This window comes from Dendrobates tinctorius, unplaced genomic scaffold (assembly GCF_039654945.1).
Source record: "Dendrobates tinctorius isolate UK_male_01 unplaced genomic scaffold, ASM3965494v1 ptg000396l, whole genome shotgun sequence".
Taxonomy (NCBI): Eukaryota; Metazoa; Chordata; class Amphibia; order Anura; family Dendrobatidae; genus Dendrobates; species Dendrobates tinctorius.
The window spans coordinates 4,607,501-5,597,532 of NW_027362062.1; the positions used below are offsets into that span (position 1 = coordinate 4,607,501).

The 990,032-nt window shown below is 43.6% G+C and overlaps 4 protein-coding genes and 1 long non-coding RNA gene across 8 annotated transcripts in view; 1 reads left to right on the forward strand and 4 right to left on the reverse strand.

The window, feature by feature from the left end:
* Nucleotides 1–27,944, forward strand: part of LOC141076284 (tenascin-N-like) — a 93,867-nt gene extending 65,923 nt beyond the window's left edge. For both annotated transcript variants that reach the window (XM_073563673.1, XM_073563672.1), the window contains exons 7-15: nt 1,804–1,893; nt 12,966–13,229; nt 14,181–14,311; nt 16,509–16,641; nt 16,781–16,932; nt 17,032–17,128; nt 18,951–19,115; nt 19,406–19,569; nt 26,569–27,944. In XM_073563673.1, coding sequence (XP_073419774.1) covers nt 1,804–1,893; nt 12,966–13,229; nt 14,181–14,311; nt 16,509–16,641; nt 16,781–16,932; nt 17,032–17,128; nt 18,951–19,115; nt 19,406–19,569; nt 26,569–26,655 — 1,283 coding nt within the window. In that variant the 3' untranslated portion in view covers nt 26,656–27,944. The remainder of the gene's footprint in view (nt 1–1,803; nt 1,894–12,965; nt 13,230–14,180; nt 14,312–16,508; nt 16,642–16,780; nt 16,933–17,031; nt 17,129–18,950; nt 19,116–19,405; nt 19,570–26,568) is intronic.
* Nucleotides 27,945–92,557: 64,613 nt separating this feature from the next.
* KIAA0040 (KIAA0040 ortholog) lies at nt 92,558–153,518 on the reverse strand. The gene is made up of 3 exons (XM_073563743.1): nt 153,201–153,518; nt 114,117–114,171; nt 92,558–94,152 (listed from the first exon to the last, which is right to left on the reverse strand). Exon 3 carries the CDS (start codon nt 94,004–94,006, stop codon nt 93,710–93,712), a length of 297 nt encoding a protein of 98 aa, XP_073419844.1. The 5' UTR covers nt 94,007–94,152; nt 114,117–114,171; nt 153,201–153,518; the 3' UTR covers nt 92,558–93,709.
* Nucleotides 153,519–267,515: 113,997 nt separating this feature from the next.
* On the reverse strand, nt 267,516–812,409 carry TNR (tenascin R). 3 transcript variants are annotated; one of them, XM_073563658.1, is made up of 22 exons: nt 812,145–812,409; nt 527,406–527,917; nt 506,882–507,178; nt 420,330–420,605; nt 416,554–416,669; nt 402,688–402,838; nt 401,994–402,263; nt 391,633–391,818; nt 381,379–381,468; nt 375,107–375,370; nt 371,978–372,244; nt 371,697–371,816; nt 370,372–370,515; nt 368,866–368,985; nt 368,479–368,622; nt 339,407–339,537; nt 335,958–336,090; nt 325,463–325,614; nt 322,509–322,605; nt 318,051–318,212; nt 316,257–316,420; nt 267,516–268,907 (listed from the first exon to the last, which is right to left on the reverse strand). In XM_073563658.1, the coding sequence occupies exons 2-22, from the start codon at nt 527,884–527,886 to the stop codon at nt 268,797–268,799; spliced, it is 3,876 nt and encodes a 1,291-aa protein (XP_073419759.1). In that variant the 5' UTR covers nt 527,887–527,917; nt 812,145–812,409; the 3' UTR covers nt 267,516–268,796. The 3 variants fall into 3 exon arrangements, with proteins under 3 accessions (XP_073419759.1, XP_073419757.1, XP_073419758.1); XM_073563656.1 differs by having other exon boundaries at nt 506,708–507,178; XM_073563657.1 differs by lacking the exon at nt 812,145–812,409 and adding an exon at nt 810,189–810,550 and having other exon boundaries at nt 506,708–507,178.
* A 97,910-nt stretch (nt 812,410–910,319) lies between these two features.
* On the reverse strand, nt 910,320–911,112 carry LOC141076248 (islet cell autoantigen 1-like). Its single transcript, XM_073563605.1, is given in 2 exon segments — nt 910,320–910,599; nt 910,601–911,112. Coding segments are annotated over 2 exon segments (645 nt in total). The 5' UTR covers nt 911,108–911,112; the 3' UTR covers nt 910,320–910,461.
* A 68,148-nt stretch (nt 911,113–979,260) lies between these two features.
* Nucleotides 979,261–982,364, reverse strand: LOC141076241 (uncharacterized). Its single transcript, XR_012227446.1, has 2 exons — nt 981,613–982,364; nt 979,261–979,739 (listed from the first exon to the last, which is right to left on the reverse strand). It is a non-coding gene; the product is annotated as an uncharacterized lncRNA (long non-coding RNA).
* Nucleotides 982,365–990,032: the final 7,668 nt, after the last annotated feature.

A 990,032-nucleotide genomic window follows, 5' to 3' on the forward strand; every position in this document is an offset into this window, starting at 1 on the left:
CTGCCACACCTCCATCCCCGCCCTGCCGGGCCATGGAAGAATGGTCTTGCTTGAAACCGGTCCCTGGTGCAAAAAAGGTTGGGGACCACTGGCCTACATCATAGTTGGACTCTTCTGTAAGCCCAATTTTGCATTGGTTCTCCTGCCTCAACAGGATGAGAGGGAGAAGTCACCAAAACATCCTTGAATCTTTTCTTATCCCTAAAACTTCTATTCAAACTCACTGCCAGTGACTTGGCCTTATACAGAGACAAGAGGGAGGGACTATCAGCCAACATATCTCGTATCTGATTAGTAAGACCCTGGCAAAACTAACTGCAAAGAACTGGGTCATTTTAGGAGGTTTTCACTGCCAGGCATCTGAATTGAGAGCACTACATTTTCCCTGAACCAACCTGGGAATCATAGATTCAGCAACTTTATTGGGGGTCATCATGACTGAAAGGTTTTTCTGTTGTGGCTCGGTGGAAAAAGAAACCGACCACAAAACACAAGCTTGAGGGTTTGAACCCAGGAGCATAACACAAATAATGTCAGATACTCAGACAACCAGTATTAAAAATAAGTAATCTTCTTCGCTAACAGGTTCAAGAGAAGGAGCGATGCTTGGTTCCATCATCTAAGGGAGGCAGAAGCAGGAGACTTGTGCTACGTCAACTTGCTGACTACTCAGTCCACCACTCTTACATAAAACCCTGCTATAAACTATATGTTTACGAGTTCCTTTAAAGGAGGTTTTCCTGCAAAAGTGATTTGTGGGAAATTTGTTTGCCAGGGCCCCCATCACTAGGACTTTTACAATCGCTAAATAAGGTAAGGAGAGATTTAAATGGAAGATGATCCTGTAAGCACTGTACTCGAATGCCATTGTTCCATTTAAACTCCTCTTCACTGTGGTCATTTGATAAGGAGGAACTAGGGTAAGGACCCTTCAATCTATTCATCATAGATCATCCAGGGTGATAGGTTCTTGTGTCAAAATCCAGAAGGACAATATAGTAGATTTTTTTACTTAGAGAAAAGAGAAATTACAGCCTTAAAGGCAATCTGTCATAATATTGTGTGCTTCTAAATCACCACCACTGCCTTGTATTGTATGGGAACTTAAAGAGGCTGTTTTAGTGAAACAAGTTACCATCTATACATAGGATAAGTGATAATTCTTTTTGATCAGTAAAGAGTCTGACTGCTGAAGCCTCCAGGATTGCACTTATGGACCATTTTAATTAATCCCTATTAAAATGGAGCGATAATACGCATTCTCCGCCTTCACTCCATTTATCCTTTATTATTGGACTTTCGGAGTGCTGAACTTAGCTTTCTCCAGCAGCCCCATAGGGAATGAATGGAGCCACGATCGAGTATGTGCACTGCCGCTCCATTCTAACAGGCATAAAATTGTTCCATTAGTTATCTGTGGGGGTTCAAGCATTTGGACCACCATTAATCTATAAGTTATCACCTATCCTGTGGACAGGTTTTAAGTTGCCACTACCAGACTGCCAACCGTTTAACATGGGAGTAGACCTTTTCCTCTGAAGAGCAGCATCTGTTGGTCCTTAAACATGCTCTTTCTGGGTTGATTGATATCTCCTCAAGTTATTTGGTGCATGTGCAATCAATCCACATCTGCTGGCCTCTGCTTCGTCTGTAAACTCTATGTGCATCAGACGGAGGTGGCTTGTGATGATGTACCCGTCCCCAGCCACAAATGCACAGCTGGGTAATGTACCATATATTATATTTTAGAAAGTGAAGTCTTTCAGGTGTATAAAATCTGATCATTTGCCTTTCTTTCCTCAGGACTACAGCCCACGACTACGTATGATATCAACGTCCAGTCTGTGCGAGGAGGACGAGAAGGAAAAACCTCAAGTGTAGTCGGCATAACAGGTATGGTGGTGAATCTGTTCTGGGCAATGTATGGATATTTTTTTTGAAGGAAGTGTAACGGGGACTTGGTTGAAAGCACCAGAGAGAAACTTTATTGATAGGACATCAGGACCTCAGCCTGTTCTGCCCCCAAAGAACAACTGCACATACTATTGACGAAGGAGTGTGAGATCTCATGGACACAAAGGACCAACTAAAAAAATCACATGCATCGAATGTCTACTGAAAGAGTCAAAGAATTACTAAATTATGGGGATTTTCTTGGCTTGCTTGGTCTGTTTTATAACAATGCAGTCAGGCTCGGATCATCAATATCAGTGCAGTCAATGGAGGATAAACGTTGGTACCCTCTTGTAGCTTCCATATTAGAATGAGATGAGGGGAAGCATGCACACTGGAGAAGGGATATGAAAGTACTAAAGGAGTGTTGAATAACAAGTTCACTATACTGTATATGCGTGCAGCTCCCACCATTATAAGGTGTAAGACGATGTTCACATGTTGCTGCTTTTTTTCTGTACACAAAACCTGATCTCTTGGTAGTAAAAAATCTGTAGCCAAAACACAGGTTTTGCTGCCTTTTTCAGGATCCCAAAGATAAGCTTTGTCTTCACCTTGCAAGCATGAACAACACACGGTGTTGGGCCACCAATGCAAGACGTACTGTATGTGAAACCATAAAACATTTTTGGATAAAAAGGCAATTTGATAAAATTATTGAAGAGAAATAAATGTTCATGTCTGGAAAAATAGAGACTATTCTGAACAAAAAAAGCTGGATTCATATATGAAGAGCAGCCTTGAACTTGGGTTACATAAGTTCATGAAAAAATACACAAACACAAATGTAAAAACAATGGGGGAATTTGAATTGGTCAGACATTGTTTACCTAAAACATTGGTAGGGCATTGTTTACTTAACACATTGGTAGGGCATCCAGTTATACTTTCACACATATCACTGATTTAATTGAACTGTACTAACATCTGAGCTCAGTTGAAGATCCCAAGACATTATGGATTAAACTTGAGAAAATGACAAAAAATAAATGGGTTTCATATCCTGCTGTATCTGCATTTTTTTAACCAAAAATGCTGCAAAACTGTGCAAAACCGCTGTCATAGGCTGGTTTCACATTCGCGCTTTTTAAGCGCACGCACGGCCGGGGGTAGCTCCGCCCCCGAGCCGGCTCTCTGCCCGGTGTGCCCGCCCCTTCCTTGTAGCGCCGCCTCCTAGCGCACAGCGGCGCTACAAGGAAGGGGCGGGCACGCCGGGCAGAGAGCCGGCTCGGGGGCGGAGCTACCCCCGGCCGTGCGTGCGCTTAAAAAGCGTGAATGTGAAACCAGCCATACTCATTGCTTTCTATGTTTGAAAAATGCTGCAAAAGCGCTGGAAGAAGTGACATGCTGCAGTTTTCCAATTCAGTCAGGAAAAAATCAAATGTAAGAATTAGCTTTCTGAAATTTCATAGCTTCTTCTGGTACTGTAAAACGCTGCTTTAATTTGCATAAGAAAATGCAGCAAAATGCCAGGTGTGAACATAGCCTAAGGGTTGAGAAACCTCTGACTGTAGTGACACTTCCAAGAGTAGGTTTCCCCATTTTCCCCATAGGTGGAAGTCCTAGCAGTTAAAACCCCAACTATTAGGAATATTTGTCATAAATGTAGTAGGATAGCAATTTATGCACTGGAATAACTACAATCTAGCAATGGGTCTTTCCGCTGCTCGGTATAATGCAGTGCTGTGTAATTAGTGATGGCGATACTACACTTTATTTGTTAAGAAAGCTCAAGTTAAGGCTAAAAAGCGCTGACAGGTGAAAGAATAAAATCCATGAGAATTATTCATTAGCCACTAATGAAAAGAAAACTGCAGATCTCAATTATATTTAAATATATACAGCATACGTTAATCTTACCATGCAGAAAGTATCATGCATCACTCAGACCCAATTCATACGGGTAACACACCAAATTTGCATTTTTAAATTTATTACGATCCCATTGCTGTTCTGCGCTGGAGCCAAATTGGAGTCTGTTAACATAGTAATACTGCAGATACAGCCTGGTACAGATACCAGTCCAGTTTACAACCCCATATGAATATATTCCAATATGTGATCACACAAATGTCAGCAGCCCAAACTGTTCGGACTGCAGTTAGGACTGTGGTGGAAAATATTACCTGCAACCTCATTTCATGTGTTGTTTCTCCTGAAGTAGAGGATACTTACCAACCTCTCGGTTAGTAAAGTAGGAATACACCCCACCTATTTAGAATGGCACATGCCCAAATTTTTTGTTGGGTTTGTTTTCCGAAAATTTGAGGACAGTTCCACCAAATTCAAGACTCTTGGCAACTATGGTAGGGGGTTCTGTGATCACAGTTGCACCTAAACGTAGGACACAAGAGGGTGCTGGTGATGTCAAAACACAATTCATCATTTGTGGATTCTTATATTTATTTATTTATTTTTTTACTAGTGTTTTTCGCTGACGTTTTTTGCCCCAAATTCATCAAAATGACACATGCGATTTATCAATTTTGTTTGTGTAAGATGAACAAGCGAGGTAGTCGTGGGAGAACTTCAGTCCCCACTCGCTCTGGCATCAAACAGACATCTCGTGTCCCAGTCCTGGTGCTCTGCTATGTGTGTGGGGCATCACACTTACTTTGGGGATGTAGGCCTCTGCTTCTTCTGAGTCCAGGAATGCATATTCTGGATCCAGGGCAGCAAATAATCCAGGAGACACGAGGTTCATAAAAACAACCAAACGTCTACTTGGTGAATAGCAGTATGAACAGTATTTACAGGCAGATAAAAAGAATGAGGCCAAACGGGTTACTATCTTTCTCACAGGAATCAGATACAACTTCAGCCCTGGTTCTCGGTACAGGAGGCACATCTCTGGCTTTCCTAGCCCTATGGAATCATCTCCGTCACTAACAGAATATACGGGCTGCAATACCTTCTGCCCCATGTAGTCTGAGTTCATCTTTCCCTGTAGCTTCACAAGCTGAGTGTGCCCCAGGTCCCCGATGTACATCTTGAGGTTGCCCCATGCCATTTAGACGGAATCACATTGAAGGTTATTTTCGGCAATCTACTGACCTGAGTATTAGGTTCATGCTGTCCCTAGCAGCCTTCCAGACCTGCTACTTCATTCACTGCTGTCCACACACTGACTGCCCTGTCACTTCCTGGAACTGCTACCAACTCTCAGTTCCTCTTCCCAAACTGGGCCAGCCACTACAGTTAACCCTGTCCTAGCTAATTACAGCCCCAGTGCATATCATACCTTCATCACATACATGAACATCAAATGTATTTAACCCTTGAGTGTCTGGGAGCAATCCATCAGCCCCCCACCACTGCTACACGTGTTTGGATTAGGTGTTATCTGAACATGCTCGGGTGCTCACCGAGTGTCTTTCGCGTGCTCGAATAATATGTTTTCGAGTCCCTATGGCTGCATGTCTCAATGTCTCAAGGCTGTTTGACAGCCGCAACAAATGCAGGCATTGCTGGTTTGTTAGACAATCCCTGTATGTGTTGTTGCTGTCAAACAGCCGCAAGACATGCAGCCATGGGGACTCAAACATAATATTTGAGCATGCCTAAGGGCCCCGTCACACATAGCGACGCACCAGTGATCCCTACAACGATATGACCTTGTCAGGATCGCTGATGTGTCGCTACATGTTCGCTGGTGAGCTGCCAATCAGGCAGCTTCACCAGCGATCAGCACCAGCGACACGCAGGTAACAAGCGACACACGTCGCTTAGTTACCCACTGTGTACCTTAGTTACCAGCGCGCTGGTGCAGGGAGCTGGTAGCCAAGGTACACATCGGGCTTCTAAGCGGCGCGCGGTGCTTAGAAACCCGATGTGTACCTTGGTTACCAGCTCCCTGCATCAGCGCGCTGGTAACTAAGGTACACATCAGGTTTCTAAGCACTGCGCACCTCTTAGAAACCCTCTGTTTACCTTAGTTACCAGCGCCAGCTCGCTGATCACTGGTCTACCGCCTGTCACACGCAGTGATGCGTGCTGGCCAGCGAGAGACCAGTGATCAAAAAAATGTCCTGGCCATTCCAGGATGATCAGCGATAACCGGCAGGGGGCTGGTCACTGGTAAGTGTCACACACAGCGATCTCGCTGGTGAGATCACTGTTGCGTCACAAAACTTGTGATTCAGCAGCGATCTCGCTAGCGAGATCGCTGTGTGTGATGGGGGCTTTAGCCACTCCAAGCACACGAGTGTGCTGATAAGACCTTATCCAAGCACGCTCGCTCATCTCTAGCCATTATTTCATTTTCTGACTCAATCAATCACTGAGATTTATTTGCACAATCAGTACATTTTTTCAATCAGTCGATCAAACAAGTAGTTCTTGGTACCAGCAATCATTCTGGTCATTGACGATCATTCCTAAATGTATCCGCCGGTCTAATCAGTATATTGGCTGGATGGATATGTATATTACAACCTGTCACACACTCCCTGAACAAGTGTCACCTATGAATATTACATAAGCGTACCGGAAGACGTTAAATATGGCATTTACAACCCTTGGCATATAAATGATTGCGTGGCCGTTTCGCGGACATACATTTATTTTTATTTCCCTCCATGCGATTCTTCATTAAACAGTGCTATTTACCCAGCAAGAGTCACATGAAAATGCCTTATTTGCAATATCTATCTCAGGGCACACAAGTACTCGTGGGTATCGTAGCGTATATATCAGCAGCGGGCCGCCTTGTACAACACTCAGATAAATATCGCTTATTCTGCAGACTTGTGCCATTTCATTATTTGTGTTCTCCCATCTCTGGCATCAACCTCAATCTATAAATCCTTGAATTATGTATCTTTTAACCCTGTCTGAGAGGCAATAGGTTATTCTGCATATTCCGTGGTGGTAAACAATCCTAATTATTATTATTTTCTTTATTATATACTCCAGGCAGCCGTGTAAATAAACTCGCTATGATTAATTTAATTAAGAAAACTGGTGCATAATAAAACAAGTACGGTAGATTATAATAAGCAGGAAGCTGCGGAGCGTCTCGTAATGCCGGTGTGAGCATGGAAATGGGATATGTCACCTCCTGTGACAACTTCTCATTGTGTTCTATTGTCAAGAAATGGATATTTGAAGAGTGAAGAGAAAGCAGATTTACTTCCATTTGCAGGGCCCACATGGGAAAAGGATAGAGGAAAGGAACATTCAGAATGGTAATTGTGTTCGGAGCATCGCTCATTCCTTCCCCCACTTCCCTGCTCTTTCTAATCTTGTAATATTATACAATGGCCACAGTCGGAAAGATGGACATGGCCAGTTTTCTAAGAAATAGCCCATTGGGCAGAGGCGTATCTAGGCTTTCTGGCACCCGGGGCAAGAATTCGGTTCGGCGCCCCCCCCCCCCCCCCCAAGTACATATGCGACTTGCACACTTAGCTATGTACCCACGAGCTGCTCCTCCTAATGCTCTCAATGTTCAGTAAAAAACTGAGAGAAGCAGGAAGAGAAGCTCGTTGTCACAGGACCATAACTATGAAAATCGCATATGGGTGAAGTGTCCATGTGATGACTACTGGAACCTACAGAGCTAAATCCTGACATTGCAGCTTCTGAATTCTCACAACTAATGCACTGCACACTTTTAGGATTCTCCCTTGCTGATGTACCGTCATGTCAGCACAAGTATGTGATTTATATACTTCTGGCCACATTCCGACTAGACGTGCCCGGCCTAGCTCCGTTCATTTTCATTGAGTGAGGCCACACATGTCTAGTCAGCATGTGACCGCATGTATGTAAATTACCGGCACGAGAGAATTCTAACAGCGTTCAGTGGGCACTGTGAGAATTCAGACGTCTGCAGTCACATAGAATGACTGCAGACTCCGTACAAACCTGGACAACCCCTTTAATGTTCCTAACAAATAAAAACATGAGAATTAGTCAGTATCACAAATAACATTTACATCCAGGTACCTTATAGATGACGTCGTCTCTGCAGTCAGTCACCTTTTCTTCTAGACCCCATGATGAGTTTTCTCATCCACATCTCGTCTCTGCAGACTTCCATCTTCTCCGGTCTTCTGCAGCAAATCTCCACACGACGCCCTTAAAGATAGAAGTGTCATTATAATGCCCCTAAATAAAAATATCTGCAATATACTGTCACCTCACACTATTCCCCCTCCCTCCTCATACGGTCTCCTCTATCATCCCACCTGTTCACCATACTGTCTCCTCATATATTTACCCCCTCACTCTCTATACTGTCTGCTCACACATACCCCCGACTCCCCATACTGTGTCTGCACACATACATTAACCCATTCGCTCCCCATACTGTCTGCACCAATCCCCCATACTGTTTCCTCATACATACTCTTTATTTTGTGTCCTCAAATCTCCCCACACATTAAATCCCCCCATCCCCACTCCAAATCCCCCCACACATTAACCCAATCCCCACTCATTAACCCCCATCAGCACTCCAAATACCCCCACACATTAACCCCAACCCCACTCATTAACGCCCCCATACATTAACCCCATCCCCATTCATTAACCCCCGCACACATTAACCCAATCCCCACTCATTAACCCCATCACCACTCCAAATCCCCCCACACATTAAATAACCATCTGCACTCCAAATACCCCCACACATTAATCCCCATCCCCATTCATTAACCCCCACACACATTAACCCCTATCCCCACTCATTAACGCCCCCACACATTAATCCCCATCCCCATTCATTAACCCCCGCACACATTAACCCAATCCCCACTCATTAACCCCCATCACATTAAATAACCCCCATCTCCACTCCAAATCCCCCCACACATTAACACCATGGCATCCCCACTCATTAACCCCCACACACATTAACCCCCATCCCCACTCATTAACCCCCATCCCCACTCCAAATACCCCCACACATTAACCCCATCCCCATTCATTAACCCCCACACACATTAACCCCCATCCCCATTCATTAACCCCCACACACATTAACCCCCATCCCCACTCATTAACGCCCCCACACATTAATCCCCATCCCCATTCATTAACCCCCGCACACATTAACCCAATCCCCACTCATTAACCCCCATCACATTAAATAACCCCCTTCTCCACTCCAAATCCCCCCACACATTAACACCATGGCATCCCCACTCATTAACCCCCACACATTAACCCCATCCCCACTCATTAACCCCCATCCCCACTCTATATACCCCCACACATTAACCGCCATCCCCTCTACAAATCCCCCCCATCTCCACTAATTAACTCCCCCTCATCTCCCATCTTCGGTGGTTTCTTCAGCTCCACAGAGGAGCACACTTACCACCAGCGTTTGCTTTGGGCGCCGGGGAGTGACGTCAGCAGCGTGATCACATGACCTGATCACGCTGCTGACGTCGCTCTGGCTCGGCGGTCAGAGCTTCAATTGTACAGGCGGCTGCCACAGAGAACCGCCGACTCTCAGGCGGGGGGCGGCAGAACGCAGCCGCCAGGGAGGACACTGCGGACCGCTGCATTAGGCGGCCCGACTGCGCCCCCCTGCTGGCTGCGCCCGGGGCAACTGCCCCGGCTGCCCCCCCCTAGATACGCCACTGCCATTGGGTCACAATTAGTCTCATATCCTCCCCCCATTTTTCAACTCACCCAATGATACATAGTTACACTATACTAGTTTTGAAAGGGTTGTCCATTACTCGGAAAACCCCTTCTGAATCCGTATATTTACCTACAGTAAAATGATAACACATATACTCACCTCTGATGCCGGTGCTATTCCAGCAGAGTCAGCATTGGCTCTAGCAGGGCCAATCGGCGTTTGCTTCCCTCCTTCGTACAAATCAAGGTATTCAGAGGAAGTGAGGGCTGCAGCTGTCCTTTTACTTCCTTCAGATGTCAATTATGTGATAGAAGAGAGTGAAGGCACTGCTGATTGGCCACAGGGATTGCATGACATAACATTGTTAGCTATAAGGTTAGCTGTAAGGACAGGGATAGGTTAGCTCTAAGGACAGGGATAGGTTAGCTGGAAGGACAAGGATAGGTTAGCTGTAAGGACAGGGATAGGTTAGCTCTAAGGACAGGGATAGGTTAGCTCTAAGACAGGAATAGGTTAGCTCTAAAGACAGGAATAGGTTAGCTCTAAGGACAAGGATAGGTTAGCTCTAAGGACAAGGATAGGTTAGCTCTAAGGACAAGGATAGGTTAGCTCTAAGGACAAGGCTAGGTTAGCAATGGTCAAACGGTAAACCACTGGGTAAATCTGACATGGAGAAGGACTTGGGGATCCTAGTTAATGATAAACTTACCTGGAGCAGCCAGTGCCAGGCAGTGGCTGCCAAGGCAAACAGGACCATGGGGTGCATTAAAAGAGGTCTGGATACACATGATGAGAGCATTATACTGCCTATGTACAAATCTCTGGTTAGACCGCACATGGAGTACTGTGTACAGTTTTGGGCACCGGTGCTCAGGAAGGATGTAATGGAACTAAAGCGGTTACAAAGGAGGGCAACAAAATTAATAAAGGGGATGGAGAAACTACAATACCCAGAGAGATTAGCAAAATTAGGAGTATTTAGACTAGAAAAAAGACGACTGAGGGGCGATCTAATAACCATGTATAAGTTTATAAGGGGACAATACAAATATCTATCCGAGGATCTGTTTATACCAAGGAAGGTGACGGTCACAAGGGGGCATTTTCTGCGTCTGGAGGAGAGAAGGTTTTTCCACCAACATAGAAGAGGATTCTTTACTGTTAGGGCAGTGAGAATCTGGAATTCCCTGCCTGAGGAGGTGGTGATGGTGAACTCAGTCGAAGGGTTCAAGAGAGGCCTGGATGTCTTCCTGGAGCGTAACAATATTTTATCCTACAGTTATTGTTAGGTTATTTAGAAGGACGTAGATCTGGGGATTTATTCTGACAGAATTTTATAGGCTGAACTGGATGGACTAATGTCTTTTTTCGGCCTTACTAACTATGTTAGTATGTTACTAGTTTTAAGGACAGGGATAGGTTAGTTCTAAGGACAGGGATAGGTTAGCTGTAATGACAGGGATAGGTTAGCTGTAGTACAGGGATAGGTTAGCTGTAAGGACAGGGATAGGTTAGCTGTAAGGAGGATAGGTTAGCTCTAAAGGCAGGGATAGTTTAGTTCTAAGGACAAGGATAGTTTAGCTCTAAGAACAGGGATAGGTTAGCTCGAAGGACAGGGATAGGTTAGCTCTAAGGACAGGGATAGGTTAGCTCTAAGGATAGGGATAGGTTAGCTGTAATGACAGGGATAGGTTAGCTCTAAGGATAAGGATAGTTTAGCTGTAATGACAGGGATAGGTTAGCTGTAAGGATAGGGATAGGTTAGCTGTAAGGATAGGGATAGGTTAGCTGTAAGGACAGGGATAGGTTAGCTGTAAGGACAGGGATAGGTTAGCTGTAAGGACAGGGATAGGTTAGCTGTAAGGACAGGGATAGGTTAGCTGTAATGACAGGGATAGGTTATCTGTAAGGACAGGGATAGGTTAGCTGTGATGACAGGGATAGGTTAGCTGCGGATGCGACAGTGCAGACAATGAGGAGACAGTGGTACTTAAATGAACAACTATTTATTTGAATTAAAGGGGTGCCTTCGGCACACTATCAGGTGGTAATGCAGATAGTGAAAATTAAGCAAGTTATGTTGCAAGAAGAATATAGCAATTCGGATAAACAGGGTGTTGACACAATGCTATTCACACACTATATTTCTATTATTGCAATTAAACATCTATTATCATCAGTGAGGTCTTAATCTTAATACAATAACCAAAAGGACATAACTTTCACTACCAGGCCCGTCACTGTCGTCATTCTTTAGGGAACATGAAACGTCACACAGGCCCTAAAGTGGAGGGGGGGGTCGATGATACCTGCTAGGCTGCAAATCCCAGATTGGTGAGTTACTCGGTACACTCGTCACACTGGCCACCTTCGATCCCTGAAGCACTGCCCTGGTCCCCACTTTGTACTGTACGTCTATACTGCAAGCGGTGGCTCAAATGAATGTTCTTCCGCTGTGGCCTATACGTCTCTCTCTCGGCCCTGGCTCTGTCCACTTAATTCAGCTCTGCTGTCTCTGTTCCTTCACTCAGGTCTGGTTTCTCGGTTCCTTTATTTGAGTCTGGTCTCTCAGGTCTGCACTCGGGTCTGGTCTCTCGGTTCCTTTACTGTGGTCTGAACTCTCATAATGGCAGCTATAAGCTCACTCTGCTGCTCACCCATCCATCCTGCTACTTCTCTGCTATCCCAGACCTTTTCTAATTAATATCTGCGCCACAGCTGACATCTGACCTGGTGTCTCCTCAAATCTCTACCCTCGGGGGACATGTACTTCGCTCTTCAGTTCCTACTAATGCAGTTCTCTCTGCCTTCTCCTTTCCTATCATCTTTGGTCAGCAGATGGAGATGTTCACTTACAGACACTCAGTTTAGGCATTACTGTGTGCGTCTCCTCACTCATTTATCCCCTTACACATACACCAGTCAGATTTATTTGTCCCTGAACCTCAAATAACAAGAATAAGAGATTTATTGGCCTTTGTCTACAAATTCACCTGTGAAAACACGCGTGCATGTACAATTCCGATATCTGAAGATACAAATGCCGTCTTCTCTATATATATAGTAATATAAGAAATAAAATGGACACATATATTATAATATCATTAAGTGACCCCATATAACAAATATTTTTATTTTTTGATTCATAATACACATGGAGGTCACATGAAGCATAATTTGCATGAAATTATGTGAAAAATGAAATCTTTAATCGGTATTCATGGTGGTGATTTATATATGAAGGCTGATGTAATGTAAAAGGTATAAAAAGGACAGTGAAATAATATTTAGAAACACTTTTATGAGTAGAAAAAATTGTACTGTTCTGTCCTCAGCGCAGACCAGAATGGTGTTTGTGATCAGAGTATCCAATGCATAATGTAGTTTATGACCAACATTTCACTATTATCTGTAGGAATTGATGGTCCTAAAAACCTGGCGGTCACAGATGTGGGTGAAGACACAGCCAGCTTATCCTGGCAGCCTGCCCGTGCTCAAATAGATCGCTATATATTAACATATTCATCACCTGATGGACACAGTGAAGAGGTGGCTGTGGGCAAGGAGAAGACCAACACTTTCTTGACCGGCCTCACCCCTGGAATGGAGTACATATTCAACATATGGGCAGAAAGGGGAAACAAGAGGAGCAAGCGAGCCACCGTTAAAGCCACAACAGGTGAGATTAGACATATCCGAGACTTTGCTCACTTTTTGCTGCGGGCCTAAGAACTTATAGGCAGGTAATTGCTAGCTATCTGCCTGTTCTGTCCAGCGCCGATCTCTGCTGGCTCAGAGCGGTCATGGACCGCTTTCGCCGGCGATGCTGCTGCTTTATTTGACCTCACGTCAACAGAACAGCTTTTTCTCTTTTGAGCTGCTCTGTCAATGGGACGTCACTTCCAATGTCATGCTGATTGACAGCTTGCTCCCTGCAATTAGGTAGCGGGGAGCTAACTGTCAATCAGCATAATATCGGCAGAGATGCCCTATCAACAGAACAGAGTGGAAGAGAAGAAGCTGCTCTCGAAGTCACCAAAAGCTGCAGAATCACTGGCAGAAGCGGTCCGTGATCTCTCTGAACCAGCAGAAATCAGCGCTGGCAAGAACAGGCAGGTAGTTAGTGACTATCTGCCTGTAAATTTTAAGCTCCATAGCAAAATTTCAGATGCAAATGAGGGAGCTTTGATGCCGCCTTGCCATGGCCAAAGGCTCAGTGCCCTGCTACGCTCTGTAAATTATATATTGAGCACTTTCCCTGATCTTGTTTGATAGCGTTTGCTTCCCCAGTGTAAGCGCTGCTTGAACTAAATCCGCGATCCTGCACGTGTGCAATAACACTGGAGGAGCCCAGCGGCCACATACAGTGTCAGTGCAGGTGCACCCTGATCCCCGGTTCCTGTCTGCATCTGCCACTCACATGAAGTGTAGCAAGCAAGTGACTTTAGTGACGGTCAGGGATCAGAGCACCTACACTTACACTGTGTCTAAGGAACTACCTGCCCTTCTGGAAGCCCAGAATGACTCGAAATCTAGGGCTGTGGTCATAATGGTGGTCAGTGTGATAATGCAAATACATTACTGAGTTGTAAACTTACTTTACTATAATATTTTACATCCTCTCATCTAGATATCGATGCACCCAAAAATCTGCAGGCCTCTGAAATTACACAGAATGAAGCCACCTTGACTTGGACTCCTCCTGTAGCTCAGATAGATGGTTATATACTCACCTATGAGGATGAAGCTGGAAAGCGACAGGTAAAGGATTTATAGGAGGATCAACTGCAAATAGTTTTAGGCTGGTTTTATACTTGCCGTATTTTTGCAGCCCCAATAGAGTTCTATGGGGCCGCAAAATCGGCCCGCAAAAATTGGTAGGAGGGCCGTGCTCCGTATGGCCGTATTTGCGTCCGTGAAAAAATATCGAGCTTGGCGATATTTTTCACAGCTTACGGACACGGCCGCAATGCATTTCAATGGTACCGCAAAAACAATGAATGCTTGATTTTGCGGTAAACTGTATTTGCGGATCGCTGTTTTTCCCTGCTATTTGTTATAACAGGGAAAAACGGCAATCCGAGAAGGTTTTTTGCAGCCCGTTTTTGCGGGAAATCACAAAAATCACGGCAATACGGCCCACAAAAATGGCCCGTAAAAACGGGCCGCAAAAAACCCGTCAAGTGTAAAAGCAGCCTTAAGGTATACCTCTCCTTTCACACAAAGCCAGAGTAAAAGCATTTTCTTGCTGTCACTCAACATAACAGGTTAAAACAAATTTGCTGCCCATACCAGTCTGATATGCCCAGGAACTATCCTGATTCTCATGCAATGTAACTTCCCATCCACTTTTTTCAGTAGGCGGTTCTTCTTTTTCAACATTCTAAGAGCTCTATAGGTTCTGGAACTTCCTTTTTCTCATTTCCCAGCATACATTGCTCCTTCAATTGTCCAATTGCTTATATTCTCATATTGCTTGGGGCAGTGCATGTTCTTAATGGAAGTTGGTTAGTAGAAAGAAGCATAAATTGCCGAGTCCTATGTAACAATTGGACCCCAGTGTAATTGTGATCACTTTGGCTTCCTTACTGATGTTTGCTTTGTCTCTGATGTTTGTAGACCTGTGCTCCACATATTCATGCAAAGCAGAGTGCAACTTTAACCATTTCCTCTGCTACTTGCAATGACACTCCATTGACGGCTATATACGATTAGTGTATTAGCCAATCTTGCACCGAATTTTCTAAAATATTAGCTCCATTCACAGCCAGTAGCAGGAAACCGCTCGAGCCCTAGGACATAAACTGGTAATTTGGGGTTGCACTTAAATCCCAATGGTTTCATTTCCATATCTAAAGCCTGTTTTATGTACAGTAACATAAAAAATATGATTGAGCAAACCATGGTGTCTAGTGCATGTAAAACTCTGCAGTAAAGTAATTACAGCCATGCCAGATGGAGGAATACGAGCTGAGTTTGTTTAGTGAGGCTTTAATACCTACTTAATGATGTTGAAAGTGGGTGGATTTTAACATTGAGAGATATAATTTAGATTCAATGGTATTATAGAGGCTTTTTTTGTGGTATTTGCGTTACTTTAAACTGCAAGCAGATGCACTAGCCTTTAACTTATCCTATTACAATCTGATATATGGTATGTGACCAGTTCTATAACAATATTCTTGCATCCACCACTAGATGGAGCATGGGAGCTTGCTGCATACTACTTATACAATCCAGTATGCAGTAAGCTCATGAGTTCCCCCATGTGGTGTCTGCAGGCAATCAGAATTTAATTTAAATTTTGTTTAGTCTTAGAATGTCATACTCACATTACCAATTCTCTGCCACCCCTGTTTGAATGCTTTACGATTCCCCCCCAGTCTCCTCTTGCTGCAGTGATGACTTCCTGAAATAAACATGTGACTGCTGCAGCCAATCAATGACTGGAGTAGTACCATGCTGCAGACAGTGATTGACTGCAGTAGTCACTTGTCAAGATATCATTGTGTAATAGTTAGTACAGAGACCGGGAAGCATCGAAACAAGAGCCCTCGGGGTATCGTTAATGTAAGTATGACTTCTTTAAATAATTTACCCTGTTCTGGGATGTATTCCTTGTTGGGCTGCATAACCCCTTTTGAATATAGGTCTGTACAGGGTATTTGGAGATCTGTATCAGAAAACAATGAAACGTTGACCTCTATGACTTTTTTCAGAACTGAATTGCCACAAATTAAATCTAAAGAAAAATAAAGTTGAAGAGTGAACTTTTACTTACTGAGACACAGTAAAATATATATCAAAATGTCAAGTAATGAAACCTTAGCAGTAGAATGACCAGAGAGTATCCAGACCTTCTGCTGCGATGTGACGGTTTTCACTTCTAGGTTGGTTCTGTAGTAGTTGTTGTGTTCACAATAGTCCAGAAAAAGATGGATTTATCTGTCAATTACAGGAGGTTAAATTAGATGCTGCAAGCAAGAGTTACGAGCTGAAAGGTCTCAAGAAAGGATCAAACTACAATGTGTTCCTGAGAGCCTATAAGGGAAAACGGAAGAGCAGAGAAGCCACCACCAAGTTCCTCACTGGTAAGGGTGATATTTTTTAATAGTTATTGATGATGATCTATGATTCTATAAGTGACCAATATCCTATAAATTGTTACTATTACATATATTGGGAAAGTTACGGTATATTCATCTTATTCATCTCGCATTTCTCTTCCAGTGGCAATGGTAATTACATTCCCTCTGGATTGTTCCCAAGTCCGACTTGCCGGTAACAGAGTAAGTGGTGTGTACACCATCTACCCCGGAGGAGAGAACACACCAGGTGTCAGAGTGTATTGTGACCAGGATACAGATGGAGGTGGATGGACTGTAAGTGATCGATGAATTATTGTCTTCTGTATTTTTTTTTTATTCTCGAGTTTTTTCTACATTCATTCTGTCATTATGTTGTGTTTTTTCACCTTGTAGGTTTTCCAGAGAAGGACAAGTGGAAAGCTTGACTTTTACCAGCGCTGGAGGACATATGGAGAGGGATTTGGAGATCCCAGTGATGAATTCTGGCTTGGTATGTGAAACTGGTGAAATATGACAGTGTGAATATAAATGTATGCCTTTTGGAGTATATCTGTAGATATTCCATATACGGCTCAGGTGGGAATACCCTTTTATAAGTGAACCTGTCAGTACCTTTCTTCACATATTGGAGTAGAGGTATGGCTGTGTTTAGATGCTTGCCCTCTAATAAAAATGATACCTTTTTTAGAGATCCGATGTGCCAATCAAGAGAAATCTATTGTAAAATCCATATTCAAATCAGTCTGGAAGTGCAATGGGGGTGTCAGTGCACTTGGACTGATTATTTTAAATGCGCTGACACGCCCCGGTGCATTTCTAGTGTTATTTGCATATGAATTCTACCGTGGATATCTCATGACTGTCACATCGGATATCTAGAAATTGGATATAATTTTTAATGGGGGACAAGGACACAAGGACACGTGCTTATGCAGCCATACCACTGCTTCCATATAAAAAAACTTGCAGACAGATTCCCTTTAAAGGATGATTAGGAAACTGCCTTATGAGTGGTGCAATGTGTGAGAGGTCGCTGCACAGGTATTCAAATCACACCAGCGTGAGAATACTACGTGAGTACTGACACAGCCACGTTTGACATATACTGTATATATTCAATTAAGCAATCCTTCATTTTCTAAAAAAAAAAAAAAGAATATAAAAAAGAAGTACTATCGAAGTTGCCTTAATATTACTTTTCTAATTATACTACAGCTTCAAGTATACGTGGACTTATTGCTGCAGAATTTTCCGGTGCCCATTTTGTATCATGTGGTAATTTTGCTTCAGACTGTAAATTCCACTTAAAAGGTTTATCCAGAACTTTTTTTTTCCTATGGTCAAAAAATTAACAGGCCAGTAGTTGCTACCTACCTACCTGTTGTGCCTGACCCCAATATCTTCCGTCACAGACCACTCCTGCCGGCGATTCATCATCTTTCGCTGACATCACGTTGACAGAACTGTGGTTTCTTTTCCGCTCTGTTGACAGGACGTCACTGCTGATGTCATGTTAATTGACAGCTGGCTCTTCGCTGTCTAGCTGCAGGAGGCCGGCTGTCAAACTGCATGACGTCTGCAGCCGCGCCCCGTCGACAGAGCAGCCTGGAAGAGGAAGAGCTTCTCTATTGACATGGAGCAGCAGAATCTCCTGCAGGAGCGGTCAATGACTATTCCGTCCATGCGCCTGGTAGAACAATCAGGTAGTTGCCTTTGTTAGCAACTACCTGCCTGTTAAGCTATTATGCCCACACTAAAAACAAATTGTTCTAGATAAACCCTTTACTACATTGCTTTTAAGGGTTTATTTCATTTCGACAACGACTGAATCTAATCACTCATTTCCACTGCAGAGGCTACTACAGGAAAAATGTAGTATTACATGCATAAAATTGAGCAAAAAGATTTTGCAGGAGGCACCGTAAGGTCATAATCATAACAAGTGACCTTGACTTATGCCATGACACAACATGGTGGAGGCCTAGTAATCAGCAGAGTGCTACCTGAGCTAATTCAGGAGACCCTTGTCCTGCTGTCATGGAGTACTGATGTGAACGACGGACTAGGGTCCTGCAAATCTTTTGAATAGATTCTTCCTATGAATGGACGATTATGTAATAAATGGACAGGCCAAAGTGGGCACCACTCTTAATAAGGCACATGGCTAGAATTATTCTTGTGAGAATATCCCTTTTTACCCCATTTTGTTTCAACATTCATTGGTTCAGTGCAGTGAGAAAATCTAGCATGTAGACAAGAATGAACAATGCTATTTTTTTTTTAATATCAGCTATATTTGTACATCCGGGCAGGTCTGGATTGGCTTCATAAACTTACTAATAGTCCAGTGAAGTATGAGCTGCGTGTGGACCTCCGCGCCGGAGATGAGTCCGCCTACGCCGTTTACCGCACCTTCAATGTGGGTTCTTCTAGGGACAGATACAAACTGGTGGCTGATAACTACTCCGGCACAGCGGGTAAGATTGTCACTACTTCACATCCTTCTTAAAAATTCTAGAAAGTACAGAAGGAATTACAGGAAGACCTTAAAAGTTTTTTGGATTTAAAAAATGTATGAATTATGCAAAAAGGATTGTAAAAAAATGTATGGTGCATGTCACAACTGCAAACTAATTTAATAATTTTTGCCAATTTGCTCTTGACATTTTTGAAAGCTGGTTGGGATTTAGTAGGCTTAGATAGATTTATTATAATGCATTCTGATGTATTTGATGTTTTTTTATATAATTCTTTGTTGCTGTTTTAGGCGATGCTCTTAAATATCACAACGGATTGAAATTCACTACATGGGATAAGGATAATGATCTTGCCCTTACTAATTGTGCTCTGTCACATCGCGGTGCCTTCTGGTACAGGAACTGCCACCTTGCCAACCCTAATGGGCAGTATGGTGATAACAATCACAGCCAGGTATGAAAACATAAAAAGTCACAAGGTTTGGCTTTACTTACCGTATATAGGAAAGAAATTTAATTTAGGCTAGTCATTGATGCCATTTTTCCCAAAATTGTATTGACTAAGACCAGAGATTTGCTAGCCTGGATGGAACCAATGACATCTAGAATTTATTTCTCTTTAAACCATGGTTATCGATAATTTGATCAATGCCAAATATTTGGGTGGAAATTGAAGTTAAAGGGTTTATGCCCTTTGGACAATCCCTACTTATTAGAAGAGGGTCCCTTGAGTCTTGAGCTTTAATTTGTGGAGAAATCAAATAGTAAGTGTTCAATTTCCCTGCAGCACCTCCACAGGGCAAATTATGCCTTACACTCTGCTTGTGTAATCCAGGAAAGCATAGGTCCTCCAAAAACAGAGATAATTTTTGGGACTGCCTTCCATTCTGGCCTGAACACATCCTCTTTATTAACTCTGAATACCCTTGTAGGGTTTATGACAATTGGGTTTCTATATTTTTATAATTTATAAAAAAAATTGTAACATTTACCAAAAGTGTCTTACTTTTTAATCCTTGGACATCCAGTGTACATTAGAGCCATGCATTTCAATTGTTTATAACTAGAGTTGAGCAAATTTTTCAAAATTCGGTTCTGATCAGCGGCGAATATTGTTTTTGTAATATTCGACGAATGTCTTTGGAGTCACTAGGAGTAGAAATGAACGAATATGTACGGAACTGATCATCAAACATAAATTCGGCATGAATAGGGTACCAATATGGCATGAATATGGCAAATTCAGATTTGGCAACAGATTCCGAACATATTCACTTAACTCTACTTATAACCAGTCTTAAGCAGCACTCCGGCATTTTTTCTTATTTAGATAGTCTAGTCTTCTGCTGGTTGTTAGCTGCCGGATCTCTCCAGTGTTTGCGGTTCGAGCTGGAGGTCATGTCTCAATGCAAAGGCCCCGTTACACATAACGATGTCCCAGTGATCCCACCAACGATCCGACATGGATGGGATCGCTGGGACACAGTTAGGCTGATCGCTGGTGACCTGTCACATAGACAGACTCACCAGCGATCAGTACCAGCATGCACGCTGGTATCTAGGGTAAACAGCGGGTATCCAAGAGCTGCGCGGTTCTTAGATACCCGCTGTTTACCCTAGATGCCAGCATGCAGCGTCACTGATCGCTGGTCTCTTGCTGCCACACGCAGCGATGCGTGCTGGCCAGCAGAAGACCAATGATCAAAAGATGGCCCAGGACGATCCTGCACAATCAGAGATACCCGGCGGGGGGCCGGTCACTGATGGATGTCACACACAGCGAGATCGCTCGAGAGATCGCTGATGCGTCACAAACTCAGCGACCTCGCTAGCGATCTCGCTGTCTGTGACGGGGCCCTAAGTCTATGAGACCCATGGGAATCTAAACTCTGACTTCAGCTCAACGTGGCGGAATGGGACCGGAGCGGTGTCACTAACAGCACAAGATGGCGTCTGGTAAACATATTACTAAGGGCATGGAACATTCATTGATGAAACCACTCTGGGTTTGTAGTATATAAAACCCCTCTGGAGTGATGCTTTAAGAAATCTATAACAGCTATAGAAAATACCCTTATGACTCTTTAGGAGTCTGCTTCGGCTGTGTGGATGTGAAGAATATACCAAGCCAACAGATGTATACCATCTCAGGAGCACAATTACTCATTAATTAGGACACAGAGGAGTTAAGTTCATACCGATTTTTCATTATTACTTTTATCTTATTCACTCAACATCTGTCTCCTTCATCAATTATTGGCATTATTCAGTGGCCAAGGCATTGTTCTAGTTTAGGTAGGCGTTTGGGCGTCTGTGAACAGCTGGAAAAGTTAATAAGTTATTACCGTAGTTTGTGTATATAAATAGTTGTGTCATTTACTATTGCTTTTCTTAATTTTAGGGTATTGAATACATTACTTTAATAGGACATAGCTGGTGAAACTGAACCCTCAAAATAGCTTCTATTGAAAAGAGATGGCATATATTAGCAAAGAGCCCTCCATTAACCAATCAGAAGTGTTGAGCTTTGGGGTGAACTAAGATTATGTTCCCCTATTATGAATCATGAGGTTTCCAATTAATCAGTTGCCTGTTTTGGCTACTGGCAAAGATGAGAATGTAAAAGTGAAAATTGGCTCGGTTATGGGGTTGCCACTTGCCACCAATGACTGGGGGGCATAGTGTTTATTCTTCCTCCACACCTTTTCCATTACCCTGGGGCCAATTCTCCAGCCTTTCCTTTAATTATTGCACGGGATTTCACCACCCAGTAGCTTCCTCTTCAAGGGCCACATAGGTCATGGTATGTATGCCCTTAGCTCCTGAGCCAGTAGATCACAACTAGATTTAGCGCTGTATTTATGGTGTTGGTTGGAAACACATTTGCTAATCTGCTCATGGCAGGGAGCTAAAGCTGGAAATCAGGACAGGAAAACACATAAAGGTAATCTGTCAGCAGGTTTTTGCTATGTAATCTAAGGGTATGAGACACAGATTTCAAGAATGTGTCACGGATTAGGCTGTGTGCTGTTGTTTCAATATGATGAATGTTTTATCACCAGAAGATTGGCACTGCCTGGATTACATCTCACATGATCCCTGGTTCGACCAAGCACCCCAACTATGATAAGCAGCTTTCTGTCTATAGACAATGTACACAGAAAGCTGTGGTGTGGGCGGGGGCAGCTTTCTGAGCTCTGATACATGCTACATCTAAAATCTCTAATTGTGTTACAAATGCTGCACCCAGTAAACAAAGTGATACATCACTGGAATCAGGGTCCCGTTTCCTACATTATGCTGCTCTTAGATGAGGTAGCCAAAACCTGGTGACAGATTCCCTTTAAAGAGTAGCTAAACTTTTTTTAACTTAGTTATTGACCAGTCTTTGCAAAGAACCTTTGTAATATACTCCATTATGTTATCTTGCTTCTCTTAAACTGCTTGCTGAAATGACTGTTTCAACTGCTTTGTTCATACACTTAGAGTAGCTGTTTTGAACTCCAGGTCTAGTAAATCCCTACTTCAATGTGAGCTTCTCTGATCCCCTCTCAGATGCTCAGACAGGGAGAGTGTTTGTAAGTAGTGTCTGAGCAAAGGAAAATGGAGCAGAGAAGCACACACTGGAGTATGGATTTGCTAGACATGAAGTTCAAAACAGCTACTATAAGTCCATGAACAAGGCAGTTGAAATTGCACTTTTAGCATGAAAAGCATGCAAGATATCGTAGTGGAGTACATAACAAAGATTCATAACTTTGCAAGGACTGATCAATAATTTAATAAAAAAAAGTGTAGCCTAGAGGAACGCTTATCAGCGCTCGTAAAACTTGTAATCGCCCAATGAATGAGTAAAATGCTGTTCATCGGGTGATTTGATTTTTATGTGAAAATGATTGTTATCGGCAGCGTATTGTATAAAATGGTGTTGTGTTGCCGATAACATGCACTGCCCATGGTGACACAACTATCATATTAGCGATCATTTTGTCCCCATCACTGTTCCCCATCAATGTTCGTTGGCCAGTAAATGAACTCCAACAGCTTGAATATGGTCAATTGGTACTCATTACTGACCTGAAATCAGCCAGTATAAATGGGCCAAAACAATGCGTCTACAGGATGGGTGTGACATTGTAGCCTAGCATTCAGAAGAGCTGGGCTACAATGCTACACACAACCTGTGCACACGTGAGGGTGACAAGGGGCTAAGTTTTTTTTAGCCCTAAACAAATCCTTTAAAGAAAAGCTTTATATTTTGAGCAAAGATGGGGTGTGAAGGTGAAATTCAGCACAAGAGAGGAGGCGTGGGGGGGGGGCACTATGTTTATTGTGCAGCATAACCGAGGTATAGCCTTGTCAAAATCCAGTATAAAGGTCCCTATGAAGCATAAGAAGGCAGTTTTTTGAACGCTGCATTGTCGCCCCAATTACTTATTTTGCCCGGGATCTTCAGGTTACAGTATGCCTCTGGACTTTCCGGGGACTGTCTTAAATTTTCAAAAACAGCCCCTACAAATTAGGCCACACCCTTTTCCAAAAGGGTACATGTGCAAAAGTGGGTATCCCCATACAGTTTTGTTTGCTCCCAGGTGAGTCTTGGGGGGTGGAGCTTAAAGGGTTATTTACATCTCCAAGATCCTATCCCAATATGTAGTAGGTGTAATAATAATAATAATAGTAATAATAATACTGTTAATATTATTATTAATAACAGATACCTCCAATTAGAAATGTAATATAGTTCTTCTGATTAGGTATGTGCAGGGCATTGCAGTAGCTTAGGTATCCATGATTATGGCCACTAACCGCTAACTAACTGTCACTATTTGTGTGTTTGTAACCATGGATATCTAAGCTGCAATGCCCTGCACATGGGGTAAGTAACATAGATAATCAGAAGAACTGTACTACATTTCTAATTAGAGGTATTATTATTACACGTACTACATATTGGGATATGAACTTGGAGATGGGAATACTCCTTTAAACATCTATGTTTTATGAACTGAGATCTTGCTAAATATGCCTTTAATTGCTGCAGAATATTATTATAGAAGCTATGTTGGAGTTTGTTGGCTTTGTGGAATATGTATCATGGTTAGTTTACAGGTAGAGTTCACTATATGCCCAACAGGGTTTTTTCCATCACATTTCTACTTCATTGTATGGTTTCTCTAGAAATAACCCCTGATGTGTGAGATATTCATCCCTGGGAAGACGCACGACTCCTTGTTATGGTATATCACTCCAGAAAATGGCCCGGAATAGATTTGCTGTCACTTCTTCTTCCTTGTAAGGCTGCAAAAACAGTCAATGTAGGATCTGATCTCCATCAGAGACAATGGATGTTCTGCTGATTTTCAGGCATTTACATAATTTCACTGCTATTTCAGGATCTCTGCCAGAGCCATTAACATAATATACTTTACTTTAAAGACATATGAATTCAGACACTTTCCACTCCGCATCATGTCTCTGCTGCTGGAGAATTTCTGTAAAGAACAGAGATAATAGAATATTGTCCTTTCTAAATGCTGAAGTATTCACACAAATACTGCATTTATAGATAATTATGCTGGTTTTTGCTGCCCTTGATGCTCTCCATACTGTACTCGGGAAGACCCCCTGGACCTCCATTTCAAGGGGTGTTTCCCCTCTCCACAAGCACAATAGGGGAAACAAATGCTCGAATAATGATAATTATTGTGGTTTTTGCAGCAATTATCTCACTTCTTATCTGTGGCTAAATTGAGGATTATTGAGATTGAGTAGATACGATATGCGCATGGTGGTTTAAATCTGAGTGTATGTTGCTTAAAGTGGTTTTCCAGAAATTCTGAAAAGTGACGAGTACAGAATATTAAAAAAAAAAAAAAAGAAAGAAATGATCATTATTTCCTGCTTGAATCCTTTGCTGCTCTGGTGAACCTCGCAAGTCCAGCTGCGACAGTGTCCTGCCCAGGCTCGGACTGGCCCACAGGAGTTCAGGAGAATCCTCTGGTAGGCCGCACCTGTGAAGGAGTGGTAAAGAGTAGCGCCATTATACTGGATTCACAATTTGAACGAGGTATAATCTAATCATTCATTAAACAAGCTAGTCGAATTAATATTACATAGAAGCAAAAGTAAATTTGAGTACTAGGGTCAGGTTATTTTTGCAAACAGTGTGGCCCCGAGAATCAATGTTACTGGTGGGCCTTTGCCAACCCAAACTGACATTGGTCTTCTCTAGTGATGAGCGAACGTTATCTGAACAACACCATATCCGATCATGCTCGTGTTCTAACCGAGTGTCTTCGGCGTGCTCGTAAAATATGTTCGAGTCCCCGCGGTTGAATGTCTCGCATTTGGACTGTCATCAGTAAAAGAGCAGTCATCACTATAGAACGGGCAGGGACCACCAAAGTGGTAGTGCTTAAGTGGTGAGTGGCTGAATGGGTAAATAATGCTTGTTTCTTTCCTGGACTATGCAGCTTAAAAAAAAAAACCTCTTTAAAGGCTCATTCACACGTCAGCATTTGGTCAGTATTTTGCATTAGTGTTTGTATGCCAAAGCCAGGAATGGAACTTACCGAGAAAAAATATAATTGAAAGACTGACTCCTGTTCTTTGTTTTGGAGACACTCCTGGTTTTGGCATACAAATACTGATGAAATACTGATCAAACATACTGATGTGTGAATGAGGCCTAAAGGGAATCTATCAGTAGAATCAACCCTCCTAAGCCGTCTATATGGGCACGTAGGTCATAGAAAGGTGAATAACATGCTACCTTGATATCTGTCTTATTCTGGAGAAATCCACGTTTTTCTTAATATGTAAATGAGCTGTTAAGATCTATGGGCCGGACATAGATCTCCCTGAGAATCGGCCTCCAGAGCTTATTTTAAATAAAAGGTGTGAGACTTGTTGACCAGGAGACCAGACTGTCAGCCATTACGCGTTTCACCCTGTTAATGTCTCCTTTAATTTAAAACCTAAACCGCATGAAAAAAAGTATTAAACGATTTACTCCAAGCCTAAAATGGCTGATAACGGGGAAGAATAGACTAAATTCAATCACAACAAAAAATATACATGGGACAAAGCTTTGGTTAAAGCACCACTTAAACATTTTTTTGTTAATTTTTGAGCTGGAGTGGTGCTATTAATGTAAGCTCCCTACACTTAGTCTTGTACTTCTCAGCCGCTGTCTTCATCTTTCATCCGCCCCACTCCGGTCGGTCTCCAGCAGTTTGTGACCTGCCGGATCGTTCCTGTGTATGCTGAAGCAAGCAGAAGGTCATTTTTCAATGTAGGAAGGGAGGGGCTCTGGCGGGTGGGGGTATAATACTAGGTGCAGGGACCTTAGACTAGGAGCACCACTCCACTGCTGAAATAAAAGATTGGATTTTTTTTAAACTTTTCCGTGTAATGAATTTTTTTTCTAATATTCTGTTCTGTTTTCCAGGGAGTTAACTGGGAGCCTTGGAAAGGTCATGAATTCTCCATTCCATTCATAGAAATGAAGATGAGACCTCTAACCACATCTGCGTGATCAAACTAAGGAGGGAAATTCACTACAATATTCCATCTCTGAAGGGGCTGTATGAGATGAGAAAAACATGGCTGCTGTCTTCCAGAAAAAGCCCCATTCTTATCCATGGGTTGCATCTTGAATTACCACGCCACAGCAATACCCTACGTAGCCTTGACCAAGAATGGCGCTGTTTCCAGAAGAGAGCAGCCATTTTTTTTTTTAATCATTTAATTTAACCCTGTTAAAAGAATTTACTGGGTTTATATCAATAATTGTTAATCACTATACCAGTAAAAGATTATACAATTCTTAAATATATTTTATGTTTCAAATCTTTGCTGTCAGTGAATGAAAAAAAAAAACTCTTGTCGACATCTACAGGGTCTTAAATTTGTAAACTTGTAAACATTACACTTGTCCTGTTTTAACAGAGAAGTGGATACAGAACTCCAGATTGGTACATTGCAGCAAACTACAGAGGTATTTAGCTCATTTCAGAGCAGGACTATTTAGGTTCGGGTCTGCTGCTTTTGAATTTAATCAAGAGTGTTCTCCTTCACTGACGGCAAATAAATATATTGAAAATAGTGAGGAATTAAACATTAAGGTTACATTTCCATGATGAGTTTTTGGTGAGTTTTAGATGTTGCAGATTTGCTGCACCTTTTCTGTACCCGTTAAGTAAAATAGGTTACTTGCATTTTTTTTAAAATACGCTGCGTGAAAAACTCTTTGAGGGAATGTAGTCTATCGGGGTTGGCAGGAATTAAGAAAATGGCTAGCTAATAGTGTTAAAATGCTAATACTAATACTATTTTATCCCCTGCCACCCCAGTGTCATCGCCTAGGGGTTCCACGCCGGTCCCTGCAAATGCCGGTCCCTGCAAATTGCGAAGTGATGACGTCACATCCGTCAATCATGTGACCGCTGCATCTAATCACTGACCCCAGTGGTGACTTTTTACATGTACAGCACATCACTGGCGAACAAAGACTGAAAAGGGCCCCTGTGCTAGAACAAAATATAGGCCATTTTCAGTCCAAAAGAAGAAGGCACAATTCCACCTATTTTGAAGGTCGATGTGGCCCCCTTACCTCTCGGGACCCCTGCATAAGTTACACCAATGATATGTCCACCCTTACATCATATGGGGTCACTGATTGGCTGCAGTGGTCCTGGACGTGATGTCATTACGGTAAAACCAGCAGGGTTTAATAGTGAGATAAGTAATGATTATTTTAGTATTTTAACATCTTTTTTTTTTTTTTTATAAATCTCAGACAACTTCTTTAAGGCTGTGTGCCCACGATGCGATTTTTAAACGTTTTTGCCGCGATTTTCAGCGCGAAAACGCTGCGAAAACGTTTAAAAATCGTGTACAGAACGCCCCCCATGCATTCCTATGGTATTCCGCACATGCTGTGCTAATGCTGTGCTTTTTTCCGCGGCAGAAACGCATCGCGGAAAAAATCGCAGCATGGTCATTCTTTTGTGCGGAATCGCAAAGAATTGCCGTGATTCCGCACCCATAGGAATGCATGAGAATCGCTTACTTCCCGCATGTGGCTATGCCCACCATGCGGGAAGTTAAGCGTCTCATGTGCGGTTGGTACCCACGGTGTGGAGGAGAGGAGACTGTCCTCCAGGCCCTGGGTACCATACCCCTGTAAAAAAAAAAGAATAAAAAATAAAAAATCGGGGTATATTTACCTTCCGACGTCCCGCGCTGCATTCCCGGGCCACAGCGTTCCCAGTAATGCCTTGCGGCAAGGTCCTGTGATGACGTAGTCTCACGTGACTCTAGCGGTCTCGCGAGATCGCTATAGTAACGCGAGACTAACGTCATCACAGGTCTCGCAAGGCATTGCTGGGAACACTGAGGCCCGGGATGGCAGCGCGGGACGTCGGAAGGTAAATATACCCCGATTTTTTATTTTTTTTATCATTTTTAACATTTTATCTTTTACTATTGATGCCGCATAGGCGGCCTCAATAGTAGAAAGCTGCTCACACTTGTCAAACACTATGTTTGACGAGTGTGACCAACCTGTCAATCACTTTCCAAGCGATGCTTCAAATCGCTTGGAAAGTGCTTGAGAAAATCGCGGCAAAATCGCGAACAGAATCGCGGTGAAATCGTGCGAAAAAAACAGCGCGATTTTTGGGAAGGAGTCCGGTTTTTAGTGTGCGTTTTAACACGCAACGTGGGCACATAACCTAAAGGGGTTTTCCTAAAATAGCCTGTACTAGTCTTTCTCTGGTGGTCCCAGAGACAATAAATGGTGCAGAACCCAACCAGGAGCAACTCCACTGCCTTATTCTTGGATCTAATTCTTAGGGTTGTTGAGAGTCCCAGTGGTTGGACCCTTGGCAATTAGCAACATGTCTCCAATTCTGTAAATAGAGTATGACTTGCGATCTTAGGAAAACCCCTTTAATTACGTAAGAAGGATATAGGCATTTACATTTAGGGTAGACTCACCTGAGATGGAAAAGCTCTCGAATTTACACAGGTAAAATCAACAGAGGATTACAGTAGCAAGCAAGTGGATGAGATACTTCCATGTGGAAAGTGATCTGCGGAGCAGATTTTTACATCTGCAATATGTCATTTCCTTTTGCAGATTTTCATTCTGGATTTCGCACCTTTCAATGTAGCGATGGTGAACCCGCATTGATCTTGATCTGCTGAAAAAAAATCAGCCGCCTGTAGCCCTGCCCTTACAAAGTGATTAGTCTTTTTCCTTTGTCTCATTGGGGGACACAGGTACTGTGGTGTATGCTACTGCCATCTGGAGGCTGACACTAGGCAAACAACACAAGGTTAGCTCCTCCCCCGCCGTATACACCCTCGCCCTGAATGCGGGCGGAAACCAGTTTTTTGCTTAGTGTCTATGGAGGCACACGTCTGGTCTTTTTCTCCAGACTTTTTTTCTAAGAAGATTAGACAGGGGCAACGGATCCTTTTGAAAGGGTCCGATTTCCCCAAACCATCAACGGGCAAGCACATGCGAGTATCCCTCCATGTATCCTCTCCCGTGACGTGGGACATGATGCCGGACCTAGCCCTGACTACCCCTAGGTATGGAAACCATGTGGCTGTACAGAGGCACAAGACGGTCCGAGCGGCCCGCACTGCTCCACCAACGCTAGACGGAGGTGCTGCAAGGCGGCAGATGGTCCTTCTCGGCCTCTGAAGCTGGATGGATTGAGGGTGCCTGCACCGTCCGGGATCCCCCCACCACCCCCGCCTCCCCGATGGTTTGCATACCTGTTGGCGATGAAGGTACAGGGCTTGGGTGGGCTTGGGTCCGGCTAGGCCGTGTGTGGGGCTCCTGGTCAGCAGGGATGATGCGGCGCTGCAGGCAAGAATAGGCTCTCCTTCCCTGTTCCTCTCCTCCTGTTACGCTGGGTAGGATTAGCACAGGAGCATCGCCACCACCACCGCCGCAGAGCGCAGTTGTGGCGCCGCCGTCCGCCGCCCCGTGGGCGGGTGTTAAAGATCTAGCCTGCGGCTTCGGCCGGAGCTAGGCCGGGGCGGAAGTTCTGCCCCTGGCTATACAGCGTCACTTCCGGGGCCCGCCCCCTGGAACCTGGGCGGGCGCCGGATAAATTGAGGCCCCGGCTTCAAACCGGGGTAGGCCGCGACCGATAAAGTGGTCGGCCTGCCCCACGGAGAAGCACAGAGACGCAGGAGGGTTGGCGTGAGGGGGACGCAGGAGCGGTGGGTGCAACCAAGTCTGCGGGAGCTTGCTAGGACGCAAGGGGTGCCCCCCTCTATAAAAAAAGAAAAAAAGCAGTAAGACAAAGCACCTGGCAGGGGCAATATGGCCGGGAAAGGAAAGATGCACTCTTTCCTCTACACTGCATGCATCTCCTGTAAGGCTGCATTTCCGCGTGCGCAGAGCAACAAATTGTCCAGGGAACAAAATCCTCCGGAATGGGCCCTATCGTTATCCCAAGGGCTTACAAGGGCGATTGAGTCTCTTCGCGCCCCGACTGGAGGCAAGGATAGTGCCTCGCTTATTTGGGAGGGGTCCTCCACCTCACAAGAGCCTTCAGCCTGCAGTGGCCGCTCTCATGCCAGGCAGGTGCGAAGGAAGCGGACCCACACGAGGTCCCCCGGTCTATCCGTTCCTTCGGAATCTGGCAGTCCAGCATCTCGCTCTCCCTCACCAATGGTCGGGAGTAGGCAGAGTTCGGATAGTGACTTAGACGGGCCACTGGACCTTAATACCCCAGGGAGTCGAGAGACAGTGGACAGCCTCATTGAAGCTGTCAATCAGACCCTGGGGGTACAAGATGAGGTTACTTTGGCTTCGAGCCATAAAGTAGCCTTTAAACGGGCCAGGCGACCCCACAGAGTGTTTGGTACTCACCCGGAATTTGAGGATATAGTGCAGCGGCACAGAGAACGCCCAGATAGGCATTTTTCGGGCCAAAAGACCATAGAGGCAAGATATCCATTTGCCCCGGAACTCCGTAAAGGATGGACGGAATCACCAGTGGTGGATCCGCCAGTGTCATGCCTGGCCTTGAAGTCTCTGTTGTCGGTAAGGACATCCATTAAGGACCCCACTGATAGACTCATAGAGAGCCTGGCTCGATCAGTTTTTGAGGCATCAGTGTCAGCGCTTGCTCCCTCATTTGCGGCAATGTGGGTAGCCAAGGCCATGATGTCATGGTCAGAATCATTGAATAGGGCCTTGCAGGATAGAGACCTGCCTGTGGAGGTGTCATAGGTGGCAAGTCAGATTGCGATGGCTGGAGACTACTTGATCAATGCTTCCTTAGATGCGGCCAATTGTGAGGCATCTGCAGCCGCTAACGCGGTAGCCATTAGGAGAGCCCTTTGGTTAAGAACTTGGCGAGCTGATTCTGTTTTCAAGAAATCTTTGACTTCCTTGCCCTATCAGGGAGGCCGCCTGTTCGGGGAGAAGTTGGATCAGCTCATCTCTCACGCGACAGGGGGAAAAAGCAGCTTCCTCCCGCAGCAGAAAGTTAAGCAGCCTTTTCGCCAGGTCCCGGCATGGTTTCGGACCTTTCGCAATACCGGGTGGACAACGGTCACCAGTTGGGCCGGCCCAAATCGCTCCAACCAGGATAGGGAGCGACAGGTCTCATATAGACCCAATCCATTGGGGAGGATGCACGCGCGCCAGCCCAGGTCGAGAGGAACCAGACCGCAGAAGTCTTCAGCCAAATGACTCGCAGCACGTTGTAGGCGACATCAGCAGGGTAGGCGGCCGCCTGCTTTTCTTTCGCCATGTCTGGGTCGACGTAGCACACGACTCATGGGTGGCGGAACTGGTGTCTTCGGGATACAAGATAGAGTTTATCAGGTACCCCCCAAGACGGTTTTTTCTGTCCCGACTTCCCAGGGTGAAGTCCCGGGCGAAGTCGTTGCTGGGGGCCATCGATTCACTCCAGTACAACGGGGTCATAGTTCCCGTACCAGAGCATGAGAGCTCAGGGTTTTTATTCCAATCTGTTCGCAGTCCCCAAAAAGGACGGGACGGTCAGGCCTGTTTTGGACCTGAAGCTCCTGAACAAATTCATCAGGGTCAAACATTTCAGGATGGAATCTCTCCGTTCAGTTATTTCAGCCATGGTGCAGGGAGAGTACTTAGCCTCTGTCGACATCCAGGACGCCTTCCTGCACGTCCCCATTTTTCCACCGCATCAAAGGTTCCTTCGATTTGTCATCAATGGCCGTCACTTCCAGTTAGCAGCGCTGCCCTTCGGGCTAGCCACCACCCCCAGAGTGTTCACGAAGGTAATGGCAGTCGTGATGGCCGTCTTACACTCTCGGGGCATAGTCGTCTTGCCTTACTTAGACGACCTCTTGGTGAAGGGCCCTTCATTTCGGGCATGCCAAGAGAATGTCGGCATTACGCTGGATACGCTCTCCCACTTAGGGTGGTTGGTCAACAGGAAAAAGTCATCCCTTGTGCCAGCCCAGAGGATCTCCTTTCTAGGAATGATCTTCGATACCTCCCGAGGGTCGGTGATTCTCCCGCAAGACAAAGCCCAGTATCCTCATTCCAAAACGAATGGTGTGAGGGACAGGCTGCCGGAGCTTCTGGACTCCTTGCTCCAGCATGAATGAAGATACTGGGGAAGATGGTGGCAGCAATGGAAGCAATTCCGTTTGCCCAGTTTTATCTTCGCCCACTACAGCACGCCCTCTTGGCAGCTTGGGACAGGAACCCGTTTATGCTCGGGCAGCAGTGCCGGCTGTCCCTTCAAGTCAGGCAGTCACTGGAGTGGTGGACGATCAGATCCTCCCTTCTTCAAGGGAAACCTTTTCCCCCAGAGCACTGGCTAGTGGTCATGACCGATGCCAGCTCCTGGGCTGGGGAGCAGTTTTTCGCCATCCCACGGCTCAGGGCCAATGGTCCCAACCGGAGGCATGCCTCCAGATCAACCTGTTGGAAACACGAGCGGTCCGGCGGGCGCTGCAGCATTTTCAGCACTTTCTAGCAGGACGGTCCATTCGGATTCAGTCAGACAACGCCATGGCGGTGGCTTATGTAAATCATCAAGGGGGCACGCGCAGCAGGGCAACCATGCGCGAGATAGGATTCATCCTTCAGTGGGCCGAGAAGAACCAGTCGGTATTGTCGGCAGTCCACATCCCAGGAGTAGAAAATTGGGCAGCAGACTTCCTCAGCCGGCAGGAGGTCGTGGCTGGGGAATGGGCCCTGCACCCCGAGGTCTTCCAGCAGATTTGCCAACGATGGGGAACTCCGTACATGGATCTGATGGCGTCCAGAATGAACGCCAAGGTACCCGTGTACGTCGCTCGGTCACGGGACCCGCGAGCGTTCGAGGTGGATGCGTTGGTTCTACCATGGAACCAGTTTCGCCTTCCATACTTGTTTCCCCCGGTGCCATTACTTCCGAGGGTCATCAGGAAGATCAAAACAGAAGGTGTTCCAGCGATAATGCTAGCACCAGACTGGCCCCGGCGGGTGTGGTACGCAGATCTGGTGCAGCTGCTCACCGACGTCCCATGGCAACTGCCAGAGCGTCCAGATTTACTGTCCCAGGGCCCGTTCTTCCACCCGAACTCAGGGGCCCTGTGTTTGATGGCATGGCCGTTGAATCTTGGATTCTGACCCAGGCTGGGTTCGAGCGTGGAGTGGTCGCTACAATGGTTAGCACCAGGAAGTCTACCTCAGCAAGAATCTACCATCACACCTGGAAAATTTTCTTCACTTGGTGCCAAGAGCGGGGGTTTTCGCCCCTAACATTCTCTATTCCCAACATCTTGGCCTTTCTCCAATCAGGCCTAGACGCGGGACTGGCCCCGAGCTCCCTTAGGAGACAGATTTCGGCGTTGTCCGTTCTTTTCCAGCGGAAGATTGCTATTAATATGCAGGTGAAGACTTTCATCCAGGGAGTCTCTCATTTAGTACCTCCCTATAAGGTGCCAGTGGACACCTGGGACATTAACCTGGTCCTGAGTATCCTGCAAGAAGCTCCTTTTGAGCCGCTGCAGGATATATCTTCATCATTCCTCTCTTGGAAGGTGGTGTTTTTGGTGGCCATAACCTCCGTGAGGCGAGCGTCGGCTCTGTCTTGCCGAGCACCTTTTCTTGCTTTCCACAAGGATAAGGTGGTGCTTAGACCGGCTCCCCCCTTTCTTCCGAAGGTGGTGTCCTCTTTCCACATCAATGAGGCTATTGTCTTGCCCTCGTTCTGTCCGGTGCATCGCGTGGAGAAAGCTCTTCATACCTTAGACCTGGTGAGAGAACTCAGGAGGTACGTGTCGCGGACGGCACCTTTTCGCCAGACGGATATGCTGTTCATGCTCCCTGAGGGGCGCAGGAGGGGACTCGCATCCTCAAAAGCAACAATAGCCAGATGGATCCGTTTAACTATTCAGGAGGCCTGTTATGAGCTCATTTTCTGCTCCACCAGTTGAGAGTTCTCCTTCCGTTCTCCCTCTGGTGGTGACAGGAGGTAGTGAGGTTGGTTTAAGTGGTAGTGATCTGCCACCTGATGAGAAGGATAATGATTGGGTCTCTGGAGTATCAGACTGGATTTAAGACAGCCGACGCCCTATCCTAGTGCTGGTGATTCAGTCTGCTTCTCAGGTCTTGGACTTCAGCTCTCTTCCAGTCTTCTTAAGTTAAGTTTGTTTTTTGCTAATGTTCACACTTGCGCTTGTTGGTCAATTCAGTTTCTTGTGTGGTCAGCTTGCCCCTGCTGGGGCTATGCTGAACTTCCACTCCTATTTATCTGTATTTGCCAATTTGCCTTCTTGTCCCTTATTAGATTGGCCTCTTTTTGCTCTGTTTCAGAATATTTCAGAGTGCTGATATAGTGGGAGAAGTCTAGTGACTTCAGGGTTAATTTTGCTATCAGACGTGTTGGACATTATTTTTGGTAGGGTTTTTTGGCAGATTGCAGACAGTGGCTTTCCTTTCCTGTCCTTTCTAGTTAGTCGGACCCCATCGTTTGCTAAGCCTATTTTCCTGCCTGTGTTTGTGTTTTCATCTTGCTTCACCGTCAATACATGTGTGGGGCTGTCTTTTCCTTTGGGGTCTGCTCTGGGGCAGTTAGTTTTCCCTTTTCTTGCTTTAGGTTTATGTAGTCCTCCGGCGGTGACGAGGCGTCTAGGAACAACGTAGGAATGCTCCACTGCTACTGTTAGTTGTGTGGTTAAGATCAGGGATCTGCAATCCGCATAGTGACCAACCTCTCTGGTTTTCTGGGACTTAGCTTTTTGTTGTTCCTCCTCGGTGACCCATTCATAACAGAGGCCTATCGCATCAGAGGTGCGCCAGTTCCATCAGGGATCAAAGCGCACTCTACTCGGGCAATGGGCGCCTCTTGGGCGCTTCGGCACCAGGCTTCGGCGGAACAGGTATGCAAGGCAGCAACCTGGTCCAGCCTGCACACGTTTACTAAACATTATAGTATTCATAGTCAGGCTTCGGTGGATGCGAGCCTGGGTAGAAGGATTCTCCAAGCAGCGGTGGCGCACCTTTACACAGGAGGTGCATGTAGCTTGGATCGGTGAATCAATCTCCCACCCAGGGACTGCTTTGGGACATCCCACAGTACCTGTGTCCCCCAATGAGACGAAGGAGAAACATGGATTTATGTGAGTACTCACCGTAAAATGCTTTTCTCCGAGACACTCATTGGGGGACACAGCACCCACCCTGTTAGCCAAGTTGGCTCTCGTTTATTTAATTAATGTGTGTTATTTTGTGAATATCAGTGTGGTCCTTTGCCAGACATATTGTTTTCTGCATTAAGGCTGATTGTTATTGTTCTCCTACTGCTTTTGCACTAAACTGGTTTCCGCCCGCATTCAGGGCGAGGGTGTATACGGTGGGGGAGGAGCTAACCTTGTGTTGTTTGCCTAGTGTCAGCCTCCAGATGGGGGTAGCATACACCACAATACCTGTGTCCCCCAATGAGCGTCTCGGAGAAAAGGATTTTACGGTGAGTACTCACAAAAATCCATGTTTATCTATTACAACTGTAAACCCCCCTTTAAGGCTAGAGTTTCTCCTTACGAATGATAGGAAATAGATTCTGATGATTTATTTTACCTGCAACTTGTCTTCTATTTATGTCACGTGGAGCTCGGATACTCTAGGCATCCCCTGCAGCATCACCAGCTCCATCATTTGATGTTCTTGTATTTTAGACATCACATTTTGCTAGTATTTAACCTCATTCCAAGTTTTTTTTTTTAATTTTCATGTTTATTTAATGCAAAATCCTTGCAGCATAATAAGATTAAATGATGTTTGTTGTGTATATGTAATATGTTATTTTCTTGAGCTACCTAAATCTAGAGAGCGGTTGTGACTGTGTGCAGCGGTCTTCACCCCCCAGAAGCGGGCAGGATATGTAAATAGTCCATTTCTCCAATGTCTCTCTTGCTGGCAATCTAACTGCTCACCTTACTGTCATCCGTACATGTGTATATAGTTGTATACTGCACTGCAAACTACGTCTGTACTGAAATAGAAAAATAAAGACTTTCACAGGAATACTTGACTGGCGACATTTTTATTTTGTTTATGTTAAAGTATAACTTCTAAATAGATTGTGTTAAGCCTAAAAATGTATTTCTAGTTACAAGAAAAAAAAGTTTGTGGTTAGGTATCTGCACACTGTGTCTTTTTATTGAGTTTTGGGAGAGGAAACTAAGCAGGAACTCCAAGTTTTTTGACAGTTTTGGAGACGTTCCACTCAGTTTCTGCTCAGTTTACGTTCCAAAAACAAAGCAAAAAAAAATCTGTGTGCACAATTCCTTACCATGCATCATTATATCATAACAGTGACTGTGAAGGGGAAAAGATCTGGGGCAAAAATTCACTACCATCTCTGGTGTATCTAGAAACCTGAGCCTTAAAAAGGTTGTCTGGTCTTCTGATGCAAGTCTGCAGTTACTCTGTTCAACTGCAGACATCTGAATCCTTACAGCACGCGTACCTCACACTGTCAGGACACTCTGGTATTGCTGCTGAGATAGGGCAGTCACGTAACTGCAAGTATGCGATTTTGCATACATGTGGTCATGCGCCAACTAGACTTGCTTTAAAGACAAGTGAGTTGAGCGAGGCCGAGCATGTCTAGTCGGAATGTGGATGGAAATATGCAAATCGCTTATTTACGGTCATGTGAACGACCGCTCTCAGCATCAATACCAGAGGATCCTGAAAGCGTGTGGTGCGCACACTGTAAGGATTCAGAAGTTTGCGGTCACATAGAATGACTGCAGACTTTTAGCAGAACACCAGACAGCTCCTCTAAACGGTCACTGTTGTTTCAAAATACTTTGCATAATGAAATAGTAGAAGTGAATATAATATTTTTTCAAATATATCTTATCAACAAAATATGCTTCTTTCTCCACTTATGAACCACTTCTTGAAATCACAGTCTCTTGAATTTAAAACTGCTGAAATCCATATTGCTCAAAACAAAATATACTTACAGCTCACTGAGGGGTCAGCTTACTGTTGCATGTTAAAATCTATAGAGAGGGGAGAGGGATGGAGAATTAAATTAAATTAAAAATAAAACAACAAACAACAACCCCCCGCCCAAAAAATTAATACTAATGGGAGCAGGGGGACTAAAATAAGAGCAATTAGGCCACATTCACACGTTCAGTATTTGGTCAGTATTTTACGTCAGTATTTGTAAGCCAAAATCAAGAGTGGAACAATCAGTAGAAAAGTATAATAGAAACACATCACAACTTCTGTATTTTTCATCTACTCCTGGTTTTGGCTTACAAATAGTGAAACTTTGAATAGGCATGGAAATTCGGGAGATCTCAGCTCTGAAGAAGAGTGCGTCAACTCCTTTACTACTGCTCAGAGATTTCTTTTAAACCTAGTTCACATGTTCAGTATTTGGTCAGTATTTTTACATCAGTATTTGTAAGGCAAAACAAGAAGTGGGTGAAAAATAGGGCTTGTGCAAACGACCATAGTTTTGGTCCAAGTGCGATCCGTCAAAACATGGCATCACGCTCAGGCCAGTGTATTTTTATGGGGACGTGCACATGTCCGATTTATTCCTCGGAACAATCTTGTTTAATTGATGTTTGAGATGCAGCTATCTGCTCTCAATCCCTATAGCCATGCATGCTATTTCAATATGGACTGGGAGAAAAATGTCTGCCTGACATTTCTGGTGCTTCATAAGTGAAAACAATAGGATCTAGAGCAGAAGTTGCTCTTCTGATTAATAGAGGCAGACGCTTTCAATTTCCTTTAAAAAGGTAGTTACATTGCTCAAAAATTCAGCAGGCCCTAGAGGGACAAAATGTCCACTTGGGATTGTTCTTTAAAATGAAGACTAGCTCATCCGAGTGCCCGGAGCCGTGTTATAACCCAAATCTGTTTAATACCATGGAGACAAATATGGCTTCTATTTGAAAGTCTCGCTAATCACTGGAATTAATTGACCTGACAAAGCCGAGTTTTTTCCTCCCACTTTAACATGTGCAATGTTTGTACCTACATTAGGTGTTTTCACATCATTTAAAAAAAATCATTACGAGGCCCCGAATGTGAAAATATAGAAAAAATAAAGTTTAAATAGGCCATTTCTCAATCTTGTTTATTAATGCTAGCTAATGGCCAATATAAAGCTGCAAATATCACATTATCTCAGCACTGTCTAATGGTTATTTAAATGTGTGTGGTGGCTTAATCTGAAGCTCTGATTATGACCTGAGGCTGTGCCGTGATTGACTACAGATGCATTATTTATCATCCTTACATCCAGACAACACATTTGCCGCATAGGACAACAGCATGGAAATTATGTCATGAACCAATATTACACAGCTCTTAAGGATCTGAACACACTACTAGTATTAATACTGAACACACATGTCTCCATGACTAGAATATATATATATATATATATATATATATGAATTTATATATATATATATATATATATATATATATATATATATATATAGTGGCAGGGCTATGGGTCGTGTAATCGATGGGAGGTATGTGTCTCATAAATGGCTTGTCTCCATAATGTAAGGTATAACAAATATTGCTGTATTATTATTGTTTTGAAGGACCTCAGCTGCTGGGTTCGGGGTTGTGGCTACACCCTTATAATGTGGCCTGCTAATGAACCAGGCAGCTGTATGTGAGGGGGTATACACCTCCTGTGTGCGCTGAGGCTCGCGGACTGAGCCTGAAGGAAAGGACATTTTGATGTTATTTTGTCGCCTGAACTGAAGGCTGTTTATTTTGGTGACATGCTGTTTGGTTTATGATGTAATAAACCGCATGAACTTCAAGGGAACCTGCCTCCTGACTGTCTCCCGTCGCACCTAAGCGAGTAGAATCCCTACAATTGGTGCTAGACGTGTGGGCAGAGTTCCCAGCAGAGACGTGAGACCGTTGCTGCATGTCCTGGGTAAAGTTTTCAGCGAGGCAGCAAGCTCTACCCGGAATAATGGAGGACCTGCTGAAACACCTGGTCCAGGCCCAGACACAGCAACAGGAGGCCAACAGGCTGTTCTTACAGCAGCTCCAGCAGAGCCAGCAGGAGCAACAGCAGCTGATGCAGCTTCTGGCAACCGCCATCCAGGAGGGCAGAACGAGCGCCCCAACCCCAGGTCCGGCTGATGCCACCCACGTCACGAAGGTGGTAAGATGCGCATTGCAAAAAATGACCCCTGAGGATGATGTGGAGGCCTTCCTGACGGTCTTTGAGAGGGTGGCTGAGAGGGAAAAACTTCAGCCAGAGTGGTGGGCAGAGGTACTGGCCCCATACCTAACGGGGGAGCCCCAGAAGGTGTAGTTTGACCTGACTGTACAAGATTCCAGAGAGTATCCCAAATTAAAAGCGGAAATTCTTGCACGCTTGGGGGTAACAATGACTACCAGGGCACAGCGAGTTCATTGCTGGGCCTATCACCGGGACAAACCACCACGCTCCCAAATGTTCGACCTGTTGCACCTGGTCCAGAAATGGCTGCAGCCAGTCGTCTTCCCCAGCACAGATGGTAGAGCGAGTGGTCATGGATCGGTTTGTGCATTCTCTGCCGAGACCCCTACACACTTGGGTGGCCCAGGGTAATCCCCAAAATGCCGATGAACTGGTTGGGCTGGTCGAGAGATACCAGGGGATGGAAGGTTCATTGGGGAAGCAGCCCATTCCGTATTGGGGGACCCAGCAGGGGGCGGAGTCCCAAAAAGGGGTGGTGCGTCCAAGGTCAAAAGGGGCGGAGGAGGCGGTGCCCAAGGTCTCCTCAGGTGATATTATTTGCTAGAAGTGTCACAGGCCAGGACATATAGCTGCCCGTTGTTCCCAGACCACCGAGCAGATGGACTGCAGCATGGGACGCTGTAGTTCATACTACGCATATCCAGCTTGCAGTGTGAATTTGCCACTTAACGAGGGGCCACAAGCATGTCCAGTGAAGGTGAATGGGCGAGCAGCAATGGCGCTTCTAGACTCCAGGAGCTTGGTGACCCTTGTGAGGGCCAGTTTTCCTCTCAACATACTCCCGGGTAAAAAGATTGGCGTTCGGTGCATATATGGCGATGCAAAGGACTACCCTATGGCTAGGGTGAATATTGAAATGCTGCATGGCACCAAGTCGCATGAAGTTGGCGTTGTTCGAGGCTTGTTGCATCCTATAATTATTGGCCGGGATTTCTGTCTGTTTTGGGATTTGTGGGGGAAGGGTTCTGAGTGTGCTAGCACGAGCAGGGAACCAATCCACCCCAATGAGGTATCGCCACCACCAGAGGCAGACGGGTTTCCTTTATGTGTCCTTGTTGGGGATGAAGAGGAAGGTTCCCCTGTCCCTGACATCCCGGAGTTAGGGTGGCCGGGGAGACTTTTGGGACTGCTCAACATAGGGACCCCATGCTGAGGGAAGCCTTTAACAATGTCACTGTCATTAATGGGGTTGCACAAGAGCCGGGAGCAGACACAAGGTTTCCCTATTTTATGTTGAGTGGGGAATTGTTGTACCGGGTCACGAAAATAAGGGAGGAGGTGGTAGAGCAGTTAATAGTACCAGGCCCCTATAGACGGAAAGTGTTGGACATGGCCCATTCACACATCTTGGCGGGACACCTGGAGGTGGAAAAAATGCAGGAACGGATTGTACAGAGGTTCTATTGGCCTGGGTGTCACCGGGAAATAGCAAACTATTGCAGGTCCTGCCCAACATGTCAGTTAACTGCCCCCACATCTAATTTTCGGAACCCTCTTGTGCCACTGCCCATTATTGAGGTGCCATTTGAGAGAATTGTCATGGACTTGGTTGGTCCCTTAGTTAAATCAGCTCGGGGCCATCAGTATATATTAGTTATCCTGGACTATGCCACACGCTATCCTGAGGCCATTCCCCTGAGAAACTCCTCCGCGAAGAGTATAGTCCGTGAGCTGGTCCATGTTTTTTCCCGGACGGGTTTGCTGAAGGAGATTCTGACCGACCAGGGGACACCTTTTATGAGCAAGGTGATGAGGGAATTGTGCAGAGTCTTGCAAATCTCCCACTTGAGGACTTCAGTGTACTATCCACAGTCAGATGGCCTTGTTGAGAAGTTTAACAAGACACTGAAGAGCATGCTGTGAAAAGTCATAGAGAAAGATGGTAGAGACTGGGATTGTTTCTTACCGTATTTGCTGTTTTCTATCCATGAAGTCCCCCAGGCCTCCACAGGGTTCTCGCCCTTCGAGCTTCTGTACGGCCGACATCCGTGAGGTCTCCTAGATATAGCCAAGGAAACCTGGGAAGCCGAAGTCACGCCCCACAGAAGCGTCATTAAGCATGTGGCACTGATGCAGCAAAGGGTTGCAAAGGTGATGCCCATTGTTAAAGAACATCTCCGCCAGGCACAAGAGGCTCAGGCCAGGGTCTAAAACCGGTCAGACAGAGTGAGGCAGTTCAATCCAGGAGACCGAGTTCTTGTGCTAATCCCGACGGTGGAGAGTAAGTTCTTGGCCAAGTGGCAAGGGCCATATGAGGTGGTGAAGAAGCTGGGAGACGTAAGCTACAGGATCCACCAACCCGGAAGACGGAAGCCATACCAGGTTTACCATGTCAACCTCATCAAGCCATGGCAAGATAGAGAGCCAGTGGTAACTCTGTGCTTGCTAGGCAACCTAGAATGGGAGGTTGGAGCGGTTACCATAACGGAGACACTATCGAAGGCCCAGAAACAGCAGTGCCAGGAGTTACTCCAGAAAACCAGGGACCTGTTTTCAGAGTTGCCGGGGTGCATGAAGGTGGTGGAGCACGAAGTTTTGACCGAGCCACATGTGCAGGTGAACGTGAAACCGTATCGTATTCCTGAGGCCTGGCGAGATGTAATCTCCAAGGAGGTGCAGCATATGTTGAAGCTTGGGGTCATTGAGGAATCCAAGAGCGGCTGGTCAAGCCCGATTGTCCTGGTCCCAAAACCTGATGGTGAATGGAGGTTCTGCAACGATTACCGGAAGTTGAATGAGGTCTCCAAGTTCGACGCTTATCCCATGCCACGCGTTGATGAGCTTTTCGAGAGACTTGGACCTGCCAGGTACATAACCACCTTGGATCTGACAAAGGGATGCTGGCAGATCCCTATGGCACAGGAAGCCAAGGAGAAGACTGCATTTTCCACACCAGACGGGTGCTTCCAGTATGTCCGGATGCCGTTGGCCTGCAGGGACCTCCGGCAACATTCCAGAGGGCTATGGATAGAATCCTTGTGCCTCATAAACTATACGCTGCTGCGTACCTGGATGATATCATCATCTTTATCCTGGACTGGGAGACTCACCTGGAAAAGGTTCAAGCAGTGTTTGATGCGTTAAGAGAGGCGGGGTTTACAATAAACCCAAAGAAGTGTACCTTGGGAAAAGAAGAAGCCAAGTACCTCAGATATGTAGTGGGATGTGGCGAGATCAAACCTCGAATTAATAAAGTGGAGGCAATTCAAACATGGCTGAGGCCTCTGTCAAAGAAGCAAGTTAAAGCCTTCCTGGGGATTGAGGGATATTACAGGAGATTCATCCTAAACTTCGCCACAATGGCTGCACCTCTAACTGTTCTCTACTTGAGTAGGAAGTTGACTTCCTGTGAGAGAAATTACTCAGTTGTAGAGAAGGAGTGTTTGGCCATAAAATGGGCAGTGGATACATTACGGTACTACCTGGTGGGACTGAAGTTTAGATTAATATCCAACCATGCCCCACTCAGGTGGATGAGGGAAACAAAGAGTAAGAATGCCAGGGTCACCCGCTGGTTCTTAGCCCTACAAGACTTCAGCTTCCATGTAGAGCATAGGGCTGGGAAGCTACATGGGAATGCGGATGCCCTCTCCAGAATCCCTTGCCTGGTAGGTGAAAGTGCCAAGCCCCATGGCTTTAGGCAGAGGGGGGAGGTATGTGGCAGGGCTAAAGGTCGTGTAATCGATGGGAAATATGTGTCTCATAAATGGCTTGTCTCCATAATGTAAGGCATAACAAATATTGCTGTATTATTATTGTTTTGAAGGACCTGTGGTGAGGTCACAGTCATGTGACCAGTCAGCTGCTGAGTTCGTGGGTGTGGCTACACCCTTATAATGTGGCCTGCTCATGAACAAGGCAGCTGTATGTGAGGGGGGTATACACCTCCTGTGTGCGCTGAGGCTCGCGGACTGAGCCTGAAGGAAAGGACATTTTGATGTTATTTTGTCGCCTGAACTGAAGGCTGTTTATTTTGGTGACATGCTGTTTGGTTTATGACGTAATAAACCGCATGGACTTCAAGGGAACCTGCCTCCTGACTGTCTCCCGTCGCACCTAAGTGAGTCGAATTCCTACTATATATATATATATATATATATATATAGCGGCTGACAAATTGGCAACTCTGGACGGATAGATAGATATGCATAGATACACAGGTGAAATTATTATTGAACACGTCATCAATTTTCTAAGTAAATATATTTCTAAAGGTGCCATTGACATGAAATTCTCACCAGATGTAAATAACAATCCATCCAATCCACACAAACAGAGAAATCAAATCATAGATGTCGATAAATTAAGCTATGGGTAATAGTAAGAAATTACAAACTTTGTATGGAGAAACTAGTTGCAGGCATTGCTCGTGTGTCATTTTGGCCCATTCTTCCACACAAATACTCTTCCCATCCTATGAAGTCTGTGCTTTAGTTCTTTTCATGCATTTTCTATTGGATTCAGGTCAGATGAATGGCTGGGCCATTTTAGCAGCTTATCTATGGTTTTCCACACAGTCCTAAAACACACTGTGGTTAATTGGCTTTTATATGTATATACGTGAAATAGGGAACTGAGATTATGAATTCCATAAGGGATATAGATAGTGATGAGCGAGTGTGCTCGAATAAGGTGTTATCTAAGCATGCTCGAGTGCTAACAGAGTGTCTTTGGTGTGCTCGAAAAGTATGTTCGAGTCCTCGCGGCTGCATGTCTTGCAGCTGTTAGATAGCCATATCACATGCGGGGATTGCCTTTTTGTGTTGCGACTATCGATCAGCCACGAGACATGCAGCTGTGGCGAATCAAACATATTTTTCGAGCGTGCCGAAGACATTTGGATAGCACATGAACATGCTCATATAACACCTTATCCAAGCACGTTCACTCATCGCTAGATAACGACTGATCTAAATTACGCCAATCTCTGAACAGCACCACATAATATATTGCAGCTATATTTAAAAGGTTAAATAAATGATACATACTGTAAGGATGTTAGAGAATTGCTACACATCAGGTGGCCACTAGGTGTCAGCGTTCCCGCATGCTCTCTATTCAGAACTCGCGGTTAATAAAAGTTTGTATTAAAAATCGTTAGACACACTTCATAAAGTAAAGTAAAGCAGCAGGTTCGCAGTTAATTCTACCACTAAATATGATTCGTTGTTACACGGTACACACTCGTTCCAATAAATTAGATGCAGACCTGCTCACCTGCTTATGTAGACCTATTTACTCCTAATTTAATGCAGTCAGGAACATTACTTTCTGTTCTATGGTTTTCATACACAATGTAGAATACAATATTTAAAGCTGTAAAGAAATAATTGGCTTAGCAGAAAACAAATTGTATTTTCGAGGTTAAACAATGCAAAGTTGTACTTGTCAAACAATTGCAGGCGCTGTTTTACAGTCCCTGTATTAGACAGTAATCACAAAAGTAGACAGCGGCGAGAACCCGTCACAATGATCAATATTTCTGCTCAAATTTGACCCAAAACTGAATTAGATCCCCCCCCCCGTCCTAACAGTAGATGAAGAAAACAAAATAAAACAAACGAGTAAAAAATGTTAGACTTTATAATTATTTTTAATTGAAGAATATTATCCAGTATCACGTCTGTCTGAGAGTGGAAAAAGTATGTGAACCTTCAGGATTATAACTAAAATACCAGTTAGTGCTGTCAGGATCTAGTCTCAGAGTATATAATATTAAGCAACATAGAAAGTCTCTTTTAAAACATAACTATTAATAATTATGATAAAAAAGGGATAATCCCAGGAAAATACACTTAATAATAGTCCTTATACTAATATTGTTAGTAGATAATAAGCCTGTGTTGGTAAATAGCATGTAGATTTACAACAAAGTAAATGGAAGGTTCCATAGTGCATCAAAATATGTAGCTCTCACCCACAAAAGCTGTCGGGATGTCAGGTTCCATGGGGTTTTGCTGGCAGCAGGAGTCAGGTGTCGCATTTATCTACCCAGTCATGCTTCATTTACATGCTACCGCCCTATAAAGGGCAAAACCCAAGTGTAGCTCTAATCAGGGCAAGCTCCAGTTTTTTTTTGCTTCCCTGGCGAAAGAGTCTCAGTGGGCCTCTTTAAGTATTATGGGCACCACATAGCCCTCCATACAGTATTATGGGCACAACATAGTCTTCCATACAGTATTATGGGCACGACATAGTCCTCCATACAGTATTATAGGCACCACATAGTCCTCCATACAGTATTATGGGTACCACATAGTCCTCCATACAGTATTATGGGTACCACATAGTCCTCCATACAGTATTATGAGCACCACATAGTCCTCATTACAGTATTATGGGTACCACATAGTCCTCCATACAGTATTATGGGCACCACATAGTCCTCCATACAGTATTATGGGCACAACATAGTCCTCCATACAGTATTATAGGCACCACATAGTCCCTCATACAGTATTATGGGTACCACATTGTCCTCCATACAGTATTATGGGCACGACATAGTCCTCCATACAGTATTATAGGCACCACATAGTCCTCATTACAGTATTATGGGTACCACATAGTCCTCCATACAGTATTATGGGCACCACATAGCCTTCCTTACAGTATTATGAGCACCACATAGCCCTCCATACAGTATTATGGGTACCACATAGTCATCCTTACAGTATTATGGGCACCACATAGTCTTCTATACAGTATTATAGGCACCAAATTGTCCTCCATACACTATTATGGGCACCACATAGTCCTCCATACAGTATTATGGACACCACATAGTGCGCCATACAGTATAATGGGCCCCATATAGTCCTCCATACATAAAAAAGAAATAATCAAATATTCACCGCTCTCCGTTATCCCACTGCTCCTGTCTCCTCAGCGTCGTCTGACTCTCTGCACTGCTCAGCCCAGAGGGCGCGCAGTAGTGACGTCATCGCACCCTGTGCGCTAAGACATCACAGAGCTCAGAGGGGGAATGATGGGAGAGGGAGCACTTCCTCTCCCATCATTGTTTTCAACTGTATCAACATCCAGGATGTTGAAAGTACGACGCGTGGGGAGCAGTGCTGGTGCTGGCACCAGGCTCCACACGTCAAGTGCCGGTATCCCTGACGGTGAATGGGCTCCACCGTTTGACCAGGGCCACGACACTTGCCCGAGTGCGTGGGGGGTGGTGATGTCAGCCTTGTATTACCCCCGAAATAAACAGGTTTTCATGCCCTATATTATGCTTCACTTAAATAGCAACACATGCTGACAGATTCCCTTTACCAACATACGGAAGGAGCAGTTCAATTACAACTTCAGCTCTGCTACATCTATAACACTGTAACAACTTTTAGTTAAATCTTTTTCGATTATTTGTAGGGAAATCTTGAATATTTCTCCCTATACTTATCGTATTAATAATCTGAAGCTTGAGCTAGATTCTGGAATGTGACCAACGCTGAGTATAAATGAAGGATATCTGAATAATCTCACAGAAAAATACGGGATCTTGATGGAAATGAAGGATTTTGTCTTAAGTGAAGATGACTATTGAACCCTTAAAACTGCTGATGCTCAAAAAAATTTTTTAAGAGCAACTTGAAATCACTGAGACTCACTGAAAATCAATGAGACCCGACAGACCAATTATTCCAATTTGTATGAGGTCAAGGGAAGCGATTGATAAGGAGAGAATTATAAGTATATGTGGATGACAGGAGAAGTGAGAGCTGCGGAGTGGATGACTTCTACCACTGCGGTCCATCATTATGTGATTTTTTAAATATTGTACGGAAATCCCATAAATCTGTATATCATTGTAATACATTACAGTACAGCACTGAGGTTACCCTGTAGAGGAGCAGATCATGCAGAGGGGGAAATTGAAGCTCCCGGGCCCCAATGCAAAAAATTGTACCAGGGCCTTGACCTACTGTATTAGTGGAAGTCCCATTAGTGGAGGTGAGCTACTGTAAGGAGGTGACCAAGAGAGAAGATGAGCACAGTTGATGCCAAGCTAAGTAACTGCAAGTGAACATCGCCATCTGCTGGTCAAAGGTGAAAGTGAAAGTAAAGAATAAATTATAGTAGTAAGAACACCAAGAGTGGAAGTGCATGTTCCTGGGGAAGGGATTGAAGAAGACACCATGTCAGGTGGCAGCTGTGTCACAGTTACTAAGTATAAAAGGCCTCGCTGGGCCGAGAACTTGGCAGTTTCCCCTGAGGAAGCCATGCTTAGTGGCGATACGCGTGGGGTTCCTCTCTCCACACACCATGCTGTAACTGGGTATTTGTATCTCCTTATCCACCTACAGGCCTTTTTGCTGCCTTCTTCTTTTACACCTAAATGGCTTTTACCATATGCTATAGTCCTTATGTTTAAACTATTTAAACCTATTACTCAACTGATCCCATTGTTTAGGGTCTTTTGCATTTGCTCTATTGGGGTTCTCTCAGTGCAGCTTTAGCCACTGGACTTGAATATTTTGTCTGTTTTTGTGGTAATTTACTTCATTTAGACTGTTGGCTGATTGTCATTTGTTCAATGTTGCGTTATTTTTGATACATCTGGTGCACACAGTGGAGATAGCTGCAAGGTACCTAACCGGTCCTTCAGGTGTTATGTTTTTTTTTTAATTGTTTTTAACATGTGGTCTGTACCTTGTTTGTGTAATCCTGTGTAATCATGCTTTAATAAAATGTATTGTTTCTAATACTTGAAATTTATTCAAGGTGATCCTGGCTATTTTTGTACACACTTCTTTTTTCTTGAGTATTAACATAGTCATGTTTTAAGTGTGGGGCTAGTGATCCTTAGTATTATTTTGTACTGCCCTCAGACTTGTTTTATGCGAGAAGTTGGCAGTTGGCGTTGGTGTGTATGCAGCACCAGTAGAAGACCATAAGTAGCACCAGTAGAAGACCATAACCAGTGCCAATAGAATACCATAAGCAGCACCAGTAGAAGACTGTATGCCACACCAGTAGAAGACAATAACCAGCACCAGTACAATACCATAAGTTGCGTCAGTAGAAGACTGTAAGCAGCGCCAGTAGAAGACCATAAGCAGCACCAGTAGAAGACCATAACCAGTGCCAATAGAATACCATAAGCAGCACCAGTAGAAGACCGTAAACAGCACCAGTAGAAGACCATATGCAACACCAGTAGAAGACAATAACCAGTGTCAGTAGAATACCATAAGCAGCTTCAGTAGAAAACTGTAAGCCACATCAGTAGAAGACCGTAAGCAGCGCCAGTAGAAGATCATAACCAGCGCCAATAGAAGACCGTAAGCAGAGTAAGTAGAAGACCATGACAAGCGCCAATAGAATACCGTAAGCAGCGCTAGTAGAAGACCGTAAGCTGCGTCAGTAGAAAACCATAGAAAACCAGTAGAATACCGTAAGCAGCATCAGTAGAAGACTGTTGGCCACGTCAGTACAAGACCGTAAGTAGCGCCAGTAGAAGACCATAACCAGCGCCAATAGAAGACCGTAAGCAGAGTAGGTAGGAGACCATGACAAGGGCAAATAGAAAACCATAAGCATCGCCAGTAGAAGACCGTAATCAGCAACAGTAGAACACCATATTCAGCGCCAATAGGTTACTGTAAGCAGTGCAATTAGAAGACCGTGACCAAATCTGAACCAGTCTTGGGAGGACTTTTCCGGACGTTACTTCCAGCGTAGACATATGGTACAGTGTGTGGGCTGGGGCCATGCTTCAGGGAACGGAGACAGCCACTGGAAAGAGCACACTGTGTACCCAGTGACTCACATATCTAAGACTTGTGGCCTAGCAGGAAATACCGGTGACTTCTACCCCCTGAGGGTCAGTGTGACGATCAGAGGAGCTTACAGAGACTAGGGAAGGGCTGAGTACTGAGAATGATGTCCGTTAAGCTGAGGCATAAAGGTATTAACAGTTGTTTAACTGCTAGACAACAAGAACACTAAGAACAGTGTATATAATAGAACATTACATAGATATTATATTTAGTCACATCGCTGTTCTAATACTGTCACAATATACTGCATTGACATTGCTACTGATACCCATAATTTAATGCTTACTTGTGTAGATAGATTTTCTTTCTGTCTTAAGGGGGTTTTACACTAAGCGATATCGCTAGCAATATCGCTAAAACGTCACTGGTTTTGTGACGTTATAGCGATATTGCTAGCGATATCGCTATGTGTGATACTTACCAGCGACCGGCTCCCCCGCTGTCCATCACTGATCGCGCGAGAATGACCGGCTCCATTTCTCGTCGGGCGCTTCCTGCTGAGACTTCCTGCTGTGACGACGAGCGACGCTGGATGCGGGCGGGAGGACGTCAGGATCGCTGTGTGTGAATGGTAAGTATCGTGCTCTGCGTCGCTGCTGCATCGCTGTGAGATCTTTCTGTATGAAAGCTCACTAGCGATCATTTAGCGATGCACCAGCGATCCTGACCGGGTGGGATCGCTGGTCGGATCGCTGGTGCATCGCTAAATGTAAAAGGGCCTTTAGTCAAATAAATAATGTTGGTTAAGTCCTACTGTCTCCTCATTGTCTGTGCTGTTGCATCCAAGTAACTTGCTCACACTACAATACCAGACAAATCTTTTGTCACTTGTGGCACTGTTTCAGGAGAGTCTGGCATTACACGTTGGCCCTGATTCAACAATCAGTTTTTGTCGGTTTTGTTTTGACGGTTTTATGCCAGTGTCGACCACTTGGCTAATTTTTGAAAACTTTTAAAAAGTTTAGTTTGGACGGGCATTGTCAGCGCATCCAGTAAATTCAACAGAATTTATGCTACAAAAGTGGTGTAAATTACAACAGAAATGTACTCCAATTTCTGACCGGAGTATCATTTTTGTGGGGGCACATGGTAGTTAAAAGATGCACAAAATGTGTCAATGCCTCTTAATGAATTTAGTCCCTCTTACTCTAGCGCCTATGTTTTTTGGCTTTTATTTTAACAGGTGCCCTCTAACTATTCACTGATTCATGTTAGGCCTTATTCAGATGACCGATTTTCCAGGTACGACTGCTGCCAGTGTCTTTCACGGATAGCACTCATACGTGTGATAGTCTATGGCGCCATTCACATGTCCATGATTTTTCACAGACCGAATGTGCTGCGGAAAATAGCGCTAACATGTCTGATTTTAATTGGATTGGATCGATTCATATTTTGTTAAATTTTGATCAGATCAGGTAGGATCAAAATTGGCATTGCAAGTCTACGGGTCTGTGAAAAAATCTGACTGCACTCCGATGAGTGCGGTCTGATATTCACGGACTGTCAGAAAGGAGAAGATGGAGAAACTTTATTTTTTCTCCACGTACGAGAAAAGCTGATGACACTCGGACCACACTGATGAAACTCTGATGAAACTCTGATCAGAGTATGATCAAAAGAATAGGACAGTTTTTCTCATACGTGGACAGAAAAGGACATCGGAATGAGGCCTAGGGCAGAGAACTGTGGAGGGCTTTGTGTATGTTAATAGAAGATTAGGAGTGATATCTTTGCAGACTTGAAGCTTGTGGGCCCCAATGTAAAAGCTCCAACAGGGCCCTCAACTATTGCAAGTCTTTAATAGAAATAGACTTTTTGGCCCTTTTAGGCTCCGGTCCCGGGTACAATTGCAACCCCTACACCTATAGTTATAGTTATGCCCCTGTGTGTGGGAATTTTAAAAAACTTTTATGCCAATTTTATGAGGTAGAAAATTTGCCAATTGTGATGCACACCATATTTGCGCTATCATTTTTGACTTTTTTACACTTTTTCACACTTTTCTTGGGGTACAAAGGGGTTTCCTGCATTTTAACAGATTTGCCATCACTTACATACCAAATTTTGCATTGCTCATAGCAGGCATAAATTTAAATTTCTGGTGCAATTTTAGCCAAAGGTTCACATCTTAAGAAATTTGGCATGTTGTACTTGAGTGCAAAAGAGTTTGCAACTGGCATTAGGAATAAGTCACCCCGGGGTCTTCATTTTTACGCTATTTTTGAATATGATAATGTCTCAATCGTATCAATTCATTCCAACAGTAGAAAAAAAATCAGCGCTCACCCATCTGCTTTTAAACCATAACGTTTTTTTTTTTGTTATTTAGTGAACAGCGGCAGAATAATAACAGCCCAACAGTAGTAACAGTAGTTGTCTTTTGGTATTTATTTATAGGCTGTGTTCTATTGTGACAATGTCACTGCAGTGATTGTATTTTTTGTCTTTTTTTTTTTGCCGAAGGTCTTGTATCATCACGATGTCACTATAGCTTTTGTCTTTATTAATAGGCTGGGCGCTATTGTGAAAATTGTCCAAGTGGTTTCTGTCTTCTTCTAAGTCTCATTTCTATTTTTGATGATAATACTCTCTGGATTCATTTAGACGCTGAGTTTCCCAATACAATAGCGTTTGCTTTTATCTCCGTTCTATACTGATGATACAGAATGTCGTCTGTCTTTATTCGTAGGCTGTGCTCTTGCTTTAGAGATTTTTGAAGCAGCGACTTGCATTGCAGTAGACATTTTTTAACGGAACCATTCACTTTAGAAATATTTGGATTATTCCTTGTTCACACAGAAAGAAAAGTGTGAATAATGGAAACTATTTAAGTAATGGCACATCTTTACAACGACGCCTGAATAACATTCAAGTTGCAGATCATCTTTAGTGTCGATATATTTAAAGGGTAACCGCAGTGTCAAGTAACTTTTCAGTTTAGGCTGTGTTCATATGTTTAGCAGTTATTTCCCTTTTTTTGGGATGACATATACTGAAACATAATTTTCCAGTACGGGATCCATTCATTTGAATGATGATGGAAATGTCCTAAAATTACTTCTTACTAGCCTGTTTGTTAATGGGATCAAAAAGTGTAATCTGCACCCAAAAATAAACTATATATAGTAACTAGATCTAACATTGAAGTCTACTGGAAATGGATCATAACTGATTGTTATCCCTTTCGTTAACGAATCCGTTTTTTAAAGAGAACCTGTCACCAGTTTTTTTGCTTATAAACTTATCCCCTCACCTTTTAGATAATGTGAATGGGGGTCCTGCAACCCATTTGTATCCTCAGAGATGCCCCAGCATACCTCAAGAACAATGTTTTATACTTGTCCCGCGCTGCTTGTAAATTGCGCAGTCCAATCCAATGGGTGTCTCCAGATTGCGATCAGTGACAACCCGGTCCCGTCAAACGTCGTCTTTTCTAACTGCATGTAAGTAAATGACATCTCTTCGTCATCCACAGTGCCTGAAATGTCATGCCTGCGCAGTGGTGGAATCACTAGTTCTTCAATAGGGCACAGTGACTTTCGCCAGCGCAAGGCCTCCGATTCCACTCCGCAGGTGCGAGACTTCCACTCCGCAGGTGCGAGACTTCCACTTACATGCAGCTAGAAGAGGCAGCGTTTGAAGAGACTGGACCGACGTTTAAAGGAACCGAGGCAGCGTCTTAATGGTCCAGGGTGGCGCTGATCGCAATTTGGAGAGACCCATCGGAATGGCATAATTTACAAGCAGAGCAGTACAAGTATAAAACTCTTTTACTGAGGTATGCAAGGGGCACGTTTGAGGATATAAAGGGGTTGTACATGAGTAATAACATTATTTTTGACTATTATGTGACTAATATTCATTTTTACCTCTGCAGACCCTAGATCCTAATTTACAGTTGACTCTGAGCTGGTGAGAGGAGACTAGTCGCTATGATGCTTCCAATATACAGTTCAGCAGATAGAGGGATTCCTTCTCTTTCTTCCTTAATTAACACACAGAGAGAAGTAGCATAAGGGCTCATACTCACGGGCGAGAAACTCGGACGAGTCTTGCAGGTCAATACCCGGCCCTGCTTCCGGCAATCGGATTGGAGCGTTCAGCTGCATAGAAATACGTGCAGCCGCACACTCCGGTCCGAGTGCCGGGTATTGACGTGTGAGACTCGCCTGAGTTTCTTGCATGTTAGTATGAGCCCTAAAGGACATTATACTGCAGTATTGTGCATTGTAGATGTGAATCCAGCTCAGCACAATCTTTTTGTGTCTCCCTCTGCCTGTTTACTCACTTTCTTCCTCACTCCTTTTCCTGACAACCCTCTCCATGGGGTATATTGAGCTGTGTAACCTGACACCATAGTTAGCTGACAGTATGTTTTGCTCAGAGAAGGAGGAGTTGGGCTGTTTTTTTCATCAGAGTGGATGATGATGAGTTCAAAAGACAGGGGGAGGGAAAGAAGTGGCTCATAAGTGGAGAAGGAAGCAGATTTCTCTGATGATGTATTGCAAAGTGTCTTATATTCTCCTGCACTATTTATTTATGCTACATTTATTGAGAAAGTAAAGTTTCCAATTAATTATAACTACATTTAATGCCAATAGAAACCCTGTGTAGTCTGATTTATCTGCTCCTTTTTATCTGTTCCTTACTTCTTGCTTAAATGTAATTTAGGGATCACTTGAGGAAGTGGACAGATATCAGTGAATAGCAATCTGAATACACAAGATAAGATTGTAGTCTGTACACGTGGAAACTCATAGGTCTGTATAGGTTCTGCAAACAGAAAACTGTAAGATACAAATATGCAAAGGAGCTATAAAAATGGTAAAGATGCAGGGCTGCATTTCTGAAAAATATTATTGGCATTCTATAATCTTACTGTGTCTTTGACAATTTTTGACCCTGATTTTTGGACTAAACATCATATTTATTAAGCCTACATGAACTCCTGTATTGGAAAAAAATTGACGAAGATTCAGATTTATCAAGCTTTTATGACACTTTCCTGTTCAGAAAAAAATACCAAGTTCAACCAAATGTTTCTCCAGAGAAAAAGATTTTCTAGCAAGACATGATATTGATAAATCTGTTACTGGGAGGAGAGCACCGATCATAGACTAGGACTGTATCGATCCATCTCCACCCATTTGTCTGGTTTTGATGATTTTTCTAACTTAGTAAATGTGGCCCCATAAAACATCATAAAGTATTTTAATGTTATGAATATCTGGAAAATGAGTTCTCTATTTGCAATACGACAATATGATTACACCTGGTTTACCCCTTTCCAGTCCCCTAATTTCTAAGCAATTGTCTCCAGCTTAGCAATTTGTTTAAAACATGACTGATTGTATATCTTCATAAGTCCTGTCTGGATGTTTGACCCTTCACCCAGCCCAAACATATAAACACTCGCATCGCATCTCAAATTCTACTTCAATAAAAACTTGGACGGAAAAGCTGTGGTGTCTGCAATGACCAAAAATAGACAACAAAACCCAACCACGGGCTAACGTTGAAACAAATGCAGAGGTGACAATGATGTGGTCTTCTAAAAATGAACTTTCACGCCTAGCAACCTATTTTCTTTGCATAATTATTTGGGCATCCGTCTATGTGTGCTTTGTGATAATTGTACTTCTTTAGCAGATTAAAGCTGTATTACCAGACGCACATCTACTTCCAAAGCTATGGAGCTGGGCATAGTAAAGAAAAAAAGGGTATGGAGCACTTGCTGGAGTATTGGAAGACCTTCAATAAGCTTGATATGTCCCAGGAGTTTGGAATCATAAAGTATTGTATTATCATTACATTGTTTTTTTTTTGTTGTATTCCAGTTTGCCCCTTTTAGAAGTTTGTCCTGTCTCTCCATGTAACCAAGCTCTGATGTATGTAACTCCTTCCTTCCTTCTCCAGTCAGTGCTTCTGAGCCATCTTCATCTGAAGTTCATCTCTGGTTCAGAATGATTTTTTTTTACCTACTGGAGTTGCTGCAGCTATTGCTATTAATATTGTGCATAACACAAGAATTCAGCCTGAGAATAAAACTTTTCTGGAATCTTCTGACATGCCTCTGTAGTCGAGTTGAAGCTACCTGATGAAGTTCTTGGTGTGAGTACTAGTCAATACAAACATCCATAGAAACGCTGTCTCTAGAGCACTACACTTAAGTGTAGACTAGTTTCAGAGTAAGAATAAAGCTGATTTGTAAGGGCATCCAAGGTCTAACCCATAGTGATCAGATATTGATTGTCTATCCTTGGTTTAGAGGCCACCAATTTTGTATGCGCAGATAGTCTCTTTAAATATGTGGTTTCCTAAACCAGAGAACTTTAAAGAGGTTTCAGGATTGTGAAAAAAGTAGGTAATAGCATGAAGTGGCAGGTGATGAAATCATCATAAAACAATAAAGCATTACTTACCAGCTACCAGGTCCCTTGCTGTTCCACCTCTGTAGTTCTGCCTGCCAGTCTTTTTGTACTTGGCTGGAGTGGTGACAGACATGCTGTATAAAACATATGACTGCTGTAACCAATCACTGACAGCGGTATAAGACACTGTATTACTGCAGCCAATCACATAACATCACATAATAAGGGGCAGGGAGCACCAGAGCGACAGCCCTGGAATGGTGGTGTTTCAACAGAAAAGTACTACTTTTTCTATTTTATTGCATCCTCCCCTCACTTTACTTTCACAATCTGGATAACCCCTTTGATAAAAGTCCTTGCAAGCTCTCACCGACAAAGATCAATGTAAACTTTAGGATTAGATGACTTCTTGAAATTTCTGATGTATAGCAATACTACCCAAGGATGGTTTATCATTTCAAAGTCAAAGCTTTAAAGACCTTTGATTGATGTTCTGCTAAGTACTAAAGTGACATCATCCACATATTCTCAAAGAGTATCTGTCTTTTTACAAAAATATTTAGAAAGCCATTCCTACCCTCATTCCCCAACAACATGGTAAAGCTACTTTTTGTGGACATACCATCCTAATGTGTTTAGGAACTCTACCACTTCTCCTGCTCTGTAACTTGACATCCATGCTTAGTGGGTGGCTACTCTTCATTGGTATTCTGTTAGCACTATAGGTGTTAGAATTTATTTTCTATCACTCCCCAGTGCATTGCTTCCGACATTGTCCAATGGATATCTGTCCTCGACTAAACTCCCATCTGACGGTTATGCCTATGTGCAGTTTTGCAGACAGAAGAGCAAGAGCAGAAAGACAAAGTTCTGCCACCACGTCATGTAATCTGTTTTGGCATCTTCATTGCTAGAGATTCTCAATTAATTTCAATTTGACTCTGAAAAAATCGATGAAGACTAGCTGCTAGGATGTCTCTCATCTGCACTACACAGACACATGAAGAATTTCTGCTCCCCTGTTCCTATATAGCACACAGACAGGAGCAGCAGCATCATCATGGATGATATTATGACATGAGATATATCACTTGCTAGAAGTAGCAGCACCATTTACCTGTCTCTTGCTGCATATGAATGCTTCTTCCTTCTGCTTCTTCTCCCCTCTCTATAGGTTATAATAATGTCACGAGTGTGTCACATCCTCCTGGGAGATCTGGGGTTAGGCTTTACCTATCTTTACCTACCTTGAATCGCAGATCTTCCATTTAGCCTGTGTGTTTTGTTCCTCATATTAAATGGGCTACATTTCCTTTAGCACTGATGAGGTTAACGACTCTTTGTGTGCTGGTTATTGTCATGCAGCTCCATCTGACAGCTGCTCCTGACCTGCTCATTTTTGCTCTCTATAAAACCTGGCCAGACCTTCTCCCTGCTTGTGAAAGTTTTTCTTCTTGGCTTGCTGGAGTTGGTGTGCTGAAGTTGGAGTTCATAGTTGCTGCTCAAGATTGTTGTCTGCTGTTTTTGGGTATATGCTTTCTCAATTATCTTATTCCCATTTGGGTTGTACCTTCCTATCCTTCCCTTTATTCCTCTCTACCCTTGGTGAGTGTTTTTGTATGTAAGTTGCTTTTTGTTATCCCTGTTTGTCTTACGTGTATATGCACTAACATATCTGTCCCATGCCTCCTGGGGAAGTGGGAGGGGACAGCTTAGGACTTTAACAGGAGCATAGTAAGGTCTGAGACACGGGCCTCTCTACCTTTAAGAGTACCCCCAGAACAGGGATAATTAGGGTCCCAGTTCCAGAGACAGTTTGCGACCCCCCTCCCTTACTCAAGGCCGTCACAACGTGACAAAAAGGAGCTGTTTTCCATTCTCTCTGTGAACTGGTTTCTTGTGTTGAAAAAGATGAATTTTAACAATCTGTCAGAAAGAATGATGCAAAGTTTGTTGAACAGCAGAGACCATTTAAAGAAACACTTCCATTAACATTTTTTTTCATTAAATTTGTATATATATATATATATGCATGTAGTGTAGAGGGAGTGTATTAATATATTCACCTACTGCCGCCTTCTCCGGGATCCAGCGGCATTTCGCTCCTCTTCTCAGTGACGTCACAGCTCTTCAGACTATCCTTCTCACTCTACGCTCTATGCCTAAGCTGGAAATCTCTTTTACAATGTGAGTCTAAGAAGAATTGTTCTAATGCTCCATAGGTTTACATTGTAATAGCCACTTCTGGGTCATGCAGTGTGACCCGAGGAGGCTACAGAGCAGTGACGTCACTGAGAAGAGGAGCAGAACGGAGTTGGATTCCAACAAAGCGGCTATTTGTGAGCAGATTAATGCGCTCACACTACACTACATGCACATATGCACATGCACAGATTTAATGAAAAAAGTTCATGGGAGCTATTCTTTAATGTGAATTCTCCTGGGTTAAGGCATGGCAGAAAAGGGAAGGCGTGTGAAGTCTTGGCAGATTTTGGCAATAGCTTTCCAATGGCAAGCCTAGATTTCTAAACAAGTGATTAAATTCTGCAGTTTGATTGGACATTAAAAATGAATAAAAGCCCAGAAAACATACTAATTTCGTGATCCATCATTGCTCCAGAGCACACAAGGCTGTTGCAAGGCTACCATAATGTGGATTTTATATTTTTGTCATATCTTTTATCACTTTGACAAAAGTTTCACTTCAGGCTGTAAATTATGAGACTATTGCACATCCATGCTATTACAGTAATAAGGTCATTATATTGCAATTGTTTATTTCCGCATCACTATATGTTACTGTGCTACCTGCAGTCTGCAATGGTAATTGCTGCCTTTTAATTTACCTCCCATGTATTTTGTTTTCACTGCCATTGATTACTTCGCTTTATTTTTAATTCCTTTTCTGTGCCGAAACTGAAAACACTATTGCTATTTTCTAGAATTATTCACTTTAATTTCTTAGTTCAATTATTTCACATATTTTGTGCAACCTTCATCTTTGCATTATACTAATATTCATTTTCCCAGTCCCCAGACTTAATATAGCAATGGTCACATCATTATCGGTCATGAATAATAATAATAATAATAATAATAATAATAATAATAATAATAATAAAAGCCATCCTTTTTTTAGTTTTCACTTTTATGGTATCTGCATACAAATCATTCTTGCTTTGTTTATATTACCTAAAAGAACAAGATTTTTTTAAGTGAACAAGAATTTTTTTTCTGGGAAATTGTAAATTATACAGTAGATAATAATAATAATCTTTATTTATATAGCGCCAACATATTCTGCAGCGCTTTACAGTTTATTTTCAAAACACAAGTCATAAATAACAACGTTAACAATATAATCATTAAAGCAAAATAAGACGACCCTGCTCGTGAGAGCTTACAATCTACAATGAGGTGGCGGAGATACAAAGTACAGGGGTGTATTTACAATGATGTATTACATTGATGGTCCAGCCATCTTGATGGAGTGAGGGATGGATGGAGATAGTGAATGGGCTACACACGCACACTTACACATAGAATGATTTTGATTATTGAACGTGATAGGCCGCTCTGAACAAATTTGTTTTGAGTGAGCGCCTAAAACTGTGCAAGTTCTGGATAGTCCTAATTTCTTGGGGTAGAGCATTCCAGAGGATTGGCGCAGCACGGCAGAAGTCTTGGAGTCGTGAGTGGGAGGTACGGATTAGTGCAGAGGTTAGTCGAAAGTCGTTTGCAGAGCGCAGCGGTCGGTTAGGCCGATAGACAGAAATGAGGTAGAAGATGTAGGGGGTGCTGCACTGTGGAGAGCTTTGTGAGTGAGAACAAGTACTTTGAATTGGATCCCATAATGAATGGGCAGCCAGTGTAAAGACTGGCGAAGAGCGGACGCGTCCAAGTACCGATTAGCCAGATAGATGACACAGGCTGCTGCATTAAGTATGGACTGGAGAGGGGATTAATAGAGCGTTGCAGTAAAGCAGGTGGGAGTGGATCAATGCTACAGTGAGGGTTTTTGTTGTTTCCATGGTGAGAAAAGGGCGGATTCTAGAGATGTTCTTTAGGTGTAAGCGGCAGAGGGCAAGATATTGTTTATGGGATGTGAAGGAGAGATTGGTGTCAAATATAACACCCAGACAGCGCGCCTGCTGCCGGGGTGTTATTGTGGTGCCACTGACGAAGAGGGAAATGTCAGATTGAGGCTGGTTTCAGATTTGCGCTTTTTACATGCAGCGCACGGCGCCACTGAGCCCCACCCCCTGCCCGCCCCATCCGGTCATCGCTTCCTACTATCGCACACGGCTGCATGCGATCTGCGCACTCTATCTTTGGCATAGGGTGCGCAGACCGTGCACTGGCCGTGCACTAGTAGGATTTTGGCATGCGCTGCGCACTTTTGAAGGTGCACCGAGCGCGCCAAAATGCAACATGGTGCGTTCGGCGCACACCGGCGCACCTTCAAAAGTGCGCAGCGCACGCCAAAATCCTACTAGCGCATGGCCAGCGCACGGTCTGCGCACCCTATGCTAAAGATAGGGTGCGCAGATCGCATGCAGCCGTGTGCGATAGTAGGAAACGATGACTGGATGGGGCGGGCAGGGGGCGGGGCTTAGCGGCGCCATGCGCTGCATGTAAAAAGCGCAAATCTGAAACCAGCCTAAGGGAGATTAGTAGACGGCGAAGCAGAAGAAGTTCAGTATGACCCGACTCCTGGGAAAATATCACATAGAGGCAGCTCTTTTCCCTTTTCTTTACCAAATATTACACAATAAAAGTGACATGCAATACCCAAACTAACTTTTTATGTTCTGCAGGCAATGTGGTGGAATCCTGATGACTGACATTTATTGGGGCAATAGACAAGACCTTACTGAATGCTAAGGACCGTGTACAGACAGGTGCCACAACAATGTTCACCAACTCCAGTCCTCCAGAATCACCAACAGGTCACATTTTTAGGACTTCCTTAGTATTTTCCGGGTGACAATTCCATAAGCTGTACAATGCAAACATGATCTGTCGGTGGCTCCTGGAGTTGGGGAATACTGTAAGAACGTGCAGAATGCCCGAAATCCTTACCTTTTCATCACTTAACACCTGAAGGATGAAAAAAAGTCACCATATTCTGATAATTATAATTTTTTTTTTTTTTCTTTTATTAGTTTACAAATTTTTTTTATGTGTGTTTTTTAAAGTACCATTTGGGGGTCCATAAAAGTTATAGAATAACTTTTCTTTTTTTAATAAGAGAAAAAAATACAAAAGCAATTTCACATTTTTTTTATTTATTTCATGTTGTTTACCGTATTCTATAAATATAATTTTACTGTATTATTTAGGGCCCATACTCATCTGCGTGAAAACGGACGAGTGTAATCCGATAAAAAATCGGATTGCACTCTGACTAATGTTATTCTTTGATTCCATGCTCATCTGCAATTTTTTTCTCAGCTCCGATTGGACTTAGACAAATATTGCAGCATGCTGCAATTGGCCGCGTATATCGGACGAGACTTGCCGGTGCAAGTCAATGGATGTGAAAAAAATAAATCGCATCACACACATACCATGCAAGTGCCGTCTGATTTTTATGCACCCATCTCCTAGAAAATTCGACATTTCATTAGCCGATTACAGTAAATTCACTATGTGACCCGTCAGAATAGAATAGATAGAATAGATATATACATAGAATAGATAGATAGAAAGAAGTCAGTGACATATATACAAACAGAAGCTGGACAGACATCTGTCTGAGATAGTTTAGTGACTCCTGCATTGATCAGGGGGTTGGACATGATGACCCTGGAGGTCCCTTCCAAATCTAACATTTTATGATTCTAAGATATAATTATCACAGAACTTTCTCACGCTAGCAGTGACCTCAGTGAAGTGATCGGCTATGAACTCGACTCACTTTATTCACGTCACTGCGAGACACTAATGCTGTGCTATCATGCTCAGCTTAGTGCTCACATCATGCCAACGCTCAGCATGGCATGTAGATGTAGCAGAACTAAACTCGTCAAGGGACAATTGGATCTTCTCATCCGAAAGGTGAGGAATATGTTTTTTTTTTAATTATTTTTTGTCTTTTACAGGAGACATAGGCATCAAAATATTATCTACTTGTCGGACAGATGAGGAATTTAGTGGATTATTATTTTTAATCTTTCAATAATAAATGGGTAATCTCAAATAAAGGACTTTATTCTTGCTGTGCTTTTTTTTTTTTTTACAATTTGACTGTCTTATAGATGCCTCTCCATTTCTAATGCCTGGGCTTGATGACAGCTGCCAATACAAAGCTGTATACAAATACTTTTACCCCACTTGCCACCATACCAGGGCAAGTGGGAAGAGCTGAGGCTAAGTGCCAGAACTGGCGCATCCTATGGATAAGTAGGTAGGCGGCCGGTCCTCCCCGGGTACGTCCCCTCTATTGCCGTGTGAACCCGTATTGCATGTACATATGTTATGCCTTTAATATATTATGTGTGTTTCCCCTTTAATTTTCCTGTGTTACTGCGTCTCTGTTGTTAGCTTAGGGACATAAGATAGTTAATGAAGAGGCTGGAGCTGCAGCAACAAAAAAGGAAGGAAGCTTATGCTTCCAGGAGAGTTCTGCCTGGAGCTGGAGAGAGGCAGAAGTCTCTTGGACAGGGCACTGCCAGGCCTCCATGAGCGGAGGGAACTGTTGCCCTGTAAAGAGGACTGCGACTGCAGCAAGATAGAGAATCATAGTATGGGACCGAGGATTCCCGAAGGGCCCCCGTTTCCGAAGGGCTATGCCAGGTGTGTGGAGGACAGTCTGTTTTTTAGCTACCACGGCTGCTGTGGCTGCAGCTGTGGAACATGTCAGGGAAAGATCAGGAATCCAGTGCTGAATGCTTTTATAACTCTACAACCCTGTTAATAAAAGTTATTCCCCATTGGATTAAAGCTGCCTCTGTGGACTCTGTATCCTCTGGACCTATAGTTTTCCTGAACGGCTGCGACCCAAGGAGAAGACGGTAACTATAGGGGAAAGAACTGTGTGTTCTGTCTGTGAGAAGGGAGACCAAGGGAGAGCTCACTGAAAGTCATTCAGTGAACTCTAGTGAGGTACTGTCGCTTTAAGAACTTGGACACGACTACAATATTCCCCCTGGTCTGCCCGGTGCTTACATTTGGCGTAGTGGCGGCAGGATGGACCTCTGCGGCCTGACAATCCTGGACACTTGTGATTGTGCATTGTTGTTTGCTATGGAAGAAGCAAAGGTGGCAGCTGACTGTGACATTGAGCTATGTGATGAGCTGCCTGAACTGGAGGATATGGAGCTGTCGGCTGACAGCAATACTGAATTTTTTGACAGTGAACTTGAGATGTTGCCTACCATGGCTGAGGAAAAGGTGGCGGATGTTATGGATTTAAAGATGATGCTGACCGCTGAAGAGATGGCAGCTGTTGGCGCCAAAAGTGAAGACAAGGCTGGGTGTCGTGGGTGTCATCAAGAGGATTTGGCGCCAGAAGAGAGAAGGTTACACCCCGTTACAGGAGAGGCCTACCAAAATGGGTGCGTGCGAAGATAGAGCTCCCGCCCCTGCAGCTGAACTCAGAGAAACAGGTAGAGCAGCAGAAGATGTCCCCACCCACAAATGGGTGAAGTGGTGAGGCTCCGCACAGCCAAGAAGGAGCCTTACATACCAACAGAGGCCAAAAGGAAGCATAATGTAATCCGGGGGAAATGACAGCAGTAGTGTCGCATCTTAAAGGAGCTGCAACGTCCCGGCGGAGGAACAGCAGCAGGCCGGATGACCCGCCGCATCGTCCGGTATCTTAACTGAGGAAAGGGCTACAGTTTCCTGCAGGAGCTGGACACTGGGGCCGAAGTGTACATCAATGCTGGCTCCCTCATGCTTAGTGGTCCCCTCCGGGAGGGGGACTTATGTCTCGTTTATAAAACAAGAAGGACCCCGGGGTCCCTACGCTGTGGTCATCAAGATGGCCTCTAATGTGAAAATCAGTCCACCACAGGAGACCCCGCAGGTGAAACGGCCGGCTGCTGCGGCTGCAGTTGCCCCAGCCACACAGGAGCAGGCGGTACTTCGGAGCAGTGAGGCTTCTGCAAATGCATCAGTAGAGCCAGAAGCTCAAGGTGCTGCAGGACTACCAATGGAGGGAGTGCGGAGCCGGAAGAATAGTGAGAACTCTTTCTCCTCCAGTGGGCCCTCATCAAATGTGTATGTGGTTGTGCAAGGGCCTCATGCGGCCCATTATCCTACCCAAAGGCCGACGACGGGTTAAGCGACCCCGTCAAGAAAAGGAGTTTTCTGTTTGCTGTTGGTGCCTGTTGCATCCTATGCAGCAACACACAGGGACTGTTTTGCGCCCCTCAGAGGACAATGGTCCTCCCATGACGACCAAGGACAATGCCGTTTATAGTGGCCTCATGTAAATGGCCACCTTTGCTGTGTTTCCCCTCCTCCCAGTTTGTTGACACCCGTTGGTGTTCCCCCTGCTGGATCACAGGACCAAGACCCCATGGGGGTTAATACCAGTGGACTCTGGTTGTGGCTGCTGGACTAAACTGTGTCTAACCCTGAACTTTGTCCCCACTGCAAACCATGGACTAGCCCCCTGTTTACAATAACAGCCCACCACCGCTGAAAGAGGGGCCGTGATATGATGTATGGAGGGAGGGAAAGACTGTCCCCAGAAGGACCAGGGTCACATGGACCCCTACACATAGAAGGACTGTTGGGTCTAAGTGAGGCACACTTCAGAGACTGTGGCTGCCCATGTTACAGGGATGACCGGCCATTATAAGACTATGCTCATTTTATGAACTACTGTGTTACCAAGTTTGCCATGGCCGGGGACGGCCATACTCATAGGGGAATCACGCCATACTCATAGGGGAATGTAGGGAGGTGTCTTCACCAGCAAGCTAGACAAATACTAGAAATTAAAACTAATAAACTTTATTTTAATTTGATTAAAAAGGGACTTTGTCCATTTTAAAAAATGCACATGTACAAAAAACAAAAAAAAACGCTAAATGCGGTAAGACCAAACTTCAGAAACTTTCCGGTTTACTCTTAGTGTCGTAGTCCAAATAATACACAGGCACTCCTTCAGAGTATCCGCTTAGTATAAATTTGTTTGGAACAAGCACTCTCTTATAGTGCCGTAAATTGTCTATATTAAATCCATTGCTTTTAAATCGATGTGTTACTTCTGTGTTACATCCATCATTCACACTCACAATGATTTTAGACAATTTTTACAACAACAGCCTATACTATACACAATGGCATGGCACACAGTCTGAGATTCTTCAACTCGGTGTGAACCTATACATTGCTCTACTTATGCAGTTCACCACCTCCACAGACTTCTTTTAGAAAAAAAAAAAATTTCGTATATCATGGAGAGATCTCACCCAAATATTACTCAGTAACGGGTTCCTCCATGTGACGCTCCCATCTCTTTTTTGTACATGTGCATTTTTTAAAATGGACGAAGTCCCTTTTTAATCAAATTAAAATAAAGTTTATTAGTTTTAATTTCTAGTATTTGTCTAGCTTGCTGGTGAAGATATTATTTCTAGCTAGTAGATCATTTGCTGTAAACCGAATGTAGGGAGGTGGCCGGTCCTCCCCGGGTACATCTCCACTGTTTGCCGTGTGACCCCCGTATTACATGTACATATGTTATGCCTTTAATATATTATGTGTGTTTCTCATTTAATTGTCCTGTGTTACTGCTGCTCTGTTGTTAGCTTAGGACAGGAGATAGTTAATGAAGGGGCTGGACCTGCATCCACAAAACAGAAAGGAAGCTTATGCTTCCAGGAGAGATCTGCCTGAAGTTGGAGAGAGGCAGAGGTGTTTTGGACAGGGCACTGCCAGGCCTCCATGAGCAGAGGGAACTGTTGCCCTGTAAAGAGAAGGACTGCGACTGCAGCAAGATAGAGAATCAAAGTACGGGCCCCAGGATTCCTGAAGGGCCTCCGCGTAAAGAGCATACTCGCTCAACACTAGTTATTAGTTATAGGGGACCCCACATCAATTTTTGGTGGGGGCTTCCCATTTTAATAACCAGTAAAGGCTAAGTATATACTGTAGATGTGAGCTGATATTAATAGCCTGGAAAGCTCCATGTTTATTACCCCCTTCCCAGGCTATAAACATCAGCCAGTGACTGTCAGCTTTCCCTCAGCTGGTTATTTAAATTTAGGGAGAACCCACGTTATTTTTTACTTTAATTTGTTTATTTATTAAATATATGTACAGTAAGCTACACATGCAAAGCAATGATTATTTATCTCACTCACCTATTTCTATCTATCTCTCTATCTATTTATTGAAGAAAATTTTGCTAGAAAACTATCTTTAAATTACATTGAGAATTACTCTGTGTAAAAGCTAATGTTAAAATCGCATTGCATATGGATTGAATACGGATGTCATACGGATGCTCGGAGAGAAAAATCACATTGTACTCGCATGACACTTGCATGACACACATAAGACTTTTTCAGGACCATCGGACCGACTTTATTAATGCTGATGGGTATTAGCCCTTATTGTTGCGAATGCAGCATTTCCAAATATGTGTATTTTTTGCATCTTACTAGTTTTTCATTATAAGTATATTTTAATAGAAAATAATGTTTTTTTTAATTTAATAAAACTTTTTACTTTTTTTCTAACGTTTTATTTACACTTTAGCTATTTTGTAATTTTCACTAAATCAATTTCCCTTTGATCACTTCTATAATATGTTGAAATACTATGTTACTGCAGCCTAATATTGCCTGTCACTGCTAGGGTCTGATAGGAACATGACAAGGTGGCAATGACAACTCATCTGTATCTTTCAGTAACTAGAACATGGCTTCTATGGGGTTACCTTGATTTAGTCCGTTACAATGTAGTGTTCCATACCACTGCTAAATATCTGGAAGCCGCTAATGGCAGAAGAAGCACTACCATCACTGGAACCAGCCGTCCGGGCAGTAGTACTACTAAATGAAGATAAGAATTGTTACCCTTAGCTTCTAGCAAGCTTATTAGTTAGAAGGATGTGGAGGACGTTATGGAATATATAGAATGTCTCTCGTCTCCGTTACATCAGGCTGATGTTACCTCTGACAGTGACACTGCCAGTTTGAGTCAGTCTTCTGCACAGAACGTATTACAATTTTTATTTTTTTTTAATATGTTAATGTTTTTAAGTCAGAAAATTATTGAATCTTTGTCAGCTACTGATTTTTTAATTAGAACAGAAAAAATAATCTTGGCATAGCATTTTTTAAAGACCCAAATGCAGCTGTATTATGTGGCTCATTAATATGGGATCCATATCCCATTGAAGTTTATGAGCCCATACCCTACCTATGGTATTTTTTTTGTCATGGATTTATACCCAATCTGAAAGAAGCAAAAGTCATGGCAATATGGGATTACAATATATTTAAGGGAAAATTGGGTGCAAAGTGAATCCACCTTTGATGTAATATGAAGCTGCGGGGATCATATGTGCTGCTGTACAAGCTTGATTTACACAAGATTTTGTTTTGTGCTAGATGCTTAGCATGGAGAGGTTAACCTGGGACAGCCCTTCACAGGGTGACACTCAAGAAGATAGTTGCAGCAAAATGGGAGTGGTCTTTTTGATGGGTGCAGCTTATTGAAACTGCAGGGGTGTGGCTAACCAACATTGGCCCATGAGGAGTCAGAACTACTTGAAAAAAAATAGGTGGAATTTTTGAGTCTTATATCATCACTTGGTATAGGGTTTCCATTCCTAAACACCTATGATTGCTGAAAGAGAGAGAAAATAATTCTGGACATTCACCCCGATCTGGGTGATTTAACAGATTTGCTAGGAGGTGATAGGTGGTCTACAAAAGTCTCATCCATAATGATGCTGCAGACACTGCCCCCGAGATAATCATTAGACACGATCCAATATTTTATATTTTTGCTTTTTTAACTAAAAAAAATACAGAATCCCCTTAAGTATTACTATTATATGAAAAACTAATAAATGCAAGAGCTGACAGCCCGATATAATTACCTTCTTCACATTACTTATCAAATCCAGCATCCACTCATAAATCATAACTATTCTGAATAAATATCATATGCTCCAAAAAGTGTGAAAACATCCCCACCAAAAAAATCTGTAGATATTTCACTTTATACCCAAAGTTTCTGATAAAATTAGGAGAGAAAAATGATGAATAATTCACATTCTGTGATGAGAGCTCAGCAAAAGAGCTAGGATCTTTCAGAAAATTTAACGTCTGGGAGGATAAAGTGACTTTATATGCAAAGGCGACGCATAAAAAAATAACATTTATTCGTTGGGCTAGCATAATTGAGCTAGTAAAATTTTATAGACATACTCGTGTCTGCTAAACTCCACAGTCAAATATTTATTTTTATTGTTACTATTTTCCATAAAAGCTTACTTCTACTGTCACTAATGCTCTTTCTTAATGTATAAATGAATTTGTCTATCCTGATTACATCATAAGAGCATATAAAGGAGGCTAACTATTATTATATTATTCATCCAATGTGTAAGGCCGGTTTCACATTTGTGTTTCAGGGCGCAGCGACGGCCTGCGCACGGCCACCGCTAAGCCCCGCCCCCTGCCGCGCCTCCGTCGATCGGCGCATGACGCTGCATGCGTCCTGCGTCAACCAATCTTTATCACTGGGGACGCAGGCCGTGCGCAGTATGCGTTTGGCGGCGCATGCGTCATTTTGACGGTGCGCCGAGCACAACCAAATTGCAACAGGTTGCGTTTGGTGCTGGTCGGCACACCGTCAAAAGGACACATGCGCCGCCAAACGCATACTGTGCACGGCCTGCGTCCCCAGTGATAAAGATAGGGGACGCAGGATGCATGCAGCGTCATGCGCCGATAGGTGGAGCTACCGGTGGAGGCGCATCAGGGGGCGGAGCTTAGCAGCGGCCGTGCGCAGGCCGTCGCTGCGCCCTGAAACACAAATGTGAAACCGGCCTTAGTGGTAAGACTGGAGTATTTACATGGTTCTCATACTCTCCTGTGTTCCGGTGCATTGCTAGTTTTCGGACTCCATAACTAGTCTGAGTGTGTGGGGAGATTGAGAGATAGTTTCTGTGGCTCTCTGTGTACCGTTACTCGCAAAGTGATTTCATCTGATAGCTTGACTCGACTGCAGAGGCACATGTGAAGATTCCAGAAGAAGATTTATTTTCCAGTTGACCTCTTGTAGTTATGCACAATTACAGTAGGTATAAAAAAACTTATTCTGAACCAATGATGCGGACACGTCTGCTTCTTAACATGGCTGACATATAGAATGAGGAAGAAGAAGGCAAGGGTTACAGGGAGAGAGGAAGGACATACTTCTAAAAGGGGCCAACCTTGTTGCACTGCAACCAAGCAACAGCACAATGAAACACAATACTGTTATGAATGAGTCACCGTAGGAGGCAAAAGCAGAAATACAAGCTAAGTCCAGAAAACCAGAGAAGTTGGCAACTATCAGATTGCAGACCCCTGAACCTATCAACACAACTAGCAGTAGCCGTGGGGGGTTCCTATGATGCCCTAGACCCCTCGATCACAGCCGGAGAAATACATAGGCCTAAAGAAAGAAAGGGGAAATCTAAACTGCCCCAGAGCAGACCCCAAAGCAATAGGCAGCCCCCAACATATAATGACAGTGAAGCAAGATGAAAATACTAACACAGACAGAAAGATAGACTGAGCAAAGACGGGGCCCCAAAACTACCTAGATAGGAAAGGACAGGAAGGCTGCTGTCTGCAATCTGCCAAAACCCTATCAAAGACATAAGCCAACCAGCTGATATGAAAAAGACCCTGAAGCAGCTAGGCTTCAACAACTGAATCAGCACTCAGGTATTTTCAGAAGACAGAGCTAAATGAATTCAGCACACCCCAGCAGGGAATGGCAGAAATCCAGAAAAACAAAGCAAAAACAAAGTCAAAGCACAAAAGCAAAAGGCCGAGCAGCAAACTTAGCTTTGGAGGAGCAGGAATTCAGACTGGTCTCCAAGGATCCCACAGAGAAATCACCCGCAGGGCAGAAGGGCATCGGCAGCATTATATCCAGTCCGTAACTCCACTCAGCCAGTCACAATCATCAGCCTCAGGTGTTTGACAATCAGGCTCACTACCTTTCTTTACCAGAAGAGGGAGTTCCTCGGGCCTCAGTAATGAAGGGAAAAATGAACTCACAACAGTACCTCCCCCTTGACGAGGGGTCACCGAACCCTCAACTATGCCACCAGGGCGATCAGGGTGAGCCCGATGAAAGGCACGCACCAATCGTTTGGCATGAATATCAGAGGCGGAGACCCAGGAATTATCCTCCTGACCATAACCCTTCCACTTAACCAAATACTGGAGTCTCCGTCTAGCCAGACGGGAATCCAGTACTTTCTCTACCTCATACTCCATGTTACCTTCAACCAATACAGGGTCTGGAGGTGCCACCCCCGGAACAACAGGTTCAACAAACCTCTTCAACAAAGATTTATGGAACACATTATGGATTTTAAATGTGACAGGAAGAGCCAAACGAAAAGAGACCGGATTAATAATCTCCACAATCTTGTAAGGTCCAATAAATCTAGGCTTAAACTTAGGAGAAGCCACCTTCATAGCAATATTTTTTGATGATAACCACACCATATCACCAACCTTAAACTGGGGACCAATGGTCCTATGTCGGTTGGAAAACCGCTGGGCCTTCTCCTGGGAGAGAGATAACTTATCCACCACTTGGTCCCAGATCTGGTGCATTCTCTCCACCACAGTGTCAACACCTGGGCAGGCAGAGGGCTCCACCTGCCCTGAAGAAAATCAAGGATGAAACCCAAAGTTACAAAAAAAAGGTGACATCAAAGTGGCAGAACTAGCTCTATTATTCAAAGCAAATTCGGCCAAGGGCAAAAATGAAACCCAATCATCCTGATCAGCAGAAATAAAACATCTCAAATATGACTCCAAGGTCTGGTTTGTTCTCTCTGTCTGCCCATTGGTCTGAGGGTGAAAAGCAGAGGAGAAGGACAACTGAATTCCCAGCCTGGAACAGAAAGTTCTCCAAAATCTAGACACAAACTGCACTCCTCTGTCAGATACAATGTTCTCAGGAATCCCGTGCAAACGAACCACCTGTTGTAAAAACAGGGGCACCAACTCAGAGGAAGACGGCAACTTAGGGAGTGGTACAAGATGAACCATCTTAGAGAACCTATCACAAATCACCCAAATAACAGTCATCCTCTGAGAGACAGGCATATCAGAGATGAAATCCATTGAAATATATGGGTCCATGGCCTCTTGGGGACAGGCAAAGGCATCAACAACCCACTAGAGCGAGAACACGATTTAGACCGGGAGCACGTCCCACAGGACTGCACAAAATTCCTGACATCACGAGACAAGGAGGGCCACCAAAAAAACCGACTCACCAGATCTCTAGTACCAAAAATACCTGGATGACCAGCCAAAGCAGAGCAATGAACTTCAGACATCACTCTCTTCTTCCACTGGTCAGGAACATACAACTTTCCACTGGGACAACGCTCAGGTTTGTCCTCCTGGAACTCTTCCAGAGCACGTCTCAAATCGGGCGAGATGGCAGAAAGAACTACCCCTTCGCCTAAGATGGTAGCAGGCTTGGTCACCACAGGAGAATCAGCAAGGAAGCTCCTAGAGAGGGCGTCTGCCTTGACATTCTTTGTTCCAGGAAGAAAAGAAACCACAAAATCAAAACGTGTAAAAAACAAGGCCCACCTAGCCTGTCTAGGGTTCAAGCGCTTAGCCGACTCTAGGTAAATCAAATTCTTGTGGTCAGTGAGGACCACGACTTGATGCTTAGCTCCCTCCAACCAATGTCTCCACTCCTCAAATGCCCATTTCATGGCCAACAGTTCCCTATTCCCCACATCATAGTTACGTTCAGATGGAGAGAACTTTCGGGAAAAGAAAGCACAGGGATTCATTTTAGATGTTACAGGATCCTTTTGGGACAAAACAGCTCCTGCATCAATCTCAGAAGCATCCACCTCTACCTGGAATGGAAGTGAGACATCAGGTTGCCGCAAAACCGGGGCGGAGGTGAATCTTCGCTTCAACTCCTGAAAGGAAGAAACAGCCTCCGGAGACCAATTTAACACATCAGCACCATTTTTAGTCAAATCAGTCAATGGCTTGGCAATACTAGAAAATTTTGCTATAAATTTCCGATAAAAATTAGCAAAACCCAAAAACTTCTAGAGGGCCTTCAAATAAGTGGGCTGAACCCAATCGTGAATGGCCTGTACTGGCCGGGCCTGTAATGGCCGGGTCCATTTCAATAGTTGACGGGGACAAAATAAATCTCAAAAAAGAAATCCTCTGTGCTCCAAAAAGGCATTTAGATCCCTTGACATACAGGGAATTCTCCCTCAAGATCCGGAACACAGTCCGAATATGTTCCACATGAGAATCCCAATCCTTGGAGAAGATCAAAATATCATCCAGATAGATAATCAAAAATTTATCGACAAAATCTCGGAAAATATCGTTCATGAAGCACTGGAAGACAGAAGGGGCATTAGTGAGCCCAAAAGGCATCACCAGGTACTCAAAATGTCCCTCCGGAGTATTAAACGCCGTCTTCCATTCATCCCCATGCTTAATGCGAATAAGATTATACGCCCCCCTGAGGTCAAGCTTGGTAAACCAGCAAGCACCTTTAACTCTGGAGAATAGATCAGAAATCAGGGGTAACGGATACTGATATTTAACAGTAATTTTGTTGAGGGCACGATAATCAATACAAGGTCTCAATGATCCATCCTTTTTGGCTACAAAAAAAAAACCGGCACCCAAGGGTGACGAGGATGGTCTAATATGACCCTTCTCCAACGCCTCCTTAATATAGGATCGCATAGCCTCGTGCTCGGGTACAGATAAATTGAAGAGCCGACCCTTGGGAAATTTACACCCCGGGCTCAGTTCAATTGCACAGTCATAACTCCTATGAGGAGGCAGAGACGCAGACTCATTCTCACTAAATACATCATAAAAGTCCGCCAAATAATCAGGAACATCATGCGACTGAGGAGAGGTGGAAAACACCGGAGCCTCACTAAAGGCACACCGACAACCCCAACTCACCACAGACACAGATTTCCAATCCAAAACTGGATTATGAATCTGTAACCAGGGAAACCCCAGAACAACAGTATCATGCAGATTATGCAACACCAGAAATCTGCAATTTTCTTGATGGTCTGGGGCGACCCGCATTACCACCTGGGTCCAAAACTGGGGTTTATTTTTAGCCAAAGGAGTAGCATCAATTCCCCTCAAAGGTATAGGCGTCTGCAGAGGTGTCATCGGAAATCCACAACGTTTAGCAAAATCCAAGTCCATTAGGTTTAGGGCTGCTCCCGAATCCACAAACGCCTTGGCGGAAAATGTGGACAGGGAGCAGATCAGAGTAATAGCCAGAAGAAACTTAGGTTGAACACCCCCAACAGAAAACGTGTGTGCAAAGCATTTCTCTCGTTTGGGACAGACAGAAATAATATGCGAGGCATCTCCACAGAAAAAACACAACTTATTACGCCTTCTGAACTCCTGATGCTGCTCTCTGGAAAAAACTCTATCACATTGCATAGGTTCAGACATTTGTTCAACAGGTGGCAACACCTCTCGAGCAGCTTTGCGTTCGCGCAAACGCCGATCAGCCTGAATGGCTAATGACATAGAATCGTCAAGACCAGAGGGAACAGGAAATTCCACCATAGTATCTTTTACGGCTTCTGACAACCCCTTCCAAAAGAGAGCAGCCAAGGCATTATTATTCCAGGTAGTAAGTACTGCCCACTTTCGGAATTTTTGACAGTACAATTCTGCAGAATCACGACCCTGGCTCAATGCCAGCAGGGTCTTTTCAGCCTGATCAATGGCATTAGGTTCGTCATACAACAACCCCAAAGCTTGAAAGAATGCATTCACATTAGTCAGAATAGGATCATCTGGTTTCAAAGAAAACGCCCAATCCTGGGGATCGCCACGCAGCAAAGAGATGACAATTTTAACCTGCTGCGCGGAGCTCCCTGACGAGTTAGGCTTCAAGGCAAAAAATAATTTACAATTATTTTTGAAATTCAAAAATTTAGACCGATCCCCAAAAAATACATCAGGTGTAGGAATCTTTGGTTCAGCAGCATGTGAATGAGCAAGGTAGGCGGAAATTCCCCGCACTTCCGCAGCGAGCTGCTCCACACGATCAGACAATTGCTTTATCTCCATTGAGAGAAAAAAAAATTCCCCCTACGGCCTCAGAGATATAGAGGAAAAAATATACACACTTTTTTTTTTTTTACAATTTCTTTCCTGCTATTGAGTACCCTAGAATCTGCGGTATGGCGGGTGATTCTGTTATGAATGAGTCACCGTAGGAGGCAAAAGCAGAAATACAAGCTAAGTCCAGAAAACCAGAGAAGTTGGCAACTATCAGATTGCAGACCCCTGAACCTATCAACACAACTAGCAGTAGCTGTGGGGGGTTCCTACGATGCCCTAGACCCCTCGATCACAGCCGGAGAAATACATAGGCCTAAAGAAAGAAAGGGGAAATCTAAACTGCCCCAGAGCAGACCCCAAAGCAATAGGCAGCCCCCAACATATAATGACGGTGAAGCAAGATGAAAATACTAACACAGACAGAAAGATAGACTGAGCAAAGACGGGGCCCCAAAACTACCTAGATAGGAAAGGACAGGAAGGCTGCTGTCTGCAATCTGCCAAAACCCTATCAAAGACATAAGCCAACCAGCTGATATGAAAAAGACCCTGAAGCAGCTTGGCTTCAACAACTGAATCAGCACTCAGGTATTTTCAGAAGACAGAGCTAAATGAATTCAGCACACCCCAGCAGGGAATGGCAGAAATCCAGAAAAACAAAGCAAAAACAAAGTCAAAGCACAAAAGCAAAAGGCCGAGCAGCAAACTTAGCTTTGGAGGAGCAGGAATTCAGACTGGTCTCCAAGGATCCCACAGAGAAATCACCCGCAGGGCAGAAGGGCGTCGGCAGCATTATATCCAGTCCGTAACTCCACTCAGCCAGTCACAATCATCAGCCTCAGGTGTTTGACAATCAGGCTCACTACCTTTCTTTACCAGAAGAGGGAGTTCCTCGGGCCTCAGTAATGAAGGGGAAAATGAACTCACAACACAATACTGTTTGTATGATTCCTAAATCATGGGACATGACAGCTAGAGTTTCCATCTAGCCAGCATATCATTATATATCTACACTTTGAGGCCAATGGAATTAAAATATTGTCATTTAGTGATAAGCACAAATCTTGAAATTTATTTTGGGTATATCCATTCAAATCGGCGTTCATGCTTGATTCGGAAAATGCCCTGATTACTATAAAAAGACTTTTATTATGTTCTGAAGGCTCTCTAGACCCCAAACCATGGTAAACAGAGGGGAAGAAAAGGTTGAAAAACACAATACACTCAATTGCCAAAGAATCTCTACAGACTCGTTACACATTGATGTATCTGACGTGCGTTGTCCCTCAATGTGACTGCGTGAGGACCAGAGACAATGTGAAGTGTGGGATTGGCACAAGTAGGGAATTGTTGCACTACGCAGGCCTGTAACTTGAAAACAGAGACATGTACTTACTTAGGGTGGTTTCATACTGTGCTGTACAGTGTACGCTTGCGGCACAATATCACATCTCCATCAGGACCTGCTCCTGCAACGTCTGCTTCTGTCACCAGGAGCCGCCGTATTCATTCTGCGGGCTGTGCTAGTGATAGGGTGGCTGGGTCCTACACTGCTGCCCAGGCTGACAGTACGGGTGTGTGTTGTTCAGGTGGAGTTATCATCTCCTTGCTTCAACCAGTTGGAAAGCACCACCACTTACTTACGTATTTTTTTTATGTTTATCCTACCTGATGATTTTGTACCATTTCTATCCTCTTGGTTTTGACCCAGCTACCAGATCATTTTCTTTCCTTGGTTTGCTCCTCCAGACAGCAGCCCTTCTGTGCAAGCAATCCAGTGAACCCTGTTATAATGTCAGATCCCTGTATAGGGGTTAAAGAGTGAAGGCTGGGGTTCATCTGCTTTCTGTGAGATGAAGTGGCTTGCACCACATCTGTCCAAGGTAGCCTTTTTGGGCCTATGGCCTTTAGCAGATGTGACCTATATATTCTTTAAGCCTCTGTCAATCCTGGTATACATCGGTATATCTTTTTACTGTTGTATGGAACATCATAACTATGTAAGAAGGTGGATGTGCTGCCCTCGTTTCCACTTAAAGACACGGTTATTGTTGCAAATGTATTTTTATGGGCAATGTGTTTAGTGAATGGGTTTTGTTCTTCCCAGCACTATGTAGCTGACGGGGAGGGACAGAGGTGATGGTTGGGACAAGCTCAGAGTGAGCAGAGCTGGAGTAAAGGGACAGAGGGAGCTACCTGTCAGAAGTCAGACCTATGACTGTCGTGGCCTATCATGCAATAGAAACAGACCTATGGTCTGACCAGCGAGCAGAGCCACATGCGGTGAGTGTCCCTTAAGTGATAGGAGACCAAGGCTATGGATAGCGTGATCCAGTGTAGAGACGAAGAAAAGTAAAAGAAGGGGTGAGTGATTTTCTGGAGATGGGATCTGGGGCAGAAGGCCTAGCAAGACGGTTCAGAGTGAGTAAGCCAAAGAGGCAATGGTATGAATCAGAATAGAGACCATGAGACGAAGAGAAAGCCCAGTGTAGTAGTTCCAAGGCGTGAACAAGCAGAGAGAGAATCTAAGTAACAGCCATAGTGGAATAAGTAGCTCCCCTAAGGGGATAAGGACGCGGAATAGAGGGTTGAGAAATAGGACTTTCACTCACTGGACTGTGGCATCAATCATGAGAAAAAAAATCTGAGTATAATGGTTTAAAAAGCTATTTTTTATTGTGAAACAACATAGCCAAAGGTTATAAAAATGCATAAACAAGACAAACAGACAGATATAGCACTCCAGAGACAATTGCTAATAAAACTTCCTAGTGCAAATATGTACACATTAGCCAAGGGAGTGTAAAATATAAAGACCAAGGGAATGACACTATATGATTAAATATAAATCTGCAGCATGTCAGTGTGGCGCCCCTGAGGGTTCAGTCGCCACAGAGGTACTGCACCTCCTCCTGAGGTGTGGTACCCCACCATCCAGGTAAGGTGGAGACACCTGACCACACTCTAACACCTGCATCCCACACAACATAGTAGTGTAGCAAAGCACCCTTTGGTGGCTCCCTGCTTGGAACACGAAGCGTGCTGGGAGGCGGGTGGAGTTTAGTTTGCATTAAAAGAGCGGGAAGAGGATAGGATTTAGGTAGTTAGTCACAGGAGTCTGACGAGGTCAGTCTGTGAAAGGAGATCCCCTGAGTGGGATGGATGAAGGAAGTGCTGCAGCCGACCTCAGTGATCTGGGTCCGCTGGCACAAGAAAGGAACATTGATAGAAAGCCTGACTCTCCAGGATTGATACGGAACGTGAGGAGAATAAGAGAACAAGGACCAGGGTTAGAGGAGAACCCTTCCCAAGTTCTAAGCGCAAGGCCGGGGTCCGGTCCCCGAGGTTGTATGGATACTAATGGTCCTGCAGCAGACACCGGAGGAATAGAAGTAGTGACCACTTTATTCCCACACCAGACTTGGGGGCACAACAGCAACGTGTGTGAGCCGGGACTAGGTAGAAGGAATCCCCGAAGCAGGCTACAGCTGTCTGCAGTACAAGTAGGATTCTTAGGAACATCTGACAGGAGGAACTCCAGTGTAACTCAGTACTGTGAGTACTTCACTCAAAGGCGCTAAGATGGAGACGTTCAGAAAAGGCACATATGTTGGCGGAGTGTTGGAAAGGAGTACTTCATCTTGCCTGGAAGTTGGCTGAGCTCCTGACCCGGAGGACACGGCACGGATGCGGGCACCTGTACCACAACAGACTGTGAGTAAAGCTTTGGAACTGCATGCCCTGGTGTCCTCCACTTATTCCTGCGCCAACCTGCCCGACACCGCTACATCCCTCCTGCGCGCGACACTACACCATCTAAGTGTCACTTCACCTACACTGCCCTGGGACTACAGCTCTGCATCTGGAGGGCTATAACATCATTGCTGCACCACACCATCTGTCCCAGAGGATCTGTCTGCAGCGTTGGCTTAACATTTGCCGAACACCACAGGTGGCGTCACGAATCACTTATAAACTTTCACCACCATAAGCACACTGAAACTTTCCCCTTTTGCAATGGAGCCCCAGGGCAACGGACTGGGTCGCTGCTGCCGTGACAACTCCCGTTAAGAAGATCAACCGGCCCGGTACCGAGTACCCCATGGCCCTGGCGAGTGAGGGCGCTCCATCAGTAATGTGTAAGTAGGTGTCCCCAATGGTCAGAAAGTCTATGTAGAAATATCACTACATTTTACCCTGCAATGGAGGAAAACTCAGGAGGTCAGAAAATCAGGTGAGTGAATCTCTATCAACAATGCACATTTCGGATGGATATTATCCCTGCTTTCTCAAGGTGAGGTGTTCCCTAAATTACCTTTAAAGTAACCATGGTGAATGGTCACATGGAGAACCATGTGATCGCCAATTGCCCAATGATGCTGCTCCCACAGCGCGTGCGCACCAAGACTCCAGCGTCACACCAGCATCGCCTAAACCGCGCATGCGCGGGAGCATGAATGAATTCAAAGTTATCATTTTAATCATATAATGGTGCCGATGACCTGACACTGTCTATAGGTTACTCAGCACAATCCTGTTGACAGGTCCCCTGATATGAACTCACGACACAAGGATTAGTTTGACCTCTTCTGGAATATGAGGTTCAGTTCTGGTCACCAGTTCAAAGAAAAGATGCCCTAGAGCTAGGAATGTAAATATAAGGCCCCCAAAAAACTGATAAGGGGATTGGAAGATATTAATTATGAGGAAAGGTTAAAATAGCCTTATTTAGTCTTGAGAAGAGACATCAAGGGGGGACGTGATTAACTTGTACAAGTGCATAAATGGCTCATACAAAAAATAGGTCAACAGCTGTTTCACGTAAACCCCCCGCAAAAGAAAAAAGGGAACTCTTTCTGTACAAAAGAGCAAACCTTCTTTACAATGAGAATTATTAATCTGTGGATCTGTGGACCTCAGGGGCAGGTCACAGTGGGAACTGTCCATGGTTTCAAAGAGGGACTTAGATGTTTTTTTTTATCTAGGATAATCAAACATAAATACTTATGTAAATGCATAAAAAATCTTGTTCTGAATGTTGATCCAGTCAATCAATACTTGGGATCAGGCATTTAAGGGCAGATGGGATCATGTATTATGGATGTACCTATCCCTCATTCCATTTATCTTTTCCCATTCCTCGGTTGAACTTGATAGACAGATGTCTTTTTTTCAATCGTAATATGTAATTACTTGGTCCGTGAAGCAGTGAGTAAATAGGGGATTTGCAAAATAATGAACTTGATGAAATATCATTGGATCTAAAGTGTTTAAGTAAAAGAAAAAACAATAATAAACACTGAAAATTTGCAAAAACAACAAATACGGTAAGTTCTATGAGCACCGGGCTAACATCATGGATTACCTTCTGTAATATGAACAGTATTTCCAGATAACATAATACACAATAATATACTGAAGCTATTTTAAACCTTTCTCTTGTGTCTAAAGATGCTTTTCTTAGCCATAATTTCTTCGTTTAAAAGCACTTTTCAGAGAGAGATTCCTGAATCGTTTTTAATACCATTCTCTAAAGGTCACAGGCATTTAATGACTATTTATAAAAGACGAATAAAACTGTTTTTTTTTTTTATATATCCACTTATAGTTTATTCCAGCTATAAAATTATAACTGTCAAGCATCTCTTTCTTTTCTGGAAAATAGTTGTGTTTACTGACATTTTTTTCCGCTTTGTGGCTATAGAGATATTTAAGAAATAATGGCAGGGAATGGGTAGAGGGATCTTTCATGACCAAAAGGAGAGCCCTACCTGGTGTGCTACGAGAGGTAATATATTTATGGACAGCTATAATATATAAAGTCCAAAAAATGTGTTTTTTTCATGATTGGCCCTAAGGGGCAACAACATGCTCCTGGGACTCCATTCAAAAGCTTGGTTGCCAAGTTTCACACATTAGTTAATACACGGGTCCTCAGAAATTATTGATTAGTAATACATAAAAGGAATGATAGATCCGCCATGTTTTTGGTGGTTTTCAGTTAGCTTTGCTGTTTCTCAAGATTGATCCCATATCTACAGCTACCTCTCCACTGAGAATGGGAACTGAGTATCGGGACTCTTTGGGTGGTGTGGGTTTAGGTACAATAAATTTGACTACACTCTTGGATTGGCCTATATCTGTCTTTTAAGCATACAAGTCTTATTAAGCGATGAGCCTCAAAAACTTTGCTTTGGTGGGATTTTTCATTTGGAGAAAGGTAGTGACTGCCGAAAGAGTATTCAAGAATAGTTGATGAATACTGTGGGCACTCTCATAGTGTCCTAGTCTTTTAGCTGAGCACATACTTGACCATAGATCATGGTGTAAGAAGTTCCACTATAGATCAACACAGATTTGGACTGAGTTATCAGTCTCACAATCACCAAAAGATCCTTCAGTGGAACCAGGCACTTCCAGAATAATAGGCCTTTACAGCAGAAGACAACCCTACGTGGCGTTTACCATTAGGGTCTGCTTCCTATAGGATGATTCACAAAAAAAAATTAGACTTATAAATCTGCTCTGTGTTGACTTGTACATGTCCTATACATATGAAGGGTGCAGCACCTTGAATGTTCTATTTAGGATGAACCCAAGGAACCCCAGTCTGTTACTGGATCATTATTTCCCATAGATTTGTTTGCAGAGATAAACTGAATCTCCAGAAATAAAAAAACTGGGCAGATTTTTTCAATACGGTCTGCTGTAAAGGGGATAAAACATAAACTCTTATACTCACTTTTACTTGGCCCTTCCCTACTGCGACTCGGTTCTCTGATTTACTCCTTTTCGGCCTTTTTGCACTTCCGGTCACTTCCAGGTCTTCTCTCTTGTGGCACTGGCTTTAACGAGGCCTTTGGGCCTAGTCAGCGATGGCACCCATCAGAAGACTGAAAACGAAGGCTGGAGTGGACTGAACGGATGACCAGGCAGGAAGTAGCATCACCAAGATGGGTACGGGGATGGCCGAGGAGTAGCGAGTATGATAATTTATTGTTTTTTTAACTACTTTAGAATATAAATAAGCATAAATATATCTAATACCGAATGCGCGCCACTACGCTGTAAGGTTTTCTATGCAGCGGCTCGACTATAATGCATTCCTGATGACTTTCAGTTCAAATGAAGAGTGCGGCGTGTATGCTTGTTACTGATTTTGCAAATGTCATTATTATTCACTTACTGTGGGGCGGTGTAAAAGATTAATTTTAAAAATGCAATTTAGTATCTAGGGTGCCCAAAGACCTTGTAATAACTAGCTGTTGATTAAAGTTGTAATTCAAACTGCTTGTTAAAAAAAAAGAATCATATATATACATTTTTTTTTGTGCAGTGAAAATTTATTCTGCTGCTCATTAAATCTACAATTTCACCTTGAGTTGACTATATTGCTCTCAGGAGATATGAGGTGTGAAATCAGCATCCGCACTACTTGTTAAGAAAATAAATTTCTTCTAACCTTTAAAAAATGTGCATCCTGTTCTTTGCATGTGGCTTTACCTTGAACGTCTCAGTGCACGTAGCTCAATACAATCCTAAAATCGGACGCCCTGCAATAAAATATCCTGCCTCATTGAACTTGATTACTTAGAGCTGATTAAAACCCTTTGTTATTCGGATAGGAAAAAAATACAAAGGGTCAGGCCAGATAACGGAGCATGAACTGCAAGCGCATGGACCAATGGTATTAATTAGGGAAGTTCAGATGAGAATTTCTTTCACAAGGACCCAATGGCTGTGTAAGAAAAAGTTGCAGCATGCGCAGGTCTCATCTGTTTTTTTATAATGAGTCTTTTCCAATAAACACAATGGGTGCATTAAAAAATGGATGCCATAAGGACACTATCCATATAGCATCTGTGATGATAGTCACAACTCACGGACAGACCGTGGGGAAGAGAAGTCAGGTGTTCTGGGGTCAGTGCCAAGAGAGCACGTAGTAAACTAAGGGAAAAGATGAAAGCATAAGTCAGGTCACAGTCCAGAGTCAGAATACCAGAGAAATAGCGGATAGCCAATGAGTAAAAAAATCAAAGGCCAGCAGTGTACAGTGATTGAACAATGACTTAAAGAAGATCTTTCACCAGTTGGAGCATGGTAAACTGGGCACATTATGGAATAATGATGGCTGCAGAGCTGAGTAAAATGTTATTGTTTTAGTTTCTCTTGAGGAGGTATTAACTTGCAAAATTTAAAGGGGATGTCCAATACTAGGTAACGCCTTCTTCATCTGAAAACACTTATACTCACCTTCCATGCCAGCGCCATTCCAGCGGTGTCGGCATACATGTTTCTAGGGCTCACCTCAGGTTGTTACGTCATATGAGCCAAGTGCCCAAACAAGTACTATGTGGTAACACAGCAAAGCTGATTCATGCATTATTACAAACACTTCCAGATATAATCTCACAGCAGTCAGTGTGGTGGAGGGTAATAGCTGACAGCACTGTGAGATGAGATCTTGAAGTTTTTGCAATGATTCATAACTCTGCAGCTACAATGTAGATATATATATTCCCACAACAAGGGCCTTAGAAAACATGGCGCTTCCCACCAAATGTATAAACCAAACATACTAAGGAAGCATCTTGCCATAAAATTCACATTGCTTTATTAAAGTACATATAAGACACACATACATGATAAAAGGAGATGTGTATACCAGGGTATCACAAGTGCATGACAACCAAAAATGGAAAATAGGGGCTCAAAACACAGTACTATACCGCCAAAAAGAGAGAGTGCAGTATGATCATAATGTGGGCGCTATATTGTAATTTACTAAAATCATGCGCCCCAGTATATCATATGCTGCTATAATAATATACAAGGAAAGTCCTGAATATGAACATCATCCTGACGGTAGATCAGGGGGCATAATACAAACAAGTTTTTCCCCAATAAAGTTGATGTAGTAATAGTCCCTCATGAAAGAATATACATGACCTGTGACACCGCGATCCCCGACGCGCGTTTCGCCTTAGCTTCGTCCTGGGAGGTGAGTGATGATCATCTCCTTTTATCATGTATGTGTGTCTTATATGTACTTTAATAAAGCAATGTGAATTTTATGGCAAGATGCTTCCTTAGTATGTTTGGTTTATAAATGTAGATATATAGCTGAGCTGAGTTATGTATCATTACAAACTCTTCCAGATCTTATCTCATAGTGCCATCAGCTCTCACCCTACCCCCACATTGACTATCAAGAAATAAGATCGGGAAGGTTTTGTAGTAATACACAACTCCTGTATTGCTACACAATAGATGCAAATAAAATTGAGAGGAAGAGAGCATGTTCTTTTTTCTCCTCTGCATGACTCTACCTGCTTATGATTGGTCAACCTCATGCAGTGGAAGAAACACACGCCCTCAGTAACAAATTTCTGGTAACACCCAGTTGAACTCTGACATAAATTATAACTAACTTTACGAACTAATATCTCCACAATGGAGAGAAGAAAGTAAAACAAATAAAAACTATTGATCAAATGAAATGATTTTGACCAATATTTTAAAAGAGAACTATGGGGTTATTAATGGTATTCATGGATTTATTACTGGTATCTATAATTTAGACACCTTAGATCTAGACTAGATACACGAAATCTACCACATCAGCTCAAGATGGATAATTTATTTGGAACACCTTTTAACCCTTTTGTCCAGCTTCATTCCACCTCTTAGTGGGTTCACTTAAGATCATTCTCTTTGGAGCAAAGCTTTGGCACAATGTAGAGCATCTTACAAAGAACCTATAGGCATGTTTTTATATATGGAAGTAGATGGACGTAGTGGTATGGCTGTGTACGCACCAGTCTCCCAATAAAAATGATCATGCTTCTGGATGAGCAAATCTGTATTTTTAAAAAGTAATTTTTTTTTACCAAGTTGTATTAAAAAGATTTGTTGGCTGCACTTTTTCACATTGTTGGGATCTTAGCAAAATTGAAGAGAAAAGGAAGAACCTTTGATATAGGTCTCCTAAGTAGCCTTATGGTCCCCATGCGCATTCGACTAACTTCTCATCTGCTAATATCGAAACGGTACGGAAAACAAAATGATATGTATACAGATGATTATCGGGGAAGATAAGGATGTCTGGTGGTGGCATTCTCAGGGAACACAAGAATGTTCACTAGAGTGAGCTCTCCTGTGTATGGGAACGTTGGGTAAGATAGCTACTGGCCGAACGACTCGCTGTACCATCGTTCACTGACATATAAAGTTGTGAAAGGCAGTTTTAATCTGGTTACATAGTCCATGTTCAGATCATGATGTCCGGATCAGCAACGAATCATCTAATCAGAACTCAACAAATACAGACATACATGACTTTGAAAATTTGAGTTCGGGTCAGGAGACCATGGCCAGTCTGGACATTGCAGTCCTTTCTTAGGCTGTGAATGATGGCTGTCTGTACAACAGGAATGTGAATATATAAAATATGTCAATCCATAAGACCTCCACAATCACATAACTCACTTAATGCAGCTATGGACCGTGTCTTTTGACCACTATGGGTTATAGTCGTTCAACTCTTTCTAAATAAATAATCTACTTTCAGTATTTGTGACCAGGACGTGATAGATAAGAACACGGGACAGAACGCCAGGAACACTTTATTACATGTTTTATTTATTTATTGCAGAAAAACTCAACTGACAAAAAATGAGTTATTATTTTGGAGTTTCCTCATGGATTAAACTCTGTTATCCAAGGGTTAAAAATCGACAATAAAATCTAGGACTGAATAAATATCTGCACATAACATGGCGTAAGTGTAAAGGAACATTTTTTTGCGCTATTTTCATATTTTATTAGAAAAACTCTACATAAAACCAATAAGTTATTTCTGAATGTATGCTCCAAATGTAGTACAAGCTTCAATTATTTAAAGAGACCTTTTGGAGGGCGACATTAGGCAGATAATGAATCTGGGGGTCAGGGCCGTGGAAGTACATAGTGTCGTTATCATATTGTTTTAAAGTCACTTTGGTGGGGATATGCAGGTTTCGATTGACTTGTATTTAAACAGCACACACATGTTTTCAGTTTTGTCTCCGTACCTTCTCCTTAGTCCCTTCAACTCCGGGTTAGTCCCAAACATTGACCCTAACTCTCCTTACTGTAGGGCAAAATGCAACTTATCGCTAATAATGCATATCACAATTCACATTATACACCATAACACTACTCAATGTCTTCAAGTGGGAATGTGAGCAGTATGTTCATCTCCTTACAGATGCAACACTTAAGGTATCTGTGTGCTGTCCTTTCACTGACATATGCAAGTATGGTAGCAGATCTGACTAAACCAGGACATGTCTCTGTTTTAGTAGGTAGTTTAGTAGGGTTAGTTCAGTTTTGGGGGGTTGTTACTGACAGGTTCCCTTTAAGTCCACTTATTTGTTAAGTATTTTTACTGAACTGGTGATGATGAAGTAATGCTACAAATATTTTTTGTGAGGACATCATGGCTCTAGAAGCAGATCATTTAGGCCTCATTTCTTAAATCTGTGTATGAGAAAAACTGTTTTTTGTGCCCATAGCAGCCAATCAGATCTCAGCTTATATTTGTTAAACTGCTCTGGAAAAATGAAAGCTGAGCCGTGATTCGTTGCTGTGGTCAACAAGGCTGGTTCTTCTGACAAATTATATAAATTAGGCATAATGATTTTTTTTCAGGGCAATGGTTGCAAGTTTAATCTATGAGAATACTAAAGTGAAAGTACAGCCTTAAAATCCGGGTTAGGCCGAATTCACATTTGCTTGTTGCTAAAGGACAGCACATGGATGTGTAATGTGGTGCGGGGAGGTAGACATGGGTGAGGTACTCGTCTCTTACGCACCGACACGTTACATGAAGATGGGGGTCCTGGCTGGGTGTGTAGATTTCGTCTATGGGGGTGTTATGCCCTTGCAGGCCGTATGCTACTCATGACTTTGGTTCGCCAGGACCAGATGTTAGAAAGTTCAATGAGGGAGACCACCAGTCCATAATAAACAGTCTTTTACTAAACAGCAACTCGGTGGGAACTACGTACAATAGATAGCGGGTGCATAACTTCAGAAACGTTTCCTTTACAACACGGTGTATTTTCACACACGGTCTCTTTACTTCTTCAAGTTTACTTGTTTCTGCTTCAACTAGTCTCATTTCTTTCACCTCACTTCAGCACAATATTACAGTCCAGTTAGTGAAAGTCTTATTCTCAACCTGCGATTCCGCATCCTCTCTACCCCTTAAAATAACTAGTTGGCTACTATGGCCAGTATACTTATCTTCTCAGTTTGCTGACGCCTTGGAACTCCCGACCTGGCACTCTCTTCGTCTCACGTTCTCTGGTCTGTCCTGGCTCGTTATATCTCTGAGTTATAAACTAGTCGACGTATCCCAGAACCCATCTCTGATTGACCACTCTGTCCTTCTATCAGTTTTCCTTCCTTTTTACTCAGGATCACGCTATCTGATGTCTCGGTCTCCACTCACGTCAGGGACACCCATGTTATGTGGCTCTGCTGAGTAGTCAGACTATAGGTCCACTTTTCCTGCAGGCTGGGCCCTATCTGATGTCCTCACAGGAAGGTGCTTCTGTCTCTTCACTTTAGTGCCTCACTCTATGGGCTAGTCCCAAACATTGACCCTAACTAATACCACTTATCACTAATAACACATATCCCAATTCACGTTATACACCATAATAGTACTTGTGTCTTCAAGGGGGAATGTGAGCAGTATGCTCATCTCATTATAGATGCAACACCTATGGTATCTGTGTGGTGTATATTCAATGACATGTGCAAGTTTGGTCCACAAATCTAACTAAACACAGAGCAGTGACTGTAAGCACGCTCCGGCATTGACTGACAGCCAGCTCTACGCTGATGTCAATGAGTGCCGGGGAATGTGCTTAGTTAGTGCTGTGATCGGTGACTGTAATTGCTCCAGTCACGCCTGCCGGCGGCTCACGGGGGAAATTTAATTTCCCCCCATGTGCTGCACTTTTATGGTCGGGCACTTTCCTACCTGTGGATTAACCCTATTTCTGCAGGTTAATACCGCTATCGGACATGACAGGTTCCCTTTGAAGAAAAGTACATTTTCTCAAAAAACTTCTCAAAAATGGTACTTTACAAACTCATTATTATTTTTGAATGCCTCAAAAAACTGTGTGTGTTCATCACCTGACTTGGGAGTGATGTACGCATACCAGAATAGAAAGCATCATACTAGAACTAGAAGATTTGAACTTAAAATTGTGCAGAATTGTGACTGCAGCTCTGGATGTGAATGGAGGCAAATGCTGACTGTTCTAGATTAGTAAAGCTACTGAATATGATACTTGTGAAGCCAGGCACTACAGATGATAGGTATGGCGTCTTTCACACAGTTCACAGCTGCAGAGTTCAGGAAATTCTAGTGTGAAAAGAAAACCACAAACACTTCTGAAGAAAGTAAGAAGCACCATTATCTGTCACACTTTTATAAGGGCGATAACATTTCACACTAATGCAAATAGTATAACCTGTGCAGAAATCTTATCTTCAGTGCAAATTCAGTACAATAATAACACATCCATTTACAACACAAAAATAAAAATGCCCCCGAGGAATGTTGGAACGTTCAGTACTTGCTGCTTTTTTTTCGGGTCAGGTACCAGAACTCAAACTTGCACGGGTCTGCTCTTCCCTACTTAGCGTTTTTTGCTCATGAAAAAAAGCACTGACAAAATGCTGCACGTGTACAAACACTTAGGCTGTGTGCCCACATAAGCGTTTTTTTCGCGTTTTTTAAGCGTTTTTTTCCATGCAAAAACGCTTAAAAACCGCATACATTAAGCACCCCATTCTTATAATGCATTCTGCAATTTTTGTGCACGTGATGTGTTTTTTTTCTGCATAAAAAACGCATCGCGGTAAAAAACGTTGCATGTTCATTAATTTTGCGGTAAAAAAACGCATTTCCAACTATATTTTATGAGACTGGGGATGCTCCGGAAAAAAACACATAAAAAACGAGCAAAAAACAAGCGGGAAAAAAACGCGTTTTTCCTGGGAAGGAGTCCGGTTTTTAGTCAGGAATTTTCTGCATACGTGGGTACATAGCCTTAAAGGGGTGTATCCGATATATTCAAGATATTAGATACACCTGAATGCATCATATATTAAATTCCTTTAAATACACTAATTGAGATCAATACCTGCTACAATCAGATGTATCCCACAAATGAGAACCCCTATCATGCTGCTAGATGTGCCTGTACACCCCCTGCTGTTCTTTTGATTTTCTTTTAGGACGTCCGGCTAACGTTCTCCATGTAAGCAAAAAAAAGTCACTTCTGGTTCATAGAGGAATCGCCGTGTTATGTTTGTACTAGAGAATCCAACCTGTGAAACGGAGTTACTGTGCATGAACCAGTCTCAGGGTCTGGACACATGTTTTGAAAAGCTAAGAACACAAGAGGGCGCTATAACAAATACGTAACAGTATTTTTTAAAAATATTCTAATTTCAAAAATATTTTAGCTTTGTGTGATGGAAATTGATATTTCATCGAGGGTCCACCACTGTAATAATTTCTTATTTAGTTTATACATAGAAAAATCCCTTTGTGATACCAATTATAAACTGTGCAAAACTGTATCCATTATTTCTAGGTAAATATACAGATACTAAATTTTGATTTATATATATATATATATATATATATATATACACATACCTACAGTACACATACATACAGGGGTTGGACAAAATAATGGAAACATCTAACGTTTTGGCATCATAATCTTTGAACATGTTATAAACATGAAACACAAAAAGAAAACACAGAATGACAACACAGGGTAGCAGTAACAAATATGACAGTAATCAGCAAGGGCTGGTAAAAAGATGGCAACAAATACAGGGTATTTAGTCGATACTTTTTTTTTGCAAAAAAATGTATACCAAGTTACTCCACCTCGTCAAGGTAACCCTTATTGGAGCAGTCCCTATCTAATGTATTTAAAACCTGAACATATGAACAGTGTCTAAATGAACAGGATTCAGACAAGCGCTTCCTAGTATGGGCACGTGGTGTAAGACAGCTCTTTATGTGCATGTCACAAAAGAGAGGGGTGGGGTCTCTAAAACCATGCATGTTCAGGTTTTAAATACATTAGATAGGGACTGCTCCATTAAGGGTTACCTTGACGAGGTGGAGTAGCTTGGTATACATTTTTTTGCAAAAAAAGTATCGACTAAATACCCTGTATTTGTTGCCATCTTTTTACCAGCACTTGCTGATTACTGTCATATTTGTTACTGCAGGGTATTTCTGCACATTTGTCATTCTGTATTTTCTTTTTGTGCTTTTGTGTGGTGTGAACACTGTCCGACCGACTTGTTCACATTTGTGTTTTTAATCCATGTTATAAACATGCAAACCGTGACATATGGTAATGTTTTGTAGTTGATTACTTGTGTTATGTGATATGTGTATGTAAATTAACTGTTTGTTTTGCAGAATTGTAAGAACATTGATGAGAACCTGATACCAATGGCAGAGCTCTCGGATTTTCAAAGAGGCCAAATTGTTGGTGCACGTATGGCAGACGCTAGTGTAACAGAAAGTGCCCGAATGCTTGGCGTGTCAAGAGGTACTGTCTCCAAAGTAATGACTGCGTTTGAAAGAGAAGGAAAAACGTCCGCAGCAAAGCACAGGTCTGGCCCGAAAGTCGAAGTTGACTGAGAGAGACCGTCGGACTCTAAGGCTAAGTTCACACGTACCGGAACTCTTGCGGAAATTACCGCGAGAATTCCGGAATTCCATTCCGCGGGAAAATCGCATTTTAAATTCCCGCGATTTTCCCGCGGAAAAAACTAGCATTTTGCAAGCGTATTTAGATTGCAAAATGATAGCGTTTTCCAAGCGATCTGTAGCAAAAAAAATAAAAAATGGTGTTATTCTTACCTTCCGACGTCCCGCGCAGCGGTTCCTAGTAATCCTTTGCGAAAATGCCCGCGATGACGTCCGTTCTCACGGGATCGCGATGTCTCGCGGTAATTCGCGATGACATCGCGCGAATGACCGCGAGACTTCGCGATCCCGCGAGAACGGACGTCATCGCGGGCATTTTCGCAAAGGATTACTGGGAACGAGAGTGTGGAGAGAAGCGGGAAGGCTGCGCGGAACGTCGGAAGATGAGAATAACAATATTTTTTATTTTATATTTAAATTCTATTTTTTACAGGGATATGGTACCCAAAGCCCGGAGGACAGTCTCCTCTCCTCCGGACCGTGGGTACCATCCGCAAATGTTCTGCTTACTTTTCGCATGGTGGGCACAGCCACGGGAAGTAAGCGGAACAATGCATTCCTATGGGTGCGGGATCGCCGCGATTCCGCAAAATTAATGAGCATGCTGCGGTTTTTACAGTGAGGCGATTCCGCCGCGGTAAAAACCGCAGCATTAGCACAGCATTGCGGAATCCCATAGGAATGCATGGGATGCTTATTTTTCGCGTTTTCGCGGCAAAATAGCGAGGTTAAAACCGCCACGGAAATGCGAAAAAAACACCACATGTGAACTCAGCTTTAAGCGAATTGTGAGAGAGGATCGCAAGACCACAGCTCCGAAAATCACTGCTGAGCTCAATGAACACCTACAGAACACAGTTTCCACTAAAACTGTTGGTTGGGAGCTGCACAAATCTGGATTCCACGGAAGAGCTGCAATTAGAAAACCGCTGCTCTCAATGACAAATGTTTCCAAGCGTTTAGAGTGGTGTAGAAACCTCCAGAATTGGTCCCTCGAGCAGTGGAAACGTGATTTTCTCAAACGAATCATCGTTTATCCTATTTCCGACCTCCGGCCGAGTGTACGTTTGGAGACAGCCGAAAGAAGCATTCCATCCAGACTGCCTTCTCCCAACCGTAAAACATGGCGGAGGTCTGTGATGATCTGGGGTGCTATTTCGTGGAGATCCGCCGGGCCAATGATATCCCTTCATGGAAGAATTAACAGCCGCGATTATTTAGGCATTTTGGGCGACCAAGTGCATCCTATGGTTCAAGCACTGTTCCCGGAGGGGAACGCCATCTTTCAGGATGATAATGCACCAATTCATACAGCTAGAATCGATAAAGCATGGCACGAGGAACATTGTAATGAAGTTGAGCATCTCATCTGGCCCCCACAATCCCCAGACCTCAACATTGAGCATTTATTGTCGATTTTAGAGATTCAAGTTAGACGTCGATTTCCGCCACCATCATCGCTCAAAGAACTGGAGGGTATTTTAACTGAAGAATGGGCTGAAATTCCTTTGGAAACAATTCATACCCTGTATGAATCCATACCTCGGAGAATTGAGGCTGTAATCGCCGCAAAAGGTGGACCTACACCATATTAAACTAACTTTTGTTGATGTTTCCAGGTGTTTCCATTATTTTGTCCAACCCCTGTATATATATATATACACACATACACAGTATATATGTAAAACTTAAGAATTTCAGTCCCATAAGGTACCTATATAAAATACTGTAGCAGTGTTCTTCTGGATTTTAGGCTTTTACTATTGCGTTTTTCAGTTGTTTAGTTAAGAAATTTTGATGAGCGACCGTGCTTGCATAAGATGTTATCTTAGCATGCTCTAGTGCTTACCGAGTGTCTTCGGCATGCTCAAAAAACATATTCAAGTCTCTGCGGCTGCATGTATCGCGGCTGTCGGGCAATTCTTCCACGTGTTGCAGCTTTTGCACTATGCACTTTATTGTTTATGTTTTTGACCTGGCTGATTATTATGCACTTATTGGTGTTGCCTTGTCCTTCTGTGTCTTATCGCCTGCTATGTTTTCTTATGTATTTTTTTCAATAAATGGAACTATATACGTTTTACTTTGAAGTCAGCACTGCCATTTTTTCCTTATCAACGTGGGTTCCGGCTGTCTAACAAACAGGCAATCCCTGCATGTGTTGCGGCTGTTGATCAATCGTGAGACATGGAGCTACGGGAACTCGAACATATTTTTTGAGCACGCCGAAAACACTCGATTAGCACCTGAGCACCTTATCCGAGCACGTTCGCTCATCACTGTTAAGAATATAATACAAACCATATATTTATGGACCAATACAAGTTGATTAAGTGCTATCCTTTTTGTGCAGGGGCGTAAAAGAAATGTGACATAAAAAATTGACCTATTGTTTAAATCAGGTTTTTATGATAAATATATTTTTTACAAATTTCGGAGAATGCTTTGTTTTTTTCACTTTTCCATATCACCATGTACAGTATATTAAAAATCTGAAGTCTTGCAATTTTTACATTGGCCACTAGGCCTAATGCTAAACACATGCTTCTGTTCTGTACAGAAGAATTTTCAGCAGTCTCATTATCATCACAGATAGAATTACAATGGCAAATAATAGCTCTATATACAGTAGCTAACAGAAGATCCACAGTGCACAATATAATGTAACAGTCAGGGGAATAGCTATAGCAGGTGGATCAGTTGTGGTGAAACCTTGGACCTGTGGGCCTAAAAGATCCCTATGGCACATGTGAGAGGACCAGTAACAGGTAGGGGAAAGTTAGAGATTTTACATTGTCCCACAAACTTCAAATAATACCAGTGGTCACAGCTTATCTTCTCCCCCTCTCGTCATAATGACTTTATCCCACATTAGATGATGCTCAGATTATACTACAGGACTAAAAAAACAGAGTCCGGGTCAGTCTATTGCTGCTAATGTTTATATGTCCAACAGTAATTGGAATTCTTAGTTAGGCTTAGTGTCTATGTGGAAATAGTAAACATTTTTATTATTTATAATGATATGAAAAAAAATAAAAGCATTTAACATAAAAAAACGCTGATTTAAACAATAGGTAATTCTCTAATGACATGTGAAATTAAGTTGAAGCTTCAGAGCTCAAATTCAAAATTTGTAACAGAATCCCCCACCTACCATGTGGCAGAGTGGCAGGTGTGCATGAGGACTCGACCTCTGCACCACCCTATAGATATTCATTGAGATTTGTACTGTCCAGTGGAAACTTTCCTTGGACTTTCCCCAAACTCCCATCACTCCGGGGAATGATGGGGTTTATCTAGCCTGAGTATTTGTTACAACTCCGTAATATTCCAGCCAATACTCCATCCTTTCTTGTTTATGGCATAATAAAGGAAATGTGTATGACATTTTGTCAACCGAGTCCTGGATGGATAAAACTGGTGGATATTGTCCATCCTCATGCAGCAGGTTGATATAGCTCGTAGCAAAATAGTTGATGTTCACTTTGCATTTCGCTCCAGCAGAAAAGCCAACCACAGTCCCAATTCATCCCCAGCTATACAGAAAATGAAGGCACTTTTTCCAGCATGATGGACTTGGCCTGTGGACTTGGTATCCACAAATCCTCTTCTTCGTTTTTCTTCTTCTTCTTTTTGCCCGGCGGAGGTTTCAGCGTGTTACTTTTTCTGGTCCGACAACAGCAAAAGTGACAACAAATAATGCTAGTGATGAGTAACACAAGTACCGGTAGGGCGAGCAATACCCCCAGGCAGATGGTGTTGTAAATCCCTTGCTCATGTTTATCTTGTATCATCTCATAGATCCTTTGAAAGAAAACATTTATCGACTCCATAATAAGCGCTGAAAATCTGGAATCCCGATTCCTGAAAGTTTCTGTGCTGGCTAAGAAGTCAATAGGCACGGAATGCAAAGAAATGGAGTCACGTAGTCATTTCTAAAGGATATTCCAATTATTCATCTGATAAGGCAAGCTTCACCCTGAGTTATAAAAAAAAGAAATATATCAACATTTATGGAATTCATAGAAGTTTGTGATACAGATAGAGATGAGAAATTCATTTTACAATTACATATTTAGAATTTACATATAGATCCCAAATATGACAATATTATCTAGAGAATTGCAAGCAGACTCATATTTCTATATATTTGAATTTTATCACCATTTTAGATCCAAGGTTGGTTGGAGACACCTGGGCAAAAAAATCCCACAAAAATATGTCTTGCTTTAACTAACAAGATGTAACTAATATATTTTCCTAAATGTTGGTCTGTTTCCTGCTAATGTTAAAAAACAGCCCGCACAGTGGACAATAATTCTCTACCTGCCACATACATGGTAAAATTACATCTACAGAATGGGAGGAATAGAACCAAGCAACAGCAAGTGTGAAAAAGACTTGGGTATACTAATAGATCACAGACTGCACGGGAGTCAACATCCAGCACAGTGGACAATCATTCTCTGCCTGCCACATATATGGTAATATATGCTCTACCTCCATTTGGAGTTTGTTTTTTTTAAATTGTACTTTATTTTTCAATTGTATCCATAGCAAAAAATTAATCCGCGTGTACAGCTTACATATGTGTATGGTAAAATTACGTAAAACAAATCTTACAGTTAGTATGGCAAAAACCAAGACTTAATGCAGTAATATACTGCTCAAAGAAATAAAGATAACACAAACAGCCTGTTGCAAATGGAATAGTGTTCCCTTTATTTTATTGAGCAGTATATATGCATATATTACTATATATACATATAAATAGGTTATGGCTGTTACATCATTGACCTCTTAAAGGTGAAAAATAAAAATTCTTCTGACCGTCTGAATAAGTACATCATAAACTTGCCATGTGGGATGTGTATGTGTATTTTATATACAGTATTTTTGTGTGCATATGTGTATTATGTAGACAGTTGTGGCCAAAAGTACTGACACCCCTGCAATTCTGTCAGATAATACTCAGTTTCTTCCTGAAAATGATTGCAAACACAAATTCTTTGGTATTATTATCTTCATTTAATTTGTCTTAAATGAAAAAACACAAAAAGAATTGTCCTAAAGCCAAAACTGGATATAATTCCACACCAAACATAAAAAAGAGGGTGGACAAAAGTATTGGCACTGTTCGAAAAATCATGTGATGCTTCTCTAATTTGTGTAATTAACAGCACCTGTAACTTACCTGTGGCACCTAACAGGTGTTGGCAATAACTAAATCACACTTGCAGCCAGTTGACATGGATTAAAGTTGACTCAACCTCTGTCCTGTGTCCTTGTGTGTACCACATTGAGCATGGAGAAAAGAAAGACGACCAAAGAACTGTCTGAGGACTTGAGAAACCAAATTGTGAGGAAGCATGAGCAATCTCAAGGCTACAAGTCCATCTTCAAAGACCTGAATGTTCCTGTGTCTACTGTGCGCAGTGTCATCAAGAAGTTTAAAGCCCATGGCACTGTGGCTAACCTCCCTAGATGTGGACGGAAAAGAAAAATTGACAAGAGATTTCAACGCAAGATTGTGCGGATGTTAGATAAAGAACCTCCACTAACATCCAAACAAGTTCAAGTTGCCCTGCAGTCCGAGGGCACAACAGTGTCAACCCGTACTATCCGTCGGCGTCTGAATGAAAAGGGACTGTATGGTAGGAGACCCAGGAAGACCCCAGAGACATAAAAAAGCCAGGCTGGAGTTTGCCAAAACTTACCTGAAAAAGCCTAAAACGTTTTGGAAGAATGTTCTCTGGTTAGATGAGACAAAAGTAGAGCTTTTTGGGCAAAGGCATCAACATAGAGTTTACAGGAGAAAAAAAGAGGCATTCAAAGAAAAGAACACGGTCCATACAGTCAAACATGGCGGAGGTTCCCTGATGTTTTGGGGTTGCTTTGCTGCCTCTGGCACTGGACTGCTTGACCGTGTGCATGGCTTTATGAACTCTGAAGACTACCAACAAATTTTGCAGCATAATGTAGGGCCCAGTGTGAGAAAGCTGGGTCTCCCTCAGAGGTCATGGGTCTTCCAGCAGGGCAATGACCCAAAACACACTTCAAAAAGCACTAGAAAATGGTTTGAGAGAAAGCACTAGAGACTTCTAAGGTGGCCAGCAATGAGTCCAGACCTGAATCCCATAGAACACCTGTGGAGAGATCTAAAAATGGCAGTTTGGAGAAGGCACCCTTCAAATATCAGGGACCTGGAGCAGTTTGCCAAAGAAGAATGGTCTAAAATTCCAGCAGAGCATTGTAAGAAACTCATTGATGGTTACTGGAAGTGGTTGGTCGCAGTTATTTTGGCTAAAGGTTGTGCCACCAAGTATTAGGCTGAGGGTGCCAATACTTTTGTCTGGCCCATTTTTGGAGTTTTGTGTGAAATGATCAATGTTTTGCTTTTTGCTTCATTCTCTTTTGTGTTTTTTTCATTTAAGAAAAATTAAATGAAGATAATAATACCAAAGAATTTGTGTTTGCAATCATTTTCAGGAAGAAACTGAGTATTATCTGACAGAATTGCAGGGGTGCCTATACTTTTGGCCATGACTGTATATGTGTGTGGCTATAAGGGAGGAAGTAGGCAGGGCCCACACAGAAAAGTTGGGGGTAGATAAGGGGAATGTGGGATTGTGTGTTTCTAACTGATTGGTTAAAGGAGCCGGGTGAATAGGTTTGCCTGGGCAGTGCAAGGCCAGCCCGTTAGAGGATCGACGTCCACTCTACCTTATCAAAGATTGATTGAATTCTAGCAGTACGGGAGATTTAAAAGTCGAAATGTGGGTATTGTTCGGCTGCCCGGTAAGCACTATATCACGATAACTGGCAGGAATGAGGCTTTGGAAAGTCAATTAGTGGTATGAGAAAAGGGGGAGGGGATCTGTTTTGGTAGGGTCATATCCCCTTTAAGAGGTGAAAAAAAAATTCCTACTCTTTGAAGGTCTCAGAGGGACAAATTATGGGACACCATCCAGCAGGAGGGTCCCCAATCAGGGCAATGCAGTTGGGGGCAAAGAAGAGTAGATGATGCTGCAAGGATTTTATTTGTTGAGCTTCCAAAGACCCTCTGCAATTGTTAATATATTATGAGTATTAATACTGTCAATGTTATTTAATAAAAACTGCTGTAGCCATTTCATCCAAGCCTTCAGTGTCTGTCGTTATTGAAGGGGGCAAAGGAAAAAGTAGGACGCTAGGCAAAGTTCCTCTGTCATGTGTATACATTAAGATGTGCATATTTTTGTTTAAGTTAGTGGGACATTATGGTGGAGGGGCCCAGATACACGTGCTACATAGGGGCCCTTTACTGTCAGTGTGTATCCCAGGACCCCGACAATATATAATATTTATATTTTAATTTCCTTTCAAGTAGTTCTTTAGTCCTGAGCGTCACCTATCATAAAAGCTCTAATCTGACGTTTTCCACTGAATTCCATTTATGTACATATTGTCATTAATCTTGTAATCTTCTCCACTTAAAAAAGTGCAATCAAACTTTTTCAAGTGTATCATATAACAAATAAAAAAGAACTGATGTTAGTATATTAAATGGCAGCCCCGGCCTCCCAGTGTGGTTATTGTGAGTTTTCGCAGTGGCTGAGGGCACTCTGTGTAACGTGCAGTGCTCTTCCTGTTTATAAGTGTTCACTATTCTTACTGAGGTCTCGGAGCATTACACATCCTGTTTGTGTTAGGACTGGCAGCGAACCTTGGTTCTCATGTTTACTCCACACCAGCTGGAATGTGTCGGTGGGAACCCAACTCCACTGCCAATTTGTACTTGCTTTTCACGTAAACTAAAAACGAAGAGGTTCAGGTTCAGCCTAAGATTAGCATTAGCACTATGGTCTTTGTATTCGAGATCCTGCAGGTTTGTACATCAGGTTCATAACGATTGCTGCTTTTTGCTTTTACTTTCTTGCAGTGCAGAAAAAAAAGTGGAAAACCTTAGTAAGTTAGCTGATGTGAACAGGTGTTATTCATACTTCAGTAGCCAAAATTGAGACAATAAAGCAATGCCCAACTAAAGAACTACACAACCCCCATGTTACAAGAATGTTGCCTGGGTTGCAAAGTCACCAATAACCTACTGATTGCCAAAGCCAAGCGACGCTACACTCTCCTCTCCTTCCTGGACCTATGCTCTGCCTTTCACACAGTGGACCACTCCCTATTACTACAGACCCTCTCATCTCTTGGTATCACAGACTCGGCCCTATCTTGCATTGCGTCATATCTAACAGACTGGACATTCAGTGTCTCCCACTCGCACACCGCCTCCTCACCTCACCCCCTATCTGTCGGTGTCCCGCAAGGTTCAGTCCTAGGGCCTCTGCTCTTCTCCATTTACATCTTCGGCCTGGGACAGCTCGTAGAATCTCACGGCTTGCAGTATCATTTCTATGCTGATGACACACTGATCTCTCTCTCTGGACCAGATATCACGTCCCTATTAACCAAAATTCCAGATTGTCTGTCCGCTATTTCATCCTTCTTCTCTGCTAGATTTCCAAAACTTAACATGGACAAACCAGAATTCATCATCTTTCCAACATCTCACTCGACTCTTGCAAAAGACCTATACATTAAAGTAAATAGCTGCTCACTCTCCTCAGTCCCAAAAGCTTCGGGGTAATCCTTGACTCTGATCTCTCCTTCAAACCACATATCCAAGCCCTTTCCACTTCCTGCCGACTTCAACCCAAAAATATTTCCCGGATCCGCACATTCCTCAACCTAGAATCTGCAAAAACTCTTGTACATGCCCTCATCAACTCCCGCCTTGACTACTGCAACCTTCTGCTCTGTGGCCTCCCCTCTAACACTCTCGTGCCCCTCCAATCTATCCTAAACTCTGCTTCCCGGCTAATCCACCTGTCTCCCCGCTATTCCCCATCCTCTCTTCTCTGTCAATCCCTTCACTGGATTACCATTACCAAAAGACTCCAGTTCAAAACCCTAACCATGGCATACAGAGCCATCCACAACCTGTCTCCTCCTACAACTGTGACCTAGTCTCCCAGTACTTACCTGCACATAACCTTCTTATCTCCTCTTTCCACAATCGCATACAAGCTTTCTCCCATGCATCCCCCTACTATGGAACTCTCTACCCCAACATATCAGACTCTCGCCTACCATAGAAACCCTCAAAAGGAACCTGAAGACCTACCTCTTCCGACAAGCCTACAACCTTAAGTAACCACCGATCCACCAAACCACTGCATGTCCAGCTCTGCCCTCACCTACTGTATCCTCACCCATACCTTGTAGATTGTGAGCCATCGCGGGCAGGATCCTCTCTCTTCCTATACCAGTCATGACTTGTATTGCTTAAAATTATTGTACTTGTTTTTTATTTTGTATAACCCTTTTCACATGTAAAGTGCCATGGAATAAATGGCACAATAATAATAATAAATAATAATAATAATAATAATCAGCTCCACTATTTTTGAGCAGCATTAATCCTGGCTAAGTTAGGTCTGTTGGCAAGAATGGTGGTAGTATGGTTTCATAGTTAATTTTAGTGCATACTTACACTACCGTTCAAAAGTTTAGGGTCACTTAGAAATTTCCTTATTTTTGAAAGAAAAGCACAGTTTTTTTCCAATGAAGTTAACATTAAATGATTCAGAAATACACTCTATACATTGTTAATGTGGCAAATGACTATTCTAGCTGCAAATGTCTGGTGTGTAATGCAATATCTTCATAGGTGTATAGAGGCCCATTTCCAACAACCATCACTCCAGTGTTCTTATGGTACATTGTGTTTGCTAACTGTGTGAGAAGGTTAAAGGATGGTAAGAATACCCTTGAAAACCCTTGTGCAAGTATGTTAGATCAGCTGAAAACAGTTTGGCTAATTAGAGAAGCTATAAACCTGACCTTCCTTTGAGCTAGTTGAGAATCTGGAGCATTACATTTGTTGGTTCCATTAAACTCTGAAAATGGCCAGAAAAAAAGAACTTTCATGTGAAACTCGACAGTCTATTCTTGTTCTTAGAAATGAAGGCTATTCCATGCGAGAATTTGCCAAGAAACTGAAGATTTCCTACAATTGTGTGTACTACTCCCTTCATAGGAGAGCACAAACAGGTCTAACCAGAGTAGAAAGAGAAGTGGGAGAGTAGTCTTGTATTATGTCTCCATATAAACTCCAAATAATCAACTTCTCTGGTGCCTTACTATTCCAACAGTGTGCCTCTAAATTCATTTTTTTTAAATAAAACATCATTCCATAGCCTTTGGGAATAGCTGGACAGAAGCTCCAACACAGGAAATGCCTATGACCATGGGCATAAATGCCATAGAGACAAAGCTGTGGCTGCCATAGAGTCTTTGATGAGAGGCAATCCAGACCTTGTTGGTCCCATTCTCTGTGCCACCGAGTAGATAGAACTTTTGACAACGCTCATCGGAAAGGCATTATTGTTACCAAAGCAAGATAAGTGGCCTCTCTAATGCCAGCGTCCCAGGGGTTAAAAATCAGAATGTGGCGCAGTATACCCTACAGACATGGCATAATATTCAATAATATGGAATATCTACTTAATCGGGGCTACTTTTATTTGGTTATGCAGATTTCCTCTGCGTTTGCTTGTGTGATCTCCAGTTTACTCCAGGTTAATTGGCTTGATGGAAAACTGTAAAGGAATATGCTGTTCAGAACTCTCTGTTTGGACCTCCTCGGTGGCATGAGATGGATATGCAGTAGGTAGTTCGTTTTTGCTCAAGTTGTACTTAAATGATTCATTTTCTAGTGCTACTTGATAATAGTTAAGTGCTCACCCAAAATACATGCACCTCTATCCCTCCCTCCCACATTTTGCTGGTGACATACCATAATAATAGCTCTCATTGTACCTGCCATAACCTGCAGAAAATAAGTTTTGTTTGGAAAACATTAAAGGGAAAACAATAAAGATCTATGGGGTTGTACCATATAGTTTTCAGATGCGCCGCGCCGCCAACGCTGTGCTGCCTTTGATGCGTCTCTGGGGTAGTTTATAAAATATTGATGTATCTCCGTGGTTCACAACTTGTAACCAGCGGTATAAATAATATACAGGGAAGTGATTCAGCTCTTATTGAGTCAATGCTTCAATACTTACAGAGTGTAAATATCACATTATTTAGACACAGTATAAAGAAAATATATAACGTGGAGCATGGCACTTCAATGCTGAAAATAAATATTGATATGGAGACTACTTTCCTTGCCTTGAGGATGTGTGACCTAGGCTTATGGCTACGGTCACACATTCAGTATTTGGTCACTATTTCCCATCAGTTTTTGTAAGCCAAAACCAGGAGTGGGTGATAAATATAGAAGTGGTGACGTGTTTTTTTTATTCTTTTCCTCTTATTCTTCCACTCCTGGTTTTGGCTTACAAATACTGATGGAAAATACTGACCAAATACTGGATGTGTGAACGTGACCTATATCCGAGGAATCTGTTGTGTCCACGCTTCTTGTGCTGCCATGGAGAGGAATCCCCAGCCAGAGCCAACCTATGAGCTATACTGAGGTTGTGGCCACACTGTGAGATTGGTGCACCTCTTACCGACATGTTTGGCTGACTTTAGACAATAAAGGGAACCTATCAGCTACAAAAAGCCATTCACCTTCAGATACAGTGCTAATCTTAAGGTAAATAGTGTTTTAATCATGTCTGTCTGGCTTACTGAAAAAAGTGTTTGCAGGGAGAAAATTAAGTTATGTTCTCTCTGCAGCTGCTCACTTCCAGCTGTTACTGCCACTGCTCAATATACTATAAGAAAGCTGTTGTCACTCCCCCTGCACCTTGACTGACAGCCTGCTCTGCAGCATGTGTGTGCAGCATATTTGTGCAGAATAGGCTGTCAGTCAAGGTGAAGGAGGGAGGATGATGATTTCAGCAAGCCCTCTGCATGTATAGTAAGCAGTAACTGTTACAGCCTCCTGCACCATCTCGATGATGAGAAACAAGTGCCCTAAGCGATAATATAACTTCATTTTCTCCTTGTTGTCGCTCTTCCAGTAAGGTAGCAAGATACATACAGTTGGGTGAAAAAGTGTTTGCTCCTTCCTGATTTCCCACATTGTTGCATGTTTGTCACACTTAAATGTTTCAAATCACCAAACAAATGTAAATATTAGACAAAGATAACACATATCACAAAATGCAGTTTTTAACTGAAGTTCTTTATTATTAAGGGAAAAAGAAATCCAAACTTACAGGGCCCTGTGTTAAAAAGTGATTGCTCCCTAAACCTAATAACTGGTTGGGTCACCCTTAGCAATAACAACTGCGGTCAAGTGTTTGCAATAACTGACAATGAGTCTTTTACAACGCTTTGGAGAAATATTGGCCCCACTCATTTTTACATTTTTGTAATTCAGCCACATTGGAGGGTTTCCGAGTCAGAACCACCTTTTTAAGGTCATGCCACAGCATCTCAATCGGATTAAGATTAGGACTGACTAGGCCACTCCAAAGTCTTAATTTTGCTTTTCTTAAACCATTCAGAGGTGGACATGCTGGTATGTTTTGGATCATTGTCCTGCTGCATAACCCAAGTGCACTTCACATTGAGGTCTCAAACAGATGGTTGGACATTCTCCTTCAGGATTTTTTGGTAGACATTCTCCTTCAGAATTCGTGGTTCCATTTACCACAGCAAGTCTTCCAGGTCCTGAAGCTGCAAAACAGCCCCATACAATCACACTACCACCACCATATTTTACTGTTAGTATGATGTTCCTTTTCTGAATTGCTGTGTTACTTCTACACCAGATGTAATGGGACATATACCTTCCAAAAAGTTAAACTTTTCTCTCGTCAGTCCGCAGAATGTTCTCCCAAAAGTCTTGGGGATCATCAAGATGTTTTCTGGCAAAACTGAGATGAGTCCTTATTGCTCAACAGTTCTTGGCATTCTGACATGCAGGCCATTTTTGCCCAGTCTCTTTCTTATGGCGTAGTCATGAACACTGACCTTGACCAAGGCAAGTGAGGCCTGTAGTTATTTGGATGTTATTGTGGGGGTCTTTTATGACCTCTTTGATGAGTTGTCGTTGTGCTCTTGGGGTAATTTTGGCCAGCCTCCTGGGAAGGTTCACCACTGTTCCATGTTTTCACCATTTGTGGATAATGGCTCTCACTGTGATTTACTGGAGTCCCAAGGCTTTAGAAATGTCTTTGTAACCTTTTCCAGACGGATAGATCTCAATTACTTTGCTTCTTATTTGTTCCAGAATTTCTTTGGATCGTGGTATGATGTCTAGCTTACTTCACTTTGTCAGGCAGGTCCTATTTAATTGATTTCTTGATTGAGAACAGGTGTGACAGTAATCATGCCTGGATGTGGCTAGGGAATTTGAACTCAGCCTCCCAAAGATGTAATAAACCCACAGTTAATTTATATTTATAGAGGAAAGGGCAATCACTTTTTCATACAGGGCCCTGTAGGTTTGGATTTCTTTTTCCTTTAATAATAAAGACTTTCATGTAAAAACTGCATTTTGTGTTTACTTGTGTTATCTTTGTCTTATATTTAAATTTGTTTGGTGAACTGAAACATTTAAATGTGACAAACATGAAAAGAATAGGAAATCAGGAAGAGGGCAAACACTTTTACACACAACTGTATTTAGCAGAAAACAAATCCTATTCTTGGTGAACAGTTTGGAACGCTTTTGGAGAAAGGAAAGCATGCTAGGAGGTGCCAAGCATTAGCAGACACTACTGTTGCCTTTACCTTGTAAAAGGGTGGGATACGTTTCTAACAACGATAATCTCTGCTTTAAATACTAATTTGTCAAAATTTATCACACAAAGCGCCATCCTCTTTCTATTGTTTTACTTCATTTAGTAAGGAAAGCATACATGATTAAAACCTGACAGGTTCCCTTTAATTTGGAGCTTTGGAAAATTTGGGGAACCAGAGTCGGAAGCGTTCAAGTTATTTTATCTCAGCACAGAATTCAAGAAAGTTATTAAAAAGCATTTTTCACATTTTCAATCAAAAGTAAAGGGCTTTAAGCAAATTTTTTCCAGCAAGTCTCATTAAAGGTTAAGCTGGCTGGCAGTGATTTTTTTTAAAACCCTTTACAAATATCAGTACGGGTGTCAATGATAGAGACCTTTTTCCTATGTAGCTAGTTTTTAGTGACCTGATTTGACTTGTCTTCTGTCTATAAATTAGCAAAACTGCTGCTACTTTGATGACCCATAGACTCTGCTGGTTATCCCGTGCCTCTTCACCAGCCATCTTTTGACCTGTTTATTTGTGGTACCTCGCCTGCCTCCTTGGTTGCGGAGATGGCCTGAAATCAGGGGTGGACATACCATTAATGCTACCTGTACAGCTGAACAGGGACCCAAAAAGGGACCCACTTCAACCTCCAAAAGCAGCAAGCAAATTCTCTCACAGACACATTAAGGAGGTACATTATTATAAACTATTGGATTGCAAAGGGTCAATATCCAGTTCTGTACAGGGGCCCTATTCTTTCTGTGTCTGCCCCTGCACCAAATCCCTGGTTGAGGACCACTCTTGACATCAACTGTGTTATCGAGATGTCAATACACTTGGATACTATGATGCTTTACGCCAGACTACCACCTCACTATTGATTTGCTGTTATATTCAACTGTGTGCCTTTTTGAGTCCTCTGGAAGGTGATTTATGGGAACAAGGAAAAAAAGGATAGGATGCGCATGTAGACTGGTAGCTTGGCCATACACCCCGGGTGGCATCATTGAGTTGGAAATGGGAGGCCCTGGACAACTGAATGTTACATTGGGGTATGTATTGTATAGTGAAGGAAAGCATGCAGAATCAGTGAGGGCCATGAGAGCAAGTGAACTTTAGCAAGTTCTTCTCTCTGCTCAGGGTTGGTCATGGATGCAACAGTCGGATCAGCCACACTTGAAAGAATGTATTGGCTACTTGAAGTGCGTTATGAGGCCTGCAGTGGCTGGCTAAAGTGATGGAGACAGTATGCCATAGGGTATGACACGCATGTGTGGCCAAGAAGGGATTTTGCCTATGAGCTGTTGGTTGTGATTATTCCACAAAGGAAAATTTTGCCACCACCATTTGGGATAAGAGCCCACTTGAGTGCTGCTGATGCCAAGGTGGTGAAGTGTCATGTTTGTGAAGATCGAGTAGTTGTCCTTGGAAGCCTGTGAGAAAGACATCAGGAATCCAGTTGAGGGCTGCCCCACACTGCCTAAATAGAAGCATACCTGAAAATGTCCCACATATGCTAATGGGAGAGTAGTCAGAGACGTGTATAACAAGTTGCATGCAGTGGACCGGAGAACGATGGCCTCAGAGAATTGTGCTGACATATGGCGTGAGTCATATATGGAGACATGGCCTGAAGAGAGCTGATGTCTGACTACTTTACATCTGCAATGTTTAAGCATAAACCTCAGTATTAGAAAAAAGTAGGCTGAGGTCCACCCAGGAGGGTAGGCAGCTTCAACACCCTCCCATGCAGGCAGTTGCTATGTATATAGATAGGACTACGGGGGCATGACTACTGTTTAGAGGGACATTTTCCACTGTGAGCTATTAATGTGTAAGGAGCCTCAAGTAGGCACCTTTAGTGTTTCATGGGCACCAAACATGTAGCATAGAGAAGGCACTATTGTGTGGAGCACAAAGAGGCTTTTTTATTGCGTAAGGCCAAATGTGGACACTATTATTGTGTGGCAGCATTTAGGGGCTACTATTACTATGTGTTGCACAAAGTAGGCAGTATTACTGTTTGGGACACTATCTTTGTGTTACTATTATTTTTAGGGCAGTACCTGTATGATAGCAGCAGAGTGAGATGTTTCTGCACAGGTTGGAGATGTGTCCAAAAAGTTAGTAGCAAAAATGTTTAGGCAAAGATGAAAGTGTAACTGATTACACACCTCCCTAAGGCTGGGTTGGCATATGACTTATGGGCAGAAGGGGACTGCATTAGTGAAGCATTTTAATTCCATGTTTTGGCTCTACATGTGAATATTTTGCAGGTTTGCAAGAAGTATATGTATTAAACTAAGGCATACTGCATATTTTATCACAAGACTGTAGAAAGGCTGGGTAATTGACAAAATCCTTGTTGAAGGTCACTATGTTGTATGCAAAACCTACCCATTTGTGAGAACTGACTCTTACTTATCCTCTGCAGCAGAGAAAGGTTATAGCTTTTCGAATGTTTTGCTTTCAGTCATAATAAACTTTAAAGTTTTAAAGTGAATATGTTTGGGGAATGATGTAATGAAAGGTCATAAATGGAAAACTCTGGTATTTGATCAATTTTCCAGAAAGCCGATAAAGAATATTAACTGACTAACATCAACCCAGTGAGAAATAATTGCCTGCCTGTGTATTTTAATTGCCGTTCGATGGCAATGGTTATTTTATGGTATCAATGTAAAACAAGTCAGACTAGAGGTCTTTTTATTAGAATCTACCGATCAGCAGATAAAGACAGGCTGCAATTAGAAGGAGGAAAATTGCACCTCACGCGACATGCATACTTGAAATGTCTTCTAGAAATTCCTCTATTTTATGAAGGAGGTAGAGCATTATCTTTCCCTAGATGCTTTGTACCATAAAGGTTATATGCCATCAGACTGATCCTTATAATTGAGGGCTCCTATTAGATGTCCTAATGTAGAGAAGCTAATGGTTACATCTTTATCCATTACCAGTGACGGACTGGTGCATCGTGGGTCCATCGGAGGAAATTATTACAGAAAGAGCACTTGGACAGTTTCAATTAAATTCTACACTAAGTCATTATTAAACTCAGGTCTCATCAATAAAGGGGTCTTTCCTTGTTTTCTTTATCTAATCAATGTACTCATAAAAAAGAGACTTTTCTAGCTCCGTACTCGTGTAAGGGGGTCATAATAAGTGAAGAACAGCCCCCCTTTAAATTATCACGATGTAGCTGTAAGGAGATAGACCGGACCTCGGGTACCTGCATGCCGGGTCTGGATCTAGAAGGGCTGCATCCGCTGTTCCCGGGGGGGGGAAGACTGAGTGGGGCGGACCTCCCTCTGCTGCATGAGAGAAGTCTGAAAGAGACAGAGTTTCCTGCTGACAGGAGGGGGCGGGGAGAGCCAGAAAAGGGCGCGCAGCAGCTGGCAGATAAAAGTAGAAAGCACACCGAAAGAGCCAGGATGGCGCCGGTGCAGAGCAGTGCAGAAGGCAGCGCACATAGCGGTGAGCAGCGTCCTCTGCTTCCCCATCAGAATGTCTCGGTGTGGCGACAGGCCATATAGAAGGAGCCCCGTCGCCTGCAGAGCAGAGCCATGCCAGCAGAGCAGAGCTGTGTCAGCAGGGAGAGCTGTGTCAGAGGAGCAGAGCCATGCCAGCAGTGAGAGCTGTGCAGAGCCGTGCACCCAGAGCGGAGCTGAGCCGGGTGTCACCGCAGACCAAGAGAGGAGTGCTCCGGCCGGGAGTACCAGCGCCAGGCAGACCAGCGTCGCCCGCCGCCAACAGCGGTGACCAAGGAGAGTGGGACATGTGGTGTGTGTCCAGTGACAGCCAGAGAGTACCAGGTGCCATACACAACCTGACCGTGAGTAGCGCACACGCGCTGCCTAAGAGAAACCACACAGGACTGACACTCGCACCCTGACATGGATACAGAATAGTTGTCCTGACCTTTGTGACCTCACTACATCAGTTTACACAGTTAAGAAACCACGTTGGGCTTGTACCGGTCTGTGGCCTGTGTCTTTAATAGCCATAGCAGTATATGGAGAAGGCCCAGTGGAAGGTACCGGAGACCGACCACTGTTACCAGAAGAGGGGGTATTATCGTCTACCTGACCCCACTAGAGAGGACACCATGCTAGCCGTTGCAGCGCAATTGAGTTCGCAGTAGGAGCTGCAGTTTAAGGACTGCCGCCATCTGAACCGTTAATATATCCTTTGCCTTTAATGTACCGGTTTGTCTCCCCTGACTAACCCTTTATCTCCTGACTGTTTAACTATTTATTTCCCTGCCTGGAGTATTCCCCTGTAAATAAACCTGTTAACCCTTGCTCTGCCTGCGTCCCGTCACTGCATCCCACGTTCCTGCTCGTACCCTTACATAGAAGCACAAGTGGATTGACGGACTTTAGATAGCTGGCAGCTGAACATTTTTGCTCAATGAGAGGTGCCTTAAACGCTTCAAATGATGTTCCCATTTCCTCCAAGTTTTGTGACGCAACAGCGATCTCAACAGCAAGATTGCTGTGTGTGACAGCTATCAGTGACCGGCCCCCCTTTTTTTGGGTCGTTGGTCTCCCGCTGGCCAGCACGCATCGCTGTGTGTGGCTGGCGGGAGAGCAACGACCAGCGATCAGTGCGCTGGTAACCAAGGTAAATGACAGGTTTCTAAGCAGCGCACGGTGCTTAGAAACCCGATGTGTACCTTAGTTACCAGCTCCCTGCATCAGCGCGCTGGTAACTAGCGTACACAGCGTCGCTGGTGCTGATCGCTGGTGAAGCTGTTTGACAGCTCACCAGCGATCATGTAGCGACACACCAGCGATCCTGACAAGTTGATATCGTTGTCGGGATCGCTGGTGAGTCGCTATGTGTGACGGGGCCCTTAGACCGTAACATTGTGTGAAGGGGTCTGACTGCTAAATTTTAAAAGCTAAGCCAACAGCCTGTCTGTTTAATCACTGACTATAGCAAAGAAGGGGGCTGGCTGATCTATGAAAATAAGTGTCATATGGAGACACAGAAAACACTGAAAGTGAAGCCAGTACGACCACAGACTAAAGCGGAGAGGGGCAACTGGCGTAATAGAAGTACATTTTTTTCTGTTTTATTCAGATAATTTATGTCTATTTTTTTCTGGCTGGACATCCCTTTTCATTACTATTTTGTATGCTTTTCTTTTTTTAAATAATGGGAATCATAGGATGCAGTATGCTTCCTCTACCTTTGCACCCTATGTAATTAAAACTCTAGGTGGAAATGTGCCCATAGATTTTCCTTCTTATTTATTTTACTTACTCACTTATGTAGCACCATCATATTCCACAGCGCTTTACATACATTATCATCACTGTCCCCAATGGGGCTCACAATCTACATTCCCTAGCAGTATGTCTTTGGGGTGTGGGAGGTAACTGGAGAACCCGGAGGAAATCCACACAAGCACGGGGAGAACTCCTTGCCGATGTTGTCCTTGGTGGTATTTGCATTCCAGCGCTGCAAGGCAACGGTACTAACCAGTGAGGCAACATACAGTGCTAACCACTGAGCCATCGTGCTGCCCCAAAATATTACAGATTCTTATAAAGTGTAAGGATATCCCTCAACCCATACAAATATTTTCAATTTCTATACCTAACATCAGGAACAGTCTGCATTATGTTTCTTTATCCCTTGATTGTATTGTAGGAGCCAAAACTATAGAAGATGCAACACGTCTTTACCTTGGGTTTCGAGACACTTTGATCTCGCACTACCTGCTTAATCTGCCACATCTATCATTAATAGTCAGTAGACGACTATTACAAATTCTTTTGCCCCTTGATGGCTGGATTTGTTTCTTCTCTTTTTCCAGTGTAATCCAATCATAGCTGGACCGTCATAGACATGAAGGATGCTGCTCTACGTATGAATAGTGCTAAGAGCAGTGCAACGATTATCACACATTTACCTTCCTCTAAATGTAATGTAAAGTTAGCTGTGACTCTGCAAAGAACTTATGTAAGAAATATGGAAAGTGAACGCTCTGTGGTATCATTAAAACATAATTCCTTTAAATGAAGTTTAAGTGTATTTATTTTTAATAAATTTCCTCTACTTTCTTTTGCCTCAGGCATCGGATCGTGTACCATGAGTATTGGTAGTGACTACTTTATTAATCACTATGATGAATTCTTATTACTATTCTAAAATGTCTAAAAATGCCTACCATGTACTTTGCAAAATGCAGCAAGTCAAGGCGAGATGTAAAGGAGTTACTTATTTTTCCCCAATGGCTTCCTAAAGTTATGTTTTATTTTAATACTAGTACTAGTGGGTTGAACCATAATAATGAGGGCATCAAAAGGTTGATCTGACTCTCAGTGGTTCCAGGTCACCTACTACTCTGCTGAACTATTCACACACTTTTTTTTTTAAGGGCGTTGTCTGGTGAAAACAAGTTATGCCATGGATCGGTGATAACGTATCGATCGGTGGGGATCCAACCACTAGGACCTGCATCGATCAGCAGAGTGGGAAACTTTTATTGTCTGACAGCTGCTCCATTAATTTCCTATGGTGCCCCAGAGTGCTGCACTTGACTCTGTCTGGCAGCCCCATAGGCAATCAATGGAGTGTAAGTAGGGTATCCAACCTGATGCTCCATTTTGTAACGGGGACAAAAGTGCCGTGTTGGGCATAAAACTTCTCACACACCATTGGCAACCACATTTTCCTTTTGTAGGCTACTCACAGTCAGTGGCTCACAAGTAAACTTTTTTCAGTGGCCCTTCTCTACACCCTTGTCTAATCAATACCGGTAATTCTTCAGGACCAACTTGACCCATGGAAAACCTTGTACACTCCCACTGTTCAGCCAATGTGGCCCATTCCCAATTTGCTTTTGTGCCATGAGAGTGTCACGTCCACCTGGAAGATTTGGAGTTAGACAGTCACACTGGGTAATGAATAACATGTCTTCTTTAGAGATTTGTGTGATTCATGTCCTATTTTAAATGGATTTGGTTTCCTTTGGTGCTGAGAGGGTGAAGGACTCTTTCCATGCTGGCTGAGAAAGTTATGAAACTTTGCAAACCCCTTTATTAGGGGATTTTTTTATTTCCACAAAAGTTTATGTACAGTAAGTGGCTTCCAAACCCTTGATTTTCCCCAGTCTATTTGCCTGTCTTCGGCTGCATTGATATCATAATGTACTAATTTAGAGTACTGCTGCTGGCAGTCAAAGGGCCCGGACCTGTGCCCTCCTGTCCTGACGCAGGCTTGACAGACCCTCGCTGCCCTCTCTGTACATTATACTGTCAATGAGTCACATCCAAACTTTCTAAGATCCATGAAAATGCTGCTAATAGCAGCACAGGAGAGATGGCCGTTCCCATGATCAAAAAATAAAATAATTTCATGAAATTAAAAAAAAAAAAATAATCTCCATCTTCTCCATTCAGTGTGACCATGAAAATCAGACATGCTCGAATGTCTACCGAGCGCAGTCTGATTTTTTCCACAAGCCCATAGACATGAATGAACGAGAACGATCCGATAATCACAGAAGTCACAGTGTAGAGGGATAATCATTTTACTAATTTGCACATGGAAACACGAGAAGCACTGGGATGAAACTGAAAGGGAGAAGATACAGATTAGATATTAGAAAAAACGTTTTGACAGTGAGGGTAATCAATGAGTGGAACAGGCTGCCATAAGAGGTGGTGAGCTCTCCTTCAATGGAAGTCTTCAAACAGAGGCTGGACAGACATCTGTCTGAGATGGTTTAGTGAATCCTGCATTGAGCAGGGGGTTGGACACGATGACCTGGAGGTTCCTTCCAACATTCTGTGATTCTTTGAACCGGAAGCAACTCATGCATGCTGCGATTTTTTTGGGGGAAAAAAAATCAGACATGTACACAGCACCATAAAATAACATGAGGATGAGTGTTGTCTGACAAAAGAATGGATAGAACTCATCTGATTTTTACGGTCGTGTGCACGATCACTTACTTACTGTATACAGTCTCACCTAGGGCGGCTTTTGCCTTGGGGCGAGATGCAGAGATTTCTCTCCGGGGCGGCAAAATGTAAATTACTAATGGTATTGGACATTTCATGTACGAGAACTTCATTTTTTAGTAAGTTACAAAATGACTGAAGCAGAAAGGGTTAAAGTAAATGGGATAAAATTTGCAAACAGCGGAATGAGGATTTCCAACTGATGACGACAGTCCAGGAAAAGGAGGACAGGGGGAGAAACACTAGCAAACAAGATTAAAACTGAAACTACGTGACGATTTCCACCAACTCGGCGAGAACATTGTGTAAGCGGTCAGTGCAGTCAACTGGTAAATAGCAGCACCGTGAATCACTGCCACAGCCCTGCCCAGGAATGTGCTCGCTACATCTGCATGTGTTACCAAGAAACAGCAACAATATTATACAGGCAAAAAGGACAATTTACGCATCTGCTGAGTCAATACGTTGTCTGTGCGTCCAGGAATGCTATGCACAGCGGAAGGAACAATTCCATACATTCCTGTTCGCTATATCTAGATGCCGTGGCATCAAAATAATGTGACAATGACACAAAAAAGGGCGGACTCATCCCAGTAAGTGATAGCACAGGGTAGCCATTTATTTCTAGACCTTCATCACTCCCTAGCTTCCTTAATGCAGCAGTCAGGGTCATCCATCTGGCTAATCAGTACTCGGACACGTCCGCTCTTCGCCAGTGCTTAGATTGGCTGCTGATTCACTACAAGATCCAATTCAAAGTACTTGTTCTCACCCACAAAGCTCTCCACAGTGCGGCACCCCCCTACATCTCCTCCCTCATTTCTGTCTATTGGCCTAGCGGATCGCTGCGCTCTGTAAACAACTTTCGACTAACCTCTGCACTAATCTGTACCTCCCACTCCCGACTCCAAGACTTCTCCCGCGCTGTGCCAATCCTCTGGAATGCTCTACCTCAGGAAATTAGGACCATCCACAATTTGCACAGTTTTAGGCGCTCCCTCAAAACACATTTGTTCCGAACGGCCTATCACGTTCCCTAATCACAGTCATTCTATGTGTAAGTGTGCGTGTGTAGCCCATTCACTATCTCCATCCATCCCCCACTCCCTCAAGACGGCTGGACCATTATTGTAAATATACCATTGTAAATACACACCTGTACTCTGTGTCTCCCCCAACTCATTGTAGACTGTAAGCTCTCATGAGCAGGGTCGTCTTATTTTGCTTTAATTATTGTATTGTTAACGTTGTTACTTATGACTGTTGTGTTTGAATCTGTGAAACTGTAAAGCGCTGCGGAATATGTCTGCGCTATATAAAGATTATTATTATTATTCCTTCTTGCCCAGGGGATGTTGCGTTCCTGCTTGATTGTCAGTTTGAACCAGTTCCGGCTGAATTGCGCCAGTGGCCAAAAATGTGCCCTCTGCAATGTAGCCTTTGCCTCTGCAGTATCAGACGAGCACAGTAAGGTCAAGTTCACACAGTCAATATTCGATCAGTATTTTACATCAGTATTTGTAAGCCAAAATAAGGAGTGAAACAATCAGAGGAAAAGTACAATAGAACTCCGTCACCATTTCTGTGTTTTTCACCCACTCCTGGTTTTGGCTTAAAAATACTGATGTAAAATACTGACCAAATACTGAATGTGTGATCGTGGCCTAATACTGAAGCTGGCAAGGATCAAGTGCTAACAGCATACTCCAGCAATCATGGCCAATTTCAGGGCAGTGCTTACAAACTCGACAGAGAAGAGCTTGTAAGCACTGTGCATGCTTGGTCATCACTCCTATAGGAATAACTCTTATTGGGGTTCCAGTCATTGAGAATCCCACAGATCCTATGAATGTAGTAGCACAGTTTGAAAGATGCATCACCATCAAAGTTTTTTTTTTCCTGCACAACGGCGCTCCTGAACATCCAGCTGTGGAAAGATCCACCGGCGGTCTCATTCACTGCCCTATAGGAGGTGGCCGGGGACACCGCTGAGCAGAAGAAAAATTGTGATGGTGATGCAGCACTGTAACCCCATCATTCCCAGGATTGGTGGGGGTCACAGAGGTTGGACCCTTAGTGAGGGTATATACTAATGATGTGCCATCACTTACCAAGATGCAAATATCTTTTAAGGCTTAGATGAATTCCATGAAAGCGCTCCAGTAAGTTACATCTACAACTCCAGAATAATCATATACCACGATGGACCTTGTTTTTCGCTTACCTAGAAGTGACTACCGTACTTCAATATTCTGAGGCATAAGCGAGCCTTTTCACCCCTGTGAAATAAGAAAAAATATCATTAAAATTAGGCATTGGAAAAATACAAACCATATTGCTGGAAATTGTATTGTTATAACACACGTTCTTTTATATTTTTGGAATCGGTGGAAAAAATATCACAGCAAACTCTACAATCTGCAAAGTTTCAGAAAAAAAAGCAATAGGTGAGTGGGATTTCCATAAATTTCCATTTATTAACACAATGCACCTGGATATTGTGGTAAGAATGCCAGAAAAAGGACCTGTGAGAATGCAAAATGTCAAACTTGTGTATACAGCATGAAAATATCTAAATATCTATCCATCTTTCTATCTACCTTTTATTGCTATAAGAGGGGAGAACTCAGGGGCCATTATAACTGTATGTGAGTGGACTCGGATGTTTATTACTGCATGTGAGGGGACTTTGGGGCCATTAAAACTATATGTGAGGGGACTTAGGGGTCTTTATAACTGTATGTGAGGGGACTTGGGAGTCTTTATAACTATGTGAGGGGACTTTGGGGCCATTATAACTGTAAGTGAGGGGACTCAGGGACCTTTATTACTGTATGTGAGGGAACTTTGAGGCCATTATAACTGTATGTGAGGGGACTCAGGGACCTTTATAACTGTATGTGAGGGGATTTTGAGGCCATTAAAACTATATGAGGGTACTCAGGGGTCTTTAAAACTGCATGTGAGGGGACTTTGAGGTCATTATAACTGTATGTGTGGGGACTCAGGGACCTTTATTACTGTATGTGATGGGACTTTGGGGCCATTATAACTATATGTGAAGGGACTCGGGGTCTTTATAACTGTATGTGAGGGGACTTTGTGGCCATTATAACTGTATGTGAGGAGACTCAGTCGTCTTTATAATACATATACAGGAGATCAGGGCGGCACGGTGGCTCAGTGGTTAGCCTCACAGCGCTGGGGTCCTGGGTTCAAATCCCACTAAGGACAACATCTGCAAGGAGTTTGTATGTTCTCCCCGTGTTTGCGTGGGTTTCCTCCGGTTTCCTCCCAAAGACATACTGATAGGGAATTTAGATTGTGAGCCCCAATGGGGACAGTGATGATCATGTCTGTAAAGCGCAGTGGAATTAATGGCGCTAAATAAATGAGTTAAATAAAATAAGTTATTACTGCACATAGGGGATTCAGGGTACATCTCATAGATATCTATCTTTTCACGAATCTATCTAGAAAAAAATGGAACAGCACCATATAAATGTATTCAGGGTACAGGGCCCTCTGAACAAATATCCATTTGTATAAATAATAAAAAAGAAAAAACGAGGCAGCACTCCAATAATTGATGAAAAAAGTGGACTTTATTAGCCCATACGGTGTGGAAACGTTTCGGCTGTGACCAGCCTTTCTTGAGAAAGAAATCCAATTGAAATGGGAAGATGAAGTTCATGCCGTTTATTTCAATGCGTTTCTGAGTCGGACAGACTCCTTCTTTAGGACAAACCACACAATTAGTACAAAAAATACACATTGGGGTTTAAATATCTTTAAATACCTGCACCAAGGGACCAAAAAGCACCCCCGCCGCCCCGAGAGTGTATGCAACACATTTTTTAATGTTGTTCTTGTATTTGTTGATAATAATAATTGCACAATTTTGATCTGGTGAGAGGTTCCCTTTAAGAAGAATTTAATGTCTACGCCAGGTTTCTCATAGACACATTTTTGAACAAAAGAACGGTAATTATATGAAGAAGCACAACCATACACATGGGTTAAAGCAGTTGTTCACTCCTATTTGATTAAAAATGTTTTTAAAAAATATATTTTTATTTTATAAATTAAAAAAAAATACTTACACTCACCTACTGACCCACCTTGACCAAAGCATTACCCTTGCAGACAACAGGGGAGCCAGGTAGTAATAGGAAGGAGAAGTGGGGGTGAGTAGACTTTTTTTATTCTCTACCCTGCTTGGCTTTTTTTTTTTATAAGGGTAGCTGACACCTTTAAAAACTTTTAACAAAATAACTGTTGAAAAACTCATTCATTTTACATATTGCATTTTAGTTATATATGCCTAAAATAACTAATGCTGTATAGCTTTACCTGGTATGTATTGTTTAGGAACCTGATCTGTCACTTGATCTTTACATGTGGGTGTGTAGGTACGTGTGCACACAAGCAAAACAATCCTATTGCTATTTACCTAGCTGCTAGTTTGTGTCTAATGTTTGTTTAGCTTATATTACATTGTCTGGATGTCAGCTTTTATCTGAAGATGTGTCCGGGCATTAAGTACACAGCTTCTCAAAGCAAAAACTGGCATTTAGACAAAGTTGGCTAAGACTATTGTGATATATTGATAAAGGATATAATAAATGAGAAAACCTGACATAATAAAAAAGGGGTTGTCTGGAGTCAACTGTACAGAATCTTCATGATATTAGTTAGAGGGTAGAGCAGGTACAGAAATAACTGAGGGGAATCCTGACGGTGTAAACATTGCATGTGTGGTGCCCCCAAGAGTACGGTTGCCACAGTGACCTCGCTTCCCTCCAGGGGGAGTGATGTCATGCCTGGGAGCAGTGAAAGGATCTCTTTATCAGGTAGTTCCAGCACACAACACAGTTCCTACCCCAGGTCAACAGAGGGAGCTCTGAACCTAACTGGAGAAGAGCTGCTCTCTGTGGTCAGGAGTAGAAAGTTAGTTAGTTAGAGAGTAGACAGGGAAGAGTGTGGACGTGTGGAGATGAGCTGGGGATTAGAGCTAGCGCAGAGCTCGTCCCCAAGCTGAAGTGCAGAGGCCGGATGCCGGAGTCCGAGGCTGTGTGGATACTAAAGGTCCCACAGCAGAAACAGGAGGAACAAGAGGCTGTAAATGCTCTGTTCCCAACTGAGACTCGACGACACAGTAGCAACGTGTGAGCCAGAGACCCCATTAAGGGCAGTTCATGAAGGAGGCTACAGCTACCTGTCATGCGAGTGGAGTTCTAAGTAACAGACAGAAAGAGGAACTTGTGTGGAGTTCAGAACCGCAAGTACTTCAGAATAGCGCTAGAAAGGAGACCTCACAACCCATCTGCATAGAGAGATTCCCAAATTGCTTCCAGGCTGACCAACTCCTGTACCATCTGTAATCTGAATCCTGGACTGTACCAACAAAGCACAGTAAAAGGTAAAAGAAACTGCACTCTGTTGTGTCCTTTGAATTCTTCCTGCATCACTTTCTCAGCACTGCTACATCTCTTGCTACCTACTACTTCCCCAACTATTCCTCAACATCTTTCATCTGCCCTGGGACTCAGCTCTGCCTGTGGAGAGCTATTCCACCTCTGCCGCATCCCACCATCTGTCCCAGAGGATCTGTATTGCAGCGCTGGTCCCTTCTGACCAGATACCACAGGTGGCGTCACAAACTCGGCCACGCTGCTGTGACACTGTCCCTTTAAGAAAGTGGCCCGGTACCGAGTACCCCACTTGCCCTTGCGGTCGCGCCACATGCTTTCAATGATTTAACAATCTACAATTACATTCGAGGCACTGTAGAGATTTGTGGTTACCCAGGAAAACCCCATTAATGAAAGATCACAAAATTGTTGATTGAAAAAACTCCTTTATTGATGATCCATATTGTTTTCTTCACATTTTCCAATTAGTTGCCAGACAATAATAAAGTATACTTGGCGCTGGAGAATCCACTGTGAACGAAACCTCAATACTTGTGGTGCAAGGTCATAATGAGTCTACAGCAGCGATAAATTGTGTCTGCGAACAGATATCTTATGGTTTTGTATGTTCACATGACGAACCCTGGACACTAAATAACATTCTTGTAAGAAGAACTCACCCTAAGACCTTGTTCCCACACACAATAAGTGAATTATAACATCTATAACATCTCAATAAGACATCTTGAGTCTGCTCAGTCTTGAAGGCCCATTTGGGACCCCAACCTCTACACCTCACCCATTATGCTCCTGTCTCGATAGCACAATTGGACACATGAGTATTTCCATTTGTCTAGAGGTCCTTTGTGAAATCAGAACTCTTCTCCTGCAGAATTGAAGGCTGCATTCTAATAATGATACCAGGAAAGACAATATGGTAAGGTAGCCTAACTAATAGGCGCAAAGCATGCAAGGGTTGCCTGTTTGTTCCGAGTCCTCGCAGCCGCGAGACATGCAGCCGCGAGGACTAGGAACGTATTTTTTGAGCAGGCCGAAGACACTCGGTAAGCACCCGAGCATGTTCTGATAACGCCTTATCTGAGCACGTCTCCTCATCATCACTAATTAGTGTAGCCTAGACTTCTTTGGTGACTGGAATCAAGATTTGCTGTCCAACTTCATTAAAGAAATAGGAGGGTATTTTTCTATTCAGGATATTGTGGCATTTGTCATGCCGTGATTTAATGGGGGAATCTGTCTGCCTATCATGTGCATTGTCAGGAAATACAGGTAATTTTTACATTCATAGGCTGATAATCTAAATTGCATATGATACCCTTTGTGTGGAAAACCCCGAGAACTGCAGATAATAGACGGCTTAGTCCTATTAATAGCAATGAAGGAAATAATCTTTTCCAAAACATGAAGTTTTCAGAAGGCAGTATGACATGCTTTACTGAGCAATTGAATATAGGTTATTATTAGAGTTGAGCGAAACGGGTCGAAAAATTTCAAAAGTCGCCGACTTTTGGCAAAGTCGGGTTTCATGAAACGAAACCCGACCCTAGGATGAGGTCGGCCACGAGGTCGGCGACTTACGCGCCAAAGTCGCGTTTCAAAAGTTTGTTTTGCGCTCTTTTTCAGCCAATCAGGATCCACGGACACTGTGGGCAACGTTATGACATAGGCACGGGTCACCACCATCTTTCAGAAGGGCATGCAAGTGATTGGCTTGCTTTGGTGGGCGTCACAGGGGGTATAAAAGGGCGTGCACGCCGACCGCCATCTTACTTCTGCCGATCTTAGCATAGGGAGAGGTTGCTGCTGATTCTGTAGGGAGAGTGTTAGGCAGGGAAGAAGAAAAAAAAACTGCTTCTGCTGATAGCGATTGTGCCTGTACAACACACCAGTCACTGTGTGTGCAGTGCAAGGGGAGGCTATATTGTGGTGTATCAGTGGTGTTGGTTGTTGGGCTGCCTTCTAAGGCTTCCTGACAGCTGCATTACTGTTTACCCACTGCTCTGCAAACTGCTTTTTTAAAAGCAATCCCAATTTTTTTTTTTTGTCCTGCTGAGGTACTGAGCTGCAAACTGCTTTTTTAAAAGCAATCCCAATTTTTTTTTTTGTCCTGCTGAGGTACTGAGCGTGCATTTTTTCACACCATACAGCGGTGTACGCTCCTCACACAGTACCGTGTAAAGGCTGTTATCACAGCCACAGTGAAGCTATCTGTGTCACTCTGTGAGAATAAGTCGAGGACATGTTCCGTTCTTACAGACCTGCACTCTAGGGAGATTCCTACTCTGCCCAATTCTACATACACCTTGTAGTTTGTGATACACTAGCCAATTTCTGCCTGTGACATAGCGCTGTGATATTCAGTGGGCCTCACACAATCCAAAAGTGTCCAGTTTCCACAAGTGTCTGCAGAAATTCAAAATCTCCCTTATCCTCTAGTCACTTTGGTCACAGCTGTGCCATCGAGCCTGTGACATAGCGCTCAGATATTCAGTGGGCCTCACACAATCCAAAAGTGTCCAGTGTCTGCAGAAATTCAAAATCTCACTTATCCTCTAGTCACTTTGGTCACAGCTGTGCCATCGAGCCTGTGACATAGCGCTCAGATATTCAGTGGGCCTCACACAATCCAAAAGTGTCCAGTGTCCACAAGTGTCTGCAGAAATTCAAAATCTCACTTATCCTCTAGTCACTTTGGTCACAGCTGTGCCATCGAGCCTGTGACATAGCGCTCAGATATTCAGTGGGCCTCACACAATCCAAAAGTGTCCAGTGTCCACAAGTGTCTGCAGAAATTCAAAATCTCACTTATCCTCTAGTCACTTTGGTCACAGCTGTGCCATCGAGCCTGTGACATAGCGCTCAGATATTCAGTGGACCTCACACAATCCAAAAGTGTCCAGTGTCCACAAGTGTCTGCAGAAATTCAAAATCTCACTTATCCTCTAGTCACTTTGGTCACAGCTGTGCCATCGAGCCTGTGACATAGCGCTCAGATATTCAGTGGGCCTCACACAATCCAAAAGTGTCCAGTGTCCACTAGTGTGAGCAGAAATTCAAAATCTCACTTATCCTCTAGTCACTTTGGTCACAGCTGTGCCATCGAGCCTGTGACATAGCGCTCAGATATTCAGTGGGCCTCACACAATCCAAAAGTGTCCAGTGTCCACAAGTGTCTGCAGAAATTCAAAATCTCACTTATCCTCTAGTCACTTTGGTCACAGCTGTGCCATCGAGCCTGTGACATAGCGCTCAGATATTCAGTGGGCCTCACACAATCCAAAAGTGTCCAGTGTCCACAAGTGTCTGCAGAAATTCAAAATCTCACTTATCCTCTAGTCACTTTGGTCACAGCTGTGCCATCGAGCCTGTGACATAGCGCTCAGATATTCAGTGGGCCTCACACAATCCAAAAGTGTCCAGTGTCCACAAGTGTCTGCAGAAATTCAAAATCTCCCTTATCCTCTAGTCACTTTGGTCACAGCTGTGCCAATGAGCCTGTGACATAGCGCTCAGATATTCAGTGGGCCTCACACAATCCAAAAGTGTCCAGTGTCCACAAGTGTCTGCAGAAATTCAAAATCTCACTTATCCTCTAGTCACTTTGGTCACAGCTGTGCCATCGAGCCTGTGACATAGCGCTCAGATATTCAGTGGGCCTCACACAATCCAAAAGTGTCCAGTGTCCACTAGTGTGAGCAGAAATTCAAAATCTCTCTTATCCTCTAGTCACTTTGGTCACAGCTGTGCCATCGAGCCTGTGACATAGCGCTCAGATATTCAGTGGGCCTCACACAATCCAAAAGTGTCCAGTGTCCACTAGTGTGAGCAGAAATTCAAAATCTCACTTATTTTCTAGTCACTTTGGTCACAGCTGTGCCATCGAGCCTGTGACATAGCGCTCAGATATTCAGTGGGCCTCACACAATCCAAAAGTGTCCAGTGTCCACAAGTGTCTGCAGAAATTCAAAATCTCACTTATCCTCTAGTCACTTTGGTCACAGCTGTACCATCGAGCCTGTGACATAGCGCTCAGATATTCAGTGGGCCTCACACAATCCAAAAGTGTCCAGAGTCCACAAGTGTCTGCAGAAATTCAAAATCTCACTTATCCTCTAGTCACTTTGGTCACAGCTGTGCCATCGAGCCTGTGACATAGCGCTCAGATATTCAGTGGGCCTCACACAATCCAAAAGTGTCCAGTGTCCACAAGTGTCTGCAGAAATTCAAAATCTCACTTATCCTCTAGTCACTTTGGTCACAGCTGTGCCATCGATCCTGTGACATAGCGCTCAGATATTCAGTGGGCCTCACACAATCCAAAAGTGTCCAGTGTCCACAAGTGTCTGCAGAAATTCAAAATCTCCCTTATCCTCTAGTCACTTTGGTCACAGCTGTGCCATTGAGCCTGTGACATAGCGCTCAGATATTCAGTGGGCCTCACACAATCCAAAAGTGTCCAGTGTCCACAAGTGTCTGCAGAAATTCAAACTCTCACTTATCCTCTAGTCACTTTGGTCACAGCTGTGCCATCGCGCCTGTGACATAGCGCTCAGATATTCAGTGGGCCTCACACAATCCAAAAGTGTCCAGTGTCCACTAGTGTGAGCAGAAATTCAAAATCTCACTTATCCTCTAGTCACTTTGGTCACAGCTGTGCCATCGAGCCTGTGACATAGCGCTCAGATATTCAGTGGGCCTCACACAATCCAAAAGTGTCCAGTGTCCACTAGTGTGAGCAGAAATTCAAAATCTCACTTATCCTCTAGTCACTTTGGTCACAGCTGTGCCATCGAGCCTGTGACATAGCGCTCAGATATTCAGTGGGCCTCACACAATCCAAAAGTGTCCAGTGTCCACAAGTGTCTGCAGAAATTCAAAATCTCACTTATCCTCTAGTCACTTTGGTCACAGCTGTGCCATCGAGCCTGTGACATAGCGCTCAGATATTCAGTGGGCCTCACACAATCCAAAAGTGTCCAGTGTCCACAAGTGTCTGCAGAAATTCAAAATCTCACTTATCCTCTAGTCACTTTGGTCACAGCTGTGCCATCGAGCCTGTGACATAGCGCTCAGATATTCAGTGGGCCTCACACAATCCAAAAGTGTCCAGTGTCCACAAGTGTCTGCAGAAATTCAAAATCTCACTTATCCTCTAGTCACTTTGGTCACAGCTGTGCCATCGAGCCTGTGACATAGCGCTCAGATATTCAGTGGGCCTCACACAATCCAAAAGTGTCCAGTGTCCACAAGTGTCTGCAGAAATTCAAAATCTCACTTATCCTCTAGTCACTTTGGTCACAGCTGTGCCATCGCGCCTGTGACATAGCGCTCAGATATTCAGTGGGCCTCACACAATCCAAAAGTGTCCAGTGTCCACTAGTGTGAGCAGAAATTCAAAATCTCACTTATCCTCTAGTCACTTTGGTCACAGCTGTGCCATCGAGCCTGTGACATAGCGCTCAGATATTCAGTGGGCCTCACACAATCCAAAAGTGTCCAGTGTCCACTAGTGTGAGCAGAAATTCAAAATCTCACTTATCCTCTAGTCACTTTGGTCACAGCTGTGCCATCGAGCCTGTGACATAGCGCTCAGATATTCAGTGGGCCTCACACAATCCAAAAGTGTCCAGTGTCCACAAGTGTCTGCAGAAATTCAAAATCTCACTTATCCTCTAGTCACTTTGGTCACAGCTGTGCCATCGAGCCTGTGACATAGCGCTCAGATATTCAGTGGGCCTCACACAATCCAAAAGTGTCCAGTGTCCACAAGTGTCTGCAGAAATTCAAAATCTCACTTATCCTCTAGTCACTTTGGTCACAGCTGTGCCATCGAGCCTGTGACATAGCGCTCAGATATTCAGTGGGCCTCACACAATCCAAAAGTGTCCAGTGTCCACAAGTGTCTGCAGAAATTCAAAATCTCACTTATCCTCTAGTCACTTTGGTCACAGCTGTGCCATCGAGCCTGTGACATAGCGCTCAGATATTCAGTGGGCCTCACACAATCAAAAAGTGTCCAGTGTCCACTAGTGTGAGCAGAAATTCAAAATCTCCCCTGTCCTATAGACACCTTGTACCTTGTTTTACATTACTATATAGTTTGTTGGATTTTGTCTACATTTCTACCAAAAATGAGGAAGGCTGGTGGAAGAGGCCGTGGAATTGGGCGGGGGTTGGCAGCTGGTAATGATGGTGTTGGTGGTGGATCTGATGGTAGTGGCAAGAGCAAAATAGGACCGAATGCAGGAGGTGTTGAGCCTGCATCATCGTCTGGCTCCATAAGGCTTCGAAGGCTTAGTTTTCTAGGAGTTGGCAAACCGCTTTTAAAGCCAGAGCATCAGGAAAAAGTTTTGTCTTACATTGCTGACTCAGCCTCCAGCTCTATCGCCTCCTCTTATTCAGTTGTAAAAAGTAAAAGCACTGAGTCGTCATTGGAGGCTCATGTTCATGAACCACACCTTTCCTTGTGTCCTTCACCCCAACCAAGATTGAAGGATGACGCAGGCTATACTACTGATTACTCCATGGAGCTGTTTTCACATACCATGCCTGGATTATCAAGTCAAATGGTGAATTACCCAGGCCAAGATGAATCTGACATGGAGTGCACTGATGCACAGCCGCTGATGGATGATTCTGCTGGTACATTCACTCAGAGCACTACATTGTCCTCGCAATGTACAGAGCCAGATTCTGACCCTGAGGAGACTCAGGTGCCCCTTCCCGCACACTATACCACCATACACGTTGACACAGAGGAAGGTGCACATGACATTGAAGAGGAGGTGATGGATGACCCAGTTGTTGACCCAGATTGGCATCCATTGGGGGAAGAGGGTGCTGCTTCCAATAGCTCAGATGAGGAGCATCCACAGCAGACATCGACATCGCAACAGCTGTTATCTGGCAGGCCCGGAGCACTCCAAAGACAGGTTCCAAAAATCAAAAGAGTTGCTGGACAGCTTGTCCAGAGGGTCAAAAGATCACAGCGTGCTAGGCCGCAAAATGTCTGCCAAAGTAGGAAGAGTGCAGTGTGGCACTTTTTTGAACAAAATCCTCATGATCAGGCCAAGGTTATCTGTAAGAAGTGCGCAAAGACCTTTAGCCGAGGGAAAAATCTGAAAAATTTGAATACCAGTTGCATGCTTAGACATTTAAACACCATGCACTTGCAAGCGTGCCTACACCTCAAGTGCCACATGTGCAACTGATCACAACGAAAGTAGTCAGCAACGCTACATTGTTTCCCCCACTGTAAGCCCACCGGTTAGCACAGCAGCAAATGTTGAGGTGTCGTTGCAAGGCCACAGCAGTCAGGGAATCCCACTGTTATATCAACGAAAGACTGATTCTAGGCCATCAGAAAGAACACCAACTCCATCACCATCATCAACCCTCTCTCAGTCCGCCCTGTCCACCACTACTTCCACCATATGCAGCTCTCAAGTCCAGCTCACCCTCCCAGACACTGAGTAGGTCAAGAAAGTACTCAGTCTCTCATCCGCGTACACTGGGTTTGAACGCCCACATTGCCAAACTAATCTCGTTTGAGATGATGCCCTTTCGGTTGGTGGAAAGCGCAGCTTTCCGCGAACTCATGGCCTATGCAGTACCACGCTATGACCTACCCAGTCGCCACTTCTTCTCTCGCAAAGCCATCCCAGCCCTCCACCATCATGTGAAAGACCGCATTGTCCATGCACTCAAGCAGTCAGTGAGCGGAAAGGTGCACCTCACAACTGATGCATGGTCCAGTCAGCATGGCCAGGGCCATTACGTGTCCATCACTGCGCACTGGGTTAATGTGGTGGAAGCAGGGTCCACAGGGGACAGCGGTGGTGGGACAGTGCTGCCTAGCCCACGGTATAGGAAACAGTTGGCTGTAGGCGTTCTACCCTCCTCCTACTCCTCCTCCAGAAGCGAAAGCTCGTCCACAGAGCGCAGTCGTACGAGCACTCCATCTGCAGCTGCCACTGTTGCACACGAGGTGTCCCCCTATCGAGCAGCTAGTGGAAAGCGTCAGCAGGCTGTGTTGCAGATGATGTGTTTGGGCGACAGACACACCGCCGAGGTGCTGGCCGAGTACTTGAAGCGACAAACTGAGTCATGGCTGGGCAGTGTACATCTTGAGGCAGGCAAGGTAGTTAGTGATAACGGCCGTAATTTTGTGGCAGCCATAGCCCTTTCAAAACTCAGCCACATACCTTGCTTGGCTCACACCTTGAACCTGGTGGTGCAGTGCTTCCTCAAAAATTATCCGGAGTTAACAGCCCTGCTCCAGAAGGTGCGAAGACTGTGCGCGCACATCCGCTGGTCGCCTGTACACTTCGTTCGTATGCAGAAGCTGCAGCGATTGCTCCACCTTCCCAACCACCGCCTCATTATCGACATTGCAACAAGGTGGAACTCCACCCTGCACATGGTGGAGCGGCTGTGCGAGCAGAGGCAGGCCATAATGCATTTGTGGGAGGATACACGGCCAGGCACTTTGAGAGCAGACATGGAGTTGACAGGTGTGCAGTGGTCGAAGCTGAAAGTCCTCTGTAAAGTCCTTCAGTGTTTTGAGGAATGCACACGGCTGGAAATCGCAGCCGACGCCATCCTAAGCATGAGCATCCCACTTATGCGTCTGCTCATGCAAACTTTGACGCACCTTAAGGAACAGGCTTCTGCAGCCAATGTTGATGAGGAGGAAGAGGAGGAGGGAATCCTTGATGATATTCAGCCATTGTCTGCTCAGGGACCTCTCCTGGACGAGGTGGAGGAAGAAGAGGAGGAGGAGGAGGAGGATGATGGGGATGATTACTTAGGGGAGGAGGATGCATCTCGTGGGGCAAGTGAAAATGTTGGCGTGGCAAGGTCTGGTACAGGGTTTGTGCGTGACTGGAGGGATGTGGATTTGCCAGAAAGTGCTCCTCCAACCAGCACTCGCAGTGCATCATTGACACCGGGAACATTGGCCCACATGTCAGATTATGCCTTGCAGATCCTAAAAAGGGACCCCCGCATTGCCAAAATGATGAACGATGACGACTACTGGTTGGCCAGCATCCTGGATCCACGCTATAAAGGCAAATTACAAAACATCATGCCACAGGAGAACCTTGACCTAATATTGGCTAATAAACAAGCAACTCTGGTAAATCGGTTGCTTGAGGCATTCCCAGCACACAGCAGCGATGATGGTTCTCACACGAGCCGTACGGGCCGGGGTCAGCTTGGCAGAGGTGTTCGTGGTGCACACAGCAGAAGTGGCGTTGGAGACAGGGGTTTCATGACAATGTTGTGGACTGATTTTTCAAGTACCGCTCACACAACTGGTAATACTGCATCAATGGAAAGTGACAGGAGACAGCAGTTGTCAACTATGGTTACAAACTACTTTTCCTCCCATATCGATGTTCTCCCACACAGGTCATTCCCCTTTGACTATTGGGCCGCTAAACTGGACACCTGGCCTGAATTGGCACAATATGCCTTACAGGAGCTTGCTTGCCCAGCTGCAAGTGTGCTATCGGAAAGAGTCTTCAGTGCAGCTGGATCAATCCTGACAGAAAAAAGGACCCGTCTGTCAACCCAAAATGTGGATGATCTAACCTTCATTAAAATGAACCACGCATGGGTTTCCAAGGATTTTGTCCCACCTTCCCCTGATGACACATAGGGTGACAGAAAAATGGCTTGCTTTGGTCCACCTCTTCCTGGGACTTGACCTATTTCACCTTTTGCATCAGCTGAATGTCCAACATCAACATATGCCACTTTCTAAAACTCCCTAACTGTGCTGCCTCCCCCCCATGGCTGGGGTCACCACCTAGCGCATGACACAGTGCGAGTGCCGTTGCCCTGGACAGGTGGGTAGGCCGACTCTTGGGCGCGGGCACTGGCACAGGGTCCCTCATAGTGCAATCAAGTGTCTCTGACGGTGGTGGTGCACACCCGCCGTCAGACACACCGCCGTACTATGAGGGGCCCAGTGCCAGTACCGACGCCCACGAGTGGGCCCCTCTTGCTTGGGCAGGGCCCCAGCATTTGCAATCTTTACCTCTCCCTGCTCCTCCGGTGTGTAGTCTGGGCCGTCAAATCCATACTGTGCGCTGACACCGTTTGAGCCTGCCTCCTGATGTATAGACATATATTTTGAATGTGTACACTATCCATACATGTTATCTGGGGATACGGTACCCTTTCTCACCTTTGTGCAATCACGTGCAATCCATACTGGGCCTAACACCGTCTGAGCCTGCCTCCTGATGTATAGACATATATTTTGAATGTGTACGCTATCCATACATGTTATCTGGAGATACGGTACCCTTTCTAACTTTTGTGCAATCACGTGCAATCCATACTGGGCCTAACACCGTCTGAGCCTGCCTCCTGATGTATAGACATATATTTTGAATGTGTACGCTATCCATACATGTTATCTGGGGATACGGTACCCTTTCTCACCTTTGTGCAATCACGTGCAATCCATACTGGGCCTAACACCGTCTGAGCCTGCCTCCTGATGTATAGACATATATTTTGAATGTGTACGCTATCCATACATGTTATCTGGGGATACGGTACCCTTTCTAACCTTTGTGCAATCACGTGCAATCCATACTGGGCCTAACACCGTCTGAGCCTGCCTCCTGATGTATAGACATATATTTTGAATGTGTACGCTATCCATACATGTTATCTGGGGATACGGTACCCTTTCTAACCTTTGTGCAATCACGTGCAATCCATGCTAGGCCTAACACCGTCTGAGCCTGCCTCCTGATGTATAGACATATATTTTGAATGTGTACGATATCCATACATGTTATCTGGGGATACGGTACCCTTTCTAACCTTTGTGCAATCACGTGCAATCCATACTGGGCCTAACACCGTCTGAGCCTGCCTCCTGATGTATAGACATATATTTTGAATGTGTACGCTATCCATACATGTTATCTGGGGATACGGTACCCTTTCTAACCTTTGTGCAATCACGTGCAATCCATACTGGGCCTAACACTGTCTGAGCCTGCCTCCTGATGTATAGACATATATTTTGAATGTGTACGCTATCCATACATGTTATCTGGGGATACGGTACCCTTTCTAACCTTTGTGCAATCACGTGCAATCCATACTGGGCCTAACACCGTCTGAGCCTGCCTCCTGATGTATAGACATATATTTTGAATGTGTACGCTATCCATACATGTTATCTGGGGATACGGTACCCTTTTTAACCTTTGTGCAATCACGTGCAATCCATACTGGGCCTAACACCGTCTGAGCCTGCCTCCTGATGTATAGACATATATTTTGAATGTGTACGCTATCCATACATGTTATCTGGGGATACGGTACCCTTTCTAACCTTTGTGCAATCACGTGCAATCCATACTGGGCGTGAGAACGGCTGGCGAGCTGTTAAGCAAGCTACAGCACCTGTGGTTTGCATACGTAAGTTTTTCATTTTTTCAGGAATGACGGTTAGGCCTAATTCCGGAACTGTGGTTGACCTGCACTTACTGGGAAATCATTGTTCGCGGGTAATAATTGTAATCAGTGATCCCCATCACTAACGTTGTTCAGCGGGTTATCTGCACCTGTAAGCGACAAACGCTGGCCTTTTCAGTGTAGCGCACATGCAGCCACAGACATGTAAGGGCATGACACACCAGTTATTGGCCAATCTCATGTGCCAGAGCCTCACGTGTCCCTCTAGTAAGCCGGACTCGGACCGCGGGGCATGACGGAGTCTCGTTCGTTAACGGAATTAAGCTTGCAATGTGTGCATCTGTTCTGTAGCTGGCATGGTTGAGGTTTCCCAGGTGGAGTCGAATTTAACCGTAGGCTCCACTCCTGGTGGTGCCCTTCTGGACATTCCTTTAAGGTTCAGCTTTGCAACCATACTGCCCACGTAAAACAAACACTTTGCCTTCATGAACGCTGTTTGGAGGGTCATGACTCGTGGGAATAACGCCGCCCAATCAGTTAACCTGCTAGAGAGATCCTTCGTTGCTCCCAGGCATGACATCACACTCCCTAGGAAGAAGGTAATGCCACTGTGGCGACCGTACTCCTGGGGGCGACACAAGTGCACTGATGCCCAGCCACTGCTCGATGAATCTGCTGGTACATTGACCCAGACCACTACATTCCCCTCGCACGCTACACGGCCTGAATCTGACCCTGATGAAACTCAGGTTACCCTTCCCATATACAGTTCCATCTTACACGGTGACAAAGAGGAAGCTGCAGATGAAAGTGCAGGTTCGGCCCACCCGCCATCAGACACACCACCGTACTATCAGGGGCCCTGTGCCAGTGCCGTCGCCAACGAGTGGGCCCCCCCTGCTTGCTCAGGATCACAGCACTTGCAAAGTTGAAATACTGTGCAGTGAGATGGAAGATGGGGACGACGAGGAGTCCAGATAAGTACAGGGATTCCCTAGCGAGGAGACTTATTTGATTGTTTTCAATGTTGGGACAGCAATGTTTGGGGAGCACTATACTCTGGAGAATGATAGATGGGACCCACCATACACTGGAACATTCCAAAGGTGGACATCAGACACTGGAGCAGCATTTACAGGGCCCATTATACACTAGAGCATTAGAAATGGGGCCCATTATGTTTGGAGCATTATTTGGGCCCATAAGACAGTGGAGCTTCATTCATGGGGACCAACATATACTGTAGCATTATGTGGAGCTCATCATATACTGTTTCAAACATTATATGGGACCAATGATTCTGTATGGAGAAATAGATGGGCCTCGTCATGAGATATAAAAAGTGAAGTATTTTTCATTGTACTATACCGCTATTTCTCTGCCGTATCGGAGCATGATGAGTTGTTGTATGTGTTAAAGGGGCGCTCTTTCGCCCAGGGCACATGAAAACCTGGAGCCAGCCCTCCCCCCCTACAACTGTAGCCAAATAACCCCCATTTTTCAGTGCGTAACTTGTATTATGAAGTTAATTAAGGTTGACAAGCTTAAGTAAGAAGAATTGATGCTTTTGGCATTCAAATGGGCACTGTTGGTGTGTTTCCTGTCCTCCTCTCACTGCCGACTTTTATTCCCCATTGACTTACATTGGGTTTCGTGTTTCGGTACGACCCCGACTTTTCCCTATAATCGGATGATCTTGCTCGACCCGACTTTTGGAAAAGTCGGGTTTCACAAAACGAAACGCGACCCTAAAAAACCAAAAGTCGCTCAACTCTAGTTATTATATTATATTCTCTACAGCAGATATACTGTATCTGATATAGCTGAACTGAAGCTATTGCCACTATACAGGTGGTTTTTGCAGACGTAATTCATTTCAATAATGAATATTATTTATTTTCGTTATTTATTATTTTTTTTCACTCATTTATACTCATTGGGGGCAATTACAGTTGTGCTCAAAAGTTTACATACCCCGGCAGAATTTTTGCTTTCTTGGCCTTTTTTCAGAGAATATGAATGATAACACCAAAACTTTTTCTCCACTCATGGTTAGTGGTTGGGTGAAGCCATTTATTGTCAAATTACTGTGTTTTCTCTTTTTAAATCATAATGACAACCCAAAACATCCAAATGACCCTGATCAAAAGTTCACATGCCCTGGTGATTTTGGCCAGATGACATACACAGAAGTTGACACCAATGGGTTTGAATGGCTACTAAAGGTAACATCCTCACCTGTGACCTGTTTGCTTGTAATTAGAATGTGTGTATAAAATCTGAGTGAGTTTCTGGGATCCAGACAGACTCTTGCATCTTTCATTCAGCCACTGACGGCTCTGGATTGTGAGTCATAGGGAAAGCAAAAGAATTGCCAATGGATCTATGGGAAAAGGTAGTTGAACTGTATAAAACAGGAAAGGGATACAAAAAGATATCCAAGGAATTGATAATGCCAGTTAACAGAGTTCAAACTGTGATTAATAAATGGAAAATCAAAGGCTCTGTAAAAACAAAACCACTTTCAAGTAGACCAACAAAAATTTCACCCACAGCTGCCAGGAAAATAGTTTAGGATGCAAAGAAAAACCCAAAAATAACATTAGCTGAAATAATGGACAATAAGGAGGCACTTGAAGAAAAATGGGCTGCACGGTCGAGTCACCAGAAGAAAGCCATTAACTTGCAAATACCACAAGGTATCTCACCTACAATACGCAAAACAACACATAGACAAGCCTCAAAACTTCTGGAACAATGTAATTTGGAGTGATGAGACCAAAATTGAACTTTTTGGCCACAACCATAAACGTTACATTTGGAGAGAGGTCAACAAGGCCTATGATGAAAGGAACACCATTCCAACTGGAAAGCACGGAGGTGGATCACTGATGTTTTGGGGATGTGTGAGCTACAAAGGCACAGGAAAATTGGTCAAAGTTGAAGGAAAGATGAATGCAGCATGCTAGCAAATACTGGAGGCAAATTTGCGCTCATCAGCTCGGAAGCTGCGCATGGGACGTATTTGGACGTTCCAACATGACAACGATCCAAAACATAAGACCAAGTCAACCTGTGATTGGCTAACGCAGAACAAAATGAAGGTTCTGGAGTGGACATCTCAGTCTCCTGACCTCAATATCATTGAGCCACTCTGGGGAGATCTCAAGCGCGCAGTTCATGCTAGACAGCCCAGGAATTTACAGGAACTGGAGGCTTTTTGCCAAGAAGAGTGGGCAGCTTTACTATTTGAGAAAATAAAGAGCCTCATCCACAACTATCACAAAAGACTTCAAGCTGTCATTGATGTTAGAGGGGGGCAATACACGGTATTAAGAAATGGGTTATGTGAACTTTTTATCAAGGTCATTTGGATGTTTTGGGTTGTCATTATGATTTAAAAAGAGAAAACACAGTAGTTTGACAACAAATGGCTTCACCCAACCACTAACCATGAGTGGAGAAAAAGTTTTGGTGTTATCATTCATATTCTCTGAAAAAAGAACATTTCTTTGCTGTCTCCTATGATTACTCAGGTCGAAGGCAGGATGCAATACTTTTAGAAAAATCGCTGATTTTTAACATAAATAGCAAACTGACAAACTGGATGGATGAAGCACAGATAAAAAAGGGCCAATACAAGTGTATGGGTCCGCAAAAAATATTGATGGTAAAAACAAACACACTGATGAGATGCGGATAACACCGGTACCATTTTTTTCACGGACATGTTTGAACATGAAAAAAAAGGAAAATCCAGCAACTGCAAAATTCATTAAAACATCACTTTTTTTGTAGATAAAACATGAAAAAGTAAAGTTTAAAAAGCTTGTTAGTGCAATGGTCGATGCGTTTCAAGCTTCAATAGCTTTTAGCTATGATTAAGAGCTAGTGTAGCTCGAAACGCGTTAACTGTTGCGCTAACATGTTTTTTAAATTTTTCCATTTTTTTCAAGGTTCACTAGCTCAGGAAACCAGCCCGAAGCCTCTGTGCACCGCACCCTCATTCCAGGCATTTTTCCACCCAGTGGGATGATGATTGCTTCATTAACATGGACTTAGATAGCGGTTGACCAAATAAACCCCCAGGTTGACCGGGCGCTCCTGTGTTCTTTATAAGAGACTCCATGAATGGTAGCAGCTAATCTGAACACAAAATGTTTGGACGTTGGAAGTCCACCAAGTCAGATCCTTCTCTCCACCAAATGCCAGGAACAAGGGTACAGAGGAAGAGAGACTGGCAAGGCATGGGCGAGTTAGCTACTCTGCTTTGGCCATGGAATTTAGATATAGGACTGGGGCCGTAACTTGAACATTTTCTCTGGGACATGGAAAGAAAGCTCCAATTCTGGTGGAGTCGACTCTTTACCAATCACAAGGCTGAATTTCTTGGTAAGGTTTAGGTTTCATATGTTTTGTATCAACCTGAGATGTAAAGTTTAGCATTTCAGGAAACTGACATAAAGCAACATCCCTTGTGGTCCACGGCAATGCCCTGCTTAATGGTGGTGGCACATGACACTGTGTGCCTCATTGCACATGATCATAAAGATAAAATTTCTTCATGTGCATGGCATGAATCATATGCTGCAGAAAGATGTATATCTCAGGGCTAATGTCATTATTCTTTATAATACGCCATGTATTTTATTGCTTCCCACAGGCTTTACATTCTACAGAGAGAATCTTGCTGATGCATCGGGTGACATTTAAGATGAAGAAATAATAGAAAATTTGTCAAATAAAATGTAAACATATACATATATATTTTTTATATATATATTTGTGTATATATATATATATATATATATATAAACACATACATACAAATATATATATAAAAAAATCTCCCTCCGAGGTTGTAATTGGTTCTCTAGATCACCAGGGTTCGACACCCGGAATCTCCACTCTTCAGCTTTTTCCATCTCCTGCCGTGGCTGGATGTAAATAGTCAACTGAGCCAAAAAGCCCAGTTCCATATATTGCAAATTAGCCATTTTTGGCCAGTTTTTCTGATTGACTGACACAGCTAGATGTTTCTGATGAGTTATCCTGCTGGGTTTCTTATGGGCAAACACTCCGGGAATAAAAACAGATATTTCTAAATCTCTGAATTTGGAACAATGTAGAGTACCAGGGGACGCTGAACGAGTCGTGTGAGTTTACATAAGAATGACGCATTGTGCTGCGGGGCAGGTTGGCATTGTTATTGGCATGGATGCTTGAGTAGGAATTTAGAGTGGAAGAAGTCATACTGCAGGGCAGAGCGGAGGTGCAGCGGTTGTGCGCGGCTGATGCAGAAATAGTCATTGTTATTACAGGAATCAGGAATTGGCAGAGCAATCAGAGTTTAGAGCAGGTCGCAGCAGGAGAGAAGGACGTGCACCGGGAAGTTTATGAGCCAATTACATATTACACTGAGCAGAGGAATGTGTGGATGGGATCACCAAATTGGGAAATGAGTAATCACGTTAATACAAGAGCAATCTCCCCGGTTGACAGTTCTACCTTTATGTCAGATTTGTGGTGTGGTGTCCATTCATACTGTACAGGAAGATGAAACGGGGTTAGAAAAAAAGTCAATTCCTTATACAGTCCGGCAAAGTCGTAGTACTTGGATGGAAACACCATTACTTAGTACAATATGTAGGCGCACAGACTCACTGTTGTATAATAGATCTTTATCCCGTATAGATATTGCCCGACACCTAAAAATGAAGGCCCCGTCACACTAAGCGATCTTGCTAGTGAGATCACTGATTTTGTGACACGCCAGCGAGATCGCTGTGACGGGGATCAGCGACCGGCCCCCCTGCTGGAAATCGCTGATCGTGCATCGCTGCATGTGACAGCAAGAGACCAGCGATCAGCGACACTGGACGCTGGCTGCTAATGTAAACGTCGGGTATCTAAGAGCCGCGGCTACTAGATACCCGACGTTTACATTAGAAACCAGCATCCAGCGTCACTGGTCCTGATCGCTGGAGGGGCTGTCTATGTGACAGCTCACCAGCGATCAGCCTAACGATGTCCCAGCAATGCCATCATGTCGGATCGTTGGTGGGATCGCTGGGACATCGTTTAGTGTGACGGGGCCTTAAGACCAATTCCATCTTAAAGGAGTTTTCCATTCCTACCTAAATATATGTTTTTAACATTCATTTGAAAATTGTTGTACGCTTGTCCGGCTTGAAAATCTCCCACCTTGTATGACAGAGCCCCATATGATGAGCTGATCTCATACAATTGGTGGAACCAGAGCTAGTATATTATTGTTGACCCCAAAGGGGTAACTAAGCAATTATATGATTCCTATTCAAACCTATGGATCATCCATGTAATGTACAGAAGATCTGGGCCCCCAGAAGGAGTGCAGCATCTCTCCACTCCGGATAACAGAGACATGCCTCTTGCTTATTAACATATATTTAAATATATGTATATATATATATATAGATAGATATAACGTGGGAGTGATACGAGGTATTACAGGAACCGTTTCTATTTAAAAGTCCGGCCCGTTTATTTTATTTCTTATGAGCAGGGTCGTCATTATTTTGCTTTAATATCTTTAATGTTGCTACTTATGGCTTGTATGTGAACTGTCGAATTGTAAAGCGCTGTGGAATATGTTGGCGCTATATAAATAAAGATTATTATTAGTCCTCATAAGCCACATCACAGGAAAACTCAAATACAGCCTTTGTCCATTGAAACATAAAGTAAAAAGTCCATACAATAGTCCTGGTCCAGCTTCTTAGTCTAATCTTCTTAGAGTCCAGCTTCTTAGTCTTTTAGCAAAGCCACAGATACTTCTTGAGAGGTATATTGTGCTGCACTGTAGTCTGAGATGCTTTTTAAGAGGTTGTGGTACGCTATAGTATTTGATGCTTCTTGGGAGGTATTATTTGCACTGTAGTATTAGATGCTTCTTGGAAGGTATGTTGTTCTGCACTGTGGTATTAGATGCTTCTTGGAAGGTATGTTGTTCTGCACTGTGGTATTAGATGCTTCTTGGAACATATGTTATGTTGCTCTATAATATTAGATGCTTCTTGGAACATATGTCATGTTGCGCTGTAGTAATAGATGCTTCCTGGGAGGTATGCTGTACTGCGCTGTAGTATTAGATGCTTCTTGGGAGGTATATTGTGCTGCATTGTAGCTTTTGGTGCTCCTTGGGTTGTGTGTTGTAGTGCGCTGCAGTATTATATACATCTTGGGAGGTATGTTATGTTGCTCTGTAGTATTAGATGCTCCTGGTGAGGTATGATGTGCTGCGCTGTAGTATTTAGTGCTTGTTTGGAGGTATAGTATGTTGAGCTGTAATATTAGATGCTTCCTCTTTAAAAAGAGAAAATAAAGTAGTTTGACAATAAATGGCTTCACCCAACCACTAACCATGAGTGGAGATAAAGTTTTGGTGTTATCATTCATATTCTCTGAAAAAAGGCAGAGAAAGCAAAAATGCTGCTGGGGTATTAGATGCTTTTTGGAAGGTATATTGTGTGCCACAGTAGTATTTGGTGCTTTTTGGGAGGTATGTTGTGTTGTGCTGTAGTATTAGATGCTTCTTGGGACTTATATTGTGCTGAAGTGTAGTATTTTTTGATTCTTGGAAGGTATGTTATGGCGCGCTGTAGTATTTGGCGCTTCTTGGGGCATATGTTGTGCTGCACTGTAGTATTAGATGCTTCTTGAGAGGTATGTAATGTTGAGCTTTAGTATTTGGTGCCTCCTTGGAGATGTTATATTGCGCTGTAGTATTAGATGTTTCTTGGGAGGTATATTGTGCTGCGCTGTAGTATTTGGTACTTCTTGGGAGGTATGTTATGTTGCGCTGTAGTATTTGATTTTTCTTGGAAGGTATATTGTGCTACACTGTAGTATTAGATGCTTCTTGAGAGGTATGTTATTTGTGCTGTAGTATTAGATGCTTCTTGGGAGGTATGTTGTGCTGCGCTGTAGTATTAGATGCTTCTTGGGAGGTATGTTGTGCTGCGCTGTAGTATTAGATGCTTTTTGAGAGGTATGTGGTTATGCGCCGTAGTATTTGGGTATGTTTCAACGGACAGTAGATGCTGCGGATTCGATGCTGCGTACAGCCGCAGCATCAAATCCACAGCGTCCAGATGTTACAGCATAGTGAAGGGGACTTTATGAAATCCCATCTCCACTATGCTTTCAAACATGCAGGTGGCAGACCCACGTATACGCGCATGCGTCGCGTCTTTATAGACTGCAGCATGTCTATTTATCTTGCGGAGACGCTCAGTCTCCACAAGATAAATATCACCGTTCTATGTATCGGATGCGGTGATTCCGCAAGTGTTCAATGAACACATGCGGAATCACCACACGTACAAAAGCCTGCAGTGCTTTGAGAGGAGGTGTGTCTAAAGAGCTGCCAATACTCCCCTTGGAAACATACCCTTGGATGCTTCTTGGGAGGTATGTTGTTATGCGCTGTAGTATTAGATGCTTCTTGGGACGTATGTGCTGCTGTATTAGTTGCTTCTTAAGATGTGTTGCAGCACTGTGGTGTTTGGTGGTATTAATGGGTATTATTGTATTATATGTGCTGCACAGTGGTCTTTGGTCGATATTGGAGAGTGCAAAATGAATACTACACTGTGGTATTAGTGGTTTGGTGCTGTGGGGGATTATTTGCTTGCAGGTGAAGCCCTGACATCACTATGGATTTGTCATGAGTGGAAGTTGAGAAATTCTGCTCAGTGGTTAGCAGTGCAACCTTTCAGCGCTGGGGTCCTGGGTTCAAATCCCGCCAAGGATAACATCTGCAAGGAGTTTGTATGTTCTCCCCGTGTTTGTGTGGGTTTCCTCCGGGTTCTCCAGTTTCCTCCCACAATACAAAGACATACTGCTAGGGAACCTAGATTGTGATCCCCATCGGGGACAGCGATGATAATGTTATAGAACGCTGTGGGATATAATGGTGCTATGTAAGGGAGTAAAAAAGAAATGGTCTGGTGCTTGCATTTGGTACAATTACTGCAATGTGTTCAGGCTGATGGTACAGGAGACAAGCAGATGACTGTATAACAGTGCCACACTCTGTCAAGTTTAGTAGGATTCTGCATATGGCGGTGTCATCCAGACAGCTGCAAATATGAGCGGATGGGTTATTTTATCGGCGTACTAGAAGGCAGGCAACCTGCGATAAATCCGCTGCTGCTGGAGAACAGACACATTGTGACTTAGTTGACAAACGTGCAAAGATTTCCAAGACTTTCAGGACTGCGCTGTAGCAGCAGATGTTCATGTTCATGCCTTCACATTGTATCAGGTTTTTTTTTTGACCATCAAACACCTGTTTTCCCACATGGCTTCATGTACATAACTGACAGGGAATATACCAGATAACAAAGGAAAGCAAGAAGTCAATTCCTCACGTGGAAGAACACTCATTTGGATTATCAGGAGCAATTCCACACCTGGGTCGGGAGGATTTGGGGATTTCCTCGCATAACTCATTTCTGTATTAAATAGATGTTCATGTCATTAGTTTACATGATGTCCTGCATGTCGCTATATGTGCGGTCACATCATATCCAAACCTAAGGAGCGGTTTTATTTTTGATAAATGCATTGATTTCTGATACATTGTTATTATCTAGGCAGCACTGGCAATTGTTTCATCACATCTAAATTACTGCAAAATATTATTGTTAAAATGTATCTGTCGCACAATCAATCCCTTAAATGGAATGTAGCATTGGAAAATTACATACTGTGGCCTCAGTCACACGTCGCGCATGTAAAACATGGTACTAGGGTCATCAGTACTTCGGATCGTTGTGTCCGTTTTTACCATCAGTGTGTCATCAGTGTTTTATCCATGTGTCCATTTTTACCATCAGTATGTTGTCCGTGTGTCCGCTTTTATCATCAGTGTTTCATCCTTGTGTCCATTTTTACCATCAATGTGTTATCGTTGTTTTGTCCTTGTGTCTATTTTTACTGTCAGAGTGTCACCAGTGTTTCATCCTTGTGTCTGTTTTTACCATCAGTGTTTTATCCGCGTGTCCGCTTTTATCATCAGTGTGTCATCCGTGTGTGCGTTTTTACCATCAGTGTATCATCAGTGTGTCATCCTTGTGTCCATTTTTGCCATCAGTGTATTATCATTGTTTTGTCCTTGTGTCTGTTTTTACTGTCAGTGTGTCATCCGTGTTTCATCCTTGTGTCTGTTTTTACTGTCAGTGTGTCATCCGTGTTTCATCCTTGTGTCTGTTTTTACCATCAGTGTTTCATCCGTGTGACCGTTTTTACCATCAATGTGTCATCAGTGTTTCATTTGCGTGTCCGTTTTTACTGTCAGTGTGTCATCAGTGTTTCGTATTTGTGTCCGTTTTTTCCATCAGTGTGTCATCAGTGTTTCGTACTTGTGTCCATTTTTACCGTCAGTGTGTCATCAGTGTTTCGTACTTGTGTCCGTTTTTACCGTCAGTGTGTCATCAGTGTTTCGTACTTGTGTCCGTTTTTACCGTCAGTGTGTCATCAGTGTTTCGTACTTGTGTCCGTTTTTACCGTCAGTGTGTCATCAGTGTTTCGTACTTGTGTCCGTTTTTACCGTCAGTGTGTCATCAGTGGTTTTCATGGATGGATAAATAAATAAATTACAAAGCTTCTATACTTTGCAATGTTAAATATGGACAGCACATTGATGACACACAATATATTCTGTACATATTTTTCACTTATCAATAGACTTATATTAGTATTTTTCTTATGTGGTTGTGAAAAAAAAATGGACATGTCTCTGTGAGTTTTGCACTGACACACTGTCCATGAAAAACCATGGACATCTGAACAGCCCCAAAGACTATAATGCATCTGTGAAAAACAGGGATCAATGAGGCCTAAATCAGATTTTTGGCATTTTTTTCTGCATTGTCACAATCTGTACTATAAAAATTCAAATATTGCAATTTTCACACTGGCTATTGGTGATTTTATAGACTCTACCGTAAACACTTATAGTTTCAAGGAAATCCACATGTACATTGATATATGAAAGTTTGGGCACCAGATAAAAATTACTGTTACCCATCGTGGGACAAATGGATTATCATCTTCTCTGTTGAAAGGTGAGGAATATTGTTGATTTCTCATTTTAACTCTTTTGCAGGAGTCAGTGGCATTTGTGGAATGGTTGATATAAGTATGGTTTAATTAAGATTCATTAAAGGAGTCTGTGTCATTCAATTAAAGAACTTTTTTTCTGGGAGTGTGTGTTTATATATGATATGACTATGGGGTTAGTAATGGGGGAGTCTTATTGATGCCTCTCCATTACTAACCTCTGGGCTTGATGTCACCTGACAATACAAAAGTGACATCAACCCCCCTAACTATCACCCCACTTGCCACTGCTACAGGGCAAGTGGGAAGAGCGAGGTTAAGTGCTAGAATTGGCACATCTTAGAGATACGCCTTTTCTAGTGTGGTTGAGAGCTGATGTTTTTAGCCGGGGAGGGGTGTGGGACAGCATCCATGGCACCTTCCTAGGCTACTAATATCAGCCCACAGCTGTCTGCATAGCCTTTGCTGGTTATTAATTATAGGGGGACCCTACGTAATTTTTTTGGGGTCCCCCATTTTAATAGCCAGTAAAGACTAAGTATATAGCTGTGAGCTGATATTAATAGCCTTGAAAGCTCCATGGGTATTATCCCTTTCCCATCCTATAAACATCCGCCCCCAGCTGTTGGCTTTCCTTCGGCTGGTTAAGAATATTACATGAGAGCCCACACCATTTTTTTTCAGAAAAATAATCTTTTAATAATTAAATACTTGTACAGTAAGCTGCACACACTGTACTAATTGTATTTGTCACTGACATCTGTATATCTACCTGTTCTTTTTGTATTTACTGTATGTAATCCATCTCTTCTATCCTGTCAGCTCCTGCAGTGATTTTACAGTACACGGCTGCTGAATTGTCGACTTTTCATCTATCTATCTATCTATCTATCATATGTACATATATATATATAGATGTGTGTGTGTGTCAATGACATCTATATATCTATGGATTCTATGTGTATATATGTATTCTATGTATTCCATTCTAACCTGTCATTTTACTGTACACGGAAGATGAATTGCCATCTTTTTAAAGGAGATAAGTGTGTAAAACTCAGACAGCACTCGCATGGTCTGAGTGCTGTGCAGTTTTTTTTTCTTGCATCCTTTGACTTCGATTGCGGGATGTGATTTGATTTCCGATTACAAATGCAGCATGCTGCGAGTTTTTTCCAATCCGATCAAGATCCGATCTGAGCTGCAAAAAAAATGCAGATGAACATAAAATGATAGAATAACATTGGTCCGAATGCAATCCGATTTTTAATCGGATTACATTCGTCCGATTTCATCGCAAGTGGGAATGAGCCCTTAGAAGGAATAAGCCATATGCCAGTGTTTTGTACTGGCCACACATATATTTATACATGTAAATGAGATCCCCTCTGAGATGTCTTTTTTCTTTTTTCTAAGCTAAACAATTCCAACTTTTCCAACTTCTCCTCATATGAGAGGCCTTCCACCTCTTGTGATAATCTAGTTGCCGTCATTGAACTGACTCTAACTTCTCAATAGCCGTTTTAAAATGTGGGGTCCAAAACTAGATCCCATATTCTAGATGTGGCCTTACAAGTGATTTATAAAGGGGTAACAATATATTGGGATCACAGGATTTTATTTGCTTTTATACACCCTAAAATCATGTTTGCTTTTGCAGCTGCTGCCTGACATTGAGTACTGCTGCTCAGCTTACTTGTCACCTGAATACCCAAGTCTTTCTCCCTGTTCTGTAGTCCCGAGTGTGCTCCCATTTAATGTATTTGCAGCAAAAAGATTACTCCGTCCTAGGTGCATTATTCTACATTTATCTACATTAAACATGGAAGAGGATAAGTCATAAAGGTGTGATACATGGTGGGTGCCATCTCTATAACCTGCATCTTTAGAAAAGAATGTGCCTTTGTAGACCTATGTTAATGGAGAGGTGACCGCGCAATATACATGTTGAACTAGTGTGCATGTGCAGCCACATCAGTGATAATGACGGGGACTGGTTCTCGAGATGGATGCAGGTCACAGCCCTGGTCTACATTTTTGGCATGTCCTGTGGATATGCTTTAAATGTATGGGACGGGCATATCCCTTTAAGAGCATGTACCTTTTTTCCCCCCGATATTACTATGCAAATACGATTCATTTGAATTTAGTGTTAATAAAATATTGCTAAGAAGACTATGCATATGTAATAGTAGAAGCATTAGGTTCCAGATTTGAAGCATAGCCGTCTGATTCTCATCTGCGCTTATCTATTTAAAATGGAAAAAAACAAACTAATCAGGTTTACGATTGGGGCTGATTAGTCGACAGCAGAGAATATTCTCTTCTCTCACATATATTTATATCTATAATACAGTAAAAATCTTTTAATACAACACTTAATTGTCTGGAGATCCTGATAATCCAGTGGGTAGCAAAAATAAAGTCTCATGTTGGGTCAACTGGAATTTACCTAATATTTCCTCAATTGAGATTGACTGTTAAAAACAAAGGTGATGATTTCACCATTTTGTTTAGTAGCAAACCTATATTTGTAAGATCGGCAACAAGTAAAGCACAACTGAGCACAGCATTGTAACAAACACCTACATAATTGCAGTGCGAGGTACAATATCTTTAGAAAATGTATTCATCCAGTGGGTAGTCACATCATCGACTGACTAATAGGTACAGGAGAGCAATAAGGTATAAAAAGTCAGCGATATAGTGAACGGATACATTAATGAAAACTAGATCCCAGAGTGATAAATAATATACAGTGTAAATAGACCATAGATAAAGAGAGGGAGAAGATGTGAAATATAAACAAAAATAAATCAAAGTAAAAAGTGTAAAAATAAGTAAAGATGCATAGTGGCATAAAAGAGATCTCATCAATCTGAGAAAATGCACCCGACGCGCGTTTCACACCTTTCTTGATCACGTGCCTGGTAGAGGTCTCCTTTATGCCACAATGTTATTATAATTTACCCTTTAAACTGTCATAAATTATAATGGAAATGGCATAGCTGACATAGATTTCTATTTTTGGTGCTTAGAAAACCCAAAATGTGCCATTTTTTACGATGCATGTTCATGGATGCCAATCTATTCTTTTTTTTTATCTTTTTTGAATTTTTTGGACAAAAATCACAGACAGCCAATGTTTTTTATCATTGGAAAATCATAATGAATAATAAAGGTTGTAAGTGGCAATTGTCTGTACTATAATATACTGATCGGAACCTATAACCAAGATTTACTCAGATGGAAAATTATAATAATTACAATGCCCTGCCGCAGGAAAAAAAGCAGATGAATCAATTTTTTCCAATGCACTATGAAAAGTTGCCCAATTTTAACAAACTGCCCAGGGATTTCTGGAAGTTTGACAATTCTGGGCATGCATCTCTTACTAAATTGCGTACATCTTTAGAGTGCTTTTGATTATCCATGAAAGGAGAGAAAGTATCCAGCCAAAAATATGAATGGTTAAAAACATCACATTTATTAAGTTAATTGAAAAAGAGTTAGAGAAAGAGTTGTTAAAAAAATCAATAATGCCATGTCTACGTGTTTTGAGCTGTCAAAGCTCTTAGTCCTGAGGTTGAGGGATATTTTCTCTCCTTCCATGTTCTTCGTTGCTCAGGAGGCAGCTTGAGGCTTCTGTGCACCACACCCTAATTTTAGGTATTTCCCACACCAGTCAGCTGATGTTAGTTCTTTCCATCTGTGCTTTTCATTAACGGGGATATTCAGGACTTTACAAAAAACAGAAAATGTATCAAAGCACTAACAGGCAGGTAATTGGAACTTACCTGCCTGTTGTGTATGTAGGTAACTGCAGGTAAGCAGGATGCAGTGACGAGATGCGAGACTGAGCAGAACTTTGAGAAAAAAAACTTTTATAAAATTTAAGCCACTAGGGCTATGCTAAGCAACCAAAACACAATAACAGCTATTGTCCTCGCAGGGACTTCTGCACAAACAAACACTTTCAAAGAGAACACGACTAACCCGGCAAAGGCCGGTTGCTATATGGCTGTGATGTGGCCGACTATGGGTCCTTATTTCCTATAGTGTCACTTATCCGTCCTGACATCCCTCGGCATCTCTGATGAGCCTGCTTTGGTGTCAAAGCCGCTGGGCCCAGCTGCTGAAGGTCTGTCGTAGTCTTCGGGCACCCCAGCGCCCAGGAGGAGTTGGGGCACAACAGGCCCTGAGGGAGTCCTTTGATGAGGTAACCCCCTGTAGAAACAGCGGGGTTCCGCTCGTAAGCGAGTTCAATGAGACTCCAGTCCCCAAGCAGGGTTGTGTCACAGATCCCAAGAATGGCGGTTGGCAGGCCACGTGCATGGCCTGGGCCTAGGCAAAGAGTTTCTCTGTAGGCGAGGAGTAGGCCCCAACTGCCGACTGCAGCGGGTGACGACAACTGCGGGCGATGATGAACAGGCCGCAGCCGCAGGCTGAAGCGGGGTGGTAGTGGGCAGGCCGCAGCCGTGGGCTGGAGTGAAGCGGCAGCGGCTGCGAGAGGCGGCGGACAGGCCCCAACAGGCTGGAGCACAGCGGTAACAGCTGAGGATGTCCGTGGGCAGGTAGTGACCCCAGATTGGAGTGAAGCGGCAGTATCTTGTTGGTAAGTTCGGCGCTTACTCTCCGCAGGCCACTGTAAGTCTCCCCTCTGCTGCTGGTCTCCTCTCTGGTCACCGTCTGTCACTCTGGCTCTCTCAAATTAGTGAAATTATCTACCATGATGAGGCAGTGTTCGTAGCCCTGGAATGCGGGACCAATGGTCAGGTACTCCACCGTCAGAAGCTCGAGGGGTGCTGAGACAACTATTGTTGTACTGGGGCTCGCTGTGCTGGAGGTTTGGCTAATTCGCATAGGCAGCAGGCCCGGCAAGTCTCGTCCACAACAGCATGCAAGCATGGATGGTAAATTATCTCTTGCAACCATTGCAACGTCTTTAGAGCTCCGAAATGAGCCCCCTTTTCGTGGGCTTCTCTAGCCAGTTCGTTAAGTTGGGCTCCGGGTGCAACTACCTGCCAAATCGTCTTAGATGTTGCCCTTGATGTCATTTTACGATACAATAGTCTCTTTCTGATAACCAGCCTCTCCCATTATCGTAACATCAGCAACATGTCCTGAGTCAAAGTCTGTCTTTGGGAGTCAGTGGGCAGTTAGCCAGCGGCTACCCATTTCCGGAGATGCCCAATTTCTTCATCTTCTTGCTGCTGTTGGATCCATTTATCACGGATTTGCTCCAGCATTCCCCTTAGGGTCTCCGAGGGGAGTACTTTTTGGGTGGCAGCTGTGAGCACGGCAGCGGTAAGGGCGAGCGGTATCTCTTCCCCTTCCAGTTCGTCGTCTCGACTCTTCCCTGGGGTTGTATGTCGAATCCTGGAGAGGGCGTCAGTATGTACATTCTCGGCCCCTCTTTTATAGATGATTTTATAGTTGAATTTCGCCATCCGGGCCACCCATCTTTGTTCCAGAGCCCCCAGTTTGGCGTTCTCCAAATGAGCCAGAGGGTTATTGTCGGTCTGCACCACTACTTCGGAGCCTGCCAGGTACTCTGCGAACCGCTCCCTCATGGCCCACACTACTGCGAGGTGCTCAAGCTTAAGGGAGCTGTAATTGTCAGGGTTGCACTCAGAATCATGAAGTGAGCGGCTTCCATAGGCGATCACTCTCTCACGGCCGTCTTGAACTTGTGACAACACAGCCCCCAGCCCGTGAAGACTCCCGTCAGTGTGCAGGATGAATGGTTGCGAGAAATCCGCATAAGCTAACAGCGGGGCATCCGAGAGCGCAGCCTTAAGGTCTTGGAAGGCCTGTTCTTGGAGATGTAGCCACTGGATTTTCAGTCCATTTGTCTCAGCGGGAGCCCCCTTCAGCAGGTCGTGCAAGGCTCGAGCTCGACATGCAAAATTCTTTACGAAACGACGGTAATATCCGGCCAACCCCAGGAAGGCACGCACGTCTTTTATCGTCTCGGAGGTAGGCCATCCCTGAATGGCAGCAACCTTTTCCCTAGATGGCCTTACGCCCTTCGCCGAGACGATATGGCCCAGATATTCGATCTGGGTGCGAAATAGGTGGCATTTTTGGGGTTTTACCTTCAACCCGTACTTTTGCAGCCGGCCGAGTACCTGCCCCAACCACTTCAGGTGGTCCTCAAATGTGGCAACATAGATGATGATATCGTCTAGGTATATCAACGTGGCCTCGAAATTGAGATCTCCCAGACACCGCTCCATCAACCGCTGAAAGGTCCCCGGGGCGTTGGCCAGTCCGAACGGCATTCGATTGAACTCAAATAGTCCCATAGGAAGTATGAACGCCATCTTAGCCCTGTCTTCTTCTGACATGGGCACCTGCCAGTACCCACTGGCCAGGTCCAAAGTCGAAAAATACGTCGCCTTCCCCAAGGTGGACAAGGATTCTTCTATACGGGGTAGTGGGTACGAGTCTTTGATGGTACAAGCATTCAGCTTTCGATAGTCCAGGCAGAACCATAGGGTGCCATCCTTTTTGCGGACTAACACAATGGGCTTTCTCGGATAACTCCCTTCCGTAGCATTTGGGCCAGCAAAGCTTTCACCTCTTGGTAGAGCTGTGGAGGAATCTGTCGATATCGTTGGGGGCCGCTCCTGCCGTGAGAATTCCATGGGTGATGGCGGTGGTACATCCAAAATCTTCCCCATGACTAGCAAATACCTCGTGGTACTGTCCTAGCAGTGCTTTTATCTGGGAAAGCTGAGCTGAAGTTAGTCCGGAGAGCTCGGCCCGCATTTGTTCCAGGATTTTTCGACCCTTCTCCTGAGTCAAGATTTCGGTAGCCTGTAGAGTCCGGATAGTTACTTCCCAAGGGTCCTCGGATTGCACTCTCAATTGAACCTCAGGGGCCGGCAGCACTTCTTCCAAAGGCCTTACTAGCTTGGCCAGTTCGGTCCAGGGCTTCAGGACGATGTCTTGGTCTTCAAGGTTCACGCAGCGCACCAGGACGGTCTCCTTTTGCACTGTGGTAAGGGAGCGGGCCACCAGTATGCCAGGAGGCAAGCGCTCCGAGTAGCATGGCTCCACCTGCATCTCTACGCCCTCCTAGGGTATCGAGGCTCGAATTGGCAGGGCCATCATCGTCTGCCCAGGGGGCAGTACAAGCAAAGGAGCCGCTGGTGCGATGACTTTGCCCAGAGCCTCGCCCTCCCGGCAGTCCTGATGTACTCGCGCTTCCCACACCAACTGCTGGAATACCTGCCCTTGGGCCGTGCGGGAACCCCACTGCTTCAGGATCTTGTGCGTGGGATCATTGAGGAGCAGATTGTCTAACTCCCGTAGTATGTTCATGCCCAGAATGACTGGATGCTGCATATCGGTTTCCCCTTGGGTCAAAACCACTCCTCTGTGGCCGAGGGATTTACCGCACAGCGTCACCTGTACCCACACCACCCCGGCAACAGGGACTGGTAGTTGATTGGTGGCTACTAGTCTGATCATGGGTCCCCACTGGGGTCTCGCTGCCTCGGGGAAATTCTGCCGGAAATAAGTTGCAGGCATAGTTGTCACTTGTTACCCCGTGTCCTCTAGGTACCGGACGGCATGGACCTCTACTTGTGCCCATACCACCGGACATTTTGCTACCAAATCTTTGGGACTTCCACCACCCCTAATCGTGGTTTCTGGCTCCGAGCGGCATCCCCCCAGCCCGGAGCCCTCTAGTTTAATGGCCGCCGAGGTGGGTATCTCCCACGCCGAGGACACTCTCGGGCAAAGTGGTCCGGCTCCCCGCACTCATAGGATCAGGTCTGCGAAGACTGACCGCCCCGGGTGGAGCGGGGCCCTCAGGGGCCAGGGTTGAAACTAGGCTGTTCAGTCCCGGACTCAGTCCTTCTCTTCACTTCGGCCAACTCGCCCTTGATGTTCTTCAATTCTTGTTTCATCTCCTCCACCCATTGAGGCTCCTCAACTGCATTCACAGAAGCCTCCACACTCCGGACCTTCCCCACAGGGACCGTCATCCCCTGCTCCTGCTCTCGAGCGCGTGCTTGACTTCCTACCTCTGAAAAGTCCATACGGGGATTCATTCTGACCTGCTCCCGTAATGCCTGTTTTATTAACGGGTCCCGCAGTCCAGTCACAAACAGGTCGCGTAGTGTAATGTCAATAGGTCCTACCCCTAAGCCGTCCTTCCTTTTGATGGCCGTATGCATCTCATGGAGGACATTCATATACTGGGTGATGGTCTCCCTCTCTCCCTGCATCCGACTGAACAACTTGGTCCTTAACTCTCCCACATTGGTTGGGTCCCCATGTGTCTGTTCTAAAATCTGTAAAACTTTATCAAAGGTGTTGCGGTGTCCCGGGGGCCTCAACATTACTGAATTCCGAGCCTCCCAGTCTAACGCCATAAGAGCTACTTCAGCTTCCAGGTCAGGAGTCATCGGGTGCATCCGAAAGAGCCCCCGCATCCGTTCTGTTCTGCTCCATAGCATGGTATTAGAGCCGGAAAACCTAGGCAGGTTGCTCAGCATAGCCCCCAACGAAATGCTGGAGCGGGGGCCCTTGCTATCTGTCAAGTTCACGGCCCTGCCCTGGTCTGGGGCGTCATTGTCCACGCTCGGAGACTGCATCCTGCCGACTACACCAAATGTAGGCAACTGCAGGTATGCAGGATGCAGTGACGAGACGCGAGACTGAGCTGAACTTTGAGAAGAAGAACTTTTATAAAATTTAAGCCGCTAGGGCTATGCTAAGCAACCAAAACACAATAACAGCTATTGTCCTCGCAGGGACTTCTGCACAAACAAACACTTTCAAAGAGAACACGACTAACCCGGCAAAGGCCGGTTGCTATAGGGCCGCGATATGGCCGACTACGGGTCCTTATTTCCTATAGTGTCACTTATCCGTCCTGACATCCCTCGGCGTCTCTGATGAGGCTGCTTTGGTGTCGCAGCCACTGGGCTCAGCTGCTGAAGATCTGTCATAGTCTTCGGGCACTCCAGTGCCCAGGAGGAGTTGGGGCACAACAGGCCCTGAGGGAGTCCTTTGATGAGGTAACCCCCTGTAGAAACAGCGGGGTTCCGCTCGTAAGCGAGTTCAATGAGACTCCAGTCCCCAAGCAGGGTTGTGTCACAGATCCCAGGAGTGGCGGTTGGCAGGCCACGTGCACAGCCTGGGCCTAGGCAAAGAGTTTCTCTGTAGGCGAGGAGTAGGCCCCAACTGCCGACTGCAGCTGGGTGACGACAACTGCGGGCGATGATGAACAGGCCACAGCCGCGGGTTGAAGCGGGGCTGTAGTGGGCAGGCCACAGCCGTGGGCTGGAGTGAAGTGGCAGCGGCTGTGAGAGGCGGCAGACAGGCCGAAACAGGTTGGAGCACAGCGGTAACATCTGAGGACGTCCGTGGGCAGGTAGTGACCCCAGATTGGAGTGAAGCAGCAGTATCTTGTTGGTAAGTTCGGCGCTTACTCTCCGCAGGCCACTGTAAGTCTCCCCTCTGCCACTGGTCTCCTCTTTGGTCACCGTCTGTCACTCTGGCTCTCTCAAACTCCCACAGTCTCTTGCTTCGTGTCTGCCGTTCTGTCAACTGACTCCCCTGCGCGCTCCCTGTCCCTTTTATACTCGCCCCTCACCTTGCTGTCCTGTCACTCCCAGCAGTCCACTCTCCTCCTCCATTCCCCGGGTACAGTTCCCTTAGGAACCTAGATGGCGGTCCCTTTGGTTCCGGCCCGGACACTCTGCGGGAGCCCTCCTCCCTACATGTACGGCACCGTTCTTCCCCGGCACAGACGCTCCTGCTGGGGATTCAGCTGCCTCTGCCGATGCAACGGGGCGGGACTTCTGAGGTCATTCTGATTGACAGCTAATTAGGCAGTGGGGAACCGACTGTCAATCAGAATGACATTGTAAGTCTTGCCCGTCTACAGGGCAGTTCAGAAAAGAAGCCTCCGCTCTGTAGATGTGATGTAATCAGAGGCTCCTGAATCCACGGCAGTATCGGTCTGTGCCGGGGAAGTACGACGCCGGACACAACAAGCAGGTAAGCAGCAATTACCTGCCTGTTAGTGCTTAGGTACATTTTTTGTTTTTTTTGTAAAGTCCTGTTTAAGACTGGAGTATAAAACACCACTAAGCCCCCCGATTCATCCAAATATTTACTGGCGTAAAACACTTTGAAAACTTACAAATTTATTTTTTGCACAACACCAGATTATGCAAAAGTTGTAAGACTTTTAGACGGCGGCTGGTAAGTATATTAATAGGATAAAGGAACTTAGATTAGTGACACCACTCCAGTGCTGAAATAAATAAAAAAAATGCTGGAGTGGTGCTTTAAGACTGATGTGTAAGACGCTAGTCTTAATGAATCAGGATCTATGACTCTGGAATATTTGACGAGCGCCGGTCACTAGGTAATGTGCGCTTTGCTGTTTTATGGTACGAGCCTTTCTAAATATAGACGTCCGGTCTTGCCGGAGAGCACATTGCACCATCTCCACATGTCACATTTTTTTTTTTACACTATTGCTAGTTTTCTGTACATTCCTTCAGTCGCAGGCAGCTATAGTGTTAACTCCGAGGCACAAGAAACCAGTTTTATTTTCGGCTCACGCGCTCAGATTGCCCATATTTGGGATTAGTGGAATTCTCAACTTTTAATGAGGGGGGGCGTAAGATTTTTTCCTCTAAATTGTTATCACAGGGCTGCGGAGAAGCCCCAGGGAGAGCGAGTTCAATGCCTCCAGTGTCTTTATAAAGAAGAGGGGAAACAGGAGTTGTTTGTCATGCGAGATGTAAGTGAAACAAGCACAGGCGCCTGTTTTTCCTTCACATACACAGGCATTGTATACAAGGAGGCATACGGATTATACCATACTGAGAGCGAACCTCTGCTGGATGCCATGAAAAAGTCTCAACAAGAGGGATCCTCCGCCTCCTTATCCCTATCCATGGGAATTTCTGCTGTCTTGTATACACAGCGCAAAGTGACCGTGCAGGATGCAAATATTAACCCTGATGGTGACGATACCAGATGCCATGAAATATTATAATTTTTTCCTCTTGCAAAATATTAGCTCATATGGATATGATATGCATGGATAGGTGACATGTTAGCCCCCAAAAAGTGTAATGTAAAACAAATTTGTGCCAAAATTATACCAAAAATGATACACTTAAAAATGAAATGTGCAAGTTTTCGGACTTATTTGCATCATGATAAATTTAGGTTGTGGATTTAAGGGACGGCGTCATTGCAAGCACCTGTCATCGGGGGCATATTCTTCAGATCTCTGGTTTGGTGGCACCAGAGTTAACCACATACAATTAGATCTGCGTTTTCGCCAGTTCCATATGAATCAACAGGTTTACTAACACGACTGCTGGTGATGGTTTCAGAGTGTTCATTTTTAAAACACCACCATAGTATTTTTTTATTTCAGCGCTGGCTTGGAGGTAATAACGTAAGGTCCTGACCCTTGTATTATACCAGCTGCCGTCTTTAGCTGTTCCCAGCACCACTCCAGTGTTTTTTTTATTTCAGCACTGGAGTGGTGCCACTAATGTAAGGCCCCTGACCCTTGTATTATACCAGGCGGCGTGTTTAGCTGTTCCCAGCCCCACCCCGGTCCCGATCCACCACTTTTGACTAACCGGAATTCAGATGTGACAGTCAAAAGCTCTCCGTGTGATGAGTGTCTCGTTTTGACCTTATCCTAACTCTCTTAGACTTACATTGAGTAGTGACTTTCGGATTGCTCCAGCCATTGGCAGACACAGACTGTGAAAGAATAGTATATGGGCCCTTTTGCAGTCTAATATCTCATCGTAATGCACAATTTAACATGTTTTGGAGGTAGATTTGGCCCCCTTACCTCTTGGACCCTTGGGCAAGAATGCACCAATGATATGTCCGCCCCTGACTCCATCATGCAGTGGAGTGATCCAACGGTTCGAACTCACGCTTGTTCCCCATTTCTCCACAATACTTTTAAGCAGTCGGGTAGGTTCATTATTCGTTTTCTTTTTCTTGTACTTTTTTCAGTCTTCACATCTGGTTCTCTGCACATATGGTTATTCCACTGCATTTATATTTTTTTGTCATTATTTTTTTGTCTTTATAATGTTTTTTACCATACTATTGTAATTATTATCACGTTCGTGAATCATATGATTTCTACATATTATGAACGGGACATATTCACTGTATGCTTATGTTTATGGTTTATCGCAGACTGATGAAGGCCATGTAGGCCGAAACGTTTTGCAGACTGCATAATAACATTTTCTTCTATGGACCCTTAAGTTGAGTGCCAAGTTACTTTTCACTATTGAGTTTTGGTTTGGGTAACCTACTTGCGCACCCTGCAGTAGTGCCACGCTAAATTATACATAACCATGCAGAAGACCGACTGAAGCGACACCGAGAACAGAAGAAGATGGCAGCTGGTAAGTGTAAGACTAGGTGCAGGGAACTTAGATTATTGGCACCACTCCAGCGATAAAATAAAAAATAAACGCTGGAGTGGCGCTTTATGGATGCTCTACTATATTCGAACTGAGTTTATGTGAGAAACGAGATAATCCCAAGTGAATCCACAGATGAGGATCATGGAAGTAAATACCAATCGATACTTGTGCTTTACGAAGATTACACTCCCATTGCAGTTGGGGACATTGCTTCGAAAGGGTGCCTTTCAGTGCATAACTGGAGTTGTGAGCACTATAATCGCTCTAGTATCTGTGTCCTATTGAAATTGATCCACAAGTTCTCTTAAAATCCATACACAAGTCACCGACATTGCACTAAGAAGTACGCTGCTTTACTTCACCTGCAGCGAGTCCCAGCATACATATCATGTATAGACAACTGGCAACCATGGCGTCCACAAGGGGTTAACAACCTGCTGCTATATTGTTCTTGCAAGAATATAGCACAAACTACGTCAAACAATTCATGCTGCACTTTATACTTCTACTCCGGATGGTGAACCACAGCTTCTCTATCTAAACTGAAACCTATTGCTCAACTATAGATGGTAATGGAGGTTAGCAAATGCAGAGAACATAAAATCAACATAAAACAAAACCAAAACCAACATGAAACAAATACAAAACAACATAAAAAACAACATAAAAGTAGAAAACAACATAAAAATAACATAAAACAACATAGCTAAAACTTTTCACTTCTTAACTATTAGCAACTTGTTCCATTTAGAAGAAATGACAATGAATGACAGCCAGAAAGTTATATCTCAGCTATTGTGGCACCAGATTATAGACTGCTAATTAGTTACTATTACACTTTACTTAGCTGTATACAACAGGACTTACCTTTCTGGTCAAAGTTAGATCCATTCACTGCGGAAAGCTTTGTAAAAGTTCACTTTGCTTGCACTCGGATACGTCAAGGAAATAGTAAGAGGCTGTATTTTCTTCTACAAGGCTGTCAGTCTTCTCATAGGCCTGCTCTGGTCCCCTCCCTTGCCTCTCCCCTGCACATTTCCTTCAGAGCTTCGCTCCCATTGCTCACTGGTACCTGTGGCTTCTTGTGAGTAATGCTGCCCTGTCTGAAGCTTGCTCTTACCCTATGTGTTGTGTGTATTTCTCATGCTTGTGCATGCCATTACTTATCTGTAGATGGCGGTCTGCCAGGAACCTTTAACTGATGTAACTAGCCTGAATTTACAAGGCTTGGCCGGGGACTGATGACACATGAGGAGCATCTAGAGAAGTTTTCAAGTGGAGAAACAACTATGTTTAACTTTACAGAAATGGAAAATAATGTGCATCATAATTAAGAGGAAGCAAAACCGAAATTCTTGTGGGAATACATTGCATTAGGCATAAAAATGTCTGGATGGAATATTTATTCAAGAGAAAAATGTCCCAGTTGTATCATATATACATAAAAAAGTCTCATGTGGTGTGAATAATATCGCACTTTGCACCGAGGAGGGGCAAAAACGCTGAAACACTGTGTCTGCAAACTGAGATTCTGGTTTGGCTTATATCCTATGTTATATAGCAAGGGTGGTTAAAGGGTCAATATTGACTTTTACAATTGCTACTACCAATAGGTGGCACTAGTTCAATTCCTTTTTCTGTTTGAAGAGACAATTTGAATATTTCATTTCCCAGAGGAGAATGCATGGAGTATAAGTCTCCTCACTCTGACATACCAGGCTTGGCTTTTCACTGTCCACAAGGAGAAACGTTACCCCTTAGATCCCAGTCTTAAGCCCCTCACCTAGACAAATCTGATCTCATACTTTGCACTGACGAGGGGCAAACACCCCAAAACACCCATGTCTGCAAATTGAGATTTTGGTTTGGCTACAATCCTATATTATGTGGCCAGGAACTTTAAAGGGTCGATATTGACTTTTAGGCGTTTACGTCCTCTTCCTCTTTGAAGAGGCAATTTGCATATGTGCGCGACAAAGAAACAAATTCCAGGAGACTTCTGCTGTCCTATATTTCGAACAGAGGTGTGCATTAATGACAAGCGAATTTGCTGAAACTGAATTTGACAGATCGGCCTCAAATTTTTTAAATTAAATTCAATTTGGATCAAATTAATTTACTGAAAATCAAATGTGCCTTATTATGCTGTGAGACATCTCCAGACCCCCTAGATTTCAGAACATAAGAGATGCACAATGGTTAAAAAATAAAAAAATTATACGCTCCTTGGCTTTGTCCTCACCCCTCTTTGCTCAGGTCTTCAGTCATCTTCTTCTGCTGTAATCCAGTGTCTTCTGCCCCCAGTGTCGATTAGGTTCACAAATGCTGTGACGTGTATCGCTGCGATGTCATGTGCAACCTAGTCACTGAGTAGAGAAAGGATTTGTGACTGGAAAGATGAGGGTGAACAAAAAATTTTTATAACCCCTTCAAGGCTCTTTAGAGTCCAGCAAAATGGCGGCCAGCAAAGAAATTCACTCATTGCTTGGATTCTTCTGAATCTACAAATTCGGCAACATTTTGGAAGGTTTTGAGCATTTTTTTTTAAAAAGAGAATTTGAGCAATATTTTGTCAGGGTAATAATCACTATCGCCAGTGGGAGTGCCGGCACTGGGAAAAACCACACTTGGGTACTGGTGATCAGTGGTATCACTATAGAAAAAAGTAATAGATCCTACAAAGAGTAGTTGGGATGTCTCTTGTAAATGTAGGCATGCTGATATATTGTAAATAGAAATACATACTTTGCTTAGAGTGTAAGAAAGAAAGACCAACAGAGTCGAGTGCGGTAACTTGGAGACTCGTATCACATACCTCAGGGCAGCAGCCGGGCTGGTACCACATAAAATTTGCGGCCTGCACCACAAGTGGTCTGAGAAACCACATTCTTCTAAAGATGACTGCCCTGATGACTCTTTGATGAGATGAAACGTGTTGGAGACAATAAATGAGGGACCCTGGAACAACCCACCCAAGATATTGGGAGAGTGGAAACCATGAATAACCAGGTGAACAAGGGGGTGAGATTGTTCCTTTTATATGTTTGACAGCCTGCTTATTAATATTGGTGTATTTTATCTGTGTATGCTGACTAAGGCCTCTTTCACACTTCAGTTTTTTGTCAGTTAAAATCCGCCAAAAAGGCGGAAAAGCGGATCTGTTCCTAACTGATGTGAACGGATGCCACAGGATCCATTTTTTGACGGATAAGCAGAATGAAGAATTTTAAAGGAACCGCTGGCGAGAGAGAGAGAGAGAGTGAGAGAGAGGAATTTTTATTTGTCCGCCAGAAAGAATTTCAGGGTTAATTTTCTCCCTGACTTTTTTCTCCGGGCATGCGCACTGGAAAATGCAGATCCTACAACCAAAAAAACGTTGCAGGGTCCGTCCAGGCATGCCGGCGGACGCAAAATATTTGGCGAATCCGCAAAAAAAAGGATCCAACGGATGGCCATCAAGATCCGCCAGTAATGCAACTCAATGGGGAAAAAAACAGATCTGCCAAAAAAAATGGCGGATCCGTTTTTTTCAAAAACTGGCGGATTTTGACTGATGGTCAAAAACGGAAGTGTGAATGAGGCCTAATCAATGATTTATACTTGGGCATATATGTACGTACAACTTTTTGCTCAGCCAGATGGTGACCCAATACCATTTTAAACATTCTGGTGTCTGAAGGGGTGGGCTTACCTTTAATAGGTGTAGATGTTTAAACACCAGTGGGGAACGTCACTTATGCCAGATGTTTAGGGTATGCCCCTTATATATTGGTTCTGAGTTCTGTCTCCTTATTCGCCTTTGGGTAATGGAAATAAAACAACCAGCGCAGATGTGTGAGACTGCAAATTGGAATCTACTCTACCGGATGTGACTGCAGATAGAGGCCAAACTGACGCACACCTCGAGGTGGTCAGTGAGCCTTCTAAAGTACTGCTGTATACATATATAGAAATATATACATATATATATATATATATATACTCCTATGCGTGCTGATGAGTAAAGCGTATTTGGAATTTATGGGGTTGCATGTGGTATGATTTTTACTATTTTAATCTATATAATTGAAATAGAGTTGAGCGACTTTTGTTTTTTTAGGGTCGCGTTTCGTTTCGTGAAACCCGACTTTTCCAAAAGTCGGGTCGAGCAAGATCGTCCGATTATAGGGAAAAGTCGGGGTCGTCCCGAAACACGAAACCCAATGTAAGTCAATGGGGAATAAAAGTCGGCAGTGAGAGGAGGACAGGAAACACACCAACAGTGCCCATTTGAATGCCAAAAGCATCAATTCTTCTTACTTAAGCTTGTCAACCTTAATTAACTTCATAATACAAGTTACGCACTGAAAAATGGGGGTTATTTGGCTAAAGTTGTGGGGGGGTAGGGCTGGCTCCAGGTTTTCATGTGCCCTGGGCGAAAGAGCGCCCCTTTAACACATACCACAACTCATCATGCTCCGATACGGCAGAGAAATAGCGGTATAGTACAATGAAAAATACTTCACTTTTTACATCTCATGACGAGGCCCATCTATTTCTCCATACAGAATCATTGGTCCCATATAATGTTTGTAACAGTATATGATGAGCTCCACATAATGCTACAGTATATGTTGGTCCCCATGGATGAAGCTCCAGTCTTATGGGCCCAAATAATGCTCCAAACATAATGGGCCCCATTTCTACTGCTCTAGTGTATAATGGGCCCTGTAAATGCTGCTCCAGTGTCTGATGTCCACCTTTGGAATGTTCCAGTGTATGGTGGGCACCATCTATCATTCTCCAGAGTATAGTGCTCCCCAAAAATTGCTGTCCCAACATTGAAAACAATCAAATAAGTCTCCTCGCTAGGGAATCCCTGTACTTGTCTGGACTCCTCGTCGTCCCCATCTTCCATCTCACTGCACAGTATTTCAACTTTGCAAGTGCTGTGATCCTGAGCAAGCAGGGGGGGCCCACTCATTGGCGACGGCACTGGCACAGGGCCCCTGATAGTACGGTGGTGTGTCTGATGGCGGGTGGGCCGAACCTGCACTTTCATCTGCAGCTTCCTCTTTGTCACCGTGTAAGATGGAACTGTATATGGGAAGGGTAACCTGAGTTTCATCAGGGTCAGGTTCAGGCCGAGTAGCGTGCGAGGGGAATGTAGTGGTCTGGGTCAATGTACCAGCAGATTCATCGAGCAGTGGCTGGGCATCAGTGCACTTGTGTCGCCCCCAGGAGTACGGTCGCCACAGTGGCATTACCTTCTTCCTAGGGAGTGTGATGTCATGCTTGGGAGCAACGAACGATCTCTCTAGCAGGTTAACTGATTGGGCGGCGTTATTCCCACGAGTCATGACCCTCCAAACAGCGTTCATGAAGGCAAAGTGTTTGTTTTACGTGGGCAGTATGGTTGCAAAGCTGAACCTTAAAGGAATGTCCAGAAGGGCACCACCAGGAGTGGAGCCTACGGTTAAATTCGACTCCACCTGGGAAACCTCAACCATGCCAGCTACAGAACAGATGCACACATTGCAAGCTTAATTCCGTTAAAGGACGAGACTCCGTCATGCCCCGCGGTCCGAGTCCGGCTTACTAGAGGGACACGTGAGGCTCTGGCACATGAGATTGGCCAATAACTAGTGTGTCATGCCATTACATGTCCGTGGCTGCATGTGCGCTACACTGAAAAGGCCAGCGTTTGTCGCTTACAGGTGCAGATAACCCGCTGAACAACGTTAGTGATGGGGATCACTGATGACAATTATTACCCGCGAACAATGATTTCCCAGTAAGTGCAGGTCAACCGCAGTTCCGGAATTAGGCCTAACCGTCATTCCTGAAAAAATGAAAAACTTACGTGTGCAAACCACAGGTGTTGTAGCTTGCTTAACAGCTCGCCAGCCGTTCTCATGCCCAGTATGGATTACACGTGATTGCACAAAGGTGAGAAAGGGTACCGTATCCCCGGATAACATGTATGGATAGCATAGTGTACACATTCAAAATATATGTCTATACATCAGGAGGCAGGCACAGACGGTGTTAGGCCCAGTATGGATTGCACGTGATTGCACAAAGGTTAGAAAGGGTACCGTATCCCCGGATAACATGTATGGATAGCGTACACATTCAAAATATATGTCTGTACATCAGGAGGCAGGCTCAGACGGTGTTAGGCCCAGTATGGATTGCACGTGATTGCACAAAGGTTAGAAAGGGTACCGTATCCCCGGATAACATGTATGGATAGCATACACATTCAAAATATATGTCTATACATCAGGAGGCAGGCTCAGACGGTGTTAGGCCCAGTATGGATTGCACGTGATTGCACAAAGGTTAGAAAGGGTACCGTATCCCCGGATAACATGTATGGATAGCGTACACATTCAAAATATATGTCTATACATCAGGAGGCAGGCTCAGACGGTGTTAGGCCCAGTATGGATTGCACGTGATTGCACAAAGGTTAGAAAGGGTACCGTATCCCTGGATAACATGTATGGATAGCGTACACATTCAAAATATATGTCTGTACATCAGGAGGCAGGCTCAGACGGTGTTAGGCCCAGTATGGATTGCACGTGATTGCACAAAGGTTAGAAAGGGTACCGTATCCCCGGATAACATGTATGGATAGCGTACACATTCAAAATATATGTCTGTACCTCAGGAGGCAGGCTCAGACGGTGTCAGGCACAGTATGGATTTGACGGCCCAGATTACACAGCGGAGGAGCAGGGAGAGGTAAAGATTGCAAATGCTGGGGCCCTGCCCAAGCAAGGGGGGCCCACTCGTGGGCGTCGGTACTGGCACTGGGCCCCTCATAGTACGGCGGTGTGTCTGACGGCGGGTGTGCACCACCACCATCAGAGACACTTGATTGCACTATGAGGCACCCTGTGCCAGTGCCCGCACCCAAGAGTCGGCCTACCCACCTGTCCAGGGCAACGGCACTCGCACGGTGTCGTGCGCTAGGTGGTGACCCCGGCCATGGGGGGGAGGCAGCACAGTTAGGGAGTTTTAGAAAGTGGCATATGTTGATGTTGGACATTCAGCTGATGCAAAAGGCGAAATAGGTGAAGTCCCAGGAAGAGGTGGACCAAAGCAAGCCATTTTTCTGTCACCCTATGTGTCATCAGGGGAAGGTGGGACAAAATCCTTGGAAACCCATGCATGGTTCATTTTAATGAAGGTTAGATCATCCACATTTTGGGTTGACAGACGGGTCCTTTTTTCTGTCAGGATTGATCCAGCTGCACTGAAGACTCTTTCCGATAGCACACTTGCAGCTGGGCAAGCGAGCTCCTGTAAGGCATATTGGGCCAATTCAGGCCAGGTGTCCAGTTTAGCGGCCCAATAGTCAAAGGGGAATGACCTGTGTGGGAGAACATCGATATGGGAGGAAAAGTAGTTTGTAACCATAGTTGACAACTGCTATCTCCTGTCACTTTCCATCGATGCAGTATTACCAGTTGTGTGAGCGGTATTTGAAAAATCAGTCCACAACATTGTCATGAAACCCCTGTCTCCAACGCACTTCTGCTGTGTGCACCACGAACACCTCTGCCAAGCTGCCCCCGGCCCGTACGGCTCGTGTGAGAACCATCACCGCTGCTGTGTGCTGGGAATGCCTCAAGCAACCGATTTACCAGAGTTGCTTGTTTATTAGCCAATATTAGGTCAAGGTTCTCCTGTGGCATGATGTTTTGTAATTTGCCTTTATAGTGTGGATCCAGGATGCTGGCTAACCAGTAGTCGTCATCGTTCATCATTTTGGCAATGCGTGGGTCCCTTTTTAGGATCTGCAAGGCATAATCTGACATGTGGGCCAATGTTCCCGGTGTCAATGATGCACTGCGAGTGCTGGGTGGAGGAGCACTTTCTGGCAAATCCACATCCCTCTAGTCACGCACAAACCCTGTACCAGACCTTGCCATGCCAACATTTTCACTTGCCCCACGAGATGCATCCTCCTCCCCTAAGTAATCATCCCCATCATCCTCCTCCTCCTCTTCTTCCTCCACCTCGTCCAGGAGAGGTCCCTGAGCAGACAATGGCTGAATGTCATCAAGGATTCCTTCCTCCTCTTCCTCCTCATCAACATTGGCTGCAGACGCCTGCTCCTTAAGGTGCGTCAAAGTTTGCATGAGCAGACGCATAAGTGTGATGCTCATGCTTAGGATGGCGTCGTCTGCGCTTACCAGCCGTGTGCATTCCTCAAAACACTGAAGGACTTTACAGAGGTCTTTCAGCTTCGACCACTGCACACCTGTCAACTCCATGTCTGCTCTCAAAGTGCCTGGCCGTGTATCCTCCCACAAATGCATTATGGCCTGCCTCTGCTCGCACAGCCGCTCCACCATGTGCAGGGTGGAGTTCCACCTTGTTGCAATGTCGATAATGAGGCGGTGGTTGGGAAGGTGGAGCAATCGCTGCAGCTTCTGCATACGAACAGAGTGTACAGGCGACCGGAGGATGTGCGCGCACAGTCTTCGCACCTTCTGGAGCAGGGCTGTTAACTCGGGATAATTTTTGAGGAAGCACTGCACCACCAGGTTCAAGGTGTGAGCCAAGCAAGGTATATGGCTGAGTTTTGAAAGGGCTATGGCTGCCACAAAATTATGGCCGTTATCACTAACTACCTTGCCTGCCTCAAGATGTACACTGCCCAGCCATGACTCAGTTTGTCGCTTCAAGTACTCGGCCAGCACCTCGGCGGTGTGTCTGTTGCCCAAACACATCATCTGCAACACAGCCTGCTGACGCTTTCCACTAGCTGCTCGATAGGGGGACACATCGTGTGCAACAGTGGCAGCTGCAGATGGAGTGCTCGTACGACTGCGCTCTGTGGACGAGCTTTCACTTCTGGAGGAGGAGGAGGAGGAGGGTCGAACGCCTACAGCCAACTGTTTCCTATACCGTGGGCTAGGCAGCACTGTCCCACCACCGCTGTCCCCTGTGGACCCTGCATCCACCACATTAACCCAGTGCGCAGTGATGGACACGTAACGGCCCTGGCCATGCCGACTGGACCATGCATCAGTTGTGAGGTGCACCTTTCCGCTCACTGACTGCTTGAGTGCATGGACAATGTGGTCTTTCACATGATGGTGGAGGGCTGGGATGGCTTTGCGAGAGAAGAAGTGGCGACTGGGTAGGTCATAGCGTGGTACTGCATAGGCCATGAGTTCGCGGAAAGCTGTGCTTTCCACCAACCGAAAGGGCATCATCTCAAACGAGATTAGTTTGGCAATGTGGGCGTTCAAACCCAGTGTACGCGGATGAGAGACTGAGTACTTTCTTGACCTACTCATAGTGTCTGGGAGGGTGAGCTGGACTTGAGAGCTGCATATGGTGGAAGTAGCGGTGGACAGGGCGGACTGAGAGAGGGTTGATGATGGTGATGGAGTTGGTGTTCTTTCTGATGGCCTAGAATCAGTCTTTCGTTGATATAACAGTGGGATTCCCTGACTGCTGTGGCCTTGCAACAACACCTCAACATTTGCTGCTGTGCTAACCGGTGGGCTTACAGTGGGGGAAACAATGTAGCGTTGCTGACTACCTTCGTTGTGATCAGTTGCACATGTGGCACTTGAGGTTTGGTGTTGTGTCCATGCTTGCAAGTGCATGCTGGTTAAATGTCTAAGCATGCAACTGGTATTCAAATTTTTCAGATTTTTCCCTCGGCTAAAGGTCTTTGCGCACTTCTTACAGATAACCTTGGCCTGATCATGAGGATTTTGGTCAAAAAAGTGCCACACTGCACTCTTCCTACTTTGGCAGACATTTTGCGGCCTAGCACGCTGTGATCTTTTGACCCTCTGGACAAGCTGTCCAGCAACTCTTTTGATGTTTGGAACCTGTCTTTGGAGTGCTCCGGGCCTGCCAGATAACAGCTGTTGCGATGTCGATGTCTGCTGTGGATGCTCCTCATCTGAGCTATTGGAAGCAGCACCCTCTTCCCCCAATGGATGCCAATCTGGGTCAACAACTGGGTCATCCATCACCTCCTCTTCTATGTCATGTGCACCTTCCTCTGTGTCACCGTGTATGGTGGTATAGTGTGCGGGAAGGGGCACCTGAGTCTCATCAGGGTCAGAATCTGGCTCTGTACACTGCGAGGACAATGTAGTGCTCTGAGTGAATGTACCAGCAGAATCATCCATCAGCGGCTGTGCATCAGTGCACTCCATGTCAGATTCATCTTGGCCTGGGTAATTCACCATTTGACTTGATAATCCAGGAATGGTATGTGAAAACAGCTCCATGGAGTAATCAGTAGTATGGCCTGCGTCATCCTTCAATCTTGGTTGGGGTGAAGGACACAAGGAAAGGTGTGGTTCATGAACATGAGCCTCCAATGACGACTCAGTGCTTTTACTTTTTACAACTGAAGAAGAGGAGGCGATAGAGCTGGAGGCTGAGTCAGCAATGTAAGACAAAACTTTTTCCTGATGCTCTGGCTTTAAAAGCGGTTTGCCAACTCCTAGAAAACTAAGCGTTCGAGGCCTTATGTAGCCAGACGATGACGCAGGCTCAACACCTCCTGCATTCGGTCCTATTTTGCTCTTGCCACTACCATCAGATCCACCACCAACACCATCATTACCAGCTGCCAACCCCCGCCCAATTCCACGGCCTCTTCCACCAGCCTTCCTCATTTTTGGTAGAAATGTAGACAAAATCCAACAAACTATATAGTAATGTAAAACAAGGTACAAGGTGTCTATAGGACAGGAGAGATTTTGAATTTCTGCAGACACTTGTGGACACTGGACACTTTTGGATTGTGTGAGGCCCACTGATATCTGAGCGCTATGTGACAGGCTCGATGGCACAGCTGTGACCAAAGTGACTAGAGGATAAGGGAGATTTTGAATTTCTGCACACACTTGTGGACACTGGACACTTTTGGATTGTGTGAGGCCCACTGATATCTGAGCGCTATGTCACAGGCTCGATGGCACAGCTGTGACAAAAGTGACGAGAGGATAAGGGAGATTTTGAATTTCTGCACACACTTGTGGACACTGGACACTTTTGGATTGTGTGAGGCCCAATGAATATCTGAGCGCTATGTGACAGGCTCGATGGCATAGCTGTGACCAAAGTGACTAGAGGATAAGGGAGATTTTTAATTTCTGCAGACACTTGTGGACACTGGACACTTTTGGATTGTGTGAGGCCCAATGAATATCTGAGCGCTATGTGACAGGCTTGATGGCACAGCTGTGACCAAAGTGACTAGAGGATAAAGGAGATTTTGAATTTCTGCACACACTTGTGGACACTGGACACTTTTGGATTGTGTGAGGCCCACTGATATCTGAGCGCTATGTCACAGGCTCGATGGCACAGCTGTGACAAAAGTGACGAGAGGATAAGGGAGATTTTGAATTTCTGCACACACTTGTGGACACTGGACACTTTTGGATTGTGTGAGGCCCACTGATATCTGAGCGCTATGTGACAGGCTCGATGGCACAGCTGTGACAAAAGTGACGAGAGGATAAGGGAGATTTTGAATTTCTGCACACACTTGTGGACACTGGACACTTTTGGATTGTGTGAGGCCCAATGAATATCTGAGCGCTATGTGACAGGCTCCATGGCACAGCTGTGACCAAAGTGACTAGAGGATAAGGGAGATTTTGAATTTCTGCACACACTTGTGGACACTGGACACTTTTGGATTGTGTGAGGCCCACTGATATCTGAGCGCTATGTCACAGGCTCGATGGCACAGCTGTGACAAAAGTGACTAGAGGATAAGGGAGATTGGATTGCTTTTAAAAAAGCAGTTTGCAGAGCAGTGGGTAAACAGCAATGCCAGCCTGTCAGGAAGCCTTAAAAGGCAGCCCAACAACCAACACCACTGATACACCACAATATAGCCTCCCCTTGCACTGCACACACAGTGACTGGTGTGTTGTGCAGGCCAAATCGCTAGCAGCAGAAGCAGTTTTTTTTTCTTCTCAGCGGGACAAAAAAAAAAAAATGGGATTGCTTTTAAAAAAGCAGTTTGCGGAGCAGTGGGTAAACAGCAATGCAGGAATGTCAGGAAGCCTTAGAAGGCAGCCCAACAACCAACACCACTGATACACCACTATATAGCCTCCCCTTGCACTGCACACACAGTGACTGGTGTGTTGTACAGGCCAAATCGCTAGCAGCAGAAGCAGTTTTTTTTTCTTCTCAGCAGGACAAAAAAAAAAATTGGGATTGCTTTTAAAGAAAGCAGTTTGCGGAGCAGTGGGTAAACAGCAATGCAGGAATGTCAGGAAGCCTTAGAAGGCAGCCCAACAACCAACACCACTGATACACCACTATATAGCCTCCCCTTGCACTGCACACACAGTGACTGGTGTGTTGTGCAGGCCAAATCGCTAGCAGCAGAAGCAGTTTTTTTGTCTTCTTCCCTGCCTAACGCTCTCCCTACAGAATCAGCAGCAACCTCTCCCTATACTGAGATCGGCAGAAGTAAGATGGCGGTCGGCGTGCACGCCCTTTTATACCCCCTGTGACGCCCACCAAAGCAAGCCAATCACTTGCATGCCCTTCTGAAAGATGGTAGTGACCCCTGCCTATGTCATCACGTTGCCCACAGTGTCCGTGGATCCTGATTGGCTGAAAAAGAGCGCAAAACAAACTTTTGAAACGCGACTTTGGCGCGTAAGTCGCCGACCTCGTGGCCGACCTCATCCTAGGGTCGGGTTTCGTTTCATGAAACCCGACTTTGCCAAAAGTCGGCGACTTTTGAAATTTTTCGACCCGTTTCGCTCAACTCTAAATTGAAAGTTACATTTTACCCTATTTTTGCTTTTGAACACTTGACTCAAGGGTTATTATTCACTGTTTAGCTTATCTTAAAAAAGAAAGATGTAAAACATATATTTTTTAATAACTTTTTAATTTAAATCTAAAAGACTGAAGCAAATTCAGTGTTTCTATAACTGTAACAACTAGGGTTACTTAATGGCTGTGGTTGCATAACAGTATCGCTCAGACAAATGTGAGAGCTAATTACTCCTACTGGACAGCATCCACACCCATACTACCAGACTGGGTGGTGCTCCAGGTCCCAACCAAACTAGTAACTCTGGCTGGACAGAGCCTGTGCCAATCAGAGTTTTAGTCTTGACATGTCCAACATCACCAGCGCCACCTACAGAATTAAGCAATGGTGTTTAGTGACAGAAGTTGAGGATGAAGATAGAAATGGCTGAACCCAAACAGTAAAGTTCAGGTTCTGTACTGAATACCAACTGTTTGGACACGGACCCTGAACACAGACTTCTCCAGGAAATCTGTGTTATTGTTCGGTTTTGGTACCCCAGACATTTGGTATTTCCTACACTGTCATCTAAATGACAGTGCGAGAAACACCAGCAACTCTAATTGGCGGTAAGAATATTTCCGGTTAGAGCACGGCGGTTCCCACGCTGTCAGTGAGCCAGCCGCTGTGATTGGCGATAAAAAATTTACCTCTGGTCACAGGCGTCAGCTGATGGGAATATTCATCAGCCAGCGCCTGCGCTATAAATAAACAAATTAATAAAAATTCAGCTTGGCTTCCCCTCTATTTTTGATATCCAGCATGGCAAAACAACAGCTGTTGGCTGCAACCTTCAGCTGTCAGCTTTATAATGGCTGGTTATCAAGAATAGAAGGGTTCCCACAACATTTTTTAGATTATTTAAATAAATTAAAAAACAGCGTGGTGTCCCCCCATTTTTGATAACCAGCCAAGCTAAAGCAGACAGCTGGGGCTGGGATTCTTAGGTTCATAAGGGGCCATTAATTTTGCCCCCCCAGCCTTAAAATACAGAGTGTGTATTTTTATTTCAAATAAAAGACTTTATTCTGGCTGTAAATTTGTGTCCTGCTGCCTGTGGCCCTCCATTTGTTTGTAAACCAAAATTAAAGCATGCAATGCTATAGTGCAGTTGTCACTGGCATGTATATACAGCATTTAATGAAGTTGTGGTTGTCAAGTAAAGATGTCTGCTTGTATGGTAGACTAAGGTATGTGCTTGCGATCAGGAATTGGCAGCGCTTTGGACGCAGCGCATGTCCGCTGCGTTGAAAGCGCTGCCGGCTATTGAACGCAAGTGAATCCGCATGTGTTCACTGAACCGTGCAGATTCAGAATGTCCAATACATCCAAAGTCCAAACATCCAATATTGGTGAAATTTCTCTTGTGGAGGCTAGCGTCTCAGCAAGAGAAATTGACATGCTGCGGTCTGAAAAGACGTGTCGAATGTCAGTCTCCACGGGTGAGCCGTGGGCGTCTCTGGACGCATAGCGGGCATGGGATTTTTTAAAAATCCCACTATGCTGTAACATCTGGACGCTGCGTGTTGGACACTGTACAAGTATGCAGCGTCCAACTTGCAGCGTTTACTGATCATGTGCACATATCCTTACTCTGGTGGTTGCTGCAGGGGTTGAACTAGCTATCTTGTTTCCCAAGAGAGGAGATTTTGAGTTCTCCCTCCAATGTAAATAGTACTCCCATATCCTGTCTAATGGGCCCCAGTGCAAAATTTGCACCTGGGCCCACACCTGCATGTTTGCTAGATGTATGGGCCCTTGTAACGTTCCAGATCCAATAAAGACATACAGGTTCACCTTCTGATGTAACAATGTCCCCATCCTATAATAATACCCTTGATCCTGTCCCCTTCCTGTTATAATGTCCCCCATCCTGTATCCCATTCCTGTAATAAAGTCCTCCACCCTGGTCGTATTCCTGGTATAATGTCCCCCTACCTGGGCCCCTTCCAGTAATATATGTCCCCCATCATGGTATAATGTCCAATACTGCGCCCCTTCCAGTAATATATGTTCCCATCGTGGTATAATGTCCCACATCCTGTGCTTCTTCCAGTAATAATGTCCCTGTTCTACGACTCTTCTCCAACAATGATTGAACGATTCTACTCACCTTCCCCAGCTCCCATGTGTGGCATCATCTGACTTCAGTGTGCAAGTGATGGGCAGCGCATGATGTCACTGCCATGCGCCACCATTGACTTGTACGCCGACATCAGCTGCCGGCATCTGATTGGCCGGTGACCTGTATTGTGATACAGAGATCTGGTGGGTCTGTGCGCTGCAGTACATTTCAGCTGAATGTGTGCTCTCTGATGCACATCCAGCTGAAATAGGCGCTGGTGTCTGCGGTTCCCCCATCTGCACAAGCCCGGTCATGATTGCACTCTCTGCGACCCCCGAATGTTACGCCCCTGCTCATAGCTAATCCTTTCTATAGGGGGACACTAATTGTTTACAGTGGAATAGAAAAGTATTCCTTTGTAACAGACTCAATCTCTATTTCTGTGTGTTCGATGAAATCGAGCCCTTTAAAGATTGCTTTCTAAAGAAGCAAAAAAAAAAAAATAGACCACTGGTAGATATTCAGGAAAATATTCTCATTTTGCATTCTAGTGCCGCATGAGATATATTTACACAACTGACAGCTATTGTTACCCTATATCACTAGAGTGGTGGAAAAATGTAGAGAATATTCCCTGGAGAATATAATAACTTTGCTGTTTTATAAACTAAATCTAATTGAGGCAATTTAGGGGAAAAAAACATCATCTCTTCTGGAATATACTGCAGAGAAAAGTGGACATTTGCTTTTCTGTTCTTTTTTTTTACTTTTTTCTTGGCTGTCTCCAGGGTCACTTCCAATTCTGCATCAGCAAATCTGAGCAGTGAGATTCAGGCTTACTATTGAAATAATCAATACTTCCTCGGTACAAACAGTATATTACAAGTTAAAAGGGCAACATTTCTCATTTACTGTCCAACAATTTCAGATTGATCCTATTTCTGTTCCATGATAACTTTTAGCCCAAGTCTTATTCTTAAATTGAGATCGTTGAAAAGAAAACTTGTGTCAGAAAGCTAAAAAGTCATCTCTGAGCATGGACTATTTTTCCAAGTCAGTAAGTCATACCGTCTCACATGGGGTCCCGTATTTGCATGGTTACCTGTAGTCATGTGCATTAGATCTTGATTCTGAAGAATTTCTGAGTTTATGAAGCCAAAATAATGCTCCTAAAAGTCAATGAGCTTTACTATATACCGTAAACATATTTTTCTAATTTCATATGCAGGTTCTTTGTGCCATCAGACATTGCATTGCCGAGCTGGACTCCATAATATTGAGAAGCTCTGGCGAGGGACGGAAGCGCACACAAAATAGGGCAATACCGCCTGGTAAGGGATAGGTATAATCAATGGTAGCACTCGCCTAGAGATGTTGTGTGCAGGCATAACACCTATAAAGGCATCGAAAGCCACTGCTGCTGCCCCATGGCTAGAGGAGAAGGTTCTTCCAGAGTTAAAATGGCAAAAATGGAAGCTGGCACTTTTAAGGCAGTTGCACCTGTAGGAATGAAGAGTCTTGGGATTCCAAAATGTTTTTTATTAATATTAACATGTTTCTGCGCCGTACCGGCGCCTTTCTCAAGGTATAAAAGCCATTGGTTATACCATTCCAGGTATCTATGTCTCCCATCCAGGGCCCCTTCCAGGTAGTTATATACAGTGGGGAAAATAAGTATTTGTTACACTGCCGATTTTGCAAGTTTTCCCACCTGCAAAGAATAAAGAGATCTGTAATTTTTATCGTAGGTACATTTCACCTGTGAGAGACAGGATCAAAACAGAAAATAACATTTTATGATTTTTACATAATTAATTTACATTTTATTGCATTAAATAAATATTTGATACAGTAGAAAAACAAATCTAAAGGGGGTTTTACACATAGCGATATCGCTAGCAATATCGCTATAATGTCACCGATTTTGTGATGTTATAGCGATAATGCTAGCGATATCGCTATGTGTGATACTTACCTCCGACCGGCTCCCCCGCTGTCCATCGCTGATCGCGCAGCTCCATTTCTCATCGGGCGCTTCCTGCTGGGCTTCCTGCTGGGCTTCCTGCTGGCGCCGACGAGCGACGTGTGGAGGCGGGCGGGAGGACGTCAGGATCGCCGCGTCTGAAAGGTAAGTATCGTCTGCTGTATCGCTGTGAGATCTGCCTGTGTGGCAACTCACTAGTGATCATTTAGCGATGCACCAGCGATCCTGACCAGGTCGTATTGTGATCGGGATCGCTGGTGCATCGCTAAATGTAAAAGGGCCTTTAAGATTTGATACAGAAACCTTTGTTTGCAATTACAGAGGTCAGACGTTTCCTGTAGTTCTTGACCAAGTCTGCACACAATGCAGCAGGGATTTTGGCCCCCTCCTCCTTACAGATCTTCTCCAGATCTTTCAGGTTTCGGGGCTGTCGCTGGGCAACTTGAGTTTCATCTCCCTCCAAAGATTTTCTATGGGGTTCAGGTCAGGAGACTGGCTAGGCCACTCCAGGACCTTGAAATGCTTCTTACGCAGCCACTCCTTAGTTGCCCCGGATGTGTGTATCGGGTCGTTGTCATGATGGAAGACCCAGCCTTGACCCATCTTCAATGCTCTTACTGAGGGAAGAAGGTTGTTGGCCAAAATCTTGCGATACATGACCCCATCCATCCTCCCTTCAATATACTGCAGTCGCCCTGACCCCTTTGCATCAAAGCACCCCAAAGTATGATGTTTCATGGTTGGGACGGTGTTCTTGAGGTTGATAGCAAAAAGTTCTATTTTGGTCTCATATGACCACATGACCTTTTCCCATGCCTCTTCTGGATCATACAGATGGTCAATAGCGAACTGCAAACAGGCCTGGACATGTGTTGGCATGAGCATGGGGAAATTGCATGGCCTGCAGGATTTTAATCCAGGACGGTGGTGTGTTTTACTAACAGTAATGCTTGTGATTGTGGTTTCACCTCTCTTCAGGTCATTGACCAGGTCCTCCCATGGAGTTCTGGGCTGATTCCTGACATTTCTCAGAATCATCCTAACCTCACAAGGTGAGCACTTGAATGGAGCCCCAGACCAAGGAAGATTGACAGTCATCTTATGTTTCTTCCATTTTCCAATAATTGTGCCAATAGTTGCTGCCTTCTCACCAAGCTGCTTGCCTATTGTCCTGTAGTCAGTCATCCCAGCCTTGTGCAGTTCTACGGTTTTGCCCATGGTGTCCTTAGACAGCTCTTTGGTCTCGACCATGGTAGAGAGGTTGGAGTGTGATTAAGTGTGTGGACAGGAATGTTTTATAGAGGTAGCAAGTTCAAACAGGTGCAATTAATACAGGTAATGAGTGCAGCGTAGTAGGGCTTCTTAAAGAAAAAGTAACAGGTCTGTGAGAGCCAGAATTCTTGCTGGTTGTTAGGCCGGAGTCACACTAGCGATTAAATCGGACGAATGCAATGCAAAAAAATTGCATTGCATTCGTCCCAATGTTATTCTATGGTGCTGCTCCCATCATGCGTTTTTTAATCGGATCCGTTCCTCGGACCGAGACAATCGCCAATGCAAGTCTATGGATGCGATTAAAAATCGCATTGAAAACGGACCACGCGTGTGACTTGTGATTAAATCGCAAGACTTCTCTCTGGTCAACAGGAAATAGCATGAGGCATGGGCAGGAAGCTTTGGGATGCAAATTTCTCTTGCAGCATAAAAAAAAACCAGGAAGTCAAACCTCACAGAGAGGGAGACGGGTTCCGATTCTGAGGTGGTGATTGATCCTGAGTCGGATGTTGCTGCAGGGTCCGGCCCATCTGCAGGACTTCCCAGAGCCACACCACCACCAAGATCACCACCACCAGAATCTGGTAGCCAGGCAGCACAGCATGATGACCAGGGCAACAGTAGCAGCCCCACCATGCCACTGGATCCCTCTCCACAGCCTTCGGCCCTACCACGACGAGGCAGGCGCAGGAGAGAAGGAGCACCTTTGGGAACAAGAATGCAGGTGGACTGAGGTGTCTTGAAATACTTGTCCACAGCTGCTCATGATGATGGGGAGGAGGCTTATGGGAGCAGTCTGGCACAGTATTTGAGGGCAATTCTCCATGGGTGCAGGCTGCGTACGAGAGGGGCTCTCCAAATCGTTTTGGATGCCAGCACACCACCCAATAATCCCCGCACTGTCTGTCAGTTTCTGGAAAGGTGGCAGCTGTCAGATGAGAATCAAATTGATAGGCTGGTTGGACTTGATGTGACAAGTCAACCATCCTTGGAACCTGTTCCTCCTCCTCTGCCACGGGTGCCAACACCTCCACCTCAGCCTGCACACATCCCCAATGTGTCTCCACAGGTCCAATATATGGGCCAGGGAGCACATGCCCAATATGGCCACTTTAATGTACCCAATGTTGGAGGGTGGCCACAACATGGGTATGTTAGACATGGCCATATTTGGGGGATATGGGCAATTCGGGCAGCCCTACCAGGACTACCCACACCAATTTCAAAATTACCCCTACCCAAACCCACAAATAGATCCTTCCAGGATGCAACAGATGGCACAGCCAGCTGCCAGCGCACAGGGGGACAGAGATGTGGCCCAGCAACCAAGGCCTAATGTCCAAACAGGCCCCCCACCTTCACCACCCCCAACCTACCATGACTTGTAGGTTTTCCTTTTGCCCTTTATTTGAGGTGTTGTGTTTTATACATGATGTTTATTTTTTGGTTTTGAATGTTAAATACTAATGTGCTGATAACATTAGGCCATATGGCATTAATATGGTTATTTGCTTTCAGCAACAAAAAAAAACAACAAGTAATAAACTTGTTAACATTCACAATGTGTGTCTGGTCCTGTTCGTACATGTTCTGTAATGTGTTAGATAGATATAGTAAAAAGTACTGTTAAAAAAACACAAAAGGCCAAGCAAACAATCTTTATGAGAACACAACACAACCAAAGCACTACATAGATAAGACATCATCTTGCCAGGGAGTAGCAACCTGAGGTGTTAGAAAATAAGTTGTGAACACATCACGTATCATCATGTGAGGGGCAATCATGAATTCTTGTGAAGTTATGTAGGACCACACAGGCTTTAATAACTTCATTGACATTAGCTTCACTCAGCTGAATGGCGGAATGTAGGACCCTCCATTTGGCCGTAAGAATACCAAAGGCGCACTCCACCAGTCGGCGAGCACGTGATAGGCGAAAGTTAAATATTCTATGCCGGTGGTCATGGGTTCGTCGTGGATATGGCCTCATGACATGTCTGGTCAATAGAAACGCCTCATCTGCTACAAAAACATAAGGCAGCAGTTCCAGATTTGAGTCGGGAAGCTGACGTGGTGGTAGGTCAAGCTCATTATTACGCAGCCGCCGACTCATAATGGAAGGATTGAAGACTCTTGAGTCTCCAGTTCTTCCATAGGCCCCAATATCTACAATTATAAACCTGTAGTGAGTGTCGACCAAAGCCAACAATACTACAGAAAAATATTGTTTATAATTATAGAATTGGGACCCTGAGTTAGGCGGCTTACGCACACGGATGTGCTTCCCATCCAGGGCTCCAATACATTGTGGAAACTGGCACGTGGTCTCAAATCCACGGGAGATACGCAACCAGTTTGCCATTTTGGGCTCCGGCATTACCACATGATGGAGTCTGGTCCAGATTTCGGAGCATGTAGACCGTACAATGCCAGATATTGTTGATTTCCCAATTAAAAATTCTAAATGCAGACCAGCATATGAAAGGCCAGTTAAAAGGAAGCTAAATAAATAAATAAATAAACATGAGTACACAGCCCAACAAACAACAGATAAAGCTTCAAACACATTTAAAGTCTAGGAATTCTAAAGTATGCATGATCAACATTAAATTACATGCCATGGCTTGGTTCAGTAAGCCACAAGAATATAAAGTTTTTTGGGAAATGTGGTAGAAAAAATGTAATAAAAAATGGCAATAAGAAATAAGGTTCAAGGTCTGGTAAGGAAATATGCTGCTTCACACATCATCAACATATTGCTTGGAGACATACCGTAAGGTGAGGAGTAGACGCTCCTCTGCAGAAATAGCTTTGCGCATCCTCGCGTCCTGAAACGTGATCCCAGGGCGCACAACCTTGAGCAAAATATCAAATGTAGCAAGGCTCATGCGACAATATTGAAAGAACTTCTCAGGATGGCTACGCAGAGATGTATAGAGACGGTGGAAATGGCCTTTAGATATCCTTCGGAGCAAAAGTGGATGGACCCACATTCGTCTACGCCTCCTCGGATCCACAATCACAGGGTATTGCTCCCCAAAACGTCGGGATATAACCCAATAAAAAAGAACACGCTCAGTGGTGTTAAAAGTGAGCCTGTCTGTCATGTTTAGCACAAAGCCGAGCTAACAAAATCCAAGCACTGACTGTATGGCAAAGGTAGCAGGCTCACACCTGTTGGAGAGCCCATAAATATAGGGCGGGATGAGTTTCAGGCAGGGTGGATTTGATTTAAATCTAACTGATTTAAATCACGATTTAAATCACGATTTAAATCACTAGTCAGTAAGGCTTGATTTAAATCAGTGATTTAAATCAAAGTTTCTACCTAAACTAGTTCTTGCTACTTTAACATGCAAGTAGATGAAGATTTTTAGAATCACTTTTTATATTACTTTTTTCTCCCCAGTTTAATGGGTTAATCATTCATATTTGGACACCACTGTTCTGTTATACTTAGGAAGGAGAAAAATAATCCTGACCTTAATAACAATTTAAATAGATTTATTCAACTGAAACAATAACAACATTACAGCATAAGTTATTTGCTTAAACAAACATCCATGTTTGTTAACTAATTTGGCTTAACAAAATATATATATATTTTAAGAAACTTAGACAGTCAGCCCAGCCGACACATGAAAAACTTAAATACTACTGTCCCTGCTGTCCTCTGTAGCTCACTTGTCGTCATCTTCATCATCATCTTCTTCTTTGTTCCTATTCATAATCTGGAAAAGAAAAACAAGCTTTCCTGCTTTATTGGGTCACAACCGATTTCTCAATTTAGAATGAATGAGTCCAAAGGAAGAGAATATTCTTTCAACGCCTGCAGAAGAAGCTACTGCTGTTAAAAGTGAAATCATTACTTGGACAGTCTCTAAATCCAAGCGCTTAAGTGACTTCCACCAGTTTACTGGTGTGACCTTCGTTAAAATATCTTCAGCAAACATATATTTCTTGAATGGTTCCCCCTTAGCTCTGAAGTTTATTATAGTTGGCATTAAAGATGGATGATTGCTGGATACCCATGTCATAGCTAACTCCTCTTCCTCAGCACTTAAGTTTTGACCCTGATATTGGATATTGACAATATTTGCCAAAAAATGAGCTGGAGTCAGTGCTTGTCCCATTCGTTTGTTTACTGCTTGTAATTTAATTCTGTCCATGTGTAGTTCTGTTTTTAAGTGTTCACTCAGTTCCTTCCAAATTTCAACAGCATCCGCAATAAAACAGCTATTTTTCTGTATTTTGTTTAAAGCTTGAGAGATGGGTTTCAGGAAGCTCAGCATATGTTCAACATTTCTCTTAAGCTCAATGTTGAGGATTTTGGCTGTGACAGTGCCATCTATTTTATCTCGATTTTCTTCACAAAGTGTCATCAGAATAGGCCAGTTTTTGATATACTGCTCAAAACAGTCCACCACAGAGTTCCATCTAACATCTTGTGGGAGCGTTAGCTTGGTTCCACCCATCCTTTTCAGAGCTGCTGCAGCAAAGTGATTATTACGGAAGTATTTAGCAATTTCAACAACATTAGCCTTTATTTCTGGAACACTTAAGTCTTTGGCTAAGAGGTGCAGCAAATGAGCACTGCAACCATATGTTATTAGCAGCTTTGTATTCCCTCCCTGCTCTTCTAAATCTCTTCTCATCTTGGATACGTTTGCAGCATTGTCAGTGACCAAACTGCGTACTAGACATTTGAATTTTTGTTCACATGTCGTTATAGCTTTTACTGCCACTTCTTGTAAGTATTCTGCTGTGTGTGCATTTCCTGACGTATCAGTTGTTTGTGTAAGGAAGACTTTACCTTCTTCTGTTGTTATACAAGCACATACTGTGATGACTCCTGGAGTGGACCCTCTGGGTCGTGACACCAACCCTCCCAGGGCGAGCTGACCTAGTGAAGACCACCCCCTATACAGGGAGTGTCAGGGGCAAGCCCCAGGGGGTGAGGCACCACGACTGCTGGCACCAGGCGGCCGGCTCACAGGAGACACGAGTGGGTGAGAGTGTCTGCAGGAACGTGTAAAGTGTGGACACGGGAACACGTGGTATACAGAGACTTCGTTCGTCCGGGTGTGAGTGAAGCAGGAAGCGTGCAAGGAGCACGTCAGAGCACTGAGTCAGGCAGCAGGTGTGCCAGGAGGTGTAACAGAGTAAGAGACTGAGTACAGGATCAGAGTGTGTGCCCGGAGGCACAACTGAGTATAAGACAGAGCACGGAATCAGAGTGTGTGCCAGGAGGCACGACTGAGTATAAGACAGAGTACAGGGTAAGAGCGTGTGCCAGGAGGCACAACCGAGTATGAGACAGAGTACAGTGTCAGAGCATGTGCCAGGAGGCACAACCGAGTACGAGACAGAACACAGGGTCAGAGCGTGTGCCAGGAGGCACAACCAAGTACAAAGCAGAGTGCAGATTCAGAGCGTGTGCCAAGAGGCACAACAGAGTGCAAGGCAGAGGACCTGAGTACAGCGCACAGCCAGGCAGGGACACGGCAGACCAAGCCAGGAGCACAACAATAATCAGGCACCTCCCCTAGGGGGAGGTCGTCTGATATAGCACATGACTACTACTGGTTCCGGGTCAGGACCTAGCCAGAAAGCACATGACCACTACAGGTTCCGGGTCAGGTCCTCCATTACCATAGAGAGGACCGAGCCCTATACAGCACTGACAGGAGCGCGCAAGCGCAAACGTGACATGTAGGAGGAGGCCCGGGGACGAGAGCTGCGCGTGCGCACCCTACGGGACCCCCGGAGTGACCGCAGCTCCGGAAGAGATGACGTCGGGACCGAGGTCCCGCCCCCAGGTGAGCACGGCGTGACAGTACCCCCCCCTTTACGCCCCCTCTTTCTAAAACTGGAGAGGAACTTAGACAAAATCTGGGGTGCGTGGATATTCTCCCTGGGTTCCCATGACCTCTCCTCGGGGCCAAAACCCTTCCAATCGACCAGGAACATGGTTCTCCCTCTTACCTTCTTCATGGCCAAAATGTCATTCACCTCAAACTCATCCCCCAAGCCAACAGGCTGGGGTGTGTGGCCTGGAGAAGGATGAAATCGGTTAAGAACCACAGGTTTTAGGAGAGACACATGGAAGGAATTGGGAATACGGAGTGAAGGAGGCAGCTTCAATTTGTAAGCAACATCATTAATCCGCCTGAGGACCTCAAAAGGACCAATGTAACGGGGACCCAGTTTGTAAGATGGTACCTTAAGGCGGACGTATTTGGTGGAGAGCCACACCTTGTCACCAGGGAGAAGTGGAGGAACGTCCAGGCGCCTCTTGTCAGCGTGTAATTTCATTCTGTCCCGTGCTTTCTCGAGAGCGGTTTTGGTCTCCTGCCATACCCTGGAGAACTCCACAGACTGAGAATCGGCAGCAGGTACCCCCGAGACAGGAAGTACCGGTAGAGGCACATTGAGATGCTGTCCAAAGACGATGAAGAAAGGAGACTTGGTAGACGATTCACTGGAGTGATTATTGTAGGCGAACTCAGCCCAAGGAAGTAGACCGACCCAGTCATTCTGATGAGCATTAGAAAAATGCCGGAGATAGGATGTAAGGATCTGGTTGGTACGTTCCACCTGCCCATTGGTTTGGGGGTGATAGGCGGAAGAGAAATCCAATGACACTTTCATGAGTCCGCATAGAGCTCTCCAGAACCGGGAGGTGAATTGGACCCCTCTATCCGACACGATGTGCTGGGGGAAGCCGTGAATCCTGAAGATATGGGAAATGAAGATCTTCGCCAAGTCAGGAGCAGAGGGTAGTCCGGGAAGAGGAATGAAGTGAGCCATCTTTGAAAATCGGTCTACAACCACCAAGACCACAGTACAACCGGAAGAACAAGGCAGATCAGTAATGAAATCCATGGCTATGTGCTGCCATGGAGCCGACGGAATGGGAAGCGGGAACAGAAGACCGGAGGGTGGTTGTCTGGGTATCTTGTTCTGGGCACAGGACGGGCAAGATGCTACAAAGTCTTTAACATCCTGGGAGAGTGAAGGCCACCAATAATGGCGAGAGATTAAGTCCAAAGTCTCTTTGACACCAACGTGGCCGGCAATCTTGGACGAATGTCCCCAATTTAGCACTCGTTTTCGGTTATTCTCAGCCACAAAGGTTCTTCCCGGAGGTAACGTGGTTAACTTGACAGGAGCCACAGTAATTACTTTGGATAAATCAATGATATGAGAGGGTTCTTCCTCTGCATCAGACGACAGGAATGATCTTGACAACGCATCCGCTCTAACGTTCTTATCGCCGGGCCGAAAATGTAGCTCAAAGTCAAAGCGGGCGAAGAATAGGGACCACCTGGCTTGCCGAGGATTGAGCCTCTGTGCGGACTGGATGTACGCCAGGTTCTTATGGTCTGTGAAGATCTTGAATGGATGTATGGCACCCTCCAGTAAGTACCTCCACTCCTCCAAGGCCACCTTAATGGCCAATAGCTCTTTGTCGCCAATGGAGTAGTTCTGCTCAGTGGAGGAAAATACTTTAGAAAAGAAGCCACAGGTGACAAAACGTCCAGAAGAGGATTTTTGCAGAAGGACTGCGCCAGCCCCAGTAGAGGATGCGTCTACCTCGAGAGTGAAAGGTCTACTAACCTCAGGTCGGTGAAGCGCCGGAGCAGCGGCGAAGGCTTGTTTCAACGACTGGAAGGCCTCTTCAGCCTCAGAGGGCCAAGCCTTTGGTTTAGCTCCCTTGCAGATAAGGGACGAGATGGGGCGAACCAACGAGGAAAAATGAGGAACGAACTGTCGGTAGTAGTTCGCAAAACCAAGGAAGTGTTGGATTGCCTTCACCCCATGGGGCTGTGGCCAATCGAGGACGGCGGACACTTTTGCCGGATCCATGCATAGACCTGATTCTGAGATAATGTACCCCAAGAATGGCAGGGACGTTTGCTCGAAGGCACATTTCTCGAGCTTGGCATAAAGGCGGTTCTCCCTCAGGCGCTGGAGGACTTGACGCACGTTCTTTCTGTGGGCGGAGAGGTCTGGAGAAAAAACGAGGATGTCATCCAGATAGACTACCACGCAGGAGTACAGCATATCCCGGAAGACGTCATTCACGAACTCCTGGAAAACCGCTGGGGCATTGCAGAGGCCGAAGGGCATGACCAAGTACTCGTAGTGACCATCTCTGGTGTTAAAGGCGGTCTTCCACTCATCCCCGGAACGAATGCGGATCAAGTTGTAGGCCCCACGAAGATCCAGTTTGGTGAAAATTCGAGCTCCTCTAAGTCGGTCAAAGAGCTCCGGGATCAATGGCAATGGGTACTTGTTCTTGACCGTGATATTGTTCAGGCCTCGGTAGTCTATGCAAGGACGGAGGGAGCCGTCCTTTTTTACAAAGAAAAATCCCGCTCCCGCGGGCGAGGAGGACTTACGGATGAAACCTCTAGCAAGGTTCTCCTGGATATAGTCAGACATAGCTTGGGTCTCAGCAGGGGATAGCAGGTATATCCTACCCCTGGGTGGCGTAGAACCAGGAATGAGGTCAATCGGACAGTCATATGGCCGATGGGGGGGCAGAGTCTCGGCCTCCTTCTTGTCGAAAACATCTGCAAAGGACCAGTAAGCCGACGGCAGACCTGTAGGTGCCGGGGATGGACCGGCAGAGTTCATCAGACGGACGGGCAACAGGCACTTCTCCTGACAGAACGGTCCCCACCGGAGTATCTCGCCCGACCGCCAGTCCAGGGTTGGCTCATGAGTCCGTAGCCAAGGGAGGCCTAGAAGAAGTGCGTGAGACATGGTGGACAAGACGAGGAAGGAGATCTTCTCCAGGTGCAGGGCTCCGATCTGCAGCTCGATCTCTTCGGTGGCCTGGGTAACGGACTCCAGCACGGACGTACCATTGACCGAAACAATCGACCGAGGAGTCTCCAGGGATCTGACAGGAATCCGGTATTTTTTAACCGCCTCGAGTGTGATAAAATTCCCCTCCGCGCCAGAATCCAGGAAAGCCTCCTCAGAATAACGCTTGGCACCGAGATTCAATAATACGGACACGAGCAGGGGAGGAGAGGAATCACGTACACCTAGGGAGGCCTCTCCTATCAACCCTAGGCGGAGAAGTTTCCCGGCTTCTTGGAGCAGGAACGGAGGAGGGGAGAGGAGCTCCTCTCTCTGGCTAATTCACGGGCACGTTCCTGAAACCGCAGATCGATGCATGTCGCCAGTGAGATCAGATCCTCTAAAGAGGTGGGAGTATCCCGACCTGCCAGTACGTCTTTGATCCGACTGGACAGGCCACGCCAAAAGATCCCTACGAGAGCCTCGTTGTTCCAACCGAGTTCGGAGGCCAAGGTACGAAAACGGATGGCATACTGTCCTACCGGTAGCGTACCCTGATGGAGGTTAAAGAGGGACTCGGTGATAGAGGCCAGCCAACCCGGCTCATCGAACACCTTGCGGATGGTGTCCAAAAAGGTGGAAAGCCGAGAGACGAGTGGGTCATTGCGCTCCCAGAGGGGGTTCACCCATGCTAATGCCTCCCCCTCTAAGTGTGAAACAATAAAGGCAATTTGGGCGCGCTCAGTGGGATAGTGCTGCGGCAAAAGCTCAAAATGTAACCGGCATTGGTTCAGAAATCCTCGACAAAACTTAGGGTCCCCGCTATATCGGGGTGGCTTGCCGAGGCGCGGTATCGGGTGCGGGGCCGAGGACTGGGCAGAAACGGATTGTATGGCCGACAAACGAGACTCCATGGATTTCAAAAAGACCATAATCCTGGTCTGACTCTCCCGTAGGAACACCAGTTCCTTTTGGATGGAGGTGGTGGCACCAGCGGGGTCCATGGCCTGATTATACTGTGACGACTCCTGGAGTGGACCCTCTGGGTCGTGACACCAACCCTCCCAGGGCGAGCTGACCTAGTGAAGACCACCCCCTATACAGGGAGTGTCAGGGGCAAGCCCCAGGGGGTGAGGCACCACGACTGCTGGCACCAGGCGGCCGGCTCACAGGAGACACGAGTGGGTGAGAGTGTCTGCAGGAACGTGTAAAGTGTGGACACGGGAACACATGGTATACAGAGACTTCGTTCGTCCGGGTGTGAGTGAAGCAGGAAGCGTGCAAGGAGCACGTCAGAGCACTGAGTCAGGCAGCAGGTGTGCCAGGAGGTGTAACAGAGTAAGAGACTGAGTACAGGATCAGAGTGTGTGCCCGGAGGCACAACTGAGTATAAGACAGAGCACGGAATCAGAGTGTGTGCCAGGAGACACGACTGAGTATAAGACAGAGTACAGGGTAAGAGCGTGTGCCAGGAGGCACAACCGAGTATGAGACAGAGTACAGTGTCAGAGCATGTGCCAGGAGGCACAACCGAGTACGAGACAGAACACAGGGTCAGAGCGTGTGCCAGGAGGCACAACCAAGTACAAAGCAGAGTGCAGATTCAGAGCGTGTGCCAAGAGGCACAACAGAGTGCAAGGCAGAGGACCTGAGTACAGCGCACAGCCAGGCAGGGACACGGCAGACCAAGCCAGGAGCACAACAATAATCAGGCACCTCCCCTAGGGGGAGGTCGTCTGATATAGCACATGACTACTACTGGTTCCGGGTCAGGACCTAGCCAGAAAGCACATGACCACTACAGGTTCCGGGTCAGGTCCTCCATTACCATAGAGAGGACCGAGCCCTATACAGCACTGACAGGAGCGCGCAAGCGCAAACGTGACATGTAGGAGGAGGCCCGGGGACGAGAGCTGCGCATGCGCACCCTACGGGACCCCCGGAGTGACCGCAGCTCCGGAAGAGATGACGTCGGGACCGAGGTCCCGCCCCCAGGTGAGCACGGCGTGACACATACAATAGGATCATTGTGGACATTACTCCACCCATCAATACTTAGGTTAACAATTTTACCCTCCAGAGCTGTTGCACATTGCTCCATTTCTCTGTCATACACTTGATCCAGCAGTTTCCCTGCAACATCAGCTCTGCTGGGTGGACTGTATCCTGGTCTCAGTGACTGAACCATATTAATGAAATGTGGGTTCTCAGTCAGACGGAAAGAAGAGTTTGTTGCATAAATAAACTGGGCAATTTTTTCATCAATCAACTCTTTTTCTAATCTGCTAGTTCTTATCACAAACCTATTTATGGTGGTTCCAGGAGGTAAAGGTTTTTTCTTCCTTTTGGGTGATGGTGATATGTGGCTGTGGGTGTCTGATGATGATGCTGCTGCTGCTAATGACGCACTATCTTGGATGGATAACTCTGAAACTGTAGAACAGGATGATGGTGATCTTGGAGGTGGATAGTTTCCAGAATCCATGAATTCCCATAAACAAAAAAAGTCAATGCTGTTATTTTATTGTTTATGCAATTTCTGCTTATTGTACACAACACGTCACTGCCCCTGCCCCAAAAGGAATATTTGTTTTTCTTCATAACTGTACCAAATGACAGTAACATGCAGTAATAATAAGAAATATAATTTTTCTCACACATGACAGTTCAGTCTTTAGAAATAGGATTCAATAAAAATGTTTACCAACCTGAAGATCCTGCCTGTTCAGAAGTGTTTCTTTGGTCATCTTCATCACCGCACTTCTCATGATGTTGCCTCATTCGCGCCACCAGGCCTTGCATCTCTTTGTTGCATCGTTTGCATTTTGCACGCATGCCTGCCTTATCGATAGGCGAAGGAGCTTCATTAAAATATTCCCAAACTGGGTCTCTTTTACGGCCTGCTGCCATTATAAGGAAAGAATGTAATAAACCTCAGATCGTACACACAAACAGATCCAGACTTGTCTGTCTGTGGCTATGCTGCAGTATTGTGCTCAAAGTTTCACTTTCATTTTCTTGTCTGCTTGCCCTTCCTCCTCCTCACACTTAGATTCACATTCTTCTTGTGTTGTGCAGATCTATTCCACTCCAAACAATCAGAAACATATTGTCTAACTTCTTGGACTTGGCACTGAAGGGGTTGATTCTGTATTCATAGGTTTGTAGAACAATAGGATTAAGGTCTTTTTCTCAACTCTGTTCATGTTGTAACATTTTTGCCGTGAAGAAGAGGCTGGGACCTCTGCGGAGTCAAATTCAGTTTTGAGAACTGCGTAAGTAAAGCGAGCGTCTGTGATAATATAGGAGAGAAACTGCCCACTAATCCTACAGAAACCTCTGGAAGAGCATGGCATTGTGAATGTTACACATATACAGCCTTTATTCTACTGAGTTAAACAACTCAGCTTTATCTCATGATGGAAGAACCTTTGGATGGTAAAATATTTTCCTCAAAAAGCAGTTTATTGAAAAAAATCTGATTTAAATAAAAAAAATCCGATTTAAATAAAAAAAATCCAATTTTTTTGATTTTTAAAAAAAAAATTGATTTTTATCCACCCTGGTTTCAGGCCAAAAAACCGTTATTTGTTCATTTTGGAAGTGTCAGAAGAAAAAAAAAAAAAAAAAAAAAAAAAAAAAAATCGCCAGACGGATGTCAAACGGATGCATACATGTGAATAAAATTGGATAATTGAAGAAAAATCGCATCACAGACGGATCACTGGTCAAGAAACCTTTGTGCGATTTTGGACCGTTAAAATCGGACCGATTTTTTAATTGTTTGGTGTGACTCAAGCCTCAGGTGATCAAATATTTATTTCATGCAATAAAATGCAATTTATTTATTTATTTAAAAATCATACAATGTGATTTTCAGTCTTTTATTTTTAGATTCTGTCTCTCACAGTTGAAGTGTACCTACGATAAAAATTACATACCTCTCCATTCGTTGTAGGTGGCAAAATTTGCAAAATCAGCATTCTGGATCCATTCCAAGTAGTTATGCCCCTCATCCTGGGTTCCTTCCTCTTATACAGTATATGACACCCATCCTGATATATATGTCTGTCATCCTGGGCTCTTTCCAGGTATAAATGCCCACCATTCTGGGTTCCTTCCTTTTTTATATGTCATTCATCCTGGTATATATATCCCCCATCCTGGGCCCGTTCCTGGTATTCATGCTTACTCTGTTAAATATACATTAGTATTTTATTTAATTTTTTTATTCAGGATTTATTACCCAGTGAGATGCTCCAAAGAAAATATCACGATAATTAATAATGTGGTGGTTTATTGGAGTTGCCATCAAAAACAATCATTGCAGCAAAATATAAAATAAATGTATTATTCCTATGGTTAGTTCATTAAGTTAGTTGCGGTTTATTCATTCATCTTCCTCTGGATCCTGTAAAGAAGTTTTATTAGCTGCATGTCCCTGAGTGTCCATCCAAGTTACTGTAAACCGCACAAGCATGTGTCAGCAGCTTATCCATTAGTATCAAAGTCCAGGATATAGTAGGCCCCAAGAACACGTCAGCTCCTGAGCGTAGAGACCCCTGAATGGTGACAGGCACTGCTCATCACCTGCCCAATACAATCCCAACAGTGAAACATGGTGGTGGCAGCATCATGCTATGGGGGTGTTTTTCAGCTGCAGGGACAGGATGACTGGTTGCAATTGAAAGAAACATGAATGCGGCCAAGTACAGAGATATCCTGGATGAAAACCTCTATTAGAGTGCTTTGGACCTCAGACTTGGCCAAAGGTTCACCTTCCAACAAGACAATGACCCTAAGCACACAGCTAAAATAACAAAGGAGTGGCTTCAGAACAACTCTGTGACCATTCTTGACTGGCCCAGCCACAGCCCTGACCTTAACCCAATTGAGCATCTCTGGAGAGACCTGAAAATGGCTGTCCACCAACGTTCACCATCCAACCTGACGGAACTGGGGAGGATCTGCAAGGAAGAATGGCAGAGGATCCCCAAATCCAGGGGTGAAAAACTTGTTGCATCATTCCCAAAATGACTCATGGCTGTACTAGCTCAAAAGGTCCTTCTACCCAATACTGAGCAAGGGGTCTGCATACTTATGACCATGTGATATTTCAGTTTTTCTTTAATAAATTTGCAAAAATTTCTACATTTCTGTTTTTTTCAGTCAAGATGAGGTGCAGAGTGTACATTAATGTGAAAAAAAATTACTTTTTTGAATTTACCAAATGGCTGCAATGAAACAAAGAGTGAAAAATTTAAAGGGGTCTGAATACTTTCTGTACCCACTGTAGTTGGTGCAGAGGCTGGCAGCTGACATCTGCGTGCCTGCTATGGGCGACATATACTGTAATGTCACAGCCATCCGCCGCCTGATGACGTCAGCTGCCGGGCAATCACTGTGTTTTGCAGTGCAGGGAGCCAGCTGATCTCTGCACCACAATACATTTCAGCCAAATGTGCGTCCTCAGACGCACATCCAGCTGATCATGGCACTGACATTGGCAGGCCCCCCCTCCTGCATGGGCTCGGTGTTTACCGATTGGACATTTCTGATATATGTGTATATTTTATTTTTAATGGGGCAAAAGGGGGGTGATTTGAACTTTTGTGGGTTTTTTTCATATTTATTACAACTTTTTTTGCTTTAACTTTTTACTGTATTTAGTTGTCCCATTAGGGGACTTAAAGCTGCGATTGTCCAATCAATTGTACTATACAAAGCAGAGCATCAGCACTGCCATGTATAGCAGAGATCACAATCTACTATAGATGCCAGCTAAACGCTGGCATTCACAAAAGGATCATAATGACATGGGATCATCAGCAGAACCCAGGCTGTCATGGCAACCCATTGGCGCACTGACCACATCATGGGTTGGTGGAATGACACGCCCACCTGCTGGCGTGTGTTAAATGCCACTGCCAGAGATTGACAGCGGCGTTTAACAGCATATGATGACAGATTAAGGCTATGTGTCCACGTAGCGATTCTCATGCAGAATAAACCTGAGCAGAATCGCACTCCCTGCTCCCGGGAAAACGCATGCGGTTTTTGACGCGCTTTTTTAAGCGTTTGTCAAGCGTTTTTGCATGCGTTTTCCTAAGCGTTTTTGCCCATATAATTGATGGTATGTGGAATCGCGGGCGATTCCGCAAAATTAATGAACATGCTGCATTTTTAACAGCTAAGCGTTTCCGCAGCGGTTAAAAACGCACCATTGGCACAACATGAGCGTTTTCCATTACAAATCCATGGAATGCTTTTCTTAAGCGCTTCTGCAGCAGAAACACTTGTCTAAAAGCGCTGCAGAAACGCTTAAAAAACCCTACATGGGCACACAGCCTAAATCAGTCATCATGGGCAGGTGAAATCAGCTATCATGGGCAGGTGAGCCGGCATGAAAGTCAGGGACACGACATATGACATAAATGACCGTCAAAGGTCGGGAAAGATTAAGTTTAGTAATTAGTATCCATGTGTATTGGCAGCAGAGAGGACCCACCAGGAGACCATAAAAACTAGACTTCCATAGAGATCAGGACCTGTAGAGACATCATGGTCACATGACTGGTCACTGTCACACTGCTGCTATACAGGTAGATGCAAGCTCCACCAGATGGCAATAGAGTGGAAGGAGGACTTCACACGGCAAGAGCAGACCTGCAGCACAGCAGCAAGGCTAACAGCGGGTGGCAGCAGAATAGTCAAACAAGCTGGGTTGATATAAGTCTGTAGTGCAGTACCAAAGGAATAAACAAACACAGAGTCAGAAACAAGCCAAATGAGTCAGTACCGGTCAGGAGCAGATATGCCAAAGACAAGAGACAAATAGCAGGTCAGGGTCCAAGCCAAGTCAAACACCAGACAGTCCAAAACATGAAAGGGGAAAACAGAGTCGGAACGGGAAGAGGGGAACAAACAGACACGGGCAAAGTCAGCAACATCAGAAGGACAAATCAGGGTAGATACGGGGTCTGCTACTGACGCCATAGGCAGAAACTATAACTGAAACACTGCAGGATGCAGTGAAGAGAAATAGCCAGCCTGAAGCCAGAACGAGACAGAGAAAAGTTAACCCTATACATGATCATACCGGGAAAGAGAGACAGGATACAAAACCCGGTCTGGATCATGACAGTCACATAATCGTCAAATCAAAGGTCTTGAAGTCCTGCAGAGTACAAGACCTGTGATGACATCATGGTCACATGACTGGTCACAAATCGTGATGTCACCAAAGGTCCTGAAGTCCTGCAGAGTACAAGACCTGTGGTGACATCATGGTCACGTGACTGATCACATAATCGTGATGTCACCAAAGGTCCTGAAGTCCTGCAGAGTACAAGACCTGTGATGACATCATGGTCACACGACTGGTCACATAATCGTGATGTCACCAAAGGTCTTGAAGTACTGCAGAGTACAAGACCTGTGGTGACATCGTGGTCACATGACTGATCACATAATCGTGATGTCACCAAAGGTCCTGAAGTCCTGCAGAGTACAAGACCTGTGGTGACATTACGGTCACATGACTGATCACATAATGGTGATGTCACCAAAGGTCCTGGAGCAGTCTCCATATCGGAAGCTTCACTGAAAGTGTGGCCACTGTCTCTGGGTCTTGTGAATATATTAGTTCATCTCTTATCAAAATATAAAATTACATACAGTATGTCAAATGCTTATTGCACAAAACACCAGGTCTTATACACACCCATAAATAAAAAAGTTATATGTCTCAGAAACTGTCAATATAAATATTTTTTTAAAGGTCCTGAGTTTTATTAGCCCCTAAGATATATATATAAAAAATCCCTTAAACTTGCTATTACTTTAATTCTGTTGATTTGAGGAACATAATTATGGAAATAACAAGATTATAATTTTTATTTTTAATTTAGTAGCTAAAAAAAATTTAGCATCATGTAAAACCAAAAAATTCTCTTTGTGTTGCCTGGTCATTTTTAGCAAAAAATAAAAGCTTAAAAAAGCAAAACCCAAAATACAATGGTACAATTACATTTTTTTTTCACCGTTTCATCGCACTTTTTTTTTCCAGCTTACAGTACACTATATAATAAAGTGAGTGGTGTCATTGAAAAGCACAACTAGTGATGGAATCATAAACCGTTGTACAGCTAATGTCAACTAAAAATAAAATACTCTTGAAAGAAGAGGTGAAAAAAAATTGAAAAAGCAAAAATAGTAAAAATCGCCAGATCTGGAAAGCGTTACAATCACTTTTACCTTCAACATTTCATTTTTTCTTAACCAAGTGCACAATATGTCAAGTGCTCGCTGTCACAGGTTATTATTCAGGTGAGCCAGAAGCAGGAGGCAATTACACTATAATAAAGTAATTACACCCTGCTATATCCTGGCACACATCTTTTGATAAGAACGCTATAATATCACCGAAGGACACCATATTAAAACGCATAACGTGTTTGTATAGAGGAATCTCGCTACAAGAAATTAGGGCTGAAATTGCGGAAGAAACGCTAATCCCCATAAAGCATAAAAGGTTTGTGTGCTGCAGTTATTATTGAGTGCATAAAAGCCATTATTATGGAACACTTACTGTACAGTCTATAGTACGCGCCGGGCACCTGCATGTATAACCTGCAGTGTTACAAAACATAGGATTTGTTAACAATTACATAGCGAGCCCATATAGATACAGTATGTTGCTAACCTCGGGTGAACTACCAGGAAGGTCCTGGATACCTGGTAGTCATACCGGAAAGAAAGCAGTCCTACTTTATTGGTACCATGACCCTTTGCTTTGAACATTATTTTTTTTTTTATTGCTGGAAAATAAATGTATTAAATATTTACTGCACTTTTTTTCTTTGTAAATTGTACAAGCGAAAATAAGAAGCTTTGTAATATATGTTATCAGAGAAAAATGCCTTTTTCTCCACAGATCAGCCACTTTTCTTTTCCATTGGTTATTAAAGAGAATCTGTCATCAGCTTTTTGCTATGTAATCTGAGAGCAGCATGGTGTAGTAGCTGAGACCCTGATTCCATTGATGTGTCACTTGTTAGGTTGGGTGTTGCTGGTTCAATAAATCTAATGTTTTATCAGCAGCAGATTGTTATGAATGAGTCACCGTAGGAGGCAAAAACAGAAATACTAGCTAAGTCCAGAAAACCAGAGAAGTTGGCAGCTATCGGATTGCAGACCCCTGAACCTATCAACAACAACTAGCAGTAGCCGTGGGGGGTTCCTACGGTGCCCTAGACCCCTTGATCATAGCTGGAGAACTAAAAGGGAAATCTAAACTACCCCAGAGCAGACCCCAAAGCAATAGGCAGCCCCCAACATATAATGACGGTGAAGCAAGATGAAAAAAACACTCACACAGATAGAAAGATAGGCTGAGCAAATGATGGGGCCCAAGCTAACTAAATAGGAAAGGATAGAAAAGCTGCTGTCTGCAATCCGCCAAAACCCTATCAAAACAAGAGCCAACAGACTGATAGGGAAAAAAGCCCTGAAGACGCTAGGCTTCAAAAAGATATCAGTATTCAGGTATTTTCTGAAGACAGAGCAAAAAGGAATTCAGCTCACCCCAGCAGGGAATGGCAGAAATCCAGAAAAACAAGGCAAAACCAAACCAAAACACAAATGCAAAAAGCAGAGCAGAAAACTTAGCTTTTGAGGAGCAGGAATCAGATTGGTCTCCTAGAATCCCTCAGAGAGATCACCAGCAAGGCAGAAGGGCGTCGGCTGCATTATATCCAGTCAGGAATTCCAGTCACCCAGTCATCATCATCCTGCACAGGTGCTTGGTAATCAGCCTCACTACCTTCCTTCACCAGAAGAGGGAGTTCATCAGACCTCAATGGTGAAGGGGAAAATGAACTCACAACAGTACCTCCCCCTTGAGGAGGGGTCACCGAACCCTAGTCCACGCCACCAGGGCGATCAGGGTGAGCCCGATGAAAGGCACGCACCAATCTTTTGGCATGAATATCAGAGGCAGAGACCCAGGAATTATCCTCCTGACCATAACCCTTCCACTTAACCAAATACTGGAGTCTCCGTCTAGCCAGACAGGAATCCAGTATCTTCTCTACCTCATATTCCATGTTACCTTCAACCAATACAGGGTCCGGAGGTGCCACCCCAGGAACAACTGGTTCAACAAACCTCTTCAACAAGGACTTATGAAACACATTATGGATTTTAAATGTGACAGGAAGAGCCAAACGAAAAGAGACCGGATTAATAATCTCCAAAATCTTGTAAGGTCCAATAAATCTAGGCTTAAACTTAGGAGAAGCCACCTTCATAGCGATATTTTTTGATGATAACCAAACCATATCACCAACCTTAAACTGGGGACCAATGGTCCTATGTCGGTTGGAAAACCGCTGGGCCTTTTCCTGGGAGAGAGATAACTTATCCACCACTTGGTCCCAGATCTGGTGCATTCTCTCCACCACAGTGTCAACACCTGGGCAGGCCGAAGGCTCCACCTGCCCTGAAGAAAATCGAGGATGAAACCCAAAGTTACAAAAAAAAGGTGACATCAAAGTGACAGAACTAGCTCTATTATTTAAAGCAAATTCGGCCAAGGGCAAAATGAAACCCAATCATCCTGATCAGCGGAAATAAAACATCTCAAATACGACTCCAAGGTCTGGTTTGTTCTCTCCGTCTGCCCATTGGTCTGAGGGTGAAAAGCAGAGGAGAAGGACAACTGAATTCCCAGCTTGGAACAGAAAGTCCTCCAAAATCTAGACACAAACTGAACTCCTCTGTCAGATACAATGTTCTCAGGAATCCCGTGCAAGCGAACCACCTGTTGCAAAAACAGGGGCACCAACTCAGAGGAAGATGGCAACTTAGGGAGTGGTACAAGATGAACCATCTTAGAGAACCTATCACAAATCACCTAAATAACAGTCATTCTCTGATAGACAGGCATATCAGAGATGAAATCCATTGAAATATGGGTCCATGGCCTCCTGGGGACCGGCAAAGGCATCAACAACCCACTAGAGCGAGAACAAGGTTTAGACCGGGAGCAAGTCCCACAGGACTGCACAAAATTCCTGACATCACGAGACAAGGCGGGCCACCAAAAAGACCGACTCACCAGATCTTTAGTACCAAAAATACCTGGATGACCAGCCAATGCAGAGCAATGAACTTCAGACATCACTCTCTTCTTCCACTGGTCAGGAACATACAACTTTCCACTGGGACAACGCTCAGGTTTGTCCTCCTGGAACTCTTCCAGAGCACGTCTCAAATCGGGCGAGATGGCAGAAAGAACTACCCCTTCGCCTAAGATGGTAGCAGGCTTCGTCACCACAGGAGAATCAGCAAAGAAGCTCCTAGAGAGAGCGTCAGCCTTGACATTCTTAGTGCCAGGAAGAAAAGAGACCACAAAATCAAAACGTGTAAAAAACAAGGCCCACCTAGCCTGTCTAGGTTTCAAGCATTTGGCCGACTCCAGGTAAATCAAATTCTTGTGGTCAGTGAGGACCACGACTTGATGTTTAGCTCCCTCCAACCAATGTCTCCACTCCTCAAATGCTCATTTCATGGCTAACAGTTCCCGATTCCCCACATCATAGTTACGTTCAGATGGAGAGAACTTTCGGGAAAAGAAAGCACAGGGATTCATTTTAGATGTTACAGGATCCTTTTGGGACAAAACTGCTCCTGCACCAATCTCAGAAGCGTCCACCTCTACCTGGAACGGGAGTGAGACATCAGGTTGCCGCAAAACCGGGGCAGAAGTGAATCTTCGCTTCAGCTCCTGAAAGGAAGAAACAGCCTCCGGAGACCAATTCAACACATCAGCACCCTTCTTAGTCAGATCAGTCAATGGCTTGGCAATACTAGAAAATTTTGCTATAAATTTCCTATAAAAATTAGCAAAACCCAAAAACTTCTGGAGGGCCTTCAATGAAGTGGGCTGAACCCAATCATAAATGGCCTGTACCTTGGCCGGGTCCATTTCAATAGTTGACGGAGACAAAATAAATCCCAAAAATGAAATCCTCTGTACCCCAAAAAGGCATTTCGATCCTTTGACATACAGGGAATTCTCCCTCAAGATCCGGAACACAGTCCGAACATGTTCCACATGAGAATCGCAATCCTTGGAGAAGATCAAAATATCATACAGATAGATAATGAAAAATTTATCCACAAAGTCTCGGAAAATGTCATTCATGAAGCACTGGAAGACAGAAGGGGCATTAGTGAGCCCAAAAGGCATCACCAGGTACTCAAAATGTCCCTCCGGAGTATTAAACGCCGTCTTCCATTCATCCCCATGCTTAATGCGGATAAGATTATACGCCCCCTGAGGTCAAGCTTGGTAAACCAGCAAGCACCTTTAACTCTGGAGAATAGATCCGGAGTCAGGGGTATCGGATACTGATATTTAATAGTAATTTTGTTGAGGGCATGATAATCAATACAAGGCCTTAATGAACCATCCTTTTTGGCCACGAAAAAAACCCGGCACCTAAGGGTGAAGAGGATGGTCTAATATGACCCTTCTCCAACGCCTCCTTAATATAGGATCGCATAGCCTCGTGCTCGGGTACAGATAAATTGAAGAGCCGACCCTTGGGAAATTTACACCCCGGGCTCAGTTCAATTGCACAGTCATAACTCCTATGAGGAGGCAAGGACGCAGACTCATTCTCACTAAATACATTATAAAAGTCCGCCAAATAGTCAGGAACATCATGCGACTGAGGAGAGGTGGAAAAAAACGGAGCCTCACTCAGGGCACACCGACAACCCCAACTCACCACAGACACAGATTTCCAATCCAAAACTGGATTATGAATTTGTAACCAGGGAAACCCCAGAACAATGGTATCATGCAAATTATGCAACACCAAAAATCTACAATTTTCTTGATGGTCTGGGGCGACCCCCGCATTACCACCTGGGTCCAAAACTGAGGTTTATTTTTCGCCAAAGGAGTAGCATCAATCCCCCTCAACGGGATAGGCGTCCGCAGAGATGTCAACGAAAATCCACAACGTTTAGCAAAATCCAAGTCCATTAGGTTCAGGGCTGCTCCCGAATCCACAAAAGCCTTGGCGGAAAATGTGGACAGGGAGCAGATCAGAGTAATTGCCAGAAGAAACTTAGGTTGAACACCACCCCCAGAAAACGTGTGTGCAAAACGTTTCTCTCGTTTAGGACAGACAGAAATAATATGCGAGGCATCTCCACAAAAAAAACACAGCTTATTACACCTTCTGAACTCCTGACGTTGCTCCCTGGACAAAACTCTATCACATTGCATAGGTTCAGACACTTGTTCAACAGATGGCAACACCTCTCGTGCAGTCCTGCGCTCACGTAAACGCCGATCAACCTGAATGGCTAATGACATAGAATCGTCAAGACCAGAGGGAACAGGAAATCCCACCATAGTATCTTTTACGGCTTCTGACAAACCCTTCCGAAAGAGAGCTGCCAAGGCATTATCATTCCAGGTAGTAAGGACCGCCCACTTTTGGAATTTTTGACAGTACAATTCTGCAGAATCTCGACCCTGGCTCAATGCCAACAGGGTCTTTTCAGCCTGATCAATAGCATTAGGTTCGTCATACAACAACCCCAAGGCTTGAAAAAATGCATTCACATTAGTCAGAATAGGATCATCTGGTTTCAAAGAAAACGCCCAATCCTGGGGATTGCCACGCAGCAAAGAGTTGACAATTTTAACCTGCTGCTTGGAGCTCCCTGACGAGTTAGGCTTCAAGGCAAAAAATAATTTACAATTATTTTTGAAATTTAAACCGATCCCCAAAAAACACATCAGGAGTAGGGATCTTTGGTTCAGCAGCATGTGAATGAGCAAGGTAGGCGGAAATTCCCCGCACTTCCACAGTGAGCTGCTCCACACGATCAGACAATTGCTTTATCTCCATTGAGAGAAAAAAAATTCCCCCTACGGCCTCAGAGATACAGAGGAAAGAATATACACCCTTTTTTTTTTTTACAATTCTTTCCTGCTATTGAGTACCCTAGGATCTGCGGTAGGGCTGGTGATTCTGTTATGAATGAGTCACCATAGGAGGCAAAAACAGAAATACTAGCTAAGTCCAGAAAACCAGAGAAGTTGGCAGCTATCGGATTGCAGACCCCTGAACCTATCAACAACAACTAGCAGTAGCCGTGGGGGGTTCCTACGGTGCCCTAGACCCCTCAATCACAGCCGGAGAACTAAATAGCCTAAAGACAGAAAGGGAAATCTAAACTGCCCCAGAGCAGACCCCAAAGCAATAGGCAGCCCCCAACATATAATGACGGTGAAGCAAGATGAAAAAACACTCACACAGATAGAAAGATAGGCTGAGCAAATGATGGGGCCCCAGCTAACTAAATAGGAAAGGATAGAAAAGCTGCTGTCTGCAATCCGCCAAAACCCTATCAAAACAAGAGCCAACAGACTGATAGGGAAAAAAGCCCTGAAGACGCTAGGCTTCAAAAAGACTATATCAGTATTCAGGTATTTTCTGAAGACAGAGCAAAAAGGAATTCAGCTCACCCCAGCAGGGAATGGCAGAAATCCAGAAAAACAAGGCAAAACAAAACCAAAACACAAATGCAAAAAGCAGAGCAGAAAACTTAGCTTTTGAGGAGCAGGAATCAGACTGGTCTCCTAGAATCCATCAGAGAGATCACCAGCAAGGCAGAAGGGCGTCGGCTGCCTTATATCCAGTCAGGAATTCCAGTCACCCAGTCATCATCATCCTGCACAGGTGCTTGGTAATCAACCTCACTACCTTCCTTCACCAGAAGAGGGAGTTCATCAGACCTCAATGGTGAAGGGGAAAATGAACTCACAACAGCAGATTATCACTACAGGACTAGGTGTCTTGTGCCTCTTAGTCAACTGATCTGTGTAACCCCGCCCACCACTACTGATTGTCAGCTTTTTTGTCAAAGCACAGTGTACAGAGAAAGCTGCCAATCAGTGGTGTGGGCGGGATTACACAGGGCTTAGCATTCTGAGCACTGGTAGATCTGCAGCAGAGAAAACCGTGATTGTATCAACATGACCTGCCACACTAGCGGTGGATGCCGTGTTCACACAGGTCCTGCTGCCACCCACCAACAAGACATTTGAAACTACAGCCAGCTGCTGTTCTTACAGCATGAAATTGGGGTTTTCTATGAGTCACAGGATTTAACAATCCCACAAGTAATCCCCTTTGGGACAATTCCCTTCAGGCATAGCCATAGGATGTTTATGCCAACTTCTGGTTGGTGCAACCTTTGGAGCTTTTCAAAGTCACAGATCTAATAATCCTGTATATGATCTCGTTTGGAATATTTCTCTACTACCCCTTCTCATTGAAATCTACAGGTTTATATACCAGTTCTTACATGGTGGATGGTATCACCTCCAATAGCACCTAATTTACTATTGGTCACACAATATAATGTCCAGAAAATTATAGAGATAGGAGCAGTCTTGTTTACTGATGAAGGCTGGTTGATACAGCCGAAACGTCTATATTTGAGACTGCAAATAAAAATTCTTCATCTTTGCAACGAGTTGAGTGCCAAAAATTTTTTGATTATTGTATCAACATGATATCATGTAGCCCAATAAGTGACATCACTGGAATCAGGGTCCCAGCTCCTACATCTTGCTGCTGTCACATTCCATAGAGAAAAACAATCTGGTGAATGATTTTCATTAAATCTGTAAACTGTTTGAATCTATTATTATTATTATTATTATTATTATTTATTGTTATAGCGCCATTTATTCCATGGCGCTTTACATGTGAGGGGGGTATACATAAAAACAAGTACAATAATCTTAAACAATACAAGTCATAACTGGTACAGGAGGAGAGAGGACCCTGCCCGCGAGGGCTCACAATCTTCAAGGGATGGGTGATAATACAGTAGGCGAGGGTAGAGCTGGTCGTGCAGCGGTTTGGTCGATCGGTGGTTACTGCAGGTTATAGGCTTGTCGGAAGAGGTGGGTCTTCAGGCTCTTTTTGAAGGTTTCGATGGTAGGTGAGAGTCTGATATGTTGTGGTAGAGAGTTCCAGAGTAGGGGAGATGCGCGAGAGAAATCTTGTATGCGATTGTGGGAAGAGGAGATAAGAGGGGAGTAGAGAAGGAGATCTTGTGAGGATCGGAGGTTGCGTGCAGGAAAGTACCGGGAGACGAGGTCACAGATGTATGGAGGAGACAAGTTGTGGATGGCTTTGTATGTCATGGTTAGGGTTTTGTAATGGAGTCTCTGGGCAATTGGGAGCCAGTGAAGGGATTGACAGAGGGGAGAAGCTGGGGAATAGCGGGGGGACAGGTGGATTAGTCGGGCAGCAGAGTTTAGAATAGATTGGAGGGGTGCGAGAGTGTTTGAGGGGAGGCCGCAGAGCATGAGGTTGCAGTAGTCAAGGCGAGAGATGATGAGGGCATGGACTAGGGTTTTTGCAGATTCTTGGGTGAGGAATGAACGGATGCGTGAAATATTTTTGAGTTGAAGTCGGCAGGAAGTGGAAAGGGTTTGGATATGTGGTTTGAAGGAGAGATCAGCATCAAGGATTACTCCGAGGCAGCGAGCTTGTGGGACTGGGGAGAGTGGGCAGTCATTTACTGTAATTGATAGGTTCGTAGGGGGGGTCACGTGAGATGGGGGAAAGATGATGAATTCTGTTTTGTCCATGTTGAGTTTCAGATATCTAGTGGAGAAGAAGGATGAAATAGTGGACAGACATTGAGGGATTCTGGTTAGTAGGGAGGTGATATCTGGTCCAGAGATGTAGATCTGTGTGTCATCAGCATAGAGATGATACTGAAAGCCATGAGATTCTATGAGCTGTCCCAGGCCAAAGGTGTAAATAGAGAACAGCAGGGGCCCTAGGACTGAACCTTGTGGGACTCCGACAGATAGGGGGCGAGGTGAGGAGGTGGTGTGTGAGTGGGAGACGCTGAATGTCCGGTCTGTTAGGTATGATGAGATCCAGGAGAGGGACAAGTCTGTGATGCCGAGGGATGAGAGGGTCTGTAATAATAGGGAATGGTCCACTGTGTCAAAGGCAGCCGACAGGTCCAGGAGGAGGAGGACAGAGTAGTGTCGCTTGCTCTTGGCAGTTAAGAGGTCATTGGTGACCTTAGTAAGGGCAGTTTCAGTGGAGTGGTGTGACCGGAAGCCAGATTGTAAGCGGTCGAAGAGGGAGCAAGAAGAGAGATGGGAGGACAGTTCAAGGTAGACGTGTTGTTCCAGTAGCTTGGAGGCGTATGGGAGAAGTGATATAGGGCGATAGCTAGATACAGAGGATGGGTCAAGAGAGGGCTTTTTGAGGATAGGTGTGATGGAGGCATGTTTAAAGCTTGAGGGGAAAACACCAGTTGTTAGTGATAGGTTGAAGAGATGGGTTAGGGTTGGGATGAAGACTGTGGTGAGGTTTGGGATGAAGTGGGATGGGATCGGGTCGAGTGCACAGGTGGTGAGATGTGATCTTGAGAGTAGAGTGGAGAGTCGATCTTCTGTAATGGTGGAGAAGTTGGTTTTGAAGGTGGAGGGCTGGGAAGTCGGGAGGAAGGGCTCTGGGGGTTGTTGACCAAAACTGTCCCTGATGTTATCAATTTTCTGCTTGAAAAATGAGGCAAAGTCTTCAGCTGAGATGAGTGGGGAGGGAGGAGGTGCTGGGGGGCGGAGGAGAGAATTGAAGGTGTTGAATAACTGTTTAGGGTTGTGAGACAGGGAGGATATGAGAGATGAGAAGTAGGTTTGTTTAGCTGTGGCGAGTGTGGTCTTGAAAGTAGTGAGGGACTGTTTGAATGCGATGAAATGCTCGTTGGAGTGGGATCTTTTCCATCTGCGCTCAGCAGCCCTGGAAGCTCGCCTCAGCTCTTTGGTCAGGCTGGTGTGCCAGGGCTGTCTGTTGATTTTGCGAGTTTTGGTATGTGTAAGTGGGGCAGCGGATTCCAAAGCTACAGCTATTGTGGTGTTATATAGAGCGGCAGCGTCATCCGCATTGTGTAAGGAACTTATATCTGTAAGAGGGAGGAGGGATTCGGAGAATGAGTGTAGGTCAAGGTGTTTAAGATTCCTGCGAGGGTGTGAAAGTTTGTGGGGTGGGGATTGTAGACATGGAGTGAAGAGGGAAGAGAATGTGAGCAGGTTGTGGTCAGAGAGAGGAAGAGGTGAGTTAGAGAGGTTAGATAGGGAGCAGAGGCGGGTGAAGATGAGGTCCAGTGTGTGGCCATCTTTGTGGGTGGCTGTAGAAGACCATTGAGTGAGGCCGAAGGAGGAAGTGAGAGATAGAAGTTTAGTGGCAGCTGAGAGGGAAGTGTCAATGGGGATGTTGAAGTCGCCCATGATGATAGTAGGGATGTCCGCGGAAAGGAAATGAAGTAACCAGGTGGTGAAGTGGTCAAAGAAGGTGGTGGCTGGCCCTGGGGGGCGGTAGATGACAGCCAGTTGGAGGTTGGAGGGGGAGTAGATGCGCACAGAGTGCACCTCAAAGGAAGGGAGGGTAACAGAGGGTGGCAGTGGGATTGGGGTGAAGGAGCAGGTATCTGACAGGAGAAAACCAACTCCTCCACCATGTTTGCTGCTGGGGCGGGGGGTGTGAGAAAGGTGGAAGCCGCCATACGAAAGTGCAGCAGGAGAGGCTGTGTCAGAAGGGGTCAGCCAGGTTTCGGTGATGGCGAGGAAGGAGAGTTTGGTAGTAACAAAAAGATCATGGATGTAGGAAAGCTTGTTGCAGACAGAGCGAGCGTTCCACAGAGCTCCTGTTAGTGGGACTGGGGAAGCGGGGGCTGGGTGAATGGGTATAAGGTTGGAGAGGTTACGGAAGGTTGTGATAGAGCGTGGATGGGAGGTAGAAATGACTGTGGGAATGTGGTGAGGAGGACCAGGATTTGGAGAGATATCACCAGCAGTGAGAAGGAGCAGAGAAAGTGTTAGCAGGTGGGAGCAGGAGAGGGCATGAGGGGGCTGTCTGTGTTTGGAGACAGAGGATTGTATGTTAAGGAACAGTTTTGAGGCGGAGGTGAGGTGGATGGGGAGGATTGAAGAAGAGATGAACAGTTCCTTACTAGGAGTAGGGATTAGGGGAATTAGCAGAAAGTGAAGGATTATTGGGGTGAAAGTGAAAACAAACAGAAACATTGTTTACAGTGACTGTGTCCAGTTACCTTCAGTTCCCTTCTGGTTGAATTCTGGTTTTAATTCTTAAATTAATCTTCACACTTCTAGCACACACTTATAGCAATCACAATGCAGACTGAAGTCTATGCAGACTTGTACTCTGCAATATATGTACAACTAAGTGCAGTCAGGTGTGAAGCAGAGAGGAGTGGTCTCTGCTCATCTTGGCCAGACAATTAAGAGTGGACCAGATGTATATGATCAAGCCAGAGTAAACAAGGTCATAAATAACACTGGGGTAAGCTGGGGTTAGCTGAAAGGCATACCATGTGAATGCTAGGTGCAGAGGCAAGTCTATGTGCAAAGCTGGGTGACGCACTGTGTGTCCTTCATAGACAGACAGCAGGAGAGCAGGAGAGCTGGGTGGATGGACATACCATGTGAATGCTAGGTGCAGAGGCAAGTCTATGTGCAAAGCTGGGTGACGCACTGTGTGTCCTTCATAGACAGACAGCAGGAGAGCTGGGTGGATGGACATACCATGTGAATGCTAGGTGCAGAGGCAAGTCTATGTGCAAAGCTGGGTGACGCACTGTGTGTCCTTCATAGACAGACAGCAGGAGAGCAGGAGAGCTGGGTGGATGGACATACCATGTGAATGCTAGGTGCAGAGGCAAGTCTATGTGCAAAGCTGGGTGACGCACTGTGTGTCCTTCATAGACAGACAGCAGGAGAGCAGGAGAGCTGGGTGGATGGACATACCATGTGAATGCTAGGTGCAGAGGCAAGTCTATGTGCAAAGCTGGGTGACGCACTGTGTGTCCTTCATAGACAGACAGCAGGAGAGCAGGAGAGCTGGGTGGATGGACATACCTGTCGGAAGAATAGAGAATCTATGTGTTTTATGTGAAGATTTTGTAGAGAATTTTGTTGTTGATTTGCCACAAACTTCACAAAATAATTGTCAAGCTAGGGATTTAAAATCCCCACCATAGTTCAGACTTTCACTCTCATTAGACAGATGATGTCAGGGGAGTTAAGGATGGGGCAGTTGGAATTTGTTTTCATGTAAGGTAAATTGCAGCATGTTCACATTGTGGCCATTAGATAGATCCTAAGATATAAAAAAATGAGCAAATAGCCTTTAGTAATTAAATAAACATGCAGTATTATTCTGTCCCCGGGGCCTGTGGCTGCAAATATGGCTCTGTGAGATGCTGAATCTCTTCACCTTACTTACAATTGGCGACGGTCACAGATAGCTCAACTCAGCTGCCGGCACACATGTTATGAAGAATCCAGAAGAGACTTTGATTTCTTTAAGAATTCTTGTTGAATGCATACAAACAGCAGCAGGTAAAAAAAACTTTCTTCAGACAGGCTGAAAACACATGTGCTTCTAATGAAGCCAAGATGGAGAATGAGACACAGGGGGAAGAAGAAGGAAGTGACATCACACACAAAAGAGGGAGACAGGAGGGACAAACTTGATGGAGAGGGAGGATTTCAGCTATGCAAAACACAGGAAAACATAGCAACAGTAAACAATATGAGAGACTGCAATACAGCATGTAAAATGCACAGGACAGTCTGTAAAATGTCTCATTCATGGGACATAACAAGTATGTTCTGGCTCATTTCTTTGGTTTTGCTTTAGTTTTTTGTACTTTATACAAACACTAGCTGAAGAGCCCGGCGCTGCCCGGGCATAGTAACTAACTGGGGTTAGTTATAGCAGATTATAATTATCCTCCATCCCATAGTCCCGTGCCCATATACCCATCATACATATCCACGATCCCATAGGCCCGTGCCCATATACCCTTCATACATATCCTCCATCCCATAGTCAAGTGCCTAGCTGAAGAGCCCGGCGCTGCCCAGGCATAGTAATTAGCTGTGGATAGTTATAACAAATTATAATTATCCTCCATCCCATAGTCCAATGCCCATATACCCATCACACATCCTCCATCCCATAGTCCCGTGCCCATATACCCATCATACATACTCGCCATCCCATAGTCGAGTGCCCGTATACCCATCACACATCCTTCATCCCATAGTCGAGTGCCCATATACCCATCATACATATCCTCCATCCCATAGTCGAGTGCCCATATACCCATCACACATCCTCCATCCCATAGTCCCATGCCCATATACCCATCACACATCCTCCATCCCATAGTCCCATGCCAATCCCGGACATACATGCATACACACACTTGAGCTTTATATAATAGATACAGTAGGCATGGCTCCCCATTTTTGTGCTTTGCATTTTGCCTATAAAGATTTCCACATATTTACTTACTACAGGGTATATGCTCATTTCGTTTTTATTTTAGGTTCTAAAAAAACCTGGCATGAATAAAAAAAGGGCATATAGTGACCACTTTTGAGTCCGGTTTAATCTAGCTGAGCCACAATACCACATCTAACCATGGACAGCAGTGGCCTTGTTTCTTAAAAAAAAAAAGAACATTTTCTTCGTAATGTTGAAATACCTATTAAATATATTAATGGCCACTTTTTTTTATAAACTGGAACACCCTTTTAAGCTTCAAGCGAATATATATCCAAAAAGTCTACTCTAACAACGAGCCTAATGTGAAAATTCACTTGCGCTCTAAATATTTGAAAAAGCTCGATTATTGTGTTTTTTTTTTTTTTATACTATAAAATATTCACACACTTTTTTATTCCATCTTTATTTTAGAAGGAAACTTTGGAAGGATGGTATTGTGGATATGTTTGGATAGAAAGTGGCGCTTGTGCACTTATGTACATAGCAGGTTCTCCATGAACAGGGCGTACAAAACATAGGATTTCTTCCAGACACAAATTTCTCTGTTTCTCCAGCTGCAGGAGCTTGAGTCATGGAAAGTCTGCTCCACTCAGACGGCTTTTACATTCCCCAATGGTGGGAGTCGGAAGAAAGTTTTTTTTTGTTTTTTAACACTGAACAAAACCTAAAAATAGAACTTGTCTCATTCCCCCTTTTTTTCTTATAAACCATGAAATTGAAGTGGATAAAGGAAAGCGAGACTGAAAAGAATCAAAAGTAGGTCTCCGGGGCAGGTTCAAGATGCTGTGACACCGCTGTGAGGAGGAGGGTTCATTACAGCCAATATTACAGATATATTAAAGGGGTCTGCAAGGCCAGGCAAGGTAGAAGAGCGGGGTCATAAGAGGAATATTAAAGCAGTCTATAGGCCGGAGCAGGGGCTTATAGGGTCAGTGGTGTTTATCTAACTCTGTAGGTGAAGCTTCAGATCACTAGCACTCTATAATAGATAATTAACTTTGTCGGCCCCCAGAAAATTGGCTCGACATTCTGGTATCTTATCTTTTTCCTGTACGTTTTATTTTTATGCCTTTATCGTGTATTTTAATTATGTTATGTTTCTGGAAAAAAAAAATCACAGAAATCCCAGTACAAGAATAATCAAAAGTCATGAAGAAATGTTGCAAATAATAATAATAATAACAAATAAATATTATTACTGTATGACCTGTAAGGAGGCTAATGGCCGTATAATCGATGGGAGGTATGTGTCGCAGAGAAGGCTGCTTCCTGCAATGCAACCCGGAGTATTTTGCTTTAGTGCACGTGAGCACTAAGATATCGTTTAGTGCACCTGAGTCCGGGTTGCAGGTAGCGATGAGAGATGGGTGGGTCTGGCTACCCATATACCTCCCATGTGGGTGTGGTTGCAGCCTACATAATGGAGGCTGTTGTTTGGAACATACACTCACTGGCCACTTTATTAGGTACACCATGCTAGTAAGGGGTTCGACCCCCTTTTGCCTTCAGAACTGCCTCAATTCTTCGTGGCAGAGATTCAACAAGGTGCTGGAAGCATTCCTCAGAGATTTTGGACCATATTGACATGATGGCATCACACAGTTGGCGCAGATTTGTCGGCTGCACATCCCTGATGCGAATCTCCCGTTCCACCACATCCCAAAGATGCTCTATTGGATTGAGATCTGGTGACTGAGGAGGCCATTTGAGTACAGTAAACTCATTGTCATGTTCAAGAAACCAATCTGAGATGATTCAAGCTTTATGACATGGCGCATTATCCTGCTGAAAGTAGCCATCAGATGTTGGGTACATTGTGGTCATAAAGGGATGGACATGGTCAGCAACAATACTCAGGTAGGCTGTGGCGTTGCAACGATGCTCAATTGGTACCAAGGGGCCCAAAGAGTGCCCAGAAAAAATTCCCCACACCATGACACCACCACCACCAGCCTGAACCGTTGATACAAGGCAGGATGGATCCATGCTTTCATGTTGTTTACGCCAAATTCTGACCCTACCATCCGAATGTCGCAGCAGAAATCGAGACTCATCAGACCAGGCAACGTTTTTCCAATCTTCTACTGTCCAATTTCGATGAGCTTGTGCAAATTGTAGCCTCAGTTTCCTGTTCTTAGCTGAGAGGAGTGGTACCCAATGTGGTCTTCTGCTGCTGTAGCCCATCTGCCTCAAAGTTCGACGCACTGTGCGTTCAGAGATGCTCTTCTGCCTACCTTGGTTGTAACGGGTGGCAATTTGAGTCACTGTTGCCTTTCTATCAGCTCGAACCAGTCTGCCCATTCTCCTCTGACCTCTGGCATCAACATGGCATTTCCGGCCACAGAACTGCCGCTCACTGGATTTTTTTTCTTTTTCGGACCATTCTCTGTAAACCCTAGAGATGGTTGTGCGTGAAAATCCCAGTAGATCAGCAGTTTCTGAAATTCTCAGACCAGCCCTTCTGGCACCAACAATCATGCCACGTTCAAAGGCACTCAAATCACCTTTCTTCCCCATACTGATGCTCGGTTTGAACTGCAGGAGATTGTCTTGACCATGTCTACATGCCTAAATGCACTGAGTTGCCGCCATGTGATTGGCTGATTAGAAATTAAGTCTTAACACACAGTTGGACAGGTGTACCTAATAAAGTGGCCAGTGAGTGTAGTCTGTGGCTCGAGGTGTGGAGACCTCCATAGTATGTGTGCAGAGAGGGAAAAGTCCTCCTGCGAATGAGGCTACAGACCGAGCATGAGTGCTGGACATTACCCCAGCCTGTGTGCCCACAGGCCTGAGGGAGCAGAATCCTGCCAGGACCTGTGTGAGGTCAGAGTCATGTGACCTGGCCATGTGAGTTAATGGCTGTTGGTGTCTTGGGAGAGCAGGAACTCCCACAGAGCTCTCGGAGCAGCTAGAGGAATGTGCTATGGACACTGATGCTTTGACTTACCTGCTGTAAAGGCTGTTTTTCCATTTTGTTGGTGCGTCCGGGTTTATGAAGAAAATAAACCCATATGGACTTTGAAAGGAACGTGCCTCCTGTCTTCCTCCTGTCGCACCTGAGTGAGTACAATCCCTACAGACCAAAAAGGTTAAATATGATTAGTAGAGGAATTAAATGTTACCCTATACAAAGGATAATGATTAAAAATATGTAACAGAATAAATATAAAATATGAGAAAAATATATATGAAATAATCAAATAAATGCTTTACACTGTGCCTACAGGAGCTCCAAACGAAGGACTTCTGCTAAAGGGCCAATTTATCTGTTAATATACTGAAAACTGTGATGGCCGTCGCAGTCCCCCAGTACCAGTTGCCCAGTTGCCATTACTTCTCCAAGAAAGCTGTGCCTGCGTTACACCAGCATGTCCCAGACAACATCACCTATTCCCTGAAAAAAATCTATGCCTGCCAGGGTGCATTTCACCACTGACACCTGGATGAGCAAACATAGCCTGGGGCGTTACATCATGCTGACTGGGCACTGGGTGACCCTTGTGGCTTTGTGGGCAGATGGGCAAGGAGCTGCTCCACAAGTCTTGGAATCCCCAATCCACCCCACCTCCATGCTTGTGCAACACCTGCTAGGGCCGGGATACTCAGTACCGGGCCGGTCAGTTCTTAAGAGGAATGTTACGGCAGCTGTGACCCGGTCCGTAGCTCTGGGCGTGCAATGAAAAAGAAGATAAGGGGATAATAAAGTTTATGAAAAGATAGTTTGTGACGCAACCTGTGGTATTTGGCAAGTAAAGGTGTTAGCCAATGCTGCAGATTCAGTCCACTGGGGTAGATGTTAATGCAGCAGAGTTGGTTCAGCTCTCCACAGGCAGAGCTATTACCCAGGGCAGTTTATGGTGTAGGATGATGGTGTTGTAGTGCAGACCAAGTTACGCAGCAATAAATTGGAGGACATAGCAAGGTGCAGTCTTCACAAGTTTTACTCACAGTTCAGATGGTACAAACCCCAGGCGGGGGTGCTGTGTCCTCAGGGATAGTGGCCCAGGCAGCCATCAGGTAGTTTGAGGTGCACGGGGCTCCCTTAGATGTTCTTTTCTTGGGCATCGCACTTGCTGGCTACCGCCTCTTATGCCCTGCGTCTTCTTACACAGTGTCCCAAGCCAGCAGACTCATATCTTGTCAGGCGACGTTGGGCAGACTCCTGGATCCTATGTGTCTGCCCTTTCAGCGAATATGTATGGATGTGACTACAGCACCTGCAAATACTGCAGCCTCTGGTTTCCTAGCTGAGTCCTTAGTTTCTCCACTAGTTTTGGGGCCAGTCCCCTTACTGCGACCTGGTCCCTCCACCTGGTGAGGGGCAGGTGAATATGGGCCCCACGGATGGATTCTCACTATCTGTGCCCCTGAGACCTTTTTCTTCCTCTCCACTACTGGAGCCTTTCCTTCTCTCCTGCTTCTCTTTCTGTAGTTTGGAAACAAGCTGAATTCAGCTTCAGCTCCCCTTCTAGGCTGTCCCTCTAGTCAAATAGCTCTCTGCTTACCACACTCTGACTCCTGTCCCCTTCTAACTTCCTCCACCCACTCCCTCTACTTAACTCCCCCCTGGCCTGATGAGGACTAGTGCTGGATGCTGAGTGTGTGAGGCCTGGCAGTGCCCCTTCCTTACCTGAGAGCAGAGTACCACATCTCTGGATGAAATGCAGTACACTGTGGCAACTGAGACCGCAGGGGTGCCACACTTGCAGCCAGGGCTCACTGCAATCAGGCAGGGTTTAAATTAATATGCCTTGGAGGTCGCAGTCACACAGCTCAAGAGTTGTGGACAGTTATCCAGGCTGAGTTAGAGCAATGGCTATCTCAACTGAACCTGGAGCCAGGGAAGCCCTTATGTGATAATGGTGCAAACCTGGTGGCGGCCTTACACTGGGGAACATCACAATGTGCCTTGCATGGCTCATGTCCTCAACCTTGGGGTACAGCAATTTCTCTGCCACTACCCTGACCTGGATGTGCTGCTGCAGAAAGCACGGTCGCTGTGTGCTCATTTCTGCCATTTGCACCCCGCAGGTCATCAACTGGCATTGCTACAGAGGTCTTCTGGCCTACCAGTTAACCGTTTGATATGCGATTTGCCGACACAGTGGAATTCCACTCTGCACATGTTGCGACGACTGTGGCAGCAGCGACAAACCCAGGTGCAGTATGTCCTTTTGCATAGCCTGGCCAATACAGTACAGGGAGGTTTGGACCATTTTGCATTTTGTTCTTCAGAAATGTAAGCGTGGTCTTGGATCACCTGTCACGCCTTGGAGTTTTTGTCATGACCGACAGCCAGTGTTTTCTCAGAATGCGTCTTCATCGCTGCTGGTGGTGTCTTGACAGACAAGTGCATCCGGCTGTCCCCTGAAAGTGTAGACCACCTAACTTTCATCAAAATGAACAAGTCGTGAATCTACAATGACTTTTGCACCCAAGTCACAGACTGGGCAGACTAAGCGATAGTGTAGTTTTTAGTGTGCTCAGTGGCGGATTATAATGAGGTCAATTTGGGCAGTTGCCCCGGGCCCAGTGGGGTTAAGGGGCACACAGCCCAGGCCAGTAAATTGCCCCATTATAATCCGCCACCGCGCAGGGCCGGATTATAGGCAGGGCAGGCGGGGCTTCAGCCCCGAGGCCCCCACCACAAGAGCTTCTAAGGGGGCCCCCACCACATTCCTGCTGGCTGCTGCAATGGCACTCCATCTTCTCCCCACCTAAAAGTGAGTGACCGTGGGGGCGGCATTATGTGCTCTGCTACCAGCAGCATCTACAAGTAGCGTGAACGCTGATGCTGCTGGTAGCGTGCAAAGGCTTGTGATGAGATCACAGGAGGTAAGGTGTCAGGACCCCCGATCATGTGACCCCTGTCTCTTCCCCTCCTGTGACCTCATCACAGGTCCTGTGCGCACAGCACAGAGCACTGAGAGCAGCCATGTATGTGGAGTGCTGCTCTGCGGGTGGAGGTCGGTGCTGGAGGCTCCATTATTCTCTATGTGGAGTGCGGCTCTGCGGGTGGAGGTCGGTGCTGGAGGCTCCATTATTCTCTATGTGGAGTGCGGCTCTGCGGGTGGAGGTCGGTGCTGGAGGCTCCATTATTCTCTGTGTGGAGTGCGGCTCTGCGGGTGGAGGTCGGTGCTGGAGGCTCCATTATTCTCTATGTGGAGTGCGGCTCTGCGGGTGGAGGTCGGTGCTGGAGGCCCCATTATTCTCTATGTGGAGTGCGGCTCTGCGGGTGGAGGTCGGTGCTGGAGGCTCCATTATTCTCTATGTGGAGTGTGGCTCTGCGGGTGGAGGTCGGTGCTGGAGGCTCCATTATTCTCTGTGTGGAGTGCGGCTCTGCGGGTGGAGGTCGGTGCTGGAGGCTCCATTATTCTCTATGTGGAGTGCGGCTCTGCGGGTGGAGGTCGGTGCTGGAGGCCCCATTATTCTCTATGTGGAGTGCGGCTCTGCGGGTGGAGGTCGGTGCTGGAGGCCCCATTATTCTCTATGTGGAGTGCGGCTCTGCGGGTGGAGGTCGGTGCTGGAGGCCCCATTATTCTCTATGTGGAGTGCGGCTCTGCGGGTGGAGGTCGGTGCTGGAGGCCCCATTATTCTCTATGTGGAGTGCGGCTCTGAGGGTGGAGGTCGGTGCTGGAGGCCCCATTATTCTCTATGTGGAGTGTGGCTCTGCGGGTGGAGGTCGGTGCTGGAGGCCCCATTATTCTCTGTGTGGAGTGCGGCTCTGCGGGTGGAGGTCGGTGCTGGAGGCTCCATTATTCTCTATGTGGAGTGCGGGTGGAGGTCGGTGCTGGAGGCCCCATTATTCTCTATGTGGAGTGCGGCTCTGCGGGTGGAGGTAGATGCCGGAGGCTCCATTATTCTCTATGTGGAGTGCGGGTGGAGGTCGGTGCTGGAGGCCCCATTATTCTCTATGTGGAGTGCGGCTCTGCGGGTGGAGGTCGGTGCTGGAGGCCCCATTATTCTCTATGTGGAGTGCGGCTCTGTGGGTGGAGGTCGGTGCTGGATGCTCCATTATTTTCTGTGTGGAGTGCGGCTCTGCGGGTGGAGGTAGATGCCGGAGGCTCCATTATTCTCTATGTGGAGTGCGGGTGGAGGTCGGTGCTGGAGGCTCCATTATTCTCTGTGTGGAGTGCGGCTCTGCGGGTGGAGGTCGGTGCTGGAGGCTCCATTATTCTCTATGTGGAGTGCGGCTCTGTGGGTGGAGGTCGGTGCTGGAGGCTCCATTATTCTCTATGTGGAGTGCGGCTCTGCAGGTGGAGGTCAGTGCTGGAGGCCCCATTATTCTCTATGTGGAGTGCGGCTCTGCGGGTGGAGGTCGGTGCTGGAGGCTCCATTATTCTCTATGTGGAGTGTGGCTCTGCGGGTGGAGGTCGGTGCTGGAGGCTCCATTATTCTCTATGTGGAGTGAGGCTCTGCAGGTGGAGGTCGGTGCTGGAGGCTCCATTATTCTCTGTGTGGAGTGCGGGTGGAGGTCGGTGCTGGAGGCTCCATTATTCTCTAGGTGGAGTGCGGCTCTGAGGGTGGAGGTCGGTGCTGGAGGCTCCATTATTCTCTATGTGGAGTGTGGCTCTGCGGGTGGAGGTCGGTGCTGGAGGCTCCATTATTCTCTATGTGGAGTGTGGCTCTGCGGGTGGAGGTCGGTGCTGGAGGCTCCATTATTCTCTATGTGGAGTGCGGCTCTGCGGGTGGAGGTCGGTGCTGGAGGCTCCATTATTCTCTGTGTAGAGTGCGGGTGGAGGTCGGTGCTGGAGGCTCCATTATTCTCTGTGTGGAGTGCGGCTCTGCGGGTGGAGGTCGGTGCTGAAGGCTCCATTATTCTCTATGTGGAGTGCGGGTGGAGGTCGGTGCTGGAGGCTCCATTATTCTCTATGTGGAGTGTGGCTCTGCGGGTGGAGGTCGGTGCTGGAGGCTCCATTATTCTCTATGTGGAGTGCGGCTCTGCGGGTGGAGGTCGGTGCTGGAGGCTCCATTATTCTCTATGTGGAGTGCGGCTCTGCGGGTGGAGGTCGGTGCTGGAGGCTCCATTATTCTCTATGTGGAGTGTGGCTCTGCGGGTGGAGGTCGGTGCTGGAGGCTCCATTATTCTCTGTGTAGAGTGCGGGTGGAGGTCGGTGCTGGAGGCTCCATTATTCTCTGTGTGGAGTGCGGCTCTGCGGGTGGAGGTCGGTGCTGGAGGCTCCATTATTCTCTATGTGGAGTGCGGGTGGAGGTCGGTGCTGGAGGCTCCATTATTCTCTGTGTGGAGTGCGGCTCTGCGGGTGGAGGTCGGTGCTGGAGGCTCCATTATTCTCTATGTGGAGTGCGGGTGGAGGTCGGTGCTGGAGGCTCCATTATTCTCTATGTGGAGTGTGGCTCTGCGGGTGGAGGTCGGTGCTGGAGGCTCCATTATTCTCTATGTGGAGTGCGGCTCTGCGGGTGGAGGTCGGTGCTGGAGGCTCCATTATTCTCTGTGGAGTGCGGCTCTGCGGGTGGAGGTCGGTGCTGGAGGCTCCATTATTCTCTATGTGGAGTGTGGCTCTGCGGGTGGAGGTCGGTGCTGGAGGCTCCATTATTCTCTATGTGGAGTGTGGCTCTGCGGGTGGAGGTCAGTGCTGGAGGCTCCATTATTCTCTATGTGGAGTGCGGCTCTGCGGGTGGAGGTCGGTGCTGGAGGCTCCATTATTCTCTATGTGGAGTGTGGCTCTGCGGGTGGAGGTCGGTGCTGGAGGCTCCATTATTCTCTATGTGGAGTGCGGGTGGAGGTCGGTGCTGGAGGCCCCATTATTCTCTATGTGGAGTGCGGCTCTGCGGGTGGAGGTAGATGCCGGAGGCTCCATTATTCTCTATGTGGAGTGCGGGTGGAGGTCGGTGCTGGAGGCCCCATTATTCTCTATGTGGAGTGCGGCTCTGCGGGTGGAGGTCGGTGCTGGAGGCCCCATTATTCTCTATGTGGAGTGCGGCTCTGCGGGTGGAGGTCGGTGCTGGATGCTCCATTATTCTCTGTGTGGAGTGCGGCTCTGCGGGTGGAGGTAGATGCCGGAGGCTCCATTATTCTCTATGTGGAGTGCGGGTGGAGGTCGGTGCTGGAGGCTCCATTATTCTCTGTGTGGAGTGCGGCTCTGCGGGTGGAGGTCGGTGCTGGAGGCTCCATTATTCTCTATGTGGAGTGCGGCTCTGTGGGTGGAGGTCGGTGCTGGAGGCTCCATTATTCTCTATGTGGAGTGCGGCTCTGCAGGTGGAGGTCAGTGCTGGAGGCCCCATTATTCTCTATGTGGAGTGCGGCTCTGCGGGTGGAGGTCGGTGCTGGAGGCTCCATTATTCTCTATGTGGAGTGTGGCTCTGCGGGTGGAGGTCGGTGCTGGAGGCTCCATTATTCTCTATGTGGAGTGAGGCTCTGCAGGTGGAGGTCGGTGCTGGAGGCTCCATTATTCTCTGTGTGGAGTGCGGGTGGAGGTCGGTGCTGGAGGCTCCATTATTCTCTATGTGGAGTGCGGCTCTGAGGGTGGAGGTCGGTGCTGGAGGCTCCATTATTCTCTATGTGGAGTGTGGCTCTGCGGGTGGAGGTCGGTGCTGGAGGCTCCATTATTCTCTATGTGGAGTGTGGCTCTGCGGGTGGAGGTCGGTGCTGGAGGCTCCATTATTCTCTATGTGGAGTGCGGCTCTGCGGGTGGAGGTCGGTGCTGGAGGCTCCATTATTCTCTGTGTAGAGTGCGGGTGGAGGTCGGTGCTGGAGGCTCCATTATTCTCTGTGTGGAGTGCGGCTCTGCGGGTGGAGGTCGGTGCTGAAGGCTCCATTATTCTCTATGTGGAGTGCGGGTGGAGGTCAGTGCTGGAGGCTCCATTATTCTCTATGTGGAGTGCGGCTCTGCGGGTGGAGGTCGGTGCTGGAGGCTCCATTATTCTCTATGTGGAGTGCGGCTCTGCGGGTGGAGGTCGGTGCTGGAGGCTCCATTATTCTCTATGTGGAGTGCGGCTCTGCGGGTGGAGGTCGGTGCTGGAGGCTCCATTATTCTCTATGTGGAGTGTGGCTCTGCGGGTGGAGGTCGGTGCTGGAGGCTCCATTATTCTCTGTGTAGAGTGAGGGTGGAGGTCGGTGCTGGAGGCTCCATTATTCTCTGTGTGGAGTGCGGCTCTGCGGGTGGAGGTCGGTGCTGGAGGCTCCATTATTCTCTATGTGGAGTGCGGGTGGAGGTCGGTGCTGGAGGCTCCATTATTCTCTGTGTGGAGTGCGGCTCTGCGGGTGGAGGTCGGTGCTGGAGGCTCCATTATTCTCTATGTGGAGTGCGGGTGGAGGTCGGTGCTGGAGGCTCCATTATTCTCTATGTGGAGTGTGGCTCTGCGGGTGGAGGTCGGTGCTGGAGGCTCCATTATTCTCTGTGGAGTGCGGCTCTGCGGGTGGAGGTCGGTGCTGGAGGCTCCATTATTCTCTATGTGGAGTGTGGCTCTGCGGGTGGAGGTCGGTGCTGGAGGCTCCATTATTCTCTATGTGGAGTGTGGCTCTGCGGGTGGAGGTCAGTGCTGGAGGCTCCATTATTCTCTATGTGGAGTGCGGCTCTGCGGGTGGAGGTCGGTGCTGGAGGCTCCATTATTCTCTATGTGGAGTGTGGCTCTGCGGGTGGAGGTCAGTGCTGGAGGCTCCATTATTCTCTATGTGGAGTGGGGCTCTGCAGGTGGAGGTCGGTTCTGGAGGCTCCATTATTCTCTATGTGGAGTGCGGCTCTGCGGGTGGAGGTCGGTGCTGGAGGCTCCATTATTCTCTGTGTGGAGTGCGGCTCTGCGGGTGGAGGTCGGTGCTGGAGGCTCCATTATTCTCTATGTGGAGTGTGGCTCTGCGGGTGGAGGTCGGATCTGGAGGCCCCATTATTCTCTATGTGGAGTGCGGCTCTGCGGGTGGAGGTCGGTGCTGGAGGCTCCATTATTCTCTGTGTGGAGTGCGGCTCTGCGGGTGGAGGTCGGTGCTGGAGGCTCCATTATTCTCTATGTGGAGTGCGGGTGGAGGTCGGTGCTGGAGGCTCCATTATTCTCTATGTGGAGTGCGGCTCTGCGGGTGGAGGTCGGTGCTGGAGGCCCCATTATTCTCTATGTGGAGTGGGGCTCTGCAGGTGGAGGTCGGTGCTGGAGGCTCCATTATTCTCTATGTGGAGTGCGGCTCTGCGGGTGGAGGTCGGTGCTGGAGGCCCCATTATTCTCTATGTAGAGTGTGGCTCTGCGGGTGGAGGTCGGTGCTGGAGGCCCCATTATTCTCTATGTAGAGTGTGGCTCTACGATTCGTGACCCCCGTCACGTGACGAGGGGGGCCCACAGAGTCTGAACTGCCCCGGGCCCTGGCTACCCTTAATCCACCCCTGAGTGTGCTGCATTGATCTTGCGTTATTACTGTCTGTGACACCTTTGCCATGGCTTCTGTGCCTGCTGCTGCTACTGTTGCTGATGTTACAATTTTTGGAAATGTAGAGTCTCCAATTTGGGTCTCCATCTGGTGGGTTGCCTGTAGAGGAAAGGGGGTCAGAGGCGCCCCGTTATACTATTTCTACTCCGTGGAAATTGATGCCACTTTAGTGTTGTGTGGCAATAATTTTTTGAAATGTGTGGACTCGAAGTTGGGTTTCCTTCATGTGTGTTGTCTGTAGCAGTAGGGCTCCCAGACCGGCAGGTCGGCACTTACTTTCAGTCAACTACTTGTATTACTATCCTTAAATGTTGCTAACAATAGTAGTCTATGAAGCTGATATTTGTGCCACCTCAGTGTGGCTGAGCAGAAAAGCAGTTTGAGCTGCTGCATGAGGTATCAGGGTTCCCAGCACAGCAGGTTTACACCTTGAATTTAAAGCTGTAAATGCTGGCTCAGACCCTGATACCTCATACTTGGCCCATAGCTGGCTGCTGCTGTGCCATTATCAAATGGGTCAATTGATGCCACATTTCCTGGTGTGTGCCCATAATCTTTGGAAATGATTAGACCCCATGTTGGGCCTCCTTCATGTGTGTTGCCTGAATATGGCAGGGCTTTCAGAGAACCAAGCCTACACTTGTCATTAATTTACCTGTCACTGATCAATGTTTGAGGTAGAAATGCAGGTCCAAGCCCTGTCCCATGCATCCATGCTGTGCAATTATACTATTTGTACTCTGGTTCAATTAATACCACCTTTCCTGGTGTCTACTCCTAATTTGAGCTGTTTTGACAGCTTTTTGTCCCTCCTGAAAGTGCTGTCTATGCATTTGGTTTTGCCTCCCATTGAATTCAGTGGGGTTTGGATATGTTTGATGAACCGTTTGGCGAACATTGGGAAGCTTACCAATCCGAACTGAAGCGAACCTTGAAAGGTTCGCTCATCTCTAGTGCCCATTCATATACCAGTCCGCACCTGTAGTGCTTATCTGTATACCAGTTGTACCAGCCTGCGCCTGTCAGTGCCTATCTGTAAACCAGCCATACCCGCCAGCATCTGTGCTTCCTGTGCTCCCACTCTGCCTGCCTGTATCAGCTGTACTCTCCTACTGGGCCGTTCTAGTTCCCTGTCCAATGGGGGTCAGCTGCCGTGCTTCCGAGGTATTTCCTGGAGTAGTATCTGGTGTCCATCGGGAGCCAAGCCTAACTCCACCATCATGGGCTCTAACGAAGAGTTATGTGCTCACCTAGTCACGTCCCACCAGACTCTCTTCGGACCACGGCACAGTGGTTCCACCACTCCCGTTACCGACCATATGCCATCTGATGTACCTTTTTTTCATAGTTCCCTTTCAAGATTGTGAATGTAACCTCTTTTATAGTCTTATTATAACCTAATAGTATTCATTATTCTAAATCCTATCCAGTTGATTTTTTTCTAGTATCTGAATACCAAGAATATAACACTGATTAAATAAAAGAAACATAGAAAACTGTATTAAACAATATGTGATAATAGAAAATAGATGCATATATTATATACCTTTGATCTTCGTAGACTCACCACAAATGACCTAGATGTATGTTCTCCATCTCGTACTTCCTTCCTTTTTTTAATGGCGTGATGTTATAAGCCTTATGATGACTGAATGATGGAGGACTATTTGAATAAACAGTGCAAATCAAAAATGAATGTGGCTATTCCGTATCATGGAAAAATATTTTACGGAATTATTCTTATTGAAGTATTTATTATTGTATATATATATATATATTTCCTGTTGCTTATATAACACCTACATATTACACAGAGCTGTACACAGATCTTACCCAACAGGGCTGACAACCAATCACATACATACACCCTAAGTATACCGTAATTTCCAGGAAAGACAGTTGACCTAATGACCCACTTGGAGTATAAGTGCAAAGCTCAATGTACAGTGGGGCAAAAAAGTATTTAGTCAGTCAGCAATAGTGCAAGTTCCACCACTTAAAAAGATGAGAGGCGTCTGTAATTTACATCATAGGTAGACCTCAACTATGGGAGACAAACTGAGAAAAAAAAATCCAGAAAATCACATTGTCTGTTTTTTTTTCATTTTATTTGCATATTATGGTGGAAAATAAGTATTTGGTCAGAAACAAAATTTCATCTCAATACTTTGTGATATATCCTTTGTTGGCAATGACAGAGGTCAAACGTTTTCTGTAAGTCTTCACAAGGCTGACACACACTGTTGTTGGTATGTTGGCCCATTCCTCCATGCAGATCTCCTCTGGAGCAGTGATGTTTTTGGCTTTTCGCTTGGCAACTCGGACTTTCAACTCCCTCCAAAGGTTTTCTATAGGGTTGAGATCTGGAGACTGGCTAGGCCACTCCAGGACCTTGAAATGCTTCTTACGAAGCCACTCCTTCGTTGCCCTGGCGGTGTGCTTTGGATCATTGTCATGTTGAAAGACCCAGCCACGTTTCATCTTCAATGCCCTTGCTGATGGAAGGAGGTTTGCACTCAAAATCTCACGATACATGGCCCCATTCATTCTTTCATGTACCCGGATCAGTCGTCCTGGCCCCTTTGCAGAGAAACAGCCCCAAAGCATGATGTTTCCACCACCATGCTTTACAGTATGTATGGTGTTTGATGGATGCAACTCAGTATTCTTTTTCCTCCAAACACGACAAGTTGTGTTTCTACCAAACAGTTCCAGTTTGGTTTCATCAGACCATAGGACATTCTCCCAAAACTCCTCTGGATCATCCAAATGCTCTCTAGCAAACTTCAGACGGGCCCGGACATGTACAGGCTTAAGCAGTGGGACACGTCTGGCACTGCAGGATCTGAGTCCATGGTGGCGTAGTGTGTTACTTATAGTAGGCCTTGTTACATTGGTCCCAGCTCTCTGCAGTTCATTCACTAGGTCCCCCCGTGTGGTTCTGGGATTTTTGCTCACCGTTCTTGTGATCATTCTGACCCCACGGGGTGGGATTTTGCGTGGAGCACTAGATCGAGGGAGATTATCAGTGGTCTTGTATGTCTTCCATTTTCTAATTATTGCTCCCACAGTTGATTTCTTCACTCCAAGCTGGTTGACTATTGCAGATTCAGTCTTCCCAGCCTGGTGCAGGGCTACAATTTTGTTTCTGGTGTCCTTTGACAGCTCTTTGGTCTTCACCATAGTGGAGTTTGGAGTCAGACTGTTTGAGGGTGTGCACAGGTGTCTTTTTATACTGATAACAAGTTTAAACAGGTGCCATTACTACAGGTAATGAGTGGAGGAAAGAGGAGACTCTTAAAGAAGAAGTTACAGGTCTGTGAGAGCCAGAAATCTTGATTGCTTGTTTCTGACCAAATACTTATTTTCCACCATAATATGCAAATAAAATGAAAAAAAAACCAGACAATGTGATTTTCTGGATTTTTTTTTCTCAGTTTGTCTCCCATAGTTGAGGTCTACCTATGATGTAAATTACAGACGCCTCTCATCTTTTTAAGTGGTGGAACTTGCACTATTGCTGACTGACTAAATACTTTTTTGCCCCACTGTATATTTCTTAGTATCATGATTCTCGGTATTTACTAATTTTCCTTTTCAGAGATCCAGTTAATAAGGAGCCTTTAAGACAATGCTTTCTGGGAATAATTATGCAAAATAACTGTCCACCAAATGAAATAGAAAGTTCTCTCTTGCACCACCTATAGGTGGCTCCATGTTTACTGCATTTATGGATGAGCAGTGGTACCAGGATAAATCTCCTAATTGCCGCAATGATCCATATAGTGCAATGAACCCATTTTTTTCTGTTTGATAGGGTTCCAGGATATGGACACACTCGTAAATTAATAATAGGTTATCATTTTTCGCTCTTGGAAAATTTCCTAAAAGGAGCAGTAAACCTCCAGTCCCAAGTTTAACGTAAGATTAGGATGTATAGGGATTGAACAGCTATAAATAGCAATTTTTACATGTACGTATATAAATATTCAGGAGAATTCCGAGAACAAGAAAAAAAGATACTTTCTTAACTTTTTAGCAAATATCTCTCTGAAAATGAATGCAGCCCTATGACGTTATAAACCAGTCCAATTTGTGGGCAGGGGACTCCCATTAGAGTGAATCATAAAGGGGAACCCACATCCAAAAGGTATTTGAGAAAGCTTCAACATGATGGACCTAGGTCTTTTTTACAACTTATGTAACTATGTGTTAGAGTTCAGGAACTGAGACATTATACCAGGAAGAGGCCCAGGATGTGGACATTACACCAGGATGGGGGAATTATTACTGGAAGGGGCCTAGGATGGAAGACATACTTTATTACAAGGATACCCAGGATGGGGAACATATATTAATGGAAGGGGACAGGATGGGGACATATTACACCAGGATGGGGGGGCATTATTATTGGACAGGTGCCAGGATGAGGGAAAGTATACAAGGAAGGAACCCAGAATGGGGGACATATTTTACTGGAATGGGCCAGATTGGGAGACATTATTAGTGAAATAGGCCCAAGATGGGGGCATTATACCAGTAAGGGGAGAGCATAGGGACAATATTCATGAAGGGGCTCAGGATGGGGGACATTATAGTAGGAAGGGGGCCAGGATGTTGCACATTATTACTCACACAAAAATCATCTCTCCAGAGTTCCCATACATGTTGGTCAGATGTATTAGCCCTTGTAGTATCCTAAATCCTATAAAGACACTGATGTTGCCCCCCTGATGTAATAATGTCCCCCATCCTGTACTAATGTCACCCATCCTTGGTCCCTTCCTAGTATAATGTTCTCCATCCTGGGCCCCTTCCGGTAATAATATCCCCCATCCTGTCTCTTATAAAACATATTGCAGTATCATATAATGCCGTTAAGCCAGAGCTTTGATGTGAAATAATACATATGCATATTGATAATCACTTTTGCGCTTCTATCACCAGCCATAACCGACCTAATCTTTTCCAATGCGAGGGATCGGGGGACTCCTGCAGGCAGTTGTACTGAGACGGATAATCCCTTTAAGTATCTTCATCATTCCAAAGTGTCTAATTAATAAGACAAGTTGTAGGTATTACTAAACTTATCGTTCTACACCAGATCTTTTAATCTTTCATGTAAGAAGGATGACTGATTTGTATGGAATCACACCAGTGTAATTATAGGGAACTTGGAAGATGATGAAAGTTTTGGACCGGGTCCACCAGTTAACATCATAGTGCTTCGGCTCCGTCGGAATCGATATGCATACCTTCCAGCTTGTTCACAAAATTATAATATTAGCAATCAAGAAAACAGCACAAGATTGCATGAGCCAGTGACCCGTAAAAGCTACTGAGTGTAATAAATTAGATTCAAAAGTCTTACATGGACATTAACTCCTACTGTTAGTGCAGCTGCAGAATGAAAAGGCTTTGTTTTGTTCATCCCTCAACGTTTTACTCACTTTTTAGAAAAGTACTGTGCCCCTTTTTTTAACACCAATTTTCTAGGGGAAAAAATTAGTTTATTAGTGGGTAGCAGAACTTTAGTAGCAAAACTGCTGCTCGCTCAAGCAAAGGGGAAAATGTGCAAAGCTTTAGCATGAGTACGCAGAGGCGTGTATAGACACAATAGAAAGTCTAGGGGTATGATCACCCTTCTGCTCGCCATCGAAAGAGTCTGTCCCTTGGTTTGAACGATTGTTGGTGATCTGAGGGTTCTAACCATTGAACAATGCGGAAAGGGTTTTTCAGGCTTACCATATTAATGGCATATTCTTAAGGTAGGTCTTTATTATCAGATCAGTGGGGGTCTAGCACCAAGCACCCAGTGATCAGCTGTTTACTCTACACTACAAATTAAACTGAGTTGTGTACCGACCGTTCACTGTTTTCATCCGACCGGAGGCAGATCTGGGTGCCACGTGCTAGTTTTCCACTGATCTGATATTACTGCCTTATCCTGGGGATAGGTCATCAATCTAGTAAGCTTGGGAAAACCCATTTAGGAAAGGTCTATGGGACTGCAGACTTGTGAATCCTCACAGTGTGCATGATGCGCACTGTCAGGATTCTCTGGCGTTGGTGGAGCGCCCCCTAGGGCCGTGGGTTACTCGGTACCGGGCCCGTGTCTTAAAGGGATGTGTCACGGCAGCAATGATCCGGTCCGTGGCCCTGAGTGTCCATGTAAAATAAGAACTGATGAGATATAAAGTCTATGTGTAGATAAGTTCGTGACACCACCTGTGGTTTCTGGTCAGAGGTGACCAGCGCTGCAGTGCAGATCCTCTGGGACTGATGGTGTGATGCAGCAGAGTTAGAATAGCTCTCCACAGGCCCAGCTTTTGTCCCAGGGCAGTGGTGAAACAAAGATGTGTTTGGTGGTGGTAGATGTAGCAGAGTTAGGTAGTTGACGCAGGAAGAATTGGAGGACACAGCTGGGTGCAGTTCCAAAGATTTACTCACAGTTCTTGTGTACACGAATACCCGCTTGGTGCTGTGTCCGCCAGGTTAGGGATCCTGGAAACTCCCAGGCAGATGGAGAACACCTTTCCAGAACTTCCTTCAGTGTGTTCCTTTCCTGGCCGTCTCCCTGTACTGATTTCCTCCCTTCTGTCCAGCACCTTCAGAAACAGTGTCCCAAGCCAGCAGACTCGGATTTTGTCGGGAATAACCTCTAGGTCCCTGGATCCAAAGTGTCTGCCTTTTCAGCGAATAATTGTGGATTTCGCTGCAGCACTTGCAATGCTCATAGCCTCTGGTTGATCTAGCTGAGTCCGTTGTCCACGCCACTAGTTTGAGGGCTTGTCCCTATACTGCGACCTGATCCCTCCACCCGACGTTAGCCGGAACGAGCCCCACGGACAGTATGGTTGCTACCCGTGCCTCTAGGATCCCTTCCCTCTTCAGGGAGCTTCCTTCTGTCTCTTTCCTTCCCTGCAGCTCCTCCTGAAAGGGAGCTGCTTCACACACGTCCTTCCACTTTCTTCCCTCAGGGCAGACTCCCCACTAAACTCTATTCTCCCACTCTCATCCTACTAGCTCCACCCACCTCCCAACACCCTTTAACACCCAGACAGGGTCGAGATCATCCTCCCGTAGGGTACATCCAAATGCCCTGCTGCTATAGGGTGTGTGATGGTTGCAGGTGTTAGAGTACTGTCAGTTGCCTCCACCTTACCTGGAAAGTGGGATACCACACCTCTGGGTGGGGTGCAGTACCTCTGTGGTGACTGAACCCCCAGGGGCGCCACATTGGCACCAGGAGAACCAGTCATGTGACTGCAAGTATTTGATATGCCCCATTCTGACTAGACGGGTACAGCCTCACTCGGTAGAGGTGAATTGAGCAAGGCTCCTGGCGCCCTTTAAGCTTTATTTTTATAAACCTCACAAAAACGTATTATTATAGTATGGATTTTTTTTCAAAATTGCACTTGTTAGGCCGATGTCAGAATGAAGCCGACCAGATACAAACTGATGTGGAGCTCTAGGCATTAATGGTCATGGGCCGCCTATCAACCACATGGTTATTAAATGCTTGAGTATAGTAAATCTTTACCGACACTGCCCCAATGCCTGAATGTTTAGTCCATCCTTGGTTGACCAATGTCAGACACTTTTTGGTCCTCTATTCATCATTTGCGTTTTTTTAAGTCACTTGTTTTTTGCTGTCTTGTGGTATTATGCCTTTTTTTACAAACACATCAAAATGGTGCATGTGGTTTATACATTTTAGCGTAAAATAAAAAAGGCCCTGTTTTTAATAATAATTTTGGAACCTTTTAGAGTAAAAGTAGCACATTTTGCAAAATTGTGCTAAAAAATCTGCCAAAAATAAAATTTCACCCGGAGAGTGTTTTGGGTACAAATTTTGAGAATTTTTGAATATTTCCAATGAAAGAAATAATCTAGAAACCCTGATTATATCCACTATGGTAAACACAAGAAAAAACAAGCCGCATATAAGAGTTTGTGCACACGGTGTGGATTTTGCTGCGGATCCGCAGTGGATTTGCCGCTACAGATCCGCAGGCAAGGTGCAGTACAATGATATCTAATGGATTTAGAAACCGCAGTGCACATGCTGTGGATTTTTCCACGCGGTTTGAAATCAGCAGCATGTCAATTCTTTCTGCGGATTCCGCAGCGGTTTGACACCTGTTCCATTGTACAGGTGTCTAAACGCAGGGGCAAACTGCAGGCAAATCCGCAGGTAAACCGCAGGTCATTTTACCTGCGGATTTTACCTGCAAATACACAGGGAAAAATCCGCAGCTGAATCCGCACTGTGTGCACTCCCCCTAAAATAGACTTTAAAAAGGTGTAAAATAAAAGAAGAATTAGGTGCAGATGAAAATAAAAAAGTAAAAGGTGCAAATGTAATGATGAATAGGCCCTTGGGAGGGACGAGGGAGATTCGATTTTGGATTTATTAATTAAGGCCCAATATATTGCCCAGAGATCTTCCTCTACTGCTGAAGCCGCCCTCACCCTTGGGAGAAGTACACAAATCCCCAAAATAACAGAACTTTTGCCAAATGGCCAGAGAATTAGAGGCCATGTATTAATAAAGGCGAGGAGGAATGATGTGGAAGTGCAATAAGGACTGCGCTTGCTTCTGGTAGAGTAAAGGGTTCTTTATTCAGCCAACGTGTTTCCTGAGCCTGCTGGCTCACTTCATCAGGGCAGACGAAGTGAGCCAGCAGGCTCAGGAAACGCGTTGGCTGAATAAAGAACCCTTTACTCTACCAGAAGCAAGCGCAGTCCTTATTGCACTTCCACGTCATTTCTGCAATTCTGTCCTAGGACCCTGTGCAGACTTGCTGCTGCTTCTTAAGCGTTCATGGGTGTTGTGACTTCCTCACAACCCCAATAGGTGAGCACCTTCCCTACTGTTCCACAATTTTAATTGTTTTATACAGATTTCACACAGTGGATGCGCCCTGTATCTCTCCTTTTAAAGGCGAGGAGGGGCAGAGCTAGGACCCCCTGCTGTTTTTTGTGCAAGGCAGCCAACATCAAGGGAAAGCTCTAGACACTTGGGCACCAACACCTAGAGATGAATTATGAGAGTACTGTGAATATCAGGGTTAAGTCCAATACACCAGAACCCTGGGAGCACTCCACACACCCCAGTGTCTCATATTTCTGTAGCTGTCCTGGATACCAAGCTATTGAGACTTGCTCTCCAGAACCACTTAGCCAACCCAAGTTTGAACTCTCTGTATCGGTCCAGCCCCAACTAACCAGTAGAGACGTCAGTTGTCCCGTTTGGACCTCCCCCTAGGAAGTTATGACCCATTCTAGATATTGGGAATTATTTCAGCTAGGAGGTGAAGGGTGGAGAATACAGTCCAACCCAGAGGGGCGATGGCAAATATGGGAGGGGGCGAGCTAGGGGTTAAAAGCTAGCTACACACCTTTAGCCTTTGTTCTGCCATGGAAGCCATGTCACGTGTGGAGACGGACCAGAAACTAAGAAGGTGCCTGTGGATACGAGAGCTATTCGGACCGGTAACGTGACACATCCAGCTGACTGCTATTCCCAACCTGTACCTTACTTTTATCTGTACGTCTGGCTGCAATACCTGTTTATTACTCTGTATATATTTGTAGTATCTAGTACGCCTTTCGGCAATTAAAATATCAATTAATTTTGGGCTGCTCTTTTATCGCGAAACCCGATTTCCCACGTCTGTGAGTTTGGCTAATACCTGGGGTTGGTTTCTTTTTAACCGACCGGGCTTATATCTAATGAGGAACTGGTGCAGCATACCGTTCTGGTGTTATTGGGGGATCCTGGCAGTAACGGACCGGAGGTTTAGATGTATATTCCCGACCTGGGACTGGTGTTATATATACTGCTCTTACTGCAGAGTGCCCCGATCAGGGCCGGCGTCAGCACCCGGGCAAGTGACGGGGCCCTGGTGACAAGGGGGGGCCCACTCACGCTGTCTGGGATACCTGCCGGCGCCGTCACGCCCCCCATGTACCAACCCCATCCTGCGCCCTCCCCGAGGGACACACGCAGCCCCTTACAGCCAGCAATGATCATGGCTTCGGCTGTAATCTTGTGTGCAGCACAGGACCTGTGATGAGGTCACAGGAGGAGGGGAGTCAGGGGTCACATGATCAGGGTGGCTGCAGGACTCTGATGTGCTGGTCGGGTCATTATGGTGCTGGTCTGGACGAGGTAAAGTTTCTGTGTGGGGTCAGGAGGGGTTTACAAGGTGGATGTAGCAGAGCCGTGTGTGTGTACGAGGTGTACGGAGCGGAGCCGTGTGTGTGTACGAGGTGTACGGAGCGGAGCCGTGTGTGTGTACGAGGTGTACGGAGCGGAGCCGTGTGTGTGTACGAGGTGTATGGAGCGGAGCCGTGTGTGTGTACGAGGTGTACGGAGCGGAGCCGTGTGTGTGTACGAGGTGTACGGAGCGGAGCCGTGTGTGTGTACGAGGTGTACGGAGCGGAGCCGTGTGTGTGTACGAGGTGTACGGAGCGGAGCCCTGTGTGTGTACGAGGTGTACGGAGCGGAGCCCTGTGTGTGTACGAGGTGTACGGAGCGGAGCCCTGTGTGTGTACGAGGTGTACGGAGCGGAGCCGTGTGTGTACGAGGTGTACGGAGCGGAGCCGTGTGTGTACGAGGTGTACGGAGCGGAGCCGTGTGTGTACGAGGTGTACGGAGCGGAGCCGCGTGTGTACGAGGTGTACGGAGCGGAGCCGCGTGTGTACGAGGTGTACGGAGCGGAGCCGCGTGTGTACGAGGTGTACGGAGCGGAGCCGCGTGTGTACGAGGTGTACGGAGCGGAGCCGCGTGTGTACGAGGTGTACGGAGCGGAGCCGCGTGTGTACGAGGTGTACGGAGCGGAGCCAAGTGTGTACGAAGTGTACAGAGGGGAGCCATGTGTGTATGAGGTGTGCGGAGCCGCATGTGTGCGTGGTGTACAGAGCGGAGCCGTGTGTGTACGAGGTGTACGGAATGGAGCCCTGTGTGTACGGAGCTGAGCCGTGTGTTTATGGAGCGGAGCAGAGCCGGGAGTGTACAAGGTGTATGGAGCGGAGACGTGTGTGTATGAGGCATACAAAGTGGAGCCGTGCATGGAGCATTTATACCTCCCGAGTCCGAACCGTCCCTGATCCAGCGAGACAGTCTCGATTTTGAGAGAGAGACTGCCCCAGCCGGGAGCTTACTTTTCCCACGGACATAGGAGCCCCAAGGAGCACTTTAAGGCTATGTGCACATGTAGCAGAAAATTTCTGCTTAAAAACCGGACTCCCTTCCCAGAAACCATGCGTTTTTTCTGCTCGTTTTTCGCGGTAAAAAAATGCATCAATATACACAAAAATGAATGGGAAGCTTATTTTTAGCGTTTTTATAGCGGATTTATTGGCAAATCCACTAAAAAAAGCTAAAAAAACGCTGTGTGTGCACACAGCCTAAAACTCGCACGTAACGTTCTACCGGAAGTGACGTGCTGGAATCTGACCAGAAATTAGGTAATTTCGGGAGGATATTGTGATGGAACCATGGAGGCACTTCAGGGAATGCTTTAGATCCATCACCGTGTCCTCCTCTGACAGAGCAGACAGCGGGATTGCCTTGGAATCGGGGATGTCGGCCATGTGAGCGGATCATGATATGTCCTGCACCAGGAGGCTCAGGTGGGCACTACAATGGGAGCCGGGCTGCTATGGTATCTTTATAGAATATTTCTTTCTTTGTTTCTTTCTCTCTCTCTCTCTCTGTTCTTTCTCTTTAATCTTTTTTTTTTCTCTCTCTGTTCTTTCTTTCTCTCTGTTCTTTCTTTCTCTCTGTTCTTTCTTTCTTTCTTTCTTTCTTTCTTTCTTTCTTTCTGTCTCTGTTCTTTCTCTCTCTGTCTGTTCTCTCTTTCCTCTCTTTCCTTCTCTCTCTGTTCTTTCTCTCTATTCGTTCTTTCTTTCCCCTCCTTCTTTGTCTCTCTCTCCCTGTTCTTTTTTCTGTCCACTCTTTTTCTCTCTCTGTTCTTTCTTTCCCCTCTTTCTTTCTCTCTGTTCTTTTTCTCTTTCTTTCTTTCTTTCTTTCTTGCGTACACTACTAATCAATAGCCTCCTTCACATGTACGTGTTTTGCCACAGAGCGAGTGTCCGTGTGGATCACATGCGTGTCCGTGTGATCCACACGGAGATAAGTCCGTTTTTGGCCGGCACCACGGATGTCACACGGCATGAATTGTGGTATGTGTTAAAAGGGGGGGCACTGAGACTCTTTCACCCGGGGCCCTCAAAAACCTGGAGCCGGCCCTGGCCCCGATAATAATAATTAATAATAATGTGACAGGGCAGCTTCTCTGGTGACTACTTATCCCAAGTTCCGTTCCCTAACTGACCTCAGGGTAAGGGAGGCGCCAAAGAGTTGTGACTGTCTAAACTCCATCACAGATTAGTGACGGCGGGGTGATATCCGTATCCCCCGACTCTCATGTGTTTTCTTACAGCCCTTGAGTTTTACTTTTTTTTTTTTTTTTTGCTGTTTTTACCTCTGTTTTCTAATGTTACCATTTTCAGGTTGTTCAAAGACAGAAGTTTGCATAAAAGTCCTTAATACACACAGTACCAAAAGGGAAGAATAGATAACAACAGGGGACGGGAACTTTCAGTACAAAAACTTGTAACTGCTTTTTCATTACGTTTTCATACAGATCAATAGTGTTGCTGGCAAAACAGACTGACGAGTGACAGAGAGAATAAAAAGGCCATCTAAAAATCTCTGTAGAAAATTGTTGAAGGGAATGTTAATTTGCAGGTCTAGTAGCCAAGAGTGAGATACCAATAACTTAAGAGACAATCGTTCTTTCTAAAGCTTTACATCTCGTAATACTTGGTCTAATGTGATATCTACCTCCTGTTTCCAGATATGTTTCCTGAAGGGGTGCTTTGTGATTATTATTTGGTCACTGACATGTCAACAAACTTTGCGTAAATCAATTGTACAAGTGAATATGAGAAACTTTGTAATATATCTTATTAGAGAAATGCTCTTTTTTTCTCCACTTATGAGACACTTCTTCTTTCTCCACCTCTTAAACTCATGATTCGCTTTTAAAGCAGTAAAAAAGCCATCTTGGTGAAAGTAAGACTGACTGCCTAATCACTGAGTGAGGATTCCAATTGCGTCTGCTTATAGAAGTCAATGGGAAAGAGATATGAAGAAAGAACTGAGTGAAAGCTCCCATTTAGACAAGCCAAACGTGGCCACCAAGCGACTTTCAATCAGTTAGCTGCCCATTGGCGGTTGTTTAGACAGGCTTACCGCACTTCCTAGCATAGAACACCATGTTATTGTAAGAGGTCACAGAAACTAAGCACGTCCCGATTCTGATTGTCTTACTTTGTAAATAATGTTATGTACTTTATGCTGCTATATGTATATTATTGTTCAGGGAAAGCGTAGTAATCTAGTTAGTTCACTAGAGGGGGGCATTTTAGCACACTTAGATTAGGATAAGTAACAGTTAACCTATGAGGGGCCAATTGTGGGTAAGCCAGCAAGTTCCCGGCATTTTAGTCAGTAGGGCCAGGGAGCCCAGACAGTCCTGTAGGGCCTTAGATCCCAGGCAACACAGTTGACCACATAACATTCAAGCTAGGAGACCAGACATCCAGGGCTTGGGAACTGAAGGACACAGTAGCAGAGGAATACAGGGCAGCACCAAGATGTGATAGCCGACTACGAGGGCAGATTCCCTTATGTCTGGGGCGAAACGGACAGGGGAACTCCTGAAGGTAGTTAAGCTGGACAAAAGGAACGCTGCGGTACCGGACGAGACGGTACGACCCGGGAGCATTGTGGAAGAAGTGGGGAAAAGCACAGGAATAGACAAGGATATGTATTATGTTCCCTGTGATGTTGCTGTAACTCAGTTGGACGTACTGTGAATGGATTCAAGTAAAATCGTTTGTTACAAGTTGAAACTGGACTCTGTCTCTCTTTGTGTGAAACCGACAGGAGTGAACCCACAGCAGATCAGAGGGGACCCTGATGGTTCAGAAGGCGTTAAAGAAGGTACGCTGCAAAGGGGACATTGTATGCATGTGGTGGGAGACCAGGGCATGATTGAGCAATCTGTCAGCCACGACTACGGCCCTGACTCCCCTTCCCCTCACATTATCAGCAGTACATAACTTGTTTAAACAGGACAATATGCTGCCGAGAACAAGGATGTTTAATTTTGCTTAAAAATTATTTGTACTGATGAACGAACCATTTGCTCATTTGTTGGGTGATTGCTGGCCTGTTTTGACATGCCAAAAATCAAGAAATGTACTTTCCTAGAAATGAGCTTTTCCCATTTTTGATTCTTAACCTGACTACATGGGCTTAAAAAGAGAGGCACAGACAAACACAAACACCTACTTATGTATTCTACAAAATGCATATCTCAGCTCGGTGCTGGATTCTCAGCTATAATTCTCAGTACAGCTGTATAATGTCCTCCATGCTCCTGCTGTTTCTGAAGATTTGCTACATAAGAGAAAAGGAAGCAGGTATCTTTTATGTCTCTGTATATTCTTTATGGGAGACATCATATCAGCCAATCTCCACCCATCAGTTTAGAGACAAATTAAAAATTAAAAATGCAACTCGCAGAAGGGAGAAATTATGAAAATGGAAATGATAAGTTTTGTAATGGTTGGATATAGTGTATTCTCATGTACACATATGACAGCTTTTTCTGAAAAGCCAACTGAAATGATAGGTAAGTTTGAAAGCATCTCTCATCTCTTTGAAAGCATTAAGTTTGAAAGCATCTCTCGTGCTGCTCCAGCTCTCTGGAATGCACTTCCCCAGACGATCAGACTGATACCTAGCCCTGACCTATTCAAGCGCGCTTTGAAAACCCATCTCTTCAAAGAAGCCTATCACATCAACTACTCAGCAAGCTAACTTTGCCCTGTTCCCTCCTTCCAAATATTATTCTGAATCTGCACCCTACTATTCATCTGTCTCCACACCCTTCATGCACATGATAACTGCACTTGATACTTGTCTATTGCGCTTAAACACACGGGCTGATGACCGGATCATGCAGCTTTATATGAAAATCCCTATTATAATTGCCAGACCTGAATTAACAAGCATTTCTCACCTACTGTGTCCCCCCATTTCCTTGTAGATTGTAAGCTTGCGAGCAGGGACCTCACTCCTAATGTCATTGTTTGAATTGTCTTAACTTGTATTGAATTTATTGTCTGTACATGTCCCCGCTTAATTGTAAAGTGCTGCGGAATATGTTGGCGCTATATAAATAAAAATTATTATTATTATTATATTAAAGCATAACCATCAGACTAGATGTTTCCTTTTGGGTGCACTGCACGGGATGTGTTTACATGCTGTAGTTTTTATGATTTTACATCTAGTGATTTAAAGTGTGCAGACAGCGAGGAGTATATTGTAAAGGCTGGAGGTCAGCAGACAGCAAAGAGTCCACTGTGAAGCAAGGAGTCCAGCGGACAGTAAAGAGTCTATTGGGAAGCAAGGAGTCCAGCGGACAGGCAAGGAGTCCAGCAGACCACAAGGAGTCTGCTATGAAGGAAAGAGTCCATCAGCCAGTGAGGAGTCTGGCAGTGTAGCAAGTAGTCCAGCAGACCGCTAAGAGTCCAAGGTGAAGGCATGAGTCCAGCAAGGCAGCAAGGAGTCCAGCAAGGCAGCAAGGAGTCCAACAGGCCGCAAAGAGTCCTCTGTGAAGGCATGAGTCTGGAGAAAGCAAGGAGTCCAGCAAAGCAGCAAGGAGTCCCCTGTGAATACATGAGTCCAGCAGACAGCAAGGAGTCCAGCAAAGCAGCAAGGAGTCCCCTGTGAATACATGAGTCCAGCAGACAGCAAGGAGTCCAGCAAAGCAGCAAGGAGTCCAGCAAAGCAGCAAGAAGTCCCATGTGAATACATGAGGGCAGCAAGGAGTTCAGCAAGGCAGCAAGGAGTCCAGCAAAGCAATAAAGGAGTCCAGCAGACTGTAATGAGTCTGCTGTGAAGGCAGCAGTCCAATATTTTCCTAAGGGCAGAGACACACTGGCGTATTTTTTGTCCGTGAATCGCATCGTAAAACTCGCACTGGCTGTCAGCTCTCCCGACCTGAGCATGACGGCTGCATAGTAATGAATCACGCTGTCATGCTCAGGTCAAGAGAGGTGCCGGCCAGTCCGTGCTATGCGATGCGATTATCGCATGAGAAATTCGGCAGTGTGACTCCAGCCTAAGGCCTGTTTCACGCTTCAGCTTTTTTGTGTCAGTTAAAATCCGCCAAAATGGCGGGAAGCGGATCCGTTGGTAGCTGATGTGAACGGATGTCACCGGACCGTTTTTTTTGACGGATCCGATGAATGAAAAATTTTAAAGGAATCGCTGCCCGGGAAGGAGAGGAGAGAGAGAGAGAATTTTTTTTTCTGTCCGCCAGAAATGATTTCAGGGTTAAATTTCCGGCTGACTTCATTCCTCCGGTCATGCGCACTATAAAAATGCGGATCCTGCAGCTAAAAAAACCTTGCATGGTCCATCCAGGCATCTTGGCGGACGGAAAAAAATTGACGGATCCGCAAAAAAACGGATCCAACGGATGGCCATCCGTCAAGATCCGCCGGTAATGCAAATCAATGGGGAAAAAAACGGCGGATTTTGACTGATGGTTGCCCTCTCAACACATTCCAACTACTACTATGCACAGGGAGAACGCTGTCAATTAGCAACTGGATCTTCATTATGAACACATCAGGCTCCTGATTTACAACGGACTCCTCGCTGACTGTATCATTAAAGCCGCCTTTTAAGTCTGTATACCGGTCTAAAAGAGTGAGTTGGAGTAAATTGTTTCATGGTTATGAACAGGAACATTTGTGACGAAATAAAAAAACAGAAAATGATTTGTGGAGAAAATGTGAAATGATGAATTGCACTGAAAACACAATGTTTTCTGCCTTTCTGCTTAATAAATTTGTCAGATCCTGACGTCTCCAAAATGACAAAGCTTTCTTTTGGAGAGCTTGGTGCAAACAGTAAAATTGCAAATCCTTTATTATGTGCCGCCAGCTTTTCAACCGTTCCGTTACCTTTCCTATAATCCCTGCTTGTGATGATAATAGGATGAATGCTAAAAGCCCCCATACAACTTAGATTAAAGAGATTGCACATCACAAAGAGAAAGGCAGCGAGTGTTAGCCTATTGATATGGCTCAGTGGCTAATATAAAAATCTTCATTTTTTTTTTTTATACAAATAGGAATAGAAGAACAATGTAAAAAAAAAAAAAAACCTTTAACCATACAATTGAATTCTTTAATTTCCAATTGAATATACTGCGACACAGCGCATGAGAACTAGAAGTGTTATGGCCACAAAAGAGGATCCGACAAACAGATTGAATGACTAATGGCTTATACATTGTACTTTTGGATGAGGTCACTGCACCCAGTAGCACATGATCAGATCTGGAACATATTATACACCAAGGCTCAGAAAAAAAGAAAAAAATAACTTGTATTTTTTTTTGTTTGAATCCCTGCACGTTCTAGGCTTAGGAGTCCAGTGGGCGGTTCTACAGTGGCCCAAACTATTGCATCTGCTTATTTTTCATTTTGTAATTTTTAAAATGTAAAAAAAAATGACAATAAATATATATTTTTTTTGCCTAATATACAAAGGAAATGTATCATCTTTAACTTTATTTTTTTAGAGATCATTTAATCTTCAACTTGCTTAACTGTTCACAATAACAATAATTTTGACCAGGGGTGCCCAAACTTTTACATGCCTCTGTACTCACTGACTGCTATCTCGGTATGCAAACTAAGACCTCCCACTGGACTCCTAGTCCAAAATTATTATTTCTTATGCTTTGCTTATATAGAACCATCAAATTCCACACCGCTTTGCAGACGTCATCATCGTTGTCCCCATTGGGACTCACAATCTAAATTCCCTTTCAGTATGTCTTTGGAGTGTGAACATATAAATCGGGTGAGTGCAATGCGAGAATACATCATATTGCACTCTGACCAATGTTATTCGATGAGTTAGTGTTCCTCAGCTCTAAAAAATATCTCAGCATGCTGCGAGTCTGCGAGAATCGGATTGCACTCGCCAATGCAAGTCAATGTGTGCGAGAAAAAAATCAAACAGCACAAGCACCATACATGTGCTGCCCGATTTATCCACACACATTTCAAAGGAAACGCCACATTTCATCAGCCAATTACAGTAGACTCACAGCCCGAACCTTCAAGATAGAAAAGATAGAATAGATAAATAGATGATAGATAGAAAAGATGTTCTGTAGATATTTAAAGTCACAAGCTCCCTACATATAATAAATGTTCACCCTTTGGTGCCTTTCATGTGTCATTAAACAATGCTTATCCTTAATTAACTTATTACATAAATAAATGAATAAATAAGTAACTTTAAAGAATGACGTGGTGTTTCCCCTCTATTTGATAACCAGCTAAGGTAAAGCAGACAGCTTCAGGCTGATATTATCAGGATAGGAAGGTCTCTGGTTATTTGGCCCTTCCCAGCCTAAAAATACAAGCCCTCAGCCGCCCCAAAATTGCCGCTCTTCCTGATTGCCCTAGTGCGGTGGCAATCGGGGTAATAGTAGTTGGGGATCATGACAGCTGAGATTTTTGTCTATTTTTTTATCTAATTTTTTTTATCTATCATTTTTATATCAATTTATATATATAAGATTACTTTAATTTTTTATGTAGATAGCTTAATTTCACATACAGTATTTACAGTATGTGAAAGATCATGTTAAAAACTCATTACATATGCCTTGCATGTGAGGAATAAAATCCCATGCTCTGATTGCACTTGCATCATTACACGCAATAAAAAAAAAAATTTCACTTGGACAACTCTTGGAGCTGAAAATCGGATCGATTTTTTTTTTTTTATATGATCGTCTGATTCCAGCTTTTATGCTGATTATTTTCCCCCCAAAATGTAAATCGCTCTCCTGCTCGATGCCCCTGCTGCCCACTTACTAGCCACACGCACGTTTAATGTGGCAGGTTCCTTTTTTTTTCTTTATAAATTTATAAAAAACGAAACCTGTTTTTAAAATAGAAAGAAGAAGTTTATTAAGCAGAAGTAAGAATAGAGAGATGTGGCAGGAGGTGGGTTTCATTCTTATGTTAATGTGGGCGATGAGTCCCCAGGGTGAATGCAAGAAGAAAAAGGAAGTGGTCTAGGAACAGGTGCCTTCTACTGCCGAAGCTTCTCACTGTGGTTTATGACTAGGGCTACATCATTGTAAATTGGTAAGATGTCAAGCAGCTCTACAATGAGAAAATGAGTGAATAATAACCAAGGTCTGACATGAAACCCTTCTCAAAAGAGCCAAGACACCTGCTTCTATCTGAATTATTTATGCTTTTGGCTGACATGTAATATGCAACTAGAAGTGCCATCATCACAAAGAGAAGATCTCACAGCTGATTGACTGATGGCTCAAATGTCTGAAAATGTCATCCAAAAATGCTTCTCACATATCCAGTAATAGTATAATTATTAATAAAGAGACTGAATGAAATAAAAGCAGCGTGTGTGATCATGAATGTCTTAAATTGCTTTAATCCTTTAAAGGGAATCTGTCACCAGGTTTTTGCTACCCCATCTGAGAGCAGCATGGTGTGGGGACAGAGACCCTGATTCCAGCGATGTGTCACTTACTGGGCTGCTTGCTGCAGTTTTGATAAAATCACTGTCTTATCTGCTGCAGATCTAGCAGTTCTCTTAATGCTGATCTCTGTATAACCCCACCCACAACACTGATTGGCAGCTTTCTGTGTACGCTGTAACTAGTCAGAAAGCTGCCAATCAGTGGTGAAGGCGGGATTATACAGAGCTCATGAATATGAAGAACTAAATGACAGCAGGTTTACTAGTCCTCTAGTGATAATCTAATGCTGATAAAACAGTGATTTACAATTATTTAGTCTGTCCAATTACTTTTGTTCCCTTTAAAAACAGGGTGGCACATGTTAAGGAGCTGAAACTCCTAAACCCGTCATCCAATTGAAATGTAGATACCCTCAAATGAAAGCTGAAAGTCTGAACTTCAACTGCATCTGAATTGTTTTGTTTAAAATTCATTGTGGTAATGTCTAGAACCAAAATTAGAAAAGTGTCTCTGTCCAAATATATATGGACCTAACTGTACAATGCTATAAGTAAGTAAATGGTAATAGTACATAAAAATAACATCGGGTACTTAGGAAACACCGTTTTTGATTAAAAAAAGGGTCAAAGCCATCCCATCAGCATCAAGGTGTACCCAGTTGGGAAGGATCTAATTTCTTGTGTTAAAAGGAACCTGCCGTCAGAAAAAACTCTACTAACCTGCAGATAGCATTTCTAACCTGCCTTGTGCCTGCACTTAGTCGAACACTTCGGGGGAAAAAAAATAAATTTTCATGATCTTGTTTCAGTCCAGGGGTTGGCGCTGCTCCAGTCACCGCTCACCTGTAATTAGCGGTGACTGCTTGCAGCATACTTATGGTCCGGGGATACACATGCAATTCATACATTGACCGAAACGTCTGTATAATTTTGGATTGCTTAATAAAAAAATTTCAAGTTCATTTTCATTTTGGAGTGACAAGTTTTTTATACTGTACATAAGGACTGGATTGAACCCTACTTGTGCACCTTATTACAGTTGTGCCGTCATTATCTGCCAAAGATTGACCGCAGGTTTTTAATGTTATGATAGTATAGCAGTTCACTCGGGAACATAGGTAACACACTAAAAACTGCTACTGACCCTGCCGATTCCTATACAGACTAGAGATCCTGACCATGCAGGCCCTAGTGGTTCCTGCGTGAGCTGAGATAGCCCTAAGCACAGACTAGATGAGGGTAACTCAAACCTATGTTGCCTGAAAGGCAGTCAAGCACTTCATGTTCTTCGTAAAGAATAAGAGGGCAGAGAAGAGTGCAAATTACCTACTGAAGGCAAAATGTGCAGAAATAGAAAGAGATCCCAGAGTGAGTAAAGCAAACCACAAAATACAAAACAAAGAATTAAGTACGTACTGTTAGAGAATACACTGACTACTTCCTAAAATGAAATAGAAGATAGGTGCTGATTAAAGAACATAAAAAGCAGAGAGATAAACCCTAACTGGTCTTTCACTTACTGTTTTAACTACAGCAGTATGATTGGACATCCCAATGAGACCATCACCTGCAGGAAATACCATCAGAGGGAAAGAATATAAAGCTGCATCCAAAAGGTGATAGGGAAGACAAATAATTACATGAAAACACCTGTTACCCTAAAAAGACTGACACATGTATGACAGAAACTATACACCCAGAGAAAAGGTATATCTGCTGTGGCTTGAAGGAGAGAGAAGCTGATCACAAAGCACAGGTTTAAGAGTTCGAACCCAGACACTTGACAGTAGCTTAAAAATGGACAATCCCTTTAAGTACTCAAACAATGCATTGCTCTCTGGTTACAGAGACACTAAAGCTTTACTCATGTGATAAAGCGAATGTGAAACGCTCATCGGGGTTGTTCTCAGGGATCATGCACTTGCACTTTACTATGGGTAAGCTTCTTTACATACATATGCACTTTGTTGGTTTATTGCTCGCTGTTGGATAATGAACATACAGGGATTATAGGTCAGGTGATTAAGGCTATTAGGCATTTTGAATCACTATTTCTTGCTCCTTGTCACGTGTCCATTTGGTTGGTTAATTTTCATCACTTGGGTGATACTGTATCTTTTCTATGTTCACCTTCTTTTCATTAAATGTGATTATTGTGAAAAAAAATTGTAATTAGTAAAAGTTATGCTAATTGATTATACAATTTGAAGTCAGCACTCCACTTGTTTTCAGCTATTGACTCTGTTAATATTATTGTTTGTTCCCAGTACAGTTTACATATCATTGGCAAAACATCTTCTGTTTATGCCTAGAGATGTGCTGCTGTCAATAATTATTTTTAGGCTGCATAAAAAATGTGATCAGACCACAAACAAGCATTTTTTTGCTGGCTCATCGACATGCTTTAATGGGCTAAATGGTCAGGAATGCTGTTAATACAGCCATCAATAGATATGAAGCAGTCAGGCAGTCAGAAATAAACCTAACATACATGTTTTGCGTTTTTCCTCTTTTAGTTCCTAACCTGTTTTATTCTTCTCTGCAACTTTATCCATGACCTGTCTGGTGAGCTCCTTTGTTTTCATGATGTTGTTTGAGCCCCAATGTTCTCACACAAACCTCTGAAGCCTTCACAGAATGGCTTTAGTTGTACTGAGAATAAATTACACACAAGTGGACTCAATTTACTAATTATGTGACTTCTGGAAGCAATTGGTCACTCAGGATTTGATTTAGGTGTAGGGCTACAAGGGGGCTGAATACAAATGTACGTCACAATTTTCAAATTTGTATCATTTGCTTTACACTTCCCAATACTTGCTCCTTTGTGTTGGTATATCACATAAAATCCCAATAAAATTCATTTAAGTTTGTGGGTGTAACGTGGAAAAGTTCATGGGGTATGAAGACTTTTTCAAGGCCTTGTATACTGGAAAAGTTTCTGAAAAACTGAAAAAGTAACATTTGCACAGTGATTAAATTATTTGGTACCAAAATCTTCCAGGATGCGGACATTGCAAAGTTAATGCATACACGACAAAAACAGGATGTTGTCGGAGATAAAGTCTGGTCACCACAGGCGCAATTAAGGTTTTCTGCCAAAATAACTTGCAAGAAAATTGATAGAGCTGTAAGTCATTTTGGAATTTAGATGCTAGTGATTTTTAGCAAAAATAACACTGCTTGAAAGTTTTGTCATTTAGAATGTATGACAATGAGGCACAATGGAACTGATCTGGATTATCGCAAAAAAAGGACCATATGTACAGTTCAGTTCCGGTTTCCCCCAGACTCTACTTTACTCTATAGCAAGAATTTTCCTTAGACAAGGAAATTACATTGAAAACCGCAGTGGGCACAAGGACAGATGGGACCCAATACATTGTCTGCAGCGTTCTGCAGCTGCTACGAAAAGTTCAATCCTAATCAAGTTGTCACCCAACTTTTATTGACTCCTAAATGGCTAATCTGCTTAAAGTGGATATATTAGAATCAAATATAGTAAGACCATTTAATGGACATGAAAATGTGAAAACTGCATTTTAATTCCCTACTATAATGCTGAGATATGATCAACTGAAGTTGTAACAGGAAAGTCCTGAGAGGTGTCTTATGAAGCGGTACTGAAAGTGTAGCGCTCAAAATTTTAACATGCTGTTCTTATAACCCCACTTATATCAATATCCATGTTCCACATCACACCCTCGCTAAGAAATAAAGACCCAGACCAAACCCCTAAATAGACACCGGACCCTCTAAATAAATATAGACTCTAGAATAGAACCCTTATAGAATACAACCCTGATCAGACACCTAAACCTATACAGACCCCGTAGTTAAATATAGACTCAGAACAGACCCCCTAAATAAATACTGTCATTTTAAAAATATAAAACCACTAGGAAAATGTAAAGATGGCAGACTTCAATAAAATATATTAAAGGGGAGGTCCGGTCCTCCACATGAAAGGAGCGAGGCCACGCCCTCTAGTCGGCGATGCCCACTGGACAGCTAAAACACTAGCTGGGGCGCGGTCTTCCTCAATACAAGTGCATGGAGCGAGGCCACACCCTCTTGTCAGCCATGCCCACTGGACAGCTAAATCACTAGCCGGGGTGCGGTCTTCTTCAATACAAGCGCATGGAGCGAGGCCACTCTCACTGGACGGGTGTGGCCAGGATCATGTATAACACATACATAACCTCCAGTCGCGGCTCAGAAATTGAGGAACACAGAGTGACTGCAGACTTATCGATTTGGCCCGGGCAACCCCTTTAAGATCTCAGCTCAATGACGTCCATTAGAGCTTTCATTGAGTTGAGATCGAAATCTGCACATATGCCGCCATTTTATTGAGGGATGACGGGATATCAAGCTGCGCCTTCGCTGCCCGAGGTAAGGAAGGCACTGGTACGAAATTGCACAAAGGGGTGACTTGTCATAGAGACACCAGTGTCGGGTGGAGGAGGTCGGGGCAGGATCCGAAGACCCTACCCACATTCCCGCCCCTGTACACCTAAGCTTCAAATGTGGATTAAAGAACAACCCAGAATCTTCACTTTAAACTTTTATGCAAAAAGTCCAAGTCACAGTCCAATATGATAAAATAATTTTGATTTTTGGACCCAGCTGATCTGAGAACAAGCCGTGCATGTAGCGCTTCGGTATACTAATATAATAAAACTTTTCACATGACACTCCATATTTGTATATTGTATTCACACTTCCTCATTTAGGGTCTCTTGTGAGACTCCCACCCAATGCAACACCTGAAAAAGATAAAGTTATTCTGTAGGTTGTGATCTGTGCAGTTTGTAATTATTTGTGTATATGGCGCCCCCAGGACTATGACCGCCACAGTGGCTTTGCCTTCCTCCAGGGAGGGTAATGCCAGGCTTGGAAGCAGTGAATGGTCTCTTTCGCAGTTAACCTATACATGCAACACAGCTCCACTCCAGGCCAGCAGGGGGGACTCTGAACCGGAATTGAGGGGAGGAGTGCTCTCTGAGGGCCAAGAGAGAGGAGTGGTCAGTTAGCGTGAGGAGGGTGAAGTGTGCAGGCGTGAGGTAGAAGCGCGGAGATCGAGCGGAGAGGAAAGGCTCATCTCCAGTGAGAGTGCATGAACTGGAGCCTTGTCTCCACGGTTGTACGGATACTAACGGTCCTGCAACAGACACCAGAGGAGTAGGAGGCTGTAAATGCACTACTCCCATCTAAGACTCGGAGGCACAACAGGACGGAGCGAGCCAGAGAGGAATAGCGGCTACAGCTGTCTGCCATATGAGGAGTGCTAGTAGGAGAGAATTAGGAGGAACTTCAGTGTAACTCAGTACTAGGAGTACTTCACTCAAATAAGCGCTAGGAAGGAGACTGCACAGCCCATCTGCTGAGAGAGAATACCTGAGTTGCTTCCAGGCTAACCTGCTCCAGTACCATCTGTAATCAGGACCCTGGACTGCAGTTATCAAGTAAAGGTACAGAAATTGCACCCCGCTGTGTCTTGTCTGCTTCCTAACCTTCCGGCACTGCTACATCAACATGCCAACCACATCTACACTACCCTGGGACTACAGCTTCACCTGTGGGGAGCTTCACCATCTTGGCTGCGACACACCACCAGCCCCGGAGGATCTGCATGCAGCGTCGGCTTAACACCTCACTTGCCGAACACCACAGGTGACGTCACGAACTATTCCATTAACTACATTCCACCATTCAATCTTCCCTATTACTTGGGCGCCCAGGGCCACGGACCGGGTCACCGCTGCTGTGACACATCCCGCTGACACCGGCCCGGTACCGAGTACCCCACAGCCCTGGGAGGGCGACCCATGTACATGAAATACTATGTGCCTAATATCACATCTCTGTGTGGATTATACAAATTAGAGAGACATTTAAATAAACCATAAAAAAACCCAAACACTTGTGTTTTCCTTCCCACATGATCATATTACTCGCAGTTTTGCTAATACTTGTGTGGATGCCAAATACAGGCAGGGTGGAGATAAGAACCACTGAACATTGTTTACTTGCGTTTTTGAGAGGGTTACCGTGAAAAGTTATTTGGATTTTTTAAAAATAAATTGACCTAATATAGTGTAATTCTAAAATCGGGACTAATGTCCTAATTTTGGCCCCACTCGTCTTGTTTGTGCAATATACCTGTGAATTAAAGAGACATTTATGATAGTGCGTGGAGGTCAATATAATCTTAAAGAATAATAATATTATTTATTTATATAGCGCCGACATATTCCGCAGCGCTTTACTGTTTAATAGTTTCAAAACAGAAGTCATAAGTACCAACGTTAACAATACAATAATTAAAGCAAAATAAAGAGTAACTAAACTTTCTTGCTAATTTGTTCATATTTAGCAGGCACTTGAATTTCCTGCAGATCGGTGGAAGTCCGGGTCCTGAAACCCCCATCGATCTTGCACTAGAATCTAGAGAAGTGTGCAGCCCAGCAGACAGGAGCACACAGCAGCACACAGCTCCTGTCTGAGCGCACTCACACACCTGAGCACAGATTTAATAGAAAGCATTGACTTCATTTCCATATTCTGCCTGTCCATATCCATCTATTGTGCGATCAGTAGGGTTCTTAGGGCCTGGACATCCACCAACTGCAGGCAACTCAAGTGCCTGATAAATATGAAAAATTTGCAAGAAAGTTTAGTCACTTTTCTTAAATCCAGTGTCAAGTGCTTCATCCTCCTGCTACTGACTCTTTGTATTCCTCTGCACGTTGATTTAACAACCCAGTGTGCACCTCTGACATCAGCCCCCAGTCCTCATAGGCCAGATCAGGCATTGGCTTACCGCCTGAATATTCTGGTATTAGGCATCAATGCCACGACCAAAGACTTACTCTGCTCTTGAATGCTAATTTTATGAAAATCCCAGCACTGCTACAATGCAGGCCAGCTCTATTGTACTGGACTCTGTGACAAACCCAGCTCTACTATACCACAGATCAGCTCTGTTATTCCAGACTCTGTGACAAACTCAGCTGTACTATACCACTGACCAGCTCTAATTTTATGTACTCTGTGACAATCCCAGCTTTTGAATACTCCGACTTACTAAACTCTGTGACAAACTGAGCTCTTCTTTATTTCCAAGCCAGTCCTCTAATGTACGGCAGCTAGCACTTTTGTAAACTCAGTTCTGCTACTTCATTGAAGTACTTTATCCCTGGTCCAGACTTGCCCTTTACCTGTCACGATATGTGACTGGCCCTGCGTGGTGTGACCCGACGATCGGTTGGTCACCAAACAACTGGAAAAACAAGCGGACACCGAGGACATAATTACATTGGTGGGCCCTGCTATACGGAACAGGGAAGGGGACACCTCCTGCACTCTGCTGCGGCTGAGTCCAGGACTAACCTGACATCCTTATACAGGTTCTCTCAACCTGTCGCCGAGAAGGATACCTTGTCCCTCACTTACCCTGCACCTATCCTTCACTAGGGAATTGGTAAGTGTGGACACTGGTCCCACTGCTGCAGCAATAAAACACCAAGGGGAGAAACGACAGACAGGGTTAAACAAAACAACAATTAGCTTTCTCTGCTGCCAATGCACCGTGCAGCAGAGTAAGGCTCCTGAACTCAGCTTTCAGCAGAATCACCACTGCTCCAGAAAGCTTCTCCCTTCAGCAGAACCACCACTGCTCTCGACAAGCTGAACCACCACTGCACCAGGTAGCTCCAGTCTTCACCACGGTTGGTATCCAAAAAGTACCTGTCAAAACCAACAGTCAGCTGATGCACCAGGTGACCTTATATAGGAAGGTGGGAGTGGTCACCAGCTGCATAAGCAAAACTCACCTAGCAATGCAATGTAATTATACCAGCGGCCACCGGGGGGAAAACTGATGTTAACCCCCGATGGCCTGAAAATAAAAAAGTTTATATATGAGAATCCTAGATCTGACACAGATCCAAAAATGGGTCATGACATTACCGTCCTGTGTGACTCAGCTCTACTACACCGGTTTCTCATAGCAGATTCTACTCCGCTTCCACAATTTTCACAGATGTTGCTATTTTTTCAACTCTGCTTTATCAGATTCAATGATTCCCGTTGGCTTGACCTTTCCTATTCTGCCACCACAGCTTCTGTTGTTCCATTTGGAACAAAGATTTGTAAGATTCACCTCACTTAATGAGAATAAATTCTTTTCATGCCTTGAGATCGCTGTTAAACATGGTCATGGTCTCAAATTTCTTTTGAGGCCGCATGGTTATTTGTCAGAGTGTTGAAAACAAGCATTAGAACGTTTTCTAGTTCCCAGCAAAGGACAGGCGCAGGAACTTACATGGTGTCCAGAAAGGACACACATTCTGACTCTTTCACATTGGAGCAGGTTCTTTAAGGTTAATTCCCAAGACAGCATTATTTTGGCAACTCTGAAGTCTCTGAAATCTACGCTATGTTCAGCTATGACTCGAAGTGTGCCACAGCACACAGAATCGCTGAAAGTAGACTGATTGCCTGATATAGTTGACATCACAGCGATCCCACAATCATGTTCTTTATTAATAATATTACATAATCAAGCAAAAAAAAAAACAACAACAAAGTTTCTGCTAAAAATGTGCCTTTATCAAGCCAAAATATAAAAAGACAACTCAACTGAACAATGTTGTTTTTTTATATTTTCGTTTGATAAAGGTCCATTTTTGGCCAAAACGTTGATTTTTATTTTTGCTTGATTATTTATTTTGATTAAAAAAAGAACCTGATTAGGAACTCTCTGGTGCTTTGGATTCATATTTTAGTGGATGTGTTTGCCGTCCTGGAAGGAGTAGCAGGTTTCCCCAAGAAAGAGCAGGGCAAGGTAGAGTGGTGCATGGAAAGTTTACAAAAATACTCCTTGCTGTTTGCCAATAGTTTCTCTTTGCAGTTTTGCTCTCAACACGGACCGCTGAAACAATGCTCCGGCCGAAACGCTGTGTCATAATCATGACTCCAGAAGCAGCAAAACATTTGTATATATAGGCTAAAGTCTTTCCTATAATAAGAGCCATACCGGACCCTACTGGTGAGTCCATTCGGCACGGACCAAGATTTAACAGAGTGTGGTGCAGTCATCATTATAAACTTTAATGTCTGCAAAAGGCGCTTGTCATACAACTGGCTGGAAACATGAGTTAACTGTTGACTGTTCAACAGGCGGCTTTTTGCCCAACTCTCCTACGTACTTGAGCTCACGACTTAGCTGAAAATTCATGTGATTTCGATGGGGAGAGATACAGCCGAAGTCAGATACCTCTGATCTCTTCCGAAAATTCCGACTACCCTATTATCCTTCTCTCCTCCGAAAGTAGGAGACTAGAGAGCACAACTAATACACATTTGAAGTCCAGTCTGTCTTGTCTAAATTGGCGGGAACAGACAAATTTCATCTTTTGTTTATGGGTTGCTTTAGGCTCTGACAACGGGCACACAAAGAAGTTACCATTCTTTTCGAGCAATGTAACAAGTCTTAGGATAATATGGATGATCTCTCAGCAAATTCAACAACCAGAGATATAACTGTTCCTGCAGAAGAAAACATGGTTGATAAGAAACAGCTGCAGGAACATTAAGTTCAAGGTAAGAAGTCCCCTCATTTTTTGTTTGAAAATTTTATTGTGTTACTACTTTTTGCAATAAAATATCTCATTTCAGATAATGTTATGTCTCGTCCAACACAATATATCATATTTAAAGCATGGAAATTTTACCTGGTCTCCAAAATAAAATTACTTCTTTAAAAATAAAATTAATGTGATATTGAAGCAAGTAGGTGGTAATCTCTATTAGAAAAAAAGTAATTTTTACTTCTGCTAAATCCTCCGGCCTCCATAGAGAGAGGCTTCCTGTCTAGTACATCATGTTGGCCTGCGAGGATGGATTACGTGTAATAGGTTTACATGTAAGCCTGGAGAGCTTAGAGTCGATATCTGATTACAGCTATCCCACAGAGTCAGGGTATATTTAATCACTGCATTAGCTACATTTAAGTTTGTTTCCTGAATCTATGTACCTACAGGAACCTGGAAGGGATGGGACTAAAACTTTTTTTTTTCAGATGGTGCCAAAAGTTCAATATTGTGCTAAGAGAGACGAAGGAATTGTGCCACCAACTGGAAGAAGATACATGGCCTGCGGGTTTTGCTCTTCCTCCTAATAGCGTTGCATTTGCCCATAATTGGACCTAGGTTCTGATGGGATAAGAAGACCCAACAACAATGGGACCAAGAGCTGTACCAGACTTACGGTACTGTGCAAATGTTTTAGGCGTGAAAATGTATCCATCATGCAAAACCATAAGGGAGACGTTTGATTGGCTCCAAATTTATTCGGAAGAAGGACAATGATTCCAGACATGCAACCAATGTCAATAAGAAGATCAAGGAGTCGTGGAAGTGATGATACGGCCCCACATAGCACTGATCTCAACATCATCCAGTCAATCTGGGATTGCAGGAAAAGACAGAAAGATTTGTGCAAGTTACATCCACAGAAGATCTGTGGTCAGTTCTTCAATATGTTTGGAACAACCTCCCTGTAGAGTTCCTTCAAAAACTGTGTGTAAATGTACTCAAAAGAATTGATGAAGACAAAGAGCGGTCACACCAAATATTGGCTTGTTTAAGATTTCCCGTTTGATCAATCACTTTGCATTTTGTTAAAATAAAAATAAACTACTTTTATATTTTTTAAAGCCTTTATATTTTTCAGCATTTTTTCCACACCTGCCTAAAGCTTATGCCCTGTACCTTACACCTCAGGAACCTTATTTATTATGTCTGGTGCCATAGACTTTCTGCTTTGCCTTTTTTGCACAATCAAGCCCAAATTACAGTCTGTCCTGTGTGTCCTTCTATCAATCTTATTGGTCTATGAGTACTCACATACTGTTTATACTGTGGCAGAGCTTAGTTTGTCACAGAGTCCAACACAGAGCTAGCAGCAAAATAGCACAGTTATACAGCAAAATAACAAAAATGTTGATGATGATTGTTGTTGAGCAGATAACTCCCCATTCTAGTTATACAATTCAGACACTCAGTAGTTAAATTACATTTCCTAGTTTAACCAGATCGGGACATGTGCAGTATCCATGGCCAATGCCTCAAATCTTCTCTGGTCATATAAAGTCAGGCAACAAAGCAAACTATTCATCTACTTGACATTATATGGATCTGCTCAGTGATGTCTTCAGCTGTGACTCTACTACCAGTGGAATCAATGCATTCCCATTACTGGCCAAAGTGAAGAAGACAACTTTTGCCGCTATAACATGACAGTAGATCAATGTTTGACGAGCATTGTACTCAGTTTGTAATTGTTCCAAATCATCCATCCATCTGGTCCATACTGCGTAATAATCTAGCACTGTATGTTTGTGAAAAATGAAGGAGAATGACTGCAGAATCAGACTACAAATGGTTTGTTTGTAGTCTGTTACCTTGGAGATACAGTATAAACACTAAAAATAGGGGTCTTAATTCTGTTTGCAACGTTGCTTAATTTTTAGATGTATAAGAAAATGATGGTGCTTCAAATATTGAGGAACTATGGGGCCACCACACACATTAAGCTATTGGCCGCACCCACTGATATTGACACTTTAATGTGTATCGGACCGGTCAACTGATTGTTGGGGAAGATTTCGGTCAAGCATGTCTGATTTCAGATTTGCGATCACTTTAATGTATCATAACTATTGTCATGTGTTTGATTGTTGGAGAAACCCTTCTCAAAGGGCCTAGCCCCCCAAGTAAAATAAGAAAAGTTTTTACTCAACTTCCGAACGTGTGCCGTGCCGAGTCTCCTGTTGCTTGCTTGACATTCTTATGTGGCATGAGCACTGCAACTTGACTGGCTGCAGCCTTTACTATGTTATCGAAGCGGATGTCCATTCTGTCACTGATTGGCTGCAGCGCTCATGTGACATAACAATGTCAACATTTCTGGAACGGTTTCAAAGTGGGACGTAAGTAAAAGCTTTTCTAATTTTGCTCGGGAGACTCAGGCATTTAAGAAGGGGTTCTCCAAGTAGTTGTCCAAGTAGTGGACAACCCCTTTAATGATGAAATACTCCATCAAAGTGGTTAGCAAAAGCACAAGACCTTACATAATAAATGAACATGACCTTTTCAAAACCATCTATGTTCAAGGTCACAGAAAAAAAAGAGTTTTCTAAAATGTACCCTATGCAAAACTTTCTATGTGAATTACCGCGAAAGAGACACTAACAAAGTGTAATTTAGCTCTTCGCAATGACGAGATAAAAAACAATTAAATAAGAAGCAGAACAGATGGCAGTCAGAGTTTATTATGTAGCAAAACAATCCTGTCCTCAAAGCCACATTGATGAATTGCAAAGCACATAAAAGACAAAAACAATTATATTTCTTCATACAAGATCATTTCTAATAAAAGAAAAACTTTCCCTAAAAAATATGAGACATAAACTAAAAGAAAGCAAACTTGAAGTACATAATAAACAAAGTAATAAAAAACTTGGAAAAGTTTCACTAATTCTCGAGATGCAAAAAAGCAAGAGCTAATGTAAATGGCTTCCCCGCACATAAATGCTACCCCTCCAGCACCTCGGGCGCAATCGTCTGTTTTTCTATTTAAAGCTTTATTAACTTTTCTGTAAAATAGGCGGCCCGCAAAATTAACTTGAATGCACCGTTGGGATTTTGCAAGTAAGAATTCCTAAGTGTTATATTGAAATATATGTCAATGAAACGGCTCTGCTTGTTTTTCTTTACGTTGCCCTAACTCTCTCTTACAACACAGATAATTTTATGCTTACTGTTGTAAACTGTATTTCTGCTGAGCAAACAGCAAGCGATAACAGTTATCTCTAAGAAAGACTTGTAGCCTTGTCTTGGCTGCGCTCACGATATAACAATAACAATATGTATTATGCAGGCTGCGCAAACCAGAAATTCTTATTATACCGTATCTTTACATTTAATGCATAACTATAAAGACAAGAATATGTTGCGAAAATAATTTATGTCTTCTGCAGGCAGATGCATCAACATTAATGCATGTTTGTTAAGCTTCTGAAAAATGTCATCATATTTCACTGGGTAAGACTGGATAGTGACGAGCGAATGTGATCAGATAAAGTGTTATCCGAGCATGCTCATGTGCTAACCGAGTATTTTGGGCGTGCTTGAGTAATATGTTCGAGTCCCCGCGGCTGCATATCCCACGGCTGCTCGACAGCCGCAACACGTGCAGTGATTGCCTAACAAATAGGCAATCCATGCATGTGTTGCGGCTGTTGAACAGCCACGAGACATGCAGCCGCGGGGACTCGAACATAGTTTTTGAGCACGCCGAGGACACTCGGTTAGCCCCAAGCATGCTCAGATAACACCTTATCTGACAGCGTTCGCTCATCACTAGTTGTTATGTCTCACCTGGTGAGGCAGAACGGTGAAGTAGATCCTCAAAGTTTTTGGATGGGATGAGCGGTTCCTGTGAAACAGGGTCAGAGGACATTTGTGGAGTGAAATGGACAGATGGGAGCTATGGAGGCTGCAATGGCTAGAAGACAACTTGAAGAGAAGACTAGAGGACGATAAGGAAGCAGGAACATCAACAAAACTGGGTTTTGTCTGGGAAATGACCACAGTGTGAACAAGCTTTTACATTTTGCATGTATCCCAACTTGTGTTCCGGCTCATTTCTTTAGTTTTGCTGTAGTTTCTTGTAATTTGTACAAACAGGGGCATGACTCTTTGAACTTTTCATTTCATCTATATAGCTTCCCATGGGCAAGTGTCTGAACAGTCGTACCTGGATCCTGCTTTTATCTACATTATCTACAACTTTATTCTCATTTGCACAAGGAAAGACTAGAAGCAATGGGATGAAACTGAATGGGAGGAGACACAGATTAGATATTAGAAAAAACTTTTTGACAGTTACAGAGTGATCAATAAGTGGAACAAGCTGCCACGAGAAGTGTGGTGAGTTCTCCTTCAATGGAAGTCTTCAAACAGAGGCTGGACAGACATCTGTCTGGGATGATTTAGTGAATCCTGCTTTGAGCAGGGGGTTGGACCAGATGGCCCAGGAGGTCCCTTCCAACTCTACGATTCTATGATTGGTTGACACAAGGTGAGATTTTAATTCTACTGTAGAGATAGGATAGGACCATCCTGATTGTATACTCCTTGTCGTGGTGGAATGGCTTCTATGCTTTTTTGAACAAAATAGTGATAACTAAGTCTTTTACGTTATTTACATGCACTATTACTATCTACTTATTTACTTATTACAGGGTATATACTCATTTTTTCATTGTGCTTTGAAAATGAGACAAGGGAAGCAGAATCAAAATAAGGGCACATTAATTTACTAAACAAGCTAGCTTATGATGTATTGCTGTATAGGTGCACTCACTTTATATTGCTATTTTTGTACTGATACTTGTGTCTAAGTCACTGTATGTGCCATTTTACAAAAACATTAGTTTCACACCCTGTACATCTTGCCCCTCTATAATGGCGGTGCATATACTTAGCCCATGCCCCCATAACATGGCATTGCACACAGCATACGTAACTTCAGGCACACATATTCCTTATCTCTGTCAATACCGTGGGCAGCACACGCATGTGCGCCATGCTCCGCTGTGTCTGCCGACTCTCTGCATCTCCATGTGGTGACTGACGTCATGGCACATCCCCCCTGTGCCTGGCGCCGCCTACCTCATGACAAAGACGCCGGCTGGCATCACGGTTGACATGGTGACGCGGTGTTAGCAGACTTTTGAGTCATATTTGAATCACATAGGTACATACTAATATCCCAACTGTGCTGCAATCTTTCATGAGATACTTTTATTCTAAGCTCTATGTAGAAACAGGAGGTCAATTTTTCCTGTATGAGACATGAATCACTACAAAAGTCCCTGTCAGGGAGAGGAGGGAGCTGCTGGGTCAGGAAGTGAAGTGGGGGATGATAAATGCAGGGACAAGAGAATTCCTGTTTCTACATAGAGCAGAGAAAAGAGAATAATAAACTGGGTAGAAAGATAAAATGAGCAATTGTAAGTACACAGTGTTATATGCTATGATTTATTGGATAAAAACCTTGAGGAGGGTGCGTCTTTAAGAATCTTGCGTTGAAGAATAGTCTTGGCACTGAAGCCTCTATAAATGTTTACCGCCGGTGTTGGGTGTAAGACTAGACCCTTAGACCCTTACAAGCTCATTGATCATACCAAACCTGAATCAATTCCATCTCCTTAGAACTGAAAAAATCCTGAATAAAGGAGCCAAAGAAGGAGCCAAGGAGCGGTTTCACCTGCACCAGAATGATTAATTCCATTGGAATAGCACAATGCCGGTCCTCTCAGTATGGCAGCTCCTATGCGCTTTGCAAATTATGAGTCCCCTGTACACGGGAAAGAATATTTGGCTTGTAAAATGCGCGCTGGAAGATCCCTTTCTCTCCCTCTTGCACGGTCTGTGTTCGGAAGAGGTTGTCATATCATACAGCCCTGTGGTTCTTATAACAAGTCTGCCATCTCGTTATGCAAATTGCCCAATTTACTGCTGGCACACAGCTCAGCCTGACTGTGTCCCAAGCTAATATTATTCTCGCTATTCATTACACTCTAGTTCCCGCCTGAAGATTGCACGCTAATTATGGTAATGAGCATATCTGTGACACTTCAATTAAAATATCATTATAAATAACACTTATCTCTCACTGCCACCCATGTGCGTCCCTTTCTGGCAGGAAACTGGTTAAAAAGTAGAGTGATTGATAGACCTGGCTTCACGTTCCGGCTTTGAGGAATTTATTTTTGTTTTATGGCTTTTTTACACCGCGGCTTAATGGCACCTCCTTGTGCTAAGTAGGGAGCACTGGAAGGAATAGTCTACTATTCTTGCGAAATCTCATTTGTTCGGCGGGTCCTATTGGTAGTGACGGTCTGACATCGCTATAATGAATGGCTTGGCTCTTAATGGACTGTCCTACAGATTTATTCCAATAAAATGACACAATTTGTTCCAAAACGCCAGGCCTTAGTCATTTCTGCCACACCGGTTTCTGACGGCTGTGAGACCTCCTGGGCAATAGACAGATGTTCCTAATGTTCAGGATGGGATATGATTTTATGTATTCACCAATTTCAATTTCCACGTACAGTAGTATTCCCCTAAGTGGATTTGCATCAATGCCGCTCAGCAGAACCGTCACACGTCAGTAAAGCAAATGTCCCACAGTCTCCTGGTGATTCTGGGACTCTTGTCGGCAAAATATGTTAAATCTTGTACAAGCTGCACATTTGGCCCCAGTAAATGAGAGCTCCAGTGGTGCATGCGCGGTGTAATGAATGACATAGTCATTTCCCATTACCATAAATTATGTTTATACCATTATATAGGATAGGTTAGCAGTGGTGGCATTTGAAACTCATCGGCTCCAATGCAAAATCTCCAACAGGGCCCCCAACTTTTTAGGGTCTTTATGAGGGGTGGTATTGTTATATGGCCAAAGTCACCTTTTCAGCCACCAGGGTCCAGGAGCGACTGCAACCTCTGTGCCCACTATATTCAAAGGGTAACTAAGTGTTCAATAAAAATTGAATAAAAGTTGAAAAAAAACCCCTCACATTTTCTTTGTTTCATCCAATTTCTCTGTAGACTCCTCCGTGTTTTCACCTCTCCACCTTCTATTGCCTTTGCTCGACAATATACAGGATAGGCTATATACAGTATATGGCTACACCTAAATAAAATGGGAATGGTTGGTGATATCAACTTCCTGTTTGTGACACATTAGTATATGGGAGGGGGGAAAACTTTTCAAGATGGGTGGTGACCATGGCGGCCATTTTGAAGTTGGCAATTTTGGATCCAACTTTATTTTTTCCAATGGGAAGAGGGTCATGTGACACTTCAAACTTATTGAGAATTTCACAAGAAATACAATGGTGTGCTTGGTTTGAACGTAACTTTATTCATCATGAGTTATTTACAAGTTTCTCTTTGTTTTCAGCCATTGACATGTCGCAGAGGTTAACACGTGAGGAGCGGATAGAAATTGTGTTGATGTCTGGTGAACGCAGTACCCGGGTCATTGCAGCAGATTTCAATGCAATACACCCTATGCAAGAAAACTGTCTCCATTCCCATGTTATTTAGGTGTATCCATATAAATGGCCCATCCAAAAAAGTTTGCCTCATCACGGAACATAATTTTCTGTGTAAAATGAGGGTCCTGTTCCAATTTTTGCTTTGCCCATTTTGCAAATTCAGCGCGCCGATCTGGCATTAGTCGAACATCCCTTCGGCGGATATTAGCTACTCACAAATGGCACCCTTACAAAATCCAGCTGCTGGAGCATCCCAACAAGGATGATTCACCTGAAGCTATTAACCCGTTAAATGCCGCTGTCAAATGCTGACAGCGGCATTTAACTTACATTTCCAGCAATCGCGCTGGAAATCTGCCCATCGGTGACCCCCATCAAGTGATCACAGGTCACCGATGGGTTGGCATGACAGTCAGAGGTCTCCTGGAGACCCCTATGGTTGTCACTGCTGGATTGCTAGGAGCACCACCCGGTGGTCAGCACTCAGAGCAAGTGACGTAATCTGCTACATACAGGCGATCTGCTCATCACCTGTATGTAGCAGAGCTGATATCGTTGTGGCAGGTTATAGTCTTCCATGGAGACTGTTGAAGCATGCCAAAAGTGAAAAAAAAATATTTTTAAAAATAAAAGAAATAAAAAAAAGTAAAAGTTCAAATCACCCCCCTTTCGCCCCATTCAAAATAAAACAATCAAAAAAAATCAAACATTCATGTATTTGGTATCGCTGTGTTCATAATCGCCTGATCTATCAATAAAAAAAAGGATTAACCTGATCGCTGAACGGCGTACTGAGAAAAAAAGTAAAAACGCCAGAATTATGTTTTTTGGTCGCAGTGACACTGCATTAAAATGCAATTACTGGGCGATCTGAAGATTGCATCTGCACCAAAGAAATATTATTAAAAATGTCAGCTCGGCGCGCAAAAAAATAAGCCCTCACCCGACCTGAGATCATGAAAAATGGAGACGCTAAAGGTATCGGAAAATGGCGCAATTTTTTTAACAAAGTTTGGAATTTTTTTTCACCACTTAGATAAAAAAGAACCTAGACATGTTTAATGTCTATGAACTCGTAATGACCTGGAGAATCAAAATGGAAGGTCAGTTTTAGCATTTAGTGAACCTAGTAAAAAAAGCAAAACAAAAAAACAACTGCACTTTTTTTTGCAATTTCACCTCACTTTTTTTTTCCTGTTTTTCCAGGATGATATGTTAAAAACCAATGGTGTCGTTAAAAGTATAACACATCCCACAAAAAACAAGCCCTCACATGGCCATATTGACAGAAAAATAAAAAAGTTATGGTTCTGGGAAGAAGGGGAGCAAAAAACGAAAGCTCAAAAAAAAAAAACACCTGTCATGAAGGGATTAACCTTGTATAGATACCTTTTCTGTATTGTACTTTTTTTTTACATGTTATTTACTCGTGCATTTGTACATGGTCTTAGACAATGGAAAGGAAGAAGTAATGAAGCGCAGAGTAACAAAAAAAAAACAGAGTGAAACATGCAGCTGCTTTCTAGTAAGTGTTTTTCTCACCCCAAAGATGGATTCGAAGCTACGCTGCTTGGTATTTCGATATAGTGTCCTACTACATGCTGCTGTTTCTCAACATGTAACGTAGAGACAGAAGAGCCGGGATGCTTCATGTCTGTATGTGCTGTGTATGGTAGACATCATAGTAGCTAGTCGTTATCCACCAGCTCAGAAACAGCTTAAAATTTGAGATAGAGCCTGCAGATGGGAAAGCATGCAAAAATGCAGGATACAAGTCATATAATCTCCAGAAATAGCTTTATTCCTCATATACAACCACAACAGTTTACTAGGAAAACTCACCTGAAATGACACTTTAATAAATCAACCCCTTTATCTATAATGGTCATTTTTTGGGGAGAGTGAGGGGGGTCCAGATGGATTTTTTGAACCTAGAGTCTTCACAACTCATAAAATGTAAATGTTAACCATAAAGGAGAACACAAATCTTCTACGGTATCTATAAACATCTATATATATAAACGCCTTATCATGTCTGTCTGTAACCGAAATCGGGGGTCGCTGATTGGTTGCGGCCGCCAGGCCCCCGCCAGGCCGCAACCAATCAGCGACAGGCGCAGCTGTTTGTAACGGTAAGCTGCGCCTGCCGCTGATTGGTTGCGGCCACCAGTCCGCGACCAATCAGCGGCAGGCGCAGTCGGGCGCAGTGCTCAATCGGGCGCAGGCCTTAATCTGTAAAAAAGAGAATTAAATTAAAAAAAAGGTTATTGTCACCTTCCGACGGCCTCCTGTCTTCTTTCCACGCGCCCGGCCTCGCGTTCCCAGTAATGTTTTGCGGCTTAGACCGATGATGACGTCACTCTCGCGAGAGCGAAAAAGAAGACCGACGTCACTCTCTCGAGAGCGAGAAAGAAGGCCGACGTCATCAGCGGTCTAAGCCGCAAAGCATTACTGGGAACGCAAGGCCGGGCACGTGGAAACAAGACAGGAGGCTGTCGGAAGGTGAGAATAACTTTTTTAAATTTTTTAATATTATTTTTTTACATGCTAGAGGGCCGCGTCAGTGATTGGTTGCGGCTACAGGGCCGCGTGGCTGATTGGTCATGGACAGAGGGCCGCGATGCTGATTGGTCGCGGCTACACGGAAAGGGGGGGTGAGGGGACCATGCATAGCAGGAATGGGGGGTGAGGGGACCATGCATAGCAGGAATGGGGGGTGAGGGGACCATGCATACCAGGAAAGGGGGTGAGAGGACCATGCATACCAGGATTGGGGGGTGAGAGGACCATGCATACCAGGAAAGGGAGGTGAGGGGACCATGCATACCAAGAAAGGGGAGTGAGGGGACCATGCTTACCAGGATAGGGGGGTGAGGGGACCATGCATACCAGGATAGGGGGGTGAGGGGACCATGCATACCAGGATAAGGGGGTGAGGGGACCATGCATATCAGGATTGGGGGGTGAGAGGACCATGCATACCAGGACTGGGGGGTGAGGGGACCATGCATACCCCGAAAGGGGGGTAAGAGGACCATGCATACTAGGATTGGGGGGTGAGGGGAACATGCATATCAGGAAAGAGGTTGAGGGGACCATGCATACCAGGAAAGGGGGGTGAGGATACCATGCATACCAGGATTGGGGGGGTGAGGGGACCATGCATACCAGGAAAGGGGGGTGAGGACCATGCATACCAGGATTGGGGGGTGAGAGGACCATGCATACCAGGAAAGGGGGGTGATGGTGAGAATACATACCAGGATTGGGGTGTGAGAGGACCATGCATACCAACAAAGGGGGTGAGGGGACCATGCATACCAAGAAAGGGGGGTGAGGGGACCATGCATACCAGGATAGGGGGGTGAGGGTACCATGCATACCAGGATTGGGGGGTGAGAGGACCATGCATACCAGGATTGGGGGGTGAGGGGACCATGCATACCCCAAAAGGGGAGTAAGAGGACCATGCATACCAGGAAAGAGAGGTGAGAGGACCATGCATACCAGGATTTGGGGGTGAGAGGACCATGCATTCCAGGATTGGGGGGTCAGGGGACCATGCATACCAGGATAGGGGGTTGAGGGGTAGCATGCATATCAGGATTGGGGGTGAGAGAACCATGCATATCAGGATTGGGGGGTGCATTATTGCATTATTATTAAATCTTCAAAAATAAACTGCATACATATTCTAGAATACCCGATGCGTTAGAATCGGGCCACCATCTAGTATTATATATTCTCCATCTGAATTTATGACACCAAAGAGGGACAAGCCTAGTTGGATTTGGATTTGTATATGCTGCACCGAGCTACAAATTGGAATTTTGCAAAAACCCCTATTGATTGCAAATTAGATTTTGCTAAACATTACTTTGTGGTACTGTGCGGATTGCAGTCTTCAGTACTTTTACCTTGTTGCCTTGAGTTTTCAGTGTAGGAACAATAGTCATCTTGTTGTTCCGAGAGTTCTTCATCCACATCGTGTCGCCCCTGACTGGCACGCTCGCAGGTGTCGCTCTGGTTTCCAGCTTTATTCTCGTTTGAATTGAGTTATGGTTTTGACCTCACGTTTCACTGACTGTTAAGATTTCGCTCTTACTTGACTTTGGCTCATGATTGATGTTCTGATTCAGCTTTAACACTGGACACCTTGATTTACTTTTGACCTTGCTGCTTTCTTCCCAACTCAATACTTAGATGCTGATTTTGTCTTTTTCTTTTCTTATTCATCTAATGCTGTACATTTCCAGGGTTGCTTAGAGTTATGCTCTTTTGTCGCACTTTAAAGGGATTGTCTAGGTTTTGGGTAATATATTATACATGCCAAAGATGAAAAGATAACCTATTTAAATAACCAAAGAAACACGCCAGCGCTTACCCAACAATAAACATTTAGTAATTACCCAGCTGCTAGGTCAGCCCGCAGTTAAAAAACAATAGTCAGATAAACAAGGAGACCTGCGCTTAGGACCAACCAAAGGCTGCCAAATGGACAATGGAAGATCATAAGCACCACCTAAATAAATAAATAAAATGCCGGTCCAGCAAATGCAAAGATAAAAATGCAGTGTTAACCTGGGCACAATGATGAACGGTAATGCCGTGAAATAGTGGTGCACAATGGGCATCTTGTCAGGTAGGAAGCATGTGCACGAGGCACAGGGGAGAACAGGAAGTGAGGGAAGCGGGGAAGGGAAAGCGCCGGCCGGTAGCGTCCCTAGAAACCCGCTTGTATTTCCAGACCAGCATTGGCACTGTGTTCATGCTAATCCTCCTCTGCAACTCACATCATCATTACTTCTTTGATGAGTGTTTGTTTGTCTGAGTCAAAGTTATTTAGGCAATTTATCACTTCTTTATGTGCTTTAGTACGTTATATTTCTCTTTGCATTTGCTGGACCGGCATTTTATTTATTTATTTAGGTGGTGCTTATGATCTTCCATTGTCCATTTGGCAGCCTTTGGTTAGGGCCCCGTCACACATAGCGACTCACCAGCGATCCCGACAACGATATGAACTTGTCAGAATCGCTAGTGTGTCGGTACATGATCGCTGGTGAGCTGCCAAACAGGCAGCTTCACCAGCGATCAGCACCAGCGACGATGAGCGGGCATGTCGCTGTGTACCTTAGTTACCAGCGCGCTGGTTCAGTGAGCTGGTAACCAAGGTAAACATCGGGTTTCTAAGTGCCGCGCGGCACTTAGAAACCCGATGTTAACCTTGGTTACCAGCTCCCTGCACCAGCGCGCTGGTAACTAAGGTACACAGAGGGTTTCTAAGTGCCGCGCGGCACTTAGAAACCCGATGTTTACCTTGGTTACCAGCTCCCGCTCGCTGATTGCTGCTGTCCCGCCTGTCACACGCAGCGATGCGTGCTGGCCAGCGGGAGACCAACAATCCAAAAAATGTCCAGGGCTTTCCACAGCGATCAACGATATCCGGCAGGGTCGCTGATAGGTGTCACACACAGCGATCTCGCTGTGACTCAGCAGCGATCTCGCTAGCGAGATTGCTGTGTGTGACGGGGCTTTAGTCCTAAGCGCAGGTCTCCTTGTTTATATGAAAAGATAACCTACTTCTGTATAGAATTTAAACCTTCTGAAATGTACAGAAAAAGCAAATTACTCTCCGTAGGATCCTCAATTACCCAATCAAAGGACATCCCACTGCTTGGGCTACCCGCGATCACCTGTTAATACAGTATGCAGGAGAAACTACTGGGAAGTATTCATTCCCTTCCCGATGACTGACGTACAGGTACATTGCATGTCGACTGTGGGTGTATGATGCGCGGTCAGGAGCTACATGTAAGTCTCTCAATCCACCTCAAACAGCAGCAACAGAAGCTAGCTCCAATCGCTGCTGTTTAACCCCTTGAATTTTAACACATTTAAAATAAAAATGTTTTAATATATTTTAACAACTGTGCTGACCTCTGAGCCCCAGTGCTGCCCTCAGTTATATACAGGTGCTTTGATATAATTGTGAAATATACAAATAAATCTAGTGACCTACCTGTGATGTTCTCTTTTATCGTTATCATTGGCTTTAACTTTACTCCTTTTTTCAGTCCAGACTGCCTTCATGACTTCTTACATTCTTGACTCGTCTCTATGGAATTTATCACACAGCAAAAGTATCCCCAAGTGATAACAGTGTCCGTCTGAGACCCCATACTGTAATAGTTCCATCTCTGTGCCCCTACACTGTAGTACTGCCGCTCTGTGTTCCCAAAATGTAATAGAGGCCTACTGTGTATCCATATGGTACTAGTACTCCCGCTCTGCCTCCATACAGTAGTCCCACTCCCCCCACATGGTAAGAAAGCACCAAAGTAATAGAGCCCCTCTGAGACACCACTAAATAATAGTGCCCTTCTGTGCCTCCACACGATAAAAGTGCCACGCGTTTCCCTCTGTTCCTCCATACTCTAATAGTGCCCCTCTGTGCACTCACCCTATAATAGTGATAATATGTGTCCCCAAACTGTAATAGTGCCCTCTCTGTGCCTCACACAGTATTATCCCTTTGCACTCCCACACAGTAGTAAACCTCTATATTCCCATGGTAATAGTGCCCCTTCTATGCCCCCACATGATAACAGTGCCCCCTCCGTGCCCTAACATTGAAATAATGCACTGTTTGCCTCCAAATAGTAAATGCGCTCCACACTACAAGCTCCCCCATTTATGCCCTTACACAGTTCTTCTATGTCCAATGAAAATACAATAAAATAGCACCTATGATGAGTGCAGCTTTTCTTCTTCTCCCCTCCAATCTACAGTCCAGCACTGGTAGTGCAATTAAGTGATATCATTGTCCTGCCTGACGCCCTATAGAACTCATGACCGGTAGGTTACAAGCGTGAAGCAACGTGTGGTGTACCAAAGTAAGTGGCAGAGCATGGAACTGATAGCTCTTTGTTTTACCATACCTTTCAACTGTTCTCTTGTTGAGGACATTGACACATTTGACAGTGCTTCCTGTCCCGGAGATTTGTCACTTCCTCCTGGAGCCTATGAGGTCCTTCCTACTTCTGGGAACTGTCCATGTGTTCATAGAAAGTTATCAAATATGCTTTAAAGGGAATCTATTGTGACTCTTCCTGCTGGCTGCAAATCCCAAGTGCTCTAACGTTTAGCTTCTTAGATAATTGTGTAACTTGTACTTACACCACTAGGCGTCCTCAGGTAGTTTTAACTCCACCAGCAACACAACTGTAGAAAGACCAGGAGAAACGGTGCTGTTTTCTTCCAAAATCTTGCATTAGTTACAATGGACAGTAGGTAAAAAGGGGTAATCTGTACAGTGAGTACACATGAGTACTTGAGTAATGGCTGCTGTAGGCTACACTGAAGAAGAAGGGAGGAGCAACCTAATACAGAGCTCAACTACAGGAGGGACATAGGGTCAATTTTCACACAGTCTAATTCTACCTAGAAACAACAGGGAATTTTGCTGACTGGAGGAAAACTAATCGCAGAGAAATATACATTACAGGTTGTTCCCATTTGTGGGACACAACAGAATCTGTCACCTAATTTTTTGCATATAAGCTGCGGCCACCACCATTAGGGGCTTATCTACAGCACTCTGTAATGCTGTAGATAAGCCCCTGAGGTAACCTGAAAGATAAGAAAAACAAGTTAGATTATAGTCACCGGAGGGGGGGTGGTCCGGTCCAATGGGTGTTGCAGGTCTGGGTCTGGTGCCTCCCATCTTCATGCGATGACGTCTTCTTCCTTGCTTCTGTTGCAGCTCCTACGTAGACGTACTCATTTGCCCTGTTGAGGCCAGAGTAAAGTACTGCAGTGCGCAGGCGCTGGGCCTCTCTGACCTTTCCCGACGCCTGCGCACTGCAGTACTTTGCTCTGCCCTCAACAGGGCAGAGAATTACACCTGCGCAGGAGCCGTGACAGAAGCAAGGAAGATGACGACATCGAAAGAAGACGGGAGGTGCTGGACCTGTGACACCAATCGGACCCGGACCGCTCCGGACTGCCCCCCCAGTGAGTATAATCTAGCTTGTTTTTCTTATCTTTCAGGTTGTATCGGGGGCTTATCTACAGCATTACAGAATACTGTAGATAAGCCCCTAATGGCGGTGGCTGCAGCTTATATGCGAAAAATGAGATCACAGATTCCCTTTAAAAGTTACTTATTTTTAAAAAAAGTTATATGCTTGTTAAGTTGTGCACTTAAATACCCTTGTGTCTAAAGAGCTGGCCATGTCAATTGTTTATTTCCATCTGTTACAGTTAGAATAATAACCAAACAACTCAAAATGTTCAAAAATACATTTCTGACATTTAAAAAAAACTATGTCAGTAACCAATCTAGCTTCCCTTCTTCTCAACAATAGTCATAAACCTTCCATCCATGGAGTCTGTCAATCCATTGACAATCAACTTTTTGGGCAGAATCAACCACAGAATCCCAGACACTGATCAGAATAAAGATGTCATAAGATACTTTATGGAATGCTGTTCGTTTTTTCCTATAATGGTTTGCTCTCCAATTGGGTCATTGGATTTTTGAACCTGCATTCTGATGGTTGGGTGCTGCTGGCTGTACCTTTTCTATTTTGGACTGATCAGAGAGGTGACTGCTTCACTTCAACCTAAATCTCCCATTTAAGAAGGGTCCACAAGTTCTCAATAGGGTTTGGTCAGGTGAGGAAGGGGCTGTTGAGTAGTGGAGAATTCGATGCAGTGATGGAGCCTTGTCCTGCATAACAATCATGGTTTTTTTGAGAGATGCAGACCTTTTCCTTCTTCAAATATTTTTATTAGTTTTACATTATATAATAGTGTTGAAGTTGGTAAGAATGGGGGAACCTTTGGAAAAATAGAGTAGTAAATGGGGAAGGGGACAAATATGGTAAGTTGTTATATATAAACAGAATCAGTTATAACATAAAACAACTTTATCCTGTAGCGCTGCCTGACGAAAGTGTCTTATGAAAACATTGCATGAGATTTGAGAGTTGATTTTGAGTACATCTTCATTCCAAAAGTTCCAACTAGCTCATCACCAATGACATCAGGCCATGGCAGTACCCCACCACCACCTTGCTGGCATCTGAGTTGGTCTGTGCCCATTACTGGTCCAGCCATTGGTCCATCCATCTACTCCATCAAGATTCACTTTCATTGCATCAGTCTATTAAACCTTTGAACAATCTGTCTTCAGATATTTCTTGGCCCAGTCTTGATGTCGCACCTTCTGTGACTTATTGAGTGGTGGTCGGGCTCAGCCTCGTCACCTCGGCCATGTCTCCTAGCACTGAACACCTTGTACTTCTGTGGCTTGCTCAGTGGTGGTCAGATATCAGCCATGGTTCTAGCACTGAACACTTTGTACTTCTGGGCTGCGGGGAGGTTACCGTTCTGGAATATGACGCCGCTGGAGGACAATGGCTTCCTGGTCGCTTCACGTCTGATTCTTCTCACATCTTTAGCAGTTCTTGGGCATCTAATTTTCTCAACATATTTTCTACGACCCTGTTGACTATTTGCAACAAAGCTCTTGATGGTTCTCTGATTGCCTGAATATCTTAGCAATTTCAAGAGTGCCGCTTTCTTCTGCAAAACTGGTAACCATTTTTGACTTTTCGTTCAGTTAAATCTCTCTTTTCACCATTTTGCCTGCGGAAAACAAGCTGCATAATAATTCTGCACACTCTGATAAGGGGCTTTGCATCCTTAGGCCTCACCCTTCTCATTACATAAACACACATCACATGATCTGCTTCATCCTATAAGCATTCAAGTCTATAATAAGCGGAGGTGCAAAATCTGCATATAAATTATGATATGGTCAAAATATTCACTGACCCAATAATTGTACACACAGTATATATATATATATATATATATATATATATATACAGTGGGGAAAAAAAGTATTTAGTCAGTCAGCAATAGTGCAAGTTCCACCACTTAAAAAGATGAGCGGCGTCTGTAATTTACATCATAGGTAGACCTCAACTATGGGAGACAAACTGAGAAAAAAAAATCCAGAAAATCACATTGTTTGTTTTTTTTTCATTTTATTTGCATATTATGGTGGAAAATAAGTATTTGGTCAGAAACAAAATTTCATCTCAATACTTTGTGATATATCCTTTGTTGGCAATGACAGAGGTCAAACGTTTTCTGTAAGTCTTCACAAGGTTGCCACACACTGTTGTTGGTATGTTGGCCCATTCCTCCATGCAGATCTCCTCTAGAGCAGTGATGTTTTGGGCTTTTCGCTTGGCAACACGGACTTTCAACTCCCTCCAAAGGTTTTCTATAGGGTTGAGATCTGGAGACTGGCTAGGCCACTCCAGGACCTTGAAATGCTTCTTACGAAGCCACTCCTTCGTTGCCCTGGCGGTGTGCTTTGGATCATTGTCATGTTGAAAGACCCAGCCACGTTTCATCTTCAATGCCCTTGCTGATGGAAGGAGGTTTGCACTCAAAATCTCACGATACATGGCCCCATTCATTCTTTCATGTACCCGGATCAGTCGTCCTGGCCCCTTTGCAGAGAAACAGCCCCAAAGCATGATGTTTCCACCACCATGCTTTACAGTAGGTATGGTGTTTGATGGAGGCAACTCAGTATTCTTTTTCCTCCAAACACGACAAGTTGTGTTTCTACCAAACAGTTCCAGTTTGGTTTCATCAGACCATAGGACATTCTCCCAAAACTCCTCTGGATCATCCAAATGCTCTCTAGTAAACTTCAGACGGGCCCGGACATGTACAGGCTTAAGCAGTGGGACACGTCTGGCACTGCAGGATCTGAGTCCATGGTGGCGTAGTGTGTTACTTATGGTAGGCCTTGTTACATTGGTCCCAGCTCTCTGCAGTTCATTCACTAGGTCCCCCCGCGTGGTTCTGGGATTTTTGCTCACCGTTCTTGTGATCATTCTGACCCCACGGGGTGGGATTTTGCGTGGAGCACCAGATCGAGGGAGATTATCAGTGGTCTTGTATGTCTTCCATTTTCTAATTATTGCTCCCACAGTTGATTTCTTCACTCCAAGCTGGTTGGCTATTGCAGATTCAGTCTTCCCAGCCTGGTGCAGGGCTACAATTTTGTTTCTGGTGTCCTTTGACAGCTCTTTGGTCTTCACCATAGTGGAGTTTGGAGTCAGACTGTTTGAGGGTGTGCACAGGTGTCTTTATATACTGATGACAAGTTTAAACAGGTGCCATTACTACAGGTAATGAGTGGAGGAAAGAGGAGACTCTTAAAGAAGAAGTTACAGGTCTGTGAGAGCCAGAAATCTTGATTGCTTGTTTCTGACCAAATACTTATTTTCCACCATAATATGCAAATAAAATGAAAAAAAAACAGACAATGTGATTTTCTGGATTTTTTTTTCTCAGTTTGTCTCCCATAGTTGAGGTCTACCTATGATGTAAATTACAGACGCCTCTCATCTTTTTAAGTGGTGGAACTTGCACTATTGCTGACTGACTAAATACTTTTTTTCCCCACTGTATATATATATATATACACTGCTCAAAAAATAAAGGGAACACTTAAACAACAGAATATAACTCCAAGTAAATCAAACTTCTGTGAAATCAAATTGTCCACTAGGAAGCAACACTGATTGACAATCAATTTCACATGCTGTTGTGCGAATGGAATATATAACAGATGGAAATGATTGGTAATTATCAAGACACCCTCAGTAAAGGACTGGTTCTGCAGGTGGGGACCATAGACCACATGTCAGTACCAATGCTTTCTGGATGATGTTTTGGTCACTTTTGAATGTTGGTTGTGCTTTCACACTCGTGGTAGCATGAGACAGACTCTACAACCCACACAAGTGGCTCAGGTAGTGCAGCTCATCCAGGATGGCACATCAATGCGAGCTGTGACAAGAAGGTTTGCTGTGTCTGTCAGCGCAGTGTCCAGAGGTTGGAGGCGCTACCAGGAGAAAGCCCAGTACGTCAGGAGACGTGGAGGGGGCTGTAGGAGGGCAGCAACCCAGCAGCAGGACCACTATATCAGCCTTTGTGCAAGGAGGAACATGAGGAGCACTGACAGAGCCCTGCAAAATGATCTCCAGGAGGCCACAAATGTGCCTGTGTCTGAACGGTTAGAAACTGACTCCATAAGGATGGTCTGAGAGCCCGACATCCACAGATGGGGGTTGTGCTCACAGCCCAACACTGTGCAGGACGCTTGGCATTTGCCACAGAACACCAGGATTGGCAAATTCCCACTGGCACCCTGTGCTCTTCACAGATGAAAGCAGGTTCACACTGAGCACATGTGACAGATGTGACAGAGTTGGAGACGCCTTGGAGAGCGATCTGCTGCCTGCAACATCCTTCAGCATGACCGGTTTGGCAGTGGGTCAGTAATGGTGTGGGGTGGCATTTCTTTGGAGGGCTGCACAGCCCTCCATGTACTCGCCAGAGGTAACCTGACTGCCACTAGGTACCGAGATGAGATCCTCGGACCCCTTGTGAAACCATATGCTGGTATGGTTGTCCCTGGGTTCCTCCTAACACAGGGCAATACCAGACCTGATGTGGCTGGATTGTGTCAGCTTTTCCTGCAAGATGAAAGCATTGAAGCTATGGACTGGCACGCCTGTTGTGAGTTAATTTTTCCCTTCACCATTGAGGTCTGATGAACTCCCTCCTCTAGTGAAGGAAGTTAGTGAGACTGATTACCAAACACCTGGGCAGCTAGATGATGACTGGGTGGCTGGAATTGAGGACTGGATATAAGGCTGCCGACGCCCTTCTTCCTGGCTGGTAATTTTCCTGCTGGATTCTTGGAGACCAGTCTGATTCCTGCATCTCAAAGCTAAGTTTTTCTGCTCTGCTTTGTACTCTTCAGTTTTGTTTTTGTTTTGCCTTGTTTTTTGGGAGTTCTGCCATCCCCTGCCGGGGGTGAGCTGAATTCCATTTTTGTCTCTGATCTGTTGATATTTTGCTCTGTCTACAGAATATACCTGAGTGCTGATATAGTCTTTTGAAGCCTAGCGACTTCAGGGCCTGTTTTTCCTATCAGTCGGTTGGCTCATTTTGATAGGGTTTTTGCGGATGGCAGACAGCAGCTTTCCTATCCTGTCCTATGTAGTTAGCTTGGGCCCCATCATTTGCTCAACCTATCTTTCTATCTGTGTTAGTGTTTTCATCTTGCTTCACCATCATTATATGTTGGGGGCTGCCTATTGCTTTGGGGTCTGCTCTGGGGCAGTTTAGTTTTTCCCCTTTCTGTCTTTAGGCTATATAGTTCTCCGGCTGTGATCGAGGGGTCTAGGGCACCGTAGGAACCCCCCACGGCTACTGCTAGTTGTTGTGGATAGGTTCAGGGGTCTGCAATCCGATAGCTGCCAACCTCTCTGGTTTTTCTGGACTTAGCTGGTATTTTGTTTTTTCCTCCTTCGGTGACTCATCATAACACACGCCCATTCCCCAGACCTGAATCCAATTGAACACATCTGGGACATCATGTCTCGCTCCATCCACCAAAGTCACGTTGCAACCCAGACTGTCCAGGAGTTGGCAGATGCTTTAGTCCAGGTCTGGGAGGAGATCCCTCATGACAACATCTGCCGACTCATCAGGAGCGTGCCCAAGTGTCGTAGGGAGATCAAATAGGCACGTGGAGGCCACACACACTACTGAGCATCATTTCCTTGTCTTGAGGCATTTCCACTGAAGTTCGATCAGCCTGTAATTTGATTTTCCACTTTGATTCTGAGTATTCTTCCTAATCCAGACCTCCATGGGATATTAATTTTGATTTACATTGATCATTTTTATGTTTTCTTGTTCTCATCACATGCCACTATGCAATGAATGAAGATTTGCAGCTGCGATATTTCATTCAGTAATATCTACGATGTGGTATCTTATTCTTCCCTTTATTTTTTTGAGCAGTGCATGTATTTTATTTATATATATATATATATATATATATACACACACACACACACAAAAATGTAAATGTTATTGCACAGCTTGCAGTTCAATAGTAATAGTGTTAACATGTGTCAAATACTACAATATGCTTTCATTCTGTGAGCAGCTAAGACAAAGGTGATTATATCACCCCAGGAATGTAGTAACATGCCAAAGTGACATTTAACAATTGGTTTCGGTGAAGTTGCTGTTTACTGAACATGAAGTAATCTTTTTCTTTACTGGAGATGAATTAATTTGAGTTTACCCCAGCTTGTCTTGAAATCTCGTGTTAAATATTAATTTTATTCTTCAATCTTTAAACATAGGAGTCGTGGGGAGATCTGCATTTAGATTATGTTCTGATGGCTCTGGCAATTTCAGGAATTGGAGTATTTGGCCTGATATTGTAAATGACTGCACTTTCATTAAACGGTCATTATGCTGAAAAAGCCGCATCGTAAAAACCAGAAAATTGGTATTGCACAGTAGGATTTTAGCATCTGGTTCGAGACACAATAATATGTGGTGGCTTGCCGATAGTAATGTGAGATAAAGAAGTGCCGTCCTAATAAACAAAAAAATCCAAGAGAGGGAACTGTAAACCAACTGGGGCACAAGTGCAATACTTGGCACAGACTACAGATAAAGTTGGTGCTGTTTTTGGAAGAAAGCTGTAATGTCCTTCTGATCCCATACAAATGCTGTATGGTAAAACTGGAAAAATTAAGCCTAAGGGTCCACACAAAAATTTTGACAACCATCTAATGTGTACAGGGGTGTTCTGAATTTCCCTTGACAGATAATGTTGGGTGACGGAATGATCAGGTAGTCTGAATTCCAATCCTTGTCTTCTCCCACAAGATGCACTTTTGCCGTAGGTGTCTCTTATTGGGTTCCAAAAAAGGTGAGCTTTTTTGTATATTAGGGAAGTGGACAAGATATCTAAGGTGTATGGACACTTTAAAGAGGTATTCCCATCTCCAAGATCCTATCCCAATATGTAGTAGTAGGTGTAATAATAACAGGACTTTCATCTATTAACCCTAGTGGACAGCAGTCAAAAAGAGTGTCTCTCGCTCAGGAGGACTTGGCATATCCATGCATGACGTGGACAGCGTACTGATTTAATAGAGAATGGTGCAATGCTTCATTTCTCCTGCGGAGAAACTTGTTTAAAAGTAGAAGCTGATTTCTGGAGGCCATACTAATGGGATATCTCGTGATCTGGTCATCATGTGGGGATCCAATTAAACACTGGTCTTCAAAATGTAGGTCTGCTTAGCTGAAAACCAACTAATTAGTAATGGTTAGATTTTAAAGGGGTTTGTACAGGAGAAGAGGGATACTGCTGATTATATTTGATATTGAATTAGCTGCTTTCAAGAGAGAGAAAGCTGGCTCTCTAGTGCCACCTATTGGAAGTAACCATCATGTAATCCAATGACAACGCTATAACATGACTAATCACTAGTGATGAGAGAACGTGCTGGGATAAGGTGTTAAAAGGCATTACTCCCGCTTCCATGCAGCAGCCACAGAGCATTGTTGTGGCCTGACGGAGTGGGGCATGCAAATAAATTCACATCAACTGTAATCATAAGTCATGTGGCAAGGCTTACCTAACATATGACCCTAGATAACCAACGCTCTTTTTCATGGAAAAGCCTATAATTTGCAGGAGCATAAATATAGCAGATGCTGGGGTTGCAATTTCACCTGACCCTGGAGACTAGGGGGCCCAAAAGGTCCCTTTTCTCATATGAAAAGACTATTAGTATTATAGGGAATCTGTCAGCAGGTTTTTGCTATGTAATATGAAGACATGATGCTGTAGGGGTTAAAGCACAGATTTCAGTGATGCCTCTCTTATCATGCTCTGTGGTTTTGTTTACTTACAATGATTGTTTTAGCACCTGTAGCTGATCATTTTCTGGGACACAGCAGCACTTGCCTCCTGGTCCGACTCCGCCCCTTCTGTGATAAGCAGCTCAGGGTCTATAGTCACTGTATATACAGAGATTTGTGGGGGCGGGGTTAGCTTTCTCAGCTCTGCAGCATTGCTAAATATAAAAACACTGTCTTTGAACTGTTTCACCCAGTAAACTAAGTGATATATTGTTGGAATCAGGGTCTCTTAGCCTACATGGAGCTGAGCTCAGGTAGCAAAAACCTGTTCACAATTTCCCTTTAAAGACCTGTGATAGTTGGGGGCATTGTTGGAGATTTTGCATTGGGTTACAATGATACGCCACTGATCATTTGCATATGCTTTTTCAGCTATTGTTCTTCCAAGAGCTATCTATTGTGTATGGAGGCCTTAAAGGTGTTGTCTGGTGAAGACAAGTTATCACTTAGCCATTCTCATAGGACATGGTCTAGCTAGTAAATGTTCTCTTTGGTGTAGATAGACTTAAGGCTATGGTGCCCACGTGCAGAATTGCCGCGGAAATTTCTGCGGCAATTCCGCAACTCCCTGCTGCGGGAAATCCACATGCGGAAAGTAAGTGGAACAATGCATTCCTATATGTGTGGAATCCCCACGATTCTGCAAAAAGAATGAGCATGCTGCGTATTTTTCCACGATGCGATTCCGCCGCAGAAAAATACCCAGCATTAGCACAGCATGTGCGGAATGCCATTGAATTCAGTGGGTTGCTTTGTGCAAGCGTTTTCACCGCGAAAAAACGCGCCAAAAATGCTAAAAATCCACAACGTGTGCACATAGCCTAAGGGAGTTGTTCGTTGAAAACAAGTTATCATATACAGCTGTGCTCAAAAGTTTATATACCCCGAGAATATTTCAGAGAATATGAATTATGACACCAAAACTTTTTCTCCACTTGTGGTTAGTGGTTGGGTGAAGCCATTTATTGTCAAACTACTGTGTTTTCTCTTTTAAATCATAATGACAATCCAAAACATCCAAATGACCCTGATCAAAAGTTCACATACCCTGGTGATTTTGGCCTGATAACATGCACAGAAGTTGGGTTTGACTGGCTACTAAATGTAACATCCTCACCTGTGACCTGTTTGCTTGTAATCAGTGTGTGTGCATAAAAGCTGAGTGTGTTTCTGGGATCCAGACAGACTCTTGCATCTTTCTGAAAAAAGGCCAAGAAAGCAAAAATTCTGCAGGGGTATATAAACTTTTGAGCACAACTGTATATACACAGGATAGATAACTTATGGATTCAACCTCTGGGATCCGCGCCCATCGGCAGTATAGGGCACTTTTATCTTTGTTAGAATGGAGTGGCACTATGCATTCTCAAATGCCGCTCCATTTGCTCTCCACGCAGATTTTTCCACCAGCCCCATACTGTAGAGAACGAATGGATCTGTGGTCAGACATCTGACCTGTCGCTTTATTTTGTAACAGGGCTAAAGGTGATGACTTGTTTGCACCAGACAATCACTTTAAGTCTTCCAAGAAAGGTTTGTCACTTTTCTCCAAAAGAATCTTTACTGGCTAGCAGGTCCAGGACAAGGGCTAGGCAGGGTAGGACCCACCTATGGTGCTTCCTCCTGCCTCTCCAAGGAAAAGGTGCAGTTTGGAAAAAATAAGACTTGACATTGGTGAATGCCTGCAGCCACCTAGCTCCTTCTTTTGACCGCAGGCATTCAGCACACTAACTGCTGCGACGCAGGCACTCAGGTAAACAGTGTTAGTGACTTGATCACTCTCTGCCTCAATTGTACTTGCAACTATAAGATATGAATATAATTGATGCGAGTGCCGCTGGCTGTAATCAGCTCCCTGCTCCGCTGGGAAGTCCATCAGAATGCAGTCTACTTCCGGGTTACAACCTGTTGTAGACGGCGCATGCAAGGGACGTCGGACTGCGCAGTGATGTTATTGGATTGCTCCGTCCAATGCCTGCTGCTATCTAGCATAGAAAAGGAGACGGAGGCTGCAGTGGATGGGGAGCCTGGATTTGCCTGCATGGGTGACATCAAATGAGGGGCTTGCAGGGAATAGGAAATGAGGAGCTGTGCCGAGTGCATGACATGAATCAAGAGGCTGTGTGGGGGACAGCAAATTAAGGGCTATGCAGGGGACAGGGATGGGGGGGTGTTAGGGGACCTGTTACCTTAGTCTATGACTCAATCCTTTGCTTCGGAGTGGGGGGGGAGCCATTGGCTTCATCTGTTTAGGCCACCAAAATACCTTGTCCCAGCCCTGCTGGCTAGACTATGTGCTATAAGAATTAGCTTATTGATGTATAAAGTTGCCCACTAGACAGATAATTTTAGGCTCGCCTGTCTGCTTTTCAGAAGACGACAAATAGAACCATAAAAAACCCACTAATTATGGACTAAAAATAAAATGATAGCTGCTACAGTAAAAATTCATTCTATTCATATTCCCAAGCACTAATGGCCATAGTGATAATGGTATTTGTGAACTTTCCGCTGAAGACAGATCTTGCCAATGTATAATTCAGTTCAGCGTTCTATTGAGAAACCATTATAATGGAATTCATAGTATAATGCTTTTTTTGAATTAAAAGTAAATGAAACATGTAAAGAGGACCGTGGAGTATTTCTCACTGTGCCTGAGAAGATCCTCAGGGAGAAGATCCTCTGAATGGAAAACTGTTCAGTGAAATGATGCTTTGTAGATCTCACGAGGCCTTGATGGTGCTCTTCAAACTCTCAGAAAAGAGACTCTAACACACATAAGATCATCCCATAGGAATCTTTTAATAACGTATAGAAAATGCATTAAAAAAAGGATCTATACATCAGCTAACAGCATCCAGGACTAGAGATACAAGATTACACAGGGCAATTCACCCTTTTGGCAGGCACCTCTCAGTAGTCTCTTGTTTGGCAGTTAGGACCTGCTTCCTCAATTTCGGTCATCCTTAATGCATCCTATATCCTTACCGGTCATGCCACCTTACGTAGCACTATGTTCTCCAGTTTCTTAGAAAGTTGGGTATCAGCATATGATTTGGCTCTAATGTAGGAGATGGCACAAATCTAATTTGAAAATAATAAAACACAAAAAATAACACCCACCACCCCTAAAAAAAAAAAAAATTGGGGGGATACTGGTAAGACACAAATTTGGCCAAATCGGTGACACCTTTATGCTGTAAGGCAAAGCACTGGTGGGCTTTTTTTGGCCAATGCAATATATCAATGTCATATATATGAGAAGGTCCAGATCTCCTACATAACCTAGATAACAGGTGCTGTCATAGATGGAAGTCTAGGAAAGGGCCACTAAAGGTTCCTGGGTTGCTTTCTGTGTCTTCAGTGCTACAAAGGAAGCCTCCTCCTCTTGCATATGTCAGGCGATGTTTTAAATAGAAATCTCCAGTGATTAAAAACACTTGGCAGTGCAAGAGATATGGGGCTAAAAATTTGGCACATTAATCATTAGCGAGACAATTATTCTTGAAAGCAGATAAAAAGTTTGCTGGACTCTAAAAGGGTTTGAAGTTCCATAGAGGGAAAGATAAATAAACAATTATACAGCACCATGCCTTGGTGGACAAGAAAAAGACAGCTGGCTGGGTGGAGGCCAGTGGTCTGGACAAGGGATACATGAGAAGTCTCCATGGTGCTGAAAGGCTGGGGTGGTGTGTTGAAATATTTTTAATAATATATTATAATGGAAAATGGGGAAAGGTTTTATATAATAAAGAATGTCAAAAGTAGGAAAGTGCAGGGTTGGAGAACATTGGATAACATCAATGCTTTGCAAAAACGATGTATCGATGATAGATTTATCAGTGGTGGGCAACATGTTGACCATTGGCAGTTGTTTATGGTGATTCGACCTTCGTAATAGCTGTAGATGCCAAGGTCCCCCGAAAAAAATAAAATATTGGCCACCACTGGTCTAAAACATGATCGTTGAGGGGAAAAGAATATGTTGTGTAGGTGTTTGTGCAGGTCCAATAGTGTGGGAAATAGTGTGGGGGGGAAATGTTGATTGATGAGTCAACTAAGATCACAGATGAAGAGAGCGTTTCTTCATTGTACGCTGGTTGTAAGGTCTCATCTTCATCTCAACGAATGGAATGGAGAACTCGTGGCCTTTCCAGTGATACCAGTTAATTCCCTATGGGAAAAAAAGGCATAACATAAAAAAGTCAATATGGTACAATATAAATAAGAATTCAGAGTAAAAGACGCCCTCCAGATTTGTTTCTTTTAGCACTTGCAACTAAATATCTTTACATTGAATGACTTTACATTGCACTTATCAACCATGTGTCAAAGCCAGTAAGGTGATAAACATCTAGGTGTTCATGCGGACGCAGCTATGATCTGCCGGCAGGCGCATTTTACTAATTTTATTTATTTTCTTTCATTAATGTTTTCAAAATAAATTATTCAGTGTATATTTTGCATATGCCAACATGACACGGAAAAGCTTGATAGGTGACATCTTCAGATAGGTTTAGTTAAGTGAATAATTAGATATAGCTGTATTAATTATTTAGACATAGCTTTACGGAGATATATTTGTTCATGTGATAAATACGAACTTAAAGGAAACTTGACAGCATGGCATTACATAGGAAGCAGTGGCATGGCTGTATAAGAGCTTGTCTCCCAATAGAGGACACCTTTTTTTTAGAGAACTGATTTTCCACTTTTAACACTAAAAATACATTTTGGGCATGCCAATGCTCTTTGACCTCTTCTTCCAAGTGCATTGACACCCCCAGTGTACTTCCAGCTTAATTTACATATGGCCTTTACATATACAGCCATAAAACTACTTCCATATGTAAATACATGATGACAGGTTCCCTTTAATTATCTTTTCTCACTTCAACACTTCTTGTTACAGTGGACTAGTGTAACACCTGCAGTGAGACCTATTTGTACAGAGACAGCTGCTGCTGGGATTACCAGGTTACCAGGAGATGTCCATCGCCGCCTGGCCGAAGTAAGGGAATAAGTCCACAATCCATCCCTTGTTTCTAAGGCATTCGGACCCTGCAGTCCCAAGCTGAGTCCCTATGAGACCCCCAAACCTGATACATCAAGTAGCCATTGCTGGCACTTGTGGCTCCACTGTTGAGGAGTTAATAAGAGAACTGTTGGATTTTGTTCCTATTGTATTACATGCACCAATGGCTTCTGCAAGCGCGCCAACAACTACGGCAACCCAGCCCCATTGTTGGACTGTGTTACAGGCATTGCTGCAGCCATTATTGGGTGTTACTAGGAGTGTGTCTGCTGTCAGTATTAACATTCAGACCTATTGAAAGTACATTATAGATTGCATGATATGTTTTGTTGTTCCTTGTTATGCCCTCTGAATTTAATACAAATTATTAAGTCAAAATTCTGAAATAACAGGGATAGACAGAAGCCACGGCTAACCAACCATGCTCCCATATGCCTTTTATAAACTCTGCTGGATTATAAATCCCCTACAACTAACCGTAAAGATAGATATAGCTAGTCTAAAAACCTTTTGCTTGTATTTCTGAAATATAAAACTTTTGACTTTTTGAAGAGTTTATTTTTCTTATATTGCACAAGTGATATAAAAAAGGAATCTGACTGATGGAAATATTTTCATTGACTCTTACAGGAGGTAATTGAAGACTATATATGCTACTATTCTTTGCCAACTTTTAAAAGGAACTATCATTAGGCTTTTGCCACCCAATCTGAGAGTTGAATAATGTAGAGAAAGAGACCCTGATTCCAGAAACATGACACTTACTGGGCTGCTTGCTGTAGTTTTGTTAAAATCACTTTTTTATCAGCAGGAGATTATCACTAGAGGACTAGCTGCTGCCAGAAAGTCCTTCACATTCATGAGCTCTGCATAACCCCTCCCCACCACTGACTGGTAGGTTTCTGCCTATGCGCAGTTGTACTCGGAAAACTGCCAATCAGTAGTGTAAGCAGGGTTATACAGATCTCGGCATTCAGAAACCTGGGAGTTCTGCAGCAGATAAAACAGTGATTTTATCACAATTACAGCAAGTATCCCAGTAAGGGATACATCACTGGAATCAGGGTCTCTGTCTCAACCTTATGCTGCTCTCCGATTAGATGTTAAAAATCTGGTGAGAGATTCACTTTTTTCAGTTGGCAAAGATGAGAAACATTTGCAATCTTCAAATACTTCCTGGCGGATCCAATGGAAAATATTTTACTTAAACCAGATCAGTCAGGGTCAAAGATTACCGACGGCTTCTGAACACTAAAAACATAATAAAGGAAAGTATTTAAAAAATATTAAAAGTTAGGTAGGGAACACTAGACCTAATAGTGGACTAGGGTCTCCCTTATAATAATAATAATAATAATAATAATAATAATAATTTTTATTTATATAGCGCCAACATATTCCGCAGCACTTTACAATTAAGCGGGGACATGTACAGACAATAAATTCAATACAAGTTAAGACAATTCAAACAATGACATTAGGAGTGAGGTCCCTGCTCGCAAGCTTACAATCTACAAGGAAATGGGGGGACACAGTAGGTGAGAAATGCTTGTTAATTCAGGTCTGGCAATTATAATAGGGATTTTCATATAAAGCTGCATGATCCGGTCATCAGCCCGTGTGTTTAAGTGCAATAGACAAGTATCAAGTGCAGTTATGTGCATGAAGGGTGTGGAGACAGATGAATAGTAGGGTGCAGATTCAGAATAATATTTGGAAGGAGGGAACAGGGCAAAGTTAGCTTGCTGAGTAGTTGATGTGATAGGCTTCTTTGAAGAGATGGGTTTTCAAAGCGCGCTTGAATAGGTCAGGGCTAGGTATCAGTCTGATCGTCTGGGGAAGTGCATTCCAGAGAGCTGGAGCAGCACGAGAGAAGTCTTGGAGACGGAGGTGCGAGGTTCGGATTACGGGGGATGTTAGTCTTAGGTCATTTGTAGAACGGAGGGCACGTGTAGGGCGATAGACAGAGATGAGAGAGGAGATATAAGGCGGTGCAGAACAGTGGAGAGCTTTATGGGTGAGAGAGATGAGTTTATACTGGACCCTGTAGCGAATAGGTAGCCAGTGTAATGACTGGCATAAGATGGAGGCATCGGTGAAGCGGCTGGACAGAAATATGACCCTGGCTGCCGCATTCAAGATGGATTGGAGAGGAGAAAGTTTGGTAAGAGGGAGACCGATCAGAAGAGAGTTGCAGTAGTCCAGACGAGAATGAATAAGAGCGACAGTAAGAGTCTTAGCAGTTTCAAAGGTGAGAAAAGGTCGGATTCTGGAGATGTTTTTAAGATGCAGGTGACAAGAGCGACTGAGTGATCGGATGTACGGAGTAAAGGAAAGTTCAGTGTCGAATATGACCCCAAGACAGCGGGCATGCTGCTTGGGAGTTATGGTTGAACCCTCCAGGGTTATTTCGATGTTAGGTAGAGTGAGGTTAGTAGAGGGGAGAAACACAAGAAGTTCAGTTTTAGAGAGATTTAGTTTCAGATAGAGGGAGGACATGATGCTAGAGACAGCAGACAGACAATCCTTGGTATTTTGAATTAGGGTAGGGGTGATGTCAGGGGAAGAAGTGTATAATTGGGTGTCATCAGCATAGAGATGATACTGGAACCCAAATCTGCTGATTGTTTGTCCAATAGGGGCAGTGTATAAAGAGAAGAGGAGGGGGCCTAGGACTGAGCCCTGCGGGACCCCGATAGTAAGGGGACGAGAAGAGGAAGAGGAGCCGGAAAAAGATACAGTGAAGGAGCGGTCAGAGAGGTAGGAGGAGAACCAGGAGAGGGCTGTGTCCTTGAGGCCTATAGAGCGGAGCATAGTGAGGAGGAGCTGGTGATCCACAGTGTCAAATGCGGCAGAGAGATCCAGGAGAATCAGCAGGGAGCAATGACCTTTCGATTTAGCTGTTATTAAATCATTAGAGACTTTAGTGAGGGCAGTTTCAGTAGAGTGTAAAGAGCGGAAACCAGATTGTAAGGGGTCGAGAAGAGAGTTATCTGAGAGATAGCGGATTAGACGGGAGTGGACCAGGCGTTCCAGGAGTTTAGAGATGAAGGGAAGGTTAGAGACAGGTCTGTAGTTAGCAGTGCAGTTCTGGTCCAGGGATGGCTTTTTAAGTAAAGGGGTTATGATGGCATGTTTAAATGAGGAGGGAAAGATACCTGAAGAAAGAGAGAGGTTAAATATTTTAGTCAGGTGAGTGGTGACCACTGGTGAGAGAGACTGCAGGAGCTGTGAAGGAATAGGGTCACTGTTGCAGGTTGTAGGCCGAGCAGAAGCGAGGAGCTTGGAAACTTCTTCTTCTGAAACAGGCTCAAAGATGTCTAGTGAGCTTGAGGTGCGGCAGAGAAGGGGATCCAGGCACTGAGGAGATAGGGCTGAGATATCCTGATGGATGTGGTTGATTTTTTCTAGGAAATAAGTGGCCAGATCCTCACCGCTGAGGTTGGTGATGGGGGCCTGTACTTTAGGTTTCAGGAGGGAGTTTAAGGTTTCAAAAAGTCGTCTTGGGTTGTTGGATAGTGAGGTGATGAGGGTGGTGAAGTAGGATTGTTTGGCCAGATGAAGGGCAGAGTTATAGGTTTTGAGCATGAACTTATAGTGGATGAAGTCTTCTGCTAAGAGAGATTTTCTCCACTGCCGCTCTGCACACCTCGAGCAGCGCTGAAGAGAGCGTGTTTGCGTTGTGTGCCAGGGCTGCCTCTGTCTGTGTCGGGTCTTTCTGCGTATAGAAGGTGCTGCTTCATCTAGGGCATTCTTCAGTGTATTATTGAAGTGTGACAATGCTATGTCTGGACAGGAGAGGGTGGAGATGGGGGCTAAAGATGTGTGGAGATTGTCCCTAAGCTGTTGGGTATTAATGGTACGTGTATTCCGATAAGTGTGGTAAGTGGGGGTGTCCCGGGTGAGGAGACAATTCTTGACAGAGAAGGAAAGAAGGTTGTGGTCCGAGAGCGGGAGAGGTGAATTAGTAAAGTCGTGCAGCGAGCCGGGGCGGGAGAAAACCAGGTCCAGAGTATTCCCGTCCTCATGTGTAGGAGAATAAGTAAACTGTGAGAGGCCGAATGAAGAAGTTAGAGAAAGAAGATGAGAGGCAGACTGGGAGAGCGGATCATTGATGGGGATGTTAAAGTCTCCCATGATGAGGGTGGGGATGTCACAGGACAGAAAGTGAGTAAGCCAGGTGGTGAAGTGGTCTAGAAACTGGCGGGAGGAGCCTGGAGGGCGATAAACGACCGCCACTCGTAAGGAGAAGGGCTTAAAGAGTCTGATGGCGTGGACTTCAAAGGAAGGAAATGTAAGTGATGGAACCGGGGGGATGACCTGGAAAGCACATTGTGATGAAAGGAGCAAACCAACACCTCCACCCTGTCTGTTCTCAGGTCTGGGGGTATGTGAAAATTTCAGCCCACCAAACGAGAGAGCGGCAGCAGCGGTGGTGTCTGAATGCTGGATCCAGGTTTCTGTAATAGCCAGAAGGTTAAGGGAATTAGAGAGAAAAAGATCGTGAATGTAAGTCAGTTTGTTACACACAGACCGTGCATTCCAGAGAGCACATTGGAAAGTGAGAGGAGAAGGCATGCACTGAATGTTAATAAGATTAGCAGGGTTTCTATATGCAGCTGGAGGAGAGTAATGTATGCTGGTGGAGGGAGGCCCAGGGTTGGGGGAGATGTCACCTGCAACTATTAAAAGGAGAAAAAACAGAAAAAGCAGGTGGTGGGATGATTTGTATGAACGTTTTGAGTGCTGCATGGAGGTTTTGGATGGTTTGGTGTGGGTAAGAAATGTCAATAGAGCCTCAGAGTTAAACATGGGAGAGGGGAAAAGGGAGGGGTGGATATGCAGAGAGTGCACAGAATGTGTAAAAGGGCAGGCGAGTTGTTAAAAAGCAGAAGTGAAGACAAATAAGCAGCAGGTTAATATGATCAATGCATACGTAGTACGACTGACCAAGAAGCAAGCGTGCATGAAAAACTTATGCACCTTACCTGTCTCCTGCCCTGTCCAACTGCATTGTCTAACTGCAAAACACTTGATCCTGTTGCACTTAATCTGTTGCACGCGTAAGCCCGCAACAGATTAATATACATTTTATCCCTATAAATTCAAAGTGTAACACCTGGTAAAATTTACAGGTGAATATATGGAGCTTTATAATATATCTTAGTAGGGGAATGAGACATTGTCCTTACTTTCCCCGACCTGCAGTCCACCTTTCCCTGTTTGCACGCTTTTTTATAAATGTTTAGAGACCTTCTGAGTCTGTAGGAAGCTTGCCTTTAATAACAATGAGTTAGAAGGAATAGGGGGGAGAGGGAGATGATGCTGCAGCTTCAAGATGTGAGAGGAGAGGGGGAGCATCTGTGGGAAGTCGTGAAGCATACAATACAGCTCTGCTTCTCTACATCTGGAAAAGCGTGACCATTTAGCCTAGTAATAGATAGACTATAGATAGTCTATAGATAGAGATAGAGACTCATAATATGCATGTTCCAAAAGAACAGACAACAAACAAAACTGCAGTCAAAGTCCTCTCTATCTGTCCCCTTTCTCTAGCTATCCTAGAAAATGTACTATAACGTGAAGATTTTTTTTCCATAAATCAATAGTACACATGAAAAAAAGCAACTTTATAAAATATATGTTATCAGAAAAATCTGCTTCTTTTTCCTCCAAGACTGATCATTCACTCTCAAAAGTCTCAATTCAAAGGTAAAATCTGTCGTCAGTAAATATGGATTTTCCCATTACTGAGAAAGGAGATGATAAAGTTCTATGGAGAAGTGTAACTGATGTTTCAGGAGAACTTGCTAGATCCGTGTCTGCCTCTAGCTCCTCCCTCACTCCTTGACAAAGCCACAGAGCTAAACGTACGTCAGAGTATTGGGGTCTCTAAGCTTGTGCTGCACTCTTTCTTTATGGCATGTTGTATTTGATACTAGCTAATTTTTTGTCACTATAGAATCATAGAATCATAGAATTGTAGAGTTGGAAGGGACCTCCTGGGCCATCTGGTCCAACCCCCTGCTCAAAGCAGGATTCGCTAAATCATCCCAGTCAGATGTCTGTCCAGCCTCTGTTTGAAGACTTCCATTGAAGGAGAACTCACCACTTCTCGTGGCAGCCTGTTCCACTCATTGATCACTCTAACTGTCAAAAAGTTTTTTCTAATATCTAATCTGTGTCTCCTCCCATTCAGTTTCATCCCATTGCTTCTAGTCTTTCCTTGTGCAAATGAGAATAAAGTTGATCCTTCTACAATGTGACAGCCCTTTAGATATTTGTAGACAGCAATTAAGTCTCCTCTCAGTCTTCTCTTTTGCAAACTAAACATTCCCAAATCCTGCAACCTTTCTTCATAAGACAGGGTTTGCAGACCGGTCACCATTCTGGTCGCTCTTTTCTGAACTTGCTCCAGTTTGTTGATGTCTTTTTTAAAATGTGGTGCCCAAAACTGGACACAATATTCCAGATGAGGTCTGACCAAAGAGGAGTAGAGGGAAATAATGACTTCACGTGATCTAGACTGTATGCTTCTGTTAATACATCCTAGAACTGCATTTGCCTTTTTTGCTGCTGCATCACACTGTTGACTCATATTCAGTCTGTGATCTATTAGTATACCCAAGTCTTTTTCACATGTGCTGTCACTTAGCCCTATTCCTCCCATTCTATATATGCTTTTTTCATTTTTATTGCCCAGATGTAGTACTTTGCATTTCTCCCTGTTAAAAACCATTCTGTTAGTTACTGCCCACTTCTCCAGTTTATTTAAATCTTTTTGAATCCTCTCTCTTCTCTAGTATTAGCTATCCCTCCTAGCTTTGTGTCATCAGCAAATTTAATCAGTTTACCCTCAATTCCTTCATCTAAATCGTTGATAAAGATGTTGAACAATACAGGGCCCAGGACAGAGCCCTGTGGTACCCCACTTGAGACATTCTTCCAACTGGATGTGCAGCCATTTACGACCACTCTTTGGGTCCGATCACTAAGCCAGCTATGAATCCACCTAACAGTTGCCTTGTCCATTCCATACTTAGTCATTTTTTCAATAAGGATTGTATGAGAGACTTTGTCAAATGCTTTGCTGAAGTCAAGATATACTATATCTACAGCATTTCCTTGATCCACCCAATCAGTGATACCGTCATAGAAGGAAATTAAGTTAGTCTGACATGACTTATTAGTTACAAACCCATGCTGACTCTGTTTGATCACTTCAATTATTCATTCATGTGTGTGTTAATTAATGTATTTATCACTCACCTTTATTATAACTTTTTTTGCTATATCCTCCATATACAGGCCATTAGACATTTTTAGAGAATATTACACCATTATTTACATTATACCCATTCCCTATATGTTTTATTGTGAACTTTTTTTTGTACCTAGCCTACCACTATTTTACTATTTTAAAAGCACTAATGTGGCGCCCCCAGGAGTATGGTCACCACACTGGCTTTGCCTTCCTCCAGGGGAGGGTAATGCCAGACTTGGAGGCAATGATGGGTCTCTCTCACAGTCAATCCATACATACAACACAGTTCCACTCCTGGCCAGCAGGGGGAGCTCTGACCCAGGATTCAGGGGAGGAGTGCTCTCTGTGGGCCAGGAGGAAGCAGGAGTTAGTTAATCTGCGGAGGGTGAAGTGTACAGACGTGGAATGAGAAGCTGGAGGTTGAGCTGCAGAAGGCGAGCTCCCTCAGCTTGAGAGCGCACAGAACTGGAGTCTGGTCTCCACGGTGGTACGGATACTAACGGTCCTGCCACAGATACCAGAGGAGTAGGAGGCTGTAAATGCCCTGCTCCCAGCTGAGACTTGGGGCACAACAGCAAAACGGGTAGAGAGCCGGGGATTCAGAGTGAGAGGAGTCCCAGAGAGAGAGGCAACAACTGTTTGCTGTGCAAGTGGAAGTCTAGGAACTTTTGACAGGATGAACTTCAGAGTAACTAAGGACTGGAGTGCTTCACACCACACAGCGCTAGTAAGGAGACTGCACAGCCCGTCTGTGAGAGAGAAACCCTGAGTTGCTTCCAGGCTAGCCTGCTCCAATACCATCTGTAATCAGGACCCTGGACTGCAGTTACCAAGTAAAGGTACAGAAATTGCACCCTGCTGTGTCTTTGTCTGCTTCCTACCCTGTCGGCACTGCTACATCCCCGTACCAACCATCTATACACTGCCCTGGGGTTACAGCTTCACCTGTGGGGAGCTATACCATCTAAGCTGCAATATACCATCAGCCCCAGAGGATCTGCACGCAGTGTTGGCTAACACCTTATTTGCCAAATACCACGGGTGGCGTCACGAACTTTACATTACAAACAAACATCACCGCCATTGATATTGGGGCCCAGGGCCACGGACCGGGTCACCGCTGCTGACCGCTGCTGTGACACATCATCCCCCTGACACCGGCCCGGTACCGAGTACCCCACAGCCCTGGGTGCAGCGAGGGCGACTCATTAACTGTCATTTCCTATCTCGGTAATGGAATAATGTGTATTCATGGAAGAGGGAAGGGAGGGAGGAGAGGGAGGGAGGAGAGAGAGGAGGGGAGAGAGAGGGAGGAGGGGAGAGAGGGGGAGAGAGGGGAGGAGGGGAGAAAGGGAGAGAAGGCAGAGATAAGAGAGGGAAGGTAGGAGAGAGAGAGGAGAGTTTTCACAGAGAGGGAGGAGAGAGATGGAGAAGAGAGGGAGCAGAGAGAAGAAGGAGAGAGAAGAAAGAGGGAGGAGAAAGGGAGAGAAAGTTATCCATTGACTTCAGTGGGGTAGAGAAGAAAGAGGGAGGAGAGAAGGAGAAAAAGTTCTCCATTGACTTCAGTGGGGTTTGGGTCCTGGTTAAACTTTGGGTAGAGTTCTGGTACATGAGCGGAACTTTGGAGTCACTAAAGTTCGGTCGAGCCCGACGAACCAAAACTTCCACAGTGCCGCTCATCCCTAGTTGTTTATGTTGAAATAATCTTTTATGACCTGAGCAGAGGCTGAACATATTTTATTTATTACGTTTTTGTATTACAAAGAATATTACCTTCATGCTAAATTGTCTTTGTAGATTTGCAGAAATCCTTAGCGACTTGTATTATTCCTATAATGTGCTGTGCATCACCTTAGATGTATGGTATATGGCAACCAGTGACATTATATTGTAATTTTACACTGCAGTTTTCAGCTCCAGGGAAATGTAAAATCATATCTAATGCTATTTCCCAAGATTCATTAAAGTAAATCACAAATGACCTTGCCAGAGTAAGTGTTTTAATGTGTAATTAAGTGTTCCTCATCAAGAGGTTTGTACCAGTCCACATCGCTTGCACACAGTACATTATTTTCATTGATTTTCACCAGTGTAATTGAGATGTAATTTTAGCTTGGAAGCATCTTCTAGATATGTACGTTTCCTTACAGCCATCATTTTTTTTTCCTTAGCAATCAATAAAGGCGCTAAGAAAGCGAAGGCCGGCTGACGGATATTTATACGTATAGTCATTCATAATTCACAGTCTTTTGGTCACAAGACTCCACTTTGAAAAATGGTTTCAAGATATAGTTATAAAATGTCTCATCATTCAAGTAGATTATCATCAATGTAATTCCAAATGTCACAATATCTAATTATTTTTAATCTTTTCAGCCATTTTGATAAACTATCAGTATCACCCGACCATAGATACATGAACAAATGTAGGAAAATTGAGCTGCTACTGTTCAAAATAACGTCACCACTGGTGATGAGCGAGTGTGCTCGGATAATGTGTTATCTAGGCATGCTCGTGTACTAATTGAGTGCTCGAAAAATATGCTTGAGTCCCCGCGGCTGCATGTCTCTCGTCTGTTAGACAGCCGCAACATACAGTATGCAGGGATTGCCTAACAAACAGACTAAATATGGCAAAAAACAAATGAAAAAGTTAAGATATATAAAATAATATATGGACACTGGGTATATGCGTTTGAAGCCTGACAAACCAAAACTTCCACAGTGCCGCTATATAGTTCCAAACAAACAAAAAAAAAAGATGGACAGCACTCACCAGGGGTAGAAAATATAGAAAAAATTATTTTATGGCTCCATACACATAACAGAGCAACGTTTCGACTGTTCAGGTCTTTCTCAAGCTAATAAAGACATGAATAGAACGGTCAAAATATTGCTTTCTTATGAGCAATAGAGGATTTTTTTTTTCATATTTTCTACCCTTGGTAAGTGCAATCCATCATTTGTTTTGTTTTGGACTATATATTGTCATGGGAGGTCTCAATGTAAAAATCCCTTCAGTCTGCATTGAGTCACAGCACAATAATGGTTGATGCAGAAGAATCCATGACCTCAGGTCCCTATGTTATATTCAGGAGTCTAGCAATGATCTATCAGGAACAGCTAATAATATGAGCCGAACGTATGCGCATGTGTGGTGCCTTGTGTCTGTGTTGCCACAAAATGGTCAAATATGTACTATTTTATATGTGTATTGTAAATGATGGGAGTTATGCTTTCTCTGCTGGGGACAACTGCACACACAATTTACCCCACTCCCATACTCTGTCTGAAGCTTAGAGCTTTGCAGAGATATCCTAACTGGGAGAGGAGGGGCAAAGTTAGTTTGTGAGGAAAGTGTGTGAAAAGAAAACGGAGAATGTTCATGGAGGAGAGACATGTGCTCTCTCCAGGGACAGTGCTGAGAAGGATCAGGGCATCAGCCCCTAGGCCATCCAGGCTTCCAGAGTCAGGTGGTAAGCCGAGAAGTTGTGTGGTTTTCAGAACCAGCTGTGAAGTGTTTTTCCCAGGAACACCATAGCAATAGAGAATCAGTGAGAGATTGTGCAAAAACGAACACGTGCTTCACATAGGATTTATGCTGCGAGTTGCCGGGGGAGAAAACACCGTGAGTCTGTGGCTGTACTGGAAGTTTCAGACTCCAGGAAACCTTTGTCCCAGAAGGTATTAGAACAGCAGGGAGTTTATACCGAATCACCGCAGAGAGAATTCCCTTCGTGCAGAGCAGACTGTATACCTGGTGAGAGTTGTATTCCATCCTCTGAAACTGCATCTGGACTTCAGTAAATGGTAAAGTGACTTTCCCTGTCTCCTGCCTTATTACTCTGCACCATCTACTTCCATCACTATCCCTGGGGGCCAGCCTTAGTTGGAGGAGGTTAAACACCTGCACTACTATCATCACCTACCCCCCAGGGATCATCTGCAGTGCCGACCATCTTACAGCCGAACACTTCAACTGGCGTCACAAACTCTTCTTTTTAATTTTTGTTCTCCTTCTTTTTATTTTTACTTTTAATCCCTATTTCACTGTCTCTGGAACACAGGCATTGGGCACGGCTGCCATCCTCCTGACCCCCTGAATCCAACGCTGCCCGGCGACCTGAGTACTCCGCTCTGGGTGATACAAAACGTGGCGTCACGAACAGGATACCGTGCGCCTAAAGACTAATGTTATTAAAGAACTGTTGTTGTTTCAAGTTCCTGCGGTAGTGAGGAATTCCTGGTCACCATCTGTGTGTGTAGTGGTGGGAATTGCGGTGGGTGGAGCATCACTCATACACATCGTTCGAGACCCCGACCACCCAGGATCCTACAGGAGCCACGACCTGCAGCAGCCGGAGCGGCGAGTTGCACCCCTGCAATGGTTAACTGGGGGGGAAGATGTCTAATACCGGCGATGCTCAAGGTGCAGCAGCTGAGGCTCCCATATTGCCGTTAACAATGCCTTATATTTTTTATTGTTATTTTTAATCCCTATTTCACTGTCCCCAGAGCACAGGCACCGGGCACGGCTGCCATCCCCGTGACCCCCCTGAATCCGACGCTGCCCGGTGACCTGAGTTCCCCGCTCTGGGCAATACACATGGATTCAGTAAGTCCTAATTGTCACAACAAAGTGCAAACATGTATTCTGATAATCGTATTAGCGACCATGTCCGATGCATGTAAGCCATTACTAGAATGCATTTGTGCACTGTCTATTGTGGCAGATGAGCTGCTGTTTTCATTCTAAAGTGTAAATTGTCTCTTCAGAGAGGAAGAGGACTAGAACTCTCGTGCCACCTATTGGAAGTAGCAATCCTAAAAGTCAATATCATTCTAAAGTGTCAAATTGGAGAATTTATCTGAGATTCAGGTCAAGTCTAAAGGCCCGTCACACTAAGCGATATCGCTAGCAATATCGGTGTAACGTCACTGATTTTGTGACGCAGCAGCGATATTGCTAGTGATATCGCTATGTGTGATACTTAACTCCGACCGGCTCCCCCGCTGATTATCGCTGATCGCGCGAGAACGGTCTGGGCCGTTTCTCGTCGTCAGCTTCCTGCTGGGTTTCCTGTGGCACCGACGAGCGACGCGTGGACGAGGGCGGGAGGACGTCAGGATCGCCTCGTCTGACAGGTAAGTAGTGACCCCTGACCGCTGCTATGTCGCTGGTGAGATCTGCCTGTGTGGCAGCTCACTAGCGACCACTTAGCGATGCACCAGCGATCCATATCGTTGTCGGGATCGCTGGTGCATCACTAAGTGTGACAGTACCTTAAAACCCAGAAAGTGAAATCTAAAAAAAGAAGAAGCACCACTGTACATGGGGCATCACCCAAGGAAAATCAACTAAGTTGGTAAATTACTAATCAGATGTCGTTGCACTAAGTACACAACAACTTGGAGCACTTGTTTGTGGCAGCTCATTGCTGCCAGAAGATCCTTCCAACATAAAAAACAGCATCTGGTTGTGTGTTGCTGTTGCACAGGGTCATTGGCCACAATAGTTAGATATGGAGGCCAATGGTGTAGGTGTTGTGACCCAATTATAGTGCATGGTCCCACTCAACATGTAGGATTGTCACGATTTTGCCTTCAGGTGTGTCTGGAAGCAGTGAGTTACAGTTCAGCAATTCAATCTAGGACAGGGATGTGCTGAGCTGTCAGTATGGTGATGGACAGCTTAGCCGTCCAATCGGAGTCTGGGGCGTGCTGAGCTGTCAGTATATTGCGTGACAGTTCAGCTGTCCAATCAGGACGGGACGGACCGAGGCTTCCTCCATGTGTCTGCTATTCTAGTGATTACCTGGTTATTTATCTGTCTCTCTGGCTCCAGTTAGTGCCAGTTTCAGCTTTGCTCAAATGGTGTGTGCTTGTTTTCTTCTCTGTGTTTTTGTATTGATTTTTGCTGCCCAACCTTGAACCTTGCCTTGACTATCCATTTGTCTTGCCTTTTTGACTTGATCCGCTACCTTCCCCAGAATTCTAACCTTCGACTGTTACTTGACTACACTTTTGCCTTATCCCTTTATTTATGATGAGCCATCTTGGTGTTTGATCCTGGCCCTCTTGACTACCTAGTCTCACGGCTTTGTCCATGAGTAGTGAATTGCATCACAAGGATTTTATTGGATAGAATCTGAGTTGAAATGGCTCCGAAATACATAGCGGTTCTACATGCATTCTATCCAAATAAAATTCCTATCGCAACCGTTCATGGGGTCATTTACTATAATTGGTTTTTAACATCTCCACCACTGAACTCTATATCTAACAATTGTAGCCAGTGACTCTGGGCAATAGAACCACACAAGCGGGTAGTCATTTTATTTTTGGATTACAACCTGGAATAGAGACTGATTATTGGAATTGGGGTTGATGGGAGGAGGGCAATTTCCCTCTCCACTCATCCATGTTTTGAGCTGGCAAGTTAAGTTCATTGATGTCCATACGGAGGAGCTCAAGAGGCTAGGTATGGCTACTTTCACACATCCGGTGTGTAGTGTCCGGCGGCGTGCGGCGAAAAGCTGGGCCGCCGGATCCAGCCTCCAGCGGTGACACGGGATGTGGATGCGGCGCCTGATACGGCTCGGACACCATTTAAAGGAGCCGCAGGAGAAAGATACACCGGGGGAGGAGAGAGACAGCCGAAAGGTACACCGGGGGAGGAGAGAGACAGCCAAAAGGTACACCGGGGAGGAGAGAGACAGCCGAAAAGTATGCAAAAAAATGTTGCAGGGAACGTTTTTTGCTGACGCCGGACGGCTCGTGTTTGCCTATCCAGCAAAAAAACCGAGGCGGCGCATGTCCATCCGGCACGATGCGGCGATCATTACATTCTATGTGACAAAACTGGATCCGATTCCGGATCCGGTTTTCACACTTCGCCGCATCATGCCGGATTTAAAAAGACGGATGTGTGAAAGCAGCCTAAGCTTTTCCCACTTTGCTCCCAGTCTGGTGAAGGCCAGAACCTATCTGGGTAAGCACCACGAGGAATGATATGAACTATGCATTGTTTTGAGGTCCTGGGTGTTAAACTATGGATTCATGAAGTATTCAGTTGGAGTCTCAATGGTCCATGGTTTACTTTTGCAATGTCAGGTACTTGTTTTGCTGTTTACAAAGATAATAATGGTCTATCACTGTGCTGTCAAAACTATAGGTGCATTTACACTGCACGATTATCATGAAAGAGCATTCCTAGAAATGGTGACTTCACAATAATTATGCAATGTAAATACACTGATGGTTACCCGACAAATTAGCAAAATGCTTGTTCCTTGGATGAAATGATCTTCTGGTTTGCCACTCCATATACCCAGTGCGAAAATACACAGATGTTCTTGATGAAGGCCTACTGTTGGTCAAAACCTTGACTGTTGGTTGAAACGTTGGACAATATCTGTCTTTCTTCTGGTGCCTGATTGGAATAAAGTCTTTATATAGCAAGATTTACTACTACCGTCTTCTTCTGTGCTGAAGTCCACACTACTATATTACAGGACTACCGTCATTTCCTTAAGCACGACCTTCTTCTTAGGAGTGTTGTCAGCTTGTCTTTACGTGGGCCTATGCAGTTGATGAGTTATCATTACTATAAACACAGACAACCTCTTTAAGAAGATCATACTAACAGCCAAACATGCTATGAGATACTGCTGGAATGCTTTACTGCCTCCAGAGACAAACATCAATATTTAGTTGGACAACTTGCCATTATGAATTGTGCACTGTACCAGAAATCTCTTAAGAAGAATGTCTGGTCATCTGTCAGCAAGATGAAGCTGAGCCATAATTAGTTTATACAGCAAGACAATCATCCAAAACATTAAAGCAAGTCTACATCTCAACGGCTGAATTGCCACAACATTAGGGGACTGAAACAAACTGAAGGAATGAATATTTTGCCAAATTAAAGGTAACCGCTAGAGATGAGCGGATCGCATTGCACAACCTAACTCCATGGTCCAGGTCAGTGCTCTCTGGCCTTGGACATGAGCGGTGTGAATTTTGTAATGCTACAGGATCCCAGACTTGGCTTATAATTAGCCGGGCTGGCGAGGCATCACCTGTGCGTCACACAATGCAGAGATGGCATCTCGTCAGGCCAGAAAAACAAACACTGCACTGGGGAATCAAGAAGATCAGGAAATTCACACAGCTCCTGCCCAGTAACCAGAAACATATGTAAAAATATATATTTTTCCACGTCAAGTGTCCACAGCCTTTAATTTTGATACTCTGCATGTGCATTTTATGCAATTCTTCACGGTCACTGTCCAATTTAACAATATTTATAATGCAAGTGATACAACTATACTTTTCTTAAAGAATGGATGCTGAATAACCTCAAATACAGATGACCTCTGCTTGACGAATCTTGGAGGTCACGTTAGAAGTGTGTCCCATTTGGTGATTGTACACTGGGACCTACCTCCTGCTTAGTAACCGTGTTCCAGCACCGTCAGCTGGTCCACGGTTGTGCCATTGGCTGTTGTTCCTTCTGCTGCCACTCTGGGTTCCAGCACCGTCAGCTGGTTCTCGGTAGTTCCTATATTCACCAGCAAGCTAGACATATACTAGAAATTTAAAACTAATTTACTTTATTGAGAATTAAATTAAAAAGGACTTTGTCCATTCATAAAATATGCACATGTACAAAAACACAAACACTTACAAAAAAAAACGCTAATTCAGATGCGGTAAGCCCAAACTTTAAAGACTTTCCGGTTTATTCTCAGTGTCGTAGTCCAAATTATGCACAGGCACTCCTTCAGAGTATCCACTTAGTATTAATTGTTTGGGAAAAGCACTCTCTTATAGTGCTGAAAATTGTCTATAACAGATCCATTGCTTTTGAATCGATGTACTAATACTGTGTCACATCCATCATTATCACTCACAATGATCTTAGACAAATTTTTGCAATAACAGCCTATACAATACAAAATGGCATGGCATGCAGTCTGAAATTCTTTAACTTAGGTGTGAACCTATACATTGCTCTTATATCATGCAGTTCACCACTTCCGCAGACTTTTTAAATATATCATATGTCATGGAGAGATCTCACCCAAATATTTTTCAGTAATGGGTTCCTCCATGTGACGCTCCCTTCTCCCTACGCGTTTCACCGTCCAGATCATCAGGGGAGTATCTGGGTAAAGCTCAATGCCTACATGAAAAAAATGCCATCACTGGGCTGTTCACTTACTTGCTTTTTATAACATGCGCTCCTTTGTATGTTCCCGCCTCATACAAATGGGCGGATGTATGCCCATGACCACTTCCTGTTCTTGTGTTACTATGGTGACAGGCACATCGCTCACACACTTCAAATACCACTTAGTGACTCGTTTACAATTAACCCTTATCACAGGTGTACTCAGTCCTATTAATAATATATGATTGCAAAAAATCGACCTTCTCACAAGGCACATAATCGTGCGCGCTCTTTATCCTTCGTTTAGTTTATCAGGTTGCCTAGTAACGCGCTGACGTCACCCTTTTTTTTCCCTGAGTGGACATACCGCGCCTGCGCGTTCTTCCATATCAAGTCCAACCCTCTTTACTATATCAAAGCGCATATTCCCTCCCATCACTGAGTTACCATACAGGGACACACCGCGCTTGCGCACTCCATACACAGCCGCTTCTTTACAGGCTCCAGCCTCCAAGTGCACACAGTCCCTTCCATTGCTGGGTTATCACACGGGAGCACTTGTATATCTATATACTCTTAAACACGCGCTTCTTCTGACGCTTTCTTCGCGTCCGTCAATTGAACGACATACATGATAGAAAGTGTCATTTAAAAAAAAAACAAAACATATTTCGCCTTTGCCCATCGATATTGCATCATATGAAAGCTATGATATTTTCTAAACGGTCAGTATCGATCTATGTACACACATAGTTGTATGATTTACATATTTTAACATTGTATGGCAAATGTCCCCCGCCATTTAATGATAAATGGCATGTATATACTTTAACTTATAAGTAGAGTTGAGCGATACCGTCCGATACTTCAAAGTATCGGATCGGAATGGATCGGCCGATCTTTAAAAAAAGTATCGGTATCGCCGATTCCGATACCGGAAGTCCCATTCAAGTCTATGGGACTTCCGGTATCGGAATAAGAAAAACCCTGTTTTTGCCTTGTACAGCCTCTCTGGGGTCTGTACGGGCCTTTCGGGGGGCTGTGCCGGCCTGCCAGGGGGTCTGTGCAGGCTCCGGTGGTCTGTGCCGGCCTGCCGGGGGGCTGTGCCGGCTCCGGGGGGCTGTGCCGGCCTGCCGGTGGTCTGTGCAGGCTCCGGGGGGCTGTGCCGGCCTGCCGGGGGGCTGTGCCGGCCTGCCGGTGGTCTGTGCAGGCTTCGGGGGTCTGTGCAGGCATCGTCCGATGGGACTACAAGTCCCATCGGGCGATGCCTGCTACCATGACAGTGATTGACACATTAGCCAATGATGGGACAGTAGTAGTCCCATCATCCGGCTAATGTGTTGAATGTAAAAAAAAAAAAAAAAAAAAAAAAAATTACATGCTACATACATGCTACATACATACAACATGCATACTACATACATGCTACATTCATACTACATACTATATACATGCTACATTCATACTACATAAATACTACATGCAACATACATACTACATATATACTACATACATACTACATGCATGCTACATACATACTGCATGCTACATACATACTACATGCTGCATACATACCACATATATACTACATACATACTACATGCATGCTACATACATACCACATACATACTACATACATACTACATACATACTACATGCATGCTACATGCATGCTACATGCTACATACATAACACATATATACTACATGCATGCTACATACATACTACATGCTACATACATACCACATACATACTACATGCATGCTACATACATACTGCATGCTACATACATACTACATGCTACATACATACCACATATATACTACATACATACTACATGCATGCTACATACATGCCACATACATACTACATACATACTACATACATACTACATGCATACTACATACATACTACATGCTACATACATAACACATATATACTGCATGCATGCTACATACATACTACATGCTACATACATACCACATACATACTACATGCATGCTACATACATACTACATGCATGCTACATACATACTACATGCTACATACTACATATATACTACATGCATGCTACATACATACTACATGCTACATACATACTACATATATACTACATGCATGCTACATACATACTACATGCTACATACATACTACATATATACTACATGCATGCTACATACTACATGCTACATACATACTACATATATACTACATGCATGCTACATACTACATGCTACATACATACTACATATATACTACATGCATGCTACATACATACTACATATATACTACATGCATGCTACATACATACTACATACATACTACATGCATGCTACATACATACTACATGCTACATACATACCACATACATACTACATATATACTACATGCATGCTACATACATACTGCATGCTACATGCATGCTACATACATACTACATACATACTACATGCTACATACATACCACATATATACTACATACATACAATACATTCATACAATACATACATAGACATACAGTACATATAACATAGAGTAACATACTTACCAATACTTGTCACATTGTTCCCCGAAGCCATTGTCTTTTCCGGAATAAATATTAACATAACAAACCACAAAAATACTCACCCACGATCCGAAGCAGTCCACGAGTGTGTCCCACGACGATCTTGGGTAGAGAACGGCAGCATCAGCTGATGCTGCCGTTCTCTACGGGCTGTAGGAATCCAATGACGGAAGGTAGGTATCCTTCCGCACTGTATTCCTCCGCCACTTAAAAAAAAAAAGTCCCTAGTCCCACTTTATGCCATTGCTGTGTGGGAATTTCCCACGCAGCAATGGCATAAAGTGAGACTAGGGACTTTTTTTTTTTTTAAGTGGCGGAGGAATACAGTGCGGAAGGATACCTACCTTCCGTCATTGGATTCCTGCAGCCCGTAGAGAACGGCAGCATCATCTGATGCTGCAGTTCTCTACCCAAGATCGTCGTGGGACACTCTCGTGGACTGCTTCGGATCGTGGGTGAGTATTTTTGTGGTTTGTTATGTTAATATTTATTCCGGAAAAGACAATGGCTTCGGGGAACAATGTGACAAGTATTGGTAAGTATGTTACTCTATGTTATATGTACTGTATGTCTATGTATGTATTGTATGAATGTATTGTATGTATGTAGTATATATGTGGTATGTATGTAGCATGTAGTATATATGTGGTATGTATGTAGCATGTAGTATGTATGTAGTATGCAGTATGTATGTAGCATGCATGTAGTATATATGTAGTATGTATGTAGCATGCATGTAGTATATATGTAGTATGTATGTAGCATGTAGCATGTATGTAGTATGTATGTAGTATGTATGTAGCATGTAGCATGTATGTAGTATATATGTGGTATGTATGTAGCATGTAGTATCTATGTAGTATGTATGTAGTATGCATGTAGCATGCAGTATGTAGCATGCAGTATGTAGCATGCATGTAGTATATATGTAGTATGTATGTAGCATGCATGTAGTATATATGTAGTATGTATGTAGCATGTAGCATGTATGTAGTATATATGTAGTATGTATGTAGCATGTAGTATGTATGTAGCATGCATGTAGTATATATGTAGTATGTATGTAGCATGTAGTATGTATGTAGCATGCATGTAGTATGTATGTAGTATGTATGTAGTATTTTTTTTTTTTTTTTAACATTTAACACATTAGCCGGATGATGGGACTACTACTGTCCCATCATTGGCTAATGTGTCAATCACTGTCATGGTAGCAGGCATCGCCAGATGGGACTTGTAGTCCCATCGGACGATGCTTGCACAGACCCCCGGACATCAGCACAGCCCCCCGGCAGGCCGGCACAGCCCCCCGGCAGGCCAGTACAGACCCCCACAGGGTGCACAGACCACCGGCAGGCCGGCACAGCCCCCCGGCAGGCCGGTACAGACCCCCACAGGGTGCACAGACCACCGGCAGGCCGGCACAGCCCCCCGGCAGGCCGGTACAGACCCCCACAGGGTGCACAGACCACCGGCAGGCCGGCACAGCCCCCCGGCAGGCCGGTACAGACCCCGGGCAGTCCACACAGCCCCCGGCAGGCCGGCAGAGACCCCCGGAAGGCCCGAAATGACGGCGCATCATGATGCGCACACACCGCGCATCATGATGACGTCAGGCTGTCAATCAACTTTGAACTTCCGATTCCGATGCCGAATTCCGATATTGAAAAAATATCGGAAGTCGGTATCGGAATTCCGATACAGCAAGTATCGGCCGATACCCGATACTTGCGGTATCGGAATGCTCAACACTACTTATAAGTACTAGTTGTAACAGAAGTGCCCACTCTACACTCCCAAAAATACATGTGGGCATAAATCTTACCCTTGTGTAAAATATTAGTGTTAACAGATAACAGTCATTTTGGGCATACTTCACATGTTCACCATCCAATTTTGAGATCTTTATATGATAAATCCGAGGTACTCTACTCTGTTATATACTCCTTGAATTTCTCTTTTCAACAATCCCAATCGATCACCTAGGACAATGTACAGTACTTGACTTGGACTTGATACATCTACCTTCAGGAAGAAGCTTCTTGTCTTCTCTTTACTTCACTATACTTTATTTTGAAAGCTTTACTCCGCACTTTAAGGATCGAGAGATAACATACATCCTATAGAGAGAGTATAACCCCTTTGGTCACCCTCCTGAGTAACCCCACTACCCTTTAACCCCTATACAGGGATCTGGTTTTACGTGGGGCACAATGGAGCTTGTCCTCTGGGCCCAATACTCAATCAAAGAAGAAAAAAAAAACCTCTTATAAGTGGGAGGATAGACTATAAAAAAGCCGCAAAAGATAGTTGGTCGTTCAGGCCTGTTGGTTGGAGTGTCTTCAACCAAAAAATCCATTTACATTCCTTCTGGAGGATCACTTTATCCCAATCTCCTCCTCTATGGGGGTAGGGAACTTTCTCAATCCCCATAAATTGGATTTTGCTATAATCACCTTGATGTGTCCTATTGATGTGGTTCGCTATAGCTGTATCTCTTCGATTCACCACATCACCAATATGTTCGCGTATTCTCTTCCTGAACTCTCTTCTTGTTTTCCCTACATATTCCATCCCACATATACAGGTTGCCTTATAAATCACCCCAGTTGTACGACAATTAATAAATTGTCTAATGGTGTATGTTTTCTCGTTGTTCGTACTCCTAAAGGTTTTCCCTTGTTTCACTGACTGACATGCTATACAGTTACCGCACCTATAGCACCCTTTTACCTCCCTTTCTAACCAGGTACGTGCTGGAGTCTCTCTAAAGTGACTATGCATAAGTCTATCTTTTAAAGATTTATTCTTTTTATATGTCACTTGCGGTTTAGGGCCTAACGTTTTCTCGATATCTGTATCCATTCTAAGAACTGGCCAGTGTCGTTCTAGAATTTCTTTAAATTTTTCCGACCCATTCGAGAACTTAGTAATAAAGCGTGTGACCTCTTTCTCTTCTTTTCTTTCTACCTTCCTTAGTAGTTCTTTTCGATCTCTCTTTAAGGATTCCTCATAGGCGGCCTTCAAAACATGATCTGTATATCCTCTCTACTGAAATCTCCCCCTCATATCATCAGCTTGTTCTTTGAATTTCTGAGGGTTTGAGCAGTTACGGCGTAACCTTAAATATTGTCCCTTTGGTATCCCTCTTTTTTGTGGAAGAGGATGACTACTCTCCCATCTCAGAAGTGAGTTAGTGGCTGTTGGTTTCCTATAATTGCTAGTTTCTAAAGTTCCATCAGTTCCCTTTTTGACAAACACATCTAAAAATCTCATTTCTGATCTATGTACCTCATACGTGAATCTCAGGCCTAAATTATTACAATTAAGGTCATTTACAAAGGAAACAAACTCAGATTCTGTACTCTTCCAAATCACGAAAATATCATCAATATAGCGTAGCCATAGGGCTACGCTATCGTGTCGAGAATTCATGTCATTGAACACAATTTTTTCCTCCCACCAGCCCAGGAGCAAATTTGCATAAGTGGGCGCACAGGGGCAACCCATTGCAGTGCCCCCGAGCTGGTGGAAGTACTTCTTCCCAAAGAGAAAGACATTATTCGTAAGGCAGAATTTCAAAGCCTTTAGAACGAATTCCTAGGTGATCGATTGGGATTGTTGAAAAGAGAAATTCAAGGAGTATATAACAGAGTAGAGTACCTCGGATTTATCATATAAAGATCTCAAAATTGGATGGTGAACATGTGAAGTATGCCCAAAATGACTGTTATCTGTTAACACTAATATTTTACACAAGGGTAAGATTTATGCCCACATGTATTTTTGGGGAGTGTAGAGTGGGCACTTCTGTTACAACTAGTACTTATAAGTTAAAGTATATACATGCCATTTATCATTAAATGGCGGGGGACATTTGCCATACAATGTTAAAATATGTAAATCATACAACTATGTGTGTACATAGATCGATACTGACCGTTTAGAAAGTATCATAGCTTTCATATGATGCAATATCGATGGGCAAAGGCGAAATATGTTTGTTTTTTTTTTTAAATGACACTTTCTATCATGTATGTCGTTCAATTGACGGACGCGAAGAAAGCGTCAGAAGAAGCGCGTGTTTAAGAGTATATAGATATACAAGTGCTCCCGTGTGATAACCCAGCGATGGAAGGGACTGTGTGCACTTGGAGGCTGGAGCCTGTAAAGAAGCGGCTGTGTATGGAGTGCGCAAGCGCGGTGTGTCCCTGTATGGTAACTCAGTGATGGGAGGGAATATGCGCTTTGATATAGTAAAGAGGGTTGGACTTGATATGGAAGAACGCGCAGGCGCGGTATGTCCACTCAGGGAAAAAAAAGGGTGACGTCAGCGCGTTACTAGGCAACCTGATAAACTAAACGAAGGATAAAGAGCGCGCACGATTATGTGCCTTGTGAAAAGGTCGATTTTTTGCAATCATATATTATTAATAGGACTGAGTACACCTGTGATAAGGGTTAATTGTAAACGAGTCAGTAAGTGGTATTAGAAGTGTATGAGCGATGTGCCTGTCACCATAGTAACACAAGAACAGGAAGTGGTCATGGGCATACATCCGCCCATTTGTATGAGGCGGGAACATACAAAGGAGCGCATGTTATAAAAAGCAAGCAAGTGAACAGCCCAGTGATGGCATTTTTTTCATGTAGGCATTGAGCTTTACCCAGAGACTCCCCTGATGATCTGGACGGTGAAACGCGTAGGGAGAAGGGAGCGTCACATGGAGGAACCCATTACTGAAAAATATTTGGGTGAGATCTCTCCATGACATATGATATATTTAAAAAGTCTGCGGAAGTGGTGAACTGCATGATATAAGAGCAATGTATAGGTTCACACCTAAGTTAAAGAATTTCAGACTGCATGCCATGCCATTTTGTATTGTATAGGCTGTTATTGCAAAAATTTGTCTAAGATCATTGTGAGTGATAATGATGGATGTGACACAGTATTAGTACATCGATTCAAAAGCAATGGATCTGTTATAGACAATTTTCAGCACTATAAGAGAGTGCTTTTCCCAAACAATTAATACTAAGTGGATACTCTGAAGGAGTGCCTGTGCATAATTTGGACTACGACACTGAGAATAAACCGGAAAGTCTTTAAAGATTGGGCTTACCGCATCTGAATTAGCGTTTTTTTTTGTAAGTGTTTGTGTTTTTGTACATGTGCATATTTTATGAATGGACGAAGTCCTTTTTAATTTAATTCTGAATAAAGTAAATTAGTTTTAAATTTCTAGTATATGTCTAGCTTGCTGGTTAATATATTATCTCTAGCTAGTAGATCACTCGCTGTAAACCTTCTCGGTAGTTCCATTGACTCTTGTAGCTAATGCTACCCCTCCGGGTTCCAGCACCGTCAGCTGGTTCTCGGAAGTGTCTTTGGCACGGGCACTCCCTCCTGCCCAGCCTGGTTCCTGCACGCCTGCTGTTTCCGGGTAGTGTCAACATCACTTTGCCACCCATACGTTGTCCTGTCGTGTTGCGGTTGGGTTAGCCGAGTCTATGGTGCCTGCAGTTTTGGTGCTTCCTATGTGGGCTGCGGGTTCTGGTAATAAAGGCTGGTTCCGTAGTGCCAATAGGACAAGCTCCCCTGTTGGACTGTGGGTTTCGGTAACTGCGGCCGGCTCAAGGCCTTGCAACTTTGCTTTTTCCTGGGTACCTTCTGCTACCCATCCGGGTTCCAGCACCGTCAGCTGGTTCTCGGTAGTTCCATTGACTCTTGTAGCTAATGCTACCCCTCCGGGTTCCAGCACCGTCAGCTGGTTCTCGGAAGTGTCTTTGGCACGGGCACTCCCTCCTGCCCAGCCTGGTTCCAGCACGCCTGCTGTTTCCGGGTAGTGTCAACATCACTTTGCCACCCATACGTTGTCCTGTCGTGTTGCGGTCGGGTTAGCCGAGTCTATGGTGCCTGCAGTTTTGGTGCTTCCTATGTGGGCTGCGGGTTCTGGTAATAAAGGCTGGTTCCGTAGTGCCAATAGGACAAGCACCCCCTGTTGGACTGTGGGATTCGGTAACTGCGGCCGGCTCAAGGCCTTGCAACTTTGCTTTTTCCTGGGTACCTTCTGCTACCCATCCTGGTTCCAGCACCGTCAGCTGGTTCTCGGTAGTTCCATTGACTCTTGTAGCTAATGCTACCCCTCCGGGTTCCAGCACTGTCAGCTGGTTCTCGGAAGTGTCTTTGGCACGGGCACTCCCTCCTGCCCAGCCTGGTTCCAGCACGCCTGCTGTTTCCGGGTAGTGTCAACATCACTTTGCCACCCATACGTTGTCCTGTCGTGTTGCGGTCGGGTTAGCCGAGTCTATGGTGCCTGCAGTTTTGGTGCTTCCTATGTGGGCTGCGGGTTCTGGTAATAAAGGCTGGTTCCGTAGTGCCAATAGGACAAGCACCCCCTGTTGGACTGTGGGATTCGGTAACTGCGGCCGGCTCAAGGCCTTGCAACTTTGCTTTTTCCTGGGTACCTTCTGCTACCCATCCTGATTCCAGCACCGTTAGCTGGTTCTCGGTAGTTCCATTGACTCTTGTAGCTAATGCTACCCCTCCGGGTTCCAGCACCGTCAGCTGGTTCTCGGAAGTGTCTTTGGCACGGGCACTCCCTCCTGCCCAGCCTGGTTCCAGCACGCCTGCTGTTTCCGGGTAGTGTCAACGTCACTTTGCCACTGATACGTTGTCCTGTCGTGTTGCGGTTGGGTTAGCAGAGTCTATGGTGCCTGCAGTTTCAGTGCTTCCTATGTGGACTGCGGGTTCTGGTAACAAAGGCTGGTTCCATAGTGCAAATAGGAAAAGCACCCCCTGTAGGACTGTGGGTTTCGGTAACTGCGGCCTGCTTGCGGACGCGACACTTTATTAATCATGGGTACCTTCTGCTACCCATCCGGGTTCCAGCACCGTCAGCTGGTTCTCGGCAGAGCCTTTGGCCTAGGTGCCTCCTTCATAGTATCCGAGTTCCAGCAACGTCTGCTGCTCCTTGGTAGTGCTTTTTAGCACAGGTACCTCCTGCTTAGAAACCGTGTTCTAGCACCGTCAGCTGGTCCACGGTTGTCCCATTGGCTCTTGTTCCTTCTGCTGCCCCTCCGGGTTCCAGCACCGTCAGCTGGTCCTCGCTAGTGTCATTTGCTCTTGCAGCTTCTGCTACCCATCCGGGTTCCAGCACCGTCAGCTGGTTCTCGGAAGTGTCTTTGGCACGGGCACTCCCTCCTGCCCAGCCTGGTTCCAGCATGCCTGCTGTTTCCGGGTAGTGTCAACGTCACTTTGCCACACATACGTTGTCCTGTCGTGTTGCGGTCGGGTTAGCCGAGTCTATGGTGCCTGCAGTTTTGGTGCTTCCTATGTGGGCTGCGGGTTCTGGTAATAAAGGCTGGTTCCGTAGTGCCAATAGGACAAGCACCCCCTGTTGGACTGTGGGTTTCGGTAACTGCGGCCGGCTCAAGGCCTTGCAACTTTGCTTTTTCCTGGGTACCTTCTGCTACCCATCCGGGTTCCAGCACCATCAGCTGGTTCTCGGTAGTTCCATTGACTCTTGTAGCTAATGCTACCCCTCCGGGTTCCAGCACCGTCAGCTGGTTCTTGGAAGTGTCTTTGGCACGGGCACTCCCTCCTGCCCAGCCTGGTTCCAGCACGCCTGCTGTTTCCGGGTAGTGTCAACGTCACTTTGCCACTGATACGTTGTCCTGTCGTGTTGCGGTTGGGTTAGCAGAGTCTATGGTGCCTGCAGTTTCAGTGCTTCCTATGTGGACTGCGGGTTCTGGTAACAAAGGCTGGTTCCATAGTGCCAATAGGAAAAGCACTCCCTGTAGGACTGTGGGTTTCGGTAACTGCGGCCTGCTTGCGGACGCGACACTTTGTTAATCATGGGTACCTTCTGCTACCCATCCGGGTTCCAGCACCGTCAGCTGGTTCTCGGCAGAGCCTTTGGCCTAGGTGCCTCCTTCTTGGTATCCGAGTTCCAGCAACGTCTGCTGGTCCTTGGTAGTGCTTTTTAGCACAGGTACCTCCTGCTTAGTAACCGTGTTCCAGCACCGTCAGCTGGTCCACGGTTGTGCCATTGGCTGTTGTTCCTTCTGCTGCCACTCTGGGTTCCAGCACCGTCAGCTGGTTCTCGGTAGTTCCATTGACTCTTGTAGCTAATGCTACCCCTCCGGGTTCCAGCACCGTCAGCTGGTTCTCGGAAGTGTCTTTGGCACGGGCACTCCCTCCTGCCCAGCCTGGTTACAGCAGGCCTGCTGTTTCCGGGTAGTGTCAACGTCACTTTGCCAATGATACGTTGTCCTGTCGTGTTGCGGTCGGGTTAGCCAAGTCTATGGTGCCTGCAGTTTCATTGCTTCCTATGTGGACTGCGGATTCTGGTAACAAAGGCTGGTTCCATAGTGCCAATAGGAAAAGCACCCCCTGTAGGACTGTGGGTTTCGGTAACTGCGGCGTGCTCGCGGACGCAACACTTTGTTAATCATGGGTACCTTCTGCTACCCATCCGGGTTCCAGCAACGTCAGCTGGTTCCTGGCAGAGCCTTTGGCCTAGGTGCCTCCTTGTCGGTATCCGAGTTCCAGCAACGTCTGCTGGTCCTTGGTAGTGCTTTGGAGCACAGGTACCTCCTGCTTAGTAACCGTGTTCCAGCACCGTCAGCTGTTCCACGGTTGTCCCATTGGCTCTTGTTCCTTCTGCTGCCCCTCCGGGTTCCAGCACCGTCAGCTGGTCCTCGCTAGTTTCATTTTCTCTTGCAGCTTCTGCTGCCCATCCGGGTTCCTGCACCGTCAGCTGGTTCTCGGCAGTGCCTTTGGCCTAGGTGCCTCCTTGTCGGTATCCGAGTTCCACCAACGTCTGCTGGTCCTTGGTAGTGCTTTGGAGCACAGGTACCTCCTGCTTAGTAACCGTGTTCCAGCACCGTCAGCTGGTCCACGGTTGTGCCATTGGCTCTTGTTCATTCTGCTGCCACTCCGGGTTCCAGTACCATCAGCTGGTTCTCGCCAGTTCCTCAGCCTTCTTGTAACTTCTGCTACTTTTCAAAGTTCAAGCTTGTGGAAATGGTTTTTGATTCTCACTCTGGATCTCCCTGACAATGACCCTGAAGACGACGACCCTGAAGACCACACAGAAGAATACCTAAAAGATAACCCTGAAGAAGATGACCAAGAGGACAAAGAACAGGAAGACAACCACCAAGATGCAGAACAACAAGAGACAGAAGACCAAGAAGCATAAAAACCAAAAGCAGAAGAACATTAAGCATAAGACTAAAAATCTGAGCAAATGAGATTATCAAATTTATAAGCAGAAGAAGACTAATCAGTGTACGGGGGTGAGTCTGTTCCTCCTCGTGGTGCCCCTGGAAAAGGCCTGCTGCTGCAGGCCAAACTGAACACGGACAAATCCTGTTGTAAATCTTTTGTGACAGGCTGAGCGGAAGGTGTAATCTTCAAACTTTTAGAGATAACAACTACAGGATTGAAGAAGAAGAAGAAGAAGAAGAAGAAGACGATACTGCTGCTGCTGAAGATGATGGAGAAAGTGTGGGAGAAGTACAAAAGAAGGTGAAGAGCATGGAAGTAGTGAAACATACATATCTGACAAAAAATTAAAGACTTTAACATAGTCAATATCTTTGTAACTACCAACGTCTTTAAAAAAAAAAAAATTCCTGCTATTCCATTTGATTGGGCTAAACCTCTATGGCTTTAATGTCTCCTACACCTCCCACAATACATTCTACATTATTATTAGTTGTTTTTCTCCATGTAGAATTAACCAACAGGGAAAGAAAGGGTTTTTTTTAATTCCGATATTTCTGTTCCATTGACTTGAATGGGACTTCCGGGATCGGAATCGGCGATACCAGATACTTTTATTAGATCGGCCGATCCATTCCGATACGATATTTTTCAGTATCGGGTGGTATCGCTCAACACTAATGATAGGTAATTAGCAAGAAAACCCCTATAAAAGGAGTGGTTCTGCAGGGGGTGATCACAGACCATTTCTATGCTCTCATCATTTTTGGATGTTGTTTTTGTCACTTTTGCATTTTGTCATCGCTCTCACCCCTAAAGTTACTGTACAGTAGCATGAAGTGGTGTCTACAACCCACAGAAGTTGCTCAAGTAGTGCAGCTCATCCAGGATGGCACATCAATGCAAGCTGTTGCAAGAAGAGTAGCTGTGTCTGTTGGCACAGTGTCCAAAGCATGTGGCAGATACCAGGAGACAGGCCATTACATCAGGAGACCTGAAAAGGGCCATAAGAGGGCAACAACCCAGCAGCACGACTGCTACCTACTCCTTTGCGCAAGGCGGAACAGAAGGAACAGTGCTGGAGGCCTGCAAAACGACCTCCATCAAGCCACTAACATCCATGTGTCTGCTCAAACTGTCAGAAACAGACTCCATGAGGGTGGTATGCACCATGCAGAGTGACTGGCATTTGCCAGAGAACACAAGGATTGGTAGATTCGACAATGGTGCCCTGTGCTCTTCATGGATGAGAGCAGGTTCACACTGAGCACATGTGACAGACGTGACAGAGGATGCCGTGGAGAACGCTTTGCTGCCTGCAACATCCTCCAGCATGACTGGTTTGGCAGTGGGTCAGTAATAGTGTGGGGAGGAATATCTTTGGAGGGCCTCACAGCCCTTCATGTTAGCCAGAGGTACCGGGATGAGATCCTCAGACCTATTGTGAGACTATATGCACGTGAAGTGGGCCCTGGGTTCCTTCTGATGCTTGACAATTCTAGGCCTCATGTGGCTGAAGTGTGTCAGCAGTTCCTGCATGATGAAGGCATTGATGCTATTTACTGTTTGTTCCACAGATCTGAATCCAATCAAGCACATCTGGGACATCATGTTTTGTTCCATCCACCAATGCCACGCTGCACCACAGACTGTCCAGGAGTTGATTGATGCTTTAATTCAGGTCTGGGAGGAGATCCCTCAGGGCAACATCCGCTGCCTCATCAAGAGCATGCCCATGCATTGTAGGGAGCTCATACAGGCATGTGGAGGCCACACACACTACTGAGCATCATTTCCTTGTCTTGAGGAATTTCCACTGAAGTTTGATCAGCCTGCAGTTCGATTTGATTTTGAGTATCATTCCAAATTCAGACCTCCATGGGATATTAATTTTGATATGCATTGATCATTTTTATGTTTTATTGGTCACTATATAATGAATAAAGATTTGCATCTGGAATATTTCATTCAGTGATATCTAGGATGTGTCAATACTTTCTAACAGCATTGTAAATATACAAGAAAAATATCTCATTCGGTTTCATTTATCTGTGGGAAGCTTCAGAATTAAGCACCCTGACTACAATTACAGAACCACACGTCATCGTAATGATGCAGAAATTTATAATGAGCAGTAACTCATATGAAACAGGTTCATTTGCCGTTAGATAATGCAGTAACAAACCACATTTTAATAAATAAAAAAAATCTAATCTTCCTGATTGACTGGATTGCTAGATTTGTCCGTGTTAATAGATTTACTGCTTGTTGTTGAAATATGATTCCTACCAGCAACACATCTTCCCGCTCCGTAATGTACCGGTATTTGATTAGCTGTTCAATGTAGCTATGATGTTGATTTTCTGTAACCAGTTTATTCATCTTCTATAAATCAAATTATATCCTGGAAGATGCATCAAGGCTAGAGAAGCCGTAGCAAATACCTGCCTTATTCTTATTGCATTGCAACATATGGATGCAGCTAAAGTTATTATTTATTATTATAGCGTCATTTATTCCATGGCGCTTTACATGTGAGGAGGGGTGTACATAATAAAAATGAGTAAAGTAATCTTAACCCCTTCCTGACATGAGACGTACTATCCCGTCCATGGGACCCGGGCCCCTATGCCCATGGACGGGATAGTACGTCTACCACGTGGTAAGCGCCGCTGATCGCGGCCGGGTGTCAGCTGATTATCACAGCTGACACCCGGCACAATGTGTCAGGGGCGGTCACGGACCGCCCCTGACACGTTAACCCCTTGTACACCGCGATCAAACATGATCGCGGTGTACCGGGGGTTAAAGGGAAGCATCGGCAGGGAGGGGGCTCCCTCCTTGCTTCCCTGAGCCCCCCACGGCAGCGCAATGTGCAGCGCTGCTGCGGGGGGCTCCTTTCCTGCAGACCCCCGAATCCAAGATGGCGACGGGGGCCTTCGGGGGCCTGCAGGAAGCTGGCTTCCTCAGTGCCTGCAAAGCGCAGGCATGAGGAAGCCTTCTGCAGTGCCTGTGACAGATTGCTGATCTGTCACAGTGATCTGTGATGTGACAGATCAGCGATCTGTCACAGAACAGTGATGTCCCACCTGGGACTATTTAATAAAGTAAAAAAAAATAAAATAAAGTGTTAAAATAAATTTAAAAAAATCGCCAAATAAATTAGAAAAAAAAAAAATATTCCCCCAAATAAATCCATTTTTTAGAAATAAAAAAAAACAATAAAAGTACACATATTAGGTATCGCCGCGTCCGTAACGACCCGCCCTATAAAACTGTCCCATTAGTTAACCCCTTTAGCGAACCCCTTAAAAAATAAAAATAAAAAACGAAGCAAAAAATAATGATTTATTATCATACCGCCAAACAAAAAGTGTAATAACGCGCGATCAAAAAGACGCATATAAATATCCATGGTACCGCTGAAAACGTCATCTTGTCCCTCAAAAAATGAGCCACCACACAGCATCATCAGCGAAAAAATAAAAAAGTTATAGCTCGCAGAATAAAGCGATGCAAAAATAATTATTTTTTATATAAAACTTGTTTTCATTGCAAAAAACCGACAAAACATAAAAAAACAACCTAAATGAGGTATCGCTGTAACCGTACTGACCCGAAGAATAAAACCGCTTTATCAATTTTATCGCACGCGGAACGGTGTAAACGCAACCCCCCAAAAGAAATTCATGAAACGCTGGTTTTTGTTCATTCTGCGTCCCAAAAATCGGAATAAAATGTGATCAAAAAATGTCACGTGCCCGAAAATGGTACCGATAAAAACGTCAACTCGTCCCGCAAAAAATAAGACCTGACATGACTCAGTGGGTCAAAATATGGAAAAATTATAGCTCTCAATATGTGGTGATGCAAAAACTATTTTTACAATAAAAAGCATCTTTTAGCGTGTGACAGCTGTCAAACATAAAAACCGCCATAAATAGTAAATCAAACCCCCCGTTATCACCCCCTTAGTTAGGGAAAAATAATAAAATTAAAAAAATGTATTTATTTCCATTTTTCCATTAGGGTTAGGGCTAGGGTTAGGGCTAGGGTTAGGGTTAGGGTAGGGTTAGGGTTAGGGTAGGGTTAGGGCTAGGGTTAGGGCTAGGGTTAGGGCTAGGGTTAGGGTTAGGGCTGAGATTAGGGTTAGGGGTGAGTTGGGGTTCGGGTTGGAGTTAGAATTGGGGGTTTCCACTGTTTGGGCACATCAGGGGCTCTCCAAATGCAACATGGTGTCTGATCTCAATTCCAGCCAATTCTGAGTTGAAAAAGTCAAATGGTGCTCCTTCTCTTCCAAGCTCTGCCATGTGCCCAAACAGTGTTTTACCCCCACATGTAGGGTATCAGCCTACTCAGGTCAAATTGCAAAACAATTTTTGGGGTCCAATTTCTCCAGTTACCCTTAGGAAAATACAAAATTGGGGGCAAAAATATCATTTTTGTGGAAAAAAATGATTTTTTTATTTTCACGTCCGAGCATTATAAACTTCTGTGAAGCACTTGGGGGTTCAAAGTGCTCACCACACATCTAGATAAGTTCCGTGGGGGGCCTAGTGTCCAAAATGGGGTCACTTGTGGGGAGTTTCAATAGTTTAGGTACATCAGGGGCTCTCCAAACACACATGACACCCGCAGACCATTCCATCAAAGTCTGTCACTGCTTCTCTTCCGAGCCCCGACGTGTGTCCATACAGTAGTTTTCTCCCACATATGGGGTGTCAGCGTACTCATGACAAATTGGACAACAACTTTTGGGGTCCAATTTCTCCTGTTACCCTTGGGAAAATAAAAAAATTGGGGACTAATTGATCATGTTTGTGGAAAAAATACGATTTTTTTATTTTCATGCCCTGGCATTATAAACTTCTGTGAAGCCTATGGGGGTTCAAAGTGCTCACCTCACATCTAGATAAGTTCCTTAGGGGGTCTAGTTTTCAAAATGGGGTCATTTGTGGGGGGTTTCCACTGTTTAGGTACATTAGGGGCTCTCCAAAGGCAACATGACACCCGCAGACCATTCCATCAAAGTCTGCATTCCAAAACGTCACTACTTCCCTTCCGAGCCCCGACGTGTGTCCATACAGTAGTTTTCTCCCACATATGGGGTATCAGCATACTCAGGACAAATTGGACAACTTTTGGGGCCCAATTTCTCCTGGTACCCTTGGGAAAATAAAAAAATGGTGACTAAAAGATCATGTTTGTGGAAAAAATACAAATTTTTTATTTTCACGCCCGGGCGTTATAAACTTCTGTGAAGCACTGGGGGGTTCAAAGTGCTCACCACACATCTAGATAAGTTCCTTAGGGGGTCTAGTTTCCAAAATGGTGTCATTTGTGGGGGGTTTCCACTGTTTTGGTACATCAGGGGTTTTCCAATCGCGACATGATGTCCAATCTCAATTTCAGCCAAAAACGTCAAATGGCGCTGCTTCCCTTCCGAGCTCTGCCATGCGCCCAAATAGTGGTTTACCCCCACATGTGGGGTATCAGCATACTCAGGACAAATTGCAAAATAACTTTTAGGATCCTGTTACCCTTGGGAAAATAAAAATTGGGGTGAAAAGATCATTTTTGTGGAAAAAATATGATTTTTTAATTGTACCGCTGTACGTTATAAACTTCCGTAAAGCCCTTGTGGGTTCAAAGATAAGTTCCTTGGGGGGGTCTAGTTTCCAAAATGGGGTCACTTGTAGGGGGTTTCCACTGTTTAGGTACATCAGGGACTCTCCAAACGTGACATGGCGTCCGATCTGAATTCCAGCCAATTTTGCATTGAAAAAGTCAAACGGCGCTCCTTCCATTCTGAGCTCTGCCATGTGCCGAAACAGTCGTTCCCCCCCACATATCAGGTATCAGCGTACTCAGGACAAATTGCACAATAACTTTTGCAGTCCAATTTCTCCTGTTACCCTTGGTAAAATAAAAAAAATTGAACCTGAAGTATTTTTTTTGTGAAAAAAAGTTAGATGTTCATTTTTTTTTAAATATTCAAAAAAATTCCTGTGATGCACCTAAAGGGTTAATAAACTTCTTGAATGTGGTTTTGAGCACCTTAAGGGGTGCAGTTTTTAGAATGGTGTCACTTTTGGGTATTTTCAATCATATAGACCCCTCAAAGTGACCTCAAATGTGATGTTGTCCTAAAAATAAAATGGTGTTGTAAAAATGAGAAATTGCTGGTCAACTTTTAACCGTTATAACTTCCTAACGAAAAAAAATTTTGGTTCCAAAATTGTGCTGAAGTAAAGTAAACATGTGGGAAATGTTAGTTATCAAGTTTTTTGTGTGCTGTATCTCTGTGATTTAAGGGCATGAAAACTCAAAGTTGGAAAATTGCAAAATTTTCAAAATTTTCGCCAAAGTTTTTCCCACAAATAAACGCAAGTTATTTGAATGAAATTTTACCACTAACATGAAGTACAATATGTCACGAGAAAACAATGTCAGAATCACTGGGATCCATGGAAGCGTTCCAGAGTTATGACCTCATAAAGGTACAGTGGTCAGAATTGTAAAAATTGGCCCGGTCATGAACGTGCAAACCACCCTTGGGGGTGAAGGGGTTAAACAATACAAGTCTCGACTGGTACAGGAGGAGAGAGGACCCTGCCCATGAGGGCTCACAATCTACAAGGGATGGGTGAGGATACAGTAGGTGAGGGTAGAGCTGGTCTTGAAGCGGTTTGGTGGATCGATGGTTACTGCAGGTTGTAGGCTTGTCGGAAGAGGTAGGTCTTCAGGTTCTTTTTGAAGGTTTCCATGGTAGGCGAGAGTCTGATATGTTGTGGTAGGGAGTTCCAGAGTAGGGGTGATGCGCGGGAGAAATCTTGCATGTGATTGTGGGAAGAGGAGATAAGAGGGGAGTAGAGAAGGAGATCTTGTGAGGATTGGAGATTGCATGTAGGTAAGTACTGGGAAACGAGGTCACAGATGTATGGAGGACACAGGTTGTGGATGGCTTTGTATGTCATGGTTAGGGTTTTGAACTGGAGTCTTTGGGTAATGGGGAGCCAGTGAAGGGATTGACAGAGGGGATGCCGAGAATAGCGGAGAGACAGGTGGATTAGTCGAGCAGCAGAGTTTAGAACAGATTGGAGCGGTGCGAGTGTGTTAGAAGAGAGGCTACAGAGCAGGAGGTTGCAGTAGTCAAGGCGGGAGATGATGAGGGCATGGACTAGGGTTTTGGCAGATTCTTGTTTAAGGTTGGTTATACGGACAACTTAACCCCTTACCACCACAGCTTATTTTCATTTTTGCACTTTTGTCTTTTCCTACTCTACTTCCAAGAGCCATAACTTTTTTTTTAAATTTTTCTGTTGACATAGCTGTAGAAGAATGTAGGATGAGTTGTACTTTTGCATGACACCATCTGTTTTAACACTCCATGTACTGAAAAATTGGAAAAAAAAAATCCAAGTGCGGAGAAATTGTGAAAAAACAAATGCAATTCCGTCAAGGGTTTTGGGTTTTTATTTTTACAACATACATTCTGTAGTAAAAATCATGATTTTTCAGGTCATTGCGACTTCAGCGATACAGTGGAAGAAAAAAAAAATTGTAATCTTTTTTTTAAGTTGCCATTTTCCGAGACCCATAATATTTTTATTTTTCCATTAATTGAGTTTTGCTAGGGCTTGTTTTTTGTTTTTTAGCATGACGAATTAACATTTTTATTGATACAAATAGAAGAATAGTAATTGAAGAAACGCAATTCTTGCATTGCATACCACATTTACTGGTGGATTAAATACATTTTATATTTTGACAACTCGGACTTTCATGAAAAACATCAATATCAAATATGTTTATATTTTAAAGTAGTGCAGTGCAGTATATAGTGTGAGTGTGGTCTCCTTTGAAGCTCAGCTGATCTTCAGTGGTGGACCAAAATGGAAGTGAAGAAGACCTTCAGCAGGTCTCTGGCTATCACAGTAGCCCATTGGCGCTCCACAATCACATCAAGGGACAAAGATTGCCAATCGTCCATAAATACCCAAGACAGTCCATAAACACAGGACCCATGTTTTCCACTGTCTAAAAAAAAAAATTTAAGGCATCTGTGATATTATTGAAGGTTGAGAAACTTACACTGACTATTATAGTGTTTTAGAAGAAATCACTATCTTGTAATCCGAACGCTGCTAACTTCTTCTTCTTATTATTCAGTTGATTTCCGCAATTAATGCGGCCCGAACCGCTACATGCAAAGACTCCCCTGAGGTGTCGTTTCAAAGTCAGCATCCACGAGTGGTGTGCTAAGCATTTTTCGTGTCAATCGGATTTGTAGTTTTTGCGCAATTTGCATTTGAAAATTTTTTTACCCGTCATTGGAATGCACTGTGTCAATGCTTTTCAATGGGAAAATTTTGTCACAGGGAAAACATGCCCTGAGGCGATTCAAATTCAGTTAAGCTGATTGATATGCGCAGACACACCCAGTTACTATGCCAATGCCTACGAACTATACATGACCCCTCCAGGACAGAGCTTCTGTTAGATAATTTCTGCTCTTAAAGTGAAACCCACAGCACAAATGCAAATCTAGCTTCATCACATGACGCATGCCCCTGAGAGAGAATGTGCGCCAAAGTGGATTTAGAAGTCCAGTGAGCCAAACTGGCTCTTAAAGGGCCGACGCGCCAAAGTGATTCTAAAAGGGCCGGCGCAACGAAATGAGTGTTAAAGGGCCGGCGCGCCAAATCGAAAGCTGATTGAAAGCTGATCGGAGACTGATTGACCCCGGCCTCCAAAACGGAGGCTAAGCCACCCAGGCCCCCAAATCGGAGGCTGATCGACCCTGGCCTACAAATCGGAGGCTGAGCCACCCTGGCCTCCAAATTGGACCCAGAGTGGCCCCGCCCACCAAATCAGACCCAGAGTGGCCCCACCCACCAAATCGGACCCTGAGGAGCCCCGCCCACCAAATCGGACCCAGAGTGCCCCCGCCCACCAAATTGGACCCTGAGGGGCCCCGCCCACCAAATCGGACCCTGAGGGGCCCCGCCCACCAAATCGGACCCAGAGGGGCCCTGCCCACCAAATCGGACCCTGAGGGGCCCCGCCCACCAAATCGGACCCTGAGGGGCCCCGGCCACAAAATCAGACCTTGAGGGGCCCCGCCCACCAAATCGGACCCTGAGGGGCCCCGGCCACAAAATCAGACCCTGAGAGGCCCCGGCCACAAAATCGGACCCTGAGGGGCCCCGCCCACCAAATCGGACCCTGAGGGGCCCCGCCCACCATATCAGACCCTGAGGGGCCCCACCCACCAAATCGGACCCTGAGGGGCCCCGCCCACCAAATAGGACCCTGAGGGGCCCCGCCCACCAAATCAGACCCTGAGGGGCCCCACAGGCCAAAGTGACCCCTGAGAGGCACCCACAGTTAAAATGGATCCTTGCAGCAGGCAAGTCTCTCTTAAAGGGGCAGCCCGGGCACCATTTCAAAGCTCTATCTGAACTTCCTTCAGGAAATACACATCTAGTTTTGACTGTAATTATAATTTTACAGCTTACAATGGATGCAGCTGATGTGATGTCTTCATATCAGAATTTTGGGCTGTAGGCACAGATCACTTATAATTATAATGATTTATTATAGTTTTCCAATGTGCTCGTAAATAATATTGTCTGTCAATGATTTTTTGATACACTACCCAGAAAAAATAAAACGTTAAATTGGCTATAGTTATGAGAGAACATGCTGGGATAAGGTGTCATCAGACCATGCTCTGGTGCTAACAGGGTCTTTGGCGTGCTTGAAAAATATGCTCGAATCCCCGCCCCTGCATGTCTCGCGGCCTCGTACATATTTTTCAAGCACCCTGAAGACACTCGGTTAATTTTCTTTGCTCTGCAAAAATTATCCCTATCCTATGACATCACTGTGCTGAATATTACCAAACTGTGACTTCACTGTGTGCGATAATTCCTTCCTAGAACACCGTACTAATTATACATATAATGTAGTGTTACCCCTTGATTGTGACACCACTATCTTTTGATCCCTTTGCAGAAATATCACTATTTATTATCTCTACATTGTGACCTCACTGTTTTAACAAGCTGTGTACGATGACATCACTTTATTAATTATCTCTATATTGCGAGTTTGCTTTATTATTGATACTGTGGGTTAGGATTTCGTATATTTTCCATACTTGCTAACCGTCCTGATTTTGCTGGGATAATCATGCAAACAAACCGGATAGCAGAAGGGTCAAATCCATACCGCTGGCCCCCTTCACACGTCCATATAATACCGATACCGGTCTCAGCGTTTCAGATCAGTGTGGCTTCCATTTTTTTCTGGTATTGCTTAAGAAAAATCAACTTCAAAGCTTCTCCTAAACTTTGCAGTATTAAACATGGAAGGCACATGAATCCCATCCATGTGTTGTACGTGTTTTACACGGACCCCTAGATTTTTATTGGCCAATGTGATCCGTGTTGCTAGCAAAAATTGGACACGTCACTGTGTGGTTTGCACGGACACCCAGTCATTTGTGTAGCACCATAGATTATGATGAAAAAATGGATGCCGCACGTGCTGCAAACATGGACATGCGAAGGAGACCTTAAAGTGTGTGTTTTTGGGGGCATTCTTTGGAATATCATTTGAATATTCCAAATTTGGTGTTTAAAATGTTTGCAAGTGTGAATATTCCTGGTCTGTGATACACATATATTGACTGGAGGTGATGGGACATATTAGAGCCTCCCATCTTCATAATCGAGGGGGTTCCAGGGGATGTATTACTTAAAGGGGATCTATCACCCCATATTAGCCCTATACGCTGCGGTCACCGCCATCAGGGGCTTATCTACAGCATTCTGCCAGGGTGAGAACAATCTAACTATTTTTTTCTTATCTTTTAGGTTACATCGGGAGTTTAGCTACAGCATTACAGAATGCTATAGATAAGCCTCTGATGGCGGTGTCGGCAGTTGATAGGGCTAAAATGGGGTGACAGATTCCCTTTAAGTGAATGAATTTATAGGACCCAAAATTTTATTCCAGAGTGTAGCTAAACATTATTTCTGCGTGTTCAAATCAAGCCTAAGATTTGATTCATTTTTTTTTATTTACTACATAATAAAATAATAAAGTCTCTTCCCTTTGCCAGGCTCCTCGTGTGTTTTTTTTTTTTTTTACTGTAAGGGTTACATGAGCAAAATAAACAAAGGAACAAGGGAAAATTAATTTTATGGAAAAAAAATCAATATTAATATACCGTACATGGTAGAAACGCAACCGCTAGATAACAGAACATCTTATAATGCTGCCGGGCAGGTCTTGCAAGGAAAAAAATATACTAGGCTAACAAAATTATAATTACAGCTATATTTTGCCTCTTCCCAGCTATTCGGATAAGTTAATTACATACCCTGAAGTAAATGCCCACAACATCCTGTGTGATTAATTTATTGGTTTATCTGTATTGCTCATCAATACAAAGCTCCAAAATCATGTGGAGCCATAGATTTGAACTCAGCACACAGAGAAGGATTCCTGCTCTTCATTTCTTTTTTAGCACCAAGGCAGAAGTGGCTCCAGTTTGGCAGTAGTGCCAAGTTATTTGGATATGAATTCAGCTCTGGAGTGAGGTAAAAGACTTGTTAGAAAGCTCAGCAAAATCTTTCTATATCTGCCTCAGTGCCTCTGCCTGGTTCCTCCCCTGCCTCTCCATAGAGTATAATAAGCTGTGTGACCTGATAACACAATGAGATGACAACCTGTCTTGTCAGAGCTAGAGAAAAGAGAAAGAATTGACCTTTTTTTTTTTAAGAATAAATGGTAAAGTCAAAAGGCAGAGGAAGAAATTGTTCATAAATGTAGAAAGCAGCAGATTTCTCTGATAAGATATATTACAAAGTTTCTTATAATTGCCTGTATTATTGATTAATAGAAACTTTTTTGAAGGTCATCTCCAAAAGGAGCTTACTTTGAACTCATTAAGAATAGTACGATGTAATAAGTAACACCTTATCCAACAGTTCCAAACCTTTTCAGATCCTCTGACAATCTCTTTTCTTCCAGAACCATAGGGACGGACATGTGACCACTGCAGATAATCAAGTGTTAGGCTATGTGCACACATAGCGGAACTCTCGCGGAAGTTACCGCGAGTATTCCGGAATTCCATTCCGCGGGAAAATCGCATTTTAAATTCCTGCGATTTTCCCGCGGAAAAACTATCGATTTGCAAGCGTAATTAGCTTGCAGAATGCTAGCGTTTTCCAAGCGATCTGTAGCATCGCTTGGAGAACTGATTGACAGGTTGGTCACACTCGTCAAACATAGTGTTTGACAAGTGTGACCAACTTTTTACTACTGAGGCTGCTTATGCAGCATCAATAGTAAAAGATAAAATGTAAAAAATAATAAAAAAAATAAAAAATATTGTTATTCTCACCTTCCGGCGTCCTGTGCAGCCTTCCCGCCTCTCTCCACGTTCCCGGTCCCAGTAATCCTTTGCGCGAATGACCGCGAGACGACGCGCTTCCGCGAGATCTCAACGTCATCGCGGTCATTCTCGCAAAGGATTACTGGGACCGGGAGCATGGAGAGAGGCGGGAAGGCTGCGCGGGACGCCTTAAGGTGAGAATAACAATATTTTTTATTTTAATTCTATTTTTTGCAGGGATAAGGTACCCAAAGCCCGGAGGACAGTCTCCTCTCCTCGGGACCGTGGGTACCATCCGCAAATGTTCTGCTTACTTTTCGCATGGTGGGCACAGCCACATGCGGGAAGTAAGCGGAACAATGCATTCCTATGGGTGCGGGATCGTCGCGATTCCGCTAAATTAATGAGCATGCTGCGTTTTTTACCGAGAAGCGATTCCGCTGCGGAAAAAACCGCAGCATTAGCACAGCATTGCGGAATCCCATAGGATTGCATGGAATGCTTATTTTTCGCATTTTTGCGGCAAAATCGCGCGTTTAAAACCGCAGCGAAGACGCGAAAAAACCGTGACGTGTGATCTCAGCCTAATTGTGACCACTGCAGACAAACATGTCAATGCTTAACATATTCCATCTCATTGTAAATTCATTTAGGATTTACTACCAGGGACACCCGCCTATCATCCACTGATCAGCAGACTGAAACAATGGAAGTGCTGCGGCTCCTACAATGCTGCATCTGATACGAAGACTTTTTGGTATCTGTGTCTGTACCCATTACTGCAGTTCAGCTCATTCGATTGAAAGAGACTACGCTCATCATTGTGAGCTGTAGTGCCAAGTACCAGACACATTTGGATGTATGATCGTGCCACCATGGACCCTTCTTTCTACCAACTATGAGAATCGCTGGCACCATCCCCCAGAGATCACAATGTAAAATCTTGGAAAAACATTTTCATTTATGCCTTTAACATTTCCTAAATTGACTTTTAGAATATTGGGTGAATAAGTCTTCACTTAACAACTTTCAGTACAATGCAAAAAGTTACCTGTGTAACCATTCTTTAAATTTGCCATCCACTGCCATTTGTTAATCATGTGTTTTCATGCTACAATGGTTACCCAACAGGATGAGGGATAACATTCAGATTGGTCGAGGTCCAACCGCTGACACTCCCAACAAGCGCCGTTGGATCAGTCAGTCCTATAAAGTAGGAATGGAGCTTCAATGAAGCATACGCACTGCTGCTCCATTCATGCAAAGGGCAAAACTATCCTATTCTAGCAATTGGTGGGGTCTCAGCAGTCAGACCCCATTGATCTGAAAGTTATCATTGATCTGCAAATTATCACCCATCCATGGTAAGAGCGATAACTTCTCGTAACCGGGATATCCTTATAGGTTAAAAAAAGACTACTAATTAAGATCATTTATTAAAAGAACAATTACTTAGAGAATTCTAAAAGACCACTTAAAAACCACCATTTAAAGACCATTTTTTCAAACACCACTTATTTAACGACTACTAAATAACGACATGTTCCTTTCATACCACTCCAATAACCTGTGCCTGTCATTCTCCACTTCTCCCTTCTACTCATTCTCTAGGTCTCCTCCCGTGCTGCACCTACAGTTTTCACATTCTTAGGGCGGCACGGTGACTCAGTGGTTAGCACTGTTGCCTTGCAGCGCTGGAGCCTTGGGTTAAAATCCCACCAAGGACAACATTTGCAATGAGCTTGTATGTTCTCACCATGTTTGCGTGGGTTTCCTCCGGGTTCTCCGGTTTCCTCCCACACTTCAAAGACATACTGATAGGGAATGTAGATTGTGAGCCCCATCGGGGACAGTGATGATTATATCTGTTACGCGCTGTGGAATATGATGGCGCTATATAAACAATGCATAATAATAAAGTCTCTCCTTTTTTTGTAGGTCTCCTCCCGTGCTGCACCTACATTCTGCATTGCCATAAAATATCATAAACCTGCAAATATCCAATCTTGAAGAAACAAACAGAAGGTCTTCAGAGTCCATTCTTAATATCAATACTGTTTGGTAGCAATATCTTTTGCTCATAGTCTTCCATATAAAAGTATGCATAAAATAATGGGATAACTCCTCTGCCGTATTTTTCTATGACCGTAACCCTAATCATAACAAATACCATGATGTACATGGGCGCATACAGTATACAGAAGGCTGAGGGGAAGTACGGTACTTTCCAGATTTTCACCTTTTTTTCATTTTCATGTAGTGTTATCTTTTAATGAAAAAACACATCTAGATAAAACGTGTAATATCATTTTGGCTTTCTATCTATTAAGAAGTGTATTTGTAACACAGGATATGAGTCTGAAGCAAACAATCTTTCTGCTCTGTGATGTAGGAGATTGCGTATGAGCAGAGCAAGAAAATACCAAGACCTGAAATGTTAATCATTTCTTTTAAATCTTCAATTTGCAGCGCTGGCTCCCCACCAAGATGCAAACTATTCTTAATATTCATTTTTTTTTTTCAATCTTCTTGCCTTGATTTGGCTGCAGATATTTTAAGCCATTTACATTCCCTGTTTGATAGGTTTTTTTTTATTATTATTTGCACTAATGCTGTTTTTTTCTGACTTTAAGTCATATGTTTCTTCTTAAAGGACATTGACACTATTTTTTACTTAAATGCATTTGGTTCAATTAAATTTAAATTTTGCATTTGGGTTTCATTCTAAATTTTGCACAGTTCTATAATCTCTGGGTTACACTGTCTTTTGCTGACTGCAAAATTATTTCTGAATTAACTAAGAATCCATCAGTGAGCTTATTCTGACCGAGTTTGTAACTTTAATTTTTCTTTTACTGAGCTTCTGGTAAGACCACATCAAAGTTCAGCAATCCTTTGATGTGGTCGGTGGTTATAAATCAGGTGAGAGAATCTTAATAAAAGACATAAAAGAGATAAAAACTCACTGATGGATTCTTAGTTGCTTTCATTCAGCAGCTAGCAATGTGCAGGGAAAGAAACAGCTTTAGGACAGCTTTAATGACAACACACAGCCTAGTAAGTGACACATCGCTGGAATCAGGGTTTCCGGCCCTACATTATGCTGCTCTCAGATGAGGTAGTAAAAACCTGGTGATAGATTCCTTTTTAAGGCTGGGATCACACATGCAAGAAACACGGCTGAGTCTCGCATGTTAATACCCGGCACTTCAGCCGGCATTCAGGAGCGGAGCGTGCGGCTCCATGTATTTCTATGCAGCGGCACGCTCCGCTCCAGAGTGCCGGCGTCAGTGCCGGGTATTAACATGCGAGACTCGGCCATGTTTCTCGCATGTGTGATCCCGGCCTTAAAAGGGAATCTATCACCAGGTTTTTACTACCCCATCTGAGAGCAGCATAATGTAGGGCCGGAAACCCTGATTCCAGCGATGTGTCACTTACTAGGCTGTGTGTTGTCATTTTAATAAAATCACTCTTTTATCTGATGCAGATTTAGCAGTTCTCTGGATGCTGAACCCTGTATAACCCCGCCCACACCACTGGTTGGCAGATTTCTGTGTACTCTGCGCATAAAAAGAAAGCAGCCAATCAGTGATTTTTATCAAAACTACAGGTCATAGTCCAGTAAGTGACACCTCGCTGGAATCAGGGTCTTTGTCTTTACATTATACTGCTCTCAGATTAGGTGGCAAAAAAATCTACTGACCGATTCCCTTTAAAAGCCAAATGGTGCAACATTTTTAATGAAACCCAATTGCAAAAATGTTTTGTTGTCCAAAATACATGTATTTAAGTAATACAAAAGCCTCAATTTTCTTTAACAAATGGCGGACCCTGCTAAGGAGCAGCGCAGCATCAGGTAGTTCTTACGTCCCTTTACTAATTGAAGCATGTGCTAGAACCTTGTGACATTGGTGGAACGTTAGAATCACCGGTCAATGCCTTTAATAAGGTGCTTTCACTCACTTTCAAAAGAGCTGTAGTTGAATGTTAGAAGTATCCTAAAGAATTCAGTCCAAGACTCAGATATTTATAACTTATCTGTAGGACATCCAGCGCCCTCCGCTGATCATCTGCAGCCGCTAGAAGTGCACAATGTAGGGAACTAGAACAATATGTTCCACGCACTGCATAGGGGCTGGTTCTTGGGTTCTGGAGCTCAAAAATAACCACTAGAATCTGTTGTTGATGACTTATCCTACAGATCCCGGAGAGTCCTGAACAGCCTCTTTATGGTAAAAAAAGAGGTTCTCTATTTTGTACAATTCCTTTTTGTTAGTGAATACCTGAAAGATAAGCAGATCATAATCTGTATAGAGCCCTGGTGATCACTTGTAATCAGCAGCGTTTATTTTTCCTGCAGTGCCCCCACAGGGAAAATGAAGTATTACACAATTGACATTAAATTCAATGGACTATTCACAAAATGCATAGACATTCTGGGTCCTCCAGAGAAGGACAGATATTCCCAGGATAAGTGCACATGATGTCTATTTCAAGGTGGACAAACCCAAGGAGTTTTTCAAGAGGAAGTCGCGTTTTTTTTTTCTTTTTAATTTCTTTTGGTTGTTTTTGTTGCCCTTTTTCAACAGTTTTTTCAGTGTTTTTAGTTTTATTTCCGGAACTTTTATGGCGTTCCTTTTGTTGATGTTTTATTGGGCATGATATCTCTCTCTCTCTCTATATATATATATATATATATATATACACACAGTATATATATATATATATATATATATATATATATATTATATACATATATAAATATATATATATATATATTATATACATATATAAATATACACACACACAATATATTGTACTGCATATGTAAGGGGGTTGCAGAAAATGTCCTGAACCTCCAAACTTGTCCCAGTTTACTGTGTATATTTGTATAATTGTGTATATATTGTTTACTTGTAATGATGTCTATAAAATCAGTTATGTAGATATGTATATGATTAGGAAAAGAGTAGTGTACAAGTTTGGTCACTAGATGGGGGTATTATAGGTGTGCTTAGTGTAGGATAAGAGCTCACGGTTAACCGTAGGAGGGGTTAGCTGGATGTAAGGCAGGAATAGTTCCTGGATAGAGTCAGTCAGGGCTTGGTGGCCCATAGTGCTCGGGCGGGCTAAATGCCCGAGCTACTCAGCGCCCCGCAATGTTTAAGGAGGAACCCAGCCATCCAGAGTCAGTGGGACAGCATAGCCTCAGATATAGCAGCAACAGCATCTACAGGAACGTGGGATACAGGAGAAGTCACCGCAGCACAGCAGGGCAGGTCTCTCACAATGTGGCAGGTCATTGCTTGGGCTGCTGCCCTTATAACCGGGGCAAAACGGCTGAGGGAACACCCCTATGCAGTGAGGCTGGCCAGGGAGGACGCTGAGGAGCCATTGGAAATGGTCCAACCCAGTAGCATGCAGTGTGACAGGGAGAGGAATGCAGAGAAAGTTGAAGTAACGTGTAACATACAAGCTGTCGATGATGTTGTAACGAATCTGGATGTGCTGCGAAGTCATGCAAGTAAAGTTTTATGTTTCGAGTTGCACCTGGACTGTATCTCTGTTCATTCAGAAGTGGTTAGAGATGGCCATAACGAGTGGAGACCAGACCCTGACGATGCAGGAGACAGAGAGGCAAGTAAGCCGACAGGGAAGCATGATTTTTATGTATTGGAAGGCCAGGGCACACAAGGCCCGATGAACTCAGCCACGACTACGACCCTGGCTGACCTCTAAACATATATACCCATCTGTTTATTTTAAGCTCATATAGAAGATCAGCGGTCTGCTTTCTACCAAAGCATTTCTTACAAGCCTGGTGGCCACCTACCTGGCTGTGTCTTGACTCTCCATATTTGCCGTTGAGGTTAGTGCGGTGACAGTTCTTATACCACCAGGCTCCTCTATACGATGAGGCACAATTTGTTACAGCAACATCATTATCTCTGTCCTTGGTAGAGAATGGGCGCCCCTGGTGGTAGGTAAGGGAATCACCTTTGAAAAAAGATTAAGATACATAAAATCACTTCATTACTTGTAATGCAATTCTGTAGTTTCCATATAATGAGACCTGAAGAATAAATTATAACTAATTATTCAATATGCACATTACAGCAAGGTTTACCTTGAGTAAAAAAAATGCACGCTTTTATAACTAGATGTTGGGACACATTTTTGGACTTTTGCTAAATGGGGATGTTCCTGCCTAAGGATATGAAAAATATGACTACTCTTTTGTAAAAATGGTGCCCCATTTTCCACAGGTTGTGTGGGGTATTGCAGTTCAGCCTCATTCACTTCAATGGATCATTATTGCTTAGTGGTGGAAACAGAATGACCTCATAGGAAGATAACGACAATCAGAGCAAGATTTTTATCGATCCCTCTCCTGCCAATGGTCTGGCACACATGCAAGACATGGATCCTAAACATAGAATCAGAAATGTATTGTCATGTATATTATAAAACACCTTTTGCTTTATGCCCTGCATTTCGGCTTTCAAATAAAATTATGTTTTATATTTACCTTTTCAGTTTGCCAAAAACTGAACCCCTCTTGTCCATATTTCTGTCTAACAAGGAGCAAATCTGACGAAATTCGAATTTACCAGGTTTCCTTGAATTTATTCAGAAAATTCGATCTGCATTGCTTTGCATATCATTGCTTGCTACCCTGCTGGCTGGCTAGCTCGGTCCTCCGCTGGCTCGCTTGGTCCACCACTGGCTCGCTCGGTCCTCTGCTGGCTTGCTTGGTCCACCACTGACTCGCTTGGGCCTCCTGCTGGCTCTCTCGGTCCTCTACTAGTTTGCTTGGGCAACCACTGGCTCACTCACTCCTCCGCTGGCTCGCTTGGTCCACCACTGTCTCACTCGGTCCTCTGCTGCCTCACCTGGTCCACCACTGGCTCACTCGGTCCTCTGCTAGTTTGATTGGTCCACCACTGGCTCACTCAGTCCTCTGCTGGTTCACTTGGTTCACCACTGGCTCGCTTCTTGCCTCCACCTCTGGTTTTCCCTTCTGTCTTCACTTTTTGATGCTTCAGGGGACATCTGTCCCTTGAGCAGCCTCATGACATTTTGTGAAGCTGGGTCAGGTGAATTTATGATATTCACTGCTTGAGGCTGTCAAGTGTTGGCGGCACCAAAAAGTGAAGTCAGAAGAGAATACCAAAGCTGGAGGTAGGAAGGGAGCCAGCGGAAGACCGAACAGAGAACTGGGGTGCCAGAACAGGTGAAGAGTGTGATGAGTATAATTTTTTTTTTTAGCATTTCACTCCTTCCAGAAAGGGGAATCAAGCAAAATAGTAGCTGGCCGGCCTTTTGCTTGATTCAAGCGAATCGAATTGCAAAAATTCAGGTAACTGGTGAATCCAAATTTGGAGAAATCGCAAGCGAATTCAATCAGCCTGGAATCGATTCGCTCACAACTAGTTAGCTCAGTCCCATTCAAGTAAATATGACTGAGGTGCAGTACGAGACAGGCATGGACAATAGTGACGCTATTTCTGCAAGTAACTAGATGCTTACTTCTAATTTCATATAAGCCCTTCCCATGATCGATGACACATACAAATCACATTACATTTTCTAGCCCGATTACTTATACAGAACACGGTCGTGATACCTGAGGTTCCGTTGTACTCCCCAATGCGCAGTTTGTACATACTGCGCGGATCCCCCACATAAAACTTGTTGTAATACGCATACACAGACTCTTGGCCCTCTCGCATATCGATTCTGAGCTCATAGCGTCCCTGGGAAGTTATCAGGTGGAGGGTATCCAGCCCTGCAGAAGAAAAAACATGGAATAATTGTCCTTCAGATGTTCCAACAAGTCTTTTCACAACTTTTCTTTCAAATGTGTTTGTTCATATCTAATTTGCATCTATCATTAGAATATTAAAAAAAATAAAATCCTGGGATATATACATCATAATGGAGATGTAATTTTACCCAGAAAAGTCTCGGAATAATAAAATTGTATTACTATTATTAAGTCTGATGTGCGGGAGCATCTCTCTGCAGAATAGTAATATTAATAATAGCTGTCTTAGGCTTTACCGTTGCCAGCTTTCAAAACGGGAAAGTAATTATAGCTGATGTGGCATCTGACTGTCTCATTCTTGTCGCTTGCAGGGGAACAATATTCCCTTTTCCCTGTCCTCTTGCAGAGCTGTATTTCATATGAGGTTAGTACAAATTTGGGGGTGGAAAAATGCCTTCAAGGGGAGCTGCGTCTCTGAAAATAAATCATCCTTATCTCGTCTGGATAAAGAAAGGTCACAATTCATATTGAAGTGCACAGTTTTACTCATCTGATATGTTCGTCACGTACAGGCATCTTTTTTTTTAAAATATATATGGTATGTTCAATAGGACATTGCTTACGGTGAGCGCAAAGCCTGTGGACTGATGATAAATGTTATAAAAGAGTAACCAAACTGTTTTTTTTTCAATTATTGATCAGACTTTGCGAAATGATAAATCTTTGTAATATACTCCATAACTTTATTTTGTTTCCTTCTCTCTCAAACACCATGCTGAAGGTACTCTTTTATCTGCTTAGTTCAAGCTTCTTTAGTAGTTACTTTGAACCGCTGCTCTAGCAAGAATCCAAGCTCAAACACTATTTATAAACACTCTCCTTGTCTGAGCATGGCGGGGTGGAGCAGAAGCTAACACGGGGAGAATGTTTCTCAATAGTATTTGAGTGTGAATTCTTGCTAGAGCAGCAGTTTGAAGAAGCTACTAAAGGAGTCTGAGCGAGCTAGGAAGCTAAAACAGCACTTTTGGCATGGCGTTTGAGAGAGAAGGAAGAAAAATAATGTAATGGAGTATATGACAAAAAATTCATAAGTTTGCAAAGATTGATCATTAATGAAATGAAAAAAAAGTTTTGATACTCTTTAAGAAATGGATAGACACCAACCTCAAGTCCTACACTCACATTACTGCAATTCTAATGTTGATGGTCTAAATAGAAAATAATAGTGTGCCGTGGTAAAGATACCGTCACCCATTAGAAGCATTCTTTTTTTTTACTGCTGTCTTACATACCAGATAATGATAATGACCTACTGTTTAAGGCCTGTTTCACACATCAGTTTTTTCAGTCAGTTAAAATCCGCTAAAATGGCGGACAAGGGATCTGTTCCTGTACTGACCACAGCATTTGGCACCGGACCGTTGTTTTAACGGATCCGGCGAAGGAAGAATTTTAAAGGAACCGCTGCCCGAGGAGGAGAGGGAGAGTGAGAGAGAATGAGGATTTTTTTCAGACACCAGAACTGAGTTTAGGGTTACATTCCCGACACAACCATTTCTCCTGGGCATGCGCAATAGAAAATGCGGATCCGGCCGGGGAAAAAAACATTTCATTGTCCGTCCTGTCCGCTCAGTGGACGGCAAAATCTTGGTGGATCCGTTAAAAAAACGGATCGAACGGATGACCATCCATCAAGATCCACCATTAATACAAGTCAATGGGGAAAAAACGGATCCGCCAAGAAAAATGGCGGATCCGTTTTTTTTGCAAAACGGCGGATTTTGACTGATGGGGAAAAACGGATGTGTGAAACAGGCCTAAGTGAAGGTTTTTGTTAAATGTAGAGTTAACAGAATCAACATCACTACAAATATCTCAAAAGATGTGAATGGTGGAGACCAAATGGCATAAATTACCAAAAAAACCCCAAACACTTACAGTTAGGTCCATATATATTTGGACAGAGACAACATTTTTCTAATTTTGGTTCTAGACATTACCACAATGAATTTTAAACAAAAAAATTCAGATGCAGTTGAAGTTCAGACTTTCAGCTTTCATTTGAGGGTATCAACATTAAAATTGGATGACGGGTTTAGGAGTTTCAGCTCCTTAACATGTGCGACCCTGTTTTTAAAGGGACCAAAAGTAATTGGACAAATTAAATAGTTGTAAATAAAATGTTCATTTCTAGTACTTGGTTGAAAACCCTTTGTTGGCAATGACTGCCTGAAGTCTTGAACTCATGGACATCGCCAGACGCTGTGTTTCCTCCTTTTTGATGCTCTGCCAGGCCTTCACTGTGGTGGTTTTCAGTTGCTGTTTGTTTGTGGGCCTTTCTGTCTGAAGTTGAGTCTTTAACAAGTGAAATGCATGCTCAATTGGGTTGAGATCAGGTGACTGACTTGGCCATTCAAGAATATTCCACTTCTTTGCTTTCATAAACTCCTGGGTTGCTTTGGCTTTATGTTTTGGGTCATTGTCCATCTGTCGTATGAAACGACGACCAATCAGTTTGGCTGCATTTGGCTGGATCTGAGCACACAGTATGGCTCTGAATACCTCAGAATTCATTCGGCTGCTTCTGTCCTGTGTCACATCATCAATAAACACTAGTGACTCTGTGCCACTGGCAACCATGCATGCCCAAGCCATCACACTGCCTCCGCCGTGCTTTACAGATGGTGTGGTATGCTTTGGATCATGAGCTGTACCACGCCTTCACCATACTTTTCTCTTTCCATCATTCTGGTAGAGGTTGATCTTGGTTTCATCTGTCCAAAGAATGTTCTTCCAGAACTGTGCTGGCTTTTTTAGATGTTTTTAGCAAAGTCCAGTCTAGCCTTTTGATTCTTGATGCTTATGAGTGGCTTGCACCGTGCAGTGAACCCTCTGTATTTACTTTCATACAGTCTTCTCATTATGGTAGATTTGGATATTGATACGCCTACCTCCTGGAGAGTGTTGTTCACTTGGTTGGCTGTTGTGAAGGGGTTTCTCTTCACCATGGAGACTATTCTGCGATCATCCACCACTGTAGTCTTGCGTTGGCGCCCAGGTCTTTTTGCATTGATGAGATCACCAGTGCTTTCTTTTTTTCTCAGGATGTACGAAACTGTAGATTTTGCCACTCCTAATGTTGTAGCAATTTCTCGGATGGGTTTTTCCTGTTTTTGCAGCTTAAGGATGGCTTGTTTCACCTGCATGGAGAGCTCCTTTGACCGCTTGTTTCCTTCACAGCAAAACCTTCCAAATGCAAGCACCACACCTCAAATCAGCTCCAGGCCTTTTATCTGCTTAATTGAGAATGACATAACAAAGGGATTGCCCACACCTGTCCATGATATAGCCTTGGAGTCAATTGTCCAATTACTTTTGGTCCCTTTAAAAACAGGGTGGCACATGTTAAGGAGCTGAAACTCCTAAACCCTTCATCCAATTTAAATGTGGATACCCTCAAATGAAAGCTGAAAGTCTGAACTTCAACTGCATCTGAATTGTTTTGTTTAAAATTCATTGTGGTAATGTCTAGAACCAAAATTAGAAAAATGTTGTCTCTGTCCAAATATATATGGACCTAACTGTATGTTAACCTTTACTAATCAATTCTTTCACCCCAGCAGTGTCGGACTGGGTTGCCAAAGACATACCAATAACATTGACTTCTGGGGCAACACTGCTCTGCTACATGCAAAAATTACCTGACCCTAGTACACAAATTTACTTTTGCTTCTATGTGATATTAAATTTTGCCAGTTTACACCTAAATCTTTAAATCAATTCCTTTAAGTAAGCATTCAGTCTCAAAATAGTGAGGAATACAGGCAGAGTGTAACTGTCAATGGATAAAGGCATTTTCTTTTGCTTGACAACTTTAGGGCAACCCTTTATTATTAGCCCTCAGGTGCTGCCTAAATTAAAAAAAATATATATATACTTACCTCCCAGACGAGCCCTGTGTCCCCTGCCGGTCTCCTGCCATAAAGTGTCACGTGATTACTGCAGCCATCAGTGGCCATATTTCTGCTTCTTCAGCTCCCGAGTCTGCGCCATAATGTGATGTTCATGTACGTCACACATCGTGAAAGGGGTAAAAAAAAAAAAAGGGGAATTTCTGTATAAATTAAAGAGTGGACCCTCAGAGTTATCTCTGGCGGGCCCAAGGAATCTAAATCCAACTCTGTTGATGAGGGTGCCATTACCCATTTAGACCTTTAACTATTACTAATGTTTTTCCCCTATATCAGAATTTCCTGGGGAAACTTGCAGGTTGGTAGGTATGGGTATATTAGTGCTTTTTATTGAAATGCTACTTACCCAGCCAAAACTCATCCTCAAGGTTGCCAAAACCAACGCGATAGTCAGCCCATTTACGGAAGAAATCTGTAAGTCCATTCTGACGTCTTTGAAGCACCTGAATGGAATGGAAGCCATGTTCAGAAACAAGATGCATTTTTAGATGTGCCATCTCATACACTAAAAATGGACAGATTAGCAGTATTTCCCGGCTGTGCTACAATATGGCTGAATTCACCGCGATCAAGCAATATTGTCAACGGTATCATCAGGTATAAACTATTAGGCTGGAGTCACACACAACAAATCAAAAATGTTTCTTGACCAGTGATCCATTTTTTTATGCGATTTTTCTTCATTCATCCGATTTTAATCGCATCTAAACATCCGTTTGACATCCGTCTGGCGAGATTGGACATCTAATGGAGCCCTATGACAGGTTTTCAAACACAAAGGAAAGAATAGATATAGACACATAGAATACAATATATATATATATATATATATATATATATATATAATTCATGCAGTTCTTCATAGCAGAATAGCCACTGTAACATTTGCCGGCTTCTGTAAATTCATTCCCCTACCCGACATGAAATGAGACATGGTTTACATATAGTTAACCATTTCAGTTCATGTTTTTTTTTTTATGTCTATCACTAGTAATTAGATGAGGGTTTTTGTGTAAAATTTTGGAGTTGTAGGTGTTAATTTAAGGGGTTAATTCGTTTTAAAAAATTGCGGGGACTCCCTGCAGCCTCAGTGACGTCAGCGGAATTCCCCGCAATTTTTTACAACGAATTAACCCCTTAAATTAACACCTACAACTCCAAAATTTTACACAAAAACCCTCATCTAATTACTAGTGATAGACATTAAAAAAAAAAACATGAACTGAAATGGTTAACTATATGTAAACCATGTCTCATTTCATGTCGGGTAGGGGAATGAATTTACAGAAGCCGGCAAATTTTACTGTATTGCTAAATGAATTGCCGGCTTTTTGTAAAGGACACCGGGTGCGAGTTTATCGCAACTCACATATCTGGTCCGTTTGTAATCCGATTTTTTATCGCCCCCATAGACTTGCATTGGCGAGTCCGATCCGAAAATCGGTGACAATCGCAGCATGCTGCGATTGTCTCGGTCCGAGGAAACGTTCAGAAAAAAAATCGGATGATGGGAGCTGCCCCATAGAATAACATTGGGACGAATGCAATGCGATTTTTTATCGCATTACATTCGTCCGATTTAATCGCTAGTGTGACTTCGGCCTTACTGCAGAAAACTCTGCTCTTGTTTCTGCATTGCTGGGATTCCACCACATATAGGGGCCGGTGTTATGGGCGTGCGACCTGCACTTACTCAGGGATTAGCACCTCTTACAACTGACGTGAGTCCCACTGGTGCTGACCATTTTGGCAGCTGAAGGCTATAGCGCAAATTCAACATTTTCTACACAGACCTATAGAAAGACCGTCACACTGGATGCAGCTACTTCCCTTGGTATATTGCTTGGGTAATGCTATTTAAAGGGAATCTGACAGCAAGGTATTTGCTATGTACTCTGAAAGCAGCATAAAGTAGGGGCTGAGAGCCCGATCTAGCAATGTTACAATAGAAAACAGAGTGTCTACCAAAAGCATTTAAGGATGAAAAATTATAACAATAGATTAACCAGACGGTAAATGGACTCAACTTAAGGGATAACGTGATTAAAACATGACTTTTATGGTAATTAATATGGTCTAACATATGACTGCACTCCAGTAGCTAGCATAGCCTTTCTCAGGACAATTATAGATGTCAGCTACAAGACCACTAGAGCTGATTAAAATTCACTCATAGCCTCCCAACATGTTTCGCCATGACTGGCTTCATCAGGGGACTGAGTCTAGTCTGAGTCTCCTGATGAAGCCAGTCACGGCGAAACTTATCAGGGAAGTTATGACTGCAGCCATTAATCTAGGTAGGGGATATATTAGCTGTAGGAGAGTGATATCCCAAAGAAGAGTCCCAAAGAAATGCTAAAGAGCAATACCACCTGAGTTGTTTTAACCTTTATCTGTTAGACCATATTATTTAATTACAATAAAAGTCAAGTTTTAATCACATTTTCAGAGTATAGCACTTGAATTTTTCCTTTAGCCCCATAGCATAAGAATGGAGTGATGGCACATGTGTGTCACAGTAGGGTATTTTGGAAACCCAGTGCTAGTACAGGTGTAGATTCTAGTGGTTGGACTCCAACACTAATCTATTAGCTACTACAGATCTGTTTAATAGTTTGGAATAGCCCTTAACTTTAAAATTCAATTAAAAAAATATATATATGTTATAGTCCCTTAAATAGTCATCACAAAACGACCTAATTGTTTAAATCAGGTTTTGTGTTACATGTACTGTCTAAACATTTTAGACACTTCAATATCAAAGATGGGCTCAGGCTATTGCTGCTAATGTACATGTGAATTTCCTGAAGAAACATGAAGTTGAGTCTCAAATAGCCCCGGTGGCCGGTGCGAAAATTGCAAGATTACTCATTTTTAATTTTTTTTTACAGCTATGTATAAAAAATTGTCAAATTAAAAAAAAAAAGTGTTTAACACAAAAAAAACTTATTTAAATAATAGGTAATTTTAAGAAGACACATTCCCTTTAAATGTGCTGTAATTAGTGGGGGATTGGGTTCTGAGACCCCAGTGATTACTCAAAAGACTCCCGCTCAGAACGTAGAAGCGCCGAGCTCCTGAATGAACAGCACTGTATGGACTCTTGGAGGAATCAACCATGTCAGGCATTGTATGGTTACCAATATCTGAGATGCAACTCTCTCCGAAAGAGATGGAACCATTGAGAATTGGCTTATTTTAATTTTACGATAGTAAAAAAAATATGGAAAGATGAAAAGAAAAAAAAGAAAAAAGAAAAGAAAATTTAATGTTTTTTTTTTTCGTTATCTTCAGACTTACAATCCATCCTCCGTCATCAGTGGTCATGTCACAGAATACAGGCACACTCTGACTTTGGTCACCATTAATGTAGATGGTATATACGCCACTCTGGGTATCTCCATTTAGCAGATGCTGTGCACAGTCTTGCGGGTAGGCGAACACTCTTCCTCCTTAGTGGATTTAAAGGAATGAATGAGCTTCCAGGAGATAGTGTAGTCTAATTAGACATTTGTTGAATGGCGTCTGTTCATACAATCACCTTGCTGTCTTTAGAAAATCATCTGGCTGATAAAGAGTCTCACTTTATGACTGCAGTAAAACTATTTAAAGAAATAGTTTTTTAATTGAAATCAGAGTTGTTATATAGTAAAGTACTTAAAAGGGTAGAAAAATATACCAAAAGTCACTGATGAAAATTAGATGAAAAAAACAAAACTTTTTTTTATTGTGTTAGATCCCCTTTAAAGGGAACCTGTCACTTACTATTATTTTTGCAATTTTGTTATCTGGTATAAATGCCACTGTTCTCCTGAGTCCGGCGCTGTTTTTCGTTTGTACCTGTGCCTCTCCATTCCTAAGATATGGCACTATTTTTTCCTGTGTATAAATCTAGCCTTTTTATCCAGAGGGTGTAGTCCTCAAGGAAATGGCCACTGAAGTGGCGATGACCACACCCACTTGGCTAAAAAGACTCAATTTATTTAAAAGGGAAGAAGGAGCCATATCTTCGGCATAGAAAGACGCAGAAACAAAATAAAAACATCGTCGGATTCAGGAGAACAGCGGAATTTACACCAGTTTAAAAAAAAATTTAAATTTTGTGGTCCTCTTTAACAATTATAAAAGTCATATCTAACTAAAGCTGCCTGATGACATTTTCCATCAGTGTAAATACAGTCCTAAAAGAAACTTCACAAATAGTTGGTTGCCAGCATGGTACAATAACGTTCATTGTTACAAATCGTTTAATATTGATCAGCAACGGATTGTAAATTGTATTCCGATTATGGGTGTTGGTTGTGGCCAAATACATAGCGATTTTGAAAATGTTTTGATAATAGTATATATTGATTTGTACCTGAAAGAACATGAGTATATAACAGGTATTGCTTTTTCATGTAAATTGCAAATATCTTTAAAAGTTTTTTTGAGGGGGTATAACATTGTGTACAGTGTTACCATATGTACTGCAGTTTAGCCCGAGCCATCCATGCTTGGCTGCAGCACTAGACACAGGTACACTCACGGACATTGCCTCAATACCCTATTGTTCTGTTGATTGGTGGCAGGGTTATAAATTCCCAAACAGTCCATAAAAATAGACCAATTTTTTTCTAGTTTCTTTAAAAAAAAAGAAAAAAAGACAAATAACGTGTCCATAATTTCCTCAAAACTAGAGGCGCTTATATAGACGTTTGTGAATGTAATCAGATGGCAGCATCAGGGGCTGCACAGTTGGGGCACGTGGCACAACGACGCTGCCGCTGGTCTGAACTGTCAATAATTCAGGAGCGCACTTCCTCCCTGCCTCCTGCTTCTTGCACTCATGAAAAAGAGAAGATTAGATAGACTTATATAAGGAAAGTGGGCTATCTTATTCTAAATGTCCAGTGTTAACTTTTTGCTTTACTCTCCAAATCTTAAAATGCATCAAATAACCATCATCCTGGGTCGCCCTCCCAGGGCTGTGGGGTACTCGGTACCGGGCCGGTGTCAGGGGAATGTGTCACAGCAGCGGTGACCCGGTCCGTGGCCCTGGGCGCCCAAGTAATGGGGGAATGTAGTTAATGGAATGGAATAGTTCGTGATGCCACCTGTGGTGCTCAGCAAGGGAGGTGTTAAGCCAACGCTGCATGCAGATCCGCTGGGACTGATGGTAGGGTGCAGCAAGGGTGTAAAAGCTCCCCACAGGTGAAGCTATAGTTCCAGGGCAGTGTAGAGGTGGTTGGCACGGGGATGTAGCAGTGCCATAAGGGTAGGAAGCAGACAAGACACAGCGGGGTGCAATTTCTGTACCTTTACTTGGTAACTGCAGTCCAGGGTCCTGATTACAGATGGTATTGGAGCAGGCTAGCCTGGAAGCAACTCAGGGATTCTCTCTCAACAGACGGGCTGTGCAGTCTCCTTCCTATCGCTTGTTTGAATGAAGTACTCCTAGTATTGAGTTACACTGAAGTTCCTCCTGTCAGATGTTCTCAAGACCATTACATGCACTGCAGACAGCTGTAGCCTATCTCGGGGGCTCCTTTCTCCTGAGTCCCGGCTCTCTATCCAAGCTGCTGTTGTGCCCTCAAGTCTTAGATGGGAGTAGGGCATTTACAGCCTCCTACTCCTCTGGTGTCTGTTGCAGGACTGTTAGTATCCGTACAACCATGGAGACCAGGCTCCAGTCCATGCACTCACTGTGAGGGAGCTCTCCTTTCCCAGCTCAACCTCCAGCTTCTCTCTACACGTCTGCACACTTCACCCTCTGCAGACGAACTGACGACTCCTTCCTCTTGGCCCTCAGAGAGCACTCCTCCCCTTAATCCCGGCTCAGAGTTCCCCCTGCAGGCCTGGAGTGGAATTGTGTTGCATGCATAGATTGACTGCGAGAGAGACCCATCATTGCCTCCAAGCCTGGCATTACCCTCCCCTGGAGGAAGGCAAAGCCACTGTGGCGGCCATACTCCTATAATAATAATTGTACAAGATTTAAAAATTAAAAAGTTACAAAAACCAAAAATGCTACAAAAATGGTCCTATGATGATAAGTCCAAGCATCAATGTCCATGGTCCATTCCTGGGCAAATGGTGAAATATTTACAAGGAAAGTTTTTGACCACACACAAGTCCTGTGGCACAATGTCCATAAAATAAAACTGGCAAATTCAAAGGAAACTCTTACAGGTTACCTGTAGGCACAAAACTTGAAAACAGTTACATATATACACATACAATTTCAACAATTATATTTATCTATAGCTAAATACGATATCTGATGGGGGTATCCCTTGTGTAATGCGAGTAGACCTGCGTAAGACTGGTGTAGTGAGTAATGTACTGGATACACTACTGGGGGTTCTGCATGGCACAGGGATCCTAGATTGTCTGTGAACTCACCAGGTGCACAACAGGTTCACCACTGGCAGGGCGAGGGTTTTCTGGCTCCACTGCTGGTGTGGCATCTGTTACCCGATTTTCCTGATTCTCTTGAGTCACTTCTCCCTGTACTACCAGTTGGGGAAATGTCAACACTGGCGCCACTATAGCATCGTTCACTTTAGTCCAATTCGCAGGGAATTCTCCAAGCACTGTGCTGACCTTCTCTTCTTCCACTATGGGTTGGATGTTATCTGGTTCTTCTTTTCTTTCTTTTAACTGGTCAGGGCATAACTTCAAATGATCTCTCGATACCGCTGCTATGGTCTCTCCTCCATCTTTACTAACAAGGCATATCTTAGTATTATCAAAGGTCGAGGGCAGAATGGTATGAGGTTCAGCTTCCCATTGATCATCCAATTTGTGCAATCTTCTCTTCCTTTTCAAGACTTGCTCTCCCGGCGACAAAGGAGCGGCAGGTGCATTTTGATTGTAAAGCTTCTCCTGCTTTTGTCTTGCCTGAGCCAGACTCCTTTCCACGCATTCTTGACCTCTCCTGTACTGTTGCTGCCTCTCCGTGTCCCAATCAGCATCTGGTGACGCTACTTCAGGTGTCAGAACTCCCAATAGGCAGTTTATCAGGTCTTGCTCTCATTAAGTAGGCTGAGGTACAGTTGGTGGAGTTCACTGGGATATGGTTGTAGAGATCTGGCAACTTCTCTGTCCACAGATTCCTCTCCTCCAAGGGTAAAGTCTTCAGGAGGTCAATCACTACCTGGTTCATCTTCTCACACATGCCATTGGTCTGTGGGTGATACGGTGTTGTCCAGATCTTCTTACAACCATACAAGTTACAGAATTCTTGGAACACTTCTGCCTTGAAAGCGGGACCTTGATCCGTAAGCACTCTTTCAGGATACCCATGTGATCTACAGAAGTGCTGTTGGAATGCTTGGGCTGCCATCCTGGCTGTCTGATCTTTGACAGGCACAACTACCAGGAATCTTGAGTAGTGGTCCACAATGGTAAGAGCATAGATGTAGCCTGACCGGCTTGGAACCAGCTTCACATGGTCCAGGGCTACCAACTCAAGGGGCTGTTTGGTGATGATTGGCTGTAGAGAAGCTCTCTGGCTGTCCCGATCCTTTCTGCGCAGGTTACATTGTCCACGCTCCCGGCACCACCTCTCTATGGCTTTCCTCATACCAGCCCAGTAGAACCTCTCTCGGAGCAATGCTTCCAACTTCTTCCATCCGAAGTGTCCAGCTCCATTGTGGTATGCTTCCAGGACCATTGATGCCTCTCTCTTTGGGACTATCACCTGCCAAACCAGATCATGAGTGCGGGCATTGATACTCCTCCGACTCAGCTTCCCTTCATAAATGAACAGCCGGCCTCTCTCCTTCCACAACTGCTGAGTTTCTTCAGGAGCATCCGACTCTGGACGTGAGTCAGCTCGTGTCAGCAGCTCCTTCACCAGGCGGACTGCAGGGTCACTATCTTGCGTTTCTGCCCAATCATGATGGGGCAATGGATTCAGAGTCACCTCCTTCAAGCCAGACCGTCGGTTTCTCACTCCTTGGGCACGTTGGGCCACAATTGGCTGGTGGAAGGGAGGTAGCTCTATTTCTTCAAGAGCCTCAGGGTCTACTCCTGCATCCGGTAGGTTAGGCATTCTGGACAGCGCATCAGCATTGGCATTCTTGTGCCCTGCCCGGTACTTGATGGTAAACTCATAGTTAGATAGCCGAGCCATCCATCGCTGTTCCAGTGCACCTAATTTTGCAGTGTCCAAGTGCGTCAACGGGTTGTAGTCCATAAAGATAGTGAACTTGGTAGAGGCTAGGTAATGTTTGAACCTTTCGGTGACAGCCCAGACTATGGCAAGGAACTCCAGCTTGAAAGAACTGTAGTTGTCAGGGTTCCTCTCAGTGGGGCGCAGCTTCCTGCTGGCATAGGAGATCACTCTTTCTTTCCCATTCTGTACCTGTGACAGTGCTGCTCCTAGTCCCACATTGCTGGCATCAGTGTACAGCACAAAGGGTTTGTCATAATCTGGGTAGGCCAGAACTTCATCTCCGGTGAGAACCATCTTCAATCTGGTGAAGGACCTTTCCAACTCTTCAGTCCATTCAAAGGTGGAATTTTTCTGTTTGGTCTTCTTGGACTGCCCTACCAGAAGATTTTGCATAGGGGTGGCTATTTCAGTAAAGCCTTTGATGAGTCTTCGGTAGTATCCTACCAGTCCAAGGAATTGGCGTACTTCATGAAGGTTGCTGGGCTTTGGCCAGTCCCGGATGACTGTGACCTTATCAGGATCTGGTGCCACACCTTCTGCACTGACCACATGACCGAGGTACTGTACCTTGGGCTTCAGGAGGTGGCATTTGGAAGGCTTCACCTTCAGGCCAAAATTGGACAAAGCTCCAAACACTTCAGCCAGGTGTTCCAGATGATCTTCATAGGTTTTGGAGAAAACAATGACATCATCCAGGTACAACAGGACCGTCTCAAAGTTCATGTGTCCCAGGCAGCACTCCATCAGCCATTGAAATGTTCCTGGAGCAGTGCAGAGCCCAAATGGCATATAATTAAACTCACAGAGACCCACTGGAGTGGTAAATGCTGTTTTCTCCTTGTCTGCCACTGCCACGGGAACCTGCCAATACCCACTGATGAGATCCAAGGTGGAAAAGTAATTAGCAGTTTTAAGTGCAGCTAATGATTCCTCAATTCTGGGTAATGGGTAGGCATCTTTATGTGTAATGCTGTTAATTTTCCTGTAATCAACACACATTCTCATGGTACCATCCTTTTTCTTTACAAAAACTATTGGAGCTGTCCAGGGGCTACAACTGTCTCTGATAATCCCAGCTTCCTTCATCTCTCTCAACATACTTTTAGCACATTGGTATTGTGTTGGGGGTATAGGTCTGTACCTCTCCTTTATGGGTGGATGGTCTCCAGTGGGGATATGATTCTGAACCCCTTTTGCCTGCCCAAAATCTAGTGGGTGTTTGCTGAATACCCGCTCATACTCTGGTGTCACTCTGTAAACCCCATTTTTCTGGTATGAAGGTGTAGAGTCATTCCCCACCTGCAGTTGCTGGCACCACTCCTCCGGCTGCTTCACAGAGCCATTGTCCTTCACCTGATAGGATGAGACCAAGGGCTCTGCTGCCTGCAAAGAGTTGTTATTGACAGTGAGCAGCTTAGCAACTGTGGCGTACCGAGGTATCGTGGCCTCCTCTTCCCCACAATTCAAAAGGCGTACAGGTACTCTCCCCTTTCGTACATCAACCACCCCTCTGGCTGTCAGGACAGTGGGCCTGCTATCGGAGTATACTGGTTCTACCAATGCCTGGTAATCTCTCCCTCTATAGCTGCCCGACACCAAACCAACATTTCACATCTGGGGGGGTATTGCAATGGGGAAGGGGTCACTCACTCTGACACTGCCAATTTCTCCGCCAGAGAGTTCTACCTGTTGTCTTTGCATCAGGGCTCTGATCTCCTTCTGCAGGACTCGTTGTTCACTGGAACCAGCAGTCTCAGCCACCTGTTGCAACAAGACAATAACCTCGGACAGGCAGTTTTCAATTACATTTGTACCAAGAGTTATCATGGGATTACATTCACGTCGATCAATATCAACAACTATCAGACCCTGAGACTTTAGCTCTACCCGCCCCACTTTCACAGTAATTTCTTTACATCCTATCTGCGGCAAAGACTGACCATTACTGGCAACTACTGTCAGTTCATCAGATGGGCCATGGGTAAGTTCAGAGTCAGCCCAATACCTCTTATAAAGAATGTACGGCATAGTGGTCACCTGGGAGCCAGTGTCCAGCAAAGCGTTCATGGGGATGCCGTCAATCACCACAGGAAGGATCAGTCTCCCTCCCACATATTTGGCTCACCAGTTCCTGGGGCCTGGGGATCATACTCCTGGGGGTTGTCCCTCTGCCCCAGGGGTTGCTCGTTTAAAGGACAAAATATTGCAAGATGACCTGCCTTGTAGGAGCGATGACAGATGGGACGTCCGTCCTGGTCATAGCGATCGTTGTTCCTTCCTCGAAGTGGCGGGGTTCACCTCCTCCGGAGCCACGGGACATCCTCTGGACTGGAAGCAAGCTGGATCTTTTCTTTGGAGGACACTTGCAGGGACTGCACGGTTTTCGTAAGTGCAGCCATCTCTTTGGTCAACTCCTGGACCTGAAGACGCATCTCTTCAGTTGGATCTTTATCCAGAGTCTGTGCATCAGCCTCCACAGGGATGGAAGGAAAAGATGTTGCTTCCTGATGGTAGATGATCGCTGGGCGCCTAGGGGGCGCTGGACGGCTGTCAGTGGATTCCTGCAGTACCCGAATAGCCCTGTCCTTAAAATCAGCAAAGTCCAGATCAGGGTTTTGCAGGGTTATAATACGCAACTGTCCTCTGTGGGTACTGGATAGGAGCCCTTCAATGAACTGCTCCTTTAACAGTTTATCTTCCTCCTTCACACTGTCAGGATCAACTTGCTTAACTGCTCGCAGCGCCTCCTGCAGGTTGAGAGCATAGTCCCTGATACTGTCCTGCGCCTTCTGTTTACAGCCAAAGAACCTCATCTTGATTTCAACTGCAGTACGGGTGTCAAAGGTGCTTCTCAGCTTGGCCAGGATCTTTGCAACAGTCACTTTATCAGTATCCTGCCAGGCCTTCACTTCTCTCTGCGCTGCACCCGTTAGCTGTCCAATCAGGATATTCACTTTCTGGTTCTCAGACAGAGGGTAGACTTTAAACAAACTGCACAGTTTCTCTTTAAATTCACTCAGGGTATATGACTCACCCGAGTACCGCAGTAGCCAGGCCGCTCCCTGTGTGTAGGGCATGGACAGCGGCATTATGGAGACCGCTGCGGCGGGCGCTCCTCCTTGCGGTGCTGCGGGGTTGGCAACGGCGTCTGCCGCTGCATTGCCGTCTGGCGCGGACATCCTCTTCCCCCCAGTTAACGTTAGCCAGGGCCGGGGGATATGTGAGCTCACCGGCGGCCGCTTCACAGGTCCGACGCTCCGGGCTGTAGGCCTCAGCTCCTCCTCCTCTCGCGCACTGTCCTCTCTTCCCACGCGGCACTTCACTTCTTCGCGTTCTGTGGCAGGCTCCGCCCACGAAGGCCTGCCCCTTCTTCCTGCGCGCGACAAACAGCACGGCAATGGTGGCAATTGGTGCCAATTTTCACACACAGTCTATGGCACACAGGACCCGGGGATACCGTGCTCCGTAATCCTGTTCGTGACGCCAAATTGGGTTGCCCTCCCAGGGCTGTGGGGTACTCGGTACCAGGCCGGTGTCAGGGGAATGTGTCACAGTAGCGGTGACCCGGTCCGTGGCCCTGGGCGCCCAAGTAATGGGGGAATGTAGTTAATGGAATGGAATAGTTCGTTACGCCACCTGTGGTGCTCGGCAAGGGAGGTGTTAAGCCGACGCTGCATGCAGATCCACTAGGACTGATGGTAGGGTGCAGCAAGGGTGTAAAAGCTCCCCACAGGTGAAGCTATAGTCCCAGGGCAGTGTACAGGTGGTTGGCACGGGGATGTAGCAGTGCCATAAGGGTAGGAAGCAGACAAGACACAGCGGGGTGCAATTTCTGTACCTTTACTTGGTAACTGCAGTCCAGGGTCCTGATTACAGATGGTATTGCAGCAGGCTAGCCTGGAAGCAACTCAGGGATTCTCTCTCAGCAGACGAGCTGTGCAGTCTCCTTCCTAGCGCTTGTTTGAATGAAGTACTCCTAGTACTGGTTACACTGAAGTTCCTCCTGTCAGATGTTCTCAAGAACCTTACTTGCACTGCAGACAGCTGTAGCTGTATCTCGGGGGCTCCTTTCTCCTGAGTCCTGGCTCTCTATCCAACTGCTGTTGTGCCCTCAAGTCTAAGATGGGAGTAGGGCATTTACAGCCTCCTACTCCTCTGGTGTCTGTTGCAGGACCGTTAGTATCCGTACAACCGTGGAGACCAGGCTCCAGTCCATGCACTCACTGTGAGGGAGCTCTCCTTTCCCAGCTCAACCTCCAGCTTCTCTCTACACGTCTGCACACTTCACCCTCCGCAGAATAACTGACCACTCCTTCCTCTTGGCCCTCAGACAGCACTCCTCCCCTTAATCCCGGTTCAGAGTTCCCCCTGCTGGCCTGGAGTGGAACTGTGTTGCATGCATAGATTGACTGCGAGAGAGACCCATCATTGCCTCCAAGCCTGGCATTACCCTCCCCTCCCCTGGAGGAAGGCAAAGCCACTGTGGTGGCCATACTCCTGGGGGTGCCACAATCCTTCAGGATTTCTCTAATACTAATGATGCGCTATGCTCACCGTCATACTGGATTGGTAAAGGCCCACTGTTCACCTACATACAAAAATAAATAACCTGACCCTAGCCCTTAAAATTTAAATGTTGCTTCTATATAATATTCATTTAGATAGCTTGTTTAAGGGTGATTAAATACTTGTTTCTGCAAATTATGAATCAAGTGTATTAGCACTACTTATTAGAAGTCATGCATAGGGGCGGCCTACCAGAGGATTCTCCTGTGGGCCAGTCCAAGCCAGCCCATGGCCCTAGGCTTTACTTCTCTCTTTGCTGTTGTCAGCTTGATTGATCAGGTCAATGTGCTGGAGGAAAAGTTCTTCTTCTGCGCATGCCCCAGAAATATGAACCTCACATTCGGCCAATACACAGAAGAAGCAGTTTTCCAGCGCAACATCGAGTCTATCAAGCAAGCTGATGTCACTAGTGATGTCCCAATCACCAAAAAAACAGGAGCAAGAACAAGAGAATAGTTGGTCGGGACATTGTCCTACAAGTTCTTTTGCACTTCTTCTGCTCCTTAAAAGTCAGTGCTATTAGAGGGAGAAGTCGGTAGGAGATGGACCTTCTAGAAAGTAAACTAAGAGGTACAGAGGTGAGGTAGAAGGACATATGAAAACCAAGATAAAAGTACTTGGGATTTTATTAGCGACTAATGGCAGTAAGGAGACTCATTTAAAATTAGGCAGAAAAACATTTAACAAGGTTCTTGGGAATTATTAGTAAACAATGAAGAGTCAACCTAAGCACAATAAACCTGATCTTCCAAGGAGGAACCAGATAAAACAGCCACTTGTTAGACCAATACTTCTGAATTAGGAAAGTTCACGAGTCAATAACAATGATCATAACAAGAGTCATAAAAATTATATTAAGCTGAAGATTTAACTCATTTACAAGACAGCAGTCACACTCCAGGAGATTTACCAATATGCTTGAAAATGACTGACAATTTCATGCACGTCTTGTACTTAAGAAGAAGAGCTCTCCGTAGGGAACGTCCGTAAGAGCAAACTTGACAGCAACATTATACAAGTATACGTTAGACATATGATTTATCTTTTGTGCCACTGAGAAAAACTGACCTGTTGTGAACATTGTGTGAACGATAGCGCTTCGTTCTCCATCCTGAACTGACAGGATAGTGACATTGTATTCTGTGCTCTCCAAAAGACCCTCCAGGCGGATCCATGTGTCTTCTGCATCCACAATCAGTTCCTAACACAAAGACAGATAAGAACTACTGTGCATTGGCTAGATTTCATTTTTACCAAAAATCTGTACTAATTTACTTCTTAAAGGGTTATTATTACCAGCTTTAGAAATTATCACCTATCTATGATTATGACTAAACTATGACTTACTGACCTCCACCGATCGCGAGAAATAGGGCACTGAGCCATATGAATGGAACTGCTGTCGGACATAAACACCAATACTCCACTCATTTTTTATAAGCCTGTCCCAAATAGTTGAGTACAACCCTCGACTTTTTCTAGCAGATCCATACAGAACGAATGGAACAGTGGAGCTAATTATTGTCCACCCACCACTACATTCAGACAGGACACTGCAGTGCCCCATTCTCAGGATTAGCGGGGACCACAGAGGTAGGACACCCACCAATCAGCAAGCTACTCTGCAGAGTCACATTCTCAGGGTCAGTGGGGACCACAGAGGTAGAACCACCACCAATCAGAAAGCTACTAGGTAGAACCAGATTCTCGGGATCAGTGGGGATTCCAGCAGTAAGACCCCTACCAATCAGCTAGCTATCCCCAATCCCATGAAATGGCGATTACTTCTAAAGATGGGAGCAAACCTTTAATATATCTTCAAAGCAATTAGAACTTAGGTTTTCTCATACATTGTTCCCATGCTGTTATACAGTAAAGACAATAATAAAACATTCCGCACAGAAAAATTGATAAATGCATGATCACTCATAACATAATCCATGGGATCCCACAAATTCCAACGACGGGAGTGCATGTCTCCATGTATAGGTAGGTGCAGTACACATGCACAATTACTGTATCAGTCCATTTATTGTCTTAGGGAGAAATCATCCATTACCACAAATGTGCACTATTGATCTATTTATACAGGATCACAAGACCCCCAGCAATCATATATTTATTTTGTAGGCTTGTGAACGTGTTGGCAGTGGATTATTCAGGATACTCTCCAAGCAGGTGACATCAGAGCTTTATTCAGGAACAATATATGATAAGCTTAACAGATCAGGAATAAATAATTTGTGTGTCTATCTGTGCATCATCTGAAGCAGGCTGCTTCTCTCATACACAGACACAGGAAAAACAGGAAATACAGTCACATGCTATCCCTGTGTGAGCCTCTGGGAGTTTTTTGTTTTGTTTTAACTTTATGAACAGCATACAAATCTAGCAACTAAACACTCAGACAGGAATGGAGTTGTTGCACCAAACATATTCTAACAGAACGACACAGGTCACAAACTCAAACATCACTCAAAGTAATACAAGTGAATAGGGTTGTATTCTGACTTGTAAAGTTCTAAAACCCCGACATACAAGATGCAAACAAAAAAAATCCAACTGGTTCTGACTTTTTGTAACTTGCTTGTTGTGGTGGCGATACCTAGTGGATCACAAGGTGACTCCATTCATCTGCATTACACTGCAATGTAGAGAAATCTTATCGGACCCATGTTTTGGCCAAAGTAATCGTCTACCTCCAGCCGATAGGTGATAAATGTGGTTTGTGGAATAATCTTTTTTAAAAGAAAGTAGATGATCGGCAATATTCTATGTGATCCATAAAAGCTAAAGTCCCCGTGTATATGATAAGTATTTAAATATGGCATCAGCAACAGGTAAATTTATGTAGCTGTCAAATCCACTGGTCATGGAAGGTCAGTTGCTATTTCGGTAAACACTCTTTCTGATAGCCTAAGTAAAAGTGGGGGACAAAGGGCCCACATTTACCTAAGGTAGACCTTGCCTGTAAGGCTGGTTTCACATTTGCGTTTTTTAGCGCTGGAAAAAAACGCATATGTGCGCATGCGTTTTTTCCCCTATATTTAACATGGGTGCGCATACATGCGCGCTTGTAAGCGCATGTATGCGATTTTCATGCGCTGCGTTTTTTTGGGGTGTGCGTTTGTATTTTCCAGACGCAGCATGTTGCATTTTTTGGCCCTGCAAAAAAGCGCATGCGCACATATGCGCACGTTTTGCGCTAAAAATGGCCATTATAGCCTATGGATGCGCATATGTGCGCACTGGCATGCTCATGTATGCTTTTTTTGCATATGCGTTTTTTTTTTTTAACCATGGAATTTAGGGGTTTGGGTTAGAGTTAGGGTTAGTTAAGGGGGTTTAGGGTTAGGGTCAGGGTTAGGGTTGGGGTTTGGGTCAGGGTTAGGGTTAAGTATGGTTTGGTTAAGGGTTAGGGTCAGGGTTAGGGTCAGGATTAGGGTTAAGTATGGTTTGGTTAAGGGTTAGGGTCAGGGTTAGGGTTAGGGTTAGGGTTAGGGTCAGGGTTAGGGTTAGGGTTAGGGTCAGGGTTAGGGTTAGGGTTAGGGTCAGGGTTAGGGTTAGGGTCAGGGTTAGGGTTAAGTATGGTTTTGTTAAGGGTTAGGGTCAGGGTTAGGGTCAGGATTAGGGTTAAGTATGGTTTGGTTAAGGGTTAGGGTCAGGGTTAGGGTTAGGGTTAGGGTTAGGGTCAGGGTTAGGGTTATGGTCAGGGTTAGGGTTAGGGTCAGGGTTAGGGTTAAGTATGGTTTTGTTAAGGGTTAGGGTCAGGGTTAGGGTCAGGATTAGGGTTAAGTATGGTTTGGTTAAGGGTTAGGGTCAGGGTTAGGGTTAGGGTTAGGGTCAGGGTTAGGGTTAGGGTTATGGTCAGGGTTAGGGTTAGGGTCAGGGTTAGGGTTAAGTATGGTTTTGTTAAGGGTTAGGGTCAGGGTTAGGGTTAGGGTCAGGGTTAGGGTTAGGGTTAGGGTTAGGGTCAGGGTTAGGGTTAGGGTTAGGGTCAGGGTTAGGGTTAGGGTTAGGGTTAGTTAGGGTTTAGGGTTTGGGTTAGGGTTAAGTATGATTTGGTTAAGGGTTAGGGTCAGGGTTAGGGTTAGGGTTAGGGTCAGGGTTAGGGTTAGGGTCAGGGTTAGGGTCAGTAAAGTCATGGTTTGGGTTAGTGTGAGGGGCCACCTAATGTTGGAAAAAAACGCAAACGCGGTAAAAACGCACTAAAAACGCATACAAACGCATAAAAACGCTGCGTTTTTTTCATGCATGCTCATAAAAATGCTTGAAAAAAACGCAGCAGTTGTATGCTTTTGTATGCGTTTTTTCAATGCGTTTTTTTGCGGGAAAAACGCGCTGCAAAAAAAAGCAAGTGTGAAACTAGCCTAAGCGAGTATAATAAATGCATCAAATGTAAAAAAAAGAAAATTAAAAAATAGTCACTTTTCCTTTACAATATTGTAATATCACACAAAATGCTGTTTAATGACAAGATGAAAGCAGACAGATCCGATGACCGTTTGACCACTTACCTTCCTAGACCCATTAGTAGATTTGTAAGTCAGAATGTAATTTTCAATGGGAGAAACTGGAGGCTGCCATGACACTAGAGCGCTTGTCCTGGAAATCTCGGTGGCTGTAAAGTTTGCAGGAGGATCCAAAACTGAAGTCAGAGAAAAAGATAACTCTTTACTATGTCAATCACTTTGTGGAGTGTAATCTAACGAGTTCCATACATGTCGGTGTAAAAGAAGATGGAGAAAATAGAAATACGTATTAAAAAAACAGAATCTATTGCAAACTGTATTAAATGCAGAAAAAGTTATTTATGTGCAATACAGAGTACCAAAAGGTATCCATGGGGTCAGACCGCACAACAACGTGTTATAGGAGTGTGTCCTAACTAAAAAAATAAAACTTTTGTTTTTCATAATACATACAAATAAAAGTTTGCTTTCCGGGTATTGTACGTTTTCCCATCTACTGTACTCCAGGAATTGGTAGAAAGAAATAAAATTCCTAGTGGTCAAAAGGATAAGGTAACCTATGCGTTATGAGTGCAAACAGTGTAACCAATCAGGAAAAAAGTGCTTCACAGTTTAGCAATCCATAATGTGAGATAATGAATGTCTGTTAGTAGAAATAAAGTAGAAATATTGAAGTACAAATAGCACAAAAAGAGGGTAATGTTGATTGACAAAAACTGTTAAAGAAAACAGTGACAAATTTCCCTTTTGCCATAGGCTATATGAAATGAGTCACAAAGCGTTTCACCCACTTGGGCTTCATCAGGGGTAATGTGACTCATAATCATGTCCATGTTGTAAACCTACATGCATATTTACATTTGATGGAGGTAAAATCTGGTAAGAAAAAATGGACAAAATAATAAAAGAAGATTGTGTATCAGTTACGATGGGTTGCATTGAACCCCTCCATCTCTGCTCTGAGCTGGAATAGGAACTTACAGTGAAACTTACTGAGAGCTCATGCAAGTGCAATGGAAGAAATACATTTATAACTCTGTTGTGCCGTTCTCTGATATTCCACGAAATTGATGAATAAATTGATAACTGTATATTACCATTTGGGGAAGTGTCCAAGCACACTGTCCAGTCATTGGTGACATTGTTCTACCGTGTACAAAAGAACACACCCATTTGACCAAGAAATTGTAACATCCAGTTAATTTTTTTTTTTTTACAGTAAGAGGAATGGTGTAATATATAGGCGTGAAAAGAGATGGACTGGAGACAGGACTTCTTCAAGTATATTGCAGTGCTATATCTTTATACGTCATTGGTTTGTGTATCATTTACTAGAAGGGTAAATGCTCTGTGCTTTCTTCTGAACACTTTGATTAGTAAATAAGCTAAAATGGAAAAATTCCAAACAAAAATCCCTGTTAGGTGGGGTCTACTGTTTGGGAACCACCATCATCAGCCAGAGGGAAGAACCTAGAGTGATTGCCAACTATGACCCCCCTCCAACATGCATGCAATGGTGTACCACCAAAGGTGGCAGGCTATGCAACGAAATGAAACCCACGCATGGCTATGCCATTGCTCTGTATCTGTCCACTGCTTCTGACATCCACTGTCTATGCATTGCAGAAGTCGGGAGGATTTGTATCCTGCCGAGCCTGCTCCATGGCTGTTCTAAGCAGCATCACCCGCACCTAGCTGCTGCGATTGGACCTAGGTTTATTTGCAGAAGTCTTGAATAACAAACATTGCACTTAAGGGATTTAATGGCAGACGGGAGAGGGGGCATCCATGGTGCGTTCATAGGAACCCAATGGGTTATTTAGTGACAATCTTGGGCACATTTAGGACCTTTGTTATGGGCCCACTCTAATGGATAATGCCTGCCCTCCTCCCTGTAAAGACCCCATAGTAGTTTTTTAGCACGTGCTTCATAGTGCATAAAATTATTGCCAGGACCTGCAGATAAAAACAAAGTATTTGTGACCATAAACTGGTAGGCTAGTTTGTTAGGCAAGTTATATAAAAATAATTTTTGCTATTTTTCAGAATATTTAATCCAGCAATACCATGCAAATCCCAGAGTCGATTTACTTTCTGTCTAAAACAGACAAAAAAACGTTCCCAGGGCCACTCAGACCATCCAATCTTATCCGCAGTCATTTGCCGCCATTAGTCTCAATGCCACTCTACCCTGGAATAACACAATCACAGCGCGGCCCTGATGTATTTATGCAGAACATATGTCATTTTTCCGTCAATCATGGCAAAACAAGGTAGTTTAAGTGTCGCTTATCATCAGTCCATCTATATATATTGTCAATTTTTCATCTGTTAGGTGTCAGAAACCTGGCAGGAGTCAGCAGAGATCATTAAATATATTCTTCTGCATTTACAATATTTTTTTTTCCTCTGGCCGGAGCTTAGCAAACTTTTTTTCTATTTCTAGGGGATTCATCCTGATTAACATCCATCCTTATTTTCCACCTGACATTACTTGAAAAATTGCCCTCATCCCGTTGAATAAAGCCCTCGATAATTGCCCGATTTATCGTTTTCTTTTTGCCCCATTGAAAAGGAATGATGAGATAGGAGCCCATTTCTAATCTGCCTTATTGCCGGCGCAATGAAAAGCAATGTGCTACGGTACATTGGATGGATTAGCATAGCATTAATAGTGTGTATCTCGGCAGTAGCTGGCAGATTTCTCAGAGGTGTCTTTCCCACATATAGGAGATAGATTCGGTGCAGTAGAACTTCCTTGGTCCATTACTGGGTATTATGAATTCTGACAGGTCTACAATTCCCCTGGTTACTGAAATCCCTGCATTATTCAGGAGTGAAGCTGAACTCTTCCCTCTGCTCGCCGGATCTGACTATTGAGCATTTCTGTTCTTTCACCACTTTGACTTTTTCCAGCCTCGAATGTTGAACCCCTGTTGTAAGATTGTGAGCAGATCAGACTGATACAAAGAAAGTGCAGTACTTAGCCGATGTTATCTACGATCCACAAAGACGCAGCATGTTTTCCAATACCTGCTTAAAGAGCAATTAGCGGAAGACTAGGTTCAGACGGCCGTATTGAAAATTGGGTTTGTTAGAACTATATCTGCAAATTGCGAATGTAACTGGTTCCATGTGCAACTCTGTATTGCAGATGGGTGCCGGAGCTGCCTGTCATCCTGGTAGACGAAAGTAGTGTTATGCTGCATTTTTGTCTGCATGGGTAATCTGCTATGTGCACTTACACACTGATTATAATGGGTCCATGTGTGCTCCATGTGCAACTCTGAAGGCTTATCCGTATTGCAGATGGGTGCCAGAGCTGACTTTCATTGGATGCATCATTCTGGTGGACCAAAGTAGTGCATGCTGCATTTTTTTCTGCATGGGTAATCGGCCATGTGCATTTACACACTGCCTATACTGGGTCCATGTGTACTTCATGTGCAACTCCAAAGGCTTGTACGTATTGTGAATGGGTGCCAGAGCTGACTTTCAGTGGATGCATCATCTTGGTGGACCAAAGTAAAGCAGGCTGCATTTTTTTCTGCATGGGTAATTGGCCATGTGCATTTATACCCTTGACTCTGCCCTGTCCTTCAAACCACACATCCAAGCTCTTTCTACCTCTTGTCGCCTCCAGCTCAAAAATATTTCCAGAATCCATCCTTTCCTCAACCCTCAATCTACTAAAGTGCTTGTGCACACCCTCATCATCTCCCGCCTCGACTACTGCAACATCCTTTTCTGTGGTCTCCCTGCTAACACCCTCACACCTCTCCAGTCCATCCTTAACTCTGCTGCCCGACTAATTCATCTTTCTCCTCGCTACTCCTCCGCTTCTCCCCTCTGCAAATCTTTTCAATGGCTTCCATTCCCTCAGCGTATCCAGTTCAAATTACTAATACTGACCTACAAGGCCATCTATAACCTGTCTCCTCCATATGTCTCTGAACTAATCTACCAATACCTTCCCTCACGTAATCTCCGGTCATCCCAAGACCTCCTTCTCTCCTCCACACTTATTCGTTCCTCACCCAACCGCCTCCAAGACTTCTCCCGAATAGCCCCCATCCTCTGGAATTCTTTACCCCAACATGTCTGACTATCAACCACATTCGGATCCTTCAGACAGAACCTGAAAACCCACTTCTTCAAGAAAGCCTACAGCCTGCAATGATCCCCGCTGCCTCCTCACCACTACCGGAGATTTCACCTCAACCAACACCGGAACTGCTGCAACCCATCAACCTACTGTCTCCTTTCCCACCATCCTGTAGCATGTAAGCCCGAAAGGGCAGAGTCCTCTCACCTCTGTATCAGTCTGCCATTGTAAGTTTGTTTACTGTAAGTGATATCTGTAATTTCTATGTAGCCCCTTCTCATGTACAGCACCATGGAATCAATGGCGCTATATAAATAAATAATAATAATTTATACACTGGCTATACTGAGTCCATGTGCGCCTGATATGCAACTCTGAAGGCTTGTCCATATTGCAAATGGATGCCGAAACTGCCTTTCATTGGATGCATCATTCTGGTGGACCAAAGTAGTGCGTGCTGCCTTTTTTTTCATATTGGAAATCCATGTGCACAGGCACATTGGCTATCCTGGGTCCTTGTACATGCTGTGTGCAGTCCATGGTAAACATGGACCAATTATAGAGTCCTTTACTATGGGCTGAAAAATTGTCATTAATGAGTATCGATCAGTTGTGTCGGAAGTGGATTGGCCCACATTGCACATCCTCCTGCCATGCACTCTCCATCATAGTCAGCAGCATAGCCACCGTCAAGAGAATGTGAAGCCCTCCATAATGTTTTGACATTTGTCATTTGATAAGTGGTTAATGATTGAGATTGAGCAGTTTTTCTTGCGATCTTTGCCTTTAACCATCATTACACTTAAAGGGGTTGTCCAGGAAGTTAAAGAGATAAAGAAAGTGCCTGTGTTGGCATTACAAAATAAGCTCACTCTGACTCATATTTCAATTTTGACTTTGCCTCCATTCAGCCCAATGTTCACATGACCGGTAGAGACCTATGTGTCTCCGTGGTACATTGTACACAAAGTCCAGCTCATTCCCCATTCCAGGAGGTGAATAGAGCACACAACAGTCAGGCATTAAGGAGAAATATAACCACTGTAAAATCTTTGCATGGCTTTATTAAACCATCCACAAATACGTCCAAGCGAAGACAGAAAAGTACAGTCACTGACGCGTTTCGAATCGAGTTGTGCCGCCATGATTACAGACTACAAACAAACCCTGAATAGTCAGATCCCGCAGTACTAAATGTCTCGGCCATCTGCTCATACTGTCTGTAGGCTACCAAAAAGAGGGAAATGGAGAAGTAGATTAACACCAGACTGCATGATCAAAGGATGCAAAAAATGTGCTTGCCCAATGTTATGGAAAAAGGTCTACAGTGATCCATGGAGATCCTTTCCATACCCTCAGCAAGCACAGTAATGCTATGTACATGTTAGCACTGTAGGATTGGGTTGCTTTGGGTCCACCGGTGGACCCGACTATATGCACCCACAATACTAGGACATCCCATATATGCCTGAGAGAACGAGCCCAAACACTTGGACTCTTAATTATTAGGAGAAGCAGGAATATGAGTTGCAGAGATGGACTGTGGTCCTGAATATCAAGTGGATATTCCAGCCAGTAGTGTTCATCAACGATCCTCAACAATTGCCAGAGCTAGGTATCCTGTTCATACTTTTCCATCAGATCTTTTTTCAATGGTCCATCTTGATGCATGCAAACTTCCGGTAGCCATGGTCTTGGGGATAGTGAGGGGGGAACAAAATACCCTCTTTTGCTAACTACCAAGTGGATAGGTGATAAAGGTTTCTTGCTGTGAAAAACCACTGGAAACCACTGGAATAATCCTTTTCTATGTCCTAAGGAAAACTACAACTCCTGGTAGGTCTTGAAAATCTGCAGCTGTAAGACCATGTGGGAGATGTAGTTCCCCAATGGATGAAGTGAAAGCGGATCTGGAATTTTTAAAAAACTGAGTGAAAGGACTTTCATTTTTGCTCTACAGCTTATGACGCTAGTCACTTCTCATGGCCAAGCCGTGAGTCAGAGTGGTCAAGGAGTCCAAGGTCAGAAGCCAGGAGGTTACGTCATAAACGGAAGGAAGAGACAAAAGCGTAGTCAGGTAACGTTCCGAGGTCATAATACCGGGAGGATAACGGATCAGAGCTGAAGGGGTTAAATAGGCGGATGGTCAGAACGATGTCCAAGGTCAGGCAACAGATCTAGCATACAGAACTCAAGGCACAGGAAAGCACAAACCTCACAAGCTGAATGTATGTCTCGCAGAGTTCTGGGAGAAACAGCTCAGTTAAGAAGCATGGCAATCACTTGGAATAATGAACACATTGAGACAGCCGAGGCCTCAGTCTCAGATTGGAAAGTTGAGCTGTCAATCAACACACAGACAGCTCAGCACGGCCCTGTACCAGATTGGACGGCCAAGCTGTCTAACTGCATCCCAGACATACTGAGGGGTGGAACCGTGACACAGCTTGCCCTTTTTTCCTATGCGGTCACATGCCAACTAGATGTGCTTCCTTGCTCAAAACAAGTGAATTGTGCAAGACCAGACACATCTAGTAGGAATATGGCCGGAAGCATGCAAATCGCATACTTGTGGTCACATGACCGCCCGCTCCCAACGTCAATTCCGGCAGAATTTTAACAGCGCGCACTGTGCAAAATGTGAGGATCCACAAGTTTGCAGTCACATAGAGTGACTGCAAACTTGACCCCCATAGGCCGCACAACCTCTTTAAAGGGGTTATGGGTGACAATACTGTAATCAGTAAGCGCACCACCAGAAAGTCATGAAATTGTAAATTTAGTCGCATTATGACTTGACTCAGTGCATGCAAATGATAAATATGAAGCTCTGCTAAATTATGGAAATTAGAATTGTATCTCACAAAGTATTAGAGCGTTTAAACCAAATAATGACCCCATTTAGAGGCCATTTGTTCGATGATATCTTGACTACTTATCCCAGGCAAATCCAAATCCATTTGAAATGAAAAATTATTTAGTTTATAGGAAACTGCCAAAAGTGATTTCTAATCTCACATATCACTTTATGCTGTCATTTGGCAACAGACTGCAATGCACTGACGTGTTGCATGCCAGTTTTGCGGGCAGCAGGTGGCGCTCTTGAGCTTCTGCTCAGCCGCATGCTGACAGCTTTATAACAATGATGGACTCCCGCAGTCCCTCATTGCCTTTGAGGCAGGCATATCTCAACAGCTTGTAAAAACCCAGGGTTCACAGATTGTCACAGACCATCTGCAAATCACAAAAGACACTCCTGGGGCACCGTATAAAAGGGGAACTCTCTGCTACAAATGAGGCCTATTTTTAACCCCGGTCTTTACAATCTTGCAGAACCCCGGATTTTTATATAAAAGGCATTTAATTAACACAGGCCAAGGCTGAAATAAAACAAACAAAGGCATCAGCGCCACTAAGGAAAGTGTGAACAGACGCCGGCAATTGGCAGAGCTTCACAGCACAACTCCATTACACCAGCACAACATTGTCATAGGGTGCAGCAAAAACGGGGCCAACATGATCCATAACTGCTTTCTTCATCCATAATCTAAACATCCGTGGCAGAAAATTGATTATTTCTGACTGATGGAAAAATTATCCATTGGATCCTCCAGGAAGTAATTGAAGCAAACGTTTCTCATCTTTGCCAAATTTTAAAGGGAATCTGTCACCAGGTTTTTTCAATTTAATCTGAGAGCAGCATAAAATGGAGACAGAGACCTTGATTCCATCGATATCTCAGTTACGGAGCTGCATGCTGTAGTTTTGTAAAATCCCCGTTTTCTCTGTTGCAGATCTCGGAATGCTGATCTCTGTATAACCCTGCCCACATTTCTGGTTGGCTGCTTCCTGCACAGTGTGCACAGAGAGCTGCCAATCAGTGGTGAGGGCCGGATCATACAGAGCACAGAACTCAAAGAACTGGCAGATCTGCAGCCAATAAAACAAGATTTTACCAATGCTGGAGCTAGAATCCCAGTAAGGAACACATTGATGGAATCAGGGTCTTTGCCCCTACATCATGCTGCACTCAGATGGGAAAGTGAAAAACCTGGTGACATTTCCTTTAAGAAATGTCTTCTAAAGAAGTAAATTTTATATGCAGCAATAACATCTTCAGACAAAAAAAAAAATCCCTAAAATATTTTAATTAGATACTTTTCATTCCTGGGCAGCAACCTCCATTGTGTCAGCCATCATATCACTTTAGCAGAGCTAGTCATCGTGGCCCCATAATGACATTCTAGTCCCAGTGACCCCATAACAATGGCAACCAGTTCCTTCACACAGCTACTAAAGTTGCCCATACACCTTCAATACCAACAACTGAAATGACACCTACCTAAAAGGTTATATACTTTTTTCCTTTTCAGTGCCGGAAGTTTTTACTCCCCTGATGACAAAAAAAGGGTTGTAATTTACATGTTTTTCAAAACTACAACTCATTGTGCGAATAAAAAGTCGAACACGACAGAGAAAAAAAAAAAGATGAAAAAAAGGAGAAAAAACAAATAAAAAATATAATGGTCTTTAAAGGGTTAAACCGAATGCTTTCTTGCTTTCTATGTGGGTTCCTTTTTCTCGTACCCAAAATGTTGTAATATGTAGCACCGAACTATACTGAGGTTGAGTTTTGATTTGGCTAATGATTAAGGCCTCATTCTGATGTCCGTTTTTTGCATAAAAAAATAAAGGTCTATTTTTGACCAGTTTGCTGGATCCAACTTGCATCCATTTTTGTGTGTCCTTTTTTAACATCCACTTTACTTCTTATGCAAACAAAAAAAAAAAAACAATTCAAAACTTCAACATTAAATAGTAAAAAATGGACAGAGTTCAGAGGACACATGGATGGCTCGGAGCAGAGATCGGCACTAAAGCTTCACCCACAAACCCTTGCAATGTGAGATAATGAAGAATCTGCTGCCGATACAATTTTTAAACTGTGACGTTGCCATTGTGCCCACAAGGTGCAAAGTGCAAGTGCAAGTGCAAGTGCAAACAAGGTTTGCTTCAGGAAACTGTGGACACGATGCTGTTGACAGATCTGTTATATTTATGATTTGCCTCTGTTTAGTATTTTCAGTTTATGGAACGGTCGGAGGATAATCACATACAATTCTTGTCGGAATTACATAATATAATGCATCTCGGTAAAAGAGTTGCTTTACTGGACTGGAAATAGGCACCGGGATCTTACATAACACATTTCATACTCTTCCTCTGAGCAAAAGTTTGCTACGTTTAGGATAAAAAATTCTAACAAACACTTTGTTCATTCACATTGGAGAAAAACATCTCATGCTGAGCGCTGGAGAATCTTATCAGTTAGTAGCGCCTTACGGCAACTCACCCGCCTCACCACAATCTCCATCCTTATGTACAGTCTGTTCTTCATATAACATAACAGAAGCATCAGTGTAGGAAAAGCAAAACCATCGGCCTGCCAATATGGCAGATATACAGATAATCGTCTCACAGAAGAAATATTTATGGAGAAAAATGTGAAATGTTTCCACATAGAGTAGTTGGGAGCGCATGCCCAATTAAAGGGATGTTCTGGTTTCTGAAAAAACTCTGACTCCCAGCTGCAGTTTAAAAAAAAAAAAACCCAAACATGGTTTTAATCACCCTCTCCAGGTCCGGGGCTGAGTCTCTGCAGTTGCTCCCCATGTCTATTTTTGCCTGCAGCGCTGATGTAACATTGACAGCACTGCAGACAATTACCATCCTCTGCGGCTCTGCCCGAGTGGACGGCACAAGCTGCTCAGAGCCGACATGATATCACACAATAATACAATAACAGACCCCGAGACTCATCGCTGTATCTGGGGAGGGTGAGTAAGGCTCAGTTTGTTTTTTAAAAATGAACTGCAGCCATGTGCTTTTCTAACCGAGACAGGTTCTTTTAGGCTATGTTCACACGTTGCATTTTTACTTCGGGTTTTTTAAAAAAAAATTTCAGCATTTTTATGCTAATTTTTACCTTTATTTTACAGTACTGGCAATGTCAATAAGATTTCAGCAATCTAATGCACCGACCTTGTTTTTTTTTGTTTCCCTGACTGTTTTGTCGTAAGAGTTTTATTTTTTTGCGAAATGCAGCATGTCACTTCTTTCACCTATTGTGGGTAGTGCAAAAACGCTGCAAAAATTAAGCAAAACCGCAGGTAGCAGGTTTTGCTGCGCTTTTGGTGCCAAAAACCTGATAAAGTTCAGTGCATAAAAAAAAATCTGATTCAACTTCATCAGCATGCACAAGAGACGAATGTAGCCTGACAAAAACGCAGTAAAAAAAAATGCAAAAAATGCATCAAAAACACAGAAAAAAATAGGCAAAAATGCAACAAAAACTGAGCAAAACCTGCTTTTTTGTAAGAAGCTTAAACGTGGCATAAAAAAGCAGCGTGTGAACAAAGCCTTAAGGTTTATATAAAATAGTTCACCAACAAACAACAAGCATACCATATTGAATACCATTAATCGAAATGGGTGGTTATGTATCAGACTATTATTCTTAGGATGGGGTGAGAAAAACAGTTTGTGGGGGTTTTTTTCCTAACAAACTGCAAATCTGCGGAGAGCGGTTTTTCAAAAACTGTAAACCCCTTTTAATGCGCACGCTCAATAATCTTCAGAGATGGCTAAACCCTAATAGGTTTGTAAATATCCTATATATTGGAGTAAAGTTATTATTAGCCATTACTATACATTATATATAATAACAGTACAAAAAACCACAGTACTCCACTAACTCATAGATAATGCCATACATTGCCCATAAAAAGACTATCAGAATCACTAGCCACAGGACTCTTCTAGCCATGGCTTACTTGGTCACAGTTTTGACTATCAGGAAATATAAACCAGGTAGTGAATAACCATACCGGCCAGAAGAAGGGATGCAGGTGGCGGTCTACCTTGGCTGCCACTTACTGAAGGGGAAGGGGCACCCAATATCCACTTATTTAATTTCACCCCTGATATTTTCTACCTACTTATGTGATGTAAAGTAAAATTTTCTTTATAGTTATTTATATACAATTATCTATTTTCTTTAATTTTTGCACTTTTATGCCACATAAATTTAGGACACTGACAGCAGAAAGGACGGATGCATTAATGAGGCCAAAATTACAATGCATAAGCATAAAGACCTTATTTCCTGTCCTTTAGATGAAGAGGTCTGGTTGCCAAGAATGAGATTTTATTTTTACCTAATTTTTTTTTTTTAACTGCCAAGATGTATCAGTACTTTACAACTTTATGATCTGGCATTGAATTATTTTTGTGCAGCAGATTTGTAATTTGCTGAATTTTTAGGATTCAGTATAGTAACTCACTGTACTGTACTGTACATGGTCAGAAGTTGTATCACTTGTAAGTTGTAAAAATGATAGTATGTATGATAAATATTAAGATTTTAGAGTCCTCAGTGGTTGATACCTTTTAATGGCTAGTGGAAAAGATGGTAACAAATTGTGAGCTTTCAAAACTACTCAGGTCTCTTCATCAGGCATTGTAAGGCGTAGATCAGGCATTCTATGGTTGATGAAGAGACCTGAGTAGTCTCGAAAGTTTGCCATTTGTTACCATCTTTTCAGTTAGCCATTAAAAAGGTATTAACCACTGAGGACTCTAAAATCTTAATATCTTTCTATCTACTGGCTAACACGGTACAAAGATATATATCTTTCCTGTATCAGCATGTATATGTATGATATCACGCCAGAACTTTAGCAGCCAGTTTAAAAACTTTGGGTGAAACTTAAAGGGATATTCTCAATTTTGGAAGTTATCCCCTATCTATAGAATATGAGATAACTTTCCAGTCAATCAATCAATCAATCTCTGGGGTTGGGGATCTGACCACTGTGTGACTCCCACCGATCCTGGGAACAGGGCATCTAAAGAGCTCCATGTGAATGGAGCGGTGGTCGATAGTGTGAACTTCTGCTCCATTCTCTTATATGTTTATAAAATGGAAAGAGGGAGGCATATCTAAAGAAGAATATAATGCTGTCTGCAGAACCTGCAGGGCACAAATCAGATTACTTAAAGCTGACAATGAAATGAGGCTTGCAAGAGATGTCATAAGCAATAATAAAGGATTTTGGGGATATGTCAAAAGTAAAATAAAAGTCAAAGATGCTATAGGATTTTTACAGGATGAAAATGATGAAATGGTAAGACGAGATGTTGAGAAGGCCGAACTTTTAAATTCCTATTTTGCATCTGTTTTCTCAGAAAGGAAATGTAGCATCAACTGTTCTTCACTGTCCTATTAAGGGAATAGAAGAATCCAGGATATCTATAAAGAGAAAGATAGTGAGGAAACACTTAGCTAACCTAAATGAATTCAAGTCTCCAGGTCCAGATGAATTACACCCCAGAGTACTGAAGGAGATAGCAGAAGAAATTTTTGAACCCCTCTCCATAATCTTTGAAAATTCTTGGAGAACAGGAGAAGTGCCAGAAGACTGGAGAAGAGCCAATGTTGTTCCTATCTTCAAAAAGGGGAAGAAGGTGGACCCAGGCAACTATAGGCCGGTGAGTCTGACTTCTATACCAGGAAAGATCTTTGAACAAATTATTAAACAACATGTATGTCAGTACCTGGATAAGAATGAAGTGATTAAACAGAGTCAGCATGGGTTTGTAACTAATAAGTCATGTCAGACTAACTTAATTTCCTTCTATGACGGAATCACTGATTGGGTGGATCAAGGAAATGCTGTAGATATAGTATATCTTGACTTCAGCAAAGCATTTGACAAAGTATCTCATACAATCCTTATTGAAAAAATGACTAAGTATGGAATGGACAAGGCAACTGTTAGGTGGATTCATAACTGGCTTAGTGATCGGACCCAAAGAGTGGTCGTAAATGGCTGCACATCCACTTGGAAGAACGTCTCAAGTGGGGTACCACAGGGCTCTGTCCTGGGCCCTGTATTGTTCAACATCTTTCCAATGATTTAGATGATGGAATTGAGGGTAAACTGATTAAATTTGCTGATGAGACAAAGCTAGGAGGGATAGCTAATACTAGAGAAGAGAGAGAGGATTCAAAAAGATATAAATAAACTGGAGAAGTGGGCAGCAACTAACAGAATGGTTTTTAACAGGGAAAAATGCAAAGTACTACATCTGGGCAATAAAAATGAAAACAGCATATACAGAATGGGAGGAATAGGGTTAAGCAACAGCACATGTGAAAAAGACTTGGGTATACTAATAGATCACAGACTGAATATGAGTCAACAGTGTGATGCAGCAGCAAAAAAGGCAAATGCAATTCTAGGATGTATTAACAGAAGCATACAGTCTAGATCACGTGAAGTCATTATTTCCCTCTACTCCTCTTTGGTCAGACCTCATCTGGAATATTGTGTCCAGTTTTGGGCACCACATTTTAAAAAAGACATCAACAAACTGGAGAAAGTTCAGAAAAGAGCGACCAGAATGGTGACCGGTCTGCAAACCCTGTCTTATGAGGAAAGGTTGCAGGATTTGGGAATGTTTAGTTTGCAAAAGAGAAGACTGAGAGGAGACTTAATAGCTGTCTATAAATATCTCAAGGGCTGTCACATTGTAGAAGGATCAACTTTATTCTCATTTGCACAAGGAAAGACTAGAAGCAATGGGATGAAACTGAATGGGAGGAGACACAGATTAGATATTAGAAAAAACTTTTTGACAGTTAGAGTGATCAATGAGTGGAACAAGCTGCCACGAGAAGTGGTGAGTTCTCCATCAATGGAAGTCTTTAAACAGAGGCTGGACAGACATCTGACTGGGATGATTTAGCGAATCCTGCTTTGAGCAGGGGGTTGGACCAGATGGCCCAGGAGGTCCCTTCCAACTCTACGATTCTATGATTCTATGATTCTATGATTCTATGATTCATTCCTAATCGGACTGCAGATAGCAGAGTGCTGCGCTCATCTGGTCTTAGGCAAACTATTAGAATAGGCACCACTATTAGAATGAATGGAGCAGCAGTGTACATGATCCACCACCACTCCATCCATATGGGGGTCCTTAAAGCCCCAACTTTCGGATTTCATCGGTCAGACGTCCAACTGTCCTATTGAAAGCTTACAAACTTGAGAATACACCTTTAAACTGGCCATACACATGAGATAGTTATTGGCCACATGTTCATTCAGCAGACATCTTTGTCACTGGTCTCCCCTGAAAAAAAAAAAAGACCGGACACTGGAATTCCAACTGCCCAATCCTTCTCGCCCCCAACATCAACTGTTGGAGGAGAATCATGATGCCCCCATACACATTAGCATATATGGGGGTCTTTAGATTGGTAGTTACTAGTGTTGAGCATTCCGATACCGCAAGTATCGGGTATCGGCCGATACTTGCTGTATCGGAATTCCGATACCGACTTCCGATATTTTTTCAATATCGGAATTCGGCATCGGAATCGGAAGTTCAGTTGATTGACGGCCTGACGTCATCATGATGCGCGGTGTGTGCGCATCATGATGCGCCGTCATTTCGGGCCTTCCGGGGGTCTCTGCCGGCCTGCCGGGGGGCTGTGCCGGCCTGCCGGGGGGCTGTGTGGACTGCCCGGGGTCTGTACCGGCCTGCCGGGGGGCTGTGCCGGCCTGCCGGTGGTCTGTGCACCCTGTGGGGGTCTGTACCGGCCTGCCGGGGGGCTGTGCCGGCCTGCCGGGGGGCTGTGCTGATGTCCGGGGGTCTGTGCAAGCATCGTCCGATGGGACTACAAGTCCCATCGGGCGATGCCTGCTACCATGACAGTGATTGACACATTAGCCAATGATGGGACAGTAGTAGTCCCATCATCCGGCTAATGTGTTAAATGTTAAAAAAAAAAAAAAAAATACTACATACATACTACATGCATGCTACATACATACTACATGCTACATACATACTACATACATACTACATACATGCTACATACATACTACATGCATGCTACATACATACTACATGCTACATACATACTACATGCATGCTACATACATACTACATACATGCTACATACATACTGCATGCTACATACATACTACATACATACTACATACATACTACATGCATGCTACATACATACTACATATATACTACATGCATGCTACATACATACTACATGCTACATACATACTACATATATACTACATACATACTACATACATGCTACATACATACTGCATGCTACATACATACTACATACATACTACATACATACTACATGCATGCTACATACATACTACATGCTACATACATACTACATACATACTACATACATGCTACATACATACTACATACATACTACATACATACTACATGCATGCTACATACATACTACATGCTACATACATACTACATATATACTACATACATACTACATACATGCTACATACATACTGCATGCTACATACATACTACATACATACTACATGCATGCTACATACATACTACATGCTACATACATACTACATACATACTACATACATGCTACATACATACTACATGCATGCTACATACATACTACATGCTACATACATACTACATGCATGCTACATACATACTACATACATGCTACATACATACTGCATGCTACATACATACTACATACATACTACATACATACTACATGCATGCTACATACATACTACATATATACTACATGCATGCTACATACATACTACATGCTACATACATACTACATATATACTACATACATACTACATACATGCTACATACATACTGCATGCTACATACATACTACATACATACTACATACATACTACATGCATGCTACATACATACTACATGCATGCTACATACATACTACATGCATGCTACATACATACTACATGCTACATACATACTACATATATACTACATGCATGCTACATACATACTACATGCTACATACATACCACATACATACTACATACATACTACATACATACTACATGCTACATACATACTACATATATACTACATGCATGCTACATACATACTACATGCTACATACATACCACATACATACTACATACATACTACATACATACTACATGCTACATACATACTACATATATACTACATGCATGCTACATACATACTACATGCTACATACATACCACATACATACTACATACATGCTACATATATACTACATGCATGCTACATACATACTACATATATACTACATGCATGCTACATACATACTACATGCTACATGCATGCTACATACATACTACATGCTACATACATACCACATATATACTACATACATACAATACATTCATACAATACATACATAGACATACAGTACATATAACATAGAGTAACATACTTACCAATACTTGTCACATTGTTCCCCGAAGCCATTGTCTTTTCCGGGATAAATATTAACATAACAAACCACAAAAATACTCACCCACGATCCGAAGCAGTCCACGAGTGTGTCCCACGACGATCTTGGGTAGAGAACTGCAGCATCAGATGATGCTGCCGTTCTCTACGGGCTGCAGGAATCCAATGACGGAAGGTAGGTATCCTTCCGCACTGTATTCCTCCGCCACTTAAAAAAAAAAAAGTCCCTAGTCTCACTTTATGCCATTGCTGCGTGGGAATTTCCCACACAGCAATGGCATAAAGTGAGACTAGGGACTTTTTTTTTTTTTTAAGTGGCGGAGGAATACAGTGCGGAAGGATACCTACCTTCCGTCATTGGATTCCTGCAGCCCGTAGAGAACGGCAGCAACAGCTGATGCTGCAGTTCTCTACCCAAGATCGTCGTGGGACACACTCGTGGACTGCTTCGGATCGTGGGTGAGTATTTTTGTGGTTTGTTATGTTAATATTTATTCCGGAAAAGACAATGGCTTCGGGGAACAATGTGACAAGTATTGGTAAGTATGTTACTCTATGTTATATGTACTGTATGTCTATGTATGTATTGTATGAATGTATTGTATGTATGTAGTATATATGTGGTATGTATGTAGCATGTAGTATGTATGTAGTATGTATGTAGCATGTAGTATGTAGCATGCATGTAGTATATATGTAGTATGTATGTAGCATGTAGTATGTATGTAGCATGCATGTAGTATATATGTAGTATGTATGTAGCATGTAGTATGTATGTAGCATGCATGTAGTATGTATGTAGCATGCATGTAGTATGTATATGGTATGTATGTAGCATGTAGTATGTATGTAGCATGCATGTAGTATATATGTGTTATGTATGCGGTATGTATGTAACATGCATGTAGTATGTATGTAGTATGTATGTAGTATATATGTAGTATGTATGTAGCATGTAGTATGTATGTAGTATGTATGTAGCATGCATGTAGCATGCAGTATGTATGTAGCATGCATGTAGTATATATGTAGTATGTATGTAGCATGTAGTATGTAGCATGCATGTAGTATATATGTAGTATGTAGCATGTAGTATGTATGTAGCATGCATGTAGTATATATGTGTTATGTATGTAGCATGTAGCATGCATGTAGCATGCATGTAGTATATATGTAGTATATATGTGGTATGTATGTAGCATGCAGTATGTATGTAGCATGCATGTAGTATATATGTAGTATGTATGTTGCATGTAGTATTTATGTAGTATGAATGTAGCATGTATGTAGTATGTAGTATGAATGTAGCATGTATGTAGTATGCATGTTGTATGTATGTAGCATGTAATTTTTTTTTTTTTTTTTTTTTTTACATTTAACACATTAGCCGGATGATGGGACTACTACTGTCCCATCATTGGCTAATGTGTCAATCACTGTCATGGTAGCAGGCATTGCCCGATGGGACTTGTAGTCCCATCGGACGATGCCTGCACAGACCCCCAGAGCCTGCACAGCCCACCGGCAGGCCGGCACAGCCCCCCGGCAGGCCGGCACAGCCCCCCGGAGCCTGCACAGCCCCCCGGCAGGCCGGCACAGCCCCCCGGCAGGCCGGCACAGCCCCCCGGAGCCTGCACAGACCACCGGCAGGCCGGCACAGACCACCGGAGCCTGCACAGACCCCCTGGCAGGCCGGCACAGCCCCCCGAAAGGCCCGTACAGACCCCAGAGAGGCTGTACAAGGGCAGGAAAGGGTTTTTCTTATTCCGATACCGGAAGTCCCATAGACTTGAATGGGACTTCCGGTATCGGAATCGGCGATACCGATACTTTTTTTAAAGATCGGCCGATACCATCCGATACGATACTTTGAAGTATCGGACGGTATCGCTCAACTCTAGTAGTTACTAAAGTTAGTCATACTTATTAGTCTAAAGTTGATCAAAATAGATGATTTCGACCAAGATGATCAAAGCTTTCTGTTCCCTTTTACACCTGGTTTCATTGAAAATGTAAGGCCTGTTTGAATGACTCTACTAACCAATACTAGCTAATATGTAGATGGCTGTTCAACCATCAACCTACTTCTGTCTGTTGTGTGTGACAATCTTAAGTCTGTTCACGCTGTCACGATTCTATGGTATTGCCAATGCTGGTGCTCATCATTAGAGATGAGCGTATTTGTTCGGATTTTGGCCCCGAATCTGATTTTGACATATTCGTGCCATATTCGAACACTATTTGTGCCGAACGTATGTCTTATGATCGGTTCTGAACACATTCGGTAATTTCTACTCACATGGACGCTAATGACGTTCGGATGTGTTCGACGAATATTGCAAAAACAATATTCGAATCCGATCGTATTCGGAACCAAATCCGAATAAATTCGCTCATCTCTACTCATCATGTGATTAAATAGCAAAAAGGGCGACAAAATGAGCTATACCCAAGTATCACGCCCCCTGAGGAAGGAACTATATCCGAAACGCGCGTTGGGGTCTGGCAGCGTGTGGTAGCCCCGTGTTAACCCGTTCTAGTATGTGTTTGAACTATTACTGTTTATGAGGCCCTAAGGATTTCTGTATGTTTATTTAGACATAGTCTTGGTGTTAGTAAGCAGGGACTTCTCCCTTACTTCTGTTGCTGACCACTTACTGTTTAAAATAATTAACCCCAGTTTTCCTTGGTTCTCTCTTGTTAACTCTTTATTTATTACTCTGCACATCCTGACTGCTATATACCATCTGATATAGGTGCACTGTGCTCCTACACGCTGCCACTTTTTCGGTGTCACTGTTGTATGCAATTATTGCCAAATTTTATCTGTGGTCTCGAATAAAGATTTATATTTTAATATACTTGGACATTTGTGCACTGGTTTTCTTTTGCTGTAGTTCATCATGTGATTGCATGTATGTGATTTGCATACTTTTGGTTGTGTGCAAAAGATCATTTCATCTTCAACTTGCTTAACTGTTCCCAATAATATTTATTTTGGCCAGGGGTGTCCAAACTTTTACATGTAGATAGATAGATCTATCTTTGCAGTTATAACACCTAACATCTGCCAATTCTACTCTGCATTCTATTCTGGTATGTGTCACACGCATGTCATCCATATGTGGGACTTATTGATGTCTGTGCTACTGGAAAAAACAGACATGTCTACATGTGAGTCACATGGACATATGTGCAGACCCATAGATTATAATGATTGTGAATGTATCAGTGTTTGCAGCATGTGTGAAAACTTTCACAACTCGTGCTGCAAACAGAGGAATGTGAAGGAGGCAAACACAGCCTTAGTAATATGAAAGAGATTGAAAAGTGTTTGGTACACTTCTAGGAGACCTCAGTATTTGTGATTCGATTTGGTGAATAATGGGAAAAATTTGATGAAGATGGTCAATTTGAACGTCAATATTTTCTCACCTCTAGTAGTGATATCAATACCCAAAGGGCTGTTTCTTAAAAAAAACAAACAAAAAAAAACAATTTTCTTAAATTTAAGCAACTTTCAAAGTAGTCTTCATTAAAAGTTTTCTTCCATTTTGCTTCTACATAGCATCTGTAAGTTCTTTATCTAGCTGAGTGGTCTGCAAAAATGTTACTAATCTGCTGGAGCTCCTGCTCCTGGTTCTGTCCCCCTCGCTTCTCTCAGTGTTAGGGCAGTTTCACACGTCAGTGTCTCCGGTACGTGTAGTGACAGTTTTCTCACGTACCGGAGACACTGACACACGTAGACACATTCGAATGAATGGGTCTATGCAGATGTCAGCATGTTTTCACGGATCGTGTGTCCGTGTGCAAAACACGCTGACATGTCCGTTTTTGTGCAACAGCACGGATCACACGGAGCCATACAAGTCAATGGGTCCGTGTAAACACGTACTGCACACGGATGCTGTCCGTGCGTGATCCGTGTGCGTTTTTAAAAGTCAAAGGGTTAACATTAAAAGTAATTTTTCAAAAACACGGACACGGACAGCGCACGGACAGCACACGGATGGTACACACGAACATACGGATAGCACACGGATGTCATACGGATGACCTCCGTATGCACACGGACACACGGATAGCTCCGGTACCGGTTTTTCTGGTACCGAAATTATCTGGACGTGTGAAACTGCCCTTACAGGAAGAGCAGAGAAAACAAAGCTACAGATAAGAAGGAAAGAACATGAAGAGGAAATAACTGCAGGATAGAAGCTGTGCTGATATATGAGCCAATGGAACCATGGATTCAAACAGATATCATATCCAGCCTATATTACTGGGAGAGACACTCTCACAAGATAAATATTTGAAAAGTAGATCAGACAGTAGCCAGCATATCAGTGGGTGTAAAAATGAACAAAGGAATGAAGATTGCAAACTGAAACTTAGTGCAATTTTATCAGCTAACAATAACTAACATATTTAACATATGTAAAGAGCATGTTCATGATTTTCTTAAAAAAAAAACAAACAAAAAAAACAACTTTTTTTATACTAGAACTGAATGCATGACTGCAGAACTGGATACATTTGCCATTCTGGACTTTAGAAAAGTTGTGACAGCCAATTTGTTTTTCAGCTTTCCTATAAACACAAAGACAAGAGAGGATGTCTTTTCTTACATATTTTATAGTTCTAACTGTATTTCATCCCAGTCCGATGTCTGTCCAGCCTCTATTTGAAGACTTCCATTGGAGGAGAACTCACCACTTCTCGTGGCAGCTTGTTCCACTCATTGATCACTCTAACTGTCAAAAAGTTTTTTCTAATGTCTAATCTGTGTCTCCTCCCATTCAGTTTCATCCCATTGCTTCTAGTCTTTTCTTGTGCAAATGAGAATAAAGTTGATCCTTCTACAATGTGACAGCCCTTTAGATATTTGTAGACAGCTATTAAGTCTCCTCTCAGTCTTCTCTTTTGCAAACTAAACATTCCCAAATCCTGCAACCTTTCCTCATAAGACAGGGTTTGCAGACTGGTCACCGTTCTGGTCGCTCTTTTCTGAACATTCCTACAAATATTCCTGGCTGTTTATATTTTATCCACGGTCTGTTTTTTAGTTCTATACCAACTGCAATATCTAAGAATTAACATTACAGTCTCATTTCAGTCTCACCACCTCCCCTTAGTATAAAACATCTGACAGCTTTTGCTATTCATGTGTTTTATGTAAATTCTCAAACATTAGACCATAGATTACCCAGACATCAATACTCTAGTAAATCAAGAATATAAATCAAGAAAAAAATAGTCTTTATCCTACCAAATATGTGCTGAAGAATTGATGCAATTTACATTTATTTTGGTACAGAATAAATTCAATTTCCTAGCACAGGATTTATCAGACATTTGATCACGGGGCGCTTAAGAACTTCGCTTGCTACCAGAACAAATTGAGTTTAGAGTCCTATTCCTAGTTTAATAGGTCATTCATGTACGGCATCAATACCTATCTGGCAACGTATCATTGTAAATGAGATGATATACAAAGCTGAGCGGCACCAGAGCAATTTATTCTGAAGGACTTTAAATCATACTTTATACAGAGAAATGTGGATTTTACAGAAAGGCAACATAATATATTGGGGGGTCTTACTCGTACATATGCAGTTTCGGGCAATACGGATATCATATTGGGGTCTCTGATACGAGACCCTACTTTAGAAGTCATTGGCAAGCTGCTAACAAGCAATGCCTTTCACTATCTGGCGGACTTGGGCCATCCGCCTATTCCAGAAAACTCGATGGCCGCCATTTATAGCCACCGGCAAATTCTTTTTCTGAATTAACTGCTTACTACAAATCTCGAGTGATGGGTACTCTTTATTACTACTTGTAAAAGAGTTAGCTAATGTTGGAAAATGCCACAGGTAATTAATAGTTTTAGTTTTATGAACTTAAAGGGGTATTCCCATCTCCAAGATCTTCTCCCAATAAGTAGTAGGTGTTATAATAATATTAGCAAATATCTCCAATTAGAAATGTACTATAGTTCTTCTGATTAGCTATGCCGCTTACCAGATGCGCAGGGCATTGCAGTGGCTTAGATTTCCATGGTTTTGACCACTAACATCTACCTAACATTCACAATATGAGTGATAGTGACCATGACTACCTAAGCTACTACAATGCCCCACACATGGCGTAAGCAACACAGCGAATCAAAAGAACTATACTACACTTCTAATTGGCAGTATTTGCTGATATTATTGTTACACCTACTACATATTGGAATAGGATCTTGGAGATAGGAATACCTCTTTAAAGAGGACAATCCACCAAGGCAATAGTGTAAATTTTTTACTAGCATTTCGATGGAACTGATCCACTGAGTATACCGTTTTTGTCTTTTTTCATTCGCCCTACGGTTCCAGAGGTATGAGCTTTTCTATTTAGCGCTGTTTTTATGGCCTTTACCAAATAAGGAGGGGCTCACATGAACCTCGGGGGCGTGTCTTTAGGATGTTCTGCATTATTACCCTGTGGGCCACGCCCCCTAGTTAAAGACTATAAAAATTATTACATAATTCTTAAATAAAATGTCCCATATCTCTGGAACCGTATGATGGATTTGAAGAAAAAAAAAACAGAATACTCCGGGGAGCAGCCGGAATAAAAATAAATGCAAAAAATGCCCACTTTTCACCTGGTCACAGGTTATCTTTGAAACTTTTTTCGTTTCAGTTCGAGTGAAAGACCTTATACTTAGGGCTTATACAAATGACCATGTGACATGGAACATTAAATGTCTAATTCTCAGCTAGAAGCATTCTTTCTACGGCGAGTCATTGAGACCAACAAACAGTAGCGTACAGACTGTTGAAGCTCCTGAAAAGCATCCGATCTAGGATATTCATAGCAAATTGACAGTACATGGCATAAATATCTGATAGGTGCTAGTCCCGGTGATAGCATCTACATTTGTCTCGAGAGCAGAGCACTGTTGTGTGCAGTCAGGAATGTAGAGATGACAGTGCATGCGCTGCTCTATCCATTCATTTCTATGGGAAATGAACACATCTGCTCCCATAGAAATGAATAAAAATAAATCCCTTGTAATGTACAGCCATAGATATCTTACATAAAAATATTCACAAAATATAAGCTTACTTGCTTGCCAGCGTGCTCCTGCTGTTTGGTTGTGCAACTGTCCTGAACTGTGCCGCACACAGATGTTACAAGCAGAGGCAGCTTTATTTCTGCAACATTGAAAGAGCACAACGGCACAAAAGCTTGCGAAATTCAACAATCTGGACAGCTTCCAAGCAACACTTACAAGCTCTGTAGAGTAGAGTCAGTAAATGCTGCGCTCCATGCTAAGGAGGCTGGCCACTGCTGATAGACCTCAGGTGTGTTTACAACTCTCAGCTTGCTGCTGGAAGTTGCCGGTGATCTTTTCATTTCCCTGTTGAGGCTTGGAGCTGCGTCCCCTTTGGTGTTTGGAGGAAGTTTTTGTTTCTCGCTGAATCTACTCAAGCTAAGTGTTCCTCTTGTTTGTGTATCCCTTCTGTCTTTAGTTGTAGTGGGGGTTGACTAGTGCTTATCCTGCCCTTCCGTATGCAGGACTTACTGGTAGCGTCAGGCAAGAATTAGGCATCCTGCTCGGCGATAGGTCCAGAACCTATATAAGGATGTTAGGGCAGACACGGTGATGTTAGATCTGCCTAGAGGTCTCCACTCCCCCTTTCCCTAGTGTTGGGTTCCCTTCCCCTTATCCCTTCGTGTTGCGCTTAGTTTTTCCTACACTGTGCGTGACACCTAGGCAATAAGCACTACACAATAAGGGTAAGTTCAAACTAGGCGTTTTTCAGCATTTTTTTCTGCAGCAAACCCTGATCTCTTGACATGAAAGAAGCTGCAGAAAAAAAAACATGTTTTCCTTGGTTTTTCTTGCAGTTTTGGCATGCTAGATTTGTCTCTTGTGCATGATGCAAAGTTTAGCATTGGAAAAAAAAAAATTCCAATTCTATGGAATCAGGTTTTGGCACAAAAGATGCAGCAAAACCCGATACCTGCATTTTTGGTGCGCTTTTTCAATGTGTTTCACCCCCGATTAAAGTCAATTGGTGAAAAATGCTCTAAAAAAGGCTAAAAGAAGTGACATGGTCTATGTCCACCAAACCATGAAAGCACAAAATCCTGGTGACCAAAAAACCAAGCTGTGCGCAGGAGATTTCTGAAATCTCAGACTTTGCTGGTACTGTAAAATGCAGCTGGAAATTAAGATATAAAAGACAACAACAACAAAGGCAGCAAAAACGCCTAGTGTGAACTTAGCCTAAAGGGCAAAAACTCCTTCCATTATTCAAAACGGAGAGGATTTTTAAAAAGAGGTAAATTGCAAAGTTGCTTGTTTTTGCAGGTGCTTTGCACTTTTACCAATTAAATACGAAAATCCCTTAATGTTATGGCTTAAATAAAACTACCAGTCCAAAAAGAGACATGCAAAAATTAATTTAAAAAAATGTGTCAGTTAATCATAGAATCATAGAATCATAGAATCGTAGAGTTGGAAGGGACCTCCTGGGCCATCTGGTCCAACCCCCTGCTCAAAGCAGGATTCGCTAAATCATCCCAGTCAGATGTCTGTCCAGCCTCTGTTTGAAGACTTCCATTGAAGGAGAACTCACCACTTCTTGTGGCAGCCTGTTCCACTCATTGATCACTCTAACTGTCAAAAAGTTTTTTCTAATATCTAATCTGTGTCTCCTCCCATTCAGTTTCATCCCATTGCTTCTAGTCTTTCCTTGTGCAAATGAGAATAAAGTTGATCCTTCTACAATGTGACAGCCCTTTAGATATTTGTAGACAGCTATTAAGTCTCCTCTCAGTCTTCTCTTTTGCAAACTAAACATTCCCAAATCCTGCAACCTTTCCTCATAAGACAGGGTTTGCAGACCGGTCACCATTCTGGTCGCTCTTTTCTGAACTTACTCCAGTTTGTTGATGTCTTTTTTAAAATGTGGTGCCCAAAACTGGACACAATATTCCAGATGAGGTCTGACCAAAGAGGAGTAGAGGGAAATAATGACTTCACGTGATCTAGACTGTATGCTTCTGTTAATACATCCTAGAATTGCATTTGCCTTTTTTGCTGCTGCATCACACTGTTGACTCATATTCAGTCTGTGATCTATTAGTATACCCAAGTCTTTTTCACATGTGCTGTCACTTAGCCCTATTCCTCCCATTCTATATATGCTTTTTTCATTTTTATTGCCCAGATGTAGTACTTTGCATTTCTCCCTGTTAAAAACCATTCTGTTAGTTGCTGCCCACTTCTCCAGTTTATTTAAATCTTTTTGAATCCTCTCTCTCTCTTCTCTAGTATTAGCTATCCCTCCTAGCTTTGTGTCATCAGCAAATTTAATCAGTTTACCCTCAATTCCTTCATCTAAATCGTTGATAAAGATGTTGAACAATACAGGGCCCAGGACAGAGCCCTGTGGTACCCCACTTGAGACATTCTTCCAACTGGATGTGCAGCCATTTACGACCACTCTTTGGGTCCGATCACTAAGCCAGTTATGAATCCACCTAACAGTTGCCTTGTCCATTCCATACTTAGTCATTTTTTCAATAAGGATTGTATGAGAGACTTTGTCAAATGCTTTGCTGAAGTCAAGATATACTATATCTACAGCATTTCCTTGATCCACCCAATCAGTGATACCGTCATAGAAGGAAATAAAGTTAGTCTGACATGACTTATTAGTTACAAACCCATGCTGACTCTGTTTAATCACTTCATTCTTATCCAGGTATTGACATACATGTTGTTTAATAATTTGTTCAAAGATCTTTCCTGGTATAGAAGTCAGACTCACCGGCCTATAGTTGCCTGGGTCCACCTTCTTCCCCTTTTTGAAGATAGGAACAACATTTGCTCTTCTCCAGTCTTCTGGCACTTCTCCTGTTCTCCAAGAATTTTCAAAGATTATGGAGAGGGGTTCAAAAATTTCTTCTGCTATCTCCTTCAGTACTCTGGGGTGTAATTCATCTGGACCTGGAGACTTGAATTCATTTAGGTTAGCTAAGTGTTTCCTCACTATCTTTCTGTTTATAGATATCCTGGATTCTTCTATTCCCTTAATAGGATAGTGAATAACAGTTGATGTTGCATTTCCTTTCTGAGAGAAAACAGATGCAAAATAGGAATTTAAAAGTTCAGCCTTCTCAACATCCTGTCTTACCATTTCATCATTTTCATCCTGTAAAAATCCTATAGCATCTTTGACTTTTCTTTTACTTTTGACATATCCCCAAAATCCTTTATTATTGCCTTTGACATCTCTTGCAAGCCTCAGTTCATTTTCAGCTTTAGATAATCTGATTTGTGCCCTGCAGGTTCTGCAGACAGCATTATATTCTTCTTTAGATATGCCTCCCTCTTTCCATTTTATAAACATTTTTTTCTTCCTTTTTAGCATGTGCTTAAGTTCTGTGTTCATCCATCCTGGTTTCCTTAAATGCTTCCTATTCTTCCCTCTTTTCGGAATTGTTAACAACTGTGCTTTGAGAATTTCATTTTTCAAGATTTCCCATCCTTCCTGGACATTTTTGTCTTTAAGGATATCCAGCCATTGGATCCCTCCAATTCTCTTTCTGAATCCCTTAAAATCTGCCTTTCTGTAATCTAACCTTGACGTCTGAGTCTTCACAGGTCTTCCGCCTCTAGTTATCCAAAATTCTAAAATAGCATGGTCGCTACCTCCTAGGGTCCCAGCCACTTTTACCTCCTCAACCATTTCCTCCCTGTTTATAAGGATTAGATCCAAGGTAGCAGTTCCCCTTGTTTTCTCCCTTACCTTTTGGAAGATAAAGTTGTCAGCAAGAGAGGATAAGAATTTCCTTGACCTGTTAGTTTTGCCTGAGAGAGATTCCCAACAAATGTCTGGATAGTTGAAATCTCCCATGACAACTATGTCATATTTTTTGGAGAACTTGGCCATCTGATGCATAAAGAGTTCATCCATATCTTCGGCTTGCACAGGCGGCCTGTAGTAAATGCCTACAATGGTGTCCTTTCCATTGTTCTGTCCTTGTATTCTTACCCAAACAGTTTCCACAGAACTCCCAGTCTCTGAAGCTTCAATCTCTGTGCAGATATACGCGTTTCGAACATACAATGCGACACCCCCTCCTCGTTTATCAAGTCTGTTTCTTGCAAATAAGTTGTATCCTTCTAGTCTTGTATTCCAATCATGTGTATTGTCCCACCAAGTTTCAGTGATTTCAATGACATCATATTTCTTTTCCTGTGTTAGTAGTTCCAATTCTCCTTGTTTGTTGCCCATGCTTTGTGCATTAGTATAGAAACATTTTAGTTTGTGATTGGTTTCTCTTTCTCCAATATTTTTATTAATTATATTCTTTCGTCTTTGTTCTTCCTTTCCACTTCTAATAGCAGAGTTCTCAATAGCATTTGTCAGGTGTATGGCTTTTTCTGGTCTTTTGCTTCCCTTCCCATGTTGTTCTAGTTTAAAGCTCTCCTTACAAGTGTAGCAAGGCGACTTCCAAATACATGCTTTCCAGTCTTCGTAACGTGCACGCCATCTCTAGCAAGTAGTCCATCGTATAAGTAGTTCACTCCGTGATCCAGAAATCCAAATCGTTGCTGACGGCACCATCGACGTAGCCAGTTGTTCACCTGCAGAATCTTATTCCACCTCCTTGTTCCATGGCCATCCACTGGGAGGATGGAAGAGAAGACCACCTGCGCTCCCAGTTCTTTCACTTTCTTGCCTAAGTCTTCAAAGTCTCTGCAGATGGTTTCCAGGTCGTTTCTTGCGGTGTCATTTGTCCCCACATGTAGTAGCAGGAATGGGTAGTCATCTGTAGGTCTGAAGAGTCCTGATATCCTGTCAGACACATCTTTAATTTTTGCACCTGGAAGACAGCACATTTCTCTTGAAGTTATATCCGGTCTGCAGATAGCGGCCTCTGTTCCTCTCAGCAGGGAATCCCCCATGACCACCACTCTCTGTTTCTTCTTCACAACATTTTTCTTTCTCCATCCAGGAGGACTCTGAAGGCGTACAAGGTTGCTGTTTGTTGGCAAAGTCTTATCCTGATGTATTTCTTCATCGTTTTCCTGCGTGAGAGCCTGGTACTGGTTTCTGAGCAGTATGGGTGCTGACTGCCTCCTGATCCTCCTGCTTCTCTGGGTCACATGTCTCCATTCCTCTGTTTCTTCAGGTGCACTTCGAATTTCTTCTCTTTCTGTAACATGAAGAGATAATTCTGCTCTGTCCAAGAACTCTTCTCCTTCCTTAATGATCTTCAACGTAGCTAACCTCTCTTCGAGATTTTGCAACTTTTCCTCCAACAGGGACACAAGCTTGCATTTGTGGCATGTGAAGTTTGGCTTTTCCACTGGTAAATCTGTGAACATGTAGCAAGAAATGCAGCTCACCAAATGGCTCCTGGCCTCTTCCATCTTGAGATTTCTTAAAAACGATGAAAGATGAGCCAAAATTCGCGCGCCGATAGGCGCGCGGTTTTTCAGATTTCCTCTTTTCAGCTGCAACGGCCAAAACCCAGTGATCGTTGAGCTCGCGGAGACTCTTCACTTACTAGAACATCAGTTACTAGAACATCATATTTCATTTGATAAAGAGAAGCCATAATTGTTACCTACATGTGGTGAAGCTGACGCCAGTGCTCTGGCTGGCTTGGGGCCCGACGCTGGCTGCCAGAGATACCGAATAATGAGTACGAGGCAGGAGATTGTGCAGCTGGAACTCTTGGCTGTCCCCGTCAATGAGAATTGTCTCCCCTGAAACTGAATTATAGATAACATATATGTAGACATTATATCGGTAGATTATGGAGCTGCGCAATTCTACAATGCAGGCGTCAATGGCTCTCCCCTGTGCAGAGGTTAATGCTTATTTACAGGGAGCAGCTGTCACCAGCGACACATCTATATATCTCCCAGCTACTTATATTGTTCCCTAGGCTAGCATGTGGCTTAATGCTCAATTGATGTCTGTAAACATATGGTTTCTGTGTGATCCTTACTGACCTGTGTGGTGAGTGAGTATGATTACATAACTCTCCACATCTGCCTTCGGTGGCTCCCACTCCAGAACAGCTCCCGAATCGGTGATGTTACTGGCCCTCAGGCCAAAAGGAGGGTCCAAGGCTACAGCAAGGAAAAATAATCAATAAAAAAAAAACACAAATTATCAATGAGTATGATGTAGACGACTGTTTAGGAGACTTGACATTCTTTACTGCAGAATGTTGAAAAAAAAAGCAGAGCTGAAACTATCGTTTAAACAGGATCTATCAAAGGGTCAAACATGGACAGTTTTTGCTTTTAATTTATTCCCACTTTTCCCTATTATATCGTTTTTGTCTTTAATCCACCATACGGACCCAAAGATTTAAGCATTTTTATTTAGTGCTAATTTTTATTGTCTTCAGCAAAGGGGTGTAGCTCACAGGATCCTCGGAGGCGTGTCCTTAGACTGATTTGCATTATTACCCTGTATGTCAGGCCCCCTCGGAATGACCATAAACATTAACACTAAATTAAAAGGTTGTATCGCTGGAACTGTATGGTAAATTTTAATGAAAAAGAAACCCCCAATCAACAGATTACTCAGGGGGGAAACAGAAATAAAATAAGAGCAAAAGCTGACCACTTTTGAAAGGTCTTTTCAGGACTTTAATGGCCTATCTTTAGCATTGTAGAAATCCCAGGCGATCAGCATGCCACTAGTGGTAGTGGTGCATGTGGAAAGATTAATAATAATGCAAAGTCAAAAGAGTGCCTGTCCTCTCATAGGTTTTTCTATGATTCTTTTATTTCACAAAACTGGATGTGTTTGAGCCTTTCCAAAGTTTTCAGAAGACTGCTGATGAAAGCTTTGGATGGGCTGAAACGCGTCCAATTTTGTCAAATAAAAAAATCAAGGAAAGACCTAAGCAAGTGCTGGGACTCCTTTAGCTTTGCAATATCCTTAGCTTAGGTCATCTCTTTCAGATTGGTGATGGTTTAACCCCCAACACCTCCACCGATCTGCAGAGGGTAGAGGCTGCAGCAAGCACCATGTCCTCGTCTTTCTTCACAAGGTGCAGATCCGTACATTTGGAAGTCATTGTTCCTGAAATTACCAGTATCAGTCATGACAAAATGTACTGACATACGCCTGGTAAGCAGAAAGAGGAGACATGACACTTTGCTGGGGGGTCTCCTCCCCTTCATGGTTTGTCAGGCACTGAACACTACATTTGGAACTGGTTGTGTCTGATATTGAAGTTCGTTCCCTTTCAGTTGGGACTGAACTGCTTGAAAGCTGCAATACCAGGGACAGAATCAGTCAACTAAAAGGCCTTATCCCTACCTAAGTATGGACTGTCAGAAAGGCATTGTGGCAGAGAGGAGTGAATCCCCAGAGCAGAAATCAGGATGCTTCACCTTCTTAGTCTGGTTTATGCTGCCATCAGAAGACTATGGGACTTTACTACCCAGTTCCAAAATATTCAGAATGCTAGATGTATTGCATCACCATATTTTACTGACCTGTCTGAGCCGTGATGGTGACTCTTTCGCTCTCTTCCCGGCCCCAGATACTGCTCAGACTGATCCTGTATTCAGTGGTTGGTTGGAGATTGGTCAGGGTGTATTGAGTCTGATCATTGGCAATAACCACACTGTCCATTCGGCCTGTAAAAAGTAAACCAAGCATGGCCATAAATCCATACAAAGAGGCTTAAAGAAGTTGTCCACTACTTGGACAACCCCTTCTCATACCCCACGCTTGGCCCCAATAAAATAAAAAAGCTTATACTCATCTCCTGCGGTGTCAGCACTCGCTCTCCTCAGGGATCTCATGCGGTTGATGTTACCTTGGTGCCCAATTAGCTCTGGTGTCACCACCATCCCCACCTTCTATGGAATTGAACATGAAGAGGAAGTCAGGGATCAGCTGCAGCCCAAATTTCCTCTTCACGTTCAATTCATATGAAGGCAGGGACAGTGACACCAGCTCTGTTTGAGCTCCAGGGTCACGTGTCATAACAACCACACGACAGCCATTGGACCGCAAGTGTCAACACTGCTGGAGCAGGAGGGAAGTATAAGCTTTCTTTTATAGGGCCAAACATTTAGATCAAGAAGGAATTTTCCTAGTAGTGGACAACCCCTGTAAAGAGTAAATGTTAATTTAATTTTACTTCATCAATCAATATTACAATACATATATAAATAAGGAACTTGGCAATATATATTATCAGTGAAGTCTCCCTCTTTCTCCTCCTGGACTGATCTTTAACTCCCGATTGATGAGAAAAATTTATCAAGTCTACCTTCAGTGAAGACAGATTTTCCCATTACTGAAATAAGAGAGGACAGTTGGTGCTCATAAAGTTCTATGGAGGAGGGGAAGAGGGAGGAGCTAGAGGCAGAGAGAGGTATTCTGCTGCAAGTTTTCCTGAAATGACAGTTACAGTTCTCCATAGAACATGGATATGGTTTTCTGAAGAAGGGGGCTACACTTCGAAACGCGTCGAAAATAAAAACTTTTTTCACATCATCTCCGGCATTTGATGTTTATTCATCACCTGGCAGTGCTGATACAAACCACAAACTTTCCATTTGTTACATATTTCTCTGGTGTAATCACCTGTGGATCTGCAGCTGACATAGAACCTGGGACCAGGTCAGTATATATTGATACCATTTTTAGTAATTACTGTCGAATAAGACCCTATTTTGAGCTATTTCTTCTCCTTAGCCATTAATCTTCTGAATTGGGAGAACAATTATATGCATCAAATCCCGAAATATCTTCCATTCTACATCTCTTTCAAGTAAACATTTATGAACGCTAGCAGTATCTCTTCTACCTTTAATAGACTGGTAGGACAGTCGATAGTGGTGGAAAGATGAAGGTGGTGGTCTCCAAACCACTGTCATTGAGCCATCAGTCACGTTAATCACGTATACATCCATAGGAGGCCCTACCCCTGTAGAGAATATAATTAAGACATTGATTAAACTTTAAAATGATAGGATTATAGAAATAAATTGAGTAATTTCATGTCGAATCGAAAGAATATAGCCCTTTTCGGCCGTATGGCAGCCCATCAACAAGTGTTTTTGAGGATGAGAAATTCTTCTTACAGACCTGTTGTTACTGTCCCCTCCACAAGTTCTGCTCTCAGAGTTCCATGAACAGGCAGGAGAGTAACCAGGTACTCTGTGCTTGGCATCAGGTCCAAAAGTTGGGTTTGGCGTATCGAAGCATCGAGAGAGAGTTCAATGGGTTCATCACCACCAATAGGTGTATAGCTGAGGATGAACTTGTCAGCCGGTGGAGATGGATCAGTCCATGAAACATTAACACTAAATGCAGAGATACCAGAGAAATACAGTTGTGTGATTGGACGAAAACCTGTGGGTGGAAGAGAAAAATAGAGAAAATTGGTCCGATTGTGTTAATCACACTCTGCTCAGAGATTGGTGTGCACACAGTGTCATACGATTTTCTCGGATGAAGAGAAGATGGGGAAAAAAAGTTTCGATCTTCGTCATTCTGTCAGTCCATGAAAATCGGACCGCACTCAAATGTCATCTGAATGGAGTCCGATTTTTTTTCCACTGACTCTTTGACTTGCATGGCCGAGTGACAACCGAATATCAGATACAAATCATGCATGCTGCAGAGTCTGTCCGAAAAACAAAATTGGACATGTGCACGGCCCAATAGAATAACATTGGTCCAGGTGTGATGCGATCTTTTGTCGGATCGCACTTGAACCAAAAATACATTGTCTGCACGAGCCCTGAAGCCAATTCATCAACGCCATATATAATTACACAACAATGGATAAATGTATACAGTATATATCTATGAAGAAAATATGCCATAATTATATGAAAAAGTACAGGGCACAATGGTCCAAAAAGTCGCATTATATGGACAGAAACCTTCAGGGCTTTGTCTACCACCTGCTGTTTAATCTGTATCATAACCACGACCTTTAGTATTTAAAGGTGAAAGTAATCAGCTAATATTTTCACAAGCTCGGTCTTCCATATGTTATAACAATTTACTGGCTGCCTGATTAAATTAACGATGGACCACCCACGGTAAACCCAATTTAAATGTCAACTTTTTGTTAATTGAACAAATGCCAGATTAGATGTCTGCCTTTCTCTGCACATCTCCATTACCGAAGGTGTTCATTGCAAGGAATACCCTTTATGTAATGCATGTTAATTGTCGCCATGAACAGCATGTCTTGAAAAAAGAAGAAAATAAATTGTGCCACTCTGTAGGATAATACCAAACATTGCAGCGAGACATCATCTGAGCAATAAGTGCCGCACCTGTCTGGAGGTGATGTGTTCGGGCCAAGCAAAAAACTGGAGATAGGTAAGTAGTAGGACTACTCTTGCCCTCACTTGCTATAATGATGATTCAGTCTCTGGTTCCTAGGGGGGGTATAGAGTCAATAAAGTTGGAGGAAAAAGTGAGTCATTTGCACAGCTGGTTTCATATCCACAATAAAGTTCCAATATAAATGATCAGAGTTTCTAAAATGCAGCTTTTATCTCAATGAGTTTCGCAGGGAACAAAATTCTTCTTCAGGAAGGTGGTACTCCTGAAGAAGAAATTTGTTAACTGTGAAAAGCTTTGAAAATAAAAACCACATAGACATTCCGACACTCCAAATTGGACCTTTGTTGTGGATAGGAAACTAGAAGTGCAGATAACTCAATTTTTCCACTATTTGAATACCACATTGGACCCTCCAACCTGTTGAGGATGCAGCAGTTGGAACATCTCTACTCCAAAGCTTAGGCTCCTGTCCAGGTTCACACAACTCCACAAAGTGAGAAGTATCGCTTTCTAACTATAATACGAGTTTATCTGATAAAATCCTATTGCACGTGAACTGCCCCCCCAGACTCTTTAATAAGGTAGGGGGGTAAGAAGACTTAAGGAATTATCATCCAAGATAAAGGAGTCACAACAGTTTTCCTGTAGTGAACATTATACAACAGGACCGACCAGTGTAACTGTTTAACTGACACTGGGGAGAGATAAACACTCACAAGAAAGCAACAACGTCTCTATGTGTCTCTCTACTTCTGTCTCTTTCTGCAGCTACCTTCTCCCCGACTTGGAAGAATGTAACCTGATCTCTCAGTGAGCTGAAAATCCATCTCATCTATCAAGATGGATTTTATCAATATTTCAGAGTGACTGATAAGTTTAGGAGGAACAAAGAACAAATAACTGATAAGTAAAAAAAAGAAGAAAATATTATTTCTCTTGTAGAATATTTTCCAATTTTTTTATATTAGTTTGCATTATTAATTTATACAAAGTTTGTTGTAATGACAGTCACCAATTTGGGCTATTTCTTGACTACTCGATTAGAATGGGTGGTTTGGCCAACCCTCCATTCCTCTAGGACCAATACGTAAGTGACCCACCACAGCTGCATGGTCTGCTTCAGGGTTACATAGACCCTTGATGCAGAAGTGGACACATCATTGGTGCAACTTGTGTGATCGAACAGGGGTCAAAGAGGTAAGGGGACCCATTTCCACCTCCAAAGCTGGTGCATTAAGATGAGTTCTTGGGCTGCAATGTGTTCATAAATTGTTTTTACCCAGGGGCCCATTTCTGTCCGTGTCAGCCAGTGCCTTGATGATATCACAATTGTCATTTCTACTGTGGTCACTCTGTATTAAATATCTCTTTCTATATTATTCTGATTTATTCTAATGCTGCAAAACGTAAAACAGGTAATTCGCCAATGATTTGGGCCACAATAGAACAGCCATTTAGAGTTTATTTAATAAATGGGAGACAGAAAAAAAGGTTTGAAAGAGTAGAGAGCGGAGTCTGCCTACATTAGCATATATAATTTGCGTATTGTCTGGGAATGCCAGAAACAATTTAAGTCTAAAACATTGTTTTCTCTCGGACAAGGAATAATTAATTAATAGATTTGCCGCAATGCGAGTCCGATCATTGTCAGCATAATGAATAGGCTTCTATAAATAATTTGCTTTACTTATTTTATTGTTACAAATATGCCGTGATCTTTAAGTAGAATTTATGACCTAATTTGTTTAGTGGAGATGTAGCCGTAAAACAAATCACTGAGGCTGTAACCAGGTGGACTGTGGGAGCAGGTTTACGGTTATAATTGTATACAGGGGGAATGATAAAACCATATTATAGGGGGATATAAAACACATTTATTTGCATAATAAAGACAGAAGTACCAATGGATACCTGTGTAGGCATCCACCGTAGTCTCTCGGCTCTGCTGTCGCCCTCTTTCCGCGATGATGGTAATAGTATATTCGGTTCCTGGATCGAGGTCTGTAAGGTCATATTGGGAGATTTCAGGAGGAACGGTGATTTCGGAAGCCATCCCAGATGAGGGTGTGAAAGAAATTCGGTAATGGTCAATTGGACCCTGAGCTTTGGTCCAGACAAGCGAGATGGTCTTGTCCGTGGAACCGGTGACCATGAGATCATTTGGGCTGTCCAAATCTAGAACAGAAAAACATAGAAGTGAAAACTTCTCATCACATTTAAAAACATTTAGGGAATAAAAGGTCACGGAAATGTATAGAAGAACTTGTAAGATGGAGAATACTGAGCAACTTGTTGTCCCTATCTAGACACCTTTGAAATGCATAAAGATCCATCAAATTATTCCATACGTGACACTGGTAAATTATCAATATTTTTAGACATTTTGTTAAATTTAAGAGGGTTTGACTTTGAGAAATTTCTAAGAGGAGTAAAACGTACAAAAGTTCCCAGTTACAGTACAAACCAGTCTGCTGCCTAATCAGATGATTAGCTGAAGGGGAAGTCTATGCTCTTCAAGAAGACAATTGAGGAAGAACCTAGCGACAACCAAACCACAAATGATCAAACTGTGAAGATTTTGATGCATAGAGGTCAAACCATTTTTTTTCACCAGGTATGACTATTGTTGGCTATTACTTACTTACCTACAAACATCTTGAAGCTCTTGTAGACATTTGGGTCAATTGTTTCCATACTTACACAACTCGCCTAAAGATCCACTAAATTTTCCAAACTTTGACAAAACAAACCATGATAATTATCAATATTTTCATGACATTTTGGTAAAATGAAGAGGCTCTTGCTCTAAGAAATGCCAGAGATGCTTAATGTTAGCAGAAACAGTATGAGTTTCCAGGTTAATACAACAAACCAATGTGCTGCTAACACCAAACCCTTCTGTGACCATGACCCTAATGCTTGGCCAAAGGATATGAGAATGTTCTACAACACCATTGAGAAAGGTCCTACAGGAAAGAACATCCAACCGAACCACAAACAATCACATTGTAACTTTTTTCTCACCAGATCATACATTTCACCAGATAAAAAAATTGTTGGCCATGTGTTCCTTAGCTACAAAATATGAAGATCTCATGGACATTTCGGTCCCTTGTTTTCATATCTGCACAAGTTTACTGCTCCCAGCAAATACATTGTAAACCCTGTGATCTTCAAAATCCTGGTAACCCTTATTGATTAAATTTTTAGCGATGTCCAAAGCTCACTGGCCAGTAAAAAGCAACACTATCTCAAAGTATCTAGTATCTTTACTAAAGTGAGGAAGCATGGTTTTTCATTGATTTGCATGCTGTTTTGTTAGAACAGGGACCACTTGTATGGAACAGATCTACCAAATTTCTGCCTGGAGTAAAAACCTAAGTAATTCAGTTACTTTCTCAATTTTAAAAGTATACTGATAGGAAAAACTTCTTGCATCCCCACTGATCCTAAGAATATAAAAGTGTTTCATTCCTTTAAAGGGTTTATCCAACACTTTTTTCCTCACTATTGGCTTAAAAACTAACAGGCAGGTAGCTGCTAACTATCTGCCAGATGCCAACATAGAGCGGTCATTGACCACTCCTGCCAGTAATTCAGGTGCTCAATGTGAACAGAACAGCTTTTCCTCATCCATGCTGCACGGCTGATATCATGCTGATTGACAGCTGTCTCCCCGAAGTTAGGCAGTGGAGAGCCGGCTGTCAATTAGCATGACGTCGGCATTCACACCCCATCAACAGAGCAAAGCGAAAAGAAGCTGAAGCTCTGTCAATTTGATGTCATGAGAAGCAGCCGAATCGCCGGCAGGAGCGATCTTTGACTGCTCTGTGCTGGGTATATTAGGAAAGTAGTTAGTACCTGCTTATTAGTTTTTAGGCCCATAGTAAAAAAAAATAGTCTTGGATAAACATTTCAACTATCTTTCCTCTGCCCAGTTGTGTTTTCACCACCTTCTGCTGAAGAACCTGGAGTAGACATGATTTAAAGAGGTTTTCAAATAGTATAAGAGTTCATCTTAAAGGACCCAGGGTGTAAGAAAAATAAAACCTTTATTCACCTTCTAAACTAATTCCACTCCTGCAGGAGGAAACAGTAGGGATGAAATATAAGGGATGTAGCTGCTCAGCTGCCGTTGGCTGTTGATGCCAAGGGACAGTGGAGGGCACAGTATGGAGTGAGGAGGAGCAGTGCTGTTCTGGGAGGGGAGTCATAGATTTTTTTTACTTATATCCCCAGGGCTCATTAAGATGAACTTTTATACTAGCGGAGAGCACCTTTAAGTAAATAGGACAGTATAGCTCCTGGTCAGGAGCACGGGATGCAGGGAACCCTTCTGATTTTTAAGGTTTGTGGAGTTAACATAGGTTTGCATCCTCACTGATCATAAATTGAAGCAAGACATCACTTTAATAAGATAGGAATATCCCTTTAACTGTTCATGAATATTTAAAAATGAAGACTGTATTGATGCTGCTATATAACTGACTATATATTAATTGGCTGGAAAAAAAATAAAATAAAACGATTAGTGAGTCAGCTTGAGGCACCAGTATACCTCACGCCTCGCTGCCATCCTCACTTTCTACTAAATTACAAAACCACAACCTCATGAATTATGGTTCAAAGCGCAGTAATTCTGCCTCATGAGTGTTTCCCGAAACATCATCCATCCCTTAAGGCAAATGTTATCAAATTGATATCATTTGTTGATGTTGCGTTGTGTCTCGGGGCAAGGTTATTGTGTTAAGTCAAGGCTGCCAACATCGGGAGTCACATCTGGCACGCCAGCGAATGATAAATAAAACTGTTTCATAACATTCAAGTAAATCTTTTAACAATTTCACAAAAAAATTAATACATTTGAAATGCCGGCAGTCAGTAGCTTTAGCCTTTATCTGAGATTTCACTGGAGTCTGACGCTTTAAACTTCCAATGACAGGTCTCACATTAGAAGCTCTGATTGTATCTGCTGTGAGAATTAAGTGGATGTAAGGGAGACAGACAGACTTACAGCTTTATATATTTTAATGAGGCTTCAGCTTGATCACAAACACAAACAATGACATCTCTGGGTTTCGCTTGCTCGCTAAGCTTTAGCTCAGGGACATGTACTGAAAAATCGAGGCAGCTAATTTACACACAACTGGTGTTATCTACCATTGTACATTGCGCACACTTACGGATTCAGGTACTGGTAACGTATTCGAGGACACTGATGTGATTGCATCTATAACGCTTTTCATAATCCATAGATCGTTCATTCATTGGCCATTGTTTGGCAGTAAATTACAGGGTTTTACTTGTGTATGATTGGATTTTTAGTTGCATGGGTTTTGGTTGTATGGTATAGATAGTACATCAGTGGCATCTGTGCAGTAGTCGATGTAAATGGGATTAGTGTTGAATTTTTAGGATTTTGCTAAACCCAACTAAATAAAAAAATATGCAATTTACTTTGCACAAATTGTCAAAAATGGTAGCCAGTATTTTAAATATTTCAGAAAATTTCATCAGACAGAGGGATGGTAACTTACGTGGTATAGCAAAATCAGGAAGGATTATTACAGCCTGTATAAAAGCAAAATTAGGAAAGGCAGCAGCCAAAACGCAAGTGCAAAAAAACTTACTTTTGGTCTGAGCGCAATCCGACAAAACATTGGATTGCACTCGGACCAATCTTATTCTATGAGGCCGCGCACAAGTCTATTTTTTTTCTCGGACAGAGACTGTCAGAAGAAAGGAATGCTGCATGCCCGAGTTTGACCCGATATTCAGATTGCGTTCAGCCATGCAAATCAATGAGTGCGTAGGAAATATCGGGCTGCTCTCGGATGTCATCTGAGTGCAGTTTGGTTTTCGGGCACTCACAGAATGAAGATGAAAACATTTTTTCCCACATCTTTTCCTCATTTGTGAAAATCGTATCACACTGTGATCAGAATTTGATCAGAGCGTCATTTGTATAATTAACCCGATTCTCTCAGCTGCCCAAACGGCGATGAATCTGGATAGTGAGCAGATGTCAAAGCTTGCAGCTTAGCCATAGAGATAGCAATACAAAGCTATAAAACACTGAATAAACATTATAGATAGTTCGGGACAGCACAAGCAGTGAAGAATATTAGTGTGCAAGAAAAGAGAATAAGGCCCTTTCACACGTTCGTGTCTCCGGTACGTGTGGTGACAGTTTTCACATGTACTGGAGACACGTACACACATGTCAGTGTGTTTCCATGGACCGTGTGTCATGGGCAAAACACGCTGACATGTCCGTTTTTTGCCATCATCACGGACCACAAAACGTCCCGCACACGTGCACATGGAGAACACACATTGATTTCCTCCGTGGGACTCGGACAGCCGCCAGGGAAGAAGCGCTACTGTAAGCGCTGTTCCCCAGTGGCTGGTCCTGAAGCCGGCTGTCATTCTCCCCTGCTCTGGAAGTGAGCAGACGAGAATCATGAGCGTTATATTAAAGTCCAAGCGACAGCAGGTGGTGGCTTTTGGGGCTGTTACCCCCATCATCCGACACCTGTTGTCGCTAATAACAGATGATCGGGGCATTCCACACGCCCCTCCTGCTGTCCTTCGGACTTTAATATAACACTAATCATTCTTCTCTCCTCCCCGGCAGAGCAAGGGAGAATGATGACAGCCGGCTTCAGCACCAGCCGCCGGGGAATAGTGCTTACAGCAGCAAGTCTTCCTCGGCGGCTGTCCGTGTGGTACTGATGCGGCACATGGGTGGCAAACTGTTGCAACACGTGTGCCACATGTAGTACACACATGGATATCTCCGGTACCGGAAATATACGGACGTGTAAAAGGGGCCTAATACAGATTTTGTTACCTGGGAGTGAGAGGTAAGAGAGTCTGGAGGGACACACAGCTGTAAGGCTGGTTTCACATTAGCGCTTTTTAAGCGCACGCACGGCCGGGGGTAGCTCCGCCCCCGAGCCGGCTCTCTGCCCGGCGTGCCCGCCCCTTGCTTGTAGCGCCGCCTCCTAGCGCACAGCGGCGTCTGCGATCGGCGCACCCTATCTTTAGCATAGGGTGCGCAGATCGTGCGCAGGCCGTGCGCTAGTTGCGCTTTGACCTGCGCTGCGCACTTTTGACGGTGCGCCTTGCGCGCCAAAATCTAACTTTTCGGATTTTGGCGCGCACGGCGCACCGTCAAAAGTGCGCAGCGCAGGTCAAAGCGCAACTAGCGCACGGCCTGCGCACGATCTGCGCACCCTATGCTAAAGATAGGGTGCGCCAATCGCAGGCGCCACTGTGCGCTAGGAGGCGGCGCTACAAGCAAGGGGCGGGCACGCTGGGCAGAGAGCCGGCTCGGGGGCGGAGCTACCTCCGGCCGTGCGTGCGCTTAAAAAGCGCTAATGTGAAACCAGCCTTAGTGGTTAAAATGCTGATCCAATTTAATCACACATACATATCTTTTCAAGGAAATTGGAGGCTTTGGGATACTTCGGACGAACATTCAGTTAAAGTGTATTATGACTCAGAGACCCGTCGGCAATACACGCTGGCGGCCAGAGGCCAGCAGCTGACATCGGAGTGCACGTGACTGGTAGCGCTTGTCAGTGATGTCATGCGCTCCTGTCGCTTGCACACTTAAGTCAGCTGTCAGCTTAAGAAGAGTACGCCGCACGGCATAGATGCAGAGGGAAAGTGTGAATAACTGTTTATTTTTTCTATGCTTTAAGAACAGTGGCAGAATGGGGTACATATAAGAGGTTGAGGGACATATATACCAGTATTGGGCCCAGGCAAGATGAGGGACATATACAACAAGATGGGGGATATATACATATATGAGGATGGGGCCCAGGCAAGATAAGGGACATATACACCAGGATTGAGGCTATATACACCAGAATGGGGCCAGGATGGGGTACATATATACCAGGATACTTTTGGGCAGGGTTTATGAAAACCCACCCCTTCTTTGATTGTTTCTGCAAAGTTGAGCAAGTCCTGGCAAATTTGAAACTGTTGTAACTTTGCAGGACTGTATTCTACTTTTACCTTTTTTCCAGCATTTCATAAATCACAATGACTCAGGTGTTTTGTGATTTTAAGCTCATGGCTCAGCCATATGAATAGTACATTAGCCGCGATGATGTAGAATTAACAAACTGTCAAACACACGGCCACTTTTTATGCAATAGATCACTCACCAGTCCGGGCATTCATTGTTGCCGGCGCGCTCTGGAGATTATCTCGGATGGCAGATATTCCAATTCCGTATTCTGTTCCCGGGATCAAATCTTGGAGAACAGAAGGACACAGAATGATTAGAAGGACAAGGGCTCATCTACTGCCCATCACAGCAAACGACTTCGCGCGCCATCGTGCCTTCATGTGATGCTTTTGCCGTCAAATCTATCTCTCACAAACTGAACCTTTTACACATCTTAAACTCCTGTAATTCCTCTTATCATTCTTCCTGTGTCATGTTAAGAGCAGGATGCGAATTAATCAAGTTTTAATCAAATTTTTGTCAGCTCGGTTCTAAACGGATACGCTTTCAAGCACCTAACATGAGCGCAGTGACACCCCGAGAAGAAGATATTAATACGTCTCCTTTTAAGATCCATGTCACTTAACTCATGATGCGGAGATGGATACATGCACTTTCCTGTACAAAGGCTGCAAAATCGTGAAAAATTGCATCTCTTTGATGTCGTGAAAGTGGCGTCTCAGGGCTCAGTATTCATTTTTGATGTACATTTTTTTTTTTTCAAAGAAAATAATATTGCATCAAACAATCTTGTGAAAATAAGGGAGCAGACTTCCATCCAGTGTTTTGTGAATATTTGCATGTACTTAGTAGCCAGTGTCGCACTTCAACGAGTCCTTAACGGTTTCTCAAAGTCACCAATCAAGGGAAGCAGGAATTGGAAAGAAATTGAATATTAACCTTTTATTTCCTCTACGATATGAAGCACCGGAAGGTTATAGCAGCCAAATATCTCCCTTGAAAGCAGAATCCCGAGGATGTCACCATCTATCTCTATAGTCTTCTTTATTTTTAGATTAAAGGGTTGTTCCCAAGATTGTAAATTATCCTTAGTTTATAGTTTTGGGGATATCTTATTCAACTCACACAGCCTTAAGGTTCCCATACACGATAGAGCGTTGTTGCCTGAACTTGCTGACTTTGGCTTTACCGATCAGGTCCAAGAGCCCTTTTTTTGGGTTGCTGGGAGTCCCAGTGGTCAGATCCCCTGCAAACAGTAAATGATTCCCTATTCTAAGGATAAGGGATAATTTACTGTCATGGGAATGTCCATTTATGGTTCCCATATACGTTAGATCACAGTTAGCTGAACCTGCTGATTTTGGCTGGACCGGTCAACTATCTTACGTGTATAGGGGCCTCCCAAATCAGCACTAACACATAATGTCAAGGGAAGGATCAGACATGTTGAAGTTCATTATGTCAATCTTTTTGTTCTCAAAGAAAAAAAAAACCTGCTGCCAGAGCTTTCTTCCAGTGTCATAATTCCCTCTCCAATATAGCACATATGCACGCTCAGCTGAACTGAGCATCCATGGTCAGGAGAGATAGCGGTCTGCCAAATGAATGTTCAGCCAACAGCGATTGAAAGTGACTGGAGACCTTTACTGTGCTTTATAATTCACTTGTTAGAGAAGCAGTTTGTGCTTCAGAGCTGTTCTTCCTAATAGGAAAAAGAATATTCTGACCATTGTTAACCCCTTTGTGACGGGCCAATTTTTTAAATTCTGACCAATGTCACTTTATGTGGTCATAACTCTGGAATGATTCAACAAATCCCAGTGATTTTGAGAATGTTTTTTCGTGGCACATTGTAATTTATGATAATGGTAAATTTAGATTGATATATTTTGTGTTTATTTATAAAAAATATCAGAAACGACAAAAATGTAAAAAAAATTGCAATTTTCAAACTTTGAATGAGTATCTCTTTAATCCAGATAATCATACCACAGAAAAACATTAATAAATAACATTTCCCACATGTCTGCTTTACAGCAGCACCATTTTTAAAATGCTAATTTATCTTGTTAGCCTTTTAGGAGGTTTAGAAATGTAGCAATAATTTTTCATTTTTTCAAGGAAATTTACAAAATTTATTTTTTTGAGGGACCTATCCAAGTTTGAAGTGACTTTAGGGGTGCTATATATTGCAAAACCCTAAACATGATACCATTTCAAAAACTGCACCCCCTGACATATTGAAAACTGCTGTCAGGTAGTTTATTAACCCTTCCGGTGATTTTCAGGAATTAATGCAAAGTGGTATAGCCGGAATGAAAAAGTGTTTGTTTACCACCTAAATGTCAGTAACTTCTGAACCGACCGCTGTAGCCGGCAGACTCTAAGGCCGCTATTTGGCCATGAACTGCTGTGGCAAACATCAGAACCACACAATCATGATCTCGGTGTATCAATTAGATTAAAGTCCAAGCCCCCACAATCTATTAACCATTTATTTGATGTAGTCACTTGACAGCAGCAACTAAGCGGTTAAACAGATATGGATGGTGCCAACACCGATCATTTGTGATACAGCAAGTTGTCAGATATAGTGGACAGCTGACAGCTACTGGATTGTCACCTGTATGGGGATGATATTCCCTTATATCTCAGGTCAGTAAAAATACGTATTGGCTGTCATGAAGGGGTTAATTATTTTTCCCGGTATGGAACTGAGTGGTTGCAGAATACTCAGATCATCAGGGGTTAAAATGATCAGATCCATGGTGACTAGGCTAATGGTTTGGCCAGCTACATAAGGAATAAACATATACACATATATATTATATACTGTAGACATAAGAAAACTGTAAAACATGCTGTAGACGGATGGGATAAAATACAGTGATGTCATTTGATGCAGTTTATGAATTATAGACAGTTATGTCAGGAAAGTTAATGAATTCCATCACATTGATTTATATCCCTTGCATCTCCCTCCGTGCCCAGCAAAACTTTGCAAAATCTTTTGTAATGTGCAAAATGGATATATTTTTAGAAAGTTGAAATATCAAAAGTAGTTAAAAAACTGCTGAAAACAAATTAAAGTCCTGTTAGATTTTGAGATAAATCTTTTTGGCTGACAATCAGGGTGAGCTGCTTTGCGCCACAAGGTCATTAATCATACGAGAAGATGTTCGCAACGTGAGCCAATGTACTAGGTGCTGTAACGAGGAATCTGATCCTGGACCTTGATAAATGGTTTTCTCTCCAGTTCTGCTCAGTTCTCTCCGATGCGCTTTATACGCTGTATATTGCAATAAAGACAATTTATACCAACACCGGCATTCCTTACAATACTGCACCATCAAAACCAGTCACGGTTGTCAGGAATACAATAACACATCATATAATCAGGCTGACGCTTTCAGCTGCTTCTTAATATAGCATTCACTTAAAAACGTGAAAGTCTGCTATATCTTTTCCTAGGCAGTTACTGCAGGAGAAATGGAATATTTCTGTCTCAGAAACATCTAATTCACATAGAAACATCAAATTGTGATTGGGAATAAATAGTTTAAAGCATAACCATGTCTACTTGTGATCAACAGCCATTGTCCTAAACCCATGTGGAGGACGGGTGATGGATTCGTGGCCCTATAGAGGACCTTCCAATTACCACAATAACATGCCCCATCCACAGCATGGTCAATAAAATCCTGTAGCTGGAAAATCCATCTGACCCTGAGCAGATTATTTGCTATTCAACTTAATTTCTGTTAGGTATCTTTCCCAAAGAATTCAGAACACTTTTTAAATGTAGCCTTCAAAATAGTAATGTGGTTAAATAAGTCAAATCCTTTGATGCCATCCACCATACAGTTATGATCGGTCTTTTCCTGCCATTATCTGTTGGGTAGAGCCAGAGGGCCCCAATTCATAAGTGATTTGGGTAATCCTATGTAAAATGTTATGCTCGGCCAACTGCTCCTTAATGACTGTGGGCACCTTAAATTGGACTGTGATCTCTTCAAGAGGTGGACATTAAAACTCCCTCTATCATTTATGAATGCTAGGTGAGGTAGATGATTAATAAACATAAAACTAGTCTTCCTTTCATCTTTCCATTGCGAAAAGTCCACTCAATACTTGGCTTTGTCAGCAAATAAGAGTTGCCAAAAGCTTTTTTGGAGAAAGAAGTAGATGCAAAAAGAGTTTGTACTAATGCACCAAAAACTTGACATCTGATATATAGAGGGAGGGATTTATGGGCTGGCTAGTCTAAATTTGAAATATTTGGAATGATCAGAAGACATTATGAAAATCACCAAAACAAGAAGATCTTTTAAGCCATATCTACAACCATCAGTCAAAAATGACAGAAGATCTTAAGAATCTCCAGGTGCTTTAAGAACCGAGTCTTTAAGAATGTCCAACTGGAGAAAGTAGATCTCAACCGGTAATATGTTTGGTATTGCCTGGACTGGAGAAAGCCCAAAAAATCCACTAAACTTTTGGAACCCACACACCTTAGAAAGCTGTCAACTGATCGCTAGTTTAGTTGACAGCTATTTTTCTCTATTCCTTCATGTAGTATGAATTGGTAAGAGAGCTTTAAAAGGTAACTATTTTTTTAATTTAAATAAGCACTCCTCCCATCAAAGTTTTTATCCTCTTAATATATTGCAATCACCATATTATACAGCACTGTGCACTTACACTTGCTCATTTTGCCTTTCTACCCAGTTAATTATTCTATTTTCTTTTCTCTATGTAGAAAATGGAATTCTCTTTTCCCTGCATGAATCATCCTCCTATTCTACTCCTGACCCAGCTGCTCCCTCCTCCCCTGCCAAGGACTTTTGCAGTGACTTATGAGTCATGCATGGAAAAAAGAGTCAGTGATAAGCGGTCATAAAAGAGCGCTTAGGAAGCAACCCAGGGGTGGACAGGTTGTTGGGTCTCGACCGCAGCTCCAGCCGAGAACCTCCAATGGAGGATGGGAGCAATGAGAAAATGGAAAACGGTCTTAGGAGTGCAGGAAAGACTCAGACGAGAGATGGGGTTAAACCACAACGCGTTTCGACGGAGGATCCGTCTTTATCAGGTGGATGTTTCATGCATGGAAAAAAGACTTCATTATATTATCTTTCTTCTTGCTCTCTCAAAACTCCTTGATGAAAGGACTGTTTTAACTGCCTTGTTCATGCCTTTAGATTAGATGCTTTGAACTGCAGGTCGAGCAAATATCAATACCCCAATATGAGCTTCTGTGATCCCCTCCTACATGTTCAGAAAGGGAGAGAGTTTTTAAGCATGGGATATGGGAGTAGAGAACCGCACACTGGGGTACAGACATTTGTTGGATCTTCAGTTCGAAACAGCTACTCTAAGTGCATGAACAAAGCAGGTGAAACAGCACTTTCAGCATGGAGTTTGAGAGAAAGGGAAATGAGATAAAGTAATGGAGAACATTTCAAAGATTTATAAAATGACATAGATTGATCAATAATTAAATTTAAAAAAAAAGTTTAGTTACTCTTTAAGATTGAACTTGTTCAAGAGTTTACAAGAAGCTTGAAAAATCTCCTTGAAACTTTCCTTGCAAGACAAAAAGTGGCCAAAAAAAATTAAAGTCAAAAAGCGGAAACTATAAAGTTAGCTGTTGAGGGTACTTTTTCCTATTCTACTAAATATTTGTTTTCAGCCTTTTCCCCCAAAGCTATAGGATTAATGACTGTTTTTGGTTGTTTTGACTGGAAATTAATGAAATCTCGGTCTCTGACGTCTGCACAGTGCTGTGTACAGTATTGCGAGTTTTGATAATCTTATTTAGCAGAACTGTCTCATCTCGAAGGCTAGATTAAGATTAGTATCTCAAATTATTCGTTAAGCAACCTTTGAAAGATATAAGATATTCTTCAGAGGTTGCTTAGAGAATAATTTGATGCGTGAAGTGGCTAGATGGTAATTGGGAAATTTGATTAGCGTTGACTGCCTGCTGAAAAATGATAATTATAAAAATACAAGCAATATATATATATGTAGGCCACGTTTACGCAATTGAATTTAGCCACAATCTTTATTTCTTTTTAAGGTAAATATGGAAAGAATTGTCAAAACTAGAAGTAAAAAGGAAAAGAAGAGTGTGTCCTGTTGAGTTTTTTAAAAAGGCCATTTTCTGGAAGTTGAGTTTTTCTTGTCATTCTTTTTAAGAAACAGCGCCACTCTTGTCCATTGGTGATGCCATGCACTGCAACTGAGCCCTATTCACTTGTAGGTGTGTGGATGTGTTTATTGAAGCAGATTATCTGACACCATCGCTCAGTCTCAATGAAGAAGTGACAGCCCCATTAATCTTTATAAGACAAAATAGTCAGGCATAAGACTCTTCTATCTTATACTATCACATAAAGACAGGCAATATCCCAAATTACTCCTCTCCTGACCTGTCTTCAGCTGTGTTCATCTACCCGGTGATGCTATCCACTTGGATGTATAGCGGATATAATAGAGTTTCTTATCGCCTCACTTATGTGTGTCTTTTATATTCTTGCTGCTGGAGACACATTCTCCTGGTCACCGAGGCGTACAGACACATATGAGATTCCCATAAGCAATGTCTTGGTAAAGGCTGTCTAGCAGAAATCAATGGAAAAATAACACTTTAAACCCCTCTTGTTGTTTTTTTTCAGCCTCACATAGACCTGTTGCTCTTTAACTCATATGTTTCATGAATTCTAATTCTATTTCTTGTGCCTTTTACTATATGGAGTATTAGACCTACATTACCTCCGGGTACCTAAAAAATTTCAAAATTTAACTTAAATACATGAATTTGGGTTTAAAAATATTTTTTTTTCAACCGTGTTTCATTATAAATTTTGCACCATCTGTCTTGTATAGTCTAAGGGCCCCGTCACACATAGCGACTAACCAGCGATCCTGACCACGATATCAACGTGTCAGGATCGCTGGTGAGTCGCTACATGATCGCTGGTGAGCTGTCAAACAGACAGCTTCCCCAGCGACGCCGAGCAGGCGCGTCACTGTGTGCCTTAGTTACCAGCGCGCTGATGCAGGGAGCTGGTAACCAAGGTACACATCAGGTTTCTAAGTGATGCGCGCTGCTTAGAAACCCGATGTGTACCTTGGTTACCAGCTCTCTGCATCAGCGCGCTGGTAACTAAGGCACACATCGGGTTTCTAGGTGCCGGGCGGAGCCTAGAAACCTGATGTTCACCTTAGTTAACAGGCTTCTGCTCGCTGGTCGTTGCTCTCCCGTAACGATGCGTGCTGGTCAGCGGGAGAGCAACGACCCCAAACAAGTCCAGACATTTCCCCAGCGATCAGCAATACCCGGCAGGGGGGCCAGTCGCTGATCGCTGTCACACACAGCGATCTCGCTGGTGAGATCGCTGTGGCGTCACAAAACTTGTGACTCAGCAGTGATCTCGCTAGCGAGATTGCTGTGTGTGACAGGGCCCTTAGTGTTGCACCTTGATTATAATTGAAGAATTCATATAGGCCTGCCTTCTATAGTAGACGCCTGCTCTATGGTCCTTTGCCTTCTGGCATCCTGCTTTTCGATGAGGGATGCGCTCTGGAATATTGACAGTTCAGACCAGCGGCATGGTCGCAACAGCCGGTCTAGCTGGTCTTAACTGTGCGTTCTCTCACGCTGTTAGCAGAGGCGGCATTACCCTCTGCAACATGGGTGAACTTTCGGCCAAATTGCAATTTTTAAAGCATGGAACAAGCATGTTCTTTTGGCTTAGAAAACGTTCATTTCTGCTAGGTGGTCGATTGAGAACGGAGAGGATTTAAGAAGAGGAAAATTGCAAAGTTGCTTATTTTAATCAGCACTTTGCAATTCTGATTATTTAATAAGACAAATCCTAAAAGTATTGCGGCATCTTTTATGATTTCCAATGTTATTTCTCAAGAGACCAGGAATTTGGATTGGACCACTTTGCTGTAAAGCGAATTTAATATTTTAATGGCACAGAGTACAAACTTCTATATAACTTTGTATTACCATAGTTTGGAGTTATTACTGGGGGGTCACTCATGCCCAAGCTCCAATCAAAGTATCAAGATAAAGAGTCCTTGGCTATAACTTCACATTGCAAAAATCAGAGGTGTAATCAGCAGAAAGAACGATTGGTGTAAGAACACTCCAAAAAGTAACTGCACAGCTGGACATAGCCGCTCTATAATTTTACTTGCTGACCCAAAATGTCTGGTACTCAGAACTCAGACCCTTAACAGAAAATAAGCTTGGACTCAAGCTCTCAAGCTGTGAGTGAGCGCTGCCCTGTGTACGATTGCTCCAGAGATTTCAAGGGTACGTATGTCAGGGGATACTTATGTGTGATGCTCGGAGGTATGTGGTCTGATTTACCTTCTGAAAAGTAAAAGTAATTGTATTATTATTATTAATAATAATAATAATAATATTAAGGGAAAGTCATTTCCGTGAAGCCACAGAGACATTGAATCAACACTATGGTAACAAACAGCAATTATCTGAGATTACCAGGTAATCAGGTCACCGTCATCGCTAAGATTTTAAGGAAAACTTACTAGCTATATGTGCGGCACGTTGGACGGCACAAAATACTGTAATTTGGGGGTTGAGCACAGGGGTGGTTGCTTGTTTTTTACCTTTTGAAATTTTACACCCCTAAGAAGCTGGATCACTAGCTCTGACGATGCACTGCATGAACCCCGGACTTCTGACTGTGTGCTACAGATCTGTAGAGGAGCTTCACTTTGAATTGCACTGGCATCTTCATGACACTGATACAGGTGGATCATGTGACAGATCAGGGAGTCATAGGCTTCCATCCCCTCCACCCTCCAACCTGCATGTTACTGTATGCCCATGACAGTGGGATGCACTGCAATGATGAAACCCCATTGTGTCGCCTATGCCAGCAACTCTGTGCGATGGAGGAAACAAGACTAAGTCACACATACTAGGAGAGTGCAAACTTATTTTTTTGAAGGTATTGAAAATGGTAGTAATATTAGTTTTGTAGGGGGAACTCAATGGCCATCATGACTGTTTAAGAAGGTCAATAAGGGGGCATTATTTGTTTTAAGTGGGCACTCGTGGGGGTGGGGGACAAAAATGACCAAAGGCTCAGAATTGGCTAGAAAAGAAAATATAAAATCTACTATTTTCCCAACCGATCCTGTTGCAACAGTCTGGTCCACTGCTGAACTGTACTTCCAGCTCAGATAATGTTGTGTCAATTTAGTGGGATGTAAATGCTACAGGCTTTGGTTGGCTGCAGTGGTCACCTGTCCATGAATCGGGAGGTACATAGGGAAATAAAGACCAGGCACCAAGGAGGATCGGTGATGGGTGTTGTTTCTTTAATGTATGCAAACCATTCTAAAGCCCCGATTCAATGAGAGAATTGTGGAGTAAAACGCCATCAAATATCTTAAAATCTTTATGCAACTTTGTGTTGCACAAAAAGTTTGTGACTTTTGGAATTTTTCACTCCAATTTTATCCACCTCTGCCAAAGTGGACAGAGCTGGGGTGCAAAAAGGAGTGTAGTAATGACCACCTGGCAAATTGATTAAAATTTGTGGCAAACTTTTTGCAGGTGCACGCCAGTGATAAGTTGCGCCTAATTCATAAGGCCGTATGTGCTTATTAACGAATTTGGCGCATCTTCCAAAATGCCAGCCTTAACAAACTAGGCCCTAAGACATGTCGGAAAAAGAAAAATGTCACTTGTTGGACCAAATTTTAAAGGAAAGGAAGAGCTGAGTGACAAACATGAGCGCTGCTGCCGTTTCGGTTTGTTGCCTGATACTTTTACAAGTGTATCCAAATACAAAAGCTGATACATAGAGTTTCCAAAAACTTCCCTCAGCAGTGAGCTTCTGCATTGTCTCTTTTAGTATGCGGCAAAGCAACAGGAGGGCACTACAGCCAGAACCAGTATACTATCCTCAGGCGAGTGCAAAACCAATTCTCTAGCAATTATTTGGATCTTGCCTCACCCCCTTAGGACCTGCACTCAGCACAGCTTTGGTTTTTTTTTTTACTGAATTTTCTTTTAATGATTATCACAGCCAATAAACCTATTAGAATTAAGAGTACTAAAGTGCACTTCTGGTGCAATGTGTTAATGCTGCGTTTGACCTAGCGTTGTACTGGGAAGCTTGCACTGGATAGCTTCCAGAAGAACAGCAGGACTGGAGGCTGCCCAGTATTACCGAAGTAGAGAGAACTTTATAGCTTTGCAGTTCGTCCTTAGCATTTATACCGTATGTGTTATATTCTGACAAGTTACATAAATGCTTATATTAGATACTGGGGGGACGATATGAGACACAACCACATCATGCATGACAACTGAGTTGTGAACATATTGCAGTTTAGTGGTTTCATCCTGAAAGTATCTCCAACCATTCTTCCCATTACAATGTGACTTTACGCTCACCCGTAAGTGTGGCTTTTGTGGTCTGGCCACCATTTCGTGGCACCTTCAGTTCATGGTACTGATCTCCCGCCAAGGTGCTGAATACCACTCGGTACCCCTCACCCTCGGCATCACTGTTATCCCAGTCCAGTTCTAAAGTTGATGATCCCCGAGATGTAACCCGTAGATTTTTGGGTGCGTCAAGCTCTGCGAAGAAAAGAAATGATGGAAATAATTTAATACATACAGACATATTTGCCAACATTGAATTAAAAAAAAGTGTATTATTCTCAATTATTCTTATAAATTCTTATATATAACTGCGGACATGAAAACGACGCTGACTAATCTTCTGAATACGGGTTTGGTCGGCAGGGAAGGTCAGATCGTGAACGGGCTTTCTTCCTGTGATCAGCACTAGGGATAGGATTTTATCCAGCACCATTGCATCAGGTTGACTTCATCAAGTGCCGATCTTTGACCACTTTCTACCAGTGAATTGGATCTGCAAATAAATTATGGGAGAGTCTAAAAGGTTAATGACGCTATGTAATATTTTTTGTCATATTGTCAAAACTTTGTATTATGATAATCGTGGTAAGGCTAGAGTTACACGACAGTTTTCTCTCCATTTGAGAAAAACAGTCCAATTATGCTGATCAGACTCTGATCGGAGTGTGAGACGATTTTCTCGAAGGTGAAGAGAGAAAAAACAAAGTTTCCCCAGCTTCTCCATTGTGTCAGTGATCACATAGACACGAATGGGCTAGTGCCGTGTGATTTTCGGAGGCAAATTGTGCAAGCTGCAGTTTTTTTTTCTCGGTCCGATTGGACATTGAAAACTGGACATGTACTCAGCCTCACAGAATAACATGGTGATGAGTGTTATCCATCAAAATCACGGATAGCACTCATCCGATTGAAACGGTCATGTGCACAAGCCCTAAAAGTGACAAAAACGTCTCAAAGAGAATGAGAAGTAGTTTTCTAAAAAAGTATACTTTAAATAGTTCTTAGTATGCCTTGTGCATTAAGAGTTTAATTGCATGTGGCCATTAAGTTTTGGGTCTAGGTATTGGCGTATACAGTATAATATACAGTAATACAGTACAGATCCTGATCTATATCTAAATTATGTGGCCAAGGAAAAATGGCTTGCAGGGGGCAACCTCGCAACTCTGCATCCGGGACATGTCATGCGCCAATAAATCCCACAGCTATGCTCATGACTGTATGAAAGGAGGCACTTTTTTGCGCGAGTATCTCTTCTAGTAGTGCCGTTTTTGGGGGACACTTGGTTGGTAGTATTGTTTTTAGGACCACTAACATCAAGCGCAATCGAGGCCTGTTGCATCTGAATCTGATCTTTACTAGGATTCTTCTAGCAGTCCTCCTAGTTGCATACTTCAATGACTTTATGTGCACAACATGATGGCGCCATCTAAGTCGATAATGATAATGCTAATTATAATAATAGTAGTAGTGACTGTGTGGAGGTTAACGCTTCACAAATTTTTAAGAGGAAATTTGAGACAGCTAATGAATAGATCAATGGCGGGCAGTGTAGCCTAGAGAATCCCGCCGTTCATTGACAGGACTTCAAGGGAAATGATCTGAGCGGAGCTCTCCTGTAATGGGGCTTTAAGCAGATGTCAGCATGTAAAACGACTGTACAATTCGTCCTTCGTTTTCTCTGTAAGACCAGTAATTAACATTACTTAAGCTTTGTCTAGCACGCCTGCTCCCGTAACCTGCATTTACAATAGATTTCAGCTTGAAATATTTACAAATGTGCCCAAAATGAGGCGGCAAAAACTGTGAACATTAAATAAGTTGGCTGATTCATTGACTCCAATGACATTTGGTGCCATAAAGAGCAATCGTCTACAACTGGTGGATTTCCAGCTGTGCAAATCGACAACTCCAACCATGATGGATGCCGTGGGCACAGGGAACATATACTATTGCATCAGATCTTTGAACTGTCAATCGTGTAATAAATGGAAGGACTCTGAATGATACAGCGAGAGATTATCTTTGAGGGCGACCTTTTGCACTTACTAATAAAGATAGACCAAAATAGGGGACCACCCTCAATTTTTTCCATATGATGTACCGTATTTTTTGGACTATAAGATGCACATTTTACCTCCAAAAATGTGGAGGAAAATGGGGGTGCGTCTTATAGTCGGGATGTCCCTGCTCTGGCTGTGGTGGTGAGGTGGGGAAGCAGCAGTGGTGGAAAAGTGGGGATGCGTCAGAGGAGGAGCAGCGGGTCACAAGAGGCTGTAGCCGGCTGCTGCAGCTAACTCCAGTGCCCGCTGCTAAAGAGTAATGAATATTCGCTCCATTTCATGCCAATGGGTGTGGAAAGGAATATTGATTTCTCTTTAATAGCGAGCAGAGTGTTAGTCGCAGCAGCCGGCTTCTTTCAGCTGCCCAGCGTTCGAGTTTGCAGGCTACTTAAGGCTATGAATATTCACTGCATTCCACTCCTATAGGCATGAAATGCAATGAATATTATGGTAATTCCCTTTAGTAGCGGCAGACGTGAAAGCTGGCAGCTGCTGGAACCCGGCGGCTGCTGCTAATGGGTCGCCCCTCACACCCAGGGCAGCGGGGTACTCGGTACCGGGCTGGTGTCAGAGGGAAGGTGTCACAGCAGCAGTGACCCGTTCCGTGGCCCTGGGCGCACAATATCATTGGCGGTGATGTTAATAGTATAGTTTATATGGATAGTTCGTGACGCCACCCGTGGTGTTTGGCAAATAAGATGTTGAGCCAACGCTGCATGCAGATCCACTGGGACTGATGGTGTAGTGCAGCAAAGATGGTGTAGCTCCCCACAGGTGGAGCTGTAGTCCCAGGGCAGTGTAGGTGCAATGTATGAGGAGAGGCGCAGAGTGGTATAGATGCTGGTACCCAGATGTAGCGGTGCTGAAGGTGTTAGCGGCGAATGAATGGAGGACACCAGGGCTTGCAGTTTCAAAGCTTTACTCACAGTTCCTGGTACCCACTGGTGCGTGCCTCCGTGCCGTGTCCTCCGGGGTAGAGACTCAATCAACCTCCCGGGCAAGTAAGGGTTCTCCTCTCCAACACTCCGCCAACATGTGCCTTTCCTGAACGACTCCTCTATTGCGCCTTTTAGTGTGAAGAACTCCAGTACCGTAGTTCTCTGGAACTTCTCCTGTCAGATGTTCCTAGAACCTTACTTGTATGACAGACAGCTGTAGCCTCTATCGGGGACTCCTCTCAGAGTCCTGGCTCGCGAATCGGTTGCTGTTGAGTCCCAAGTCTTTGATGGGAGTAGTGCATTTACAGCCAACTACTCCACCGTTGTCTGCTGCAGAACCATAAGTGTCCATACAACCTTGGGGACCGGGCCCCGGCCTTGCGCTAAAAACTATAGGCAGGTTCTAAACCTTCCCCCTCTTTTATATGGATCCCAACTCCCAGCACATCCAGTGTTCCACGCAGGGAACCACCAAGGCACTCCTAATGTCTAGGAGGGGAGAGACACCTCACTGTCGATGTGCAGAACTACCCTGTTGTGTGGGATGCGAGTGTTGGAGTGTGGAAAGGAGTTCCCAACTTACCTAGGCAGTGGGGCACTACACCTTAGGAGAAGGTGCAGTACCTCTGTGGCGACTGAGCCTCAGGGGCGCCACACTAACACTGTGCTTGCTAAAGAACAATGAATACTCAGTGCGCTCCGTGCACATAGTCCCGGCGTGGAGAACAGTGAGTATTCTAGTAGCTGTCCTTGGTGGCTTGTAAGCAGTGCATGACATCACTGGCATGCGCCGCTTGCAATCATAAAGCAGCTGCTGGCACTGGAGCAGGACGCTGTGAGAGCATGCAGGGAAGGCAAGTAGAATGTTTTTTTTCTTATAGGTTTCATGTATACCAGGATGGGTAAGGGGGCCAATCATACCAGGATGGAGATTGGGGCCAATCATACCAGGATAAGGATGGGGCCCAATCATACCAGGATAAGGCTGGGGCTATGCATACCAGGAGGAAGATAGGGTCCCTGCATACCAGCATAGGGATTGGGGCCATAAATACCAGGATGGAGATGGGGGTCACTGCATACCAGGATAGTGATTGGAGCCATACATACCAGGATAGGGATGTGGGACAAGTCATACCAGGATAAAGATGGGGCCATGCATACCAGGATAGGAATAAGGGATCATATATACCAGAATGGGGGATATTAGGTATAGAATTGACCACATTTTTTGCTTACATTGTTTTTTCTAATTTCTTACTCTAAAACCTAGGTTAGTCTAAAGGGGCCTTTACACATAGCGATATCGCTAGCGATATCGCTATGTGTGATACTTACCTCCGACTGGCTCCCCCGCTGTCTGTCACTGATCACGCGAGATCGTGCAGCTCCATTTGTCGTCAGGCGCTTCCTGCTGGGCTTCCTGCTGGCGCCGACGAGCGACGCGTGGACGCGGGTGGGAGGACGTCAGGATCGCCGCGTCTGAAAGGTAAGTAACGATCGCTGCTGCGTCGCTACATCGCTGTGAGATCTGCCTGTGTGGCAGCTCACTAGCGACCATTTAGCGATGCACCAGCAATCCTGACCGGGTCGTATCGTTGTCGGGATCGCTGGTGCATCGCTAAATGTAAAGGGGCCTTTATGGTCCTATGTGTCTTATAGTCTGAAAAATATGGTAATTTTTGTCAACACAACCCTTTTTTATTGTGGGGTTAATCCGGTGATCAGATGGAACCATCCAAAAATAGATGTTATCTCCTAGGAAAGCAGCGTGAAGTATTACATGATGGCGATGTAAATAGCCCACCAGGTAATCCATTGACTTGTCAGGTCTGTCAGACCAAAAGCCACTTTGGCTAATAGAGAAAGGTTAGTATAGGACCCCCTCTGTGCTGTCCATATATCTTAATGGGGATCATCATAAGAGGTTGTCTCCCCTATAAGAGCTTGATGGAAGAGGACATCTCAAGGACACATTTCGACTCCAGGTATTATTTCATTCTATGGGAAATATTCCTTAATTTAGTTTAGTCATCCTCACATTTGTCCTTTAAAAACCCTTCTACATTTAATTAATTGTGTTTGAAATATGTTTTGTGGATTTTCGTTACAGAAATCAAAAACAAGACAACTGTGATGAGCGATTTCAAGCTCAGTGGGTTGCAAAAAAACCCTGCTATGATATAAAGCCCTCTGCCAAACGCCAAGGAGATGAGCTGAAATAAGTACATAGAAAAGTTTATATTGTTTCCCAACTTGGTAACCTAAAACTACGGAGGGCAAATAGCATTTTATAAGCTTGCAGCCTCTTAGGCTGTGTGCACACGCTGCGGATTTTGCTGCGGTTCCGCAGCGGTTTTGGCCGCTGCGGACCCGCAGCAGTTTCTGCTGCGGTGTACAGTACAATGATCCCCTATGGGAATCAAAAACCGCAGTGCAGACGGTGCTGAATTTTCCGCGCGGATTATCTGCGGTTTTCAATCCGCAGAAAGAATTGATATGTCAATTCTTTCTGCGGATTCTCCTGCGGTTTGCCATCTCCTCCATTGAGGAGATGAAAAACCGCAGGGCAAAACCGCAGAGCAATCCGCAGGTAAAACCGCAGGTCTTTTGACCTGCGGTTTCACCTGCGGATTTTACAAAATCCGCGCGGATGAATCCGCACCTAATCCGCAGCGTGTGCACACAGCCTTAGCGTTAAGAAAAAGAAAAACAAGGCAGTGATTACATTCAGAATCAGATGGCTCAAGGCTTAACCTGGTGGCTTAAATCAAAAATATATTGTTGTACTTGGGAAAAAAATAAACAGTATGTAATACATGGTGAAAATTATGTGGATTCCTGAAATCAACTCCTGCATATGCTAATTGCCTGTTCAGTGTGAAAGAGAACTTGAATTGTAGCACTACCTATTGGATGTTGCAATCCTAAAAGTCAACATCGAACCTTTAACGAGCCTTGCCACATAAGATAAAAAGCCAAACCAGACCCGCCATTTGCAAACACATGTTTCAAGGTATTTGACCTTCATCAGTGTAAAGCATATGGTCTGATTTGTCTAGGTGAGAAGACTCTGATAATAGATGTAAGGGGTAACCATTCTAGTGGTAGAGAGTGCCAAGTCAGCATAAGGAGACTTATAGGCCATAAAATACTCCACTGTGAATTTAAAAGTGCAAATGGCCTCTTCAGAGAGGAAGATTAACTCTACTGCCACCTATTGGATGTAACACTCCTGCTTCTCACTGATAAAGGGCAAACACCCTGAAACACGTATATGCATGTGTCAAAGCTTGTTAGAGGGGCGATATTGACTTTTAGGATGGCTACATCCAAAAGGTGGTGCTAAAGTTCAAGTCCTCTTCCTTTCTGGAGAGAAAATGTGCATATTTAATTTACCAGAGGAGCATTGTATGGCCTACATGTCTCCTTATACTGATTTGGTACTTTCCACAAGGAGAAATGTTACCAATAAGACATTTTGCATATGAACTTACTGTACATCCCATTCCACAATTGTGGGCATTATTGGAGTTTGGCCTCTAGTAGCTATAATATTCTCTAATCTCCTGAGAAGGCTTTCCTGGAATTTTTGTAAATTCAGCTAAATGAGCATTTGACTTCCAAGTCATCACAGTTCAGAGGAAGTTTGGAATTCTGTTGGGTGTGAAACCACAAATGTAGGTGGTTTTTATGAGATACGTTCTTGAGCATCTGTTGACTCCTCTCTCGGTTTGGGAAGTCTACTTCTATTGACTTTTGGTTGAGCTATTATTTCTTAGAGATGCCTAATCTTCAAAATAATATCACTCACAATTAACTGGGGCAGATCTAGCAAATCAGAAATTTCACTATATGATTTATGGCAAAGGTGGTACCCTATTACAAAGTCACTATTAAAGACAAGGCTGTTAGTCTTTGAAGATTGCGTAACTTTTTGCTTAATTTTATGCTGCTGTTTGCATCGGGTGTCTGAAACGAGGTCCGTGTTCTTTTAGACACAGCGTTTATATGTTGTGAGATCATTCATTTTTAAGATGTTAATCTAGAAATTCTAATTATTTAGCAGTCATCCCTAGCACAGAACTGAAATACAATTGCAGATCAGAAGCCTTGAAAGGGTGTGACAGAGACTATCATGTACCTGTCGACAACAATTTTCATAGCATGATTATTAAGTTGCAGTTTTATTGTGCTTTTTTGTATAATGTGAAATGTGTAATGTGCTGAGAGGGGTTAATCAGCCATGTTGAGGGCTGGGCTTTAGTAACCAGCTGATGAGTGAGTGGGAGACTGTTCACCATATCTCTACCCCAGGGTGTGTTTCAGAATCTAAATGTGCAGCCTTTGGACTCATTCAGAGTTTGATGTCTCCGGAGAGGAGGTCTTCAGAGTTGTGCGTGTGTTCAAGAGAGCTGAACATTGCTTTTTTTTTTTCCTCCTGAGCAGGCGGATCCCCGCAGCCACACAGAATGTACTGTATGTTTGTTTTCCGGTTATGCCAGAGGGATCATGTTTGTTTGTCTAATTTTGCACTGGTTTTTGCAGCACATTTTTGTTTTCAATAAACCAGTTGAAACTTAAATAGAAAGCATTCCTGTGACTACCTCTGGGAGCAGCTCAATGAGCCGATCTACCCCAACCTATTACTTTTGGCCAGATAGATAGTCAAAATGGAATGCAATAATGTTTTTAGTTCATCTTTTCATTTAGCCACATATATGATGTCACCGTTTAAATTTTCTTTTTGTATTATTATTATTTTGACACTATATGTATGTGTAAAGTAAAAGGGGTCCCATATGATATTTGGCATAGGGAGCCTGCACAGGCCTTGATCCAGCACTACAGAACTGAGTATTGCCTTAAAGAGATTGTCTGGTTAAAATAAGTTCCACATGATAGATGATACCTTACTGATGGGTAGGTGTCCCACCTCTGCTCTGGGGTAGAACGGGAAACTTTTATACCTGATGGAGAACTTTAATCCATGTTTCAAGATGGCGCGTTTGGTCAGATGCTCAACAGCCGCTTCTTTAGATCTCAAAGGGGTTACTGGCAAAACTCAAGTCCAATGCTCAAAAGAATGAACGGATCGTAGGTCGTACTGCAATAAAAAGTTCCTGGTTGTGCTGAACAGTTCAGGTCCCGTCGGTCAGACCCCGCCAATTAAAAGGTTTGCTTGTTTTAACCGGTCAACCCCTTTAGGCAAATCTCTGAGTGAGCAGTTTCATTGATTCATTCTACATGTAAATGAAGTTTCATCACAATACATCCTTAGTGTCCAAAGAAGCAAAACCACTCGATAAATATAGACAACAAGATATGCTCATAACCCTTGACTAGGCAACAAAATTCATCAAAGTATTACTGAGCTGCTTCAGTCACATGAAACGCGGCTTTTCTCCAATAGTCCTGCAGGCTGAAGCCATCATGTTTAATGCACTGACAATTGTCAATCAATCTTAATTTTGGAACAAAAGGGAAGGTTGGTCCATGATAAACATCTCACATAGTTCATCTCACTCAGTGCAGATTGAAGGACATAACAAAAGGACCAACTCAGCAGTTTTATGCCTTTATTATATACATGTGCCTCCTGGCTATCCTACTATTTGTAATACAGTCCTGATGGAAAAAAATATTTTTTAGTTTTTTATTAATTTTTTTTTTCAATATCCCCAGCTGAAATTTTCCTTAGAGGAATATTCATGAGATACATACGCCATCTTGATATTCCAGATGGAAAATATATTTCTCCCTTTTCAATGCATAAGGTAAAATCCATAACAAATAAGCATGTACCATATGAACGGACCCTAAACATTGAGTAGCTACAGCAATTAGCTAATGCATATTTTTAATAATTGCCATAAGAAAGCACAGAACCCCTTTAAAGATCAATCCAGAAAGAATGGAAATGTTGTGGATTTTACCTCTGGATTTGTGTTGGTAAAATCCAAATAATTTTTCAGCGCCAGGCGTTTACATGAAATTTTAACAAATTTTAAATCATCCAGCACGGATTTATTGTAGATTTTCTCCATAATAGTGATGTAAAGCTCAGCATTTAAATCCTAATGTTGGGGACCTTCTGTGGATTACTTTCGGGTTAGCAGTAGCATCTGCAGGTGGGATCCTAGTTAGGACACTCGCACAAGACGTCTTTTAAATGCGGGCAAACCTGCCAAGTTTTTCAAGCAGAAGAGACTTCATGAAAAAATACTGCTGGTGTTTTTCCTGAAACGTCATTTTTGTCTTACTTTAGACCTATTTTTTACTGGTATGTATAAAATAGTGAATGGAAAGGTCCGATAACTTCATTGAACCGCTTTGTTACTTTGGAAAGGAAGTTTTGTTAAAAGATGTTCAAAAGACTGAACATATGAACATTAAATTTTTACATGGAAATGCATATGTTAATGTGAATATAATATAAATATAACTTTTTTTTTAAAATTTTCGAATTGTACCCGCCTGAAAAAGAGGTCATGTGCCCATACCCTAAAATCTAAAAAAACAGTATACCCAACATTGTCCAAGTGTCTATTTATCTGTAGATCACTTTTATTGTGCCTCAACTAATCACAGCTAATGTCAAAATACCAGTAGATTTTCACTACTTTTTGGTTCCCAATTGGTGAGCCGGATCAAAAATGTAATATTTTTGAGTGGGCTCCTTGAAGGTTTCTGCCCAACAACTGATGCACAAATGATGGCATTGGTTCTTCCATCAGTTTCGGAGCCCGTCTGGAGAGGAAAAAAGCCGAATGGCTGCATAAGTGGAAATGGAGCCTTACCAGGTCCAATGAGCAAAAGACAGAAATAAATATTAAAGGGCAACTATAAATGGTAATTAGTTAGTTAATATGTTTTGGATGTTGGAAAAAGTTGCTGATCAGTGGAAGTCCAAGGCCTGAGATAACATGTGATCACTCAAAATACTGCAACATCTGCATTAGCTATGTGCTCACAAATATGTCTATAGATCCATCTACCGCACTCTGCACAGAGCGATGGACGGACCCATATAGTTATCACTGAGCATGTGCACTGCTCTGTGCAGGCTGATCATGCAGTAGTGGTGTTTTGAGAAAACAGTAGGTGATCTCAAGCCCCAAACTTGCCACTGACCAGCAACACTTTTCAGCCATTGTAGCATATCCAAACTTGTGCCTGTTGTGTTCTTCTAGATATGTAGAATCAGTGTGAAGAAATAAAACCTGTGTTACTTGGCATCATTGTTCTTGTAGGTGACGTTCTCAGACAGATGTCACAATTGATGGTCGTGGTGCGGGACCAAAGTCACCCCACTACTGTTCCACAAAATCCCTAGCACATGTGTATGTAAATTAAAGAGAGTGCAAACCTGTTATGAAGGTGGCGTTGATAGGGTCACTGCGAGTATCTCCCCGGATTCCAGACACGGACACCTCATACTGAGATCCAGGCCGCAGAACTTGCATGGAGTACTGACTTAAAGGGGGCTGCAGACGGAAGGTGGTCTTCTCTCCTTCTCCGTTGATCGGTCCATACTGCAGCTGGATGAAGTCCAGTTTTGCTCTCGCTGGTGTCCATTCCACAAAAGCTACTGTGTCAGAAACATCTCGAACCAGGATGTTAGAAGGGCCGTCTATGACTATGGAAAAAAATAAACTCTTGTTAAAACCGTATTCTCCGGTGAATTTTCTTGTTCTCAGAATGACCGTATCACCGTCCTTGATCAGACCTTCAAACATTACCGTATGTGCGAGCAAAAGATTCATTAGTTTAGATGGAAGCCAATATACTTCTAAGGTATTGCTGACTTCCTGAGCTGACCAATGTACTTAATGCACTGTCACCATAAATCTCTCCTACATCTTTTGCCATTTGGCGCAGTATTAATCTTCACCCAACTATCTTTTATTTTATTTTTTTTTCACGATGAATTAAAGCTGCTGAGAGGGTTGTCATCACGTTTGTAACATATAGACCAAGTGCCCTCAGCAATTACTATAACCTCGGCCTCCAGTTGCCATCCACTTGTCTACCTGATACATGTGCTGTGCCAGCTTTCTTACCAGTTGAAACGCTGCCCGATGTTGGGGGGCTCCTTGCCTGCTCCTTCAGGGAAATGATGCTTATGGTGTACTCTTCCCCAGGCTTCAACCCTGTCTGGTTATAAGAAGTGACGCTGCTGGGGAGCTGGACAGTTAGGCCACCCTCATTATTCTGTCAATGAAAGAAGCGAAGTGATATATAGAAGATGCACGATGACATGTTGCAATGAGGCATACGACTGGCAATAGAGTCACATATACTATATTTAGTACTAATATATGTTGCGGTTACACTTTTTTTTTCCATAGGAGGAAGAAGTGGAAGGGATGGGTAGGGGGAATGGAAAAGAGGGGCTGGGAGAAAAAGAGAAGGGAAAAAAAAGAAGAAAAATAACTTGGCTATACACATGTACACCATGTAACATATATACGGAGCATAATTGCAAAGTTTTTTTATCTTTTTTTCCCCGTCTTTTTCTCCCATTCCCTCTTATCCTTTCCCCTTACCCATCCCTCCTACGTAAAAAAAATAAATAGTGTAGCTGCACCTGCATGCATTTTGACAAAAACTTTAAGAAAATCATATACAATAGCCCTGATGGTGAACACTTAAAAAAAAAAAAACATGCACCAAAAAAAAAAACACTGCCCAAATTGTTAATTTTGTTTATCTCATAACCCCACCCCCAAAAAGAAACAACAACCTAAAACAAAATTAAACAGATTACAAAGTTAAATGTAAAACAAATTGGTGAGAATGAATGCTACAGGATGTCATGCAAAAACTAGTCTTCAAATAGCTCCATAAAGGGAAATATGAAAATATCATGAGTAGAGTTGAGCGAAACAGGTCGGTCAGATTCAAAAGGCGCCAACTTTTGCCAAAGTCGGGTTTCGCCAAGCGAAATCCGACCATAGCGTGAGGTCGGCCATGCGGTCTGCGACCCTAGCGCCAAAGTCGGATTTCACAGAATGCTTGCACGTGACTTTTTTTTCAGCCAATGAGCAAGGACGTACACTGTGGGCAACGAGATGACATGTGCAGCGTCGAGAGAGAGAGAGATTTTGTGCACTTTAAAAAAGCTGTCCGGCATGTAGGTGTGTTTACTGTCCTCCACTCCCTGCCGACTTTGCTTCCCCATTGACTTGCATTGGGTTTCGTGTTTCAGTCGGACCTTCGACTTTTCAGGATAGTCGGCCGATTTCGTTCGACTCGACTTTTGAGAAAGTCGGGTTTCAAGAAACCCGACTCGACCCTAAAAAAGGCAAAGTCGCTCATCTCTAATTACGAGCCTTGGAATATTTGATTGTGCAAAATATTTGTTGAAAGGATTGTGCAAATAGCAGCAAAATCTAAAACACAATTTATATATTTGGTATGTCATTTATAGAGTGCTGTTAAAAACAAACCAAGAGCAAGAATCAAACAAGAAAAAAAATCAATGGCAGAATTGCTGTTTTCCACCTCCACGCCAAAAGAAAGGAAACCTTAGGGTCCCATCACACACCGGATCTCGCTAGCGAGATCGCTGATTTTGTGACACATCAGCGATCTCGCCAGCGAGATCGCTGTGTGTGACGGGAATCAGCGACCGGCCCCCCTGCCGGTTATCGCTGATCGTGCTTGAGCGGCCTGGGCTGTTTTTCGATCGCTGGTCTCCCGATGCCCAGCATGCATCGCTGCGTTTGGCAGAGAGAGACCAGCGATCAGCGACGCTGGACGCTGGTTTCCAAGGTAAACGTCGGGTATCCAGGAGTCGCGCGGCTCCTAGATACCCGATGTTTACCTTGGAAACCAGCGTGTACGCCGGCTTCCAAGGTAAACAGCGGGTATCCAAGAGTCGCGCTGCTCCTGGATACCCGATGTTTACATTAGAAACCAGCGTCCAGCGTCGCTGGTCCTGATCGCTGGGGCTGTCTATGTGACAGCTCACCAGCGATCAGCTTAACGATGTCCTAGCGATCCCATCATGTCGGATCGTTGGTGGGATCACTGGGACATCGTTTAGTGTAATGGGGCTTTACACACAATATACTGTATGTACCTCTATATAGTACAATAAAAGTACAAGTTGTCGATCAAAAAGCAAGACTAATGTAATGAAAAAGGAAAAAAGTTTTAATATTCAAAATTGGGAGGATAAAAAAAGGGGGGGGGAAATGGATGTTCAAAGTTATTTTCCGAGAACACAGACTACATCGGACCTGCATGGGAACCTTTTTTTTTTATAAAGTGGTTAACAAGATAAAATATCTTAGTTTTCATTCTCTGTTTTGTGTGTGTGTTCTGTTCAGGTTTCCATTCACTGGACTTTTTTGGACTTGATGGATTACGTTGGACATGCATGGATTTTTCTTTTTTAATTAAGTGATGAACCAGGGAAAATGTCTGGGGGAGGTTTATTTAAAGTATTTTTTTTTTAAGTGTGTGTGGTTTTTTTTTTCTGGGTTACTAATAGAGCTGTATGATAGAAACCTCTCCATTACTAAGGCTAGTTTCACATTAGCGCTTTTGAGCGCAGCGACGGCCGTGCGCAGGCCGTCGCTGCGCTCAAAACGCTAGTGTGAAACTAGCCTAACACCAGAGCTTGTTGTCAGCTTTGGTTTTTGGACACTGCACAGCTTACATCAACCTCAAAACACCATTTCCCCAATTGCCAACACACCAGGGCAATCGGGAAGAGCAAAGGCGATGCGCCAGAATTGCAGCATCTCATGTGATGCTCCACATCTGGGCTGTTGTGGGCTGGTATTTTTAGGCTGGGAAGGGCCTAATAACCATGGAACTTCCCAGTTTGATAATATCAGTTCACAGTGTCTGCTTTGCCTTTGCTGGTTTCAAAAAAATGGAGAGGACCCCACATAATTTTTTTCATTTATTTATTTATTAGGTTAATATATGTACAGAAGCTCCACACAGAAGGCTCTAATATGGATATCTAGCTATCTAAAAAGAAAAAAAAGCAGCACCAGAAATTTGGGTGCAAAGCCTCTCAAGTACATAACAGTCCACAGTTATAGCAAAAAAAAAAAAGTTGGAAGCAGCGCACCATCATGTATAGAAAAATGCTGCTGAGAGCCAAAACACCGCTTTATGGGCTACTAAACAGCCCTTTCTACACAAGATGGTGTGCTGCTTCCAACTTGTTTTGCTATCTATATACCGTAAGCTTGCTTTCTTTTTTCTCAACTAGATTTATAAGCCACAAATAGCCATCATTCCTGAAGAAAAATGCAGGTGAAATACGCAAGTGATAAAAACATGCAAAAACAACGCAGATATTGTCTGCTGCGTTTTTCCTGCCAAGAAATAGAGAAATGATGCAGAAATTTCTGCATTCAAATACTCAATATGTGCACATAGGGCAGCACAGTGGCTCAGTGGTTAGCACTGCAGCACTGGAGTCCTAGGTTCGAATCCCACTAAGGACAACATCTGCAAGGAGTTTGTATGTTCTCCCCGTGTTTGCGTGGGTTTCCTCCCACATTCCGAAGACATACTGATAGGGAATTTAGATTGTGAGCCCCATCGGGGACAGCGATGATAATGTCTGCAAACTGTAAAGCGCTGCAGAATATGTTAGCGCTATATAAAAATAAATATTTATTACATACCCTAAACGTTCATGATGTCCACACCATTTTACTTCCCAATAATATTTTAAAATGTCATTGCAGAGTAAGCTGCTTGCAAGAGATCTTCCACCCATGGGGGCAGGGAGTCAGGTATCAGACACCGCCAAACTCCCCATAGATAAGGCAGAATTAAGTTATTACCATCGCTGATTACAGAGCTCTGAACAAGTGCTGTGTATAAAGTAGATAAAGCGTTGACAGTGCTTCCTCCTCCAGACCCAGCGGTCACATGATCTTTGCGTGTAGGGAGAACGCAGAAGGTGCTGGTTCTTAGGAGACCTGATCAACTCTCCCTTGTATCTGGTATTAATATATCAGCCCCAGTTACAGAAGAAATCAGCCATAATAAAGAATGAATTTGTATGCTAAAATGGCCCCATTCTGAACTTGATACGGTGTAAACTTTCTTTACTTGAAGGGGTATTCTGCTTCTGCTCTCTTTTCAATCTGGAGGTGCATTGAGTCCAAATACCCCATTAATGCTTTAAAGGGTTTTTTTTTTATTTCCTCCCTGTGTTTGGAGTAACAAATCCATTTTCTCATAATCATTTACATGGGATCTACACAAGTAGAGAAAGCACTAACAGTACTTACTCTCCAGGACCAAGTGTTCATGTGATCTCTGTGTATAGGGAAAGTGCAGGAGCTGCTGATTCTAAGGGTATGTGCACACGTTGCGGATTGTGCTGAGGATCCGCAGCAGATTCTCCTGCGGTGTACAGTACCAATGTAAAACAAAAAATGCTGTGCACATGCTGCGGAAAAATCTGCGCACATTTCCTGCGGGTGTGAATCCTCAGCATGTCCTTTCTTTGTGCAGATTCCGCAGCGTTTTTACACCTGCTCCATTATAGGAATCCGCAGGTGTAAAAACGCAGGTGAAATCCGCACAAAAACTGCAAAATATCTGCAGAAAATCTGCACTAAATCCGCAGGTAAAACGCAGGTAATTTTACCTGCGGATTTAGCAAAATCTGCGCGGAAAAATCCGCAGCACAATCCGCAACGTGTGCACATACCCTTAGGAGACCTGGTCAACGCTTCTATGCAGCCAGGTGGTTGAATTTCCACTGTTACAGAGGAAATCAGCATAAAAATAATTATTATGCTAAAATAGCCCAATTCTGAACTTAATACCGTCAAAACTTTCTTTCCTTGAAGGGGTATTCTGCCTCTGCTTTCCTCCAGATGCCAAAGTGAATTGAGCCCAAATTTCCCTTTAACGTTTTAAAGGTTCTTTTGATTTCCTCCCTGTGTTTGAAGTAAGAATTCCATTTTCTTTCACTCATTTACTTGGTATTTATACTTTGATTCCGTGGACGTGGCAAGTTATTATCAATAAATGTCAAAAAGAGGACACAGTAATAATCACAAAAGTGCTGTAGATTGCGGTTGTGTAATGGTAACCATGGAATATTAATTTACTATCCCTAACTTGTATGTATTTTTAGCTTTGGCACATATAACCTTCTTGGGGCTACCATTTATTTTCTAAGTTATCCCAATTATTTTCCCCAGTTCTGTCCATCCAGAGCAGCTGGACCTCATACTGCGCGCTGGCTTAGTAAAACGCAATCCTTTGCAGGGGTTTCCATAGCAACATCAATTTCTTCTCTCTTTGTTGGATGCTGACAAGATAAAACTTACCTGTAATTGCTTAGTTTTGCTGCTTATCATGAAGATCGCCGAACTGTCACTTGTTAGCAAACTACTATTACCCCGTCATGTACAGTTTATATGGAAGAATGGAACTGAAATGCCGGAGAATATGGAATCTGTGCGTTACCAAGAAGGAGCAATGGAAGACATTTTGGGGGTCCGCACTGTCCTGAGGGTACCCTGAGCAGTAGGGCACTAAAGGCGCTTACTAGCAAGAAAGATGAGTGGGAAGTCAAAGGGGAAAGACGTTTTTTGTCTGTACTGATGGTTACTAAATAGTGATGAGTGAGTATACTCGTTACTTGGGTGATCTCCGAGTATTTTGGCGTGCTCTGAGATTTAGTTTGTGTCGACGCAGCTGCATGATTTGCTAGACAGGCTGAATTTTAGGCATTCCTCACATGTATTCAGGCTGTCTAGCAGCTGCAAATCATGCAGCTGCTTCAACACAAACTAAATCTCCGAGCACGCCAAAATACTCGGAGGTCACCCGAGCATGCTCGGGGAAACACGAACAACGAGTGTACTCGCTCATCACTATTACCTAAATAAATGTATGGAACCTTTTTATTTTTGGCTGCTTCTTGGCCACTTTTCCATCCGTGATGTCCACCTTTGGGGACAACTTTTTTTTTACTTAAATGCAGGTGTTTCAGCATTTCAGGTTTTTGCAATTGGGTTTCATAAAAACTGTGCTCCATATGGCCTTTATAAGATCTTGTTTTCTCCCTATGAGTTCAACCTTGATGCATTCTGTGGTCATAAATCAGCTGAGTAGAGCTCAGAAAAAAAGACAGATAAAACAATCACAAGCTCCCTGACTGACGGATTCTCATTTAAAGGGATTGTCCACTACTAGGACAATTCCATTTCAATACCTTTGCTTTCCCCACCAGTAAAATAATAACACCTTTACTCACATCTGATGCCAGAGCCATCCCAGCGGTATCCGTACTGACTCTCCTGGGGCTCACTTGGCATTATGTCATGTGATCAGTGCAGCCAACCCATGCTGACTTCACTCTCCGTTCCTTCAGACAAATAAGACTTCCAGAGGAAGTGAAAAAGCAGCCACAGCTCTCACCTCCTCCGGATATCAATTACATTCAAAGGAGGGGACAGTGAAGCAAGTGCTGACTGGCCGCAGGGATTGCGTGACATAACAATGTCACAAGAGCCCCGGGAAATCCAGTGCTGACATCGCTGGAACAGCACTGCCACAAGAGGCGAGCATAAGTGTTGTTATATTTCTGGGGCGGGAGAATAGGGATTGAGAAGAGGTTGTCCAAGTAGTGGACAACCCCTTTTACTCATTCTGCAGCTAGCAAAAGACAGCACAACAGAGAAGTTCTAGAAGGCAAACGGTGCAAATTGTTTAATGAAACCCCAGAAGTAAAAGTGATTTTTAACCCAAAATCTATACATTTACATAAAATAAAAAATTATCTCCAAAAGCTGGATTACCCCTTGAAAGACATGTTTGTTTGTTGAAATGTGTTTTAAAATGTTAAAAAAGTTAACAAAAAATTACATGTATAGAACACAAGTAAAGAGGCACATAATGAAAATAAATGAAATATGCCCAGGGAAATGTCAATTTTTTTTTAGCTTCTATTGAAGTACCTGAAAGGTTTGTGCAAAGAATATTTATATTGCAGTGCATCTAAAACAAAAAAAAAATCAAGTGTTAATTAAAAATTCCTTTTTATGTGTACATCTACAATGCTGCTTAGAGTGTATTCATGGTTACAGATTTATTTTTATTTTACTCGCATATATAGCGCCATTAATTCCTCAGGTCTTTTCGGATATCATGATTACTCTCCTCATTGGGGCTCACAATCTAAATTCCCTATCAGTATGTCTGAAAAATAATCCCTGTGTGTAGTTTGAACATGCAGTTGCCCTATGGACCTGTCTGCAGCAGGAAGGTGAATGCAAAATGTACCGTAAAATGTACTTGACGTGGACTGGTGTATATAGGTGGGGAGACAGCTAGAAAGACTGGAAGAAGGTGAAGTACTGGGCTTTGGCCACTAGGGGGAACAAAACAGCAGAAAAAAGGAGATGGTGCAGTACTAAGGTTTGGCCACAAGATGGAGGCAGGGAGCTGTGAGAAAAGGGCTTAACAGCAGCTTAAGGCCAGGAAACTGCTTAGTCATGGTGGGTGGAGTTACGCGGACTCTAGAGGGAAATTCCCAGGGAGGGGAATAAATAGGCAGAAAGAGTTCCAGAAGGGAGCCAGTCCATGGAGGAGTTCAGCAGAGCAGGAGACTGAAGGAGGAAGAGGCTGAGAGAGGAAGAACTCCGGGAAGGGACTGGAAGGAGAAACAGTCGGGGGGTGGCCCTGACAGGAGAGCCGCAGGACAGAAGAAGAAGCCCGGGGTACCAGACAGACGGACTCGGACAGGTGAAGCGCTGTGTTGGTGGGTCTAAGGCAGCCACGGTGAAAGAGCCACGAGGGACGTCACTGTAAAGGAAAGAGAAGGTGCCCAGGTCTGTGTGTGGAAGCTGTCGTGCTGCTGTGTTGCTGTGGTCGTCAGGAGGACGGCCAATAAAGAGGACCTGTTGAACGCACATCGGTTTCTGTCTCCAGTCTGTTTGTGGTGAAAAAGGGACCACCCCCAGTCCGCACACGTACCTACACAGTCATGTTACACCCTTTAATTGTTTCCTCCTCTGCAACAGACAGGAAGAAAATGGGAGGAAAAATAATACGTGACTGCAAAATCAGACTACATATAGCTTCTTTGTAGTCTGTATCCATGGAAATAAATTGGTCTGCATTGGATGTGGATACATTAAACAGTGTATGGAAATCACCTTAGTAAGGCGAAAGCATAGGGATAAAACCAAAGAAATGAGCTAGAACAGATGATGATATAAGTGCAATGTGTATGAGCATGTTCACACTGTGGCCATTAACAGACAGAAACCTAGGATTAAAACAAAATGAGCAAATACCCTGCAATAAGTACATGAATAAATAGTAATATTACATGTAAATAACATGGGGTACTTTGTTGACACTACAGTATATGGATCAAAAAAAAGAGTAAGGGTACCGTTACACTAAGCGATGCACCAGCGATCCTGACAAAGACACGACCTGGTAAGGATCGCTGGTGCATCGCTAAATGGTCGCTAGAAAGCTGTCAAACAGCAAATTTACCCAACGACGCAGCAACGATCTCGACGGGATCGCTGGTGAGTCGCTTAGTGTCACACAGCTGCGATTCTGATGACTCCCGCCTGCGTCCATGATTTCTGAGTTGCTAATGAGGTCGCTCTTTGGTTTCAAACACAGCGATGCATGCTGGCCAGCGGGACACCAGCGATCAAAAAATGGCCCAGGACATTCGCGCATGATCAGCGACATTGCAGCGGGGGCCTGGTTGCTGCTAAGTGTCACACGTAACGAGATCGCTGGCGAGGTCGCTGTTGCGTCACAAAATCGGTGACACATTAGCGAACTCGCTAGCGATCTCGCTTAGTGTGAAGTAACCCTAAAAGTTATCCCACCGTGACAAGGTCAGGATGGAACCTAACTCTTGTAGTTCACTTTGCTATGTGTAAACAGTCCTCAAAATTTATGGGGGCATCTTAGGACCCAGACCTCACTGAGTAAACACCTGCCGATGGAAAGCTATACAGAGAAGTTGCACAGCTCAAAAAGGGGGAGCCAAGTGTGCTTGCTATAAAGCTTGTAAGTGCTATTCTGAAGCTGGTTGGATCGCTGGATTCAGAAGGCTTCTGTGCGCTCCTCCGATGGCTCCAGAGGCAAAGATGCGTCTGATTGCAGCATCCAGGGAACACAGAGTTGGGTGAGCACCACAGAGTTGGGTGAGCACCAATCAAGCAGGATCACACTGCCCCCTTTTCACAGGAAGCCAGGAGTAGTAGTTGGCTCCTGCAGAAGGTGATGAGAAAATCCCTTTAACGCCGGGTCATACCTGCGAGAAACTCGCACGAGTCTCGCGTCTCAATACCCTGCACTCCAGCTGGCACTTGGGACCGGAGTGTGTGGCTGCATGTATTTCTATGCAGCTGAGCGCTCCGGTACTAGTGCCGGCAGCAGTGCCAGGTATTGAGACGCGAGAATCGTGTGAGTTTCTCGCAAGTGTGACCCTGGCCTAATAGAGTTTTACGGGTAAAATTTAAATAAATAAGCTTTATGTCTTTTAACTGATATAATTTAACTGATCAATCACTGGATACCACAGCTTAGCTTTCGATCTGTGAAGGACAGCATCTTAATTGTTGGCCCGGGGCTGGGGCCACCTGAGACACAGAAAGGGGCTAGTTAATTATTAAAATTAGCAGTGAGTTGCCCCTCTTCACCTTCTGTTTTGGTTATGACCTGACTCAGTTGACACTGTCCTATGTTGCGCACAGGACTGGAAACAAAGCAGCCAAGATCTGTAATGAACTGGAAGCCTGATGAAGGGCACCTGGACTAATAGAGGTAGATTTGTAATTTGATCATTTAAAGGAGTTGTCTGGTCTTGGAATACAAGTCTGCAGTGAACTCTCACAATGCACAAACTATGCGCTGTGAGGATTCTTCAGTGCCGTCACTGGGAATGGGCGGCCATGTGACTGCAAGTATGCGGTCACATTCCAGCTAGAGTCCAGAGGTCTCAAACTGCATTCCTCAAGGGGCGCAAACAGGTCATGCTTTCATGATTTCCTTGCATTGCACAGGTGATAATTTAATCACCTGGACAGATAACGATTCTAGCACCTTGTACAATGCTAAGGAAATCTTGAAAACACTCATGGTTTGCGACCCTTGAGGAATGGCATTTGAGACCCATGAAGGAATGCAGTTTGAGACCCATGGACTAAACTGTATCCTTCCTCTCTCAACACTCTTGAATTAAGCGAGGCCGCACCCATTTAGTCTGCAGGTGACCAAATATACTCAAGGCCATGTGACCTCCGCTCCCGAGACCGGCGAATCCTTACAGCACACAGGGCTGGACAACCCCTTTAATATTCAAAATTTTGTCTGGAATATCCTTTAATACTCTTCTTTTAGGAGTAACCGCAGACTGGATTGTACCTAGCTCTACAGTCGCCGATGTAATTGAGAGCTTAATATCACGCAGATGTATCACTTTTATTTAGAGTCCAGAAGATGGCAGGTCAAGTTGCTTATCTTGCATCCTTCCCTTCTATTTCTATTATTCTTGATGGCTCCTCCATTCAGCCGATCAGTGAAGCATGCAGCTTATGAGCATCAAATCATTCACCTGAACGTGACAATTCTTTCATGCTAACAAACAAAGCCTCAATGTATTGAATCCCCGTCCAGGGTTTTCTCGCCCACACACTTCTCTCACCCATATCAAATGTCATCGAGAACCACTTCTAAAAGGATCTTTTTTTTGGCCTCATGAAAGGTAAGTGACATAAGCTCAATCACACGTCATGACTCCCAGAAATCTTCTTAAGCTTCGTCACGTGGAAGAATACAAGGACACAATCCGCTATTGTCAGAAAATGTACAAAATGTCTCTCAGGCAGGTGAGAAAAAAAAATCCAGGCAGTAATATTTGGCTTAAGCCCAGTTTTTATGGCTTTAACATACCCGCAGCCAAGAGACATCTGTGGTTGTATTTCACATGGATTTATCAGCATGAAAGTGCCAGAAATTGACAGACCATTAGCACCAGTTTTATTTAGTACATTGCAGTATTGAAAGGAAAAACAAGTCTAAATCTTTGCTGAAAATAGAATGATTCATGAAATATAGAAGTAACACATCTCGTGTGGGGTATAAGAGCTGGGAAATGGTTCAAAGAGATTTCTGCTGAAATCAAAACTAATGACTGAGACAATAGGGATCAAACAACAGGAAGATTATGCCAAGGCTGAATTAATCATGGATGATACCCTTTGCGATATCTTTAGTTGGCAGCCCCCCAACTGTACAAATGATATTTCTGGCCAACAGTCCCAATTTTGCCGGGACAGTCCTGGGAACCAAAGTGCAAAAAGGTCAACTCAGCATAGTTGCCAATCTTTAAAAACTGTGCCGAATTTTTATACAATGCTTGCAAATTCAGCATCGTCCCAGATCAAACAATGTTAGTAAGTAAGGGCCAACTTATAGACAAACCCCACTTAATTATACAAGGTGTTTTGGGAGATGGTCTCGAAGCTTAAGTGAGTTGTTCACCAAAAAATGTATTTTTCTTAAATCTGGTTTGTTATACCACCTCAATTCCAAAATTGTTGGGACCCTGTGTAAAATATAAAGAAAACAAGAATGCAATGATTCGGATCTCTCTTGTAGCCATATTTTATTCACTACAGAACATAGAGCACAAATCAGATGGTGAACGATGGCCATTTTTCCAAAACAGTAACTCATTTTGAATTTGATGGAAGCAACACATCTTAAAAAATTTGGGTCATGTCTACAAATTTGTAGTATCTCCTCTTCTTTTTACAACAGTCTGTAAACATCTGGAAAGTTAGGAGACAATAGCTGAAGTTTTGGGAAAGGAATGTTGTCTCATGTTTGTCTGATGTAGGATTCTCACTGCTCAACAGTGGTGTGGCTTCTTTGCTGGATTTTTCATTTTATCATGAGGCAGATGTTTTAAATTGGGGAAAGGTCTGGACTGCAGGCAACCGGGTCATCACTTCAACTCTTCTTCTGTAAAGCCACGCTGTTGTGATGGATACAGTGTGTGGTTCAACCTTGTGTTGCTGAAATATGGAAGGTCTTCCCTGAAATAGACATTGTCTGGATGGAGCATATGTTGTTGAAAACCTCAATATAATGCTCAGCATTGATAGTGCCTTTTAGGATGCATAAGCCACCTATGCAATAGGCACTTTTGTAACCCCCATACCATCAAAGATAAGCTGGATGGTCCCTCTCCTCTTGAGTTTTCAGGACACACAGTCCGTGGTTTCGATAACAAATGTAAAATTTTGATTCATCTGACCATAGAATAGTTTTCAATTTTGCCTCTGTCCTTTTTAAATTAGCTTGGCCCAGAGAAGATGACAGAGTTTCTGATTTGTGTTGATGTACGACTTCTTCTACGCATTAAAGAGCTTTAAATTGCAATTATGATTTCATAGTTAATTGTGTTCACAGACAATGATTTCTGGAGGTATTTCTGAGCGCATGCAGTGATTTCCAAGATTGAATTATGATTGGGGGCAAGCAGAGCAGGAGCATCCAATATTGACCATTGGCCTTGTCCCCTGTGCACAAGGATTTTGCCAAAATTTTTGAATCATTTGATGATATTATGGTACCTTTGATGGTAGGATATTCAACATAGTTGAAAATTGACTCCCAGCTGTTTTTTATTAGGACCACTTATTTTTCCAGATTTTTTGAGATGTGTTGCTGCCATCAATTTCTAAATGAGTTAATTTTGTCATATGCAATGTGAAAAGGCCAAACTTTCACCTTCTGATTTGTTGTCCTATGTTCTGTTGTGAATAAAACATGGTATAGGAGACTTATAAATCATTGCATTCTTGTTCTATTTACATTTTACACATTGTCTCAATTTTTGGGAAAATTAGCGAAGGCATATTTAATCACCCCATTGTCACCTCTATTGACCGCAAGCAACTCTGGTGGTCAGATCTGGAAGTGATCACTATGGTATGGTGCCCATGTGTTATGGGACTGCTGAAGCCTGTGATTGGTTGCAGTTGAGTGGAAAAGCAAAATCATGAGCAAAACAACCCTTGATGCGCTGTTCCAGTCACCTGACCGCTGAAACTAAACATAGGTCTACAAAACCCTTAAAAAGTCCTGATTTTGGCTACTGAAATGTTGGTAAGTTTATTCACTTGTTGGCATAAAAGATTGTGTAGCTTTATTTTCCATAGGCTTTCCTTTAAACAAGGGAAGGGCTCAGGTCACTTCCATATCCCTGTATTTAATAACCATGGCCCCGGCAAAGTGACTTGTTGGTGTTCCATCTGGCATTCAGTATCCAGACCATGTACCAACATACAGTCACCAAATAGTGATAATAAAATAGCTGTAGAATTCCTATTAAAATGCCAAGTGGTTACAAGCCACAGGTGGCAAAAGTTGATTTGTCAAGACCACACAGGCTGCACACCCGTAAGGTTAGCTCTGACTCGAGTACCTGGTCTGATAGCACAGTGTTGTACATACCAAAGTCAGGGTAGGCCAACTCTAGTTTGATGACAACCCTAGATGATGTCTTAAGATTCCTGCCTCCTCACATGTATCCAGACCTTCATCTGACTAGAACTATAAATTGCGTGGTTGAGCACATCATTGTGATCTCCGGTATGTGAGTTTGCCCACCACAATCATACCACTACAGGACAGAAGATGGGCAGGGAGACCAGGATTGCTTTCCACTTTCTTAGGACCTATAATGTTCAACTCTGTGCTCAGAGTCAATCACATTGTGGGCCCAAATAGAGATGCAAAATCATATTAATTTAGCAAGCATTGTGGTATGTGACATTTTGTATACCCATTGGGTAAACTAAATTCACAACAAGGATCTTTGGAACTTTTAGACAACAGACATATACATACGCAGGATAAATTATCTAATATTGTTAACGTACCTTAGGGGTGAAACTGATTTCCCAGCCATCGATAGGAAATAGAGGAGGCTCCCATTCCACCTCTACAGAGGTCTGAGTCACATTTTTAAACTGTAGTCCTCTTGGTGGCGATATATCTGGAAAGAAATATGGTAAGGTATTGTAATAGCAGAATTACAGTACATGACAATTACCTATACATTTATATATCCACTTACCATTACATAAAGCAATATGTAACAGTAGGTTGGTTATAATAATAGCCATAAATGGTTTGATTGGATCAGTATCAATGTTCTTAGTTTACGGTATAAAGTTTGTTTCCTCCTAGAAGGGTAAAAATAATTTGACAAGTGGGCGTTACCATTACCCTCGTCAAAAGGGCAAGTCCCTACACTGTCTGACGCAGTCGGCACTGATTGGACAGTAATAGACTGTGTAGAGACGGTAATACCCAGCTGTTAAATTTATTTCAAGAATTTCAGGGAAGAATAGCAAAGGAGCAGAACAATGCAAAAAAAACTGCAAAAACTTGATGGAGATAAATAGTATTTTATTGCCTGATTCAATTTTTTTTTTCAACAGAAATGTTAGAAAAGTCTATAGATTATCTGTTTGTGTTTGCTAGAAGCATAAAATTCCGCTGCTAACTGGAAACCAACACCACGATGCTGTCAACAGATCTGTTATTTTGCTTCTATGTTTTTTGCTCTATCTGCAGAAGTGATAAATAAACTGTGGATCTTGTAGAATAACGGTAGAGTCGGAATACGAGTCGTCAATGGTATTGAATTTATTTCATGTTAAAAAAAAAAATGAAACCAGGCATCCCAGAAAAAAAAGTTATAACATGTAAATTAAATATGGAGCTTTATTTTATATAATAATAATAATAATAATAATAATAAATTTTATTTTTATAGCGCCGACATATTCCGCAGCACTTTACATTTCAGAGGGGATTTGTACAGACAATAGACATTACAGCATAACAATAATCACATACAGTAGATTATAACAAATAACAAGAGGAGTGAGGGCCCTGCTCGCAAGCTTACAGTCTATGAGGAAAGAGGTAGACACGAAAGGTGGGTGGTAACAGTTGCCCTGATTGTATGGACCAGCCATAATGTTAAGTGTGTAACAGTACAGACACAGAGGGCTAATGGATGCATAAAGCATGTGGGAACATGATGCTGGGAACCTGGTTATGGTAAAACTTTTGGCTCTGCCACACAGGGATAGGTTAGGTTAATGTGTTGAGGCGATAGGCCAGTCTGAATAAATGCGTTTTCAGGACACGCTTAAAATTGTGGGGATTGGGGACTAATCGTATTGACCTGGGAAGTGCATTCCAAAGAATTGGCGCTGCACGTGTAAAGTCTTGGAGACGGGAGTGGGAGGTTCTGACTATTGAGGATACTAACCTCAGGTCATCAGCAGAACGGAGGGCGCGGGTAGGGTGGTATACTGAAACAAGGGAGGAGATGTAGGGTGGTGCTGAGCCATGGAGGGCTTTGTGGGTGAGGGTAATAAGTTTATACTGAATTCTGGAGTGGATGGGTAGCCAGTGTAATGACTGGCACAAGGTAGAGGCATCGGTGTAACGATTGGTGAGGAATATGATCCTGGCTGCAGCATTCAAGACAGATTGGAGAGGGGAGAGTTTGGTAAGAGGGAGACCGATTAGAAGAGAGTTACAGCAGAATATTGAATAATTGGTTATCTGGACTTAAGTTATTTTGTTGCCTTGAAGCCAAGATCTTACAGGCAGATGGCAGCTAACTACCTGCATGGTGCCGATGTGTGCCGAGTAGAATAGGCTGCTCACAGTCACAGACCGCTCCCATCAACAATTCAGCGACCTCCAGTGATGTTATGTCAACAGAGCAGCAGCTTCTTTTCCACTCTGCTCTGTTGATGTCATACTGATTGACATCCGGCTCCCCACTGCCTACCTGCGGGGAGCTGGCTGTCAATCACCATGATGTCAGCAGTGACACTCCATCGACAGAACTGACTAGAAGAGAAAGAGATGCTCTGGTGACGAAACGTCAAATGGAGGACCACAATCGCTGGCAGGAATGGTCTGTGACCGCTCTAAGCCATCAGAGATCGGCGCCAGATAGGACAGGCAGGTAGTTAGGCAACTACATGCATGCAAGATCTTAACCCCTTGATAAAAAATAAGCAGAGTCCCAGTAACCCCCTTTAAAAGACATAGGGAAGTTAAAAAGCATGACTAATCCTAGTCATTGTTAAAGAGGACCTATCGCTTGACATAAATAAGTATTTTTTTCACCTGACTTCTAGGCCACTTTTCTCCTGAATTTGCTAGCTTTTTTTCCCCAGCACCTCATCATTCCTAAGATATGCCCCCTTGGCCAAGGAGGAGTGATTCTCGAGAAGACACCCACAGAGGAGAGTTGAGAGCCACACACAGTTAGCTATCAAGACTGGATTTACATGTAAAAAAAGAGAGGATCTTATTTCAAGAAAGGAGAGGTGCTGGGACATAGAAATAAAAATAAGGTTGACAGCGATGACATTTAGATCAGGTAATAAAACCTACGTACTTGTGGCAAGTGATAAATCATCTTTAATGAAAAAAGAAGACAAAGGATCCACAAAAAATATACATCACCACTTCTTCAGACACATCTGTTTTAACCCCTTTCCAACATAGAATATAAAAATACATCTCATATCAGGTGCAAGAGTATAGAGTAGATTCAGAAACTCCGATCATTAGATCTTTCCTTAAAGGACAAGTGCTGGCTGTGTCACACAGCTGTCATCCGCAACTAGAAACAGCAACCAATGCTAGCCGAGATTCCTGCTGTTCAACTACTTAAATGAAGCTGTCAAACTCTGACACTGACATTTAGGGCGCTCTTTCTGGCAACCATCAGTCTTCCCTAAAACATTAAACATTTCTATCACACCCCCTTTGTGCTTTTAAAAATAAAGAAATGTAAAAAATAAAAATTCCAGGTGGCCACATCAGCAAAGTCTGATCTCGGAAAATATCACGTTATTTTACTAAAATGGTAAATGCCATTAAAATAAAAAAAAAATTGAAATGTCAGAATTGAAGTGCTAGAATGCAATTAAAAAGAAAATAAAACATTGTATGTACCCCAAAATAGTACCCATGAAAATGCAGCTCGACGTGCAAAAAATAGGTCCTCACAAAGGTTTATTGTCCGAACAATAAAGTTCTGGGTCTCCAAAAATGGCGGCACAAACCAATTATTTTTTTTTTCAAAATTGCTATTTTTTTTCACCACTTAAATGAAAAAAACAAAAAACCTCTACGTTTGATATTGCCATAATTTTAGTAATCTGGAGAATCAGGATACCAGATCAATTTTACTGCACAGTGAACACTTTAGTAACAAAACGCCAAAAAATAATGGCAGAATTGTTTTTTTTTTCCATTATTTTGCTGCGCTTGAAATTTTTTTGAGTCCTTCAAAACAACAACTCCTTGTGTAGAAAAGAAGACCTCATATGGCTAGTTAGACTAAAAATAATAAAAAAAAAGAAAGTTATGGCTCTTGGAAGAAAGTGAGAAAAAAAATTGAGAAATCAAAAATTGGCCGTGTTGGAAAGAGGTTAAATCTTATCTCAACAAATCCTAGGAGATATCATTGACAGTTAGGACTTCTAGGTTTGCAGTTATTTTTTGGCAGCAGGAAGAGCACTTTGTACTACTCTTAAAGCATTTAATATCCCCAATACTGGAAATTATTCCAAATAGGTAATATGCAGTAACTGTACAGACTGATACTCACGTGTGGATGTGGTGATGCTAGCGGGCTCGCTGGTGATGTCGCTGATGACGGAGCATACACTTATGTTATACGTTGTTCCTGGTTCCAATTCTCTTATGGTTACAGCGCTCCAATCTCCTGGTACCCTCTGCTGCAGTCTTTGTTGGGGTCCCCACTCTCCAGGCACTGCCGGCTGGTATGAGATGACAAACTCTGTCACAGCAGTAGTTCCTTCCCATACCAAGTCTATCCAATTGTCTCCCACAGAAGTTACACTGAAGTCCACTGGTGGTGCAACTAGGGGATAATAAAGAAAGAAATATAAGTGAGATATTAATGAATCATAACGTCCTGATATACAGCAGTGCAATTACAGGATTATATCGCTACATGTCACAAGTGGACCGACCTCAATAGCAGCGTTCATTTTTATACTGAATGATGGATTTATAGGGTTGATTTAGGTACAACATTTAAATGTAAAACATCTTCTTTAATGTATTTGTGTCATTTTTAACAATATTTTTTTTCCCAAAACCCCCATGCTATTTATATGGCTTCAAAAAGAGCGCGACAAAAGAAAAAAAAAGGCACATAAAGAATGAGTGTGAAGGAAGCCTTAAGATAATGCAGATATTGTACTATGATGTTGGATGGTATTTCTCCTCAATAGTTGGCCAATGTTGACCAAATATATAGACTAACTATCTGTAGTGAACAAGTCCACCATAGAATACTTCTAAAATGGGTCATCTGTCACTGGATAGCCCTCCTATTTACCATACTGTGGCTCTTTAACCAAAGCTCAGATCCAAATATATGTATTAACTTTTTGGACCAATACTAAGGGATATCATATCTTATTTAAAAGATACAAAATATCTTACTAAATCCAATTCTGTGAGTATGAAGTTCATATTAAACTTTGGAAACTTAAAATTTGAATTTTTGGACATAATTGTCTCGGTCGAAAATGTCTATTTGATACCTGGAGCTATAGGAAGCCGAGCGCCACAAATTTGTTACTACATTATCTCAGCTCGAATCCCCATTATGTAAAAAAACAAAACAAAACATGTTTTTCTTTATTTTCAATTCATTTCATTCTAAAGAAGGATTTGTAGGAAATTGTCAATCAAGATAATGGTGGAGAAAACCCTGGTGGACTTATCTAGGCTTGCACAAGATCGATCTTCCTACAGATCGTTCATTCATCAAGTCACCATGGCTTGAGATCGAGCTGAAGGCCATTAATCATAATAAAGTTGTTAGATTCATGCTGCCCGTGATTAGAACAACCTGATTGCAGACAGGTATGCTTTACTCAGAAATACTGCAGGGTGTCAAGAAAAATAATTTGAAGAGCTGGTCATGGACCATAGCGAGAGTCTGATGAGGTCCCCGGATGGCTTGTCCCCACCCTGATCTAGTTGATTGACAGTTCTCTCCAATGTGAGCCAGGCTTTGATTCATAATGCTTGTTTTATGGACAGCATGACTAATGACATCTTTCCTTTAACAGTACAAATGACAATTTTCTCAACTAAGCTCTTTTGCTGCTAGTGATGGGTGAATCGATTCTAAGTTTTAGGAATTTGCTGAAGCCAGCTAATCTGAATAATTTATACCCTGCTTCTTGAAAAATCATCTAAAATTGTACACACTGCAGAAGACTCAAATGATCTTGGGGGCGTCCAGTGAGTTTTCACAAAATTCCCTACAGATATACTGTCATTTGTTATAGCTCAGCCAATCCGGAGGGATTAAAATAGGCTGTATTAAAAGAAAAGCAGGAAATGCAGCAAACATTTTGTGGCAAATCTGGTGTCATGTCGGACACTGTTCACACCAGGGTGTCCGGCAGACAGCGGTAATACCCTATTCCACTACAGTATTGTCATGTCGGACACTGTTCACACCAGGGTGTCCGGCAGACAGCGGTAATACCCTATTCCACTACAGTATGCTCAGGGACTTTGTTGGGTATTCTGTTCCAGTCGGGATAGGGTTAACCAGGTTGTCATGCTGGCTGAGGGCTGGGCCACGCCCTTGGTCTTTAAATAGTCCGTCCTGACTATGGGCGTCGCCGACTATAGCTTTTGCCTAGTGCTAGCAATACCGGTCAGCAGTGGTGGTTTTGGAGCGTCTGATATCTGGTGCAGTATATCTCTCAGTTGTTCTTTCTCCAATCTGTTATATATATATTTGGTTGCCCTTGCACATTATTGTATTCCCTTGTGTATTAACGGTGTGGTGTTTCTTTTACCCCTGTCCATACGTATTTGTGGGGTCTGGTGTCTGGTCCCCTCACTGGGTGGAGGGTGGTGGGTTCAGTTTAGGGCTGGACAGGAGACAGGGACAGGGTGGAGGCCCAGGCAGGCACACCTTCAGTGTAAACCCTGGGTTGAGGGACAGACAGGGTTTTCCCTAGTCTGAGGGACACTGCAGGGGTCCCGGGGTTTTAGCCTAAAGTAACCTAGGCATACCATGACATTATAGTCGGCCCAAATACTAAAGTAAAAAAAAAAAAAAAAAAGTATAGATAGGGAATATAGGGGTTACTTACTATGGATCCTATACTTTCCCTAACCAAGCAGCTGAGGCTCTATCCATACAGGTCACTGAACTTAGGGGGGCGGTCCAGCAACAAGGCCTGTCAGCTCCTGCGGTACCTGCTGAGGCTGCAGCCAGGGCAGCTGAACCCAAGTTTCCCCTTCCTGAACGATTTGCTGGTGATCGTGGTAAGTTCACGGTTTTTCGTGAATCATGCAAATTGTATTTCCGTATGCGTCCACATTCCTCAGGTAATGAGGCTCAATGCGTGGGCTTGGTGATTTCTTTGCTGAGTGGTGATCCACAGGCTTGGGCCCTTTCACTCCCTTCTGACTCACCGGCATTTGAGTCTGTAGATTTTTTTTTCTCTGCTCTGGGTTTGATCTATGACGATCCGGATAGATTAAACTTAGCAGAGTCTAAGATACGCTCACTACTACAGGGTGAGCGACCAGCTGAGGATTACTGCACGGAATTCCGGCACTGGGCGGTGGACACGCAGTGGAATGACCGTGCGCTTAGAAGTCAATTTTTGCATGGGGTTTCTGGAAGGGTTAAACAGACTCTCCTAATGTACGAGACTCCCACCTCTCTGGAGGCTGCGATGGCACTTGTAGTACGCATAGACCGCCGTCTCCGTCAGGGGGCACTGGTTTCGTTGCCTCCGGGAGGTGGGGGAGTTGTAGGTGAGGTTGCCTCGGGTGAATCCGTGGAACCCACGCAGATCGCTGGTATAGCACAGTCACCGAGTAACAAGCCTAAACGTCCTTGGCACAGAAGGCAGGGGGTTTGTTTTTTTTGTGGCAAAGGAGGACATTTTATTAACGCTTGCCCCCTGGTACCTAAGAAGGGCGCGCCGGCGGAAAACTGATAGGCTCAGAGGGTTTGGAGGAGTCTAGTCTGAGCCTTTGTGTATCCTCCGTCATGGTTTCCCAGTGTATGCTCCCTGCTAGGGTAGCACTTGGGGGGCAAATTCTCTCTATTACAGTGTTTGTTGATAGTGGCTCAGCTGCCAATCTCATTGATGAGAAGTTCGCGCATACAGCGGGATTTCCGGTGGAGAAATTGCCGAACCCCATCCGGGTGGTTACCATCAATGCTTCCCCGTTGTCTCAAGGGGAGATCACAGAGTGTGTGTTGGATATACAACTCCACATTGGAGTATTACACTCAGAGCGGGTAACTTGTAAGGTGCTTAGTAACTTACCGGCTCAGATGGTTCTGGGCTTTCCATGGTTGTCAATGCATAATCCTGTTATTGATTGGAAGACCCAGGACATAATTCAGTGGAGCAGGGAGTGTCAGGAGAGGTGCCTGGCTACATGTATTTCCGCTTTGACTCCCAGTATCCCGGAGCCGTTGCTGGACTATGCGGATGTATTTTCTGAGAAAGGTTGTTCAGAACTACCACCGCATCGCCCCTATGACTGTGCTATTAGGTTGAAACCAGGAGCCAAGTTACCTAAAGCTAGAATGTTTAATATCTCAGGTCCCGAGAGGCTAGCTCTCAAGGAGTACATTGCGGATAGTCTGAGCAAGGGTCATATTAGACCTTCCTCTTCTTCTTTGTTAAAAAGAAGGATGGCGGTTTACGCCCGTGTCTGGATTTCAGAGAACTCAACCCGATTACGGTTCGTGATCCTTACCCTATGCCACTTATACCCGATTTGTTCAACCAAGTGGTTGGTGCCAAGTGGTTCTCCAAACTGGACCTCAGGGGGGCGTACAATCTTATAAGAGTCCGTCAGGGGGATGAGTGGAAGACGGCATTCAATACCCCTGAGGGTCACTTTGAGAGTTTGGTAATGCCGTTTGGGTTGACTATGGCACCGGCGGTCTTTCAACATTTCATAAATGATGTCTTCTCTCATTTGTTGGGGAGATTTGTTATAATTTATCTAGACGACATCCTCATTTTCTCTCGCGACCATGATACACATATAGAGCATGTTAGACAGGTCCTGCAGTTGCTCAGAGAGATCAGGCTCTATGTCAAGCTTGAAAACTGTGTGTTTGTCGTACAGGAGCTACCGTTCTTGGGTTATATAATCTCTGCCTCAGGGTTTAAGATGGACACCGCAAAGGTGCAGGCGGTACTACATTGGGATCGGCCTGATAATCTTAAGGCGCTTCAGCGATTTCTTGGCTTCTCCAATTACTATAAGAAATTTATTAAGAATTTCTCTATGATTGCCAAACCACTTACTGACATGACTAAGAAGGGTACCGACTTTTATGACTGGTCTGAGCCTGCGGTACAGGCGTTTGAATTCCTCAAGAATAGTTTTGCCTCAGCGCCCATTCTGGTGCAGCCCGATGTCTCCTTACCATTTGTCGTGGAGGTGGATGCGTCGGAGGTTGGAGTGGGGACTGTACTGTCTCAGGGCCCATCTTGGGCCAAGTTGCATCCGTGTGCCTACTTCTCCAAGAAGCTGTCGCCTGCGGAGCGTAATTATGATATTGGCAACAGGGAATTGTTGGCCATCAAATTGGCATTTGAGGAGTGGCGACACTTCTTGGAGGGGGCTGTTCATCAGATTACTGTGATAACCGACCATAAGAATTTGCTTTATTTAGAATCTGCTAAGCGCCTGTCCTCCAGACAGGCTCGCTGGGCATTATTCTTCACCCGGTTCAACTTCATTGTTACCTATCGACCTGGTTCGAAGAATATTAAGGCAGACGCTTTATCCAGGTGTTTTCCTGGTGGAGAGTTATGTGAAGAGCCGGTGCCTATTCTCCAAAAGGGTGTGGTGGTATCTGCCATCACGACAGAAATTGAGGCAGAGATTGCGGAGGCTCAGGAGGAGGTACCGCCGGGGTTGCCTGCTAATAAATCTTTTGTGCCACTACATCTACGCTCTAGAGTGTTAGGCGAACATCACGACACGGTACTGGCAGGTCATCCAGGGGTTAAGAGCACTCTGGAACTGGTATCGCGTCGTTTTTGGTGGCCTAAAATCCGGCAGGATGTGGCCTCATATGTGTCTGCCTGTACCACGTGCGCACGGGCCAAGACTCCTCGTTCCCGTCCCGCTGGTAGGTTGCAGCCTCTCGGGGTGCCCAGTAAGCCATGGACTGAGATTTCCATGGATTTTATTACTGACTTGCCCGCCTCGGCGGGGAACTCGGTCATTTTGGGAATTGTTGATAGGTTCTCCAAAATGTCACATTTCGTTGCTTTACCATCTTTGCCCAATGCTAAGACTCTTGCTCAGATATTTATTCGCGAGGTGGTCAGACTTCATGGTGTCCCGTCTGACATTGTGTCTGATCGAGGTACGCAGTTTGTGGCAAAGTTTTGGAGAGCTTTTTGTTCTCGCCTTGGGATCAAATTATCTCATTCATCGGCTTTCCACCCTCAGTCGAATGGGCAGACTGAGCGGATGAACCAAAACCTGGAGCAATACTTGCGCTGCTTTGTTTCTGACAATCAGGAAGAGTGGTCAGCGTTTCTTCCTCTGGCAGAATTCGCAATAAACAACCATTGCCAGGAATCGTCTGGGGAATCTCCTTTTTTTTGTGTGTATGGTCAACATCCTCAATTTTGTACCTTGTGTCAGGGGTGCTTGGTTGGCGTCCCTGAGGAGGACCAGTTGGGAGCTCAATTGTCGTCTGTTTGGAGGAGAGTCAAGCAGCGCTTGTTGAAGGTGGGTTCCAGGTACAAACGGGTGGCTGACTGCAGACGTGTGCCAGGTCCGGACCTGTGTGTGGGTGATTGGGTGTGGTTATCTACAAGGAACATCAAGCTCAAGATACCATCACTTAAGTTGGGTCCCAGGTTCATTGGCCCATTTAGGATCTCCGCAGTGATCAACCCCGTGGCATTTCGTTTGGAGTTGCCGGCTGTGTATAAGATTCATAATGTGTTTCACAAAGCATTGCTAAAAAAGGTCGTGGGTTTGGTGGATGGTTCTCCCGGGCCACCACCTCCCGTCTTGGCGGAAGGCGCGTTGGAATTTGAGGTGTCCAAAGTGGTGGACTCTAGGGTTGTGCGTCGCACTCTACAGTACCTGGTCCACTGGCGTGGCTATGGTCCTGAGGAGAGGACATGGGTGCCAGCCTCAGACATTCATGCTGATCGACTGGTTACTATGTTCCATCGGCGCCATCCGGACAAGCCAGGTCCTCGACATGGTGAGGTTCCGGAGGTCCCTCGTAGAAGGCGGGGTACTGTCATGTCGGACACTGTTCACACCAGGGTGTCCGGCAGACAGTGGTAATACCCTATTCCACTACAGTATTGTCATGTCGGACACTGTTCACACCAGGGTGGCCGGCAGACAGCGGTAATACCCTATTCCACTACAGTATGCTCAGGGACTTTGTTGGGTATTCTGTTCCAGTCGGGATAGGGTTAACCAGGTTGTCATGCTGGCTGAGGGCTGGGCCACACCCTTGGTCTTTAAATAGTCCGTCCTGACTATGGGCGTCGCCGACTATAGCTTTTGCCTAGTGCTAGCAATACCGGTCAGCAGTGGTGGTTTTGGAGCGTCTGATATCTGGTGCAGTATATCTCTCAGTAGTTCTTTCTCCTATTTGTTATATATATATATTTGGCTGCCCTTGCACATTATTGTATTCCCTTGTGTATTAACGGTGTGGTGTTTCTTTTACCCCTGTCCATACGTATTTGTGGGGTCTGGTGTCTTGTCCCCTCACTGGGTGGAGGGTGGTGGGTTCAGTTTAGGGCTGGACAGGAGACAGGGACAGGGTGGAGGCCCAGGCAGGCACACCTTCAGTGTAAACCCTGGGTTGAGGGACAGACAGGGTTTTCCCTAGTCTGAGGGACACTGCAGGGGTCCCGGGGTTTTAGCCTAAAGTAACCTAGGCATACCATGACATCTGGATAGTGAGAGGACATCTTTACTCACAACTGAACTATAGAGATAAGGAAAGTAAAAAAACACTGAAGTATTGAAGTAACTGTACAGATAGTGTGTAACGCACAGCAGTGATAGGGAGAGAGTCAGTGTGTTTGCTATACTGTGAGGCAGAGCTGGGAATGGACACATAGCTGACAGCTGATGCTTGCTTGATCAGTGTGATTATTATGCTGCAGCAATTCAATCACACATACTGTATGTATGTTTATGTGCATGTTTGTACAGTATATGTGTGTGTGTGTGGCTCCCCTGAGGGTCCAGTCGCTACAGAGGTACAGCACCTCATCCAGAGGTGTGGTATCCCACCCTCTGGTAAGGAGGGAGCACCACCTAAGACCCCTAATACTTGCACGCAACACACGCTAGTTCAGTCAGGGCATCTGGGTGTACCCTTCGGGAGGATGGCCTCATCCCAGACTGGCTAGGAAAGGGGTTGGGGAATTAGTGGGAAAGGTAGGTAGAAAGGGAGAAGCTTAGGAAGTGGAGTGATTGAGGACAGCCAACCAGTGACAGTGAGGTGACAGTTAGTGTGAGGTAAACGGAAGATTGTTCTGGAAAGGTCCAGTCAGTCAGTGGGTGATGGGACAGTGGAGGTTCAGGACTGACGTGGGGAAAGTAAGGGTCAGCGAGGCACCTTGAATAAGAAGAAAGCTCCTAAGAGAATAGAAGGGGTCCAAGGGGCATGGATAGTGTGAAAGTCAACCGTGGGGCCCGTATCCTGGAAAGGAAGGACCAGGCCACAGTGGGGGAGCCAGCCCCTGAGGTTAGTGGAGAACTACAAGGCTCAGCTAGAAAGCTGGAGGCTGAGCTAACTTTAAGTGCCTCAGCCAAATCCACAAGCATTCCTTAAAAAGGCAGCCGTAGAGATAAAGGACCCAGGGGCCTGACCCACGTCACTCGGCAAGGTCCGAGGCTGCTGGATTGGGGACACTGCTTATGAAGGCGCAGGGCAGGAAAGAAGGGAGAGATCAGCACAGAGAAACGGCCAAGAAAGGAGAACATAAAGAGGAGTCCTAAAAAGGTGTAACCAATCCACCTGAGAGTTTACTGGACCCCTCCCCTGGAGGACACAGTGCCAAGCAGGTCATCATGTGCACAAGAATTGTGAGTAAAAACCCAGAAACTGCACCCAACTGTGTCCATCATGTTATTAACATCTTGCCTGCTTTACACTGCATTCACCATCACCGTCACCGGCTCAACTGCTCTGGGACACAGCTCTGCCTGTGGAGAGCTTCACCATCTCTACTGCCCTAACACCGTCCCAGTGGATCTGCATTGCAGCGTCGGCTACCCTTGCCGAATACCACAGGTGGCGTCACGATTCCTCTTTCCCTTTAGTTATCCTACCATCTTCCCCCTCATTGAACTTCCATCTTCACTGGACGCCCAGGCCCGAGTAACCCCCGGCCCTGCGGGGCGCTCCATATGTATGTATGTACGGTATGTGTATACTATACAGTATGTGTATATAACTATGTGTGTATCTACGGTATATGTGTATGTACAGTACATGTATTTTCAGGGCACTTGGAAGCTTTGGAGTAACTCAAATTGATGGCAAATCGCTACATTATGAATCGAATTTCTGACCCAAGGTTATTAAAGCTGTTGATTTTGAAGTTCAGTAGAACTTCAGAAGTTCTGTAGATTTGTTCATTACTTTTTGCTACAAAGGTATGATGGTATTTAGGTAAGGTAGAAAAGCTAATTTAATGACCATGAACTTAAAAAAAATCTATACATAAATCTTTGATTTCCTAGAAAATCGATATTACCTCAAAAACAGATTATAGATCAAAAAGCACCTAAAATCTCTAATTATGTACAACTCAAAGAGAAGCAAAACTATATTTAAAACAATTTCTTTATTAGGACAATTAAAAAGAAAAATTGATTTTTATTGATAAGGGGTATATTTACCCAACCAGCGCCAGTAGGTTTGACTCATTATGTAATAATGGAGAGTTGAACTAGGTGGTGACTCAAAGCCATTATAACCTTCTACAAAGGTCTTATATCTTAGAAGGTAACATTAAATGGCACTAAAAAATCTATGATAATATCACTAAGTAGACAGTCAAAGGGTAGGTGCTGTTATCTGTAGACTAATTTACATGGTATATCGTCTATAAGGCCAATGACATAAATACGGTAGATCATTTCTTCATACACCCACATTTAAATGTGTAATCAAATAGCCAGATAATGATGATTGCTAGTGTTTTGCATGACTAATTGCAGACAGTTCCTATCAGGAGATATGAGGATTAAGTTCTCTAGGAGGTACAGCAGCACAAATATATATACCAAGTGGAGCGCTGAATAATACCAAATATTTATACTCGTCCTATTTAGTCAGCTGTCCCTGCCCTACACAAAGGTTGGAACTCTGATGTTTGAAAGACAATGGTGAGAATGCTCAACATAGGCTCATCCTTAAAGGGGTTGTTCTAAGAACAAGGTAGATTTTAATCAATCGATCTTTTAATAATAATAAATTTCACAATAGATTGTGTTAAAAAATGTTCCTATGCTGAGATAATATTGTAAGTGTACTCCTGCTGTGTACTGTGCAATAGCTGTGTCTGACCAGGCATAGTTGCTTCAGTTCATGGTCGGCATATACCACAGCTCCAGGCCAGGGAAGGAAGCATAAGTCACTTATGAAATGTGAGTATACAGGGAAAACAAGAGGGGCTCACAGCTCCTGCTATCTGAGATAACTCATTTCCCTGCCTGTTTTATCACAGGAGTGATAAAGCAAGGAAATGTTGGATACCGTTGGATGAACATGTAGGTAGGCTGCACTACTGGAGTTAATCAATTCTTCAGAAATGATGATAAAGTTTTTTTTATTCACCGTGTGTTTCAGTGCAGTACCAGTGTCTTTATCAAATGAGAAAACCAAGCTACATTTGGTTTCTTCATTTGATGAAGACATCGGTACGGCGTTTAAATGCATTGTGAATAAAAAACCCTTTTCTCATAATCTGATCTGAAGATTTGATTTACTCCAGCAGCACAGCCCACCTACTGTATGTGTTAAACCAACTGGATGCAATCTCTCCTGTAACCAGCACTTTCCTACTCTTCCTACATAGGTTATCACCCTATTGTGAGCTCTGTTTCCCACTTCAAGATTTACACAAACCAAAGAAATGTGTTACCTCAGACAGGGAGATTGTTATGATAGTGTTGCAACTCCCTCGGGAAAATAGGCAACATACTAAAAACTGCAACTGACCCTGCTACTTCCTGTACAGCTAGAGATCTTGACCTGCAGTACCTAGTAGCTCTGATGCTACAATTGCTCTAACCACAAGCTAAATGATGGCAACTCGGACCTATGCTATCTGAAAGGCCATCAAGCTCTTCACGTTCCTCCTAAAGAACCAGAGGGCAGAGTAGAGTGCAAATTACCTACAGAAGGGAAAGTGTGCTTAAATAGAAAGAGATCCCAGAGTAAAGTAAAATAAACCATGAAATACAAAATAAAGGATTAAGTTTGTACTGTTAGACAATATACCACCTACTTTCTAAAAAGAAACAGAAGAAAGGTGCAGGGTTAAGAACAAACTGCAGAGAAAGCAACCCTAGCTGATCTTTCACAGACTGGCTTAAACTACAGCAGTATGACTGGATATTCAAATGAGACTATCACCAGCAGGTAATACCAGCAAGGGGAAAGTATATAAAGTCGTACCCGAAAGGTGACACACATATTACCTTGAAAAGACTAAAGCAAGGATAACAGAAACTAAACACCTGGAGAAACGATTTGTCTGCTGTGGCATGGCAGACAGAGAAGCCAACCACAAAGCACAAGCTCGTGTATATTAGTATACATGTATTAAATATAACAGTCCAATAAACAAGGTTCAAAAGAAGGGAAGAAGCTGGTAATAAAAATATATAACTGTTGACACCCTGAAGAGATAAATTATTCTTATAAACCTCCACAATACAAAAAAACAGATAATAAACAATTATACCTCCATGCTTTGGAAAATAACTTTCCATATGATATTTTAAAAAATTACAAAAAGTATAAACACTGGTTCCTTGAGGTCTTATTCACACAAATGTATTTCCTGTCCGTGAAAAAAGTAGACCAATGGACCATGTTATTCAATGGGGCAGTGCAGATAACCGATTTGTTTCACTGACCGAATCTGGGTGTGAATAAAATTGCAACATGCACTAGCTTCTTCCGTAAATCGGATGAGACTCGCCCATTCAAGTTTATGGGTGCGCAAGTAGTTAGTAGTTAGAAAACTGATACTCATCTGCCCGACATGTTTTCCTCCTCATTTGTGGTCCTGTGAGTACTTTATTAAGGCATACAAAGGGCCAGAAGACCATCTGTTTGTGATAATCTCAAGCTTGGAGGTTCAGCTGCATGACTCCATGAGATGCACAGTCGGGCATTCTATACCAATTCCGACACATGAACCAAACCTACTGATGTTGGTGGGTTGAAAAGACCCCTTATTGTTTGTTACAATTTTCTTTTTAATTCTCCTAACAAAGGAATTGTTTTACACATAGGTTCCTGCAAACTGAACCATGACTTGAAGGACATGTTGGTCATCTATTCCCCAACACTCTGCTGCAGTATCTCTGCACAGAACTAGCGCATGTATCTTGCAGACATCTCTCTACTATAGACACCTTCTAGTCTTTTTTCCCCTGGGTTTTCAGTAATCAAGGTTTTGAAACCCTATGCAGGGAGATGCAGATAAACTGGACTTGTACGTTGTAAAAGGTTATCTCTGCTCTGAACATGATGCAATGTCTCTATGGGGTAGGCTGTCAGGAGTTCTATGCATTGCAGGTGTATCTGGATCTCATGTCCTCCAAGACATGGAGACATGAGAGCAAATATTCCCTTGACCTTCCTGAACAAAGGAGGACTGTTAGGACTAGGAGGGGAGCCCACTTTATCCTCTCCCCTAGATGATGATGACCAATAATATGATGTGGTTATACCATTGGTTAAAGCACAGGAGGGAATTGTGATGTCCATGTCATTCAGGCAGAACTTGTAAGCTCCAACATATTCACCTGCCCGGGTTAATGTCACGGTATGGCGCCATGAACAGAACATTCACATCTGCATTGTTGGTTTGGAAGCTGGAGGACACAAGTTGAAAACCCCTGATCATTCTAACAAGTGAATGCGTCAACCTTTTTCTTTTAAACCATCTCTGACTGAAGAAAGAAGCACTGCGTGAAAACGGAGGCAAAGTGTTTCCATTCTTTGATGATCAGAGGCAAGGATAGAAATGACTGCTTCTGTCAATTTTCTGAAAGATTGCTTGAAAATCCCAGTACCAAAGTCTTTTAGCTGTAAAACTCGGACAAAACACCATGGACAATTGCAGAGCTTTTTTGCTTTATATCCATTCTTCACGGGAAGCCCCCACCTATTCCTGTCCTGCTTTGAGACTGTGAATCCCATGAGTAATTTAAGGCAATATGTCACTCAGGTTTATAAGCCTATTTACGTTTAAACATAGACATTTGTATGGAGAAAATCTACAATTGATGTCAGTTAGGTTCAAAGCTATGTATTTGGTCCTCATACTATTGCCTTAAAGGGTTATTCTCAGCAGCAAAGGTATTCACCTATCCGAAGATAAGAATATCTGTGGAGGTCTGACTTTTGGGACCCTCCCTGATCCCGAGCTCTGATTGAAGCTTTATGGGACTGTAGACCTGCATGTGGGTATTTCAAAACACCAATCTTGGGCTTCATGGTGTGTAATCTAAATAATTTAAAGGCGGGCTCTACAGCAATTCTGACATGAAATTTCAAAGTAAGTATACCGGCCTCATCAGGTCTTTGAGATCTGTTTAAAGTGGATCTATCAACAGATTTCACAATAAGAATTGTATGCACTATCAAATAGGTAACCTAGACCTGATGAGTCCTATGTATTTACTTTTAAGATCTCGTCAGAATGGTTTTATAATTTGGATAATAGGATGAACATATTTGTCCAGCTAAAGCGTGAAATAGTTTAATATCTATAAAGCGCTTTGGAATATGGTGGGACTACATGAGTTAAAGTGTATTCAAAGTGCGACCATCCTGTGTTACTGATTGCCGCAGCTTTTACTGAGCAGTGCGAGATCTCAACAGCAAGTAGGATAACTGAGGAACTGTTAATTAGGATAGGAGAGTGGATAGAGCGTTAAACTTTCATGAAGGTTCGATCACTGGCTCGCTCTTGTTATCTGCACCTCAAAACATTTCTAGAATTCGACCTTTTCTTACTTTCGACTCTTTAAAAACTCTTACTGTTTCTCTTATTCATTCTCGTCTGGACTATTGTAACACTCTACTAATAGGCCTCCCTCTTTCCAAAATTCTCCACCCTCCAATCTGTCTTGAATGCTGCAGCCAGGATCATATTCCTCACCAATCATTACACCGATGTCTCTACCCATTGCCAGTCATTACACTGGCTACCCATCCACTCCAGAATCAAGTACAAACTTATTACCCTCACCCACAAATCACTCCATGGCTCAGCACCACCCTACATCTCCTCCCTCATTTCAGTCTACCACCCTACCCGCGCCCTCCATTCTGCTTATGACCTGAGGATAGCATCCTCAATAATCAGAACCTCCCACTCCTGTCTCCAAGACTTTTAACGTGCTGCACCAATTCTTTGGAATGCACTATCCAGGTTGATACGATTAATCCCCAATACCCACAGTTTTAAGTTTGCTCTAAAAACGCATTTGTTCAGACTGGCCTACCACCTCAACGCATTAACCTAGCTATCCCTGTGTGGCCCATTAAAAATTTTTTTTACCAGAATCAGGTTCTTCACATCATGTTCTCACATGCTTTATGCATATATATATGTTGGCGCTATAGAAATAAAATTATCATTATTATTATTATGAAGGATTCAAACATGGATTTACAACATCCATACACCAGTTACATAAGGTTTAACCAATCTACAGGGTGGCCCATGCCCATTTTATTTAGGTGTATCCATATAAATGGCCCACCCTGTATTTAATAACGTATCTAGTTTGTACTGTTTGTTTACGTTATAGTCAAAATTGCTCAACAACAGTGATTGTAGCATGATCAGTTAATATTATAAGATTAGGTTATTAGAGGATATCCATACTACTACTGAAAACAGACTATAATAGACAGATCATCATAATTGAAGCCATGAAAAAGGGAAAAAGAATGATACGAAGTCCATAGGACACCTGTATACAATGGTACGAATGTAGATCTGAAACACGCGTTGAGGCGGACTCACGTGTAGCTGAACTTCCCTCTTAGTGGTGTCTCTATTAATGTATAGTACCATTGTATACAGGTGTCCTATTAAGTCCTATGAAGCCTAAACCTGTACTATTGGCTATGATGTCAAGGCCACCTGCTGGCTTGATGTACTAACACCCAGTCACTTGGTGTTTATAGAGGAAATGGATATATTAATAGAATATTATGAATACTAGTTGCCACTGGGCCATTTTCTATCTATATATATAGTTTTTATTTCAGCTCTTCCTCTGTGTGTCCGATGCACTTTTTTGCTTCCCTTGCCTGTATAAGTATATCTAATATATAAAGCTCAAAGTGTGTATGTGTGTATGTGTGTGTATGTATGTATGTGTGTGTGTATGTATGTGTGTATGTCTGGGATAGGCATCCGCACCGTCGCAGCTACAGCCACAAAATTTGGCACAGTCACACGTCTGGACCCCGAGAACGTCCTAAGCTACGTTTTGAGGCGAAATTTTAACCCCGCGCGTTCCAATTCACCAAACAATTTTGCCCCTATCTACATACTGGGGAAACAGTGTGTGCGTATCAAGCCCCGCCCCTCATTATGATGTCACAATGGTTGCCATGGTGACACTGATTCATCATAAGTTGCAAACCCCGCCGCTCATTATGATGTCATAATGGTTGACTATGGGATGGAGGATGTGTGATGGGTATATGGGCACTGGACTATGGGATGGAGGATATGTATGATGGGTATATGGGCACTGGACTATGGGATGGAGAATATGTATGATGGGTATATAGGCATGGGACTATGAGATGAAGGATGTGTGATGGGTAAATGGGCACTCGACTATGGGATGGCGAATATGTATGATGGGTATATGGGCATGGGACTATGGGATGGAGGATGTGTGATGGGTATATGGGCACGGGACTATGGAATGGCGGATATGTATATGGGCACAGGACTATGGGATGGAGGATGTGTGATGGGTATATGGGCACTTGACTATGGGATGGAGGACATGTTTGACGGGTATATGGGCATGGGACTATGAGATGAAGGATGTGTGATGGGTATATGGGCACTCGACTATGGGATGGTGAATATGTATGATGGGTATATGGGCACGGGACTATGGGATGGAGGATATGTATGATGGGTATATGGGCACTCGACTATGGGATGGAGGATGTGTGATGGGTATATGGGCACGGGACTATGGAATGGCGGATATGTATATGGGCACAGGACTATGGGATGGAGGATGTGTGATGGGTATATGGGCACTTGACTATGGGATGGAGGACATGTTTGACGGGTATATGGGCATGGGACTATGAGATGAAGGATGTGTGATGGGTATATGGGCACTCGACTATGGGATGGTGAATATGTATGATGGGTATATGGGCACGGGACTATGGGATGGAGGATATGTATGATGGGTATATGGGTACTCGACTATGGGATGGAGGATGTGTGATGGGTATATGGGCACGGGACTATGGAATGGCGGATATGTATATGGGCACAGGACTATGGGATGGAGGATGTGTGATGGGTATATGGGCACTTGACTATGGGATGGAGGACATGTTTGATGGGTATATGGGCATGGGACTATGAGATGAAGGATGTGTGATGGGTATATGGGCACTCGACTATGGGATGGTGAATATGTATGATGGGTATATGGGCACGGAACTATGGGATGGAGGATATGTATGATGGGTATATGGGCACGGGACTATGGGATGGAGGATAATTATAATTTGCTATTACTAACCACAGTTAGTTACTATGCCCGGGCAGCGCCGGGCTCTTCAGCTAGTGTCTTAATAAAGTGATTACATTTTTTGTATTATACTCTGGACTTCGCATTGTTCTTTTAACTATTTTAACAGCTTTGTATTATGAAGTCTGGCGATATAGACAACCTTGCAATTTGTATTTTCAATGTAAATATACCAGTTGCATCAGGTTTAATCAATCTGTTTAATAGTGTATGCAGTTTATAGAGTTTTCTACTATGAAGTCTGGTGATATATCCAATTTAATCTTATGTTGCGGTATTTTTGATTGCATAAACCCATGTAATACTGCATTTCAATGAATGTTTATTTTTTTTATTGCACTTCAGATTTGCAAATGTTTAAATGAAAATTACTGTGCAGTGGAATAATGTTGTTTGATACTGCCTGTAGGTATAAATTATGAATGGTCCATTTACTTTTACATAAGGCACATCACTGCATGAACTCAGTAGGGGAAGCCAAATTATGGCTGAGTCAATTCTTAATAATAGTGACAGAGTTGAAGCATAGAGAGCTAAAGTGGCTCCATCTAAATTTCTTATCTTCTGCATAAAAAAAGCTTTTTGAAAGAAAACATTCAAAGAAAATTTACACAGAATTGCAAATATAAGGCTACTTTCACACTTGCGTTTTTTTGCTGCGTGTTTATTACGCACACAAACGCATGAAAAAACGCATCATGCGTATGTGTGCGTTTTTTGCAGGTTTTGGTGCGTTTTAAAAAAAAAATGCATGCTTTTTTTGCGCATGCGTGTGCATTACAATGCGCATGTATGGGCACTCATAGACTATAATGGGTGTTTTGCTGTAAAAAAAACGCATTGCGTGCACATGCGTTTTTTTTGGGCAAGTCGGACGCACAAAAAATGCAACAGGATGCATTTTGTGCGCCCGAGCGCACATTACAAAAAAACGCATGCGCATACAAACGCGTACAAACGCATGTGTATGCGCACCTATGCGCACCCCTGTTAAAGCATAGGGGAAAAACCGCATGCGTTTTTTTGCGCTAAAAAACAGCGCAAAAAAACGCAAGTGTGAAACCAGCCTAAGCAAATCATTGTAACATAGGCATAAGAATCATTGAATATAAAAACTGCAGTATACACTAATGTCCTAGGCGTGTCATAATACTATAAAAAACAATATTTGCAAATAGTTTCTGTAATGACTGACGCAAAATCTTTTTTAATTTTGTTAATTATAATTGGTCAGAATGCCTTCTTCAGAAAATACAGAATAAAATTGAAATGCTTTGATGGCATAAGGTGCTTAAAAGGCTATTTGTAAATATTTTAGCCATTTTCTTACAAATAGTTGTAGGTTTATGGTTATGATTGGAGACCGCTATGGGGGTAAACACTGTACCATGGAGTAATTTTTTTTGCAAAAAGTGTGCAAAAAACGTGTCTTATACCTATGCAAAGATTCTCGGATGTATTCTTTCTAATCCCACTGTATTCTAACAATAGGCAGTAGTACTCTAAGGCCGGGGTCACACTGGCGAGGAATACGGGAGAGTGAGAGGCGCAAAAAGCACGCATTAGACACGGACCAATGATTCTCTATGGGGTCACTCGCACCAGGCGTATATTTCTCCTCAGTATCCTACGCTCCATGCCACTCGCAGCATGCTGCGATTGTCAGCGTACTACGCCCGTAATACGCCAATGCAAGTCTATGGGTGCGCAAAAAATACGGATTACACACGGACCACACATGTGACTTGCGAGAAATACGCACCCGGTGTCTTTTAGCAAAGCCGGCAATTCAGTGCTCTATACAGTAAATTCACACTGACAGTTTTAATAAAGAAATGAAAGAATAGATATACACACATAGAATACATATATATATATGCATTCTATGTGTCTATATCTATTCTTTCATTTCTTTATTAAAACTGTCATAGGGCTCCATTATATGTCCATTTTGCAAGCCTGCGAGAAAATTTCTCCATACGGATGCCATACGGATTACATACGGATGCTGACATGCGCAAAATACGCGACCACACCTTCATTACGGATGACATACGGAGCACTGTTTAGGGGTCTGTCATCCGTATTACGCATGTAAAATACTGACCGCATTTTGCGCAGGTTAGTGTGACTCCAGCCTAACATGACAGGAGAGAGAGAGAGAGAGAGAGAGAGAGAGAGAATTTTTTTTTTTTGTGTCCGGCACCCAGAAAGAATTTCGGGTTAAATGAGTGTCTGGAGGATCCGCCAGAGAAAAAAACGTTACAAGCTCCGTTTTGAAATCTATGAGGATGGTGACGGACAGCAATTTTTGGCGGATCCTCAAAAAAATGGATGCAACGGACGGCAATCCGTCACAATCCGCCATTAATGCAAGTCAATGGGGAAAAAAACGGATCCTCAAAAAAAATTTGAGGATCCGTTTTTTTCAAAACCTGGCGGATTGTGACTGATTGTAAAAAACGGAAGTGTGAAAGAGGCCTAAGGTAAATAACGGGTAAGAGCGTGCGTCACTTAGTTACCCGCTGTGTACCTTAGATACCTGCGTGGTCGCGCTAGGACGCTGGTGTCTAAGGTAAACAGGGGTAACTAAGTGCCGCACGCTCTTAGTTACCCGATATTTACCTTAGATACCAGCGTCCTCGCTGGTCCTGAACACTGGTGAAGCTGCCTGTTTGGCAGCTCACCAGCGGTCATGTAGCGAGGCACCAGCGATCCTGACAAGGTCGTATCATTGTCAGGATCGCCGTTGCATCATTAGTGTGACGGGGCCTTTAGTCTTGAATTCAAATCCACAGAAGGATATAATTTGCTTTTCTCATCCAGTAGGTGTCATGCGAATTTTTCAAAAATTTTCTCTAGTACATTATAAAAAACACCATATTCTAAATAAATATACTGATGATAAGTGAGTGTGTTCGTTACTTGAGTTTTCCGAGCATGCTCGGGTGTGTTTTCAAGAGTATCTTGGGCGTGCTCATAAATTATGTTTCTGTCTCCGCAGCGGCATGATTTGCGGCTGCTAGACAGCCTGAATACATGTGGGATGCAATCCCTGCATGTGTTCATGTTATCTAGCAGCCGCAAATCATGCCGCTGCAGAGACACAAACATAATTTATGAGCACGCCCAAGATACTTGGAGAACATCCCAGCCTGCTCGGAAAACTCGAGTAACGAGCACACTCGCTCATCACTAGTGCACACTCCTAACATATGTCTGTTGGTATATCTGACAACCTAATCAGTGGGAAAAAACAATTCTGGATTAAGTCCAAAAACTAATAAAATACTATTTTGTTCAGTGCTGAAGTAATACCAGTGACGTCAATGAATGATATAGTCTATCTTATGTGACACTGACAAGGTCACCAGCTGTAACTGTGTTACAAAGTGGCAGTATGCTCAGGGTATCAACACTATCTTCAAATGGACCTAAAATAATAAAGATTGACCTACAACTCCATTATAGCAGGACAACACTGCTGCAAAAAAACTGGATGTGATCTAAGTTACTAATCAAGGTACTGATACTTAACTAGGATGCACGCTCTTCACAGCCATTAGTCCAAAAGAGAATAAAAATTGATTACTCCTACAAAAGCCAATCTATCAAGCCATATGAATGCAAGTTACTCATATTAGTCATCAATGATGTGGGATGAGTGCACATAAGGTCTCACTTTGATACCCCCTTAAGAGTGTGTCACCTTCCATTGGGTTTTTTCAAAAAATCAGTGGTGTTCCTAACGTAAGAGTGGAGGGACAACACTATTTCTAGGAACCCCATCAATGTGAATCCCCACATTCTGTGTCAAGCTGTTGTGTCCTGACACAACTTTCTAAGGCGTTAACTCTTTGTGAATTTAGGGAGTCCATAAGAGGTCACTATAGTCAGATGTTTGGGGTTCAGAAATGTTTCTTCCTGTTTATCACTTTATAATTGATCACTAAAAATAATTATTAGTCATCTATAGAGTTGAGCGAAACGGGTCGAAAAATTTCAAAAGTAGCCGACTTTTGGCAAAGTCGGGTTTCATGAAACGAAACCCGACCCTAGGATGAGGTCGGCCACGAGGTCGGCGACTTACGCGCCAAAGTCGCGTTTCAAAAGTTTGTTTTGCGCTCTTTTTCAGCCAATCAGGATCCACGGACACTGTGGGCAACGTGATGACATAGGCACGGGTCACCACCATCTTTCAGAAGGGCATGCAAGTGATTGGCTTGCTTTGGGGGGGCGTCACAGGGGGTATAAAAGGGCGTGCACGCCGACCGCCATGTTACTCATGCTGATCTCAGAATAGGGAGAGCTGCTGCTGCTGCTGATTTTGTAGGGAGAGCGTTAGGCAGGGAAGAAGACACCAAAAACTGCTTCTGCTGCTAGCGATTTTGCCTGTACAACACACCAGTCACTGTGTGTGCAGTGCAAGGGGAGGCTATATAGTGGTGTATCAGTGGTGTTGGTTGTTGGGCTGCCTTCTAAGGCTTCCTGACATTCCTGCATTGCTGTTTACCCACTGCTCCGCAAACTGCTTTTTTAAAAGCAATCCCAATTTTTTTTTTTGTCCTGCTGAGAAGAAAAAAAAACTGCTTCTGCTGCTAGCGATTTTGCCTGTACAACACACCAGTCACTGTGTGTGCAGTGCAAGGGGAGGCTATATAGTGGTGTATCAGTGGTGGTTGTTGGGCTGCCTTCTAAGGCTTCCTGACATTCCTGCATTGCTGTTTACCCACTGCTCCGCAAACTGCTTTTTTAAAAGCAATCCCAATTTTTATTTTTTTTCCTGCTGAGAAGAAAAAAAAACTGCTTCTGCTGCTAGCGATTTTGCCTGTACAACACATCAGTCACTGTGTGTGCAGTGCAAGGGGAGGCTATATAGTGGTGTATCAGTGGTGTTGGTTGTTGGGCTGCCTTCTAAGGCTTCCTGACATTCCTGCATTGCTGATTACCCACTGCTCCGCAAACTGCTTTTTTAAAAGCAATCCCAATTTTTTTTTTTGTCCTGCTGAGAAGAAAAAAAAACTGCTTCTGCTGCTAGCGATTTTGCCTGTACAACACATCAGTCACTGTGTGTGCAGTGCAAGGGGAGGCTATATAGTGGTGTATCTGTGGTGTTGGTTGTTGGGCTGCCTTCTAAGGCTTCTTGACATTCCTGCATTGCTGTTTACCCACTGCTCCGCAAACTGCTTTTTTAAAAGCAATCCCAATTTTTTTTTTTGTCCTGCTGAGGTACTGAGCGTGCATTTTTTCACACCATACAGCGGTGAACGCTCCTCACACAGTACCGTGTAATGGCTGTTATCACAGCCACAGTGAAGCTATCAGTGTGTCACTCTGTGAGAATAAAACGAGGACATGTTCCGTTCTTACAGACCTGCACTCTAGGGAGATTCCTATTCTGCCCAATTCTACATACACCTTGTAGTTTGTGATACACTAGCCAATTTCTGCCTGTAACATAGCGCTGTGATATTCAGTGGGCCTCACACAATCCATAAGTGTCCAGTGTCCAAAAGTGTGTGCAGAAATTCAAAATCTCCCTTATCCTCTAGTCACTTTGGTCACAGCTGTGCCATCGAGCCTGTGACAGAGCACCTAGATATTCAGTGGGCCTCACACAATCCATAAGTGTCCAGTGTCCACAAGTGTGTGCAGAAATTCAAAATCTCCCTTATCCTCTAGTCACTTTGGTCACAGCTGTGCCATCGAGCCTGTGACAGAGCGCTCAGATATTTAGTGGGCCTCACACAATCCAAAAGTGTCCAGTGTCCACAAGTGTCTGCAGAAATTCAAAATCTCACTTATCCTCTAGTCATTTTGGTCACAGCTGTGCCATCGAGCCTGTGACAGAGCGCTCAGATATTCAGTGGGCCTCACACAATCCAAAAGTGTCCAGTGTCCACAAGTGTGTGCAGAAATTCAAAATCTCACTTATCCTCTAGTCACTTTGGTCACAGCTGTGCCATCGAGCCTGTGACAGAGCGCTCAGATATTCAGTGGGCCTCACACAATCCAAAAGTGTCCAGTGTCCACAAGTGTCTGCTGAAATTCAAAATCTCACTTATCCTCTAGTCACTTTGGTCACAGCTGTGCCATCGAGCCTGTCACATAGCGCTCAGATATTCATTGGGCCTCACACAATCCAAAAGTGTCCAGTGTCCACAAGTGTCTGCTGAAATTCAAAATCTCACTTATCCTCTAGTCACTTTGGTCACAGCTGTGCCATCGAGCCTGTCACATAGCGCTCAGATATCAGTGGGCCTCACACAATCCAAAAGTGTCCAGTGTCCACAAGTGTCTGCAGAAATTCAAAATCTCCCTTATCCTCTCGTCACTTTTATCACAGCTGTGCCATCGAGCCTGTCACATAGCGCTCAGATATTCATGGGGCCTCACACAATCCAAAAGTGTCCAGTGTCCACAAGTGGCTGCTGAAATTCAAAATCTCACTTATCCTCTAGTCACTTTTGTCACAGCTGTGCCATCGAGCCTGTGACATAGCGCTCAGATATCAGTGGGCCTCACACAATCCAAAAGTGTCCAGTGTCCACAAGTGTCTGCAGAAATTCAAAATCTCCCTTATCCTCTAGTCACTTTTGTCACAGCTGTGCCATCGAGCCTGTCACATAGCGCTCAGATATTCATTGGGCCTCACACAATCCAAAAGTCTCCAGTGTCCACAAGTGTCTGCTGAAATTCAAAATCTCCCTTATACTCTAGTCACTTTTGTCACAGCTGTGCCATCGAGCCTGTGACATAGCGCTCAGATATCAGTGGGCCTCACACAATCCAAAAGTGTCCAGTGTCCACAAGTGTCTGCTGAAATTCAAAATCTCCCTTATCCTCTAGTCACTTTGGTCACAGCTGTGCCATCGAGCCTGTCACATAGCGCTCAGATATCAGTGGGCCTCACACAATCCAAAAGTGTCCAGTGTCCACAAGTGTCTGCAGAAATTCAAAATCTCCCTTATCCTCTCGTCACTTTTGTCACAGCTGTGCCATCGAGCCTGTCACATAGCGCTCAGATATTCATTGGGCCTCACACAATCCAAAAGTGTCCAGTGTCCACAAGTGTCTGCTGAAATTCAAAATCTCACTTATCCTCTAGTCACTTTGGTCACAGCTGTGCCATCGAGCCTGTCACATAGCGCTCAGATATTCATTGGGCCTCACACAATCCAAAAGTGTCCAGTGTCCACAAGTGTCTGCTGAAATTCAAAATCTCACTTATCCTCTAGTCACTTTTGTCACAGCTGTGCCATCGAGCCTGTGACATAGCGCTCAGATATCAGTGGGCCTCACACAATCCAAAAGTGTCCAGTGTCCACAAGTGTCTGTTGAAATTCAAAATCTCCCTTATCCTCTAGTCACTTTTGTCACAGCTGTGCCATCGAGCCTGTGACATAGCGCTCAGATATCAGTGGGCCTCACACAATCCAAAAGTGTCCAGTGTCCACAAGTGTCTGCTGAAATTCAAAATCTCCCTTATCCTCTAGTCACTTTGGTCATAGCTGTGCCATCGAGCCTGTGACATAGCGCTCAGATATCAGTGGGCCTCACACAATCCAAAAGTGTCCAGTGTCCACAAGTGTCTGCAGAAATTCAAAATCTCCCTTATCCTCTAGTCACTTTTGTCACAGCTGTGCCATCGAGCCTGTCACATAGCGCTCAGATATTCATTGGGCCTCACACAATCCAAAAGTGTCCAGTGTCCACAAGTGTCTGCTGAAATTCAAAATCTCCCTTATCCTCTAGTCACTTTTGTCACAGCTGTGCCATCGAGCCTGTGACATAGCGCTCAGATATCAGTGGGCCTCACACAATCCAAAAGTGTCCAGAGTCCACAAGTGTCTGCTGAAATTCAAAATCTCCCTTATCCTCTAGTCACTTTGGTCACAGCTGTGCCATCGAGCCTGTCACATAGCGCTCAGATATCAGTGGGCCTCACACAATCCAAAAGTGTCCAGTGTCCACAAGTGTCTGCAGAAATTCAAAATCTCCCTTATCCTCTCGTCACTTTTGTCACAGCTGTGCCATCGAGCCTGTCACATAGCGCTCAGATATTCATGGGGCCTCACACAATCCAAAAGTGTCCAGTGTCCACAAGTGTCTGCTGAAATTCAAAATCTCACTTATCCTCTAGTCACTTTTGTCACAGCTGTGCCATCGAGCCTGTCACATAGCGCTCAGATATCAGTGGGCCTCACACAATCCAAAAGTGTCCAGTGTCCACAAGTGTCTGCAGAAATTCAAAATCTCCCTTATCCTCTCGTCACTTTTGTCACAGCTGTGCCATCGAGCCTGTCACATAGCGCTCAGATATTCATTGGGCCTCACACAATCCAAAAGTCTCCAGTGTCCACAAGTGTCTGCTGAAATTCAAAATCTCACTTATCCTCTAGTCACTTTTGTCACAGCTGTGCCATCGAGCCTGTGACATAGCGCTCAGATATCAGTGGGCCTCACACAATCCAAAAGTGTCCAGTGTCCACAAGTGTCTGCAGAAATTCAAAATCTCCCTTATCCTCTCGTCACTTTTGTCACAGCTGTGCCATCGAGCCTGTCACATAGCGCTCAGATATTCATTGGGCCTCACACAATCCAAAAGTGTCCAGTGTCCACAAGTGTCTGCTGAAATTCAAAATCTCACTTATCCTCTAGTCACTTTGGTCACAGCTGTGCCATCGAGCCTGTCACATAGCGCTCAGATATTCATTGGGCCTCACACAATCCAAAAGTGTCCAGTGTCCACAAGTGTCTGCTGAAATTCAAAATCTCACTTATCCTCTAGTCACTTTTGTCACAGCTGTGCCATCGAGCCTGTGACATAGCGCTCAGATATCAGTGAGCCTCACACAATCTAAAAGTGTCCAGTGTCCACAAGTGTCTGCTGAAATTCAAAATCTCCCTTATCCTCTAGTCACTTTTGTCACAGCTGTGCCATCGAGCCTGTGACATAGCGCTCAGATATCAGTGGGCCTCACACAATCCAAAAGTGTCCAGTGTCCACAAGTGTCTGCTGAAATTCAAAATCTCCCTTATCCTCTAGTCACTTTGGTCACAGCTGTGCCATCGAGCCTGTCACATAGCGCTCAGATATCAGTGGGCCTCACACAATCCAAAAGTGTCCAGTGTCCACAAGTGTCTGCAGAAATTCAAAATCTCCCTTATCCTCTAGTCACTTTTGTCACAGCTGTGCCATCGAGCCTGTCACATAGCGCTCAGATATTCATTGGGCCTCACACAATCCAAAAGTGTCCAGTGTCCACAAGTGTCGGCTGAAATTCAAAATCTCACTTATCCTCTAGTCACTTTTGTCACAGCTGTGCCATCGAGCCTGTGACATAGCGCTCAGATATCAGTGGGCCTCACACAATCCAAAAGTGTCCAGTGTCCACAAGTTTGTGCAGAAATTCAAAATCTCCCTTATCCTCTAGTCACTTTGGTCACAGCTGTGCCATCGAGCCTGTGACAGAGCGCTCAGATATTCAGTGGGCCTCACACAATCCAAAAGTGTCCAGTGTCCACAAGTGTGTGCAGAAATTCAAAATCTCCCTTATCCTCTAGTAACTTTGGTCACAGCTGTGCCATCGAGCCTGTTACAGAGCGCTCAGATATTCAGTGGGCCTCACACAATCCAAAAGTGTCCAGTGTCCACAAGTGTGTGCAGAAATTCAAAATCTCCCTTATCCTCTAGTCACTTTGGTCACAGCTGTGCCATCGAGCCTGTGACAGAGCGCTCAGATATTCAGTGGGCCTCACACAATCCAAAAGTGTCCAGTGTCCACAAGTGTGTGCAGAAATTCAAAATCTCCCTTATCCTCTAGTCACTTTGGTCACAGCTGTGCCATCGAGCCTGTGACAGAGCGCTCAGATATTCAGTGGGCCTCACACAATCCAAAAGTGTCCAGTGTCCACAAGTGTCTGCAGAAATTCAAAATCTCCCCTGTCCTATAGACACCTTGTACCTTGTTTTACATTACTATATAGTTTGTTGGATTTTGTCTACATTTCTACCAAAAATGAGGAAGGCTGGTGGAAGAGGCCGTGGAATTGGGCGGGGGTTGGCAGCTGGTAATGATGGTGTTGGTGGTGGATCTGATGGTAGTGGCAAGAGCAAAATAGGACCGAATGCAGGAGGTGTTGAGCCTGCGTCATCGTCTGGCTACATAAGGCCTCGAACGCTTAGTTTTCTAGGAGTTGGCAAAAAGCTTTTAAAGCCAGAGCATCAGGAAAAAGTGTTGTCTTACATTGCTGTCTCAGCCTCCAGCTCTATCGCCTCCTCTTCTTCAGTTGTAAAAAGTAAAAGCACTGAGTCGTCATTGGAGGCTCATGTTCATGAACCACACCTTTCCTTGTGTCCTTCACCCCAACCAAGATTGAAGGATGACGCAGGCCATACTACTGATTACTCCATGGAGCTGTTTTCACATACCATGCCTGGATTATCAAGTGAAATGGTGAATTACCCAGGCCAAGATGAATCTGACATGGAGTGCACTGATGCACAGCCGCTGATGGATGATTCTGCTGGTACATTCACTCAGAGCACTACATTGTCCTCGCAGTGTACAGAGCCAGATTCTGACCCTGATGAGACTCAGGTGCCCCTTCCCGCACACTATACCACCATACACAGTGACACAGAGGAAGGTGCACATGACATAGAAGAGGAGGTGATGGATGACCCAGTTGTTGACCCAGATTGGCATCCATTGGGGGAAGAGGGTGCTGCTTCTAATAGCTCAGATGAGGAGCATCCACAGCAGACATCAACATCGCAACAGCTGTTATCTGGCAGGCCCGGAGCACTCCAAAGACAGGCTCCAAACATCAAAAGTGTTGCTGGACAGCTTGTCCAGAGGGTCAAAAGATCACAGTGTGCTAGGCCGCAAAATGTCTGCCAAAGTAGGAAGAGTGCAGTGTGGCACTTTTTTGAACAAAATCCTCATGATCAGGCCAAGGTTATCTGTAAGAAGTGCGCAAAGACCTTTAGCCGAGGGAAAAATCTGAAAAATTTGAATACCAGTTGCATGCTTAGACATTTAACCAGCATGCACTTGCAAGCGTGGACACAACATCAAACCTCAAGTGCCACATGTGCAACTGATCACAACGAAGGTAGTCAGCAACGCTACATTGTTTCCCCCACTGTAAGCCCACCGGTTAGCACAGCAGCAAATGTTGAGGTGTCGTTGCAAGGCCACAGCAGTCAGGGAATCCCACTGTTATATCAATGAAAGACTGATTCTAGGCCATCAGAAAGAACACCAATTCCATCACCATCATCAACCCTCTCTCAGTCCGCCCTGTCCACCGCTACTTCCACCATATGCAGCTCTCAAGTCCAGCTCACCCTCCCAGACACTATGAGTAGGTCAAGAAAGTACTCAGTCTCTCATCCGCGTACACTGGGTTTGAACGCCCACATTGCCAAACTAATCTCGTTTGAGATGATGCCCTTTCGGTTGGTGGAAAGCGCAGCTTTCCGCGAACTCATGGCCTATGCAGTACCACGCTATGACCTACCCAGTCGCCACTTCTTCTCTTGCAAAGCCATCCCAGCCCTCCACCATCATGTGAAAGACCGCATTGTCCATGCACTCAAGCAGTCAGTGAGCGGAAAGGTGCACCTCACAACTGATGCATGGTCCAGTCGGCATGGCCAGGGCCGTTACGTGTCCATCACTGCGCAATGGGTTAATGTGGTGGATGCAGGGTCCACAGGGGACAGCAGTGGTGGGACAGTGCTGCCTAGCCCACGGTATAGGAAACAGTTGGCTGTAGGCGTTCGACCCTCCTCCTCCTCCTCCTCCTCCTCCAGAAGCGAAAGCTCGTCCACAGAGCGCAGTCGTATGAGCACTCCATCTGCAGCTGCCACTGTTGCACACGAGGTGTCCCCCTATCGAGCAGCTAGTGGAAAGCGTCAGCAGGCAGTGTTGCAGATGATGTGTTTGGGCGACAGACACACCGCCGAGGTGCTGGCCGAGTACTTTCAGCGACAAACTGAGTCATGGCTGGGCAGTGTACATCTTGAGGCAGGCAAGGTAGTTAGTGATAACGGGCGTAATTTTGTGGCAGCCATAGCTCTTTCAAAACTCAGCCACATACCTTGCTTGGCTCACACCTTGAACCTGGTGGTGCAGTGCTTCCTCAAAAATTATCCGGAGTTAATAGCCCTGCTCCAGAAGGTGCGAAGACTGTGCGCGCACATCCGCCGGTCGCCTGTACACTCCGTTCGTATGCAGAAGCTGAAGCGATTGCTCCACCTTCCCAACCACCGCCTCATTATCGACATTGCAACAAGGTGGAACTCCACCCTGCACATGGTGGAGCGGCTGTGCGAGCAGAGGCAGGCCATAATGCATTTGTGGGAGGATACACGGCCAGGCACTTTGAGAGCAGACATGGAGTTGACCGGTGTGCAGTGGTCGAAGCTGAAAGACCTCTGTAAAGTCCTTCAGTGTTTTGAGGAATGCACACGGCTGGTAAGTGCAGACGACACCATCCTAAGCATGAGCATCCCACTTATGCGTCTGCTCATGCAAACTTTGACGCACCGTAAGGAGCAGGCTTCTGCAGCCAATGTTGATGAGGAGGAAGAGGAGGAGGGAATCCTTGATGACATTCAGCCATTGTCTGCTCAGGGACCTCTCCTGGACGAGGTGGAGGAAGAAGAGGAGGAGGAGGAGGATGATGGGGATGATTACTTAGGGGAGGAGGATGCATCTCGTGGGGCAAGTGAAAATGTTGGCGTGGCAAGGTCTGGTACAGGGTTTGTGCGTGACTGGAGGGATGTGGATTTGCCAGAAAGTGCTCCTCCAACCAGCACTCGTAGTGCATCATTGACACCGGGAACATTGGCCCACATGTCAGATTATGCCTTGCAGATCCTAAAAAGGGACCCCCGCATTGCCAAAATGATGAACGATGACGACTACTGGTTGGCCAGCATCCTGGATCCACGCTATAAAGGCAAATTACAAAACATCATGCCACAGTAGAACCTTGACCTAATATTGGCTAATAAACAAGCAACTCTGGTAAATCGGTTGCTTGAGGCATTCCCAGCACACAGCAGCGGTGATGGTTCTCACACGAGCCGTACGGGCCGGGGGCAGCTTGGCAGAGGTGTTCGTGGTGCACACAGCAGAAGTGGCGTTGGAGACAGGGGTTTCATGACAATGTTGTGGACTGATTTTTCAAGTACCGCTCACACAACTGGTAATACTGCATCGATGGAAAGTGACAGGAGACAGCAGTTGTCAACTATGGTTACAAACTACTTTTCCTCCCATATCGATGTTCTCCCACACAGGTCATTCCCCTTTGACTATTGGGCCGCTAAACTGGACACCTGGCCTGAATTGGCACAATATGCCTTACAGGAGCTCGCTTGCCCAGCTGCAAGTGTGCTATCGGAAAGAGTCTTCAGTGCAGCTGGATCAATCCTGACAGAAAAAAGGACCCGTCTGTCAACCCAAAATGTGGATGATCTAACCTTCATTAAAATGAACCACGCATGGGTTTCCAAGGATTTTGTCCCACCTTCCCCTGATGACACATAGGGTGACAGAAAAATGGCTTGCTTTGGTCCACCTCTTCCTGGGACTTGACCTATTTCACCTTTTGCATCAGCTGAATGTCCAACATAGAATCATAGAATCATAGAATCGTAGAGTTGGAAGGGACCTCCTGGGCCATCTGGTCCAACCCCCTGCTCAAAGCAGGATTCGCTAAATCATCCCAGTCAGATGTCTGTCCAGCCTCTGTTTGAAGACTTCCATTGAAGGAGAACTCACCACTTCTCGTGGCAGCCTGTTCCACTCATTGATCACTCTAACTGTCAAAAAGTTTTTTCTAATATCTAATCTGTGTCTCTTCCCATTCAGTTTCATCCCATTGCTTCTAGTCTTTCCTTGTGCAAATGAGAATAAAGTTGATCCTTCTACAATGTGACAGCCCTTTAGATATTTGTAGACAGCTATTGTAGTAGTAAATGCCTACAATGGTGTCCTTTCCATTGTTCTGTCCTTGTATTCTTACCCAAACAGTTTCCACAGAACTCCCAGTCTCTGAAGCTTCAATCTCTGTGCAGATATACGCGTTTCGAACATACAATGCGACACCCCCTCCTCGTTTATCAAGTCTGTTTCTTGCAAATAAGTTGTATCCTTCTAGTCTTGTATTCCAATCATGTGTATTGTCCCACCAAGTTTCAGTGATTCCAATTACATCATATTTCTTTTCCTGTGTTAGTAGTTCCAATTCTCCTTGTTTGTTGCCCATGCTTTGTGCATTAGTATAGAAACATTTTAGTTTGTGATTGGTTTCTCTTTCTCCAATATTTTTATTAATTAGATTCTTTCGTCTTTGTTCTTCCTTTCCACTTCTAATAGCAGAGTTCTCAATAGCATTTGTCAGGTGTATGGCTTTTTCTGGTCTTTTGCTTCCCTTCCCATGTTGTTCTAGTTTAAAGCTCTCCTTACAAGTGTAGCAAGGCGACTTCCAAATACATGCTTTCCAGTCTTCGTAAGGTGCACCCCATCTCTAGCAAGTAGTCCATCGTATAAGTAGTTCACTCCGTGATCCAGAAATCCAAATCGTTGCTGACGGCACCATCGACGTAGCCAGTTGTTCACCTGCAGAATCTTATTCCACCTCCTTGTTCCATGGCCATCCACTGGGAGGATGGAAGAGAAGACCACCTGCGCTCCCAGTTCTTTCACTTTCTTGCCTAAGTCTTCAAAGTCTCTGCAGATGGTTTCCAGGTCGTTTCTTGCGGTGTCATTTGTCCCCACATGTAGTAGCAGGAATGGGTAGTCATCTGTAGGTCTGAAGAGTCCTGATATCCTGTCAGACACATCTTTAATTTTTGCACCTGGAAGACAGCACATTTCTCTTGAAGTTATATCCGGTCTGCAGATAGCAGCATCTGTTCCTCTCAGCAGGGAATCCCCCATGACCACCATTCTCCGTTTCTTCTTCACAACATTTTTCTTTCTCCATCCAGGAGGACTCTGAGGGCGTACAAGGTTGCTGTTTGTTGGCAAAGTCTTATCCTGATGTATTTCTTCATCGTTTTCCTGCGTGAGAGCCTGGTACTGGTTTCTGAGCAGTATGGGTGCTGACTGCCTCCTGATCCTCCTGCTTCTCTGGGTCACATGTCTCCGTTCCTCTGTTTCTTCAGGTGCACTTCGAATTTCTTCTCTTTCTGAAACATGAAGAGATAATTCTGCTCTGTCCAAGAACTCTTCACCTTCCTTAATGATCTTCAACGTAGCTAACCTCTCTTCGAGATTTTGCAACTTTTCCTCCAACAGGGACACAAGCTTGCATTTGTGGCATGTGAAGTTTGGCTTTTCCACTGGTAAATCTGTGAACATGTAGCAAGAAATGCAGCTCACCAAATGGCTCCTGGCCTCTTCCATCTTGAGATTTCTTAAAAATGATGAAAGATGAGCCAAACTTCGCGCGCCGATAGGTGCGCGGTTTTTCCGATTTCCTCTTTTCAGCTGCAAACGCCAAAACCCAGTGATCGTTGAGCTCGCGGAGACTCTTCACTTATCCCAGAAGGCACTGGGAATATGCAAATGATCTCCTCAAGACTCTTCCCCTGGTTTTTCCGATTTCCTCTTTTCAGCTGCAACCGCCAAAACCCAGTGATCGTTGAGCTCGCGGAGACTCTTCACTTATCCCAGAAGGCACTGGGAATATGCAAATGATCTCCTCAAGACTCTTCCCCTGGTTTTTCCGATTTCCTCTTTTCAGCTGCAACCGCCAAAACCCAGTGATCGTTGAGCTCGCAGAGACTCTTCACTTATCCCAGAAGGCACTGGGAATATGCAAATGATCTCCTCAAGACTCTTCCCCTGGTTTTTTTTTTTTTTTTTCAACATATGCCACTTTCTAAAACTCCCTAACTGTGCTGCCTCCCCCCCCCCATGGCCGGGGTCACCACCTAGCGCACAACACCGTGCGAGTGCCGTTGACCTGGACAGGTGGGTAGGCCGATTCTTGGGCGAGGGCACTGGCACAGGGTCCTTCATAGTGCAATCAAGTGTCTCTGACGGTGGTGGTGCACACCCGCCGTCAGACACAGCGCCGTACTATGAGGGGCCCAGTGCCAGTACCGACGCCCACGAGTGGGCCCCCCTTGCTTGGGCAGGGCCCCAGCATTTGCAATCTTTACCTCTCCCTGCTCCTCCGCTGTGTAGTCTGGGCCGTCAAATCCATACTGTGCCTGACACCGTCTGAGCCTGCCTCCTGATGTATAGACATATATTTTGAATGTGTACGCTATCCATACATGTTATCCGGGGATACGGTACCCTTTCTAACCTTTGTGCAATCACATGCAATCCATACTGGGCCTAACACCGTCTGAGCCTGCCTCCTGATGTATAGATATATATTTTGAATGTGTACGCTATCCATACATGTTATCCGGGGATACGGTACCCTTTCTAACCTTTGTGCAATCACGTGCAATCCATACTGGGCCTAACACCGTCTGAGCCTGCCTCCTGATGTATAGACATATATTTTGAATGTGTACGCTATCCATACATGTTATCCGGGGATACGGTACCCTTTCTAACATTTGTGCAATCACGTGCAATCCATACTGGGCCTAACACCGTCTGAGCCTGCCTCCTGATGTATAGACATATATTTTGAATGTGTACGCTATCCATACATGTTATCCGGGGATACGGTACCCTTTCTAACCTTTGTGCAATCACGTGCAATCCATACTGGGCCTAACACCGTCTGAGCCTGCCTCCTGATGTATAGACATATATTTTGAATGTGTACGCTATCCATACATGTTGTCCGGGGATACGGTACTCTTTCTAACCTTTGTGCAATCACGTGCAATCCATACTGGGCCTAACACCGTCTGAGCCTGCCTCCTGATGTATAGACATATATTTTGAATGTGTACGCTATCCATACATGTTATCCGGGGATACGGTACCCTTTCTAACATTTGTGCAATCACGTGCAATCCATACTGGGCCTAACACCGTCTGAGCCTGCCTCCTGATGTATAGACATATATTTTGAATGTGTACGCTATCCATACATGTTATCCGGGGAAACAGTACCCTTTCTAACCTTTGTGCAAACACGTGCAATCCATACTGGGCCTAACACCGTCTGAGCCTGCCTCCTGATGTATAGACATATATTTTGAATGTGTACGCTATCCATACATGTTATCTGGGGATACGGTACCCTTTCTAACCTTTGTGCAATCACGTGCAATCCATACTGGGCCTAACACCGTCTGAGCCTGCCTCCTGATGTATAGACATATATTTTGAATGTGTATGCTATCCATACATGTTATCCGGGGATACCGTACCCTTTCTCACCTTTGTGCAATCACTTGCAAGTCATACTGGGCCTTACACCGTCTGAGCCTGCCTCCTGATGTATAGACATATCTTTTGAATGTGTACGCTATCCATACATGTTATCCAGGGAAACGGTACCCTTTCTAACCTTTGTGCAATCACGTGCAATCCATACTGGGCCTAACACCATCTGAGCCTGCCTCCTGATGTATAGACATATATTTTGAATGTGTACGCTATCCATACATGTTATCCGGGGATACGGTACCCTTTCTAACCTTTGTGCAATCACGTGCAATCCATACTGGGCCTAACACCGTCTGAGCCTGCCTCCTGATGTATAGACATATATTTTGAATGTGTACGCTATCCATACATGTTATCCGGGGAAACGGTACCCTTTCTAACCTTTGTGCAATCACGTGCAATCCATACTGGGCCTAACACCATCTGAGCCTGCCTCCTGATGTATAGACATATATTTTGAATGTGTACGCTATCCATACATGTTATCTGGGGATACGGTACCCTTTCTAACCTTTGTGCAATCACGTGCAATCCATACTGGGCCTAACACCATCTGAGCCTGCCTCCTGATGTATAGACATATATTTTGAATGTGTACGCTATCCATACATGTTATCTGGGGATACGGTACCCTTTCTAACCTTTGTGCAATCACGTGCAATCCATACTGGGCCTAACACCGTCTGAGCCTGCCTCCTGATGTATAGACATGTATTTTGAATGTGTACGCTATCCATACATGTTATCCGGGGAAACGGTACCCTTTCTAACCTTTGTGCAATCACGTGCAATCCATACTGGGCCTAACACCATCTGAGCCTGCCTCCTGATGTATAGACATATATTTTGAATGTGTACGCTATCCATACATGTTATCTGGGGATATGGTACCCTTTCTAACCTTTGTGCAATCACATGCAATCCATACTGGGCCTAACACCATCTGAGCCTGCCTCCTGATGTATAGACATATATTTTGAATGTGTACGCTATCCATACATGTTATCCGGGGAAACGGTACCCTTTCTAACCTTTGTGCAATCATGTGCAATCCATACTGGGCCTAACACCGTCTGAGCCTGCCTCCTGATGTATAGACATATATTTTGAATGTGTACGCTATCCATACATGTTATCTGGGGATACGGTACCCTTTCTAACCTTTGTGCAATCACGTGCAATCCATACTGGGCCTAACACCGTCTGAGCCTGCCTCCTGATGTATAGACATATATTTTGAATGTGTACGCTATCCATACATGTTATCTGGGGATACGGTACCCTTTCTAACCTTTGTGCAATCACGTGCAATCCATACTGGGCCTAACACCGTCTGAGCCTGCCTCCTGATGTATAGACATATATTTTGAATGTGTACGCTATCCATACATGTTATCCGGGGAAACGGTACCCTTTCTAACCTTTGTGCAATCATGTGTAATCCATACTGGGCGTGAGAACGGCTGGCGAGCTGTTAAGCAAGCTACAGCACCTGTGGTTTGCACACGTAAGTTTTTCATTTTTTCAGGAATGACGGTTAGGCCTAATTCCGGAACTGCGGTTGACCTGCACTTACTGGGAAATCATTGTTCGCGGGTAATAATTGTAATCAGTGATCCCCATCACTAACGTTGTTCAGCGGGTTATCTGCACCTGTAAGTGACAAACGCTGGCCTTTTCAGTGTAGCGCACATGCAGCCACGGACATGTAAGGGCATGACACACCAGTTATTGGCCAATCTCATGTGCCAGAGCCTCACGTGTCCCTCTAGTAAGCCGGACTCGGACCGCGGGGCATGACGGAGTCTCGTTCGTTAACGGAATTAAGCTTGCAATGTGTGCATCTGTTCTGTAGCTGGCATGGTTGAGGTTTCCCAGGTGGAGTCGAATTTAACCGTAGGCTCCACTCCTGGTGGTGCCCTTCTGGACATTCCTTTAAGGTTCAGCTTTGCAACCATACTGCCCACGTAAAACAAACACTTTGCCTTCATGAACGCTGTTTGGAGGGTCATGACTCGTGGGAATAACGCCGTCCAATCAGTTAACCTGCTAGAGAGATCGTTCGTTGCTCCCAAGCATAACATCACACTCCCTAGGAAGAAGGTAATGCCACTGTGGCGACCGTACTCCTGGGGGCGACACAAGTGCACTGATGCCCAGCCACTGCTCGATGAATCTGCTGGTACATTGACCCAGACCACTACATTCCCCTCGCACGCTACACGACCTGAATCTGACCCTGATGAAACTCAGGTTACCCTTCCCATATACAGTTCCATCTTACACGGTGACAAAGAGGAAGCTGCAGATGAAAGTGCAGGTTCGGCCCACCCGCCATCAGACACACCACCGTACTATCAGGGGCCCTGTGCCAGTGCCGTCGCCAACGAGTGGGCCCCCCCTGCTTGCTCAGGATCACAGCACTTGCAAAGTTGAAATACTGTGCAGTGAGATGGAAGATGGGGACGACGAGGAGTCCAGACAAGTACAGGGATTCCCTAGCGAGGATACTTATTTGAATGTTTTCAATGTTGGGACAGCAATTTTTGGGGAGCACTACACTCTGGAGAATGATAGATGGGGCCCACCATACACTGGAACATTCCAAAGGTGGACATCAGACACTGGAGCAGCATTTACAGGGCCCATTATACACTAGAGCATTAGAAATGGGCCCATTATGTTTGGAGCATTATTTGGGCCCATAAGACAGTGGAGCTTCATCCATGGGGACCAACATATACTGTAGCATTATGTGGAGCTCATCATATACTGTTTCAAACATTATATGGGACCAATGATTCTGTATGGAGAAATAGATGGGCCTCGTCATGAGATGTAAAAAGTGAAGTATTTTTCATTGTACTATACCGCTATTTCTCTGCCGTATCGGAGCATGATGAGTTGTGGTATGTGTTAAAGGGGCGCTCTTTCGCCCAGGGCACATTAAAACCTGCAGCCAGCCCTCCCCCCCACAACTTTAGCCAAATAACCCCCATTTTTCAGTGCGTAACTTGTATTATGAAGTTAATTAAGGTTGACAAGCTTAAGTAAGAAGAATTGATGCTTTTGGCATTCAAATGGGCACTGTAGGTGTGTTTCCTGTCCTCCTCTCACTGCCGACTTTTATTCCCCATTGACTTACATTGGGTTTCGTGTTTCGGGACGACCCCGACTTTTCCCTATAATCGGACGATCTTGCTCGACCCGACTTTTGGAAAAGTCGGGTTTCACGAAACGAAACTCGACCCTAAAAAACCAAAAGTCGCTCAACTCTAAGTCTTCTAACTTTCAGTTGGGTCTGTCATCAACTTTATGCTTTTTCGCCATTTGTAGAATGACTAGAAAACATATTGAAATAAATTACTTGGAAGTGCTTGTTTTTTTTTCTTATTATTTTTGTTTTATACAGGACTCTTTAAGTGCTCGGGCAAGAATGAACTTTCCAAGCAAATAAAAACAAGCAAACTAATGCATTTAGTTTACAAATCTTTTCATTTTGAAGGGCCATTTCCTCCTAGAAAGGTCAGATCATGGACTGTGCATTGACAGAATGGTCACCACACAGGGCAGATCTCCGGGTCTGTCTGCTGCACATATCTATAATCAACATCCATTTTATAACCTGATAAAACCAAGAAAGTTGTTTCCTCATAAAAATTACATGAATGATTGAATATAAACCAAAAGTCAAGAGTTTGATTATGAACTTCAGATGGAAAAACTTGTAGATTGGCTAATAGTAAAAAATAACCTTAAAATGCCGTGAAGTAGCCATGAATCCCTTATTTACAATAGTTGCAAAAACACAAAATAGCTAAAAAGAATAAAATTTTAAAAAAACCACACAATCTTCCTGGATTAATTCATTCTGCAGCCAGCAATAGACAGTACAATACAGAGGCTACAGAAGGCAAGAGAAGGCAAATGACACAACATTTTTAATGAGAGTCAATGGCAAAAATTATTTATAGCAAAAATTACATACATCTCAGCAAGAAAAAAAAATTGCCACCAAAATTTAATGACCCCCTTAAGGTATACTTGCAAAAGGAACCCCAAAACATTTCCCTTTCAAATTTCTATGTATACCCATTTGGTTACGGTTTCTAACTGGCTGTAAACCATTAAAATAAGTAAGGGAGCCGCAAGAGACATAACAGTATGAAAAGGAAACTGAAAATAAATAAATGCTATATATATTTATATATATATATATATATATATATATATATATATATATATATATACTGTGCATATATATATATATATATATGTGTGTGTGTGTGTATGTGGGTATATATATACTGTATATATATATATATATATATATATGTGTGTGTGTGTGTATATATACACACACACACACATAAACATACATACACACTGTATAGTTATATATCGGCTCACTCGGTGATAGATCAGCTCACTCTTCTGCACACAGAGGTAGACACTGGTTCATGGTCTTTAAAACTTCTACTGGTTTATTATACATGTGGCAAAAACCAACACGAAGAGAAAATAAACACAACCCTTCGTGCAAGTGATGAAACCAAGACAAAATGGTATACAGTCTCTGCAGCTGCGGGGATCCGCCCAATCATGTTAAAGCAGCCAGTTCCAGTATAGATTAAGACAAAACCACTTCTCTGGAGCTGCAGACTCCAGACTCACTGACCACTGAATGTCTCTGGAGGCTGACTATTTAAACCCCAGACCACACCCTGGAGTGGAGATAAGGTGGACAACCTCGCACCCACTCTATGGTTGTCCACAAAAACCTAGCCCTTAAAATGGGCAATTAACCCCTCTCAGCAAATAATGTGCTGGAGGAAACGCTGGGTTTCAAATCACTGAAGTTAATGGCCTCTGAAACGTACCTCCCCTCCAGCACTTTGTCAGTATCTTTGTCACACATTTTCCTATTTGAGGTTTTGCAAATTCAGTTTTTGTTTGAGCCTCAGAAGAGCCACATTGTCTCTGATCAATAGGCACATTTTCTATGTAAATGATACACCAGATCCAAAAGCCTCTGCCTTAATTCCAATTATGTACATGGAACGAGAGCAACTTCACAAACCCAGCAATTTATGGATATATTTCCATGGATACTGTTTTCACTCTCTTTTTCCTTCATCTCTTCCTACATTTTTTTAGTCTTTAAGCAAAAAAAGTAGACAGCTTATGCAATAACGATTTCCTACAATTAGATGAAATGCATTTATTTGAAAAGCAAATTAAAAATGTATTAAGAGAATATTCCAACAAAAAAAAATATATTTACTTTAATGATTTTCTTGGAATAAATTAGACAATAACTCTGGTATTTCCCTTCTGATAGAATATTACATACAAAGGAGAGAGGGAACATTCTGAAAGACAGTCCTGGAATCTATTCTCTTATAAGCTTTAGCCATAGCTAATACCCCAGAAAATACGGGAAATGCTACAGAGGCTGTAAGGGCCAAGAGGTAGGAGAAGGCTCTCCGGGGCTCCCATCCAGTGGCCACAGATCACTGACACGGCTGCTGGACTGGATCTGCAAAGTAAATCTATTCATAATAACTCTAAAGTAATTGATTGCCCAGTTGTCAGCTATTATGCTGAATTTCAAGGAACCAGAGATAAGTGTAGCGGGTGGGTTATTTTTTTTAAATTTTTTTATTTTTTTTTTATAAATACCCTGAAATTATTATGCCCTTGCGTAAGACATATGATCACTTGTACTATTAAAAAAAATGGTTAAAGTTACACATTAAAAAAGGGCGTATATTGTGGTTAGCTTTCCTTTAAAGGGATGCTGTGCTCTAATATTGTATCTAGGCTCTCTAGTGTTAATCATTAATGTAATTATTTTAATCATTTTGCAAGCTCTGGCGTTGCCATAATAAAATGATAAGTCTTCTGTTTATGGACTTCCTGTAATGTAAGCGCATTACTCACAGGGCAGGTCACATGACAGGAAGTCTGTGCACAGCAAAGTTAGTCTATTACCTTTACATGGTTTAGCTGTAGAAATTGGGAAAATGAAAGAAACTGAAAGAAAAACAAAAGCACGGTGGGATATTAGAAAGTGACTTTTTTTTTTTTTTTTAAATCTATTGAGCTATTTTTTTTATGTACAAAACCCCCTTTAAGATTATTAATAGATGCAAGTGTATTCTATTCCGTTTTGCAGTTTCTCAATTACATGTGTTTCTAGGAAATTTGGCTGACATCCAATATGTCTACCATAACAGCTCCCACAGGGGTTGTCTCCTGAATTGCAAATCTGCCTTGTTACGCAGCCGTACACTGTGATTTATCAGTCCATAACTAGGCAGATTTAAAGCTTGGGACGGCTAAGTGACAAAGGCCTGTGGATGAAGTATTGGAAACCATATTATTTTCAGGCAGAAATCACAGCTAGACTTCTCTTCACACGGACTGAACATCCAGCTTGGCGTCCATCTCCGAGCTTAATAGGAACCTGTCATCTGATTCATGCTGCCCAAAACATGAATCAGCACCTGGTTGCACAATCGCAGACAGGAATATTTTTCTCTGAAACACTCTGGCATTTTAGATAAAATATACTTTAAAGATCCAGCTGGGGAGCATACCTGGAGATGAGAAAACTCCAGAGCTGCCCCAGCTGGCAATTCTCAGTGCTGCTAGATGTAGTTCACAGGTTTCTTACTTTGGGAGAAATCTGTCAATCATCTGCTTCAGTGCCAGGAAAATCCATCTGGGGGCAGAGTCAGATTAGTCTTGTCTCTGGGTATGTTCCCCGGACGGGTCTTTAAAGCTTATTTTTTCTAAAACGCCAGAGCATAGTCTTTGCTGAAATCATGGTTTGGACAGTGTGAATCAGGTAACAGGTTCTCATTAAAACTGATTTATAAGCTTAGAATGGGGAGATTAGTTTGTTGATGCCTCCCTGGTACCCAGATCCCCAACTACCCCATCACTCTAAAGGCCCCTTTACATTTAGCGATGCACCAGCGATCCGACCACGATACGACCCGGTCAGGATCGCTGGTGCATCGCTAAATGGTCACTAGTGAGCTGCCAAACAGGCAGATCTCACAGCGACGTAGCGACGCAGCAGCGGTCGTTACTTACCTTTCACACGCAGCGATGCTGACGTCCTCCCGCCCGCGTCCACGCGTCGCTCGTCGAGAAATGGACCCGGCCGATCTCGCTCGATCAGAGACAGACAGTGGGGGAGCCGGTCGGAGGTAAGTATCACACATAGCGATATCGCTAGCAATATCGCTGCTGCGTCACAAAATCGGTGACGCTTTAGCGATATTGCTAGCGATATCACTATATGTAAAACCCCCTTAAGGCCAAGGACACAGCAGTATTTTTTGTTGTCATCCGAGAGAATCTGATCAATTATGCAAATCACACTCTGATCAAACCCTGATCAGAGTTTTCTCAGAGTGTGATCCGATTCTCTCAAATGAGAAGATGGAAGAAAAAAATTCATCATCTTCTCCATTGTGTCAGTGCGTGTCACGCTATTGACAGTCTTCAGTAAGGAATGGGGACATCAAACTGTCTCTGGAACTAGGACCCTATCTATCCCTTCCATGGTGTACTCTTGAAGGTAGAGAGGCCTGAGTCTCAGATGTCATCCCAGCACAGTCCGATGGTTTCTCATGCACTCGTTGACTCGCATGGCAGAGTACGATCTGAATATTGGATCAAACTTGGACAGGCTGTGATGTTTTTCTTCGATAGACTCAGATGAAAAAAACACTCAGGCCTAAAGTCACACTGCAATATTTTGTTATCAGCAAGTCACAGAAATAAAGTTGTAAACCATATACAGTGGGGCAAAAAAGTATTTAGTCAGTCAGCAATAGTGCAAGTTCCACCACTTAAAAAGATGAGAGGCGTCTGTAATTTACATCATAGGTAGACCTCAACTATGGGAGAAAAACTGAGAAAAAAAAATCCAGAAAATCACATTGTCTGTTTTTTTTCCTTTTATTTGCATATTATGGTGGAAAATAAGTATTTGGTCAGAAACAAGCAATCAAGATTTCTGGCTCTCACAGACCTGTAACTTCTTCTTTAAGAGTCTCCTCTTTCCTCCACTCATTACCTGTAGTAATGGCACCTGTTTAAACTTGTTATCAGTATAAAAAGACACCTGTGCACACCCTCAAACAGTCTGACTCCAAACTCCACTATGGTGAAGACCAAAGAGCTGTCAAAGGACACCAGAAACAAAATTGTAGCCCTGCACCAGGCTGGGAAGACTGAATCTGCAATAGCCAACCAGCTTGGAGTGAAGAAATCAACTGTGGGAGCAATAATTAGAAAATGGAAGACATACAAGACCACTGATAATCTCCCTCGATCTGGTGCTCCACGCAAAATCCCACCCCGTGGGGTCAGAATGATCACAAGAACGGTGAGCAAAAATCCCAGAACCACGCGGGGGGACCTAGTGAATGAACTGCAGAGAGCTGGGACCAATGTAACAAGGCCTACCATAAGTAACACACTATGCCACCATGGACTCAGATCCTGCAGTGCCAGACATGTCCCACTGCTTAAGCCTGTAGATGTCCGGGCCCGTCTGAAGTTTTCTAGAGAGCATTTGGATGATCCAGAGGAGTTTTGGGAGAATGTCCTATGGTCTGATGAAACCAAACTGGAACTGTTTGGTAGAAACACAACTTGTCGTGTTTGGAGGAAAAAGAATACTGAGTTGCATCCATCAAACACCATACCTACTGTAAAGCAAGGTGGTGGAAACATCATGCTTTGGGGCTGTTTCTCTGCAAAGGGGCCAGGACGACTGATCCGGGTACATGAAAGAATGAATGGGTCCATGTATCGTGAGATTTTGAGTGCAAACCTCCTTCCATCAGCAAGGGCATTGAAGATGAAACGTGGCTGGGTCTTTCAACATGACAATGATCCAAAGCACACCGCCAGGGCAACGAAGGAGTGGCTTCGTAAGAAGCATTTCAAGGTCCTGGAGTGGCCTAGCCAGTCTCCAGATCTCAACCCGATAGAAAACCTTTGGAGGGAGTTGAAAGTCCGTGTTGCCAAGCGAAAAGCCAAAAACATCACTGCTCTAGAGGAGATCTGCATGGAGGAATGGGCCAACATACCAACAACAGTGTGTGGCAACCTTGTGAAGACTTACAGAAAACGTTTGACCTCTGTCATTGCCAACAAAGGATATATCACAAAGTATTGAGATGAAATTTTGTTTCTGACCAAATACTTATTTTCCACCATAATATGCAAATAAAATGAAAAAAAAACAGACAATGTGATTTTCTGGATTTTTTTTTCTCAGTTTGTCTCCCATAGTTGAGGTCTACCTATGATGTAAATTACAGACGCCTCTCATCTTTTTAAGTGGTGGAACTTGCACTATTGCTGACTGACTAAATACTTTTTTTGCCCCACTGTAGTTTCCAACTTATGAAGCAGATTTTTTTCTCAACCAGTTCATAGCACAAAGACATAGCAATTAATGTTAACGACCGGGGAAGTAGTGAGATTGTTAATTATGGTCATTATGTCTTTCGCTGATTTTAGTAATGGATGAGCAAACTTGTTTAATTGGTTGTCCACTTTGGACGATCCCTCCTTGAAGAATGTCCTGACAATTAGCTGACTACACAATCTCCCTGTTTTTGGTAATAACTAGCTGAGCTGGGAAACATTGGTTTTTTTTTGCTGTATGTGAACAAAACAGAGTAATTTTTAGCAGGTTTCACTAAGTGTCCATTTTTACCATTGATGATTTTTTTTCATATGGAAAAAAAATTGTAAACTTTTCCAACCCAAAATATCGGATTCTTTTCTGCGTGCTTTTTCAGACAAGTTTCAAAGCAGTCTGGACAAAAAAAAATGTCATGGATATTTACACTGAGGCCATATTCACACTTTCAGTATTTGGTCAGTATTTTACCTCAGTATTCGTAAGCCAAATCCAGGAATAGAACAATCCGAGGAAAAGTATAATATAAACACGTCACCAATTCTGCATTTATCATCCACTCCTAGTTTTGGCTTACAAATTCTGAGGTTAAATACAGACCAAATACTCAGCGTATGCGTGTGGCCTAATGGCCTATATGAGGTTAGGAAAGAGGATGGCTCAGTGAATTATTGGTTAAGGCATTCATTCACACTTTGTTAAATTTTCAAGTTAAACACAGCGTTATACTAACAAGGGAAAGAAAGAAGCTGTCTGCGATATACGCTCTGTGTTATCAGAGAGATAAATAATATATTGATTGCCTTGGGCCTTATCAGCACATTAAGCCTGTATATGGCACTGTACATACATTTTATAAATAATACATGAATCAAATTAGCAGAGGTTGTGTGGAAATATCACTTCTTATAAAACTGTCTCTGAGGAATAAAACAAACATACTGTGTAGGGATTTTATGTTCAGTTATACTAGACAGTGATGTTACTGAAAGAGGAGTCGTTCACAAGTTATTATGGTGTGATAACACGGATACACCGTAAAGCAGGGGCGGACACTGACAGCTTGGGGCCCCTGTGCACTGACAGCTTGGGGCCCCTGTGCCCCTGTCCCCTTTTATGGCGACAAAGCTATAAATATATATATATATATATTGCACCACACACATACATGTATATATTACATAGACTCCTTTATTATGTATATTGCCGTCCCTTATTATGCAGTGCCCTCTCTTCCTATGTACAGCACCGTTCCCTACATATTGGATTATATAGAGCCCTGTTTTTTATTACATACCGTCCTGTCTTGTTAGCTGTATAATGCAGTGATGGCTAGGAAAGCTTCCTTTCTAATGGAGGAGATGATAGACTGGTCGTATGGTCACCGGCTCCTCCATCAGCTGTCATTTTATATCTAAAAAGAGGGGGGACTTTGTAATAAAAGAGGGCACTGTTAATAACAAAATTAAAAAGAATACACTATGTAAGAGACAGCACTGTACATAACAGCAGAGGAAGCTATATAATAAGGGACGGCACCATATATAACTAGAGAGGATGGTAGGTAATAAGGGACGGTGTTATCCATAATAAAAGATGAAACTATGTAACTAAGGATGGTGTTATACATAATAAGTACATATACTATATGCTAAGGGACTATGTTAGACATAATAAGTGAGTACACTATATACTAAGGGACTGTGTTAGACATAATAAGCGATAATAATGTCTTCCTCCACCTCCCCCTGTTCCTAAGTCCATTATAAGTCCCCCTTCCTCCCATTCCAATCCCCTAGACCCCTCATTGTCCTCCTCTCCCTGCATCCCATTATAGTCCTCTCCCCCACCCCATCATTTCCCTCTTTCCCACCTATATCATTGCCTTCTCCCCTGCCACCCCATCATTGCCCTTCCCACCACCTCCATCATTGCCTCCTTGCCAATCACTCCCATCATTGTCTATTCCACTACCACCATCATTGCATTCTCCCCCACCACATCATTGCCCTTTCCACCACTTCCATCATTTCCTCTTCCCCCACCATCCCCATCATTGCCCTCTCCATCACCCCATCATGGCCTTCTCCCCATCACCTTCATCATGACCTTCTCCCCATCACCTCCATCATGGCCTTCTCCCCATCACCTCCATCATGGCTTTCTCCCCATCACCTCCATCATGGCCTTTTCCCCATCACCTCCATCATGGCCTTCTCCCCATCACCTCCATCATGGCCTTCTCCCCATCACCTCCATCATGGCCTTCTCCCCTTCACCTCCATCATGGCCTTCTCCCCATCACCTCCATCAAGACCTTCTCCCCATCACCTCCATCATTGCCTTCTCTCCATCACCTCCACCAAGGCCTTCTCTCAATCACCTCCATCATGACCTTCTCCCCATCACCTCCATCATGGCCTTCTCCCCATCACCTCCATCATGGCTTTCTCCCCATCACCTCCATCATGGCCTTTTCCCCATCACCTCCATCATGGCCTTCTCCCCATCACCTCCATCATGGCCTTCTCCCCATCACCTCCATCATGGCCTTCTCCCCTTCACCTCCATCATGGCCTTCTCCCCATCACCTCCATCAAGACCTTCTCCCCATCACCTCCATCATTGCCTTCTCTCCATCACCTCCACCAAGGCCTTCTCTCAATCACCTCCATCATGACCTTCTCCCCATCACCTCCATCATGGCCTTCTCCCCATCACCTCCATCATGGCCTTCCCCCCATCACCTCCATCAAGGCCTTCTCCCCATCACCTCCATCATGGCCTTCCCCCATCACCTCCATCATGGCCTTCTCCCCATCACCTCCATCATGGCCTTCTCCCCATCACCTCCATCATGGCCTTCTCCCCATCACCTCCATCATGGCCTTCTCCCCATCACCTCCATCATTGCCTTCTCTCCATCACCTCCACCAAGGCCTTCTCCCCATCACCTCCATCATGGCCTTCTCCCCATCACCTCCATCATGGCCTTCTCCCCATCACCTCCATCATGGCCTTCTCCCCATCACCTCCATCAAGGCCTTCTCCCCATCACCTCCATCATGGCCTTCTCCCCATCACCTCCATCATGGCCTTCCCCCATCACCTCCATCATGGCCTTCTCCCCATCACCTCCATCATGGCCTTCTCCCCATCACCTCCATCATGGCCTTCTCCCAATCACCCCATCATGGCCTTCTCCCAATCACCTCCATCATGGCCTTCTCTCAATCACCCCATCATGGCCTTCTCCCCATCACCTCCATCATGGCCTTCTCCACCTACACACACATACATACACATCGATCCACACACACATACATACATGCATACACACGCATCCACTCCACACACCCACACACATACTACATACTACATCATTGCCTTCTCCCATCACTCCCCATCACACTACATACATACACACACATACACAGTCACACGCACATGCATGCATGCACACACACACACACACACACACACACAGCAGCAGCAGCAGTGACAGGCAGGACAGTACCTCACATGATGTCTGCTCCACAGCATCACCGCCTCCGCCCTCCGGCTGCTTCCTGTGTCTCTCTGGCACAGCAGCCACACCGCTAAATGATGACGTCATTCAGCGGCGCGCTCCTCTCTGTGTCAGAGAGATACAGGAAGCGCTGGCACCGGGCAGGCAGGATCCTTGCAGCTCCGCTCCTGCTGTTTTCTCTTGCAGGCAGCGGAGCTGTTGGGATCTCTCCCTGCCTGCCGCTACACATGAAAGCAATCCGGCCAGGGGCCCCCCGGAGCATCGGACCCGGAGAAATCGGCCAGATTGCCCTCATCATTAGCCGCCCTGCAGGGGCCCCCTGGAGCCTCTGGGCCCCCGTGCAATGCACCGGTTGAACCGGCGTTATGTCCGCCCATGCCGTGAAGGAAATAATTTGATCCCATGCTGATTTTGTAAGTTTGCCCACTGACAAAGACATGAACAGTCTATAATTTTAAGGGTAGGTTAATTTTAACATTAAGAGATAGAATATAAAAAATAAAATCCTGAAAATCAGATTGTATAAATTATGTAAATTTATTTGCATTTTGCAGTGAGAAATAAGTATTTGATCTCCTACCAACCATTAAGAGTTCTGGCTCCTACAGACCAATTAGACGCTCGTAATCAACTCGTTACCTGCACTAAAGACAGCTGTCTTACATAGTCCCCTTTATAAAAGGCTCCTGTCCACAGACTCAATTAATCAGTCATACTTTAACTTCTACAACATGGGCAAGACCAAAGAGCTTTCTAAGGATGTCAGGGACAAGATCATAGACCTGAACAATGCCGGAATGGGCTACAAAACCCATATGTAAGACGCTGGGTGAGAAGGAGACAACGGTTGGTGCAATAATAAGAGAATGGAAGAAATACAAAATGACTGTCAATCGACATCGATCTGAGGCACAATGCTAAATCTCGCCTCATGGGGTATCCGTGATCATGAGGAAGATGAGAGATCAGCCAAAAACTACACAGGGGGAATTTGGTAATGATCTCAAGGCAGCTGGGACCAGAGTCACTAAGAAAACCATTGGTAACACATTACGCCGTAAAGGTTTAAAATCCTGCAGTGCCTGCAAGGTCCCCCTGCTCAAGAAGGCACATGTGCAGGTCCATCTGAAGTTTGCCAATGAATACCTGGATGATTCTGTGAGTGACTGGGAGAAGGTGCTCTGGTCAGATGAGACAAAAATTAAGCTCTTTGGCATTAACTCAACTCGCCCTGTTTGGAGGAAGAGAAATGCTGCCTATGACCCAAAGAACACCATCCCCACTGTCAAGCATGGAGGTGGAATCATGTTTTGGTGTTGTTTCTCTGCTAAGGGCACAGGACTACGTCACTGCATCAATGGGAGAATGGATGGAGCCATGTACCGTAAAATCCTGAGTGACTTCTTCCCTTCGCCAGGACATTAAAAATGGGTCAAGGCTGGATCTTCCAGCAAGACAATGACCCAAAACATAGAGCCAAGGCAACAAAGGAGTGGCTCAAAAAGAAGCACATTAAGGTCTTGGAGTGGCCAAACCGGTCTCCAGACCGTAATCCCATAGAAAACGTTTGGAGGGAGTTGAAGCTCGTAGTTGTAAAGCAACAGCCTCAAAATCTTAATGATTTATAGATCATCTGCAAAGAGGAGTGGACCAAAACTCCTCCTGACGTGTGCAAACCTCATCATCACCTACAAAAAACATCTGACTGTTGATCTTGCCAACAAGAGTTTTGCCACCAAGTATTAAGTCTTGTTTGCCAGAGGGATCAAATACTTATTTCTCACTGCAAAATGCAAATAAATTTATATAATTTATACAATGTGATTTTTCCGGATTTTATTTTTGATATTCTCTCTCAATGTTAAAATTAACCTACCCTTAAAATTATAGACTGTTCATGTCATGTCTTTTTCAGTTAGCAAACTTACAAAATCAGCAATGGATCAAAAGGGATTCTTCGGTTTCCTCCAACACCCCAAAGACATACTGATAGGGAATTTAGATTGTGAGCTCCTATGGGGACAGCGATGATAATGAATGTAAAGCAATGGGAAGGAAGATAGCACTATATAAGCAAAGCATAATAAATATACATACAGTACATATATATATATATATATTTGATATTCTATCTCTCAATATCAAAATTACCCTACCCTTATATATGCACAGTATCAAGGATAAAAGTGAACAACAACAGTACAGTAATTTGCGGCACAACCATAACTCAGTAATACAAATAAACAGGATATCTTCTCAACGTTATATACACACACACTTATATAATTACAAGCAAATGACTATTATAGTCAGTGATGTCTGGTAGCTAATACCCCAACCTAACGGATGTCACTCTCTCTACTGGGCTCATTACCATTGTCACTCTTAAGGCTACTTTCACATCAGCGTCGTGCGACGGCCGTCGCCCTGCGTCGGGGCGACGTACCATCGCACGCTGTGAAAGGCGTGCACAACGGGGGCAGCGGATGCAGTTTTTCATCGCATCCGCTGCCCCATTGTAATGTCTGGGGAGGAGGGGGCAGAGTTTTGGCCGTGCATGCGCGGTCGAAAATGACGGAGACGACGCAGAAAAAAAGTTACATGTAACGTTTTTGTGTGCGTCGCGGCCGCCAAAACACAACGCATCCGTCGCACGATGGATGCGACGTGTGGCAATGCGTCGCAATGCGTCGCTAATGTAATTCAATGGAGAAAAAACGCATCCTGCGGGCAACTTTGCAGGATGCGTTTTTTCCCCAAAACGACGTATTGCGACGTGCGTCGCACGACGCTAATGTGAAAGTGGCCTTAAGCTGCACAAATCTTCACACAGGCCCCAATGGGAGTCAACTATAATACCTGCTAGGCCACAAGTCCCAAATTGATGAGTGCGGTACACTCGTCACACCGGCCCCGATTCCCACCCTGTACCAAACGGATACACTGACAGTAGCAGCTCAAGCAAACGTCATTCCTCTGCGGCCTCTATATTGCGGCGGTATAGCATATACTGTATAGACACATATAACACAAAAACTCCCTACAGAGTATCTCCAAACCATGGTTTGGTCACCTCACACCAATCCTCTTCGGATATGCCGAGTAAAGAGCGAATGTACAGAAGGTCACACCTATAATATATTGTGCGCCACCTGCTGCTACTTATAAGGCTATGTGCTCACGTAGCGATTCTGAAGCAGAATAAACCTGAGCAGAATCGCACACCCTGCTCCCGGGAAAACGCATGCGGTTTTTGACGCACTTTTGTAAGCGTTTGTCAAGCATTTTTGCATGCGTTTTCCTAAGCGTTTTTGCCAATCTAATTGATCTAAAGGATTATATTATGTAAAATTAATGGCACCAATATACTTTCCGTAGCGCCAACTGCCCTTTCGGTAATGACTAGTGGTGTCCGGATTAAAAGGTATTATCCTTTATTTAAAAGTGTCAATAATTAGCCTCTTACAAGGTTCATCATAGTTCTGACTTTTTTCTGACATTTGTATTTTAATTTAGAGGATTGGAACAAGTAGCAGTCAGAAATGATTCCTTGGTCGGGATTCATTCTTTTTTCCGTTCCATTCTTATTAATTTTCACTGTACGCAAGGGCGGACATATCATTATTGCACAGGGGCTCAAATGGTAAGTAGGCCCCACTTTCACCACCAGAGTATTTGGAATTTTGCACTATGAGGAGCTATTGGACGTCAAAAGGATCAAATATTGTTCTTGCACAGGGGCTCTTTCCTGTCTGTGTCGGCCAGTGCTGCACGCTACACTATTTTTTTTTGCTGAGCTATTTTGTCTGACAGAAGAACAAAGTCGTTAATGCAGGAGTAACCACATCCTATGGCAGTGCAACATATGCTGGAAAGGAATGGAAGTTACAGCACCTATAGTTCTGGCAGAATGCTGATGAAGAGGAACCACCCACTCAATAAAAGCAATTAGATTGGCATTTGCACCAAAATCAGCTGACATGTGGGTGAAAGGATCGTTACATTTTACGTAGCTCTAACTAGCCATGCATGGCTCATAATTACAAGCCTGTTTATTGCAGCAAACATTCCATGTTTGTGTCTCTAACCTGTCAATATCTGTAAAAAGTCACATATTAGAAACGCGCTGAACAGCATGCTGCGCCGCTTTTCACCTTGACACCTCTTCTGCAAAGCGTAAACTTGCCTAATGAAACATCTAGGGAAACGTCCATATACCCGGATGCCAGAAGAAAACCTCATGTGCAACTATCTTAACTAAGTGACCTGGGGCAAAATAATATTCCCTTGGTGTTAAGAACGCGGTGGAGCGGAAAATCATTTTAGAGTACTTCCCATTGTGCCAAGTAAATTTCCTCACCGTCTGCCTACACACTCATGTCACAGCAAGGCTCCCACTCACACACACATATGGATTAACTGTCAGTGTGCTGAAAAAGGAATTACATAGTCGTTATTGATAGGAACTGTTTGCCAATTGTGCAGTTTGCACTCGTTTCTTCTTTTTCTTGTCCAGAAATAGATTTCAGGGTTCTTTCTTGCCTGTTTGTTATAGGGGTTGTCCCATAAACACTCATCACTAGAGTTGAGCGAAATAGGTCGGTCAGATTCAAAAATCGCCGACTTTCGCCAAAGTCGGGTTTCGCCGATCGAAACCCGACCATAGCGTGAGGTCGGCCATGAAGTCGCCGATCAGCGCGCCAAAGTCGCGTATCAAATGATGCTTTCAGCGCCTTTTCTCACCCAATGATGGAGGACGCACACTGTGGGCAACGCGATGACATGCGCAGCGACCAGCACCATCTTAGAGAAGGGCATTGGAGTGATTGGCTGGCTTTGTGTGGCGTCACAGTGGGTATAAAAGGCTGTGAACGCCGACCGCCATCTTACTTCTGCCGATCTTACAATAGGGAGAGGTGCTGCTGCTGATTCTGAACAGGGAGAGCGTTAGGCAGGGAAGAAGAAAAAAAAAGCTGCTTCTGCTGATAGCGCTTTTCACTGTACAGTTAGTGTGCAGTGAAAGGGGAGGATTTTTGTTGTGTGCAGCAGCGCTGGTGGTGATTAGGCAGCCTTTTAAGGCTACCTGCTAGCTGCATTGCTGTGTGCACACTGCTGTTCAAACTGCTTTTTTCAAAGCACTCCAAATGTTATTATTTTGTTCTGGTGAGTTACTGAGCGTTCATTTTTCACACACCGTCTAGCGGTGTACGCTCCTCACACACTACTGTGTACCGGCTGGTATCACGGACAAATAGAAGCTATCTGGGTGTGACTCTGGAAGAAAAAGCCGAGGAGTTTGTCTGTTTTTCCAGACCTACACCTTAGAGTTGTGTCCTTTTCTCAAACAGTTACGTATATCTGCTGTTTGATTACAGTCAAAACAAGACAGAGACAGCGTGTGTCAGTCCGTATACAAATACATGGAGCTTGACAATTTTACATACACACACCGTACAGCGGTGTACGCTCCTCACACACACACCGTGTACCGCCTTCTAGCACAGACAAATAGAAGCTACCTGTGTGTGACTCTGGAAAAAAAAACGAGGAGTTTTTCCGTTTTTAGAGACCTACACCTTAGAGTCGTGTCCGTTTTTCAAACAGTTTCGTATATCTGTTGTTTGATTACGGTCTAAACTAGACAGAGACAGCGTGTGTCAGTCCGTATACAAATACATGGAGCTTGACAATTTTACATACACACACCGTACAGCGGTGTACGCTCCTCACACACACACCGTGTACCGCCTTCTAGCACGGACAAATAGAAGCTACCTGTGTGTGACTCTGGAAAAAAAAACGAGGAGTTTTTCCGTTTTTAGAGACCTACACCTTAGAGTCGTGTCCGTTTTTCAAACAGTTTCGTATATCTGTTGTTTGATTACGGTCTAAACTAGACAGAGACAGCGTGTGTCAGTCCGTATACAAATACATGGAGCTTGACAATTTTACATACACACACCATACAGCGGTGTACGCTCCTCACACACTACCGCCTTCTAGCATGGACAAATAGAAGCTACCTGTGTGTGACTCTGGAAAAAAAAAAACGAGGAGTTTTTCCATTTTTAGAGACCTACACCTTAGAGTCGTGTCCGTTTTTCAAACAGTTTCGTATATCTGCTGTTTGATTACGGTGTAAACTAGACAGAGACAGCGTGTGTTAGTCCATATACAAATACACGGAGCTTGACAATTTTCCTTACACACATCGTATAGAGCTGTCCGATTCTCCAACAGTATTGTATATCTGCCATTCGGATTACAGTCACTTTTATACCTAGTCAGCGTGCGTGTGTGACACTCCGTAAATACATATACGGAGATTGTTAGTTGTACAAAAATCGTATACAGCTGTACACTTCTGATACAGTCCCGTATATCTGCTTGTTGGATTACGGTCCAATACATACTGTGAGAGCGTCTGTGACTAACATAATATATACGTTGATTTAATTTGTTTAATACACCTTACACAGCTGGACGCTTCTCATACAGTACCATCTCTTGGCGTTCCAAGGTCAGGGACAGTGTTTGTGTGTGACTGTAGGGATGTGGATTTGCCAGAAACTGCTCCTCCTCCCACCACAGGCAGTGCATCATTGACACCTGGAACATTGGCCCACATGTGCGATTACGCCTTGCGGATCCTAAAAAGGGACCCCCGCATTGCCAAAATGATGAGGGATGACGACTACTGGCTGGCCAGCATCCTCGATCCATGCTACAAAGGCAAATTACACAACATCATGCCACAGGAGAACCTAGAGATAATATTGGCAAACAAACAAGCAACTCTGGCAAACCGTTTGTTTGAGGCTTTCCCAGCACACAGCAGTGGTGCTGGTTCTCCCACGAGCCGTAGTGGGCACAATGGAAGAGGTGTTCGTGGTGCACACAGCAGAAGTGGCGTTGGAGACCATTTAATGACCATGTTGTGGAATGATTTCTGAAGTACCGCTCACACGAATGCTAATACTGCATCGATTAAAAGTGACAGGAGACAGCAGTTGTCAACTATGGTTACAAACTACTTCTCCCATATCGATGTTCTCCCTCACAGGTCATTTCCCTTTGACTATTGGGCCACTAAACTGGACGCCTAGCCTGAATTGGCACAATATGCCTTACAGGAGCTCGCTTGCCCTGCTGCTAGTGTGTTATCTGAAAGAGTCTTCAGTGCTGCTGGATCAATCCTGACAGAAAAAAGGACCCGTCTGTTGACCCAAAATGTTGATGATCTAACCTTCATTAAAATGAACCATGCATGGGTTTCAAAGGATTTTGTCCCACCTTCCTCTGATGACACACAGGTTACCAGAAAAGTGCCTCGGTTTTTTCCTCCTCTTCCTCGGACTTGCCCAATTTCGCTCTTTGCAGCAGCTGAATGTCCAGCCAACACATCTACATATGCCAATTTTTAAACCTCCCTAACTGGGCTGCCCACCCCTCCCCCAACGGCTGGGGTTCTAGACCTGGCGCACCCGGGCAAGTGCCGTTGCTCTGAACAGGTGGATGGGCCCACTGATGGCCGACGGCAATGGCACAGGGCCCCTCATAGTACAATACAGTGTCTCAGACGGTGGGAGGGCCCACTCGCTGTCAGACACACCAGCGTACTATGAGGGGCCCTGTGCCAGTACCGTCGACCACGATTGTGCTCCCCCTGCTTGATCATGGCCACAGCACTTGCAAGTTGCAATACTTACCTCTCCCTGCTCCACCGCTGTGTAGTCTGTGCAGTTAAATCCTTCACAGGGATGGCACTAGAAATTTGGTGTATTGATGAATGATGGTTAAGATGTAGCTATGGCCTGTCCTGCTGGCCTCTACCTTCAGATGATCAATGGCTACTATTTGAAATGGACGTCAACTTACAAGCAGATGCAGTGGTGGTTTATGATCACCTCTCACAGATGTGATAGTCACAGACATGTGACATTCCTGCCACCATTTTTCAATGTCTCCTCTCATGCCAATCCAATAGAATCGCCTACGGCCTGTGGCTTCTGTCTTTTGCACTCCAAAATGACCAGATACATCATGATAGGCAGTGAGGACCATGGGTACATCTCTCCCTGTGATCACAATTTGATGGAGACGAGTAACGGTGATCTGATCCACGCTACTGCGATAAAGCAATCCTTTCTTCACAAAGAACCTTTTTCGCTTTCTCCACAGACACAGTAATTGAGGGTCTGCATCGCCTCTGCAACATCTACCGGGAGGTTTTCCCACGATGAGTAATTCCAAAATTTCTGCTAACACTCGACTTTGCTTCTATACTTGTATCCATGTAGTTTCCAGTAGCGTTGATTCTTGACTGGCTTACTGAGATTGAAATATATACGAAGATTTAAAAGTACCACAACACTGTATACTGTTGTACGCTATGAATACCTTTCCCTTTTTCTACTTTTGTAATTCTGGTGTAATACATAGTGAGCCTGTGAGTGTCTGACTCCGGAAGTATAGACAGAAATTTAACCCTAGACTGGACACACCTGGTATGTGCTGATACAGTACCTTGTTTCAAAAATTTGTATTAAGGTATCATCTGTAGGATAACCAACTGTGGGGGGGACCCTCTTCTTGCCGCAGACAAACACGAGACTGAGACAGAGTTTGTATTGAACAGGTCCGTTTTTAGTGCCCATCCTTCTGTCGACAACAGCAATTCACCACAGCTGTTTCACATTTCTCTGTACACAGGCCCCGGTACCTTCACTTCCTTTGTAACTATAATCGTGGCGTCCACTGTGGCTCTTCCACTGTGGCTGGCCTAGGCCCAACCACCACAGCGCTGCACCAGTCTGAGCACACCGTCCGTATGATAGCCCCAGGCCGTCTTCTTCTGCAGCTACCATCCTCTGGGCCACCCCCCCATGACCGCCTCAACTGTTAGTCCTCTCTGGAGCCTTTCCACTGTCTCTATTTCCTCAGAACTTCCTCTTTACTGTGCTCCCTTCGCTGACTGACTCTTCCAGAACTTTCCCTCAGCCTTTTATACTTCCAGTACTGGTAACTCCGCCCACCATCACCTAACAGTTTCTCTGACCAATGGCAGTTATTTAGTCCCACTCCTACACTCTCCACTGCCCTCCAATGGGCAAGCTAAAACACTGCACCCTTTCTCTTTATCTTAGCGGTTTCACACCTACACTGTGCTACACCTCTGCTTCTCACTACAGGCTGGTTTGTCTGTCAGTCCACCTTCTCTACATCATCCATAGTGAATGAGCGTGTGTGGGTTACGCCTTCTATATATACGGTGAATCGGAGAAACAAATTTTTACACTATACTCGATACAGCTTGTATCTTGTTATACAGTACCTTTGTTCGACATTTAGCATTACGGTCAAATCCATACTGTGCAAGCATCTGAGAGTGACTATGGGACTATTTATACGGAGATTTCAATTGTACCCTAAAAAATATATACTTGCTATCTTGTTATCCAGGACCTTTTTTACAACATTTTTTATTATGGTCAAAACCAAACTGAGTGAGCGCCTGAGGGTGACTACGGAAATATATACCGATATTTTAAATTTGGCCAACACTGCATACAGCAGAACGCTTCTGATACAGTAACCTTTTAAGCTATTTAGATTCTGGTGTAATCCATAATGAGCCTGTAAACATTTGTCTGTTACACTCGGAAATATATTTGGAACTTTAAGATTACCCCAACACTGTATACAGCTGTATGCTTGTGTTACATAACCCATTTACAGCTTTTCATATTCTTGTGTAATCCATACTGGGCCTGAGAGCGTTTGTGTCTGCCTCCTGAAATGTATACGGAGAATCAGAATGTTTACACTATACTATATATACCTTGTATCTGGTGATACTGTACCCTTTTTCAACTTGTTATTTTAGTGGGTAATCCATACTGAGCCTGTGAGCATCTGTGTATGCCTCATGAAATATATACAGAGATTTACTGTTATCCATAGACTTTATACAGCTGTACGCTTCTGATACAGTACCATATATCTGCTGGTATTTTGTGTCCATTTTCAAAAACATGAGGAAGTATGGTGGAAGAGGATGCGGATGTGGGCATGGAGGGCCACCTGGTACTGATGGTGGTGGTGGTGGTGCATCTGCTGGTAGTGCCAAAAACACAATAGCAGCTAAGGCAGGAGGTGTTGAGCCAGCGTCATGGTGTAGCTCTGGAAGGCCTGTAAGGCTCCTGTCATGATCTCAGTGCGGGTTTGACTCACACACGTGGGGTTAATGTCTGGAACCAGTGCTGATGACTCGCATTTCTGGGGTTAAAGGTTGTGATCAGTTAGTTATACTTTCGCCCTTGGTATTGTGTGGTGACCCCTGAGTGTGTTTGTGCTGTGTTGTGGTTGCTTGATTCTCTGTGTACGACTCGGTCTGTTCTCTGGATATTGCTTTGGATTCTGCTTGGTACCTTCTATGTCTGTTTGGTTTTGACTTCTACTTGGCCCTGACTATCCATTCTGTCTCATCCCTGGTACTTTACTGATATCTCTGTGTATGACCTACGTTTTGCCTGACTCTGAGTATTTCTGTATAGTGTCCTGCCATCTCTGAAAGCAGGATACTAAGCCCCCCCTTACAGTCACATGACCGTAGGTCCTGTGACTGCTTGCTAAACTTCAGCGTCCACAGGTCCTGTGTATCTGTACTTTCCGGCTGTACCTGACCCCGGGCCCCCCTACAGTGCGGGTGAGTCCCTGCTCAGCGGAGGCTACACGCCGGCGCTGACAGGATCCTGACATCTCCCTTTTCTGGCAGTAGGTAGACTGCTTTTAAAGCCGGAGTATCAGGAACTGTTTGTGGCTTACATTGCTGAAACAGCCTCCAGCTCTATCGCCTCCTCTTCTGAAGTTGTAAAAAATGCAAGCACTGAGTCATAACTGCAGGCTTCTGGTCAGGAGCAACCCCTTTCCTTGTGTCCTTCACCCACACCGAAAGTGAAGGATGTGGAAGCACACACCTCAGATTACTCCATGGAGCTCTTTTCACATACCATGCCTGGGTTAATTAAAAATACGGCCCATCATGTACTGGAGCAATGTAAATGGGGCAGATCTGACACTGGAGCAGCATCTAAGGGGCCCATTATACACTGGAGCATTACAAATGGGGCCCATTATATATGGAGCATTATTGGAGCCCATGATACACTGGAGCATCATCCATGAGGCCCATCATGTACTGGAGCATTGTAAATGGGGCAGATCAGACACTGGAGCAGCATCTAAGGGGCACATTATACACTGGAGCATTACAAATGGGGCCCATTATATATGGAGCATTATGTGGAGCTCATCAGATACTGGAGCATCATCCATGAATCCATGAGGCCCATCATGTACTGGAGCAATGTAAATGGGGCAGATCAGACACTGGAGCAGCATCTAAGGGGCACATTATACACTGGAGCATTACAAATGGGGCCCATTATATATGGAGCATTATGTGGAGCTCATCAGATACTGTATGGAGCATTATATGTGACTAATTATTTGGTATGGAGAAATATATGGGGCTCATTATTCTGTATGGCGCACAATGTGGTGGCCATAAGACTGTATAGAGTAATATACTGTCCTGTTTTTGAGCTATTGTACAATTTAAAATAGATCAGTCATGTCATATAAGCAATGAAGTATGTGTCATTGTACTATACCTATATTTCTGTGGCGTATTGGAGCATCATGTGTTGTGGTATGTGTTAAAGGGGCGCACTGACACTCTTTGACTCAGGGCACAAGAAAACCTGGAGCCAGCCCAACCCCCCACAACTTTAGCCAAATAACACCCAGTTTTCAATGCGTAGCTATTATTAGGAAGTAAATTAAGGTTGACAAGCTTCAGTTATAAGAATTGATGGTTTTGGCATTGAAATGGGCACTGTAGGTGTGTTTACTGTCTTCCACTCCCTGCCAACTTTGCTTCCTCATTAACTTGCATTGGGTTTCGTGTTTCAGTCAGCCTCCGACTTTTCCCTATAGTCGGCCGATTTCGTTCGACCCGACTTTTGCGAAAGTTGGGTTTCATGAAACCCATCTCGACCCGGAAAAAGGCAAAGTCACTCTTCTCTACTTATCACTGATCACTCAAGGTCTGGCTACTAAGACCCCAACGCATCCTGTAATTGGACAGCCCATAGTTGCGTATGTGACTGAAGTCCTACTGAGCATGTGCAGCCACTGCTCGATTAGCTGCCCATGCCTCCTATAGACTGTTAATTGGAGCAGTAGTTGCACATGCTCACCATCACTTCTTTCACACAGGTGACTTTGGGACTTTGTTCTTCTCGTGATTGATGGGGGTCCCAGTAGTCAAACCCCAGGCTATCAGATCATTAACACCTGTACTATGGATCGGTTGTATATATTGCTTATGGGACAAATTGTTAAAGGCTCCACACATGTATGTCTGGATAGGGTACATTGAGCAATAGAATGCAAAAAAAAGATAAAAAGGGGCCGATTCATCAAGACAGGTGTTACGCATGCCATTCTTGATGAAGGGGCAGTATAGAGTGCGAGGTTCCTGCTTCATTATGAGGCGTACGCCTCTTAATGATTCAGGTTAGGTGTGTAGTGTCACGCGCCTCACCACAAATTTTATTCCAGTCCCTGCTGAAGTAAGATTTGTGGCATACCAAACATTGCTGTTCGTCATAAATTTGTTGAGCGGGTGGTCGCAACGCCCTGTCTCACCCCCAGCCCCACTCTGCACTGCCCACTTTGACAGAGCTGGGAAAAAAAATGGCATCAAAATGACAAAAGTCTGTTTTTTTTTAGCAAGTTCAAAGTTTTTCAAAGCTTTTTTATGCCAGATATAAATTTAAAAAAGTATTTCTAATGTCCATTGATGATATGTAAATGAGAGCTTTAACTAGTCGATAGGGTGTTAGTGTCCCCAGACTAGTTGGCTTACTTAGCATGTTATCTCCCCCCTCTGGGCATGATAATATGATTTACAAGTGCGGGTGTCATCGCCAGCACTATACATACTCCACACGTGCGTGCAGCTTCTTTCCCTCACTGCTTTGATCCTCTGAAGCCGGGTCTTTTTCACTTCCGATCATGCACAGGAAGCCTCTCTGAAGCCAGGACGCGTACACCTGGCTTCAGAGGATCAATGTAGTGAGGGAATGAACTTTGCACATGCCCGAGGTGTGTATAGCTCATCACCACCGCTGGTAAGTCATGTTATCATACCCAGAAGGACGTAATAACATGCTAAGTAAGCCAACTAGTGTGGGCACACTAACGCCCCCTCGACTAGCCAAAGGCCTCATTTACATATCATAAACGGACTTTAGAAAAGATCAGTTTATGTATGTGTGGCACCCCAGAGTCCGGTTGCCATCGTGACATTGCCTCCTTCTAAGGGGTGATGTCAAGCCTGGAGGCAGGGGGGGTCCCCATGCCAGGTAACACAGTGTACATGTCAATTCCTGCTGCAGGCCAGAAAGGGGAGCTTCCTTATAAATTCTGGCCAGCAGGTGGGGTTAGCGAGTCAGTAAGGCCTCTTTCACACTTCAGTTTTTTGCATCAGTTCAAATCCGCCAAAAAGTCAGACAAGCGGATCCGTTGTCAACTGATGGCACAGGATCCGTTTTCAGACGGATCCTGAAAATGAGAAAATTTAAAGGTATAACGCTGGCCGGGAAGAGGAGAGAGAGAGAGAGATAGAGAGAGAGAGAGAGAGAGAGAGAGAATGAATTTTTTTTTTTGTCCGGCACCCAGAAAGAATTTCAGGTTAAATGAGTGTGTGGAGGATCCGCCAGAGGAAAAAACGTTACAAGCTCCGTTTTGAAATCTTTGAGGATGGTGACGGACAGCAATTTTTGGCGGATCCTCAAAAAAAACGGATGCAACGGACAGCAATCCGTCACAATCCGCCATTAATGCAAGTCAATGGGGAAAAAAACGGATCCTCAAAAAAAATTTGAGGATCCGTTTTTTTCAAAACCTGGCGGATTGTGACTGATTGTAAAAAACGGAAGTGTGAAAGAGGCCTAAGAAGTCAGCTGAGAGAGTAAACACTTGGAGTATTGTGTGCAATTTTAGACGCTGGTGCTCAAGAAAGACATTACTGAACTTGAAAGGGTTCAAAGGCGGGCTACTAAAATGATAAATGGAGTTGGTTCACTACAATACCCAGAAAGGTTATCAAAATTAGGTCTATTTACTCTAAAAAAGGGAAGACTTAGGGGAGACCTAATATATATGTACAAGTATATCAGAGGGCAATACAGAGATCTCTCCAATGAACTGTTTGCACCAAGGACTGTGACAAGAACAAGGGGGCATTCTCTTCGTTTGGAGGAAAGACAATTTCTGCACCAGCATAGAAGAGGGTTCTTCACGGTAAGAGCAGTGAGGCTCTGGAATTCTCTTCCTGAGGAAGTGGTGATGGCCAACTCACTGAATGAATGTAAGAAAGGAATGGATGCTTTTCTTGTGAGTAACAGTATAGAAGGTTACGAATAACATAATATTATAGGTAGATGGTTGACCCAGCTTAGGGGAAGGAATTTTTTTCCCTATGGAGAAAACTGACTTCTACTCTGTGGGTCTTTTGCCTTCCCCAGGATCAACAATGCAGAACAGCTGCACTAAAAATAGGCTGAACTAGATGGACATAAGGTCTTCCTTCAGTCTTCGAAACTATGTTACTATGTTACTATGTTGTCATGGAAACGGGAGCAGTTGGAGCTCATGACCAGACAGAGTTGGTCTGTGGAGAGGGAAGGGACAGCAGCAGAGACACGGGGCTTTGGGGAACTAAAATTGTGAATAGCTGACCCCAGAGCGAAGCGCTGATAAAAATGGACGCCAACGTCCTTGGCTGGGCAGGAGCTGTACGCCCTGACAACCGAATCTGGAGGGCAGGGGACTGCAAGTTCCTTGGCCACACTGAACAGCTGAAGGCACGGCAGCAGACCAAGAGCCCGGGGCTGACAGTGAAAAGGACAGTGATATAGGCTCACGCTGCCAGCCATACAGGTTAGCAATCATCATGCAGGAAGGGACCGCAGCTTAGCTACAAGCAATCCCTCATCTGTATGTGGTACCCCAGATTGTAACTACTTTCAAGTAAAAGGTAACGAAAACTGCACCTCTCTGTGTCCTTCTCTTATTCTCTGCACCCCAACATTCACCACCATCTAAACAATCAAATATATTTGCCCTGGGGCCCTGCTCTACCCATGGGGAGCTGAACCATCTTTGCTGCGTCACCCATCCGCCCTAGTGGACCAAAACCGCAGCGTCGGCCACCCATTGCCGAACACCACGGGTGGCGTCATGATCAGTGGCGTAGCTACTGTTTGTGGCGCCCGGGGCAGACGAAAAATTTGCCGCCCCTTTGGTCGTTGATAATCCGGAAGCATCCAAAGAGCCCACACTACACTCAAAGATCTAATTTTTAGTCTGCTACTAACTCTGCTGTTATTATTTCTAGACTTTCATCTTCTTGCAGTTCTCTATATATATATGTATGTATTAGCTTGATGATGCTGGATGAAGACCTAATGGTTTTTTAATAATAATTTTTAATAATGTGACAGACCTTACATATTGGATTATATAGAGCCCTGTTTTTTATTGCATACCGTCCTGTCTTGTTAGCTGTATAATGCAATGATGGCTGATGGAGCATGGGAAAGCTTCCTTTCTAATGGAGGAGCTGATGGACTGGTAGTTTGGTCACCGGCTCCTCGATCAGCAGTCATTTTATATCTAACAAGAGAGGGGACTATGTAATAAAAGAGGGCGCTGTAAATAACAAAATTAACAAGAATACACTATGTAAGAGACAGCACTATACATAACAGCAGAGGAAGCTATATAATAAGGGACGGCATCATATATAACTAGAGAGGATGGTACGTAATAAGGGATGATGTTATACATAATAAAAGAGGAAACTATGTAACTAAGGATGGTGTTATACAGAATTAGTGAGTACACTATATACTAAGGGACTGTGTTAGACATAGTGAGTACACTATATACTAAGGGACTGTGTTAGACATAATAAACGATAATGTCTTCCTCCACCTCCCCCTGTTCCTAAGGCCATTATAAGTCCCCCTTCCTCCCATCCCAATCCCCCACACCCCTCATTGTCCTCCTCCCCTCACATCCCATTATTGTCCTCTCCCCACCCCATCATTGCCCTCTTCACCACCTCCATCATTTTCTTCTCCCCCACCACTATCTTTGCTTTCTCTCCACCACTCCCATCATTGCCCATTCCACCACCTCCATCATTTCCTCCTCCTCCACCACCCCCATTTATTGCCCTTTCCACCACCACCGTCATTGCATTCTCCCCCACCACCCCATCATCATTTATTTTTCCACCACCACCCCATCATTGCCCTCTCCATCACCCCCATCATTGCCTTCTCCCCATCCTACCCTTGCCTTCTACCCATCATTGCCTTCTCCTTCACCCTATCACTGCCTTCTCCCCATCACTCCCATCATTGCCTGCTCCATCACCCCATCATTGTCTTCTCCCCATCACTCCCATCATTGCCTGCTCCTCACCCCATCATAGTCTTCTCCCCATCACTCCCATCATTGCCTTCTCCATCACCCCATCACTCCCATCATTGCCTGCTCCATCACCCCATCACTCCCATCATTGTCTGCTCCATCACCCCCATCATTGCCTGCTCCATCTCTCCCATCATTGCCTTCTCCTTCACCCCATCACTCCCATCATTGCCTGCTCCATCACCCCATCATTGTCTTCTCCCCATCACTCCCATCATTGCATTCTCCATCACCCCATCATTGTCTTCTCCCCATCACTCCCATCATTGCCTTCTCCATCACCCCATGACTCCCATCATTGCCTGCTCCATCACCCCATCACTCCCATCATTGTCTGCTCCATCACCCCCATCATTGCCTGCTCATCACTCCCATCATTGCCTTCTCCTTCACCCCATCACTCCCATCATTGCTTGCTCCATCACCCCATCACTCCCATCATTGCCTTCTCTGCATCACCCCCATCATGGCCTTCTCCCATCACCCCAGGCCCAGGCATTATGGCCTTCTCTCTCCCCATCACAGTCTTCTCATGTCCCCATCTCCTCCAGGGCCAGGCTAACCTACACACACAGACACACACACAGACAGACATACACACACAGACATACATACAGACACACACACACACACACATACACACAGACAGACATACACACAGACACCACCTCTCTCCTCTCACCTGTCCGCAGCATCGCCCGCGCTTCCTCGCTCACACAGCAGCGGCCGCTGAATGATGACGTCATTCAGCGGCGCTTCTGTGTCAAACAGGAAGCGCGGCCTCCGGACAGGAAGCGCAGCCTCCGGGCAGGAAGCAGGACGGACCCTTGCAGCTCCGCTCCTGCTATTCCCGCTTGCAGGCAGCGGAGCTGCTGTGATTGCTCCCTGGCCGCCGCTGCACTGCACTGTGCCTCACTGCCTCCGCGCTTCTCCCACAGAGAGAAATTGCTGCTGCTGCGCCGCCCCCACACATGTGCCGCCTGGGGCGGACCGCCCCCCCCGCTCACCTCACGCTACGCCACTGGTCACGATTAAACAGCACATAACTTTCCTCTATTTCTTACTGGACGCCCAAGGGCCACGGACCGGGTCCCTGCCACCGTGAGATCCCTGTTAAAGAACCTGACCGGCCCGGTACCGGGTAACCTAAGGTCCTGTGGGGCGCTCCATATGTAATGAAGTACAGGGACTGTTAGGCAGGGTATTTAGAGACAACTGCTGGTGGTTCTGGGGCCATGAGGGACCTGACAGATTTCCATTAAGCAAAAACTTCCATCTGCTTAAATATACAAGAAAAAGAAATGACAGTCTAAATGGCTAAGAAATAGCACTGGGCAGTCAAAGGAACCATATGAGCGATTCAATCATCAAGCGTATCGCCGGGAAATCCAGCTTCCTCAGGGGATAGGGTACACTGATTGCAATTGCAATATGAATTAGTCAGTCTTAACTTGTTTAACTAGTGGCTATACCATACAATTTTATTTTGTAATGTTGTCTACACACATCTATAACTCATTGATGTGGTGGAGATATGGCTCTGATAAGGTTGAAGCTACACGGTGATGTGTGCCTAACATCAATTTGCTGAATAGTCACATAAAAAAAAAATGTGCCACTTGTCTGTGACTTACTGTTTAGGGTTCTGATTTTGCTGCAAATGAAACATCCAAGTTGCAGGTAAGTCACAAATATATGTTGTGTGCGACTTGCATTGAAATCTATGGCCTGCGTGGTGCGTGTGACTTGCTACATGACGAAAATGCAATACATTTGGAAACATTTTCAGCTCTGTGTGGCAGCGACACCGTAGGAGATCATTACATCCAATGTCGCAATGTGTCACTGCAACTTCCGTCTCACACGACACAAGTCTAGCCTTATACTAAAGCTGGAGTCACACATAGCAACTTAACAGCGATCCCGACAGCGATATCAACGTGTCAGGATCGCTGGTAAGTCGCTATGTGATCGCTGGTGAGCTGTCACACAGACAGCTTCACCAGCGATCAGCACAGTGACGCCGCGCGCGCGGCATCGCTGTGTTCGTTAGCGCTGATGCCATATTCATGTCAAAAATAGAATTAAAATAAAAAATATTGTTATTCTCACCTTCCGACGTCCCGCGCAGCATTCCCGCCTCTCTCCATGCTCCGGTCCCAGTAATCCTTTGCAAGAATGACCGTGATGACGTCCGTTCTCGCGGGATCGCGAAGTCTCACGGTCATTCTTGCAAAGGATTACTGGGACCGGGAGCATGGAGAGAGGCGGGAAGACTGCGTGGGACGTCGGAAGGTGAGAATAACAATATTTTTTATTTTTTTATTATTTTACAGCTGATCGCTGGTCTCCCGCCTGTCACACGCAGTGATGCGTGCTGGCCAGCAGGAGATCAGCGACGAAAAAAATGTCCAGAGGTTTTTTGCAGCGATCAGCGATACCGGCAGGTGGGCCGCTCGCTGACTGCTGTCACACACAGTGATCTCGCTGGTGAGATCGCTATTGTGTCACAAAAGTTGTGACTCAGCAGCGATCTCGCTAGCGAGATTGCTATGTGTGACGGGGCCCTAAGGCTGACCATACACATTAAATATCTATCTGTGAAACAATGCTTTTCGCGATCAATCAACCGACAGCAACCTCAGCCGACTCTCCCATACACATTTGCCGCCCCATGTTGGCAGGAGGCTTATCACCAGGTGAACAGTCCAAAATCAGACATGCCCAATTAACTTCTCTCCCAATCATCAGTTGGCCAACTCGCCCATACACATTAGATCATTGGCCGAACCTGTTGATATCTGTCAGTTCAGCCGACATTAGACCTTAAGGGTCTCACAGGAAGGGGCTTTCATTGCTCATTTGTTATGGTTAATAGGTGCCGGTAGACCTCTTTTCCACCGTTGTTTGTAGGAAGCAGCTGTTTTTTATTGCTTCCCTTAGGGCAATCTATTGGAAAATGTCAGATAGATGCCATATCAAAAACATGCTGGGTTTAGAAAGAAAAAAAGTTACACTGACCCAAAAAGCATTTCTAAATTGCATTGTATGCAAAAATTGAGCAGCAAATTTGCATTGTTAATATCCACGGCTAATTGTGTCAAAGTGACTGCGGATTCCACTGCACAAATGCTGCGGACGTACTACAATATTTGGGTTATTTTGCTGGACACCTTCTAGAAATTGTAAAATAAAAAAAAAAAGGTTAAGGTTACATTTTTTTTTTTTTTAATATGCAAGCCGCACCTACTGTGCAATCCAGTAATTAACCCCAGCCTTTTGCTCTATTTATCACAGAACAGAAAACGTAATTAAGTTAATTACTGTAAAACTCCTTTAATTTACAGCTTTCAAAGAAGAATTGGACAGGGCAAGACTAGAGGAAAAAAACAAGAGAAAAATCCTGCGGACGGAGGGGACTTGTTTATGCGCCCTGAAGTTTGAGGATGGAGAAGAGGCATGTTATTAGGAGGGTGAAAAGTGCAGCAGATCCAGGATGCCAACACATCAATAGTGACTCTTTTTACCTACCGTACCTAAAGGCTTCAAAACAGTACACAGTGTTCACTGCAGAGAATAACCTAATTGAAAGCATTCATGATTTATTTTAATTACCGGCGCTCGCCTCTCGTATGGCAGCTTCTATAGAAATATCCATTAGAGTTACATAACGCCATGTTTTTTCTTTCATGGAAGAAACAAATGATAAACACTTATTCTAATGACAGATCCTTGAGTGAAAATGAAGCTTAAGAGTAAAAGAGTAGAAGAGTAAAAAAAAAACTAAAAAAACATTCTATATCTGAAAATTGATCCAAAAAAATACATAGAAGTACATGTACTGGACAAGGGTAATAAAATAAAACTTATTGCATTCATCCCACTGATCTTTTATTCGGTTTTGTTCCTACTCAATAGCACCATGTAATGGTTTATCTGCAGTAAGGATCATTGCTTACTGGTGGTGTGACAATGGTATGGGGTTTAGCTAATGAAAAAAGCTTGTGACATGTTAATAAGCTGTCCCCTATAACTGATTTATTGCTGTGGGGATCCCATAGAAAATGAATGAAACAGATGTAAGCATGCTCCACTTCGGCTCTATTCAGACGAGCCTCATTCATGGGACTAGTCGAGGTCCCAGTGGTTGAACATCCAATGATCAATAAGCTAACTCCTACATTATCAATAGGGGATAACTCAATAACTCAGTTACTATTTTCAGAAGATTTCCACTCTGTTTAATTTCACTTTTTAGGGATTCTTTTTAAACTAGAATAAGGAAAACCATGTTTTCCCAAAAAAACTGAGCAACTCTTGTTGATTTCCTTCATCTGGTTTGGCTGTTTATAAAATGGGCTAAGGGGGCTTTAACACTGGGTTCTGGCACCTGTTCAGTGGCTAACATCGGGGTTTATGTCAGAAACCACCCCGCAAAATGGGATTCAGACATATGCGCCGATAGGGTCATAGAGTATAATGGTGCCGGCAGAACCCACATGCACTCTGCCGTGTATCATTTTCTGGCATAACAGAGGTGGACATTTGAACGTAGTAGACTGCGTCTGAGTGTCTGAACAATACAAGTTTTAAGGCCACCAATGCAAGACATGCAAAACCATGAAACATATTTGGAAAAAAAGGGCAATGTGATCAAATTATTTAGGGGAAAGGTTTTAATGTCTGAAAAAAAAATTGTGACTATTTTGAACAAAAAAGCTGGATTCATGTTAAACGCAGCCGTGAACTAAAGTAACGAGTTAATGAAAAAATACACAATTGCACATGTAAAAACAGCAAAGAGAAATTGAATTGGTTGAGCATTGTTTGCTTAACACATTGGTACGGCATTGTTTACTTTCACGCATTGGAGGGGCATTGTTCACTTTCACGCATTGGTAGGGCATTAAGTTGGTAGGGCATTATTCACTTTCACTCATTCATAAAGCATTGAGTTGGTCACTGTTCACTTTCACATATTGGTAAGGCATTGAGTTGGTCGGGCATTGTTCACTCTCACACACTGATAGGGCTTTTTGTTGGTTGGGCATAGTTTACTTTAACACATACCACTAATTTAATTAAACTGTACTAATACTAACAACCATGCTCATGTGAGAAGACCAATACATCATGGTTTAAACTATGGAAAATCACAAAAATAAATGGTTTTCACAACTGATAGCAGCGTCCTTGCTTCCTTTTTGCACTTAATTGCTTTCTATGGGTTAAAAACGCTTCAAAAAGGATGAAAGAATTCACATTCTACAGTTTTCAAAAGTGCAGCAGCTTTCCATTTTAGTCAGAGAAAAGCAACCATGTGCATGAGATTTCTCAAATCTCATAGCTATTGCCGGTACTATAAAAAGCAACTTTTAATTTGCATAAAAAACGACATAGCAGAAGCAGAGCGTGTTAAAATATTTTAACAAGTCGTTTCAGAGTTCCATTCTCGGAATTGGTGGGAGTATCAGTTTATAGCTGGTAACTTGCCAATCAGGCTGCATTTGGCTATCTTCATGTATTGGCACACCAACTGTGCTCTATCCAGCTCCTGGCACTGGATCTGATCTGAATCTAGATGGAGAACAGTTTACTGATTTGCAAATCTGCTGAAATATACATTTGGCAGTTTGATCAAATTTTACCAGGAGATTCAATGTGAATCGAATGTACATTACTAGACAACAGAGAATAATAAACATATACAAATAAAAAATATATACTCACCAGGATCTCAAGGCTCCCACCATGTAACCCAGCCAAGGTCTTCACTCGGCCATCTTCAGTTTCTTCCAGCACTTGGCATCTTCTGAAATCTGGCATTTTCAGCATCTCCTGAGCTGATTAGTCAGTGAAGAAGCCAGTTGCTTGAAGACACCAAAGATGCCAAGTGCTGGAAGACGCTGAAGATGGCTTAGTCTAGATCCCATTGGTGCCCAAAAGAGACAACTAAGCCAGAGTAGGGCTGCACAGCCTGACAGGTGAGGACTGCATGAGTATTAGCTTTTTTCTTAACCCATGCTTGATCCCTTTGAGTTCAGCAAAAAAAGCTGCCGCCATGTTAATGGATTTGTGATAATCGCAAAAAATGGTGGCAAATCCAATTTTTTTGTAAAATTGAATTCAATTTGCATCAAAGTCTGGTGACAATGATATGGGGTGATTGTTATGCCTACCTTATCTCCGACAAAGTATAGGAAAGGGTCCACCACACATCTAGAAACAGGGCAGCTCGGCTTCTAGCTTTGAAAGAGGAGATTATTATAAGAAGTCCACTTCCATTTTCCCCCCCTTTGGACTCTATCTAATTTATGAATATCCATCATTAAAGCAGTTTTTTGTCTTCTACTTTACAAAAGTCTATATCCCCCTAAATCAACTAGCTGCAAAACCAATACAATTTTCTCCTTTGACAAGTGCGTTGCATTTTGTCTTCAGTTAGTTTATTAAATTACATAGCTCAGAGATTTTTGGGGTCTATTAATCAATGTTTTCTAAGTGAAAAAAGTAAACAACAGCAGATAACAAATTAGCTCTAATAATCATTTAGCGATGGGATTTTTCAGTGCAACGGGATGCGATCTTCAGCTGCTAATATTAGCCGATGTACCGGCGTAAGGATGACTCCCGCGTGCAGCACGATGACAAACAACCATCACTTAAATGCGTTACCTTTGTTTACAAGAGTGAGGCCCCAGTTCTGCAGTGCGGAGACTTTGATAAATGACTGTTTTCCCGGTAATTCAGTTACTTCAGCTATCTTTTCTTGTTAATTTTTCATTATTTTCACAGACGGCATCCACAGAAAGAGTTTTTCTTTTTTTTTCCCTCTGCACTCCTATTTTAATATCTGATATGAAAACCTTCTTTGGTGCTGATATTAGCATTTCAGTCCGGATTGTCTTGCTCTTTTGATACCCATATGGGTCCATTTACAGTCAGATTTCGTACTATTCACATAAGGCAGAATATTAACGCTATATGCTACTGTATATCATTTCAACACATTTGGAAAAAAAGTCCTCTTCACCCCCTCATCTTTTCAATTGATCATTACCGGCCACCTTGGCTTATAAGAAGCATCATGTTTCATTTTTCATCAGCTAGACATTATTTTATCTACAAAGCACTGGAAGGAGGCAAAAAGCAGTTTACAGAAAAAGTAGGTTAACAATACATCACATTTCATTTTTGCTTCTTGTTGTGGTTGTTTCTTATAGCAAATCTGGCAGCTTGATGTAGGGGCAGTGACCCTTATATGTCATTTACTGGGCTGCTCGCTGTAGTTTTGATTAAATCACTTATCGGCAGGAGATTATCACTAGAGAACTAGTAAACCTGCTGCCATTTAGTCCTCCATATCCATAACCTTGGTGTAACCCCGTCCCCACCACTTATTGGCAGCTTTCTGTCTATGCACAGTGTACACAAAAAAAGCTGCCAATCAGTGGTGTGGGTGGGGTTATACAGAGCTCAGCATTCAGAGAACTGAGCGATCTGCAGCAGAGAAAACAGTAATTTTATCTAAATTGCAGCAAGCAGCCCAGTAAGTAATATATCGAAGGAAGGGATCAGGGTCTTTGCCCCTACATCATGCTGCTTTCAGGTGGGATAGCAAGAACCTGGTGACAGGTTTCCTTTAATACTGTTTGGCCTATGAATATCGTCAGCAGGGCTTCTGCATAAGTTGGCATAACCTATGTATTTACAGGAATTTTTGGCTGTTGCGTCAAGGGCAAGATTTTGGGAATAGTCTATGTTTCTTTGACAGCTTGGACCAAAATGTATGTTCTGCTGATTGATTTGTAAAGAAACCGAACAGAATTTGAGCCTTACATGCAAACCTACAGGCATCCACAGGACTGGTTCTCTTGGTACCCAACACAGTAGTTTTTTTAAATGCACCTATTAATCTTCTGCCGGCAGGCTCAGTTAGGTATAAAAAACACAAACCTCAGACTTTGTTGATTGGCTGCAGCGATTATATCACATCAACAGCACTGCAGCCACTGAGGTCAGCAGCTCTGCCAAAATAGATTGAATAAGGTGTTGAGTTCAGCAAGTGGCTACAGCGCTGTCAAGGTGACATCACCGCTGCAGAAAAACAGAGCCCGCCTCAGTGGTAAAGGCACAGTGCTGAATCCAGAGAGGGCAAGTAAAACTCAGTAAAGTCTGTAGTCTACGATGGAGTGGGCGACCCATTCCTTGTGAATAGACCCACCGACGATCCTAGGTTAATCTCAAGTGAAGACTTATAGATAGGTTGAAGGGGGTCCCTGGAAGATCTAAGGACTGGGTACAAAAACGGGTCACATCCTAATAGAAAGCAAAAAGAAGGCTGCAGAAACAAATTGAAAACAGAAACTAAGACTTTCAGAACCAGAGGTCACAGAACTGCACTAATTAACACACAGAAGGCAAAGCAAGGCTCCAAGCCAGACTTCAAGCGGATTAACACTGTTGTCCAGCAAGGAATGGGAGACAGGTGCAGGTTAATAAAGGGTGATACAATCACCTGACCCAAGACAAACCCAGCACCAGGGGTAAAAGACCAGCTGCCAGAAAACTACAAGAAAATGGCGGATAGTCATAAACTGAACAGATTCTAAGAGTACCTCCCCTTAACGAGGATCCCCCGGATCCGCTAGGCCGAACCTTATTCGGAAATCTCCTGTGAAAAGCCTTAATTAATCTTGAGGCTGACACGTCCACGGCTTTTACCCAGGAATTGTCCTCGGAACCTAAACCCTTCCAGGACACGAGATACTGTAAGCCTCCTCTGTGCCACCTGGAATCAGGAATGCATGAAATCTCAAACTCACAGTCCTCATCAATTGGAGGAGCAGATGGCACAGCCAACTTATCTGGCTTGCAACTTTCTTCAGCAAAGATACATGAAAAACTGAATTAATTTTCCAGGACGAAGGAATGTCCAATCTGATGCTGCCGAGTTGACAATCTGAACCACTTTGAAGGGTCCTACAAACTTAGGCCCCAACTTTTTAGAAGGGATCTTTAAACGCAGATTCCTAGAGGACAACCAAACCATGTCCCCAACAACCAACCTCGCCTCCCTTCTTTTCTTGTCAAAATATTTCTTAGACCTCCTATTAGCCTGATTCAGATTATGGCGCACACTGGTCCAAACCCTTTCCAAATTTCCAGAAAAACTCTCCTCGTCAGGCACGGCTGCCCCAATCCTAGAGAAAGGACCGAAAGATGCATTCTTCTCAGTACAACAAAAAAAAAAGGAGAACACCCAGCCGAAGAAGATATATGATCATTGAGAGCAAACTCAGCTAATGGTAGATCTTCCGACCACATCTCCTGATTGTCGGCTACAAAACATCTTTAAAACTGCTCAACGTCCTAGTTCTTCCTCTCAGTCTGTCCATTGGACTCTGGATGATAACTCGACGAAAATGGCAAATGAACCTTAAGTCTGTCATAAAAGGCACGCCAAAATCGAGCCACAAACTGTGGTTCTCTATCGGAGACAATGTCAGTGGGGACACCATGGAGTCTGACAATCTCTTTCACAAATGCCCTGGCAAGTGTCTTAGCGCAGGGTAATTTATTGAACAGAACCAGATGACGCATCTTACTAAACCGGTCTACCACAACCCAGATGACAGAAAAGCCCTCAGAGACCGGCAGGTCGGTGATAAAGTCCATTGCAAGATGCGTCCATGGTGAACTAGGAACCTCTAACGGGCACAGCAACCCTGCCGCTGGAGCATGAGAAGCCTTAAACCTAGCGCACCCGGTACACTGACGCACCCACTTGACGATTTCTCTCTGCCACCAAGGCCACCAGAAATTCCGACCGATCAACTTTCTAGTTTCGGCAATCCCTGGATGACCCGCCAAACAAGACTCATGACATTCCGTAAACAAAGCTCTCCTCAGGGCTTTAGGCACAAATAATTTCCCATATGGAGTGTTGATTGGTGCTGCATCCTGGGCTTTAAGAATGCTATTTTCCAACTCAGAACCTAAAGCTGTCACCACCACCCCTTTCTGCAAACTAGATTCCTCCTTTTCAGTATTAACCACTGGGGAGAAACTTCGAGACAAAGCATCAGCTTTAACACTCTTTGTCCCAGGGATATATGTCACAGAGAAATGGAACCGGGCAAAAAACAATACCCACCTAGCTTGATGAGCATTCAAACATTTAGCAGCATCCAGATAGATCAAATTCTTATGATCAGTAAAGACTTGTATAGGATGTCTAGCGCCCTCCAAAAAATGTCGCCAATGCTCAAACGCAAGCTTAATAGCCAACAATTCTCGGCTCCCAACATCGTAGTTGAGCTCCGCCTCCGAAAATTTCTTAGAAAAGAACGCACAGGGATGTACCCCATCCTCTCCCTACTGTGACAGAACAGCCCCCACTCCTACTGATGAGGCATCCACCTCTACCAGAAAGGGCTTAGTCTCATCTGTCTGGATCAACACAGGAGCAGAGCTGAACTTCTCCTTGACCAGGGGACCATTGGACAGTATTGGCACCCTTCTTAGTCAGATCAGTAAGGGGTTTGGCAATAACAGAAAAATTCTTTATGAATTTTCTGTAATAATTAGCAAACCCCAAGAATCTCTGAATTGCCTTCAAGCATTCAGGTCTTAGCAGCTCCAATACCACCTGAACATTCACCGCGTCCATCTCAAACCCATCACTGGAAACAATGTACCCCAAAAAGCTAATTTTCTGTACCGCAAACTCCCATTTCTCCAGTTTAGCAAAGAATGTGTTTTCACTCAGAATCTGCAGAACCTCGCGGACTCTCTGCCAATGCGACTCCAGATCAGTGCGGACCCCTGGGCAGTTACTCATGTGCTGATGTAAGCTGGCAACTTCCAACGATAACCGTTGCATGCGTTGATCAAGATCATAGAATCATAGAGTTGGAAGGGACCTCCTGGGCCATCTGGTCCAACCCCCTGCTCAAAGCAGGACTCACTAAATCATCCCAGTCAGATGTCTGTCCAGCCTCTGTTTGAAGACTTCCTGTCAGGATTCGTACCGGGGTCTAGTCTGGGTTCCACAGCAAGTTTCGCTGCCTTACTGGCTGTGCCACACAGCCAGTCGGAATATTCAGTTTCTGATCAACTAGTTCTTTTTCGTCCATCATTCTTCCCCGTTCTGGTGATTGGCTGCTTCACTGTTTCCTGTTCGTATGTCCCGCCTTCTTCCTATTTAGCACTCCTCAGGGCTTTCACTCCTTGCCGGTGATTCTTTTGTGGTACGGATTCCTGCCTTCTCCACTGCGCTGCCCGGTACAACCTCTGACAGCCTCCCGGTCTCTCTTTCGTCTGAGTACCTCTGGACTCTAGCTTTCCGCTTTGTCTTCGCTGAAAGTTTAGTACTGTTTGGTGTGTTAGTTTTGGGTTTCGTGGATTAACCCTTCAGGTTCGTTCTCTCTTTAGTATCACTCTGGTAGTCCTCCTTGCTGCTGCTTGTCTCCCTTAGGTTGTCCAGCATTAATTCCACCCTCGGTTTACCCTCACTGTAGCTCCCTGCACTTACGCCAAGGAAGGGACCGCCGCCCAGTTGTCGCCCACTGGCTAGGGTGGGACCGACAAGTAGGTAGGGTCAGCGGGGGGGTGGAGCTCAGTGGCACCTTCCTTCCCAGCCGTGTGGTGGAATCATAACACTTCCATTGAAGGAGAACTCACCACTTCTCGTGGCAGCCTGTTCAACTCATTGATCACTCTAACTGTCAAAAAGTTTTTTCTAATATCTAATCTGTGTCTCCTCCCATTCAGTTTCATCCCATTGCTTCTAGTCTTTCCTTGTGCAAATGAGAATAAAGTTGATCCTTCTACAATGTGACAGCCCTTTAGATATTTGTAGACAGCTATTAAGTCTCCTCTCAGTCTTCTCTTTTGCAAACTAAACATTCCCAAATCCTGCAACCTTTCCTCATAAGACAGGGTTTGCAGACCGGTCACCATTCTGGTCGCTCTTTTCTGAACTTGCTCCAGTTTGTTGATGTCTTTTTTAAAATGTGGTGCCCAAAACTGGACACAATATTCCAGATGAGGTCTGACCAAAGAGGAGTAGAGGGAAATAATGACTTCACGTGATCTAGACTGTATGCTTCTGTTAATACATCCTAGAATTGCATTTGCCTTTTTTGCTGCTGCATCACACTGTTGACTCATATTCAGTCTGTGATCTATTAGTATACCCAAGTCTTTTTCACATGTGCTGTCACTTAGCCCTATTCCTCCCATTCTATATATGCTTTTTTCATTTTTATTGCCCAGATGTAGTACTTTGCATTTCTCCCTGTTAAAAACCATTCTGTTAGTTGCTGCCCACTTCTCCAGTTTATTTAAATCTTTTTGAATCCTCTCTCTCTCTTCTCTAGTATTAGCTATCCCTCCTAGCTTTGTGTCATCAGCAAATTTAATCAGTTTACCCTCAATTCCTTCATCTAAATCGTTGATAAAGATGTTGAACAATACAGGGCCCAGGACAGAGCCCTGTGGTACCTCACTTGAGACATTCTTCCAACTGGATGTGCAGCCATTTACGACCACTCTTTGGGTCCGATCACTAAGCCAGTTATGAATCCACCTAACAGTTGCCTTGTCCATTCCATACTTAGTCATTTTTTCAATAAGGATTGTATGAGAGACTTTGTCAAATGCTTTGCTGAAGTCAAGATATACTATATCTACAGCATTTCCTTGATCCACCCAATCAGTGATACCGTCATAGAAGGAAATTAAGTTAGTCTGACATGACTTATTAGTTACAAACCCATGCTGACTCTGTTTAATCACTTCATTCTTATCCAGGTATTGACATACATGTTGTTTAATAATTTGTTCAAAGATCTTTCCTGGTATAGAAGTCAGACTCACCGGCCTATAGTTGCCTGGGTCCACCTTCTTCCCCTTTTTGAAGATAGGAACAACATTTGCTCTTCTCCAGTCTTCTGGCACTTCTCCAGTTCTCCAAGAATTTTCAAAGATTATGGAGAGGGGTTCAAAAATTTCTTCTGCTATCTCCTTCAGTACCCTGGGGTGTAATTCATCTGGACCTGGAGACTTGAATTCATTTAGGTTAGCTAAGTGTTTCCTCACTATCTTTCTGTTTATAGATATCCTGGATTCTTCTATTCCCTTAATAGGACAGTGAATAACAGTTGATTGTTACTGATTGTTACTAAAGGCTGTTCATATTGCAGAAATCAGGGAGGGTTTTTTTTTGTTTTTTTTAACTTTCTCGGGCTGGACAAACTGTTACAGTACTGCAGCACAGGACTAGGGTAGGAGGGGGAAAAACTGACCCTGCATTACGACTAGGCTGATACCTTACGATGGAGTGGGCGACCCATTCCTTGTGAATAGACCCACCGACGATTCTAGGTTAATCTCAAGAAAAGACCTATAGATAGGTTGGAAGGGGGGTCCTTGAAAGATCTAAGGACTGGGTACAAAAACGGGTCACATCTTAATAGAAAACAAAGAGAAGGCTGCAGAAACAAACTGAAAACAGAAACTAAGACTAGCAGAACCTGAGGTCCTAGAACTGCACTAAACACACAGAAGGAAATGCAAGGCTCCAAGCCAGACTTCAAGCGGATTAACACTGCTGTCCAGCAAGGAATGGGAGACAGGTGCAGGTTAATAAAGGGTGATACAATCACCTGACCCGAGACAAACCCAGCACCAGGGGGAAAAGACCAGCAGCCAGAAAACTACAAGAAAATGGCAGATAGTCACAAACTGAACAGATTCTAACAACTTTATTTCAATCTGCTTCTTTGGCTGCCGGTAGACTGGATCGATTGTCCCTGGTGACAAATTCCCTTTAAATGCTTCAGCTGCACAATGGTATTGTATATTGTAAAGTCACTGGCAGTATAACGGCAACGAATGCAAACAGAGCTAAACAAAATGCCATGTAATATAACGTTTTATGGGTAATGGCAATAAGTTACAACTATGTTCACATTTTACGCCAAACAAAATATTAAGTAAACCTTTCTCATTCTAGCCTTTAGTCATGCATACCGCCATTTGTGTAAAGTATGATTTAAGCTTTCCAAGCCCTTGGGAGACTATAAAACTCAGACTTCATTAACTCCAATTTGCTCACCACAGGCTAATTAAACAATGATAAAATAGAGAAAAAAAAAAGAGTAATAATCCAGTCATTTGTATTTTGCTTTTCTTGCCATTTATACTACCTTGCTATTAGCCTGCATATTAATTAAATTATATTTTAGTCATCATTGTTTAGAGGAGCTTTTCGAGACTAATATTGATGGTCTCATACCCAGTCAACACAACAATTTGGCAGAAAAAAAAGGAGCCATGGCTCTTCAGATTAATTTCCTTAATTGTTTATCCAGGCATGGTGCCAAACATTTGATTGTGGTTGCGCCTTATTTCAGTATCAGGCAAGGCCACAACTAAGTGTATGGCGCTGTGCCTGGGTAAGGGGTGGTTTGCTGGAGAGTCTATCAGCAGGTGTCCCAGGAGTCAGACCCACAACAACTAGACAAAGTTGGGTCATTAATTGTATAGCTAGAACACATCTCCAGTTTATATCCAATTCACATTCCTTCTAAAATCTAAATCTTTTGAAACTAGCTGCTTCAGTCGACTTTTAATTTATTTAAATGGTCATATACAGTATGTTACCCTCAACACTAGAATGCATTATTTTATATATGAACCTGAAACAGTGTCTTTTTTAGCTAAGTAAGCAGGGAACTGACTGTCAGACACAGCCATACTCCCCATAGAGAAGGCAGAGATGGTTTATTACGGTCTTTGCCTTCTTGATTTCTGTATACACAGAGCTAAATGTGTAATAAAAACAGCATCGGAAGTACGCCGACCACCATATTGGATGGGTATTCCAATATGGCACCCGCTGGTGGTACCAGGTCTTTGCGCAGTACCACCAGCGGGACACCGCCGGGACACCCTCGCCGGACCCCCCTGCCGCCGCCGGACTCCCGCTAGGACCCGCCGCCTGACTACACGCGCCGGATCCCGCCGCTGCCTGCACATCCACCTCCGTGCAGTCACAGCCAGCAAAAATGGGCAGGCACCATTTTTTACCCCTGACCAACCCCGCCTCAATTATTTCTATTCTTATGATCAGTGTAAAAAGATGAGAACATAATTACAGCACATTTAAGCATTAACTGGAGATTAGGAACTTTTTCATATGATGCAAGGAAATAAAAAAAAAATGGAAACACTATGGCAGAAATATGCTTTGCTGTGACCTAATCTTCCTACATTTCTCATAGTCCCTCAGTGGATGTTCTGAAGTCTTTTCTCGGTTCCTATAACAATAATTTTACATGTGTGCATTATAAATAGTCACAAAGCAGCACTGCATAATTTATATATCGATAACATTTTGCTACGTAGGACACAAGTGCTCCCTTGTTAATCTGCCAGCCTAAAATAGGGAGAACAATAAAATAAGAGGGAAGCAGAACATAGTGACAGAATTGGAATTTTAAGAAATATCACCTTAAAGCTATGAGCAAGTTATGTTCATCTACACCTGGAGGTGAAAAACATTGCAAAATAGGTCATTTAAATTTTTCTTTTGTCGACTTTTCCACCTGAAATGATATATATGCAGGATATGCCATAAATGCCTCAGTGTGGTGTGGCTTTTTTGAGTATACAACAGCTGCAGGCTAATGCCGGGAGGGACTATCTTTAGCAGACAGCAGATGACTTTATTGTGTGACTTCTCTGGCTCTGGTTTATTTTGTTTTCTTCTTGTATCATCCATGTCATGATGATGCAGATTAATCCAGCTCCATGTGCTAAGTAGAACAGTTCATTCTTACACAATGTCTGAGTGCTCAATAATTCTGCTGAAAGCTGAAATCTACAACAAGTTGTAGATGTTTTATATCTAGGTTCCCTTTAATTGCAAGTACAAAAATTCAGTGGTTTCTCTTGTAAAAAGTAAAGTGGCTGCTTACTTTGCATGCAAGTGTAGACTTAAAGTTTGGATGGTCCCATATGGGAATAGCTTACCCCAATTAACTTTCTGGAAGTTATAAAATAGTCGCTTCACCTTAGCTTGCAGACTGATAGTCTCAGGACAAATTTTTTCCCAATAGGTGTAGATTCCAAACTTGATACCCCCTATCAATTAAGTAAAACACCCACCATGTGAGCATAGAGAAAACAAGGTAGGTACTCCCTTATGTTCTATAATAATATTATATATCCAGGAGTTTCCTAACCCAATTAGAAAACCAGAAGTAATGGTAAAGTTTATCATTATTAAAGGGGATGTCTCATCAGGATAAACCCTTTATAAACTGAAGCTAAACCAGCGATCGTGTGGGTCATTTGATCAGCAAGTGAGGAGCTGCTCCAACGTCACACTGAATTGCAGGTACCATCAGGGTTACACACAGTAATTTTTATGTTATCTTTATTGTTTGTGAAATCATGGCTGTTAGAGTAATTAATAATCTCCCCAGAGCGCCGCTTTAATCCTCAGCAATGTGTCGCCCTTAGGAAGCCAGGGATATCCATATCCTCTGGATGGCTGAGAAATGCAGTTTCCACCTCTGGAAATAGCACCTTTGTAGAGAATTGAGTTCGGTTTTGTGCCACTAGGAATGGAGAGGAAGTCGCTCTTCTTTTTGACAGTGAGGGTGATCAATGAGTGGAACAGGCTGCCACGAGAGGTGGCGAGTTCTCCTTCAATAGAAACCTTCAAACAGAGGCTGGACGGACATCTGTCTGAGATAGATTAGTGAATCCTGCATTAAGCAGGGGGTTGGACATGATGACCCTGGAGGTCCCTTCCAACTTCAAAAGTCTTTATAGGTAGAAGTTCCAATTGGGAAATAGTCTGGCGCCACCCCCCCGGGCAGCTTCTCCCAACTCTGCTGCAGGTGATTGACATGTGTCTTCCTTTGTACACATGAGAGGTAGGCCTGTCAATTGCCTGAAGGTAAAAAGAGCCAGGGAAGGGCAGAGTCGGACTAGTCTCCTTTCTGGCTATGTTTCGGATCTTTTAACTATATTATATCTGAAACACCGAAGCGTTTCAGAGAAAAATATTAATTGTTATTCATGCTACTCGCGGATTAGACAGCATGAATCGGATGACAGGATCCCTTTAAACACAGTTCACCTTTCTACAATAATGAACACATTACCCTTAGTATCAGTTCATTATTACTGATCTACAAAATGGATTTTCCCAATGATAAGGCTCAGATCTCTAGTCTGTTTTATCCACGAAACGAAGATTAAAAGCAAGACGTCTTAATTTCTGGAAGGATTTCTCATTCTAATCCATTATACTTTAATTGAGCCCACAAACCTTTTTCGCACTGTCCACACGTAGCTGGTCGGATTGATTTCACAGCTTGAAGTTTTGCAGAGAATGCGAGTGATTTGGGAGTACCAATATCAATGGAGAATAACATATTTTACGATTTGCCCATCTCTAGACACAGCTTTAGTAAGCCCTACACAATATGTGACGTGCCATTATTCAGGCAGATGGAATTTTTATTCCATTTATCCATATTTACTGCCAAGCTTGCTTTCTGACAGTCACTGATAGGGCTAGTTTTATAGGTAGATAGAGGGATTAATACAAAAGAGGGTAAATAATGGGGCCCATGCATCTGTCTAAAGCATAAAAATGACAAGACATCAGAAAATATGATGCTCGAAATGTGCCCCGCATTTATCAATACATGGAACCAATTTACATCCTTAATACGGACAGCCTTGTCCTTTTCTATTATGATCTACGGAAAGTTGTAGAACCAACCAGTCACAACATATAGATTCTAATCCATAAACCAGTTAAAGAATCACACAAGGGTTAAAAACTAGAATCACAGTTATCTTGACTATTAAAAAGATCCTATGGTGATTGCATGGACACATTACACAATCTTAAAAAAGAAATTGAAAAACTGGAGCAAGTTCAGAGAAGAGCTACCATGATGGTGAACGGGCTGTAAACTATGTCCTACGAGGAATGGTTAAAGGATCTGGGAATGTTTAGCTTGCAAGAAAGAAGGCTAAGAGGAGATTTAATAGCTGTCTACAAATATCCAAAGGGTTGTTACAGTGTAAACGGATCATCATTGTTCTCATTTGCACATGGAAACACGAGAAACAATGGAATGAAACGGAAAGGGAGAAGATACAGATTAGATAAGAGAAAACACTTTGTGACAGCGAGGGTGATCAATGAGTGGAACATGCCGCCATGAGAGGTGGCGAATTCTCCTTCAATGGAAGTCTTCAAAAAGAGGAAGGACAGACATCTGTCTGAGATGCTTTAGTGTCTCCAGCATTGAGCAGGAGGTTGGACACGATGACCCCGGAGGTCGTTTCCATCTCTATTCTATGATTCTATTATTTCATAGAATTAACATACTAATATGTAATAGTCCATCATGAAGCAGGATATGGTTAACTGTGTCCTTTACTTCTACATCCAATCTTTAAATAGGTTTTTCCTTTTATAGGCCCTTCATAGGTTGTCCTGATGTTACCAGTGATCGCCTGCAATTTGCAGTGTGCTTAAAGTCAATAGTAGTTGAAATCAATAGTTTGTGATTTTGAAGGTGAGAAATCGTCAGTACAGGCTAATTGTTAGAGATCATGAACAATACTTCCTCAGAATGTATTAATAGAATATATATGAAATGGCTTTTCTCGACCCCACAACCCCTTTAACTTTATTGATAAATATCGGAATCGATCTATAACCCATTTCTCATTAAGAAAAAAAAAATTAACGATGGATCTTGTAAATGCTCAGTGCAGACATACTGCAAGTATGCTAATATGAAAAGCATGATTATTACACATATAACTGGCACAAGCAATGTGTTAGATGAACGGTTATTCCCATAATCACATTTTTTTCACAAAGCAGAGTAAATTATTACTTTTTGTTAATACACAGACTAAGTCCAGCATAATGTGTTTTTATTGTACCTTTGTATTTTTTTCATGTCTATCTGTCCCTCTGTTCCTCCAGCTTCCCATAGCTCAAGGAATGATCATATTCTTACACTGATAAAACTACAGTTCCCAGTAACATCTTGCTTCTCCTCAGTGCTTCATACCTCTCTCCCTCTGCATTCCTATGTGTCCCTGACTAGCCATGCGCAGGGTTATAATCAATCTAATTTAATCGTAGAAGTCACCTTATGCTTCTATGCATTCTCTGCTTCTATACAACACCCCGGGATGACCATTTATATCTTCTGCCATCTACAGTTCATCACTATAGCTGCCATTGTGTTTTAACAAAACAACTTAACTGGTAACTAGAAGAGCTCAACTCTGCTGCCCTCCTCCATAATGGCGCTTGTAATAACTAGGCATTGCAGAGCTGAGCTAGGTTTTTAGTCCTCTACTGACAGGTCAATTATGTGAAAGTGCAAATGCTGTTCTGATGACACACATGGCAGAGGATTATCTTCTGCTATATGCATCAGGAGAGCAGCATTTGCAATTTCTCATTACTGATCTGTCAGCAGCAGGCATCAAATACAGCTCAGCTCTGCATTGCCCAATAACTACAACTAAAAGCTCCATTGTGGAGGAGGGCAGGAGTACCGAGCTCTGTTGGAAACCAGCTATTATGATCTACAAACACACAGACAGTTGTACTGATGTAGATGGCAAAACATAAAATCAGTCACTGGCAGGGGACTGTGCAGGAGCAGCGAGGGCACAGAAGCATAGAATGCATTCTAAAAGCATTTATCAGGGCTGGAAGTATGGGAGCAGTTAAATTGACATATTTGGGGATATACATGGGGAGACAACACGTTTTGATAGATATGTTTGTGGAATACAGTACAGAAGCAGATAAAGGGCGGTGGCATTTGTTAAGAGACTCAATAACTGGCGACAGGTTCCCTTTAATGGATTATTCCTATGATCACAATGTGGTATTATAATAATGTACACACATTTCTGTCAATATAACTCATTTTTAAATCATGTGCACCTGCACACTGAAAACTAGACATTTTATAGATATTCTGGCATTAATCATGTCAGCGCTGAGATTACTGTGCTTGAAAGAGATGCAGCTGCATGTACTTTTATAGATGTGTCCACTATTACCTTTCTTCAAATTGTCACAATACAACTCAATATATTATTGTGGCATGCTAGCAAGGAGTTTGCATGTGCTCCCCGTGAATGTGTGGGTTTCCTCCGGGTTCTCCAGTTTCCTCCTACACTTCAATGACATACTGATAGGGAATTTAGATTGTGAGCCCCCTCGAGGACAGCGATGATAATGTGTGCAAACTGCAAAGCGCTGCAGAATATGTTGGAGCTATATAATAATGATTATTTTTTATGCTAGTAAAACTCTTTTCTGCCTGCAAAACACATCATAACTACTGGGTGGCCACCAGTAGTCACATATAGCATAAACATCTCCCATCGGAGTATTGCAATTTTTTTTTAAAGCTGGTCTCTCTCCAAATTGAGATATGTCGAACTGGAGGAAATGTTAATACTAGGGTTGCATTTAAATGGACAATGAAGGGTAAGTTAATGATCCATTAGAATCAATTGCGCTAAATGTTAAGAAATCTAATATTTAGGAATATGGTGTAGGGTACTGAACAATGGTTATACCTAAAATATTGATGAAAAAACAAGAAAAATACAAGAAAACTTTCTTCTATCATTTTTCGTGGAGTAAAAGTGTCATGAATATGGACTTCATTCACTATCGTTTTTACACTATGTTGCCAGTAAACGCTTCCTTTGTAAAATACCCTTTTGTTGCATTCTCCTTTGGATGCAGCTACCCTATGGGGTGCCTGTTTTGACCGATTTTCATCTCTATAGAGAACATACATCAAGTATCGGTTTATTGCGCAGGTGTTAAAAAAAAAAAAATCTTCCAGTCCGCTGTGAGTTGGATAATGTCGTCTGAATGAATTGGGTCTCTGTGTACGAGCGTGTTCCAGTACTGCAGGTGCTTTTCTTTCAGCTTCACAACCCCCCGCTATGTCTTTCAGAAGTTGCTTTGAACCTTTAAAACTAAATGGAAATGTGTTTGCACCAGTAACACATCGAATATAGAATACAAACATCTTTGTTCTGCGGTTATTGAAAAGTTCTCAGATTGGAATAATAATTCACATTTTGCTCTTGAACTCTGTAAAATTCTCTTATATTTAGCAACATTTTCATGGAGTTGTTATTTTTACTTATGTTGATTAAAATGATTTTAGAACAGTATAATAGTATGGCAGATTTTTGGCAGAAATCTCAAAATTCTCCTATACTCATTTAGGAAGGATTACTAATTGTCTCTCAGTTATTTTAACTCTTGTATTTCTGTTTTACTCTTTGCATAAGAATTACAAAAAACTAAAATAAATAAATCAGCATGCAGCCCCCTAATAAAAAATATTAATCCTTAAAAAAAGGAAAATGCATCATTATCTTAATCATTATATTAAAGAGGACCTTACACCAAATTTTTCATGTTAAACTGCTCTAAGCTATGGTGGAGGCGTGTTCTTCTTTCCCCTGAATATTGCAGCCTACTTATGATTGGTCAGGGTTATACAGGGAGAAGTACACACCCCCAATAAATAGTCTGATAGCTCATTTGGATTTATCAAAAATCAACTCATTAACAGCCAAATATTTTGATTGCTAATATCTCCGTATTGGAAAGAGAAAAAAAAAACATTTTATTCCGCTCTGTAGCTAATACTATATATAGTGTATTATGCTTAACATGAAATTTTAAGTTTGGAAAAACAAAATCTTCTGTGTCGAATATATAACTAAGACAAACATTTCATAATAAACTGACCAATAAACCAGAGACCCAAGTCTTGTTCTTTCGTAAAGGGTCTCTCCCTTGTCTACCATATGTTATGTTATGTTCAAAAATGGGGCAAACTAATGTATGCCAGCACATCAAACTGTGCAGCTCTCAGAAGCAACATTAAGGGCTGTATAATATGCCTGGTATTCAGCTGAAAAGTACATTTGGGAGCCAATAGCGTCATCACTAGAGGGAGTTTAGGAGCTCTTCTACATTAGTTGTATACATTAAACTCTACAAGAAAGTGGGCAGTAACCTCCGACGCTTCTACCAGTGGCGGCCGAAGGGAGTCATCATGTTTCCTTTAAATGCTGAGGATTTGGAGCCTTGGATAAGAAAAACAAAGCCCATATATAAAAATATATGACAAAATTAATCAGCACATAATTTTAAACCTTTAAATTGCAAGATATTAAAAAGCAGAGAGAGATTTGCCTTAAGGAAATGGAAATTGGTTGGACCATTAGCTCCTTCCATTTTGTAACCAGTATGAATGTACGGTGTACATGTTTGTCAAATATGTATTTGTCAGGTGTCATGCATAGCACAAAATCTCTAAAAAGGTTGTACTGGACTAATATATTCATGACAGGATAGGAAAGGTCGTTTATATAAGATCATTGGATGTCCGGCACCTCCATCGATCATCTTACCAGGTCCATTGGCCACCAGAACTATGCACCATAAAAGATGGAACGTAACAATTCGGTATACTGTGTAGTCTCAATTCTCTGGTACTGCAGCTTTCTATTCACTTCAGTAGGAGCTAAGCTGCAGTAAAGGAATGGCCACTGCACGGTGTACTGAACTGTGGTATACTGGCTCTTTGCAGTGCGTACAGCCATGAGAGCTGGTGATCTGTGGAAACCAACTGATTGGATATTGTTGACCTATCCCAAGATCATCAATATGTTAATCCAGGAAAACACTTAACAAATCTGGTGAATATGAATGATAAATGATATTTCTTCTGTTATGCGTTGATACTTTTTGCACTTTACTTTCTCTAATAAGTTTCCTCAGACAGGTCAAGGTCTTAAAATTACTAGTTTTTCCTTACCTTCAGAACAGTCCTGCCCACTGTACCCCTCCTCGCACTCACAGACACCATCCTGGCATTGCCCTCGCCCACTGCAGGCATTCACACACCACATGCGCCCGCAGTCCTCTCCGGCATAACCATCTTGGCATACGCAGGTTCCATTGGCACAACGTCCTTTTCCCAAACAGTCACCTGGGCAGCGGAGCTCTGCACAGCCGATACCGGTGTATGGTTCTTGGCAGACACATTGTCCATCTTGACAGTGCCCATGTGGACTGCATTCCTCAGGGCATAACAGATCTGTACACCACTCCCCTGTGTAGTCTGGCTCACATACACAGATGCCCTCGATACAGGTACCTTTTCCAGAGCAGCCTAGGGGGCACAAGGGTTCTGAACAGTCTTCGCCTCCCCAACCTTGGATGCATACACAAGAGTCCAGACTAAAGTTTCCATGTCCGCTGCAAGGAGGTGCAAATTCTGTAAGGCCTGTAGAAATGGGAAAGAATTATCCTAATTAATTACATTGTCACAAAAATAAACAACCAGACTGAATAAACATAATGTCCTATACAATTGCATACAGAGAACAGAAGGGGCCCTATAGCAAGGATCAAATTACCTTCACCATTATAGTGCTGGATTTTAGCTCTCTGGACAGAAGGACTTGATATTTCTTTAAACCATTACCCTATTTCCATGACTCTTTGGGTTCTTTTCCCTATCACATGTTTTTAATATGTCTATTTGGAGAAGAAGTCCTGTAAAGATCACTCCTTCTAATAGCTTAAAAGGGCTGAAGTAAATGATGGGGCTCTATATAGATAGGATAAGAGGACAGATGTTTTGAGAGATGGGGCTATATACAGAAGAGTTGAGAGAAGTGATGTTTTGTGGGAAGGGGTTGAATATGAAGTAGATAAGATTGCTGAGAAGAGTCATGTGCCTCAAGATGGTACTATATATAGAGGGGTTGAGAGGAGTGATGTTCTTCAGAATGCTGCTGTATATAGAGGAGGATGAGAGGAATGATGTGATGCAGGAGGAAGATGTATAGAGGGTTTTGGAAGGGAGAAGAGTGATGCTCTTGGGTAAGTTGCTGTGTATGGAAGGAATTAGAGGAGTGATGTACTCAATGATTAGGCTGTAAATAAAAAGTCCAAGAGGTGTGATGTATTGCAGGATGGGGCTGTATATAGAGGGGCTGATATTCGATTCTGCATATGAGAACGATGGTATCAAAGCGCCTTCAGTGAATGGAACCATATTGAGCACATTCAAACACTGTGGCTCTGACTGTCGCACATTCCATTCACACAGGGGACTTTGGGTTCCTCGGTCTCAAAATCGGGGCAGGGGGGTCTTAGCAGCCGAATCTCATCAATTTATGGGACAACCCCTTTAACCTTTGGACACATCACCATGCATAACTTATAATTGTACAATGCAGTGCTGCATTTCATAAAAAGATGCAACAGAGATAGTTACCGTAGCTCTTTGATAGAATATAGAAGTCATAAATGCATATATAATACTGGATATATTTTTATGATGTTATATCAAAAGCCGGCTATCTCCTGCTTCTGTGCAAATTACCGTTTGGCCTGTAGAATATTACAATAATTGCCAGTTATGCCTGTTCATTTCAAACATCTATGACATCCTAATCAAAGAAATCCCATCCTATCATTTCTCTGCGTTTGCCCTTTCATCACCTTCGGCATTGATTTTCCTGTGTTTGCGATGCTTCTTCTCTCTGTCTGGGATGTTCATCAATACATCCGACTGTTACTTTCCTCCGCTACTTAACAATCCACTTTTCCCACTGACCATGGCATCGACCTGCCAACCTTCTTCTTGGGCAACACTGACTGATGTGTAATGAGACTGCAAAGGCTTCATTTCTCAGATAAGTATTAATTAGCCGACAGTGCGATATTTCCTCACTCTGTTACCTTGGATTGCTCCCCAGGGTGTTTTCGAAGCATTTTTATACATTTGTTGCTGTCTTTATGTAAATGTAGTCTCCAACCTGTACATTGCATCCATCTTCCTTTCCTCTTACAACTTGTCTCTAGGAGCTGAATTTGACCCAAATGTGCCGCCTCTATATTTCTGAATCTCAAGAAACGTATCTATGATCACAGAGGTTACTGGATGTTCTCCAAGTACCAAGTGGTGTCTCGCCTCCTATTAGATGGAGGCCAGAGATGAATGGAGTTGGGAATTTGGTACTTAATGCATGTGGAGCATTCATATAAAGCAAAGGAGTCGTGGGAACTATTGCTCTCCTGGTGCAATCTGTCAGCCTGCTGGGATTTGTAGTTCTAAAATGGCTGTAGAGTCACAAGTCGATGAAATAAACTCTAGCTTACATTCTTGCTAAGATGTCTACTTTTTCAAAAGTGCAAAAATGCTGTGTCTTTTCGGCGTTTTTGCTACATATTTGTAGGGCAAATGGTTTAACCAGTGTCCAAAGCCAATTATCCATCATTTCAGACAGCTGTAGTGAATACCAAAATTCTGCCTGCCGCTTGCACCCATTATAGTTGAGCTTAGAAGATTTCTGAATACGAAAAGGTAGAGATGAATCAATCAAAGATAAATTGAATCTGCTTAAAATTTTTGACAAAATATTCATATTTGCTCAAACCTAAATTTTTTGCAATTTGCTTTGGACGAATCTAGAAAAATTGTGGAAAGTTGGCTGGCATCTAAAGGGCTGAGGAGAAGAGATTAAAAAATAAAATATATAATGTAACACCTCTTTGCCAGGTACTCTGGTTCCCTTCTAAGTGCCATTGGTATCTTCCATCTTCAAAATTGGTCTTCATAGAATCCTAGAACTTTAGAGTTGGAAGGGACCTTCAGGGTCATCGTGTCCAAACCCTGCTCAATGCTAAACCATCACTAAACCATCTCAGACAGATGTCTGTACTGTTTGAAGACTTCCATTGAAGGAGAACTCACCACCTCTCGTGGCAGCCTATTCCACCCATTGATCATGCTTACTGTCAAAACGTTTTTTTCTAATATCTAATCTGTATCTTCTCCCTTTCAGTTTCATCCAATTACTTTTTGTTTCCATGTGAAAATGAGAATAAGGATGATCCCTCTACACTGTGACAGCCCTTCTTGATGCAGATTAGCACGTTGTGACATTGTATGATGGCTAGTTAGTGATATACACTCACTGGCCACTTTATTAGGTACACCTGTCCAACTGTGTGTTAAGACTTAATTTCTAATCTGCCAATCACATGGCGGCAACTCAGTGCATTTAGGCATGTAGACATGGTCAAGACAATCTCCTGCAGTTCAAACCGAGCATTAGTATGGGGAAGAAAGGTGATTTGAGTGCCTTTGAACGTGGCATGATTGTTGGTGCCAGAAGGGCTGGTCTGAGTATTTCAGAAACTGCTGATCTACTGGGATTTTCACGCACAACCATCTCTAGGGTTTACAGAGAATGGTCCGAAAAAGAAAAAAAATCCAGTGAGCGGCAGTTCTGTGGCCGGAAATGGCTTGTTGATGCCAGAGGTCAGAGGAGAATGGGCAGACTGGTTCGAGCTGATAGAAAGGCAACAGTGACTCAAATTGCCACCCGTTACAACCAAGGTAGGCAGAAGAGCATCTCTGAACGCACAGTGCGTCGAACTTTGAGGCAGATGGGCTACAGCAGCAGAAGACCACACCGGGTACCACTCCTCTCAGCTAAGAACAGGAAACTGAGGCTACAATTTGCACAAGCTCATCGAAATTGGACAGTAGAAGATTGGAAAAACGTTGCCTGGTCTGATGAGTCTCGATTTCTGCTGCGACATTCGGATGGTAGGGTCAGAATTTGGCGTAAACAACATGAAAGCATGGATCCATCCTGCCTTGTATCAACGGTTCAGGCTGGTGGTGGTGGTGTCATGGTGTGGGGAATTTTTTCTTGGCACTCTTTGGGCCCCTTGGTACCAATTGAGCATCGTTGCAACGCCACAGCCTACCTGAGTATTGTTGCTGACCATGTCCATCCCTTTATGACCACAATGTACCCAACATCTGATGGCTACTTTCAGCAGGATAATGCGCCATGTCATAAAGCTCGAATCATCTCAGATTGGTTTCTTGAACATGACAATGAGTTCACTGTACTCAAATGGCCTCCTCAGTCACCAGATCTCAATCCAATAGAGCATCTTTGGGATGTGGTGGAACGGGAGATTCGCATCAGGGATGTGCAGCCGACAAATCTGCGCCAACTGTGTGATGCCATCATGTCAATATGGTCCAAAATCTCTGAGGAATGCTTCCAGCACCTTGTTGAATCTCTGCCACGAAGAATTGAGGCAGTTCTGAAGGCAAAAGGGGGTCCAACCCGTTACTAGCATGGTGTACCTAATAAAGTGGCCAGTGAGTGTAGGTGCTGATGACCACTGTGAATTGACTAGACTTGGGCTACATGCCACATGATGACATGCATTCGCCTAGTCAGTGCCAAATGTGCTAAAGACTGCTATGTGGAAAAGGACTTGAGGTACATTAAAGAGGACCAGAGGACCAGGTAGAAAGCTGCAAAGTGGGACACTTGAGAATAATTTAAAATCCTATGTTTATTATACTCTGGGGTCTAGAGAGACATAAGAGCATAAAAAGGCACATTGGATTTGCATCTAATTGAATTTCTTGGTCAAATTCAAGTGATTTTCCTGAATTCTAATTTTAATAGAGTCGCTCTCCTCTACTAGCGAAGGCGCATGATGATCAGTTTTACCAATACGTTGTAGGATTTACTTAAATATTGGATCTAGTACCATAATAAAATCATATTCAAAAAGGATACTAATGCAAACTGAAAAAAAATGAATCCATTCTGCACGTGTATTACTGAATTTAAAGTATTAAAGGGGTTGTCATGAGATTACCATGACAGAGAGGAGCCAGAAGACCACAGCATCTGATTGCTCCTACTCCTGCACTGAGTAGAAACACTTCACCTTCTTTTTGAACAGTGTAAATTTATTTTGGTAGTAAAGGGGTTAATCTGCTATGCTGCGAGCTCTCGGAGCTAGGGTTCTCAGATGAGCACAGTTAGCCACTCCTATCCACTATATAATCTGGTTCCTTACTGACACACATTGTCAGAGTTAGCTTTTTCTGTAGGGCTGGGAGGATAGTAGTTGGTGGTATAAGAGTAGGCGTTTGGTGGATTTATCTGTGACAGTTGTTTGGTTTAGTGAGGGTGACAATTCCTTCTCTTCTACTACTTTGCTTTTACCCCATCCTCCACTCCCCGATGTATTCCACTGTTATATGTGAGTGTATAAGAGGTTGTACCGGGACCGCGTGATGCTCCACTCCCTTTCTTCATGTTGATATTACCTTGTTCGTATAGTTGCATATATAATTACCTGATGCTGAGATAGAGATTATATATATATATATCTCATGTAGATAGGGATAGTGCAGTTATAGAATTAACCATTACTATAGTAGAATAGGGATAGGAGTTAAATGTAATGAACAGTTAACTTAGGAGGGGCTACTGTGATTAAGCCAGGAGTATTTCATGATTGTAGTCAGTAGGGCCAGGGAGCCCAGACAGTCAAGTAGGGCTTTAGAGCTCGGGACAGCACAGTGACCCCGCAACATTTACAAGACAGAGCCCAGTCGTCCAGAGCTTGGGTACTGGAGGATTCAGCAACAGTGGAATGCAGGGCAGCACCAAGATGTGTCAGCTTACTACATGGGCAGATACCCTTATGTCTGGGGCAAAACAGTCAGGGAACTCATGAAGGTAGTAAAGCTGGACAGTCGAAGGAACCCTGCGGCACCAGATGAAACGGCACAACCCGGGGGCATTCTAGAAGAAATAGGGAGAAGCACAGGAATGGACCAGGATGTGTACTGTGATTTTCACTGTTAAGTTGCTGCAACTGAACTGGATGTACTGTGAAAAGATTCAAGTAAAGTTGTCTGTTACAAGTTGAAACTGGACTCTGTCTCCTTTAGTGAGAAACCAAAAGGGGTGACTCCGCCCAGCAGATCAGAGGAGACCCTGATGGCACAGAAGGCGTTAAAGGTACACTGCAAAGGGGACATTGTATGCATGTGTCGGGAGACCAGGGTGCGCCTAAGCAGCCATCACTGCGGGCCATGACTATGGCCCTGGCTCCCCTCACAAGTGTATATTTGTATGATTGATATTTTACTTTTCCCCTGTTCGTGTTACCTTGCTCGTCTGGTTGGTGTACTGCTACTCCCCTCCCTGGGTGGGGAAGGAAGGGTAGAGACAGAGGGCGGACTCAGGAGATAAGTGTATTGAGCGAGGCTGGAAAGAGTCTAGACAGAATGTAGCCGGGAGTATGCATAATTGCGGTCACATGACCGCCTACTCCCGGCAGTGGAGAATCCTCACAGCATGCAGTGCGTGATGTGAGGATTCAAAAGTCTGCAGTCACATAGACTGACGTCAGACTTGTAACTTAAGACTGGACAACCCCTTTAATTAATATGCAGTAAACGCCAAAGTTCCCTCCAGTTGTGAAATCATACGGATAAAATATTATCATTTACTGAGGTATTCCAGTAATAGCAAGTTACTGAATATGTGATGATTGATAACTAATTTATGAGGGTCTGAACTATTCACCAAAACAGTGGTCCCAAGTAACCCTAATTAATGGCACAATGATTGCGCATGCGCACTGCATTTACATTAGATCTCCATGAGACTGACAGACACCCCAGTACTTCGAATGGAGCGGGTGTGCACAATTACCATTCTATTCATTCTGGTGATTGGTTAGGGTCTCAGTGGTCAGACCACCCATGGTCTAAAAATTATAACCTATCCTCTTGTTGGGGGCTGTTACTGGAATACCTCTCTAATTAAAAACTTTAGTACATTTATGATGGGGTTTAACTCTCAGTAACAGAAAAATAGAGCTCTAACTGCTATGCAAAAAACTTTAACGGGAATCTGTCACCAGTTTTTTTGCCACCTAACAGAACAGCATAATGTAGCTACAGAGTCCCTTATTTCAGTGATGTCACTTAGGATCCGCAGCGATTCAGGCTCTGCGGATCTGCAGCAATTTCTGCTGCGTTGTACAGTACCATTGTTTTCAATGGTAAATTCAAAAACGCTGTGCACATGCTGCGGATTTTTCCGCGCGGATTTGCTGCGGGTTACAATCCGCAGCATTTCAATTCTTTGTGCGGATTCCGCTGCGGTTTCACACCTTCACCATTGTGAGGTGTGAAACCGCAGGGCTAAACCGCAGGCTAATCTGCAGGTAAACCGCAGGTATTTTGACCTTCGGATTTACCTGCGGATTTTTCAAAATCCGCAGCACTTCCAACTACGTGTGCACATAGCCTAAATGGGCTGCTTGCTGTAGTGTTTTATCTCATTTATCAGCAGGAAATTAATAAACCTTCTGCCATGTAGTCCTCCATATTCATGAGCTCTCTATAACCACGACCCCATTACTGGTTGGCATATTTCTGTGTACACTGTGCATAGTCAGAAAGCTGGTGTGGGTAGGGCTATACAGAGCTCAGCATTTTAGAGAACTGGTAAATCTGTAGTAGAAAAAAAAACAGTGGTTTTATCAAAATGTCAGCAAGCAGTCGAGTAAGTGACACATCGCTGGAATTAGTGTCTCTTTCTCTATATGATAATGCTCTCAGAAGGAGTAGCCAACACCTGCTGACAGATTCCATTTAAAAAGATGATCAGCACAGTTTGGACCCATATAGATTAAAATACTAATTTTTTATGTCATTTTTATATTTCTTTCCTTTACCCTGATATTGATAGGAAAATATGAAGGAAGAAAAATAAAATACAAGTCTATTTTTCACAATTCTTCATTTTTTATGACCACAAGGGACTAATATTTTTTTCTCATGTTATTCCTATTTCCATAGAACTTATGTTTATATATTTGACTTAAGGGCCTCTTTTGATGGGATGGGGCTAAAAGGAACAGAAAATTTGGACTGACTTTTTTTGTACTTGTATTATTCCTTCCTTTTTATATTAATTTTTCATTTATTTCACACATAATAAGGTCATAGAACACCTTGGGGGGTTGCACAAAAATTTTGAGACTTTTGGCGTTTTCACACTAGTTTGAATCGACTCCGCTGATTTGGGCTGAGCTAGGGAGGAGCAGGGGCTACATTTGGCCATGGTGGTGCACGCCACGGAGAAGATGCGCCAAATTCATTAAGTAGCGTGCACCTTGTACCCTAGCATGACTGGCATAGTGTTAGCCCGCGCTAAGCCAGTCTTGATGAATCGGCCCCTTTGTCTTTTAAACTCAGGTGAACCTGTTGAGTCAATTTTAGACAGAAGCGGTTTTTTGATGGGTTTTACCATGTTTTTTGTGACGTCATTTTCACCGTTATTTTTAGGAAGCATGATGGCAAAACACTCCAAAAGATGTCTGGGCCTCTTTCAGCTTTCCCATCAACTTTTACTTTAAAGCACCGAGCGTCATCTGGGCACAAAACAACAGAAAAGTAGTCATGTCATTTTCTTTTACGGTAACTGCTAGATGTTTTTAGAAACCTGAAGAGGTTAAAAAGACTGTCAAAAGCCTGAACATGTGCACGGTGAGCCATTTTTACATTGAATTGCTTATGTTCCTTGTTTTGGGCAAGTTTTTCAGTCAGTTTCTGAGGCAGATTCCCCCTGAAAATAAAAAGTCCTTTGCACATACCCTTAAAGGGCTTGTCCAGTCTTAGGCCCTGTGCACACGGTGCAGATTTTGTGCAGTTCTGCAGCAGATTTGGCCCAGCAGAACTGCACGTGATGTACAGTAGCATTTAAGGTTATGTAAAACAAAAAACTCTGTGCACATGCTGCAGATTTTTCCGCGCAGATTTGGTGCGGAATAAAAGAAGCAGCATGTTGCTTATTTTGTGCAGTTTTGCTGCAGTTTTCCACCTGCTCCATTATAGAAATCTGCAGGTGAAAACTGCAGGGGAAATCCACACAAAAACTGCACTAATCTGCACTAAAACTGCAGGTAAAACGCAGGTCATTTTACCTGCAGATTTAGCAAAATCTGCAGGGAAAATTCCACAGCAGAATCCGCACCGTGTGCACATAGCATTAGGGTACGTGCACACGCTGCGGATTGCAGTGCGGATTTGGCCGCGCGGATTTTGTAAAATCTGCAGGTAAATCTGCAGGTCAAAAGACCTGCGGTTTTACCTGCGGATTGGCCTGCGGTTTTGCCCTGCGGTTTTTCATCTCCTCAATGGAGGAGATGGCAAACTGCAGCGGAATCCACAGAAAGAATTGACATGTCAATTCTTTCTGTGGTTTCAAAACCGCAGAAAAACCGCGTGGAAAAATCCGCACCGTCTGCATTGCAGTTTTTAATTCCCATAGGGAATAATGGTACTGTACACCGCAGCAAAAACTGCTGCGGATCCGCAGCAGAATCTGCAGCGTGTGCACACAGCCTTAAGCTACAAGTCTGCAGTCACTGCACACTGTACAGGCCACGTTCACACGTTCAGTATTTGGTCAGTTTTTTACCTCAGTGTTTGTAAGCCAAAACCAGAAGTAGGACAAAAGAAACACGTTAACAATTCTGCATTTTTCACCCACTCCTGGTTTTAGCTTACAAACACTGAGGTAAAAAAACTCACCAAATATTGAATGTGTGACTGTGACCTAAGAGAGATGCTGCTGACCAATTAGGCCATGTTTACATGTTCGCTATTTGGTGACTTTTTTACCACAGTATTTGTAGGTCACCACTTCTGTGTTTTTCACCCACTCCTGGTTTTGGCTTACAAATACTGAGGTAAAATACTGACCAAATACTGAATGTGGCCTAAGGATTCTCCAGCATCGGTCAGTGCTAAAAATGGGTGGTCGTGTGACTGCAAGTATGCGATATATATACTCCCAGTCAAATTGAAATCTAGGTGTCACATTTCAACATTGGTGCATTGATTTTCTATGGTGTGACCTGTGACATACGGCTACAGAGTCACAAATGTTTCCAAATGTATTGGATTTTTTGTCATTGGCCACACAGGACTCACTGGTCATAGACTTCAATGCAAGTCGCATGCGACAAACCTGCAAAAATGGTCAGTCGACAGCCAAGTTTCACAGATGTTCTCGTCACTCAACTTTTCGGAGAATTGCTATCGCGTGACACGTTATCATGTAACCTTAGCCTAAACAGAGGATTCAGCCCCATGGCTGCACGGCAGAGATGATATGGGTTAGTTACGACCCAGCAGCTCCCTCCCAGCGATCTTATGATTGCTGGGTCTGGAGAAGGACGCGCTGTTAGCAGGTTTGTACTGATCCAAGGGTGGGACCCTCCTCCACCTGCACCATCAGAGCACACAACAGGTGTAGTACAGCTAGTGTTGCTGTAAAAAGCCTCAGATGACTGATGTTTGCAATGTGTGGCACCCCTGAGGGTTCAGTCACCACAGAGGTACTGCACCTCCTCCTGTGGTGTGGTACCCCACCTTCCAGGTAAGGTGGAGACACCTGACCACACTCCAACACCTGCATCCCACACAACATAGTAGTGTAGCAAAGCACCCTTTGGTGGCTCCCTGCTTGGAACACGAAGCCTGCTGGGAGGCGGGTGGAGTTTAGTTTTGCATCAAAAGAGCGGGAAGAGGTTAGGATTTAGTCAGTTTGTCACAGGAGTCTGATGAGGTCAGTCTGTGAAAGGAGATCCCCGGAGTGGGATGGATGAAGGGAGTGCTGCAGCCGACCTCAGTGACCTGGGTCCGCTGGCACAGGAAAGGAATATCGATAGAAAGCCTGACTCTCCATAAGAAGGAAAGGATTAGTACGGAACGTGAGGAGAAGAAGAGAACTAAGGATTAAGGTTAGAGGAGAACCCTTCCCAAGTTCTAAGTGCAAGGCCGGGGTCCGGTCCTAATGGTCCTGCAGCAGACACCGGAGGAATAGAAGTTGTCACCACTTTATTCCCACACCAGACTTGGGGGCACAACAGCAACGATAGTGATTCGGGACTAGGTAGCATGGAGTCCCCGAAGCAGGCTACAGCTGTCTGCCGTACAAGTAGAGTTCATAGGAACATCTGACAGGAGGAACTCCAGTGTAACTCAGCACTGTGAGTACTTCACTAAAGGCGCTAAGAGGGAGACGTTCAGAAAAGGCACATAAGTTGGCGGAGTGTTGGAAAGGAGTACTTCATCGTGCCTGGAAGTTGGCTGAGCTTCTGACTCGGAGGACACGGCATGGATGCGGGCTCTTGTGCCACAGCAGACTGTGAGTAAAACTTTGGAACTACATGCCCCGATGTCCTCCACTTATTCCTGCGTCAACCGACCCGGCACTACTACATCCCCTACGCCCGACACTACACCATCTAAGTGTCACTTCACCTACCCTGCCCTGGGGCTACAGCACTGCCTGTGGAAGGCCGTAACATCATTGCTGCACCACACCATCTGTTCCAGAGGATCTGTCTGGAGCGTCGGCTTAACATCATTTATTGCCGAACACCACAGGTGGCGACACGACTCCTTCATTCATAAACTCTAATCGTCATAAGCACACTGAACATAACCCCCTTTTACAATGGGCGCCCAGGGCCACGGGCCGGGTCCCAGCTGCCGTGACAACTCCCATTGAAGCTCAACGGGCCCAGTACCTCACCGCCCTGGGTGTGAGGGCGACCCATTTCTGGCGTTACGAACAGGATGACGAAGCCCGGTGACACCGGGTTCTGTGTGCCTAAATTTATTGGACTTAAAGATTGCTGACAATGTGCAGAATACCAAATTGATAGATTGTAAAATGGACTCTAAAAATGGCCGCTGGCGCAGAGAAGAAGGGCGTGACAATATGGGTGGTCCTAAGAAAAGACCGCGAACTGTCCTGGGCCTCCCCTGCCTGAACTTCTATGCAACTGCAACATGGCCCATCCCCTGAGCGGTTCGTATACTGGCCTGGTATTGAGGAGTAGGAAGAAGGCACCACCCCCAGAAGGAGGAGCGAGGGTCGGTGGCAGGAAAAGAGTCCAGACAGGAAGAAGAAGGGAGAAAGAATGCCATGATGGAGGAAGGAAGGACGCCCGAAGAGCACAAGGAGGTTGAGCTGAACATCCCCGGCGCATTGGCTGAAGGCTCCGATCCGACTTCCAAGATGGACCGCCAGCAGCTGGAGGCTGAGATCACCCAGCTGACAAATCGTCTATGGCTGAGGCAGGAGGCGGTCTGGATGTTGAATTGGCAGCACGCCCGGGAGGGGCCTACGCCATCGGCACCTCCAGTCCCGGTGCCTTTCCCATTGGTACCCTCTGTCGCTGCTGCCATACTAGTACCTTCCCCTGCGGTACCTGCCGCCGCCTCCGCTCAGGACTTTCCCCAGGCAGCGCCTGTTTCCACCTCCACGCTGCAACTACCGATGGTCGTGGCCTGCCAGGAGGAGTTACCAAAGGGCCCGGGAGCTGAGGAAGAAGAAGCTGTGCTCCCGCCTGGACCTAGTGCGGCTGCGCAGGTCCCACCCGAGACCCCTGCGGACCCGGAGCTGCCATCTGCTCCACCACCGTCCCCGACTTCTGCAGTACCGGAGATGGGACACCGCCGGGAGGCTCCAGGTATGACTACCACCCCTGCCAACAGGTTATCCCTTGAGTTTTCATGCACCGAGGCTGGCATGCTCGAACTCCACATGGGACAGTTAGACCCTTCATTTGGAGATACTGAGATGGGGAAGTGGAAGAAATCCCTGCTGAGAAGGGTGATATTAGAACAGGCACGTCCCATTCGGCATCTTCTGATGTCGGCAGAGGAACCTGAACAGCTGATGGGTGTTACAATGCATCATGGATCTCCCAGAGATTCACACACCCTACAAGTGGCCACAGGCAACAGTTTCACCAGCTGTCAGACCGAAGACCAAGGCAGCAGCACCGTTGGCTGTCGTACCATCTAGAAATGAAGAACAACATCCGATGGTACCAGCAGTAACCTCTGCAGAATCATTGGCAGCTGAAATGCTACCCTCACCAGCAGTGGTTATTCCTGTTGCTATTCCATTTACACAAGCAGATACCAACCTCACTCCATGGGAAAGAGAATATATGCAATTTGTGGATAACCAGCAGGAAGAGGAAAGTCAGACCATCTTCCCTGGAAGCAGCCAAAGCAACCAGCTTCCAAAACCCCAGGAGGGGACCACCAACCATTAAGAAACATTCCATAACTAACTATGTTACCCAGGAGGGTATTTGCACCATTGTGCTTGTTTTTCTGTTTTTCTGTTTTTCTGTTTTTCTATTTTTGTTATCATGCTGTTTCCCTGTTGATTCCAGTTTTGTTGCTCAATTTTATTGGCAGCGTTTTCCTTATTCAACTGTGGAGATCATGGACACTGAATGATCCAGAACTTTATTGTAAATAGTTGCACCTCTTTAAGTGCCCTCTCTTGGTTTTACATAAGTCTTTTACGAATAAGGACTACCTCATTAAGAATAAGGACATTTCAAAACATCTTGGCTGGATCAATGTCTATATTGCACTTATTCATAATGTCTAGCATTTTTGATAGGAAAAGTAAATAGTGAATGCGTTATAGAGTTTAGACTAATGCCTAAAAAAAAAAAATATTGATAGTAGTAGAGTACAGTTAGGTATCTGAATAGGAGTGAATATTTAATAAAGATGTGTGTTGAATAAAGAAATGTGAATAAAGATTTGAATGTAGGTGGCGAACCAGGCATCAGCGGTTGTCACTTAAAGTTAAGTAGAAAAGGTGAAAGACTGTATTAGAACATAGATAGTTAGTTAAAAATTGTTTTGCAACGTTTAAGAATGAGTGCCTCCCATATTGGGAAGTTTAGATAAGAACTGTTTATTTAGCATTGCAAAAATTTTGTATGTTCCTGTATTTGTCCATCTTTGCTTCTTTTTCAGCCAGCGGACATGCTGTGTTTAATGGGGGGTATGTGGCGCCCCTGAGGGTTCAGTCACCACAGAGGTACTGCACCTCCTCCTGAGGTGTGGTACCCCACCATTCAGGTAAGGTGGAGACACCTGACCACACTCCAACACCTGCATCCCATACAACATAGTAGTGTAGCAAAGCACCCTTTGGTGACTCCCTGCTTGGAACACGAAGCGTGCTGGGAGACGGGTGGAGTTTAGTTTTGCATCAAAAAAGCGGGAAGTGGTTAGGATTTAGTCAGTTTGTCACAGGAGTCTGACGAGGTCAGTCTGTGAAAGGAGATCCCCGGAGTGGGATGGATGAAGGGAGTGCTGCAGCTGACCTCAGTGACCTGGGTCCGCTGGCACAGGAAAGGAATATCGATAGAAAGCCTGACTCTCCATAAGAAGGAAAGGATTAGTACGGAACGTGAGGAGAAGAGAACTAAGGATTAGGGTTAGAGGAGAACCCTTCCCAAGTTCTAAGAGCAAGGCCAGGGTCCAGTCCCCGAGGTTGTATGGATACTAATGGTCTTGCAGCAGACACCAGATGAATAGAAGTTGTCACCACTTTATTCCCACACCAGACTTGGGGGCACAACAGCAACGATAGTGAGCCGGGACTAGGTAGTAAGGAGTCCCCGAAGCAGGCTACAGCTGTCTGCCATACAAGTAGAGTTCATAGGAACATCTGACAGGAGGAACTCCAGTGTAACTCAGTACTGTGAGTACTTCACTAAAGGCGCTAAGAGGGAGACGTTCAGAAAAGGCACATAAGTTGGCAGAGTGTTGGAAAAGGAGTACTTCATCTTGCCTGGAAGTTGGCTGAGCTCCTGACCCGGAGGACACGGCACGGATGCGGGCTCTTGTGCCACAACAGACTGTGAGTAAAACTTTGGAACTACATGCCCCGGTGTCCTCCACTTATTCCTGCGTCAACCGGCCCGACACTGCTACATCCCCTACGCCCGACGCTACACCATCTAAGTGTCACTTCACCTACCCTGCCCTGGGACTACAGCCCTGCCTGTGGAGGGCCGTAACATCATTGCTGCACCACACCATCTGTCCCAGAGGATCTGTCTGCAGCATCGGCTTAACATCATTTATTGCCGAACACCACAGGTGGCGTCACGTCTCCTTCATTCACAAACTCTAATCGTCATAAGCACACTGAACATAACCCACTTTTACAATGGGCGCCCAGGGCCACAGGCCGGGTCCCAGCTGCTCTAGGCTTGTAAGTGAAACTCATTATTGCATTTACATTATATATTGTCCAGTTCTTGGTGTTTTTTTATTTGCACCCAATTCTTCATTAAATATGCACCTTTTTTAAGTCTCTCTCTCTTATATATATATATATATATATATATATATATATATATATATATAATATTATATAATTAGTTGTCATTTTGGACATAGTTTTGGGGTTTCCAGACATTTTCAGCTCATTCATCAATTGCACCTTATTAAAAAGTCCCGACATTCTTGCAAAAATTTTATCCAGTCCCCCTCCTGGAAATTTTTTTTCAACACTTACTTGAACAGGTGAATTATTGCGTAGAAAAAGGTTAAAGAAGTGCCACTTTTTCCATGAAGGCATTAAGTTTGACCCAGAGACTCCCCTGATGATCTGGACGGTGAAACGCGTAGGGAGAAGGGAGCGTCATATGGAGGAACCCGTTATTGAGAAATATTTGGGTGAGATCTCTCCATTACATATGAGATTTTTTTTTTTTTCTAAAAGAAGTCTGTGGAGGTGGTGAACTGCATAAGTAGAGCAATGTATAGGTTCACACCGAGTTGAAGAATCTCAGACTGTGTGCCATGCCATTGTGTATAGTATAGGCTGTTGTTGTAAAAATTGTCAAAAATCATTGTGAGTGTGAATGATGGATGTAACACAGAAGTAACACATCGATTTAAAAGCAATGGATTTAATATAGACAATTTACGGCACTATAAGAGAGTGCTTGTTCCAAACAAATTTATACTAAGCGGATACTCTGAAGGAGTGCCTGTGTATTATTTGGACTACGACACTAAGAGTAAACCGGAAAGTTTCTGAAGTTTGGTCTTACCGCATTTAGCAGTTTCTTTGTTTGTGTTTGTGTTTTTGTACATGTGCATTTTTTAAGATGGACTAAGTCCCTTTTTAATCAATTTAAAATAAAGTTTATTAGTTTTAATTTCTAGTATTTGTCTAGCTTGCTGGTGAAGATATTATTTCTAGCTAGTAGATCATTTGCTGAAAACCGATTTTATGAAATCCCATCTCCCCTTTGCGTCCTAATACGCGGGTGACACACCCGCGAAATCGGACATGTGGCGCGTCTTTTTAGACTGCAGCGTGTCTGTTTACCTTGCGGAGATGCTCAGTCTCCTCAAGGTAAATGGCCTACTCTATGGATACGTTGCGGCGATTCCGGATGTTTTCAATGAGCACATCCGGAATCGCCGCATGTACAGAAGGGGGCGGAGCTTTGGGCGGATCAGGGTTTCCGCTCCGTCCAAGCGCATGCAATGCGCTAAGGGAAACTCGCCCTAAGGGCAGAGACACACTGGTGTATTTTTCGTCCGAGAATCGCATTGTAAAACTCGCACTGGCTGTCTGCTCTCCTGACCTGAGCTTGACAGCTGCATAGTAATTCGTCATGCTCAGGTCAGGAGAGGTGCCGGGCCAGTCCATTCAGTGCCATGCGATTATCGCAGGAGAAATACTCCAGTGTGTCTCTGCCCTAGGTGTCGAGATTGCAGGGTGCCGATAGCCGTTGTGGGCCAACGGAAACCCCCCCCATGGCTGCCATCTTGGTACTCCTATGAAGTCCAGTCGTAGCCTGGGCTTCATGGGTGACTATCATTTACACTATGTATCCAAATACCGTGATATTACAGTATATAGACCATGTGATCACAGGTTAAATTCTCCAAGGAGACTAAAAAATAAAGCAAGAAATAGAAAACATGCTTTTTAAAAATCTAAAAAAAATAATATAGACTTAATATGTCACTATAATGTGTTTAATTTGTATTGATGGAAATTGGAGTCATTAACAAAAATAACAGAAATGTAAGAACGGCACATCATATTTTGCAATTGGAGTCAAATATCTATGGAAGAGTGAACCAAGATCAGTTTTCAGTAGATGGACACAAACACAAGTGTTTGGCCTTGTTCAGACATCACTGATTTTTCTTGGTCTGAGTTTGGTGTGAGTTTCATCAGTTTTTTCTCAAATGAAGAACAAAAAATTGATTGAATTTTTCAAGCAAGAGTTGCATCTGAGTGTTGTCCGTGTTTGTTTGTTTTTTTTTTTGTTTTTTTTTACATGGATCCAAAGATTGGCATTGGCAAATTTGATATCAAAATCGGACGTGTCTTTGCGGACCACACAGTCTGCAAAAAGACACAGATATGTGCACAGCCCCATTGACTATAATGGGAGAAAACTGCAGTCTGAATAAGGTCTTAGTCAAGGAAAAATAATTGGCTTTTTCTTTACTATATATATCTTAGGGTTCACTCCGATGTTCGTCTTTTTTCTCTGTATGTAAAACACTGTCCTAGTTTCATCAGTGATTTTGTTTATTGTCATCTGAGTTTGATCAGAGTTTCCTCAGCCTTTCTCAAAAGAAAAAAACAAGCTTTTCCTATTTACCAGTCCATGAAAAACAGACAGCACATGTATGGCATCCGAATTTGTTGTCCGATTTTTTTTTTTTTATGCCATGGTTCCATAGACTTACATTGTCAAGCTTCATCCAACCCTGTGATAAATATCGGACATGTTTCCATGATTTTACGCAGCTGGATCGATCTGACAACAAAATTGGACATATGAACAGCCCCATAGACTAGCATACGTACGGCTTCTATCTCTGAAGACCACAGAGATCAGAATAAGCCCTTAGTGACATGGCATTCACAAAATGAATGGGTGTAGATTGGGATAATTGTCATCCATATCTCAGCATTATAAAAGTGAACCCTGTAGGACATCGTACTGGTCTTTTCTTTGTTAGAAATTGCAAAACTTTGCTTCATAATATTGCTAAATTGTTATTATAATGAGACGGCCAAAATGCTAAACTCATTCATTTCTACTTGGCATTGTTTTCTACGAGCATCACTGTCCATTGAACTTCATTCAACAAAATAATCCTTAAGGCACGTTTTACCAAACAAACGCTGCTCCTGATGCCCCTGCATGGTGTCCTCTTCCCCCTCTATGCAGGGACACCGGCTTACATACCATCCCAGCCCCGCGGTGTTGTCTCCCGGCGTGTTCCTTCTGTTACTTACTGCACTCTGTGTGTGCGCCGCAGTCCTGCTCTCAGACTTGTCCCCTGATCCCAGAGTGGCCAGTGCCTGAATCTAGCCCCCGGTCCATGAGTGGCCTAACCCTGATCCTGAATCCTATACCTGCGTGTCTGAACTAAGCCCTAAAGTAGTGTCCGCTTACCTGACCCCTTGGGTCACCAGCTGCAGTACTCTTCCCAGGAGTGGTACCTGGCAGCTACCTGCCGCACAAGCCTGACCTCACCACTAGAGGTTCCAGTGTACACCAAGGTTGCCACTTAGTTACACCCCTTCATGGGTAGCCCGATTGTGGGGAAACTGGGGGTTGGTGGGCACCCAAGTCTGCTAGCTGGAACCGCATGAACCAGGGATCGTCCCGCCTAACACCCGCTCTATCTCCCCGTGGGCAATACTCTACACAGACAACACAGGGTTAGGGTAAAAACAGTGTGGCAATACTTTATTGACCCACAAATCCCAGTAGCAATAACCCCCAAGATGGTGCACATTACAGGGTCTCACCCTTCCACTGATTCGCCGGGATAATGGTGGATGTTACGTCAGAGCTCCCAGGATCGCTATTCCACCTGTGATACAAACACAGAGAAGACAAGCATAGGGAGATGACAGTCCATAGAGTCCATACAAGGTCCAAAGCCAGTTGATATGAGAGTCACCACTTGGCTTATCTGACCATCTCCCTGGAACCAGGTGACCAGTGGGTCCCAAAACCTGGCTTTCTCCAAACATATCCATGGTTCAGAGATGGTCACTGGATCAGATCTGTGTCCTTCTAACCGGAACCGAAAACCCCTAGGTTGTTTCCTATAGAATCATAGATCCGTGTCCCTCGTGATGGTGCCATGATGAATTGGCTGCAGTCCTGTCTCTCGTCAGTTGGGTGTTTACAGAATGTCCGGCTGGTAGCTCTGTGTTACTTCAGTATTAGTAATGAGATCTCTGAGTCTTTTTATACCCGAGGCATGTAAGCTATTTTTAGAATTACTCCGTGTTCTTCAGTCCACCCTCACAGCCTTTCCCTATCTACTGTAGAAGTCAACAAGCTGGTGGTTCCAGAATACAGTGCACAATTAGCATATCAGCACACATCAATAAACAAAGATAAACACACACTATGTACAAGTCACTATTACTGACTTACACAGTATGTTAAATAGTAGATCAGTTTGCAAGTCTATCTTCTTAACCCACCAGAAATAAACACTTAAATCCACAAGCCAATATAAAGATAACATGTCAATTCTTCTTGGTTTGCAAAAACCTAGTCATCTGGGTAATTAAGATATACTCTGATTTCTTCACATCGATCCTGTGGCATAGTGGGTCCACAGAGCCGTGTGAGCCACGGCTGGGCATAACAGTCTGCTTGGCAACAGAGGAAAATGTTATAACCTAACAAACAAAGGCAAATGCTGCATGTTCTCGCATAGGTGTCTTTGTAGTGTATAAGGGAGAATGACACACATGTTGTTTTCACTGGGGAGAAAACAGCTACTGCATGGTGAGCTGTGCGGCTTTGATCCATGCATGTGCTATACACAAATGGAACCTTTTGAGAACAATGTAGCAGTTCTGGCAATTGGATACATTGTGGGTTTCTGTAAGGGCTTTTGAGGGAATGTAGTGTGCAGACATTGAAAAAGACGGATGTAACGTATGAGTAAATGTCTCTTCTTTCTAGTATCACACAATGGCAACACCTGATTGGAAAAACACTTGACATCTGGAATCATTCATTATATGTAGTGTAGATTAAGTGTATGGTTCACCCAGAACAGTACGAATGGCAGCATATGTCTAAAATCATCTCTTCCCACGTAATAACCTCTATGCTTCTGAGCACTTGTATTTCTAACTTGTAATTATTAAAGGGGTTGCTCAGCTAAAGCTAAAGGTGCTATCCAAGACTTCAACATTGATGGCCTGTGTTTAGGATAGGTCACCAAGGTCTGAACAGTGGGGGTGCGACACCCGGCACTACCGCCAATCAGCTGTTCCAGGTGCCGTTGGCGGCCGGAATTGCTCAGTTACGGAGCTGCACAGCTCTACCAATTGTTTTGTGACCACAGCTAAGTACTGTACGTAATCAAATCGCTAGGGGGTAGGTGTGCAGCACTTGGCTGCGGCTACAATTCCATCCATGGGGCTGTGCAGCTCAGTAACTGAACCGATTGGGCCGTCACAGCTGATCGGCGGGGGTGCTGGGTGTCGCACATTGGCATCAGACATTGGTAACCTATCCTAGCCTAAGGATAGGCCATTGATATTAAAGGCCTTAAGAACCCTGTTAAATTAGTAAGTAATGCATCGTTCTGATATAGCTCACAACTGAAAAGTGATCGCAATCTCAAGCTACAATCTTAGTTAAGAACTGGTAATTTTTGTGTACAAAACAGGACCGTGGATCTAAATTTATCAACATTGCAATACCCATAAAAAATTTCTTACCTGTGGCCTCTGCATCTTGACATCCTCTTTCATTACACCGCTCCTGAAGTAACATCACCTCCCTTTCCAGAGCTTCGATCCTACTCAGAAGATGCTGCACTGACTGCGGAGCTGTATAGCACTGACATAACCTTTGCGGGACACGAATACTGTGCGTAAAGGTGATCTGGCTCCCAGCATCTGGAGTATTCTCTGTCTGCTGAGAAACCCAGCTCGCTTCCTCCGGAGACTCTGGTTCCATTGTACATGGGAATCCAAGGGGAACGTTGAAATTGTAGACATGATTAAATACTAGCGGCTGGTGCCTGGTACTGGATCCTGTTAGATTAGCGCCCTCTCTGGCAGAAAGTTGCATTCCTGGTGTCTGGCTGGCGGCCACTTCAGCAAAGCACTTTGAGTGTTCGAGTATACAAACTAGCACGATGAGGTGTACTCCAACCTGTAGTGGACCGAGGACGCTCCGTGCTCCATCACTCCCCATCTTCTCCAGTATACAGCCAAGGACCAATGGTCTGCCAAAATGAAGAAAATATTTATTAGATCATGACGAGGAGTGAAGTTATATAAAGAGAATAAAATAGAGGGTCTAAATAATCCCGGTAATGGAGTAATTAGTAATTTTGAGACGTTTTACCACTTTTTCAAGTGGCTTCTTTGGTTCATCTCTTGGGGAAAAGCTCCTCAACATTTTTACCTTGATGGAGATTTGTCATCTTGAACTCTAAAGAGGGTCATCTATCTAATATCTACAATTTCAAGACAAATCTAGTTAGTTTCAATCTGGATTCTACTAGAAATCAATAATTTTTTGTTAGATATTAATATACTCTAGTAGATTTGCAGTGGAGTTTTAGAACATTTTCAAGAGGTCCCGTAAAATAACAATTCCGGAGCATGTATCATTGGATTTTCTATTTCAATTTTTTTTTTTTTTTTTGAAGGACCATTCCTTTGTTTGCTGTTTTCTTCTCCTGCAATTTAGGAATAAATTGACCACTGGGTGTTACCATCCTCTTATCAAATGGGCGTGTCTCTACAGTCAGCACTGATTGGACAGCGTCCGTCACATAGTGAGAGAACACACCCCTTTGACAAGGGGAAACAGTAACACCCAGTGGTCCATTTATTCTTAACTTGCTAGGAGAAATAACAAGTAGCAGCAAAACCTACATTTCTAAGAAAACATGGTCCACAAATGTTATTTTATGGGAAATAGATGTATTAGCTAAAACAGATATGTTTGGGAGATTCAACATGGGCTCTTTAAAGGGAATCTGTCGGTAGGATGAACCCTCCTAAGTCGTTTATATGGGCATGAGGGTCGTAGACATTGAATAAAATAATACCTAGATATCTATGTTCTGATATCTTATTTCACAGAAATCCATGTTTTTCTAAATATGTAAATTAACTGTTAAGATCTATGGTTGGGACACAACTCCCTGAGAACCAGCCTCTAGAGCCTATTTTGAATGAAAGGTGGTGCTATCAGTGTGAGATATGTAATGACTGACAGTCTGCTCTCCTGATCTATATGTCTCACACTTTTAACATCCTCTTTTCATTTAAAATAAGCTCTGGAGGCAGATTCTCAGGGAGATCTATGTCCGGCCCATAAATCTTGTCTGGCTTCTTTGATGTCTTCTATACACAGCACACACAGACATGAGGGATTCCTGCTCTCCTGTCCCTAAGTAGCACATGTTCAGAAGACGTTGCATGCGGCAGAACTAGTCAGTACAGCTGTGAATCCAGCTTTGGGGTTAAAAAAAAAAAAGCTGAGTGTCTGAGCAAAGGATCTGAATACTTATGACCATGTGATATTTCAGTTTTTTAATTTTTAATAAATTTGCAAAAATTTCTACATTTCTGTTTTTTTCAGTCAAGATGGGGTGCAGAGTGTACATTAATGAGAAAAAATGAACTTTTTTGAATTTACCAAATGGCTGCAATGAAACAAAGAGGGAAAAATGTAAAGGGGTGTGAATACTTTAGATTCCCACTGTACATTTATGAAATAGTCTTTTCAGCACCATCTTGATCCAATGTGTGTGAATTATGACATTGTACTATAAGTTACTAGGCGTTGGCCAGACAAATGTTGATGCACTTTAACATTTACACTTTAATAGCTGATAGATCCGATTCCACTACTATGATAATGGAGAAGTACCTGTTGCAGATACTACAAATAAATGTCCTGTTTACTGATCAGGAACCACGCGGATTGCTTGCACACATCTCTGCATGTCAGTATAATTATGTCTCCGCGGGATTAGATAACAGCTGATGTGTTTGCTCCTATTAAATAGAATTTATACTGAATCTTCTACTGCCGGTAATAGATGAGAAGAAGTAGGGCAGTGTAGCTTAACATGTGATCTAGGCACCACATGTGTAAAAGTGGTGCTTTCCAAAGTAATTACCTGGTCCAGAACTGATCATTAACAAACCAGTGTGAACTTATACAATGGCTCTATGATACAATCTCACACACAGGTTGTTACAGTAGCAGCAGTGAGTCACAGACTGTTCCTTTAAGTGTACCTGTTGTTTCATGTGACACTTAAAAAAAGTTGCCATGTCTGTGTACATGAGAAATGACACTATTTCTGAGTATTTTATAAGCTGCATCCTGCATGTTTCACAAGTCCCCCTCTGGAGACTCTATCTCTACTTTTCAGCTGTCCTTGAGCTAGTGGGTAGAGACTAACTGCTAAAATTTATCCCATAAATAGCACAAAGAAGAGTAGATCCTGTTTCTCCATCTTTCTGCAGCTCAGAAGCAGGACATTATACAACAGTACTGAGGAGCGTGGCTGTGAATCCAGCACTGAGGTGATATAAAACACTTACTAGAGTCTTCAATAGTTTCTCTCTCTTGCTCTGCAGATTTTCCTTCCTCTAGACTACTATGAACTGCTGTAGCCTGATTTCTTATGCTGAAAGTTTATCTCCCTTGTCAAGATGGATTTTTAAAAGTGAAAGATGCTTTTTAGTTTGGGAGGAAAACAAGTGAAGCAAGAGAGCTTTCCCATTAATGGGATGTGTTATTAACTTTGATATATTTGTGTTAGGCATCAGGTTTCTGCGTCTGCTCTGTAGGAATCCAGAGTCTCACATTCTGCGGTCTCCTGCTGTCTATCTACTGCAGAGGAGATTGTTTTGGAGCAGCAGACCGTTCCAGAGACTAAGTCCCTCTGTGCTCCTACTGGGCATGCTCACGAGACAACCTCCCATTGGAGATCGGGAGTCATGTGCCCAGGTCCTGCTCCAGATCTCATTGGTCCATCTCGGAGATCTGGAAGGTCCCGCACGGCTATAAAAAGCGCGCATGGTCGTTCTGCCATGTGCTAGTATAGACTATACTTGCTATGTGTGAATGGTGACGGATGTATGATTCTGGTGACTGAATCATTTGAAACCCCTTCCCTCTGATATTACGCATGTGGATAGGGAATTAGTTTAGCAGTCAGCGCCAGTCAGTGGCAAGCCTTAGGCCACTGTGCTCACCGCACCTCTGCGCTAGCGTCTGACATCGGGCTTGCTTCCAACCTTGTCGTCCAGCGGCAGTGTTCTACACCGCACTGCAGTTGCAGCCCTTCTTGGCGCCCGCAGTAGCCACACCGCACACACGGTAGGTCTAGAGGGACGCAGCTCCTCTGTCTTAGGTCCTGCTCCTGTGATACCGTGTGTGCATCTACCTGAGGCCTGTGATACTAACAGGCTCAGTGTTTTTTGTATGTTTTTGTTGCGGTGCCTCTGTGTGTAAACAGAGCCCGCTCTGCGCACTTGGGTGAAGCTGAACCCGTGCGCATTATACCGCCATATTGCTCCTCTGTCAATACCTAGCAGCAGTCATATCATCTACTGCACGGTGGACCCCGAGCGCACTTTATTACCATTTTTATTTAGTGCGTTCCTAACAATTTGCTTGTTTTGATTTTTGTCCAGTTTTCAGAAATGAGTGAAGTCACTGATAATTTGAAGTAAAGCTCCACCGTCTACCTTTTATCAACTAGTGAGATATGCTAGTTTTTCTCATACAAAAATCTAAATTCTAAAGTCAGTCAATATGACTGAAGATTGTGCCATTACTGGGTTCACGACATCACTGTATTCAGTAAGCGCCTCTTCGCTGGCGGCTGCAAGCTTCCACAAAATTAGGTCTTTTATGTATTATTCAATATTTTCTCTATGAATGAGATTTTGTTTACAAAAATAAAGTTCTGATGATAACTGAGCGCTCCTGTTCCATTGTTTTGGTGATTGTTGGGGGGTCTTGGATGTATGAGAACTCCAACTCATCCTATCGAATTCTTATGTGTCTTCATGACATGAGAAGATTTCTGAACATATAATAAAATTTAAAGGGAACCAGGTTTTGCTAAAACATCTGAGAGCAGCATGATGTAGGGGTAGAGACCCTGATTCCAGCGATGTGACACTTACTGGGCTGTCTGCTGCAGTTTTGATAAAATCAGTTTTGATAACTGCAGATCTACCAGTTCTCTGAATACTGCGCTCTGTATAACCCTGCCCACACCACCGATTGGCTGCTTTCTGCCTATGTACACAGAACGTTGCCAATCGGTGGTGGTTATACAAAGCTCATGAATATGGAGGACTACATGGGAGTGTATTTATTTGCTTATTATACTTATCTCTCCTGCTGATAAAAAAAAAAAAAACACAACACAATGTTAACAAAAACTAAAGCATAGAGCCCAGTAAGTGACATATCACTGGAATCAATCATCTTTCAAGCTGCTTTCAGATTAGGTGGCGCAAAACTGATTTTCCAAGAATTTTTATTTTTTCCATTAAAAAACAATGGTGGAGCTGCTCCCTCCCTAAAAATAATAATAAATAATATGTACCCCAAGCTGGTGCCATTGCGTGGCATGCAAATGAGGTCATATTGGCTGCTCACTCATTGCTTCTTTTTGCTGGTGGAGAATCATGGAAATGCTCACCTCTTATCTTACAAATTTCCCTTCTATGAGTAAGTGCTTTCCATGCTATTCCTCTTCAAAGCTGAAACTCAATATTTTCTTTACAACTCGTTCATTTGTTCTTACTGCTTTTTCCTCAAAATGTTGCCATGACATATAGTTGCTCTTTATGTTGTCAAGTGAATTTGGTACAAAATTGTAACTGATTCTCACCTCGGGGACACTTCTTTGAAATGTCTTTTACTTGGCTCAGAACACTTGAGAAATAATCAACTTCAGTGTTTAAGGTTTCTTCAAGTTTTAAAACAACGTAACAAGGAATATAAAGTAATACCGGGTTGAAACTACAGAAGAACATTATGTTTACTGGCCAAAAGTGACATCCGAGTAACCGGCATCATAGTTTAACAAATCGGTTATATTTTGTAAACCACCAAGATTCTTAAAGGGGCTGTCCAGGAGATGAAAAAAAAAATACTTTTAAAAGACGCCAGAGTAAAAAAAAAGTATTAATACCCACGATCTGGACAACCGTTTTAATTTGTTTATTGTCAACTAGGAAGAACCCGTCAATTGCTCATTTTTCTCAACAACTATTCCTCCGAATCCTACCATCCACATGCATGCTCAACTCATCCGAGCATGCATATGTTCCTCCTAATAGGATGCAAGATACAGCCAAAAAATCTCTGGTGGTGGCTTTTCTTCCCAAAGAGCTAAAGGATCGAGTGTTGAAATACAACATGACGTATCCAGATTCTTTCCAACGTTTTCTGTTAGGAAGAGTTGTAAGGACCCACACACTGAAAAAAATCGTTTGGCCAGCTTTACCTTAAAGTGTATGGGCATTTATAGCCTACACAACTAATGCATTTTTCTATGTACCCTGATAAAGGTTTTTGGGACAGGGTAGAGGGATACCGATCGGAGGGATCCGATATTCGGATTGCACTTGGCCATGCGTGTTGATGAGTAGATGGGTAGAACATTGGTTTGCACTCGGATGACCTATGAGTGCAGTCCAATTTTCACGGACTGTCAGAATGGAGAATATGGAAAATATTTTGTCCTCTATCTTCTCATCCAAGAGAATCTGAGCAAACTGTGATCAGAGCTTGATCAGTGTATCATGTGCATAAGAGCCTGGTTCTCTCACATTAGAGAATCTCATCTGCACCTAGCCTTACTTTGGAAAATAATAGATTATTTGTCTTATAATAGGGGCAATTTTAGATTTAACCCAATTGATAGCAATGGTTCATGTAAAAATAAATAAAATACTGGTAAGTTAATAGGTTTAGTCAGAAATAGTGTGTGTATATAATACTGGAGATTAGGGACATGTATAGCGATATAGGCTATGTTGGTGCAATATAAGTGCAATGAATGGTGCAATGGTGCAATTAAAATAATCCATTTCTTCTTAACCACCATAATCTTCTCCACCTACTGCTCTCATACCACTTGTATTAATGTTTCAATGAGATAGCAGAAATGCCTGTGAGAGGTCTCTAGAAATATATCTGAAGCTTTGAAACTTGACATCATTACACAGAACATTCTGACAGGTCAAGTGGCTGATCCTTTGACTCATCCCCAAACCTGCAGTAAAAAAATCACAATAAACGGTAAATCCCAACAGTGATCGTGTGAAGACTGCAGAAGAAACCTTTCAAACTACGATTCGGCTGGAATAAGACTGTGTGTCGATTTACAAACCCAGACCAAAGCAAGTTTCTTTGTGGTGCATGGGGTTTATAGTGAATTTTAGGTGATACCTTAGTCTTCACTGTAATGGGGTCAAAAATTTTTTCAAAGTTTTTCTTTTTAAAATGAAAAGTTGGATGCATACAGAATAAAACATGAGACCAAACAAGTGGCAAAATTGGACTATACTAAGTGACATAATTTGTTACTTGCAATTAATATTTAATGTTATAATACTTATTATTTATTATTCCTTTGGCTTGATCTTGAGCCATGGTGACTTGATTGATGATCGATCTTGTGCAAACCTGGATAGGTCCACCAGTGTCTCCACCACCGTTATCTTCTTAGTATATGAAGCCATTGGATTGCTGGTCGTCTTCTTCGCCTTGTTTCTTCTATTCTTCTGACCATGATGTCCTTCTCCAGTGATTGCTCTCTTAGTATGATGTGTCCAAAGTAGGCCAGTTGACCTGGTGTAAATGCCATTGCTCTCTTGAATCCGGCGTTATTTTTGTTCCTGCGTCTCTACATTGCTTTGGCATATGGTTCCATCTTCCCTGTATGTAAATCTAGTTATTTTAGCCAACCTGATGCGATGCTCACGAAACCCCACATATAGAATTTGACCATTCCCATATGACTAAAATAATTAGATTTACATACAAAGAAGAGGGGTCTTATATCAAGAATGGAGGGACACAGAAACAAAAGAAATATGCCAGATTTAGAAGAACAGTGGAATTTGTACCAGGTTCCCCCCAAAAAATCCATATTTATGGTAAGTTACCGGCCCGCTTTAAATATAAAAATTGCTCAGGATGTTGCATAAATGTCTGGTTGATGGGTGTCCCACACTTATCTTTAGATCGGGGCTGTCTCTCTTGGAAGCTGTGAATGGAGAGGAAGCTTGTCTCTCTCGATTTAGTTTATGACAGTTCCAAAAATTGCTGAGCTTGACCATTCTTAGATTTCCCATAGAAGTGAATGGAGGGAAGCTACACCCGCATGGCCACTAGATGGGTCCCCATTCTTGAAACAGAAATGAGTGTTGACATAGGACAAGTATAATCGGGCAGTAGGAAGAGGTCCTACTGCCGTCATCTGGGTTCCGGGGGAAACTGTCCCCGGGGGACAGAGTTCGAGGACGGACCGTTGTGACAGACAGATGGGCTGGGGGAGGGACCAGGATAAAGGAGGCGGGGAATCCCCGGGACGATGAGTCAGCAGACCGGGACAGAGGTAGCAGGAGACCAAGGGAGCGACTGCAAGATAGAGCGACCTACCAGTGCCAGGGAAGACGCCGACTGAGGACTCCAGAGGGACGGCCCCAGGGCGATCATCCGATATTTGCTGCCCCGCTCCAGCCTGCGGCCACTTCAGCCCCAGTTTGACCCGCGGCCGCTTCCGCCTCACCCCAGCCCGCGGCTGCGGCCTACCCGCGGTCGCCCGCGGCCGCTGCCATCTCGCTCCAGCCCGCGGCTGCGGCCTGTTCCCCGCCACCTGCAGCCACCCTGCTCTCACCAGTGGCCGCGGCAAGTACAGTGCCGCCGGCGGCCACCACTGTCCCGCTCCAATCCACAGCAGGGGCCGAGCCTCGGCTGGTCGCGGACTCCCCGTCGCAGCCGTTAGCTGCGCAGGTGGTCTGTGATTCACCACCCTACATCGCTGCTGCTTGCCCCAGTCCGGGGACTGTGGCCCATCCGTCCAAGGACTCCGCCGGGGCCTGTGGGGCTCCTGTGTCATCAGCGTGCCAGAGGGCGCGAAGACTTCACCAACGCCCCAGCGACTACTATGCCGAAAGACCACCATCCCGAACGGCGAGGGACGTCTGGACGGCTAAGTTGACTATATATTTACGGACCCGTAGTCGGCCATACCGCGGCCCTATAATGACCGGCTATTGCCGGAAGTAGTCGTGTTCTACCCGTTTGTGTTTGCTTGTTTAAGAGCCCCTGCGAGGGCAACCCGTGTTACCCCTTTTGGTGATCAAGCCGTGACAGAGGAAAGTTCCCTCTAGTCTTATAAACATTATTATAGAAAGCACCAAATTGTCTCGCGACTCGTCACTGCATCCTGCGTACCTGCAATTACCACAATGGCACCACACCAAGACTAAACAAGGTCTACCAGGGTTTTTAGGTAATTACAAGTGGTTTTCATACTGAACTGTCCTGCTTGAAAGGTGAGCCAATTACCTCTTTTATTCTTTCCTAATACATGTACAGAAACCACTTGTGTCAGTGTTCATGCTTCCATTGATTGACACGTGAAGCCGCGTGCTCTGCAGCCCTGACTACATGTAACTGTTCTGCTGTATGCACCGGGATGACATATTTTCAGGCATGATCCCATTACGATGAAAATGACTTTTATCTGAATGTTCCAATGTCTGTGCAGAGATAATGGAAGATGTAATTAATGTGATAATACAGTTTAGAGCAGATCTCGCCAGTGCTGTACACGTTGACTTCAGAGATTAAGACATGGCGCCAGGATTTGGACAACAGACCTATTTAGGCTGCATTTTCCCATTATTGTTGGAGGCATCGCTACTTGTAACGTCACTATGGGAGTCCCTGTAGAATGTATTAATGGGCTGATAAGAAGATGGAAGGGCAGTGTTAGTGGTATGATTTCCTAATATACCATTATATGGTGCGTTAGATGTAATCAGCTCAGCTCCGGCAATCTTCAGCAGTTCTTGCCTTCTAGCTCTATTTTCTGGAGGAAAGCAGAGACTATAGAATAAGATCTAGAACTGCACATTGAAGTAATTATTTACCAAAAAACTAAAATATTTATAGCATATCCAGCATTTAATGTCACTTTTCAGAATAAGATGTCCGGTGTGTACGGGGACAGACACAGACAGAAGAGGGGCTCCTTTGCATGAGCAATATATTAGCTCTTTGCAGTCCAACTGCTCCTCATAATGTACAATTTTCCCTACTTTGGAGGTGAAAGTAGGCCCCCTTAACTATTGGGCTCCTGTTGCACCTATGATATGTCCACCCCTGTGTGTATATCACTATTTCTGGTTATGTGACTTGTTTCCTGCATTTTCACAAGTTTTCCCCTCTGTAGGCTCTTTGCCTAATTATCCATTGTCTCTGAGTTAGTGTGTAGAAACTAGCTGCTATAATGTCTCTCCAATACACTGCAAATGGAGACACAAGCAATTCCTGCTCACTGGTCTCTGTGGAGCATATGATCACAAGCAGCAGCAGCAGCATGGAGGCTATTATCTAGCATCATTGAACAGTGTACCTGTGAATCCAGTACTTTGTCAAAATGAAACTCTTAAATATCTGCATTACTGTCTCTCTGCATCTATTTCTCACTCTGCTCCCCCATCCTCTCTATAGAGAATATGATCACAAGCAGCAGCATGGAAGCTATTATCTAGCATCACTGAGAGATGTACCTCTGAATCCAGTACTGCGACAAAATAAAACAAATATCAGCATTACTGTCTCTCTGCATCTATTTCTCACTCTGCTCCCCCATCCTCTCTATAGATATCAGCAGGCAGCTGTAATTTGTCTAAAACAGAGAGGATTTTAGCATTTTTTTCAGAGTGAATGGCAAGGCAAGAGGGACGGACAAGAAGGAGTAAATTGCTCAAATATGACGGGTTCATAAAAGACCTTAAAAATTTGACACACATTTGATTTGAAGTGAATGGGTTTGCTCATCTCTTATAATCAACAGCATTTTGAAACCTTTGAGATTTTTTTATGTTTTCCATAACCCATACTAGAGAAGAATTTTTAGATCAATATTTGCAACAGTGGAACCTTGTAGGAAAATGTTAAAATCTCCTGCAGCTCCTCCGCAGGGGAATTTAAATATTGCACATTTTACATTATAGAGGGCTCTCTGTGACTTTGTTTGGTCCTCCAAAGTGACTGTGAGATATCTATGTAACTACTTTCCACTCTAACAATTCTGGAAGAAAACAACTCCATTATCTCGGAATTCACTAATGGGCTATTTAAAATGGAATTTCTAAAGTTGACAACATTTAATTCCCAAGTGTTTCCTCTACAGAAGCAATAAACTATGATCATTTATATTCTTTTGTAGTAAACAATCTGATACATTTGTGTTTACATGAAGTCTTTCACCACAGTCTTGTTCTGTAGATCATGAAGATAATGAATCGGATCTCTTATTTCATAATGCTGTGCTACTATGCATAGCACAGCTACAGATCCATGCCGCTAGTAGCCAAAATGGCACAACCATGCTCTGCCATGTAGAAGGAACCTTAAAAGAATACACTGGACCCTTAATTTATGAGTCCACTGTATTCATAATGAGAGCATTCCTCTTTTCCACCACTCTTCAAGGCAGTGAATAAGAGTCGCTCACTGTAAAGGTGCAGGATAAAGTGAGATGGGCACTGTCCTTATAAATACATCAGACTCATAAACTACAGGGGCGTTTGATTAAAACTAGCGTTGTGCAAGTCAGTTTTAATGAAGCATTCGCTGGAGTAAAGTGACCTGATTCATTAAGCTGTGTTCACTGTTTAATGGTTCAAGCTTTTTTCAGAGTGAGTTTTTTCAAGCTTATCAGACATCTGGCGCGCGTCGGGTGATGAATTTGATGGGCAGGTGTGATCCCATCCACGCCGCACACATATTGGCATAGCCAGCAGGGACTGTTGTATAAATGCCAAAATTTGTTTGACGAGTAGTACAAAGATATTGGGACTTTTTAAGGTGTTTACTCCAGACTTCTGGGCACCTTTGATAAATCCGTCCCAAATGTGTCCAGAGAATTCCTTTAGTTCTCCTAGCAGACAAGCTTCACAGAATTTTTTTTCTTGCCTCTTCAGCAGCTAGAAGTCTAGACCTGTACTTGTGAAACATAGGGCAGCATGACAGGTCTTCTTTAAAAGGAACTTGTCAGGTTAAAAGAATGTTATCTGATCTGAAGGCAGGATGTTATCAGAGGAGGTCCATAGACTTTTTCTGTAAAACTTCCATTCTATTCATTAAAATCCCTAGTGTTCGTATTAGTCCAGTGAGCGGTCCTTCTAGTGAGTGACTGCTATCTCTGCATGAAGGGTCATACAGGGAAGATGGTCAATCGCTGAGTAGGACCACCCACTGGACTCATAAAAATAGAAGTTCTATTGACTCTTGCAACTGTAAGGGGGCGAGATATTATGTCCTTCTTTTTTCCCTTTCTCTAATTGTCCTTTGATTTTTAATTTTTACATATTGCTTATTGATAATGTATATGTCGAATGCTTGCGGTGCTGCTACATAGAAATATGTATTATCACTCATCTTTCATGGTTTTGCCACATGTATATATGTGTTACCATTCTACAGAGAACTGTATTATATTGTTTTGTGTTCCTTTAGCATAATATTGTATAATATAATGTTATTGATATTCATGTACAGTTAGGGTAAGTCAGTGCATCCTTTTGGGGAACATTAGAGGAGGGCACTTTAGTATATAGTTCCCATAGATAAGGGTAAGTGTAGTTCTGTTGTGGGCCACTAGATGGGGGCATACTAGTGGGCCTTATAGGTATAGCTTATAGGATGTTTATAGAGGGTTAATTGTAGGAGGGGCTGCCGGGTAGTAAGAGGGAAGCTAGTAGGAAGTTATGTCAGACGGGGCCAGGGTGCCCTAGTGTATTCATGGGCTATAGGCCCGGATAGCTTGGCAGACACGCAACGTTCAAACGCTATAGTCCTTGTTACCCACGGCCACTGCGTGTCATAGCAGTGGGCCAGAACAGAAATGGAAAGATGTGGCGACTTATCACTTGGGCAGATGCTTTTAGGGCAGGAGTCGGTTGGGCAGCTGAGATGAAAGAAGTTGAAGCTTCGACGAGATTGGTACAGACAGGCCGGATGCTTTACCAGAGACAACTAAACCTGGTGACTGATGATTTCGAGTCTGGGGCGAAACAGGCAGGAGAAATTGTCATCATGGTGAGGTCAGGCCAGGAAGGAACTGGGAAGCAGTCTAGGATGGTCTGGTCCGGGTGTGTACTGCACAGAAGTGACAGCCAGAAAGGGAAAGATGAGGAAACAAGTAAATGTCACAATGTACCCACTGTGGACGTAACGTGTGAAGTACTCAGTAAAGAAAGTGTTACAGTTAACTTGGACTGTGTCACCATTTCTGGGGGTCACCTGAAAGAGGGACCATCGTTGCCTGGAAAGTGTCCAGAGGAAGCTGAATCTGGAGATGCAAGTATGCCAGAAAGAAGAGTACAGTTTTCTGTAGGGGAAGGACTGAACCTAGATATTGCGGTTATTCAGGTCACGTCTGCAGTCCTGTCCCTCCCTTACACAACAAACCTATATATCAGTCTGCTCCGCTTCTCCTCTGTACCATGCTGACTTCAGATTGGATTACATGTACAATATGACCGATTTCCTTTAACGCTTTAATAATAAGCGGCTTGTTCATCAGAACTTGAAGTTTCTAGCACTGTTTCTTAAAATCACATTGGCTATAGTTTTATCTAACCATACCAATTGAGTGATATAGCGTATTGCTAACCCTTCGTAAACAACAAGGAAAAAAAAACTAAAGTCACGGGTTTACCGTGACAGACAGGAGCCAGAAGACAGTAGTGTCTGATTTCTTCTACTCCTGCACGGATTAGAAGCACTTCACCTTCTTATTAAATGGTGTAAGATTCTTTTGGCGGTGGAGGGGTTAATCTGCTCAGTTGTGAGCTCCGGAGCATTTAGGCTCTCAGCTCTGCACTGTTAGCAATTCCCATCACCCACATAACCTGGGTCCTGGCTAGCACTCCTTGTCAGATAGCTTTTGCTGCATGGCTGGAGGTTGTTAGTGGTAATTGTTGGAGAAGGTGTTTGGTGGATTTATCTGTACCTGTTGCTAGGTTTAGAGTTTGTGATTCCCTTTCTTCTCCTACTTTGGTTTAACCCCATCCTCCACTCCCTGGTGTAACCTCTGTTGTTTGTGTGTGTATTGTAGTGCAGCGGTAGCACTGTACGCAGTGAAGAGGCAGTAACACACAAAAGTCTCTTTAATGTGTTTCCTCATAGCATTAAAAGTCCAATCCACACAAGCGCATATAACTTCAGTGCATATAATTAGTATCCATTTCACCATTTGCAGAATATACAATATATTATACGGCATCCTTCATTTTACGCTAAACACGACATTCTTCCTATGACTAGTTCCCGTGGGTGTCTGTGCACCGTATCCAAGACTCTATTCACACAGCATTACATGTTGCAGACACTACACACGCTAGTCCTCCTCTGACTAGTTCCTGTGGGTGTCCTGCACTGCTGCATCACAGTCTCTTTACTCGCACAACATTTCGTGTTGCAGACACTACACACGCCAGTCCTCCTCTGACTAGTTCCTGTGGGTGTCCTGCACTGCTGCATCACAGTCTCTTTACTCGCACAACATTTCGTGTTGCAGACACTACACACGCCAGTCCTCCTCTGACTAGTTCCTGTGGGTGTCCTGCACTGCTGCATCACAGTCTCTTTACTCGCACAACATTTCGTGTTGCAGACACTACACACGCCAGTCCTCCTCTGACTTGTTCCCATGGGTGTCTTGCAGCGCTGCATCACAGTCTCTTTACTCACACAGCCATACACAGTCCAGGATATCGCAGCCGGGCACCATCCACCTGTTTTGCAACAGTTACACACGCCAGTCCTCTTTCGGGCACAGGAGAGTCACCTCTGTCCGGTTCACCTCCGGGCACAGGACTGTCCACATCCGAGACCACTCACCATGGATGACTTGCATCATTGTGTACACAGTGGGTGCCAGGCTATTCAGCTGCCCTGGCTCCGCTGGCCTGCACTGCTTCACACACAGCCAGCACTCTGCAGGTTTCTCCTCTGCACATCAGCATACACCAGTCTGACACTGATTCTGCACCTGACACATCCATACCCCTTACTACAGCGATTTTAACAAAGTGCCCGTGGCCTTCAGCCACATGGAAAACCCGGACCGGAAATGAAATGGACTGCACCACTAACATACCGCAGTTAGTTTCAAAACACACATTCCAGAACTTGTTTTCCCTACATCTATCTTGGACAATAGCATGTCCAAGACTACACTTGTTTTTTTATTATACTGCATTACAGTCGCCGCTATGGACGTGACTGCCATACACACCTATGGACCTCATACGTCTCCGTGCACAACCTGGGTGAGAACACACAGTGACCCCTACCTGTGACATTGGTCACTGCTTCACCATTGCAATTCCAGCTACGCCTTTGACCGCAATGCATTCCCATAGGCTCAGTACATCTCAGTGCGCATCCTGTGGAGAACATGCAGTGCCCCCTAGCTGTAACAGGGGTCACTGTTTGATATTTTTCTTTAGCCTTTTTTGTATTACCTTGTTAGTCTGGTTGGTGTTTTACAGTATACTACTACTCCCCTCTTCCCTGGGTGGGGGAAAGGTACAGACTGAAGGCTTATTCAGGAGCTAACGCAAGGTATGTGGCCCTGACATCTTCACCATCAGAAGTAACCCAGGGTACAGGGAGAGCTAGGGACAGGGGAGGAGCCCCTGGTCCCGGGACACCCGACAAGAGTCATGACAACTAAAGTCTAAAAATACAAGTTAAATAAGTACATTACAGTTCACCCAACTAAGGCCCAGATCTACTTTGTAATTTTTCATTCATCTCATTCTAATTGTGATACGGGGTCTATTATTTATGTACTGATCAAATTCAAGACTTTAATGCTTTCAGGCAAAGTATCACATTTACAGCCTTCCTAGTTTGAGTGGTGTTTTTATGTGGAGCCCTGTTGCCCTTTCCTGTTATGGTTGGACGGGGAATTGACAACTTCTACTCAAAGGACATTTTACTCCATTTTTACCCTTGTTACCCGGAGACATCTGGAAAGTAATGTTTTGTACTTTGCATCATCCAGTTTGAAGCATATTAAGTGCTTTGTTGCTATAATGTGCCCCTTGCTAATTTACCCTTCATTACTTTCCTGTTTTCTGCCTTTCACCATCTTCTACATGAGCAGAACAGACACCTAGATATCCGAAATGCCAGACTGCTTTTCCAAATAGCCGAAATGAATGCCGCATGGCTGCTCCTTGTAACTCGTCTGCACTTTGTAGCCATCCTATGTCATGCATAAAAAGTAACGTGTACATCTTCTTCCTTGGAGGCACAACTTCTACTGCAGCGCTTACATATGATATTTCTATTTTCAGGGATGGAATAGAGTGACTATACTTAAAATAACTACGCTGTAATCACATAAGTGTTCTCTGCAAGTGATATATATTTAGACAGTCATACAACCAGATACAAGGTCTCTATATGTATACGGGCTTCTAACGTTACACACAGACACAATGGCGTACATGGAAATAACTGGGCCTATGATGCTAATGTGGTGCCCTGCGTCTTTATCTCCACAAAAGGGTTAAATATGTACTGTTCTGTATGTGTTTTGTGAGCAATGAGAGTTATGCTTTCTCTGCTAGAGACCACAACACACACACAATTTGCCTCACTCCCTCATTCGTCTGAAGCTGAGAGCTTTGCAAACATGCCCTAACTGGGAGGGGGAGGGGCCGAGTTGTTGTTTCAGTGAACAAGAAGGAGGAAGAAAGTCTTGGAGGTCATGTTTAGACATGTGCTCGATCCAGGAGTGAGAGCTAAGAAGCATCAGGGACCAGCCCCTAGACCATCCATGCTTTCAGAGCAGGGTGGTAAGCTGAGAGACTGCGTGGGATTATACGACCAGCAGAAAAGTGTTTTCCTTCAGAAATACTGCAATAACCTAGGATCAGTGAAGGATAGTGCAAGTGGGAACTTGAGCTGCTTCACACAGGATTCAAGCTGCAAGTTGCTTAAGGCGAAATACACAGTGAGTAGAGGCAATACTGGGAAGTTCTAAACTCCGGGAAGCCTTGGTCCCAGAAGGGATTAGAATAGCAGGAAGTAACACTGAGTCACAGCAGGGAAAGATAACTCCCATTCTGCAGAGCAGACTGTAACCTGGTGAGAGTTGTAATATCTCCTCTGAACTGCACCTGAACTACAGTAAATGATAAAGTGACTTTTCTTGTCTCTTGCCTTATTACTCCATGCCTTCTACTTCCATCACAATCTCTGGGGGTCTGCCCTGGTTGGAGAGGGTTTAACATCTGCACTGCCATCACCATCTACTCCCAGAGAAAGAGAAATGAGAAAGAAACAGAGAAAGAAAGAAACAAAGAGAGAGAAAGAGAAAGATTCTATAAAGATACTATAGTAGCTCGGCTCCCATTGTAATGCCCACTGTTGTGAACTCATTTTCTGCTCCACCAGTTGAGAGTTCTCCTTCCGTTCTCCCTCTGGTGGTGACAGGAGGTAGTGAGGTTGGTTTAATTGGTAGTGATCTGCCACCTGATGATGAGGATAACGATTGGATCTCTGGAGTATCAGACTGGATATAAGACAGCCGACGCCCTATCCTGGTGCTGGTGATTCAGTCTGCTTCTCAGGTCTTGGACTTCAGCTCTGTTCCAGTCTTCTCAAGCTAAGTTTTTTTGCTAATGTTCACACTTGCTTTTGTTGGTCTATTCAGTTTTTTGTGTGGTCAGCCAGCCCCGGCTGGGGCTGTGCTGAATTTCCACTCTTATTTATTTGTATTTGCCAATTTGCCTTTTTTGCCCCTTACTAGATTGGCCTCTTTTTGCTCTGTCTCAGAATATTTCAGAGTGCTGATATAGTGGGAGAAGTCTAGTGACTTCAGGGTTAATTTTGCTATGAGAAGTGTTGGACATTATTTTTGTAGGGTTTTTGGCAGATTGCAGACAGTGGCTTTCCTTTCCTGTCCTTTCTAGTTAGTTTGGCCCCATTGCTTGCTCAGCCTATTTTCCTGCCTGTGTTTGTGTTTTCATCTTGTTTCACCGTCAATACCTGTGTGGGGGCTGTCTTTCCTTTGGGGTCTGCTCTGGGGCAGTTAGTTTTCCCCTGTTCTTGCTTTAGGCTTATGTAGTCCTCCGGTTGTGACGAGGCGTCTAGATTCATCGTAGGTACGCTCCACGACTGCTGCTAGTTGTGTGGTTAGGATCAGGGATCTGCAATCTGCATAGTTACCAACCTCTCTGGTTTTCTGAGACTTTGCTTGTGTTGTTTTTTTCTCCTCGGTGACCCATTCATAACAGCCCACCTGAGCCTCCCGATGCAGGACATATCATGATCCACTTACACGGCCGGCATCCCTGATTCCAAGGCGATCCTGCTGTCGGAGGAGGACATGGTGATGGATCTGAAGCATTCCTGGTTCCGTCACAATCTCCTCCCGAAATTACCTAATTTCCGATCAGCTTCCAGCACATCACTTCCGGTGGAAGTCATATGCGAGTTTTACAGTGCTCCTTGGGGCCCCGCCGTGTACTCCTGTGTCTGTGGGAAAAGCCCACTTTGTATGCCTCATACACACTTGGCTCTGCTCCATTGATCCAGTACACATATGGCTCCACTCCATACACACACGGCTCTGCATACCCCATACACATGCGGCTCAGCTCCGTACACCAAGTACACACAAGCTCCGCTCCGTACACCTCATACATGCACGGCTCCGCACACATGCAACTCTGCTCCGTACGCCCCGTACACACGCGGCTCCGCTCCGTACACCTCGTGCACATGCGGCTCCGCTCTGTACACCTCGTACACATGCGACTCCGCTCCCCACACCTCATACACACGCGATTCTGCTCCGTACACCTCATACACACGTGGCTCTGTACACCTGGTACATGCTTGGCTCCGCTCTCTACACCTCGTACATGCGTGGCTCCGCTCTGTACACCTCATACACGCGCGGCTCCGCTCCGTACACCTCGTACACGCGCGGCTCCGCTCCGTACACCTCATACACGCGCGACTCCGCTCCGTACACCTCGTACACGCGTGACTCCGCTCCGTACACCTCGTACACGCGCGACTCCGCTCCGTACACCTCGTACACGCGCGGCTCCGCTCCGTACACCTCGTACATGCGCGGCTCCGCTCCGTACACCTCGTACACGCGCGGCTCCGCTCCGTACACCTCGTACACGCGCGGCTCCGCTCCGTACACCTCGTACACGCGCGGCTCCGCTCCGTACACCTCGTACACGCGCGGCTCCGCTCCGTACACCTCGTACACGCGCGACTCCGCTCCGTACACCTCGTACACGCGCGACTCCGCTCCGTACACCTCGTACACGCGCGACTCCGCTCCGTAAACCTCGTACACGCGCGACTCCGCTCCGTACACCTCGTACACGCGCGGCTCCACTCCGTACGCCTCGAACACACACAGCTCTGCTACATCCACATTGTAAACCCCTCCTGATCCCACACAGAAACTTTACCTCATCCAGCACCATGACAACCAGCACAGCAGAGTCCTGCAGACATGGAGACCCCTGATCATGTGACCCCTGACTCCTCCCCTCTCACAGGTCCTGTGTGCACAGAACACACAGCCCAGCAACATCATTGCAGGCTGCGGAGCGTCTATCTGGGACTGCGAGCATGGCGTCGGTGGATGGGGGGCTTGGCGGCTCAGTGCAATGCAGGAAAAATAGCATCCCGGGTGGGACGCAGGAGGGGGGTGTCAAAAACGGGACTGTTCCACGGGAAGGGGGATGCTTGGGAGCTATGCCTAATCGATACTTCCCTTTTACATGACCGCCTGAAGTCATTGACCGGGTCACTGCCACTGTGACATTTCCCATTGAAGTTAATAGGCTCGGTACCGAGTATCCCATGGCCTCTGGGGCGCATCACTCCCAAAAATGACTACACGCACACGGAGTATGGTATCCCCACAGTCTCACCCTATATCTACAGTGTAGTACATGACTACTCCACAGTGTCTCCAGCAATGTATGATGTCTCCACAGTCCCACCAACCCAGTATAATATCCCCACAGCATGCCCCCCCCCAATAATATGATAGCATGATATTCCCATAGTCCCCACACATAGTGACAGGTCTACTTTAAGGCACAATTTAATTAGTACTAAATTTAATAAATATAGTCTATATAGCAGTAATTCAGCTTAAAATTCACATATTAAATGCTTGTATACATCTTGGCACACACAGTGTGCTGCTGCAGTTCTTAGCATGTAGAATTAGTGCTGCTGTATTCTTTGGTTTGTAGATGGACAGGAAATACAATATATATAGGGAAAATTAAAAATTGATAAAAATGCAATAGGTACACATAAGGGCTCATGTGCATGGTCGTACTTTTGGTCCAAGTGCGATCTCACAAAACATCAGATAGGACCAATGCTATTCTATGGGGCCATGCACATGACCATTTTTTTTTTTTGCCTTGGACTGGCTCAGTTTGAGGAAACAATCGAAGCATGCCTGAGTTTGAGCCGATCATCTGATCGCACTTGGCCATTCAAGTCAATGAGTGCGTGGAATACATCGGACTGCACTCAGATGACATCTGAATGCTTTTCCGATTTTCATATACTGACAGAATAGAGAAGATGGAGAATTTTTTTTCTCTATCTTCTACTCACTTCAGAAATTTGAATTACACACTAATCAAACTCTGATCATAGTTTGATCAGACTGTGATTAGTGTAATCGGCCCAATTCTTGGATGTGGAGAATACAGTTGAGTGACTCTAGCCTATGATAAATAAGAGTAACATAGTTAGCAAGGCCGAAAAAAGGCATTTGTCCATCCAGTTCAGCCTATATTCCGTCAGAATAAATCCCCATATCTACCTCCTTCTAAAGAACTTAATTACTGTAAGATGCAATATTGTTTTGCTCCAGGAAGACATCCAGGCCTCTCTTGAACCTCTTGACTGAGTTCGCCATCACCACCTCCTCAGGCAAGGAATTCCAGATTCTCACTGCCCTAACAGTAAAGAATCCTTTTCTATGTTGGTGGAAAAACTCTCCTCCAGTCCAGACGCAGAGAATGCTCTCTTGTGACCGTCACCTTCCTTGGTATAAACAGATCCTCGGAGAGTTATTTGTATTGTCCCCTTATATACTTATACATGGCTATTAGATCGCCCCTCAGTCGTCTTTTTTCTAGACTAAATAATTCTGATTTTGCTAATCTCTCTGGGTATTGTAGTTCCACCATCCCCTTCATTAATTTTGTTGCCCTCCTTTGTACTCGCTATAGTTCCATTATATCCTTCCTGAGCACCGGTGCCCAAAACTGTACACAGTACTCCATGTGCGGTCTAACCAGAGATTTGTACAGAGGCAGTATAATGCTCTCATCATGTGTATCCAGACTTCTTTTAATGCACCCCATGATCCTGTTTGCCTTGGCAGCTGCTGCCTGGCACTGGCTGCTCTAGGTAAATTTATCATTAACTAGGATCCCCAAGTCCTTCTCCATGTCAGATTTACCCAGTGGCTTCCCGTTCAGTGTGTAATGTTGATATTGATTCCTTCTTCCCATGTGTATAACCTTACATTTATCATTGTTAAACCCCATCTGCCATCTTTTGGCCCAAGTTTCCAACTTATCCAGATCCATCTGTAGCAGAATACCATCTTCTTTTGTATTGACTGCTTTACATATTTTTGTATCATCTGTAAATATCGATATTTTACTGTGTAAACCTTCTACCAGATCGTTAATAAATATGTTGAAGAGAATAGGTCCCAACACCGACCCCTGCGGTCCCCACTGGTCACTGCGACCCAGTTAGAGAATATACCATTTATAACCACCCTCTGCTTTCTATCACTGCGCCAGTTACTTACCCATTTACACACATTTTCCCCCAGACCCAAGAGATGCTGTTATAACTTTCTACAAGCAGTGGCAAAACCCCTCCAAAAAGAGTACCGTGCAATATGATTTTAAGTGGTGTAGGTTAGAGGGAATGCTTCTAATATGAACCTTCGACATTTAAGGAGATGGACATAGTGCCCACTTCCCCCTTGATGGCATTAGTGCTGTGTATAATGTCATGCGTTATTGTGATGTGGTGTATTGTAATGTTTTGCATTGTACTGTTAGGAAGTTGAGGTCTGCCCAGCAAAAGACAGTGAGTGGGGTAAGACATAGTCAAGTGTTGGGACTAGCCCAGAGAGAGAAGGTTTATGTAGCAGGATCAGAGAGGACTTCCTAGTAGTGACTCGGACAGGGCCTAGCTTGCAGCCAGGGCAGACATTTGGTGTGTGTGCCCAAGAAGGTCGCATGCAGTGGAAGTTTTGTGATAAGAGAGAAAAGAGATTGCGACAGAGATGGCATGAACCTGAGGAACAGATAGAGGTAGACAAAGTTACAGAGATGCAGAGAGAAGGACAGCGCCAGCTCATAGGGCTGACCAAAGAGAGATGAGTGACCAAGTGAGAAGGGTGTGGAGAAGGTACGCCTACCAGCACAGCCCCTAGTAGCTTACAGCCCTTAAAGGTAATGGGCCAGGATGTAATTGAAAGTGAAACAAATTGTCCCTGGCGGAAGTTCTCTAAGCATCAGAGAGCTTGAAGCGGAGTCTGGCCATGTTGACAAACCCTCTCATCTGAGGAGAGTAAGATGCGTATCCGTGGGAAGAGGATATGACTTTCACAGACTGTACTGTGGTGTGAAGCTGGGCGGTGGTGAAGGAAATAAGATTAGTGGAGGCAGGAATGTGTGAGGCCGATGAAGTAACGAGGCTGTGTATTGAGATGCTCTGTATTAATGAAGAAACGTGTGAGAAGTTGTGTACCGCTATCCTGTGTAGACAGTTGCAACGCAATGGCTGTTTAGTAAAGCTTCGTTTGTTAAGAACTAGTGGTTTCCTTGTATGAACTGTTTAACATCTGGTCCTGGCAAACCATATGGCCTGCACAGGTATAGCGCCCTCACAGCACAAGTCTACACAGCCAGCCAGGACCTCCACCTTCATGTAACGTGCCAAGGCGCTAGAAACAAGTACCTCACCCACGGCTACTGCCCCGGGCCATGTTACACATGCACGGCAAGTGATCTGTATCTATAGAGGTGTTCATACTGGTGGTCACCCAGTTTTCCTAGAAACTGATCCAGTAACTAAATATTAGACTTGAGCTCTTCTACTTACTCGTCACTGATTAGAGTTTTTCTTATAGTATTTAGTTGCAGAGCTGTGAAAACCGCCTCTGGATGTACAGAAGAGTCAGTGATCTTTTCCTAGCCTTGCTTAGCGTATTGCACTTTTCTTCCTGCAGCAAATGTACCATTTCTAGCACAATGCAGGAGTGACATGCCTTTTACCCTCCTTATGGTTTTTCTCGCTGGTGGTAGAACCAGCTAGCGAAAAACGATGACTTATTAAATATGGCCCTAAGTGCTCTCACCATCCGTCTGTTATCTGTAGTAGGCAGAACGGAATTTTTTATTCTCAGTAATGTGCGCTGCTCCCCCGGCCCCCAGAATTACATATGTAATGCTGATAGCAAACTGGTGCCAACCCATACAGCTGTGCGCTCTGCTCCCCATACACAGATGCACCAGCTGTGCAGTACAGGATCTCAGAGACTCTTCGCTTCTTTACACTTACTCCAGACAAATGGCCGGAACAAGATGGCTGCAAACTGCCAGTGCAAGCTGGCACAGAGAATAACAGGAGAGCGGAGATCCTCATTACTGGGTGCCCGAGGGAAAGATGCTCTGCTGCTAAGAATAATTAGTTCCTTCTAATCTCTAGAGTATCCGGCTCGAAAGGAAGGGGCCAGGGGCAAACTCAGGCTAATGAGAAGAGATTTTCGAGAGATACCAGGAAGATAATGACAGCAAAGAAGCCGGCGGTGAGACTGGAGATGCCGGAGACTGTAGGATCGTCGGTCACACAAGGGGAAGGTGCGACACAAGGGAAAGGTGCGACACTATGGAGGTGGCGGTGTACACACGTGTCACTGTAGGCTTTCATGTGACATCGTGTTTGCTGGGATGTCGGGAAAAAGAGATGGAGAGTTCACAATTACAAGGGTTCCTTTAGGCACATGGGGCTGACGCTCTGTAGGAAAGTGCAGGCGTATAGCGATATTGCACAATGATGGAATTGCACTAGGCGTTCAGCACATATAAAGGATGACAAAAATCATACATGGCACATGTGGTCCGATAGTTAGCAAGTCATGGCCTGATCCAGCACATCCCAGCTTCGTGCCACTCTAGTGGGAGACCCTGTAACATCACTGGCATTCGATACCATGTGTAAATGAATAATTCATGAGTGCATTAAAGGGGTTATACACTACTATATATATATATATATATATATATATATATATATATATATATATATATTTTTTTTTTTTTTTTAAGCTAAAATTGGACTCAAAGGTGTAAAAAAAAAAAAAAAGAGACAGATTAATACCAAAATTCCCTTCCATTCTTTTGCACTACAACCCCTTTCCCTTGCTAACCTCCGTGCTTCCTCTTCTGGTTGGGGACATCATGTTTGTGCTGCAGCCAGTCGGTGACCATTGATTGGCTGCAGTAGTGATGTTCTGTCCAATCCTAGGAAAAAAAAATTCATAGCTATATTTTCCATATTTGCAATTTCCGCTAATCAATACCCCACTGGAAGCGTTGGTGAGGAGACGTAAGGGAAATACAGGCAGTGATGCCTGGGGTCTGGGCCCTGGGTCTGATAATTTAAAAAATAACCATATAAAGACAACATTAAAATATTAATAAAGACAGGATATGATACAGTTGTGTAGATGTATCACAGATGATCTTGTGATTAAATTTTGGGTCTTGATGGTGATGGTCTAGGATATACACTCCCGTTCTGACCCAGAGAATGAAGGAGCTCTCTGGTCAATGTTTTACATTCAAAAGCAGCACTCCGGGTCACCTAAGCAGCTCCACATCTGGATAATGCTCTATGAGGAGAGATTTTCCTGCATCGGATTGTGTCCAGTGCTATGTGTGATTGTTGCTGGTTGACTGTTAATTTCATTGGTAAAGTCAGCACCTTTGGTCTGTGCAGTGGTCATAACAAAGAAGGGGCTGGCTTAGCTATTGGAAATGGAGAGCAGCGATTGATTTGCAGGGGATCGAGCTCAAGCTGAATTTCCTGAAATTTACGGTTTCACTCGAACATTTTGAGATTTGATTCACAATTTAGAGTGTAAGCTCTTATGGTCAGCAGGGTCCTCTCTCTCCTGTAGAGTGTAAGCTCTTATGGTCAGCGGAGTCCTCACTCTCCTGTAGTGTGTAAGCTCTTATGGTCAGTGGGGTCCTCTCCCTCTGTAGAGTGTAAGCTCTTATGGTCAGTGGAGTCCTCTCTGTCCTGTAGAGTGTAAGCTCTTATGGTCAGTGGAGTCCTCTCTCTCCTGTAGAGTGTAAGCTCTTATGGTCAGTGGGGTCCTCTCTCTCTCCTGTAGAGTGTAAGCTCTTATGGTCAGTGGAGTCCTCTCTGTCCTGTAGAGTGTAAGCTCTTATGGTCAGTGGAGTCCTCTCTCTCCTGTAGAGTGTAAGCTCTTATGGTCAGTGGAGTCCTCTCTCTCCTGTAGTGTGTAAGCTCTTATGGTCAGTGGAGTCCTCTCTCTCCTGTAGAGTGTAAGCTCTTATGGTCAGTGGAGTCCTCTCTTTCCTGTAGAGTGTAAGCTCTTATGGTCAGTGGAGTCCTCTCTCTCCTGTAGAGTGTAAGCTCTTATGGTCAGTGGGGTCCTCTCTCTCCTGTAGTGTGTAAGCTCTTATGGTCAGTGGAGTCCTCTCTCTCCTGTAGAGTGTAAGCTCTTATGGTCAGTGGAGTCCTCTCTCTCCTGTAGAGTGTAAGCTCTTATGGTCAGCAGGGTCCTCTCTCTCCTGTAGAGTGTAAGCTCTTATGGTCAGTGGAGTCCTCTCTCTCCTGTAGAGTGTAAGCTCTTATGGTCAGTGGGGTCCTCTCTCTCTCCTGTAGAGTGTAAGCTCTTATGGTCAGTGGGGTCCTCTCTGTCTCCTGTAGAGTGTAAGCTCTTATGGTCAGTGGAGTCCTCTCTCTCCTGTAGTGTGTAAGCTCTTATGGTCAGTGGGGTCCTCTCTGTCTCCTGTAGAGTGTAAGCTCTTATGGTCAGTGGGGTCCTCTCTGTCTCCTGTAGAGTCTAAGCTCTTATGGTCAGTGGGGTCCTCTCTCTCCTGTAGAGTGTAAGCTCTTATGGTCAGTGGGGTCCTCTCTCTTCTGTAGAGTGTATGCTCTTATGGTCAGTGGGGTCCTCTCTCTCCTGTAGAGTGTAAGCTCTTATGGTCAGTGGGGTCCCCCCTCTCTCCTGTAGAGTGTAAGCTCTTATGATCAGTGGAGTCCTCTCTCTCCTGTAGAGTGTAAGCTCTTATGGTCAGTGGGGTCCTCTCTCTCTCCTGTAGAGTGTAAGCTCTTATGGTCAGCGGAGTCCTCTCTCTCCTGTAGAGTGTAAGCTCTTATGGTCAGTGGGGTCCTCTCTCTCCTGTAGAGTGTAAGCTCTTATGGTCAGTGGGGTCCTCTCTCTCCTGTAGAGTGTAAGCTCTTATGGTCAGTGGGGTCCTCTCTCTCCTGTAGAGTTTAAGCTCTTATGGTCAGTGGGGTCCTCTCTCTCCTGTAGAGTGTAAGCTCTTATGGTCAGCTGAGTCCTCTCTCTCCTGTAGAGTGTAAGCTCTTATGGTCAGTGGGTTTCTCTCTCTCCTGTAGAGTGTAAGCTCTTATGGTCAGTGGGGTCCTCTCTCTTCTGTAGAGTGTAAGCTCTTATGGTCAGTGGGGTCCTCTCTCTCCTGTAGAGTGTAAGCTCTTATGGTCAGCGGAGTCCTCTCTCTCCTGTAGAGTATAAGCTCTTATGGTCAGTGGGGTCCTCTCTCTCCTGTAGAGTGTAAGCTCTTATGGTCAGTGGGGTCCTCTCTCTCCTGTAGAGTGTAAGCTCTTATGGTCAGCGGAGTCCTCTCTCTCCTGTAGAGTGTAAGCTCTTATGGTCAGTGTGTTTCTCTCTCTCTATCCTCTCCTCCACATGTATTTTATTAGCGGTCATAAGCTTTCCAGTTTTAAATCTCGTGCAAATTTATTTACCTGCGCATCTAATTTTGGGGAAAATTTGGTGTACTCAAACTTCAAAAGATTCACTCATTTTCAAGTGGAATGAGCGGTCTGCCCCATTCACACCCGGCCCTGTTGACAGCCCACACAGGAACCTGTCAGCTGTATGAAGCATAAGCAGAACGAGCAGCTGCGGAACCCAGGAAAGGAGGGAGATCTGAAGGTCTGTGCACATTAGGAAGTTGTAGAACTTACTACTTTATTCACATATATACATATAATTTTGTTTAATTTGACATCCCAGTGAAGCTACACAGTTTCTGCAAATAATGTAAAATAGATCCTATCATCATAATTATATTTATAGTTGCAAGTTAAAAAGGGACCTGCTGCAGCGTGCCCATACCGCGAGTTTAGTTTTCATTCTTAACCATTTGCAAAGTAAGTAATATATCAACTATAAAGCGAATAGAGCCATATTGCAACCATCATGGCTTATATTGTCGATTAATCCACGATTTTACTTCAACAATTCTATAATGTAATAAATATAGTAATTAGGTATAATTAATAAGGATTATATAATGAAGCCCATGAATGATGTTCAGTTGTTATTAGCGCAGATGGATGAGGTTCCTGCCGAGGTGTAAAGGACGCTCTGCATGGCTCAACACATACCGGAGAGATGTATTATAATAATAATCATAGCACATTATGCCCTCTTGTGGCAGAGGGTAGAACTGCAGCTGATTAATTGTGCTGTCAACAGGAGCCCTCTATAATTTGCAAGGTGCCCTATGCACGATCTACATTAATCTGCAAGGCAAGAACCCAAGGCAAAATTTCGAAGCAGACTCCGAGCTCTGTTATGTTTATCATAATGAGTTCTACCTTATCACGCTGGCAGCTTCCATGGAATTTTCTGTTATCACGTTTTGAAAATAGGCAGCCCGTCGAGATGCAGCGTCTATGTTTTCTGTCAATATCATTGTTATATCGGCAGCATTACCGAGGCATTGTTGAATCTGTCCCGAAATTGTAACATAAATTAAAAAGCGATATGACTTTGAAGCATCACAAGCCTTTCTTGCATTGTTGGTGATGCTGATGGAAAGTAAAACATTGGAAGCAAAAGTTTTTCAAGATACTTTTCTGAAATGTCAAAGTTCATCTGGTTAAAGAAAGGGATTTTAAGGATTTGTGTCGACCTCAATTCACTCATTTAAAATGACTGAGCAAAATTAATTAGAATTGTTTACTTGAGTAATTCGTTTGTAAATAAATTAATTTGTATCATCATTACCTTAAGCCATTAATTAAGCTTAAAGGGCTTTAATAAGCAGTCCAGTTTTATAAAAAAAAAATAAAAAAAAGTTAAGACATTAAAATGATCACAGTGATCATTTTAATCAGCAATGCATCCCGCCAATAACTATTCAATTTTCCTGCAGTGCCCCCACTGGAATAATGAAGTATTACATGCCACCTTCTGAGATGAATATGTAATGTAGGAGGCAAACTTGGTTCTTTAGAGACCAGTAATTTTTTGCACTTGCTCCCTGCTCTGAATAATTAGTAGTTATGACTTCTTCTTTTGAATCTATACATCCAAATACCCCCAATGCTGTAATCAGACACTGCGCTGTACAGTAATTGGACACAATGGCGACTGTGTGAGTACCCCCAAGCTGCATAGGGGGTATAAATGCTATTGGTAATTTCTCATGCCCTGCTGCTATCTGCAAGTAATCTTTTATTCTGGTGTTGATTGACAGACTGCTGTAAAAAAGTAAAAAATTGTGTATTTTGTCGGGAGATGTTTGTGTAGCCACCAAGTGGTTGTGATGGGAATTGCAGCCCGTTGGGGGTTTCGCTACCATATTGTGATATTGTATTGAATTTGTATTTCGAAAAACTGGAGTTCCTAAAGAAATTAGAGGAAAGGAAAGGGCAGACGTCCGTGGAACCACGGTCTGGCTGCAGGTCGCCAGGTCGTATATTTCTTTGAGGCTATTGCGCTCGGGATGAGAGATCTGTAGACAGATCATGCACTACGTTCCATGATTGGACCAAGATCCACAGATGTATGCATGAGCCCTAAGAATGGACACTAAAAATAACAGAATAAATTGTTAAATAATCTAGATATACAATTTATGCAAATATTTGGATTTGCCAGAATTTTGAATTTTTCAGGATTTAATTTGCGCGGATATATTGACCTTACATGGGTGGAGAACGCACGTCACCATATGATGTCAATCAGAGGTCTCAGATTGACATCAGCACGATGGTTTGAGTGATGGAAGAACAGAAGTTGTTATGGCGGAAGCAATGATGGAAGCGTGAAATCAACTAAGAAAAGTGAGTATAGCTTTCTCTTAACCCCTTTCCTCCCCTCCCCTTATGGCAATCAGGGCAATTAGAGTTAGAACTAAATTTTATTTCAATCGAATATTCCATGTAAATTTGAGAAAATCTGCCGGAATTTAATTTTTGGGAGCTTCACTCATCCCTGCTAGACATGAGTTGTGTAATGCCCGAACTCAAGAGGTAATAATGGCAGCTATATATCAGCATTCACAAAAGAGCTGGAGGCTTTTCTGTCAATAAATGGCAATAAGGATTATAAATGGCATGTCTGATGACCCACAAATTAGGCTTCTAATCAAAGACAGATAATTCTTTAATCCAATGAAAAGGATGCTTGGTCTACTTTTTCTGATGTGATTACAGACTTTCTTGGCAACTTTAGGGCTGTTGAGATTCATGCTCTCAGGTAGGCATTGGTAGGCAATGCTGTTTGGGCCAAACAGGTGCAGTTTTATTGCTTTCATAAAACTTCAAGGGATTCAAAACCAAACACAGCTTCTTCTGGGCACAAAGGTATCACAGCAAATAAACAGCTCATTTTAGCAGGTACATATGTCAGTACGGGCTCACTCGAACAGATTACAGTCTTTTCTCCAGAAACAAACTGGAGGCACGATCCCACCTCGGTATTTGCTTCAGGCTGAGCTCCAGCAGCTCCCAGTGACAAACACAAGTATTCAACTCCGGGCACAGTTCACACTTTACAGGCTGCAGCTCCAAAACACACACTGCTCAGCTTTCCTAGTTGATCTATGCAGTCTCCATTCAGAAAGATACTCTGGCTCCCATTTTGGCTTGTCACTCACCAGAAGCACACTCGACTCTGCTCAACATCCAGCAGACTGACACACCTAGTGAACAGACCTTGGTTCTTAGTTAAAGCAAGTCAAATGCATCTAATAAAGACTCGCAATGCTAGGATTTAACCCAGTCCTACTTGGCTTTGCTACAGGGCCTAAATTATTGATTGCTTTTCAAAGACTGGGAGCAAAAATGAGTGTTAAATTGCATTTCCTTCTCAGCAACCTGAACTACTTCTCCCTCCAATCTTGGAGCTATGAGTGAAGAATAAGAATAACTGTCACGATCCATTTTTGGATCTGTATGAGATCTGGATTCTCACATTAAAACTTTTTTCCTTTCAGCCTATCGGGGGTTAGCATCAGTTTTTCCCCCCCGGTGGCCGCTGGTGTAATTGCATTGCTAGGTGTGTTTGCTGATGCAGGTGGTGACCACTCCCACCTTCCTTTAAAAGGTCACCTGGTGCATCAGCTGACTGTTGGTTATACAGGTCCTTTTGAAAACCAACCGCTCTGAAAACAGGAGCTCGGAGTACAAATTTATGAAAACTTTCGACACATTCAGTGCAGGAATGAATGTGTCGCATGGATTTATGTCTTTTTTTTTCATTTAAGGAATTTGCTCCTCAGACCTTCTGGGGTCATCACAACACAGTACCAGACCCCATCAGAGGGCAATAAAACCATCACACTCCTTATCTATGAACTGCTCCAATATTTATGTTTAACCCTCTACCATAATGACAATTCTGCTTCACGTCACTTGTCTTATCTATTGCGTTATTTTGGTGCTATGTTGTGTATAAATATGTGACTTCCGATGTTGTATTAGTCTAGCCTGATGAAGAGACCTGAGTAGTCTCGAAAGCTTGCAATTTGTTACCATCTTTTCAGTTAGCCATTAAAAGGTATCAACCACTGAGGACTCTCAATTCTAAATATTCTTCTATCTACTGGCTAACACGGTACAAAGATAAACATCTTTCCTGTATCGCTTCTTCAGAATTTCTTATTACCTCTAATATTCAACATTAAGACCCTAATTCAACATGTCTCATTGCATATTTTTTTACTTCATATCTGGAATTGCCACCCTTCATTTGGGTAAAATCAGTAAAAACACTTAAGTCAGCAGAAAATGAGACGTTTTTTGGTAAGGAAGGGGGGCCTCAAACTGTGCCTGGAACTGGAACCCTAAGGGTGTGTGCAGACGCTGCGGAATCCGCTGCGGATTCACCCGCGCGGCTTTTGCAAAAACCGCAGATAAAACCGCAGGTCAAAAGACCTGCGGTTTATCTACGGTTTAGCCTGCGGTTTGGTCCTGCGGTTTCACCATCTCCACAATGGTGGAGATAGGAAACCGCTGCGGATTCCGCAGAAAGAATTGACATGTCAATTCTTTCTGCAGTTTCAAAACCGCAGGAAAACCACGCGGATAAATCCGCACCGTCTACACAGCGGTTTTTGGTTAACATTCATTTGAATGGTACTGTACACCGCAGCTAAAACTGCTGCGGGTCCGCAGCGACCAAAACCGCTGCGGAACCGCAGCGGAATCCGCAGCGTGTGCACGTAGCCTAACTATCCCTGGCCCGGGGGTACTCTTGATGATAGAGCGGCCCGAGTCTCCGGCCTTACTATGCTCCTGGTATGCTCTAAGCTGTCCCCTCCCCCAGGAGGCCTATGACAAATATGTTAGGGTATAAACATGTACAGTAAGACAGAGATAACAAAAAGCAACTTGCATACAAAAATACTCATCAAGAATAGGGAGGATTATAGGGAAGGATAGAAGGGTTCAAACCAAATGGGAATAGGATAATGGAAAAAGCAGACAACAATCTCCAGCAGCAACAATGAACTCCAACTCCAGCAAGCCAGGAAGTAAGCTTTCACATGCAGGGATGAGAAGGTCTGGCCAGGTTTTATAGAGGGAGAAAATGAGCAGGTCAGGAGCAGCTGTGAGATGGAGCTGCAGGTGTCCAATCAGCATACAAAGAGTCGATAACCTCTTCAGCATCAAAGGAAACAAAGTCCATTTAATATGAGAAACAAAACACGCAGGCTAAATGGAAGACCTACGATACCCAATATGCAATGATCGCCTATCCCCAGATCTCCAAGCGGGCCGAGACATACTTGTGACAACACTATAATCAAGCAATACTGAATGCATAACTGGTGGAGAAAGGTTGGACTTGATGGACCCAAGTAGTTTTTCAGTCTGTGTAATATTTGTACATTGCTAAATGGAGCAATTCCAACAGTAACACTATTAAAGTAGTTCTGTAGACAATCTCTTTCTATTCGATAGGTCTCCCAAATCTACTCTAATCGGAGGGAGGGCCATGAAGAGGCTCTCCAAATCAACTGTTGTACTGAGGAGGAACCTGGTACAAGGTGTTCAAATCCCCTGAAGTCTTACTACCGGGGTGCTCAATCATTACATGTTGTCCAGTGAAATCAATGACTTGTCCTTGTAATGGATGGGTCCTCCAGATAGAGAGATGGAGATGGTCTTTGTATATGTTTTTTCTTTTCTATAGCATTCCCCTCTATTAGTTTGGAACCCAACCCATTAAATAAACTTCCTAATAGAAGTTTTACCAAAGGTACCGTAGAGTAAATTCCTAGCGTCGTTGGAAAATTGTTGGGAGGTATTCTTGTTTCCACGCTTTATAACAAGGAGCCGAGTTGCAGAGAAGCGGGCATTGACCAGACGCAGGTCCATCTGATAGTTAAAGGTCAAATTGATACTTAATGAGATCGTAACCTCCACGCTGCATTTAAATACAAGCAATATAGACAGATAAAGCCGCGAGCACCTCTCGCTTTAACCAGCTCTGACGTCCACACGCCATGCAGGCAGTGCTCCGAGCGGGTCCATCGTACAAGATAGTGTCACCATCATTACAGGCTGGCAACAGAATCCAGAAATAATGAGCGTGTCACTACACTGTAGGGTTATCTGCAATACCCGAGCTGCAAATAGCAGCCGGACTCGGTAAACAAAATCCATTCATAAAATAATGACTTTTCCTACAAAGCCGATTCCACATTCCATTATACAGCTGCTAGAGGATTTTTTTTTCAGCTGCCATGAATAGACTTTGACTCCAGACCACGAGGCTTTGGGGGATTATTTTCAAGCAATGTGGAGTAATAATGTATCACTAGGGAGCTGTAAATGTACTCGAGCTGGATACATAGCGATAAGAACAGGTGCCGAATACTGGAACCGGAATACTAAAATTAATCTGCTATCCGTATAAGAAACTCATGTAAAGTTCAGGGCTAAGTAGTCAGACTAAAAAAAACTGAAAGATCTCACACTCATATAGATCAGATAACTATCAGAACAAAACGACTGTTCAAACCAAGCACAGGCGCTCGATGCAACGTTAATGCGGCTTCCTAGTTCTCATCCATTTACTACATTTCTATATATCTTTTTTATAAAGCTAGGACAGGGCAGAGATGAATGGAAAGCAGATTGATGGGAAGGTGCACTAAATTGTTTGGCTACATCTTGGGTGCAGCGCCTGTGTTAGGTTTGAACAGTCGTTTTGTGCTGACAGATTCTCTTTAACTTCTATAGGTTCTATCTCAAAACTCACACAATAATTTTTGGGATTAGATGGGATCTGCGGGCAAGCTGATAAAAAAAAATAAAATATTCACCTGTTTAAACCCTTGAGGTTCCTTTGATCCCCATTGATTTTGCTTACCTCCCTGCAGAAATGACATGGTCTATGTGCAAGTGACCATTGCAAACAATTACTGGCATCAGCAAAAATACTTTCGTGAACAGGACAAAACCACAGAGGCCCTTCATAGGCTGCAATAGTCTCATGCATAAACAAGAACAGGGGAGGATCACTGGAGCAATGGCGCTGCAGCAAAAGGGTTTTGCAGATCTATTTTTTTTTTCTTATTTTATCAACTTCCCTGAATTTTTCAAAATCTTTTTTTCTTTTAAATCTGGGACAACCCCTTTTAAAAGTGTTAAAGCGTTTGTCCTCTTTGCGAAAACTTTGGGCTGCAATTGTTAGAACAGCAAACTAACTGAATATTAAGTATCCTCTTCGGGTGCAGCGCTGGCTCTTGACTGCTGCCATCTCTCTGTTTATCGGCAGCACTGACATCGCTTCAATAGTGCTGCAGCCAATGAGCGAGCTCATTGGCTCGTGCCGTTTACACAGCTCACTGATTGGCTGCTGCACTGTCGATTTAAGATCAGTGCTGCGGTCAAACAATTGAGACCAGGAGTGGGGAAACTTGATCCCCATGGTGTGTGTATGAGACCATAAAGATTTATTGGGTTCTAATATGAAAATGGAGCTGCCACACTACGCAGAGCTCTAGTTAGAACAAAACTCACAACAGTAGTGTGAACCCAGAGTAAGTTCTGATCATGCTTTCCTCCAAAGACTAATTTTGTGAATTCAGAAACCCTTTTCTACATTCATTTTGTCCATATACTCTGTATTAGTACATCTACATTTCCTGTTGAGGGACCAATTACAGTTCTCCAAAATATGCTATACAGTTCGTGCCAAACGTTTGCTATTCCAAAAGGTTTTTTTTTTTTGCTTCTTACCTTCATACGAGGATTTATATCATATGATCAACTTCCTCTCGTCTTCTTACATGACATCACTAACGTTCATGTTTTGGTTGATCAGCTTTGATGTACCATTATATTATTCACGAACATATGGAATTGGGCAAATTGTTTTCTTTATTGATCTACCACATACAGTTGTCAACTCTGTACCTAAACCTGAAGAAGAGGTGCGGTTTGTCACCTCGAAACGCGTAGTTTCTGTAGTACATATAATAAAGAACTTGAAAGATTTATATGGATTTCTGAAGAATGCTTATCACTAAAGCATCGCGGATGCTCAGAAGTGCTTTTCTTGGATCTTCAACTTATGATACCTAGTGGAAGCTGTCCACCTGCACGAGCTCTGCAGCAGCTATATGACTGCAACAAATGTTGAGAGTGGTTGTGTCTGAACACAACCCATAAAGGGTGAGTACTCCAGAGTACTTTTATATTTTAATTGATTTATACCAGGTGAAGCCCTATGCCTGTGCCCCCGCCCTTGTTTTCTCTTATAATGTTGAGGTCTGGGGATTGTGGGGGCCAGATGAGATGCTCCACTTCATTACAATGTTCCTGGTGCCATGCTTTATCGATTCTAGCTGTATGAATTGGTGCATTATCATCCTGAAAGATGGCGTTCCCCTCCGGGAACAGTGCTTGAACCATAGGATGCACTTGGTCGCCCAAAATGCCTAAATAATCGCGGCTGTTAATTCTTCCATGAAGGGATATAATTGTCCCGGTGGATCTCCACGAAATAGCACCCGAGATCATCACAGAACCTCCACCATCTTTTACGGTTGGGAGAAGGCAGTCTGGATGGAATGCTTCTTTCGGCTGTCTCCAAACGTACACTCGGCCGGAGGTCGGAAATAGGGTAAACGATGATTCGTTTGAGAATATCACGTTTCCATTGCTCGAGGGACAAATTCTGGAAGTTTCTACACCACTCTAAACGCTTGGAAACATTTGTCATTGAGAGCAGCGGTTTTCTAATTGCAGCTCTTCCGTGGAATCCAGATTTGTGCAGCTCCCGACGAACAGTTTTCATGAATACTGGGTTCTGTAGGTGTTTATTGAGCTCAGCAGTGATTTTCGGAGCCGTGGTCTTGCGATCCTCTCTCACAATTCGCTTTAGAGTCCGACGGTCTCTCTGTCAACTTCGACTTTTGGCCGGACCTGTGATTTGCTGCAGACGTTTTTCCTTCTCTTTCAAACTCAGTCATTACTTTGGAGACAGTACCTCTTGACACGCCAAGCATTCGGGCACTTTCTGTTACACTAGCGCCTGCCATACAAGCACCAACAATTTCGCCTCTTTGAAAATCCGAGAGGTCTGCCATTGGTATCAGGTTCTCATCAATGTTCTTAGAATTCTGCAAAACAAACAGTTAATTTACATACACATATCACATAACACAAATAATCAACTACAAAACATTACCATATGTCACGGTTTGCATGTTTATAACATGTTCGAAGATTATGATGCCAAAACGTTAGATGTTTCCATTATTTTGTCCAACCCCTTGTAGATCTCAATTACTTTGCTTCTCATTTATTCCAGAATTCCTTGGATCGTGGCATGATCTCTAGCTTTTGAGGAGCTTTTGGTATACTTCACTTTGTTAGGCAGGTTCTATTTAAGTGAGTTCTTGATTGAGAACAGGTGTTGCAGTAATCAATCCCTTTTCCCCCTAATACCTTCAGCAAAAAACTGCATGTTTTGTTTGCTTGTGTACTTGTGTTTTCTTTAAGTGTGACAAACATGCAAAAGAATAGGAAATCAGGAAGGGGCTGACTCCTTTTCACACAACTGTATTTCTTTCTTTAGTATGTGTTACCATTCAGAGTAGATTTGGGCTTACAATTCATGTAATCAGGAATTCTTTGATTTGAGACCATACCAGAAAAAAAAATCTTTTTTCTATTGTTTTCAATGCTTATACAATAGAAACAATGCAAAATTAGCATCCACTCTCAGTTCCTGCTTCTTTGTGTTCTCCTACTTCACACTGAAATCTGTATTGACTGTTGCCGTTTGCTTTCTCCATTATAGCAGCTTTTGGTTGTAATTTTTCCCCATGCTACATTTGGTATGCTGGAAACAATACATACAAATAAAAAAAATATATATGAGGGCCCACAAATGGTCCCCTGTCCAAAAATAACCCGCTGTCCAAAAATAGTCCCATTTCTCTTGTGCAATTTTAAAGGATAATACTTGTCATTAGGAAAACAGATTTTTGTTATTCACCGCAACCAATCAGAGCTCAGCAAATATTTTACCAGAACAGAATAAAAAAATGAATGAGATCTTTTACAACCTTCCTGACAATCAAGTGGTTCACTAGTTTGAGTACCGAACATGGTGCCATTGTGATAGTGGAGACTCCAATTTCTTGGGAAAAGCAGTATACATAATTTAGTATAGAAGTGGATTTAGAAATACATAAAAGGCTAGCTTGGCCCGTGCAAAATTTTCGCACATTGGTCGTCGGGGGCGCAGGCAGTTTCAGAAAAAGCAAGCTGGTCAATTGTAAATGTATTTCATAAGATGTTGAACACAGACAGGTATTTATATATGTAGATTGGTAATACAATAAATTGGTTTGATAAGTAGAGGCCAAAAATTGTCTTCCGGTTGAGGTGCCACCTGCAGGTCATTGTGTCTTTCTGCAGGTTTATGAAAATGAATGTTTAAACTGTATTTAGTGATAAAATCATGAATGTGTGGTTTGTTTGACTCTTTTCTTGCTGAAGAGAGCACACTTAATTTCAAATGGTGTATCATTTGTGTGTGTGGGGTGAAGTAATCACCGAAAAAGCAGTGCATGTTTACAAATGTGTTTGCATATATGACTCGCCTGCAGTGAAGTGTGCAATCCTCCAATGTGCCTGAAATAATATGGGCAAGCACTTGCACAAGCTGGAAAGACCCCAAGGCAAATGTTTGGATTTGTTTGTGATGTCTGTAAACAGCTTTGGGGTAGTGTGCTGCCACCTGCAGGTAATTTGACCTTTCAAATGGTGTATCATTTGTTTGTGTGGGTGGAGTATGAACGGAGCAAGTGTGCAATTCAATAGGCAGTGCATGTTTACAAGTGTGTTTGCATATGTGCCTCACCTGCAGTCAAGTGTGCAATCCTCCAATTTGGCTAAAATAAGCTAGGCAAGCAGTTCCGCAAGCTGGAAAGCCCCCAAGGCAAATGTTTGGATTTGTTTGTGATGTCTGTAAGCAGCTTTGTGGTAGTGTGCTTTGGGGTACTGTGGTGCCACCTGAAGGTCATTTTTCCTTACTGCAGGTTTATGAAATTTAATGTTTAAACTGTATTTTGTGATCAAATCGCGGATGTGTGGTTTGTTTGGCTGTTTTCTTGCTGAAGGGGTCAAGTTTACTTTGCAAATGGTGTATCATTTGTGTGTGTGGGTGCAGAATGAACGGAGATACAAAGTAATCACCGAAAAACAGTGTTTAGAAATAATAGAATAGATGTGTCTTGACAATGAAAACAAAAAAATAACTCAGTCACTTTCCCTGATACTTGTTGTAGCTCCTAACATCCAGGACAGAATTATGAAAAGCGAAAGGAAATTGTAGTAAAAATGATACATATATGTGTGTGTGTGTGTGTATATATAAAATCTCAAATGTACAAGAATGGACACATAGAAGTGTCTGGTGCTGTAGAAGACATGCCTGAACGTAAGATGGGCCAAGACATTGCTTAGCCAATGGTGGAAACCAATTTCAGAATATCCTCTAATGGGTAAGTATGTCATTATTCTGCTTTAACCACACAAGGGAAATGGGGCTCAGTTTTTCATGTCCGAGTCTATGGTATTATGAGTATATAGGAGTTTCTTGAGTCTATTGAATTATAAACTGAAGATGAGATTCATCTGAAAGTTCATTTTCCAATCAGTCTCCTATCGACTCTGCCAACAAAAGTAACCGGGTTGGTCACTGTAATGAAGAAGGGTCCATAATTAAATCCAAATTGACTTATAGCACATACACTTCTGGCATACCACCAACTCTCTATGTTGCCGATCAACACTGCCCTGTACCCACCAATGAGACCTGCAGCTGACATAGAATTCCATGTATTTTTCAGATATTTTTATTTGGTGCTAATTTTATGGTGTTTACTAAGTGGATGTTCCAGAGATATTGTCCTTTTTATTCACGTATGTATTTTTTATGCTCTTTACCAAAGGGGGTGTGGCTCACAGGATCCTCTAGGGCGTGTCTTTAGGCTGTAAGCCACACCCCTTTGGTAAATAGCATGAAAAATATATACGTAAATAAAAAAAAGGCCAATATCTCTGGAACCCTATGCTGTATTTATTAAAGCAAAAATAAAATTAAGTGCTCCAGAAGAGCAGTAAGAATAAAATAATAAAATAAGGGCAAAAGCTGGACCCTTTCACCTGGTGACAGGTCGTCTTTAAAATAATATCTTGATATCCCCTTTCCACACATGGCTAGTAAAATGCCAGATGCCATGACGGAAGCTCAACAAATCCTTTTATAGTTAATGAGGTCCGTGGAGCACGGTTTGTGTGTGACATATAATCAATCCATTTCCTACACGAATTCCATTTTTTTTTATTTTGTGCCTATACCAGAGTAGAAAAACGTTCATTCCTAATGTCAATGTGAACAGATCCTAAATAAACAAGATATGGACAAAATGAATTACATTTATGCTTACAGCGTGGTTTTTTTTTTTTTCCCCAAGACTGAGGGGTACAAACCAAATTGACTTTTTTTTCCTGCCGGCCAAACGATGAATGTTTGTCTTTTTAGGACTGAATGGCAGGTGCATTTCATATTGTTTATTTTTATGGCTATTGTGTTGATATGGAATAAAAGCCTTTTTACATTTTATCGTAAACTGCTTTCACCATGTTCACAAAATAATAAAAGCACTCAGCATTTTATTGTCTCCTCATTGGGAAAAGAAGAATAAGAAGAATGGACTTTGGTAATCGTCGAGATGAAGAAGTTTAATAGCGGCACTTATTATTAAATTGAAAAAGTGGTAAAAATACCTTTTAAAATGAATAGTTCTCTCCTGCCAAGATTTATTGTGAAGCCTTTACTGTAATTGCAATCCTGTGATTTATTAGTAAAAAAATAACTAAATAAATGTACGCAGATCCTTGAGTGCTGGAATAGCAGGACTAAATTAATGCGCTGTAGTTTGTGATATCAATGTTTGATGGAGAAACATCACAATATAATAGATTTTTTTATTTTATGCCGTATTCCAGTTTGTCAGGCTGGCTTCTCATACAGTTATGGGTTTTTATTGTCTTATGGAAAAACTTCAAATGGAGCATAAATATGTATTTCTCACTTTTTACTCTTTTCTGTAAATACTATAGGGAGCATGACCCTCTATAACATCTTTATTGTCCTATGGGTGCAATCAGATGACCTTATAAATTAGAACGAGATCAAACTGCAGTTTATGGGACTGGCCGGTGGGTCTCCTGGGAGACTTGCTGGCCAGTCCATGCACGGCGGTCCGATCTTGATCCGATTTATATGGCCATCTGACTGTGTCCTAATAGGGCAGAAGATAAGCCATTGTCCTAATAAGAAACATTGCCATCTTAATAATCAAAGTTAACGTGGTAGTAGGGACACTTTAAGTCTTGCCTCCAGTTGCAACCTTGGAGCAAACCCAATCCCGTTTGGGGAAATCGAGAGGAGCCATCCACTTCTAAGCAGGCTTTGTGGAAACCCTGCTCTATTTCATCCCCAAATTTGCTGGGATTTTTACTGTTGGCAACTATGTTTTTGGTACATGGCCTATGTTTATGGTCAGGTCTACAGTCTGCCAGTGGTGGCTATGTTTGTGAATTTCCTTCTAATTATTTTACATTGAATTTTGTTGGGCTCTTGGGAGCTCTCATGGTGGCACAAAGTCATTATCACCCTGCTCATTGGTTCCAGAACCACCGAGGAACAACCCCAATCATGCCCGGAAACCAAGTTAGGTTGTCCACCTATCGGTAGAGTTTGTGCAACCCCCACTAATTTTTGGCTCTGAATATCTCCAAATTTGGTGGGATTTCTTAATGTTTCCAACTATAGTGTTGGTACATTTCCTATGGTTATAGCAAGCACCATAGTCTGCCAATGGTGGCCTTGTTTGCGTATTGCCATCTCGGTAGTTTACATGGAGTATGTCTGGACTATTGAGCGCTTTCATGGAAGCACATAATAAATAACACCTTGCACAACTCACTAGGCCTAAGAAAGTGTGTGGGAGTGCTACCATCATGCACAGTAGCCTAAGAGCTGTCCTAGCTCCTGCGCAACATCAGAAGAGTATTTCTTTAAGCAAGAGCTTCTTCATAGGGCTGCTATGATGCCCGTATAATGGGGTACAAGGCCATCATGGAATGGTAACCATTGTTTGAGATTTTTAACTTCTTAAAAGGGAACATCTCACACTTTGGTAGACTTATCCTTCCTATTCCATAGTTGGCAGGTAACACTAAGCTAGTGGCCACACACAACTTCTCCTGAGCATAACAGCTATTTGCTGAGGATTTCAGGAACCAGACCTGCATTAATCAACTGGTCACAAGTCTGTTTCAACTGCTAAATTAATTTTTTTTTTAAAAGACAAACTTAATTTTTTTAATCTTGGACAACAGCGTTTAAGACACCAGTTCAAATGCTGTCTCCATTATCACTAACAACGTAGTCAGGATGATTGAAAATGATCTTGGAGTCTATTATTTTACCTTTTTATTGTTGATTTCTCTGCACAATGGATAAACCAAGTATTAACCGGTATGTTCACTTCTCTCATCCTTCCTCCAGTGTATTATAATAGGATCGTTAGAACTGAGTAGAAAACGTGGCTTATGTTGTGCGCAATTGTATCAGGCTGCATTATGTTCTTTAGTTATCATGTGAAACAATGTAATAAGGGAAGAGCCCATGCTCGTGTTAATGGAAATGTTACACTGAAAAGTATCCAGATGCCGCAATTAAGTTACAACATATAATAACGCGGCTTTTTTAATGCGGCCATCATCTTTTGTTCCCCGCGCTTCAGCGCAGGTTAATAGATTTCACTGCCATTGAAGCTTTTGATGCACTTAGAATAATAAAATAAAAATACCACATTTTTTTTAGAAACCATGGTTACCTAATCAGGTTTTTAGCGCCAATGTTTTACTTTTCAGAGAAGTCATAGAGAATTTACTTTAAATTACTACGGCAAAAAAAACAAAAATAAAGAAATCCACAACTTTGTGATCAATGGAAACAAATCTTACATTCTTGAGTAAAGTCACTTATGGTTCTTGTTTTGCTAATTTTAGGTCACAAGTAAATATGATGTGTTTGATGTCCTAGCGCTGACCTTATTAAATGCTTGAGATTGAGGACTTGGAATTAGAAGCATGCCGTGTGTGGTGTGAAGCCTCGTCATAAAGTTCTTAGGTCACAAATAAATGACCATTGGAAGAAAACAAATGGCTCCTTCTGGGTTTTATGACACTGATGTCTCTATATACTGCACCACACAGGACACACCCTCTATATACTGCACCACACGGGACACCTCCTCTATATACTGCACCACCCGGGACACCTCCTCTATATACTGCACCACCCGGGACACATCCTCTATATACTGCACCACACGGGACACATCCTCTATATACTACACCACACGGGACACATCCTCTATATACTACACCGCACAGGACACATCCTCTATATACTGCACCACACAGGACACACCCTCTATATACTGCACCACACGGGACACATCCTCTATATACTGCACCACACAGGACACACCCTCTATATACTGCACCACACGGGACACCTCCTCTATATTCTGCACCACCCGGGACACCTCCTCTATATACTGCACCACCCGGGACACATCCTCTATATACTGCACCACACGGGACACATCCTCTATATACTACACCACACGGGACACATCCTCTATATACTACACCGCACAGGACACATCCTCTATATACTACACCACACGGGACACACCCTCTTTATACTGCACCACACGGGACACACCCTCTATATACTACACCACACGGGACACATCCTCTATATACTACACCACACGGGACACACCCTCTATATACTACACCACACGGGACATCTCTATATACTGCACCACACGGGACACCTCCTCTATATACTACACCGCACAGGACACATCCTCTATATACTACACAGCACAGGACACATCCTCTATATACTGCACAACACAGGACACATCCTCTATATACTGCACCACACGGGACACATCCTCTATATACCACCCCACACGGAACACCTCCTCTATATACTGCACCACACGGGACACCTCCTCTATATACTGCACCACACGGGACACCTCCTCTATATACTGCACCACACGGGACACCTCCTCTATATACTGCACCACACGGGACACCTCCTCTATATACTGCACCACACGGGACACCTCCTCTATATACTGCACCACCCGGGACACATCCTCTATATACTGCACCACACGGGACACATCCTCTATATACTACACCACACGGGACACATCCTCTATATACTACACCGCACAGGACACATCCTCTATATACTACACCACACGGGACACACCCTCTTTATACTGCACCACACGGGACACACCCTCTATATACTACACCACACGGGACACATCCTCTATATACTACACCACACGGGACACATCCTCATATATACTACACCACACGGGACATCTCTATATACTGCACCACACGGGACACCTCCTCTATATACTACACCGCACAGGACACATCCTCTATATACTACACAGCACAGGACACATCCTCTATATACTGCACAACACAGGACACATCCTCTATATACTGCACCACACGGGACACATCCTCTATATACCACCCCACACGGAACACCTCCTCTATATACTGCACCACACGGGACACCTCCTCTATATACTGCACCACACGGGACACCTCCTCTATATACTGCACCACACGGGACACCTCCTCTATATACTGCATCACACGGGACACATCCTCTATATACTGCACCACACGGGACACATCCTCTATATACTGCACCACACGGGACACATCCTCTATATACTGCACCATACGGGACACATCCTCTATATACTGCACCACACGGGGCACATCCTCTATATACTACACCACACGGGGCACATCCTCTATATACTACACCACACGGGACACACCCTCTATACACTACACCACACGGGACATCTCCTCTATATACTGCACCACACGGGACACCTCCTCTATATACTACACCGCACAGGACACATCCTCTATATACTACACAGCACAGGACACATCCTCTATATACTGCACAACACAGGACACATCCTCTATATACTGCACCACACGGGACACATCCTCTATATACCACCCCACACGGAACACCTCCTCTATATACTGCACCACACGGGACACCTCCTCTATATACTGCACCACACGGGACACCTCCTCTATATACTGCACCACACGGGACACCTCCTCTATATACTGCACCACACGGGACACCTCCTCTATATACTGCATCACACGGGACACATCCTCTATATACTGCACCACACGGGACACATCCTCTATATACTGCACCACACGGGACACATCCTCTATATACTGCACCATACGGGACACATCCTCTATATACTGCACCACACGGGGCACATCCTCTATATACTACACCACACGGGGCACATCCTCTATATACTACACCACACGGGACACATCCTCTATATACTACACCACACGGGACACATCCTCTATATACTGCACCACACGGAACACGTCTTCTATATACTGCACCACATGGGACACGTACTCTATATACTGCACCACACGGGACACCTCCTCTATATACTACACCACACGGGACACATCCTCATATATATATATATATATATATATATATATACAGTATATATTACATCATACGGGACACATCCTCTATACACCGCACCACATGGGACACATCCTCTATATACTGCACCACACGGGACACATCCTCTATATACTGCAACACCCGGGACACATCCTCTATATACTACACCACACGGGACACATCCTCTATATACTGCATCACACGGGACACACCCTCTATATACTGCACCACACGGGACACATCCTCTATATACCACCCCACACGGAACACCTCCTCTATATACTGCACCACACGGGACACCTCCTCTATATACTGCACCACACGGGACACCTCCTCTATATACTGCACCACACGGGGCACATCCTCTATATACTGCACCACACGGGGCACATCCTCTATATACTACACCACACGGAACACCTCCTCTATATACTGCACCACACGGGACACCTCCTCTATATACTGCACCACACGGGACACCTCCTCTATATACTGCACCACACGGGACACCTCCTCTATATACTGCACCACACGGGACACCTCCTCTATATACTGCACCACACGGGGCACATCCTCTATATACTGCACCACACGGGGCACATCCTCTATATACTACACCACACGGAACACCTCCTCTATATACTGCACCACACGGGACACCTCCTCTATATACTGCACCACACGGGACACCTCCTCTATATACTGCACCACACGGGGCACATCCTCTATATACCACCCCACACGGAACACCTCCTCTATATACTGCACCACACGGGACACCTCCTCTATATACTGCACCACACGGGACACCTCCTCTATATACTGCACCACACGGGGCACATCCTCTATATACTGCACCACACGGGACACATCCTCTATATACCACCCCACACGGAACACCTCCTCTATATACTGCACCACACGGAACACCTCCTCTATATACTGCACCACACGGGACACCTCCTCTATATACTGCACCACACGGAACACCTCCTCTATATACTGCACCACACGGGACACCTCCTCTATATACTGCACCACACGGGACACATCCTCTATATACTGCACCACACGGGACACATCCTCTATATACTGCACCACACGGGACACATCCTCTATATACTGCACCACACGGGACACATCCTCTATATACTGCACCACACGGGACACATCCTCTATATACTGCACCACACGGGACACATCCTCTATATACTGCACCACACGGGACACATCCTCTATATACTGCACCACATGGGACACATCCTCTATATACTGCACCACACGGGACACATCCTCTATATACTGCACCACACGGGACACATCCTCTATATACTACACCACACGGGACACATCCTCTATATACTGCACCACACGGGGCACATCCTCTATATACTGCACCACACGGGGCACATCCTCTATATACTGCACCACACGGGGCACATCCTCTATATACTACACCACACGGGACACATCCTCTATATACTACCCCACACGGGACACATCCTCTATATGCTACCCCACACGGGACACATCCTCTATATACTACCCCACACGGAACACATCTTCTATATACTGCACCACACGGGACACATCCTCTATATACTGCACCACACGGGACACCTCCTCTATATACTACACCACACGGGACACATCCTCATATAGATATATATATATATATATATACAGTATATATTACACCACACGGGACACATCCTCTATATACTGCACCACACGGGACACATCCTCTATATACTGCACCACACGGGACACATCCTCTATATACTGCACCACACGGAACACCTCCTCTATATACTGCACCACACGGGACACCTCCTCTATATACTGCACCACACGGGACACATCCTCTATATACTGCACCACACGGGACACATCCTCTATATACTGCACCACACGGGACACATCCTCTATATACTGCACCACACGGGACACATCCTCTATATACTGCACCACACGGGACACATCCTCTATATACTGCACCACACGGGACACATCCTCTATATACTGCACCACACGGGACACATCCTCTATATACTGCACCACATGGGACACATCCTCTATATACTGCACCACACGGGACACATCCTCTATATACTGCACCACACGGGACACATCCTCTATATACTACACCACACGGGACACATCCTCTATATACTGCACCACACGGGGCACATCCTCTATATACTGCACCACATGGGGCACATCCTCTATATACTACACCACACGGGGCACATCCTCTATATACTACACCACACGGGACACATCCTCTATATACTACCCCACACGGGACACATCCTCTATATGCTACCCCACACGGGACACATCCTCTATATACTACCCCACACGGAACACATCTTCTATATACTGCACCACACGGGACACATACTCTATATACTGCACCACACGGGACACCTCCTCTATATACTACACCACACGGGACACATCCTCTATATACTGCACCACACGGGACACCTCCTCTATATACTACACCACACGGGACACATCCTCATATATATATATATATATATACAGTATATATTACACCACACGGGACACATCCTCTATATACTACACCACACGGGGCACATCCTCTATATACTACACCACACGGGACACCTCCTCTATATACTACACCACACGGGACACATCCTCTATATACTGCACCACACGGGACACCTCCTCTATATACTACACCACACGGGACACATCCTCATATATATATATATATATATATATATATATATATATATACAGTATATATTACACCACACGGGACACATCCTCTATATACTGCACCACACGGGACACATCCTCTATATACTGCACCACACGGGACACATCCTCTATATACTGCAACACATGGGACACATCCTCTGTATACTACACCATATAGGAGAGCTGACAGATCCCTTATACACGGCACAATACAGAAGATCCTCTTTGACAAAATTGCATCATTTTATGGTATTTTGGTTTAACTGGAGTTTTATTTTACCGTCTACTACATTCTGGTGATGATTCCTGCCGGACAAGAATGCTATTAGGCAATTTAAGAAAAAGTATTTCAGATTGTGTTATTTTTACATCTTTTTTTATGTAATCTTATTTCCATATCTCTATATGCTCTCAGATAAAATGAAGGCTATTTTGATACCTTTTGCCTTTGTCAGAATAATCTGAATGAATAAGATTGTGCGGTACAATAACAGTGAGGATTTTACAAGCAGGAATTTTTCTGATTTAAATCTATATATCTACCCAGACAGTAATAAAATATTTTGGCGTAACTGCATCTTCATAAAGTTTTATGTGTTTGGAATACAGAATCTTACCCTGAGAACTCTGCACATCTTTGGCTTTGGTTTATAGGGAAATTAATGCAATTGTAATATTTCCAAGACCAGCACTAAATTAAATAGCATTTTTACCCACAAATGACAGCTCCCCTGGGAAATGCCAGTGTCTTCCACTCTTATTTAAAGGAGTTCTTCCATATTAGAGAAAAGTCTGTTGTTTTATTTTTTTTAAGAAATTTTGCCAGCTTTGTCAAGACGTTGACTGATATTGCAGCTCATCCTCTTCAGTTGGTCGCCAGACCCAAGAGTCCATGGGCAACAATGACGGTCTCTAATATTGTTTATTGTGTTTATGGTATAATTATTGGAAATTCAAAGATAATATTAACATTTACAGCTATTACTACCAGCACAAGCAGCTTAACCCCTTTCCGACGTTGGGCGCAATAGTACGCCCACGTCGGACTTCCTCCCTTTGATGCGGCCTCTGGCAGTCAGCCCACATCTTTCCCAGCACATGTGTGATGACTCCTGGAGTGGACCCTCTGGGTCGTGGCACCAATCCTCCCAGGGCTAGCTGACCTGGTGAGGATCACCCCTATACAGGGAGTGTCAGGGGCAAGCCCAAGGGGGTAAGGTACCACGACTGCTGGCACCAGGTGGCCGGCTCACAGGAGACACGAGTGAGTATGTCTGCAGGAACGTGCAAAGAGTGGACACAGGGACATGCCAGGTACTGGACGGTACAGGAGGAGTGTACGGATGCACGGAGAGTAGAGGAGAATTCAAGGCTTGTACAGAGGAGTGCGCTACATACAGGATAGTGCAAGGCGGGTACACTAGAGCACGTATGGCTTGCACAGACAAGCACGCCTGGGTGTGAGCAAAGCAGAGCGCATGCAAAGGAGCACGTCAGAGTACAGAGTTAGACAGATCGTGCGCAGAGAAGTATGTCAGAGTGCAAGGCTAGGCAGAAGTGGTGTTTTTTTCACCACTTAGATAAAAAGGAACCTAGACATGTTTGGTGTCTAAACTCTTATGACCTTGCGAATCATAATGGCAGGTCAGTTTTAGCATTTAGTGAACCTAGTAAAAAAGCAAAGCAAAAAACGTGTGGGATTGCACTTTTTTGCAATTTCACCACACTTTGATTTTTTTTCCCATTTTACAGGACACGTTATGTTAAAACCAATGGTGTTGTTCAAAACTACAGCTCATCCCGCAAAAAAACAGGAACCTTCCATATTGATGGAAAATTAAAAAAAAAAAGTAATGGCTCTGGGAAGAAGGGTATCAAAAAACGAAAATGCAAAACGAAAAATACCTCCAGTCATGAAGGGGTTAAAGTTACTTTTTTCTGCACTAGAATAGTTTTAAAGGAGTATTCTAGTTTACAAAAATGAATACATATCCGCATTTGCTGGATTGGTGACAAGATTGGCATGAGGCCTCCTATTCTTCCCTGGTCACAATAAGAAGTAACTTCATCCATTTGCTGCAGAAACAATTTGAGTGAAAATTTACTACCGGTATCAGAAGGAGTGAGGAGATGGAGAGAAGTGTAAGCCGGTCTACACCAATTATCATCAATCCTCTAAATGGGTGAGAATTAGTAATGAGTGAGTGTGCTCGTTACTAGAGATTTCCGAGCATGCTCCGGTGCCCTCCAAGTACTTTGGGCATGCTCGGAGATTATGTTACAGTCCCCAGAGCTGCATGATTTGAAGCTGCTAGACAGCCTGAATACATGCAGGGATAGCCTGTTTGTTAGGGAATCCCCACATGTATTCAGGCTGTATAGCAGTCACAAATCATGCAGCTGCGGATACTGAAACATAATCTCCGAGCACACCCTAAATACTCGGAGATCACCCGAGCATGCACGGAAAGCTCGAGTAACGAGCACACTCGCTCATCACTAGTGAGAATCATTAGGTTGTTGTGTCTTCCACTGCTGATGTTGGCATCCCAGTGATTACCAAAACAGGAGACTTGGGACTCCCGTTCTTCCCTGGCCACAAAACAGCAGACAAAAAATTTGGAATGGAGCGGCCATGAATGCCTATACTCTAGCTCGCCATTCATTGTCTATGAGAGGCACAATGATAATTATTCACAGAAAAATAGACAACTTTATCAATGCTTTAAACTTTGAATGAATCAACTGAGCGCATGCACGAATATCCACAAAACCTCCTGACTGTTGTCTTACGGGGACTTTGGATGTTTTAAAGTGAACCTGTCATGTCAGATAATTATAATTACCTGCAGATATAGGGTTAATCTGCAGATAAAAATTGTTAGAAAGGTGCAGGGTCCATTTTACTAAAAGCATGGCTACTGGGAGAAAATGAACTTGGTTCTTCCCAGAAGCTGCTGGCTTTCAGCTATATGGGACTGCCCATAGCGGCTACTGTCATAGCTAACTATATTGTGATTGGCAATCTTTAAGCAAGCCCTGCAATTTGACTGACCGCTCTGCAGTGAATCAGTGCAGAGACGGCTGAAAGTCAAAGTACCGGAGTGTGCTTAGAGCCGCTGCTCACAATACGGTGACTGAAGCTGCGCATGCGTAACTGAAAGTCAGTGGCACTCAGGAGAAATAAAGTTAATTTTCTTCTGGGAGCCATGCTTTTAGTAAGTTGGCCAGGTATCTTTCTAATGTTTTGTATTAGCTGATTAACCCAATCTTCACAGGTAAATTATGTTATCCAGTGTGACAAGTTCCCTTTAAGTCCCCTGTTCTGGTGATCATTGTGATGCAGTGGGATGCACACCAATCTAGCAGGATACATTATCATTTTTGTAAACTGGAATATCTTGAATAAAGTATTTTCTCCTTTTGTCTTTTCTCATTGTACCTCTACTAAAAATAATCCAGCAGACATTAGATAAAATTTTCTTGAAAAATAATTTTAAAATTAATAGATATGAAAGAGGTCAGCAAGGGAAAATTACAAGATGGGGAGAAATACAGATTCTATGATAAAGTCCAAAAATGGTAGTCACAGTTATACCAATGTCACAACAATTCAAAAATGATTACAGCACAACCCCTTGATGAAGCTTATGTGAAACGTGCGTCGAGGTAGATGGAGGTTACATTTCAAGACAATCATGGGTAAGCACTTGCTGTGTGAGTGTGCATGTATTTAATGTAACCATGCTCCTTTTGCTTGCCATCCATTCATATGGAAGATAAGTTAGTGTCCCCTATATATCACCCATGATGCAACTTTTTTGAACATCGTTTGTAACACCATTTTAACAACATGCCTTTTACTGATTTTGATCACTATCTATGATGCAAGCATTTACAATTGTGTTACAAAGTGTCATTACTGGAATGGCTCTTCAGCACTTGTCAATTCTAACATGATGAATTCTATTTTCACATTAACTGCTACATATACAGTAGATTTTAATAATACACAGCTGACTCACATGTCATTGATGACCACTTGTACAGAAGAACCAAAATCGATCATTGGTGTTCCTCAACCCCGACCTGCTTTTACATCAGTGAGCAATATCTGCATTATATTATAGGCACGGCCATGATTCTTTAGTTGCATCGCAGGTAGGTTTCCGGTGATAGCTAATCATTGTTTCTGGCTCTGTCCGTTAGTGTACCACATGCATGCTTGGACATCCCAGAAGTTTTTCATCAATGCTAAGATTAAAATGTCAGATTTCAGATTTGGGAAAAACTCATCATCTGAGAAATGGCAGCACGGAGACATCCCAAGAGCTAATTTATTATGGTCATACCATCAATTCATAAAATGTAAGTTTGTAGCTAGCGAGGCAGATGCACTGTTTTAGCAAGTAGTTAGGGTATTGTACCATAGAGGCAGTAATTTTCTTCCACACTTTCCAAGAACAACAGTGGTGCTTTCAAATTCTTCAAAATTTTCTGCAAAAATTTTACCTGAAACTGAATCAGATTTTCACACAAGTCCTTTATTATAATAAACACCAGAGAATTATCTGCTAATCCTAAAGGTTTATATAATTTTGCCAATCATTAACATATTATATTGGACCATGTAACTCATTACAAAAAAAATGGCAAAGGTTAACATTTTTGACTGGTTTTAATTGCATCTTTTTGCATACCTTTATGTCGAAAGACAAATTTATGCAGAAAAATGGAAAAATTCTGAAAAGTTCATAAATTTATCAAGCACCATCAAATAACTTAATATTTTGGTCGATACCAGTTGCAGTTTTTATTGGTGTCCATTAGAGAAGAGCAAATTTGGTCAGGTTAGGGCTTATTCGGCAAGTTATAGCGCTTACCGAATAAGCTGCAGAGGGAGCCCGACTTCTTGGATTGCGCCGGCTGATCAGCTGTTCGGCTCCGCAGCTGTATGTGTCGCGGCTGTGTGACAGTCACAACACATGCGTGGAGAGACCAACAAACAGGCTCTCCATGCATGTGTTGTGACTGTCACACAGCCGCGACACATGCAGCTGCAAGGCCGAACAGCTGATCAGCCGGCGCAATCCAGGTATCCGGGTTCCCGATGCAGCTTATTCGGTAAACGCTATAGCTTGCCGAATAAGCCCTGACCCGATCAAATTCGCTCATCTCTAGTGTCCATACGACTTTCTGATCTTTTTTTTTTATTATTATGACAAAATTTTGCAATTTCATGGTTTCTTTTTTTTAGTTTTTACCATATAGAAAGCTTATTATGTTATTTTAGTAATTTGTATAGCTACACATGTGGTGATACCAAATATTGTAATTTTTTTTTTTATATTTATTTACATACTGGAATGAAGGAATGATATGAACTGCTATGATAACACCATTGGCCGCCATTTCCAACTTCTTAAATTTCCAACATATAAGGAGCTTAACTGCTGAGATCAGCGCAAGCTGTGTAATACAGCTGGCACCTCTGCTTTATAGTGCAGACTCAACTCTTAAACCAGCTGCATACATGTAATATGTACAGGCCTGAGTGGACCCCACAGACACAGTGGGCTCTTGAGTTTGCTTTGTGCTGATGCTGGACCAGCTTTTATGCTGCGATTGATGACAAGGGAACCCAACCCCGGTTGGTACCTTCCACCTAATTGTTGGGATTCTGTGCAAGTCCAAAATGAACTGCATTGCTTGCAAAGAGAGTTCTAAGAAAATTCTCAAAGCGTCATGGAAATTGATGGATCAATATTCCTTGTTGTCAAGGGTTTTGCCACTCTTGACCATAATGGCGTGCCTAGTTTTAGTTTTCGCAACTAGTGAACATGGAGATCCACAAATAGACTTGCAGTACGTGCGTGTTCACACGCTCTCAACTGTAATTTCCCAAGAAAGGAAGATAATAAGTCGCACAGTTTCTATTACCTGGACTCATTCTCTTACAGTCTATCTATGTCTTCAATTTTCTTGTGAAACCCTTTTTTATCTGTCATGAAAATCTCTGGGGGGCTCTGAAAAGGTTAGCTGAATACTCTGAAATCTACTTAACAAGCTTAGCAAGCTCAAACATAGATATCACCATGTATACTGAGCTTCCCTTTGCTATATTTTACGTCTTTGCCGCTCTGTTTGCTTTCATCATATGTTCAAAGGGGAATAGGGTTGCTTCTTTTTTTTTCTTTTCTAATTAGCACAATTCTTCAGGTATTCCTGTTTATTAGGCTTTCTTGCGTAATTACTTTTTGTTTTCCTTTACAACCTTTTGCATTTCCATCCATTTGAAGTGACAATTGTGTTGACATTAAGTCAATATTACATCTTTTCAGTAATAGTAGACCAGTAAAATGCCTGAACTTTGGAAACATCCCTTGTGCAGGGTAAGTAAGTGGAAAACTAGTGTAACTAATTAAGTCCTTATTACAAAAGACATGCATGGTGATAACAATATGCTCGAGAGGAGCAGGAATAATTGGTCAGCATTGACGACTTGTGGAACCAGAGCAACATATAGCTATGTAGACTGTAAGAGCTAAAAAGGTGGCTCTCTGGTACGCGAGAAGTTTTTTGAAAAAGTTATTCCTGGAACACACGATTAAAACATGGAACCGTGGAGTGGGATCCCTGAGGGACCACATATAGCTGTGATGCCTTCTATCTGCTCACCTCGTCTCATAGCATTGTCACCTCTGCTGTACTGCCCCTCTCACCACACTGCCTGACCACAGATGTGTCAGTAATTGCACCTTATGTCTGTTGCACTTAACATGTACTCACTCTACAATGACATAAACGCTGCCATTACATCTCACAGAGGTATAAGCTAGATGTTCTGGAGTACTTGCTCTATGGTTACTTCTCAGAAAAGTTTGGAACAACCTCCCTGCCAAGTTTCTTCATAAACTGTGCACAAGTCTACCTAAAAGAATTGATGAAGGCAGAGGACGGTCACACAAAATATTAATGGGATTTAGATTTTTGTTTTGTTCATTCACTTTGCATTTTGCTTGTATCGTAGAAATACACGCATATTACATGCTAGATAAATATAGACTCTTTTACAGGGGTTTTCTGCACCTTGAAAAATTGATGACTTGATGCCTAAAGTAAATAATTATTGCTGATAATTGCTGACTAGTGATGAGCAAACATGTTTGGATAACGTCTTATCCGAGCACTAGGTGTTATCCGAGCATCTGGAAATGCTAGCATATTATGTTCAAGTACCTGCGGTTGCATGATTTGCGGCTGTTAGACACAACACATGCAGGGATTGCCTGTTTGGTAGGGAATCCCCACATGTGTTGTGTCTAACAGCCGCAAATTATGCAGCCGCGGGGACTCGAACATTATATACGAGCTGCCCAGATGCTCGGATAACACCCAAACATGTTCAGATAAGATGTTTTCCGAGCACATTCTCTCATCACTAATGCTGACATATACGTCTTGACCATAACTCCCTGATTAGTAGCCATCAGTGTACAGGTCCTGCCTTGCTCCTTCTGTGTACACGCCATCCATTGAACATTCAGCGGTGGCCTAAGATTAGCTAGGTCAGGTCTAAGTAATGACAAAATGTTGTGAACTAGACCTGTAAACAAAGGAATCCTCATGGTATACTGACCGGATGAAAGATTCTATTCTTGATATGCAGTTTATTAATTGGACTCTTTGACATTGGCTGGTGGTGTACGTAGGAAAGTGACTGCATATAATGTAATCTCTCTGCAGCTCATAAATTCAATTCCCACCTGTGTGTATGGATGATACGTGCAGCAGATAATACTGATATTCTCATCAGCGATGAGCGCAAGTGCTCGCTACTCAAGTTTTCCTAGTATGCTCAAGTATTGCGGGTGCTCGAGTGACATGTTCAAGTCTCAGCTGCCACGATTTGTGGCTGTTAGACAACCAAAAAACATGAGGGGATTGCCTGTGTTTGTAAGACAAACCCCGCATGTTGTGTGGTTGTCTAACAGCCATGAAACATGCGGCCGCGGAGACTCGAACATGTCACTCTAGCCCCCGCGATACTCTGTGCATAACTGAGTACCCTAGGCAAACTCTAGTAACGAGCACTTGCGCTCATCATCACTAATTCTCATCTCCAAGACAGCGGGTATTCATTGGGTTTAGTATTAGATGTTTCCTAGTTAAATTTGGTTTTGGGTTACATCCAACATATCTGTCATCACAGTTCCGAAAATAGTTGTCAACTTGTTTTGCGGACATCCTGAATAACAATTTTATCTAATTATACATATATATAACTCTATTTCCTGTCCCCATCATTCTGTCTTATTAAAGGGAGTCTGTCAGCACAGAAAGACTGTCCAAACCAAGTAAAGGTGCTGGGTGCACCCTTGGAGTGGTCAAACAATTCACTGCAATTTCCAACCTACTTGTCTTCCTTCGATCTCAGTCTCCCCTCTTCTTTGACAACTCTGGCTTCATACTGCAATAAAAAGGTGGAGATAGGTGGAAAACAAAAAGTTGGGAGGATGTACTGGGCTGTTTGGCCACGCCATATGTGCACCGAATGCCTGTGATTGGTTTGATCATTAATTGTGCGCTGACAAATTTACTTTAATTTGTCATTGTGGAGTTCTAAAAAGTTAAGTGATGACTTGCATCTGGGCAGCAGCTTGTCAAAAGGTTGAACAATGTGGAAAAAAGGATATATTTTTTTCAAAGAAGCACTTTTTTTTGCTAAGATGGGACTATACCAGGCATAATCCATAGTTCATAGTTGTGCTCTGTATGTAAAAAAAAATAAAAATTCAAAAAAATAAAATTTTCTGCAACTCAAGAGCATAGCCCTTTTTTCTGCTGTATTTATATTTCTACTTGAATAAATGTGCTATTTTTCTACAGGAGAGGTCCATACAATTGCTAATGTCATGTTAACACAAAACTTTTTTTTATTTCATTATTCAATGCCAATTGGTGATAATACCATAAATGTCTAAATTCAGTAACTTTTTATGGTGGAAGGAAAACTACTGAACGTGGTCATGCATGAAAAAGCAAATCTTACAATGAACCACACAGGCCCTTCTTTTAAGCAATGGTAATGTTAGGAAGCTTGTCCATTTGCAATTGAAACAGAAAATCCATTAGATTAGAAGACAAGTCTATTAGCATGAGCAAAGCTGGCAAAAGCTGAAGTTCAAGGCTGAAGAGATCTAATAATAACCCTGCAGTCCTGAGTGGAATTTTAAATACCCAATCTCGGGCAGGATGGTGATGTCATTTATGGGAAAAGCACTGACCAACAGTGTGGCTTTGCAGGACGTGGACTGTGGGAGTGAAGAAGAGTCTAACAATGGAGGCAGTAGAGTGATGGTTGTACCAGAGTGAGAGGATCAGTCCTACATGCTGGACTCTCCTGAGCTCGGAAGTCATGTTGTCGCCAAGGAGAGAAGTGACTGCTAAGAGCATGTGCACACGCGACCTGTAAGATGCCAGTGGAACCACTGCGTTTTCCAAGGTGAAAAAGGTTAAGGAAAAAGCTGGAGGTCTTCTTTCTGAAGCAGCTTCGCTTTAGCTTTGCCTTTGCTTTTACATCTTTGCTTTGTACATTCAAGTATATAAAGTGGGCAACTTCCAAATGAAGCTGCCAAATGATTGAACGTGTTTTTTTCTTTTAACGCCTTCAAGGTTTGAAATCCCTGACGAGTTAAAAGGAATTAATATCAATGGAACATGCACACAGCAACATCGTTTTGACATCGCTGTGCATTATGTTCATTTTTTTGGCTGCAGTTTTTTGATTGATTCCCAGCAGAATGAGTCTGAGAACGGCGATTTGTGCACATACCCAACATGCTACTTATTAAGCAAGATACCTTCTGATTTCACCTTTGAAAAGGATTTCTTTTTTCCCGATAGGCTGGTCCTGTAACTTTCATACTGGGTTTTACACACTAGCCAGTTGTATCCAAGGAATTTGGATACTTGACCTGTATTTCTTGCACTAAAAACTTGTCTATATGGCTGAAGTAATCGGAAACTTGTCAGTTGTGTTAGCGTGGCCTCCTGCAACAGGAAATCTTTTGTAAAACTTGCCAAGTCTTCTGAGAGTTTGGTAAGATCTTACTTATTTCCAGTAGGATCTTTAGGCATTACTATATTGTTGGCTTGTATGGGTCATTAATAGGTTGCTGAACAACAGATCATGAACAATTTGCAAAAAAATAGGAAAAAGTGATTTTGGTTCTAGCTCAGATTAAGATAGCAGGAGTGTGATCGAAATGGTTGACTTTTATTTCCTCCTTGGTGGTTGTTTCGTGAGCGTGCATATGCAATTTTTAATATGGATTAAATAAAGGTCAAATTTTATCTGAAGGAGCTGGAACCCAAATCCCTTTTCCCTATTTTACAGCACTCGTCTAATCGGGATGGTCTTCCGTGCACCTGTTGTATTTGGACATTCATTGGGTGAGCTGGCTCTTCATTTTTCTACTATGATTCCACAATTTGCAGACCTCTGCTGCATGTAAATTGTTGTAAAACTGGTCTGAATTAATACTGTTACCCAGGGTAATAGCTTTAGGGAGTGTAGTAGTAGCGCAAAGGTATTTAAAGGGGTCAACATGGCCAGACGCCGGTCATTATCATACCATGTATTAAGTGGACCGCACTGTACCAGATTTTCCACTTGGCTTTAAATTACACTTCTGCTATAAATCTCAGTGCTCTGTTACTGACTGACCAATTAATTGTACAGGTGATCAACAAAAAGGGTGATTTATCTCGGGAAGAGAAAGATATTTTCTCTTTTGGGAGAGAAAAAACAGTGTGTCTGCTAAGTGGGCACTGTCCTCATGGAACGTGGACGTGAAAGGTAGACGTTGTCTGATAGGATCTGCCGTACCTCACTAGGACCCAAGGGTGGTGGACTATATTGAGCACATTTATGCTGTCAAAGTCTACAATCCCACTAATATTGATCATAAAAGTATAGAAATACCTACAGTGAACCTAGATTAATCCTGAGGGTGGGTGGAAGTCTTCTTGCCAAGGAGGCCATATTTCCTTATGACCTGCAAAGGGAGAATTTATGGTCTCAATATGCCCAAAAGGAAATCCATGGGAAAGAGCGTACTCCATAGGGGTAGAACCAACACGAAGGAAAAACCCATCCCAAGGTGCCCATTGAAAACACTGAAAAAAGAATCGGAGATATTTGTTACAGCTTCCAATGTCTTTTCATTCATACAAGGATGCTGCTAACACCAAGAAGCTATTGAGCAGTGAAGCACAAACTATACGTTTGCTTTACAATAGGAAGACTTTTATTTTCAACCCTTCCATCTTCTACCAGTTTTGATCAAACTATGAAACAAAAGCCGAAGATGTGTTCTGTATCGCTAGCTGATATGACATCTCTCTTGCCGGCTGAATATGAGAACTCCTTCAATTATACTTGAAGAATTGTTGTTAAGATGTCACTTCATCCAGAATTTTCAACCGGTTGTAGTCCGCCGGCTTCTTTGTTTTAAAGATTCTCTTTAAAAAGGTTTCTTTCTGGAAATTTAATGTATAATTCTCTGCCAAAAGGACTTCAGAGGGAATTGTCTGATGTTTTGAAAATGCCGGGAAGCTGCTGAGCTCCTTTGAAGAAATCTATTTAGGAGAAACTTTAATATGACAATTGGAAAAGATATCGTTATTTGACAACAGTGTTAGAAATGTGATATAAATGAATAAAGTCTTCCAAACCCAGATGATTTTCTGCCATTATAACAAGTTATAGAACTGTGATTGGCCAATGAAATAAATTACTAGGCAAACTACCTCTTCCACCTTAGTTAGACCATCATACTTCAGGCGATGTTCACATTGGACAGTCCCATTTTGTTAGAAAGGTTCCTTGGAAATGAAACCACTGGTGCACAAAACACCTGTTCAAATGTTCAGTTTCCCTGCAGTGCCTCCAAAAGAGAAATAAAGCATTACAAAGTATCCACTGAAATAGCTTTTGAGTGCTGAGCTCAGCTGATCTTCAAAACATCTATTAGAATAAATGGAGAAGTGCTCAGGATCAACCACTGCTTGATTCAGCTGGGGCCCTTGGGGAAAAATGGTAGCCCTAGTGGCCAGACCCAAAGAATTCTAGACGCTATCCCCTATCCTACCTACAAACGTTAGAATACCCCTTTAGTGGCTTGTAAAGTACCAACATATTAAGCAGCACTGTACTGAGATCACCATTATCATCATTATCATCATTCATGCCATCTCCAGTGGAACCCATAATCTACTCTTTCCCTATTTCAGCCACACACAATAGGCTCAAATTTAGAGGGAAACCCTTAATCTCTTAGCATTTCCAGAGAATGGAGTAGTCCTCATAACAAGCTTCTTGTATGCGGCCTATTGTACTCAGTATCAAAGTATAGTATGAATCACATGAATTTCTCCATACTACCTTTCACCTCTGAACTGAATAAAGTCATTTTACTGCTTAAAGGGAACTTGTCTTCAGGTTTTCCCCATATATTGTACAGCCTCAACCTTTTAAGCCCTCTTTTACAGCAGTCTAGTATGCGGTATATGTCCCAAATTACGTCTGCAAGGCACAAAAAAGAGCTATTATTATACTCGCATACACTGCAGTCTTATCGGCATCTCTGGTCTTGATCCGGTGCCTCCTCTCTACTTTCTATTGACGTTCTCCTTCTTGCTTCATGTGTATGACAAGTCCTACATCATCCACACAGCGTTCCCCATCGCACTCCTGCGCAGGCGCCCTGCTGCCGTGGGCAGATAAAAGCACTGTAGTGCGCATGTGCCGGCTTTACTTCGGGTCACTATTGCTCTTTGACCTTTCCCTGCACATATGCACTACAGCACTGTCCTCTGCCCTTGGCAGGGTAGAGAGAAGTGTGCCTACGCAGGAGCAGAATTGGGGGTCACCATATGGATGGACATGCATACAAGGCTACTGTAAAAGTGGACTAAAAGTGGTTCTCTTTAAAGATCCAGGTGATGAGTGCCTTATCCACCACTTTTTTGAGCCTGAAAATTAACCTCTTGGTATATTTTTGAAGTATGGTGAGGAACCCGTGCAAACACAATGAGAGTGAGAACATACAACCTTCATACAGAATGCTGTCCATGGATGAAACCCAGGAGTCAAATACAGCACGGCAACAATGCATATCACTAAACCACTGTGTTGCCACTGACTGCAATAGGCTTTTCATGAAATGCAAGGATGGATTGGTCACGTTTTGAGGGTCCAAAACTTTGGACACCCTCTACTACTTGACCATTCCTTTGCAGTGTGCATGAACATGTTTCCAAACTAGACAAGTGGTCATTTATCCTACTGTTACTGGTTAAGCTGAACCTGTTGACCAGCTAAGAACTTTTCCGTTTAGTACGGAATCATAAGTGAAGCTAAAGGTACCGTCACATTTAGCGATGCACCAGCGATCCCAACCACGATATGACCCGGTCAGGATCGCTGGTGCATCGCTAAGTGGTCGCTAGTGAGCTGCCACACAGGCAGATCTCACCAGCGACATAGCAGGGGTCGGCGGTCGTTACTTACCTGTAAGACGCGGCGATGAAGATGTCCTCCCGCCCGCGTCCACACGTCGCTCGTCAGCGCCAGCAGGAAGCCCTGCAGGAAGTGGCTGACGAGAAATGGCCCAGGACGTTCTTGCGCGATCAGCAATAACCAGCGGGGGAGCCAGTCGGAGGTAAGTATCACACTTAGCGATATCGCTAGCAATATCGCTGCTGCGTCACAAAATCAGTGACGCTTAAGCGAGATCGCTAGCGATCTCGCTTAGTTTGACGGGGTCTTAACAAGATGTAGATCTGGACAGTGTAATCTATCAATAAAAAAGTGTACAATTCTAAAATATTGGAAAGACTAAAGCAAACCTGGACCTGGAAGCAAAGGCTTCTCGCCTTCAATATTTATTCACATAATATTCTGTATGTACCATAACCTTTGTGTAACAAGGGAAGATTGCATATATTCATGTTAATGAACGGATCGAATGCATAACAAAAGGCCATCTGCCCGTGAATTTTCATTTAGCAAACAAAATTATTTTCTATTTAGCAGCAGCAAACATTACATTATTCTACGTGATTTCGGAGGACAAAAAAAGGTAACGTGAGGTCCCCGGCCATCATCTCTTTACTATTTTAGGGGAAAGTAAGTTTGAAAAGCAAACTGTGCCAGGAATTAGTTTTCAGGCTGGTGGACTGACCCTGGAGGCACGAGCCTACTGTGGGAGCTAATAATGCGGGCCGTGAACGGAGCTCAACTTCAGCACCACGGACAGAGACAGATAAACTTGTGTTGGACTGGAAAACTAGTAACTGAACTGCAATGCATGTTAGGAATATTTGCTATTTGGCTGATATCGTACCCAATTTGCACAGTTTTACAGTATATTATCAGAAACAATATTTCGGCATAAGTGTTTATTCTCGAGTTCTAATAACCCAACACCATTAGGAAACTGGCAATGAGGATCATAAGGAAATGAGCAAAGAAGGTTCATGTATTACATGACTTGGTTATCAATGGACACCAACATTTTGCAAATAGCCTTAAATGGAACTTTTTTCTATAATGTGACTTTGTAACATGAGCACTATCTCTTTCCACCCTGCTGCTTCATACTTTATAGCTTGTGGCACAGTCTGATCCTTCATTTAAATTGTCGTCTATCAGTCGTCACATTCTTTACACCAACATACGTATGGTAGGTAAAAAAAGTCTGTATCAGATGGAAGAAAATGTTACTCCAGGGTAAGACTACACAGGGTTTATTTGGTGACAGTTACAAAGGAAGAATATTGGTCTGTATAAGAAATGGAAACAAAAAGCTGATCGCACTTGAGTCAAATAAATCTTTGCTAGATCTGTGCTTAATGTTAAAACAAAACTTTAGAACCAGGTGGAATTAAAGGGAATCTGTCAGCATTTTTTTGCTTTTTAATCTGAAAGCAGCATAATGTAAGGACAGAGAACCTGATTCCAGGAATGTATCACTTATTAGGCTGTGTGCTGTAGTTTCAAACCAATCAGTGTTTTATCAGCAGGTGTTTATCACTGCAGGACTAGGTCTCACGTGCACAGCAGTCCAGCTAGTCTGTATAACCCCACCCCCACCAGTGATTTGGCAGCATGCTGACAGTGTATACAGAACGCTGCCAATCAGTGGCGGGGGCGGGGTTATACAAAGCTCAGCATTCCAAGATCTGGTACATTGTCAGCAGGGATTTTATCAAAACTGCACCAAGCAGCCCAGTAAGTGATACATTACTGGAATAAGAGTCAATGCCTCTACATTATGCTGCTGTCAGACAACATACCGAAAACCTGCTGACAGATTAATTTTAAAGATATTCCTAGATTGCAGTAACTGACATAAGGTTAGCAATTTTCTGTTGGACATTGTAGTGTTCTCGTACTAGTACATATTCCGGTTGCCTCTGATTTGCTTCTGCGAAGCTTTTTAATCGGGCTACGAACTGCAAGCCGCAGCATCCTGCCTAGTTACTGCTATTAGTGACGGACAGAAAGCAGATACCCGCTCATGCCATCCAGCACGCCGCCAGGTGAGGGGGTCAGCAGCGCTGCGGTCATGATAGAGATTTAAAAATCGCACTTCCTAGACAAACCGGCCTTTTGATTTCTTCTCTTTTGTTAATAGAAGGGAAAATCCATAATCATCTGCAGGATTGTTTTGCCATCATTATATTAGAACACATAAATCCAATTGTTATCGTTCAGGAAAAAAAAAAAGAATCCTAGTGGCAAAATGCATTGATTTGTATTTGTATGATGTCTATCCTTGGTGACCAATTAATTCCAGCCCTAAAGCTCGGCATGTCGGTAACAAAAAAAAAATTGGAACAAAGATATTGAAGAGAGAGTATGGCATTTTCAAAGTCTACCCCAAAAAAGGCCAATTTAATATCGGGCTGGATGGATTCAGGCGCCTCCCTATTCTGTGGAAGGAGATGGGTTAAGGAGACTATTCATCAGACTCCCATTATTTATTCGGAGGCTTTGAAGAGAACATATATTCTTCTTTTCTATATGTACTCTCTAGCTCTGGGATGATTGAATTGAGTAATTCAAAGGCAGCGGAGCCCTGTGAAAATTTCAGCACCCTCAACCGCCGCGGTTTTGTCTCCCTTCTCTCTGTTGATTATGTTTCATAGCTTTTCCCCAGGCTCTTTGTACTTTATTCCTGGAAAGACTTGGGGGGATAAAAAAACAATATTTGCACATCAATGTATTTTTTTTTTGTACTTATCAAATTCTTAATTAAATAATGAAAAAAATGCAAACTAAAATAAAATATATGTATATGCAGTGTCTACTGACACGACGAGTTCAATAATTCATCCACTCCGTTTAATTGGTCTGCCAGAAAAATGAAATTATAATACTTCCATTTCTAAAGGTTGATGCCAATTTAATTTTGTAAAAGGGGCCAGTGGTTCTTTCTCCATTATCTGCTGACATCATTCTTTGTATAAGGTTGGCCTGAAATAACATCAGGACAAATATCAGTATTAGAAAATGAGGAAATAAACAGGGGTGTTGCGATAGCGGTCGCAGAGGGTGCAACCGTGACTTGGTCGTGTGGGAGAGGGCCCGCCGATGCAAGCTTCTATTGAAACTGGATGTGGGTCTAAGGATGCACATTCAGCTGGAATGCATTGCGGCACAGAGACCCACCAGGTCTCTGCGCTGCAATACTACATGCCACAGGCCAATTGGAGGCCAATGGCTGACTTCAGCGTGCCTGTGACTGGGGACGCATGGCAGTGATGTCATATGCTACCCATCGCTTGTTCACTGAAGTCAGCTGCTGACTACAAAAGTGGACTGCATGCATCATTGGAGGGGGGCAAGGTAAGTAGAATCATTTATTTTTTTATGCGTTAAAGAACAGTGGAAGAACAGGCGATATATATATCAGGATGGGTGACCTATATACCAGGATGGGCGACATATGCCAGAATGGGCCAGGATGGGAAACATATATATCAGGATGGGTGACCTACATACCAGGATGACCGACATATGCCAGGATGGTCCAGGATGGGAAACATATATACCAGGATGAAGGGCATATATATACCAGGACAGGGAACATAAATACCAAGATGAGCCCAGGATTGAAGACATATATCAACATGGGCCCAGGATGGGAAACATATATACCAGGATGAGGGACATATATACCAGGATGATAAATATATATCAGGATGAGCCCAGGATGGGAACATATATACCAGGAAGGTGCCCAGGACCGGGAACATATATATCAGGATGGGCCCAGAATGGGAGACATACCAGGATGGGACCAGGATGAGGGCCATATATATCAGGATGGGGGACATTGCTACATAATGGGGCAGGAGTGGTAAAAACCATGTCTTTTATTGAGTCTAGAACACTACAAGGGCCTATACATATGACTAATATGTCGGGGAGGGGGACAGGTCAAAATTTTCCATCTGAGCCACTTAGAATCTAGTTTGCCACTGCATATAAATATTGTATCCTCCGTCAGGAATGGGATCTGTTGCAATGGCATTAGTCTTATTTTGATGGCCAGTTGGCACCACTAATGCTGAGTGCAGTTGTGATGCTGGTCAGCCTCTTCTGGCTTTCACATTGCTCATTTGGCGTCATAGGGGAAAATTTTACTGACAGCGCAGGATATATGAGGCCTCTTGTATAGTGTCAGCACCTGAAATAAGCAAGCAGCCATTTAAGGATTTTTTTTATCTGCAGGCTAGTAGCAGGGCCAGTTTTAGACAAAGTGGGGCTCTGGGCAAAAGTTTAACGTAGGGTCCTAAATGTTCACATATTGCACCATCATTTGCAAACATTTTAGGTTGGATTTACATGAGCTGAGCTCATACGGTTAAATGAACGCGATCAACGTTTTTGAAATCGTTCGGCGCTTGTTTACCGGTCTCTCTTCACCGGCTGAGGAAGAATGATGGGCACAGAACAATCAGTAATGGATCAATCTGTCCCCATACAGTATGATGTAATCAGCAGCACATCTGCAGTTTACACCGAGTGATGTGCTGCTGAGAACAATGATTTTTATTTCCCCATGAACAATCCAATCATCTGATGAATGAGCAGCATTTTGCTCATTCATTAGGCGATTACTAACATGTTTACACCTATGGACTCCCGTCTGCGCTACTGGGATTTATAAAAGTGGATGCTAAACACACAGCATGTGACACACACATTGTATGTCACACACACCGACCACACAAATATGTATACACACAAAGCACATACGCATGTATACACCGAGCACACACACACACACATACATATGTATATACAGAGCACATGCGTACGTGTTTACAGAGCACATAGAAACACATGTCTTCGTATATATATTTACCGCCAAGAGTCCATACATTCTAGGTTCAACCACACACATACACGCACATGTCCATTCACATCATTGGGCTGTCAGTCATACGGGATGGGTCCTCCAGAGAGAGATGCTCTTTGTAACCACTTATACTCTGATCAAGACATGAGAATTCTGACCATAGGACTCCTTATATTATTTAAGAATTACCTAAAAATGTTTAATAAAATAGGTTTTACAAACTGGAGAGTAACAAGAACATTCTCATAGGATCATCAACTTAAATGTAATTTTTAACAAAAAAGCTGCTATATACTTCATACTAAACTTTGTTTTACAGAAAAAAGTAAAATTTTAATTATTAAGCACCATCCTGGTGTTCCTAAATCCCCATGACAACACGTTCTGTCTTGTTAGAAACAAAGAAAAAAATGGAGTAGCCGCAAACCACACATAAATTTAAAATCATTTATTGAAACAGGAGGAATAATGATGGAGAGCAACAAGTAGATCCGGCATGTCAAACATCAAGCTCAGTGTACCATATATAGTGAAGGGCAAGATAACCATAAGTATAAGGTGAGACAGAAAAGATAGGTTATATTTGATATTGGTTAGCCATAGTAAAGAAGGATCAGTATTGGCCCACCAGCACTGCCCAGACGCGCGTTTCGCGTGTAGCTTTCTCAAGGGGAGATTCCTGTCTTGTGTTGTTATGGAGTCACTAGGGTGGTCACTAGTGGAAATGCTGAACTTGATGCCTTGTAAATTCTGCTTGATAACTGTCTACACATTTAGGAATTAAGGAGGTACACTAACCCTAATTACATTTTATAGAAATGATTATTTTTTCAATTCGTTACTAAACCAATCATGAACATTCTAACGTAATTCTGGTATTTTTCTTGTTGCGCCATGTAGCAATCCGATTAATTTTTATTATTTTAAAATATCAGAAGCAGCAATACCAAATATATGTGTATTTTTTTTCCTTTTTTTAAATTGTTTTTAATGCTATTATCACTGAGCAATTGCCCAGTTTCACAACCCTAACGCTGGCCATAGCAACACGGTGTTTTGTGTTCTGTACAATGCTTTCCCTACAAGAGTATGAGTGGGGACAAAGTACAACAAAAGTGGCATAGCAAAGCTAGGGGAAGGTACTGTGAAAGTACTGAGCACTGTGTAAACATTACTGGTTATATACAATGCTACCGATGTGTGAAGCAATAGTGAAATGCTTGAAAGGTGATTTTTACAGATGGATTTGGAAATCAAGACAAGAGAAAAAAAAAAGGGGGGATTCCTGAGATTTTGGTTAGAAAAGCGAGGATTGATCTTGGTATCACAGACTATGAATTGAGAAGAAATTGTGTAAAATAAATCATTAAAAAATTAAATAAAAATACACATAAATAATAAAAAATGTAAATATAGTTCAAATGGATGAATGGAGAGCTGTTAGTAGGAACAGTGGGGTCTGTGGTAGCTGTGAAGACAAACTATTAAACGAAACCTGTCACCAATGTTTGAGTAGCTAAACAAAGACAACAAAGAAGTAATTACAGTACGTAGGAGCCGGAATGACATCTTTTTGGCGCATTCGTAATGATATCCTGAGCTCTGCAGTACGCAGGTAGAGCAAAGTGCACCTATGCGGGGCTGCAATGCTGCTGCGAAGGTGCGAGGTTGTGCTATGAGGATGACCTAGGGCGTGTTGTTCACATCAAAGCCGATGGATGAAGATTAGGAAAAGAGAGGAGACACAGACACTGCAGCGACGACGCAATTTGAACTGGACCAGACTCTAGAAAAAGTCAGCAAATCTCACGATGCCCCACCATCCAACCAACCAGCCTGTAGCCTCCAATTACTCCCAATTTTCAAGATCTGTGTTTGTTGCCAGTGAATAAGAACATTATTGGTTGGAAGTTGGAATTTGTCAGAAAAAGCTCATAATGTAAGTGTTATCAGAGACAAAGTTTCTGGTATTTTGAAATAGTAATAATGCTATTAAGAAATTATTTGAAATGATAAGAAAAAATGGTAAGAATCTGCTGAGCAATTCTGGTCATATAACTTTAGGAAAATGGATCAGTCCGGAGTCTATACTGTTCTGTCCCCAAATATTTACCTTGACCGGATATACGGTACCTTAGTTATAGCAAACTCGCAAATCTACTCGCTTCACTGATGGCAAATTTGAAATTGTGAAAAATTGTAAGCGAAAAAAAAATGCAAAAAAAAACTGCATCATAAACACTAGATTTTGTGCAATTATATAACTTGTTCTCACTAGTATGATAATAAGATTAAAATAATCCAAAACCCCTTTTTGGTGAAAAAATAAATATCCTGTTACTGACTTGGTCTGGGAATATCACTTTGTGATTGCTGGTCCTCCCCCCGTTTTTCCTTCTGTGTGTAGTATTCTCTATATTTCCATTCAGAATACCATATCATTACCAGACTAATAATATTCCAATTTGCAATACTATTAGGTGTGTAAGTGAGCTTGAATTATTGCTTAATACATGTTAAAGTTATAACGTGCAGAACTTAAATTGTTATTACATTTCTGTAACATTTGAAGTTTTATACAGACTTAGGAAATTATTATTAGGGGCTTTTAGCAGAAAGATCAGAGTTGAACATTTGAATTAATATGTTCGATATTATAGCAAGTTTTTCCTATTAACAATCCCTTATTTGACAGAGTAAGAGGTAACCTCTCTCAATGTGGAGAGTGACATGACAGTGCAAAGAGACTTATAGGCCATACTGAGGAGGGCCAACCCCTCCCAACACATGTTGCAAATAAGTTAAAAGACAAACCAGAATCTGTTTACAGCCATGTTTTGCCTCTCCTCAGAATGGCCTAATGGCCTACAAGTCTCCTTACACTGTTATTTCAGATATGTCACTCTCCACGATGAGATATGACAGTGTAAGGATACTTGTAGGCTTCCCCCCTCAAACACGTGTTTGCAAATAAGATAAAAGCCAGAATCTCTGTTTGCAGACATGTGTTGCCTCTCTTCAGTATGGCCTACAAGTCTCCTCACACTGTCATGTCAGGCATGTCACTCACCACGATGAGAGATGTTATCCCTTACTCTAACAAATAAGGGTTTAATAGGAAAAACGTTCTATAATATCTAACATTAATTAAATGTTCAACTGTGATCTTTTTGCCAAAGCCCCTAATACAGCCTTTCACACAGCCAAATCAGATTGCACTGAGGAGTGGCAGACACAACAAAACGTGTCTGAAAATGTTTTTTCTGTGGCAAATCTGGTTAAAGGGTTAATATTGACTTTTTAGGATTGCTACTTCCAGCAGGTGGCACTTGAGTTCTCTTCCGCTCTAAAAAGGCAATTTGCAGATGTAGTGCAAGGAGCTGCTGATTCCTTCAACATGAAAATTGCTCTTTGATTAATGGGAAACCTCATTAACTCTTAAAAAGGGGATTTAAGCATTTTTTTTTTTAAATCCATTTATTCTAGATAAGAATTTGCACTAAGAATTATTAACTTTTAATGTAATCTTGCACTGTGCATTTAGCACCTCTCAACCAAAAATATAATTCAATTATCAAGCGGGATGTGTCAGAAAAGACAAACTCCAAGGAGACTTGTGGACCAATAAATGATTTTGCTCAGGAGAGAGGTAAACTCCAAATTCATAGGGGTGAACTGTATCAGCTGCATCATTTTTTATGGTTTTGAGTGGAGCTGAGAATCTCTGTCTCTTGAAATGATTTATAGGATGCCAGTTTTAGAATTTATGCTGCATATGCATCTCTCCCAAGGCAAACACTCAGAGGAGGCCAAAGTGTGGCAGCTGCACATCTGCTGAGTTGGTGACCTGTGTGTGGTTAGGAAAAGTTCTGAGATTTCAGATTTTAAAATCTGAAAAACTTTTGATTTATTCGGAAGTCAAACTTTTCATGCTTTGTAGCAAACTCTCAAAGTGTGAATTCTCCTTGTGGAGATGTAACACCTAGGACGCCATCAGTGTACCGTTCCCTCTACGCAAAATATCTTGCCTCCAGAAGGTAGAAAACTCTCTTACTGTTAAGGGTTTCATGCAGACAACCGGAACCAGGAGCAACAGATGGGACCGAGCAGACTCTTCCACAAAGCCTCCTTATTTAGATGAAGACATAGTTACATGTCTTACTATAGTCTCATTTGCATCAGAGGCTTTGTAGCAGATTTCATACTATTTGGCAAATAAAATAGCCCAGCATGCCAATCTATTTTTTTCTGCATAAACAACAGACACCATGAAGCAACCAACAGACCTCACTCTAATTCCATGAGATCCAGTATGTCAGGGTTTCTATTATTATTGTGAGGAAAGAGTGGAGACACAAGCACAATATAGGGTCTTATCCCACAAATAAAGTAAGCGGTTTGACAAAAAACTGCTCACCTGGTAGTAGGTATTCAAAGCATGTATAGATAAGGGCTGCTGCAGATCCACAAGTCGGTCACCGACTATCTGAAACAGAGCTCTGCAAAGGAATACGTGGATTTCGTCCGCTCTGCCCAAACGATGAAATTCCAGAAGGTTAATAAAGTTTGACAGGTGGTATTTTCTAAAGAAGAGGTTGCAAAAAACCTTGAAACGCGTAGAATAAACCACTGTCAAACTTTATTAACCTTCTGGAATTTCATCATTTGGGCAGAGCGGACGAAATCCACGTATTCCTTTGCAGAGCAGGGTTTCTATTATAAAAGGCGCACAAGTGTGATCATAGCCTAACCGATTGGAAAATTCCAAAACCGGATAAACCCTTTTTTTCAAGAAACCAGTATCATCTCTACTTTGGTCCCATTTGTCGTAACTCCTGAGCCTGCCTTTAAGCTCTTTCAATTACACATTTCATGGAATGCACATTAATAAAGGTGAATTCCGTGCAACATTTCAATAAAAGAACATTTATAAAAGTAAAGAAACCGGGCTCATAAATCGCTTGACGTCTGAACAACTAGGCCTTCTAATTAAATCGAGTGTTTAGAATGACTGCCGAATGAAAAGTTGGATGTTTTGTAAAAAAAAACCTTCTGGCGCCCATTGTGATTTATTGGCCAAGAAGTAGATAACGCACACGACGAGTGACACCAGTACAGTGAAAGCTCATTGCTCTGCTTCTATAAACCTAAGTGCTGGAAAACATATTCACTTCAGTATTTTACCTTCTCAAATAAAGAAAAAAAAGGTTTATATCACCGATACGTTATTGGAATGATAAGAAAGAAAAAAAGCAAATGTTCCTAGGAGCCCGATAAAATCACTCGGCAATGCATGCATTTACTTGAGATAATTCCTTTAGTCTTCCAGTTCAACCCCCCCATAAAAAAGGAGAAAAATATGTAAAAAGTAATTCAGAAAAATGGCTACAGAAAATTATCAAAGCAAAATTGAATTGGTCTCCATGAATATAATTTATATCAAGTATTTCAAAAGAAAAAAATTCCTAAGTCACCGAAAAAGGTTTTTGAGAAGTTGACATTGAGGAATAAGTGCTTATAAATATGAATCGCAAGTCTATATACTTACCATATATTACTCTCTTAACCTCCCTAGTGACCACCAACAGGACTTTTTCTGACCTGAGATATAAGTTAATAGCATCCCCAAAGGGTGAAAGTGCAGCATCTGTAGGCTGTACACTATAGCTGACACCTTGCTGCATCAGTCACCATCGGTGCTGTCAATGGTGAAAACGGCATTAGGATGCTTAAAGGAGCATGTAGGATCCCCTTTCAACCTCATCCCTACCCTGAGGTTATGATTGTGTGTTCCTGATGTTTGCCATTGCAATCAATGGCCCCAGAGTCTATCGGCTATTGAGAACTGTTCAGATGTTAGCAACGTTTTAAAGGTAAAAATAAACTTTTTCATTCCCGTCATGCCATTTTGCATTAATTCCAGAAAATCCCCTGAAGGGTTAATAAACTACCTAACAACAATTTTGAATTTGTTGCGGGGTGCTGTTTTTAAAATGGTATCACTTTTGGGGATTTTACAATATATAGGTCCTCCAAAGTCACTTCAAACCTGAAAAAGTGACATACCACCACAGACAGAGCCTGCCCTGCAATTACATTAAGCCCCAGCTGTGACTTCTACTTTCCTCTGCCTTGGCCTATTCCTGGCTCATCTCAACCATTCTTCTTCTTACCTAAGTGAGGTTTGATAAAGACCCTTGATCGGGTTGAAACGTTACCTCGATATTTCATCATGCCTTGCTGTGGTGAATTTAATGTTTTCTCTTGCATTAAAAAAAACCACTATTTTGAGTGCGGCTGTTTTCCTTATCTATGACTATTTTCTGGTCTTGATCCAGGTTCAGCCAGCACCTTACCTACATTGGACAGAGTGCGCGTCATTTCCTAATTTTTCTCAACCTAGTGTCTCAGGCGTGGTGGAAAAATATGTTTCAATCCCTGCTGCTGCATGTCTCGCGGCTGTACGACAGCTGCAACACATGCAGAGATTGCCTAACAGCTGTGAGACATGCATCTGCGGGGACTCAAACATAATTTTTGAGCATGCCAAAGACACTCAGTTCAACACCTGATGAAGTCGCATTCACCGCCGAAAAGCTTTGTGAGGACATAATAACCAAGTAAAGAAGTTTCTTTTCCATCCAAAACAAGTGTCTGTCTTGGTCAGAGCGCCCTAATCAGCCGTACTTCTCTTTCCTTGTATTTTACACCCTTCTTGGGTGAGCGGCTTGGTGCAGCACGGACCCAGCAGGCTTCCAACCATCCTGCAAGACCTGTGGTGACATCAGCATCACGTGACGCCCCTTGTGACCAGCTAACCTTGAAACCTGGAAGCCAGGATGGCAAATAAGCACCGCAGGCTCTGCAAACGTGGTTATGCCGGCAGCATAACCACGGCAGGTTAGTGTACTCTGTTCCTAACCTACTCTATTTGACCTCCGGGTGTCACACCAGGAGCGCCCCCTCCTCTCTCCTATTTTGTTTCTACTATAAAAACACTCAGCACACATGCGTGATCGGATAACACTTTATCAGAGCACGTTCTCTCATCACTAATGGTAAGTGCTATGCTGATGAGTGTCATGCAAGCAAATCCTTTTTGAAACACTGGAAAAACTTGGAATTTTGATCATTCTAGGTGCATTAGGTATGTTCTGCATTTTGCAAAATGACAGCCATGATTTGCGATTTGTGCAAAGCAAATTGTTTAAATTTGCCAGGTTTACAGAATTCCTAAAAATTTGACACAGATTTGACTTGCTCACCTCTAATCGCTTGCAAACCAAGTTGGAGAATTTTACTGCAACGTCAAGTAACGAAGTATGAAAAGCTATTGGGTAATAGAAAATACAGAACACAGAGAACATTATGTTACCACTCTCATTTAACATCATGAGCGTCTTTTTCTTTACCTCCTCTCACAATCCAGCTGAATTTACCAATTAGTTCATATGAGGGCAGTGACCGTTCACCTATTACCTCTATGGACATTGCTGGGTGAATAATAAGAAGAATTGTAAGTCCGGACACAACCTACAGAATCTGATTCGTTTATGAATAATTCCTATAGCTCAAGCTGATATAAGGAGGTTATGGGAGCCAGGTCTCTACTTCTGGATAAGTGCCAGGGACCTGTGTGTGTGCCAGGGGCGGCAAAACATTAAAGGCAAATGACAGTTTTATTCATCTACTTTACCGGGGTAAGCTGTGAAAATTATATGTGTTGTTCTAATTTTCCGCTTTTCTTATTTCTTTTGGAGGCGGTAAATTTCTATAAATAAAGTCACTATAAATTGAATTTTCCTTCGTTAAAAAGTCCTCGCTATTGCTTTGTGAATCTGTCATCAACATCTCCCCCAGAAGATGCCTGTCGGCTATTTCCCCCAACTTCCATGCAGGTCCGTGGGGGGCTAAAGGTGGCTTATGTAATGAAAGCATTGTGATAAACCTGTAAGGCTGTTCCATAGATCAAATGTCACATTGCACAATGGACAAGATAAGATTTTATTCCTTTTTCTTAAATTTTGTATTTTCTGAACACAAATTTGTTTTCTATTTATTTCTTAACTTGCAAATTCCGATTTTGCACAAACATTTCCCAAGCATTGCCCTGCTCATTATTTAGCTCTTCTTGTTTTCACTGCCTTCAGATGAGATGGCAGAAGGTCAAGTCTTGGTGCATTTCATTACTCTTGTGCTTCAACTGTTCACATCATTGACTTTTTTTGCTTTTTAAAACTCTATGGTTAATGGTTTTCCAAAAATCAGTATCAATCTCGTACTCACATAAAATATTCCACCTCTCCTCCCAAGTCAGGATAATGACATATGTTTAGCTTCTCTGTAGAGATCAAGGAATCAGCATACATGCCCGTGCACTGACTCCTAGCCGTCTTAACTGTCAATCATGCCATGATGGGCGGCTTCATCAGCCAGGCTCAAGCTCCTCGTTGTCAGCTTTTCCCGGCACTTGTGGTTGCTCTCTGCTAAAGGAGTCAAGTAATTTTCTTTGCAAAGAACATTGAAATACACAATCTTGCAAGTCAACAGTTTCTAGAATGGCTAAGTAGGTAACTCGCATGGTGTTAGATTCACAGCCTTTAATTATTTTTCTCTAAAAAAGGCAGCACTCCTAATCCAGAAATGAAGTGTAATTGACTTTATTCAGCCCAAGTGTTGGCGTTTCTGCTCAATACATCAGAGCCTTTATCAAGCCTAACCTTCTGTTTATCCAAAAAAAGCAAAGAAAGTGGGCAGCGCTCAATATCATATTCAATGTGAAAAAAAAATTGGTATATTTATTGACCCATGTGAACAGGTGGCAATGTTTTGTTTCGGCTTAAATTTTGCTTGACAAAGGTTCACTTGGTCTTGAGTCGAAACATTGCCACCTGTTCACATGGGCCAATAAATACACCAGTTTTTGGAATTTGCTACTGAATGTCTGCAGACTTGTGAATTGTTACCAGGCACCAGCGCACTGTCAGGATTCACCGATGCTGGAAGCTGGTGGGCGCGAGACCAAAAGTATGCAATTTGCCAACTAGACGAGTGCGATATCGCTCAATGCAAGGCAATTGAGTGAGGCCTTTGGTAGATCAGCTCACTCAGCGGTACACAAAGGTAGACATGGGAACATTGTCTCTTTAAGTCCTTCACTGGTTTATTAGGCACATTTGGCACAACTCATGTTGAAGTAAAAATGAACACGACCCTTTGAGCAAAACAGGAAAACAAAACAAAATTGTATCTCACAGTCCATAGGTCTGCGGTGATCCGCTAGCTCAGGGTTAGCAAAAACACATGGTTCAGCCTACCACCAACTCAAGCACTTTCATGGAGTTAGTCTCTCCAAACACACTGAACACTGAATGCCTAAGAAGGCCATCTGTTTAAACACCAGACCACACACTGGGATGGAGATAACGTGGCCAACCTCCCACATGCTTTATGATTGTTCACAAAACCCAACCCTTAAAATGGCTGATTAACCCCTCTGAACACATACTGTGCTGGAGCAAACTTCTAGGTTTCAAATCACTGAAGCTAATAACCTCAGTGAAGCATATCTCCTGTCTACCACTTTTCCAGTGATTTGTCACAGGCCAAATAATTATAGTCAGAATGTGGCTGGAAGTATGCAAATCGTATATTTGAGTTCACATGATCACATTCTCCCGGTGTCAGCAATGAAGAATCCTGATAGTGCGCTCTATGAGCGCTGTGAGGATTCCTAAGTCTGCAGTCACATAGAGTGACTGCAAGCTTGAGCTCCAAAACTGAACAACTCATTTAACGTTAAAAGTTTGAATTCAGCCAAATATTTGTTGTGTTAGAGAGTTACTCCCCAATTATTAAACCATCTATTGTAAGTGATAACCTACTGACCACTGATGAGACTCCCTGCAAGACCAAATTTGGAGCTCTGTCTTGAATGAAGCAGTATGCACATGCTCTATCTCAATGGTAGCGAGAGACGGTAGTCCAGTTGACCATGAATGGAGAGGAAGTTGAGCATGTGCTGCTCCACTCCATTCAAGACGGGGCTCTGCAGGGTCTGACACCTAGCGCTCAGTTATTCCCTATTCTGTGGATAAGGGCTAACCTAATATTTTGGGAATAATCCTTTAAGTAGACACCAGTAGGTGATACTCCCTAGTCAACTGTGATTGCATTTAGGCAACTTTATTAACCTTTCAGAAATTAGAACAGATAGTAAGACATCAGGGAAGTAGCTGTAAATTTTAACCTGCTTCCTTCCCCTCTGTTTGAAAATTTATTATGGCTCTTTAATATTGAAGCATTTTCCAAAGTGTTAAATGGCTCTCCTGATTCCCTGTTCAATATTCACCAACATCTGTTCTCTTTAAATAGAAATTGTAATATCTTACATAATGTATGTCAACATTTACTGCAGAAAATTAAGTCACGGGAAAGTGTGTAGACGACTTGTGCTCGCCGAGCACTTTATCAATGACGTGCCGCTCGGCGTGTTAGCAGAACATTGTATCGTTGACCCGATTCTTCCTTCTCAAATAAGCAAATCATTGTGTCACTGACTTCATTTTATTCCAACACATCCAAGCTCAATTTAAGATGCACTAACCGTTCAAATGTTGTAATGGAAGATTAAATCAAACTCTAATTTATTCAATCAAGAAGATTTTTCTGCCTTCGCTGAAGATTGACAGAAAATCATAAAGTCTAGCCAGGAATGTGCTAATATTCCTTTGTCTTGTGCTCGTTTTTTTCAATGAAGAGACCCACTGAGATAAAACACTTTGAAAACCCAGCAAGGAAGATTCTAGAATATCATTTTGTCTCCTGACAGCAAGGCAGTGAATATAAAACTGTATAAAAGAATATTACGGATGGATTTTACATAATATTTGAATTAAAAATAATCTTAGAACTAGATGATGCTAGAAGTTACTTTTTTTTTTCCAAAAATGAACTTTTGCAAAATAACTGAGCCCTAAATTTAAATCATTTGTCTTAGAGACATCCTTTCCACTAGAAATCCAACATGTCTAATTTTCTTTGCGGATTCAGAAGTTTGGACACAAACGCGCTTTCCTAGGCACGATGGATGGAACTTGAAGTTTCCATAATCCAATACAATATGTCTTGCAGGGTCCCTACCAACCATGTGCCATATGGAGTATAATGCTGGTATTTCTTTAAGTGGCGTGGGATGTTTGGGCACTGGTACAACTTCAACCATAGCAACCCAGATATCTATGCCCCTGCTATACACCATGATGGCTTATTTCATCAGGTGAGGAGATCAGCCTCTGCTCCTACTTCTGACAGCCTAGGAAAAGGTAAAAGGTGCCAATCAGGTCATGTTCTTGAAGTAGTCAGTGTAGAAATATGTTATGCATTATTACATGATGGCCATTCAGAAGAAAGTGTCAGGAACCTGTCAGCGCCAGCGTGCAGCCTCCACTGAGCAGGGACTCACCCGCATTATAGGGGGGCCCGGGGTCAGGTACAGCCGGAAAGTACAGATACACAGGACCTGTGGACGCTGAAGTTTAGCAAGCAGTCAGAGGACCTACAGTCATGTGACTGCAAGGGGGCGGGGCTTAGCATCCTGCTTTCATAGATGGCAGGACACTATACAGAAATACTCAGAGTCAGGCAAAACGGAGGTCATACACAGAGATATCAGTAAAGTACCAGGGATGAGACAGAACGGATAGTCAGGGCCAAGCAGAAGTCAAAACCAAACAGACATAGAAGGTACCAAGCAGAATCCAAAGCAATATCCAGAGAATGGACCGAGTCATACACAGAGAATCAAGCAACCAGAACACAGCACAAACACACTCAGGGGTCACCACACAATGCCAAGGGCGAAAGTATAACTGACGGGGATGGGAGCATCCTGAGGCTATAAGAAGCCTCTCCCAGAACCAGGGAGAGGCTACAATCATAGCCCCATGTATGCGGGTAAGCCTGCTCTGGGATCACAACCGTTAACCCCAGAAATGCCAGTCATCAGCACTGGTTCCAGACATTAACCCCACGTGTGCGAGTCAAACCCGCACTGAGATCATGACAGTACCCCCCTCTCAACAAGGGGCCTCTGGACCCCCAGGCTTGCCCGGGTACTTAGCATGGAAAGCCCGCACCAGGCGATCAGCATGCATCAACCGGGCCGGTACCCAGGACCTGTCTTCCGGTCCATACCCCTTCCAATGAACCAGGTACTGTACCGACCACCGTAACAACCTGGAATCTACGATATGACCAACCTCGTACTCCACCTGCCCCTCGACCAAAACAGGAGGAGCAGCGGACTCGGATTCTCCCCGGACTGCTTCAAAAGGTTTCAGTAGAGATTTGTGGAAGACGCTAGGGATCTTGAAAGAGGGTGGAAGGCACAGCCTATATGCCACTGGATTGATTTTTTCCACAATCTTGTATGGGCCAATGAATTTGGGCCCCAACTTGGCTGAAGGAACTTTTTGAGTGGAGAGCCAAACCTTGTCTCCAACCTGAAACGTGGGCCCTGGTGTTCGTTTCCTGTCTGCAAAAAACTTATACCTGCCCTGAGACCTAGATATACTCCGCTGAACTTCTGCCCATGTATTCTGTAATTGCTGAACACAGCCCTCAACCCCGGGACACCCCGAGTCCAGACAAGAAAACTCACCAAAATGAGGACTGAACCCATAATTGATCAAAAAAGGAGTCATACCCATGGATTGACTCACCCGACTATTGAAGGCAAATTCAGCCAATGGCAGTGCATCGCACCAGTCATTCTGTCTAGCAGAGGTTAGACACCTGAGGATCTGTTCCAGGGACTGGTTAGTGTGCTCCGTCTGACCATTGCTCTCAGGATGGTATGCAGACGAAAAGGACAGAGACATCCCTAATTTTTTGCAGAAAGCACGCCAAAACTTAGCCACAAACTGCACACCACGATCAGACGCCACATTCAGGGGTACCCCATGCAACCGGATCACGTGCTGCACAAACAACCTGGATAACGTCTCAGCTGACGGTAGTGCGGACAGGGGTACAAAATGAGCCTGTTTAGAAAACCTGTCCACCACTACCCATACCACTGTATTACCCTTAGATGGAGGGAGATTGGTAACAAAATCCATGGATAAGTGAGTCCATGGTCTTTCGGGCACTGCCAAGGGCATCAGCTCCCCTGCCGGCCGGCTATGAGAGCTTTTAGAACGAGCGCAGATCCCACAACCAGCAATGAATTTTTTTATGTCCAAACCAAGGGTAGGCCACCAAAAGTTCCTAGCCACCGCCAGACGCGTGGCTGAAATGCCAGGGTGAGCACTCAGCTTGGATGAATGGAACTCCTGCAAGAGTTTCAGGCGAAGTTGCTCTGGGACAAACAACTTCCCCTCCGGCTTGGCTTCCGAGGCCCATGACTGGGAAGCCCTGGATCTCCCATTCCAATTCAGACGAGACCTCTGTTATCACAACCCCAGGGTGAAGAATGGAGGACGGTGGCTCAGGGAGCGATACCGGCTGAAAACTGCGCGATAAGGCGTCAGCCTTGACATTCTTAGACCCTGGACGAAATGTAATTGTAAACTGAAAATGGGAAAAAAAAGTGACCAACGGGCCTGTCTGGGCGTTAGTCTTTTAGCAGACTCAATGTATGACAAATTTTTGTGATCCGTGATCACCGTAACCGGGTGTCTGGCCCCCTCCAAAAAGTGCCTCCATTCTTCAAACGCCAATTTGACCACAAGAAGCTCTCTATTGCCTACGTCGTAATTTCTTTCCGCAGCAGAGAACTTCTTGGAAAAGAAAGCATATGGCCTGAGGTTGGTTAGAGTGGCAGGCCCTTGGGACAACACCGCCCCCACTCCCACCTCAGAGGCGTCCACTTCCACGACGAATGGTTTGGACGGATCTGGCTGTACTAACACGGGAGCAGACATAAAGTTTCTTTCAGGGTCGCAAAGGCCTCTTTTGCGAGCGAGGACCAGTTTCTCACATCCGCACCTTTATAAGTAAGATCTGTGAGTGGTTTGACCACCTGTGAAAACCCCCAAATAAATTTGCGGTAATAATTGGCGAACCCCAAGAAGCGCTGAAGACCCTTAAGGTCTCGGGGTTGCACCCAATTCGCAATGGCCTGCACCTTCTTGGGGTCCATGCGAAAACCCTCACAGGACCCTGCACCTTCTTGGGGTCCATGCGAAAACCCTCACAGGACACAATTAATCCCAAAAAAGACAATTCTTGAACAAAAAACACACATTTCTCCAATTTGGCATACAGATGATTTTCCCTCAGTCTTTGGAGAACGGTTCGTACATGATTCAGATGAGATTGACTGTCGGGAGAGTATATCAGAATATCGTCTAAGTAAATAACAACAAAACGACCAATGAGATCCGAGAATACCACGTTGATGAAATTCTGAAATATGGCTGGGGCATTGGTAAGACCAAACGGCATGGCTACATTTTCAAACAGTCCCTCGGTTGTGAGGAACGCGGTTTTCCATTCATCACCCTCCCGGACCCCTATCAAATTATATGCCCCCCGAAGATCCAGTTTGGAGAACCATTTTGCCCCTGAAAGTTGGTTACACAAATCGGGAATCAACGGAAGGGGGTACGTATTTCGTACAGTAATCTTGTTGAGCTCACGAAAATCGAGGCAGGGACGTAAATCACCATCTTTTTTCTTTACAAAAAAAAATCCTGCCGCCACAGGTGAGACTGAGGGACATATGTGTCCTTTGCGAAGACTCTCAGCAAGGTAATCTTTCATGGCCAAGCGCTCAGGGCCAGATAAATTAAACAGATGGGCTTTAGGCAATTCAGCCCGCGGGACTAACTCGATAGCGCAGTCAAAGGGTCTATGTGGCGGCAACGTCCTGGCCTCGCTTTCAGAGAACACATCTTCGAATTCTTTCAGGTACTCCGGAATGCCTTCCAGCTCGACAGATGACACAGATACAGATTTAACAGGTTCAACCAATAGTGCAGACTTATCACATAACATCGAATCATTAAACCCCCACTGAACAATCTCCCCCGTTTTCCAGTTAATGACTGGGTTATGGCGTTGTAACCAGGGCATGCCCAACACCAATCCTGCTGGTAGATTGTCCAGAACCAAACAACTTAATTTTTCCACATGGGTAGCGCCCACTTTGAGCGAAAACAAGTCAGACATAAAGAGAAATCCCTCTTTAGTGAGGGGGGAGGAGTCAATGGCCACCACTTGGATCGGAACCTTAAGTCTAACTGTCCCTATCTTACAGCGTGTGACCAATTGGGAGTCAATGAGATTGATGGATGATCCGCAGTCCACGAAAGCTGTAGAGGGAAAACAACAATCGTCCACTAACAGTTCCACATGAAGCAACACCTTAGAAAATGAGGAAAAGGGTACCTGAGGGTCTGAGTAGTCTCCCCGCTGACGACCCAGAACTAGTCGTTTCCCGTCGACTGGTTGAGGATGGACAAGCAGGACACTCCCTTTTCCAATGTCCCGTTTTACCACAGTAGAAGCATAACTGCTTTTCTCTCCGGCGTTGTCTCTCCTTTTCCTTCAGGGAGAGAGCCCCTACGTCCATGGGCACAGAAACAGTCTCTTTTCCACTAGGGAACAATGGAGTCTCCGCCTGCATCACCCCCCTGGCCCGCAGCCTGCGGTCCATCCGGACGTCCTGGGTCATGGCATCCTCGAGTGAGTTAGGTGGGGGATGTAATGCCAAGGCATCCTGTAACCGTTCGGACAAGCCTCTGCGAAAGAGTCCTCGGAGTGTGTCGTCGTCCCAAGAGACCTCTGAGGCCCAGCGGCAGAATTCCGTACAAAACCACTCAGTCGAGTGTTTCCCCTGACAGACACTCATCACCATGTCCTCTGCCAATCGCACTCGGTCCGGCTCATCATATATGTGCCCGAGGGCCTCAAAAAACGCATTCACAGACACTCTCTCAGGGGCAGTGGGAGGAAGGGAGATAGCCCAAGCTTGTGGGGATCCTCTTAACAGAGACATAATGACCCCAACCTTCTGACTTTTGTCCCCTGAGGAACGTGGCCTCAAACTAAAGAAGAGTTTGCACCCCTCCATGAAGACCCTGAACTCCTTTTTGTTCCCAGAAAAGAAATCAGGCAGTTTAACAGGTGGTTCTGGGGACACCAAAACAACATCACTCGCCCCAGCCCCCAGAGACCCAGCAGCTAAAGCCCCCTGCACTGTCTCAGAAACCTGCTGCTGAGAACGAGCCAGAGCTTGCTGCTCCAGAGATAAACCCTGAAACATCTGACTCAGATTTTTCATTTGCTCAGTAAGAGATTGTATGGGATCCATATTTCTCAGCAGAGAAAGAAAAAAAAACCCCAAAACTTAACGGTCAGTTATAATGTCAGGATCCTGTCAGCGCCGGCGTGCAGCCTCTGCTGAGCAGGGACTCACCCACCCGGGGTCAGGTACAGCCGGAAAGTACAGATACACAGGACCTGTGGACGCTGAAGTTTAGAAAGCAGTCAGAGGACCTACGGTCATGTGACTGCAAGGGGGCGGGGCTTAGCGTCCTGCTTTCAGAGCTGGCAGGACACTATACAGAAATACTCAGAGTCAGGCAAAACGAGGTCATACACAGAGATATCAGTAAAGTACCAGGGATGAGACAGAACAGATAGTCAGGGCCAAGCAGAAGTCAAAACCAAACAGACATAGAAGGTACCAAGCAGAATCCAAAGCAATATCCAGAAAACCGACCAAGTCGTAAACAAAGAATCAAGCAACCAGAACACAGCACAAACACACTCAGGGGTCACCACACAATGCCAAGGGCGAAAGTATAACTGACGGGGATGGGAGCGTCCTGAGGCTATAAGAAGCCTCTCCCAGAACCAGGGAGAGGCCACAATCATAGCCCCAGGTGTGCGGGTAAGCCTGCACTGGGATCACAACCTTTAACCCCAGAAATGCCAGTCATCAGCACTGGTTCCAGACATTAACCCCACGTGTGCGAGTCCAGCCCCCACTGAGATCATGACAGAAAGTTCATCAATGTCAGACAAGACTGCTCAAGTTGGCCAAGAATGGGGTGTATGGTAAATGACTAGGTTCTGGCTATTTGTGGTCCTGCAGGTGCAACTTCTTATGATGTCTAATACAATACAACATATAGCCAGGGGCCGTCTTCTTCTAAAAACCCCTTTAAAGTCTACATGTAATTTTGGGTTACTTTACAGTATAAGCTGTAATGTCTGCAAATTAATACTAATTTTTGACCATTAAATTGCTTGTGTGCTGTAACTTTTCACCCGTTTTCCCCTATTACATGCTTTATTTCTAATTTTCAATTGTCTTTGTTAGTGGGTAGAGACTAACTTGTACATGAGAAATTTGTGCTCTCTGTATCAGCAATAGAAGCTTGGAGGTCAATATACATTAATACTGAGCAGTGTAGATGTGACTGCAGCACTGTCTGTGTGGCTGTGTCTCTCTCTACTCCTCCCTCCTCCTTTTTCTTCTCTATAGAATTCAATGGGCAGCTTCAATTTGATTCCTCAGTGAGCTGGCAGTCCATTTTGCAAATTTTAGCAGTTTTTAAAACTAAATTTTTAATCCTGAAGTGGAGGCTTATAAATGGAGAAAGTATATTGCTCTAAGATATATGATAATGTCTGTAAAGCGCTGTGGAATTAATGGCGCTTTATAAATGAGTAAAATAAATATATTACAAAGTTTTTTTTATAGTTACTTGAACTATTAATTTATGCAAACCTTGTTGAAATAATAGTGAACATTTAAATCTTTGGGCAACTTCACCAAAATCATTAGATTCAGAAAACCTTTCTAATGCATATTGACACCTACTCTCTGTTGTGGAATTTTGTGATGGATTTAATGTACAAAAACTATGGGCCCAATTCATCAAATTTTTTATGCCAGAACTCGGAGCTGCTCCAAATTTTTGCAACTTCTGGTATTTTCACGCAAGTTTCTCCCAGCTCCGTCAAAATGGGCAAGAGCTGGGGTTGGACAGGGGTGCGGCAGAGGATTTGATGCCACAGCTAATCTAATTCATGATGAGCTGTGGCGCTCCATATTCCAGAAATCCCACTCCAGTACCTGACTGGAGTAAGATTTCTGACGAGGCACATCGAAACACACCATTAGTCAGACGCTCCAGATTCATGAAGGGGTGTGTACATGTTCATGAATCAGGAGCATCTGACTCCAGCATATCCCCTCATCAAATCTGGTTCAAGCAACGTTGGTCTTGATGAATCTGGCCCTTTGTCCACCATTATTTAATCCTCGATCTTTGGGGCGACAACTGTGTTTGTAAATCCCTGCTTATTTTTTAGAATCTGCTGGCTAATGGACCTCTAGAAATCCCAAATGACACCCAATGACTTTCAATTAGGGTTTCGTCAGGAATCAGGATTGCTAAAATCCTAACATCATAATCGCACTCTGAAGAGAGCCTTGTCTGATGCTTGCTTTTGTTCTTCACCTTTTAGAGTTCCAGGCATTAAGAAAAATGATCTCTTGCCATATTTTATTTTTTATTTAGGCTGAAAAATGAAGTAGCAAATGGTAAAACTAATGAGGAGACGCTTGCATCTTAATCTTTGCTAATATAATTATCTCTGTGCTCCTTGAGTTTTATATTACTGATCTTTTTCTCACTGCACTCCGTCACACTTCTCAAAGAGAAAGCGGCCTTTCATCAATACAAGACAGAATCTGCCAATCTAGCTCCAGCAGAAACCTCTTTTTAGGTAAAAACTTAAAGAAAAGCTCAGTGACATTTTATGTCCAACTGTACAGATCATGAAATCAAAATAATCATTTAATTTAAGGAGAATTCTCAAGTTATTTCTTGAGCAGCACAAAGCTCTGAAGTCTCCTTACTTCCTCTGGTTTCTTGGCAGGGTGGGCTCTCCTCTTTGAGTGACAATTCTGTTGAGTAGCAGAGCTTCAGTTTTAGTAGAACTGTGAAGCTCAGCACAAGTTTTGCTGAGACAAATTTAGTTATTAGTGGTTTGATCTGAGTCTATACTGCTATCACTATACTTACACACAGAGGTAACAGGGCATTTGGGCAAGCATCCTGTTCAGGAAAATGCTCTGGGAAATGCTGATGCTGCAGGCTGGTGATTTTTGCAAAATTTACAGTGGTGCTCAAAAGTTTACATACCCCGCAGAATTTTTGCATTCTTGGCCTTTTTTCAAAGAATATGAAAGAGAACACCAAAATTTTTTTCTCCACTCATCGATAGTGGTTGGGTGAAGCCATTTATTGTCAAACTACTGTGTTTTCTCTTTTTAATTCATAATGACAACCAAAAACATCCAAATGACCCTGATCAATAGTTTACATACCCCATTTCTTAATACCGTGTACCTTCTAACATCAATGACAGTTGAAGTCTTTTGTGGTAGTTGTGGATGAGGTTCTTTATTTTCTCAGATGGTAAAGCTGCCCACTGTAAGCCTGAAATGTTGCTCTGGGACCTGTAGTTCCACGAGCCTTATTTAGTTTATAAGGGACTGGGCTTGCAGGGTTAGCCGGAGGGCTCGGTGGGTCTGGCTAACCACACACCTCCCATCAATAGGTGTGTCTTATAGGATATAGTGAGACTGTTGTTTGGTCACATGGACTCCATGCTGGAAGGTCCTGCAAGAGGAAAAGTTTCCTGGAAAGCACATGATGGAGATCATGTACCTGCAGTCTGTGACGGCTACTGCGTTGGGGAATCTACCATCCTTCTGAGGGTCTAGAACTGTCGGGTGTGAGCTTGTCGAGCAAGTCATAGTACGGGACAGTGATCCCAGTTAAGGGCCCGTTACACACAGCGATCTCGCTGATTTTGTGACACATCAGCGATCTCTCCAGCGAGATCTCTGTGTGTGACATTCAGCAGCGATCGCCCCCCCGCGGGGTATCGCTGATCATGCTGGATCGTCCTGGCCCATTTTTTCATCGCTGGTCTCCCGCTGGCCAGCGCGCATCGCTGTGTGTGGCAGCGGGAGCCAGCGATAAGCGACGCTGCACGCTGGTTACCAATGCAAACATCGGGTTTCTAAGGGCCGCGGGGCCCTTAGAAACCAGATGTTTACCCTAGATACCAGCGTGCACTGCAGGCAGGGCGGGAGGTGAAGGCAGAGCGGCGCACAGACCGGAGTAGCTCTGCTATCTGCTACTCCAGTCTATCAGACCGGAGTAGCAGATAGCAGAGCTACGCCGGTCTGTCTGAGCCGCTCTGCCTCCACCTCCCACCCATCAACTAACAATGTCCCAGCGATCCTATCCACGTCGGATCGTTGGTGCGATCGCTGGGACATCGTTATGTGTAACGGGTGTAACGGTACCCTTAGGCAGCTTCCCTGGAAGCCAGGACTGACAAGAAGTCAGCCTGTGGAGTGGAGCTCCTGGAAGGTAACCTCGGACAAGAGGGTTGCAGTAAAGGCAGACAGGTGTATCTGCTATTGGAACAGACTGGTGGTCATAACAGGTTCCGCTGGTGTAAAGAAAGGGGCTATGCTTCATGTGGTTTATGCTGAGTAAATAAACCGAATAGACTGCTTAAGTGGAAAACCGTTCCTGTGTGCCTTAATCCTGCTGCCATGTGATCTCCCCCAACACATTCAGTGAGCGCTATCTCACACTTATTAGGTTGAAGTTGTTAAAGGCAAATTGTTATCAGAGATTGATATATTATTTAACTCATGTTTTATTGTTAGCATTGCTGTATAGTCTGAGACAGAATAACCAGAGTCATCTCTTTTAGTGATAAATGGAAGCTCCATTGTACTACTGGATGCCTAGATAACAAAATATAGCAATAATAAATACAAAGATAAGGCTCAGTATCTCACTTCTCTTCCTGGTCTCTAATGATGGTGTTGGCTAAGACTAGAATCAGCACAGACCAATGTTGCCAACAGGGAGAGGGCAACACTGAACTAATGTAACTAGTCTGATAGCAGCAATAATATACTGTTAGTACCACGCCGGCTTCCCAGCGTGTCAATTCACGCACCCGTGCTGCAAGTGGTCCCTCTCCCCCTCATGCTCCACATGCTTCAAGCAGCACTTCCAGCCTGGCCATGTTCTAAGGGCACACGCGCATGCTTTCTATTTCCTCCCCAGCCAATGGTTTTGAGGCATTATGTATATTTTGCTTCCTCTCCACTGGGGAGGTGCTTGAGCAACCTTCCTGTTCCAGTCTAGGTTGTGTAAGGTCGCATACAAGTACAAATCCTGCCTTCTGTACTCTAAGTGCAAATCCCACTTGCTGTACTTGGAAGCAAATCCCACTTGCTGCACTCTGAAGCAAATCCCACTTGCTGTACTCTGAAGCAATTCCTGCTAGCTGCACTCTGACTCAAACTCTGTCTCTGACATCAACTCTGTCTGCTGCACTCTGATGCAAGCTCTGCCAACTGCTTCATCCAGTCTGTTCTTCAGGACTAGCTGCTGCGCGACCGTTGGTCTGCCCTGGAGTGGTACCTGGCGTTCATTGGGAACCAAGTCTAACCTCACCATCAGAGGCTCTAGTGAATAGTCAGGTGATTGCTTAGTCATGCCCCTCCAGGTTCTCTGCGGTCTGTGGCACAGTGGTTCCACACACCACGCACGTGACATATACCACTGTCAAAAAGATCTGAAGATGGTCAAGGAGCAGATAATGGAGTCTCTGACTGTATTTGGGCTGCTCTTGCAGCGAGGCAGGAATATGTATCACTAAGCCAATTATAGGTATATACTTCAGAACAAAATCTTTCAGTTGAGGTTACTCATCTCAAGCCTCATATTAAAGCCAACCAATCTGCTTTAAAGAACTTGCCAAAAATTAGGAAACCAATACTGATTTTTTTCAAGAAACAATGCCACATCTGTCCATGGGTTGTGTCTGGTATTGCAGCTTTTGAAGTGACTGGGGCTAAGTTGCAATGCTCCACATAACCTTTGGACAGGTGACGCTCACTGAACATCTCCTTTAGACCTATTAGATGGAGAGTATAAATGTTCAGCAGTGACCGATTCAGAAAAGAATTAAAACAAACGGTGCTCTATGCAAATTGCAGCTATTTTCATTGTACAATCCATCATAATGTGTAGAAAATCATTTCATTAAGTAATTAGATTGCAATTTCATGAATGATTAAAATGATGTCAATATTTGATAAATGAGTGAGTTATGAACGGAAAGCACTGACAGGTACAGCATTATGTAAGGCCGCTAGATACCAGCTTCAAGCTGGGAAGGAACTGCAATGTATTTCCCACAGACCTGGGCTACAGTAGCTTCCTGCTGACTACGAATTATAGCCGGAGTAATTAGATAGGAAATTGAGAATCACAGATTATCATCCTTTGGCCTATACCTCTAGATGAAATACACTAAACTCCTGGAATATACTGGCTTGTATATCCGTATGTGCTTTTTTAAAAATTTATCCTAAATGGAATGTATAATACCTTAGCCAAAGGATTGCATCGATCCTTAAAGGCTTATTCCCAAAATAAAAAATGTATCCCGCATAAATAAGACAGGGGATATCTTACTGCTTGCTGGGGGTCACACTGCTAAGAAGTTCTTAAAATTCAAAGATGGGGGCTGTGAAACTCCGACAGCCTGGTCTTGAATGGAGAGAAGGTGCGCATGCTCGACCTCCGCTCCATTTATTGTGTATTGGACTGTTTGGGGATAGGGTGACCCTAAGGCCTCTTTCACACTTCAGTTTTTTACAATCAGTCACAATCCGCCAGGTTTTGAAAAAAAACGGATCCTCAATTTTCTTTTGAGGATCCGTTTTTTTCCCCATTGACTTTCATTAATGGCGGATTGTGACGGATTGCTGTCCGTTGTATCCGTTTTTTTTGAGGATCCGCCAAAAGTTTCTGTCCGTCACCATCCTCAAAGATTTCAAAACGGAGCTTGCAACGTTTTTTTCTCTGGCGGATCCTCCAGACACTCATTTAACCCGAAATTCTTTCTGGGTGCTGGACAAAAAAAATTTCTCTCTCTCTCTCTCCTTCCCGGCCAGCGTTTCCTCATTTTCAGGATCCGTTGAGAACGGATCCGCTTGTTTGACTTTTTGGCGGATTTGAACTGATGCAAAAAACTGAAGTGTGAAAGAGGCCTAACCCAAAGCTCTGTACTCCACTTTCTCCGTGAATCCTATTGGCAATAAATATAACGGAGGACTCCTCTACTTCATTGAAGACCGGGCTCTTGAGGTTTCACAGCCCCGAACTTTGGATTAGAAAGAGGTCCCAGCAGTGGAACCCACAGCAATCGGAAAGATATCCCCACTCTTATTTATAGGGGATAGCTTTAGATTTTGGGAATAAGCCTTTAGGGATCGATGCTATAGACAAGGCTCTGCAGGGCCTGGTTCCTGGATGCCAAATCAATGACCCTCTGCGTTGTGGGGAACTCCCAGCAATCAGTAACTTATCTTAATTTTGGGGAATAACTTTCTAACTGGTAGACAGCGATGCAAATCTGAACCAAGGATATTCGTTGTCTTGCCATCATGGATGCATTGGAGTAGGGTAATGTTTCCTACGGTGCATCTATAATGGCAGGTCTAGGGTGTGGGGTGATGCCTGGATGTGAGGAGGATCCAGAAATGAGCCGTATGTGTATAATTTTTTCTTGCATTATGGGTTCAAATTCATTTTGGGTACTATCTTTAGTGGTCCGATTTAGGGTTTAAAGAATTTCAGGGGTCTGGTTTGAGGTCCAAGTGTGGTAGTCTGACCTGGGGTTTGAATGAGTTTATGGATCTGGTCAGGTACCAGAGGACATTGCTGCAAGTCAATAGAATTTTTAATGTGACTTTACAGCAGATTTCCACCAGCAAGCCAGCAAAGTCTGGTAATTTAAATTGACATGATGCAGATCATGGCAATCCACAGGTAAAATCCTTAACTTTTCTGTGCCTTGTAGAGTTACCCTAAAGATAATTTGCAGCAACGTCATTGGATTCTTCAATGTGGTCTTAGTGTTTCCAAGTAGATTAATGAGCTTAGTGCAAAGACAACTCACTCTAGAATAGATTCTCTTTGCAGACATTGAGCCAGGAGGAATAACAGGAAATTTCTATTATAAAACCTGCAGACCTGTCAATTCAGCTCTGAGCTCTAATAAAGACTAAATTTATCAAAAGTAATGTACGGCATATAAAACTTATTTTTTATGAAAATTAATAGGACTTTCTCTAGTAGCTTTGGTACTTTTTTTTCTTTTACCCAAATTAAATGATAGAATCTTCAATACCATTTTACAATATTTTACAGATTGATTACATAAGTAATTGCAGAAGGTTCTAGCAAAACCTCTGTGTTTCAGGGCTAAGCCTTACTCAAGTAAGAAGTTAGATTTCACCAGACAGAAATAGCTGGCATGTCTTTTATCTTGCCCGGGTGAGCTTCCACCTAATCCCTTGCAGCTATCATATCACAGGGAATAGCACAACTATTTAGGAGGGACTGTCAAAGACTGTATAAAAGCTTAGGCAAGGAATGCAGTAGCTATTTCCTGGTTAATCAAGATTGTGAGAACATGTCTTTCCATATTGGCTGTGCTACACCATATGAGGTGATAGCTGCAAGATGTTATGGAGAAACCCTCCTTGCCCATGGTCATGAAAGTCTTCTCGGGTTTATGTAATCTTCTGCAAGATGTAAAATGGTAGCAGCCATTTAGGGAGTTTGCACATTGTCTGAATTCGCCAGCTTCAGCAACTTATAAAAAAATTCAACACAAACTTAATTTACGTTGAATCCCTATTGGATATTGATGATTTATCCAATAGACAGGTCATCGATAGGCAGTACGACATCCGGCAGCCCTAGCAATCAGCTGTTTGTTGCTCTTGAGGTAGTTGGATGTACACAAAGTACAGAACCTGGACAAAAACACTCAGTACACTGTGAGTGGCTGTTGTTGATTACTGCAGCTTAGCTTCTATAAAAATGAATGTGGACTGAGCTGCTGTACCTGAAAATGGTGCTGCTTTACTGTTACTGAAACGCACCGCTGATCGCTGGGAGTGACAGATGTGGGACCATCACTCATGTCATATTGGGTATAGGCTATCAATTTCTTTAAGTATAAACTATACTTCACCGTCCTGAGCCATTCAAAAGAGGGAAACATTCTCCTTAAATATGCATATATTTTCTCTTTTCTCAGACTCCCTTGAATTTACACACAACTGTCCCTTATCCATCCATTTTGAGATGATTTATGCCCTTCCGACAATTGAAATTGGAATGGTTCTATTGAACTAAGCTCTAGTCTGAATTGTTAAGGTGCTTGTACATAAAATTATTTGCAATATTAAAATAATGTGCAGAATCAAGATCAAAAGATCAAATGTAGGGATTAAAGCAAGGCAAACACAAAACGTCCACCGTAAGACCAAGTTGGAGAACTTACTTGGGTCACTGAGACTTGAGCACTAGTTACAAATATAAGGTACCTTCTCGGCTCATTTCTCTTTCGCAGCACGCAGTAAACATGACAAGTTGGGTCTGTTTTGTAAGAAATCTTTAAGTGCAGTCAATATGCACATTGGCGGTACACTGAGAACTCAGTAGAATGCATATTAAAATGAGCATGATAAAGATAGAGGAACACAACGCTGGCAAGTGATGTTTTAACTTAAGATCTGAAGCTCCAGACAATTCTGGCGTCGGTAATGCCGTTGGATAAAACACCAATCCAAGGAGAGAGCGTTGACTAAAAAGTAACAGCAAGACTGTTTTCACATTCAATTATGTTCATTGTTCGCTCTCCAATTCTTCTCTTTCAAAGGTAAACGCTAAGAATCGCAGTCGTTGACAAAGAACATATAGCATGATATGGAGATAGCTGCGTCGCCTAACGTCGGGGAAACAAGTGGTTTTCGTCTCTATTTTTTTTATCGCTCAGCTTCCAACTTGTGAATGGTACTGAATTATTTAATATTCCGATATCCCACAATCTTATCACTGAATTTTCCATGTAAACCGCTGAGAATCTGCAGACTTGCCTGTAAGCGTGCATTAATAGATATCCGGGCCGCCGTATAATGATGGAATTGTGCAGTAAACGCAGCAAGAGGATCTGATGTTTCCCCATGGAGCCTGAGCCGTAGAACAGTAGGGGATTTCTTTAAAGGGACATAATTATAGGCAAGGTGTACATTTAGCATGTTTCCTCACAGCATATTAAAGTGTACTTTACTTACCAAATAGAGCAAACAATTAGGGGCCCAGGAGGTGTTATGAAAAAAATGGCCATTGTTACAGCATGATATCAATAGTATATTTTACCTAATAGCTCCACTCTTGGGTTCTTCACTGACACAAGTGGTAACTTCACGGCACAGAAGAAAAAAAAGAGACTAGACGGTCCAGCGAGTCAAGATGCAAACTGATATTTGCTTCAGATTACATAGGATGCTATATAGGACTGGAGGTAAAAAAAATAACAAAATATTTCTCATTCTATGCTAATATTTAAAACGGGGTATTTTCATGTTTCAAACTTATCCTACATTTGAGGGATAAGGGATATCTTCCCGATTGCTTGGATCTGACCTCTGGAACCCGTGATGATCCTGATGACTGGGGCTCTGAAGAATCCCCGTGTGAATGCACATTACCACCCCATTCATTTTTATGGGACATGTCAAAGACCAGCTGAGCACAGAACATGGCTATCTTCAGTGGTCCCATTAAAAATGAGTGGAAAGGCAGTGTGGATGACTGGTGAACACTACATTGCGCTCTCGGGATAGGTGGAAGTCCCAGTGGTCAGACGTCCAGTGACTAGAATTTATTTATTGTGGATAAGCGATAACTTCTAAACTTGAGAATACACCTTTAATGCCTTATTAGCTTTCACATAAAAAATAGGGTCTCTCCTTACACTGGCATGTCAGGCGTGTCACTTTTGACAAGGATAGATGTTATCCTTTACACCCCAGTCAGAGGCCTCGCATACAGACAAATCCGATCTATTGATCTGCACTGAGGAGGGGGCAACACCCCGAAACATGTGTCTGCAAATTGAGATTCTGGTTTGGCTTTTATCCTAAATCATATGGCAAGGTTTGTTAAAAGGTCGATATTAAATAATAGGATTGCTACTTCCAATAAGTAGCACTGGAGTTCAAGTCCTCTTCTTCTCTGGAAAGGCAATTTACACATAAAACGTAATTAAGCCCTGTGAGTCTGCCTTCAAAAGAAATAATGGAAACTTTTTGCCACCCCCATAAAAAATAGCATAATCACCCACCCAATTTGAGCGACTGCTCTTCACCCTGTACACAGAGTGGGCCAATATAGGTGGCACAATGCAGTGACATCCTTGTGGAAAATTCCCAGGGACACTAAGGTCTTGTAGGCAATAGGCTTACAGCAGCTTGCGATCTATAGGTCAGAGATCAGATCAGTGGGCCCTGACTGTATCCTTACACTATATCACTGCTATGGCCCCATTATTATTGTTTGCATTGTGCATGCCGCAAACTTAGTAGAAGTTGTCTGGTACTATAACATTGTCCTATTCACATGAATGGGGCAATGGCCTCATCAAAAGACTCATCAGTGAGAATGCTGAGAGTTGGACCTCCACCAATCTGATATAGTTGGCTTTTCCTTAGGATACGCTATTGATATTGTAATCCAGGAAAACCCTTTTAAGTGCCATATGGACCTATGTATTTGCATGCCATAAGGTTGGACTACTTCCAACATGCAGTCCAGTATATAACTCTGATAGATCATGTGCTGTAGAATAGAGGATGATTTTATTTGTGTAGCTAGGTACATGAAAATTATAACATTTAATTTGTAAACTCAGGCAAGCGGATTAAATTAAGTAGCTAGAAAAGAAAAATGAGCTAAACTTTAATTGATGTCTAGGGGAACAACATATCTCTTCAATTAATGAATTCGGTACAGGTAAATGCAATTGGTACACAAAAATAATTGCCGCCCAGCACTAAAAAACACAACATAATGAATGATGTTGACATGAAAACATTCTTCTTTATTGACCTATTTTCTTTCAGTTTTGCACTTCATTTAACAAAGTGAAGATTAGGAATGATCATATAGGATGTATAGTGTATACACGAGATACACATGCAATTGTCCATATGGACAGAAAAAATGTTTACTTTTCTTCCACCAAATCAGAGTATCGTAAAAACATTACTTTTATTTAGTATTATTTATAATAAATAACGCGATACACCCCACACTAATTACTAAAAATAAGTTGATTTTTCAATATTGTTGCCTAATTGAGAGCACTATTTCTCAATTCTACTATTGCTCCAATAGTTAAGTTGGAGCTGTCTGCAGTGTACATAACTTTAATTGTGAGAGGGACTCACAATTGTTCCATTCTAACATAAAAGCCTCCTGAAAATGTTTCGCCACTAATCTGGCTTCATCAGGGGCACAAAGGCTTCAAGACTATGGTTTCCTTCCACACTACAAAAAAATGCTTGACTTCCCATAGATTTAACTATAATGTGTCTGTCTAATAAGGGTAAATCTGATTGTGAGCCTTACTGAGGACAAGGACTGATAGGAATGTGTTACACACCTGTTTCATATGCGGGCTTTGCTTATCTCATCCCAGTCTGCTAAACTCTGTTGTGCTCCATGTCAGGCTTTGCAGATGGCCTAGCATGATCCCATGTGAGCATTTACCTGAGCCTATGTAAGGCTTGCCAAGACACACACCTGTGTTTGGTATTAAGACTTTTAGTTTGTCCACAAACAGTTTCATGTCTGCGGTTTCCAGGACATCTTCTGGCTGTCCATGGCTTCCAATCCCTCAATCTCCTGTTTGCCTACGCCTTCCAGTACCTCAGCTGCCTGCCTGAGGCTTCCAGTATCTCAGCTAACTGTCTGTCTGTGGCTCCCAGTACCACTGCTATCTGTGTCCTACGTTCCATAGGCTTGAAGGATCCACTTCACCAGGTGAGCCTAACAGAATGGTGACTGTCTCTTGGCTTAAAACACTGACACTTTTCATATTATTTGAACACAATGGAGCAGTTCTCTATGCGTTGGTCTTATAGACCTGGTGTAAAAAAGATCACATGGCTACAACCATATACTGAGACCTTGTTTTCGTTTAAAAAAAAACAATTTTAGTAATGAATGATATTGTAAGAATTCCTCAGGCTCACAGATGTGAGCAGACCACAAAACACACAGCTTATTACAGTACAAGGCAAAATAACCCAGATGTTCCAAATAATTCAAAGTTGTCATAGTGTATTCCAGAGTATTACAAGATTTCACGGCTGACTTGTCAATGGTACAGGTTACATATGTACTAGGAGCTGCTAGAGAATACAGCAGTCCCCGCAGCTCAGCTGTTACACCAAACCCCCTTGGCTCAGCCAACCATGAAGGAGGATTCTTGCAACCCCAAGTCCATCAGGTTATGAGATGGAATCAATTAAGCAGTTTGTAGTTAAATCATTTAATTAGCCGGTTCCTGGTAATCGGAGCTGATTCAATCAAGCATCACCTCAAGTCATTACATTCAGAAATGTTATCAAGTTAGCAAATGCAAATCAACTGATTTGCATAAAGAGCAGTTAAATCAGAAGCAGGTTTGATTAAGAACATACTGGGAAAGCTGCAAACAAAGCTTGTTGTTGCTGCTTTACAATTCATTGGAGGATGCCAAATGCTGGACAAGAATGCAGCACATTGCTTCCGTGCCCAGAGGAAACCTAGTGATTTAGGCAAACCTGGGAGTCTATTTATCCACTGAAGTGCCTACTATATGATAGCTGGTATCGACGGCTAGTAATTCATGGTCTTGTTGTGCAAAGGTTCTACACAAATCTAGTTTTGCATAGCAAAATAATATTTAATGTTGATATATAGTATTTATAATTCAAGCTAGCAAACCTAGGTAATGCATCAGGAGCCTGTGGAGACACAGGGGGCCGGCGGGCGCCCCAGTCCACTAGCCGAAACCGCATGGACCAGGGATCATCCTACCGAATGCCCGCTCTCCTTTTAACGTGAGCGTAAAGCTACTCAGACAACACAAAGTTAGGGTCAAACAGTGTGGCAATGCTTATTGAACCACAAAACAGGCAAATAACACATAGAGCAGTCCCAGCAAAATACCACATGGTGCACATTAGAGTATCACCCTTTCGCTGACTGGTTGAGATAATAGCAGCTGTTACTTCAAAGCTTCCAGGGTCAGCTACACCACCTGTGACATGCACACAGAGAGGAGGTAATGATAAGCATAGCAAGATGACAGTCCATTCAGATATAAGTCCAGTTGGCTGAAGGGTCACAATCTGGCCTCTCCGAACATCTCCATGGAGCCAGACAACCGGCAGGTCCCAATACTGGCTTTCTCCAAATGTATCCATGGATTCGCGATGGTCAGTGGAACATATCTATATTCTTCCAGCCAGGGCCTAAGTCCCCTAAGCTGGCATCCTGTAGAATAATTAATGTGTCCCTCGTGATGGAGCCATGATGTCTTGGCTGCTGTGCTGTCTCTGGTCATTTGGATATCTTGGCTGAATCTCTGGCTGTCTCTCTATACAGAGGCATGTAACCTATTTTTATACTTAACAAATGTCCTTCATTCAGTATTTACATAAAGGGTAAGAATGGAGATGATATCAAGTAGCATAAGAGCACACTGTTATATCAAATGTCAATATTACATGCTTACACTAGCAAAAGTCTGTTTTCTTGACCAAGCAGAAAAAAATGCTTAAATTCAAAAGTCAACATATAGATAACAATCTATTCTTCCTGGCTTGCTAAAAATAGTCATCTGGTTAATTAAGATATAATGCTGTGTCTTCACAGAGCCGTTGTGAGCTGACCCTCAATGCAGCATTCCCCAATGTACATAGTAATTGTAGGGTTGGTTATTTTCAGCAAATATCTATTTTTTGAATATCTCTTTTATTTGTCTCTATAGCTGTCTTCAATTACGCACGTTTGTAGGAGAATTTAGGAAAGGAACTGGTACTAAAGATGGCATGCACTTCCTGTAACTGTTGATCAAACTCTTTAACTCTTTAGTTATTCTAAGTGAACTCCCCATGCATGCTCAGTATAGCTGAGCATGCATGTGTTTTTACAGTAAGAGTGAAATACTGTAGCTCTCAAAAAAGACATAACTTCAAAAACATCACAGAAAAAGAAACAACCTTACCAAAAACCAGGTCATTACCAATGCACAAGCAGAATGCAGTAGACCCCCCCCCACGATAAAGGCAGGGCAGTCCTGCTACTAGCTCATTATCTGACCTGGTGTTGGTAAGGCTGTTTTGTTCTCTGTGATGTTTTAAGAGTGAAATAGGCTGCATTCACACACCTCTGATGTCCTATCTGTGATAAAACACTCCGGGATCGCCTTTGCTGGGGTCAAAGGTCACGTGCGTTCAGCATGAAACTCAGGCGCAGAGCTGGGATTCGGGTGTAACTGACACTGGGTCAGGTTTATTAACAGTGAAAGCAATGCAAAAGGAAATAAACCATAAAACAAATCCTTGCCTGTCCGGCACTAACTAAACAATGGACAACCTAACTACCAACTGGCGGGCTTCTCCCGTCCAGCCAAACCACAGTTGCAGTGGACACTGCTTCCACTCACGTGTGTGTCTCTCACACAGACAGGCTCTCTGTGTTCCCAGGCTGAGACACTCACACAACCACCTTGCATCCTTTTATATCCACCTCCCATTATCCATTAGTAAGCAGGTGCGATACTGACCAGACTAGGCCACATAGGAAAGGAATCTGGGCGAGATATACCTGCCCTCATCCACTATTCCCACATGATTCTCACGTATCCCCCCCTTCTGCTCAGACCACTCCGGTCGAGCAATGACACCCGCCAAACAGTGCACTCGGGACAGGGCATCTGCATTTCCCATCTGTACCCCTGGGCGGTGCTCCACCGTAAAAGTGTAGGCCTGCAGGGCAAGGAACCACCGGGTCACCCGGCTATTCCGTTCCTTGTTCAAGTGCATCCACTTGAGAGGGGCATGGTCAGTGATCAGCCTGAACTTTCAGCCCACCAGGTAATATTTGAGGGCCTCTAGAGCCCACTTAATGGCGAGGCACTCTTTTTCTACGACTGCATACCTTTGCTCGTGTTTATTCAGCTTCCTGCTGAGATAGAGGACTGGGTGTTCCACTCCGTCCCTCACTTGTGAGAGTACAGCCCCGATACCGGTATCAGAGGCATCCGTTTGTACCACAAACTCACTGCGGAAGTCCGGAGTCACCAGTACGGGCTGAGAGCAAAGTGCCCGTTTTAGGCTATGGAAGGCTTCTTCAGCCGCTAAACTCCATTTAATCATGACGGAGTCTTTCCCTTTTGTAAGATCCGTCAGGGGGGTAGCGATGGCTGCAAAATTGGGTATGAACCGGCGATAATAACCGGCGATCCTCAGGAAGGCTTGCACCTGCTTCTTGTTGACAGGTTGTGGCCAGTCCTGAACCGCCTGAATCTTATCAACCTGGGGTTTAACAACACCCCTCCCAATTACATACCCCAAATACCGGGCTTCTTCTAGCCCGATGTGACATTTCTTGGGGTTCGCGGTTAGACCTGCCTCCCACAGGTCATCAATCACAGCTTGTACTTTCTGGAGATGAGTCTCCCAGTCCAAGCTGTAAATGACAATGTCATCCAAATAGGCCGAAGCATACCGCCTCTGTGGCCTCAAGACTCGATCCATCAGTCTCTGGAAGGTCGCCGGTGCCCCGTGCAGTCCAAACGGCATATACACATACTGAAATAAACCTTCCGGCGTAGCAAATGCTGTCTTTTCTCTGGCAGCCTCCACCAGAGGGATCTGCCAATACCCCTTTGTTAGGTCTAGGGTCGTAATATACCGGGCTTTTCCTAACCGATCTATTAACTCGTCGACCCGGGGCATAGGATAGGCATCAAATTTTGAGACCGCATTCAGTTTCCTGAAGTCATTGCAGAACCGGATGGTGCCGTCCGGTTTAGGAATTAGCACAATCGGGCTGGACCACGCACTTTGCGATTCCTCAATGACTCCTAACTCTAACATTGCCTTCACTTCCCGGGAAACGGCTTCACGGCGCGCTTCCGGGATTCGGTAGGGCTTTACGTGAACTGTGACACCAGGTTCCGTTACGATGTCATGTTTCATTAGCATAGTCTGCCCGGGTTTTTCTGAGAAAAACTTTTGGTTGTGAAGTAGAAACTGCCTGACCTCCGTCTTTTGCCGCTCCGAGAGAGTCTCTGCAACCCGTACCTCCGGTACGGTATGCGAGCAGACAGGACGGGCCAGCTCCGCTGACAAGGCAGACCGATCCTTCCAGGGCTTTATCAGATTTACATGATAAATCTGTTCAGGTTTCCGTTTACCTGCCTGGTATACTTTGTAGTTTACTTCACTAACTCTTTCCTTGATCTCAAAGGGGCCCTGCCACTTTGCCAGGAACTTACTGTCCACCGTGGGGACCAGGATCAACACCCTATCTCCGGGTGTAAACGTACGGATCTTGGCGCCCCTATCATAGATTCTTTTTTGGGCTCCTTGAGCCTGTATCATGTGTTCTTTGATGATAGGCATAACAGCCGCAATACGGTCCTGCATTTGTGTGACGTGATCTATCACTGTTTTAAACGGAGTGACCTGATCCTCCCAGGTTTCTTTTGCAACGTCTAACAGTCCGCGAGGACGTCGGGCGTACAATAACTCGAAAGGCGAGAATCCCGTGGAAGACTGGGGTACTTCCCTGATGGCAAAAAGCAAATACGGAAGTAAATAGTCCCAGTTCTTCCCATCCTTGTCTATCACCTTTCTCAGCATCTGCTTCAGAGTTTTATTGAACCGTTCGACCAATCCGTCTGTTTGAGGGTGATACACGGATGTGCCTAACGGTTCAATTTGTAACAATCGGCAGAGCTCCTTCATTACCCTGGACATAAAGGGGGTCCCCTGGTCGGTGAGTATCTGTTTTGGTATACCGACCCGACTAAACACATGCACCAGTTCCTTGGCAATCGTCTTGGTGGCCGTGTTACGCAAAGGGATGGCCTCCGGGTAACGAGTGGCATAATCCAAGATGACCAGGATATGTTGGTGTCCACGTGCAGACCGTGGAAGGGGCCCAACTAAATCCATCCCAATCCTCTCAAACGGGACTTCAATAATAGGTAGGGGTACCAAAGGGCTACAGAACCGGGGCTTAGGTGCAGAGGCTTGGCAGTCAGGACAAGACTCACAATATACTCGAATATCGTGATGCATGCCTGGCCAAACAAAACAGCGTAATATCCTTTCGGTGGTTTTCTGGACTCCCAGGTGACCTCCCATCACATGTCCGTGGGCCAGGTCCAGCACCTGCCGCCGGTAGGGTTTTGGCACGACTAATAGTTGCACCGTATCGTCCCCCTTTTTCTCTATCTGATAGAGTAAATCATTCTCCAGAACCATGTAAGGATATGCCAGCCTAGAGCCAGATTCAACTGGTACCCCATTTATCACTTTTACATTTGTCCTAGCCTGAGAAAGGGTAGGATCCTTTATTTGCTCGCTTTGGAAGTCATCTTTCTGAACTTCCAAATCCGGCAAACGGGGAGGTGGACGGCTGTCGGCCTCCTCCTCTTCCCCGGTCTCCTCCGTATCACCCGCCATGACTGAAAACGGGAACTGTAGGTCATTTCCAGCAGACTCTTCCCCCGAGTCTTCCGGGGAGACCTCTTCCAGGGGTTCGGGACCCACACGCGCCCTGGGAGAAGAATCATGTACACTATTACCCGAGGGCATCAACTGATTCTCCCACAATTGCCAGAAGTGGGGAAAATCCCGGCCCAGGATAACATCATGCAATAAAGCCGGGACGAGTCCCACTTTATGTTGCACAGACCCATAGGAAGTAGTAATGCATATGACCGCGGTGAGGTACGAACAGGTGTCTCCATGCACACACGTTACAGAAAATTTGTCTGATGGTCCAGTCGGAGCTGACACCAGACTGGCCTTCACCAGAGTCACCACACTTCCCGAATCTAACAATGCCACCACATTTTTGCCATCAACAGTTAAATCACACAAATGTTTTTCCACATCTTTTTGACCGGCACTCACACTCACTACCCGTGCCACCATAGACATGCGGTTTTTAGAGTCTGTGACGTCGCACTGCATGGGTTCAGTAGTGACCGGACAGTTCGCAGCAATATGTCCCATCTCTTGGCAGCGGAAACACCTAACGGGCCCCTTGCTTAGACCATAGTTCGTTACTCTCGGCCTCGCAGTGCGGGCAGTCCCGTTTTCCTAACCCACTGTCTTAGGGATTTTTCCATCTCCCCTACTCCCTGGAACAGTCTTACCGGTTCCCCGTGGAGATGATGAAGAAAGAGGTGGGGTAGCGTCGTCTCGAAGTCCTTCCGCCACGGAGTAACGTTCAACCAGATCCACCAGTTGATCTGCCATCGTAGGATTTCCATGGCTTACCCACTTCCTCAGGGCTGGCGGTAGAGCTCTCAGGTACTTGTCCATGACGACTCTCTGAATTATCTCTGGCGCTGTCAGCACCTCGGGTTGTAGCCACTTCTTCGTCACGTGGATCAGGTCGAACATCTGTGACCGCGGTGGTTTATCCGGCTGATAAGTCCATTGATGCACTCTCTGTGCACGGACAGCGGTCGTCACTCCCAGCCGGGCCAAGATCTCGGATTTCAATTTGTCAAAGTCCTGCGCGGCTTCAGGCTCTAAGTCATAATAAGCCTTTTGGGCCTCACCGGAAAGAAACAGGGCAATCAGGCCGGCCCATCGTGCCTTCGGCCATTTTTCTCACACCGCCGTCCGTTCAAACGTGGTCAGGTATGCCTCAACGTCATCTTCGGTCGTCATCTTCTGCCAGTACCGACTCACGTGAATCACTCTCGACTCGGCTTCCAAGTTAACCTCCTGTAGGCTTGCCAGGCGCTGCGCCACCTGCTGGAGAAGTGAACGATCGGTAGCTGTCATGTCCACCAACTCCTTCAGCTGGGCCATCATCACCCGATTAGCTTCTTGCTGGACGGCGGTGGACTGTACCAGCGCTTTCACCACGTCCTCCATGCTCATGCTTGCAACGTGATGCCCGCGTTCTCCACCACAATGTGATAAAACACTCCGGGATCGCCTTTGCTGGGGTCAAAGGTCACATGCGTTCAGCATGAAACTCAGGCGCAGAGCTGGGATTCGGGTGTAACTGACACTGGGTCAGGTTTATTAACAGTGAAAGCAATGCAAAAGGAAATAAACCATAAAACAAATCCTTTCCTGTCCGGCACTAACTAAACAATGGACAACCTAACTACCAACTGGCGGGCTTCTCCCGTCCAGCCAAACCACAGTTGCAGTGGGCACTGCTTCCACTCACGTGTGTGTCTCTCACACAGACAGGCTCTCTGTGTTCCCAGGCTGAGACACTCACACAACCACCTTGCATCCTTTTATATCCACCTCCCATTATCCATTAGTAAGCAGGTGCGATACTGACCAGACTAGGCCACATAGGAAATGAATCTGGGCGAAATATACCTGCCCTCATCCACTATTCCCACATGATTCTCACATATCCTTCAGGAGAACAACAGCACAGGGCATTGAAGCTCAACATGCCCAATCTATAATTCGCACACCTGTACATATTAAATGTTAATCGGGTCCCTTCACAATCAGTAGCTACATCCCATATTAAGCTGTAACGGGATACAAGAACTGGCATACGCCCCTACTTCTTTAAGCATGTCCCAGTTCTTAATGTAGTATGTAAATGTGCTGCTATGTATGTAATGTTTTATAATACTGTGTATTATAATTCCATAGTTGTCTAGGGACCGTGTAGTACTTTAGTTTGGTCACTAGGTCGGGCACATGACACCTTAGCATAATAAGCAGTGTATATAGTTAACTGTAGGAGGAGTTAACTGGGGTAAGGCAGGAACAGTTTCCTGGTTAGATTCAGAGGGGCTAGAGAGCCTGGACAGCTTGAGTGAGCTTTAGAACCCGAGCTACCCAGTAGCTCCATAACATTTGAAGTAAGGAACCCCAGCCATCCAGGCCAAGTGGGCCAGAAGCACAGTCATAGCAGCAGCGGAGACATGACAGCACATGACAGAAGCTACAAAGGAGGTCACAACAGTACAAGGACGTAGGTGGCTCTACAATGTGGCAGTTCATTGCATGGACAGATGCCCTCGTATCTGGGGCGAAATGGACGAGGGATTTCCTAAGCATAGTGAGTCTGAACAGGGAGGATGCTGCATTACCGCAAGAGACAGTACCACCCAGGCACATACTGAAGGCCGTAGGAAGAAGTGCAGGGAAAGTGGAGAATGTGGACTGTATAGAACCATATGCTGATGTTGCATCTGACAAGGATGTGCTGTGAAAAGGAAAGAGTAAAGTTCTCCATTTTAAGTTGCAACTGGACTGTGTCTGTTTGTGTGCAATCATATGGAAAGGGTCTGCAGCAGCTCAGAGGAGACCCTGGAGGTGCAGAGAGGCAAGTACACTGATTAAAGAACGTTCTTTGTATGTGACGGGAGACCAGGGTGTGCAAGAGCTATTAGTCTCAGCCACGACTAGAGCCCTGGCGCTCCATCACAAATTGTTGAAATGGAAGAATTCATTTGCAGAACTCCAGCCCAGGTCCCTTCATAATCAGTAGGTACAACTAATATTAATCAAAGGGTCAAGTGTATAAATGGAAGAATCGATTTTCAGGACTCCAGTCCATCGGCCATGTTAGTATTCTGTAATCTTTCAACAGAAGCAATGTGAATGTCCTTCCCATCCTGCATTTCTGGCTCTTTTTTTATTAGCCAAGTTGGCACCACCTCGATTTCGCGTCGCAACATGATGATGACGTTGATCCAGCCTGGCTAATCAATAGAAAATCATATAACACAAATCCCGTGAAAAATAACATGGAACAAAGAAGAGATCTCAATAATATTAAAAAATCATTTTATTCAAAATTATTTTAAAATGACAAAAGCATAATGCCATATAGGGGACGCTATGAACACTCAAAAAATCATCATGAGGAGAAAATATATGACCCAGACTGGAACATGTGTGAGCCAATCGCATGACAATGCATATCAATTATCCAGATTACATTCTATAAAAGACCATAAGTAATGTCCAAAATAGATAATGTTCAAAAAATATCCCTCCCCAAAAGTGAGAACAGTCTGTCTGTGAACTAAAGGCATAAATACTAAAAGACCGTGTGTAAATGACATAGTCACCATGTGAGGCAAAACCTAATCAAGAAAGCGCCACAGTGCACAGAGAAAATGATGTGTTATTACCTCTATAGGAGAGTGTAGTCCAGCGTCCCCTCACCCCGACGCGCGTTTCGCCGCCTGCTTCCCGATGCCCCCGGAAGATGATTTTTTGAGTGTTCATAGCATCCCCTATATGGCATTATGCTTTGTCATTTTAAAATAATTTTGAATAAAATGATTTTTTAATATTATTGGGATCTCTTCTTTGTTCCATGTTATTTTTCACGGGATTTGTGTTATATGATTGTGTGAAGTGCCCTTCTTATTAGGTTTTGGACATTGTGGTTATTGTAATCAATAGAAAAGCCAAAAATGCCGGCTGGATAGAAGATTCACATAGGTCCGTTTAAATGGTCATAGATTACTGACTTGGACGATGGACTGGAGAAGCACAAATCGATTCGCTCATCTCTGGTAAAGTGTTTTCAACCTGTAAAAAAAAACATCATGGAATAGACTACATTGTAAATAACCCTAAACAGTAAAAGTAGCACCACTGAGCCTACAAAGACAAAAAATCCAAAGTGACTGAAATTTTGAGCGATTTAACAAAGCGCCCAGAATTTTTAGGCTATGTGCACACGATGCGGATTTTTCCGCGCAGAAACGCTGCAGATCCGCACTGTGATTTACAGTACAATGTAAATCAATGAAGAAAAAAACGCTGTGCACACGCTGCGATTTTTTCCGTGCGGTTTTTGTGCTGTCCAAGAAAAGCAGCATGTCACTTCTTTTGTGCGGTTTTCCACGTGCTCCATTCTCCAATTCTGCAGGGGGAAAACCGCACAAAAAACGCTGGAAAACCGCAATAAAAAAGGGAGAAATCCGCAGGAAAAATGCAGGTCATTTGACCTGCAGATTTCTTAAAATCTGCGTGGAAAAATCCGCAGGACGAAAATCTACGTGTGCACATAGCCTTAAAATTGCAGCCTCTAAACAACATCCAGCGTAGAGTCAAGAATGCCAGATAGTAAGAAGACATATCTCCCGTCAACAGTCACAGATTACTGACATGAATGATAGACTGTAGTCCCAAGACTCAATTCTCTCATCACTAGACAAGTGTCTTCAGCACATTAAAAAAACATGGAATAGCACACATTGTAAACACACCCTAAACAGTAGAGTTGTCACCATTGCACCCATAAAGACCAAAAATCCAAGTCAATGGAGTTTGTTCATAGTCAGGTTTTGAGAGTTTTTACAAAGCACTCAGAATTTTTAAGATCTAAGTTCCATCACAAATTGCAGCCTCTAATCAACTTCAGTGTAGAGTCAAGAAAGGAAACTATTTAGAATATTAATTTTGCTGGCAGCCTCCCATGTCATTATCAGTTCACTTGCTCAGCAAATTGGAGAAATTTTCATAATAACCTTATATTTTACGAATTCCTTTAGAAACAATGCGCAATTTAAATTGCAGGATTTTATGACTTCAGGGGGCCATCCTTCGAGACCATTTCTGAAGTCTAATGAAGACTTCTTGGGTTACTAGGAAAAGGATTGATGGAATTTCTGTGTATTTTTATTTGAAACCCTGAAAACAAAGGGTAAATGTACTTGGGGCTTTGAGCCAAACCACTCTACAAATCTCCGCACGGCATTGATTTCCATACCTGTGTCTGTTTTTCAAAGCCTCAAGGTGCTTTGTTGTCCCTTGATGTGGATAGCGAGTTTCATCCAGAAAATTCTGGCTTACACTACTGTTCTCTCTTGGTAACACATATTGGCATTTTTTTCAGTAGTGGGTGCCCAACTTCAGCGCCTCCTCCATGCCCTCGTATGGAAATGGAAGCAAAATTGCCTCACTGCTTAGAACAATTTCATAAATTAGTACCATTACCTGTTTATTACTGACAAAGTATTTTAAAGGCGTTTTTTCCTCACGTCTCTACATGTATTATTCATACCCATTAAGTTTGTGCCAGACTGCGTAAATGACATTAAAGGAGTTGAATATATAGCTGCGTTAACTTGAAGATGAACAACAATTTGTTTTCTTGAGCTGACACAATTACAAAAGCCGCGCACGAATATGCAACTATGGTAATCCATCTTACTATAGGAAAATTAACAAAGGGGACAGAGTTATTGGTTTGTGTTTTGAGGCAGGTCTTATGATACAGTGATGGGAATCTGAGCCAAATTGCAATTTCAAAGACTCTGATGCTCAATTAGAAAAGGCTGATCGCATGCTAGGAATCGAAACAAAACAATATCATGATTCCCAAGACGACATGGAACATCCTATTTCACCGACTGATGTATAACTACACCGGTATCTGACGTGATGGTATCAAAATAGATTTTGCTGAAGTTTCGCCATGATACATATTCGTGAGAGTGCATAAGTTTATGTCAAGGGTGTACATATCCTTCTTCAGGCTGTAAGAGAGTGCACCTTCTCAACCCGTGTATCGGAAAACATGACCTGTGTTTTTCTTTACAGTTAACGACTACAATGATGGTGCCCAGAGTACTGTGTGGTATGTAGATGAATACCACATAGTTTTAAATTTCTGAAGAGATGTTTCTACCCATGTCCCAAATTTGCATTAGCACCGAAGAAAATTCTACAATAGTTCGATCTTCAGTATTAAAATGGCCGGTGCCTATAAGGCAGGAATGTAGATAAAGCATCTGGGCTTCATGGACCTCAAGGAGAGTTTGGGCTCTAAGGAGGGATCACGCTAGGTGTATTATAGTTTGAAAGGGTTTAAGAAGGAATATGATGAACACATAACTTCTGGGTCATGTGGTTGCTATTTTTTTACTTGCTCTAATTTTGAATGCTGGAAAAACAAGTTACTGTTGTGTACAACTTGCTAATTTTGTTATTGTTCATTTGTTTCCTAAATGAAAAGTTAAGCAGTTTTCTTAGGCTATGTGCACACATTGCAGAATTCCCGTGATAACTTCCGCGGGAATTCCGGAATTCCATTCCGTGGGAAAATCGCATTTTAAATTCCCGTGATTTTCCCGCGGAAAAACTAGCTATTTGCAAGTGTAATTAGCTTGCAGAATGCTAGCGTTTTCCAAGTGATCTATAGCATCGCTTGAAGAACTGATTGACAGGTTGGTCACACTCGTCAAACATAGTTTGACGAGTGTGACCAACTTTTTACTATTGAGGCTACCTATGCAGCATCAGTAGTAAAAAGATCTAATGTTAAAAATAATTAAAAAAAATAAAAATCGGGTTATATTCACCTTCCAGCGTACCGCACAGCCTTCCTGGGCCTCAGCGATGCTCCCATTCCCAGTAATGCCTTGCGAGACCTTTGATGATGTTGCAGTCTCGTGATACTGTAGCAATCTCGCGAGGAATAGGGACCGCTACAGTATCGCTAGAATGCGACGTCATCAAAGGTCTCGCAAGTCGCAAGGCATTACTGGGAACGGGAGCATTGCTGAGGCCCGGGAACGCTGCGCGGGACGCGGGAAGGTGAATATAACCCGATTTTTTTTATTTTTTATTCTATTTTTTTTCAGGGATATGGTACCCACAGCCTGGAGGAGAGTCTCCTCTCCTCCACCCCCTGGGTACCATCCGCAAATGTTCTGCTTACTTTTCGCATGGTGGGCACAGCCACATGTGGAAAGTAAGCAGAACAATGCATTCCTATGTGAGCGGAATCCCCGCGATTCCGCAAAATTAATGAGCATGCTGCATATTTTTCCGCGATGCGATTCTACCGCGGGAAAATCCGCAGCATTAGCACAGCATTGAGGAATCCCTTAGAAATGCATGGGATGCTGTTTTTTTTTAGTTTTCGCGGCAAAAACGCACTTTAAAAACCGCCGCGAAAAAAACGCGATGTGTGAACGCAGCCTTAATGGTCTTCATTAGAGTTGAGCGAAACGGGTCGAAAAATTTCAAAAGTCGCCGACTTTTGGCAAAGTCGGGTTTCATGAAACGAAACCCGACCCTAGGATGAGGTCGGCCACGAGGTCGGCGACTTACGCGGCAAAGTCGCGTTTCAAAAGTTTGTTTTGCGCTCTTTTTCAGCCAATCAGGATCCACGGACACTGTGGGCAACGTGATGACATAGGCAGGGGTCACCACCATCTTTCAGAAGGGCATGCAAGTGATTGGCTTGCTTTGGTGGGCGTCACAGGGGCTATAAAAGGGCGTGCACGCCGACCGCCATCTTACTTCTGCCGATCTCAGTATAGGGAGAGGTTGCTGCTGATTCTGTAGGGAGAGCGTTAGGCAGGGAAGAAGACAAAAAAACTGCTTCTGCTGCTAGCGATTTGGCCTGCACAACACACCAGTCACTGTGTGTGCAGTGCAAGGGGAGGCTATATAGTGGTGTATCAGTGGTGTTGGTTGTTGGGTTGCCTTCTAAGGCTTCCTGACATTCCTGCATTGCTGTTTACCCACTGCTCCGCAAACTGCTTTTTTAAAAGCAATCCCAATTTTTTTTTTTGTCCTGCTGAGAAGAAAAAAAAACTGCTTCTGCTGCTAGCAATTTGGCCTGCACAACACACCAGTCACTGTGTGTGCAGTGCAAGGGGAGGCTATATTGTGGTGTATCAGTGGTGTTGGTTGTTGGGCTGCCTTTTAAGGCTTCCTGACAGGCTGGCATTGCTGTTTACCCACTGCTCCGCAAACTGCTTTTTTAAAAGCAATCCAATCTCCCTTATCCTCTAGTCACTTTTGTCACAGCTGTGCCATCGAGCCTGTCACATAGCGCTCAGATATTCATTGGGCCTCACACAATCCAAAAGTGTCCAGTGTCCAAAAGTGTGTGCAGAGATTCAAAATCTCCCTTATCCTCTAGTCACTTTGGTCACAGCTGTGCCATCGAGCCTGTCACATAGCGCTCAGATATTCATTGGGCCTCACACAATCCAAAAGTGTCCAGTGTCTAAAAGTGTGTGCAGAGATTCAAAATCGCCCTTATCCTCTAGTCACTTTGGTCACAGCTGTGCCATCGAGCCTGTCACATAGCGCTCAGATATTCATTGGGCCTCACACAATCCAAAAGTGTCCAGTGTCTAAAAGTGTGTGCAGAGATTCAAAATCTCCCTTATCCTCTAGTCACTTTGGTCACAGCTGTGCCATCGAGCCTATCACATAGCGCTCAGATATCAGTGGGCCTCACACAATCCAAAAGTGTCCAGTGTCCAAAAGTGTGTGCAGAGATTCAAAATCTCCCTTATCCTCTAGTCACTTTGGTCACAGCTGTGCTATCGAGCCTGTCACATAGCGCTCAGATATTCATTGGGACTCACACAATCCAAAAGTGTCCAGTGTCCAAAAGTGTGTGCAGAGATTCAAAATCTCCCTTATCCTCTAGTCACTTTGGTCACAGCTGTGCCATCGAGCCTGTCACATAGCGCTCAGATATTCATTGGGCCTCACACAATCCAAAAGTGTCCAGTGTCTAAAAGTGTGTGCAGAGATTCAAAATCTCCCTTATCCTCTAGTCACTTTGGTCACAGCTGTGCCATCGAGCCTGTCACATAGCGCTCAGATATTCATTGGGCCACACACAATCCAAAAGTGTCCAGTGTCTAAAAGTGTGTGCAGAGATTCAAAATCTCCCTTATCCTCTAGTCACTTTGGTCACAGCTGTGCCATCGAGCCTGTCACATAGCGCTCAGATATTCATTGGGCCTCACACAATCCAAAAGTGTCCAGTGTCTAAAAGTGTGTGCAGAGATTCAAAATCTCCCTTATCCTCTAGTCACTTTGGTCACAGCTGTGCCATCGAGCCTGTGACATAGCGCTCAGATATCAGTGGGCCTCACACAATCCAAAAGTGTCCAGTGTCCAAAAGTGTGTGCAGAGATTCAAAATCTCCCTTATCCTCTAGTCACTTTGGTCACAGCTGTGCCATCGAGCCTGTCACATAGCGCTCAGATATTCATTGGGCCTCACACAATCCAAAAGTGTCCAGTGTCCAAAAGTGTGTGCAGAGATTCAAAATCTCCCTTATCCTCTAGTCACTTTGGTCACAGCTGTGCCATCGAGCCTGTGACATAGCGCTCAGATATCAGTGGGCCTCACACAATCCAAGAGTGTCCAGTGTCCAAAAGTGTGTGCAGAGATTCAAAATCTCCCTTATCCTCTAGTCACTTTGGTCACAGCAGCTGTGCCATCGAGCCTGTCACATAGCGCTCAGATATTCATTGGGCCTCACACAATCCAAAAGTGTCCAGTGTCCAAAAGTGTGTGCAGAGATTCAAAATCTCCCTTATCCTCTAGTCACTTTGGTCACAGCTGTGCCATCGAGCCTGTGACATAGCGCTCAGATATCAGTGGGCCTCACACAATCCAAAAGTGTCCAGTGTCCAAAAGTGTGTGCAGAGATTCAAAATCTCCCTTATCCTCTAGTCACTTTGGTCACAGCAGCTGTGCCATCGAGCCTGTCACATAGCGCTCAGATATTCATTGGGCCTCACACAATCCAAAAGTGTCCAGTGTCCAAAAGTGTGTGCAGAGATTCAAAATCTCCCTTATCCTCTAGTCACTTTGGTCACAGCTGTGCCATCGAGCCTGTGACATAGCGCTCAGATATCAGTGGGCCTCACACAATCCAAAAGTGTCCAGTGTCCACAAGTGTCTGCAGAAATTCAAAATCTCCCCTGTCCTATAGACACCTTGTACCTTGTTTTACATTACTATATAGTTTGTTGGATTTTGTCTACATTTTTACCAAAAATGAGGAAGGCTGGTGGAAGAGGCCGTGGAATTGGGCGGGGGTTGGCAGCTGGTAATGATGGTGTTGGTGGTGGATCTGATGGTACTGGCAAGAGCAAAATAGGACCGAATGCAGGAGGTGTTGAGCCTGCGTCATCGTCTGGCTACATAAGGCCTCGAACGCTTAGTTTTCTAGGAGTTGGCAAACCGCTTTTAAAGCCAGAGCATCAGGAAAAAGTTTTGTCTTACATTGCTGACTCAGCCTCCAGCTCTATCGCCTCCTCTTCTTCAGTTGTAAAAAGTAAAAGCACTGAGTCGTCATTGGAGGCTCATGTTCATGAACCACACCTTTCCTTGTGTCCTTCACCCCAACCAAGATTGAAGGATGATGCAGGCCATACTACTGATTACTCCATGGAGCTGTTTTCACATACCATGCCTGGATTATCAGGTCAAATGGTGAATTACCCAGGCCAAGATGAATCTGACATGGAGTGCACTGATGCACAGCCGCTGATGGATGATTCTGCTGGTACATTCACTCAGAGCACTATATTGTCCTCGCAGTGTACAGAGCCAGATTCTGACCCTGATGAGACTCAGGTGCCCCTTCCCGCACACTATACCACCATACACGGTGACAAAGAGGAAGGTGCACATGACATAGAAGAGGAGGTGATGGATGACCCAGTTGTTGACCCAGATTGGCATCCATTGGGGGAAGAGGGTGCTGCTTCCAATAGCTCAGATGAGGAGCATCCACAGCAGACATCGACATCGCAACAGCTGTTATCTGGCAGGCCCGGAGCACTCCAAAGACAGGTTCCAAACATCAAAAGAGTTGCTGGACAGCTTGTCCAGAGGGTCAAAAGATCACAGCGTGCTAGGCTGCAAAATGTCTGCCAAAGTAGGAAGAGTGCAGTGTGGCACTTTTTTGAACAAAATCCTCATGATCAGGCCAAGGTTATCTGTAAGAAGTGCGCAAAGACCTTTAGCCGAGGGAAAAATCTGAAAAATTTGAATACCAGTTGCATGCTTAGACATTTAACCAGCATGCACTTGCAAGCGTGGACACAACACCAAACCTCAAGTGCCACATGTGCAAGTGATCACAACGAAGGTAGTCAGCAACGCTACATTGTTTCCCCCACTGTAAGCCCACCGGTTAGCACAGCAGCAAATGTTGAGGTGTCGTTGCAAGGCCACAGCAGTCAGGGAATCCCACTGTTATATCAACGAAAGACTGATTCTAGGCCATCAGAAAGAACACCAACTCCATCACCATCATCAACCCTCTCTCAGTCCGCCCTGTCCACCGCTACTTCCACCATATGCAGCTCTCAAGTCCAGCTCACCCTCCCAGACACTATGAGTAGGTCAAGAAAGTACTCAGTCTCTCATCCGCGTACACTGGGTTTGAACGCCCACATTGCCAAACTAATCTCGTTTGAGATGATGCCCTTTCGGTTGGTGGAAAGCACAGCTTTCCGCGAACTCATGGCCTATGCAGTACCACGCTATGACCTACCCAGTCGCCACTTCTTCTCTCGCAAAGCCATCCCAGCCCTCCACCATCATGTGAAAGACCGCATTGTCCATGCACTCAAGCAGTCAGTGAGCGGAAAGGTGCACCTCACAACTGATGCATGGTCCAGTCGGCATGGCCAGGGCCGTTACGTGTCCATCACTGCGCACTGGGTTAATGTGGTGGATGCAGGGTCCACAGGGGACAGCGGTGGTGGGACAGTGCTGCCTAGCCCACGGTATAGGAAACAGTTGGCTGTAGGCGTTCGACCCTCCTCCTCCTCCTCCAGAAGCGAAAGCTCGTCCACAGAGCGCAGTCGTACGAGCACTCCATCTGCAGCTGCCACTGTTGCACACGAGGTGTCCCCCTATCGAGCAGCTAGTGGAAAGCGTCAGCAGGCTGTGTTGCAGATGATGTGTTTGGGCGACAGACACACCGCCGAGGTGCTGGCCGAGTACTTGAAGCGACAAACTGAGTCATGGCTGGGCAGTGTACATCTTGAGGCAGGCAAGGTAGTTAGTGATAACGGCCGTAATTTTGTGGCAGCCATAGCCCTTTCAAAACTCAGCCACATACCTTGCTTGGCTCACACCTTGAACCTGGTGGTGCAGTGCTTCCTCAAAAATTATCCGGAGTTAACAGCCCTGCTCCAGAAGGTGCGAAGACTGTGCGCGCACAACCGCCGGTCGCCTGTACACTCCGTTCGTATGCAGAAGCTGCAGCGATTGCTCCACCTTCCCAACCACCGCCTCATTATCGACATTGCAACAAGGTGGAACTCCACCCTGCACATGGTGGAGCGGCTGTGCGAGCAGAGGCAGGCCATAATGCATTTGTGGGAGGATACACGGCCAGGCACTTTGAGAGCAGACATGGAGTTGACAGGTGTGCAGTGGTCGAAGCTGAAAGACCTCTGTAAAGTCCTTCAGTGTTTTGAGGAATGCACACGGCTGGTAAGCGCAGACGACGCCATCCTAAGCATGAGCATCCCACTTATGCGTCTGCTCATGCAAACTTTGACGCACCTTAAGGAGCAGGCGTCTGCAGCCAATGTTGATGAGGAGGAAGAGGAGGAGGGAATCCTTGATGACATTCAGCTATTGTCTGCTCAGGGACCTCTCCTGGACGAGGTGGAGGAAGAAGAGGAGGAGGAGGATGATGATGGGGATGATTACTTAGGGGAGGAGGATGCATCTCGTGGGGCAAGTGAAAATGTTGGCGTGGCAAGGTCTGGTACAGGGTTTGTGCGTGACTGGAGGGATGTGGATTTGCCAGAAAGTGCTCCTCCACCCAGCACTCGCAGTGCATCATTGACACCGGGAACATTGGCCCACATGTCAGATTATGCCTTGCAGATCCTAAAAAGGGACCCCCGCATTGCCAAAATGATGAACGATGACGACTACTGGTTGGCCAGCATCCTGGATCCACGCTATAAAGGCAAATTACAAAACATCATGCCACAGGAGAACCTTGACCTAATATTGGCTAATAAACAAGCAACTCTGGTAAATCGGTTGCTTGAGGCATTCCCAGCACACAGCAGCGGTGATGGTTCTCACACGAGCCGTACGGGCCGGGGGCAGCTTGGCAGAGGTGTTCGTGGTGCACACAGCAGAAGCGGCGTTGGAGACAGGGGTTTCATGACAATGTTGTGGACTGATTTTTCAAATACCGCTCACACAACTGGTAATACTGCATCGATGGAAAGTGACAGGAGACAGCAGTTGTCAACTATGGTTACAAACTACTTTTCCTCCCATATCGATGTTCTCCCACACAGGTCATTCCCCTTTGACTATTGGGCAGCTAAACTGGACACCTGGCCTGAATTGGCCCAATATGCCTTACAGGAGCTCGCTTGCCCAGCTGCAAGTGTGTTATCGGAAAGAGTCTTCAGTGCAGCTGGATCAATCCTGACAGAAAAAAGGACCCGTCTGTCAACCCAAAATGTGGATGATCTAACCTTCATTAAAATGAACCATGCATGGGTTTCCAAGGATTTTGTCCCACCTTCCCCTGATGACACATAGGGTGACAGAAAAATGGCTTGCTTTGGTCCACCTCTTCCTGGGACCTATTTCGCCTTTTGCATCAGCTGAATGTCCAACATCAACATATGCCACTTTCTAAAACTCCCTAACTGTGCTGCCTCCCCCCCCATGGCCGGGGTCACCACCTAGCGCACGACACTGTGCGAGTGCCGTTGCCCTGGACAGGTGGGTAGGCCAACTCTTGGGCGCGGGCACTGGCACAGGGTCCCTCATAGTGCAATCCAGTGTCTCTGACGGTGGTGGTGCACACCCGCCGTCAGACACACCGCTGTACTATGAGGGGCCCAGTGCCAGTACCGACGCCCACGAGTGGGCCCCCCTTGCTTGGGCAGGGCCCCAGCATTTGCAATCTTTACCTCTCCCTGCTCCTCCTCTGTGTAATCTGGGCCGTCAAATCCATACTGTGCCTGACACCGTCTGAGCCTGCCTCCTGATGTATAGACATATATTTTGAATGTGTACGCTATCCATCATGTTATCAGGGGAAACGGTACCCTTTCTAACCTTTGTGCAATCACGTGCAATCCATACTGGGCCTAACACCGTCTGAGCCTGCCTCCTGAGACATATATTTTGAATGTGTACGCTATCCATACATGTTATCTGGGGATACGGTGCCCTTTCTAACCTTTGTGCAATCACGTGCAATCCATACTGGGCCTAACACCGTCTGAGCCTGCCTCCTGAGACATATATTTTGAATGTGTACGCTATCCATACATGTTATCCAGGGATACGGTACCCTTTCTAACCTTTGTGCAATCACGTGCCATCCATACTGGGCCTAACACCATCTGAGCCTGACTCCTGATGTATAGACATATATTTTGAATGTGTACGCTATCCATACATGTTATCCGGGGAAACGGTACCCTTTCTAACCTTTGTGCAATCACGTGCAATCAATACTGGGCCTAACACCGTCTGAGCCTGCCTCCTGAGACACATATTTTGAATGTGTACGCTATCCATACATGTTATCCGGGGATACCGTACCCTTTCTAACCTTTGTGCAATCACGTGCAATCCATACTGGGCCTAACACCGTCTGAGCCTGCCTCCTGAGACATATATTTTGAATGTGTACGCTATCCATACATGTTATCCAGGGATACGGTACCCTTTCTAACCTTTGTGCAATCACGTGCAATCCATACTGTGCCTGACACCGTCTGAGCCTGCCTCCTGAGACATATATTTTGAATGTGCACGCTATCCATACATGTTATCCGGGGATACGGTACCCTTTCAAACCTTTGTGCAATCACGTGCAATCCATACTGGGCCTGACACCATCTGAGCCTGCCTCCTGATGTATAGACATATATTTTGAATGTGTACGCTATCCATACATGTTATCCGGGGAAACGGTACCCTTTCTAACCTTTGTGCAATCACGTGCAATCCATACTGGGCCTAACACCGTCTGAGCCTGCCTCCTGAGACTTATATTTTGAATGTGTACGCTATCCATTCATGTTATCCGGGGATACGGTACCCTTTCTAACCTTTGTGCAATCACGTGCAATCCATACTGTGCCTGACACCGTCTGAGCCTGCCTCCTGATATATAGACATATATTTTGAATGTGTACGCTATCCATACATGTTATCTGGGGATACGGTACCCTTTCTAACCTTTGTGCAATCACGTGCAATCCATACTGGGCCTAACACTGTCTGAGCCTGCCTCCTGAGACATATATTTTGAATGTGTACGCTATCCATACATGTTATCCAGGGATACGGTACCCTTTCTAAGCTTTGTGCAATCACGTGCAATCCATACTGGGCCTAACACCGTCTGAGCCTGCCTCCTGTGACATATATTTTGAATGTGTACGCTATCTATACATGTTATCCGGGGATACGGTACCCTTTCTAACCTTTGTGCAATCACGTGCAATCCATACTGGGCCTGACACCGTCTGAGCCTGCCTCCTGATGTATAGACATATATTTTGAATGTGTACGCTATCCATACATGTTATCTGGGGATACGGTACCCTTTCTAACCTTTGTGCAATCACGTGCAATCCATACTGGGCCTAACACCATCTGAGCCTGCCTCCTGATGTATAGACATATATTTTGAATGTGTACGCTATCCATACATGTTATCCAGGGATACGGTACCCTTTCTAACCTTTGTGCAATCACGTGCAATCAATACTGGGCCTAACACCGTCTGAGCCTGCCTCCTGAGACATATATTTTGAATGTGTACGCTATCCATACTTGTTATCCAGGGATACGGTACCCTTTCTAACCTTTGTGCAATCACGTGCAATCCATATTGGGCCTAACACCGTCTGAGCCTGCCTCCTGAGACATATATTTTGAATGTGTACGCTATCCATACATGTTATCCAGGGATACGGTACCCTTTCTAACCTTTGTGCAATCACGTGCAATCCATACTGTGCCTGACACCGTCTGAGCCTGCCTCCTGATGTATAGACATATATTTTGAATGTGTACGCTATCCATACATGTTATCCGGCGATACGGTACCCTTTCTAACCTTTGTGCAATCACGTGCAATCCATACTGGGCCTGACACCGTCTGAGCCTGCCTCCTGATGTATAGACATATATTTTGAATGTGTACGCTATCCATACATGTTATCTGGGGATACGGTACCCTTTCTCACCTTTGTGCAATCACGTGTAATCCATACTGGGCGTGAGAACGGCTGGCGAGCTGTTAAGCAAGCTAAAGCACCTGTGGTTTGCACACGTAAGTTTTTCATTTTTTCAGGAATGACGGTTAGGCCTAATTCCGGAACTGCGGTTGACCTGCACTAACTGGGAAATCATTGTTCGCGGGTAATAATTGTAATCAGTGATCCCCATCACTAACGTTGTTCAGCGGGTTATCTGCACCTGTAAGCGACAAACGCTGGCCTTTTCAGTGTAGCGCACATGCAGCCACGGACATGTAAGGGCATGACACACCAGTTATTGGCCAATCTCATGTGCCAGAGCCTCACGTGTCCCTCTAGTAAGCCGGACTCGGACCGCGGGGCATGATGGAGTCTCGTTCGTTAACGGAATTAAGCTTGCAATGTGTGCATCTGTTCTGTAGCTGGCATGGTTGAGGTTTCCCAGGTGGAGTAGAATTTAACCGTAGGCTCCACTCCTGGTGGTGCCCTTCAGGACATTCCTTTAAGGTTCAGCTTTGCAACCATACTGCCCACGTAAAACAAACACTTTGCCTTCATGAACGCTGTTTGGAGGGTCATGACTCGTGGGAATAACGCCGCCCAATCAGTTAACCTGCTAGAGAGATCGTTCGTTGCTCCCAAGCATGACATCACACTCCCTAGGAAGAAGGTAATGCCACTGTGGCGACCGTACTCCTGGGGGCGACACAAGTGCACTGATGCCCAGCCACTGCTCGATGAATCTGCTGGTACATTGACCCAGACCACTACATTCCCCTCGCACGCTACCCGGCCTGAATCTGACCCTGATGAAACTCAGGTTACCCTTCCCATATACAGTTCCATCTTACACGGTGACAAAGAGGAAGCTGCAGATGAAAGTGCAGGTTCGGCCCACCCGCCATCAGACACACCACCGTACTATCAGGGGCCCTGTGCCAGTGCCGTCGCCAACGAGTGGGCCCCCCCTGCTTGCCCAGGATCACAGCACTTGCAAAGTTGAAATACTGTGCAGTGAGATGGAAGATGGGGACGACGAGGAGTCCAGACAAGTACAGGGATTCCCTAGCGAGGAGACTTATTTGATTGTTTTCAATGTTGGGACAGCAATTTTTGGGGAGCACTATACTCTGGAGATTGATAGATTGGGCCCACCATACACTGGAACATTCCAAAGGTGGACATCATACACTGGAGCAGCATTTACAGGGCCCATTATACACTAGAGCATTAGAAATGGGGCCCATTATGTTTGGAGCATTATTTGGGCCCATAAGACAGTGGAGCTTCATCCATGGGGACCAACATATACTGTAGCATTATGTGGAGCTCATCATATACTGTTTCAAACATTATATGGGACCAATGATTCTGTATGGAGAAATAGATGGGCCTCGTCATGAGATGTAAAAAGTGAAGTATTTTTCATTGTACTATACCGCTATTTCTCTGCCGTATCGGAGCATGATGAGTTGTGGTATTATGTGTTAAAGGGGCGCTCTTTCGCTCAGGGCACATGAAAACCTGGAGCCAGCCCTCCCCCCCCACAACTTTAGCCAAATAACCCCCATTTTTCAGTGCGTAACTTGTATTATGAAGTTAATTAAGGTTGACAAGCTTAAGTAAGAAGAATTGATGCTTTTGGCATTCAAATGGGCACTGTAGGTGTGTTTCCTGTCCTCCTCTCACTGCCGACTTTTATTCCCCATTGACTTACATTGGGTTTCGTGTTTCGGGACGACCCCGACTTTTCCCTATAATCGGACGATCTTGCTCGACCCGACTTTTGGAAAAGTCGGGTTTCATGAAACGAAACTCGACCCTAAAAAAACAAAAGTCGCTCAACTCTAGTCTTCATTAAAAATGTTCTACCATTTTTCGGTTGCGGAGCCTTTGTAAATCCTTTATCTGTTTAAATAATCTACAAGAAAAGACCAAATCTGCTAGCGTTACTGTTCCTGACAACTCTCTGATCTCCCACTTCATTCAATTAGTGTGAGGGCTCATGCAGATGTCCGAGCAAATCGGTACTAGCATGGACAGCTAATGCACGGACTGGCCATTGGTATTTCGACCCTAGTGTGAAAGCTTCATGTATTTCTATTAGGCTGTCATACTCAGGTCAGAGAGCCGTGGCTAGTCCATGCATTGCAGTCTGATCTTGGATTGATTTGTATGGGTGTCTACATGAGCCCTTAGTGATAGCAGCAGGAAGGGGAAGATGGTTTTACACAAATGAAAGGGAGCGTATCTTAAATTTTATGTAGAGCTGAGAAGACACAAAGCTATAAAAAAAGAGGAAATCAAAAGGAGAGGAAATAAGTGATGGATACAAACAGATCTCACATCCATCCAATATTACTGGAAGGGAAACTCCTACAAGAGCAAAATTTGAAACTTGGTTCAGGCACAAAATTCAGTATCAGGGGTCGAAAAATGAATGAAGAAATGAAGATCGCAGATTAAAACTTATTGGATGCATTTTAGATGACAAAATTTCACTATCATTTGTAAAATATATATATTTTTTCCAAGTAAAAGGGGTCCATAACCTTTAAGGATTCCAAGTTCTCATGATGCAGGTTCAATGCATTATTGTGAAATATCCGCGGAAGCAATACCAGGTGGCAATTCACATCAAAACCATTGGTTGTACACATATAGGATCATATAACATAAAATCTCCTAAAGAAGTATCGCAAAATTATGTATTCCTACAAAGGTGCTGCTCACTTGTTTTTTGCACACGCATACACACATACATACAATATATATAATGAAAATTTGATAAAAGCACAATCGATTTCTCATGATTACAGGCTGAGCCTGGAGTTACACAGCAGTGAGATTTAGTATAGGCAATCTCCGAGGACTAAGTAAATGCAGAGATTTTAAGTGATTATACTGGAAGATGATGTGTACTTTTTATTACTCTGCGATAATTGCTGAAAATTAATAATTCAGAATGTTGTGAATTCTCAAGTGGATGGGCAATTTCAAACACATCTATGTTCTCTCTTAGAAGAATGGTGTTGTAGGGCAGGAATCAAGACCCTTTGCCCATTACATTTGCCCTTTCTCTACTCTTAAGTTCAAGTCTTCTTAATCACTAGCATTATTCTTCACTCAGCCCAGCTCGGGGTGGTAAGGACAATTTCTGTTTATCTTACATTCCTTTAAGTAAAGCGCTTAACAGTATCCGTGCTGTAACTTAATTTCTGAGTAAATGCCAATTAATAAAATTTCCCCTTTCACCCAGTGCCATCACAAGTTTATTATTATTATTTATTATTATAGCGCCATTTATTCCATGGCGCTTTACATGTGAGGAGGGGTATACATAATACATACAAGTACAGTAATCTTAAACAATACAAGTCACAACTGGTACAGGATGAGAGAGGACCCTGCCCGCCAGGGCTCACAATCTACAACGGGATGGGTGAGGATACAGTAGGCGAGGGTAGAGCTGGTCGTGCAGAGGTTTGGTGGATCAGTGGTTACTGCAAGTTGTAGGCTTGTCGGAAGAGGTAGGTCTTCAAATTCTTTTTGAAGGTTTCCATGGTAGGCGAGAGTCTGATATGTTGTGGTAGAGAGTTCCAGAGTAGGGGTGATGCGCGGGAGAAATCTTGTATGCGATTGTAGGAAGAGGAGATAAGAGGGGAGTACAGAAGGAGATCTTGTGAGGATCGGAGGTTTCGTGCAGGTAAGTACCGGGAGACTAGGTCACAGATGTACGGAGGACTCAGGTTGTGGAAGGCTTTGTATGTCATGGTTAGGGTTTTGAACTGGAGTCTTTGGGTAATGGGGAGCCAGTGCAGGGATTGACAGAGGGGAGAGGCCGGGGAATAGCAGGGGGACAGGTGGATTAGTCGGGCAAGTTTAGATATGGTCTTGGGTCTTTTAGACTCCTATTACATGTTCTATATCTAAACTGGTCTTCGAGGATGGGCTTTTCTTTTTCCTCCATTTTATTTTTGTTTTAAAAACAAATCAACCATGGGGAAAAATGTTCTCTCTGATTCTTGCCTGCTGATTGATTGGCAAATCTAGTTCTATACACTAATAGGAGAAACCTGTCTATCAAGCCAAGCCTCGAAGGGAGAAATAAGAAAGTGCCAGTGCCTGGACTACTCTCCAGTTTCCCGGCTTGCTTCCTAAACTGTTTTCAGCAAAACGCCACACTGATTTGGAATAAATCATATTTCTTTGAAAGGCAGAAGTGTTTTCACTAGCATGAATCTTCTACCAGGTACCCTTTTAAATAACCAATAGAGGTGATCAAATGTTTTGACCTGCAAGTGCAACACCAAGAAGGAAAAGTCATTGAATTGGTAATAACTGGCGGCAATAACAAGCTACAATGTAAAAGGAAAAAAAAAACAACCATGGTTCAGAATGTGGAAGGCACTAACATTAGACGTATCACCAATACTGGTACTGGCAGAAATTCTATCAAATGCAGGCCATCATTGGCCTTCTTTACCTATAGCAAAAGTATGAATGCAAAAGAAACAGAGGGGGTTATAGAATATATGGCACATCAGTCATCTCAGTCAAAACAGGATAATGTTACCTCTGACAGCAACACCATCAGTTTGAGTCAGTGTTCTGCACATAACCTTTTGCCTGATCACAAAAAGGATCCTGCCTGCTGCATTCCCTACCTTGGCTTTTAGTCAAACTACATTCCTCTGTCCTGTATAGCTGCACTATACTATGTGATGCAATAGTGGCAAGGTATTATGGTGATGCCTGCACGGTCACATCCTTGGTCATGTTAGACTCCTGTGACTTCTGCAACATATAGAGTGGTCCCTCGAACATGTAACTAAATGCAATGTGAAAGCAGCCTTAAAGGAAAGATATTTAAATATAGCTATCAAAAAACTTGAAAAAAAAAGTTGACTACAATTTACAAAATTGAAAAAGAACGTTCAGAATTTCCATTGATTTTCTTTGCTTCCGCAGTATTGGATGTGAGCAGTTCTGTAACATTCTCACCATCTAGCTTATTTTCTGAGCTGTTCTATTTCTATGGTCTTTTGTGATAAAGTGGGCTTTATGACCCTCTTCAGAAAATATGGTCCACCACATTAAGCACACAGCACTTCAGGTGAGGTCTTACTAGTGGTCTATAAATATTTATCACCATTTTTCTCTATTATCTCCTCTTCGCTATCTCCACATTCTGCAGTCTCTCCAACCGCTTTAGCTATGGTGCCTGACTACCTCTTAAGTCATGTGAAATGATAGCTCCCAGGCTCCATTCCTCTCGAGAAGTTGACATTATGGTGCCATTAATCCTCTAAAATGTCTTTGGATTTTTGTAGTCCAGGTGCATTATTTTGCACTATTTTAGAATTAAACCGAAGTTGCCACATTTTTGTCTATTCTCCTAATTTACCCGAGTCGTTAATCATTCAGGGAAAAGGCAATAGTCTCACAGACCTTTATGTCATCTGCAAAAGTCAAAGCTTCATGTCGACGGATGTCTTATAGCGCTAATAAAAATATATTAAACCAGATCGGTCTTAGCACAGCTCCTGTGACTATTGTGCTTACGCTCGGCTCTCACATACACAAAAGGTCATCATTTTTCTTTATACCTGCGCTAACAAACTGGCGGTGAAGAACAGACATGGTTTGTTTGATTCTTTTTTTCTGTAAATGTTATATAAATTCCACATCATGATTTACTATCGCTAGGAAATGTTAGACACTCCATCCAAGTCATGGCATGCGTCAATGGGAAAAGCACCAGTGACCGGAGGGATATAAATTGTCTTATTATTTGCTTTACCTGCACGTAGTATTCACAAACATTCATGCTCTCTTCAGAGAAGCCAAGCTGGTCCTAGACTTGTGATAAATGATGGACAACAATTGGCCACTTAACCATATTTTATTTGATTCTGGACTAGACAATGTGATTTTATGAACCCCATAAGGACATGCTTTCCTAACAAAGTGACCATACACGTTCTGAGGATCACACAAATTCACTAAAAGCAATAGGCGTTAGAGATAAGTGAATTTCTGAGACACATACAATTCTCAAATTTCACTCAAAAATTTAGATTATAGTCACTCCTGTACTGCCGCATTCCATTTTGCTGGATTACTAGCAGTTTTTATTAAAACAAAAAATAATACACAGAAACAGTTGCAAAAATGACAAAAGAATACAGTATAAACAATTATATAAAATAAAAATGATAAACAGAAGAAATGTACTAAATCTGATGTTGCAGGGTTTTCTCTGGCTTTAATAAAAAGGAGCTCTTTGTTTTTGGGGGCAACATACAGAGCTCTACAGTGAACTGAATCTCCCAGGACTGACAAATACTATAGTTTGGCATTTGCTTTTATTAACACAAGTTACACCCACATACCTCCCCTCCAGGGACTTATAATAGGGCTGGTCTTCAGAAAATTATTGGCTGTGGCTACGTCTTAAGAATATTAAGAATATTATGGGATTCCAAAATTTCATGATATCTTTGCCCTTGAAGGTCCCAGGCAGGCAATATTACTGTCATGTTTCCTATCACAATTTTACCTTAACATAGAGAGGAGACATGGCATGGATAGCATCATCCATCTGACCATTATTAACTAGAAAGGTGCTGTCTCAACCTCCTAGTGATGTACAACAATGTCTGCTGCTTCATCACGACTCTGAAAACATGACTTTTATAGCTGTCATATTTATGCCATTCATTAAAACCTCAATTCAAAGTTTCTAAAAGGAGGACAAAGGATTTTAAAGTAATCTGCCTGCATTTCTGTTTAAAGCTGATGTTAGAGGTGACAGGTTATCTCTACCGACTATAAACCTGTCCTATCCCAAAACTCCTCTCTCAGCCCTGCGTGGTCTGTGATTCATCAGCTACCAACTTTAATTACCTGTTCCCAGCAAGAGCAGTCCCCTTGCACTGAGGTCATGTAGAGTTTAATAGAGTGCTAGCCTTTCTTGAGTATTCACTATGATAACTATGATAACTTGATAGATTTTTACAATTGTATCTGTAACTAGAGTTGAGCGAAACGGGTCGAAAAAATTCAAAAGTCGCCGACTTTTGGCAAAGTCGGGTTTCATGAAACGAAACCCGACCCTAGGATGAGGTCGGCCACGAGGCCGGCGACTTACGCGCCAAAGTCGCGTTTCAAAAGTTTGTTTTGCGCTCTTTTTCAGCCAATCAGGATCCACAGACACTGTGGGCAACGTGATGACATAGGCACGGGTCACCACCATCTTTCAGAAGGGCATGCAAGTGATTGGCTTGCTTTGGTGGGCGTCACAGGGGGTATAAAAGGGCGTGCACGCCGACCGCCATCTTACTTCTGCCGATCTTAGCATAGGGAGAGGTTGCTGCTGATTCTGTAGGGAGAGCGTTAGGCAGGGAAGAAGACAGAAAAACTGCTTCTGCTGCTAGCGATTTGGCCTGCACAACACACCAGTCACTGTGTGTGCAGTGCAAGGGGAGGCTATATAGTGGTGTATCAGTGGTGTTGGTTGTTGGGCTGCCTTCTAAGGCTTCCTGACAGGCTGGCATTGCTGTTTACCCACTGCTCCGCAAACTGCTTTTTTAAAAGCAATCCAATCTCCCTTATCCTCTAGTCACTTTGGTCACAGCTGCGCCATCAAGCCTGTCACATAGCGCTCAGATATTCATTGGGCCTCAAACTGCTTTTTTAAAAGCAAGCCCAATTTTTTTTTTTTGTCCTGCTGAGAAGAAAAAAAAACTGCTTCTGCTGCTGATAGCAATTTGGCCTGCACAACACACCAGTCACTGTGTGTGCAGTGCAAGGGGAGGCTATATTGTGGTGTATCAGTAGTGTTGGTTGTTGGGCTGCCTTTTAAGGCTTCCTGACAGGCTGGCATTGCTGTTTACCCACTGCTCCGCAAACTGCTTTTTTAAAAGCAATCCAATCTCCCTTATCCTCTAGTCACTTTGGTCACAGCTGTGCCATCGAGCCTGTCACATAGCGCTCAGATATTCATTGGGCCTCACACAATCCAAAAGTGTCCAGTGTCCAAAAGTGTGTGCAGAGATTCAAAATATCCCTTATCCTCTAGTCACTTAGGTCACAGCTGTGCCATCGAGCCTGTCACATAGCGCTCAGATATTCATTGGGCCTCACACAATCCAAAAGTGTCCAGTGTCCAAAAGTGTGTGCAGAGATTCAAAATCTCACTTATCCTCTAGTCACTTAGGTCACAGCTGTGCCATCGAGCCTGTCTCATAGTGCTCAGATATTCATTGGGCCTCACACAATCCAAAAGTGTCCAGTGTCCAAAAGTGTGTGCAGAGATTCAAAATCTCCCTTATCCTCTAGTCACTTAGGTCACAGCTGTGCCATCGAGCCTGTCACATAGCGCTCAGATATTCATTGGGCCTCACACAATCCAAAAGTGTCCAGTGTCCAAAAGTGTGTGCAGAGATTCAAAATCTCACTTATCCTCTAGTCACTTAGGTCACAGCTGTGCCATCGAGCCTGTCACATAGCGCTCAGATATCAGTGGGCCTCACACAATCAAAAAGTGTCCAGTGTCCAAAAGTGTGTGCAGAGATTCAAAATCTCCCTTATCCTCTAGTCACTTAGGTCACAGCTGTGCCATCGAGCCTGTCACATAGCGCTCAGATATTCATTGGGCCTCACACAATCCAAAAGTGTCCAGTGTCCAAAAGTGTGTGCAGAAATTCAAAATCTCCCCTGTCCTATAGACACCTTGTACCTTGTTTTACATACTATATAGTTTGTTGGATTTTGTCTACATTTCTACCAAAAATGAGGAAGGCTGGTGGAAGAGGCCGTGGAATTGGGCGGGGGTTGGCAGCTGGTAATGATGGTGTTGGTGATGGATCTGATGGTAGTGGCAAGAGCAAAATAGGACCGAATGCAGGAGGTGTTGAGCCTGCATCATCGTCTGGCTACATAAGGCCTCGAACGCTTAGTTTTCTAGGAGTTGGCAAACCGCTTTTAAAGCCAGAGCATCAGGAAAAAGTTTTGTCTTACATTGCTGACTCAGCCTCCAGCTCTATCGCCTCCTCTTCTTCAGTTGTAAAAAGTAAAAGCACTGAGTCGTCATTGGAGGCTCATGTTCATGAACCACACCTTTCCTTGTGTCCTTCACCCCAACCAAGATTGAAGGATGACGCAGGCCATACTACTGATTACTCCATGGAGCTGTTTTCACATACCATGCCTGGATTATCAAGTGAAATGGTGAATTACCCAGGCCAAGATGAATCTGACATGGAGTGCACTGATGCACAGCCGCTGATGGATGATTCTGCTGGTACATTCACTCAGAGCACTACATTGTCCTCGCAGTGTACAGAGCCAGATTCTGACCCTGATGAGACTCAGGTGCCCCTTCCCGCACACTATACCACCATACACGGTGACACAGAGGAAGGTGCACATGACATAGAAGAGGAGGTGATGGATGACCCAGTTGTTGACCCAGATTGGCATCCATTGGGGGAAGAGGGTGCTGCTTCCAATAGCTCAGATGAGGAGCATCCACAGCAGACATCGACATCGCAACAGCTGTTATCTGGCAGGCCCGGAGCACTCCAAAGACAGGTTCCAAACATCAAAAGAGTTGCTGGACAGCTTGTCCAGAGGGTCAAAAGATCACAGCGTGCTAGGCCGCAAAATGTCTGCCAAAGTAGGAAGAGTGCAGTGTGGCACTTTTTTTAACAAAATCCTCATGATCAGGCCAAGGTTATCTGTAAGAAGTGCGCAAAGACCTTTAGCCGAGGGAAAAATCTGAAAAATTTGAATACCAGTTGCATGCTTAGACATTTAACCAGCATGCACTTGCAAGCGTGGACACAACATCAAACCTCAAGTGCCACATGTGCAACTGATCACAACGAAGGTAGTCAGCAACGCTACATTGTTTCCCCCACTGTAAGCCCACCGGTTAGCACAGCAGCAAATGTTGAGGTGTCGTTGCAAGGCCACAGCAGTCAGGGAATCCCACTGTTATATCAACAAAAGACTGATTCTAGGCCATCAGAAAGAACACCAACTCCATCACCATCATCAACCCTCTCTCAGTCCGCCCTGTCCACCGCTACTTCCACCATATGCAGCTCTCAAGTCCAGCTCACCCTCCCAGACACTATGAGTAGGTCAAGAAAGTACTCAGTCTCTCATCCGCGTACACTGGGTTTGAACGCCCACATTGCCAAACTAATCTCGTTTGAGATGATGCCCTTTCGGTTGGTGGAAAGCACAGCTTTCCGCGAACTCATGGCCTATGCCTATGGTACCACGCTATGACCTACCCAGTCGCCACTTCTTCTCTCGCAAAGCCATCCCAGCCCTCCACCATCATGTGAAAGACCGCATTGTCCATGCACTCAAGCAGTCAGTGAGCGGAAAGGTGCACCTCACAACTGATGCATGGTCCAGTCGGCATGGCCAGGGCCGTTACGTGTCCATCACTGCGCACTGGGTTAATGTGGTGGATGCAGGGTCCACAGGGGACAGCGGTGGTGGGACAGTGCTGCCTCGCCCACGGTATAGGAAACAGTTGGCTGTAGGCGTTCCACCCTCCTCCTCCTCCTCCTCCAGAAGCGAAAGCTCGTCCACAGAGCGCAGTCGTACGAGCACTCCATCTGCAGCTGCCACTGTTGCACACGATGTGTCCCCCTATCGAGCAGCTAGTGGAAAGCGTCAGCAGGCTGTGTTGCAGATGATGTGTTTGGGCGACAGACATACCGCCGAGGTGCTGGCCGAGTACTTGAAGCGACAAACTGAGAAATGGCTGGGTAGTGTACATCTTGAGACAGGCAAGGTAGTTAATGATAACGGCCGTAATTTTGTGGCAGCCATAGCCCTTTCAAAACTCAGCCACATACCTTGCTTGGCTCACACCTTGAACCTGGTGGTGCAGTGCTTCCTCAAAAATTATCCGGAGTTAACAGCCCTGCTCCAGAAGGTGCGAAGACTGTGCGCGCACATCCGCCGGTCGCCTGTACACTCCGTTCGTATGCAGAAGCTGCAGCGATTGCTCCACCTTCCCAACCACCGCCTCATTATCGACATTGCAACAAGGTGGAACTCCACCCTGCACATGGTGGAGCGGCTGTGCGAGCAGAGGCAGGCCATAATGCATTTGTGGGAGGATACACGGCCAGGCACTTTGAGAGCAGACATGGAGTTGACAGGTGTGCAGTGGTCGAAGCTGAAAGACCTCTGTAAAGTCCTTCAGTGTTTTGAGGAATGCACACGGCTGGTAAGCGCAGACGACGCCATCCTAAGCATGAGCATCCCACTTATGCGTCTGCTCATGCAAACTTTGACGCACCTTAAGGAGCAGGCGTCTGCAGCCAATGTTGATGAGGAGGAAGAGGAGGAGGGAATCCTTGATGACATTCAGCCATTGTCTGCTCAGGGACCTCTCCTGGACGAGGTGGAGGAAGAAGAGGAGGAGGAGGATGATGATGGGGATGATTACTTAGGGGAGGAGGATGCATCTCGTGGGGCAAGTGAAAATGTTGGCGTGGCAAGGTCTGGTACAGGGTTTGTGCGTGACTGGAGGGATGTGGATTTGCCAGAAAGTGCTCCTCCACCCAGCACTCGCAGTGCATCATTGACACCGGGAACATTGGCCCACATGTCAGATTATGCCTTGCGGATCCTAAAAAGGGACCCCCGCATTGCCAAAATGATGAACGATGACGACTACTGGTTGGCCAGCATCCTGGATCCACGCTATAAAGGCAAATTACAAAACATCATGCCACAGGAGAACCTTGACCTAATATTGGCTAATAAACAAGCAACTCTGGTAAATCGGTTGCTTGAGGCATTCCCCGTACACAGCAGGGGTGATGGTTCTCACACGAGCCGTACGGGCCGGGGGCAGCTTGGCAGAGGTGTTCGTGGTGCACACAGCAGAAGTGGCGTTGGAGACAGGGGTTTCATGACAATGTTGTGGACTGATTTTTCAAATACCGCTCACACAACTGGTAATACTGCATCGATGGAAAGTGACAGGAGACAGCAGTTGTCAACCATGGTTACAAACTACTTTTCCTCCCATATCGATGTTCTCCCACACAGGTCATTCCCCTTTGACTATTGGGCCGCTAAACTGGACACCTGGCCTGAATTGGCCCAATATGCCTTACAGGAGCTCGCTTGCCCAGCTGCAAGTGTGCTATCGGAAAGAGTCTTCAGTGCAGCTGGATCAATCCTGACAGAAAAAAGGACCCGTCTGTCAACCCAAAATGTGGATGATCTAACCTTCATTAAAATGAACCATGCATGGGTTTCCAAGGATTTTGTCCCACCTTCCCCTGATGACACATAGGGTGACAGAAAAATGGCTTGCTTTGGTCCACCTCTTCCTGGGACTTGACCTATTTCGCCTTTTGCATCAGCTGAATGTCCAACATCAACATATGCCACTTTCTAAAACTCCCTAACTGTGCTGCCTCCCCCCCCATGGCCGGGGTCACCACCTAGCGCACGACACCGTGCGAGTGCCGTTGCCCTAGACAGGTGGGTAGGCCGACTCTTGGGCGCGGGCACTGGCACAGGGTCCCTCATAGTGCAATCAAGTGTCTCTGACGGTGGTGGTGCACACCCGCCGTCAGACACACCGCTGTACTGAGGGGCCCAGTGCCAGTACCGACGCCCACGAGTGGGCCCCCCTTGCTTGGGCAGGGCCCCAGCATTTGCAATCTTTACCTCTCCCTGCTCCTCCGCTGTGTAATCTGGGCCATCAAATCCATACTGTGCCTGACACCGTCTGAGCCTGCCTCCTGAGACATATATTTTGAATGTGTGCGCTATCCATACATGTTATCCGGGGATACGGTACCCTTTCTAACCTTTGTGCAATCACGTGCAATCCATACTGGGCCTAACACCGTCTGAGCCTGCCTCCTGAGACATATATTTTGAATGTGTACGCTATCCATACATGTTATCCGGGGATACGGTACCCTTTCTAACCTTTGTGCAATCACGTGCAATCCATACTGGGCCTAACACCGTCTGAGCCTGCCTCCTGAGACATATATTTTGAATGTGTACGCTATCCATACATGTTATCCGGGGATACGGTACCCTTTCTAACCTTTGTGCAATCACGTGCAATCCATATTGGGCCTAACACCGTCTGAGCCTGCCTCCTGAGACATATATTTTGAATGTGTACGCTATCAATACATGTTATCCGGGGATACGGTACCCTTTCTAACCTTTGTGCAATCACGTGCAATCCATACTGGGCCTAACACCGTCTGAGCCTGCCTCCTGAGACATATATTTTGAATGTGTACGCTATCCATACATGTTATCCGGGGATACGGTACCCTTTCTAACCTTTGTGCAATCACGTGCAATCCATACTGGGCTTAACACCGTCTGAGCCTGCCCCCTGAGACATATATTTTGAATGTGTACGCTATCCATACATGTTATCCGGGGATACGGTACCCTTTCTAACCTTTGTGCAATCACGTGCAATCCATACTGGGCCTAACACCGTCTGAGCCTGCCTCCTGAGACATATATTTTGAATGTGTACGCTATCCATACATGTTATCCGGGGATACGGTACCCTTTCTAACCTTTGTGCAATCACGTGCAATCCATACTGGGCCTAACACCGTCTGAGCCTGCCTCCTGAGACATATATTTTGAATGTGTACGCTATCCATACATGTTATCCGGGGATACGGTACCCTTTCTAACCTTTGTGCAATCACGTGCAATCCATACTGGGCCTAACACCGTCTGAGCCTGCCTCCTGAGACATATATTTTGAATGTGTATGCTATCCATACATGTTATCCGGGGATACGGTACCCTTTCTAACCTTTGTGCAATCACGTGTAATCCATACTGGGCGTGAGAACGGCTGGCGAGCTGTTAAGCAAGCTACAGCACCTGTGGTTTGCACACATAAGTTTTTCATTTTTTCAGGAATGACGGTTAGGCCTAATTCCGGAACTGCAGTTGACCTGCACTTACTGGGAAATCATTGTTCGCGGGTAATAATTGTCATCAGTGATCCTCATCACTAACGTTGTTCAGCGGGTTATCTGCACCTGTAAGCGACAAACGCTGGCCTTTTCAGTGTAGCGCACATGCAGCCACGGACATGTAAGGGCATGACACACCAGTTATTGGCCAATCTCATGTGCCAGAGCCTCACGTGTCCCTCTAGTAAGCCGGACTCGGACCGCGGGGCATGACGGAGTCTCGTTCGTTAACGGAATTAAGCTTGCAATGTGTGCATCTGTTCTGTAGCTGGCATGGTTGAGGTTTCCCAGGTGGAATCGAATTTAACCGAAGAATTGATGCTTTTGGCATTCAAATGGGCACTGTAGGTGTGTTTCCTGTCCTCCTCTCACTGCCGACTTTTATTCCCCATTGACTTACATTGGGTTTCGTGTTTCGGGACGACCCCGACTTTTCCCTATAATCGGACGATCTTGCTCGACCCGACTTTTGGAAAAGTCGGGTTTCACGAAACGAAACGCGACCCTAAAAAACCAAAAGTCGCTCAACTCTATCTGTAACAACTTACATATTAAAACATACTGAAGGCTTCAACTGGATCAGAAGATCTAAGTCAGCTTAACTCCTTGCATCCTCTCTGCTGCAACCATGGTGTTTAATGACGAGGCTGCAGCAGTGACATCTTGTCTACAGCTTGGGACCATTGCAGCCAACTAATTAGGTCAGAGGATTTGAGTTGTCTTCCTTGGCATATAAACTGAGCCCAGAGATTAGATGCAACAGTGACATGCCATAGATGAGCCATCAATACTGCAGCCAAGCCACCAAGAGCTGTAGAGAGGCTATGCTAGAGATGCAGTCATTACATACAGGGGGATTTTTGTCATTTTAGATGAAGCTGAAGCTTTTGGGATATTTTAGTATGAAAGAGGAATTTACAAAGTTTTTATCAATGCTAGGAGAAGCAATGTAGAGGTGTTTAAGCATACTTTAGGGTTTTAGCTACAGCCATAATGAGAAGATAAAGTTTGATTCCAGTGCACACCACCCTTGCAAATGCTGCAAAGGTTTTCCCTAAAGCTAAAGTACTCTTTGTATTATGGCTCCATACTTCCCTCTGCACTTGAGTAGAGATTGTAGAGGGCTACTGTTTCCACACAAGGTTGTCCCTCAAGAGCCTAGGGGAGTGAAGAGGAGCCATAACGCAGAACACTTAGGGCATTTCAACCTCTGGATGCGTTGCGAGAGAAGCACATGCTGCAATTGGTGCAGCAATAGAAAAATACTAAAATTCAATCAATAAAATTCTCCTTTCATGGATCTTTATTGGTTTTCCCATGAGGAAGAGGTTTGTTCGCCCTAGAAACACGTTGGGAATAAACTACAATCTATTTCTATTTATCTGTATCCTGTGAATACCTTACCAGCAGCACAGCACACCGGCATTTCTCCCTTTCGCGCAATCAATAAAATGTGTAATATAGGAGTTTTCTCCATGTATGAATATAATGGACTTGCATACACTGCTGTAAAACACTTGATGTGACTGGACAAAGATCTCATTAATTTGCACAAGCATATCGCAACTATTCGAGAATTGGGCAAACAGCCTAAACTGATTTACATAATTGACAAATCTAAAAAAACAATACAAAAGTGAGCTAAAAATGTAAAATACCTCCTACAAAATATCATCGATCACAACTAAATAACCGGTAGCCGATCCTACTCCACAGTTCTATCTCGCAAACTCGACTCTTGGTTGGAAATCTCTCCGATACCTTGGACATTTATACAAGTCAATGACCTGCTTGTTTTACTTTTCATAGAACTTTTGTAGGATACGACCTATAGACTTTATGGATTTTCTAAGGAATTTATATGGTCCAATCAAGATAAACTAGGAATTACTGATATAAAAAAACAGCCTAAAGGTAGGATTATACTGAGGCTCTATAAATCCTATTTCATTTGTGTTGTCAGAAAATTCTTTCTCTGAACATCTGGGACTTGCATTTAACATGTTAGAAGTCTACCTTTAGCCTTGCTCTACTATGAAAATCCCAATTGTATGCGAGTTTCTTTTGATTCCAGTGTATTCAAGCACAATGTTAGTTTTTTATATTTTTTTGTTCCTGATGATATTTTATTATAGCAAAGGTAATGTGTTCTGTGCTTCGCAATGACGCCATTTCTCTCGCTCTTAACAGTTTTAGCTAAACTATCACCTTTGGAAGCACATCTATTCATGCACTTCTTGTGATATAAAGGCACTTATGGTTAATTTGCAGAACATGCAGTCACCATTCCCTATTTTTATGCAGGTTGATAAGCATCATAATCTGCAGAAGTAGCGCAGCAAAGGAGACAAAAACAGGGCATTTACTGTATAAATCTTATAAGAAATATTTCACCCAACCAATAAAGCTCATAGATAATAGATGTAGACATACTGCATATGCAGCTGCATAGGAGCTCAACTAATAGTTGGTTTCACTTATATACAGTCTCTCACTGTCCTTTCTGCTGTCTGCATTATGTCTTCTCACTCCTCAAATGACACAGGGAAAAGCCCTCCTCCTGAAATTTGAGTGTTTTCATTCTCTTCTATATATCTAATGAATTTGATTTTACTCCAACCTTATCTTAAACAGGATTCAAACTCAGGACTTGTAGCATGGAAAGAGATACCACTAGCAGTGAGCAACAGGCTCATTGTTATATGTATCATAATTTTCTCTACCTAAAGATCTAAATGGTTTTTTTCTATGTAGGAATTTTGTACTGGTACATATTAATAAATTAATAATAAATTGGTGGGATTACCTCTAAAAATTATATGTATAATAAAGCACATAATAATTCATTATGGGCCCAGAAATCAGGAGATAAGGTTCAGCTTTAAATCAGTAAATAACAATACCAATAGATAAAAATATACATAAGTGAGAGTAATGACAGAGAATTCTGATGACCATAAATACACGATATAGAAGAGAGAGAGTAGCCAACTAATCATCAGAGCTTACATCTTACAGGAGAGAGAGGACCTTGCTGACTGTAGGAGGTTACACTCTACAGAAGAGAGAGGACCCCAATGATCATAAGAGCTTATACTCTACAGGAGAGAGAGGACCCCACTGATCATAAGAGCTTACACTCTACAGGAGAGAGATGACCCCACTGATCATAAGAGCTTACATTCTACAGAAGAGAGAGGACCCCGCTGACCATAAGAGCTTACACTCTACAGGAGAGAGAGGACCCCACTGATTATAAGAGCTTACACTCTACATGAGAGAGAGGACCCCACTGATCATAAGAGCTTACACTCTACAGGAGAGAGAGTATCCCACTGACCATAAGAGCTTACACTCTACAGAAGAGAGAGCACTCCGCCGACCATAACAGCTTACACTCTACAGGAGAGAGAGTATCCCACTGATCATAAGAGCTTACACTCTACAGGAGAGAGATGACCCCACTGATCATAAGAGCTTACATTCTACAGAAGAGAGAGGACCCCGCTGACCATAAGAGCTTACACTCTACAGGAGAGAGAGGACCCCACTGATCATAAGAGCTTACACTCTACAGGAGAGAGAGGACCCCACTGACCATAAGAGCTTACATTCTACAGGAGAGAGAGGACCCCTCTAACCATAAGAGCTTACACCCTACAGGAGAGAGAGGATCCCGTTGTTCATAAGAGCTGACACTCTACAGAAGAGAGAGAGCGGACCCTGCTGACAAAATAATAACTTACACTCTACAGCAGAAAGAGGACCCCGCTGATAAGAGCTTACACTCTACAAAAAGGAGAAATAGAGGACCCTGCTGACCTTAAGCGTTACATTCTACAGAAGAGAGAGGCTTACCCAGTCACTCTGAAGAAAACTGACTGTTGTACAATCTGTGCTTTACTGGGAGCAGCTGATCTGTGATGGCCCAGGCACTGACCACCATTGTACAAGGTCTGATAATCTGCTAGATGTCATAGCTGCAGGGCATTATGGGAGGCGCACATGACAACACGACAGTGTGGGAAATGTTGTTGGGCACGTTATTCTTCTTCAAATTGAATCTGTGTTTTCACTAGCATGAAGCCACAAATCTCATTAAATTTTACTCGAATTCCATCCTCCGGGAATTGATCTGCTCATCTCTAGTAGAGAGGAAGATATTTGTACAAAATGATGACCCTTAGTACTACTACAAGCCACGTTGGTGGAGCTGCTCAGGTTTTTTTCTCTAGCCTCACTGACTAAAAACTTTATACTAGTTGTAATATAGCTCGAATCTTGAAAAAGCAATGCTACTCTTGGGATCGTCATTCTCTTCAGACAAGATTATTTCTTAGAAGCCATCTCTTAAATTTACACATTCGGTTCCCTATTTATTGAGAAACGCGTTAGTCGGCACATTGTCTCACAAGTCTACCTAATGCAAATATTCCAGTTTTATTTATTACAACTCTTGAGTAGTTCCCTAAAATGGAACTAAAATGATCTTCCAATCCACTGAAGATAAATATCTCACACTTTATAAGAATCTCCTGCTTGAAGGTGTCCTTATGTGATAGATTGGATGTTCTCTCTGGGAAGGTTCTCTCCTCTGGGGGAAATAAAAAATCCTGGTGTTATTTTCCAGCTCTATGAGATTTAACAACCAACTAATATTTATTCCTATCCGCTAAACATTTCACTACCGTCTCTCACGGAAAATATTTAGAATGGCCTGGTATTTCTCGTAAGGATATTGATTTGCGTCTCATTGAAATTACTTTTTTAAAGCTAAGCCTGCTCTGAATAGATAATTGTTTGCAAACAGAACTCAGAGAATTACTAAATGCATTTGTATTATTATGTTTTTAACTGTTACCAGGAACAAGAAATGCAAAGCCAAGGCCAAATCCTACCGTTGAATATCAGTTCCACACATACGTTATGCACAAACCATATCTTGTCAGGGTTTTTTGGATACTTTTATGCCTTGTAAGATTTTGAAAGCAGGTGGCCAACTGGTCCATCAGGGGATCCTTCTATGGGTAGAGGTTTCAACACAATGGTTCTGAAAGATCTAGCTGAAGACCAACCCTTTTGAACTTAAAGCTAGGTTTACACTGTTGTTTAGAGAACTTTGTGCCAGACAGACCACAAATAAAGGAGTCGGTAAGGTTTCCAAATGCTGCTGAACTTACTCTTCCAGTAGAGCTGAAGAAACTTGAATGAAGTCTCCGAGGGAAGTATGGCACAAGCATGAACCTTGCCTAACTATGGAAGCATTGATTCACCACTAGGATCATTGTTGTTGGATGAGTGCAATAATTTATTAAAATAATTGTTAAGTGCCTACAACAAAGTATATGATGCAATAAAAAGTATTTTGGCTTATAGTAATGCAAATTGCAGAAATATATACAGTACAGACCAAAAGTTTGGACACGCCTTCTCATTCAAAGAGTTTTCTTTATTTTCATGACTATGAAAATTGTAGAGTCAGTTTGAAGGCATCAAAACTATGAATTAACACATGTGGAATTATATAATTAACAACAAAGTGTGAAACAACTGAAAATATGTCTTATATTCTAGGTTCTTCAAAGTAGCCACATTTTGCTTTCATTACTGCTTTGCACACTCTTGGCATTCTCTTGATGAGCTTCAAGAGGTAGTCACTGGAAATGGTTTTCATTTCTCAGGTGTGCCTTGTCAGTGGGATTTCTTGCCTTATAAATGGGGTTGGGACCATCAGTTGTGTTGTGCAGAAGTCTGGTGGATGCACAGCTGATAGTCCTACTGAATAGACTGTTAGCTGCTTTTTTCTTGCCATAATAAAAATTCTAAGCAAAGAAAATTGAGTGGCCATCATTTCTTTAAGAAATGAAGGTCAGTCAGTCCGAAAAATTGGTAAAACTTTGAAAGTGTCCCCAAGTGCAGTGGCAAAAACCATCAAGCGCTACAAAGAAACTGGCTCACATGAGGACCGCCCCAGGAAGGGAAGACCAAGAGTCACCTCTGCTGCGGAGGATAAGTTCATCCGAGTCACCAGCCTCAGAAATCGCAGGTTAACAGCAGCTCAGATTAGAGACCAGGTCAATGCCACACAGAGTTCTAGCAGCAGACACAGCTCTACAACAACTGTTAAGAGGAGACTTTGTGCAGCAGGCGTTCATGGTAAAATAGCTGCTAGAAAACCACTGCTAAGGATAGGCAACAAGCAGAAGAGACTTGTTTGGGCTAAAGAACACAAGGAATGGACATTAGACCAGTGGAAATCTGTGCTTTGGTCTGATGAGTCCAAATTTGAGATCTTTGGTTCCAACCACCGTGTCTTTGTGCGATGCAGAAAAGGTGAATGGATGGACTCTACATGCCTGGTTCCCACCGTGAAGCATGGAGGAGGTGTGATGGTGTGGGGGTGCTTTTGCTGGTGACACTGTTGGGGATTTATTCAAAATTGAAGGCATACTGAACCAGCATGGTTGCCACTGCATCTTGCAGCGGCATGCTATTCCATCCGTTTTGCGTTTAGTTGGACCATAATTTATTTTTCAACAGGACAATGACCCCAAACACACCTCCAGGCTGTGTAAGGGCTATTTGACCAAGAAGGAGAGTGATGGGGTGCTACGCCAGATGACCTGGCCTCCACAGTCACCAGACCTGAACCCAATCAAGATGGTTTGGGTGAGCTGGACCGCAGAGTGAAGGCAAAAGGGCCAACAAGTGCTAAGCATCTATGGGAACTCCTTCAAGACTGTTGGAAGACCATATCCGGTGACTACCTCTTGAAGCTCATCAAGAGAATGCCAAAAGTGTGCAAAGCAGTAATCAAACCAAAAGGTGGCTACTTTGAAGAACCTAGAATATAAGACATATTTTCAGTTGTTTCAAATTTTTTTGTTAATTATATAATTCCACATGTGTTAATTCATAGTTTTCTTCAGAGTGAATCTACAATTTTCATAGTAATGAAAATAAAGAAAACTCTTTGAATGAGAAGGTGTGTCCAAACTTTTGGTCTGTACTGTATATTAAAGAAATTTCCAAGGACTCAAATATTTATGGCCTATCTTTAGGATTAATGAAAGGCTGACAACTAGCTCTCTCTCCAATTAGTAGGGCTCGCCACAGCCAAATGTTAACAGTGAGTGAGATTTATCATTACATTATTTGTGCAAAGTTCTACGGTAAAGTTTGATATTGGTCTTACATTTTTTTTTACATTGGAAAGGGTACTGAGTAGCAAGCATAAAAATTTGCACTTTGCAGACAATTTTATGACATTTGACTCTTTGGTTTTGGGCTTCAATCTAACATTGGAAAGTGTACTACCATGCCTAAAAAGTTGGCCATGCACAGTTCTCATTAAGGTGTGACACTTGATAAGTATGGAGTTGCAAAATTTCAGTAAATACATGAAAGTTTCGGAGCAAATTATGCCATTTTTGATAAATGTGGGCCACTGTTAAAAGAAGTGACCTAACCATTCTTCAGGTGGCTTCACATAGGAAGCCACTCACTATTTATACATACAAGGAAAAAAAAGCCAGTGGCAAAATTGCTGCAAGATATAGCCGGAAAGACGCTTTGGGAAAACCACTGCCAGCATTCTCCTGAAGCGTGTTCTGCTTAAACTCTGTGGTTATGTGCACACACCCTCATAATCCATCCTATGTTATAAGGCCTCCCAGATTCGTAAGTATGTGTGAGCCACTGGAAAATTGCAAAATTTTAGAGATGATCACATCGGGCAAAATTCTTATTTGCCTGTTAGCATATTTTTTTCCCGTAACATTTAATTACAATTTACCTTAATTACTCTTGGTATGTTTGGCGTCTCTACATACCCCAGGACATAATAATTGTAATTGTTACGGATCTGCAACACAGGACTAGGGTAGAAGGGGGAAACTGACCCTGCACTATGACAAGGCTGATACCCTATGATGGAGTGGGCGACTCATTCCTTGCGAATAGACCCACCGACGATCCTAGGTTAATCTCAAATGAAGACCTTTTAGATAGGGTGAAGCGGGTCCTTGAAAGATCTAAGGACTGGGCACAAAAATGGGTGACCTCCTAATAGGTAGCACAAAGAAGGCTGCACAAACCTACGGAATACAGGAGCAAAGACTAGTGGAACCAGAGGTCCCAGCACTGCACAAATTATACAAACAAAAGGCAAAGCAAAGCACCAAACCAGAACTCAAGCAGATTAACACTATTGTCCAGCAAGGACTGGGAGGCAGGTGCTAGGTAATAAAGAGTGATACTGTTATGAATGGGTCACCGAGGAGGACAACAAAAAGCTAAGTCCCAGAAAACCAGAGAGGTTGGTAACTATGCAGATTGCAGATCCCTGATTTTAACCACACAACTAGCAGTAGCAGCGGAGCGTTCCTACGATCTAGACGCCTCGTCACCACTGGAGGAATACATAAGCCTAAAGCCAGAAAAGGGAAAACTAACTGCCCCAGAGCAGACCCCAAAGGAATAGACAGCCCCCACACATGTATTGACGGTGAAAAAAGATGAAAACACAAACACAGGCAGGAAAATAGGCTGAGCAAACGATGGGGCCCAACTAACTATAAAGGATAGGAAAGGAAAGACACTGTCTGCAATCTGCCAAAAACCCTACAAAAAATAATGTCCAACACTTCTGATAACAAAATTATCCCTGAAGTCACTAGACTTCTCCCACTATATCAGCACTCTGAAATATTCTGAGACAGAGCAAAAAGAGGCCAATATAATAATGGACTAAAATGCAAATTGGCAAATACAGATAAATAAGAGTGGAAATTCAGTAAAGCCCCAGCCGGGGCTAGCTGAACACACAAAAAACTGAATAGACCAACAAAATCAAGTGTGAACATTAGCAAAAACACGTAGCTTTGAGAAGGCTGAAACAGAGCTGAAAGCAAAGACCTGAGTGGCCAGAAGCAATCACCAGCACTGACTTAAGGCGTCGGCTGTCTTAAATCCAGTCTAAGATTCCTGAGGTCCAATCATCATCATCATCATCAGGTGGTAGATCTCCACTGATCAAATCAGCCTCACCACCTCCTGTCACCACCGGAGGGAGTCTGGAAGGAGAACTCACTACTGGTGGACCAGAGAATGAACTCACAACATGATACCATCACCTAACCCAAGACAAACCCAGCACCAGAGGAAAAAGACCAGCAGCCAGAACACCACAAGAAAATGGTGGATAGTCACAAACTAAACAGATTTTAACAGTAATATGCAAAGAAAAAAATCTATACTCACCTTACCGCACCTCGCTGTCACCCGTTTAGGCCTTGTCACATCTTCTGATACCCACTGGTTACGTCGAAATCCCGGCTAACTGTGAGAGTCCTGGGGGTGGTTCTGTGCAAGACCATGAAATGTCACAACGTCAGGCCTGATGAGGTGACTGACTAAATATATTTTAATTTTTTTTTTAAACATTTTGATGGCCTCCATGTTGCTGAGTCAATGCAAATTTTTGTAAATTTTCAATTTCACTTGAATTTATTCTGTCATCTGTTAATTTTTAAAAAAAAACAAAAAAAAACAAAACAAATGCTGATATAGCTCTTGTTTGAAGGATTCGGAGCCGTGATCCAGATCTGATGAACGCAGGCCATCATTATAATTGTTGGAGAACAGAAGCCATTTTCCTTCACAAATTGTAATGTAAGGAGTAGAGAATGCTCCATACACTTTCGATAACCACAAACTAATATTTAATCTCAACGGCTCATTTTATTTTGTCAGTATGAAATAAGTATGTGTTTCTGTTACCACCGAGAGTTTTAACTCAATACTTTTCACTTTCCTCCCTCCTGGAGTTTGTAAAGTACTTAGTAACATGCTCCTGTAAGACGCAGCGGTGACAGTTTCAATCGATTTTTAGGTCTCTGTGGGTGCAGTGAGCTTACTTTAAAGAACCTCTTTGTACTTCCATCTGATGAATGCGATGCCGACACGCGCTTTTATACATGTGCTTTCATTCTTATAAACAATGTATATGGTAAAGTTAATTTACAAGACCTGCATACTATATATTGTTGTATCATATACAATGATCGACATAGGGACACTTGACCACTACGTCTCCTTTTTAAATGGAAAAACAGACCGCCATTTAGTTGATCATAACCTACGGTAAAATTTGCAATCGCTTACTAATCAATGAGTATATTTCAAACTGGAGCTTTACCAACCATGAAGGCCACATAGGACAATGCTGTGGTACAATTCCTTGTATATTAAGGAAAGATCAATCAAAGGAGTCTTTCCTTTGACTTTTTATTTTCTGGGTCTTTGGGTGGTCTCAGACATAAATCCCTCAATTATTACAAAGGTAAGATACAGTATATCCTACTGATATGTCATAACCATGGGTGGACAAAAACTATTTGTGCAACCTGTCAAGTTGCACAGAGGCTCAGAAGGTAAGAGATCCTGTGTCCCCTTAAAACAGCTACCTAATGCTTGTTTGATTGCATGCAAAGGAGCCAATGACTTTCATAGCATGTAGGTATTTTTGGTTTGTAGACAGTCTTAATAGGGGTATTTTATGGCAAGCCAGTAACTTGTAAAATGTTTGACATGGGGAGTCCTTTGCTCTCATGTCACCTGTTGCCCATAATATTCAACAATTTGAATGTCCCTTTGAGACCTCATTTTTATGACACCATCAAAAACCTTCAGGTTTTTTTTAAAGTCTATAATAAAGAGTCTGCAGACTTCTATAGATCCATAATGTGCAGCTTTTTCATGCATTCATAAGAAAATTGACATGCTGAATGGGAAGCCATATTATGGAATTATTGTCACATAGAAACATAGGTATATTCTAGAGAAAGATGAATTGAATTCACTTCAAATTTCCCAGAAAAATTAAACTTACTAGAGTCCAATTTTTTGCGCTTTTGATTTACTTGAATCAAGCAAAATGGTGGCCTTTTTTACCGCTATTTTGCCTGATTTTTTTTTTAGTGCCTGGAAGGAGCTAAAACTGCCTTCCTGACACTAAAGTGCAGTCCTCCGGCTTTGTTTTCTCTTCTGTCTTCATTCCTTGGCACCAGAGATGACGACTACACCTTAAGTGACGTCATGATGTCGTGGGATGATGCAATTTTATCATGTCACGTGATGTCTAGTGAGCATCTAAGGTGCTGAAAAGTAAGGAAGAATGATGATTAAAGAAGAAAAGGAAGACTGGAGCTACTGTATAAGAAGGACTTGAGCCAGCGAAGGACTCGGTGGGGAGCTGTTGTGGCATAACTGGTGAGGGTCAAGGTGAATATCATGTTTTCATTTTTTAACCCCTCCTTTTATTATGCTCTGTGGTATGGTGAGCCTTTAGATAATAAGAATGACTGACTTCTACCAGCAAAATTGTTGCTAATCTATTTACCGTCCAAATTCGAGCAAATCTGGAGAAACTCGTTTTGTTTGATTTTGCTTAATTTTAGCATATAGGAATTACATGCACAAGGTATAGATATAGGAAAGGGTGAGTATAGATGAGGTAGCAAGTATACATTTACATGTAAGTGGTAGACCAGGTGACCACAGACGGCTTTTGATGGCCACCCTATGAGTGGTTGACCAAGTGTCTCCCAATGAGTGGTTGCAGCTTCCTGGTTGCATAAGAAGACAGCAGAAAGGGCATGAACTGCTCTGAAGTACTGAACAAAAGAACATTCAAAAGCATATGTAAACTTTAATGTTTCAGCAGAGAACATCTAAAAAAAATCCTAAGAAATATGCTATCATGCCAAAATCTACAATCTGCGTCCTCATTCCAAATTATATGTATAAAAAAACTTAGAAGCAAATATTTTGCCATGCAAATCATCCATGCTAGAATATTAACAGTCTGAAGGTGTGAAAAGAAATTGCTAATGCTGCATATTTAAATACTAATGTAATCTTCTGATACATTTTTATAAAACGGATCTAGTGCAGGATGCATGGCTATGCTGGAGATAATCAGATATGTAGTATTTGCACGGACCAGGACGTTTACTTAGCATAATGAGAAGATAATCTGTGCTGTCCTTATCACAGCATTGATTAATATTAATTTCTTATTGAAGGAGGAAAGTAAAAAAAATAAATAAATCAACCATCCTAAATCAGGCATTGAATAAAACAGAAGTGGTTCTTAACGACGTTATTACTTTTAATTCATCTATCAGTGGAGAATAGGAGTTATTTTGCTTTATTGTGGTAGCTACAGACGTCAATATTAATGGGGATAGGATCTGGGCTACCATACCTAAGAGCAGTCACTATATGATGTATAGATCTGAGGTTTCTCTGCTCCGAAAACTGTTTATTCCAGCCCCCGCGGGACTAGATAAAAGCAGGATGTCCGTTGTCTGACAATTACTGTTCTGATATTGATGTCCTATCATAAGGTTAGGTCATCAATATCTAAATCCCTATCCCTTCAACAAATAATATTATTGTCATCTTTGTAAGTTTTGACTGGTGAGTATGACAATGATGATTTTGAACCTTCATGATGCTTTTTATGTTTTTCAAATAAAGAGTAACTAACCACTGAAAGACAGAAGGAGAGATCCATTTTGTGTATTGTGTGATCAATAGAATTTGGGTAAAATTGTTCTCTTGGAATATCATGATCTCTTCCTGTTCTTTTGGGTTGATGGTCAAGTCATGGTCGAAAGACCACTGGTTTATTTGCATTTCCAGTCCCCGATTAACTCCATCTAAGCTACTGGAGTAAGTTGAGGTTCAGATCCAAGAAAAGTTTCACTAGAAGGGCAAGGAGGTCACTAGTAGCATCACTGGAAGATAAGTCAAACTGAAACTCAAGCCTTTCGAGAATTCTTCGTTCAGTGTTATGATCCCCAGGGTGCTGTGCTTCAATCTTTCTTATCGTCTTTGATTTTTTTTTTATTACTGACTTGGCCTAACCTGACATTACTTGTATCACTAAATACTTGTCTCTGTGCCCTGGCTGATATATCCCGCTTCCATGCACACTGCTCCAGAATGCAAGTTACAATTGTCTGCCATACTCTACTTCAACTGTATCACCAGTTCATAAGAGCTACACATGTGCCCTTCATTCTCTTTCCTCTTTGCTTGACATATGTTGAGATGAACTGTGTGACGCTGACCAGGTATAAAAAAAAACATGATCTCGCAATACTTTGTTCGGAAGTGTTTATACTAAATGTGTCTGTATGCCCAGTGGTTGTGATGGGAGTTCTAAGCTGATGATGTCTGCTAGAAAGTTGTGCTCATGTATTGAATATCATGAGAGGAAAGTGAACACATCTTCATTTTATACTTTCTTTCACTAATGACTGTTACCCACTAGTGTTTCCATTGGTATTCGGCATATTGACTTATGCCCTCGGTTCCTACATTATGTCTACTCTCGGGGAAAAATCTTCTAAACAGTCCTTCCTTCCGTCCCCATTGTACTCAAGATTTTCAGTTTCCAAAGCACATAGTAATTTGCCTACTGTATACTTTGATTGCTTTGAATGACACCATTATGTGTATAAGGATAAAAAAATGCTAATTATGAGTTACAACATCAGTGGAAGCCAAGACCTCTTTCACACTTCAGTCTTTAGGCGTCATTCAAAATCCGTCAAAGTGTGACAAAAACGTATCCTATGAAGATTGCCAAAAAACTGATACATCAAATCCGTTTTTTGACGGATCCGTTGAAGCAGTAGCTTTTGGAATTTAAAGGAATAGGATTCGAGAGAGGGAGAGAGAGCGAGAAAGAGAGATTTTCTGTGCCAGTACGGCTTTTGGGGTTAAATTAAATGAATGGTAATTCTTCCGGGCATGTTCAGTTTAAAAAAACGGAATCTGTCATGTGACTGACGGCGACGGATCCACCACCCATAGGCGTCTATTATAGCAGACAACGGACGGAGATGGATCCGTCACCATCCGCCTTTTCAACGCAGAAAAAAAACTTTACTCTGTCCGTTGTATCCAGACAACGGATGCTGAAATTCCGACGGATCCGTCAAATGAAGGATGCAACGGATGGCCATCCGTTGCAATCCGTTCATAATGCAAGTCTATGAGAAAAAAATGGATTCCGCTAAAAACGACAAATCTGTTTTTTATAAAAAAAAAAAAGGGCGAATTTCGACTGACTTCAAAAGACTGAAGTGTGAAAGAGGCCTAGGCAGTAATATTATACAGCTAACTAGAAGTCAACATCATAGTGCATTAATATACATTATAATAAACTGTTTTTTATAAGTGATACGAATTTTACAATCAGTGACTTCACTAATGACATCTCTCTGTATCTGTGAAATCTTGTGAAGTCAGACATGTCATATGGCTTGATTAGTAGAGATGGAGCTATTAGAACTATTATTGGCGGTTGGAATGGAATTGTGTTTCTCTTTGACTTGTTGCAACATTCCTATAAGCTATTTCCAGCGTTGCCGACTCACAAATCAATTCACCTGACATTTCTATACTGTAGGCGAATCGATTTTATACATTAAAGGTTTACTTGGGTGAATTGATTTGCCTGTTCGGTTCCATAGACTGGCTGATCTAGATGTAACTATGCAAAAGACAAATCTATTTAGCATTGCTGACTCCCCAATTTCAAATACAAGGTGTATTGCTGTAAATTAGTTCTATCCAACTAAATACTGTATATACAGTGCCTACAAGTAGTATTCAACCCCCTGCAGATTTAGCAGGTTTACACATTCGGAATTAACTTGGCATTGTGACATTTGGACTGTAGATCAGCCTGGAAGTGTGAAATGCACTGCAGCAAAAAAGAATGTTATTTCTTTGTTTAATTTTTTTTTAAATTGTGAAAAGTTTATTCAGAGGGTCATTTATTATTCAACCCCTCAAACCACCAGAATTCTGTTTGGTTCCCCTAAAGTATTAAGAAGTATTTCAGGCACAAAGAACAATGAGCTTCACATGTTTGGATTAATTATCTCTTTTTCCAGCCTTTTCTGACTATTTAAGACCCTCCCCAAACTTGTGAACAGCACTCATACATGGTCAACATGGGAAAGACAAAGGAGCATTCCAAGGCCATCAGAGACAAGATCGTGGAGGGTCACAAGGCTGGCAAGGGGTACAAAACCCTTTCCAAGGAGTTGGGCCTACCTGTCTCCACTGTTGGGAGCATCATCCGGAAGTGGAAGGCTTATGGAACTACTGTTAGCCTTCCACGGCCTGGACAGCCTTTGAAAGTTTCCTCCCGTGCCGAGGCCAGGCTTGTCCGAAGAGTCAAGGCTAACCCAAGGACAACAAGGAAGGAGCTCCGGGAAGATCTCATGGCAGTGGGGACATTGGTTTCAGTCAATACCATAAGTTACGTACTCCACCGCAATGGTCTCCGTTCCAGACGAGCCCGTAAGGTACCTTTACTTTCAAAGCGTCATGTCAAGGCTCGTCTACAGTTTGCTCATGATCACTTGGAGGACTCTGAGACAGACTGGTTCAAGGTTCTCTGGTCTGATGAGACCAAGATCGAGATCTTTGGTGCCAACCACACACGTGACGTTTGGAGACTGGATGGCACTGCATACGACCCCAAGAATACCATCCCTACAGTCAAGCATGGTGGTGGCAGCATCATGCTGTGGGGCTGTTTCTCAGCCAAGGGGCCTGGCCATCTGGTCCGCATCCATGGGAAGATGGATAGCACGGCCTACCTGGAGATTTTGGCCAAGAACCTCCGCTCCTCCATCAAGGATCTTAAGATGGGTCGTCATTTCATCTTCCAACAAGACAACGACCCAAAGCACACAGCCAAGAAAACCAAGGCCTGGTTCAAGAGGGAAAAAATCAAGGTGTTGGAGTGGCCTAGTCAGTCTCCTGACCTTAACCCAATTGAAAACTTGTGGAAGGAGCTCAAGATTAAAGTCCACATGAGACACCCAAAGAACCTAGATAACTTGGAGAAGATCTGCATGGAGGAGTGGGCCAAGATAACTCCAGAGACCTGTGCCGGCCTGATCAGGTCTTATAAAAGACAATTATTAGCTGTAATTGCAAACAAGGGTTATTCCACAAAATATTAAACCTAGGGGTTGAATAATAATTGACCCACACTTTTATGTTTAAAATTTATTAAGATTTAACTGAGCAACATAACTTTTTGGTTTGTAAGATTTATGCATCTGTTAATAAATCCTGCTCTTGTGTGAAGTTTGAAGGCTCTAACTTATTTGCATCTTATCAAACCTGCTAAATCTGCAGGGGGTTGAATACTACTTGTAGGCACTGTATGTATGTAAATATATATATTCCAAAAAAGCACAAAAAATGATCCACACCACTGCAACACCTATAGTGACGCATCTGTATCCAATTGAGGAATGCTGTGGATCAATACGCCCGGGCTCTTGGGTGCCGACTCGTAGAAGAAAGCCAGGAGAAAATATTCCATACAGAGAAAACTGGTCAGTGGCACTCACTGTCCCATAAAATCCATTTTATTAAATCGGTTTAAAACATCAACTTAGTGCGCAAAAAAAAGCCCTCACCCAGCCCCCAATCATGAAAAATGGAGACGCTACAGGTCTCGGAAAATGGTGCCTTTTTTTTAAAGAAACTTTGGATTTTTTTTAATAAAAAAGAACCTAGACATGTTTGGTGTCTGTGAACTCGTAATGACCTGAAGAATCATGATGGCAGGTCAGGTTTAGCATTTAGTGAACATTGTAAAAAAAAAAAACATTGTGGAATTGCACTTTTATTTGCAATTTCACCACACTTGGAATGTTTTTGATCGAAAAATAAAAACGTTATGGCTTTGGGAAGTAGCGGAGCAAAAATCTAAAAAGCAAAAATGGAAAACGGCCAGGGATTAAGGAGGTCTCAAAAGGACCGTTTTGTTCCTTTTAAAAAGACCATGACTATAAAAGACCTGTATGAGTTGGGGGCCCATGAACTTCGTGTTATACTACTGATTGGGACCCAGAATCTGAACTGATTCACAGGAGCCATTCTCAGTCTATGGAAAACGTATGCACAAATACATTTAATGATGCTGTACACAAAGAGCAAATTATTAATTATATGGAATAGATAAATCATAAATGTAAATCACTCCTTAAGAATTACATTCTAGTGACCAAAAATTGTCTCCAGTCAGATCTAAATGGTATTTTTATTGTGTTCTATTGAAGAAAACCTAAAAATCTAATATACTATGCGCAGACTAAGGAAACAATTACGACATTTCAATGTGTAATATATAGCTAAGCTGTGCTGTAATAATGCCAGATAGGACCTCTTTTAGACACATGACTGTATTCACACCACCTTTTACCCTTCAACCAGTTGTCAGGTCTTGAGCAGAGTTACCCGTCTGTCTCACACATATGCTACCGATATAGAAGGTGTTTAATTTGCAAGGAACCAGTAATGAACTTTTCACTCACAACTTCCATAATTGATGTAGTGAATGACATAGTTATGCATCTAAATAGCAAAATGAAGAAATTTTGTGAATTGTTTTTGATGGAAATATCATGAAAGAGATCACACCATAGTGTGTATGCAGCATCTATCCAGACCTATGTGTCTCTTTATAAACCAACAGAAAACAAATCCTGCCCTATATGCCTTCCAGATGCAGGTCCAGTCTAATAATTAAAGAAGCTCTCAGACCAAAAACTTCATCCTGTATTGCAATCATCATATTATATAGCACTGTGTACGTACAATTGCTCATTTTGCCTTTCTACCCAGATAATTCTCTTTTTCATTAGGTCTGCAACATCACGCGATTAAAAATGGACTAGCTGAATCCTTCTAAACTCTATGTAGAAACAGGAGGTCAATTTTCCCTGTCATCGCTTACGCCATTAGGTAACTCTTTGCTTTTTGGATCTTCTGTAGCTGATTATTCCTCACATGGTCTTGATGGCATTGAGCCCCATGGGGTAAATTGAGGTCTACTCAACAGTGAAAAATCCGAAGAGCAAATCGTGGCCAGAGAGAGCAAACAGTAAGACCCGGCATTGAGAGGGTGTGTGGTGGACATAGGACAGGTGACCCAGCACATCCATTTTTTTTCTTTTGGTTTCTTATCCAAGAAAAACTGATAAAACTCGGAACAAACTGTGATGTTAAATATTGAAACTCTCATGCTTCATCAATTTTTTTCACCTATAAGAAAATCATTGACATCTGTATGGGCCATAAAATTATTTTTTAACCCATTTAAAGAACTCATCTAAATAATGTGCAAATCAAATCCTAAGGCTAGTTTTACACTAGCGTTCTTGGGTGCAGCGCAGGGCCGCCGCTAAGCCCCACCCCCTGCCGCAACCCCTCCGGTCAGTTCCTCCTCTGATCGCATGAGGCTGAATGCTATCAGTGTATCCTATATTTAGCGTTGGATACGCTGATTGTGCGCTGACCGTGCGCTGGTCTGATTTTGCTGGTGCTGCGCCCTTTTGGCGCTGTGCCTAGCACACAATAACGCGCTGTGTTGCATTTTTGTGCTCTGGGTGCCAAAAGGGCGCAGCACCAGCAAAATCAGACCAGCGCACGATCAGCACACGATCAGCGTATCCAACGCTAAATATAGGATACGCTGATCGCATGCAGCCTCATGCGATCGGAGAAGGAACTGACCGGAGGGGGCATGGCCGGGGGAGGGGCTTAGCGGCTGCCCTGCGCTGTGCCCAAGAACGCTAGTGTGAAACTAGCCTAAGTTTGGCAAATATAAATTTTTTGAAAATAACTCATCCATCTCTGTTAATGGCTGGTATAGGACAGGGTGGAATTTTGCCAATTTTTAAGTTGTCACTTTTTCTATTTGCAAAATTTTTTCGGTCCCTGTTTTACTGTGTCCTTGTCCCCAGACAACCTTATTCTGGCTTATCAAGTAAAATTCACAGTAGGATAACCAGCTACATCAAGTTTATGAAGAAAGACGTTACTATATAAAAAATAATACAATTCACGCTAATCATCGGACAACACTTATCGTTTTTCCATCAGACAGTTTATAACTCTCCTTTCTCTTTGAGTTTTAGCGAAATCTTTAGTGAAATCATCATGTTATGGTCTTCCATATTGTATAATTGATTAAATAATCGCCGTGTCATGTCATAAAGTCAGCGTGATCCATACAAACCTCAGACTACCGCAGAAGATAGCTTCTCTATTGATTTAGTTATATAACGTTTTCATCCATTTGTCTGATTTATTTACAGCAATTCTCAATTTTTTTCTTTCGTAATTTGCAAATTTGATTTCTCTACCACCAATGTTCACAAATTGCTTCTCCATTTTATTTGATACTTTTTATTTTTGGGTGGCGGGAGGTGGGGGAGATGATCAATTAAAAATATTCAGTTCTTCGTTGCAACAAGTGAGGAGACTTTAAATCAATCTCATTATATAGGATGCAGTTATGCTGCCAACATTTTCCTGCAGAAACCACTTTTATAGGAGGACATAGAAAAAGACATAAAAATACACAGAAAAGAAGCATAAAAAATACGAAAACAGCAGTAAAGAAAATAAAATAACTGCAGTCTAAGAGAAATGAGTTGACGTCAGCCAGAAAAATGTCTCCAAAGTTTTGATCCACGGGGAGGAGGCAAATGGTAACAAAAATATAAAAAGTTATTACAGTAGCCAATGTTATAAAGAACAACATATATAAATATATATATTTTTAAGATTTATGGTCTACAAATAATAAGTTGAGTTTAGGAAGTCTTGCTGCTAGGACCCCTAAGACTATGTGCACACAGAGTTTTGGAGAAGATTAACTCTAAATCCTCCTTGAAATTCCCAAATTCTTCAAAAAATGGAATTTCTGCTCAGTTTCTACTCCAATATCTCAGCAAAAAGACTCAATGTGCACATACCCCAAGGCTATGTTCTCAATTAGTTATTTTTGAGGAGCTTTTGAGCAGAAATTCTCCGACTTTCTTTTCAAAACGCGTGTTTTTTTTCAAAGCCTCGTGGATTCTGTTGAGTTTTCTTCTGCAAATAGTTTGGATAAAAACTGGGAACATACAGTAACTTTCTGCCAGGTGATCCTTGAAGTGTCCTCCGGACATTCCAAACAGTTCTCTAATTTGCATACTTAGAAATATATATCTATGTCTGATTATCCCGTTACATAACCGGGGGATATTTTTATCTTCAGGAAGCAAAATCTGATTCATAAAGTATACTGAACAAAATAATAACTTTTCCTTATGGTACAAAGAATAACATTTATTTACTGAGCCCAAAATACCCATACAGGTACCTGCAAACCTCTCAACAATTTAAGGGCATGTGCACTTGCTTGTTTTTTGTTTTTTTTACTGATCAAAAACCAGTTTTCTACTGGAATCCACTTTGGGAAAGACATTATTTTGGTAGTTTTTAGAGTACCAGTTTTCCATTTTCTATAACAGCTTTTGAGGCATTTTGAAGAGTTTCTTTTGCCTATTTTCAGCCTTTTGATTGGACACTGTCTAGCTTGGAGCAAATTCCATCACTTTCTTTTCTCCCCATCTTTCGTTAAAATATGAAAAAAAATGATTTATACTTATACTGAGCATGTGAAGAGCAAAGTGGACACTTTAGAACATCCATCCTTGAATTAGCAGGAGGTCACCAAAGTTGGACAGACTCTCGGTTGATGACTATATGCATAGAACTAAGTGAGCGCTTAATAATACAGTATGTGAAGCATTGACATCATATCACTTCTTCGTTCCATCCTAGTAATCAAGTGATGTTATGACTTTCTTCTCACCTTGAGCATAATTAGAGTATTATTTATTTTGTTTTTGCCCACCTACCAAATAGGTGCTACTTTTCCTTTATACATATAGTTGTAGGATTGTTGCCATGAGGGTTTAACCAGTCTGAATTCTTATTTGTATAATATATGTACTAATTAGATATATTCTTGGCCCTATAGCTAGATAAGTGGACAAATTTGTTTGGAGCAAATTCCATCACTTTCTTATCTCCCCATCTTTCGTTAAAATATGAAAACAAAGACTTATACTGAACATGTGAAGAGCAAAGAAATGAATAGTAAGAGTATTTCAGGCATTATTTTAGAGATTTTCCAAGTGTTTTCTTGGAGTGCACCTGTTCTAAAAAAAAAAGTCCTTAAAAAACTTTTGGGAAACCTATCAAAAGCCTGGTTGATCTGCATATGACTCTGCAAGGACTCTTTAGAACATCCATCCTTGAATTAGCAGGAGGTCGCCAAAGTTGGACTTGGACAGACTCTCGGTTGATGACTATATACATAGAACTTAAGTGAGCGCTTAATAATACAGTATGGGAAACATTGAAATCAAATCACTTCTTCGTTCCATCCTAGTAATCATGTGATGTTATAACTTTCTTCTCACCTTGAGCACAATTGGAGTATTATTTATTTTACTTTTGCCCAACTACCAAATAAGTACTACTTTTTATTTATACATAATACGAGTATGTGTAGGATTGTTGCCACAAGGGTTCAGCCAGTTTGAATTCTTATTTGTACAATATATGTACTAATTAGATATATGCTTGGCCCTATAGTTAGATAAGTGGTATTATTTCTTTATACATATATGTGTATGATTTCTGCTGTTAGGGTTCAACCATTCTTAATTCTTACTTGGACAATCTGTTTTTTCATCATATGCATCTTAATTATCACATACTTATTTTTCTCATGTTTTCATTATCTGTTGTTGTTCTCTCTTTTTTTAATTCGATATATATTTATTATATTTTTATCACGATTTTTCTAAAAATCATTTCAATAAACACTATCTGGTTTTATGGTTTTGTCTGGCATAATTCCTTTTCTTTTGCATTCCACAGTTACATAACATCTAAATATATTGTGTGTGTGGCTTCTTAGACCCTTACAAAACCCCAGAAGTGTAAACTCTTTGTTTCCAAAATTTAGGTAGAGAGATTGGTGTACTTATGTTCGCTCTTGCTCTCTACAGAAATAAATAGGAGATACAAAAGGCTATTACATTGTAACACACTATCAAAGAGATTTGTGCAGCTTCTGCTGATAGCTCAGAGAGGATTGCTTAGACTGGATACAATTGTTTTCACTTTTCAGCTGAGATCGAGACTAGGTCCTTATTGGTTTGTCGTCGTTGAATACAAATAAAACCCAACGTGCTCTCGTTCTCTGGCAGAAACAAATATTAGAACTTTAAAGAATTAAAACTTTAATAGAAAGTTACCAAACTTTTTTTTTTATTATTATTTCTATAGTGCTAAAGCTTTTATTTACATAAAACCAGACAACCCTTCAGTAGTTACACTGGAGAAGAACTTCTGTGCTTCTATCCCCAAGACAACACTTCCGGCTTCAATTCTCGAGCAGCTGAATGTTATCATAGGAACGCAGCCTGAAAGCAACCAGTGCGATATCTTACCAGGGCTAAAAAAAAAAAAAAATACAGCTTGATTTCAATCAGACTTCCGCTGTCATTATTTTTTTTAACACAGAAGCTCTTGTAAAAGGATGTCAACTTCAAAGCCTTGAAAGATCAGACAATAATGAAATATTTATCCGCTTTTATACATTTTTTTTTTAAAAAGTTTGGAAATTAGAAAATATCATCATTAAATTGGTAAAACAACCACACATGCACAGCAAATGAAGGAGGACACACTCTTAATTCAAATTCGGAAAATTTGCTTGAAATGAATTGATTGTGACCTCCCCTAACCCTCCACACAGTTCTTGGACCAGTCAATCGGTATTTTTCTAGTTGTCTTTGGCGCTTTTCCATTTTCACATTGGTCTTTGACTCCCCGTGGGCTGCACAGTCATGATGTCACAAGTCGTAGTCAGTGCCATACGTGCTGAAGACCACTGTGAAGACAGAAGGGGACTGGAGGCATGTGAAAGAAGACCAAAGGAATTTGTTGGTAGTTGTGTGGAGGGACAGATTAGGGCTGGGAAAAGGTAAGATTTTTTTTTTAATCCCTTCTTGGCCCCTTAGAATCCAGCAGAATGGTAATTGGCCACTGGTAAAGTTGTAAGGAGGTGACGGAGGCCATCACATGCTTCCCTCTCTTTTGACATTGTTCACACTTAATACGTGCGGTTCCAGAGCGTTTATAAGTGTTAATGTGTTTGTGTACTGTAATATATTTGATATGTGTTATGTACAGAATTAGGGATAGAATAGAAGGTAGTATAGGACAATAGTGGGATTGAAATAGAGGGGGGCATACTAGAGATAAGGAATAAGGGTATTAGCCTAGGTTTAGTCAGCATAGGGCTTTTACAGACTGGGAGGAGTTAGAGTAGTATAGTGCAGAACAGTGGGGATATAGTGTAGACACTTCCTGGTTAGTGAGCAGAGCCCGGGCTGCCTTGCCCAGGGCAAGAGGAGAGCAGATGCAGCAGTGAGTAGAAACAGTCTGACAGCCATGGGGAAAGGTTGCGTCGGCAAGAAGGGGTCCCAGGCTGAGTGTCGTGCAGGCAGTCACCAGCTTAAACAGGACCTTTCCAAGGAGGATCTAGGGTCTAAGACTTGGGCATGTGAAGCTGAAATGACGAGATTGGCACCTTTTCCTTTTGAGGCTGGACAAGGGAATGGTAGGAAGCTGGTGGGCCTAAAGACATGGATGGGACAGGGATTGTCCGGGAAGAGCAGTGATTGCTGGAAAGGGACAGGGATTGTCCGGAAGAGCAGTGATTGCTAGAAAGGGACAGGGATTATTCAGAAGAGCAATGATTGCTGGAAAGGGACAGGGATTTTCTGGAAGAGCAGGGATTGCCAGACATGAGTCAGGGATTGCCAGAAGGAACAGAGGTTACCCGTAAGGCAGTGAAAACTTAAGAAATGTCACTCTGTATACACTGTGCTGCATTTGTGATGGATACCCTACTGCTAAGTAAAGTTGAACCATTGAGAAAGGACATTGTCTCTGGAATGGTTTATGGAGCTTGTGGATATGGAGCAGGAGTGACAGAAGGGGACTCTGACAGTAAATGTGAGTGTACTGTTGTGCATGCTGCACATACAGCAGAAGCAACATTATTTTTCATCTGTGGGGTGCCAGGGTGTGGGATCACTACAGCTCATTGCCACGACTATAACCCTGGCCCCCTTAGACCTCTTTCACACTTCCGTTTTTGACAATCAGTCAAGATCCGCCAATTTTGAAAAAAAACGGATCCGCCATTTTTCTTTGCAGATCCGTTTTTTTCCCCATAGACTTTCATTATTGGCGGATCCTGACTGATTGCCGTCCGTTGCATCCGTTTTTGTGAGGATCCGCCACAATGTTAGTGTCCGTCAACATCCTCAAAGATTTCCAAACGAAGCTTGCAACGTTTTTTTGGCCGGCGGATCCTCCAGACACTGAATTAACCCCAAATTCTGTCTGGGTGCCGGACAAAAAAATTGTCTCTCTCTCTCTCTCTCTCTCCCCTTCCCGGCCAGCGGTTCCTTTAAATTTCCTCATTTTCAGGAACCGTCTAAAAACGGATCCTGTGCCATCCGTTCACATCAGTTGAGAACGGATCCGCTTGTCTGCCTTTTTGGCGGATTTTAACTGATGCAAATAACTGAAGTGTGAAAGAGGCCTAACAAAGTGAATCTGAATTTTTTTGTAGCATTCAAAGCTAATTTGATTTGCCTCCAATTGATTTGCTCTTCTCCAGTCCTATTCCATGTCAACCAATATGTTTCCTAAAATCACATCAAATCCTATACACAGGACAGGCGATGACTGCTTGAACGCCAGGACTGTCCCACTGTTTTCCTACCAATGCAAGGTAGGAAAGGAGCTCATTATGAATAGAGTAGCGGTCACACATGTGGTGCTGCTGCTCTAATTGTTGTCTATGGGACGTTGTTAACGGGTCTAATGGACTCAGCTACCTTTGTCAGTCCAATAGATAATAAACCATGTGCAAGCCCAACAGAGAGCAATGGCAATATATGGCTGGATCGTATATATGACTTAAAGAGAAGCTGTCATTTTGATTTTTCTTTCAGAAATCAATAGTACAGACGAAAATAAGAAACTTTTATAATACATCTTATCAGACAAATCTGCTTCTTTCTCTTTCTCCACCCTCCCTTCTACATAAAATATTATCAGCACCAACTGTCATCTCCTATGTCAGCAATATGAAAATCTTTCTTCGATGATGTCAGATTCTACCCGTGAACTAAGAGTTTTGAAAATGATTGATCAGTCCTGGCACAGAATGAAGCAGATTTCTCTGAATAGATATATTACAAAGGTTCTTATTTTTTGTGTACTATTGATTTATCAAATAAAAATTAAAAAGACGGTAGAACAATCCATGTTGCGTGATTTGTACTAAGTGGCATATTCTTTGAAATAAAGTTGTTTATACAGAAAAAAGGACTTTGCCACAAGAACTATACTATGAATGCTTAGGTTATGTTCACAAGTTGCTTTACTGCAGTGTTTTTCTTTTTCAGCCAAAAACTGATCTCTTGGCAGTACAAAAGCCGCTGCCAAAATGCAGGATTTGCTGCATTTACTGCATATTGCTGCTTTTTGTTGTGCTTTTCAGAATTCCAAAGTTCAGTTTTGCTTCCACCTTGCAATCATAAAGAACACAAGTTGTTAGTTCACCAATGCAAGACATTCGTAAAACCATAAAACTTTTTTGTTAAAAAAGGGAAATTTGATCAAATTATTTAAAGGAAAAGGTTTTAGTGATTATTCTGAACCAAAAAAGCTAGATTCATGTATGAAGTGTAGCCATAAACTAAAGTTACATTGTTAAGGGGAAAATATATGGCATATGAATATATACAGTGGGGCAAAAAAGTATTTAGTCAGTCAGCAATAGTGCAAGTTCCACCACTTAAAAAGATGAGAGGCGTCTGTAATTTACATCATAGGTAGACCTCAACTATGGGAGACAAACTGAGAAAAAAAAATCCAGAAAATCACATTGTCTGTTTTTTTTTCATTTTATTTGCATATTATGGTGGAAAATAAGTATTTGGTCAGAAACAAAATTTCATCTCAATACTTTGTGATATATCCTTTGTTGGCAATGACAGAGGTCAAACGTTTTCTGTAAGTCTTCACAAGGTTGCCACACACTGTTGTTGGTATGTTGGCCCATTCCTCCATGCAGATCTCCTCTAGAGCAGTGATGTTTTTGGCTTTTCGCTTGGCAACACGGACTTTCAACTCCCTCCAAAGGTTTTCTATAGGGTTGAGATCTGGAGACTGGCTACGCCACTCCAGGACCTTGAAATGCTTCTTACGAAGCCACTCCTTCGTTGCCCTGGTGGTGTGCTTTGGATCATTGTCATGTTGAAAGACCCAGCCACGTTTCATCATCAATGCCCTTGCTGATGGAAGGAGGTTTGCACTCAAAATCTCACGATACTGGCCCCATTCATTCTTTCATGTACCCGGATCAGTCGTCCTAGCCCCTTTGCAGAGAAACAGCCCCAAAGCATGATGTTTCCACCACCATGCTTTACAGTAGGTATGGTGTTTGATGGATGCAACTCGGTATTCTTTTTCCTCCAAACACGACAAGTTGTGTTTCTACCAAACAGTTCCAGTTTGGTTTCATCAGACCATAGGACATTCTCCCAAAACTCCTCTGGATCATCCAAATGCTCTCTAGCAAACTTCAGACGGGCCCAGACATGTACAGGCTTAAGCAGTGGGACACGTCTGGCACTGCAGGATCTGAGTCCATGGTGGCGTAGTGTGTTACTTATGGTAGGCCTTGTTACATTTGTCCCAGCTCTCTGCAGTTCATTCACTAGGTCCCCCCGCGTGGTTCTGGGATTTTTGCTCACCGTTCTTGTGATCATTCTGACCCCACGGGGTGGGATTTTGCGTGGAGCACCAGATCGAGGGAGATTATCAGTGGTCTTGTATGTCTTCCATTTTCTAATTATTGCTCCCACAGTTGATTTCTTCACTCCAAGCTGGTTGGCTATTGCAGATTCAGTCTTCCCAGCCTGGTGCAGGGCTACAATTTTGTTTCTGGTGTCCTTTGACAGCTCTTTGGTCTTCACCATAGTGGAGTTTGGAGTCAGACTGTTTGAGGGTGTGCACAGGTGTCTTTTTATACTGATAACAAGTTTAAACAGGTGCCATTACTACAGGTAATGAGTGGAGGAAAGAGGAGACTCTTAAAGAAGAAGTTACAGATCTGTGAGAGCCAGAAATCTTGATTGCTTGTTTCTGACCAAATACTTATTTTCCACCATAATATGCAAATAAAATGAAAAAAAAACAGACAATGTGATTTTCTGGATTTTTTTTTCTCAGTTTGTCTCCCATAGTTGAGGTCTACCTATGATGTAAATTACAGACGCCTCTCATCTTTTTAAGTGGTGGAACTTGCACTATTGCTGACTGACTAAATACTTTTTTGCCCCACTGTACAAGAATCAAAACTGTACCACTATATAGACGCTTTGCTGAATATTGGGATCATGTAACTTTAAGATACTTCCGATTTTCTGAGAATTGTTTCTGTATTGTATAACCCATCTAGGCTTCATGTAATACTGGGTGGACTGGGTGGACTAGGGTGGATCGGGCTAGAAGACAATAATTATGTACATAATGATTATGTAGCGATATGGGAACATATGAGATCCCACGAGATCAATACTAATTTGCTATTTGGGGTAAACAGTAATTTGGAAATGCACCCATGATGTAACACAATGAGACAGCGCGATTTCTGTTATAAAAACTGTACACCTTGGATTACAGATAGAGAAGAATCATATTGACATGATACACCTTGTCTTGTGTATTCTTTTCTCCGTGCACGTAAAATCTCTGCCAGAGATCCAATTCGGCCACAGACAATTAAGACGGGCCACACCCTAGTGTGACAGAATCCAAAGAAATTAACAACATGAGTTCATGAAAAAATACACATTCGCAAATGTAAAAACAGTGGGGGAAGTTGAATTGGTAGGGCACGGTTTATCTATAATGTTGTTAAGTTATTGAGCGGGTAGGGCACTGTTTACCTATTACATTTTTAGGGAATTATTATCACATTGATAGGGCATTGTTTACCTATTATGTTGGTAGGGCATTGTTTACCTATCACATTGGAAGGGCATGGTTTACCCATCACATTGGTAGGGCATTGTTTCCGACCGCATTGGTGGAGCATTTTTTACCTATCACATTGGTTTAGCATTGTTTACCTATCATCTTGGTAGGGCATTGAGTTGGTAAGGCTTTGTTTACGTAACACATATCGCTAATTTAATTAATACTAATTAAATGAAAGTATGCTTTGTCAGCAGAAACAAATGGATTGGTTTAAAAAAAAAAAAAATAAGGTGCAAATTATATTACAATTAAAAAATACTGTTATTCATACTCAGGTGAGGTTATCGAGATTAGTTTATACTTGAAAAAATAACAACATGCATAGTAACATAGTTAGCAAGGCCGAAAAAAGACATTTGTACATCAAGTTCAGCCTATATTGCGTCAGAATAAATCCCCAGATCTACGTCCTTCTAAAGAACCTAATAACTGTAAGCTACAATATTGTTAGGCTCCAGGAAGACATCCAGGGCTTTCTTGAACCCCTCGACTGAGTTCGCCATCACCACCTCCTCAGGCAGGGAATTCCAGATTCTCACTGCCCTAACAGTAAAGAATCCACTTCTATGTTGGTGAAAAAACCTTCTCTCCTCCAGACGCAGAGAATGCCCCCTTGTGACCGTCACCTTGGTATAAACAGATCCTCGGAGAGATATTTGTATTGTCCCCTTATATACTTATACATGGTTATTAGATCGCCCCTCAGTCGTCTTTTTTCTAGACTAAATAATCCTAATTTTGCTAATCTCTCTGGGTACTGTAGTTCCACCATCCCCGTTATTAATTTTGTCGCCCTCCTTTGTACTCGCTCTAGTTCCATTATATCCTTCCTGAGCACCAGTGCCCAAAACTGTACACAGTACTCCATGTGCGGTCTAACCAGGGATTTGTACAGAGGCAGTATAATGCTCTCATCATGTGTATCCAGACCTCTTTTAATGTACCCCATGATCCTGTTTGCCTTGGCAGCCGCTGCCGGGAACTTGCCGCTCCAGGTAAGTTTATCATTAACTAGGATCCCCAAGTCCTTCTCCATGTCAGATTTACCCAGTGGTTTCCCATTCAGTGCGTAATGTGTAATGTAAAAAAAATAGGTTTGACATCCTGCTGTATCTGTGTTTTTTTTCCACCAAAAACGCAGTAAAAACTGATATCAGTTTTTGCTGCTTCTTTGCACTTACTCATTGCTTTCTATGGGAGAAAAATGCTGAAAAAAAATGCTGCAGAAATGCCAAAAGAATTGACATCCAGCAGTTTTCCACTTCAGTCTGAAAAAAATAAGTCTGTTCATGAGATTTCTGAAAGCTCATTGCTTTTGCTGGTACTGTAAAATGTACCTTTTAACCTACATTAAAACAAGCAGCAAAAACACAGCATGTGAACAAGTGGTTTTCTGCTTTTTATTTTTGCCTACAATCTATATCAGGTTCTCATATCAGTAAGTTGATAAAGTGTCCCTTAACTGGGAATTCGTTACCAGATGCTGGGAATTCTGGTGGACAGCGCTCAGTCTTCCTGCAGCACCCCCATGGGAGAATTAGGCATGGCACAGTGTCCATTTATAGCCATGGGTTGTCTATGTAATATAGGACAGGACCTTCAGGCTAAGTGCACACGTACCGGAAATCTCGCGGAAATTCCCGCGAGAATTCCGGAATTCCATTCCGCGGGAAAATCACATTTTAAATTCCCGCGATTTTCCCATGGAAAAACTAGCATTTTGCAAGCGTATTTAGCTTGCAAAATGCTAGCGTTTTCCAAGCGATCTGTAGCATCGCTTGGAGAACTGATTGACAGGTTAGTCACACTCGTCAAACATAGTGTTTGACAAGTGTGACCAACTTTTTACTACTGAGGCTGCCTATGTGGCATCAGTAGTAAAAGATAGAATGTAAAAAAAATAAAAAATGGTGTTATTCTTACCTTCCGACGTCCCGCGCATGTGTTCCCAGTAATCCTTTGCGAAAATGCCCGCGATGACGTCAGTTCTCGCGGGATCGCGACGTCTCGCGGTAATTCGCGATGACGTCGCGCGAATGACCGCGAGAACGGATGCCATCGCGGGCATTTTCACAAAGGATTACTGGGAGCGTGGAGAGAGGCAGGAAGGCTGTGCGGGACGTCGGAAGGTAAGAATAACAATATTTTTTATTTTAAATTCTATTTTTTACAGGGATATGGTACCCAAAGCCCGGAGGACAGTCTCCTCTCCTCCGGACCATGGGTACCATCCGCAATTGTTCTGCTTACTTTCCGCATGTTGTGCACAGCCACATGCGGAAAGTAAGCGGAACAATGCATTCCTATGGGTGCGGGATCGCCGCGATTCCGCAAATTAATGAGCATGCTGCGTTTTTTACCGCGAAGCGATTCCGCCGCGGTAAAAACCGCAGCATTAGCACAGCATTGCGGAATCCCATAGGAATGCATGGGATGCTTATTTTTCGCGTTTTCGCGGCAAAATCGCGCGGTTAAAACCGCAGCGGAAACGCGAAAAAAACGCCACGTGTGAACTCTCAGAGTGAGAGACCCTTTCTGGCCAGCCTGACTCTGATGAATAGAGGATTACCCCCTTTTAACTCCTCCTTTGCAGTAGTCTGGCTCACTGTCCCATTTTTAGACGCTTTATCCTCCGGTGTGATGCTGATCTCATAAGATCCCACTGATGGAGCAATCCCACCTCCTATGATCAGCTGCTTTAACTGGAAGAAACACAATGCGAATGCTCATATTTTTTTCTTATGTTCCTATAAAATCCCAACTCAGCGTTAGTCCGATGTAATTATTGCAAACAAAGAACAAATCAGCTCAATTGCATTTGCGTCATTTCCATTTGATAGAAACATAGTCTGTATATTTTGTCAGACTCCAGTTTACAATTATGTTGAAACATATTGGTTTTTAGATATAGAATTATAGCAGTAAAATCTATGACGAAACATCAGTAACATAATGGGTGGAAAAGAGAACATTGTGCGGAGGTAATGAAAATACTTGGTAAAGTGATGGCTAAAGTGTTACATTTGAGCTCAATGTGTCTATCACAGGAATCATTTTCAGAGTCCGTCACCAGATTTGTTTTAGCAAATCTGAGAGCAGCATGATGTAGATGGGCTGCTTGCTGTAATTTTTATAAAATCACAGTTTTATCTCCAGGAAATTATCACTAGATGACTGGTAAATCTGCTTCCATGTAGTCCTCCATATTTATGAGCTCTGTATAACCCCACCCCCACCAGTGACTGGCAGCTATATGTGTACACTGTGCATAGGCAGAAAGCTGCCAATCAGTGGTGTGGGCGCGATTATACAGAGCTCAGCATTCAGAGAACTGCTACAGAGTCGTGCTATTGACTAGTCGTACAGGCGGGACCCCGGCGGCTTCTCCCTGACTGCTGATATAGACTAGCAAGCCTCTGCCTATACACACACACGTAGACAAAAGTCACTGCCAGCGGGTGGGGAGAAGCCATCGGGGACCCGCCTGTGTAACTAGTTAATAGCGCAGCTCTGTCCCCAAAGACTATTAAAAGCAAGTTTTTCTCTGAAAAGCCGTAATGTTTCAGATACTAACATATATGGCTGTTATCATATAGCCAGTGGTTGATATATTCTTGCCACGGTTTGGGCAGGATGTGTCAGATCACAGGTCCCATTAATGAATTTGGACCATAATTATCATTTGCAGCCATGTGAATATTGATTCAGCCCATTATTTTGTAGCCATTAGAGCAGCCCCATGGAATTTTGTGCCCTAAAGTTCAGTTTCTTCTAATATCCAGAAGTCCTTTCCCTTGTCAAGAACAACGGAAGAAAGAAAAGATCTACAGCATTAAAGTATAAAGAACTCTCAAATTTTTATGAAAGAAAATACACCCGCCCTTTTAAAGGATTATTCTCCACATAACCCTTCAGGAACACACCACTCCCCGTCCTCCAGATTCCTGCTAGTCAGGAGATGGCGGTGCGCGCCTGAGTGATTGACACGTAAGAACTGCAGCATAGCTATGACCATGTTCCAGTGGCGTAACTACAAAGTTATGGACCCCGGTGTGAACTTTCAAATTGCGCCCCTTCCCCACGCCAAAATACACGCACATCTCGCTCCGTACACCTCGTACACGCGTGGCTCTGCTTCGTAAACGCGCGGCTCTGCTCCGTATACACGCGGCTCCACTCCGTACACCTCGTACACATGCGGCTCCGCTGCGTCCACCTCATACACATGCGGCTCCGCTCCGTCCACCTCATACACATGCGCCTCTGCTCCGTCCACCTCGTACACACGCGGCTCCACTCCGTCCACCTCATACACATGCGGCTCCGCTCCGTACACTTCGTACACACACGGCTCCTCTCTGTCCACCTCATACACACGTGGCTCCACTCCATACACACGCGGCTCCGCTCCGTCCACCTCATACACATGCGCCTCTGCTCCGTCCACCTCGTACACACGCGGCTCCGCTACGTCCACCTCATACACGCGCGGCTCCGCTCCGTACACTTCGTACACACGTGGCTCCTCTCTGTCCACCTCATACACACGTGGCTCCACTCCATACACACACGGCTCCGCTCCGTCCACCTCGTACACACATGGCTCCGCTCTGTCCACCTCATACACATGCGGCTCTGCTCCGTACACTTCGTACACACACGCCTCCTCTCTGTCCACCTCCTACACATGTGGCTCCACTCCATACACACGCGGCTCCGCTCCGTCCACCTCATACACACGCGGCTCCTCTCTGTCCACCTCATACACACGCAGCTCCACTCCATACACACGTTGCTCCGCTCCGTCCACCTCATACACACGTGGCTCCGTACACTTCGTACACACACGGCTCCTCTCCGTACACCTCGTACACACACGGCTCTGCTCCGTACACCTCGTACACACACGGCTGCGCTCCATAAACTTTGTACATATGTGGCTCCGCTCCATACACCTTGTACACACATGGCTCTGCTACATTTACCCTAAACCCCTCCTGACCTCACACATAAAGTTACCCTCATCCAGCACCATGACAACCAGCACAGCAGAGTTCTGCATACGCGGAGGCTCCCGATCATGTGACCCCTGACTCCTCCCCTCCTGTGACCTCATCACAGGTGCTGTGCGTGCAGAGCAGCCATCGCGTCAGGCCATTTGCAGCCTGGCAGCCAAAGCACGAAGCTGCACAGCCAATGAGAGGCTGCGGCTCTGCGATCGGGCCCCTAAGCACTCCGGGTCCCATTGCAGCTGCGACCGCAGTAGTCACGCCCCTGCCATGTATAGATAGTAAATTGCATTATATACATGTGGTATTTCCATATAACCTTTAGTAAAAATCATACGTTCATACGGAAAAAAAAGCGCTTCAGCCTGGAAGGATTTTTCCCTTTCCACCACCTTGTCGTGAAAGCTGTAGATTGATCTGACAATTTCCAAATGTTTGTGTAATTTTCATTGTAACTTCTCCTGGATGTTTATATATTCTCGACAGTACTCTAGAACACAGTGTACATTAATAGCGTTATATAGCGATCAGTATATTCGGAGGTAATTGAGCAGTTTGTTCCCTGCATTTTCTGACAAATGAGGAGCGGGCACAAGTCTAGGCAAGGACGGCCATGGTAGAAAGCTATTTAATAAAGGCACAGCAGTATGGCTGTGAACACCTGACAATTCACGGCTTTAAAGTGAGTCGGAAAATCAGATGCTGCATCTGTATTCCGCTCACATTCCCAACGGATGTTATAAACAAACACAAACCGGGTCTGGGAGACTGGGAGATTTTTTTTTATTTTTTCCAGCCTCTGTCCTCCCTACATTTTCCTGCTTATTTTGATCTCTCTCTGCCAACTTGTTACTTTCTTACAATATCTTTCTCCTATGGGCATATGTATCAGGAGCTAATCTTGTGGGCATTTACTAGATGGAGGCAAAATAAATAACAAGCTGACGGCACACTGGGATTTTACGGGAGATTTTGGGGCGTACTGTGGAATAGTGATAAGGAGAATCACATGGCAACCCCACCGTAAAAGAGAACAGGGGAGCGCAGAGGGGTCATAAGTAATGGTTGGTACCCTTGGGATCAAATCTGCCTAAGGGGAATGTGGCAATGAAGTGTTTTCCTATATTCTTTATAAATTTTTTAATTTGAAAACTATTTTTAATAAAGAGATTGCAACTGCAGTGGTGGGACCAGGTGGGGGGCTGCGGTGGTGGGACCAGGTGAGTGCCTTCAACTCCACATCTCCTTATATGGACTCAGTGTGCTCTTCTGCTGGCGCTCCTTTTTTTCTTTCTTTGATTTTTCAGCTGTATGATTTATTTTTTTTCAACCTTTTTTCTGTATTTCTACAGACCAGGAAAATGATCGTTGCAATTTTAGTAGATTCACAAAAAATGAATTACAAAAAAAATGGATTCAAGAGAATCCAAATTTGTTGTACGATTCGAAGGCAAATTGAATTTTCCTTGAACTGATTAGCTCATCATTAGCTAATTTTGGGTGGTTCCTTGAGGAATAGTGCATGTGCGAAGGATGAGGTATAAATACATAAAGAGGCAGGACGGTGGCTCAGTGGTTAGGGAATGTAGATTGTGATCCCCAATGGGGACAACCAATGCCAGCAAAGCACTGCGGAATATGATAGCGCTGTAGAAGCAACTAAAATAAATAATTGTTGCTTCAGCCATTGGTATGCTGAGGTTGTATTTGCTGATATCCAGTACAGTCACGGTGTTTTTAGTAGGTAAGTCACGGATCTTACAGGATTGGTTTGGAAAATGTCTTGTAATATACATTCAAAAAAGAAATGCTTAAAATATAACCATGAGCACCTATTATGTGAACTTTTCCTTGGACGTGCCCTTTATCAGTGTAATCTTCATAAAGAAAACCTTTAAGTTGGTATTTGAGTAGAAATAAAAAAGATATGAAATTGGTATGAACCAAAATAATTCGCGAAATGCGTCAGTCAGACAGATGAAAATGTCTTTTGAACGTTTACATGATCAACTTACCGTATGATCATCACGATTCTATTATATACTGTAAATATTTTCTCATGGCTTTTCTTGTATATTATTCTGTAACCTATATGAGACCCCTTTCCTTCTGGGTCTTGTTTTGGGCAGGCACATCAAGGCTTTTGGCTATCCTATTCCAACTTGCAAAAAAAAGAATTGGAAACCTGATGGATCCATGATAAATTCAATTACATTTAAATAAAATGGCAGCATAATAGATCAATACAAATCCAATTGACTTTAACAAAATCCTTAAAATGGGGGTATCATGGACTTTACAAAAAAAACAGAAAAGTATCTAAGCATTAACAGGCAGGTAATTGCAACTTACCTGCCTGTTGTGCACGTGCCATTCTTCCTCTTCTGCCGGGGATTCAGCTGCCACTGCCGATGTAATGGGGCAGGACTTCCGAGGTCATTATGATTGACAGCCATCTCCCACAGCTGTCAATCAGCATGACCTCGGAAGTCCCGCCCCATCTACAGAATGGGTCAGAAAAGAAGACTCCACTCTGTAGACGTGATGTCAGTAGAGGATTCTGAATCCCCGACAGAGGCGGTCGGTGATTGCTCTGTGCCGGGGAAGAACAGCGCCGTGCACAACAGGCAGGTAAGTACCAACTACCTGCTTGTTAATGCTTAGGTACATTTTTTCTGTTTTTCTCTAAAGTCCCGGATATACCCTTTAAAGTTTTCATTTTTTACTTGGTAGATTAGTATAGCAGACGATCAATTTTTGCTCACCAAATGAAAAGGCAGAGTCATAAATTGGAAGCCAAGAGTATAGAAATTCCAGGCTCTACCACCCGTTGAAGGTGCTCTGGGGGTAAAAAACTATATACAAGTAATAAAGCAAACCCCGGCACTCAAATGAGGTAAAAGGAATAGATGCATAAGTGAATTTATTGACACACTGCAAAGGGAACCTAACCAGAGCAACAGCACCAACGTTTCGGCATAAAGCCTTTCTCAAGGTAGTTGCATTACTGGTTAGAGCAGGAAAACGCGGGTCTCACAGGACAACCGGGTATTTTCAAATGGAGGTAAGGTTCCATACATTTCGCAGAGTGTGCGTGGGTGGAGGAGTGATCAGGTCACTATGCTAGGTGAGTGGATGGTGGATGGACGCCTGCAGTAGAGGTCCGGGACAGGCACATGTGGCGGTGGGAACGGTTGTCCTGTGAGACCCGCGTTTTCCTGCTCTAACCAGTAATGCAACTACCTTGAGAAAGGCTTTATGCCGAAACGTTGGTGCTGTTGCTCTGGTTAGGTTCCCTTTGCAGTGTGTCAATAAATTCACTTATGCATCTATTCCTTTGTCCTCATTTGAGTGCCGGGGTTTGCTTTATTACTTGTATAAATTGGAAGCCAACTGATGCCAGTTAGTTCCATCTTCCATCAGAAACTCCACATGAAAATCAATGTTAAAGTGTAACTGAGATTTCAGGAAAGTTTTAACGTAATATATAGACATGGAGTTTCTAGGGGCAGAAACTCACACCATTTATTAAAATGAAGGACTGGGGTCTAAGGGTAATGTTTCTCCTTGTAGAGAGTGACAAGCCAAGCCTGGTATATCGGAGTGAGGAGACTTATAAGCTGTATATTCACCGCTGAGAATTTAAATATGCAGATTACCCTTTAGAGAGGATGAAGACTTAAAGTCTACCTCCACCTATTGGAAACCAATCCTAAAAGTTAATGTCGGCTCTTTAACAAACCTTGCAATATGACTTAGGATAAAAGTTAAACCAGAATCTCAGTTTGCATACATGGTATTTCAGGGTGTTTCTTGTCGTGGATGTGTCAGAGGCTGCAGACCGTTGCATTGTATCTGTCTGCAGAAGGTCTCAGTAGTTTGTTTTGCACACGAGTGGCCACCTCCCCTGTGTTAATGGTCAAACCTGGACCTGAGTGTTGATATACTTTCTGTATGCTGCTTGCAAGTGCCGGTGATATTTTCTATTTGCATTTCCCTGTTGAGGCTTGGAGCACTAACAGTCAGCTATCGTCCTTTTTTGAGTTTGAAGGACGTGGGTGTTTCTCTCTCTGAGTCTTCTCAAGCTAAGTGTTCCCTTGTTTCGTTTGTCTTTAGCGGTAGTGAGGACTGAATAATGCTCATCCTGTTCTCCCCGATGTAGGGCTTATTGCCAGCATCAGGCAGGGATTAAATGTCCTGTTTGGCGATAGGTGTGGGACCTATATAGGGATGATAGGACAGACAGGGTGACGTTAGATCTGTCTACAGTTCTCCACTCCCCGCTGCCCTAGTGATGGGTCCCCCTTCCCCTTATCCCTTTGTATAACACTTGGTCTGTCCTACACTGCGTGCTACATTCCCCCTCATCAGTGCAAAGTATGAAAACACTGTGTCTGCAAATTGAAATTCTGGTTTGACTTTTACCCTAATTTATATTGCAAGGCTTGTTAAAGAGTCGATATTTACTTTTAAGATTGCTGCTTCCAATAGGTGGAGCTAGCGTTTTAGTCCTCTTCCTCTGTGAAGAGACAATTTGCATGTAAAATGAAGGTCAAAAGTGTTGTTATCCTCCTGCAACTATTGGAGAAAAGTGGAGCTCATTTGTTTTAACGAACATTGCGGGTCTCTACAGCCAGCCTCACACTGACATGTCTCTATCTCATTTTCTGAAAGTACAGTGATACCTTAAGGCTATGTTCACACTGAGTTATTTGCTAAGTTTTCCGAGCAGAATCTTCCCAATCAAAATTCATGATTTTTGAACTCCTCATGGTATGGACAGTCTCTGCTTTGAAAACTCAGCAGAAACTCAGAAAAGAGTCTGTATGTAGACACCTTAAGGATATGTTCACACAAAGAATCTTGACGTGGATTTAGGAGCAGATTTTACTCAAGTACAAATGAAAAAAAAAAAACTCTTTGAATAAGCTTCCTATTCTTTTCAATGAGACAACACACCACACGCACAGCGCTGTTTTAGTCTACGCAGGCCAAAGAAGCAACTTGTTAGATCTTAAGGTGTTTCTGCTTGAACTCCAAATTTAACTACTAAAGTAGAAAAATTCCCAACACACAAAAAACACATAAATACTAAAAAAATTACCCCCAAAATATGAGAAATATAAAGGGTGCAGAAGTATTGGTCTACATAGGACCTGGGTCCTAAAGAGGACCTATGCTGTATAAGAAAACACCAGTATAACACACGGCACTTGGTAGGTCGGGGCTCTGGAAAAAGCTACAATCTCCAGTCTGTGGCTGCCCTACTTATTTAGGAAAAAAATTGGTAGTCTTAATCTGATGATTTTACTAAATAAGAAATATTATCGGAAATGCTAACGCGGATCCTCAGCGGCTGTATAAAGATCTAGAGGGCGTAACCTTGTGCCTTACACTTATATTGAGCTAGGCCATGCCCAGTCATGTAACGCGGCTGCTGAGTGGGCACTTCCAACTAGAGAGCGCGGACTCGGTCCATACAAGGGTATGGAGAGTGAGGTTGCGCCCAGTGGCTGAGAGTATGTATAACACATGCGTATCATCCAGTCACAGGTCAGAAACTGGTGAATACCCGCAACGCATAGTGCGTGTGCTTGGGGGATTCAAAAGTCTGCAGTGAAACAGAGTGACTGCAGACTTATCAGTTTGGACCAGAAAACCCTTTTAAATTAAAGAGGAAGCCACAGTTACACAGGGAAAGGTCAGAGAGTCCCAGCACTTCCGTACTGCAGTACTTTACTCTGCCCTCAACAGGGCAGATAAGTACGCCTGCGCAGAAGCGCGATGCCGGGGAGCGATGAAGAAGCAGGAGGGCGGCATCGCAAGAAGATGGGAGGCTCCAGACCTGATCCTGGGACACCCATCGGACTGGACCGCCCCCCGGGTGAGTATAATAAAACTTATTTTTCTTCACTTGCAGGTCGGATCGGGGGCTTATCTATAGCATTATAGAATGCAGTAGATATGAAAGGCAGCGACCACATCTTATAGCGGCCAAAACTACCGACAGGTTCCCTTTAAACCAAATCCTATAGAAAGGTAAGACTGCTCTGGTCTCACTCGTTTAGATATGATATTAGTAACTGCATTAATCCAGTATAATAGCATTGATAGAAACAATATACAACAACACAAATCACAATAAGTGATTTCATATTTCAGTTCTGTATATATAAACAAGTACGTGATTGATTGCACTGGGCCCCATACATATAACATGGTTGATTGATCCAACAGTGGGTTCATCCATTTTTATTAAACTGTGTATACAATCTTAAAGGGGTTGTCAGGCCTTTGAGTACAAGTCTGCAGTTGCTCTATGCATAAATCCTCACGGCGCGTACACTGCACATTGTGAGGATTCTCCCATGCCAGTATAAGGTGCAGCCAGGACTATAGTCGTGGCCAGAGACACTGAAGCATCTGCGTCCCGGCCTTCCCTCACAGAAAACTGTAATCCACTGCTCAGCCTACCTGCGTCTCCAGGTTCGGGTCCCCCTGAGCACTTCTCAAGCGGCTGTAGAGTCGGTGGGCCGGACTGGGGGGTGGTCCCTTGATATACCGCGCAGTAACGTACAGACACAAGATGAGGCAGGTTTCAGGTACAACAGGTCCAAGTTTATTCTCTTGCCGTCCGCCTGACGGCCTCTGAAGAACACCGCACTTCAATGCACTGCACTTCACTTCACTTATTGGCCCTCTGTTTCCAGGGCCGCTTCCCGCACACCATACTTTACACCGGGGACGTACATATACGCACCGTCCCCTCTTCACTCTTTGACGCTCCTGTCAGATCCGTCACTGTGGCTGCCTTAGGCCCATAAACCAACAGTACTTTTACTGATCAGTCGTTTCTCCCTCAGTACAGTATACCTCAGTGCCTCGTCTATACTGCGGTACTCTTGTGTCAGGACAACCCCCCTGATTTTCTCTCTCCTCAGTCCCCCTGGTTTGGTTTTCCTCACAGTGCACAAACTGTCGTAGTCCTCCTGTCACTGGAGCTCCCCCTGGGGACTGGAACTTTCTGGAACCCTCCTGTCAAATTTATATCATTCCCGGTTCCCTGTAATTCCGCCCCCCATGACCAACGGTTTCCTAAGCCCTAAGCTGATGTCAAGTCCTTTGCTCACACTCCTCCCTGCCCTCTAATGGTCAACCCGAGGTACTGCACATCCACTACACTTTCTCAGCTGTTTCCCCACTGTAGTAACTGACACCTGTCTAAACTGTGCAAACCTTCCTTTCTCTATTCTGACATGTCTGTCCGTCCGTCAGGTCACCTTCCCTACATGGCGATGGCCCTTCTTCCAGGCAACCCCGAGTAATGGGGACACAGTCCATAGTAACTTGAGCATTTTCTTTACTTATGACATCACATATTATATCCACAGTTGGCACATCATGGGATACACATTCAACTTCACTTATTTCCTCAGCTCCCCCTAATGTGCTGACGCTTCCATATGGCACACGTCCGGACCGCACCGTCTTAGACTGCTTCCCAGTTCCTTCCTGGTCTAAACTTACCATGATGACAATTCCTTCTGCCTGTTTGACCCTAGGCTTGAAATCATCCGCCACCCAGTTTAGTTGCCTCTGGAAAAGCATCCGGAAGGTCTACCGTTCCCTACGAAGCTTCTACTTCCTTCTGTTCCTCACTCCAACCAACTCCCGCCCTAAAGGCGTCTGCCCAGGCTATGAGTCACCACTCACCACATCTTCTTCCTACTGTACTGGCCCACTGTATTGATGCCCAGTGGCCGTGGATAACATGGGTTGTCGCTTCTTAATGTTGCGTGGCTGCCAAGCCATCATCCTGGGCCTATAGCCCATGTTGACACTTTGGGCACCCTGGCCCCATCTAACTTCCCTTCTGATCTAACCTTAACTCCCAGCAGCCCCTCCTACACTTAACCCTATACTACCTACTAACTGTTCTGCATACTAGAGTACCCCTTCTAGAGTATAAACAAGAGCACTACGCTTTCCCTATACTGTACATGAAATGTAGTGAACATTATCACAACTGTTATGATGAGTCACCGAAGGAGGAAAAAACAAAATACCAGCTAAGTCCAGAAAAAACCAGAGAGGTTGGCAGCGATCGGATTGCAGACCCCTGAACCTATCCACAACAACTAGCAGTAGCCGTGGGGGGTTCCTACGGTGCCCTAGACCCCTCGATCACAGCCGGAGAACTATATAGCCTAAAGACAGAAAGGGGAAAAACTAAACTGCCCCAGAGCAGACCCCAAAGCAATAGGCAGTCCCCAACATATAATGACGGTGAAGCAAGATGAAAACACTAACACAGATAGAAAGATAGGTTGAGCAAATGATGGGGCCCAAGCTAGCTACATCCTCTTTGGTCAGACCTCATCTGGAATATTGTGTCCAGTTTTGGGCACCACATTTTAAAAAAGACATCAACAAACTGGAGCAAGTTCAGAAAAGAGCGAGCAGAATGGTGACCGGTCTGCAAACCCTGTCTTATGAGGAAAGGTTGCAGGATTTGGGAATGTTTAGTTTGCAAAAGAGAAGACTGAGAGGAGACTTAATAGCTGTCTACAAATATCTAAAGGGCTGTCACATTGTAGAAGGATCAACTTTATTCTCATTTGCACAAGGAAAGACTAGAAGCAATGGGATGAAACTGAATGGGAGGAGACACAGATTAGATATTAGAAAAAACTTTTTGACAGTTAGAGTGATCAATGAGTGGAACAGGCTGCCACGAGAAGTGGTGAGTTCTCCTTCAATGGAAGTCTTCAAACAGAGGCTGGACAGACATCTGACTGGGATGATTTAGCGAATCCTGCTTTGAGCAGGGGGTTGGACCAGATGGCCCAGGAGGTCCCTTCCAACTCTACGATTCTATGATTCTATGATTCTATGATTCTACATAGGACAGGATAGGAAAGCTGCTGTCTGCCATCCGCAAAAACCCTATAAAAATGAGCCAACCGACTGATAGGAAAAACAGACCCTGAAGTCGCTAGGCTTCAAAAAACTATATCAGCACTCAGGTATATTCTGAAGACAGAGCAAAAAATCAACAGATCAGAGACAAAAATGGAATACAGCTCACCCCCGGCCGGGGATGGCAGAATTCCCAAAAAACAAGGCAAAACAAAAAACAAAACTGAAGAGTACAAAGCAGAGCAGAAAAACTTAGCTTTGAGATGCAGGAATCAGACTGGTCTCCAAGAATCCAGCTGGAAAATCACCAGCCAGGAAGAAGGGCGTCAGCAGCCTTATATCCAGTCCTCAATTCCAGCCACCCAGTCATCATCTAGCTGCCCAGGTGTCTGATAATCAGTCTCACTACCTTCCTTCACCAGAGGAGGGAGTTCATCAGACCTCAATAGTGAAGGGAAAAATGAACTCACAACACACAACTATGTGCAAGCAAGAACAATAAAATGGGAAGACAAGGCAATGGTAATACCCAGAAGGGGTAGCAGTACCATATCATACATGAGGTAGTACATGTAACATGTAGCAATACCAGTTAGCAAAAAGGCATAAATACAACAATGAACATTATTAACTTAACCCCTTTACACCAGCATTAGGAGCGGCGATCATATGACTGCAAGTATGCGATATGCATACTCCTGGCCACATTCCAATTAGACTGTTTTTTTTGTTTGTTTTTTTTAAAGACCCATTTATTAATCGCAATCAAGCAGGAGAACAATATTTCATTGTGCAGCAGCCAAATAGTGAAATGTATATATTTGCATTTTATGATGCAAAAATATTGGTGTAAATGTACTGCAGTCATCAGGAGGCATAAGGGAAGTATACGTGTCTATCTTGCTTAGTAAAATGTGCAGATATTTTCCTCTAGGTGCTATATTTAGTTCTATTTGCACTTAAATTGCCAACACATAAATTTAAAGGGGTAGTCTGGTCTTAAACTACAAGTCTTTGCTCACTCTTTGTGACTGCAGACTTTTGAATCCTCATATCATGCGCACTGCACACTGTTAGGATTCTCCAGTGTCAGCAGTTATGTGACTGCAAGTATGTGATAAGCATACTTCCGGACACATTCCAACTAGACAGCTTCCGGCCTCCCTCAATACACTTGCATTGAGCGAGGCCACGACCAACTAGTTGGAATGTGGCCAGTAGTATGCATATTGCATTCTTGCAGTCACATGTCTGCCGAATCCCTTACAATGTGCAGTGCATGCAAGGTGTAATGCAACACCCTTTAACTTTTAAAAAGAGGGGGTACTGAGACTTTAGACTTAACACAACTTTCATCCTTTTTTGTCCCCATAAAGGACAATGTGACTGTTGTCGCGCTCGTCGTCTTACTTTCTACAAAGCTTTCCATTTCTCTTGTTATCTTGACCTCCAGACTGATTTCTCTGTAGTTAACATTAAGAGTCAGACAGCCATATAACTTGGACGAGATCACAACATAATGGTGGGACTGGCCGGTGTCTTTATTTTCTACATTTTATTTTCTATCACTGCAAATACCTGGCATCCAAGAATACAAGTCTTCTCTGTATGTATGTGCTTATACGCTATTTCATCAATATTTGTAACACATACCATAATATCATTTTCGAAAACTGACAGTGACGTTTAATGATTTATTTAACATCGACTTTTGCTCTATTGATCTACAACTCTCTAATAGCACGCCCGACCGACAGACTCTGCTGAGGTATGGGTGCGCAGGTGCTTCTGCCGCTGGTTTCTTTCGTTATTTGTGCGCATGCGCGGGTCTGGTCACGTGATCGCAAAGTCCTGCTGCCCATATTTTTTTGTTTTTAATTATTTTTATTATGTTTTCTGAGCACATTTGGTCGCATACCTAAGTACTATTTGGGGCCTCATTTGGGGGCGCCTATTTACTTACAATCGGGGCAGACATACCCACATGATTGGCCAGTTGTATATGTAATTCTCTGCGATGTCAGCATTTGATGGGGATGACCATGTGACCGGAAGGTCCTTGTAGCTGTGTCTGTCTGCGCATGTTCTGCTTTGTCATACAGGTCCTCTCATACACTGTTCATGGTTTACTGCTTTGCACCTGCGACATAGAGGTAAGAATGTTTGCTTGGTTACCCTAACAACATCATGCACCGGTTAAGCCAGATGGTTTCTCACACCTGCTTGATTGATAATTTACTTAATCACTCTAGCTATTTAAAGTTGGCAAGCTACTCCTTCCCTCACTTTTCCCTGAGGAAGCCACACTGTGTGGCGATACGCGTGGGGCTATTCGTCCCTCCTCCATGATTTGACCGGGTGACTTTTTCTCTCCAGGATCCAACAGGCCTTATGCAGCCTCATTCCTCCTCCTCCCTGTCTAACGGGCCCGTCACACTAAGCGATATCGCTAGCAATATCGCTATAACGTCACTGGTTTTGTGACGTAGCAGCGATATTGCTAGCGATATCTCTATGTGTGATACTTACCTCCGACCGCTCCCCCGCTGGCTATCGCTGATCGCGCGAGAACGTCCTGGGCCGTTTGTCGTCGTCAGCTTCCTGCTGGGCTTCCTGCTGTAGCGACGAGCGACGCGTGGACGCGGGCGGGAGGACGTCTTCATCGCCTCATCTGACAGGTAAGTAGCGACCCCCGACCCCTGCTATGTCGCTGGTGAGATCTGCCTGTTTGACAGCTCATTAGCGACCACTTAGCGATGTACCAGCGATCCTGACAGGGTCGTATCGTTGTCAGGATCGCTGGTGCATCGCTAAGTGTGACAGTGCCTTAACCCTATGCTTATTTCTCAGAGAGGGTCATTCCCTTATTCCCTTTGTTATCTTTCGGGTTTCATTGCACTACCTATAGGGGGGCATACAGGTATTTTGCATTGTTATTTCTGTCTTTGTTTGTGACTCTTTAGACTTCATCCTGTTGAGTCTCGCTTGTTCTTGATATCATATATCTTGTGAGTACATTATTATAGCCTGTCAGTGCAGGTCCCATCCTGTTGATCTTCATTAGCTTTTGACATTATTTCTGGCTGCTCAGAGTGGTTTACCATAACACACTCCCGATGCACATAGTGGAGGAAGGTCTTTTTTGGGGGGCACTTACAAGGCCCTCCATGTGTGTTAACCTCGTGGTTTTTTAATTGCTTTTAATCTTTTTGCTGCTTGTCTCCCTTTGAAATGCTTCAATAATAAAAATATATTTATTTTTTGTTATATTGTTTTTTGATGATCCTTTCCTCTACACTCACCCGAATGTGACCGCATATATTTCTAGGCAGCTATCAGGCTTGGGTCGGTTGAGCCGCCGGCAACTCCGAGGACTGCGTTGCAACCCTGATCCGAGTGATACGGCCATCTGACTTTTCCCTTAGTTGTCTATTGTATCATCTTATTTATTGGTTTTTTTTAACCCTTTACTCTGATTTTAAATATTTCTATCATCCATTATATTCTCCGTCAAATAAGTATGGCTTTATTATTATTTATTATTATATAATTCACTTTCATTGATCTCAGCTGTACTTTGTTTTTGTGTTTCCTTTTTATCCAGTCTTATTAAATTGTTGCTTCTTTCTCCACATGTCAATATCCCCTGTCTATACCAATCCTTCATTCTTACATTCTTTATCATTTCTTTTTTTTTAACTACCTACATATCCTCCCATTTCTTTCCTCTCTCCATCCCTCTGCTCGTACAGTAAGCGCCTGTAATTTTCCTTCTGGTTGTCTCTTCTTCTCACACCTTCTATATGGTTGGCAATGTATCATAGCTCACACACTTTCCTACCTCCTATCCTTGTTCTCCTCCTCCTTCTCCTCCTCCTCCTCTCCCTCCTCTTCTTTTGCACTCATTTGAAAGAATAATTTATAAAAATCAGCCTTTTAATACATTTTGGGACAATAGATGCAGCATCACACATATTTATACCTCGCAGAATCCATTAAGCTCCTCAAGGTCTTCTCAAATCTCACATATGAGGTTTGGGGATATTGTTGAAAGCCTCGATGGTACAATAAGGTGCGGCTGCTTTTAGCCACTTGAGAACCTCATTTGTTATCAGGTATTTGCTGCTTCTTTGAAAATAATTGACTACAGGTCCGCACATGGAGTTTGTTGCATGTGCTATAATACCATCTACAATACAGCCTTCCTCACTTCTTTTCCACTTGTATCACTGAGGGTATTACTGCTAAACCCTTCCTTGAACTCATCGGTCTCCTTCTGAATGGATATCTGTGCTTTTCAAAATGTTTTTCAAAAGAATGTTGAGTATTTTGTTTTCTTTTTTTTTTTTTTTAATAAAAAGCTTCAGAGCACAGAAATAACCAACCTGGCCGATCCGAAGAGCATGCCCAATATCTTTGGTATATTGCCATTTCACCAGAATGTGAGACCCAATGAAATCATCAATACAATCCCTTACACGGAATCTAGAAGACAGGAGTAGGAAATTATATTATTTCTTTGTTTTCAAATCTGATTTACTTGTTTTTATAGCAATAATTGGTCTTATTTTTTTACTCTTTGAAATAAGGTCAGCTTAGGCCTCTTTCACACATCAGTTTTTTGTCGTCAGGCGCAATCCGGCTATTTTTACGAAAACTGGATCCGGCGAAATGCAATGACGGATCCGGTTTTTCCCCATTGACTTGCATTAGCGCCGGATGGTCATGCGTTTTGTCCGGTTTTGGCCGGATCCGGCAATGTGTCGCAATCCGGCGTCTGGAAAAAACGGCAACTGTAACGTTTTTTGTCTCCGGCGAAAAAGCCGGACCCGCTGGATCCAGCGCTTCCGGCTTTTTCACACAATGAAAGTCTGAGCGCCACAATGTGCCGGATCCGGCAAAAGCCGGATCCGGTGGCCGGATCTGTTTTTTTTGGTCTGAGCATGCTCGGTAGCCCTGCCCACAGCAAACATATATAAAACCATGACAGTGTGACTCTCAGCCACAGCCAACATGCCACCCAAGAGAGGAGCCAGCCGCAGGAGAAGGCAGGAGACTACTGCACCACTAGCACCACCACCCCAAATGGAGCGAAGGGACCATGGTGACCATGCGGAGGGGAGTCCACCAGCAGATGACAGACGGTAATTATCAAATCCCTCATTCCTCAAAACTAGGGCCATGGAATATCAATATATTCAGTGGCCCTTTGTTTCTCTTTATTCACCAGCAGAAGACGCCCTATAGATGCAGCAGCACCGGCAGCACCAGCACCAACAGCAGCAACAGCAGGAGTGGAGACTGGCCAGCAGGAGGACACCACATCTTCTTCTGGGAGCCCTCCCTCACATCGTCAGCATTTGACGGTAAGTTTTTATTTCCAAAATCCATCATCTCTGGAATATATGTCTATTCATTGGCTTTTATTTCAAAACAGGAATCACAAGCTGAATAGGAGCTCCCAGAAGAAGAAGGAAGGAGTGGACAGATACCTGGAGTGGGCTCACAATTGGTAAGTTTCCTGCATCAAACGCAGAAACACAACATCACACTACACACAACACATAGAAAACAATGTAGCGCAGATATCACACAGCAAACACATATGCCTACATCCAACCACATAATTTTTTTTGTTTTCTTTTCTAGTCTTCCCAATCTGGTGCTCGGCCAAGAGGTCCTCGCAGTGCCTCCCAGGGTCGTCGGCAACAGCGAGGCGGCGGTCACCAGCGTGTAAGTATAATATTTTTGCTTTGGTTTTTTTGCACTTTTTATTTCATTTCTTTAAGTGTGGAGGCTAATTATGTTATTTTTGTCTTTTTCTTTAACAGCCTTCAAGAGCGTGCTCCCGACTCTGACGGTGAGGATGGAGGGATTGATGTGGACCACCTCATCGATCTTGTTAGAGAAAGGGAGCCGCTTTGGAATATAGCTGACCGCCGGCATGCTGATCTAATTGTGACCCGACGGCTCTGGGTGGAAATCTGTTCGCTCCTTGTGGACCGCTGGGAGGACCTTGATGCTCGGGCCCAGATTCAAGAGCGTAAGTATATACAGTTCCCGTTGCTTGATGTCAAGCAGTGTTTTCCGAACTCCAGTCCTCGTGGTACCCACGGGTCATGTTTTCAGGATTTCCTTTTGAGCAACACTATGGAAATCCTGAAAACATGACCCGTTGGGAACCACGAGGACTGGCGTTTGTGAAACACTGATGTTGTATACTAACCACTTTGTGCTTTCTCATTTCAGGGGAGAGAATTGTGAAGCGGTGGCGGTCTGTGAGGGATTGTTTCAAGAAGGAGTTCAACAAAGAGATGCGGGCCCCGAGTGGATCTGGAGGACGCAGGAGCAAGTACAAGTACGCCCGAGCCCTGTCGTTCCTCCGGGCAACAATGGTCACCAGAAGGTAAATATGAAACATCCCATGTAAAAAAAAAATGTTTACATGTCTAATTTTTTTTTCAGCCTGGGCCAATGGCATGTCAGTATATTAATTGTATTTTTTTCTCTTTGTTCCACAGCACGGTGACCAGCACTCGGGAGCCTGCATGGTTGGACCCTTCTGCGGCGATCCCTGAGGAGACCGGCACCGAGGGACACTTCGAGCACCCTGGCACATCTGCACCTTCCCAACCTTCCCTCACATTCGAACCATCTGTCCCATCCACCAGCGCTGGAGCATCGTGGCCGCCTACATTACATGAAGCTGCTGGTGAGGAGATCGCTCTCCCGTTACCCCACCCTTCTGCCCCTGCCACCTCTAGTACACCTGCGGGTACTGGGCGGCAGCGGCAGTGGGGTCAGGAAAAGAGCTATGCCCCAGAGTTCTTGCATCTGAATGCATCTTTCCAGAACTGTCTCAAAGTCTTGTCAGAGCATATCTCCGCAGGCTTTCAGCTGATCAACTCCAGCATTCTGGAGTTGAAGACACTTCTGCAAACAATGCATTCAGAAGCAAGATCTTCTCCAAACCACACCTTTTTCAGGTCTGTTGTGGAGCGCATGACAACGCTATCTCCTACCCAGCAAATGCATGTAATGCATTCGTGCCACGGTGCTCTACAGCCGGTTACCTCCCAACCTCCACCTCCCACCACAGTAGTCCCTCCACCTGCACCCCCTCCAGCCACTGTCCCTCCTCCCCTTCCTATTCCATACCAGCCACCTCCTCAGTACCAGCCACCTACCCAGTACCAGCAAACTCCCAAGTACCAGCAACCTCCCCAGTACCAGCAACCTCCCCACTTCCAGCAACCTGCCCCGTACCAAACTCCTTCCCCGTACCAAACTCCTTCCCCCTACCACTTCTCAACCACATGATCTGCTACTTCAGTCCCAGCCCATCCCTCCACTCCACCACCCACCACCTGTTCTGCCACCCACATGTCCACCCATTCTCTTGCTTTTTCCACCCCTTCACCTCTAACTGTTCCTTCCCCACCACAATCCCAGTCCTCTCTCCACACTCCCAGTGTCGAAGTGTCCCACAGCCCCTCCAGCAGTATTTCCACCGCACACTACACTAATTTATAAATGTGTGTATTCAAATAAAAATGAAAAAAGTATTTCACCTTTTACCAAAAGTTGTGTATCTTGTTGGGGATTTCCTAACAATGTACACAACTTTTGTTAAAAGGTGAAAGATTTTGCCTAAAACACAACCAGGAACACAACTGTGGTCAAAAGGTAAAAATAGTTAAACCACGACAAGAGACGACAAGATAGCCAACTTAGTTTGGAAAAGGTATATACTGTTGGTACAGAAGGTACACAACTTTGGTTAAGGGCAGAAATTTATCAAACTCTGTCATCCTGCCAGTCTATTCTGCCTTGAGGTGACATAAAGTATTGTGCAAAATTGTCCCTCATTCGTGACACCGTCACAGAACTTCTATTGGTAATGCTCTGGTAATCTTGCAAGGTAGTTTCTTCAGAGGTGTCCTAAGTGGAAATGGGTTCCTTGCACATAACAAAATTGTGGAGTACCACGCAAGCTTTGATCACCTCGTCCACAGTTTCTGTCTTGAGGTTGATCGCAGTCAATAGGACACGCCATGTGGCTGTCAGAATACCAAAGGAGCATTCCACCATTCTTCTTGCTCTTGTTAGGCGGTAATTAAAAATGTATTTTGCTCTTGTCAATCCTCTGCTACAGTAGGGTTTCAAAAGGTGTTCTGACAGCTGGAATGCTTCATCCCCTACACAGACAAAAAGCATAGGTGGACCAGATATTTGCGGCAGCGGTCTAGGGGATGGGAACTGGAAGGTGTTTCCATACAGTTTACGCCCCATGGCAGACAGTTTGAAAACTTGAGAGTCATTGGAGCGGCCTTAGGCCCCAATATCAACAGCAATAAATTTGTATTCCGCGTCAGCGATGGCCATGAGGACAATGGAAAAATATTTCTTGTAATTGAAATATTCCGATCCCGATCCTGCTGGCTTTACAATGCGGATATGTTTCCCGTCCACAGCGCCCAAGCAGTTCGGAACTGACATATCTGTAGAAACTTTTCAGCAATTTCAATCCACCTCTCTGTTGTGGGCTCTGGTAAAAACTCATCAACTAAGGAGTCCCACAGTGCACGGCATGTGTGCTTCACTATTCCAGATATGGTGGAAATCCCGAGTCTGTACTGGAAATGCAGTGACGAAAGGGATTCTCCAGTTGCAAGAAATCTGTGGGGAATTACAAAACAATAAATTAGTTAAAAATCACAGCATTACATACCAAAACTCAGCTATAACACTTGGAGATACAAACTACCACCAACAAGATTGCAGTGAAAGTGTGCTCTGATGCGAGCATATCCAATAAATGTGGCTTACCTTAAAGTCACCATCAGACACTGCGGGTGAAACGGAGAAGCGGCAATAGGTGTCCGATTTTCTTATGAGGTGTGCAATGCGCTCCACCAAGTAATCAAAATTCTCCATTTTCATCCGAACATATCCAAAAAATTTCCACACACATCATTCTCTTGGCTGTGATGGGGTGGATCCACAAACGGCGTCGCTGATGCATGATGCGCTGCTGTCTAGCTCTCTCCTTCTCCAGAACAATCACCCTCAAACGGTTCACCTCCGCTGTAAAATCCACCAAATTCTTCAAAATATTTGCAATCACAACATCCATCTTCGCCAGTCACTTGCTCTTCTCTCCAACCTGCAGTTTCTCCTCTACAACCTGTAGATGGGCTGTAGGAACACGGTATATATAGATTTCAGCAGCCAATCCCGTTTCGAAGCTCCCAAGGGGCGTTTTTAAAAACCGGATCCGGCGTAATCCGGCAGAAAACGGATGGAAAAACGGATGAGACGGATCCGGTTTTTGGTCTGATGACCAAGACGGATCCTGAAGAAAACCGGATCCGTCACATCCAGTTTTACATAACATTTGCCGGATCCGGCGCTCCGGCGCGATGCCGGATCGCGCCTGACGGCGAAAGACTGATGTGTGAAAGTAGCCTTACAGGAAAACATGTTGACTTTGTAATGAAGTTTTAGACATGGTCCACCACAGAAAATATCCGATAGAAAACCTCTGACTCTTTCGGCTGTATGAGATATTTCAGTACCCAACATAATAAAGTCCAAGAATTGTTTCTCTGGGTAAACATATTAGAAAAAATATATGTCTTAGTAGACTACTTTAAAAGGGGTTGGCCAACTATAGGAACCTATGGACAGTTTTACCTTTCTATAGGAAAGATAAGTTGCTGGTTACTGCTGTTGGGATTCCCACCAATCTCAAGATCAAAGCACTGAAGTCCTCCATTTGAATGGACTGCACACCACCACTGTTATGATTGAGTCACCGTAGGAGGCAGACATAAAAATAGAAGCTACGTCCAGAAAACCAGAGAAGTTGGCAACTATCAGATTGCAGACCCCTGAACCTATCAACACAACTAGCAGTAGCCGTGGGGGGTTCCTACGATGCCCTAGACCCCTCGATCACAGCCGGAGAGATAAATAGCCTAAAGACAGAAAAGGAAATCTAAACTGCCCCAGAGCAGACCCCAAAGTAAAAGGCAGCCCCCAACATATAATGACGGTGAAGAAAGATGAAAAAACACTCACACAGATAGAAAGATAGGCTGAGCAAATGATGGGGCCCAAGCTAACTACACAGAACAGGAAAGGAAGGTTGCTGTCTGCAATCTGCCAAAACCCTATCAAAGACATAAGCCAACAAGCTGATATGAAAAAAGACCCTGAAGCAGCTAGGCTTCAAAAACTAAATCAGCACTCAGGTATTTTCAGAAGACAGAGCTAAAGGAATTCAGCACACCCCAGCAGGGAATGGCAGAAATCCAGAAAAACAAGGCAAAACAAAGTCAAAGCACGAATGCAAAAAGCCGAGCAGAAAACTTAGCTTTAGAAGAGCAGGATTTCAGACTGGTCTCCAAGGATCCCACAGAGAAATCACCCGCAGGGCAGAAGGGCGTCGGCAGCCTTATATCCAGTCAGTAACTCCACTCAGCCAGTCATCATCATCAGGCCCAGGTGTTTGATAATCAGGCTCACTACCTTTCTTTACCAGAAGAGGGAGTTCCTCGGGCCTCAGTAGTGAAGGGGAAAATGATCTCACAACAGTACCTCCCCCTTGAGGAGGGGTCACCGAACCCTCAACCACGCCACCAGGGCGATCAGGGTGAGCCCGATGAAAGGCAATCTTTTGGCATGAATATCAGAGGCAGAGACCCAGGAATTATCCTCCTGACCATAACCCTTCCACTTAACCAAATACTGGAGTCTCCGTCTAGCCAGACGGGAATCCAGTACTTTCTCTACCTCATATTCCATGTTACCTTCAACCAATACAGGGTCTGGAGGTGCCACCCCTGGAACAACAGGTTCAACAAACCTCTTCAACAAAGATTTATGGAACACATTATGGATTTTAAATGTGACAGGAAGAGCCAAACGAAAAGAGACCGGATTAATAATCTCCAAAATCTTGTAAGGTCCAATAAATCTAGGCATAAACTTAGGAGAAGCCACCTTCATAGCAATATTTTTTGATGATAACCACACCATATCACCAACCTTAAACTGGGGACCAATGGTCCTATGTCGGTTGGAAAACCGCTGGGCCTTTTCCTGGGAGAGAGATAACTTATCCACCACTTGATCCCAGATCTGGTGCATTCTCTCCACCACAGTGTCAACACTTGGGCAGGCAGAGGGCTCCACCTGCCCTGAAGAAAATCGAGGATGAAACCCAAAGTTACAAAAAAAAGGTGACATCAAAGTGGCAGAACTAGCTCTATTATTTAGAGCAAATTCGGCCAAGGGCAAAAATGAAACCCAATCATCCTGATCAGCAGAAATAAAACATCTCAAATATGACTCCAAAGTCTGGTTTGTTCTCTCTGTCTGCCCATTGGTCTGAGGGTGAAAAGCAGAGGAGAAGGATTATTGAATTCCCAGCTTGGAACAGAAAGTTCTCCAAAATCTAGACACAAACTGGACTCCTCTGTCAGATACAATGTTCTCAGGAATCCCGTGCAAGCGAACCACCTGTTGTAAAAACAGGGGCACCAACTCAGAGGAAGACGGCAACTTAGGGAGTGGTACAAGATGAACCATCTTAGAGAACCTATCACAAATCACCCAAATAACAGTCATCCTTTGAGAGACAGGCATATCAGAGATGAAATCCATTGAAATATGGGTCCATGGCCTCTTGGGGACAGGCAAAGGCATCAACAACCCACTAGAGCGAGAACACGATTTAGACCGGGAGCACGTCCCACAGGACTGCACAAAATTCCTGACATCACGAGACAAGGAGGGCCACCAAAAAGACCGACTCACCAGATCTCTAGTACCAAAAATACCTGGATGACCAGCCAAAGCAGAGCAATGGACTTCAGACATCACTCTCTTCTTCCACTGGTCAGGAACATACAACTTTCCACTGGGACAACGCTCAGGTTTGTCCTCCTGGAACTCTTCCAGAGCACGTCTCAAATCGGGCGAGATGGCAGAAAGAACTACCCCTTCGCCTAAGATGGTAGCAGGCTTGGTCACCACAGGAGAATCAGCAAAGAAGCTCCTAGAGAGGGCATCTGCCTTGACATTCTTAGTTCCAGGAAGAAAAGAAACCACAAAATCAAAACGTGTAAAAAACAAGGCCCACCTAGCCTGTCTAGGGTTCAAGCGCTTAGCCGACTCTAGGTAAATCAAATTCTTGTGGTCAGTGAGGACCACGACTTGATGCTTAGCTCCCTCCAACCAATGTCTCCACTCCTCAAATGCCCATTTCATGGCCAACAGTTCCCGATTCCCCACATCATAGTTACATTCAGATGGAGAGAACTTTCGGGAAAAGAAAGCACAGGGATTCATTTTAGATGTTACAGGATCCTTTTGGGACAAAACAGCTCCTGCACCAATCTCAGAAGCATCCACCTCTACCTGGAACGGAAGTGAGACATCAGGTTGCCACAAAACCGGGGCGGAGGTGAATCTTCGCTTCAGCTCCTGAAAGGAAGAAACAGCCTCCGGAGACCAATTTAACACATCAGCACCCTTCTTAGTCAAATCAGTCAATGGCTTGGCAATACTAGAAAATTTTGCTATAAATTTCCGATAAAAATTAGCAAAACCCAAAAACTTCTGGAGGGCCTTCAAAGAAGTGGGCTGAACCCAATCGTAAATGGCCTGTACCTTGGCCGGGTCCATTTCAATAGTTGACGGGGACAAAATAAATCCCAAAAAAGAAATCCTCTGTACTCCAAAAAGGCATTTAGATCCTTTGACATACAGGGAATTCTCCCTCAAGATCCGGAACACAGTCCGAATATGTTCCACATGAGAATCCCAATCCTTGGAGAAGATCAAAATATCATCCAGATAGATAATCAAAAATTTATCGACAAAATCTCGGAAAATATCGTTCATGAAGCACTGGAAGACAGAAGGGGCATTAGTGAGCCCAAAAGGCAACACCAGGTACTCAAAATGTCCCTCCGGAGTATTAAACGCCGTCTTCCATTCATCCCCATGCTTAATACGAATAAGATTATACGCCCCCCCTGAGGTCAAGCTTGGTAAACCAGCAAGCACCTTTAACTCTGGAGAATAGATCAGAAATCAGGGGTAATGGATACTGATATTTAACAGTAATTTTGTTGAGGGCACGATAATCAATACAAGGTCGTAATGATCCATCCTTTTTGGCTACAATAAAAAAAAACGGCACCTAAGGGTGACGAGGATGGTCTAATATGACCCTTCTCCAACGCCTCCTTAATATAGGATCGCATAGCCTCGTGCTCGGGTACAGATAAATTGAAGAGCCGACCCTTGGGAAATTTACACCCCGGGCTCAGTTCAATTTCACAGTCATAACTCCTATGAGGAGGCAGAGACGCAGACTCATTCTCACTAAATACATCATAAAAGTCCGCCAAATAATCAGGAACATCATGCGACTGAGGAGAGGTGGAAAACACCGGAGCCTCACTAAAGGCACACCGACAACCCCAACTCACCACAGACACAGATTTCCAATCCAAAACTGGATTATGAATTTGTAACCAGGGAAACCCCAGAACAATAGTATCATGCAGATTATGCAACACCAAAAATCTGCAATTTTCTTGATGGTCTGGGGCGACCCGCATTTCCACCTGGGTCCAAAACTGAGGTTTATTTTTAGCCAAAGGAGTAGCATCAATCCCCCTCAAAGGCATAGGCGTCTGCAGAGGTGTCATCGGAAATCCACAACGTTTAGCAAAATCCAAGTCCATTAGGTTTAGGGCTGCTCCCGAATCCACAAAAGCCTTGGCGGAAAATGTGGACAGGGAGCAGATCAGAGTAATAGCCAGAAGAAACTTAGGTTGAACACCACCAACAGAAAACGTGTGTGCAAAGCGTTTCTCTCGTTTAGGACAGACAGAAATAATATGCGAGGCATCTCCACAGAAAAAACACAACTTATTACGCCTTCTGAACTCCTGACGCTGCTCTCTGGAGAAAACTCTATCACATTGCATAGGTTCAGACATTTGTTCAACAGGTGGCAACACCTCTCGTGCAGCTTTGCGTTCGCGCAAACGCCGATCAACCTGAATGGCTAATGACATTGAATCGTCAAGACCAGAGGGAACAGGGAATCCCACCATAGTATCTTTTACGGCTTCTGACAACCCCTTCCGAAAGAGAGCAGCCAAGGCATTATCATTCCAGGTAGTAAGTACTGCCCACTTTCGGAATTTTTGACAGTACAATTCTGCAGAATCTCGACCCTGGTTCAATGCCAGCAGGGTCTTTTCAGCCTGATCAATGGCATTAGGTTCGTCATACAACAACCCCAAGGCCTGAAAAAATGCGTTCACATTAGTCAGAATAGGATCATCTGGTTTCAAAGAAAACACCCAATCCTGGGGATCGCCACGCAGCAAAGAGATGACAATTTTAACCTGCTGCGCGGAGCTCCCTGACGAGTTAGGCTTCAAGGCAAAAAATAATTTACAATTATTTTTGAAATTCAAAAATTTAGACCGATCCCCAAAAAATACATCAGCTGTAGGAATCTTTGGTTCAGCAGCATGTGAATGAGCAAGGTAGGCGGAAATTCCCCGCACTTCCGCAGCGAGCTGCTCCACATGATCAGACAATTGCTTTATCTCCATTGAGAGAAAAAAAAAATTCCCCCTACGGCCTCAGAGATATAGAGGAAAAAATATACACACTTTTTTTTTTTTTTTTTACAATTCTTTTTCTGCTATTGAGTACCCTAGGATCTGCGGTATGGCGGGTGATTCTGTTATGATTGAGTCACCGTAGGAGGCAGACACAAAAATAGAAGCTACGTCCAGAAAACCAGAGAAGTTGGCAACTATCAGATTGCAGACCCCTGAACCTATCAACACAACTAGCAGTAGCCGTGGGGGGTTCCTACGATGCCCTAGACCCCTCGATCACAGCCGGAGAGATAAATAGCCTAAAGACAGAAAAGGAAATCTAAACTGCCCCAGAGCAGACCCCAAAGTAAAAGGCAGCCCCCAACATATAATGACGGTGAAGCAAGATGAAAAAACACTCACACAGATAGAAAGATAGGCTGAGCAAATGATGGGGCCCAAGCTAACTACACAGAACAGGAAAGGAAGGTTGCTGTCTGCAATCTGCCAAAACCCTATCAAAGACATAAGCCAACAAGCTGATATGAAAAAAGACCCTGAAGCAGCTAGGCTTCAAAAACTAAATCAGCACTCAGGTATTTTCAGAAGACAGAGCTAAAGGAATTCAGCACACCCCAGCAGGGAATGGCAGAAATCCAGAAAAACAAGTCAAAGCACGAATGCAAAAAGCCGAGCAGAAAACTTAGCTTTAGAAGAGCAGGAATTCAGACTGGTCTCCAAGGATCCCACAGAGAAATCACCCGCAGGGCAGAAGGGCGTCGGCAGCCTTATATCCAGTCAGTAACTCCACTCAGCGAGTCATCATCATCAGGCCCAGGTGTTTGATAATCAGGCTCACTACCTTTCTTTACCAGAAGAGGGAGTTCCTCGGGCCTCAGTAGTGAAGGGGAAAATGAACTCACAACACACCACTGTCTTCATTGCTATCTCCAGCAGTCCCATAGACAAAGTGCAGCACTCCATGACTTTTGTAAGATCCAAAGACAATAAATGCAATGGCGACCATTAACCATTACTCCTTTGAAACTGCAGTCTGCAATGCTCCAAAGCAGATCAGACCCTCAGCAATGAACAAATTATCATCTATCATGTGGATATGATTAGCCAACCTTTAGTATATTTATTATTAGTACCCCTTCAAAAACAAAAACAAATGCAAATCCTATTTACCTATTAAATGGGTTGTCTACTATTCAGATAACACATTCTGAATCCCTTTTGTTCCCCCCCCCCCCCAGTAAGATGATAACACTTATACTCACCTCAAGTGCCAATGCTGTTGCAGCAGGGTCGGCACTGGCTCTCCCGGGGATTGTGTGACAATTTTATGTCATGCAATCTCTGTGGCCGATTAGTGCTAGCTTCACTCTCCCTTCATAAAAATCAAGACATCCTGAGGAAGTGAGACCAGCCACAGCTCTCACTTCCTCCGGATTTCAATTATGTCCATAGGAAAGGAGAGTGAAGCAGATTTGCCACAGAGATCACTGTTATTAAAGGAGAGCCAGTGCTGACATCGTGGAACTGCGCCAGCAATGGAAGTGAGTATAAGCGGTATTATTTTACATGTGGGAAACATATGGATTCTGAAGGGGATTGTTCTTGTAGTAGATAAACCATTTAGCATAATTCTACAATGTGTAAATAATTTGGTGCCCTATTGATGCATAACTCCAAGGCAAAGAGGATTGAAGTCCCATGTGAGAGTGTGAACATAGTACCGCCACCCCCACCACCAACAAGGCCAACCAAAATATGCACAAATGTATGTTTCCCCTGGCTTGGGTCTTGAGAAGGTACAGTATTGGAACAGGAGACAATACATTGGAATCTGTGATGGAAACCATATTGGTTTTTAGCCATTGTTATCAAATACAGATGAAGCAAGAGCCGAACGAACGTACGCTGCTCCCACGGTGCTCTATGCTACATTGCACTATGTGCAGCCAAACGACCCAAAAACAATGTTTGATATAATAGTTTGCTGGTGCACAACCAAGATTTGTTTGGCGCTTCCTGTATATAAAAAAAAATTAGGAAATAGGCAACTGAAAAACACACATTTCATACATTTTAGGAAGACATTTTTTAACATTTAAGACAGTCTTTTTTTTATACCAAGTTGTTCCTAAATGTAGGATCAGTCTTAAATAGTCTTGCAAATGTTTTGCAAAAAATACAGGTTTTAATGCTACAGAAATGTTGATCAGGTGAAACAGTATTTTACAACCTTATTTGCAGATCAACCTTGAAAATATTTGCAGATCATTTTGCAGTATCTGTAAAGTGTGTCATTTGGCGGCTTCCATTAATGCTGCGTTCAGAACCTAATGAGACTCAAAAAAAAAAGATCCCCACGTGTGCAAACAAAATCCTTGATGGTATTTTAGATCACTGGCTCGGCGATATAGACGAACGAAACCTCCCGGTGAGGAACATCCGTACCAAGCAGTGAGGCAGAATGTGACTTCTGCTGTTGGGAAGTGAGATTTTTCATTAGGACCGGTGGCGTGTTATGAATAGACACCGCGCTATCTCTTCGTTTTCTCTTACTGATTCTCTGTCTCCCTCCTAACACATCTATAGGTTTATTGATATCCTATTGAATCACTTTCCTCCTTTGTCCATTTTTACACCTGTATTCATTTGTCACTGTCTGTTGCCAGGATCCTCACCCATGTCTAGAGTGAGATATCATATCACAGCGTGGGTTTAGCTCACAGTGATGTGAAGATCATTTCGCACCGGGGGTCATCTGTCAAAAATATCTTAAAAGTGCAAGGTACAATTTCATATGTCTTTTGACAGGGCTAAGATATTTTTTTAAAGGGCTTATCCACTTTATGCTATTCTTTTGTTTGTTTCTTTAAATATATATTGAGACATAATTTTGTATTACTCGTTAATATATGTGTTTCAGATTCTCCTCTTTCATCACAGACAGCGCAGCTCCTCTGTTCTCAAAGTGGTTGCTGAAGGAGGAGCATGTGACCACACCTGTCCATCGGCCTCCTCCAATAGAAAATCACTGAACTTATGAAAGCTGCTTTTAACCCCTTAATGTCCAATGACGGACACAGTCCATCATCAGACATCTCCCCTGCTTTGATGAGGGCTCCGGCGCTGAGCCCGCATCAAAGCCGGGACATGTCAGCTGTTATGAACAGCTGACATGTGCCCGCAATAGGCGCGAGCAGAATTGCCGTCCGCCCGCACCTATTAACTAGTTAAATCCCACTGTCAAAGCTGACAGCGGGCATTTAAATAGCATTTCCGGATGCCGGGCCGGAAATGACCTCATCGCCGACCCTGTCACGTGATCAGGGGTCAGCGTCATGTTGCCTGGACAACCAGAGGTCTCTATGAGACCTCTATGGTTGTTCCAGGCATATGGCTTTTAACGCCACCCGGTGGGCGGCGCTGAAAGCACAGCAGTAAATCTGGTTGCGCATGCTTCTAGCCTCTTATGGAGGCTACTGAAGCATGCCAAAAATAAAAAAAAATGTTTAAAAATAAAAATTTTTTTTAAAAACCTAAAAGTTCAAATCACCCCCCTTTCGCCCCAATCAAAATAAAGCATTAAAAAAAATCCCACATACACATATTAGGTATCGCCGCGTTCAGAATCGCCCGATCTATCAATAAAAACAAAGCATTAACCCGATCGCTAAATAGCGTAGCGAGAAAAAAATTAAAAACGCCAGAATTACTTTTTTTTGGTCGCCAAGACATTGCATTAAAATGCAATAACGGGCGATCAAAAGAACGTATCTGCACAAAATTGGTATCATTAAAAACATCAGCCCAGCACGGAAAAAATAAGCCCTCACCCTACCCCAGATCATGAAATATGGAGACGCTATGGGTCTTGGAAAATTGTGCAATTTTTTTTTTTTTTTTAGCAAACTTTGGAATTTTTTTTCACCACTTAGATAAAAGAGGACATAGACATGTTTGGTGTCTATGAACTCATAATGACCTGGAGAATCATAATGGCAGGTCAGATTTAGCATCTAGTGAACCTAGCAAAAAAAGCCAAGCATAAAACAAGTGTGGGATTGCACTTTTTTTGCAATTTCACCGCACTTGGAATTTTTTTCCCATTTTCGAGTACACGACATAGTAAAACCAATGGTGTCATTCAAAAGTACAACTCATCCCACAAAAAATAAGCACTCACATGGCCATATAGACGGAAAAATAAAAAAGTTATGGCTCTGGAAAGAAGGGGAGGGACAAATGAAAATGCAAAACCAAAAATACCCCTGGTCGTTAAGGGGTTAATTGGAGGAGGCTGGTGGGCGTGTCTAGTCACATGTTCCTCCATCAGCAACCACTTTGACAGCTGGAGAGCTCTACAGTGTGTGAGGAAGGCGGCATTAATAAGTGCTAAAGGGAGAACCTGCATTACTTATATATTAGTGGGTGTCATGTCCCCAACACATTTGTTAAAATAAAGTTAAGTGGACAACCTCTTTAATGCTGGCATTAGGTATGTCCTTAATAGCTAACTTCTATAAAAAATAAACAACCACAACATAGAGAGCCTAAATATGCAGCGTAATGCTCCAATAACAGCGCCATATGTGGGCCAAAGGGGTATCATTATCCTTATGGAGAGTGACGTGCCAGGGTAAGGAGGCTTATTAAGCCATGCATGCTCCTCTAAATATGCAAATTGTCTCTTCAGAGAGGAAGAGGCCTAGAACTCTAGTGCCACCTATTGAAGGTAGCAATTCTAAAAGTCAATATCGACCCTTTAACGAGCCTTGTCACATGACTTAAGATAGAAGCTAAATCAGAATCTCAATTTGCAAACAGGGTGTTGCCCCTCCTTAGTGCCAAGCATGAGATCCAATTTGGCTGTATGAGAGGCCTCTGACTGGTTTCTAAACATTAATGTTTCTCCATATGGTAAGTGACATATCTGTTTTGACTTTTACGATTACTACTTCAAATAAGTAGCACTACAGTTAAAGTGATTTTCCTCACTGAAAAAACAATCTACGTATTTAATTTCCAGAGGCGCATTGCATGGCCTATAAGCAGGCCCGGATTGGCAATATAACCAACCGGGCATTTTCCCGCTGGGCCGCTGTCACGTGGGCCGCTTGCCAGCTGCTGCGGCCACTGTTGCTCCTGCCGCCGGCCCTCTGCGGGCACGGGGGTGATAGTTTCAAGTTCCTCCCGCACTGCAGGGAGATAAGCCGCCACGCCCCCCCTCGCACCCCATCCTCGCCTTAGCATGAGACCCCCTCCCCCCCGCAGCCACTCACAGAGTCGCACTCGCTTGCCTGCTCGCTCTGTTCGCAGGACCTGTGATGAGGTCACAGGAGGGGAGGAGTCAGGGGGGTCACATGATCAGGAGCCTTTGTCCAGACCCCCGATCATGTCACCCCTGACTCCGCCCCTCCTGTGACCTCATCACAGGTCCTGTGCGCTCAGCCTTTCCTCTACCGTCTGCAAGACTCTGCTTTGCTGTTGTCATGGTGCTGGTTGAGGTAAGTATGTGTGGGGTCAGGATTTACAGTGTGGATGTAGCAGAGCTGTGTGTATACGAGGTGTACGGAGCGGAGCCGTGTGTACGAGGTGTACGGAGCGGAGCCGTGTGTACGAGGTGTACGGAGCGGAGCCGTGTGTGTAAGAGGTGTACGGAGAGGAGCCCTGTGTGTACGAGGTGGACGGAGCGGAGCCGTGTGTGTACGAGGTGTACGGAGTGGAGCCGTGTGTACGAGATGTACGGAGCAGAGCCATGTGTGTGCGAGGTGTACGGAGCAGAGCCGTGTGTACGAGGTGTACGGAGCGGAGCCGTGTGTACGAGGTGTACGGAGAGGAGCCGTGTGTACGAGGTGTACGGAGCGGAGCCGTGTGTGCACGAGGTGTACGGAGCGGAGCCGTGTGTACGAGGTGTACGGAGCGGAGCCGTGTGTGCACGAGGTGTACGGAGCGGAGCCGTGTGTACGAGGTGTACGGAGCGGAGCCGTGTGTGTACGAGGTGTACAGAGCGGAGCCGTGTGTACGAGGTGTACGGAGCGGAGCCGTGTGTACGAGGTGTACAGAGCGGAGCTGTGTGTGCGAGGTGTACGGAGCGGAGCCGTGGGTGTACGAGGTGTACGGAGCGGAGCCGCGTGTGTACGAGGTGTACGGAGAGGAGCCGCGTGTACGAGGTGTACGGAGCGGAGCCGCGTGTACGAGGTGTACGGAGAGGAGCCGCATGTACGAGGTGTACGGAGCGGAGCCGCGTGTACGAGGTGTACAGAGCGGAGCCGTGTGTACGAGGTGTACGGAGCGTAGCCGTGTGTGTACGAGGTGTACGGAGCGTAGCCATGTGTGTACGAGGTGTATGGAGCGGAGCCGTGTGTGTACGAGGTGTACAGAGCGGAGCCGTGTGTACGAGGTGTACGGAGCGTAGCCGTGTGTGTACGAGGTGTACGGAGCATAGCCATGTGTGTACGAGGTGTACGGAGCGGAGCCGTGTGTGTACGAGGTGTATGGAGCGGAGCCGTGTGTGTACGAGGTGTACGGAGCGGAGCCGTGTGTGTACGAGGTGTATGGAGTGGAGCCGTGTGTACGAGGTGTACAGAGCGGAGCCGTGTGTGCGAGGTGTACGGAGCGGAGCCGTGGGTGTACGAGGTGTACGGAGCGGAGCCGCGTGTGTACGAGGTGTACGGAGAGGAGCCGCGTGTACGAGGTGTACGGAGCGGAGCCGCGTGTACGAGGTGTACGAGGTGTACGGAGAGGAGCCGCATGTACGAGGTGTACGGAGCGGAGCCGCGTGTACGAGGTGTACAGAGCGGAGCCGTGTGTACGAGGTGTACGGAGCGTAGCCGTGTGTGTACGAGGTGTACGGAGCGTAGCCATGTGTGTACGAGGTGTATGGAGCGGAGCCGTGTGTGTACGAGGTGTACAGAGCGGAGCCGTGTGTACGAGGTGTACGGAGCGTAGCCGTGTGTGTACGAGGTGTACGGAGCGTAGCCATGTGTGTACGAGGTGTACGGAGCGTAGCCATGTGTGTACGAGGTGTACGGAGCGGAGCCGTGTGTGTACGAGGTGTATGGAGCGGAGCCGTGTGTGTACGAGGTGTACGGAGCGGAGCCGTGTGTGTACGAGGTGTACGGAGCGGAGCCGTGTGTGTACGAGGTGTACGGAGCGGAGCCGTGTGTGTACGAGGTGTACGGAGCGGAGCCGCATGTGTACGAGGTGTACGGAGCGGAGCCGTGTGTACGAGGTGTACGGAGCGGAGCAGTGTGTATGAGGTGTACGGAGAGGAGCTGCGCGTGTACGAGGTGTACGGAGTGGAGCCGCGTGTACGAGGTGTACGGAGAGGAGCTGCGCGTGTACGAGGTGTACTGAGCGGAGCCGCGTGTACGAGGTGTACGGAGAGGAGCCGCGCGTGTACGAGGTGTACGGAGAGGAGCCGTGTGTACGAGGTGTACGGAGCGGAGCCGTGTGTACGAGGTGTACGGAGCGGAGCCACGCGTGTACGAGGTGGACGGAGTGGAGCCGTGTGTGTATGGAGTGGAGCCATATGTGTACGGGATGTACGGAGAGGAGCCAAGTGTGTACAAAGCATACAAAGCGGGCTTTTCCCACGGACACAGGAGTACACGGCGGAGCCCCGAGGAGCATTTTAAAACACACACATGACGTTCCACCTGAAGTGATGTGCTGGAAGCTGACCGGAAATGAGATAATTTCTTGAGGAGATTGTGACGGAACCAGGAATGCCTCAGATCCATCACCGTGTCCTCCTCCGACAGCGCAGACAGCAGGATCGCCTTGGAATCGGGGATGTCGGCCATGTGAGCGGATCATGATAGGTCCTGCACCGGGAGGCTCAGGTGGGCACTACAATGGGAGCCGGGCTGCTATAGTATCTTTATAGAATCTTTCTTTATTTCTTTCTCTCTTTTTCTTTCTCTCTTTTTCTTTCTCTCTCTGTTCTTTCTTTCTCTCTCTAATCTTTCTTTCTTTCTCTCACTGTTCTTTCTTTCTCTCTCTGTTCTTTCATTCTTTCCCCTTTCTTTCTCGCTCTCTCTGTTTTCTTTTTTCTCTCTCTCTCTGTTTTCTTTCTTCCTTAGTGCCAGTCAGTGTGATCAGCAGTGCTAAATGGGTGCGATTAGGTGTGGACATGGGTGTGACTAGTTGTGAAATGGGTGTGGCTGGGCGTGGCCGAAAATTTGCAGCGGCGCGCTGTGCGCGCCGCAGTCTTTGTCCGTCTTTCCCTTCTTCAAAAGTTGGGAGTTATGATAGGGGCAGCTATGACCAGGGGGTCTGGTTGCCCAATAGAGAGCAGTTCTGCCAGGAATTCTGTAATCATGCATACAAAAGGGGACAGAGATTTGGGAGGAGTACTGTACCTAAAAGCAATAAATAGGACTGAGCTGAAATACTGAGCACAGCTATGACTACATGTTATATAGTCGTGTTAATCTCCTCACTTCTTGTAAACTACAAGTGTACAAAGATATTATATAGTCACCATGTGACTAGTGGGCCTGTGTAACTTCAAATGCCAGGGCTGAATTTTAGTCCCAGTCCGGCCCTGCCTATAAGTCTCCTTACACTGGCATGTCAGGCACATCACTCTCCATAAGGGGAAACATAAACGCTTCGGGAGGAGATCTGCTTTTACATACATGTTACCAAGGAGCATAAGACTCCTTACTCAGAATTCCTAGTGTTGGTCCTTGATAAAAGAACCATTTGGCTGCAGCTGAAATGTAATGGAAGCAAATAAAAAGTCTTTTTATAGAGTATGTGGACAGTGGCACTAAAGCTGCAGAGTCAAGGCTAATGCCCCCATAATAGGTTCTAATACAAGATGCGAAAGCACCAATGTATTATTTAAGGCCCATTGAGGGCCTCTGACCTTTACCGAGAGAAGAGGCTCCAAGATTTACTGGCCGCATTGTCTTCTGCCCCTTTATATCCAAGCTCAATACTAAAGGAATTGATCACTCACTGGTGTTCTGCAAGCAGGAGGTTCATAAACCCAGTGCACCAATTCTCAGGCCTTTTCCATCATTAGTGTCCACTATCTCAGGGACCTCACCAGTTCCATTGCCTTCTTAGAGGAATAAGATAGAAGAAGAAAAAGGGGAAAAAACCCATGATGCTTAACCCTTCTAGATTTTGCTCGTCTGCACCTTTTGGAGAGGAACCTGGAGAAATGTTAAATTGAGCGTGTCTTCCATTCTTTTTTCTTCCTACTAAAGAATATATACTATCTATCTTGAATTTGTCTTACACCCACCTTTTTGTCATCTTCACTCAGATCATTGCTCCTTTTATTTTTTTTTTCAAAATTACCATTAACAATCATTATGTAAGAATTAATTTGATCAAGACTGAATTAATATTTTTTCTCTACATATGCCACCCATTTCATTCATTTTATGTACCAGTAATTTATGCCATCTACCATATATACTCAAGTATAAGCCGACCCGAGTATAAGCTGAGGCACCTAATTTTGCCACAGAAAACTGGGTAAGCTTATTGACTTGAGTATAAGCCGAGTATGCATTGTCCCTCATCCCTATCCTGGTATGCGTGGCTTCCCCGTCGCTGTCCTGCTATGCGTGGCTCCCCCATCCCGTCGTTGTATGTATGGCTCCCCCGGTCCCATCGTTGTATGCATGGCTCACTCCCTCCTTTCCTGGTATGCATACTTAAAAAAAAACCAAAACATCCTACTCACCCTCCTCCAGCGTGCCATCGCAGGCGCAGCACCTCGTTCCGGCTTCCAACAGCGCTTCCTGTGCTGAGCGATCACATGGCACATGCTTATTAAGGTAATGAATATGCGCTCCACGTCTATGGGAGAGGAGATGCGTGCATATTTATTAACCTAAAGAGCGGGTGCCACGTGATCGCTCAGCACAGGAAGAGCTGCCGGCGCCGGGAACAATGGAGATGCAGCAACAGCGACGGTGCGAGGAGGGTGAGTATGATGTCTTCTGGAAGCCGACGGCTGCAGCTGTCACGCTATAAGAGAAATGAATATTAATTTATTTTTAGCAGCGGCACGGTTACAACCACAGCCACCGGCTCCTGCCGCTGCTCGGCCTGTCCCCCTCCCCCGCCAGCTTTCTGGACAATGACTCATGTGTAAGCTGATGGGGGTGTTTTCAGCACAAAAAAAGTGCTGTAAATCTCGGCTTATACACGAGTATATACGGTATTTATAGTAGATGTGCTTGTTTTTCAAGAAGTTCTCATGTGTATAGCAATGCATGCGAGATATGTTACTTTCATTCCTGTGTGCAGCTAATAAAACATATATATGTGTATATATTATAGGGACTTTCAAAAGATTTGTGTGTGATGCCTAAGCACTAAATAGTCTAAGTTGGTGAAGTGAAATGGGAAAATATAGGTAAAAATTAAATTTATGTTATAAAATAAATGAAAATGTGCATATGTAGTCACCCATTTTGCTATGAAGCCCCTAAAAATTTCTGGTGTAAGCAATTACATTCATAATTCACATGCTTAGTGAGAGGACGTCCACCTGTGTGCGATCATACACTTTACTTTTTCGGAAAGGTGACAGAGACTGCAACACCATTAGGCAAGAGGCACTGCTAACCAAACACCATGAAGACCAAGGGGATCTTCAAACAAGTGAGGAACAAAGCTGTTGAGGAGTACAAGTCAGGGTTGGGTTACAAAAAAAATAAATAAAAAAATAACCCAATCTCTGATGATCCTCGGAGCACCATCAAATCCATTATCATGAAATGGAAAGAACATGGTACCACAACAAACCTGCCAAGAGAGGGCTGGCCACCAAATATCAGCCTGGACAAGGAAGGCTTTAATCAGAGAGGCAGCACAGAGCCCAAAGGTAACCCTGAAGGAGCTGCAGAGTTCCCAAGCAGAAACTGGAGTATCTGCCCATATGACCGCAATAAACTGTACACTCCTTAGAGGTGGCCTTTATGTAAAAGTGGTCAGAAAAAAGCCTTTACTTAAACACCAAAATTTTAAGGTTTGTTTTGATTTTGCCAAAAGACATGTGGGAGACTCCCCAAATGTATGGAAGAAGGTGCTGTTGTCAGATGAGACCAACATTGAACTTTTTGGCCACCAAGGTAAACGCTATGCCTGGCATTAAACCAACACAGCTCATCACCTCAAGAACACCATTCCCACAGTGAAACATGCTGGTAGCAGCATCATGCTGTGGGGATGCTTTTTGTCATCAGAGATAAGGAAAATGGTCCAAGTCTAGGGGAAGATGTGTGGTGTGAAATACTGGGATATTTTTGAGCAAAACCTGTTATAGTCTGACAGTGATTTGAGACTGGGACGGAGGTTCACTTTTCGACAAGACAATGAACCACAGCATACTGCTAAAGCAACACTCGAATGGTTGTAGTGGAAACATGTAAATGTTTTGGAGTGGCCTAGTCAAAGTCCAGAGCTTAATACAATTGAGAATCTGTGGTAAGACTTGCAGATTGCTGCTCATCGGAGGAAAACATCTAATTTGAAAGAGCTGGAGCACTTTTGTCTTGAGGAATGGGCAAAAATCCCAGTGGTCTGATTTTGAAAGCTCATAGAGACTTATCCAAAGCAACTTGCAGCTGTAATTACTGCAACAGGATGCCCTAAAAAGTACTAATTTTTGGAGGGTGAACAGTTACGCACACTGAAGATTTCAGTTATTTTGTCCTATTTGTTATTTGCTTCCCAATAAAAAAAAAACTAATAAAAAAAAACTAAGTGTTCACAGTTCTAGGCACATTCTTTACATGAACTAATGCAAACCCAAAAAGAACGGTGAAATTCCAGGTTGTCAGGTAGCAAGACACGAAAAATGCCAAGGAGTAAATACTTTAGCAAGCCACTGTATGTATGTCTTTCTATCTTTTTAATCTATTTTTTCTATTTTTTTTAATCTAGCAGACTCAATGTGTAATGTAATCTTAAGCTCCATCGTTCTATAATGTTCATAACACTCTATATCTATATAATAATTGTTTTACTCTTAAGTTTAATGTATTAACAGTATGCAGTGCCCTCACCAAGGAACACAGAATTCAACCATTTACTGTATTTTTAAAAATTAAACTGAGTCCCTCCTCCAATTGGAGCTGATTCTGGAAAAGTGTTTCTTTTTATTCTGTCTCTCTCCATTTTAAAATTATACCTCCCTGGTAATAATGATGCAAATTTTTCCTTCTACCAGCCGGGCATATACAACAGAACTTCTCTGTGGGTTTGGTCTAGTCTTGATTGGTCAATCTCAGAGGAGAAAAAGCAAAGGCCCACTGAGAAGTTCTGTGGTATACACCCAGTTAGTTGAAAGAAAACTGTGAACCATTATTTCCAGGGGATATTCTTTGGAAAAGAAGAAAAAGAAAAACAATTCCAGAATTGGTGGAGAAGTAGCAATTGGAGAAGGAACTCAATTCCAGTGAGAGGTCCTCTTTAACTTTAGAATTATGCAGGAGATTTGGAGTTTTATACCTAAAAACTAAGAAATTATTTGCTACCAAATTTTGGAACTATTATGATACATATATGTTATTCAACTGATTTTTTTAACCCCATATTACTTTGCCATTCCTATGGTGTCGACTCACTCAATGTTCCAGAATTTACAGGTATTATATATATTTCCAATTTAATCAAGTTCTGATTGTCTTTTTTCTTAGTTTTTTTTTAGCAAGTAGGAAATGAGTGGATGATACTCGGAAAGGGGCAGAGAGCAGGGAGGTAATCCATGTTCCTGGATTTATTTTTTGCATTAAGTCGAAAACCTGGTGGAATTGTAACATCACTAAGCTAAAAATTAAAAAAAAAATTGTAAAATTCATGATGGGTCCCAAAGTAAAAGAGGTCTCACTGTCCCTTGAAACATAAAAATTATATTTTGTCTCTGACAATTTCACGAGTGCACATGTTATTCATCTCCAAATATTTCCTGTCTTTCTTTATAACCACTGTCTTTTTGTATTTATACTGGAGTATTAGTATTGCGATATCGAAGAATGTAGTGAAATATCTCTGCCCAAAATCTCAACTCAGTCCTCAAACCAGCTTGTATGTTGTATAAGAGCTTACTTAAAGGGAATCTGTCAACAGGATTTTGCGACCTCATCTGAGAGAAGCATGATTTAGGGGCAGAGACATGAACATGTCTAAGGGTGCTGCGACACCTGAAACGCGTTGATAACGCAACTTTTTGTTCTATCTATGCTGAAATTTTATCCTCTACTTTGACAAATCTGAGTGAATAAAGAATCTGTTTTTTTCACTTCATCGTTGAGCTAGATCATCTCTTCATTCTTCATAAAAATGTGCAACATTTGGAAAAATTGCATTTCAAGAATCTAACCAAAAACATTTGGGAGGATGATCCAAAAAAAGACTTTAAAAAAAGACAACTTTAAAAATGGTGCAAAATTAAGAGAATAAGAAGCAAATTCTAAAACCGCTAACGAAGAGCAAATTGCTCCCAAAAGGTGGAGAAACAAGAATGATGAATTGAGACCAATATTCCCCACTAAGTGGTCACTGGTTATTAATATGAATGAGCTGTTTACAGGTACAACCACCCGGAATTATGAGTACAGATGGCAACAAAGCTGCACTTATTTGATTCTCCAAGTTTTTGCCAGTGTAAAGCATGTAGTCACGTGGCCACCATGGAAAGATGTGGACTCGCTGAAATCACTGAGATCCAGTGGGTCCACCTGGCTGCAGGAAATTCCATGGTTACTACTAGAGTTGAGCGAATATGTTCGGAATCGGACGCCAAATCTGAATTTGCCATATTCGTGCCATATTGGTACCCTATTAGTGCCGAATTTATGTTGGATGATCGTTTCCAAACGTGTTCAGTCATTTCTTCTCCCATTGACTCCAATGATGTTCGGATGTGATCGGCAAATATTGTAAAAACAATATTCGCCGCCAATCATAATCGGAAACGAATTTTGAAAAATTTTCTCAACTCTAGGTACTACCCCCAGATTAGTCTCTGTCAGCAAAGGCCAATGTATACAGTATAAGGCTATAAAACATGGTACCAAAACCAAAGACAGGACAAGCTCAGAGCAGACAGAGGTCTATCACAATAGTAGATGTGCAGAAGGTCTGGGCAGGCGGCAAACAGGTTGATATGTTCAGGAAATAAACAGGGTTAATATCAGGCTATCCAGAACAGAGGTGTACCTTGGCACTAGAAATGATCGAATCCGCCAAATTTGTAATTCATGAAATCATGCAGATTTTACAGGGGAATTAAATTTGCAGCAAAATTATTCTCTGTGAATTGAATGTTACATTTTATGCTTTGGGTCTTTCCAGACCTCTCTCACAGTAGAATAAATGTAGAATGTAAAGTAAAAAAAAAAATAAAAAAAATTCTCCACTGCTCACCTGTCCCATTATTCATGCTGTTCATTGTCTAGTTTTCGATGCCTTTTCCTTTCCCCTTCATCTGTCGCTCAACTTCTCTTTGGCATCTTTACTCCAGGGTCTAGTTTTTGGCTAGACTAGGCCTCTGATGCCTTCACATGCAATGCCATTACTATGGCAACGCTCACTATGATGACATGGTGTGCGCGGTCATAGCTCAGTAAGAAGTGACGTCAGAGGCCTCGTCAAGCTGGAAGTGAATGCCTGGAGTGAGGAGGTAGAAGAGAGTGTGCGTAACAGGTGAACAGAAAAGAAGGGGTGAGGAGGGTCTAATGGTGGGACAGGTGAGCAGTGATTTAATGTATATGGATGTCCTAAGACTGTGGATAGCTGCAAAAAATAAACAGAGGGGGGTGCACTAAGGCGGTAAATGAGGGGCACCAGCGTGTTTAACAAAGGTAATCCACTCACCTGATGTGGCTGTGAAGGGTCACAACCACCTAAGGAAGTTTTGACCGCTGCAGATCCCAGGATGCAGATAAAACCGTAGAGAAGAGAAAAGCCGGGGTTCGTCCGAGCTAGACCACAAGGAACCAACCGAAGATGCAAGCAAACCTTTATTCACACTCAAGCCACGTGTTTCATGGCCTCCTGGCCACTTCATCAGGGCATCAATGTTCAATGTTGCTGCCCTGATGAAGTGGCCAGGAGGCCATAAAACGCGTGGCTTGAGTGTGAATAAAGGTTTGCTTGCATCTTCGGTTGGTTCCTTGTGGTCTAACGCGGACGAACCCCGGCTTTTCTCTTCTCTACTGTTTTAAGACTGTGGATAGGACTTTGATTTACGACAAATGCCTCATTTGGAGCTAAGTTTGGAGCCAACCTCTTGCCACTTGGCTTCTTCCTACAGGATGATCCACAAATACCTGATTAGACACTATTAGTGATATGTCCTCTGTGTGCCATGATAACAAAGTTTATACTGTAATTAATATGGAGGCGCACGTATTCTGTATAGTATAATTTTCTCTTAAGACCCCAAAGAATCCCAATCGGACACTTTCATGAAGCATCCGGCACTCGTCTCTATTACTAAAGAGTTTCCCTTTTATTGAAAAATCCATTAGCAATTTCCAAGAGTGACTGCTCTTTACTCCTTTACTTTTCTGCTCAGGCCATATGAACATTTTAAGAAAATTTTCAATCCATATTTTTATAGTGCATTAGTGAGTCAGTATATTTATTTTACCCATTTTTAAGGTATTACGGTAAATCCATCATTTTCACCATCCTCTTGCTAAGCGCTCCCAATACCCCGCTTCTTACAAGTCTCCTTTGCGTGTTCGGTGCAGTAATAATTTCGGAGTGAGCTCAATTTGCATTTTAATGTAAACACCTTCATTTTATAGATTTCTCACAAATAATAGTTTACAGACTGTGCGATAAGTGGACAGCCATGAAGCACTTTCTTATCGCTTAACTGAGCAGCAAGTGCTTCCATTTCTACTAATAGAACGGATATGGCTGCAGTTTTCTTTACTCGTATCTTCATTAGAGACATCATTTTTTTTTCAGTGAACTTACTTACTGTCCAGGGGAGCTAATCATTACCTGAGTTGATGATGGCCTCTATATTTTTATAGAGAATCCTGAGTAAAAACTTTTTACAAAGTTTTTAAAAAGTTTTTGAAATGAAAAACTACCCTTGTGGCTCTACTTACTCACAGAGGTCCACAATACTCCTTGCTTCCTCTTTTCAGGTCCCAATCATTCATGCTCTTCCTTTTTTATTAAATCATCTATGAGCTCCTTTTACACATTGGGGCCATCACTTTATGAGATCAATGCACACTGCATCTTTTATTTTTCAAAGCAAGGAGGAAAGATCCAGCTCCAAGGACATAAAAATCTTCTTTATTGGTAAATGATAAAAATCCAGCTCCACGAACATAATTTTTTTTTACTGGTCATGTAGGTACGTGAGCCGACCGGGGGGTGGTACCTTTTTCGCCGCCGCGAACAGACTTGAGACAGAGACTGATGTGCGTTCAACAGGCCCTCTTTATTGGCCGTCCTCTCGACGACCGCAGCACCACACAACAGCTGCACGCAGCACCACACAACAGCTGCACAACACCTTCCATGCACAGGCCCGGGTACCTTTCATTTCCTTCTCTTTCCTCTTACAGTGACATCACTCGCGGTTCTTTCACTGTGGCTGCCATTAGGCCCATGGCCACAGCACTTCCCCTGCCCAAGTCTGTCTGTCTGGTACCCCCCGGGCTTTCTCTGTCCGCGGCTCTCCTGTCAGGGCCACCCCCCTGACCGTCTTTCTCCTCAGTCCCTTCTGGAGCTTCCTCTTCTATCTGTCTCTTCCTTCTGTCTTCTCTTCTCCTGAGCTCCTCTCCCTGGACTGGCTTGCTTCTGGAACTCTCTACCACTATTTATTCCCCTCCCCCGGAATTCCCCTCTTGAGCTCCTGTAATCCGCCCCCCCATGACTCTGCGGTTTCGGAGCCTTAAGCTGTTGGTAAGCCCTTTCCTCACTGCTCCCTGCTTCCATCTTATGGCCTAACTACAGCACTACACCGTCTTCTTTTCCTGCTGTTCTTGGTTTCCTCCTAGTGGCCAAACCCAGTATCTTACCATCCTCTACTGTCTCCAGCTGTCTCCCCACATACATATACAGTAGTTCACATCAAGCACTTTTATGGCACATTGTACATCCCCCTTCCTACTGCAGACAGGTCCATAGGTCAGTCCACTTCCCAACAGCCACATGTTAAAATTCCAAATAACATCAATATTGGCTTAGAACAATAAAAAATTCTGACACGATTCGGGTGCGTCCAGCACTATTAGTCACAGCATATCGGTTTATTGTTTTAAGCCAATATGAATGTTATTTGCCAATTTTTAACAATGAAAAAAATATGTTCGTGGAGCTGAATCTCTCCTCCTTGCTTCCAGTTTTGGTTGTTTTGGCAGAAATACTATCGGTGCACCTGACAAGACTGGATCTAGGTATGATTGGTGAGCTGGAATTTGTTTCTCAATATTTGATTTTTAACTTGTCTATTCTAGAGTAGAGCTGATTTTGCAAAATTCGGCTTGGAGTACAATTGTATTTGCAATATTTGCCGAACACAGCCAAACGTCATTGGAGTCAATTGGACTTGAGTTGAGCAAATATGTTCGGAACCGATTGTCAAACATAAATTCAGCACGAATATGGTCCAAAAATGGCACGAATATGGCAAATTCGGTGATCGCTTCCAAACATATTCGCTCAACTCTAGTCCATTCCTTCTGGCTCTTGAAAGGTAATAGGTTGATTGAGCTCCTAGCTACTGATTTAGCCATCTTGATAGAAACAAAATGACTGTTTTTTGGCCAAAAACTACGCAACATTTATCAACTTCTACAGATTGTCTATGGCATTACACTCAGTCGCATTCATTTCAATAAAGCTGGACTGGTAAGACTAGATGCAGTTCAACCCATGGACATGTGAAATGCTTTTTTTGGAAGAAAGCTGCTATGTTTTTTTTAATCCTGGAACAGCTATATCACCATTAGGACATTAAAGCAAACATTTTCATGCGAGTTATGTTACCTTTTCATGACCACCATGTGTTTTTCCAGGTGCTGGAATTCTCTTGTTTATCATAAATTGAAGAAATAAATCCAGTCTAAAAGGTCACTGTTTACCTCCATAATGAGTTATGATGGCCATCAATAAATTAAGAGATACTGTATTTTGTACTGGAAATTCTGCATCATTTTACCTAGTGTTGAGATGTGGATAATCTGAGGTGCTGAGATTCAGTAGTTGTCACCCAGCTGGTTTTAGCTTGCTGTCAACCTTCATGTTCTTGACCTTCATCAAACCTTTCGGCTTCCCAGTGACTTTTTTTGACTTTTTTGTTTCGGGGTTCTTTAAACAGTTGTTTCGGGGTTCTTCTCTCTTACCCAGTACAGAGCAGGGTAACTGTTGTGAGTTCATTTTCTTGTCTACCAATCAGGCTCCCTCTGGTAGTAACAGGAGGTAGTGAGGCTGATTTAATCAGTAGAGATCTGCCACCTGATAATGAGGATGACGATTGGACCTCAGGAATTTCAGATTTGATTTAAGACAGCCGACGTCCTACTCTGGTGCTGGTGATTCCTTCTGCTTGTCAGGTCTTGGTTCTCAGTTCTGTTCCAGTCAGCTCAAGCTAAGTTTCTTTGCTAATGTTCACACTTCATTTTGTTGTTCTATTCAGTTTTTTATGTGGTCAGCCAGCCCCGGCTTGGGCTGTGCTGAATTTCCACTCTTATTTATCTGTATTTGCCAATTTGCTTTTTGTCCCTTATTAGATTGGCCTCTTTTTGCTCTGTCTCAGAATATTTCAGAGTTCTGATATAGTGGGAGAAGTCTAGTGACTTCAGGGTTAATTTTGTTATCAGAAGTGTTGGACATTATTTTGTAGGGTTTTGGGCAGATTGCAGACAGTGTCTGTCCTTTCCTCTCCTTTCTAGTTAGTTTGGGCCCCATCGTTTGCTCAGCCTATTTTCCTACCTGTGTTTGTGTTTTCTTCTTGTTTCACCGTCAATACATGTGTGGGGGCTGTCTATTCCTTTGGGGTCTGCTCTGGGGCAGTTAGTTTTCCCTTTTCTTGCTTTAGGCTTATTTAGTCCTCCGGCCGTGACGAGGCGTCTAGGTTCATCGTAGGCACGCTCCACGGCTACTGCTAGTTGTGTGGTAGGATCAGGGATCTGCAATCTGCATAGTTACCAACTTCTCTGGTTTTTCTGGGCTTAGCTTGTTTAGGTTTTTTCCTCCTCGGTGACCCATTCATAACAGGTAACCATATCTTGCAGGATAGCACCAAACCTACTTCTTCTTTTGGGCTCTATGATTCCTTTTAGCCAATGTATACTATAGAAATGACACTCACCAAATTCTTAACAATGATATTGCTTACTTTTTGTAGAATTCTATTGGCCGGCAAAGCCTATTCACTCACAACATTAAAAAAAATCTGTTGCATGTTCTATGTATACTGGAGATGATCAGCTTTTATTTTAATTCTGGCAAATAGAGATGAGCGCATCAATTCCAAGCTAATCAGTTTTGAACAAATTTTAAGAAATTCTGCAATCTCGAATACATTATGGTCAGTGATGAGCGAGTATGCTCGTTGCTAGGGATTTGCAGCTACTTGACAGCCTGAATACATGTGAGAATTGCTTGTTTGTTAGGGAATTCCTACATGTTTTCAGGCTGTCAAGTAGCCGCAAATCATACAGCTGCAGCAACAGAAACTAAATCTCCGAGCTCTCCAAATACTCGGAGATCACCCGAGCAACGAGCATACTCGCACATCACTAATTATGATAGGTTTCAAGTAAAAATGCCACCATCGTGTTAAATAAAGTATAAGAGATCAAACGACATTGGGCACCTCCTGTGTGGTACCATCATTGGCATGGGTGGCACATGCACTGTTTGATTTCATTGCTAGTTTACAATAAACTACCACAGGAGTGGCACATGCGCAAATTGAGATCTTGGCTCAATGATGTTTTCACAGAGCTGAGATCTCCATCTCCACCACATACGCCGCCTAAGCTGTTCTGATTCATCACAAAATGGCCGCTGTATTCCCTGCTTCTGCTTTTATACAGGTTATGATAGTCTCTCCTGAGTGGCTATGCTACACTATGTGATGTGTTAGCTGCAAGGCATTTTATGGAAGACACCCTGACTGTGCCCAAGGTTATGTAATCCTTCTCGGACCAAGACATCTTCTGCAATGTGCAAAATAGCAGCAGCCATTCTCGTAAATTGGATAGCTAATTGTTCGAATTCACTGGGCTTAACGAATTCCTAAAAAATCCATATATTTGAATTGCAAAAAAAATCAATTCACTCATCTCTGTGTTTGATTGAAAGAGCTTGAAAGGGGGTTGTATACAGTGTTAGGCTACAGTATGTGCACACGGTGCGGATTCTGCTGTGGAATTTTCCGGGCAGATTTTGCAAAATCTGCAGGCAAAATGACATGCGGTTTTACCTGCAGCTAAAGTGCAGATTTACTGCAGTTTTTGTGCGGATTTCCCCTGCAGTTTTCACTTGCAGATTTCTATAATGGAGCAGATGAAAAACTGCTGCATAACTGCACAAAAGAAGTCACATGATGCACCTGTGCGGAAAAATCTGCAGCCATGTGCACAGCGTTTTTTGTTTTACATAGCCTTAAATGGTACTGTACATCACTTGCAGTTCTGCAGGGCCAAATCTGGTGCAGAACTGCACCAGAATCTGCACCATGTGCACATACCCTTAGGAGGTCTCAGTGTCACACAAGCATTTTCCGGGCATGAAGGCTTTGGGATACTTTTGATCAGTGCAGCAAATTGATTAATTTCTAAACAAATTTTTGTGCCGAATCGTGTAAATGGAATCTGAATCAAATTTTAGCAAATTCAGTTATCTTTAATAGTAATGTAATAAGAAAGATGTGACTTGTTTTTTTCAGGGGGCTGTTTCACGGTGTCGTTTTTAGCCGATCGTGTGAACCAAATCTCAAAATGTAAAGACGTCGGGGTGATGAAGGCAAGCGCCTGCTGGTATGCAGAAAACTGATAAGAAGAACCACAAGCTTCATCAAATTAATCGAAAAACTGTGCATGCACGTGTGGTTTACAGAGGTACTCAGCCATTTTCTGCATGAATGGAGACGTGGTTCCATGTGGATCAATGAAACCAATTGTTACAAGTGTCATACTTCATTCTCTTTCAATGCCCGTCCTAATGAGGCTTTAATTAGGAATGTGAAACATGCAGGGAAATTCATCAGGATATTTGTGGAGTGATTATTGCTTTTTTCAATAGGACAATTTAATCAACCGGTTGAAGATAATAACACGTGCCGTTCAATCAGTGAAATAGCAATAGAGGTCACAGAGGTTGTAACTATGACCAAGTCCAAGGGGGAGTGGAAAATATACGTCTGACGTTCGTCCCAGACTCGCGTTATTCTATGGAAGGAGCTTTCACTGCACCAAAACTAAAATTAGGGATTCGTTACCCTATAAAAACTATCTACTCAGACAAAGGACATCCCTCTAGCCATTAAAATTAAAGGAGACCCATGTAGTCTACTGTTTTCTGTTTCTCTACCAAGTGTTTGGCTTTAGTAAAGAGCTGTGTGGATGGAGTCTGTCTAGATGCGCTGCCTCTTGGTGCTAAGATAAAAGTTCCATCAGAAGTTTTTCGTAGATAGATATTTTTCTCTAGAGGCAAACCCTATAATACAGCCAAGTACCAATGATGAGTCGTTAGGCTAGAGCTACACATGGACTTTGTCCGAGAGGGAGAGAGATTTATATTGCAATGTTACGTCATAATTTGAAGGTGGGCTTATTGCAACGTACGACTGCAATGGTTATTCCCTTTGCACCACTCCACAGGCTCCGTCCTTCCTTGGGGCAGCTTTCCACCTAGTTATTAGCAAATCCAGAAAATAAAGTATTTCCAAAGCACCAAGTCTTATTTGCCATTTGTTAATGCTTGAAAAAGTCGGAATGTTGTTACGATGATGCACTTGGACATTAAAGGTCATTGTAACTTGGAGATACTCTATTTTTATGGATAAAGTGACTGCAGCGTTTCACGAGCTAAAAAAAATCCAGATCTGCTCACTTTTTATCAAAACGGGTTTTGCAAGTCCTACATTGCACGCAAAAAGCAGTCAAATGACCAGATCAAACAGATGAGCAACAGCATTTTGTAGACAAATCCGAAAAATTTTTTGCTTGTATGACTTACTATTAGGCAACCGAATTCGCCATATAGCCTTAGCCACCTAGCCAAACTCCAGATGACTGAAGTGTCAAAATTAGTCATTAGAAAGTAAAATGGGATGGTGCAGAGGACAATTTATACTGTAGAAAACTCCTTAACCATGGTAAGATTACCCCAATTTCTTCTCCTCCTCTGGGAGCTAATTTTTACGCATTTATAACTACAGTAGACTATTTTTGACAGTATACATTGTGGCTTTTGAGACACACGTTTAATTTTTCTTAGTAGATCCGATCCATGCTGTCCAAACAACTATGAGTAGAATTGAATTCTACTCAAATTTTACAAAAAATTTTTTTATGCAACTTACCGGATTCAGCCAAATGGTGTCCGCTGGCGATCATTTTTCTGACCCATGAAGGGCAATCAAAAGGTTAAAAAATATTTTAAAATATCCTAATATTCGACCTACTGCTCACCTCTCCGGCCCCTCCAATACTCACCACCAGTCCGGTTCTTGCCACACTTTCCGATCCTGCCGCTCATGTTGGAATCCTCAGGAGGGTTCTGCGAATGCGTGCAGAAGGTCACAGTGCCTTTCGTGACATCATGACACTGTGACTGCATAGAACCACCCCAGGCCCCATAAAAGCTGCAAGTCCCTAACTCAATGTGAGGGGCCCGGGAGTTCCAGTGAGCAGGGGAAAAATCGGAAAATACAGTGAGGACTGGACGGGTGGCAGTGAGTAGAGCAGGGGCCGGAGAGGTGACCATATGTGGAGAAGTCGGCCAGCCAAGGTGTCTTAAACTACAATTTCTCTGATGCGTCGAGCGTATCTGAGAAAAACATACCTGGCTGCAATCGTACAGCCGGGCTCTGATTCATGATGCTTATGCTTTGGGCAGCTTGAATATACTGAAAGGTTCCCTTTAAAGCACAGCTGTTGCTTCAGGGTACTTTACAAGATAGGCAATCATGTGTGCATGAGAAATAACATTATTTTGCTTATTATATGACATATCTTTCATTTTCACCAGTTTTCCCATCCAGAGGCTCCATTTTTCAGTTGCCTTTGAGCTAGTGAATGGAAACAAGCCGCTTTGATGTCTCCCATACACAGTACACACAAATTAGAGGAATTCCTGCCCACCTATCTCTATTTAACTTATGTTTAGCATGAGCTGCATTGTGGAGGACATTACACAGTAGTTCTGAGCAGTGTAGCTGTGAATTCAGCCCAAGAGTAAGCTAAAACACTTACTAAAAACCAGCAACACAAAATCTTATGCGTCTCTTTACATTTCACTCTACCTCTTCCTCTCCCCTTCCCTCTCCACGAGACTCAAATACTCAGCGGTAATCTGATACCGCAATGACCTGACAGTCCACAGTTTCTTGACCAACATGGATTTTAGCTATATTTCAAAATGAATGATGAATTCAGATAGGGGGAAGGGAAGAAAGGGCTCACAAGTGGAGATAAAAGAATGTTTCCCGTATAAAAGATTATTTTATTTACTTGTTCTATTCATTTCTGCTAAATTTGTTAAAACCACTTTGACTTTTGAGGCTCTGTCTTCTTACGTAATTGTTAACCCAATTTTCAGGAAAACTTTAGAAGACTTAGGTTGGTTTATCTGAACTTAACCTTGCTGTATAAAAAAAATAATTTGTGTATATTGTATTTTGGAAAACATGTTCTACTCCATTCCAATTTAGGGAAGAAAAAAAATCTTGAAATATCAAAGAAATAGAAATGTACTTTTTTCCTTGGTTTCATGCTTTGTCTGGCTGTTCCATGCTTCGTACGTTACAATTAATGGATATCGCTACTGCAAGGGTTAAGGTCGTCAATGCTCAGTGGGATAATGCAAAATATTCACAGCTCCAAGGTTGTTTGATACAGATGTGGAATTCGGTAAATCACAAATCAGTAGGCCGCACGTGAAAAAATTTCAAGGCTTTTTTTATTTTTTGACCCTCAACAGATTCTCAAATTTTTACAAAATACAATGAAAGACATGAAATTCGAGGGCAAATGAGGTGATGATGAATGGACGACGGGAATATGTACTTTTATTTATAGAAGCCAAGGTGCATCCATCAAATCTGCCCCCGATACACAATTAGGGATGGTCCAATAAAAAGACATAATACCGCAGCTGTCTTACGAAGCGTATTGAAAAGGAGAAGAATTAACTATTGGGAGACACATAGCCAATACTGAAGTCACTGAATTACTAGATTTCATTAGACACCAATGTCTGTAAGGCTATTTATAAGAAAGAAGACTCGTACTGAATGCAAAGTCTACAGGAACAGAAGGTCTCTCTATCAGACAAGTGCCAAGATTGCAAAATGTTTTCTATGGACCCCAGTGAAAATCCCAGCTGTAGGCACGAGTGCCGTAGGTGAAGCCGGGCTATTAATACGACGACGGCACATGTGTATGGACTATTTTTAGCCTTCAGATTACAAGAATGAATGCAATTGTGCTTCCAGATTCTAGAAACCATCACTATGCAGAGGACGATAAAAACCACTAAAAAATGTCCTAATTAAAATTTTGCTAAAATAAGAAGAGAAAATATCAAATTTGAATTTGAATTAAAGAAATTACTACAATGTATTTTACATAATAGTACCAGAAAAATGTATGACTAGGTTTATTGGAGTTGTCCTGAACATAATATTGATGACCTTATGATTTGTTATTGAATTCTAATGAAATTTTGCAAAAATCTGCATTCGACAAAATAAGGATTTTTTTGCAATTAACTTCCACGTGGATTAAGCAAAGCGGTGGATGCTGGCCGCTATTTTTGGGATTTTGTGACACATAAGGGCCATCAATAGGTTAAAAAACATATATACCGTATATAATATATATCTCCTTATTCTCACCTTACCGCTGACTTCTCTGGCCCCTCCGATAGTGTGGGGGGAACGGCCCCCGTCGAGTGTCCGGGCCGGAACCAAGGGAGCCGTCATCCGGGTTCCGGGGGAAACTGTTCCCAGGGACAGAATTCGAGGACGGACCGTTCTGACAGTCAGATGGGCTGGGGGAGGGACCAGTATAAAGGAGGCGGGGAATTCCCCGGACGATGAGTCAGCAGACCGGGACAGAGACTGCAGGAGAGCGTGGGAGCGACGGGAAGCTAGAGCGACTAACCAGTGCGAGAGAGGACGCTCACTGAGGACTCCAGAGGGACGATGCCAAGAGGATCATCCAAGACTTGCTGCCCTGCTCCAGCCCGTGGCCACAGCGGCCCCAGTCCAACCCACGGCCTTTGTCGCCTCCTCTCAGCCCGCGGCTGTGGCCTACCCTCGGTCACCTGCAGCTGCTGCCGCCTCTCCTCCGCCCGCAGCTGCGGCCTGTTCCCCGCCACCCACAGCCGCCCCATGCTCGCCCTTGGCCGCAGCAAGTACCGTGCCGTCGGCGGTCACCACCGTCCCACTCAGGCCCGCAGCAGGGGCTGGGCCTCTGCCGACCGCGGACTCGCCGTCGCAGCCGTTAGCTGCGCAGGAGGCCTGTCATCTGCCACCGCACATCGCTGCCGCTGGCCCCATTCCAGGGGCAGCGGCCCACCCGTCCAAGTACTTCGCCGGGCCCTGTGGGGCCCCAGTGTTGCCTGCGCGCTGGAGGGCGCAAAGACTCCGACAACGCCTCAGCAACTGGGCCCAGCAACTACTACGCCGAAAGACCACCAACCCGAACGGCGAGGGACATCTGGACAGCAGCTAAGTTGGCTTTTCAATTAAGGACCCATAGTCAGTCAAACCATGGCCCTATAGTGACCAGCTATTGCCGGAAGTAGTCGTGTTCTACTCTGGGGTGTTTGCTTGTCTAGAGCCCCTGCGAGGGCAACGCGTGTTACCCCTTTTTTGGTGTTCAAGCTGTGACTGAGGAAAGTTCCACCAGTCTTATAAAAGTTATTTTAGAAAGCACCAGGTTGTCTCGCGACTCGTCACTGCATCCTGCGTACCTGCAAGCACCACAATACTGCCACCAGTCCAGTCCTCACTGCATCTTCTGATCCTGCCGCTTATGCTGGAATCCCCGGGAGTGTTCAAAGAAGGTCATGGTGCACTTTGTGATGTCATGACACTGTGACTTCCCATGCGCTTGCACGAAACACTCCCACGCCCCATGACTGCTAGAAATCTGGACTCGGCATGAGCGGTGGGGGATCTGAAGATGCAATAAGGAAAGGACTAGTGGCAGGGAATATATGAAAGGCTCGAGAGGTGAGCAGTGAGTTGAGTATAAGGATTCTATTTATCAACCTTTTTAGGGCCCTTTAGGGGTGAGAAAATGGCAGTCAGCGGGCGCCATTTTTATTTTTGCAGATATATATACATGTATATATACTTATGTATTACATATTACATTTATTATCCCTTCAGACCCCATAATAAGGAACATTAAATTAGCAGAGAATAACTTGTATCTCCAGGAAAAAATACATGAACAGGCGAATTCGAATTTTGCTTGATCTACTCCTCTCTATGTTTCAATAATATCCATCTCCCAATTCCTCTAGCAATCACGCCAAGGTAAGCACTGCTTCATACAGAATTTTCCCCAATGGCAGCCAATACAGGATCTACAAGGTTGTGCCATTTCCAGTGCCCATTGTGCCCTACTATGGTGCAAATCAAAACTGCCAGGGAAGGGCTAAATAAAAAAAACTCAAACTATTATATTTGCCTCTCCTCGGATGTCCCTATAACTATCCAACTTTTATTCCCTCTCCGGTCCATTGGTTTATACTCTTCTTCCATGTTCTTACTACAACTCATCCAGTGACGCTGACTAGGTCTTATGCGGTCATGTGGGGCAAGATGCACATTATTAGCGTCAATTATGTGCTTTGCGCCTCATGTGACTGTGTTGGGCTTAGTCAATTGCGGCATCTGAAGACTGAGAACAAGAAGTAGGTCAAAGGGAAGTGATTGGAGGAAAGAACAATGACTGGTGGAGACGGCGGAGGAGAGGTATGGATAATAGCTTGAGTTTTTTATCCCGTTCCCAACCCTTAGATTTTACCAAATGGCAGCTGGTTGGTCACTATTTTGATGGATTTGCATAAATTGAATCCCCAAAAATTCAAGACTTGTTAGACCCCAAATTTGGGGGGACGTTCATAGGGAAACATCCCCAAGTTTTCAGCAAGTGAGCACCTACAGGTCTTTTCTCCTCCACCCCCCGCTGGATAGCAGCAAGTAATTGTTTGACGCTTCAACAAATTTGTGGTGCTCAAACATCTCCTGGGAATAACATTTGGCAGAGGCACTACCCTAATGAAAGAATCCAAATGATGCAAATATTAAGATTGCCATACACATAAGAATCGTCTTATGTACTCGGATACACATGGATTGGCATTAGGATAATAGCTTGGTATTGGTTGGTGGGAGATGTGTTGGAACTGAACATCTTTAGAAATTAGAAATATGTACTTTTCTTTATCATGGGCTTTTATAAATCTGGACTTTTAACCATTGCTTTGGTGTCAAAGGTCAGATAACACTGAGTAGAATTGAAGATTTTGAAATTTTAAGCATAACTCACCCTAATAAAAAAAAATTACATCTCATCTTCACCGTAGGACAATAATGCCCCTGTTATAGTTGAGGTCAGACAGGATTTACTTCTAGGTGCACACCAAGATATTGACTGAAATGCCAACATATAAATGATCTCCATAAATAGAATATGATTTGTAACCTCTATCATGTGGCCATAAATCTTCTCCCAACTCCGTAGAAAAGCGGAAATCTGCGTTATATTGAATATAGGAGAATTTATAAATTAAAATTTAATAATCTATGTATTTTTAGTGTTAATATTGGAAATAAAGGGAGCAATCCTGATAATATTGTGTCAGGGAAGTGTGACTGTGTGGATGGAACTTCACCTTCACTGAAAGGGAATGTATCACAAATGTATTTTAATTAAAGGGGTTATCCAGATTATCTTTCTTTTTTTAAAAAAAGATGCTGTTGTAAAATAATGGGGGAATTTGTCAATTTGAAAGTATAACTGTTGTTTCAGGAGAACTTGCAGTAGAATGTCTGTGTCTGCTCTAGCACCTCCCTAGAATGTCTGTTTCTGCCTCTAGCTCCTTCCTAGAATGTCTGTTTCTGCCTCTAGCTGATTCCTAGAATGTCTGGGTTTGCCTCTAGCTCCTCCCTACAATGTCTGTGTCTGCCTCTAGCTCCTCCCTAGAATGTCTGTGTCTGCCTCTAGCTCCTCCCTAGAATGTCTGTGTCTGACTCTAGCTCCTCCATAGAATGTCTGTGTCTGCCTCTAGCTCCTCTCTAGAATGTCTGTGTCTGACTCTAGCTCCTCCCTAGAATGTCTGTGTGTTCCTCTAGCTCCTCCCTAGAATGTCTGTGTCTGCCTCTAACTCCTCCCTAGAATGTCTGTGTCTTCCTCTTGCTTCTTGCTAAAATGTCTGTGTCTGCCTCTAGCTCCTCCATAGAATGTCTGTTTCTGACTCTAGCTCCTTCCTAGAATGTCTGTTTCTGCCTCTAGCTCCTTCCTAGAATGTCTGGGTTTGCCTCTAGCTCCTCCCTACAATGTCTGTGTCTGCCTCTAGCTCCTCCCTAGAATGTCTGTGTCTGCCTCTAGCTCCTCCCTAGAATGTCTGTGTCTGACTCTAGCTCCTCCATAGAATGTCTGTGTCTGCCTCTAGCTCCTCCCTAGAATGTCTGTGTCTGACTCTAGCTCCTCCCTAGAATGTCTGTGTGTTCCTCTAGCTCCTCCCTAGAATGTCTGTGTCTGCCTCTAACTCCTTCCTAGAATGTCTGTGTCTTCCTCTTGCTTCTTGCTAAAATGTCTGTGTCTGCCTCTAGCTCCTCCCTAGAATGTCTGTGTCTGCCTTTAGCTCCTCCTTCCTTCATAGTATTTTATGAGCACCAACTATCATCTATCTCAGTAATGAGAAAATCTGACGTTCACTGAAAACAGTTTTTCCACTCAAAGTGAATGATAAGTCCAGGGGGAGAAAGAAGCACATTTCCTTGATAAAGATATATTAGAAAGTTGTTTGTTTTCATGTGTACTATAGTTTTTTGCAATAGAAATTAAAACAACGGTCACTGTTTAAAGATGAGAGAATCGATTTTAAACTGATAGATTTCGTTTCGACTTTCCTAAAATTTGCAGATTCTAGCAAATCCAACTGGGAGTATAGTTTGTTTAACTGCTATGAGCCAGTAAAGAATTAAAAATAAAATATCATATTCACCTATCCACTTACGTGTTCCTCAGCACAGCTTCCCTCCTGGTCTCTACTGTCATCCCCAGGCATCCTCTCTGCTCAATATTGAGTGGCGCATGTTAAGTCAATATGACATTACAATGGGTATTGATGCCTAGCTGGCATCAGAAGAGCAGAGGAGTGGATCTGGTGCCGTGGGAAGCCAGTGGAGGGCCGATGGGGAGCCCTGCGGCAACAGGAATAGGTGAGGAGCGGAGGGGAGTATTTTTATTTATTTATTATACTTACGGTATAGAGCGCCATCATATTCTGCAGTGCTTTGCAGACGTTATCATCACTATTCCCGATGGGGCTCACAGTCTAAATTCCCTATCAGTATGTCTTTGGAGTGTGGGAGGAAACCGGAGAACCCAGAGGAAACCCACGCAAACACGGGGAGAACATAAAAAATCCTCACTAGATGTTGTCCTTGGTGGGATTTGAGCCCAGGACCCCAGCGCTGCAAGGCTGCAATGCTAACCACTGAACCACCATATAGTGCTGCTAACTACTGAGCCACCGTGCCATCAAATATAAGTATGATATTTTATTGTTTTTAACCCTTTCCCAGCCCATATGCAAATTGAATTTTGGCTGATTTGCTCAGTTCTTCTATTTTTTTTTTTTGCAGTCGAACAGTGGCTGGATTCCAATAGATGTCAATGAGTCCTCTCCAGGCTACCGACTCCTGTGCTCCATGTGATTGCTGTAAAAATAAATCCTTCAGTGATACTAACAGCAGCTCAGGCAATAAACTATAAACAGAATATAACAAAGTAAAGAATATTTAACAGAAGCTAATTTTGATAATAAGCAATATGCAACATAATAAGCATTCTCTGAAAAAAGCTATTGTGCTAAAATAATAAAAGTAGCAATGCTCACCTACCCACTGTGTGGTAGTGGCCCGGATTGGGGGGTGGTCCACTGCTTACCATGACCGGACGCGGCAAAGACGAGACAGAGGCAGAATTCAGTTGTAACAGATCCAGGTTTATTGGCCGTCCTCCTGACGACCTTAGCCATGCACCGCAGTTCCTTTACAGCTCTCCGTTTCCAGGCCCGGGTACCTTCCACCATTCCTTTAGTCGGGATGACGTCCCTCGCGGATCTTTCGCTGGGGCTGTCCTAGACCAATCTACCGCCAGCGCTTCACCTGCCCGAGGTCGTCGTCCAGTCGGTACTCCCGGGGCCTCGTCTGTCCTGCGGTACGTCGTGTCAGGGCCACCCCCCTGACTGTCTTCTCCTGTCAGTCCCCTGGTCGAGCTCTTCACCGTTCTCCATCTTCTGTCCTGAGTCTTCCTCTGCTGAGCTCCTCCCGGGACTAGCCTAGCCTCTGGAACCCCAACCAGTCCTATTTATCCCCTCCCTCACTGGGAATTCCCCTCCTGGGTCCCTATCTCCCCGCCCACCATGACTAAGCAGTTTCTATAGCTGTAAGCTGATGTTAAGTCCTGAACTACACTCCCCGCTGCCATCTTGTGGTCAAATTTCGGTACTGCACTCCCTTTTCTGTCTCTCCCTGCTGTTACCTTTCTGTCATTGCCAATCTTCGTCTGTACTGCACAAATCGTCCCCTCCTACTTCTAGTCAAGTCTGTCCGTCAAGTCACCTTCCCCACAACTGCTCCAGCACTGGCCGTTCTCACCCGCGGACACTAATTGGTTACTGCCATCTACTTTCTAAGCAAAGACCATGAGCAATGCAGGAGGGTCAGCGCTGAATGAAGGAGTACTGTTACTTTTATTATTTTAGAACAATGGCAGCTGTTTTTAGACATTTTTATAACATTTTTTTTCTAAATCAGACTCTAAAAAAAATTTTCTAGCCTGTTTTTATGTTATTCCCTAAACTGCTGTTAAAGGGAATCGATCACCAGGTTCTGCATAATGTAATGTGTCACTTACTAGGCTGCTTGCATTAATTTTGATAAAATCACTTTTAACAGTAGGAGATTATCACTAGAGGACTAGTAAACCTCCTGTCATGTAGTTCTCTATATTCATGAGCTCTGTCTAACCCTGCCCCCACCACTGATTGGCTACTTTATGCCTATGCACAGTGTACATGGAAAGCTGCCAATCAGAAGTGTGTGCCGGGTTTACAGAGCTCAGCATTCAGAGAACTGCCGAATCTACAGCAGAGGCAACAGTGATATTATCAAAACTCCAGCAAGCAGACCAGTTAATGACACATCGCTGGAATCCGGGTCTCTGTCCCCACATTATACTGCTGTTAGATTAGGTAGAAAAAACCTGGTGATGGATTCCCTTTAACAGAATTTATGCCTTATTGCAGTCACATGGACCCCAGAATTCATTGTCATTTATGGACATTCAGCCGCTGTTCTCCTGTGAAAAATAACGTATTCCCCATGTCAAGTGATGGACTAAGAAGGAGTTATGAAAAACTGTATTTTCCGCACATTCAGTGCTTTAAAATCATAGAGCTCATTGCTGAGGATTGGTGTAGGTGTCAGAATAATGTTACAGACTAGGTGATGCCTAATGACGATATAAAAAAAAGCCGTAATATAAATGACCCAACTAAAACCTTGGGGAAAAAAAGCAACACAAAACTCCTATAAAGAATAGAGCAGGCGGCGGGTATAGATCAGAGCTTTCCTTTGCATAAAGATCTCATTCCTTTGCCTCCAGTGCTGGAAATCTAAACAGGGGGATTATTTATATGTCTTGAGAACGCCTAATAAAGATGTAAATCATTTGTAAAGGAGGCCGTGAGCAAAATAAAGAAAATGAGAGGCGAGTCAGCAAATCCACCTCTGCGGGTACAACTCAAAATTGCATAGTTTGGGCTTGTATGAATGCCGCTATTGAAAATTATGCAGAGTACAGGTGTTAATACAAAGTGGTAATAATGGAGTCTCTAGGGGAGTGTAGTATCTGTACAGTGTGTAAGTGGTTGTTTTGCAAAAAAAACACATACATACTGGCGTCATAAATTGTCATTATGGTTTATATGTGTGTTCCATGATGGATAACACAATTCCCATCTACTGATGTTGCTGTTAGAACCATAACATACATACAGTTGTGGCCAAAAGTATTGACACCCCTGCAATTCTGTCAGATAATACTCAGTTTCTTCCTGAAAATGATTGCAAACACAAATTCTTAGGTATTATTATCTTCATTTCATTTGTCTTAAATGAAAAAACACAAAAGAGAATGAAGCAAAAGGCAAAACATTGATCATTTCACACAAAACTCCAAAAATGGGCCAGACAAAAGTATTGGCACCCTCAGCCTAATACTTGGTGGCACAACCTTTAGCCAAAATAACTGCGACCAACCGCTTCCGGTAACCATCAATGAGTTTCTTACAATGCTCTGCTGGAATTTTAGACCATTCTTCTTTGGCAAACTACTCCAGGTCCCTGATATTTGAAGGGTGCCTTCTCCAAACTGCCATTTTTAGATCTCTCCACAGGTGTTCTATGGGATTCAGGTCTGGACTCATTGCTGGCCACCTTCGAAGTCTCCAGTGCTTTCTCTCAAACCATTTTCTAGTGCTTTTTGAAGTGTGTTTTGAGTCATTGTCCTGCTGGAAGACCCATGACCTCTGAGGGAGACCCAGCTTTCTCACACTGGGCCCTACATTATGCTGCAAAATTTGTTGGTAGTCTTCTGACTTCATAATGCCATGCACACGGTCAAGCAGTCCAGTGACAGAGGCAGCAAAGCAACCCCAAAACATCAGGGAACCTCCGCCATGTTTGACTGTAGGGACTGTGTTCTTTTCTTTGAATGCCTCTTTTTTTCTCCTGTAAACTCTATGTTGATGCCTTTGCCCAAAAAGCTCTACTTTTGTCTCATCTGACCAGAGAACATTCTTCCAAAATGTTTTAGGCTTTTTCAGGTAAGTTTTGGCAAACTCCATCCTGGCTTTTTTATGTGTCGGGGTAAGAAGTGGGGTCTTCCTGGGTCTCCTACCATACAGTCCCTTTTCATTCAGACGCCGACGGATAGTATGGGTTGACACTGTTGTACCCTCGGACTGCAGGGCAGCTTGAACTTGTTTGGATGTAAGTCGAGGTTCTGTATCCAACATCCGCACAATCTTGCGTTGAAATCTCTTGTCAATTTTTCTTTTCCAGCCACATCTAGGGAGGTTAGCCACAGTGCCATGGGCTTTAAACTTCTTGATGACACTGCGCACGGTAGACACAGGAACATTCAGGTCTTTGGAGATGGACTTGTAGCCTTGAGATTGCTCATGCTTCCTCACAATTTGGTTTCTTAAGTCCTCAGACAGTTCTTTGGTCTTCTTTCTTTTCTCCATGCTCAATGTGGTACACACAAGGACACAGGACAGAGGTTGAGTCAACTTTAATCCATGTCAACTGGCTGCAAGTGTGATTTAGTTATTGCCAACACCTGTTAGGTGCCACAGGTAAGTTACAGGTGCTGTTAATTACACAAATTAGAGAAGCATCACATGATTTTTCAAACAGTACCAATACTTTTGTCCATCCTCTTTTTTTATGTTTGGTGTGCAATTATATCCAATTTGGCTTTAGGACAATTCTTTTTGTGTTTTTTCATTTAAGACAAATTAAATGAAGATAATAATAAAAAAGAATTTGTGTTTGCAATAATTTTCAGGAAGAAACTGAGTATTATCTGACAGAATTGCAGGGGTGTCAATACTTTTGGCCACAACTGTATAATGTTGACCAAATGCTTCATAAAATGGCTAGTCTGAACATGCTAGAGAGAGGGGTACAGCTACAAGGTATTTTTCCCAACCTTCATATAGATGTTTGTATTATGTACAGTATATAAAAGAAGCCATGGAAATTCATAGAATCATAGAATGCTAGTGTTGGAAGGAACCTCCAGGGTCACTACATTCAACCCCCTGCTCAAAGCAGGATTCACTAAACCATCTGAGACAGATGTCTGTCCAGCATGTGTTTGAAGACTTCCATTGTAGGAGAACTCACTATCTATCGTTTTACTAAAGATGTCTCCATTCACACCAATCCTTAATACAAATTTATAGAGTTATTCCAAAGTTACCATCATCAGTTTCCACAGTATAGGAAATAACATTGTGGTCATTGTGGTCTTACCCTTTATGGTCAATTGGGTTCTTACCGCTAGAATCTGCAGCTCTGGAAAACGCTGAACTCCGCTAACTCTGGCATTCCCATAGAGAATGTATAGAGTGGTGTTGTGTATGTACGGCCACTGCTCCATTCTAAATTTGTTTTTTAGAGCACTCTTCTCGGGATCAGGATCTTTTCTGTCCATAGGTGGAACATTTCAATGTATGGAATATCCCTATAAAGGGAATCTCCCAGCAGAGTTTTGCTTTGGAATCTGATAGCAGCATAATGTTTAGACATCTTGATTTCTCCATCTTTTCCATCTTCTCCATTGTGTCAGTCCGTGGAAATCGGACTACACTCAGATGTCATCCAAATGCAGCCCAATGTTTTTCACCGAGTCACTGACCTGCAATCCGAATATGGGATGAAACTCGGGCATGTTGCAATTTTTTTCTTCGGACCGGTTCTGTCCGAGGAAAAAAAAAATCACACATGTACACAGCCATATAGAATAACATTGGTCCAAGTGTGACCCGATGTTTTGTTATATCGCACTTGGATCGGAAAATACACCTACCCTTACAGTGAATGTAATCCATTTTTAAACTTTTACTGTCCCTCAGTGGGAAAACCACTCTTTCCAAAAGTGGCCATTTTATACATATTAACCCTTACAATACCCCTTCGCACCTTCGTTTCCAGCTCCTTTAGTACACATTTGGATGTCGGGATTCTGTCTCATTATGGAGCATCCCAGAGCCATATACTTAGGGAGCGCTTGCTTTTTAGAAGCTTTCAGGTGGCTTTTAGGGCATCTGGGAGGTGTCCCCTGGGAGTTTCCGGAATATTCCAGGAACTCTGGCAAGTATGCTATAAATTTATAGACCATATGAAAAGTCACCACAGAGTTAATCGAGCTGAATAAATGCACTTAGCATTCAGTTTTTTCTCTGTCTGGCATTGAATTTACTACAATTAACAGTAAAGAGAACATTTTTATCGAAAGCGAGCTGTGGATCTGAAATGACGGAGACATTTCTATACATATATTTCATGTATGCCTTGTATAGCAACAATGCAAACAAATTATCCGTACGGATATAAATCTTAGTCTAGCCTATTTATAATCGGGAAGGCCAAGTCAATTAGTGACTAGGGGTGTTACTTGGGGTCGCAGGAGGACATGGCAGCAAGACAGCCGATCTGAGACTTCTTTTCCAAATGTCTCATGTTTAATGAAGAATAAGTTGCATATCTAATTTTTCTAGTTCAGATCTGCACAGCCGAGTTCCCTACGACAGCTCGGAGGTGCGTGTGATTAATGACATTTCCACACTGTTGAAAGTCTGATTTTCCATTTTGTATGTGAGGCACGGGGATTGTGACAAGTAAACCCATCGGCTGTAAAAATACAGACACGCAGGAGCTGCGCTTGTGATTTCACTTATCCCATTCCAACCTTACTTCAATTAAAGGGTTTGTCCCATTAGAACAACCCCTGCCTGGATGCTTTAATAAGAAATAACAAGGATTCCCAACCTCCCTTTGTACCAGAGTAGAAAACATCTGGAAAAGATGCCACTCTTAATACTATATTCCCTTACAACGACTGCTGTAGAGAACATGGGTGGTCTTGCAATCTTGCAATTTTCACACTGGCCACTGGGGTTGCTCAAGACAGACCCATACTTCCTGTTGTTTCAGGAAACAACACATGTAGATAGATGCAATGAACTGACGTTGACCCTATTTTTTTCATTGAAGCAGCTACTAAACATGTGTAAAGGTTGTGAAGTGAGGGGGAACAAGGTCAGCTGTGACATCAACTATTGTGATTGGTGGATGCTGTGTTATCAGCTGTGTATAGAGGCGTTATCTCTCATTGTTTTCATGTCTCTGATGGTGATGAGCCTGCTGATAACTCTTCTGGAAAAGAAAGTAAGAGTGTAAAAAAAAAAAAAACAGTAACCCGTGTGAAAATTGCAAGATTACTAATTTTGTTTTTTAATAAAGATTGTAACATGAGAAAAAAAATCAGCAAAATTAAAAAAAAAAAAAATACATGTAACAAAATGTAAACGTAAGCAACAGGTCATTTTCTGATATGATAGCTTCCTTTGGGACAGCTGGTATTGCCCTTGGGAGGCCAATAACAGTAAAAAAAAAGATTTTACTGGCAATGTCAAGTATTGGTAATTTTGAAATATCAGACAAGTGTGTAATCTGGTTACTTCTCATGTGGATTGGATACTCCTATGTTGTCTTAACCACAAAAACCCAGGAACATCAGCAGGCAATAGCAGGTTCAGGAATAGGCTGAGTGCAGGATTGGTGCTGGTGGAAACTTACTACAAGCAAGGCAATAAAAAGGGATAGCAATGGTCACTTCCATCCTGATTGCGCTGCCTCAGGTGTCAACAGTGAAGTCAACAGAAGTCATCAATGAAGATCAGGGGGGAGATTGATAGCATGCGTCAGGCTAAGTTCACAGGACTGTATTTTCAGTCCAAGTGCTGTCCATGTAAGAAACTGACATCGCTCTTTAACTAATGTTATGCAATTGAGCTCTTCCCAGTAGCGTAGCTACCGGGGGGGCAGAGGGGGCGGTCGCCCCGGTCCCCGAGCTCTGAGGGGGCCCACCGGAGCTACACTAATGTATCTGCACAGCGCGCCCATACAGTTACATTCTGCGGCAGAGCAGGGAGAATCGATCTCCCTACTCTGCCACCCGGCTGCTATGGGCCCCTGAGAAGGCAGTGGGGGGCCCCGGTGCCAGCAGTGGGCTCACAGCCGGCAATGTCATCCTGAGTTAATCTGTGCGCACAGGACCTGTGATGAGGTCACACGAGGGGCGGAGTCAGTGGGGTCACATGATCAGGGACTTTAGTGGCTGGCTGCAGGACTCTGCTGTGCTGGTTGTCATGCATTGGTGCTGGATAAGGTGAAGTTTATGTGTGGGGTCCAGGAGGGGTTTACAGCCAGGTGGATGTAGCAGAGCTGTGTGTGTATGAGGTGTACAGAGCGGAGCCGTGTGTGTAGAAGGTGTACGAAGCGGAGATATGCATGTATGAGGTGTACGTAGGAGCGGAGCCGCGTATGTATGGGGTGAGCGGAGCCGTTTGTGTACAAGGTGTTCAGAGCGGAGCTGTTTGTGTACAAGGTGTACGGAGCGGAAACGTGTGTGTACGGGGTGTACGGAGCGGAGCCATGTGTGTACGAGGTGTATGGAGCGAATGGGGGTGCTGCCTTATACTACAGTCTGCCTATGGGGGGAGTGCTGCCTTATATTACAGGCTGCCTATAGGGGGGTTGGGGGGGTGCTGCCTTACAGTCTGCTTATAGGAGGGCTGCAATATACTATTGAGTCTGTCCATGGGGGGGCTGCATTATACTGTAGAGTCTGCCTATGGGGGCTGCATTATACTATATGGAGGACTATCTGGTGTATTATACTATATGGAGGCTATCTAGGGGGCCATCATACAATGTGGAGATTATTGAGGGGGCCATCATACAGTGTTGGAGCCATCATTGGGGATACTAAGGGGTCATTATGTATACAGTGAGGAGGCATATTACTGTATAATGGGGAAGCTGTACAGGGGGCGACTCAGGACATTAATAAATGTAAAGTGGGCACTTATTGTTATAGGGCAACTCAGGTTACAGTGACTGTCAAACGGGGCACACAGAGGGCAATATTACATTCTAGGAGACAATATGTGGGCACTGTTTTCTAGGCCAATTGCACCCGGCATTACTATATTATAGAGGGATGCTTTAGAATTCAGAGGTCACACAGAACCACACAGTAGGTGCAGTAATAGGGACACATACAGCTGCAGCGGCTCAGTATTGGGGTATCAGGTGCAGTAATAGGGACATATATGACAGCAGCGGCTCAGCATTGGGGTATCAGCAGGATGAGGAGTTTGTGCAGGTTGGGGATAGATGGTGATGGGGCTGGAATATGAGAAGTGAAACATGTCTTTGTTGTATTCTCTGTAGCAGAGTCGTGGCTGGAGAAGTTGTCATGTCGGTCTGGGCCTGATGGAAAAGACGTGAAAAGTGAACGGTTCCATCAGAAAGAACGTCAGCAGTAAGGCACTATCTGTAACTGTGCAGTAATCACTTCTATGTTTTGTAGGACTGGTATTTACCACTGACCATGTAATATCCATGTTGGTCTTTATATTGGGATTATTTTCAGTAACAGCGCAGTCATCTTCTACATCCACTATTAGGGTGCGTCACCGAGTTGTAATCAAAGTTACCTAGTTAGGGGCCCACTCAGAAGTTTCTCCCCCCCAAAGCAAAACCCTATCTACGCCTCTGGCTCTTCCTATGACCTTTTTATTTTAACACGGACCAAAAGAAAAGATTGCAGCATGGGTTAGTCTTTTCCGTCTATCGCATGAGACTCACCTATTTAAGACTATAAGTGCGTAAAACAAATTGAGTCCCATACAGATCAACTGTATAGTATCTGATTCTCACAAATACATTCCAATTCTTTAACATAGGAAACTATTTGTTATGGTAAATTTTAACTCCAGATTCCATATGGATGACAATACAGATGAAAAATTGTCCATTTTCTCTTGATTAAAATTGTACATTTTTTTATCTGCTTGTATGAACTTGTTGAGTCTCTTGCTCTAGGCCCTCAGACCTAAGCGGTTAATTACCCTCACAACCATTCATTTGTTTCCTATATTTAAGTGTATTATAAGGCCCACTTTTGCTACCATATTTAAGGATCACAATTAAATATTAAATACACCCAAAACATGGATGGTATTTTGGGGGTGAAAAAACTGACAATTCTAGTACCAGCTATCATAGCCTTTGAGTTTTCAGATATATTGTAGTCCACATTTACATCCGCCCCAATCACAATTAGGTTTTCTATCAACTTAAAGTCCACCCTCAACCTTTGTCCATTGTATTAATGAGTGTCCTTGTGGCTAAATTGATCCTTTGACCACTGTAATAACTCTATTAGCTACAGCAAGATGCATCGTTTCATGGGCAAGCACAGAAAGGGAAAAACTAGCCTCGCTTGTTTCCCACCATCAGAAGTCGTATGGCTGTGGATATACGTCACTCTGTACAGGTGGTGCCAGGATTTGGTACCACTCCATCCAAATATAAAGGACATTCAGCCGCTGGGACTCGGAAATATTTTTTGAGCATGCTGAAGACACTCTGTTAGCATTTGAGCCTCCTCTGATAAGACCTTATCCAAGCACGTTCACTCATCACTAATGTGCACCCGTCCAAAACATTACATTAGATTGCGATTCTAAATAAATCATGTTTTGGTTTTTCATGTAATTGAGTGCTGGATTTTCCTTTCTATCAGTATACCGGCGGCCGTTCCTTAATGTCAGTGCCTGTCATATGACCACCCAATCTGGTCTTCTCCTTTGATCTGTCATACACAGAGCTTTGACTTGTCCTCCACTCTGGCCTATGTATGGTGTAGTACTATCCCACTGATGTCAGTGATGCTGCCAGGGGAATGTTTTGAGGAGAATGAGTTTTCTCTCCATGAATCCACAATTCTGGATTTTAGCAGCACTTGTACAATTGATAATTATGAGATGAAGACCTCACTACCAGCTCTGCGCATACTTTACATGCCAGGCCAGCGCTGGTGGGAAGAGTGCGAAGGCCTACAATTGTTTGTTGGCATATGCAACAGAAATGGACTTATTGTTTATGTAAAGGAGGACTTTACACTAGCCTGACAGCAGATGGCGATAGTGTGAAGTTATATGTTTGCTGTATTGTGGGGAGGGAAGTTCTCTATTGTTGTTGTTACTTTTACTTTCGCTTTTGAATGTATTATACCAGCAGCACTGGCTGTGTGCTTCTGAATTCTCTTATCTCATGTTTACCCATATGAAGCAAAAGCTGTTTACTCATGATAACTTGCTCAGTGAAGTTCTCCTGTGTACCAGTGATCATTATCAGAAGATACACTCTGCTACATTGTTGACGTCACATCACGCATCCAAAAGCTGGCCAAAAGTGACACCTGCGCGAAAAGAGTGGAAACAAGTTGGGGAACCCCCAAAAAATGTTGCCGGACTTTGAGGAAAGTTTACATACTGCAAATACGAGTTTTGAACTGTCTATATGGGGGTCAAAAATATTGTTTAAGACAAAATTTTACTAATGTTTCCAACCACGTTTTTCAAAAGGTTTCAATTTATTGGTGAGCCGGATGTGCATCAAACTCAATTCTCCAATTTTGAGGACCATTTTTAGAACTGCTGAAAATACTTTAACTTTCTGTTGAAATCCTGACAAATGGAATCTGAATTATTTGAAAATAATTAGGAAAAATAAAGGGTTCATCTCAAATCAATCTCTACATTCTAACGTTCCATGTTTCCGATGACCGCAATATACGGCGAGATAGATGGTGCATGCATTATCTGAGATCCGACGGCCGAAGCAGCCGAGCTGGGAAAGAGAAAGAGACATTTATAGAGAGTAGAAAGAACAGCCCAGGAATAGTGTAATAGATGGTGCCTTATTGTGAATGTCAGAGACATTAGGATGTATAACCTTTACCATGAGAGAGGGAGAGAGAGAAGCCGTAACCGAACAAGACAAGCCGCCGTATGGGAGGGGGAAGAGTAAATGGAAACTGAACATCAGAAATTCAAGGTAAAAGACAAGTGGAGGAGGAAGAGCAGAGTGAATACTAGAGAAATAGAAATAAAAAGGCTGTGATTAAAAGGATGAAACTCTATGAAGGGTGATAAATAATTTTAACAACGTACGTTGCCCATCCTCCGCCCATGTCACGCTTTCACCTGCATAGTATATTTTTCACTTTCTATGGTAAAATTGTAAAGATATCAACCTCCTGCTGCTTCGGTCAGAGAGATTCACACGGATTCGTCTGCCGGCTGATTACTGCTACACATCTCCCCAGGTGCACTCTCATTGACTGTCCTAATGACGAGCAGAATACTGGAGTGTTTCTCCGAGCCTTGATTCCTCTATGGGTTTTTCTTGCCACTTGTCTCCCTCCGTCCCTCAACTCTCTGCTTTTTTTTTCCCTCTCCTTTCATTTCCATAGTCCTTTTTTTTTAATGGCAAAATCCAAGATATTTCTATAACGACTCGATATGTGGCAGTGGCAGGAGGGGGGCTGTATGCACTGGGATTTAATGGCTTCTGTGATTAAGGCAGCTGCAGAACCCCTTGGACAATTAGGCTGCCAATCACTTTTCTGCTCCATGATACTGAGCATTGATTGCACTAGTGTCCAATCATCAGAGTATTAACCGGCTCAGATCCTGAGAGACTTGCAATATGAGGAGCTCCTGGACAAGGTCATGGATCTATCAATGGGTTTACTGATCTGTCGATATGCATAGGAGGTTAATAGATGCAGCAGCCTGCGCTCCCTTTAGACCGTATAATCAACCGCAGATATTGATGTCTCCAATGTGTTACAATAAAAATAAAAAGTAAATAATTGAGTTCAGAACATATTTTATGAGTTATCTGTGGTATTACATAGAACTACAAGTAATCTTATTTTATGATCTTACATGGTGACGATAAATCTATCCAATTTAATCTCATATGATATATTGTATAAGTATTAATGTATTCATAGAAGACAATTTGCTAAAGACTTTATTTAAAAATCATGTTGTTTTGCCCCAGAAAAATCTCTCCAAGGCGTCGGAGACTAAGTGTTTCCCTTCTGTGTAACTTGCTCTCCACTGCCTGTTGTCAAGTGCAATCCAACTTTTGCTACATAGAGATTTATCAAAGAAAGTGAGGTGTATCTTTGACTCTCTGCTCCTGCTCTCCTGTCTGTCAAACTGCATATAGGCACAACAGAGAGGCCGGCTTTTAATGTAGAGCAGGCAAACCACTGGACAAGGCAGGTGCAATGCATTCTGTGAAAAAAGAGAAAGGAGGTTCCAGCTCCTGTAGTGCTGGAAGACGCTGATAACGCTAAGTGGATAAATTGTGAATGACAAGTCACTGAGTTTGAATCAGGAGGACATATTAGGCAGATACAGTATGTGCATCAAAAGCAGGTTTTACTTCTTGCTTGAATTGGGATGAGAGCAGCAAGATCATGTTTTTCTACAGCATTTGCTTTAAAAGTATGACTTAAAGGGATGGTCCGAACGCAAAGTCATTTTGATTCTAAATTCTTATCTCTTTAGCGCCATAATCCAAACTATTTTCTAATATACTTACTTGCATTAAAAATTCCCTATCCTTCACTAACTACACTATCTAACTGCTTGTATTTTTTTCCCTACTTTCTTTTTAATGATGCTCCATTTGAGAATCCCAGTGCATGCTGGGATATTCAAAGTGTCATCAGTGGTCACTGCCACCGTCTCTGCCTCCTCCCAGAAACGAAGCGTCATCAGTGACGTTCTTTTTAGAAGCTGGACTAATCCCTGCACATTGTGCACTGTGTGATGTACACCATGACAGTGCGCGCTCTCACTGGCTCAGATCAGCAGTAACAAGCTGGCAACAGAGCAGGGTCAGAATACCCAGCATATAATAACCATCATCGCCTCAGCAAGTGACATCATTGGTCTCTGCAAGCCAGGTATTCTAGCCCCGCTCTGTAGCTGTCTCATTACTGATGAGTCCGGTAACAAAGAGTGCGCTGTCATTGTGCACATTGCACACAGAGAAGCCCAGCCCCTGAAACCAAGGTCATTGAACTTTACTATAGCTTATGTGAGATTATTTTCCAGAAACAGTTCCTTCTTGGCTGTTTTTGGTATTGCAGGTAAGTCACATTCACATTAATGAAGGTGAACCACCGCAATGAACAAGAAGTCTTATACTGTAAATATAGGGAATACATTTCCTTTGGGCTGGTTCACATTTCAGTCACTATCATAGAAAGGGAAAACCTGATGATTTGTGTAACCCTAGATCCATCAATATACCTCTTTGCACATCCCCACACATCTCTTTCACGAGCAATATGAATATTAGCTGGTTCCATTTAGATCACTTTGTACAGCAGTCAATCATGAGGGACCAAACACAACTGGGGCCACGTTCTCCATACGTATCAATTTGGGGGCTGCTTCTTTAGTATTTAACATATACCCTTAAAATCACATACCATCTGTAAATTAAATCTTACGTTTTATCTTCTACCCATTCTAGCTACCCTAGATAAAAATCAAATGAAAACCCTAAATATTCCTAACTTTAAAAACTTATCCTAGCCCATTGCACATAATTTTACAGTTTTCATATGGAAAAAAAATCTACATAAATAAGTTAGTAACTTTCTATGTACATTGCATTACTTACAGTATGTTGATCCTGAGTTACAGCCAGTATAATAATCCAGAGCTGCATTAACCTTCAAAACTCAAATATCTAAACCGTCCTAACTAACTCGTTATCTGATCTGTAGAAATGGAAGAATTGATTCACAGGACCCGGGTCCAGCGATCCGGTGAGTATTTCAGGTCAGACATTTGAATGGGAGCCCTGCAATTCACATCTTACTTTACGGCATTGCCACAGTTTGTTCCACTTTAGATTATCCGGTCTAGCGCGATATTGTGTGTGTCACACCGCAATGATGACATCACACCAGTCTGGTTAATGAAAAGAGGAGCCGCAGAGGCTGTCATGTTAGAAGCGAATTGCAGAGGTGTCATCCAGTGGTCACGGTATACCGACCTGTCCGATAAACCGGAGTCCTGGGAATCAATTCTCCCATCTCTACTAATAGGGAATTTTTCTTTTATTTAGCATTCTGGGAAATGCAATAGTAAAATGTATGCCTAACTGTATATATATCGCCCCTCATCTGTTGTCTGATTAGACTGTCATCAATTGCATTTTCAAGAACTATGTGGTTGACAAAAGTGCACGCACACGGAGAAGTATCGCCTGGCAGAGAGAGAGAAAAACGGGAGTATGCGCTCACCCGGCTGTGTTGTGTGAATGTGCTGTGTTAGCACCTGTGGACTTGCGTAACCACTGCGGCAGTGATGCAGCTGGAGGAGAGAATCTTAATCCAATTGTATAATCGTAGAAGAGGACGATATCATGCTGAATGTGTAAATGAGAAGCCTTTTGTGTTCCAAAATAGTTCTTTATTGTCCCCACGCGTTTTGGTTGCGGATCAGCGCCTTTATCAAGGTTAACATAACCCAAATATGATTAATAATAGTTATATAACTTATTGTTCAGTCCTTTAAAGGGAACCTGTCACCCCTCCAGGCGTTTTTAAGTAAAAGAGCCACCTTGTGCAGCACTAATGCTGCATTCTGTCAAGGTGGCTCTTTTACTTAGCGTCCTTTTCACCGCAGAAATAATCGCTTTTAAAATTGTTCAATTTGACAGGGGGGCAGGTCTTTCCCCCTCTGCCAGACGCCTCGCATACATCAGTCATTTCGTATTTGGCGCCGCCTCCTCAGTGTTCTTTTGAAATGCTGGCACCTGCACTGTACTATACTTTCGTGGGCATGCGCAGTTAGCATTGCCCGACGTGCCCGAGCTCTGAGATCACATCCCGGCCTTCATATCGCGCGGTCACAGATCCCGCCCCGCAGTCGCTTATGATTTATTCACACTGCGGGGCTGGGAATCTAGGGCATGTGCAGTAGTTATCTGCGGCTCTCATGCCCAAGATTCCCAGCCCCGCAGTGTGAATAAATCATAAGCGACTGCGGGGCGGGATCTGTGACCGCGCGATATGAAGGCCGGGATGTGATCTCAGAGCTCGGGCACGTCGGGCAGTGCTAACTGCGAATGCCCACGAAACTATAGTACAGCGCAGGCGCCAGCATTTCAAAAGAACACTGAGGAGGCGGCACTAAATACAAAATGACTGATGTATGCGAGGCGTCTGTCAGAGGGGGAAAGACCTGCCCCCCTGTCAAATTTCAGGTATTTTTGAACAATTTATAAACGATTATTTCTGCGGTGGAAGGAAGGCTAAGTAAAAGAGCCACCTTGACAGAATGCAGCATCAGTGCTGCACAAGGTGGCTCTTTTACTTAAAAACGCCTGGAGGGGGTGACAGGTTCCCTTTAACCCTGATAAAGGCTGAAACGCGTTGGAACAAAGTACCATTTTGGAACACACAAGGATTCTCATTTACTCCAGTGCAGCCCACACAACGTGATATCGTCCTTCTCTATTTCAACTGTAATTTAGCAGAATTATAGAGATGAGCAAAATGATTTGACCGACCATGGTGCAGTGTCCAGTTCGGGCCTCCATGACAGGTACTGTGCGCTTACTATGATCCCGCGTAATGTTTGATCCTCCATATCAGCCTGAACCAGTGTAGTGGACACTACCCGATGTTCGCTCTCATGGAAGTCCACAAACTGGACAAGTAACATAGTACGATGCAGAGGCTCCCTGGATGGTAGGTAGAGCTTTGCCAGTGCAGAAGTGCGACAGAGGACGGAACAGGACATCGGACCAGAGTAGTTCAAATCTTTTTGCTCTTCTCTACAGAGTTGTTACCGCGGCTTTGGACTATAATAGTTTCTTAAGTGGATTTCTTCTGAAAAGAATATAGGGTTTTTCCATCTCATGCAAAATCCATGCAGTTTTCGCGCACTTTTCATTTTTCATTTGATTTTTCATGCAGTTTTTGGAACATTTTTTCACACAATTTTTTAAAGCCTCTTTAGAGTCAACAAATTCCACCAGGATAGGTCATCTTTTTTCTTTTTTTTGTATGTGGGATAGCTTTTAAAAGATGAACATAAAAAAAAAATACTGTATGAACAAAAATGTGGCTTTCCTATTGAAATGAATAGATGGATTATTCAAAGAGTATTTGAAGAACTTTTGACATGATTTTTAGAGCAGAATCTGCTGCAAAACCCATGTGAAGAAACCCTATGTGTGAGCCTTCGCTTAGGCTAGTTTCACACTAGCGCTTTTGAGCGCAGCGACGGCCTGCGCACGGCCGCCGCTAAGCCCTGCCCCCTGCCGCGCCTCCGCCGGTAGCTCCGCCTACCGGCGCATGACGCTGCATGCGTCCTGCGTCCCCTATCTTTATCACTGGGGGCGCAGGCCGTTCAAGATATGCATTTGGCGGCGCATGCGCCTTTTTGATGGTGCGCCGAGCACAACCAAACTGCAGCAGGTTGCGTTTGGCGCAGGTCGGCGCACCGTCAAAAGGACACATGCGCCGCCAAACGCATATTGCGCACAGCCTGCGCCCCCAGTGATAAAGATAGGGGACGCAGGATGCATGCAGCGTCATGCGCCGGTAGGCGGAGCTACCGGCGGAGGCGCGGCAGGGGGCGGGGCTTAGCGGCGGCCGTGCGCATGCCGTCGCTGCGCTCAAAAGCGCTAGTGTGAAACTAGCCTTATACAGACTGTGACATAGAATGAGTACAGGACGGTGGTTCAGTCTTGATTCCCTAATGACCTAAATTTGCAAATAATACATTATCATGCATCTTAGATGCAACAAACTGAACAGTGATTATCAGGATTGTAGAGTTTGGTATCACTTCTGAATATATTAACATCTCGCCTGCCTCTACTGTATAAGGCCACATTTGATATAAGATTTATATGCACAGCCAGGACAGACCCAGACGCTGCATAATGCCAACATTATTTAATGCTTCTAGTAGAAAACTGATGAATACTGTAATGTGTAAATTTGATAAACTGAGATTTATTCCAGATGGGCAGATATTAGCATAGATATAAAACAGGCAGATATAAAGGTTTATGAAGGTGCAACCATTGCAAAATGTCAAAATAATGCTTAATAAATTACTGAAAATGCTTTACCACCTATGTAGCAGGGGATCAACACTTACTTTCAGTGCACGGTTAAATACAAAGAGTATCTATCGTTACACTTCTGGTAAAATAAATGCTTGCAGAAGGTCACACTCTGGGTAGGGTCACAGGACCCTATAAAGAAAAAAGTATTCAGAGTTTCCTTGAGAAAAGTGGAACAATTCTTTTCTCACTTCTCCGTTTTTTTTACAGCAGCAGATTCTAATAATTTACAAGACCATCCTATGTTAAAGAATCGAAATGTATCCGTTATGCAATATTGTGGAATCCGATTTTTTTTTGTTCACCCATAGACTCGAATGGTTAAATTTGATCCGATTTATGGAGGAAATGAGAATTTTTTTCACATGCCGATTGGCCAGTGAAAAAAAATTGCCACCCCATTGAATAAAATTGGTATTGTCCCTGTCTATTTTTTTCACAGATAGCAGTGGGACTGAAAATGCGTTTGTGTTAACGATCTCTAACTACTAAAAATGTATTGTTACAGTGTTCAGTAGTTACCCAGTATGCTACACCCTAAAATTGTCCCAAAGTTTGTATCTGCCTTCATGCATGTGACACCGAAAATAGTTTTTAATGAATTCTGTAAGAAGTAAAAAATATGTAAAAATACCATAACTCATTATGAGAAAATCCAAAATTCAGGACTCTTAATATAGAGGAGCTTTTTATTTTCTTTTACAGAAACCCAAATCTAAAGTGTTAAAATTTCACATATAATGTTTGTCACGATCAGGGGGCGTGACCTTTGGCCGCACACAGCTATCACAGGCACAGGGAGGCTTATATTAGTTATCCCACCTCTGGCACCATGTGATAAAAACAACAAGCTAGTCTTGCCCTAACAATTTACCGCAGGGGGTTTATTTTGGTTATCCCACCGCTGCCAAAATAGGTTACAAGCTGCCGGGATTTTGGGATGTCCACACTTTCAGTTCCACTTTGGGACTCGCAGCACGCCGGCGCCCCCCTTACCCTCAGGTCAGTCAGGGAACTACACCTAGGATACTTAATCGCCAGACGGCTACTCGTTGTGCACTGGCTATTAGGCCGCTGCAGTGAGGGAATTATAACTAGTCCTGGCCGCAGCCAGACAAATCAGCTTATAAAACCCTTTTCCGTCACTGCCAGCTAGCCCGCCTGCCCAGAGCACACATCGCTGCAACCAGCTTATGATTTCCCTTATCAATATTTAAAATTAATAGAGGGGTTCGAAGCCAACCCAAATCAGTAGCGTTATTAGCTAATAGGCACGTGAATTAGTCACAGAGCAAAGAGACTGAACTAATAAATTTTATAGTTTATTCCCAAAAGATGGGCGGTATTTACAGAAGATAAAAAGGTTTTACAATATGAGACAATAACAGTATGTACAATGCAACTACAAATAAAAGGGATTTAAAAAAAAAAGAGAAACTTACATATTGTTTAGATCATTTCAGGCAGAACCATGGAGGGAGGAGGAGCCAGACATCATAATTCATGGATGAGGTTTTGTGGCAACTGCTTCCAAGCAGCAACTAACTGGGGGGGCTTAGTTGCAGACTTATAAGTGTGGGCTTGTGACATCACTAAAGAAGCTGGCTTGTGACAGTCCTCCCCCCTGCTCTCACAGTTACAATCTGGCTAATAAAGCTTATCATAATCATAACTCGCAGAGGGTACCTTGTATAGAACTGCGCATAGTATCATCTTTTCCAGCTTGTCGCTGGCATTCATCCAAAACCAAACTCGAACTAGTTATTCCACACCATTCAGGAGAAATCCATTTCTCTGGTTCTGTTGGCGATGGAACCGTGAAAAACATGGGCCATGAAGCTTAGTCGGCGCACGTCGCAGAAATGTAACTTTTGTATTGTTATCATAAACTCGCAGCATTTTATGACCAAATGATTAGATTCTCATTATTGTCTATGAGAGTAGCTACTCATGTTGGAGACAAAGAGACCCCCTGCTGTGAGGCGTGAAGCCAGTGACTATTAATTCAGGTTACACTGGTTGTATGAGCGAGCTGGGGGGGAGGAACAAGGGGGTGAGTGGCTGCTGTCTCAGGTTACAGGCTACCAGTGAGCCGAAATATGCAGGCAAAGGGAAAAGAACAGGGGGGGTCAAGCCCGCACACTGACATAGCCGTATGGGAATAGAAGATTCTGCAATGTGACAATCAGGGGAATCTTATGTCATATTTTACATTATCGTTACAATGTTTATAGCTGTGTAATTTGTTTCACCCCAGCTGAGTAACAGCTACAGATTTTGAACCTTTTATTATGGGCAACTTTGTCATGTGATCTTCAGTGTGACCACCAGTCTAGTACATGCTGTTCTGTGCATACTGGAAGGCAGTCTCTGTCATCTAAAGGATAATATCACCAAAATTATAATAGCACAGGCAATGTTCAGACATCCCACCTCCTTTCTCCATCAACTCACCTTTCCATGTATCTCTGTATCTCCGTTATGCAGCTGTAGATAAAAAAAAGTGTTCCTTGTATAAGAGTGCAAGGATATGTTAAGTGATCCATAAAATAATTGGCTGCAGAGTTCTAAAACTCCTCTAAATCCCATCGATTGACTATACTGTCTGTGACTTCTGTGTGCAAAATTTACAGTGTATCCTATGAGATGAAGCTTCATCCTGTCTCTCCTGTCTCCTGCTTGTTAGAGCTGACAAGGAGAAAGCTCTCATAAGTAGAAGGCAGGAGAAACTTTCTGAAGCTGCATCATATAAAATGCACTAAGACTCTAGAATGTGAGTCGGGGTATAATTGCACCTAGAGCAGAACAATTGCAATGTTATGATCTCTACAAAATCAGAGTCGGCATGGAAAATGTAGTCTGCAGTATTGCACCCATATCAGAGGGGAAAAAATAAATCAGCATACCAGACAGCCCATAAATAGTACATCAAGTAAAACAGGATATAGGGCTTGTTAGACCGGATATTGATAAAGGAATTTTATGGGTTGGAGGGCATCGGGGACCCATCAGGTTCCCTTTGAAATGCCAGAGTTTTAAATACCAAATTAAGAAGAACCTTTTTTTTACTTTACCTAATTATTTATAGTTGAAAAATATATTTATATTTCGGTCTCTTTTTACTTTATGAATTTTCCTAGGATGTCATCAATCCGATTTAATGATAAAACAGTTTACAGTAAGATCTTAGGGGTCCTGTAGTGAAGGCATTATTTACAGCAGAGGGATTTGGAGCTCCAATCATTTTAAAGATCTAAAAAGTCTAGAAAGTCTTAGAAATCTAACTTGGAAAATAGGCAAAAATGGTGAAAATTCACGTGAAGTCCACTGATGACATTATAGTTATTTACAATGAGATGTAATTACCTAAATACCATCTTCCAAAATGACCACATATTCAATAATTACCCATTATGTTCCATTCACTGTGCCTCTTTACACTTCTACGCCACGGGTACAAAATGTCGCTATTATCCTGCATCATCCTCACTCTCAATCCATCACCTTTCTCACATTCGATCTATTTTAAGCCTCCTGAACTCATTTCTCTATCTCCACTTACAATTACTTCTACAAGTATTTGCTCCTCTTTCCACTTCTATTTATTCCCTGTTCTTCTCATTTATTTCGAGTTCCTCGCCCCGGCACTCTTTATTCTGAATTCTTTTTTGAATGAAGTCTGGTTTAAGAGACTTGATTATGAAATTATCACTGCACGAAGCTTTATAAACGACTTTATTACACACATGAACAACTTTCCCGCTGGACCATTGAAAGGTGTTACAGAAAAGAAAGACCTAGTGCATCTTAAAAAGAGTTCCATCGGAGAAATTACGTTGGTCGACCCCCATTGCCATATCGTCAAAAAAGAATGGAATTTTAACACGTAAATATTCGGAGCAGATGAATCCTTTTAGTAAACTCGTTCACTTTAGCTTTACATTTTTATGGGGTTTTTATGCGATAATAAAGTAACAAACTCTATCCTACTGTGTTTTTTGTGAATGCGTAAGTTCTTTTTTTAAACTGTCCGAAAGTTCTTAAAAAAAGAAAGAGTCTGGTGGAAAATTATCAAAACGGCATACCCTGTAACGTAAAGTCATCACAAATTGATGGCCATGTTATACACTCTTCAATATGGTACATATTAGTTGATGTCCTCTTTACGATGCAAATTGTCTCTTCAAGGAGGAATTCTAGTGCCATCTATTGAAAGTAGCAATCTAATTTTCCACAGGAGCACTGCATGACCTATAAACCTCCTCAACCTGGCATGTCATTCTCCATAAGGAGAAAGGTTATTCCTTAAATTCCAGGGAGAGGTCTCTCACATAGCCAAATCAGATCTCATGCTTTGCACTGAGGAGGGGCAACACCCTGAAACACATGTCTGCAAATTGAGATTCTGGTTTGGCTTTTACCTTAAGCCATGTAGGATGGCTCGATAAAGAGTAGATAATGTCAGAATTGCTACTTCCAATAGGTGTGTTAGGTGTCGAGTTTCCCCCACTGCACAGGGGGAATCTCAAGCCATGTCCTCTGCGGTCTCCCATTCCTCTGTAGCCACAGAGATTCCTGCTCAGCAGAGGCGTCGGTCCAGGAGTCTTGCCCAGGCTGATGCTAGGTGTCTGGTTGCTTCTTCTGGCTCTGCTATAACACCATGCTTGAGTCAGCAGCAAGCAGACTCTTCTGGGACTAATTCCTGTCTTTTGCTTACTGAGCATGCCCGTGGGACGACCTCTCATTGGAGGTCGGAGGTCACATGTGCAGGTCCTGTTCCTGCTCGGATTGGTCCACTGGGAAGGTCCCTGAACGATGCCGCTATAAAAGAGTCGCATGGCCGCTCTGCCATGCGCTAGCATAGACTCTTGTGACTTATGGTGTGTATGATGACGGATGCTTGATACTGCAACTGACTCATTATGATGCCCTCCCTCTGGTTGTGCTTGGGTTCAGGAAATAGGAGCTAGTCAGCGCCCACCAGTGGCATTGCATTCGCCATTGTGCTCCCAGTCATCAGCACGTGCTAGCATCCGATGGTGCCTATCTGTCCAGGGCACTATCGTACCGCGTTGGGTGTTAGCAACCGCCAGTGCAGCTCCATGCGCAAGTTGCGTGCTTTCTTAGCCTAACTCTGGGCGATTACTGGCGTCCGCCAGAGCGGCACTGTGCACACTTGTGCACTATATTTGTAACAGTATTTTCATCTGGCTCCGCAGTTTGCGGCGTCGAGCGCTAGAGGTCTAAAGGGACTCCTGTCCGGTGTCCTAAGAGCAGAGTTCTGAGACTCTACACTAGCGCTCCATTTGCCCAGTCCTGTGGAGTTAACAGGCTCTGGCATTTGTGCCAGCGAACTCTGTGAAGTAACAGAGTTCGCTCCTGTATACACCAAGTCAGTGGTTACCTGCCGGTGTTTAGTTTGCACTCCGCCATTACTGAGCAGCAGTTTACCATCTCTGCACAGTGGACCCCAGGCTGCGAATGCACCTCATTATCATTTTTATTACTTGGTGCATTCCGCCAGCCTAACAAGGTGGTACTAAAGTTCAACTCCTCTTCCTATCTGAAGAAAAAAGTTGCTCATTACGATGGTAATGCTAAAAAACATGTAAAACACCATTTTGGGCATATGCCACTTTTTGCCACAATGTGTAACAGAATTCTGAGGCCTTTTCCTTTCCATTTCTCCCATATCACGTCTATACCCATAGGCCATAAACAAAATGTACGATATGCACTAGTTACAATCTTTCTATGGATGGTACAATGAAATGACACTGAAATAAAACAGTTGAGATGAACATTATGTTTGTGGAACTTGGTTTGTTTCGCTGACCTTTACTTACTCGTTTTCCCATATTTGAGATGTACATTTTTTTCCAAATGTCACCGAAGTCTGTCCTTATGTTATGTTGCTAAAGTGACAAGTTGTACAAATTGAGTGTCATTATTCTGGCCCCAGTGATACCCAGAGAAAGAAACAAAAAAATATTGCACAAATTCCCCCGTAGGTTTCTCCATTCCCATGACTTTGGTTGGGAGTCGGTAATCTACTGAATCAAATGTTTTGGTGTAAGGTGGTCCTCCTGGAATTAATTCTAATGGATAACTTGGAAGGAACACCATGTTACTCCAAATACATGGAGTCAAGTTGTCAATGGAGATCAAGTTTAAGCTATAATCGGTGTATAGGATTGTGGATGGACAACCAGGGTATTCTTAATGATCAGAGTTGAGAAAAAAGATTCCAAGGACCCTGGTCCAGAGGCAACATCTGTAGTCCATGGCTGCAAGATTAGAGCACTGTAAACCTCCTACTACCTGCGACATTCTTGGTGCCTCTTCGGATTAGTTTGTCCTCATGATGTCATGCATACATCTTGCCATGAAAGAATAATGGTACATGGCACTCCTAGTTTGCTCCTAGGTAACCGAGTAAAGGTCCAAACTGCAAGCAAGTTCAGTATATGAAGAACTCGACACTTAATTGGATAGATGGAAACCAAGATTTATTTCAATCAATTTTCAAATTTGACATTTTGGTCCTTGATCTGGACCATCATCTGATTAAAGGGGATTGCAAGAGAGAATATAATGTGTTGGATTTAGAACGTGAGCTGCGAACCTGTAAGAATGACGTCCGTTTACACTGATGAATGTCCAGGCCAAGGGTCGAAACAAAAATTTTTGTTTTGGATTGTTTCAAATAAACCTTCGTTTCCACCTTTCCAATTCATTGTTCTTCATATACTAGCTGCGAAAGAGTGACGCCATGAAGAAGAGGCACCGGATGATGCCGTAGGTAGTAGGAGTAATCTTGATTGGCAGCCACGGATTACCAACATGGCCATTGGACCAGGGTGGTGCAAATATTTTTCCTCATCTCTAGTTATAATTTGACATCATATTATAGATCCAGAAGACAGAAGCAAAGGTGGAATTCCAGGAGATGATGAGCAACAGTTGGGTGTTTTAAACACATTAGGTTAAAGCTGAAGAAGGGTCATCAATCACCGTCATGGAGGTTTTATCATAGAAGGACATTAACATTGACCTAATATGTGTCACTGGCCATCTTTATTGAGTGTTAATGAGTGTTGATGTTTGTATCAATATAGTCTGATAAATGAATGCATAGGAATCGTAAATCTTACAAATGACTAATTTTGTTAAGGACTCCAATTTATCATGTCACATAACAATGCACTCCTATGAGAATCATGTAAAACTCGCAACAGGCTACAATGCACATCACGACCACTTGTTGATCACACATAGATACATGCAGCATAAAAACATCCCAATAGAGTAAAATCATAACTTTTCTTTTTTAAAGGGAAACTGTTACCAGGTTTTTTGCTACCTCATCTGAGAGCAGCATAATGTAGGGAAATGGTCCCTGATTCCAACAATGTATCACTCAGTTTACTGGGTGCAGTGGTTGTGATGTAGGTAACAGCAGGTTCGCAGGATGCAGTCACGAGACGCGAGACTGGTTGAATTTTGAAAAGCAAACTTTTTATAATTTAAAGCCGCTAGGGCTATACTAAGCAACCAAAAAGGGGTAACAACAGTTGTTCTCGCAGGGACTCAGTACAACCAAACACTATTTGAGAAGAACACGACTAACCCGGCCGAGGCCGGTTACTATGGGGCCACGGTATGGCCGTCTATGGGTCCTTATACTCTATAATGTCACTTATCCGTCCTGACGTCCCTCGGCGCCTCTTTGGAAGCTGCATTGTTGATGAAGCTGCTTTGGTGTCTTTGATGAGGCTGCTGTGGCGTCTTTGAGGCTGCCTTGGCGTAGCAGCCACTGGGCCCAGCTGCTGAAGATTTGGAGCGCCCCAGCGCCCAGGAGGAGTTGGGGCACAACAGGCCCTGATGGAGTCCTGAGATGGAGTAACCCCCTGTTGTAACAGCGGGTTGTGCTTTTTAGCGAGTTCAATGGCACTCCTGGCCCCAAGCAGGGTTGTGTCGCAGTGCTCAAGAGTGGCGGTTTACTGGCCGCCCGCACAGCCTGGGGCTGTGTGCAGAGTGCCTCTGTTGACAAGGAACAGGCCCCAACTGCCGACTGCAGCAGGATGAAGGCGGCTGTGTGCGGTGATAGGCCACAACCACGGGCTGACGTGAACCGGCAGCGTCCGTGGGTGACAGAGGACAGGCCGCAGAGGGCTCGAGCTCAGCAGTAACGGCCGAGGATGACCGGGGGCAGATCGTAAGCCGAGATTGGGGTGAAGAGACAGTCCCCTGTTGGTAAGCTTGGTGCCTCTTTCCTGAGGGCCACTGCGTATCTATCCTCTGCTGCTGGTCTCTTCTCTGAACTGTCAGTGTCCTTCCCACTCTCTCACGCCTCCTCCGTCTCCTGCTCCGTGTCTGACATATCACCAACTGCCTCCTCTGCGCGCTCCCTGCCCCTTTTATACTCGTCCCTCCCCTTGCTGTCCTGTCACTCTCAACAGTCCACTCTCCTCCTCTGTCCCCCGGGTACTGTTTCCTTAGGAACTAAGATGGCGGTCCCCTTGGTTCCGGCCTGGACACTCTGTGGGGGTCCTCCTCCCTACATTCTCCCATCCTGTAAGCTCGCCAGTCCTCGGGCAAGGGTCTCAGTATACTGGGGCTGATCTGCGGAGGTGTCAGTTTTCTTTGCCATATGAACTGGTCCTGTTCGTATTCTTCGGGGGGTTTGCCAGCTGTTGACCTCTCGGAGCGTCTTAGTACGACAGGGGTGGAGTCTTCTGGGGTGGAGGCCGGTGGTGGGCTAGCTGGTTCAGGCGGGCTAATTGTGTCAGTTGGTTTGTCATTGAGTAGAGAGCCCCTGGTTATTGTGGGGAAGTCTACTTCATCGTCCAAGTCCCAGAACACTGGCAATGGTTCGGAGACCTGAGGAGCAGGTTCAGGTTGTTTCGGATCAGTGGAAATACAGGGGCGTAGCATATTCCGATGCACTATGCGGGTGGGCAGCGTTTCATCTTTCTCGGGTTGTATTTTGTACACAGATCCTTCAGGGTTTATACGGCGTAGGACCCGATAGGGACCCTCTTCCCAGCGTGGCTCTATTTTGTTCTGGGGACGTTGGTCTAGTACGAGTACTCGGTCTCCGCTTTGGAGGTCGGGAGGCAGAGATGAACTCTTTCCTGGGTGTTCTAAATCTTGATGTTTGGTATGTACGATTTGATGAAGCGTTTCCAGCCTGTGCCAGTGATTTCGGACCCATGATGATACCCCAGTCCAGGGCTGAGGTTCCTCTGGGTCCAACTCTACCTCCGTGATCCCCTTGCCCTCGCGTCCGAACAACAGGGAATAAGGGGTATAGCCGGTAACTCGATGTACTCGGTTGTTATAGACCCATACTAGTTCAGGGACATATTCGGGCCAACGGGCCTTCTTGTCACTCTCCAGAGTACGCAACATTTGGATTAATGTCCGATTAAGTCGCTCGTAGGCCCCGTTTCCCTGCGGGTGGTATGGCGTGGTCCTGGATTTGTCAATACCGTAGAGATGGTGTAGTTCCTCCATTATTTTTCCCAAAAAACATGCTCTTTGATCGGAATGTATCCGTTGAGGGCAGCCGTAAACTTGTATAAACTTTCTACAAATTGCGCAGGCGGCCGACTCCACGGTCTGGTCTCGAGTGGGGATGACCACAGCGAACTTAGTGAAATGGTCTACCATGATGAGGCAGTGTTCATACCCCTGGAATGCGGGACCAATGGTCAGGTAATCCACCGTCAGAAGCTCGAGGGGCGTTGAGGTCACGATTGTTTGTACTTGGGCTCGCTGTGCGGGCGGTTTAGCTAATTCGCATACGTGACAGGTCCGGCAAGTCTCGTCCAGAATAGCATGCAAGCGTGAATGGTAAATTTTCTGTTGTAACCATTGCAAGGTCTTTTGAGCTCCGAAATGAGCCCCTTTTTCGTGGGCTTCTCGAGCCAGTTCGTTAAGTTGGGCTCCTGGTGTAACTACCTGCCAAGTCGTTATAGATGTTGTTCGTGATGTCATTTTACGATACAATAGTCCCTTTCGGATAACCAGTCTCTCCCATTGTCTTAACATCAGCGACATGTCCTGAGTCAAAGTCTGTCTTTGGCAGTCAGTGGGCAATTTGCCAGAGGTTACCCATTTCCGGAGAAGCCCAATTTCTTCGTCTTCTTGCTGCTCTTGGATCCACTTATCCTGGGATTGTTCCACCATGCCCCTTAGGTTCTCCGTGGGAGGTACTTCCTGGGTGGCAGCTGTAAGCACGGCAGTGGTGAGGGCAAACGGTATCTCTTCCCCTTCTATTTCGTCGTCTCTACTCCTCCCTGGGGTTGTATGTCGAATCCTGGAGAGAGCATCAGCGTGTACATTCTCGGCCCCTATTTTATAGATAATTTTATAGTTGAATTTCGCCATCCGGGCCAACCATCTTTGTTCCAGAGCTCCCAGTTTGGCATTTTCCAAATGGGCCAGCGGGATATTGTCGGTCTGCACTAGAGTTGAGCGAAACGGGTCGAAAAAATTCAAAAGTCGCCGACTTTTGGCAAAGTCGGGTTTCATGAAACGAAACCCGACCCTAGGATGGTCGGCGACTTACGCGCCAAAGTCGCGTTTCAAAAGTTTGTTTTGCTCTCTTTTTCAGCCAATCAGGATCCACGGACACTGTGGGCAACGTGATGACCTAGGCACGGGTCACCACCATCTTTCAGAAGGGCATGCAAGTGATTGGCTTGCTTTGGTGGGCGTCACAGGGGGTATAAAAGGGCGTGCACGCCGACCGCCATCTTACTTCTGCCGATCTTAGTATAGGGAGAGGTTGCTGCTGATTCTGTAGGGAGAGAGTTAGGCAGGGAAGAAGACAAAAAAACTGCTTCTGCTGCTAGCGATTTGGCCTGCACAACACACAAGTCACTGTGTGTGCAGTGCAAGGGGAGGCTATATTGTGGTGTATCAGTGGTGTTGGTTGTTGGGCTGCCTTTTAAGGCTTCCTGACATGCTGGCATTGCTGTTTACCCACTGCTCTGCAAACTGCTTTTTTAAAAGCAATCCAATCTCCCTTATCCTCTAGTCACTTTTGTCACAGCTGTGCCATCGAGCCTGTCACATAGCGCTCAGATATCAGTGGGCCTCACACAATCCACAAGTGTCCAGTGTCCAAAAGTGTGCGCAGAGATTCAAAATCTCCATTATCCTCTCGTCACTTTGGTCACAGGCAGCTGTGCCATCGAGCATGTCACATAGCGCTCAGATATCAGTGGGCCTCACACAATCCACAAGTGTCCAGTGTCCAAAAGTGTGCGCAGAGATTCAAAATCTCCATTATCCTCTCGTCACTTTGGTCACAGGCAGCTGTGCCATCGAGCGTGTCACATAGCGCTCAGATATCAGTGGGCCTCACACAATCCACAAGTGTCCAGTGTCCAAAAGTGTGCGCAGAGATTCAAAATCTCCATTATCCTCTCGTCACTTTGGTCACAGGCAGCTGTGCCATCGAGCGTGTCACATAGCGCTCAGATATCAGTGGGCCTCACACAATCCACAAGTGTCCAGTGTCCAAAAGTGTGCGCAGAGATTCAAAATCTCCATTATCCTCTCGTCACTTTGGTCACAGGCAGCTGTGCCATCGAGCGTGTCACATAGCGCTCAGATATCAGTGGGCCTCACACAATCCACAAGTGTCCAGTGTCCAAAAGTGTGCGCAGAGATTCAAAATCTCCATTATCCTCTCGTCACTTTGGTCACAGGCAGCTGTGCCATCGAGCGTGTCACATAGCGCTCAGATATCAGTGGGCCTCACACAATCCACAAGTGTCCAGTGTCCAAAAGTGTGCGCAGAGATTCAAAATCTCCATTATCCTCTCGTCACTTTGGTCACAGGCAGCTGTGCCATCGAGCCTGTCACATAGCGCTCAGATATCAGTGGGCCTCACACAATCCACAAGTGTCCAGTGTCCGAAAGTGTGCGCAGAGATTCAAAATCTCCATTATCCTCTCGTCACTTTGGTCACAGGCAGCTGTGCCATCGAGCGTGTCACATAGCGCTCAGATATCAGTGGGCCTCACACAATCCACAAGTGTCCAGTGTCCAAAAGTGTGCGCAGAGATTCAAAATCTCCATTATCCTCTCGTCACTTTGGTCACAGGCAGCTGTGCCATCGAGCGTGTCACATAGCGCTCAGATATCAGTGGGCCTCACACAATCCACAAGTGTCCAGTGTCCAAAAGTGTGCGCAGAGATTCAAAATCTCCATTATCCTCTCGTCACTTTGGTCACAGGCAGCTGTGCCATCAAGCGTGTCACATAGCGCTCAGATATCAGTGGGCCTCACACAATCCACAAGTGTCCAGTGTCCAAAAGTGCGCGCAGAGATTCAAAATCTCCATTATCCTCTCGTCACTTTGGTCACAGGCAGCTGTGCCATCGAGCCTGTCACATAGCGCTCAGATATCAGTGGGCCTCACACAATCCAAAAGTGTCCACTGTCCACAAGTGTGTGCAGAAATTCTAAATCTCCCCTGTCCTATAGACACCTTGTACCTTGTTTTACATTACTATATAGTTTGTTGGATTTTGTCTACATTTCTACCAAAAATGAGGAAGGCTGGTGGAAGAGGCCGTGGAATTGGGCGGGGGTTGGCAGCTGGTAATGATGGTGTTGGTGGTGGATCTGATGGTAGTGGCAAGAGCAAAATAGGACCGAATGCAGGAGGTGCTGACCCTGCGTCATCGTCTGGCTACATAAGGCCTCGAACGCTTAGTTTTCTAGGAGTTGGCAAACCGCTTTTAAAGGCAGAGCATCAGGAAAAAGTTTTGTCTTACATTGCTGACTCAGCCTCCAGCTCTATCGCCTCCTCTTCTTCAGTTGTAAAAAGTAAAAGCACTGAGTCGTCATTGGAGGCTCATGTTCATGAACCACACCTTTCCTTGTGTCCTTCACCCCAACCAAATTGAAGGATGACGCAGGCCATACTACTGATTACTCCATGGAGCTGTTTTCACATACCATGCCTGGATTATCAAGTGAAATGGTGAATTACCCAGGCCAAGATGAATCTGACATGGAGTGCACTGATGCACAGCCGCTGATGGATGATTCTGCTGGTACATTCACTCAGAGCACTACATTGTCCTCGCAGTGTACAGAGCCAGATTTTGACCCTGATGAGACTCAGGTGCCCCTTCCTGCACACTATACCACCATACACGGTGACACAGAGAAAGGTGCACATGACATAGAAGAGGAGGTGATGGATGACCCAGTTGTTGACCCAGATTGGCATCCATTGGGGGAAGAGGGTGCTGCTTCCAATAGCTCAGATGAGGAGCATCCACAGCAGACATCGACATCGCAACAGCTGTTATCTGGCAGGCCCGGAGCACTCCAAAGGCAGGTTCCAAACATCAAAAGAGTTGCTGGACAGCTTGTCCAGAGGGTCAAAAGATCACAGCGTGCTAGGCCGCAAAATGTCTGCCAAAGTAGGAAGAGTGCAGTGTGGCACTTTTTTGAACAAAATCCTCATGATCAGGCCAAGGTTATCTGTAAGAAGTGCGCAAAGACCTTTAGCCGAGGGAAAAATCTGAAAAATTTGAATACCAGTTGCATGCTTAGACATTTAACCAGCATGCACTTGCAAGCGTGGACACAACACCAAACCTCAAGTGCCACATGTGCAACTGATCACAACGAAGGTAGTCAGCAACGCTACATTGTTTCCCCCACTGTAAGCCCACCGGTTAGCACAGCAGCAAATGTTGAGGTGTCGTTGCAAGACCACAGCAGTCAGGGAATCCCACTGTTATATCAACGAAAGACTGATTCTAGGCCATCAGAAAGAACACCAACTCCATCACCATCATCAACCCTCTCTCAGTCCGCCCTGTCCACCGCTACTTCCACCATATGCAGCTCTCAAGTCCAGCTCACCCTCCCAGACACTATGAGTAGGTCAAGAAAGTACTCAGTCTCTCATCCGCGTACACTGGGTTTGAACGCCCACATTGCCAAACTAATCTCGTTTGAGATGATGCCCTTTCGGTTGGTGGAAAGCACAGCTTTCCGCGAACTCATGGCCTATGCAGTACCACGCTATGACCTACCCAGTCGCCACTTCTTCTTTCGCAAAGCCATCCCAGCCCTCCACCATCATGTGAAAGACCGCATTGTCCATGCACTCAAGCAGTCAGTGAGCGGAAAGGTGCACCTCACAACTGATGCATGGTCCAGTCGGCATGGCCAGGGCCGTTACGTGTCCATCACTGCGCACTGGGTTAATGTGGTGGATGCAGGGTCCACAGGGGACAGCGGTGGTGGGACAGTGCTGCCTAGCCCACGGTATAGGAAACAGTTGGCTGTAGGCGTTCGACCCTCCTCCTCCTCCTCCTCCTCCTCCAGAAGCGAAAGCTCGTCCACAGAGCGCAGTCGTACGAGCACTCCATCTGCAGCTGCCACTGTTGCACACAATGTGTCCCCCTATCGAGCAGCTAGTGGAAAGCGTCAGCAGGCTGTGTTGCAGATGATGTGTTTGGGCGACAGACACACCGCCGAGGTGCTGGCCGAGTACTTGAAGCGACAAACTGAGTCATGGCTGGGCAGTGTACATCTTGAGGCAGGCAAGGTAGTTAGTGATAACGGCCGTAATTTTGTGGCAGCCATAGCCCTTTCAAAACTCAGCCACATACCTTGCTTGGCTCACACCTTGAACCTGGTGGTGCAGTGCTTCCTCAAAAATTATCCGGAGTTAACAGCCCTGCTCCAGAAGGTGCGAAGACTGTGCGCGCACATCCGCCGGTCGCCTGTACACTCCGTTCGTATGCAGAAGCTGCAGCGATTGCTCCACCTTCCCAACCACCGCCTCATTATCGACATTGCAACAAGGTGGAACTCCACCCTGCACATGGTGGAGCGGCTGTGCGAGCAGAGGCAGGCCATAATGCATTTGTGGGAGGATACACGGCCAGGCACTTTGAGAGCAGACATGGAGTTGACAGGCATGCAGTGGTCGAAGCTGAAAGACCTTTGTAAAGTCCTTCAGTGTTTTGAGGAATGCACACGGCTGGTAAGCGCAGACGACGCCATCCTAAGCATGAGCATCCCACTTATGCGTCTGCTCATGCAAACTTTGACGCACCTTAAGGAGCAGGCGTCTGCAGCCAATGTTGATGAGGAGGAAGAGGAGGAGGGAATCCTTGATGACATTCAGCCATTGTCTGCTCAGGGACCTCTCCTGGATGAGGTGGAGGAAGAAGAGGAGGAGGAGGAGGATGATGGGGATGATTACTTAGGGGAGGAGGATGCATCTCGTGGGGCAAGTGAAAATGTTGGCGTGGCAAGGTCTGGTACAGGGTTTGTGCGTGACTGGAGGGATGTGGATTTGCCAGAAAGGGCTCCTCCACCCAGCACTCGCAGTGCATCATTGACACCGGGAACATTGGCCCACATGTCAGATTATGCCTTGCGGATCCTAAAAAGGGACCCCCGCATTGCCAAAATGATGAACGATGACGACTACTGGTTGGCCAGCATCCTGGATCCACGCTATAAAGGCAAATTACAAAACATCATGCCACAGGAGAACCTTGACCTAATATTGGCTAATAAACAAGCAACTCTGGTAAATCGGTTGCTTGAGGCATTCCCAGCACACAGCAGCGGTGATGGTTCTCACACGAGCCGTACGGGCCGGGGGCAGCTTGGCAGAGGTGTTCGTGGTGCACACAGCAGAAGTGGCGTTGGAGACAGGGGTTTCATGACAATGTTGTGGACTGATTTTTAAAATACCGCTCACACAACTGGTAATACTGCATCGATGGAAAGTGACAGGAGACAGCAGTTGTCAACTATGGTTACAAACTACTTTTCCTCCCATATCGATGTTCTCCCACACAGGTCATTCCCCTTTGACTATTGGGCAGCTAAACTGGACACCTGGCCTGAATTGGCCCAATATGCCTTACAGGAGCTCGCTTGCCCAGCTGCAAGTGTGCTATCGGAAAGAGTCTTCAGTGCAGCTGGATCAATCCTGACAGAAAAAAGGACCCGTCTGTCAACCCAAAATGTGGATGATCTAACCTTCATTAAAATGAACCACGCATGGGTTTCCAAGGATTTTGTCCCACCTTCCCCTGATGACACATAGGGTGACAGAAAAATGGCTTGCTTTGGTCCACCTCTTCCTGGTACTTCACCTATTTCGCCTTTTGCATCAGCTGAATGTCCAACATCAACATATGCCACTTTCTAAAACTCCCTAACTGTGCTGCCTCCCCCCCCATGGCCGGGGTCACCACCTAGCGCACGACACCGTGCGAGTGCCGTTGCCCTGGACAGGTGGGTAGGCCGACTCTTGGGCGCGGGCACTGGCACAGGGTCCCTCATAGTGCAATCAAGTGTCTCTGACGGTGGTGGTGCACACCCGCCGTCAGACACACCGCTGTACTATGAGGGGCCCAGTGCCAGTACCGACGCCCACGAGTGGGCCCCCCTTGCTTGGGCAGGGCCCCAGCATTTGCAATCTTTACCTCTCCCTGCTCCTCCGCTGTGTAATCTGGGCCGTCAAATCCATACTGTGCCTGACACCGTCTGAGCCTGCCTCCTGAGACATATATTTTGAATGTGTACGCTATCCATACATGTTATCCGGGGATACGGTACCCTTTCTAACCTTTGTGCAATCACGTGCAATCCATACTGTGCCTGACACCGTCTGAGCCTGCCTCCTGAGACATATATTTTGAATGTGTACGCTATCCATACATGTTATCCAGGGATACGGTACCCTTTCTAACCTTTGTGCAATCACGTGCAATCCATACTGGGCCTAACACCGTCTGAGCCTGCCTCCTGAGACATATATTTTGAATGTGTACGCTATCCATACATGTTATCCGGGGATACGGTACCCTTTCTAACCTTTGTGCAATCACGTGCAATCCATACTGGGCCTAACACCGTCTGAGCCTGCCTCCTGAGACATATATTTTGAATGTGTACGCTATCCATACATGTTATCCGGGGATACGGTACCCTTTCTAACCTTTGTGCAATCACGTGCAATCCATACTGTGCCTGACACCGTCTGAGCCTGCCTCCTGAGACATATATTTTGAATGTGTACGCTATCCATACATGTTATCCAGGGATACGGTACCCTTTCTAACCTTTGTGCAATCACGTGCAATCCATACTGGGCCTGACACCGTCTGAGCCTGCCTCCTGAGACATATATTTTGAATGTGTACGCTATCCATACATGTTATCCAGGGATACGGTACCCTTTCTAACCTTTGTGCAATCACGTGCAATCCATACTGGGCCTAACACCGTCTGAGCCTGCCTCCTGAGACATATATTTTGAATGTGTACGCTATCCATACATGTTATCCGGGGATACGGTACCCTTTCTAACCTTTGTGCAATCACGTGCAATCCATACTGGGCCTAACACCGTCTGAGCCTGCCTCCTGATACATATATTTTGAATGTGTACGCTATCCATACATGTTATCCGGGGATACGGTACCCTTTCTAACCTTTGTGCAATCACGTGCAATCCATACTGGGCCTAACACCGTCTGAGCCTGCCTCCTGAGACATATATTTTGAATGTGTATGCTATCCATACATGTTATCCGGGGATACGGTACCCTTTCTAACCTTTGTGCAATCACGTGCAATCCATACTGTGCCTGACACCGTCTGAGCCTGCCTCCTGAGACATATATTTTGAATGTGTACGCTATCCATACATGTTATCCAGGGATACGGTACCCTTTCTAACCTTTGTGCAATCACGTGCAATCCATACTGGACCTGACACCGTCTGAGCCTGCCTCCTGAGACATATATTTTGAATGTGTACGCTATCCATACATGTTATCCAGGGATACGGTACCCTTTCTAACCTTTGTGCAATCACGTGCAATCCATACTGGGCCTGACACCGTCTGAGCCTGCCTCCTGAGACATATATTTTGAATGTGTACGCTATCCATACATGTTATCCAGGGATACGGTACCCTTTCTAACCTTTGTGCAATCACGTGCAATCCATACTCGGCCTAACACCATCTGAGCCTGCCTCCTGAGACATATATTTTGAATGTGTACGTTATCCATACATGTTATCCGGGGATACGGTACCCTTTCTAACCTTTGTGCAATCACGTGCAATCCATACTGGGCCTAACACCATCTGAGCCTGCCTCCTGAGACATATATTTTGAATGTGTACGCTATCCACACATGTTATCCGGGGATACGGTACCCTTTCTAACCTTTGTGCAATCACGTGCAATCCATACTGTGCCTGACACCGTCTGAGCCTGCCTCCTGAGACATATATTTTGAATGTGTACGCTATCCATACATGTTATCCAGGGATACGGTACCCTTTCTAACCTTTGTGCAATCACGTGCAATCCATACTGGGCCTGACACCGTCTGAGCCTGCCTCCTGAGACATATATTTTGAATGTGTACGCTATCCATACATGTTATCCAGGGATACGGTACCCTTTCTAACCTTTGTGCAATCACGTGCAATCCATACTGGGCCTGACACCGTCTGAGCCTGCCTCCTGAGACATATATTTTGAATGTGTACGCTATCCATACATGTTATCCAGGGATACGGTACCCTTTCTAACCTTTGTGCAATCACGTTCAATCCATACTGGGCCTAACACCGTCTGAGCCTGCCTCCTGATACATATATTTTGAATGTGTACGCTATCCATACATGTTATCCGGGGATACGGTACCCTTTCTAACCTTTGTGCAATCACGTGCAATCCATACTGGGCCTAACACCGTCTGAGCCTGCCTCCTGAGACATATATTTTGAATGTGTACGCTATCCATACATGTTATCCGGGGATACGGTACCCTTTCTAACCTTTGTGCAATCACGTGCAATCCATACTGTGCCTGACACCGTCTGAGCCTGCCTCCTGAGACATATATTTTGAATGTGTACGCTATCCATACATGTTATCCAGGGATACGGTACCCTTTCTAACCTTTGTGCAATCACGTGCAATCCATACTGGGCCTGACACCGTCTGAGCCTGCCTCCTGAGACATATATTTTGAATGTGTACGCTATCCATACATGTTATCCAGGGATACGGTACCCTTTCTAACCTTTGTGCAATCACGTGCAATCCATACTGGGCCTGACACCGTCTTAGCCTGCCTCCTGAGACATATATTTTGAATGTGTACGCTATCCATACATGTTATCCAGGGATACGGTACCCTTTCTAACCTTTGTGCAATCACGTGCAATCCATACTCGGCCTAACACCATCTGAGCCTGCCTCCTGAGACATATATTTTGAATGTGTACGTTATCCATACATGTTATCCGGGGATACGGTACCCTTTCTAACCTTTGTGCAATCACGTGCAATCCATACTGGGCCTAACACCGTCTGAGCCTGCCTCCTGAGACATATATTTTGAATGTGTACGCTATCCATACATGTTATCCGGGGATACGGTACCCTTTCTAACCTTTGTGCAATCACGTGCAATCCATACTGGGCCTGACACCGTCTGAGCCTGCCTCCTGAGACATATATTTTGAATGTGTACGCTATCCATACATGTTATCCAGGGATACGGTACCCTTTCTAACCTTTGTGCAATCACGTGCAATCCATACTGGGCCTGACACCGTCTGAGCCTGCCTCCTGAGACATATATTTTGAATGTGTACGCTATCCATACATGTTATCCAGGGATACGGTACCCTTTCTAACCTTTGTGCAATCACGTGCAATCCATACTGGGCCTGACACCGTCTGAGCCTGCCTCCTGAGACATATATTTTGAATGTGTACGCTATCCACACATGTTATCCAGGGATACGATACCCTTTCTAACCTTTGTGCAATCACGTGCAATCCATACTGGGCCTGACACCGTCTGAGCCTGCCTCCTGAGACATATATTTTGAATGTGTACGCTATCCATACATGTTATCCGGGGATACGGTACCCTTTCTAACCTTTGTGCAATCATGTGCAATTCATACTGGGCCTAACACCGTCTGAGCCTGCCTCCTGATACATATATTTTGAATGTGTACGCTATCCATACATGTTATCCGGGGATACGGTACCCTTTCTAACCTTTGTGCAATCACGTGCAATCCATACTGGGCCTAACACTGTCTGAGCCTGCCTCCTGAGACATATATTTTGAATGTGTACGCTATCCATACATGTTATCCGGGGATACGGTACCCTTTCTAACCTTTGTGCAATCACGTGCAATCCATACTGTGCCTGACACCGTCTGAGCCTGCCTCCTGAGACATATATTTTGAATGTTTACGCTATCCATACATGTTATCCAGGGATACGGTACCCTTTCTAACCTTTGTGCAATCACGTGCAATCCATACTGGGCCTAACACCGTCTGAGCCTGCCTCCTGAGACATATATTTTGAATGTGTACGCTATCCATACATGTTATCCGGGGATACGGTACCCTTTCTAACCTTTGTGCAATCACGTGCAATCCATACTGGGCCTAACACCATCTGAGCCTGCCTCCTGAGACATATATTTTGAATGTGTACGCTATCCATACATGTTATCCGGGGATACGGTTCCCTTTCTAACCTTTGTGCAATCACGTGCAATCCATACTGTGCCTGACACCGTCTGAGCCTGCCTCCTGAGACATATATTTTGAATGTGTACGCTATCCATACATGTTATCCAGGGATACGGTACCCTTTCTAACCTTTGTGCAATCACGTGCAATCCATACTGGGCCTAACACCGTCTGAGCCTGCCTCCTGAGACATATATTTTGAATGTGTACGCTATCCATACATGTTATCCTGGGATACGGTTCCCTTTCTAACCTTTGTGCAATCACGTGCAATCCATACTGGGCTTGACACCGTCTGAGCCTGCCTCCTGAGACATATATTTTGAATGTGTACGCTATCCATACATGTTATCCGGGGATACGGTACCCTTTCTAACCTTTGTGCAATCACGTGCAATCCATACTGGGCTTGACACCGTCTGAGCCTGCCTCCTGAGACATATATTTTGAATGTGTACGCTATCCATACATGTTATCCAGGGATACGGTACCCTTTCTAACCTTTGTGCAATCACGTGCAATCCATACTGGGCCTAACACCGTCTGAGCCTGCCTCCTGAGACATATATTTTGAATGTGTACGCTATCCATACATGTTATCCTGGGATACGGTTCCCTTTCTAACCTTTGTGCAATCACGTGCAATCCATACTGGGCCTAACACCGTCTGAGCCTGCCTCCTGAGACATATATTTTGAATGTGTACGCTATCCATACATGTTATCCGGGGATACGGTACCCTTTCTAACCTTTGTGCAATCACGTGCAATCCATACTGTGCCTGACACCGTCTGAGCCTGCCTCCTGAGACATATATTTTGAATGTGTACGCTATCCATACATGTTATCCAGGGATACGGTACCCTTTCTAACCTTTGTGCAATCACGTGCAATCCATACTGGGCCTGACACCGTCTGAGCCTGCCTCCTGAGACATATATTTTGAATGTGTACGCTATCCATACATGTTATCCGGGGATACGGTACCCTTTCTAACCTTTGTGCAATCACGTGCAATCCATACTGGGCCTAACACCGTCTGAGCCTGCCTCCTGAGACATATATTTTGAATGTTTACGCTATCCATACATGTTATCCGGGGATACGGTACCCTTTCTAACCTTTGTGCAATCACGTGCAATCCATACTGTGCCTGACACCGTCTGAGCCTGCCTCCTGAGACATATATTTTGAATGTGTACGCTATCCATACATGTTATCCGGGGATACGGTACCCTTTCTAACCTTTGTGCAATCACGTGCAATCCATACTGGGCCTGACACCATCTGAGCCTGCCTCCTGAGACATATATTTTGAATGTGTACGCTATCCATACATGTTATCCAGGGATACGGTACCCTTTCTAACCTTTGTGCAATCACGTGCAATCCATACTGTGCGTGAGAACGGCTGGCGAGCTGTTAAGCAAGCTACAGCACCTGTCCAGTCAAGTACAGGGATTCCCTAGCGAGGAGACTTATTTGATTGTTTTCAATGTTGGGACAGCAATTTTTGGGGAGCACTATACTCTGGAGAATGATAGATGGGGCCTACCATACACTGGAACATTCCAAAGGTGGACATCAGACACTGGAGCAGCATTTACAGGGCCCATTATACACTAGAGCATTAGAAATGGGGCCCATTATGTTTGGAGCATTATTTGGGCCCATAAGACAGTGGAGCTTCATCCATGGGGACCAACATATACTGTAGCATTATGTGGAGCTCATCATATACTGTTTCAAACATTATATGGGACCAATGATTCTGTATGGAGAAATAGATGAGCCTCGTCATGAGATGTAAAAAGTGAGGTATTTTTCATTGTACTATACCGCTATTTATCTGCCGTATCGGAGCATGATGAGTTGTGGTATGTGTTAAAGGGGCGCTCTTTCGCCCAGGGCACATGAAAACCTGCAGCCAGCCCTCCCCCCCCCACAACTTTAGCCAAATAACCCCCATTTTTCAGTGCGTAACTTGTATTATGAAGTTAATTAAGGTTGACAAGCTTAAGTAAGAAGAATTGATGCTTTTGGCATTCAAATGGGCACTGTAGGTGTGTTTCCTGTCCTCCTCTCACTGCCGACTTTTATTCCCCATTGACTTACATTGGGTTTCGTGTTTCGGGACGACCCCGACTTTTCCCTATAATCGGACGATCTTGCTCGACCCGACTTTTGGAAAAGTCGGGTTTCACGAAACGAAACGCGACCCTAAAAAACCAAAAGTCGCTCAACTCTAGTCTGCACCACTACCTTGGAGCCCGCCAGGTAATCTGCAAACCGCTTCATCATGGCCCACACTACTGCGAGGAGCTCGAGCTTAAAGGAGCTGTAATTGTCAGGGTTGCGCTCGGAATCATGGAGTGAGCGGCTTCCATACGCGATCACTCTCTCCCGGCCATCTTGAACTTGTGACAACACAGCCCCCAGCCCGTGAAGACTCCCGTCAGTGTGCAGGATGAACGGTTGCGAGAAATCGGCATAAGCCAAAACCGGAGCATCCGAAAGAGCAGCCTTAAGGTCTTGGAAGGCCTCTTCTTGAGGTTGTCGCCACTGGATTTTTCATCCATTTGCCCCAGCGGGAGCCCACTTCAGCAGGTCGTGCAGGGCTCGAGCCCAGCGTGCAAAATTCTTTATGAAACGACGGTAGTATCCGGCCAACCCCAGAAAGGACCGCACGTCTTTTATCGTCTCGGGGGTAGGCCATCCCTGAATGACAGCAACCTTTTCCTAGGACGGCCTTACGCCCTCCGCCGAGACGACATGGCCCAGATATTTGATCTGGATGTGAAATAGGTGGCATTTTTGGGGTTTTACCTTCAACCCATACTTTTGCAGCCGGCCGAGTACCTGCCCCAACCGCTTCAGGTGGTCCTCAAACGTGGCAGCATAAATGATGATATCGGCCAGGTATATCAACGTGGCCTCAAAATTGAGATCTCCAAGACACCGCTCCATCAACCGCTGAAAGGTCCCCGGGGCATTGGCCAGTCCAAAGAGCATTCAATTGAACTCAAATATCCCATAGGAAGTATGAACGCCGTCTTAGCCCTGTCTTCTTCTGACATGGGCACCTGCCAGTACCCACTGGCCAGGTCCAAAGTAGAAAAGTACGTCGCCTTCCCCAAGGCGGACAAGGATTCTTCTATTCGGGGCAGTGGGTACGAGTCTTTGATGGTGCAAGCATTCAGCTTTCGATAGTCCACACAGAATCGTAATGTCCAATCCTTTTTGTGTAGCAACACAATGGGTGCTGCCCAGGGGCTTTGGCTTTCTCGAATCACTCCCTTTCATAGCATTTGGGCCAGCAAAGTTTTCACCTCTTGGTAGAGTTGTGGAGGAATCTGTCGATATCGTTCACGGATGGGGGCTGCTCTTGCCATGGGAATTCCATGGGTGATGGCGATGGTACATCCAAAATCTTCCTTATGACTAGCAAATACCTCGTGGTACTGTCCGGGCAGTATTTTTATCAGAGAGAGTTGGGCCGCAGCCCGCATTTGTTCCAGGATGTCTCGACTCTTTTCCTGAGTTGAAATTTTGGTAGCCTGCAGAGTCTGGATAGTTAATTCTCAAGGGTCCTCGGACTGCGCTCTCAATTGAACCGCAGGGGCCGGTAGCACTTCTTCAAAAGGCCTTACTAGCTTGGTCAGTTCTGTCCGGGGCTTTAGGACGATGTCTTGGTCTTCAAGGTTGACGCAGTGCACCAGGACAGTCCCCTTCTGCACTGTGGTCAGGGAGCGAGCCTCCAGTATGCCAGGGGGTAAGCGCTCCAAGAAGCATGGCTCCACCTGCATCTCCACACCTTCCAATGATATCGGGGCTCAGATGGATAGGGCCACCACTGTCTGTCCAGGGGGCAGTACAAGCAGGGGAGCCGCTGGCACGATGACTTTGCCTAGGGCCTCGCCCTCCTGGCAGTCCTGGAGGACTCGTGCTTCCCGCACCAACTGCTGGAATACATGTCCTTGGACCATGCAGGAATGCCACTGTTTCAAGGTCTCATGTGTGGGATCATTGAGGAGTAGGTTGCCAAACTCCCGCAGTATGTTCATGCCCAAAATGACTGGGTGCTGTTTATCAGTTTCTCTGTGGGTCAGAACCACTCCTCTGCAGCCGAGGAATTTACCGCACAGCGTCACCTGTACCCACACCACCCCGGCAACAGGGACCGGTAGTTGATTGGCGGCTACCAGTCTGATCATGGGTCCCCAATGGGGTCTCGCTGCTTCAGGAAAATTTTGCCAGAAATAAGATGCAGGCATAGTTGTCACTTGTGACCCTGTGGCCACTAGGCACCGGACTTCCCGGCCATCTACTTCTGCCCATACCACCGGACATTTTGTGACCAAATCTTCGGGACTTCCACCACCCCTAATCATGGGTTCTGGCTCCGAGCGGTGTCCCCCCAGCCCGGAGCCCTCTAGTTTTAATGGCCACCAAGGTGGGTATCTCCCACGCCGCGGACACTCTCAGGCGAAGTGGTCCGGCTCCCGCAGAGAAGCACTATAGGGCAGAGTGCAGGGGCACAGAAAACAGAGAGTGACCGAGCAGACCAAGCAGCCATGCAGGGAAGCAACATGATACTCAGGCCCCGACCATAGGAAGGGGCGGTCTGTTATAGGGCATTAGCACCTGCACTTCCGGGTCAGGACCAGGGGAGAACTTCCGGTTCAGATCCTCCAGGATCATAGAGAGGATAGCTGGATCAGACTGGGCTGGACCATAGAGAAGGTCACATGATCAGGGAGTTCAGGACCATTGACGGGATTGCTGGATCAGATACTGCTGGACAAAGAGAGGGTCACATTATCAGGGAGTCCAGGAACACAGAGAGGATTGCTGCAGGCAGAGCAGAGACGGCCGGTCACACAGCAACGGCGTGTAGCCATGAGGTAAAATGCACATGCACACTGGCAATGGCAGGCAGCCATGAGATGAGGCGCGCATGCACACTGCTCCAGGGATCTTGCAGCATAGCAGACATGAGGTGCGCATGCACACTGCTCCAGGCATCTTGCAGCATAGCAGACATGAGGTGCGCGTGCACACTGCTTCGGGGATCTTGCAGCATAACAGACATGAGGTGCTCGCGCGCACTGCTTCGGGGATCTTGCAGCATAGCAGACATGAGGTGCGCGTGCACACTGCTCCAGGGATCTTGCAGCATAGCAGACATAGCGGGCATGACAGTAGCATGAAGTTGAACTCAGAAAGCTAACCCCACCCACAACACAGGTTTGTGTGCACATTGTCTATTTACAGTGAGCTGCTTATCAGAAGAGGGGGTATGGTCAGACCAGGGCTCATGTGAGCTGTAGTCCAGGCAGTGATAATCTCCTGGTGCTAAAGCATTCATTTTATTGAAATAACATCACACAGCCTAATAAGTGACACGCATTTCTGAAATCTGTATCTCAGCCTCTACCTCATGTTGTCCTCATATTACATAGCAAATTCTTGCTAATAGATTCTCTTTTAAAACATGTCATTTTGTCCCACTCATCTCTGGATTGAAGGGGCAATCACTCTTGAATTATACACAGTTTGTCTAACCGTGTAGAGGGAGACAAATTAATTTAGACTTTCTACTTTCCGTTGTTCAGACTCGAGCATAACATTGTGCGCGGCTCTCAAGGGCAAGGCTTTTCTTTTCTGTTATATAGCAGATTATTATTAAGGTGTCCTGAACGTGACGAACTTTACACCCAAAGTTTATGGTTTTTTTGTTGGATATGTTTCGGATCATATAGGTATTAGTAATAGGATGCTGGTGTAATATCTAAATGTATGTGAACCCCTATTTCAGTGTACATGCAGTAAAGGCAGCCATCAGAGCATTATTGGTGTATGGGGCCCGATGGACAGAAGCAAAGAGGGGAACTCGGACTGGGTGAGACACGCTGCGCAGCCTGTGCTGAGGCAACACATCCGAACCACTGTATGTCACTGGTTCCCAGTCAAATCCACAGCTACGTACATTGTATGGCCACAATAGAGGGGTTTGCCACGTCTGACACCAATGACGTCAGATGCTGCCGGCCCACCCTCTGCTCCTAAGCTGTCAGTGCACCCCGGGCACTTGCGACATACTATATGCAGGAGTTGAGAGCCCGAAAGTGATGACCTGTGCGCGCCCACCAACTCGCCTGTCCGATCTCCCATTAGCCCATCCACTGACACACCCGCTACTCTTTATGTGCCCATCTTGCTGCTCATGCAGTGTGAAGTTGGAGGCCGTCTGTCTGCTGCCTGCCTGCAAACTACTACCTGCTGCCTGCCTGCAGAAAAGTACAGCTGCCTGTCTTAAAGGGGATATTCTAGTAGCCTAAGGGTACCGTCACACTTGGTGATGCACCAGCGATCCCGACAACGATAAGACCTAGTAGGGATCACTGGTGCGTCGCTACGTGGTCGCTCGTGAGAAGTCAAACAGTCAGATCTCACCAGCGACGCACCAACGATACGGAACGATACGACGGTCGTTGGGACCCTGTCTCTCGGACCTGTAGTACTGAGGTTGTTCGTTGTTGTCCCTGTCAAACGGAGCGATGCATGCTGGCCAGCGGGACACCAGCGATCAAAAAATGGCCCTGGACATTCGAGCATGATCAGCGTCATCACAGCAGGGGCCTGATCACCTATATGTGTCACACGTAACAAGATCGCAGGCGAGATCGCTGTTGCATCACAAAATCGGTGACGCAACAGCGATATCGCTAGTGATCTCACTATGTGAGACGGAGGCTTAACACTTATCCCTTACCCTATACATAACATATGGGATAATTATTAGGGCCAGCTCACATGGTTTGAAGAGTGGAGGCAGAGCTGGGGTAGAGCCTGGGCAGAGTCTCCTTAAGGGGGCCCGAAAATTTTGGCAGTATGGGGCCCTGATATTCCTGGTAGCAGCGCTGCATGCGGTATTCATACTATTCAGATCCAATTGCAGAAAAAGCTGTTCCACCTTAAGTTTTCACTGCAGATCGTCCATGTTCATCATTCTATAGACAGGTGATTTATTCAGGAATTAGCTCTCAATCAATAATGCTACCTGACTTACTGAAGAATTAATGCAGAGCCTCGGCTTCCTATTACACAGGTCAACGAAAAAAATTTTTTTTTCTGGTGTCCAAAATATTTTAATGAATTTGGGGTATTTTTGGGGTGCTGATTCTGAATATGTCATCAGTTTTGCCAGATTGGCTCAAGTTTTTGAGATTTTTGGTATCTTATTTATAGCACTTGTTGGTAAATGCGACGCATCATCTCATTAATTTCTTTGGATTAGTACTTGAACTGAGCAGTTCTCAATATAGTTTTGTGTTAATTAGTGTTCTAAAAGTTTGTTCATAGCTTGATTTTTGCACTAACTTTATGTTGTTGTCTGTTTTCCAGTGAAAAGCATGAACTCATCATGAAGAAGTTGTCTTAACGATCCAGACTCATTCTGTTACATTTGTGGTGAATATACACTGCCAAAACATAGAAGAAACATAACACACTTCGTAAAAAAAGTGTATTTTGCCTATTTTGGGGTTATGCTTGGGGACCAAGACAAGTTTTGGGCACCACACATAGTGTGCAAAGCATGTATCGAATTATTACGAAAATGGAGCAAAGGACAAAGAAAAAGCTTCAAATTTGGTGTTCCAATGGTGTGGAGAGAGCCAAAAAATCATCATGATGACTGTTATTTCTGTGCAGTGCAAGTGCAAGGATTCAATAAGCATAAGAAACGAAAATGGGAGTAACATGGAATCTGCAAGAAGGCCTGTCCCTCATTGTGAAGATGTGCCTGTACCTGTGTTTACCATAAATAACAGTCATCATGATGATTTTTTGGCTCTCTCCACACCATTGGAACACCAAATTTGAAGCTTTTTCTTTGTCCTTTGCTCCATTTTCGTAATAATTCGATACATGCTTTGCACACTATGTGTGGTGCCCAAAACTTGTCTTGGTCCCCAAGCATAACCCCAAAATAGGCAAAATACACTTTTTTTACGAAGTCTGTTATGTTTCTTCTATGTTTTGGCAGTGTGTATTCACCACAAATGTAACAGAATGAGTCTGGATCGTTAAGACAACTTCTTCTTGATGAGTTCATGCTTTTCACTGGAAAACAGACAACAACATAAAGTTAGTGCAAAAATCAAGCTATGAACAAACTTTTAGAACACTAATTAACACAAAACTATATTGAGAACTGCTCAGTTCAAGTACTAATCCAAAGAAATTAATGAGATGATGCGTCGCATTTACCAACAAGTGCTATAAATAAGATACCAAAAATCTCAAAAACTTGAGCCAATCTGGCAAAACTGATGACATATTCAGAATCAGCACCCCAAAAATACCCTAAATTCGATGAAATATCTTTGGCACCAAAAATGCTGTTGACCAGTGTTATAATAATTAATGGAGCCTACCTCTAAAAGAAATAGCAGTCTCACTTTCCTGTTAGCACAAGATTTCGTTGTCATTCTCTTTAATCAAGCAGCATGAAACAATGGCATTAACTTTGAAGTGAGCGTTCACTTCTGAACACCATTGTTCTTTTAATCTAAATTCTGGGCTGTTTATTTTCTTAACATATCTTTACAATGGTCGGAGCTTAGGTTTTTTTCTCACTTAGAGGTCACACAAAATCAGTAGAAATGCATCATCTCGTCTACAAAAAAAAAATAGCTAAAACTGTTTTTGATGCACATACCAGTCTAATATGTCTAGGAACTACCTTTATGCTCATGCTCTGTAACTTGCCGTCTTATTGAATGGGTGGTGCCATTGCATCAGCATTCTGCAAGCACTATAGGAGCTGGAACTTTCTTTCATTTCCTTGCTCTTGCCATTGTCCAAACGTTTGCCTTCCCTGAACGCAACACATGTCTTTGGATTGCTTGTGCAGTTTGACAGACTTTTTTTTTTTTTTGAAAGCCTGAGATTGTGCTCTCTCCCTAGTGTGCTAAAGAAGTGACTAATTTTGCCACAAAAAAGTGCCCTTGGATGCAATCAGTTGTAACCGTCTCCAACAGGAGAAAGGCCCCCAAAGAGCGTTCCTCAGCTGTCCGAGGCTTCAGGCCACAGCGAGGGACAGGGACAAGTAACCTCCCCTAGCTGAAGCCAAGGGAGACCCAATCTCACCCCTAAACATCAAGTGTCATCCAGTTATCGTAGCTGCAGTACCACCTGGTGGGTTCTGGTAGATGACGTGAATGTACAATTATCCCCTAGCCATAGGTTGGACCTCCAATGAAAAGCAAGATATCCACCATCCATAAAACAGATAACTTGCTTATCATTGGAGGTTCAACTATTGGGACACACAATGATCCTGAGATTGGTCCCTTAAGGCCCCTTTACATTTAGCGATGCACCAGCGATCCCGACCACGATACGACCCGGTCAGGATCGCTGGTGCATCGCTAAATGGTCGCTAGTGAGCTGCCACACAGGCAGATCTCACAGCGATGCAGCAGCGATACAGCGGTCGTGACTTACCTTTCAGAAGCGGCGATGCTGACGTCCTTCCGTTCGCGTCCACGCGTCGCTCGTCGGCTCCACCGGAAGCCCAGCAGGAAGCGCCTGACGAGAAATGGAGCTGCGCGATCAGCGATGGACAGCGGGGGAGCCGGTCGGAGGTAAGTATCACACATAGCGATATCGCTGCTGCGTCACCAAAACGGTGATGCTTTAGCGATATTGTTAGCGATATCGCTACGTGTAAAACCCCCTTTAGAACCCTGAGACTGAAGCTCTGCAGTCACGTCCTGAATGGGGCAGAGGTGGGAATTTAGTGCTTCTGCTTCATTCATTGTTTATGGGACAATCGAGTAAAGTACTCAGCTTTTCCTTGCTGTCCCATAGACAATGGAAAGAATGGACAATCATGTGCAACTAATCTCCATACATGACTGGGCCAACTATCAAAGTTCTAGATCTTGGGATTGATAAAGGTCCCAGTGGTCAAAATCCTCAGCAATCAGTAAATTCCTTGATTTTTTTTTGAGGGAATAGTCCCTTAAGGTTGTTATTTGACTTATGACTATATCTGTCTCAGAAGTGCTTCATAATATAGCTACAGAGACATGTAAAAATTTGGGCACCCCTGCTCCAAATTACTGTTATTGTGAACAGTTAAGAAAGTTGAAGATGAAATTATCTCTAAAAGACCTAAAGTTAAAGACACATTTCCTTAATATTTTAGTCAAAAACAAAAAATATATTGTCATTTTTTTACATTTTAAAAATTGCAAAAGGAATAATGAGCCAATGCAAAAGTTCGGGCACCCTCAAAGATTTGTATGCTTAGACGACCTTGTCCAAGGTTTTTGACCTTAATTAGCCTGCTAGGACTATGGCTTCTTCGCTATCATCGTTAGGAATGGCCAGGTGATAAAAATCTCCCAGCTTTCTAAAAACCCAGCCTCCTCTAACCTCGTGCCAAAAAACAGCAGCCGTGGGTTCTTCTAAATAACTGCCTAGCACTCTGAAAATGAAAATGGTGAAGGCCCACAAAGCAGGAGAAGGCTATAAGAAGAAAGCAAAGCGCTTTCAAGTTGCCCTTTCCTCAGTTCTAAATGTAATTAAGAAATGGCAGTTAACAGGAACAGTGGAGGTCAAGATAAGGTCTGGAAGACCAAGCAAAATTTATTTAAGAGTTGCTTATAGGATTGCTAAAGAGGCAATTCATAACCCCCGCTTGACTGCAAAAAAACTTCAGAAAGATTTAGCAGACTCTGGAGTGTGGTACATTGTTCTACTGTTCAGAGACACCTGCACAAAAATGGCCTTCATTGAAGAGTCATCCGAAGAAAACCTCTCCTGTGTCCTCACCATAAAAATCAGAGTCAGAAGTATGCAAAAGAACATCTAAACAAGCCTGATGCATTTTGGAAACAAGTCCTGTGGACCAATGAGTTTAAAATAGAACTCTTTGGCCACAATGATCAAAGGTATGTGTGGAGAAAAAAAGCACAGAATTTCAGCAAAAGAACATCTTGCCAACCATTAAGCATGGGAGTGGATCAATCATGCTTTGGGGTTATGTCGCAGCCAATGGCACAGGGAACATTTCACGGGTAAAGCGAAGAATGAAATTCTTGATTCAAATGTAATACCATCTGTAAGAAAGCTGAAGTTGAATAAAGGGTAGCGTCTAAAAATGGATAATGATCCTAAACACATGTCAAAATCCACAATAGATGACCTCAAAAGGCACAAGCTGAAGGTTTTACAATGGCCCTAACAGTCCTCTGTTCTGAAAATCATTGAAAATCTGTGACTGGATCTCAAAGTAGCAGAGGAAGCAAGACGACCCAGGAATCTCACAGAACTGGAGGAATTTTTCAAGGAAGAATGGATGAAAAACCCTCAAACAAAAATTTAAAGACTCTTGGCTGGCTACAAAAAATGTTTACAAAATGTATTACTTTCACAAGGGGGTGCTACTAGGTACTAACTATGCAGGGTGCCCAAACTTTTAAATATGCCCATTTTCCCTTTTTGTAATTTCTAAAGTGTAAAATATGTTTATGTATTTTGCCTAAAATACAAAGGCAATGTGTCATCTTTAACTTTAGACCATTTAGAGATCATTTCATCTTCAACTTGCTTAACTGTTCACAATAACAGTAATCTTGACCAGGGGTGCCCAAACTTTTACATGCCACTGTATGCTAAAGAAAGATCTGCTGCCTTACTTGGATTCGTCAAATTTCCGGACTGGGTTTTAGAAGAAAAGTCCATGGTTCAGAAAAGGGATCATTAGGGGGTGGGGAGGTATTATGATTGTACAGTACTTTGACAGCCAAGTATTAGTTTCCAAATATTGCCCCTGCGAAAGACTTAAATACAATTACATGAAGATCAAGCGCCATTACGTTGTAGAAACATATTGATGTAAAAGTAGAACGTAAGTAACCTAGATCTACAGTATGTAGCTATAATTGTGTAGCTATAACATTTTGATTAGTAAACGGCGTTGCCTTGTGTTTTCCCAAATTTTAATCCCCCACAAATCCCTGTCACACCATTCTCCGCATAAGCCTTTCAATTGTCAGCCTGCACAGAGGGATTATGCAAACGAATCTATTACGAGGCGTTCTCTAATATCAAGATTGGGCGATCCATATTGTCTAATAAGACTGAAAGATTGCAAATACTGTGTCTTAATTGTAGAGTAAGTAACCATTATTAACAGAACATTCAGCACCTAAGAAATAAGACATTAAGCTTTTCAAATTGAGCCATCAAGCGCTGAAAAAAAACCCCACAGAAAAACAGCAAAACACATGTAGACATTAGACGGGGCTATTATATGAATGAATGCAATTCTTGCCGGAAATATACTTGTCTGTTTGTCAATACAAGTAAATGTTTGCTTTGAGGCGCTGTTCTCCTTTACGCGGGATTACGGTTCTAAGTGAAAACACTTTGATACTGTAATATGCCATTAACGGCAGATTGTGAGCTTCATAGCGCTGGCAATTTTGCAAATATTCAAATTGTGGCAGATCTTCCTATTCCTTGATTGATTCAAGTCGTCATTCATTGTGATTAAAAACAGTGAGGGAAGCTAGATTGTAGGATGAGCTAATGATTATCCATCATGTGCCGGGAACGAGAGACTGAAGGATGAGAAATCTTTTTTTACCGGCGCTTCTCAAACTGTTAGGAAAGTGTTAAACTGTTGAGATGCCAAACTGCTCTTGATGGGGCTCAAAATGGCTCCAAAATGACTAATTTAAGTAGGATAGTGCCATCCCCATTACAGGATTAAATTGCCCCGGTGGAGGAGCTCTACCATAGATTACTTTGTCTATGACGTGTCCCCGGTGTAAGAACATATGTCATATGCTGACTGTGGTCTCAGTTGTAGAGGGCATTGTGGCAAGCTATAGGGCAATGTGGCTTGCAATGGGGCACTGCTGCAAGTGATGGGACATTTTGGCCAGAACTGGGGTTGGCACTGTTAGGGTACATTCCCACAGTCAGTGAATGCTGCGGGTTGGACGCTGCATACATCCACAGCGTCCAACCCGCAGCAGCCAGATGTTACAGCATAGTGGATGGGATTTCATGAAATCCCATGTCCACTATGCATGCAGGGACGCCTCCGGCTTCCCTGCGGAGACACACATGCGTCGTGTCTTTACCGACCGCATGTCTATTTATCTTAAGGAGACGCTCAGTCTCCGCAAGATAAAGTTACCCGTACAATGTAATGGGAAGCGGTGGTTCCGCCCGCTTCAATGAACACATGCAGAATCACCTGCATTCAAAAGCCAGTAGTGCTTTGGAAGGAGCAAACATGTGCTGCATCCAAAGCGCTGCCGGCTTCTGCCCATGGGAACATACCCTTGTAATAACATTGTAAAACCTATTGGATTTGCTGCTGTCTACACTACGTCTACCTCTCTTTTGCCATGGATTTTCACTGTTGGAGATTTCTTGGTGTCACCATGATTTGGCTGTGATGCCCTGTCTATACTATACCTAGACATTAGTTATCAATGAACAGGAACACATTCGCTAAAGAGCAACTACACCAGCCATCTTCATCACTGTGCCTGACTCAGTAGTGAAATCCTGTCCTCACCCATTGCAGGCACTTTATTGGAGCGCTTTGGGGGCATCTTTAGGGTAAAGGGGTTGTTGTGCATTTTCCATTATCAAGGGTTGTATTCAAATGTTCAGGTCAAGGATACGAATTTGTAACATTTTTGTTAGGGCCTAGTATTGAGAGTAACGCCCGTTAAGTTGAGAAATAAAGGCATTGACAGCTGTTTACCTGCTAGATAACAAAGTGGTGCATGTAATAGAATGTTGCTCAGATATTGCATTTAGTCGCATTGCTATGTCATAATATATAGTGTAAACCCTGTTACTGTAACCTGCCACACATTGCTTACTTGTGTAGATAGATTTTCTTTCTGTCTTAGTCAAATAAATAGTGTTGGTTAAGTCCCACTGTCTCCTCATTCTCTGCGCTGTTGCATCCAAGTAAGCGTTGTATTTTTCCGCCGACTGTAGAGATGAGCAGATTGCATTTCTGGACTCCAGATCAGTGGCACCTGGCAGCTAGGGTGTCCCCAGGATGGCATTTGATTTGTCATTGCTGGTGCAACATCATCTAAACAAAAGCCGCGCTGAGGATGCCAAATGGTAAAATATTTGTGGGACTCCCATCTAGCCACCAGGTACCACTGATCTAGAGTTCGGAAATGCAATCTGCTCATCTCTACTGTTGGCTGAAGAAAGGTCTCCATTTTAGCCGCCTGGTACCCCTGACCTGGGCGCTGGACCGGACTCTCGTGAAGCGATCTGCTCATCTCTAACTGAAAGCCATCTAATGTGTATGGCCAGCTTTACTTTCACTTATGGTCCATAATTTCTACTTTTGTGGCCTGCACAGCAACAAAGAATGTACGATTCATCCATACTACAATATCTCTGAGTATCAGAGTCAACCGGATGCATTATAGAGCAGACTATTTGCTTACAGCATGGCCGTGAAGTTCAGAGATAAATATTCACTGTTCATCTATAGATACATTGTTACAATTCAGGCAGAATGACAACATCCGGCAGAAATGCCAAACATATCCTTGACTATATAATACAGATAATTGAATTACTCATGACAGAAACCAGGTCCGTCTTTGACAACATTCATCAGGCAGATGTTTGCTAGATGTCCATTGTTACAGGAAATGGTGGAATGCAACTAATAGCTTTGGACGAGATGATAGAATCGACTTGCCAGATTCGGGATTTGTAGTAAATGAGAGCGAAGCATCACATAAAGACTCAGTAGAGATTAGTCATTTATCTCTAGTTTTAAGGGACCTGAAATTATTTTTTAAAATAGGATTTGAAAGTTTGCACACAACAGATGTTAATTTAGGATCCTCAATTCTGGAGGTGGCCACACAAATAAGATGGCTACAGTGTGGCAAGCAAGTACAGATGTGGCAAAATGTAACTTGGCAAATAATGCATCATTTTGATATCTTGTCAAAGAAGTTATCTCACTTAAGAGGATAAGATAAAGTAACAGTGTACAGGCCATTGACCGATGTCAGAATAGATAGTTTTGTGCTGTGATATCCCAGGTGTACATTATCTGCTTTAATGGGGTATTCTCATCTCCAGGATCCTATCCCAATATGTATTAGGTGTAGTAATAATAATATTATCAAATACCTCAAATTAGAAATGTAGTATAGTTCTTCTGATTAACTATGTTGATTACCCTATGTGCAGGGCATTGCAGGAGCTTAGATATCCATGGTTATGACCACTCATATAGTGACAGTTAGTTGTTAGTGGTTGTAACCATGGATATCTAAGCTACTGCCATGCTCTGCATATGGGGTAAGCTACATAGCTAACCAGAAGAACTATACAACATTTCTAATTGGATATATTTAATGATAATATTATTATTATTACAAGAACTACATATTGGGATAGAATCTTGGAGATGAGAATAGCCCTTTTAAGGTACATCTGTATTTCTGCGATAATATATTCTTACATTGCATAAGTTTGCAGTTAAATTATTTAGAAAAAAAAGGAATAAATCCACCACCCAAAACCTCTTTCAATATGTAGAAGTGCAAATATGACGACTGTAGGTCTGAAATAAAATGTGCCCCAAACAGAAAATGCCATATTCTAACCCTAAATAAATCCTCTTGGTCTGGAAAAAGTATCAAAACCGATTTAAAAGAGGTTGTGCCAAAATAGATTTTTATTACCTATCCACCGAACAAATAAATAAACTCTAGTAATTCCAAGAACGGCTATAGAGCACGGGCCAATGTCTATGGGGCTGTAAAGTACTGCACTCGGGCATAGAGCTGGTGCAGATCGATTCACCGGACCCCATCCATTGACCTTGTCCATGATCTGTGGGCCACTGGACAGAAGTCATGAGAGCCGTCTCTTACGTGATGACATCTGCAAAGTGAGATGCGGATTTTGCCAGGTAAGATGTGGTTTTCAGATCTCCCATCCAGCTGTCACAGATTATTGATATGGTCGATGGGCCGCGTCCTGTGAATGGATTTGCTCCAACGCTACCCAGATGTCTTCCACAGTTCCAAAGACCTTGAATGGAGCGACAATGCCTCACCTGCTCGATCGTCATAGGTGTCATATAACGCATCCGTTCATCATGGAGGTTATAGAATGTGCATGCCTTAACTTTAAAGGGAATCTGTTCCCAGGTTTTTGCTACCTCATCTGAAATGGGCATGATTTAGGGGCAGAGACCCTGATTCCAGCAATGTATCACTTACTGGGCTGCTCACTGCTTTATCTGCTGCAGGTCTACTGAGCTCTGTATAGCCTCTCCCACACCACTGATTGGCAGCTTTCTGTGTACACTATGCATAGCCAGAAAGCTGGGGGTGGAGCTAGTCCACCTGGCAACAGGTTTACTCGTTCTCTAGTGATAATCTCCTGCTGATAAAACAGCGATTTGATCAAAACTACACTCAGCAGCCCAGTAAGTGGCACATCGCTGGACTCAGGGTCTCTGTCTCTACATCATGCTGCTCTCAGATTAGCAGGTAATAATCTAGTGACAAATTCCCTTAGGGGTCTGTCTTGCTACTCTGTATGGTATGATGATCGCACATGTCCAATGTGCATTATCATCTGCAGCTTATACACATGTTTGCTGTGAATGTGCTGTAGGTGTGCGGTAGATCCACTCGAAAAAATGTAAATGACGGTGGGATTAATCCGCTGTGTTTCCACGCAAGTAAGCAACACGCAAATTATGTCAATGACAAGAAGCGTTTAACACGGAGCAGGTAAAATTCGTCGTGGAAATTTTAAAGGGCTTCATGATGCGAGCTGTCAGCCATGAGACATGCAGCCGCGGGGACCCGAGCATGCTCAGATAACACCTTATTCAAGCATGTTCGCTCATCGCTAGCTGCCATCTGATTTCTGACACTGGACATTTCGCTGGTGACGCCTTTCTCCTGCAATGTAAAGCAATGCTGCAGCCAGAATTGAGCTGGCAGAGGTTGGCTCGTGTCCTTGCATGTTTCACTCTGACAACACCTCCGGGCTTTGCTCTTTGGTTTGTGAGGTCTGTGCTGGACATTCAGATATTCACACAATTACTGCACCAGCGCTAATTGATTGCTGATTAAATTAAATGAGCAGAGGGACTCATTGATCAGCTGATCAATCAGTGATGCGCTCGCTTGCCAAGGATTCGTTAACTTCAAACTAAATGCCGCAGGGTTAATGGCAAGGAGGGGCAGCAGCTGCCAGAGCCCAGGACAGGAAATTAAGACCACACGGTTGGGGCAGGATGATGTGTTCGCCTGTTTTTCCAATATGGCTGTCTATATAAGAACTATACTGTTATATGAAAGCTCAAACTACTATATGTAAATCTCCCTTACTGGATACTGAAAAAGGGGCAGAACATTTTATGAGGAGGATTGGATATCTCTAACATTTTATGAGGAGGATTGGATATCTCTAACATTTTATGAACTGTTAGATGATGGTCCATGATTAAAAACGGACAGTTCTGGAGCATTTTTTAAGAATGAGTTCACAGAATGAGGTACAGTTGGGCTGAAAAGCTAATATTTTCTTCAAGTGCCTCATTATTGTGCATCTTGAAACAGCCACACCGCTAGTTTTCACAGCCGTGCTAGAGCTGTGCCTGCATCCCCCACTGCGCCACCAATGATCCTCTGGCATTCTTCCTCCTCTCATCAGGCATCAGGATTACTGGCTACCTTGAATAATCTACCAAATATATATTGCCTAGCAGTGACACTATTTAACCGGTGAACACAGACTCTTGTCTCCAAAAGGGCGACTGTGATAAAGGCCGCTGAGGCCGAAACGTCAAGCTGTCGCTTCTTCACCGTCAATTAATAAAATTACTTCACATTGAGCATAATCAGCGTGTGCAGTGACTCTATATGTAACTTGTGTTTTGGGGACTCCCAGTCCCTTTTCACTAGCACCGTGAATGCAAACCTTCAAGTCGAGTGCTAACCATCTGTATTATCTAACTTTTGATCAGGGTTATTTGGATGTTTTGGGTTGTCATTATGATTTAAAAGAGAAAACACAGTAGTTTGACAATAAATGGCTTCACCCAACCACTAATTATGAATGGAGAAAAAGTTTTGGTGTTCTCATTCATATTCTCTGAAAAAAGGCCAAGAAAGCAAAAATTCTGCCGGGGTATGTAAACTTTTGAGCACCACTGTAACTGTTACGGTCCAGTTACACATAGCGACGCTCCAGCTATCCTGACAACGATACGACGTGGTAGGGATCGCTGGTGCGTCGCTACATGGTCGCTAGTAAGCTGCCAAACAGGCAGATCTATTCAACGACGCAGCAACGATACAGCGATCCGTATAACGACCTCGGTGGTCATTGGGACCTTGTCACACAGCAGCTATTCTGATGACTCACGCCTGCGTTCCTGAGTTCTGCGTCGCCAACGAGGTCGCTCATCGGCGTCAAACACAGCAATGCATGCTGGCCAACGGGACGCCGACGATCAGAAAATGGTCCAGGACATTCAAGCACGATCAGTGATATCCAGCGGGGTCCGGTCCCCGCTATGTGTCACACGTAGCGAGATCGCTGGCGAGAGCGCTGTTGCGTCACAAAACCTGTGACGTTTCAGCAATCTCGCTAACGATCTCGTTATGTGAGATGGGGGCTTTAATCTGTCAGTGAGTTCATCTAACAATAGAGTCCATAATTTTTACCTTTGTCCTTTTAAACAATCCTCTAAGCTTATTTTATGATCAGCCATCAGAAGCAACTCACTGATGGACTCCCTGCTAACTCTTTCTGCAGTCTGTGACACATTGAGGCTGTAGAAGTTGTAGACGTCAAATGGGTAAGTCTTGTTTACCGTAATTAAATCCTATTGCAAAATAGATTTTTAGCTTAAAAATGCACGCAATGAAGTAGAAAAAGGCTTCCAAAGAGACTCTCAGGCTTTAAACAGAACCTGTCAGCACGATTTTGTATTGTAAAGTACAAACATGGCTGTAATGGCGCTGTAATACAGATTACACTGATATATTTGGTGACAAAATCCGCTCTGTGGTTCTTCTTTAATCTGCATTTCGGTGCACAGGGCCAGACTGTACATGGGGTCTTCTTCTCCCTGTCTGTGATGCATCCGGTCTGCTATTTCCAGGCCCCTTTGCTGCCTCTGGTCTGTAATTCCCCGGCCCCTTTGCCGGCATCAGGTCTGTTATTCCAAGGCTCCTCCCCTGCCTCCAGTCTGTGATACCAGGGCCCTACGCTGCCTCCGGTCTGTGATACCAGGGCCCTACGCTGCCTCCGGTCTGTGATACCAGGGCCCTACGCTGCCTCCGGTCTGTGATACCAGGGCCCTACGCTGCCTCCAGTCTGTGATACCAGGGCCCTATGCTGCCTCCGGTCTGTGATACCAGGGCCAAACGCTGCCTCCAGTCTGTGATACCAGGACCCTATGCTGCCTCCTCCGGTCTGTGATACCAGGGCCCTATGCTCCCTCCGGTCTGTGATACCATGGCCCTATGCTCCCTCCGGTCTGTGATACCAGGGCCCTACGCTGCCTCCAGTCTGTGATACCAGGGCCAAACGCTGCCTCCGGTCTGTGATACCAGGGCCCTACGCTGCCTCCAGTCTGTGATACCAGGGCCCTATGCTGCCTCCAGTCTGTGATTCCCATCTTCTCCACCTGCGTTGGATCTGTGATTCCCAGACCCTTCCACTGCCTCTGGTCTGTGATTCCAGCCCCTCCGCCTTCCTCCGTTCTGTGATTTCCAACCCCTTGCCTGCCTCTAGTCTGTAATTTTCCTGCCCCACTGCCTGCCTCCGGTCTTTAAATGAGATATTACTACTGATATTTCCAACAGGGGAGGTAGAACAGTCACAGATTAGAGGCAAATTGAGGGGTATGGGAATCACGAACTGGAGGCAACCTAAGCGGCCGGAGAATCACAGACAAGGAGGAGAAGACCTAGTGCACAGTCCGGCCCCTGTGCACCCAAATCTAACTAGCAGAAAACTTCAAATGGGAATTACAGGAGAACCATAAAGCAGATTTCTTCACCATAGATATCAGTGTAATCAGTATTACAGCACCAATATAACCATGTCTGTACTTCTACATGACAAAATTGTACTGATCGTACTATACAACTTGGATTCTTTTTGCAGAGTTTTCAGAGCAGAAACTGAGTGGAACCTCCAAGTTTGTGAATACTCTTATAGGTCACTTGTTTGATACTTTTCCAGCGATGATCCAATACTATTCTTGCAGAGTCATTCATCATTCATTGATTGCAACTTAATTGAAAATTGCTAAATGTTGGTGTCAATCCATACATTAACTGAAAATTACTGCATCCAGCAGTAACAAACTATCTCTAGGACCAGGCTTGGACTGGCCAGCAGCAGAGCCGGAGAATCCTCCGGCGGGCCACCACCCTCTTAAATGAGCAGTACTTGGCACCATATACTTGAATCTCAATGTAAAGAAAAAGGCAGCATCTTATTCATTTAACAATCTGCCCAGTTCATTGTTATATACATTTGTGATTGAGGATAATGTCACATTTGCACGTAGCTGAATAGTGGGGCCCTGGAGTTGGTTACTGGTGGGCCCTTGGCACCCCAGTCCGACACTGTTTAGGACTATTAGCTACACTTCCTATAAAACAGAATCCTAACCTCCATCTCATGATGACCGACTGGAAAATATCATTATTTCTTCTCCTAGCGTAAAGCTGCTGATCCACATTCAATACCTGTTGGATGAACTCGCCTTTGGTTGACAGTTCTTCCTAACGAACTTCCCATAAACATGGTCATGGAGTGATGGAGCATGGATGTGTTTTTAATGGGGAGAGGGGAATAATCTATTGTCAAACGTTTTTGCAAATGGCTTATTTCCCTGGAGAACAAACATACGAGGTTCTTAGTTATCATTCTGATCAGAGTGTATGAAGCCCACTGCCAGGTCACAGCGACGTAGTGGGTCCCTAACCTTAAAATTGTGACGCTGTGCGCTGAGCACCACCGAACCGATACCGCTTTAGGATGGGATGCGACCCAGGTGCTGCAAGGCAAAGCTTCCACAGCTCCAGGTCACAGAACCACAGCAACACCGGCCACCGCACTGCACCAACAGTGAGTAGAAGGAGCTAAAATAAACCTCACCTGTTGCATATTTTTGCTTGCGATCAATATATCAGTTTTGGATGTGCGATCCAAGACGTTTTTCTACAGTTATGTATTATTTATGTTATGCATCTACTTTTATAATGCTTTGTTTCATGTTATTACTTTCCTTCTGTAACGATAAAACTGAATATTCCTTTAAAGTAGCCGTTTCCAATTCTCATACAACCCCTTTAAAAGAGTTGAAAAATTGGACTGGATTGATCAGTCATGAGCTAACCTATTTACCTACGGTACGGTATTCAATTAAAGGTTTTATCCAGGACTATATAATTTTTTTTACTACGATCCTAAGATCTAACAAGCAGTGATGCTGATGCCGATCTCTGCTGTCACAGGGCAATCGCAGATCACTCCTGCTGGCAATTCAGTAGCTTCTCGACAGAACAGTTGTTAGGAGTGGCGGAAGGCACTAAAAAAAAAAAATAAAGTGCCTTCGCCACTCGGGGTCCACCGTGCGGCAGGTGATATGACCGCTGCTAGAGAGGCAGAGCACTGTGGCGTTAATGTGCATGGGGTTAACTGCACCCAGAGTGCACCAAAGCAAGCTCTGTTGAGGACACAGAGCTGCAAACGTAAAGCACACAAAAACGCTGTGTCTGTTTAACTCACAGAACAACAGCGATATAGACACGGTATTAAAAAGTCACAGGAGTAGCCTTAAATGTCAGGACTACTCCCAAAAGGGCCTACCGGGAAAAAGAGGTGCGTGGCGTCGCAACTGCGAACGCTCTGGGAACTGCAATCGCAGCGCTGTGTGAATGAAGCCCAAGAAGAGACTCCGCAATATCGCTGGCGCGATGCAGGACGCTAGCTGCTGAGACAGATATAGCTGGAGTACGCTGGCGCTGCTACTGGTGGCTGCCCAATCACTCACACATTCGTATTATCCGAGGAAAGGGGTTTCATAATAAGTCAGCCACCAGTCCAAGCATCCGTCACCATACATACAGCAGCAGTATGAAATACTAGCGCATTTCAGAACAGTCATGCGCGCTTTTTATGCCAAACGGGACCTTCCGGAGATCTCCCAAACTCCAGGAGGAGCCAATAGGATTAGACACAGGACCTGAGCATGTGACTCCCAAACTCCAATGGGAGCTCGTCCCATGAGCATGCTCAGTGGAGGGAACAGAGGACTTAGCCTCTGAATAGAGTTGCTGCAAAGCACTCTCCTCTGCAATCTCCTTTACTGCAGATGAACCGCAGGAGACTGCAGCATGTAAGGGTCTAGATTTCACCATAGAGAAGGGAGAAATCAGACTCCTAACATTACCCCCCCTCCTAGGGCCTCCTCCTCCCTGAGCCTTCCGAACCATCAACCTGGACTCAATCTCACCCGAAGGCGAGCTTGATGTCCTGGTAGGTGTTACAGTAAACCGGGACACCTGGAAGGCATCAGTGGGAGCAAGGTCACCAGGTTTCAACAGAGACACCTGGGAGATGGCAAGAGCTGGCGAAGCAACTGGACGCCGCCGTGAATCAGCGGCCGTCACCACTCTCCGCTTAGGAGAGCTACCCTGGGCACATAAAGTGCAAGCCTGGATACATTTTTTAATATCCCGAGCTCTATGAGGCCACCAATACTCTCCAGCCAAGAGCTTCGAGATTTGCATGTAACCTCGATGTTGAGGCGCATGGGAGGCATGCGTCCATGCGAGAACTTGAGCCTTAAGATGAGGAGGGACAAAAGTCTCAGTGACCGGTTCAGACTCTGACCATTGCGGGGAGCTGGTCTCCGGAGAAACCGCACATACATGGTGACAACCGCAAATAGATTCCTGATCAGAGTCTGTAGTGAGATCGGTACGAGACACCTCCATGGGCTCAGGAGGTGTAACCTCTGGCTCGTACAGCTCAGGAGGTACAGGAAATTTAGGAGCTGAGACAGCTCTTCGCTTGGAGTGAGCCCGCTCCATACCGCGCTCCGAAAAACGGAGGTCGATACGTGAGGAGAGAGAGATTAGCTCCTCCAAGCTGGTGGGGATCTCTCTAGTGGAGAGAGCATCCTTGTCGTGATCTGCTAAACCTCGCCAAAAAACGGGGATAAGCGCTCTGTGGGACCATTCCAACTCGGATGCCAGTGTCCGAAAACGGACGGCATACTGGCTAACCGAGAGCGACCCTTGAGTAAGGGCGAGCAGCTGCAGAGACGTATTGTGTGTGACCCGAGGACCGAGAAATACTTGCTTGATGGCTGTTAGCAAGTTGGCCGCAGTCCGAAACTCGAGGTCACCACGTTCCCATAGAGGCGTAGCCCATTCCAGAGCCTTGCCCGACAGTAGGGAGATAATGAAAGCCACCTTAGCCCGCTCTGTAGGAAACTGCGCAGCCAGCAGCTCCAGGTGTATTGAGCACTGGCTGATGAAACCCCTGCAGGAGGCGCCATCCCCAGAAAATTTTTCGGGCAACGGAAGGCGGGTAACTGTCGGCACAAGGGAGGACACGGACATACGCCCTACGGCATCTGTTAGTGCCTGAACAGCAGCATCTGTGGCCTGCGCAGCTGCGAGAGACCTCTCGAGGGTGGCAAGACGAGCCTCGAGCTGACGCACAAGCTGTAACAGCTGCTGCTGATCTGCCATCTCTAGCCAGACCCTGGCGCTAGTATTATGTTAGGAGTGGCGGAAGGCACTAAAAAAAATAAATAATTAAAGTGCCTTTGCCACTCGGGGTCCACCGTGCGGCAGGTGATATGACCGCTGCTAGAGAGGCAGAGCACTGTGGCGTTAATGTGCACGGGGTTAACTGCACCCAGAGTGCACTAAAGCAAGCTCTGTTGAGGACACAGAGCTGCAAACTTAAAGCACACAAAAACGCTGTGTCTGTTTAACTCACAGAACAACAGCGATATAGACACGGTATTAAAAGACACAGGAGTAGCCTTAAATGTCAGGACTACTCCCAAAAGGGCCTACCGTGAAAAAGAGGTGCGTGGCATTGCAACTGCGAACGATCGGAGAACTGCAATCGCAGCGCTGTGTGAACGAAGCCCAAGAAGAGACACCGCAATATCGCTGGCGCGATGCAGGACGCTAGCTGCTGAGACAGATACAGCTGGAGCACGCTGGCGCAAGCGCTGCTACTGGCGGCTGCCCAATCACTCACACTTGGCTGAGTATTATCTAAACCAATATTTTCCCTGCCAGAGACTTGCAGAAAATTGCTGTACATCTGTTATTATACAGAACAATCACACACACACACACACAAATCTAGTTTTGTTTATTGCTTTTGAAGACAAGAAAGAATAACCCACATTTCTAAGCGCTGGGACATTCCCTCCCCCGACGCGCGTCCTATCAAAGACGAGAAGCATAATGAACGCCAAGTCTACCCGGGAACCTGGTCTGCACAGTTCCAGTTCACAGCATAATATTTATTCCAACTTTAAGAGCCTGCCGTTAACACAAAAATAAATCTGCAAAGGCAAGAAAAGGAGCTTGTAACTATATTATTTTATGCTCTTAATCTACTCTTGGAATTAATGAACTGAGGACAAAGGGAAGGAGGTAAAAAGACAGAGCCGGCAGTGGAGGGCAATATCTAGACATTTTTCCATCAATACTCCTAAATAAAAGATTTATTATTAGACTGTATAAAGCCAGGACAAAAGAAGCCCATAACTGACGACTAGGAAGGTTCCGGTTTAGCGGAGGCAGGTGACAAGGATTAGAGTTAACAAAGGGATTTACTGTACAGAAAGTCCCCGCTACAATTACAGGAATCTATTGAATGCAATGAAAACAATCATAAGAATGAATCAGGTATGTTATTATCAAATGGATACGGTTCTAGATAGGTAGCAAAGATGAACAAGTCAGTGAATAAAATAAATTCTGAGTTAGGATTATGTAACAGGTTTGCTCATTATACTGCGATAGATAGATTAATAGATGGATAGATACTATAGATAGATAATAGACAGATAATATAGACAGATAAGAGCTAAATAATAGATATTAGATTAGAGATAGATACTATAGATAGATAATAGCTAGATATTAGATTGACAGATATTAGAAGGATAATATAGAAAGATAAGAGATAGATATTAGATACATAGATATCAGATAGATAAATAGATGATAGATAAGAGACAGATATTAGATTGATATATTAGATAGATAGATAGATAGATAGATAGATAAATAGATGATAGATAGATAAGAGACAGATATTGGATTGATATATTAGATAGATAGACAAATAGGGAAAAAGGAGGCAGCACACCAAAAAGAATTATCATGTAAAAATTGGACAATGTCTCCTTTTTCTTAACTATATTGAAAGACTACTTGGCTATATGTCTTGGAGGCTTGGCACCCCTAAAGGAGTAATCTGGTGCTGCTTGGTTTTTAGTGTTTAGATATGAGATAGATAGGTAGATGTAGATGGATATGAGAGACAGATATAGATAATAGGCAAATACTGTTTGTCTATCTGTGGAGAGATGCTGTAGACAGACAGGCAGGTGTATGAGCTGGTGGAACACATTGTGATATCAGTATAAGTCTCTCTAATGGTAAACTCCGTCTGTATAAATGGGTAGATGTGGAAAAAAAGCTATAATACTTCCTACCGTAAAGATTTCCTAATGAAACATTCTGTGTTTGAGACATTTGCTATGCTAGCCTAGATTCTGAAAACCATGAAGAATTGATACAGAAAGTGGCATAACATCACGGCATAATAATAATGTTTATTTTTATATAGCGCTAACACATTCCACAGCGCTTTACAGTTTGCACACATTATCATCGCTGTCCCTGATGGGGCTCACAATCTACATTCCCTATCAGTATGTCTTTGGGGTGTGGGAGGAAACCGGAGTGCCCGGAGGAAACCCACACAAACACGGGGAGAACATACAAACTCCTTGCAGATGTTGTCCTTGGTGGGATTCGAACCCAGGACTCCAGCGCTGCAAGGCTGCAGCGGTTAACCACTGAGCCCGTGGCATAATGACACAATCCACCTTTTAAACCATAAACCAGAAATATAACTTCAGTAAAGTTTGGTTGTAATACTGAAGAATATGTAAACGGCGGTGACCCACCAAATGCCTACAGCAGGACTGAATGCACATAAATATTGAAATGCTCTTGAAATATATCTCCTATCATCCTCCATATACCGCACATGTGATAGATCCGTATATACGCCGGTTTTCTAAAAAAAAACAATATCCTTACTGCGCCAATAAAATAAATCACATATGTTTCATTACAAAAATAAAACAAACGGACCAACACCTCAAACAGATTAAGAAAAGTGTGAACAGGTGCAAGCCGTCACGACTATCCAATATAACCAAGAAAGTACAGCTGCGTCTGAAATACTATAATATTTAAACAATGAATATATTAATCTGGAGCTGCATTACTGCTATAGAAAATGTTCAAAAAATGAAAGTACTTAGTGCAAAAAATTGTCAAATCCATGGCAAAGCATACCCCTTTGATATCACCCTGATAATTCATGAGAGCCCATCAGCCTCGGCAAGGTGTACCCCTTTGATGGGTTCCCAATAATTCATGAGAGCCCATCAGCCACGGCAAGGTGTACCCCTTTGATGGGCTCCCAATAATTCATGAGAGCCCATCAGCCACGGCAAGGTGTACCCCTTTGATGGAATCCTAACAATTCATGAGAGCCCAACAGCCGTGGCAATGTGCACCCATTTGAAGGAATCCTAGCAATTTATGAGAGCACATCAGCCACAGCAAGACGTATCCCTTTCATGGGACCCTGATAATTCATGAGAGTCCATCAGGCACAGCAAAGCATACCCTTTTGATGCGACCCTGATAACTCATGAGAGCCCACCAGCCATGGCAAGTTGTACCCCTTTAAGGGAACCCTAGCAATTCATGAGATCCCAACAGCCACAAGAAGGCATACCCCTTTGTTGGGACTCTAACAATTCATGAAAGCCCATCACCTGTGCCAAGGTAGAACCCTAACCTTTATATGTCTCTCCCGGGCTGAAAGCCTACAAATTTAAGGGCAGACAGGATCCAGACATGAGTTTAGTAGACAAGAATGTCTGACCAGCTATAGTTATCAAATGGCTGAAGAAATTCCGATGGAATTGCGACCATCCTCTTACATTCTGTAACACCAACGATTATCTAACATCCCATTCCAGAAATCGTGTGAAACCCTTTACCTTAAGGTACTTGAAGATGTATGTAATCTTAATATTACTGAAAGTCTCTGGCGTTATCTTCAGTAATTAGTCAGGAGAGGTTCTTAGTGGTTCCCCGCTGTTTTCCTTCAAAAGTGTAATAATGGAAGAGAAGGGTGCGGAATGCAGAATGAACCAGGAGAGGACACGGAGGTCTGTCACCATTCTAGAATAACTCCAAACATTCACTTCTCTCGGAGATCACAAATGCTTCATACACCTAACCACATCGCGGATGATACAAAGTAACCTTCAAAACCAGTGGAACGCCAAGCATGTCAATGTAATTAAAAGGCCTGAAAGATGACCTGATGAATATTCATTTGTGCAATCGTTACCTCCGAAGCCAAGTCCTGGTAGCACATAGAGTCAGCTAGCTGGCTAGCAACCTCAATATCAATGGACTGTAGCAAACACTTGCTTTGCCCCTGACCAGCAGCAAGAATCCCTCAATATGACTATCACTGGGTGACTTTACACAAGGCTTAGTTCATTTGCAAGTTGCATTGTTTTATCATAACTTTGGAGCAGACCATCTATGTATTGTGTTACTCATCCTGAGCCCCTATACGGCACCCTATATCCTGAGCCCCTATACGGCACCCTATATCCTGAGCCCCTATACGGCACCCTATATCCTGAGCCCCTATACGGCACCCTATATCCTGAGTCCCTATACGGCACCCTATATCCTGAGCCCCTATACGGCACCCTATATCCTGAGTCCCTATATGGCACCCTATATCCCGAGCCCCTATACGGCACTCTATATCCTGAGCCCCTATACGGCACCCTATATCCTGAGTCCCAATACGGCACCCTATATCCCGAGCCCCTATACGGCACCCTATATCCTGAGCCCCTATATGGCACCCTATATCCCGAGCCCCTATACGGCAATCTATATCCTGAGCCCCTATACGTCACCCTATATCCTGAGCCCCTATATGGCACCCTATATCCTGAGCCCCTATATGGCACCCTATATCCTGAGCCCCTATACGACACCCTATATCCCGAGCCCCTATACGGCACTCTATATCCTGAGCCCCTATACGTCACCCTATATCCTGAGCCCCTATATGGCACTCTATATCCTGAGCCCCTATACGTCACCCTATATCCTGAGCCCCTATACGTCACCCTATATCCTGAGCCCCTATACGGCACCCTATATCCTGAGCCCCTATACGGCACCCTATAATACTGTGATGGACCCCTGTAGCGAGTTCCTCTCCACCTTCCACCTCTTTATAAGAACACTGAACCTTTATATATCCTAGGACCTACAGTGAAGAGCGATTTTTCCTGCCTCTCTATCAGAACAGCATTTTGCCCAAGATTGGATCAATACTAAACACTCCTTGGACTGCTGCTGTGAGCTACCTCTATATTACACTGCTTTCCTTCTCACATTTGCTTATTAAGCTGATAGAAACTTAAATACTGTGTGTCTCACTGTGCTAATTCTGGAGTTATCAGCCCTCTGTATATTTTCCCTACACATCTTTTAATGTAAATATTATTAGAAAAGTAACAATAATATTGATCTGATGCGTGATACAATGTTGCAGCTGCCTGCTTAACTCTTCCATTGCCAAACACCCTGAAATCTTCTCTCCAGCAGGTAAATTCTGATAGGCAATAGGCAGGTTGTCATGATTTGCAGCCTTTACAGAAACAGGATTGCTTGCAACAACAAAAAAAGAAAAAAAAAAGCAGGCTCATTTCTAGATTTTCTAACTCTAAAATGTATCACATTGCTACTTGGGAGACCTGAATCATTGGAAATGCAGACATTGTAATTGGAAAGCATCTAGTCTATACATAGTATATCAGAGAATGATCCATTGTGAGCAGAGCTGTCCAAGGTGCTGGAAATAGGAATCAGCTCAGCAAAGGCAAGATTGAGAAGTATTAAAGGAGGAAAAAACTCACCCAGGCTGGGAAGGCTGAGCTGGGATGGATGGGAGCACTGGTTCAGGTTGGATGGGATGTTCTGCAGCTTCAACACAATCCAGCAGTGATGGGGTCTTCAGTCCCCCCACCTTCCTTTGCAGGGGACAGCCAAGGTGTCTAGCTGTAGGAGTGGGTATCTGTTGCAGGCTTTCTGGGATCACACTGCCTTTAGTGCACTGTGGCTGATCCTGCTGGGGTCTATTAGAGTGCAGGAAGCAGGCACTGTCATATTCCTTCTCCCTCTTAGCCCATCAGCAACTGTGCTCAGTCTACCATGGCCCCCTAGTGGACAGACTAGGATGCATGTAGCTGGCAACAAAAAAAAAAGAATCACTGACCCACACAAAATAAATCTATGTGCACGTACTGTATGAACAAATGCTCATTTACGACTTCTGATTCTACATATTTTTAGTAATTTATATGACAACTTATTTTATAGCAGTTGTTTCATGGTAAAAAAAAAATTCCCTTCTTATTGCATTTATTTTTTGTTGCACTGACTTATTTCTCAGTATTGTACAGTGAAGTCATCAGTATGGGATCAGAATCTATTTCCACATAGCTTTTGCTACCTCCATCTGATGTAGGGGCAGAGACCCTGATTCCAGAGATGTGTCACTGATTGGGCTGCTTGCTGCAGCTTTGCTATGTATAATCACTTGTTTTATCTGCTGAAGATCTAGCAGCGCTCGGAATTCTGGGTTCTATATAACCGCACCCACACCACTGATTGTCAGCTCTGTGTACACTGTGCATAAGCAGAAAATTGCCAATCAGTGGTGCGGGCGGGGTTATACACAGAGAACTGATAAATCTACCACAGATAAAATAGTGATTAATGTCAAAATTGCAGCAAGCAGCCCAACAAGTAACACATTGCTGGAATCAGGATCTCTGACCCTACATCATGGTGCTTTCAGATGGGATAGCAAAAAGCCGGTGGTTAGCCATACTGTACATTATTTATGCTGTGGAGCATCGGTCTCCAATCTGTGAAGCGGCAGTTTAGCTGGAGCTATGGAGCGGCATGCTCATGACCTTGGTTTTAGAAACAATCTCGTATAAAGCCAATTGGAATAGCGGGTGGAAAAAAGCCAGTGTACTTAGTGAAAACCGATGTCGGCACAGAAAGGACACCAAGGATCCTGAGTAGATACAAACATTATTTAAAAAAATAACAAAATGGTCATCTAATTTCAATTTCTTCCACGCACAAGGAATGGAAGCAATAGACTCAGACTTACTACTCCCTACCAGAGTTCATTACGGAGTCTTCACCTGGAGAGGGGTCAACAGGAGTTAAGACTGAGAATTGATCAGGCAGAAAGTGTTGTGTTCTACAGATAAGGACTTTGTTGGTTCTGTGTTGCTTCCATTTACCCCATACAGAGTTCTATCATTTTTCTTTATAAAGTGGCTACTGGGCTGAAACATTTTAGATGGGAAAAAAAAGTAAAATGACATCCTTACAATTCATAAATACAGAACATGTCCAGCTTAGTGGAACCTCCAGATATCCGCTATATACTATTCCGTCCTTTAGTAAAAAAAAAAAAGTAATTTCCTTTTAATTCTGAAAAGTATGCACAGTAGTTTAGCATGAATCATGTGCAAGTGTTCAGATAAGGTGAAGATCCACCTCTTAACCTCAGACTTGCTTACTAATTCTATAAAAATATGTTACAAATCCATCGGAGCTCTCTCTGTTTTAGTTTTCTTTTTACATATCACCCGAATTATCTGCACATAGAGTTTTATGTAGAAAGACTTTACCTGTAGTTGGGTGATGTACCTTGTACTGGGTTGGGTGATGCGCTTTGTACTGGGTTGGGTGATGGGCCTTGTACTGGGTTGGGTGATGTGCCTTGTACTGGGTTGGGTGATGCGCCTTGTACTGTGTTGGGTGATGCGCCTTGTACTGTGTTAGGTGATGTGCCTTGTACTGGGTGGGGTGATGAATCTTGTACTGGGTTGCGTGATGCACCTTGTACTGGGTTGGGTGATGCCCCTTGTACTGGGTTGGGTGATGCGCCTTGTACTGGGTTGAGTGATGCGCCTTGTGCGGTGTTGGGTGATGCGCCTTGTGCTGTGTTGGGTGTTGTGCCTTGTGCTGTGTTGGGTGATGCGCCTTGTACTTTGTTAGCTTATGCATCTTGTACTGTGTTGGGTGATGCGCCTTGTACTGAGTTGGGTGATGCGCCTTGTTCTGTGTTGGGTGATGCGCCTTGTACTGTGCTGGGTGATGCGCCTTGTACTGTGTTGGGTGGTGCGTCTTGTTCTCTGTTGGGTGATGCGCCTTGTTCTGTGTTGCGTGATGCGCTTTGTACTGTGTTGGGTGATGTGCCTTGTACTGTGTTGGGTGATGCGTCTTGTACTGTGTTGGGTGATGCGCCTTGTTCTGTGTTGGGTGATGCGTCTTGTACTGTGTTGGGTGATGCGCCTTGTTCTGTGTTGGGTGATGCGTCTTGTACTGTGTTGGGTGATGCGTTATGATTGAGTCACCGAGGAGGAAGAAACAAAAATGCAAGCTCAGCCCAGAAAATCAGAGAGGTTGGAAACTAGCGGATTGCAGACCCCTAATCCTATCACACAACTAGCAGTAGCCGTGGAGTGTTCCTACGGTGATCCTAGACACCTCGTCACAGCCGGAGATCTAAATAAGCCTAAAGAGAGAAAAGGGAAAAACTGACTGAGCAATAGGCAGCCCCCAACATATAATGATGGTGAAGCAAGATGAAAACTCTAACACAGATAGAAAGATAGGATGAGCAAATGATGGGGCCCAAGCTAACTAAAAAGGACAGGACAGAAAAGCTTCTGTCTGCAATCTGAGAGAAACGTGCTAAAAATATTACCAACACAACTGAAAAGCAAAAAGGACCCTGAAGTCACTAGACTTCAAACCCTATATCAGCACTCAGAATATTCTGAAAGCAGAGCAAAAGAAAACACTGATCAAGGAATAAGAATCCAGCACACCCCCAGCCGGGGATGGCTGAACTCCAAAACAAGGTAAACAAAACCAAAACTAATAAGTTCAATAGCAGAGCAAAAACTTATCTTTGGGAAGCAGGAATCAGACTGGTCTCCAAGAATCCAGCAGAGAAATCACCAGCCACTCAGAAGGGCGTCGGCTGCCTTATATCCAGTCTGAAGTTCCTGTTACCCAGTCACAATCCTCCTGATCAGGTGTTTGGTTTCTTTCATCCAAATCAGCCTCACTACCTTCCTTCACCAGAAGAGGGAGATCCTCGGACACAAAAGGTGAATGAACAGATGAGCTCACAACAGTACCTCCCCCTTGAGGAGGGGTCACCGAACCCTCATCCAAGCCACCAGGCCGATCAGGATGAGCCCGATGAAAAGCACGCACCAATCTTTCGGCATGAATATCAGAGGCAGAGACCCAGGAATTATCCTCCTGACCATAACCCTTCCACTTAACCAAATACTGGAGTCTCCGTCTAGCCAGACGGGAATCCAGTATCTTCTCTACCTCATATTCCATTTTACCTTCAACCAACACAGGATCAGGAGGTGCCGCCATAGGAACCACTGGTTCAACAAACCTCTTCAACAAGGACTTATGAAACACATTATGAATCTTAAATGTGACAGGAAGAGCCAACCGAAAAGAGACCGGATTAATAATCTCCAAAACCTTGTAAGGTCCAAAAAATCTAGGTTTAAACTTTGGAGAAGCCACCTTCATAGAGATATTCTTTGATGACAACCAGACCATATCTCCCACCTTAAACCGGGGACCAATGGTCCTATGCCGGTTAGAAAACCGCTGGGCCTTTTCCTGGGAAAGAGACAACTTATCCACCACTTGGTACCAAATCTGATGCATTCTTTCCACCACAGTGTCAACCCCTGGACAGGCAGAAGACTCCACCTGCACCGAAGAAAATCGAGGATGAAACCCAAAGTTACAGAAAAAGGGTGACATCAAAGTGGCAGAACTAGCTCTATTATTTAAAGCAAATTCGGAGCTCTATTATTTAAAGCAAATTCGGCCAAGGGTAAAAATGAGACCCAATCATCCTGATCAGCAGATATAAAACATCTCAAATAAGCCTCCAAAGTCTGGTTTGTTTTCTCCGTCTGCCCATTGGTCTGAGGGTGAAATGCAGAGGAGAAGGACAACTGAATTCCCAACTTGGAACAAAAGGTCCTCCAGAATCTAGAGACAAACTGAACTCCTCTGTCCAATACAATGTTCTCAGGAATCCCGTGCAAGCGAACCACCTGTTGCAAAAACAAGGGCACCAACTCTGAGGAAGATGGCAACTTAGGGAGTGGTACAAGATGCACCATCTTAGAGAATCTATCACAAATCACCCAGATAACAGTCATCCTCTGAGAGACAGGCAGATCAGAAATAAAATCCATTGAAATATGGGTCCATGGCCTCCTGGGCACCGGCAAGGGCATCAACAACCCACTAGAACGAGAACAAGGCTTAGATCGGGAGCAAGTCCCACAGGACTGCACAAAATTTCTGACATCACGAGACAAGGCAGGCCACCAAAAAGACCGACTCACCAAATCTCTAGTACCAAAAATACCTGGATGACCAGCCAGCGCGGAGCAATGAACCTCAGACATCACTTTCCTCCTCACTGGTCAGGAACATACAACCTACCACTGGGACAACGCTCAGGCTTATCCTCCTGAAGCTTCTCCAGAGCACGTCTCAAATCGGGCGAGATGGCAGAAAGAACCACCCCCTCACCTAAGATGGTAGCAGGCTTGGTCACAATAGGAGAATCAGCCAAAAAACTCCTAGAGAGGGCATCAGCCTTAACGTTCTTAGTGCCCGGAAGAAAGGAGACCACAAAATCAAAACGCGTGAAAAACAAGGCCCACCTGGCCAGTCTCGGATTCAAGCGTTTAGCCGACTCAAGGTAGATCAAATTCTTGTGGTCAGTGAGGACCACAACTTGATGTCTAGCTCCCTCCAACCAATGTCTCCACTCCTCAAATGCCCACTTCATGGCCAACAGTTCTCGATTTCCCACATCATAGTTGCGTTCCGAAGGAGAGAACTTTCGGGAAAAGAAGGCACAGGGGTTCATTTTAGATGTTACAGGATCCTTTTGGGACAAAACAGCTCCTGCACCAGTCTCTGAAGCATCCACCTCCACCTGAAATGGAAGTGAGAAATCGGGTTGTAGCAAAACCGGAGAAGAAGTGAACCTCCGCTTCAGCTCCTGAAAAGAAGAAACAGCCTCTGGAGACCAATTCAGCAAATCAGTGCCCTTCTTAGTCAAATCAGTCAATGGTTTGGCAATAACAGAAAAATTGGCTATAAACTTACGATAAAAATTAGCAAACCCCAAAAACTTCTGGAGAGCCTTCAAAGAAGTGGGCTGAACCCAATCATAAATGACCTGTACCTTGGCCGGGTCCATTTCAATAGTTGACGGAGACAAAATAAATCCCAAAAATGAAATCCTCTGTACACCAAAAAGACATTTCGATCCCTTAACATACAGGGAGTTTTCCCTCAAAATCCGGAACACAGTCCGAACATGTTCCACATGAGAGTCTCAATCCCTGGAAAAGATCAAAATATCATCCAAATAGATGATCAGAAACTTATCCACAAAGTCCAGGAAAATATCATTCATGAAGCACTGGAAGACAGAAGGGGCGTTAGTGAGCCCAAAAGGCATCACCAGGTACTCAAAATGTCCCTCCGGAGTATTAAACGCTGTCTTCCATTCATCCCCATGCTTAATGCGAATAAGATTATACGCCCCCCTGAGGTCAAGCTTGGTAAATCAGCAAGCACCTTCAACTCTAGAAAATAGGTCAGAAATCAGGGGTAACGGATACTGATATTTAACAATATTTTTGTTAAGGGAGCGATAGTCAATACAGGGCCTTAATGAACCATTCTTCTTGGCCACAAAAAAAAACCCAGCACCCAAGGGTGAAGAGGATGGTCTAATATGACCCTTCTCCAACGACTCCTTAATATAAGAACGCATAGCCTCGTGCTCGGGTACAGATAAATTAAAAAGTCGACCCTTGGGAAATTTACACCCCGGACTCTGCTCAATTGCACAGTCATAACTCCTATGAGGAGGCAAAGACGCAGACTTACTCTCACTAAACACATCATAAAAATCAGCCAAATAGTCAGGAACCTCATGCAACTGGGGAGAGGTGGAGAAAACAGGAGTGTCACTAAGAGCACACCGACAACCCCAACTCATCACAGACACAGATTTCCAATCCAAAACTGGATTATGGATTTGCAACCAGGGGAACCCCAGAACGATGGTATCATGCAAATTATGCAACACCAAAAATCTGCAATTTTCTTGATGGTCTGGGGCGACCCACGTTACCACCTGGGTCCAAAACTGAGGTTTATTCTTCGCCAACGGAGTAGCATCAATACCCCTCAAAGGAATAGGCGTCCGCAGGGGTGTCATAGGGAAACCACAACGTTTAGCAAAATCCAAATCCATTAGGTTCAAGGCCGCTCCTGAATCCACAAAGGCTTTAGCGGAAAATGTGGACAGGGAGCAGATCAGAGTAATTGCCAGAAGAAACTTAGGTTGTACACCACCTACAGCAAATGTGTGTGCAAAATGTTTCTCTCGTTTAGGGCAGACAGAAATAACATGAGAGGCATCTCCACAGAAAAAACACAGCTTATTACGTCTTCTAAACTCCTGACGTTGCGCCCTAGACAAAACTCTATCACATTGCATAGGTTCAGACATTTTTTCAACAGGTGGCAGCATTTCCCGTGTAATTTTACGTTCATGTAAACGCCGATCAACCTGAATGGCTAATGACATAGAATCGTCAAGACCAGAGGGAACAGGAAATCCCACCATAGTATCTTTTACGGTTTCTGACAAACCCTTCCGAAAGAGAGCTGCCAAGGCACCATCATTCCAAGTGGTGAGGACCGCCCACTTTTGGAATTTTTGACAGTACAGTTCTGCAGAATCTTGACCCTGGCTCAATGCTAACAGGGTCTTTTCAGCTTGATCAATCGCATTAGGTTCATCATACAACAACCCCAAGGCCTGAAAAAATGCGTCCACATTTGTTAGAATAGGATCATCTGGTACTAAATAAAACGCCCAATCCTGGGGATCACCACGCAGCAAAGAGATGACAATTTTAACCTGCTGCGCAGAGTTCCCCGATGAGTTAGGCTTCAAGGCAAGAAATAATTTACAATTATTCTTAAAATTCAAAAATTTAGACCGATCCCCAAAAAACACATCAGGAGTGGGGATTTTTGGTTCAGCAGTGTGTGAATGAGCAAGATAGGCGGAAATTCCTCGCACTTCAGCAGCAAGCTGCTCCACACAATCAGACAATTGCTTAAACTCCATCAGAAAAAAAATATTCCTCCTACGGCCTCAGAGAAAAAGAGGAAAAAATATACACACAAAAAAAAAACTCCAACACTTTTCTTTTTTTTTTTTTTTTTTTTTTTACAATTCTTTCCTGCTGTTGAGTACCCTAGAAACTGCGGTATGGCTGGTGATTCTGTTATGATTGAATCACCGAGGAGGAAAAAACAAAAATGCAAGCTCAGCCCAGAAAATCAGAGAGGTTGGAAACTAGCGGATTGCAGACCCCTAATCCTATCACACAACTAGCAGTAGCCGTGGAGTGTTCCTACGGTGATCCTAGACACCTCGTCACAGCCGGAGATCTAAATAAGCCTAAAGAGAGAAAAGGGAAAAACTGACTGCCCCAGAGTAGACCCCAAAGCAATAGGCAGCCCCCAACATATAATGACGGTGAAGCAAGATGAATACAGTAACACAGATAGAAAGATAGGATGAGCAAACGATGGGGCCCAAGCTAACTAAAAGGGACAGGACAGAAAAGCTGCTGTCTGCAATCCGAGAAAACCCTGCTAAAAATATTACCAACACAACTGATAAGCAAAAAGGACCCTGAAGTCACTAGACTTCAAACCCTATATCAGCACTCAGAATATTCTGAAAGCAGAGCAAAAGAGAACACTGATCAAGGAATAAGAATCCAGCACAGCCCCCAGCCGGGGATGGCTGAAATCCAAAACAAGGTAAACAAAACCAAAACTTATAAGTTCAATAGCAGAGCAAAAACTTATCTTTGGGAAGCAGGAATCAGACTGGTCTCCAAGAATCCAGCAGAGATATCACCAGCCACTCAGAAGGGCGTCGGCTGCCTTATATCCAGTCTGAAGTTCCTGTTACCCAGTCACAATCCACCTGATCAGGTGTTTGGTTTCTTTCATCCAAATCAGCCTCACTACCTTCCTTCACCAGAAGAGGGAGATCCTCGGACACAAAAGGTGAATGAACTGATGAGCTTACAACAGTGATGCGTCTTGTACTGTGTTGGGTGATGTGCCTTGTACTGTGTTGGGTGATGCGTCTTGTACTGTGTTGGGTGATGTGCCTTGTTCTGTGTTGGGTGATGCATCTTGTACTGTGTTGGGTGATGCGCCTTGTACTGTGTTGGGTGATGTGTCTTGTATTGTGTTGGGTGATGCGCCTTGTTCTGTGTTGGGTGATGTGTCTTGTATTGTGTTGGGTGATGCGCCTTGTTCTGTGTTGGGTGATGCATCTTGTTCTGTGTTGGGTGATGCATCTTGTACTGTGTTGGGTGATGCGCCTTGTACTGTGTTGGGTGATGTGTCTTGTATTGTGTTGGGTGATGCGCCTTGTTCTGTGTTGGGTGATGCGTCTTGTACTGTGTTGGATGATGCGCCTCTATACGGATCTCCTTAGAAAGTTGGAGACTCCTATGTATGGACCTATAGACTATAAACCCAATCTACTCGATCTGGTAGCAAGCAGAGTCGATTTCCTCTAAACGGTTTATACCCATCATAAATGGATATTGTTGGACAGTACTTATAAATGCAAGTAATTTTGTAATGTACTGCTTATTAAAATTATCAACTCTTCTTGAAATATTAATTCTTTTTCTTTTGCATACAGCTGGTTGCCTTGGACACCGACCACCTCTGCTAGACAGCAAAACATGGGCAGTATTTACAAATCTTTTTTCTATTGATCTTGTAACATTGTTAGGAATCTGTGCGGGGATCGCTGGTTATTATCTTCTAATCCCGGCCAACCTCAGCACAGTGCGATGAGCTGAAAGCTAAAGAAAATGTTAATATCTCAAGAACGGCTGCAAATGTTAAATAGCAGTAAATTGAGAATGTGCTTGTTTTTACCAGCACTATCCATCAATATCTGTTTATGAAGATAAGAATAACCCTTGAAGGAGCACAGCACTTGGCTAAACACATCCCCTTAATTTCTGCATTCAATGGGGGTCTCAGCCTCCAGACCCTCCCAAAATAAACACTTCTGGCATGTCAAGAGTTGTAAGGAATGGTATTTTATCCTTGATTCTTGCAGGAGATTTTGAACTTTACATCAGAAAAATAAAACTCTGACTGATATAACGCTATATTAGGAACCCTTATCGCATTTCAGACAATGTAAAACATTTATATCTCCAAATGTTTAAAGTTGTTCCACAAAAAAAAAGAAAAGAACAATAAAAAAAACTGCAAACTTGATTTGTACAGATGTGTCCATCCTTGCCTTCCCTATTGCCTTGACATACTCCAAGGTGACCGTCACCCTATAACCAGCTTTGCCTGGTGATCTAGGACAATGAAGGAGAGAATATCTGGTGATCTAGGACAGTGAAGGAGAGACTACCGGGTGATCTAGGACAATGGAGGAGAGAATACCTGGTGATCTAGGACAGTGAAGGAGAGAAAACCTGGTGATCTAGGACAGGGAAGGAGAGAATACCTGGTGATCTAGGACAGGGAAGGAGAGAATACCTGGTGATCTAGGACAGAGAAGGAGAGAATACCTGGTGATCTAGGACAGTGAAGGAGAGACTACCGGGTGATCTAGGACAATGGAGGAGAGAATACCTGGTGATCTAGGACAGTGAAGGAGAGAAAACCTGGTGATCTAGGACAGGGAAGGAGAGAATACCTGGTGATCTAGGACAGGGAAGGAGAGAATACCTGGTGATCTAGGACAGAGAAGGAGAGAATACCTGGTGATCTAGGACAGTGAAGGAGAGACTACCGGGTGATCTAGGACAATGGAGGAGAGAATACCTGGTGATCTAGGACAGTGAAGGAGAGAAAACCTGGTGATCTAGGACAGGGAAGGAGAGAATACCTGGTGATCTAGGACAGGGAAGGAGAGAATACCTGGTGATCTAGGACAGAGAAGGAGAGAATACCTGGTGATCTAGGACAGAGAAGGAGAGAATACCTGGTGATCTAGGACAGAGAAGGAGAGAATACCTGGTGATCTAAGACAGAGAAGGAGAGAATACCTGGTGATCTAGGACAGAGAAGGAGAGAATACCTGGTGATCTAGGACAGTGAAGGAGAGAATACCTGGTGATCTAGGACAATGAAGGAGAGAATCTAGAGCATTGAAGGGATTCATGTAATTACAGAGTAACTAATGGTTCAGGGCAGTGAAGGGCAGTCCCAAAGCTGTCATAATAACTGATGGTCTAGAGCAGCAAACAGTAATACTGGGTGATCTGAGGCAGTCAGATGGTGACATTCATGATCCCTGGTGGATAGCAGTGGAAGGGGCGATGCTGCATATTCATTATGTAAACTAGGGAGCTGGTCAATGAGGGATCAGTGACCTGTCATAAGCCATACTGGTGAATACCTAATCAGAGCACCACATGAAGACCCCTCCACAGGCTGCCCTGGAGCACGGGCATATGATTAACTCAAAACTGATAATAAAGATTAAACAACCACAAGACGGATTCCATCACCAGGTATCATTGTAATCAGTATAACGGCGCTGACCTGACAGTGTCTGTAGGTTACTGTGCACAATCCTGCTGACAGGTTCCCTTTAAAAGTTAGGAACTGTGATAGTACCCATGCTCTATGACCATGCCTACTCCCCTGAATACATTTGTGGGAGTAGGAACAGGAGCCTATTTAGAAATCATAGGGCCCCATATCTAAAGTCCTATTTACGACTCTATCTAAACGCACATAAGTATTTTTTTTATATATAATCTGAATTTACAGGCAGTCTTCCCAGTCATTTGTACACAGTGTGCACTGCGAAAAAATGCAGGTGAGGGACGAATCCACATAGTAAATAACACTTGTCATTCCATAGCATGGGGCACAATATTTAGTAGAGGAGATACTATGCTATAGATCAGTCACGCATCACGTCACCATAGTATTCCTATAACCACAATAACACATTAATCATCACAGAATTCAAGATGGCAGGAAAAGAGTGTGGAACATAGGAGAAGAAACCACAGGCTGTGAGTGTTGTGCATTGGTGTTATTCTGCTGCCTTATGTGGCATCGTGCAGCATTGACCCTATAAGAGACTGTATAGTACTCTGCAGATCTCTATGAGGGAGACCCAGGGATTCTGTGTAATGTCACTTATAATATTGGCTTCTTATGTAACAGAGGGGTCTGTCATCTTCGTCAGGCACCAGTGCTCGGGTGTAATTGCTACCTCTCTCTGCATCCCTCACATATAATGGAAAAAGTATTGTGCCTCCTCCTCAATACATCTACAGGAGCCGTTGTAGGTTTTCTACAAGATTTTGGAGTGGTCTGAAGAGCATTTGTGAGGTCAGACAATAATATTGGAGAGAGGCCGGGCTCACAATCTCCAATCTAGTTCACCCCAAAACTGTTGGATGGGGCTGAGGTCCGGGCTCTGTGCGGCCGCTCATGTTCTTTCACACCAAATAACCCTAACCATGTCTGTATGGAAGATATGCACAGGGCACAGTCATGGGGAACAGGAAAGGGCCTTTCCCCAAATTGTGCTCACAAAGCTGGAAGCTACAATTGTCCAAAATGTCTTCCACTGAAACATTAAGATTTCCCTTCATAGAAACTCAGGGGCAGAGGCTGAACCATGAGAAGCAAGTCCATAGTATTATCCTTCCTCCACCAAACTGTACAGCGGGCACAATGTAGTCAGCTGGGTAACACTTTCCTGGCATTTCCAAACCCTGACTCTTCCGTCAGATGCCAGATAGAGAAGTGTGATCCGTCACTGCGCAGAACACTTTTCCTCCAGAGTCCAGCGGTGGTTGCTTTACACCACTCCATCCAACGCTCATCATTGTGCTTGGTGATGTAAGGCTGCATGCAGCTGCTCTGTCATGAAGCTCCAAGCCGGGGCGTACTGTTTGCGCTGATAATAAAGAGGGGCACACGACTAACGCTGTGGGCCGGTTCTGACTTTTCTTCACCCTGAAATGTCTCTTGTAAATTTGAGTCTTCCCCATGTGTGTTGTGCTGTTGAATTCGCTCTGCTTTTTACTTGTAGGCCAGAAGTCTCTGCTACATCTGTGTCCTTGCGACCGGGATTAGTAAAACACCCCCTAGGAGACCTTGGGTCCGGTTCAACAGGTTTGGTTTTACTATACACTTCAGATACTTTCGGCTGCAGCACACAGTATGGGGCAAAGTCTCCCTTTGGTTGATGTTCTCATAAAACAGTATGCTTCAAGGTCCTGCCTCCGGACTGCCTGAACAGCCGCCACCTCAAGAGCTTATGTTGGCAGTAGGAACTCCCCATTTGGGAACTCAGTTTTCTTGAGACCCGACACCGTTCCCTCTCGCACTTCCCCAACCAGCTTCTTCCTCTTAGCTGAGAAGGAGACATGGACGCCAATACCTAATTCGGGCCATAGGCCCTGAACCGTCATCCATGGATCTGTGCTAGGCCCCCAGTGCGCCCTCCTCCTGTTTGGAAGCTTGGTTCTATTAGGGCCTATCGCAGCTTGTATGTGAACTTGAACCTTGCCCTAACGCCATGACTCCAATTCAGGAAGTGTTTCCCCTTTTTGTTTGCTATAACCGCTCCCAGTATATGGGCTATTCCCAAACTATTTAGCTGTATCTTACCCAGTGTGTACTAACTATATCCCCTACAGATCTCCACTGTTACCTTTATTGGACAGCTCTCCCCCTTCCCTGGGAAAGCCTTGAGGTTAAACCTCCAGGAAACCGAACACAAACCGGCCATTAGGACAAAATTAAACTTTTATACATAAATAACAAATGCAAACCCAAAAATATTTTTAATCAAATTCAGTCCGCTTGCCAGGATGTCTTCTTGAGCACTGCTCACCCTCTCACATTAATACCAGAAGGGGTCTGGACTCCGCAGTTATGGAATCAGCAGAGCGTTGGTGACTTTTCTGCCCTCTGCTCATCGGCACTTGGCCCCCCACTCTGTAACATTACGGGGTCTCCTCTTTGTGGCTGGGTTGCTGCGATTCCTTCCACTTCTGAATAATATCACTCACAGGTGATGGGGAAGATTTAGGAGGAAGAAACGTCATGAACGGACTTGTTACCCCAGTGGCTCCTATTACAGGACTCCGCTGGTATCAGTGCGCTCCGCACCACCGGCCGTTCTGTCACATGTTAGTAAAGGCAGATGGCACAGCGAGGGGCCGGCGGTTATATACTGGGGGCTAGGGGCCGAATGTTATACACCAGAGACAATGGGGCCGGAGGTTAGATACTGGGGGTCACAAGTTATACCCCGCGGACAACAAGACTAAATGAAAAACTTGAATTCAGGTAATTTAAGACATACCCCAATACTTTTATCTATATAGTGTAGCTCTGCCCATGTGTAGGGTTTGATATCCAGCTTTTTGCCTTCTAAAGTATCAGGATGGCTTTCATCTATGGCCATTTTGCCTAATACAGCTTGAAAGAGCAATTTCTAGAGAGGACAGTCTTACCGGTAGTAGAAGCATCATGTCAGTTTAGAGGAATTGTTGGATGTAAACTGTGTAAATAAACAACAATAAAATTGGTGTCGGCTTTTTATTTATCCGAGGGAAGTGCAGCGACGTTATCTGAACATATGTTTATTTGATATCGCAGCCTGTGAAATTCCAGCGCTGAGTAATGAGTGACACGTTCGTCCTTTTCATCCATCGCCGCTTCTCGCCTCTTTTTAGTTTAAAAATAACAAGATCCCAACTGTACAAACGTAACACCGCAGTAAAAACACGGTTCGTTTAATTATCGCAGACCCTGGCACTGCCACCAAGCGTCCCCAAAACTTGTAAAAAAAAAAAGATGAAACTTCTACTGAAGAAATCTTTGCTGAAAGTCTCTTTTCTTATACTTCGCTGTTAATAAAGTGATGTACAATTATTTCCTCCGAGAACATCTTTTCCAGAATACGTGCTGAGCCATTATACCGTATCATCCATGAAATACAGGGCGGCACGGTGGCTCAGTGGTTAGCACTGCAGCCTTGTAGCGCTGGGGTCCTGGGTTAAAATCCCACCAAGGACAACATCTGCAAGGAGTTTGTGGGTTCTCCCCGTGTTTGCGTGGGTTTCCTCCCACATTCCAAAGACATACAAATAGGGAACCTAGATTGTGAGCCCCATCGGGGACACTGCTGATAATGTATGTAAAGCACTGTGGAATTAATGGTGCTAAATAAATGAGTAAAATAAAACGTGAAATCACCCACAATAAGGCTAGGGTCACACCACCAGTCTTCTAATTCAACCAAAAAAACCAGTCTAATTATTATGATCAGAGTTTGATCAGCGTGAAATCATAGTGCGATTCATTATTTTCAGATTTGGAGACTTAGGGTACCGTTACACACCAGCGATCCCGACAACAATATGGGTCGCTGGTGCATCGCTAAGTGGTCGCTAGTGAGCTGCCACACAGGCAGATCTCACCAGCGACATAGCAGCGGTCGGGGGTCGCTACTTACCTGTCAGACGCGGCGATCCTGACGTCCTCCCGCCCGCATCCACGCATCGCTTGGCGCCACAGGAAGCGCCCGACGAGAAATGATCCAAGACCTTCTCGTGCGACCAGCGATAATCAGCGGGGGAGCCGGTTGGAGGTAAGTATCACATGTAGCAATATCGCTGCTACGTCACAAAATCGATATCGCAGTGTGTAACAGGGGCTTTAAAGGAGTTTTCCCCAAGAACAAAGTACTTTTTATTTATTAAATATTCGAATAATAGTAGGTTCCACCATTGGATGTGTTAAAAAAAATGTTCCTGTGCTGAGATAATCTTATAAATGTGCCGCTGCTGTGTACTGTGTAATGTCTGTGTCAGACTGTACAGGAACATGGTACCACAGCTCCTGAAAATCAGATGTCATCTGGGTGCCGTCCAATGTTTTCTATGGACCCACAGGCACGAATGGGCGAGTGCCATACGATTATTATCAGAGGCAACGTATGCATGCTGTGATTTTTTTTTTCCTTGGACCGAGTACCAGAAACAAATCAGAACATCACCATGTTATTCTATGTGTTGCACAAGTGATATCTGTCAAAAATACTGATAGCACTTGTCCGATTTTTACTGTCATGTGCACAAGCCCTTATTGTGTGACCCGGCAGCATTTAGCACTTTGGTTGGTTAATATCAATAATAATTTGACTTTCCATAGGAGTGAAAAAAATACATGTCTGCAGTGTGTGACCTGACGATTATACATTTGACTGTGTTACGGTTATGTGTTCAGTAGATCTACGGCAGTTCTAGCCTCCAGGTCACCCATAACGTTCCTTTAAATTCTTCCAATCTTAGGCTGGTTTCACATTTGCGTTTTTTTGCGCTGGAAAAAAACGCATACGTGCGCATGCGTTTTTTCCCCTATATTTAACATGGGTGCGCATACCTGCGCGCTGGTAAGCGCACGCATGCGATTTTCATGCGCTGCGTTTTTTTGGGGTGTGCGTTTGTATTTTCCAGACGCAGCATGTTGCATTTTTTGGCCCTGCAAAAAAGCGCATGCGCACGTATGCGCACGTTTTGCGCTAAAAATGGCCATTATAGCCTATGGATGCGCATACGTGCGCACTGGCATGCTCATGTATGCGTTTTTTTGCACATGCGGTTTTTTTTGTTAACCATGGAATTTAGGGGTTTGGGTTAGAGTTAGGGTTAGTTAAGGGGGTTTAGGGTTAGGGTTAGGGTCAGGGTCAGGGTTAGGGTTAGGGTCAGGGTTAGGGTTAAGTATGGTTTGGTTAAGGGTTAGGGTCAGGGTTAGGGTTAAGTATGGTTTGGTTAAGGGTTAGGGTCAGGGTTAGGGTTAGGGTCAGTGTTAGGGTTAGGGTCAGTGTTAGGGTTAGGGTTAGGGTTAAGGTCAGGGTTAGGGTTAGTTAGGGTTTGGGTTAGGGTTAAGTATGGTTTGGTTAAGGGTTAGGGTCAGGGTTAGGGTTAAGTATGGTTTGGTTAAGGGTTAGGGTCAGGGTTAGGGTTAAGGTTAGGGTTAAGGTTAGTTAGGGTTTGGGTTAGGGTTAAGTATGGTTTGGTTAAGGGTTAGGGTCAGGGTTAGGGTTAGGATTAGGGTCAGGGTTAGGGTTAGGGTCAGGGTTAAGGTCAGGGTTAGGGTTAGTTAGGGTTTAGGGTTTGGGTTAGGGTTAAGTATGGTTTGGTTAAGGTTTAGGGTCAGGGTTAGGGTTAGGGTCAGGGTTAGGGTTAAGGGTTAGGGTCAGGGTTAGGGTTAGTAAAGTCATGGTTTGGGTTAGTGTGAGGGGCCACCTAATGTTGGAAAAAAACGCAAACGCGGTAAAAACGCACTAAAAACGCATACAAACGCATAAAAACGCTGCGTTTTTTTCATGCATGCTCATAAAAATGCTTGAAAAAAACGCAGCAGTTGTATGCTTTTGTATGCGTTTTTTCAATGCGTTTTTTTGCAGGAAAAACCCGCTGCAAAAAAAAGCAAGTGTGAAACTAGCCTTACAGATGCATGCAAAGTATTTAATTCTACCATGTATTCACTATCTGGATTGCTCCATTGTTTGTCATGTTATGGAAGTGTTTGCCTCTAGAAGCATTAAAAATATGCTGCCTTATGGTGACATCATATGGGAACACAGCCTTAAAAAATGATTATCATTTAATCGTATGATAAAAGATTAACTAAACTTTTATTTAATTTAGCTTTTGTAGCATATTTTTCCCCTTATTTTGCTTCCTTTTCTCCCAAAAAACTATACTTTAGTTTTAGTTCCAAGCCCATTTTGAGCTCCTTTCATCTGCTGCTCAGCAAGAACCATATGCTATATTCAAACATTCAAAGTATGGGAAGTCCATTGCCTGAATACGAGGGTGGGTGGGAAGCAAAGAAGCTAAAACAATGATATTCCAAAACCCAGAATGTTGGAAAATAGTGTACACATGTAGCTGAGCTGCAGTTAAAAGCAGCTTCTAAAGGAGGCTAAAATTGTAATTAAAGCGGAACTGCAGCATAATGTTTGAGAGAGAAAGAAGCAAAATATGAATATGAGGAATATTATAATATTATTTTGCAAAGCCTGGAGGATGATTAAATTAAAAAAGATACTTTTTAATCGTTTATGTACTTTATGTTTTTTTGTAATGTTTCTGAATTATTCACTCTGTGTTCCTATTACTACAAACATATCTGCTTTGGTTATTTAATTTCAAGGATTGTTGAGTCTCGATATTGTCTGTGAAAAAACAATTGTGGACAAAAATATTCGACACAAATTTTGTTTTTCACAAGATTTGCAGCTTCAGACTTTTTTTCACTCCTTTAGTCAGATGTGTCTATGGTTTCTGAAGTACCATTATAAGAAGTTTCATAAGTTTTTAAACTTTTATTAACAAATACATCAGGAAAGACTCTATATTCAGAGACTTGACCTTTATTTTTAAGACCTCTACAATTCATCCCAGTTCTGGGTCAAATCCTGACTGATGACCACCCATTCTTGTCTAATCAATGCTTGGAATTTATCACAGTTCCTGTGTTTTTTTGTTTTTTTTTTACTTTTTGAGGATTGACCATAATATCTCAATGAATTTGAGATCTGGGGAGTTTCCTAGACATTGATCCAAAATATCAATGTATGGTTCCCCGAGCCACTTAGTTATCACTATAGCCATGTGACATGGTCTCCATCATCCTGAAAAAAACCTTGTTCATTGTCAAATACCTCCTGGATGGCTGGGAGAAGTTGCTCTTGGTGGATCCCATTCTTTATTCATGGCAGTGTTCGTAGGCAAAATTGTGAGTGAGACCCCTCCAAGGAGGAAAAGCCACCATACATGAATGGTCTCGGGATGCTTAACTGTTTAGAATGACACAGGATTTATGGTCGCGGTCACGTTAGAATGACACAGGACTTATGGTCGCGCTCACGTTAGAATGACACAGGACTTATGGTCGCGGTCACGTTAGAATGACACAGGACTTATGGTCGCGGTCACGTTAGAATGACACAGGACTTATGGTCGCGGTCACGTTAGAATGACACAGGACTTATGGTCGCGGTCACGTTAGAATGACACAGGACTTATGGTCGCGGTCACGTTAGAATGACACAGGACTTATGGTGGCGCTCACGTTAGAATGACACAGGACTTATAGTCGTGGTCATGTTAGAATGACACAGGACTTAAGGTCGCGCTCATGTTAGAATGACACAGGACTTATGGTCGCGCTCACGTTAGAATGACACAGGACTTATGGTCGCGGTCACGTTAGAATGACACAGGACTTATGGTCGCGGTCACGTTAGAATGACACAGGACTTATGGTCGCGGTCACGTTAGAATGACACAGGACTTATGGTCGCGCTCACGTTAGAATGACACAGGACTTATGGTCGTGGTCACGTTAGAATGACACAGGACTTAAGGTCGCGCTCACGTTAGAATGACACAGGACTTATGGTCGCGCTCACGTTAGAATGACACAGGACTTAAGGTCGCGCTCACGTTAGAATGACACAGGACTTATGGTCGCGCTCACCTTTTCTTCTCTGGACAATCATTTTTCCACATGTCAACGGTACTTCATCAGAGCATGAATGTAGCCACTGTCACCTCTATGACTAATAAATGAAGGTTGGAAATGAGGAACCTTTTTATTAACTCAAAGGGAGTCCTATATTATCAGTGACATTTTTAAAGCCACATTTTAATTATAGAGTTGTTTGCACCAAATTCACAAATATGTAGCCACTAGTTTAATAAAGTTGGCGCATCCTTAAACAATACATTGATGTCCAGAGTCATTACTCTTCTTATTATGACCCCTCTACCTCACTTATTTCAGTGATTTTGTAACTTTTTGAATAGGATAAAATGCTTGGACCGTTAAATCTCATGAGCTCTGCCCAACCAAAAAGAAAAAAAATCGGTTGAGGTGAAAAACAGTAGAAATAAGTTGCAAGTGTTTAATACATTTTTCACGCGCCATAAAAACACAAAATAAAAATATTGCATTTTACTCCAAATAATTGACATAAAATCCACAATAACTGAAACCTTAAAGCGGCGGAACAGGATATTAGGATATTTGAAACTACGTTTTCTAAAATGAAAATGGACAAGCCCTTTAAAAAGCTGATGTGTTCCAGAATCGTCCGTAGAGCGGAGCGTTATCCAAGGAGCTTACAATCTCTCACATGATCAATGTACAGTGATCGTTTGCTTAAGGCTGCGAGGAAGAATCATCCTTTGCTAAAATATGCAGATTACATTTAAATCCAATAATGGAAATTCTCCTTTCCTTTCCTGGTGATTAAAATCTGAATATTATCCTGAAGTTCTCATTCCGTGTAAACATTTTCATTGAATAGTCATTGACGTAGAACGTCGCAGTTCTTGATGCTAAATGTCTGGGGAGCAACATCAGCTCATTACTCTACAAAACCTTATTGATTTCCAGCCAAAATATATTTTGTGTGGTAACAATATAAAGAAGATCTAATGAGGGCTCATAAATATATAGATTATTGTGAGTGTTGTTCTGGGTCATACAGTAGCTACTAACATGGCAGAACTTGAATCTTCTGGATCCCAAACTTAGAACAACTCCATCCCCACCACTAACCCCCATGTATCAGTTCCAATACTGGAACTTGAGGAAGTATTTTACAAAAATTTCAGGAGCTTGTAAGCAAAAAATAATACAATTACCACTGTTTCAGGCAATTCTGGTTAATATCTTGGTTAGAAATCACCTTTTTCAGCACCTCGGATTACTTCCAAATTTATTTATATTTTTAAACTATAGGTAAGGAGCTGCAAATCGTTTTAGAAAAGTTAAAGGGCTAATCCTGTGAAATGCAGCACTGCGTCGTAATCACCTGCTAATCTCTTTAAAAAACGGGTGAGCGGGCACCAGCCAAGTAAATACTCATGCAGGGATCACCACATGCAAGTTAACTAGACAAATGAACAAGAAAAGAGAAAGGGACTATGCATGTATGTGGGATCACTACGCCAAAAACCAAATATTTATATAAATATAATTTTTATTGTAGAAAACACAAAAAGCAGCAAAAGAGCAGCAAAAGACAACACACATAAAAACAATTAAAAAAATCTAGTCAAATTGTAGACCGCTGGCTGCAGAACGTAAAGGCACCAATATGGAACAATAACATACTCAATGTCATAGCATATAATACAGACAATATGGTGGGGACAAAAAAACACAAATGACTGGACAATATAATGAGATCCTGTACCTATATATAAAGTGCATAGTACATGACTGAGAGTGACAGTCAAAACCTCCTGGGAGGAGCCCTATAATGTTTGAAATAAATCTAATAAGTGGAGTATAAATAACAGGTATAACTCCCAATGAGATGAAGTCAATAGCCCAAAAAGTAACCAAAGTTACCAAAAGGAAAAGGGCTGGTAATGTATGTCAGTTAGAGACCCCAAGCAGGAGTATAATACATCACCCAAAGGCACAACAGTCCGTAAGTCCAGTCAGAGGTCGCCCCAGCGTCTGTGTATGGTGCCAGCAGCCACCGCGGAGTACAGTGACCCACGCGTTCCGACACCGCTAGGTGTCTTTCTCAAGGTGAGTGCTATTGCAGACTCTGAGCGCCGCTTATTTAAGTCAAAGAAATCACAAATAAATCCAAACCAGGTGACGGCTGGCGGCGTGCAGGGAAAATCATGGAGGCGGAAATAACCTCACAGCATATCTATTGCGCAGGCGCCGTCGCGCGGCAACCAAAACACAACGATTAAAGTCTCGTGAGACTAGAATATCCCGCGCCTGCGCAGTGTGTCCGATCGGGTAAACACAAGCAGCCTTGTGAGCGCTATCAGCGTCCATCAAGGATCAACAACTCAAGTGAATAACGAATCACACGCATGCGCGATTCAACCCACAGATGGCCATGACAAGAAGGCGAACATAGTGTAAAGCATGCATGTGCGTAAACACCCTTCCGACAAGATGGAAGAATATTGAGATAATACACACTCAAAACCTGTGGGGGATGTATATCCCACAGATGCACACTGTAGCCCAATGGGCACAGAGTTGGTTATTTATGGGTATTTTATAAGTATGACAGCAATTCATTAGAAAACAGGTATCCACACCCGTTTGGTCAATCATACACATGCACATAACCCCACAAAAAGGTTTATCCAAACGATAAAGACAGTTGCTATCCCATCAACCAAATCCACATTTTATGTGGACTAAAACATTTTTACAAGCAACGTAAGTCATAGTAACTGAGCACTAATCAGGGTATATACCCTAATTGGCCCTAGAGCAGGGTATCAGAAAAAACACATGTGGTGCACCAATGCTACTGTATCAGAAGGGCAGCGCTTAATAAAATAAATATTTTAAACCCCTCACGCATGCATCTATAGTAATCGAGTGTTACGGCCCAGAAGCAAATGGCTCAGATGTTGACATAATAAAAGAAAAAATCAAATCAAACATGTATATACATACTATTTTTATATAACAAAGGCCATAATTTTATTGAGTTAGGTCAGATAAGTGCCCCCACACACAAGAGGTCTCATTGATGTACACCTGAATCTGTACACCCAAAATGGTGGTGGTCACAAACGCCACACCAGGATGTGATACAGAGCAACAACAGTGTGAGACGCATTCAAGAGAATCTAGAGCAACAGAAGACCAAAAATCGTTACAATAACAAAAACGGAGGATCCCAAAAATGAAGGGAAACAGCCGCATTGTAATGAAGTCCTCGTAGTTTTTTCTTTATTTTTCCCTTTTTAATCTTCTCATGGTGATTTCTTTTTTCTTATATCTCAGGGTAAATTGCAACAAAATGGCAAAAGAATATTGCTGGAAAACAACCACATGTAAACGACTTGAGGAAAACAGAAACCGAGAAAGGTCACAGACTCCAGCGCACAGAAAAATCCTGGACCTAAAACCTATGGGAGGAAGAGCAAAAAGGGCGACAGCCAAAGTTAGTAAAAGAGCTGCAACAACCCAGTCTATAATTTCTTATAGAAACCATTATACAGCAGTTCCTCATTAAGCCCATGTGGTGAAAGGCAGTCCAAGTCATATATCCATCTCGCTTCCCGCCGAAGGAGCTCTTCTGAGATGTTGCCCCCCCTAATGTTAACATGAACCCCCTCTTTTGCTGCTTTTTGTGTTTTCTACAATAAAATTATATTTATATAAATATTTGGTTTTTGGCGTGGTGATCCCACATACATGCATAGACCCTTTCTCTTTTCTTGTTCAGTAATCACCTGCTAATCTCTGTAAGTGTACGTAGTGATGGAATAACATTTTGTAGAATTTTTATAGCTTTGTTAGAGAACTTGGATAATGAACACAGTTATGTTGCAGTATCACTGTACATGTATAATAAATGTAATGATGTCACAGCACAGCGATAATGAGCACAGTAATGTCACTGTAAAGGGATAATAAACACAGTGATGTCACTGTGCATATTTAATAATTACATTGAGGTCACAGTATAGAGATAATACAGTCATGGCACAGTATGGGGATATTAAATAGAGTGATGTCACAGTACAGGGATAATATACACAGTGATGTCACAGTGCAGGGATAATACACAGAGTGATGTCACAGTACAGGGATAATATACACAGTGATGTCACAGTGCAGGGATAATACACAGAGTGATGTCACAGTACAGGGATAATATACACAGTGATGTCACAGTACAGGGATAGTATACACAGTGATGTCACAGTACAGGGATAATTAACACAGTGATGTCACAGTACAGGGATAATACACACAGTGATGTCATAGTACAGGGATCATAAACATAGGGATGTCACAGTGCAGGGATAATATACACAGTGATGCCACAGTACAGCGATAATACACTCAGTGATGTCACAGTACAGTGATAATACACACAGTGATGTCAGAGTACAGGGATAATGTACACAGTGATGTCACAGTACAGGGATAATACACACAGTGATGTCACAGTGCAGGGATAATACACACAGTGATGTCACAGTACAGGGATAGCATACACAGTGATGTCACAGTACAGGGATAATATACACAGTGATGTCACAGTACAGGGATAATACACACAGTGATGTCACAGTACAGGGATAATATACACAGTGATGTCACAGTAAAGGGATAATTAACACAGTGATGTCACAGTACAGGGATAGTATACATAGTGATGTTACAGTACAGGGAAAATACGCACAGTGATGTCATAGTACAGGGATCATAAACATAGGGATGTCACAGTACAGGGATAATATACACAGTGATGTCACAGTACAGGGATAATACACACAGTGATGTCACAGTACATGGAAAATGTACACAGTGATGTCACAGTACAGGGATAATACGCACAGTGATGCCACAATACAGGGATAATACACACAGTGATGTCACAGTACAGGGATAATATGCACAATGATGTCACAATAGAGGGATAATATGCACAGTGATGTCACAGTACAGGGATAATATACACAGTGATGTCACAGTACAGGGATAATATATACAGTGATGTCACAGTACAGGGATAATATACACAGTGATGTCACAGTACAGGGATAATATACACAGTGATGTCACAGTACAGAGATAGTATACACAGTGATGTCACAGTACAGGGATAATTAACACAGTGATGTCAGAGTACAGGGATAATACGCACAGTGATGTCATAGTACAGGGATCATAAACATAGGGATGTCACAGTACAGGGATCATAAACATAGGGATGTCACAATACAGGGATAATACACACAGTGATGTCACAGTACAGGGATAATACACACAGTGATGTCACAGTACAGGGATAATACACACAGTGATGTCACAGTACAGGGATAATGTACAAAGTGATGTCACAGTACAGGGATAATACGCACAGTGATGTCACAATACAGGGATAATACGCACAGTGATGTCACGGTACAGGGATAATATACACAGTGATGTCACATTACAGGGATAATATACACAATGATGTCACAGTACAAGGATAATACACACAGTGATGTCACAGTACAGGGATAATATACACAGTGATGTCACAGTACAGGGATAATTAACACAGTGATGTCACAGTACAGGGATAGTATACACTGATGTCACAGTACAGGGATAATATGCACAGTGATGTCATAGTACAGGGATCATAAACATAGGGATGTCACAGTACAGGAATAATAAACATAGGGATGTCACAGTACAGGGATAATACGCACAGTGATGTCACAGTACAGGGATAGTATACACTGATGTCACAGTACAGGGATAATATGCACAGTGATGTCATAGTACAGGGATCATAAACATAGGGATGTCACAGTACAGGGATAATAAACATAGGGATGTCACAGTACAGGGATAATATACACAGTGATGTCACAGTACAGGGATAATACACACAGTGATGTCACAGGACAGGGATAGTATACACAGTGATGTCACAGTACAGGAATAATATACACAGTGATCTCACAGTACAGGGATAATGTACACAGTGATGTCACAGTACAGGGATAATGTACACAGTGATGTCACAATACAGGGATAATGTACACAGTGATGTCACAGTACAGGGATAATACGCACAGTGATGTCATAGTACAGGGATCATAAACATAGGGATGTCACAGTACAGGGATAATACACACAGTGATGTCATAGTACAGGGATCATAAACATAGGGATGTCACAGTACAGGGATAATATACAAAGTGATGTCACAGTACAGGGATAATACACACAGTGATGTCACAGTACATGGATAATGTACACAGTGATGTCACAGCACAGGGATAATACGCACAGTGATGTCACAGTACAGGGATAATGTACACAGTGATGTCACAGTACAGGGATAATACGCACAGTAATGTCACAGTACAGGGATCATAAACATAGGGATGTCACAGTACAGGGATAATATACTCAGTGATGTCACAGTACAGGGATAATACACACAGTGATGTCACAGGACAGGGATAGTATACACAGTGATGTCACAGTACAGGAATAATATACACAGTGATCTCACAGTACAGGGATAATACACAGTGATGTCACAGTACAGGGATAATGTACACAGTGATGTCACAGTACAGGGATAATGTACACAGTGATGTCACAGTACAGGGATAATACGCACAGTGATGTCATAGTACAGGGATCATAAACATAGGGATGTCACAGTACAGGGATAATACACACAGTGATGTCATAGTACAGGGATCATAAACATAGGGATGTCACAGTACAGGGATAATATACAAAGTGATGTCACAGTACAGGGATAATACACACAGTGATGTCACAGTACATGGATAATGTACACAGTGATGTCACAGCACAGGGATAATACGCACAGTGATGTCACAGTACAGGGATAATGTACACAGTGATGTCACAGTACAGGGATAATACGCACAGTGATGTCATAGTACAGGGATCATAAACATAGGGATGTCACAGTACAGGGATAATACACACAGTGATGTCATAGTACAGGGATCATAAACATAGGGATGTCAGAGTACAGGGATAATATACAAAGTGATGTCACAGTACAGGGATAATACACACAGTGATGTCACAGTACAGGGATAATACGCACAGTGGTGTCACAATACAGGGATAATACGCACAGTGATTTCACAGTACAGGGATAATACGCACAGTGATGTCACAGTACAGGGATAATACACACAGTGATGTCACAGTACAGGGATAATACACACAGTGATGTCACAGTACAGGGATAATATACACAGTGATGTCACAGGACAAGGATAATACACACAGTGATGTCACAGTACAGGGATAATAACACAGTGATGTCACAGTAAAGGGATAATTAACACAGTGATGTCACAGTACAGGGATAATATGCACAGTGATGTCATAGTACAGGGATAATAAACAGCGATGTCAAAGTACAGGGATAATACACACAGTGATGTCACAGTACAAGGATAATACACACAGTGATGTCACAGTACAGGGATAATATACACAGTGATGTCACAGTACAGGGATAATACACACAGTGATATCACAGTACAGGGATAATATACACAGTGATATCACAGTACAGGGATAATGTTCACCGTGATGTCACAGTACAAGGATAATATACACAGTGATGTCACAGAACAGGGATGACACACACAGTGATGTCACAGTATAGAGATAATATACACAGGGATAATATGCACAGTGAGGTCATAGTACGGGGATCATAAACATAGGGATGTCACAGTACAGGGATAATAAACATAGGGATGTCACAGTACAGGCATAATACGCACAGTGATGTCATAGTACAGGGATCATAAACATAGGGATGTCGCAGTACAGGGATCATAAATATAGGGATGTCACAATACAGGGATAATACGCACAGAGATGTCACAGTACAGGGATAATACACACAGTGATGTCACAGTACATGGATAATGTACACAGTGATGTCACAGTACAGGGATAATACGCACAGTGATGTCACAATACAGGGATAATACGCACAGTGATGTCACAGTACAGGGATAATATAAACAGTGATCATAGAATCATAGAATCGTAGAGTTGGAAGGGACCTCCTGGGCCATCTGGTCCAACCCCCTGCTCAAAGCAGGATTCGCTAAATCATCCTAGTCAGATGTCTGTCCAGCCTCTGTTTGAAGACTTCCATTGAAGGAGAACTCACCACTTCTCGTGGCAGCCTGTTCCACTCATTGATCACTCTAACTGTCAAAAAGTTTTTTCTAATATCTAATCTGTGTCTCCTCCCATTCAGTTTCATCCCATTGCTTCTAGTCTTTCCTTGTGCAAATGAGAATAAAGTTGATCCTTCTACAATGTGACAGCCCTTTAGATATTTGTAGACAGCTATTAAGTCTCCTCTCAGTCTTCTCTTTTGCAAACTAAACATTCCCAAATCCTGCAACCTTTCCTCATAAGACAGGGTTTGCAGACCGGTCACCATTCTGGTCGCTCTTTTCTGAACTTGCTCCAGTTTGTTGATGTCTTTTTTAAAATGTGGTGCCCAAAACTGGACACAATATTCCAGATGAGGTCTGACCAAAGAGGAGTAGAGGGAAATAATGACTTCACGTGATCTAGACTGTATGCTTCTGTTAATACATCCTAGAATTGCATTTGCCTTTTTTGCTGCTGCATCACACTGTTGACTCATATTCAGTCTGTGATCTATTAGTATACCCAAGTCTTTTTCACATGTGCTGTCACTTAGCCCTATTCCTCCCATTCTATATATGCTTTTTTCATTTTTATTGCCCAGATGTAGTACTTTGCATTTCTCCCTGTTAAAAACCATTCTGTTAGTTGCTGCCCACTTCTCCAGTTTATTTAAATCTTTTTGAATCCTCTCTCTCTCTTCTCTAGTATTAGCTATCCCTCCTAGCTTTGTGTCATCAGCAAATTTAATCAGTTTACCCTCAATTCCTTCATCTAAATCGTTGATAAAGATGTTGAACAATACAGGGCCCAGGACAGAGCCCTGTGGTACCCCACTTGAGACATTCTTCCAACTGGATGTGCAGCCATTTACGACCACTCTTTGGGTCCGATCACTAAGCCAGTTATGAATCCACCTTACAGTTGCCTTGTCCATTCCATACTTAGTCATTTTTTCAATAAGGATTGTATGAGAGACTTTGTCAAATGCTTTGCTGAAGTCAAGATATACTATATCTACAGCATTTCCTTGATCCACCCAATCAGTGATACCGTCATAGAAGGAAATTAAGTTAGTCTGACATGACTTATTAGTTAGAAACCCATGCTGACTCTGTTTAATCACTTCATTCTTATCCAGGTATTGACATACATGTTGTTTAATAATTTGTTCAAAGGTCTTTCCTGGTATAGAAGTCAGACTCACCGGCCTATAGTTGCCTGGGTCCACCTTCTTCCCCTTTTTGAAGATAGGAACAACATTTGCTCTTCTCCAGTCTTCTGGCACTTCTCCTGTTCTCCAAGAATTTTCAAAGATTATGGAGAGGGGTTCAAAAATTTCTTCTGCTATCTCCTTCAGTACTCTGGGGTGTAATTCATCTGGACCTGGAGACTTGAATTCATTTAGGTTAGCTAAGTGTTTCCTCACTATCTTTCTGTTTATAGATATCCTGGATTCTTCTATTCCCTTAATAGGACAGTGAATAACAGTTGATGTTGCATTTCCTTTCTGAGAGAAAACAGATGCAAAATAGGAATTTAAAAGTTCAGCCTTCTCAACATCCTGTCTTACCATTTCATCATTTTCATCCTGTAAAAATCCTATAGCATCTTTGACTTTTCTTTTACTTTTGACATATCCCCAAAATCCTTTATTATTGCTTTTGACATCTCTTGCAAGCCTCAGTTCATTTTCAGCTTTAGATAATCTGATTTGTGCCCTGCAGGTTCTGCAGACAGCATTATATTCTTCTTTAGATATGCCTCCCTCTTTCCATTTTATAAACATTTTTTTCTTCCTTTTTAGCATGTGCTTAAGTTCTGTGTTCATCCATCCTGGTTTCCTTAAATGCTTCCTATTCTTCCCTCTTTTCGGAATTGTTAACAACTGTGCTTTGAGAATTTCATTTTTCAAGATTTCCCATCCTTCCTGGACATTTTTGTCTTTAAGGATATCCAGCCATTGGATCCCTCCAATTCTCTTTCTGAATCCCTTAAAATCTGCCTTTCTGAAATCTAACCTTGATGTCTGAGTCTTCACAGGTCTTCCACCTCTAGTAATCCAAAATTCTAAAATAGCATGGTCGCTACCTCCTAGGGTCCCAGCCACTTTTACCTCCTCAACCATTTCCTCCCTGTTTATAAGGATTAGATCCAAGGTAGCAGTTCCCCTTGTTTTCTCCCTTACCTTTTGGAAGATAAAGTTGTCAGCAAGAGAGGATAAGAATTTCCTTGACCTGTTAGTTTTGCCTGAGAGAGATTCCCAACAAATGTCTGGATAGTTGAAATCTCCCATGACAACTATGTCATATTTTTTGGAGAACTTGGCCATCTGATGCATAAAGAGTTCATCTATATCTTCGGCTTGCACAGGCGGCCTGTAGTAAATGCCTACAATGGTGTCCTTTCCATTGTTCTGTCCTTGTATTCTTACCCAAACAGTTTCCACAGAACTCCCAGTCTCTGAAGCTTCAATCTCTGTGCAGATATACGCGTTTCGAACATACAATGCGACACCCCCTCCTCGTTTATCAAGTCTGTTTCTTGCAAATAAGTTGTATCCTTCTAGTCTTGTATTCCAATCATGTGTATTGTCCCACCAAGTTTCAGTGATTCCAATTACATCATATTTCTGTTCCTGTGTTAGTAGTTCCAATTCTCCTTGTTTGTTGCCCATGCTTTGTGCATTAGTATAGAAACATTTTAGTTTGTGATTGGTTTCTCTTTCTCCAATATTTTTATTAATTAGATTCTTTTGTCTTTGTTCTTCCTTTCCACTTCTAATAGCAGAGTTCTCAATAGCATTTGTCAGGTGTATGGCTTTTTCTGGTCTTTTGCTTCCCTTCCCATGTTGTTCTAGTTTAAAGCTCTCCTTACAAGTGTAGCAAGGCGACTTCCAAATACATGCTTTCCAGTCTTCGTAAGGTGCACCCCATCTCTAGCAAGTAGTCCATCGTATAAGTAGTTCACTCCGTGATCCAGAAATCCAAATCGTTGCTGACGGCACCATCGATGTAGCCAGTTGTTCACCTGCAGAATCTTATTCCACCTCCTTGTTCCATGGCCATCCACTGGGAGGATGGAAGAGAAGACCACCTGCGCTCCCAGTTCTTTCACTTTCTTGCCTAAGTCTTCAAAGTCTCTGCAGATGATTTCCAGGTCGTTTCTTGCGGTGTCATTTGTCCCCACATGTAGTAGCAGGAATGGGTAGTCATCTGTAGGTCTGAAGAGTCCTGATATCCTGTCAGACACATCTTTATGTGATGTCACATCACATCACATTTATGTGATGTCACATTACAGGGATAATATACACAGTGATGTCACAGTACAAGGATAATACACACAGTGATGTTACAGTACAGGGATAATATACACAGTGATGTCACAGTACAGGGATAATTAACACAGTGATGTCACAGTACAGGGATAGTATACACTGATGTCACAGTACAGGGATAATATGCACAGTGATGTCATAGTACAGGGATCATAAACATAGGGATGTCACAGTACAGGAATAATAAACATAGGGATGTCACAGTACAGGGATAATACGCACAGTGATGTCACAGTACAGGGATAGTATACACTGATGTCACAGTACAGGGATAATATGCACAGTGATGTCATAGTACAGGGATCATAAACATAGGGATGTCACAGTACAGGGATAAAAAACATAGGGATGTCACAGTACAGGGATAATATACACAGTGATGTCACAGTACAGGGATAATACACACAGTGATGTCACAGTACAGGGATAATATACACAGTGATGTCACAGGACAGGGATAATATACACAGTGATGTCACAGGACAGGGATAGTATACACAGTGATGTCACAGTACAGGAATAATATACACAGTGATCTCACAGTACAGGGATAATACACAGTGATCTCACAGTACAGGGATAATACACAGTGATGTCACAGTACAGGGATAATGTACACAGTGATGTCACAGTACAGGGATAATGTACACAGTGATGTCACAGTACAGGGATAATACGCACAGTGATGTCATAGTACAGGGATCATAAACATAGGGATGTCACAGTACAGGGATAATACACACAGTGATGTCATAGTACAGGGATCATAAACATAGGGATGTCACAGTACAGGGATAATATACAAAGTGATGTCACAGTACAGGGATAATACACACAGTGATGTCACAGTACATGGATAATGTACACAGTGATGTCACAGTACAGGGATAATACACACAGTGATGTCACAGTACAGGGATAATGTACACAGTGATGTCACAGTACAGGGATAATACGCACAGTGATGTCATAGTACAGGGATCATAAACATAGGGATGTCACAGTACAGGGATAGTACACACAGTGATGTCATAGTACAGGGATCATAAACATAGGGATGTCACAGTACAGGGATAATATACAAAGTGATGTCACAGTACAGGGATAATACACACAGTGATGTCGCAGTACAGGGATAATACGCACAGTGATGTCACAATACAGGGATAATACGCACAGTGATGTCACAGTACAGGGATAATACGCACAGTGATGTCACAGTACAGGGATAATGTACACAATGATGTCACAGTACAGGGATAATACGCACAGTGGTGTCACAATACAGGGATAATACGCACAGTGATGTCACAGTACAGGGATAATACGCACAGTGATGTCACAGTACAGGGATAATACGCACAGTGATGTCACAGTACAGGGATAATACACACAGTGATGTCACAGTACAGGGATAATGTACACAGTGATGTCACAGTACAGGGATAATACGCACAGTGATGTCACAGTACAGGGATAACACGCACAGTGATGTCACAGTACAGGGATAATATACACAGTAATGTCACAGGACAAGGATAATACACACAGTGATGTCACAGTACAGGGATAATAACACAGTGATGTCACAGTACAGGGATAATTAACACAGTGATGTCACAGTACAGGGATAATGTACACAGTGATGTCATAGTACAGAGATAATAAACATAGTGATGTCACAGTACAGGAATAATACACACAGTGATGTCACAGTACAAGGATAATACACACAGTGATGTCACAGTACAGGGATAATATACACAGTGATGTCACAGTACAGGGATAATACACACAGTGATATGACAGTACAGGGATAATATACACAGTGATATCACTGTACAGGGATAATGTTCACCGTGATGTCACAGTACAAGGATAATATACACAGTGATGTCACAGAACAGGGATGAAACACACAGTGATGTCACAGTATAGAGATAATATACACAGGGATAATATGCACAGTGAGGTCATAGTACAGGGATCATAAACATAGGGATGTCACAGTACAGGGATAATAAACATAGGGATGTCACAGTACAGGCATAATACGCACAGTGATGTCATAGTACAGGGATCATAAACATAGGGATGTCGCAGTACAGGGATCATAAATATAGGGATGTCACAATACAGGGATAATATGCACAGTGATGTCACAGTACAGGGATAATGTACACAGTGATGTCACAGTACAGGGATAATGTACACAGTGATGTCACAGTACAGGGATAATACGCACAGTGATGTCACAGTACAGGGATAATATACACAGTGATGTCACAGTACAGGGATAATATACACAGTGATGTCACAGTACAAGGATAATACACACAGTGATGTCACAGTACAAGGATAATACACACAGTGATGTCACAGTACAGGGATAATATACACAGTGATGTCACAGTACAGGGATTATTAACACAGTGATGTCACAGTACAGGGATAATATGCACAATAGGGTGACCGCAAAAAATCGATGTCGGAATTTTGTCCGTCTGGACCCCACAAAACGATTCCCCTTTCCAGATATTGAGATAGCCAAAATTTGAGCTCGATCAAACGACGTTAACCCGTGCCGCTCGTCGCTCAAAGTTTGAAAAAAATCCAAATTGAGGTATTTTAAGATTTAGGTATTTTGCATAGTCTGTTAGACTATAAAGAATGTGACAACAACATTGCAGAAATAGCCCTGACCAAATTTTCGAACCATTTGTGGTATTTGAATGCAGAGTTGGTGGGATTATCGTTTTTTGATCCCACCATTACAGACAATGAAAAGTTGTTAATGGCTAATAAATTGCTCAGTAGCACACATGAACCATCAGAGCACGCTAGGGTTGTAAATCCAAAAGTTAGGAAAGAAAAATTAAAAGAGGTAGGAAGTAACCGACTTTAACGACCTTCTGACAAAAGATGAAGAACAAAAGCAATATGTCCTGCAAGTTGTAAGCAAATGCCGAGCATTATATTCTGACGTTTCAAAAACTACTTTAACAAAAGCTCTAGAATAGATTAGATAACTATGTAAAATTATCAACTCATGTAGGTTAGCGTGCTCTGATGGTTCATCTGTGCTACTAAGCAATTTATTAGCCATTAACAACTTTTCATTGTCTGTAATGGTGGGATCAAAAAACGATAATCCCACCAACTCTGCATTCAAATACCACAAATGGTTCGAAAATTTGGTCAGGTCTATTTCTGCAATGTTGTTGTCACATTCTTTATAGTCTAACAGACTATGCAAAATACCTAAATCTTAAAATACCTCAATTTGGATTTTTTCAAACTTTGAGCGACGAGCGGCACGGGTTAACGTCGTTTGATCGAGCTCAAATTTTGGCTCTCTCAATATCTGGAAAGGGGAATCGTTTTGTGGGGTCCAGACGAACAAGATTCTGACATTTTTTCCCCCCCATATGAGATCCGGTCACCCTAATGCACAATGATGTCATAGTACAGGGATCATAAACATAGGGATGTCACAGTACAGGGATAATACGCACAGTGATGTCATAGTACAGGGATCATAAACATAGGGATGTCACAGTACAGGGATAATAAACATAGGGATGTCACAGTACAGGGATAATATACACAGTGATGTCACAGTACAGGGATAATACGCACAGTGATGTCATAGTACAGGGATCATAAACATAGGGATGTCACAGTACAGGGATAATAAACATAGGGATGTCACAGTACAGGGATAATATACACAGTGATGTCACAGTACAGGAATAATATACACAGTGATGTCACAGTACAGGGATAATATACACAGTGATGTCACAGTACAGGGATAATATACATAGTGATGTCACAGTACAGGGATAGTATACACAGTGATGTCACAGTACAGGGATAATACACACAGTGATGTCACAGTACAGGGATAATGTACACTGTGATGTCACAGTACAAGGATAATATACACAGTGATGTCACAGTACAGGGATGAAACACACAGTGATGTCACAGTACAGGGATAATATACACAGTGATGTCACAGTACAGGGATAATACACACAGTGATGTCACAGTACAGGGATAATACACACAGTGATGTCACAGTACAGGGATAGTATACACAGTGATGTCACAGTACAGGGATAACATACATAGTGATGTCACAGTACAGGGATAATACGCAGTGTGATGTCATAGTACAGGGATCATAATAATAATAATAATAATAATCTTTATTTATATAGCGCCAACATATTCCGCAGTGCTTTACAGTTAAATAGTTTCAAACACAACAGTCATAAGTAACAACGTTAACAATACAATAATTAAAGCGAAATAAGACGACCCTGCTCGTGGGAGATTACAATCTACAATGAGGTGGGGGAGATACAAAGCACAGGTTTGTATTTACAATGATGTATTTACAATGATGGTCCAGCCATCTTCAGGGGGTGGGATCATAAACATAGGAATGTCACAGTACAGGGATATTATACACAGTGATGTCACAGTACAGGGATAATACACACAGTGATGTCACAGTACATGGATAATGTACACAGTGATGTCACAGTACAGGGATAATACGCACAGTGATGTCACAATACAGGGATAATACGCACAGTGGTGTCACAATACAGGGATAATACGCACAGTGATGTCACAGTACAGGGATAATATACACAGTGATGTCACAGTACAGGGACAATATACACAGTGATGTCACAGTACAAGGATAATACACACAGTGATGTCACAGTACAGGGATAATATACACAGTGATGTCACAGTACAGAGATAATACACTCAGTGATGTCACAGTACAGGGATAATATACACAGTGATGTCACAGTACAGGGATAATATACACAGTGATGTCACAGTACAGAGATAATACACTCAGTGATGTCACAGTACAGGGATAATGCACACAGTGATGTCACAATATAGGGATAAATCGTGTCAAGTATAGTGTGGCACTACCACAGGGTGCACAAGTAGGTTACCCAGACCAAAGTGAATAATAAAGTAACTTGGCTCTCAACTGAATGATCCTTTATAAATGAAGTTTTTTATTTTTTATGCAGTCTTAGAAGAGACGTTTCGGCCTACAACTGGCCTTCGTCAGTCTGCCGACTGCTATCGCGATATAATGACAAGATACAGAACAAAGTGTTGTATAGATTCCTGCTTTGAGGGTATAGTGCAGATTATGTATTATATTCTCCAGCTGTCTCTAGAACGTGCTGTGCTGGTAAATCAAAAAAATACTGTATTGTAGGTACTGGGCGTGAAGTTTGCCTCCTTGGAGTGCTGAGGCCGTTTGCCTGTTGGTGCTGTATCTATATGACACAGAAGAAAAAATGAGGCCCATATAAGGCATATGTGTATGAAGTTAGGGCATGCCGGGCTGGAGGCAGTTTCCGCTGCTCGTCAGGTCGCCTATGTGTATCAAGTTAGGGCATGCCGGGCTGGACGCGACCTGACGAGTGATGTGACAGTACAGGGATAATAAACACACTAATGTCATAGGACAGAGATAATCTCAGTGATGTCACAGTGCAGGGATAAAAGAAACAGCGATGTCACAGTGCAGAGATAGAACACAGTGATGTCACTGTAGATGGATAATAGACACAGTGATGTCACAGTACAGAGATAATACACTCAGTGATGTCACAGTACAGGGATAATATACACAGTGATGTCACAGTACAGGGATAATATACACAGTGATGTCACAGTACAGAGATAATACACTCAGTGATGTCACAGTACAGGGATAATGCACACAGTGATGTCACAATATAGGGATAAATCGTGTCAAGTATAGTGTGGCACTACCACAGGGTGCACAAGTAGGTTACCCAGACCAAAGTGAATAATAAAGTAACTTGGCTCTCAACTGAATGATCCTTTATATATGAAGTTTTTTATTTTTTATGCAGTCTTAGAAGAGACGTTTCGGCCTACAACTGGCCTTCGTCAGTCTGCCGACTGCTATCGCGATATAATGACAAGATACAGAACAAAGTGTTGTATAGATTCCTGCTTTGAGGGTATAGTGCAGATTATGTATTATATTCTCCAGCTGTCTCTAGAACGTGCTGTGCTGGTAAATCAAAAAAATACTGTATTGTAGGTACTGGGCGTGAAGTTTGCCTCCTTGGAGTGCTGAGGCCGTTTGCCTGTTGGTGCTGTATCTATATGACACAGAAGAAAAAATGAGGCCCATATAAGGCATATGTGTATGAAGTTAGGGCATGCCGGGCTGGAGGCAGTTTCCGCTGCTCGTCAGGTCGCCTATGTGTATCAAGTTAGGGCATGCCGGGCTGGACGCGACCTGACGAGTGATGTGACAGTACAGGGATAATAAACACACTAATGTCATAGGACAGAGATAATCTCAGTGATGTCACAGTGCAGGGATAAAAGAAACAGCGATGTCACAGTGCAGAGATAGAACACAGTGATGTCACTGTAGATGGATAATAGACACAGTGATGTCACAGTACAGAGATAATACACTCAGTGATGTCACAGTACAGGGATAATATACACAGTGATGTCACAGTACAGGGATAATATACACAGTGATGTCACAGTACAGAGATAATACACTCAGTGATGTCACAGTACAGGGATAATGCACACAGTGATGTCACAATATAGGGATAAATCGTGTCAAGTATAGTGTGGCACTACCACAGGGTGCACAAGTAGGTTACCCAGACCAAAGTGAATAATAAAGTAACTTGGCTCTCAACTGAATGATCCTTTATAAATGAAGTTTTTTATTTTTTATGCAGTCTTAGAAGAGACGTTTCGGCCTACAACTGGCCTTCGTCAGTCTGCCGACTGCTATCGCGATATAATGACAAGATACAGAACAAAGTGTTGTATAGATTCCTGCTTTGAGGGTATAGTGCAGATTATGTATTATATTCTCCAGCTGTCTCTAGAACGTGCTGTGCTGGTAAATCAAAAAAATACTGTATTGTAGGTACTGGGCGTGAAGTTTGCCTCCTTGGAGTGCTGAGGCCGTTTGCCTGTTGGTGCTGTATCTATATGACACAGAAGAAAAAATGAGGCCCATATAAGGCATATGTGTATGAAGTTAGGGCATGCCGGGCTGGAGGCAGTTTCCGCTGCTCGTCAGGTCGCCTATGTGTATCAAGTTAGGGCATGCCGGGCTGGACGCGACCTGACGAGTGATGTGACAGTACAGGGATAATAAACACACTAATGTCATAGGACAGAGATAATCTCAGTGATGTCACAGTGCAGGGATAAAAGAAACAGCGATGTCACAGTGCAGAGATAGAACACAGTGATGTCACTGTAGATGGATAATAGACACAGTGATGTCACATAAACAGGGATCATACACAATTACAGGGGTAAAAAATATAGTAAAATCATAATACAGAGATAATAAATGGTAATATCATGTCTGATCTGGAAGAAAGCAGCCATGTATTTCGGCATATTTACAATGCTTTACCTTATTACTATGTAAATTATATGTTTCAAAGATTATGGTAATTTCTTTCAATTGTAGAACACAAACATTCTTTTTACTCTATCTAGAATATACAGAAAGTAAAGGAAGAAATACATTCAATATTTTACATTATAAAATAAATCATATCTACAAAACAAACTGTTTTTCTCGGCTGTAACCTAATGGGTTATCGGAAGTTTGGAAACTGCCCACAGTGGATTTATGAGACTTCTACTAAATGCATTAGAGAGAAAAAAAAAAAAGAAATCATCGACTCAAAGATTAATAGGAACATCTATTTATTGTAAGGCTAAAGATTATTTATCTAGAATAATGTATTTTTCAGTTGTGGTAAACACTAAGTAGGGAGAGGCATACGTGAGCCCGTAAATAGGATTTATGAACACACATATGCCATGGGCTGTATAAGTTATATTACAGTAAAACATGCCAAAAAGCAGAATGATCACACTGAATAACTGCAAAGCAAAATGTTTTTCTTTTGCAGCTTTAGAATAATGTGACTTTTACACTAAGAGTTGCCAACTCCTGGAAATTGCTATGAGAGAAGCACATTAAATTATGTATATTAACACTTGCAATTCACTTGGCAAATACAGCTGATAATTATCAAATCAGTGTTGCGCTCGACCTCACTGCATTAAAAAAAAGGATTTCTTAAAAAAAAAAAAAAAAGGTTGGATGGTGACTGAAAGGACTCCAATATGTCCATATTTTATACAAGTGGGATTTCATTAGACATTATGTAATACTTAATTTACCCTGTGGAGGCACTGTAGGAAACTAGACACTTGATGTTGGGATTGTCCCAAAATATATAGTTGATCGCTTAAGATTCAAATGTTAAAGGGGGTGTTCAGGACTATATTTTTTTATTATGGGCCTAAAAACTAATAGCCAGGTAGTTGCTAATAGAGGCAGCTACCTGCTTGTTCTATTTGGTGCAGGCTCAGAGTGGTCACTGACCTCTCCTGAAAGAGAGTCAGTTCATACACACCAACAGAGCAGCACTTCCTCTTCTGGGCTGCTCTGTTGATGGCACTGCTTTGCCAATGTCATGCTGATAGACAGGCAGCTCCTCGCAGTTAAGCAGCGGGGAGCTGGCTGTCAGTCATCATTATGGAGGCAGTCACATCCCATGAACAGAGCAAAGTGGATGAGAAGCCTCTTCTCTGTCAACGTGACATCAGCAGAAGAGGTCTGTGACCACTCTGTGCCAGTGGAGATTGGCATCGGTTAGCAGCTACATGCCTGGTAGTTCTTAGACTCGTAAACAAATTATATAGTGCTCGATAACTCCTTTAAAATGAGGCACATGGCTTTAAAACAGACTTCTTCAGGACAAGAAAAGTGCGAAGAAACCAGAGTATATCTAAATTACCCGGACGACTATGTTTTGCAAACCAAGAAGAATTGACTTTTTATCTGTATGTTTGCTTTTGGATTTAAGTGTTTATTTCTGGTGGGTCAAGAAAACAGACTTTTGTTAGTGACTTGTAAGCTGATATGTCATATAACACAGTGTGAGCTTATCTTTGATGAATATTGATGTTTGCTGATATGCTAATGATGCATTGTATTATGGATCCAGTTTGTTGACTTTGAAAGCAGAGAGGGAAAGAATGTGCAAATAGAATAAATGGTCAAGTAGGGCTACTTGATCTCATCACCATTGTTCCCTTTATCTTTATGCTGGACTGGACTGAAGGACACTGAGTAAATCTAAAATTAGATTACTGCCTCTGTATAAAGAGATTCTGAGACAGAGAGACTGAGAAAAAGTGACACAGCCAGACATTCTGCAAAACACACAATGGAAGAGAGACAGGACTGCAGCCAATCCATCATGGCTCCATCACGAGGGACATGGATCTATCATTCTATAGGAAACAACCTAGGGGTTTTTGGCTCCTGTTGGAAGGATACAAAGCTGCTCCATTGACCATCGCTAAACCATGGATACGTTTGGAGAAAGCCAGGATTGGGACCGGCTGGTCGCCTAGCTCCATGGAGATGTTCGAGTAAGCCAAGTGGTGACCCTTGTGTCAACTGGCTTTGGACCTTGTATGGACTCTATGGACTGTCATCTCCCTATGCTTGTTGTTAACTCCTCTATGTGTGTGTATCACAGGTGGGGTAGGCTATCCTGGGAGCTGTGACATATCATCTGCCATTATCCCTGCGGGTCAGCAGAAGGGTGAGACTCTGTAATGTGCACCATCTTGGGGAATTTTGCTGGCACTGTTGTGTGTGTTATCTGCCTTTTTGTGGTTTAGTAAAGCATTGCCACACTGTTTTACCCTCACCCTGCATTATCTGAGTAGCATTATGCCCACATTAATCGGAGAGCAGGCGTTAGGCAGGACGATCCCTGGTCCATGCGGTTCCAGCTAGTGGACTTGGGCACCCGACGACCCTCCATTTCCCCATAAAAAGCATCAAAGATTTCCTTGTCCTGATGAAGAAGTCTGTAGCTCTTTGAAACGCTTTGACTAATTAAAAAAGAATTGCACTTACTTTTGGTCTAAATTTGGATTTTCTGCAAATCTTCCTTAACAGCACAGAGATAATCAGTGATGTCACAGTACAGGGATAATGAACACAGTAATGTCACAGTAGAGAGAGAATAAGTGATGTCACAGTACACATTACCATAGGAAAAAAAAACATATAATCTTTACTAATAAAGTAAAATCTGTTATTAACTAATATTGAAAAATCTGACAATAGACAATAGAGTGATAGGCATAAATACATAAATGACCACTTGCACACATAAGGAATACAAACTACTATCAGCATGTCCAATAAATAATACTTACACAAATAATTCCTTATCCTTCTTTAGATATGGTCACACCGGTTTCATGAATTTCAAGCAGAAGGGACCCATGATGTGTGATGGATCCCATCAAATCCCAACTGATCTATTTCTCCTGCAATGGGGTCCATCAAGCTCCTGTTGTGGTTCTCTGATTTTTTAAAGCTATAGACCAAACCTGGAAAAGTTATGGCCTACTGGTCACATCCGACCCTTGGGCTGTTCCTGTCCGGCTCATGGAATGTGACAGCCAAAGGACAGTATATCAAAGGCAACTAAGTCGTAGTGCACCTGACCATGCAGATAGTCAGATAAGCGCTATTTTATCATGTATCAACATTAATCACTAGTCAAAATATTTAAAAGGAATATGTCTCCAGGTTTTTACCGTCTAATCTGAGATCGGCATTATGTAGGGACCCTGATTTCAGAGATGTGTCATTTACTGAGCTGCTTGCTGCAGTTTTCTTAATCTTTTGCTGATAAAACATTGATTTTAATCACTAGTGGACTAGTATGCCTGCTGCCACGTACTTCTCATGCTCTGTATAACAACGCCGCACCACTGATTGGCAGATTTATGCCTATGCACAGTGTACACAGAAAGCAGCCAATCAGGGCTGTGGGTGGGCTTATACAGAGCTCAATATTCAGAGAACAGGTAGATTTGCAGCAGATAAAACAGTGACTTCATGAAAACTATAGCAAGCAGCCCAGTAAATTATGTATTGCTGAAATCAGGATCTCGGCCCCTACATCATGCTGCTTTCAGGTGGGGTAGCAAAAAACTGCTGACAGATTCCCTTTAATTCTGCTCAATATTAAGAGATTAATATGTTCTTTCATGTTACACCTTGGTAAAATTAATTGCCCACTCCTGCTGTAGAATATGCTATTCCTCACATTAAATTTATGTGGGAAATTCTGATTCTCAATAAAGAAAGGAACTGTGCATGGAGACTTACAGGCAATGTTCCGCAGAAGAAAATTATGCAAATTAGCTATCTCCAGAATGAAAGAATCTATCTCACAAGTACCACCTAGGGGAGGTAGGTGCGGTGGTAAATGTAAGAAGATTTAATTTGTTCTGCGAGAGAGATTATTCATTTTGAGTCTAAAGGGCCTGTCACACTAAGCGATATTGCTAGCGACATCTCTATGTGTGATACCTCCCACCGGCTCCCCCGCTGATTATCGCTGATCGCGCGACAACGTCCTGGACCGTTTCTCGTCAGGCGCTTCCTGTGGCGCCAACAAGCGACGCGTGGACGCGGGCGGGAGGACGTCAGGATCGCCGCGTCTGACAGGTAAGTAGCGACCCCCGACCGCTGCGATGTCGCTGGTGAGATCTGCCTGTGTGGCAGCTCACTAGCGACCACTTAGCGATGCACCAGCGATCCTGATCGCGTCATATCGCTGGTCAGGATCGCTGGTGCATCGCTAAGTGTGACAGTACCTTAAGAGACATATTTAAAACATCATTACAAATAGTTTTTTTACTTTATCTTTGGAGTGGTGCCACCCGGCCCGTGTATTATACTCACCAACCAGCGTCTTATGACATGCTGGATCGCTCGCGTGTTTGTTGGACGAACCAAAAGTCACAACTCAATGTAAGTCTATGGGAGCCAGAATGAGCTTTTCATAGACTTTATATTCAGAGCTTGTGACCGTTACCTCTGACTTCCGGTGAGTCAGAAGTTGCGGTCACAAGATGGCAGCGCGGGATCAGAGTGGCGTCAAGAAGAGCTGAAGACAGTGGCGGGTGAGTGTAGACTATTGTCAGTGAACTTACATTAGTGGCGCCACTTCAGTGCTGAAATAAAATAAACACCGTAATGGTGCTTTAGCATTGCAGATGTAATTACCTAAAAATAACCTTTCATACATAAGGGAAAGCCAGTAATACAATGCTGATCAGTGCTCTAAATATTCGCAGTACCAGGCTATCGTACCCCAGTCAGGGTTGGTACAGATATGGGGCATCTGCACTAATGACGGCACCATTTTATCAATACCCTGTTGTGTATTGTGTGCAACTTCTGTATAATTAATATCATGATTAATAGACTCAGGCAATGCTGGCTATTAACGGCTATATTTCCTATGGTTTCCTCTAGGACAATATCGGTCATAAATATAATCACCACTTTTTATATTAGACGGTTCCGGATAAAAGTACTGCATTATACTTTTATTGCCGTGTAGACTGTTTTCCTCGATTCTACACAACTTCTCCAAATCCTCCACTATTCTGCCACTAACAAACCATTCCACTGATAAGGGAGATGTTATCCCTATTGAAAAGCCCATTCCAACGTGTAGACCCATTCCCATTACTCTGCGCAGCTGATACTTAATGCGTCTCTTTCTCTCGCTGCTTTCACATTGTCTTTCGATCTATTCACCATGGAACAATGCGCTCTTATCTCTCACCGCTTCCTCGCCCTTTATTCCAGAACGGTTCTCCTTAATTTCTCATTCTAACATTTCCATTATTTCATATGGTTTAACCATTTCATTGACTACCTGTCATAGACGGAGTCACAATGCCTGATGTACAGATATAAAAATTAAACCTACTTTAATATGTCATTAAAAAGTTCTGATGGGGGGGTCTGATTAGATATTTCGGGTTATTGAATATTAGGGTTGAGGAATGTAATTACACTAAGCAGCAGCCTTCAAAGGACATGTAGTGTGATCCATGCCTTATGCAAGCACCCATTTTTTCCGATTGTCTCTACCCTAGTCCTTTGGAAAATACCTGCATGGAGCCTACCAATTTGCTAAAAAATTCTATGGAGTTAGGCCCAGACCAAAGCTCCCATACACCGTAAACAAATATTGGCTGCACCCAACAATATCAACGGGATCGGACAACATTCCTAATGTGTATTATGGTTGTCGGGGGAGATGTCGATCGGGCATGTCCAGTTTCTTAATACCGATTGCTTTGTTCTCCCAAACATAAGCCACCAGAAGTGGTGTCTGGAAGTGGCGCTGATAGAAAATACAGGAGTGTTTGGATGAGTGAGTGCACCTGTATATGGGAGATCTAGTGGGCACTGGAAGATGCAGGTGTGAAACGCGTATCGGGGCTCTTTACCTACCCCTGCTGGCACACTTTCAAAGGTATATCTCTTAGCATTGCTCTGCCTATGTATATATGTGTATATGTTTAAGGTGCCCAACTGCCTTTATATTCCACATGATTGATTTCCTTTGATCTTATTAATTGTTGCGCATGCGCTTTATTAATTCTTATTGCATTCATCTATTTATCAAGGAATTTACCTTATTTATCCAATATGGACTTGATTTAACAACAGTCATCTTGTATATTTTGCACTTGTTACTTTATGCATTTGTGACTACACTGGTCATCAGCACTATTCACTAAGGAGTACTATTGAAGACTCACTTTATCTCTGATATATCTATATACTTACTTCTAGTGATACATCTAATGTATTGTACCCTTCTAATGAACTATGTGCCCACTAGATGGCCTTAACATTTTTCATCTACCTTGTGATACTTCTTTTGGCTTTGTAGATACATCAGTGGTTAACACTTGTCCACTTTTTAATGTTGCTTGGTCTGGTTTGGGCCTCACTCTGTATATGTATTATTTCTGCATTTTTAGTATGTTTACTGATTCTTTTAATAAGTATTGATTAATAAAATTGATATAACTTCTATTACTTGGGTTTCCCACTTTTCCTTCCTTTTTATTTATTATATATTTTGGAAATGCCCACTATAAATATTGTTTGGCCACAGGTTGTACAGCACCAAAAGCAAACTCAAACTTAAATCTCTAGCCTTAGGGCCCCGTTACACACAACGATATTGTGAACGATATAGTTGCAACGTCACCAGTTTGGTGACGCTGCAGCGATGTCGAAATGACATTGTTGCATATGACATGTAGCAACGATCAACGATCAGTTGGCTGATCGTTAATTGTTGCCTAATGGTCTGGGCCATAAGTCTATCATTGGTCTCCCCCTGGGCAGCACACATCGCTGCGTGTGACAGCGAGAGACCAACGATCAGCGACACCGGGAGCTGGTATCCAGGGTAAACAGCGGGTATCTAAGAACCGTGCAGCTCTTAGATACCCGCTGTTTTTTTTTTTAAACCAGTTATTTTTATTTAGGTTTCAAAAGATTTTAAACAATAAACAGTGGATATCAATATACATGTAACAATTCACATATCTTGTAGTAATACAATCAAAGCCATCCCCCCCTCCCCCCTCCCCCAATACCCCTTATGCCGGGTATACTTGAGAGTCTTAGCAATCATATCACCGCCATCCAGGCGGACCATATTTTTTCGAAAGTGCTTTCACCATGCCTTCGCCTGTAAATGCTTTCCTCTAAATGCATTACCGTACGTGTCTGAGCAATAAATTCCCTCCTAGTGGGGGGTTCCGAATCCTTCCATTTTCGTGCTATTAGTTTGCGTGCCACATACAGCAACCTCGCTATTGCCACTTTGTAATGTTCTGAGACAGGTATCCCATCCACCTCCCCCAAAACACACAGCACTGGATTCCTGTCGAGCGTACATGCATAAGCTCTCTCAATTTTGTTGATAACGACCAGCCAGTATGCCACCAGCCGCGGACACGACCATAGCATGTGTAACAGTCCGGCCTGGTCTGTGCCACATCTAGGGCAGCTAGAGTCTCCCCTCAAGCCCGCCTTGAATAGGACCAGCGGTGTTTTGTATGTTCTATGTATTACATATAATTGGGAGAGCCGTGCCTGCTCGCTTAGAGAGATCTTCGGGACATATTCAAGAATAGTCTCCCATTGTTCTGTTGTGAGGGTACCCACCTCCCTCTCCCATTTACTCTTTGCAGTGAGGTGATTGTCCCCCAGATAGGAGTGTAGTAGATCATGATATATGCTCGATATAACTCCCCTCGTCCCTCTTTTCATACACACAAATTCTAGTACAATGTCGCCCTGAACCGTCATGGCTCCCAATCTACACTGTGCCCTCCAAGCATGTCGAAGCATATAGTATTGAAACCCCCATACCGAAGGCAAATCAAATTCCTCTCTCAATGTCTCAAAGGTCTTCAGGTCCGTTCCACTCTGCGGCTGGCACACATATCTTACTCCTTTCGCCTTCCAATTGCCCATTTGACGCAGCTTATTAAGTTCCGGCAGATGCTCATTGTCCCACACCGGTGAGTACCTAGTCAGCTCATCCACCCCTCTGATCCTTTTAATGGTGTCCCATACCTTCTGAATCATGCCTATGGTAGGATATGGTGCTCCCAGTTTCTTAAAGGTACCATCCTCTAGACCCTGGATAAGTGGGCGTCTCCCCGTCACATGTACCAGCACCCGGTGAACTGCTCCTCCACAATCGAGCTCTCTCCATCCCCTGACATGCTGGCCCTGTACTGCCAAGAAATAGACCCATGGATTTGGTGTGGCCAGTCCTCCCTCTTCCTTTCCTTTTTGCAGAGTTCCAAATTTAATCCGTGCCTGCTTCTTGCCCCATATCAAGGATCTGAAGATAGAATCAATGCCCCGAAACCATTTTTTTGGTAGCCATATCGGCGAATTGTGCAAAACGTACATTAGTTGTGGCATAAGGACCATCTTAATCAGGTTAGTTCTACCCGTTACCGTTAAAGCCAATTTGCACCATGCACCTATTTTCCCTTTAAATTTCTCTAGCAGAGGAACCAAATTCAGATCCGTGAATCGGGACAGTGGAAGAGCTACCCATATCCCTAGGTATTTAAACTGTGAAACTAGCTGGAGTTGTTTCCCCCTCTCAACTATCTCCTCCACTTCTATTGCTCTATCCACAGCCATGACATAAGACTTGTGTCAATTTATCTCCAGTCCCGAAATGCTCCCAAATTGTTTAATTACATCCATCGCGCACCCCAGTGTCTCTCCTGCACTTTCCAAAAACAACAGGATGTCGTCGGCATACAATGATATTTTTTCTTCCAGCTTCCCAAATTTAAATCCGACCACTCCCCTCTCAGCTTTAATCTTGGCCGCCAGGGGCTCCACTGCCACCGCGAACAATAGCGGGGACAGCGGACACCCCTGCCTTGTGCCCCTATGCAAGTCAAACATCCCGGACTGTTCTCCATTCACCTTAACTACCGCCTTTGGGGATGAGTACAATAACTTCACCCAGGCCATGAACGCGGGGCCGAATGCCATCAGTTCCATGATTTTCCATAAGTATTGCCATTCCACACTATCAAATGCTTTCCTAGCATCCAATGACATCACTATTCTCCTGCCACCATTATCAGCAGGCAGTTGCATATTAAGAAATAATCTTCTTAAGTTAACAGCCGTGGAGCGGTTAGGCATAAAGCCCGACTGGTCCTCGTGTATAATGGTATGCGCAACCCCGGTGAGCCGGGTGGCCAGGATCTTAGCGAGTATTTTGACATCCGTTGTCAACAACGAAATGGGCCTGTACGACTCCGCATCCATGGGATCTTTTCCCTCCTTCGGCTGAACCACTATCACTGCTTCCTCCATTGATCTCGGCAGTGCCCCCGTCACTAAAGCCTCATCAAACACAGATTTCAATTTCGGAGCCAGCAGTTCCACTAACTCCCTGTACACCTCCCCAGGTAGACCATCAGCTCCCGGTGATTTGTTATTGGGCATAGACAGTATTGCACATTCCACCTCCTTCACACTCACAGGTTCTTCCAACCTCAACCTATCTTCCTCAGACAATTTAGGTAGTGAAATGCCTTCCAAAAATTTCTCCACATCCCCCTCTGTGTCCCGTGCTCTCGAAGTGTACAGTGCCATGTAATATGCCTTGAAGACCTCCAGTATGTCCTTTGTGTCTGTCAGAGTCGCCCCTGTTTGATCTCTCAGTTTATACACCCTGGAAGACTCCCTTTGTGCCGCAGATATCACCGCCAACAAGTGACCTACTCTCTCTCCTTCTTCAAAGAATTGAGCTTGCTGAAATGCCCTTTTCCTCTCAGCTTGCATCATGTGCAGTTTATCAACTGCCTCCTGAGCCAATTTTAGTCTATTGTGAGCTTCACTCGTTGGAGCCAAAATCATGTCTGCCTCCGCTCTTGTCAGGTCATCCTTTATTTGTTGATCTGCCAATTTAGTTTTGGTCTTACACCTCGCAATCTCACTTATAAAAAGTCCCCTCATAAATGCCTTCATGGCATCCCATACCGTTGTGGCCTCAGTACTCCCTTCGTTCATTTGGAAGAAGTGCTCTAGCTCTTTGGTTATGCCACCCATGTCCACCACTTTAAGCCACGTCGGGTGTAGACGCCAACCTCCCCTCTGACCCCGAGCAGATCTCACCAGAAGCGTGACCACCATAGGACCATGATCCGAGAGAGTCCTCTGTAGGTATTCCACCTCCCCCACCATCCCGTCCATAGCGGTATCCCCCAAAGCCAGGTCTATCCTCGACAGTGTTCCATGTGTTGCCGAATGACATGAAAAAGTCCTCTTACCCTCATTTCGTACTCTCCACAGATCTACCAGCCCAAGTTCCCCTACATACTTGCCAAAGGCAGTCATCCTGTCCTGTCCAGCTTCCGTACCTGCCGGTCGTACTTTATCCCAAAAATCATTCATAGTGTTATTAACATCTCCCATAATCAACAATGGAGTCTCCCCCATCTGCCCGTCAGTTCCAGTACTGCTTGTAGTTTCTTTTCAGAGTAAGGTGGAGGGATATATAAAGCCACTAAGATCATTTTGTGTCCGAACAATCTGCAAGCAATCCATACATACTGCCCTTCACTGTCTACATGCACTTCCAGCTCTTCATAATGTGTGTTTTTGTGTATTAGGACTGACACCCCCCTGGAGTACGAGGAATAAGTAGAATGATATGTCTTTAGCATCCAGGCTCTTGACAACCAGTGCATAGTGTCTCTAGTGAGATGTGTCTCCTGCAAGCACGCGATCATAGGTTCACAGGATTTGATATGATTCAGAACAGCCGCCCTCTTAACCTTATCAGATATACCACGTACATTCCAACTTAATATCCGAACAGTACGGTTACTCATTGTGCATTAGAAAGAACAATCCATCATCATCAAGTAACATCATTACATTGTGGTCCCAATCATACCCGGTCAAACAGCATGAAAACCCCCATCTCCCTACAAATCCATTGCCCTCCAGGTTAAGATCTGTCAACTTTGCAGCCTTTCGTAAGATAGTGTCCCTGTCTCTGCAATTCAGGATTCTGGCTAGCATCGTGCGAGGTCCATCTCCCGGCACTGGGGGTCTCATGGGTACGCGATGGGCACGCTCCACCGCAAACACTCTCGACAAGTTATCAGCACCAAACTTGTCCAGCAGCCAGGTTTCAATAAAGGTTGTGGGGTCAGCACCCTCAGCTCTCTCAGGGATGCCCACAATGCGCAAATTGTTCCTACGTGACCGGTTATCCAGGTCATCATTTTTATTGGCTACTACCGTGATCCTCTGAGTGTGCTGTTGTTGTGTCTTTTGCACTGAGGTTAAGTGATCTTCTGTTACACCAACTCTGTCCTCCACCTCAGTTAATCTGGCTGTAACTTTCTGCATAGATGTTTTTATGCCTCCCATTTCTTCTTTCAGGCAATTCACTTGCTTTGTTAGAGCAGTTAAGGCAGTCTTGCAGTATAAGACAGCTTGGAATACATCCCGCAGGGTGGGCTCTGCTACACCTGCACTTTCAGCTAACTGCACAGTGTCACCATCCCCCTCTTCCTCCTGCTCCAGCTCTGCATTCAGCACAGGCATCTCCTCATCGTCTTCCTCCTCATCTCTGTGCTTCTCACTCTCTCCATTTCCTTCTTCATCTGTCTCTATGCCCTTCACATACCTGTTCAGCCGGGCTGAGACTTCCAGCCTCTGTGCAAAGGCTGTGTTTCTTCTTCCCGCCTCCTCCTCTCTCTCAGCACCATCTTGGACTGAGGCACTGCTGCAGGCTCCGACATCTTTCTGCCTTTTGCCGCCCATGTCTGTCTCTCTGAGTCTGGCAGAAGCTCACCCCTGACTCCTGGGACCTTCAGACATCTGATCCTGGTAAAGGAATTAGCTGGTTCGGGCTCTGTGCAGGATAATTGAGGCTAATGGTGGCAGAGAAGCACAGCCACTCGACTTCTCACATCAAGAGCTAGGCCCCGCCCCCAGATACCCGCTGTTTACCTTGGATACCAACTTGCTCGCTGGTCCTGATCGCTGGTGAGTCTGTCTACGTGACAGCTCATCAGCAATCAGCTATGTCCCAGCGATCCCATCCACGTCAGATCATTGGTGGGATCGCTGTGACATTGAAGTGTGTAACGGGGCCCTTATTCCCTGGCTACTCACACATGGCTGAGTTAGTCCCAGCTCAATCAAACAAAACAGCTATTGTCCATAGCAAACAGTGATACTTGCAGTTCTCTGCACATGGCCTGTACAAACTCTTCTCAGAGAGGAATTATGTCCTGTCTCTCTTTTCGGCTTTAAGACACATCCAGTCTGGTCAGCTTCTGAACATTTAGCCTATCTATATGCAGAGCCAGCCAAGTGCACTGATCAAAGTCTGCAGAACTAGGATTTATCCCTAGCCTACCAGGCATGGCTGCATACCTTCCCACTCTGCCCAAAGCCAGGGCTGGGCACAATCTGCCAACACAGAGCTTACAGAGCTTTAAATTGACCCAAATGTGAGGTTCCTGCTTGACGACACAAGGGTGACCTAGTAACTCCAAGAACCTGTCCCTATTTTTGGGTACCAACTTTCAGTGGTGATTTTTGGAAGACTGCAAAACTCCTGCCACTTTGACACCAGCAAGGTTGGCTTCTGACCAGGCATACTAGCAAGGGGTTTCAAACGGTTCCTTGCCCTTCCAGGGTTTTAATAGGTTGGTGTACTTTAAAGTTGACCTCTCCCATCTTTTCCACCACCCTATAGGGCCCCTGCCTCTGGGTAAAGAACTTGCTCTCCCTTGTGTGCACTAACACAAATACCCAATCCCCAGGCTTAAATTGTCTCACTCGAGCCAACTGATTATCTCCCCTGGATTTTTCCTCTTGGGCCTTGAGGAGCCGTTCTTTTACCTGTCCCTTAACTTTGTTTCCATGACATAACAAATCATGATACCTGGTCCTGTGTGGAAACTGACTATCAGCTCCCCACTCCTGGGAAGCCCCATTTACATTTTCCAGAGTACCTTTTACTGTTAAGTCTTTGACCTGGGCAGTCCAAAAGTTGTCCTGGAACTTCTCCAGGTCAGGGATATTGGCTTCTGGGATTCTTCTTAATTCTCCCTTCTAGCCAGTATAGTAAATGGAAATTCACCATTTACATCATGTAACTTTGTTACCATAGCTGACTCCTGGCAGTATACTGGATCACTGGGTGCTACAGATTTAGTCCACAACTCCCAGAAAAAAGGAAAATCTCATCCAATAACAATAGCATGCAACAAGTCCTCAACCACTCTCACTTGGTGGGACACAGAAACACAGTCTGGCATTCCTGAAGCTCCTCGCCTGGATGAGGAGCAACAATTCAGGCAGGGTAGGTGAAGTAGGAGTAACGCTGACCTACGCTGCAGTCCATCAGCTCCAAGGTCAAGGGACAAACGGCTGATATATGACCCGGGACTTGACACCTCAAACAAATAACTGTATGAGTTCCAACTTTTAAACCCAGCTATGACCCCTCCTGGGTCTTTGTGTGCTCCTCACATGTGGCATTGGTAGCCTTGTTTTGGGTTCATAAAAGAAAAAAGTGAGCTCACCCAACTGAGGCCAGGACAGGTCAGCAGTACAGCAAGAATAGCAATCGAGTGAAGAAAAAAGGATCCAGGATCCAATTATGTGTGAACATAACATTTGAAGTTGATCCTGATCAAGTCAAAAGGTTGCAAAAAACTGTTCAGGTGACCGGCTCCATTTGGTTTTAAAGGGGCTGTTACACGAAGGAAGGCTCCGCTATTATAGGGCATGGGAACGTATTGGAGCATATGGATGTCATAGAGGGGAACCTCCACTAGGGACCATCTATGAGCAAGAATAAAAATCCGCTCAATGAGAGCGATTTCCAATCTGGTGGCCTTGAGCTGTAATTTTATTACATGGATATGGAACTCTACATTAACTTGGTACGGCTGCTCCTGTAAAAATGAGCTGTTTGTGAAGGGTGTCAGGAACTGGAAAGCAATCAGCTAGTCTTCATTTTTAATGTTGAGCAGAAGACGCCTTAGATAGATAAATTGTTAGAAAATTATTTGGAGGTGCTGGTCAGGTTTTTTTGCACATATGAAATTGGAGATTGGTTGGTGACTTGGTAGGACTCAAGTCCATCAGTGAGGTCAGTGCTCTGTGACCGTTGGACGGGAGGCTTGTGAATCACTGCCCTTCAGGTTTTAATGAGCACATAGATGAGGTTACACCCCAGTTATGATGCCCCATCAGCCCGGCTAATCAGAAGCCATGCCGGAGAACCAGGAAGGTAAGAGATTTGCAAACCTTCACGTCCAGTAGACCGTAGTCCTAGGAAACAATCCATCCATCTCAATATGGAACAGATTGATGTAGGATAAATAGTTTAGGTTGATAGATGGACGGCAAGGTTGCCAACTTGACATTTTATTTTTTTCTGAGCGGCTTATCAAAAAAATCACAGACCTTCAATTTTTTTTAATGGACACTTTGGAAAACTACAATAAATCATTATGATTATCAGAGAACCATGTCTACAGCCCATAATTCTGATATGAAGACATCATCTGCATTCACTGTAAACTGTAAAACGATGATAAGTATAGTCCATATAATCGATATAAGTTTCTCCAGCTCAAAAATAGACAAGGACACCTCAATTTTTTTTACGCACAGGGCAAAAAATTGTCTTGGAATTTCTGGACGGTTGGCAACCCTGACCCGTAGATATATGATGGATGTTGCACGGGTGAATATCATTTTCTCTGCACAATCATTCCCAAAATAGGTCCCCTTTTACATTTCAGTCCTTGAGACCAACATTTCCATCCCCTACGCTCTGTCCTCTCCTGAGCCCTCTCCCTCCCTTTCTCGCGCATTTGTCTCATTTTGTTGCTGTCTTCATTGAGGTTTATTATTTTGCTCGGGCCCCGGCAGTAGCAGCAGTTTTCTGACAGGTAGATGGGAGACAGATGGGGCTTGTGAATTATGCTTCTTCCTCTCCACTCAAAGTGACACCCGTAAATGCAGGGTGTCACTGCCAGCAATACCCCGGCTCTGCAATCTACGCAGACGACTTCTCGCCGACTTGAAGAATGCACAGCAGTTACCTCTATTTGCACTTTGCAAATATTAAAGCAGCACAATTAACCCACTGTCTGCAATGATCAATAGGAAGAAGAGTTTTCTTATTAAAAGTCTTAGTCACTGGCGACTAAAGTGACAGCTGCTTATCACACGGGGGGGGAGAACTAATTTACTCTTAGCGTCTATGACTCTGGCACTTTAAATATACCTCTCTATAGGCAGCCAGGGACTAAGAGTTCAGCGTGACCTTGGCGAGGCGGAATGTGTCGGAAAGCAATGCTGTCAGTCAGTGCTCTGCCATATGGATCATTTGCCTTTATAAGGTGTAAGGGAGTCTTGTCACAGTCGCTGGCTATCCCGCGGTCTCCTGCAGATAAATCTCACTGATGTTTCCTTCCATAAATTGAGTTTTTGTTGTTTTTTTTTTTTGCTTTATTAAAACTCATCTGAAATGAATTTATTATTCCACATTGATCAGAAAATCAAATACTTGTCTTTTTTTAGATACTTCTGCGCCAATGTTACATCTCCCAGGAAAAAAACTGAAATTGTCTGTAACACGATCATCTCTTTACCCAGAAGTAGAGGGGAGAACGTTATGTGGAAAATAGCAAAAATAAATGTTCAAAGCACAACCTCAGGCAACAATTAAAAATTCATTTGTTGCTACAGTAAGATCAATCTCCCACCCCCAGCATCTTGCTTATCAGGGTCCTACAATTTTAACCCCTTGGGGTAGCTCCTGGCAGGATAGCTCCATGCTCCAGAGCATGCCGTGGTGTACAGTGAATGAATCAGGGTGATCAATTTGCCGCGTAGTAGTAAAAGGAAAATTTTTCATATAGTGCCAGCATATTTGTTACTCACCTGTCACCTGTTCTCTCTGCTGCGCTGCACTTCTGATGCCTTATAGGCCGGCACAGGTGGCATTGTGCTGCCTGAGTATTCAGGTAATATGCTGTCATTGCTGGCTACCATATTCTTGAACTCTCTCCAAATTTTTTCACATTAAAGAGGATATTTGCATACCTTGTTCCCCAGAAAGCATTGCCTTGCTTGCAAATCTCCCTAATCCAGCTTGATGGGTCTCCTTAACGAGAAACATTTTCCTTCTAGGCCAAAGTAAAACATGTACGATTAAAGCATGTGGATGTTGGACATGAATCTGATTGCCCATGAAAGTGCAGTCCAGGGAACTTGTGCAGCATGAGAGGAGTGTTGGAGAAGAAAGTGACAGGTTCAGATTATGGATGATGTTAGTTTTAGGTTGTATCAAAGGATGTACGGAAAGGTTTGTGGATGATTTCCGCACTTGCTGACAGCTAATAAGACATATATACCAGGATATAAAATGAAATGGTGGTTTATTCGACGTGTTTCAAAGTACAAATAATTTCTTCATCAGGAAAGAACACAGGTTACTCCTCCTCCTGTAGAATGACTGATAACACCTCTGTATACAATAGATAACCCAGGATCAGCCATTCACGATAGGTGATGTCACAACTCACCTCGTCCCCCTCTTGTACAATGACTGATAACTATATATATAGTAGAGAACACAGGATCCAACATTCACAGTAAGTGATGTCACAGCTCACCTCCCTCTCTAGTACAATGACTGATAACATGCCTATAGACAGTAGATAACACAGGATCCATCATTCACAATAAGTGATGTCACAGCACACATCTTACAATGACTAATAACTTTTCTATATACAGTAACTAATACAGGAAATCGGCAATGTCGCAGCTCACCTCCTCCTCTATATGCACAAACACCTTTGCCTAGATCAGAGCATGCTTAGAAAGCTGTCCTGTAGATGTCAATAAGTTAGAGCCTATATTTTCTAATTACACAATCTCTTTTAATCCTATAATAAAAAGTAACAATTACATATACATTGTCAGGTAAAGCAGTGATATTGATCGTGCCGCTCGCCTTTTCACCAAATCACCAAGATCGGTCGATTTTTTTTTTTATTATCCATTGTTTACTTTTTAATTACTTTGTGCATGAAATATTTAGCTTCACTTAGATTTTTACATTTTAAAGAACTACGCACCATTAACAACCTGTCAAATTATATTTGCATTCCTAAAAGCCAAGAATGCAATATGGGAGGCTGCCGCCTGTATCCCCATCCCCAGGACTGACAAATTCAATGGTCATATTGATTGTCTGGATAATCCAAACCCTATGGCAGTCGGACATTGATTGTTTTCACAGCCCTAAGAGGTTTATTTTTTTGCAATGTATGACCAACTTTTTTGCAATGACCCCAAATGTTTCCATTGATTTCTAGAAGTTCATTAACATGAATTTGGGTCATCTTGGGCCCCTGCTGCTCTAAAGGGGCAGACTTGTCAATGCTTTTGCAAGATGCATCAATTTAAGAGAAGGAAAAGAAGGCGCCAAATGTTTCAGAATGGCACAGGTGGCATGATACACTTTTTTATAATATCTTTAATAACCATATCATGGAACCCATGGGAACCTTTAGACAAAAAAAAAGGATTTTTCCTCATCGTACGTTATATTATAGAATTCACATAAAAGAAATGGGTCATAGGTTGGCATTCACTACAGAGGTGTAACTCTTATCTCCAACGCCAAAATCTGATCCCTCGATCGTTTATAGCTTAGATGGCAGTAATCCAGTGTAGAATTCCTATAATCAATGTTTGCACGTATCTTGCCGCTTCTTTATTTGTTATGTGATGCAGATACATAAATAATGCACATTTTAGAATTCAATTTTGTCTGGTCTCCAAGTCAACAGAAATATATTTCTATACCTGTCGACAGTCGAGGTAACGCACCTGTTAGAAGGATCTCCTGCTGGGATTCTATCTCTAGTGAAGATAAAAGCATGGGAAGCTTTCTACGAGTTTCTTTAAAAAATAAGAGATGTGTTTTCTACAGGTTGAATTTCTCGTCGAGGATTTTTTTTTTTTTTCCCCCAACGGTGGAGAAGGAAGTTTAAAGTTTTCTTATTTGTAACAGCATCAAAGATTGTTCATTGACATATCAGAAAACCGTTTGTAGGGGACGACGCCTGCAAGTGTCTATCATCTGGTCAACCGGGAATGGCATCAATTAACAAAATTGATATGGTTTAACGGTAAGTGTGTACAGCCGACCGTTTTATAGAGAAAGGGAAACACCATAAAATCAGAGATATTGGCGGCCAGTTTACGACCAGTATTTATAGACTGGTGTCCAGTGGTGGTCGTCAAAGTCTGGTAGTATCTTTGAGAGTAATGCCATTATCGGAGTTTACCGAAATTTTTTTTTGGGGGGGGGTTCAAAATATAAAACCCCAAGCCTTTAGATATTTTCTCATTATGGAGGAATGGGTGGGCAAAAAATTACGAAAGAAAGGAGAAGAGGAGAAAGACTAAAGGCGTTCCCTGTGTAACACCGATGGCATCAGGTGGAGGTGAGACAGACGGTTGATCCAATATACTACAATCATGGCTACAGCTTCGGCCGCTGTGCTCATGGAGGGAAGACATAAATTAGTAAAATGTATGTCCTCCTTACGTAGTACAGTAAATTTATATGCACCAACTATTTTTTAAATCATCCTTAGATAGTTTTTTATGTTTTCTTTTACATGTGTATGCACATCTCTTTTTGATATCTTTTTATGTACATCTCTTTTTGCACATTTTCATATGTAATTGTTTGTAATCCAAATAAGTTAATAAGTGACCACATGCTTTATCCGCCACTTCTGATCCCTATTTAAAGAGAGGGGGCAGTTCCTTTTGTATTATACCTGACGAAGGAGTAAAAACCTACTCTGAAAAATGGAAACATGTTGCAATAGAGTGGGAGTTTTTTTTATACCTACCGCCTGGAATCACCTTTGTTAGCGGCAGCACCCCGGATATACTTCTCTCTCCTTAAAAAAAACAGCATTTTTATACTTCTTTAACTTTGCTCTCTGTTGCGGATGGTGTAAAACAGATTACTTTGGCTGTGTAGCGTGTTTGGTCACAGTAGATCAACTTTCAGAAAAGTTGTGAAAAAATATTTGCCCGGGACACGCTGCTGGGCAACTATTTTCGAGTTGGCCCGTAAATGTTTGATAGACTTGTGCCCTTATTCAGATTTGAGTTGCCCCATTTCAGCTGACGTCTGACCACCAGAGTGTGCAGAAATGGCAGCGCAAGTGCAGATTCTGTAGATTCATCAGAGTAGGAGTTTCTAAAGCACCCAAGCATAACATTGAAAGGTGAGAATGGGCGCATGCACCACCACTGATCCACTGACTTGTCACACGCCAGCTGTAATGGGGGTTCCGGTGGCCCATGTCCTGGAGAAAGGTGCAAGCGCCAGTTCTGGGACTGGTATCTATTGGATATATGCGGAATATCCTGAAGATATGCCATAAATGTGTGTTGAGAAACATCTTTGTTAACCTTTAATTCTCTGGGAAATACTGATGACAAATATATACACAACATATATTCCCTGACAGCCAGTGTGTCCCAGACTTGGCATGTATGCATCTGTACATGGGGAACTAGTAGCGCGGAACAATGTTTTTGGGGTTCAGTAGTAAAGTGCAGAGATGAGTGGTTATTTTTTGTGGGTTATGGTAAACTCCAATGTCATAGGTTGTGGGCGAACAGCGTCAAGGGATGAGGCATCCACTTTTTCAAGGGAACATAATAAATAGGAAAGGGAATATGTAGTAGAGACTGGGAAAGAAAAGGAGCACAATAGGGTCTTATCCAAGGATAAAAAACAGTAGGGTGAAGGACGTCCTCACCTGGTTCGACTGTGTAATACACAATATTGTCAGCTGCTTTTGCCCCATGGATTAAAAAAAATGGTAAAGTGCCTAAAAGGGATAAGTGGATCCTCTGTAGATCCTAATAAACAGGAAAGTTAGCAGCTCAGTGTATTATTAACGCGTTTCAAAGTGATCCAACTTCTTCATCAGGAAATAACACAAACTAGAAATGGGAAAGCAGAGAGATGAGGGATCAGAGTTTAACACGATGCTTACGTTTGGCACCACTTTTTGGATTTTAGTGCAAGGACATCAATATACTGTATCTGCCCATATTAGTAGGACCAATTTTCCTGGGAATAGAAATATGCTATTATTAACAATCAGGTATCACATACAAAGGAGGTGAAAAGCAGAAGAGCATGTCTCTTTTCTGTATGTACCGTAGCTCATCAGTGATATGTGAGGTATCCTCTTGTGAGGTCCACTTTAAGTATCCCGCGTATAGTCTATCCATAGGGATCATGGGGGGGTTGATTACGAGCTGCGCAGTTTTCTATCACTCAGACATGTCTGGCTGGAGGGGGGTATAAATTAAGAGTTTTACTGATGCACAATATGTACAGTCTTGTTTTACACCTTGTGTAGTAATATATTTTATTTTTATTACCGTGCAGTCTGAAGGTTTTCTCTGTTCTTTCTGCAGGTAAAATATAGCTGCCATTTCCCATCCCAGATACAGATTCGGCATGAGCCGGGTGCTATTACAGAGTTGGTTTCTGATTTCTAGAACAGACAGATAAGATTTTTTTTTTTTTAAAGATGCCATTCTTACGCTGTGCAGTCTCCAAATAATTGTGTTCTTATAAGGTATCCTGATCTCTATGATCCAGTTACATAAAAAAATGTAATCTAAAAAAAGTTTTAAAAAACACAATGTTTTAATAGGAAACTGGTGTGTACCGGATAGGGGTTGAGAAATGCTTAACTTGCCCGAATCACTGGCAACCAACACTACCCCACTGCCTGTATTACGTGGATGGCCATTCAAGTAAATCAACTGATCATAACCTTACAGTAAGTAATCTGTTTGTCCAGGAACACCAAGAGACAGACCCGCAGTAATAGAATAATCCCTGCAATGGCTCTAGGTCATGAGACAATCCCTTTAACACCTTTACCACATATGACAAACAGTTACGTCTTATGTTGTGTCCCAGTCTTTGATGCGGGCTCGCATGCCGAGCCCGCATATTTTCCAGCAAGTGATGGCTGATTTGAACAGTCATCATTTGCCTCTGATAGCCACCGGTGGAGCTCTGCTTCACTTATGTCTGTTAACATGTTAAATGCCGTTGTCAATCTTTGACAGCGGCATCTACAAACAAACTGACAACAGTTCACCCGTGACGTGATTGTAGGTGCCGATCGGTTTTCATTATGCATGTCATTATGATACTCCTGTGGGAGCCATTGAAAAGCAGGAGCAAGTTCAGAGAAAATCTACCAGGACAGTGAGTGGACTTCAACTATGTCCTACGAGGAACGGTTAAAGAATCTGGGAATGTTTCACTTGCAAAAAGGATGGCTAACGTAACGTAGCTGTCTACAAATATCTGAAGGGCTGTCACAGTGTAGAGGGATCATCCTTATTCTCATTTGCACATGGAAACACGAGAAGCAATGGAATGAAATTGAAAGGGAGGAGATGAAGATTAGATATTAGAAAAAACGTTTTGACAGTGAGGGTGATCAATGAGTGGAACAAGCTGCCACGAGAGGTGGTGAATTCTCCTTCAATGGAAGTCTTCAAACAGAGGCTGTACAGACATCTGTCTGAGATGGTTTAGTGACCCCTGCATTGAGGAGGAGGTTGGAGACGATGACCCAGAAGGTTCCTTCTAGCTGTAACATTCTATGTCACTATGATTTTCATCCCCATTAAAAATAAAACCAAAAAAATAAAAAAAAATACACTTATTTGGTATTGCCGCATTCAGAAGAGTCCAATCTATCAAAATATAAAATTAATCTGACAAACAAGAAAAAAACTTAAACTCCAGAATTACGCTTTTTTGGCCATTCCAAAATTGCAATAAAATGTAATAAGAGGCGATCAAAACATTGTATCTACCTCAAAATGGTGCAAGTAAAAATGTCAGCTCAGGGCGCTAAACATAAGCCTTTACACAGCCCCATATCTCGAAAAATGAAAACGTTTCGGGTCTCAGAAAGACAAAATGTACATGTTTTTTTTTCAAATGGCAAATTTTTTTTCACCACTTAACCCCTTCACAACCAGAGGTATTTTCGTTTTTGCATTTCTGTTTTTTGCTCCCCTTCTTACTACAGCCATAATTTTTGTATTTTTCCTTCAATATGGCCATGTGAGGTTTATTTTTTTGCAGGACGAGTTGTACTTTTGAACAACACCATTGATTTTACCATATCTTGTACTGGAAAACAGAAAAAAAAATCCAAGTGCGGTGAAACTGCAAAAAAAAGCACAATTCCACAGCTGTTTTTTTTTTTTACCATGTTCACTGCATGCTAAAACTGACCTGCGATTATGATTCTCTAAGTCATTACGAGTTCATAGACACCAAACATGTCTAGGTTCTTTTTTACTTAAGTGGTGAAAAAAAATCCAAAGTTTGTTTTTTTAAAAAAAAAAATAGCTCCATTTTCCGAGACCTGTAGGGTCTCCATTTTTCAGAATCTGGGACTGAGCGAGGGCTTATTTTTTGAGAGCCAAGCTGATGTTTTTATTTTGGTGTAGATACAATCTTTTGATCACCCGTTATTGCATTTTATTGCAATGTAGCATCAACCAAAAAAATTGAATTCTGACATTTGAATTTTTTTTCATCGCTACGCCGATTAGCAATCAGATTAATTGTTTTTATATATTGATAGATCGGGCGATTCTGAACACAGCGATATCATGGGAGACTAGAAGCTGCGATCTTCTGATCGCTTCTGCTACAAACAGGCAATGATCAGATCGCCTGTGTGTAGCAGAAATGCTCACTTGCTATGAGCGCCGACCCATCGATCATGTGACAGGTCACCGATGGGCAGGATTTCTGGCGCGCTTCTGGTAAGCGCAAGTTAAATGCTGCTGTCAGAAATTGACTATGGCATTTAACTAGTTAATAGCCGCAGGTGGATTCCACCCACTGTTTTTGCAGGCACATGTCAGATGTACAGTGGGGAAAAAAAGTATTTAGTCGGTCAGCAATAGTGCAAGTTCCACCACTTAAAAAGATGAGAGGCGTCTGTAATTTACATCATAGGTAGACCTCAACTATGGGAGACAAACTGAGAAAAAAAATCCAGAAAATCACATTGTCTGTTTTTTTTTCATTTTATTTGCATATTATGGTGGAAAATAAGTATTTGGTCAGAAACAAAATTTCATCTCAATACTTTGTGATATATCCTTTGTTGGCAATGACAGGTCAAACGTTTTCTGTAAGTCTTCACAAGGTTGCCACACACTGTTGTTGGTATGTTGGCCCATTCCTCCATGCAGATCTCCTCTAGAGCAGTGATGTTTTTGGCTTTTCGCTTGGCAACACGGACTTTCAACTCCCTCCAAAGGTTTTCTATAGGGTTGAGATCTGGAGACTGGCTAGGCCACTCCAGGACCTTGAAATGCTTCTTACGAAGCCACTCCTTCGTTGCCCTGGCGGTGTGCTTTGGATCATTGTCATGTTGAAAGACCCAGCCATGTTTCATCTTCAATGCCCTTGCTGATGGAAGGAGGTTTGCACTCAAAATCTCACGATACATGGCCCCATTCATTCTTTCATGTACCCGGATCAGTCGTCCTGGCCCCTTTGCAGAGAAACAGCCCCAAAGCATGATGTTTCCACCACCATGCTTTACAGTAGGTATGGTGTTTGATGGATGCAACCCAGTATTCTTTTTCCTCCAAACACGACAAGTTGTGTTTCTACCAAACAGTTCCAGTTTGGTTTCATCAGACCATAGGACATTCTCCCAAAACTCCTCTGGATCATCCAAATGCTCTCTAGCAAACTTCAGACGGGCCCGGACATGTACAGGCTTAAGCAGTGGGACACGTCTGGCACTGCAGGATCTGAGTCCATGGTGGCGTAGTGTGTTACTTATGGTAGGCCTTGTTACATTGGTCCCAGCTCTCTGCAGTTCATTCACTAGGTCCCCCCGCGTGGTTCTGGGATTTTTGCTCACCGTTCTTGTGATCATTCTGACCCCACGGGGTGGGATTTTGCGTGGAGCACCAGATCGAAGGAGATTATCAGTGGTCTTGTATGTCTTCCATTTTCTAATTATTGCTCACACGGTTGATTTCTTCACTCCAAGCTGGTTGGCTATTGCAGATTCAGTCTTCCCAGCCTGGTGCAGGGCTACAATTTTGTTTCTGGTGTCCTTTGACAGCTCTTTGGTCTTCACCATAGTGGAGTTTGGAGTCAGACTGTTTGAGGGTGTGCACAGGTGTCTTTTTATACTGATAACAAGTTTAAACAGGTGCCATTACTACAGGTAATGAGTGGAGGAAAGAGGAGACTCTTAAAGAAGAAGTTACAGGTCTGTGAGAGCCAGAAATCTTGATTGCTTGTTTCTGACCAAATACTTATTTTCCACCATAATATGCAAATAAAATGAAAAAAAAACAGACAATGTGATTTTCTGGATTTTTTTTTCTCAGTTTGTCTCCCATAGTTGAGGTCTACCTATGATGTAAATTACAGACGCCTCTCATCTTTTTAAGTGGTGGAACTTGCACTATTGCTGACTGACTAAATACTTTTTTTCCCCACTGTATATATCAGCTGACATGTGCCCAGAAAAGTGTGGGCTCAGCGCCAGAGCCCACACCAAAAAGTGGGAGTCTGACATCAGAAAACTATTACTCCCGATGTCGGAAAGGGATTAAATAAAAAAAAAACTATAAATGTTTATCAGTGTACTTGTACTGACCCCCAAAAATTGTGGAATAGTACTTTTTTTGGAGTTTCAACACACTTGGAATTCTTTTCCCACTTTCCATTGCATCACAGTGGTGTCACTCAAAGTACAGTCATGGCCAAAAGTTTTGAGAATGACACAAATATTATATTTTCACATGATCTGGTGGCCTCTGGTTTTTATGTGTGTTTGTCAGATGTTTTTATCACATACAGAAATATAATTGCAATCATATTATGAGTAACAAAAGGTTATATTGACAGTTAGAATGAGTTAATGCAGCAAGTCAATATTTGCAGTGTTGACCCTTCTTCTTCAGGACCTCAGCAATTCTCCCTGGCATGCTCTCAATCAACTTCTGGATCAAATCCTGACTGATAGCAGTCCATTCTTGCAAAATCAATGCTTTTATTTTGTCTGAATTTGAAGGTTTTTGTTTGTCCACCCGTCTCTTGATGATTGACCACAAGTTCTCAATGGGATTAAGATCTGGGGAGTTTCCTGGCCATGGTCCCAAAATCTCTATGTTTTGTTCCCTGAGCCATTTAGTTATCACCTTTGCTTTATGGCAAGGTGCTATCATGTTGAAAAAGGCATTGTTGATCGCCAAACTGCTCTTGGACGGTTGGGAGAAGTTGCTCTTGGAGGACATTCTGGTACCATTCTTTATTCATGGCTGTGTTTTTAGGCAAGACTGAGAGAGAGCCCATTCACTTGGCTGAGAAGCAACCCCACACATGAATGATTTCAGGATGCTTGACAGCTGGCATGAGACAAGACTGGTGGTAGCACTCACCTGGTCTTCTCCGAATAAGCCGTTTTCCAGATGTCCCAAACAATCGAAAAGGGGATTCATCAGAGAAAATGACTTTACCCCAGTCCTCAGCAGTCCACTCCCTGTACCTCTTGCAGAATATCAGTCTGTCCATGATGTTTTTCCTGGAGAGAAGTGGCTTGTTTGCTGCCCTCCTTGAGACCAGGCCTTGCTCCAAGAGTCTCCGCCTCACAGTGCGTGCAGATGCACTCACACCTGCATGCTGCCATTCCTGAGCAAGCTCTGCACTGCAGGTGGCTGATCCCGCAGCTGAAACACTTTTAAGAGACGATCCTGGTGCTTGCTGGTCTTTTTGGGCGCCCTGGAGCCTTTTTGGCAACAAGGGAACCTCTCTCCTTGAAGTTCTTGATGATGCGATAGATTGTTGACTGAGGTGCAATCTTTCTAGCTGCGATACTCTTCCCTGTTAGGCCATTTTTGTGCAGTGCAATGATGACTGCACGTGTTTCTTTAGAGATAACCATGGTTAACAGAAGAGAAACAATGATGCCAAGCACCAGCCTCCTTTTAAAGTGTCCAGTGGTGTCATTCTTACTTAATCATGACAGATTGATCTCCAGCCCTGTCCTCATCAACACCCACACCTGTGTTAATGGAGCAATCACTAAAACGATGTTAGCTGGTCCTTTTAAGGCAGGGCTGCAATGATGTTGAAATGTGTTTTGGGGGATAAAGTTCATTTTCTAGGCAAATATTGACTTTGCAAGTAATTGCTGTTAAGCTGATCACTCTTTATAACATTCTGGAGTATATGCAAATTGCCATTAGAAAAAATGAAGCAGTAGACTTTGTAAAAATTAATATTTGTGTCATTCTCAAAACTTTTGGCCATGACTGTACAACTATGTGGATGGAAAAATCAAAAAGTTATGGCTCTTACAAGAAGAAGAGGAAAGAAGAAAACTGAAAAAGCAGAAAAATAGCACGTTCATGAATAAATATAATAAATAATCTTTATTTTTATATAGCGCTAACATATTCCGCAGTGCTTTACAGTTTGCACACATTATCATCACTGTCCCCGATGGGGCTCACAATCTAAATTCCCTATTTGTATGTCTTTAGAATGTGGGAGGAAACCGGAGTACCCGGAGGAAACCCACGCAAACACGGGGAGAACATACAAACTCCTTGCAGATGTTGTCCTTGGTGGGATTCGAACCCAGGACCCACTGAGCCACCGTGCCACCCCAAGGGGTTAAGTTCTAATATTAGTAACTGTGGTACTGTATATTCACACACCAATACTGCCCTATAAGCAATATCTAAAGAAATGACTGCGTTTTAGATAAAGATACGTGACGCATAATACAGAAAGGGGGCAAAAATGTAATTACAATCGTAACATCAAACAAAGCTCAGAAGCAATGACGATGTTAAATGGCTTCTGTCCATCTTCTCTGTGGGTTTGTGGATATTGGCAGGAGTGTATACAATGGGGAGCCTGAAAAGCGTGAGCACGGTTTACTGAAGAGACTGAAGTATGCGGATGAATTGGATCACAGATAATGTGTTCGCTGGTTGCTCCATTTTTCTCACTCGCCCTTCATATTGCAAGAACTGATGACCATAACTGCAGTAGGAATCTGACCTGGAGATGCAGCCGTGAGGGACTTGGTGTAAGACTAAATTTCCTTCTAACACTGAGTCAATGAAATATTTATCTAATGCTTTCCAAAATACTATATAAGAATTGGATGGACTTCATCATTTACTTATGTTTTGCTCCAGACTGCAGAATTTTTGCTTGAATTAAAGGAACCTGCCACGAGGAATAACACTGTTAACCTGTAGATATGGGGTTAATCTACAGGTTAGTAGCATTATTATGCTGTCCGGTGCTTGCACAAAGCCAATTTCAGGGGGGGAGAAAAAGAACTTCATTTTCCCTGCCAGCATTCTGTATTCAGTCATGGGGGGCGGCGTCGGTTCAGTCACGCTTTGAGTATACAGAGTGGCCGCAGTAACCACACCCCATCCCTTAATGACAGGGGCAGGGGCATGGTTAAAGCAGTTACAGAGTGCGCTTTCATCACCCCCTGATGAAGGATGCACCGAAACGCGCGTCGAGGTGGTCACCACACAGCCTGCTGGACACTACATATAACATGTCTTCACCACACGCCCCATACATTCAATTGATCCTTGCAGCACTTTCTATGTAGAGTGGTGATGGACTTTGCACACCTGACACTTGGGACATATGCATTTTTTTTATTTTTACAATTCTTCTAAAGGCCCAAGGGTATGTGCAATAATGGCCTCACATAAATCATGTTTATTCTTTTATATCGTATTATCGCATTTGAGTGAGCTATGTATACATCTGGTCATATGGAGTTAGATTTAATGGTCTCTTGTGATACAAGAACACCACCTTATACTGTATTTTTATTTTATTGTTCAGCAGCTCCAAGATGACATATATATCATCTGCACGTTATTTGGGTCATCTGTTTAACCTTCTTCTGATTGCAGCACAGGAGAGCCCACCATCTGGATCAGTGGCTCAGTCATGTCACTTGCTCGAACTGTCATTCTTCAGGAGTGCACTGCCCCATGACCAACAGGTAGGTAGGTGGGAGGCAGGGAAATAGTGTGCTCCTGAAGATATAAACAGGGATAACCCCTTTAACTCTGTAATAAGCATCTTCTTAGTTTCCATAATATTGGTATAATATTCGCCAATCGGATGATCATCTATTACACTGGTTATCTAGAAAAGCAGTATTGGACAAGAGTGCCAAGAGTTCATCAGTGACATTGATTTTGGAGGCCCACTGTTCAGCTCCATGCAATATAACCTACCCTTGTTCATAAATTTACCTTTGCTTCTCTAGAATAATAATAATCTGGGTAGTTTGTTAAATGAATGATGAAATGCTGCCCTTGTCTTTACTTGTTGAATTGAGTGTTCTATTCCAGCGGCCTATCGGGGAATTTACCAGTTCGCCCGTGGGCCAGTCCGAGCCCTGTCTATGTGGTGGCAAGTTTACAAAGTTAACGACGTTTGATAAAATATACTGTGATCGATATTCTCAATTAAAAAAATTAACATGTAAAAATAACTGGATACCAAGGCTGATATAAAGTACATTAACCAGAATATATCCTGATATAACTATGCCCTCCATCAAAGCACTAAAGCAGTAGTAAAGCGACAATACTCTTTTTTTTCACACATCATAAATTTGAAAGCTTTAGCGAATACTTATCAGATATAAAATAGTAAGAAAAGTAGGTTACGGGTCTCCACCTTTTGAAAGCGGAAGTTAATCTGGCCGCAGGCCTTTCTGCAGATGGATCTGAGACCAACAGGGAAAATTCACAACAGCTTATAAGTAATAAAAAAAAGAATAATGATGCGGCAGTTTGATGTAAGTACTAATGTTCTGACAGAACAAGGTACAGAGGTTCTTACTGCACACGGGAGGTCATCGAACCTACATATTATTCACTGCTGTAAATGCGGGAGGTAGACTGATGGGACAGAGATCATTTTAATAACTACTGAAAGAATGGAATAAAATAACACCACTTAAAAATCTCCAAAGGGCAAATTCGTTTATGTGGGTATTTATCATTTATTGTGAAATATTATCCTCTACCGTTCTATTCACTCGGTGAAGTAGAACAGTCTTGGTCATTGATCTAAATCAAATACCTCTAGTTACCATTTGTCGTATTATTGTATTGGTTTTTATAAGATTTTCTACTTTTTGCAGCATGTTTAGCTTTACTGTGTAGACTGGGACAATGTCAGCGGAGTCTTCTCATTATCAATAGAGGCCACTGTCAGCCATGTCATCGAATTACAATTAGAAAAAAAAATTTAGTGGCAAATAAAAGTAACATGGTAATGCTACTGGCTTAGATAAAACGGGGGATATACTTTACACAAGCTCTGTATGCAGCTCCATACATTATTCCTTAGTCTCTAGTCCTGAAAGATATATTTTCTATTAACACTTTTCATATTATTGAAGGATTTCTATCATCACTGCGCGCCATCTGAGAGCAGCATGATGTAGAGGAAGCGACCCCTGATTTCGATGATGTATCACTTACTGAGCTGCTTAATGCAGTTTTGATAAAACTACTCTTTTATCTGTTGCAGACCTAGCAGTGCTCTGAATGCTGAGCTGTGTATAACCCCGCCTACATCACTGACAGCTTTATACCCCTGTACAGTGTACACAGAAAGCTGTCAATCAGTGGTGGGGGTGGAGTTATACAGGACTCATGAATATGGAGGACTACATGGCAGCAGGTTTACTAGACCTCTAGTGATAATCTAACACTAACGTGACATGAAATCAGGCAAACCAGCTCACACAGGGATTGTGTGTGGAGTGGAAGTCATTTTCTCACTTTAATTCAATGGATGCTTGCACTGACTTTCATAGACTTACACTAGAAAAGCAACTACTGCTCCACACATAAACCCCTGAATAAGCCGGCGAAACTGAACAACTGTTATATGGGGACTTCCAACACTGGGAAACAGCAGTCAGTAAGTATCTTAATACATTCACTGCAACACACGCATATATAAGAGAGATTATGGGGGAAAAAAATTTACTGAGATATCATCAATAACAAATTTGAGCAAAGGTAAGTACTTTTCCAATGTATATGAACATTGTGAAGTAGTCCAAGACTAAAAACTACTGTGCATCAGGAGCAGACATACTATTGGTGAAACCTGTGCGGTCGCACTGGTGCAAGGTAAGGGGCCCATTTCCACATCCAAAGCATGTGGAATTGTGCATTATGGCGAGCTATCGGACTGGGAAGTGCCCATAAATTGTTCCTGGACAGGGGCCCTCTTCTGTCTGGTACATTATGAGCTGCCATTTATTCCAGCAGGTCATTGTATTCATGAAGGAAAGACAACGCTGCTATAATTGCTGGGATATAGTTATCCAGCATTTTAATACATAGAAATTAATATAAAACACTTTGGTCTGTTATTTCATGACCATGAGGCAGCGCAATCCATTATAACCGTCCATGTTTACCAACGAACCCACTTGGAAATATCACAGCAACCAACAATACGAGACAACGTCAAATCCAATGTGTTGATTTTTAAAAAAGAAGTTTACTCCGCCATAAATAACGTCACACTGCCGTCTGCAACTTAAGGTCCATTTATCCTGCACAATTATTGGAAACGTGCTTTCTTGCAGTAATCCTGCAAGCCATACAGGATGCCAATCAATGATCTTTTGTGCTGTACAATGATTATCATTCTTGGTAGCACATCGGCTTGCGTAAACAGGTCCTGCGCTGTCAAGAAATAAGTTGGATATTCAGAAGTATGGGAACTGCCTGTAAGGCTAGTTTCACACTAGCGGATGGCCGAGGTGCGTTTGGCGCAGGTCGCCGCACCGTCAAAACGACGCATGTGGAGGCATCCACATACATCGGCATGGCCTGCGCACCCAATGCTAAAGATAGGGTACGCACGCCGCATGCCGAGGTAGGCGGAGCTGACGGGAGAAGGTGCGGCCGTGGGCGGAGCTTCACAGAGGAAGTCCACAGGCCTCTGCACCTCGGCCATACGCTAGTGTGAAACTAGCCTAATCCTTTATGAAAGTTTTAACTTATTCTCAGCTCACTTAGCCTGATTAATAGCTCCTCAGTGATCCTCCTCCCTGCTGAGATATCACACTACCCAGTACAAGCTGCAGCTATCAGTAAGATTTGCTGGGAGGAAGTTGAGCACACTTGGAAAATATTTCATTCTGTAGCTGGCTTCATAAAATGCTTATCTTAATATCAGGATTATACCGCCATTCTGACATATATTTTCACAGTAAAAACACTAGTGTTACCACTTAATAGTTTATGCAGTTGAAGAAAAATGTATATTTTTTAAAAAAAAAGTTAATTTGTGTTGAAAGTTCTAAAGACAAATAGAATAATAATTCAGAATGACAAAAGTAGAAACCTTTGATTAAGAAAATGTAAAAAGAAAAACATTAAGGGGGCGGCTGAGGAAAAGGAGAGGAGGAAGGGAGAAGGAGACCAAGAAGGAGTCGAAACCTAAAAATATATATTGTTAAGAGATGTCGTTAAGCGGGCTCCGCTTGCTTTTCTTGGGAGATGTCCTCTTTTTTTTCTTCTCCACTCTTAACCAGACTCATGCAATTTATAACTGTGCTCTTCATCCTGTCACATCGTAGAAAAGTTGAGCACAATTAGCAGTTTGTCTACCACGTAGACAGCATGGCTGTCACATCCTATTCTGTGCATCACTCAGTCTCCATCACTAAAGTCATAAGAAACAAATTGGATTATTAATTTTCCAATTCACCCAGAGGTGTAACATGGAGTTCTTAAGTCTCAATGCTAAATGTGCAACAAGGACCCTCAGCTTCTTCCAATGTGCCATGTATAATTATGGCGTCTCCTTATGTGACATCAGAAATTATTGGCGTTGGTGCAGTTACTATATAGGTAACCCCTGTAGCCACACCACTAAATCTTCTCCTCAAAATATATATATCATTGTAGACAACTCGCCCTTTCATGATGCTTCCCTGGTTCCAACCTCAGTGTTGATGAGACAGTTGTCATGGCTTCCATAGCACAGAGCTAGCTCCTCAAGGAATGGTCCAGGATTAAAATATTGATGAGCGCAACTCCCCTATGTTGTCATTATTTTTTTAGCTCCCTTTCTGCCCCCTGCAGCCGTCTTTGTAGTTTGCTATTGTTTCCATCCTGAACTTCCTTCCACCTTTTCCCTGTGTGCCTCTTGACCACATATCCCAGGAGCCAGAGCTCACCCACTTTCATCCTTAGTGCCACTCATTCTACTTAAAGAGCACCATCTTGAGACTATTATACAGTCTCAAAATGGATAAATCCTTGCTCACACAGTTTCTCCTTCCTAAAATGTTTCCCACTTTTCCTAGTAAGTCCTATTACGAGACTTTCTGCAGTAAGTAATGTTCCAGGTGCTGACACTAACACTACACAGGCTCAGTGTACCCTAGGGGAGCAATGAGTCAGAAAATATATTAATTTATTATAATACAATCAAGCACTTTGAGAGACACCCTGTTCCATCCCTTCTGGCCAAAGTCATGTGTTCTGTGTGGAAAGAACAATGTCTCTTGTCTTTCCCTCCCTGTGCACATCCCCAGTCACTGTAATCTTGTCAAGGATCACCATTCAGAGCACAATGCGGAGCTATCGGCTGAGCATTTCAAAGCACAGACAAGAAAGCTCTCTACTCTGTGCTTTGAATGGAGCTGGAAGTCACATCACCATAAGTGAACGCTCAGGTAGAAAGCAAAATTTTAACAACAAGTAAATCTAAATGTCTTATTTTCTGATAGGCTTTGCAATGTTTTAATAATCTGTGTGCTTGGAGAACATCTTATATTGATGTCATTACTAAAGATCCAACTCTAGCACCCCCACCGATCAGCTGATACTTGGCCTGCTTCTTTGGCGTTCCCACATTTACAATTGTATAAAAAATATATAGAAAAAACAGCGAATAAAAGAAGTCCAATGCAAATTTAGCAAATTTATAAACAATTTTATTCAAGTATATCAGGATTATCGAAAAAAGGGGGGAAGTGAGACAATGATGACCATAAAAGGTACATGGGCAAAGCGCATGTCCTCCCCAACGCACATTTCGGCTAGATGGCCATCATACCCCTTGATGAAGGCCATCTAGCCGAAACGTGCGTTGGGGAGGGCACACTTGGGTGGACTTATTTCACAGACCAATCTGAAGGTAATATGATGTTGTGTAACTATTTTGAGTTTACTTCGGTTTTAGCACATACCATGAGTGGAGGCTGGTTCCACAGCCTATGGTAGTGCTGTCCGGCTTTGATTAAGGGAAACTGTGACTGGTTATTTTTCATATATGGGATTATGGTGTATATTTCAACTTTGTATGATACATTTGTAATATTATGTACATTCCCATGTCCATGTACCACTGTGTGCCCCATTGTTTTTGCCCATGTACCTTTTATGATCATCATTGTCTCACTTCCCCCCTTTTTTCAATAATCCTGATATACTTGAATAAAATTGTTTATAAATTTGCTAATTTTGTATTGGACTTCTTTTTTTCGCTGTTTTTTCTATATATTTTATAATTCTCTTTGCAATTGTCCTCTATGTCCAAATAAATTGTATCCATTTGGTTGGTAATACTATACATAAGTGTATTTGTTTTACTATTTATTAATGGGTTATTTTTCCATGATAATATTATGATTTACAGTTGTATTACATATTTTGCACATGATGTCAGCTTCATTTTTTCTTGTGTGTCTCGGAACAGAGACAGTTGTGCTCTACTGTGCTTTTCTATACAACGGAACAGAAAGAAATGCAGATACATACCACCTGCGGGTCCGCCAAAAGGGCGCTATGTTGGCATATATTTGGTCTAATGGAATTTTATAGCTGGATTGTAGGTAAAATCTGAAACATGAAGCCTTACTTCCATACTACATATCAGTATCACTGCTAGAGATTGAAGCTGAGACTCTTCCCTTCTCTTTATGACACTATGATAACTGGATCTGTCACATGTCAAACAGCTAAAGGCTATTTTGGAGCCACTTTAAATATTACATTAGATTAAAATTACATAAATAGCAGTTCCCTAATTAACATAAATTACTGGGAACGTTCCAATAAAAACTGTCAGGGCTCCCGGGTTTCACCCGCTTGTCTGGCTTGTCTCATCAACAGGATGACAGTCTATGAAGGAAATAAATTAGACGTTAGCATGTCTGTAACCTTTTAATAACTAGATCTGCAGGACCAAGCTTTTTTCTTTACTACTTTTTCATTGTCACATTCCTTAATAATAATATGGATTGATTGTTGTGTTTTTGCTGCTTTTTACAGCACGTTTTTCCATTTTTGTTGCAGTGTTTTTAAATTTGATATTCTGCAATATATTTCAACTGAATGTGTGTCCGAAGATGGACATTCAGTTTAAGCCAGTGCAGATATTGCCCACTTAGGGTCCACGGCCCACCGGAGAATCCTCCAGTGTACCGACAGCCAGTCCAACCCTGATGGCAACATCTAAAGAATTCAATTGAATCAGTTATGTATGATCCCAGAAGTTATAGCAATTATTTAGTAATATGTGGCATCCTATTTAGTCATCATATGCAAAAAAATTAATGTTCATATTTACCCTCCCCCCCAAAAAAATAGTTCCCATTTATGGAGCAGTATAGAAAGGAGTCTTAGTCTTTCCTTGTGACTTTGGACTGCCTGTCAGTACATCACTATGTATGTGGTGCGGATAAGTATTTCTTCTTCTTTGACCATAAGGAATTGACATTGTCAAAAAATCCATTTAATATTTCAGGATCTGGAATAATATGAGTGGAGCGCATGTTTATGCTGGAGGCATCTGCTACTTGGTTCAGGGACGCAGACCTGAAGATTCTCAAGAGCGTCATCCATCAACTTACATGAGGTTCTACAGGATGTTTTAATTGTGTCTAATTAGGTTTCGTCCATATGAGCCATCCGCGTAGTAGTTTGTTCTCTCTTCACCAATTAGTTATTGCTGAATTATTCCATATTTGAATAAGTTGTCAAAAAACAAATTCAAGTGAAAAGTTGTCTCATCAAGGTTATTGAGGATGTTTCCATTTTCAGAATTTCATTGAGATCTAATTACGCAGCATTAGTTTTTCATTTTGTTCTCATAAGGCAGCGCATTACTATAACTTAAAGGGAATCTGTCACCCCATTTTTGGCCTATAAGATGCGGCCACAGCCATCAGGGGCTTATCTGCAGCATTCTGTAATGCTGTAGATAAACCGCCGATGTAACCTGAAAGATAAGAAAAACGAGATAGATTATACTCATTGGGGGGCGCGGTCCGGTGCGGTGGGTGTTGCAGTCCGGTCCGACGCCTCCCATCTTCTAGCGATGACGTCCTCCTCCTTCTGCCACGGCGTCGGGAAAGGTCAGAGAGGTCCGGCGCCAGCACACTGCAATACTTTACTCTGCCCTCAACACGGCAGATAAAATACGCTTGCGCAGGAGCCGCGGCAGAAGTAAGGCGGCGGACGTCATCGCTAGAAGATGGGAGGCGCCAGACCGGACCGCGACACCCATCGGATCGGACCCCCGAGTGATAATAATCTAACTAGTTTTTCTTCTCTTTCAGGGGGCTTATCTACAACATTACAGAATGCTGTAGATAAGCCTCTGATGGCTGTGGCCGCATCTCATAGGCCAAAAATGGGGTGACAGATTCCCTTTAACTGGGATTGTAGAGGCAAAGCTAAAGTCATATGATGGTGGCCCAAACTGTATGGACCTGGGTTACATTTAAAGGGAATATGTCACTTGGTTTTTGCTAACCCATCTGAGAGCAGCATGATGTAGGGGTGTATACCCTGATTCCAGCCATGTGTCAATTACTGGGTCACTTCCAGCAGTTTTGATAAAATCACTGTTTTCTCTGCTGCCGATCTACCAGCTTTCTGAATGCTGAGCTCTGTATAACCCCGCCCACACCACCGATTGGCACCTTTCTGTGTATGCTCTTCATAGACAGAAAGCTGCTAATCAGTCAGTGGTGGAGGCGGGGTTATACATAGCTTATGAATTTGGAGAACTACATGGCAGCAGGTTTACTAATGATAAAATCACAATTTTATCAGCAGGAAATTATCAAAACTGCAGCAAGTAGCCCAGTAAGTGACACTGGAATCGGTTTCGCTGTCTATGCTGTTGAAATTTGAAGGCTGCAAACCCCATAGATTTGTGCCTAATGAAATCAGATACTGTTTTTTTATAATTTTCACAGAAATCTTTAACATTAATTAGAAAAGTAAGAGCATTTCGAACAGTAACCAGATAACATTGTGGCTGAGAGACTCTTTCATTAACAATCTTATTTTTCCTATAAATCGAATAAATCTAAATATGACTTGAGCAATTGCATTACAAATATAGCGTTTGTTAAAGAAAATTATACAATTTGTTTATAATTAAAGGGGAAGTCCGGTCCAAATCGATAAGTCTGCTGTCACTCTGTGTGACTGCAGACTTATGAATCCTCCCAGCGCACGCACTGTACACTGTGGAGGTTCTCTGGTTTCTGACTCAGAACCGGAGGTTATGTATGTGTTACACATACTCCTGGCTAGGGCCCATCTAGTTGGCGTGGCCTCACTCCATACACTTGTATTGCATGAGGTCGCGCCCCGTCTAGTGATGCGACTTCCAGTGGGCGTGGCTTATTAGACAGCGTGGGAACATTCACTGGATTATGTATAAGTCATTCGTACCCTCCGGTCCTCTCTCACAAATCGTCAAATCCCTGCAGTGTACAGTGCGTGCACTGGGGGGGATTCATAATTCTGCAGTCACACAGAGTGACTGCAGACTTATCAATTCAGACCGAACAACCCCTTTAAGGAAGTGAGTGAAAAAAAGAAAAGATAGACAGGAATAAGCAGGGCAGGATGTCCTGTAATATAAGGGATCTAAAAAAGTTTGTTTGTGTGAAGCAAGTAGGAGGCTTTTGAGTGATGTTATTGCGAGGGTGCTCCTATGGGAAAAAGTCTCTACTTGCAGCCGATGATGATTTTCCAAATTGACAGAGGTACCATCACAATATATTAAATTAAGATTGCCAAAAAAAAAAGAAAACAAGAAAGGAAAAAGGAAAAAAAAAACATTTATTCATTTGTTTATCTCACATTTCTGTCCCATGCCTCATAGGATGAGGAAGGGGACAGATCAGGGTTTAACAGGAGCAGAGTAAGGGTTGGAGATCCAGGTCTCTCTACCTTCGAGTACCCCTGGGACAAGGATAGTTAGGGTCCCAGTTGAAGGGACAGTGTGAGGCCCCTCTCCCTTTATTAAAAACTGTCAGACATCCATATGATGTAAGGTTAATGTTTGTGCTGGTAAAGACATCTATTTAATTTTGAAGAGTGTTGCCTGTTATAAGAGTAACGCTTTTATGTGAATTTATAACGTCAGATTTTTGGACGGGTTTGCGCTTCTACGTTTTTTTTCTCCTATTTTTGTATTTTATTTAAATGGAAAGAGATTCAGTAAGTTGACAAATGTAATAATTTTTTCCCTTATAACAATAATACATACAGGTGCTTCTCACAAAATTAGAATATTATCAATAAGTTAATTTATTTCAGTTTTTCAATACAAAAAGTGAAGCTCATATATTATATAGAGTCATTACACACAGAGTGATCTATTTCACGTGTTTATTTCTGTTAATGTTGATGATTATGGCTGACAGCCAATGAAACCCCAAAAGTCATTATCTCAGTAAATTAGAATAATTAACAAAATCACCTGCAAAGGCTTCGTAAGCGTTTAAAAATGTCTCTTAGTCTGTTTCAGTAGCTCCACAATCATGGGGAAGACTGCTGACTCCTTATGAATCTCCCCCAAATTTTTGAATGGCCTTTTCTTAACAATCCTTTCAAGGCTGCGGTTATCCCGGTTGCTTGTGCACCTTTTTCTACCACGCTTTTTCTTTCCACTCAACTGTCCATTAATATGCTTGAATACAGCACTCTGTGAACAGCCGGCTTCTTTAGCAATGACCTTTTGTGGCTTTCCCTCCTTGTGGAGTGTGTCAATGACTGCCATCTGGACATCTGTCAAGTCAGCAGTCTTCCCCATGATTGTGGAGCTACTGAAATGGACTAAGGGACCTTATTAAACACTTAGGAAGCCTTTACAGGTGATTTTGTTAATTATTCAAATTCACTGAGATTATGACTCTTGGGTTTTCATTGGTTGTAAGGAGGGCTTTTTTTGTAAAAAAAAATATTTGCCGGTACACAATATTTGCTCCCGACCTCCTCTGTGCAGCCCCCGACCTCTTCCTTCATACTCACCCTGCTGTGCCATCGCTGAAAGTCCCTGTTTCCTCCATTGTCTAGTGCTGACAGCTTCTTCCTGCCTTCAGCGGTCACATGGTACCGCTCATTAAGCTCATGAATATGCTTCCACGCCCATGGGCGTCCATATTCATGAGCTTAATGAGCGGTACCATGTGACCGCTGAAGGCAGTAAGAAGCTGTCAGCGCTGGGACAAGGAGGATGCAGGGGACGTTCAAGGAGGCACGGGAGGGGTGAGTATGACTTTCCAGCCACCGGCTCCTGCCGCCGCTCCCCCTCCCCTGCTGAAGCACCTTCAGATTTCCGGTATGCCGTACCGGCGCAAAAAAAGCACTGGTTGTAAGTAGTGATGAGCAAGTATACCCGTTACTCTAGATTTCCTGAGCACATCCAAATACTCGGAGATATAGTTTCTGTCGCCGTAGCTGCATAATTTGCGGCTGCTAGACAGCCTGAATACATGTGGGAATAGCCTGTTTGTTAGGAAATCCCCACATGTATTCAGGCTGTCTAGGAGGTATAAGTCTAAAATGACCCCAATGGTCACTGTGAAAGTTGCAAGATTTCTATTTTTTTTATTTTATTTTTTTTGTTTCTATGTATGATATGAAAAAAATATTACCAAGATTTAAAAAATACATGTGTAATTTAAATAATAGATAATTTACTTATGTATTTCCCTTAAAAGTAAGAGTTGATAGATTAGGGATCACAGATTCTTCAGCTCAAATCGGCAAAATTGATCTGAAAAAGGATGCTAAACAAATAACGCAGATGATAAACGACCTGTTTTACATGGATGGAAAAGTTAGTTGTGAATGGTAGCGTAAGCCTCATTAAGATGTGAGTTTTTCTTGTACGATTACTGAGTTTTTCACGAATAACACTTGTACCTATGATAGTCTATAACACTGTTCACACGTCTGATTGTTTCCTCTGACCTAGTAGTCTATTTAAAAATACAGTGACATGTCCGATTTTGATCCTAGGGTTGGATCAAAATCAGCAATTCAAGTCTATGGGTCCATGAAAAAAAATCGTACCACATTCAGACTAAATCTGATTTTCATGGACTGTCAGAATGGAGAAGGTGCAGAAACTTTTTTTTTTCTTCTTCACGTATGAGAAAAGCTAATGACACTCAGACCACACTCTGATCAAAATAATCGTTCTGTTTTCTCAAACATGGAAAATACTGACTACTGAATGAGCCATAAGGAGTCTTTTTGCTTATTTTTTCAACTTTTTTGGAAAATGAGCTGAAACTCAAGTTTTGGAGGAGTTTTGAAATTTTGCAGAAAGTTTTTGAAAGTTTCCGCTCAGTGCACAAAGAAAAAAATGTGGCATTGCATTCGGAAGAAAGCAATCATACTTTCTCAACTACATACAAGTTAACCCTTTCAAGACCCATTCTTATTTTTTGTGTGTGCTTTCGTTTTTTTTCGCCTTTCAAGCACTATAAGTTTTTTTTCCTCATTTTTCCGTTGATATACACATTTGTCACATTTGAGGGTTTGTTTTATTGTGGGGCAAATTATAGTTATGAATGACACCATTTATTTTACCATATAATGCACTGAAAAATGGGTAAAGAATGTAACATGTACATGACCCATAATGATAGAACACTCTTTCTATAAGACCTCTTTCAGACGTCAGTGTGTCCAGTACGTATGGTGACAGTTTTCACACGTGCCGGAGATACTTACACATGTAGACACATTCAAGTGAATGGGTCTGTGCACATGTCAGTGTGTTTCCAAGAACCATGTGTCCACGGGCAAAATACGCTTGCATATCCATTTTTTAACAGCAGCTTGGGCTGCAAAATGTCCAGCACATGTGCACACTGATGACACAGGGATGACATCTGTGTGTCATCAGTGTGACACGCACCGACGCCTGGGAGGGAGCAGTATAGTTTGCGCTGTTCCCCGCCCCCGGTGCTGAAGACATTTTTCTCCCCTGCTCGAGTTGCCATAACAGCGAGAGTAGATGGCAGCTGATGAGAGTATTCATCAGCTGCCGCCTGTGTTATAAATAAGTAAATAAGTGAAATCACGGCACTGTTTACCCTATTTTTTTTTATAACTTGCCTGGCAAAACTGACAGATGTGGGCTGCAACTCTAAGCTGTCAGCTTTAGCAAGGCTGATTATCAAGAATAGAGGGGTTCCCACACCGTTTTAGTAATTATTTAAATAAATAATTTAGAAAAACGTTCCCCTCTTTTTTCACAACCAGTTTTTCTAAAGCAGACAGCTGCGGGCTGGTATTCTCTGGCTGGTAAGGGGCCATGCATATTGACCCCCCCAGCCTAACTATAGCAGCCTGCAGCCACCCAGAAAGGGCACATCTATTAGATACACCAATTCTGGCGCTTTGCCAGGCTGTTACCAATTGCCCTGTAGCGGTGGCATGTGGGGTTAATGTCACGTTTGTATTATCTGGTGACATCGAGCCCATGGATTAGTAATGGACAGGTGTCTATATGACAGCTGTTCATTATTAATCCTGTAGTTTTAGTGTAAATAAAGACACAGCCAGAATAATCTATTTTATTTTAAATAAAAACTAAACACACTTTTCCTTTTTTATTTAAAAATAGCACAATTATACTCACCTAATGCCCATTCCATTGAAGCCCTTGTCTCCTGTAATAAAACAAAATTAAAAAGCAACAATATCCCTCACCTCTCTGTCGTTCTGTCGCATGCCGTAATCCATATCTGGGGATAAATAGTTTTCAATTTGGAAGGTGCGAAGATGTGACCGTCCAGGCTGAGAACCACTCATAAATTAGCTGCTGCGAGCACAGTGTCAGTGAGCAGTGGTGACCTCATCAAGGTTGCTGCAGGTCACTGAGGCTGAGTTGCCAGCCAGCCTGAACTGCAGTGATCTCAGCACTGTGAGAAAAAGGCACGGTGATCTGTGGTGAACTCACTGAGCTGAACTGTGGTGAACTCAGAGACTCTTTTTCATGGTGCTGAAGTCACTGCAGTTCAGCCCGGCTGGGAACCCAGTCTCAGTGACGTCGATGAGCTCTGAACGTCGGACAGGTGAGGATATAGTTGTTTTTTATTTTTGTTTTAATACAGGAGATGTTGGCTTCAATGGAATGGGCATTAGGTGCGCATAACTTTCTTTGTTATTTTTAAATAAAAAAGGATAAGTGTGTTTTGCTTTTATTTCAAATAAAGGACATTATACTTGCTGTGTGTCTATCTACCATACAATAATAGGATTAGTAAGGCTTCTTTTACACTTGCCGGGTTTTTGCGGCCCGTTTTTGCCGACCATATGCCGTAATTTTCATGGTCTGCCACAAAAATGGGCCGCAAAAATCTTGGATTTCTGCAGGCCTTCGAAGTGATAAACAGGAAGTACATGGGAGTGTCCTAGTAAAAATACGGTGTTCTGCAAATACGGTCTTCATGGTGTACCGCAAAATCAAAACACTGGACAAACTTCCATTGTTTTTGTGGCCCCATTAATTTCAATGGGGGCCGTGTCCGTAAGCTGTGAAAAATATCGAGCAGACTCAATATTTTTTCATGGCCATAAATACGGCCCTCACGGCCATACGGCGTCGGTGCTCTGATGAATTTTTACGGCCTGTTTTTGGGGCCGCAAAAACAGCCGGCAAAACACAGCAAGTGTAAAAGAAGCCTAATGGATAGGTACCTTATAAACACCTCTTCATTACAAGCCATGGGCTTTATGTCACCAGAGAACACAAAGTTTACATCAACCCCACAGATATAAACCCTACTTGCCACCGCCATCGGCAAGTGAGCCGGGCAAAGCACCAGAATTGGTGCATCGATGTGCCTTTTCTGGGCAGCTGCGGGCTGCAATTTTTAGGCTGTGGGGACCAATATCCATGGCCCCTTACCAGCCTGAGAATATCAGCCCCCAGATGTATGCTTTAACTTGGCTGGTTGTCAAAAATGGGGGGACCTCACGTCCCATATTTATTTAAATAATTTTAAAAAACACATGGGGACCCCTCTATTCATGAAAACCAGCTTTGCTGAAGCTGACAGCTGAGGGTTGCAGCCCACAGCTGTCAGTTTTGTCTGGCATGTTATCAAAAATACAAGGGATCCCATTCCAGATTTTTAAATTTATTCATTGCGCATGCAGCGGCTGATGAATCCTCTCATCAGTCGCCACTTGCTCTCACTGTTATCAGTTGAATACAACTCTGAACATTATCTCCTGCTAGCACTGATTGTAGCACGAGAAGGGGACAATGATAAGAGCCGCCTTTAGCACCCGGCATTGGGGAACAGCGCAAACAGTACCACTGCTTTCTTGGTGCCGGTACATGTGGTACTGATGCAGCACACCATTGCCACATGTATGCCACAAGAATAACACACACACTGTTATCTCTGGTATTGGTTTTCTGGTATTGGTTTTTCTGGTACTGGAAATATCAGAATGTGTGAAAGAGTCCTAAGGGATGGGTGGACCTTAGTTCAATCCCATTAAATGCCACCGATATCAATATGCACAATATTTACCAACTAAAATTCCCCCTGAACTCAGGAAACTTATATCTTTCTTCAAAAGTGATTCATTTGACCATAGGTAAAAATAGAGATAAGTACTAGTAATTAAGAAAATCACCGCCACAAGACAGCTGATTTTTGTGCATTTTAAGCGGATGTACTTTAAACAATTATTGCTTGATTTTATTGAAAACAGGTATGTTCAATGTGTTCTCAGTGCCCGATAAATGGTCTTTATTCTTGGACTTCTCTGAAATGTAAAATTATCTGAGTATTGCTCTCACAATAAAGTGGGTGAACACGATTAGAAAAACACGGCTGCTATCTTTAACCCCTTCATGACATGGATATTTTCCTTTTTTTCCCCCCTTTTCATCTTTTCTTTTCCTTCTTCCAAGAGCCAAAACATTTTTATTTTTCCATCCACATAACCGTATGAGGACTTGTTTTTTGCAGGATAAGTTGTACTTTTGAATGACACCATTCATTTTATCTTGTGATGCACTGGAAAGTGAGGAAAAAATTCAAAGTGCGTTGAAATTTAAAAAAAAAAAAAAGTACAATTCCACAATGGTTTTTTAAGGTTTTTTTTATTTACCATGTTTACTATATAGTAAAACTGACCTGGAAATATGATTCCCAGGTCAGTACGAGTATGTAGATACTAAACGTGTAGTTTTTTTTATTTAAGTGGGGAAAAAAAACTTAAAAAAAAAAAAATTAAAATGTTTTAATTATTTAAAACCCTGGTTGAGGGCTGGGTGGAGGCTTATTTTTTGCGCCCTGAGCTGACATTTTTTATTGATACCATTTTAGGGTAGATGCAATATTTGATCACCTCATTGCATTTTATTGAAATGTTGCAGAGGCCAAAAAAAATTATTTAGTTTTGATTTTTTTTTCTCTTAACGCCACATACTGATTGTATTAATTTATTTTAGATTTTGATAAATCTGAATTGATTTGTGTATTTTTTTAATTGCTCTATTTTAATGGGGCAAAAGGAGGTTTGTCTTGAACTTTTTAAAAATATTTTCAAAACTTTTTTTCCGCTTTTTACTGTACTTGTTAGTCCCCTTTGGAGACTTAAAGCTGCGATCGTCTTATCGCTTGTGCAATACATAGCAGTCTGTCAGCACTAGGGAAATTCACAATTTCCTATGACCGCTATCTAAATTCTGGCTTTCATAGGAAGAGGCATGGGGGTCTTCACTAGACACCCGGCTTGGATGGCAACCAGTCTGTGCCTCGTGATCGGGGGCGTGCCAATGGGCATGTGGAATAACGTGCCCTTCTAATGCCGCATGTCAAATGCCACTAAGATTGACAGGGGCATTTACCACGTTAACAGCCACAAGTGGATTTTTGCTCCATCAACTGCTGTTAGAGGCAGATGATGGCTGAATAGTTCATCTATCATCTGTCAGGAAAGATGCAGGTCCGGTGTGTGAGCCCGAATCAAAGTCAGGGACTCTACATATGATGTAAATATACATCATACATCGTGAAAGGGTTGAGGAAGAGTGCCCCTGCTGCCTGCATGGGGTATTACAGTTCAGCTCCACTGAGGTAAGAGAAGATTAGTTGCATTACTAATCACAACCTTCAACAGGTATGTTTTTGTTTGAAAGAAAGCAGTCATGTCTTTCTCATCCTGTTGAAAAGTTTTTTAGAGTCAAGACATTGTGAGAAATCAGGGCACTGATGGATACCGGCAGGTAATGGGAGGTTTACAGTGTTCTGATTACCACACAGTACCAATGTAGCTGCTGGACCAGGATCTAGGGAATCGTTTTTCTCAACTCTACTTTGATCTAAATTTTCTAATAAAATGGTTGGTCTACTGCGAAGAAAGCCAGACATAACGTTGAAGATGCCATTTCTGGCGTTTTGATTTTTTTTTTTTTTTTTTACAGCATTTAAAATGTCAGCATGGAAAACAGCATGCTGCGAATAATGACTGCAAGGTCAGAAATCTGTCAGCTTGGGAGGCGTTTTATCTATGCTGACTTTTATAGCATGTGTACTGTGCATTATTTGTTTCTCGAATATGTTATAAAATGAAGAAATAAAGCGCAACATGAATTTTTAGGAAACGTTGCCGGGTATTAAATTGAAGTTGGGTTAGTCATTAGACAAACATTTGAGCTCTGCAACTTCTGTTTTTGTATCAACAGAAGTAGCGGTGCAAAAGGGATAGATGTCCTGCTAGCACTGACCTAGAAATAAGGTGGTTGCACTGGCAGACTTGACTATATTCAAGATGTTCTGTTAGTGGCAGGCACTTTTGGGGTTAACCAAAACAAAAAGTGCTACAAAATATCTCTAAAATATATTAACTTTATTAAATATGAAATATAACTGATTTAGTTTAAAAGAAAAAAACAGTAGCTCAGGGGAGGGCTAACAATCCCTCTGAGGAAGCTGGGTGAAACGCGCGTTGGGGCACAAGGCTGCACACCTAACTATGTAAGTTCATGTCCTATACTATTCTATCTGATGTATATGTTAAATATTAGGGAATGTACTGCAATAAATATGTGGGCATACTAATTATATACTGTTTATAGACTTGGGAGGAGTGTTGTTAGCCCTCCTTTGATCTACTCTTTCTTCTAAACAAAATCCGTTCTATTTTATATGTAATAAAGTCAATATATTTGTGACATATTTTGTAGTACTTTTTTCTTTTGGTTTATCTCGTGATAATTAGGTCCATCTCTCTAATTCAACCAGATACTTTTTGGTTATGAGAATATTGGTTGGTCTTAATACTTTGGGGGTTAAACAGTATATATTGTACAGTGTGAGACCTGTTTGCACCAACACTCACTTTTAAAGAGAACTTTGGATTAGTTTCAAACCCTTTTGATGCTCCTGGGATCACAGCACACGTTGAAGCACTGCACTGTCTCAACACACCCTTGGTTCGAAATAAGAGAGTACAAAAAAAAAAAAAAATCAATTCTGAGATATTTTTGGAAAAGGTACACTGTCCGTAGAGCTGCTCCGAGAATGAAAGCTACAACACATTTATAAAAGTGCACTGAAAGAAGCATAAAAGAAAGAACTCACAGTTCAGCATTTATATATACAGTAGTCTGAAAAGCACTGCAACTGAAGGTCATAAGTAATAAAAGGTGCAGCAATCAAGAGAAGGTACAGAAGGTCAGTAAATGTTGAGTAGCAATTTTCAAGTCCAATTAACTTTAATACAAGCATCTCCCACTGCTGTGAGTAGAAGAACGACCTTCTTAGGGCTGATAAGTTTCTCAGTAGGCATAATACAAATTACCATCATGATCTTGCCCACCAAAAGTCAGACTGGAGGTGGCTGATGTGATGGATAGAATATTATGTATGATGTTCAACAACCTTTATATGCTGAATATCGGATGTACAGGCACCAGCAGCTTAATGTACCCAGGCAATGGCTTTCCTCCTTTCTGCTCTCTGTGGGAAGGTAACAGTGGCTAGGCGACTGATACCTTCTATTGCAATCGGCCCAGGTGGGTTACTTAGAGGACAGACTAGTTCCACCACCTTGCCTTTTAATTTTTTTTCTGGGTCTGCATCAGCCTAGATTATTTTACCATTTGGACTGTTTGCCTTTCACTTGCTGTTCTATTTCAGGTTCTTCTGACGTATAATAATAATAATAATAATACATTTTATTTCTACAGCGCTGACATATTCCGCAGCACTTTACATTTCAGTGGGGATTTGTACAGACAATAGACATTACAGCATAACAATAATCACATAGATTATAACTAGAGTTGAGCGAAATGGGTCGGTCATATTCAAAAGTCGCCGACTTTCGCTGAAGTCGGGTTTCATGAAACGAAACCCGACCATAGCGCGAGGTTGGCCACGAGGTCGGCGACCAGAACGCCAAAGTCGCGTTTCAAAAGATGCTTCCAGCGCCCTTTTTCAGCTAGTGATGGAGGACACACACTGTGGGCAACGCGATGACATAGGCATCGGTCACCACCATCCTTGAGAAGGTCATGCAAGTGATTGGCTGGCTTTGTGTGGCGTCACAGGGGCTATAAAAGGGCGTGAACGCCGACCGCCATCTTACTTCTCCCGATATTAGCATTAGGGAGAGGTTGCTGCTGCTGATTCAGAATAAGGGAGAGCGTTAGGCAGGGAAGAAGAACCAAAAAACTGCTTCTGCTGTTAGCGATTTCCACTTACAACACACCACTTTGTGTGCAGTGACAGAGAAGCTCTATTTTTGTGCATCAGCTCTGTTGGTTATTAGGCTGCCTTATAAGGCTCCCTGATAGCTGCATTGCTGTTTGCACACTGCTGTGCAAACGGCTTTTTTAAAAGCAAAAATACTTTTCTCTTTTCTGCACAGTTACCAAGCGTTCATTTTTCCACCCTTTTGTGTGTGCAGCAGTCCTGCGTATTAGGCTGCCTGCGTCCATACTTGGACTGAGAGCATCATTGTCAGCTTCCTCAAATCTCTAGTGAGATCCAAATTCTCACCAATCCTATAGACACCCTCTCCACCTTGTCATACACCATCCAATTTCAGCCTGTTACATTGAGGTGTAATATCTACTGGGCCTGAGACAATAGTTCCGTGTCCTCAAATCTATAGTGAGATTCAAATTCTCACCAATCCTATAGACACCCTCCACCTTTTCATACACCATCCAATTTCAGCCTGTTACATTGAGGTGTAACCTCTACTGGGCCTGAGACAATAGTTCTGTGTCCTCAAATCTATAGTGAGATTCAAAATCTCACCAATCCTATAGACACCCTCCACCTTGTCATACACCATCTAATTTCAGCCTGTTACATTGAGGTGTAATCTCTACTGGGCCTGAGACAATAGTTCTGTGTCCTCAAATCTATAGTGAGATACAAATTCTCACCAATAGTAGATACACCTTCTTCCTTGTTTTACAGTACAATATAGCTGGTGGTATTTTGGGTACATTTTCACAAAAATGAGGAAGTATGGTGGAAGATGCCATGGAAGTGGGCGGGGGTTGCCAGCTGGTCCCGATGGTGGTGGTGGTGGTGTTGCATCTGTTGGTAGTGGCAAAAGCACAATAGCACCTAAGGCAGGAGGTTTGAGCCTGCATCATCATCTGGCTCCACAAGGCCTCGAAGGCTCTCTTTTCTGGGAGTAGGTAAACCACTTTTAAAGCCGGAGCTTCAGGAACAAGTTTTGGCTTACATTGCTGACACAGCCTCCAAGCTCTCTCGCCTCCTCTTCTGAAGTTTCAAAAAATAAAAGCACTGAGTCATCAGTGGAGGCTCCAGGTCAACAACAACACCTTTCCTTGTGTCCTTCACCCCTACCAAAAGTGAAGGCTGTGGCAGGCCACACTACCGATTACTCCATGGAGCTCTTCACATACCATGCCTGGGTTATCAAGTCAAATCATGAATTCCCCAGTCCAAGATGAATCTGACATGGCGTGCACTGATGCACAGCCACTGCTAGATGATTCTGCTGGTACATTGACCCAGACCACTACATTCCCCTCGCACTCTACACAGCCAGAATCTGACCCTGATGAAACTCAGGTTCCCCTTCCCGCATACTATACCACCTTGCACGGTGACAAAGATGAAGGTGCAGATGAAAGTGCAGGTTCCTTGAGCAGGTGGGGGGGACATACTCATGGGCGATGGCACTGGCACAGGGCCCCTCATAGTACGCAAAAGTCTCTCTACCGGTGGGAGGACCGCCATCAGACACACCGCCGTACTATGAGGGGCCCTGTGCCAGTGCCATCGCCAACAAGTGGGCCCCCCCTGCTTGCTCAGGATCACAGCACTTGCAAAGTTGAAATACTTACCTCTCCCTGCTCCACCGCCGTGATGTCTTCCACGTTTCCTGACAGTGACATTCTGGTCAGAGAGCACCATGACATCACTTCTGTACGCCCTCTGCCTAAAAAGTCCAAGTGCAGTGAGATGGAAGATGGGGACGACGAGGAGTCCAGACTAGTACAGGGATTCCCTAGCGAGACTTATTTAATTGTTTTCAATGTTGGGACAGCTATTTTTGGGGAGCACTATACTCTGGAGAATGATATATGAGGCCCACCATACACTGGAGCATTCCAAAGGTGGACATCAGACACTGGAGCAGCATTTACAGGGCCCATTATGCACTGGAGCATTAGAAATGGGGCCCATTATATATGGAGCATTATTTGGGCCCATAACACAGTGGAGCTTCATCCATGGGGACCAACATATACTGTAGCATTATGTGGAGCTCATCATATACTGTTTCAAACATTATATGGGACCAATAATTCTGTATGGAGAAATATATGGGCCTCATTACTCTGTATAGCGCACTATGCGGTGGCCATAATACTGTATGGAGTAATATACTGTCCGTTTTTGGAGCTATTGGAGAATTTAAAATGGATATCAGTCATGAGATATAAGAAGTGAAGTATTTTTCATTGTACTATACCGCTATTTCTCTGCCGTATCAGAGGATCATGAATTGTGGCATGTGTTAAAAGAGCCCAGTGACACTCTTTGGCCCAGGGCCCATGAAAATCTGGAGCCAGCCCTACCCCCCCCCCCACAACTTTAGCCAAATAACCCCCAGTTTTCAATGCCTAACTATTATTATATAATAAATTAAGGTTGACAAGCTTAAGTAATAAGAATTGATGCTTTGGGCATTAAAATGGGCACTGTAGGTGTGTTTCCTGTCCTCCACTCCCTGCCGACCTTGGTTCCCCATTGACTTGCATTGGGTTTCGTGTTTCAGTCGGCCTTCGACTTTTCTCGATAATCGGCTGATTTCGTTCGACCCGACTTTTGAGAAAGTCGGGTTTCATGAAACCCGACTCGACCCGGAAAAAAGGCAAAGTCGCTCATCTCTAATTATAACAAAATACCAAGAGGAATGAGGGCCCTGCTCACAAGCTTACAGTCTATGAGGAAAGAGGTAGACACGAAAGGTGGGTGGTAACAATTGCCCTGATTGTTTGGACCAGCCATAATGTTAAGTGTGTAACAGTACAGACACAGAGGGCTAATGGATGCATAAAGCATGTGGGAACATGATGCAGGGAACCTGGTTATGGTAAAACTTTTGACTGTGCCACCCAGGGATAGATTAGGTTAATGTGTTGAGGCAGTAGGCCAGTCTAAATAAATGCATTTTCAGGGCACGCTTAAAATTGTTGGGATTGGGGACTAATCGTATTGACCTGGGAAGTGCATTCCAAAGAATTGGCGCAGCAAGTGTAAAGTCTTGGAGACGGGAGTGGGAGGTTCTGATTATTAAGGATGCTGACCTCAGGTCATCAGCAGAACGGAGGGCGCGGGTAGGGTGGTATACTGAAACAAGGGAAGAGATGTAGGGTGGTGCTGAGCCATGGAGTGCTTTGTGTGTGAGGGTAATAAGACCTATGGCCGTCTCCTAACTATGCTCCCATCTAGAGATGAGCAAATCTGTTGAGATTCAAATTCACTGACTTCTCCAAATTTTCCCCAAAATTTGATTTGTGTCAAATAAATTTGTAAATTTGAGTGAATTTTTTATTAGTAGAAAGCTTGTAGTTGTTCGTAAAATACATGTGGGGGAGAAGAGAGAGAGAGAGAAAAACATTGGTGACCATAACAGTTTGCAAATTACAGGTGATAAAGAGGGGACCCCACTGACCATAAAAGCTTACACACTATAGAAGTCTGAGACTTACCCTGTGACTCTGAAGATTGAAAATGACTCTGCCGTACAAACTGTGCTCCCCTGGGAACTGATGATCTTTGATGGTGCAGATACTTGACCACCACTGGAAAAGTTATTGTAAGGGTGTTGCTGGACAAGTCCTTGATGGGAAGTACCGTATTTTTTGGACTATAAGACGCACCGGACCATAAGACGCACCCCAATTTTAAGAAGGAAAATAGGGAAAAAAATAATGTGTCAAATGGGGGTCCGTCTTACAGTCCGAATTCAGCTTACCTGGGAAGGGATCCGGCACAGGTGGTGGAGTGGTCACAGAGGTCATTCAGTGCTCCAGGCTGGTGCGGTGGTGGCGGCTCTGTGCAGGGGCAGGTGGGCTGTGCTGGGGCAGGTGGGCTGTGCTGGGCTGAGGCAGCTGTCCTGGGGCAAGTGGGCTGTGCTGGGGCAGGTGGGCTGTGCTGGGCTGGGGCAACTGTCCTGGGACAAGTGGGCTGTGCTGAAGCAAATGGGCTGGGGCAGGTGGGCAGTGCTGGGGCAGCTGTCCTGGGGCAGGTGGGCTGGGGCAAGTGGGCTGTACTGGGCTGGGGCAGCTGGGCTCTGTGGGGTGAGGGTGGCAGCAGGCTGTGCTCCGGTGCAGGGGCGGCGGCTCCGCTGGCATTTCCTCGCAGCCTGGAGGCCCCCGCACATCCGTTGATGGCTGCCATGTTGCGGTGGCCTCCGGGAACATGGACACCGGGAAGATGTCTGGGGACGGCGCATGCGCGGGTTCAGATCTCGTCCCGAGATCTCGGGGGACGAGATCTCGTTGCCGAGATTTGAATCTCGTCTCCCAAGATCTCGGGACGAGATCTGAACCCGCGCATGCGCCGTCCCCGGACCGGCGGCCATCTTCCCGGTGTCCATGTTCCCGGAGGCCACCGCAACATGGCGGCAGCCATCAACGGATGTGCGGGGGCCTCCGGGCTGCGAGGAAATGCCGGCGGAGCCGCCGCCCCTGCACCAGAGCACAGCCCGCTGCCACCACCACACAGCCCCGCCTGCTGCCACCACCGCACCGCAGAGCCCTGCGGCACCCGCACCAGCCTCCAGCCATGATTGGAGGTTAGTATATTGCAACCATAAGACGCACCCCCCACTTTCCCCAAAAAATTTTGGGAAAAAAGTGCGTCTTATGGTCGGGAAAATACGGTATGTGTCACCAAAGTGGCTAGCCTTCATGAGGTAGGACCTGGAGAAGCAGGTTCCAGTGTGGATCGCACAGAGAGGTCCCAGATTTCTAGGTCCGTGTTTTAGGTGCAACAAGAAAAGTTGGGTGGGACTAGCTGCTCCCATGACCCCAGTGTAGGCTGGGCACTCCATTTAAAAGGTAGCTGAGCCGTCTCAGATGTGGTCTGTAGTTAATGGTAGAAAGACCAATTGTGTATTGGTCAGACTCTGCTAAACTGTTTTGGGTTTTATTATACCTTTGTGCTGGAGAAACTATACTTGTTTACCTTTATGCTGAAGGCTTATCGACTTTAACAAACCTTCATGTTAAGCAAGATATTGCCTGCAAATTGTGAACACTACCGACTACCAGAGCGACTGAAACCCTACAGCATGCTAATTCTCAAAATGCCATAGCTGCAGAGTTTTATGGGGAAGCTTGGGTGTCCAAGTAAAAAGACATTATCCCGCTTTCTGATGCTTCAGCAGTGTGAGAAATAGTGCCTGGCAAGGTTTTTTTTTTTTGCAAACCGCAAATCGAATGTCAAAGTGATATAATTTGTGTGAAGCCTTGAATTTCAGGAAAGTCGACTCTAACTTGATCCTCTATTTATCTCTACTCCCATTCCATCAACTAGATTTTACGTCAGTGACAATTTCCTTGGGGATAACCCTTGGCTTAATTTCATTGTTTTTTTTTTTTTACCATTCAGTCCATGTATTATCACACGATCCTTTAATGCACTTGCTGGCCTGCACGCATGCGTGTTATGGACCCTGGATCCCCTTCCACCGCCTGTATCTATATGTCGATGGTGAGGTCGGATCACGTGGGCCCCATGTAGTCCTGGATTGACAGTGTTTTTGGTCTCCAGTTAACTAGTGAATTGGCACCTAGAAGAATTGACTCTGACTCCAAGTTGATGGACTCTGCTCTTTCTGGGCCTTCTGTTAGGAAGTGGACTGTTGTGGCATGATGTAAAGGCGCATTGGGTACAATTATGGATTTGGGTATATATGTTTCCATGATTATGGAGTAGTTTGGCATTTGACAGAACCACCTCCCAAGTTTTCATAGGGTGCCAGTGAAGAGGTGAAAAAAAACATGGTTGTGGAGCCATCCCGCCTTTTGTTATAAATAACATGGCAGATGTGGCCTCCATGGTAAACATGTTTCTTGCGTCCATGATCCATATATGCATTTAAATCAAGCAGAAGATATTGCGCAGAGTTTCCCTAATTGAAACTTTATGGTCACGAGTGCATGGAACTTTTTGCTGATATCGATGCTGTTTGACTTCTTTAAATCCGAGAAAACTATGAGAAATGTTATTAGGGCATTTGGATTTTGACTTTTGTTCTGAGCTCTTGTGGTGACATGCGTAATTAGAAATAGTGATCCTCATTAAATGTGTGATTCTTCTCACTACAAAACGTGTTACATTACAATTCATTGTTTGGTGCTAATTAATATTCTGTGATAAATACACTCTTGATATCGTGCTGCTTCTGGGAAGATTTAAGTCCAGGATTTTTAGCATTTTCTTCTCTGTACTGTATCTCCAGCTGTATCTCCGCCATCGCCCCACTTTCATATCAATGACCTTATCACCCGCAGTAGGAATACATTTAACACCCGTGGATGTGAGATCTCATTATATCACTTTGCATCAAGTCTCCCATGTAAAGTTAACACTTTTTTTCTGATTCTCCAACCTGACAAATCCCTTCTCAATTCATCAATTCTCGTCTTTTATTTTTTCGCCATGAGGTTTAAGGATCACTGACTACATGTGGGCAGGTGAAATCATTATCCGTAGTGGAGTCCGTGGGAAGTGATTTTTCGAGAAACTGTCATTATAGATCTACAGTTTTACTATGTAATGCCCAATGATTGACACACCTATCTGTTGTTTGGATGTATTTTAGGACAACACAGGATTGTACTGGTTATTTTCATCATCATAATCAATACTTGTATTGCTCCAATACATCCAAAATGAAAAATGTTTCAACTTTGGAATAGGTCTGCATTGAAAAAGAAAGTTCTATGCATTTCCATAGTAACAGACTGAAAACTCTGTGTAGTCTGATCCCACAGTTACAACCTTCTGGAAGTTCCCCACTGTTCCCTATGTACATTTGATATGTTAGCGTGATGTAAGGAACTCATTAAAGTAGTGTTTCACTAATATGATATTGATGACCTATCCCCAAGAGAAGCCATCAATATCAGATGGGTGGTGGTCCGAGATCCTGCACCCCCATTAAAGATGAGTGGGTCATCTTATGCAACCCTGTTCCACGGTCCAGGTGAGCTCAAATTTCCTTACTGTCTGGGATCCCAGGTTTTGCTTATGTTTAGCCAGGCTGTCGAGATGTCATGCCAGACCGGTAAGTCAAACACCAGACCAGCAAATCTGTAAGGTCAGGCAATTTTTGCAGTTCTTGTGCATGGCTAGAGAGCACTGACCTGGACTGTGGTTGCACAAAGTGATCGGTGATCTCTAACCCCCACTGATCACCTGTTCTCACTTGGATGGACGTAGTCAGTTGCAGAACTAAACGTCAAAAGCTACATCAACTGTTTAGTGGATGCTGTTGGGTACTGCAGATTAGCTTTACGCTACATTGAATACTAGCTGATCTGCAGTACCCAGCAGTGCCCCACTTAACAGTTGATGAAAATATACTGAAAATATACTGTTCAGCTCCACAACTGTTTACATCAGGCTACCACTGAAGCTTAAAACAGTTGATCATGGGTATACAGTGTTTCAGACCACAACCTACCTGATATTCATAGGTCATCAATATCACAATAGTGAAACAACCTTTTAGGGGGAGTATGACAGCAGGTTCAGACCACACAGTGTTCAGTATTTGTAGCCTGTTATCATGGAAACACATATGTCTGCATAGGAGCTGTAGGCACAAAACTTTAAATATTTTCTAATCAAAGCTATTGGTTAAAAGCGTGTACATATCTCTTAACCCCTTTCCGACATCGGACGAAATAATACGCCGATGTCGGACACCCTCCCTGTGATGTGGGCTCCGGGGCTGAGCCCACATCTTTTCCAGCACGTCAGCTGTTTTGAACAGTTGACATGTGCAGCTAACAGCCACGGGTGGAGTCGTGATCCTTCCGTGGCTGTTAACCCAATAAATACCACTGTTAAATTCTGACAGCTGCACTTAACAAGAGCTTCCTGCAAGCGTTCCAGAAATCCCGCCCATCGGTGACCCCCGTCAGGTGATCACGGGTCACCGATGGCGATGGGTTGGCATGAAAACCAGAGGTCTCCAGCAGACCTCTATCGTTGTCACTGCCGGATTGCTATAAGCACCACCTGGTGGTCGGCACTTATAACAAGTGAGCAATTCTGATACATATAGGCATTCTCATCATCGCCTGTATGTAGCAGAGCCGATCGGGTTATGGCAGCTTCTAGTCTCCCAAGGATCCTAATTGACTTATGCCAAAATTAAAAAAAAAAAATTGTTTTTAAAAATATTAAAAAAATTAAAAAAAAAATAAAAGTTCAAATCACCCCCCTTTCGCCCCATTCAAAATATAACAATTTTAAAAAAATCAAACATACACATATTTGCTATCGCCGTTTTCAGAATTGTCCGATCTATCAATAAAAAAAAAAAGAATTAACCTGATTGCTAAACGGCGTAACAAGAAAAAAATCAAAACACCAGAATTACGGTTCTTTTTTTGGTCGCCGCAGCATTGCATTAAAATGCAATAATGGGCGATCAAAAGATTGTATCTGCGCCAAGATGGTAGCATTAAAAATGTCTGCTCGGCATGCAAAAAATAAGCCCCCACCCATCTTGAGATCATGAAAAATGGAGACGCTACGGGTATTGGAAATGGCGCAATTTTTTTTTTGTAACATACTTTGAAATTTTTATTTACCACTTAGACAAAAAAGAACCTAGATGTTTGGTGTCTATGAACTCGTAATAACCTGGAGAATCATAATGGCAGGACAGTTTTAGCATTTAGTGAACATAGTAGAAAAAAAGAAAAACAAAAAACAATTGTGGAATTGCACTTTTTTTTTGCAATTTTTTTCATTTTCCAGTACATGAAATGTTAAAACAAATGGTGATGTTCAAAAGTACAACTTGTCCCGCAAAAAACAAGCCCTCACATGGCCATATTGACAGAAAAATAAAAAGTTATGGTTCTGGGAAGAAGGGGAGCAAAAAACAAACGCAAAAACGAAAATACCTCTGGTCATGAAGGGGTTAAAGAGGGCCTTTCACCAGGTCAAAAGTAGGTAGTATTTAATTTTCTTTTATTACCACTGTTCCCCTATTACGTTTTTTCTTTTTTTTTTAAATCCGTTAATATGGTTCAAGAGATATAGACTTTTTATTGTGATATTTTGAGCAAATGTTTATGATCTTCACAAAGGGGGTGTGGCTCATAGGATCCTCTGGGGCATGTCTTAAGGCTGATCTGCATTATTTCCCTGTGAGCCACGCCTTCCTTAGTAAGCGCCATAAAAATTAGCACTAAATAAAAAGGCCCATATCTCTGGAACCATATGATGAATTTTAAAAAAGAAAAAACTGAATACTCAGGGGAGTAGCAGGAATAAAGTAATAGAAAAAATATGACTTTTAAGCTAGTAACAGGTCATCCTTAAATTGGTGATTTTTTTGCTGAATCAAAGCACTTTTAGCTACAAGGTGGAGGGGTCCTCCTTTAGGACTTCCAAATCAACTGATGGTCACTAATAACAAACTGATTTGTATATCAATTAGCAAACAATAAAGACTGGGTTCACATTACATTAGGCAGTCCGTTAACGCTGCCATTCAGCCCCATTGTCGGGCGCATCACGATGCATTCCGCAAAGCTGCAAGCGTTCGCGATGTGCCATCATTCAGTGACGGAGCCTCGACGCGGGCTGCAGCATCTGAGGCTCCGTCACCGCTAGCGCAGATGAATCATCTGCGCTAGCGGGAATAGCATAACACAATCGCAATCGCTATACCGTTAACGCAGCCCGTCAACACTATGCGTTGAACGGGCTGCTTAACCTAATGTGAACCTAGCTTAAGGTTTTTTTATGGCAGTCTACAGTGTGTACAGGGACATCGTCTTATTTTTGACAAAGTAAAATGCAATTACGGTACTTAATTTTAGGAATTGTTATTAAAGCAACCCTTAATATAACCTGGTGGGTTCCTCAGAGGTAAAGCTCCACTTTGCTTTCAGTGTGAGCAGAAAAGACTAAATGGCTTTTTTTGTATAGTCAGTTTATTTTACAAGCCTTGCATAAAATAAATATAAAATGCGTGTCCCAGCATATGAAATAACCGCTAATAACAAGCAATTTACGGCGTTATCTTAAGAAAGCATCCTTCAATATAAGTTTATAAGATGTAGAGAGAGAAATGTTATAAAGCACGAGAATAAATGACTCTCAGGAGCGCCTACACCAAGCAGTAAAGATGTTTACACACATCCTCCAAGCATCAGATAGAAATTTGGGGCATGTGGATGACGTCATCTGTTTTAGCCCTAAAGAACGTCACTAATAACTGATCGCAAACTGGGAAATTACTGAGGTTCTCAGTTTAAGAGGATAAAAACACCACAACTTTTGCTGCATTTTCAGTTGTTTTGAAGTGAAGGAACATAATGGACTTTGTTAGAAATGTGTATTATGCATACTTTTGTGTAAAACTAGTTGGTCAGGACAAGTCGTGGTCTCCACATATAGTGTGTGTTCTGTCTGTGCAGAGGAACTATGACAGAGGTCTAAAGGAAAGAAAGAGAGCTTTTGTTTTGGAGTTCCTATGATCTGGAGAGAATCACAAAATCATAGTGATGACTGCTACTTTTGTACATGCAACATGGAGGGATTCAACCTTAAAAATAAGAAGGAAATTATATACCCGTACCTCCAGTCAGCAACTTGCCCTGTGCCTCACAATCCAGGAATATCTGTGTTCTGTCTCCGACATAATTAATGACCTTTGACTGTCTGTTTTGATAATATATATATACAGTGATTTGCTGAGAATATCGATAATGCTCAGTTTTCCATAGATGTTAATGTTCATTGTTTTTGGCTCCATCTAGTGGCCAAAGTAATAACTGCAGTGTTATTCTATTTTAGTTTCATTTTGCTTTGCTTTCCCTCCATTTCACAATGTATTCCGGGTAAGTTTGCAAGGGATTATGGTCTAGTCCAGCCTCATTTTTCTCTCCAGTCCTCCATTTTCAATCAAGCCTGCTTCATCGGAGCATCTCATTTCTCTACACCCCTTGTGTCAGCATCGCTGGTATGTAACATGCTCCCTGAATATACTCTCTATCTCATATTAGCCAGCTTAGTTAGCTCCCTTGGTCAGTTAGTAGTGCAGACATGTATGTTATGTATATATGTATTCTTATGGACCCAATACTGATTGTATTCATACAGTAATATGTTAAAGTTTGGGCACCCCTATTAATGTTAACCTTTTTTCTTTATAACAATTTTGGTTTTTGCAACAGCTATTTCAGTTTCATATATCTAATAACTGATGGACTCAGTTATATTTCTGGATTCAAATGAGGTTTATTGTACTAACAGAAAATGTGCAATCTGCATTCAAACAAAATTTGACCGGTGCAAAAGTATGGGCACCTCAACGAAAAGTGACATTAATATTTCGTAGATCCTCCTTTTGCAAAAATAACAGCCTCTAGTCGCTTCCTGTAGCTATTAATGAGTTCCTGGATCCTGGATGAAGGTATTTGTGACCATTCCTGCTTACAAAACAATTCCAGTTCAGATAAGTTTGATGGTTGCCGAGCATGGACAGCCCGCTTCAAATCATCCCACAGATGTTCAGTGATATTCAGGTCTGGGGACTGGGAGGGCCAATCCAGAACATTGTAATTGTTCCTCTGCATGAATGCCTGAGTAGATTTTTAGCGGTGTTTTGGATCATTGTCTTGCTGAAATATCCATCCCCTGCGTAACTTCAACTTCGTCACTGATTCTTGCACATTATTGTCAAGAATCTGCTGATACTGAGTTGAATCCATGCGACCCTCAACTTTAACAAGATTCCCGGTGCCGGCATTGGCCACACAGCCCCAAAGCATGATGGAACCTCCACCAAATTTTACTGTGGGTAGCAAGTGTTTTTCTTGGAATGCTGTGTTTTTTAGCCTCCATGCATAACGCCTTTTTGTATGACAAAACAACTCAATCTTTGTTTCATCAGTCCACAGGACCTTCTTCCAAAATGTAACTGGCTTGTCCAAATGTGCTTTTGCATACCTCAGGCGACGCTGTTTGTGGCGTGCTTGCAGAAACGGCTTCTTTCGCATCACTCTCCCATACAGCTTCTCCTTGTACAAAGTGCGCTGTATTGTTGACCGATGCACAGTGACACCATCTGCAGCAAGATGATGCTGCAGGTCTTTGGAGGTGGTCTGTGGATTGTCCTTGACTGTTCTCACCATTCTTCTTATCTGCCTTTCTGATATTTTTCTTGGCCTGCCACTTCTGGGCTTAACAAGAACTGTACCTGTGTTCTTCCATTTCCTTACTATGTTCCTCACAGTGGAAACTGACAGGTTAAATCTCTGAGACAACTTTTTGTATCCTTCCCCTGAAAAGCTATGTTGAATAATCTTTGCTTTCAGATCATTTGAGAGTTGTTTTGAGGATCCCATGATGCCACTCTTCATAGGAGAATCAAATAGGAGAACTACTTGCAAGTGGCCACCTTAAATACCTTACTCATGATTTGATACACCTGGCTATGAAGTTCAAAGCTCAATGAGGTTAAAAACCAATTTAGTGCTTCAGGAAGTCAGTAAAAAGTAGTTAGGAGTGTTCAAATCAAGAAAATGATAAGGGTGCCCATACTTTTGCATCGGTCAAATTTTGTTTAAATGCAGATTGCACATTTTCTGTTAGTACAATAAACCTCATTTGAATCCAGAAATATAACTGAGTCCATCAGTTATTAGATATGTGAACCTGAAATAGCTGTTGCAAAAACAAAAATTGTTATAAAGAAAAAAGGTTAACATTAATAGGGGTGCCCAAACTTTAACATATGACTGTATGTTTCTGCTTGTAGTTTCACCCATCTATATGCCCTACGTTCAATAAAGCACAGATTCAACTACAGTGTCCCTTTTTGGACCCCGGTATAGCGGTTTAGCTGCTTGTTAAGCTACATTTTAGACTGATGACACAATTTATCGACCGGGTCCTGTAGACTCTTTAGCATAGTAAATTCATATGGCTGGTAGCCTTTGAAACTTTCATGTATTGCAGCAATCGTGTGGGATGTTTTCTCCCAAAAATGAAGTAGTGTTGTCTGATAAGTAGTCAGGACATGAGATAACAGATTGCATCTACTGGCTCTAAGAAGATCGACTTTTTCACATACGTGTTTTCAGCTTATCAAAGGCAGCTTTGGTGTGACGCACCTGTGCCTGAACCTTTCTGAATTTTTCCATTTGCTTGTACGTATCGGGGTCCAGCTCTTGCGACACGTCTTTCATCCACAGCAGCACCCCCCCTATATTCGGTCAAGGTCTGCTCCATGCGATTGACAGTCAACCTGCAGTCGAATATTGCTTGGTAGCGGAAGGTCTCCACCTCTTGATGAAGCCAAGATAATGGGCTTCTCAGGGCCAATCGCTGTTGTGAAGAGAAGCAGAGCGCTTTTCCCGTGGCTTGCATAATTTCTCCAGCCCTTGCTTTATCTTGAGATCCCTGGGAGCGGAGAAATTTTCCCAATTCGTTCTCCTCTTGAGATAAAAAGCAAATTCTCTTCTGATACTGCTCTATCACCTTCAGCAGCTCCATACACGTCCGCTGGATAGAGTGGAAAAGCTCAAGTTTGGCATCGAGGTCCGAGTCCGAGGCCAACACGTGCTCATCCTCCTTCTTGCCAGTGACTTTAATCAGCGTCTGCTTGGTCTTCCAGTATTTCTGCTGCATCTTATTCACCACCGACTTCTCTTGACCTTGAGCGTAGCGGTCGTAGAACTCTCGGGAGTAATGATAGCTGTGGCCGTCCATTTTTTTTTGTTTTCTTTTCTTCCTTTCACCTTCTCTTCGGAGCCCTGAGGAGGAAGCAGACGGCAGTCAGGGGAATCCCGGTTCTTTTAGTGAGGACATGACAACCTGTTTCTTCACCTCTGGAGAAACTTGAAGATACATGTGATTCAGAACAAGAAGAGCAGGATTCTTAAGACTTTCACACTAGTCCCAACAAGCCACAACTTTTTTTCACAGCTCAAATTAAATGATTTAGTCAAGGACTTGGACCTTCGTAAACATTCTGCAGCGCCTTTAGGCTCTAGGCTAAAGGAAAAGAACGTACTAGACCCTGGTAACTGTTTTTCATGGTATAGAAACAGAGAAAAAGGATTCCTTCCATACTTTTATCAAGATGGTACTCTAGTGTATTGCAGTGATGTTCCTGGGCTGATGGATAAATTTAACATTGAGAACAATGTGAGCGAGTGGAGACTCTTTATTCATTCATTCATTCAAAAAAAAGTCTGGAAGCTGTACTGCTGCACAATGGCAGCGAATATGCTTCAGTACCTGTAAGGCGTTCTGTGCACTTGATGGAAAACTATGAGAATTTAGACTTTATTCTCAATAAACTAAACATCAAAAAGCAAGGATGGGCAATATGTGGTGATCTGAAAGTTCTCTCTTTACTCCTTGGGCAGGAAGAGGGATACACAAAGTACCCATACTTTTTGTGTGAATGGGACAGCTGGGATAAGTCAGACTCATCACTGGAGCCAAAAAAAATTGGCCAATGAGAACATCTTTGCAACCTGGACTCAAAACCATAGTTACAGAAAGTTTAGTTGATTCCACTAATGTTCTCCTGCCACTACTCCACATGAAGCTTGGAATTATGAAACAGTTTGTGAAGGTTCTACCGAAAAAAGGAGAGACTTAACTACCTGAGTAGCAAGTTTCAGGGACTGTCCAAAGCAAAACTGAAGGAAGGCATTTTTGTAGGTCTGGATATTTGGAAACTCATGATTAATGATGTGTTCAAAAGAAAAATGAAATCTGTTGAGAAAAGGACTTGGGATCTATTAAAGAAGTCATGAAGAAATTTCTAGCTAACAACAAAGATCCAAATTTTAAGTCCATCGTGGAGAACATGCTAAAGAGTTTCGAAGCCTTGGAGTGTCCGATGAATATGAAGTTACATTTTTTGCCCTCCCACTTGGACTACTTTCCTGAAAACCTTGGTGCTGTTAGCGAAGACCAAGGAGTAAGATTTCATCAGGATATCAAGAAGATGGAATGATGATACCAAGGTAGATGGAATGTGAACATGATGGGGGACAACTGCTGGATGCTTCACAACGAAGATCCACTGGCGTTCTATAAGAGTAAAAGTATCAAGAGAAGCTTTGAAGAGAAAATGAAAAGGCACAAGAATTAATTTCCAATAAAGTTGCAGAATGAATGTTCAAAACATTTTTATATATAATATTGTATACGTTTTTGGCTTCAATAAAGATTTTTCTTGTTCATCTCACTTGTACGTAATTTCCCATGCGTTTTATGCAAAGTCCACCCATGTTGGTTAAATATGTGTTTTGTTTTTTAAATCGTGGCATAAGAAAACAGTCAGTCACCGAATTTGGAAAAATTTTCATAAACCCAAATTTTGCATACCGTTGTCATCATAAAACTTAACCCAAACACTTTTAGTATTGACTAAGTTGAAAAACCTCAGAACAACTATATAAATGTTCATATGTCCATAATCGGTAAGTTTACAGGAAATTTCACATCTGTCAGATTCACATGCTATTTCTTTCTACGCCTCCTTTCTATGGATAAACTCAGCTTCTGTTTAAGGTTCATTGGTCATTTAATCTTCCTGTTGGGACTCGTAACATACATGACCTTGAAAACCTTCCCTCAAGGACATTGCTCCTGTATTCTCCAAGAGTCCCGGAAACATCTGGACAGCACAGGTTGCCTCTGAAAGTGATTTCCCAGTGGTAAGTGAAGGACTGCAGATTTTCTATTCCATAAGCCTAAAAAGTTTGACCAATGAATGATTCTTGCCGGCGGCGTCGCTCAGGTCTGTGTATACAGGAGAGATATCGTGTTCATGATTGCATTTGTTCATGTGTCTTGTAGCTTCTTCGCAAGTAGAACGATTGATGATTCACTTACTAAATGCATAAAATTTTGATGACATCCTTACTGTATGTATAAATCAGATCCCCCAGTAGCCGAACTCTTGTAAATGTTTTTACTAGGGATTTATCAGTACAGCAAGTACACCGCCCGCATAAATATAATATACATGTAATAGGTACAGCGATACCCGGCCTCTGATAAATGCATCCGCCACAGACGCTGCATGTGTAAATGTGATTTATACATCCAGGGAGTCAGAATATATACCGACATATAGCGGGAAGGACATTCATTTCACGGCTGCTTTGCATAGGTCAAGGATCCAGGATTCAATCATTTAAAACAATTCTAGTTATAGCCAGGTAATAAGCAGATGGAGTAAATATTAATAAGACTCCAGTAGTCTTGTATAATATCTGTCTCTGCATAGAATCGTCCTTAACCCTTTTACTGCCAAGTCTTAAATGCATGCTTATTCCTCGCACACGATAAAGGGGAATTCAGGAATAGAAAAACCATAAATAATGGAAACGACATTAGAAATACATTTCTATATACATTTATTTGCAAATTACATTCGATTTGTCTAAGGAGGTAAAAACTCTAGAATTAATGTAGCTACTATCACCAACTGAAACATGTCCTAGAACATTAATAGGACAGGAGCCTGTGAGCTTGTGCAGTAGTGTGTGCTATAGATTATCTCCAGGTCACACAGCTGCATAGAGTTCAGAAAGAGAGGGTGGACAGCAGTGCGAGCAGCCTCTTTTTACCTCAGTACTCCTGGTATCTCCAATATTAGATCAGATAGACAGGGTGGACAGCAGTGCGAGCAGCCTCTTTTTACCTCAGCACTATTAGTATCTCCAGTATTAGATCAGATAGACAGGGTGGACAGCAGTGTGAGCAGCCTCTTCTTACCTCAGCACTGCTGGTATCTCCAGTATTAGATCAGATAGACAGGATGGACAGCAGTGTGAGCAGCCTCTTACCTCAGTACTCCTGGTATCTCCAGTATTAGATCAGATAGGGTGAACAGCAGTGTGAGCAGCCTATTCTTGCCTCAGTACTCCTGGTATCTCCAGTATTAGATCAGATAGACAGGGTGAACAGCAGTGTGAGCAGCTTATTCTTACCTCAGTACTTCTGATATCTCCAGTATTAGATCAGATAGACAGGGTGGACAGCAGTGAGAGCAGCCTCTTCTTACCTCAGCACTCCTGGTATCTCCAGTATTAGATCAGAATGTCCACTGGGATCACATCTTACTACTAATGAATTAAAGGGGGGAAAACATATACTGCACATGTTCACAAACCTACATTCTATTAACTTCCAAAGACAAGTTTCTGTCAGTAAAGCAAGGCAGTGGTCAATTTAATTGCACAGTGGTTACCTCCCTACACAAATCGTGTCTTTTGCTAATTAAATGTATTATTTATGAACTTATATTTATATTTTATTTAGTTTTTTTTTTTAATTCTTGGAGATCTCCTTTTAATAATGTTTGCGCATACTGCAGAATTTTTTAATCCAGAATAATTTATTCTCACTTTCTAACTCCCCTGTCCCTTGCTGCAGCTGTGGTGGTCCTTCTAGTCCTTCAATGATGACTTGCTGACTTTGAACATTTGACAGATGCAGTCAATGCGGACAGTAATTCACAGGTGATGTTATTTTTTTCTTGTTTATCTTAACACATTCCCTATCTTCATTATTTTTTTAATATCACCTTTCATGGTGTTTTGCAGCACAAGAAAAAATGTTTAAATTTTTGTAAAAAAATTACACCCCATTTATCCCTTGTACGTCAGCTCATTTTCATTCCTACTGATGGATGTCTTGCATATTTGGATTCTTACCTTGAAAAAGGTGTCAGTCGGGCTCAAACTTCATTGGTGCAATAGAAACATTTATATTACACCAGGAGTGGGAAACCTTTTTTCTGTCAAGGGCCATTTGTAATTTTATAATAGTATTCGGGGGCCGTATAAAAATATTAACTTAAAAATTAACAAACTATAACGATTCAAAGATTTAAATGAATTGCAGCTCCCTCCACACACAGCATAGTAGTGCAGCTCCCCAACACAGTATAGTGTAAGCGCAGCTCCCCAATACACAGTATAGCGCAGCTCCCCCACACACACAGTATAGTGCAGGCACATCTCCCCAAATGCAAAGTATAGTGCAGACACACACAGCATAGTAGTGCAGCTGCCCCACACTCAGTAGGGTGCAGCTCCCCAACACACAGTATAGTGTAAGCGCAGCTCCCCAATACACAGTATAGTGCAGCTCCCCCACACACACAGTATAGTGCAGCTCCCCAACACAGTATAGTGTAAGCGCAGCTCCCCAATACACCAATACACAGTATAGTGCAGCTCCCCCACACACACAGTATAGTGCAGGCACATCTCCCCAAATGCAAAGTATAGTGCAGACACACACAGCATAGTAGTGCAGCTGCCCCACACACAGTATAGTGCCGCTCCCCCAACACACAGTAGAGTGCAGCTCCCCAACACACAGTATAGTGTAAGCGCAGCTCCCCAATACACAGTATAGTGCACCTCCCCCACACACACAGTATAGTGCAGGCACATCTCCCCAAATGCAAAGTATAGTGCAGACACACACACATAGTATAGTGAAGCCCCTGCGCGCACGCACACACACAGTATAATGCATACACACACTCGTGCGCTGGTCTGATTTTGCTGGCACTGCGCCTAGGGCACAAAAATGCTCTGTGTTGCATTTTTGTGCTATGGGTGCAGTGCTAAAAGGGCGCAGCACCAGCAAAATCAGACCAGCGCATGGTCAGTGCATGATCAGCGTATCCAACGCTAAATATAGGATACGCTAATCGCATGCAGCCTCATGCAATCAGAGGAGGAACTGACCGGAGGGGGCGCGGCCGGGGGCGGTGCTTAGCGGCGGCCCTGCGCCCAAGAACGCTAGTGTGAAGCTAGCCTAACATGGTCCACTTGCTTCTTATGGCTCTTGTCAATCGATTGCTCACTCAGGTCTGGTCACTTGGTTCTTCTCTCAGACCTGTTCACTCGATTTTTTGCTTGGTTTGGGTTCTGGTGTGGTTACTCAAATTCCTCACTCGGATCTGGTCACTCGATAATCCACTCGAGTCTGGTCACTCATAATGATGGCTATAATCCAAACTCGCTGGATTGCTCATTCATCCTGCTACATGTTAAGGTACCGACTCCTCCCATTCACTGCCCTCCAGGGCCTTTTATAAATCTTTTCTGGACCACAACTATCACCTGACCTGGTGTCTACACCAATCTCTTCCCCAAGGGAAGATGACCTTCACTCTTCAGTTCCTGCTGATGCAATTCTCTCTGCTTTCCCTTTTCCTATCATCTTTGACCAGCAGATGACGGGGTTCACTTACAGACACTCAGTTAGGCATTAACTGTCTGAGTCTTCTCACTTGTCCATCTCTTTATTTTCCAACCAGACCTTAGAAACTGCAATACCAGACACAGTCTAGGTTTGCACAGGGTGCTCTTTCTATTTAAAAAAAAAAAAAAATTCTACTCTTGGAGGTCAGAGGTTCCATCTGGCCACAACATTTTTCTTTGTAATCATTTTCCTTATTGCCAGTGGATCCCCTGCTATCTGCAAAACTTGCTGTATTACGTGCAAAGCAATAATAGGAATACAGTGGGGCTTTAGGTAGCAGATGAATAAAAAAGAAATAATCATTTGCATGAATCCCGGTGATCGTGCTCCTTACAGAATGCAGGAAGCCATCTATTGTATTATGAAAAATTATTTATAGGCAAATAGATTGGTTTCTTCTGGGAAATAAAAAGACAAACCACTCTGTGGAAGATGACGTAGTCTTGTCTTCCTTTCTCGGGGATTTTGTGCGGCTCCTCACTCTCCTGCTCAGAGCGCCCTGAGATATCCATGTGGCATAATCTGGTTAGGGATCTTAATGCTGATGCTATGTCTTCTACTGCCCATTGCTTTTCTTCCAAGTACCAAAACATATTTATTGTGCTTCTCAAAAGCTGTTAAACCTGTGATAAGAGAAATAAAGCGGTGAGTGGGGCGGAAAGTTATGTGCATGGGAAACGCCGGGAACAACTTCTCGGGTTTACTTGATCTATAGGCATATAGGTTTCTATTAATATACAGCGCCTGCTGCTTGGATTCTTGGCATGTATCCACCTCCCAAAATACAACCTGAAGAGTACAAGTATGACGGAGCAAGCATCTCCTTCTACAAGGATTTCAATAGAAATCACCCCGGGACATAACAGGAGGGGCAGCGTGTGAGCCCTCTCAATCGAAATCCTTCTGACCTCTGCCATACATATACAATGGATGCCGGGAGAAGTGGGCAGGTGACAAGCAGGGGTCATATCCATTTGGCATCAGACCCCCTCTACCCAGAGTCACAGTCCCATAGTATTGAAGTGGCCTGCCACCATTGGTATAACGGCACAGGACACAAGGTAGAGGAGGACCCCATAACAGATCTGGTTTTGGAGCTATAGGTTACGTATCAGGAAAATAAAAGGGATTTCTACTCACCAAATTTATCCATTTATTGCCCCTACTAAAGGTTCTCATGGGATAGGACAAAACTCCGCTCCTATACATCTGAACGTCAAGCTTTCATATTTTTCAGTGGGGAAAGGGGAGTAAGCCACAACGGGAGTAAGAGGAAATTTGGATGCTCAAACTTATTCTATCTGATCCTTTCCTCCTCCAAACATCATCTGTCCATGGAGAGTCAGGAGACTTATCATACTAGTTAGATGGGTTCCACTGACTCATGTCTAATGTATGAGGTTTTAAAGTATCACCCAAAGACAAAAATTATTGTGAAGAGTGAGATTGTCAGGTAAAATAGTAGGAGGGAGAATAATCTTCTGTGTGTAGGAGTGAAATTAGGATTGACTCATCATGTCATTCATTGCCTAAGATTAGATCCTGATAAATGGGGATGATCCTACTATTCTTACTCCACTCTATGACTACGTGCTGCAGTTATTTTGTAGATTATGTGGGTGGTATTGCTTTTCTTCCACATAAACTACCTAATGGGGTTGTGAGAAAATGTATTTTCATATACGCAATTAGGGAATTCAATAGGGTAGGGTCAACTGTTCATTTCTTACCCAGTGTGGAGAGAAGATACAAGAGCGTCTCTCGCTTGGAGGAGCTGTCCTGTCCTATTTTACGCAGACAAACCAATAATTGGAAAAAGGCACCTTATAATGCTTTTGTTAGATTTCCCAATAGATTACAACTGAATGCTGGAGATACCAACAGAGGGATACTTTGTGATCAACTTATTCTCAAGGGATCATTCAAATAAGAAGTTATTGTTCAAACCCATTTAAACACCTTCCTGCACAACCCCACGATATAGAGTAATTTGCTATGCCATGATGTGTGTTTGTGTATGTGTCTGTAGGTATGTAATATATATATTGCAGCAGTGCCAGGTAGTCTAGGGTAAAATCCAATTTCTGCAGACTTTGATTAGTATACCTGGCTAATTCTGCATGCTAGGTGCTTATCTAAGTTAGTCTGCTGTGGAGGTTGAGCAGACTGGATGTGTCTTGGCATTGAAGAGAGAAACTAACTTATTTGAGAAAAGTCTGCACAGTCCGTGTGAACCAAACTGCAAGTATCAATGGTTGCTATGGACGATAATAACAGTTTTGTTTGACTAGACTGGGGCTAGCTCAGCGGTATCTGAAGTAGTCAGGGTCTATACTATTTAGCTAGTGCGTGGATAAGGCTAGGGATTTAGGTTTATGATTTTGCTCTATTTGTTTTTTATTGGTATTGTGCAACCTATGGAAAGCAATAAAAAAATGCATGTATTTCAACCAAAACTGCATTGCCCGTGTGAATGCTACCTAATGCCTACCAGAGCTAGTGAATTCCTGCAAAGAACTTCAACAGGACAACACAGTGTCTCATTTACTGGAAAGCAGCGAGTGATGATTGGTTGGTGAAGGTAATTGGGATATCCATTTGATCTGTTTCCTTTGCTGAATCCACAGTCATCAGCATTGTCCACATTCACACATTCATAAAGGAACACTCAGATGTCCAATTTTTTTTTCACTACTGGAAAAGTGATCCTAATTTCATCAGTGATTTTGCTCAGAGTTTTATTAGATTTTCATCAGAGTTTGGTTTCAGTTTCAACAGTTTCTCTCAGATAAGGAAAAAAAATGTTTTTCAGCTTCCCCTATCTATCAGTCTGTTAAAAACAGACAGCACACGGATGGCATCAGAGTGCGATGTGATTTTTCGCGACTCAGACTTGCATTGCAGATTTTGCTCTCACACTTGGATCAATATTGGACATGTCTTTGCAATTTTTTGCTCACCACTGTCCGTAAGATAAGTCGGACATGCGAACAGACCCATAAAACATATTATATTTGAGTGCTATTTGTGAAAAACATGGATAGAGCATGAACACATGTAAAAAAAAAACAAGTAAGACTTTTGAATGGAATTTATGCCCCCTGATGAAGCTGTGGGTGAAACGCTTGTAGGGGCCATTGGACCATCACACATTTACTTTCCCGTCTGGACACATCGTTTTGGTGTAAGTATTACTTACCTTCATTTTTTTTTACCAGATCTTCCATGAATAGTCATAGCACTAAGCTCTTAGACTAGGGGTGATTATGGTATGTTCTAAACTTTTTTAGTCTTCTCAGGTTTATACATTTTTACACTTTGTGTGTAATGGTACAATTTGTAGGAATACTCTGTTTTTTTCTGTATGTAGGTTTTTCATATTTTTAAATTAAGTGTTAATAAAAGATGTTAAATTCTAGGAGACCTTCCTGCACTTTTCTCTTATGTTGGTTCTGAGACTGCTGAATGAGCCCGAATACAGAGGTCTCAGAGCCGAAATTCTCCCGACAAATGCATGTGAGTTATTTTATAATTCATTTTCATGCAGTGGAAAAAAATCCATGCAGAATAATGAACACACTGTAGATTTTAAAATCCGCAGCATGTTCAATATCTTGTTGTATTCTGCATGGAAAAGCCATATATTAGTTTTATTGTAATTCCATAGAGATGAGGGATGAAATGTGGCACAAATCAGGGTTTCAGCTTTGGATTGTCTAAAAAAAGAAAAATAAATGGTGGATTTGCAATACTAATCATACTAATGTCATTTATTTAGACGATATCTTGGTTTTCTCCACAGACGAACAGTCTCACCTATCTCATGTTAAGATTGTTCTCCAGAGACTCAGGGAGAACCAATTGTTTGTTAAATTAGAAGTGTACCTTTTTTGTGCAGGAGCTAACTTTTCTAGGGCTAATTATTTCTCCACAGGGGTTTCGTATGGATCCCAAGAAGGTGCAGGCCATTGCGGATTGGGTCCAACCCCAGGACCTGAAGGGTCTGCAGCGTTTTCTGGGGTTTGCAAATTATTATCGGAGGTTCATCAAGGGTTTTTCTCAGATAGTGAAACCTCTTACCGATCTCACATGTAAGGGGGCCGATATAAAGAATTGGTCCCTTCCGGCCAAACAAGCTTTTGTGAGTCTGAAGAATTGCTTTATGTCCGCACCAGTTCTGGTGCAGCCCAATCCGTCACAGCCATTTGTGGTAGAGGTGGATGCGTCCGAGGTGGGGGTGGGGGCTGTTTTGTCCCAAGGATCGTCTACATTAACTAATCTCAGACCCTGTGCTTTTTTTTTCAAAGAAATTCTCTCCGGCAGAGAGAAATTATGATGTGGGGAATAGAGCTCTTGGCTATAAAGTTGGCGTTTGAAGAATGGAGGCATTTTTTTGGAAGGGGCAGAACATCCAATTACGGTTATCATTGACCATAAGAATTTGGAATACATCAAAACAGCAAAAAGGTTGACTCCCAGGCAGGCCCGGTGGTCACTTTTTTTTTTCCCGTTTCCAGTTCTCCATAACTTTCCGGCCTGGTTCTAAGAACGTGAAAGCAGACGCATTGTCACAAAGTTTTGAACCTCTTTCTGCCCCCGATCCTCCCTCATCCATTCTTCAACCCGGGGTGGTGATAGCCGAGCTTTCGTCAATATTGGAGCGGGAGATTGTGGGGGCTCAATCTTTAGCTCCAAGGGCCAAACCGCTTAATAAATTGTTTGTACCACAAGTCTTACGGTCCAAGGTCTTACGGGAGTTTCACGATTCTAAGGCTGGTTTCACATTCGCGTTAAAACAACGCTGCGCACTGCGTCGGTAATCCCCGCCCCGATCCGGCTCCCTGCCCGCCCCATCCGGGATCACGCCTACTTTCGCATTTGCACGCATGCGATCGGCGCACCCTATCTTTAGCATAGGGTGCGCAGATCATGCGATGCCAGTGTGAAAGTAGCGTGCTGCGCACTTTTGACGGTGCGCCGTGCGCGCCGAAATGCAACATGCTGCATTTCGGCGCGCACCGTCAAAAGTGCGCAGCACGCTACTTTCACACTGGCAGCGCATGATCTGCGCACCCTATGCTAAAGATAGGGTGCGCCGATCGCATGCGTGCAAATGCGAAAGTAGGCGGTGATCCCGGATGGGGCGGGCAGGGAGCCGGATCGGGGCGGGGCTTAACGACGCAGTGCGCAGCATTGTTTTAACGCGAATGTGAAACCAGCCTAAGTTGGGGGCCCACCCAGGTATTGCGGCCACTTATGAGGCAGTAAAGAGAATGTTTTGGTGGTCATCAATGTGTACAGAAATTAAGGGGTATGTCATGGCCTGTGGGGTGTGTGCCCGTTCTAAGAGCTCTTATTGCCGGCTGGCCGGGGAATTGGTACCACTGCCAATTCCAGAAAGACCATGGACTCATTTGTCCATGGATTTCATTACCAACCTCCACCCCTCCAAGGGTAATACCGTCATTTGGGTAGTGGTAGATAGGTTTTCGAAAATGGCACATTTCGTACCCATGTCTAAACTACCATCTGCCGAGGTCCTTCCTAAACACTTCCTGTCCCAAATCATTCGTCTCCATGGGGTACCGACCAATATCGTTTCTGATAGGGGGACACAATTTATAGCAAAATTTTGGCAAGCTTTTTGTAGGAAGTCGGGGATATCTTTGTCTTTTTCCTCAGCCTATCACCCGGAGAGTAACGGGCAAACGGAGCGCACCAACCAGTCTTTGGAACAAATCCTTCGATGTTTGACTGCTACACTGCAAGACGACTGGTGTGATGCATTACCACTGGCGGAGTTTGCCTTTAATAACCGAATTAACCAGTCCACCGGTAGGTCACCTTTTTTTATTAACCTTGGATTAAATCCTCATTTTGGTGAGTTTTCGCGGTTGGATTCAAATTGTCCAGGGGTAGAAGATTCGGTTAGGCAGATCAGTGGTTTATGGTCAAGGGTTCGTGCAAGTATTGAAAAGGTTCAGGGAAGGTACAAAAGTTTTGCTGATAAAAAGAGGGGTCCGGGTCAGGACCTGCATTATGGGGACAAGGTTTGGCTCTCAACACGGAATATAACATTAAAACTGCCATCAGCAAAGTTGGGTCCCAAATTTATTGGGCCCTATGTAATAATGGAGGTGATTAATCCGGTGGCTTATCGACTACGTCTCCCATCCTCCTTGAAGGTGCACAATGTTTTTCATAGATCCTTGCTTAAGCCGGTAGGTTCTGTGAGAGAGGAACGTACTCCTCTACCACCGCCTATATCAGTGGACGGCCACATGGTGTTCGAGGTGCAAAAAATTGTGCAATCTCGATGGGTTCGTGGTTCTTTGCAGTACCTCGTCCATTGGAAAGGGTATGGCCCGGAGGATCGATCCTGGGTACCGGCCAAGTCAGTACACGCAGATTGCCTGGTCAGGGCATATCATGCTCGATACCCAGGAAGACCTGGGGGTCCGGAGGCCCCCCGTTGAGTGAGGGGTACTGTCATGGTATCTGGAATTTTGGTCTGACAAGCGAAGGGTTAATGGTTAGAGCCTCTCTTTGGCCTCAGGGAGGGTATTTATGGCCACAGGCAAGCAACCTTCTCTGTCGTTTATACTTCATACTTGAGTGTGTCCAACCCTGTATTTGCTAAGTGCCTCTCGCCTGTTTCCGTGTCTATGGTGTGTATGATCTGGTCTGGTTTTTGTCTCTTGGATTTCTGATTTGGTACGGTCCTGCTCGACCCGTGTTCTGACCTTTGGCTTCCCTCGACTACCCTCTTGGCTTTCTGATTCTGTACCGTGCAGCCCGACCCGTGCCTGACCTCCTGCTTCACTGACCATTCTTGCTCTGCCTGATTCTGTACTGCATTGCTCCTACTGTGTATGACTTCTGGCTTGCCTGACCATCGCTTCTGTATAAACCCCTGGCTCTCTGAGCCCCCTGCCCGTCACCTCAGCATCCCTGTGATAAGCTCCGCCCCCTCTGACGTCACAGGTCACGTGGTGCTAGGTCCTGCAGCCTCTGAGTGCTTCTACCAGCGCTCCGCCCCTTCCACAGGTCCTGACCTCCCAAATTGTGTTCCTACATGGGGCCCTCTCACAGCCCCGCGGTTTGAGTTTCTATGCTGACGCCGTGACCGGTCACGCTACCCTCCTGCAGATAAGGGTAAGCGTGATAACTAATCACCCTCACAGTGAATTTGTCCACCCACAGGGTATGATGACCATTGCTGTACCCTCAACACAGTATGATGCCACAACTGTGATCCCCACACTGCCCTCCATACAGTATAATAAGCCCCACCTAGTCGTCCATATAAAATAATAGGCCTCACATAGTATTTGATACAGAATAATGGGCCACATCATAGTCCTCTATACATTCTAATGGGCCAAACATAGTCCTCCATACAGTATAATGGGCCCATATAGTCATCTAAACAATATAATGAGCCCCACATAGTCCTCCGTACAGTATAAAGGACCCCATATGGTCATCCATACAGTATAATGGGCCCCACATAGTCCTCCATACAGTATAATGGGCCCCATATAGTCATCCAAACAGTATAATGAGCCCCACATAGTCCTCCGTGCAGTATAAAGGACCCCATATGGTCATCTATATGGTATAAAGGGCCCCACATAGTCCTCCATATAGTATGATGGGCTCCACTTAGTCCTCTATACAGCATAATTTTCCCACAGAGTCCCCCAGGCCAAATATAATCACCCTGAAGCCCAGATTTCACCCACAGTCCAGAGTTTGCCATGTGTGCTGTATATGAAATAAATCAGACCCCTTTATACTCCTCTCCACCCACCTCCCAGTAATTGCCTATGTTACTATAGTTCATTCCTTTATATTTTTAGAAAGCTTTCATATTTTTGATGGCTTCTAAACTCTCAAAGAAAAACTTTGTTGTCCATAGAAACCAATAAAACAAAGAAATAAAACTTGCACTGTGCTTGCTATGTGAAACAAGGACAATTACTCTTTTGGGCAGATCCATAAATCTTCTCCACGATGTTTGCTAAGATATTCATAGTACCCCAATTCCCATCTGGATGCCAAAAAAGTACTCAATGGTAATACCTTTTCTTTTTTTTTAACAAGTGTATAGAAAAGCACTTATTTCATTCTTGTAAATATTAAATGGGATTAGGAGATTAAAAAAACATGTCTACTTGCTTCCAGATACATGCCGTATAACCTGTGATCTATTGTATCCTTGGGTATAGTCAAGATCAATAGTGAGGAGCAAAATCTGCTGAAATTTTAATTTGGCCATTCACTCAAATTTGGGCAGGAAACTCGATTCGCATTGAATTTAATGAAAAATTAAAGTACATTTTTTTTGGTCTCTCCAGATCCTCGAGCACAATAAACATTGGGTGAGAAAAAAAATTATACTCACCAGATCCTGACCTGTCCCATTGCCGCAACGCCACTCTGGTCATGCCATCATTTCCTACACTGATTGGACCACAACATCATACAGTATGTCACATCCTATATTCAGCCCAGTAGACACCATGTACATTTATTTACACCCTTCTCCGCCCTTTTGAATTGATTTGTGCAAGTTTGATCTAAAAAAATTCATATTTTGGAAAATCTAAAAAAAAAAATTTATATTGAAAGTGAATTTGATTAGCCTTCAAAGCAAATAGCTCATAATTAAAATTCAAAGTAATGCATTTAGTCACAAAAATGTATAACCTCCATACTAATCACTGGAACAAATGACCTTTTAGCCTTTTTAGGGATTGGCTTGGATTTCATAAATTAGGTCTGAGCTGCAAAATCAGACACAACTAATTATCATGACCCACAAGGGTCGGATCAGCGAACAACACAACAAACACCAACAACGGGGATGGAAAAAGGGGCAGGAAGGCTCTAAAAATAGGGAAGGAGGGATGGGGCACCTCCTAATAGTCTGTGCCTATCCCTAAGCTCCCCTAATGCCCTATGCGGGTCCTCCTCCCCCCCGTCGCGTGCCTCGTCCCTAGCTGTCACCTCACTATACCCTCATTAGTGCACTGGCCGGCAAGGACTCTAGCTTCACCACTGCAGATGTTTTAAACACAGAGGTTAGTGACAGACACGTTACAGACAAAGACAGGGAATAAAAGAACTTAGCTTTTAAGCTTCTGCTGCAAGCTCCACATAACAGAGGATGCGGAACCGGGACCTCGAGCAGGTGATACACGCTGACACCAGAGAGCTCCACACTTATCAGCTGGTCTCCAGAGAAAAACTCTATTACCAACAGTCAGCTGATACATCATGTGGTTATTTAAAGGATGGTTGGGAGTGGTCACCACCCACGTCAGCTGACCAGCAACACAGCAGCTGCCAGCAAGGAAACTGACATTAACGCTTGCTGGCACGAAAGCAAAAAAAAGTTTGAATTAAAGCAAAGCCAGAGCTGTCACGAATCCAAAAATGAATCGTGACTCTAATACTGCAGAGTGGCGCTGCTTGTGGAAAAAAAACAATTTTCTCAAATCCTTTATTGTCTTATTATAGATAAAAAAAGGACATTTGACTTTTTTTGAGCCATGGTGCTTATCTTGCTACCAAAATTACTTCTCTGAGCCATGTTGCTCTTCATAAGCCTGAGTTAGCTAGGACATCAGAGCAGTGCAAACATTCAGTCAACTACTGGTGACCATTGATGTTGCATGTGGTCACCAATGCAAAAGTTAAGGAGTTTCCCAAAAATCACAAGCTTTAATTTGCTGAATTTTGGGTTTCTGACTACTGGTAATTTCAGTGATCCTGAGAATGGAGCACAACATTGTCTTGAACAGAGTGAAGGCGCTCATGCTCAGCCTTTGCTCCATTCATTGTCTATGGGATGAGTGGAAATAGTGGAGCATTGAACTTAGCATTCTCCGACAGTCTGATAGAGATTAAATGGAGCCGTGGTTGAGCATGTGCATCTCCGCTCCATTCAAGACAGGGAATTGCACAGCCCCTTTTTGGGGGTTCCAAAGCACCTTTCTCAGGATCGTTGGGGTTCTGAGATTCTAAGAATGGTGGGACTAGAACCTATAGACTAGGACTAACTTGCGAACTGACTTTTGAGAAAACCTCATTAACACACAAAAGGGTGATCTGTGGGGTGAGTGTACAGTAGCAGAAAAGGGTACTTAAAATATATATATATGTATGTGTGTTATTATAACTATAGCTCCCAATCTTATCAACCTTGATTTCACGATCTTCCTGTTAATTGCTGGATCTGATTTCTAATTTGCGTTATTTAAGTGTCTTTCTTTTTTGTCTTGTGATATTTGTTGCTGTTTCTAGCACCAAATGCTTCAAAACGGCAAACGTGTTCACGAATGTTGTGAAAAATAAATACATTTTCAAAAATAAATATAATTCATATGATCCATTAAAATGAACGTACGGCAAAAATCACTGAGGAGGTGTAGGGTGGGTTTAAGGTTTGTACCGTAGCTCATTTGCAAAAAAAAAAATTTGCAAATAAATGATTCAACCGCAAGCAAAAGAAAACTGAATAAGGCTAGGGTCACACAATTCTCGCTGTCGAGAGAATTGGGCCGATTATGCAAATATCACTCTGATCAGAGTGTGATCAGTTTTTCTCGAATGAGAACAAGATTTGAAAAAGAAATTATCCTTTTTCTCCTTTCTGTCAGTCCATGCAAATATGAAAATCAAACTGCACTAATCCGATGTCATCAGAGTGCAGTCTAATGTTTTCCACGCTTTTATTGATTTGCATGGTTGAGTATAATCTGGATATCGGATCAAACTCGGCTATGCTAAGATTTTTTTCTCTTGGACCGGCTCTGTCCGTGGAATAGATTGAACATGCGCGAGACCCCATGCTATCCTATATTTTGTCGGATCGCATTTGGACGGCAAATACGGTCATGTGCATGAACCCGTACAAGAATTAAATAGAATTCAAAATAGGAACAACTTAAAGGAAGAATATAGCACAAAACAAAAAAAACAACAACCCTAAAGCCAGAAAAAAAAACACAGGCACAAAGTAGTCTCAAATCCAATAATGATTTGGATCCAATGGATCTGGTTTGATGTAAAAGTCGCTGTGATCTTATACAGAAAAACCTGGTGTGACATGGAAACGTCCGTCCTGTGATCCATGACTACGCTTCTCACTGCCGCCGCGCAGACATTACATGATGATTACTGGGGATGGAAGGACACAAGCCGAGACCATTAACATTTGCACATTAGACTTCAGTGTGACGCTGGTATTTAGCTCTTCCACTTCACACTCTCGTCTCCTCCGTTTCATAACCTCTCTTCTATGTATCCGAAAAATGTCACTTGCTCTTTCAGCTCATCTTACGTCTTGTCATCTATCATCTCATCGCTGAGATAAAACCTTCACTAATACTGTAGACAAATGGCAGGAATAAATTAATCCCTGTGATCCCGCAGCTTGAAAACGAAAAAAGTTCAAGATGAGAGCTGAAACGAGAATGGATTACTAACTACATTCCAAATATACAGATCTTTTATATTCTGCAGAGAAGATATCAAAGAGGGTTTTGATATGGTGGAAACTTGTTCATACTAATTTGGCATCTATGCATAGACATGTATACAAGGTCTGGTGCACGGGCTTGACTCGCAGGGTTCGTTCAAGTGTTATTTGATGTTTTATATGACAGCAGTCGGCTCAGTGTTATACTATTTGGCAGCGCGGATCTGCCATTGTTTTCTCGTGTCAATTCGGCAATCGGGTGCACCCAATGATGGGATCGTACGCACCCTGGCTTGAAGGAACGTTCTTCATGCACCAGTGCAGAGTATAACATATAGTGTTTGTTAATGGCTCAAGTGTGAAGAGACGTCCTACAGCTATCGGAAGCATTAAGGGCCTATACTTGTTTTTTTTTTTATTTTTTTTTAACTTATCCGAAATTCCTAAAAACAATCATTAATTAGCAGTTATGTAAGAATGTAGGTCCAAGCTCTCACGATGATCAAGACACATGAAAGACTTGACAGCAGAGGAAAAAAAACTATTAACTCTCTTCAGGTCAGCGCAATGTCTTATCTAAACCTTCACTTCTTCTATAAAGAAAGTTTGTTCTGTGTAGCCCGGAGTGACAAGCCTTCTGCACGGCGTTGTGATCTTGTTTGGCATCTGCATCTACTGAAGAACGGCAGAAGAGATTATTTTAGATGGTTGTAAAAGTTGATTTAGAATATTTTCTGACAACTAAGGGAAGAAATCTACATCTTGATCGTACACCATGTAGGTCCTAGGATGTTTGCATTGGTCGACGGTGGTAGTCGGTGGTGCCACCATACTGTGTGAGGGCTATTATAAGAGCCTCATTATATGTATGTGGGAACAGCGGGGCCATCATACTATTGGGAGTCATTGTAGGGGCATCGTACTGTGTTGGAGATCAGTTTCAGGACATGAAGGGACACTGTGGCTTATCATATGGTGTTTGGGGATCTGTGGGTTCATCATACTGTGCATATGGGGAAAAATCACTGTGTGCGTGTAGGGGGCATTTGTAGGGGCCTCATACTCTATAGCAACCATGGAAAAAGTTGGTGAGGAAACTAATGGGATTTCTGTGTACATGACTGTACCTATGCGTTGTGACCCCGCCTACTCAGTTTCAATAATTTTTTGGGGGGATAAGGGTTGTCAGTAATTTTTTTGACATTGGGTCTCAACATTTGTAAGTAATTATGCCCCTAGATCTATAGGATACAGCAGCTTGTCCATTGCAGAAGAGGCAGGGCAGCCTCAATACCGAGGTGAGAGATAATATAGGCCTGTAGAGACCCTGCATAGGAAGTTTCAAACCATGTCAAGACAGCTTTCAAATAATCTCATAATAATTGGCCATAGCCGGCCAATCTTATAATTATTGGTGGTATAAGGACACGGCACTCCTGCGTATAGGTGCATAAGTAGGAACCCAATCCGTCAAAATATATGTAAGAAGAATTTGCCACTCAAATATAGAATTTCAAGGTGATTTAACTGAGAGTTTCAATCCACAGTGAAAACGTAACGTTTCGGTCTGTGCATGGACCGGCCTTGGAAGTAAAGATTGCCAACGGGGAACAAGGAGGCAGGTTGCTTAGGAAAGCTTTCATGGCATACAGCGCAGTAGAGTATAGCAGGATTCACTATAGGTGTGACGCCTTTGTAAACCTATGTGAGGTACTGTGTCGTGGGCTCAACAGTTGTGGGTTGAGGTAAAAATGGGGTCGGGAATGTTGGTGAACTCCTTTCTAAATACAGAAATTATACTGCACTGGTAAATTGTGAGTTGGCAATCAACCCGATCAGGTTTGGTGTTGATAAATAACCGTTCTGGGTTTGTTTGACAGCTTTCATATAATTTCATCATAATTGGCCATAGCCAGGCAATCTTAAAGTAATGGCACACGCACGCACTCGTGTATCACCCATAATACAATTCCCATGCTATAACTACGATTGAGCAGTCATACATGGGTAGTAGCAAAGTCTCTATTGTTGACAGCCAGATATATTACTATCTGCAATCCGTAGAACTTTGCATTAATTCATAATACTATTGATTTCCTTCACTTAGGTTCTGACTTTTGAAACCGAGTGTGATTACTTCCAATTTCTTAGCTCAGTGAGAATATCCATCCTGATGTTGAAATTGCAATTCAATCACTGGCCCAGGCGAGAAAAAACATATATATATATATTTTCATACAGTGGGGAAAATAAGTATTTGACACACTGCCGATTTAAAAATAAAAAAAAAAAATCCAGAAAATCACATTGAATGGTTTTTAAATAATTAAATTGCATTTTAATGCACGAAATTAGTATTCAATCACCTGCCAATCAGAAAGAATTCTGGTTCTCACAGACCTGTTAGTTTTTCTCTAAAATGCCCTCCTACTCTGCACTCATTACCTGTATTAATTGCACCTGTTTGAATGCGTTACCTGTATAAAAGACATCTGTCCATACACTCAATCACACTTCAACCTCTCCACCATAGCCAAGACCAAAGAGCTGTCTAAGGACACCAGGGCCAAAACTGTAGGCCTATACAAGGCTGGCATGGGCTATAGGACACTAGGCCAGCAGCTTGGTGAGAAGGCAACAACTGTTGGCACAATTATTAGAAAATGGAAGAAAAACAAGATGACTGTCAATCTTCCTTGGTCTGCGGCACCATGCAAGATCTCACTTCGTGGGGTAAGGATGATTCTGAGAAAGGTCCGGAATCAGCCCATAACTACATGGGAGGACCTGATAAATGATCCACAGAGAGCTGGGACCAGAGCCTTAAACATTACCGTTAGTAACACACTACGTCGCCATGCATTACAATACTGCAGGGCACGCAAGGCCCCCCTGCTCACACCAGCACATATCCAGGCCCGTTTGAAGTTTGCCAATGACCATCTGAATAGTTCAGAGGAGGCATGGGAGACGGACATGTGGTCAGATCAGACCAAAGTAGAACTTTTGGTTTCAACTCCACTCGTTGTGTTTAGAGGAAGTAGAAGGATGAGTACAACCCCAAGAATACCGTTCCAATCGTGGAGCATGGTGGGGAAAACATCACACATTGGGAGTGTTTTTCTGCAGAGGTGCTAGGACGACTGCATTGTATTGAAGGGAGCATGTATGGGGTCATGTATCTCAAGATTTTGGCCAACAACCTCCTTCGCTCAGTAAAAGCATTGAAGATTTGTCATGGCTGGGTATTCCAGCATGACAATGACCCAAGACACATACCCTGGCAACTAAGGAGTGGCTCCTTAAGAAGCATTTCAAGGTTCTAGAGTGGCCTAGCCAGTCTACAGACCTGAACCCAATAGAAAATCTTTGGATGGAACTGAAACTCAATGTTGCCTAGCGATAGCCCCGATCCTTCGATCCTTGAAAGATCTGGAGAATATCTGTATGGAGGAGTGGGCCAATAACCCTGCTGCAGGGTGTGCAAGAACTACAGGATATGTCTGACCTCTGTAGTTGCAAACTAAGGTTTCTGTACCAATATTAAGTTCTGTTTTCCTATTACATCAAATACTTTAAGCAATAAAAATCAAATTAATTATGTAAAAAACATACAACGTGATTTTCTGGATTTTTTTTTTTTTAAGATTCTGTCTCTCACAGTTGAAGTGTACCTAGGGTAAAAATTACAGACCTCTGTATCCTTTGTAGGTGGGAAAACTTGCAAAATCAGAAGTGTATCAAATACTTATTTTCCTCACTGAATATACCGTATATGGTATAAAAACTTTTTCAAGTGAAAGAACGTTCCCTATTGTACTATGAAAAAAGAAAAATCTAAAAGAAAAACTACTATACAATATAAAATGACAATAATTGTATACATTGCAAAACACATACTGTGAAGCTCCACACCTATGATTAACATTGGCTCCATACTCGTGGCCAAAAGTTTTTTGAGACTGACAAAAATTTATGTTTTCCCAAATTTTTCTCCATTATGTTTTGAGATCTTTTGTTCAGATGTTTGCATGGTTACCAACCTACAATTATAAGCATTTCATACATTTTTCAACTTTTATATTTAGTGTTATCCCTTATTCTTAAAGATTTCTGCACTTCACCCTGGCACCTGGATATCAGTTTCCCAGCCAAATTTTGACAGGTGACGACTAGTGTTCAGTGATACCACCTGATATTGAAAAATATAGGATCGGATTGGATCAGCCGATCTAAAAAAAATTATCGGGTATCGCCAATTCCGATCCCGGAATTCCCATTCAAGTCAATGGGACAGAAATATCGGAATTTAAAAAACCACTTTCTTGCCTTGTACATCCTGTTTGGGAGGGGGGAAGAGTGTGGGCGGTGCGTGGGCAGACACTGTGCGTGTCTGTGTGTGCGGGTGGGGTCTGTGCGGGCCTCTTGGGGGTCTGTGCGGGCCTCTTGGGGGTCTGTACAGGCCTCTTGGGGGCCTGTGCCGACCTGTCGGTGGTCTGTACGGACCTCTCGGGGGCCTGTGCCGGCCTGTCGGGGGCTTGTGCCGGCTGTCGGTGGTCTGTACAGGCCTCTCGGGGGCCTGTGTCGGCTGTCGGTGGTCTGTACGGGCCTCTCGGGGGCCTGTGCCAGCTGCCGGTGGTCTGTACGGCCTTTCGGGGGGCCTGTGCGGGCCTGCCGGGGGTCTTGTGTGTGTGCAGGCATCGTCCGATGGGACTACAAGTCCCATAGGGCGATGCCTGCTACAATGACAGCGATTGACATATTAGCCAATGATGGGACAGTAGTAGTCCCATCATCCGGCTAATGTGTTGAATGTAAAAAAAAAAAAAAAAAAACCCATACTACATACATACTACATTCATACAACATACATATATACTACATTCATACAACATACATACTACATACATGCTGCATATATACATTCATACAACATACATACTACATATATATTACATTCATACAACATACATACTACATATATACTACATTCATACAACATACATACTACATATATACTACATACATGCTACATATATACTACATTCATACAACATACATACTACATATATATTACATTCATACAACATACATACTACATATATACTACATACATGCTACATATATACTACATTCATACAACATACGTACTACATACTACATACATGCTACATATATACTACATTCATACAACATACATATATACTACAAACATACTTCATATATACTACAATCATACAACATACATACATTCTGCATACATACTTCATATATACTACATTCATACAGCATACATACATTCTGCATATATACTACATTCATACAGCATACATACATTCTGCATACATACTACATTCATACAACATACATACTGTACATACTACATACATGCTACATATATACTACATTCATACAACATACATATATACTACATACATGCTACATTCATACAACATACATACTACATACATAATACATATATACTACATTCATACAACATACATACAACATACATAATACATACACACATACAACATACATACATACTACATACTGCATACATACTACATACATACTGCATACAATACATTCATACAATACATACATATAGACATATAGTACATACAACATAGAGTACATACTCACCAATACTTGTCACATTGTTCCCCGAAGCCAGTGTCATCTGTGGAAAAATATGAAAATAACAAACAAGCCATATACTCCCTGATCCGCAGAAATCCACGCGTGTCCCACGCCGATCTCCCGTTGAGAGCAGCAGCATCAGCTGATGCGACCACTCTCTATGGGGCTCCAGGAATCCAGTGACGGGAGGTAGGTATCCTTCCGCACTGTATTCCTCCGCCACTGTAAAAAAATAGTCCCTGGTCTCACTTTATGGCAAATGCTGCGTGGGAACTTTTTCACACAGCAATGCCAAAAGTGAGACCAGGGACTATTTTTTTTACAGTGGAGGAATACAGTGCAGAAGGATACCTACCTCCCGTCATTGGATTCCTTGAGCCCCGTAGAGATCGGTCGCATCAGCTGATGATGCTGCTCTCCACGGGAGATCGGCGTGGGACACGCGTGGATTTCTGTGGATCAGGGAGTATATGGCTTGTTTGTTATTTTCATATTTTTTCATAGATGACACTGGCTTTGGAGAACAAAGTGACAAGTATTGGTGAGTATGTACTCTATGTTGTATGTACTGTATGTCTATATATATGTATTGTATGAATGTATGAATGTATTGTATGCAGTATGTATGTTGTATGGTCTGCAGTATGTATGTTGTATGTCTGTAGCATGTTGTATGTATGTAGTATGTATGTAGTATGTTGTATGAATGTAGTATATATGTATGTAGTATGTATGTTGTATGAATGTAGTATATATGTAGCATGTATGTAGCATGTATGTATGTTGTATGAATGTAGTATATATGTAGCAATTATGTAGTATGTATGTATGTATGTTGTATGAATGTAGTATATATGTAGCATGTATGTAGTATGTATATATGTAGTATGAATTTACCATGTATGTAGTATATGTTGTATGAATGTAGTATATATGTAGTATGTATTTATGTTGTATGAATGTAGTATATATGTAGCATGTATGTATGTTGTATGAATGTAGTATATATGTAGTATATATGTAGCATGTATGTAGTATGTATGTTGTATGAATGTAGTATATATGTAGCATTCAACACATTAGCCGGATGATGGGACTACTACTGTCCCATCATTGGCTAATGTGTCAATCACTGTCATTGTAGCAGGCATCGCCCGATGGGACTTGTAGTCCCATCGGACGATGCCTGCACACACACAAGACCCCCGGCAGGCCCGCACAGACCACCGACAGCCGGCACCCGACAGGCCTATACAGACCCCCGAGAGGCCCGTACAGACCACCGACAGCCGGCACAGGCACCCGGCTGGCCCGTACAGACCCCCCGCAGTCGGCACAGACCGCGCATCATGATGACGTCATTTCAGCAGCCAATCACAGCCACAACAGTGGCTCATTGCATTATGGGAACTTCCGATTCCGGTATCCGATATTGTAAAAATATTGGTACTCGGTATCGGAATTCCGTTACAGCTAATATCGGCCGATACCCGATTCTTGCGGTATTGGAATGCTCAACACTAGTGACGACCCATTCTTGTCCAATCAGCACTTGGAGTTTTACCCAATTTCCATGTTTTTCTCTGTCTGCCTGCTGTTTGAGGATTGACCACAGGTTCTTAATGAGATTAAGATCTGGGGACTTTCCTGGCTATGGACCCAAAATGTCAATGTTTTGTTCAATGAGCCACTTAGTTATCATTTTTGCCTTTGAGATGGCAGTGTAACATATCTTTTGCAATCCTCTACTCAGATCTATTTTGTGTAACCACTGAGATGCTACAATCATTGACCATGGCATCTAAAGGTGTTAAACAGCCTTTTGTGCAGCAGGCATCTGCAAGTGATGGTTCCATTTTTCACACCATCATTGGAACTTGCTATTATGTCAATTCAAGAGAACTAGCTTACAGTCATGATATAACAGTATGCCACAAAACAGGAAAACAGGAAGGGGTTAAAGGGTCAGGCATTGAGTAGTACCATATAGATGGCGCCATAAAGACCGCTTCCTTTCTTCTGTTGGAGAAATAATTTAACTAAAAAAAAAAAAAAAAAGATATTAATACAGCTTAGGACAACTTATGAACTTAATTCTCTGGAAAATGCTGCTCCTCTACTGTAGAAGGGAATTAATGGAAGAATCATTCTCGGGCTGCGTTGATCTATGGGTCTCTCTAATTGAGATGTATTTGTTTGCTATTAAAATGATTGGTCGACCTTTGGATTTTAGCAGTGATATTTCAGTTTCCTGAAGTCCTGGGGTCCCATGTAAAGGTCGTTCAGAGAATTGATCAACATTGGGAGTAAGAAGCAGGTGCGACTGAGCCGGCGGATGGGAATCAATAACTTGGGAAAAAAATAAAAACGTCAAGATGCCCTGATTGCAATGCGGCTGCTGTGCAGAACCTGTCGATTCACACTCCCATTCATAATACAGAGCAGATGCCATTAACAGGTCTATAGGAAATGGAAGGAACTGTGCAGGAACAGCTCCGTGCTCACCAAGGCCACTTTCATATCATCCCATTGTGATGTACTGTGTGTAGATGGCATGTGACGCCACCAAATATATAGCTTTGCTACTATTCATATTGACATTGAAGGAAAAATAAAAAGTAAGATGAGGGGGTATATTGGCAACATCCACCGGCAAACAGGCATGAAGGTTTCTTATAGGGGATAAAGCAGACCGCTGATAAACCTAAAAGTCTTGAAATACATTCTAGGCCCAATTCATTATTGCATTTGCGCCTGTTTTTGTCGAGTTCTTGGTATTTTATTCCTTTTTTTGGGTAAATTTAATCTTTCCATTTATGTTTTCAGCTGTTTTTTTCTTTTATTTTTTTTCTTATTTTTTTTTTAATTTAGGATCACTGGATGTTTTTGCCTAATTCATCATTTTAGATTTATTTTTAAAAAGTCTCTAAATTTGTCATAGATGCACTCAAGTTTCTGGAGTAAGTTTATGTAAGACAGAAATTTTTGTGACATTTTGCTCAAGTGTGACTTTTTTTTTTTTTTCACACTGCCAGGTGGCAAAAACATTTAAAGACATTAAATTCTGCCATTTTTGACTTTGTGCAAAATCCATGAATCAATTTGCAGAATTTGATGCAAAATAAATAAAGTTGGCGAATACCATAAGATAAAACAAAAGAAGAGTTGTTTAAAAAGTAGTAAATGATGAATCTACGGCCATTTAATTCATTGTACAATATAAAGTTGATTAGTACAGGAAAAAAAAAGTATTTCAAGTAATCCAGAATCAACATAGGCTATATTGAAAATGTAGCTAAATATCCGGGGACACCAAGAGATAGTCAGACGATTCCTCGTCTCTTCTTCTGTCCCATGCCAGACAGTAGCCGGGTCTAAGTCACCATTCCCATCAATGTTAACATACATACACACTGCAGACTTTAAAGTTCGGGATGATGTGTACCTTGATGCGGATGTTGATTTGAATTCGCATTCTCTAGTGAAAGAGTCGCAAATGTTGACCTTAGTTGGACCTAGGAAGGTTTGCAGTTTCGTAGATGCTCTCCTGAGATGTTTCACCACTGTTTTAAGTCGTCTTTGCTCAACGTTAGTCCAGGACTAATATATTAATAACCTGTTCTTTAGGTAGACCATCAATACAAGATCTGCAGGGGGGCCGACTCCCGGCAACCCCGATGATCAGCTGATATCTGCTCCAGAAATATCAGAATTTAAGAAATGTACAGAGTTGAAAGCAGCAGCGCCATACATTGTGTAGGGTCGCTGCCAAGTACTTAAGGTTATCTCCTATTCAAGAAATAGCAAACCGCTACTTTCCACTGTTGCTCCTGCTTCCTTCTCACAGCCTCAGTGTGGCAGAAAAGTATTAAGTTACGTACCGGTAACGGTATTTTTCGGAAGCCCATGACAGCACCACGAGAGAGGGGATCCGCCCTATAGGAACAGGAAACCTACAGATACAAAAGGGTGGCACCTCTCCCACGCATCAGTTGGATTACAGAGCTTGAGAGGCTACCATGGTTAGTACACAACATATGATATATACAACCTATCTACCCTATTTAAACGAATTATTTCATACCATCTCCCACATATGGTGATTCTATGAACAATCTTCTAAAGGAGTGCACCCCTATACGTGAACAAGGGAGGGAACTAAGGGTGCTGTCATGGGCTTCCGAAAAATACCGTTACCGGTACGTAACTTAATACTTTATTCGGACTCCCATGACAGCACCACGAGAGAATTACAGAGATGTAAACTAACTTAGGGAGGGACTACAGCCTGCAGCACCCTTAGCCCGAAGGTGAGGTCTGAGGAGGCACCCATGTCTAACCGATAGTGGTTAAAAAAGGTGGAAGGAGATGACCAGGTGGCCGCCTTACATATTTGATCAATTGATACTCCAGATCTCTCCGCCCAGGATGATGCCATGGCCCGAGTGGAATGTGCCCTCAGGATCTGTGGAGCCGGACCGCCACCTGCTGTGTAGGCAAGAGAGATAGCCTCCCTAATCCACCTTGCTAATGTGCGTTTTGATACTCTGTATCCTTTCCTGGAACCTTGGAAGGATAGGAATAATGCGTTCTCCTTCTTCCAAGGATCCGTGGCTGCTAAATATGTCAGTAAGCATCTTCTAATATCTAACGGCTGGAGTTTCTGCTCTTTAGGGTTGGTTGGGTTAGGGAGGAAGGAAGGCAGAACTATCTCCTGTGTCCTGTGGAATTGTGTTGCTACCTTGGGAAGGTATGCTGGATCTGGCCTTAGGATCACTCTATCCTGTAAGAACTCTGTGTAAGGAGGCAATCTGGAGAGTGCCTGTATGTCGCTCACCCTACGTGCGGATGTTATTGCTACCAGGAATGCTGTTTTAAGGGATATAATCTTTAGTGAGGCGGAATCTAAAGGTTCAAACGGACTTTCTGTCATGGCTGTAAGGACTAAGTTTAAGTCCCACGGTACGCATCTGTCTTTGTGTATAGGTCTCGATCTGGCCGCTGCTCTGATGAACCTTGCTACCCAATAATCTTTTGCAATATCAGCTGCAAACAGGGCCCCTAAGGCTGAAACTTGTACTTTTAGCGTGCTTGTGGAGAGACCCAATTCGAAACCTTTCTGGAGAAATTCCAGAATATGTTTCGTGGGAATTCCATCTCTGATGTCAAAGTGAAAGGTGGACAGGAAGCGTTTCCAGGTCCTAGCATAGATATTAGTGGTGGTTAATTTTCTGCTTCTTAGGAGGGTGTCAATTAAGTTCTTGGAGAACCCTCTATTTTTTAATAGTGACCTTTCAAATACCACGCCGTCAAATGAAGTCCCGCTACTTGTGGGTGGCTGACTGGCCCCTGGTAGAGGAGATCCGGAAGGTTCGGCAGTACCCAGGGATCGCCTACCGACATGGTCCTCAACCATGCGAACCAGGTCCTCCTGGGCCAAAAGGGGGCAATCAGTATGACTCTTGCCTGATCCTCTCTGATCTTCCTGACTACCAGAGGAAGAAGATTCAATGGTGGGAAGGCGTATGCCAGAGAAAAATCCCATCTTATCAGTAGGGCATCCACCGCCAGGGGATTTTCCCTGGGGTTTAGAGAGCAGAACAATCTTTCTTTTCTGTTTTTTCTGGTGGCAAAGAGGTCTACCTCTGGCTGGCCCCATCTGCGGACAATCTAGCGGTAAATATTTTTGTTCAAAGCCCATTCTCCTTGTCTTAGAGCCTTGCGGCTTAAAAAGTCTGCTCTTACATTGTCTTTTCCGCTGATGTGGAGCACGGTCAAAGATAGACAATTTCTCTCTGCTATCTGGAGGAGCCGTTCTGTTATCTGCATCAGAGCGCTGGAGCGGGTTCCACCTTGGTGGTTGACATATGCTACCGCTACCTGGTTGTCCGAGTGTATCCTCACATGATGGCCCTGCAGGTAGATAATGAGTTTCTTGACTGCCCGCTCTATCGCCAATAGTTCTCTCTGGTTGGATGAGATTTCAGAATTAGAATCCCACTGGCCCTGTACCACTATGTCCCCCATATGGGCTCCCCAACCGAAGGAACTTGCGTCTGTGGTTATAATACGGGTTATCTGTGTTATCCAGGGCACCCCTGACGCTAGGTTCTCGCTCTCAAGCCACCATCTCAGTGATGCAACAGTTGAGGGGCTTAGACACATCCGACCTTGTAAGGAGCCTCCAAGGGCCCTGCTATTAATCAAGACGTCGTTTTGAAGGGTTCTGGTATGGAACTGTGCCCACCTTACTGCTGGGATGCATGAAGTTAGAGAACCTAACAGGGACATGGCCTGTCTGAGGGTCATAGATGGATTATCCATTGCCCGAAGAACCTGCTCCTGTATCTTTTGTATTTTATCTAGTGGTAGCAGGCACCGCTGAGTGTCTGAATTTAGTATCAACCCTAAAAATTTCTGTATCTTTAAGGGCTGGAGTCGGGATTTCTCGTAGTTTAAAATCCATCCCAGGTTTTCTAACCTGGATTTAGCTTTTTCTATCTGGGATTTACAATGACCCACCGATTTTCCTACAATCAAGAAATCGTCTAAATATGGAATGATTAAGACGTCCACCTCCCGTAAGTGAGCCATAACTTCGGCCACTAACTTTGTAAAAACCCTGGGTGCTGCTGAGAGACCAAAGGGAAGGGCTCTATACTGAAAATGATGTACTGTGCCCTCTACTGAAACTGCCACCCTCAGGAACTGCTGGAAGTCTGTATGGATAGGTACATGATAGTACGCGTCTTTCAAATCTATGACTGCCATAAAACAACCTTTAAACAATATTTTTATTGTTGTATTAATGGACTCCATTTTGAATTTATGATTAATCAAAAATTCGTTAAGGGAACGAAGGTTTATAATCGTTCTGAATGTGTTATCAGGCTTCTGGATTAGAAACAGGGGAGAGTAAAACCCTCTTCCTCTTTCAGCCTCTGGAACCTCTACCAGAACATTTTTCTGACATAGGCTCAAGACTTCCGCTTCTAAAGCCGCTTGTTCGAGATGAGAAGATCTTAAGGGGGTCAGTTTAAAGGTGTCCCGCGGGATCTGGGTAAACTCCAACCTAAGCCCGGTGGATATTACCTTACGCGCCCAGTCACTATTCGTAATCTGTGACCATGCCGGGAAGAAGGATGACAGTCTACCCCCTACGGGAACCGCTAGTCATTGATTTGGTTTCTTTTGATCTCTCGACGAGCGTGTAAACATATAGCCCGTACCTCGTCTCCTTCTGTCTTCCCATCTGGGTCGATCTCTAACAGGCGAAGAGTTGCGCCTTCTCCCCTGGCAAAATCTCCTTCTACCAAATGGGCGACGGTAGGACGCTGATGAAAGGTTTGGGAACTTTTTCTTGTCGTCCCCCGCCTTTTCAAGCAGCTCGTCTAAGACAGTCCCAAACAAATATTCGCCCTCACATGGAATCGCACAGAGCTTTGCTCTGGACTGGATGTCTCCCTGCCAGCACTTTAGCCACAGGGCTCTGCGAGCTGCGTTAGAGAGACCTGCTGCTCTGGCGGCCATTCTCACTGCATCCGCTGAGGCATCTGCCAGGAAGGCTGCTCCCTCTTGGATGGTCGGTAGGGCCCCAAGAATTGTCTGTCTTGATGTACCCTGTTTTAGTTGTGACTCCAACTGGTCCAACCAGACCATCATGGACCTGGCCGTGCACGTTGAAGCCACTGCTGGTCTTAAGGACCCGGCCGCCATCTCCCAGGTGTTTTTCAGGAAAGTATCAGCTTTCCTATCTAAGGGATCTTTAAGGGCTCCCATGTCCTCAAAGGGGAGCGAGGATTTTTTTGATGCCTTCGCAATGGCAGCGTCTAATTTGGGGGCTCTGTCCCAAGAACTTACTGCCGGATCTTCGAAGGGGTATCTCCTTTTGAGGGCGGGTGGTAGCGACCCTCTTTTGTCCGGTTTTTTCCACTCTCTGTGGATCAGATCCTGAATCTTTTGATTTAACGGAAAGACTCTCCGCTTCCTCTGTTCCAGCCCACCGAACATGACATCCTGCATGGATAAATGGGGCTTAGGCTCCTCTACCTCCATTGTCCCTCTGACTGCTTTGACCAGCTTGTCTACCCGGTCAAGAGGCAGACAAAATCGCCCCGAGTCCTCTTCTCCTGAGGAGGACGAGGGAGATGAAGCCTGGGAGTCTCTGCTTTTTCTCCACTCTACCGAGGAATCAGATTCCGCCGGGACCTCGCCCCTTAGACTTTGCGGCTGAGACAAGGACTTTAGGGTTTCCCTCATTTCTACCCTGACAATGTCTCTCAAACTCGCCGCTACTGCAGGCGACTCATCTGCCACCGTCTGCTGAATACAAGGGGGGCACAATCTTTTGAGGCACGCATCCGGTAATGGGCATGCACAGAGTGCGCATTCCCTATGCTTATTTTTACTTGTAGCTTTCTTTCCCTAGAAAAGAAAAACACAGAAGTGGGGTCCCGTCACGGAGTGAACTTTCACGAAGATCACTTACCAGTGCCACAATCAAGTACCGGAGAACGAGGGGGATTTCTTTCGGTCGATGCTCCTGTCTGCCTGGAGGAGCTCTTACGAGTGGACTGGTCACTTCGTCCCGCATTACTGTCACGGGACCCTTTCTTTTTCTGTTTGACCTGCCGAAGGTCATCCAGGGGCGGCAGTGATGTTTGCCGCTGCTGCCCTTGATTCTGCCGCTGCTGCTGCTGCTCTCAATCGCTTTCCATTACCACTGCTGCTGCTGCACACTGCTGCATGTAGTAATGTGGCCAAGGCAAGGAACCCTGCCCGGGTCCCGCCTAAATACCCCCTCCTCCGGTCAGCAGTATCCATGCCGCGCCCCTCCCCCCCCTTAACGGAGCTCCCTACCCCAGCTGGCGCCCGAACTCGCGCCATCGGTGTTTCCGATGGGCGCCGCCATCTTGGAATCGCCGCGCATGCGCAGTGGCGCGCTGACCCAGAAGCGCCTCCTCCGCCCGCCCCCTGACGTCACCGCTACCCCGGAAACGCCGGAAGCCCCGCGGGACGCTCGGGAGCTCCGGAGCAGCGCCCGGTCGCAGCCCCCTGCACAGCGCTGCCAACCCATGTGCGCCGCCGGAGCCGGAAATCCCCGGGGGGGTATACTTACCGGCGGCGGCTAAATTCCTGGAGACGGACATCCTCCGGACGCCGCTCCCTGCTGTCCACGCCACCGCCGTGACACCCATCCTGGGCCACCGTGGCGTCTTCCAGGAAATCCGAACCAGGCCGAGGTAGGAGACCCCCTCGCTACCGGTGTCGGCTGGCCGGCCTGGGATCCAAATCTTCTGTAGGATCCCATCCCCTCAGGAACAGGAAACCAACTGATGCGTGGGAGAGGTGCCGCCCTTTTGTATCTGTAGGTTTCCTGTTCCTATAGGGCGGATCCCCTCTCTCGTGGTGCTGTCATGGGAGTCCGAATAAATAAAGAGATTGCAGCATCATCCCCCTCTATACACTTCCCCTTGTCTTCCTTTTCTGTGTTACTGAAGACCACTATTTTTTGCCAATTGTCATTTCTGGATATTTAGAAAGTTGACGGTAAAGGATGCAGGATGGTTAGGAAGATGCAATTTTCCCCCCTAAAAATTTATAATTACGCAAACTTTTATACGTTCTTACCTATTACCAATTGATAAAAAAATTGATAAGTACTCAAGTTTAAAGGAGAAATTACCTGTTCACGTTGGAGATATTGGGATTTTATGTTCTTCATAATCATATTCTTTATCAAAGGTTCAACTTGTGTACCAATGGGAATATGGGAGGAGGAAAATACTTTTGTATTAGACAACCTTGTATGAAAACATTTGACTTCACAAAGACCAAAGATGAGCGAATCTGCCGGAATTTGAATTTGTCAGATTCGCTCAGATTTGAACAGGAAACTTGATTTGCATCGAATATATTTGGCATAAACTACGGTAAATCTGTAAGAAAGGTATTTAAAAAAAAAAATCTTATACTCCCCACTGTAGCAAGTACTTCAATTGGCTCCTCTGTCTTCTTCTCACTCTGGGAGTCCAGTACTGCCGTTCTTCACTGGGCCCCATGCCTCCACATTGATGTTAGTGATATGCATTGCTCTGCACGTAGTGGTGTGGAGAGCGAAAAATTGCAGCACCTGAGGGAAACAATGAGGCTGAAGGGGTGTGATTTTAAGACCAAATGCTGGTGTGGGGAGGGCCAGGGAGATTAGTTGTTTTTTTTGGAACCTCTTCCCTGCCTTCACAATCTAGCGAAAGTGACAACCACTGGCCACCATTTTGCTGGATTTGTGCAAATCGAATTCCAAAAAAATTGAACCCCTTGAAATCTGATTAGAATCGATTCATTCATCACTGACAAAGACCCTTTTCAGCATATCCTGATGGTTTCCTTAGGCCTGTTTCACGCTTCCGTTTTTGACCATCAGTCAAAAACCACCATTTTTGCAAAAAAAACGGATCCGCCATTTTTTTGGTGGATCCGTTTTTTTCCCCATTGATTTGCATTACCGGCGGATCTTGACGGATGGCCATTCGTTGGATCCGCTTTTTTGCGGATCCGTCAATTTTTTTCCGTCCGCCAAGATGCCTGGACTGGCCATGCGACTTTTTTTGCCTGCAGGATCCGCACTTTTATAGTGCGCATGCCTGGAGGAATGAAGTCAGCCGGAAATTTAACCCTGAAATCATTTCTGGCGGATAGAAAAAAATTTCTCTCTCTCTCCTTCCCAGGCAGCGGTTCCTTTAAAATTCTTCATTCATCGGATCCGTCAAAAAAACGGTCCAATGACATCCGTTCACATCAGTTACCAACGTATCCGCTTTCCGCCATTTTGGCGGATTTTAACTGACAAAAAAACTGAAGTGTGAAACAGGCCTTAGGAAAGCAAAAAATATGCAAATTATTATTATGCTTAATTTGGTTAAGAATTTTGCAAAAACTGATTAATAATGAAAAGAAATGTTGGTTGGATTAACAGAGTTTAAGACTTTTTTTTGTACTAATAAGTACATATGTTTATATATTTGAGGACTGAAGGAAAACTAAATATCCACAAATCTCATTAAAAATCCATTATGTTTTTTATTGATTATCCATAAGAAATAGAAAAAAAGATTAAAATCCACATGGCATGGTCTGAAAATTCACTGAGGTGTTTCTGGCGTCTCAGCGCTCTTATTCATGCATGTGATGTGGATTTTAATATTTCTTATGACTAATCAATATGGAAGTAACAGAGTTTTTATATGATTTATGGATGCGTCGTTTTCTTTCAATCCTCAAAAAAAATTTGCCAAATTGGAAGTCCACAACAGGAGTGACACCCACAGATATAGATAAGGCGTGGGAAAATACAGACATGGTGAGATCGTACGACTTTCTTGTGTATATCTATAGATGTTTAGAATTGTTGGGTTCTCAAACAAGACCACAGGCTGAACATAGAGGTAAGCCTTGATGATCTTCTCTGCAGTCACCGTATTTATTATTAATAGAGGTGACTGGAGCCACTAATAAATACACCGGATCCTGAGGGACCTCGGGCTAGGTTTCAGAAATTTTACATCACAAATAAGAGCAAAAGGATATAAAAGCAGGAGTAATTCTCTTCAACATTGAACAAATGAAGTGGTCCAGGACAAAGAAATAACCATTCTAGTTATAATAACCAGATAGAAGAAACAAGGAAGTCTTCTACTGCCTGAAGAATGGCCTTCTCGCCATGGACTAAACAGAACTAGTGTTAAATCGGCTCTTTGGGTCCTACACGGTAATGATCGTGAGGTCCCATTGTCCATCTATATACAGATCGTTCTCTTCATTGCATTTTAATATTTGTTATTATGTCCTTAGGCTGCTCTGCATTATTACTTTGTGAGCAACACTCCAATGTAAAGACCAAAAAATTCTAACAAAAATTATATAATCCACCTGTCTCCCCGCTATTCCCCAGCCTCCCCCTATGCCAGGCCCTTCACTGGCTTCCTATCGCCCAGAGGCTCCAATTCAAAACCCTAACCATGACATACAAAGCCATCCACAACCTGTCTCTTCCATACATCTGTGACATGGTCTCTAGGTACCTACCCGCACGCAACCTTCGATCATCTCAAGATCTCCTTCTCTACTCCCCCTTATCTCTTCTTCCCACAACTGCATACAAGACTTCTACCGTGCTTCCCCCATACTCTGGAACTCCCTGCCACAACACATCAGACTCTCACCATCAACGGAAACCTTCAAGAACCTGAAGACTCACCTGTTCCGACAAGCCTACAGCCTGCAATGATCCTCGGTCTACTGAATCACAGCACGACCTGCTCTACCCTTTCCTACTGTATCCTCACCCATCCCTGTAGACTGTGAGCCCTCACGGGCAGGGTCCCCTCTCCTTATGTACTTGTGTGTCCCTTGTCTTACACATGTTTGCTATACTTGTCTATATTTCCCCTTTTCACATGTAAAGCGCCATGGCATAAATGGCGCTATATAAATGCATAATAATAATATATTGTAACAAAAATTATAAACAAAACGGTCCATATCATTGAAACAGTTAAAAAAAACATGTACACATGCTCGGACACACATTGCAATTTCTTATAACAACGTAGAATTCAGTTTTCAGGACCCTGCAGGAAGCAGTTGGGTGTAACATTAGCTCAGAATGTTCAGGTCACACCAGTGCATCCACCACAACTCGTTCCTCGGAGGGATGCTGACAGGTACAGTTTTCCAGGCAATAAACATGTTAGTTAGAGTTACGAAGGACAAATAAATACAATCATCAATTAATGGAAGACAATGTGTCCTGACATCTGGCCCTGTCCAAGAAAAAAAGAAAAGCGCTCTGTTGTATTCTTGTTCTAATTTGGATTTCACAGATTAGCGCTTATGAATCTATACACTTTAAGAATTTAAAATACAGAGTACGATATACCGTACATTGGACTTTTTCCTATAAACAGTGGAAATCAAGGATATCGGACTTTTCTAATACTCAACCTTCACCTCATTCGAGATAAACCATAATACATCGATAAAACCCAAGGACAAGAGTGACGCAGGTCTTTTTCTGTTTTTATTTTCTAATTGCTTTTAATTAGCATTGAAATCTTCATCAGTATTATGAGAATCATTATTACTGTTAAAGGGAACATGTGCTTCTCTAATGCACGGTCCTGCTGCCCCCACAAAAAGTTAAAACTGCTATTGGTGCACACACCAGTCTAAGGGTACCGTTACACTTAGCGATGTACCAGCGATCCCGACAACGATATGACGCGGTCAGGATCGCTGGTACATTGCTAAGTGGTCGCTAGTGAGCTGCCACACAGGCAGATCTCACCAGCGACATCGCTGGGGACGGGGGTCGCTACTTACCTGTCAGACGCGGCGATCCTGACGTCCTCCTGCCCGGCTCCATGCGTCGCTTGTCGGCGCCACAGGAAGCGCCCGACGAGAAATGATCCGGGACCTTCTCGAGTGACGAGCGATAATCAGCGGGGGAGCCGGTGGGAGGTAAGTATCACATGTAGCGATATCGCTAGCAATATCGCTGCTACGCCACAAAATCGGTGACTTTACAGCGATATTGCTAGCGATATCGCAGTGTGTAACGGGGGCTTAATACGTCCAGAAACTGCTCTTGTACTCATTCTCATTATGCAAATTGGATGGATTTTCATCCAATTTTTTTAGTAGATAGTTCCTTTTCATCAGCATTCTGCCAGCACTTTGAGTGCCGGAACTTTCCTTCACTTCTCAGAATGCATTACACTTAGTATTATGCAATGTCTTCGCCAAACTGAAAGCCCAAATATTGAACGCTCACTATTCTCTAGAGCTGAGTCAAATACGCAAACAAGAGGCATCAATTCCGGGATTGCTTTTAACTGTTTTTTTTTATAAAACATTCACTGTGTAGGAGTAAAAATGAATGTAAATAGTTATCATGTATAACAAAAATGCAAAGCAATGTCTATTGATTATACCAGTGCACCCAGTCAGCATTCATACCTTCTCTACTCTTAGTCCTTATGAAGGTCTACTTGTGGACAAAGTTTTACTCACCTGTCCCACTAGACCTTGGCTGAAAACCTAGTGGACCGTGGCATCCAAACAATGCTGTTCTTTTCATTCAACAGAATAGGAAATGCCTCATCCGCCACTACTAACGGCCAAACAATAACAAAATGTTTATTTTTTTATATAGTGCTAACATATTCCGCAGCGCTGTACAGTTTGCACACATTATCATCACTGTCCCCGATGGGGCTCACAATCTAAATTCCCTATCAGTATGTCTTTGGAATGTGGCAGGAAACCGGAGAACCCGGAGGAAACCCACGCAAACACGGGGAGAACATACAAACTCCTTGCAGATGTTGTCCTTGGTGAGATTTGAACCCAGGACCCCAGCGCTGCAAGGCTGCAGTGTTAACCACTGAGCCACCATAGTAGATTGTCTACTAGTACGCATACAAATATAATGTACAAAAATTTATAATATACAAACATAATATATAGTATCTATAATAACACAAACTACAGAAAAGATAATTCAATCTAATTCGACTAAATATGGATACAGAACTAAAGCTAAAATAATATACAAGGGTGGCTAAAAAAAAAAATCAGGATACTACCTGGTTTGAAGCAAATATAATATGTAGTACTGTCTGCACACAATGGAAAATAAATAAAATTATATATATATGGTATATAAACTGTGTTCCAAATTATTATGCAAAAAGAGTTTAGGAGTGATAAGGTTAGAATTTTTTTGTTTGTCATTTACACTCATTGCTGGTGATGTGTGTCAGGGCTCTTTATATCACTGAAAGCAATTGCAGATACCTGTGCAAATTAGTTTGGCAGGTGTGTCCAAATAAAGGCAAGGCTACTTAAGAAGGCTGTTCCACATTATTAAGCAGCCTACATTTTTTGCCAAAATGGGAAAGAGAAAGGATGTGTCGGCTGCTGAGAAGCAACAAATTGTGTAGTATTTAGGTCAAGGCATGACTACAATCGTGATCATCGCACAATCAAGAAGTATGTAGCTGATTCCCAGCACACACGTGTGCGTGCTGATAAGGAGAAATTGAGGACTCTTTCCAACAGGCAATTGCGTCAGGTTAAAAGAGCATCTGCAAAAATGCCTTGTCATAGCAGCAGACAAGTTTTTGAAGCTGCTGGTGCCTCCAACATCCCCCGAACAACAAGATGCAGGGTCCTTCAGAGGTTTGCAGCTGTGTGTAAGCCATCCTGTCGACCACCTCTATCCACTGCACACAAGCAGAAACGGCTCCAGTGGGCCAAACGATACATGAAGACTGACTTCCAAACTGTTTTGTTCACCGATGAGTGCCGTGCAACGCTCGATGGTCCAGATGGATGGAGTGGAGGATGGCTGGTTGATGGACACCCCATGAAAACACGGCTAAGGCACCAACAAGGAGGAGGTGGAGTAATGTTTTGGGCTGGAATCATGGGGAGAGAGATTGTCGGCCCCTTTAGGATCCCTGAAGGGGTAAAGATGAACTCCATAATCTATGTGGAGTTTCTAAAAGAGCACTTCCTGCCATGGTTCAAGAGGAAGAACCATGCTTTCCGCAGCAAGATCATTTTCATGCAGGATAATGCACCGTCTCATGCTGCAAATAACACATCTGCATCTCTGGCTGCTATGGGCATAAAAGAGGACAAACTTATGGTGTGGCCACCATCTTCCCCCGACCTCAACCCCATTGAGAACCTCTGGAGCATCATCAAAAGGAGTGTTTGATGGCGGGAGGCAGTTCACATCTAAGCAACAGCTCTGGGAGGGTCTTCTGTCCACATGCAAAACAATTGAAGCACAAACCATCCAAAAACTGACAAATTCAATGGACGAGAGAGTTCAGAAGCTTCTTTCCAACAAGGGGTCCTATGTGCAAATGTAACATCACCTAGAATAAAGTTTTGACTTGAAAACTGTTTGATTTCATTTTGTAATAAGCTGATAATGCTTATAATTTCACAACTGACCATTTTTTTTTGTTCAAAATAAGAATAAAAAGGTTGAAAACTCTGCTGTGCATAATAATTTGGAACATGCATTTTGAGTGTTTCTTATTTTTAAAAATATACTGTTTTCATAGGCAGTTTGTTCAAAAACATTGCAATTATACTAGAATATTAGAAGACTGGAAAATAACTGACTGCAATTCATATAGGTAATTTAGAGAAAATAGGAGGAAATATTTTTTGCATAATAATTTGGAACACAGAGGGTATATATATATATATATATATATATATATATATATATATATAGATAGAGAGAGAGAGAGATAATTAATTTTCTAAGTAAATATATTTTTAAAAGTGCTATTGACTTGAAATTCTCACCAGATGTCAATAACAACCCATCCAATCCACACAGCATGAATCATGAATTATGTGTAAGAATGAAAAATATCAAAAGACTGTCACTTCCAAACAGAAATCAGTCTTTTAATATTTGTATACATAGGCTCTCTGACTGAGCACTCCACCCCTTAGTCTCAGGCATTTTTAATTACAGAAGGATCCTACCTTCCCACATTAATGTAGACGTCAGTCTAAGATAGGATTCACATTGGATAGGTTCCCAGCAACAAGAATCGCTTTATCGTGGCTGCCGGGTACACATGAATTGGCCTATTTGTGCGCTAACTATTCTCACTTTTTCATATTTTCTAGTGCAGTAATACAACTCAAATTTCATATTTCAAGCTTGCATGATATAGTGCTACTGAGTGCTACTTTATTTGTTGGTAATAATGAGAAATGAGTATTGAACACATGAAGAAAGGGAGGTGCAAAAAGCCATGGAAAGTCATGACACCATCTGAAATCTGTCAATAAATAGAAAGCAATCCTGCTACAGCAGGAACAATTGTTTCAAAGAAAACAATAGGTAACATATGCACAACCTCCATGGCTTGTATGCATGCTCACCACGCAAGACTTCATTGCTGAACAAAAAGCATGTTCAAGCACATCTAAAGCTTGCTCAACAACATTTAGACAAGCCTGTGAAACACTGGGAGAATATAGTCTGGTCAGATGAGACCAAAACTGAACTCTTTGGATGCCATAATACATACCATGTTTGGAGGTCAAAAGGCACTGCGTCTCACCCCCAAAACACCATAACAACAGTGACGTTTATTGGTGGGAACATCATGGAGTGGGGCTGTTTTTCAGCATACGGAAAAGGCAAACTTCAAGTAATTGAACAAAGGATGAATGGACAAAAATGTACCAACACATTGTTGATAAAAATCTGATGCCATCTACCACTACGATGAAGATGAAACGAGGGTGGACACCTCAGCAAGACAATGATCCCAAACACACAGCCAAAGAAATTCTCAATTATAATAATCTTTATTTTTATATAGGCGCTAACATAATCCGCAGTGCTTTACAGCTTGCACACATTATCATCACTGTCTCACAATCTAAATTCCTTATCAGTATGTCTTTAGAATGTGGGAGGAAACCGGAGTACCCGGAGGAAAGCCACGCAAACACGGGGAGAACATACAAACTCCTTGCAGGTGTTGTCTTTGGTGGGATTCGAACCCAGGACTCCAGCGCTGCAAGGCCGCAGTGCTAACCACTGAGCCACCGTGCTGCCCATGCTCAATTGGTTATAAAGAAAACAAAGCTACTGGAATGACAGAGCCAATCACGGGACCTGAATCCAACAGAAAATTTATGAAAGGAACTAAAGCTCAGTGTTCATAGAAGGAGCCCACGGGACCTTTCAGGATTTGAAGAGTTTTTGTGTGGAAAAATAGGCCGAAGTCACACCTGAGCAATGCATGCGACTAGTTTCTCCATACAGGAGGCGTCTTGAAGCTGTCATCCCCAACAAAGGCTTTTGTACAAAGTATTAATTAAATTTCAGTAAGCGTGTTCAATACTTTTCCCTGTAATATTTCTCATCATTGTTTGATTTCTTTGCCTGTGTGGACTGGATGGGTTGTTACAGACATCAGTTTACAGCCACAACCTAACGCACTTGTGTTTTTCACTGGTGCTTCTACATGACATTGGTGCATTGAGGGCAAGATATTGAAGGGATTTCTCAAATATTTTCCTAGTTTGTATACAGATGGACTATAACAAAAAACTCTTAATTTAAGAGAAAGGGAAGACTTTACTTGAAAAAGGAACACGATGTCTTTATACTAGAATTGAGCTTCAAATAGGAACTGGTCATCCTCCTGATGTGTTTTAGTGAAATAATTCTGAAGCATCTTTTCTAATGGCTTTGGATTAGCGCTGGTTGGACAGCGCCAGTGTGTACAGACATACTTGGACAAATTAATAACTTATTCTCTGTTAAACCTGTATGCAGTATGACTGATCAGAAAGCAGGAGCGGAGACAAATCCCACTCCCACTGTAATCCGTCTCTGCTGCTAAAGACGGATTGCACTTGACAACAGGCAGCAGGTTAGCCAGAATGGAGACAACCATACCAGCTGCCACTTTGGAGTGATTTTTCACATTATCTTTCAAATTAAATCAAGTACAAATGTAGAAATAACATTTAAGTTGCTGCTGATAGTTGAGAACTGAACAAAAAGGACACTAAGTCAACATTAACCCATTTGTTTTCCCAAGTGCGGGGAATCTCTTTAGGAAGTACTTGGGGCAGGGTCTCAAAACAAGTAATTCATGGCTGAATCCTCCTCTTCCTGGGTGGGTATCAAGGTAACAATCCACACCCTCTTCAAAATCTTGAAGGTGTATTGTTTTCTTCGGATCTATAGTCTTGTCCATTCATACTTTTGGTCCCTTTAGCCCCTCCATGTATAGTTGCTATTTTACTAAGCAAAATCTAACTAACTTTTGTGTATCATTGCGTATATGTTTGTCATCTTATACATCCAATATAGTAAATCAGGAGTTTACACCTTCAAGTGTCACAAGTTAACGGATAAAAACAGTAAAACTAAAATTTTGGAAACCCTGTATTACTTTCAGGAATTATATCAGCTCTATCTATAATGGCTATTTAATACATTTAGCACTCTGTACAGGTAGCAATTTGTCACAAGGAGGAACGACTAATAAGTCAATGCTTGTCAAATGGGAAATAAAGTGTCTGAAGTTATAAATTTAAATATACTTGTGCCACCACAAATCTCCGTTGCCAAACACCCTGAGAATTAAGTAAAAGATTGGAAGGAGTTTGTTTTGAAAAATGGTTTTAAAAGTACCGTAGGTATTTGCTTAGCATGGTGGCTCAGTGGTTAGCACTGTTGCTTTGCAGAGCGGCGGTCCTGGGTTCACCAATATGTCCTCTCCGTATTTGCGCGAGTTTCCTACGGGTTCTCCATTTTCCTCCCACATTCCAAAGACATACTGATGGGAAATTTAGATTGTGAGCCCCATCGGGAACAGTAATCAAGATATGTGTAAAGCGCTGTGAAATGAATGGCTCTATATAAGCAAGTAAAAAAAAAAATGCTATTTAGAAAAACATGCATGCATTCATAAAGTCAAAGTAATCTTTGGCTTGAAATTTTTTTTTTTTTTACAGGCACTGAAATTTGCACTATGTTGCAACCTTTATTCATTTTCAGATCCCTGAAATAAAGTTTACAGCCTGATCCAAGTTATAGATTTTTCTCTTGTGAGTGTCCCTCCCTGTAATATAGGCTGAAAGTAACATTGGATTTAGTCTACTGTGTATAGGGGAGAAATGTGGTGACCAGCAGAGAGAGCTGTCAGAACCAGGAGCTGACAGAATTGTAACATTTTTGCAGATAAAGGACTTACAGATGCTCTGCAGCAGCAAAATGGAAGAAAATTTTAATTAAGGCTATTTAATAAATTACTTAGCTTTGCACTTAGGAAGTACATGAACAATGGAAAAAAAAATCTTTTGCAGAGACTTTAGAATATATATGTACACCTTACTAATCATTTCTTTTAAATTATTCTAATGCATCTAAAATTAAAAATCAAACAATTTTGCAAATAGTCTAGATTAAACATTTTCAGTTATTTTGGGTATACCCCTTCAAAGCAAAGATATTTGCTTCCATCTCTGTGCAATCAGATCTTGCAGAGATATTCTTTTCCACCTGCCCCCTACTTCTTGCTCAGCTACCAAGTGTAATCTGAATGCCAATGTAGATAGCTGGCAAGTCTGTAATAGCCAGTTTATTATCTTTTTTATTATCTTCAGAGACCTATAACATTAAAATAACCGGCTTTCTAATAAAACTATTTCTTTCCACATATTGTATTAATGCATATCGACATCAAAGGGGTGACCTAGCCTATCCATTTATTATCTGGTCGACCAATTATTTAAAGGGAATCTGTCACCCTTTTTTTCCCCTATTAGTTGCCGGCATAGACATCGGGGGCTTATCTACAGCATTCTGTAATGCTGTAGATAAGCCTCAGATGTAACCTGAAAGAGAAGAAAAACACGTTATATTATACTCACGGAGGTGGGCGGTCCGGACCGATGGGTGTCGCCGTCCCGTCCGGCGCCTCCCTTCTTCATGCGATGACGTCCTCTTCTCCCGTCCTGAAATGGCTCCGGCTCATTGCTCATTGCTCTGCCCTGTTGAGGGCAGAGCAGAATTCTGCAGTGCGCAGGCGCCAGACCTCTCCCGACGCCTGCGCACTGCAGGACTCTGCTCTGCCCTCAACAGGGCAGAGCAGTATGCCTGCACCGGAGCCATTACAGGACGGGAGAAGAGGACGTCATCGCATGAAGAAGGGAGGTGCCGGACGGGACGACAGCATTACAGAATGCTGTAGATAAGCCCCCGATGTCTATGCCGGCAGCTAATAGGGGAAAAAAAGGGTGACAGATTCCCTTTAAAAGATTGGCATTTTATATTACACTAGCTGAAGAGCCCGGCGCTGCCCGGGCATAGTAACTAACTGTGGTTAGTTATAACAAATTATGATTATCCTCCATCCCATAGTCCCGTGCCCATTTACCCTTCATACATATCCTCCATCTCATAGTCCAGTGCCAATATACCCATCACACATATCCGCCATCCCATACTCCCGTGCCCATATAGCAATCATACATATCCTCCATCCCATAGTCCAGTGCCCAAATACCCATCATACATATCCGCCATCTCATAGTCCAGTGCCCATATACCCATCACACATATCCGCCATCCCATAGTCCTGTGCCCATATAGCCATCATACATATCCTCCATCCCATAGTCCAGTGCCCAAATACACATCACACATCCTCTATCCCACAGTCCAGTGCCCATATACCCATCACACATCCTTCATCCTAAAGTCTAGTGCCCATATACTCATCATACATATCCTCCATCCCATAGTCCAGTGCCCATATACCCTTCATACATATCCTCCATCTCATAGTCCTGTGCCCATATAGCCATCATACATATCCTCCATCCCATAGTCCAGTGCCCAAATACCCATCACACATCCTCTATCCCATAGTCCAGTGCCCATATACCCATCACACATCCTTCATCCTATAGTTTAGTGCCCATATACTCATCATACATATCCTCCATCCCATAGTCCAGTGCCCATATACCCATCAAACATATCCTCCATCCCATAGTCCAGTGCCCATATACCCATCATACATATCCGCCATCTCATAGTCCAGTGCCCATATACCCATCATACATATCCTCCATCCCATAGTCCTGTGCCCATATACCCATCATACATATCCTCATCCCATAGTACCGTGCCATGGTGACTGTGATGCCGTAATAGGTTGCAACCATTCTGACATTGTCGCCATGGCAACCTATTATGACATCATCGCCATGGCAACCTATTATGGCATCATTGTCGCCATGACAACCACTATGACATCATTGTCACCATGGCAACCTATTTTGACATCATCGTCACCATAGCAATCATTAGGACATCATCGTCGATGCACACCTACACACACTTGTTTTTATATATATATATATAGATTTGTGGACTACTTACCAGATTTCAAATTACAAAAAACATACAGTATTAAATAAATTTTAAACTTGACAAGGCAGGTGTACTTACTTTGAAAATACCAGTCAGATTTAGAATTCTGAAATAAAAATGAGCGATGATAAAATGCTGGTTTTAATATTAGGAAGGGAAACTTTCAAAACAAATTATATAGTCATTTTGACTAGAGATGGGCGAACACAAACAGTAAAGTTCAAGATCCGTACTGAGAACGGACCCTGATGCTCAAACTTCATTATGACAGCGCGAGAAACACCAGCGGCTCTGATCAGCAGTTGATCATTACCATTGGTCAGAGAGCATGATCTCAGATGTTGGAGGATGAGAGAGTACTACTCTCACTTGCTTATGTCTGCTGCGACTGATATCAGCTAGAGCAGGCATTGCCGATGGGAGTATTTATCAGCCGGCGCCTTTGCATTATAAATAAATTTAAAAAATTATATGGGATCTCTTATTTTTTGATAACCAGCGCAGGCAAAACTGACAACTTTGGGCTGCAACTGTCAGCTTTATCATGGCTGGTTATCAAGAATAGAAGAGTCCTCAAGCCATTTTTTTTTAATTATAAAAATAATAAAAAATGGCATCGGATCCCCCCTCAGTTTTGACAAGCAGCTAAGCTAAAACAAACAGCTGTGGGTTGGTATTCTCAGACTGGTAAGGGGCCATGGATATTGACCCCCCCCAGCCTAAAGATAGCAGGCCACAGCCGCCCCAGAAAAGGGTCATTTATTAGATGCGTCAATTCTGGCACTTTGCCTGACTCTTCCCACTTGACCTGGTGTGGTAGCAAGTTGGGTAATGGTTGTGGGGTTCATGTCAGCTGTTTTATAGCCGCTGGCATCAAGTCCACAGGTTAGTAATGGAGAGGCATCTATAAAACACTTATTACTAACCCTATAGTTAGATTGTAAAAAGACAACCAGAATAAAATCTTTTAATTGAAGTCATGACAGACTTCATTTGAAATAAAAAAAATCACAGTTATACTTACCTTTACGCTTAATACATTGAAGTCCATGTCACCTGTAAAAGACAGAAAATAAAAAACAATCACAATACTCACCTTTATGCCTAATCCACCAATGCACATGTCCCCTGGAAAAGAAAAATAATAAACAACCATATCCCTCCATCTGTCTGACAAGAAGGTAAAGCCATACTGACCCACGATGATCCAGATGATTTAAAGAGCAGTAACAGTAATGACCACTCTCCCCGCCAGCCAGCCAACTTTCTCACGCAGCGAGCAGTACCCTAAGTAAGGTCACTGGGGGGTGGGGAGAGGGGGCTCATCAGCTTACGGTAGCTCAACACTAGACACTGCAGGAGCAACTAGGTTCCTGTGTCAGTGTGAGCCCACTGGCAGGAAGAGCGGTCACTGATGTGATGTGACTACTCTCTAAATCACTTGAATCATCATGGGACAGTATAAATTATCTTCAAAGCGGACAGGTGAGGGATATGGTTATTATTTTTCTTCTTTTCCAGGGGACATTGGCATCAGTGGATTAAGCATAAAGGTGAGTATAACTTTGCTTTTTTTTATTTTTATTTCAAATAAAGGAGTCTGTGACATTATTTCAATTGAAGGATTTTATTATGGTTGTTTTCTTTTACAATCTAACTATGGGGTTAGTAATGGGGGAGTCTCATAGACACTTCTCCATTACTAACCCCTGGGCTAGATGTCAGTTGCCATTAAACAGCTGACATCAACCCAACAATTACCTCACTTGTCACATCATCAGGGCAAGTGGGAAGAACCGAGCAAGGCACCAGAATTGGCACATCTAACAGGACCCTTTTCTGGGGTGGCTGCAGGCTGCTATTTTTAGGCTGGGGGTCAATATCCATGGCTCCTTACCAGTGTGAGAATACCAGCCCCCAGCCATTTGCCTTAGCTTCGCTGGTTGTAAAAAATAAGGGGATTAGTGATGAGCGACTATACTCGTTGCTCGGGTTTTTCGGAGCATGCTCGGGTGACCTCTGGGTATTTTGAAGTGCTCGGAGATTTAGTTTGTTGACGCAGCTGCATGATTTGCGGCTGTTGAACAGGCTGAATACATGTGAGGAATCCTACGTTGATTTTTTAAATTATTTAAATATTTTTTTTAAATGGTGTGGGACCGCTCTATTCTTGATAACCAGCCCTGATAAAGCTGACAGCTGAGGGTTGCAGCCCGCACATCATTTTTACTCTAAAATTTATAGCACAGGCGCCAGCTGATGAATTCTCCCATCAATGACACCTGCTCTCCCTGTTATCAGCAACAGCAAGCGTAGGCTGATAAGAGTAGTACTCTCATCAGCAGACGCCTGTGACTAGCGGTAAACTTTTCACCGCCAGTCACAGCTGCTGGCTCACGCAGTCACCTGACTATGTGGGAACCGCAGATCTCTGATCGGAAGTAATGATCTGATCCGTCGAACAGTGCCCATGTTTGCTGCACTGTCATGCAGATGAAAGCATGGCAAACAACAGATTTTTGCCCCCAACCCATTCATCTAAATGAGGTACGGGTTCGGGTACCATTCTGATGCCTGAACCAATCTTTTTTTTTTTTTTTTTTAGATGTTTGGCCAAACCTGAACATCCAAGGGTTCGCCCACCACTAATTCGACATTGATGTTCACAGTAAATACATCAACATTATCAGGTGTAAAAGATTTATGTTTGCTTGTATTGTGAAATCTGGTGACACATCTTCTTAGGGTTTCTTCACAGTGATTTTTTTGGAACAGAAACTCTCCAAAAAACATGATGAGTTAAAAGGATTGTCTGGAGAAAATAAGTTATCACGTATTCCCAAGATAGTGGATAACTTATTGGAAAAGTGTGGGTCCATCCCCTGAGGCCCGCCAGCAACTTTTATCCCTGACAGAATGGCACGTCGTCCAGATGCTCAACTGCCACTCCATTTATTCGCTATGGAAATACCGGCTGCTGCGCATGGCTTTCTCCAGCATTTCTATAGAGAATGGAGCGACAGTGGTCGGACCCCCACCAATCTACGGAGAAATGGGGAAAATCCAGGATCGAAAATCTTCTGTTTAAACACCATAATCTTATTGATGCAAAAAGGAAGAAGCCACAATTTCAGCTCTGTACAAATATTATGCAATCGCGTTTTAAGTGGCTGTCTTTACTCGTGCAATTTTTTTGCGCTGTAGAACATTCCTTTTCCTATTCCTTTTTTCTATCAATAAAATTATGGATTTTTAACACGTTTTCGTCCGTTGCATCATCATAAGAGCGAGCTGACTTTTTATATTAATCTATAACTTATCCTAAGGATAGTTGAAAACTTTTTTTTTCCCCTGGACAACTCTTTTAGATCTTTTATTATGCAAATAAATTAGAAAAGTATTTTGCGCTCGTTCTCCCTACATCCAGTAATAAAGGTCTCCATAGAAACATACCAGAAAGAGCGGAAAGGACAGAGAAATCATTACACAATGCCATGCATGGGGAACTTCAGGAGGAAAGTAAATAGGGCTTATTTCAATTAATACTCAGCTGAAATCTATGATACATAAGGTCAGAATAGAAATAAATTGAATTAGACCTTAAATGCGTGAAAACGCCATTACTGCCCCATTGTACGCATTCTGCAGTAAATCAATGACGGCGCAGACAAATGTGGAGTTAGATCCATTTCAATGGAGACTGTGCGTGGAACTTGCTAATTAGTTCATCAGGTAGTAACACAATGATGATAGGCATTTATGTTTCTCACTGTCGCACGAGGAGCAGAGTGATGATTGACTGTCGTGAGTCTATTTTATGGCAAATCTTCACTATGCAGTGGATGGAGTTGACAGATGCAGTCATCACTTGTGGCTGAGTTGCGTGGTCTGAAAACGTCGGAGAAAAAAAAAAAGTACACATTCGACGTTGCAAACTTACACTAAATCAGCTTTAAAGGGAATCTTTCGGCACAGAATGACTGTTCAAACCAAGCATATGTTTGGTACACCCTTGGTGTGGCCAAACAGATCAGCGAACCATCCCACCTACTTATTTTCCATCTATCTCCGCCTTTCTCTGACTTTATAAAGCCAGAGCTGACAAAGAAGGGTGGAGATGGACAAAAATCTAGTAGCTGGGAAGGTGCACCGAACTGTTTGGCCACACCAAGGGTGCACCGAGCACTTGTACTTGGTTTGAACAGTCATATTGTGCAGACAGGCTCCCTTTCAAAGCAGATCTGTAATCAGATTTTACAACAACTGCACATATAATTAGGTACAGCGGTCCTGAAGAGGCTGGTGTGCTTACTTAGAAGTTCCATCTAAGCATGATGGCATAATCCTGATGTTAGAATGCAAGAAGTATCGTTTCTCCTTGCGGAGAATGACATGCTAAGCATGCCGAGATGAGGAGACTTAAAACCGCAATGCTCCTCTGGGTAATATGCAAACTGTCTCTTCAGAGAGGAAGAGGACTAGAACTCTAGTGCCACCTATTGGAAGTAGCAATCCTAAAAGTCAATGTAGACCCTTTAACGAGCCTTGTTACATGACTTAGGATAAAAGACAAAACCAGAATCTCAATTTGCAGACACTGTGTTTCGAGGTACTGCCCCTCGTCAGTGCAAAGTGTGAGATCTGGTTTGCTGTGTGAGAGGCGTCTGACCAAAATCCAAGAAGTAGATGTTAGAATGAGAATTTTATGAATGCCAAGTGTATTCAGTCTCAGCCAGCCCAACCTAATGGCTGCAACTGAAATGAGCAGTGTGAGATCGCAGCAGCAGGTAGGAGGGTCACTGAGGATCTGTAAATCAGAATGGGTGGGCAGAGATTCAGCAGCAGCAGAGACATTGAGGAGCTGTCAATTGGGCTTGGTGGGCAGAGATTCAGCAGCAGAGACATTGAGGAGCTGTCAATTGGGCTTGGTGGGCAGAGATTCAGCAGCAGCAGAGACATTGAGGAGCTGTCATTCGGGCTAGGTGGGCAGAGACTGAGTTTAAACTTCCAAAACACATTACAGGATGATTCAGATATGGGTTTCCAAAGCAAGTATACCAGAGTCATCAGGTGAATTAAATCAATTTAATAATTTATGCAGTTTATATCGTGGAATCTGGTGACAGATCAGCATTAAATCTATTTTAAAGCGTAAGAGTTTTCGCTCTGTAAAATGATATTAACCCTGCGTGGAGTCTATAGGTCCGGGTGGTCATTTATACATATTTTAATAACAAAGCAGCATGCAAGAGAAATTCCATAGCGCTCGGTACTTATATGGAATGCAGTAAAAATAATGACTGCCGAGTAAATGGATATTCAGCTTTGAACACTGTGGGTGTTTCTAACAAAGACCTCAATAGAGATATTCATTATTTATTGGTTCTGTAAAGAGTGCAGGAAATGGCTGTGTAATACCGAAGGAGCATATGCAGGGATGCCGAAGTCAATACCTTTGTGTGTTAAAAGCGCCTTTGTCTCTTCTATTCTCCTTCACTTGTGCTGCGCTTTCCGCTTCTTCACACTTCAGATTGTGATCTGAAAACATAACAGTCCCCTACACACGGCGTGATCGAGAAGACGGCAAGTGACTACTGGATAGGAGATATTTAACAGGAACATCCAAATACAAGGCCATAAAGAACTACGTAGTGTTCAAAACGTGAGAAAAACATGAGTTACTCACAAAATCTTTCTACTAGTTTTTATTTCCAGCATTGGGAACATTGCACACTGTTTTCTAAAATCAAAACACTGAGAAATGTCGATAATTGTTTACTACTTTACAGAAAATTAAAAATGAACATTGGGCCGTTCTTAAAAAACAGCAGTGTCTGCATTTGTCTTTAAAAACTCAGAATACGTATCTTTACGTCACCTGTTATTCCAGCCCAGGATGCTTGGACTACATCCCACTTCTTAGGCATTTGTTGGCTTTGCCTCAAAAATGGCATTTTTAATGTCACCCCACAAGTATTAAACCGGATTAAGGTCCGGGGGATAGGGCTGGCCATGCAATAACCTCAAATTTGTTGGACTGGAAAAAAGATGTTGCTCGTTTACTGGTGTGTTTAAGGTCATTGTCATGTAGAAACACCCTTTTCAAGGGCATATCCTCTTCGGCGTAAAGGCAACATGACGTCTTCCAAGTATTTTAATATATGCAAACTGGTCCATGATCCCCAGTATGCGGTATATAGGTCCAGCACCATAGTAAGAGAAACATGCCAATATCATGATGCTCCCACCATGCTTCACTGTCTGCAGGGTGTACTGTGGCTTGAATGCAGAGTCTGGAGGCCATCTGACCCAAAAAGAACATTTTTACTTTCATCAATGTACAAAATATTTCTCCGTTTCTCTTCAGGCCAATTGATGTGTTCATTGGCAAATTGTATCCGCTTCAGTACATATCTTTTTTTTAATAGTGGGACTTTGTAGGGATTTCTTGCTAAGTGATTAGCGTCACGCAGGCGTCTTCTGACACAGTCCTCAGGTAACGTGAGACGGTCTTTGATCACCCTGGAGCCGATCACTGGCTGAGCCTTGGCCATTCTGGCTATTCTTCCATCCATTCGATGGTAGTCTTCCATTTTCTTCCACGTCTCTCAGGTTTGGCTTTCCATTAAAAAGCATTGGAGATCATTTTGGGTGAACGGCCGATCATTGTCTGCACTTCTTTATAAAATTTTTACTCTCTCCAATCAACTTTTTAAATCAAAGTCCGCTGTTCCTCTGAACAATGTCTCGAATGACCCATATTTCTCAGGCTTTCGAGGAGAAATGAATGTATGAAATGTCCTGGCTTCACCCTTAAATAAGGACACCTGATTCACACCTGTCTCTTCAGAGAATGATTGACTTGGTTACACCAAGGGTGCACTGAGCACCTGTGCTTGGTTTGAACATTCAATCTGCGCTGACAGATTTTTTAGTTGGAAGAGATGACTACCAGCACTTAGCGGTTGATTAGGGAACCCCAGAAAGTTTTCAGAGAGCGAGAGAGGCATAAAGAACTGCAGTATTCAAGTACAGACTGGCGGCTATACTGCAGATACATTACAAATAATGGTAAAAAAAAAACAGCCTTTTCCATGGGACAAAGTATTAGACGCAAGTAGTATTATTTATTTTTAAGGGGGCTCTTATTATATTTATATAATCATTAAAAGACAAATGCATTTTATTTTATTGAAAGGCAACACAAACTCCATTAAGTTCATGTGCGCACCGCTGGCACTGACTGCAGAGATTGTAAACTGGTGTATAATATGCAGAGACGTGCGCAATATACCACAGCGAGTGGGAGCAGAAGACAGGCATTGTGTATGATACAGAGCCAGATGCTTTTTTTTTTTTCCTCTGTGGCTGCAAATAATAAATCCCGGTAATAAACAAGGTGGTTAATAATAAATTAGTCTCTAAAGCCAGAAGAGCTGCTACCCGCAGGAAACCTGCTCGGACGACGCGCTTAGTGACACAATCTGGATTATGCAGACTGCTGAAGCGCCGTATACGAAGAGTCTACAGCGCGGCTCATTACCGGAGAACGAAGGCGAGGATTCCCAAAATAAGCAGAGGAAAACTGTGCAATGTTCAGACTATATTAAGCCTCCATATGGCCAAACTAACCCCAACACACAGGGCGGGATCCACAGCTCCGCTCAAGATCAGGACTGGAGACGACTCAAGGCATTTTCTTGTTCTGTTAACACAATAATTGCTTAGTGTCCAGGAAAAATCCTGAGAAAAAGCACCCACCCTACAATGCACCCACCCTACGCACAGAGCCATTTCATTTTCCGGTCAAAGGGAAGTTTTCCTGATTGTTGGCCTGTAAAAAAAAAGAAAACCGCCAATCGGCAACCAACGTACATGCAGCTTTATACTGGCCTTTACACAGATCCACTGTGATCTTAAAGGGATTGTCCGGTCCAAATTGATAAGTCTGCAGTTACACTGCGTTGCAGGGATTTGCCGGTGTCAGACCTGGGATCGCTGGGTATGTATGAGTTATACATACCCCTGTCCAGTGGGCGCGACCTTGATCCATAGAATTGTATTGAGTGCCGACGCGCCCAATGGACGGGTTTTGGCTGGGAGTATGTATAATGCATACATACCCTCCCGGTCCCGGGTGAGAAATTGGCAAATCCCCACAGCGCGCAGTATCTATTATGATCACTTTGCACACATAGATCATTCTTCTAGGCAGCACGTCACCTATAGGATGATATGCTGCAGAGAATTATGATTTTTAAAGGGAACCGGTCACCTGAAAAAACACTGTTCACCTGCACATATGGGGTTAATCTGCAGGTTAATAGTGTTGTGAATCTGCCCAGCGCCAGCACTTAGACCCACACTGCCGAGAAGAAATTACCTTTATTCCCTCCGTGTAGCGTTCCGGGTTCAGTCACCGGTCTGTGTATAGAGAGCGGCAGCTGTAATCGTACTCCGTGACTGTCAGCAGGATAAGTATTAGAGGTCATCATCAGGGCCGGCTATCAGTCACTGCTGGGGGTGCAGTTACAATCACTGCTCTCTATACAGATAGCGATGACTGAACCCGGAACACTGCAGGGGGGATAAAGTTGCTTTCCTCCCTGAAGCATGGGTCTAAGTGCGCACACCAGGCAAGTTCACAACATTGTTATCCTGCATATTAACCCCATATCTGCATGTAGAGTTTTTTCAGGTTGCCTTTAAGCTTGACTCATTCTTCGGGTGAGGGCGACTGCCGGCCAAGTAGAGACAGGCCAATAAATGGGAAAGGAGTTCCCGATTATCAGTGTAAAGACCTTCTTCACCCACGAGGCACCTTCTCCAACACTACAAATTCAGGTCCTATATAGTGAGTTTTCCATTAGCGGCCCATTAAACTGTATTGAAGGTAACGTTTTGTGCCAAGTCTGCAAATTACATACATTTCTATTTAATTTAAAAGAACAAAACCTAGCTATTTCCTTCTACACATAGCGGGATTAGACTCGAAGGCCAATCCATGTACATGGAGAGGGATTGCCGTGGGGTAGATTCCATCATGGTCATTATTCAACAGTCATGACCGGAGAATAGACCCGATGTAACATGCCACGGTTTACACTGGCTGACTGAACATTGTAGCAGTGACGGCTTGGTATTAGTGATGAGCGAATGTGCACAGATAAGGTGCTATCTGAGCATGCTCGGGAGCTGAGTGTCTTCGGCGTGCTCGAAAAATATGTTCGAGTCCCTGCGGCTGCATGTCTCACGGCTGTTCGACAGATGAAACACATGCGAGGATTGCCTGTTGTGGCGAGACATGCAGCCGTGCGACTCGAACATATTCTTCGAGCACGCCGAAGACACTGTTAGCTTCCAAGCATGCTCTAATAACACCTTATCTGACTCCAAAGACTAAAATTTCGAAGGGTTTAAAAAGTAACCTTTGTTTTAATTTCTATTTAATAAATCAATAGTAGGCATAAAAATAAGCAACTTTGTAATATATAGTAAATACAAACATGCTGGAAGGATGACTCTGGTCAGAACCTGGATTTCGCCTCTGGCTAGGCTTCTTCAGGATAATTTGCCTCAGAAAAAGCCCAAGAAATAAAAGGGCTGCAAAACAGCCCTGGTCGATATAGCCCTGATAGAAACAGGAATTTACATACGGAATTTCATTTACTAGAAGGTTTGTAAGTGGATCACTGGACGTATATATTAAATGCACACAATGGAGAGTGCAATATATTCTAAATAAACACAACATCAATATGTTATTATATATCCCCTAATCCGAATGGAAAGCATCGTCACTAAGTCTAATTGTTGGTTGACAGATAACAATTATTTACATAGTGACTACAGACGATATGGATTGAATATGGATGAATTTTCATCTCCTGCCATGTATTGCTAAGGGAAAGCAGAGATGTAAAATATCAGGAAAGTGGCCGCAAAAGGACCAGAGCCTATTACCTGTAGTACTGAGGGTAAACCTCTGATGAGCAAGCCCACAATGCTTTTATTATCCATGAACATAGAGGCTGAGAAATTATAACAAAGCCATTATGCAAAAAAGCAGCAGAAATCTAAAAAAGAAAATCCTAAGATCTTATCCTTTTTCATTTTGATCTCGATATATGAGGCAACGCTAAGCAGCGCAGATCCTTATTTGTCCGCCCTTGTACGGGAACGTGCATTCGGGATTTGCATAGATAATATCATACGCTCTGGCATGTGTCACTTCAGAGCCAGAAAAGTAACGTTTAGACTCATTTTGAAGGGGGAAAAAAAAAAAAAAAAAAAAAAAAAATGGAAATGTGATGTGCTTTTAAGCAATGGATCTATTTAAAAATGGCAACGCACTTCTAAAATTTGCCTTAGCTTATGTAAACCGAGCCACTTTAGTATGGATGAAAGGAGAAATTTAAAGAAATAACCAACCGAGGTGCCATCCAGCGTCATCGCAGACAAAAAGTCTTAGTTACTCACCGGTTAACGGTATTTTTCGGAGTCCATGACAGCACCACCTGAGAGAGGGATCCGCCCTTCCTAGGAACAGGAAAACCTACAGATACAAAAAGGGCAGCACCTCTCCCACGCATCAGTTGGATTACAGAGCATAAAAGAGGACCTCCAAGGTTAATGCATGATTATATGTACAACAATATTAATACTTAAATTTTTTATCACCCGTGGATATGTACAAAGGGAAGACGTGCACACCCAAATTGACTAAGGGAAGGGAATCTATGGGTGCTGTCATGGACTCCGAAAAATACCGTTAACCGGTGAGTAACTAAGACTTTATTCGGTCGTCCATGACAGCACCACCTGAGAGAATTACAGAGAGTAATCACTACTTTAGGGGGGGGACTACAGCCTGCAGAACCCTGATACCGAAGGAGAGGTCTGCAGAAGCACCCAAGTCTAGCCTATGATGACTATAAAAAGTGCTCGGAGAGGACCAAGTGGCCGCCTTACAAATCTGGTCGATGGAGACTTCCGATCTCTCGGCCCACGAGGTCGCCACGGCTCTGGTGGAATGCGCCTTCAATTTCTCCGGAGCTACTCTACCTTTTGAGGTATAAGCTAACGAGATTGCTTCTCTAATCCATCTGGCTAGTGTACTTTTGGACACCCTAAGACCTTTCCTAGGGCCTTGGTAGGAGACAAAGAGGGCATTGTCCTTCTTCCAGGGATCGGTAGCCGCTAGATACTCTAAGAGGCATCTCCTAACATCTAAAGTGTGTAGCTTCTCCTCTTTCTCATTAGTTGGTTTAGGGAGGAAGGATGGGAGGACTATTTCCTGCGACCTATGAAAGCTGGAGGCTACTTTTGGTAAATACGCTGGGTCAGGTCTAAGTATTACCCTATCCTCTTTTACCTGAAGAAAAGGTGGGCGCCTAGACAATGCCTGAATGTCGCTTACCCTACGGGCTGACGTTATGGCTATCAGGAAAGCTATCTTGAGGGACAGGCTCCTAATAGAGGCTGACGAGATGGGTTCAAATGGCGCTTCTGTCATAGCTGTGAGGACTAGGTTCAAATCCCATGGCGTGAGTCTATTCTTTACTATTGGTCTGGATCTACTCGCTGCTTTGATAAACCTATTGACCCAGTAATTAGCCGCGATGTTGCAGCTAAAGAGGGCCCCTAAGGCGGATACCTGTACTTTAAGGGTACTGGTGGAGAGACCCAGGTCCAGCCCTTTTTGTAAAAATTCCAAGATCTGGCCTATAGGGACGGAATCATCAGTATTTATATTTGAGCTTTGGAGGAATCTTTTCCAAATTCTGACGTAAATCTTAGTTGTCACCACTTTCCTACTTTTTAGTAGAGTGTCAATTAGGTCTGGGGAGAAGCCTTTACTTTTTAGCAGTGACCGCTCAAATTCCACGCCGTGAGATGTAGGCCAGCCACCTGAGGGTGGAAGACCGGGCCCTGGGACAGAAGGTCCGGGAGAACCCAAGGATCGTCTACCGACATGATCCTGAGGTTCGAGAACCATGCTCTTCTGGGCCAGAACGGGGCGATGACTATGACCCTTGCCCTGTCCTTCCTGATCTTCCTCAACACCAGAGGAAGCAGAGATAGGGGAGGAAAGGCGTAGGCTAGCCTGAAGTCCCACTTTATCAGTAGCGCATCTACTGCCAGAGGAGTCTCCCTGGGATTTAGGGAGTAAAACTGTCTCGTTTTCGAGTTCTCCTTGGTGGCGAATAGATCCACCTCTGGTTGACCCCATCTCTGCACGATCTGAACGAAAATGGAGGTGTTTAAGGCCCACTCTCCTTGTTTTAACAGATTGCGGCTTAGGAAATCTGCCGCGACGTTCTCTTTCCCTCTTATGTGAAGAGCCGTGAGAGAAAAAAATGCCGCTCTGCTAGCTGGAACAACTGTCCTGCCACATTCATCAGAGTTTTGGATCGAGTTCCGCCTTGGTGGTTGATATAGGCCACGGCCATTCGATTGTCCGAGAGTACTCGTACGTGATGGCCCTGTAGATACATAAGGAGCTCTTTAGCTGCATGTACTACCGCTGTCAATTCTTTCAAATTAGAAGACATTTGTATCTGATCCCGTTCCCATAGGCCCTGGACCAGAATTTCCTCCATATGCGCCCCCCAACCGGAAGGACTTGCATCCGTGGTGACCACGCGGGTAATGTTATACTCCCAAGGGACCCCTCTAGACAAATTATTTCTTTCTAGCCACCACTCCAGGGACTCTATTGTGTTTCTGGATAAGGTCAGTCGACCTTCTAACTTACCCCCAAGAATCCTCTGATACCATAAAACCGCCCTGTAGAGTTCTCGTATGAACTTGGGCCCACTGGACCGCGGGGATGCAGGACGAGAGGGAACCCAACAGGGACATGGCTTTCCTGAGGGACATGGAGGGGTTGTTGGAAGCGTTCAGGACCCGGCCATGCAGGTGCAGCAGCTTCTCTGGGGGCAGACGGCATTCCTGCTTTTTAGAATCTAGGGTTAGGCCTAAAAATTGTTGAATTTTTAGTGGCTGCAAACGGGATTTTTTGATATTAAGTAGCCATCCCAACCGCTCTAGAGCAGCCGTTGTTTTCTGTAATTGTTCTAAACACTGCTCGGCTGAACTGCCTATTATAAGGAGGTCATCTAGATAGGGACCGACTAGAATGTTTGGCTCGCGCAGATGGGCCATCACCTCTGCCATCACTTTGGTGAATACTCGGGGCGCAACTGCCACCCCGAAGGGTAAGGCCGCGTACTGGAAGTGCTGGATTGACCCCTCCAACTGAACCGCCAGTCTAAGGAAAGGTTGGTGTGCTAGACATATGGGTATATGGTAGTAAGCGTCTTTCAGATCTAGGACCACCATGAAGCAGTTTTGAAACAGCATTTTTATTGCGGTGTTAATTGTTTCCATTTTAAACGGACGTACGACCAGGAATTTATTGAGGGCTTTCAGGTTAAATATAGCCCTAAATGAGTCGTCCGGTTTACGGACCAAGAACAGGGGGGAATAGAAGCCTTTCCCCCTCTCTTCCTCTGGAACTCTCGTCAGGACTTTTTTGTCCAGTAGCTCGAGGACCTCGGTCTCCAGGGCAGCTTGTTCTAGCGGGGAAGATTTGAGCGGAGTTACCCTGAACCGATCTTGGGGAACGCAGGAGAACTCTAGGTGCAGTCCTGTAGCTATCACCCCCAGTATCCAGCTGCTATTTGAGATTCTGGCCCAGGCCGGGTAGAAGGCAGATAATCTTCCTCCTACCGGAGCCACTAGTCATTGGGGCGGCTTCTTATTATCCCGTGATGGACCTTCTTGGCGCCCCCCTCCTTCGAACATGAAGCCCGTACCTCTGGTTTTCTTGTTGTCCCATCTGTTCTGATCTCTGGCCTGCCTCCTGCGGGAATACCCTTTCCTAGAAAAGGGACGTCTCCAGGATGTATTCGGCAGACTCGGAAATTTCTTTTTCTCATCCCCGGCTTTCTCTAACAGTTCGTCTAGGACGGGGCCGAACAAGTATTCACCCTCACAGGGGATAGAACAGAGACGGGACCTGGCTTGGATATCTCCCGGCCAGCATTTTAACCAGAGGGCTCTTCGGGCCGAATTAGACAAACTTGCAGACCTGGCCGCCATTCTGAGTCTGCCGAGGCATCTGCCAGAAAGGCAGCAGCATTCTGGATAATTGGAAGAGACTTACGGATGGAAGCTCGCGAGGTTCCATCCTTTAGCTGGGAGTCCAATTGATCCAGCCAAACCATCATGGATCTGGCTGCGCACGTGGCTGCTATTGCTGGCCTTAGGGCGCCTGCTGACATCTCCCATGTGCCCTTTAAAAAGGAATCTGCCTTTTTATCTAGGGGGTCTTTAAGGGAGGCCATATTGTCGAAGGGTATAGATGACTTTTTGGAGGCCTTAGCTACCGCTGCATCCAGCTTGGGGGCCTTATCCCATCGACTTACTATTGGGTCCTCAAAGGGGTATCTTCGCTTGAAAGCAGGCGGCATAGAACCCCTTTTTTCCGTTTTTTTCCACTCCCTGTCTATCAGGCTCTGGACTCTTTCGTTTAATGGAAAAGTCCTTTGCTTTCTGGGGTCTAGACCCCCGAACATAATGTCCTGAGCAGACAGTTCTGTCTTTTTTTCTTCTACCCCCATAGTTGACCTTATGGTTTTAATTAATTTATCCATTTGGTCCAAGGGAAAACAGAACCGGCTGGAATCCTCTTCGGAAGAAGAAGAGGAGGCCGACGACTCTAAGGAGATATCTTCCCTCCTAGGGCCGACTGAAGATTCTGAGCCTGAAACACTAGCCCGTCTTCTTTTAGAAGAATCTTCTTTTGATAGGGCTTTTATTTCAGTCCTGATTAACTGCCTCAGGTCTGTAGCGAAGCTTGGAGCTTCTTCCGCTACCTGCATAAATAGGGAAGAGTGTAAGAGTCTGATACTCCACTCACGTTCTACCCCTCATCTCCGTCCCTACCGTCTGTCTCACGCAAGACTGACACAATCTCTTAGGGTGGCCATCTGGTAAGGGGCAACTACAGAGGGCACATTCCTTGTGCTTCTGCTTCCCTGTGGCCTTCTTCCCCTGAGAATCAAAAAACATAAGGGGACACTGCATCAGGGTGCATTCTCGCAGATCTCTTACCCTTGCAGATGAGGACAGGTACCGGATCATGGGGGGCTGCAGGAGGATCCTTTGGCCTAGAGGAACTACTGTGGCTCTGTCCACTCGAACGTCCCTCCTTCCGCCTCTTAGGCTGGTCACTGGGGTGCTTTGCCACGGGCTGCACCCCTTGTGGGTCCATGGGGGCTTCTGTTGTGTCCATCGCTGGGCCTCCAGAAGCACCTCAGCAGCAATGCCTTGTCTTAAGAAGGCTTCCCCTCCGGATCAGCAGGAACTCTGTCCGGTGTTCGGGCCCCCCATTGGACCTCTCCTCGCGATCCTCCCCCTCCCCTTCAGGCCTGCCCGGCCCCTCAGGCGGCGGGCGCGCATCGGCGCGTGTCCACAACAACCGGAAGTCGACCGGCATCCGACTTCCGGTTTCGGCGCTAGGCCCCGCCTCCTCCGCCGCGTCACTTCCGCCGCGCGACAGAGGCCGCGGGGACGCGCAAGGGGCTAGCTCTGCGCCACCGGCTCGGAACCGCCGCTCCCTTTGTGGGACACCGCCGGCGGCGCCCGCCCGAACGGACCGCACCCCCGGGGGAAGGAGACACAGGGGGACCCGCTTACCTCACCGGCCCCATGGAGAAGGCGCCCACCGGACCCTGTCTCCGCCTGCTCTTACCACTGTCGTGGAAATCCTACCCGGACCCACCGTGGCGCATCCAGGGCCCCCAGCGAGACCGAGGTAGGAGAACCCCCCGCTACCTGAGTCGGTCCGCTGGCCTGGGAATTCAGTTATCCATGACGGACGATCTGTAGGGAGTTCTGTCCTTGTTAGGAACAGGAAACCAACTGATGCGTGGGAGAGGTGCCGCCCTTTTTGTATCTGTAGGTTTTCCTGTTCCTAGGAAGGGCGGATCCCTCTCTCAGGTGGTGCTGTCATGGACGACCGAATAAACAAAGATTCTAAGGCTACAATAAAGCTGCGGCATTGGAAGGTCCTGTAAAATAAATAAAACCCATAGTTATTGCCATGAAAGTGGAATGAAAAGCAAGTGAGGCATGTACTAGAAAGCATATTGCGCTCTCTGCCAGATTACATTGTATCAGTCAGCTCACAAAGAGAAGGCCAGGTCAATTAATTGATTGTATAGCAGCAGCGCTCAGCTTTCAATTTACCCGAGACCTCATTCATCTATGCGACATTGTTCTCCGGCTGAAAACATTTACAGTAAGATGATCACAGATCAGACATAAGAGTGAAACCACGAGAGCCTACTATTGTGGAGGTCCCACCTCGTACTAAAAAAAAAAAAAAACAACAACAATCATGACCCACTGAATCATGGATGTCATGAAATGTCTGGTGGTGGCCTATGGTATCCGGCACCAAGGAGTTGGTGGCTTCCATGGGATTGGACCATAGATGATCGATCCCATTGAGATTTGGTGGCCAAGTTCAGACCATTGCAGATCAATTTTTGCCGTGTGGCAGGACACAATCTTTGCAAAAAAAAAAAAAAAAAAAAGAAGAGGTTACCGCTATTCGAGAATATGCCAGGAAGGAGGTACTTGGTCTGTACAATGTTTAGGTAGGTAGCACATGTCACATCCACATGAATGCCCAGACCCAAGGTTTCTCCTAGCAGAACACTGCCCAGGGAACCAAGATGCAGTAGTCGATTTGTTTTCTTTCCGGAGAACATCTTGGTGCCATCTCTTCCCCCAGATAAGCGCTTTCTACATCATGTGGATGCCCGATAGCATGCGTTTATCACACTAGGTCACATTTTTACATCTAAGAACAAGAAAACTGGTTGCAATGCCATTAAATGTCAAGTGTAGTGATGAACAAGTATACTCAGATAAGGTGTTATCCAAGCATGCTCGGGTGCTAACCGAGTGTCTTAGGCGTGCTCAAAAAATATGATCGAGACCCACAGCTGTATGTCTCGCAGCTGTTAGACCATCCCTGCATGTGTTGCGGCTAATAGACAATCACTGCATCTATTGTGGCTGTCGAACAGCCACAAGACATGCAGCCGTGGGACTTGAACATATTTTTCGAGCACGACGAAGTCACTCGGTTAGCACCCGAGCATGGTCAGGTAACACCTTATCCCAGCACTTTTGCCTATCAACATTGTTGTTCACTTTCTGGACAGGTGAAGGGGTGTATTCCACTCATGTCTACCAGAGGTGGCAGGATCAACATAGGGTCCGTTGTCCATTGAGTGTCCACATTTCTCCCGGTCTCCATGTATTTTAAAAATATGTAATAAAGGATTTTTAGGAACGGTGAGTGCCACCTATTTTCTTCTTTTGGACTTTGCTCTTACGCCCTGCTGCTCACAGGTGTTCAGGTTTTTTTTCAAAGTCACCATACAGTTCCAGAGATATGCACCTTTTTATAAAATGCTACTTTTTATGGTCTTTATCAAAAGGGCATGGCTCTCAGTTCCTCAGGGGCGGCTCCCGCTGCTGCTCTGCATTATTACCCTGTGAGCAATGCCCCCCTTTAAAAACCATGATAATGAGCACTATTTAAAAAAAAACAAAAAAAAAAAACATAACTCTGGAACCATATGGCAAAACAAAAATACAAAACAAAAACAAGCTCAAGACTTAGGGGAACAGTGAGAATAAAATATAGGGATTTTTGTGTACTCACCGTAAAATCCTTTTCTCCGAGCCAATCATTGGGGGACACAGAGACCGTGGGTGTTATGCTGCTGGCCACTAGGAGGACACTAAGTAAACCAGAAAAAAAAAAAAAAGCTCGTCCCCTGCAGTATACACCCTCTCGCTGGCTGAGATTCTCCAGTTCGGTGAAAAAAGCAGTAGGAGCATTTACAGTTAACAATAACTATAACAATATCAACGCCTAAGAATGCTACAGTGAGCCAATAGGCTAAAAAGGGTGGGTGCTGTGTCCCCCAATGATTGGCTTGGAGAAAAGGATTTTACGGTGAGTACACAAAAATCCCTATTTCTCCTACGCCTCATTGAGGGACACTCAGACTGTGGGACGTCCTAAAGCAGTCCCTGGGTGGGGAGCATACATATGCTAAAACCTCATGTACCACTGAGTGAACAACGTGGTACTGCGGATTGCAGGCAGCGTCTGCCGAGAGCTGCATCCGCAGAAGCCTGAGAATGAATTAGGCAATGTTTGTAAAGGTACGCAAGCTAGACCAAGTCGCAGCCTTGCGGAGAGGCCTGAGAATGAATTTGGTAACTTTTTGTAAAAGTATGCAGACTGGACGAAGTCGCAGCCTTGCAGACCTGTTCTGTCGAAAGATCGAAGAGGCGCTCACTGACCGGGTAGAGCGCGCCTTAATCCCCGCTGGGACAGGCGCGTTCCTGACACGGTAGGATACCTGAATCGCCAAGCGAATCAACCTGGCTAGACCCTTCCTATGCCCGTCTGGAAGTATGAACAGGGCATCTGACTTGTGGAAAGGAGCCATCCGCGAGATGTACTGTCTCAGAGTCCTAACCACATCCAGGGTGTGGAGGGCCTTCTCAATGCGATGGACTGGCGCTGGAACAAAGGGAAGGCAAAACAATTTCCCCGTTGATATGGCAAGAGGAGAGGACCTTGTCCAGGAAGGACGGGAACGTCCTGAGAACTACCTTTTCCTGATGAAAATTCAGAAACAGAGAACGGCAGGAAAGGGCTGCCAATTCCAAAACTCGTCTGACGTAGTTGCCACTAGAGAGACCACCTTCCAAGAGAGGACGGTCAATGACACGTCCTGCAGCAGCTTGAAAAGGAACCTCCTGAAAGGCCCCGAGAACCGGGTTAAGGCTCCATGAGTCAAATGGTCTTCTATAAGGAGACGCCACATGGGAAACTCCCTGAATGAACGTCTTGAGCTGAAGCTTGGTGGCAATTTGTGTTCGAAAAGCACTGACAAGGCCGAAATTTTGCCGTTGAGCGAGCCAAGCGCAAGGCCTGATATTAATCCGGATTGAAGGAACTCCAATATGGCCAGAATGGAAAATACCAGAGGTGATCGACCATGAACCTTGCACTACAAACAAAGGAAGGTTGTCTAGGTGCGGTGATAGATGCGCATGGACACAGGCTTCCTGGTACTAATCATGGTGGAAATCACGTTGTGAGGGAAACCAGGGTGGTAAATCGGGCCCTGTGAGAGGAGATTCATATGATATTAAAGTCGCCAGGAGACGTCGGCGACTAGTTGTATTAGTTCTGCATACCATGCTCGGCGCGGCCATTCTGGCGCAACTAGGATCACTGGCACTACCTCCACTCTGATCCTCTTGATGACCCTCGGAAACAAGGGAAGAGGGGGGGGGGGGGGAAGATGTACAGGAGTCGGAACCGGAGCTATGGCGGAACTATAGCGTCCACTCCGATGGCGCAAGGATCGCGCAATCGGAAAATGAACTGAGGAACCTTGTTGTTTAGTCTTGAGACCATGAGATCCACATCCGGAGTCCTCCAACGATGACAAACGCTGAAAGAGTTCAGGATGAAGAGACCACCTCCCCGAGGCAATGCCTTGGTGACCGAGAAAATCTCTCTTGTATTTTTCCCAGCCCAGGATGTGGCTTGCTGAGATCGGCGAATGGTTGGTCTTGACCCTATGGAAGATGAAACTCACTTCGTGGATGGCCATCGTGCCCCGAAAACCTCCATGACGGTTGATGTACGCTACAGCCGTGGAGTTTTCAGATTGAGACCTGATGGGGAGACCTGCGAAGAGATGGTGGAAACTCCTTAGAGCTAATCTGGTTGTTCTTATCTCCCAAAGTTAATGGGGAGACGTGACTCTCGGGTTGACCAATGACCTTGTGCCGGGAGGTGACGAGGGACCGCACCCCAACATAGGAGACTTGCGTCAGAGGATACTACCAACCATCTTACTGTGGGTAAAGACCGCCCTTGATTCAGGGAGGACCTCGGTGTCTACTCCCTGAGGGCTTGCCTGTCCCGCAGGGATGGAGGAATCCAACGGTCCACGGAGAACGGGTTCTTGTCCTAAGCTAACAGCAATGCATGTTGTAAGGGACGGAGGTGGAACTGTGCAAATGGAACTGCTTCCATCGCTGCCACCATCCTTCCGAGAACTCTCATGCTGAAACGAATGGAGAAACTGGTCGAGAAAGAGGCCGCTCTGCTTGTTGTAAGGCTTGGGTCTCTCCTGGAGGGAGAGTGGTGAATCTGCGGGAAGTGTGAGCCGGTCCTGGGAGAGACTTTTCGCAGTCTATCTTCCGCCCTAGGCGGGAAAGAGTATTTACTGTTATCCACAGATTCCTTGCAGACTGGAAGGGACGGACCCTTGATGAGCAGGTCATCCAGATATGGTAACAATACCACTCCCCGAGGGTGAAGAATGGGCATGACAGCCGCCATGACATTGGTAAAGACCCTGGGAGCGGTGGCGAGTCTGAAGGGCAAGGCCACGAACTGGAAGTGTTCCTCGTGAGTTGCAAAATGCATGAACTACTGGAGGGACGGGCAGATCGGAATGTGAAGGCAAGCGTTCTTGACGTCGATGGATGCTAGGAACTGTCCCTTTTCCATGGAAGTGACAACTGATCGGAGAGTTTCCATTTGGAATCGCCGTACCGTGACAAGGTGATTAACAATTGAGATCCAGAGATGGGTCGCATGGACCTGTCCTCTTTTAGAACCACAAAAGAAGGACTGAATAAAATCTCCTGACCCCTTCGTGAAGGGGGACCGGAATGATGACTCCGTCCCTTAGAAGAGTCTGAACAGCCTGAAGGAAGACTCTTGTCTTTCTCTTGAAGGAAGAGGAAAGGAAAACTCAAGTTGGAGGGGTGGAAGAAATTGTATATTATATCTGAAGAATACCAGCTTCCTGACCGATTTGTCGTCATTAGGTAGATCTATGAGATCTGGCTCCCCTAGATCCAGAAGCCCTAGGCCTGGGTTTCCAAGAACAGTTAGATCTGTATGAGATCTGGGAGCCTCTGTCTCCACGCAGGGACAGACCTGATCCGAAAGAGAAGGTAGAGGAGGACCAACTGGAATTGTTACGAGAAAATCGAAACACGTTGGTTGTTGGAGCGAAAACGGCCGAACAGCCCTTTGTTGAGGAAGGCATTTACTTGTCTTCTCCCCCGGTAGTATCAGAAATGAGCTGGTCCAGTCTCTCTCCAAAAAGTTGACCCGCTTGAAAAGGGGGGAGAAGTCAACAAACTTTTAGATGTGGCATCCACCTACCAGCAGCGGAGCCCTGGGGCTCTTCTAATGGAGATCGCATTAGCGGCAGTATGAGCCGCGCAATTGGCGGCCTGAAAAGAAGCGTCTACTACAAAGTTCGCTGCGTGAATCATCTGGCTGGCTACAGAGGTTGTCTCCGGAGGAAGATTGGTGCCCTGGAAGGCAGTAATCAGGACTTCTGCCCAAGCGGCCATGCCTTAGTGACCTAAACTGCGGCGAAGGATGGAACAAACGCCACTTCTGAAGCTTCCAAAAAACTGAACGGGCAAGGTAGTCAATTTGATGATCGGAGGGGTTTCTGACAGAGGAACCCTCAGAAACAGATAGGAGCGTTGTGGAAGCAAGACGCGGTACAGGAGGGTCCACCGGAGGGATCTGTAATCGATCCTTCAATAGGTCTGGATCAAAAGGGTATTTAGCCGGAGTAAACTTTTGCCCAGTGAACCACTTATGGCTGATCCCTATGATACTGGACACGCTTATTCCTTAAATGAGGAGTGCTGGAGCGGGAATATTTTCCTCATTCAACCTCAGAATCCTGTTGACTGATTCTATAAGAGAATCAAGCGAGACTTGATCAGTTGGGGGATTCTGAGGGGCTGACGTGACAGATACAAAATCAGAGTTATGCTCGCTGTGAGCCTCAGGAGAGTGTGAGCGAGAGACAGGAGTCGCTGACGTTGAGGCGGGGACGCGCCATGAGCCCGCTTTGGCAGAGACAGTCCTCCCGGAGGGGGAATATAGCCTTTGTCAGAGGTTCCACCGACCGTGACAGGGGTGCAGCCCACTCGGGGGTACCAGACGCAGGAGGCCCGTCAGCAGCGGCTGCGAGGGGCGTTGGAGTGCAGGTCGGGGCGTGTTTCGGGCATAATGGATTAGCTTGAGCACTGGAGAGTCATGCTCGCTGTGGTAAGGCCGACTTGCAGGTAGTGCAAACGGTAGAAAAGCGCAGTGTGCTTCTTAGCGGCCCGTTTAGCCTCCTGTGAGGCATAGCGCTCCAGAAAGGGTTAATGGCAGAGTGACTGCAGCTGCAGCGAATGTGCCGGGAAGGGGTTAAGCTTTAATCTGAGGGCAGGTGCAGCTTACCCACGGTCCTGTGTTATGTCCCCCGGGAGGAAACCGGTGGCCCTGTGGCGTCACCCGGAATTCGGCTGCTCCTGAAAGGGTCAACTGCAGCAGAAGTAACAGACATGGCCCCCCCGAGATTATAACTGCGCGTCTCGTTTGGAATGAGAGGCGCCAAGAGGAGGGGGCAGTGATGATAGCGCGGGCGGCGCTATTCAAATTGCGCCTAGTAGGCCGGAAAAGCCGGGGACTAAAATTTTTGGCCTACCCGCGATAGGTGCCGGGGGCGGCGCTATTTAAATTGTGGCCTAGCAGGCCGAAAAAGCCGGGGGCTAAATTTCTGGCCTCCATGTGGTAAGCGCCGGGCGGGGGCGCGACCGGGCGCCAGTGTACCGCCACTGACGTTAAGTCAGCGCTTCTCCCGGGGACAAGGACCCGACCCCATACTTCCACTCCTGTGATCAGTCAGGTCGTCGCTGTCCAGGGTCTTTCAGTCTCATCCTCCAGGCGATGTAGCAGAGCTGGAGGAGGTTTTACAGGGGGGTATTGCTCAATTGAGCCACCCTCTGGGTAGGGGGACGGAGAGCTCTGGTGCTGATTCAGGGCATCCGAAAAAGCGCTGTTCAGGTCTGCTCCATGCACTCCTCTGTTGCGCTTGCCCTCGTATCCGTGGAGTACCGACCATAAGGGAACCATCGTCAGAGGAATCAGCCCCATTCGTCGCAGGAAAGTGTACGTGAAGGGTTACTCCACGTGCTTGCCTGTTGTTGGTTCGGGGGAGAGCGGGCAGTAGAAAGGAACTGTCGCCCCCTTCACTCCGTTAATTAAAAAATAATTTACAGAAAATTCAAAAATAAAATAAAAACGGTGGGGTCTGAAACCAGACCCAAGTGCCTCCTATAGACACTAAGTAAGAACTGGAGAATCTCAGCCAGCGAGAGGGTGTATACTGCAGGGGACGAGCTAACTTTTTTTCTGGTTTACTTAGTGTCCTCCTAGTGGCCAGCAGCATAACACCCACGGTCTCTGTGTCCTCCAATGAGGCGTAGGAGAAAACAGCAAATACTGGACATAGGTGCGCCTCAAAAATGACAGACACTCAGACCAAATTGTGTCCTTAGAAATATTTAAATCTTTATTTTCAGGTTTTTGGAACTTTTTTTTTTTCTGTGATCTGTTTTAATAGCTTCTTCTATGATAAAAATGAAGCCTCTCTCTATCTCTCAGGTTATGTCCTCAGTGATGGTGGGAACCGCACAAAGCAACAGGATACAGGCCCCCCCCAATTACTAAGGTATAAAGCAGCACCAGAAGAGAAAAAGTACACAGTTATGAGGGCGGGGAAGTTCTCGAGTGCCCGGGAATGGTGGCATAATCTGTTGAGTCCATTAATGCACCTTCACACTCTTGCTTTCCCCATTAAAAAGTCTCATAAGAGTCCAGAAGTGACATATGACGCAATGCTTTGATAGTCGACATCAGGAAGAGTTTTAGAGTTTTCGGCAGGTGGTGACCCTGCCCCGGACGAGAGTTTGAAGATGTCTTTGATTCTGAACAAGGTGTCCATGTTTCATACCAGCTCCAGTACCTGAACGAAAGATGAAATGAGAAAATTACTGGGTCTGCAATTGGGTATGACAGCGGCAATAAACGGTCTTTTCCTGACATTAAAGGGATTGTCCGACTATGCAAAACATTTTTAATAGTCAAGGATTTTTACATTACGATAATGGGATGGTATAACTACAGGCTCGAGCTGCCGTCACTTCAGCACAGGCCGCACCATTGGCCTCCTCCAGACCAAGAAGAGGTGAGGTCCTCTTGTTTAGACCTGTGATTGGCAGCTGCAGTCAGGTGATAGGAATGGAACGTCACGCTGCAGCCACCTGACTGCTGCAGCCAATCACCGGCCTCCGCCAACAGGTGACCAAAAAAAAATGGAATTCATCATTTCCTGGCCTGGTGGATACCAATGGAGCAGATTGTGCTGAAGCGACAGGAATTAGCGCTTACCTGATTTTTTTTATTACCATGATATGTAGTTATAAAAAGATAAACATTCACTGCTTTTCCCTTCACGCCATGTTCCTTTTTTTTTTTTTTTTTTACTCCACCTCTTCTAAAAGCCATAACTTTTCCGTCAATATAGCCATATGAGGACTTGTTTTTTTGGGGATGAGATGTACTTTTGAATGACACCACTGACTTTACCACAGTGTACTGGAAAACGGCTGAGGGCTTATTTTTTGCGCCATGAGCTGACAGTTTTATTGATATCATTCTCGGGTATACATCATGTTTTGATCGCCTCTTATTGCAATGTTACGGTGGCAAAAAAGATCCCGTAATTCTGTTTTTTCGATTTCTTTTCTTGCTACGCGGTTTACCGATCTGATTAATTTTATATTTTGATAGATCAGACATTTCTGAACTTCGCTATAACAAATGTGTATTTTTTTTTATCTTCAATAGGGCAAAAGGGGGTGATTTGAACTTTTTTTTTTAATCTTTTTTTCCCCACTGTAATGAATAGTCCCTTTGAAATACTTGAAGCCGCGATCGCCTGTGATATACATAGTGTGTCACAGGAGTATCGTAACAGGCAGACCCCCAACTGTCATGACAACCCATTGGTGCCCCCCGATCACGTGGAAGCGTCGCCAATGGGATGGATTTGTGACGTGCTTACGGCTGACACGTGTTGAATCCTGCTGTCTCCTCCACCCGCGGCTATTAAAGGTTTATGACAGCTGATTAACATCAGCTGTCATGTGCGGGAAAAGATTTGGTCTCAGCACCGGAGCGAACATCAAAGCCGACAAGGACATGACAAATACATTTTTTAAGCAAGTCAGAAAACTCCTGCCTTTCAACGTAGCTTAAGCTACATCGCCGCCAGATTGAGATGCAAGACCTCAATTTCAGATAGAGAACAAATGGCATCATGACACAAGGATTTACGTATACAGACTATATTTTTTACTAGGTGCATAAAATGGCCAATACTGTGCACGAGGTGGGGTATAGACAAGAAATGGAACCAAAAATAACGAGGAAGCAAGAGGGGAAAGAAGAACTGGAAATATGCAAAACAAGAAAAATAGGACTAGCTATTCAGAAGGCTGGAGCGTGAGGGCATATAAAGAATAGCGAGGAGCGAACATGCTCGGATAACGTGTTATGCCTTCACCGTGCTCGGATAATATGTTGGACTCCCCGCAGCTGCACGTCTCACGGCTGTTAGACAGCAGCAACATATGTGGGGATTGCCCAACAAATAGGCTATGCCCGCATGTGTTGCCGCTGTCAAACAGCTGCGGGGACTCGAACATGTTATTCGGGCACGCCCAAGATGCTAAAATAACATGATATCCAACCACGTCCGCTCATCATTAATCAAGAAACGAAAACCCAATTTATAGCCATGACCGGCGTCTGCAGGGGCAATTGGTAGAACTTACCTTGATTGTGCCCTGGCTGTTAGCAGCAATAAGAACATTGGACTCCTGCGAAAGAAAGAAGAGTTATTACCAAGTGTGATACAGGAAAGATGTATATCTTTGTACCGTGTTAGCCAGTAGATAGAAAAATATTCAGGATTGAGAGTCCTCAGTAGTTACCTTTTAATGGCTAACTGAAAGGAAGGTAACACATTGCAAGCTTTCGAGACTACTCAGGTCTCTTCATCAGGCTAGACTAATACAAAATCTGAAGTCACATATTTATGCACAATACATTGTGTGATGCTCATCGTCACACAATAAGAGAAAAAAGAATGGATCTACCTGTGGCAAAACATTTCTGTATCCCTGATCACCGCAACATGGATATGAAATTACTGGTATTGAAAGGTAACTTCAATTCTCAGAGTGAGAGACGAGTTTGGGAGTACAAATTTATGACGAGCTTTGACACTCTCAGTGCTGGAATGAATGTGTCGCATGGATTTATGTCTTTTTACATCAATTAAGGAATTTCCTTTTAAAACCTTGTGGGGGCATCACAACACATTAGGAGACCCCAATCAGAGGACCATAAAACATCCAGACTCCTTATCTATGAACTGGTCCAATGTTTATATTTATGTTTCTCCCTCTCCCATATTGATAGTTCTGCTTCACGTCACTTGTCTTATCTATTGCATTTTTTCTAGGCTGTATTGTGCATAAATATGTGACTTTAGATTTTGTATTAGTCTAGCCTGATGAAGAGACCTGAGTAGTCTCGAAAGCTTGCAATGTGTTACCATCTTTTCTGTTAGCCATTAAAAGGTATCAACTACTGAGGACTCTCAATCCTGAATATTTTTCTACCAAGTGTGAGGCTAAGTGCACACGTACCGGAACTCTCGCGGAAATTACAGCGAGAATTCCGGAATTCCAGTCCGCGGGAAAATCGCATTTTAAATTACCGCGATTTTCCCGCGGAAAAACTAGCATTTTGCAAGCGTAATTAGCTTGCAAAATGCTAGCGTTCTCCAAGCGATCTGTAGCATCGCTTGGAGAACTGATTGACAGGTTGGTCACACTCGTCAAACATAGTGTTTCAAACATGCGGCATCAATAGTAAAAGATAGAATGTAAAAAAAAAAATAAAAAATAGTGTTATTCTTACCTTCCGACGTCCCGCGCAGGCGTTCCCAGTAATCCTTTGCGAAAATGCCCGCGATGACGTCAGTTCTCGCGGGATCACGACGTCTCGCGGTAATTCGCGATGACGTCGCGCGAATGACCGCGAGACTTCGCGATCCCGCGAGAACGGACGCCATCGCGGGCATTTTCGCAAAGGACTACTGGGAACGGAAGCGTGGAGAGAGGAGGGAAGCCTGCGCGGGACGTCGGAAGGTAAGAATAACAATATTTTTTATTTTAAATTCTATTTTTTACAGGGATATGGTACCCAAAGCCCGGAGGACAGTCTCCTCTCCTCCGGACCGTGGGTACCATCCGCAAATGTTCTGCTTACTTTCCGCATGGTGGGCACAGCCACATGCGGGAAGTAAGCGGAACAATGCATTCCTATGGGTGCGGGATCGCCGCGATTCCGCAAATTAATGAGCATGCTGCGGTTTTTACCACGAAGCGATTCCGCCGCGGTAAAAACCGCAGCATTAGCACAGCATTGCGGAATCCCATAGGAATGCATGGGATGCTTATTTTTCGCGGCAAAATCGCGCGGTTAAAACCGCCGCGGAAACGCGAAAAAAACGCCACGTGTGAACTCAGCCTGAATGTTTCTCCCGTCACAAACATCTGTAAGTGGGACCCGTAAGTGTAAGAACCCCCAGAGCATCTTCTATCTCCCCCAATGTGTGTTCTTGTCACTTGGAGCAAATGGAAAAAGCAGTGGATTTTACAGAAATTCATCAGCATTGCCAAACCTTTTAGAAGAAGCCTCCCGTCGTCTCACGTAAAGAGGCAAACACCTTGCTGACTTTGGTGGTACTCAGAACGGGGAGGAGGATGTGAAATTAAATATTTAAGGGGCTTGCCCACAAGTAAAGAAATACATCTTAATTAGCAAAGCACACGATGAGCTTAATTTCTTTATATACTCGATGCTACAATGCAAAGTGGATTTTGGTAATGGATTTCCTTCCGTAACATGCTGAAACTCAAAAAAGGCCTTGATCTCTTGGACTATGTAAGAACAAAACCGTTGGCACAACCCTGAGAATTGTAGGTGGTGCCCAAGTAGGATCCCAATCCGTGAACTAAATATATATAAACTTGGCACACGCCAAAGGTTTCTGATGCAGAAAGGTGATTTTTAATTATACAACAGTACATACATACACAGACGTTTCGGTCTAGGACCTTCATCAATGTACGATATATTGTACTGTGAGATTCTTAGTGACTGGGCTTTGTGAGATAGACCAATCCTGTGAGGAGGCACATGAAGCCGTCCCACTGCGTGGTGGTTTGTGGAGTGTGGACGCAGTATCCGCCGCGAATCCCAAGTGCTGGCGGATACTGCGTCCACACTCCACAAACCACCACGCAGTGGGACGGCTTCATGTGCCTCCTCACAGGATTGGTCTATCTCACAAAGCCCAGTCACTAAGAATCTCACAGTACAATATACCGTACATTGATGAAGGTCCTAGACCGAAACGTCTGTGTATGTATGTACTGTTGTATAATTAAAAATCACCTTTCTGCATCAGAAACCTTTGGTGTGTGCCAAGTATATATATATATATATATATATATATATATATATATATATTTTGATCTCTTGGACTGACAGAACGGTAGGAGGGGGTACGACTACTATATGTCTACTTACATTATGAACATGGAGAAGAATATTTATATAAAGCTCTATATACATTATTCCAGATTTATATCCTTTATACGTACACCTTTGGGGACGATTTTTAACCCCAGATACAATCATTTAAGAAAAAAAAAAAAATTATATTAAATAAATAAATATATATATATATATATATATATATATATATATATATATATATATATATACACACACACACACACCCAAAATGGAACAGCACAATACTTGTCTTCGGGTGCAAGGCCCCCAGGCAACCAGTCCACTCATTGCCCAAAGAATACAAATTTCAAAAACAAAGGCAGCGCTCCATAGTCTTGTTGAAAAAATTTATTCAACCCACATGTCTGGGCGACACACACATACACACACACATACACAGTGCCTTGCGAAAGTACTCGTCCCCCTGCAACTTTTCAACCTTTTCCCACATATCGTGCTTCAAACATGAAGATACCAAGTGTAAATTTTTGGTGAAGAATCAACAAGTGGGACACAATTGTGAAGTTGAACGAAATTTATTGGTTATTTTAAATTTTTGTGGAAATTCAAAAACTGAAAAGTGGGGCGTGCAATATTATTCAGCCCCTTTACTTTCAGTGCAGCAAACTCCCTCCAGAAGTTCATTGTGGATCTCTGAAAGATGAAATGTTTTGCTAAATGACTAATGATGATAAATATAATCCACCTGTGTGTAATCAAGGTTCTGTATAAATGCACCTGCTCTATGATCGTCTCAGGGTTCTGTTTGAAGCAAATAGAGCTTCATAAAGACCAAGGAACACAACAGGCAGGTCCCTGATACTGTTGTGGAGAAGATTAAAGCTGAATTTGGATACAAAATGATTTCCAAAACTTTAAACATCCTAAGGAGCACTGTGCAAACGATCATATTGAAATGGAAGGCGTATCATACCACTGCAAATCTACCAAGACCCGGCCGTCCCCCTAAACTTTCATCTCAAACAAGGAGAAGACTGATCAGAGATGCAGCCAAGAGGCCCATGATCGCTCTGGATGAACTGCAGAGATCTACAGCTGAGGTGGGACAGTCTGTCCATAGGACAACAATCAGTTGTACACTGCACAAATCTGGCCTTTATGGAAGAGTGGCAAGAAAGCCATTTCTCAAAGATATCCATAAAAAGTGTAATTTAAAGTTTGCAGCAAGCCACCTGGGAGACACATCAAACATGTGGAAGAAGGTGCTCAGGTCAGATGAAACCAAAATCGAACCTTTTGGCAACAATGCCAAACGATATGTTTGGTGTAAAGGCAACACGGCTTATCAGCCTGAACACACCATCCCCACTGTCAAACATGGTGGTGGCAGCATCATGGTTTCGGGCTGCTTTTCTTCAACAGGGACAGGGAAGATGGGTTAAAATTGATGGGAAGATGGATGGAGCCAAAATACAGGACCATTCTTGAAGAAAACCTGCTGGAGTCTGCAAAAGACCTGAGACTGGGACGGAGATTTGTCTTCCAACAAGACAATGATCCCAAACATAAAGCAAAATCTACAATGGAATGGTTCACAAATAAACATATCCAGGTGTTAAAATGGCCAAGTCAAAGTCCAGACCTGAATCCAATTGAGAATCTGTGGAAAGAGCTGAAAACTGCTGTTCACAAACAATCTCCATCAAACCTCACTGAGCTCGAGCTGTTTGCCAAGGAAGAATGGGCAAGAATTTCAGTCTCTCCATGTACAAAACTGATAGAGACATACCCCAAGCGACCTGCAGCTGTAATCGCAGCAAAAGGTGGCGCAACAAAGTATTAAGTTAAAGGGGTCGAATAATATTGCACGCCCCACTTTTCAGTTTTTAAATTTCTACAAAAATGTAAAATAACCAATATATTTCGTTCAACTTCACAATTGTGTCCCACTTGTTGATTCTTCACCAAAAATTTACATTTGGTATCTTTATGTTTGAAGCATATGTGGGAAAAGGTTGAAAAGTTCCAGGGGCCCGAATACTTTCGCAAGGGACCGATATATATTATATATATACATACATACACATACAGGGGTTGGACAAAATAATGGAAACAACTAATGTTTTGGCATCATAATCTTCGAACATGTTATAAACATGCAAACCGTGACATATGGTAATGTTTTGTAATTGATTATTTGTGTTATGTGATATGTGCATGTAAATTAACTGTTTGTTTTGCAGAATTGTAAGAACATTGATGAGAACCTGATACCAATGGCAGACCTCTCGGATTTTCAAAGAGGTCAAATTGTTGGTGCTTGTATGGCAGGCGCTAGTGTAACAGAAAGTGCCCGAATGCTTGACGTGTCAAGAGGTACTGTCTCCAAAGTAATGACTGCATTTGAAAGAAGGAAAAACGTCCGCAGCAAAGCACAGGTCCGGCCAAAAGTCAAAGTTGACTGAGAGAGACAGTCGGACTCTAAAGTGAATTGTGAGAGAGGATCGCAAGACCACGGCTCCGAAAATCACTGCTGAGCTCATCGCCGCTCAAAGAACTGGAGGGTGTTTTAACTGAAGAATGGGCTACAATTCCTTTGGAAATAATTCACAACTTGTATGAATCCATACCTCGGAGAATTGAGCCTGTAATCGCCGCAAAAGGTGGACCTACACCATATTAAACTAACTTTTGTTGATGTTTCCAGATGTTTCCGTTATTTTGTCCAACCCATGTACATATACAAACACAGTCACCCCGAAGTTGCCGCCACAAGACCGTGCCGCGGCACGGGAGCAGTGACGATGCCGGCAGGCAAGTATAAGCCTTTAGATTACAAACACAAGTCCTTAAAGAGGTCAATAACTGCTAAAGTCTTTAAAGAAGACCTGTCACCTGATTTCCCAATACAAATGGTACAAATTATATTGATCTTAGGACTAGAGTTGAGCGACTTTGGTCGGATCGGGTTTCATGAAACAAAATTTGTTTCGGATGAAACTACTCCGACTAGGGCAAAAAAAAGTCGGAGTTTCATCCGAAACCCGACCCCAATGCAAGTCAATGGGGAATAAAAGTCGGCATTGAGTGGATGAATGTCATCCGCTCAATGCTGACTTTTAATTCCCATTGACTTGCATTGGGGTCGGGTTTCGGATAAAACTCCGACTTTTTTTTGCCCTAGTCGGAGTAGTTTCATCCGAAACAAATTTTGTTTCATGAAACCCGATCCGACCAAAGTCGCTCAACTCTACTTAGGACCCAATGAGACTGGTGTACTTGCTTTGAAAATTGATGTAATAAAAGTTATATAATCCTTTTTGAAAATGGTGCTGCCTGATATTAAAATAAGCATTTTTTTTTTTTTTATATATATTAGCTGGGGTTGTAAGTATCCCAGTCTCATCAGATCAAAACTGGAGACAGATCTTTTATAAGTACGGGAAAATAATTCTGAGAACTACCAGTTACAAGTAGTTGGGATATTGATGGGAAAGTGGAGTCTCCCAGCGAATTGTCATGCAGCAGAAGGGGTTTAAGAGGAGAGCTAAAGCTGAAGAAAAAGCAGGCAAGACTTCCCGGGGGGTGCTAAACATAATTTCTATAAATTTTCCCTTGCTGCATTAAATTGAAAAATCATATAGTTTTATTAGCCTATAAAATGGTAAATATTTATTGCAATGCCGGGCCGACAATAAGCAGATTTACCACTCTGTGCATATACACGAGTGTAATCCAGGCAATGCCACAAACGCCTCCGCCAGCGGACCGACGCAGTAACCGTAAAGATAAAATCCCACCCAGGAACCACGGACACTGCCACGCTCCCTCCACCGTAGACGGCGGCACCAGGGATGGTCACTCAGCGACCACCACACATGGGAAACGTTCACCGAATGCTTCCCAGACATTTCATCTACAGGCACCGATACAAAACCCTATCAGCAGAAATCCCAGCAATCATGTCCTCCCTTTCATCACACGCCGCAGCATTGATCTAACAAGAATCTTTAACCTCCTTGCGGTTTGATCTTTCTCTGATCATAAAAGTAACAATGCCCTGCAAAGCCCCACTGACTCCATGATGTGATAATACAGAAAAAAAACAAAATAAACACTTAGCGGCGGACTAAACTTTCAACTTAATTGTTAATATGCTTTCTATTAACCTCCATGTAAAAAGATCACAGGAGGAGAATTGCATTTTGGCTTGTGTGCAGCTTTGTGAAGGATCAGAGTGAAGGCAGGTCGTCGGGAAATTTTAGATAATTTGCTTCAATTTGTTTCAATTGGATTACTGTAAAACGAGCGCGCAAATTAATAAGGCTGCAGAGGTGTGAAGACTGTAAAGGGTAATAACATTACAGCCACGGTTGTACTTTCCTAGCGTGAGCCCCTTTTCCAGATGCACTATGAGGACACATCTACGTCGTATTATGGGAGGTCTTGAAAGAGCTTTTTTTTGCTCCGGTGGACTCAATCTAACCATGGACTGCATGGTCGGCCATCCATTTCAAAGAGTGGGACATTTCAGTAATACCACGATGGACAACCTTGGCTTTTCTAGGTGATATCATAACGCATAAATGGGCCGGATATGCCAGAGTTTCTCGGTCTTATGGCTCATATGTGGGGGTCAAAAATAGGAAAATGCCCTCTATGATTTCCATATGTCTTATCAGGATATAGAGACACTATCAGCGTTGGACAACCCCTATAATACTGTAGCTACATGAATGCAGTCAGTATCTGCTGCAAATACTAGAGCGTTGCCTGGGAAAATCGCTGCATAAAATGAGTACTTTTTTTTTTAAATATGTTTTTATTCCCCCAATCATTTTAATGGGTGAAGAACGCGGCAAAAACGCTGAAAGAATTGATATAGTGCATGAAATTTCAGACATCTAATTCAAAACATACAGTAAAATGCGGTGTCTGTCGCCGAAAAAATTGTGATCTCACCATGTTTTTTTTTTTATTAATACTCTCATGTTGTGTTGGGACTTTCAGTGAAGGATGCAAAAATTGAATAAAGTAGTTGCTAAAACAAGACTACCAGAGGCTGCTAGGCAAGAAGCGCCGCGCTTACAGGCTCACTGCTACAGAGCTTTCAAGTTCTTCTCTGAAGCGGACCAGATTGCTGCCTCTTCTTGTAGCATGAGGAGGACACAAAGTTCTGACCTGCAGCGTCAATCATCAGGAGCACACAGATTCCTGAGTAACAGGAAGCAGGGGAGCAATGTGCTCCTGAAGATGTACTGTATGTTGAGAACAACTCTTTATAGGGACTCTCTGGGCTTATATAAACTTTTCAACTATTTAGTATTGTGTGGCCTAGTGATAATCGAGAATGCTTGTGTGCTAACAGAGTGACTTTGGCGTTCTCAAATACATTCTAGTCTCCGCAACCAGGACTGTGGAGTCGGTAAGCCAAACCTCAGACTCCTCAATTTCCTTGACAGACTCCACCAAAATGGGTTCCTACGCCACGACTCAAACTCCACAGCCCTGTCCGCAACTGCACGTCTCATGGCTGTTCGACAGCCACAACACATGCGGGGATTGCCTACCCAACAGGCAACCCCTTCAATGTGTTGCGACAGGGACTCAAACATTTCTCGAGCGCGCCGGAGACACTTGG

What these genes read in the sequence shown, in the direction of transcription:
- KIAA0040 (XM_073563743.1), bottom strand. Translation starts at nt 94,006, where the DNA reads ATGGAGTCGATAAATGTTTTCTTTCAAAGGATCTATGAGATGATACAA.
- TNR (XM_073563656.1), bottom strand. Translation starts at nt 527,886, where the DNA reads ATGGGGAGTGATGGAGCACGGAGCGTCCTCGGTCCACTACAGGTTGGA. An exon ending in GGAGGGGACAGTAACAACAG is followed by an intron (nt 371,817 to 371,977) that starts GTCTGTAAGAAG and finishes TATTCTCTACAG; the next exon opens with GGGTAGGGCCTCCTATGGAT. An exon ending in GTCCTACCAGTCTATTAAAG is followed by an intron (nt 370,516 to 371,696) that starts GTAGAAGAGATA and finishes TACTTTTTACAG; the next exon opens with GCCGAATGGACAGTGTGGTT.